The sequence below is a fragment of the Diceros bicornis genome, chromosome 8 (genome assembly GCF_020826845.1).
Source record: "Diceros bicornis minor isolate mBicDic1 chromosome 8, mDicBic1.mat.cur, whole genome shotgun sequence".
NCBI lineage: Eukaryota > Metazoa > Chordata > Mammalia > Perissodactyla > Rhinocerotidae > Diceros > Diceros bicornis.
Genome location: NC_080747.1, coordinates 23,437,728 through 24,591,160, shown reverse-complemented (window position 1 = coordinate 24,591,160; position 1,153,433 = coordinate 23,437,728).

The following is a 1,153,433-nucleotide window of genomic DNA, read 5'->3' as shown; positions in this document are numbered from 1 at the left end:
GACTCAAAATTGAATCAATTTATTAAACTTACTTATTTCCAGATCCCAGCAGACACAGTAATACCAACATGTAACAATTTCAAACATATAAACAGTTTCTGTATTTCACTTGCTGAATTGAGAGTACTACTTCCCAGCTAGAATAAGATACACTCTAAGTGCAAATTAAAAGCAAAACAAGACACTCAAAACTGAGAATTGCTTGCCGATGGTTAGAATGTCTTTGAGTACCCTTCTTGATCTCTATGCAAAAATATAGAACATACACTTGTAAAACAAGAAGACAAACCTCAGCCCAACCAATCCGTCTTGTCTTGACCCTCCCTTCATTCAGTATAAATTTAAAACGAATAAAGCACTTTGATCAGGAATTCAGCAGTAAAATCTTACTCAAAACAAAAACAACAAAAATATCTTTTTGGTAAAAAAGCCTATGTGTTTTTGAAAAAGAAAACCACCTATACTGATGCCTCCTCTCCTCCAACTTTGTGTGACAGATTCTCTCCCCTAGACTCAGAGCAACTCCCCTAGAATCATGAATTGTGAAAATGAATTATACATAAAGGTGCTAGCATCCAAGGGCCTTGAGATTTCCAAATTTTTTTTAAGATCATATTTAATTAAATGCAACCACTGTGTAAGTAGAAGGTAGTTGTCAATACAGACATTTCAATAGAGTATAAGTAGCAATGTGGGTTTTTTTATATTCAATCATCCATCCTTTGTTATGTGATAACAAATAATCTATCAATTATTTGTTAACAACAACAATTAAATAAAAGTTTTTTAGATTTTCTAGTAAAACCATACCATAAACAGCAATGACTTAATGTGCTCTTTTAAGGATCAAGCAGCCCCTGCAATGTAATCCACAAGGTTTTAGAGGGTCTCTTTTCGAAGGCCTACAGAGTTCTTTGACAGGTGAAAAAAATATATAGATTGAGTACATTATATGAGATGGATCTTACAAAATTTGTATTAATAAATGTCTACAAAACTATTACAGTTCATTGGTAAATGTAATATTCAACTGAAAATTTTCCATTGGTTACGTATCTCACTTAAGCATTGCAAAGAATACTCAGCAACTTCTAAAAAAGGATGGACAGCCTGAATTAAATAACCAATGAACTTAAAAACAAGACTATAATAAATTAAATATTTTATAAAAATAATCTTCTAAATGTGTCTCATATTAATATAATGTAGAATGAGATGGCCAAAATTGTGGGTGCCTAGGGTCCAATGAGGTGACAAAATTATCTTGGTAGCTAGTAAATGAGATAACTAAAATCAGGAAGGAATAAGAAAGAAGCAAGGAAGGGAGGGAGGAAGGAAGGGGAAGAGGAAGGGAGGGAAGGAGGGAAAAAAAGAAGGAGGGAGGGCAAGAAAAGAGGGAAGCAGCATTTGTGGATAAACTGTTATATGTCAGGCACTAGACTAAATTCTCTTCTTTTTTTTCCTTAATTCTCCAACACTGGTTCTACTAACCCCAGATTTAGTTTAGTGTTTTTTTTCAAGGTGAGGATATCAAAATGCAGTAAGATTAAATAAATTTTTCCATGAACATCTAGATAATAAAGGGAGAACTAGGATTTTAAGCCATTAATTTTTTTTTTTAATTCAGGAATAATTGACATATAACATTATATTAGTTTCAGGTATACAACATAAAGATTCAATATTTGTATATTTTGCAAAATGATCACCACAATAACTCTAGTTAACAATGACTTTTGAAAACCCCTGGATGACACTCTGTATTTAAACATACACTGACTGAACAAGTATGTGCTGTTATTTATTTTGATTATTTACCTACTTTCTCACTAAATATTATAATCACTGGCAAAGATGCAGGATACAATGTCTCTTTACTTCTCGTTTGTAAAAGGAGAAACAGAAAAAAAAAGTCTATACAAATATTTTATTTTAGAATATTTTCTACCCAGCATGCTGAATCAAAATTCAATTAATGGTAGCTAAAATTCTTAAGAAAGAAATTGAATGGGATAAAGGGCATAATTGTTTCTTAAAATGTTTATTTCACAGCCTGTTCTAGATGTCATTTTTTTCATGACATCTTGCTGGAACATTTCTTAATAATAAAAATAGTTACCTTTTTTAGATGTACTTTTGAAAGGCTGTGATAATATGAAGTAAATGGGATTATACTGCTTTACTAAATCGCATACATGCAAATTCTATGACACAAACATGAGGTCAGCTTTGTTTCTAAATACTAACCTAAACTATACTAAATTAAACTGTACTAAAGGGAAGTGTTTAGCTAAGGAATTTTGGCCATCTCAATAAATAACTATCAATTATGCACTTTACTCATTTCCCTGCAACGCTTTTGCATGTTCAATAAAAACTGACACGAGTGAAAGGATATGAAATCTCTACCAACAGTAGAAAGAAAAAACTAACATGCTAATTTAAAATATACTTCAGCCACCTGTCATGAGCAAATTAAAAAAGGCTTTAATGGAAAGAAGTGCAGCACTTGGCAACATCATTACTTGCTTCTATAGATGATTCAGCTTATTCAAGTCTTAAAAAGGATTCAGATATCTTCATATCTTCACAGCTGAATGCAATGTGGTTTTTCTGTGGAATAAGCTGAGTTGTTTCAGTTTAATAATTCGAGAAGCAAGGAGTAAAATATTCCCTTATTATATTTTATCTTTTGGTATTTAAAATAGCATCTTTAGCCATAGCCTGACCTCATATTTTGCTTTTTTTGTTGTTGTTGTTTTACTCTTAAGTCATCATTTGCAAATTTTCTTGCATGAATATTTCTTGTGAATGACTAAAGTGGATCAAACATAGGTATCGTATATGATTTATTTGGGGCTGAAAACCGGGGCGGGGGGGGCGGGGAGGGTGGGCAGTTAAGAAATTCTGCCATTCTACCAGGGATTGCTCTGCAAGGCTGACTGCAGGAAACTTTCCATGGCTTACCCATTCAAGATTTTATCAGAACTGGCAATTTCAACCTCCTCTATTTACAGGTTCCTGTTGTTAAACATCATTAAACTCATTGATTGAATCTATGCAATACTAACGACTGCCACACAGCCAAGGCCCTAACTACAATTGCAGGGAGTGTCTTTGAGAAATTGAGATCAAAGACTGAACACTTGCACTTTAAAGGGTAGATTCATTTACATTCTCTATGTTTTTTTAGGTAAGTGCAGCGGTTGACAGTCACATAACTGCTGTGCACTTACAGCTGGTGTTATTTAAGAAAGTGTATGCCAATTGGGAGGCTGGCAAAAATAATACACAAGAAAGATGAAAATTGGGTTGGATTGTTTTAAATTACCACTTCATGTTATCACTTAATTCAGTCAATCCTCTACTCAACCACATATTAGCTGACTATGAAAATATTTTGAGTATCTACTATGGAGATAGAAATTAAACAATAACTAATGGCCCACCATAATAATTCATATTTGTTAAGATATATTCACATACTCTAAAATTTACCCTGTTAAAGGATACAATCCAGTGGTGTTTAGTATATTCACAAAGTTATGCAACTATTACCACTGTTAAATTCCAGAATATTCTCATCACCCACAAAGAAACCATGTACTGTTAGAAGTCGCTCCCATGCTTCCCTCCTCCTAGCCCCCAGCAACTAACTACTAATCTACTTTCTATCTCTATTAACTTGGCTGTCCAGGACATTTCATGTAAATGGGATAGTGCAAGATGTGGGTTTTTGTGTACAGCTTCTTTCTCTTAGCATAATGTGATTAAGCTTCATCCATGTTGTGGCATAAATCAGTACTTCATTCCATTTTATGGCTGAACAATATTTTATTGTATGGATATACTGCCTTTTGTTTATCCATTCATTAGCCAATAAACTTGAGCTTGTTTCCACTTTGGGGCTGTTACAAATATTGTTGCTATGAACATTTGTACACAAAATTTTAGACATATTTTTGAAGTTTCTTGGATGTATACCTAAGAGAAGAATTGATAGGTCATTTAGTAACTCTGTATTCAACTTTTTGAGGAACTGTTTTACAAAATGGCTTCAGCTTTTTACATTCCCACCAGCAAAGTATGAGGGTTCCAATTTCTCCACATCCTTGTCAACACTTGTTATTGCCTGTCTTGTTGATTATAGCCATCCTAGTGGGTGTGAAGTGGTATGTCAATGTGAATTAATTTTCTTTCTTTTTTTTTTTTTTGTGAAGAAGATCAGCCCTGAGCTAACATCCATGCTAATCCTCCTCTATTTGCTGAGGTAGACCAGCTCTGAGCTAACATCTATTGTCAATCCTCCTCCTTTTTTTTTCCCACAAAGCCCCAGTAGGTAGTTGTATGTCATAGCTGCACATCCTTCTAGTTGCTGTATGTGGGACGCAGCCTCAGCATGGCCAGAGAAGCAGTGCGTCGGTGCGCACCCGGGATCCAAATCTGGGCTGCCAGTAGCAGAGCGCGCACTTAACCACTAAGCCACCGGACCGGCCCTGAATTAATTTTCTTAGCATTTACAAATGAGGTGATGTATGGGTAAATATGAAAGCAGATTCATGAAAATATAATTAAATATATATTGGACAGAAAGAAATTATATATAAAAAACCTTCCAAATTTGGCAAAGAAAATACCATATTTTTTTTCTGAGAAATAGCATATTCACAGGGCCAGATACTCTTTTGTAGGAGGAGTATCTCCTTCAAAGTCTCTTGCATTGACTGGCTTTTAAAGCATGAACACTATTCACACAAGGTGAGAAGAGAGAGAAAACATTTCAAATAGAACATTTAAAGTAATATTTCTGGAAGTCAAATTTCACAAAGTATCATTGTGAAACATTGAGTAGATCAGTTTTGCTTGAGCAGACAATTTAAAAAGAGAAGATAAGATTGAGAGAACATATAACCATTGCAACTGAAATAGAGAAACAGAAATAATTGGAGTGATTACACACTTTCAATATTTTGAAACAATGCAAGATAATAGGTTTAAACACCATAATGAGTGGTACATAATAATTAATGTGACTGTGCACTGAAACGTTCATGAAATGTTTCAGAAAGAGATGCTATTTGAGTGGACGAGAACACTTATGTCATGGTGGTCCAACATCAGAAGGAATGATTTGCAATTAAGCAAGAGCTGAGCAAACCTCTGCCTCCTGTTTGCCCCCCACCCCCCTGACCCAAGCCTTGAGCTTGTCTTGTGGTATGCCACTGGATCCTGCCTTTCTGGATACCCTAGAGCTATGATTGCTTCTGGTTTCTTTGTTTTTCTATTCTTTTGAGCCTAGCTAGTCTACAAGCTACATTATATTTATTAAAAAGTATTTCACAAAAAGGCATTAATTAGCTATCCCCCTCACCCCAAACACCTGTTGAAATTGAGGTTTCAGGAAAGTATCTGCCAAGGATGTTCTTCGTATACAGGAGATGGAGCTGGAAATCAAGAGAAGAGTTAGAATGTTAGAAAATGAGAAACACCAGGTGAAATGATGAGGAAGGGATGCGTATGAGTTCAAAGCAGAAGATGTGAGGTGAAACAGACAGGATTAGGCCAATTTGAGCCTGGTCACTTAGAATAGGTAAGCTAGTGTGAGAATGCACAAGTTCGGAGGTGACTATTTCAGTTCCAACAGTAGGAGATCACTATAAAATAACCCATAAGTTAGGTTTGGAGTGTGAGCGTCGTCATCCTAAGCAATCTTAACAGATGGTTTGAGATACATGGAGTTCTCTGGCGAGTGGGTGTGGGTATGATCCAAGTTGTAATGATAGCCCCACAGTGTGCAGTGTCAGGAATCAAGACTTTCTCTCCTGTTTCTTTGCTGTGCAGAGGGGCAGTAGGGTGGTGGGGGGCGTCCATTGTCAAGGTCTCCCAATGGGCTGATTCGTCAAGCCATTGCACATGTATCCTGGGCAACCAAAAAGAGGAGGAAAGAAGGACACTACTGTCCTTTTAAATCGTTCTGAATGAATGAGATAATACTTTTATATTTTACTGACTGCAATTTAGTCACAAAGTCTAGCTGCAAAGCATGTTGGAAAATATTCCGGAATATATCAGTATTATTTCTACCCAGAAAGAGGACGATGGACATAGGGTAATATATAACTGGCAGAGTCTCTTTCACATTTCCTTTGATAAAGAATCACTATAAATCCTCTTATAAACCTGTAGTTTTATGACTCTCAACTCTTGTCTCACAGAGAAGAAAAATGAGTTTCAGAACAGGGAGAAGCATTTGTATCCCTGCGTTACGCTGCCCCACATCTCTTGCTATCAATAAGTCAGCTGCTCACGCAGATGAGAAAATATTTCTCAGATGCCAGAAATAAAGTTGATCTATTGTGAAAGAGTTGAGGTGTGTTCTATAGACTAGTCCTAGACACTGAAGGCCCTCAGGATGTTCTGTGACTGTCATAAATATTTCTGGCTCCCTTACGGCACCGTGCTAAGAGTATGGGAAGCGCAGCTATGTTTTAATGTTACATATATTTGGAGGATGTTATTCATTGAATAAATGTTTATTGAACTTAATGCATGTCAAGAATTGTGTTAGTCCTGATCATTCCTTTAACAGAGAACAAAATATAGGTAAAATTATGACATAAGTCAGACCCTCAGATGTCTGTAGTACAATGAGTAGATGACAAGTATATTAATATTGATATTATTCAGCATGAACAGTTTCACTACATTGACACACACTGCATTTATATTGTATTATATTTTAATTATATTATATTATATTATATTATATTATATTATATTATATTATATTATAATGTTAAGTAGAGATAAGTAATACATTCTTCCCATTTTCCAGGAGATAAATCCTTAATAACTCACTTTTAATGGAAAAATAAAGGAAGAATTGCCTTCACCTGCTTCAGGAAAGAGTCAAGATGTAAAGATATTCAATCAATAAAATGAAGGTCTTGAGAGTACTTCCTCTCAAGTATGCCACAGCATACTCAACTGGAAAATTCTGCCACTGGGTAGAGTGACAGGTTTAGGGAGAATACCTAACCATGGCATTAACAATACTTAATTTTCCCTTTTGTATGTGAAATACTGAAGTGATGCTTGTTACTTGCAGCGCGCCTGTCAGTGTGAGCAGAGCAGTGTGCCCATACTATTATTAGTGAATTGTTGTAGGTGATGTTGGACACGATGCTGTGGAATATGACATGATAGGCTAGTAATTACTCTTCTTCTTACACCATGTACCCACAAATGATGGCATAAGCTTCTGATTACACAACATATATCCTTATATATTTAGTTTCATAAAATAAAACTTTGAATACATTGGGGGTGTTGCAGGTGAACAGAATATAAATCTGACACATTTCAATACACTGTTTTGGGACAAATAGTACATTTTAAGATGAGAAACTTCACAATTTAAAAAATTTAATATTAATCTTTAAATGGCATATCTGCTTTCAAGTTTGAGAGCTAAATACCTAAGGCTTTGTGATTGAAAGACCATTGTGGTTTCCCATTTACTGTATTTCATCATTTTCATTACTCACACATATCTAATTTAATCAATTATTCTCATTAGAGTTTTCTGATTTAAGAAAGGATATAAAATTACATTTTATTGAATTGCAAATGTTAGCATAATAGCGATTAATATTTCCTGAGGTCTGGTGTCCATGTGCCAGAATGAGATCGTACTATTTTATTAAATTCAAAATGTTTCCATTTTCACTGCCCTCTGTGTATTGCACATTCTGTGTCTTCAATGTTGTTCATAAAGGTTTCTTAAGATTTGTTGCAATCATTGCTCTTATTAGACAAATTTTTTACAGTAATACACTCCCCTAATATTTTAAAATAAAAAGACATAGTATTTCAGGTAGATAGTTATGATTCTAACAATCCTTACTGTGCTCTAGCAACCAGAAGAGATCTAATTCTGCATTTTCTAAATATCCATAAATTCTTTAGAGATACTACAAACAATTTTAATGTGGGGAGAACATAAGACTTTGAATATAATGAAGCTGGCGATATAAAAATGTATATGACAATATTTTCAAAAAAACACTTTTTGTAAATATACTCATATTTAATTTTCATAACATTCTTGTACAGCAACACTATTATCTACAATTTAGTGGTAAGAGAAGTGAGTTCCAGAGAGGTCAACAAACATGCTCAAATTTACAGTTTAGGGACTTCAGATCCAGGATGACACGGTGGATCTTGTGACTTCAAATCTATTGCTTATTCACATTGCATCCAGAAGCGGAATTCTTTCAGGCCAGCCAGGTCTACTTCCACAAGACTCTCAAATGTAACACCATGGTACATCAAATTAATGCAAAGACCCAAACACCTACCTTTTTCCTGTGTTTATTTAGAGAGAAAATACGCTTTTCTAACGTCTCCTTTATATTTGTTCTTTGCTTCAAGTCCAAGTGCCTTTTAAAACAATAGCTTAAATTGATTCTCTCTAGTTTGTTGTTTAAACTAGATAAATGATTTCAGGCCTCTGCCTCTACTACTAGTAGAAGCTCATTAGTAAAGTGATTTTCTCAGTGGTCATATCTAATAGACACTTCTAAGTTCCACTCTGCTTTAGATCTATGAAATATTTTTTTTTTACTTGACAGCTGCCTTTTCTAAAATCATGTTCTAGACTGAAGTGTGTCCCTCTAAAATTTGTATGTTGAAGTCCTAACTTCAACTGCTTCAGAATGTGACCTTATGTGGAAGAGGGTTCTGCAGATGTGGTTACTTAAGAGGAGGTCATGCTGGAGTAGTGTGGGTCCCTAATCTAAGGTGACTGGTGTCCTTATAAAAGGGGAAATTTGGGCACAGAAATACATGGACACAGGGAGAACGCCATGTGAAGAGGAAGGCAGAGATTGGGGTGATGTTCCTATGTGGCAAAGAATTCCAAGAACTGCCAGAAAGCCACCAGAATCTAGGGGAGAAGCATGGAACAGATTCTTTCTCACAGCCGTCAGAAGGAACCAGCCCTGCTGACACTTTGATCTCAGACCTCAGACTTCTAGCCTCCTGAAGTATGAGATAAAAAATTTCTGTCGTTTAAGCCATTCAGTTTGTGATACTTTGCTATAGCAGCCCTAGCCAGCTAATACATCCCATTTTCTTTTCCTCTAACATGTTCTTTCCAGGCCCTTCCATCTTTTTTATGATTCTTTAAGAATCCCTAATAATTTGAATTTACCGTCCTCTGTCAATGTCTAAAATTCTGGTTTTCCACCATGGTCTGTATTCATGTATCCCTCTCCACACACATTTTTTGAATAATATCAAAATCTTGTGGTTACAGCTATCATCCATACATATCCAAACCACACATATCTTCTAAAATCCAGGTACAAATTGCCTGACATATCTAAAGCTGAATTTATTACATTCATTATATTTCCAGGTCAATCTATATTTCTCACTTAAATTAAGGTCAATCTATATTCCTCACTTAACTTCATACCCTACATTTAAATAGTAAATAAGCCCAGTCATTTCCATCTCCTCAACAGTACTTGATTAAATCCATCTTTTGTAACGATTTAAATTCTCTCCTAGTCAGCTGCAGTAGATTCATAACTTGTCTCCCTGCCTCCTGCCTTGTATACTCCACTAGTTCACTGCTTAAAGACTGATACATCAAAAACACAAATCAAATCTTACCTGAAGTGGTTGGTCCTTGACTCCATTATTCAGGAAACAATTATTTCTGGAGTGGAAGTACTCCGCATTTTTTTCCCATTCTGTTCTGTAAGATATCATATATTGTGACTTTTCTAATTTGTTTTTTAACTTTATTGAAAAATTGACAAATATAACTGTAACTGTGATTCTTAATACACGTTAATGAGGATGACAGTTTTTAAAAGCAGTTTCTTTATGTAACACGTCTTTATATTTTTAGCATCTAATTAAGTCTCTTTAACCTTAAATAAGAAGAAATACATTTCAATTTCTGTTCTTTTGTGATGAAACGTTTCAGATTTAAATTAATTTGCATTAGTATTTTTATCATCCGATAGGCTTAAAACACTCAAAACAAAGACTCTTTGTTCCCTGTCTACTTCACCCTCTGACCACCTGCCCTTCCCAAAACTCACACACACACACACACACACACACACACACACACACACACAGAGAGTCATCTCTCTCTCTCTCTCTTTCTCTCTGTCTCAACAATCTCTCTCTCTGGATAGTTTCAACAACATGCCATAGGTATAGTACACATATTTCTTAATTGGTCTTTTTGTGAATCTAGATGAGGTTCTTATTTACCTGTAGTTAATTAATTAAAAAGAAAAACTTTTATTTTATAGGAAACGTGGTAGAATGCTTTGGAAAGTTTTTTAAAACAGCATTTCTAAACTTGAAATAGAATTTTGACATCTTGGCGTTTAGCGTTTTATGTCTTATCCATTTATTAAGCAAGCTACGGAGCTTTTGTTACCTGGCTGTATTTGGGAAAGGGAAGAACAGGAACTCATTTGCATCATTATAAGTCAGATGCTACTTTCCGTTCAATGATTTATTGAATATTGTAGGTAAACTGCTCTATTAGCAATTTCACTGTTTTACTTTTGCTTATTCATTTTACGCTGTTAAAATCCCTAATTTTTAACAGAGCAAGCAAAATTTCCTTTGGTGACAGGTTCTTAGAAATTGGAAAATACATTTTTTCAGCCTACCAGGGCTTTACTTCATCAACATATTGCCAAGCTCATATAGTCATTAAGCTGGCACCTTTTGGGAAGATTTTAATTAATTACAAAATATAATTAAATGTACATACATACAAAATGTTATCAATTAATGAATGGATTGAAATGAGAAGAGGTAACATGGAATAGGTTTAGCAATATAAGTAAAGATATTTGAATATCTTTAGTGCATACTTGATAGAAATTTGAAATTTTCCTAACTTAAGAGCAAAGGACACTGGACTTAGATGTCTGATGCCATTTCTGCCAGTTCTAAGGAGATTCGGGCCTGCATAGGTCACTTAACGTGATGGGGCATCTGTTTTCTCATAAATAAAAGGATAGGACCAGATTAGGTCATCTTAAAATCCTTTCCAATTCGAATATTCTATGTTTCTATGCATATTAGTAACAGCTGTCAAAATCTATCAGTCTTGGTGGTACATGTTTTCAAGGACTAGTGATATAGAGAATGATATTGATGATGATGGTGATTGTGATAATGACTAATATTACTGAGTGCCATATGCCTTCAGCAATTACCTCATTTGACTCCCTAATTGTTCTATTAGATGAATATTATTGCCTTTCATTTTATAAATGAGAAAATTGAGACTCAGCTAATTTAACTAATGTGCCCAATACCATAAAGCCTTATGCCAAAGTCAATTATTTCAAATACTGGGCTATATGGAAAGAATATTACCAGTGCTCTACCAATATCTCATTTTCTTTCCCTTCTGTGCACAAATAAGACTGCATTATTTATCCACTTGAAGATCATTAGAGTCATGTGATTAGCTCTGTCGAATGGCCATGAACAAAATTTGCATGTGTAATTTGTGGCCCAAAGCATGGAAAAGCCAGTAGTGACCTGGCAGGTGCCTCTTTCTCTGAGGTGACCATCAAGGAGGCAGGATGCTCCAGATGGTGTTGCTCCAAGATGGTGGCACTTTCCCCATTCTGAATCACTGAATTACTGCATGAGGGACAGTTAATCTTGTTTCTCATCTTGGTATGGACTTTGCTTGAAAAAATTATAAATCTTTGTTATTCAATCCACTGAAATTTTGAGGTTTTATGTTACCGAAAAGCAACCTATTCTATCCTGACAGAATTAAGGTGTTTTCGTCTTCAATGAATGCTAGGGGCGTGGAACTTTGAGTGTTTTCCATACTATCAGTTATATCAGTATTTTCTGACATAGCCAGCCACCTGGTCGACAGCATTGGCTACCATGGAAACATCTGTAAGCATGAATCATTCCCTCCTGCTAGATTCTTTCACATTTTCTCTCTTCCCTCTCTCTTGAAACTTTCTATTCCCTCCCTCCAACTTCTTTTTAGTGAACACATGCCTTAGCTACCCCCTTTCTTTTAGAAATCTTACTTTCTTTCAACATTGAGTAATAGTATGAAACATATTTCAATTTGAATACTGATATTTAATAGCAGTGTAATCTCATCAAAATCATGTCTCAGTCAGATTCAATCAGAAAACTAAAACAAATATGAATAATATGGAAGAAGGAGTTTATTATCTGATAACACTTCCCCAAATTGTGTATATTGCTGGGGTCATAAAGTTCTAAAGCAGAGAATTGGAAGATCAGAAAAAACTCAGTAACCAGCCCATTTGAAACCAGGCAGTTCTGGCTGCCCAAAGGGGTCAGCAAAGGCGACCTGGTGAATAAGACAGAAAGCTGCTGTCTCAACATGTCTGGTGGGCCTGGGTTGCTCTTGGTCAGCAAGGTTCGTATTTGGGAAGACGAGGTGGACATGGAACCAAGGAGAGCAAGAACAAGCTAGGATCCACCTACATCTCTCTATTTGTTACTCACAGCCTGCAATACAACAAATTTCAGAGAGTAAAGACTGCTGCTTCACTTTCACCTTTCAAAAACTGCAAAAATTTCTCTTTTGGGACATTAACAAAACACCGCACAGGGTAGGGGATTCTAGGAAACAATTCTAGCTTAGCCAAGTTCACAGTGCAAACAAGTGCTGCAAGTCCATTATTTTTCCTGTACTTTAATTTGTTTCTTTCTAAAATGTCTGATTTTGCTTCAGCAACTTAATGTCATAGTTGTGGGAATAATATGTGAATATATACTGAAAATCAAACTAATCATAAAAATTATTGTTGTTTCTAAAATAATTGTGGCAACATATTAAAACGGTCCCCCTAAAGAAATCAAGCTATGAAAATAAATATTTTATACCATTAAAAAAAAATAGAGGCCCATTCAAACAGTGTGTGCTTATCTTGTCATGTCTGTTATCTCCTTGTTGTATAGTCTATGATTACAGATTTCAAATTTATACAGTGCAGTACATACATTTGAAATGAAAAAAGGTCAATAATCATCTGTTAACTGACTTTTTTCTGGTGACTCTTAAGATAATATGTGTCTTGTATTTAATATTTGTGACATATACACACAAAGAAGTGAATAGCGTATAAATTCTGTTATATAGAACTCCAAAGTGTATGTACCACCAAAAAAATTATAAGTATGGTTTTGAATCTTAAACAGCTGATGCTTTGATAAAATTAGTAGGAAAGAAATTCGGTGCCTTTGGTTTTTAATAGTCGTTATTTATAGTATTTATTTACTTCAATTTTAGCTAATGGACGCTAAAAACAAACACAGAATTAAACCAACAATTTCTACTTCTGACCAAAACCACATAAGAAGTGACCCTAAGAGTACAAATGCTATTCTGAATGGATTTTTAAATTTCTACTATATTTCTCTTGGAAATGGAGAGAACTTTCAAAATTGTCTTTCTTAATCCCATCATTTGATAGATTAAAAAAAGGAAGTTACCCAGATAAAATAAGTTATATAGATCATAAATAAAGCATTTCGATAACTTGCTAAACTTTTTATGTCCCTGTTTTATTTCGTTATTATTTTTTGTAGTACAGCTGAATACTTACCCCAACCTCTGTCCGACATATTTTACCAATTTGCATGTATTTCTATGACTCAAAATTATACAAATGTTGATTGTAGCATGTTCAAAATCCATTTGGGAAAAAATGTTTGCAAACCTAATCATAACTAAAGCAAACTGAGATACTGGAAATTCATTTCAAACAAAAATCAAAGGAGACTTTGAAAGAGACTATTCAATTAAATCTATAGCTCTGTTTCAGAAAACAGGTTTTAAACAAATCCGAGCTAGGCTTTATGATGGACATTGTACATAGACTAAAATTCAAACCATAGTTTCTGACTTTGGAAATACGTGTTCTTCTTGAGATAGTGAAAGACACATAATCAGTAACTACATAGAGGTCTAAGTATTTGATAAGGACTATTCCAAAAGAGAGGCAGTGTAGAAAGCATCTCTGTGGTTTCGTCAGAAACAGAGTGATCAAAACAATGACTTTGGTCCTAAACTTAGGAGATTTTATAAAGGTATAATAAACAGTGGTAAAGAAGGATATGTGGATGTAGTGTGTGTGTGTGCACTCACAGGTACACGTATGTGTTGTGGGAAAAGGTATATGCTATTGGGAGAGTTAAGTTATTTAGCTGAAACTAAAAGAAACGGGACGTAGACCCCAAGTCACTTTGAGTTTTTTATTAATAATAATTATAAATAAAAACACTGGAAAAATGAATGAAAATTATAAAATTTTTGAAAGTTCTTAAATCCGAAGTCCTTATTTATTTTTCCAAACCACTTTTATTCTCAATGAAAGGGAATAAAAGATCTTGCCTTTTATTACAATGAAGGAATAAAGAGGATTCATGATGTGACCTTTCATTAAAACATGAAATTTGCCTTCCTAAGGTCCTCAAAAATGAGTTATTCTACACTGATCAAAAATGGTCCTCTGGGCATTGACTCATATGGGATAATTTAATAGGATTTTACATTCTGTAATTGAGACTATATATTCATCTAATAATACCAGATTCAAAAAAAAAAAAAAAACTCATCCTCAAATTTCAATCCCCTGCCATAGTTATTCATACCTCTCAGTTGATTAGTGATCCTAAAATGGCAACGCAAATCAAAGCGAATTTTCATTCTATGTTTATACCATTAATGCAAATCTAATTAAACATCTAATGATTAATGCAACTCCTTTTAGGAGAGTTAATATATTGGAGAATGTCCATGGAAGATGAGTCAGTGAGAATCATCTTCATTGCTATTTTTCAATGAGTCTGAATTATACACATATTTCTTTCTGAACTGTAGCCTGATGATCCCAGAAAAATAAAAGTCACTTAGAATAAACCTCAACTGAACCCATGACCTGAAACTAAACCTCACCAAGGCCAGCAGAGGTCAGCAGAGTTGGACCGGTAGACTGGTAGTTTAAAGCATAGACACCCTAGCTGAACAATCAGCAAGTAAGAATAAACGCTTATTCTTACAAGCCTCTTAGTTTGGGAGTGTTTTGTTGTAGCCCAATAGCTGACAGATACAAAGAAATCCATTTTTTGTAGAGATTCTAATACCAGATTCATTTTTTTTAGATCTTGTTTTTAAAAATATTTATTTACAAGGTTGTACATATGTGTTCTCTGTTTTAAGGAAACACATAAAGAGTAGTATGGCTGTGTGTTTTGTCGTCATTTAACTTTGACTTAAGAACCAGGTGACAAAGGCAGAATCACAGCAAAGACATCAGTGGTATAAATGTAATGAGATGATTCACTCTGTTCAGTAAAATTTATCCATGATAATTTCTGAAGTGATCATCAAAGTGATAGGCAGGTTACTCTCCACAGAAGGCTCTGTAATCTCCCCTGTGCAGTTGATCAGGTTACATAAACATGGAAGACAGTGATGGAGTGGTTTCTTGACTACGAAAAAGTATGTGTCTGTATGTATGGGTACTTATTTTGAGTTATATTTGTTCTACTGTTGAGTGGGCTGCAAGAATGACAAATATGTTAACAGTCATATAGAAAATCAAGGCCACTAAGAGAGGGAAACATACTCTAGAGTTAAAATTGTTAAGAAGCAACTATTAACTCCTTAGAATAAAGCTCACTTACTCATTTTACACACCTCTGGTACTTAGAGCAATGCCTTACACAATATTAGTACATCATGCATGGACAATAGATAGTGCTATGTGATTAAAACCATGTTGACACATAAATTTATTGCTGAGAGAAAGTTAAATGTTCAGAGATCTTCTCATCTGTCCTGAAGGACAATGACAACACTAATAGCTAACTCATTAGAATTTGCTAATCACTGGCTTACTCAATGACAAATATGTCCTCCATGTCTACATGTTGAAGTCATAAACCCAGTTTCAAGGTTAAGATGATTTGGACAAACATGCAGAGAGTAAGTCAATCAGAGTGAAGGGAAATAACCTGATCATATCTCAATGAATGTACTGAAGACAATTCTGAGCTAATGTTGTGTTGGGTAAACTGTTAATAAAACACTATCATTTATCCCTTTGCCCCAGAAAAAGTATACCATGGGACACAATGTATGCAAAAATTTGAATTCCAAGGTAGAAAGCAAGAAGTGATGGAGATGTTCCTGGAAGAGAAGACCTCTCTCTGTAATCCTTCATTTCTGAGTATTAGCCAAGAGTCAGGGCACAATTTTCCAGCACCTGTGTTTCTAGTGGAAATACAGTGGCTCCGATTCACCGTATTTCCATTTTTATTAACTATATAAAGCTGAATGAAATCTTGTTTTGTTCTAGGGGAAAAAAAAGCCCTGTAACATATAGATTGATGCCCTTCGTTCTCTTTAATTTTGTTCCAATTCTTACCCTCATGGTGAAAGCTAGATGGTTTTGTATGCAGTTTATTTAATGAAACCATGACAAAGAAAAATTGTATTAATGCATTGACTGTGGTAAAGGATCTATAAAATAATTCAAACTTTCATAGATTTCACAGGATTCACACTGGCCAGAAAGCCCATGAAATTAGTGCATAACAGCTTAAGCCAGAATTTGCATCTTCATAGGAATCAATGATTTCCTAAAAGGGGATTGAACTGGTAGAAAAGTTTCCTCAACATTTTGCGTCTTTCTCCTAGACTCTAAGTCCCCAGATATATATACAAAAGGATCAAGAGAAAGGTGATGAAACTTGATGCAAAAGTTTTTTCTGTTATGGAGGTTTTGGGTGAATCCCACTTTAACAACATGATGCAAAGCTGTTGAGCTTTTTAGAATATGTTTCCATCTCTCTCTCTATGGGAAATCATTGTTGGGGGGGTGGCACACAGAAAAGATAAATCCACAAATGCACCCCTTCTCCACAATTTTATTCCATGATATCTGCAAATTTACCTGAATCCTTATCTGTCCTTTCACTCTTCCCCATCAATGCTCTATATTTAACTTGAAGACAAAGGTCTTATTTCCTTTACTACCTCATCCCTCTTTCATCAAACATATACCAATTGCTTCACATATCATCATCATAACCTCTTCTTTATTACATCCTTTGGGTCAATATTTATATATGCACATGTCTCTTCTACCTGAAAATAAGAATGATAAACATAGAGAGATAGATAGAAAATCTTTCTCTCTCTCTCTCTCTGTGTATATATATGTGTGTGTGTATATATATGTGCATATAGACACAAAGGAATCTCTAGATAGATGATAGATAGGTAGATAGAAATTTCTCTCTATAGATATCTGTTAATCTCTACATATATATATATAGAGAGAGAAGAACAGGAGACACATACATACTGGTCAATTATGTATTGTAGTGAAAACAGAAGAGACAGTCAAGTAGATGCAAGGTGGACTTGTATATGTATAAAAATGGAGCTCTAGAGCTTAGGACTGGAATTAAGGATTGAAGTCTTGGAGAAGAAAATGATAAGGAAGTCTTCAAAAACAAACTACTATGTGATTAGTACTTGCAGCTAAAAAAAATTATCATTCTGGGAAGAATGCCTTTTCCTCTATATAAAGCTACTTGCTACATTATTAATTTTAGTCCCTACAGTGATTGAGACGCTTCCTGGGACCAACCCAAATGAAAAAAATGACCAAAAAGATATAAAAATATCCTGGGATATTTTGAGATAATATCAGGTGGAATAGATTTAAGGCCTTCAAAGAAATATCCCATGATGCACCTGCTATATATGGTAGACATAAAAGGGAGAAAATGGATCAGTACAAATGTCTATCGTCTAAGTAAATAGTGGGTTAAATTTGATAATAATAAAATGCAAGAAATAGTGTAGACTACTCCATTCCTATACTCAAAGCCCCTCATTTATCATTTTATCCATTTATTAAGTAACTTACACACTTACTGAGGTTGACTGTGTGAAAAACACAATGCAAGGCATTGAGAATGCAGATATAAATAAAACTTAGCACTGAACTGACATAACTCCTCACGGTAAGGAGAACAGACAAGGAAGTGGTGACTACAGCACAGTTTCACGAGTGCAAGAATAGAGGTGCACACAGTGTATTGTGGAGATGTAAAAGCAGGGAGCATCATTCAGCATGAAAGGTCAAGGAATGCATCTCAGGTGAGATGAGAGTTAAGGGGAATTTCACAGGCAGAGTAAGAGTTCCCAGGAAGATGAGGTAAACGAGGAACAACAATCAGCAGTAACAGCATTAACCTAAAATGATTAAGCAAGTCAGCAATCTCAAATACAACACAGAGATTCAGACTTCTGGTCCAGTGCTATATTCTCTATGCCACAATTACCTAGTAAATTTAAACAGTGTGGGTAACTAATGCAGATATTGAATTGAATGAATTATGAATAAAACTGACAATAAGTCAATATAAATTTTTATTCTCCCTTTGTGCATAGGAGACATGAGAAAATCTATTCTCTTTTTGCACAGTTCCTTTTTCCTCTCTCCCCTCAACCACCCATCCTGATACACTGAACCAGTTGTTCTTTCACAACCTTTGCGTCAGACCAGAGAGAAGGCAAAGAGTAAGTGTTCTCCCACACTGGGGGAGCATCACGTGACACTGGGCTACAGGTGCACACTGTTATCTTGACCTAAGAATCTGCAAAATGTCAAGGATCCCTTCATGTCCTGTGTGTACCCATCAAACATGCCAGGACAATAGAGCACTCTTTGCACCATTGTACTTCTAAAACAAGGAGCCATTAGCTGCCATATTTTGACAAGAAAATGTTCACTAGAAATTTCAAGATCCTGGCACCAGCTGTGTCTCTGCCAATCATTAACACACGCAGCCGTTAAGTCATGCCTTTTCACAAATATGGACATGGTTTTCTGTTCTGGATGATCTCTAATTTTCCTTCACATTCTAACATTTTGTGTTTCTTTGATCTTATAATAGTAATATTAAATTCCTATAATTTTTATAATAAATATAACAGCATATATTAATATTACTTCTGTAATATATTTAACATATAAACAATAAATATATTGTATATTTGTTTACACATATGTAAGTATGTACACAGCTATGGACCTCTCCCACAGCCAATGGAGGGGTCTACAGCTGTCTTCAGACTCCAAAATAGATCTATGATCTCTATCCACTCGCTCCACTCCCCCTCCCACCCATGCCACACATACACACACACTCACATGCACTCAGACACACACAAATTATGAACCACTGTTATGGTCTATGTCTCCTATGATTTCATTTTTAGAGGTTGTATCAGTCATAGTCCAACCAGGAAAACAGAAACCAGTTTGTCATTTCAAACTGAGGGAATTTAATGAAATAAATTGTTCACATAGTTCATGAGAGAGCTGAGAAGCCTACAGGGACGATGAGGCAATCTGCTGATTACATACCTACCACAGGAAGCTACTATAACCACTAGGCTGTGGAAACAGAGGGAAGAAGCGGTGTTACCAGAGCCCAGGAAATAGGATCATCTACCCCAATCTGGGACCCCACACGTCTGTCCAGTGGGAGCTGAAGACAGTGCCTGCAGACCTGAAGATAAAGGCTCTTATTGGCTGAGGAATAAGTTCCCCTGTGAGACCACACAGAGCAAGAAACTGCAAAGGGGTGGCTCTGATTATAAACAAACCAGGGAAGGCAGAAAGTTTAGAATGAATTCAAAGCATGGAAATTATTTTCACATCTTATCTTCTTGCTCTTTTCCTTATTTCTCAATGACATCACACAATTTCCAGGAGTTATGCAGGCTCAAAAACTTCATGTCCTCCTCAATTTCCCTCATTTCCTTTGTCCCCCAAATCCTAATCATATTAATTATATGATATCTCAGTTTTTACCTGGGAAAAAATGAGAAAAAATATATATTGGTCTCTGCCCCTGCTTCCTGGTTATGTTTGGTCTTTGACCCCAGTTCCTGACACAGAGCTCCTAAATCCATTGGAAATTCTTGGGTGATAAGAGGGTCTTTGTTCTAATGAGGTGACTTTTGGTGGGCTCTGGGATAGGGGTCAATCACTAGAAAGACCAAGCCACAATTAGAAGCTTAGAACTTTCAGCCCTAGCCCCCATCTTCCAGAGAGGAGAGAGGAGCTGGAAAATGAGTTAATAATTGATCATGTCTACCTCAAGCCTCCAGTAAAATCCCTAAAGTATGGGTTTGGAAAGCTTCCAGGTTGGTGAAACAATCAACATTCCAGGAGGGTGGCACACTCCAACTCTATGGGGACAGAAGCTCTTGCAATCAGGAGCCTTCCGGATCTCAGAGTATGTATCTCTGCATCTGGCTTTTCATTCATATCCTTTGAAATATCCTATGTAACAAATCTTCAGCAGTAAGTAAACTATTTTCCTGGGTTCTGTGCACTCTAGCGAATTTTCGAACCTGAGGAGGGGCCATGGGAACCTGTAATTTGTAGCCAAGTCAGATAGAACTTGTGGGTAATGTCTTGGGTGAGCTGAGCTCAGTTTATAGTGAATTCTCTCTCCCCTATTGCAGTAGTCTGAATAAAATCTGTCTTCCACCTTTAAGAAGTGTCCAGAGCAGTTTTCTTTGACATCAGATATGTACCGGTTGAGTGACACTCCTAACAGTTCTCTGTACACAGCATGCCCAGCTCTGTATTTTGATTCATAAACGACTTCTGTCTGGAAAAACTTTTTCTCCAAATTCATGTGCCCAAATTCTTGCTCACCTTTGAAGATCAGATCAAATGCAACTCCTTGTAGTTGTATTACTTCTTAGTTATTTATGCTTAATTATTAATTTTACTCGCCTTCTGGGCATATTCAAGCCTGAACTTTCTGCTTCTGCCCTTCTTATAGTTGAGAGGGTCCTTGTGACTATTTGTGGGAAACATCCACAGAAAAGACCGATGTCCCTTCTGGGTCAGACCGTTTAGTACCCGTTCAATAATATCCATAGTTTTCTTTTTCTTCTGCTATGAGAGGCAATGGTGCTGTGTGTGGCTGTTCTGTCAATCCGGGTCCTCAAGTTAGAAGAAAAATAGGAGAGCTCCCACCTGGCCCTCGGGGAGCATGAGAATCTTTATTGTTTTATGTAACTTCAATTTTAACTATTTTGTTACCACAATATAACCTAGCCCAACATGACAATTTATTTTACCATAGCTCTCTTAGGCAATATAAAATTTCTAAAATAAATTATAATTATTTATGTGTTTATAAAGTTTTCCTATTAAATTGGAAAGCTTTAATGATAAGATTTGTTTTTGAGAATACTTTACATAGAGTAGGCACTTGATGGCTATCTTTTACTCGTGACCAACAAAAATAAATGTATTAATATACAACGAGATGGCTACTTTCTTTCTTCTATATTTACAATTTAGAATTGCACTTTTTAAATGGGTACTTTGGATTGAATAATCCTATATGCTCTCACTGAGGCAGCTGTACATTTTGGTTCCTAAGGGATTCTTTGTACTGTAAAGGGCATGGGCAAATCATTATCGATATACTCGTAAGTTTTTTGTATAACATTTCCGAGATGTGTTGGCTGGTACAGGATTGGCCTTGATTATACTTGGAATGAAAGCACCAATACAGATTTAGAAAGTGCTGACACAGGGTCACTGGCTTATATATCTATAACCAGTCTGTTTCCAATTTTACAAGAAGGTCTAGCTGGCAGTGTTAGCATTTTTCAAAAGTTGAAAGCAATAGGAAATAACCTTAGGTTTAATAGACTTGTTTTGCTAACAATGAGATTTTTTTCTATGAAAATTATTGATTCATTTCAACATTCCACTATGGATGTCATTGTCAAAAGTGTTTACTGTTTGAAAATAGCATCAACACTCAACAACTGACATTAAAGTGGAGGGAGTATTGAATATTACTATAGATAATTCAAATATGCAGAAAGTTATCAAATCAATGACTTCTTGTTTGCAAATATATTTTTTCTTTTACATTATGTATATTTTTAAACCAACCACTTTTCAACAAAATGATCAGATTACAATAAGACCTGACTCTGTTAAAAGCTACCATTTTACTTTTTCACACCAGTTTTAGAAGCTTTGGTTGCTGGAAATAGAAGTTCATTTGAGCTACACTCACATAAATTGGCGTTTTGGGAAAGTTTTTTGGGGAACTGAATGGTAACAGAACTTAGCTGGCCCTCGTGGGAATAAGAGCTCAACTCCAGAAAATGACAAGTGAGTGAGGCAGCTGTTCGATATCTTTCTCTTTGGCACCAAATGTACTTCTGTTTTCAATGTCATTTTCTATGCCTCCCTCCATTCTCCTGCTCTCTCAGAAAAAGGCTTCCCCTCCATTGTTGAGAATGACCTCTGCAAGTCTTGTCTATGTAGCTTCCAGTTAATGTAGCCACACCTTCTTGCCTACTTTTTCTTTTTTGCATCTGTTATTTATCTCTTGTTCTCAAGATATTTTGAATTATTCACTACAGTCTTTGTATGTCCATCCAAGAAGAAAAATTTCTAGCTAGAGCATATGGATATGGGGAAATAGTCACCCTGGTACATCAAACGCTTTTCCAGGCGCTGTGGGTGAAGCAGATTGAGCTATTGAAGGATATTGAATTGAATCATTTCACTTGTGTGTGTGTGTGCTTGTGTGTTTTAGTTTGACTCACAGCTAACATAGTGGAAAGATTCATAACCGTTTCTAAAAGAAGAAAGCATTTCCTACAAGATGGCTGTTAACATTAAAAACGAGAGTTAACTAAACTTCTATGAATATCATGCAAGGAAGATAATACGATATGAGAAGCCAATTAAGTAAGAGTAAGGTATCATATGCATTGTTCTACCTCTATATTTATAGACAATTATTGACTCAAAATGCTGAATTAATTTACTTTACCAGTGGATGATAGTAACAATTGGCATTAATATAAAATTATTTTTAAACTCTCTTGAAAAAGTTGGATTTTGTTTGTTTCTTTTTATGTTTACAATAACAATCTTGTTTTATAAAACAATCTTATTTTATGTACAAATCAATAGACACCAATGTTCTCTGAATGAATCATTGAAAATATTCATCAAGCTCTAGCAGTAATGTTTTATTGAATGTGAATATGCTAAATTTGGAATTAATTCCACTGTAAGCTGAGAGCTTGTATTTATAAACAAATATGTATACATTTTTTATAAATAAATACATATATGTGTGTATTTTCTCTGAGGGGGATTTTAATTCTTTGTAGACATGGAGCATTGTAGTATGAGTAAATTCTGAATTAACAGAATATCATGAAAATTAATTATCCATAAGTGTTTCCTCAGAAATACAAAGATCAGTCTCATATGTAATGCCAAAATTAGGATACAAATACACCATTAGATATCATTTATAAGCAATTATTTTGGGGACTCCAAGTAAGTTTATATTTCTGAGAAACAACCACAAGAAACATAGTAATAACAGTAATGCCTCTAATGTCACATGGCCATAGAGAACATCCAAGATACATTCTTGTTTATGCCTTTTATCAGCTGTAATTTATCATATTTAGCCAGAGCCAAGTTAGTGGCTCCCTGACATAAGCACAGAAGGTCTGAAACAAAGCAAATATTTTGAGACTTCAAAGAGGGAAACTACACTATGCAAAGCAGCTCAGGGCGATGTCCTGAACTGTATAATTAGTCAGTGAATGTTTATTTTGATAGAATAATGACTGTATCAATTTGCTAGAAAACTTGAAAGCAGTGCTCACTGAGAAAGCTGTTGAATTCTATTGCAACATGTACTCTGTTCTTGATAATGATATCTGAATTAAAACCTCATGAGAAAGTCAGTTATTTTTTTTTAAGTCTAAGCTTCCCTTGAATTGCAAATTATTACTTTTCTCAACATAACTATGATGGTCGCTTTCAATTTCTGCTGTGAAACAGCAGTTCCCAATGCCAAATTGACATTTAAGAGCATTGTGGGAACCTACCACAGGTCTTGCAGAAAAACAGTATAGATTTGTTTGGTAGGGATTTATAAAGGAATTATAAAGATCCCCTTAGAACATTCAAAATTCCTGGCAAATCTCCCTGATATTGATGAGTATTGACCTTTTACTCTCTTGAATGGCAGGAATGCTGCTCTAGTCATCTTTTTTTTTTCATATTCTGTAAACTGGAAACCTATAAGTATATTTGCTAGATTCAGAATAACTTGTTCTTCCATTGAAAAATGACTACACAGCCACTGTACCTACCTAATGCTACCTTCTCAAGCAATTTCAATTATTTTCACTCATCTCAGCAGACAGAGATTTTGCCCCTGCCATCTTATTTGACTACTTTCTATAGGACAGTTCCATCAAAGCCAGAGATATTAATGCATTAAACAAGTAAAACATATGTGCAAATTTTCCCCAAAGTTTTCCAGAGGAATGATCTATCCTCTTGAACCAAAACCAGTTAAATTTGCTATGTAACATAACACCTTAATCCTTAGTGATTTAAAATAACTACCATTCTAGGGGTTGACAGTTTGGAGGGGAGGGCAGGAGAACAGCTGGGCATATTTTCTAATCTTTGTTGGGCAGGGAAGACTGAGTGCTGGCTGGTCTAGCTTGCCCTATGCTGGGATGGTTATTTCTGCTTCAAGAGAACTCTCAGCCTCCAGCATGCTTGCCCAAGTTTGTTCCTATGGCAGCTCCTCAAGTTTCCAAGACAGAGCAGAAGCACAGTTAAGTCCTTTTGAGTCCTACAAAGCGGCACGTTACTTCCTCCAAATTCTGTTGGCCAAAGCAAATCATAAGACCAACTTAGATTCAAGTGGAGGAGAAATAGACTCTGCCTGGTGATGGGAAAAACTTTAAAGTCACATTCAAAAGGGTGCAGATACAGGGAAGAATAAAGAATCTGGCCGTTATCATAATTTACCACAACTCCCATATCTCCAAAAGATACCATCAACATGGAAAGTAGAAAATCACTAAAATTCAGTATGGAAAGTAGCAAATCACTAAAATTCAATATGGAAAGTAGCAAACTGCCCGGAGAGTGGGTTCAGCATACAACTGGAAGCCCACATGAAGTCGCTGAAAGTGATTGTTGTCTTCTGACTCCTTAGGTTGTGCTGCGTGACTTTGGCCAACTCAGTCTCTCAAAGATTTTGTTTTCTTCTTAACCAATAGAAAATTGAGACTTGATCCAATCAAAGTCTGATTGATTTCTAGGCATGTGAGAGTGGATACATTTATAATAACTATCATGAAAAATGGAAGTTCATAACAAGGGAACTTTTAGTTTACATGATGAAATACAGAAAATTAAATTTAGAAAATAAATTATTGATGACAAATAATGCCTGCTTTAGGAAAGTCCAGCAAAAGCAGCTGGCAATGTGGTGGTGAAAGTTGCTTTTTAAAGTGAGGACCAAATTCTGAGACTTCCTGTCCTGTCAGCTTCCTGTTGTGTGTGCTCTGTTGTTCATCTATCACGCTTCATTTAGATAGTGACTAAAAGACCATCAATTCCCAATTTACTACCAAGAATAATTGTGACAATGTAAAAATATCTGGTTAGTAATTTAACATCCAGTCCATGGAAAATATAATATTGTGAAACCAAATCTGGTTTTTGCGGGAGAGAAATGTTTTACTCTTCATGGTATGTTCTTTAAAAGCAAGTTTTTTAAAGATGTGGGACATACCAATCCACCAAATTTATGAAAAATTCAGAAGTTAGTGAAATTACTCTAATATCATACATATTTTTCAAATGTAAATTATTCCTATATCAAATGAGAAGAATTAAAAAATACTTAGATGTTTATAAACAAACTTTTTAAATTAAAGACGAAATAAAGATTCAGAAAAGTGACTGACATAGTCAAATATACATAGCTAGCCTGTTGACATAGCTTAGACAAGAACCTAGATGTTCTGATCTCCAGCATAGAGCTCCTTCTGCTATTCCATTCTGCAAGATAGTTTTACGGGACACAAACACAGGTTCTTGACTCGCCACACAAGAGGCGCCAAATAAAACTGTGATGCCAGGCTTATGGCAAGGAAAGAGTTTTATCGAAAGGCAGTCAGACGAGGAGATGGGAGTTAGTTAGAACTCAGATCCGTCTCCCCAAAAGAAAAAAGGGAGGGGTTTTTATTTGAGGTTTTAGGTAGGGGAGGGGGAGGTGTGGCTTTGCAGATCAGTGCCTTCCCACCAGCCTGCGTTTGGCCTTGTGAGGCTGCTTGCAGGGTGGAGAATCTCGAGATAAGAGAATCCGCAGGGGTGTGTCCTTGGTTGTCTGCCTCTGTGGTGGAGGGTGGATTCTGGCACCAGGAAGCCAAGGAGTTGGGGTCTGAGAAGCTTTAGTTTCTTAATATTCTCTAGATATCAGTTTCCCTGTAATAAAACTTCAAAGGACCCGTAACTAGCCAAAAATGTTAGCATGAGGCCACCCAGGCTCTAACAATTTGTAACTTTTATTTGCCTGGTGAAGTTCAGGGATACAAAGGTTTGAAAAACGATATTTACTTATGAATGTAACTTAGAGAAGCAGGGAAAGGGGATGGGTGCTTTTGGTTTTAACCTCATATATGCTGGGTTTAATGTAGGGGAACTGATAATCAGGGCCAACATCAATATTGTTTAATACATATAAAATTGCACGATTTACCTCCATCTTCTTGTGTGTGTTTGCCTGCCTGTGTGTGTCTGCATGTGTGTGTTTGTGTGGCATGAGTCTTTTAAAAGAATAAAAATTAGATACATATTCTTTAATGTTTGACTTCCAAAATTCTTAGTTCCCTACCTTAAGACAATAAGAAACTTTGGAACATAAATGATAACAAGTTGAAAATGAAGAAGTAAATTTATAATATAATATGAATAGCTTCCAGAACACCACAGTGTATCAAAATATTTATGTTACTGTATAAAACCAAGTTAAGTGTTTGCTTACTATAAATTCTTATTACTTCAAGGCAAGTGGGAGATGTGAATACTGGATAATCTTTAGTGAATACTGGATAATCCTTTGAATTATCTCAAATACATAGACATAATTTCCATGACAAAATTTCATAAAGGTAACATCCCCCATGTAATTTTGTTTCTTTTTTGTATAGATTAATATTTTGCAGGTTACAAATTTTACAAGCTGCATACATTTCCCATTATTTTCTGATACATTGCTGAAAATAAATACCCTGTGGTTCCAGCATTGGTGGCTTTTTACCAAACAAGAATTTCCACTGAGAAAAGTTACGGTTATTACCTTAAAAGAGATGTGTTATTTTATTTTTCCGACATCGGAAGGCCTCTACAAATCCAAAGTCACATACAATTATATACTACAGAGCAGAATAAAAGAACACTGCACTAGGATAAATTTTGTGCCCACTTAATTGAAACACTTGCCAAGGAGCTGGGTGAGAGCAATGTATTTCCATCACTCTAAACAATGGATAAATGAGACACATTCCTTCTAAATGATACATTTTTGCTGTCTGGAAGCCTATTCACAGTTGTGCGTGGCAACATAAGTTTGCAACTCTGTTCCTTACAATTTGTCCATTTCAAGCTGTGCTTTGAAGCTGTTTATTCCAAAAAGCTTTCTTAATATTAGAAAAGAAAATGTTTTTAAATGTAGTACTAAATGTTTTTAGATATAGACCAATATTTTTTCCACTCCCTCTAGAATGTATATGTATGTATATTTGTATCTCCATCTTTTTGTCTCTATCTCTCTGTTTCTCTCTCTCTCTGCCTTTCTGTCTTTTTCTCTCTCTCTTTATATATATATATATGTACATATGTAATGTAAAATATGAATACATTTTATTAATTTTTACATTAAACCAATTTGGGCCAAATTAAATATTTTTATTGTAATCTTCAGCTCACTGTTTATTTTATTAAACTGGATTATAATGATACTCTGGTAATTTAAAGAGCAAAGAAAATAAATTTATTCTTAAATAAGTATCTTTTTTATATTTCTGAAAAAAAATAAGCTGACAAAAGAGAAATAAAGAAAAGAAAATTCATTCCTGGAGAAAGCCAAAATAAAAATGAAAATAGAAGCAGAAAGCTTCTATTTTTAATAAGTTATAGGCAGAGTGACTATATAAATTGTCATCTAAACCATGACATTTTTAAGAATTTAAGAGGGTATCATTAATAACTAAGCCAGAACCACAGGCATACACTGGAACTCTCCCAGGTAAACCAGGCTGTATGATTACTTTGGTCACCCTATTTATAGATGATCAACCCTAGACATATTTTTAAAAATGATGTGATATTGTTTAATCTTTCTTATATTTTTATCTATAGTTTCACAATTGTTTTATGACAAAAAATTGAGATAAATATATGATCTAAAAGATGGCAAAATTTACAATAAAGCAATACAAAACATATTTCCTCTAATCCTTGGAAACTGAAAGCTCTCAAGAAAGCTCTGGATCTTAAAACGCCCTACAGACTAATGTAGACTAGGTTTAAATTTCTAAACTTTTTATAGAATCACAGCTGAAAAAATTTACTATTCCACACTGAATTAGCAATGTTTCAGGCATTTTTAAGTTTTTTCTTGGCTTTCAGTTAAAAAAAAATCTCTGTCTTCTCTTTAAATTTGACAGAGTGCAAATGAAGATCTCACCTGAATGTGGAGGGTGGGAAACCCTGCCTCTTGATGTCTTCAGAAGCCTATTCTCTAAACCTGCTTTTGTCCCCAAATGTTCTGGAGAAGGATCCTCTTTAGTAACTCGACATACTTCATAATAGCCCATTATGTGTTTTTTGTTTGCTTCTTTTTAGAAATAACATCATTCATATGAGAAATTTGATTGCTTCTTTTTTTTTTTTTTTTTTTTGTGAGGAGATCAGCCCTGAGCTAACATCCGCCAATCCTCCTCTTTTTTTTTTTTTTGCTGAGGAAGACGGCCCTGGGCTAACATCTGTGCCTATCTTCCTCCACTTCATATGGGACGCCGCCACAGCATGGCTTACCAAGCAGTGCGTCGGTGCGCGCCCGGGATCCGAACCAGCGAACCCCAGGCCGCCGCAGCGGAGCGCGCGCACTTAACCGCTTGCGCCACCGGGCCGGCCCCTGATTGCTTCTTTTGAAATTAGTGCCCTTAATAATTCTACTTAATTTGTGTTGTGTTCCAGAGATATGTTTCTAGGGACACATCTCAGGGAGAGGGAGTAGTTGAGGGAGACAACCTCCTCTAGGATGAGTATAGAACAAAAGCAACCCAAATATAAACAATTGAAGCAATTAAATGACAATGCATTGGTCGGATGCCATTTTGTTGTATGTAGATATGTTTAACATCAATTCCTGAAGCTGGAAGTTGGAACATGGTCTCAGAGACTCAGTTCACAATAGAGAGTGAAAAGAGTGGAGGGAGGAGTTTTTGAATAATAATGGAAAAGTCTTGATGATGAGTCTTGCTACATTGGAGAATCTAAACCCACACATTCCAATTTATGTACAGGAGGCCTGGGATTTTGAGTGATTGCATAAATGTTTCTAGAAGGAGGAGTTCAGAAGGGATTCAGGAGGTAAGTTTTTATGTTTTTTGTGTGTCGTTGGACCATCACAGCTCTCTGAAGTGTAGGGAGAGTGAGCAGAATCAAATTGCTGGCTTCACTGCTGGTAGCCAACCCCTTCTTGGGTATTTATCCCAAAAACTTGTATTGCAGAAGATGGAGATCAGGAGGATTAGGATAGCTAGTTTCTAACAACATTTACTGACACTTTTTCAAAATTTGGAGCTTTCCTTGTCTGACTTACTTCCTGAAGAACATAAAAGAGAATCTCTTCTTGCGTTATACGGTGGGCTGCTGGTGGGGCAAGGTGGGAGGACAATCAAAGGTGTAACACAAACTAGACATATCATTGTAGCTAATTTTCACTACTTATGTCAGTATCTATAACCAGAAATATATTTTTCCCTGTCTAGAGTCACTGAAGTTCAAACTCCAATTGCAATATAGTCCAAGAAAGATTTTCTGTGGGCAGTATTTTTAAAGAAGATACTTAAGTATTTCTATATACCTTTTACAGATTACGTTTTTATGGGGAGGTCATACACACTAAATTTTAACGTTGCACAAATATGATTACAATTTTTAAGAGCAGATACTAAGACAAGTTAACTCAGGATCCACACTTTTCTCAGTTTCATGTATATTATTTAATTAACACATATCATAATGCTCTATGCTATAGGCATTGTGAAAAATATAGAAGATATGAAGTTGTCCTGGCTCTCAAATAGATCACTGAATCTTCTATATCCTCTTTATCTAGATGCACTTTCCCTTATAGTAAACATTTGGAAGTTTGTGAAAATTTGGACTACTACGTGGTTCCATTATCTTTAATTTATTATTTTGATTCATATATGAAATCTTTAAGTAAAAAAAAAAATCCCAGGATGATTTGTTACAGGTTTTTAAAGAAGTAGGTCAACTAAGTCAATGTTGTAGTCTCCGTCAGGGTGCTATAGATATTAGTTCATATAGAAAATAGTCCTCAGACAACTGGTTTCAATGTTTTTAAAAAAAATTTCTACCACTCTTAAAAAGAAAAGCAAACAGTAGCATTTTCCACGAACATTACTCTAGAAACTTACTTTGAAAGAAGATTTGGGGCCTCTGTATTTCTCAAGTGATATAATGAAAAGACAGAGAAAATGTGGCACATGTGTTTTTTCATGTAGTTCTTCAGTAACGTTCTATAGACTATGGACGATTGGCAAAAATACTCCTTTTTTAACAATGGGTTCATATGAAAACCTGAAGTGAGGATGATCTTCATTAAAAGATTGATAATTGTGGTAAAGCCATTTCAAATTATCATTTTTCTCCAATATTTCTTAACAATCCACATCTACATTTTGTCCGTCTTCCTATAAATCCCTAATTCTGTACTGAAGAACAAATAATTGGTGACATGGAATTTCCCTCCGAGTTCCTTTACACCTACTTACATTTTCCATATTTCTGTGTTTTTACTTAAGAATTAATAAGTATAGTAAAAGTCACGGCAGGCAAAAAAGAGTAATAAAAAATGAGATTGCTTCATTAATAGTAGTAATTGTAACAGCTTTTTCTCTTCGTATTTGAAAAATGCTATGAAGCTCATCATAAAGTGTCTCCCTAGAGCTGGGTTAATAAAAGCTGAGGAAAATTGGTTACAGTTCTAAACTTTGCTTTATTCTAAAAGTCTAGGCTTGTGAAGCATTGTCCATCTATTGGATTTCAAAAACACTAATATTCTCAACAATTATTTTTAAAACATATCTTTCCCAAAAGATGAGGGGTTTTTTTGTTTTAATTTTAAAGTTTCCAGAATGGATTTTTCCTAAACTAACGTCTATCTAGTGTAGCTTCCTTGATCCCGTATATCATCTGACTCCTCGGCAACACTTAACCTTAGATTCGGTAATTTTAAAGATTATTAATAGATAATTTTCACTTAAGCTTAAGAAATGCTTCCTCCCAAACACACACACACATGCACACACACAAACACACAGATAGGCAGACACCAAGAATTTTACTGCAGTTCAAAGTGGGGGAATTGAAATGAAAGAGAAAGGCAATACCTGTAACACAACAGAGATATAAATAATTATAAAAGGGATTGTTGTGGATTCTTTCTGCACAAACTATGTGGAAAAGTATAATAATCCAGAGCTATGTATCTGTATAAGTCAAAAATGGACACTGGAGAAAATACAGTCAGACTCTAATTAACTTAATATAACTATGTTGTATTTGGGTGCTGTAAAAAGAAAGAAGTGTTAATAAGTTTGCTGTTATATAGAAAGATTTAGACTACCAGTATCACTTCACCAAGAAATCCACTCATAATTGGGGGCAAAATACAAGTTGTGGGTCTGAACAACTTGATTTACTCAGTCTCACAGGAATATATATGACTATTTTGTGTCTTTAAGAAAATAAATTAATACTTGTAAATTTCAATTGCTTGTATAAAATTGGCTAATATTTAGGTTTAAAGCATAACATTTACAAAGCAATATATCAGTATTCAAAACATCAAGACAATCAAATAATATTGATTACCACCTCTTCTGGTTTAATTTGACAGATTTTCTAAACACAGTTTTTATTGTAGTCTAATATCTTTCTCTCTCCTTCTAGTAATGTCTATGAGTTTATGAAATTAATCTTTTAAAATGATTACTTTTTGAATAAGTAAATTTAATAAGCCTATTAAATTTTAAGAGCATAAAAGTGTTATCATTTCTTTAGTAAATAATATTAGTGTTGAGATTTATAGTTTACAAATCAATTCCACACATGAGATGTAATTTGGATCTCATGACTAACAAAATATGTGTTTTATTTTCATTTTTCAAGTGAGGAGATGGGTGAACAGCTTAAAGAGATTTTTTTTCTAGAGTACTTGCAGAACAAATCAAACAGTGAATAAATGACACGGTTTTCATCCAAAATTGAGTTACTGGAATCCAATACTATACCACTTACTCCTAAAGTTCTTTTTCTCTTTAAAATTTGCATTTACTAATAAGCCAGAACTTATCATCATATATATAGTCTCACTGAAATAAGATGGTGATTGAAATAAAATACTCAGGCCTCTAGAGTTTTGTTTCATGAGTTAATGTTTTGAGAAATTAATGGCATAAATACAAATTTTCTACATCTTTTTCATACTCTTCCCACAGATAAATTATAATCTATACATTTCATGCAATTTGTAAATGAGCATAGTGAATTATCCATTTTGTTAATTTTTGGACTTCTGTTTGACTCAACATAAATTACTTATCTGTAATTTTAGCTCTATTTAATCATAATGCCCATACTTTTCTTGTTGAATGAGGAATCTAAATTTCAGTTCCAGAAGCTAAGGACTTGAATTTATTCACTCAACAAGTGAACTCTCTTCTAGGCACTAGAGATACAGCAGAAATACAAATAGTATCTCTGCCCTCAAGGAGTTTATAGTCTAGTGGGGAGAGATAGATAAAAAATACATGTATGCTGGGGAATAATCATGCTATAGAGGAAAGTAAAAATCAGATCAAGGAAATAATGGGGATGGAGAAGATGTTACTATTCTGTGTTTTTACGGGAAGTCTCTGGTAAGGGAACACTGTGGAAGAGATCCAAGGCAAGTTGAGAGAGTTAGCCCAGTGGTTATCCAGGTTAGAGCATTTTGTTTAGAGGGAGTAACATATGTAAAGGCCCAGAAGCAGGAGCATTGCTGGTATTGTGAAAGATGACATGCGTGGAGCCGTATTAAAATAGAGCTGGAGCAGCCATTTCAGAGGAATTGCCTTGCACATCTTGTTTTCTTTATCTTCCAAACTAGACCAAATGGCCAACATTCCAAGAAGTCAGTAAGGACAAGAATATCCTGTCTGTGAGGAGTGATGAAACTGGACTTTGCTGATGACAGGTCGCTAACCAATCAATGAAGTACAAGTCTAGCCTTTTGCCTGATGACCGAATCTCAAGCCAATCTATGGAGTACAAACCTAACCTTACTTCATCTAGCACCAATGAACTCTTCTTTAACACAACTTACCTCATCTTTCTCCTTTTTTCCCATAAAAACTTTGAGCCCCTCTCCTGTAATGAGGACGTTATTTGGGTTTCTACCTGAATCTGTGCTCCCCGAATTACAATACTTTGATCTCAAATAAATGCTTTGCCTCTTAAACTGGTTTCTGTTTTTGTAAGTTCACACTATGCAAAATGGGAACATCCTGGAGATCAGTACTATCAGAAGACAGTGAGAGGGCCATCCCCATGGCTTAGCGGTTAAGTGTGCGTGCTCTGCTGCTGGCGGCCCGGGTTCGGATCCCGGGCACGCACAGACACACCGCTTCTCTGGCCACGCTGAGGCTGCGTCCCACATTCAGCAACTAGAAGGATGTGCAGCTATGACATACAACTATCTACTGGGGCTTTGGGGGAAAAATAAATAAATAAATAAATAAAATTATAAAAAAAAAAAGAAGACAGTGAGAGTGGTAGCGTATTAGGTCAGAGAAGTTGTTGGAGGCCAGATCATGTCAAGTCTTTTTAAGAATATTTTCTTTAATATTTGAGTGAGATGGCTGAATAATGCTGCCCCCTTCGCCCCCCCCAAATCGAGGTCCTAATCCCTGGAACCTATGAATGTTACCTTATATGGCAAAATGGAGTTTACATACGTGACTAAATGAAGAATCTTAACATGAGATTGTCCATGGTGGCCCTAAATGTAGTCACAAGGGTCTTTAGAAGAAGGAAGAAAGGGGGAATTTTGACACAGAAGAAAGCAATGTGATAATTGAAATAAGATGCTATGCTGAGGGCTTTAATGACATAGGAAAGGGCCACAAGCCGAGGGATGCAGCTCTAGGAATTAAAAAGACAAGGAAAGGGATACTGCCCTACAGACTCCTGTTAACACCTTGATTTTTAGCCCAGTGAAACTGATTTTGGACTTCTGACCTGCAGATCTATAAGAGAATAAATGTGTGTTTTCTAAAACCACCAAGGTTGTAGTAACTTGTTACATCAGCCATAGGAAACTAATACAGTTGGGAAGTTGCTGTAAAGTTTGAGATGAGGTGTGAGATGATTAGAAGGAAGAAAAATCAGCATGTGTGCAAGATGAGGCAAATTTTAATTAGAATGGAGAGAAGATGGTATGGAAGAGAGAGAAGAAATGTCCGGAGATGTGTTCTTGATTAAGCAATAGCAGAAGTCATTCTGGGCACAAGGAGAAGAGTTGGCCCTAGACAGAACACTGGCAGTTCAGTAGTGTTCACTGGAGGGAAGGCAGAGTATTTGGATACATATGCAGGAGTTTCTGAAAATAACAAACAAAAAATGTCATTGTGTATGCTATTAATTCTTAAGAACTCAGCAAATCTATTACCATGACTAAATCACCAATATTGACATTAAAGCCAGCAATATTTTATTAAGCCTTTAAAGTTATCTGAATATTTTTTCACTATTACTTTCTCATTAGAGATACAATGGTCACAACCATCCAAGCTTAGGTGCAAAAAAATTTTAATGTCACCTGTTTTATCTAGGTATTAAATAATTTAGAAATTAATTTTTTTTTTACTCGGGGTCTTGAGGCTTTTGCCATAGTTAATTTAAGGAGATTTCACAGATACATAAAACGTATATCCAAACAAAAACAAAGTTTACAGTGTTTTTTAGCCAAAATTTAAAGAAATAATACATTTTCAATATCTACCATGAAAAGCTCTATAGTCTAGTGTTCATAAGATTCATGAAGTTAGATTGTCTATGCTTGTCCCCAATTCCATCACTATTAGAGTGATGAACTTGGGCAAGTTCTTTCACCTCTCAATGTTCTCATTTATAAAATGTACATAATAAAAGTACCCGAGTCATACAATTAAAAAAGTAACCTGGAAAAATGTCTGCACATAGTAAAGACACAATAAATATTAGCTATTATTACTTTGTTACCATTATCTCATCAATATTTATTTTCTAAGTACCCGTATGTGAGGTGTTTCAGATGATACAGTGAGAGTTATGATTCTTTAAGACACTACTCTTCCATTTTCTTCTGTACCTAGGACTCTTGTTAGTAGAAATGAAAGATGCATATAAATCATTATGTAACTAAGCTGTCAATATCAAATGACAAATAATAAGATTCGTTGAGAATTTAGAACTTGACCATGAAGTATGATAAAGATTCAGACATGTGGAAAAGGGAAAAGCATGCAGGCAGAGAGAGCATAACGAAAAATGGCTTGGAAGCAGAACACAACATTTGCTGGGAGTAGAATACTTTGGTTGGAAATTATGATTTTTTACAAATGTGTTATTTAGATTTTGGAGTTATGATAGTCTAGGTTGATCTCGAGATAGCGTATGTAACTGATTGAAGGGACACCAGGACTCATTGGCTGTCTCTGTGACCCTGGAAAAGTACCTCCGTGCTGTAACCTTAACCTATGTTGAGAAGCTGAGAAAAGAAAATGATAAAATAATTAACCTACTCTACTTTAGTATTCTGTTTTATAAATAAGGGGAATTTAAATGGCCCTCTTTCAGATGAAAATTTCTATCATCCATGATTAACGGCATCTTTCCTTCTTTTAAAAAACTTTGCTGACAATGTAGTATTAACACAAAAATATATCTAAGAAAGATATATCTTTCTTACATATATATAAAGAGAGAGATATATACATCTATATATAAACATATTTGTAAATAGTTATAATTAAATACAGCTATATGTATATATATGTACAAATATAGTGTGTGTGTTTATATATATACACACAAAACTCCATTTAAAGTCTCAATAGTTGTTTTTGTAGAAATTGCCATACTGATTGCACAATTGAAGGGAAATGAAGAAATAATCTAGAGTTTCCAAAATTATCTAGAAAATAAAGACAGTAGTTGGAGTACTCACACTAGCTGATTTCACAATTTACTATAAAATTACAGTCTTCAAGATAATATGTCATTGGCATAATCACAAACAAATAGTTCAGTGGAAGAGAATAGAGTGTCCAGAAATAGATTCTGCATGTGTGTAAAAACTAAGGAAATAGGAACAGGAGAAAGAAAAGATTTTTCAACAAGTTATTTGGAACAAGTGGATAATTATATAGAAAAAAATAAACCTCAACCCCTATTTCATAACATATATCAGAATCAATTTGAGATAATTCAGACAAAATAAAAAATTAATATATAAAGCAGCTAGAAATAAAAGAATAAGAGAAGAATATTGTCTCAGCCTTATGATAGGAAAAAATGTCTTATAGAGGATGCAAAAATAATTAATCGTAAAAAAATTGGATTTCATCAAAACGGAAAACTTCTCCTCAAAAGTCAACATAAGAGTGGGGCTGGCCTGTGCGTAGTGGTTAAGTGCCTTGTGCTCCGCTGCTGGCAGCCCTGGTTGGGATCCTGGGCACGCACCGCCACACCCCCAGTCAGGCCATGCTGTGGAGGTATCCCATATAAAGTGGAGGAAGATGGGCACAGATGTTAGCCCAGGGCCAGTCTTCCTCAGCAAAAAGAGGAGGATTGGCACGGATGTTAGCTCAGGGCTGATCTTCCTCACACACACACAAAAAAATTCAACCTAAGAAAATAAAAATAAAGCTACATATGGAAAAAAATATTTGTAGCACATATATCTGAAATGGTTTCTATTGAGAAATACAAAAAAATTAAAAAATAAAAAGACAAAAAATTTAATTTTAGAAAATGAACAAAAGACGGCACAAAGTTGATCAAGGGAGATATATAAATGTCAAGTGAGAAAATAAATGGTGGTCAATATTTTTATTCGTCAAGGAAACAAAAATTAAAACTCTAATGGGATACCATTCTACACCCACTAGAATGATTACAATTTTAAAGATTAAAGACTTAAGATAATTTCAAAGAGTGAAAATATCAAGTATTGGGAAGGATGTGGAACAAACGAGATTCTCGTATAATTCTGGAAAGAATATAAATACACACAATGCTCTGAAAAACTCTTTGACATTTTCTCATCAAGTTAATCATATACTTAAGGGACCCAACAACTCCACTACTAGTTATTTACTGAACATAAATTATAAAATATGTCCAAAAAAGACTGTCAATGTACAATCATAACAGTTCTACTGACAATTGCCAAAACCCAGAAATAATCCAAATGTGCATCTTTAGGACAAGTGATCAACAAACTGTAGTATATTCAATACAGTGGACTACTACTTAATAAAACACAAATTCCTGATTTCCACACATCAATAAAGAGTCTCAAAGAATATTCTCAAAAATATTATGCTAATTAAATAGCTCAACCACAAAATAACACATACAGTATAATGTCTTCCATATTAAACTCAAAATAAGCAAAACTAATCTATGGTGATAGAAATTAGAAAAGTGATTAACCATTGTGGGCCAAACATGAGTGAACTCTTTGAGTGGATGGAAATGTACTATGTGTTGACTGGGAAGTCAGTTAGATGGGTATACGCTTTTGTCAAAAATCTTTGAATTGTAGCTATACAGTTCATTCTATGTAAATTTTACCTCAATAAAAAGCATCTGTGAAAAATAATTTCCTACTTTGAAAAGCAAATATCACCCAATAATTCTTTGCCTGTTTCATTGTTTACTAACCTCTTTGCTAAGCTTTTGCTAATTTATTGGTTTTTCTTGACCAGCGATTGATAGTTATATTTTTATTTAAATCTATAGATTAGCTCTGAGCATGTTTTGAATTTTTAATATGAATGCAAATAATTCTAAATTTATAGAAAAATTAAATAATAAATCTTTACCTAATTGCAATCAACTTGTTTCATCTAAGCATAGATTTCAGAGATGCATCATAAAGTCAAATAATTCTAAAGAAAATATACTTTAAAATAGTAGGAATTTATACTAAAAAAATAATTGATCTATATGATTTTCTACAATATATAGGAATATTTAAGCAGAAAAACCATTATTTATCACATATTATGCCTTCTGAACATGCGAATGTTCCAGTCTACATAGTCACATTTAACTTATTTTATGACTATTTCTGTGATATGATCACTTTTCCTCATTTTTCTTTAATTAGGTAACATTGTAGTTAAAAAATCACAAGCAAACTGTTGCAAATTGTAGGGAAATGAGGAAATAATCTAGATTGCCAAAATTATCTACAGAATAAAGACAATGGTTAGAGTACTCATACTAGCTGATTTCACTGGCTGATTTGGGTATGTAGTTCAATTTTTGAACATGAAGATTCATATATGTACAAATATAAACAGCTATGTGTACATACATGTGCACATATATACTCATATGTAAATATACTCACACATCACACCACACACAGTATGTCTATATTTATATATGTTAATTTGCATATATGTGGTTTACCCTTACAAGGTTGATATTGATTACAGATACCAGGTATGGAAATATTGTTTGATATTCTATTGCTATTTATTATTTCCAGATAAAGAATCATCATATCTCCTTGGAGAAAATTTTCTATCTTTTTGACAGAAATCAGTTGAGCAACAGTTCTTAGTTATAGAAATGTAAGTCTACTAAGCACTGCTTTCCAGCATCATCTTTTGTGTTTGGAAAAAGGCTGATCCTCCTGGAGAAATCCATATTTGCAGAAGACAGCAAAGATTTATATCATGCACTTAGATTTATAAGACCAGCATTCAACAGTGATCGTGTAGCAACGATGAAAATGACGGCACTAATGGACTGCTCAGACTCTTCTCTATTTTTTGTTAGGGAGCAGCATTGCCTTTCTATGAACTCTGACCCAGGCATTCTGTTGAACTCTCAATTCGTATAGCAAACTATCTAAAGGAAGTCTAATAAATATCTCACTTAATACTTTCCGAGTTGAATTACTGATCTTCCTTCTACACATTTTACTCACTGCCTTCCCTATCTCTGTTGTTGCCAATCTCAACTTTCCAGTTGCTTAGGTTTTGCTTAAGTTAAATTCCAAGGAGTCAATTTAGAATCTTTTTCTTTCAAGCTCAACATCTAATCTATCAGGAAATTCCACTGACTGTCCTCAAAATATATTTAGTATCAAGCCACTTGTCATCACCCCTACTGTTCCAACTCTGGTCTAAGGTACCAATATCTCTTGTCTGAGTTATCTCTGACTGGAACTACAGTCTAACTTCACAGAATAGCCATTGATCTTTCAAAATTTAAGGTAGATTAAGTAACATGTCTTAGAAATGTTCCATGGCTGCTTATTTAACTCAGAATAATAACCAGACTCCTTACAAATTCATATGCATCCTTACCTAATATGACCTCACTTACTTCTCTAACTTCAATGCTAAACACTCTCTCTCTTGCTCATTATGCTCAGAGACACTGACGTTCAAAGGTCGGGTACGTTCCTATCTTAGGGCATTTGCTCAAGCTCTTTCTGGTCCCTGGACTGCTCTACACCGGATGTCTTCTTGTTAAATATATCATCTTCCTCAAGTTTGGGAGGAGATGCTGTCTTCTTTTTAAGGTCTACTCTGATCACGCTATTTAATTCTGCAATTTGCTACTTTCTGCAGCACATTCTCCTGTGCACACATTTCCAATCTCCCTTACTCTGCTGTCCTTTTTTTTTTTTTGTGAGGAAGATCAGCCCTGAGCTAACATCCGATGCCAAGCCTCCTCTTTTTGCTGAGGAAGATTGGCCCTGGGCTAACATCCGTGCCCATATTCCTCTACTTTATATGGGACGCGGTTGCAGCATGGCTTGACAAGCAGTGCGTGGGTGCACTCCCGGGATCTCGAACCTGCGAACCCCAGGCGCCCAAAACGGAGCGCAGGCACCAACCCACTGTGCCACCGGGCTGGCCTCGCTCTACTTTTTTTCTTTTTTTTTTTTTGTGAGAAAGATCAGCCCTGAGCCAACATCCATGCCAATCCTCCTCTCCTCCTGCTGAGGAAGACCGGCTCTGAGCCAACAAGCACCGCCAATCCTCCTCCTTTTTTTTTCCCCAAAGCCCCAGTAGATAGTTGTATGTCATAGCTGCACATCCTTCTAGTTGCTGTATGTGGGATACGGCCCCAGCATGGCCGGAGAAGCAGTGCATCCCTGCGGGCCCGGATCTGAACCTGGGCCGCCAGCAGCAGAGCGCGCGCACCCAACCGCCAAGCCACGGGACTGGCCCCTGCTCTACCTTTCTTAATGTGCCAATTATTACCTTCTAACATACTATAAGTAATTACTTCATTATGTCAATTCCTTTTTCTGTTGAATAAATTTGACAGATAACTGTATAAATTTAAAATGTACAGTGTGTTACTTTGATGCACTTATATACTGTAATGTGATTGATGTTGTAGTGATATTTATCACATTACATAATTATAGTATAAACTTGTCTATATTCGTTATACTCTGCATTAGATCTCTATGGCTATCTCATTGCAAGTTTGTATCCTTAAACAACATCAATATTATCCCCTCACACTCTATTCCTTGGTAACTACCATTTTACTCTCTGTTTCTTATGTTTGACTTTTTTAGATTTCACATATAAATGATATCCTACAGTATTTGTCTCTGTCTATCTGATTTACCTCACTTAGCGTAATGTGCTTAAGGTCTATCCATGTTGTTGCAAATGGCAGGATATCCTCCTTTCTTGTGGCTGAGTAATATTCTCTTGTGTATATGTACCACGTCGTTTTTATCCACTCATCCACTGATGAGCATTTATGTTGTTTCCATATCTTAACTATTGTGAATAATGCTGCAATAAACATGGGAATGCATATGTCTCTTTGATATCCTGTTTTCATTTTCTTTGGGCATATACCCAAAAGTGGAATTGCTGGATCGTATTTTAGATCTATTTTTAATATAATGAGAAACCTCTGTATTGTTTTCCATTGTTGTTGGACCAATTTATATTCCCACAAACAGTGTGTAAAGGTTCCCTTTTCACCACATCCTTGTCAGTACCTGTTGTCTCTTGTCTTCTTAATGATAGCCATGCTAACAGGTGTGGGGGAATATATCATTGTGGTTTTGATTTGCATTTCCCTGATAATTAGTGATGTTGAGCATCTTTTCACATGCCTGTTGGCCAAATATCAATTCTTTATTGTCTGTTTCCTCTAACAAGAATGTTAGTTCCATGAGGGCAGGGAGTTTAACTGTGTTCTTCACTAATGTATCCCAAATGTCCTGCACATGCCTAACATAGTAGGCACTCAATAAAAATTTGTTGATTACATGAATGAATTGTCAAGCTGCTGAAATTCTTGGACTATTTAAAAGAAAATATTCAGAGAGAAGTATCAGAATTCCTGACAATAAGGCTACATAAATTTTACATTTTAAAAATTGAATTAAAATGGGGTGACTGTGTATCTCAAACTGGCGAAGAAGGCCATTTATATCATCTACACTCAAACTGCAGCAATTATGCTGCATGTGAACATTTGTAGCTAAGAGACTAACAATCCCTTTACATTGTGGATTTTGATTGGTTACTATAGGCACCATTTGAACATATAGTCCTACTATATGTGGCTTTCGTGTAACTTAGCCTTCACTCCAATTCTGAATGTTGTATTTGGTCCACAGAATCCAAGCAATTAAAATGCACTTTCAAAGAAATAATTAATACATCAATAGCATGAAGATAGACAAATACCAGGGCTTCTAAAAGAGTAAGAAAGTATACTACAAATTTTACAAACTAGTGAGTTTTCTATTTATCTTTGACGTTTCTTGGGACTGTAAAGAGACAATATATAAACAGGTAAAGTTAATGCTGTAACATATTTTCATTTACAAGTAAAATACACATTAATTAAATGTACAAATAATTATTGAGCTTTGACTACATGGAAAACACTGTGATGCATTTTGTTCTAAAATGGAAAGAAATAATACATGCTATCCTCGAGGTAAAGGTATACTGATTATGCTATAGTTATCATTTTGAGGGGAGACATGTTTGAGTAAGAATTACAGACAAAAAAAATCAATGCCATGATTTTAGAACTTTACAACAAGCTTATAAATGAAAATGGCTACTCTAATTTGTGGCAACTACCATCCCTGTCTCTTCCTGTATATTTAAATCATGGTTTTACGTACAGTGAATTTATCTGCCTATGAGTAGAGTATCTTAAACAACATAGACTTATATAATATCAATCACAGATGCTTAATGTTTCTTCTCATCTCAGTTAAATATCTTGGAATATTTTTGCTACAACCATTTTTGATTGCAGCCACTTATGAGGCTTGAGAGCAAGTGAATACTAGGAAAAAGTTTTTAAAACTATATTTTCTGTATGTGTTACATAAAATTTATGTAATTTAAATATTGGTCCTTGGGGCCGGCCCCATGGCTGAGAGGTTAAAAGTTTGGCAAGCTCCACTTCAGCAGCCCAAGTTCATGGGTTTGGACCCGAGGCACGGATCTGCACCACTCGTCAGCCATGCTGTGGTGGTGACCCACATACAAAAAAGAGGAAGACTGGCAAGAGATGTTAGCTTAGGGTGAATCTTCCTCAGTAAAAAAAAAAATGTTGGTGTTTGTCAGGGGCATATCAAGGGTGTGTTCAGAGACAGGACCAACTCAGAGATCTGTAAATTGTAATATGGCAAAATTGATCACAGAGTTTCAGAACAAGTTAAACATTTGGCATTTTTTACCTCTTGTATTTTATTGACTGAATATTAATATTATTGTGGTGATGGGAACATAAAAAATTGTGAAGACACTTTAAAAAGTATTGCATTTGTGTATTTATAGAGTCATTGTGAAATGTGATTCACTAATGCAGTTTGAATGGGACATTATCTGATCCCTAGGAAGTGGCTGAAAATATATATCAATAAACTTTTATGTTTTTAAAATAAAAATGGATTCATCCTCTTGAATGATGTGCTAGGATGCTAAGTGTCCTCAGACTCTGGAATGGTGAGTCCTGACACCAGTAACAATATCCATTAGGATATTTAAGGATTATGATATATATCCTCCCATTAGCAAAACATTTGAAACTTCCAGAATCAGGTCAATTGTGAAGAGTGGAATTTTAGAGGGTAGAATATTAAATTGAGACTAAGTTGACTGTATAATTTGTGAAAGAAAAAAATAATATTTCTTTATTTTTCATTAGAGATAAAGTACTAAGTTTTTGCTCAGGAACATTTGGAAAATACACCAAAGCACAAAGAAAATAACCACTTTTAGCATTTTGATATGGAATCTTCCAGATATAAATGCATATATGCATCCATGTGCATGAAAGTATTATATTTTAAATTAAGCTATCACATTATGACATTTTAAGTATTTCTCTATCACATTGAATATTTTCCACTTGCTTGTGTCATGCAAAGGGGTCATGGGTATATATCACCAGCACTACACATATTCTGAGAAACCTGATAAGCATAGATGCCATGGAGTGGGCACAATTATGCTTACTCTTAGCATACCATAGCCTAGGCTGAGCAAAGAAAATCTACATGTGTATACCATGACCAAATTGCCAGTGGAGTCTCCATATTGATGATGGGCAGAAACCATCTATATGACTATGTAACAATGGATGCACTCTGGATGGAGAGAGGGGAGGCCTTAAGTAGGGAGGCCTCTGAACCCAGTGGCTGAAATTAGTCTGTTCTGTTTTGGGACTCAGATCTGCTGAGCCAGTTCTCTGTTAAGCTACTGAAAGAAGGAAACATTTTCCTCCAGAGCAAACTTATCTACATAAATAAAAGTAACCTCATATGTATATATACTCAAATTTGCTGGGATAGAAGATGCATTGGTTTTCATTATGCTGCATCCAATAAGCCCATATTACACAGGGAGGCCTTGCAACATTGGTCAGTTGCTGTGGTCTCTTCAACGCTGTTGTTACTCTGCCCTAGACCACTCTACTGCTAGATCACCCACAAGGACTTTCAGTGGGTCAAATCTGGCATCAAAGATGGTAGAATAGTTCCCACACAAAGATGTCTAATGTCTTAGTCAGTTTGAGCTGCTATAACAAAATACCACAGATGGGATAGCTTAAACAACAGAAATTTATTTCTTATAGATCTAGAGGCTGTAATGTCCAAGATCAAGGTGCTAGCAAATTTGTTCTTGGTAAGGATCCTCTATTTGGCTTGTACAGAGCTACCTTCTCCCTGTATCCTCACATGGCAGACAGAGGAAGCTCTGGTATCCCTTCCTCTTTTCATAAGGGCATCAGTTCCATGATGAGGGCTCCACCCTCATGACCTGATCTAAATCTAATTACCTCCCAAAGGCCCCATCTCCTAATACCATCACATTGAGGAGTAGAACTTCAACATATGTATTTGAGGAGGACACAGACATTTAGTCCACAACACCTAAGTACAAATGTCTTATATTTTCCCAGGAATGGTGGAAGATTGTGAAATGTTCTGATATATCCAATGTAAGATAGATAGTACTAATATCTATGTTTTCAAATAATTTATCTTGAAATTATGATGCAAACTCTGTTCAAGTTACCTTGTATATTAAGTCCTTTTTCAGTAGCTTGAGATGTTGTATATTGATAAATATGTTAAATAAGCACTTTGATATTACTTTGAAGGTAAACAGGTATGTATATAAAAAGGAGATCTGATTGAGGAAAAAACTCGAGACCTACATTTTTGAGGGCTCAAATTTATCTGAGAGAACTTGAAACGGAGATCTGAAGAAGCTTTAAATGTTATATAACAGGGCCAGCCCCGTGGCTTAGTGGTTGAGTGCATGCACTCCGCTGCTGGCAGCCCGGGTTCGGATCCGGGTGTGCACCGACGCACCACTTCTCTGGCCACGTTGAGGCCACGTCCCACATACAGCAACTAGAAGGATGTGTAACTATGACATACAACTATCTACTGGGGCTTTGGGCGGAAAATAAATAAATAAATAAAATTTAAAAAAAAAGAAAAAAAATAAATCTTATATAAGAAAAATCAAGAAGTTAAAAAAATAACAACAGACTATCTAAAAGTAAGTAGAGGACAGAAGATAATAAAAATAAGACCAATAATACATGAAATAGAAAACATAAAACTGCAATTAAGAAAATTAACAAAGAAAAAAATTTATTTTGAAAGTGATAATACCCGGTGGTGAATTGTATTAAGGAAATAGAGTGATAGCATTAACAAACAATTTTACGAATAAAATTGGCAACATAAATGGGGATTCAATAGATTGTAAAAATACGAAAATTCTATATATGATAACTTAATTCCAAACTTGAAAACTTAGCTAAAGAGAACAAATAGAAAAACATAGCCAAAAATTTTTCAAGAAAAATGTAGGTATTGAATATTTAGATCTTTTAAAGAAATGATAAATCCATGCTGAAAAATATTCACAAATGGAAATGCAAGAGCCAAATAGTGTTACAGGTGAGTTCTAAAACATTTAATTAACAGATGACAAATAATACAAAAACTCTTCCAGGGAGGAGAAAAAGCAGGTACATAACTCAACTCATTCTATGAGACCAGAAGAATCTTGATATCAAATCCAGACATCAACAGGAAATTACAGGGCAATACTATTTATAAATATGGGAAAAAAATTCTGAAGAAAATTTTAGCAAATAAAATCTATCAGTATATTAAAAAGCAAGACAATACATTGTGACCACATTAGGTCCATACTAGAAGTGCAAGGATAGTTTAATATTATATAATCTATAAAAGTCATCCCGTGCTAAATTTCAGAGATTAATATGATAATTTCAATGAATGAGACAAAGTCTTTTATGAAATTCTACACCTAATTATGACTTTAAAATCTTAAGTAATAGGAATAGGAGGAAAACTCTTTAATTTTATTAAGGATGCTTATCAAAACATGTAGTCCACATTATTCCTACTGGTGATCATGAAGCATGTCTTTATGAACAGGAACAGGACATGGAACCCACAATGGCCTGTTCTATTTGACATCATCATGGATTAACCAGTTAGTGCAATAAAACTAAAAAAAGAACATGAATATGAGGAGAGAAGCTATGACTTCTATAAAGAAAACTGCAAAGATGTCATTGATAGAGTATTAGAATTAATAAGAGATTTTGCATTTCCATACTCCAAAAACAAATTAAAATATAATTTTTAAAAAGTAATAATTAATAAAAGCAAAACATAAATTTAAGATATCTAGGAATAAATCTAGCAAAAGTTGTATAAGACATTTGTTGAAAATTTTAAAACATGTCTAAAAAAATACTACCAATGTCACAATATTTTAAGGGTATTATTTCTTTGAAAATTGATTCATGAATTTAATAGAATTTGAATCAAAATCCCAGCAGGATATTTGAGGATATTGACAAAATAATTCTAAATTTCAAATAGAAGTAAAGAGACTAAGAATAACCACACACTCCTAAAAGAAGTGATTTCCTCTCAGCTAATAAGAAAGTTATGAGACTATAGTAATTAAATCTATGTGACATTAAGCCAGAGATAGAAACATTGACCAATGCAACAGAAAGTGAGCTTAGAAAAAGGCCACATACAGAAACTTGATATATAGCCAAAGTAGCATCATTTCTCACTGAGAAGGAAACGGTCTATAAAATAAATGGTGATGGGACAATGGTGGTGGGTATCCATGTGGGAATTTTATTTGAAGTTGCGTCTTTACTATACCTAATACACAAAATATCAATTCCAGATGGATTAAAGATTTAAACATAAAAGGAAATTTGAAGCAAATATTGGCTACCTTAATGTCTGTGTTCTCATAAAGTGTACTATCCAAAAACAAAAGATTGTCTGAATAAACTAAAACACCAAAAGCTTCTTATTGAAATAAATTATTAAAAAACTAAAAAGACAAGCCACAAACCAGAACAATATGTTTGAAATATAACTGTGAAAGGAATCACTTTCAAGAATATTTTTACTCAGTAGGAAAAATACAAAAATCAAGTGTAAAAATAGGCAAAAGACACATATAGGCATTTTAAAGAAACAAAAACATATACATCTCTACAAATAAATGAACAATTTTTGTTAATATCATGGACATGCATATTCACACCACAACATGATACAATTTTATATTCACTAGACAGGGAAAAATTAAGAAATCTGACAATACCAAATTTTGGCAAGGATGAGGATCAACAGAGACTTTTATACACTCTAGTGAGATGGAAAATTGCTAAAAATCACTCTGGGAAAGAATGTAGCTTAATCTTTAAAAATATGCACTACTGAAATTTAGGAATTGCATTTCCAAGCATACACATATGTGCCAAGAAACTTATGCTGAAATGTTCAAAGCAAGAATCATTCATAATAGCTCACTAGAAACAACAAAATTGTCAATAGACAGGAGGACGGATAACTAAGTTGGCTATATTCATGTAATGCAGGAATTGGCAAACTATGGACCATGAGCCAAAGCTGGCGAGCCTCCTATTTTAGTAAATAATGTTTTATTGGGACACAGCCACACTCGTCGGTTTATGTATTGTGTATGGCTGCTTTCTCTGTATGACAGCAGAGTTAAGTAGTTTCAACAGAGACTGTATGCCCTATAAAGCCAAACGTATTTACTATCTGTCTATTTACAGAAAAAGTTTGCTAACCTCTGGCCTAATGGAATATTACATAGAAGTGAAAAGGAATGAGCCATGAAACAGCATGAATGAATCTCAGAAATACAATGATAACTAGAGGATGATACTATATTTTAATAAAGCTCTAATTTATTGACTATCAACATGAGGCAATATATTTTTAGGAACACATATGTATATCATCTATTTATTTTAAAATGTAGAAACATGCAAGTCTGTGATGAATAACAATTATGACAGTTGGTTATCTGTATTATGGTGGGAGTTAGCTGGACAGATTAGAGAATTTTCAATATTATAATTTCTGGTGAGTGGCAAGTTCAAAAGTATTTATTTTATTATTAAATTTATATTTTACATATTCATTATATTGCTTGCTTTTGTGTATCAGTTATGATATTAATTCAATACTAACATGAAGTAGCCCTAGGTAACTGTATGGAGAGTATGCACATATTTGTGTATCTATGAATAACCTGTAAGTGGGAAGAGAAAGTGAAAAATCCCTTAGGAAAGAAAAGAGAGAGATACATTTGAAGAAGAGTAATCTATGCGTGTGTGTGTGTGTGTTTGCATATGTTATTATTATTGTCATCATCATTAATAGCTAAAATATTATACTTGAATAGAAATATATAATAGTGGTTTGAAGGGGAGTTTTGGAACCAGAATATGTGGATTTGAATTATAGCCCATCATTTCCTAGCTCTTTAAACTTGGACAAATTAACCCACCTATAAAACCTCTTGGTTTAAATGTTTTTGAGAAAAGGGTAAAAATAATCCTGATCAGATTGGCTTGGCCAGATATGTGACTCTTGTGAATTTTTCTTAGTTATGTACGTATTTTGTTTAAAGATTGAACATTTCGGAATTAGAAAGAGCATGATAATATTCTGAAACCATTTGTCCTTCACGCATTCCAAAATGTGTTCCACACTGCAGTGAGGGTGGTCTTACTGAATTCAAAACCTGAACTTTTCCTTTCATGTTTAATCCTTCTAGCTTTTGTATAATTTGGGTAGATCTCTTGGAATACCATTCCATCATATACTTTCAAGACTGGTTCTGTTTGGCCATACATATCTCAGATCCAAGGTCACGAACTCAAAGAGGTATAGGTCAGACCACCCAATTTAAATGGTTAATAAAAGACATATTGAATAAATGGAGAGAAAGACTAAGTTTCTGATTTTATAATTACATACTGTTAAGTGTTAAATTCCTCTCAAATTAAATTAAAAATTCCATTCTGAGGCCGGCCCTGTGGCATAGTGGTTAAGTTTGTGCGCTCCGCTTTGGCGGCCCAGGGTTTGCAGGTTCAGATCCCGGGCAAGGACATCAAGCCACGCTGTGGTGGATGTCCCAAATGTAAAATAGAGGAAGAATGTTATCTCAGGGCCAATCTTCCCCAGCAAAAAGAGGAAGATTGGCAACATATGTTAGCTCAGGGCTAATCTTCCTCACACACACAAAAACTTACATTCTGCTTCAAGTTGTTAATATGTCTCACAGAACTTTAAAAAAACATTCCATAGTTCTTTACTTTTACTGGCAATTAAAAAATATAATTATGTTATATAGTGTATTATTTAATAATACTTTAATAGCATACAATTAAAACTTGTATCCTCTTTTTCTTTACTCTTTTCTATTTGATAGAAAAAATGTATTTATTCTTGGTTATTTTTTTTTCAAATGACTTATTACTGAGCTTCATATTTATATTTTATTTATTGTCCATTTAAATTTGTACATGTGTGAAGGTTTCTCACGTTTCAACTAAGAGTGTTTGGCTTTTCTAGACATTTGTTGAATGAAAAATAAATGAGTAGAATGGCCTTTTTACAGTACAGAATCTGGTCATGTGATGGCAATAAATATTAAAATCACATTTTCATATTTGATCATTAGTTTCTGATGTTTTAAACTTCCATATAGTCAAATATATCACTTTTCAAATTTATAGTTTCTTCCATTTTTATTCAAGACTCAGAACAGCCTTCTTAATCTAAAAGAAATAATATCCTATATTTTGCCCCTATTCTTTCATGATTGATTTATCTAGCTTTAACATTTAATTGATCTTCTGTTTTAAAATTAAGACCTCTTCCTCGGCTATAAAAATTTTTATTGATCTTCTGGTACTGGTTACCTCTGGTATAAAAACAAAATATATATTATATATAATATATTGCCCATATTTTGCAATTGCCCATGATATTGAAACTATGTTATTGCTTCTAATTATATTTTCATTTTATTTTTTGGCTCATTATCTATTTTTCCTTTAGTTTTTGTTATTTGATATTTGGAATAAAACATCAAAAAATAATGATATTTATGACTGCTCGATCATAAAGTTACCACATTTAGGTTTCATATTTATTACATTGGCTAAAACATCTGGAACAATATTGATAACAGGCAATATTGAAACAGCAATCTTAGCCCTGCTCCTAATTTCAGGTGGAATAACTCTAGTATGTGGCTCATCATTAATTATGGTATTGGCTGATAGTTAAAAACTATATGTGTGTGTATTAAATAAAATTGAACAATTAATTCCAGTAGTAACCCAGGGTAATGCACGCATAACTAAGAAAAACGTTGTTTTACATGGGTTACTACTGGAATTGTTCAATTTTATTGAATATAAAATTTTACTTAACTAATTGTAATTTTATAAGCTTCTACTCTAAGATCATATAATTTCAAAAAAAGGAAAATATTTTTACATTTAAGTTAGGCTCATTATAATCTTTTAAGGATCTGCTTGGAAAACTTGACTCCAGTACATACTTCTCATTTTATAGATAGATAAACTGAATCCTAGAAAGTTTAAGCAATTTGTCTACAGGGAGACAACATAATTTTGAAAAGGTATTCATCTGATTTAATTCTCCCACCAATTTCATGCATAATATTGATAAGACCGTAATTATTTTACTCTCTTCCTATTCTTTACTAAAATGAGACGTTAGTGGTTAACTGATGTGCCTGTATTAGTCAGGGTTCTCCGGAGAAACAGAACCAATAGGATATATCTAAGAGGAGAGTATTTATTATAAGAGTTGGCTCACATGATTACAGAAGCTGAAAAGTCCCAAGATCTGCCGCATACAATTTGGAGAACCAGGAAAGCTGGTGGTATAATTCAGTTTGAATTCAAAGGCTTGAGAACAAAGGAAGCCTTTGGTATAAGTTCAAGTTCAAAGGCCCGAGAACTGGGGAGGGGCTGATGGTCTAAGTCTGGGTGTGAGTCCGAAGGCCAGAGAACCAGGAATGCTGATGTCCAGGGGTAGGAGAAGACAAATGTCTCAGCATACGGCAGAGAGAACAAATTTGCCCTTCCTCTGTCTTGTTGTTCTATTCTAGCCCTCAGCGGATTGGATGATGTTTGCCCACATAGGTGAAGGCAGCCTTCTTCACTCAGTCTACTGATTCAGATGCTAATCTCTTCCAGAAACACTCCCACAAACACATCCGGAATTACTGTTTTACCAGCTATCTCGTCATCCCTTAGCCCAGTCAAGTTGACACATAAAATTAACCATCACAGTGTCCAAGGACACTTACTGAGGTTGAAATGAGACATGACTGAAAACCATGTTTTTAGAATGGTACTTACATGATCTTTCCACTTTTACATTGTACCACAGTACAGACAGATTGATGACATTTCAACTTGCTGCTTTTTCCTAATCAAGTCTCTAAAATGAATAGAACACCTATAAGCATCATTTCTTTGAGTTGACTATCACTTTCACAACATGTGATAGGAGATCCTTTTGCCCTGTAGGAAAATGTCAAGAATTCATAACCATTTTCAGATTTTTGTCACCTTTGTTATCCCACAACTGAGGCAATGTCATCTCATCAGCAATGTCTATCCCGCTTCTTCTAACAACATTGCAATTGTCACTTTCCTGACAGACACCTTAGAAAATTCACATACTTGCCAAATTGCAGACAGAGTGACTTTAAAACCTGAGTGTTGGTAAGAAGAACCATTCTAAAATGCAGTAGTGGGTGAAATGCACCTCATGTGCCTTTAATAACAACTGTTCAGAGCAGCCGTGTGTCTTAAGAAAGCTGTGGAGGCTGACAGAAGCAGGAACCCAAAATGCTGAAAGCAGACCAGCTCCTTTGGATCAGGAAGGCTGTGCTGATATTGCTTCAACAGAACAGCCAGGCATGCTTTTCAAATCCAGACTTGGAGCTGTATGACCTAGATTATTTCAACTAATGTTTATTTGACATCTCATTCATCTTACCCATTTTTACACTTATAACAATAAATCTATATAACAACCGTACATTGCTGATATATTTATTTATCCTCCATATGGATATGGGTCCAGCAGATAACTGCATGTTCAAAAGGGAAAATTTGATGACTATTTACTAAAGGAATCACTTGTATAGATAAGTAGGGCTAGATTTAAGAAAAAAACCACAATAGACAGTAGAAGAACCCAGCCCATTGTCACTAGGCCTGAAGGTGTTAGTGAAGGGAACAATTACCAACAGCCAGCAAGACCTGTAGCTGTAGGAGGGGCATCCTGAGAAAAATTCAGCATTGTCAGTTGTCAGCCTGGCATAAAGAGAACCAAGGGCATAAACATCGAACTTCTATTATTACCCTCCTGCTGGTGTTTGCTTTACCAAACTCAAGAAGGCCAAGATTCTTGGTTGGTTCATTCCATAATTATTAATCTCAAAAGGCATAGAGCAGGCTGGAGAGAGATGGAGAGCAGATCTCCACAGGCAGATGGAGAACATCCAGCACATTCCTATTTCACATAGCAGGTAAATGAACTTGCAGAGGTTAAATAACTTGCCTTAGGTGAAAAGGCATGTAGTTGCTGAGATGGAATTTAATTTATGATCTTCCAACATGCAGCTCTGTGCTTTGGCATTCACTATCTCGTTAAAAAGGAATTTACTCACTCTACTTTTCCTTTTCTGCAACACAGAATTTTATTTTAGCTAAAGTCAAAGGAGCACAAAAACACATCTCAGAGTAGTATAAGCTTATTTTAGCAATACAACCTAAGTTACTGCTTATTACCTTCAACCAATCAATTCTCTTTCAGAGAAACTCAAATACACACACATTCATACACTCATAATGAGTGTACCCATAAAATATGTTGATCATGATAAATCCTTGACGCTTTTTAAAAATACATCATTACACTATTTCAAAAAATTAAATAGAATGTTTCAGTAGCAATCAACTACACAGAAAGAATGTGTATAAATTTCCTTACAAAGTATTTTACAATAAAATATTTGTTATTTAAATCTTCTCCCAAGGGGCTATTGTAAATTGCACAAGCTAACATTCAATCATTCATTTCTATTTGCAATAAACAATTATGAAAACTTTATATTCATGAGTCATGATATTTAATACTACGAAACAAAAATTTAAGACACTTTCCTTATTGGAAAGTGGATCTTGATGTTTTCGTATAGTTCTAAGCAGTGAATTGTAGCTTACTTTTTTATAGGGTAGTTTTGCAACAATTTATTTGACTAAAGGAGTCAATAACAACTTTGCAGAAAGGTGTAGTTTTTACACAAGAGTTGCCTTCCCAAAATCAGAATACAAAAGTGCCGCCTTGGAAAGTGCTATATGTCTTGTCTGCACAACAAGACTTTGAAGATAAGCAGACACTTGAAGTTGATGCTGACTCCTTAGGCAGATCCTCAAGATGAAGAAATATAGAGCAACAGCCTCCTGATACATTGGTTGCCAAGAGTTCAGTAGCCTACAATTCTGAGATAAAATTGAGGTTAATAGACACTGGCAAATGACCACTTTGACAGCACCAGAGAACATGTTAGGATAAGCTTCTTACTGCTTCAGATTAGACTTCAATTGGCAAATGGGATATTTAAGTATCAAAACTGTGCTAACACGGCATTGTTATTCTCCTGACCTCTGCATCTTGGGGCACGTGGACCCTTTGATTCATGGCAAATAAAATGTCATAAGGGTAATAAATTGTGGGCATAATCATTGAGAATCCAATCAACAAATGCATTTTTAAATTATTGAATATCTTTGATGTTACTTTCAACATAGTCCTTCAACATCATGTCTCTCAGAAACCTACAGACAAGTTGAATATATATAATAAAAACATATAATCAGAATATAAAACAAACGACATTGAGAGTGTTCCTTTCCTGTAGGTATTACTTAGTTCTCTGGCTCCTTTCTATCTAAACATGATCATAAGAAGGGAGCAGGGATGAGTAATATGAAGTTGTTTGACTTACAATTTGCTCTCATTCATATTAATCAGGAATTCTTGGAATTAGAGTTTCTTATTAACTCTCAGTGTTAGTAGTGAAGTTCCCTGAAGAGCTTCCATTCTAAAGAAGCAAACAAATATTAGCTAGATGAGACTATGTTCCTTTGTTTTAAAGGATACAGTGAATAATTTTGCACCACTGGGGAGCAAGAGACCTTGAGTTTCAGGGGGCAGATGCCCATTATATGAATGGAGAAAATAATGTCCCCACCCGCCCCCATTCTACTTATCTAATTAGTACCACCTATTGGAACTCTCAGGTATCTAGAGGAATAAAAAATTCACGACTTGAAGGAAATATTTTGGACATCAAGATGCAGTAAATAGCAAGTTGTTATAAATATTTGTTCATGCAGTGCCTGGTTGTACCAAGTCTAAATTATTCCCAGGTACTAATTTTGACACATCAATTCACTGAGAGCACTCCAGCGGTGTTATATGGTAACACTAAATTCCTGAAATGACTGTACCTAAGTTCACAAGCAGCGTGTTGTAGTTAAGGTAATAATCATAGGTTACTGTTTTGCCTGGAACAGTCCCAGTTTATCCCTCTTCTTTCAGGATAATGTTTAATAATATCCCCTTTCACTCTTAAAAGGGTTCCTGTTTGGCTAAATTACAAGGCCATCCTAATTACTGGATGAATTAGAAAACAGAGAGAGAAATTTTATTTTTATTATATTTTAAAGAACTGAACTTTAGAATGTTGGATTTGTTTCCATTGTGGATTTCATTATGTACAATAGGATTCCATTTATGTGGCCAATATATGTAAATACTATGCATGGGAAAAAAATTGGTACGAGAATCTTAGGCTTGCTCATTATTTACATAATGATATGATCCGTTTGCCAGTTGATATAATCTTTTTGAAATGAATAGTACCCAGCACCAAAACAATGACAATAAAATGAAAAAGCAAAAGAACATGAGAGACAATGTAAAATACTGAGCAATTTGCATTTTTTCACTATTTGGAGGACACATATTCTTTATGTTGGCAGATTTTTAAAATATATTATCTGAACCAACAACATAATTTAGTTTCTGAAATAATATCTCATCTTTTTTGGTGGCATTAATTTTAGAATTGCCGACCTGCTCATTTATGCTACTGGCTAAAAATCTAATTGCCTAAAAGGATTTAATTTCAAATATGGGCTAGTTTTTTTTCTCTAAGGCTTTCATGTAAACATATTTTTCAGTCTTCCAGAGCTAGCAAGTATATATATATAAATTTTGAAATATGACATTAAAAAAGTAACTTCTGATGGTTGCAAATGCCAAGAAATATATTTCCAAATACTGTCATTTTATCATAAATGCTAGTTGAAACTTCTTTTACAGGATTTAGAGAAAAACCATTTTAATAAACAAGGCTTTTCCTTGAATCAAATAATAGGAGCCAAATTTTTATGAATGTTATGTTTTAAAAATGGAATTGATTTTGTTCAAAAGTTATTTTAAATAATTAAAACTTTCCACCTTTAATCAAGACCTTAGAGCTGTTTTTTACAGCTAACCAAAAGTTACTTTGGAAGTTACTATTCCAGAATCAAAAAATATATTGATGAGATTAAAGACTACCAAAGGAATTAATAAGTAGCCAGTAGGAGAATATTTATAGAAGTACAAAATAAAAAAAATATATTGAGCATATGAAGTAAAATCAGAACTGGAGTTTTTGAAAAAGCAATTAGCAAGACTAGTTATTCATAACTCAATGTGGGCAGACATAGTATTTAAAAACAAGATAACATGTGGTCGCTGTTGCAGAGCCTTGCTAAACTTATGTAGAGGAATGATATCTGACATTTTGCTGCATTTCTTTTATTTAATTAATAAGAATTTTATATATATATACACACTCACATTCACATGAATACATACACACGCTATATATACATACATGCTCCCCATTACAACAGCGTTCTATGCAGAAAGGCTTCAGAAAATTACAATTCAGAATAATTCAAGTTAATTCTGCATTATTTCAGATAAATATTCTTTATATTATGTATTAGCCAAAGACTAAAATGGGGTTGCCTAGCTTTTTATTCTAGGAAATCAATATAGTTTCATGGATTCAATTTTGCAATTCAGATTTAACTTGGAAGAGACTGGACTCAGCATTATGTCATGTTAATTCTTGCACTCCAGTAGGCTCTTCATGCTGACTCAGATTTTACCAGAAATATATTGAGTATACTTGCAGTTCATCAGTTACAGCATACTTTGGCTCATGGGTCAAATGGGGTGTTTGGCAAAACACAAGAAAACCAGAGGATGCATGCAATAAGTAGTACATGATGAGAATAAAAACATTGCTCAATGTATAAAATGAGTTTGCAAACAGGCCAAGTCATAGTGACATTTATAGAGTCTGGTGGAGTTTGGATGATACAGCAAAATAATATCTTAAACAATTTTGATGTTTGACTTTTCTTTTTGAATCGAGAACGTAAGAGTCTAGAATGTAAACTGACTGGATGATCATAGAAACTTTCATGGCAGCTCAATTTATCATCAATAAGAATATAGTAAATATGTTCTTATGGAGCATCTGCATTGTTTTTCTGGAGCCCCAAAGTCATGTACGGATAGCTTTGTGAATTATTTTCAAAGGATGGTTGATAAAGAGTCCATATAAATAGAAAGTAGCTGAATATTGGATGATGCTAAAGAAATGTTGCTAATTTTTTTAGATTTAATAATTAATGGTTATATTTAAGAAAGTCATCTTCTAAAGATAAATGTTAAATAGTTATGAATGAAACACAAACTCGGATCTACCTCAAACTAATCCAGGAGGAGGGGGAAGAAGTAGATGGGAGTATAGACAAAACAAGATAGACCTTGAGTTAAAATGGTTCAAGTTGTGCAATGGATTCATGAAGTTTTGTTGTACTATTATCTATTTTTATGTGAGTTTGAAATTTTCCATGCTAAAAATGTTTCCACAATATAGATAATATAACCTCATATATCCTTGAAATTAAAAAAAGAAAAATAAATCTGCCCAGAATCAAAACAAATGCAGGAAGGAAAAGATTATGTAGTGTACAATACGTCACGTTCTTTGGTTTTCAGGATATAATATCCTATTTCAATACAGAATAAATGTTTGAGCAACATTCAGGATGTTGCCACCAACAGTCTTTGACAATCTGCAAAGTATGTTCCACATGTCTTTTAACTTTCAACTTTCTTTTTAATGCTCCCTTTTATCTCTGCATTCAGCGCCTTCATAAAACCTTCTGGCTGCTACAGAGCTAACCGATAACATGAATCTCCCCTTACTACCCCTGAGACCACTTCCGTTTTTCTCTTCTCTAATTTCTTCCTCTATTCTTTCTCTACTTCCTCAGTCTAAACCTCAGTTTCTTATACATTAGAATCTGGCAAAGTGCAAGCAAATAGATTCAATTTATCCCAGGCGTTAGGAGTTTAATAGATAAGCACAAAGAAGAATACCGTCGACCCTCCGTATCCATGGATTTCGAAACCACGGATTCAACCAAGCGCGGATCTCCTAGTACTGTGTTCAAGACCCACAGTGGGTTGAATCTGCGACTGCAGAACCCACAGCTACCGAGGGCTGACCAAGGGAGTTGAGCATCCGCAGATGTGGGCAACCGCAGGGCTCCTGGAATCAGCCCCCTGCGGATACCGAGGGAGACTGTATGTGAAACAGAATCTTAGCATTTCCGCATTCAAATATGGTGGAAAAATGAAATGCCATGTAATGCTATTCAGGATGCAACGGCGACTTCATTTCGTTGTTCTCTCAGGTCAAAGGTTGCTGGACGTCTCCCTGGAAGCATTCATTAAGCTTGTAATTCCACCGTTCTGCTTATTCAACACCTTTCTTTCTGAGTTGGCTCCCTATTATCTATCATCTTATTTTCCAGTTTCTACTTTTATCCTTTTCTTTTTCTCTTTTTGGGCCTTTCATTCAAATTTATGTAAGAGGGAGTCAGCTAATCACCATCCAATGGAAAGTGTTGCAGTTAGGCCATGGTCTCAGATCCGAACATGACTAAGACATCAGGAATCTTGAAGATTTGGAATATTTGGTGATACTTCATATGTAATTCAAAATAATAATAGAATGCAATAATTAGCTGAGTCATCATGAGAAAGAAGTTCAACAATATAGCTGCTCGGCTGGTATACTGATTTGAAGTTTGCCTATTAATATTAAGCACCGATTCTACCTTATTGCTTCTATGCTTCTTTATATCAAGGAAATTGGATGTTATTATCATTATTTTTTTAATAGACAGAGTAGCAAGTATAAAGAGTCAGGGTTTCCAGTTTGTTTCAAGAGTCAGTTTCAAGTTTGCAAAATATACGTGTGGCAACTTGTCTTCCAATGTCTTGGCTGCATTGTGGAAGCTGTAGGTAGAACAACCGAGAATTGTTTAATGGACTACTCCAGATACCTTCTTGTAGTTGGTCTTAGCTAGCTATTAGAAGAGTAAACTCAGATATGAATAACCGATGGCTGATACTCCCACCTTACTTTTTAAAGGGATATTTCCTTTTATAACACATATAAATTTCCAAGTGGTGAAATTAGCTCAATATGGGAGAGATATTCTTTTTTTTTTTTTTTTGTGAGGAAGATCAGCCCTGAGCTAACATCCATGCTAATCTTCCTCTTTTTGCTGAGGAAGACCGGCTCTGAGCTAACAGGGGGAGATATTCTTACATGTAGATTTTTCTTTGAGATGCTTAGCGTTATATTTTCCCTATTCTTTCTCTGTAAAGGGCTGGTTCTCAGAAAAAGGCTTTACAATAAGCATGTTTGTTTTGTTTTCCTGCTGCTTAATATCTTTCTTTCCCAAAGTCAAAAGTTGGATGCCACTTTCCACCAAATTATATTTGTTTGGGCTTCTGCAACTCTTTCCTTGCTGTGGGCCTGTGAGGTAGCCCAGTAAATAGTTTGCCTCTCATTAAATGTTACCAATTCCATATGAAATATGAGTGAGTTGCTTCGTCTGAATATGAGCACATATTCAATCCAGTCCAATAGCTTATGAACCAGAGGGAGCCATATCTTACAACACTAAAAATTGGCTTTCAGGGGCTGGCCCAGCGGCGTAGTGGTTAAGTTTGTGCACTCTTCTTTGGTGGCCTGGGGTTCGCAGTTTTGGATCCCAGGCATGGACCTAGGCACCACTCATTGAGCCATGCTGTGGCGGTGTCCCATATATAAGGTAGAGGATGATGGGCATAAATGTTAGCTCAGGGCCAATCTTCCTCAGCAAAAAGAGGAATATTGGCAACAGATGTTAGCTTATGGCCAAGCTCTCTCACCAAAAAAAAAAAAAAAAAAAAAAAAAAAAATTGGCTTTCAGAAACTTCAGCCATGAATTTTTCTGACAGTGAGGAGAGAAGGGCATCAGGTTTCCTAAATCTGTGTATTTTGCTTATTTCCATTAACAAGCTTGAGGAGATTTTTCAATTCATCTCTCCTCAGCTGGAACCATTGTTTTTCTCCTAGGTCTCCCTTTTCCTACCAGGATCTAGCCATAGGCTATTCATCTTTTTCTAGAAGTAGTTGGATATATCCTTGAGTTCAGATCTCTACTGTTCCTGGATTCTGTCCAGGGTAAGGCCTAGGTGAGGCTCAAATCTAGAAAAAATGTTTTAGTGTCAACCACACCTTCAGTGGTTTAGAGATAATGTACTTAAGACATTTTTTATACCTCTGAGATTTTGCTGAACATACCTACCTTCTCTGTCCAAGAAGTTGTCCAAATTCTTTTTTTAGGTGTAGTTTTCATAGGTTTTTCAATAATACAACATCTCTAAACAAGAACTTAAATAGATAAGAAATAGTGTTATGGCCTGCCATCTTGCTTCCAAAAGAATCTTCAATATGTTGGTGTCACATTTTGAAGAGTTGTTTATCATTTGGGATTGAAGCATTGTATCTCTTATAAAAGGGAAAAAATATATGAAGTAAATAAAGACAAAGCTTGAGAATAACATCTAAGAATTTGTTTTAGAGAGAGGGACATTTCATACGAATGTCTCCACGGCTGAGCTTCATTTACGTTAAGTCTACCAAAGTTGGTGAAAGACAGTCAGGCAGAAAGCTAGAAAAGGTGGCAAACAGCCTATGTTCAAAGATATTTCTTTCAAAGTGCACAAGACTTGATATTTGTATGTGGAAATAGAGACAAGGAAGATTCAAACAGTTTTATAAACACTTAAATAGAGAGAAAGCACAAGAACACATCTCATTGCTTCATATGTTTTAAACAAATCCCTTCATTATTGTATTGAAGAGCAAAATTCATGAATTAAAGGCAAATGTTCAGACATGCTTGGGTCAGAGAAAAATCTGGAAGGTGACTTCTCAAACAACTGATATTGTAAAAACTTTTTCAGAGTCTATGAGGAAAGAAAAGGGACTAAAAGTCATGCAGATCAGAAACTAAGAAATAAAACTGTCCCTATTTGTAAGTGACATATTTGTCTGTGTAGAAAATCTTAAGAAAACTTCCTAGAAATAATAAATGAGTTTAGCAAGATTGCAGCATACAAGATGAACATAATGGATTATGTTCATTGGATTATAATGGATTATTCAATTATGATGAGCATACAAGCAATTACATTTGTATATTGTAGATAAACACGTGGAATGAATATGTGGAAACCAAACCTACAGATATAATATCACTTGCAATCACTCAAAAAGAAAACATACTTGGGGATAAATCTAGTAAACATGTACAAGACTTGTACCCTGAAATGTACATGATATTGACAAAGTAATCAAAGAAGATTCAAAGAAATGGGAAGAAATACCATATTCATAAACTGGATGACTCAACATAGTAAAAATATTAACTCTCAAGTTGCTCTATATCCTTAACAAAATTCCTATCAAAATACAAGCCAAATTTTCTGTATATTTAGACAAGACTATTCTGAAATTCATATGTAAAGACAAAAGAACTAGAGTAGGTGAAGCAATTTTTTACAAGAGGAAGTATAAAGTGGAAGGAATCATTCTTTCCAATTTCAAAACTTCTTTTATAGCTAAAGTAATAAAAGATATGTGATATTGGAAGACGAGTAGAAACATAGATTATTGGAACAGAATAGAGTACCTAAAGATAGACCTACACAAATACGCTGAAGTGATTATTGACAAAGGTGCAAAAACAATTAAGTGGAAAACGGATAGCATTTTCAATAAATGGTGCTAGTACAAATGGACATTCATAGGCAGAAAAATTAAACTTGACCTAAACCTCATACCTTATAAAAAAATTAACTCAAAAATAAATTGCAGACTTGAATGTAAAAACTATGAAACATGTAGAAAAATACATAAAAGAATTCTTAAAGGATATCAAAAGTATGAACCACAAAAAGAAAACCTGATAGATGGACGTCATCAAAATCTAAAATGTTAGCTGAGTGAAAGACTCCATTAGGAGGATGAAAAGACAAGCTACCGAGAAGGAGAACATATTTGGAAAACACACATATAATGAGGGAATAGTATCTAAAATATATAAAGAACTCTCAAAACTCAACAATAAAAAAAACAAAAAATCCAGTTAGAACATTAGCAAAAGACATGAAAAGATATTACACTGAAGAATATATATATGACAAATAAGCACATGAAAATATGTGCCACATCATTAGAAATTTTAAAAATAAAAATTAAAACCACTATAAGCTATCATTAAACACCTATCATAATCAATAAAATAAATAATAGTGACAACACCAAATGCTGAGAAGTATGAGGAGAAATTGGATCATTCACGCTTTGCTAGAGGGAATGTAAAATCGTGTAGCCAGTCTGGAAGATCAGTTATATTTTACAGTAGCAATGAATTATCTGAAAATGAAACAAGAGAAATTTCATTCAAAATAACATCAAAAATAGCAAATACTTTGGAATAAAATTAACTAAAGAACTTCAATATGAGTACACTGCAAAATAACGCTGAGAGAAACTTAAAATTATCTAAATAAATAGAGATGTATACTAATTTCATCAATTGAAATATTCAATATTGTTAAGATGTTAACTCTCCCCTAATTCATCTATATATTCAATAAAATTCCTTTTAAGATCCCAGTAGATTTTTTTCTGGTAGAATTCACAAGCTGATTTTTAAATTTATATGGATATACAAAGATCTTGAATAGCGAAAACAAAATTGAAGAAAAGAACAAAGTTGGAAGACGTACCCCACATGATTTCAAAACTTACTTTAAAGATTCAATAATTAAGATACTTTAATAATTTATAAGGATAAACGTAAATGAGAAAGCATATAAATCCTAGAAATAGATCTTCACATACATGTCAATTCATTTTCATTAAAAGTGCCAAAGTGTTTCAAAAAGGATAGTGTTTTTGACAAACGGCTCTTATATAAATGGACAGTCATATGTTTATAAAAATCTTAACCTTTCCTCAATTCAAAAAATTAACTCAAAATAGATTAGAGGCTTAATTGTAAGAGCTGACTCTATAAAGCTTATAGAAGAAGATATCGTAGTTTCCTCACTCTTGGTTAGGCACAGATTTCTTAGATATGGCACAGAAAATATAAAAAAGAAAAATTGATAAATTGAACTTCATCAAAATTAAAACAACTTCTCTTTTAAAAGAACTATTAAGAAAATGACAGTATAACTCATAGACTGGGAGAAAATATTTGCAAATATGTATCTGATAAAAGAATTGCATCCAAAATATATTAAGTATGCTTACAATTTACAACAAACAACTCAATTAAAAAATATAGGCAAATGATTAGAATAGACACTTTATTAAACAAAATATAAAAAAGACAAAGAATCACATGAAATTTTTAGCATAATTTGTCATCATATAAATACAAATTTAAAAGCACAGCAAACTATTACTACCACTACAACATATCCCCTAGAATGCCTAAAGTCAAAAAGACTAAAATACTAAATATTGGCAAGGATATGAGGAAATTGAAATCTTTATACACTGCTGATGGAAAAATAAAATGGTACCACTACTTTCTAAAGCAGTTTGACAGTTTTTTAAATGGTAAACAAAAACTTAGCATTTGATCCAGTAATTCCATTCCTAAGTATCTGCTCCAAAGAAATTGAAACACATGTCCATACAAAGACTTGTATATGAATGCTCATAGCAGCATTATTTATAATCAGCAAAACGCTAGAAAAACTCAAATGCCCCTGAACCAGTGAAAGGATAAACAAAATGGGTGATATCCACACAAAGAAATACTACTTAACAATAAAAAGAAACAAACTTCTGATACACACAACAGTATAGATAAATCTCAAAAAGAAAAGTCATGTTAAGTGAGAGAAATAAGAAACAAAAACTAACTTTTTTATGATTCCACTTAGGTGAAATTTTTAGAAAATGAAAAACTATAGAAGCTAGATCAGTTTTGTCCAGGGTCAGGGATGGGAAGGGAATTGACTGCAAAAAGGTACAAGGGCACTTTCTGGAATGATGGAGGTATTATAACACTGGATTATCATGGTTACAAGATTGTAAAATTTGTAAGAATTATCAGATTATATATACTTAAAGTGGTTGAATATCATGGTATGTAAAATGTACCTCAGTACAGCTGTATTTTTTTTTTAGAGAACAAAGAAGCAGTCAAAGATAGGGAAGTTTTCCTAAATGGTACAGTTTATATATGCCAATTACCAATTTAGAGATGACAAAGTAGCAATTAATATACATGGTTGGTCATAATATTTTTGATATCTCATGTGTAGGTGAGGAAGAAAGGGCACAAATTAGTTATACATGTGTTACCATCAACATTTCCCAGTAGAGAGTATACGTTTCAGACAAGGAACACTAGAAAAGTAGAAGAGATGTTGACTATCAGATTTTTCACCCACCAATGGCTAACATTTACTGAGTGAAATCCATAGAGCGGCCATTGTCTTAGACGTTTTACACGTATTATTTAATCCGTTATATAGTCATCACTATCATGTCCTTCATTTTTATAGATGGAGAGCTGGGGCTAGAAGAGTTTAAATAACCTGTTCTAGGTCAACCAACTGTCAAATGAAAGAGATGGGATTCATACTTGATCCATCTAGCTCCAGATCCTTTACTCCTAACAATTATACTCTACTACCGTTTGGTACCCTGAGAGTGTAAGGGCTTAACAAAATTCATACACCTCATTAGTGCAATTCCAAGTGTCAGATTAGTCACATCTCTAAAAGAACTTGTGATGTACATGGAAAGAAAGAACCCATGTGTTCAATTCAGCTGCTAATAAACTTTGAACAGAAAAGAATTTCTCTCTCCCCCTAGAAGACTGATAATTACCTCAAGCTTTTACTTTTCTTAAGCTATGGACTCACAGACACTCAGTTAAAATGCTATATTTATTTGCATGATGTTCACTCTTTCTGTAAGTAGGGATGTGATGATAATGCAAGAATAGACAGTCTAAAACTAGTTACAAGTAATCACACAGTCGGCTTAAAGGTAACAGTCCTTCCTCTTGTCTCTACTACAGTGATTTTTCTTTTTTCAATTCCAAATTCTTTTCTGAGGCATTTATAAATCTTTGATATAATCTTTGATATAATATAACAGGATCTAAATTAATAACTTAAGACAAGACTTTCCGTTTTCAGAAGCACAGAGAGGAAGGTTACAGGAAGTTTTTAAACTAGACTGAGGCGCTTCAATTATGGTCAAGATCTTATAGTCAGTACCAGTGGTCCCACAAACCGAAGTTGAGTGAAATGGTAAGAGAAGAGCTTCCTAGTCCAGAAATTTTGGGGTCTTTTATTTGTTCTTAGGGACAAAACTCATTCAAGGGAAACAGAGAATTTAGTTGCTGCCATTTGGTTGAGAAGAAAGAGCAACATTAATAAGTTTCCCACTCCCTACTGGGTATTTCATGCTATCTGTATCTAAAATACAATTTGTTTTAAGATGGTCTGCAAGATACTTTTCATTTTCCCCTTCAGATCCACTCTTTACTCTTTTCCATCTTGCTCTGATCCCAGGACAATGTCCAGAATTCACTGCATCAGCAAACTCCATTCCACTTGAGCTTCTGGCTGGACTCAGCAAATGAGAGGTAGTTGCAAGGAATCATAGGATGAGAGGATAGTGTTAGCTATCTAAGAGTTGACTCTGTCCTTGGAGGCTGTTGCTTATTGCTCACACTGCTGCCTTATTTAGCTTTTGGTCTCTACAAATCCTACCACTCCCTGTCCCTTGATGCCTAGATGTGGTAATCATCACTCCTCTCACTGTGGCTGGCTGCTAGGGGCTCACTGTTACTTACAGGTTTCTTGGATCATTATCGGACATTTATACACAGTCCTGTTATTACTCTCTTCAAATTATCTGGGTTCAATATGGTATTTCTTTCCTGCAGAAATCTTGAATGATACTGATAGTCACATATCTAAACAGTTACCATAACTTCTTATTTAGTGCTCCTGCTTCCAATCTCTCACCACTCCCAAATGTTAAATATTGTTGACAGATTAATAACTTTCTGTAATTAAAGAAGATCCACTAGTATTTTGTTTCTTTGATTGCTTATTTGTTTGTTTTTAAATTTATGTATTCCGGTTTATAAAAGTATTTGATGAGTCTTATTGCATCTATGACAAAACAACAAAGTACTTAAACACTCAGCTTTCTTTAATTCCAGTTCTTTTCTACATTCCTAACCATGGTCAGTCGTCTACTCTAGCCATATTGGTGTAGTGACTGTCCCAGAATATTTTCAATGTAATTCAATGTCAATTTGATTCAATTCAGTATAACTGAAGTCATCTCATATTTATTAAGCACTGCTAATTTCCAAAAGTATGACATAGCTCCTGAGCTCTGGATGAGAAGAAGACAGATAGAAGTTGAAGAGTTTAGAACAGATACAACATGATATAAACTACTCTCCACAAAAGGTGTCACAGGCACCTCTGCAAACCTCTGTAGAATACATGACTACATTAATAAGCCAATCCAAACCAAAGCAAGGGCTGATCTTATTTGATAAACTGAATCCCAGGGCAAGGGGAACAATTTGTGGAAAGCTTTTGGGGGGACCTAAAGAAAACATGTAAGAATGTAGAGTTTGAATGTATTTCTTATCAGTGTATTGGTTTCATGCCATCTGTATACCTTGCAGTGGTTAAGAGAAAAAAATAGCCACAGCACTTCATTAGTATCATCCATCCATCTGTCCATCCATCCATCCATCCATCCATCCATCCATCTACCCATCCATTCAGTACAAGACTCTTTCCCCAACACTAGAACTAAGCTTTTTAAGCTCCTTCAAGCTGTAAAATCCAAAAATATGCTCAGGTGAACGTAAGTCTGGAAATCTCACCCTGAAGTTTGTAAATTGCTACTCCCCCACCACCATCAAGAATCTCTATTTACAATTGCAACAAAAAGAATAAAATACCTAGGAGTAAAATTAATCAAGGAGGTGAAAGACCTATACACTGACAACTATAAGACATTATTGAAATTGAAGAAGACATAAAGAAGTGGAAAGTTATTCCATGCTCATGGATTGGAAGAATAAACATAGTTAAAATGTTTATATTACCTAAAGCAATCTATAGATTAAATGCAATCCCAGTCAGAATCCCAATGACATTCTTCATGGAAACAGAACAAAGAATCTTAAAATTTATATGGAACAACAAAAGACCTCAAATAGCCAAAGCAATTCTGAGAAAAAAGAACAAAGCTGGAAGTATCACATTCCCTGAATTCAAAACATACCACAAAGCTATAGTAAACAAAACAGCGTGGTACTGGCACAAAAAGAGACACACAGATCAATGGAACAGAATTGGAAGCCCAGAAATAAAACCACACATCTATGCACAGCTAATCTTTGAGAAAGGAGCCAAGAACATACAATGGAGAAAGGAAAGTCTCTTCAACAAATGGTGTTGGGAAAACTGGACAGCTACGTGTGTAGCTGACAGAATGAAAGTAGATCATTATCTTACACCATACACAAAAATTAACTCAAAATCAATTAAAGACTTAAATGTGAGACCTGAAACCATAAAACTCTTAGAAGAAAACATAGGCATTACACTCTTTGACATTGGTCTTAGCAGTATCTTTTTGAATACCATGTGTACTCAGGCAAGGGAAACAAAAGAAAAAGTAAACTAATGGAACTACATCAGACTAAAAACTTCTGAAAGGCAAATAAAACCAAGAGCAAAATGAAAAGACAACCTACCAACTGGGAAAAAATATTTGCAAATCATATATCTGACAAGGAATTAACTTCCAAAATATATAAAGAACTCATATAACTCAACAACCAAAAAATGAACCACAGGATCAATAAATGGGCAGAGGATACAAACAGATGTTTTTCCAAAGAAGATATACGGCTGGCCAACAGGCACATGAAAAGATGTTCAACATCACCAATTATTAGGGAAATGCAAGTCAAAACTACAATGAGCTACCATCTCACACCCATCAGGATGGCTATAATTAACAAGACAAGAAATAACAAGTGTTCAAGAGGATGAGAAGAAAGAGAACCACCATACACTGCTGGTGGGAATGCAAACTGGTGCAGCCACTATGGAAAATAGCATGGAGATTTATCAAAAAATTGAAAATAGAAATACCACATGATCCAGCTATTCCAATACTGGGTATTTATCCAAAGAACATGAAATCAATAATTTGAAAAGATATAAGCACCCCTATGTTCATCACAGCATTATTCACAATAGCCAAGATGTGGAAGCAACCCAAGTGTCCATCAATGGATGAATAGATAAAGAAGGTGTTGTATATATATACAATGGAATCCTACTCAGCCATAAAAAAGACAAAATTGTGCCATTTGTAATAACATGGGTGGAACTTGAGGGTCTTAACGCTAAGCAAAATAAGTCAGACAGAGAAAGACAAATACCATATGATTTCACTCACATGAGGAAGATAAACTAACAAACACATAGATAAGAAGAATAGATTAGTGGTTATCAGAGAAGGGGGTGGGGGGAGGGCGAAAGCAGTAAAGGGGCACATATGTATGGTGATAGATCAAAACTGGACTGTTGGTGGTGAACACAATGCAGTCTATACAGAAACTGAAATATAGTGATGTGTACCTGAAATTTACTCAATGTTGCAAGCCAATATGATCTCAATAAAATAATAAAAAGAAAGAGAATCTCTAAGCTTATGCTTGGAGGAGTCTCTACGTTCTAATAATTTTTCAATTTAGGCTTTTCATTTTGATAACAAGCTACAACAATTAATTTGTGTATTGTGGATTGTCTGGCTTACTGCTATATTAATAAGCTATTGGTGTGTAATAAAGAATAGTGCAATAATAACTCAGTGGCATTCAAAATTAAGCATGTATTTCTCATATGTCTCTGGGTCAGTTAGAGCAGCTTTGTTCCACTTGTGTTCCTTCTGGTTCCCAATGTGAAAGGGCATCTGCTGATGAACGCAATGCAGCAACGTAACAGGGCAAGTCCAATATTAAAAGCCTCTTTTAAGATTCTGCTTATATCATCTCTGCTAGCATCCCCTTGTCCAAAGCTAGTTAGATGGCGAAGTTCAAAGCCAAGGGTCGTGGATATGTATTCAGCCTCTGTGGGTATGTCTGAGAATTTATAAAGCATAGGACATGGTGGGGGAATAATTATTACTGCCAATTAGTCAGCCTATCACAGAACAATGATGGTGTTGTAAACAGTTGAATTTGTTTTGATAAATGAGTGTGTTCTAGCAAATTGACAATCAATTGATAACAAGGTTGCAGTATAAAAGGTTTTGCAGATTGAATGGAGAAGAGTGGTATGATTCGTAAGTCGTCAGATGGCACATTCTACTTAGGCCTGTCAGACACAAAAGGATCTGTTCCAAAGAGGTGAGTTCAATATTACCAGTCTAAATGATCCCATCTTTGTAATTACCTGCTCACAACAATCAATACTGCACAATTGATCAATAATAAATGTGCAATGAAAAGATGTGAGTTCTTTTTCAGAATCCAGCAATAATTAGAATGAGTAAACATTTAATAAAGATATGAACAACACTAGAAAGGTAAATTGTCAAATAAAATCTGGGAGTATTATAGGGTTTCTGAATGAAACCACTAAAATTGCCATTTTAGCATTCTACCCTGGTACTCTTTGTAAAGACTAGGGTCTGATGATCCTAACAAACAAATGTTAAAATTGTTAATGCATTTCTTACGTATTTGTTTAAACTGTTGTTCTTTTCATTAGTGTTGCCAGAATAAACATCCATAAACAGATAAATATGGAGACAGATCTAAGTCTAAATCTTTCTCTTAAAGTTTCAATATCATATCATTACAAGTTATAGTCATTAGATGAAGCTTCTAATTTCCAAGTTATTTCTAGCATAAGTTTCCAATTGTTTCACTGGTACATAATATAGTTTGCCAGTTTTCAGTCTTAGTTTCTTCATCATCTTCCCAGCCTCTGCTCACTCACTGGCCAGTCCCTGAAGCCATATCGTTCAGGTTTTATTTATTTGGCAGCACTCCAAGTCTAGGTATCAATTTCTGCATCAGTTATACATTGTCCTAAAAATGCTATAAAATTAACCATCCCAAAATAGGTGGAATAGAGGCAATAAACATTTATAGAGATCGTGATTCTACAGATCTGCATTTTAGCTGAGAGTTACCTCTGATTTGAGCTAGGCTTACTCTCGTTTGGGAGTTGACTACCGGCTGCTAGGAGCTCAAACATTTGCAGGTCAACTGTCTTTTGTCTGGAGAAGCTTCGTTCAGCTCCATATTTCTCTGTAGCCATCCAGCAGGTTAGAACAGGTTCTTTTCAAAAGGCAGAGGCACAAGAGCAGCTAAATGGAAGTACATGAGTCATCTGAGGCCTGTATTCTGAACTGTCACACTATCACTTTTGCCATTTTCTACTGCCAGAACAAGTCACAAAGCCAGCTTTCTCTCTTTGAGAGAAACTAAAAAGTCACCTGGCAAAGAGTGTAGATCGGAGTAGGATTAAAAATGTGGGGCAGTTAATGCAATCAGTCTTTCTCAGTTTGTATTTAACCAGTTTTGTTTTTAAAATCCTATATGTTCTATAAGTACAAGAAGCTTGTAACTTATATTTTTTATTTACATAATTTTGAAACAATCACTACAAATTATTCAAAAGTACTCATTGATCTTGAGGGATTTCTTTGTCCTTTTATTTATTTTTAACCTGAAATGGAGTTCATATATCACTCATGTTTGAGAATCTCTGCCTTTTGATTGGAGGTTGTGTTAAGAATACATATGGAATTAAGGGGCAGATGTAAGCTCAAACTATTCGTTTACAACACTGTTCTGGATACAGCAATAGATCTAACGGGTTAATAGGAAATCCAGGAGATAGGAAAGCAGAGTGGTTGAGAGCCTGGCTGCAAGATTCAGTCAGCCTGACTCCACTATCTCTTAGCTCTGTGATCCTGAGCAAGTTATGTGACTTCAGATTTCTCATCAAAAATGTTGATATAAGTAAAAATGGTACCTATTTTTTATGAATCTTGGGAGAATTCAATGATCACACACACACATGCACACAGCGCCTAGAGCAGTGCCTACCACATACTAGGCACATATAAGTGTAAGCTACACCTGTTATTATGATAAATAGTCTTGTTATAATGACTCGGTTTTTCTTTGTCTCTGCTTCCACTACTGTTAATGATAGGTGGCACATCTCTCTGGGCACCTTACTTTGTAACTCCTTGTGAGAGACTGATAAAATTTAGGCCTGTCAGAGTAGTTGCTCCAGCTCATCTGGCAGTCCACTGACTATCCCAAGCAGAAGGTCTGGGGCTCATTAGATGTGAAAGTGGAGTAACGTGTTGCAAAGCAGGGAGAGATGTGTGAAATGTGTAGGTCTGCTTCTCACATAATGGAGCAAATTATTCTTCCTTTAGTTGATAGTGTATTTTTTTCCAAATTTGTGTTTTTATTAATAAAAATGAGATGCATCCAATGCTTTGTATGTGTTTTCTTGCATATATGGGTGAGTGTTTCCCTAGCCTAAATGTGTGATAGTGGAATTGTTTTGAGTTAATAGGCTCTGAACATATATAAAAGTACCTTTTTATATAAATTATCCAGCAAAAGAACCGAGTAAGTAAATAAAAGACACCAATCCAATGAATAAAAAGTAACACAATACAGCTATATCCCCGCGATTACTACTGAGATTCATCATCTATTAAAATATTTATGAGACATTTATATTTTCCCTTTTGTATATTTTATGTTGAAATACTTTGCCATTTTTCTATTTGTTGCTGTGTCTTTTTCTTTCTGAAAATGGGGTGTGGTCAGTTGCTAAGCCACGTTTTCAGAAAGAGAAAACTTCCTTATTGCAGGAGGATTTTTAATTTCTCCTTATCTTGATATCTCCAAAGCCTATAACAGTAAAATAAGATAAGCAATAATACATATTGTACAAGTTACAACTGCAGCATTTAGTATTATGCCAGTTTGCATAATGTTTTAATAAGGTTTTGTTCTAGTCACTTACGCATAATGACATCTTAATTTCAATGTATATGATTAAAGCAGTATCCTAAAGGCTCTTCAGTGTATTACAGAACTTTTGTGATGCTGTTGTGAGCTGTTTTATAAACTTTATTACTTCAGTATTTTTTTAGGTTATTACTCATCCTTTTTTTTCTTTTACATTTCCTTCTTTAATATGTTCATACGGACCAGGTTTTTGCTCTTCCCATCATTTTCACTATACTATAATCTTAAAAGGAAAAGAAAAAGTATGAAAACAACTTTGTGGCATGCAGAGATTGTGCTTTCTAATTTTAAATATCAATTTTATGTATAAACATTGGGTTACCTACATAATTCCATAATCTTACTGTAAATACAAATTACAACCACAGTACTATACCAGTGCGTATCCACTAGAATGGCTAAAATAAACAGGACTGCCAATACCAGGTGCCGACAAGTTTGAGAAAAAATCTGAATCTCTCTTTCATTGTTCATGGGAGTGTCAATTGATATAATTACTTTGGAAAAATATTTGGCCATAACTACTAAAGGTAAATATTGTCAATCCCTGTGACCCAGCAATTCTATCTCTTAGAATTCACCCAACATAAGTGGCTTATATGTCCACTAAAAACCAATTATGTTAATTATAGCTTTATTCACAATAGCCCCAAACTTGAATTAAGCTATATTCATTTTGTGTAACAAACTACTACAAATTTCACAGCTTAAAACAACAGATGTTTATTATCTCACAAATTCTTTAGGTCACAAATGTGGCACAACCTAATTGGGTACTCTGCTCGGTTATCAAAAAGCTAGAATTAGGGTGTTGGCCAGGCTGAGTTTTCACCTAAGGCTCAGGGTCTTCTTTGATAGTCATGTGGGATTGACAGCACTCAGTTACTTGGGATTATAAGAGAGAGAGCTCCAGGGGTTTTTGCTTAGTTCCTGTGGCCATCCACTGTCCCTAGAGGCTGCCTGAATTGATTTGCCATGTAGTTTACCCAACATGGTGACTTCTTCATCAACCCAGAAAGGAGAATCAGCAGGCAAAATGGAGTCATATCATGTAACAATCACAGGAGTGACATCCAATTATCTTTGCCATATTTTATTGGTTGAAAGTAAATTAGGGAGAATTGACACTTTTATCATTATGTAGTGTTCCTCTTTATTCCTGATCATTTTTCTTGCTCTGCAGTCTACTTTGTCTGAAATTAATATAGCCACTCCAGCTTTCTTTTGATGAGTGTTAGCATGGCATATCTTTCTCCATTTCTCTTTACTTTTAATCTATCTGTGTCTTTATATTTAAAGTGAGTTTCCTGTACAAAATGTATATTTGGGTCTTGTTTCTTTATCCACTCTGATAATCTCAGTATTTTAATTTGTGTGTGTAAACCATTCACATTTAAAGTGATTTTTGATATGGTTGAATTAATATCTTTCATGTGTGGAACTGTTTTCTATTTGTTGTGGTTGTTCTTTGTTTCTTTTGTTTGCTTGTTTTCCACTATTTTTCTGCCTTCTTGGTTTTAATTGAGCATATTATACACCATTTTTATCTCCTCTTTAACACATGAATTATATTATTTTATTATTAGTTTTTAGTGATTGCCTTTGAGTTTGTAATGTACAGTTATAACTAGCCCAAGTCCACTTATAAATAACACTATACTACTTCATAGGTAGGACGAATAATTTATAACGAAATATTCCCAATTTCTCCCTCATATCCATAAAACATAATAGCAATACATTGTTGCTACTATTATTTTGAACAAGCAGTTATGTGTTTGATCAATTAAGAATAAGAAAAATAAAAGATTTTATCTTTACATACTCCTTCCTTAATTCTCCTATTTTCTTTATGTGGATTGAGTTTCTGACCTATATGATCTTCATTCTCTCTGAAGAGCTCCTTTGAACATTTCTTGCAAGGCATATCTACTTGCAACAATACCCTCAAATTTGTTTGTCTCAGAGAGTCTTTATTTCTCTTTCACTTTTAAAGGATAATTTCACTGGATACAGAATTCTAGGTTGATATTTTTTCTTTCAACACATTAAATATTTCACTCTACTCTCTTCTTATTTCAACGGTTTCTGAAGAGAATTTTGATGTGATCCTTATCCTTCTTTCTCTGTAGCTACATGTGTAATATGGATGTGGATATTCCTAACAACAGAGCATAAAAATACATGAGGCAAAACGATAGAACTTCAAGGCAAAATAGATGAATCCACTATTATAGTTGGATACTTCAATACCCTCTACTAGTAATTGACAGATATAACAAACAGACAATTATAAGGCATAGGGGAATGGAATAGCATTATAAGTCAACTGGGTCTAATTGACATTTATAGACTATTTTATCCAACAACAGCAGAATGCACATTCTTCTCAAACTCACATGGAACATTCACTAAGATAGATCATATTCTAGGCCATAAAATATGCCTTAACACATTTAAAAGAATAAACATCATACAAAGTATGCTCTCAGAACACAGTGAAATTATACCAGAAAACAATAACAGAATGATAGCTGGAAAAATCACAAAATGTTTGGAGATTAAACAACAAACTTGCTAAAGAACACATGAGTCAAAGAAAAAGTCTTGAGAGAAATTATAAATATTTTGAAATTAATGGAAGTGAAAATAGAGCCTATCAAAATTTGGTGGATGCAGTGAAAGCAGTGATTATGGGGAAATTTATGGCATTGACTTCATATATTAAAAAAGAAGAAAGACCTAAAATCAACAATCTAAATGTCTGCCTAAGGGAACTAGAAAAAAAGAGGAAATTAATTCAAAAGAAGCAGAGGAAAAGAAACAATAAAAGTCAGAGCAGAAATCAATGAAATTGAAAACAGGAAAACAATAGAGAAAATCAATGAAACAAAAAATGTTTGTTTGAAAAGATCAATAAAGTTCTTAAAAACCAAGCAGGATAACTAAGAAAAAAGAGCAATCATTACTACTGAACCAATAGACATTAAAAGTATAATAAAAAGTATTATGAACAATTCTATGCCCACAAATTTGATAACAGAGATGAAATGGACCAACTTCTTGAAAGACTGTCAAAACTCACACAAGGAGAAATGGATAATTTGAATAGTCCCATATTTATTAAAAAAATTGAAAAAATAATTAATACCTTCCAAAATAGAAAACACTGGGAAAAAAAGCACCAAACTCAGATGGGTTCACTGGTGAATTCTATCATATATTTAAAGAAGAAATAATACCTTCAGTTCTAGAAAATAGAATAAGAGGCTACACTGTGTAACTCATTCTATAAGGACAGAATTTCCGTAATACCAAAACGAGAGACATTACAACAATGGAAAACTATAGAACTACAATTTATATGTATGTATGTATGTGTATAATGGACCGATATTCAGGGAATGACCCATCAAGCCATGAAAACACACAGAGGAACCTTAAATGTGTATTGCTAAGTGAAAGAAGTCCGTCTGAAAAGGCCGCATACTGGGTGATTCCAACTACATACATGACATTCTGAAAAAGGCAATACTACGGAGACAGTAGAAAATCAGTGGTTTCCAAGGGTTGGAGCAGGGGTGAGGGTAGGGATGAATAGGTGAAACAGGGGATTTTGAAGGCAGTGAAACGATTCCATATAATAATGTAATGGCAAATACATGATATTAAGCATTTGTCAAAACTCATAGAACTGTACAATCCAAAGAGCAAACCCTAATATATACTATGTTAGTTAATAATAATGTATCAATATTGGTTCATCCAATTTTAACAATTGTACGACACTAAAGCAAGCTGTTAATAATATGGAAAAGTGAGGGCAGAAGGAGAGGGAATACATGGGCACTTCATGTACTTCCTGCTCAATTTTTCCTGTAAATATAAAACTGCTTTAAAGAATAGATTTATTAAAATTAAAAATAAAGCAAATCAGTGGCCCCATCTACGTTCAAGGAGAGAAAATTACACAAAAGGAAAAAGAAAAAACTACTGATACACAATGCAAGATGGATGTATCTCGTGGACACATGTTGAACAAATAAGTCAAACAGAAAGAAAGAGCACACACTGTACAATACCATTTATATGAATTTCAAAAACGGACAAACTAATCTATATGTTACTAAAATCGGAAAAGTGATCATGCTTGTAACAGTGTATTAAAAGCAAGGAGGTATAAAGGTCGTTTCTGGAGTGTGGAAAATGTTCAGTGTCTTTCTTTTGATGGTGGGTACATGAGTATATACATATGCTAAATTTTATTGACCTGTATTGTTTAAAAAGTGTGCATTTACTGCATGTAAATACATGTCTTTTGTACCTCAATAAAATAAATAGATAATAAGAAATAAATAAGAAATAACAGAGAAAATATCAATTACTTTCTTCAAATTGCATACCACATCACAAGACTTTCTACAAATGAGAAGCAATTTGACTATTGATTGGTTAAGTGCATAGGATCTGGTGCCAGCTGCCTGAGTTCAAATCCTAGATTTGCAACTTGTGAACCTTAGGCAAGTACTTTAGTCCATGCCTCAGTGTATTCTGGAAAAAGGTGAAAATCATAGTACCGGCCTACTAGTATTGACATGAGGAAGTAAGTATGTGAATATATCTAAAGTTCTTTGAACATTGCTTGACATGTAGTAAGCTCTTAAAACAAGTTCACTACTTTTGGTAAACAGGTATTCAATATATGTTATGTACCTATTCTATCCATTCATGAATATTTGCAACTTAATATTCTTCGAAATGTTGGAGCATCCAAAGCATGGATCACCAATATGACCTTCTATGCAGTGTGGCTTGAGTGGTCCTTTGGCTAAAATAGTTTCCTTCCCATTTTCCAGACTCATGTTTCTCATCTATTAATCATTATTGATTTTAGACAATACAAATGGAGATTTTTTCTACAGAAGAACACATTAAATTGGTACGGTTAATAAATTTCATTTTTTGAATAGTTATTATTTATTGAATGTCTAATACACAAATCAATATTCTACAGATGTTAGGTAATGGGAGTAGGGAGAAGGTTTTGGAAAGAAATTTTTTTTTTTTTTTTTTTTTGTGAGGAGATCAGCCCTGAGCTAACATCCGCCAATCCTCCTCTTTTTTTTGCTGAGGAAGACGGCCCTGGGCTAACATCGGTGCCCATCTTCCTCCACTTTATATGGGACGCCGCCACAGCATGGCTTACCAAGCAGTGCGTCGGTGCGCGCCCGGGATCCGAACCAGCGAACCCCGGGCCGCCGCAGCGGAGCGCGCACACTTAACCGCTTGCGCCACCGGGCCGGCCCCGGAAAGAAATTTTATTAAGAAGAATAGCAGCTTTTCGGAATCTACAGTTTCCGTCTGGTAAAACCCTCACTAGAATTTTAATAATCATAAAACTTACTAACAACTTCAAGGATGATAAAGATTTAACATATGGATTTTCATCATGAAAAGTGGCACAAATAAATGGTAGAGTCTCTTCTAGAGGAAAAGGATTTGGCATAGTAGTTACTAGTATTCACTTAATCATCCATTGTACAAGCCTGTCCCCTGCTGACTACCTGTGCTACAATCCCACCATTACGTTCCCTTTCAGATTTTGAATGACCTTAACCGATTCATCAAGTCAATTTTCTGATATCTAATGAAATATTTATTGGAATGCTCTTAAGACAAATACTTAAAGAATCTAAAATTAAGAATCAAGCTGTATAGGGTTTATCCAATATTTGGACGGCCTGATGTTCTTATAAACCCGAGGGCTCCTTAGATAACAAGAATATCTCATTCAAACATATTACCCAAACACTAATGAAACAAACATATATACATATTTATTAGGACATTGAACAGCAATATTTAGTTTACTATGCATGTAGCAAAAACGATTGTAGTCCCAACCTTAATTAACATCTCTCTCGAAAGTGTTTCTTAGTATTTTCTCTAGTGCACATTATATTTTTATTTTTAAGTAATGAATTAAGATACAGAATATAGAAATCCCAGTGAGAAATATCATTTTAACTCAGTTTTACCCAGTGGGAGATTTCATGCACACCAATAGATAAGTTTTCCTATATTTAAGCCACATTAAGAACGTTAATATATTATACATACTATTTTTATGTCAAAATCATCCAAGCTTTTCTAACTCTCCAGAGATAAACCTAGCAGGAGCTAACAAAAATTTCTAAAATATTTGTAATATTTTATCAACAAATCAACAATTTCTGCTCAGCAATTTCAAGTTGCCATGTTGTTTAACTTGTTTAAGTTCATTCAAATCCATTTATTTTTCCAAATGTCAGCAATAATCTAAACTGTTCCACATCGCAGGCTGCTGACAGTTGGTATGTAAGATAATAAACAGAATCGCATTCACTCGGGGCAGGGAAACTCATATATTTTCCTTTCTATGGGCCCAGTTATCACATAATTTAGATATTAGTTTGTCACTGTGGTTTTCAATTCATTCTTCATAAAGTTAATGTAACTGAAATGATGCTCCTGCTCACAGGTGTCAACAGAAATGTTAACTATCTGTATACAAACTGATGTGTAGGCCAGTGCATTTTACTATTTCAGAGTAGAATATATGGAGAAATAACAAACTATACTCATGTAGTTCACCTAAGAAGAAATCTTTCAGATACTATTTTTCTGTGATAAGGTTTTTTTTTTAATCGATGGGCAAGAAACTAAAGTTTTCTTTCCCAAGGGAATTTTGGCATTATAAGGCTCATCAAGCCATCAAATTCTTGCAATTTGGCCTCTATGAATTCAGATACCATCAAAAGAAGAAAAATAAAATGTTTCGTTTTCCTTTGCAGAAAATATTGGCATGCAAATAAAGAAGGAAGAAGCATAAAAGTAAAGACTAAATTTTAGTTACTAATTTTAAATCCTATCCTGTAGTCTTTTGTTATGAACCAAATGACAGAAAAGTACAATTTTTATGAGCTCTCCACCCATCTCCCTTATGTATATTTTTTCCCTCCATTAATACCACGCTGGGGCCTGTTGCTTTCAGAGAATTTCAGTCAGATAAACTAAACCATGTTAGAGTGTTAATAACTTCTTGAATTCCCTCAGTAAAAATTTTTAAACAGACTAAAGGACACCAGGGAGATAGCAGTGAAAACCCCAAAGAGATGGATCTTAATTTTGTTCTTTAATTTCCTTCTTCTCGTTCATTCTTTAACGCCCAGGTCCATTGTTAACTCATCCTCTTGTAAACACTTAGCCATTTTCCTCATCTCAACTATACAAATCCTGTCCTCTCCTAAAACACCTCAGCACCACTTGTAATTCCATTATTGTACTTATTACACCATGTTATATTTCTTTCAGGAGTCTTCTCAGGAGCTAAACTTTTTGGACCTCAGCCTCAATTTCTGGGGAAAAAATAATTGAGCATCTTATGGAATAATTATCAAGTTAAACTCTTTGCTGTGAATGTTCTTACATTTTGTGGCTGTTTCCTTGACAGTTGATAACTTTCTTAGCTTTTAATCCAGAGTTTTAAGGGAATAAACCTCATCCCTTTCACAATTCATACCTGATAGTTTTACTCTATAAATTTTGTTTAATGCAGCATGTTAGAGATTGAAGACTCTTTCATATCAATGTCTAATTAGATGAAATTAGTTTCTAGTTAGTTTCTAATTAGTTTACAGATGATGAAAGTAGGCCACTCAAAGGTTAAACATCTTCTCTTAGCCCCAATTTCTTCATCTACAAAAATGAGAATAATTCTTAACTAAAGAGATTATTCTAAGAATTAAACGTGTGCTTAGCACATGGCACGTAATAAGCATTCAAGAAAGGTAGATGCTTAGATTATTTTTGTGACAGTTTGTCAATAGCTTTAGAAAATCTCAAGTTTACTGTTTCTTTATTGAATAAATTCAGCATGTGTCCTAAACAAATAAAACCTTGGTTTTCCTATTATCATTTATATTCATCTGTCAACTCAGTGATATACTACCAACCTGCTTTTTATGGAAATGACCGTTCCCAGGCTGCAGGTTCTGCTGTGTTCTGTAGAAGCCCTCCTGGTGATTTGTGCCACATCCATATCCACCTTGTCTCCCGTGCAATGGCTATGCAGTCTCACGTTTGAGTCACTATAAAACTCATAGGTAGAATGCATATAGTAACTTAAGTAGCTTTAATACTTTTCATGTCTTGTTTCCACACTTTCACTTTCTTGAAGTCTGTTTTCCTGTGCTGCCAATTTAATTATCATTACTTTAAAATAAGGAACTGAGATCTGATAACACATTAATATTTAGATTGCCTAGTATATGCTTTGATTTTACACTTTTATTATATTTTGTGCAATTATAATGAAGTAAATATTTATATAACTGTTTTCTGGAAACCTGTCTCCTCTACTAGGTTGTAACCTGTGGGAGGGCCTGTATCGAGTATATTCAGCTTATTCTAGCCCTTGGCATATGCCTGCACCTAGAAAATACGTGCCTGTTTGATGAATGATTTCTTTTCCACATTATTTGCTCTCCTTACTTCAGCTTGCCATATGTAAATATTAATGAAATCATGTGTATTTCTTTTATTTCAAATCAGCCATTGATTTATTTAGTCCTTAATACTTCCTTCCTTTAGCCTTTATTTACTTATTATTCTCATTAACTATTTTACATCCATTACGTTGGTTCCTAAAAGCGTGAAAATAGCATCTAAATGCACTCTAAAACAGGTTTGTAATTTACATAAAAAATGTTCATATTAGGTGTTTCTATCAAATTAGAGAAAATGTTTTAAAATATTCGTTTGACATTTATATATACATAGGGTCACACAATTGTTCCCTTTTAACAACTCTCGTTCAGTGCGTTAACAGCATTTATAATGCTCTTGTCTCTGATATATTCACCTAAATATACACCTGTATGGTTGTCATGCTACTCATGTCTGTGTTTTCCTATGTCTGAGAGCTAACATAATACATTCTTAGCCAACAAGAGCCAGCAAACACTCTCTAAGGGACACTTTTGAGCAGTGTGTGTTAATGCATTATACCGAGTGGTGCCTTCTGCTCTTTTGAAAGACGTATTGCTTTTTTTGATGGTCTCACTTTCTTCTGACCTGGGAAGAGCTTTGTCTGGTACTAGAAGACAAAAGAAATGAAGTGGTAATCCTAGACCTGCACCAAATAAACAATGGCTGAGTAAAGACCTCAATGTAAAAATAGAAAGTTTAGAGTGCTGTAGTCACCTTAAAAAAACCTTTGTAAATACAGAGTAAAGATGAGCCATCCAAACTAAAGCCTTCAGAAAGATCAGTGTAGCCTGGGGAGACTAGTAATTACATGAAAGGTTTATGGAAACATCTCTAACCTAAAGCATATCATAACTCACAGGAATTTGAAGATGAGAAACAATGAGTATAGAGCAGGCCTGCAACCTACTGTCCCACTTTTACGCTCAGGGAAAACCAAGAAATGACTCATTCAAATCCCCTTGTAAACTTCTTAACAAGACTCATGGCAAACACATTAATTATACTTGACAGCAGAAGGAGTTCTTATCTATGGAATTCCTTTAATGGGATATAGCTGGTCAGACTACATTGCCTATTAAAAATAAATCTTCAATTAGTGGATTTATATGGGCATTTCTAGCTAGAGAATACCATAACAATTCTAGAACTAATGGGGCATAACAACAGAGATATTTTACAGAGAAAATGTTTTCCTTTGTGCTAGGAATTCCACTTAGAAATGTTAAAACTAAATCAGAATGTAACTAACCCAATGCTAGAAGAAGGGACCAGTAGCATTGCACTGACAATCTCAGATTCCTCTATTGTCCACATGCTTTGATAATGTCTCTGTCTTTCGAATTATCAGTAAAATGAGAGGAGCTCTGATTCCTGTAAGTGTAATTTGACAATTACACTTCTTGTGTTTTCTAATGTATGACACCTGGAAGGCATCTCCATAGGGCCTGTGCTACAAGAAACCCAGATTGAACGATGTTATGGGCTGAATTAGGACTCCCCAAATTCATATATTGAACTCCTAATCCCTAGTACCTCAGAATGTAACCTTGTTTGGAGATAAGTTACTTATACTTAAAGAGGTGATAAAGTTGAGATGAGGCCATTAGAGAGGAGCCCTAATCCAATACGGCTGATGTCCTTATAAGAAGAGAAAGAGAGCCCAGGGATGGGCGGACATGGAAAAAAGGCCATGTGAAGACACAGAGAGAAGACGGCTGTCTGCAAGCCAAAGAGAGCAGCCTCAGGAGAAACCAAACATGCTGACACTTTGATATTAGACTTCAAGACTCCAGAACTGTGAGAAAATAAATTTCTGCTGTTTAAGCCACCTGGACAGTGATGTTTTGTTATGGCATCACCAGCGGACTAATACCAACTAGGTTACTTTTCATTACCATTCCCAGGAATACATACTTTTGCTTAAAAGGATATACACTTAATATAGTATATTTTCATCAGTGATTTAACTCAAGGGGAAAGCTTCATGGAACCACGGAACTTCAGTGATGGTTCGTTATTTTACAGATGAGGAACAGAGGCCAAAGAAGCAAGGTGACACTTCATGTGTTCCTAAATATAGGGGGGTTTGAGATAGGCCAATAATTAACACATTTCTTCCTTACTCACATTCTAACCTTTGGAGAAATAAGGAAAAATAAAGGAATAGCAAATGGAGGCCAAATTATCATCTCTGTTACTATTAAAGACTAACTAGAGAATGGGGCTTAGTGGAAAGAAATAGACTTGCTAAATGCATTCCAGAATTCATCATGATAACCTACCCGATTAGAGCAGTGCAAGAACAAGGTAGACATTCCCCAACCACTCAATTAATAGTCAGACTTTCCTCTTGAAAGAGAAGAACAGAATGCTTGTTTCTTGTGTGCAAATAGTACTGAAGAGAAAAATATGTATGTATATGTGGAGTTGAGCTGCTTTAATTATTTATTGCTGCATAACAAATTATCCCAACATTTAGTGGCTTAAAACAACGTTCATTTATTTGATCACAGATCTTCAATTGCGGTGGAGCTCAATGGAGAAAGATTGTCTCAGATCCAAAAGGCATCCGCTGAAACTGTACCAAGATGGCCTCTTATGTGACATGTCTGGATCCTAGCTGAGGTGGCTGAAACAGTGGGGGCTGGATGGGCATTTGACTCCTTCTCCCCACATAGCCCCTCTGAGTAGCTGGTTTTGTTTACCTCCTAATGTGGACATCTCAGTTTGGCCAGACTTCCTAGCTGGTGGCTTACTTCCCTCAGTGCTCAAAAATATGTTACCAGGCTTGCTTAGTGCCTGAACTTTGAAGTTCCAGAATGATATTTCCACCATATATATATATATTTTTTTTTGTGAGGGAGATCAGCCCTGAGCTAACATCCATGCTAATCCTCCTCTTTTTGCTGAGGAAGACCGGCTCTAAGCTAACATCTATTGCCAATCCTCCTCCTTTTTTTCTTCCCCAAAGCCCCAGTAGATAGTTGTATGTCATAGCTGCACACCCTTCTAGTTGCTGTATGTGGGACGCGGCCTCAGCATGACCGGAGAAGTGGTGCGTCGGTGCGCGCCCAGGATCCGAACCCGGGCCACCAGTAGCAGAGCATGTGCACTTCACTGCTAAGCCACCGGGCCGACCTCCCACCATATTTTTTTATTAAAATAGTCATAGAGTAAGACAAGATGTAAGGGGAGGGAAAATAGACTGCCTCTTGATGGAGGTGTGGTAATAAATTGCAAAACCAGTTTTTTGGTAAAAGAGAGATTGTTGCCACACTTTTTAGAAATATGAACTACTAAATGATCCCAACATGCCAAGTTCATTCTTACCAAATTTCAATCAGGTAAGTCACACCACCTTACCTGATAGAGAATGGATAAGTATCAGAGAAAAGCCAGGCATGTTAAAATAACTGGGCTTAAACTAGTATGAGCCTAAGCTAATGTAAACAGAGAATGCAGGAGTAAGAAAGAAGAGTTTTACCCCAATAATATTGAATTACATAAAAATGTTAATTGCTTAATTAACATTAAAGAAAATAAAACATTTTTAACTTAAACCACAGCCAACATGGGCCCCTTCAATATTTATTGCATGTCTTCTACGTGCCACAGTCTGTCCTATCCTCTGGGGATATAGCAATATGAAGTTCATGATCTCATACAGCTTACAATTTAGGGTGTGTGTGTGTGTGTGTGTATGCACGCGCGCACGCGCGCGCAGGGGAGGTCTTGAGAAACAAATAAATGTATAATATGTATTGAAGAAATGTAAGGAGAAGAAATATAAGACCAGGTGAGAGGAAGAGAATGTTCCTATTCCCTTACCTTCTGTACATTCCTCTGCCATGGTGCAATCACTATAATGATCAAGTTATCTGTTTCCCCTGGGTTTTCCCCCAGGACAAAGAGAACTTTAAGGAAAGGGATTGTATTTTATGCTCCAAATTTAAATTAGTGCAGAGCCTTGGATCTACTAACGGTTCAATCAGTGTCTGTTGAATTTCATAATTCATCAGTCTACCTTCTCTGCCCCATTTTTCTGTAGGAAAGAATTTTCTTATATATTTCTTTCCACAGCAAAACTGAGCTCAAATATGCACAACTTATCTATTTAAACCCTGCTTTAAATGGCATTTTCTAAAACTAGAACACTAAACCTCTATTTATAATAGTAGATATAAGTTTAACAAACATAAAAATTGTATGCTGCTTGAGACACCGATATGCTCGTCTAGAAGGAATGTTCTCTCTATGTTGGGAATCACTTCTCTGAGTCATATTGACTTACAAATTAAAACCAGTTGCAGTTGGCCGCAGCTCCCAACAGGCCTCCTTTAATTATGTTACCTCCTTTTTCCTTCTTTCCTTTTTCTACTCCATTCTACCTTGTAAATATGTATCTAGTGTATAATATTGAGCAGGACTAACTAGGTTCTGGTACCAATTCTAACGTGTGTGTGGATGTTCCCCACACCAACAAGCAATTCTCGGGACACCAGATAGGTATCCTACAATTCAATTCAATTCTAACACCTACCCAGAGATAGCACTGGATTCCACAGGTTAAGGGTTCAGTTCTACAAGACTATTCCCCAACCAACTTCAGACACCAGCCTCAAACCCAGGTTGTTACCTGTACTTCTGAGCTACCAACTATAAATCAGAGGTTCTCAAGACTCCATCCTTGGTTTGATCAATTTGCTAGAGTGGCTCACAGAACTCAGAAAAATGTTTTAGTTACTAGATTACTGGTTTACTATAAAAGGATATAACTCAGGGACAGCCGGATGGAAGAGATGCATAGGGCAAGGTATGGGGAAAGGGCATGGGGCCCCCATGCTCTCTCCAGGTGTCCCCACCCCCCCCCCAAATTTCCACATGTTCACCAACCTGGAAGCTCTTGGAACTCTGTCCTTTTGGATTTTTATGGAGGCTTCATTACATAGGCATGATTGATTAAATCATTGGCCATTGCCTATTGATTCAACCTCCAGAGTCTGGGGAAAGGAGGGATGGGTGGGTGGGACTGAAGGTGCCAGCCCTCTAATCACAAGGTTGGCTCCACTGGCAACCAGCCCCATTCCTAGGTGGGGTCCAAAAGTCACCTCATCAACATAACAAAAGACATTTTTATTACTCTTATCACTAAGAAATTCCAAGGGTTTTAGGAGTTTTGTGCCAGAAATGAGATGAAGACCAAATATATATTTCTTGTTTTAAATCACAATATCACAAAGACTTAATACCTACCAGTTTAGCATGCTTTAAGTAGATAATTAAACTGAGACTTAGAGAGCTAAGGGCCATGGCCGTAGGGAAAGCTTGTCTGTGATCAAGCCAAGACTTGAAACCAGGCCTGGCCCATTCCTTAAGTGTATGTGGTTAATCAATATGCTCTAATATTTAACGATCTGATCTCAATTGAATATTTGATATCTTTTTAAAAAATCCAGATTGGTTGATTTCAATTAAAAAATTTCTCCTGTTCCAGAGATAAATTAAATTATCTGGTTATCTTTGCCATTGGAATATTTGTGTAAGGCAGTTCTTAATCTTTGTTGGGTCACACACCCTGCAGAGCATGTGAAAAAATTAAAACAAAACAAAACTATGGACACTTTTGATATATATATATACACATAACATACATGTATACGTATGGCATTCAACTTCAGAAGATTTGAGGACATTCTGAAGCTTGTTCATAACATCTTTTCAAGTAATATTTTTCAGAGTATAGAGAAACGATTGTTTGTACATCCTAAACATTGACTCACATATTGCAAGGTAAGGCTATTTTAAATTTTGTGTCCATCATCTTGATTACATAAAAGGAAAGCCAGTTTGGTGTTACTATGTCTTTACCACTTGAAATTTCAGTTCTCATTAACTGAGACTAGATAGGCTCAAAGCCTTCAGCAGGAAATGCTATCTAGCTATAGTTTAATACAATTACTTGCTCTTTTGATACTATTTTTTGGGCATTTCATATATTTGTTTATTATGCTCCAGAAGATTTTCAAACAGTTTTAAGAGCTTTACAAATATTAGCTGACTTATCATCAGTGACCCATGGCAGTGATAAAAAGTTTTCTTCTAAATAAATAATTTAAGTCTAAAAAGTGAGTTAATTAAAAGAAAGAGTTGGCATAAAGATATGTCAAAAGGTTATTAATGTGGTATGTGGATTACTAAAATTTGGGAAATATTTTCGTAATGAATGGTAGTTTATCTTGTGTAAAATATATGGACCACACCTTAGATGATTTATTCTCTTTTTTTGTAATATTGGTTTTTATCATCTTGAAGAGAATTGTGTCTCTGAATGATAGAAGATGATTATTAGTTCGTATATTCCTGTATTTTTGTTTTTAAAGAGGAGGTCCAGTGTGAAGAAGACAGTGTGTGTGAACCATGCTACTACTGTAAGTCGTGTCAGTGACTGCTTAGCTGCCCCTAAGTGGTTCATAGTGTCCTCATAACAGAATTTGAAGTAGAGAAGTAAGGTCATCTGGAAGTGATAGTGTTGGCATATCGGTGGCCAAACCTCAGATAGAGACTCTAGGAAAAGACATCATATTCCACCTTCCTGTTCTTGACACATACACCACTGTTTGCTAATATTTAGCCATTTTCATTTTTACTTTTTTGACTGTATTATCTATAGAAAGTTACTAGGATAGAAATAGAAAAATCACTGCTTGTCAACAAATCCTCCTAAATCTCAAATAAAGTCAGTTGCTTATAGAAAATACTTTTTTTTGCCCAAATAGTGCAATTCATGCAAATATGTGGCTAGTGAGGCTATCATCACAATACAAAATCCAAGGTAAATATCTGGAATGATAGTTTAATGATGTGGAGTGAGAATTGGTTTTACTTTGTTTGAAAAAATATGTGTCATGAGAGAAAACAAACACAAAAATATCTTCCAGAGGGAAAGGAGAATATAAAAAGAATGTATGTTTTGATAATGATCACTTGATACATGAAAGTCACATCCAGTTATAGTTGTCTTTCAGGTTAGTCAGATATAACAGGGACATAGATTAGAAATAAATCCATTAAAATATCTAAGCAATTAAAATTTTAATGATGTTGGCAGATTCTCTGTTCCCTTCTCTTCTCTCCCCTTTCCTCTCAAGTCTCCAAGACATGTTTCTCCTCTTTCTTCTTTTCTTCCCTCCTCCAGCCCTCCCTCCCTCCCTTCCTTCTTTCCTTTCTTCTTTCATTGCCTCTCCCAAATATTGTCTCCCTTTCTCTTCTTTTCTCCCTTTCTTCTTTTCACTTCATAAATATTTTTAACCCCTTTTACCTTTCAAGAAAACATACTGTAACATGGTAAATAAATAGATGTCCTCAAGAGGCTTAAAATGTACAAATGAACATTAAAACGATAAAATGTTTAAAAATCGAGAAAGAATCACAAAATCATAAGTTTGAGGTTGGAACAAAGTTTTAAGCGAGTTCATACTATACAGGGATCAATGCTAGCTGAGATTATACCTCATGGAAGAGTTTGCATTAGGTTGGAGTTTGAAAGCTGAGATGAAATTTCTGCTGGGAAAATGTATGCTGGAGGAATTGGAATCTCAGACAACCAAAGCAACATGATTAAAGACACCAATAAGGAGGGAGGGAGGAGGGCGAAAGGGATAATTCGGCACATGTGTGTGGTGACGGGTTGTAATTAGTATTTGGATGGTGAACATGATGTAATCTATGCAGAAATAGAAGTATAATGATGTACACCTGAAATTTATACAATGTTATAAACCAATGTTACTGCAATAAACAAAAAATTAAAAAAAAAATCAACTGAAAGAATAGTGAAAGGCACATCCTTCACCTAGATGGCATCTCTTCCTATATTGAAATACTTTTAATAAAATAAATAAACCCCCTCCTCCCCAAAAAAACACACCAATAGAGGAAAAGCAGATGGCATTCTTAACTCAACTTAAAATTCTATAATATAAAATTATATAACATAATTTTACAGTATAAATGGGCTAGATGTTCAGAATCCTGGATGTCTCTTTTAGTTTTCAGATAAAGAATCTTGTGAACATATAATTTTGAAAATATATTTCATATTTATTTTCTTTAATGAAATAGTAATAAGGATAAATCTCTAATTTTCTTACAAATAGCTATATAAGTATATGGAGTATATAAAGAACTTATCTATTCTTGAAGCTTGCTTATTTAATAAAAACTCATATAAATAAATAACTAAAGTGGAGTTTTTGAATAATTTCATTCAAAGGAAATCATATTTTCTCCATAATATTTTTATTTTAAACTAATGTGTGAAAACATTTAAAATGTATCTAAAAAATAAATAAATGGTCATTTGTTTTATGACATGGTATAATATAAATATGTTAATTTATTTTCCATATGGATGAGACATTCCATAATATGTAATCAATTAAATGTGCAGTATTAAAATTAAAGAGTATTAAATACAGCAGAGGTATTTATCAGTATAGGCCAATTTTGCCACAGCAAAATTCCCAGTGTCGTAAAATAACAAAAAATAAATTCCCATTCATGTGAAATGTCTGACATGTGACAGAAAGGATATTGTGATCATCTTCTTACTCAGAGTACTGGAGTGACAGAAGTCTTACTTGTCTCACTGCCACATACACAAGTGTTTGGTTCTTTTTGACAATGGAAGAGTACATAAATCAAGTGTCTATTCTTTATGCTTTTGCTTGGAAATGACACTTGCTAATTCTAGTCATATTTCATTGCCCAAAATATCTCATGGAGTCATTGTTAACTTCAAGTGGATGTGTGTCTGGAGGGAGAGAGAATACAAAATCTTGGTTAACTCCATTACTGTCGATCATAAAAGGTTAGATATTTCTAGGGAGAAATTATTCTTATATTGTACATTTTTTGTCTTTATATCCAGAAATTTCAATTAATATTGCATTGACCTCTTTTCTAGGTAAAAAGATCAACCCTCATCCCAAAACACAAGGACGTACAGTGGAGGGGAGATAGGCCTCAAGAAAAGGAAACAACGGACATAATGAAAATGCTGTTCCTAGAAGGTGTGTGTTAATTAAAGCTGCAGCCCGCATAAAATACATCCTCTCTCCTCTCCCATCTCTCCTTCAGCATACTGTTCGTGGGTAAGTAGCTGACTCAAATAAACTTCCTCATCTAAAGAGGAGTAAATACCTTACATCATTATATATAGAATCCAGACACATATACTCTAAAAAAGGAGTAGAGACATAACACATATTTGACCACTAAAAAATAAACAAAACACACTGTAAAAATCAACTCCATGATATAGAATAAAATTGTATAGATTCATTTCTTTTGCAAATATTGAAGAGGATATTTCTTCTGAATAATTAAAAAAACAGTTTAAACATTAAAATACACATAAATGTGAAAGGACAGGACATGTAAATATGTGGTACAGTCAGGGTGGGGTGGTAAAAACGGAAAGTAAAAAGAAAATCACATGGAAATAAAGTCCATTACATACAGCAAGAAATAAGCAAGATAGTGTTGTAAAAATACTCAATGAGATGAAAAATTAGGTGGAGAAAATAACAAGTGAAATGAAAAGGACAGAAATAAAAGTTATGAAAGAGAAGAGGGAAGGTATAGAGGCTAAAGGGGATCTAATTTATGCACAATTGGCTCTCCTGAGAAGGAAAGAATAATATGAAACAGAAAAAGAAATACGTTAAAAGTAAACTGCCTATAAATAACAGAAAAATCTGAATCCACATTAAGAAGTACCACTATTTTCCCAAGAGAATACCATGTAATGGATAAGAATCCATTTATCTTTATAATCAAAGTTAAGCAACTGTGAACATTTAATTTCTATAAGAGGGTACAAATGTAATATGCCTTGATAATGTAAAAAAATAAACAACAATAAAAAATAGTTAGCTAAACCGGTGAAACAGGATGAGGGAAGAAGGGAGAAAGTATAAGCACTAATTTCTTAATAGATAATGCCCAAAATAGTTAAAATAATATTTGTTTTAAATGCCATATTGAAGAATAAATAAAATAAGTTGGATTTTAGTTACATGCTTACCTCACATAATGACTGTTTGGTTAACGATCTTTTGCCAGAAGTGTTCTTAAAAAGTTGCACATGTTTTTAATGATTCTTTTTCAAAAAAGAACAAAATTTTTGCTCCAAAGCACACTAAATAAATATGCTATATCGACTGGCATTTTGATATTATGATTTTAAGCAAAGATAAGCAGGAAAACAGGTTTCTAATCAGAAATCATCGTATAGAATATGTTTGAATTTTACATCCTTTCTTCCTTCATCCATTCCTCCCTCCTCTTTTTTCTCCTTTCCTTTCCTTGATATTTCACTAGGTGCCTTGCAAAGTCTGGATTGCAGTTCTCCTTCTCTTAGAGCTACTTTTTTCCAGTTAAACTATGATTGGAATTTTAATTATGCCAACCCTTACATTCACTGGCATGAATTCACCCGTACTACCTGCAGTGTGCCTTAAAATGACATTCTAACATAATACCTTCCTATGTTCCAAGTCCCTGTAGGTGGGGCAGGTGGCTGAGGAAGAAGAGTGCCATCCTTCATAATGGGATTATTGTTATCCCTGGTTGTAGTCATCTTTCATAATAGAAGTCATCTTTGGAGCATACTCCTCTCTCCAAGTACCCTGGATTACTGACTCCACACTATCATTATTTTCAAAAAACAAATATTGCAGGTGACAGTGCTCAAAATATTGAATGATACTTTTAAGAACTGTAATTATAAATACTAAAACTCAAAATAGGAACAAAATCTATATCGATAGAATAAAATACAGTCATGTTGATTAACGATGGAGATACACTCTGAGAAATGTGTCATTAGGCAATTTCGTCATCTTGCAAACATCACAGAGTGTACTTATACCTAGATTGTATAGCCTACTACACACCTAGGCTGTATGATACTAATCTTATTGGACCACCACTGAATATGCAGTCCATCATTGACTGAAACATGCGGTGCCTGACTGTACAGAGATGTACGTAGCAATTAAATGCAATAATTGACATAAAATAGAATATTCACATGAGTGTGGAAATCTAAACCCCCTAAGCTCCATCACATTCCAATGAGGAATGAGAGTTTTGGTTTTTTTTGAAAACATTTATCTACAGCAACTCATGACAGCTAAGAGAGCAAACATATGACCATAAATTGCTGGATTGTGATACTGGGTTTATCTACTTTTATGTGTGTTATCTTGATCAAATGATTAACCTGGAAAAACTCTACCAATTCTTTTCAAGTATAAATTAATGATAATAATAGTACCTGTCTCTAGGTTATGGTAGCAGACTGTATTAGTCTAGTAGCATTGCTATATGATTACTATAAGCTGGGCGGCTTAAACAAGGGAAATTTATTTTCTCACAGTTTTGGCGACTGGAAGTCCAAGATCAAGGTACCAACAAGGTTGCTTTCTCCTGAGGCCTCTCTTTCTGTCTTGTAGACAGCCACCTTCTGTGCTGTGTCTTCGCAGGGCCTTTCCTCTGTGCGTATACGCTCCCGATGTCTCTTCCTCTTCATTTAAGGACATCAATTCTATTGGATTAGAGTCCCACCCTTATTACCTTATTTAACCTTAATTACTTCCTTAAAGACTCTATCTCCAAATACAGTCATATTGGGAATTAAGCTTTCAACGTATAGATTTGGGGTGACACAATACAGACCATAACACAGACATTGCTGGCTATGCTTAAACTCCCTCAGATCCTTTTGTAATTTCTATATGCCCATCTGAAAACTTCTCTTTGCTTTTGCTTTCATTGACTTTATAATAAAAGAGAGAGGCACCTGCCATTCTCTCCCAAAGAGGGGAGTATATACCCTTGCAACTGCCAGGGAGTTTATGTCATTGTCTTCTTCTCCCCTGCATCCTCAGATTGAAGGTCAGACTTTGCCTTAAATTGAACATTTGCTTGGCATCTTGACTTTTCTTGTCCCACTTCCCACCTACCAGTCCCCCTTATTAGGTAACTGAGAGAACTTCCTTCCTTAATAAATTACATGCACACAAATAATTTTCATAGATTCTACTACTGGGTATCCTCATCTAAAAAAAAATAAAATATTACAAGGATTAAATGAGAGAATGTGTCAAAAATAATTAGCCTGGTGCTTGCAAATGGTAGATGTTCTGTAAATGTTAGTTAATGTTTCCATCTTATTGTTATTTGAGTATGTTATGGTTGCCATTGTTTTGTTAGTTTTTATAATTCAAGGTTTGCATCATGTGTCATGGGACGTCTTGCTTAAGCTTTTTTGAACTTCAGTATTTTCACTGGAAAAGTATGAATAGTAGTATACATTTAAAGGATTTTCTGAAGATTAAATAAGATAGAGCATATAGTCTTTTATCACAGTGATTTTCTCATAGGAATTACAAGACAAATGTTAATTTTATCTTATAGTGGGTATCTGTAGGATTCTACTTTGCTTGAAAAATACCCATCCTCAAAACCTAATGATTGTACATTCCAATTTATATATTCATTTTAACATAGTTTTCTCCTTCAATGTTCTCGTTAATCTTCGGAAAAAATCAACATATCTCTCAAACTGTTACATAAGAGTAAACAATGTATCTTCAATATTAAATACTTGCTATCATGACTTCTCTCACTGCAAATTCATTTCATTTGCAACCTCCAAGAACTTCTCTAAGAGTCAAACATTTTGCTCTGTTCCAATGTCCCATCAAGATAACCAGTGAAACATATACTTTAAGATAATGAGTTTTCATTCTGAAAGCAGAAATGCGTCACCATTTAGAAACATTTATGTCTATCATTTTGAGAGAAAATTATGTATTAAAGATTTAAACAAATGGAGTAGTCACATTCAGAATATTGTTTTCATTAAAACATCAACTTTAAAATATATAAGTACCTTCTCAGGGGGGCTAAAGACAGCAACTTATGCTATAAAATGTAATATGATTGTTGCAGTTGATAGTGAAGCCTTCAAAGTGGATTGAGCAAGAAGATTGGGATGGAGGAAAAGAAGCAATTTACTGAAGCTAACAGAGTAGACTTATTTCATTATAGTTATTTGCTGCGCCAGGAGGGAATACAAGCAGAGGTACTGTACTTTCAAGGTGAATCCAAAAAGGAAATGCATTGTCCTTTGGAAATGAAAGCTCCCCAAATAGGCTCAACCTTAATGCATTGTAAGAACTGTGCCAGTAAGTTGCCATCAGGATTGCAATAAAAATGGTGGATATAGAGGTTAAGGGAAAAATATACTTTGCAGCAGCATGAAAATAATAATTTTCCATTTTAAAGGGCTTAAAATAAATCTTTGCAAAAAAATAATAAAATAAGATGAAATGCAAAGCAGATTGTCTCTATGTTTGGGCATTTTTCTCTCTATGCAGTGTTGAGAAAACTACTAAATTTCCATGTCTTCGGCAAAACTCTTCCAGAGTCAAAACAATTCGATGCTTCCTTATGGCTTTAGCCCAGAAGAAAACACCTAAATTATTCTCCAGCTTTTTCATCTCAATTAAACCTTTGCATATTTATGATTTAAATGATTTTTATTATATACGTGGAAGTCCATCTGTGTCAAAAAAACTTTATAGTTTTCATTAATATCGATATCAAAGTGTACCAAGTGGCTACAAATATTAAATAGCTAGAACTATAATAGATTGCATCCAGCGACATGAGTGGAAATCAGAGGAAGTTTTTTTTTAACGCTATCCTTGACATGTATCAGACAATTACGATCTTCATACATTAAAATACATTTGAAAACCAAACAGCATACTAGAAGACCCCTAATTTGATGGGAGATCTTAAATGCAGACCATTTAAGAAAACATTTTGGAAAGCCTGCATTTGCACTAGAAAGAAAATAAGACACAAGACTCAGAAGACTACATTTTGGTCAATGTCAACTATACACAACTTTAGTAAGAGACAAATCAGAAATTTGTTCTGTGCTGCTTTACAGAGCAGAACTAAGTCCAGGGAGAATATTAAGGAGAAAGAGGTGACTACTCTATCTTTGATTTATTCACCAAATAATTATTGAGCACCTGGCTGTGTGTCAAAGGCTGCTCTGGATGCTAAAGTTATAGCGAACATGAAACAAACAAATGCACAAACAAATAAACCACAAAAGAATCACTGCTCAAGGGGAATTGACATTCTGTTGAGGGAAAATTGAAATAAAGAGTATCTAGTTATTAAAACTACCTAAGCAGAGCTGTGGATGATCAAATTTAAGTATACTGAGGAAAGAATTTTATATTTGAATAAAAGTTGACTTTCAACGGACCATCTAACTCTAAGAGCATTTGTATTTATACAACTAAATGACTTATTCCTGGTGCACTAAATTATTCCCCCATGCTTTTTTATGTTTTTAAAACACATTTATATTCATTAATTTTATCTATTTTAGGTCAAAATTTCTCAGTGGACTAGGATGGGATTCATCTAAATTATTTTTCATATCATGACAAAAGCTAATATACTATTTTTGTTGGTGATACTAATATTATTGATAATAATAATAATGATGTACTCATATATTATCCTGGAAATGACTCTTGTAGAAATAATTGAAAACCAGTTTTCACAAAATTGAGATATTGTAAGGAGCAATAAGTCTGTAAAAAGGCAAACTAATTATATATTTTCAAATATCTATCTTCAAGAGATATTCATTACTCTTCAGTTACATATGCTAGAGGAAAGCAGGACTGAGATAGGAAGGGAAATTAATCTATAACATGCGTTGTACATAACTAGCAGGTTGAACCAAGACACCTATTATAACCACTTAGGAGAAAAAAAAATCTGACGTGTTGTAAAGCTGTGAAGCTGGAAATTGTACAACTTACAATACAATAATCCCACCTGCAGGCTTATAGATTTAGACAAGCTCTTTCACGTGGACATTGGAAAAAAGTTGACATAAATATTCATAGCAGCAATTTTGAAATAACAATAAATGAAAGCAACTCAGGTTTTTATTGACAAGAGAAGTAACAAAGAAATACAATTTAGTAGGAAAATGAATACATGTAATTATAACCACATACATCCATGTGACTGAATATTGAAAAATATGTTTGATTGAAAAAGCAAGTCGGAGGAGATAGAGTATAACTCCAATTATACAAACTATATTAAAAATGGAAGAAAGGGAGGTAGCTGTGACTGCTAAGGAGCAAAAATTGTCTCCTATGAAATTCAAGGAATTACTAAATAAATATTACAATATTTTTTTATTATTAGTTATGCAGTAGTGTTTTTGAAAAAATATGCCTATGAATGTACAATGTATACAACATAGAATATACATTTTAATATACTTATATGTATGCATATTTAGAAAAATACATGATATATGAAATGCCTATTATATTTGTCATTTTTATTTTGTATGTGCTATTTTTATTTGCATGCAATATTTAACAACAGATTTAATCAATCTTTGAGTCTTTGAAGGTGATGTCTAGCATCTGTAATCTAAATAACTTTCTTAGTGTTTCTTTTATATGTAAAGCTTGAGACCTTCTGAGGAATGTACTTATTAGACTTGCAAATCAGAAGGATCATTTTAGGAGGCACTTGATTAGTAAATTGGAGGCAGATAAAACCAAAAGCAAGGCAATCTGGAAGCAGGATATTTCAGTTTTCACTAAAGAGATGCTGAGTTCCTAAACTAGGTCAGTGACAAGGAAGTGGAAAGGAGGTGTGTATATCTTCAATTAGCAAAGTTTACTAAATAACTGATTAGATGTGAGGATTATGATTATGAATGAATGTGAAATCTAGGAAATGTAACAGATTTGTAGGTTATCTCATCATTTGGTTCACTAGTTGGCAAGTAGAGAAGACTGAAATGGGAGAAGCCTTAGGGAAAGATAATGAGGATGTTCTGGGATTTACTCAGGGTGAAGTGCTTGGGGCAGCTCCAGACAGAGATGGGCAGTAGGATGTTGAATAAATGGGTCTGGAATTTCAGCAATAGGTATGATCCAGAGATATCACTGCTAATGACTGAATTTTTCTGGGAAGAAAGCACAGAATAAAAAAACATAAAGGACTAAACCCTTGGGAACTATACCATTTTAAAATAAACCAGAAGACAGGGAAACTGAGAAGAGATGGAAAGATGGTTGCTAGACAGAGAGCCCCTAAGGAGAAGGGAATGGGAGGAAACAATATCAGAAGAAAACATATGGGTCAACTGATACAGAGAGTTTAGGAAAACAGACTCTGGGAACGAGTTATGAAAATAGTGAAGAGAAGAAAGATCTGTAAATAGGATGGAATTAAAAGACTGAAAATAGTTATGAGAAAAAAGCAAACAAAAAATATTGAAAATAGTCTAAATATCTAAGAATGTGAGATTAAATAAATTATGTTATATAAATATATGCGTGTGCTTGTGTGTACATATATATGTCTATATATATATATAACCATTAAATTCAGATTATGCCATTAAAAATTAGGTTGTCAAATAATATGCAATAAGGAAAAGTATTTTTCATACAAATAAGAAAGCAATTAAATGATAAGTGATTAAATGCTAATGATTAAATGATAAAGCAATCTTTAAAACATCACGTGTAATATGATCCCATTCCTATTACATATAACTGCAACAAAATATAATAAAAGGTTAACAATCTATTGTCATGGAATTAACACTCAACATTAGTACATTTCTCAATTTCTTCTATGAACATATTTTACTTGTAAAAATAGTAAAAAAGTAAATTTAATTATATAATATTGTTTCACATTTCCCTATCTCTCAACATCCTCCATTCTCAAGTTAAATATCATGCTTCATAATAATTGCTTCCTTGGGATGTACTCTCATCCTTTTAATGCTCTCTCAGTTCCTTAGGCTTCCATGTAAAAACACCTCTCCTAGTTTAGTCCAGTCCTCCTCCCATTCTCCTCTTGTACCAGAGCAGCAGATACAAGTGGCTGGAGAAAACACATGAACAAGCCACTTGGATTCACTTCACATACAAGACCACTAACCTCAAATAGGCTCTTAATCCTGCCAGCAATTACATGATTTTTTTTCTCTTTCCTCATACCTCTGATATATCTACCCCTAAACTCAAGCTCACTGAGGCTCTTTCATTTAGAAAATAGAAGCAATCAAAAGTGAACACCACATTTACAAACTTATATGCATCAGTTCCCATACCTTTAGTACTACTCCTGTTATGTATGAACTGTCTATCTGCCTGTTCCCCGTTGATCCATCCCCTCCTGCCTATGCTCCAACACTGCTTAATGTTTCTCTTTCTCTCTCTCTCTTGCATCATCAGTGTTTTCCTTTCATCAATGCTTTCCTTTCTCCTGGATCATTTCCATCATAAATTACACTCTGTAATTTGATATGTATATATGTATTATACATACATATATATATATGATACATATGCTATAGATTGAATGTTAATGTCCCCTCCAAATTCAAATGGCAAAGCCCTAAATTTCCAATGTGATGGTATTTGGAGGTGGGGATTTTAGAAGGTAATAAGGTTTAGAGGAGATCATGTAGGTGGAACCCTTATAACAGGATTAGTGTTCTTAAAAGAAGAGGAAAAGACGAGAGAGCTTCTCTCCACCACATTGAGAACACAGCAAGAAGGCAATGCAGCCAGCTGCAAACTAGGAAGAGGGCAGAGGGCCCTTACCAGATACTGAATCTGCCAGCACCCGGATCTTGGACACTCCAACCTCCAGAATTGTGGGAAATAAATGTTTGTTGTTTAAACCACTCAGTCTGTGGTATTTTGTTATAGCAGCCTGAACTGACTAAAACTATAATCTCTGTATAATCTGCCCACATGCACTCTCACCTACCATTTCTCTGCTCCTCCTTTTTGCGTGGTTGTTAGAGTGTTTTCTATTCTCACCCTTTCCAGATCCACTCCTATTCTCGTTTGAATCCAATTCATGCAAGTTATTACAACCACACATTAAATTATGTTTTTTCTAGGGCACCAATGACCTTTCCATTGCTACATTTGTTCATCAATGCTTAGTTCTCTTATTCTCTTATTATTTTGCCAATCAGCAGAATTTGAGCAATGTCTCTTCCTTCCTTCTTCGTTTGCGTTCAAGACAATATCCTCTCCTGGCTTTCCTTCAACCTCATTGAATACCCCCTAGTATTCTCTGCTACTTCCTTTTCATTGTCATTTTACTTCCATCTCACTTGCATTAGATACACCTAGAATATTCTTCTTTCAGATATATACATGGTTAACTCACTTTCTTCATGATTTTGCTTGAATGTTACTTTTTTAATGAGAACCTATGACCATCCTACTTAAATTTGTGATCTAATTGTCAAGTACCATCCTTTCTGGCTTATTTTTCTCTAAAGTACTATCTAGAACACTATATATTGTATTAACTTACTTGCTTATTGACTGTCTCTACCACACTAGAATTGAGACTTCATGAAGGCAATCATTTTTGACTGTTTTGTGAATTGCTGCATCAGTAGCATCTATGCAATATTCAGTTAAAATGTAGGAGCTTAATAAATACTTGTAGGATGAATGGATAACAAATTTTAAAAAGAACAGCTTCAATTCAAAGGTAAAATTAAAAACAGAAGGACAGGGTTATTACTATTTGAAAGCGAACTATTTTTGAAACGCAATAATGCTTACATGATTGTGTGTGAAGGTCGAAGTGGCACGGAAATAGAGGGAGTTCATTTTTCTTATGAAAAAATGGCCACTATGCTCATATTTTGTGGTTAAAATGAGATGTTGCAGATTTTTATCTTTAAATATTCTACTTCTGTGGGATTTTGCTGTATCTCATGGATCAAATGTAATTTCATTTCACTATTTCAGAATTTTTAAGTATATTTAACACAACCTATGATATCCTTGAGAAAGCACAAAGCTCCCTTTTTCCCTTTCCTGGTAGAGTTTAAACTCACCTGAACCCTGCTTCTTGGAATTCCTCACACGCTTCTCAGCATTTTCTTTAGTGGCCAACCTTTAGCAATTAGACATATGATGCCAATGATTACACGTTAATTAAGTGATCTGAGAACAACTTGAAATTCTTTCCAAAGAGCAGCCATTTTACTCATTTAATTTTTTCATTGTCCTCAGAATTGTGCATGCATTTTCAATGATATATTCTATCACCATAATATCTTAAAACTTTCCTTATATGTGTTTGTCCCATGTCATTATCATCTTGAGATGTCTGAATCAATGAACTATTGTTTAGATTATAAAATTAAATTCACCTTTGTACTATTATTGACATCAATATTTGTGGCAGTCATTGAGGTGCCTCACTCAAATCCCATATCAAGGGAAAACCTGCTTTTAGGAGTGGGGTTTGCTGACAGCCTCCAGTTGCCTCACTTTGGGATCTGCCAACGAATTCACACCAAGGCCTTGCTGTCCTTTGGTTGCTCCTGCTGAGCACAGCAGGGACAGCAGAGCTGGACTCTATCCTACTTAATTCAGGACTCTCCTAATGGGTAATCTTTGTTCTGTGACTCTGTTGGCCTGGAGGAGACTTGGTCATAGTTGCAATGCAAACTAAAGCTCTATCTATCCAATTCTCCTTCCTCCCCCATCTCTTTCCACAGGTGTTGGATCCGCATCTGGGACTGAAGATTTTCCCTGATTATTTCTGCTGTCTTCCTCTTTTCTCTTTCATAAATGTCTCCCCTAATAATCTTCAAATTTTGAGAAGCCATCTGTTTCTCAGAGAACTCAAATTGATACTGTTTTTTTCAGTGCTAAAATATTACATGTAGAAAGTGCCATTAAGATAACTTTGTAAACTTTGGATCTCTCATTTCATTGGGTACTAGATAAGCATAAGAGTATCTGTCCATTACCTATTACATCAGTCAACAGCTGTTGAAATTTCAATTTGTATTACTTGGGTTTGTTGAGAGTTGCAAATATCAGATTTAAATTAGCTGAAGCAAACTGAGGAATTTATTAGAAGGGTGCTATGAAATCTCATAAAACACCCAAATGATTGAATAAATTTATCTTTGGGATGAAAAAAATGAAGGTAGAGCTTAGTGATAACTGCAACCAGAAACTGGAGCACCATGTTTCTCTCCATACTTTGTTTCTGAGTTAATCTGGCAACTTGTTCCATTCTTCTCTTTAATATCAGTGTGGATTGCTATTTGAAAAAAAAAAGAGAAAGAAACATGTCTAACATTGTGAAGAGACAGTCTTGTCAAAGGTTCACAAATAGCTGAAGTAAAACCAATGCATCACTGAAGTAATAATTAGTAAAAGTTTATTGTACACACACCAAAAAGACAGTTTGCAAACCAGAAGCACTCAAACCAAAACACGGATTGAGGCTGAGGGATATATCGTTATAAAGCAGCTTATATAGTGAGAAGGCAGGGACTGTTTATTCTTCATATTGACTGGTTATAATACTGTAATTTTCTTAAACAATACAGAATTGGTCAGAGGTTATCTCATATCAACCTTAGGAAACAGTTCAAGTTTTGTTTACAATTTCCAGAGGCATAAGCAAGAAGTGACACAGGTAAGTTAGTCTTGCAAAATAAACTAAATTAAACTTTGTTTGTATGATTAAATTGGTTCTGTCTGCTCAGGGCACTTTCAAGGCTGGTCTCCATGTGTTTTTGATTTCACAGACTCAATTATCACCATCGTCTGTCATGTTTAAATTGTAGGGAAGAGGCCCATTGCCCGATTTTGCCACTTTGGCCAATCAATTATGACCATGGGCCAAGGTCACTTTGAACAAGTGGATGCTCCCATATTAACAATATACACAGAGGAAATAACTAAATAAAAGGAGAAAAAGCAGGAAACAAATGTGAAAACATACAAAAAGTACTAATGTACCCAGTAGATCCATGGGCAGGAGACAGTATTATATCAGTCTATTCATTTTTAATTTAATCCAGTTATATTACAAAAATACTGCTTTTTAAAAAGCACTCACTATTGTTTATATCTTTATTTGGAACACAGTAAAACCGTATTCTCAAATTATCCTGTTGACATTTGTTTTGTATCTATAGTACTTACTGGCTACAGCAACTGGAAATTTCTACTTTTTCATTCAGTGATTTCTATGTACAAGCTTGACTACCCTGGGTTTTACCAACTTTTTAATGAGAGTGATAATTTTATATTTATATTTACTTGTAACTTGCCATGTTCCAAAAATTTGAGATCACATACGAAAAAAGTTTAGATATATAATAAGATAATTTAACACAAATATTATATTAAGGTTAAATAAGTTAAATCCCAAGGGAAACATGGTAAAGAGAAATGTGAACCATGATTTTTTACACTATTACAAGAGGTGAGTGGCAAATTGACATCCAAACTTCTCTGCTAATGAGAGAAATAGAGAAACTTGATCATTGACCTATTACTATATATGTATATATATCCTATAAGAGAAAAGCAAACTTTCCCTGTACTGAAGTACAAGTGACATTTCTCCCATGGGTCCTTATATGAGAAAATAGTGTGATGAACTTGACAATGTTCTCAAAGAGATTCTGACGATAAATACACCTAGAGTTTTCACATAGGTCTTACTAATGGGTGTCCTTCAATGTAAGCCAAAGACATAACATCAAAAAATGATTAAATATAAATTAAGTTCATGAGATGTGAGACAATGTAGTTCGAGGACAGTACTCAGTTCTCTGATGGTGATATATACATACACTCAGTGTATTGGATTACAGCATATTACTTCTTTAAAATTCATTCATACAACTTATGTGAAATCTTTATTTACACATTCAACTTCATTTATGGATATAAATAGTTATGCAAATTGTTCAAAATGATATTAATTGAAATATGTCTGCAGCTTTGGCATTCACATGCTACTTATTACTTGCCTATTTTGCACAAGCGCTGTGTGAACACTGAGAATACAACAGTAAACAAGAGGGAGGGAGAAGGTTGCTACCCTCTTGGAGTTGAGGAGGCTAAGGAAGCAGTTGACAGGCAAGCAAATAAAACAAAACAGTTAAGACTGTGATAAGTGTAAACAAATTAATAGGGGCTCTGATAGGGAGTGCTTTGTAATCTCTTCTTTAAATAGACTATTTAGGAAAGGATTTTCTGATGATGAAATATAAAAGACAAAGTAGATACTTATGCTAAATGTCAGGAGAAGAGTATTTACATGGTAATGTCTGTAAGTGGATAGGTCTTGTGTTGGGAAAGGACTTGGCTTATTTGAGAAACTGGAAGGATGATATGGGAGCAATGTCAGGAAACAAGATAACCAGTATAAAACAAAGTTGGAGAGATTGTAAGGAGTGAGATAATACAAGAAATTGTAGGCCATTATAAGTAATTAAGATTTTACTAAAATTCAGGTACAACGTTTGTATTTTAAACAAGGGGATGAAATAATCTGAATTATAGTTTGTAGAAGACCCTCTGGCAATATATGCCAATTGTTTCAGAGGGGAATGAGAGTGGGATAGCGGCCAAGTTGGAGGCTATTGCAGTGATCCAAGTAAAACTCTGTCAGTGAATTCAACTTGAGTTTGGCAGCAGAAATGCATTCAAAGATGTATTTTGAGGTTAGAACTGAGAGGACCTGCTGACAGGTTGGGTGTTGCAAAAGAAGAAAATAGAGGAATCAAGCATGGCTCCCAGGATTCTGGAGTAACTGGGTGGATTATACCGTAAATTTAAATTGCTACACAGTGAAAAAAGGAATAGTTTTGGTGGGAAAGGAGTATCACAGAAGCAAGGTACCATTTTGAAGCGCTAAATTTGAGATGCCCATGAGGCCTCTGAAAGAAGACTTTATGTAGGTATTTAGATGCATGGGCTCCAAGGCATCGTCAGAGAAAGATGGAGTTTAAAACCATGAAATTGGATGAGATATCCTAAAGACATAGCGCAGATAGAATAGAAGATTGTCCTTCAAAAAATTAATATTTGAAGTTTGGTTACATGAGAAGGAAACAAAAAATAAGGTTGAGTTTGAAATGGGGGGACTAACTAGTAAAGTGGGTAGAAAACTGAGAGAATACGGTTTTGCTGAAGCCAAGTGAGAAAAGTGGTTAACATCGTACTATATGGCTTGTATATATTACCCTGAGCTAAAAAAAAAAAAAGAAAAAGAAAAAAATCATATGTATAGCATAATATAATTTGATTCAGAACAAAAGAAAAATTAATTTTCCCCTTGATTTGAGTTAAAATAGGCTAAATATCAGAAAACAAAAATTTCCGTCAGAATTCTAGACTTTGGCTGTCAAGAGGTTGTTTACATGATGGCTTTCTGAGCCTCTTATTATATCACTTGTGTCCTCACTATTAGAAGGACTACTTCACCGTTATAACCTTAAAACATGATTCATCTTATCTAAAACTACAGAAGTTAAAGAGTTTACTATGGCATGAATTACTACCTGTACTTCTGAAAACAATCCTATAAGGTAAGGATTATTATTATCCTTCCATTATACAAATGGAGAAACTGAAGCTTTGCAAGTTGAAATTACATGCCCATATTTTCATCGGACAAAAAGTTGGAGTTTGAGTAAAGCCATGTCTGGCTGACTTCTGATCCTATGTTCTCGAACATTTTGTGATGGTTCTTAATTTTCCAGTAATATCACCTTCTAACATCAAACCTATATCTTTATCTTCATCTATATAGATCAAATTTTAAGTCAAAATTTGTTAAAATCTAGGTTTGATATATTAGGCAAATTATTTCTTTTTTCTTCATTGACTCTGCAAATTTGAAAACCAACTTATTATTAGTTTGCATAATTATAACTAAGCACATCAGCATTACAGCTTATTTTCTCTGTGACAGGATAGTTGTTAAACTACTTAACGCAATCTGAAGAATACGTTTCCTGTTTTATGTGTTAAGAATATGATATAATTTTAATCATATTTCAGATCCTCATCTTGCACATGTCTATTTTAACTAAAGTGGTCAAGTTATTTTTATTTCACTCACTTTTATCTACAGCCTGCCCCAAATTAGATAAAATAATTATTCAATTTTCTTTATAATACTTAAATGATCACTAATTGCCTATATCTGAGTAGAAAATATGTGTGAAATTATCAATAATATAAATAGTTGGATTTGTAAAGCTTATTCTCTAGATAGTTAGTAAGCTGCCATTGCTAGAACCATCAGGGTATCTTAAAACAAAAGGAAAACTTTCTCTGAAAAGCTTTAACTGAGACAATATGAAAATTGCAGACTTTTCCACTCAATTGTAGATTTTTTTAAATAATTAAAATACTCGAATACTAAACCAAACTTAGATGGATTATGACACGTATCTAGCTAATTCAACTACAAGAATAAAGCAAAACAAACAGAATTAATATACCAATGCATTTAGGTACTTTGTCACTCTACTGTTCATTACTATTTTTCTCCAGTCTTTTATAGATCAATCTACCAAAAATTTTCCTAGCATTAGGATGGAGCATACCAGAAGGACTAGTTGTGCCATTTCTGGAGCTCTTGCTATCCGCCCAGCTCTGAAGGCTGAAGCCCTCATTTAAGTAGCTAAGAAACTTGGGCAAATTACTTGACTCAGCTTTTTTTTTTTTTTTTTTTTTTTTGTGATGAGATCAGCCCTGAGCTAACATCCGCCAATCCTCCTCCTTTTTTTTGCTGAGGAAGACGGCCCTGGGCTAACATCGGTGCCTATCTTCCTCCACTTTATATGGGACGCCGCCACAGCATGGCTTACCAAGCAGTGCGTCGCTGCGCGCCCGGGATCCGAACCAGCGAACCCCGGGCCGCCGCAGCGGAGCGCGCGCACTTAACCGCTTGCGCCACCGGGCCGGCCCCATGACTCAGCTTTTTGATCTCTAAAAAGGGGATAATTTCATAAATTTTGGATGTCTGTGAAGATTAAATTATCCACGTGAAATTCTTTGACAGTCCCTGACATGAAGAAAAGCTACAGGAAAAGCTATTTTATATTTCTGCTTGGTTTGTACTAAGCCCTAAAGCTGTAAGGTTTATTTTTAAATCCTTGTAGTTTTCTTCCACTGCAGCTACAATCGTCTTGAGAAAGAGTTAATCTGCCACTACTTGTGTCAAAATTTTGTGCCATTTCTCCAACCTTCAATTTCTACAACTTTTGAATGATGGGTACACTGGTACCCCTACCAAAAATCTTAACTATGTTTTAACATTCACAGAGCTCAAGGCAGGAGGAGCATACCGAACAGGAGCTTTCATTGCCAACTTTTGGTCTGAGACCCACTTCTCTAACTCTGCCTGTGTTTTCACAAATAACCTTGTTAAGTTTACATTTTCAAGCCCAAGTTGCCTAAATTTTCTCCAGTTCATAACCATTGGTATTTACTTTCATACCCAAGTTCTGGAAATATTTCCAAATACTTCGTTTCCCTAAAAACTGTTGTATCTGTCTTGCTTCTGTCAGCTCCCACTCAAGGGATTAGGGTTCTTTTTCAAAAAATGGAGCCTGCCAGAATTTCATTAATGGCCTTCTCAAATTAATATTACCTACCCAAATTGGCATGCTCTTCCCGCCAGGAGGATATGGTGTTACTTTACCTTTGAACTGCTTGGCTATTTGCCTGATTGATGCTTGGAGGTTTCTAACCCCAGAGACATCCTATCTTGTTCACCTAACAGAAACCCTTCTCACAACTAGTCCAAGCCCCTGGCATCTATCTTATTTCAGTTGCTAGGCTGTAGGATAAAATTGATTTCTCTATTTCTAAGTAAAGGTTATCTTTAGTTTGCGACTTGATGTAGGAGCAACAACATGGTCTCAGGTTCAGACTCCATTCTTTACTCGCTCATTTCATGAGAAGGTACAATTTTCTTCACTTTTTGATTGATTTTTCATGCGTCAGCGCTTTCAACATATATAGAATGTAAAATTAGGCCATAGACCTAAATGTTTAAGGTAAAACAAACAAACAAAAACAAGAATAAGTAATCAAAGCAGCTTAAAGAACCCAACAAACAAACCTGACAATATCAATTGCTGGCGAGGCTGTGGAGCCACAAGAGCTCTCATTTACTGCTGATGGGAATGCAAAGTGGTACAGTCACGTGGGAAAATAGTCTGGAAGTTTCTTACAAAGCTAAATATAATCTTGCCATATGATCTAGAAATTGCACTCCTAGGTATTTACCCAACTAAGAAGTTGAATACTCAGGTCTACAAAAACCTGCATGCAAATGTTCATAGCAGTTTTATTCATACTCGCCAAAAACTCAAAGCAAGCAAGATGTTTTCAATAGGTGAATACAGATCAAAATAATGGTTATTATCTTTGGAACTTTATCCACTCGCAAGAGATATGAGGTAGTTTCCTAGGTGACTGATAATATTCTAAACTTGATTTGAATTGTGTTTACCTGGGTGTATAAATGCATGCAGATATTCATTAAGCTGTACAAGTAAGATTTGTACACTTTGATGTCTATATCTTATAGCTTAATTAGAAATAAATAGAACTAATCTTTTGAAAATATTTTTAAAATTATATAACCATTTGTATATGGCTATAATTTGATTTATCGTAGCAGAAAACATTAAGCTTTCTACAGAGCATTTTTTTTTCACCAAGAAAATATCATTTTTGAGCCTGAGTTATGGCAACCATTAGACTAACAATTCATTAAGTAGTTGAAAAATTACCTCATGCTGCTGTGGACATTATTGGCACATTGTGTCTAAGCCATTAGCCCCCAGTAGTAGAGTGGCATGGGAGTGAGCAATACATTGGGTTATAAGTTTCCATAAATGGATTTGTAGTTGGAAGTCGTTATAAGGAGTTTAGAACTTTATATTGGAGTAGTCTATAAATCATCTTGGAAATCTTTCATCTCAACAGGCTGCTGACATCGCTAGAAGTATTCAAGACGGTAATCCATTATAATTTCCATTTCATTCTAGACCATCCTTTCAAACTACATAGGAGGTCACATAAAATGAAAAGTTAAAAAATTGTTGCAACATCAGCATATTACTAAAGCTTGTGATAACTGTGAAAAATATCTAGGTTCTATGAGGCTCTATTTTTGTTTAAAAATTTCAGCTAAATTGATATTTCAAGCATTTTCTCTCTTCTCACTGCTCCTCTTCCCACCCTCCAAAAACCCCTATCAGAATTTGGCAAAATTTGAAAACTTAACTGAAAAGAGAAAATAGTGACAGAGTCTTTGTGTGTGTTTGTGTGTGATCTGATTAAGACTAATGTTACCACATAAAACTTTTCCTGAGCTAACTTTGGTTTGACTCAGTGAAATAATCAGTGTATTCTGATGTTCTAAAGATATCATCTCTGATGTATTATCTCCCTTTCTTTACGCATAGGTTGAAAACTGTGTAACAGGCTCTTCCTACTTTTCTCTGTGTTCCCTGGAAATACATAGGCACTTAAAGTAATTTTGGATTTTTCTGCCAGCAGAGTTTCTCTCACCATCTGCTATGGATGCTGCTGGATTTTATGTCATTTTCCAGGTTCACAAGCCTTAAGATAAATGTTCAGACATGTTCTACTTCACCATGATTGATGATATCAATAGAAAGAACATGAATTCTAACGACCAAGTCAGATGTCCTCTCTTCCTGATCAGAGTCTAAGATTATACTTAAAAATCAAAATAAACAGAACAAAAATAAACTTCTTAAAGAGACAACATCACGAAAGTATATGTGTTGCAGCAGAGATGCTTAAGAGCATAAAGTTAATGCTGAGAGAGTCTATGATCAAACTGAAATGGAATGGCTTGATACTAAACCTGATCAAGGCAGAGATCATGCATGAATCCACCCACCATAAGCTAAATGTAGGGGAGCAAATGTCCTCAAACATTCTCATTAGTGTCACTGGATGAAAATCTGCAGCTGAATTTTTCAATTCAACATCACCATATTTAAAGACAACTACTTAAGAAAAGACACAGTATTTGAAACAGAAATAAAATAAAATAACCTTGGTCAGCAAAGACAGATGAGGCAGCAAAAATTACCTATGAAACTTCCTTTCCAGAGAGGAAACCTAAAATATTTGCAGGCTTTCATTTTTTTTTTTTTTAATAATTTTATTTTTTTTTCCCCCCAAAGCCCCAGTAGATAGTTGTATGTCACAGCTGCACATCCTTCTAGTTGCTGTATGTGGGACGCGGTCTCAGCATGGGTGGAGAAGCGGTGCGTCGGTGCGCGCCCGGGATCTGAACCCCCGGCCGCCAGCAGCGGAGCACGCACTTAACCACTAAGCCATGGGGCCGGCCCAGGCTTTCATTTTTGAATATAATATAATAAACCCCTAAATATGTATCTTCTCCCTCCTCTCTGAGCTCTGGTTCACATTTTCAAATCCAAATACTTCATAATCTTCTAGAAGAATTTCACTGAAACCTTGCAATGCTTTGTTTGACTCTAGTGCCATTCGTATTGCTTTGTGATTATATCTGTACTTATTTTAACACATCTGTTCTTCCATTATCCGTACAAGTAGAGGAGACAAATTCAATAAAAGTTATGAGGTAAAATTAAAATTACGCAAGTTATAGGATAGGAGATGGAATGATAACATCTGGTTTAGTGGGAATAAATACTTTCTAAGGTAGAAATAATTTTTAAAAATTCAACTTTGTATATCTGTACTTTTATATCATAACTTTGAGTATCATAGTCATTCAGTAAGTATTTGGTTAATAATTGGTATTGAATGACTTGTTGAACATCATCTCTAGGGCAAATTTAGTAGGAGATCACCATTTAGGTAAGCCAGATCCTACTTGAAATAGAGCTGTTCTGTATATCCTCATTTAACATCTGGCCCATCTTTTTTTCTCCTAGTAGATATAACCGTTGTTTTATGTCCTATATTACTTTACTTTATCTCAACTACATTTTTGTGGTTCTGCTAAGTTTTTTTAATTGAATGTTAATATGTTATGAATAAATTTATCGTTGGTATTTACCCTGGAATGAAGAGATTGCTCTTTTATTGTAACTTTTTTCTTTACTTTTCTATTTATGCCATAATCTCCTATTTTTGGAAAGTTTTCTGTGTTGGATGGATACACCCATGGACTTTGAATTGTGTTTAATAAATTACTCTGGAATTCTTGAAATCTCTAAAAACAAACAAACAAGCAAACAAACAAAAAAAACCTCACTCTGTTTTCAAAGTATTAATGGATATTTTTTGTCCTAAAAAGAAATATGAAAATTTGAGAGTAAAGTCTTTTTTATTGTGGGGTGGGTGGGAGACTAACTCAAATTATTATTTTTTTTTGTGAGGAGATCAGCCCTGTGCTAACATCCGCCAATCCTCCTCTTTCTTTTTTTTTTTTTTTTTGCTGAGGAAGACGGCCCTGGGCTAACATCTGTGCCCATCTTCCTCCACTTTATATGGGACGCCGCCACAGCATGGCTTGCCAAGCAGTGCGTCGGTGCGCGCCCGGGATCCGAACCAGCGAACCCCGGGCCGCCGCAGCGGAGCGCGCGCACTTAACTGCTTGCGCCACCGGGCCGGCCCCTAACTCAAATTATTTTTAACTAAATTTTGGCCGAATAATTTAAACCAAAATTATTGACAGAAAAGTTATGGATATGATAGGAAAAAACTACATAAAAATAATGTCATGATAAACAATTGTGCTTTTAAGGAGGTTAGAGGGCGTCTCTGAATTGAATTCTATGGTGCTATATCTTCAGTCTGCATGCTTTTTCTCCATCTGGCTGGGGCATGTGGAGATGAGATCTGAGGTTCTGCCAGCAGGGTTAGGGTTATTGTACTTGTGGTAGAGAAGAATGATCCTGTAAAGGCTAACGACCACGGTGATATTCATGTCTTATTTCTTACCTTGTGTCTTAGCCCTTTGGTTATTGAAAATTTGACATTTCGAGGAAATAAGACATCTTGCCAAGCATGATGAAGAAACAATAATTTTCAGGCCATGACGATTAACTGGAAAGTTTTACATAAAGAATATGCTCCAAGGTTGATTACAAGCCACAGAAACTTTTGATTAGGGCTGGGTATTTTTTTTTTAAATCTCATTTATTAAGAAAATAAACGTAATTTCCCTCTCTCTTTCTCTCTCTTGCTTTCTTTTATCTCAAATTTTTGCCTGTACCAATTTATTTCTATTCCATTTTCTTATGGATGGAGGAAAGTAGGGATTATAATTCTCTACCTAGGCAACTGACAAGAACTCTGGAGGGAATCAGGTCACAGCAGAACTTCCACATTATAGCCCTTTCAAGACTCATGCTTCATTTTTCCCAAATGTTTGGAAAGCCAATTAAATTAGGTCCTGATTACGTGCACAACCTAAAATGCGTTTGGTGAGACAGGTGATTTCAGGTGTATCTTTCAGATCTAAATTGCAGTTTCTAGTATTTGAATATAGGCCTTTTATATTTACACACAATACAGTATCATAAGTTAAATATTCTTACATTTGATAACCGAAAATTAACTTCAGTGTGGTACTGAAAATGATAGGTTAGGAAAAAAATAGGAAAATTGTCCAAGATATCTATATCCATTTCTTTGCTATTTGTCAAATAATTCTGGAGATAAACAGAATATACAGTCAGTGGAAGGGAAAACCAAGTTTTGATTCTATTCTGTGGAAACATAATGCAGACTGAAGTTACATGGAAAACAACATCATTGCATGTGCAGACTCTTGCTTGATCCTCTGAGGAAGGAGAGTCCAGTTAAAGAAGAAGAAATTAAAAGTTGGTAATGAACAGTAACAGGTCCTCCAGGCGGAGGCAATCGGCACTGGCATCTGGTTGGTTCACATGTGCAATCAATATGGCAGTGATTATAGCCTATGGATTGAGTTGTGACTTCTCCACCTGCTCTCAAAGGAGGTCACATCAATAAAGGAGGCGTTTTTGTTGTTGCTGGAGGAAAGCTATGTATCTGATAAGTCTATTATTGGCATGTGGGTAACTGGAGAACTGTGAGCCCTCTGTGATATAGTGAATCTGCTTTGATATTTCTGCTTTAAATAAAACAGGCAAGTAAGATTGAATATATTCTCTCCCATTGACACACTGAAGATCGATTATATATTTAATCTGCATAAGTCTATGAGCCAGATCTTCATAAATTTTTTTGTTTGTTTTTGAGGTAATATTTCCTATCCAACCTACTCATACTGCCACTGAAAAGTGAATCTTCCCTGAGCATACTTTCCTGATGCCAACCCTGTGCTCAAAACCCATAGCTCCTCTATGAACAAAAGATAAACTGATTTGGTCTTTTATCAGAAGTCCATTAAAATCTATACTCAAACTCTCTAAAAATTTTAACTCCTACTTCACCTCTTTAAGAACCCCATACTGTCTTCTCACTGGCCTGGTGGATATTTACCAAGCAAACCTTGTACTTTCCAATCCCATGCCTCTGCCTTTGTTTGTTGTTTCTTCTCCTGGAAATATCCTTCATTCTCCTGCCTACACCAGACCAATTTTTACCTGTGTGTGAAGGCCCATTGCATGACATCTCCCTGAATTTCTTCATGTAAAATAACAATCCCCCTTTCTGAAAAATTCAAGAGGTTATTTTTACCTCTTGCTTGGTACTTATATCAAATTGCTGTGAAAAGCGGATATCTGTGAGTTTGTATTATCATCAATATCATTAATAATAATAACTGAAGTGTTACATTAAGTTTTTACTAAGGGCCAAGAAATCTGCTACATGCTTTTTATGCACGAACTTATTTATCCAGGCAAATACCATTTTATCTCTCTTTTTAAACTCAGAAAGTTAACTCTTAAGAGGTTTAGGTAAATTGCTAAGGCTAGAGCCAATGTGGAAGCTAGGTATCAAATTCACATTGGTCTTACTCCAAAGCCTGAAAATGGTGTTCCTCACAACTAAGAGTAAACATCTTGAGGGTGAATCTTCTCTCTTTTCAATATTTGTATATTCTGAAGCATTTAACATAGTGATTTACACCTCCTAAACCAGAGATTTTTTTTTTTTTTGAGGAAGATTGGCCCTGAACTAACATCAGTTGCTAATCTTCCTCTTTTTCTTTTTTCTCCCCCAAGCCCCAGTACATAATTGTATATCCTAGTTGTAGGTCCTTATAGTTCTTCTACGTGGGATGCCACCTCAGCATGGCTTGATGAGCAGTAAATAGGTCCACGCCCAGGCTGAACTGGCAAACCCCAGGCTCCTGAATCAGAACTTGCAAACCTAACCATGTGCCACCCGGCCAGCGCCTAAGCCAGAGATTTTTAAACTTGCTTGCATATTAGAAAGAAGGGGAAGATTTGAAAATTCCTATGTCTGGATATACCTCAGTCTGGTTGTAGTAGAATCTGTGTGAGAGACAGGTATATTGTGAAGTGTCCCTAGGTAAGTCTGATGAGTAACCTGAGTGGAGGTCTACTGGCCTGGGCTTTCATTTGACATTTATTGAACTCAATGAATGAATAAAGCTATAATATAAATTATGTCCCTAATAAGATATAGTATATAGTACAAATGAGCACACATCTGTAAACATAATTGTACGGATAATGTTGGGATATGGCCTGCATTTAGTATAAATGTAGAGAAAGAATCATTTACTATATTCATCTGAAGAAGTTGATTTGTTTTCTGTTCCTCCCATTCTGTTGAAGAAAGGTAAGTGGTAAAGGCCAAGAGTAAGTAGTGAAGATTTTAAGGAGGAGAGTAATGTGATCAAAGGCTTGGTTTAGAAAGAGTAATGTAATAGGACAATAATGTAAGATAGATTTAAGTGAGACATTTTCCAGAATCTAGAAACCATAATGCCCATTAAGAAGCTACTGCATCTCCCTAGGTTGTGAAGAGCAGAGGCACAAAGTAATGGTGGTGAATTAGGAAAGGAAATGAAACATAAAATACCAGAGGTACTAAAAATGAAATATTGATATAAACTTAATATATTGTATATGAGAAAGTGTTCAAAGGTGTGACACTATAGTAATTGAGAAATGATTGACAGTGATGAGGAAAACAAGAGGAAGAACTAATTATGAGACCCAAAATGGAGAATTTATTTTTATATCTGCTGAATATCCTAAGTTCGTACATTGGTCTTAATACTTTCTAAAGTTAGGAGTATTCCCTTCTCTGAAATTAGGCTAATTTAATCCTGATAGGATAAATAATGTGGAAGTGTTGGAAATTCCACTATACTAAGAGATTATGTTGCTGCTCCTACATTCATGGCATTGTTTTTTCATATATATGAGCAATTCTGGGCCCGACATATATTTCCAAGATGGACATAAATGTTTTTGTCTGCAAACACCAGTGTTTATCAAAGAGACAGTTTCAGAATTTTTATACACTCTCCTGAGACAGGCGTAATTGGCTGTGAGAACATCCAATCATAACCCCATGACCTCATTCAAGGAAGCTGTTAGTAGGACTTCTCTGTTCCTAGGTGGCAACATTAACAAGCATCCTGACATATTTTTTTAAAACTACCTTTCATGTTGGAAAATTTTCATCTAGAAGCATCACCTATTCTACTTGTGCCAGGAATGTGAATTCATATTTCTGAGAAAGGTACATCCAGTTCTTCAATGACATTATAAAGGAATAATAAACAATATGTGTAATTTACATGCATTTTCCATACAAAGAAAAATATTAAATATATGATAAATATTTAGAAAAAAGTCTTTAGGTCTATAAAAAGGAAACTTGCCAGAGGTATCTCAGAAGATAGTTCCAAGTGAAATTGTCTTAATATCAAGGGATGTATGAGTTGAAAATCACTTATATAGAAAAGAGAGTTCAAGTTACAGAAATCAATTAGAAGAGAAAGAATAGAGAGTGAGAAGAGAAGAGAGATGAAGTCAAATCATAAAAAAAGAAACAAAAATACCCAGTATAGGTAGAATTGGTGCTCTCATCATAGCTACCTGGGGTCATTTCCCAGTCAGGGAACCACACCACCATTTGTCTGTTGTCATACTGTGGTGGCTGCATGTGGCTGTCATGCTGAAAACCGTGCCACCAGAATTCCAAATACCAGCAGGGTGACCCATGGTGGACAGGTTTCAGTGGAGCTTCCAGACGAGAGAATAAATTGGCCATGAAAACTCTATGAATAGCAGGAGAGCATTGTCTGAGGCAGCACCAGAAGTTGAGAGGATAGCATAAAAAGACCAAGCAAGGTTCCACTCTGCTGTACACAGGATGACTAGGATTCAGAATTGACTCAAGGGCACCAACAACAATAGATGGAACTTCATATTAGAAAAGTATGGTAGAACAAAATATTATGTTAAATAATAAAAAATAATAAGAAAAAATATTTTTATTTCCATGATATTTCAAAAGATCCAAAGGAATCATTTTTTTTCTAGCTCAATAGCAGCAGCAACATCTTTGCATACTCCAAGACTAGATGTTTGTGTCTAAGAATATTCTCTTTTGAAACAAAACAGATTTTAGGAAGGTAGCTCATTCTATATCTTAGAGCAAGAAAAATTCAAAATAGTCTCATTGCCAAAAAGTAAGGGCACTTTAAGTATGTCAGGGATTGTTCTCAAAGAGAACACTGTAGTATGATCATACCAGTATCATACAATGTAAACTTTAAGACAAGAAATAGTAGCAGAGGAAGTAATGTATTCTAAGATGATAAAAAGTTCAAGCCACCCCTATGATATAACAATTATATGTTTGTATGTACCAAATAATATAGACTCAAAATATGGCAAGCAAAAATGACAGTTCTGAAAAGGAGTAATTAAAAATCTACCATCATAATACTGATAGAATTATTTCAAGCCACAAAGACTGAATCTATCAAAATCCTACCAAGAATATGCCAACAAATATGGAAAACAAAAAAACGGCCTACAGACTGGAAATGCTCAACATGTATCTCAATCTCTAAGAAAGGAGATGCCGAGTGCAGTCACTATAGGCCATGGCTCTAATTTTCCATGAAAGTAAAGTGGTGCTCAAGATGATGCAACAAAGGCTTTTACCTTATATGGAGCAAGAAATGCCTGATGTTCAAGCTGGATTTTGAAAAAGGAGAGGCACATAAGATCTAACCGCGATTACTTGTTGGCTACTGGAGTGCTCAAAAGAATTTCAGAAGAAAGTCCGTCTGCGTTTTAGAGACTACAGTAAAGCCTTTCACTGCACGGATCATGAAAAGCTATGGGCTGCTCTGAAAGAAATGCGCTTGCCTCAGTGATTGCCTGTCCTGATGCATAACCTATGTTGTGGACAAGAAGCCACTGTCAGGACAGAAGATGGAGAGACAGAATGGTTTGCTATTGACAAAGGTGTCAGACAAGGGTGCATTTTATCTCCCTACCTGTTTAATCTGTACACAGAACGTATACAAAAAACTGGGCTAGATTCAGGTAAAGGGGGAGTAAAAGTTGGTGGAAGAAATATTAACAACCTAGATATGCAGATGACACCATTTTACTGGCAGAAAGTAGCAATGACTTGAAACGACTTCTGACAAAAGTGAAAGAAGAAAGTGCCAAAGCAGAAATGCATTTGAACATCAAGAAGACAAAAATCATGACTACAGAAGAACTACATAACTTTAATATAGGCAATGAAGGCATTGAAATTGTCAAAGATTTTGTTTACTTTGATTCAATCATCAATTTAAATGGAGACTGCAGCCAGGAAATCAAAAGAAGACTGAGACTTGGAAAGGCAGCAATGAAAGAATTAGGAAAGACTATCAAATTTAAGGAAATGTCATTAGACAGTAAGGCCAGGATAATCCACACTCAAGTATTCCTAATTACTAGCTATGGGTGTAAAAGCCGGACAGTCAAAAAAACCTAATTCATTTGAAGTATGGTGTTGGAGGAGAGCTCTAGGGTACCGTGGACTCCAAGAAAAACAAACAAGTATGTTCTAGAGCAAATTAAGCCTGAACTATCACTGGAGGCAAAAATGATAACATTGAGGCTGTCCTACTTTGGGTACATCATGAAAAGACAAGATTCCTTAGAAAAGATAATAATGCTAGGAAAAGTAGAAGGCACTAGGAAAAGAGGAATATAAAATATGAGATGGATTGACTTCATAAAGGAAGTCATAGGCATGAGTCTACAGAAGCTGAGTAGGGTGTTGAGGACAGGACATTGTGGACATCACTCATTCATAGGGTCACCAGGAGTCAAAGCCAACTTGACGGCATGTGACAACAACAACCATCATAATGGGGAAGCATTAACATACATCTTTCAGTATCTAAAAAAAAATCAGTTACGGTATATAGATCAAACAACAATTAACAAAATTACCCAAATGGACACATAGAGAAAACTTCATCTAACAATGACAGAATCTAAAATGTTTACTAAAATTGCCAATTTAAAGGTGCATATATTCAACAGATTTCAAAGGATTAAAATAATTCAAAGTATGTTCTTTGGTCACAGTGGAATTAATAAAAACATAAATTTAAAAATGTTTTTAAATTAAATTCACCTAGAAATGAAGCAATACAATTCTAGATAAGCCATAGGTGATAGAAGAAATCAAAATAATGTTACTCTAGTTACAACTTAACTACAATGAAAATATGACATATTAACAGATGATTAGCCCTAAATGCATATATTGAAAGAGAATGGCTGGAAATCAATTACCAAAATACTCAGCTCAAAAAGAGAGGAAAATTTAAACCAAAGAATGAAAAGTCATAATAATATAAAAATAACAATTAGTGAGATAGAGAACAAATACACTATGGGCAAAATTAATAAAGCAAAATTTGACTCTATGGAAAAACTAATACTATTGATAATCACCTAGAAAGTTTAAAAATAAAAGGTGATAAGGCACAGAGAAATGTGTTGTTAGGTGTTGTGGTTGTGCAAACATCATAGTGTACTTACACAAACCTAGATGGTATAGACTGCTACACACCTAGGCTATATGGTACTAATTTTATGGGACCACCATTGTGTATGTGCTCCATCATTGACTGAAACGTCACTATGCAGCACATGACTGTATTCATTAACTCTAAGGGTCACTCTTGTAAAGACATAAATTTTTCCCAAATTGATCTATAAAGCTATTATCATTATCCTAATAAAACTCGTAGAAGATTTTTGTGGTTATTAATAAGATAATTCTAAAATTTTATGGAAATGGAGTACTGGAGTAAAAACAGACAAATAAAACATAACACACAAGATGAAGGAGGAGGTGACGGAGGGTGGGGATAGGAAATAACCTCGTGTTCTGATTCTACTCTGTGTGACCCACTTGTTCAATATGACGCTTAAATATTTATTGGTATATGTCTTGCTTGACGTATTCGAAAGAAGCCATCATTTTACATTTGTAATTGTCATTTACACAGTTTAAGAAAAGTTAATTTAATTTAGTGTAATCAAAGTCTAAGTGATAAAATGGCCTTTATCAGATATATAAGTATGAAATATCTAATAGTATATATTCTATGTTTATATAATATATACATAGATAGAGAATAGGTAGAAATATAATTTTTGAAAAAATGGAGCATTGAATAGGTTGCAAAGAGCTAGGGCTTCTTTTCTTGGCCAAAACACCTGGGGAAGTTAATATATCAACGCCAGTTAGGAAGTAAAGGCAGTGAATATATAACAGCTTACAGGAGCATAGTATTTGACCTCGCATAAGAAAGAGTTCTAATATTTGTCCTGCCACTTACTCATTGTGAATCCTTAGACAAATCACTTAGACTCACTGATTTTCAGTTTACTCTTCTTTAAAAGAGAAAAATTAAAAGTATGAATACATACGGTTGTTCTCAAGAGTAAATGAGAATACAATTCAAGTAACAGCCATTAACATAGTTCTTCACATATAGTGAGCATTCAATTGCTGTTAGCTGTTATCATTATTATTACTGTCACTAAAATGTTCTAGTAAAAGGGAAATAGTGGTTGCTAGTTTGATAAGGTAGCAAGTTTATGGAAACTTGTTCTTTTAAAAATTATGACATAAGAGAACCAAGCAAGCCAGCGAGGAAAGCAGAGGAGCCTAAAGAAATAGCTAGGGCTGGAAAACAGAGAGATTATCAATGTGACAAATTACTGGAAGAACTGGTGGAGGAAAGAAAACTGCACATTTAAGTCAGGTGAGGAGGAAGAATATCTCCTATTTTGATAGAAGGAAGGTGATATTTGGTGAGAAACCAAAAGAAATAATTTTAGCGAAAATTAGTGCCATGATATCTAGAGACGGGAAAAGTTCAGGAATCCAAGCTAAGGACTCAGATAACAATTAATTAGGAAGCAAGCATCTGTTGAGAGTTAAGGAGGTGAACCTGTGATTTGGATCTTGGGTAGTGAGATGTAATAAATATGGCCAGAAGTTTATCTGTTTCACTCTGAGAGATGGAGTTTATTTTTCATCCGATTGAATTCAGGCTTGTCCTGTGACTACCAGTAGAAAACATCAGAAGTGACATTCTGATAACTCCATGCCTGTCCTTTAAAAGGATTAGAAACACGTGCTTTCTGTTTCTTAGAATACTCATTCTTAGAAGTCTCCTTGTTGGAACCAGCTGTCATATTCTGAGGATGCACAACCTACCATGTGGGGAAATCTACGTGGAGGAGAATCAAGGCCCCAGTCAACAGCTTTTGGCTTAGCTTCCATCTGAGAGTCAGCATCAAATTGTCAGACACGTGCATGAGCCACCTTGGAAATGCAGGCAATCAAGGTTCTAGTCCTACTTGAGCTGCCCAGCTTATGATACACAAAGCAGAAGCAGGTTGTCCCTGCCAAGCCCTGTTCCAATTGTAAAACTTCAAAATCATGTGAATGACTTTGTTTGTTTTAACCTACTATATTTTGGAGTTATCTACAAAAATAGATAACTGAAACAAGTAGCAAGAGAAAGTTTGAAATAGTTCAATAGTGAATGATATATATACACCCCCTCAGATACCAAAAAAATAGTAAAAAAAACAGAGAAGGTGATAAGAAGTGGAGGCAGTAATACACCACTTATATACCACTATCAATGAGGTTACTCTATCTGGGAAACAAAAACATCCAAGACTAAAGGAGAGATCAATAAAAGCTAAAGTAAGGGGATTCTGAGGAGGTTGAAAATTCAGAGAAAAATAGCTAACTTCCACAAATTGGTTTGTTTACCTACACCTTCTGTTCACACATAAGGAACACAAATTATGATTTATGAGAGACAGAAGGTTACTTTACATAACTACAGAAGGCTTTCCTGGAATCAATCTGGCCTTATGGTAAAATTAAGTGGCAAATGCCCTGAAACATTATCACATAAGTTTGGGACAGACTCACACCATAGCATGTAGCTACAGTCCTTCTACTAATCAATGAATGTACTGCTGGGAGAGAACATCTTTCTTCACTCACCAGTGCACACAGAAATTTAAAATGATAGGTTTATATTTTCCATTTATGAAAATGTCTTTAAGTGAAAGCCAAATTCTATAAGGACACATACTTTATATGCTGTCTTATTTGCAGAGATATCTTTAAAATTATTCAAAGTAACTCATTTTAAATTTTAATTTGCAAGTCCTGAGTTTAATATTATATTATGTACACATATATTACATATAAATATATATATATGAATACATAATATATATACTTATATACACACATTCATATACATATATATACACACACACTTAGGTTAGGAAAGACATCATTGAGGAAGTGATTTAAATGAGACTGTAAAAGATAAAAACATTCCTGGAGGCTCCTGTTTTGACATACAGAGTTAGATTTTACCTGGTAAGCAATTGGAACAATTAAAAGTCTTCTTAATGAAGCAGCATTCTTTTTTTGGGGTGTGGGAGGGGTGAGGAAGATTGGCCCTAAGCCAAGATCTGTTGCCAATCCTCCTCTTTTTGCTGGAGGAAGATTGCTGCTGAGCTAACGTCTGTGCCTGTCTCCGCCTATTTTGTATGTGGGGGGCCACCAAAGCACGACTTGATGAGCAGTGTGCAGGTCGGTGACTGGGATCCAAACCCACGAACCCCGGGTAGCCAAAGCAGAGTGCGTGAACTTAACCACTATGCCACCAGGCTGGCCCCTGAAGTGACATTCTTATGGTGTCATTGTAGATAGAGTGACCTGGGAAAGAATCACTGAAAAGGTGACATGTGATTGAGACCTGATGAGTGGTGGGAGAGGAAAGAGCGAGAGCCAAGTGCTTTTTGAGGTAAGAGCAGACACCAGTGCGTCCAAGGAAAAGCAAGGAATCTGGTTGGCTGGAGAAAAATGAGCGAGGGCTGAGTTTTAGGAACAGAACCAGAGAAGTAATGGAAAGGCCATATTTTATTTGACCTTGACTATCATTTTTACAAATTTGGATGCTGCTTTGCATGAGACAAGCTTTCATGATGGGGTCTTATGCAATGATATAACCAGACTTTGATTTTTAGCAGGGTGATTTGGATGCTGTGGTGAGAATGGACCAAATTGCCAAGCAAGGGCAGACATGGTGAGACAACTTAAGAGTATACAGCAAAAATCCAGTTGACAGATGATGGTCGATACACATTTCTTAATGTGGCAACAGTTGACGGGTCAGAGGTAGAGAGAATGAAATGATCAGTTACTATATACACAATGTTTTCATTTTGATGACTCAGGAATACTTATACGTCTCCTGTGATACTGGTTTTATATTTCTTAGAACTGATTCTATTTCCCTCTTTGCTTCAGCTACCCTGGAGCCTAGGGCAAAATATACCTGACAATTCCAGAAAATATAAGGGATCTTATCACATGTGTTTGGATCACCAATATTACAAAGTTTTCTCCTATTTTTTCTATCATTTTAATTTTATATTGATTCCTTTTTTTTCCCCAATGTTTTATTTTGTTGCCTGTTATGTAGTTTTGGCATTGACTCAAATTAACTTAAATGGATGGAAGATATACATACAAATACAATGCTTATTCCTCAGTGCCCAGTATAAATGCCAACGCTTGTATTGCTACAGCTTGCTCATTCCTAAACAAGTGGAATAAATGAGTTGTTCATCTTCCACAAGGGACTATAAATTCATCAGAATCAAAGCCAGTAGCCCTTTAGGATGTCATCACTAGCACAGAGCATTGTGAGCTATCTTCCTCATTGAATGACTGAATAACTGTTTCGGAATAAACATTTTTTAAGGAAATTATCATAAAAAGACAATCCTCTTAAATATAGAATGCAGGCCTCTAGTTTCTTTAGAAATAGCTTAAATTTTTATGACCTATGAATCAATTTAACAGACCAGACTGTGAGAAGAGTAATAGACCTAACTGGATTACTGAAAAAGAGAAGAGGGGATAAATTTGAAATTAGTATATAAGAGCTACCAGAATTCAGATTAATAAGAAATTGGCTTATGTTTGATAGCTTTTTTACAAGAAATCATTTTAAGCATCATTTTTCTTACTATTTTATTTCTGCTGGATTTGATCATTGAATTACAGACAGCTTTTGGTAAACAAAATATTCTAGGATGAATTAAATACATTAGTGTGGACAGCAGAGATTGTTTTAAGGTTTAACTATTTCAAGTAATACTAAAAGGATAAATCTCATCAAAATAATACTAATACCATGAATAAAAATAATATTTGGAAGTTACCATGAGTCAGACACTATTCTAAGCACTTTGTATTAAATGAATTAATTCTCAGGGCAAATCTATGAGGTAGGTATTATTACTATCACCCTTATACAAAAATGAGGAATATAAGTCACATAAAATTAACACTTGGTAAAAGTTGCATATTGTTAAGTGATAAAGCTGGGATTTGAATCTGCAGAAATAAGAATCTAATCGTGGAACCCTTGCTCTTAAATAATATCTTTACTGCCTCTAGAAAGAATACGAATAACAGAAAACTTCTAGGATTACTGCTTAGAAGTAAAATTTAAAAAGCATATTGGAACTGGGAAAGAAAGAGAAATACATTGCTGATTGTTAAAATATTGCATATGAATATCTAGTTATATGCACCTTTATATTCAATTAGACTTCCCTTATTTTACATTATTAATATTGACTAATTTACTACAGTATTTGACCCTCTGCAAGATAGAGAAAGTCAACTTTTTTTAAGCTACTAACAACCATTCACCTCCTCAACTACTCAGAATAACTTTTCCCTTTATATACCCAACTTTGTCCACAATAACCGTAGAAAGATCCAACTGGCAGAGCCTAGTCATGCACAAAAACTCTGCTGATCTGCATGTGGGCACTCAAAGATGGCAAAAAATGGTCCTTTCTGTTTTAGGAAAGGAGGCTCTGCCTCCTACCACCTCTCACCCAATGAGGAACTTATCATCGCTTCTCGGCCTTTTGGCTAAGATCAAGTGCAATGAGGAACTTACCAAAAATAGTAAATGTATTGAGATGTTAGATAACATAACAAAAAACATACACAATGCCATTTACAATTCCATGAATTTGCTCTTGCTTTTTCATTTGCTTGCCAAATTCTTCACCTGAGAAGATAAAGTTGAAAAAGTCACGTAATTGATGTCATAATTCAATCTCTGTAAGTTATTTACGACACTCATAATTTATTGGGAGGGAAAGAGAAAGTATGGAACACCTTACTCTCTGCATATTATGAATTCTTTAAGAATGGGAACCATGTATGTTTTTGCACATCTGAACTTCCTGTAGTGTATAAAATTGTCTAACTCACAGTGGTCCTTGGTAAGTATATTTGAAGGAATGAAATGCAAGAGAATGAAACATGATTCTTATAACTTGATTTAGATCATTAAATAATCAAATGTTCTCTTATACGTGAATGGTAAGAGTCAAATCTCTCTTTGGTTTTCCGTCTATGAAACTAATCAGTGAACCTATAAGTACTTACTAACCACTGAGTAGGTTCTTCATATTCAAGTGACTTAAATGCAAAAAGGAACCTGTAAGATATATCTTCTGTCTAATCAATCACATGACTAGTTCACTTGACAGTGAAAGCAACAAGGCAGTATAAAACAATATATAACTAAATGCTAATTTTTGTTGTTAAGACTGTGAATACTATAAGACTTTAGGAAATTGGTGAGGAAAAGCATAGCTTTCTTTCTTAGTCAGATTAATTATTATTGTAACATAGCTAAGTCATGTCATATGCTCATTTTGTTCATGGGCATTCAAATATATATTAGCTCTCAAATTTATACAATTAAAAATTATAATTTTATGTGCAATACTATGTATATTACACATTGTAAATTGAGATTAAAAGAATGATTTCTGATTAGACACATTTTATATCCCTATTTTTGATTTCTAAATTCTCATAAGACATGATTCTTCTTTATTTACTTGAGTTACTTGGCTACAAACTAGGTTACTTGGAAACCATGATTGCTGAAATAGCTAATATTTTGAATATTTGTTAGTTAACTAAACTTCTTTATGCATATTGTTAATACAGAACTCATAAAATAATGTGAAGTACAACACTTCAGTCTATGTGGAATAGTAAAAAAGGGTCGTAGAGTCAGGATATCTAATATTTTTTCCTGATTTTACACATATAATTGTGTAACCATGTATAAAATTACATGACCATGAATAAAACTCCTCATTTTCTGGATAATTTTTTTTAATTTTGAAAAGAGCTGAAAGGGAAAAACAACATCTAATTTTCAAATGTTTTAAGAATGTAGGTAATTAAACACAATATTGTGTAGAAATCCAAATTTTAAACAGGAGTATTTTAGCTCAAGACTCTTATTTTTGTTGCAGGTGACAGTAACTATCCCAGCTAATGTCAGCAGAAAAGAAAATTATTGCAAGTATATCACGTAGCTAGTAGAACTGATAGGAAGACAGGAGAACCAGGTTTAATAAAAGGCAAGGTCCAAACGATGCAAGAGAGCTGACAATACAGGCAGGGTCAAAGCTAAGGAACAAGTTGGTTGAAATACCTCCACTGGTACCACTGCCACTGGACACTTGATGTCGCCACTGTTTGAGTCTCTCAGATGACATCACTAATGATGCACGCTGCCAAAGCTGTGAATAATTTCTCAGTTTTCCCTGTGGCTTTATTGGGCATAAATAGAGAAAAAGAAATGGTCATTTTTGCCTTAGAAGGTATGTCTCTGCCAAAAAATCTCATCCAATGAGGCAGTTACCCAAAAATGGAGCAGTGTTGAGGTATTGCACAGCAGAGATGACAAACATTCTCCACTACATACCTAGGGATCTTGAAATTTCATAAAATAACACTTCTAATTTCTATTATTCTCTAGTTCATTTATAAAATATTTGGTGCTACTTACCAGGCTGAGTTTAGCCAATGTAGCAAAACCTAGAGTTTGGAAAACTATTTTCTACAATATTCTTTTGCTTCTAGGAAAATCAAGCTTAGTTTTGTTTCTTGAATGTGATTTTAGAAAAATAATGCACAACTCATTACTTACATCTTAGGTAAAGATTACAAATAGGCTTTCTAGGTTTCTATAGACACATTCCTCAAAATTTGAGGAAAAATGGGAGAGAATTGCAAACTGGCTATTTATAGGAAAAGCATGGTGTTGCTTTTTATAAGGAAAGAACTCTTTTTTAACGTGAATAATAATCACTATGATCTCATGTATTATCTGTTTTGTAAGCTCTGATTTTCCTAAGGTAAGACAGCCTGTAGTTTCCCCATTATATTAAAATAATGTAAGATGCAGACTAATTTAAATAATCACAATTATCATACATTTATCAAGTAGTATCTCTGCATATAAAGCATTTTATACTTCATTTAAAATAAGTAACCTCTGCTATGAAAGAAATTATCATGAAAGATAGAAATGACAGGCAGGATAACAGCTGAAAAGTATACTTAAAAATATATTAATTAATAAAATTACTAAAGTTAGTACAAAATAATGCTACATTTTGTATTTTATAAGTAAAATACAAAATATATTTTAATATATAATATGTGATATGTGGTTTATATTTAAGCAGATTCATTTGTATTCATTTTTGTTCAAAAAAATGGAGTTGAAGATATTTTATAAATATAGTCAACTTATGTTTGACAAAGGAGCAAAGAGAATACAATGAATAAAAAAATAGTCTTTTTGGCAAATGATGCTGAAACAAGTGGACAGCTACATGCCAAAAAATAAATCAAGACACAAACCTTGCACCCTTGACAAAAATTAACTCAAAATGTGTTATAAACTTAAGTGAAAAATGCAAAATTATAAAACTCTTAGCAGGTCATATGGGAGAAAATCCAGATGTCCTTAGGTTTGGTAACAACTTTTCAGATATGACTTATAAAAGAATGAATTGGTAAGCTAGACTTCATTAAAACTAAAAAAACTCCTGCTCTGTGAAAGACAATGCCCGGAGGATGAAATGGCAAGCCACAGACTGAGAAGGAATATTTGTAAAAGATACATTTGTTAAAGGACTGCTATCTAAAACATACAAACACTTAAAATTCAGTAAAAAGGAAACAAATGACTCTATTGAAAAGTGGGCCAAAAACCTTAACAGACATATCACCAAAGAAGATATACAAATGGCAAATAAGTATATGAAAAGATGCTCCACGTCACGTTATCAGGGAAATGCAAATTAAAATAACAATGAAATAACATTGCACACATAATATTATGATCAAAATCCAGAACATTGACAACATCAAAAGCTGGCAATGATGTGGAGTAAGAGAAACCCTCATTCATTGCTGGTGGAATGCAAAATGGTACAGCCACTATGCAAGATAGTTCGGCAGTTTCTTGCAAAACTAAACATACTCTTACCAGTGAGCCAGTAATCACACTCTTTGGTATCTCCACAAAGGACTTGAGAATTTACGTCCACACAAAACCTGCACACAGATGTTTATAGCAGCTTTATTCATAATTGCCAAAACTTGGAAGCAGTCAAGATGTCCTTAAGTACATGATTGGATAAATAAACTGTGGCACATCTCAGGCGGTGGGATATTATTCAGTGCTGAAAAGAAATGAGCTATCAAGCCTTGAAAAGACATGGAAGGACCTTAATTGCATATTACTAAGTGAAAGAAGCCAATCTAAAAAGGCTACATGCTGTGTGATTCCAACTATATGACATTTTGGAGACAGTAAAAAGAACAGTGGTTACGAAGGATTGGAATGGGGAGGAGGAAAGTATAGGTGGAGCACAGAAGGATTTTAGGGCAGTGAACCTTCCGATACTAAAATGATGGATACATGTCATGATACATTTGCCCAAACCCATAGGATGTACAACACCTAGAGTTAACCCTAATTGAAGTATGGACTCTGGGTGATAACAATGTGTCAATGTAGGTTCATCAGTTGTGAAAAACGTACCACTCTGGTGGGGAATATTGACTTGGGGGAGGCTATGTATGTGTAGAGGCAGAGAATATAGAAAATCTCTGCACCTTCTGTTTATTACTGCTGTGAACCTAAAACTGCTCTAAAATATGAAGTCTATAAGAAAAAGATAACATTTGAGAAATTTTAATTATGATAGATTCTATGTGATTTGGAAACAAAGCCAAAATCCTAGAATATCCTAGAAGATACAGGGTGAAAAACTGAAAGACTAGATTGAGTCTCTGAATTTGCTCAACAGTAAGACTTAATCAACTGAGTCTGAAATTCTGCTGTGGCTTAAGAACTGAGATAACCAAGGGACGTGAATGAAAGCCTTTGCTATACAGAGTAAGCAGTTTGGAGATCTTTTTATCACAGCAGGAAAATCCTGATCACTCCACAAGTGAAGAAAGTAGTGACTGAAGGGACAATGAGAAATGGGGTCACTGAATGTGGCAACATAGGAAGATATGCTGGTAATAAGGCTTGGAATTCTTGTTGGGGTAGGAGACTAAGGGTGCATAATTAGAATCAAAACTATTATCCTCAGAATTAAGAAATACGTTTCGGAAAATTGTATTTAAATAATTTACTCACTTATGCCCTATATCAAAATTTATACATTAAGTGCCTTGTAGGAGCTGGACATTCTAGAGAGGGGAGCAAACAATGCATAAATAAATAAATTATGTAAACAGATAGATAAAATGCAGGTAGTAAGCAGCCTGAAGAGATTTGGAAAATGGTGCTAAAATACTGTTACGATTCTGTCTGCTGGACTTTACTGGCTACGTTTTTCATTTTGCTCAATTACGTTTTCCCCCGTTGAAAGGCCTCTCAGAGGGGCCGGCCCGGTGGCGCAAGCGGTTAAGTGCGCGCGCTCCGCTGCGGCGGCCCGGGGTTCGCTGGTTCGGATCCCGGACGCGCACCGACGCACTGCTTGGTAAGTCATGTTGTGGCAGCGTCCCATATAAAGTGGAGGAAGATGGGTACCGATGTTAGCCCAGGGCCAGACTTCCTCAGCAAAAAAGAGGAGGATTGGCGGATGTTAGCTCAAGGCTGATCTCCTCACACACACAAAAAAAAAAAAGCCTCTCAGAAACTAGTGGTTTCTAACTGGGAAGTTGGGAGAGCATTTCTGGAGAAACTGAAGGAGAGAGATTGGAGATCTCTGGGGAGAGAGAATTGGTTGACGAGTTCAAATAGGATGCAACTGAAGTCAGAAGTCATTTCTATAGACTCAAGAGATCAAACAGTAGGAAGGAGAAATAGACAATGTACCAGAGACGATAACAACCAGAGATAAGAAGAATGGTAGGGGGTCAGTAAGAAAAAACAACCCTTGGAGCATCATAGAAGAAAATCAGGAGACAAGGGAAATGAGATTCATTCATTCATTTATTCATTCATTCATATGCCTCATTCATTCATTCTATAAGTATTTATTGAGTGCTTACTATATTTCTACTATGGCATGCTACTATCAGTAAACAGAAGATACTAAAATCTCTCTCATCATGGAGCTTTCTTTAGGGGGTGAGTAGACAATAAGTAGCATAAATCCTCAAATTCTCTAAAAGGTGATAACAGTTATGGAAAAGATAATCAAAGCTTGAGAAAGGGAGAGCCGAAGGATGTAAACCACACTGTCAGTATAACAAGAGGTATAAACCGCAGTGAGATGACAATGATTTCAAGGAGGTGAGAGGATGAACCCGGAAGATATCTAGGGAAAGAGTACCTCTGATCACACAATATACTTGAGGAACATCAAGGAGTCCAGCAACCCAGAAATGGAGTGAACAAACAGGGAGAAAAGCCAAAAATGATGTGAGAGGGCTAGGGACTGTGTGTCTAGTGGGGGATACCATGTGAGACATGGTAAGTCATTATTATGAGGGCACAGGCTTCCTCTGAGCGCTGAGATGAGAGGCCATGGAGGGCTTTGTATTTTACAGGGTGACCCTGGCTACTTGGTTGATAAAAGTCTGCCAATAGGCAGGGGTGGAAGCAGAGAGGTATTGCAATGTTCTTGGCAAGTGGTTATAGTCACTTGGACCAGGGAAGTAGCAACAGATTTTTTTGAGCCTAGGCCATGCCAGACAGCACACTAGCAATACTCACAGATGTTTTATTTAATCATTAATAAAACTCCGGCAGGTAAATGTTATTTCCTTTGTATAGATGAGGAAAATGAAATAAGAAAATGTTATAAAGCTTATTCAAAGGCATAGCTTTAGTACTTGACTAACCTGAGTATAAACATAGGTCTATTGGACCTCATGCTCATCTATTGGATCTCATACTCAATCATGAGAGAATTAAAGGTTGGCTGACCAACAGGAAAGCGCATAATTTTATTCCAAATCTGTGGTTGTGACCAAATGGAAGATCTCATAGTAGACTTGTTCTGGCATATCTGTACCTTAAGATGACAGAACTTGGTTATTTTTATGACTAGGAGTCTGATATTTGCTTTGCTATTTCAGAATTATATTAGTGGTCACAAATTCATAATGAAATTAGGGTTGTAGCAGTATCATAGTAGGAAAATGTTCAGGCACATGCAAACCTTTTCTATCTTTAATTTTTAGAAATTGAACACACATCAGATTATAAGTAAGATTCGATGAAACTATTGCATTTCAGAGATATATACATCTGACTTAAGTATATAAATAATAATAGAATGTATGAGCATGTAGAATATCCCCAATTTATGATGGTTTCTAAAATCCTGATTCAATTATCAATGACATTAATTGCGTGACTCCAATGTACCAGACACTGGAGTCACAAACATAGGTAAACACACATATGTTTTAGTACAGAAGGGTATATATTCCTCGTGATTCTTCATATTGTTTAAGCCCTCATACAAAGGAGAGAATAAACTTTGTGAAAAAATAAAGTTTTCATTTCCACACTGTAGATATTCAATACTTGAGGCATTTGGAATCACTGCTGATATGGCTATATGAGTCAATTACTTCCATATGGATTTAAAAGGACAATCTGTATAATTTGAGAGTGTGAGCCTTTCTCAATACTGAAAATCTGGAAAGAATTACAACAAAGCATCATTCTAAGTCAAAGATCCCAATTCATATCATGTCTATTTATATAAGACCATTAGAAAAGAAAAAGCCATATTTACACATTTTATATTTACACTTGCTCTTTCATGCTGAGTACTTCTGATATGAACAAATGTTACATTCAACCCTTATTGTTTCCCAAATAAATAAAACTATGTTTCTTACCTTATCCTTAAACTCATAATACTAGGGCAAACCGAAAGAATAAAATAAAATGAACCTAAGATAGCAGTGATTAGCAGAGAAATTGTTTGAACATATTAAATTAATGCTATTTAATTGCATTAACTATTTTGTTAAATAAAGACCTGCCTTAACACCCCAAAAAAGTCTATAAAGACAAAGATCTATAGAGGAATGGCATATTACTTGGAAAATATTCCAGAGCCTTTGAACAACTTAGTTCAATTCACAGTCATCACCAATAACATTTATGGAACGGTCATGGTTCCTTGCAGTCTAGCAAATATTTTACATGAGAGGGAACTATGCTTTAGTAATGTGGTGCTAAATAAACGGTTACAATAAAATGTCAGAAAAGTGGAGATGGTGAGGGGTAGTATATATTAGTGATTAAGAGAATGGACTCGGGAGATTTTACCCTTGAGTAGAACTCCAGGTGAAAGATTCTGAGCAATTTATATAACTTTTCTGCACCTCTGTATCTATTCCTCATCAGCGAGATTGGGTAAACGACATTTCCTGTGTCATGGGACTTTTTGAGTATGAAATACATTAATTTCTCTTAGAACAGTACCTGGTATATATTAAGTGCTAAATAAGTGTTTGCTTTATTATTAAATATAAATATCTATTACAGAAAGATTGTAATCCATAAAATGAGTGCAGAAATAGATTCCAACAGGAAACTTCTTAGCCAAAAGCAATATGGAAGATTCATGCCAGTAGCGAGATTTTGAACCACTTTGGGAACTAGAAGCAAGTTTTGTGAAAGGAGAAAATAAAATAATATTTATGGAAAACCTACCATGTACTAGGTACTTTGCATGCATGATTTCACTTAATTCTCCCTACAGTACACCAAGCTTGAGAAAATTGGTATTTCATAAAGAAAAATACTGAAAAACATTAAATAAGTTGTAACATTTTCTCTGCCCATAGAGTCAATCCAAGATCTAAACTGATATATATCTTAATCTAAATTATGTATTGGTGTAATTGTAGAATTTGTATCTCCTTCTAGAAACTCGGATAGCATTCTACTCAAACTCCTGAAATATTAAGAGTTTTAATATTCCGTATAGAATTCCTGTGTCTGTTTGTGGAAAGAGGTTGTTTGTTTATCATGTTTATGAAGCTTCCAATGCTGCCCTGGTTTATGGGAGGCAAGAATAATTGCATCCATTAATGCATGAGTTAATGTAAAGGAAAAAAAAAATGGGTGGCTCCAAACTGAGTTTCCTCCTTCTCAAATCCTTCGCTCCATTGCTTTTTAATCTCAAATCCATTTAGACATAAGACTGTGAAGTTGTTTAGGTGCAAGCAACAGGTAGAGAGTAATTAAAGGAACATCACACTTAGATGAAGATGCACCAATATAGGAGGAGGAAAAGAGAAAATGATTCGTAATCATAAGGTGATAGTAGAACTTGAAACATAGGAAGTGATTTCTCAGACAAATCATATAAGTGATACCAGGACAGAATTTCCTCTCTTCCTGAAGGAATCATGTGTGACTGGAAGAGATGATCGGACATTGGAAATTTAAGATTTGTTTGCATTTTGATATTGAAACATAATCTGAAGATTTCTGTTACTGTGTGTTAAAATAATTATTGTTTGTCTTGGGCTGTTTAGAATACTATATTTTTACGACCAGATTCAGTGAATGGCCTTGTTATTCTTGGTGTAACAGCACCAAATACCTTTACAAAACAGTTCTGAAGATTTGTGTCTGAGCTTTATTGAGAGAAGAAAACAAAAATGCAATTCAAGATTATGGTAAATATTTCGGTGAGTTTCATGTCGATTAAATGAAGTAGAAAAAGTGTTTCCAACCTCGTTTTCCTTTCCTCCTCTCTTAGTGAGAGTGAGCTTCATTCTTGGCTCTCACAGGCACCCAGAGCCTCATCCTACTCCAGCAGGACCAGGACCTGGTCCAGTTCTGCTTCTCTAAAGTGTACTCCACAATGCTCTCTTCCTGTCCTAATCTTCTAGGAGCCTGGCCTTTATTTAGCTTTGATTCTGGAACAGCTGCGAAGATAAACTCAATAAGATGTCTTCTTATTTGTTAATTGCTTAACGTATGAACTTCCAAATGTCAATACCTGTCAGTACAGTCAGAACCTGTATATTGATAGATACTCTAATCTTCATCTAATGGTAAAAGAAAATTGAAAATGGTGAAATTGGTTCTGCAATATCCCAATGTTGCAGAAGGGCAGATACTTTGTGTAGTTTGCTCTTTCTGTTAACTTTCAAGGCCGTTTGTGCAGGTAGCTGACAATTCTCTCTTGTGTGAGTCCAAGTCCCCCTCTTAGTCCAGGACAGCCTGTTCTGTTTCATCCAGTTGAAAGTTTTGTTATCCCTTCACTGGAATGAAGCATAAACACACCTACAGTGGTTTGCCTTTACGTCTTGCCTAGTGCTGTAAGACCTACCTTTTTTATGTAAGGATACTTGCTTAATATATAAGCACACTGAAATGGACAAGTCCTTGTTCTAATGCTTTCTACAAAAGAAGTAAATGCATTGGAAAAAAGCACTTGAACAGAAATATCATCAGAGAGCCAAGAGTTTTAATGGAACATTCAACCTGCGCTGATAAACAGATGTGTCAAATAAAACATATAACTTAATAGAAATATGATAGGAAAGACTAACTGCCAAATGATTCTTAAGGGGAAAAAATTCTTGACATTTAGCAAAATGCATCTCTGGGAAGCCAAAATATTCATTTTTGTGTAGTCACATATTCATTTTCAAGGTAATCATAGTAAATTACAGTAACCCTGCATCTCATCAGATACTGTTCTTTTCCGTAATTGATCATCTCTTCTTTCATGTGAGTGGAGTTGAATTCTTTATGTTTGCAATACTTGAATGTATAACTCCAAAGAGGAGTTCTGATATAAATGTTTTTAAAAGATTCGTTTATTGCAAATGTACCACATAAGTGCCAAAGACATTATGGAAATAATACATTTTCTTTAAGTTAGGTTCAATAGCTGTGCCAGTCTATTTGGCTATCTAGAAGAGACATGATTGCTAAATCAGCTGGCTCATGTTCTAAAGCATTTGAGAGGCTGGCCCGGTGGCGCAAGTGGTTAAGTGTGTGCGCTCCGCTGCAGCGGCCCAGGGTTCGCCGGTTTGGATCCTGGGCGTGCACCAAAGCACCGCTTGTCAAGCCATGCTGTGGCGGCGTCCCAAATAAAGTGGAGGAAGATGGGCATGGATGTTAGCCCAGGGCCAGTCTTCCTCAGCAAAAAAAAAAAAAAAAGAAGACGATTGGCAGATGTTAGTTCAGAGCCAATCTTCCTCAAAAATAAAAAAAAAATAAGAATTTTGGGCCAACTCCGTGGCTTAGCGGTTAAGTGTGCGTGCTCCGCTGCTGGAGGCCCGGGTTCGGATCTCGGGCGCGCACCGAAGCTCCGCTTCTCCGGCCATGCTGAGGCAGCATCCCACATACAGCAACTAGAAGGCTGTGCAACTATGACATACAACTATCTACTGGGGCTTTGGGGAAAAAAAAAAATAAATAAAAATTAAAAAAAAATAAAGTATTTGAGATATAAGGAGGATACTCTTTTAAAAAATAATCATTAATTCCTTTAATTTTATTCATTTTTTGTATGAAATATTAGAGTTGAGAATAGTAAAGAAGAGAAAAACAGTGAAATGTTAAAAATTATATCTGAAGGGATTGGATAAATAAGTAAAGTAGGTATGTGGCTGTATATATGTATGAAATATATTCATACAAAATCATATAAGCTCTGCTGAAAAATGTAAAGCTTAGTGTAACTTCCAATATAAATGATTTTTATTAAAATTTATTCCATACTTTTTTTTTTTCTAATTTAGAATGTAGCACAAATTCCTACTGAAATGAAGGTAAATCAGAAGTTTATTGTTCAGAGACATCCAGCTCCTGTTTTGTCTGCTGACACCACCAATATGAATGATGACAAAACCAGTGATGAGGGTGTTTTTGTGATGCAAATCTCTCCATGGGGAGAAGACTTTAGTCATCATGAGTTTATTTCACAATTCAGCTGCTTTTCTAGTAAGCCACTATAATGAGATCCACTGTGCCCTTTCTCTACACTGGAAAGTGAAATTCCAGTGGATCACAGCACAATTGATTAGGGTCTTTCAGCAACCCCCGTCGTCAAAGTCCGAGACTCCAGATCCATGCAGAGATTTGCATCTCTTATTATGATGCTCAAAATGAGCAGGGCTATTCCACTGTGGTTTAGTTCATTTTAAGAATGTAGAAAATCTGCCCGTTTGTGTTTGTGGAAGAAAATTTGGTCACATTTCCTTATCAGCTGTATTCACTTCAATAATAATCTATTTATCTTCTTTACACCAACATGAGTATTTCATCTATTAAGTGAATTATTCTATAACCTCCCCCCCACCTACTCACTCCCTCCTTAATCTTCCCATTAGAGCCAACCACTATCACAGTATATCATAATTGTTGATAAACAAGTTTCCTCATGTAGATTGTGATTGTGATCTTTTTGAGGCCTGGGGCATCAAACAGCTTCAGGGCTGGCAAGGACTATAGGGCTGGCAAAGTGCTTGGAATATAACATATGTTCAATAAATCCACCCCCTATAAAAAGTAATAATGTATCAAATGTAACATAATGCCACTTGTTAAAAATGGCTTTTTCTTGTTTTATTTTCTATGGCTAATAAATATCAGAAGAATCCAATCTAGTAGTCTTTGCCAACGTCTATACAAAACATGTGAAAAAAATGCTTTAAGCAAATAACTAGACAGATAATTTTCAAGTACAATAGATCACAGAGAATATTTTTATGAAGCAATTTGTGTGACAAGAATTCTATAGAACATACTTCAGGAAATACTCATCTGAATACTTATTAGTAATGTTCATTTGGATCATGTTGCACATGTAATGAATCATATGATCAAGTATTTAGCCATGTCAAGTCATTATGAAAAATATATCCTTAGATGTATTTCTCTATGGGTTTTTCACACACACACACACACACACACACACACACAGAAAAATAGAAAAAGACTTAGGCAAGGTGTACACATGACAATTTTGTGTGAAATTTTGGAAATTATCTGATCGCTGTGGTCATTGCTTAGAGAACTGTAAGATTTGATTATGAGGCATGCTGCAGAATTTATTTCAGGTCCCAAACTTCTGTATTGGCTATGGCCCATCTTGTTTTTGCTCTCTTTTCTCCTATACTTTCTTTTTCTTTTCCATATATGAAGAAAAAAAGATTATTGCCAAATGTTCTGTTTTTTTTCTACTGATTAAAAGACATTCTGCTCTATTTGAAGGCTTTCTCCCCAACCCTATCCTCTTTCGCTATCTTCCACAAGCCTTTTTTCTTTCCTTTGTTCCGTAACAGTAGGTCTCTAATAAATACTATTCTCAGAAACAAGACTACATCATCAGGGTTACTAGTGACAAACAGAAAACAAATGAACGTAAGGGAGCTTAATCTCGACTGGATCCATAGGGAAAAAATCAATGACATGGAAAAGAACAAAGTTATGGAGAAATGAGGTTGTATCTTCCAACGTGTACACGAAGGAGAATAAAAAGAAACAAAACACGGGATTCCAAGGCTCAGTTGATGTCAACACATGAAAAGTAAGGTGCAAAATGAAGGAAATTAACTGGATAATTGGAGCAAAACCAAACAATTTTGCCTCAGTTAAATGGTTACTTCACTTGAAAGTAATTCTGGACTTGAATTATCCTGAATGGTCTGATAAAATTATACATTAATCTGTTGCAGGAGTGGGAGGGATACTTTATTGTCTCAAAGGGCCTCCCCTTAAAAAGAAATGACAGATTTTTTCAAATCGAAGAAGAGACAGGTGGGAAATCTTATCTATTAATGACCATATGGTTGTTGTCTTTTTTTCTTTAGCCTTGGCCTGACAATTTCTCATATCTCTGTCAATGTGCATTCTACTTCTAACATTTTATCCCCTGCCCTTCCTATATTAGCCAGTTGGGAAATCTGGAGTTCTGGTTATTCTTAACAGAGTTCTACAAAATTAAGTTCATGGTTTTTACTATTTCAATTCTGGTTGTCCAACATATCTGTCCATAAATAATAATGAGAAACAACATTTATTGAGTTTTTGCTCTGGACTAAATGCAATAAGCATTGCTCTAATCCACACAGAAACAATCAAGATGATAATGATTATCATAATTTTGCAGACAAAGGAATGGAGGCTCCAATAATTCAAATAACTTACCTGAGGTTACACATTTAGGCAGAGACCTAGTTGGAATTAATTTCTAGGATGATCTGCCCCTAAAGCACGTGGTATTTCTATTGATATTATTTTTTATATTAGTTCTATGGCATCATTAGAAAATCTCAGCTGCTTCGGTTTCTCATAAGAGCAGGTGTAGAAAATTGAAACATTCATTTATTTTTAGGATCAACAGCCTTCAAACGTTTTTGAACATGCTTACATTTAAAAAAAATAAAGGAGCACATTCCTCATTACATTTTTAATTTTCTCCATGCAGGAGCCAGAGAGATCATTTAAAAAGGTAAATCAGAGTGTGTCATTACCTCACCTGCTCAGCAGCCTCCAATGGCTTATCACACTTTGACTAATATCCAAAATCCTAGCCATGCCGGAAAATCTCTCATGATCTGGCTCCTCTCCTTCTGATTTTCCCTCTTCTCTCCTCACACACAGCCCCCTGCCCCCATATATTCTGGCATTTTTGTTTTTCCCTCAGACATGCCATGACTTTTCATGTCAAAAGACCTCTTCTCATGGGTCACCTCTTTACTTCCTTCTGGACTCTGCTAAAATGTTACGTTCTATCCACCCTAAATGAATAGCATCTTTCTCAACATACCTCCCATATGTTCTATCCACTTTCTCTGCCTTATTAGTTTTCATTGCACTTTTCACTATCTAAAATTAAATTACATGTTCAATTGTTTGCTTCGCTATTTTATGAAACCTTGATATAAAACAGCTCTTGTATATGGTGTATCTTTGCCTGTTTCTTTCATCACTGGCTTCCCAGAACCTAAACGGTGCCTGGCATATAATAGTTGTTCATTGGATATTTCTTAATAAGGATACCTATAGAACTATCCTTCCTTATATTAGGTATTAATACAATAATGCTTATTTCTCATGTTTTTTAGATAAAAATAATAGAAATTCTAATATTATTTTCATACTCCCCCTTAGATTATCCTGCATTCCCACGGGGAGGGAACACTTTATTTTAGAGAATGTTAATTTGTATTGTTGAAATATTGTGAGCTTGTCATGATGTTAGTATGATCCCCACATAGTCCTCTTTCTCATTGAAGTTGGAAACAATTGACAGGTAAACTTAAGTCAGCAGAGGAAAATTCAATTATCACCTTTTTGCTGCTAGCAAAGGCATACAGACAAGCCTGACTTGGGTAGGGCCAAATGGCCTGCTAAGATTGCACTCCAGATATAGGCAGACTTGTCTAGTCAGACACAGGCTGAGCTGGACCACAGAGCCTGCACTATCAGGTAATATGTATAAAATTTAGAAGTTGGAAAAGGACAGAAGAACAGACGCTTACCCTATGCAAGTAAGCTAATACCAAAGGTAAAGCAAAAAGAAAAGACTTGAGCCAGGCACACCCAGAAATTACTCCAAAACTAAGCAATCAGTTAGACTACCTACTTTTTCCTGCAAGAAATTCAGTGAAGAGGTAGAAATAGTCTAATAGAGTAACTATGATGGAACTCCTTCCACATGGAAACCTAAGGCCCAGGAAAGGCAGCTCCTCTCCCATAGTGTTACACTGGTTTGTGTTTCCTTAATCAATTTGATTCAAGTATCAGGCTTTTGCTGAACCAAAGCCGTGGATGCTAAGTGTTCCTAAGGCAGGGAGATAAGTGTTCTCTCAGGACAGTTCTTCTCCCACTTTCTTGAGGCAGCACATGCACTGCCAACAGCCGCTCCTACGGTGACACTTCTAGACATGCTGTTAGACTGTGTAAATTTGTTCTCCCCATAAGCCTCTAAAATTTGATCTGAAAATTCATTGGCTTTTTTATTTCCTACTCTAAACCACAGCTTGTTATAGCACCCCAACATAGATCCTCCAAGGCTGTGCAATTAGATTGAATGACAGTATAAATAGACACTGATAATAATATTAGGAGTCCCAGATTTCAATATAAATCCTTCTCAATAACAGATTTCAAGGGAGAATTTTAAAAATTATAGTCTGTATTAGGCTGCTGCTCTGCCACGACAGAAGACCACAGAGTGGGTGGCTTAAATCGCAGAAATTTATTTGTCACAGCTCTGGAACTGGAAGTCCAAGATCAAAGTTCCTGCAGATTTGGTTTCTCCTGAGGCCTCCCTCCTTAGCTTGTAGATGAATGCCTTTTTACTGTGTGCTCACGTGGCCTTTTCTCTGTGCCTGCCGATCCCTAGTGTCTCCTCTTCTTGTCAGAAGACCAGTCTTACTGAAGATTAGGGCCCTGCTCTTACAGCCTCCTTTAACCTTTATTACCTCTTTAAAGACCCTATCTCCAAATACAGTCACATTGAGGGCTAAGCCCTCAATATAAGAATTTTGGGTGGAACACAATTCAGTCCTATAACATAGTCCAAAAATTAAGATACTTTATAAATAAAAAGACCAGAATTTTTACATTAAAGTTAAAAAGGTTAAAAGAAAAAAGGGAAAACTTCCCAATTTCATGCACATGGCAGGAGGGATTGTGAATTTCTGGATGAAGACAAGGATCTTCCAGGAATTACCACCTGAGTTGTATCTCGCTGAAAATGGTGTACTTTGTTCAGGATTTTAGAAGTTATATTAGTTCATCATCAGGATGTGAAATGCCAAAAATTTAGTAGAAAAAATTTCATTACCCGAAGGTGGCCCCAAATCTATCAAGTTTTAAATATGTCAAACATCAGCCTTTGAAGAAATTATGTAAGACAAAATGTTGTATCTAGAAACCAACACCTAGTGTTTCCATAGCAAGGGTTCGATAGAAAGTAGGGAAGTATGGTAGGTAGTTGGAGAAATCCTTGATTTAATATTCTCAAGAATATCATCTTATTTATGAGAAAAAAAAGAAATTTACCAAAAAAAGAGGTTAAATTGTGTCCAACATGTACTCCGTGGTGGCTGGGGACGGGCAGAGAGGAAATAGACTCTGTCAATCATATCCTCTCTACACCTTGTGTTTCCTCTCATGTGGAACTCCATCTAAAGGCTTTATAAAATCCAGGTAAAACACATGTGGCAAAAATACTTCTTTGGTGGTGCTGTGTATTTTATGTTACTTTATGTCAGGTTGTTCTACCACTAGTAATGCTAGCCTTGATCATTTAGTTAAGGTGATGATGCCTAGTATCTGCATTTAAAAGTAAGTTTTCCTTTACAATGAGAAGTCAAATCACTATCATATCCTGCCACCCACCCCCCAAAAGTCTTACTAATGGCTAATTTGCTTACTAATTTGCTTTTGAAAATTTTTTACCTCTCTCATCAGTCATGTCGCCTTGACATTTCTTACTTTGTGTGTTTTTGCTTTAACTGTCTCCTTTTATTTTTATCAGCTAGTAGTGTATTAGTTATATATTGCTTATTAACTATAAGCCAAAATGTATGGCTTAAAACAACAAACATTTATTATTTCACAATATTTGTGATCAGGAACCACCCAAGCATAGATGCTTCTGGCACAAAATGTCTCATGAGATTGTACATGAGATTGTATTGCGCAGTCCCCACCTGTCTCTGCTCTATTGTAGGCTCAGAAAAATGCCTTTCTGGTCTAGCATATTTATTATATTATTTACATGTAAAGTGAAAGTTGTAGAATTCTTTCTCCGTTTTAAGTTGTAATTGGGAACTATGGGTAGAGTGACCATATGGCCTGTTTTGTCCTAGACAGACAGTCTTAGTTCATGACTCCTGTCCCAGCAAAATTATTCATAGCGCATCCTTTACTCTAATAAATGATTTGCTTTGTATGCTAAGGCATACAATCACACCAACAATGAGTGCTATTTCCCTCCTTGGTAGTGTATGTGTGTGTGTATGTGCACCCCCGCGTGTGTGTGTATATATGTACGTATGTGTAGAGATTCTAATTTACCCAGGTATCATTTTTTATAGGAATACAGAATCCCCCAAATCTTTAGAATAATTCAAAATAAGAAAACTTTCAAGAAGTCAATTTCTGGGTAACATCTGATACCTTTTTAAAAAACATTAGCTGAAATTAATTTAGATTTTCTCCTGATTGAATATTCTTTATCATTAATGAGTTTTAACATAAGTGACTCGGTATAACAGGGTGATTAAAGTCATCAGCTGAGACTCTGAAAGCCCTGGCTTTGAGGAGAACTGATTCTGCTATTATCCCTGTGCCCTTGACAAGTTACTTCAACTCTGAGAATTAGTTTCCTATGGCATAAAAGTATAATAATTTCATAGGATTGCTGTGAGAGTTAAGTGCCTGATAAATAACAGAAGACTAGTAATTCATAGTTATCATTAGTTTTAACTATTAATAATGTTGGATCTAAATCCTTTTTTGGAACTCTCTGACCTGGGATTTTGGAATTTGATAAAAAGTAAATACTTGTAAACAGTTTTTCCCCTGTGTTAATGGTTATCAGGAAAGTTTTTCTGTATCAATTCTCAAACAGAGACAAGTCCTTAGTAATTTTCTATTATTTCCTTATTTGTTTCCTGCAGTCCTGTATATGAGAGAAGTAAAGAAAATATAGTCATAGAGTATATTTCTGAAACAATAAACAGTGCGATTTTTGAGACATATATGTATTTTTTCAACCAAACGTGAGTTTCAGTTGGTTCCTTGCTTCCTATCTATGTGAAAAGTTACTGCAGGCAAAGCGCAGCCCTCGCTAGCAGTGTCTGGCTCGCCCTTTCCATCTGCATGGCCGCAGCAAGTGTTCTTCTCACAGCAGAACTTGAAAATAAATAATTTAAGGACACTTAATAAAGAAATAAAACATAGAAACCACTGTACAGCACAAATTTAACTCACTGTACCAATAGCAACAATGGAGATTTATTTACAAAAAAATACATTAATAAACGTGCTTTACAGAAAAACCACTAAAGAACAGGGATTTATTTTAAAAAAATTTCTGGCAAAATGGTTGAGACGAAAACAAGGTGAAGACTTTTTTCTTCAGACCATATGGCAAAATGTGATTTTGAAGTTCAATGTAAATCTAAAGAAAATATAATAAAATATAAACAAATATTTATCTGATTTTCTAAGGATAAAACTGTTAGAGAAATTTTAAAAGACACAGAGAGAAACTCCTACCATATGAAAAATGTAAATGTTTGTGCCTAAGAGGGCATAATAAAATTCAGACTGCTGGCAAAAAAAAAGGGGATAGTTGACACACATATTAAAGACATTGGGTTAATATATTAATATGGTAAAATATGAAAATTTAATTAAAATAGTAATGGCCTAGTAGGGAAAAATGGGAAAGGTTTTAAACAGAGTTTTCACAAAAACAAAATGCAAGCAAGAAAGAAATTATAGCAAATAACACACAAATACATATAATATTTACATCTCTACAATAAAGATCTGTGAATAGAAATACTGTACTATTTTTCAACTGTGATACTTCTAATATTTACACTTAAATAACAATATTAATAATATTTATCTTTGTTTGAATGCAGAGAAAGTGAACCTACTTATACCCTGGTGAGAGTAAGAATAACTACAACCTGTGTGACAACTACAAATCTGTCCAAAACTTAAATTTTTACTATTTTTGACCTCATAATTTAATTTCAGCATTTCTCCTTAAACCTATAACCAGAAATTATAATTGACATAAGTGTAAACAGAAATATTGATCACGTTATATAATAATGGAATTTTGAGAACTCAAATTACCAAAAACAAGAGAACTATAAAATACTATTTTCATAGAGTAATGAAATAGAATATAATTGTACAGTCATTAAAAATTTACTGTTGTGGTAAAAGTGCTCACAATACGGTTGTAAATGAAATAGCATTGTATGTACAGTGTGGTCTGAATTTTTAGTAAAGTATATGCAAACATTCACATTCATTTACACTCACATTCAAAAAAAAGAAATATGGTAGAATGGTAACAATTGTTATTCTCTCTGAGATTTCTGGCAATTCATTTTTCTTTATGTTTTTCTATATTTCCCATTTTTCTCAGTAAACATGCTATTTTTATAAATAGCAAAAATTAACAAATAAGTGTATCATGTTGCAAAGAAGAAATTATTTCATAGTGTATTTTCCTTTTTCATTATGCGTTTAAGTCCTTTTGAATTGTAACTAGATTGAGAGTGAGCCTGTAACTCTGTGGGCACAGGGTTTCAAAACTCCTTCCAAGATATCAAGTAATAGTTTTAATTCCAAACCAGTACCGCTTGTGAATTTCTATTGCCCTTTTCTCTTTGTCGTTCCTACTTCAGCTTCTTATAAGAACAGTTCTAATTTACTGCACATTAATTTTTTTTAATTCACATGTACACCTTAATCCTAGCTTTAGGTTTTGATGTAGTTTTGATGCCCTATTATCCCCCTCACCCAAAACCGCTAACAGCATCTGGAAATATTTAATGGTTAATGCCAGCATCTCTATGTCCAAAGTGCACTTGATCTCTTTTTCCCTGTTGCATTTGGATCTGTTAACCATGCTGTCCTTAAACCTCTCACAACTTTTTCTTCTATGATGCCACTCTCCTATTTCTCCTCAGATGACTCATTTAGTTCTCCTTTATTGATGTCTTCTCCTTTTCCATCCTCCTTTAGCTCACCTTTTACTTATAGGTATGGGCTGTTTGTTGACATCATAACCTAGGAAAACATATCAAGTCAAGGCTGTAAGGTGATAAAAAGGTTGGCAACCAAAACCAATGCAAAAACTATCAGTAGATAACTTTCCCATCCCCAGTTTTTAGGTTTTCTTCAATCGAACAATGAAATTGGGAGAAGTAGGTGAAGAAATTCAGACATATGAATATTTACTTTCTTTACCTTAACTATGAACTCATCCGAGACAATATAATGAATCAGCAGAACCTGAGGATTCTCAAGTTTACAGGCTTTTCACAATACCACCTAGGTCCCAATCTTCATGATCTCATTTAATGATTACTGCAGACCGAACACCAGATGATTCCATAAGGTGATGCTCTCCCAAGCATTAATGTTTTATTCATTTGTATGTAGCATATTCTCATTATAACATCTGCCAAATTGGAAGGGGGTCTCCCAAATGAGGAAGCTGGAGTTTTGGCTGTCAGTTCATTCTCAAGTCTACAAAAATTATATTGTTGATTTACTTCATTTTTGTCATCAAACAAAATTAAAAACCTTGCAATATCCTTCTCATACTACTTTCATGAATTATCCGTCTTAATAAATTCAATTAATTCTAACACAACATAGAGAATATTTCAATACTCACCCTTTGCTTCTTTTTAAAAATGATTTTCTTTCTGGTCAAAGGTGCTCCAACATTTCTCTCATGTCTTATTTTTGTCTTTCTAATTACTTTTAAAAAACATTCTGCAATGAAGAACGCAAACTCTGTTTTTCATCCAATCTCTTTCTTGATCAATAATTTCATCAGTCATATAAATATTGTTTTTTCTCATACATTTTTTCTTAGCTGAATTGTCTTGTGTTTGTATAATATGTTTTAGATAATATTGTACACCCAACATTTTAAATAACACTACATAAAAATGACTCCAGTGCTGGCCTGTTATTTATATATATTTTTCATCTTGTGGACATATATAACTTATGTTACAATGTTGGGTGGGAATCAATCAGATATTTATTCTGTAGGATAATCTGATAACTCTAGTTCCCGATATCAGGATTTAAAATAATTGGCTGAAGTAACTGACAGATTAATGTTCAGAAGTTCTACGTGACCTCTATGTCAACCTCTTATTCTAAATTAAACCAGATGATACCTTTAACATGCTAGCTCCATACTCAGCAGTTCATCTGTATGTAAATTCTAACCTCCATGGATGCCTCTGCCACCTGCTAAGTATTACGGGTGACCTTCTGCCACTCTGCGCTTGCACATAAATGAACACATTTTATTATTTCAGATACATAGTTCGGAACTCAATAAGAAATCATCTATTTTCCAGTTATTTAAAAGAAATATTATTTATGCCATATTTAGGAGGAGCAAGATATTTCACTATGCTGGGGAAGGAAAGTCAGCTGGCTTGGATTCTAATGAAAGTTTCTCCACTAACTCTCTATATGTGCTTAACTACTTGGCTATATTTCCTTCATTAATATTTAATGATTCCTGTTATAGTTAATTTTAGGTATTAACTTGGCCACAGTGCCCAGATATGTGGTCAAAGCTTATTCTGGATGTTTCTGTGAAGCTGTTTTTTAGATGAGATTAATGTTTAACTTAGTGGACTTTGAGTAAAGCAAATTACCCGCCATAATCTGAAGGAGCCTTATCCAATCAGTGGGAGGCCTTAACGGAACAAATGATGACCACACCTGAGCAAGAAGAAATTCTACCAGCAGACTGTCTTTGAACTCAAAGTGCAACTACGGCCTGGGTCTCCAGCCTCCCAGGCTACCCCATAGGTTTTATACTTAACCAACTATCCACAATCATGTGAGGCAATCTCTCTCTCTTTCTCTGTCTCTCTGTCTTTCTCTCTATATATATATACATATATATACACACCTATATATACACACACACACACACATGCATATATATATGCAAACACACATCTTGGTGGTTCTCTGGAGAACTCATACTAATACAGATTTTGGTGCTGGGAATGAGCTTCCCATCTATTTCACTTCTGGGAAACCATGATCAATTCCCAAGGCTAAATTTATATAGAAGGTTGGTAATCAATTATTTGTTGTTTAGACCTATTTTCTTGTTAACTGTTTAATTAAAAAAATATATAAATGGTTGTAGAAGGAAGGTATGGTGACATTGTCAAGAAAAAGACAATTGTCTGGAAATTTACCGTTAAGCATTTTGTAGTCAGGGGCGGGGATTAGAATATAAATGTTTAATAGAATGTTTTATAAACAAACCTGATTCCTAAGATAATTAGTTAATAAATAAGTCTCTTTGTGCCATTTAATCATTTTGCAAAATAATCATGGTTTTTTCAGTTTTCTTGAGAAATGAGTTATACCGTGTTCCCTGAATGAAAATGCCAGGCATGGTTTTAATTCCTTCTGTGTATTATCAATAGATTTCAAACTTTTAATAAGAAGTTTTATTCGTCAGAATAAAAACTTTTAATCGTCAGAAAAATGGTTTTCTGACGATAATCATTTTTTTGTAAAGTAGCCTTATTCTTTTCACCTTATCAATGGTCTAATATTACACAAACTTTTGATGGGTGCTGAGAAAAGCATCCATTTTTATGTATCTTAAATACCTTTGGTTTTGATATTATATGAATCTCAATACTACCTTTGGAAAAATTCAGCACATACTTCAACCATGCCAAGAAAATAAAAGCAAAGTGTTCTAATTTTAATACATGGCATCATAGAAAAACAACAACCACTGGTGTTATTTATGCCCTCATTGCACACTAGAGGCATTTTTTCTGCTTGTGGTATTAAGCAATTAAACAAATAGACTAATTTCTCCCAATAAGGGAATATAGGAAACAAAAAAAAAATGTATAAACTAAGTTATATAACATGTAAGTGCTATAATTTTTTTAAAAGAAGAGAATATGGAATAGAATGAATGATGCTATTAACATAAGAAGATCAAAGAGAATATTTCTGAGGAGGTGAAATTTGATCATATACCAGAATAAAGTGAGGAAGAAAACAATGTGGACATTTTGTGAAAGAGCATTCTAGGTAAAGGAAAGAGCCAGTACAGATATATATATATATAAAATATTATATTATGTTGTATTTATACATATAAAACATAATAGGATCATACACCATGGCCAAGTAGAATTTATTTATGAGATGCAAGGATGGTTCAATATATGAAAATCAATTAATGTGATACACCAAATTAATAGAATAAGTGATAAAAATCACATGACCTTTTCAATAGATCCAGAAAAAGCATTTGATAAAATTCAATATCCCTTCATGATAAAAACTCTCAACAAACTAGGAATAGAAAGAAAGTGCCTTAATAAAATAAAGTCGACATATGAAAAGCCCACAGCTAACATCATGTTCAACAGTAAAATGTTGATGAAAGTTTTTCTTTTAAGATCAGGAACAAAGCAAGGATGCATACTCCCCAATTTTTACTAAACACAGTACTGGAAGTCCTAGACAAAGCAATTAGGCAAGAAAAAGAAACAAAAGACATCCAAATTGGAAAGGAAAAAGTAAAATTATTGCTGTTTGAACATGACATAATCTTACATATAGAAAACTCTGAAGAGTTCATAAAAAAACTGCTATAACTAATAAATGAATTCAATAAAGTTTCAGGTTAAAAAATCAATATAAAAAAATCAGTTATATTTCTATACACTAACAACGTACTATCTGAAAAAGAAATTAGGAAAACAACCCCGTTTACGGTAGTATCAAAAAGAATAAAATACTTAGGAATAAATTTAATTAAGGAAGTTAAAGAGTTATACATTGAAAAGTGCAAAATATTGATGAGAGAAGTTAAAGAAGACAAAGACAAATGGAAAGTCACCTGAGTTCATCAATTGGAAGAATTAATGTTGTTAAAATGCCCATTCTACCCACAGCAATCTACAAATTCAAAGCAATCCCTATAAAAATCTTACTGGCATTTTTATAGAAATAGAAAAAAACAATTCTAAAATTCATATGTAATGGCAAAATACTCCAAATGGCCAAATCAATCTTGAGAAAGAAAAAAGCTGGAGGTATCACACTTCCTGATTTCAAAATACAGCACAAAGTTGCAGTAATTAAAATAGTATGGCACTAGCTTAAAGACAGACATGAACTAGTGGAACAGAATAGAAAGCTTAGAAATCACACATATGTAGTCAACTGATTTTTGACAAGGATGCCAAGAATACACAATGGAGAAAGGATAGTCTCTTCAACAAATAATGCTGGGAAAACTGAATAGTCACATGCAAAGGAATGAAATTGGACCCTTATCTTACAACATACATAAAAATCAACTAAAAATGGATTAAAGATTTAAATGTAAGACCTGAAACTGTAAAACTCTTGGAAGAAAACATAAGGAAAATCTTCATGAGATTGGTAATGATTTCTTGGATATGATAACAAAAGCACAGGCAACACAAGCAAAAACAGATTAACTGGGATTACATCAAACTAAAAAAATCATTTACTCAGCAAGGAAACAATCAACACAATGAAAAGGCAACCTACAGAATAGGAGAAAATACTTGCAAGCAGTACTTCTGATAAGAGGTTAATATCCAAAAATACATAAGAAACTCTTCTACAACTCAGTAGCAAAAATAAAAAAAAAAAAAAAACTGAGTCTAATTTAAAAATGAGTTGAAGATTTGAATAGAAATTTCTCCATAAAGACATACAAATGGTCAACAGGTACATGAAAAAATGCTCAATATCACCAATAATCAGGGAAATGCAAATAAAAACCACAATAAGATATCACCTCATACCTGTTAGGATGGCTACTATTAAAAAGAAAAAAAACAGACAGGTGTTGGCAAAGATGTGGAGAGAGAAATTGAAACTCTTGTACGTGGTTGGTGAGCATGTGAAATGGTGCACCTACTATGGAAAACAGTATGGAGATTCCTCAAAAAACTAAAAATAGAATTACCATTTAATGTAGTAATCTCACTTCTGGGTGTATATCCAAAAGAATTGAAAACAGGATCTCAAAGAGTTGTTTGCATACCCATGTTCTTTGCAGCAGCATTATTCACAATAGCCAAGTAGTAGAAGTAACTTAAATGTTCATCAAAGTATGAATGAATAAAGAAAATGTGGTTTATGCATATGATAGAATATTATTCAGTCTTGAAAAAGAAGGAAATTCTGTTACATGCTAAAACATATGCAAACCTTGAGGACATTATGCTAAGTGAAGTAAGCCAGTCACAGAAGGACAAATATTGCATGATTGCATTTATATATGAGGTGTCTAAAATAGTCAAATACTTACAATCAAACAGTGCCAGAGGCAGGTGGGAGGTGAAAATGGGGAGTTGCTAGTCAATAGACATAAAGCTTTGGTTAAAATGAATAAGTTCTAGAGATCTGCTGTACAACCATTTTCCTACAGTTAACAATACAGTATTGTACATTTAACAGTTTCTTAAGAGGGTAGATCTCATGTTAAGTCTTCTTATCACAATAAAATAAAGTTTAAAAAAAGAAAAAAAACAAAGCTAATGATTGTTAATACAGCTTCTGACATTCAAAATAACGATTGTACATTAAGATGATATCTTTGAAAGCAGTCATTATTAAGAGAAAAAAATTAAATTCTTTTATCTTTAAACATTAAAAATCAAGATCATTGACTATTGTGGTAGGCAGAATTCTGTAATGACTCTCAATGACCATTGTATAATCCTCTCCCTCTTGAGTGTGGTTATGAACTATGTATGTGATGGTATAGTCAGTCCTGTGATTCAGTTATGATATGTAACGCAGTGACTCTAAGAAAGGAAGATTCTCATGAGTGAATCTGACCAAATGAGGTGTATCCTTAAAAGTGCTAGATTCTTTCTTCCTAGCAAAGATATTTGAAACATGAGAAAGATTCAACTTGAGGGAGATTCCTATGCTGGTTTTGAAGAAGGAGGGGGTTCAGGGGCGAGGAACGTGGGCAACCTCAAGGAGCTCAGAGCATCCACTGATTGACAACTGGTAAGAAAATGGGTATCTCAGCCTTATAACTGCAAGGAATTGAGTCCTGCCAAAACAACGTGACCTTAGAAGTGAACCCTGAGATCCAGATAAGAAAGCAGCCTTTCTGTATCACTTTGATTTTAGCTTTGCAAGACCCTGAACAGAGAACTGAGCCATGCCATGCCTGAATGCACAGTATTGCTAGATAATAAATGACCATGTGTGTTAAACCTCTCAGTTGTAGCAATTTCTTACAGAGCATTAGAAAAGTAATACAACTACAATCATAGAACTTTCTTCATAGTATAGATTGGGACTATCTTGCTTTATGTTGTAAGGTGTTATGTCACAGAGAAAGTTTAAAAGATTGAAAAAATATAGGGGAGTGTTAGGAAAGAAGAAAGAGTAGAAGTGACTAGACAGACAGAAATAGAAAGAAATAAAACACAAAATTTCATCAGGACTTGAGGGTGAATGGCATTCAAATATTTTATAATTGAGAAATTTTAAGTGGCACTTGTACTAGTGAAAATTTGGAGCTGTTGAATGTGGTATGCTTGGGCAAATCTTTCTCTATATGAACCTTGATGAGGCCATTCCAAGTAAGCTGGACAATTCAGCATGGTTACGGAGATTATTTAGTTTTCCTGAGTCACCTTCAACACCAATATGAGTCACCACTAGATATAGTAGAGTCCATGATGCCCACTACTTCATAAGTGACAGGGGTCAATTAGAAAGAAATGCTGAGCTCTGAGCAATTTGAACAGGATGTGATCGGATCACCTGCTAACTCCATGACCAAAGACCAGAATAGCAGAGTGACTTATTGCACTTTGCATAATACCCTCAATGTCCGTCCGTGTTGGCCCAAATGGCTGAGTAGTATTCCGTTGTGTATATTATGCAAAGTGAAATAAGTCAGAGGGAGAAGGTCAAATACTGTATGATCTCACTCATTAAGTAGTAGATGATAACAACAACAAACAAACACGTAGAGACAGAGATTGGATTGGTGGTTACCAGAGGGGAAGGGGGGAAGGAGGAGGGCGAAAGGGATAATTTGGCACATGTGTGTGGTGATGGGTTGTAATTAGTATTTGGGTGGTGAACATGATGTAATCTATGCAGAAATAGAAGTATAATGATGTACACCTGAAATTTATACAATGTTATAAACCAATGTTACTGCAATAAACAAAAAAATTAAAAAAAAGTGTACCAAATTAAACTTGAATGTATGGAAAAAAAATAATAAATAAATAAATAAAAACACTAGGAAAAAAAAAAGAATAGCAGAGTGAGCAGAAGGATAAGGGATGTTACCTTAGAGATCAGTAGAGCAAGAAAATGCCACAGGATATTTAAGGACCCCTTTGTCCAAACACCCACAAAGTCATGTAGTCCCACCCAAACACCGTATGCAAAGAAATCGTCTTTGAGAGGAGCAGGATCTGAGGAGAAATATGAAACAAGGAGTATTCTCACCTAGGGAGACTGAACACTACGTAAAATGACTATTTATATTATTTCTTCAGCCTAATGTTAATGGGTGGGACTGTAGTAGTATACTTGCCATATTTAGTTAGGGCATCTACAATAGTTATAGATAAAATAAAGAAGCTACATTGTGGATGAACACCCAAGTCATAGTGTGAATAAACGTGTGACATCAATGTACACATACATATGCACACACACACATACACATATAGACACACCTTTCCCTCAAAATAAAAAATTCTTTATGTTCAAATTCAAGTACTCAATTTACATTTTTACAAAAAATAGTATAGTGAAAAAGTGATGAACTAGTTCCTTTAAGTTCTAACAACTTATTTTCTTTAAGTTTAGATAACTTGCAAATTTCCTTTTTTCTAGTAATTTATACTGCAGTAAAACTAAACAAAAATGTAAATATTATAATCTGTTTAGAAAACACTAATCTGAGCAAGCACCTACCTCAAGATCATTATTGTATTAGCTGATTATGGGTAATTGATACATCTTCTATGGATTATAGAGAGAGCTGAGAAGGTAAGCATATTTAGTTGCAGTTAGTTTTCAGCATATTTTTTTCCTAAACAGGCATGAGAGAGATCTAGTTTCTAATTCTGGTAGTATCTGGAATTAGCATGGAGTTTTGCAGCTCATTAGAGTACTGTTTCAGTTGGGAAGATTTTCTTACTTGTTTCTTGATACTAAGTTCAAGCGTTCATATTTCCTGCCTTGTCAACATTGGGCATAATAGGTACTTCCAAATTTGGGATTTTGAAGGCAACCAGGTTGGCATTCGATTTTATTAGCAATAGAACATTTCACAAATTATCACTGAATAAGACGCCATTCCATTTATCTTGTTAACCAGAAACAAAAACTCAGTATTCTTTTTTTTTTTGGCACATTTATTTGAATGCTGAGGAATTCAAGGAAAGTAGAAGGCAGAAACTCATATTTGTTTCCATATTTGATAGTTCTTTATGAAAAACAAGATTTAAATTTGAATATAGCATAGAAAAAGCAGATCCTAACTTTCCGACATGAACTAAACTTGAAAACAGGCAACTTTTTTGACAAATAACTGTGTTGATTCATAATAAATAACTATTCACCACTGCATTTTCGAGTCTTAGTCCCCATGGAATTTATTTCAATCCCTGAAGAATAGAATATAGGAAAGTGTTATTTCATTTATTCTAAGGATTGATTCAGTTATTTGATCAGGGAGACCATCATATTGAGATATATGTTTTACAGATCTATTTATTAAAAATTATTTTTCTGGGCTGGCCCAGTGGCATAGTGGTTGAGTTCGCACTCTCCACTTCATTGGCCCAGGGTTGGTGGGTTCAGATCCTGGGCACAGACCTATACATCGCTCATCAAATCATGTTGTGGTGGCATCCCATATGCAAAATGGAGGAAGACTGGCACAGATGTTAGCTCAGGGACAATCATCCTCAAGCAAAAAGAGGAAGATTGGCAATAGATATTAGCTCAGGGCCAATCTTCCTCACACACAAAAAGTTACTTTTCAACTATGGTTTTCTATTCTTGTTTCTTTTATATCCATCTAGTGATGTACCAAAATCCAATGATTAAATAGATAGGAGGTACTTTTTAAGTTGCAACTTATATTCAGAACAAGATAAAGTTCTCCTTACTTTAATATCAATTCGTTTCATCATTCAATTCCAATGAACAGTTTCATACTTGAATTGACAAGTGATTAATTTGTATATTCAGAATTCATCTCAATAATATAAATCCATTCTAAAATATATATATTTTTTAGAGTATATATTATATTTATATATATATATATATATATATATATATATATATATATATACATACACACACAAGATGATAGGGAACAGCAAGATATTTTCCTACCACATAGATGTCTTTTTCCATTAATATGATCAGTGTATTAGCCAAGTGAATATTCTTTCCTATTACAATATACATTGAAAATAATTTATGAGTGTTAATATATTACAATTTGTTCAAAGATTGATTAAATGATTGTGATGTTGGTTTTGGAGGGCAGAAATACATGAAAGAAATATGAGGAGAATTTATCTACCTACCTATGTCAAATGAAAGCTAGAGAATAAATAGAATACTAAGCAAAAGAAATGACTGAAAGAGATTAAAGAAAGGCACAAGAGATATCAACCATGAAGAACAAAGAAAGTGGGTTCTTCTAGGTTCTTTCCCCTCTTTCACCACCTGTATCAGATTAAATCATCATTTTCTATTCATTTTATCCCTTAACCAACATCAACCTCCATCTTTCCCATATATCATTTGCCAATTTTAAACTATCTTGAACTTGCCATTTCCTGCCACAGTGAAGTGACAGGGATCAAATTACCCTTCCAGCTTAAAGAATTTAAAAAACAGACAAAATATAGGAATTAAATATCTTTAGATTTTGGAAAATAGTTAAGACAGAAACTGATAACTGAGAGAAAAGTAAAAACAAGTGGAACCATATGATTGCTATAGCTTACTAACTAAAGGAAGTTTCCAGGCAAATGTACAAAGAGTTGAGACTCACGTAGAGGCTGGCTATATCCCTAAGTTGAAGAAACAGTGTTCAGAGTTCAGGGAAATCAAGGTGATTAGAATTCACAAGGCAGACACCAAAGAGGACACAGACACACAGACACACACACACACACACACACACACACAGAAAGAGAGAGAGAAAGAAAGCACTGAAGAGATACGCAGAGTGTTTCCCTCAAGTATACAGCTGAGTGCTCATCAGCACACGCTTATGAGAAAACTACATCCAGAGAGAGATCACCAGAAATGATCCAGTAGAAGAATACCTGGGAATTATGCATGACCAAGGACTGTTCACATTCCCACCAGCCAGAACGCCATCCGAACACCCAAGGTTTCAAGTAGAGTCCATAAACGATTATTGCCTTTATAGTGGGACCATGTTAGCTCTAGACGAAAAGCTGTCGGGACTCCCCTAAGAAAGCTTAAAAGCAAGGCTCAAAAGATCAGAATTGTTTCCAAGTAACTCAACTACATTCCAGAGCAAAGCCCAGAAATATTTATAGGAGTACAAAAACTTCCAGCAACCAATCATGCAAAATTTACGTTTGGCATTTATTAAAAAAATACCAGACATGCAAAGAAGCTGAAAAACATAATAAATGAGCAGAAAAATCACTCAATTGAAACAAATTGGAAATGGCACAGATGATAAAATTTGTAGGTAAGAACAAGAAATCATACATGGTACATGGAAAATAAACTCTACATGTTCAAAAAGTAGTGTGTGAAGATGATACAGAGAGATAGAAGATATTGAGACCCAAATGAACTTCTAAATATGACCGCTAAAATGAAAAACACACTGGATTGAATTAAAGAAAATTAGACACTGAAGAGAATATTACTTCACTTAAATATATCACAATAAAGAAACTGTAGGATATAAAATGTAGATTTTTTATGTGTGTGTGTGAGGAAGATCAGCCCTGAGCTAACATCTGATGCCAATCCTCCTCTTTTTTTTTTGTTTTGTTAAATCAACTTTATTGAAGTATATTTGCATACAATGAAATGCACCCATTTTAAGTGTATAGTTTAATGACTTTTGATAAATGTGTGTACCCATGTAACCACCACCACAATCAAGATACAGAACATTTACCTCACCCCATATAGTTCCTTTCTGCTTCCTAGTCAATCCCTACTCGCCACTGCCAGCCTGAGGCACCAATGATCTGCTTTCTTTCTCTGTATATCAGATCTGTCTTTTCTAGAATCATACTGCTGGAGTCATATGAGTAGAACCACACTGTATGTAGTCTTTAGTGTCTGGCTTCTTAGCTCAGCCTATGTTTTTGAGATTCATTCATTTTGTCTGTGTCAATAGTTTCCTTTTAATGCTGAGTAGTTATATGGATATTGCATTGTATCGATATATTACAATTTATTTATCCATTCATCTTTGATGGACATTTGGGTCGTTTCCAATTTGAGGCTAGTGTGAATAAAGCTGTTATGAACATTCATATACAAATCATTGTGTGGACATACTTTTCTTGGGTAAATAACTAGTAGTGAAATTGCTCCATTATATTGTAAGCATATTCTTAACTATATAAGGAACCACTAAGCTGTTTTCCAAAGTGGCTGTAGCATTTTACATTCCTACCAGCAACGTATGGGAGTTCCTGGCCTTCTATATTCTCTTTGACAGTTGCTATTGTCCCTCCTTTTGATTTTAGCCATTCCAGTAGGTTCATGATTATCTGTTACTATAACTTTAATTTTAATTTCCCTGATGAATAATGATGTTGAATATCTTTTCAGGTGCTTAATGGCCATTCATGTTTGTTAAGGTATTTGTTAAAACCTTTTCACATTTTAAAAATTGAGTTGCTTGTCTCATTATTGAACTATAAAAGTTCTTTATATATTCTGGATACAAGTGCTTTGGCAAAAAAAAAATATTGTGAATATTTTCTCCCAGTCTATTGCTTTCTTAACAGCATCTTTTTTTTTTATTGATGTTTTAATAGTTTATAACATTGTGAAATTTTGGGTTGTACATTTTTGTTTGTCCATCACCATGTATATGTCTCCCTTCATCCCTTGTACCCAATCCCTACCCCCATTGCCCCTGGTAACCACAATACAGTTTTCTCTGTCCATATGTTGGTTTATATTCCACATATGTGTGAGATCATACAGTGTTTGTCTTTCTCTTTCTGGCTTATTTCACTTAACATAATACCCTCCAGGCCCACCCACGTTGTTGCAAGTAGGACTATTTTGTCTTTTTTTATGGCTGAGTAGTATTCCATTGTATATATATACCACATCTTCTTGATCCAATCATCAGTCAAGGGACACTTAGGTTGCTTCCACTTCTTGGTTATAGTGAATAATGCTGCAATGAACATAAGGGTGCATAAGCCTCTTTGGATTGTTGATTTCAGGTTCATTGGATAGATTCCCAGTAGTGGGATGGCTGGATCATAGGGTATTTCTATTTTTAATTCTTTGAGGAATCTCCATACCGTTTTCCATAGAGGCTGCACCAATTTGCATTCCCACCAGCTGTGTATGAAGGTTCCTGTTTCTCCACATTCTCTCCAACATTTGTTGTTTTTTGTCTTGGTGATTACAGCCATTCTAACAGGCATGAGGTGATATCTTAGTGTTGTTTTGATTTGCATTTCCCTGATGATTAGTGATGTTGAACATCTTTTCATGTGCCTATTGGCCATCTGTATATCTTCTTTGGAGAAGTGTCTGTTCATTTCCTCTGCCTATTTTTTGATCGAGTTGTTTGTTTTTTTGTTGTTCAGTTGTGTGAGTTTTTTATATATAATGGAGATTAACCCCTTGTCAGATATATGTTTTGCAAATATTTTCTCCCAGCTGGTGGGTTGTCTGGTCATTTTGATCCTGGTTTCATTTGTCTTGTAGAAGCTCTTTAATCTGATAAAGTCCCACTTGCTTATTTTTTCTTTAGTTTCCCTAGTCTGGGTAGGCATGTCATCCGAAAAGATTCCTTTATGACCAATGTCAAATAGTGTGTTGCCTATATTTTCTTCTATGAGTTTTATAGTTTCAGGTCTCTCCTTCAGGTCTTTGATCCATTTTGAGTTAATTTTTGTGAATTGTGATAGCAGATGGTCCACTTTCATTCTTTTGCATGCGGCTGTCCAATTTTCCCAACACCATTTATTGAAGAGACTTTCCTTTCTTCATTGTATGTTCTTAGCTCCTTTGTCAAAAATTAGCTGTCCGTATATGTGTGGGTTTATTTCTGGGCTTTCATTTCTGTTCCATTGATCTGTGTGCCTGTTTTTGTACCAGTACCATGCTGTTTTGATTACTATTGCTTTGTAGTATGATTTGAAGTCAGGAATTGTGATGCCTCCAGCTTTGTTCTTTTTTCTTAGGATTGTCTTAGCTATTCAGGGTCTTTTGTTGCCCCATATAAATTTTAGTATTCTTTTTTCTATTTCTTTGAAGAATGTCATTGGGATTCTGATTGGGATTGCATTGAATCTGTAGATTGCTTTAGGTAATACAGACATATTGACTATGTTTATTCTTCCCCAATCCTCCTCTTTTTTGCCGAGGAAGATTGGCCTTGGGCTAACATCTGCGCCCATCATCCTCTACTTTATATGGGACGCCGCCACGGCATGGCTTGACAAGCAGTGCGTCGGTGCGCGCCTGTGATCTGTACCTGGCAACCGTGGGCAGCTGAAGCGTGCGCACTTAACTGCTGTGCCACTGGGCTGGTCCTATAGATTTTTAAAAGTCTGGAAAAAATAAACAGAGTGAGTTATGAGACTTCAAGTGGCCTAATATAGGTGTGATATTAGGAGGAGAGGTAAAAAGCAGTAGAGAAAATATTTCAGTAATAACAGCCAAAATTTTCCAGATTTGATAAAAATTATAAACCCAAAGTTCCAAGAAGCTCAGTGAACAACAAGCACAATAAAGAAGAAAACTGCACCAAGAAGCATCATAATTATATTGCTTAAAACCAGTGATAAAAGGAAAATATTTAAAGCCATGAGGAAAAAAGAAAGATGTTATGCATGTAGGAACGAAAATAAGAATGAGAGCAGATTTATTGTCAAAAATAATTCAAGCCAGAAGAAAGGGAGAGGCATCTTTAATGTACTGAAAAAAAGTCGCCAATCTAGAACATTATTTCAGCAAAATATAATTTAAAAATGAAGGCAGAGAAAAGACCTGAGACATAAAATTTGAAAGGATATATCCTCAGTATCATTATCATCATCACTACAAGAAATGTTAAAGCCCTTGAGACAGAAGGAAAATAATGAGAAATTGAAATGTGGATCTATAGAAAAAATAAAAATGGCTAATATGCAGGTAAATAAAAAAGACATTGTTTTCTTGTTTTTAAAATTACTTGGAAGGATAATTGTTTAAAGCAAAATGAATAACAACGAGTTGTGGGATTTATAACACATGAAAAATATAAGAAAACAATAGCGCAATAGTCAAGATGGGAGAAATAGAAGTACACGTTTCTAAGATTTTGCATTATACATAAAGTATAATATTATTTGAAGAGAAGCTATAATACATTAAAGATATGTACTCTAAATGCTAAAACAACCATTAAAATAACAAAGTAGACAGTTATAGATAATGAGCTGAAAAATGAGATAAAGTGGAATCATTAAAATTTACTCAACCTAAAGGAAGACAAAGAAAGAGGAAAATGAGAATAAAGAACAGATGGAGCAAAATTATAGAAATGGTAAATTTAAACTATCAACAATTGCATCAAATATAAATGAAAATTAAAAATCAGAAACTGTCAGAATGGACAAAAAAAGATCTAAGTATATGCTATCTATAAGAAACTCACTTTAAATTTACCACACAGATCAGTTAAAAGTCAAAGAGTTGAAAAAAGTTATTCCATACAAACACCAATCATAAGAAAGCTGGAGTGGCTGAATTAATATCAAGTTTTCTTTTCTTTTCCTTTTTTTTTTCTGATTCTTTGGTAGAACGTCTTAATTAATCTCAATTCCTCCTATTCTTTTACATGTAAAATTCTTCCTGCAAAAGTAATTTTAAGATCCATTTTAATCATATGTGTGAGACTGCCAAGTCAATTCCTATGAACGTGGACAGTGTATACCCAAATCCGAATTTTCTGACCTATCTTCTGTCCCACCTACACAGCACTCTCCTTGCTCTTATATTTAAAGATCCAGCATTTGTCTAATCCTGTACTTCTGCCCAACAACGTTCTGCCAGCGTTGCACACCCAACTCTTCTTGGATTGGCATGTTTGGTAACATCCTAAATTCCTTCTGCTCTATTTTTCACAACCTGATTTACATAGATTTTATACCTTTCCATTTAAGTCTTTTAGTTTACATTAGTGCCATGTTAAATAAATATTTATTGAATAACATAAACTCTCTTCAATATATGTTAGATACGATTTGAAGTCAGTAATTCTCTGCAGAAGACAATACAAGCTTCTAGAAACTTTGTATTTGTAGAATGAAATTTTATTCCAAGCTAATGTATGCAGACAAGGCTGATTATCAGTTGTAAATTTTGAGCTGGACTGTAAAAGATGAGCAGAATGTCAACAGAGGAAGACAGGAAAAGAATATTCTAGAAGGAAGCATGGTCTTGCTAAAAGTTTGCCAAGCAGGCAAATTTTCTGTCTTAGGTTTTTCTTTCTAATTTATTTTTCCATCTTGTGGAAATATGAGTAGGTAAGCTTGACGAGAAGAGAGAGACTGTTGTCATGAAGATAAAGAAACAGGTTTTGGGTATGAATTGAGAAAAGATATGATTTTAAAGCCAAACATAGAAGTTCAGACGCTATTTTAAAAGAAATTGGAAACCATAGGTTTACTTCAGCAAGGAAGTTATAAAATCACATAGTTGTTTTCACAAGATTAGTCGGGAAGTCATAAGGTAGATGAATTTCTCGCAATTCTGTCATTAGTAATCCATTTATTTGGTTAAAGCAATCCTTCTTCAGGTAGCTTCTTTCAAAATAGAGTAAGTTAAGTTGAGATTGACTGCATGCTTTTCCAAATTTCTTTTTGTATTATGAAATTCTAAAATAAAAGTTAAAAATTGCAAAAAAAGGAAATCTTGCCATGGTATATTTTGAAATAGACTTTATTTTTTGGAATAGTTTCAGATTTACAGAAAAATTGAGTTTCCATACACCCCACACCAAGTTTCCACTATTAACATTTTACATTAGTATGGATCATTTGTTGCAATTAATGAACCAGTATAGATATGCAATTATTAACTAAAGTGCAGAGTTTAGTGATATTTATTTAATTTCTATCTAATGTCATTATCTGTACCAGGATCCCTTCCACAATACCACTTTATATTTTGTTGTCATGTCTCCTTGGATTATTCTTGGCTATTTTTGGTGACCTTGATAATTTTATGATTACTGGTCAAGTATTTTGTACAATGTCCCTCTTTTAGAATTTGTCTGATGTTTTGTGCATTGTGAGCTCTTTCAGCTGGCTCCTAGTCCTTTTGAGATTCCCCATCAAAAAAGTTTGTTTGTTTTGAGCACTTCTTTACTTCCTGGCACTACAAAATGATCCAGATTCATCTTATATTTCCTAAACCAGTCCTAGAATCAGCTATTAGTTTAAGGTGCGCTGGTTTGTTTTTCTGGAGAATGGTATTCAAAACTAATATTAGATGATACAGATGTTCATTGCTACTGGGATTTTGTTGCTGACAGAGCAAAGGAATACACATGCGGATACTAACGTGTGTATATACACATATCTATATGTATTTCTATATGTCATTATCTGTGTATAAGATAACATTATATAAGACACATTAAATTAAATCCAAAAAGTTATATTTCTTTTTCTTTCTCTGGAAATACTTGCATAAATTTGGAAAAATTTATTTTTGCAGCTTTCTTTAAAAATCACATCTTTTGTGTGTGGGAAACTGTTAAATCACCGATCCAAATTCTTTAACTATTACAAGATTTATTTAGATTTTCTCTTTCTTCTTGAGTCAGCTTTAGTAAGTTATATTTTCCGCTTTACCATTTTGTATAAGCATTTTAAATTCACTATCATAAATATTTCTTTAGTATCCTCCTGCATTTTTAAACTTGTGTGCATTTGCAATGATCATCTCGATTTCAATATCTAATATTGTTTATCAGTGACCTGGTCATTGTTTTTTCTATATCAATCTTGCCAGAGTATTACACTTATTTTAGTGCTTTCCAAAAAAAAAAAAACCTGACTAGAGACTCTGTTGATCTTTTGATATTTTATCTAATTCTGTTCTGTTCTTTTTTATTATCTGCTTAATATTCCATTTTTTAGGATGATATTTAACTCACTAATCTTCAGCACTTCTTTTCAGTTATGTCTTAATAGCGGTAAATTTTGCTTTAAGTAATTTTTAAATATATAGCACCATCTTAATGTGTAATATTTTAACATACTTTACTTCTAAATAATTTAATTTCCATTTTAAGTTCTTCACTGCATAGTTTATCTAAGTTTAAAAAATTTCCTAATGTATTAATTAGTTATCTTTTTATTGGCTTCCAATTAAATATTTGTGTTTAGAAAATATAGACTAAATTAGAATTTATTCTTTATAAATTCTTGAGAATGTTTTTGTCTCAATTTATCAATTTTTATAAATATTCCCTATAAATATCCTTGAAGACAACATGTATACTTCACCTGTGTAATATCCTAGATATACCTATTATAGGTAATTCATCAATTGTCTTGTAGAAATAGTGAATATTCTTATGAGTTTACAAATGTTTCACTCACCAAACAGTAGGAATATTTGTCAAAGTCTCCCTACGTGAAAACAGTTTTATTACTTCTTATATTTCTGAAAATTTTCATCTTATATATTTGGATATGTAATATTAAGAACATACATGTTTACAAATATATTTTCCTTTTGACTTAACATCTTTATTATTATGAGATTGCCTTCTTGAACTCTACTAATGTTCTTTTTTTTTTTTAAATCTTTGTTGTGTGATTTTTATATAGAACAAGAATCCTTTTTGTTAGTGTTAACCTGGCATACGTTTTCCCTTTTTTTTTTACTTTCCTTTCATGCTCCTATGTCTCTCTTGTAGCAGCATATATGTGGATTTGCTTATTAATTATCTCTGACAATATCATTTTTTACCTTTTACATTTAGGTTAATTTAACTTATTTTAATTATCTATATATTTCAATATATTTTTACCATCTTATTGTTGTCCTAACTAGTTTTGTGATTGTTTTGTTTCATCTTATTTTTGTTGAGTATTTCCCCCTCTACTTTAGTGCCCTCTTTTGGACTGTTTGAAGTTTTCTTCATTTTGTTTGATTTACCTTTAATAACTAGGCTTTATAAATCACCTTAATGGTCACTCTATATATTTCCATATGCATATGTAATTTAAACAAGTTGAACCAATCTAACTGGTGGTGTACAATATTTATTAGGTAACAGAATGAATAAACAAAATTTGACTCACAAGTAGGATTCAATCTAATAAGCACATAACATAAAAATACAAATAACGATGTCAGGAGTATACAACTGCTGTGAGATTATAACTGTAATTCAATAGGATTTTGAGTCAGAGTTAAAATAAATGTTGAGAGAATAATCATAAAACTTTTAAAAAATAGCAGAATTTCATATGAATTCTTAAATGCCACATAGATATTTAACTGATGTGTGTGGGTAGAGAAAGGAATTCAAAATAAAAGACCTGTGAAACACTTTCAGGGGAACTTGAGTAATATGTTTTGGCTAAAGCGCATGTTTGTGTGTGTAGTGTGTGTGGGAGTGTGTGAGTGTGTGTGGATGTGTATCTGTGTGTTTGCAGTAGTAGATGTCAAATAATAGTAATAGTATCAGCACTACCTAATAGTACTAATAATGGTATACTCTAAAGCTTGATGGGGAAAATAAAAAGGAGTATATTTATTGGCACACTGAGAAATACTTACTTTTGTATTTAATGAGTTACCAATAAAATATGAACAGGGGAGTGGTACATTCAAGACTCTACTGTGTGCAAAAATTTAGAATAGCTAAAATTAGTGTTATGAGAGGTTCGGGGATTCGATCCGAGACGTAAAAGAAACTTTCCACTCCAAACAAATGGACTGAAGGTATATTTTATTATATAGAGGATAGTAAAGGCGACAGACTGCAAACAGATCCGAATAGGTCAAATAATAAGAGAGAAAAAACACCAGCTCGACTGGAAAGGGGAAACATCCACATCGGCTGAGATAGCAGCAGATCCGAATAGGTCATATAATAAGAGGGAAAAACATCAGATCTATTGGAAAGGGAAACAGCAGATCGACTGAAGGGAAATGACACAAATCAACCGGAAAGAGAAACACCAGGTTGACCGAAAAGAGAACACATCAAATCAGTTACTTCACAGTAAATCAATTACTCACAACATCCACGCCCCACTGCCGGGAGAGTCCTGTCAATCGACACGGCTGGGCAAGGATCACACATCCCGGGCAAGGCGTCCCTTCCGCAGGTGGGACTCTCACCGGGTCTCAGTCTCCAGCAGTTTATATAAACAGTTACAGAGTTTACAGAGCAAGCATCCAGTGTTCCCATGCACAAATGGTTATCAGTGGCGTACGTGCACTGAGCCCCTTGGCTAACATCCCAGCCCAGTAGTTGTGTACGTGCATTGTTTTCTTTGGTTATCATCTTAGCCCGGCACAGATGGCCAGTCCATCCTGTGCTACGACGCTCCAAGAGCCTTGAACTGTTACAACTTGCAACTCCCTCCGTGGGAGAAAGGCCAGTTCCCGGGAAAAGGCCAGTTCCCACCACACAGAAAGCAGCTTTTATATTTCTTTTTGTGCTGGTGGCTGTAGGTCAATGGAGCGGCCAAACATGGCTGTACTCATGTCAAGACAATTAGTTGACAGAAAAATTATGTAAGAGATTTTGGAGACAGTAAGGATGAAGAAAAAGAAATGAGTTCTCAGTTTGACACAGAAATATTGTGTCTTGCAAACTGGGAAATTTTTAAGATGTGTGATGAATGCAACTGTTTAGAAATTGGCAACTGTTTAGATATCAGGAGAGAGATTTGTCATGAGGATGGAAGAAATGAAGACAGAGATCAGTCTGAGATCTGGAACTGTGTGATAGGTTAAATATATCACCATCTTATAAGACTCGAGAAATAAAATTGAGGAGACATTCACGTATACAACACAGACACACAAGCACATCCACACGGGGGCACATCTACATGGGCTCTGCCCTTGCACATTTTATAGGTAGAATGTCAAATAAGTATCCAAAAAAATATATAAGGTGGTGTTTGACATCTGTGTTTACTTTAAAGCAGGTTCTCTTATAAAAATATTACCAATTTGCATGTTCTTTTTTAGGAGAAGACCCCGGTCCCCTAAGGAAAAATTGCTGAATTGAGATAATGATGGAGTATTAAAAATATATAAGTAAATCTGAAGATTTGTTCATTTTGGTTATGAGGAAAGGTGATGAGTTTAGTCTGAAGCAGCTTGAGTTTGAAACGTCTACAGCATAGGATTTCTACAATGAAATCGTTGCTCTTTTAAATCATGAAATGTCAAGTATTCTCAAGAAAAAGATAAGAATGTGAAATTTCATTTTTTTCTATGCTGGAGAGAGGATGCTGAAGAGAGGATAGTGGTAGGAGTTGAAAGGGAGCTGAAAAAGTTAATATAGACAGTGCTTATTCTATTTAATATTTATGAAATTGTCTTCTCTGACTAAAAATTGAGATATGTATTTACGTATTCCCAGAAAGTCAAAAACCATAATCAAGGATTACATAAATCAGACTTTGCTCTTTCTTTGTTGATGTTACACAAGTCTATTTGTAAACATGGACGCCTCCAATTTTGTTAAAAGAAACACTTTCAGGAGAAATGAAATTACTACTTTCACTTTTTTAAATTTTGTGCTGTGCATTTGCACAAACTTTTTAATCAAACACATATCACTAATTCACAGCTTTTGTCTGACCAATCATTGCAGTTAATTAAAATTCAATGAGATAAAGAAAACTATAGAAAAATTGGGGTGTTGGGAAATATCCTCTGTTTTCCTAATAAATTTAAATTTGGATTAAAATATAGGAATATTTAATGGGAAGTTTAAACTTAAGAGTATTCTTTAGTAACTATAATTATGTTGCTCATAAATAAATACAAATTCATCTATATACTATATATTCATCTAGTTAAGTTAAAATTCTAATTTTATTGCAGTATCTTCATAACCACAATGTAAAGACTATTTAGACTGCTTCCTCAAGGAGACAGCAAAAATATCTTAAACCAATAACTTATTTTTGTCTAAAATTTAGTATAAAATAAACTTGAGTTTTTTTCTGCTGTGTTAGATTTTTATTTACATAAGCAGTTTTGCTCATGAATTCTGTATCTAGCCCTCCTGGACAGTCTTTAAATTCTATGGTAAAGAAACAATCATTCTTTGCAATTTGTATGTGCGTTTTCTATTTTGGAACATGTTGAGAAGTTCTCTTAATTTGTACATGTTCTCGACAGGTTCATATGGTTTCTGACATAAGTTGGCTCAAAGGACTGAAGCTTAAGGATGATTGAACATATCCATTGTATTTCAGAAAACAGAAATGCTTAAATTACTTTGTTGTCTCTTTAAATTATATGCAGCAAAGAATTCTCTTTGAGTTTCAGGCAGCACACAAGATCTAATTTCTCTAATTAGTTGCTGTGTTCCTGCTTCTGATTTTATGGCATCCATCCACAAGACACAATCACAGTCCAAAAATGAGTTTCCTTCTAAATGACAGGCATATTAGTCAAGACATCTCACTAAGAGTGCTGAAGGAATATTGGAAAGCATAAAGAAAATTTTGTAAAGTTTCTGAAAAGCAAAACATATCTTGTATAGATTTATTCTTTCAGGCCACTTACTATTCTCAAATATCTTCTGAGACATTTTAAAGTAACCTCAAGAATTGATGGCTAAATTGAGAGAGAGAGAGGGAGAGAATATCCGCCTTATTGTAAATTTTGTTGTTTATTTTTGTTTACTTCATTGCTTTTATCTATATCTATGTCTATATATCTTTATCATATATATGTATGTACTTTTTTATCTATTTACTTCTGTATCTAGATACATTTTTGTGGAGGGAACCATCAAAAAAGGTCATGAATTTTAATTATTAAAAGATTTTGTTTTGCATGTTATATTCAATTGAAAATCTTATCTGTTTGTATTAGTCATTGTACTTTTTCTCTCGATATTTTCTTCCTTAATAACAGAACCACTGGTTCTTAACTAAGAACTTTACTGCATGAAAATAAGAGTGGATTCCCTAGCCTTGTGGCTAGATGTGTCAAGAGATCTGAAGCTTGAGAAGAAAGTAGTGGCAGACCTCATGCTAATTATGTTGAAAGGGAAATAGTAGCAAAACTTTTAAAAAATATGTGTGTACTGGTTCCTTCTTACCACTTTTAGCCCAGTTCTATGAGAAAGATATTCTAGGGTTTGAGGTAGTCTATCCATAAACAAAGATGGGCGAGTATAGAGTTTGGCTAAGTCAGAAGCCCTCTGCCTGTGGCCAGCAATCGGAGTTGACTGAGCACATCATCATATGAAGCACTTTAAGTCGTCGACTAATTCTGTACCCCAAACTGAAGCAATCAAAAGTATTGTTGTGGAGCTGTAGATTTAGCAGGATGTTACTGGTGTTCCACTTAACAAAGGTTGTGAACAGACTAGTCAAAATAATATTAAGGACAGTGCTTTCTTGGATAAACGCTTTGAGATGGTCCCAAGGTAGCTGCTATTAAATTGAGATAAAGTGTTGGGGGCCAGCAGGGGAACAGAGGCCAATAACTTAGAAAAAGAAAAAGAAGTACAGGCTTAAAGATAGTATTTAGATAAGAAGTTTAGTTGTGATAGCACACATGTGAGATAATATATCTTTGTTGCTTTAAACTATTAAGTTTGGAGTAATTTGTTATGCTGCAATGGATAACCAATACACTATGGGAGTTTAATAATATACACAATTGGCACCTTGATTTGTTTAATTCAAGCAGTTGAAAATATAGTACAATATGCTCATATATATATATATATATTTGCAAAAAAAGAATAGAGAATCTTCATATCTTATGATATGGCTAGCTCAACTTAAACTAGACAGTGAGAGAAAGAGAGATAGCAAAGCTCTGCTACTTATGAACTAATTCATTTCCATAAGGCTATTTATAAATCTCCCTTTTTCCTTAAACCAAAGAAACTATAAGAAGAAAATATTATTGCCGTCTATTTTTCCTTGCATAAAGATTTGTTTTTGTACATGGTTTCGTACATTGAAAATTTATCAGTAAAGGGATTTCTCTATCAATTTTCTAATTCACTGATGATATATTGCATTTCTATGATTCTAAATGTTCTTTAAATTTTAAGAGTCCTGACGAATCATATAATTGATATCAATGTCAAAATACTTCAATATTTTTGGAATGCTAATATTGAGACAAAGTAGTAAATAATTTACTTTAATCTAAGAACATGTGAATTACTTCTTCTTATTGCTCTACCCTAAGTGGAAATTCAAGCATGAAGAAACGAAGAGTTGAGTATGAGATTGAAATTGCAAAAGGATATTAATAAGTAGCATAAGTATAACAAACCACAGAGCAAAAGCACTTTATTTGCACATAGTAGTAAAAAAATGCATCTATTGTGGATTTTAATAGTGATCATTAGTGGTAATGATCAACTACATCAGAATATCAGGTTACAAATAGAAAATATAAAATTAACAGTGAAATAATATTAAAAATTAAGTAAGGACTAATTAAATTATAGAAGTACTGTATACATGAAAACATTTAATTAAACAGATTAAAATAACATTATGAGCAAACAAATGTTAATAGCTTAACTAAGACCACAAAACTGGAAGATGGAAAATGAAAGTTAGGCTTGGCTATTACTCAGCTGTGACCAAGGACACGTAACTTCTTTTTTTTTTTTTCTGAGGAAGACTGGCCCTGGGCTAACCTCCGAGCCCATCTTCCTCCACTTTATATGGGATGCCGCCACAGCGTGGCTTGCCAAGCGGTGTGTCCGTGCTCACCCAGGATCCGAACTGGCGAACCCGGGGCCGCCGCAGCAGAGCGCGCGCACTTAACTGCTTGTGCCACCGAGCCAGCCCCACGGGCATGTAACTTAATGTGTTTCATTCTGTGATTTTCTTGTATAAAGTGAGAGTATTGGTCTCTTGAATTTAAACGTGAATAAAGGATGAGAGATTATGGTTGTCTTCAAAAAGACTGAAAGCATAAGTGAACATATTATTGACAGACCATTGATGAATCCTAGACTAACTATATAAATCAAAATAAGATTACAAAATAAGAAAATACAAGATGTATAAGAATTAATTCATCAAAGTTTATTGCTTCAGGTGCTATATGCTAGATGCCTGGAATAAAAACCTGATCATGTTTTCAACAGTTTATACTCTAGTGGGAGATGTAGCTACTAAAAAGCAGCTACAGTAAGCTGTGAAGATAAGTACTAGCTTTCTTCTTAGGAGAAGAGTTAGGCTTGAAAAGTGAATAAGAACTATACTTGGAAAGAGTGGGAAATGGAGCTAGTACTGGCAAGGAGAGGCACTGGACTCAGTCATGGGAAGACTGAGGTGGAGGTGGAGAAAGGTATTCTAAGTAGAGTCAAGACGTAAGCCAAGGTTTGATGACAATGGAGAAATTGTACTTTGGGAGAAAGTCCAGGGATATAGCAGGGCAGAAGCATACTGTTCTTGGTGAGAAGTAGTGAGACATGCGACGTGAGAGGAAAGCAAGGGCAGATTACAAACAATCATATACTATTTAGAGCAAATTAAAAAAAAAAGCACATAACAAAGGTTAAATTCAACCCCAAAGAAAAAGTGTAGAGAAAGCATTTTAGAGTATAATGGACCATATGGAATGCACATGCATGGTATGAAATTTTTATAAATCAATAAAAATAGAGATAATGATTTTATGTTAAATTTTATAGATCCTCATTCTAAAAAAAATCAGCAGTAATCAAAATTTCTTAGTTGTAAATGTTTGACTTCAACAGAGAGAAATCCATATTTAGATTTGTAAGACCTATTGTTATGCTTTAGGTTTAGCTCAAGAAAATCAAGTAAGCGAGTATTGCTGGACTTCACGGAAGACTGGAGACTGGAAAGCCATCTGGAATCAAGATAGATTCTCTTTCTCTGTCTCACCGCCATCTCCCCCACCAGATATACACACACGTGGTTTCTATTAGGCTTTGCCCTGGATATCTGCTCCATTTTGCTACTACTCTCTGGGAATTTGCTTTCACAGAATACATAGACCAAGATAGTGATCTAGCCCTAGAGTCAGAATTTGAATATTAAAAAGACAGAGATCTGATCGATATGGGAGCCCTGATATTGAGTTTGTACATCATTTTATATAAGAGTGAGGAAATGTGTTTGTCGGGGTCTGATGACTAGAACTCTTGTGGTAGATTGTTGCAAACTCCCCTTTACCCCCTCCCCCCAATAATCACATCACAATGAATTCATGCCCTTGTGTAGTCTTCTCCCTCACTACATCTGGCCTTATGGCTTGTTTGGATGAATAGAATGTAGTGGAAATGATATTCTGTGCATTCCATGCTTGAGCCTTAAGAGGTTTTGCATCTTCTGCTTTTGCTTTTTTCGTCCCTGAGTCACCACATAAAAAAACCTGACTGTTCTGCTACAGTAGACAGATGGGGAGAAAGGCCCTGGAGGTGTAAAAACCATAAGAGCCAAGTGTCCTGGACAATGAAAGACCATGAAAAGAAAGGCCCCAATTCTCCAGCTATTGCAGCTAGCGGGAGGGGGTTTATTGTGGATGACACCATTTCAGATTCTCAAACCAAACCTTAGCCTCATGAAGGAACCCACTCAATACCACATGAATCATAAGTGCTTCAATCTAGCTAAACCCTGCTCGGCCATATAACAGAATTGTAAGCAAATAGAATGGTAGTTGTTTAAGCCCATACATTTTGGAGTGTTGTTTTACGTGGCAATGAAGTGTATAAAGCATTCTATAGTCAACCTCAAATAGTTATTTAACTCTCTGTATCTCAATTTCAAGTTCCCAGGAGAGAATCTTGTTGGCTCAGCTTGCACTGGAGCCATAGGCCAGAGACCTGTGACCACAGAATTGGCTACCCACTAAACAGGTTCGTTGAAAAAAGCATCGGTATTGGGTCAATATATATCAAAGGTACTATAATTTTAAAAATATTTATTTATAAATATTTATTTATTTATAGAATCAGGGCCTACAGTCTCTGGATGGAGGACCACAAAAATAAATGCAATTTGATCCCTGCTTTTGAGGAGCTCACAGTCTTTCAGGAGATGTGAAGAAATAAACTTAAGGAACCAATAAATTGAATGTTAGCACAGAAATTCAGTGTGTCAGTATTGGAAATGTGACAATCATATTATACTACTGTGCATATTACTAGGTATTTAAGTGCCACTGGAATTGATTATGATGAGAGAAGGTAAAAATAATAAGGAAGGAAGTGATGTGGATCTATGCAGAGGAAAAAAAAAGATAGTAACTGTGAGACATGTCCCCATACATTATTTGTGAAACTAGTTAATGGTTTACATATTGGTTCAAGAATCAGAATTAAAAGTCCAAAAAAAAAAAGTAGGTGACTATCAGCAATTATTTTATTATGTCAAAAATCTCAAAAGGAAAAATAAATTAGAGCATCCAACTGGTCTTCATAAGATTGCAAGAAAGAGCATGAAGGAGATATGCTGTACCATTGAGGAAATCTGTATGTGAAGTGCCCTTGCATCCTGCTCCCATATTTTCTGACATCACAAGCCAAATAAATGACAGTCAGAAGGTCAGGAATTTGTTATAGAGGAGGGAAAGTTTCCAGGTTCGTATGCCAACCAACTAAATAAATTAGTAATATACTGTATCAGAGTAATTAATTCGATAATAATACAAATTTGTGGTCCTTATAGAAGCATAATATATCATATTTCGATGTTCCCTAGACAATCTTATGGATAGGTACTAAACCATGACAATGTTTTCCAAAAATTTATCCTAGACCTTCAAAGTTAATAATGTTGATATTATTATTAATATCTATTATTGATTGAAAAATTATGCTAGACAGAATGTTAAGCATTTTCTCATTATATTTTTACAACAACCTTATGAAATACTTATATTCTTTTCCTTGTATAGATGAGAGAACTAAGATTAGGACAGATTTGTTAAATTGTCCAAAGTAACTCACCTGTTAGATGGCAAAGCTAGGATTACACCCTTGGTCTGTTTGACTCCAGGACCCATATTCTTAAACATTATGAAATGTTACACCTTTATTTAAGTGCATATTGACATGGACACTGCAATGATATTTCATTATGACACGACAGTATTATAATAGCTTCATGGATAAAATCCTGTAAGAGAAAATGAAAAGAGAAATTAGAACTTTAGGGAGGTAGTCTAAGAAAGGTTTCAAAGAGGAATATTTTTAAGCGGGGACTGATGTAAAGATAGTTTTCTGATAAAAAAGGATCTTTCTTCAGTCTCTCCTTGCCCTCCGTGTATGGGAGGCCAGTTTCAGATTTAAGCATGGAAATTCTTGAGATTGTGAGCCAACCATGAGAAATATTAAGCTAACATAATAGCACTCTGCCTAACTATATGAACTAAGACATGCGATAATATTATGCCATTCATTTTCTTCTTTGTTCTCATCTTGGCTTACCATTTTCAGTGTGGTAAACTAGTGCCATCTGTACGTAGAGACTACATGGAATCATGGTTCTTTGCTCTGTTCTGAGTCACACATAAGGAAGGTAAATATAAAAAGTAAAATTCACATTTCTCAACACTCAGCTAGTCGCCCAGTTGTCAGAATAGGTGGAGACTTCTCCATCTTCTCACATGGATCACGCAAGTTTTCTTCTTATGTTTGCTCTTTTAAAGATTAGACCCATCAAGAAATCTTGCTGTAAATTTTGGGTCAGGAACACATTTTATCCCATATCCTTTCTATAATTTCCATGATTGTGTAAGGGAGGAAATGGCAGTACATCTACTCAGTGGACCATCTTGAAATCTTGAAGTAAAAATTCTTTAAGTGTCAAATATTCACCCTCAGTAAATCCCTTTTAGCTCTTATCACATTTGGAAGCATTATCCAGTTTTCCTCTGCTATGGGATATTGTCTCAATTTTCCAGTCCCTGAGATTTCCCCCATCTTCCCATTTCTATTCTCCCTCTGCCTTAAATATGCTTCTCCCTCTCCAATCCCCCTCCAGAACACTAAATATCTTATCAATCGGCTTAGGTTTCCCAAATTTGAAGGAGTGATGCTGACTTTAGCTGCTCTGTTTCCTCTCTGCAATAATCTCTAAAACTAAAGGGCTGGACTCCATTCTTGATATGAAGGGAAGGAAAATATTAGAAGGTTAGTATGAGTACACTTGCCTGTTAGAAAACATAAGAAATTAAACTCATAGATACGATGGGAAATGGAGAAATAAGATTATATTACAACAGTTTTACTCATCACTCAACAATTTTTAGACATCTAGAGAAATTTAAATCTTATTTATAGAGAGAAAAATCCAAGTGAATAAAGATATGTAGAAATTGAGACTCATTTGTTATATTTTCACATAAGTCAATGAATTATTTCCAAATGGTAATTGAATCTAGCTAGTGCTATTTAATTCGTAAGTAAAAAAAATAATTAGATTGAGGTTATCTGAAGATAATCAAGTAATTATTGCCAAATCAAAATATGAACTACAATTTGTAGCAAATCATTTAAACATAATTGCAAAGAAGTATAAAATAAAAATTTCCTAAGAAATTTATATAGGCATTAAGCAATGAGAAACAATATGAAACTTGATGAAGTTGTGATTGAAGGAAATATAGAGATAAACAATTTAGGAAGCATAATTCTTTAATACCAAAGATGATGGTTACTTTAACTTAACATTTGCAGTGCAATAAAGATTATATAAAGAGGAATTTGAATAAATGATGAATGCCCCCAAAAGATAAGATTAGATCACATTAGGCCAAAAGAATCAGTGTTCAGTTTATGCATCCTCCTAGAAGTAGTTGGCTGGCTAGAAACTCTAGGAACTTCTTGGTATATACACACAATGGAATACTACTCAGCCATAAGAAAGGATGAAATCTAGCCATTTGTGACAACATGGATGCACATTGAGGGTATTATGCTAAGCAAAATAAGTCAGAGGGAGAAGGTCAAATATAATCTCACTCATAAGTAGAAGATAAAAACAACAACAAACAGACACATAGAGACAGAGATTGGATTGGTGGTTACCAGAGGGTAGGAGGGGAGGGAGGAGGGCGAAAGGGATGATTAGGCACATGTGTGTGGTGATAGATTGTCATTAGTATTTGGGTGGTGAACAGGATGTAATCTATGCAGAAATAGAAGTATAATGATGTACACCTGAAATGTATACAATGTTACAAACCAATGTTACTGCAATAAAAAGATAAGTTAATTAAAAGTTAAAAAAGGGGCCGGCCCGGTGGCGCAAGCGGTTAAGTGCGCGCGCTCCGCTGCGGCGGCCCGGGGTTCGCTGGTTCGGATCCCGGGCGCGCACCGACGCACTGCTTGGTAAGCCATGCTGTGGCGGCGTCCCATATAAAGTGGAGGAAGATAGGCACAGATGTTAGCCCAGGGCCGTCTTCCTCAGCAAAAAAAAAAAAAGAGGAGGATTGGCGGATGTTAGCTCAGGGCTGATCTCCTCACAAAAAAAAAAAAAAAAAAAAAAAAGTTAAAAAAATGCTGGCTGTTATCTCTTTGATATGTCCCTCTCTCCCCACGTATTGCAAGATACATCTAGTGCCTACTTATACCCACTGGACAGATGCACCAGAGCTCTTAGTCCAATTCACTGTTACCTCTCACGACAGCCTCGGAAGCTTTCTGCTTTTCTCTGGACTTTATCGGAACTACACAATGTGGAGGCATGATTCTGGTGTCCTCACTTTGGATAGAGATCAAATAAAACTGTGTCTTCCTGTCAACTGGAAGATGCCTCATGCCAATTTTAAGGGGCCACATTTTAGCAAAGGTGTATTATGTTTAAATTTTTAAAAATAAGGTAGCAACCCAATACTGTTTCAACGTGGTATTCGTCTGGATGTGTTTGTGTCTCTCTAGTGCCACAAGGAATTTGCTATCCTTCTGCTGTGTGACTTTGCCCCTCCTTTTCCAGTCGTTCCTAATTGGACCATGACCGATTCCTTTCATTTGCTATCTACCAGAAATTTAAAACAAGAATGAGCCAGTCAGCGTTTCTATGTGACTGTATCTGTCAGAGGACATTTAAGGTGCATAGAGAAACCATCCTTGGGCATGTGGAATAAAGAACAGAGAACAGTTATATGGAGAAAGAGAAATACAAGAGACAGAGAAGAGATCACAATATAAAACAGCGTACTTTCTGTTTTTATCTTCTACTTCTCAATCCTAAAGATAGATGCCATCTTGCAGAAGAGAATTCACTGTCCCATGAGATTTTTGATATAAGTACAGGGTCCAGTGGAATAGAGCCCTTTCCAAAATGATCTTAGCTTCCATGTTGCTCCTGGGCTGCCATCGTCACTTTTCCAGGATACATGAGAAAGTACAGTCAAGTCTAAGTGGAAGTCTCTGAGAATAGATCAGAGAATCCCATGCTCAATGGTTCTGTGGACTTGGCTGGAGATAATTTCTTTAAATACTGGAGCTTAACAATTTTCCTTCTCTTCCTCCTCCTCCTTCTTTTCCTTCTTCCCAGTGAGTTTCTGGTCAAAGATCTTTCCAGAAAAATATAATTACCCATATGGTTTTCACATATCTATAAGTTATTTGACTGCTCCAGCTAAAGAAATACAGATAATATCAGGTACTTTGGGGGAAAGAAATCAAGGGACAATAAAGCAATGAGTGGAAAAAGTAATACATGTGTAGTACATGCTTTAAGGAAGTTTCATAAAGTATAAGACAACTATCTCACGGTCACTTCTTAGCACGAGGCTAACTCTCCATGATCCCCTTCACCTTTAATAGATTGATTCACCTTCCTTTATTTCTTTATGGTCTGCTTTTCATTTAGTTTAAAGATATTATAAATAATTACAATTAGACAAAAAATCTGGAATACTAAGAGAGTTTTGAAATATTTTTCAAAGCTGGCAGTTTTAGTCCCTGGTTCAATCATTGAACATAACTTTCACCAGCCTGTATAAATAAAAATCTGAGAAAGTTTTCTAGTCACTATTATATGAAAGTTATTAGATTAATCAAGATAATTTACCTTTAAAAGTATCTATTTTGATATCTTCAGAAAGTTTCATCTGATACTGAAATTTCTTTAAAAATCCATTAATTTCATCACTAGTAATATTAAATAAAACACATAAAGATGCTTACGATATTATATGTATAGTACTCAATTTGCTTTAAAATTTTAATTTTAAAAGATAATTTGATTTTAAAATTTAATTTACAGTCAATATTGAAGCAGCCCTCATTGCTTTAAAAGAGATCTGTACATAATCTATATCTTGAGATATAACCTAGGACTGCGGATAACAAACAGTAAGTTCTCAAAAATGTTAACAATTATTATGTTGGCAAATTCTAAAATTTAATCTTTAGTAAAATATATGGGAGGAAATTATGCGGAAACTTTTTTCAAAAGTTACTTGGCATTCTGGTGCAATCCTAAATGGAAAGAGACACACAAACACACAGACAGACACATGCTTCAGGCAGTAATATGAAGAAACCTCCAATAGATTTATTGATCAAAATAAGAAAATATTGAGTAATCCTGTCTATGGTTACCTATGAGAGCTAATTCCAGCCCTAGAATATTGCATAATTTGTAAATAAGATTTCTCAAGGAATTTCTCCTTTTTCCTTACTTTTAAAAGGAGAGTCATAAGAGTATCCTGGAAGCACAAAGAGTTTTCTGCTGGGTTGAAAGATATTGCTTCAGTCTGCACTTAAGTACTTCTCAGGCCGTCGGGACAATTCCAGAATATGGTTCCTCATCACTACAATCCAGTTCCTTGTGATTTTCTCTCCAAATTGAGTATATCTGATGATACTCTTACAGACTCTGAACACTGTGTAGGAGGCTCACGTAAACAAATATTGTTTGTTGTACTGACAGCAACAATAATATTCTAATTTATTTCCACTTTACATACTGTAAAAAATATTCTTCTTGGTCGCACATAAAGATGGGACAGGCAGTAGGTATGAGTGTTGGAGGAGGTCATTGAGAGGGTGGGATAGCCAGCTGACCCATTAGCTGGACTTGGACAATGGGAGGCTCCTCACCTCCTCCCCTGTCCTTAGAATATAGGTTCTGCCCACCACTCTCACACTAGGAGTCATTTCAAGGACACAGTCTTGAGTGAGTAAGGTGGTGTTGAAACCATCTGGACTGAAGACACAGCTGAACCCAGTTAAATTCTCTAGATGAACTTTTAAGATTCTGGCAGGCAGGTGCGGACATCTGCCCATCTTGTGGCCACCCGAGACAAGCCTTGTATGTTAAGTTCCTTTGCTTATTAAACCTGCCACCCATCAATCTGGAGTGGCTTGCGTCTTTCTTCAGTCTCTCCTTGCCCTCCGTGTATGGAGGGCCAGTTTCAGATTTCAGCATGGAAATTCTTGAGATTGTGAGCCAACCATGAGAAATATTAAGCTAACATAATGGCACTCTGCCTAACTATATGAACTAAGACATGCGATAATATTATGCCATTCATTTTCTTCTTTGTTCTCATCTTGGCTTACCATTTTCAGTTTGGTAAACTAGTGCCACCTGTACGTAGAGACTACATGGAATCATGGTTCTTTGCTCTGTTCTGAGTCACACATAAAGAACGTAAATATAAAAAGTAAAATTCACATTTCTCAACACTCAGCTAGTCGCCCAGTTGTCAGAATAGGTGGAGAATGTATTCACAGAAATTGCCTCTAGACTAGCTTACTCTCTAATATTTTTAATGGCTTTGTTATTTTACTCTAGATATTTTTTTTCTGTCAAAAGGAGAAAATGTTTACTCCTTTTCATCTTTTTAAGACATTGACCTTCTATCACCTATCTTAAAAAATTGACCTATGCTTTTATAAACCATCTTCTTAAAAATAAAATACAATCATAAAGTAGTTAGTGCATTTGTGCAATACAGACATGAAGACGTTTGATAGTTTTTGAGTAGAAATATTTCAGAGGTTAAAAATAATGCTGAAAAATTTCAGTAAGTAAATTTATAACACTCTTAAATGTGATTCACAAAATCCTTCAAAACTTAGTTTTGGGAGGGGGTAAGCTAGAAGAATTCAGGGTGGAATACATGTGAAACAAGAAGCAATACTGTGTCACTGAGAAATCAGCGCACAACATGCATTCCTCCATTTTCTGTAACTCACATCTAATGCAATATTAAAATCTGAAATATAGCAGATGATACTGATGAGGACACTGGACAACAAGGCCAAATGCTTTTTGTTTAGCACATTTTGCCATTAATTAATTTGGTGACTTTGGACTAGTCAAGCATTGAAGTCCTCACATTTTTGTGTTTAAAGGATCTGTATTAGATCATCTATAAAGTTCTAAAACTTGACGTTAAATAAGAAAAATGACTTGTTTATATGAGGAAATTAGATCAATGAAAAAAATATATATATACACATGTATAGTTAGATCTGGTCTAAGGCCTGTGAATATAAGATTTGTGCATACATTAAAAGTAGCAAGACATATTACCTAAATATCAGCAAATCTGGATTGTCTTTAGTTTTCTCATTCCAATGTGAATTAACAGCATGTTGAGAAACTGGCAGAATGATCCAGACGCCACTTAAAATAAACCAATATCAAATAAAGCTTTCCTGTAAAGGCAAGCTTTCTCCTATCAATATTATTTTAAAGGAGAAAGCAAAAAAGGTAAAAAATAAATAAACCTATTTAGAAAAAAGAGTTTCTTAAATAATTTCTTCCCATTTACAGTAAACTCACTTTAAACATTGATGGATCTGACAAATGTAATATTGTAAACAACAAACACATTTGTTTGAGGGCACCGGAAACTAACAGTTCATCATTTGTACCACTGAACATTTTCACATTTCAAATCTGCTTTCTTCCCATTTTCCTTGCATTTTCTTACAGCCCCCTACTTTTCTTCCCTTCACATTTCTTTTTTGTTCATTCTTTCACGTAGTTCTGCAAAAAATAAAATATCCCTTTGATTTTATTGTCCATTTTATCTGATTTGTCTACACCTTTGTATTGAAAATCATCAATTAAGTGGGCTGAGAGTTGCAAATTATGAGGTAACATCTTAAGGAAGATTTCTACCAAGAATGCTGGGCACTGCTCTTTTTGAAAAATGCTGCTTTTAGAATTAGATCTGCTTAGGACCGTCCGGTGATACTTTGACTTCCTTTGTCAGGATTTTAGCTGCCGCATCACTTAGCTCTGGGTATAGTTGGAAGCAGGTCAACCTGTGACTTATGCCTTAATAAAATGTTCCTGTTATTAGCTTACCTTGGCCCCTGTGTGTTCACTGCTGACTCAACGGTACATACTTCTAATTAGAGTTCTTAATTCTTGGCTATTTCAGTACCTGAATATTGTATTGCGGGTGCTGTTGTAAAAAAACTAATCAATAGTGAACAAATTATGGACAATTAATTCTCTTATTGTCATGCTCATATTCTGCAGGATTTGGGTGATCATTTTCCTTCTTTACCTGGTTACCAAATTTTGTTAGGTTGTCATGTTCCCTAAGATAACAAATCTTGAAAATTGCTCTCAAAGCGTGGCTCTATATTATTTCTAAGTGAGAACATCTTCTTCTCATGGCATAATAGGCAATTCAGGCATCCCTGGGCATTCTAAGTGAGATATGAAACAGGTCATTCTCTGAGTTTGAAGGAGATGAATGTGGTAATGTGATGATACTTGAGTCTGCTGACCTTGATGTGGGAATGAAAAGCTATTTTAAATTCAAAGCAAAGTTAGTAGAGCTTCTCAGCAACTTATTAGGCTGATATCCTAGCCTTGCATTTTTCCACTTTTTGTGCCTGACCCCATCAGCCTCCGGAATTCATCACCACAATCTAAATGCCTCCTTCCTTTGTCAGTATCTAAACACTTCCCCAAGCTTTTAGCAAGCTAACACAGCAGATTCCTAAATAGCCTGTAGATTCGGTACCTGCTCTTGGGCTGGTATCTGGTGAATCTACTCTTGTTTCAGGAAAAATATATGTTCCTTCCTCTATGAAACATTTTCTGAAAGTTTTAGGCGCTCCTCGAAGTGTCTCTGTTATCATATTATGTTTCACACGATGTTGTATTCCTTGTCACCATGTTTATTTTCCTTGTCAGATTGCGACATGGATGAAGAAAAAAGACTCTGTACCCTATTGGAGTTTGTATTTTCAACATCTGGTATGATGCCTCACATATACTGGGCCTTCAATAAATGTTTGTAGAATGAATGAGTAACTGTCTCATAGCAGGATGGTTAACTGCAGCAATTGTACCCAATAAAAACTACATTCAGGTTTTGACTCTGCCTCTTACCAGCTTTGTGACTTTGTTCATATCACTTCTCTTATTCTCAGTGTGCTTGTTTTTAAAATGAGATAACAATAGGCCTAGCCTCATAGTCTTATAGTAAGAAGTAATCATTATAAAGTTGGTCACAGTGCCTGACCTAATGACTGAATAATTATATATATATGTGTGTGTGTGTATTTTTTGTGTGCATTTTTATTGACGTATATTAAATTATCCATAAATATTGAATGATATATAAAGAATGCTATATAAATTGTTTCTATATTACATAATAAATAGAAACACACAGGCACACACATATTTACATATATCATTGGAATTGGAGAATATGGCTGTTATTCTCCTTCACTCAAAAGGGTAGATATTTATTTTTATTTTTGTCTTGTTTGCTGTGTCCCCACAGAAAGATAGTAACAAACAAATGAGCTCCTCTGGTATCTTGTCTTCTCTCTCTTTCTGTAAACAAAAAGAGTTTCTGTTTTATACTGTAACCCAATTCATTTTGTGATTATTTGGAAATAAGTAATATTCCCTTCAATAAATTAAAAATAGCATAACATTTTTATGCCTCTCTCAACACTATCATCTTTTTCTTAAAAAAAATTTGAGACTTCTGAGTCTCACATCTCTCAATTTTAAAATTTAAGTGCAAAAATACATGGTTTCTAAATTCCCATTCATGTAAAAAAAATCAGCCAATGTGTTTTTGAGTGAGTATTTATATCCAGGGCACCATGGAAATCACTGAGAAGCCCCTTAAATGTGTAGTATGTATTCTAGTGATTTATCCCAGGAAAAAAATTGAAATATGAGGAAGCGTTCAGGGCATATAATCTGAGCAAAGTCAGAATTGTTCGTCATTCATTCACTCATTTATGCCTTTACTTAATAAATATATTATTGATCTCTATGTACCAAATGGCATATAGTATTATTAAATGCTTTCAGTATTCTAAATTATGTTCTTTACATGAATTATATCATTTCAATCTTCTCAATAGGCCTATGCATTTTTATTATTATTCTCTTTGTTCTACAGGTGAGATACAGAACTATTAAGGAACGTGCTAAGATCACACGGCAGGTAAGTAGGAGATCTGCAAATCAAACTCATGTCTTTCTCAATCTGCATCTCTTCGCTAACCTTGGTTAAAAAGAAGGACACCATTATCTCTGTGACTGCGGAGAATGAAGTGGACTATAAAATGAAAGAGGTGATGCTCCAAGCTCTAAGAAGGCAGCCCATGTTATATAATGATAAACTCCATTGTGTAGTAAGGTTCAAGGTTGTGTAACTATGTCCAAAGCCCTTATCCTGTCAAAGTTATCACCATTACACTTAAACAGAAATTCATCATGTGGGCCTTAGAACAAAGCATATTGAGCGAAGAACAGAACATTCATTCACTTGTCATTGAAGATGACATGGAGCTCCTACCCTGTGTAAAGCACTCTGCAGATATAATCATGAATTAAGCCAGACCTCTGCTCTCAATAACTGAAGAACGTATTGGTATTTATTTACATACCTGGCTTTCTATTTCTAAGAGGCCCTGATCTTCTCTTTTTCTTTTAACTATCCCCTCAACACATTGCCAGGCATTCTTGATGTGATTCAACTTTCAAAATACTTTTTCCCCTGACTTTTGTTTCACTACAATCTTCTGGTTTATCCTTTCCATTGCTGACGTCTCTTTTTGGGTCTCCTTTGCCTTCTCTATACAGTATTCACTTATTCTGCCTTATTTATTCTTCTTAGTACTCGCCGTTGCTTCTAAGTAGGGCATGTGATTTTTAAAATGTGTTTTCCTGGCTTATACTACCTTGTAACAGATTGCGACAGTCGATCATGCTCATCTCTTCCCAACTCCATCTTGAGTGGCTTCAAGTGGGAAGCTTGAAATCAATTTTGCTAGAAGTTTATACATGATTTCCAATAAAATTGGAAAATATTACAAATCAGGGTGTATTTTTATTCCCCAGCCTGCTGCTGTTGATAAATTTATCTCCCTGACTAGCCTAAGAGGGTATTTTTGTTTAGTGCTCTAAGTAAAATGCTTAGAAAGGTACCTGATACATAGTGGGCAATTATAAATTATTATTACATAGATATTATTGAATAATCATTTACAAAATATAGAAATTATCTGCAACTTTGAAGTTCTCTAAGCAACCATTTTTAAAAGATTGTGGTACATTACACATTGAAAGAATTGAACACATATTTTCTTAGAAATACAGTGAGTGAAATGAGTGAATAAAACTTACTTATGCACTTACTGAAGATGACTTGCATAAAAATGATCCCTGTAATTATGCCAAATTGTCCATTGTGGGGAAAAAAAAAAACATTGAAAACACACCTTAGGGAACACAGTCCAAACTCTCCCAGGTACTTATGCTTCTTAGAAGATAACTGAGTAGCCTTTTCACCTGCTGAGAAAGCATTGCAGAGAAAACAGGCAACAGGGAGCAGAAGGCGAAAGCAGAGCGGACTTTTGATCACTTGTAAAATTAAATTATACAGAATTTAAATTTTACCCACAGCTCCATTTGTTTCTAGAGGTTTCTCTTCTTTCTAAAAGGAACACATGCTAATATGTCTTCATTACAAGATGAAACGTTGCTTTTAAACTCCACTTTGGCTCACTTCTAAATCAGTCACTGAAGACTTACATTGAACCATATATATGTAGTAAAGAGCTGATGTTCAAACATTTTAACTTGTATTTTCCTACCTTCCTTTTCTAGCCTTAAGTTGGAAAACTGGGACAGTATACATAATGGTTAAAAAACACAGACTCTAGACTCTAAAGTCAGACTGCTAGGGTTTCTGTCCAGACTCTAGTACTTAGTAGCTACGTGATTTAAAGAAAATATTAGCTTCTCTGTACCTGTGCTTTCTCGGCAGAAAAAAATAGTTATAACAATAAAATTAGTTTTACTTAGAATGTCACTGTGAAGAATAATTATGTTAAAACCTGTACAACACTTGGAACAATAACTGGGAACCGCAGTAAGTCGCAGCTATTTACACACCATATTTGCCCTCATTGTTTATGGCCAAAGATTTTTTCACATATATAAATTCCACAGTGTTTATTTTCAGTTTTGAGCCTTAATTTATTTGAAACAAACAATTGTGTTGTGTGCTTGAGTTTTGGAAGACTATGAAATATTCATTCAGAGATTCATATTTACTGAGTACCCATAATGTCCTGAGACTGTTAGCAGTGAACAAAACGGGTAAAAATTAAAAAAAAATCTTTACTTTTGCGAAGCTTAGATTCTATTGTTCTTACCCTTTAGAATGTTATGATCTGATAAGTGGAAAAGTCTTATACACCACAAATTATATCACAAATGCTGTATCAGGATAAGTAAACACGGGATAGTAGTAGTTCCCAATTGGAAGATTCATGGTAAAAATCATCGAGCTGCAACTTGAAAGATGAATGACATTGCACCCACAAGAAAAAGCAGGGAGAATAATTCTTGGCAATTTGGAGAACAATATAATCTAAGGAGGAAAATTTGAGTGGAGTGGAGTCTAATGTGGCTTGAAAATCAGAAATAAGGTGAAGTGTGATGAGTGATGAAGCTGAAAATGTAATGTTAGGAATAGGCCATTAAGCCCGTGTGAGCGTGAGTAGAGTTTCCTTAAATGGGCAATGGAAAGGAACTGAAGGTTTTAGCCTGAGTGTGTAAGTGATTAGGCTTACCTATTGCATATTCCCAGGACAAAGGCTTAGGATTCACCATTCATTTCCCTCATGCAGCAGAATACAATAGTTGTTAAGAAGTGATTCAATATCCCAATTTCTGAATTATGGAGAAATCATTTATGAACAATATATCATACTTATATATGTTCTAGTTTCAGCTTACAGTTGAGGTTATTTTTATGAGAGAGAGAAAGATAGAGAGAGAAATATTTCCCTGACTGGCTGACATCCACCAAATGTTCCTTGCTTGTTATTCCCATATAAATTAATTTTTTTAACAGATATTCTCTGGCAAAAAGACACTGGTCTAACATTTAGGAGGTGAAGACATGAATAAGTCACAGAACTTGATTTCAACAGTCATAATGGAAAGGACAATAATCACACTACACAAATAACTATTTTTCAGTTTGGAAGTCAATTTTATGATAAGACAAATTCAACAAAACATTGGAATGCGATTCTGAGAAGAGAGAGATAAAATATCAATGTTACCAATATAGATTAATGTAAATAGAGATATTGATTACTTAATGCTTTATGAAGAAAGTGGAGTTTAAAGTAGGATCTGAAAGATGTGGGGATTTTAGTAGGAGATTGAGGAGTACTCAGTGCTCAAGGAAAAGGAACTGCATGAAAATGGGTGGAGAAATCTGTTTGTTTTCTCCAGGACACCATTTATACATTTTCTGTTGTAGGTTCAGATATGTTTAGAGAGGCATGTTATTAGCTATATATTCAGACTTTGTAGGCAAATATTCTCTCCAGCACCAAAAGCCCTATTAATCTCTGGGCCAATGACTTAACTTCTGAACCTTGATATCCTCAGCTGCCAAAGGGGAATAAAAATAGTAATTACCTCATAAGACTGCTGTGAATAACAAATAAAATAGTATATGAAATAGTATTAGTGAGTGGCAGAGTGTACCATTCAAAAATATTAGTTATTCTCTTTACTAAGGAAAAGAACTTATGTGCAGCATTTATTTAAAAAAATTTGTTGGTAAGCTTGAAAACATATGTCAGTGACAAAATATGGAGGATAATGAAACAATTTTGGATTTAATGCAAAGGACATGTGAAACTGAAAGATTTTGAATGAAAGACCAACATGATGAGTTGGGATTTATTGTTCTAATGCTGTGACTTAGCAAGAATTTGTAGCCTTGAGTGTTTCTGTACTAAAAGTTTACAGATTTCACAGAAGATAAAATGATAAAACAAAACAAAATTATCAAAGGAGCAAGTTTCCCCAAAATTACTTTGTGAACTAGATGGTATTTATCTTTGGTTCTCAATCTACAAATTCCTTGAATGTCCTTTTCTTTCTTCGTTTCTCCCAATCGATAACCTCCTTTTAAACCCTGCTCTGAGGTTTAGAACCGTGTGAACCCTGGTATTGCAGGATTCTGCATCTGTGGATTCAACCAACCACAGATTGAAAAGTCTACAATGGTTGCATCTTTACTGAACGTGTACAGACTTTTTTTCTTGTCATTATTTCCTAAACAATACAATATAATGACTATTTACATTGCATTTACATTGTATTAGGTATTATAAGTAATCCAGAGATGATTTAAAGTATACCCAAGGATGTGCAGTAGGTTATATGCAAATACTATGCCATTTTACCTAAGGGACTTGAACATCTATGAATTCTGGTATCCGAGGGGGTCCTGGAATCAATCCCCCTGGGATACCAGGGGATGACTATACTCGCTGACAATGAGTTATGACAGGTGTGTCTTACTCTTCCTTTGGTGGTATACCTTTTAAAAAAAAATTATAGGATATAACGTATTGAAGTAAAAGATAATTTTTTGTGGTTAAATTTCAAATTGTTGTTGGTAGAGCAAGATTTTGGGGATTAGAGGAATTTCTATTGTTATTAAATGCAAGCTACATCAGAAGCTTCTTTAACTATCAAAATTATAGTTTATCTCTCTCCGCTAAAGTTTTGCAATTTACAATTGGTACTTAACTTGTCTTTATCTTTTTTCTTGTTGGTAAAAATAATCAAGGATTGTGATGCCAATTGTTGTTTCTCCAACATACAGTAATTCTGAATAATTATAATTGCTATTTATATTCATAAACTACTGCACTAATTATATCATATAATACTAAGAAAATCCTTCTTAGGAAATTATTATTCTTATTACTATTTATTCCCACACATTTGTTTATTCAGCACAAATCAGTTAATCAGAAAAAACTGCAGAACGGTTGCTATTTGTCAACACACTTACAAATGACCCAACTACCAAGGACTTTGACTCTGCTTAATGAGGATTATATTGCAACCACACACTTTCTCTTCTATTCTAGATGCATTTAAAAACTAACTTTGCCATTTATTATTTTGTGATGCTCTAAATAATCATCTAAAATTATTAAAACTCTAGTCTGTAAAGAGAAAAATATCAAATGGAGTAAAACATAATATATTATCACCAAGATAACATAAGTAAGTTTACCAAGGGATAAAGCTGATATTTCAAGATGCTGGCTCTGCCTAAAATAAAGAAAATCTTAACATATGCTGAACTTATGTGAATTCTCCAGGAAAGACTATTTACTGAAAATAAAGCACAAAAATTTTACAGTAATTTAATTTAGAGAAGATTCATAAAATGTCAATAAAAGCTAGGATTTTAAGAGTATATAGCTAGCTTTTTATCTTCTAGAAAAAACATATTTCCCTTTTTTCATGCCGTATGTACCATCATGGAACGAAAGTTTCTCCTGGTATTTAAATTTTATAACCTTTGATGGGCACATTAATAGATTATAATAAGTATACAATTTCCACATAACAGAAATCTCTTCCTATAAACCTAGAACTTTATTTTGTTTTCAGATAATTCCTTATATTTTTGTTAATGTGATATATCAAACATCTCAATAGAAAGCCAACAGGCACATGAAAAGATGTTCAACGTCACAAATTATTAGGGAAATGCAAATCAAAACTACAATGAGGTATCACCTAACTCATCAAAATGGCTATAATTAATAAGATGAGTAAGTGTTGGAGAGGATGTGGAGGAAAGGGAACACTAAGACACTGCTGATGGGAATGCAAACTGGTGCAGCCACTATGGAAAACAGTGTGGAGATTTCTCGAAAAATTAAAAATAGAAATACCACATAAACTGGCTATCCCACTACTGGCTATTTATCCAAAGAACATGAAAATCAACAATACGAAGAGATCTATGCACCCCTATGTTCATCACAGCATTATTTACAATAGCCAAGACATGGAAGCAACCCAAATGCCCATCAACTGATGAATGGGTAGAGAAGATGTGGTGTATATATATACAATGGAATACTACTCAGCCATAAAAAAGACAAAATCATCCCATTTGCAACAATATGGATGGACCTTGAGGGTAGTATGTTAAGCGAAATAAGTCAGACAGAAAAAGACAAACACCATATGATTTTGCTCATATGTGGAAGGTAAAAAAACACGTGGAAAAAGAGAACAGATTAGTGGTTACCAGAGAAGAAGGAGGTGGGAGAGTGGAGGCAAGGGGTAAAGGTGCACATATGTATGGTGATTGATATAAACTAGACTATTGGTGGTGGGCACGATGCAGTCTATACAGAGACTGATATGTAATAATGTACACATAAAATTACACAATGTTATAAATCACTATGACCTCAATAAATTAAACAAAAAGAAAGGGAAAAAATATGTAAATTTCTGAATACATTCATGTTGTTCTCATGCCTTCCTATAGCCAAAATGGTAAGTTGATGACTTCAAATTCTTATCATTTTTATACTTATTTGTTATCACATAGAAATAGTTGTACATAGCATTTATTCCTGAAATATTTTGAGTTCATTAAATTGCAAAGTCTATGAAAGTTGGCAGTAAGTCTAATTCTTTTTATTTTACCACTGAAAGAAACTTTTAGAGTAAAGTTGTACATGGAGAATCAGATTCTCATTTTCATAACACTGTCATTTATCAAATTATCTGCCTTTACACTCGCCGACCAAATCAGTTATAATTAGCAATGCTCTCTTAGCCAAAGAGGACTCAATTGCAGACATCACATTATACTTTTTGGAGATGTAGATACAGTATAAGAAAAAGAAAATAAAGAAAAGTAACAAAAAAATTAAAGGACCACCACCATTGCACACGTCTACAATGATAAATTTGTCTAAAACATGCCAAATTTTGTCAACCTGTTACTTTCAGATACATATTAAAAGATTTCTCTCTGTCCTAATATTCAAGTTTTAATGAAATATAACATATATATATAATAAAATACTGATATAAAAATGGAATGTGAAATATGAAGATTAAGAATATCTATTTACTGACCTGGAATTGAACATAATCCACACTATTACAATATGCAACATGGAAAACAGTAATTACTATGGAATCAATAAATGAGTAATCTTAATAAGAAATGCAGGCAGGGAGTTAAATGTTCTTATTGAATTAAAAAACCCCATAAGAAAGAAGTAGACAGAAAACAACTTATAATCTTCTATGAGAAATCAAAGAATAAATAAATAAATAAAAGCAGTTTGATGTTGATTATACAATAAACCAAATGTTAGGCTACATTTTTTTTTTTTTTAAGTCATGATATTTACTCCTCTTTTGTATATCCTATGGAGACACACACAAAAATAAAGAAGAAAAAATGTAAGCAAGATTGGTAATAGAAAAGCCACCTTTCTTGGTCTTATGACTTTTCACAGACGAAATATATTTTATGGCAACTGGCAAAAAAAATAATAACAAATTTGTCAATTTATCTAGAAGTGCCAAGAGAAGAAAAGCTGCCAAAAAACTAGATTTTTGTACTGGATGAAAAATTAATTATACAACAGGAAATTAGGGAGAATAAGTATTCTAAATTTTGAGACATTTATGCAGTATAGAAGAACAGAAGATGAGAATTTTAATGATCGAGTTAGTATACTCATTTTACAGGTTATAAATGAAAATAAATGTTAAACATTTAGAAATTGTCAATAGCCATGTTTACACAGACTATTTTCTCTAAATGTTTTTGTGAGTCCTGTGGTCTTAGGTTATAAATTACTGAGGCTATTTTTATTGGATTACGTTGACTGTTCTAATACCTTTCTCAGAAAGATCGGCTGTAACAACATGTTTGAAGATGTACTTTTCTGTTTGCTGATGATTATTTTCAATGCTTTTTTTTTCTTTACAGAATAATGTACCAGCTCCTAATGGAGAGCATTAAAAGCCCTCTATATTGTGATCCCAGCTCCTTTTTACTGTTGATCTTCACACAATGTACTCCAGCCAAGCAGAAATAATAGCAGTTTATACATATGTTTCATATTTTTAACATTTCTTGGTATTTTCTAAGCCTGCACTTTTAGTCTGGAATGATTGATTTAACCATGATTAAACCTTTTAGTTTTTGCTACAATTAAGGTCTTCTGCCTAGGAACTCTCAGACCATGTGGTCTGTCTTACAGTTTTTTTTTTTGTTGTTTTGCTTTTAAGATTTTATTTTTTATAGCAGTTTTAGGTTCACAGTAAACTTGAGAGGAAAGTACAGAGATTTCCCATATATGCCCTTGCCAGCGCACATGGATAGCCTCCCCCATTATCAACATCACTCACCAGAGTGATATATTTGTTATATTTGATAAATCAACATGGGCAAATCACACTAAACACCCAAAGCCACTAGTTTACCTTAGGATTCACAATTGTTGTTGTACATTCTACGGGTTTGGAAAAATGTATAATGAGTTGTATCCATCATTATAACATCATACAGAGTATTTTCACTGCTCTAATAATTCCTCTGTGTTCACCTATTCAAACTGCACTTCCTCTAACACCTGGCAACAGTGATCTTTTTAGTGTCTCTATCGTGTTGCCTTTTCCAGAATGTAATGTGTTTGGAATAACACACTATGTAGTCTTTTCAGATTGGCTTCTTGCACTTAGTAATATGTATTTAACATTCCACTAGATTTTGTTTAGGGTTTTTTTGTGTGGCTTGATAGCCCATTTCTTTTTAATACTGAAAATTATCCCATTGTATGGATGTACCACAGTTTAAATATCCATTCACTTGCTGAAAGACATATTCGTTCAAAGTTTCCAAGTTTTGTGAGTTATGAATAGAGCTGCTATAAACATTTGTGTGCAGGTTTTTGTGTGGACATGTTTTCAAATTCTTCAGGTAAATACCAAAGGGCATGATGTCTAGATCACATGGTAAGAGGATGTTTGTTTTGTAAGAAACCACCGAACTGTCTTCTGAAGTAACTGTATCATTTTGCATTCTCACCAGCAGTGATTGAGAGATCCTGTTACTCCACATGCTCGTCAGCATCTGGTGTGAGTAGTGTTCCAGATTTGAGCGTTCTAATAGGTGTGTAGTGTATCTTGTTGTTTTAATATGCATTTCCCTGATGACATAATATGTGGAGGATCTTTTCACATGCTATCTGCCACCTGTATGTCTTCTATGATGAGGTGCCCGTTAGGGTCTTTGGGCTATTTTGTAATTGGATTATTTGTTTGCTCATTGTTGAGTTTTAAGAGTTCGTTGTATATTTTGGATGAGTCCTGCTTTCAGATGAGTCTTTTGCAAATATTTTATCCCAGTCAATGGCTTATCTTTTCATTCTCTGAACATTGTCTTTTGCAGAGCAGAAGTTTTTAATTTTAAAGAAGGCCAACTTCTATTATTTCTTTCATGGATTACGTCTTTGATGTTGTGTCTAAAGTCACCGCCATAACCCAATTAATCTAGGTGTTCATCTACATTATCTTCTGGAAGTTTTATAATTTTGTGTTTTTAATTTAGGTTTTTAACCCATTTTGAGTTAATTTTTGTGAAGGGTATAAGGTCTGTGTCTAGATTCATTTTTTTTTTTGCAGGTTCTGTCCAGTTGTTCCAGCATCATTCATTGAAAAGACTGTCTCTTCTCTATTGTACTACTTTTACTCCTTTGTCAAAGATCAGTTGATGATATTTATGTGGGATTATTTGTAGGCTCTCTATTCTGTTCCATTGATTTTTCAGTCTTTTCTTTCTCTAGTACCATACTCTTTTGATTACTCTTCCTCCGTAGTAAGCATTGAAGTTGGGAAGTGTCAGTCCACTTTGTTCTTCTTCCATATTGTGTTGGCTATTCTGATTCTTTTACCTTTCCATATAAATGTTAGAATCATATTGTCAAATTCCGTAAAATAATTTATTGGGATTTTGTTTGGGATTACATTAAATCTGTAGATCAAGTTGAGAAGAACTGACATCTTAAAAATGTTGAGTCCTCCTATCCATAAAAATGGGATAATTATCCATTTATTTGGTTCTTTTTTTTGAGCCTATTCATCAAATTTTTGTAGTTTTTTTGTGGATTCTTTTGGATTCTCTACATAGATGATCATGTCCTTTGCAAACAAAGATAGTTTCAAGTCTCCCTTCCTAATCTGTACATATTTTATTTCCTTTTTGACCTTATTGCATTAGCAAGAATTTTTAGCCTGCTGCTGAAAAGGAGTGGTGAGATGGGACATCCTTGACTTCTACTTGATCTTAGTGGGGAAGTTTCAAGTTTCTCACCATTGAGCCTGAGGTTAACTGTAGATTTTTTGGTTTATTCTTTATCAAGTGGAGGAAGTTTCCTTCTTTTCCTAGTTTACTGAGAGTTCTTTTTTATCATGAATGAGTGTTGGATTTTGTCAAATGCTTTTTCTACAGCTGTTTATATGATTATATGATTTTTCTTTTTCAGCCTGTTAATATGATAAATTACACTTATTAATTTTCTAATGTTGAAACAGCCTGTCATATCTTGGATAAATCTCACTTGGGCATGGTATATAGTTTTTTTTTTATTCATTGTTGGATTCCATTTGTCAATAATTTGCTGAGAATTTTTGCATCTATGTTCATGAGAGATATTGTTCTATAGTTTTCTTTCCTTGTAATGTCTTTGTCTGGTTCTGGTGTTAGGGTAATGCTAGCCTCATAGAATGAGTTAGTAAGTATTCCCTCTGCTTCTAACCTTTGAAATAAATTGTACAGAATTGGTATAATTTCTTCCTTAACTGTTGATAGAATTTACTAGTGAACCCATCTGGGCCTGGTTTTCTGTTTTGGAGGGTTACTAATTATTGATTCAATTTCTTTAATACACATAGGCCTATTCAAATCATATATTTCTTCTTGTGTGAGTTTTGGTAGTTGTGCCTTTCAAGAAATTGGTCCATTTCATCTAGATTATCATGTTTGTGGGCATAGAGTTATTCACAGTATTTCGTTATTATCCTTTTAATGTCTTTGAGATCTGAAGTGATATCCCCTCTTTTATCTGACATTAGTGTATACACTCTGTTTTTTTCATAGTTACCTATCCAGAGGCTCATAGATTTTATTGATGTTTTCAAAAAACCAACTTTTGGTTTCATTGATTTTTTTCTAGTAATTTTATATTTTCACTTTTATTGATATGTTTTAATTCTTATTATTTCATTTTTTTCTACTTATTTGGATTTAATTTGTGCTTCTTTTTATAATTTTATAAGGTGGAAACTTGATTATTAGTTTTAGGTACTCCTTCTTTTCTCATATATGCATTCGATGCTATACGTTTCCATTGAAGTACTGCTTTTATAGTATCCCACAAATTTTGCCAAGTTTTGTTTTCATTTTTATTTAGTTCAAAATACTTTTAAATTTCTCTTGAGATTTCTTCTTTGACTCGTGTACTATTTAGAAGTGTGTTGTTTAATCTTCATGTAATTTGGGATTTTCCAGTAATCTTTCTGTTATTGACGTCTAGTTTAATTTCATTGTGGTCTGAGAGCAGACATTGTATTTCCATTATTTTAAATTTGTTAAGGTATGTCTTATGGCCCAGAATACTGTCTATCTTGGTGAATGTTCCATATGATATTAAGAGGAATGTGTATTCTGTTGTTGTTGGATGAAGTCATTTAAACATATCAGTTATATCCAGTTGATTGATGGTGGTGTTGAGTTCAGCTGTGCTCTTCCTAATTTTCTAACTGCTGATTTGTCCATTTCTGATAGAAGACTTTTATAACCTCCAACTATACTAGTGGATTCATCTATTTCTCCTTGAAGTTGTATCAGTTTTTTCCTCATATAGTTTGATGCTCTGACATTAAGCATATAAGCATTAAGAACTGTTATGTCTTCTTGGAGAAGTGACCCGTTTATCATTATGTAATGCCTTTCTTTATCTCTGATAACATTCCTTGCTGTCAGGTCGGCTCTGTCTGAAATTAATAGCTTCTTCTTTCTTTGTGTTAGTGTTAGCATGGTGCATATTTCTCCACCCATTTACATTTAATCTATATAAGTCTTGGCATTTAAACTAGGCTTCTTGTAGATAACATGTAGCTATCTACATGTAGTTAGAACAAGTCAGTTCTTGTTTTTTGATCCACTCTGACAATTTCTGTCTTAATTAGTGCATTTAGGAATTACACATATTTTGAGTAAAATAGAATTTTCTATTCCAGATATGTGGAAGGACATTAAGTGATATTTTACTTTTCAAGACTTTTTTCATATTCAATAATGTTCATTTCAATTCTCCCAGATATGATTCTCAATTTTCATACAGTCACATTTTGTTAATGTTTAACTATTCCTCCATAGTTCATTTAGAGACTCTTTTCTTACATGTTACATTTTAGTCATATCACATTCAGGATGATTGGGCTTGATTTAAAGTAAACTCATTCCGTGAAATGACAGTAAACATCAGCAAAATAAAATGTCATTGTCAACTGTCTTATGCTTTTATGGCCAAAGATGTTATCATCTTTCTACTATAGGGTCTTTCATGATCAGGTTGACAAGTAACTAGCCAAATTTCTGTCAGTCCCCAGTTTGAAATTACTAAAGTAATAAACACTAGATAATGAGCAACAAATTAAATGAATTAATAATTAAATTTAGTTATGTGTTTAAAAGTGGCAAAAATATAGTAAAAATAGATAGAGTAAACCTTCATTATTAAATTAATGGAAGTACCATGACTTGGATTATTTTTGAGAGACATATATGTAAATATTTACATTTCTTTCCTGTCGCAAACAAATACTTAAATTCTATAGACTAAATAATTGTGTCCTCCTCAAACTCATGTGTTAAAATCCTAACCCCCAAGCTGATGGTATTAGCAAATGGGATCTTTGGTAGGTGATTAAATCATGAGGGTACAGCCCTCATGAATGGGATTATGGTCCTTAAAAGAGACCCCAGAGAGCTCCCTGACCTCTTCCACCACGAGGACACAGCGAGAAGATGGCCATATACGAACCAGGAAACAGGATTTCACCAGACACCAAATGTGCTGGTGCCTTAATCTTGGCCTTCCCAGACTCTAGAACTGTGAGAAATAATTTTCTATTGCTTACAAGCCACCCAGGATATGGTATTCCATTACAGTATCCTGAACTGACAGACAGTAAGCAAGAATAGAAATTCTTAAGCTAACTCAAAATTAATCTACGTGAGTCTTAAACTTTACTACTTTTCAATCTAGTGTCCATTTTCATATGTTCCAGTTATATCAGGACAGACAAATAGAATAAATGTAGTGTTAGGTACAAGTGCTTAATAAATAAACATTGAGTTGAATTTAGAGATTATTATTCCAAATCCTCTTGACTAGATTCAGAGCTCTATTCAACAATAGGTTGAATAAGTAGCACCCACCGAACTAAAAGACAGCATTCACATGTTGACAGTTCAGCAAATATGGTTATAAGTGTGCGGATGTTTTCAGTAGCATCCACACAGACACTGTTAAATGCTAAAGTAGCACGATATTCAAACAAAGCAGTGTACTCTGTTTCTACCAGTGTGAAGTTTTCTTGTGTGGAAAATTGAACCCATTGGACCTTGTTTATAAATACACATAATTTTTCAGGGTTGGAGTTAAGGATTTATATGTAGTAGAGTTTTAAAATCACTTCCTATTAAAGTTATTGCCATTTGAAAGATTAACTAGTTAATGCTGCAAATTTCTTCTTTCTATTTTGAAAATTTAGCTTCTGTTTCAGTCAGAGCAACTAGTAGTCCCCCCAAAGCGTGTTATCAAGTTAAAATATATTTGGTTTTCTTGCATTTTTTTGGTCTTAATTTTCAGACATTTTACACCATAAGCAAATGTTAGGTTAACATTTTTTCAAATAGCTAGATGTGGTATTAAAAAGAGTTTATCAGACTGACTTTGATGTATGTGGTAGATAGAATAATTGTCCCCTCTGCCACCTCAAAGATATGTATGCCCTAATCCCTGGAACCTGTGAATATGTTACCTTACCCAGTAAAAGGTACTTTGCAAATGTGATTAATGTTGAAATGGGAAGATTATCCTGGATTATCTAGCTTGGCCTTGCATAACCACGTGTGTTCTTATAAGAGGGAAGTAAGAGAGTCCAAGTTAGGAGAAGGTGATGTGACAATGGAAATAGAGATTGGAACAATGCAGTCAGGAGCCGAGGAATACAGGCAACCTCTTGAAACTGGAAGAGACAAAAATTCTCCCCTAGAATCTCCGGAAGTAACATAGTAATTTTAGCCTTGGAAGACTTGTCAGGGAGGGAGAAATTCCCCCTTCTACCCTTGTGTTCCTGGGGCTGGACTAACAATAAAATTGACGCAAGACCAGATTAACAGGAGAAAGCCCAGTTTAATACCTATGTATTGGAGATCATCAAGAAATGATGCTCATAGAGTGAACAAAGTAGGCAGTAGATATATATATATATATATATATATATATATATATGTATGTTTTTACACAAATACATATGTTTTTACACACACATATATGTTTTTACACAAAGAAACAATATATTTGTGAGAAGTGACAGAAGAAAGTTAGGTTTGAAGTATGTAATTAGTGAGGAATTTAAATAAAGTTTAGGCTTAAGGTAGTAAATTAACAAGGTTTGTTTATACTGGCCTCTCAGCCCTGAATTCCCCAGCTCTGGTGATGAGGATGCAGGGAGGGCACCTTTCACATGGGAGATTGATGTCCTGCTTTCAGGGGGAATAGAAGAGAGGAGGGTGAGAATGCCCTTTTTGCTTCTCAAGTAACTTTAATTTACAATAATCAATGTACCATTGTGGGATATCTTGGGGTTGTCTGCCCTGGGCCCCAATAAACTCATTTCATGATAAGGACAAGAAATAAAATTGTGGATGAGTACTGATGGGGCTGGATTTGAGCAAAATTTAAGTTTTGGTGATTGCTTGAATATAGGTGAGTGTTAATTGGACTCATAACCCAGATATCACATGAATGTAAATTCCAAATGTTACAATGATTAAATTGTAAAAAAAAAAGTGACAAAATATGTTAAAATAGTATGAATTACTATTATTTTACAATTTCAGAATGTTAAAGATCTCTCTAACCTCAATTCAAAATCCATAAGATACAATAAAGGAAATTGATATATTCAATTACCTACAATTTAAAGAAAACAGATATATCATTAAACACCATAAGCAAAATTTAAAGGCAAAATGACAAACTGAGAAACACTTCACAACTCAGATCATAGAGAAAAGGCTAACCCTCTGAATATATAAATAGCTCCTATAAATCGGTTAAAAAAAACCTCAATAGAAAAATTGTCAAAGGATATGAAAAAGCAGTTCATAGAAACTGTCAAATATATGAAAATATCATCACTATTGCTTTTAAAAAGAAAAATGGAAAATAAAATAGGTGTTTTTTCAATCTACAAGATTGGCAAACATAAATATTTGATAAAACTGTATTAACAGGTCTGCTCATTCATTATCGATGGGGTTGTGAATTGTTAAAACATATGTGGAGAGTAATTTGCCCATATCTAATAAATAAAATACACATACTCTTGTGTCTAACAATTCAAATTCTGGCAATTTTATAACATGTCTAGTTGAACATATTCAAAATACTGTATATACAATTTTCTGAATGCATCCTTGTCTATAATTATTGGAAATGATTGGAAGCAACACAATCATCCTTCAATAAGGAATTGTATAAATAAGTTATGATAAATTCCTATAATGGAATAATATGAAGATTTTAAAAAATGGAAACAGCTCTTATGTGGCAATATGGCAATTAGCTAAGATAAATTGCTAAATCCAAAAATCAAGGTTTAGAACAATGTGTAGAACAATCACATCCTTTCTCTGTATAAAAACAAGGAGTTAGAAGAGAAACATATATTTGCATTTGTGTACATTTTAAAACATCTTTTGGAGGATAATTAAAAGTTAATACAAAATTATAAAAAATGTTTACTTTTCTGCTGCAAGTCTTGGGGTGAACTAGGTGAATGTGAACAGCTATGGGAGACAGGTATTTTTGCAAATAAGTTTAGTTTATATGTTGGAGTAAAAAAATGACAGGCTCTTATACTAGTTTACATAATTAAAAACAAATGTGAGTAAAATAATGATCCTTAACCTTTCAGAAAAGAACACAATGTCTTATGAAAAATAGAATTACAAATTATTATAAAGAAGAAAAAACATTCCTTTTCCAGGACTGGACAGCGTTCTTTACAAATTATCTATGATAAGTAAAGTAGAGATTAATTCCTTTTGATTACCTTCCATCATTGTATATTGGCCTTTTCTCCCCCAGCCTCCTTTTTTTTGTGAGGCAGATCAGCCCTGAGCTAACATCCATGCCAACCCTCCTCTTTTTGCTGAGGAAGACTGGCCCTGGGCTAACATCCGTGCCTATCTTCCTCGACTTTATATGGGATGCCACCACAGCATGGCCTGACAACTTTTTTCCCCTTCATGTGATACAGTAATGATGTTCTATCACGATAGAGTCACCTTGTACACTATGGTTTTGTTAAGGATCAATTTTTCATTGTATAATTTAGGAAAACAGAAGAGATGAAAAAAGAAGGCAAGTTGTGCATCATATCAAAATAAGACGAGAAAAAAAGTAAAAAGAGAAGGTAATTTTTAAATCTCAAAAGATGTAGATTTCCCTTTTGTTTCCATCTGGCAAGAGGACCAAAATGGAAAGTAAAATAAAGGCATGTTGTAAACTTCTCACTGAGAATTACAGCATTTGCTAATTAAATTAGTCACAGTGAAATTCAAACGACTTCTCTTTTCTGAAAAGTAAAATAATGAGGTAGTAAATAAGTACCAAGATTTGTCGACTCTTCAAGAAAGTATTTAGTTTTCTGTTTGCAAGTGACAGTGCCTGTCAAAATAATAGGCATAAGGAAAGTATATACTAGAGGTTTGAAAAAGAGTATGTTTATTTATATGTATTACACTTTACATTATGAGTTATATAGAGTAAATAGGCAAATGTTTCTAAATGATTTATATGGCAAATTTACAATCTACTCTCTCACTGCGGTCCTGATTTTAAATATTCTGTTCCAATGTCCTCATAAATCACCAGATGTTCCAGAAATAATTCCTTTCAAGATTTTTTTCCCCTTATTTCTTTAGTCAGAAAAAAGGTCTCAAATTTTATTTGGTTTTAGAATTAAACCAATCACACCTCTGTGAATGTGTGTGTATGTGTGTGAGTCTTACCTTCCTCAACTGAAGAATAAAGTGGTTTTGATTGTTTTGTTTGTTTTTTATAAAGATAGAATTTTCAATTAATGATATTGTGTGTAACCTTAAAGAAAATCTTGTTAAAAGAGTTATACAGTTGATAAGAGAAGTTTGAGGTGCAAATAGATAATTTTTTTTCCTTTCATCCAAGGTGATCTAGGATCTTAGCAAATGTCACCTGTTACCCATGGCTAGACATGGAGAGAGGCTGAGGGGCCAAGTCAGGAACTAGGAATAGCTGTAGGAAGCATCAAATGCAAGACTAGGAGCCTAGCAGTTTTGAAGGTGATTTTGTTACCCATGACAACATCACAAGAGAGAGCATGCTTATATTAGAATGAATTTTTGGTGCAGAGCCCCTTGTACAGGGGCAGATGTGTGAACTGATCATTGGGTGACAAAGTACACAAAGAAATATCATACATGTAATTTTATAACTAGAAATGAATAGCTGTACTTTAAACAGTATAATAGAAAGGTGCATATCAAATGGGAACTCTCTGAGTTAGCATTGGTTTAAGAAATGTTCTGAGAGGACAAGATTGGGGCTTAGATAAGAAAGGTCAGATATGGGACTGGGGCAAAAGGAGTAGGTTATGGGTCAGATTTGAAAGAGAAAAACTATCCCAAACTCTCTTATCTGAGGGCTTCAGCCAAGCATTTCTAGAAGAAAGGTGGTCGGCTTTACCTACATGAATTTATTTGGTAATACCTCAAAAACTTATATTTAAGGCTATTGTTAGTAGACTGCATGTGGCTTGTTTTTAGAAAAGTTGTTTTTAATTGTCAACTATTGTTTTCATTCGTTAATTCATTATATATCCTTTGACATACTAATAGGTTAAAAGCACAGTGTTTAGCTCTGAAAAATGAAAGAATGAATAAGAAATCATATTTGCTTTTAAGTACCTCATCCGCAATTTTTTAAAAATAGGCTCTAGAATTAAAACAACTTTCCCAGTATTATTGTTAGGTTGTGGTATTTGAACTGATTTCTTGATTAGGTAGATCAGGAAAAATTCTCTTCTATTATCTGAATTTTATGCTACATAGCATTTTAAGAGGAAATAGGAGTACGTTTTCAAATAATGTTCACTGAATATATAATTGGATGTACATTGTAGCATACATTCCTCTAATACTGTTCCCACAGCAGGACATTTTGATTCTTACATGATGAATCTAGCCAAATGCCTTGTATAGGTAGGCAGGAATAAACTGAGCAAATAAATAAATATTCATTTTATTTTGACTAATTTTATTCCCTTTAAAATTATATTATTTATACTAAATGCTATAATCCAAACAGATTAATATAACATCTGCTATATGCAATATGCTATTCTGATACTATATAGGTAAGGATAAAAATAGTAAAATATAGATAACAATTTTAGGAACTTGCATAATATCAGATGAGATGAAACAGAATTGTCTTGACAGTGCTGAGTGAAGGTTCTCAAACAGCATCACTTAGCTGGGGTAGTCCTTGTTTTGTTTAGATGACTTTCCAATGTGACACCATGACCATCACTACCCAAGTCTGGCTTTATTATTTATATCACTTGTTTATTCCCCATGGGCATTCAGATTGCAATCCCTAAAATAAAATATACCCACAACCACTGATAATCCAAGAAAGAATGCTTTTCACTAAGAAAAATCTAGGAAACTGTGGTGAGGGTTTTCAGGAGGGAGACTACATCTGGTTGAAATCCCAGGACAGGTTTCATCGGAAACACGGTACACGTGCAGAGTGAATTGCCTCGCAATTGCGTTAAAAATAAAACCTTGATATCCTCGCATTTTCTGCAAGACATTATCTAAATTATCAATTGGCTATTGCTTAATTATTAATTGAGAAATAGCTCTGTCACTGCAGGCACTCAGAAATAAGACCAAACAAATATTGTTCCTGCCCCCATGGAGCTTACCAGTTTCTCATAGAAGATGTACACTAAAGGAGTAATTCCACATGCGGAGAGAAATAACAAAAGGAAACACAGGGGTGCTCTGATATTGCCACACTCCTTTTAGAAGTCACATTTAAGCAAAACTTTCATTTACATTTTATAGTCACTAGAAATGGGGAATTCATAAATACATTCAAAAGTACAAAAACATTATCTCAAATGCTTCATGGCAGACCTATAATAAGCATCTTGGAAAAATATCAATATTATTCTGAGTCCTATTCAAATCCTAAAAGTCTGCTAAGTTTATTCGAATGGGATAATTAAGTAGGTAGATGATAAAATTATTCTTCCATGGATCTTTCTTCATATAATCATGAGTATAAAAATAATTATTTCTGTGTTCCTCTTTGGTTGCTTGTATATCCCTCTAGAATCTCATATTTCTAATCTATCACGGCTTAATTTGCTCTTCTAAGCAGTTACTCTAAAAGTCAGCTAAAATTTTACTGCTCTTTAGACACTCCACTCCTCCTCCTGCAATCTTCTGTGACATAAAATTTCCTATAACTAAGTCTCAGTCACCACTATTGTTTTCACAAGCTGATGTATAAGGGACTGGAAAAAAGTTGAAAATATCATGATTGCGCGGATTGTGAGGTGACAATGGCGGGAAATAAGGTTTACCGTATCATAGTTCTGAAAGTAACAAATTCTTTGCTCCTAGCATTTCATCTATGACAGATTTTATCTACTCTCATTTATCTTCTCCTTTATACTTAGGATCTAGGGATAACATAGGAGAGTTAAGACAATTTTGTTTAATGCTAGGTAAGCCATGCAAATAATTATATATTAGATAAATAATAAGTAGTCACAATTTCTGATCAACATATCTGTGTCTGAAAAATATATCCCTACTTCTGATGAGAATGTGTGACATACAAGACACATTTCTGTCCTTATTCCAAAGCTTCCAAACATCAGATGCTTCTCATATGGCTTCAATTACAGTGCTACAGAGAGATTAATTATATATTTTTCCATCTTCTTCACATACATACACACATACATACATATCCATTGCATCTACTATCACTAGGAGATATTAATGAGAACATTGTTCAAATTTCCATCTAAAGTATCTATTCATTTTGAAAATATCAAATAAGAGGTACACTCAGCATATAGTTGGAAGACACTGCCTGGGTACATTCAGTGACCTCCTAGACACATTTTTTCAAATCTCAATTTTGATAATCAACCTTCAAAATCGAGTATTCCCATTTATGAGGGCCTCAAATTTAATAGCATTCAGATACACTAATTTGCTCATACAAAGCACATGAGACAAATATTATACTTCAATAAAGCTGAAAAAAAAAAAAGAGACAAATGGATCAAGCCAGAATAGAAGTCCATTAATTAAATATGAGAAATAGCACCACTGCTCAATGAACCAGACATAGCTACCACATTCTCACTCATAGACAAGTTACCCGGGAATACAAGTTACCTAAAGGTTCTTGGTGAATAAGAACTAAACCAAAAATTTTTGTATAATTAGAATGCTTAAAGACAAGTTTTGATAATCTGGATGTCTATGTACATAGGCATAATTTCTCATTAGAGCAACTGGATACTAACTTTGTCCTAAGCTGACAAAAACTTCATTACATGGTGTTTGGATAGATAGTCCCAACATTTGCCTCTGTGCTTTGCTTTCTGTATATTCCATTCTCACCCCAAAGCCTTCTTACTGACCTAGTCTTTTGTTAGCATCGTATTACCTATAATATGGTTACAAATAATTTTGGTGTCCTGGTAACCACTTGGTCTCTTTGAGGTGATTTTGAGCACGTTTGAGCTCACATTCATGATTAGTTGATTTCGTAAAATTCTTACAGGACAACCTTACTTCCCTCGTTTTATAAATATACTTAAGTGCCTAACTTTGCCTTTGTGAATCACGTACAATCATTATACTGTTTGACTTTGAGTCTTTCTTTTTCTTTCAGTAATAATTACCTGCTCTTACATTATATTATGCTTTATTAAACACTTTGAATGTGCAATCCAGCATAGTTGATATTTACATATATTGAGAGAAAATTCCCCCAAATCTCACATAAACTGATCAATAAATAACCCTTGGGACAGCACCACCCAGTAGAATATAATGTGGACCACATTCATAATTTTAACTTTTCTAGTAACCACATTAATAAAAATGAAATGAAACAGGTTAAATTAATTTAACAGCATATTTTATTTAATATATTTATATATAATTATATCACTTTTTAAATACATGATCAATATATAGTTATGAATGATATATTTTACTTTTTTCCATGCTAGTGTTCAAAATGCAGTGTGCATTTTATACTTAACTTGCAGTTCAGGCTAGCCCTATTCCAAGTGTTCAGTATCCATATATGGCTGGTGGCTATCATACTGGTCAGTACAGTCTTAAATACGTAAAAGGACCCCAATTCTCAACTTGAAAATTCTCATAAATAATAACTTCAGTTCCTTTATAATAGTTTATATATTTCTTTTTATATTTGTAGATTAAATAGCTACTTTGATGTATGATTTTTGATTAGTTGACAGCTTCACTATATAACATTATCCTCAAAAATGAGAAATCGCTTATTTCTACTTGTCATTATTTTCACCTTTATTAAAAATCCTTTGTTTCGTATTTTACTAGTCAATATAATGTGGTAAATTAGAAATGTAAACAATCACACAGAATATAAACTTATTGATTGAATATATGGGGGGCAATATCTATTTTTCATATCTTACTTTAATATTTGAATATGTGTAGTAGAATTAACTGGTTCAAATTTTTTCAACTGTAGATTTTAAAGTATGACAAAGACACCCCAAATGCTCATTTTTAACTCTTCATTTAGGTACTTATGACTTTTTTTTAATTAAATGACTGTGTGAAGAGAAGACTTTTTTTTTTTTCATGCCTGGAAGTCGTAGCTCAGGGTCATTTTTAAAATAAGAATTTATGAAGAGTGTACAGCCTAAATTTGTATTCAAGATACAGCTCTCTCAAAAACCTTTGAACTGTTCTCAGATAATAGGAACAGATTTTTTTAAAAAGTGACTTTCTTTTACTTGAGGCAGTGATCAACATCATGACATTCTATAAAACTGGCACGTGGCATGTAGATGAAGATCTCTGATTTAGATACCATGTGGGTTTAGACAAAATTATCCTTAATTGCAACAATATATTGTTGAAAGATATTCAGTATCTAGTACCAATTATTAAAAAGACAAAATTTATTCACTAAGAAAACTTCTAAGGATAGTAAAAAACACTTTTGTTCTACCTTGATATATATTGTCTATTTTATTGTGATTATCAGTCTTTGAACATGTTAAAAGCAAGAGCCATGTCTTATATATGTTTAAATAACTTGAAAACCTACCAAACACAGTGCTTTTTACATAACACACCTCACTGAGCATAAATAAATGAAACACGACAGACTAGATAACTAAATTATGAACTTTTAAAATAAGCACTTTATGGGATAAAGATACATATGGAGAACATAAAATATCAGTAAATCATTGGTGCCCATCTTTCTTTTCTATAAACTGAAGTACAAGAAGATAATATCTATGAAAATTTTAAGAAAGGAATTTTCTTAACTTTCTTTTTATGTTTTAACAAAAATGTTTTTAAAATTATTTATAAGATATTTATTCTAATTATGATCTTTATTGAATCATGGTGCAACATTTTTTTCCCGTGATATTTGACCTTAGCAGGAAAAATATACTTACTAAAAATGTACATCGTACTTTTAGAAACATTATAATGAAACACTGAAGTACCTATATGCAATAAGCTTAAGAGATACTCCACATTAAAGAAATAATACATATAGAATGAATAAAATATTGCCTTCTACTGCGTTAGGCCAGAGCCTTGTACATTACCACATTTTATAATACACAATTTCGAAGAAATAAAACTTTCTTACTACTAAATTATATAATAATTAGCATTTTATAGCTCAAATTGAATTTTGTTGAAAAATATAATGCATCTAAAGTATAGTTCCTGTAAAAGTTTGAATATCTTTATATACTAAATAAATAGCACACACACAAAAGGAAAAGATCAATCACTATACCTTGTTCAGAGCAGGCAGTAAATAGATGTCTGTTGAGAGAATGGATGATTAACATTAGTGTATGTCTTCATGGTACTAATCAGTACAATTTTAAATACCCAGATGCATAATTAGGTTGTTGTGTATCACTAAGTTAATGTGGTGTTTTCTAGACATGATAGTTGATTTGTTATCAAGGCCCTAGTAGAAAGGTAAGGAACAATGTCCAGTTAATGCTTATCCACAGTTTTTTTCTTTAAACGTCCATCTTAAGAAGAGATGCCATTTTTTCATAGGTTTCCAGGAGTGTGACGTGCTGAGGGTGAGGATTTGAAAAGGAAGTAGGTGAGAGCTGTTGCAGTCTGGGAATGGTGTTTGCAGAGTTGAGTGTGTGGTGGAGAAGACTCAAGAATGGGGCAAAATATCTATTCCCTGTCTCAGTTGCTTTCTCGCTCAGAAGGTAAGAGAACAAAATGTATACATTGAATGGTCAATTCACACTCCGAAAATACTGTACTATGCATTTTGTAAAGTACCTGGGCTTTAAATCGCATTTTCTACCTTTTGTCTCTTTGATAATTTAATGATATTTTAGTAAATCTGTAATTACAAAAATAATTCTTCGATTACTGAAAAAAGAAAAAAAATGTGGGACCGGCCAGTGGTGCAGCGGTTAAGTGCATGTGCTCCGCTTTGGCGGCCCCAGGTTCACAGGTTAGGATCCTGGGCACGGACCAATGCACCACTTGTGAAGCCATGGTGTAGCGGCGTCCCATGTAAGGTAGAGGAAGATAGGCACAGATGTTAGCCCAGGGCTAATCTTCCTCAGCAAAAAAGAGGAGATTGGCATTGGATGTTAGCTCAGGGCTGATCTTCCTCACACACACAAAAAAGAAAATAAATGAAACACTTGACACAAATTTAAATAATTACTTTTTTGTTATTTTTAAAGTTGCTTTCATATTTCTATATTTTATTGCTACATATAAGATTTGGAAATCATTTGTATCAATCCATGTAATTTTATTAACTGAATAACCAATTAGAATATTTATTAAACCCTTATTATTGTCCCAGTTCACTGCTAGTGGCTACAAAACAAACAAGTGGTAAATGATAAAATTCCAGTACTCAATTAACATAATCCATATGATTATACATGATACACCTACCAAAAAAAGTAACAAACGCCATTAACTGCTTATATAAAACTTTGATAGGGAAATTTATGTTGTTTTATTCTACTTATGACATGAGCAACGTGAATGCTATAGGAGTAAGAAATAGCAGACTTTGGATATGAAAACTATGAAAAATAGTGTTTACAATGCTATTAGAAGCAGAAAACAAAAAGAAGCAATTAAGAATTTTTGAAAAATGTGAAGAATAAGTAGATAAAATCTTTTCTAATTTTTCCATTTAATTAGTTATATACATTTGAATAATATCTGGGAACAGTTGAGAAAACACAAACACACATCATACTTACACTTAAGGTCTTTCTATGTAATGGCATATCAAGACTTATTATTTTAAATGTCTTTCTATTAAGTGCTGTGAATTTACTGCACTTAAAAAGATATTTAGCTGACAGAGACTTTCCAGATTCACTATTCTTTAACACTGAATATTGGCTTCCATTTGAATGATAAGTGTAATTAATTTATGGGCCGGAAAATGTCCCTTTCTTCACATAGACATTCATACTGAAAAAACTCATGAGATCTAAAGCATTTTCTTTAGAGGTCTACTATCTGTATGTTATATATATATATATATATATATTTATATATTATATGTAATTTATGCATTTTATATTTAATATATTTAGAATATATATTTATGTAAATTTGGACACTCTTGAACAAGTGGATGTTAAGAATGAACTTCAGCTTTTTACTAAGAATAAAACATGTAAATCTAAGTTGTTTCCAAATTTCCAGCAAATTTTTTTCCTTTTTTAACTCATCTTAAATCTTAAAAAATTTAAGACACAAGTTGCACACATCCTCTCAATTTTTGTTTATTTAAAAGCTCAAAAAATTGTATGTTAAAAAAATTTAATACACGATGCTATTATTTTACATCTGTGTAAAGGAGGAAGGGAAATTTTTTAGTCATTTTCAGAACGTTCAAATTCCAGATGGTAAAGCTCCAACATATTTAAATATTAAGCACTATTAATATTTTCTTATTTCACATATGACAAGAAGAATTGGCTATATTAACAATTTTATTGGTTAAACTATAGTTAATAACTATCGAATTATTATTATTTGACTATTTTAAAAAGCTGATAGCACATGAAAAAGTAAATTGAAGATCATATAGTTAAAACAAAAGAAAACCAGAAAAAAGAAAAGAAACTGCTTACATGGGTTAAAATCATGGAGATTTATTTCAAAGGTGGATTTCTTTCAAAATTATTTTCTTTTAATTCTTTAAGTTCTCTTTGCATGTTAATGTCACATTACTACAATGCAGGTGTGAAAAAAAAATCAAGTTTGTTTTCAGTCACAGGATGAAAATCCTAAAGGATTAAAATAGCTTTTATTTCACCACATGGCTTGTTTTATGAAATTAGATCTTTGTGTATTTGTGTGTGTGTATGTGTGTTTGAAAATCTCTCTCAGTACGTTAAGACAATTTGACAACTGACATTCCAGGACCTCAGCTTACAGTTATAAAATTAAAAAATATATATTTTAGATTACAAGTACTAAACATTTTAAACCTAAGAGAAAATTAACTACTGCAAGGTTTACTCAGGCAAAAAGAAAAAAAATAGTAACATAAGTTATTTAAAGCATGTTATTATTTGAATGAAAACATCATTGAACTATTAAAACTGATTTTTTTATTTGCTAGGACAAATCACCTTTACTGATATGTGCTACAGAACCATTAGCTATTGTTGACTAACAAGCCACCTCAAATCCCAGTGGCTTAAACAAACAATCATTTATTATTGTGTCTCACGAGTCACAGGGCCACAGATTTGCAGATCTTATATGGGCTCTCTCAGGTTTCTGTGGGTCATCTGGCTCATGCATCTGCAGCTGGGCTGGAGGCTTCATTCAAGACTGGCTTGACTGGAGTAGTTTAACTGCAGAAGCTCTGCTCCATGTGTCTTTCATCCTCTTTTTCTGATCTGCAGGCCAGCCTGGGCATCTTTCTATTGAAGATGGTAAAAGTATAAAAAGGCTAGCAAAATACACTGGGCCTCCTATTATCTAGACTTAGAACTGGCAGTTATCACCACTATTATCACTCATTTTGCCAACTCATGACCAAACTCGCTGGTGGGAATTGCTTCCCATGCATTATGAGAGGACACTACAATGGGTGTAGATTCTTAGAGGTGACATGTTGGGACCAGTAATACAAATTTACTGCAAAATGAAAAGTCAATTTTCATGATGTGTTAAGTACATAATAAAAATACCCCCATGGATGTTCTGCCTCACAAGCAAACAGAGAAAAGCAAATTAAAATAATGAGATACTGCTTTTCAATCATGTATGCAAAAAGCAAAAGAGAAATGGATGTTAACTTTTTAAAGACCTATCCTTTGATAGAAGTAATATAAATGCCATTTGGAAAATTGTTAATATTTACTAATATAAAAAATTGAGAAGTTATAAGCAATGAGCAATTCAGCTTTTAAGTCTTAAATATTTTGGATTTTCATATCTCTGAGAATTTGACTGAGCGAATGTATCAGAAAAATTCATATGGTGCATACACAAAAACATTTGCATGTTTTCAGATGTTTAATTTAGACTTTACAGCCCATACGATGTCAGCTAAGAGCCTATGAACTCCATTCACAGGTACATAGGAGTTATGGATGAAGATGTTCATACAGAACTTTCTGGAATAGCAAAAATTGGTATTATCCCAAGGGTCTCAAAATGAAGACCTCGAGAGTAAAATGTGGTGATTATATGGAAGAATGTCACAAAGCTTTTCAAAGACTGTACTAGATCCATAGTTAACAATATGAATGAATCTCAGCAGCATAATGATGATTGGAAAAGATAAAATTCAGTATTAGATTTTGAATACTATGCAATTTGTCAGTTAAGAAAATGTCATTATATGATTATAGATGCATGTGTATTTGAATGGAAGAACTCATTTAATATCTGAGCAAGTGTGACTACAGTAGCGGAGTGCAGATTTTATTTGAAATAAAGCATAAAAGGGGGAGAAAGGAAGATCTATCTCTGAATAGATGATTATAATGTCCACCAACTAAGAAGTCTAAATGATTGAATAGGTCCAAATCTCTGCACCTAAAGTTATACATAAATTTTATTTTGTTTCCCAAAAGAAAACAAATAACTTATTTTTAATATAACATATGTATGCATATATATATGTGTGTGTGTATATATATATATTGAACAAGTTACTTCACCTCAGTTTCCTCACTCATTAAGGAGATGATATCAGTCACCACTTGATATGTTTACAGTGAAGATTAATTGAGATAATATATGCAAAGTAATAATGAGTGTCATGTTAATAGTTGTTTAATAATTACTTATTATTGAACACTTAGTATACATCAGGCACTGATGTAGGCCCAGGAGAAAACAGTAGTGAACACACAAATGATGTATCTTGAATTCTACATAGGTGTTGTTAAGGAATGACCAATGAAAAGACATATGACGGATGGATCAATGGATGGATTGATGGATGGATAGATATAGAAAGAAAAATATCGAGGAATTATAACTGCAGTATGAGAGCTAATATAGAGTTGATACCATAGACAGTGACTAAGTGGCCAACTTTAGATTTGATGATCAAAAAAAAATTTCTCAGAAAGCTACACTTAAACTAAGATATAAATGATAATAAAGAGTCATCCATGGGGAATATAAGGGAGATCACTGCAGGAAGAGGAAAGCCACTAAGGTAGAAAAGCAGTGTGAGTGTTCAAGGAAGCATAAAACATCTGAGTGCTGGAAGCATTATAGGGAAGGAGAAGAGTGGTAAAAAGTAGTTAAGAAATTTACATGAACCACATGTGTAAGCTTAGAAAGCCAAGGTAGGGAGTTATAATTTGATTTCAAATGCATGTGAAAACATTGCATGAGTTCAAGCAAGGGAGTGATATTATATACTTTATGTTTAAAATAATGTCTCTGCTACCATAAGGAAAATGGATTATTGGGAATAAAAGTGTGAGAGGAGATTTTAGGAAAAGCTTGAAGCAATCCAGGTATGAGATGATAGTGGTTTGAACTAGGAAGGCAGAAATGAGAATGGAAAAATAGTAGACAGATTTGGGATAAGTTTTGCAGGAGATTCCACAGGACTCCCTGATGGGAGTGTGGTAAGTGAAAGAAAGGGAAGAAACCAGAAAAATTCTAGCAACTAGTTATTGTAAGATAATTCCTAGAGATTATTGTGTGGGTGTTATTTTTGCCTTCAATGACCATAAAATCTAAAAGAAAAGATAGATGCAAAGAAATACTTATATTATATCAAAAATACTTATAGTTTATTTACAATGTATCTGCCCTTCCAAAAAAATGTTAGCAGTAGCATTTTAAGAAAATACAATTTACTTATCTTAATCCTTTAAAAAATTCATCAGAAAACAACAAATTTAGCAACAAATCAAAATAATTGCTATAATGAGGTGATTCTTAAATAAGGTGAAAAACAAAAAATTAGTAAAGTCGTGGTATTTATATCCAAAATTTATTTCTGGGTCTTCATCAGCTAAAGCCAAAAGGGAAATCTAATGGATTAACAAATTATAATTTTCTGGTAGCTGGCCGCATGTGAAAAATCAGCAGAGACACCACACTTTTTCTGGCTCTGAGCTGAGCGGAACTGCAATTGAGAATTTAAACAATATAAAGAAGAGCATACTCTCTTGGTTTCTCATATTATTTGAGAATAATATTTGAGCTTTGCATTTACATAAGCAAGTGGCCTATTGAAGCAGAGCCAAATTCAATCTCTTTCCTATGCGGAAAGAACATACTGGCAGCATTAAAATAGCTGTTTGTCCCCAGTGAATTGACAATATCACTTAGGAAATAACCTCCTGTTCCTTAAGAGCCCAGCGTGCAATTAATTATTCAATTCATTTATTTAACAAATATTTTCTATTTACCATTTGTTTTAGTTTAATATCTTTAGGACAATTTTGTGTAAGCAGTAACTTAAAATAATATAGATAAGGATCAAGCTGGTTCTTTGTCCATAGTGTGGGAAAGTAAACATATCCAAAGAAAAGAATATAACATGAAAGTGGTAATTGAACTAAGTCATTTGCAGATAAAGTCCTGTGAGAGGGCTTTTTGTTTTATAAGAGACAGAGAGAGATTTGTCTGTTGGTGTGTGTGCTTTCCTGAGTGGAGCACCTACCTGGAAAGACCTAAGACAGGAAATTACTTTGGGATAGAATTACAAAAATGGCACTTTTTTGGACATAGGAAAGCGGTGGAAAAGGGCATCACTGGGAAAGAGAAGAATTAGTGAAAGCATAGCAGTGGAAAAGGACATAATGAGAAAAAGTAATAATGAAGAGTTAAGAGTGGCTTGAGGTTTGGTGTTACCACAATGGAGGCTGGAAATAAAGCTTAAAAGGTAGATTAAAAATGGAACCTATGGTAACTTTCTTGTTTTCAAATTTATACTTTCCTGCAGAGAAAATGGAAATTTATTGGCAAGTAAGATATTTAAAGCCATGCTTTAGGAAAATTAATCCGCCAGCCATGAGAAGGAGGAGGATGGAGTCCCCATGGTGCTCATTTGGTGCCTTGCGCTCAGCATCCAATACTCAGACTTGTAACTTTGACCCACTTTAGGCCAATACCAACTAAAAATGTATACCTCAGTAGTTACAAAGACTAAGGGAATTAAACAGAACTTTCTAGCATTTCAAAGGCACTGCTATTCATGAAAGAAAGAGAAGGATGTCTAAATTTTAACTTAAAGTTATGGCAGACGGGCAGATGGAGAAGAAAATTTTAGAGGCAGGAAACAAACATGCTTCTCCATGTTACAAACTAGGAGTTTGCATTGGTCACCTTCTTCTGTGTATATGTATACGTTTATGGAATAAGAACCTATTGTTGCATTACCTTCCATGAAAAATTCCATTGAAACGCAGAAAATAAAGTAAAAAAAATAATAAAACTATAACTTTACTGGAAATAAGAAACACAGCAAGCAGCAGGAGAGAAATAGAAAAATGTTTTGTCTTGAGCTTTGCTTTACATCAGTTTATAAAAATGGAAATTACCTCCTCAACATTTTGTAAGAATTCATATGTGAAAATGTATCAAACTGTGTTTTCCTAAAAGAATTTAATTCATATAACATCAAGTTTATCTTCTCAAAGTTTAAAAATACAGTAAAATGTAGCTTATTATAGACTATACTAAAAATAATAAATATAATAAAAAGGAACATAATATAATAAACAACAGAATATAATAAATGTAGCAAAAATATAATAAAATATTATATACTAAATACATATAAAATAAAATATACTAAATTTTAGTTTATATTTTTGTATTATTATAATATAATGTGAAATATAGTTTTGCATTTGTAGGTTTTCCCAATATAAGTGTATATGTTTTTTTCACGTTCAGTTAGCTATTTTGTTTTCTAAAAAGTTTTTCTTGATTATTTTTTACCATAGACAAAATATGTTTCATTATTAGATTTTAATACTTATATATCCCATTCTATTACTTTAGCTATAATTTTTACGTATTTCTATTGTTTTCATTGCATATATTTTATGACTCTTCTATTTCTTGAAATAAGTGATTATTTCATTTATTTTATTCCATTTTTGATTCATAATATACCATTTAAACATGTACATTTTCCTCTAAATACAGTTTTATTCCTTTGTAAGATTGATAAATAATGCTTTTCTTTTATTTACTAAATATCATCTAATTGCAGTTTCACATTATGTTTCCAAAATATGAAAGTTTTTAAGATTATCTTATTACTGCTTGCTGTTTTATTAAATTATGATGCAAGATTAGAAATATTATTTACTTTTGATCTTGCTGTTATGCCTGATATAAGCTAAATTTTGTGAATATTTCCAGGGCTTTGGAAAAGTTTTACTCTCCATCTTTGGTACCAGATTGACATATTTCCATTGTGCTAAGCGTATTAATTAAATTAATAACATTCTCTGTGGTTTATTGACTTTACTTCTTTTACTTTTTCTTCCAAAGACTGAGATCTGTGCATTAACGTTAAAAGTCACTTCACAGGCTCTGTTTTGTTACTATTTCCTGCCTTATAATTAACCCTTCATTGAGATTAAATATTTCAAATCAAATAGCATAAGTGGATTGCCCTAAAGCCTGTACTCTATAGTTGTGTGTAATCATCAAATCCTCGTCCCATGGGAGAACAGAGCAATAGTCCCTGGAAGATATATTCACATGATTGTCCTTCTATTTGCCCAGTTTTAATACTCTCTCAATAACAACAAGCCCTCACCCAGCCACATCCCTCCCACTTGCAGTCTTCCTGGGAATTGCTTTAGGGCTATGGCAAGGACAGGTTAGGTTAAGGGTGAAGTAATATTCTGTTCATTAAAAAATAATATCTTTTCTGACCAGGGTATATTTCAGATTAACACAGGCTTTGTATGTTTTATACAAGAGCAGATAAAGTGGCTTTCAAAATGGTCTTCTTCCTCTCTATTTCAAGGTATAAAATCTGGAGATGCAATGAGACAATGCTGAAATAGGTTTTCCTCATTCTCACTCCATTTGCCTAAGGTTAGGGGGAATTCCTTCCAGATTCTGGCCTTAGGATGCAAGTGATATTACAGTTTTGTGCTTTTTCTGTCTTCATGTGAGTCCTACTGTGAAGTTTGGCCATGCTGCACTGGAGTCAGACAGCATAGTCAACCAGAAGTCATGTGACTTGAACATTTAACAAGAGGAAAATCAGCTATTTCCCTAATCTCCAAAGCTCCTTCCCACGAAGCTGAAATCTTCTGTTAACGCTTCCAGATCTACTCTTCCCTTTTTCCATCCTGTGCCGTGGCTTGATATGGCTTCACCAACAGGCACGCTTGCCCTCTGGCCTCTGGTTGGGTTTTGGGATGGGAAGCAGCACAGGTGACTAAAGAGTGGAGGAGAGTGAGGTTAGGTAGTTTGTTCTCCTGGCTCTCTATTCCAGACCCTGGCCCTGGTGGTTGGCTGTATCACATGTATGGCCAGCAGCTCTCTCTACTCAACACCTCTGTCTGCAGTTTCCAGTAAACAGATCCTTTTCCTAACCCTCTCAGGCTTAGGACTAATGCAGGCTCCTTGCACTGTTCCTTGCAGTTTCCTTTACTATGACTACAACTTTGTAAATCTCCTCTTTGCTCAAATAGCCTCATGTTATTCAAGACCATGACATTTCTTTTCACCAGGGACACTGACTGATACACTGTCTATTAAATTATGCCTATACTGCCTTTGCTATGTTCAGTTATTTATATGTACCCCCAGCCCATCTCTCTAATTCCCAATATTAACAATATTGACCATTCCTGACCTATGTGCAAACCTTAAGCTTCTAGCTGTTACATTAAAAAAGCATGACTCATGGGATGCAATCGTAGTGGAACTTTATTTTATCTACCACTGACTCTTTACCTGTTCTCTGAATGGCTAGATCTTCTACTGCTACAGGATAAAATTTAGGAAAACTCCAGTAAAATTAGTTGCAACTTTGAGACACACATACAAACACACACACACACACACAGACACACACACACCTCGACCTGTTTCATTTAAATGATATTCCATGCTTGGTTGTAATGGTTGAGATATCTCTCTTGGCTTTTTCCCCTTCTTATCAGCATCCTGCCGGAAGAAAGCCTGTTCTTCATCCTTGTCTCTAGAGGGAGTCATTCAATTATGATCATTTCACACCACTGGAATAGCTTTGCCCCATCGGAATACACATTATTTTCGTTTTGCCATTCTCCAGCACTGCGCAGTTCACATTTTCTCCCTTTCTTCTTGGTAATTCGGTGACATTTGAGAGATTTAAATAAAAGCAATAATAACTGACAATGTTGAACTTTACCTGAGCCCTGTGCTCCTGGAAAACACCAACGGTTAAGAAATCTCCCCATGCTTTGTGTCTGGGAAACAGCTTCCTGCAAAGAATCACCCTTTCCCATTTGACCTAGATAAGACTCCTTGGAAAGACTCCTTTTTGTTACCTGTGACAGGGACAGGCACAGTCCCCAAATTCCCATTATTTGTCTCATAAATGATTAGTTGAATGCTTTGTCCCCACTGGCCAATTAAGACAAAATGCTCACTAACTTCTCCTGACCAAAATTTGGTTAGATGTCTGCTCTCCACACAGGCCCCTGATCTGATCCACTCTTGAGCAAACATCTGAATGCAGAGCAATCCTTAATGGCCCCTCTGGAGAATCTACGGATCTCAAGGAAAAACATTCACTGATCAAATGTCTGATCCAACTGCTTCTCCGACATCCCTACATGTGGTTTTTGCTAGCCTTGTCTACTCCTCTTTATAAAAGAAAAGCCGTTTCGCCTAACGGATGCCTAACTTTTTCTAACACGGAGACACTTGCAGACCTTATAGTAAGACTGTTAACCCTATTACAATAGTTTCCTGCTCCTGTTGCAATAGTATTCAAATAAAGTGTCTCTTTACCTACGTCTGGATTGTTTTTATTTGACATTAACTATATCCTCACTTTTAGGCTAAAGAAGAGATTCCTCAATACTGATCAGTAACCTTTCTTATCGAAATTTGTATTGTTTATTAATTACTTATTTAAATAGTGGCTCCATAAAACCTCTCCTCTTATCCCAGATTTCTAACTCTGTCCTATTCTCCCCTCACACTTCAGTAGATGATTTCTTCTCATTTACTGAAAATGATGCCTGTGTATAAAATTTCATATATCTTCATTAAACCTACATGTTCTTTTTCCTTTTTGTTAAAAATAACCTTTCACATACGCCTTTGATCCTTAGTCCTCCCAAACACAAGGCACCTTGCTCAATCAATTATCCCTTCAAACTTGCATCTTTTATCTCTCTCCGTCTCCATCTATATTCGTACTTCCTATAGACCTCAGAATATATGCTAATGTATCCTATCGTATTTAAAACAATACCACAAAAAACAAGACCTAGACCCTAGCAACTTGTTGCAGTCTTTATTTCCCCTTCCTTTTCTTCCCAAATGTCCTGAAATAGTAATCTTTGTGTCCCCTCCCTCATCCTGCTCTAGGACTTGATCACCATGGTGTTCTTTCCACATCATCTGAGTGAAAGTGCTCTTTTGAAAATGAAGTCCATTAGCTCTTTTTTTTTTTTTTTTTGTGAGGAAGATCAGCCCTGAGCTAACAGCTGCCAATCCTCCTCTTTTGTTTGCTGAGGAAGACTGGCCCTGGGCTAACATCCATGCCCATCTTCCTCCATTTTATATGGGATGCCGCCACAGCATGGCCTGACAAGTGGTGCGTCGGTGTGCGCCCAGGATCCAAACCAGAGAACCCAGGGACGCCGCAGCAGAGCGTGCGCACTTAACCGCTTGCGCCACCCAGCCTGCCCCCATTAGCACTTTTTAAGGCTTGATCTATCTTGACAATATACAATTAAAATGGTTTAGAACCTTGCTCCAAATTAGAAATTCCTTGGAACTCCAACTGTCCCTGACTTCTGTCAGCCTACATCATTTGGTTTCTGTCACTCTGTGGAACTGATCCCTTTCTGTCTTCAAGAGTGGTTCCTATTTCTCCTACTGCCACTCAACTGAAAGTATTAGCTCAAAATTCTGTTCTGCTTTTGGGCACCTTTCCTTTTTCTATCTGATTTTTTTCTTTTGCCAAATTCATACTCTCATGATTTCAAGTGTAATTTCTAAAGAGATAATGTTCAATTTCATATATTTAGCTTTAATATCTTACGTGTTTCATGTGTTTCTTTGAAGTATCTTAAATCCTACATACCTCAAACCAAAAATACATAATACATAGTACAAAAATACATACTTTTTTGCCTTTGTTGTGTGATTATTCTTCTGGAATTTTCTTAATTACCAGATTTTTCATTTTTTTCCCCACCATCGCTCTCTCCTTCTTGTTCTTTTCATTCAGCAATTCTGCAAATTCTTATACAAAACTCATGTGCAATATAAATATATATATGTATATATTTATCTATATTTAAGTATCAAAGCCCATTTATTTTCCAAATTGGATCCTTACTCATAATTTTGAATAGGAATTTAATAAAAGAATGTGTACAAAATAAAAATGGAATTGTTTTCAAGAATCCCAGTAGATAAATAATTAGAAGTTGAGTTCTAGTTGAAAGAGGGATAAAAGGCCTTGAGGCTGCTAGATTTATCTTTATCTGACCCTTTCCAGTAGATGCTGGAGCAACTTCATGGACATAGTTCAGAATCGCTACTGGAAATTATTCTCCCAAATTCTCTTGAATCTATATCTTCTATTCTTACCAATCAATTTTTGTTTCTCTTTTCATTATATTTTATTTTGTAAATATTCTTATAAATAGTCTTCTTTACATTAATCTCACCCTATTTCAACTCCTCCTGCTTCCTAGTGTCAAATTTTCTTTATAAATAATGTGGTAATCAGGGAACTCCTCTTCCCAATGCCTCTGATGACTCCCCACAGTGTTACCAATTATAGTCCAATCTATGTCTGTGGAATATTCAGGTATTTTACAATTAAGAATCAGCCTATATTTGTAGACTTACCTCCCATAAATATAATGACCTCATGTCCAATGAACATCAAATTCTGTATTTTCTGGACCTGTCTCATGGTCTCCTATTCCTGCATATTAACTCATGTGTCTATTTTAGACTAGATTGTTTTCCTCAACTTCTTTGTAAAGGAAATTGTAAATATCTGCAAACCCATGCTCAACTCATACCATGATTTTGAAGCATTTCCCTAAAAAAAATCTCCTGACATAGTCTCTTTTGCCTCTGAACTGACATACTTTGAGTGAATTTTTTTTCATCACTCATCAACTGGGCTGACAGTCCAATGGTACTCACTGGGGGACCTTTGCCAATCAGTATAATTTTGAAGTGTATTTGTTAGTAAATAGTTACTGCCTGTGCCTACTGAGGTTCTCCATTCAGTTATTCTAAACTAGTGTGTGAAGGGTTAAGAGAATGGAGATACCACCAGGATGTCCCCCAAATTTAACACATGCCAGCTAGCCTGAGATGCCACAAAGGCAGGCACCTCTCTGAGAAGGCCTAGAAGTTGTAAGGTTGATGCCATCTCTGTTGGAAGCGTTAGCACTCAACAGGGCAAACAGCTCAGTAAATATGAGAACCCACAGAGATCATGAGCACCAGTATCTGGCCTGTATGAATCAGAGAGTTACTTACCTGCCCACAGAAACTGCAGCTTCTGCCATGAACCATAGAGATCATTAAATATTTTGAATATCACCACAACCTATAACATTCTGTTTCCTAATGTAGTTTTTGAGTTATGACATGTAAAGCACTGAGAATGGAGCTTGGCACGTCAATTTCTATGTAAGAGAGATCCTTTATTATTTTCGTCATCATTGATGTTAATATTAATCTAGGTACAGATTTGCCTACTTAAACTGGCATGCCATGGAAAATCTAGCCTACCTTCTTGCATATTATCTGTTTAATAATAATATGTTTCCTAAAAATTAATTGAGAAATAAGATTATAGAATATTTCCCTAAATTGATTGTAATGGATTTATGTGACTACTTCTGTGTAGGACTCCAGAAGACACAAAGAGTTATCATTTAAAAACTGTCAAAGTATTGCTAATTTACATGACGTTATGGCTTATAAATGAAATGTTATATTTGAATTACAATAAAGTCTCATAATAAACTTAAAATAGTTTCTAATTTCTACTCTTTTGTAATGACAGAAGTGAGTGAGCATGCCCTAGAATAAATAAACAGATCAAAAAATGAAATATTTTGGTTAATGAAATGGAAGAGACAATTCAACAAGTGACTGATAGAAACATTGTTGCTTAGCATGAGTCACACATGATTTCATCAGAGATGGGTTCCTGGCAGTCCGTCTGTGAAAAAAGTATACAGGAAGAAAATAGGCATGATATGAAGGACAGGATACCTTCCAAATTTCTGAACTTTGATTGAAACTGAAGATAAAGTCAATATATGTAGAGTGAAAAAACCCAGGTATGGCTGATCTTGTATTTCAAATCATACAATAAACAATGGGTTTAGAAAGAGTGAAAATATTGGTAATAAAAATGCTGAACTATTGATTAGGCACACCACGGGCCTGTTAGTACATAAGCATAGTTTGAAACTCACATGTGAGCAGTTGAAAATACAATATAACATGATGAGAAAGACTTTGCTTACTACTGGTACCTCAGACACAATGTTTGCTGGCTTAAGAATCTTATGCTATTTCTTCCTTAAGAAAATTCTGTAAATCTAATATTGATGACTTTACATGACAGCAGAGGAAAATCACTAGCTTTTCACCTGCAATTCTCTGGATCATTGGAGCATTCATTCAAATGATATTAAGGATTGAACATGGTTGATACAGCTTCATTTTTGGATGCTCCCCAAAAAGATTTTATTTTTTAAATTATAGAATTGCCCTAAAAACAATCACTCAATACTTTTTTCACAAACTCCTTTGAAATATTATGATATGGGCTCAAATTTCTTGTTTTGTATATACATGGTCTGAAATTTAAATAAAAGTGTGTATCTTTGATTAAGACAATTGCAATTATTTTTTTCTGCTGATTGTTCAAGGATTGATCAACGATTTCTTTGCACTATATCACTTAGTAATTGTATTCTGTGATATATGGCTCATTCAAGTTCCAAATGTGTTGGTTTTCTCTCTCCAAAGAGTTTAATGCTTTTTTCAGAATGATCATAAGGTATAGTAAAGCTTTGGACACATTATTAGCAGTCACAAAAAAATTAGTCTAAGAAGTTTTCTGAAGCAATTTTTATTTGGTTGAAAGACCTAGGACAAATAGTCTCAAAATTTAATTTGCGTAATACTTTTATTATTTTTTTAATTTTGAGGGAAAGTAAAGTTAATGGTATAAAACCATTGAGTCACATAGTTGATAGGTAAACATGCAAAAGGATAAGGAGGATTAAAATTTAATCAAAATTACTAATAAAACCATAAACATCTGCTCAAATCTCATAAAAGAAACAAAAACAAAAAATAGTATTACTTAACAGCTGGTAGTCTTGTAATATAAATACTTGATTACTTCAATATCCAAGAGATATTTGCTGAGTGTCTACGCTGTGCAGCCACTGTGCTAGGTATTCTGGAAAATCTAAAGATGAGTTAAATAAAATACTGCAAATCAATGTTTACAATCTATTAGAGTAAATAAGCCATAATGCACAATACATATTCAAATTATAATGTAAGGACTACAAATGTATTTAAAATGCTCAATTTTAATAATGTTAGGCAAAAAATATTTTAAGGGAACTATGCAAAAATCACGAGTTAACGTTGAAACAAAAATGTGTTCTTTACTTAATATATGTAAAATAAATTATTTTGTGAAAATATAGTGAATGAACTACAAATATCCACAGAATGGTATCCCATGGTGCTGTAGAAAGTCATAGTAAATTCTCCAATTTAATGAATTGGGGAAGCATCTATGGTACACTACTAAATAAAGGAGCAGATTAGAAAACAGTATCATAAAATCCCAGTCTAACTTCAAATATATAGAATTTGTGTGCATGTGTGTGACTGTTTGTGTGTGTGTTTCTACGTGTCTTAGTATATTTGAGCCGCTATAACAAAGACCATAGACTGGGTGGCTTAAACATCAGGCATTTATTTCTCACAATTCTGGAAGCTGAGAAGTCCAAGATCAAAGTTCCAGCCAACTAGCTTCCTAGTAAGGGCTCTCTTTCTGGCTTTTAGAAAGGCTTCTTCTTGCTGTGTCCTCACATGGCTGAAAGAGAGAGAGAGAGAGAGAGAGAGAGAGAGAGAGAGAGAGAGAGAGCCAACGAGCTCTGGTCTCCAGTAAATGCAATAATCCCATTATGAGGACCCTATCCTTATGACCTCATCTACACCTCATTATCTTCCAAAGACTCCATCTCCAAATACTATCACATTGGGGGATAGGCTTAAACATATGGTTTTGTGTTGGGGGGCAACACAATGCAGTCCACAGTAGTGTGTGTTTGTGTGTGCGCTCGTGTGCACGCGCTCACGCACGCTACTTGGAAACTGCTCCGATGTTCCTCAGGACTTTTAGCTTGTAAGAGTCACATTGACTTTTAAGATTTACTTCAAATTGGCTCAAACTCACGTCATCATCTATGTGATTTGATAAGAAATAAGCATTCTTCCTAACATCTCTGGAGAAACCTGAAGTTGCTCACATTTCGCCTGGTCGCTGCTGCTCCTGCTAACTCCTCCGTGTCTCTCCATTTCTCTCTCTACATATGCACCCTCTGTCAAAACGTTTCCCCTCTCTCAGTCCCCAGATGTAGCTTCTCTTCCTCCATCACCCGCAAAGAACCAATTAGATCAGTTTATGTGAGCTAAATGCTATGAGAATCTGACATAATGAGGAGATACTCCACAACACAGGAGGGCATACAGCTTAATACTGCATTTTGCTCTCCCTCATTCTTCAAAGTCTGGTGCTCACTGCGTCCTGATACTGGGTATATCTCCCTCTTCTTCTCTCATTTGGAGCACAGGCTTCTGGTCATTGCAGGGCTCCCTCCTCCCCTTCTTCTTGGCTCACAATTTGAAAAGTAAAAATCCCTCATATTTTTTTATGCAGAGAAATTCAGCTTTGTCAAGTTCTCCACTACAAACTAGAGGGCTTATCTTTCTAAATCCCAGACTGTATTAATGCTTCTCACATTCTCCAGCATTTAGCAGCACAAAGAAACATTGGCATTCCGTTTATCTATTTATGAGGCAACTCAAATTTTGAGTCAGAGTTTCTTCATCCTAAAGGGAATAACACCACCTCTATTTCCTGCATGACTGTTGGAAGAAAAGAAACAATTAAAATGAGAAAGAAAGAGAAAAAGAGAGATCATTTTTACAAATATTTATTTTACTTCCCATTCTACAGTATAGGAAAAGGAAACGTATGGACATGCACAAAGAAGTCAGCCATGATGGTGTGATTAAGGGTTATTTTGCTAGCTGAATTATTTTTTTCATATGTATGAATATTGAAGCCTAAAATCAGTAACAAGAAAAAAAAGTGTGAGACATGGAACATAAAAACAGCAAACCCTTCATACAATCTTTAAAAAACTAGCATTCATAGCTTTTTCTTCAATAAAATTAGACTAGAGTTCAATTTTTCACTCCTCAAGAAAATCTGGTTTTCATTGTGGAGCATTATCAAGCTCTTCCTTATCTCCAGCTACCTTTCTATTAACATAAACACAACACTTTGTGTTCTAAGAAACACCATACATTGAGAAATAAAAAATAAGTAATATCATTTACAAAATATAGAACTCCAGAGAATATCTCTTTCTCACTGATATCATTTATGATGGTTTATTGGAAACACAGGCTTTGAAACCAAAATATTACAAATATTAAGTGCTTGAAATTTTTGACTTAGGTAAAACTTTTGAAGCTTTTAATATATGGAATACTTTTTAAAACAATTTTTGACTCCTTTTTAAGTTAGAAATACACTCAAACTCTCTCTGAAACCCAAGGTAATTAGTTGTTCTACCCCTTTGAACCATGAAATTAGTTTTCACAGTTTTAAGCCTTGTGCTCTTACTATTTAAGTCTGTCTACAGGAGAGTTTGTTTCTTGAGGACAGGGACTATGGCTAAGTCACTTTTTTGTTTCTGTTGTTTATCTCATTGCCTGAATCAAGGTGAATGCTGCATATCTGCATATTGAATAAATACATAAGTGAAAGAGTCCACTGATTCTCTATTGCAGAAAATGCTTTCTTTTCCCTAATGTTGGTTGATAATGGGCATATAGTTGGGGAATTTCCTCTGTTTTCTTAATTTCTAAGTCTTTCATGTTCCGCTGTGAGAAATAAATAGTTCAGTGATTACCTTTTAAATTTGATGAATGTTAGCAAAAATCTTGATTATTCAAAGCAAAAAAAAAATAAATAAATATATGCCAGATTTTTCTTGAATTATTATATCAATTCTTGATTAACTTTGTAAATATTCATTAACCTTAGAGGAAAAAATATAAAATTTTGGTATGTCAGTTCAGTTGGGTTTTGAATAATAACTGTACCTCACAAATATCTTCTCAGAGATGACTTTTATAAAAGCTAAATATAACTGTGAGAGAAAAATAGAAAGACGCTGTTGCATAATCTCAATTGTGAGCTAACTGCCATTGTGCTGAAACCTAAATTCAAATGCTTTCAAATATCCTTTGTCCTAGTATCTCTTTCACTATGAAATAAACTGGGGAAACTATGCGGAAGAACAATCATACGTAATGGTCAATGTTCTAATTAACCTTGGTTGGCATTATTTACTGAGTGTTTTGCAAAACTGCTAGGGAGAACGTAGCCTGAATGGGTCAACTGTACAATTCTTGAAGAACATCATATTTGTTCAGTGGTCTCATAATGCAGTCCAAAGCCCAGTCAGTGTTAAAATACAAACAAAAATTTTTGAATATGTGCAGCAGGATGAGAGAAAATGGCTTTGAATCGATTACCAGTCCAAGAATAGTAATTGCATACAGTTTGTTTTATTGCTGATGTGCCTCTTATACCATTTCCATAAGTGATTGATAGCATTTTATTTAAAAATCCTCTAGGCTAACAGTTTCATGCACTCTATTCTGAAAAATAAAAACATTGCATACCTTTCACCTTGTATCTTATAAATGAGATCTCTAGGTCTAGAATGATATCTGCTGTATATATTCATAACTAATTATGAAATCATATTTATAAATAATTACACAGATACTTTAATATGAATAAAGACAATATCTTGGTATAATATTTAATTTGTAGAAGTATTTAGAGTTTACAAGAAAAAATGGCCATTATTACAAAATTCTTTTACATGTATACTATTATTATCATTTCCCAGATGAGAAAGTCAAAATGCAGAGATTCCAGATGACTTTGCTAGTAGTAAAGAGAGATTGGCATTTTAACCAGTTCTTCTGTTTTCAAGTCAAGTCAAAGTTTGTGTGTGTTTGTATGTATGTATTTGTGTGTTTAATGAGATCATGAATAGATATATCTATTCAACCAAATATACACGGTATGCTAACTCTAAAGCCCTCTCAAGAGGCTTGAAGACATTTCCTTATATTAGTCAATCTCACTTTCTAGCTTATACTTCTACTAGTAAACCAATAAATGTCAACCATGTGACCAATACAAAGATAGAAATGTTTGTGTATACCTTAAAAGTTTTGCTCTGTTTTCTTGTTAGTTTATTTTTTTGTGAGAATACATACTAACCTGTGAACACTGCTTACACTCAGGGAATTAAATTAAGATAGAAAAGAGGCACAGAAAGCTTTTTTTCAAAAAATTTATTTTATATGCTTCCATACTGTTTAATTTATTTATTATAAAAACACATATTATTTTTTAAGAAATGTCAAAAAGACATATGCAAAATAATACTTGAATAAAATAAAAGAGAAATTAGCGAAGCTTGGAGAAGTCAAGAAAGGTTTCATCAAAAGATGGTAGAATATTGGAATCTGAGTTTATGGTACTGGGAGAGGTAAAATGTGAGAAGAGCGTTCTGAGGAGACTGAACAACGTTCACTAGTTGTACACCCCTTCAGGACAAGCACTAGGGCTTATTAATTTTGTTTTACCGGTACTGCAAATGATATCTTTCATATAATATGAGCTCAATAATTTTCTTCTACACATGAAAGATGCTTTATTCAATTACTCTTCTTCTATTTTGATAAGAATATATATTTTCCAATTTTAAATGAGAGATAAGCATCAGATAAAAATAAACTACTTTATATGCCACTGGAATATAATAACAAACACACCAGTCTGAGGCCTAATCAATTACTGGGAATGAAGATTTCATGAATGATCCACATAGATTCACGACATATATAGTTTCCAGGGCACTGTTAGTGTAGTGGAAAGTTCAGAGACTACTGAGCCACAGTGCTGTGTCTGAATCCCAGCTCCTCCCCCGTTAGCTGTGTGAGTTTGGGCAATTTAACGTCCATGCCCCAGCTTCCTCATCAGTAAATTTGGGTTAACAAAAATAGCATTAATTCATAGAGTTCTTGCAAGGATTAAATGTGTTGATACACAAAAAGATTTAACAACAGCCTCTGGTACCTAGTAAGCCCTAAAGAATCTTTAGCTATTATGGCTACGAAAGCCAAAGATTTATTGCCCTTTTCCATGTAACAAAATTCAGAAACTCGGTGCATGTCATTTCAACTCTAGTTTAACATATATTATTTTTTTATTTTTATATTTTGTATATTTTAACAGGACGTGCAATTGTCCTGTTGTTAGCCCCTACAAAATAAAGCAGATGCATCTAAAAGCACAGCCATTCTGGCTGGAAGAGATTCTTTGTGGATCACTTTGTTTCTATTAATAAACATATCCAAAGATAAATTTAAATTCAGTTTGAATTGTGTTATTACCTTATTTAAAAAAGTATGATGGTACATAAAATTGTAGGACTATTCTTCAGGGATTAAGGGAAATTCTACTCTCAGAAAAATGAAGCACAATTTATTATTATAGTTATTATTATTTCTAGTACTTATTTTTTCCAGGATTATATCTTATTTTCCCTTAAGACTTATTGTTAAAACCTGTTTTTGTCTGTGTCTTCCTTCAAATTGCCTCAAGCATCCAAAGAGGTTTTTCTAATATCTTTCGAAGTACTTAAAATATTTTTCTTATGAGTATGTAGCATAAGAGGGGAAAAACTGGTTTAATAAAAGGGAAATTTTGTTCTCTATCAAATAGCCATTAATTAGAAGCATTGTGGAAACCATGTTGTCTTGTGTATTATGATGACATTGATAGTGCCTTCACCACCTCTAAAATAATTTTACTTTTTACTAGGTTGAGAACTATGAAAATCCCTAAATATGCTAGATATGCCATTTATGTGCACATCATTTTGTTAAAATTTTAATATTTGTGACAGAATACTGAAAGATACAACATTCAAATTTGTGTTCATTATTTGAATATTCTATATGATAACTTGAATTGCACTTAGCTCATTGTACTATTACATTTTTCACATAAATGTTTTATTTGTTAGGTTCCTGCTGCAGCACACATAGAATAGAATTGATAACTCCTGGAATTACGGACTGCAGTTTTTTACATTTCCATTGCAGAATAATTATGGCTACTTTTCCTCTTTCAGTTTTAAGATAAAAAAGAAGGCCTACTTTAAAATAATTCCCTACAATTTTGACTTGACAAAGATGTCAAAACTTATTTCCCTCCTTACAGTTCTCTGTGTGGTGTTCTGGATGAAGGGTAAAATGTTTTGATGTGATATCTGCTGTCACTGCATTTCATGTCTAGGATGGCATAATTATGAAAAATAAAGCTGAACTTAGGGAAGGCAAAAAAAAAAAAAAAAAGACCTGAATTAGATTTTTAAGATTCCCTTTTTTCAGAGAAAAATAGAGAAAGATAACAATGTCTTTCTCTTTCCATTGCTTAAAACAAGCTATTGTTTAATAATACTGGTTTCTCAGTCAAGTTCTGTAGGATTATCATAGACATTTTTAGTAATTAATAAAATTAATATTTAAAAATTAATAAAATAGGTAATAAAATAGAAGTAATTTAAAAATTAATAAAATTAATAAAAAGTAATTATAAAAATTACTCAAACTGCTTCTTTGACTTCTTATATACTGTAATAAACAATCTAGTGAAATTTATTTTTTTTAATTGAGATATGATTGGCATATAACATAGTGTTAGTTTTGGGGATACAACATAATGACTTGATATATGTATATATTGTGAAATCATCACCACAATAAGTTTAGTTAACATCCATGACTACATATAGTTATAATTTTTTTTCTTGTTAGGAGAACTTTTAATCTCTACTCTGTTAGCAACTTTCAAATATGTAATAGAGTATTGTTAACTATAGTCACCATGATGTACATGACATCCCCAAGACTTATCTTTAATTTATTTCTTAATATGAAAAACTCTTGCTTAATATTTGGCATTATGGTATAACAATTAAATTTGTTCATGTATTTTTGATATATAAATATAGTTGGCAAAAATCAACATCTACGTTATTTTGGCCAATATGTGATCAAAGTCATGCATTTTGTGTTTGAAATTAAAATGAAATATGTAGGATAATGTTCTGGAAATTTTTCAGATCCTAAATCTTCAAAATACACTACAAGGAATTTAAATTTTCATATTTCCGTGTCCACTTATCAGATGATGTATCCATGATGGAATATTTAATGGTAAAAACATAGAAATAATAAAAACACATAGAAATAATAAACAGGTTACATTTTAAATAATTCTAAGACATTTTGAAATTTTGCTTTATCGCTGCTATCAGTTATATTTGAATCTTTTTTATCTAGTTATTAATTATTCCAGTGTGCATTTTGTAGGTAATATGAAGTGAAGATATAACATTATCTTTATTTTTTCTAGAAAGCCAGTTTTTCTAGCACTAGTCAAAAACTTATCTTGATGCTCTTCATATGAAATGTCACCTTTGTTACATAATAAATTTCTGTAGAATCTGGAGTCTATTTCTGAGGTTTATAAACTACTTCAGTATTTTGTTTGTTTCCACTAATGACACTAAATAATTTTAGATATTTTAGTTTTTTTAATAGTATAATTCATCTCAAAGAGCATGTCTTCTCTCAATTCTCATTTTATCAAGGATTTCTTGGCCATATTCTTCTATTTATTGATTCATTTGGTTTATAAAATAAGTTTATCAATTGTCTAATCACATTGGGATTTTAATTTAAAAAAATAAGTTTTTAAGTTAATTTTGTGATAAAGGCCATGTTTATAAATATAACTGATGGTCAAGCTTTGCATTTCCTAGTTTCTTTTAATAAAATAGTATAGTGTTATTAATAGAATTCTCAAGTTTATTCCCAAAATGAAATGGCCTTATATCTTTTTTGAATGCTTATTAATTCATATTTTTGAAACTCGAAACAAATAATCCCACCTCTTGCTACTGAATTAATACTGGATCACATATTTTCTCTCCCAACTCCTTTGAAGAAAGATTTCTTAATATGATTTAAGTTCTACAATTGAAAAGAATTTGTGTGTATTTTGAACCTAGAAATAGTGATGTAATATAATTGTATATCAAATGTCAAAGATGATTTTCAGTGTCTTGACAGGAATTGAGAATCCAGTGGTTCAATAGCACAAATATAGGGCAAGTGTGATAACTGCAGTAGCGTCTTTTTTTTTTTTTTTTTTGAGGAAGATCAGCCCTGAGCTAACATCCCTGCCAATCCTCCTCCTTTTGCTGAGGAAGACCGGCCCTGAGCTAACATCATTGCCAATCCTCCTCCTTTTCTTCCCTTTTTCTCCCCAAGGCCCCAGTAGATAGTTGTATGTCATAGCTGCACATCCTTCTAGTTGCTGTATGTGGGACGCCACCTCAGCATGGCCGGACAAGCAGTGTGCCAGCGTGCGCCGTGGATCCGAACCCGGGCCGCCAGTAGCGGAGCACGCGCACTCAACCGCTAAGCCAGGGGCCCGGCCCCTACAGTAATGTCTTTAACAGATAGTTTCCGTGGCAAGATCTTGCCTTGTCTTGCCTCCTTGGTTAGTTATTTTCTGAGTTTTACCTTTTAATCATCATAGATTCGAGAACTAAATAAAAGTAGGAAACCATCATGTTGTAAGGGCCGGTCAAATTATCATAACCTAGTAGAGAAGGTTTGCATAACAAAGAAATTTCAGATTAGTGCTAATTTATATTGACAAAATTTTGGGATAATTTGAGGTAAGTAGTTCTGGGATAGAACTATAGGGGGGGAAAGCACTCAGGTTAGATTAAATTTAATAGTATGATTGATTTTATCTGAGATTCTGGTTTGAACACGCCAATAGTTGGGTTTGGTTCCAATTTTTCACTTAGCTGTTGACTGAGACCTCCATTCGGTGTAGGCCCATGATAAATGAAGTTGAGGTAAAAGAATTTTTCTTGTATAACATTGAAGACAAAATTAAAAGTCTGCAGGACATAGGTATGCTGCTGTAAACTCCTTTACATATGTAGATATAATTTCATTCCTTTGTGTAGATCTAAATTTCCATACAGTATAATTTTCCTCGTGCATGAAGGATTTCCTTTAATGTTTCGTGTAGTGCAAGTCTTCTTGTAATGAATAATACTATTATTATTATTCAGATTTTGTCTATGTAATAGTTTTTATTTCACCTTTCCTTTTGAAAAATATATTTTCTGATAAAAAATTCTAAATTGACAATTTTTTCTTGCTGTTTTTTCTTTAAATACTTTAAAAATGTTACTCCACTATACTCTGGCTTGAATTGTTTCTGAAGAGAAATATGCTGTTATTTTTATCTTTATTTCTCTGTATATAACATATATATTGTTTCTAGATACTTTTTAAATATTCTGTTTTTAGTTATTTTTTGAGCAATTTGCTTAATAAACTCCTTTGTGCAATTTTATTCATCTTCCTTGTGTTTGGATCTCTTTGAGCTTTTGGATATGTGGGTTTAGAGTTTACATCAGATTGAAAAACAATTTCAACTATCATTTCTTCAAATTTTTTGCCCCCACCCTTGTCGAGGGCTCTAATTATGCATATATTTGTCTGCTTAAAGTTATGCCACAGATCACTGATGCTCTCTTCTTTCTTTTTCAAGGTATTTCTATCTGTTTCATTTCAGAGAGTTTCTGTCATAATACCTTCATGCCTACTTTGAGCTACTTCTGCTAACATTTTTTTTCTAAAATGTCTACTGTGTTAACCTCATGCAGCGTGGTTTTCATCACTGACATTTTAGTTTTCATTTATAGAATTTTAATTTGGGTCTCTTTAATTTCTTCAGTGTCTCCCTGTAACATTAAATCTTTTCTGTAGCTTCTTCAACATATGGACTACAGTTATAATAATTGTTTAATGTTCTTGTCTACTAATTCTATTATCTATATCATTTGTGGGTCATTTGGATTGAATTTTTTTCCTACTTGTTCATTGTGGGTTATAATTTCTTACCTCTTCATGCCTTACAATTTTTTACTGGATGCCAAGCATGAGAATTTTACCTTGTTTGGTGCTGGATATTTTTATATACCTTTAAATATTCTGAAGCTTGTTATGGGACACAGTGACAGAAATAGTTTGATTCCTTCAGGGTTTTTTTGTTTTCAGTGAGGAATAGTGGCCCTGAGCTAACAGCTGTTGCCAATCTTCCTCTTTTTGCTTGAGGAAGATTGTCCCTGAGCTAACATCTGTGCCAATCTTCCTCTATTTTGTATGTGGGACACTGTCACAGTATGGCTTGATGAGCAGTGTGTAGGTCCCCGCCCGGGATCCAAACCTGCAAACCCTGGGCCGCCCCAAATGGAGTGTGTGAACTTAACCACAATGCCACCAGGCCGGCCCTAAGTTTTTGTTTTTAAGCATTTTCAGGTGCTTCCACAGCAAATTTTATTCTGAAGTTAATTTCTCCCCACCACAGAAGCAAACTCTTTTAGTCTAATGGATTTTCTGTGAATTATGAGGTTTTCCCTTCCGGCAAGGGGAACAGATTCTTTCTCTGGCCCTGTGTGAGCTGGAAACTCTACTCCTCCAGTCTTTTCAGTTGATTCTTTTTCTGGTCATCAATAATATCCTCACACGTGCACTGACTAGTGTTCAGATGAATACTTGAGAGGAATACTGTTAAGATGTCCAAAGATCTCCCTCTGTGCAGGGCTATCCTCTTTCTTCTGTGAACTCTAGCTATCTTGGGTTCTCTGGACTCCCAAAGCCACATCTTCAAGCCAAAAAGTCTTCCAGGCTCTGTCTGAGTTTCCTTTCCCCTCACTATGGCCTGAAACTTTTATCCAGGCTGAAGGCTGAGGAAGTCGTATGCTCCCCTTTTCCCTCCTTTCGTCTTAGAGATCACTGTCTGTCATTGCCTGATGGCTGATGCCTGTTTCAAATATTTTAGTCCAGTTTTTAAGTTGTTTCAATCAAGAGGGTAAATCTGGTCCCTGTTATTCCCTCTTGGCTAGAAGCAGCAGTGATGTGGACTTATTATCTGTGATAGTTCTACTCACTACTGATATTCTAAGAGAATACTTATATATAAGTATGATATTCTAAGATAACACTTAGAAGGAGATAACTTCTTGAGAATACTTTAGTGGATCACCAATATCTTTCCAACATTACAGGCCACTCTTGATTTTCTGTTGCCTAATACTCTGCCAATGGTATGCTTAAGCCAGCTTTTACCACCTCAGAAATGCTTACTTTTACTTTTTCAGGAATGTTGCAAATCAGTTGTTAAATGCATCCGTTATTAAAAAAATAACAAATTACATAACATAATTAAACATTATATTAAAAACAAATGTAATAAATATTCAACACTCACCACTCATTGCATTATGCTATAATCTATCGTCTTAAGGTTATTTAAATGTTTATCTGTATTGATGGAAATGCTTGATGATCATGTGCTGATATGCATTCATTCCCAGCTTTGTGTCCATTCACATCACATTAGCAGCTTAAAATCAACCTGTGATGTGAGTATTTACACCATAGAAATCAGGAAACGCTAAAATAGGGCTTGACATTTTATTTTTAATTATCTAGACTTCAGAAAGTGACAGCGAAAGTGTTAATAATGCAGGTTCAACTTAAAAGTGTGACATATTTGTAGAAAATACATAGTGAATAGTATCCAAAAAAACTCTCAGAGAATATTCTTCCAGCAATTGAAAAGCATGATGTTGGTTTTTGCTTACATTTATGCCTAATCCTGTTAAAAGAGGAGCCTCAATTCGTAGTTTATAAAGCATATTTTATGAAGAATGATAATCAAAATGCATCACTCCTGTTTTATTTATCATGTTAGTTGTCAGTGCTTTTTAAATTCTTTGTATATATTATATAGTTGTTCTATATTTTACTCTGATTTTTAAGAAATTGTAGTATCAACCTAAGCATCTATCTATGTTTCCAAAATTTGACTATCCTGTCACTTTTATTTTGGCTTTCTAATTCCATTTTGTGATACGTAAAACATGTTCCAGACAACCTGGCTTAAAACACATAGATAATATTTCTCTAATTTATTTCCTTGTATATGGTTTTTTGTCAAGTAAATATTTAATGGGATATTAAAACTCTCAATAAGTAAAAACTTGTGGCATGTATTTGCCTCTATTTAATAATCAGGTAAGCAGCTAGATAGTTCATTTTATAATTTAATAGAATAGGGTTTATTTCCAACTCCTGAGGGGATTTAGAAAAGATGAAGTGCTTATGTTTCACTCTTTGAAAGCCCTTAAATGTGCTATTTTAGGTTTTGCAGGACAGAAGGCGATAATTCTTGGGACTGATTGTCCTTTGAGAAGTGATTTTTCTTTGGTTTTTCTTAAAACTAATATGTGGCTTAAATTGCTATGTATTTCAAGATTAGAAATCCATACCTTAGATCTTTTCATAATTAAAAGTATTCATTCATTCACTAATCATGTTGATCAGGTATCCTGTGCAGGGTTCTGCTCAATGTTAAGGATATACACCTGACAGAGAGGGCCTCTCTCCAGGTTTGTACACTCCTGTGGAAGCAAATAATTAAATGCAATTGAATGTGACTAAAATTATATTAGGGTGAGTGATAGTTGCAATAGGAACACAGAAAAGGGAGTCTCAGTGTTTACCTGAGAGAGTTACAAGAGAGTTCACAACATATTTGACATTTTCTTCCTCAATGGTATCCAATAAGCATAGCTAGTGAAATCTCAGGAATCTCATCTGTGAGAACTCAGGGGAAAAACATCAGTGAGGATAAGTAATTTTTCTTAAATTATGGCGTTTCATGGCTTACTGCTCCCCTCACACCACAGCAGCTCAAAGGATACTCATTGCACAGAGAACTGTTTCCTGGAGGGAGAATGCAGTTGGTAAAAAACAAAACAAACAAACAAAAACTAGACAAAGAATGTCCAGGTCAATGAGAAAGAAACAGAGTTTTGCCCAGTTCGTGAGTGTAGGTTGGGGAGATTAGTAGAATAATAACAGTGTCCAGTATATCTTAGGAAGCTACATTTAAGAGCTCAATCTATGCTGAAACAAAAAACACATCTCTCAGATTCCTGGGAATCACGAAGACTCAATGCAGTAAGGAAAACCTGTTAAGAAAATTGTTTACTTCAGTGGAGTTTCCCTCTTTAAAAAATAATCCATCATATATAAGAAACTGAAAGTTGGAGGTTATTTTTTGGACATACATCTTAGAATCTAAAACTCTTCAAATTTTGTAAATTGTTTATATATAACACATAGTCCTTGACAGTAGTGTAAACAATGTAAAGGGTAACGGTAACCAAATTATCTAAGATGGATGTCAGTATGGAGAATCAAGATTCAAATTGAATCTGTATTCCATTTCTCCATAAAGTTTTTACTGAATAAACTATATAATGAAAGTGATGTTGTGATACGTATGTTCTAATGGGAAGGCTTAATTGTGGACTTGGACAAAATTGGATTGAATTCTAATTCTGCCACTTCTAAGTGTAGGACTCAGCACATGCATTCTCATCTGTAAAAGAGATATAGTAATTACTAATCACAATTGTTTTGAAGATTAAATTAGAATTATATATAAAGTATTAGCACAATGAACTAGTACTAGAACATAAAACCTAACTAAACAGAGACTCTTATTTTGTTATCTGTATTATTATCAGGACATCTAATTTATGTTACAACATTCTTGCATTTTGTTTGGGGTGGATTTTTCATTTCCCACCAGATTTAACTTGAGGAAAAAAACAACTGAATATTCAATATAAAGTGTACATATAGTTGATGATTTGATATTCTTTTGAATAGTTAAACCTAAATTAAGACCAAAGCTTATTGTTATTTAACCCCATCCCTTCTTGAATAACTATACTAGTCCTCACAATAACACTTACACGTCCACACAAAACACTAATATTTTGTCTGTAAAAATAGAAATATTCATTAAACATCATAACCACTAGCTTATGCATCATAAACATTCATTATTTAATAATATTGTATGGAGGCCTTACTCTGTGCCAGACACTATGATGAGCGATTAGGATTGAAAATAATGAAGACACAATCTACGTCTGACTTCTAATTGCTGACATGGGCCCCAGAGACTTTTACAGACATCATTGCTAGAGTGTTATAAGGGTTATAATAAATTTAAAGTATAGTGCTAATGTAAAAATACAGCAGATCACTAAAGAGTGTGGGTAGATAGGTAAAAGAATACATCCAAGAATAAAGATACTAGAATGTTATTTTCCGTGACTAGATGGAATTAAGTGTGGAAATCTGAAAGATGTCTTGGTATCCTAACAAGAAAAGGAAGATACATGTACAGCAATCTAAGAACCTGCATTGAAGATATCCCTAAAGTAAAATTTACAGTTTTTGAAATCAGAATAAAAAATATTGTTTCTTTAAAAAAGAAATGCCCCACTTACGTTTCTAACCTCTCTCTAGGTTAAATTTGGTAAACTTTTGCCTATATTCAGCAAAATATTTTATCAGTACTGATTCAATTCACTCACTACTGATTCTATCATTACTAATTCAATATTATTTTGTTTCTTTCATGGGTCTATTTATCTGCTGGTTGTATATACCTCTTTTTTTTTCCAGAAATTTTCCTTGTTTTATTCTGCTCCTTTCCTTCTATAGCTTTTGTTTTATTACATTCATTTTCACTCAAATGTATAGTTTTATCCTCTGTCAAAGAGCAACCTGGCAGATCATTTGATTTTCTTTTCTGTCATATGGCACATTTGAAAATTGGATTGGTAAAAAAACAGGAGTTCTGGAGAAATTCCAAAGGACATAATTGCATTTTTTTTTTATCATTTGTACTCCCTTGAGCAATTCAGTGGAGTGGAATACCCCCACCTTCATCATACCTAAAATTCTTTTTCTTTTTGAATCTTAAAATGATCTCTTGTGTACCTGTGGATTTTTTATTTTTCCAGGTGGAATATGGTTTTACATACTTAGACGTTTTTTTTTGTAATTTGATCTCCTTATGCATGATATAAACCTGGCTTTTTCTCAGTAAATCTTTTCCCTATAAAGAATACTATAAACATTTTATTTTTCCATTTTTCTACACAGGTAGATCATAACAAATACTATATTTTTAATACTTTGGCAAAATTATGAGAAGCTTGGCTCTGTCATTTTTTCCATTAGAGTTCAAAGTCATTAAAACTTTCTCTGCATTCAACAAAATTAGGAACTTTGGTCATTTCAATCTTTCTTTCTTACCTTCTTCTCTCTATTTGTATTGCTGCTGTTAATTTTTATTGTAGGCAGAATATTTCGCCGCCATCCCCGAATGTCTGCATCCCAAATCCTAGAAACTACAAACACATTCCTTATGTGGCAAAAGGGGCTTTGTTGATGTGATTGAGGATCTCGACATGAGGAGATTATCTAGATGGGACCAGTGTAATCACAAGGGTCTTGTGTAGTGTAGGCAAGGTCAAAGGTAAATGAAATTCCACCTATGGAAGCAGGTCTATCCCCTTACCTACGAGTTCCAGCCTGACATTCCTGATGGACAAACCTATGGATTTTTAGACTCGCCTACAAAGTCCCCGCTATTGGGAAAGCTAATTACTTGCAATTAATCTCTTAATATATATTTCCTATTGGATCTGTTTCTCTAGTTGAACTCTGACAGCCACAGTTCCTAATGTAATTGCTGTGGAATTACTTGCTAATGGCAAACTCTCTGATGAGATCAGCATGTTCCAGAATCAAGTATTTTGAGTTAAATAAGAAAAATTGCAAGAAAATGGTAAATAAATATGGTTTCTTTCAATAGTAGGATTCTTTTTCTTATTTAAGTGATCAAAGAAAGTAGTAGCCTCTGTTCCAACAGCCTGGGGTGAGTTGAGATGAAAGACAAACTACTCCACTCTCAAGGAAAGGGAGTTGTCTCTTTCTACAGCATAAATTTGAAAATTTGATACTTTGAAAATTTTGTACTTTGGAGTTTTCAAAAGGATAAAGTTAGAAGGCATCATGAATACAGCATGTCACTATTATCAATTTTCTCCCCTGAAATACACAGGATTATTTCAATTTTTGCATTCTCAATCTCAATGCCCTTTACGATGTTCTTGAGAGTGCTCTACATACTTTCTTCTGGAATTTGGGGATATAAAAGTCTTCCCAATTTGCTATTAAATCCAAATCTTACCTGCTGCCAAATGTACAATCACTGAGCTTAAAGAGGAGGTGTAATTTGTTTTCCTATTTTGAAGTTACCACAGGTTTCTTTTATATACACTTTGAAATGTATTCTATTTTCCTTTTACCAAAATATCAAAAGTTATTTTTCAGTTTACTTTACTTGTAAGTTGAATTAAATGATAATATGTTTTATTGCTGCAACAAATGGGGAATTGGTGTCAAGTGAGTCATGGTCTAGCTGCCCAAATGACTATACCAATGACCTAAACTGCCTATTTGTCTTTTCTATGCCTTTCACAAGATGAATTTTAACTTCAGTCTTCACATGGTGGCTCGAGGGGGATTCAGTGTCTTCCCCCACAATAGCAAAATGACTATACTAGGTTTCGATTTTGAAAGCTCTCACTGTGTAATCCAGAGATCTCTGTGATCTTCTCTTTGTCACTGGCCTGAATTGGGACAAGCGTCCAACGTGAATCAAACACTCTTGCCAACAGAATGGGGTGTTCTCTTTGGCTTAAGCCATTCAGGGTAGGCCCATCCCTGGAGCTGTGCAGTAGATTTAATCTCATCCAAAATACATGAATGACTGTGGGGATATATGAACTCCAGAAGGGGGGGAAATAAATATGGAAAGCTAACTATCAACTCTGTAGTTCAGGAAATTGTTTTACTGAAATATGCCTGATGGTTGAGTATTCATTTTACCAGAATACATAGGGTATGTAGACGAAGAAACCAAACATAATAATATATAACTAATGCTTATTAAACTCTAAAAAAGTATTCTGTTTTAAATGCTTATCTATTCACTTAATGTTTACAAATAATATAACAGGAAAGCAATAACATTATTCCCCTTTTATTAATGAGGAAATTAGGCATTGAAAGGGTATTTTGACCAAGGCCTTTCAACCAAGAAATGATTGTAGAGAATAAGATCCCAGAGCATGAAATCTTGAAAGTATATACCATGCTGTTATTCAGGGAAGACTAAATAGCTTACCTAAGTTCAAACAGCAGCTATGTGTCAGAGTTGTGATCTGAACCCAGGCTCCCTATATATTAATTTCCATGTCACATTTTAAGTCTTCTTTCTGAAGTAAATTATGTGTACTTATGGTTCAATTATAAACACACAACAATTTATTCATTACTGCAGTCGTCTACTCAGTTAATATTAAATGAGATATCTCCTGTGAATAGTGATTAGCTCAAACCTGACAGAATACATTTTGTAACTATGTGGTTAATGGAAAGACAAATTAACTACTTAACTGATGTTTTTTAAATTATGATAGCTTTTTCTCTTTGGTTGGTATTCTTTAGTATTAATTCTTTATTAGTGTATTTAATATCACAAATATCCCTTAAATCAATGTTTGACAATATGCACCCTATAATAGCTAATAAATTACTATAGTTTTATGAGAATACATTTATCCAAATATCCAGAAAGTATATCACTCTCCCAAATTCAATGTAAATAAATTCCATGATTGCCAAACACCAAGCCATTAGCCTAAAGACAATTTGTCTTTAATTGTTTTCAGGTGTCTTTGAGGCAGAACTATTCCAGAATATATTTTTTGCAAAGTAACTAGAAATCATCTTAGTCAAATAAATTAAATAAAACAACTAACACAATCCTAAAATTATGATTCCATATTCTTAAGAAAATATACGCCATCAAGTATTTGCCTTATGCAAGTATGAATGTCAATAAGACTTTGGTCTTACTTTTTACCGTTATATTCTCTACTAAGGAATGCTACTTTTGTGACATTAAAAAACATACAAAATGCTAGAAATATATTCTTATGGATTTTAAACAAATCAAAACTATGTAAGTAAAATCTTAGCTGTTTGGTTATTTGCATGTGTGTATGTCATCAGGGCCATGTTCAAACCTTAGTAATTTTATGTACATACACCTATGAATAAAAGATTGGTATTTGCTTTTATTAAACCCTAGAATGGCATAAACAGATGCTTTTTTCTTTGTTAAGTCTTTAATAACCATAGAAATAGCCCTGGTTCCATCCAAAGTAATACTCAGATATGACTTCAGCAAAAACTAAAGAACAGGTTTTTCTTTTTTCTCCTTGCCCTTTGGTTTTCATTATTTTGTCTTGTCTTTTACTTCTGCTTATGGTCCCAATTAATAGTATAATAGTAGCAACGAATCTCAGACTTTCCTGATGACTGATAGCAATACAAAATCCGTTTACAATTTTATTACGTATTTTTACTAACCAATGAATATGTGGCCTGGTATTTTAAATGTCAGTCCTCCAATTCTGCAGTTACTAGAAAACTGTAGCAAAATGAGGTGCAGCTTCATCAGAAGAGTACAGAGCTGGTTGCCACCCTATGATCAGAGCACAAGCCTGTGTAGCTGTAGGAGGTACTGTTTGTGCTCCACCAAGACTTCTTCTTGTAGGCGGCTATACCCTTCTCCACCTACTTTGAGTGTCGGCTACTAATGCGCACAGCTGCACCTTCTGAGAACGACTGTCCACAGACAGGAGCTGCCTAGCCTGCTACAGCACACTAGGAGGGTGATTTGGCAGGAGTGAGCCTGTTACCCACCAGCCCACCCATCCAGGTTCCTAATGCCTTAACAGTGTAAACTTGCCCTTCGGGATTGCAGCTACTTCCCAGGAAAACAAAAAGAAAAACATTACAGTACATCTGGGCCAAAATCTGACTATCAGGCAGTAAAATATTTTTGCAAACACTTCTTCTCATACACATAAGAAGCCCCATCCAAAGGAGACGTTGTTTTATCAGATCTGTGTGTACACACTTCTTTATTAAATCTGGATTTGGTTTCATGGCCTGAAAATGTATGAATTAAAAATAATTTGGCTATATAAGTTAATATACAACAGCGGGTAACTGCAACTGAAACTCTCCTGTGAAAAAGGAAAAAATGGGAGGCACATAGGAGTCACTGGTTCATATCAATGATTAAGTCACACCAGCCAAGCATTGTGAGTTCCCTTGTCAAGAATCGTGAAGTATCTGAGATGTTACTTGCAATCTAACATATTAGCTTGTCCAGTTTTGTAGATGCTGGTAGAATATACAAGATTTCTAGCTCACGGATGAAAGACAGTTTAGTATTCACAACAACAACCAGGATGTCAGCAATTTCTTATACCAGTTCTCCGAGCCCCTGTTCTCACCGGCAAACATGAAGACCCTGAGTATCACCTGTACAAACAATGAATTGTGTTACAGTAGTTGAAACATGAGCTTAGGGAATCTGGATCTTTTGTAATGGGCAGTAAGTGAACCTGCTCTTCACTCTCTTTTTCAAGGCTGTCTGATAGAGAAATGTTTGGTATACATAAAGTTTCCTATACAAACAGCATTAAAAACATAGTCTGAAACAAAGGGCAGTTACTGTCTGACTCACAAAATGTGCAAAACCGTAACAGACCCATAGAGAACTGTCTCTCAAAATATCTTTACCTAATGATGAGGTAGATATACTAATTAGACGCCTATTCTGTTTTCTGCGATAAATTCTCTTGTCAAGTATTCTTTGTGATCTATAACTGCCCTCTGGATGGTTATTCCTTAATTATTACTACTTTTAATATATTTTTTATTTTAGAATAGTTTTTGATTTACAAAATATTTGTGAAGATAATACAGAGTTCCTATATCCCACGACAAGTTTCCCCTATTTTTAACATCTTACGTTATTATGGTATAATTGTCACAACCAGTGAGTTGATTTCGATACATTGTTATGAAATCTGAATGAATTAGGAAGCTTATTTAATTAGCTTTTACCTAGTGTCCTTTTTCTGTTCCAAGATTCCATCCAAATACCACATTACATTTAGTTGTCATGTCTCATCATGTCACTTCATGTCTCCTGTTTATGAAAGTTTCTTAAACTTTTCTTGTTTTTGATGACCTTGACAGTTTTGAGTCGTACTAGTTAAGCATTTTGTAGAACAGTCCTCAACTGGCATTTGTGTGATGTTTTTCTCATGATTAAACTGGGGTTATGGGTTTTAGGAGGAAGATCACTGAGATAAATTACTATTTATCACATCAAAGGTATATATTATCAACCTGACTTGTAACTGTTGATATTAGTCTTAATCTTCTGGCTGAAATAGTGTTTGGTAGTTTTCTCCACCATAAAGTTACTCCTTGTTCTGCCTTCCCATACTGTAGTGTTTGGAAGGAATCACCAGGCACAGCCCGCACGTACAAAGTGGGAAATTACGCTCCACTTCTTTGAAGGTGGAGATCTACGTACATTTTTTTTTAATTCTTCTGCATGAGAAATGTTTTTCTTCTATTTATTTATTTATTTATTTAATCATTTATTTATATTAATAGGGGCTCATGGATATTTAATTTTTACTTTGAATTATAATCCAATCCTTTTTTGTTTGTTTTGCTGCTCAAATTATTAGTCCATTGAAACTTAGTCCATCGGGAAATCTTTCAGTTGACTTCTGTGTTCCTTTGATATACTCCCTGTGTGTGTGTGTGTGTGTGCGCGCGTTGTGTGTATTTCTGACACTATGAGATGTTCCAGGCTCATCTTGGATCTATTCTGCTCCAAGGAACCCTAGTTCCTATAATTAGATAGTGGAATGGAATGTTTCTTGCCTGTTCCTTGAACATTAAAATAATGAAACCTATTTAAATTTTTGTATGTGGTAGTGACTGTAATAGATAGGGTAAGGCTAGTTGTAATTGTTAAAATCCCAAGCCTTAGAGGCTCAATGGCATAACACTTCACTCCTTGGTCAGATTTTCCGGGGGTGCCCTTGCATGTGGTAATTTAGGAAACTGGGCTCCCTCCATCTTTAATCTCTTTCATCTCTAGGACTTCAAGTTCTTTTGTTTTCAATTAGTAGACAGGGAAAGAATATTGGAGAAGGTAAATTTCTTACTCACTTGTCCTAACAATTGCACATGTTACTTCTGCTTACATGCTGTGAGCTATCTGCAGACATTTAGCTATACCTTATTGCAGTGGGGGTTAAAAACTATAGTCCCTGGCTGGATACTGCTTCTTAGAAAAACTTTAAGCTATGGAAGGTGAACACAAATATTTTGTGGACAGCAGGTTTTCATTTCCAATTGCCATTTTAGTTCAAGTCCTAGTGTTCCTGTTTCCCAGGCCATTACATTTTTCTACCCCTACCCCATACATTAATCTTATAGACCTTTTGTTAACTCTTTTAATTCCTTCTAGTAAATTTGTCCTCCAAGTCATTCTATACATAGTTTTTACATAGTTTTCATATTAATAATCCTAAATCAAAGAAATTTTCATCAAATTCCTTTACTCAGAATCTCTTAACAACTACCTATTATGGCCAGTGTTTTAAAACTTGATCTGATTATTCGAATCTCTTCATGAGCTATATATTCCAATCTATTCTCACACTGTTTCTCAATATATGTTAAATGATGCAGTCAATCTGACTTGTTCATCATTCTTGGAACACACCATGTGGTTTCCCTCCTCCATGTTTTAATATCCTCTCCCAGCCTTCTCATTGTGCTGAATTTTTACTTGCCTTTAAAACCCGACTTAAATGCCACCTTCCTTCAAGATGATGGAAGTGAATTTTCTTTCTTTGAATTTTGATAGAATCTTTTAGCTTTTGAAGCCACTTTCCAAAATTTTTATTTGTGTTATAGGGTTATTATGACGACTACACTGTATGGACCTGAATAACAGTTGTTAAAATATATTCATCGTTATATCACTTGCAATAAGTGATAAATTATCTTCCATGAATTTTTTACTCAGTAAACATTTGTTAAGTAACTATACACAAATAATTTTAAATTAAAAAAACAACTTACAATGCATAATCTGCACAGACAAAATGTTCTTTCGTGTTAAATTAAAACCAGTTCCAAAGAGTCTAATTTAAGCATTTGAAATACAACATTAATATTTTCTCTGTTATGCTTTTGAAAATTTTTATATCATCATAATAAAAATTAGTAAAGACAAATTAAGAGTAGGCAATTTAAAATATTTAAATAGCCAATTATAATAAATGTAAACTAATATATTAAATTTTTGGAATTTAAACATGTACATTTTTCACACATTATATAAAGATATAAAAATAGAATACACAAGAGAAATAGTCATGTATTCAACAAAAATAAATTGGGAAAGCACGCATATTTAACCATGTACTTTTGCTACCCTATTGCAATGTCCTTTTATACAAGGACTTCACTTTTTTTATTACTATATCAAATATCTTTTGATATAGTAAGACATACAGAAGAAAAATAATTGTCATATTTATTTCTACAACATTATATTTTAGAAGTTTAAGTTAGTACTTTCTAATCTGATTAAGATTCAGAAAAAGAGCACATATTAGAAAGGTCAACAATTAAATATCTAATCAGTTAAGAGTCTGTAAATCATAAGTTATTTACAAAATGCATTTGCTGAAAATATAATTGGAAAATTAAAATGGGAAAGAGAGCTAAAGTTACTCTATTTAAGGAACTAGACATTATTATCTTCCTCAGGGGTGAGGTGAAATGAAATAAATTTCAAAACAGTAAATTCATTTAACAGACTCCACACCAATCACTTAAACATGAATTCCAAATCATATTAATAATCATGTTATGGTCACTGTATGTATATTAAATTAATATGTTTCTTAATATTGAAATAGAAAATAGTAATTTTAAATTTGCATCCTCAACAAATGTCTGATGAAAAGAAAAGCATTTTAAGTGGTTTTCACTTATTCAATTAAACCATGTTTATGTAACCCAAGTCACTGGTCAGCATTGAAAGGAAAGTGTTGACAGCTGGTGCTATAGCTTTTCCTCTAGCTATGGGGGTGTCTGAATATTTGTCTTGGTCAGTTCTCCTGTAACATATAATCCCAGACATTGCTGTTTACCTAATGACCTGAAAATCTGGCTGAGGCACATACGTGCCAGACCAAGCACCGGGACTTCATGCTCAGGAACATGTTTATTAAGTAAAGAGCAACCGGTATTAATGGGATTCAGGAGAACTGGGAGAATGGGACTTGTCATGCACTTCTGAAGGGCCTACATATAACACGTGATGGCTTCTCTGAATTGAGGTTTTTCTCAAACACTCAGCCTAGTTCTTTATCTCTATGCAGGTGCCAAGAACAGAATTACTCAAACATAAGATACTACACCTAGGATGTTTTGAACACTGTATAGTTTTTATTCTGTATTTTTTGAGCTTTTTTTTAAAGCTAAGTGACTTTTATTACTTATAGACTGAAGATGCCTATTGAAAGCGATAAGCTTTTCCTTCTTAAGCCAAGACCATGGATCACTGATACTACCTATAGCAAAGTGGGCATTGTAGGACTTTATCAATCCCCCAAATTTTCCAAGCATATATTATATATATACATACAATGTATATATTATATATATATACACACACACTACAGTGGCACTGTATCAGGTTTTAATCAAAGTTTGTTGCCTTTCACTGTTCTTTTTAAGTCTCAGCATTCAAAGTAGAGCAATAGAAGTTGAAACATATAGAGATTTACTTATACATTGTAAATCTGTTAATGAACTGAAAAAAATGATTCACTAATTCTTATATTCCACTTGGTTTGAAGGTAATTCCAGCAGACATTCTAAAATCTTTGAAAATTGGTATATTGGAATTTGTGATACAGCAAATTGAGTTGAGAAGGCTAGAAGGAAGATGTTTCAAGGCACAAAATCTATATGGGGTTATTAATTCTGTCTTATTTAATTCCTATAGTTTTGTTGTCAGGAAGTCTGGACTTATTAGAATATCTCTAATAGCTTTGAAATAATAAAGTAAAAGTCTTGAGTCACTGTCAAATACTGCAGTTACCAAATATACCCAACAGCCCAAAGAAGGTGGCTGAATGTTGATATGCTTGGCTTTATGATGAAATTTTGTAAGTGGTCACTTGATGATGCAGTAATAAGCTTAGCTAGAGTAATTTCCTTTCATAAATTTGTGATCACTAAATGCATAACATATCCATAAATTTTTGATAAAAGTCTGGAAGTCAACTTAAATCAATTAAAATAATGATCCATAATCATAACTATCTAAAATTTTCAGTTGAATCATCTAAATTTTTACTACTAAGAATTACTTTTATATCTTCTACATTTTATTTCTGGGGAGACATTTCATACACAAGACAGCAAGGATCCATGATGGATACATATCTGAAAATGCATTTCCTAAAAGAGTCACTTTTTGATCATCATATCAATTCTCAAACATGCAACCATTTTATGTAACAAATAAATCCAAAGTTAATTAGTTTTGTATCTACTATATGCCAAGCCCTCTTCTTTGAGGTGATTTTTAAAGTGGCTGGGGCATTCATAGATTCCTATTGCATCTCTGACACAATCCTGTGTCTTAATTCTATGCAGTGCATAACTGGCCCCAACATAACCACATCAATGTAACATAACCGCTTTCCCATTGACCATATCACTATTAAAATGAAATTATTTCTGTAATTTTTCTCTGAGTATTGCTTGCTTTTTCTGAAAAAAAGGTTTTATCCCAGTGATTACTATAATATAAAAATGAAAACACATTGCCTGTATTTTAGTGTAGAAGCAAAATGTCTTAACAGTAGTTGACGTGTTACTTGATTGAATTAATTTTAATAAAATATTTTAAGACAACTTTCTGTCAGATGCTGTGCTAGGAATTGACGATGTGCAGATAAATACCATACAGAAGAAATCACAGGATACATATCATATAAACTATTGGATGCTTAACCTTACACTGACAATTTTTATTAGCTATATTCTAACTCATTTATTTAAACAAATGTATTTTTCTGTGTTGTGTCAGATTGTGGGTTATGAATATAAGTGGTAACAATAGTCGTTTCAGATTTTGCTCTGGTTTTTCTCCATAAATTTCAGCAAGAAAAATTGTCTTCAAAACTGAAGGCTCATGTTAACTATTGTTAAGTTTTCAAAAACATTTTTAAAGCATATGTATTTTTAGCTGAGTAAGACATGAATTATGTTGGTTGGTCTGATTGGATTATCTGTAGCTTGTGCGGTAAAAGCACTAAAAATATGACAGTAACATTTGGTCTGAAATATAGATATACAACAAAGTCAAGGAAAAGAAATATATTGCAGGGATTTATTCTCCAATCAGTGCACAGTGGAATAAGTTTCATAAATCCCCAGATATCAATTGAAAGATAGATATAATATCTGAAAGATACAACTAAGGAAAAGGAGTTTGCACAGGTGGAGTGTTGTTTTCTTATTATTTATCTAGTACTATGTAATGGTAGTATATATTGTGTAAGACAGGAAAAACAAAACACAAATATTGGCCTAAAAATTTGATTTGAATGCTCAAAAGAACACGTGGCTCTCTACCCACATTAGTATTGCTAGAACTGGTAAAAACTAAAACATTTGGAAGTTCTTTTGAATCAGGAAGACAAACATGCTGAAGAATATATGATCTGCTAGATTGTGCAATCTTTTAAGGAATATACTTAAATAATTTCCTGTGAAAAATTGTAGTTTTTCATATAAAGGTGTTATTGATTGAGGAAAATTTCTACTGTAAATGCCTAGGCAACTTTGGTCTAATAATTCTTACATGGATTTCACGTTATATATCTTATAAGAATGCTGTCTTCTACTTCAATTTTTATTTAGGTTTCTAGGTATAAGTATAAGTTTCTTGGTGTGATTATGAATTTGAAACTCTAAGCTCTTTTTTTTTTCTTGTTTTTCTTTAGTGAGGAAGATGAGCCCTGAGCTAACATTCATTGCCAATCCTCCACTTTTTGCTGAGGGAGATTGGCCTTGGGCTAACATCCGTGCCCATCTTCCTCTGCTTTATATGGGAGGCTGCCACAGCATGGCTTGACAAGCGGTGCATCGGTCGGCGCCTGGAATCCAAACCTGTGAACCCTTGGCAGCCAAAGTGGAGCATGCGAACTTAACCACTACACCACCGGGCTGGCCCCTTTAAGCTCTTCTAAGGAAAAAGTGTGTTTTATATTTCACTGAATCCTTGGCTATTAAGCCTCTACTGTGTACAGAGAATATATTTAAGAAATGTCTTAATGAATTAATATGTTTCACCAAGAAATTCAAAAGCTTTCAATTGATAAGGAGATTATAAAACAAGCAATGTTTATTGAGTACCAGGCATTGTTTTGAATTTTGTGCACATGTTAACTCACCTATCAGATAGCTATTATGAGATTAGAAGAGTTAATTTGAAATGAAATATTAAAAAAGATAAACAAGTTAGATGGGAAATACAAAAAATTGTGGAACGTCTCATTAATGAGCAGTCATTTTTCCTAGAACTTATTCTATATTTTTTAAGTAGAATTGTGAGAAAACGATTTATTTTCATAGCATGGAATTTTTAGTAATTTTGAGTTACTAAAATGTCACTTAGGTATGGATATTAGGAGAAAGTGAGGGATTTGGTTACAGATTGAGAACAGAATTCTCACAGGAGAACTTAAAGGACTTTGGCTGTAAGGAAAGCATACACACACTCACACACACCCATGTAGGCAGGAAGGGGAAATAATGTGATGGAGAGAAAAGTAAACCTAAAATGGAATTGAGAAAAGAAAAACATTTATCCAATGTGAGTAGTAAATTTTAAATATTTTAGTTAACCAGGGACTGTCCATAGACAAAATAGTTATTTATTGTATGTTGAAAGTCTCAAAACCATGGCCCACCACAAAGTCATGGGACGTTGGTGGCAGGAGAACTTATTTTAAATATCGACTGATCTTTTTTTAGTGTTACTTTAAGGATAAATATTAATTACATTTATTTATTTATTTCTGTGATAAGAATGCCTTTCTCCATGCCTTATGCTTCTAGAAATAGTGGGATAGAATATAGCACCATAGCCAGCCCTGGTAGTCTAGTGGTTAAGATTCCGCACCCTCACTGCCATGGCCTGGGTTCCTTTCCTGGTCAGGGAACCACACCACCTGTCTGTCAGTTGTCATACTGTGGTGGCTGCGTGTTGCTGTGATGGTGAAAGCTATGCCACTGGTATTTCAAATGCTAGCAGGGTCACCTATGGTGGTCAGGTTACAGTTGGGCTTACAGGCTAAGACAGACTAGGAAGAAGGACCTGGCCATCCACTTCTGAGAAAATTGGTCATAAAAACCCTGAATAGCAGCAGAGCACTGTCTGAAATAGCACCAGAAGGTGAGAGGATGATGCAAAAAGACCAGGTAGGGTTCTGGTCTTCCATACCTAGGGTCACCAGGAGTCAGAATCAGCTCGGCAGCACTAACAAAAGTAGAGCACCATAAACCATATTCCAGAAAATTTATCAATTTGTAAATATGTATAAATTTGCTTTGAAGTGTTGGCTATTTGGTTAAAAATATCATTCAGCCTCTTCAAGTTACATAAAACAATGGCAGTCTTTATACTTGTTCATCTCTTTTCCAGTGGAATTGGGTCTATTATTAATCAGAGTAATATGATATAAACACTCTAGGCTCTTATTGAAGAACATACCTCAAGCTGTTGTTTTACTCTCATCAGAACTGCCAACTAAGAAAATTATTATTTATGGAAAAGCGTATAAGCACATGCTATCCTCTCACTTCCTTAAGTAGTTTAGGTTCTATCATTGGATCAAGTCCAACTAATGCAACCCTTAAATATTTTAACCTGAAAGAAGAGGGTCTAAAAGTTATATTGTAGGATTATACAGGCCTCTTCAGGCTTGGATCAGGTCAGGCAGATTCTATTTGTTATAAAGACGCATGGTTCATTGTGGCAAAACAACGGCTAGAAATGTTGGGCCTGAAAGCCAGAATTTAAGGACAAAAATCATTCTTAATGGCAAACAAAATCACCAATGAGAGCCAAATATCCCATGAGAGAGACGAATAACCTCCAGATGGAGGGATGGGATGAATTTGGAAGGAGAGAAAGTTCTGAGTAGAGTGTCTTATCTCATAGAGACTTGCTCCAAATGGACATTGAATAATAAAAAAATAGGTTTACTGACATCTTATATTTATTTACTTGGTATGTTTTTATTACATTATCATTTGTTTTATATACGTATTTGTCTTATATTTGCCTTGATTTTGGACTTCAAGTTAATGTTCAAAGATCTATAATTACTTAGATATATTTTTATAACTTCAATTGTTTTATTACTAGTTTACAATAAGTAGACTAATGCCTGCCTGTTTATAAATATTTTAAGCTACGAAAAGTATCAACCGTATTTTTAGTGAATTAACTTTATAGCATCTGTCACAGATAAGTAAGTAATTAATAATGTTCAAAGTATGTATAGTATAAATTATATTAAAATGAAGGCTTCCTAATTCTGCATTTGTTTTGAAATTGGAATAAGGACTGTAATAAGTCAACATATCTAAACGCCGATCTTACAAAGGGGCTGGTCTGCCTGGATTAGAATCACATAAGAAGCGTGTTAAACACTTAGATCCCAAGGATACATACCTAATTATCAGACTTATTAAGTTGAAATCAAAGTCTGTGAATCGTTAATTTTAGAGTGGACAGCCACTCTTTTAGGCTACACATTGTTTTTTGTTTTTTGATTTTCTCCCAACATCCACCATGTCTATATGCACCCTGAAGATCTTTTAGCTTCATCTTTTTTTTAAGAAGCAAAACTACAGGGCATAATACTCTTGGCCTTTGGGGAGTAGCTAATATATCCTGTAGCAATCACTAAAACTAATAAAATTGTTGCGGTAGACTTAACAGAAATCTCTAAATAATATTAGATTCCTTTTACATGCATAGTTCCAATCTGTATATTCTTTACTTTGCATTGCAATGTATGGATTATTGATTTTAACAGAGTGCAAAATTATGAAGTTGTTAATATCTTAACTTTCACTTATCCAAAGCTCTATTGTTCACAATCACTCCGTTATCACTCCAGCAAAATAGTACTTTCACTGAAATAATAAAACATTAATCAACAAATAATTGTATTATATTGAGGAAGATGGGGCATAATAAAAAATATATTTTGTATTTTATTAACTGGCTATTCCCCAATTATGTTAGATGATAAAATGTGTGCAATAAATTCATCAAAATATTATAAGAATGAATCTAGACACAGAGGACTTAAGTTTGAGTCTGTAGCAATGCTGTAGCGATGTGCTAGCTACATCAACTTTGAAAACTTCTTATCTCCCAGGCTTTCATTTTCTCATCTGTACAATGCTACAGTTCTTTCCTGAGACCTCTTATCAATTGTTTTGGGAATGAAATAGTTCATAAAATATTTTATTGTATACAAATGTTAAGTATCGATATTATTGTAGATAAAATACATGCAATAAATATAATAAATATAAATATAAATACATAAATAAATGATACATACAGCATAAGCCTAAGTTCTAATTGCAGAATAGTCAGAAAAAATGTATTCCAATTAGCAAATAAAAGAATCCTACAGATTTAATAAAAAATAGCTGTTAATTATTTGTTAATCATATAAAAGCTTTATATGAGGATAAGTTCTTTTAGAACTGAACAGATTATAAACTAGCATGTATTTTATTTAAAAAATTTAAAATTACTTTCCCATGAGAAAATATATTTTATCTCAGTACATTATTTTTCAAATCAATCCATTATATATCTTCAAAATGGTCATAATATATTGAATTGTAGAAGCAACAGAAAAAAAAAATCCATATATGTTCCACTGTTGCATATGAGAAGCATGCAATTAGTATCCACTTTCAGTTTGGAAGTTTGTATCTTGTATTTTTTTTTGACTATGGCTAAATTCATCATGGTTTTTTTTTTGGGTTATTTTCCCTTGCATTACCTACTTCTGGAACTCTATTTAAATATAACTTGCACCTTTTCAATCAATCCTCCATGTTTCCTAATTTTCACTCAGTTTTTTCCAAACTTTTTATTATTTATTTATACAGCAAATAGTCCCTAAGTACCTTATATAGAGTTTGGAGTACAACAAAGAAAGAAATATGGAAATCCCTTTCCTCATGGAATTTAAATGCTACCAGAGGGAGACAGGTAATAAACATAAGAAAATTAAATCACCTATGTAGCAATTCAACCGTAGTATGGAAAAAAATAAGAGAGAATAGAAGATCAGGAGACTGTGAAGCTGTGTCAATGGTTGACATTATAAATAGGGTGGTCACGGAAGACTAGTTAAGAAAGTGTCCATTAAGTAAGGTCATGAAAGATCTGAGGAAGTTAGCCATATGGATATCTAAAGGTGATAAACAATCAATTTCCTAATGGAGTATCCAGAAGTCATATAAGAAAGGGAACAAACAAAGATGAAATCAACATTTTGAGCAGGTCAACTTGAAGGATGGAGATGTCATCCACTGAGATGAAAAAACTGTACATGCAGTAAGTTTGAAAGGAAAGGTGAAAACATTCCAAAGAGGACAGTCAGTGGAAAGACCCTGAGAGGGTAGCATTCAAAGAATAGCAATGAGGGCAGTGTACCTGGAATAGCTCCAGCAATGGAGAGAGTAGTAGACATAAAGTTAGAAGGCTAGAATCTTAGAAGGCCATGTTGGCCATTGTAAAGACTTTGTCTTTTATTTGGCATTAAAAAGGAGTCATTGAAAGATTATGTGTGGAGGGCTGGTATGGCCTGACATATATTTAAAAAGGAACACTCTGTCTGCTTTGTTGAGAGTAATTATAAGTGGCCAACACTGGAACCATACACAGATTGGGAAGCTATTGCAGTGATCCAAGTAAGAGAAAATGATGGATCTATTTGGATAATGAGAGAGGAAGTAAGAGATGATACGGTTCAATCCAGAGTTAGAGCAGTTGCGTAAAGAGAAGTAATTGCACACTGGAGATATTTGGAGAGAAAAAAATCAAATTTCCTAATGGAGTATCTGGGGGGGGGTCGTATAAGAAAGGAAGCAATCAAAGATGAAATCAAGATTTTGGGAGGCCACCTTGAAGAATGGAGATGCCACTCACTAAAATGGAAAAACTAAAAATGCAGTAAGTTTGAGAGGAAAGAATAGATTAGTTTTGGACATGGTAAGTTTGTTTCTTAGACATTCAAATAGAGATTTGGAGTAGATGTTTAGACATATGAGTCTGGAGTTGCATAAGAGGTCTTGGATGGAGACGTGAATTTAAGAGTTATTGCATACATATGGGTATTATTAAAAGACACCAAGCTACATTATATCAATAAGTGAGTGGGTATAGTTAATGAAGAAAGCAATCCCTCCAAATGAGCCTGAGACACTCCAATATTAACAAACTTACAAAAGTGGAGTAAAAAGCAAAAAAAATTGAGAAATAACACAACCAGTAAGAATGGAAAATAAACATGGGACTATTATCCTCGAAGCCAAATAAAAAATGTATACCTAAGAAGAGAGAGAGAGAACTTACAACAAACACAACTGATAGGTCAAATAAAACGAAGAAAGATGATAGACCACTATTTTAGCTCTGTGGCCATTATTTGTGAATTGGACAAGAAGGCTTTTGTGAAATAGTTAAGGTTGAAAGCTTGAATAAAATGGGTTTAAGAAAGAAATTGAGAAATAAAACTGAAAGTGGAAAATATAGGCAATTATTTTGAAAAGTGTACCACAAAATGGAACAGGGAATTGCAGAGGAAGCTGGTGGGAGAAAGTAGGGTTTTGCAGTGTGCCAAATTGTAAATGACTGTGATGAAGCTCCCTGCAAACTCAGTAATGAAATTAATTATCAAATTTATAAAAATCATCTGAGGTTTGTTCTTTTGTTTATATTTCGTCACTGCCAACTTCTCCAGTTTTATTCAATTGAGGTTATTTCTAAGTGTACTACATATACTTTATCTGGTCTACTTTCTATTTTGATTAAATTCTCATAGTATCTGGATTTATGGTGGCATTTTTTTGTTATTTCGTACCCCTGTTGCTAATATAATCTCTTATGCAAGAAAGGAAAAATTCCTCAGTTAACCATGCTATCGGCTTCTCTCAAGTAATCTGCTTTATTCTCTCTCTGAGATTTGATGCCTGTTACTTCATTTTAATCTCAAATTATTGCTCATTATCATGACTAAATTAAAGTATGAACTCAGAAATATGGATCCAATAGTATCTAGTTTATAAATTATTCACCACTGTCCGGGGAGCAGCCGAGGATATGGTGGAAGATACTTTGTGGCCAGATTTCATCTTTTTTATTCTTTTCATTATGAGATTTTATTTAATTAATATTTAATTGAGGTAACATTGGTTTATAACACTATATAAATTTCACTTTTACATCATTATACATCGACTTCTGTGTAGACTACATTGTGTTCACCACCAAAAGTCTAGTTACCAGCTAGATTTCTCTAACTAGTTTTTGATAGACATTTCGGCCTCTACAAATACATATATTAAAATATTTAGGGGCCGACCCGGTGGCGCAAGCTGTTAAGTGCGGGCGCTCCACTGCGTTGGCCCAGGGTTTGCCCGTTTGGATCCCGGGTGCTCACTGACTCACTGCTTGGCAGGCCATGCTGTGGCGGCATCCCATATAGAAAGTGGAGGAAGATGGGCAAGGATGTTAGCTCAGGGCCAATCTTCCTCATCAAAAAAAAAAGAGGAGGATTGGCATCAAATGTTAGCTCAGTGCTGATCTTTCTCACACACACACACAAAAAATTTAATAAACGTATATTGAATAAATGTATTAATAAGTGTGATAAGTGACTGTGCAAGTGGATATAACTTGAAAGCTTCTATGGCAAGGGAGTTAAAAATGAACTGTTTCAATAAAAACCGTCTATTTACAGCATTGTTTTGGTTATTTTAAGCCAGATGTTGCACACCGCCAGGCCAAGATACAGATTGTGGCCATAACTAAAATTTACTTTGCTTACCACTTTTCAATGAAAAATTAAATTATTAAACAATAGTTTTTAAAAAGGTACAATGTGTGTGAAATCCAGATATCTGACTTCTCTTGAACAATTAGAATATTTGTCAACACGGAGCCCACATTCCACACGGCCACGTCGTCTTGAGGATCTCCTACCTAGAAGATCCTGAGCCCTTTGCTGCAGTTCCCTTATTCTCTAACCGGTGTTAACTTCTGGTGTCTACACTAAGTGACTTTGTGATAAAAAGTATAGTTTAAGAACAAAGAATGAGGAGACATTAACCAACTCCCAATTAGTTATCTTAAAATCACAGATGTTTAAAATGATAGCTGCCAGTGACATTGCATAAGGTTTGTGTCAACTGCCAGGTGAATACGCATAATCATGACACTATGACTTAGACTACAAAAAGTTGACTTATGTATTTTCTTTTGTCTATGTGAAGCAGGATTTATTTTAGTAAATTTAGGTTAGTAGTTAGTAAGAAATGAGTAGGAAACAGGATCTGGTCTGATATCAGCTGAGAAAAGTTGAGAAGTGAGCCCAATGAGAGGGGAAGTTGTCCAAGGGGATACAAAACAGCATCCACAGTATATGGCAAACCCATTCCTGTTTTAGGTTGCAAGTTGTTCAATGCAAGGGAACCAGAGAGACTCTAGATGAGATAGTAAACATTCATCATCATGGTCTAAGTCTCTTATCCAGAGTTTGAGGCAACAAACTTGAAACTTTTCCAAGTTTGAAGCCGTGGAAAAGAGGCTTGTAATTTCTCAGTAAATCAAAAACAAATCAGATTCTCATTCTGGCAAAATACACAGGGAATCATGATGAACTTCAATGGAATGAGACTATAGTACTGGATACTGGATTGAATCTCAGATTGGGGAACAAGGAGAGCAGGGATCAACACAGAAACCATCCGGGCAGCAGAAGGAACCAGAGTCAATAGCTTGGACAGGGCCTGATAGAACTACTTGGGAAAATGGCTTAATACAGCAATACATAGCAAAAGTCCTTTGAAACTAAAAAATTAAATACTTGCCGTATAAAAGTACATATAATTACAATCAAACAAAATGACATGATAAATAAAAACATACACTTTATATATACCCAAAAACATATACTGGGTTCAATTACACAGGATATGCTCATAATAAACTCAGTTATCAGAATTATAGAAAATATTCAAGAATTTTATATGAACATGTTCTGTGCTATAAAACCAAGGCAATGTAAATATCAAATCATACAATGCAAAAGAGGCTGCTATGTTTAGTTGCTAAATGCCAGACCATGACTTAGATACTGTCCTTTTCTCATAGTTTTTAGTACTCTAATTAGAGAGCCAGGGGCACGTCTTTTTGAAACTAGATCTGTATATAGCTTTCCTTATATATTATACTTGTTTTCATTCTAAGCATATAAAATATCAAGTTAAAATGGCCAAAGCAGTTTTCAGTGGACTGGAACATATTGATCAAAAAATTCTTTAATTTGAAGTGTTTCTGTCAGGTTAATGAATTAGAGTAATAAAATTATATTGAAAATACCTGCTTGTGAAAAGGAGGCTCTACAAAAATCAATGGGGAGGAAAACATGTCAGTGACAAACTGTAAATTCTCCAAATGAAAATTAGTTTGTTTGATATAAGCAATATTTGATTATTAAGGTTCTTTTATTACAAAATATGTTGATACAGTCTTGCTTATCTATGCATTTATCTTGTTTACATGCTGTTAAGAGGAAAATGTAAATTATTTATGGAAAGAAAAAGCTATCCAATATCATTTTATAAATTCTCAAAATACCAAAAATTAATACATTTTAGATTAGACGTATTCCAATTTAGGGTAATATAAGATTCAGTGTTTGGTGTCATGGACCTAGCAGAGGTTCAACAATGGCAAAAATAAAATTTATTCAGTTTTCTAATAATTTCAAGTAGCGATGGGATTTGAAGTATGTAAAATGATAGAATAATTTCACATCCCTTGATAGCATAGAAAATGGATTGATTTATTAAAATTTATAATGAAATGAAATTGTATTAGATTTCAAATTCCTGAAAGGTAGAGAACATCTCTTAGTGATTTCTATTTAATTTTTTGTTAAATAGAGTTTAACATAGACTTCTCTGGGTCATAAACTAGCTTAGAACCTTAATACTGTTACAGCAATAAAATATAAACTTTAATAGTATACTGGTAAGGTAGCCATGTAATTGTTTCAAGTTGAAATTATAATCCTTACTTAGCACCTTAAAAAAGAGAAAGAGAGAGAAAGTTCTAAAGATCGAGCTTTAGATCTCTCTTAATACATTTCTAAAAATAAGAAATTTATTATTTCTAAGCTTCTGTTCTTGTCAAATAAATGCAGTTGTAACAATATTCCTCCATAGAATAGCATTAAACTAATATTGATAACAGCCTGCAGATGGGTTTATTAGGTTCTGGGTAAGGATTTTTTGTTTGTTTGTTTGTTGTTCAGTCGTCTTTATTTCTCCACATCTACTCCTTTATGTAGTGACTTAATGGTAAAAAAAAAAACAAAACTTTCTGTGAAATTTAACTGTGGAAGCAAATATTCTGATATTCTTTATGTGGTCATCTCCCTATTGATAGTATGTTGACAAAAAGATTGTTTCTATTTTTGTTGCTGTTGTTGTTTTAATCCATCTGTATAAACATTTATTCCCCAAATCCCGGCTCGCTATTTGCAAGATTTATATAGGATATTCTTACTAAGAAATCTTTTTGTTCCCAATTTGTTATAGAATTAAGTAGGCCTTTGAGGGGACAAAGATCTCAGTCTATGTTCTTGATTGCACCCAAAACTAACAAAACAATGATTTTGAAGATTATAATAAATTTTCAGAAATAAAAATTGAGAAATCATGAAGAGATTTGTACTAAAACTTGTAACACATATTAGCAACGTTTAAATATCGAAAAAAATTATTTCTACCTAGTTCATAACTTAATGCATAATAAACACATAGTCACTGTTTGAAAATCTCAGCTATGTGGCAAGGACAATGCTAAGAACTAAGATAGAGCTTATTAAACGTGACCTACTACTGAAGAACCAAGTTGTTCCTACCTGAAGTAGCCATTTGTGAAAAAAACTGAATCCATCTCAGTGTCAGGAGCAATGTTGTGAAGAAATGAACGGATTCTGGAGTCCGATTCATAGGGTTCAAGTTCTGGTCCCACCGCTGACATAGTATAAGATGGTACTTAACTGTTATTAATCTGAGTTACTTCATCTGTTAAATGGTGATAAGAATAACCTCTGTTGTGTAGCATGTTGTAAAGATTCAATAGAATGATGAGATGACAGTTCCTGGCACAGAGTTTACCAATCTATGTTAGCTCTTATTATCTTTTAGAAATGCCTTCATATGTATTACTTTATTCAGAAAGATGCTTCTGTTAAGCCTTGACTATCTGGAGAAATTCTGAATTCTACTTAACTGAAGTTGAAGAATGACTGACTTTTGGTATAGAATACTGGACATAGTAACAGTGTTTGCTGTAATAGCAACAGCAGCAGTAGTAGTATACTATGGATTCTTATAGTGAATTAGGATTCTGAACATCAGTGAATATGTTGAAGAGCCGTGATATAAGACATATGCAATTGAGCAAAATGAAAATTAAGAACTTTTGAAATGTCAAGTTAACTTTAGAACTTGTATGATAAAAACTATAAAACAATTTGCCTGAACAGCCAAAAGGGAAAACTTGATGACATTAAGGGATATTCTTCAATAGGAAGATTAAATGTTGTTAACAATTCCATGCTCCACACATTAATTTATAAATGTAAAACATTGTCAAAGTGATCCCAAAATATATTTGCAAGTAAAAGTCAGCAAAACTAACCCAAAATATGTGGGAAAAGTAGATTAATATTCAACTAGTGTTTTCTATTAGCTATTAAAGTATAGGCGTAACTCGGAGATGTTGAGGTTCAGTTCCAGAACCACCGCAATAAAGCAAATACTGCAATAAAGCAAGTCAGACAACTATTTTGGTTTCCTAGTGCATATAAAAGTTATGTTTACACGATACTGTTGTCTATTAAGTGTGCAATAGTATTATGCCTAAAATATGTACATACCTTAATTAAAAATACCTTATTGCTAAAAAAATGCTAACAATCACCCGAGTCTTCAGCAAGTTGTGATTTTTTGCTGGTGGAGGGTCTTGCCTCCATGTTGGTGGCAGCTGACTGATCAGACTAGTGGTTGCTGAAGGTTGAGGTGGCTGTGGCAATTTCTTAAAATAAGACAACGATGGAGTTTGCCACATTGATTGACTCTTCCTTTCAGGAATGATTTCTGTGTAACATGCCATGCTGTTTGACAGCATTTTACGCACAGTAGAACTTCTTTCAAAATTGGAGTCAATCCTCTCAAACCCTGCCCCTGCCTTATCAACTAAGTTTATGTAATATTCTAAATTGTTTGTTGTCATTTCAACAGTCTTCACAGCATCTTCCTGAGGAATAGTTTCCTTCTCAAGAAACCACTTTCTTTGCTCCTCCATAAGAAGCAACTTCTCATCCGTTAACAGTTCAATCATGAGATTGTAGCAATTCAGTCACATCTTTAGGCTCCACTTCTAATTCCAGTTCTCTTTCTAGTTCCACCACATCTGCAGTTACTTCCTCCACTGAAGTCTTGAACCCCTCAAAGTCATCCATGAGGGTTGGAATCAACTTCTTCCAAAATTCTGTTACTGTTGATATTTTGACCTTTTCCTACAAATGAAAAAATTCTTAAAGGTGTCTAAAAGGGTGAATCCTTACCAGAAGGTTTTCAATTTACTTGGCCCAAATCCATCAGAGGAATCACTATCCATGGCAGCTATAGCCTTGCAAAATGCATTTCTTAAAAAATAAGAATTGAAAGTCACAATTATTCCTTGAACCATGAGTTGCAGAATGGAAGTTGTGTTAGCAGGCATGAAAACAACATTAATTTCCTTATACATCTCCATCAGAGCTCTGGGTGACCAGGTGCAGTGTCAATGAGTAGTCATATTCGGAATAAAATCTTTTTTTCTGAGCAGTAGTTCTCCACAGTATACTTAAAATACTCAGTCAACCATGTTGTAAACAGATGTGCTGTCATCCAGGCCTTGTTGTTCCATTTATAGAGCATAGGTAGAGTCGATTTAACCTAATTCTTGGGTTCTAGTATTTTCAGAATGGTAAATGAGCATTGGCTTCAACTTAAAGTCACCCACTGCATTAGACCCTAATGAGAGTCAGCCTGTCCTTTGAAGCTTTGAAGCCAGGCATTGACTTTTCCTATCTAGCTATAGAAGTCTCAGATGGCATCTTCTTCCAATAGAAGGCTGTTTTGCCTACGTTGAAGATCTGTTGTTTAGTGTAGCCACCTTCATTAACTATTTTAGCTAAATCTTCTGGATAACTTGCTGCAGCTTCTACATCAGCACTTGCTGCTTCACCTTGCACTTTGATGTTATGAGGATGCCTTCTTTCCTTAAACCTCATGAACCAACCTCTGCTGCAGAGGTTTTTCTTTTCTTCTGCAGCTTCCTCACCTTTCTTAGCCTTCATAGAATTAAAGAGAGTTAAGGCCTTGCTCTGGATTAAGCTTTGGTTTAAGGGAATGTTGTGGCTGGTTTATCTTCTATCCAGACCACTAAAATGTTCTCTATATCAGCAATAAAACTGTTTTGGTTTCTTATGATTAGTGTATCTCCTGGAGTAGCATTTTTTATTTCCTTCAAGAACTTTTCCTTTGCATTCTCAACCTGGCTAACTTTTTGGTGCAAGAGACCTATTTTTCAGCTTATCTTGGTTTTCATCATGCCTTCCTCACTAAGCTTAATCTTTTCTAGCTTTTGATTTAAAATGAGAGACATACAACTCTTCCTTTCACTTGAACACTTAGAAGCCATTGTAGGGTTATTAAGTGGCCTAATTTCAATATTGGTGTGTCTCAGGGAATAGGAGGTCTGAGAAGAGGGAGAGAAATGGGGAATGGCCTCTCGGTGGAGCAGTCAGAACACACACATTTATTGATTAAATTCCCGGTCTTATGGCGTAGTTTATGGTGCCCCAAAACAATTACAATAGTAATAGTAATTACAATAGTAATTAAATAGTATTCACAGATTATGGATCACCATAAAAAAATATAACAACAATGAGAAAGTTTGGAATATTGTGAGAATTATCAAAATGTGACACAGAGACAAGAAGTGAGCAAATGCTGTTGGAAAAATGGCACTGATAGACTTGCTTGACTCAGAGTTGCCACAAACTTTCAATTTGTAAAAGAAACAATATCTGAGAAGTGCAATAAAGTGAAACACAATAAAATGAGGTATGCCTGTAATTGAAATAATATTATTTGAACAAGAAATCATTGTGTTCATATATTAGATGCTTATTCCAAATTACATATTTGGAATATGATCAACAAAGGCCAAACTGATTAACTATTTGAAGAAATAAGAAAATTGATAAAGTCTTTGAAAAAGTATACGTTTACATATTTACTTCATACAATTCAATAAAAGAGATTTCAGATACATCAAATTGCTAAATGGAAAAAAAAAAAGGAAGTGAAGGGACCGCCCAGTGGTGTAGAGGTTAAGTTCACGCACTCCACTTCAGCAGCTGGGGGGGCCTACACACCACTCGTCAAGTGGCAGCATCCCACAAACAAAATAGAGGAAGATGGCACAGATGTTAGCTCAGGGACAATCTTCCTCACCGAAAAGAAAAAAAATGTTAAGGGAAAAACAATTTGAAAAAAAAAAAATATTATGAGAAAGTCTTTCTAAGAATTAAAAAAAAAATGCCACACAGGGAATTTTTGATAAGTTTGATTATGAATAATTTGAACTTTTGAGCCTCATATAACATTATAAACAAGACTAAAATGCAGACAAACATAAACTGGTGGAATGATTTTTGAAAACACGGTGGATAAGAAGTTGCTGTTATTAAAGTACTAAGTACTTGATTTCTGAAACTGGTTATTTCAAACTTAAAACGGTAAAGGTATATTATAAAGAATAAATCATAAAATATTACAAAAACATTCTACCTCACTACTAAGAAAATTAGTGAACATCAAAAAATAAGACAGATACCACTTATAGTTTTGATGAGAAAGCAACATAGTACAACTTTCATATGTTCACATACCATTGATCAGGAATTACACTTTAAAACATTGTTTTCTGAGGAAATAATCAGAGTTGAGCACAAATATACATGTAAAATACATACATTCCAAACATTATTGGTATTATAAGTGAGTTTTGGTACAATCTTTTAAACTATGTTTTAGTAGAATATTTAATTCTATAGGAATTATTATTCATAATATTATATTAAATGATAATTTAGGAAGAAAGCAAATGATAAATATATAATATATTCTATATTATAGAATATATTTATTAAGGTATTTATCTCTAGATATCTGGGTGGTAAGATTGTAGGCAAATGTGAAAATTTCTAGTTTTCTAATTATACACTATAATTATACATTTTATAAAATGAATAGTTAGATAAGTATAGACGTAAATCTGAAAGACACAGCCACATTAGCAAATTTCTGATATGAGGTTGTCATACACCTAAAAGTCAAGGACAACAAATATGTAATTAGCTAGCTGAGTTTCAAGCAATTAAAATATCTTTTTTTCCCCTACATTCACTGAACTACGTTAGGCAATGAATTGAGACAACAAAGACATGCAAGGCCTTTCCTTTTGTTGAAAAGACAAACTAAACAAAGACAACTAAAATGATTACAGTATAAGGCTGAAAAATGCATAGAAATAATGAGTTCTGAAAATGAAAGTTTAAAAGGTGCTAGAGCAGTCTGAGGAAAGGTCTAACAAAGGCCTCCTGGAACATTCCTCTGTGCCAAACAGAGGAAGAAAGACAAACACAAGCTAAGTTGAGAGTAAGGGCATTAGGAAAAAAAATGTAGATACATATGTTTTTCTCCTTTAGATTAGATTTTCGGTTAATTAGTTCTCATTTTCTATGCTGTGTTTTATTTTACCAAGAAGTCAAAGGAAATTAAAATTCAAATTTTAATGAATGGTGGGCACTTGCCGGCCATCGGCCTTCCTGAAAAGGAAGGTCTTTCCTGGGAGAGTAGGAGAGAGAGACACAGTTTTATCAAAACATGTCAGAGAGAGAAGAGCGCGAGTCAGAGATATCTATTCAGGGCTTGCGGAATGAGCTGTCCAGGCACGAGGTTACCAGGAAAAGAATTGTACTATTAGGCATGGTTATGGAGGATAGAATATGAAAAAATAACTCTGTATCAGAATCATCAAGAACTACCCGTTAATTAAACGGATGGACTAAAATAAATGCAAGGGCAGAGACCACAGTTCTTAAGACATAGAAAATTTAGTGCCCTGCAAATATATAGGGAAATTAAAAAGTAATGCAGGTTCCTAAGGTAAATTTTGGTCAGAATTAGTCAAAAGCAATGCAGAACTCTGAAGTAGAATGAACATGTGGGTACCTCAGGCTCAGGAAGAGCTTAATGAAAGGCTGCAAAAACTCTGACAGTATGTTCTCTCTCTCCTGCTTCTGACCATTCAGAAGTGACTTCTGGAAACAACTATTCTCTGGAAGAGAACAAGCTCTTGGCTCATTACTGAGCCATGAGAGCAGTGTCACATAGGTCTCAGTGGAAAAAAAAGAAATCCATTAGGAACAAGTCAGAAGACAGTTGTACATAGTCATGCTGTGTAGTTATGGCCCTGTTGTTAAAAACATTCCAAAAATAATTGCATCTTAAAAGTCACCAAGGAATAAATAATTTTGAATGTTTTTCCTGTTAAAAACTAATTTTTTGTACTCTCTAATAATGTTTATTGCTGACATCTGCGGAGACTTACAAAAAAATAAGATGTTTAATGTCGACTTGTCAAATATAATATTCTCTCTGTCCTTTAATAGTTTTTTGAGAACATGCTTGCTTTCATTTATTTTTTGAAATTATTATTTTTTGTGGCAGTTATTCTAAACAGATGAAAAAAAAGCCAACACAAATCATATTTTGAAGTATTTTCTGGCCCACTAGAGAAAAGAAAATTCTAGTAACATTTTCAGAGCCACTATCTGTTAAAATATAATTAACTGGTAGTGTTTGAAGCACTCTCCACAGACACTCAGTAGCTAAGGGAAGACACAACCCTGGCTGAGGTGCAGTGTTCTGCAGGCCTTGACAGGTGTGAGCCATCTTTTTATTTATGTGCATTTAAACTTTTTCTTTTGGAATAATTTTAAATTTATAGGAAAGTTGCAAAGAAAATACAAGTAGTTTCCATCAAACTCTTACCCAGTTTCTCCCATTGTTAACATCTTATATTTCTCTAGTATGTTTGTAAAAACTAAGAGATGGATATCTGTATATTACTATTAATTAAACTCCAGACTTTATTTAGATTTCACCATTTTTTCCATTGGTGATTTTTTTCCTGTTCTTTGATATAATCCAGGTGTTTTAGTCCATTTGGGCTGCTATGACAAAAATACCATAGACTGGGCGGCTTAAACAACAAACATTTATTTTTCACAGTTTTGGATGTTGGGAAATCCAAGATAAAAGGGCCAGCAGATTCTGTGTCTGGTGAGGGTCTGATACCTGGTTCATAGATGGCTGTCTTCTGGTTGTGTCTTCACATAGCAGAAGGCGGCAAGGGAGCTTTCTTGGGGTGTCTTTTATAAGGGCACTAATCCCATTCATGGGCAGAGCCCTCATGATCTAATCACCTCCCAAAGGGCGCATATCCAAATATCATCATATTGAGGATTATTTAACATATGCATTGGGGGGGGGCACAAATATTCAGTCTATAGCACCAGGGTACTATATTTCATTTAGTCCTCTTCTCTCCCCAGGCTCTTCTGGTCTATGATGGTTTCTCTCTTTCCCTGTTATTCATGGCCTTGACAGTCTTGGGGAGTACTGGCTAGGTATCCTCTAGAATACCCCCAAAGTGATTTGTCTAATCTATATTTTTTCTCATGATTATACTCAGCTTATGGGTTTTGAAAAGAATACCACAGAGTTGAAATGCCCTTGTTATCACCTCATATCGAGAGGTAGATAATATCTACATGACAACACTGATGATCTTCTTCTTTGTCACTTATTTGGGGTAGTATGTGCGAGGTTTCTCCACTGTAAGGTTATTAATTTTCCCTTTTTCTATTCTACATTTTGAAACCTAGTCATTAAGTCTAGTGCATCCTTAGGTGTATGAGTGTGTAGTGGGAAGATAAACCCCAATTCTTGGAGAGAATATCTACATGTATAATTTTTTGGAATTTTTCTGTAAGAAAATTTGTCTTTTCTGCATTGGTTCATTTGATCACTTATTTATATCAGTATGGACTCACGTAATATTATTTTTCGTGTAGGATTATAATCCAACATTATATTTTTTTTTTGCTCAAATTGTCTAAATTTTGGTCATTGGGAGCTCATTCAATTTGGCTCCTATGTCCCTTTGACAGACACTTAATTTTTCTTTTTAGAACATTCTTCATGGTACTATAAGATGCTCCGGGCTTATTTTGCATTTTCCCTGCCTCAACTCTAAAATTAGCCATTAATCCAAAGTATCCTGGGTTTTTTTTTTTCTTTTTTTATTAGAGAATGTCATTCAGAAACCAAGATCTGGGTGCTGTGTATGTTCCCTGCTACTGAAGTATTCTTGTTTCTAGGCCCTCCCAGTAGACAGAACTAGAGAATATATTCATACTAACCTATGTATACACAGACATCTAGAATTGTTTCTATATCTATCTGTGTAAGTGTGTGTGTGTGTGTGTGTATATATATATACGTATCAAACTAATCATGAGTTCATGAGTTCGTACTGATGTCTCAGGCTCTAATCCAGTACCATAGCATACATTCTATCTTCCATTTCTTGTTTATCTGAATTTCCTTCTCTGACAATGAGAAACCTGCCTCTTACCATCCACTCTCCATATATTTAATTCTTTACCCCCAGTATACGTGTAAAACAGATTCAGATTTGCTACCTGTACCTAGGGCTGCTTTTTTTTAGAAAGCCTGCAACTCTATGTATGCTTAGAATTTTTCTGTGACTTCCCATTATTTTTAAGAAAAGTCTGAATTCCTTGACACAGCTTAAAAAATAGCTCTGGCTAATCTACCCACATCTATCTCTGCAGCTTCATCTGCAACTTTTCCTCCTATTTTGTTTTTTAACTCAAGCCACACATGTACTTTTGAGGTCCATGACCACATGATGTCCTTTCCTAACATGGAACCTCACACTTGGTGTAACTCTCTCTCTCATTCTGTGACAGCAGACATATTTTTTCCTTTTTCCTTTTTATTATGTATTCACAGTGTTTAGGAAAATGCCTGAAATACAATACAGTGGAATAAATATTTGTTAAATTAATGTCTGTGCCTGATAGTCTCCTGCCTTCTCCATACCACTGTTATTTTATCTGGCTAAATCTTACTCATTACGAAATTCAATGCTTAAACTTCACTTCCTAAAAAACTTTGCTTCCTAAACCATCCCTGACCACAGGACATTTCCTTTTCTTAATATACGTTCTTTGGGACACCAGCCTGTGTTTTCCTTCAGATCACCCATGGTGATTACAATGTTAACTGTTCATTGTCTTTCTTTCCCAATCAGATGGAAATGAAGCTTCTGAACTGTGTTTTCCTCTTTCTTCTCTTGGTCTCCAGTGCCTGCTATACTGTATTACTGTATATACTGCTATACTGCTATACTGTATGTGTATACACATACTATGACCCCGTAGTTATTTGTTGAATGAATGAAAGAACGAATTGAAGAGAGAAAAGATTAGATACAGAATATGTGCAGGCAATGGAGCAGCTACTGAGATTAAGAGAAAATTTCTCTGTGGACTCTTTATCTGGTACCTTCAGCTGAAGTCAAAAGCACCCTGGGGTACTTGAAGGAACAAGGTGTAAATTGTCTGTGAAAATGTCATTAACTCTTTGAGGCAGTGAGAATGCCATTGAAGAAGTAATCTTGAGGTTCCAGAGCACAAATTTTCAAGCAATTCAGTAGAAGATTGCAATAGACCCGGGAAAACTTTTGAAAAGTTATATTTGAACTGATTTTGTAGAGGAAAATAAAACCCCTTATATATTTGAAGTTTGGAAGAATATATAATTTCTGATTTTATTTTATTCACGCATGTCTCTTACATGTGAATCCTCTGAAAACCAAAACATCTAAACCTGTACAGTTTACTGTCTTCATTAATGTGACTTTACTATTCACTCTCTTCATTATCATGACATATTACTCCGGGAGACCCTTGCCTGGGAAAATAAATGTGGCAAATAACTTGATCATTTATTTTAGGAGCTACCTGAAAGAGTCATCAACTCTTCAGTAGAAAGTATCGAAGGATAGTTAAACTCCAAAACTCTGACCCCCTTGCCTCAAATTCCTCACCTTATTGTATCCACCAATTCTAAACTATTACTTTATGATTCTACAGAATCCTAAACAAGCCTTTTCATTAAAGTGTCATCTTAAAGCAGATTTCAAAATCTCATAAATATCCTGAATTTTCCCTCACTAAAACTTTATGAAGGTGGTGGTTTTCCATACTACAGTAAGCAATAACTCATCAAGTTGTTTTGGTGATATTTTAGGGGAACTCATATTCAACACGTCTCATATTAATATATTCATGTCCAATTTTTTTAACCAACACATTTAAAAGTATTTAATAACATTTCATTTTTGTGGGCCAAAAATCCCATAGGGCAGGCCCGTGGTGTAGCAGTTAAGTGCACGCGCACCGCTGCTGGTGGCCTGGGTTCGGATCCCGGGCGCGCACAGATGCACCACTTGTCAGGCCATGCTGTGGCCGCGTCCCACATAAAGTAGAGGAAGATTGGCACAGATGTTAGCTCAGGGCCAGTCTTCCTCAGCAAAAAGAGAAGGATTGGCATGGATGTTAGCTCAGGGCTGATCTTCTTCACAAAACAAACAAACAAACAAAAAAACCCCATAAATAGTGAAGATTATTTTTTACCACCTTTCAGCTACCAACTTGTCAATTATTAAATCATTTACTTTTGAAAATAGTTTTAAAAATTTAATAGTAAATATGTGTCATGCTAACTGAATAGTATTTCCATTTGCCTTAAATGGTTAATAAATGCTTTGTCACTTTATTACAATGCCAAAACATGTTTTTAATGTCAACATATTATTACTGAAAATCATTTGAAAATATTGTTTACTGCATTGTTTTCAAAGGAGAATATGTTTTAAATCATATTCATACGGGCTAAGAGGTTTAGCAAAGTGCATTTCATAATTTTGGTTCTGTGACATGGCCATTTAGAATGCCGATTTATGAAATTTTTAATTTTCACTTACTCTGCAGAGTATTTTAATAATAATTCAACATATGAATTAAATTTTTATTTCACAAAATAAAACCAAATGACTCAGTCGATAAATTTCAGCTGTGAAAGAAGTGAATGGAGCAGCAAACTGTGTATTAACTGCCCAATGCACTTGGAACAGCAAAATAAATGCCACTGTCCCTGCCTCCCGGGAACTTGCGATACAAATCATACACCGTGATGTCACTGTCAAGCCCAGCATCATGCTCATGCTTTATACTCAGGAAAAGCATAGACCACAGGTCTAGGATCTTGGATTTTATTCCTTTCCCGTCTTGAACATCCTCTGCAGCTTTGATGAAATAAATTTACTTTTCAGCTTCTCTGTGTGAAATGAGAGGGTTGGATTAGATCATTGGTTTTCCAATTGTTTTACACAGAGACATTTAAGGGCACTTTGACCGGAGGGGTCCATCAGGGGGTCCCATAAGAGGAACCTCTCACTCCCCACTGCTTCAAACAGAGCAGCTCTGCTTTTTCCTCTTTTTCATTTTGGACTTCTAAACTAGCTTTCTTTTGAACAAACAAATCAGTACACTAAACGAAAACAAACGGAACAAAAAATAAGCAAACAACCAAAATACGACATCCTATTTTTCTTAAATACATAGTTTGGAAGGTGGCAAACACAGTAAACTTCAAGTTGTGCAGTTAAAATATTTCTCATTTATAATATAATAGTCATGTAATTTGTTTAGTCCTTACAATATTCCAGGTAGTTAAATGGATAATCTGATTTCATTTTGGCAAGAACACTTAAAGGCAGGTATTATTATCACGCTTTTCACAGAAAAGGAAATTGAATATCAGAGAGATTGATTTCCAATTATCCAATTCCCTAACATTTTTGAGAGCTTACTCATGCCAGGTGCTTTGTCAGGTGTGGTTAGGTTTCATACCTACAATACTTTATTTATCTACGTATACAGTAAAGCTCAGAACTGGAATTGGATTCCAGAGTGGCTGACAGCAAGGCCAATGCTTCATCAAAGCTAATGATGATAATAAAACGGCTGCCACTGAAAATAATCATATAGCTCACCTTGACTTGGAGAGACACCCTTACAAAACACTGCATATCAACAATTTTATTTAATTTCATAATGCAATAAAATATACTCTTCAATTATTCCCATTTTAAGAATGAGGAAGCTGAATTTTAAGCAAGTTAAGTGGTTTGCCTATGTCTAAGATCAGAGAACCAGTAAGGAGTAGAGCTGAGACTCAATCCTAAAATGTCTGAGACCAGAGCCTTCATTTAACCTATAAACCCTCCTGCTTAATTTATCGCCACACTGCCTCCCAATAATTAAAAGGGAGTTAAAAGTAAGAGAACCTGAAGACTGACACTCCTCAACTCAAAGCTATCATTATCAAAACAATGAGATATTGGTGAAAACACACACAAATAGATCAACGGAACAGAATAGAGTCCAGAAAGAGAGTCACATAAATATAATCAACTCATCTTGACAAAGAAGGAAAGGCACTACAATGGAGCATAGTAGTCTTTCCAATAAATGGTGCTGGAACCACGGGACATCTACATGCAAAACAATGAATCTAGACCCAAACCTTACAGCCTTCACAAAAATTAATTCAAAACGGATCACAGATCTAAATGTAAAATGCAAAACCATAAAACACCTCGAAAACCACATAGGAGAAAATACAGGTTACTTTGGGTTTGGAAATGACTTTTTAGATACAACAGCAAGGCAAGATCCATGAAGAAAGAATTGATAAGTGGACCTCATTAAAATAAAAAACTTCTGTCAAAGACACAGTTAAAAAATGAAGACAACTCCTAAACTGTGAGAAAATTTTGCAAAATACATGTCTGATAAAAATTGTTATTTAAAATATATGAAGGACATTTAAAACTCAAGAATAAAAAAAAAAATCTCAGTTAAAAAATGAGCCGAAGATCTTAACAGACACCTCAAAAAAGAAGATATACAGATGACAAATAAGCATATCAAAAGATGCTCCACATCATATGTCATGAGGGAAATGCAAATTAAAACAACAATGAATAATATATTACATATATTTATATAATTTATATAAATGTAGAATATGTGCTTTTGAACTTAGCTAAAAATATTTGTACAATTACTGCTTAAGTATGTTAACTAAATAACTTAGGAATTTTCAGCGTTTCTCATTGAGATATCCACCAATAAAGATTAAATATTCTTTTTGACCACAATGCTCTTTACTGTGAGATACAGAAAAACATTATGAAAATTTAAATAAACAAATTACTGTACAGTTTTAGAATAACAACAACAACAATGAATTACTGCTATGCCCCTATTAGAATAGCCAAAATCCACAACACTAACAACACCAAATGCTGGCAAGAATATGGAGCAGCAGGAACTCTCATTCATTGCTGGAGAGAATGCAAAATGGTACAGTCACTTTGGAAGAAAGTTTGACAATTTCTTACAAAACTAAACATTATCTTACTATAGGATCCAACAATTATGCTTCTTGGTGTTTACTCAAAGGAGTTGAAAATTTATGTCCTCACAAAAACCTGCACGTGGGTGTGTATAGCAGCCTTATTCATAATTGCCAAAACTTGGGAGCAACCAAGATGTCCTTCAGTAGGTGAAAGAGTAAAGAAATTGTGATGCATCCAGACAGTGGAATATTATCCAGCACCGAAAAGAAATAAGCTATCAAGCTATAAAAAGACATGGAGAAACCTTAAAGACATTTTACTAAGCTAAAGAAGCCAATCTGAAAAGGCAACATACTGTGTGATTCCAATTTATGGCACTCTGGAAAAGGCAAAACTATGGAGACAGCAAAAAATCAGTAGTTGCTAGGCAGTAGTGGAAACGGATGAATAGGTGGAACTCAGGATTTTCCTGGCAGTGAAACTACTTTGTATGATATTAACATGTCATTATACATTTGCCCAAACCCATGGAATGCACAACACCAAGAGTAAACTCTGATATAAGCTATGGACTTGGGGTGATCTGGTGCCAACATAGGTTCATTGGTTGTAACAAATGTACCACTCTGGTGAGGAATATTGATATTGGGGGAGTCTATACATTTGTGTGGGGAGAGGGGGTATATGGGAAATCTCTGTAACTTTTGCTCAATTTTTCTGTGAATCTATAACTGTTCTAAAAAAATAAAATCTACAAATAAAAAAGTGAATACTCAAATCACTCACTAATCATCAGGGAAATGCCAATCAAAACTACAATGAGATAATCATCTCACAGCTATTGGAATGGCTATCACGAAAAAGACAAGAGAAAACAAGTTTTCGGAGGATGCGGAGTAAAGAGAACCCTTGTGCACTGTTGGCAGGAATGTACATTGATTCAGCCACTGTGGAAGAAAGAGCAAGTTTCCTGGAAAATAATTTAAAAAAGAACTATGAAATGATCCAGCAATTCCACTTCTGGGTATATATCCTAAGGAAACAAAATCACTATGTTGAAGAGATATTTGCACCCCCATGTTCATTGCAGCATTATTCACGATAGCCAAGATATGGAAAAAAACCTGTGTCCATTGACAGATGAATGGATAAAAAATGTAATATATATACAAATAATTATATATCTATAATGAAATATTATTCAGCCTTAAAAAGAAGAAAATCCTGCCATTTGTGACAACGCAGATGGACCTTGAGAGCATTATGCTAAGTGAAATAAGTCAGAGAAGAACAAATACTGTATAAGATCTCACTTATATGTGGAATCTAAAGCTACCAAACTCATAGAAACAGAGAACAGATTGGTGGTTGCCAGAGGCAGGGGAATGGGGGAAATGGGTGAGGGTGGTCAGAGTTATTTTATAAACTTCCAGTTATAAAATAAGTAAGTTTTGAGGATTATATATATATTTCTTACTAAAATACTTGTGGTGGAAATAAGGATAGTTGGGAGAAAGGAACTTAAAAAAAACAAAGTAAAAAGAGCCAGTGGTAGATACGAGGGCACACCCTAGAAAGACAACCTCCACCTTTAGCCTTTAATTTTGTGTCTCAGGGCCTGTTTCTGCCTTACTCAAAGGAGCAAGAAGCCACTGCCAGGCATTGCTTGCTCTCCACAGCAGGTTCTTACAACCAAGCCAAGTCTGAACAGCTCGTGGCCTAGAGCAATAGTCATAAACTCATTGCACACACAACCTTTCCCCTTCACCAGGTTTGAAAACAATTCCCATTACCCACAGTCAGAATTCTTGCCTCTTGATTTTCTTACCAATTTTATATACAATGATCTTTACCCTGATAACTACTAATGAGGCTTAAAAATGAAACAAAATCATGACTGCAGCCTAACAAACTATCACTATAGCCTAAACTAAGACTGTTTCCATAAAATCTATAGTAGGAGGGCATAGTTTCCCATGTCAAATACTTATCTGTACTTTAACATTTGGCTACACTGTCTTCTGGAATGTGAATTTTTCTCAATTCCCAGGGTAGAAATACATTCACCTTCTCCTCTTTCTTATCGTGTCTATCATATAACTCACTTACTTTTCATGTGTAGCTTGGGTTGTTATTGTATAAACAGTTTTTGCTCATGCAAGTGTGCTTTATAAGATATAATGAGTTTGGAGACCAAAAATGACTAGAATAATTAGTTGAATGAGAAGCATTAAAAACCCAAATTGCATTTTGCACACAAAAATACGTTTTGTTCTTGATTGCTCTTCTACGTTTATCAAAACACATTTGCTTAGAAATCTATTCATAAAACCATGGTACATTTTGTTTTTATCCTCTCAGATGGAGAGCCAAAACTAAAACTTGCAGAAAAGTGTAAAAAATAAATTGTTGAAAAAATTCAAGTTAGCAAATCTCTTCATTACAACAAATACATACATTTTCTCTCTATGGGTAACACATGGTTTGGACAGGTGTTAGTATTAATAACAACAAGAGATTTGCATATTGTATAAACAAGTTTGCATATGTACCATAATACCTAACACTCTATACATAAATTTCCACAGATGCATCTCTCTTGTCTAAAATATGTGTAAAGCTTTCTAGCATGTACCGAAAACACTCCAGCAATAATGCTTACTGTAGCAAGACCCAGGCATATCTATTCACAAGACCTAAAATGCAATATTTATGCCATCAGTTAAATCACTTGCAAATTAAATTCCACCACAGAATCCAAAAGGTAACTCTTTTAAAAGTACTCTTGGAAATGAGAATTAAATAAAATCTTTAAAGTTAAGACATTGAAAACAGTAATGGCATGTTTTATAGATTAAAAAAAAGCTGTAGGAATTAAAACTTTTTTTCTATCTGATGTTGTGTTGAGGAGGCATGAATGCAGAGACACTTATTTTTCGCTTTGTTTATTTTTGGCCAACAGCCAGTTAAGGCTGTAACTCTAGCCTGTAGAAATTGGTTGAGTAAATGGAGACAATGAACCAGGTGTAGTGGATGAAGATTAGGGAGGCTAAAATTATAGGGTTTACTGAGGTGTGATTCTATTGTTTCAGCAGGGGTATCAACTCCTTCTGCGGGAGGTGGGATGTGGAAAGAAACATCACATTAACCAAAACAGTTTTCCCATATATGTTCATGTTGGTTTATATCTCAAATGCCTATCCACATATTAGGTATACCTGCATGAACAGCTATTTAAAGATTTTTTTCTATGTTTTTATCAGAGATGTTAAATTTGTCTTTTTTTCCCTCTCTTGCCACATCTGCTTGCCCACTGATGTATAGATTTGACAAAATATTTTTGGGGCTCCTAAAAAAAGGAAGATCAGGAAGACATATGCATAAATTTAACCTCAGGGTAACTTAAAAAAAGTTCTATCAGTGGAGTCTTACACTTTTACTACATCGTTAACTACTCTTCTTGTGCATAATTTAAAAATCATCTCAGGATGATTTGATTGATTAAGGATGACATGTATTTTGTTGTCTGAATTTATAATATGCATCAAAAATGGTAGATTATATGACCCTTGCAAGCAGGTTGTTGGGATTAACATGATCTCAATGCTCTGCAGAAACAGATGCTGTTACTTTTGGTTTCCGATCTCCTTTTCTCAGTCTCTCAGATCATATAAAATTTCTGACACTGGTCAAGCAACTTCACAGATGTTTCCCTGGCAAAAAGTGTGGCTTGGTATTCTTCCTTCCTTATGTGTGACAGTAAGGCACACCTTTGCACAATTTACAAGGAAAATCTTACACTTTATTTATAAACCAATGAAAGAAAAGCACAAGGACAAGTGACCTAGAAATTCTTAATAAATTCAAGAATAATTCTTCTTCATGTGGGTATTGAAGTTACTGAATCATTGCTAAAGAACTCTTAGCAATTATCAAACCTGACACGTTCTATGAAACCTTCCATTTTGAAAGGTTCCTCAACACTGCTATCATTTAAACCAGGTTGAAATATTTAATCAATCCAAGGTGTCTTTACTAGGAGACACCAACTTACTCTATCTTGTTTAAATAGAACACAAATTAAGTTAAGTAGGGGCTGGCCCCGTGGCTTGGCAGTTAAGTGCACGCGCTCTGCTACTGGTGGCCTGAGTTCAGATCCTGGGCGCGCACCGACGCACCGCTTCTCCGGCCATGCTGAGGCCGCGTCCCACATACAGCAACTAGAAGGATGTGCAACTATGACATACAACTATCTACTGGGGCTTTGGGGAAAAAAAGGAGGACTGGCAATAGATGCTAGCTCAGAGCCGGTCTTCCTCAGCGAAAAAAAAGAGGAGGATTAGCATGGATGTTAGCTCAGGGCTGATCTTCCTCACACACACACACAAAATTAAGTAAAGTATATGAAATAGCTCACAGAATATCAATGAAGCCTAGAAAATCAGGCTTAGAAAAGTCTACGAGGCCAGGAAAAATAACTAAATTACATTTCTACCTAGAAGCAATATCATCATCTTTGGACAAGTTAATGCAAATCCTGAGTACAAGATTCCATCACTAAAAGCTTTACCAATGATGTCTCTTATAATCCAAAAAATTGCCCATCACACTCTGCTGCTCTCATCAGAATGGATAAGAAATGTACTCTTACTTCTATTTTTAAATTTATTTCTGATGGGTGATTCCACCTGGCAGAGGCTAAGTTGTTTGCATATATTGCATATTTCAAATGTAAGGTTTTCTGAGAAATTGAGAACTGGTTGTGCTCAGAGTGACCACAAACTTGCCAAATGCCTGATGCATATATTAAACTTTCCTAAAATACCACCAGCTTACATGTTTAATTTTATGTTTCAACAAACCACTTGGTAACTTGTGAGACTGGTGATTTTAGTATTCTAACTAAAAACCTGAACTGGAATAGATTGTGAATCTGTGACTATATACAACTTATACCTAAATTTTAAAATTTAATAAAATTAAAGGGAAAAGGAAAAGAGGAAAAAAGGTAAAAAGCATCCTACAATTGTGAAATATGGTTAAGTAGGAACTCATCTGCCTTTCTCAAAGCTACAGTGTTTGATGTACTCTGTAGGCCACAAATATCCATATATTAAGCGCTCAGAATCAAAGTCCAGGATGTTACATGATAATGGAGGTCTATGTCTCCATTGTTTCTCTATCCTGCCAGCCATCTCCTCTCCCCAATTCCGGGATTTATTATTAGTCTTCAACTCCAAGCAGGAAGCTCCTGCACTCCATCTTTAAGTCAGTTCAAGCCTTCCCTTTTCCCTTTTCCAACCCCACAATAAGGATCCTGTAAGGCCCTGAAAAAGAGTACATTTTCCAATTCCCATTTGGAAATGAGCTCTCTGAACTTCTGAGAGTACAGTGTGGGTGAGGTGTATAGGAAATGTAACATCTCATTCTTTTGAGATTCCCATGTTGGGAAACCTGGAAAAAAACTAACATCTCAAAAAATCATCCTGTCAAGGCATATATATATTCCACCAGAGTCTAGAAATAATATATGTAACATTTTATTTTTAATAAAATATTAATTGTTATCACTTCTCTATTCCTGGGATATTCATTTAGGATATGGAAATTATGACATACTTCTTGATTTTTGTTGCTGTCTTTCAAATATTTCCTTTTTATTTACTGCTTCAAAATCAAACGATAACTTCATCCAGTGTAAGCATAACTTTATACAGAGATTGAATGCATACCTTGAATATCAGTACAGCAAATATATTTAGAGATATTAGAAGAAATATTTGTAATCATTTGTTTTCATAGAATGCAACTTCTTATCATCGAAAATAAAAATAACCTCCTTGAAGTTTTTACTGAAGTTTGATACTAAAGCTAAGAATATTTCTCATGTCTCCAGTGTTATTAAAATAAAATATATTCTAAAATGACATCAAATAACTGAATACTGTAATAATGTTTAAGTAATATGGGATTGGACATAAATAGCTACTAAAGCATAAAATTATTTTACTGAAATTCTTACCTGGTTTAAGGTAAGACATTTCCAGTGGTGATTCCGGCTCAAGACAAGGTTGACATAAGGGAAGCCATATTGTGGAAAAGAAAAACTCTATTGTAACTTTGAATGACCTCTGACAAACTAACCGAGCTGGATATGCACCCTCCAGGAAATCTAACTGCTCTGTGGATTTTACGACCCCTGTTTGTGCATGTAGCTCCCAACTGCGATAAGAAGATAACTTTGCTTTTTTGAGTTCCCTAGGAATGTGATGACCCCCGAACAGAGAATCTATGCTGATAGCCATCATCAGTGAAAACTGAAAGATCTGGTGTGGCACTCCAAGTCTGTAACACCAGAAGGTCAACATTCCTAACCCCCTCCCCAATAACCCACCGGCCTATATAACTGCTGTAACATTCTTGCCTCCTTAAGATGGTTATTTTGGACATGATTCGGCCATCTTCCCTCTTGCTAGCAAGCTGTAATAAAAAAGTCCTTTTTCTCCTACCACCTTGCCTCTTGACTAATGGCATGTCTTGTAGCGAGCAGAAGGCCTCACGTTGGGCAGTAACAGTGGCATGGTATCAATTTTCACATAAGCAATATAATATTGTACATCATTAAAATATACTCTTTAACTTTTATTATCATATAATTTTATTTATTTATGTTTTTGTGAGGGCGATTGGCCATGAGCTAACATCTGTTGCCAATCTTCGTCTTTTTGCTGAGGAAGATTGGCCCTGAGCTAACATCTGTGCCCATCTTCCTCCATTTTATATATGGGATGCTGCCAGAGCATGGCTTGATGAGCAGTGCATAGGTCTGCGCCTGGGTTCCAAACCTGTGAACCCCAGGCCACCGAAGCGCAGTGCGTGATCTTAACCACTATGCCCCCGGGCCAGACCCTAGTTTTATTTTTATAAGTTCAATAAAGGTAGAAACACTATGTTTAAAATCTTAGAAGTATATTAACAATGTTTTACAATCGTCATATTTATGATAGCAATCTATAGAACCTGCCTATTATTTGAATCCTATCAAGATTCACAGGAGAAACTTCATCTGTATAATATACACCATTGATTAACAACCTGGAAAGTACCATTTTTTCAATAGAATCAAGAGAAAAAGGGGAAAAAAATGATTGACTGCTTCCCCAGGAAAGTGTGCATGCGTACACACAGGTACATACACACACACATACAATAGCAATAGCAATATTAAATACTTCATGGTTGAATGACAAAGCTACGTTATGACAATTTTTTGGCTTGATTAAAACTTTTTCCATCACCATTGCTGTATTCAACAGAATAATTCCCGGTGTGAAAATAAAAATATATGGATTTGCAAAAAAGTGGACAATTTTATTCAAGGGCATATTTCAGGTTGATAGCATTTTTATACCTAATAGCAACATTTGTAATTTCTAGGATCTTTCATATCTTTAATTTTATCATGTTATTTAAATACACTGTAATACCTTAAATCATAGAGAAAACTAAAAATCCACACATGTAAAAGATTTCTGTTAAGCATATGTAAAAACAAAAACGTCTCAATAACAGCTTACCTGGGAAAACCTTACTGTTCCAGATCCCAATAATGGAATTATCAACTTGCTAACATGTCCCCATTTGATTAAAACTGAAGCTACTGACCAAATGGTATACAAGTCAAGAGACATACTATGATATGGTGAAATTTTCATCAACTTTGGATATGCTAGAAAACAAAATGAGACTTTTTTTTCCCTCTTTTTTAAGAAGAGGTAAAGCATTGTCTTCTCATCAAACTGCACTTTGTTTCAGGTAAACGCCACAACATTATATCCAAATTGGGCTAAATTCAATGTAGCAATGTGTGAAAGTTTAATTGTTACTGCAACCCTAATAGGACATCTACAAGGTTGCATACACTGGGACCAGTCTCAGTGTAGCGAAAACACCCAATTTGACCATGATAAGTAGGCAGACTTCAGGTGCGTTCTTGAGCTTCAAGCCTCTTCTTTAATCTGGTGTGTGTTTTCTTATTGTTGAGTTTTAAGAATTCTTTGCGTACTTTGGATAATGGCCCTTTGTCAGATGCGACTTTTGCAAGTATTTTCTCCTATTCTGTGGCTTGTCTTCTCATTTTCTAAATATTTTCTTTCACAGAGTAGAAGTTTTTAATTTAAATGAAGTCATGCTTGTCTGTTATTTCTTTCATGGATCATGTCTTTGGTGATGTATCTAAAAGTCATCTCCATACCCAAGGTCATCAAAGTTTTCTCCTACCTATACTATCTTCTAGGAGTTTTATTGTTTTGTGCTTTACACTTAGATCCCAGTTCCGTTTTGAGTTAATTTTTGTGAAAGGTGTAAGGTCTGTGTCTAGATTCTTTTTTTATTTTTGCATGTGGATGTCCAATTGTTCCAGCATCATTTGTTGAAGAAACCACCTTTGCTCCATTGTATTGTTTTTGCTCCTTTGTCAAAGATTAGTTGACTATATTTATGTGGGGCTATTTCTGAACTCTCTATTCTGTATTCAGTCCCATTGATCTATTTGTCTGTTCTTCCATCAATACCACACTATCTTGATTACTATAGCTTTATAGTAAGTCTTGAAGTCAGATAGTGTTAGTCCTCCAACTTTGTTCTACTCTTTTAATATTGTGTTAACTATTCTAGATCTTTTGCCTCTCTGGATTAACTTTGGAAACAGTTTGTCAATTACTGCAAAATAACTTGCTGAGATTTTGATTGAGGTTGCATTGAATCTATAGATTAATTTGGTAAGAACTGACACTTTGACAATATCGACTCTTCCTATCCATGAACATGGGATATCTGTCCATTTATTTAGTTCTTTGACTTTGTTCATCAAAGTTTGTACTTTTCCTCATATAGATCTTGTCCATATTTTGTTAGATTTGTCCCTAAGTATTTCATTTTAGGGGATACTAACATAAATGTCATTATGTTTTTAATTTCAAGTTCCACCTGTTCATTCCAGTATATAAGAAAGTAATTGACTTTTCTATGTTAATATTTTATAGTAAAATCTTGCTATAATCACTTACTAATTGCAGAAAGGTTTCTTTTGTTGATTCTTTTGGATTTTCTACATAGATAATCATGTCATCTGTGAACAAAGACCATTTAATATCTTCCTTCCCAATCAGTATATCTTCTACTTCTCTTTCTTGTCTTATTGCTTTAGCTAAAACTTCCAGCACACTGTTGAAAAGTGGTGGTGAGAGAGTACATCCTTGCCATGTGCCACTTCTTAACAAGAAAACTTCATGTCTCACTATTAAGTATGATGTTAACTATAGCTTTTTTGAAGATAGTCTTTATCAAGCTGAAGAAATTCCCCTCTATTCCTATGTTACTGAGAATTCTTATCATGAATGGACGTTGGATTTTGTCAAATGCATTTTCTGCCTCTATTGCTTAGATCATGTGATTTTTCTACTTTATCCTGTTGATGTTATGGATTATGTTTATTGACTTTTGATTGTTGAACCAGGCTATTTTCCTAAGATAATTTTCACTTAGTCATGGTATATAATTCCTTTTATACATTGTTGGATTCGATTTGCTAATATTTTGCTGAGGCTTTTTGAATCTATGTTCATGAGAGAGATCAGTCTGTAGTTTCTGTTTCCTGTAATGTCTTTGTCTGGTTTTCATATTAAGGTAATGTTGGCCACATAGAATGAGTTAGTAAATATTCCATCTACTTTTATCCCCTGAAAGAGATTCTAGAGAATTGGTATATTTTCCTCCTTAAATGTCAACTAAGTCGTGTAATTCTTTCAGTACATAGCTTATTTCTTTCCAGGGCAGGGGCTATACTTTATAACTTAGGCCATGATAAGATATGGCCCTTATTTTTTACACAGAGGCAATTATGATTGTAGTTGAATATTTTGAGACCAGCAAGAAAAATTCTCAAAAACACTTGTCCTGCCTGAGTTCTTTGTGCAATCTTGAGGAAAAGATGTGCTTCTTTCTTCAAGAAAGCAGAAGGGAATTACTTTTCCCACCATAGAGGCTTAAGGAGAATCTGAGGGCGCAAAATTCTCAGGCTCATTTATCTAGATGCCCTCATTCCCAGGTCTTGCTCTCCTAGTCTTTTCCCATCCTTTGACATAGGCTGGTCATACCAAGGCTGGACATAGAGTGTGCAGTGAAGCATTGCTATCATTGCTCAAGGTGTTAAGCTTGATTTACAGCAGCTGCAGGAGATATGAATCTCCTTAAAAGCTGCTTTAGAAGCTCTGTGGCTTTCACAGCTTGCCCTAAACTAACAGTTGTATTCCCTGGGACTGTAATTTTCTTTTTACAAAGCTTCAAATGCAGTATAAGGAAGCTAGGCCATTCAGAAATTGTTATAACGATTATTACCTCCATACTGTTCAATTAACAAAGTCAAAGCATATCCTGGTCCTTTATGATCCGCTGTTCCATGTACCAATTAATCACAGGTAGGAACCTTAGCATTTATGATGTACTATGTGCAGGAGAAATAGGAATCCTAATTACCGTCAGTAATGTGGTCTTTCTGGTTGTCAGACTGAGGAGTAATCTAGGTGCGAAAATCCATCCTGAACATCTATTTAGGACCCTTCCTGGTAGCCACTGTCATATTCAGGTTCTTCTGAGGGAGATTCTGAGGGAACATAATCTCAAAGATGGGAGGTGAAGTACAAGAGCAGAAACCAGCAAGAATCAATATAAGGATTCATTTATCAAGATGGCCACAACTAATTTGAATGGATTGTTTGCTAGTTTTGGACTGTCCACAAAAAAGCCATAAAATCTGTGTCTCAGAACTGGTCTCCTGGAAGAATTTATTAAATTCATCTTATCTCATTAGTTTGAGAAAGGGAATGAAAGAGACAGCCCTAACATCTGGTAGCTGTTTTCTACCTATTAAGCCATGGTGTTATCTTGTGGAACATAAAATTTTTTTTGTAATATTAACATCAGACAAGGACTCTTCCTGACCATAATAGAACAAAAGAAAAACAAGATCGCTACAAAATATGCCTAAAGAGTGGTAAATATATTTTGCAAGCATAAAAACACGACCAAACATGTCTTTCTCCTCGTAGCTTTTTCTCCAATGATAAACCTAACCCTGCTCTGTTCCTCCTGTATTCAACATAAAAAAATACCAAAATACTAAATCTCCAAATTGTCTCTGACTTCTTAGAGTTCTCAATCCAGAACAGCCCATGCTCCCTTGAAACCCCCGCCAAATCTCCTAACAGACGCCCAAAATTCTGTAGGTAAATCTGTATTAGTCAGGGTTCTCCAGAGAAATAAAGTCAATAAGATAGATTAGACATAGACACACAGATATAGATATAGATATAGACACACAGATATAGATGTAGATATAGATACATATATAAGTGGAGATTTTTTATAGCAATTGGCTCATATGATTATGGATCCGGAGAAGTTTCACAGTCTGCAAGCTATAGAACCAAGAAAACCAGTGGTAGAATTCAGTCTGAGTCTGAATGCCAGAGAATCGGGGGACTGATGGTGTAAGCACCATCTGAGTCTGAAGGTCCAAGAACCAGGAGCACCAATGTCTGAGGGCAGGAGGAGATGGATGTCCCAGCTCAAGTAAGAAGAGAAAATTCACCCTTCCTCCACCTTTTTGTTCTATTCAGGTCCTCAATGGATTGGTGATATCCACTCAAGTTGGTGAGAGTGATCTTTCCTCAGTCTACCAACTTAAAAGCTAATCTCTTCTGGAACACCATCACAGACACGTCTACAAATAATGTCTTACCAGCTATCCGGGCATTACTTAAGCCCAGTCAAGTGGACACATAAAATTAATCATTTCACCCTCCTAACAATTCTTTTTGGTAAGTTACCACATTTTTCATTGTTTTCAGTCTTTTCTGCTACCAGAACTGAATAAATCTAACTTTGACCATACATATGCTCCCTATGGTCTTTGCCTGGAGGGCATCAACAGGGGAATCATTCACACTTTTGAACTGCATATGGTTGGGTACCAGTTTGATTCCTAGGGGCCCTGAATAATACAGCTGCAGGGCAGGGAGCATCAAGGACACAAAGTAAGGTGCTATCAGGTATGCCTTTATGAATCTTTCCAGAGCCTATAAAAACATGTGACCACAGTACTAGAGATGTACTAGAGATGGGAGGCCAAATGGATTTTAAGTAAGAAGTATGATGTCTCTGCTAGGATAAGTATCCAAAAAAAGTAGGGCAATACTTCATTTGCAGTACAATGTGAAATGTGCTCTTTAAGCCTGTCAACATTTACATTTCTGAAACATACTGAGAAAAGTATATCAAGATAATGGGGACTTGTTAAAATTATTGCACAATGAACATTTCAAAATTATGAATGTTACGTTTTAAGTATCTTGTGAACAGGTTAAATGCACATGTCAAAATACCATTTATGCACTGATTTTTGGATTGAAAATTTGCTTATAAGACTAGGTAAATATACATCTAGAACTGACTGATCTCTTCTATGAAATTATCTCTACATATTGGAAAAAAAATTGAATTTGAACTGTAAAGAATGGTCTCTAATTCACTACAACAGCCAGGATGGTCCTCAGGAGAAGAGGTGAACATTGAAGTAGCCATTTAGGGCTTTTGTAGATAATAGTAAATAACTGAAATTGTTCTCCAATGAGATTGGTTGCTAAAATAGACTATTAGGTTTGTGTAGCCCTATTGTCCTGTGAGCTCCAGATCCTTCACATTTTCCTTCCATATGTTTCCCTTGAGATCTCTGCTGATATTTAAACAAAATAGCTGTCCAGGAATGTTTTTCTTTTCTGGAAAAACAACAACACTCTTTCATCCAGGATCCTTATGCCTAGGTGGCCATTTATAGAATTCTTCTCCTAGGAAAATATGAGCAAAATTGTTTCCTTTTCTTATTTCAATAAAATAAAGTTTTCCTCTTTAAGTTTAGTTTTTATCTTCCATAAAATATTGGAAGACCAGGCATAACAATTTTAGGTGTGCATTGTTTCTCATTACTATAATATGCTTTTCATTAATTTCAGAAGGAGACAAATTTTCTTCAGGTTACACAATATAATTGAAGTAAAAATCGAATGTAATAATCTCAGACTTAAGTCAGATGTTTTACCGTCTTTATTCATTCATTCACATATTCCTTTATTCACTCAGTAAATATTTATTGAATATTTCTGTACCAGGCACCATGCCAGGTACTTGAAAACAGTTGTAAACATGATACACTCAAGCCCTGTTCTCATGAGGTTTATAATTTAATACCATTATGCTTAAGAATCTCATGGTAAATATGAAAAAGGCTTTCAGTATTGGGGCTGACCTTTAAAAGATACTGAAAGGCAATTTCAATATTGTCTGTAAGCACTTAGGTATTTTCTTATGCAGATTTTGAGAGGAAGGTTTCCTTATTGAGCAAAGCAAGTATTCTCTTTAGATGAAAACAGTAATTTGGTAATAGATATTCCAAAACGATGTTTCCCTACCATTGGCACTTTGGTTTTTCACTTGGCAAACACTGAAAAGGAATGAGTACGGACAGTTGGACTGCAACTGAAAATAGCATGGGTGTTTCTCTTTTTTACAAATCTCGGTCACTTAATAGTTCATCAAATCCAGAAAATCTTTATTTAAGCATTAACATCACTGTCACTATGACGAAATTCCAAGAGCTGTGTTTGATGGAAGCTGCAAAATCAGATGATGAAAAAAACACCCTCAATATGTTTAACACCAAGAACTACAAATGACAGGCTACTTTTCCTTTCTTACATTTATGCAAATCCTGATATTGTTAATAAGTGCAAGCAATAATGTCAACAGCATTTTCTCATTTATAATTATTTTGAAACAAAATTTTCCAATCGATTAGTACAGTGATTCTATAAATCAAGACTGTACTTTAAGAAGGAAAGGGATAAATACACAAAATGTGGAAGCTTATTCACTGGGGAAATTAAAAGAGTATTTACACAATGAAAGGGTAGTAATAAACTACCTTAAATCTGTTAACAAATGAACCTCCAAATTTGGATGGTTTAAAACCACGTGACTATGAAAGATACAATAAGATAATTCAATAATCACCATGTGCTTCTCATATCTAGTTTGGGTCATAGTAAACTTTCTGTGAAAGTTTGCTTCCTGTTGTTTGCTGTCATTGGGAGATCAGAATTCACTACCCCAAAATGTCTCTCTTTGGCTTGATTATTTTTAAGGACAAAGACTCTGAAAGAAACCTCTGAAACTTCTAAAAGGCTTGTCCCAGGAAGGAAATATCACCATAGATAACTCTGGGTATAGTAGACTGCAGGATCCTTGCTAAACCCGTTTTTATCAAAGTTCTCTCTCTCTCTCTGTGTCACATTGTCTATAAATGGCCCACAAACATTTGTTTACCAAACATTTGTTTTTCCATCTCCATGTGAATTGCCTTCCTCCTCTTTGAAGTCACAAACCACCACCCCCAACATCCTCCTTTGTCCTTGGATGATGAGGGTATTTAAGGTAGTGGCTTCCTCAATTTTGGCAAGTTACTCTGTTTTCCTGGGTTTCTTCCGTGTATACATGTTATTAAGCTTTGTTTGATTTTCTCCTGTTATTCTGTCTCATATTAACTTAATTCTTACACCAGCCAGAAGGACCTAGAAGATAGAGGAATAGTTCTTCCTCCCCTACACCATCCTAGTTCTAAAAATAAGTGAAGAAACAAATTTAAAAGCTGTTTTTGACTGTATATGTTTGAAAATTAATGCTTTAGAGACAGTGACTCTGGTTCAAAAACTTTTTTACAACTAATTGTAGGGATGTATTTCTGCATATTTGCAAGCATCACTAAAGTCATTTTACAGTGATAATTTTATTACAAATGTGAGGTAGAGAGAATGAAAGCCTGTGAGATCTCAAATTTATGTTACAATAACTCACTCACAAATCTTTCCTCCACTCTTTAATAGTTGAAAAGGAACTATACATTTCCTTTTGAAAATGCTGAATAGTAGTACATACTGATTATACTAATACATACTATCCAATGCATATGTATAATAATATTAGTGCATGTGATGGCATATCTCTAATAGAAAATAGATCAGTGATTGCCAGGCATAAGGAGCATTGGGAAGTTTTGACTACAAAGCGGCATGAGGGAAACTTTTGAGTGAAGGTATTGTTCTGTATCCTGACCGTGGTGGTGATTACATGGTTCTGTGCATTTCTTTAAATGCTCAGCATTGTACACCCCAAAACAGCAAATTATGCTATATGTAAAATAAAAAAAGGAATCAAATGGATTTAAAGAGGTCTATTCTGTAGGCCATTCACATAAAATGCAAGAATTTTCACAAGGTAAAAATTGCATTTTCCACAATTCACTATTTATATTTTATCAAGTTTATATTTTTGATTATCCTAAATTAATGATCCTGTAATCATTACAAAAATATTCCAAATTATGATTAACTCAGAAAATTTTTAAAAATTAAGATTTTAACCTTTTTAATACTAAAGTTTTCTAAGAAAAGTGGTAGCATTTTTGAAGCAATCTTTAATAGAAGAATTAACAAAGTTGCCTGATTCTTATATATCTGGTAACTCCAATAGTCTTCTATTTGTTAGTATTGAAGCACTATTCTATGAATTAGAATAGAACTTTCCAGCATTTTGTATATTTTATTACTACGTCTTCCTTTCTTAAATTCTCAGACTTCAAAACACCCACTAATTTAGGTAAGAAACAAAACTCCATAAAGATTTCCACATTTTTATAGTATTTTAAATTACATTCTATGTTTTGTCTCGTATTTTTACTGTAAGTTTTATTCAATAATTATTCTTTACTAGGATTCGCCAGTCATTCTGCTTGATGCTGAGAGGATTGAAAGATGAATAAGAGATGCTCTTTGCTCCTAAACATATAGTTAGAGGAGGAGATTCTAAGAAATATAAAATGACTGAATCCCAGCGCTTATGGGCATAATAGATGTCTGAAAGAAGTGGTACACAAAAGTGGAATTAAAAGTCTTTAAGCTTACATTCAGATTGACAGAAAAAGGATAATAAAAAGTAAAGGGTCTAAATCTCAAAGTCTTTACATTGTTGTGTAAAACTAAAAGGTCTCAAATATGTGTGAAGTTGAATTTGCTACTACACCTACTCAAGGAAAGATTGTCTCCCTCCCCCAGCCCTTAAGAGTAGAGTGACTTTCCTCTGGGATGGAAAGATGGTTTCAAGGTTTAGCCCTCCTTCTTCCACTACTTTGGAAGTACAGCATTCTGGGGCCTTGCCCTGTGAAGAAGGTCTCGAATTCAGCAACTATTTGGATGGGCACTAATGTTTAATTTCTCACTCCATTACCCTCAAAAGCAGTCAAACTTGAGATTTTTATTTTATGACTAGTAATTTTTAGCCATATTTAAGAAATCTTTGCCAACTCCAAAGTCACAAAGGTTTTCTCCTGTGTTTTCTTATTGAAGCTTTGGAATTGAAAAAGCTTTTATTTTTTCAATTAACATTTTGATTTAAAATTTATTATGTGGTTTTTGGCATAAAGATATGAGTTTTTTGTTGTTGTTTGATTTTTGTACAGAAATACAGTTAATATAGCACAATTTATTTACAAAAAGTAACCCAAAATATTCTTTCACTACAGAATTGCAGAGATGAGTTTCTCGTGTGTCAAGTTTACACATATATAGTTCTATTTATTGACTCTATTTTATTTTACCAGTATTTTTGACTATCATTGTTCTTGCAACACATTGTCATAATATTGCATTGTAGTAAATTTTGAAACTATTGATGTAAGATCTCCAGATTTGTTGTTTTCTTCCAGATTCTCTTGATTAAGCTAGGACCTTTGAACTTTCAAATGAATTTTAAGGGCACATTTTTAATTCCTACAAAAATACTGCTGAGTTTCTTTTAAGATTATATGAAATAAATAGAACAATTTTCAGAGAACTGGCATTTTAACAATAAGAAATTAGAGTCTTCTAATTCAGAAACATGGTACATCTCTCCAGTAATCTAGGTAATCTTTAATTTTTTTAGCAATATTTTGTATTTTCAATGTACAATCCAATTTTACTTGGATTTCATTTCCAGTTATTTATTGTTTTGAATGCCATTATATGTGGTATTTTAGAAATCTTATTTCTAATTTTTATTTGTTATAAATATTACAGGTTCAGTTGATATTTGTATATTGACTTATCCAGTGACCTTGCCAAATACACTTATTAACTCTAATATTATGTTTTTGGACTGGATTTTATATATGCACAATTGCATAATCTGTGAATAAAGATTATTTTACTCCTTTCACTGCACCTTTTTATTGGGTGTGAGGGCATGGTCCTATCTTATTGTATTGCCTAGGAACATTAGTACAATTTTGACTGCCTGTGGTGAGAGTAAACATCCTTGTCCTGTTTCCAAATTCAGAGGAAAAGCCTATAATATTTAACTATAAAGTATGATAAGATGTTAAATTTTTTGTAAATACTCTTTATTTGAATAAGGAGGTATCATTCTATATATGGTTTATTGAGAGTTTTTGCAAAGAAGAGGTATTGAATTTTATCAAAATTATTTATCTATAAAGACAAATATGTGTGTTTCTCCAATATGCTGTTAATGTAGTGAATTTCACTGATTGATTGATTTTCTAATGTTAAACTAATCTTACATTACTTGGATAAACCCACCTTGGTCATGACATGCTGACTTTTATTTGTTATATTGTTCTTTTGCCTCCTGATACTTTGCTCAGTCTTTGTATATTTAAGTCTATGAGACTGCATTATACCATCTTTGTGCTTATGTTACAACTTTGCTCGAAAATTGCAAAGGCCTGAGATAAAGCATCCATTAAAATGATATCTTGTATTTTTTTCTTAATATTGTATTGCCTAGGACTTGGAGAAAAAAAATAAAATGATGAGGTTAATTAATCACCAACTTAGATGATATGTGAAACTAATTAGGCCCCTTTAGTAGCATGTAAAGAAACTCTCATCTCCTGCAGCCAGTGGGCAAAAAAATGGAAGACTTAATCATTAGGATAGGCAAGCTCCAAAAAAAGTTTAAATTCAAAACTGAAGCAAGTATGCTATATCTAGGTTGGGACCTTTTTGAAGAAGGAGTAGGACAGTGGCAATGGGAATTGGGATGTCTGGATAAATGCACTTGAGTACATTGAAATATCACTTTCCTTTGAACCCTGTGACTTCACTTCTTCCTGTCAAAGTTCAGCACCTCTCCCTTCCCTGAAGATGATGGAGAAGCCCTTGACTTGTCAGACAACATGCTTACACTGCGAACTATGCCCATCTACCTCCCAGAAACCAAATCAACACCAGAGTCAAATCACTAATCTACCCAGCTATTGATATGCTGGACTATTTCTAAAAGTTGCTTCAGGATCTAGCAAATACAAGAAATGAGGAGCTGGAAAAATATGGATGGTCCTTGATTCTGAGTGTGAATTAAGGGTGGGTTGTGGAACAGAAAGTTGGATAAAGAAGGGTTTAGCAATATGGGAACACTCTTCCTTCTATAGGATTTAACAGCTTGACAAAGAATCTGGGAGACCTTGTTAAAATCTTGCTAAGATGGTTCTTGGATATTCAGAAAAAGCAATGAACACATGAGCGAAGTAAAAATGCAAGAATTGCTATCACAGAATGTGAAGAAGGGAACAAAAGCCTCAGAGAACTGGTGATACATTATGTAAAACAGGAATTTTCATCAGCTGTCTGTGTTCCATGAAAGGGGCCAGATTAAAAAGAAAAATAAAATGCACTGCTTGAGAGAGATGTCAGCATTAATGAAACAGTGGTGGCTGTCCTCTGTTCACCAGGGCTCATGGTAGAGAACACTATTACAAAACTGGGCCCCTGAAAGCAATGGAGATAATAGGTTCCCAAAGTAATAAAGGTCAGATGGTGGCAATTAACCACAATTACATAACTTTTGTAGTAAGCAGAAATACTGAATTTGCAGCCGCGAGGTCCTAACCTGTATAAAGATATGGAGATGGTTAATAGAACATAATGTACCTAGATACAAGGTCAGTGGATAGCCAACTAAGGCTGACTCTATAGAATTACCATATATCAAGGATGAATTATAAGGATGCTGAGAAAAAATGCCCTAATGCAAGTCATGATCTCTTGTCCAGTTCCCAGACTTGATCCAGTTATCAGACTCAGAACCTACTGACTGAAGGAGAAGCCAGGTCTCTAAGAGGATGGGTCCTGAATTCCCCAAGATTGTGTGTACTTGAATGATTTCCCAGTTTTCTAAAGGAAGCTATGGCCATTAATTAAGGTAAAAAAACACAGAGCAGCGAGCAATGCCAAGATATTTTGAGGACACAGGGTCTGAGATATTGATACCAGGATACTTGAAGTGTGAATCCCATGTTAGACTAGGGAGTGGGTGGTGGCAGAGGAAGATTCATGGGGAAGATAATGAATGATGTCCTAGCCAAAATCTGGCTGACAGTGGATACACTAGATCAATGGACAAGACAGTGGCAATTTCCTTCATCTCTGAATGTATATTTGAATGGATATATTTGATAGTTGCCAGAAAATTTTTCATTAATTCCTTGGTCTGTGATGTAAAAAGTATTACAGTAAGAAAGGCACCAGAAGTGTCCTCTCCTACTCCCAGCCACAGTAGCAAATAAAAAATTATAGTGTATCTCACAAAGAATGGACTATAGTCCATGCTCTGGGAGGATGCTCAAATCTGTCCTTCACCCTCATTCCTCCTATTGCTGGGACTGTTTGGATGCTGGAGGATGGTAGATTATATATATATGTGTACATATAGTATATGTGTATATATCACACACATCCCAAAATATAATCATAGTGTATATTCTGCTTTATAGCATTAATTTTTCTTAATAATATATATTTAATAATATTTTTTAAATTATTCCGTTTTTATCCCTACATACCTCCATTGTCATCATCATAATCGTTGGCATCATTAGCATCATACTGTTTAATGGTCACACAATGTATCTTTTATAGATAAAGTATAATTTTTGTGCACAATTTCCTATTTTAGAGCACGAATATTATCAATTTTTAATGTTATAAATAATATTAAATCATTAAACATATATTTTATTCAACAAAATCATACATGTAAAAACATTGGAAATCTGCAGAAGTCATGAGGATAGGTTAAAATATCAGCAAAGAAAGAACCTGATTCAAGTCCAGTTGAGATTTTTTTCTTTTACGGCTATTTACCAAGACATGTCCTGGGTCAAATGTCAGTTTTGTTGTAAGCAGAAAGATTTTACTATGAAAAAGAAGAATCAGAATAGCTTTGTGTGTGTGTGTGAGGAAGATTGGCCCTGAGCTAACATCTGTGCCCATCTTCCTCTATTTTGCATGTGGGACGCCACTACAGCATGGCTTGATGAGCAGTGTGTAGGTCTGCGCCTGGGATCTGAACCCACAAACTTCAGGCCATTGAAGTGGAGAGCATGAACTTAACCACTATGCCACCAGGCCAGCCCCAGAATCTGTGCTTCTGGTTGGGTAATCTCAATTTGAGTTCAAAATCCTGTACTTTACTATGTCTGGTCTGTGGTTACATCTAACAAAGGAATTATTAATTTTAAAAATTATAGTTTTTTCTGTTCTAGAATGTTCATTTTATTCTCTCATATTAACAAATTACAATCTCTTGAATGTCTTTATGTTTCCACCTCTTATCTTATTATTATCTCTATATTTTGTTTATCATTTTTGTGGTCATTTTAAAGTCCTTTTATACTAACTCCAATATCTGAATTATCAGTGTACCTACTTCAATTTTTCTCTTGATTATCATTTATCTTTTAATATATGTTCTTATGTCTTGTAAAATATGATTGTACGCCATATATAGATGTTGCAGGTACCTCTTAGAAGGACTTTACCCCTGAGCACCAAAGACAGAAATTTTACTGCCTTTCAGATGCAATTCTCCCTCGAGTTTGGTTTGTTCGAGTTTTTGATTGAGTTCCTGGAAGATACCCACCTCCTCTACTCTGAAAGTTCTGCTTTTCAAAGACTTTTGCCTTAACTCTTTCATGTCTAACCTCAAATAAGTTCAAAATCTGACAAAGGTCCTGAGGGAAAGACTTTGCCTTAGCATGACTTGTCTCCCAAGTACTGCAAGATTGGTAAAGGATTTTACTTTACGTTTTCATCTCAGTCCTATAGCCTTCTATGTTATTTAAGTAGTCAGCAAATACTGAGGGAAGGCAAAATGGCAGAAAATTAGAAAATATCCTAGAAATCATTATGTCATGCCAACGCATGTAGGCTTCAAAAACTGTGCTGATTCTGGGGTTGGCCTGGTGGCATAGTGGTTAAGTTCATGCTCTCCACTTCAATGGCCTGAGGTTTGTGGGTTCAGATCCCAGGCGCAGACCTACACACTGCTCATCAAGCCATGCTGTGGTGGTGTCCCACATACAAAATAGAGGAAGATGGGCACAGATGTTAGCTCAGGGCCAATCTTCCTCACACACACACACAAAGCTATTCTGATTCTTCTTTTTCATAGTAAAATCTTTCTGCTTACAACAAAGCTGACATTTGACCCAGGACATGTCTTGGCAAATAGCCGTAAAAGAAAAAAATCTCAACTGGACTTGAATCAGGTTCTTTCTTTGCTGATATTTTAACCTATCCTCATGACTTCTGCAGATTTCCAATGTTTTTACATGTATGATTTTTAAGTGAATCCCTTTATTTGTAGTTGTGGCAGAATTGACAGTGTATTGCTGCCTACTAGAAAATGGATTCTACCAATTGTGCTATGTATTGTTTTTGTACTTGATTATAACTTTGCTACTTGGGCATAGGTTGTTAGGATCTAAGCACAGATGGATTGAAGCAGGTTAAGATGGCTTTGTTACAAGTCGATAGGTTGTACATTTCTATGAAAGTAGAGCCGTATACAGTATTTTCAACTTCACTGAGAGTCTTACTAAAGGTGGAGGCTGTAGTAAAAGCAGGCAATTCTCAAAAACCAATCCAGCTTTAATAACTTTACAGTCTACAGTTAGCTTGACATTGAAATAGGCAAGCATAAATTATCTAACTAGACATAGTTGATACAATGATTTTTTTACTGATAAATATTTTATATAAAGCAAAATATGCTTTTATGAATAAAATAGACATTAATGAAAAGACTTATTTTATAATAAAGTTAATGTAATATGCCTAAAAATGTATCTCAAGGATAACCCTAGAAGTCTAAAAGATCTTAAAAATAGAAACATTTTATACTTTGATAAGATGAATATCAACCATAGAATCACAAAACTATAAAACAATATAATAAAGTAAGAAGTAAAAAAAATAAAAATTTATGTTGGACTTAAAACTAACAAAATAGAGAATGAAAAATTGTGGAAAACTTGGATAATGCTAAAACTGACAATTTTATGATGGTATTGAAAGAAACAAGACCTTGAAAATCTGATGAAGGAAAATTAAAATTAGAAAACAAAATTATGCAGTGTTGGGAAAGAGGAAGTGGAAAACAAAAATATGCAAAAGATTAAAGGAACGTATTTGCAAATTAATTTAAATAATGATGAAAATTTAATGACTCTGTAAGTTTCTCAGCAAATTTCTAGTGCTAAAATTTATCAGAAGACAGTTACAAACCTAACAGAACATCCACGCAGAGAAAAGTACTTAAATGAAAAAGGTACTATATCCAGATCATTTTCTATCTAAAGTCTAACAAGTCTTTACATGGTATATGATTCCTACATTATTTCTTCTATTACAAACTGAAGAAAGAGACTAAAACTCCTCCCCCAAATATTGTATGAGTTTTAATTTCAAAAGCTGTTAAACAAATTAATGAGTCCCATACTCAACTATATCAATATTTGGTAAAAAAGATTTATGAAGAAATTTGACACAAATTATCAACAATTCTTTGAAGAATTTAAAATGAGGAAATGGCTTTAACATAATGAATTCTATTTTTCAATAATTCCATAAGTATTAAACCAAAGAAGTAAATAATATGAAATATTGTTTTCATAAGACATCCATGATGTCCCAACTACCAAAAATATTTTTTTGCATCCTTTACATAATAAAATTAGTAAAAAAAGTAACACTTTGCTATATACTATATATATTGCATATAAAGATATACACATACATTTGAGAAGAAAGATTATTTGAGAATTATATATGTTATAGTCCCTAAATATAAGAAATTCAACATGAAATGATTGTAATTTATAAAAGATTTGATAATTAGCAATATCCAATTAAAGTAAAATTGGAAAAATAAACATATCTAGGAATAAATATAACAGATAGTAACAGGACCAATGTGAATGAAATTGTATTTTTTATTGAAATGTATAAAACTTTATGAATTATCATTGTAAAATAAGATCTGAGTTAATGTATAGACAATTATAATCTGGAGATAACTCAAAGTCATAAAAATGTCACTTCTTCCTAAATTAATTATGAATGTAATAAGATTCCAATCACATATCCATGCTATGTGATTTGCTTTTGTTAACAAGTAAATTTAGTTTAAAGTTCATATGAAAGAAAAAAATGGCTGAAAACTACCAGGAAAAATTACCAAAAAAAAATTGAAAAGAATAGTGACGAGTTCCTTTTCTTTTTCCTATAACGTATTTAAGAGAATATTAAAATTATATGCTTTGAGAAATTTCTAATGCCAAAATTTACCTGAGGAGAGTTAGAAACTTTAACAGAACATCGACTCAGAGATGAACACTTAAAGAAACACTATATCCAGATAATTTTATACCTAAAGTTTAATGAAACTTTATATGCAATATGACTGCTCTGTTATTTCTCATATTATGGACCCAAGAACAGACTAAAACCTTTCCTCTGAATATTGTCTGAATCTTAATTCCAAAAGCTGTTGAACAAGTTAATAAATACCATATTCCATTATATCAATATTTGATAAAAATATAGAGTTGAAGAAATTTGACATAAATTATCAGCAATTTTTTGCAAAATTTAACATGAGAAATTTTTAACATTTTAATAAGATTTTAACATTATGTAAGAAGCAGAAGGAGAGAAAAGGACAAGCAGCCACAGAGAGAAATGTTCCATTGATCCCTGAGGAACATCCTAGTTCCACCTCTCTCAGATTGAGCTCTGGATGTGGTCGATAGAAGTGATAAAACTTCCAGAGATGTGAAACTTGTACATCCCTTTCCCCTTTGGAGCCCTTAAAGGCAGCACATCTCTGTTCCCTGTGCCACCATAGAACGCCAGAAGTCGTCTAGAAGTGCTGGTGTTGCTACACACAGATCACCAGAGAGGGCCTGGAACAGATCTTCACATTTTCCAAAGACCCAGCACAGTGGGAAGAGCACCTAATGTTTTCCTGATCCCCACCTCTTGCCTTAAGAAGAGTAGAAAATTCAGTGGAGAGAGGGACCATGGACCTGTAGTCATCGAAATGAGGAGGCTGCAGAGGATCTGTGTGGAACTCAGAGATCTATACTGACTTTGAGGACAAGATTTCACTCCTCAATGAATGTTTGCTATCGAGGAAACTCACAGCCACTTAAAACTCATTAAGGTTCCCTCCAGAAAACTGGATAGTTGCTTTGGTCTGAATGTTTGTATCTCCCGGCAATTCACATGCTGGGATCCTGATGCCCAATGTGGTGGTGTTAGGAGGTGATTAAGTCATGAAGGTGGAGTTCTCATGAATAGGATTAGTTCTCTTAGAAAAGAAACCCCATAGAGCTCCCCAACACCTTCCACCACGTGAGGACACAAAGAGAAGTCTGCAACCCGGAAGAGGGTTTGCCATGCTGGCGCCCTAATCCCAGACCTCCAGCCTCCAAAACTGTGAGAAATAAATTTCTGTTGTTTTTAAGTGACCCAGTCTGTGATATTTTGTTATTGCAGCCCTAATAAACTAAGATAGCATTCAAAGCAAATATTAAGTTCAGTATATGAAAACAGAGAAAGTTCCATGTTGATACATTTGATTTTATATTTATAGATACAATTTATGAAACTAGCCAAACTAGAAAGAAATAAATGGACACATCTCGCCTCTTACAACTTATTTTCTAATTGGTCCTCTTCTGTATTTTCCACAAGGGCCTATATATAAGACCTTGTCCTATATATGTCTACAATATAATATTTATTTATTCACTCATGTCAAATGCTTATTCAAAAATCCATTTTTATTTAGCAAAATCCTTGTCACACTTTGTACTAAGAATTGTATCCATTTAGCAAAAGTTTCATAAGCTATGTAAATAAGACATAGCTATTTTCACAAATAATGTTCATTATCACACATTAGAAAATTAAACACTATTAATGATATAATTATTATATAACGAATTAATGATTAAACAATACTTCACAAACAAACTTCAATATCATTTGTAGATTGTAGTTTTGATCACAAAGAATAAATTCACAGAGTATGTATAGGGCAAGATTTTCAGTTTTAAAAATGTTGGAGGTATGTATATTTATATACATATATAAAAAACATTTTTTTTAACTGAGCTACATAAGATATGTATTCAAAAGCACGTTTATGTGTGTAGAGGGAAGGACTAAGTATCGTCAGTTCATTATTAGCCTCCCTTTTAATGGGGCCTGTTAAACTATCAGGACATTTGTTGAATGCTAAAAAACACATAATTGCATCACTCAGTAAGATAGCCAGCCCTCTCTTTTCAAACCGCATCCTCCAGAACTAAAAGGTATGTGCAGATTAGTAAAATGTATCTATTTCCCACTGTCTTCCAGACACTAAAGCTTCTTACACGTTGGTGGGAGAACATCCCATACCACAGTGCTATATTTGGGTAGCTAGATATGACTTAAAATATGTGCATATAGATAAAGCCTTTATTTTTTTCATTTAACTCAAAAATATTTCTAGTTCTATTATTTATTATAAAATGTATGCATTTTCACTGAATAAAGCAAACAGTAAAGAAAACTGCATACCAACAACAGAGAGAGTTACTTTGAATATTTTGATTAATATCTTTGCAGATATAGGCTAAAATCAGATCAGTACAGAGAATTAGACATGTACGTAAATATGTATTCCAAAATGTAATCATCTGTATGTATGTCTTCATATATGTAGATTATATATATATGTGTACATATAGTATATGTGTATATATCACACACATCCCAAAATATAATCATAGTGAATATTCTGCTTTATAGCATTAATTTTTCTTAATAATATATATTTAATAATATTTTTTAAATTATTCCGTTTTTATCCCTACATACCTCCATTGTCATCATCATAATCGTTGGCATCATCAGCATCATACTGTTTAATGGTCACACAATGTGTCTTTTATAGATAAAGTATAATTTTTGTGCACAATCTCCTATTTTAGAGCACTATTATCAATTTTTAATGTTATAAATAATATTAAATCATTAAACATATATTTTATTCAACAAAATGTACATCAAAAACTGTTCTAGCAAATGGCCACAGGAGGGAAAAATATAAAAAATATCTGTTTGCGTGGTGCTCACACAGATATTTGTTTCCAATTATTTTCTTGGTGAATAATATTAGAAGTACCATTATTTGCTCAAAGAAAATAATATTTACAGGATCTTTCCATATACTGCTAAATTGTACTCCAAAAAGTCTGAGCCCAATCGGAAATCCATTTTTTCTTTTGTTTTTTATTTTGTCTTTTTTGGGGGGAAGATTGGCCCTGAACTAACATCTGCTGCCAATCTTCCTTTTTCTCCTTTTTTCTCCCCAAAGCCCTAGTAGACAGTTGTATGTCATAGTTGTACATCCTTCTAGTTAGTCTGTGTGGGACGCTGCCTCAGCGTGGCTTGGTGAGTGGTGTTTAGGTCTACACCCAGGACCCGAACTGGTGAATCCTGGGCCACCAAAGCAGAGTGTGCAAACAACCACTACGGCACCAGGCCAGCCCCTAGAAATCCATTTTAATGTATGAAAATCAACTATGTTCCTATATATTTTCCATCATTGGATATTGTCATTTAGAAATATAAATTTGTCAGTCATATAATCATTTTAATCTGAATAATTTAATTTTAACTATTATTTAGATCAAATTTTTTTAACATACCTACTGAAATTTGGTATTTCTTCTGAAAGGCACTGTGGCATGGTGGTTAAAAGCCTGAACAATGGTGCCAGACTGCATTGGTTTAAATCCTAAGTCAGGCACCTCCCAGCCATATGACCTGGGCCTAGTTACTTAGCTACCACGTCTCATTTTCCTATCTATAGAAAAGTGAGGATTAAATGTAGTTATATATATGTATATGTATAAAATAATATATCCTACGTATATAATTTAGAATAACACCTGGTATACAGAAATCAGTATATAAATGTTGTTATTGTGTGCTCATGTGCACTTCCTCTATTTATTTGGGAATTAATCTTTTGATATTCTATTATAAGAATTCCTTAGAAATAAATAATATTGATTCTCTTTCAGCCCTATACAGTCAAACCTCCCTTAATCTCCCCAAGTGAGAACCAGTCTTTTACTTGGATGCCCTAAACACAATGTGTTTTCACTTAAAAAGCTACAACTTCAAGGCTTAATGCTCTAAATGAACCAATGCCCTATTTTATCAGCCTATAGATGAGCTCTTTAGTAAACCTGTTTGGTTAAAGGGAAGTTTTACTTGTGCTGATGAGTAATTGTTCTGATTAAATAAAACACTAGATTGTTTTTGTTTGTATCTAGAGGGGTCCACATTTTCTTGGGAGGTCTAGAAATAAATACATGGAGGTTAATGAAAACACAGGCTTACTTTGCCAGTGTTTTAGATAGACGATTAACTACAAGGAAATGTACAATAGTGGCATTAGAAGAGAATTCCAGCTGATACCTTTCACTGTATTGCTTTCTTGTAAATAATGACAATACTTCAGAGGAGAATTGCTACAGTTTCATACTCAATAAAGGGGAAAAAAGTCACCTCTCGCTACTTGGCACTCCCAACTCTGACAACTAATTCTATTTCCCCGTGAGAAAACAGAGACGGTGAAGAACAATGCCCCAAAGTTTCAAAATTGGTAAGAAAGAAATTATAGACAAGAGTTTGACATGAAAAGTAATTCAACAAAGTCAGAATTACCTTGCATCCCTTGGCTCTTTAATGATGGGCCCAAATGCTCCATCTCCACTCTATCTCCTTTCGCAGCAAGCTTCTGCATTCAGAGACGTTATTCTAAAACTTTCTAAAAGACCTAGACCTGACCTAGTCGTCATCATCTGAGTAGGAAATCCTGCCAGCTTTGTGTCTTCTTGTTTCAGATCAGGCAGTGTAATTAAAAATGAGTCACACTTTGGGAACCATAGAAAGACACCTTTTCTTGAAATTCAGGTATAGTGCTATTTCTGGTAAATTCCAGTGGTCTAATTTATTCAAATGTCCAATAATAACCCAGCAGGGAGAGTGCCTGGGGTCCTATCGTGAAGTTTCTGTCTCTCAAACCCCTTGCTTGAAATAAAAGAAACTACAGAAATTATTTTCCCGTGGCATTTTTAGTCCTTCAACACGATGGAGAAAAACAAGTTTCTCCCAGCAGTCTAAGCATCATGTCATTGCCACCCACCCACTCTAACTATTCTTCCTCCTTTTCTTGAGCGAGACTATGCTCATTTTAGACAGGAAGGTCAGCATAAGAAGGTAAAAGAAGTAGATAATCAAAACTATAGAAAAAGACACTATAATCTCTTTCAGAATCAGTGTATTGCATAAACAAGCGTCTTCCATTTGTCCATATATATATAACATATAACTAATAATATAAAAGCAAATATAAATACATAATTATAATACGTTAGAGGCACATATTTTAGCTTTTGCAAACGCATCTTCCAAAATGTCTACTATTGATTCTTCTTTGAAGGGACTCAACAAATAACAATACTGAGGCTAATGGGCGCTCCTTAAAATATAACACTGCTGACAAAACAAAACCCCCAAATAAAGAGATTCTCAAGAACACAAAGAAAGCAAGTGTGTTGATGCCTGCATTCAATTACTGTACTCTAAAGCATTCATTCCTCTGGAAGAACCTATTATTTTTCAAAATAATGCAAAGTCTCAGCAGGTGCCATCGTAGTGGGCTGTGCAAACTGTATCTCCGCCAAACTCCAGTAATTATTTAGACCAGTGAGACTCTGTGTGTGCTCGACAACAGAGTCAGCATTCACTACATCACTTCAAATTGTGTGTTGAATCTTATTGTTAGGATCATGACATTCATTACTGGGGACTAAACCCTTCATTACACAGTTTGTCAAAGTCCTCAAGCAATGCAGTATTTGCAAAAGAACAAGCAGAATTAGTTTCCTATTGGGAGCTCTTAGAAGCAAAAAAATAATAATAATAAAGAAAGAAAGAAAAGAACAAAAGGATTTCCAAAATACACGTTATTTTGTCACCAAATAGTGACAGCTCTTCTTTCACCCACATGTCAATCAAATTAGCAAAAGTACACAATAGTTAAGAATACTCAAGAAACTTCTTTTTAACAATACTATAGCTTTGAAAGTTCACTTTTTCAAAATACCATCTTTTCTACAACAAAATAATACCTATTGCTTGTAGTGGTATTTTGTTTGTTTGTACCAGTCATATGATTTGAGGAAATATGTAGTGATGTTGGAAAGGGACAATAGCCGTATAAGGCTCCTGTAACAACTATTTTATTTCACTGTGTTTTTTAGTAAATATAATTTTGTCATAACCCCAATCATGTTAAGAGAGTAGAACAAATCCATTATAAACACTAGATTTAACTATTGGCTATTTGAACTTTCTTATTTTTAAGAGGAATTTCGAAGATCACTTCCTATTTGTTAGTCATGTCCACTATGCCCTCTAATCTAAAACATGTACAGCATACTACATAGGACTTTGTTATAATTTTTTTAATAATAAATACAAGTTTCTCTTCAATGGAGAATAAATCCAAAGAAACTTGGCAGTCTCTGAGACACAGAATATTTAATGCATGTCACATGCCTTCACAGCCAAGAAAACCAACCTACGTTACAGACAATGGACTTTCAAATTTGGGACATTACCTTCCTCAGATGACCACTTATCAAATTATCCAGGCCTATCAAAAGACACTGCAGCTTGTCCACTTAGCTTGAAGTTTCTCTCTCTTTGAATGGATTTGCTGATTGTTCTGTTTCTTCTCCTTTAGTTAAAATTTATTCTTCACTTCACATAGTAAGCTGGATCCAATGCAGCTAAATGCCTTCTTCAGCTTTTCTTTTGTTAGCATTTCCCAGATTCTGTTTCTTCTTCATATGGATAGTCTTCATTATCTACCTGTATTTCCAACTGTTGTTCTTCCTGTGCGAATGTTCTGCAGGAGTTCCTATCTCTCCAATTCAGTTTCTGTAGCCATCTTGGCTTTTTCCCATCTATCTTCCTAGAATTTTTAGGAAGCAGTCCATTTGTAAATTATATATCATTAGTTATTCCCAGAAGGAAGGTGGAGAATGTAAAAGTCAAGTTACCTGTAAAAGATAACAAAACTGAGACCTAACTGTGATTTGAATCTATAAGGTCAGATGGGTGGTGTGGCTTGGTGTGCATGCGCACACACGTGTGTGTGTGTGTGTGTGTGATTGCTTTATAAAAGGGGCCAAAATCTTCCTTTTTCTTTCTTTTTTTGTTTTTTTTTGTGAGGAAGATCAGCCCTGAGCTAACATCCGTGCTAATCCTCCTCTTTTTTTGCTGAGGAAGACCGGCTCTGAGCTAACATCTATTGCCAATCCTCCTCCTTTTTTTCCCCCCAAAGCCCCAATAGGTAGTTGTATGTCATAGTTGCACATCTTTCTAGTTGCTGTATGTGGGACGCGGCCTCAGCATGGCCGGAGAAGTGGTGCGTCCGTGCACGCCCGGGATCCGAACCCGGGCCGCCAGTAGCGGAACGCGGGCACTTAACCGCTAAGCCACAGGGCCGGCCCCCTTTTTCTAATATTTCTAGTCATTGAAATACTTGAGTTTCTCAATAACAGGTATGTTTTTCCTGGCCTGTTGTTATTGATTTCTGAGAATTCATTTCAAACACTGTAAAATAGACTATCCTTGCTTGAGACTTGACTTTCACAATTCAGCCATTTCTGCTTCATAGGTATGCAGAGTTAACAAATTGTCTTGTCCCCCTGCGGTTTTCAATTATTACAGTTTACATGATTTAAATTAAACTGTGGGCCCCAGCCTGCTGTAGGGACAGAGAGAACATAGGATTTCTTCTTTGACATTCTGAGACAAGGAAAGAATGGGTCCCAAGCCCCGCACAGGTTCACAGAGGGAACAAATCATCAGAACTGAGGTAAGTTGCTTCAGCCCCAGGAGAAAAACCGCTTGTAATTGAGCCAGTATTCCAATAGGAAGAATAAATTTGAGAAAGAGTTACTCTGTTTTATACCTTGAGTGGACAGACTATAGACGGAGATGTCAGCACTCATGAGGCAAAGCATTTCTTAGGGCAGGAAACAAAGAACTGCTGAAGAGAAGACTCTCAAGGTGCTTGGCATTGAAAATCTACTCTTTTTTTTTTTTTTGTGAGGAAGATCAGCCCTGAGCTAACATCCATGTTAATCCTCTTCTTTTTGCTGAGGAAGACCGGCTCTGAGATAACAGCTATTGCCAATGCTCCTCCTTTTTTTCCCCAAAGCCCTGGTAGATAGCTGTATGTCATAGTTGCACACCCTTCTAGTTGCTGTATGTGGGATGCTGCCTCAGCATGACTGGACAAGCGGTGCATTGGTGCGCGCCCAGGATCTGAACCCGGGCCACCAGTAGCGGAGTGTGCGCACTTAACTGCTAAGACACGGGGCTGGCCCAAAAATCTACTCTTTGTAATAAGATATAAATGCATCTGGATGTTTCAGTATAATATTTCCTATCGAAGTGTATTCATTATAGAATTTAACACCTCTTCCCAATTTCATTTTTGCTAATCAGATATCAAAAAGCAGGATGCCTCTTCTGCCCACTAATGGGCAAATTAAATGTTTGAATTATAATACCTCAAATTTGGAGTGATATTAAAGATCGTGGACTACAACACTCTCTTCCTCTGTCCCTATTCCAATCCTTGGAGCCTGCCCACAACAATCCCAACATGGAGTTGTCCAGCTGTAACATAAACACTTCCAATGACACACAGTGCCTTTCACCCAGTTGCATATAGTAACACCAAGTGGCCAGTCATTTCAAGAGAAGAGTAAGATGAAACATGAAGAAGGTCTGATTGGTAAATAGCAGTCTGTATGATTCATATGGATTATCTTACCACACACACACAAAAGTAATGACTATGGGCAATCAGCTCTTTCATCTAAAGATGGCCACCATTCAAACTCAATTAATACTTGAAATTCTTTTTGGCCCCCTTCCCACAATCGCTCCCTCTTCCTGGCCTATCTCACTGCCAGGACAGGACAAGAGGATATTCCTGCTAGAGTCCATGTTGTTTTCTCACAGAATTCCTATATTTTCTTTTATGAGATGCTTTAAGGTGAAATTAGTGCAGAGTTGTATTTTTCAGCAACAAAATTATTTCCTTTTCTCATTCAGTTTAACATCTAAGATCGCCCATGTTATGCCAACTAACTTTGCTTTCTAAATATAGTAGTTCCCTGTTCTTCACGGGAGGATATATTCTAAGAGCCCAGGATGCCTGAAACCGTGGATAGTACCGAACCCTATATATACTATGTTTTTCCTATACGTACATACCTATGATAAAGTTTAATTTATAAATTAGGCACAGTAAGAGATTAACAACAATAACTAATAATAAAATAGAACAATTATAACAATATACTTAACAAAAGTTATGATAGGTCTTAGCAACCTCAGCATACGACACTTTTTCTTTCCTTATTAAGTTGAGAATTTTCATGTTTTCACTTAAAGAAAGCACTTTATGGCTTCTTTTTGGCATATCTGAATTGTCAGCATTGCTATTGCATTTTGAGGCCATTACTAAGTTAAATAAGGGTTGCTTGTATACAAGAACCGTGACAGTTGATCTGATAACCAAGGTGACTACTAAGTGACTAACGGGTAGATAGCATATGCGCTGGACAAAGGGATGATTCATGTTCCCAGTGGGACAGTGCAAGATTGCATCATGCTACTCAGAACAGTGGGCGATTAAAACTTCTGAATGTTTATTTCTAGAATTTTTCATTTAATATCTTCAGACCTCAGTTGACCACAGGTAACTGAAACAGCAGAAAGCGAAACCGTGGATGATGGGGGGACTTACTGTAACTCTTTTACGGATAAATATGTGGGAAGGTCTTCACTGTTGTTTTCATAGATTATCACTTATAAGACTGGAAAGAGAATAAAGTTTCTACTTAATGGTATAGAGTAGATGCTCCACATTTTTATTGAAAACCAGCATGACTGGATCTGAGATTGTCCAAGAGAAATGATTTTACATAATGAGTGAAAAAGAAAACATCTCCCTCCAAATAGGGAAGGATTCTCAGGGAAGTGAGAAAAGATCAGAGGGATTACAAAAGATATTGGCACCAATTGATGACACATTAAGCAGATACATTTCCTTTTTTTTTTTTTTAATGTTTTATTTATTGCAGTAACATTCGTTTGTAACATTGTATAAATTTCAGGTGTACATCATTATACTTCTATTTCTGCATAGATTACATCATGTTCACCACCCAAATACTAATTACAACACATCACCACACACATGTGCCGAATTATCCCTTTCGCCCTCCCCCCTCCCCCCTTCCCCTCTGGTAACCACCAATCCAATCTCTGTCTCTATGTGTTTATTTATTGTTGTTGTTATCTGCTACTTAATGAAGGAAATCATACGGTATTTGACCTTCTCCCTCTGACTTATTTCGCTTTGCGTAATACCCGAAACGTCCATCCATGTTGTCACAAATGGCTGGAGTTCATCGTTTCTTATGGCTGAATAGTATTCCATTGTGTATATATACCACATCTTCTTTATCCATTCGTCCCTTCATGGGCACTTAGGTTGCTTCCAAGTCTTGCTTGTGAATAATGCTGCAATGAACACAGGGGTGCATGTATCTTTACGCATTGGTGTTTTCAAGTTCTTTGGATAAATACCCAGCAGTGGAATAGCTGGATCATATGGTAGTTCTATCCTTGATTTTTTGAGGAATCTCCATACTGTTTTCCATAGTGGTTGCACCAGTTTGCACTCCCACCAGCAGTGTATGAGCGTTCCCTTCTCTCCACATCCTCTCCAACACATGTTGCTTCCTGTCTTGTTAATTATAGCCATTCTGACGGGCATGAGGTGATATCTCATTGTAGTTTTGATTTGCATTTCCCTGATAGTTAATGATTTTGAACATCTTTTCATGTGTCTGTTGGCCATCTGTATATCTTCTTTGGAGAAATGTCTATTCAGGTCTTTTGCCCATTTTTTAATTGGGTTGTTAGTTTTTTTGTTGTTGAGATGCATGAGTTCTTTATATATTTTGGAGATTAAGCCCTTATCAGATGTATGGTTTGCAAATATCTTCTCCCAGTTGTTAGGTTGTCTTTTCGTTTTGTTGATGGTTTTCTTTGCTGTGCAGAAGCTTTTTAGTTTGATGTAGTCCCATTTGTTTATTTTTTCTATTGTTTCTCTTGCCCAGTCAGACATGGTGCTTGAAAATATGTTGCTAAGACCGATGTCAAAGAGCGTACTGCCTATGTTTTCTTCTAGAAGTTTCATAGTTTCAGGTCTTACATTCAAGTCTTTAATCCATTTGGAGTTAATTTTTGTGTATGGTGTAAGGTAAGGGTCTACTTTCATTTTTTTTCATGTGGCTATCCAGTTTTCCCAACACCATTTGTTGAAGAGACTTTCTTTTCCCCATTGTATGTTCTTGGCTCCTTTGTCAAAGATTAGCTGTCCATAGATGTGTGGGTTATTTCTGGGCTTTCGATTCTATTCCATTGATCTGTGTGTCTGTTCTTGTGCCAGTACCATGCTGTTTTGGTTACTATAGCTTTGTAGTATATTTTGAAATCAGGGAGTGTGATACCTCCAGCTTTGTTCTTTTTTCTCAGGATTCCTTAGCTATTTGGGGTCTTTTGTTGTTCCATATAAATTTTAGGATTCTTTGTTCTATTTCTGTGAAAAATGTTGTTGGAACTTTGATAGGCATTGCATTGAATCTATAGATTGCTTTAGGAAGTATGGACATCTTAACTATGTTAATTCTTCCAATCCAAGAGCACGGAATATCTTTCCATTTCTTTGTGTCTTCTTCAATTTCTTTCAGCAATGTTTTATGGTTTTCAATGTACAGCTCTTTCACCTCTTTGGTTAAGTTTATTCCTAGGTATTTTATTCTTTTTGTGGCAATTGTAAATGGGATGGTATTCTTAATTTCTCTTTCTGCTACTTCGTTGTTAGTGTATAGAAATGCAACTGATTTTTGTATGTTGATTTTGTATCCTGCAACTTTACCATGTTCGTTTATTACTTCTAAAAGTTTTCTGGTGGATTCTTTAGGGTTTTCTATATATAATATCATGTTATCTGCAAATAGTGACAGTTTCACTTCTTCCTTTCCAATTTGGATCCCTTTTATTTCTTTCTCTTGCCTGATTGCCCTGGCTAGGACTACCAGTACTATGTTAAATCGGAGTGGTGAGAGTGGGCATCCTTGTCTGGTTCCTGTTCTTAGAGGGATAGCTTTCAGTTTTTCACCATTGAGGATGATATTAGCTGTGGGTTTGTCACGTATGGTCTTTATTATGTTGAGGTACTTTCCTTCTATCCCCATTTTATTCAGAGTTTTTATCATAAATGGATGCTGTATCTTGTCAAATGCTTTCTCTGCATCTATTGAGATGATCATGTGATTTTTATTCTTCATTCTGTTAATGTGGTGTATCACGTTGATTGATTTGCGAATGTTAAACCATCCTTGCATACCTGGAATAAATCCCACTTGAACATGGTGTATAATCTTTTTAATGTGTTGTTGTATCCGATTTGCTAGTATTTTGTGGAGGATTTTTGCATCAATGTTCGTCAGTGATATTGGCCTGTAGTTTTCTTTGTTGGTGTTGTCCTTGTCTGGTTTTGGTATCAGGGTAATGTTGGCTTCGTAGAATGAGTTAGGGAGCTTCCCCCCCTCCTCAATTTTTTGGAAGAGTTTGAGAAGGATAGGTATTAAGTCTTCTTTGAATGTTTGGTAGAATTCACCAGAGAAGCCGTCTGGTCCTGGACTTTTATTTTTGGGGAGGTGTGTGATGACTGTTTCGATCTCCTGACTGGTGATTGGTCTATTCAAATTCTCTACTTCTTCTTGATCCAGTTTTGGAAGGTTGTATGATTCTAAGAATTTATCCATTTCCTCCAGATTGTCAAATTGGTTGGCACATAGCTTTTCATAGTATTCTCTTATAATCTTTTGTATTTCTGAGGTGTCTGTTGTAATTTCTCCTCTTTCATTTCTGATTTTACTTATTTGTGCCTTCTCTCTTTTTTTCTTGGTGAGTCTAGCTAAAGGTTTGTCTATTTTGTTGATCTTTTCAAAGAACCAGCTCTTGGTTTTATTAATTTTTTCTATTGTTATTTTGGTCTCTATTTCATTTATTTCTGCTCTGATTTTTATGATTTCCCTTCTTCTACTGATTTTGGGCTTTGTTTGTTCTTCTTTTTCCAGTTCCTTTAGGTGCATTGTTAGATTGTTTATTTGAGATTTTTCTTGTTTGTTGAGATAGGCCTTTATTGCTATAAACTTCCCTCTTAGAACTGCTTTTGCCATATCCCATAAATTCTGGCATGTCTTATTTTCATTTTCGTTTGTCTCCAGGTATTTTTTGATTTCTTCTTTGATTTCTTCATTGACCCAGTCATTGTTCAGTAGCATTTTGTTTTATCTCCATGTATTTGTGGCTTTTCTGATTTTCTTCCTATAGTTGATTTCTAGTTTCATACCGTTGTGGTCAGAAAAGATGCTTGGTATTATTTCAATCTTCTTAAATTTATGGAGACTTGTTTTGTGGCCTAATATGTGATCAATCCCGGTGAATGTTCCATGTGCATTTGAAAAGAACGTGTATTCTTCGATTTTTGGATGAAATGCTCTGTATATATCTACTAGGTCCATCTGTTCTAGTGTGTCGTTTAAGGCCAATGTTTCCTTATTGATCTTCTGTTTGGATCATCTATCCGTTGGTGTAAGTGGAGTGTTAAAGTCCCCTACTATTATTGTTTTACTGTCTGTTTCTGTTTTTATGTCTGTTAATAACTGCTTCATATATTTAGGTGCACCTACATTGGGTGCGTAGATATTTACAAGTGTTATATCCTCTTGTTGGATTATTCCCTTGATCATTATGTAATGCCCTTCTTCGTCTCTTTTTACAGTTTTTGTTTTAAAGTCTATTTTGTCTGACACGAGTACTGTTACCCCAGCTTTCTTTTCATTGCCATTTGCGTGGAATATCTTTTTCCATCCCTTCACTTTCAGTTTGTGAGTGTCTTTAGGTCTGAAGTGTGTCTCTTGCATGCAGCATATATATGGCTCTTGTTTTTTTATCCATTCAACCACCCTATGCCTTTTAATTGGAGCATTTAGTCCATTGACGTTTAAAGTAGCTGTTGATAAGTATGTACTTACAGGCAGATACATTTCTGATAGAAGTCTTTCTGCCTGCAGAACTGGAGGAAAGGCTCAGGGCAACAAATAAGGGTGCAAAGTCTAAAGGGACAATTCTGAAAAGAAGAGATCCAGAGACTAGGAATATAAAAATCTGTGTGTAAATGCTGCCCAAATCCCCGGCTGACGCCTAAATCCAGTAAGCACCAAGGAAAACTACATGCATCCTAGTTAAGATTATAAGAACAGAACTGAGATTTGAGCTGCCACCTTAGAGTGAGTCCAATCAAGTTAATTACCTGTTAAAACCAAAAAGCAAACAAAGCATAACACTCTTCAAAAGAATAGAATTTAAAATCTCCACAAAATTACAATCACAATGCCTAGTAAATGATAAAAAAAAATTAGTGAACACACAAAAAAATAGTTACAGTTTCCAAGAGAAAAGACATTCAAGGAGCCCAACCTTAGGATGACCCAGATGATAATATTATCAGATAAAGATTTTACACAGCTATTATAATAATGCATAGTGATGTAAAGGGGAATATGAGTATAGTGAATGAAAAATATATCTGAGTTATTCAGCTGAGAGTCAGAACTAGGGAAACAATTTCAAACAGACCATCAAAGTAAGGAGAATGTGAAGCCAATGTGGAAACTTGAGGGATTGGATAATGGGGGAGAATTTAAATACGTATATATATTTATAATATACAGATTGTATGAAATTGAAACATGACTTGAATAGGGGAAATAAAGTAAGCTTTGGAGAGGAGAGATTATATATTTCCTGGAAGAACAACTTAAAATTGGCCTGCCAAACAAATTACATTAATACCCCAGTGTTTAATTAAGATGTACATGCAGGGTCGGCCCGGTGGCGCAAGCGGTTAAGTGCACGCGCTCCGCTGCGGCGGCCCGGGGCTCGCAGGTTCAGATCCGGGCATGCACCGATGCACTGCTTGGTAAGCCATGCTGTGGTGGCACCCCATATAAAGTAGAGGAAGATGGGCATGGATGTTAGCCCAGGGCCAGTCTTCCTCAGCAAAAAAAAGAGGAGGATTGGCAGATTTAGCTCAGGGCTGATGTTCCTCACAAAAAAAAAAAAAAAAAAGTTGTACATGCAAAGAGAAGACCATAGCCAAGTCCCCAGGAAATTGTATGTTTCAAAGTGAAGTAAACTAAAAGAAGGATGTACGTAATTTTCTCTTAGTTTTTGTAACTTGGATCTACCTGATGTTTTATTATTAGTTGAGTAACTGCTATAAAGTATCAGAAAAATAGGATAGCTATCTCAGGTACCATCTAAGACTTAAATCCCTTGACTTGCTGTGATATTTCTTATACTGAGGGAATAGCTTTTATTAGAATTGTTGCCTACTTCTTCAAGAGAGGAAAGAGAGGCACCATGACTGGCTTCCCAGAAACATAATGATTATTAAGATCAAAATTAATTCATAAATAATCCTTAGACAGTGTGTAAGTGTTGACTTACAAAGCAAAGACCACAAAAAAAGGTATCCCTCTGACTGGTTGTCTAGTGTATAGATTGTCTTAGCCCATGTTCCACCAAAGCAGAGCCCAATACAAAAACTTATAGTTATGACTTTATTAGGGAAGTAACTCTAGAAGCAAGAGTAAGGCCAAAATGCAGGGAGGTAGGAATGACAGTGAGCAAACACAAATGTATGTTATTGAGGTAGCCACCCTATGATATCAAGCCAAAATAACTGCTCAATGTTACAGTCCCACCTTTCAAATGAACTTCATCAACTTTTCTGTAAATAGGGGACTGTTTCAAAATAATAATAAAGGTCATTAACAAATTTCTGGGTCTACCTATTTCCCCAATATATAGTTTTTCTAGGTAATGTCCACAGGTCCTTAGGGAAGGATAGGGTAATGATTGTGACATATAATCGGTGGTGTTACAGAGTCCTACCCCAAGATGACCAAACTATTCTTGAAACAGTTCTGTGCCTATCAACTGTCCTAAAACTAGAAACTTGGTTAAAGACAATAGTCTTCTATTGTAGAATTTCTTTTCCTCTTAATTATTCTAGTTGAACTACCTCCTAATGTACTCTCTGTCCATTTCACTCTTAGGAATACTACAATTTATTAGCCATATATCCTTTCGATCAATGTACTTTGATTGAATTTCCAGGTTTTCCTTCCCTGATGGTTAAATGCTGCCATCTGGTCTCTTCCATTCTGGAACTTGACAGTCGCAGATGCTGTCCACAGGACCATCTCCCAATATCAACTTACAAAGACAAAGACCACCAAGCATCTCACAGCTGCCAGTGCCATCACCAGAACATTGCTTATTGCTTTAGTGAAGTGATGGCTTTTAGACCATCCCAGAAATATCTGTCAAGTGTTGAGCTCTCAAATTTACATGATAAGATCATTCAAACATTCTCACATCCTTGTGGTGTTTGACCACAGTCTCAATACTATGCCAATAAAGCTCTGGCATCTCGAATTTGTTTACTATAAGCCACTTAAAGTCTAAGCTGCAAAGATCCATTCCCAGAAATCATTAGAAGACTTTTCCCACCTGCATCCTCATGGGCTCCTTCTGAAAAAAAGCAGTAAAGGGAAAGGGAATTGAGACAGGAAAGAAGGGAGAGCAAACACAAGGGAACATTACAGAGCTAGTCACCCTTTGGTGTCAGGCATAAATGATCACTTAGTCTTGTGGACTTCTCTTCCAAGAGGCTATATAATATACTGTATCCTGGGAGGTTCAATAGGAGGAAGAAGGAAGAATTTGTTCCCTAATTCCCATTAACTATTGGCTAAAGTTCCTTCCCATTAAGTCTTAATTCCCCACGTTTCCTGGTTGCTTATGTATTGTTCCCTAGTAGGTCCCATGGCGAATCATGCTTAGTAGCATCAGGGGTGCCCGAAAGAGGGGAGTGGGATGCACATGGAACAGGCGTGAAGTGAGTGAGGTACATTAGTGAGTGCACTTTTGAAGTAACGCCAGAGCCCATACATAGTAGGTGATAAATACTAACTGAGTTGGTATAAGTGAATAAGGTAATAAGGTGAAGAAGTGGCCAAGAACCATGAAGTGAGATGGAGAGAATGTGCGGTGGCGCATCAGATGGGTCCTGTCTAACTGTACCCATGTTGACACCAAAATGCACATAAAAACTCAGAAAATGGTGCCCTTCCTACAGCACTGGGAATGTTCAGTTCTTAGCCTCCAAGTGACGTGAGATGTCTAAATCAACAAACGTCCAGAAAAGTAGTTCTATCTCTAGAACGTTAATGAAAAAGACAAGCTTTACCTTGGGAAAGCTACTTTCATATGTCCCAAGAGCAACTCTCGCTCCCATTAGTGTTGTAAAAGTCAAACTGGCAAAACTCAGCCTGAATAAAGAGAAAAAGAAAAAAAAATAATATGGTATCAGAACAATAGCCAAAGATACAACTTTCACTGAGCTAAGTTCCAAAATCGAAAAGGGTCTCTAAATTGTAAACTAATTAGATGAAAATACTCACATTCGCACATGTGTTTAAAAAGTAAGGCTAATTTTAAAAATTCCATAAGTATTCAGACTCATAGAAGCAACATACTATCTAGAAATGAAAAAAATTACGTTTGCCTAAATCTCATAAATAGTATAACCAAGACCATGGATTAAGCTACACAGAAACTGGAGGATGCAGGCAGCAATCTCGGTCACATATCTCAAGTACCTAGAACAACGACTGATGCATATCAGATGCTCATTTATTCTTTTAAAAGAATACATGAATTTGTGTTAAAGGAGAAAACCAATGACAAAATTACTGAATAAATATATGATTATGGTTTTAAAAATGACCCTGGTATTTCTATCACATTGGATATATATTTTGAAAGTAACATATTGATTTTATTTTAAAATGTCAATATTTATAATACAACAGAAGTTATATTCTATGCAATTTTTTAAACTTATGACAACTAATTACACATACTACAAAAAATGTTCCCCAATGTTACACAGTTTGAGCATTATTTTAAAAAGTATATGATCAAAAACATTTAGAGACTACTAATTTAGAAAATATTGATCTTCAAAATGCAGTGGAGTCTAATAAATTAGTATTCATGTGATCTTTTGTTCATCCAGCTCTGAGCCTCCCTTTTGTAGCAGGCAGTGTGACAGGCATTGGTTTTGTGGTGATGAGCATGTTAGGCTTGGCCTCTCTTTGACAGAGCTTCTGGTTTAGTAATTCACTGTTAGTGATACTTAAGAAATAGTACAAGTGTCAGATATTAAAAGCTACTGTCTTGAAATATTCTGTTAACCTCAAATGAAAACTTATTAAATTGGATGGAAAAAATATCAATCCTTATGCATCCTTATGTAGCATTCACATTTCTTTTTCATAAAACACAGCTCTGTGAAATAATCCCTTACAAAATCTCTTAATTTAGTTTACATAAATCCCAATCAAATTGATCTAGATTCTTTCATAGACAAGTTCACTTTGTGTGATAAAGAAAATAGAACTTATTCAAAAGGTGTAAAACAGTTAAAATAAAGAAAAAATACAATTTTTAAATATTGAATCAAGCTTCCATCAAAACTCAGTGCTTTCCTTAATTATTTACAATAAGCGGAATTTGTCTATCATTAAACCAATATATTAAGGAAATATTCCAGTCAAATTACACTTTACATTCCTTCATGTCATTCCTAGATGTGTTCAAGCCATTTGGGGCACCTGAACTTTCTGTTTATTAAAATGTAGCCCTTTCTTTAAGAACCAGCTTAAAAGTCAGCACCTCCATTAAGCCTTTCCTACCTGTAAGTATAAAAGTACCTAAGTCTTTGGTAGTTTAAAGAATTTAGTGCCATTTATTTTAAAAGACATCATCATCATCATCTTCATCACCATCATCATTACCATCAACTTCATTTTCCGTAATTATATCTTACATTGCAGGTAATTGTGAGTTTCTCATCTATATTATTTATTAGGGACTTGCCTATACAGTGGTTTATGTTGCTAAAGTTTTAACCACTGTGATCAAAATATGTCTGATATGATTAGCACTCAAACATGTGCAGATTTTCATTCATATACTGTCCTAACATTTCCTTTGATAATTTGAGCATGGTTCATAGACTCTATTCTCCTTATCACTGTCATGTTTGCTTGTCGTTATTCTGAAGGCCAAAATGATCAGATGAACTTTATATGGCATATTTTTAAAAGAAATTTCCCCTATCTAGTATAGAATCACAATCATCATGCAAAACTGAATAGCATAAATACATCTAACAATCTTCTTATTAGGAATCATTTATGTTACTTCATGAAATAAGTATGACTTTTGAACTTGAATATGAAGAGTTTATATTTTAAAAATATTTTCTTTAGGTATAATGTGAGGGAAATATCTAAGAACAAAGAACAAAGCAACATGCTAATTCTACTCAAAATGTATTATAATTTAAATGTAATTATTGATTTACATTGTATTCTAATGAAACTATTCTTTGTTTTAAGATTTCTGGCTTTCAAATTAAAGTGATATTTTTCTTCTAATTATTGTTATTTAAGATTTACAAACCCATAGTATTCCTGGAAAGACAAATGCAATAATAGACACAATCTTTGTGCCTAAAATGCTTACAAAATATGGAGAAAAATGCCACAGAGAACAGGCACAGAATAACACCAGGCACATATAGTTTGATATTTTTCTCCATGGAGATTTCTAAGACTTATATTCAATGGCAAGTAATGAATTCTGTTGATTTTGTACATTGTAGATTTATAGTTGTGCTGATGCTAGCTGAAGGATAACCTATTACCTAATAACTTTGTTCTCTCAAGATGGAGTAAAAATCATTTCACAAGAATACCTTCTTTATTTCACACACAAACAAACAGTTAAGTTCGTAGACTATAATACTACTTTGGTTTTCATTTCGTTTTGTTTTGTATACTAGCAAATGCATTTCACCTGCTCTCCCACTATATTTTACATTGCACCATGTGTTGATGCATGAAGCAGGAAACATTATAGTTCTATATGCTAAAGCGTCTCAGCGGGAGGGATAAAAAAGGGGGAAAAAAAAATTGCCTTTTATGAGATTTCAGTGTTTTCTTGTATTGTGCTTTTTGTTCTTGAAATGTAATTGAGTTCCATGAGGGATTTGGCACACTTTTAGGAAGTAATAAAAATCATGAATGAGCTAGACTATTAAGGAATCGTATTTATTGAAAACCCTGTTTCCTGCCAAGCTGCTGAAGTGCACAAACCCTTGTTTGGAAGATGTGTCTGCCATGTGGTACTTCAGCATACAAAGAAGCTCGTCATATTTCTGATTTGAAAGTATACAGAGGAATACAACAGGGAACACTTAAGCATGCAAAGTGGGACAAAATGAGATCACACTGTTTCTAGTGAGTATTAATGCTCTACATATTGTCAACTTATAATGGTTTCTACATTTATTTTAAATGAACTGTTGCTATTAGATCAATCACTCATGAACTTCACATTTATTGAGTGATATTGGTCAAAGAAAATAATCGGGTTTTCATTTTTTCAAAAGACAGCTCTAAGAAGTGAAGGTCATAAGATGCTGAATATTTAAGATGTATAATATTTAAGTCCATAGAGTCATTCAGTGACTTGCCATCTGATGTGTCTTTGAGAAAGATAATCCATTGATAGTTTGGAATGTCTCTAGATTCCTTTGCTGAATTCCCGCCCAAACTAACTGATGAGTTGAGCAGACAAAAGAAGTAAGGAAACCTGGAGTCAATAATGGTACAAGTGTTTGACTTTGAATAGTGTGGACCAACGTTTTAATGCTTGCTTTCAGGCAAACCAGTACTACCTTGGGCAAAGTTTCAACTCTGTACATCTTTCTTCCCTTTGAGTCTCGGCTGCCCCCTTGTGGTTATGATGTCTCTGTTGGTTTCCACTTGAATCTCTGAGAAAGTACCCTTACAAGGCAATGTGCTTTGTTTTTTATTACCTATTGTGTTCCTAGTCCCTATTTGCTGTGTAAGACTAAAGACAGAAAGTAAGAGAAACAGAAAGAGAGAGAGAGAAAGGGAGGGAGGGAGGAAGGAAAAGAAGGAGGAAAGGAAGGAAGGAAGGGAGAACAAAGAGAGAGAGAGAGAGAGGGATATGAAAGGGAAAAGGAAAAGAAAGGAGAAGAAAAAGAAAGGGTATAATCTGGGACCTTCCCCAGTACTACACCTTTGTACCTTTAGATGGCTGTCCCTTCAAAAGAAACACATTGGCAAGCCATGTGACATTTCTGTGTTGGAAGGAGCAATCACTGACTAGTGCTGACTGCATTAAAATGAATCCTGCTGCCTCTACTGAAAGCAAGAAGAGTTAGTCTCACCATGTAGGTCAACTTCACAATTACTACAGAGCTGATATTAGTCCATATAGGAAAATATTGAAAACCATGTATTAGGTAAGCAAGTAGAAATATAATCACTTTAAGTCCCATGAGAATAGTTCTAGAAGGTTTATATCATCTCCCTGTTCACTCCTTAGTCATATACATTGCATACATTTACATTCTTAGAAACCAAAACAAATTTTTCTTTGGAACCCTCTAACAGCCACTGAACCAGAAAATGTAATTTTAGCAACTGAGTTAAACCAAGTATTTCGTTTAGGAACTGACACCAACCTGTTACTTATCACAGGGGAAATATTTTCATCTTTCCACACTTGTTTCTTTACGAACTATTTTATTTGTTAAAGAAAAAAAAACACAAAACTCTTAAAGATATCAGCTTATTTTTGTAGTGCTTGAAAAATATTAAATTCCTTAAAGAGTTATTGTAGAAAACAATGGTACATTAAAATTCATAACACAAAGTATTTTCTCTTTGTCCAAAAATTTGTTGTTCCAAACAAGTTCTTGACCTTAAAGCATACAAAGGTATGCATGCCTCCCTCCCTCCCCAACACACACACGCATGCATGCACACCTGTGCTCATGTCTGTAGAAATCATGGATCAGGAAACCAAGTAGCCACGGATTCTAATACATTGAATCTGACGCTATTTTATTGTATAATCTTAACAATGTAAATTCTAATTCTTTGCTCTGTTGACTCTAGAATAAAGAATTTAGTCTACAGGTTCTCTGACATTCCATAATTTAGCCTTAATACTCTCTGGTTTAGTTTCCATATACTTGTCCGTCTGATTTACAAAGTATTCCTATATCTCCCTTGTTCCATTTTGGGCTTTTGTTCAGGCCATTTTCTTCTCTCTTTGCATTCTCTCAACCTTCACTGCTTATGTTGCCTAAGTATAAAGGCACTTATTTATTTGTAAGACCTTCTAGGCATTAATAAAATTTCACTTACCTTTTCATGCTTGTTCAATGGTTTTGTGTAAGCTACAATAAAAGGACTCCAACACGTTTACCTGGGAATTGAGACTAACTGAAGGGAAGTTAATATAGATATCAGAATATAGTTGATGCTATCAAACCCTGACTCCTCAAATTCTCACTTGGACCTCATCTCACTACATCCTTTACCCCAGTTTAGGCTTTGTGATGGTCACAGGTCCAATGAATGGCATCAGTTGCTGATGGTATCAACTATTTTAAGACCCCAAATGCTACTAACATCCCTTCCTGCAGATGTGAAGATGAAACTTAAATTAACATTTCAGCCAAAATGCTGGGACTAATAAATCCCACTGTGTTTCTATTCTGTGTGCTCCTTTCCTACCTACCACCTAACATCCAAAATGCTCTGTTACCTGTTCTCTCCTTCACTTATATATTGGTACTTTTCCTTTTAAGTATCATGTCCAACTTCCTTTTGTACTGTTCTTCCTGGACTTGCGACTCTGTTGTAAAGAAAATGTACCCTCCAACTTTTAACTCAACAAGCTTTACTCTCAGTCTTAAATGATAATGAGCTCATTCTGTATTAAATAAGTTAGCCAAGTTAAATGCTATCTTTTATTATCACAAGGAGAAGTCAACATGCAGTGGCTTAAATAGAATTGAAGCGCGTTTCTCCAGTAAGAAATAGCCCAGAACTAAGTAGAAGAGAGATATTAGGGTTGCTATGACTCCTTAACACAGGGTTTATATTTCTGGGTCCAAAGTCACTCCACGTCTCGTCACATCCTTGCTATCAAGAAGAAGGGAATTTGAAGTAGAGGGCAATCTGCAAAACGCAGGTTTCATTTCTGTTCACATTGCTTAAGCCAAAATAGGGCTATACCAGGTTGCAAAAGAATATGGGATATGTTTTTCAGCCGAGTAGCCATACAGCCAACTACATCTCAGGAGGGGTCTATAACTAAATGAAAGAATGAGGTAATGGATATCTGTGTACATTTTTTTTTTCTGCTACATAGTATGTTTGCCCTGGACACTTTTCATTTTTCACTCACTACAAATCATAGAAACACTCTCCACTTACTTCTAAACAGTACTTTTGGTTAAAGTCTCAAATAAGTTTTATTAGGCTTCAAAATTTTCCATATAGGATATGTGGAATATGTTGCCAAAGGTCATAGTCATTTGCATGTTTTCTCCTTTTTAACTTAAATATTTGACACTGAGATACACACTTTTAACTCTTAAATCACTTCTTTTTTCCTAAATTTATTTCCATCTATGGAGGAAAAGCTCCATTACCTGTCCTCAATCTGTACCTTTGAACGTTATGAGCTTCAGACTGCAATCAATCTCTCAGTATTCTCCGTAAACAACTTTCATAAATAGTGATGTTGGTAGGGATATCGCCTCGATATGAACAACTTATAATAATAACATGAAAACATTGAATACATAAGCTTGTGCCAGTTATAGACTTCTTTATTTGAAAGTCAAAGACCCTGAAACCTAATTACTGCAGCTGATTATTCAAATGTCTAATGCAAGGGCAGCTGGGGTGTACAAATTCTGATTATAAGAGCTCAAGTCGAGAGAAGCACATATCACGTGTAGTATCTTTTGAACTGGTTGCAGAGCTCAGTCAGTTCTTCTAGATCCTTCTTTTTGCCCCCCCCATCAATAGTAATAGCCCCTCACAACCATTATGAACAAAATAATACTGCCCACTTCCTCCTTCACAATTGACGGAGCTACAGATGGTGACCTAATCCAAATTGGGACAATCAGCACTTGATACCCAGGTATTTAGAATGAAGCCTGGTGAGAAAAGAGTCAAAAAGAGACAGGGAGAGATAGAGGGCTAGAGAGCACACAGGGGCCAGTGCCACTGTGCAGCAATGCCAGGGAGACAGTTCACAGCAAGAGAGAATGAGCATATGACAAGAGAAGCAGAGACAGAGAGAAAGTAACGTGTCCTGGTTCCCTGTCAGCCGTCTAGATCCCTGTTCTAGTCTTCCCTGGTCCTGGCTGGACTTTGAGAGCTTTGGGAAAGATTTCTGCCTTTTTTTAGTAAACTGCTATCTTTATTTATTTTGTTCAAGTTAATTTCCGCCACCTCCAAGTAGGGATTCATATAAACCATCAAAATTCTGTGTTTAAAATTGTAGCTACACATCTCTACAGATGAGGAAAACACAAAATATACACTTAAATGGTAACTTTTGTGTATTGTTCTGAGTTGGCTTCAGCACAAAAGATAAAGAAAATTTTCAAACTTTTCTGAGAAATGAAAGCAACTTACTTATAAGAAATATGAGATAATTTATAGCAACTGAAGATGTTAGCAAAGAAGGAAATTTAATGAGTTTTTCAGAGTGCATATTTTTGATGATGTAATTGGAGATTAGCTATCTACTAGAATGATTAAAATGAGTCAAGAACTACATTTTATAACATTTTACATAGATTTGTTCAATTCTGGTTAAGAAGGAATAAAGTGACAAGCGTTCTTTTCTCCTTTTTTTGCCACTTACTTTGGGAACAGAAAACCTGGATTCTGTCTTTTCACTTTCTTGTTATAATATCTCTTCACCTGTGGTTTTACCCTGTTTAGCCTTATTTTCTCCTACTGATCACCTCAGCTTTCATCATACACAGCCACAATTATGGTCACATAATTATTAGGTCTATTGATAATTATAAGGCACTTTTTGCATCAAAGCCATTAGAGAAAATCAAATTATAATGTAATAACATGACTCTTTTTCTTCTACTATTGCCTTTCAACAATAGATCTTTGTGATGTCAGATAAATGGTAAAATATGCAAGCTAGAAACAAATGACAAAGAAAAAGCGACAGTAGTAAACTGTGTGTGTAAGCATGTGTGTGTATGTGCAAGTGTGTGTATGTGTCAGAGAGACAGAAAGGGAGAGAGTGTGAAAGAAAGATAGATATCAATTAGAACTAAGAAAGGATGCCAACCAAGAGGAAACATAAGACCATAACAACACAATGGAGAATATAAATATTCAATGACTCCATGAGTAAAGATTATAAAGGCAGGCAACTGGCCTTGAATGACAGAGTATTCAGATAAGTCTGTGCCACTGAGAATGTAAGTTTACTGAAAACACGTTTGAGATTTAGTTAATTTTAACCAGGCCACACAGTTAAGACATTAGCATAATTTCAAATGGTTAATGAAATCATTGATTTGAAATTATGGATATAGATTAATTATAAAAATTGAAGTATATATTGTTTAAAGCTTTTCACTGAATATGAACCCTTTGAAATAAAAGAGGTCATTTTTCTCCCCATTTACTATACTAAATAAAATGTAAATCACATCTCTTTTGCTCCTTGCAATTACGTAATAGAAACTTTATTGGTCATGTCAATTTTATCCTTTTATGCTGATATTGTCTAGTCATAAATTCATCGTAGTGTCACCCTCAGCCTGTGACATTGATTTAAACATTGGATAGTATATACACTAAGTGTTTATAGAAGAGTCTGTTTGTAGTGATGCAATGCTAATGGGTATAATACTGTTATTAAACCATAAGTCTAGTCTAGAAATTTGTCTAGATTGAATACAAATTTAGTCCAAAGTTTATAAAGTTCAAATGCACAGAATCCAAGAATTCAATATAATAGTGTCTTTCAACTAAAGGCAAAATGGTAGAAGCATATTACCTAAGAATAACAAATGACATGAAATAAATTACTTTGTACTGCCTAGCATGTTAAGCAAGTCGCAAAATGCCAATTGTCTAACCTCTGGTGTAGCATAATATGGTCTTCCTTCCAGTGGGTGTGCTGATTGCACTTGCTAGAAAATTTAAAGGCACTCTGGATCCCATATTCCTACAAATTACTCCCTTGAGGACACTGTGGTAGAGTAAAAGCTTGGAAAATGAGTATCTTCCCTCCTCAGATAAGAATGATGAATCTAGTGGGAAAAAGTAGGGAAGTTAAAAATGTGTGGGAAGTGATCTCACACTCTTGAAACTCTTTACTGTTTCTACAAGGAGCTCTGGGGAATACATTGGTGGAAGCTCCAAACCACTTTACTGTTGTAAATCTATGGGGACATGCCAGATGATTCCGAAGACTGCAAATAAAGAGAAATTTTTCTCTCTTTGTCTCATTTAAGAAAAGTTTGGAATCTCATCTTCCATTTTTTGGTGCAGACTATTACTGTGGTTGCTACCTGAGGCTTCAGGAACATGGATGGTTTAATAAGCGTGAGAATCTGTCAACAGTATCTCAGACAGGTAGGCAATAAAGAGGGTCTATTAGAAGAGAGAAATTGAAAAATGTTAGAAGAAGAAAATATATAAACTTAATCTTTAGAAAAAGAGTTGCTGAAAAAAAATGTAGAACAAATAAGTCAAGATACCAGTGAGAGAAATGGAAAATGGAAGTCGGAGGGAAAAGAGGAGGAAAGCTTTTTAAATGGTAGTGATACAGCCTGTTAATTTTCTTCCTAAAATATCTCCAAAAAAAACTGTATATTGCTAGTGAATTTGTTTAATTTGTAACCTGTCAGATTTACAGATGTGTTCATGTAGTCATTTTTATTTTAAAAAATAGATTGAAAAAAGTCAAGTATTTTCCAGTGTTCAACAATAAGCTTAGATCAAAAACAAAAATAATCATAATAATTTGAAACATCTGAGAATGGAAAGTTTGAAAGTGAAGAAACTGGTTAGTGGGCTTACAGGCAAGTTATAATAGAGTCACATACTCACAGCCGTGGCCAATAGACACACCAACACATGATCCAGAAGGCAACAAAAGTGACTATTTCAACAATAGTCCACTAGCTTGTAACCCAAATTTTCTTCCATTTATTTCAACGTAGTTAAGTTTAAACTCTTAAAAAGTAGAAGAGATAGGACCAAATAATGGAATATGCATTCTTTTATTCCTGTTTATTCATTCATTCATTTATTCACTATCACTGACAACCTACCATGTACCAGGTACTCTGGTAGATTCTGAGATCGGGGTAAATTGAATAGGCAGAGTTCCTGCCTTTAGGAGCTTACAGTCCAATGAGAAAGGCACTCTTCTACTAATTACAAGTGTGATAATTATTTAAAGTGATAAAAAATAGTGATGTACTCTAATGTAAGACTTTCTCGTTGAATTTTGCAATTTTAGAATAACATCTTTATTTTTTTACAATTGACCAATTATCCAACATTTCCAACATGTCTTCCCCATTAGCATATCACATCACCATTGCATCAGGTAAGGAGACCTTACAATCCCCATTATATAGACAAGGCCAGCACAAGAGACCTATCTGAAATAACATAACAAGAGTCAGATAGTTACAGTCCACGGGGCAAATCTAGCCTGCTGTCTACGTTTATACAGTTCATAATTTAGGAATGGATTTTCTATTTTTAAATGATTGAAATATATCACTAGAGGAATAATGTTTTGTGACACATAAAACTATATAAAATTCAAATTTCAGTGTTCATAAATAAAGTTTTCTTATAAAACAGCCACCCTTCACTTACATATTTTCTATGGCTGTTTTCACTCTGCAGTGGCAGATTTGAGTAGTTGGGACAGAAAGCATATGGCTTGCAAGATCTAAAATATTGATCATCTGGTCATTCACAGAAAAATTTTGTCATTCCTGGCAATAAAGGAAATAATCCTTATAATTTTCATAATACCGAAGTTTTATTGAGTGTTTTGTATATGTGAGTCACTGTGGCTTACTCTTTGCATGTGTTAAATTAAGCAATAAAACACGTTTATTCGGAAGGGACTTCCTCCATCTTACAAATGTAAAAGTGAAAAATGAGGTGTTTTTTTAAGGTCAGGAAGTAAGAATTTGAGCAGGGATTTCAAGCTATGCAGGTTGGCTCCGAAACCTAAGCTCTTTTCCACTACTCTGTACTTATACTGGGTGTAGGCTGGGCCCTCATGTTTTTCAAGATCCACTCAAACTGAAAATTCCTATAATTCTTTAATCTGAACCCTAAACAATTTTATATAAGTGATTCACACATTTCTGACACCTGTTTGTTTAGTATTTTAGATGCTAATGGTGAAATCCACTAGTTTAAATTGCTGACCCATGGTTTGAAACTGAAAATTAATATAGTATCATGAAATAGTCTTCTTTTTGTATCACTTAGTTTTTATCTTCCTTTTGTATCACTTATTTTTACATCATAGTGACTGTCTACAATGACTATGGCCCTTCATTCTTTACTGACTGTGGAACTGATTAAATTTAAGGATATGCGGTAAACTTTTAACTTCTAATAAAGGCAGACGTCTTATTCATCTTTTTGCTCTTGGTAATCTATGAAAGAGTTTGGTACAAAGAAGGAACTTAATCCACGTTTGTTATTGCGACACTATTCTGTGGCACTATTCAATGAACTAGTTCTCATGTTTAAGACCCACACTCAAATAAAAGGTAAATGGTTAAATACTACTAAGCTGGATTCATTGTGATGTATACTATGTACTCTATATCAGAACCATTGTCAGGAAAACAAACTCCAAATAATCCCACTAACTTTTACCTTGAATGAGTTTAAGAGAGGAGAGCAAGACAGAGGATCAAGGTAGCTCACTTTCAAGCTTAATTATCAAGTGCAAATGGAGGCTCAACACTGCCCTCTGTGACTTTTCAATAAAATGGACCAAAACTAATAAAAGAGCGCTTCATCTAATCCCCACACGAACTAATACAGATACTTCAAAACTTTTGACCCTGTGTCCAATAATAAGGGACACTAAACTGACAAAGTTACCAACTCTCTGTTGAAAATATGCTTTAGGTCATTTCTAAATGTTTCTCTCTATTTGAGTAGAACCTTGGAGTAAGCATATAGTCTCTAGTTGAGAGCAGTATTGAGATGCACTTCTCCAAGAAGACTCTTCCTTCAACTAATTCCTCATTACACAGTGTCTTTTTTGTTGTTGCTTTCAACAATTAATGCTATGTACTTGCTTTTATGTCTAATAGTATTTGTTGTGTGTGTATGTGTGGTTATTTCCATAGTCCATGATGGCAATAATACCCGGGGAAGGAAACAGATGATCAAAAGAAGGTACTGAAACACACAGGAATTTGGAACTGACTCATCTTTCTCCTTTCATTAATCCCTGGTGTTGTCCCTTTCCTCATTCAGTGTCAGAATCTGAGTACTTGTTATAATCATTGTACCAAAGTGTTATGATAACTTACAAGTTATCTATATTAAAACAGGGAACTAGAACAAGTTTTAAATAAATTGATAAGAAGATTTAAGTGCTAAACGTGTTCTAGTTGCTGGCTCTAAGAGTGAGTTTAAGTCTCCTATTGAGTAATTTTTAACGTATTATACATAATTTGGCGAAAGAGAGAATACTAGTATTAGTATAATTTAATTTATTTTCTATTTTTATTTGAAATTTTATAAACATTTCTAGGCATAGCAAAATAATTTTTAAACGATGTGGAACAGGTTAAGTTCTGTTACTGTGACAGTAAACAAAATATGAATCAGTGTAAGGTGAAAGATGTGACTCTTTAAACTTCGACTCCAGAGGCAAGTGTGATTCCAAGTGCCAAAGGGGATTATAAGTATTAGCTGAGCTCCTCAGAACTCTAATTAGCTCACAGATTGTTCGGTTGTTACTTCCTATTATATTACGCAGTGCTAAGACACAATAGGCGATGCATGTCGAGGTGATTACAGCATGCCTCTGGTGATGTTGTAAGGCAGAAGTCAGAAGAAAAGTTTACTATTTCCTACCAGAATTGCAATAATGACTCCAGAATTCACTATCTAGAGTACTTTCTTGTTATCATTATACGAATAACAAAAATAAATCAATGGATTTATTTGGCGTTCCAGTGTAATGCATGACATGACTGACAACAAATTATAAAGTTCGAATTGTTTATCTTGAGTTGTAATCTCAGTTCTTATTTAACAAAATTTCTTCCTGTGTTCACTACAGTTAAAAAGTGTATGCAGGATACAAAATTTCTGAGAGAGCACATTTTGTCATTGCCTTGGCCATCAAAGGTTCTTTTTCTTTGCTCCTCTGCTTGCTCTTTTAGTGTGTAATACCTGAGGCTATAAGAGAAAAATTGCAGAATACTATTACTGAATATAACCTCCCTCTGACCAGATAAATCCCTGGCTATACAGAAGAAAGCTAAGATGAACTAAAGGTTAACAGAGTCTTCTTAAATTTGATCATGAGATGAATAGAAAATAGAAAAAAAAAAAAAACAGGACAAGTGGATTAGACATAATATTATTCAAATAAAATCACTATAGGGACATAAGGAGAAAGAATATAATGATCTCATCTGGATCCTATTCAGGAAACTGGGTTTAGCTTCACTAATCACAATGCAAATTGTCACTAGTATTTTTGAAATCATACAATTTGCCTTTAGTGAAGGACAGATGTCAACATTAGCACATTAGCCTTAATAGTACACCTGATCTGCCTTCTTGACTCTACTTAATGGTTCTAAATAACTTCACTGCAGTTAAGAAAATGCAAAGTAAATAACTCTTCTATAGTAAAGTAACTATTTTAAATGGAAGAGTCTTTGGAAGTGTCTTTGAAATGTGTTTAAAAATTCTACAGTAAAGAGGTAGTTTGACTTCAACTCACGGCATCATAATAACATAAGAATTATTACTTGTCTATATATGGAAGTTAAAATGTTTCAAAATTTAAATATAATATATTATAATCACATTTTTAAAGTAAAAAACATAGTTTTATTCTGTAAGTTTTTCTGTTAAAATTAGACCTTAACTAGTATCATATTCTCATTTAATTATTATGATAATATAAATATTTTTAGGCTGCAGGACATTCTTTTGGGTAATTAAAACATGATTTTGTTGAAACAAACCATGAAAAATAATATAACAATTTGGAGTTCTAAACTTAGTCAAAATGATTGATGTTGACGGAACTGAGCAGACTTATCAAAATCCACGACCCACATTGCTTATGTTCTCAGAACTCCGATTCTTGCTGCATCATCTTTCCTTTTCCCTTATCACCAAAACAGAAAATTTTTTGACAAAAAAGTATGCCTCTCTCCCTAATCTGTCTTAATAGCCTATTTGGTACAATAAATAATATTGGCAGGAATGATTATGAATTGCATTAAAAATTAGAAGATCTAATACTTCCAACACCTTGGAGATACAGGTGAGATTTGGGCAAAACTAAACGGGTGGTGAATTTGAATAACATTTCTGAGATCCATAGTTACTCTCATTAAGAAAATAAATAAACAAAAATTCAGATGAGGATTTTAATGACATTGGGCAAAGAAGGTATCCTAGAATATGAGAAAATTATGATGCGGAATCCAGTCAATTCTATGTTGAGTAGGGGCAGATTGAGCATTTCTTGCAAAGAGATGATGTATTACAGAGTGCCTTGATCCTCAGGGAAGCTCAGAAACCAGACAAGTTGCCTGGGAATTCAGTCCTTTATGCTATGACACCTGTGTTGGCTCTCATGGAAGCCTGAAGCTGTTCTTGACTTGTGCTCCTTTGGAGCCACACCTCTGAGACTTGGACAAAAATGAGTTCTCTGTAGTTTCAGTTGAGAGAAGAAAAATCCCTAGCTATTAAAATGAAGCAGTGCTTTTTTATGACAATTTGAAGGGAGCAGATTCAGTAACAAGCATAGGCAAGAAGCAAATTTGGTTGCTCAATGAGTGTCCAAAATTACCAATTTTTGTACTTTATTTAACAAACACACATAGATGACTTACTATAATAGGGACTCTCATAAGTACTTTACAAATATTAACTCATTTAATAAGGACAAGGAATAAAGAGATTAAATAAAGTAGCCAAGGGCACATCTCCAATGAGTGGCAAACTTGGGAAACAGACAACCCAACTTTAGAATGAGTCTGTAATTTATCACTATGCTATGCTGTCTCCATATTGAACAAAGAACTGCAACTAATAATTTTTTCTAACTTTTCATTTCCTTATAAGTAAATCAAGGATAAAAAACCATGCCCACCTTATCCCTCTCAGTTGATATAGTGTATGTAAAAGCACTTCACAAAGTATATGCTCTTGTTCATAAGAGCAATTAGTTATAATGCTAAATATTTATTAATCTCTCATGGTATACCAGGTACGTTGAAAAGCATTACATATTAATTATTTAACTTAGTAAAACAACTCTGTGAGATTGAAAGGGTTTATCACCTTTTTATAGGTAGTGAAACTTTGCTCTGATTATGATTAGTGTTTATAATATGTATAGTTCTCCCAATATTAAACAGAAAGTACTCTAAAAGTAAATATTTTCAAGAATGGTGTTATTATATACTTGTGTGTCACCATTAGTTTTACAGTATTGTAATTAATTTGTTACTACTAATAATTAAATTCTCAAATTTCTCCTGGCCAGCCCAGTGGCATAGTGGTTAAGTTCACACACTCCACTTCAGCAGCCTGAGGTTCACAGGTTTGGATCCCAGGCAAGGACTTATGCACCATTTATCAAGCCATGCTGTGGCAGGCGTCCCACATATAAAATAGAGGCACATGGGCATGGATGTTAACCCAAGGCCAATCTTCCTCTTTTTTGAGGAAGATTGGCAATGGATGTCAGCTCAGGGCTAATCTTCCACACCAAAAAAAAAAAAAATTCTCAAATTTCTTTAGTGATTTACTGTTAACGATATACATTAGATCAGAGATGGCATTATTCCAATAATGACTTCAAACTTCATCATTTGAATTTTTATATGCTTTTTTGAATGGAATAAAAATAATCGAGTAACAGCTAGAATGCTGCAAACTGCATATACTAATATACCACATCAGAGGAATTATTCTGTAAAACATGCCGATGGACAAAAAATTGCATAAAAATATATAGACATCTTTCCTACCCCTAGATGCTAATACCTGTAGAGGGCAATGTATTGTTACTTCAGTCCTGATACTCTGGTATTTATGTTCCTATCACCTATCTGGTATTTTTAATCAATTCTTAGTAAGTTTCAATGTATTTAATAAGATTAAATGTCAGATAGCTTGTAATCAAACAAGAACTATAATAATAGCCAGAAGACCTAGTATATCCCAATAGATTTTATTTAAATATTCTTAATGATAAATTATAGATATTATAAATAGTATAATTTATAAATTAAATATTTATACTTATAATTTTCAACCAACATTTTAAGGGTCAACTTATTTTTTTTATATACCATGATAAGTTCTAAGAATGTGCTCACATTATTCATATTATAATTGGAAAGACATGTTTGTATTCCAATTCAGTGTGATAGGTACTAGAATAGAAGGAAGTCTATATACAGAGTTAGCTCAGCAAAGAGAATGATTAACTCTATTTGGAGAGATCATGGCCTGTTTCCCTAAGGCAGTGACATTGGGATGAGTTTCAGTGAGTAAACAGTAATTTCACATATAGTTCAAGCTACAATAACAGTGATAGAAAACAGGTTTTATGGTTTGTTATATTTTAGAATGAAAGTAATATTATATAATGTTTTTCACTAACCTTCCTTTTGGCCACAGAATCCTTGGATAATTTTATTAAAGCTAAGAATCTTTCCCTTGAAAATTACGCAAGCATACATTTATTCAAAGCTGCGCACTCATGTTTAAAGGATTTATGGACAGGCTGATGCCCACCCAAGACACCCTCCCCAGCTCTGAAGTTCTTGGCATTTAGAAAGGGGTTGTAGGAGAAGAGTAAATGAGATAGAAAAGAGTAGGGTTTTCTTGAGCTCCATACCCTCATACATTTCTTGATCTTGATCCCTCCTTCTCCCTAAAGAATCAAATAAATTTTTTTTTAAAACCTCGTGGTCAGATTACTCTGTTTTTTACCACAGTCCAACTGCGTCCAAAGTTCATTTCAAAAAAAGTCAAATCAATTCATGTTGCTCCTCTGCATAAAGACATTTACTAGCTCCACAATGCCCCCAGATTTAAGTCTAAACTTAAGAGTATGGCATATGGAACTATTTACAACCTAATTCTTAGCATCGCTTTCTGCTCTTCCCACATATTCTATGTTATAGTCACTGTAAACTTTAAATTCTTCCACATATGTGCCATGTCTTCTCCTAATTCCCTGCATGTATGCTGACCATTGCCTGAAATGCTCTGACTACTTTTTTTCCTGATAACTTTACTAATTTTTTTAAGGAAAAAACTCAAAGGTTACATTTTACACCTTTTCATATTGTCCCACAGTTGTTGCGTACTCTGCTTTGTGTTTTTTTCTTTCCTTTTTTTTTTTTAATTTCAATTTTGGATATTTCTGTTGACCTATCTTCAAGTTCACTGATTCTTATCCCTGGTCTTTTTGCATCTACTGTGATGAGTCCTTCAAAGGCACTTCTCATCCTTCTTATAGTAGTTTTGATTCTTTCTTAGAATTTCCACCTCTGCTTACATTGTTCAAATCTTTTGTATGTTGTTTATTTTTTCCATTAGACCCTGTAACATATTAATCATAGTTCTTCTCCATTCCCCGTCTGATCATCTCAACATCTGAGATAAAGTTCTCTTGTCATTTTGTTCTCTGGCAAAGCCCTTTCCCCTGGAGAGTGGGCATTTGCTATGGAGAAGACTCTGGGCCTGTTTTAAAATGGTCATTTTCCACCTCCTCCTCCTAGGATCACACGAAGATGTTTCTCAAATCCCTTCATGGTGGAACTCTAAGACTACGGGTCCTCAAGTGTTTTTATCTTTCAAGTTAGTCTACACACAACCTCCAGCAATTTGTCAAAATTACCATTCAAGTGTTTCTACTACATAAGGCATCTGGTGGCTTGTGTTCCTGGTAAGCAAATCCTGAGTATTGCATCTCTCTGCATACACCAGACTCTCCAGATTTTGAGATGGTAGTTTTCCTGCAACATCAGTTCTCTGATGTGTCCAAGAAAAAATATTAATTTTCAGTTTGTCCAAATTTTTTCTTATTGTAAGGATGAGAGTGATGACTTTTAAGCTCTTTATATGTTGAAACTGGAAGTCCATGGTTGCCTTTCAAACTTCTTCATTTCACTAGTAAAGGTCATTATCAACTATGGTTTCCCTTACTATTCATACAACAAATTTACCCTTAACAGAATGTATTACTTCTCACTTATTGATATAAGATGTGCCTTTTTATGTAAGGTGGAAAATAAACAAAGACCACCCATATGAGAACGAGCAGAGGCTGTTTATTCAGGGCTTGCAAGAAAGTTAGCTCCCATCACTTCCATATGGCACCAACTCAGAGGCAGGCAGGGGAGTGTAGAATCTTCATAGTGAAAAAGAGAGGCCTTCAGCTGGGCTCTGACTGGAGGTTGCTGGCCTGCGGAAGCTGGAGGCAGGCTAATAAGCGAGGCAACCTATGTGATTGCTTTGCGGAGCATATCTGTCTTTCCTTGGTTAGTCCTGGATTGGAATTGGGCCAAAAATTAGGGAAGCTGGAAATTATTGACCACCTCCTGACCATTTGTGGCCAATTGATGCAGAGGTTTTGGTTTGGCTTCCTGAACTGGTTGCTGCAGAGGTTGTGGATCAGAGTTCCATTTTTATATAGGTTCTGGTCATTGTTCATTTGTATATTTGGTCTTTCAGTAAACATCACCCTTCTCTTTAAGGACAGGGTATTATTACATTCCTAATGATTAGTCCATAGCTAAAACAAAGTTCATGCATTCCCGATACAAATTAGCTGAAGACATGCATTTATTCATAAATTAATACTTAATTTTATAGTCCAAATACTTTGCAAGGTTACCAAGGTTAATACTAATATATCAACTTCTTTTAGATTGAGAAACTGGGATTCAGAAAATTATATGCTCTGTATTACATTATTTGGGTTATAAATGCTAAAATAGAACCATAATCAATTTTTTTTTCTAGTTCATATTGAACATAGCTTTCTTTTTCATACATTATGTGCAATTTTTATCTATAATACATTCACTTTACAATGATGGCATAGCTACTATGTACCAGTCCAGTGTTACATGTATTCACTTTCATTATTTAACTTAATCTCATAAAATCTTAATGATGTTTATATTTAAATATTATTTATATATATCAAACTTTTAATTTCACCAGATGTTATATCCATTGTTAATTACAAAAATATTTGATTATTTGCATTAAATATTTTTAAGCATTAACACAAAACCATGTTATATATTATTCTTGACCTCAATTTTTTTCTGTCAACTGCTGTATATTATACAGTAAACTTCCATAAAGTTATCTACTCCTTATCTTAAGAGTATTTTTCTCTTAGTATATATATCTTGCTTTTTTCCTCCTCTATTTTCCTTTCCTTTTCTATACCCCCAAATATAATATATCCTCCCAGATTCCATTAACGCAAAGATTGAGAAAATTTTTTTACCATGATAAACTTAAGAACAACATTAATAACAATCACAAAAACAACACACTATTTAAGGCTATGTGGGCTCTCCTATCAGCTCTTTAGTCTGCAGACACTGTTTATTCCCGTGCTTTATTAAAATAAGACTGATTTAAGATTGGTGGGTATATTTATTTATCTGTAGTATAACCATGACTTAAAAGTTGCAAGACTTCTCTTTTATTAGCTGAGTTTGTAGACAATGTCCCAGGAGAGAACAGATTGTGATACTAACAGCAAATAGGAACCAACAAATTCTCATATCGATCGATTTATTTTTCAGATCTGTAAAAATCACCCATTCTGTGGAGCCCCTGCGGCAAGCAAGTGATATAAAAATGCAAACATTTTGAGCCAAAACAAATAAAAACCAACCTTGCAGCTCCATTTCCTTCAAAAAGCTTCCTCTATAAATAAGAGAAATCTGGTCTAGAAGGAAGGTTGTGCTCCACTCCCAGAGGTTAAACGACGTTAAATTTCAACAAATAGAAGAAACTATACGGCCTGAGGACTGTCCTTGATCAAATACTCAATATCCATTCCATTTATTGTAAACAGGTAAATTTTGGTTAATCCTAGATGGATTGAAAGCTGCAGGAAACTAGAATAAGCAATTCATGCTGAAAAGATGGTTCCCGCAGGCACACTCAGAAAAACAAATAGTATTTATTTACTGTAGGCTCAATATTGGTTATAAGAAAACAGAAATATACATGTGATGAACCACAGATAGAATATGTAAGAATATTTGTTTTCTTTTCAGAAAGGTTGGAATTTTAAGAGCAACATTTTGAAAAATGTGGAATATTTGTTCCCAGATAATCGCAAAACCCAAGAGTGATTGAGTCCACTACCCCAGAGAGAAGAATCTGATTGCCTTTTCCCCAGTCTGTCATCCTTTCAGATTGAGCCGTGCAGAAGATGAGACACTTGACATCTTATAGTAAATCTTCTGGGCTGTGGAAAAGAATTTTTGTTCATAAGATCAAAGAACAGAAACCAAAGATGTATGGGGGATTTCAAAGTCAAAATAACAAGTTTGAAACTCCACATAATAACAACAATAACATAAACTATTTAAAAAATATCAGTAGGTGCCAAGCTTTATTCTAAGACCTTTAGGTTACGTATCATTACTCTCCCCATTTTATAGATGAATACATAGAGGTTTAAATTGCTGAAGAGCCCACATGCAGTGTGTAATGATTAGAGGGACTGAGAATGGGCCATATTAAAGAGAAGAGGTTCTAAAACTATGAAATTATATAATAACAGGAGAGGAAAGTTGATAATCCTGCAACAATTCTGGAAATAGAATGTAGGAACTGAGAAGGCTATTAGCAACTAGACAAGCAGAAAAAGATAATAAAAAAATGATGTTCAGTAACATAGTTTTTTCACTGACATCATTTTGTATGCATCACCATTTGAAAATATTATATCTATATAGGGTGAATCAGGGTCATGGATGAAACAGTCTATTTCATTTGTATGAGTTTCTTAAAAGTGTAAAAATAATTGAACTGACATGTGGAGCCAGAATATCTGTCCTTTTTATGTTCATGGGCAACAAAAAAAAGACATTTTGGCTACTTTATTCTAGTAGTAGAATAGTCCCAAGATCAGCAGACATTCTAAACTTATTTTAATCCAATGTGAAATGATTCCAAGTACTTCTTATATAGCCTACTTGAATTTATTGATACTGGAATCCAAGTAGATTAGAAAAATATTTCATTAAATTTTCAAGTAATCATTTCTAAAAAAATTTGAAAAGATAGTGTTTTATGATTTTTTGTGCCAGTTCCAGTTTGGATATTTATTAGTTGTTTGAATTTGAACAAGATATGTGATCTATTGGAGACTTACTTTCTTTATTAGTATACAGGAGATGAGGATAGTCTATAATATATGGGGATGCTGTTAGAATTAAGTGATATAAAGCAAGTCAAAAACGTTTGTACATTTTAAAGAAAGATATACAGTATTATCACATTGAAAATCTTCAGTGATTTTATTAACCAGACTTCAATAGTTTCTGGAAGATTCTAAAAACAGTGCCACCATTTAAAGAAAGAAGAGAGAATGGAAAAAGAAGGCACATAAGAGAAAGACATATTGAATATTCTTATATAGCCACAGATTCTATACATAAAATACCTCAGTCATCTGCTTTTTCCGAACTGAAATGCAATTGGTCACTTGCAGATTCTTAAAGATCTTACAGATATGAAGTCTTCTTGACGACGTGCCACACTACAATTGAAAAATTCCTTCAGGAGAACAAAACTGAGTAAATAAAAAAAATAGGAATTTACAAAGAGAAAAGTGTGAAGTGAGAAATGGGTAAGCAGTGGGTAAATACTGACTCAATATTTATACAGAAAAGAAAAGAGAGAGATGCAGAAAGTCCATCCTAAGTCTCCTGGTTGCTATGAGTATTGCTTTAATTCGAAAGACATTTTATTCTATTAAAGTCCATAGGTAGAATGAGTTTGAAATATTAGACAGGCAGCTGATTCTCGGGAGATGAAGCCGCATTTTTGCTCAAGGTCTAGTCCTCTATTCAGTCGTTAGTGAATAGTTGAGTAGAATTTTTTGTTTCAGTTACAAAGAAGCAAACATTTTTCTCAACCTCATAGTTTTTTAGATACCTTTGATGCTCAAAGATTATGCTTTGTTGAAGAGTCAGCTTCAAGCTGAAAAAGTTATTGAAAAACTTACCTTTTTTTCCTCTGGAAACTATAGTCAGCCAGGAATAATTAAAATTTTCACTTAGAACTAGAGTGAAGGTGGATGTTGATATTAAATTAGTGTTTTCAAGTTGAGTGAATTTTTTTTGGCTAAAACTGGAGCAGTGAAATTATGTTGACCTTCATTGAGAAGAAATATTGAGTCCAAACTCTCCAAATGTTAACTTTTGAACCCAATTAGTGTTTAGAATGATTATAATAATTTGATGTTTCTGCTAATAGTTTTTGTATAACAGCAGCATATTTGACCTTTTTAAAATGTCAGAAATAATATTTAATGTTAATATGCTCCTCAGCCACTTTAAACACTCAGGTAATATTTAATTTTAAAAATAATAATCTTGATATTTGTGCTCAAAATGTCATCATATATTGCTTGAAGGATGATTCAATGTCTCTCTAAAATTGATGAATTCAAATATTTGTTCCACAAAGTAGTTTAGGAATTGGAATGGATAAAAGTAATTTATTTTGTAGAAATCAACTAGACTCTACTCAACATAATGTGAAATGCAATGAAACTCAGTTACATTAAGGCCATTTTTATTGTGGAACTAACAATAGTTTAGAGAATGAATGGTTGGGAAGAAAAATCTATATCTTAATGTTGGCATCAGAGCCTGTAAGTGAAAATTTCAGGGGGACGTTGTAACAATGAAACTTCGGAGAACACTATTAAGCTGGTAAGTCAAGAGATTTTTGTCTTTATATAAACAATATATTGTCTGAGCACATACCGTAGGTTAGAATCTGTTCCTTTTCATGAGTTATTACCATAAAAAGAAGTTGTACATCTACTTCTGGAATGGATTGAAATGTTTCTTACAATATAGGTCATTTGAACATTCAGTTCGATCTTATTTTAAATACTTTGAGTGGCAGGCCCTTACATAAGCAGATATACAGTATTTTTATGCAATTCATATAAAGTAGTTAGAAATATTTCTCTCATATACCAGACATAAAGAAGTATGTTTTTAAAGAAAACAGCTATGCAGTGTTCCTTCTATTACTATAAATGTTACATCAGGAGACATCTATGTGGCATTTATATATCTCTTTCAAGTGCTTGTAGGGTAGGAATATTAGCCACTCTCTTTCAGAGTGTTGGTGAGGATTAAACAAAAACAGTCATGGCCAGCACTAAATATAGGATTTGGTCCATAGTAGATGCTCCATAAGGAAGAAGCAAAGATTTTGAGAGGTAGTATTGACTACTTCAAAGAGTTCAAGCTTCAAATGACACAAAGTCTGTGTTTGTAACCTGTCTTTACAAATTAGTGATTGGATGGTCTAAGCAACATAGTAAATTTGTATTTTAGAAAAAATCGTTTGAATTATACTGTGGAAAACTGTATTGAAGAGGGTTTTGTGATCATTAGTGTTGTTTGCTATTATTTTGGGTTCTCCTTCTGGACATACTGTAAGACTGCACTTCCCTGACAATGCTACATGAGTGGAATGATGCCAGCCCCTTCCTTGTAGAAGTCTTTAAGAGCCAAAGCACAGGTGACCACTTTCCATTACCCTGCCACTGGCTGCAACACTTCTGATTTTAGGGACTCTGTGAGCATGAATTCCTGTGTAAAGAATATGTGGGGCAGAAGTTAGTTTTTACAAGTGTGCTGGTGCAAATATTGTAGGATTGTCTTAAGACCTGGGCAGTGGGCAGTAAGAAACCTGATGTTGAAGATTGGAAAAATAGCAAGCCATCCTCTTAGTAGAAACAGTTCTATAATTCTTATCTGCAGAAATTTGTGGTTGTGAAGATTATTTTGAGAATAAATTTGGAACTTTACGAGAATTCAGAAATCAAAGTTTAAAAATGTGGGAGCTTCTGTTAGCTGCAATTGGCAAGTAATTCAAGTAAAAATGTAGGTACCAAAAATAATTAGCCAGTTAGCAAATAGGAATGTAAAGGAATAGAGAGATACTATGTATTCAAAGACCTACTGGGTTCAAAGAGGCAACTAATTCTTAACCCTAATAGTAAAAGATAAAATAAAGTTTCATAGTTGGAAATAATAATTTAAATTTAGCCTTCAGGGCTAAATTAAGGCTATTGGATACACAAGCCACCTTTAGGGAGCAGAATCATTGCTAAAAAAGTAATATTCACCACTCCAGCTATATTTCAGAATTCCTATAATCCTATCTCTAGTCTGGGTGATCCATTCTTCTCATTTATGAATCAGGAAAGGTTTGGGGCTTGTTTTAATTATTATATATTTTGTTCCACCATAGTAGTTTGGATGTGCAAATATCCTCACTCTTTAGTTTATGGATTTCTTCTATCTCCTAGAGATCTCAGACTGTGACAGAGTGGGCCTTTGGGTTGCTGGTTGTGTTTGGTGAGACTTTACGTTGGTGTATAAAGAAACCAAACCTACTTAATTGTTGAAAAAAAAAAAGTGTACGTTGGAGGATTGAACTTCACCACTCACTAGATGTTAGTTTTGGCCAAGTGAGTTACTTGAGCTAAGAAATATGAGCAGAAGTGTTATGTGCTGTTCCAGAGTAGCAGCCTGAAAGTCAGTGCCTGACCAAAGATATTCATTCCTTCCTTCTACAGAGTAGTGATATGACAGGATGCGGACCTTCTATCATCTTCTGTTCTGAAGTAAGGATTACAGCGATCAGAGTGTTGTGCAAATACAAGATAGAAAGCGTAAATGAGAAATAAACATTTATTGATTTACATCAGTGAGATACCAGTGTTTGTTACCATGGCACAACACATCTTCTCCTGACTAAAAATGAGGTAAGAAAGGAGGCAAAGAGAAAAACAAATTTAGAACAATGTTACAGTAAACAAGCAAGAGATGGAGTGGCCAGCTAGAACAATGGCTACGTGGAAAGCAGCAGAGCTATCTAAGATGTAAAATTAAATGAAATGAGGTAATTTGGTAGATGTTGGGGAAAAGAGGATGAAATCAAACGCAACATCGAAACTTATGGCTAACAGGGGTGAATATTGAAACTGTCCATAGAATAAAGTAACACAGGAGATATTTGAAGCATCAGTTTGCGAGAAGGAGTAGAGGAAAATTTATGTATGGGAATTTTAGCCATTCAAGGAGAAATATTTAGCAGACACTCAGACATAAAGTCTAAATCTCAAGAGAGACAACTGTGATAGAAATATATATCAGCAGTTTAACCATGATAATTAAGCTATAACAGTTGTTATACCTCATCTTGAGTCTGCGAAGGAAATTGTGTAGGATGAGATAAGAAACCAACGACAGGCTTTGAAAAGCACCTATATTTAAATGATAGCCAGAATGAAAAGGTACTCACAAGAGGGCTGAAGAGCAGACCTAGTGGTAGAAAAAAAAGCCTAACGCTACACTACAGAACTAAAGAAAAAAAGTATTTCAGAAAAACGAGGTAGGTCAACAGAGTCAGATGCTCCTAGAGGTTAAACAACATTAAGATTATACAGACTTTGTTTGGATTTATCTACAGGGAGATCATAAGTGTCCTTCATGAGAGCTGCTTTAATAAAGGGATGTTGGTGGAAGCCATATTGAAATGGTTGAAGGGTAGTAGGGAGATGAGAAAGTGGAAACGATTAGTGGTGGGCAACCCTCCCAAACAATGTGAGTATTAAAAAAAGCCAGGAATAGTGTTAGGTGGAAGGAGATACAGGTCAGGAGTAAAATTTTTTTTGTGTGTTTATTTTTATCTTGTATAAGAAGAGAGGCTTAAACATGTTTAAATGATGAGATGAAGAAACCAGTAGTGAAGAATAGAAGACAGAGCAAATGAGTACAGACAATTTCTGGAAGGAGAACATCCAGTTCTGATAAAATGATTTATCTTAGATAGAAGGAAGATTATATCTTTCTTCCAAATAAAAGGGGAAGAAATATGGTAAGTGTGCATATGTTTATGTTTCTGGGTAGGGTGAAAAGAAGTTGAGGGATTATTTTTAGATAGTTTCTGTTTTCTCAGTGAAGTAAAAGGCTGACTCAGATTGAGTGAGAATGGTCAGGTCAAATGTTTGGATAGAAGTGCAATTGGTTTAGCGGTCGCCCTGTTGGCGCAAGTGGTTAAGTGCACGCGCTCCACTGCAGCGGCCCAGGGTTCGCCAGTTTAGATCCCAGGTGCGCACCAACGCAATGCTTGGCAAGCCATGCTGTGGCGGCGTCCCATATAAAGTAGAGGAAGATGGGCACGGATGTCAGTCCAGGGCCAGTCTTCCTAAGCAAAAAGAGGAGGATTGATAGATATTAGCTCAGGGCTGATCTCCTCACACACACAAAAAAAGAAGTGCAATTGGTTTAAAATAATGAGTGGGAAATATAGAAGAATATCCAGGCTGTACTGAGAGCTCAGGTAAGGAGGGGACATGTATTTACATTAGTCCAAGTCTGTGTGATTTGAGATTTTCTCTAGCAGTAGGCAGACTCCTGAGTATTCATACAAAGAATGCAGACAATCTAGTTGTGCTAGAACTGTGGCCATACTAGACTGATAGGACAGGAGACCATCATGACAAGGGACTCAATTATGTTGGAAATTGAGCTTTAGACTGGTGAACCAAGGAGTCTAAACTTGTTAAGGAAAAATGGAGAAAGTGATAGGAAGTAAAAATATGGAAAGAGTAAAGGACTTAAGTCTAGTTATAGTCTAATTACAGCTATAATTAGGCTTAATGAGGGAGATATTTAAAAATATAGGGAGTGTGGGTGGGTAGAGTAAGTTATTTTTGTTTGAGATTTTTAGAGATACACAGAGGTGTTACAATTATATGTAGATTCAGAATGTTTCATTTAAAATTTTATCTGAAATGCAATGGAACCAAAGATGATTAGAAATAGAAATTCAAGGGGACCAGCCCGTGGCTTAGTGATTAAGTGTGCGAGCTCCGCTACTGGCGGCCCGGATTCAGATCTCCGATGTGCACCCACACACTGCTTGTCAGGCCATGCTGAGGCAGCATCCCACATACAGCAACTAGAAGGATGTGCAATTATGACATACAAATATCTAGTGGGGCTTTGGGGAGAAAAAGGGGAAAAAAAAGGAGGAGGATTGGCAATAGATGCTAGCTCAGGGTCAGTCTTCCTCAGCGAAAAGAGGAGGATTGTCATGGATATTAGCTCAGTGCTGATCTTCCTCAAAAAAAAAAAAAAAAAGAAAGAAATAGAAATTCAAGAAATTTGCAAAAGATGTTTGTGTTCTGCCAATAATGAAATTGAATTTAGAGTAGAAACTTGATTTTAAACCAATATCTGCCACTTTCTACCTATAATTTTATAGATGTTAGCACTGTCACTAATAAGATATTTATAAAATCATAGCAAGGTGTTCAGGAAAAGAAACAAGTGGAGTTTACAGATATAAAGCAACGTAGGAAATAAACTAGAATTTTGAAGGATGAGTCTAACCTCACAAAGAAGACAGTAGTAACACAAGTGTTTGTTTAGGGAATTGTAGTAAATTAAAATAGTTTGAGAAGCTATCTTCCTGGTTACTTTAATTTTTGTATATTTTTGTTAAATCTTCCTATGGTTTTTTCCCTGAACTTTCTTTGCTTCACTTATCTTTTTTCCCTCAAATTATGGATACTATTTCTCTTTGTTCCCTGGGGAAGATGCCAGATTCCATACACAGATAGAATTGAAAGATTGGCATTTTTTTTTGAGACATTATTTTTTTAGAGCAGTTTTAGGTTCACAGTAAAACTGAGGGGAAGGTACGGAGATTTCCCACATACCCCCGTCCGCATACATGCATAGTCTCCCCTATTATCAACATCTTCCACGAGAACGATTCATTTGATGAACCTACATTGTCACATCATAATCACCCAAAGTCTATAGTTTACCCTCGAATTCACTGTCCGTGTTGTACATTTTTTGAGTTTGGACAAATGTATAATGACATGTATTTATCGTTGGCATTTTAAGTAAATTTGAGCTTTGATAAATTTCAAAAATCACTCAAAATATTGCCTAATTTTGAAGAACAGATACATTAACAGCAGCCACTTTCATCGGAAAACATAAATGATGTACCTTGTCTATACAAATTAAAATGTTAGAGTTTAAGGAAATGGAGACTAGTTCAAACCTAAAGTGTTTTACAACATCGTTCTATCAATATTAGACTAGCAATGGTCTAACACTGAAGGGTCATTCTAATTTAGGAATGGCCAAGATTGAAAGAAACAAAGCCTTTTTTATTTACAGAAAATAAATTTTTATTTACTCACGAAAAGTAGAGGAAATCAAATACTTTTCACAGCAGTTTGCATTCTCTCAACAATTATAAATAAAGTTAAAAGTTTTCACTCAAGATTAATAATGCAATGAGAAATGCACATAATCCTCCTAAAATGTATTGTATTATCTGTATAGCTAATATGGTACAAAAATAGCCCATCATAGATACCATTCTAGGTTTCATTTTGAAAACCATTAGAAATATCTTCATGTTGCCTTGGCATCCTTTTGGAACATTTTTAGCTTAGCTGTGGGATATGTTTTTCACCTCATAAATGCAAAGTGATTATCAACAATGTGCAAACACAATCCCAGTACATTTTAGATTACAAGTCTTACTAATTTTTATTAAATAAATACAGAAGAATCATAGGTTTTCAATTATAATTATTACTAATGAAAAGGAATTTATTCTCCTGTCACACAGCTAGAGATTTCATTCAATTTATTTTCATCAAAAAGATTAAAAAAGAGAGATGACAGTGAACAGTAGGGGGCAAATTGCATAAAATTATTAGATGTGAAATGTTGAAAAAAGTAGAGTGCAAATATAGAAAGACCTATGTATTTAGCCTATCAAGCCTGGGACAAAAAGACTTATGTCCAAACTTGAAAAGGCATACTGGGAAGATAACAGTTACAATCAAAATTACTGACAGCAAAGGTTGTACATAAATTTTATAATGCAAATAACTTGCAAAAAAGGTAAAATTCATTATAGTTTACTATTTGAGAACTTAGAAGATGGAACCCAAATCATGGCCAAATATAAATTCACTTTATTCTCTCAATAAACACATAGTCATTAGCATATTGTAGAATGTATTTATTTATTGTTTACTGTATGTTGTTTGTTCTTGAGACTATCAGCTCCATGTGAGTAGAGATGTTTCTTCTTCTAAGGTTTATTTCATATCTTGTTTGCCTCATTGTGTCCAAGTTTCTTGCGACTTGATCCAGTGCCAGGTGCACTGGAACCTATTCTGTGTGGCCTCGGACCAACTTCACTTGTACACCACTCAGTAGTGATTCACTTTGATCATGCTAAACTCCTCTCATGACCTGCTCCAGAGCTTCCCTATTGCTAGGTTTCCATGAAGGGTTGCCTGAAATTGGGGGATTACATTCAGTGATGGGTGGTTGGGTGGAATGATGGGGAAGTGAAGAAAAGAGAATCTGGTACTAGCAGTAGTAGAGATCCTGTATATTAGTTCTTCCTTTCTAATCCAGCAAGGAAGTACTGAGAAACAGTTGTTTCAATGGTTTTCAGAAGCTTGATACGACGTGGGAGTCATCCTCATATTGGGTCTCTTTTCTTCCCTCTCCTTGCTTCTGTTTTCTGAAATTACATTCTCTAAAACTTTTGACATTTCTACAGGTTCTGCCCTCTGGAAAACTAGGCTAAGATATTTAATAATTTCTATAGCCTAGAAAAGTGCAAAGAGAATACTAGGCACTCAGTAAATATTCATTGAGTAACAAAATAAGATCGTAAATGATACTGCAGTGGACTTGACTATTGTTGCTTACTCAACATCCATTACAATATCTTCTGGTAAATATATTCCAGAGGCTCCAGGGAGAAACATTTCTCCCAATCTTTCAGGAAAGAGACTTTGAGTGAGGCTATCCTCATATATAATCAATGAAGAATGAATGACTTAGCCCATACCAATCAATGAATATGCCTCTTGATATCCAAGAACAGATATTTTCTGTTAGCATTTATAATTCCCTGATATAACATGTAGATTCTATCTATCATTTATCTATCATGTATGCTTTCACTAGAATATAAACTCAGTGAGGCCATAATATTTGATGTTTTGTTCATTGCTATATCTCAAATACCTAGAATACAGTACAAAGTAGATAATAATAAATTCATTCATTCCTTGAGCAGATGCCATTTGCCAGGCACTCTTTTGGGTTCTGGAAAAAAAGCAGTGAGTAAACGAAACAGACAAAATACATTTCCCTCATCAAATTTATATTCTCGTTGGGTGAAATGGGCAATAAACAAACAAATAAATAAATTTACATATATAAAATGTACAAGTATATAAATATCATGTGTATGATGGTGAGACTGTGATTGAAAAATAAAGCAGGGAAGGGGATAAGGAGTTTCTGAGAAAGGAGAAGTAGATTTACAAAAGTAAATTTAGATGAATATATAAATAAATAAATCATTGGCTCAGTGATGGTCAAGGGAACTAAGTCTGTTCAAATTAAGCTGCGTACTCTCTTTCCATTGGTCTTGAATTTGAGTAGATAGGATGTAATCCTGGAATTGCTGGCAGTCAACCTGATTCCTCAGAGGGGAATCTACCTGAGGGTCCATCCAACATAGAGAAAAATGGAGATGGAGAAAGCAAGCACAAGTCCTAATGACATAATGTGAATCCCTGAACCGAGAATCTGTATTATTTCACATGGTACTACAGTCAGCCCTCCGTATCCACGGGTTCTGCATCTGGGGATTCAACTAACCGTGGATTGAAAAGACTGGGATGGCTGTGTCTGTACTGAATTTGTACAGATTTTTTTTTTATCCTCATTGTTCCCTAAACAATACAGTATAACAACTATTTAAAAGGAATTTACAATGTATTAGGTACAGCATACCTCGGATATATTGTGGGTTCATTTGCAGACCAGAATATCACAATAAAGTGAGTTGCTTGAATTTTTTGGTTTCCCAGTGCTTATAAAAGTTATGTTTACACTATACTGTAGTCTATTAAGTGTGCAACAGCATTATGTCTAAAAAAACAATGTACATATCTTAATTAAAAAATACTTTATTGCTAAAAATGCTAACCATCACCTGAACCTTCAATGAGTTGTAATATTTTTGCTGGTGGAGGGTCTTGTAAAAAAGACAATATCTGTGAAGCACAATAAAGCAAAGTACAGTAAAATGAGGTGTAAGGTATGCCTGTATTTTAAGTAATCTAGAGACGATTTAAAGTACAGGAGAGGATGTGCATAGGTTATATGCAAACACTATGCCATTTTAGATAAGAGACTGGAACATTCACTGATTTTGGTATCCTCAGGGATCCTGGAACCAATCCACCCATGAATATTGAGGAGTGACTGCACTTAGTTATATGACCAATAAATATCAATTTGTTCTTAAACAGATTGGAGTTGGATTGTCTATCGTTCATAACTAAAAGAGTTCAATTAAGACAGAAACATAGAAAAAAGTCATAAATTTGAACGTTGATATTTTCAATAATAGAAGTGCACAATTTTGAAGAGGCAGACAAACCTAAAATGGTATCACAGATACAAAATATTATTTTTTTAAATGCAGTTAAATCCTACTACATCTTTGGATCATTTAAATTCTCTTTTTTTAATAATATCTCCACTCTCTTTTTCTTAGTATTTCTATCTCACTAGCTCAATTATTAGTTTTCTATATCTGTTCATCTAGCTATCTGTCTAATTAATCATATATCTAATATTTCCTAGAAACAGAATACATAAAGTCTTTTTTAATATTTTGAGGTCATTTACCAAAAATTTTAAAAAGTAAAGATACATTTAAAATAGAAATTTAAAGTCAATAGCAAATAGAAATTATGTGTCAATAAACACAATGCTTGGAAATTTTATTAAAAAGTCTCTAAGTAAAAAACTGGCTCAGAAAATAGGACTTGTGAAGTGTGATAAAATAAATTACAATCTAAAATAAACAATTAAACATTGGTTTTGGAATCAGACAAAAGGGCTTGAAATCTATCTTTGCAGCTGTGTGCTCTGTCAGGTTACACCTATCTCAAAGGGTAGTTAGGCAGTTAAGTTAGTAAATATAAACTAGTATCTTGTTAACATATTTTTGTTTCTTAGTCTTAAACTACAGTTAAATTGTTGAAATTATGCTTTGGTACTGTTTGGTTACCATTAAACGATATCTCCATCTATCACACTTTGATGTGTATTTTTTCCTTAATTTCTTACCCATAGCTATGAAAATCCAACTATTTTAAAAATTATTCTAGAATTTTAGAACCACTCTCTTTCCCTACTACAGTATATCATGATTCAGGGATATTGCTCATGTTACAATGTATGAAGCTGATGGTACTGGTAATACCTATTTTAATAACATGAAAAATTCCTCACACTAGTCTAATCAAGTTGTTTGTTTGCTCAATAGCCAAGGAAGGAACTGGTAATTGCCTCCGTGAAGTGAACTGTGTGTGGGATACTTAAAAGATATTTTGTTCTACTTTCTCTATTCTGTTTCTCAGTAAGTAGGTAAGTAGTTATTTCTCCTGCTACTTTTCTACGTGTTTCTGTAATGATCTCTGATTTGGAAATTGTATTTTCTGCAGAAAAAGCAGCTTGTGAATGGTGTTTAAGACAACAGCCATTTGTCAGCTTAATCAAGAAATATTAAAAATCATTAGAAAGATGTTAGTATTCGATAAATGGGCTTTTAGAGACAGGAAATTAGCAACTTCTAGAATTAGGGGGAAAGAAATATGTTAGATGCTGAAAGTGCTTGAATCAAAATTTGTGCAAGCAAAATGTGTACAATACAATAGATGTTTGGCAATAGTTTGAGCATAAGAGAAGATTAAAATTGTATAGAGAAAACAGACTAAAGAATGTTACATATAAATGTATTGAATCCTTATTTTGAATTTTGGAACATTGTTTTTCTTTATAACATTACTCTCTCATATTTGTAAGATCATAGTTTGAAAAGCTTTAGTTTGACTATAATCTAGGGAGGGTTTTTTTATGCTGCTGAAAATAAAGGTTGAAAGAGTCAAACTTTACATGTTCTCTGCATTACATTTAGAAAAATTATTTGCATTTTAACTGCAGGTAAAAGATTTCAGTTTCTATGTAATGGCCCCATGAGCAGCAGTCTTTACCCAAAGCACTTTATGGAAATAGAAGCATAAATTGGAGACACCAAAACAATGGCACTAGAAAGAAAGAAAGAATGAAGGAAAGAAGGAAAGAAAGGAAGAAAGAAAGAAAGGAATGAAAGGAAGAGGGGAAAGAAAGAAAGAGGGGAAGGAACGAAGGAACGAAGGAGAAAGTGGGAGAGGGAGGAAGGAAGGAGGGAAGGAAAGGACTAGAGATATGGCAAGGAATTAGTAATCAAAGAGCCCAAATTAAAGGCTGAGTATTAGAAAGTATTTGACATAAATCTAGTAAAAATAATATACAATCATTGTTGATTTAATATAAATAATATAAGCAGAATTTTTAGTGGAAGACTATGTCTTACTGATTTATTCATTTTCTTCAAAGATACCAATATCTTCCTAAGGCAACTACTCACATCATAAACTAAAAAGATAAATTCCCAATTAAATGTCAAAAAGAGACAATTACTATATTTCAAATGACTACTTCCTCTCATAAATTCATTTTTAAGGTGGAAAGACACTTAACAGAACATAATGTAGTTCATTATGGGGAAATGCTATTTAATTATAGTGATTCAGTATCTAGGAAAAAAAACGTTTTCCTTAGAGAAAAGGCATGTATAATGAGTTATCTGAACAATCACTTTGGATCTATCAGGATCAGGATTTCAAATGGTCCGCAGGATTAATAAAACTTTGAACAAATTGAATAATTTGGTGAAAATGAATATATTAGTATATTTTCTGCACTGCCAAAGCATTTGTAATAACTCTATTATTCAACATAACACATTGCATTATCATTGCTCTATTCACAGCTTTATCTCCTATTAGAGTGTATTCTCCTCCAGGGCAGGGACAATAACTTTTGGCCTATCCTAATTTCGTACCAGTTGTGATTCTGAAATCTTTCCATGTACAGCTCTTTGCAGAGGCCCCTGTCTAGTAAAAACCATATCTGGCAGCTTTTTCTTCACTGGTCAATTGAAACTTAAAATCAGTTCCTTTGTTACCCAAAATCAGGTAAGTCTGACAGTGAACAGGACCATGAGTTTCCACATGAATTAAAATCCTTCCTTACCTTCTTTTCTGCTCAGATTGCTTATTCAAATTAGTCACTAATCCTCACCCTATTACCTTCTGGCTTTTTATTGTCTAGAAGAGGATCCTGCTTCAAGAATCCTTGCCTGTAAGATATAGTCTCTTAGCAACTTGGAAGCATATAACACAGTATTCTCACCACACACACACACACACACACACACACACACACACACACACAAAATGATACTTATGTGACTTGATGGAGATGTTAACTGATGTTATGGTGGTAATCACATTGCAATATACAAATGTATCAGATCAGTTTAAACTTAATTTTTTATGTCAATTATATCTCAATAAAAAATAGACAAAAAAGAGGCCGGCCCAGTGGCTGGTGGTTAATTTCACATGCTCCACTTTGGCAGCCCAGGGTTCACAGGTTCAGATCCTAGGTGCGGACCTACACACCGCTCATCAAGCCATTCTGTGGCAGGCGTCCCACATATGAAATAGAGGAAGATGGGCTCAGATGTTAGCCCAGGGCCAATCTTCCTGAGCAAAAAGAGGAGGATTGGCAATGGATGTTAGCTCAGGGTTAATCTTCCTCACACAAAAAAAATAAACAGGAAAAAAAAAAAAAGAATCCTTGCCTTACTTCTGATGATCTTTTCTGATTTAGAACAGTGCCACCACCACAACCCTCACAACATATTCGTTAACTGGAAAGCCCTACATGAGTGCTATTCTTTGAACATATTAATTTAGTCTGCTGGCCTTTCCTTTTGGGGAGGACAAGCCAGTTATTTCTCTGATCATCTCTCCAAAATGTTTCTGACTTAGTTTACTTCCCTAAAGATCTTGGCATGCTCTGAGTAATACCAGTCTTTGTGAATTAATGAGCTAGAACAGTAAACGAATGGATCATCTTTACTAATATGTTTCAAAGATTTACAGCTTATATCTACTCTTGATTTCCCAAAAAGCCTTTTTCTAAGAAATCAATATAATTTATATCCTCAATTCCTCCACCTGAATGTAAAATTAATTTCCACTATGTAAATGAAGATTAGTTATAGTAAAAACACACAAAGCATGCCAAATATGGGATTTTGTTAATTCTGACTTGCACATCTACAAGTGAGAAAAAGAGTATACAATTATAAAAGTTGTAAAGTTTAATTAAAAGTTTTGTAAGGGCAAAATACTCTCCGAAATCACTTAATATTATGTGGGCGACAACAGTTTAAAAAATAACATTTAAGTTACAATGTGTCACATGTTATGACGGTAAAATGCTGTAGATGAAGGAGGGTATCAGGGAGAAGCATGTCATCAGACTTAGATATATGGCATATAATAGAAGTTCCTAATGGGTGTTCTTACCTACTTGAGCTCCTCTTAATTCTCCTCAGCAGCCACCATTGCACCATCATAGGTCCCTAGAACGACTGCTTCTCTAAGTGTCTGGTAAACTACTGAAGGAGTGTCATATTTGAGTGACAAAGATCACATAGATCACTGGAAGTAAGGCAATTTGGTAGTGAGTAAACATGGAAGCCACAGTATGAGTTGAATGACTACTATAACGATTTAAGCAATGGATGTTGAAGGCCAAACCATAGCAGTCGATATAGAAACTATTTGGGAGATATTAGAAGGCATATTTGATGTGAGACGGTGGTGAACTAAATGTTCTTATTAACTCAAGTTCATACTTTATACTATATTCCTTACTTTTCACTAAATGTCCTTCTTCTATTCTAGGATCCCATCCAGGATACCACATTACATTTAATCATCTTGTCTACCTAGCCTACTCTTAGTTTTGGTTGGGATCATTTCCTAGATTTTCCTTATTTTTGACTACCTTGACAGTTCTGAAGAGCGCCGGTCAGATAATTTTTTTGTAAATGTCCCACAGTTAGGGCTTGCCTGATTTTTTTCTCAGGATTTGTCTATACTCACAGGTTTTTGAAGGGAAGATCACAGAGGTAAAGTACCATTTCCATCACATATCACAGATACATACTATTAACATGACTTACGTTTCTTGATGTTTACCTTAATTACCAGACTGAAAGAGTGTTTGTCAAATTTCTCCAAGCAAAGTTACTATTTTTCCCCTTTCCAGCCTGTATTCTTTGAAAGTCTCAACCCACAGTTCATACTGAAGGCATGGGGACTTATGATTCACCTCCTTAATGGTAGTGTATCTACATACATTATTTGAAATTCTTTTGCACAGGAGATTTATCTTTTCCCTCTTATTTACTTATTTATTTACTTATTTAATCAATCATTTATTTATATTCCTATGGATTCGTGGACATTTATTTTATGTTTGGAGTTATAATACAATACTTTTTTCTTTATTTATTTGCTCAAATTGTTCCAGCTTTGGCTGTTGGAAATTCTTTCAGGCGGCTACTGTGTCTCTTTGGCATATATACATTACTGTAGGATTTTCTTTTGCGGGGGACTTTCTTATTTTCTGGCTATAAGAGGTTCCAGACTCATACATTTTCTGTCTCAGTACTAGACTTAGTTATTTCTCTAAGGATTCCTAGTTTCTTTTATTGGTAAATGGAATAGAAACCAAGATCTGGGCACTGGGGAAGTTCATTGCTACTGGGATGTCATTGCTACTAGTCTCACTCAGCTGACAGAGCAAGAAAATATATGTGTGTATACTAACCTGTTTATATACACATGCTTATAAATATTTCTATATGTAACCATCTATATCTATATTAAGCTAAATGTGACTTCATACTGATGCCTCCAACTCTAATGTATTTTCACATGGTTCATTGTAGCCTTCTCTCTTGCTTATCTCTAACCTCAGACTTCAACACAAGAAGCCTGGTTCTCACCATTTGCCATCCACTTACTTAATTGTTCAATTCTAATAATGTTCTAATATGATTTCAGAACTGTTAACCTGTACCCACATGGGAAAGAACTTTATCAACAATTACAGTGGTTAGGCACAATTCCCTTTGTCTTTAGTTTTAGAGACTCTACTCCTTTCTAAATTTTCTTAGGTCAGCATTTTTTCCTTCAACTCTTTCAATGAGATTGTTTCATACATTTATAATAAAGTTAGCTATTTTTGACATAGTCTACATTCCATCCTGGGATTCCTCAACCGCCAATTTTTCAATTTGCATATATTGTTTCACTCGTTGTGCTTTAAAATCTACAGATTTTGATAAATGCATAGTATCATGTATCCACCATTACAGTATTACACAGAACAGATACACTGATCTTCAAAGTCCTCTGTTACTCACCTTTTCAAGCTACTCTCCTTGAAATCTCTAGAAACCACTAATCTTTTTACTGTCTCAATAGTTTTTTTTCCTGCTAGAATGTCATATATATGAAATCATACACTTTGTAACCTTTTTAGAACAGCATCTTTCCTATGCATTTAAGATTCTTCCATTGATTTGTATGGCTTTATACCTCATTCTTTTTGGTAGTGAACTAGTATTCCATTATATGAAAGTAACACCACTGGTTTAACCATTCACTTATTGAAGGATATCCTATTTGCTTCCAATTTTGGGCAATTATAAATAAGCTACTACAAACATTCTTGTAAAAACATCAATTCTATTGGATTAGGGCACCACCTCTATGACCTCAGTTCACCTTAATTACCTCTTTAAAGATCCTGTCTCCAAATCTCCAAGCACAGACACATTCTAAGATATTGGGGATTTGGCTTCAACATATGAATTTTAAGGGAACACAATTCAGTCCATAAGAAGCACAGCATTTTCTGAGCTGGTACTAAACTTCTTGAAGATATTTCAGAATGCAAAAAGATCTTCCTAATCCATTTCTTTTATTTTCTTTGGTTTTCTTCCTAGATTGTTAAAAAACCCTGGTGCAGGGAATAGCATTTTCTGTTCAAGATCGTTCTCTTATTGCTAGGGATTTTATTCAGAAATTTCTGTTTGCTTCTCAGATTATGAGTCATGAAACCCAACCCAAGGGAAAACATGAAGAGAAACCGGGGAGAGCAGCTCTGTCTGCCGTTACTATTGTTCAACCTGATTCATCCTGTGGGTCTATTATACACTCCAGACAACAAAGGCATTTGATTTTATTATTTTGCTCCCCTCATTTTTCTGTATATTAACTATCATGAGTTACTCTGAGGTTTATCCATTTAGCTTCTTTGGTGGCCTAAAAACATTTGCTTGAGCTTAAAGAAAAATCTAACAACAAAAACAAGAACTTATCCTCATTTCAAAACAAATTATCTGGCAGTGTAATTGAGTTATTATTAACAGACAATAAAAATCCACTTTCACATGCTGTTGTTGAGTAGTGGAATAGAATATTTGCTAAACTGAGTACATTTTGATATCACATACAAAAAAGGATATCGGTTAAGTTTATTTCTTGGAAGCAAGCATGGAGTGCTCTCATTCTTACTGTAATACCACATAATAAAGAACTTTGAAGAGAATTATGATATATTGCTAGTCAATAATGAGGTCTAAAGCTTTTCCATGATAACATCACTCAATACCAATATTTTACCCAATACTAAATTGGGTAATTGGGTAAATTGGGTAAATTTACTAAGAGATATATTTATTTGTGGAATTCTTAAAATGCTTTTATTGCCAGACAGACAATATATTTTTTGTTTGTTTTTCTATTGTGGTAACATTGGTTTATAACATTATATAAATTTATGGTTACATCATTATATTTCAGTTTCTGTGTAAATTGCATCATGTTCACCACCCAAAGACTAATTACCATCCATCACCATACACAGGTGCCTAATCACCCTTTTCACCCTCCTCCCTCCCCCCTTCCCCTCTAGTAACCACTAATCCAATCTCTGTCTCTATGTGATTGTTTGTTGTTGCTTTATCCTCTATATATGAATGAGATCATGTGGTATTTGACTTTCTCCATCTGACTTATTTCACTTAGCACAACATCCTTAAGGTCCATCCATGTTGTCACAAATAGCCAGATTTCATTATTTTTTTTATGGCTGATATATACCACATCTTCTTTGCCCATTCATCCCTTGATGGGCACCTAGGTTGCTTTCAAGTCCTGGCTATTGTGAACAATGCTGCCACGAACAAAGGAGTGCATGTATCTTTATACATTTGTGTTTTCATGTTCTTTGGATAAATATCCACTGGATCCTATGGTAGTTCTATTCTTAATTTTTTGAGGAATCTCCATATTGTTTTCCATAGTGGCTACACCAGTTTGCACTCCCACCAGCAGTGTATGAGAGTTCCCTTTTATTCACATCCTCTCCAACACTTATTACTTCCTGTCTTGTTAATTATAGCCATTCTGATGGGAGTGAGGTAATATCTCATTGTAGTGTTGATTTGCATTTCCCTGATATTTAGCAATGTCGAACATCTTTTCATGTGCCTGTTGGTCACCTGTATATCCTCTTTGAAGAAATGTCTGTTCAGATCTTTTGCCCCTTTTTTAATTGAGTTAGTTATTTTGTTGTTGAGATGTATGAGTTCTTTATATGTTTTGGATATTAACGCCTTATCAGACACATGGTTTGCAAATATCTTCTCCCAATTGTTAGGTTGTCTGCTCGTTTTGTTGATGGTTTCTTTTGCTGTGCAGAGGCTTTTTAGTTTGATGTAGCCCCATTTATTTAATTGACTATTGTTTCCCTTGCACGGTCAGACATGGTACTGGAGAATATGCTGCTAAGACTGATGTCAAAGAGTGTATTGCCTATGTTTTCTTCTAGGAATTTCATGGTTTCAGGTCTTACATTCAAGTCTCTAATCCATTTTCAGTTAATTTTTGTGTCTGGTGTAATATAATGGTCTACTTTCATTCTTTTGCATGTGGCTGTCCAATTTTCCCAATACCATTTATTGAAGAGATTTTCCTTTCTCCATTGTATGTTCTTGTCTCCCCAGTTGAAAATTAGCTGTCCATAGATGTGTAGGTTTATTTCTGGGATCTCGATTCTGTTTCATTGATCTGTGTGTCTGTTTTTGTGCCAGTACCATGCTGTTTTGGTTACTATAGCTTTGTAGTGTATTTTGAAATCAGGGAGTGTGATAGCTCCAGCTTTCTTCTTTTTTCTCAAGATTCCCTTGGCTATTCAGAGTCTTTTGTTGTTCCATATAAATTTTAGGATTCTTTGTTCTATTTCTGGGAAAAATGTTGTGGGAACTTTGATAGGGATTGCATTGAATCTGTAGATTGCTTTTGGAAGTATGGACATTTTAATTATGTTACTTCTTCCAATCCAAGAGCACAGAATATCTTTCCATTTTTTTGTAACTTCTTCAATTTATTTCAACAATATTTTATAGTCAACTCAATCTATGAAGCCAACATTACCCTGATACCAAAACCAGACAAGGACAACACAAAAAAAGAAAATGACAGGCCAATATCACTTATGAATATTGATGCAAAAATCCTCAACAAAATACTAGCAAATAGAATACAACAATACATTAAAAAGATCATAACCATGATCAAGTGGGATTTATTCCAGGGATGCAGGGATGGTTCAACATCTGCAAATGAATCAACGTGATACACCACATTAACAAAATGAAGAATAAAAATCACATGATCATCTCAATAGATGCAGAGAAAGCATCTGACAAGATACAGCATCCATTTGTGACAAAAATTCTGAATAAATGGGTATAGAAGGAAAATACCTCAACATAATAAAGACCATTTATGGCAAACCCACAGCTAATACCATTCTCAATGGATAAAAACTAAAGGCTATCCCTCTAAGAACAGGAACAAGAGAAGCATGCCCACTTTCACCACTCTTATTTAACATAATATTGGAAGTCTTAGCCAGAGCAATCAGTCAAGAAAAAGAAATAAAAGGGATCCAAATTGGAAAGGAAAAAGTGAAATTGTCACTATTTGCAGATGACATGATTTTACATATCAAGAACCCTAAAGAATTCACCAAAAACCTTTTAGAAATAATAAATGAATATGGTAAAATTGAAGGATACAAAATCAACATACAAAAATCAGTTGCATTTCTATACACTAACAGAGAAGTAGCAGAAAGAGAAATTAAGAATACAATCCCATTTACAACTGCAACAAAAAGAGCAAAATACCTAGGAATAAACTTAACAAAAGAGGTGAAAAGGGCCGGCCCCGTGGCTTAGCAGTTAAGTGCGCGCGCTCTGCTACTGGCGGCCCAGGTTCAGATCCCGGGCGCGCACCTACGCACCGCTTGTCCGGCCGTGCTGAGGCCGCTTCGCACATACAGCAACTAGAAGGATGTGCAGCTATGACATACAACTATCTACTGGGGCTTTGGGGGAAAAATAAATAAATAAAATTATAAACAACAGCAACAAAAAAGAAAGTAATACATTAAAAAAAAAAGAGGTGAAAGATCTGTACAATATTGGTTTTTTTGTTTGTTTTGTAAGTTTCATAACTAGAATCATTTTCTTGGCGAGAGGAAAAGGGCTTATACTGTAGAGCTAATTCTTCTACCTTGGGTCCTGAGTAGGAAAGGGAATTGCCCCATTGTCTGTGATAATTATTTATGTTAGATTTTCTAGGGAAGTCTGACAATCATTCACACCAACTGTCGGAGTGGGTTCTGATTTGGGGCTAAGAAAATATATTTACTGTGGCTTCTTAAGACATAGCCTGAATATTTGAGACTTAAACGGAAATGTGGGGATGGACATGAATCCTAAAGTTACATCCACATGAAGAGCAAGGAAAAAGTCCAGGTCGAATAGAGCAGTACCTTGTGGGTATAAAATGTGTTAATATTATGAGATCCACTGTTAAAAAAAAAAACATATTTTCAGAGAGAAGGGAAAATTGTGACTTCAGAGAGAAGTCAGAAATCAAAACACAGTCAGTCTTCAAAAATTCAAGCAAACAGATTGTTAATACGAATCAGGTAAGTAGGCCAACAGATGTTACGTCCTGTCACCTGACTGTAGTTTGGCAGTAGGACCTAAGTATCTAGGAGAATGACTAGGCCAAATTAGGCAAATCCTAAGATTTAAAGCAACATTGTTTTAATGCAAAGTTCCTAGAGTAGGCGTTAGCCATCAAAAAAAGTGAGAAAAAGTATACTTTCGTAATTTAGCAATATAATCAGATCCATATCAGCAGCAGGGAGAATAATGACGTTAAATCATAGACTGACTGATTGCACACTTTACCAGCCTAAGACTGAGCGTCAAACTTGCTGGAGTATGAATGGAGAAATGAGGAGGCTAGCCTTTGGGAGATATGAAGCTGAAAGAAGAAAAGATCAGAAATCTAAGAATTTTCCAAATTTTAACATGGCATATGCCACTTTGGGGAGTTTTCCAAGTTGTATCATAATATTTTCTTGTAGAGTGTCCCCCAAATGGTGTCTCTTGAGCAAAGCAAATATTACAGTCGTAAGAGTTCAGTTCAGCTAGAAGCTCTTTGATATGATAATATCTACCTTTCATTAGAGAAGTAAAAGATATGCTTCTAATGGGAATGCTGTTCATACTGTATTGGCGGAGAGGTTTTTTCAATGGAGCCAGCAGAACACAGAAAACAGCAGAAAAGATTGGTGCAGAATTTTTCATTCACAGAATTTCTGCTCCCAGCGTGACATTTACACCAGTGCTCTGAATACAGAAACATGGGGGGCAAATTCTTCAAAGGGAAATGTGGCCTTGAGAGAACACACTGTTCAAAAGACTTCAATGAGTGGCTCAGAGATGCTCATAACAGTTCACACCAAGGGACTACTTGAGATTATGAAGATTACAAAAATCCCAGTGAAGTTAAACTGTAGTATCCAGAAGCTGGGAGCAAGGCATGCCAGAGGGAGTTTGAATGTACAACAGATCCTCTCCATCTTGGTGAGCCTAAGATGAAATTCAAGTTTGATTATGGCAAATCAACATTGTCACAAATAGCTTTCTTCATACCTTGTTCCAATGTGACTGCAACCTGCAGAGCTTGGGGATTCCTATATCTTCCCAGAGCTACTTAGGCTTTTTCCAGGTGCTGTCCTCTTATTCTAGACCCTTGACAGTTCATTTTCCACAGGATACCTAAAATGACGATTAAAAAGGAAAATTAGACTGTGGAATTCTACAGTGAGAAACAGTTTAGTGCTTCTCATTGAGTTAAGAATAAAAGCCTACTTCATACAATGACCTAGGCACCAGGCAGAGAGCCCTTGACTTCAGGGAGAGCATGGCCCCTACACCAGCCACAAAGGTTATTTCATGATTGGTCTTTACTACTCATGGTAATTTCTTTTCCTTGGACACATGAAAAGTCTGACCAGTACAATATACAGCAAGATGTTCTCAATAGAACTTTGTTTACACACAGACACACACACACCATCATTTTAAAAAGACGAAGTCCTTCACCTTTCTGCCATTAAAACTGACCAAAGTGAAGTAGCCATCTTCTAACCATGAGGAGAAAGGCCAACTTGCCAAAAATGATAGAACACAAAGATGGAAGAACATGGATTATTGACACTGTTGAGCTGCTGAGCCAATATTGGAAATCTTTTCCTTGGATACATATAAAAAAAATGTATACCTGTCGATGATACTCTTTATTGTGCTTTCTGCAACTTCCAGGTTAACTCCTTCCAAACTGACACTTATCTTCTGGCATTATTGTGAGGATGGAAGGAGTTATTTTACACTCACTGCTTCCCACATGGTAGCAAGATCAGCCACACATTATTACTTCAAATCTGTAGAATAGATGTAAATGAGTAATACCGAATTAATTACAAATGGTATACCACTTTATGGCTTTATATGATACTTATCAGGCATCACCTGTTGTGAATTATGAACTTTTTCCATTCTTCCAGAGGTCATTCCAAAAAGAATGTCAAGAACTTCAGACTTTCTTGTGCTTACTTCATTTCCACGCCTGAAGGAGATTATTGGTCGTTGCATGCAATCATTACTTACTGACAAAAGAGATATTGTGAAGATAGTTCACCAGCAAGGTGACAAATTTTAACATATCAAATATTTATTAATTTCAATATTTATATTAACATATGACAAGAAGCATCAACCGTTTTTTTCTCACAGTTGATGATTAAATGCATTGCGTCAGTGTCATGTTTAGACAAATTGTGGCAAATGCCCCTTAGGCTTCAATTAAGTAATATTGGAGGATACTGTAATCCAGTGAACATAATTTTACAAAGATTGATAATGATACATTATTATCAAGTGCGAACTTTGACAACTACTTCAACAATCATGCTCTCATGCTTTCAACATCTGTCTTCTGTTTAGCGATTCATGACATTCTCATCTATAAGCTTGGGAAGCAACCTTATGTGCTTACTCCTTGAACTGCCTATCACTGCAATTTCCAGATATTGTTTTGCCATCTCTATCAATAGACTTACTAAATAATGATGCACGCATTTTATTTTCTTCACATGTATTGAGGATAATCATTATAGAAGAACTTGATTATTATGTGTGTGAACATTTTCCCAAATAGATTATTAAAAGGGGGGATGGTACAATGCTTATGGAAATTCTTAATACCTTCCTAAATCTATTTTACCATTTTTTTTTTTTTACACTACTCACACTTTGTACATCCTCGATGAAGGAGAATATTTTGTAATGGCAAGAATAAAGTAAAATGACGGACAGACAATAAGGTAAGTTAACTCTGTATGCAGAAGAGAATGTAAGCGTCACCGAAATTGACTTCTTTAGGATTTATGTTCAAATTCTGCCTTTTGTTTCTGAATTATTCCTGCCTACTCTGACTAATATTCAGAACTTTTTCCCTTGACTTACCATGTCATTATGCTTGTACCATTTTATCAGGCTTCCATTTCCATATGTACCTCATTTGGTCTTCCAAATACCATATTATTGAAATGAATAGTTAAGTCCTGCTTTCTCTGCTATCTTTAATGCTTCATTTGCCATTAGCAATTAATAAATACTCAATAAAAAATAGCTGCATTGTTATGCATTTTGTAAATTAATAATGACTTCATTATTCTTTTCTTCCTAAACTTCTTACAATTTCTCCATTCCAATGTTGTAAAGCATTTTCTGTTTGTAAAGCATGTAGAGAGAGTTGCTTTTCCTATTAGCTATTTGGACAAGTGGATACTAACTGGTTTTTCATGTCCTTTCTGAAATTTGAGTCTAAATTCATTTCTAAAATCTTTTTGTTAATTTCACTGTATCACAAGAATGTTTTTATTTTCATGCGGTTCACGTTCTTCTAGTGTAGAAAAAATAAAGATACCCTAAAACATTGAAATGCTTTTAAAAATCTATAGATATAAGAAAGACATTGCAACAAAATATTTTATTTACTGGATGAAAAATTTGAAATTAATGAAGATCCAAGGATTTGAGACTGATTTATTGGGTTACTTAAAATCTACATAAAACAGTCATTTAATATGATGCTTCAGAAAAACACCCAATAGCCTAGAAAATTGTATTCCATTAACTATTAAGTAAAAAAAAATCAGTGACACAAATAGAATGTCATGTATAGCCTTATTTTTCTGGAAATATATGTGTGAATATTCCTAAGAATAGAAAAAGAGATGAGAATTATACTCAACAAAATGTCAACATTGGTTACCTGAATGGGGGCTATTTGATTTTTTTCCTATTCATTTTCCTTTTTTACCATTTGCACTTTTAAAAATTTTTGCAATAAACATTAATTGCTTTTATAACAAGAAAATAGAAAAGAGCAACCTTTATTATCAAATATCTGAGAGGTCAAAATGAAATAATCCAGAAATAATTCCATTGAGGTGCAATTCTCAAGACTACCTATACATGTTGACCATTAATTTTAATTCCTAAAATAGCAGATTTATATTGTAATTTAATTTATGCCCTCTGTCTTTGCAGGCCTATGTTTTTGTAATATCATATTATGTAACATAATTTTGAACTGTTCTACCAGGAACATATATTGAAGAAAGATAATTTTTCAACACTGAGAAACATTTGGGAAATCCAAGGTTTTTCTCCTTTCATAGCAAATGGAAAACTTTCTTTAATATACCAGCGTTGCATTAGAATTCACCTCAGGCTGCTTCAGTCTATGGCTGCAATTTGATGCAGTTGTATGGAACTCTCCTTATTGATTTATCTTGCTTGAAGCTACCGAAAACTATAGTCTGCCAAATGTTTTGGCAGAAATCATATTGGAGAGGTGGCGTCTCAGTTCAGAGGGTAAAAAGCAGTTTTGGCCAGTGATTTTTGTTTTCTTTTCTTTGCTTAAAGCAAACATTGTAAAATCTGCTAATGAATGTTATCTATTGATGGAAGTGATGAGAAGTAGTCGTTTGTGCTTTTTTGTAGTTTTTGGTACTGATTTTTTTTTTTTAATCTATAGTTTGTTTTTTTTATACTTTTTTTTTTTATAATTTTATTTATTTATTTTTTTTCCCCAAAAGCCCCAGTAGATAGTTGTATGTCATAGCTGCACTTTCTTCTAGTTGCTTTATGTGGGACACAGCCTCAGCATGGCCGGAGAAGCAGTGCGTCAGTGCACGCCCGGGATCTGAACCCAGGCCACAAGTATCAGAGTGTGCACACTTAATTGCTAAGCCACCGGGCCTGCCCGGTACTGATTTTTTAAACTTTGATTTTCATCAGCTTCCTTCAAAATATCAGCTATCAGGATCGACGTTTCCTGTTCAGTTCTTCCTAAAAAGCAGCAGAACAGAAGAGGTCCAACTGTGATTATGCTGGTTTCTAATAGGAAAAGATTATTGACCAAGATACTTTATCAGTTGAGTGTATCATTTTCGTGACCACACATGCTTTGCATATCTTATTTTATTGTTTAAGTATCATTATTTTTTGGCTATTTATATATCTTATGGTTGTGGGAGTTTTCCTGTAATGAGAAAACTGTGTGCTCTTTATTTCGAAAATAAATAAATAAGAATTTTAGATAAAGTACATATCAGCCATAATCTGTGTTATATTACAATGTGTGTTAGTACAATATTTCATATAAATAATTGAAATTTTATTTATTGCACATTGACCATAGCAATGTGTAGTACTACCATGACAGGACTGTTGTGGTAAGTAGCCTGCTTGCGTTAATTCTTACTATAATTCTAAGGCTAGGTTTTCATACTCACTTCTATGAGACTACTAAAGCCATGCAATATTGATACCCACCATTGTATTCTGATCCGGTAAATAAAATTTATTTCTACAGTTATTTTTAGTTTAAAAATGACATTTATGGGGGCCCGCCCGGTGACGTAGTGGTTAAGCTCGTGCGCTCCATGTCGGAGGCCAGGGGTTCCCAGGTTCGGATCCTCAGCTCGCACCAATGCACCTCATATCAAGCCATGCTGTGGCAGGTGCCCCACATATGAAAAGTAGAGGAAGATGGGCACAGATCGATGTTAGCCCAGGACCAATCATCCTTAGGCAAAAGAAGAGGATTGGCAATGGATGTTAGCTCAGGCCTAATCTTCCTCACCAAAAAAAAAAAAAAAAGATATGTATTACTATATATAGTATATTACTGTGATTCTTCCAGTTATTTGAATAATTAAACATACGTTTTACATCAGCAATCATTTTATTGTGACTCCTCGTGAAGTGAGTCTTGTGAAGGATTCTGTAATGGTCATATTTTAAGTAAAAAGAAAATAAATCAACAATTTCAAAGCAGACACGGAGTAAAAATATCCAGATTTTTTTCCAATCTGTCAGTTTCTCCTGCATCTTTGACCCTTATCAAATTACAAAGCATTCCATGTACACAAAGTTAGTAACTAAATTATACGCTATTCTAAAATGTGGAGTGGAGAGTGAATGAGTCCTTGAGAAAATACACTGAATACAAAGTGTTTATAACATTTTATTGTTTACTCTTCACCTCTGATATAATGGAAAGAGAAGTCAAAGATGATAAAAGTCTACTTTCCTCCTCATAAAATGTGATATATGGATGCATTTACCACTAATATTTTAAGATCAGATGAGATACTATCTTGCTCAAAGGTTTAGCGACTGTGGAAATGTCAACACAGCTGCAATACTGTAAGACAGATTTGCTACTAATTCTGATGTATTATTTTGTGGGCATATACTGAGGGGTAAGTCAGACTGGCTAATTAAAACTTTACTCTGTGTAAAAGTAAAAAAAAATGAGAATCACTCTTCAGTCTTTTATGTTATTTTCTGACAGTGTGCAGATAACTTCAGACAAAGCTTAAACTGCCAAACGAATATACATATATTTTTTTCAATACAATTCAAGAAGAAGATAAAAATTTGCTTTGAATATGACATTTATATGCCAGCCCTTGATTTAGATATGCAGAGGTAGCCAGACATGTTAGCTGAAAGTAGCAATCCAGCATATTTCTAAACATGATGTCCCATTTATGTTCAAAATGATGTGGATGGAATCAATTAGAAGAAACAAGTGAGTTCCAAGACATACTTTTAGAAAGCTGCAGAGTTGCTTAGTAACCTGATGTTATACTTCACTTCCCAACAGAGCTATAAGGCTGTCAGCATTGTAGCAATTTGAAATGAATCTTCTCATGTGCTCTGTTAAGAATATACTCATACAAAATATGTTAGACCCCCACTGTCAGAAGTTGTACATACATGCTCAATAAAACATGTAGCAGGACAGTGATCAAGGAATATGACTTCAAGTTTGCTTTGACATAAAAATATTGTTTATTTTCTTTACTTGCATTGTGTTGCCATAAATGTACGTGCTGCGTTATCTACCATTACTACAGAGAAACTTTATTCAAGTGTTTCATCCTGTAGTATCGCTTGCCATTCACTTGGCTCCTCTCTGGCAGAATTTACTGCAATCTCCACCTTGTTTGCTTTGTATTTTAGAGTCTCACACATGAAGTCACAAGCAGTGTTGCTTTTCCTTGACATTGTCCAAGCAGCCATCCATCCACTCATATAAATTATATCCTTATAGAAAAACTATACTTACTGAACACTTTTAGATAATTTTGGTATCTCCTATGCATATAAAACCAGATCTACACACATAAACTATACTGTAAATATAATATAACTAAAAAAAGTTTTACTCATGCTAATAAAACATTTGGACCTAGGACTTGTTACAGCCTGTGCATTTTTAACTTTCTAAAGTCTTAATTCTTTATTTTAATTTGCCAAGATAGGAAAAACAAATATTGAGAAAATACCAAAGCACCTTTCCTGAATTGCAATAATTGGGATTTGAGATTCATAAGCAATAGAAGAAAACAAAAGTAGAGATTCATTAACTGACCAGTATCATCAGTAAGAACTCAAATGACAGGTCTTGATCTTCAAGTTACAGATCCAAAGAGAAGAAAATCCCCTATTATCTCCTACTCAGAGTTATTTGACACATAATCATTAAATTATTAATTCTTATATCATCTTTGTGAGATATATTGGGAACAATTATTATTCTCATCTTTATAAGTAGAAAATTTTATAAATTTCTGGTTAACAAGCTAGTAGGTGGCTGAATCTTAGGGAAATCATAAAGAATTACATGTAATATTTTATTGGAATATTTTATAACTAGATATTATAATCAATTATCTGGTAATAACCATGAATACATTTAAAAAAATAATAAAAAGAACTTTATTTATATTCAACATCCCTGACTGTGCTTGGGCTCATTTCCAACAGTTCCCACACTTAGATTTTAGTGACTAAAAATGTAACTGTAATATACCTTTCATCCAGACACATGGAGTGAGCATATAAGACATTCCTCCTGAAAGTAATCCTTTAAAAAAGAGAAAAAAGTGAGAGATCAAGAGAAAATCCCAAATCATCAGTTTTCTCCAGGATTGTTGCCATATAATGTTTTTGTGATGAGAAAACAGCCATTTTTTGAGTTGCTGCCAGGCATTTTACAATACGACAACCCTGCTAGGGCACCTTGTAAAACGACCACTCAGAGTTGAGCTTCCATAAAATTAGTAACACCTGCCCCAACCACCTTATAAGAAATGCGTGCTGGCTACCCTGCTCTCTATCTCCTGCTCCTGCTCCTGCTCGCTGGTGACCAGCTTATTGCGCCTGCGCACTCCCCCACCCCTAACCCCTGATTTGTAAGTAAGAAATCTGGCAACTTGATTTTGTTCGTGTGAGTGTTTTGAAACTGTTCCTTCAATCAAAATGGCCCAGGGTTTTTACTTCCCTAAAGTGCGAGATCGTTTGGATGCCCAGGGACCTACCTGTTGACTCTCCGTTACCGTGTGGGTGACTTGTGCTGCCTCATTTTTTGAAAAAAAATAAAAAGTATCCTTAAAAATCAAGAGATGTAGAATAACGCTTGACACTGATTTTATTTTTGTTATTCTTTGAATATCAAAAAATGTAAAGAAGGCTATTAATTGCCACACAAAAGTGATCAAGGTCATAGTGGTCCAAGAGGCTAGAAATTATTGTTTCTGATGTCATTAGAGTTCCACTCTAACTGTGATTTAAAAGCACGTTGTAGTGTTATACAGACTATCAATAAATTCTGCAATTAGCTAGTAATTCATGTATGATGGCTATCCCAAGTATTCAGTTTGACCCACGCTGGCCTCAGAGACTATATTCATGCAGTCTAGAAGACTAGAATGAGGACAAATCTCTCCACTGGTGGCTCTTATAAAGAAGCAGAAAAAGAAACCCTTTACCCATCTGTGAATACACAGCAAATGCCCTGTTGTGAAATGGGTACCCATGATTTTCTGAATTATAAATTAAAGGATTGAACTACTTTGTTATAGTTAGACTTAGAAATATGAGTATGGAATTTTCTAGAATTAATTGTTAAATTTGAAGACTGGTCAGTTGTTAGTCACCTGCTGAAGGAAAAGAAACTATGATATCTACTGTCCCCTCTGGTCTAGAGGTTGACTTTGTCTCAGCCCAGTCAAATAGGAGGCAAATATAGACTCTTTCAGATTTATTTCCTCAAGAAATCCAATCATACTAGCATTTTATGATAATTTCCTCTAGAGATTAGAGTTTTTAATTCCCCATTTCATAGTGCATGAATTTCTATGTCTTTGGTGGATAATTCTTTTCCTTCAAATTTCTTCTTTGGGAATTTTCTCTCTCTTTCCTCCTCTGATTCTTCCACCAGGAGATGAAACATGTATAAGGGATTCCAGTAGAGCTGGAATTTCTTCTAGACTGTTTTGGCATGTAGACATCATGAGGAGTTTTCATAAAAATAATGTCTCTTGCATTTACAGTGCACCTTACACTGTAACCATTGCATAGATTATTTTCAGCTCCATATAAAGTATACAAAATTGACATGTTTTAGGCCATTTTATAAAGGCAGAGTCCATAGCTCAGTGAGTTTAGCTAACATTTCTAAGACCTCAGAGGTAGTAATTGTGGAGGCAGAATTGTAACTCTTATCTGTCTGACAGCAAATGTGCATGTTCCTTCCTTGGTATCAGGCTGCCCGTCTGGGGAAAAAAAATGGAAAGAAAAAGGCATTGCTAGTAAATGTATAATGAGGCAGAGGGGGCCTTCCTCAATGTGTATCATTTCCAATGAAACAATAAAGCTAGGATATTTCCATCATAAGTGTCCATGTTACAGTACATCTGATATTCATGCCCAAACTAAACTCTGCTACCCATATGATATGAACTTAATTTTAATAAGCTACTATTTCCTCATCTGTAAATGACAATGGCTTCTAAATCACAGATCTGTGGTGAGAATTTGAAGAAATAACATATATAAATAATCAGCACAGTGCCTGGCAAAAAGTAAATGCTCATATAATTTTGAACATGAATGTGGCTATGTTTACCTCTAGAGTCAGCCACAGCTAATGTTTTGAGAAGCTCAGTGGGGTGCAGGTGACAAGATCCTTGTCAGCTCGCAATAGTTACCTCTGTTTTGCCCCACTTATTTTTCCATCTGCCAGCAGAATCTATGAAGAAATTTGAGATTCAAGGAGATTTAGTGACCTCTATAAAGCCGTATAAATAGGGGATAAGACTTATCTAGAAACCTGATCTTTTGACTCACAAGTCATGTTGCACAGAAAATGTCTTACAATTGCTACATTAATTCACTAATTATCCTAAAGTATGTGTTATGTGTTAAGGAAAGCCTTGGATGGAACCACTAAATTTAAAAAAAAGATTATTTATAAGTTCAGAATATTTAGTGTATATATATATGTAGAGAGAGAGAGAATTAAAGTGGAAAGAAGTAAAGAGACATACAATACAGAGAATCACAACTTTATGTACCTCTTCTTAAATTTTTTTTAAGCAAATGCAAAGTCTATGAAAAAGCACAATAGGCAAGAAAGAAAATTCATAAAACTTACATCCCATAAAAGTCAAATATCTGTGTATATTATAAGATTATAAAATAGAGACGTGTTTATTCAATAAAGCAAAAGAGAGAGATATAGCTTGAGTAACTATTTTAACATAAATTTCTTATATCTGGACACATAAAAGAATAATATACCTAGGTAATTATATGACAACATATTAGAAAAAATTGCTGCTCAGCTGACAAAGAGTTAGTTGAACTATTAATGTGAGGACAGACTAGAAGGTGAGGTGAGAAAAAGAATAGTAATTTTATACACCCTTGTATATTGGCAAATATTGCTTTATAGGTACATTATCCTAATATTTTGAGTTTGGGATTGTCTAGAGGAGATCAGAGGAAAACTAAGTTGAGTTCAGGCTTGTGATGTGTTTTGTTCTATGCTGTATGTACATATAAAAAGCAAAATATGATAGATAGCTTTCTGCCAAAGTTCAATTTTTTGATTATAAGATCATTAATTATACTAAGCAAATGAGAGTCATACTTGAAATAATTAGCAATGATTTTATTCCTAATATGTAGTCTCCACTGTGTCATTCATCTCAAAAGTCATCAAGTATGGATATTAGATAGCGAAATGCAGGTTCAGTTAAGTCTGGCATTAATAGAACTAATTATATAATTCATATATATTAACTTTGATTTGAATAAAAGAATGTGACCATATATTTATTTTTAAAGTCTACAATATCCATTAAGGCCAGAGTGAGAGCATCACCACTGGTTTCAAGCTTGTCTAAACATTTAAGTACATATTTATTTTTACTCTTTTATATAAAAATTTGGTAAATTCAAAGCTTCATGCTGTCTTGATCTTCTAGAAAGAAATTCGTTTTTTTTATTCCTCCCCTAAAGTCTCATATTTAGAATCCTGAGAATGTTAATTCCTATAGATGTAATATTTCCAAGTGTGTATGTGAGAGAGAAAGAAAATGTTGGTTTGCTCCTTACTTGTTGTCTGTTCTCTCTCTATGTATTTACGTGTATTTATGTGTAAGGACCCCACATATCTTCTTATTTTAAATAGGATTTTAATAACTATGAAAATTGCTACTTTTGTTCCTTATTCATTAATGATAAATATATTATAATTATAAGTGAATAATATAAATAAATGTAAATTGTGCTGTAAAAAGCACCAAACACAATTGGAAAAAATGCAGATGCTGCCGTTAGGATATTTACACTTTTATTAACTTTAAAACTATCAGTTAAGGGCCAGCCCCGTGGCTTAGTGATTAAGTGCGTGCGCTCCGTTGCTGGCAGCCTGGGTTCAGATCCCGGGCGCGCACCGACGCATCACTTCTTCGGCCATGCTGAGGCCGTGTCCCACATGCAGCAACTAGAAGGATGTGCAGCTATGACATACAACTATCTACTGGGGCTTTGGGGGAAAAAATAAATAAATAAAATTATAAAAACAAAAAAAAAACTACCAGTTAAAAAGGAAAATAAAGAATGTTAAAGCCAGAGTTACAGAGTACCACCAGGTAGATATTGGCCTATGCAATGTTATTTAATTTAGTTGCATATTTGTGCTTTTAAACTGCATATTTATAATTTCTGCAAAACATATAACCATGAAATTATTGGTTTTATCCATTCTAATCATTCGTCATTTGTATGACTAACAGATTATAAATAAAACCTGAAATTTAAATTCAGTTATAGATAATATTATGTCTCTGTAATGCTAATGAACTATGGGTTATAAAAATATCTGGTTACTATACTGTTTAATTAGTCTACACCATGCCATAGTAGGTTGACTTTATCATTTTTTATGAGTGAATTTTCCAGATGATTTTGATTTGATGCATTAGAACCTTTGGTATATCCATAGCAATTTATCTTCTTGGTTTCTAAAATAAATCTCCAAAGTTGTAGAATATTTATTGTTTTTTCTTATATTAGTTAAAGATTTATAGTTTAACCTATGCATATTTACATTTCTGTGATTATAAGGTGTTTTTTTTCTTTCTTTGCTTTTTTTTTTTTTTTTTTTTGTATTAAGCTCCTTAGTATTAGGAAACTGTTTCCTAATGTTTGATATTATACAACTAGTAAGATAAAAGGAGGAATTTACACTCAGGACCTCTGACATCTACTTTCAATTGGGTATATAGTCTATAGTCTATTTACTGTAGCTCGTCCAAGCTTACAACTTGTATTTGTTTATATGATGTCTTTTTTTATATACTGTCTTCTGTTGTACACTGTGATTTTCATACAGGCTACCAAATTTAAAATACTATTAAGACAAGGTATCTATAAAATAGTATTTCCTAAAGGAATTGAGTGAATTCTAAAGTTGTTTGTTGTTCTTTTCCACAATATGTAGTATGTGTGTGTAAAACATATAGAACATATATGGTCCTAATATGACTTTTTCAAAAAGTTAGTATATTGATGAATTGTTGATCCAAGTCTCTTAGAAGAGTTTCCCAGTAATAATTCACAACACGAATTTAATCAGTGACGACTTAGTGGTCAGAAAGTTAAAGCTCATTGTGGTCGTTCACAGGTGTAAGAAAACCAAAAAGAGATAACTTAATATCAGGTCACCATGATGAAGCATACCTCTGAAATTATCATTGACTTCCAACAATTGGAACACAATTAGAGAAACTTGTCACGCAATGTCAAAAATGGAAAGAACTCTGGCTCTACAACCAAGTATGTCAGGTGGATTTTCTTCCTCATAACTCTTTTTATTTCTGTCACAGCATATCACCCAACCTGTAATCTCTCTCTCTCTCCCCCTTGCCCCTGTTTCTTCCTTGTATGTGTAAAGACCACGTATGTTTTATTCCTTCTGTTAACTAGAAGATAAATAAATATTTGTTGAACAAATAAACACAGACTGTGTGCTTTTTGTGAAATATTTTACCAACAAGAATATTATTATACCGCAGATGCGTTTACTGTTCAAGAATTTGTAATTTTGAATAAATTATTTACTCTCAGAATTATGTTGCCACAAAAATCTATATTAGATCTATTCCTAGCTGTTCTTTCTTAGCAAATACATTTATATACGAGAAAAGCAAACACTAAGAAGAAATATTAATATAAATATTCGTAACTATTTGATTAAAAAAGAAAGAAAATTACAAGAAAACTATTTGTTAATTTTTTCATTAAAGCTAACTGAATAGAAAGAAAATTGTTTCAAATTGTAGTCTAACTTTTCAAATTTCAAACAAAATACAAAACGAGAATAATTTTTAAGAGCAATATGTTTACCCCATTTTTCTTTTAATCATTGTATAATTTTGTTTATTATTATTTAGATTGGCCATTGCTGCAATGTTTTCTACTTTTCAGAAATGTCGATGATAAATTCCGACCTTAATATCCAGAAAAAGTGACACTTGCAAAATCAACCAATAGATGGCGCTAACCATAGCATCATCTAAAACACTGACAAGTCTGTTAATAGCTTGAGCTTTGTTGAAACGGATTTAGTCAGCTTTTAGTGAGTGTCGTAATAGCCTCAGTGTAATGCATATCTTAAATGAGCAGTCGTAGAATGTGTTCTAAAACTCATCAAGTTTTATTGGGAACCTGATAGGTTTTATTTCCAGCTGTACAGGTACAGTGAATCATAGGGTGCAGCACAGGAAAAAAAAGCTCAATGAGGATTCAACCTTGAATCTTTCTGTTGGTTGGAAGTCCCAATTAGGAATAAGACCCATATATAAGATTTATATTGTGTCTTTCCTCCATAAGACCTCAGGTGACATATACAGTACCTATTAAAACAAACAATATCCTTTGAAAGTTTAACCATAACTCTGGACAAAAGGGTAAGTATCAAGGAACTTGTTTGCTTAAATTAGTCCCGTGGGAAAAGACCAATTGAGAGTATGAAATATTTTTACGGGGAAGAGAAACAAACTAATGTGGTTTAATGAAGAATCAGGAAAGAATGTGGAGTTGCAAATCAACAGAAACTGGGAAGGCGTTTCTAAATGCCACTGTTCTACTAGCTGTCATTCTATAATATACAGGTGAATGAAAGAGATTTTAAATGTCTTTCCAAGGAACACATTTAAAAATTGCATGATTTTGCACAAAATTTTACCCTTTTTTTGTTACATGGGAACATGTACTGTGAAAGTTGAGGCGCCAACTTCAGAAATCATTGGCTCAATTTTGAAGAAAATGTTGGTTCAATTTATAATAAAGTAGACCAACTCAAAGTGAGATTTTAAAATTTGAGTATATTAAGTGCCTTATCCTTAAGCATATCTAGGTATTTATTACCCAATTTATTACACACATACATTTCAATTGTATACATTCTCCTTTCTTTCCAGTCCAGGAATTTTAAGGCAAAGGAACAAATTATGAAAAAATAGTCTTCATATATTGTTTCCTCAGAAATATTCATTTATCTCTAATATCACCAATCATATTAGTATTCCAGATTTTATTGATTCCTCTGTGTTTTTGAAAGAGATTTTTAGATAGCAAGTTAGTATTACTTTCCAAATCCTCAAAGTATGAGGATTAAGAAATTCGGCATAATGGAGAATACAGCAAGTTTTAAGGTAGCACCAGTTCTTTTCAGATGGTACCCAGCTACAAATGTAGAAATCAGTGGTGGTTGAGAAGAAAATAGGACTACTCTCTCTTCTGTCAGTGCAAGCAGATGAAAAGAGACAGCATTCCTGTGGTTTATCCTTTTTTTACACTGTCAAGAACAAATTCCTTTTCTTCTTGATGCAGTTGCCCTGAAATATGTAAGTTTGAAAGGAGGGAATTGGGGCACAGAAATGGAAAAGAGGAGCTATAACCTAGGTCTTAAGAGTATATTCTCTGCAGCTACGTTACCTATAGCACAAATCCTGCTTCTGCCAATGACTCCCTCGGCAAATTGCATGCATTCTCTGTGCTTTAGTTTCCTGTATTATTAAAAAAAAATAATAACAATACCTACCTATTAGAGCTGTAAAATATGTGTAATAATCTGTAACTTTAGATCCTAGCTAATTATTATCATGTTCTTGATTTTTTTCCCTTTCAAAATCTTTAAGGTACAGAGAGTTAGCATAATTTTGTACTCCAGGGGATTTGGATTTGCACTCTTTTTGTAAGGGACGCTGTAAATAACACAGGTTCTAGAAACTTATTGGAGCTTGCAAAGTATAGAAAGGATCGAGTTCTCTGAGTCTAGGGTAGTACTTTATTTAGATGTGCTGAAATTGATGTTGTTTTGTATTTAATTTTTTTAAATTGACCAAAGTCTACCTGTGAATTTTCAAGTAATGTGGCCACTAATGGCTTGAACTAGCTAAGACAGTTTCAGTCATGTCCCTCATTTGGCTGGGTAGAAATGGCCTGGGACTAAAATACTCACACATTTGGTACCTATCCAGGTACTACAGGATATATCATCCTTTCTATAGCTCTAATTGGTACTTGGATTAACTAATTACCCCACCTGGTTGAATGTTTACAAACCGGGTTGGTTTTATTCACCAAGTTTCTCTCTCATTTATGATAGTATTATCACTTTAAGCTACCATTCCATTATTATCATGAGACAAATCCTGTAAACAAAACATTATCAAACCTCACTCAGGGGCCGGCCCTGTGGCTTAGCGGTTAAGTGCGCGCGCTCTGCTGCTGGTGGCCAGGGTTTGGATCCTGGGCGCGCACCCACGCACCGCTTCTCCGGCCATGCTGAGGCCGAGTCCCATGTACAGCAACTAGAAGGATGTGCATCTATGACATACAACTATCTACTGGGGCTTTGGGGGAAAAAATAAATAAATAAAATTAAAAAAAAAACAACTCACTCATTGCTTAACTTAATTCTCAGATGAGATTGGCACTGGTTCTTAAAGTTTGTTATAATGGAATTTGTCTCTTCCTGACATCATTGAGCATTTTACCAGGGGCTAGAGGAAAAAAAAAGGCAGATGGGACAAATTAGATGACACCTCAACATGAGGTACATACTTCTGTCACTGGACGGCTAAATTACCAATAATTATAGAGGAAATAATGTTGGTCTTTTAAGAGTTAATGAGTAATCATTGTATTTGCACAATAATATGCAAGAAGATTGGCAAGATACTAAAATACATGTGCATTGTCAATGATTATGAGATGTACTAGAAGCTGTGTATTAGCATTTCATTTAATCTATGAGTTCAGAAATAAATCAACAGTGTTCTTGTTATAAAAGTTAATTCTATCTAGATCAATGTGTGCAACAAAGAGTTAGAAGCAAAATCACAGAGACAGCACTTAAGACAGACCACTTTATTGAGGTCAAAGGATGCTCTGTAGAGATGAAGGAGTACGCACTATGGAGAAAATTCTGCTTTATTTTCTGAGGTTAAGAGCAAGGGTTGTTGCCCTAAAGCCTGAACTTTCTTACCCTGAAAGAAGTGTTTCATATGGGATTTAAAAAAAAAAAAAAAGGATTCTTCCAGCAAAAGAAAGAATATCAACCAAACAAGTTTGAAGAAACTCTTTTATAATAAGAGCCACCTAGATTGAGATGCCAGGATGGCAAGGAGTTAATCAGGTTGAGGAAGTAGCATGTATCCCTCTAGAGAGAGAGAATCAAAGGTAATATAAAATAGCATGGCATATTCAGAGGGTGGCAAACATTTGTACATGGTTTGTATTATTCCCCAATATTACTCTTTTGTCTAAACTTTCAATTTAAGAACTCCAACTAACCAGATAGTGTTTGTAATGGTAGGAACAGCATCCTAGGCAAGAGGACCAGTCTCTGCACCAGTTAATTTAATCACAGCCATACTTAAAGCAGCAACAGAAGTAGGCAACAACGTATTATAGAGTTGTTATCCAAATCCAGATGATTACTTCAGTATGTTTTCTAAACATACTTAAAAGATTTAAAAGGTGTTTTATGTTTTGAGTTAAGCAGAGTTTTGCATATGATAATTGAAACAAAGCTGAAAACATTCAGTTGAAGCTAACGTCTGTTCTTTTCTTAAAAGCTCATTTTACATGAAGTAGAAGGAACAGCAGAAGAGAGTGATAGAGTGAAAATATCTATAGGAGGTTTATGTAAAAGGAAAACAACAATGATGAAATGGGGAAAAAATATGTGTGGACCTAAGAGAGTCAAGCATCTGATTCAAAGACAAGGAAATAGTGTTCAGTTTTGAAAAGTACAAACTAATAGACGTGAAAAAAAAAAAAAAAAGATCGGAGGCACATCAACTGGAAATATAATCTGTAAAACAGTAATGTCAAATGAATGCTGCTGTGCCTTACCGTAAAGGTACCTCCTGGCAGGTGTCTGCAGGAATTTCCTTTTTTAATTTGCCTACAGATAGGTTGTTAAAGTCATTGCAAATCAGGACATATCTTTCCTGTGGCACAAATTAAACTACACAGGAGCAGAGGCAAAGGGAAGGACAAGAACACAGGTGCAGAGAGAAAGCTTTCTGAGACTCTCCTGGTAACCCTGAGGTATGGTCCTAAATAGCTACATTTAATTTGAAACAAAATTTAATTTGTGAAAAAAAAAATGCTTTGATGAATTACTTCTAAATAAAAGTGGCTGTGCGGTAATTTGAGTGTAAATTGACTAAAAACGGTGAATGATTTGGTTGAGTTACATAGTGCTATTAGTAGTTTGGAGAACTTGCTTATAATTTATGTAGGGTGGTCATTTGTTTCAGGTGTATAGGGCCAGCCCAAGTTTACACCTGATGTTCTGACCTAATCATTAATAGGCTCCTCTTTTATCTCAAAATCTTCCAGGGGTGTTGTGTAACGTATGTGTGCAAGCGTCTGTGTAGGAGTGAGTGTGTGTATGTATATGTTTAATCCTCATGCACTTTTGAAGAGGGGAGGGAGTTTAATTTTATGGGCTCCTTTCCCCCTTTTTATGGTGATCTAATTGCATTGGTTAAAAACAGCTCCCCAGCTCTTCAGAATATGCTCTCCAGCCAAGTCTAACTCTATTTAAACACTGTTGATAGACAAGCTTGACTATTTAAACCAAAATGGGAACATTAAATAAACATCACAGTCCTCACTAACAACATGGTAACTTTGCTGTCAAGTGTAGAATCCTCCCTTCAAGAAAAATCTTGTGACTATTGTGTATGGCTTGTCTGGAAACTTCTGTGAACCTTATATTTTAGTAAAATATTTTTTGTTATTCTAAAGAAAACAATCTTGACTTCAACAATAGTATTCTTCTGACTTCCTTGCTTTTTTGTCTTTCCCTTCCAACTCTTTGAAAGACTAGTTTCAAACTTAGAGGGGTGAAAGGTAATGAACGAGCAATGAGGTGATCAATGACTTCTCAGCCCTGTGAATTTGTATTTCCTTTGTTTCTCTATTACTGTAGTTTCTTGAAAATGTATTCAATAATCTACATTCTACCTAATTTTCTAGAGCATATGAGCAGCAAATACCACATAAGAGTTTCTTTCTTGGCTACAAACCACATTTCTCCATTTAGCTCTTGCTCTCTTACCATCCCCTGTTCTTCAATTTTCAATAAATTTTGATCAGTGGCTCACAGACCCTTGACAGCTTGTAAATTGCTTGAAAATACCCTGTGCTATATATGAACTCCAAATATGAATACTAAGCAATGCTGTTTCGAGAGTGCCTTTAAAACTCTAATAGTCAGCATCCAGATGTGTTAATAATCATGTAAGGTGCTTATTGATTTATAGAAACTTAAATAAATATGGAGCACTCTCTGAATTAAAAAAAGAGGCCCCGGGAATACTTGACTTTCTCATGTGGTGTTTAATAATGGTTGAATAGGTAAGCTGAATAGTAAGTTCTCTGGGGTTCTCAGGCAGACTTATGAAAATATGCTTAGCATACAGAAAGAAATCACTTTGTAAGATATTACAGTCAAACTCCCAATCCATATATGCTTCTATATTCTCACACATTTTAACATAATTCTAGGTTGATTAAGTGCTAGTCTCAACAAACACAAAGACAAATTCCATAACAAAAAAAATTCTAGGTCACTGCATTTTCAAAGAAGGTTAGAGAAATAGTTTAGTGGCAATATTAATGAAGAACAAACTGTCATTGTTTTATCTGAGGTAATAGAAATTTTGCCAAGAAGAAAGAAATTAGGCAATTTCATGTAGTGAAGACATTAGTTATATGCAAATGACCTAAAGATGGAAAGCTCAAAAGGGAATAGTATTCCAGCTTTTGAAAAACTTCAACATCCATTGTCTAGGAATTGCCGAGGTCTAGTTGCGGGTTTCAAAAATTACATGTATGGAAAATATCCATAATGTTGCATTTACCTCTGTCTATGCAGTATCCTGCAGTGATGTTCCCCTGGGCCTACCCTTGTGTCCTCTGTGAGCTTGATCCTTTGTGTCCTATCCCTAGAGGTGACCTGTGTTTATACCCCTCACTGAGAATAGGAGAAGGAAATCATAAATCCAGAGCATCAGTGCAGCAAACCCAGCAATGGACAGAGAACATCTGTGCAAGTAGTGATGTGCACAGCAGAGTTGATTCTTACTTTTAGAAGAGGAAATTAATGCATAAGACCCTTTTGTCAGGCCTCAGAATTATTTAAAAATGACACTAGAAACTATTATTGGATTATTTCTTATAATCCAAATATCCAATTTGGTTTATGGTTAGGCTATGCTCTGTAGGGAGGAAGGGGAAAGCTTAACATTCATTAAGAAACTAATTCATTTGTTTAATCCTTTCACCAAGAATTTAATGACTACACACTTTATGTAAAAGAAAACCTCAGACTTAGCCTATAATGTGAATGCCAGCCCTGTCCTAAAATACTAGTATTATCCAAATCGACCTTTATGTCTTCAAAGTCACAGCTATACATGAACTACATTTCACGTGTACTGAACATATCAACTCCAACTATACCCAGAAAATCTCTTATACATATATTAAACCTTGGAAATATAGATATGTTTTTAAAAGATGCATTTTTATGACACTCTAGTACACATAATAATGCACTGAGAAAATCTCTTTGCCTAAGTGGGAACTACATTAATAACTTCATAATTTTTGTTGTGTAAACATTGACAATATAAAAATTTACATAAATGTGGATACTGACCAGACAGCCTTAAGAGGAAAGACCATAAATAACAAGAACAAAAACAGCATCAGTAATAACAATGTGATATTTATTAGGCAATTTCTCTGTACCAAATACTAGACTAAGAAATTTATAGGCCTTATTTCATTTAAACATTAGATTAGCCTATGATATAAGTATTATTATAATCGTCATACTATGGATAAAAATTTTAAAATGAAGCTAAAAAAAGCTATGTAATTTGGCCAAGATTATGAGCAATGAAATGGCAGAACCATGTTTTCTGACTCAATGTTCATGTTCTAAATGTGAGGTCAGCAAACTTGTGTGTAAAGGGCTAGGTAATAAATATTTCAGGAATTGTGGACTATACGGTCTTTGCCAAAAGCTATTCAACTCTGCCTTACTCAGCTCTAACCCTTGGTTAGGTTTGGGGTTAGAGTTAAGGTTCGGGTTAGGGTTAACTCTGAATCAATTCTGAAAAGAGATATAGACAATATGTACCTTAATGGAGATGCCTGGATGTGTTCCAGTAAAAATTTATTTATAAAATTATGCAATCAGTTTGGCCTGAGGCCCACAGTTTGTCAATGTCTCTTATAAATCATTGCGGCATATGGATTCCATTCCATGCTATACTGAGAGAGTTTCTTAAACTAGATCATCAGGGACTCTACAACTTGAACACACTAGTAGTTAATTTACTTAAAACTATGTCATAGTTATTTTAAAAGTTAATTTCAATTAAAATTCTATTATATGATGATTTTTATCTTATATATTTCAAAGTTTTAGGATAGTAAGGTTAACGTGTTATAAAACAGACTCATGGACCCTAAACTGCTGTGTATGTTGACGAGATTTTGTTTGTTCTTCAAGTCTATGAAATTTTTATTACAACTAGTTTAATATTTATTTAAAAATTGCTTTAAAATTAAACATTTAAGGAATAATAAAACCTACTTTGATTTCTTTAGCTTTGTGTAAGGGGAATTGAGGATTATTCATTAAGGATTTTTAAGTGTGAAATCAAAACCTTATTGCATCGTAGGGTAGCACAACATCAAAAATCAAGCGCATATGTAATTAATTTGTATTGTTGCTGCTATAATTATCTACATTATGTCTGACAAGATCAAACTGAGCTACAAAGAAATAAGTGAGCTACTAAAAACAATTGCATATTTAAGCACATCTTTTTGTCATAACAAATCCCGGCTGCACACAATATTTTAAAAACTGTAAATCAGGCCAAGAGAAAAATAGAACTTGAAGGCCACAGATAAATCAAATTATGCGTAAGAAGGAAGAAACAAAATATAGCCTGGATGTTTGACTCCAGAGCATCTTTTAAGGTGGTTTCCAAGTGACGCATGTTACGCTCATGTGCCTTAAAATGTTTTTCCTTGCCACAACACAATCAGAGAAGGCAGCCAAGTGTTGTCTTGTCAAACAACAGATGTAATAGAGCACATCCAATCCCAGTCACATTAATATTTGAAAAGGTAGCAATGCGGCCTATTAGAGCAGTTATCTTTTTATTGGTTTTCTTTTTATCTAAAACAAGGACTATAAGCCTCGTGCCCTGACAGATGAAAGTGGACATGGCAGATTGTGAGTGGCCTTCTGCCTAGGAAGTGACATGTACCTTCTCGTCACATTCATTGGTCAGATCAATTTGTGGGGTTATACCTAACTTCAAAGGATATGTTTGGAATCTTGCCATGTGCCTGGAAACTGAGGTTCCCAACTCTTTAGTAAATGATCCTTATGGTTACCAACGTGGGGCCTTTCTTCACTGAATAGTCTACTGTGTGCAAATCAGGCGGTCAGAGCTGTAAAATTTTAGAACATGATTAATGCAGCACAAGCTGTTTCAACAAAGAAACTTTGGAAGAGTAAGGGAGATGAGCAGTACATGAAGTCATGCTGGAAACTAAAATGTGATAACATAGAAGTATATTTAAAACGCCGCGTGCACTTCAGGAAGAGTAGACACCTCAAAATCTCGGGGAAGAGTTTATGAAAGATTTGTCTTAAGAGATGATTTTAAATTATATGTAGGAATTCAACATAGTGATATTTGAAAGGGAAGAGGCCTTTTCGAAATCTGGCCTGGAAAAAGGAGGTAGCAAATAGCTGATTTTGGCTAGAACATGTGGTGAAGGGGACAATGGAAATGCGCCTTTGGCCACATACCATATATAAATGACAATAATCAGCATGCATGCATCTCTCTCTCTGTATAATCAAGTATCTCATCTTACATCATAAAGTCATTTAGGAAAATAAAGTCCTTTTTTAAAGTAATGCCTGCTAGGTCATTCAGATACACATCAGTGTCCGGTATTCATAGATGTGTGACACTAGCCTCGTTATCTATTTGCTCTGAGCTTTATGTCTCTTGCTTGAGTGCTAGAAATATTAAAATACCTTGTTCATGGAGGATTGGGAGGACTGTGTAAAACGTAAAATGCTTTTACCGTGCCTTCCATGTAATAAGCACTTCATAAATGGTAGCTATAATCATTAATGCAAGGAGAAACACATACTTTGTTACCATTTATATTACTGTGCACTTCTTAACTTTTTTTTTTTCAGGAAGATCAGTTCTGAGCTAACATCCATGCCAATCCTCCTCTTTTTTGCTGAGGAAGACTGGCCCTGGGCTAACATCCGTGTCCATCTTCCTCTACTTTATATGGGACTCTGCCACAGCATGGCTTGAGAAGCAGTGCATCAGTGCGTGCCCGGGATCCGAACCCAGGCCACCAGCAGCAGAGCATGCGCACTTAACTGCTCCGCCAAGGGGCCGGCCCCTGCACTTCTTAATTTAAATACTATCTAAATGACCAAATATCCTTTCCCCATTATAAAAAAGTTAGTCTTATATTGACGTTTTATAAAACTGTCTAAAAAACATTTTTTTCTCACTATCCCACTCTCTCTTTCCTTCTCTCCCTCTCTTTATTTGAGTGAATGAGAGGAGGGCAAGATTTACATTTAACAGTTTTGTAATGGTAAACTAAAATATGAGACTTTCATTGCACTAATTCAATTTTGTTTTATTTAAAAAAATAAAATCAGCCAGTGAAGCATAACGTCATATCAATATATACACATACAAAGATAATTTTATGGGTAAATTAGGGTCTCTCCATTCACAATGCATTTTGGTCGGTTATATTGGAAGTGCCTATGTTGCCAATTCTATATCACTGCAGGAACACATCGGGAGGTGGTGCTTGCTTCTTTCCACTTAGTTCTAAAAACTGCAGGGACAACGAGCAAAGCCCCAGTCATTGCATGCTATCTTGAAGAGTTGGGCTTACTGGAGACTAACTTAAGGGTCAGAGAGCAAAACAAATCAGACAGTAAACTGACATTTACTGATTCCACTCAAGCACTTCCTGCTTGAATTGTACTAAAAAAAAGCCAACGAAGCTTTATTAACCCTAATATATATAGTCTGTGGATCCTCAGCATTAAGTAACTTGCCTAATTTCACACAGTACACAGCAATATTTTCCTGCCTCCAAAATATCTTTCCCTCAAACTCTTACCTGAACACAATATTACTTGTTTTAAGAAATTTTTTAAATTAAAATGTAACATAGAACACCAGAAAGGGTGTAAGACAAGAGGCAGTTTTTGTTCTTTCAAGCCTAAGTGTGAACTAGTGGATCCAAGCTACTTACTCACATGTCGATGGAAAAAAATGTGTTACTCCTCCGTAGGAGAGCTTTGTGTGCATCTTGGGTTGGCAGAGAGAAGAAATATGTGCTGTTGATCATGTGATATATACTTTAAAGTTTCTCTTAAAGGAGCTGTAATTTTGACTTTGACAACACCGAATATCTATGACCTTGTGCTTATCCAATCCTATCCACCTGGGCACCATCCATTTGTTGGTCAACAAACGTGAACCTGGGGAAATTGAAATAGTAACTATCTTAATTTACTCCAGCACTTGCTGTGATTCCCTGTTTCATTCTAACAGACACCCAGGTTTTGACTCCTTTACCTTGAGCTAGACTTGAGAATAGACGTCTAGTTCTGTCGTTTTAATTCTCAATACGTGTACTCACCCTCTAAATTTTTCTTGCTTCTGATCATTTCTGGTTGCTGTGTGGCTCCCATCCCTGGCCTCCTAAGTTGAAAACTTGTACCGATGAGAGAAAAATCAGACAATGATCCTTCTTGTGTTGACACAATGCCTTCACAGGACTGAAATCTCCATTAGTAGTTAAGAGATCCCAAGACACATAAAGAAATAATCTGACGGAGGCTTTTCCCTTCCAACTATCCTCTCTAGATGGCATATTGCTTGCTTTCTCTTAAACACGCACACACACTCACACACGCGCACACACACACACACATCAAAGAAGAAAATCAAGTATAATATGTTTCACAAACAGCAGATTGCCAGTTAAAGATGTCAAAGATCTGTAAAAATCAGACCTATAATGAATACTATAAATATCTCATTGGCTAATCTCTGGTGTCCCCTGGAGCCCAACTCTTTCCTCGTTGATAACTAGTGATGGTTGTGTATCACCTACTCAGGTATCTATTTTTGAAAGAATGATGGAAAGTTTTACAAAAGACTTTGGTCTAATATTCATAATAAGTGTTTTATTTATAGACTACATGATTCCAACACAAGGGCTGTCAGAATGCTGGCTAACTTCAAATCATTGACTTAGATTTTCTTCAATAGTTTCCCTCTCCTTTGATCCAAACTTAAACATTTTAAATGATTGGCTTCAAAGAACCTTTTCCTCCTTTCTTTCCGTCTATCCTACCTCAACTTTCATAAGTCTGTGTAGGTGTATAGATCAGATATACATATGTAGATATACAATCTTCACATAACAAGGGAGAAATCTGAAAAAAACAGCATTAATGGCACATGACTACTTTTTTAAAACCTGTGGACAAAGTTAAAAAGACAGATAAATCTTAAGCCGATTATACACATCATTTTTAATTTTTTCCCAGTATTGGCTGGAATCCTTATTCAGCTAAACATACAAATGGGGTTGTAAATGTCCGTGGCATTTAAAGCACTAAAGATGAAACTAGTTTAAATTCCAAAAGCGTATTCTGAGTTCAGTTTTAAACTTCAGGAAGCTGACATTGTAAATTTTCTATTGGAGAAAGTTTGCTCACTAAGACATCTGTTAAAATGGTGAGGAAAATTTAGAAATAACTTAGAATTTTCCAAATAAAGCCTCTTTTTGGCTTTCTTCTAAGCAAATGTTGCCACAAAACACACTGGGCAAACATTGCCCTAAGTGTTCCAATATATAAAGACTAACAGTCTATAAAGTTTTTCAGTTCCTTTGTGGATGACAGATTCTACTGAGATAAATTAAGTGATTGCATAATAGAAGAATGCCTTAGTTCATTAGGGATGATATTACAAAATACTATAGACTGGTGGCTTGTAAACAACAGAAATTTATTTCTCATAGTTCTAGAGGCTGGGAAGTCCAAGATCAAGGTGGGCATATTCAGTGTCTGGTGAGAGCTAGACTCCTAGTCCATAGACAGCTACCTTCTTGCTGTGTCCTCTCATAGCAGAAGAGGCGAAGGAGCTCTCTGGAGTATTTTTTATAAGGGCTCTAATTCTATTCATGAGGGCTCCCCCCTCATGACCTAATCTCCTCCCAAAGGTCCCACCTCCAAATACCATCACAATGGGGATTAGGTTTCAACATATGATTTTTAGGGGGACACAAACTTTCAATCTATAGCAAAGACTTCTGGTAGGTGTTTTGAGAGATACAAAGAGATTTCATAACAAAGTTTCTTCTAGTGCTTCAGTGTATCATCTTGAAAATAGCTTGCAGTACTGGACCCGGAAGATGTAGATTCAAAGTCTCAATCTGCAACTCACTACCTTTGAAATCTTTGCAAAAATCTCAATCTCTTTGATTCCTGGTATTCTTATTGGCACATTTTTTTTTCGTGTGTGAGGGGATGGTCGCCTTATGCTCACTTCTTTTCTTTCTCTGGCATCTGTTCATCAAGATACACAATCCTTTCCTGGGGAAGAGAAATGAGAAACTTGGCACGTGAAACCCATCTTCAGTTCTCTCATTTCTTTTGAGGCTGGAAAGAAAGCAGAGAACATATGTTCTACTCTGCTTTCCGCCTTGTATGGAATGCCTGTGGCCCCTAGCATGGGTAAATTTGACTAATTCTGGGGTTTAGTTTTATGAAACCTAATGGTGCACAGATATGAGCCTTATTCTTCAATATCAGATTTTCCAGTTATAAAGCTGTTGTTTTCTAGTCTTCATCTGCTGATGTCCTGTGTCTCTCAATCAGTATAGAACTTGGAAAAGGAAGAGTGCTATTTATCAGAATATCTCTAACACTCCTAACTGGTGATAAATACAGCAGTAGTTACTTTTTGAAATTATTATAAATATTTAAGTATCTAATGAGGTAATGAAATAATGTACAATAAAAACACATATACAATATGAAGCACTAAAAAATTACCAAGAAGGTTATCAGAATTATAATAAATTTTCAGTTTAGTAGTATGTGGTACCTTCCTGTGAAGATTGAGAGATGGCCAAAAATAACTTAGTCTCCTTTCACTGTGAAGTGAGGTATATTACCCTTCTCCTTGAATTTAGGCTGATCTGTGAGTGCTGAATCAATAGAGAATGATGGAAATAATGTTATGGCAGTTCAAGGTCAGACTTTAAGAGGACAGGCAGCTTCCAACTTGGTTTCAGGGATCCCTAATCCAGCATGTAAAAAATATGAGTATCCTGTTAAGAGATGACGTGGAGACCCCCTGAGACTACATGGGTGCTGTGGACAGCTGAGCCCAGTCTTCCAGTCATCTATAGCATGATGTCAGGCACACATATGAGCAGGCTGTCTTGGACCCTCCAGCCCAGCCCAGCTGCCCTCTGAAGTCCATCATGTGACTCCGGTTGACACCCAGAATTGCCCAGTAAAATACCACCTGGATTCTAGACCCACAAAATCATATAATGTAATGATTATTTTTTTAAAGCCACCAAGTTTTAGGGTAGCATGTTATATTGTGATGGATGATCAGGACATCTCTACCAGAAATAGGCAAAATGGAAGAGTATATGGATAATTGATATGTGGCTGAAACAGACAATGAAACGCTTTAACAATTTAAAGGAGAGGGTTGTCTCTAGAAAGTATGACGGTCTGGTAAGGCTTCAAGAATGTATTAGAATACTATGATGGTATACTTTGTAAAATTAGAAAATGTGTAAAATTAGAAAATGGAAAACTAAAGAAGCAAACTAGCATAATCCAGTCATATAAAGAAAACATTTTATTGTATATCCTTTTACGTTTTCTTTCTAAGTAGACAATCCTCAAAACTGGGGATTTTATCACATTCTGTTTGGTAAACTTTTGATTTTACTTTTTCTTTTGTAATATAAATAAACATTTTTATTAGTGCTCATGTTATCAAGAGACATTTTATGAGTTTAAATTTCAGGCAATTTCTAATGGTTGTTTAATTTTCCGTTATGTGGGTATATGAAAAAGTTGTGTTTTAATGATAAGATGCTATTCTAAGCAGACAAGGACAATGCCATAATTAATTCTCCTTTAAGCTGTGTCTATAAATCGAGACTGTAGGACAGAAATGATATTCCATAACATTTATCAAGCACATATAATGTGTATAACACTGTGATAAGTAATTTCAATCCACTCTTTCATTTAATCCTGACAATAGAAAACCAAGCGTATGATATTATGTCCCTATTTTATAGACAAGAAAAATAAGGACCTCATTTGCGCAGCAAGGATTTTGACAAAGGATGGAAGTATAATCATGTTTGACCTAACATCAGGGAAGATCAAAATATGTTTAGGAGATAATAAGGGAAGAAATTTGAATAGATAATGGGTTTCATGAAGGTGGGAAATGAGGCTAAAAAATTAGTTTTCAGTCAAACTATAGAGTCCTTTAAATATCAGGTTAAGTGAGCAATATAATAGAATTTGATGCTGAAGCTGTCTTCTCAAAGATCAAATTTTGTTACCCTTATGGATGGACAATCTCCAGGGTTAGAATTGGAGAAATAATCTGTGTCCTTCTCAAAATAGTATGTGAGAGAATCACGGCTGGGTCTACCCATTGTGCTCTCTCAGTTGTCTGGGTGCACCAATAAAGAACTTGCCTTGGGATGATATATAGGACAGAAATCCACAGTACATAGTAATTTCCATAGCCTGTAAGGTCATTTGCTGACATTCAGTGATACGCATCTTAAAATTAAGGCCCAATATTATGTGTGCTTTGATATTTAGGGAGAGGCAGGAGGGCGTGGCATAGCCTAGCCACAAGTTCCCCTCCTCGGTTTGCTCCCACAGATAAGGTCCTCTAGCCAAACAATCTTCCTTATCCTGGGGACCAGGCATAGATCAGACTTGTCTCTGAAATGTGGGCTTTAGTTCCCTGCCCACCTATGGAATTATTCAAACAAGCTAATCACATCCTCCCTGAGGGAGGTCCCCTACTCTTGATACTGCAAAGTCTTCCCTTGGTTGTTCACTTTGTTCCTGAGTGCAACCTCCAAAGGGCCCTTTGTGGCATGTAGTATCCTCCTCCCCTGGGCTGTGAGTATATGTGACTAATAAACTGCTCTCAGTCTCATCTGTCCAGCATCGATGTCATGTGTTGGGCTATCCTCATAACCATAGGACAAGAATCCTTTTCTCACCAGTTGGGTGAATAAGAGATCAACATTTCCATAGGCATTTGGCAGCAACAGGAAACATCTATGAGTATCTGAAAGCAAGCAGTCAACATGTACCTACTTCTTTACATACACAGAAAAATAAAACATATTCTGTAGTTTCAACGAATTTGCAATCTATTTAGGAAAATGTGAAATATAATTAGATAAACAGGTAAGCTAGCAAGTCATCACTATGCAAAATTCCAAATATGTGCATATTGTAGCAACTGTAGCAACTATAAAACTGGATTTTAATTATTTAAAAAGAAATAGTTATATAGAAAATTATACAACATTCTTTGGAATTATTGGAGACTATCTTTTAGAAACCAATTCTCTCCTGAAACTAAGGCTGGATTATTTAAACAAGAAGAACAAGAAAAAGGAGACTGCATTAAGAACTATCTGTGTTAGCAAGAAAAACAAAAAAGGCAAATAATGATCAGTTGGCCACATATTTTATGTTATTATTAGCTCCAGGCTGTGCCTTATGTAAGGAATTAACATATGTAAGAGTAAGTACACCTGTGTTAAAACGTAATTTTTTTTAAACTTTTTATTGAGCAATGAGTTAAAAAAAATCATTATAATCCTGAAAGATTCCTTAGTCAATGAGCAAATAGAAGCTTCAGTTTCAAGAACCACCAACTTTCATCCTGAACTTGTCCCCATATTCCTATGGAGAACACTATGATAGGCTTCTCCTACTTAGAGTACTTTAAAACGCAGTGCTGGGGCCAGCCTGGTGGTGTGGTGGTTAAGTTCACCTGCTCTGCTTCGGCGGCCCAGGGTTCACAGTTTCGGATCCCGGGCATGGACCTACACACTGCTTCTCAGGCCGTGCTGTGGCAGGTGTCCCACATATAAAGTAGAGGAAGATGGGCATGGATGTTAGCCCAGTGCCAATCTTCCTCAGCAAAAAGAGGAGGACTGGCAACAGATGTTAGCTCAGGGCTAATCTTCCTCACCAAAAGAAGAAAAAAAAAAACATATTTGTGTTCTTTCACTAATATGAAATGTTTATTTTAGGTTACATTAAATGTCTATGTTCTCACCTACCTACCTCTAGACATTAAGATTTTTTTTGAATGGGCCTTTGTTTAAAAGTCCATGTCATCTGATCAAGGATCCTTACAACGTAAACTCATTCAAGCTCCCAATGACAATTATAAACAATACTCTAAAACATATTGTCTTCATTCATGAACTTTCCTCTGCTTTGGACATTGTCCATATCAACTCTGATTATCAAATCCTATCCATGTTTTTCGTTTAGGGGCATGTTTACTATCACTTGAAAAACCTTTCCTAATCATACTAGCCAGATACAGTTACTACCTTCTCTGAAATTCTATGGGCTTTACTGTTTTCTCTATTCTCATGGAATTTACATTTTATATCTTTTTATCTCATATTTATTTGAGTGGATAGTCTTTAATTTCACACAGTTGTAAATTTCATGAATGCAGAGAATATACTTTGCGTCATTTTATAATATATATTTCCACATTCAGTCATTAATTCATTAACTTAATCAACAAACATTTACTCAATTTCCAGATCCTGGCTTGGTGCTTGGAATATAGTGGCACAAAATAAGAACAAGGTCTCTTTCATTATGGAGCATTCTGTCTCGTAGGGGCCACAAATATAAAATAAATTAGTACACTATTATGTATTTAATTACAATCATGATAAGTGCTAGAAAAATTCTCCCCCTCTCTCCCCTTCTCTCTCCATATCTATCTAGCTATCTATTTATCTATGAATTAATAAACAGAATAATGCATGAAAGATGAATTAATTAGCAAATAAAAAGCATAATAGTAGATTAAATGTGTGGCATAAAATTCCAAAGTAGTTATCTGGGTTTTCTGTTACTGCCGTAAAAAATTACAGCAAGCTTAAAATAACACAATTTATTTTCTTACAGTTCTATATGTCAGAAATTCAGTGGGCTCTGCTGGGTTATCTGATCTGGGTATTACAAGGCCAAAATCAGCATATTGTTCTTTTCTGGAAGCTCTAGGGAAGAATCTGTTTCCTTGCTCGTCCAGGTTGTCGGCTGAATTCAGTGCTATAACATTGTTGTAGGACGGAGCTTACTGGTTCCTTGTTGGAAGTCATTCTCAACTTCCAGAGATCTCCTGCATTCCTTGGCTTGTTGCCCTTTTCTTCCATCTTCAAAGCCAGGATCAAGCACTTCTCAGGCTTCGGATCTATCTGGACTCCCATTCTGCTTCATCTCTCTTGCTGCTGCCCTTCTCTGCCACATTTCTCAGACTCACTGCTTTGCCCTCCTCTTTCCTGCTTTTAATGACTCATGTGATTACATTGGGCTCACCTGGATAATCCAGAATAATCTCCCTATTTTAAGGGAAGCTATTTAACAACCTTTATTCTATCTGCAAATCCCTTCACAGTCCTACCTATATTAGTGTTTTATTGAACAACCTGGAAGAGACATCTTTAGAATTCTGTTGACTATACTGGGCTCTTTTAGTTTTACCAAAACCTGTGATTAATGAGTGCAGTTGAATAGAATATTGTATTACATATCCAAATCATAAATTCAAAAAAGTAATGCAGGCAAGTGAATTTTTTTATGAAATTCACATTTTATCTGTGCATTTTTCATAGTTCCTAAAAGGATTATACTTTGAGTTAATGTAAAAATAATGTGAAGTCTTGATTACAGCTTGTTGAAGACAAAGTCTTCTGTTGGTGCTGGAAGATTTTAATCATTACGATAAATACATTATTATTATTCTGCCGCAGGAACTGGGTCAGATATTACAGAAGCAACAGGATTTCCTTCAATTCTAATTATTATAGTCTATTAATTAGCTCAAAATTTTACAATGAAAAAAACAGAAATTATAAATGAACACATGCGTATTTTTGGCTTCCTCCCACCTCCTCTTCCTATGTTTTCAGTAATCTGCTGTCATACAGGTGAGTTTTTCTTTCCTGGTTTCCATGGTACATGTTCAAACTCAGCAATGCAGTTCATTTCTAAAAGTATGGTTTCCAAGGCAACAAGATGGCAAACAAAACCAAAAGTCTTCCCCAACATCAACATGTTCAATTTCTTTAGGGGATGAACATCTTAGTTCTATAATTTTGGTAAGAGTTTTTAAGGAAAAGACAGAGACGGAGATAGAACCTCTACCAATATACTTTAAGTTGTTTGAGATAAATCCTTAATTTAAAAGTTTTGTTTAACATCTCCAAATATCCATGAGGCTAATGAAATAAAAGCATTCATGTTAATTGTGTTAGTCTTGACTGTTTTATTTGACATAATGAAATTGAAGGACATGAATAAAAACCAATACATATTCAGTATTCCATTTATAAAGTGAGGATAGAAATGTAGTTAATAATCATCATTTATTGAGAAAATTTTGCATGTAATTTAAATAAATTTCAGATAAATACTTTGAAATGTATAAAATATATTTTACCTGTAGCATATATGATTCTAAAATTAGCTAGTCATTGAGACTTGTTAATATATCTCTATTGTTTTCTGAGCTAGGTACAGTGATGTAACCAAATCTTTATTAATAGAATATGAATAGAGGTGATGAATACAGATTTCATAACTTTCTTTAAAGGATATTACTTACCATCCATTTTCTGACTTAGAAAAAGCCAGAATGCAGAAATATTTTGATTCATATTTCACCATGTTGACAAATGTAGTAATATCAAAGAAAAATGTGTTATGGATGATTTTGTGTGTAAATATACTCTGGTCCCTGTGTCTACACCAGACTGTTATGTGAGAGAAAAATTACTTCTATTAGCTTTAGCCTTTGTACTTTGGGGTACCTTTTTCTATAGAATCATAGTTTATATCTTAAGTAATAAAGAAACTGATAACTGAAAGTGAAGTTCTTCCCCAAAATAATAAAAGTAAAATTCCTAGAAAGCTGGTGATTTCTGATGTCATGCCAAAACACATAATGAAACTAATTACTTGCTATATTTTAGTAGATGGACCATTGAGCCTGTAGTTCTTAAGAAAATGGTTGAAAAAATCAGAATGTTAGTTTGTGTTGAATGTTTGTTACTTTTAGCAACACTATACACAAGAGAGGAAAATAGACAATATTAGACTAAATGCAAATCTGAAGACAGATTGTTCTGCTATGGCATACTCTTGCTCATAGAGGCTCCCAATTTAAATTGCTTGAGATACTAGTGATTTGGAACCCCTCAGGCTATGAAGAAACACTATTTTTCTACCACATATCAAAGTAAATAATGCTCTTACACTTCTCAAGCATCTCCTATTAAGGAGTCTAAATAGACAAAGAAAACTAGCCCAGTGGTAAAAATATTATCAGATGCTTAGAATCAAGAACAATTGAGTCTCTCTTTGTCTCTGATTACACATTGAATTAATCAGAAGTCTGCCAATTCTACCTTTAAACTATTCATTATATGATTACTTTTCATCAGTTTCATGGATTTTGGCAGCAGATTACATAAAACCAGAAATAGAGTTAATGAACAAAGAAAGCGAGTCAATGGAAAGTATGTAAATAAATCAGAGGAAAAAAATATAAAATAATCCTCATATATAGCAGACGTGAAAAGATTGGAAAAGGATAATATACCTTGAATTGTTAACTGCTATATTAAACTGTTATCATTTAATGATACAAATTGTTATCTAGAATAACCAATAAAAAATGTAAAACTAATGAGATAATAGAACATACACACAGAAAAATCAAATAATTATTAGGCCAAAAGAACTCCAAAAAGGAGAGACTAAGGGTTATAAAAGAGGTGAGTTACACTGCAAATAGAAAAAATGAAAATGGTAATTAAAATTGCAACTATATTTGTATTTTACAATAAATGTAGAAGAGTAAGAATGACAGATTTGAAAAAAAATATAACTCAAATATATTCAGTTACATGAGATACATGGTAACAATAAAGAAATAGCCAGATAAAAATCAATAATTATTAATAATAAATAAATAATAAATATGCAAACCCTGACCAAAATTAAACCTGTTAGAGATATTAACAAAGATAGATTGCCTTTATGATTAGAAACATTCTGAGAATCAAAAAGTCACATTTCATAATGTAGGGGAGGAAGAAATATTCCTCTATCCCTCTAAGTTCTTCCAGTTCTCTTAAGAATTAAATTGACATGAGACAGAACAACAGGAGAAAAGCAAACAACTTTAATAACATATATACATGGGAAAAACCCAGGAAAACTGAGTAACTCACCAAACTGGCTGAAGCCACCACCTTAAATACCATATTCAGCTAAAGACAAAGGAGGATGTTGGGGGTAGTGGTTTGGGACTTCAAAGGGGAGGAGGGCAATCCACATGGAGATGGAAAAGCGAATGTTTGATAAACTAATCTTTGCCATGCCTTGCAAAGACGATGAGACATAGAGAGGACTTTGAGCAAATGGGCCTTACCGGGTTCCTCTCTGTCTACTACACTAGTCCAAATTATCCTATAGTTATCTATGGTATTAGCTACTTCCTGGGACAGGCCTTCTATCTTAAATTCCTTTAGGCAATTAGGGAAAGGTCAGAGTTTCTTTCTGAGTCTTTTGTTCTTAAAAATAATCAAGCCAAAGAGACATTTTGGAGTGGAAAATCTGCTCCCCCACAATAATAACATATATATATCCTTGTGAGGGATATATATATCAATACTCTAAATATGTATGCACTTTAAAATATACGCTTAAAGTATAAAATAAAAGTTATCCAAAGAACTCAGAGCAGAAATAAACAACTCCTCACCAACATTAAGAAATTTTTAGCATATCTTTCTAAATATCTGATAGGGAGAATCATCTCATAACAAGAGAATACAAATTTTTTTTCAAATACATGTAGAGTATTTACCAAAACTGGCTCAAGGCTGGTACATAAACAGAATTTTACAGTTATCAAAGGACAGATATCATTTAGAGAGCATTCAATAGTTAGAGAGAAATTGAGCAATCAGTAACAGTAAAAGTAAATAAATGGCAATAAAAATAATAGCCACAAAAATAATAACTTTCTCCACTTGGAAATTAGCAACATACTTCTTAGGAAACCAGTGGCCAAGAGCAAAATACATGGAAAATATCAAAATTATATTTAAAATATCAATGAAAATATTTCAAACTAAATAATATTGAAGGTACTCCATATTAAAATTTGTGGGATGCAGCTACAGCACAACAAAGAGAGAACTTTACAGTTTTAAATGAATAGGTTAGGAGAAACGACTGAAAATCAATGATCCGAGTTTTCCCTTGAAGAAACTAGAAAAATAAGATAAACATAAACTCAATAAAGTGAAAGGAAGGAAATAAGAAAAATAAAACTAATGGATAGAAATTAAACATGCCATAGATGAATTCAATTAATAGAAATAGATTGTTCAATAAAGAAAATTATCAAACAAAATGTTAGTTCTCTAAAAAGATTAATAAAATTATAAACCCTAACAAGGGTAATAGAAGAAAAACACAAATCACCAATATCAGTAATAAAAAAACAGAGAACATCAAGATTTCAGTTAATGTGAAGAAGTATAAATAATATTCAGAGAAAAACCAAATGATGCACAGGAGTTTGCTATCAATATTTATAATATTACAGAGGGCTCAATGAAAAATCTGTGAGGGAATGGAGAAATGAGGGGCTAATCAATACAAGTGTAGAGATGAGAGGAATTATTTATGATCAGAGAAACCTCCATTTAGGAAAATAATGGATACATCATAAGACGTTAAGTGCTCTTATAGAAAAGGAATATAATGCTCTGTGGGGCTACAGAAAATGGTATCTAAGGCCAGCTTAATTGTTATTTATGCCATAAAGCAACCTCTCTCCCTTCTAAGTTCCTGTTCATATTAATTTGAATATCTCATGGTGCTGTCAGTCACTAATTTACATATTTTATCTCTGAGCTCTAGAAATGTTCCTAGTTTCTCTTTTATTTGCTATTTCACTTCCAGCATTTATCACGAAATAAAATATTCATAAATATTTATTATTGAATGACTACATACTCTAAGCTCTGTAGAGAGCATGGTAAGGATTAATCTTTATTCCCATACTGTAACTAGTTGAGTGATCAGCAAAATGAATACAGGTAATACATATTTGTTAAGCAAATGAGTAAATTAATGATTCAGAACAATCATTTCTTTATATGCGAAATGAGTCACATTTCCAAAGAGTGATTTCATCAAATAAAACTTTGAAAAAGATAAGGAATCAGATTTTTAAATATTAAAAAAGTACTTGTTATTTAATTTTCAGTTTTTTGAGAGATTACACAGTTCATTTGAAGACTTCATGGAAGCATACAGTGTCTACTCCATTCTAGTGTGAACGTTGAGCACTGTGAACTTACAGATGTGAAACAATTATGTCATTGCTGATGTATCAAAATTTTGAATTCAATTGCTTCATGGATACTAACTATCAATTATTCAGTTTTCTAAAATGTCAGACAATATAGATTCACAAGTAATTTACAACACATTTTGAAAAAAGTATTAAAACATATTTCAACTTTAAAAAATGGAGGTGTGAATGATGAAGAACATCACATTTCTTTTTTCAATTTCCCTTTTACAGTCAAGAAATGTGTGTGCCCTTATAGTTGCTTTTCATGCCAAATGCATGTTCAACTATAAAATTAGTGCATATTTATTATAAAAAATACAGAAATGCAGAAGTAAAGGATTAAATCCACCCATAGTTTTACCAACAAAGAGAAAACAGAAATCTCAGGTAGATTTTGTTTTTCATTATTCCATTCATTTTGTGTATAAATGTGCTTGTGTATTTTTTCCACAGGAAAAAAAATGTAACAAACATATACATTGCTTTTTTTTTGATTTACTAATATTTGACTAGCATTTCCCCATTATTTTTAATATTCTTCAACAATATAATTTTTTTCTCATCAAAATTAGCCTCTGTTGTCATCTCTGTAATTCTATCTTTGTGTGCTTCCATAGTGATTTTATTAAAATTAATTCTGGAAAGTGGAATTATAGGTTTCAAGAACTGGAATAAATAGTTTGATATATTTTCTTTGCACAATAAAGCATTTGTACAAATTAAATTACTGTTAATCGTCATATGGTTTAATGCTGAAGGATAAAGGAAATTTATAATATATTGAACTTGTGCTTGTTTGTGCATTTTTTGGCTGTTGATGTGGATGGTTTATTTGTGTTATGTCGCATATTTAACTCTCAGGAAGGAATGGTGCTATTTATATTCTTCTGAAGGGGTTATAGGAAAAGAGCTTATGTTAGTTTGAGTCCTCTGAGAAACAAGTTCCAAAACAGGATTAGCTAAATTAGAGATTTAGTGGGGAAATACCTATGAGGCTAAAAAAGAGGAGGGAGGCAGAGGAAGTAGTCAAAGCTGTCAGGCAGAAATGCAGGTTGACTCCTGGAAAAGAGAGAAATCTAGAGTGGGGGAGGCTGGCCTTTCATGCTTTTCCTTGTGCTTGGGTATCACTGAATAGAATTAATTGTGCTGGATTGGGATCTGGAGCTGGGGAATTGAGTTCTCATTCTGATTTGGTTATTATTATTTTTAGTGACTTGGACAAGTGATTCTATTTCTATGAGATTCCTTTATCTCATCTTTTAAATGTCAATGAAGCAATTGACATTGCAGAAGATAAAGAGTCATGATGGATTAATGGTGGAGAAAGAGAAGGAAAAAGAACTACCAGTTCATTTCTAATGCTGTCTGGGTCTTGAAATGTTACTTCTAACACTGAGTAAAAAACTTCATGGGAAGGTAGAGTAAAGAAGTTATATGATGCCTGTGTAGTCAAAGATCTGTATTAACATCCTATCATGAGTGACTGAAACAGAAATTCTGGGAACTCTATTTTAAACATACAGCTTTAGTATTTGTTGTCCAAAATATAGGATTATCTATTTCTTTGAGGGAAAAAGGAAAAAAAAATCTACCAGAGTTATGCTGAGAGATTCTTTCCAAGTCTATTTAAACACAGTCTAATTAATAGCAAAAAAAAGATAGAGAGAGAAAGGCTAGTCTTGTTGATTACTCATAGATTCATAAATTTATCATCTCTGATCATTTTGGTCTAAATTTTTAAAGTAAAATTATTCCAATGATTGTTCTGTGAATTATAAATCAATTTCATGTTGCTCTTAAGTGCAAGCAGTTGTTTAATAAGATTTATTGAGTGATAGTGATGATGGCATTTAGTAGCATAAAAGATCCCTTTTCACTCTCTTTAAAAAAAAGCCATTAATTGTATTTGTTGGCATCCATTTATGTTTTTACTTTGGCATCATATTTAATTCACAGTTTTTGAATGAATCTTAAATGGTTAGTTGTAAAGTACCTGGGCATTTCAAATTTAACCATTCCCTCCCTTTTGTAGCCCGGTTTGCCCTTATTATTGAATGAATATTCCAACAGAAACAAACTTATATTTGTTGTTTCATTTTGCTGTATCTTTCCTTGGTTGTTTCAGACTTAAAAAACTACAGTAAGATATAAACGAATGAAACCATATTTGTGTTGTGAAACTGGATCATTACTTATGCTGGCTTTGTTAAATTCTAAAAAATATTTTGTGAATTTTTAAAATTTCTGTGGAAAGCAGGAGAGAAAGGATGATAAGAAGAGTTCAAGGAGATATTCTAAGTCTTCTTTTGGTTTGGTATCTGATAATCTGAGGTCAAAGTGTCATGTAATGAACAACCACATTCACAGACTATATTATCAAACTGCAAACTCAGTCAAAAGTACATCTGTTAAGAAAGTTATTTTCATTGTCATCAAAAAAGTAGAGTGACTCAGAACTTCTTCAGAACATATTAATGATTTACTTATCTATTATCCAAGATTTTTACGTTATAAAGGATAGAAGTACAACCTGAACTAGCTTAATTTTTAAAGGGGAATCTATTGGCTCATATTAATTAACCAGGAGAAGGTCAATGGTGTCTCTGGCCTTATTAACCATGGGAATAGAGGACTAAAGTATATTTAGGATTTTCTATCTAGGTTCTCCATTATTTTTGCATGTGATTTTACTTTTTAGTGATCGCTGGAAATATGCCAATGAAGGTGGTTGCCATCTATTTTAGGCTTACTTCTTAACAGTTTCATGAGTAGAAATTAAAAACAGCATCTCTTCTGTTTACAAATTGGATATTACCAAGGTGGATCCTTTTCATCTATCATGGGTCAATGGCAAATCATGTCTAAGAGACTGAGATATTCTGATTGATGATGCTCAGGATGAATAACATGACCAATCCATAGACCAACAGAGCAGGAGAGTCTTTTATCATCAGAACATGTGAAGGGAAACCACAGTCATGGCTGCTAAAGATGATGTATCCGAGAAACAACCCCAAATTGTGTCTACTGAAATCTCATACCAAATAATTTCCTTGTTTTTACCACTTTGATTAAAACACATATTTTTTAAATCCTCTTCTAAAAATTAAATAAATGCACTATCTTTAATTCAAAAGTTATTATATATACACACTAAAAATTTCAAATAGCATAAGGAGATTATTCAAAAAGTATAGACTCTGCCCACACCAAACTACCAAGTTGTCTCCCAAAGGGTTTTGATAGCTTTTTTGTAACCTTCCAGAAATTATTCATTCAATAATATGCCTTGGAGAAATTTATGTATTAGCCCTAACATATCAACAGTATTATTATTGTTGTTATCACCATTATTGTTATTATTTATAACTATTATTATTTATTCCTCTACTTTTAAGTACCAGAATTTTCTTAATCATTTCTTGAATAATAGTTGTAGTAATCAGAATAATGTCCCCCAAAGGATGTCCAAGTCTTAATTACCAGAACCTACAACTATGTTAAAGTATGATACGTAGCAAGGGAGAGTTATGGTTGCAGATAGAATTGAGGTCATTATTTAGTTAATCACAATGAGGAGATTATTCTGAATTATGTTGGTGGGTGCAATGTAGTAACATAACTCTCTAAATGGGGAAGAGATAGATGGAAAAGTCAACACAGAGAGTTGGGATCATGAGAAAGATTTGGCCAAGTATTACTGGCTTTGAAGTCAGATCAAGAGGACTATGGGCCAAGATATGCAAGCAGCCTCCAGAAGCTGGAAAGGGCAAGGATACAGATCTCACCTAGAGTCTTGACAAACCTTGCCAACACCTCCTTTTTGGCCCAATGAGACCCATTTTGGATTTCTGACATTCACAACTCTAGGATAATTCCGTTGTGTAAGTCGATAAGTTCACGGTAATTTGTCACAGCTAGAATAGGAAAATAAAACAATAAATGTGTGTGCGTGCGTGTGCGTGTGCGCATGTGTGTGTACTTTAAGGCCTATTTTTCAAGTAGGCCAGCCCTGGTGGTCTAGTGGTTAAGGTTCGGCACTCTTACCACCATGGTCTGTGTTCGTTTCCCGATCAGGGAACCACACCACCTATCTGTCGGTTTTCATACTGTGGCAGCTGTGTTGCTATTATGCTGAAAGCTATGCCATTGGTATTTCAAATACCAGCAGGGTCACCCATGGTGTTCAGGTTTCAATGGAGCTTCTAGCCTAAGCTAGACTAGATAGAAGGAACAGGCCACCCACTTCCAAAAAAATTGGCCATGAAAACCCTATGAATAGCAGGGAGCACTGTCTGATGTAGCCCCAAAAGGTGAGAGGATGGTGCAAAATGACCGGGCAGTGTTCCACTCTGCTGCACACAGGGTCACTAGGAGTAGGAATTGACCTGACAGCACTAACAACAAATTTTTCAAGTACTCCAATCTCATTACTACTATGGCTTTACTAAAGCTTCTCTAAGTAAAAAGTAAAAGATACAAAGTGTTTTTTTGTATGGTCTCCATCTATTTATCAGCCTTATCTTCCCATACTCCATCCTTCCTTTCTTAATTCATGCTCTTGCTCACATTTGCTCACATTTGTCAAACACACATCTGGATTATAGGTAACATGCTGCTTTCACTTTTTCATAGTTGCTTTTCATGCCTGGAATGTCTTTCCACCCATTATGCAGGCAATGCACTCTTCCCGCATGACCCAGCTGAAATGGCACAGTCTCAGAGAAGTCTCCTTTAATGCATATCCCTATGCATATACTTCTTCATAATACATATGTGTGCCTATATTGGATACTTGTATATTCGATTATATCATATTTAAAATGCACTTGCTGTTTCTGGGAGTGTCATGTTGATTTCCATCTCTAAAGCTTTGCACTGTATTTTTATTTTATCACTCCATAGCCCACAAAAAAACTGTACATTCTTTCTTATCCCTATATAAAATCTTAGGAAGGTCACATAGTTTTACATTTTTTGTAAATCCTTTAATATTTTAAATTAAACATCAAATCCAAACTACTATGGGAACTCATACTCAACTCAAAGGCTTCCCCCCCACACCAGTCTGAATGTGTTTTAGACAATTGGGGAGGAGGTGTGTGGTTGATTTCTTTTCTGTTTTAATTTCAACACATCCTTCCTTCAGTAGTTGCTCTTTTCAGTCTCGCCAAGGGTGAATGGAGAGAGAGACATAAGAAACAAGACGCAAAAGAAATAAGAGAATTTTTATGTTTGTTATTATTATAATCCGGCATTGATGCCTTATGAGAGTAGTAGATGTGACACTTTTGTTAATTTTCCAGTGATCTCCATCTTTGAGAATCTCCTAGCAGTGCACACAGCCACCTGCCAAGGGGAAAGAGAAAATCCAAATCCAGCCTACAATTTCCATGCCAAGCCATGCACCCTGTGGTTTCATTTTATTTTATTTTTTCCAAAGGGACTATAAGCTGTCCAACTCTTGTCTGCATGAGACTTTATCCAACTGGAGAATATACAATTTTCTAATCTGAGAAAAAATTAAGTAAAAATAAAAAGGGCCTCACTAGCTAGAAGCTAATCAGGGTTTCCCATCTGCTGTTTCTTTAATGTTGACAGTTTGTCTTCTAACTGACTTCTGAGGCCTGCCAGATCAGACCCACCTATTCTAGTGATCTAACCCTCTGTGGGAGTCACGTCAACCTCCAGGTGGATGTCTACAGCATAGGAACCATCAAAATAACCCAAATCCTGTTTCATTTATCAGGACACACACCTGGAGTGTAGGTAACACATCCTGCCTTTCCAATGCAGTCCTGTATCCTTGCTATGGCATGTGCAATGCCAATCTAGCGTGGTTGTATTTCACTGAACCTCAGATGCCATCAATCCTAAGTTATCTCATTATTCTATGTACTTCTGAAAAACAAAAAAAAAAAAAAGCTGTCCATTGATTAAACGGAATAGTATAATAAATAGCAGTTTACCTTGAAACAAAAATTCTGGCTCTTATGGTAGTCCTAGTAATGGTCAAAAGAACATATTTAGAGTCCAAAAGTGATGGTATTGGAAATTTTGTGCTTAATGTAAACATTGGTGTGATCCTGCTGTCTATGAATTCCCAAAAACTTAAAAAAAGTTATTAATAAAACTGAAACACCAATAATGATAAGTGTCATTAATTGATCATCCTCCAATACCAGATGATACCGGGTACTTTGCAAACATGATGTCTTTGCAGCCTCATGACAGCCTCACAAGGTAAGTATAATCGTCATTATTGCACTAATGTAGAAATGGAGTTTGAAATCGTTCATATAACATGCTAAAGTATGTATATCTCAGAAGATAATATAACCCAAGTGCAAGTATGGCTGATTCTAATGGCCATTGTCTTAGACACTATTTTGCACCACCCTGTAAACAGAATTTTTTCCAGATTGTTTATTTTATCAAGATTCTTGATAAAATAAGATTCTTTTGTCTAATCTTTAATTTTAACCACACACCAGAGTTTTATTACCTTTCCTCTGCATTCAAATTGTTCTTCTGCTTTACATCAGCCATGGATTTTAATCAGCCACCTATCATAGTTTAGACATCATAGGAAAATAATAGTGAAAATAAAATAAAAATAACAAAATATGAATTTATCCCACCTTATAGTTACATTAAATATAAATTTAGGAGCAATTTTTTTTAACAGAATGTATTCATAACGGTCATCTATGGATAAAAAGTTGGCTGTGATCTTCATATGTTCTATTTAATTCATATATTAAATAGGTCTATATTTCTCATTCTGCCCTTGTCTGGTTTTGATATCAAGACAATACTATCATCATATAATTTCCTAATTATTAAAATTTAATTAATTAATTAATTAGGTTCCCCAAATATTATTTCCTCTGGAAGATTTTACATAAAGTTGCAATGATCTGTTCCTCCTATGTTTGGTGAAAATAATCTGTAAAATCATCTATGATGGGGGTGTGTGTGTGTGAAGTTTTTAATTAGTATTTCAATTGATGTCAGTGTTAGAAGTTTATTTAGGCTATTTACTTCAGATTTTGCTGATATATATTTTTGAAATATATTTGCATAACTAGTTAACTTTTATAAATTCAAGCTTCTTTGAAGGACTTACCATGGAACTTTATCAAGAGAAACGTTAGATACCAATTTATGTATTTTTAACTCAATAAATCAAGTTACTAGAGCCAGTGAGATAAAAGGTAGACACTATGAAATTATCCAAAGCTTAATTCAATGAATATTTCAGCATTTAAGTCTGGAGAAAGAGATGAAATAAGTGGTTATGTGGCAATCACAGTAAATTAAAAAGAAAAACAGCTTGAGAAAGTAGAAAAAATTGATTTCGTGTATAGAAATTATATAATATAAAAAGCTGGATGATTTTTAAAGAAGTTCTTGTTTGAGCTTTATATCTTGTTTAATATTTAAATACTATAAGCCAAATATCACATTGGCCTATTGAACACAGGCCTCAAAATTTGGGGATCAGTTTTCTTGAGTTTATGATACAATCTTTTTGTCATCTGGCATTTCATTCGTTATCATAGTCTTTGCTTGAAGAGGAGAAATACAATAAGCTAAAACTATTGTTAATATAGAGTAAACTGTAGTAACATCCGTACACATGATAACTTATATTTAGTTGTATCAAATCTTCTTCAGAATTCTAATGAACATTTTGAAATTTTACTAGTTTGTAGGTTAAAATAACATTTATTTTCTGAGAAAACTGATTATCTCATTGATATTCTTCCATTTTAATAAAGTATATGTGCAATCAGCAGCAGATTAATTTGGAAAATTTTCTTTGAATATTGTCAATTCTTTTTAGTCTTGAATTTGGGAATTTTTTTTTGAAAAAATAGCTTTCAGCAATCATCTCCATTACCAAATACCTTGATTATTCTCATGTCAGAATGGCACAACCATCCCTTACCTCCTCACTACTTCTGAATTTACGTATTATACTTTTTCTTGTCACTTTTTTTATTTATTCATGTAAAACATATAAAGCGTACAAATCATAAATATATAACTCAACAAATTTCCACAAAGTAAAAACACTAGTGTAATCGTCATTCACATTAAGAATTAGAACTTGAGCTGCTTCATAGAAGTCTCCTAGGTACTCCATCCCAGTCACTATTCCTCCAAAAAAAGTAATTAGTTAATTAATTAAAGATTTAACTTTATATTTAGTTTAAAGTAAGAGAAAATAGCTTGCATAGACTGTTATCAAGTAATTTATTACATTTTGGAAGTATATTCTTAAAACTAACTATGATAATTCCTTGCCTTAGTAGCAAAATATATTAAAAATAAATTCATTAAAATATGAAATTTTTGGACCCTAAGTACCTGTAGATGGCATGCTTTTTCCTATAACAGGTCCCTATATCTTTTAGAAATTTTGAAAGCATGAAAAATCAATTTAATTTCAATTCATTACACATTTTATAAGCCTTTGCTTTGTATCAGTTTCTGAATTCTGTTTGGGGAATGCATATGTAAAGTTCCTATCCTAAGAAGAATAGTCTAGTTTAAAATTTTTACTTGATCTATAGCCAAAAAAAGTAACATTTTGTAATCAGCTGAAAGTTAACTATCTAATTAGATGTTCTTTTTGCATTTTCTGATACCTGTGGATAACCGTGTTCTTTTCAGGTTTAACACCAGTAGCACGTCTGCTCTATCTTTACTCCCATAATCTCTATTTAATTGCCTTACTGATCTCTTTTTCTTTATAGTGTCTGTTTCTTTATATTTTAGATGCATGCCATAAAGAAGATCTTTTAGGTTGGTTATATGGTTTCAGGTGACTATATTATCATTTTTATATAACACAAGCATACATTTCCATCCTGAGATTGAGTCCTGATAGTGCAAGATAGAGGTGGAAGGACAAGGAGACTAGTGGGGTCCTGGACAGACTTACGGTGTTGTGAGATTTGGGAGGACTTGTGGAGTAGAAAGTGTTTCCCAATCGAATCCTCCCATTACACACACACCTTCCACACAAACAAACTGTCCAGAAACATTTTCACTCAATTAAGATTGAGGCAGAGAATGTATCCATGTTAAGTGATCTAGTTATAACAATTTCGTGATTAAGATAAATGCACTCTTACATGCTCTGTGTTTGCTCTCTCATTCTGGTTCATTATAGACTAAATTGATGATTATAATGGAACGGAAATAGGCCCATTAAGGCAATAACCCACAAGTATATCAAGTAGGGTGCAGCTTCATTTACTCTTACCAAACTGAGAATTAGTCCAAAAAGCCAGGACCTTCTAAAATAGACACTGCCATATTTTAGGAGAGACAATAGTTTTCCGGATCTTTCAAAACATACACAAAAAACAAATATTAAGATAGATGTAATGAAGAGGACATTATTTATGGTAAAAGGTCATGGACTTTTATTCCTTATGCTTTTTTTTTTTTTTTTAATTTGCTAGTTTCCTCCATTACCTCATTCACTGATACTCACTATGACTTAGATGTAGAATCAATAAACGCATGCCTGGTGAGGCACGGAAGGTGGAGCACGTGTTGACACATTTTGGGGTGGGGAAGATTCTACGGCAGAGAAATTAAAATTCTTTATTGGGGCCGGCCCTGTGGCTTAGCAGGGCGGCCCGGGTTCGGATCCAGGGCGTGCACCGACGCACCGCTTCTCCGGCCATGCTGAGGCCACGTCCCACATACAGCAACTAGAAGGATGTGCAACTATGACATACAACTATCTACCAGGGCTTTGGGGGAAAAAAATACCAAGAAGGATTGGCAATAGATGTTAGTTCAGAGCCTGTCTTCCTCAGCAAAAAGAGGAGGATTAGCACGGATGTTAGCTCAGGGCTGATCTTCCTCACAAAAAAAAAAAACTTCTTTATTGAATCCAAGCATAAGACAGTGTTTTCTCCCACCTTAATTGTGAAATAAAAAGAGTTTAAGTTCTGAAATCTGGTAAATTGTTTCCAACAGAATCATTGGAAAATTAACTAACACCAAGCACTTTCATCTGAATAAATACTGAATATGTAAAAAAGAAATTGCAAGTTGTTGACAGAGATATCCAAGTGCACGGATGTCATAGTCAAGATATTTTGTTCAGGAGTATTGATATCTGACAATTGGCCGTTTAAATTAGAAGAATAATTTGCTCATATAGCAGTAGTGCAGTTTAAATAGAAGAATCTACAACCAGAGAAAGAAAGCTAAATTAGGACACAACTCAACTCAATAAAATAAATATGTATTATGATTAGTGCAAAATTCTTGATGATGGATGATAAGAACCTAAACTATGACAGTTTTGGGGAATATGGAAAGGTGAAAGATGGAAGGGAGATGGTTCATATATATTTAAGAAAAATAAACATCAAAACTTCATAAAAGTTTGAGTGTCAATTAGAAGGGTAAGTGAGAAGGAAGAATAAAACTTATTTCCTAGATATTTAACTTAGATCCCTAAGTAAGAATATTAACCAAGGAATAATAAAGGTTTTGGAAAAAGGATTAGTTTTCTGTACATTGAATTTAAAGTACTTATGGGAAATACAAGTGGAATGTCAAATAAAAAGTTGAAAGAGCCTCAATATCAGAAGATAATTTTTATACGGAAATAAAAATTTGCAAATAATTAATTTAGAATTAATCATTTCCGTCAAAAGTGAAATCACTACAGGAAAATGTGCAAGTGAGAAGATATGACTAAGGGAAAAATTGAGTAACACCAACATTTTCCTATGGGAGAAGAGAGAAAATTTAAGATGGATGCAGAATAATTTGTTGATAGGTAGAGAAAAAACTAGGAGAAGATGGGGGCACGGAAGCTGAGGGAGACAAGATTCAAGAAGAGAAAGTGGATGACAATGACAAATACCACAAAAAGGTCAGGTGTGATTAGCACTGAAAAGGGAATGTGGATATGGCAATCCGATAATTATTAATGACTTTCACGAGAGCATTCACAATGAATAGGCTGGGTATGGAATGGGCCTATTTGAAAATCTTGGGTCTGAATGGAAGTGAAGAGAGGTACAGAAAGCACATGCCATATTACGGGCAGATCACACAAAGAATTGCAAGGAGGCTTTATTAAATTTTTTTCAGGAAAGTATAAAGGTATGAACAGCTGTAGAGTCTAGAAGTATGTCATTGGAACATGATCCAGCGGAGATCATAAGCTGTGATCATAAAGATTTCAGGACAAGTGGTTTCGTCAGAGAAGAGTGAGGTGTCTAGTAAGATAAGAAAGTGGAAAAAGAAATCTGTGTGGGGCCGGCCCCGTGGCTTAGTGGTTAAGTGCACATGCTCCACTACTGGCGGCCTGGGTTCGAAACCCGGGCGCGCACCAAGGCACCACTTCTCCGGCCATGCTGAGGCCGCGTCCCACATACAGCAACTAGAAGGATGTGCAACTATGACATACAACTATCTACTGGGGCTTTGGGGAAAAAAAAGGAGGAGGATTGGCAATAGATGTTAGCTCAGAGCCCTTCTTCCTCAGCAAAAAGAGGAGGATTAGCATGGATGTTAGCTCAGGGTTGATCTTCCTCCCAAAAAAAAAAAGAAAGAAAAAGAAATCTGTAAGAGCTCATTTATACTGCACCTGGAACATTTATAAGGGTCAATAAGTATTCATGAATGAACAAATGGCATCCATAGAGATAGAATGCACATTACTGACAAAGAGGGGAGAAATGGAGAAGTTGACATAGCCTTCAGATTAATATCATCTTAAATATTGGGGAGATGATCTTCTAATGCCATGAAGGGCTTTCTCCCCGTGGTATTGGAAGAGGGTTCTAAGGATGTTTGCAGTAAGGTGGGACCTGGGGACACAGGGGTAGATGGTCTAATCTTCCACTTCCTCTTTAACCAGAGAGCTTCAGGTGTTGATGTTTTCTCCAAGGATCTTTCTTAAAGAAATAAACAAAACTTAATAAAAATAACAATAGTTTTGTAAACCATTTTAGAATTGGCCCTTTATCTTTATCATGGTACTTCTTATGGGATGAATTTGGATTGGTGATTTTTGTTTCCAATAGAAGTCTCCATTGGCCATGCCTCAATGGACTTCTGATAATTTTATTTTATAAATATATATTTTATATTGTATTATATTATATTAATATTATATTAACATTATATGACATAAAATATATTATATTTTATATTATATATATAATATATATTATAATTATATTATAATTTATAATTATATTATAATTTATATAATATATATTTTATATTGTATATATAATATATAATCTCAATTTTACATATATAAAACTATAAAATGCATGTAAATTGTCAAACTCTTATAAATAGACATGTGTACATACAAACTCCTGATTTTGTCTAAACTAGAAGAATTTAAGGTCTTTTATAACAATTGCTAATATTTGTAATATCATTTTTCAATTGGCAAAAAGATATTAAGTTTGATTTCACAGTTCTATCCTGCAACATATTGAGAAACGTAATATGAATTATAATATCACTCACATTTAACAGATAAGGAAATTCAGATTGATAGAAATTAATTAATCTGCTTAAATTGAAAGAATTATTAACAGAAAGAATTTGGTAACAAAATTAGGCATGACATGGAAAACTCACATATTTCTACCCTGTAGCATTCTGTCTTAGACAACTAGTATAGGTGGTAACACACATGCATGTGTTGAAAGGAATGTAACTGAAGTTCTGATATCCTTTCTTCTTTTCTATGTCCTAGGATGTGTTATCCAGGATTTCTCTTAATCTTGTTTTTTCGTTGTATTCTCATTTTTGCTCTAATTTACTCATTTTATTTCCACTGCTAAATTCTGACTCCTGCTCCTGATCAATTCAAACACAACCAATCCACAGTGTTCTCTGTTCTACATCTAAACCCCTTTCGATTCTGGCAGCTCTAACCATGTATTCATTTACTCAGGCTTTTTAGTACTTTCCCAATGCCCCCTGGATCATATACTAGCATCTGACTGTGGCCTTCAAAGCCGTTCACCTTCTGGCTCCATTCCCGTGCAGACTCTTAGCCCTCATTCAAACACAACCTATATTTTCAAGCTTACCTTTTTGTGTTCTAAATCTTTTTGTTTGTTCTAATTCTTTCCTCTTCATGTCTCAGTTTTATCTTAACTCTTCATTCTTTATGAAACAACTTTGCTACTCAATGTCAAATTAGATATCGTCTTTTCTTTATATCACTTGGTGAATGACAATTGTTTCAAGCATATTTCATATATTATCCACATAATTCTCAGGTATTGTCAATTCAATACCGATCCCTTTTCTATATTTAATTCACTCTTGAATTAATTGTATATGTGAATGACTATTACATGTTATTCATGCTTTTTTGCCACTCTTATTTTAAACTTCTTAACTGTAGATGTGATATCTGTTGTAAAAATATATATATTGTAGATATAAAAGAATATTTGTCACCAGAGCACAAAGTCACAGATACCAAAAACATGATATATTTGTAACAAAATAAGAAACAAAGAATAGAAGTATAATCGTTTTAAATTATACTTTGTGAGCCGATAGGAAAATTTTAAATACATTGGGAATTACAAAATAAGAGAAAATATATTTTGAATGTTTTTTAAGTATATGGAAACTACTTTTTGCTTTGCCTCTAGTTAAGAATGTGTTGAGTATCATTATTACTGTCAAAATCATTTGGAAATTATGTAATGGCAATATATCACATTCTATCCTTTGGAACTCACCCTACAGAAAAACTCTGTCTAGTATTTTATTTAATAGAGAGAGTACTTTGTTTTCCAGATATATCTTACTTAAATAGTTAACTGCATGGTTGAAAACCAAAGTAAAATATTTGCTGAATAATTGGAAGGGAAGAGAATGGAAATAAAGAGAAAATTTTCAGAGATGTGTTTACACATGTGTCTAAGAATGAAAAGTGGTATCCTAGCATTTAACCACATTTTTCTTTCAAACACTTTTTAAATTCTTTCAATTCTAATCATACATGAAGTGTATAAGAAGAATATCCTAGTTATTCTAGAGTTCTGGCACTCCCAGAGGTTTTAAAGACAGAATTAATATAAGAATAAAGAAGTCCTTTTGAAGATGATCAAAGAAAATATGAAAAATATCAATAAATGACTTTATAAATTAAACATTTACCTCTGGGTACACATAACTTGTATATTTATATTTTCACTTGCCACACATTATATCTTCAGGTTGTTGTTAGTGCCATAGAGTCAATTCCGACTCCTAGCGACCCTATGTACAGCAGAGTGGAACCTTGCCTGGTCTTTTTCCTCTGTCCTCTCTCCTCCTGGAGCTATATCAGACATGCTCAGCTGCTCTTCATAGGGTTTTCATTGTCAGTTTTTTCAGAAGTAGATGGCTGGGTCCTTCTTCCTAGTCTCTCTTAGTCTGGAAGCTCTGCTGGAACCTGTCGACCATGGGTGACCCTAATGGTATTGAAATATCAGTGGCACAGATTTCAGCATCACAGCAAATATCTTCATGTGGTACATTTCTAATACTTATTACAGAGGTCAAACGGAAATCTTTGTTACTCTAGATTCAGTCATTCTTACTTTAGTTAGAAGACTTCCCAAAGGCAAACCTGTTCATCTAAGTTTCTCATTGGAAGTGGGGTAGAGAGGGAAAAAATAATTGTAGAATAAAAATTAAATACAGATATTAAATTATTTTTCTTACAGTGAGAATTAAGTCCATAGAAATAAAACATTTACAGAGTATGTCTGTCTGAATAGGGGAATGATCTTAGTTTCTTCCCCCATATTCCAAATCATGAATGAATAGATAAAACATATAAAGTCCATTTTATTAATTACAGGGTATATCAAGTTTCTGATGACTTTCATGAGGACACAATTTGAGAAAGTAACTATGCAAATAACGGTCCAAAAATCTGCCGGAATCATAAATAAATTCCAATTTTTAAAAGTCAATACTGCTCTCTATTCGTACCTATGGAAATAGTTTTACTGGATCATTATGTTGCTGCTACTGGTTATTGGCGTTTATTTTTTAAATTATGTGATCATTTCTAGATTTTTGTGATTTTCTCTTTAAACTAGCAAATTGATGATACACTCTTGTTTTTGTTTTGAATGATAAAAAAAGTATTAGGAAAGGCAATCGCCGTATAGAACACATCTAATTAGAGACAATACTTTTCATATCACCTGAAGGTTATATCTTCCCTTCAACCTCTCCCTCTCCCTCTGCCTCTCTCTTCTCTCATCTGTCTGTCTGCATGTGGTTGGAGGTTAGAAGCATCTGGGTATATGTTGGTACAGGAAGTAGACTTTTTATGAGATTTTAGAATTCACTAATAGCTAAGTCTTTTTGACTTGAAAAATATACTTAACACCTTGTAAGGCTGTATGCTTTGATATGTAGATATGTAGAATGAATATGTGTGTTAAATGTTACATTTTAAGTTAGGAGAAGAAATAGAGCAGAAAGAGTTGAAGTTTCTGGAAAAAACTGTCTTTTACTTTAAATATACACAAAAACAAGCCTGAACTAATCATGAGTGGTTACATCAGCCGCTGCCATTATCATGATTAACTATCATTAAAGCCATCACTGAAATGAATGAGCTCCTAGTTAAAAGGGGCACTATTTTCTTTCTGTTAAATGACAAGAAAAACATCTATTTGAAATATGTTTCCCCATTTCTAAGTGCAAACTAGCACATTTACAAAATATTTTGTTGCTCAGCTAATTATTACTACACTAAACAATGTTTCAAGACAGAATGTTTTCATTATTTCCTGCAATTCTCATTTCCCTTTCTATCTCTCTCTTCTCACACTTCATTTTTTGCTTATTTTGAATCTTCATTGTGTTATCATTTATAAATATATCCACCCCATTGGTTTCAAAATGCCTTCTTTTCTCCATTTGTTTTTCAATTGGAATGTATAATGGAAGTACATCTTTCATATAAGACAAACACTTCTGGTGTTTTCGAAATCTTTATTAAATCGTCATCTTATCAAAGAGACCCAATAGCCCAACAGTGTATTTTCTTTTAAATTTTACTTGTCACAGTAATTTGGGGATGCACTGATGTTACTATTATGCCAAGCATTTGTATTTTTTAGATCTAAAATTGCTGTTAGATTTTTTCCTGCCTTCACTTTCTTAAAATCTTTGCAATGGTGAGTGATTATTATGTTAACAGATTTACTAAATATTAGATGAAAAAGTGACACTTAACAGTAAACTATTGACTGCTCTTTTTTTCTTATTGGAATGCCACTGCCCCCTCTCACCCCACAGACCCTCTCCCCCAGAACACACACACACACATACACACTACTGAGCTAACTATTCAATACACTTTGTGGCAGTGCTGGTTCCCAGCCAGCCATGTGTGTATTTCTAATTAGTTATTTTTTTATGTCTTTGTCTTTTTAAACTAGAGTTTGGGTTACCAATCCTCCCTGCTTCTATAAAGTTATCCTTCATTTATGACATGTGTTGCCAATCTTCCTCTTTTTGCTGAGGAAGATTGGCTCTGAGCTAACATCTGTGCCCATCTCCCTCTATTTTGTATGTGGGATGCCACCACAGCATGGCTTGATGAGTGGTGCATCGGTCCGCGCCCAGGATCTGAACCTGCGAACCTGGGCCACCACAGTGGAGTGCATGAACTTAACCACCAAGCCACTGGGCTAGGCCCTCAGTTTTTTATTTTTAAACCACTTTGTTTTATGAATGCACTCTATTATTTGACTTTTTGCTGTTTATCTTGTTACACTTATATTCAAATCTCTTCAGATTATTTTATCATCTTAATTTCGAGAACACTAAATTTGATTCCTAGGTTTTGAATTTATTGGATACACTTCTTAGGGTCAATTTTCTTTACGAGTTTTGGAATTTTTGCATCTCTCTCTCTCTCCTTCTCTCTCTCTCTCCTGCTTTGTCTCTCACTTATTGTTTCTGGAATCCTGGACTTTCTGACTGATCGTTTGGCATTTCCTTGTACCTGGCACCTTTGGGGCCCTATCCAGTATTAGGTGTTATAATGGCATCTCAGAATGTCTGCCCAACAATTATATTAAGGAAATCAAAGATAACGTAACCAAATCTTGGCTCACATCTTGGCCCCTGATTTGTACCTGTGTTCTCTTGCTTCTCTTCATATATAAGGCTCAGCACCAATGTTCTGTAGCAGCTTTTTTTATTAACTTCCTTACAAAAGCAGTGACGATATCAAATCAAAACCCTAGTAAGTAACAGACACAGAACACCTTTCATCTCCTTACCCGTATGAGCCAAATTCCCAGTGCCCTGGCTGCTTCTGAGTCAATAGGATATATTTCTTCAGCTGGGCTTGCCGCTTTGATTTTTATTCTTTTTTTTTTTTTCTTTTTCTTCTTCTGTTGTTCTTGTTTAAAGCTATGACTTTTAATTATTTTTTGTTATAATTTGTCTCTCATTGTTATATTTTATGTCTCATTGCTCTGTGTTAAGAGCCAAAGGAAAGCTTCAAAGCATGAACTTTAACACCATCTTGACTGAAATAATATTAACAGTATTTCTAACAATAAGCTATTAGGTTGAGAATAAATGTTTTAATTAATAGAGACATTATCCTTAGGGAGATGAGGTAGGTAGCATTTTCTTTGTTACATTATGGACCCCAAAATACAGTTTAGTTTCAAATTTAGTAAGCCAAATTTATCTTGCAGGAAAAGAAAGAGAAGAACAGTATAGCTGATACTTGCCTAACAATCTCCTTCTGTACTACATCCAATAGGTCACTCTCTTTTTCTATTTTAACACTTGCCAACTTTTTCAGAGCTAGATAATGAGTTTGCTGATTGCTATTGTAGATTTGAAGATGTGATCGCCGACGACCCAAGAGAGTGCCACTCCTTTGTCTTTGTTTCATGAATTATATTGAACGGCCATCAGATCAAGCACTTTTGGCCTCTGCTAAAATCTGCTGGATTTGAACTGGCCACTAGGAAAGGCTTTAGGTTCTAATTATCAAAGATCTTTGCCATTCTGCTCCTCAGAGACTTAATTTTCTTACTTTACTTTCGCTCCTTTTATTTTCTAATCACAGTTCTGGCATTGAACCACATTAAAAAAAGTTTTTACTCTTCAAAAAGTGAGGAATGGAAGCAAAAAGGTGAATTCAGCTTTTTTCTCTTTCTTCATCTTTCTGAAAAATCCTTGATTCTTATGAACAATATATTATGATTTAATTCAAATATCTGCCCATATATCTGTCCATCATCTATCTATCAATTTATTCCATTTACACATTTGCTTTATCATTAGACAGAGGGACTATAATATGCTAAAATATACTTCAAATCAGCAAACTCATTAGAATAACTAGGACTAGCATAAAATATTACTTAAACTAGTTACAGTTGTCATGCTGTAGTCAGAAACTAACATAGATGTAAATCATACTACAATGGATGAAAGTCAGCCCCAGATCTCAATGGAATCCATTTTGGTCTAGGCTTAAGCACTATGCAACCTTTTCTCATGGTCTAAAGGAATCTTTTGATCTAGAAACAAAGTAAGGTAAAATTTCTAATTTTCTCTCTTTTACATTAAATAAACATATGAATCTTGGATCTCATGGCTCTTTAGTAATTAACACCAATCCATAACTGTCCAACCTGAGACAGAGAATGAACTTTTGCCACATTTCTTTAAACAGATCCATCTCAGGTTTTCGGAGCAGAGACGAGAGGTGACGATGACAGATAACAGTGGAGGGGGCTCTCCCAGATGTGAGTGCATCTGAACTGCACACATAGTAGAGGATAGTCAAAGAAACAAACATGAAAAGAAAGGAAGAAAGAGCCTTCTTGGGAGAAGCTGAGCATCCCCTTACACATTGACCTATTAGAACACAAAGAAAGATTATCCTATATTGGTTGAAATCTCCACCCCTGGATTATTGCCCCATACAACCCAATTCATGTCTATCTTTCACACTACAATGCAAATTCTGGAAAGGAAGAACTGCCATGTTTCTTTAATTGGTCAATCTGCCATATCCAACTCAATGGCTGGGTAATATGAAGTGATAAATATATATTGGTTAAATACCTGAATGAATGACTAGAATATCAAGCTAGCTAACAACATTTTTTTCTTTTTTTTAGGTTCTTAACCTCTTAACTCACTTTTGTGCATTCCTGCTTTGGTAAAATAAGACGATAGTATACACCCTTATAAGACTGTCTTACCATCATATGATTACTTTCAGCAATGCAGTATCAATTATTTTTGAAGTTGCTTTCAAAAGCTATGATAATGACCAGATATTTTCTTGGTTTTTCAATAATCTTAAAGTCTGAAGTATTCATCTCTCTGGTGTACAGTACCTGGTAAGTCCTCAATAAATTTGATTTATGTGAATTAATAGATGCAGGATATATAGTCAACAAAGCCTCAAAAACATTTTTTAGAAAGCAGTTTTTTATTAGTTACCTTTATTTTATCTTATGTTGAATACTTATATCTTCAATTATTTTGCACAGTAGTTAAAATCAGGGAATTTTATTCTTTGCAACCTTGTACACCCTATCTCCATACTTATTTCTTTGAACTTAGTTGTTGCCAAGTATAAAAAAAAGGAAGAATGACTAGTCTGACATATTTCCATATCGGGATATCTTATTGACTCTAGTTCTGTCAACATCACTGTGGTGTATAGCTTATGAAATGTTTCTGCTTTTGTATGCTGGCTTCATAGAAATTTATCAAAAGAAAAACAATAAATCAGATCAAACTTCCTTGTAATGATTTTTTAGTAGGACTCAGGCCATCTAAAGAATTCTGCAAGATTCTTCAAAATTCTAAGATGCTGAAAACTAGATTATTGTCAGTTAATTGCTGAATATTTGCAATAGCTAGCATATCAGATTGTTGTCAGAATCATTAAGGTAGAATTATATTTATTGCTATTTTTACTCTTTATAGTACATCAAATCACTTTATAAAGTCATCATGCACAGCACATTTGTGTCACACTTTGAGGAACATGGGTTTAATTTTTTTATTTTATAAAATTTTAGCGATTTATAGTCATAACTTGTTTTAATATTATTTTGCTATAAGCCTCATCTTTAATTAAAAAAAATTCACCCATATGGAAATCTTTGAACTGGAGCTTTCAAATATTTGTGGAGAGCAGCTAAGCATTCAAGCATTCAATGCTTGAATATATTTTATTGCAGAACATTGCAACTGTTTTGAGCCAATAGAAACATTTAAAACAGAAATCTACAAAGGGGAACGCATATGGCATTAAATAAATGGAAAGCCTTATTTTAGTCATTTATTATGGCAATGTTAATTTGAGATAATATATGTTTAGATTATAATCTTTGAATGTTGCTTAAATATGACACATATATGGAAGCACTAATGATTTGTTTTCTTTTCTTTTTGTTTTGCACAAATAATTCATAATTCCTCAGGTTCCTGTTGTAATATTAGTGATCTTTAGATTCCAATTACATGACCAATATTTATTTTTGCAAGCATACTACCTAGACATCTGGCCTGGCTAATAATTAGTCAGGACACTTCTGTGGAGATATATCTGTTGATTATGGCTGGCATCCATTCTGATTGGTTGGTGCCTGGCTGCTATCGTTTGATATTTGAAATTGCCCCTTTACCAAGCAATATTAGGGAGAGGTAGGATGTTCATATATGCTCAATGAAAGTTTGTAAAACTGTGGACATGTCAAAATCCAAGTTAAGGCTGAGTGTATCTGGTCTGTGGAAGCAAATTTTGTCACAGGCTATATTTTGATTTTGTTATTTATCCCAGTCCTTCTCACTTAAAATAAAACATAACTTGACAGGTCTATCTAAGTACATTGACTCTCTCAAGAATCACTTTTTCCATCATTTATCTTTTCTCTTGTTCTCTAGTGGAATGGCTACTTTTGGATGTTATCTCTTCATTACTAATCAAATATCATTTATTTCACAGATAATACTGCAAAAAGTGTATCTTAATCACAGAGTCCTCATTAATTGAATTAACAATAAAGTTTGCTTTTTACGGGACTCTGTATAGGAAATAGTAGTTTGATTCATTTTTAACATTTCTATTGAAATATAACAACATATAAAAAATAACAAATTTTAAGTATACAGCTCAATTAATTTTTACAAAGTAAACATGCCCATAGAACACCACCCAGATAAAGATATAAAACACTACCAACACTTCAGAAGCCCTCTACCTGGCTTGTGTCCCATCACAGGTATTATACACATTGCAGTGGTACAGATTATTCTGATTTCTATCACCATTAGTTCATTTAGTCTGTTTACAAACAGTCTATAAAGGGTACATTCCACATTTTCCCATTATGTCTGGCCTTTTTCACTCGACAATTGGTCTATGATACCCATCACTGTTATTGCAAGTATTTTGTTCTACTTTGTTGCTGTTTAATACTCTACTACATAGATGCACAATATTTTATTTATCCATTCTACTCTTGATGGATATTTGGGTTGTCCCATTTTTTTTAACCTTTAAAAATAATGATGCTTAGATTGTTTTTTTAGCTTCTTAGTGTCTGCTTTCTTCTTTCTTTCTTTTTTTTCTTTTTTTTTTTTTTTGTTGGCAACTGGATATGTGCACATTAGAAACACCAAATCACTCAAAAGGAAGTCAGGTGCAGAATATTGGTGTTCACTTTCACCTGAGATGTTTGCTCTAAAGTCCTGTCTTCCTTGGTAGCCCTTTACACAATTTTAGTCTAATATTCCAGTGGGATTATAACAAAATCTAGACTGTTGCTTTGTGTTGTCTTTTTGCATTTTGCACTCTATGCTTGTCACAAAGAAGAAACAAAAGCTCAGTAGTGAAAAGTCCTGGGATAGCACACATATTTGATATCTCCATTTTCGTATTAAACTTCAAGGGGACTCGGCTAAATTCTAATTGTGGGGTTTACATAGCTTCCTTTTTTTGCAACAGAAGTCTATTACACTTCGGCTGTTGTCACTATTTTCAACCATCATAGATGTTATGAAATTTCTATATTAAAATAGCATCTCTTCTTATTCCTTGTAAATCCAATGTTTCAATGTTAATCACTTCATATCCTCTGAAATGTGAGCTACTCTAACAGGAATACCACATCAGAAAGATATAAATCATAATATTTTAGTCAACTTTTCTAATAGATATTGAAAATCGAATTCTACTAAAAGAGAATCTCTATTTTTAAACATTTTATTTTGAAATAATTTCAGATTTTCAAAAAAATTTCAAACACAATGTACAGATCCCCTATATCTCCTTCATACTGATTCCTGATATGCTAGCATTTTATTATGTTTGCTTTATCATTTCTTGTATATATTATTATTATTATTATTGTCATTTTTTGAGGGGTGGGGAAGATTTGCTCTGAGCTAACATCTTCCTCTTTTTTTTGCTTGAGGAAGATTAGCGCTGAGCTAACAGCTGTGCTAATCCTCCTCTATTTTGCATGTGGGTCGCCGCCACTGCATGGCTTGACAATGGTATAGGTCCATGCCTGGGATCTGGACTGAGGAACCCAGGCTACTGAAGTGGAGCACCAGACTTCACCACTATGTGACAGGGCTGGCCCTTATATTATTATTTTTTGAGCTATTTGAGAGTAAGTTGCATATATGATGTAACTTTATATCTAAATACTTCAATATGTGTTCCTTAAATACAAGGGTATTCTCTTATAGAACCACAAGCAAGTGATCAAAATTAGTAAATTATCAAAAAATTAGTACTATTTTCTGATCTATAGGTCTTATTAATATTTTCTCTATTGTCTCAATAATGTCTGTTGTTCTTTTTTTTATTTTTTTTATTTTTATTTTTTGTGAGGAAGACTAGTCCTGAGCTAACATCCGTCGCCAATCCTCCTCTTTTTGCTGAAGAAGACTGGCCCTGGGCTAACATCCATGCCCATCTTCCTCTACTTTATATGAGACACCGCCACAGCATAGCTAGACAAGCAGTGCATCAGTGCGCACCTGGGATCCAAACCTGCGAACCCCTGGCTGCAGAAGCTAAGAGTGCGCACTTAACTGCTAAGCCACCGGGCCGGACCCATGTCTGTCCTTTTTAGAAAAAAACAATATTTGTTTCTGGTTTAACATTCAATCCAAGTCACAGGTTGCATGTAGTTGTCATGTCGCTTTAGTCATTTTTAATTTGGAATATTTCCTCAGTCTGTCTTTGTCTTTCATGATCTTGACATTTTTGAAGAGTGCAGGACATTTGTTTTGACGAACGCTCCTCAATTGGAAAAATTGAACATTTCCTTCTGGTGAGAATCATATGATGTATTTTTAGCAATAATACTATAGAAGTTGTGCTATTTTTTTCTACGTGTCCTATCAGGAGTAATACACTGTTCCTTATTGCCCATCCAGACACTCTTAGCTTCTATTATTTAAGGTGGTTTCTGCCAAGTGATCTCCCTGTAAAGTTACTATTTTATCTTTTGTAATTAATAAGCCCCTTTCAGGGAGATACTTTGACACTATGTAAATATCACGTTACTCTTCAAACTTTCACTCAATAGTTTTAGTGTTTATTGACGAATCTGGCCTAAATTATTATTGGGATGGTTGCCAAATGGTGGTTTTTCTCAATCTATCATTTATTATAAATTTCTTAGCATTCTACTCTAATGATGATTTACTTGTATGTTTGTTTGCTTATTTCTGTCAATATGGACTGTGGGTTATTATTACATTCCATTGGTTATAACCTATTACAGTGTTCATTTTCGTACTCTATTCCTTGTTACTGCATCTTGACGTTGTTGTCTTTGGTTTGCTAAAATTTTATTTAATGCTTTTCTTTTAATTCATAAGTAATAATATTGTGTAATTTACCTTTTTGGTTGTACTAATTTTATGAGTTAGATACCAAGATTATACTTGGTTCATAAAAATCATCTTTGAGGCTTTTTCCTCAGTTTTCTACATTCTTGTATTACTTAAGGTTCTCCAGAGCAAAAGAACTGATAAGATATATACATACAGAGAAAGACATTTATTATAAAACATTGGCGAACATGATTATGGAGGCTGACAAGTCCCAAGATCAGCAGGATGAGACGGCAAGCTAGAGACCCAGGAGGGCTGATGGCGTAATTCCATTCTGAGTCTGAAGGCCTGAGAATCAGGACAGCCAATGATACATTTCCAGTCCCAAGGCCAACAGGCTCTAGACCAAGTAAGAGCTGATGTTTTAGAAGGGAAAATGCTGATGTTCTCGTTCGAAGGCTGTCAGGTGGGAAAAAATCCTCTTGCTTAGGGAAGGGTTAGCCCTTTTGTTATACTCAGGCCTTCAACTGACTGGATGAGGCCCTCCCACTTTAGGGAGGGCAACCTGCTTTACTCTGTCTACCCATTTAACTGTTAATCTCATCTTAAAATATCCTCATAGAGAAATCCAGAACAATTGACTAAATATCTCAGCACCCCATGGCCCAGTCAAGTTGACACATAAAATTAATCTTCACAGCTCTGGAAAAATTTGACAGCTTCTTGAATTCCATTTTAAAATCATTTGGCTTGGTGTTTTTTTGTTGAGACAGTTTCTTAAAAACGTTCTCCATTTCCACTACAAGTATTTGTCTGTCTGAACTTTGCATTTCTAATAAGATAAACTCAGTTTCCCTAGGATATTAATCATTTTATCTAGGTTTTATGATATCTGAAAAATATTTTTTTAATTAAAAAAATATTATTTCAACAGTTATTTCCCCTTGTTACATCTTATTTTGTTAATTGTACTTTTCCTTTCTTCATCTTGATTAAACTAACAAGGTGTTTAATGTATTTAATCACTTTAAAAAATGCAGACTATTGATTTATTAATTATGTTTTATGAAGTATGTATTCTCTACATCATTCATTTCTATTTTATCTTCATATTTCCCTTCTTTCTGCTTTCTTGGTTGATTGCTTTTATTATTTTCTTAGCTTATTGAGATGGGAACTTAGTTCAAATAGTTTTATTTTTATAAACAAATTTATATCTGATCATTTTTCTGAATAATTCAATTATGTACTGAAATATATGGTTTTGATTGTTGTTATTTTTGAAAGCTAGTAATTTCAATTATCTTTCCTCTTTCATCTAAGAGTTTTTAAAATTTCCTTTTCTCAGTTTGAATCTTTTAGTTGTTTTCCTGCTTTCCTACGATATCCCTTGTTAAGTTTTTGTTCTAATGTACTCTTCTTTGGGCATCTTGTAACCAAGTCTTCATTTTTTACGTGATTTCCTTTTTGTCTTCCAATTCTTTCATAAATTCAATCATTTCTAATTTTACTTCTTCTTTTATTTGGTCAATTCCTTTTCCTGTTTGTTTTATTTTATGTTTTGATTTCTAATATTTTACCCTATCTACAAATTCTTGTTTGAGTATAATTTGGTGGTGAAAATACTCTTCCGTCAATTTAATAAATTAGATTTCTTTACTAAATGTCTATTTTAGGGGGGAATAAGAATGGTGGGGGAGATATGGGGCAACTTTTGATGTTTTATGTTCTTTTGATTTTTTTTCATTTTTTGGCAAGACCTTTAATTTTTCTTCTCTCTTTCTTTCTCTCATTTTCTCTTCACAGTGCAACAATTATGTTTTTGACAATCTTTCCTTCCAATTATAGTGAAAATATGTGTTTAGTTTAATTTTGTCTTCATTTTTTAACTTTTTTTTTAAGGTGACGGGAAATTTTGATTCAGACTGTCACCATCCCTTGCAGGCATCTTTGCAAACTTCCAGTTTATTTGTTTTATTTTTACTTGTTTTCTTTTGTTCTCATGAAAGTATCATCTCATAACAAAAATTCCACAACCCAGGCACACATATTCTATCCTAACTCTGGAGAAAAAAATGTGCTTATACCTCTTTTACACCACTCTCTTGCTATTTACCAGATTACGTCTTTACTTTTACACTCTGGACATTCAATGAATAAATTCAGAATGACAGATTAAGAAAGAGAATGGAGGGACAAATAGGATATTTGCAGAAGGTCAGCATGGACTTTTTTTTTAAACATATCTTCATTTATACAAATGCATATACATTTCTACAAAAAATATGAAGGAATTTTTAAGCAGTTTGTACCCAGAGGAAACACTAAGAAATTTAAGTTTTTAATAGGCATGTGTAAATGATGGAAGAATGCATACATGTCAAAAATAAGTAAAGTTTAAAAGAAATGTAAACAGAACAGAATAAACCATGGTAATGGTCCCTAGTGAACTGGAACTGGCGAAATGGCTGTTTTGACCCATTTTTGAAGTAAAAACAAAGACATGGTAAGTAGACATTTGAGAGAAGATAGAAGAATATTAATAGGCACATCCATTTAGTTTTTTCATATTTTTATTTCGCATCCATTGGGTTTCAATCGTTGTATTAGGCCCTTGGACGTGGACTGTAGTTTTCATTCTCACAAAGATCCCCACGAAACTTATCAAAATTTGTTATATACTGTGGACATTTGTTAAGATCATTTGAATGCATTGATAAATGGGTTAGATATGAACACAAAATGTAGCACTTTGTTCTGAATTCTCTAGGAGGAAATGTCGTTCCTGCTATTTTATATATTTCTGTTGGTTAGTTCTGGACCTTGGCATTTTATTTCAGGGAAGTGTTTTTGATACAGGCTCAAGACAAGGTTTATATAAGGGAAGCCATACTGTAGAAAAGAAACCTTATTGCACTTTGAATGACCTCTGACTAACTAACTCAGCTGGATATGCACACTCCAGGAGATCTAACTGCTCTGTAGATTTTACAACCCCTGTTTGTGTACGTACCTCCCAGCTGCGATAAGATGATGACTTTGTTCTTTTAAGCTCCTTAGGAATGTGATGACCCCTGAACAGAGAGTCTATGCTGAGAGCCATCATCAGTGAAAACTGAAAGATCTGGTGTGGCGACTCCCTGTGTGTAACACCTGAGGGTCAACATTCATAACCCCCTCCCCTATAACCCACCAGCCTATATAATTGCTGTAAGATTTTGTGCTCCCTTAAGATGATTCTTTTGGACATTAGTCGGCCATCTTCCCTCTTGCTATCAAGCTGTAATAAAATTCCCTTTCTCTGCCATCATCTTGCCTCTTGACGATTGGTTTTTGTCTTGTGGGGAGCAGATCATGCCCTTCGTGAGGTAACATTTTTTCTTTTTTTCTGTCTATGTAGAGGAGATCTTTAAAAGATCTTTAAAAGAATAAAATAGCATCTTTATCATGAGTCTTGCTTTGTTTATGATCAGTCTTGTCTTGTTTTGTATCATATGCATAAAGAAATGTCTCCATAAATCTTTAAGTGACTCTAATTCAGAGACTAGATCTATACACAGTAAGATTTCATCACAAAAATTAAAAAATATAAAATAACAAAGTATAATTATGATTACCATAGCTAATTTTAAGATAGAAGGGCAAAAAATAGGTAACTTCTATAAATTTATCATGGAAATAACATTATAACATTCTACAAAATCTCATGATTTTTTTTCTATAGGCAATCTGAAATTTTAATACAGTTTCTCAACTGAAGTAATTATTTTTCAGTTTTATTACAAAAATATTACCAAATATCTGCAGAAGTTTTGATTGCTAAAGACTATTATAATTGAAATTCAGTTTGATTTCAACAGGATTTTTTTTCTTTTTTCTTTTTTTCCCCCAATAATAGCCGAAGAGTGAAAAAAGAACTGCTCATCAGATTAACAAAGGAGTTAAGCATTCAAGGGAGGAATTTGCATTTTTAGAAGAGTCATTTCTTGATATACCCTCTGCCATGTTACAGGAGAGAAATAACTAAGGGGAATTAAATATTCATGGATTATAATTTGCCACATACTAGTTACCTGCTTTTGCAGGATAGTAAACCTAATTTGCCCCTTCTTTAGTAATTATTATCTCCTGCTATGCATTCTCAACGGCTTTTCTGATCCAAATGTATAATCAGCAACCACATTTTCTTACTCAAATATCCATTTTTTCTTAACATTATGAGAAAATTATGTTAGGATATTAAGTGTTTTCCACATCTTTCTATAGAGAATAATTAGAGAGTTTTTTTAAACAGAAAATAATCTTTCTTAGGCGGTGTTAATACAGCTCTGACTGAAGGCAGGGCAGGGAAGAAATAGTCTTGGCATTTTTTTGACCTCTGTGATCGGAACAGCTGCCTAAAGCATGCTGATTTTTTTTTCATGCATTTTTGTAATTGCATATGACTTTGATACAAAGCGTAACGATGCTCAAAGGCCAAGCTTCATTTGAGGAAAATTATAGGCTTGTACTGCTGAATGCATAGAGACTAAGTTCATAAATGCACTTCAGTAAATTCTTTTTAAGTGGGGCATTTTTGATATGGTCCCTAAGGGTATTGGAATCTTCTACCAGGTAAAAATGTATGTCAAGAGGCTCTGAAATAAGCCTACTCTTGCAGTTGTTAAAATTTGAATGAGAGTTGAAATGAGGTGAACATAGTAATAGAGAAACAGAAAAGTTGGGAAAGAACTAGCTTCCCTGGAGATTCCATATTGACTTTCCATACAACTTAAAAATCTGATGGGTCTGCAATTATAAGAAAGTGCCCTTAGGGACCAAACATCCCTGTCCTAGCAGGGTTTGTGTTTTGATGGATTTAACTGGGACAACTTCTAAATACTATGTGAAACTAGGTTGAAACTAATGGGTATTAGCCATAGTTATTTTAGTTTTAATACACTTTTATGCTTTTTTCAGGAGTGGGAGGAAGGAAGGCTTGTCAAAATACTTCACAGCAGTGTTAGACTATCTCAGATTTATAGTTTTATCAATTGTATTTTTGAATTTCCTCATTATGTCAAGATGTTAAGAAAATCAATAATGAAAGAATATAACAATGTTAAACAAATTTCTGTAGATATGATACAAGCATTTCAAAAATGTCTTTGCTTTTATTAGAGGAATTTATGTAGCTCATTTAATTCAAAACAGAAATACAATAAAAATAGAATTATTCTCTCAAATCATATGTCAGAATTAAAGAGCTTCTTTAAATAATAAAGCCAGAATTACAGATAACATTAAAGTGAAGTCCATTTACTGGAGGGTAGATAATTTATGGCAACATCAACTTGCTTCTGCATTGTTTCATATGGTATCTGTCTAAAATTATAGATATACAATCGATCCATCCCGTTGTTGTCATTTTAGCTCACGGATATTTTGATCCGGAATTTTATCTGCACTATGGATAGATAAATAGAGAAAGATAGAGAAATATACATAGATGTATAGAGAGAGAGAGAGAGAGTAACAGATATGTATACACAGATATACACACACATATTTTTTCTGGAGTGTTACTCACTTTCACTGGGTTTTTGTATTTCACATCTTTATTTTACGATATTTTTATACATTCATGAGTCTGTTTCCATCTTTATCTTTGAAACATGAGTTTTTCACAGATGGAATTGTGTGTAAGTTCAATTGGACATGACTTTGCTCCTCCTAAGAGTAACATTCAACTGGAGAGTATTTACAGTTTGAAGTCTCATTTTGGCCCCATTGCCACAAAGGCAAGCAGCTTCCGGGAATTATGATTTGCCCGTGCTAACCTTCACTTAGATCTGTCCCACTGGTGTTCAGAAACAAGACCAGGGAGCTTCTGCAATTAATACATCTTCCCATTCCTGCTGCTCCAAATAAGGCATTTAGATTTTGCATCTCGGGCTGTACTCCTAAACATTAAGAAGTATTCGTTTTAGGATGTCTCTGAGGACAAGCTCTGACGTCTTCTAAGCTTCATCTTACATATAGCTCTCTCTGATTTCCACTGTTTATTGTTTTTAATTTTTTCATTCTTTCTTTCCTCTTAAATATGACAATTGGAATTTAAAGTCACTTTGAGTCTCATAATAATAAGTTTTTTCTTTCTTGTTCTTGTTACTGTATGACTGTCAGGAAAAAAGCGAAGTGCCAACTTTATACCAGAATTCTCAAAGAAGAAAGGATAATTTATATATTCTAAAGTATAGAGTTGAATTAAATTTATTTATTTGTTTATGTATTTATTTTTAAATCTATGTCAGAAAGTTTCATACAAAAATTTTCCGTTGTAAAGGTCACATTATCCGATAATAATTCAGTAAACTTTAAAAGTAATAACAACACTTTAAGGGGACACAGAAATATTTGTAATAATAACCACAAAAAATCTTAAATAAAATTGAGTTAAGAGAGAAGAGATATATTTATTTGACATTAGGTTCACTACCTAGTGGGAGGGATATTCACATACATAAAAATTAATGGAAACATATGATTGTGAATTCTAGAAAAGAGCTGTAAATGAAATGTTTTGGGAACAGAGAAATCAACTATTTTTAACGAAAAGGCTAGAATGAGCTTCCACCACATTGTGCCATTTGAATTGGTTTAGAATAATGAACTAGATTTTCACTGTTGAGAAAGTATATGAAGGAATACAATACAAAATTTTCCTTGCCTTTTCTTTTTTTAAAAATTTTAAATCATATGAAAAGTGAAACAATATTCTTATCTATAAATAAATTTGTTTGACGTTATATTGCTATGTTTTTAAAATATCCACCTAAATTTTTACTGAACTGTATAAGCAGTGTTTCTGGTCTTTGTATGCCATCATTGGATGTTTGGAATCTTTTCCAATAACTGAGATAGGACCTATCTTCCTCACTATGTCTGTCTTTATTTCATAATTGCCTTAGTTTTCTATTGCTGCCATAACAAATTATCACAAACTTTGTGAATGAAAACAACGCAAATTTATTATCTCACATTCTGCAGATTAGAAGCCCGAGTACAGCTTGGCTCAGCTTGGTGTCTATACAGAATTTCACAAGGCAGAAATCAAGGTGGACAGGGCTGCATCATGTTCTAGAGGCTCTAGGAAAGAATTTGCTTTCAAACTCATTTTATTTTTTGGCTGAATTCACTTCTTTGCATTTTTTGTGTGGTCCCCATTTTCTTGCTGGCTGTCAGCAAGGGAAAAGTCTTTGTTCATAAAGACTGCCCCAATTCCTTCTAGCGTTTTCCATGTGACAAAGGAGGGTGGAGTCCTTCTCAATCTTTGAATCTCTCTGACTTTCCCTGCTGTCACATTTTTTCTGAACTGTGAGCTGAGAAAATTATTGGCTTTTAAGGGCTCAAATGAATAAATTAGGCCCAATCAGAAAATTCAGGATAGTTTCCTTATTTTAAGGTCCAAAACCTTAATTATATCTGCAAAATTCTTTCCATCATGTCCCATAACCTACTCACAGATTCCAGGGACAAGTTCCCTGGTAGGGGTGAAGGGGAAGGAGGAAGCATTCTGCCTACAATGCCGTTTTTATGCATTTATCCAGCTTTAGTGTTTACTCTATGTTTCATTAGCCAGTGTTATGAGGCAACAATATTCACCCACAAATCCCAACTCCATGATTTCTCTCTATCATTGGAGAAATAATTAGACAATTACAGCAATAAGATAAGCACGAAATAAAATTAATTATATAATTTCATATTCAAAAATATTTTGTAGACATTCTAAAATGCATCCAGATCACTATTTTGAACTAAATGTATTCCTTTATTTCTTTATTCCTGTCCCAATCTCCCACAGCCCCCCATACCTCCCTCACATGCACACACACTGGGTTTTATGTAAAGTGTTAATGTCTTCAAAGAAGCATTTCCTCAGAGGCTACACATCAGTATTGAATAGTTCTTTCCAAACACACCATGTTTAAAAGTTGAATTAACTGATTGGCTAGCTGGCTGCTTGCCTAAAGTTCTCACTGCTCAATTTAATGGCCAATTTTACTTAATCTTATGAAATGTGTCTAATGTCATTAATCCATATAATTTATATGAGTAATTATTTCTAAATCTTTTATGGAAAAAAATAGCCCTTCCAAGAGTGTGGGTTCAATAAGTTTTCTCTTTCCATTTACAACATTCTTATTCAGTTACAATTTTGTGGCACAGAATAGCTAGCTGCTCACCGGGCCTACTTTCCCTTCTTTTTAGGTATTCAGCTAGACTAAATTACCTGGTTGCTTTTGCAGTTAACTTTAGTCATCTGTGCCTGAGATCTAACAAAATGATGTGGGCCCACATCCAAAACTTGATTCTCTGCTCTTTTCTTTTCTGGATCTTGTTGCAAACCAGCTTGATGAACATGGAAGCCATATGCAGAAGATGGAGAAACCACCAAATATAAGTTTCCTGTGGGTTTAATCACTGCTTACTGGAGAGCCACCCACTCACTGACCATGCCCCACCTGTTTCACACTTTACAAGAGCAAGGTATTGTATTAAGTGACTGGGAGTTTGTGGTTTACCTGTTGTAGTAAGTATCATTGCAATAATTACTACAGTTAATGTGATAAAAGAGACTCAATCTTGTCCAATTAATGAACCAGCATCCCTGAACAGCAGCCTGTATATTAAAACTTAGGACCTACAATATATGGGACTACATTGGATCTGGTGCCTGTTATGTTCATCTTGAACCAAATCACTTGTATGTTAGTGATAGCTTCTCCTTCTATGGCTTCTATGAGTAGAACCCTCTCTTCATTCTGTGACAAGTTTGACATTTCCATACTGGGATCACCATCATATGTTTCATTTCAGTAGTTTTACTGAGATCCTGAAATTCTTCTCTTTGTCTTGAAAGATGTTTCTCGGGGAAATAAATACTCCCTCCAATAATTCAAAGGACTTACTGAGCTCCTGAAAGAACTGGAAGAACCTGGTAGGATGTCAACCATTCTACATCAAGTACTGGCTATTCCATGAGAGGATTCCAAATCAGGAAAAAAAATTGTCTTAGCACCACACACTATTGCCCTTCATATGGAAAAGCAATTTTGTGATTAATATTTTTCGAAATTGATAATAATAATTGGGCTGTTCTGGTGGCATAGTGGTTAAGTTCACGCATTCTGCTTCAGCGGCCTGCAATTCATGGGTTCAGATCCCGTGCACGGACCGAGGCACCGCTTATCAAGCCATACTGTGGTGGCGTCCCATATAAAGTAGAGGAAGATGGGCATGGATGTTAGCCCAGCACCAATCTGCCTCAGCAAAAAGAGGAGAATTGGCAACAGATGTTGGCTCAGGGCTAATCATCCTCATACACAAAAAATTGATAATAAACAAATAAACAAAAATATTTTAATTCCTCGTGATTCAAAATATTAAAAAGAATTTAACATCTTAAACAATACAAAAAGCTTTACAAATAATTTTAATGCTATAGTATCCACAGGTCAGAGGAAGATGTACAATGTAATTTAAAACAGTGCAGAGGAGAACAATTGTGGAAAAATTGGAACAACTGAGAAAGAAAGTCAGATGTAGGGAGAGGCCGAGGAAGTATGGGTTATGAGATACAAACTTGATGAAGAAAAGATAAAATGATGGGCAAACAGAATAAAAGCAGAGTAGACAATGAAGGTATGGAATTGATAACTAAGGTAGAAAATGACCAAAATATAAAGAAAGCAAGCTCATTGCCCTTGTACTTCGAATATGCTTAAGACAAATGTTTCTCGTCACAGCTTCTTCATTTGGACGGCAGACTGCAAAGTAATTTATCACCAATTATCATTGACTTGTAAAGAGCCAAGATCAGACTAATTCTTGTTCATAAGTCTTCAACTACTTTTTTTAATTAAAAAAAAAAAAGAGTGTACAAAATCTCTACTCTGATCAGGGCAGGCTAAGCTACCCATGAGGGTAGAAATTGTTCTTGAATTTTGCTCCTGGTCAGAGACATGCTTCTTTTGCTCCATCCTGTACTCACGGAACCACGACGCTTGTTTCTGGGATATTGCTTAGTTGAAAATCAGTCAGACGTTCATGACATGGAGGTGTGAGAGAATATTGGAAAATTCCTCTTACACGTTTCCCTTAAAACAAAAAAGGAACTAAAGAAACTCTTATTATATGAAATTATAATTTTATCTGATATTGTGTAAAAAGTTATTAAATATTAATTCTCCTGAGCTTTTTCTGAGGGAGGGATTTTTTTTAATGGCAGTCTCAGGATGTATTGTAATGCCTCCTTTTTTGTGTATTTGAATCCGTTTTTAGAAGAGACTCTAAGCAGAAAGTAACTTAGAAAATCTTTGAAATATTCCACATTTCACCACATTCTAAAGCCAAGTTTCAAAGTAAAGAGAGTTTAGGTAAAGACTAGAGCCTGCAGAAGATACCTAAGGAGAACTGAGGCCATGCTCACACCCGGGGAGTGTTCTGCAAGAACGTAATAGATTGAAGAGGAGACTTTCATATAAATCAACTTATAAAAGTTCTGTTCTTAAAGATTCTAACTTGAGATAATAAGAAGAAAAGACTAAAACAATAATTTCCCTGAAAGATGCAAAAGTAACATTGTGTCAAGTATGGCACAAAAACAAAGCTTTTAGAATTGTATCTAGATCTGATAAAAATTCTTCCCTTGTTCCCGTGTTCCTTCCTTAAATTATTTGGAAATTAATGTCAGAACCCATTATGTCCATTATGCAAACTTTATTATTTGTAAATTGTATCGTTTATACAACTACATAGAATAAATTTTATATAGTTCTGCTAACAAGATGTCAGTTTAGATATTCACATCAAACTATTTTGAAATTTTTATAAAGCTCACAATTAAAGAATAAGGGAGTGTGTGTTTTAAGTGTGTAACTGATATTTTATTTATGCAATTTTCTATTAAATAATTACTCTCAGGTATTTATTTATTTGTCCATAATACATAAAACCTCTTTAGCCAGCACTACTAAGCCTTCTCCTTCACCGTCACATTTCACACATGCACAATCAGTACCCATTTTTCATCATCCTCAATAGTAAATTCCCCAAGAATTTTAAATTTTATTCAAAATTTAACCATCAACTGCTTGAGGAGGTGATCAACATGTGACTGCCCATTGACCCACAAGCTGCACCTGGGCAGTTGGAGGCTCCCCATTGCCTCCCCTGCCTTTGGAATGTGTATTCTGCTTGCCTTCCCTGCTCCCAGAAGTTACCCGAAAGGAAACAGCCTTGAGATAGAAATGTGGTGTTGAGACTATCTGCATTGGGTACGTGACTGAACACCGTTAAGGACTACGTATGAATTTTTAAGATTCTGATGGGCAGATGAGGAGCCTTACTAGTCTTGCGGCTGCCCATAACAAGCCCTGTAAGCAAATTTCCTTGCTTACTAAACCTGCCACGTACCAATCTGGAGTGGTCAGCCTCTTGCTTGGGTCTCTCCCTGCCCTCCAAGTACAGGAGCCGGTTTCAGATTACACTCAGGAAGCTCCTGAAGAGGTTGCAAACCAACATCAACATCATCAGTTATTCCAGTGATAATTGTTATATTTGCTAAAAGGCAAGCAATTTGAATGCAAATGCACAGACTGAGGGGAAAACATAAAATATCCAATTATATGCGAACATTTGCATTCTGATGTATTAAAAATTTACCTTGACATTAATATAAACATCTTGCAAAATTCCATCTCTTATCCCAGTTAAAAGTATAGTTCAATATTTCTTTAAAAGGGGCATATAAAAATCCTAAGTAATATACTATTAAATTAAGTTCAGCATTATTTCAAAATAATAATTTAACCTTGATCAAGTAATTGAATATCAAAATAAAAATTCATGCAATAATATAGTATCTCATATCTATAGGTTAGGTTGTTTTAATTTGTATTAAATGTGCTAAGATATCTTAACAGACATTGTTTTTGTACATTGTGTTTCTTAAGCTCAAACACCCTTAAATCTTGATTTTCACCATTTGCATTGTAAATTTATAAAAAGCTCTTATGCATATTTGAAGTGTTAATTCATTTGCTGTTTCCTTCATGCAACCATCTTAAACAACTTCTGACTCAAGTCCTGGAAGTTAGCTGTTCTCTCTTCTATGTCTTACATAGTTTGTGTATGTAACTGTCATAGCAGGAGCCTTTATATGATCCTGGAGTGTGTATTTATATGGAGCTGAACTCACCTTTATGTCCAGAAACTTGTCCAGTATAGTCTCTCTATTGATATTTAGCAAATAAACAAACAAATACAATTTAAAATTTAGTTCTTAATAAAATGTCCAATGGAATAGAGAGGAAGTAATGATGATGCTAGGGAAGATTAATGAAAGCCTCACAAAGCAAGGAGAATTTGAGCTGGACATTGAGGAATGAGTGAGATTCTAATAGTTAGATCTGGGGGAGGCTGGGCTTCTAGATAGTAATACCAGAGGCATTGCCAAATGTGAAGACAGTGCAGTTGATTGAAACTAGGATGTATACTTTGTTGTCTTTCCTAAACTTGAAAGAGTTGAAATTTAAACTGAATTTAAAATTTGAGTATAGACACAATTTGTCAATTGTGTGCCTCAGTGAAGAGTTATAGAGCAAAAAAATCATCATTTTTAGGCTCTTAGCATATGCTCTGTGTCTGGCACAGGGCACTACTTAGTAGTAAATCCAGTACCTTGAATTAATTGATTTATTTAATTATTACTTTTCATTTATACTATACTTTATTCTCAAAAGAATTTTGGTGGTATTCCTGGTTTTCTGAAGCTTATTTTTACATAACTGACACAAAATTGTTTGCCTTATATTTACTTTTTTTTGTATTTAAAGTGGATTCCATAGTACTGTAGACCTATTGAATTTCTAGAAACAAAATGTGTGCAGCTATGTAGACTATTTTCTATAAAACTTAAATTTCTATATAAATGAATAAAGTACATACATTTGATATTTCACCTTTTCATAGCACACATTTTTGAGAGTTCTAGTTATTAAGACTATTTAAGAATTTAACTGATAATACTTCATCTTTTTTTTTACTGTGCTATATCGACATTTAATAGTTTTATTTTTTAAAGTAAATATCAGCAAAAGAGTCACCTTTAAAGTTTTCCAGCTCACAAAGAAGCAGAGTGAAAGTGTGCTTAAGAAACATTAAAGCAGAGATCATGGGTTTCTTTCTGTTAAATTAATCATCGGTGAGTGAATTTCTGATAGCTAAAAGAGGTCAAGAGAATCAGAGGGAAATTAAAAAATATTCAAAGCTAAAATAAAAGCTGTTGATTTCTTCCCCTTGAAAAATTGCAGTTATATTTTTGTCACAATCTTTTTATTATTTTTAAGAGCAGAAATTAACAACATTAGCATTAGTTGAATGGTATTCTATAAATTTGACATTGATAAGACTTTTTCTGAAGAATAAAAATATTCAATTGAGTCTTCTCTCTTTTTCTTTCTTGTGCACTCAGCCTTCCTTTCTTCATTTGATAAAGATTTGAGGTATATGACTATTTCCATGGGAACAGAGTTCCTTCAAGTAAGCCTGTTTTCTAAAGTATATTGACCTCCCAGGGAATATAGCATAGTTTCTACTAAGTGTTACTTGTTCAGGACTTTTTCTTCGATGCCTCACTTCTCATGCTACATTTTCTCCGTAGGAAACCTCATTCTCCTCCCAGGGTTTCAATTAGTTTCTACATACAGCTCTCTCTCGAATGTATATTTCAGTCATAGACCTTTCTACCCAGCTACAGCACTTACATCCAACTAGTTACAAGACATATTCATTTCGGTGTCCCATAGAAATTTCAAGTTTAGGATTTAGGCATTTAAATAATTATCTTTATCTTCTCACCAAAAAACTAGTCTTCATTCAATTGTTCCCTATTTCTATATTACCGTATCAGTTAATTTTTGCTGTATAACAAGCCACTCTAAAACTTAGTGTCTTAAAACACTCTAGAGTCTACTGATCAGCTGGGCAATCCGCCCTGCTCCCTCACCTCTCAAATCCAAATTTTCAATAATTGCTGGGAGTATTAATTATTCCTACACCTGCAGTTTTCATCATCTTTGACCAAATGGGCATTATGCTTCAAATGGATCAGAGAAATTCACTTCTACACAATCTCCAGAGTCTACCTTTTGCCTATCTCTCCAATTATTCTCTCCTGCCAGAGATACCTCTGAAAATGTAGTACTGTATATGACACTACCTTACTTAAAAATCTTTAGAGTCATTCTAGTCCTTTCCAGGTAAACTTTAAAATGCTTGAAGTTTGATAGTCTTATTACCCAACATGATTGAGAATATTTCTTGCTACTCTTAAACTTACTTTGCTGATTCCAAATCTATAGAATCACATGTTCTGTTTTCTCTGACAGTGGTGATTGTACCACTTTCCTTTAATCTTTATCCTCTAATCTTATACAACCGAGTAATTTTTAGAGTTATATCTTAAACATAATTTTCTTAAGGGAGATTTCTTTTCAAACATTATTTTTACATACTCACGCTAGCCACAGAATAATTAAATTCTCCTGAGACTGTTACTCTACTCCCAAAATGTTTTAAGTTTCTATTTCAATGTATTAATTATAACCGCAATTTTAAATTTCATTCCTGTATTGTCTTCTAGTCCACTGATGCTCAATAAAACTTTCTGCAATGATGGAAATATTCTATAATCTAAGCTGTGATAACAGAAGTCATTAGCCACATGTGACTGTTGAGCCCTTGATATAGTCACATAGTATGACGAAGAAACTGAATTATTAGTTTTATTTTATTTTAATTAATTTAATTTTAAATAGTCACATGAGCTAGTGGCTAACGTATAGCACAGTTCCAGGCTATTAGTTTTTTGAGGTTGAAATTCAAAAAAATATATATTTTTTTTGGTGAGGAAGATTGGCCTTGAGCTAACATCTGTGCCAATCTTCCCCTATTTTGTATGTGGGATGCCACCACAGCATGGCTTGATGAGCGGCATGTAGGTCCGCTCCTGGGACCCAAACCTGTGAACACTGGGTGCTGAAGCGGAGCGTGCAAACTTAACCACTACACCACCAGAACAGCCCCATCAAAAATATTTTTAATGGCTGTATGGCCACACTGTCTAACATTGCGTCTAGTTAATATTTACTGAATGTACAAATGTGTAGCCCTTCTTTATGCCCTCACAATATCTGAAAGAACATGCAGGTACAGTCCATCATCAAAAAGTACACAGTATTCCCTGTAGGTAATCAAGAATACACCTAGAATTTCCTCAAATGGCCTGTCTCAACAGGTAGATTCCATATCATTTGGACCATCAAATACCTCTACTTCCTCTTTCTCTTTCATTTATTTTTATATTCTTCAGTCTTCCTCCCCCCACCTTGACTCCTTGATCTGTTCTGTTCGTGACCTACATTGTCACGACTGGTAAGATCTTTTCCTTGCCTCTGTCTTGAAGAGTTCTTTTGAATCTTTGCAGATAACAGCTTTTTGTGTATTCTCTGGGAATGCAAGCTTAGGTTTTTCTCTAAGAAAAGCAAAGCATCTTGTTGGTAATGTTGATATAGTTTTTAGCATACTGTTGAAGTATTTTATGCTAAAAACAAGCCCTTTCACAATAGATCGGTATGAGAAGAAAGTGAAGGTATGTAGTGGGTGTTATGGGGAAAAGGAAGGGTGAGATGAATGTTCACCCTGACCTTTTCACACTGTATGTCATAGCATCACAGAACATTAGAATTCAAAGTGGTATAAAGATTGGTATTTTGTTTTTAGCGTTAAAAAATATTTCAAGCTAAATGTATATGTAGTTCATAAACATATAATGGCTATGAAAAAAAGCTAGTCTGACAAGTGTTGGAGGGGGGTCTAGTAAATTAATCATCTCCCCTCATCACCCAAATAAAACAACATCATGCAACCTCAAAACCTAGAGTTTTGTGGAGTGCAATTTGAAAACACTAACCCAGACCTCCTCCCTCACTTGACAAGTTACAATACAGAGGCAAGAGGTGAAATAGTTTGCCCAAATCAGTATGTTAGTGCCAGATCTAAGATTAGCTACCACTCCATTCTTCTGACCTCTAGTGTAATCTCGATTGTTCAATTTGATTTATTTCCTTTCGTATCTAGTACTTTCTCTATTAAAAATAGTTTGCTTATTCTCATTTTTGTACAAAATGTGCAGAAAAATGAAGTGAAAAAATATCTGATTTAGTGGCGCCATTTTGGAAGTCTTTAGATAAAAAAGAGTCTCTTTCATTTTTGTAGATTGGGCATTCTACCCTAGTCACTCCCCTTCCTGATTAGTCTTTGACTACTCTTTCTAAAGATTGTATTTATATTTGTTTGGCAACAGTTTTTTTATATGTCTTTCCTCCTCAACCCCAAATACATGCTTCATTCAAGTAAGCCCACTTTGTCTTAATGCCTGTGGATTCCTGTCCTCTAATAGAGTATCTGATTCATAGTTATTCATCAGTAAATGAGAGTTAAGTGAGGCTAAGTTGAAAAATGTTCTCAAATGTAAGGAGGTGGGAAAGTAAAAGATGAACTTCTTTATAAATGAAAACAGGAAAAAGGTCCATGAAATAACCTCCAATTTGCAAAAGAAAGAGGTGGTAGACACTGCATTTTCATGAGTCTCCAAAAATTGGAAACAAAGGTCGATTTTGTTCATTTGCTCAAAATAATTAATAAATTATTTTTAGAGCTGAAGGGATGCTTATTCTTTTGACTAATGCAGAGTCGCCTGTAAGAGCTGAGTAGAAAACTGTATTTTCTAACCTGAAGAGAGAGGGAAATAGAGATTTTCTATTGAGTAAGAAGGAAGGGAGGAATTCTAAACTGTGAATCATGTAGTAAAGACTACATAGTAGGTGAATTTGACTTGTTCTGTGACTCTTGAGGCTTTGAGTGTGATGGTAAAGTATGGAACGCTAAGAAACATCAAGATTCCAAATGTTATTTGAATGGACTGGATGCATAGAGAACAAAGTAAATTGATAGTTTAGTAATTACAGAATATGTACTCTATTATAAAAATAATACCACTGAATAATCATAGTAGTACAACTTTTATAACCAGAAGGGGAGTGTCTTGGTCAGCTGGGGCTGCTCTAACAAAATACCGTAGACTGGGTGGATTAAATAACAAACATTTATTTCTCACAGATCTGGAGGCTGGGACGTCCGAGATCAAGGTGCCAGCAGATTCAGTGTTTGTCCTCTTCCTGGTTTGCAAATGACTGCCTTCTTGTTGTGTTCTCAAAGGGTAGAGAGAGAGGCATTTTGTTCTCTTCATCTCATAAGGGCACCAATCTAATCATGGGGTCTCCCACCTTATGAACTCTTCTAAACCCGACTATGTTCCAAAGGCTCCAACTTCTAATACCATCACGCTGGGGATTAGGGCTTCAACATATGCATTTTGAGGGGGACACAAATATTCAGTACAAAGCAGGGAGAATGCCTTATTTTCATTCTTTGTCTGATCATCATGTGTCTTCATGGGTTCCTTTCTAGTACACATAAAGCCTTGTTTTGTACTAGCTGAAGGCTAGTGAAAGACACTAGAAAGTTTGGTAATAGTTTTCTTCTATCGTTTTAATTTAGACTTTCTTATCTTGCTTCAGAACAAAATTGTATCAGATGAAATATTTCAATTACTTGGGACAAATCATTTTCCCAGAAACTTGGAAAAGTAAAACTGGATTCAAATTTGCAATGCTTAAATGCCATTGTTGGTGTACTTGAGAATGTTAATGTATATTCTAGGAAATAGAGAGACTTCTGGGAAGCGTATATGAATTGAAGGGAATAAAATTTCCATTTTTAGATCGAACTGTCATGTAGTGAGGTCATGGGGATGAGCTTCCACTCACTCTTTTACCAATTCTGTTCATTTGTATAATTAAATATAAAGATATTTATTGATTTCCTTCCAAGATTAGTTTACATTTTAGATATTCAGTACTCACAATCAATAGAGGAGTAAATTGATTACTTTGAAATAGACAACATTCTATTTTTTGAATATGTTATTGTGAGCATTTATAGCTCACAAGTTCTAGTAACATCATATTTATCAACTTCATCAAGATTTTGAAGGTTGTAATATTCTTATAATTTTAGCAATATATTTTGATGACCCAATCTTATTTTGGATGTAGAGTCAGAGAGAAGATATAAGGATATATAGTATTAAATATCACATATTCTCATTGTTATCTCTTATTATCAAATTTTCAATTTTTTTTCCTAACAGGAGGGGATTGATCAACATAGTTAATATTATAAACACACCTCAGCACACAATCTTATCATTTCCCAAATGCTTCAATAGAAAATTAAGAAATTATGAATAACACTTATGTACTGACAATGTGACAGATCATTTAGCTCTTTTCAATTTAGTCCTTTCTGACACCTGTGGTGCTCACAGCAATGAATCTGCTTTTTTTCTTGCTTCTCCTCTTGTACCTTGTGAAGTGAGTAGGTCTAAAAATAATAATGCCTGGAAGGATACATGTCCATTAGAGTATGACCAGAGCCAGTCAGGGGAGCAAAGTGAGATGGTGAGTAATTCAGCTGCTGGAATGCTCTATTCATAAACCAAGCTGATTAGCCACAGATCATAGCGCAGGCAAACAACACCAGAAAGGTTGAGAAGGCATCAAAACACAACTTAGTGCTGTAATAAAAGGATAGGTATGGGAATGGAAAGCCTAGGAGAAGATACTATATGTATATCCATGAAGACTCCAATTGTCCTCAGGAACATCGACCACAAGTTACAGAACTTTCTCACAATTCAGTCCATGGGACTGGCATTAGAGGAAGTCACGAAAGCACCAATATTAGAAGGAATAAAGACCTGAGATAACCATCCATACAGAGATTTAGGTTGAACTTACCTAAACCAGTGTAGAATTTGGGAGCAATATTATCCACAAGAGGACTACTTGACTTGTCAAGACAATCAAAGAGAATTAGACTCATTGTTACTAAACCATTTAATCACTCCTGGTTCCCAATGACAAAAAAACCAGCAACTTTCTCATTTTATGCTTGAAGCCCTCCCTGAACAAGGTTCATCAATTATAAGAGCCTAGGTCCTTCCCACTCATGCATACCTCTGGCAGTAGTGGTATTTAAAAATTACTCTACAGTAGGAGTGGTTCTTCTAAATTCATCATCCCTGAAAAGCCATGGTTATCAAAGCACATGTTTCATTTAATTATTCATTGTCAAAATTATAGTCATTGTACAGTATATATGCTTTCCCCCACAATTTCTGGCTACATAAACAAACTCCTGATATTAGCCATTATAGAACAATGGAACGTTATACATATTAGCATTTTGCTATTGTGATCTACTGTTTACACTTAAAATGTTGAGTAACAAATCAATTGTGTACCATTGCTTTCCGTTAAAGAATGGTCTCACAATTTAAGTTGTGTTAAAAACAATAAACACAGCACACAATAAAACTTGAACACATAAAGTATATATAGTCATTGCAGGTAGCTCTACCTATGTATAACACCCACACCATGAGGGATGCACTTCCAATAACCAAATAAAAATGGGATCAGTAGTTTCCTGCTTTCTTCACAATGTGTTTAGATTAGGAGGAACAAGCATAAGAGAGTGAATATGTGTGTGCTGGTGGGTAGTGCCCAAGTATTTGCTTATTATATAGACCAATTGTGCATGCCACAAAATTCTTTAAGATTTGAAGTGCGTTTGAGAAATCCATGCTATAAGCAGGAATCATTTAATGATATTGTTTTCTCTTTATCACACAGAATGAGGGAACACTTTAATTCAGCCACCTTTTAGTGGTTGATACACAGGATATTCATTGCACTGGAATGGATGATAATTGTCATTAGTCCTTTATATCTAAAGTAAAATGTAATTTCTTTCTTTATAAAGGAAAAAATGTAAGATATCTTTGTTGTTACAAAAGTGTTCAGTTTTCAAAATTTGATACATTCTTCAAAAACCTTTCTTAGTCGTCATGTCTTCTGAGACTATTTCTGCTAGCATAAAAATTTGCTTCTCAAAAATAGTTACTAAAGAAGGGAGCATTAATATATTAAATGAAAAAGACAACCAATTTCCAGCAAAAATTATTTATTAGCATCGTTTATTTGTAGAGCACCATAAAAAATTTTCTCTGGAGCTTACGGAATATATAACCACTGGTTTGGATAATGGGCTATGTTAATAAGGGTATGGAATTTCTAATTTTATGAAAGAAAATACCATACTCATGAAGTATATCTCTTATTTCAAGGAAGTAATTAAAATATCTGCGTTCAGTACGAAAATGAACTTTTTTAAGTGCAAAGGATTAATGTTATGGAAACTGTTCTTTAAAAATCAACTGAACTTGAATTTGATTGTTTGGCAATATAATAATTTAAGTTTATAGAATTATCCATGAAAATGTGTCTTTGATGTCTGAAATTTTACTTTCTTTAATACAGATGACTTAGCAACCTTAAAATTATTCAAAAATTATAGACAATTACAAAAGCTGCCATCAGACCATAAGGGTCGAAGATCATCCCATAAAACTAAGTATAAATATGACGAAAATTATGTATTGGTTGATACATGCCATAACCCTTGACAATTAATAGGTGTTAAAAAGTTCAGTTTTGACAATTTGTACATGACAACTATCTTATTTTATAATTTATTTCATTTCTACAGATTCAATTCATGTAGGAAGAAGCTAAGTGGTACCCATATAATTAATTTAAAAATATTTAAATTATTTTTCATCTTAAAATAGCAGTTTTAGCTATGATAGTACTTCTTAAATGATGCTAGTATGAATTTTATGTGATACATTTATATACTGAGTAGTACTACTACTACTAATACTACTACTGTTAATAATAACTGATGTGTATTGAAATGTAATCACAAGCCAGACACTGCTCTTAGTGCTTAAACAGATTATATGTTTCCTCAAAACAATTTATGAATGTACTACGGTTATTTCCATTTTTCAAATGAGATTAAGCAACACAGAGTTGGAGAGTAGCTGACATGAATTGTACCCAGGAAATCCAGTTCCAGAGCCTACAGTTTCGTTAGTGACATTTTACTGCTACAAATGATCTCGAACAGTTTGTGCCAGTGGAATATATTTCAACAATTAATTTTTTTAAATGATGTTATATATGTTAACCAAATATATATTTCCTTGTTTTTTTAAAAATTATTTTATAGTTAGTCTTTCTCCCTGCAGTATGAGAAGACACATATTTAAATGTGTGCACGCTAGTGTCTTTATCACTACTATATGGATTAGCTTCAATGCCTTCCTTAATAGGTAATACATCATACCATCTCAAACTATATACTCCTCTTTTATTTATGCCATGGTCTTACAGCAAACATAGAGGCAATCAAAAAAACAGTCAAAAATGTATATACATACATATTACATATATATAAATATATATGATAGCAAACATATAGACAGAGATCAGAAATGAATCTATATAATTATAAATGTATATATATATATAATTTTGTGACTGTCTATATAAATTGTTCATTTGATTCCTGACCTAGTCATGAATTTTGAATGGTTTTATCAGAAATGCATTACCTAGAGAAATTTAATATACAAAATTGAGGGGCCAGCCCAGTGGTGTAGCCGTTAAGTGTGCGTGCTTCCCTTAGGTGGCCTGAGGGTTCGCAGGTTCAGATCCTGGGCATGCACTGACACACTGCTCATCAAACCACCCTGTGGCGGTGTCCCATATAAAGTAGAGGGCGTGGATGTTAGCCCAGGCCAATCTTCCTTGGCAAAAAGAGGCAGATTGGCATTGGATGTTAGCTCAGGGCTGATCTTCCGCCCAAAAAACCACAAACGATACAATATTGATATATCTAATTTCAATTTTGATTTTTTCTTGAAACTGTTTACTCACAAATTCTGTTAACTCAGAAACCATGTGAACAACGAACTAAGAACCTTCTAAAGAATCCTTGACTTATAACAGGAATGTGTTTAAAGATTATCAATATTTGAGTAAATCTCAACCATAAAGATGTGCTTTTCAATCAAGAAATGACAAAAATGTACTTTCTTTTCAATAGTTTGAAATTACCAACCAAGAAAATCAGTCAAATAATTATTTGGGTTTGAAAAAATACCCAAATAATTGGGTTTTAACGTTATTCTAATCAGCAAGCATTCATTGTCCACCTACTTAAAGCCAGACAAATACAATCCTACAAATCATGTATTATTATCATACAATCAATTTACTCATTTTCCTGAGAGAATGTATATTTAGAGAAGTTAAGTTATTTGTTGTATGCCTAATTTTAGGCTAGATTGTCTCACTCTAAACCATGTTCACCTAATCTATGTTGCTTTAATAACTAGATTCTTGCTTTTAGCCTCATAAACTTTGGGTTCAGCTTATGAAATATGGATATACTCTATGAAGAGGTCAAAGCGTGAATTGCTACATCAACTATATTGACCTCATACCTGTTGAGATTGAGGAATCAGATGTGGCTTTATTTGAACATGTTAATTTGTGGTGAAATTTGGCTATTGAGTAGTGAGGAAAGAGGAATGCCTAGGACTAAAACACGCAAAAGGCCACTAACTTGGCAAAGCTCCCATCAGCCTGTAGTGCTCTGCAGTCTGCCAAAGGATCACCTATTCAGGTAGCAAAGACAAGGCCCAATTTTTACCTAGATGAAGGATACCTGCAAACCTGCATTTGTTATGTATCAAAAAACCCTGGCAGAAGAAATTACCCTAGTTATAAAACCCTTGGTTATCAGTGTAATTGCTGCTGGCTTTTGTTAGTGATGAGAGTAGCAACTTCTGGCAGAAAGAAAACAGGGCATCTAGTATCGTATTTTTCAAAAAAGTTTATAATTGATAGTTATGATTACTAAAGAATATTATAGGTAATATTAAAAAAAAAACTCAGTTTATTTCTTTTGTCAAAGCCAAAATCCAATAATGCTTATTATACTCCACTCACTTAATTATGCAATAATATTTGTGACTGCATATATTTTTAATTTGTTTCTTGAAACAAACACATTATAACTACATTTTTGAAGCCAACAGGAATTCATGAAAGACAAGTAAATAGAAATAGAAACATTCGTACAACTGATTCATTGTTGCTGATTATTATTTATCCAGATTCTTGGTGACAAAAAGAAAACATATCTAAAACTTTATTTTATTTTATTCTTTTAGTTAAATGGATAGTTTTTTTCACCTTTCATTGGAAGACAAAATTATCAAGTGTCAATAAGGACAACCATAGTAATTATTGTGTGAAAGAATAGGGCTAGCCCTAAGTGATATTACTAAGGCGAAGGAAATTGTCTTGGACATGTTTTCCTCTCTTTTAAGTGTTTCTTCCCCTTTGTTTCTCATGATGCAATTCAGATTCATAACTCCTCAGTACTTTTACTTCATCAGTCTCCCTGAACCACGCTCCCAGGATTGATCTCATCTCTGTGTATTAGACTTCTATTGCTGTGTAACATGTTACCATAAATGTAGCAGGTTAAAACAAAACACTTTTAATATCTTGCAGTTTCTATGTGTTCAGAGATTCAGTGCAGTTTAACTCAATCCTCTGCTAGGGTTTCAGAGGCTGAAATCAAGGTGTTAATAGGCTGCATTCTCATCTCAAGCTAGAGGTCTTTTTCCAAGCTTATTCATGTTCTTGGCAGAATTCAGTTCCTTGTGGCTGTTGGACTGAAGTTTTTACTTTCTTCCTGGTAGTTGGCTGGGTATCTTTCTCAGCTCCTAAAGGCTATCCTCAGGCTTCAGCCATATGGCATCCTCACAACATGGCAGCTTATTTCTTCCAAGTCAGGAGGTGAATCTTTCTTCAATCAGCAAAAATGAAATCTTATTCAACATAAGGTAAACATGGGATTGACTAATCACCTTTTCCATACAACATAACCTAATATAGGGAGCAGCTCTCCCATTATATTCACAAGTCACCTACATGGGGATGGTATTATTATGCCGTGGAGCAGAAATCTCAGGGCTGTCTAATAATTCTATCTATCTCACTCTGCTGTATTGTGCAATTAACACTGCTCTGCCCCATCACCTATTCTTAGAAAATTTATTGTCAATAAAACGATTAACTCACCTCAAGAGATTAGAATAATGGGCTACGTCTCAGAAAGGTAGAATAGAGTAAGATATTGGATGAAGCTTCTAAAGTAATCAAGTGACTTGGATAATAAAACTCAAGAAGGTAGATCTTTATAACAACAAAAGACTTTGGTCTTCCTGAGGAAAGCTTAAAATTTTTGTCCTTTATAAGATTAGAACATTGATGAATTGCCATTAATATTTTAGGATTATATGAAGTTGGGATAGATATTTAATACACTGGGGAAAAAATCAAGTTCCATAGAGACAGTTATTATTATGAAGAAAATAAAACAATCAAAAAACAAAACTCTTCAATGTCTAAGGTGACGTTTACGAAAGAAAAATTTTCACATCCTATATTAGGTTGCAACAATTGTCCTGCTTTTGCAAAAAACACAGTGCTCTCAAGGGTATTATATTCTTGCTTTTGAAGCCACACCAGTCATTGAAAGAAAAGTTTAAACTATTTTTGAGTGTCTAGTGCTACGCCTAGCAGACTTAAAGACTACCCCGTTGGATGGCCTTGAGGTAGTTTCAGGCCAAACACTTCAAAGCATAAATCTTCTTATCTTATTTCATCCAAAGAAGATAGGTTTCTCTAAAGGAAATATGAGAGATAATTCAATCAGATATGTGTATTCAAAACCTACAAATGGGAAAAATGTCAATAAAAAATACCACTGAATTAATATTGTTAACATGTCCATACTACCCAAAGCAATCTGCAGCTTCAATGCAATCCTTATCAAAATTCCAGCGGCATTTTTCACAGAAACAGAAAAAACTTGTATGGAACCACCAAAGACACCAAATAGCCAAAGCAATCTTGAAAAGGAAGAACGAAACTGGAGGTTTCATGCTTCCTGATTTCAAACTATATTACAAAGGTATATATATTACAAACAGTATGATATTGGCATCAAAACACGACACTCAGATCAATAGAACAGAATAGAGAGCCCAGAAATAAACCCATGAATACATGGTCAATTAATTTTTAATGAAAGAGTGAAGAATGCACAATGGGGAAAGGATATTTTCTTCAATAAATGGTATTGGGAAAACTGGATAGCCATATGCAAAAGAGTGAAACCAGACTCTATCTGACACCATATACAAAAACCAACTCAAAATGGATTAAAGACAAATTTAAGTCCTGAAGTTGTAAAACTCCTAGAAGAAAACATAGGGGAAATTCTTCTTCTTTTTTTAGGGGGAAGGAAGATCAGCCCTGTGCTAACATCTGCCAATCCTCCTCTTTTTTTGCTGAGGAAGACGGCCCTGGGCTAACATCTGTGTCCATCTTCCTCCAGTTTATATGGCACGCCGCCGCAGCATGCCTTGACAAGCAGTGCATTGGTGCGCACCCGGGGTCCAAACTGGCGAACCCTGGGCCGCCGCAGCGGAGCGTGCCGCACTTAACCGCTTGTGCCACCGGGCCAGCCCAGGGAAAATTCTTCTTAACATTGGTCTTGGCAACAATTTTTTGGATATGACACCAAGAGCTCAGACAACAAAAGCAAAAATAGACAAGTGGGATTGCATAACACTAAAAAGCTTCTGCACAGCCAAGGAAACAATCAATATAATGGAAAGGCAACCTACAGAATGGAGAAAATATTCACAAGTCGTATACCTGATAAGGGGTTAATATCCAGAGTGTATAAATACCACACAACTCAATAGCAAAAAAAGCAAATCATTTGATTAAAAAAATGGACAAGGGAAATAAATAGACATTTTTCCAAAGTCATAAAAATTGCCAGCGGATAAAAGTAAAGGTGCTCAGTATCACTAATCATTAATGAAAGGCAAATCAAAACCACAATGAGATATCACCACACACCTGTTAGAATGACTATTATCAAAAAGACAAGAGATAAGTGTTGGTGAGAATGAAGTGAAAGGGAAACCCTTGTTCACTGCTGGTGGCGATTTAAATTGGTATAGCCATTATGGAAAACAGTATGGAGGTTCCTCAAAAAATTAAAAACAGAACTACCATATGATGCAACAAACCCGCTTCTGAGTATATATCCAAATGAAATAGAAACAAGATATTGAAGAGATATCTGCATTCCCATCTGTATTGCCTCATTATTCACAATAGCCAGGATATGGAAATAATCTAAGTGTCTGTCAATTGATAATGGGTAAAGATGACGTAAGATATATACATATATATAAATGAAATGGAATTATATATGTTACACATATAATTATATATATTATGATTGTGTATATGTACATAAAATAGAATATTATTCAGGCAGGAGAAAGAAGGCCATCCTGCCATTTGCAACAATGTGGATGGACCTTGAAGGCCTTATGCTAAGTGAAATAAGCCAAACAAAGACAAATACTACACGGTATCTCATGTGGAACCTGAAAAAAAGAAAAAGTCAAACTCATAGAAACAGGGAGTAGAAAAGCAGCTGCCAGAAGCTAGGGGGTGGGAGAAACAGGGGGATGTTGGCAAAGGGTACAAACTTCCCACCGTAAGGTAAATAATGTCTGAGAATCGAATGTATAACATTGTATTGTATGATTGATAACGCTGTATTGTATGATTGAAATTGGCTGAGAGTAGCATTAAGTAGAACTTAAATGTTCTCACAAAAAAAAATAAACATGAGATGATGGGTGTTTTAATTAACTAGATGGGAGAAATCCTTTCACAATATGCGTATATCAAATCATCATGATATACAATTTAATAATCTTACAGTTTTATTGATCAATTATACCTCAATAAAGCTGGGAAAAAAAAGCATACCACCATCGGCTAAGGTAACACTAACCATCATAATCAGATAGAAAGCTTTGCAGCTGACCCTACTGCACTTAGCAGATAATCTGGAAGAAGTATGTTGCCTTAGTTAAACAGTATGCCTTCACAGTAAAGGCATCATTGGAGAGTGTCTGCCATGAATCCATTGAAACTTCCCACCTCAAAAAAAAGTCTGAGTATGTTCCCCAGGTTCCACTCCAACTTTATGAATTTCCAAAGACCCTCAATACTGTAGCTCCATCCTCTTCTCGCTTTTTAAATAATTACCTAGTGTATAATTAGTGTTCATAAGCAACTATTTAAAAGAAAAAAATGGCCTTATCCAAAATATGTAAAATTGAAACTTCAGGATGCTTCAAAAATTTCAACATACAGATTTTCCTGATCTTAGGAATATGTTCTTAGCATAAAATCCTGAAATATTTATTACAGGGCCAAACAACATTATTAGTTTTTTGCCCAGTATTGTATTTCTCTTTTAATAAATGCCTCCCAAATGTTTAATAACATCAGCAGTATATGAAAATGCTACTTGGAATCATACTAGCATTGGGTATTTTTAAAAGTCCTTAGCTTGTGTTTTTATTGTAAAAGCAATAAAAGAGAAAAAAATTAAAATAATAAAAGTGTATGACATTTTAGTACCAAGGAAAGCCCCAATACAGAGTGGGAGTAGCAAGTATGACACTGTATGTATGCATATATAGCCTTTTGATTGTAAGCACAGTAATACAAGCCAGTTGAGAGTGGAAATACATGAATTCCTTAAAAGTACTATAGAATGAATTTTTATTCTATGCTACTCTACATTGATTGGACTATACTGGGTATTCAGTGTTTAGTTCAGGGCATGACACTTTACAAAGGCCTTTAATCATCAGAGTGTTCTCAGTAGAGAACAAAGAAGATGCTGAGAACACTCACATTGTGGCACTAAGGAAAATTTTATAGAACTGGGATGTTCTAACTTTAACAGTGAAGACTTAGAGGCCACTAGAATTGACTGTCAATATTTGAAAAGCTGTCATGTGGAAGATGGAGTGGACTTGTCCTACATTACTCCCAGAGAGCAGAAGTAAACTCTAGAAGGAAACTGTAGGCAGAGAGATGTGAAATAAGAATAATGAAGGAAATTCTATTGGTAAGAGCTGCCTACCAAAAAATATGATTTCCTCAATAAAGTATCTTTGTTGCTTTTGAAGACTCTCAAGAATTTCTTCACTTTTTCATCTAGTTTACATTCATGCATTGTACGTCCATTCTGTAGAAATATTAGCACATTAGATGGTTGACTGGACACGATTTTTAAAACTTTTCAGAACCCGCACTTGTGATGTTAAACATATCTTCAAATATGTGAAAGACTGCACTGGAAAGATTGACTAGATTATATAGCTCCAGTCTGTAGAAAAAAAGTAAAGAAGTCTTAAGTTACAGTATTTTTCTGTTTAGCAATAGGAATACCATTTTCAGATTTTGACTGGTACCAAACGAAATTGATAATTTTAAAAGAGAGATAATTGAGTTCCTTAAAATACTTAAAGGTTAGGGAGTTTCGTATCCCTGGAAATGCTCAGAACATAGATGACCACTCATCATATATGAGCGTAAAAATCTTGAGCACCAGATAATGGCCAGCATAAATCACCTCTACATCCCTCCTGAAACTCAAACAGTATGACCCACTAGAATGAATACTGCATGACAGTACGGACTTCGTGTTCATTACAATAACCCCAGAGCCTAGAACAGTGCCTTGTACACAGAAAGGGTACCAGATCTCATTTTTGCCCTTCCCTGTATCTGTTCAGCCAAGTTTTATTCTGCTTGATGTTACTGTTGATCCTCCAGGAATAGCTCTTACTAGCAAACACCTTCCTAGAGGCCACAGAGGGAAGATTCTTTCTTTGTTGAAGTGTATCTCCTTGAAGTCTATAAACTCATATAGACTCATCAAAGTCACATGGGGCCATATCAAAATGGTGCTCTTCTTGCTAGGCCTAGTTGTACTTACTGTGGAGGTGACTCTGGTCCTCCATGTTACTATGTGGCATTGCCAGACCGTGCTTTGCCTCATAACTCTGGGCTTTTCTATTCTTGTCATGTGCAAGATTCAGGAGGATCCCTCTCAATGCCTATGAAATGCATATACATTGATCACTAATAATTTTTTGTGGCAACAATTGCTGGTTCTTGCTCAGTGTTCATTTTCTTTTTCTAGAATAATAAATACCAGAATTTTGCTAAGCTAAAATGGAATAAAATCTACATTTTAAGCAAATCTTGCAGGTGAGTTTATCTGTTTAATCCTGGCCAAATATACGTAAAGAGAAAAGATGTGTGTATGTTTCTGGAAATGTCTCTGAAAGGGAGACACTTCTTCTTCCTGTGGACCAGAAAATAAATATGATGTATGGAGCAAGAACAACCCTCTTCTTGAACCACAAAGTGGAAAGCACATTTCAAAAACAGTGGACCAAGAAGACAAAAGGATCTTGAGTTCTTGCAAAATCATCATGACAGGGATAATAATGACAGGCTTGAGTTCACTATGTTTACATAGAAAGAAATAAATATTTGCCCTGCTTAAGCCACTCTTACATTTTTTTTTCACTCAAAGTCAAACTGAACACTAACTAATACAAACTTAATAATTAAAAAAAAAACATTTTCTCTTTCCTTCTGTTAATTTAGTCTATCATATTGATTAATTTGTGTATGTTGAGCCATCCTTCCATCCCAGGGATACATCCCACTTAGTCATAGTGTTGAATGACCTTTTAATGTGCTGTTGAATTCAGTTTGCTAGTATTTTATTGAGGATTTTTGCATCAATGTTCTTTAGGGATATTGGCCAGGATTGGTTTTCTTGTGGTGTCTTTGTCTTGCCACGTGATCATCTCAGTAGATGCAGAAAAATAACTTGACAAAATTTAATATCCCTCTCACGAAAACAACTCTCAACAGAATAGGTATAGAAGAACTTAACTCAACACAACAAAGGCCATATATTAAAAGCCCACAGCTACTATAATCAATGGGGAAAACTGAAAGTCTTTCCTCTAAGATCCAGTACAAGGCAAGGATGCCAACTTATGTCACATCTATTCAACATAGTACTGGAGTGCCTAGCCAAAACAATTAGATAAGAAAAAGAAATGCTAGGCATCCAAATCATAAAGGAAGAAGTAAAATTATCTCTGTTTGCAGATTACATGATCATATATGTAGAAAACCCTAAAGATTCCACCAATAAAATATTGTAACAAAGAAACAAATTCAGTGAAGCTGTAAGATACAAAATAACTTACAAAGATCCATTGCATTTCTATACACTAACAATAAATTATCAAAAAACGAAATGAAGGAAACAATCCCACTTACAATAGCAAGAAAAAAAATATAAAATACTTAGGAATAAACTTAACCAAGTTGGTGAAAAATTTGTACATGGAAAAATTTAAAATACTGGTGAAGGAAATTAAAGAAACACAGATACATGAAAACTTATCCCATCTTCATGGATTGGAAGAATCAATATTTTTAAAATGTCCACACAACCTGAAGTGATCTATAGATTCATTGCAATCCCTATCAAAATCCCAATGGCATTCTTTACAGAAATAGAAAAACAATCCTAAAATTCATATGGAACCACAAAAGACCCTCAATAGCCAACACGATTTTGAACAAGAAGAACAAAATTGGAGGCATCATACTTTCTGATTTCCAAATACATTACAAAGCTACAGTAATCAAAACAATATGGTACTCACATAAAAACAGACGTATAGACCAAGGGGGCAGAATAGAGAGCCCAGAAATAAATTTAAGCATTTACAGTCAACTGATCATCAACAAGTGTGCCAAGAACATGCAGTGGGGGAGGGACAGTCTCTTCAATAAATGGTGTTGGAAAAACTGGATATCCATACACTTGAGAATGAAATTGGACCCTTATTTCACATCATATGCAAACATCAACTCAAAATGGATAAAGACTTAAACGTAAGACCTGAAATTATACAACTCCTAGAAGAAAACATAGGGCAAAAACTTCCATTGGTCTTAGCAATGATTTTTTGAATATGACACCAAAAAGCACAAATAGACAAAAGAGATTGGATAAAACCCAAAAGCTTCTGCACAGCCAAAGAAACAATAAATAGAGTGAAAAGACAACTTACGGAATGGGAGAATACCATTTGTTTGTAAACTATATATCTGATGAGGGGTTAATATCTAAAATATATAAGGAACTCATACAACTCAATAGCAAAAAGCAAAACAAAACCAAACAAAAAACTACCCAGTAAAAAATGGGCAAAGTACTTAAGTAGATATTTCTCAAAAGAAGATATACAAATGGCCAATATGTATGAAAAGGTGCTCAATATCACTAATCACAGAAATGCAAATCAAAACCACAGGAAGTTATCACATCACACCTGTTAGAATGGCTATTATCAAAAAGACAAGAGATTGGCATTGACCAGATGTAGGAAAAGGGAACCCTCGTATACTGTTGGTGGGAATGTAACTTGGTCTATCCATTATGGAAAACAGTATGGAGTTCCTCAAAAAATTAAAAATAGAAGTACTATATCTTCCAGCAATCCCACTTCCAGGTATATGTTCACAGAAATTGAAATTTGTATTTCGAATTGATAGCAACACTTCTAAGTTCAATACAGCATTATTCTCAGTAGCAAAGACATGAAAACAACCTAAATGCGGTAAATATATGCAATGGAATATTATTCAGCCTTAAAAAAGAAGGAAATCCTACTATTTTCAAATAAATGGATGAACCTGGAGGAGATTATGGTAAGTGAAATAAGCCAGATTCAGAAAGACAAATACTGCATGACTTCATTTTTATGTAGAATCCAAAATGCTCAAACTCATAGAAGCAGAGAGCAGAATGGTGGTTGCTAGGAGAAGAGGGGAGGGGGGAATCGGGAGACATTTGTCAAAGGGTATAAAGTTTCAGTTAAATCAAGATGAATAATTTCTGGAGATCTAATCTATAGTATGGTGACTATATTTAACAATACTGTTGTATACTTCAAATTTGCTAAGAGAGTAGATTTTAAGTGTTCATCACAAAAGAAAGAAAGAGAGAGAGAGAAAGAGAGAAAGGAAGAAAGAGAGAAAGAGAGAGAGAGAGAAAGAGAGAGAGAGAGAGAGAAAGATGAAAGAAAGAAAGGAAAGAAAGAAAGAAAGAAAGAAAGAAAGAAAGAAAGAAAGAAAGAAAGAAAGAAAGAAAGAAAGAAAGAAAGAAAGAAAGAAAGAAAGAAAGAAAGAAAGAAAGAAAGAAAGAAAGAAAGAAAGAAAAAAGGAGGAAGGAAAGAAAAAAGGAGGAAGGAAAGAAAAAAGGAGGAAGGAAGGAGGGCAGAAAATGATAAATATGTGAGATGATAGATATATTAATTAGCTTAACTGTGGTGATCTTTTTACAATGTATACACATATCAAAACATCAAGTTATATATGCTAAGTATATATAATTCCTAGCTGTCAATTATGCCTCAATAAAACTGAAAAAAAAAAGAATGTTTCAAAGATCTGCCATGAGAACCTCAAAACAAGTCTACAAGTCAGATAAATTCTGTACAGAGATTTTATCTCCTGAATTCAAAGTTTTGTCGTCACACTTAGTCATGGTCTAGGACCCAGGTATAAAGACTTCTAATGTAGAGCTTTAAATATTTTTTTTCCAAAATACAATGATTTCTCCCCAGTATTATTACCTTTGGCAATTGGGATACGGCCAATAAGCACCCATACTATTTAGAAAGGCTTCACAAAAGGAAGGAAGGAAGGAAGGAAGGAAGGAAGGAAGGAAGGAAGGAAGGAAGGAAGGAAGGAAGGAAGGGAGGGAGGGAGGGAGGGGGGGGAGGGGAGAGAAGGGAAGGGAAGAAGGGTATATATCTTATAAGGAGACGTGTACTGTTTACAGCTCTATTCGTTTAACTCACTGTTCTTAATATCCTTGCTCAAAACTGATTGACTGCTTTTGTCAGGGATGATTGGTCTGCAGGCATAATTTTTCATAACTCTATATGAATACAAAAAATGTTGAGATCGTATGCATCAGGGTCTAGTGTCTGTATGAGATAAGAATGGGCACTTTTAGAACTGATGCTTTAGAGATGTCAATGATACAAAGAAAGGGTTGCAATCTAGTTGTTTCCTGGATCAAGCAATAGTCTGATGTAAGTGGAAACATACAGGTATGGTAACTCTCCAATCAATATAGTTTCAACTTAACACAAGTTTGAGAAAAAGACTGCATGTTTTTTCAGTTAGGAATGTTGAATATAAAGCTAATGACACTAGTTCCTTCCAATATCTCAGCTGATATTATTTTTTGCTGTTAAATTTAAAGATTTCTCAAATAAATTTAACTATAGTGTGTTTACCATGAAGGATACAGCCCCAATTGTATCATATTTATTCCAATGTCAACTAACAAATTCAGAATTTAACCAAAGTACATTTCATTAACCATACTGTTTTTCAACACTGACTGAAACAGGCCTGCTATTTTATATGGCTTCTTCTGTTTAGCTTGTTTTGGAAAACTTTTTGCTTTCAATCTTGCATTGGCATTAATTGCTATTCATTTAGTAATGAAAACCAATGGTGTTTTCATTGCCACATTACTGACGTCATCATTTTCTCCCAGGAGGGATGAAATGGCTCTCATATTCCCTTTGCTATGAACTTTAGATTCAATTATGTCCTATTATCTCCTAAATGTAACACTGTGCTGTCTGCTTTCTTTTTTTTTCTTTTTTATTGAGATAACATTGATTTATAACATTATATAATCTTCATGTGTACATTATTATAGTTCGACTTCTGTATAGACTACATCATGTTCACTACCAAAAGTCTAGTTGCCATCTGTCGTGGTACAAAAGTGTCCCTTTACTCCTTTTGCCCCCTCTTCCTCTCTGGTCACCACCAATCTGTTCTCTGTATCTATGTGTTTGTTGATCTTCCACATACAAGTGAAATCATATGGTATTTGCCTATCTCCACGTGACTTCTGTTGCTTAGCATAATACCCTCAAGATCCATCCATGTTACCACAAATGGCAAATTTTCATCATTTTATGACTAAGTAGTATTCCATCGTATGTATATATATATACCACGTCTCCTTTATCCATTCCTCTGTCAATGGGCATTTAGGTTGTTTCCAAGTCTTGGCTATTGTGGATAATGATGCAATGAACATAAGGGTACATATATCTTTTCAAATTAGTGTTTTTGTGTTCTTTAAATAAATATTAGAAGTTGAATAGCTGCATTGTATGATGGTTTCATTTTTTATTTTTTTGGGTATCTCCATACTGTTTTTCAGAGTGGCTGCACCAATTTACATTTCCACCGCAGTATACAAGGATTCCCTTTTCTCTCTCTCTCTTTTTTTTTTTTGGTGAGGAAAACTTGCCCTGAGCTAACATGTGTTGCCAATCCTCCTCTTTTTGCTGAGGACGACTGGCCCTGGGCTGACATCTGTGCCCATCTTCCTCTACATTATATGTGGGACGCCTGCCACAGCATGGCTTGATAAGTGGTGCGTAGGTCTGTGCCCACGATCTGAATCTGTGAACCCTGGGCCACGAAAGCAGAGTGCAAGAACTTAACCACTATGCCATCGGGCTGGCCCCTCTCTCTTTTTAATAAGATCCATTCTAATGAGTGTGAGGTGATATCTCATTGTGGTTTTGATTTGCATTTCCCTAATAATTAGTGAGATTGAACATATTTTCATGTGCCTTTTGGCCATTTGTATATCTTCTTTGAAAAAATATCTGTTCAGATTCTCTACCTATTTTCTAATCAGTTTTTTTGTTGTTGTTGAGTTGTATGAGTTCTTTATATATTTTGGAGATTAACCCCTTATGAGATATATGATTTGCAAATATCTTCTCCCAAATGATAAGCTATCTTTTTGTTTTGTTGATGGTTTCTTTTGCCATGCAGAAACACTTTATTTTGATGTAGTCCCATTTGTTTCTTTTTTCTTTTGTTTTCCTTGCTTGAGGAGACATATTTTAAAAGATACTGCTAATACTAGGGTCAAAGAGCATACTGCCTACATTTTCTGATAGGAGTTTTATGGTTTCAAGTCTTACAATCAAGTCTTTAAACCATTTTGAGTTAATTTTTGTGTATGGTATAAGATCATGGTTTATTTTCATTCTATTGTATGCAGCTGTCCAGTTTTCCCAACACCATTTATTAAAGAGACTTTCCTTTCTCCATTGATTGTTCTTGGCTCTCTCATCAAAAATTAGCTGTCCATAAATGTGTGGTTTTATTTCCAAGCTCTCAATTCTCTTCTATTGATCTGTGCATCTGTTTTTCTGCCAGTACTATGCTGTTTCGATTACTATAGCTTTGTAGTATATTTTGAAATTAAGGAGTGTGATACCTCCAGCTTCATTCTTTTTTCTCAGGATTGCTTTGGCTATTCAGGGTCTGTTGTTCCATATAAATTTTAGAATTCTTTGTTCTATTTCCATGAAAATGTTGTTGAGATTTTGATAGGGATTGCATTGAATCTGTAGTTTGCTTTAGGTAATATGGACATTTTAACTATGTTAATTCCTTCAATCCATGAGCAAGGACTATCTTTCCATTTCTTTGTGTCTTGTTTGATTTCTTTCGGCAATGTCTTATACTTTTCAGAGTACAGGTCTTTCACCTTGTTAGTTAGATTTATTCGTAGGTATTTTATTCCTTATTTCCGCATATTTAAAGTTACTTACATACTTAATGACAATCTTTCATTAAAATTTATCAAGCTTTTTTTTATCCAAAGGTCTGAAAACCTCAATGGTTAATCTTATGTGTCAACTTAACTGGGTCATGAGTGCCCAGATAATTGACTAAATGTTGTTTCTGGATGTGTCTGTGAGAGTACTTCTGGAAGAAATTAGCATTTAAATCAGTAGACTGAGTAAAGCATATTGTCCTCTCCCATGTGGGTGGGGCTCATCCAGTCTATTGAGTGCCAAAATAGAACAAAAAGGTAGAGGAAGGGAGAATTCACTCTCTTACTGACTGGGTGAGCTGGAACATTAGTCTTCTCTTGCACTCAGGCTGACACTTACACAGTTGGCTTCCCTGGTTCTCAGGCCTTTGGGCTTGAACTGGAACTGGAATGAGCTTTCCTGGACAACCAGATAAGAGATGACACATCATGGGACTTCCCAGCCTCCACAAACACATGAGCCAATTCTTTATAATAAATCTCTCTCTCTCTCTCTCTTTTTCTGTCTCTGTCTGTCTGTCCCTCTCTCTCTAAGGTGATATACATATATCTCCTATTGGTTCTGTTTCTCTAGAAAATCCAGATTAAAACAACTTGCATTTTGTTTCTAGTCTATGAATGAGTTTCTTTAAAATAGTATCACATTATGTTTGAATATATTATTTCATTATTTCTATACAGAACTAAGCACTAGCTATGTATCTTTCTACAGATGTATAGATTCTCCTATATTTATATTTTTGAATCTTTAAAAGCCAGGGACAGACTATGTTCAGGACCCATACAGCATTTACAAAAGTGATCATAGATTGTAAGAAGAATGTCAATATTTGCAAAAATTGGAAATTATTTGGGATAGATTCTCAGAACACAGGAAAATAAAAACTTAAAAATGACAACAAAAAATCTCTTATTAATTTGAACACCTAGAAATTAAAATCCAGCTTCTAAATAAATGTTGTGTCAGAGCAAATTAAAATTACTGTATAATGCTTTATAGAAAGGTAGGTCCATGTGAAACTATATAAATGTGTCATGTCATATGACCAAAATGTCCTGAAGGGAACACTGATAGGCTATATATATATATTTATATTATGTATATAAAGATATATAATCAACACATATTTTCCTTATATGAATATACAAAAGTTAGTAAAACATATCTATTTCCTATATATGTACATAAGATAAAACAATTATATGAGAATCATATATTTTTACATTATTTAATATTTATATTCATAGTTATATCTATATTTCATAATCCATAAATATCAATATTATCTCTAGAGGATGTAACACAGGACTAGATGAATAACTTTTTAATATATTGGAAAGAGTGTTATCCAATGAAAGCATTAGGATAAGAATAATTTATATATCAGTTCTATAGCACCTAATAGTAAGTGCTATTTTGGATAAAACTCAAATATAGTTAAGATGCACCGATCCTAATTAAGTTGATTTTATTTCATTTTGGATTTATTTCCTATTTGGAATAAAAGAAAGTTTGAGATAAGAACATCAAAGAATGTTAGCATGTCAATTATCCTCTTTATCACCGGCAAAACAGCTCTTACATAGCTTACTTCATGCCAGACATGGTCCTATGTGCTTTATATGCATTAACTCACTTAACCTCTACAATAATCCTATGAGATAGATAAGAGTTTTATTCCTATTTATAAATTAGATAGTAGGGTCTAGAGAAGTTGCCCAACTTTCCCAAGGTGACATAACTTTTAAGAGGCCAAGCCAGGTTACAAAACCTGTTAATGGCTATGGAAAAGAAACTTCTCAACATACTCTTTGTTAAAAAACAAAAAACAAACAAACAAAAAAACAGCAACAACAAAATAAAACCCACTTTTGTGATGGGAATAACTCAGAATTCTTATAATATGATGAATTTTTAAATCAGAAACAGCCGCAACACTCATGCATGGTGAAATATAAAAGACCCTAATGTCATCAATAAGCATGCCTGCTATACACCTTTGTTTATTCAATGCTTTTTCTGGAAGCACTACCCAATACTGTCAAAAAGGAATAAAAATCCAAAGTATATAAGGAACTCATAACTCAAAAGCAAAAAAAGCCAAATAACTTGGTTAAAATATGGGTAAAGAACTAAATAGACATTTCTCCAAAGAAGACGTAGGGATGGCCAACAAGTATATGGGAAGGTGCTCAACATCACTAATCATCAGGGAAGTGCAAATCAAATCCAATGAGATATCACCTCATACCTGTCACCATGGCTGTTATTAAAAAAACCAATACAAATGTTGGCAATGATGTGGAAAAAAGAGAACCGCTGTACACTGTTGATGAGAATGTAAATTCTCCAATGGCTATAAAAACAGCCATTATGGAAGAGTATGGAGATTCCTCAAAAAATTAAAAATAGAATGATCATATGATCCCACAATCCCACTTCTGGGTGTGTATTCAAAGGAAATCAGTCAGTATCTTAAAGAGCTATCTGCACTCCCATGTTCATTTCAGCATTATTTATAATAGCCATGATATGGAAACAATCTAAGTGTCCATCAACAGATGAATGGATAAAGAAAATGTGTTATATATATACAATGGACTATTATTCAGCCTTAAAAAAGAAGTAAATCTTGCCATTTGCAAAATCATGGATTAACCTGGAGGACATTTAGCTAAGTGAAATAAGCCAGACACGGAAGGACAAATACCACATGATACCATTTATATAATGAAGCTAAAATAGTCAAACTCATAGAAGCAGATAGTGGAATGGTGGTTGCTAGGGGCTCAGGGAAGGGAGAAATGGGGAAATATTAGTCAAAGGGTACAAAGTTTCAGTTATACAAGATGGATAAGTCTTAGAAATCTACTGTACAGCATAATTCCTAAAATACTGTATTTAATATATACACAAAAGCAAACAGATAAGGTTCTCTTTTGACATAACTGTTTAAAAGGGAATAAGTAGTTCAATCACAATTTTCACATATAATCAAGAAATTGATTTTTTAAATTTAAATTATTGAGAAAGAACAAAATGCTTGAATCAAATATTTTAGTCTAATATAAACACACAGTTATAATTAAAGAAAGAGAGAGAGCAAGTAAGATCAAAATGCCACTTTTCTTTAGTCAGCTGTTCCTTGGTCAAGTCTTCTGTCATTTACGTCATTTTTTTCGTGTGAGGAAGATTGGCCCTGAGCTAACATCTGTTGTCAATCTGCCTCTTTACGCTAAGGAAGATTAGTCCTGAGCTAACATTTGTGCCCATCTTCCTCCATTTTGTATACGGACACCGCCACAGCATGGCTTGATGAGTAGTGTGTACATCCACCCCTGGATCCAAACCTGTGAACCCCGGGCTGCCGTAGCAGAGCATGCAAGCTTAACCACTACACCACTGGGCTGGCCCCTCATTTTTTAAAAAAATAATTTTTGAGAATGACGCTATATAAACCACTCTCTGAGTCTATCACACTCTCATATCCTAAGACACAGACACATTCAACAATGACTTGTAATATTTTTTCCCTATTTCTGGTAACGATGATACAATTTTTGCAAAGAGAATGTCATTATTTTACTGATAGATCCACCAAAAAGTTTGTAGACCATGCCCAATGGCAGTTCTCAGCTATCTTACTTTTTATCATGGCTTTTTCCATCCTATGGATAAGAGAAAGCTATTTTTTTAATGTAATAAAGGCAAGTCTAACTCTCAAGCTATTTCATTATGAAGTGACAATATTTAACAACAATATTTAAGTTATTGAGTATTGGCTATTATCTAGGTACTACGTTTTACATGAATTCTTTAATACTCAGAACAACCTTCCTAAGATTTTTTTATTATGCAGATGGAGAAAATATCAGATGCTAAATCCAGAAATGGATGTTGCTTTTACGATTGTATTTCTAAATCTATTGGGAGAGTAATAGTTCTTCTCTTGATTCTGTTTACTGGTATACCATGATGATTGATTATTTTAATTGAGGTAATATTTACACATAAGAAGATTTGCACCAAATAAAATTTACTTAAAATTAATAGCAGAGATTTTAATTGTGAGGTTGGTGAGTTTTAACAAATATGTACACTAAGGTGACCATTACCCTAATCAAAATATAAAATATTTTCATCACCTCAGAAAGTTCCTTTATGCTGCTGTCTAGTCAAACTTCTTTTCCTTTGGGAGAAGCACCTATCTGATATCTCTCTCCATAATTTAGTTTTACCTATTTAGAATTAACAAAAATGAAATCACATAGTATGTGCTCTTTTGTTTCTGGCTTTTCTTTCTGAATATAATGTTTTTGGTATTCAACATGTTGTTGCATAAATTATTAGTATTTTCCTTTTTATTGCTGAGTAGTATTCCATTTTCAAGTATACTAAAATATTTTTACTTTACTTTTTTTTTTTAATACACATTTGAATTGTTTCCACTTTGGGGCTATCATGAATAACACTGCTGTGAACATTTGTGTGAAAGTCTTTGTGTGGACATACGTTTTAATTTATCTTGGATAAATAACTAAAACTGGAATTGCTAGATAATATAGTATGTTTAACTTTATAAGAAATCTCATAACCTTTTCTAAAAATGTTATATAGTTTAATACCCACACCGCTCCCACTAGAAATACATCATTTTATTTGCTCCTCACCGACATTTGGGATGCTCATTGTTTTCAATTTTAGCCATCTTAGTTTGTTTAAGAGGTGTCACGTTATGGTTTTAACTTGCCTTTTCCTTATGATTAACAATGATGTGCATCTTTTAACATAATTCTTGGCTATTTCTGTATCTTCTCTTGTGAACATCCTTTTAAAGACTTTTTCTTGTTTATCTTAAGCTAGAGTTTTTTTATTGTTATTGATTTTTAAGAGTTCTTTACATATTCTGAGTCCAAGTCGTTTGTTGGGTGAATGCATTGTATTTTCTCCAAATATGCAATTTAGATTTTCTTTTTTTTTCTATTTTTCTAGCTTTACTGAAGTGTAATTAACAAATAAAATTGTAATACATTTAAAGTGTACAACATGATAATTTGATATACACATACATTTTGAAAGGATTCCTCCCATCTAGTTAATTAACACATCCAACACCTTGCATAGTTAACTTTTTTATTTGTTTGTTTTGGTGAGAATGCTTAAGATCTACTCTCCTATCAAATTTCAATTATACAATACAGTATTATCATTTTCTTAATGATAACCTTTGACATCAAAGTTTCTAATTTTGGTGAAGTTTGAATGTATCAATTTTTTGCCTTCTATTAGTATTTTTCCCAGTGTGGAACATCTTTGCCTAATCCAAAGTCATGAAAATTTACTTTTATTTTTTTTTCCATACAAGAATTATAGTTTTAGCCCTAACCCTTAGGTCTTCGATCCATCTTCAATTAACTTTTGCATATGGTATAAGATAGTTATCAAAGTTTATCTTTTGTTGTTGTTGTTCTGTATATATCCAGCTGTTCCCATATGAATTGTTAAGAGACTTTCCTTTCCCCATTGAATTTCCTTGGTTCCTTAGTCAAAATGTTATTAGCCACATACAGACAAAAAGCTCAATTATACCATATGTTATCTTAGAATATAAGATTTAAATAAATAAATAAATAATTGGCAAAAATAATCCAACATGGACTCAGATTAAGTTGCTTTTATAATATTTTAACCACTTGCAATATGACCTATGAATTTGAGACACTTCTTAGTTCCAAAATTTGTTTATTGTTGGCAGCAGTGTTGGCTCACGAAGTATGCCTCATATTCCTCACCTTGCTTATAAATAACATAATGGTATTCTTTTGAATTCTTATACATCTAATAATTGCCACTTGATCATATATATTAGCAAAAGACCAAAAATGGAGAGTATAATTCTTGCAAATTCTTATAAATGTATACAGGTAGGATACAATTAAGAAATGACATAAATATTGAGATCTCAAGTTGGAAAAATACTTTTAGAAAGTTACAGGTAATTGAAGGGAAAATGACACAAAAATATCAATAAAAACAAATAATAAAGAAGTATATATTTTCCCTGATTCAGCTGGAGAGACCTGTTCGATTTCTGCTCTTCTCATTTTTCATAATAAAACCAAAATTTCATTCATATGGTCTGTCCATGTAGCACCTTCAGAATTGTATAAAATTTGCAAAATTTTATTTATACTTAAGAAAGACCGTCAAACACTTTGCATGTATGATTTGGCCCCATGCCATTTAAGAAAAGCTTAAAAAACTTTTAACTACTGCCTTCAAATTTTGGATGCCACATTAGTGTCAATGTAATGGGAAGTAGGGCTGATGATCCTCTTATCTAAACAAAGGTATAAAATCCATCCAGGGGATGTGACAGATAACTGGTTAGCAAATGCTCTACCAGCCGGGATATTTTAGCACATGACACCGTATTGTCTGACTAATTATGGGATAGCTCAAAGTAGAGGTTTGTGCTGATAATCAGGAGCCAAGCTAATTGTAGGGTCAGAATTGAACATTTGGAGGTGGTATCTGGTCCTGATTTATTAACTCAGACAAGACCACAGTGAGAAAGGATCAATCATGCTATTTAGCAGATAAATTACATCCTTGATTTTGCAAAGGGAAGAAAGACTATAGTCTTTGTGTATGTCATAAATGACAAACTTCTCATTTATTCTGCTCAATCACAAATGGAATAGCTATTTCAATTTCGTATTTTAAAGAAGTAGAAGATACGATACAGAATGAAAGTATATTCTTTTCAAAAATTTCACATATTGAATGATTAAAGAAATGTTGCAAACCTTAAGGAAAAAGTGGTAAATTTTTGATGAAAGTGTTGGGAAGAATATGCCAGTTTTATCACTATAAATTTAAACTAGATTAGACAATATTTCTCAACTATGTTGTTATCTTAGCATTCGAATTGTGTTGTGATGTTTGGTTCATAGATGGGAAAGACATCTTCGAGTCACCGTGTATAAGAAGAATATAAGTGATCCATGCTTTTTTAGATTAACTCAAAGTGTAGCTCTGCCCAGCGACAGTTTACCAACTGTGATTAACAACACCCAGAGTGAGGTTCTTAATGAAATAGGTGCAGGAACAGAGAAAGCAAGGCCAAAATGACTCCACTTCCAAACTCTGTTCAGAAATCGAGACGACTAGGAACGTTTTTAAGGAAAAGAATGAAAGAGGAAAATGGGTTTCCAAGGAGTGAGAATGGTATTTTCAAATATTTGAAAAACTGTCATAGAGCATCATCATTAGATTTATTCTACAGTTGCTCGAGAGGAGGGAATAAGTATGGCTAGAAAAAAGAAATTACATGGACACAAGTTGAGACTCTCTCCCGTGCATTTTCTAACCCATTGAATCATAAAATGAGACTACTGTAGATGGTAATGAGTTCTCTTAATGAAAAATTTTTACTAGATTTTATGTAATTACAGTTAAAACATATAGATGTTGAAATCAGATACTTTATGCAATATTAAATAAGACCAGGGCCAGCCCTGTGGCTTAGAGGTTAAGTGTGCATGCTCCGCTGCTGGCGGCCTGGGTTCGGATCCCAGGCACGCACCGACGCACCGCTTCTCCGGCCATGCTGAGGCCGTGTCCCACATACAGCAACTAGAAGGATGTGCAGCTATGACATACAAAAATCTACTGGGGCTTTGGGGGGAAAATAAATAAATAAATAAATAAAATCTTTAAATAAGACCAATGGTTTTCACATTCTACTCAAATGGGTGATAAGTTTGAGTCACCTGGTCTCTGCAGCTGACACAGGAATGAAGGAGGGAAGATGATTAGCAGAGCTTTGCATCCTCCTATCCACCCCAACTTCACATCTGTCCTCTTCTGACAGGGCTTTGCTCACTCTCCCATTTTGTATGTTAGATTACACACTTGTTTTTAGCTGTAATGTAGATCTACACCTAAAAATTGTATTTAAAACTAAAGAACAGGCCAATTTCTACAGTACTGTCATACTCAGGATGTCTACCTTGTTATCATTGCAGCCAAGGTCGTAAACACTGTGGTGTACCTAAGAGGAATAGATAAAACCCACAGATGACTGGCTCACAGAGTCTTATTGTGTACGTAGAGTGAGTCATGGGACAGAATACTTGGGGGCTGGGCTTTCTCAGGCAAATCATTTCCATCTGAATCACTTTGACAACCGAGTATTTGGCCTTCCTTTCCACACACATTTTCCTGAGGTGTATTATAGCACAAAACCAGACTCATCCTAATGATTTGATTTCCAATCCTATGTGTAACAGGTAGAAATTTCAGTTGGCAAATAGGTGCACAGTTAGTTCCATATTGACATACGAAATCCAAGTCATTTAGCCTTATGTTTGTCCTTTACTTTAGAAATCCATACCATGTTTTCATCAATATTTTGGCATTTTTTATACATAACCCTGGAAGCTTTTGTGAATTGTGTGAGAAATGCCTGCTTACTGAATATGCTTAGAAAATCACCTGAAATCTGGAACTCTGTTATCATATTCAATGGGTTCAATGATGAGTCAGTAAAACATTATGATCAGGAAAGTTCTCCAAAATATTCCTTATTCAAAATATATTGCCAATGTCATAATCTACTCTATTATGGAAGAATTGTGTCCTCCCAAAATTCGTACGTTGAACGTCAAACCTCCAATGCAACTATGTTTAGAGATAGAACCTTTTAAGAGGTAATTAAGGTTAAATGAGGTCTTAAGGGTGGGGTGCTATTCTAATATGACTGGTATCCTTATAAGAAAAGGAAGAGACATCAGACACGGAGACACACAGAGGAAAGGCCGTGCAAGGGACACAGTGAGAAGACAGCAGTCTGCAAGCTAAGCAGAGAGGCCTCAGGAGAAACCAAACCTACCAACACATTGATGGTGGACATCCAGCCTCCAGAATTGTGAGAAAATAAATTTCTGTTGTTTAAGCCACCCAGTCTGTGGCATTTTGGTACGGCAGCCCTAGCAAACTAACGCATCTACATAAAACAAGGTAATGGTTTATTCAGGCATGCAAAATTGTCTGAATTTTTCTACTAGCTTAAAAGATTTTGGAAAATAGACAAGGCACAGGGGTAAATCCTGGACTCTATTCTTAGTAGAGAACTTGATTCTAAAGCATGTGCCTTGGGCTCACTGTAAGTCAAGGACATGCAGAACAGGTTGACATATTAATCTGACATATCTGGTTCATTCGCTGAAGTTATTAGTAAACTTATGGAAATTAATTATTTGAATGATGCCATCTCACAGTTGACTCTACTAACACTTAGCTTTCTATAATTAATGCAGAAACAGCTGCCAAAAATTTGACCATAAATATTTAGAAACGATTTAAATTTTCTTAAGTCTGAAGAGCAATTGAAGCATTTATATACATAGATAGATAGATATAGATATATGAAATCTGTTATATGAATATTATATTTATGGTACATTTATCTTTTACAATTAAATTTATCTTTTAGATACTATACCATCAAAAGCATTTACCAAATAGGGTAAAAAATCTGGTGCCTACTTAAACACGCTAATAATTGTTCAATAATGCTGTATCTAAGGGAAAAAAACACTATTAGCCGGGTTAATAATATCTGATTTCCCTTTCTACTTATAATTTATTGACTGTACCTGAAACACTATTAAGCTTGTTTGGGGATATTTTTAACATATATATGTGTTTATAAATACATATGCAATAAACTGTTTATATATGCTTTTGTGAATACAAGAGCATTGGTTGGTCGTAAACTGTAGTCAACTTAATGAATGAGAGGATGTGTTCTTTGTTATTGGCTGAGTGGCTCATCATCAAAAATATACTCCATAAAACAGATTCCAAATATTTTTTACAGTTGTTAATAATGAAAGAGTTCATAACAACGCATTAGTCTTGTAATTCAGTAGACATATTTCCCAAGATATTACATAATATCACAGTAAGGAATTTGCTTCTCTAGTTATGCAAAAGCATTACCAGTGTGAGAGTACCCACTATCCTTCCCTCATCCTACTTTTCTCAGCATCCTGGTCTCTCATAGAGATGTCCAGACACAGCTGGAGCATTTAAAGCTGCATGTACAGAGCGGTCAAGATCCGCAGTTATGCAGTCATCACTAGCAGATCTCTAGGTATCTACACATCTCTAGAGCAACGACTACCCTAGTATTCTGTCTGTTTGGGGATTTAGTCTGATATTCAGGTAACTTCTAGCAGATGGGAGGATGCATTATAGACATTTTGCCAAATATATTTCTAGCCAGCAGCACACTGGGGTCTCTCTGGAATCTTTGTAGGAGAGATTAAAATCCTCTAGAGGCGCTAAAACACATTTTGAGGAAAAAACAGAAGCCATAGGGCATGTGAGTTGTCCTGATCAAATGTTTTATTCCAAATGAAACTTTTAGTTATATATTTCTGAGGAGCTTCGGAAGTACTAGACTCCCAAAAGTCCTGGGAGAGTCTCTCTCACTGAATCATGCTTTTAGAACCAGATGAAACAAAACACTGACTCCCTCCCTGCAATTCACGGCACCATAACTCCCATTTGAATTCTCTATTTTATTCAAGGCCTGAACCAGTTCTTTGCCATATAAACACTGCATTGACTCTTCCAAATATGTCAGCCCTAATCTACAATTAAGGACTTCCTTTGAAATATTTGTCTTACTTGAAAAAAAAAAATCTAAAAATTAAAGCAAATTAAAGGCTTCTTTCTGCTCAGAACTTACTACCTAAGTTACGCTTTTTAACAATTTAGAGTGCAGTAACTTTGGGAATGCAAATTGGTACAAATATTTTAATCATTAGACAAATTTAGTTCTAATTTTTCTTATTAGTTTCAGCTAGGCTATATGCTGAGACATTTCTTACCCCTTGTAATATTTTAATATTAAAATGGAGAACTATTTTGTCTTAAAAATATGAAATTTCTGAGTAGTATACACTCAATTGAATTTATAGCCGAAAACAAAAGGGGAGAAAAAACCTAAACTTTAATAGATTAAGGAAGACTACATGTAAATTGGTGGTGAAGGATGGGGATGGGTTCCTAAAATTAAAAAAGAAAAAGAAAATGTTGAATATGTAAAAAAACAAGTAATTTTTTAAAAAGCTGATCGTGCAGCAGCACAGATGTGCATACCACTCAACCACAAACCCCAATCTACCAGTAAACTTTATGTGAGACCTACACTGAAAAATCAATGCAGAATAGATTAATGAAAGGAAATCAGAAGATAGCTATACTTTTTTAAATAAAAATCTACATCTACCTTTAAAAATAAATTTTATATTTAATTGATATATTCTTTACTAATCAAATGATTATGTTGAAAATATAGGAGCTCGCACAGGTACCAAGTTGTTCATTGTGTGTTCTAGGAAGAAATTTGATGTCAGGTAGCAAAAATGAATTACAATAGAAACATATCTGTAAGGAACGGGGTTGGTCGTGCTGGTGGTTCTGTTTTGTTTTGTTTTGTGTTTTTCCCCTTTCTTTGACACATTTTTCAAATGTGAGTGACTCTGGTCAGCCCTGTAGCTGCCTGTCTATGAATCCCAGACTGTGGAGAGAGGAGAACACCGCGTGAAGATTCAGGCAGACATTGGAGTGATGTGTCATCAGGCCAAGGAACACCAAGGATTGCTGACAACCACCAGAACCTAGGAGGGAGCCAGGGAACAGTTTTTCCCTCAGAGCTTCCAGAAGAAACCAACCCTACCAACACCTTGATTTCAGACTTCAGGCTTCCAGAACTGTGAGAAAAAAAGTTTCTGTTGTTTTAAGCTCCTTAGTTTGTGGTGCTTTGTTATGTCAGCCCTTGGAAACTAATGTGAATCTAGACCCAGAATTTTTTCTTTTTAATCTAGCAGAGGGTGGTAGGTGCTTAGGAATACATGATTGTATGTAACATTACACTTGATCTAAAGCTGATAGTCTAAGTGGGAACCAAATTTAAAAACAACTCTCCCTTTCTCCATTCAGATCCAAAATTTATAGAATGAGATCACACAAATAATATTAAAACTGTCCAGATGTGTAAAGGGGAATCTATCAGTCCTTATTAAACAGGAAGTGGGGTTATATTTACATTGATGATTACATCTTTCATGCTGAATCCCAGGTTCTACCTTATACCACCAAACTGACCAAACTCGAAAATCTAAATGCCATCAATAGATTTAAGAAAGATGAAGAATTAGGGTGATAGGTTTGGGGGAGCGGACATAGACAAACAAAGAACTGTTAAATACTTGGCTGGGAAATATGCAAGGATGAGACAGGTCCTCAGGATTCCTGTTAGACTCTGCAGTATAGAAAGACTAGGTGCAGAGGAGAAGGCTTTCACTTTCCACCTTTCTACCTTATTATTGAATACCAATGTCATTGGGAATTTTTACATGTTTAATGTCAATAGGGGTTATCTGAATAAATAATGAAATTATGTGCCATTTTTGTTATTTCTGCATTTGTTATATTAAACTGAATAATAAGTAGATTTTTTGAAAGAAACTAATAAAGAAGATGAACCAACACCATGGAAAGAGGAATACAAACATTGGTCTCTTCTCATCCCCATCCACTGCCCATCCCAGATAGTATTCATAAATGAGCGAATATCTCGCTAATTCATTCTTCTTTTAGACAGAAAAGGAAAGCGCACACACCTAAGCTTCAGTACAAAGGTATGCTTAGCAGTAAAATTTGTGTAGGCTGAGGAAGAGGTCCCAACCCTAGCTGTGCATCTGATTACTGTCTTAGTATTGTCTTTGTGAATAAGAATGTCTGGAGTTGGCACATGAATCTATGTTCCCAAAATGCTCCCCTGTAATTGGGATTAGCAGCCCACTGAGGCAAACACTGTTCCAGTGATCCCTAGTATTTCCTGTCCATATTCTACATTCTGATGCAACAACTATTCAAGCAAGTTCATAATAATATTATTAAATGTCAAATAAATAAATAAAAGAAAAGAATAAGTAACCCATAAATAATTGTTGGGTTACCTATAAAATTATGCATCAATGCATTAATACATGGATAAACCATTTAATTTTGAATAAGGTATCATTTATTAAAACTTCACATAGTACCTGGTACATGTACCACACACTGTATTAGGTGATATATATATCTATGTATATACACATACACATATGTATATATACTTATTTAATACTCAGAACAATTCTATAAGATAGGTACTATTATATTAGTTTAATTTGTCGTGATGCTATGTAGCTTATAAGTAGAGAATGTAGATTTGGCTCCAAACCCAGTATTTTTTTTTCTACCTGTGATAATAGTTCATTAAGAGTCACACAATTAATAATCAGCAAAGCTAGAATTAGAGATCAATTTCTTTCACTTAAAATTTAGTATCCTACTAAATTTGTCTCCATATTGATTGCTTCGCCAATACAATACATTAATAGCAAAAACGATGTTCTAATGGAAAATAAAAATGAATCTCACCTCTGAACAAAGCAGAAAATCTCATTTGCATGGATATTTATGTAATAATGACATAACCTCTGTTCCCTGACTTGCTTTGTTAATGATATGGTGTGTCCATATGAATCTTTTTTCAAACCCATAGTTACATGCAGCTAGTTTAATGACAGACATCAGTCTGGAACCTCATGGAAGCTGTAATTGTACCCTAACTTTCTGTCTTTATAACTGAAAGGAAGTGTTTTACTCATTCCAAAAATATATTCAATTTGACACGGGGCCTCTACTATCCTTCACAAAGGACTTATGACCTAGGAATTATTCTGACCACACTGTAAAATGTAAAAAAATTAAATCTTTAATAATAAATACACACTAATGAATGTAGTACAAATTTCTATATTTTTTCCTACAGTGTTGTCTTAATTACCTCATTGTATATTCAGTGCTGTAAGAGGAAACCAAATGACAAGTAAATAAGTTTAAGTAGAATTACAAAAAAGAACTACCAGTAAGAAGTGTTCCAGTTTAAGTAGCCCAACTGAGACCAATTTTGTATATATACTTTCAAATGTCTATGGTCTTGTACAATGTTAAATTTTAGAATAATAGTTTTGAAGTAGTGCAAGCCTTCCAATTTCTTTTGACTTTCAAAGATTAGTAATATCTGAATAACATATAAAAGTATTTTCTGCTAAGGTATTGAAGTGTTAATAATATTTCTATTGTAAATTTAGGAAATACAATATTAATTAATATATCAATTACCAATACAGATTATTGTCAGCCATACATCTACTTTATCCCAACCAGATTAATACAGACATTTATTTCTTGAAATGTATATTCCATGAAAATCAAACGAAATTCTTTTCCGGGAGAAAACCTTCGTGAACCAGAATACTTGACTGCAAAAATTAATTTGAAGAGAATCGTTAATAATACAAACCTAGCAGTAAGTGTCATCTGAAATCTAATCATGACACATTTGCCTCCACAATCTTGCTTTCTGTATGCTCTTATGATTTTGACCTTGGCGTGCAATTATGCCGCTATTTCTGCTATCCAAGGTTTCCTGAAGGGTGGAACAAATAGATTGAAAATTGTAAATGGGTGAAAGAAAAAACATTGGTAAAAATACTAAGGGACTACATAAAAGAGGCAAAGAAAATAAACTGTTCAACATAACAATAAAAATAAAATCTTACTAGTGCAGAAGTCACTTTACTTCTCTCTTTTTTGCACCCATAGTGACAGGTGTCTTTATTCCTAAAACAGTCTATTACCCTCATAATGTAATGGTTTCTGCTAGAAATTCATGCCTCATTACTTTCAATCTCATTTGTTTTTCCATGTTACATTTAAGAAAATGAAAACACATTAAAATGCTCACATATCAACTTCACCAGTTAGGGAATTTCTAGCTGGATTATGCCTAAGGTAGTGCAATCTATTACACCAATTGAGACAAGGGAATTTCTTTTGTAAATGCAATGAAAAATATTCAGCATAACTTCTGCCTTTACTTCTTATTGTAGTCTATAATGAATACAGATGCTCCTTGGAATCATTTTTTAATAAACAATATACCTAATGTAAAGGAAAATAATGAAGTACATAATTAACAAAACTATCTTTCTAATTTGGTAATCACAAAATTTCAAGTTATCAGCACAGCAAATTTGTTTTGCAAATTAGTAATGGTGAGCCTTTTTCTTTTCTTTCCTGTACATGTTTGAACTACATCAGGACTTATATTTGGATAGTAAATTTTAGGGTACAAAAAACTAATTAATTGCATGCTTATCTTCACCCAACTTCAGAACTTTTTGCAATAAATAAATGATGAATTAAACAGGTGGATATGAAATAGCTTAAGTATATGCCAGGTTAATTTGGAGAATGTGGCTTGATCTTTGGCCATTTTGGGGCTCCCAATATATCCCTCCTGATTTGAGCTTGCTCCACAAAACTGGATACTTCCTTTTCCAGGGCTATAACCTGTCCCTATAAGCATTCTCTGTAGAGAGACTGATTCCAAAGAGAATCTAGAGGGGCAGAGCAAGGAATGCTCAGTCCATCACTGAGATAAGCAACTGCTGGTGAGTAAAAACATCTGCCATTAGCCTTTTCTGCTTTTCTCTTTTATAAACTTGAAGCTTAACAAACTTTTGATTAGCCAGGTGTGGCTAAACTTAGGGTAGGAAAGCTGAAGTTTATCATAATTGTCAGAATTCATGAGTTGATCTTCCAGTAGCAAACACCAATATTATCTACATTGTGCATCCTCCCGGTACACATTGTGCATCCTCCAGGTACACTGCCTGCTCTCTGAACACATCTAACAAATTGGCTGAAGAGGAATAAAGGGATAGTTTTGGCCTGTTATTTTGCATTGGCTTAGCTTCTGACCCCTGTCTAAGCCCAGAGTTGTTATTCCAGGCACTGAAAGAAGAAACTGAAAAGTCACTTTCTTGGATGAAATCTTTGAGACACTGTAGCGTTTAGCAAAACTGACATGAGAACCACATAATGCAGTCAGAGAGGGATGATTTCCCCAATTGTGGACAGAATACAGTATAAGTTAGAACAGTACTACACTGACACTTTGAAAATTTAAGCTACAGGAGCATCATGATATATCACCCTCAGCCAGGGCATCGATGCTCTCAACACTGGCTCTGGGCATAGCAGAAGTGGCAGCAGACATAAAGCAGCAACCAGAAAGAAAAGAGCAACTCAAGAGGCTGTGAGGAAACCTACCAAACAGAAATCTGTGAGCTCTATTAATACAAGATGCAACACCTTTTCGAGACTTCAAGAGTAGAATAGGGATAATATGGAAACAAGTAATATGTGTCCCCCCTCGAACAGAGGTCAGCAAACTACGATCTGTGGACTAAATCTGGCCTTCCACCCGTTTTTGTGAATAAAGTTTCATGGAGATAGCCACACCCATTCCTTGATGTATGTTCTATGGATGCTTTCATGCTGCAACAGCAGAGTTGCTTAGCTGTAACAGCAAAGAATAAAATATTTACTATCTGGCATTTTACAGAAAAAGTTTGACAATCCCTGGTGCAGAGGATAACACCTGCAAAGAGCTGGGCGACACTATGTATTGACAACTCCGTGTGTGCTGTAGGTTTACACAGACAAACACAAGAAAGGTTTTCATTTTCAAAAAGTTTATAAGCATGTTTGAAGAATGGAGAATTACAGAGGAATATATCAGAATTATCTATCATCTAAGAATGGCTTTAATTCAAAAACCTCTCCAGAATAAAGCCAGTCTGCAAACACGTATTAAGCACCTCTTCAGCTCCAACTCTGCCTTAGCCACAAGTGTCACAGTAGTGAAAAATTCAAGTACTATTTCTGTTTCTGTATAGCTTTCATCCAAGGGAAAACAGAGGAAAATAAACACAGAAATAATTTACATTTACATTTCATAGAGATAGTCCAGAGTCCATATAAATGTAATAATCTGGGGAAGGAGAATACATTGAGTATATTGGACCCAACCCACCACCTGGGGCCATGTCCTCGGAGCCCCACTGAACCCTATCCAACCTTCAGATGTAGAAGTGAAACATACACGCTAATTTTTGCATCCAAATGATTTTGTGTTGGTTTGTTACCCACAATTATTGTGCTGGTATCTGACCACTACACATCACATTTAGATCAACATATAAAATCCTTCCACGTCTTACAAAGCCTTATGTCATCTATTCTTAGTTATCTTTCCAACATCATCAAATGTGACTCTACTTTTTGTTCACTACGCTCCAGCCACACTGCTTTGCTTCTTGCCCCTTAGATACACCAAGCACTTTTCTAACTTAAAGCCCTAATTAACTCTGTGTGGGATTCTTTTTCTCCGTTATCTTTATGGCTCGTCCTCAACTCATTCATATATGAGAATACATGTCACTGCATCAGAGGAAAGTTGCCTGACCACATTGTCTAAAATAGAATACTATTACTAAAATAAAATGCTGTCTAGCTCCTTAATGTGGTAATATTTCTTCTTAGTTCTTTTTACTATATGATATTATATTACGTATTTTACTGTTTAATAGTTTATTCACTGTCTCTTCCACTAGAATTTTTATACTATAAAGGCAAAAGCTTTATTTATTATATTTTCTTCTCTACCTCTGGACCATAGAATAGTGCCTAGAAATATTGTGGTTGTTCAAAAGCATTTGTTGAATGAATAAATAAATAAATTGAAATCAGTAGGATCACTAGTGGTCTCTAGATACTGTTATTGTTGTAATTCTGTCTTAAGGAATATATATATGTGCATGCATATACATAGAAACATATATTACATATATATATACACACAGATATATATCTATATAATTTTTATTTGGTTTCTTCAAAACTTCTTCATAATGGATAATGAGCTTGTTTTTGCTGTGCTAGATTCAAAGGCAACGATTCACGGCCGTGATTGAGATTGAAGAAAAGCAGAAAAAAAGTCCATGTAAATTATATTCAGAAATATTTAAGGGGGAAACTGGAATCTCTGCAATTATGCAATATAAAAGCTTATTTGCTATTAGAGGGTAACTTTGAAATGCTAGTAAGCACAAATATATATGTACACATAAAAATTGCCTGCTGTGCAATGTAAGAAATAATTTTGTTAGGAAACAATAGCATATGGTCTGAAAGAGGATGGTCTTCTTGAACTCCTTCAATCTTCGTTCTAATATATCATAAAGATATAACACATTTGTGAACCTGATAGATATTTTAAGAAAAGAGATACAGTAGAACACCTAAGAAAGCAGTGGACAAAAATAATTTTTTAGGGCCGGCCCCGTGGCTTAGCGGTTAAGTGCGCGCGCTCCGCTGCTGGAGGCCCGGGTTCGGATCCCGGGTGCACACCGACGCACCGCTTCTCCGGCCATGCTGGGGCCGCGTCCCACATGCAGCAACTAGAAGGATGTGCAACTATGGCATACAGCTATCTACTGGGGCTTTGGGGGGAAAAAATAAATAAATAAAAATCTTTAAAAAAAATAATTTTTTAAAAAATGTAGAGATTTTAGATACAGGCTAGAAAATGAGTAGGAATTATATTTTTTAAAAAATCCTAAGTGCTGCAGAGGAAGATTTTTTAAGCAAATAGAAGCAAACTAAATATATGATTTTTACAGAGCTCCAAACATGTTTTGTTTAGCAATGCAGACACATCACAGCGTTTTAGGGGACTGTGATCAGATGCACCATCTTTTCCAATATTGGACCTGCCTTCTATTTTTAAGTAGTTTTTTAAGTGTTTTACTCATAGAGCATTAGATTTTAATATGTATCAGGTTTCAAGATAAATACTTACAAGTTTTGGAAGGAAAGGTGTTGACAATAGAAAATGATGGTTAACAATTAGTTAAGATGGGAAAAAATGAAAGCTCTTTCAAGGTCCACTCAACTTTATACTCTCATAAATGCCACAATATTACGACTTAATTACTGGAGCAGTTTGTGATTGGCTGTCTCAACGACTGATCCACAGGGCCTTGGTTTGTATGCTACGGAGATTCTAAATAGATCAACCTGACGGGGCCAGTGAAACATATTGACCTCATTGCTGTTCCTTCATCCATTTGCTTCAGGCGTATAAACATAGTTCATGCCTGTATGACCCAAACACTGGATTGTAGCAAGGTCGATTCACTGTTTTCACCCATCGTAATGACTGATTTGGACTGTCACACAGTCAATCTGATTGATTGTGTAAAAGCTGGCCAACAAAACTCAAAGTTGCCTTTCCATAGCTGCTCTCATCGTGGCATAAAACACAGTTGTTTTATATCTCTCCAGAACATTTGAAGCGGGGTTTTGGAAATCACTCTGCTCATTCTAACACAGATGTCCAAATCAGATATTTCTCCCTTGATCTATCATCACCACTTCCTCTCTGAGTCACTACTGGCACTACCATGGTTTAGAGCATTGAAATGCTTGCAGCTGCTATACGCCCTCTTACATTTGGTTTACGTCCAGGATTCATGTAACTGACCATTCTCTCTGAGAAATGCTATGTGTACGTTTACCACCTCTTAGCTACCTATGCTTCATGTTCCCACAATATGGTACTAGCATGTTTGCAGATCAGTGTGAATTTGATAGTTTGTTATTATTGATTATTCATTCTTTCCTCTAATCACGATCTTTAAATTCTAGTTCAGGCCTCAAAGATATCCATATTAAATGAACAAATAAAAAAGAATCTTTAGTTATATAAGAGAAATATTAACTTTTAGGGCTACCATGGGCAATGATTAACAGTGACTTAGGAAAAAAAATTTAAAGACAATATCATCAAATTTTAAGGTAAAAGACTCTTAGTTCATATATGACCAGGCCGTTTTTGTTGGGAATTCATAGACTCTAAATCATATGGCCAAAGAATTCTATTTTCATCAGACTTGCTAGCTCCCATCCAGATAAAATGTGAAGCAGATTAAAACAGATTTGTACACAAAGAATTATACACTCTTATTTTAATGATACAATCTCAAGAAATTTTCATCATTTTCACAAAACAAAGATGAATAATGTAGGCTTATGGGAGCAGTCCATATAATTTTTTTAAAAAAGGTAATTGTTAAAATTTCATTTTTGGCATTTTTTTTTCTTTTTTTCAGAACAGTTTTGTATTAGAATAAAATTGAAGAGAAGGTATAGAGACTTCTCATATACCTGCATTCCCACAAATGTATGGCCACCCCCATTATCAACATTACCAGAGTTTTTTGTTTGTTTTTTTGTTTGTAGGATGAACCTACACTGACACGTCATAATCACCCAAAGTCCATAGTTTACCTTAGGGTTCACTCTTGTTGTTACATATTCTATGGGTTCGGACAAATATATAGTGACAGATATTCATCATTACAGTATCATGCGTAGTATTTTCACTGCCCTAAAAATCCTCTGTGCTCTGCCTATTCGTCTCCTCCACTCCTCACACCCAGGACTAGTGAGCTTTTTGTTATCTCCACAGTTTTGCCTTTTCCAGGACATTGTATAGCTGGAATTATATAGTATGGTGACTTTTCAGATTGCCTTCTTTCACTTAGTAATATGAACTTAACGTTCTTTTATGTCTTTTCATGATGACAGCTCATTTATTTTTAGCATGGAATAATATTCCATTGTCTGGATATACTACTCTTTGTTCATTCATTTACTGAAGAACATCTTGGTTGCAACCAAATTTTGACAATTATGAATGAAACTGGTATAAACATACATGTGCAAGTTTTTGTGTGGACATAAGACTTCCACTCCTTTGGTTAAATACCAAGCAGCACAATTGCTGGATCATATGGTAAGAGCATGCTTAGTTTTATGAGAAACCGCCAAAGCCAAATACCTTCTGAAGTGACTGTACATCTTGTATCCCCACCAGCAATGTGGAGAGTTCCTGTTACTCCACGTCTTTGTCAGCATTTGATGTTGTCAGTTTCTGGATTTTGGACAATAATAGGTGTGTAGTGGTATCTCATTATTGTTTTAATTTGCATTTTCTGATGGCATGTGATGTGGAGCATATTTTCATATACTTATTTTCCATTTGTATATCTTCTTTGGTGAGGTGTCTGTTAAGGTGTTTGCATGATTTTTTTTTTTTTTTGGTGAGGAAGATTGGTCCTGAGCTATGATTGGCCCTTAGCTAACATCCATTGTCAATCTTCCTCTTTTGCTTGAGGAAGATGGTCCCTGAGCTAACATCTGTGCCCATGTTCCTCTACTTTGCATATGGGTCACCACCACAGCATGGCTTGATGAGCAGTATGTAGGTTGGTGCCCAGAATTGGAACATATGAACCCCAGGCCACCGAGGCGGAGGGCATGAACTTAACCACTATGCCACCAGGTCAGCCCCTTTTGCACGACTTTTTGATCTGGTTATTTGTTTTCTTATTGTTGAGTTTCAACAGTTCTTTGCATATTTTGGAAAATATCCAAAGGCCTTTATCCGATGAGTCTTTTGCAAATAATTTCTCCCAATCTGTGGCTTGTCTTCTCATTCTTTTGATGTTCTCTTTCACAAAGCAGAAATTTTTAGTTTTTTAAGTCTAGCCTATCAATTATTTCTTTAACGGTTTATGTTTTTGGTGTTGTAGCTAAAAAGCCATCACCATAGCCAAGGTCATCTAGATTTTCTCCTATGTTAAATCTTGTGAAGGGTGTAAGGCTTGTGTTCAGATTCGTTTTCTTGTGTGTGGATGTCCAATTGTTTAGCACCATCTGTTGAAGAGAATATCTTTGTTCCACTGTATTGTCTTTGCTCCTTTGTCCAAGATCAGTGGACTATATTTATGTGGATCAATTTCTGGGTTCTCTCTTCTGTTCTATTGATATATTTGTAAATTCTTTCACCAGTACCACACTGTCTTGATTATTGTAGCTTTATAGTAAGTCTTGAACTTTGGTAGCATCAGGCTTCCAACTTTGTTCTCTTTCAATATTGTGTTGGCTGTTCTGGGTCTTTTACGGCTCCACATAAACTATACAATCAGTTTATTGATACCCATTTAAAAAAAGCTTTCTGCAATTTAGTTGATAATACATTAAATCTATAGATCAAGTTGGGAAGAACTGACATTTGACAATATCATGTCTTCCTATCAACGAACATGGAGTATCTTGCTATTTTTTTAATTCTTTTTTATTTTGTTCACGAGAGTTTTGTAGTTTTCCTCATATAGATCTTGTACATATTTTGTTAGATTTATGTCTAAGTATTTTATTTCTGGAATGCTAATATAAAGGCTATTGTGTGGCCGGCCCCGTGGCTTAGAGGTTAAGTGCGTGTGCTCCGGTGCTGGCGGCCCGGGTTTGGATCCCGGGCACGCACCAACACACCGCTTCTCTGGCCATGCTGAGGCCGTGTCCCACATACAGCAACTAGAAGGATGTGCAGCTATGACATACAACTATCTACTGTGCTTTGGGAGAAAAATAAATAAATAAATAAAAAGGCTATTGTGTGTTTAATTTCAAATTGCACTTGTTCATTGTTAATACATAGGAAAACAATTGGCTTTTGTATATTAACCATGTACTCTTCCTTTTCTTGCTTTACTGCATTAGCAAGGACTTCCAGTAAAATGTTTAAAAGAGTACCAAGAGGAGATATCATTGGCTTCTACTTGCTGTTAATGGGAAAGCTTCAGGTTTTCACTTTTACGTGTGACATTAGTTGTAGGTTTTTTAAGACAGTCTTTATCAACGTGAGAAAGTTCCCCTCTGTTCCTGGTTTACTGAGAGTTTTAAATCATGAATGAGTGTTGGATTTTGTCAAATGCTTTTTCTGTGTCTATTGAAAGTATCATATGATTTTTCCTTTTTTTTTAGTCTGCTTATGTGATAGATTATGCTAATTGGTTTTTGAATGTTGAACCAGCCATGTGTACCTGGGATAAATTCCACTTGGTTGTGATGTTTAATTCTTTTTATATATTTTTTTACTCAATTTGCTAATATTCTTTGAGGATTTTTGCATATATATTCATGAGAGATATTGGTCTGTAGTTTTCTTTTAATGTCTTTGTCTGGTTTTGATATTAGAGTAATGTTGACCTCACAGAATGAGTTAAAAAGTATACCCTCTGCCTCCATACCTTGAGAGATTGTGGAGAACTGGTATAATTTTTCTTTATATGTTTGGTAAAATTTGCCAGTGAACCCATCTGGGCTTGGTGCTTTCTGTTTTTGGAGGCTATTAATTTTTTATTCAATTTCTTTGACACATATAGAGCTATTCAGATTACCTACTTCTTCTTGTGGGAGTTTTAGCAGATTGTGTCTTTTAAAGAATTGGTCCATTTCATCTAAGATATCAAATTTGTGGGCCTAGAGTTATTCATAGTATTCTTTTATTATCCTTTTAATTTCCATAGGACCAGTAGTGATGTCTCCTCTTTCATTTCTGATATTAGTAATTTATATTTTCTCTCTTTTTTTCTTAGCTAGCCTGGCTAGAGGCTTATTGAGTTTATTGTACTGTTCAAGGACTCAACTTTTAGTTTTATTAATTTTCTCTATTAATTTTGTTTTCAATTTTATTGAGATCTGCTCTAATTCTTATTATTTCTTTTATTCTGCATATTTTGGATTTAATTTGTTCTTCTTTTATAGTTTCCTAAGTTGGATACTTAGATGATTGAATTCAGATCATTCTTCTTTTCTAACATATGCATTCAATGCTATAAATTTCCCACTAGGCACTGCTTTTGCTGTATCCCACAAATTTTCAAAAGTTATGTTTTCTTTTTTATTTTGTTCAAAATATTTTTCAATTTCTCTTGAGATTTCTTTTGATCCACTTGTCATTTAGAAGTGTGTTCTTTAATCTCCTTTATGTTGTGACATTTTTCAGTTATCTTTTTGTTATTTATTTCCAGTTTAATTCCATTGTGGTCTGAATGCAGACATTGTATAGTTTTTATTCTTTTAAATGTGTTATGATGTGTTTTATGGCCTAGAATGTGGTCTACCTCCATGAATGTTCTATGTGAGCTTAAGAAGAATGTGTATTCTATTGTAGTTGGATGAAGTAGTCTAAGGATGTCAGTTATATCCAGTTGATTAATGGTGTCGTTTAGTTCAACTATGTCTTTACTAATATTCTGCCTTCTCAGTCTGCCCATTTCTTTAAGAGAGGTGTTGACATTTTCAATTATGCTAGTGGATTCATCTACTTCCCCTTGCAGTTCTATCAATTTTTCCTCTGTTTAGTTTGTCATTCAGTTGTTTGGTGCACACACATTAAAAATTGTGATGTTTTCTTGCATAATTGATCTCTTTATCATTATGCAATGCTCTTCCTTATTCCTGATAACTTTCCTTATTTAGAAGTCTGCTCTCTCTGAAAATAACATAACTCTTCCTGCTTCCTTTTGATTAACATTAGCCTGGTATATTTTTCTCCGTGCATATACTCTTAATCTATATGTGTCTTTATATTTAACATGGGTTTCTTGTAGACAATGCAAAGGTGGATTGTGTTTTTTGATCTGCTCTGACAATCTTTATCTTTTAATTGGTGCATTTAGAACACATACATTCAAAGTGTTTATTGATGAAGTTAGATTTGTATTTACCATATTCATTACTGTTTTCTATTTGTTGCCCTTGTTCTTTGTTCCTATTTTTGTCTTCCACTCTTTTTCTACCTTTTGCAGTTTTAATTGAGCATTTTATATGATTATATTTTTCTCCTTTCTTAACATAGCAGTTATACTCTTTGTTTTGCTTTTTTTCTGGTTTCTCTAGCATTTTCAATATATATTTAGAACTAATTTAAGTCCACTTTCAAATAACACTATATGACTTCATGGGTAGAGTGAGTATTTTATAATAACAAAATAATCCCAATTCCTTTCTCCTGTCCCTTTTATCATTACTGTTACTCAACTATCAAAGCATTTTACAACAATGCTTTGAGCTATATATGGAAAGAAAATAGCAACGTTAATGTAATCACTTTACAGATAGAAAGAATAATTTTCCTTATATATAAGCATACATAAGCATATCATATACACATAAGCATATGTAATTGAATACATTAATGCTCTTATTATTTTGCAGAAATGTTTTACACTGTTATCTGTTAGGTCAATTAAGAATAAGAAATATAAAATTATAATTTTAACTTCTCTTATTTCTTCTTCAATGATCTTCCTCTCTATGCAGATCTGAGTTTCTGACCTCAGAAATTTTCCTTTTCTCTAAACAATTTTTAACATCTCTTGCAAGGCACATCTACTGTCAAGGAATTCTCTCAAGTTTTGTTAGTCTGAGAATGTCTTTATTTCTCTTTCATTTTTGAAGGATAATTTCACAGGGTACAGAATGCTAGGTTGGTGGGTTTTTTCTCTCAACATCTGAAATATTTCATTTCATTCTCTTTTGCTTGCATGGTTTCTGAGAAAAGTTGAATGCAATTCTTATTTTTGTTCCTTTACATGTAAGGGATTTTTTTTCTTCTGGCTTCTTTCAGAATTTTTCTTTATCTTTTATTTTCCATAGTTTGAAAATAATATGCCTAGGTGTAGTTATTTTGCCGTTATTCCTGCTTGGTATTTTTTGAGCTTCCTAGACCTGTGGTTTGACCTCTGACTTTAATTTGGGGGAAGTCTCAATCATTATGGTTTCAAATATATCTTCTGTTCCTTTCTTTCTTCCCCTCTGGTGTTACCATTACGTGCATATTACAACTTGTATAGTTGTTGCACAGTTGTCAAGTGTTCTATTTTGTTTTTTCAGTCTTTTTCTCTTTGCCCTTTGGTTTTTGAGGATTCTACTGATATATCCTCTAGCTCAGAAATTCTTTCCTCAGCAGTGTCTAGTCTACTAGTAAGGCTATCAGAGGCATTTTTCATTTCTGTTACAGTGATTTTTTTATCTCTAGCATTTCTTTTTGGTTCTTTCTTAGGATTTCCATCTCTCTGCTTACATTTCCCATCTGTTCTTGCATGCTGTCTACTTTATCCATTAGAGTCCTTAGCATATTAATCATAGTTGTTTTAAATTCTCATAGTTGTTTTAAATAGTTGGCTAAATTCTGTAGTCCTAGGATTAGGTCTTAATCTTTCAATGAGACTATGCCTCTGAACTGTGAACTTCACAAGTGTTTCTCAGTCCCACCCTCACTCCCCCACCCCGCCCGCTTAGTTGGGACAGGAAGAGTATAGTGGGCTGGGATAAGGTATTCTCCTCCCAAGTGAAAGGCTACAACTGATTGAGTTTGCTATTTTCCTTCTCCTAGGTCATTTAGTCTCTGATAATACCCCAGCAGGTTAGTCTCTGATTAACTAGTTTCTTTTGAGGGCTTGCCTTGTTAAGTAGCACAGAGTAATCTGCAGTATTTTTAAATTGTTCCTTTCCTCCTCCCCCTGCTGGAAGATTGAGGGGATTTTTCTGTGATATTTACTGTGGGAGTCTTGTGGAGCTCCTAGAGGTAAATCTCACAAAACTTTCAGGACCCCTCTATGACTGGATCTCCCTGGAGTTTTTAACAATCAGATCTGTACACATTAAGCCTCCAGCTACTTGCCAACTGCATTTCAGATTTGCCTACTACAGCACTAGTTGCCCTATAGATTTCCACTTGTGAGTCTGGTAAGTTGTTATTCTCTGTGTTCACTTGTCAGACTCTCCAATCTTGGGGACAGTGATTTGTCCTTTGTCCTTCCCTTTCTGTCCTCTTCCCTCTCTCTTGTTGTTTGCCCAACAAGATTTGTTTATATTAGAGTCTGTTCAGCTTTTTACTTGTTAAAATAGAGTGGTGATTCCAAGCTCCTTACATACAGAACCAGAACCTGGAATTCTCCACTCTTTTTTTATTTTTTCTTTTAAAATAAGCCTTTAGAGAATATATCAACAAAGCACTGTATAGTGTAGAGTGAAGTTTCTCATTAACAAAGTGTGTGACACAGTAGGTCTCAGAGGACGTGTGATGCAGATCTTCCAGCCCCTTGTAGTCCCTTGTCAGAGAGAACACACTAAACATAAACCAGAAGCAAATCAACATATGGTTCAAAGAATAACAAATCATCAGGATTAACATTCAGTGAGTAAAGACTGGTCCTATGAGAAACACACAGTGGTGATGCCTTCACTTGTCTAAAAACGATTATAAATCTTACATCCCCTGGATTCCTTTACAAATGACCCAGTGTGTGTGTTTGTGTGTGTGGTGTGTGTGCATGCACGTGTGGTTTATAGTAGTTTTAAAATGTCTGTTGCGCTGGCCTTGCTTTGTGCTCCTCTGGTGGGTGTGCTGCTAGAAAAAGAAAAATAAGCAAAAACTATAGCAAAAGAATCTGATGTGTTTGTTATAACAACAGTATCACACATGTACAAAACTTTCTCCCTACAATCAGTGACAGGTATCCCCATGGCCAGCAATTGTCTTTCAACCCTGCTGAAGAAATCAGAGAAGATTGTAAGCTACAGCTTCCTACATTTCCACTCTTTTTTTAATTCACTGAAAGACACAAGATATAAAAATATTAGTATTTTATTTTTTCTAATAGTTACTAGCAAGTATCCTGAAAATTTGTTTGGATAGACTATTCCCCATAGAGAATTTTCATAATACTGAAGATATAGGAGCAAGTCTCATTCCATTGGGCATTTAAAGCACCTACTTAAATTGATAAATCACTTAAACTGCAGAAATAAAACTAATATTTTAAAAGGGTTGCACAAATTAACTTTTCTCAGCAAAAATCATTTCCTGTTGTATTTGTTGGCAGTCCACTTACAATTGCTAGTCCTCTGGGAAGCAAGGTTGTAATTTGCTTTTTTGAGGAAAAAGATTGATAATTAACATATGATGACTTTTTCATAAAGTTACACACATACATATACACAACTGGCTAATTTTATGTGTGTGCTGTTAAAAATTGAAATTATGGATAATGTTGTTCATGCCAACACTCAGTACAGAAACACTTGAATAGAAAAAGAATAACAGCCACAGCATGAACTTCAAAATAAGTTTTCAAACTAAGTTTTCTAATTTTCCTACTCTAAAGTAAATGCATTTAATTTCTAATTTCTAGGAACCCTATGCTCCACGTTAATTTATATAAGATTAAAATAGCTGGTTTTTACTGAGTGTTTCGTATATGCCAGGCACAATCTATGAAATTTTATTTAATGACATTTATCATTACAATTAACTTCATGCACTACATAGAACTTAAGTCCATAAGGGCAGAAGCCGTAGGTATCCTCCAGCATTCACATCAGTACATGGAACGCAGTAGATGCTACATAAGTATGCATAAATGTCACTAATAAATAAATGGATGAAAAGGAATATTTTCTAATCCTATCAAAAGCCTAGCAAATATATATTTTGTTTCCTATTTTATAGTACATATTGATGGAGAGACATGAAATGGGTTTGGCTAATGTCATTTAGCCAAAAGACATTGGTCTATTAGGCTCCAAATCTGCATCTCTCTTCTTTATTTTAGTTCTAAAATTCAAGTGACTATAAGATCTGTGATGTGTCCTATTTAAAAAGAACAGAAATTCATTAGCTCAAGCTCATTGTTGCCATGAACAAAATTGGCCAGTATTCCTACATTTTCCTATTTTTCAAGAGAAGGTGAAAATCACAATTTTGAGCTTTCTGTAGATTTAAATGCAAATATTTAGTAAAAAGATAACTATATTAATACTATGATCGTTAATGCAATAAGTCTTAGAGATCTAGATTAGGGAATCACCAATGCATGGCCAATATTGGATTCATGATTGTAGATAGGCCATATGGGCAGAGGCTGCAGAGTGAAAATCAAAGATTGAAGAAAAGTCTTCAAGAAGAATCACAAATTAAAGGATGAACAGTGAAATAGAAGCCTAATTTGAGAAGTAGTTGCATAAGTAGAATATCAAGACATCATAGAAGCTGAAAAAATAGAATGATTCAAACGCAGTGGTCAACATTGCTAAATAAAATAGAGGGCTCAAGGGAAAATAAAAATTTGATTATGCAAACAAGAGATTGTCGTTAAATATATTGGGAACAGTTTCATTGATGTTGAGTGGAAGCTACTTTTTTAACAAGTTGGCTAGAAAATTTGAGCTAAAGAAACTGAGAATGTGCATAGAGAGAATATTAGATGCTTGGCTGCGAATTTGAGGGAAAGAATATAAATAATATATTTATTAATTATGTAATTCATTTATTCATATAAAATTTAATTACAATAAAAGTTATTTGAATATTTGTTGCTACTGCTCTTATTATTATTCAACATATATAACATTCTGGCAATGTTTTTAGAAAAAGTAATGTAAAAATAAGTCAAGATAAAATTAAGTCAATGTTGTATTATAACCCTTTTTTAATCACATCTTACCTCCAAACTCTCTAATGAAAAACGGATATCCAGAGTAGACTAAAAAACCTGCTATCAAATGATTAAAACAGTTCACAACCACTAGCCGATTGGAAAGTATTGATCAGCTTGGTTCTGTGTAATAGTAACAGAAGGAAAGATTTCAGAGTCAAGTGTTCTGGTTTCAAATTCTAGTTATTATGGAAAAATGACAACTTGATGAGGTTTTGTGATGATTAAATTAGATGATGCATATGAGAAGCTGCCAAATAATGAATATTCTTTTAATGATGTCTCACTACCTTCACCCCAGAAAAAGTTTTCTCTATTTCGTATTACCTTTTTTCCTCTTCACATCAACCCGTTTGATGATAATTTCCCTGCCTGATGAAGCTGGTTATAACGATGGAAATCTGTGATTGGACCCTTCTAGCCATCATGACAAATATTGGTAATGAAGTTGGAATTTGTCCTGCCAACAGTGGATTTTATTCTTCAGAGATTTTAAGTGAGTAAAAAATGAAAAACAAAATGGAACCTTCATACATATAATTATCTTGAAAAATAACAGGGATGATGCTAAAATTAGTAAAGGCATTGTGGTATGTTAATATATTTTTGTTCTATTGCATTAATTTGTAGTTAACTTTTATTCAGCGAGCCATTACACATGTAATTATCTATTAAAATAATTTGCATTATTTACACTCTATTATATAGTTGTGGTTTTATGATCAAAGATAAAGTTTTGAAGTGCAATCTCGTTGTAAAGAAAACCATTATTGTAGACTATACAATACTGCCTTTTTATATTAAAAACTAGAGTGTTTTTCTCTGAAAGGAACATTAGCTTTGCAACCAATACTTAGTTGAAAAGTAAAAGGGAAGACATTGTTGATGGAGATTTTCTTGAAGAAAGAGAAATTACACTCATTACACTTCTATATTTGGATCAGTGATTTTGTTTTGATGTAACATTATCCTATTCACTCCTTTTTTCCTCAAATGAGGCTGCAGATAATTTTAGCTTTACTGGTAGTTTGTCTTTTTCTCTTATAGCTATGACTTTTAAAATTACATATTTCTAATAGGGAGGTGGGACAAGGAGTTTCCAATCTAACCAAGGACTACATTTGTAGATTTTATACACAGTTCTCTAAATATAACTAATTGTATATGAGCTTAGTTAGGTTTCCTCTAGTAAAAAGAAATTTTTCTACATTACAGCAAAATACAAAATGATACCTTGACACCCAAGAAATTATGTTTGACTTTATATATTTATCTGCATCTTTGCATAATAACCCCTAATGAATTAACAGATAACAGAAAAAAAAAGTAACATGTAGTTTATAAATTATTCCCTTTCACACACTCCAACATATAGATATTTTAACTTTAAATAAAATATCCTATTAAAAATGCAGATGTGGGGGCCGGCCCGGTGGCGCAAGCAGTTAGGTGCACGCGCTCCGCTGCGGCGGCCCGGGGTTCGCTGGTTCGGATCCCGGGCGCGCACCGAAGTACTGCTTGGTGGGCCATGCTGTGGCGGCGTCCCATATAAAGTGGAGGAAGATAGGCACTGATGTTAGCCCAGGGCCGTCTTCCTCAGCCAAAAAAAAAAAAAAGAGGAGGATTGGCGGATGTTAGCTCAGGGTTGATCTCCTCACAAAAAAAAAAAAAAAAAAAAAAAAAAAAATGCAGATGTGGCTGAGTAACCTTATAAAAAATATTTTGAATTTTAAAAATTTTTTGAGCTCACACATGGATTCCTTTATACCTAATTTTTAAATAAATTCTCCAATTTTGTGAGACAAGAAATTGGGTTGGTAAAATACACATACAAACAGGCAAAATCTTCCATTTCCTGTGAAGTTGAAGTGATAGAGACCAGTTTTATTTTTCCCCATGAAAAAAAACAGTCAGACAGAATATATTTTAAAATGGCTCTCAAAAGTCTAATGTCTTTGGATATTAAACAATAAAAGACCATGATTCCTGAGAGAAGGAAACGAAATCACATGAAGCCTAATGTGATGATTCATTTTATGTGTCACCTTGGTTGGGCCATGGTTCCCAGATATGTGGTCAAACATTATTCTGGGTGTTTCCATATAGGTATTTTTTGGATAAGATGGACATTTAAATTTGCAGACTTTCAGGAAAGTACCTCCATAATGTGGGTGGGTCTCATGCAATTAGTTAAAGACCTTAATAGAACACAAACTGACCTCTTTTGAGCAAGAAGGAATTCTGCCATCAGACTGTCTTCAGACACAAATTGTAACTCTCACCTGGGTTTCCAGCCTGCCAACCTACCCTAAAGATTTTGAATCTAACAAGCCTCCAAAACGCATGAGCCAATTCCTTAAAATAAATCTCTCTCTGGAGAGCCCTGATGAATATACCTATATTGCTCCAGATAACTTCATGAAAAAAGTTTACGGGCACATTGCAGGAGGAAAACAATCAGAGCCTAATAACTTCCCTTAATTCAGGGGACTGAGGAGAGTGTCCAGGAAAGCCAAGTTGGCTAAAGTTCTCAGGGCAAGGTGGAGGAATAATAGTGGGGACTCGATTTGCCTTCAGACCTAAAATAATCAACAGATGAATGGAATAATTGGAAAAACAGATTTCAAAACACTGGACTTCAGGAAACAAAAGATAATAATCACTAGAAATAAGGAAAACATGAGTCTTGTTTGTCAAGTCTGGTGCCTTATGACGATTTACAGGCCATAGTTTAGAAAGGGCAAACTTAAGGTGAGCCCATTAGACTCCCTTGGATGAGGGGATTGAGTTTTCATTCCAGGAAAAGAAAGAAAATGCTAGGATTTGAGAGACAGTTACTGGTGAGGGGTGAGTAGCACAGGGAGAAACTCGGAGATTTGCTGTAGCTATTGGTGTTCAGATGAGAACTTACAAGTTCATGCGTATGAGGAAAATACTTGGGGTGAGGAAAATATGCACCCAAAAGGATTAGATGGAACAGTGCCCTGTCTTCACATGTGAAGTGTGTGAAGTACAGTGCCTATTCCCACCATCCAGACACAAAGCATCATGATCCATGGGGCCTTAGGTAGGATGCTCAGGAAGGTCTTGCTTAGGCAGTAAGGGCTAAATAGCCCCAGACTGGGCATTGCCAATCTCCTCAAATCTTAAGATCAAGATTGTTTTCAAATTGTTTTCCAGTAACTTTACTGTATCACAGAAGAAAGCTCAAGAATTGTTACAGGAATACAAAAGTATCTAACACTAAACAAAGCAAAATTTATAATGTCTGGCACCAAATAAAAATTACCAGGAACACAAAGAAGCAGGAAAACAAAACCCACCATGAGAATATAAGTAAATCAATCAAATCAACTAAATAATGACTCAGATCTTAGAATTAGCAGACATATACACAAAACAGTATAAACACAAATTTATAACAAAATTCTATGTACTCAAAAAGTTAAGTAGAGGAATGCAAGTATAAAAAATATCAATTTGTAATAGATAAAAACTATAATATATAAGATGAGAAATACATGTTAGACATTGCAGAAAAAATTGACAACTTAACCACAGACACTATAAAAATGAGACACAGAATTAAAAAATGAAAAAAAAAAGTGAACAGAGCTTCATTAAAATGTGGGACAATGTTAGACATCCTAATGTTAGACACCCAAACATTTAGTTGGGTCCCGAAAGGAGATAAAGGAAGGTGAAAATTTTTGATGACATCATGTCCAAAAATTTTCCAAGTTTAATGAAAACTATGTACGTATGGATCCAACAAGCTCAACAAAATCTAAGCACATGAAGGATGAAGGAAATTACACCAACACAGATTATAATCAAATTTCTCAAAATCAATGATAAAGACAAAATCTTAATAGCAGCCAGAAGAAAAAGAACACATTATGTACCTGGGAACAAAGGTAAGAATGACAGCAGATTTACACAGATTTGATAAACATGAGAAGACAGTAGAACAAAATCTTTTAGTATTAAAAAAAAAAAAAAGAAACTGTCAACCTAGAAGTCTATACCAAGAGGAAATAAATTTCAAAAATTAAGAAGATTTAAATAGATTTTAGACATATAAAAGTTGAAGAAATTCATTACCAGCATATTCTCATTTCAGGAAATATAAACAAACTCCTTTAGACAGAAGAATAATGATTGGTAGAAATATAGATGAACAGAGGTAACTACACAGATTTTTAATTTTCAAATCTTTTAAAAAGATAATTGTCTCTCTAAACATAATAATGACAAAATTATTTTTTGTTAAACAAAAATGATAATTTACTTTGAGCCCTTTAACCTATGTAAAAATGTATGATAGCAATAGGAAAAAGAATATAGAACAGAACAGGAAGTGTATCCTTGCACATTTTTTATACTATAAGTAAAGTGATATGATACCACACGAAAATAGACTATGAGAAGTTAAAGATTAACACTGTAAATTCCAAAGTAATCACTAAAATAGCAAAACAAGGAGTTATAGCTAACAATGCAACAAAGGAGGTGAAAAAGAATGTATTATAATGGAATGAAAATTGTAACACAGCATGTTAAAATTTGTGGGATTCTGGTAAAGCAGTACTTAGGGAGAGAATTATAGACCAAAAAGATGTATAAGAAAAGAAACATGGATTCAAGTTATGTTGCTTCCCTCTTAAGAAAGTAACAGAATGTGTTAAACCCAAACAACTAAGTAAAAATAAACAAATAAAAATAATAAAGATTAGAGGGGAACTCAAGAAAAGAGAAACAAAATAGGAAAAATCAATAAAACCAAAAGCTCATTCTTTGGGAAATTATCAAATTGATAATACCTTAGCCAAAATGACCAAAAAACAAAAAGAATTACCATTACTTGAATTGAGAGAGGTGAAATCACTATAAATTATACAAATATTAATAAGATAATAAGGGGGCCGGCCCAGTGGTACAAGCTGTTATGTGCGCGCACTCTGCTGCAGCAGCCCGGGGTTCACTGGTTCAGATCCCGGGCCCGCAGCCATGCACCAGTTGGCAAGCCACGCTGTGGCGGCGTCCCATATAACGTGGAGGAAGATGGGCATGGATGTTAGCCCAGGGCCGGTCTTCCTCAGCAAAAAGAGGAGGATTGGCAGATGTTAGCTCAGGCTCCATCCTCCTCACAAAAAAATAATAAATAGATAAGATAATAAGGAAATATTATGAATGACTTTAGGCTAATAAATTTGGCAAATTAGAGGAAATGGACAAATTCCTTGAAAAATGTATATTACCAAAGCTCACATGAGAAAAAGTAGTTATCCTGACTAAACCTACATAAAAATTTAATTAAATAAATTGAATTTGTACTTAAATACCTCCCTAAAAACAAATCCCCAAACCCAGGTGACTTTACTGGTTGATTGCACAAAAAATTTACAAATAAATAGTACAAATTCAACATACACCTTCCAAAATATAAAAACACGGCACTATTTCCCAAATCCTTCAGAAAGACCACCATTATCTTTATGTTAAAGCCTGACAAAGATGTTATAGGAAAATAACACTACAGATCAAAACACCTCATGAAGATAGATGCAACAATTCTTAAAAAAAAGAAAATTAGCGAATGGAATCCAACAATATGTAAAAATGATAATGCTTCACCATAGAGTGAATTTTATCCCAGGAGTTAGAGACTAGTTTAACATTCAAAACATTAATCAATGCAATTCACCATACTAAAATAAAATAGAAAATCAAAATCATCTTAATGGATGCAGAAAAATCATTGAACAAAATTTAATATCTATTCCTGGTAAAAACTTTCAGCAATGTAGAAATAGAGGGAAGCTTCATTAACCTAATAAAGGGTATCTATTAAAGAAATGTAGCTAATATTCTGCTTACTGGTTAATGACTGAAGGCTTTCTCTCCTATGATTGGGAACGAGACATATATATCTTTTCTCATCATTTCTATTGAATGTCATCCTGCAGGATGTAGCAAGTACCATAAGGCAAGAAAAAGAAAAGGCATCCAAATCGTAAAGAAAGAGGTAAAACTGTCTTAAATTGCAAACAACATGATTGTCTACGTGAAATATACAGTGGAATCTATTTAAAATATTAGAACTAATTAGTGAATTTCACAAGGCTGTGGGATACAAGATCAATTGTATTTGTAGATATTAGAAACAATGATAAATTGAAATTTTAAAAACACCATTAAAATGTATCTCAAATATGAAACATTTAGAGATGAATGTGATAAAAGATGTGCAAGAGCTGTTGGAAAACTACAGAACTTTGTTGGAGAACTGAAATATGACCTTAGTTCAGAGGTATACAATGTCAGAAGAATCAATATTAGTAAGATTTCATTTCTCTCCCAATTGATCTATAGATTCAATTCATCCCAATCAAAATCCTAGCATGCTTTTTTTTAATAGAGATTGGTAAACTAATTCTGAAATTTATATGCACTTGCAAAGGAAATAGAGTAGTCAAAAATTGAAAAGAAGGGGCTGGCCCTGTGGCACAGTGGTGAAGTTTGGCGTGCTCCACTTTGGCAGTCCAGGTTCACGGGTTTGGATCCCAGGTGCAGACCTACACCACTGATCAGCCGTGCTGTGGTTGTGACCGACATAGAAAATAGTCACAATATGGATAATTTAGGAGGATCCAGTGTTTCTCAGTTTTTTCCCACTAGATTTTAAGCTTCCGTGGTGTCTAGAATACAGTCTGGCAAAGGAGGTGCTAATATTCTACCTGAATGGATAGATAGAGAGATAATATTTTCCTTGTCAAATGTGTCTTCAGAATTGTTGACCCTAAGTATAGAGTCAAAAGTCTTTATTATTGTAGGAAACGCCAAAGAAGTGACTGAACTTGAGGGACTAAGAGAAAATATACTTTTATAGTATTTTTATCAGCTTGATAAAATGTTGAATTGTTTCTTTATTTACTCTAAAATCTAATATACACGGTAGTGGAGTAGTAATCACTGAACATTCCCGAATGTTAGGAGTGAGGGGCATGATAGGGTGCTGTATGTTAAAGTAGTGTCTATCTTCTGCAGAAGGCCATCTCTTTCTCTGTCATTTGTATTCTTGCTATTACCACTGCCACATACTGTTTCAGTGTCAGACTGGTCATCCTTCTCTTAATCAGCATTATTGCTTGTCACCTTGAAGCCTTACCATAACTTTCACCTCAGCCCCGATACTAGAACTTAGAAGTACTTGGAGGAACTGGAGTCATCCCAAATATTGTATACTTGAAAGAAGGTAAAGAACTTTGAAATTACCTTCCAGGTCACTGCTTACTGATTCACACTTAAATACACAATCTGTTTAGATTGCCTCTGAACTTCAATGATCTTTTTTCCTCAGAATAAAAAGTATTTTTATTTTCTGTCTTATGGTTCTGGGCATAGTACGGATCAGAAAATATGACACTTTCTTTTTCTTAAAGGAAGCTTTATATTAAAACAAACAAACAAACACAATATAGTATAAGCAGTGTCTAAATAGAAATGGTTTCTCTATTCTGAGTATTGGTGAAAATTAATTAAAGCCAAGGCTATTTTACGGGCTAGAGAATTGCCACATTCTTGCAACTGCAAACAAGGGACAAAGTAAGTGAATAATGCTTTATATTGTTATTCTGAACTCCCTTCTCTATATGGGCTTCATTAAAATAAACAGTACACCTGGCCTGCTTGGTCCTCACACAAATGATAAATAGCTGAGCTCTGCCAAAGCCCTTAGATATAGATTTTCCACATTCTGTGCTTTGGCTAAGGGGAAATAATAGTTAAGCAAATCCAGTTGGCAGCAGCAGTCAAGTAGTCAACTATCTGAGGACAGCTCTAAGTAGCGACTGTACCAGTATTGGCACACTAAGCTTCTGGAAGATCCTTGGGTATTCTTCTTTTCACTTAAAGTGCTAATAGGCAACAACATTCAATTGCATTTGTATAAATAATGGCAGTCTTTTGAAAATCTCTGAAGTAAGCTATTAAAACTGCAATGGGGCCTATACTTAAATACACGGGAGCAAAGCATGTGCATTTGTTGATTAAATTCAACCATTTTTCCCCGTAAATGTGGCTAAAAGCAATGCCAACTTGATTGATGAATACTTTACTATAAATCTAAGCACGGGATCAGAAAGAGCACTAAAAGAATAAAATGCAAAGTGACTGGTGCTTGGATACCAAGATGCAGAAGGCAAATAATCACAGGATATATATGTTCATACATTTCAAGTAATACATTTCAATAATGGGCTACATTAGTTTTGCCACAAACAGAAAATGACCATGTGTTTGTAATTGGGACAGCCCAATTTGTATTAGTGACAAAAGCATTGCTCACATTTTCTTGTCATGTAAGGGTGAAAACAACAGTGTTCTGCTTCAACAAAATTATATTTCTGAAGTCAGTGGAAATTATGATTCATGGAGACACCATCCAATCACTATCAGTAGCAAATAAGGCTTCTGTTCTAGCTCAAATCCCTCCTGTGGGGACATACCAAACACCACTTTTTATTTAATTTGTCAATCTATCTAAATATATACTACAGAAACTAAAATATAACTGGTTTAGCTTTACTATTACATTTTTTATTTATTTTTACTTTATTAGAAAATTAAAGAGGAATATAAGCTTGTTCAGAAAAGACCTAACCGAAAAAATTTTAGCGTATTTTTTCTACTTAATGTTTTACCTATTTGAAAATTCCTTCAAGAGAACACATTAAGTATAGTCATGCATCACTTAAGGAAGGGCATCCTTCTGAAAAATGCATTGTTAGGCTATTTCATTGTTATGGGAACATCCTAGAGCGCACTTACACAAACCTAGATTGTATAGCCTCCTGCACACCTAGGCTATATGGTACTAATCTTATGGGAACTCCGTCATATATATGGTTCGTCGTTGACTGAAATGTCGTTATGCGGTGCATGAATGTAGATAGAAAGAAAGGGAGCTACATATAAAATTCAAAGAATAAAAGAAAAAAAAAAAACTCTGCTATGTCTCCAATTGTCATCACCTCATACTCTAGACTCCCTTTGGAGAATAAATTGTACCCCTCATAATAAAGAATAAAGCCATATGAAAACACTCCAAAGGCAGGTGATAACGTTAAAATATAAACATTTAGCCTCCAGAGTTAGAGTACTATCTATTGCTTCTAGAAATCAAACAAAAAAATAAAGTACAATATATGTGAGGTCACTTAGTTGACTAAAACATATTCTACATATAGTAATTTTGCTTCATTTCAATTTAGATGGTCAATATTTTATTTAAACATGAAATTCTCTAAAACTCTCCAACGGAGCACCTGCAAAATGGGAAATTAATGTGTATTGCTGTGTTTCTATCTCTAGGCAGGACAAACATATATATATAAAACAAAGAATTGAGACATACTGAAAAAATCATCTGAGCCCTTCCCACCTGTATTTATGATAACAGCCTTTCATGTCTTATTGTACCTTTTAAACTTCTAGCCATCGATTTTTGAACAGAAGTAGTCTCTTCCTCTTCAGTCAGTTCATCCAATAAATACTTATTAAACGCTTATTGTGTATCTCGCAAAATGTCATATTCTGGATTGTCAAAGATGGATAATGTATATGTTATTTTTGCTTAAAGAATTCATAGTCTAGTGAAATACTCTCACTGTATTTAGGCAACATGTCAGAGAGAAATCTCCCAAATGGCAAAAAAAGAATTAAAAGGCATTCCAAGCAGAACAGATAGAGGAAACAGTGTGGGCAAACATTTGATGTTATGAAAATGCAAACAAAAATAATACAGTGTGCTATGCAAAGAGAAACAGTAGTTTAGTGATCCTCAGGATATGAGAGAGGACCTGTGGAAAATTCATTTGGGGAAGTTAGCATGGGCAGATTTTAAAGGGCTTTATGGTATGTCTAATTAAAAAGTTAGGGCATAATCCTATGCCTATGAACCTTAATTTTTACAATAATTAAGGTAACTTGGAGAACCCCATTGTTATGTAGTAATCTGTTAAAAGTAAATATTGTGATTAACAGAAAAAATAATAATTTTGCAATTGTTGCATCTTTTTCTAAGGATATAAGCAGTCTTTAAGTATAATACCAACTGATAATTACTTATTTGTTTATTTTGTGGTAAAACCCCATCAGTCTTAATCAGATTACTATAAATGCTTACAATGCCTAAATATAGTAAAAACTCAAAGGAAAAAATTTAAAATAGATATGTGAGCTACTTCTTGCTTAAAATAGCTTTTAAAAGTAGGATAAAGGAATAAAATAGCCCTTGTGTTACCCTACAGATTATAAAGTAGTTCTTGAACACCACTTAATCCTCTCTCAATCAGTGCCTTGAATTTAGTGGAACAATTTGTGGAAGTTTATGCTGGGACTTAACCTACATCTAATCATCAGTTCACCTTATCAAATGCCTTATAAATTACTTCAGTGCATATTTGAAACTCCAAATCTCAGTGCAGAATTCTCAAACGCTAATTATTATTTTGTTCCTAAAACACAGAGACAAGCCTATATTCTTCAAAGGAGGAAACGTTCAGGAAAGTATGAGTCAGTTCCAAAACAGTTAAGGAAGGCTAATACAGCCATTCTCTTTTCCATTGTTATTGTTTATAAAATGGACAATAAAATTTTTTGCTTTTCAAATCATGCAAGTAAAATATGGAATATTTTATCAAATAAGTCATACTACTTTTTTCAATGTTATCAAACATAATATTGAGCATTAACATTATGAAAATAACTATATTCAGCAATAGGAAAGAAACAAATACATAGATAGCAGACTGCCTTAAAGGGGGTTCTAGCAAGAAATATTTAAGTGTTAATTACAATGAAAAAGAATGGCATAATTCTTATAAATTTTGCATAGACCTTCACGGAAGATTTAACATACGAAGCATATCTTGAATATAGAAAAATAGATAGTGAGAATTGTGTGAGCCAAGCCATATACGTGGAAAACAAAACTGTTTTTTTAAGAGATTTTGTTCATTTTGACCAAAATGGAGAATGATACAAAAGAAAAGACCAGAAATTTGAGATTGTAGACAATCTTGTAAACTATAACAATATATTTTTACTTTGTTCAGTAGGATAAAAAAAGACAGCCAGTAAAGGTCATTGGGAAGAAAGTTGTAATAATCCAAATAATGCTTTATAAAGATTGATATTCAGCAGTTTGAAGATATACAAGAGTATGGAGACTGTGAAAGCAGGTTGGCTTAAGTGGGTGAAATGAATCTACGTAAAGTTTCAGGAACAACTTGGGATAGCCCCAAAGACTATGGCTATGAAAACTAAAAGCATGGAACAATATGAAATGCATTTTAAGAAAAAAACCTTGATGACTTAATGACTACCTGACTGTTTTTAGGGAAGAATGAAATGTCAATAAAAACTGACACTTTCTAGTTTGAGTGTAAAGAGTGTTAACAAATTGAGTACAGAAAAATAGAGAATGACCCTACTGGGAATAACCTTTGAAAGCACAGTCAGAGGATTAGATGATTGAATTAAGAATAATTTTCACCAGGAAAATAAAACATTACAAAAATCCAAAGAAGAGAATATTTAAAGAATGTCAAGCAGTGACATTATTTGCCAAAATATTAAAATATTTAATATTTTAATATCTTACTAGTGCTCTTAGGTTAAAGTTTATAAAATTTAACAATTCCTTTGACACTCATCATAATCTGCTCCCTACATGCTTTTCATTCTCAGCTAACTCTCCCTCTCCTTCATTATGTTCTAATCACATTAGCCTTCTCTTACTTTGAATGTGCCAAGCATCTTCCATTTCAAGACCCTCACAGTATTATTTTCTCTTCTTAGTAATTACTTCCTCGGTGAATTTGCTCAATCATCTCCTATTGAATCTTTATATCTCAGATTAAATGATTCAATATTGCTTCATTCAGAAGTTTTTTCGTCTTAACTCAGCCTACTTTGTCTCAAAATACCTTGATTTTCCTCTATGTTGTCATAACAAGGAAGATTTTTCCACTTCAGCATATTAAATACGTTATCCATTTCACATTTACTTTTCTCCTATTAAAACTCCGTAAAAGTGAGGATATGATTACTGCCATATCCACATCTATCATAGTGGCCATTCCATGAATGTATGTCAATTTTATAAAAGAACAAATTAAAATATTTAAGTTTGATATTAATTTCTCTAATATATCACACAGGCTTGGTTCTTTAAATGTGAATCGACATATTATACTGTTTTTTTCTCCCACTTGTAGAAGGTGAGCATAATCTCCTCTCACCAATGTGTTTAGAAAGGTAAAAATGTCTTTGACTTATGAACAGGTGAAACAATCACAATTGCACTGATGTTTGAATATCTATATGTACCTGTACAATACTCAGAAGTAAGAGGAAGAGGAGGAGGCAACAAGGAACATTCTGAAGATGAAGCAGAAGCAGCCATTGCCAGTTGACATCATATCTGTGTTCAATGAAAAAGACATTCAAGTCAGAATGGACTCCATTTCCTCAAGATTCAGAGCAGGAAGTAAGCTTACAATAAAATGTGCCCACTTGCAATATGTGAGTATTCTACCTCCTTCCTTTGATTGTGGCCACAGTCCAGACTCCTTTTGGATATCTAGTGCTGGCAGGACTCCCAGAATTGGCTTCCAGCCCAGGTCTATCTTGTTGGTCTGTGGAATACTCCTCTGAGAGATTTTATTTGGAAACATAAGCATTCTAGTGAGTATCACAGCACTAGATTTCCAGGTATGATCAACAGCGGATGCAGTTATAAAACTGTACTTCCCCAATCTTTTCTAGAGTGAGAAGGTGACTTGCCAGAATTGAAAGTGTCTAGGATTTCCGATTAGAGTGGAAATGTGGAACATACTCGGGCACAATTAGAGCAAGAAGAACCACATAAAGGAGTAGGAATGTAGAGTAAACCATTATGTAACAGATTTGGGACCAGACTGTCAGAGACCAAATGTCATGACAGAGCAGTTGGTTGAGTTGAGTATAGGTTTCTAGTGCTGCCATAAAAATTACCACTAATTTAGTGTCTTAAAACAAGAGAAATTTATTCTCTCACAGTTCTATAGGTCAGAATCTGGTAGAACCTCTTGGTTTCTCTGCTTAGAGTCTCTCAAGACCAAAATCAAAGTGTCAGCAGAGCTAAGTCTTTGTCTAGAGATGCTGAAGGATAATTTACTCTAGGCTTATTCAGATTGTTGGCTGAATCCAGATTCATGCAGCTGTAGATCCTGTTCGCCTGCTGGTTCTCGGCCTGGGGGTCATCCTCAGTTTCTAGAGGCTGCCTGCATTCCCTGACACAGGGCCTCCCTCATCTTCAAAGCCAGCAACAGCAGATGAATTGCCTCTCATACTTCAAATCACTCCTGCTTCTTCTCCATCGCATCGCTTGGACTCCAGCTAGAGAAATATTCATGTAATTATAATTATTACATGTAAGGTTCATGTAATTATATTTGGGTCAATATGATTAATTCCAGATAATTTTTCCATCTCAAGGTTTGTAATATTAGTCACATCTACAAGGTCCTTTTTGTTATATAACTTAAACATAGTCACATATTCCATGGAGTACTGTGTGGTTATTTTGGGGAGACCATTATTCAGCTATCATTAACCTACATTGGGCTAATGGAATTGAGCAACCATACATTCTTTCTTTCGAAATCAAGAATGAAGAGATCAGAAATGCAGTCAAAATGGACCATAATTGAGTTGTGCTGAAGCTGAAACAGTCTTCCTTTTACTAATACAACTGGTACCAAGAGTAGATGCAAAGAGTCTTAGTGAAATGCTGTTGTTTCAAATATATTGTTAAAAGATGTCTAAAAAATAAGATGTTTCTGAAAGATAAATGAATTACCAGAAACAAATCTATTCTCTACTTTTCCTGGTTAAAATTATTATATATGGAATGATATGGCCAAAAGCTGGCCCTCACTGAAGGTATATGAAATGTATATTCTGAAAAAACTTCCTCAATAAAATTAAGGTTTATAAAGAGCTAAGCTAGAAGGAATTTGTGTTACCTATTTACAGTTGCATTGGAGAACTGAGTTACACTGGAATTTTTTTACTTTTATTTCTCAATTTCTCTTTTATCTCAGTACAATAGCAATGATGATATCTTTACTTGATATATTGAGAGACTTGAGAATCTCATGCTGATTTCTCTCCAAGCTTCAGCTCAAAAGACACCCCAGAGTTCCTTAAGGGAAATGTTGACATAATGAATCTCTCTTAATGACAGATAATGTGCTAAAGCCATGAATTTTGGTAAGTGCAGGGGTTATCTCTGCTTGGCTTTTTGTGGTACATCTGGTATTCCTCATTACAAAAGGAGGTAGTAAATGAAGAATCCTTTGGCAGTGTGTGCAATGCCCAGCTACCTATAAATCTACTTTGGCACACTGAGATATTGCTGTATTCTCCACTTGTCTATTTTAGGGAGTTCATAAACACAGCTTGGCTTGTTTATTAGAGTTCAAAAACCTCGCAATGTACATCATTGCAGCTCTTTTTCATCTGCTGTGTTGACACGAAGATCAGTGACCTTTTTTGAATCATCGAGATTTTGACAGCTTAATTTTTGTGTCATGAATTGCTAAGGTAACATTATTTTTGTGAATTCCACAGTTAATAAATCCTTAAGAAATGTCTTCCATTTTTAGAGTTGAAATTAATTTAATGTTAAAGTTAAAAGATTTATTTCTTGGTTCACTTTCCATTCACTGAGGAAACTCAATCTACTTGTTTGTTATTGTCCTCTTTCATGGAATACCTGGTTCAACCTGGACAGAAAGAGACTTAAAGCATGATGACATTCACTGGAAGAGAAAGATGTCTCAAAGAAGAAAAAAAGCCAACGCTATTTTAATAGCTGGATTATGCTTTTGAGTTGAGCAGACAAAAGTACAATTTTCAAGGCCACCTTTTAGATTTGAGAGTTTGCATTTTTACATTCAAAGCCTGGTATAACTCTCAATTTATATTTGCATATACACATAACATTTCCAGAGAAAAGTAGAATATTAGTTTTTCAGTGCTGTTTAACAAATTACCACAAACTTAGTCATTTAAAACAATACCCCTTTATTATCCCACAATTTCTAGAGGTAAGAAATCCACACATGACTAAATTGAGCTCTGCACTCAGGGCCTCACAAGGCTGAAATCAAGGTGTCACTTGAGTTACTCTCCTTTCTGGAGATGGGGTCCTCTTTCAAATTCAAATGTTTTGGCAGATTTCTGTTTCTTGTGTTTGTTTAGACTAAGGCCCTCTTTCTCCTGCTGTCTGTTGGACAGGAACCATTTCCAGCTCCTAGAGACCACCCACAGTTCTTAGCCACTTGAAGCTGCATAAGCCATCTCAACTTCAGAAAGGGCCCAATCATTTTAAGGGCTCACTTGACTAAATCAAGCCCATGGAATAATCTCTTTTTGATTGAAAAAGTCAACTTATTAGTAACAAGATCACAGGAGTTGTATCCCTTCATATTCATAGGTTCTCCTAGAACTCAAGAGGAGAGGTTTACACAAGATTTATACAACAGGGAGCAGGAATTATAGGGTCCATTTTAAAATCCTGTCTACCAAAAGTAGATTGTGTGCTTTCAAATACAAAGCATTGCTATTCATAAAATAAATAGTTCAAAGCCCATTTTAGTGATTGGTTGAAGGTAGAAGCCATTTTAAAAGATAAAATTCCAGAATTTTTGCATTTGCAAAAGTTCCTATTGTGATTCCTATTGTGAATCCTTACATTCATAAAATAGAAAAAAAATATTCTGGCACATCTGCCTGCCTATTAGCTAATAATATAGATAAATAATTCAACTGTCAGAAATACATATTACTAATACTTAAATAACTGTAATAATAACATCTTTACAATTATATAATATGTATATAAAATAATTCTGGTACATTTAGAAGAATTCTCTCATATAATTCCAGACTTTGAAAATATGAAAATTTCTAAGAAAAATTTCAATTCCAAGGAAAATATTTCAATTCCTAGATAATATATATCATGTGAAGTAGAAATATAAAGTGAGCACACAGCTTGAGAAATGTACACTAGGAACAGGCCATTTCAAGAATTTTATAGAAATTAGATACCTTGCTGGAGAAAAAAAGTAATTAGATAAACATGTAAATCCAGGGAGATTTATGAGATGACAGTAAACATCATATGAGAAATTAATCACCTGTTACAGGCAGTGAGCAGCATTAGCCTGAGATTCAGAATGAAATTATATGACTTGATATCAAATCTGGAAGTCAGTTACCCATCAATGCAAATTACTCAAATGGACCCAGTCATAAAAATATATTAAAATAAACAAACAAAAAAATACCTCCACAAATCTTTCCTGTAAAGGAAAATGAAGGAAATACCTTTGATCAAAATATCAGTGGAAACTACATTATCACATAAATAAAGTTGGTAACTTCTAAGTAATTTTACATAAACCATGTAAATATGTTTCTTAAAACTGTATAAACATAGATAGTGAAGAATCCATTGAAGAATTAAACTAATTTGTAGTTTATTATGTTGATAAAATCTAGCATCTATATATTTAAAACTGAATTTCTTTTCTACTGTTTCAAAGATTTTTCTCTTCCTGTGTTCTAATATTTTCAAATATCATCACTGTCTACTTAATCACAGTCAACACAATGTCATACCTCAACCATCAGAACACATCATCAAAGTATTTTGATTCTAGTTCAGAAAGGTGTCTTGAATCTATTTCTGTCTTCTATATTCATTGCAATTTTCCACTGGTTCTTTACAAATTATGGGCACCAGATAAATCTAAGAAAAACTTTAGTATACACATGATCAGATCTTTCCTCCTAAAATTCTGATTCAAAAAGCCTGGATTGGTGCCCAAACATCTATCTTTTCTAAAAGCTTCACATATTATACTAATGAGGCCTTTTGGTGAAAAACTATTATTGGTTTTCTGGAATTCACTATTGCTATATACTCCTAAATGGCTTTCTTTTTAATAATTTATTTCTTCATTACCATGCATAATCCACAAGGTTGCCAGAATACACAACCTTAAAAATCATTGTTATATTAATTATCCATTTGCACATTTCTATATTACCCCATCCTTAGACAACAAAGTTAGAACTTGTAAGCATGATACCCAAGATTCATTAAAATGTATTGTTGCCGGTCTCATCTTGCACCAATTATAGACTTTCTTCCAGTAGTAAGTAATTCCAGTGAGTTTTCCCTATTCATTGGCATGATATACGTTTTCACACTTCTGACACTTTTTTTATACTCCTGTGTAAGTTGTCCCCCTTCCCAAAATATTATCTGCCACTTTTTCTGTCTATGAAAATTTCCTCCCATCTTTTAAGAGATGGCTTAAGTATTATCTTCTCAATGACAACTTATTTATCCAAACAAAAGTAGTTTATCACCTCTCTGTGATCCCACCAAAGTTTCTCTATACTTTAATAAAGTACTTATATTTTTACAAATTTGTCTTACATCAAACTTCCACTTCTTCAAAAATAGAAGCCGTCTTATTTATCTTTGTGCTAGCCATGCTCCCTATAATTTCATACAGACAGACTTTCCTCAATACATATTTGTTTAATGGATAATGAATGAATAAACAAATGAATGCATGTGTGCGTCAGTGGGAGGAGTGGATTTCTTTCCAGAAAACTTTCCCAGGTCTATTTCAATAGAATTGAAATGATGGTGATAAAATTATGATAATTTCATTAAGTATAGAAAATAATATTCGTCCCCAAATTAGTTTTGGAAATATATTTGTGGACCTCTGTCAATTTGTCTTAAGTGAGAAATATTAACAGCCCCAGTGTAAAGTAAGAGAGTGACCTGGTCAAGTGCTGCGACTTAAAGCTATCATTTTAATTCATTGCTACATTTTGTCAGGAGCTCAGCAGAGCTGGGAGAGAGAGCTGAGCTGCCAAGTGTCAGAGTAGCCAATTAAAGCAACAAATGAAAGAGGTAAGCCTTTAATCATTTACTGCCACACTGTAGGCAAGAGGCTAAAACCCGAGAAAACACCAACTCCCACTGTTTCATTTTCCCCCATAGAATGACACGCTGAGTCAGAGGGAAAGATGTCTTCAATGTTGTTTCCTTCTCTCCCCATAAGAAGGCCTCAGCAGAGGCTCCTGAAGATCTCTAGCCAAGGCCTCAGATAAAGGGACCTAGGAATGAAGGCCCTGGAGCTAATTTTGCAAACATGCAAAAGAGCATGACTGGCCAGGGGTCTTGAATCCTTGAATGCAACTGCCTTTAGAGACTACAACGTATTGATTGGCTGTGCACCAAGTCTGATGTGAGAAGGCAGCTTTGCCCCATGACACCTGCCAGGTAAAGCCTTTGTGACCACCTCCAGTAGGGCCTGAAAAGTCACATAGTATTTTGGCCTGGAGCTGGACTCCTCACATTTGTCAGGAAGTCAAGTGACAAATACGTGCATTTGGTATGAAATGGAAAGCAGCAGAAAGTATTTGGCAACAAATTAATGTTTCATATAATAAATATGATCTTCCATTAATTGTTAATTATATCCATTTGCATAACAACTTAAATAAGTCTCCAGCTGGTACAAATCTGCAGGAGACTGGGAGTGAGGCAGAAGCGTTGTATCAGAAAAACTCTTTCCAGTAGGATTCTTGACTAAAGCCAGAGATCAGCACAGTGACCAAATAAAAAATATCCTGGAATACTTTGTTGTAAAGGTTTTATTGTTTTGTAACACCTTTTAACAAATATTAAAAGGAGATTTCCCATGTGTCAGAGGCATAATCTCTGATTTTACAAAGATTCCATGAGTACAAAAAATTCCATAGTTGGGGATCATTACAAAATTAAATTAAGTTCTTGAAGAGGAAAAGCTACAGTCGAGAGGACAGAAAATTGCATATCTGAGATTCAGGCACTTTGCATATATGCAAGTTACTCATTTTAAAAATTATGTACAGATAAGATTATTAAAAACAGTAGATAAACAAGATAATTAGTTCTATCATGTGGGCATCTCATTTGTTTGAATATACAACTAAGTGTTATATTTGTTATATATATCTCAACTAAGTGTTGAGATATTGACTTGCAGAGTTTTGGGTACCAGACTAGATCTCAGATATTCCTTTCAGCCTAATGTTCTTCAAACCGACTTAAAATATACCATATATGATGGTTAATTTTGTGAGTCAACTTGGATAGGCCATGGTATCCAGACATTTGGTTAAAACTAGTCTAGATGTCACTGTGAAGGTATTTTTTAGATGAGATTAACTTTAAATCAGTAGACTTTGAGTAAAGCAGAGTACTCTTCATAATATGGATGGACCTCATCCAATTAGTTGAAGGTCTTAAGAGAAATAACAGAGGTTTTCTGAGGAAGAAGGACTTCTGCTTCTACACGGCCTTCAGACTTTAGTTGCAACATCAACTCTTCCCTAGGTCTCCAGCCTGCTGGCCTGCCCTGCAAAGTTTAAACTTGACAGGCCTCCCTCAACACACACACCAAAATCCTTAAAATCTCTCTCTCTCTTTCTTGCTCTCCCTCTCTCATCCTATTGGTTCTGTTTCTCTGGAGAACACTGACTGGTATACCATCTTTTTAAAAATTTTTTTCATAAAAATGACTGGTCATACTCTTTCTTTCCATTCCATCAAATCATTTGCTCTGCCCATGAAATTTAAGCGTATATTACATTGGACATTTCTTGAACTATTATATGAATGACTTTTAACTTTCTAATCATCTAATCTCTTTATATTTATTCATTTCTCAAAAAAGATAAATGCTCCTTCTAAGTAGTTATTGTATCTCATAATATTATTTGCAATGCTCAACAAATAGTTTTACATGTAAAAAGAATTCAATAAGTGGACTATAATTCCGTTTAATAGCAGTTTAGAGGTAAATTTGCCTCTATTTATTTTCCTGATCAACATTGCTCTTGCATTTGGCTGCCGCATATAGCTGTGTAGGGTCTTATTTTTGCCCTCTACATGATGGCCCTCGTAAACAGAAAGAGCAATGATAAATTGAAAAACAGGGTACAAAAGACTCATGATCCATACAAAACAAAAAATATATATATCGAGAGAGAGAGACTTAAAGTGCATGCAATTCAGAAATGAGAGTGACTTCTAGAGGAATTCTAGACTTAGCTTAACAACACTAGCTTTCCTAAAGAGTAAGTTATCACAATGCCTGTTTTGAATTACAATTGTCCCAATTTTAATAGAAGGAAAACAACTGTGTAGATTTAACTACATTTTTTCTTATATCTTTATAGGGAGCCTTTTCACCATCTATTTTCATAGATGTACAATAAATTAATAGGATCACTGATTCTCTGAGAGTTATATAATTCAATCATAACAAAATCAAGTTCAATATTTATTGATCAAAATACTGGTTATTCCTGACTAATAGCTTTGGAAAAGATTCTGAGGTCCTTGAAAATTTTTATCTCATTCAATATGGAAAACAAAATAATGGTCCACATATTTTCTATTAAAACTTTTTAATGGTTCTTGTAAGATTTTTCTTCCTCTATAGTTTATAATATTTTCATAGGCCATTAGACTTCCAGGTACTTGTTGAACACATAAAAATCCCAAGGGAACAAAAAGAATTTATTGATCAATATTGTATTTAAATTATTTTGAATTTAATTCACATAAAAAATAACATAAATTTATATTTATGCAATGCATGTTAAAATACAATCTAAAACCCCAATCCTATCTGATTATACTATGTATTAATACAACTTAAAAGATATCATTATGATTTACTTTCATATGCTTCAGTTTTTCAGGAGTACTTAAAATATTAAACAAAATTTATATATGCATATGACTGATCATGGTCTGAAAAACGTACGTCAGCCTTACAGTAAAAAATCGTTTGGCTTCTATTATAATGGAATTAATGTAGGTTTTTCTTATATACTTATTTTTTGATAAGAAGAATAATCATCTTTACAGAATTAGGTGGATTCCATTTCCTTTGTCATCCAGATATTGCCAAAAGCAGCTTATATGCATTTAAAGAGAGAAAAATAGAGTTTGCCACACACACTCATGGAAAATACATATTTAAGAAATGCTGTTTTGAACATTTAAATGTATTACTTAAAAACATCTATATCATTTGTTATCAAATATCTTTGTCTTATTTATACCAATTCTGTTTTCTTGAACTCACATATACTTTTCTCTAAGATAAATGCCAGATAGATGTAAGTTTGAGATAGTTTTTATTTACATCAATTTATTTTCTTACAGATTGTCAAGAAGAAATAAGCTTACCAAAGAGTAAAGTTGATATAATTATTAAAGACAGAATCACATTATCACATTTGAGCATTGGTTGGCTGAATCCAACTTTCTCTTTGTTATTTTCTTGACATTGTGGTTTGAAAAGCATTCAGAGAAGCTTCTGCTAACTGACAACTGTGGGGATTATATGTAACCAGACTGAAAGAGGCCTTACAGATCAATGATTGTAAGACTGGCTGGCTGATTTACATTTCATGGAGTCATAAGAGAATATTGAAGCAGCTTCAAACTTCTGTAAGGAAAAGCTGTGCCTACAGCACATTCTTAGCCATGGCAAATGTTTCCAGAACCTCTTCTCTAACAAAAAAAGAAAAACGTGAATTGAAGAGGGAAAAGGATATTTTATAACAGAATATTTGAAAAGAGCTGAGGAAGAAACAGAGAGAGGTACCAGGTATAATTTCACAAAAATCAATCACACACAAACAGCGGAAAATTTTTGGAATTTAGCATATCTTAGTTCCTTAATATTTCCCTTTTCTCATCATAGTCTCTGCCATAATAAAATCTTTCTGATTGTTTTTAAAACTATTACCCTAGTTAGTTTCTAATTCTATAGGAGGTCCCAACCAAAATACCTTTTTAATCATGTACAGAGTACAATCAACTAGATCCATACTTAGATTCCAAAGCACACAAAACTGATTAAGCATTCCTTAATTTTTTATTTGGGTATCCCTCATTGTTATCTCTCACTCACTGTGAACATATTTCTAATTGTTTATATGTCTGTATTTGCTTATGTCACCATAAGCTGCTCAAAAGAAAGAGCCATGTCTTATTCATATTTATATCTCTAGTGAGGAGTAGGATTACTGGTCCTTAGTAACTTATCAATATATTTTTGTTGATTGACTATTTCTCTGGGAAATCGAGCATATTACCAAAAGTTGGTGCTCTGTTTTATATAATTTGCTTTATTTGTATCCAAATAAACATGAGGGCATCATTTAGACTGTATACAATTTCTGCCTTCCAACCAAATAACTACTATTTTTCCTCTATGCGGACTGAAAATGGGAAACTTAGAGAACAAACATAGAAAAACAAAATAAAACCCAAAAACTGTGTAAATTGTGCTGGAAGTTTTTTGTTTTACATAGAAGTCCTTGAAAAGTGAGGAGAAATTCATTGTCTCTTCCCATCATGTAAATTGACCTTGGTGGGTGAGGCGCTTATCATTCCAAAATCGGCATCACTTTGGAGTTACTCACAGCTCACTTTTATGTAAGTGACAACAACGCAAGGACACATTTTACTGAAGTGTTCAACAGGCCTGTAGCTAAATGACTCAATTTTCACTTTAGTTGTGTGCCTTTGAGATAGTTCATGTTTCATAATTTTATAATTCTTGTATTCAGAATGCCGTGATAAACAATGTCTATTTTTGAGGGAAATAAAAAAAGACTCCTTCAGGGTTTTGCTTTTAAAAACAATAGAAGTAAGGGGACAAATGCAATGTGTTTTTTTTTTCCCTGATTAAAAAACTAACCTCCAGGGGCCAGCCATGGCGCAGTGGTTAAGTGCGCGAGATCTGTTGCTGGCTGCCCGGGGGTTCCGATCCTGGGCACCCACCGACGCACCACTTATCAGGCCATGCTGTGGCAGCATCCCACGTAAAGTGGAGGAAGATCGGCTTGGATGTGAGCTCAGGGCTAGTCTTCCTCAGCAAAAAGAGGAGGATTGGCATGGATGTTAGCTCAGGGCTGATCTTCCTCCAAAAAAAAAAAAAAAAAACTAACCTCCCAAAAACAACCCCACATGCAGTCTTATTAATTTCTCCATTTGGGAACTCCAGTACAATTAAACCAAAATATTATTAACAATAATAATAATAATAATAAAGCAACAGATAAATATGTGATGTTGTATATGATCTTTTTAATTATAACATATAGCAAGATTATAAAAATAAAAAATTTTGAGGAACGTTATGTCAGTTAGGGTCCTGGTAGAAACTAGATAGCCTACTCAAATTGGGTAATTTGAAGAGAATTTTATAAAGCCACTGTTTTCAAAGGTTTGGACAGGATGTAGGGAAACTTCAAGACAGTGTAGTACTCCTTTGTGGCTATTGTTCATGGACGGTGACAATCATAGGGGTTCCATTGTTAGGGGTTCAGCCTATGGAAAAAATAAAAGTAAGAGACGTCCATACACATTTATGTACAAGTAGAGAACTATATATAGTGATTTAATACTGTAAATTAAACCAAATGTTAAGCAATAGAACATATGTTAGATAAATCATGTATATTTGCATAATAGAAAGATATTAATTCTCAGAGATTTTTCATAAAATGACATGGTAAAAACAACGGACTTTATTTTAAAAAAGAGAGTGCATTTTTAGAGCTTCACTGAGGTAGATTTGTTGCACAAAAGTTACATTAACTTAAACTGTAAAATTTGATTAGTTTTAATATGTTTATTTAAACTCCATGAAAACACCATAATGACAATAATATTTTCTCATGCCCCATTATAATGTATCCCTCATATCACCCTGGCCTAGCACAAACAGTGTCATTATAGATTAGTTTACATTTTCTTGATTTTTAAAATAATGTAATCAGAAAGTATATACTCATCATATATTTCACAACAAAGAGGAAAAAATAAGTAACACAAGGAAGGTAGCACAACAATAGTACTGTTAGACTAGATGGAATTTAAAATAAGAATATTAATAAGGATAGTATATGGTAAGATTTTTAAAAATTATTAAAATCACGAAAAAATAGTTTATTTCTATATATGCAATAGTGCCTCAAATTATAAAGCAAAAATTGTTTTAAATAAAAATATAAACCTACAGTCAGAAGAGCTTAATACAACTACCCCAAACCTTATATCTGCCCTGATTCATTCTGAAAATTAATGAGAATATAGAAGTATTAAACAATGAAATAATGTGAACTGACAATTTAAGATTAACAAAATAATATTTACAAAATAATAACCATATACCACTAGTAAATTCTCAATATTTTGATTTTTTGATTTTAAATAACCATTAATTTATGTGAAAATCAATAACTTCAAGAAAGTGGTAAAATTATTCAAAATTAAAACTTATGTTTGGAATCTACAAAGGACATTCTTAAATAACTCATGTATTGAAATGATAATCACAAAAATTAAATATTTACAACCAAGGAACAATGGCATTATTATTTATATAAATTTATATTTAAAGAGAATATATATTATTATATGTAGTTATTAATAAGTTAGGAAGATTTCAAGCAAATGAAGTGATTTACACTCACTAGGAAGCTAGGAAATTTTTTTTTAATTTTTGAAAGAATAAAATAGAAATTAAGAATATAAACACAAAGCAAAATAATAATTATGATAACAGTTAAAATAGACAAACATATACAAAGCATGGTCAAAAATTATGAGGTATGCAGAGATATTGTTAACAATGAAAAGGGACATACCTATAGAAAGAGCTAAAAAGTTATAAGAATATATTATGCACAATATTATAACCATACAATATGAACATTTTTGAAATGGTTACTTTTCTAGAAAATAATTCATGACTAAATTTACTCAAGAAATATTTTAATATATGAATACATCAATTACCATTTTAAAAAGTGAATTGGGGTCTTAATAATAAGACGCTAGACACAGATAATTTTACAAATAGTTTTATAAAATAATTTATCTTACTTATCTACTATTTCCACGTATAAAGCATTAGTTATTCTACCCAAGTAATTTCTATTATATATACGAATTGGATATTAATGGAGATATATGATAAACAAAGTTCATACATGATTCACATAAGCATATAGATCCAGTAATTCTAAATAAAAATAACTGCAATTATGATACAGCAGTTCATTTAATGAGCAAAATTAGGTAATATGAAGTTCAGTCAACATCGAAACATCTATGAGTGTATTCCACTTGACACTAAACATTAAAGAGAAAACTAACCTTCTTTATAGGCACAGAAAAAAATGTTAATGAAAATTAACTTGTGTTCGTGAAAAGGAGGGTATCTAAATGTAATTGGTCATCTGGAAAATTTATTATAAATACAATAATTTTAAAAAATTCTACAGTGAATATTATACTTGATAGAGTAATTTTAGTTATATATTTTGAGGGTTAAGAATTATAGTAGTTCACTCGGTATCACTCTTTGTATTCAAAAGTGTAGTGCATGTCCCAGTCAATGCAATAAGAAGAGGAAAAATACTTAAAGTTAATGCAGGAGAAGATGTAAATAAAAGCGTTATTATTTGCAGACCATATGATAATCTACAGAGAGCACATCGTGAGAATCTGTAGCATCAATGGCCAGTTAGGAAATGAAATAAAAGTTAAAGAAAATACCCTTTATAATAGCAACAAATACTGCATAGTCAGCAGAGATAAATCCATCAACATACGTATAAAACTGTTGTGAAAAATGATACGAAATAATATTGAAGTTCGTAGGACCCTGAAGAAATGGAGCAACAGCCATGGAAATGCTAGGAATCCTCAATATTGGACATCAATTAATGTTCTTAGAAAATCAAAATATTTAATAGGCAAAATACTTGAATGGCCAAGATAATTCTGAAAAAGAAAAAAAAAAACAGTAAAAATGAGTGACTTCTACAACTATTTTTCAAATCTTATATTTTTACTTAACAAACATATATGTTGCACTTACTAATTTCCAGGCCCTGTTCTACAAAAACCATTTAATCCTCATGGCATGAAGATGCATGATTAGCATTACTATATTTTTCTGTTTAAATATTATTTGTAGTATGAAACATACTACTTACATTCTTTTAAACTGTAACAGTTTTACACTGTTTTAAATAATGTAAAACAAATATTTTAAGATAAAGACATCTAGTTACTAAAATGTTATGACATAAAGTCTAAATCTTAACCAAAGAGGAGCACATTAAGAATAATTTGAATATCTTCAAGCAATAGCGTTGCTCCTGTTGGCATCCTTTGCATCTTTGCTTTACAAGGGACATCCAATTTCTGTTCATTACTGAATATACATTTACACAAATGATGCATTTGCTCACTCTCAATTAATCGTTATAAGTGACTATGATATCATAATTCTTATTCTAAAACATATACACTTAGGGACCATGGATTATTTGGGACAGTGATCGTTTCCATGCATATGGCCTTTGCTGGATCATACAGATTATAGTACTGCAGGCTCTGCACAATTTGGCAAGCCTAAATTATCAGTAGGCAGACTATGACATGGTAGCAAGCTGTGGAGAACAGAACTAGTCACAAAATTGAAAGTAATAATAAAATACTTGACATGCACAGCCTGGAGAGTGAAGGGAGGTAATAAATGCTCAAACGCTATTTTCTTACTGTCAGGAAAATCCATAGAGTTAAATATTAAAACACTAATGTGATTGTATAACTAGAGAGCCTGAAAGTGATGGAAAGAGAAAATAATGTTTATTGAAATAATTATTTGTATCGTGCATTTGACATTATTCCATCAGGCCTTCAGTAGCCTAAGGCATACTCCTAGACAGTGTGTGACAGACAGAATGAGTACTTTCAAATAAGGAAAACATCACAATTTCATAGAACTATGCTAATTCAGTGATTTGAAGGGATAAGAGAAGAGAGGTACTTAGTCAAGAAGCACAATGGTCGCAACTTAAAAATAAAAGAGGCCTTGACAAACTAGTTCTTATTCAAAGCATCTCTTACTGAAGGCACGGTATGATGCAGAATGCCACCCAACACAGACCTGCTAATGTCACATTGTGAAAGATGTCTTTTTTTATATTTGGCAATTTTCTGAAAGAATAAAGCCTAAATTAGAAATGTTATATGGCACATTTTGGAAAGCCAAAGAAAGGAGAAGTATCCTACAGGTAGTTTTTCTCTTATAAGTGGGACAAAAAAAGGAAAGAACTGGAGGACAATATAACTGATCACCTTTCTACTGCAAGCTCAAAGGCAGATGCTATTTCTATATAGATGAATACCAGCCTGATTTCCTTGCCTCCTCTTTTCCTTTGCGTAGCTTTGCTATACATGATAGCAGTGGGATTAGGCAAGTGGGCAGCTTTACTTAGTCTTCAGCATTTCTACCTTTGTAATGACTTGACGGAAGTCAATTGTCCAACTCTTCTTTGTGTCCTTGGCCCAGACTACAAAGCTTCCTTTGGGAATAAGTAGTTAATGAACATTTGCTGAATGAAATATTAATAATCTAACTAGAAGTGCTTAGAAGGAATGTTCTTTGTCTCAGTTGTGTTTGTCCTTGATTCTATTTAATTATCTTTTTCTCATTGCATTTTCATTTATAATTTTTATATTATGGTGATATATTATTTTGTGGGCACTGTTCAAGTGCTCAAATAACTCAGCTTTTGTACTATTCTATGTCTCTCTCTCTCTTTGTGTATATATATAAACATACATACAGTCCACAGAATGCATATGCAAATTGTATACCAGTGTTTATCTATTCATCATGTGTTTATTGAATATTTATGGCACACTGTTATCTGTTCAAGGTACTAGACGATAGACTAAATAATAACACCAAATAATAACTAACAGTTAAATAGCAATTTATAGCTTATCCGAAAGTCTTCCATAGGTATGATCTTATTTGCTCATACATACACGTAAATGTTAGATGACTTTCTACACTGAGAGATACTACAGCTTGTCTAGATTCCTGTTTTTTACAAAAATATCTTCAAAGAAATGGAATATATCATGAAAAATAAAGATTCACAAGTTGCAGTTTTGATATTAAAATTAATGCAGTTGGAAGTTTATCCACAGCCCCCTCAAAAAAAAAAATCAAGTGAAGGTTTTCACAGTTCAACTAAATTGTTTGCACTGTTTGAAATGAAACACATTTTTAAGAAACTTATATAATGTTTTTACTTTTGGTAATTGTATTAGTCACGGTTCTCCAGAGAAACAGAATCATAAAGATTTATATATATATGATATAAAATTATATCTATAGTATATTATAAATATAATCTATAATTATAATATGATGTTACAATATTAAATTCATAAATCTTTCTGTATATATAGAATATAAGGAATTGGCTCACATGATTATGGAGACTGACAAGTCTCGAGATGTGCAGGGTGATTCAACAAGCTGGATACCCAAGAAAGCCAACGGTGTATTTCCATCCAAAGGCCAGCAAGTTTGAGATCCAGGAATAACTGTTCTCTCAGTTTGAGTCTGAAGGCAAGAAAAAGCTGATGATACCCCAGTTCAAGGCAGTCACACAGAAGAATTTCTCTTACTCAGGGGAGGGCTGGCCTTTTTGCTTTACTCAGGCCTTAAACTAATTGGGTGAGTCTCATTCACATTAAAGAGGGCTATCTGCTTTACTAAATCTACCAATTTAAATGTTAATCTCATCTCCCAAACACACCCAGAATAATGTTTGACCAAATATCTCCGGACCCTGTAGCCCAGTAAAGCTGATACATAAAATTAACCATCATAGTAATGAATGGTTAGTTTACCTGCTGTATAGATTAAAATCGTAAGCTAGCAATAGATCTCATGAAAGAACAGCTTGACATGATATGATGGTCCAAATTTGATGCCATTAAAATTTTGAATGGTTGACATGTTTGATAGAAGAGCAAACTTTCTTTCTCTTTCTTTCTTTTTTTACTTCTTTCTTTTTTCCCTTTTTTCTTTAATTTGGTAAAATTCATTTGGAACTCTTTCAGGCAATTTTTGTTGTTTTTGCAATTTTTTGTTAAGTTTTTGCAACTTTTGTTGTTTTGTAATTTTTGTTAAGTTGCAATTTTTGTTAAGTTTTTATTGTGTTAAAAACTTATCTATTTGTCCTACTGGATTTACATGATTTTTATATGTACAATAGAATACAATATGTATTTGCATGGTAGATAGAATCTGCTAAATGAATATTAGTTGAAAGAAATTGTTATTCTTTTTATTAAGAAAAGATATACACACTCCAGACACATCCTGATTGATTTGGTATGCGTTTATCTCTGAACTGCAACCCACCCCCCACCGCCAAAAAAAATCAAATAACATAAATAAGTAAAGAAAAAAACTCCATTTCAAATCATACACACACACAAATTCAGTGACAATGGACAGCACAACACCAAACAAAAAAAATGTTCGACAAACTTTGAAAGCTATAAAGAAGAACGGAAACTGACTTGACCTAGAAGAGAGGCTTGAATCTAATTGCATGAAGAAATGAAAAATAGGGAAAAACAGATAAATTTTCACCAAACTGTCTAGGAAAAGCTGGGGAATTATAGATAAAATATCTCTGAATCCTGGGGTGATGATTGTGGTTGAAAATCAAAGAATTTATTGAAACATTGTATAAGGAGCAATGAGCGTTCACGTTCCTTCCCCAGTCCCCCACCCCCAGACGACAGGTGGTTTAAGCTTTGCACAGATTGAACCAGAGAAGTGTGGAGATAAAAACAAAAATCTCAGAGGATGGCGAGTAAGGAAAAAAAATGAAAACAGAATATTGAGTAAAGTTTCCATTCTGAACAGTGAGGAGTTTAGAATACTTGTCCGACTTTGCTCCAAGATCAAGGGTGACCAGGTTTAAACCCCCTGAATAGGCATTTGGAGGGTTCCTCTCTGGAGAAACTGATTGACTACTTTCAAAAATTTCGGAATCTGACTGTTTGGGATTTCTAAATGAAAAGGCAAGGTCCCATCCAATAATTATAAACTCCACAAGTACACAGAAACATTCCAATCAGCTTTTTAATGAATCCACTTTTAATTATTTAATATGAATGAACCATAAAGGCAGACCAAGTATTAGAGGGAAAGCCTTAAAAAAGAAATAAATTTTAAAAAAGAAGAGAGAGAAAAAAGAAATTCAAAAGGAATAGAAAATTGAGGACAAGGAAATTAACATATACAGCACAGGGGACTTAAAAATTCTGAAATACAGATTTTCAGTAAAGGATTTTTATTTTCTCCCAGATAGCACTTAGGTTAGAGTGTGAAACAGAGATATTATAAGACACACAAATTAATTTCCCACTCATTTATTCTATGGACACTACTGAAGGATTTGATTCACCAGATTTGTGATACAGGAAATAGAGGATCCAATACAGAAATGTAATATCTATATAATACATGCATATATACATATGCATGCACATATATACAGATATAGATATATGTAGATTCTATTTTCTGCAGTAAATTATAGCATCAGGACTAAAATCAAAGGTATATACTTTTGATTACTAAACTAATTAGCAATTACAAGACGAAATTCTCTGTTCTATAATGTTTTAGAAGTATATCTATCACTACATGACGTAATTTTAAAAAATTAATTAAAGAATATTTATACAGTGACCATTAAAGTTTTCACACTTTCAGCACGAGGAAGCTACATAAAAATGGCAAAACAACTTTCATAAAGCATTTGTAGTAAATCCACGTATGCTTTTCAAGTTAAAATGTGCACTATTCTGACTCTGGGACGTTACCACATTAAATATGTTACTTTAAATTAACATTAGAGTATTAGGAATTTACATAAAAATAATATAGCTAATCATGGCTGTAGATTAAATAAAAAAGAGTATATTTAAATTATGAATATTAAAATTGATTTTATTTTCATCAAAATCATGCATGTATATAGTTACAAATCAAACAGAAATATAATGCAAATAATCAAATAATAATGCAATTTAGTACAAACTGATGTTATTTTGGAGTAGGCAGATGTCGATGGGAACTGGAGTTACTAAAATGACTTTATAGGACGGGAATGAAGATTTTGGCGGAGAGAAAGGAGCAGGAACATATTCCAGGCAGGTTAAAGATTATCGGATAATCTAAAGAAATTTAAAAATTCATGTAAATATCTTCATTCTACTTTCCTTTCCTAAACATCCAAAACGACATTTTTCTAATATTATGCATATTATATCTATATTTATGTCTATTTCTATACTATTATGTGTTTTCTAAAATATATAAATACATTTCTATAAATAATGTATTTTAATAACCATATTTCCAATATCTTTTATACATGTTAAATTTATGTTCTCATATGTATACAGACGCACACGGGTGTGTGTGCGCGCGCACATGTGTGGGTATATATCTATAGACATAGAGCACTGTACTAAGCCCTAAATTTTTTCTCATATAATCATCAACACAATCCTATTATTGAAGTACTATTATTATTCTCATTTTTCAGATACAGAAACTTTAACTTGTGGAAGGTTACACAGTTAATTAGTTAATGGAAGAGGAGGGATTCACACCCAGATGGTTCAACCTGAGTCAAATAATAAACTAGTGTGCTAACCACAATTGCCTCTCATTCCAATTAACCATATTAAATAAATACATAATTTGAATACTTTATCCCCCAAGGATTCAGAGTGACTTGCGTTTTGGGAGACTAGGAAAATTAGTTTTCTATCAAGATAGAGCTAGAAGAGGAAGTAAAGCATAATTTTTTTAAGAACTGTTGAGTAGGTTGAGAAGTATGTGCTCCAAAAGGCAATTACTTGGGGAACAGCCAAATTAAAAAGGATAAACCTGAATGAGTCATAAATTGAAAATAGCAGGCAAAGAGGGAGAATCTGGGCAGAAGCCAAGGAGACAGAGAATAGCAGATAATAGAAAAAGTCTGTACTGGTAGGGAAGGCAGGGAGGAACAAATTCCCTAGGAGGGTTTGCACTCAGCAAAAGCATCTGCAGATTATCTGGAAGTTATTCCTTCTGAATAACTGAAAGGACACTTCATATAGTTTTTATTATTATGCATTTATTTCAAATTTATATCATTTGCTGATTACAAAATAAATCAATGTCATTAATTTTAACTAGAAAAAAATTGAAATCTGAGACGTTGAATGCCTGTTAAGGATTTATGGCAGGATTATTATTAACTCTCTCCCCACTTTTTTTGGTATATTATCCCCTAAATTCTCATTAAAATGAAGTGATATCACAAAACTTCTGTTTCTGGCAATATGACACACTGACTATTCTGAAATTTTCCTCAACATGCTGAATACATTTTAAAAATCTTTAAGTGCATAGCTTAGGTAGCAAGAAAGTTAAAAAAAAATAAATAATTAAAATTAAAAAATAAATATCTATAAGAAAGTGAAAATTCAAAGAGGAAAGCTCACAAAAAGCTACATTTGCCCTGAGGAAATATGCAAATACTAGGAGATTTTAGGCCTATGGTTTAATCCAACAAGTGTAAAGAAAAATAAAACAATAATCCTTGGACAGACAAGGTAAGAAGTTAGACGAAGAGCCCCTCAATACAAAGGCATGACTCCAGAATATGAATGCTCAATAAAATACCTATCTGGGAGAAAAATAGCACTCCCCAATACAAGGAGTCAATAATTAAACTTGACAAATGAGGGAGTAGGTACAGAAAGCCTTCCTTAACGATTCATGATCTCCAGTTTGGCCTGAAGCAGGTTTGAGACCAGAAAACATATTGCCTGCAGAACCCAAATAGCTAAAGCACAGAACTTATGTAGAATTTCTGAGTATTGTCAATACTCCAGACACTTTGTAGAAGTAAACATAGCCCTCATTATAGCAACAGATGTTATCACAGCCCTTCAAAGTTTTCTGCATAATATAGTGCAATCGCCATGGACTAAATACAATAAAATAAAATAACCAAAGAAATAGGCTGCTGTGAAAGAAGAGTTGACAGAATATAAGCGAGCAGAAGAATCAGAATCAGATGCAGTGTACTGAGAAGTATGAGTAACACGTTTTAATAATAAAAGGCAGTGTTTAAGTAAGTGAAAGAAAGGAGGCTATCAAAATGCTGAATGTGATTTGGAAAATAGTAAAATAAAAATTCTAGAAATGGAAAAAGATCTCAGATGAGATAAATAGAATAGACACAATGAGGAAAGAATGAATGAACTGCAGTACAAATCTTAATGGAATTACTCAGAATTCAGTACAGAAAAACAGAGATAGAAAAATAAAAGGCACGTTGAAAGATTTGAGAGTAAAATGAGAGATTTTTGCATTTGTCTACTGGGCAAACCATAAAAAGCTGGTGAAAAAGCTAGACATATAAAGATGTACTGGATGAGAAAATTTCAGAATTGATTTAAGATAACATTGTCCAGATTCTGTAATCTTCGTAAATTTTATATAGGACAAATGAATATAATTCCACACCTAGAATCATCATAGTGTAGCTACAAAACACAAAAGAAAAAGAAAAGACCTTAAGTAAATTAGTAAATAAATATGGATGATCTTCAAAGGAACAAACATAGGTCTGAGCATGTTCACCGTCAGTATTAGTGAAAATCAATGGAGTAATATTTCAAAGTATTGGCTGTAAATAACTTTTATCAAGACTTGCATAAAAATCAAATATGGTCAAGATCAAGAATGAAAGAAGGACACTGCAGACAAACCAAAGTTGAAAAGTTTATTGCCAACACATCTATAATCAATAAGAATGAGCCAAACAACCTAGTAGGAAAATGGGCCAAAAATATGAATTGATTAACACAAATGGTCCAAAGTACAGGAAAAGATAGGAAGAAGAGGGAAATAGGGATGACTGCTTAATGGGTACAGAGTTTCCTTTTGGGGTGATGAAAATGCTCTGGAACTAGATACTGATGATGGTTACATAATATTGTGACTATATTGAATTCCACTACCGTGTACACATTAAAATGTTACAATGGTCAATTTTATTTTATATCTGTCTTACTGCAATAAAAAATAATATTTATAGGGCTGGCCCGGTGGTGTAGTGGTTAAGTTCACGTGCTCTCCTTTGGTGGCCCAGGGTTCGTGGGTTTGGATCCTGGGAGCAGACCTACACGCTGCTCATCAAGCCATGCTTTGGCAGCCTTCCCCATGCAAAATAAAGGAAGATTGGCATAGATGTTAGCTCAGGGACAATCTTCCTCAAGCAAAAGGAGGAAGATTGGGAGCTGGCCCCATGGAGTAGTGGTTAAGTGCACGAGCTCCGTTGCTGGTGGCCCTGGTTCAGATCCCAGGCGCGCACCAAAGCATTGCTTATCAGGCCATGCTGTGGCAGCATCCCATATAAAGTAGAGGAAGATGGGCACAGATGTTAGCCCAGGGCCAGTCTTCCTCAGCAAAAAGAGGAGGATTGGCATAGATGTTAGCTCAGAGCTGATCTTCCTCACAAAAACAAAAAAAAGGAGGAAGATTGATAACAGATGTTAGCTCAGGGCCAATCTTCCCCACCAAAAAAATTAAAATGAAATAATAATAATAATATTTATAAAGATGTGTTACCAGAACAATGGTAGTATGTAATTTCTTAAAGTTTACCTCATAAACTATAGAATTTCGAGAGTTTTGAGTTCAAATCCTGGCTTCACAATTTATTACCTGTGTATTCTTGTGCAATTTTGAGCTCTTTCTTGCGTCAGTCTTCTTATATAAAGTTATTATAATAGTAACTTGTAGAATAAAGCCTAACAGTTGGTTATTTATTTTTTTTGTAATGCAAATGTGTGAGTTCAGCTTTGGTTGTGGAGGCATCCTCTTCAAAGAGGCATCCACTTTAAAGAGGGCTATCTTGAATAAACACATCACCAGCCACACACTAGATAAAGAGCCAGGCAGCCTTCTCACACTGAGGCTCCTTTGTTTTAGAGATCTTGGTTGATTTCAATAACTGACCTTTTGGGTCACTTGTTTTTTCTCTTCCCACGCTTTAATTTTTCACTCATGTTTTTTTTTGTGAGGAAGATCGGACCTGAGCTAACATCTGCTAATCCTCCTCTTTTTTCTTTCACTGAGGAAGATCCATGCCCCTCTTCCTCTACTTTATAAGGGACGCTGCCACAGCATGGCTCGACAAGCCATGCGTTGGTCCGTGCCCAGGATCCCAACCAGCGAACCCCAGGCCATCGCAGCAGAGTGCGCGCACTTAACAGCTTGCGCCACCTGGCCGGCCCCTTCACTCATGTTTGAAATTCACCAATAAAGACTAAGCCTGTGAAATCCTAGGTCCCCACTCTCGACCCCAATAAAAGCAGAACCCCAGACCCAAATGATGTCTCTCCCTCTCTCTACCTGTGACCTTGTTTTGTGGCCCTAGATGTGCTGTGTAAATTTCAGGTCCTGTAAGTAATAAACCTTTATTTTTTCAAAGTTTCCTGATGGTTATAGCTGAAGGGCATCTTGTAATCATAATAAGAACCACAAGGGCTTGTCCAGACACAACATTAGCCATTGATACTCTGAGGCTAACACAAAACATAACTAGATTGTGAAGATTAATAACATAAAGCAAAGAAAATCCTAACATAAGCTCACAAGTAGGTTTACCTATTGTTAATTATAATTAATTATGATCATTAGCATCATTATTAGTAGTAGTAAGATCTTGCTTCTAATGTTCTCAGCTTAAAGTATTCATACCAAATTTTGGTGCCATCCTTCACTATTCAGGTTTTGGATCAACTCTTCCAGAATGCCTTTCCTGAACCCTCAGTTTACATTTATGTCTTTCTTCTCCACTTTCGTGGGTTGCTGTATATAATACTCCCTTAGGATTTATGGCATTATTGAAATTATTGGTTTATTTGTCTAGTTTCTCCACTAAAGAGTTAGTTTCACAAGAGCAATGTATTGTTCAACTTTGTTTCTTGAGCACACTACAACACAACACACACATATGCACACATATACCCACGTGTCCTGAATCATATTTGCTCAATTGAACAGTATCATCTACGTGATTGACACATATTTATATTGTTTCTTTCGTTGAACATATGTTTGCCATTTAATGTATGCCACATTACAGCACTAAAAATGTATGAATTTCTCAGAGTTTCCCATATTAAGGTGAAAGGAGAACTTAATAATTAATATATTTATTTAGCAAGTACTGAGTAGCACTAACTGTATGCACAGCACTTGGGCTGTGATAAGTATTTCAAGTAGTAATTCTCAAACTATTTTTATAGTTCTATGGTTTGTATCTTAGTCTAGATATGAAAGGAAAAGTACTTTATGGGCAAAAGTGAAATCAGACATTGACTAAAGTTGCATGCTGTCTAGGAGTTGCAGTGATTCCCAGCTGGGTTTCTTTTTTTTTTTTTTTTCTGGAAAAAATGTATATATTTTTTCCCCAAATGACGAGAAAAAAATAGAAAATTAGAAGATTAAGCACACACATGTGCTTTTTGCAAAGGGTTTCTCTGTCTAACCACATGGTTGTCTAGTACTTAGAATATGACTCAGTCAACTGGAATGATTAGAATAAGAGGAGCTATGCTATCGTCCACCTGAATATCCATAATGTTTTCAGTTTGGCACAAAAGACCACAGAAGTAGAGAGTTACATCAGCAGGCCATCAATCTATTAGGAGAGAAAAGCTGAAAAAAGAAATGCAGAAAGCCATCATCCATACCCTTGTTAATTCTGAGGATGGGAAAACACATATATTAGCAATTCTTTTTATTCAGATACTGCAAAATTATAATAACATATAATACCATATCTGACTGATTTAATCTTGCTTTCTAGCTTGAATAGTGCTTGTCAGTTTCAGCGCATACCAACTAAATTGTTGTCAACATATTTTAATTGTTATATACATGCACAGCAGTCATTTCATGCAGCTATAGGGGGGGAATGCATCAATTAGTGATCCTGCTTTGACTTTATTTAAACAAATGATTTTCCATTTTTGAGATACATATAATACAGAATTTGTACTCTTTTTCATGCAGTTGCTTTTATGAGTTTCTTAACTAGGATACAAAATATTTTGCCTGAACCATAATAAAATCAAAGCAATAAAGAACACTGTGATAAAGAGGGATCCCGCAAGTTCTTTCAAAACCAACATACATTTGTAGAAATCTCCATCAAACTAGTCAATAAGGAAAACAATATATTTACTGCTTTAGCCTCAGGCTTTTGAAAATTTTCTAACACAACAGAGAGGCCATTTTTATTTGGCAAACTTAAATTAGAGTTTCACAACCTGGGAGCTCTTATATTTTGGGAATGGTTTACAGGTCTACCAAGATATGCGCTAGATTAGGAGATGCTTTAGGCATCCAGGGAATGCCTAAGATGACCACATCATGACTCAGGAGGCTTGTTCAATTATCCATTGTAGAAATAATATAATTTCCTCCGTGGGATATGCTAAAATCTGTGGGAGTCACCAGAGCTGCTGTCTTCTGCACAAAAGAACTGGTAAAATGGGCAAGAGGGGGCTAACATTCAATCCCAGTTCTGCTTCATCCACCAAGAAAAATAGGGCTTTCAGTAATTTATATGTGCATTTTCCTTCCATTTCATGTTCAATACCCACACAGAGTATATCTGTCATTATGAAAATAAAGAAAAGTGAGACTTCAGGGATATAATAAACAATGTTAATTATAATAATGAAAGCTAAAAGTTGAGTGCTCTCTTTTCTAGGCACTAACATATATCCACTTATTTAAATTTCACTACTATTTCAAGACGCAGTTACCATTGTTCATTTATATCAATAAACAGTATCAGGCGTTACTAGGAGCTATATGCTCAGCAAGTTGCTGCAGGGTGTAAATATGTATAAGACCTAGTCTTTCCTCAAAGAGCTTTCAATTTAATCACGGAGGCAAATAATACAATGCCAGCTCAATGGGTAAGATTTTGTAAATGCAATAGTGGAGGAAAAGATATCATACTGTGAGATAACAACAAAAATATGTAGGAAACGATTCTGATTGAGCAATTGAGGAACATCATTGCAACTAAAAAACATTTGTCACTTAAAAGTATGTAAAATATATGACCCTACACATAGTAGAATGGATATAAGATGGCTATTAAAAGCACAAAATGAAAAAATGGTCTTCTAGGAGAAATGAAATCAGAAGCAAAGTTATTTGAAAATGTCAGCTTAATATTGAAATTGATAGTCAGATTGGATATGTGTTTTATCATTGCCTCATTCTATTCTCGAAGGCAATTCCACTCAACAAACTGGTTTCCAAAGTAAATTTCTTAAATGACGGAGATACCGAATATATGTGGCAATACCCCAAATAATACATAATTCCCTTGTTTCCCTTGAATTTTCTTTTCTTCCCCTATACATATGAATATTTTCAGAGGTGAATTTAATTTCAATATTATCTTCATACTCTTGGGATAAATCTTTGGGTCCTATATCCTTTTTCATTGCTGGATTAAGTTTGTTATTGGTTTATTTAGGATTTTGGCATATAGATTCATAAATGATGTTGGACTATTTTTTACATTTTCAACTATCTTCATCTGGTTTGGTATTGTATTAGTTCTCTATTGCTGCATAACAATTTACCACAAATTTAATAGCTGAAAAGAACACCCACTTATTATGCCACAGTTTGCTGAGTCAGAAGTCTGGGCTATCTCAACTGCACTCTCTACTTAGGACCTCACAATGCTGAAATCAAGATTTAGGGGAGGCTGAGTCATTATCTGGAGGCCCTAGGAGGGCAGACGCACTTCCAAGCTCATTCAGGTTGTTAGCAGAATTCAGTTCCTTGGATTGGAAGACTGAGGTCCTCATTTCCTTGTGGCTGTCAACTTGGAGACAGCTCTCAACATCTAGAAGCTTCCTGCATTCCTCATCATATGGTCTCCTTCATCTTTGAGCCAAAACTGGTGCTTGGAATTCTTCTAGTGCTTCAAATCTCTCTGATTTACCTACTTTTAAAGAGCTCATGCAATTAGGTTAGGCCCATCTAGATAGCCATATTTTAAAGCTGGCTGATTTAGGACTTTACATCTGCAAAATCTCTTCACAGCACTTAGATTAGTGTTTGATAGAATATCAGGGATGAGAATCTTAAAGAACTATGTTTAGAATTCTGCCTACCACACGTCACATGGTTATTATGGTTTTCTTACGTGGGTTAGTTACTATTTTCTCTCTATTTATTTTCTGGAGGAATTTATATATGATCCAATCTTTGAATATTCAAAGAATTTACTGCTAAAAATAGCTGCACTTCATGTTTTATTATTTAGTTTTCTATCCTGTGAGTAGATTCATTTTTTTAATATTATATTTCTTGTGCAGGTTTGCTTTCTTGTTTTCGTTTTGGCAAGGTTTTGAATTAATTGGCATAAACTGACTGAATATTCATTGATTTTTAAATTACTTCTGTATATGTAATAATTCTTCCTTTGCTACTAATATTGTTTATTTGTGATCTATTTCTCTCTCTGTGTCCCCTCCCCCTCTCTTGTTTAAAATATATGTTGCAGGGTCTTTTCTGTTTCAATACACTTTTCAAATAAAATACTTTTTTGGCTTTGTTGATCCTCTAAAGTTTGTTAAATATTCATTTGATTCTGAGCTTACATTTTTGGTATTTCTTCCCTTCCAATTACTTGGATTTAATTTATTTTTATAACTTTTAAATTGGATGGTTAGGTCCTTCATTTTCAGACTTTCTTTTTTCAACCATAAGCATTTAAAGATATATTTTCTCTCATATTTTAAATGCAGTTTACACCTTTTGCAATACAGTATTTTGGTGACTATTGAAATCATATATTGAGAATATATGTATTTTCTAATTTCATTAAAATCACTTTTGATACTTGAGCTATCTCTATGTTATTTTGTTTTAATTTCCAAATATATTTAATTTACATTTTTTTATTGATGTCTAACTTGATTGTAATTTGGTCAGAGAAGGTAAATGTGGACAAAATTAATTATTCTTCATGCTCAAGATTTCCGTACATGTGTTGATACTTATTTTATGAGCAGATAGATGGTCCAGTTTTGTAATTAGTCTACTCCATCTTAAGGAGAGTGAGTATTTTAGCATTTTTGGATGTAAGGTTCCATGTGTATTCATTATATCAAGCTTGTTATTTGTCGTCTTGTTTCTATACTTACTATTTTTTTATAACTAGATTTCTTAACAGTTTTTTTCCAATGAGAAAGACTTATTCAATAAAATTTGAATGAAAATTCTATAGCAAAGCTTCACAATTCAGTAAATATATTGATTAAATTACACAACCGTGATCACCCCCAAAAAACATACACACTATCAATCACTTAGAAAAGATGATAGTATGTGAAAACCTCACGGTGTCACTGTGGATTTTGACAATTTCTCTTTGAAATTATGTTAATTATTAATTTCTATACTTTCAGTTAAGAACTAAAATTTTCTTTTTGGTGAAATTTTAGTATGTTGTTATTATTTAGGGGCCACTCATTTGCCCTCACAATATTTTTTCATAAATATAGATTTCCTGGTTATTAATATACCTGTACTTATTTTTCTTTCTTTTGAACTTGCTTGGTATAGCCTAGCCTTACAACTATTTTTAAAGCCTTTTATTCTCTATGTTTTAAATGTTTCTCCTGTAAGCAGCATATAACTGGATTTTTCATTCAATATTAAAACTTGTTTCTTTTAACAGGAGAACTTCATCCATTTGTATTTATTGTTTTACTGGCACATTTTGGGTTATTTTTCCTACCATAATCTATGCTTTCTATTTACTTTTTACTATACTGAAAATTCTCAGAAGTTTTCATGTTAGCATGGTCATGCATTTCCATTTATGATCATAATATTTTTTCATAACTTCTAGAAGTTTTGTAGTAGGTGATTTTTTAGCATATTTAATCCACTATATTTGTTTAATTGTGAATCTTTGCTACTGAATATTCATTCAAATTGTGTTATGGCATCCCATGTCAACTAATACTCCAAGAAATTTAATAATAAAATGTGGTCATCTCATACCATGCAGTAATGTTATTTTGAGTTAAAAAGCATATCAATTTTATTAAGGCAATACAAATTGGTCACCATGATTCCAAAAACTAAATAAGACATATATATAAAATGTTGCTATTAGTATGTCGCTTCATAATATTTGTGTAAATAAAATACAAACAACATTCAAATCTAAAATTCATCTATTATTTAGGGTGCAATACAATAAAACAGATATTTTTCTATTTTTTTTAGAGAAGTCAATGGTTAAATTATTCAATTTTCTAAAATAAATATATTTTTCTCTAAAATAAAATTTTATCTATTTGATTTAAATATGTGTTATAATGTCTAAATTTTCATTTTTATATAATTTTTTATGTAATATATTTTGCAGCTATTAAAATTGTTTTCAAGAACATTTAGTGTTAGGGGAATTATAATACAATATTAACTAGAAAAAAAGATGACACAAAACTTCATATAAAGTATGATAATTTTAATATATCAAATTATTACCAGCAATTCTCTTTGAGATACAAGTGACTCTCTTTTATAGATGGGTCATATTGAAATTATCTTAAATATCCTTTCAACATGCCAATGTTGAAGAGAATCTAACTTCTAGGTTATTTTCTGTAGGAAAATTTTCTTTTTAGTTTCCTGAAAACTTTGTAGACTTCCAGTTAATTACTCCAGGCTGGAAAGAAAATATTTTTGTTATACATACTGAAAGTTATCAATGGCATATGTAATGTATTAGGAATCAAAAACCTCATAACTTTTCTTGGTTTTGACATTTACCGGTAGCAACCTTTTGCCAAGATATTTCACCACTTTGGCCACCAGCTTATATGATTGGTTTAATGCTACTGATATAGTCATGGTTAATTTAAAATCATGTAATATAATATGTATTGCAATATATACATTGTTCATTCCATTCCTACCTCTTGGTATCAAAAATATCTAAGTTCTTTTTTTCAAATAATAATTCTTCAGAAACTTGATGGTAGCTGCTTCGCTTAATTATTGTATTCTAATTGTCTCTGCCAATGAACAGTTGGCCAACCCAGAATAAATGGAAAATATTTCCTTGACTCACTCTCTCCCTTTGTCTATGATATGTCTTGGCCCTGAAAGAGATTTTTAAAAAAGTACATTTAAAAATTTTATGTTGTGGATCCATGCATAAATAGAAGTATAATGATGTACACCTGAAATTTATACAATATTATAAACCAACGTTACTGCAATAAACAATAAAAAAATAAAAAATAAATAAAAAGCAAAACAAACAAACAAAAAATTTTATGTTGTGTTAAATTTGCAAAATATGGATGGACATACCTTCTGGTAAATCTACCAGATAAGTCATAATATGAGAATTATTTGTCACCGATCTTATGAGGGTTTTGAGTAAAACAACTAGATTTTTTTCTCTCTTTTTTTCCCACTAGGTAGAAAAAAATGCAGAAAATATCTTGTTGTTCATATGAGAACAACTATATTTCAGTATGAGAATGAGTCAGCCGCTTGTCACTTTTGAGAGAAGAGAAGTTATGATGTCTGTTGAATAAAGCAAATATTTCTGCTGCGGACTCTGATGAGACATATTCCTTAAGTCCTGACCAATCTAGTTGTGTTTTTTTTCCAATTTTCTATATTGTTTTTAACTTAGCAACTACCAGTGGTTACACAATTAAATGTTTACTACATGATTGATTCAAATTGTATCATAAGACATCTAAACAAATAAGATTATTATATACGTATTTAGAACCATATTTATTCATTTAATGCATGCAATCAAAAAGGGCTGACTGGAGGAATATATTGAGCCAGATATTCTCTTTGCCACTGAGGATTCAGTTAAAAGACAAAATTCCTCCCTTCTCCCCTGCAACTAAAAAATTCCTCCCTTCTCCCCTCCCCACCCCCAAAAAAGGAAAATATAAAATGAAAAAAGTTTACAGATGATTTGTATTGTGTATGCATCTTGCTACAATGGAAAGTAATATTCATGGAATATATAAGTATAAAATAAGCCATGGAGTATAACCTATTTTATGATTTTGAATGTGTTTATGTGTTTTAAAATGATCAAGGGCTCAGATAGTCTACTCAAGAAAACATTTTTTCTTTTCTATGCATCGAAAAAAAAAAAATATATATATATATATATATATTCAGCATAAATATTTTATTTAGTTACAAATATTTTTGGCAAAAGGAAACTTTAACCAAATGAAAATTCAATGTTCCTGTGACCCAAAGACCTCAAAATACAGAATAAGATTTTTTTTTTTTAAATTAGGAACATGGACTTGAGAGATTCAGGGAAAGAAACATAAATTAGAGAAGTCAATTTTGTTGGAAGCAGTGCCTTTGACAGATTCATGACAAGATGGAAGAATAATTTTTGTTTTGAACAGTAGGTTGAAAGATTAATGGTAAGAAATAGAAAAATCATTTTTATTGGGAGATGCAGGGCTATGAGATTTGTGATTTAAGAATCTTATTTTTTTTTTATTTTTGGAAACTGAGGGTCTAAGAGTTTTTTAAAAATATATATCTTTTTAATTGTCCATAGCTTTTCTTAGAAACCTCAGCCTATGATTTTGTGAGAGCCAAATTCAAGCTTCCTGATAGTTTTCCTTTGCACTAAAGTTTTGTTAAATATATCATAAGAGAGTTAGTTTATAAATACATCTTTATTTCTATGTGTTCATCTGTTTATGTCAAAGAGAACACGCAAAGACTGTAGGAGACTTAAGTCATCACAATGTTAGCATTGGTGCATATTATATTAAATTCTGTATTTTTCAAGCTCTGGTACCTCGTATAAAAACAATGTGTCTCTGCTGATAGGTAATGAATACATAAATTCTTCTGTGGATTGTTTGGAAACAAATTCTTGTCAGTAAAAAATGTAAGACATTTACCATCAGCATTGTCTGAAGGCAATTCTTTAAATTCTAGACAATTATTTTCCTCAAAGAGCTGTTGAGAAATTATTTTTGAGCCCCTGCATAATTTAAAGATATTAGAATCTGAAGTCATTGGATCATACCAATTTAGAATTGAGAGGAATTATATTATATCACTCAAATTTCCCTCTTTACAGTGGTGGTCCAGAAAATATAAGCCTAATGCAGTGAATATGTTCAGAATACACCTCAGTCGCTATCTTTAGACTCAATACCACTGGACTTAAATCTTGACTCTCCAAGTTCTTCCTGTGGGAATTCTATCAGATTATTGAAACATTTTAAGTCTTTCCCTTATGTGTAAAATGAAAATAGTAATAGTTCATAACTCATTCCCTTGTTATGAGGCTTAAATTAGGTATTGCTTTGAAAGTGATTATCATAGTGTCTAGCATAGTGTAAAAACTCAATAAGAGAATAGGGTTATTTAGTAGTAGTTGTCATCAGCAGCACTGTAGTATGATAAGTAGTTAATAACACAGTTTGGAAGAGAACCCAGACTTCCTATTTCTCCATATAGCTCTCTTTTAGATATATCATTGAGCTGGAGTTTTCAAAAGACATTTTGAACATATCTTGATTAATATTCTGGAAAGAGAAAACTAATTCAGGGAATTCCACCCTATGGCAAGATTTTTAGTCTTTTTTTTTTTTCCCCAACTGCCATCTTTGCCAAATTTGCTTGTGTGGAACAACATACTGGAAATGGAAGTTGCTTGACTTTTAAATACATAATAATTAACAAAATAGTTGTAAATCATCTATAGTCTGAAATTTATTGTTGCACCTTCTATCTGCCTACTTTGAGTATATATTTTTAAATCCATAAAAATATCACTTAACATGAATGGAAAAATACATTAAGTTCTTACTATATGCCAAATATTATTCTATGTAATTTATCTGTGTAAGTTGCTGAATCATTATAACAATAATATGAGTTAGGTAAACTGTGATCCCTGTATTAGTTTTTTAGGCTGCCAAAATAAAGTACCACAGACTGGGTAGCTTAAACAACAGAAATTTATTTCCTCACAGCTCTGGAGACTAGGAGTTCAAGATCATGGTGTTGGCAGGATTGGTTTCATCCTGAGGTCTCTCTCCCTGTTTTGCAGATGGCCATCTTCTCCTCGTGCCTACACATGGTCTTTCCTCTGTGCCTGCGTCCTAATCTTTTCTTCTTATAGGGACATCGGTCATATTGGATTCGGGTCCACTCTAGGGATGTCATTTAACCTTATTACCTCTTTAAAGATCCTGTATCCTGATAAAGTCACACTGAGGTACAACTGGGGTTGGGCCTTCAACATAAGAATTTTGAGGAAACATACTTCATCCTATAACAATGCTCATTTTAACAGATGAGGCAAGAAAAGGGCAGAGAAATTAATTTGCCTAAAGTCCTATGACTAGCTATTGGTGTACTTGGAATTGTAAGCCAGGTAATCTGACAACAGAGATCAAACTGGTCATGACAGCTATACCACCTCTGCTTGAAATAGTTAGAAAATAGTCATGTTTGTGAGATATCTAACTGTTTTTGCTATGATAAAAACACAACTATTTTCTTTTCCATTTAGCTGCCTAATTCTCTAGCCTATTAATATATTGTTTTGAAAGGTAGTGGTGGTATAGAGTATTACAGAATGTAAACCAAAAACAGGATGATTGATCACTGAAACATATATGAAAGTTCTTATCCATAATAAAGTTTATATATGATAGTCGATTAATCATATGGATGAAATGTATGCAAATATCTATAATAAACAAAGAGTTAACCATAAATAGAAAGAGTTCATAAAAACAGATAATACAAGTACTAAACACTTAGTAGATTAATGAGAAAAATTATATAGTACATAGTTCATTTAGACAGATAGTTCATTTAGACCTAATAAACATCAGTTAATTTCTATCTCAAAAGTAGAATAAAATATGAGGTACAATATCTATATTAAATTCAGGAACATTTATTTAAAGGAATTTAAGTGTTGGTTGCCATAAAAAGAGATACTCTATTAATATCTGGAAGAAGTGTATATTGGTAAAGCACAACAGGAAATAAAATTTGAAATGCACAACAAAATCTTTAAAATGATCTTGTTTGACCGTGTAGTCTTCTGGGAACGTATCATAATAAACTAGTATTAAATTGGGCCAGCCCCGTGGCTTACTGGTTAAGTGCACGCACTCCGCTGCTGGTGGCCTGGGTCCGGATCCCGGGCGTGCACCGACGCACCTCTTCTCCGGCCATGCTGAGGCCGTGTCCCACATACAGCAACTAGAAGGACGTGCAGCTATGACATACAACTATCTACTGAGGCTTTGGGGGAAAAAAATAAAAAAAATAAAAAAATAAAAACTAGTATTAAATAATGTAACAAAAACGGCACAAACGTGTTCATTTTAATATTAGTTAAAATTAATTGGAAATAACCTCCATGACAAAGAAAGGAAGTAATTTAATAAATTTTTCACATCTATATGTTGTGAATGATTATGTTACGTATGAAGATTTTGTTAAGAACAAGGCAGTATGCATGTCATAAGGTAAAAATGGAGAGAAAAAAACTGAAAGAAAACACTCAAAACATAAACAGTTATTTCTTTTCTGTCAAAAATATTAATGACATTGAAATTTATTTTTATAAAAGTTAATATAATTTGATAGTTTAGGCATTTGATAGGTTTTGTGTGTGTGTGTGTGTGTGTGAGGAAGATTAGCCCTAAGCTGACATCTGTTGCCAATCTTCCTCTTTTTGCTGGGGAAGATTGGCCCTGAGCTAACATCTGTGCTCATCTTCCTCTACTTTATATGTGGGACGCCTGCCATAGCATGGCTTGATGAGCGGGGCATGGGTCTGCCCCTGGGATCCGAACCTGCAAATCCCAGGCCACTGAAGTGGATCACACAAAATTAACAACTATGCCACAGGGCCGGCCCCAGGCATTTGATAGTTTTTAATGAAACAATATAAATCATCAGAAAATGAATTTAAAGTGATTCAAACAAAAATGTTGTTTAAGTTTTCCCAAACATATTTTAAGAGTGCAGTACATAATTTTCTCTAGCTCCAAATTGTGATAGAGGTAAAAATAAGAACTTATTTTAGGATAAGGTGAGAAGGAGGGAAATTTTAAGTTTACATGAGAAATGTACCTATGACTCTGTGGGATCAGGCCAGCACATGGAAATAAGCCAACTATTAAGTAAAACAGAGTATTTCAAGGACATTTTTATTTCTTCAAAAATATTTATTGAAGGCCTACTATGTATTGGGCATTAGGGATACATTAGTAAACAAGACAGGGAAGAATCACTACTCTCACAGAACTAATTCTTCTGCAGAGAGACAGAAACAAAAAAATAGTATTTATATTTTAATAGAAATAATGGGGACTCTGTAGTAAAATGAAGTAGGAAAATAAGATGGGAAGAGCTGGATAAGGGTGGAATTTTAAATTTAACTTTAAAGGAGGTATTCAAAGAAGGCATCCTTGAGAAGTCAGCATGTGAGTCAGGACTGAAAGGTGGTGAGTAGTGAGTGACATAGGTATTTGAGAAGAAGTATTCTAGAATGAAGGGTAGGTTGTAACGGCCTTGAGAAGGGAAGTGCCTGGCATGTTCAAAAGTAGGAAGGATAGTGTGGCTGAAACTTCGTGAGCCAAAGGGAAACTTGAGGTAAAGAGGTTACAGGAGCCCAGCTCCACTCAGGGATCTTAATAAATGTTAATTCGATCATTTGGCTAAAAATTCTTCTAAGCCAACTGATAGTATATATGTATTTTATCATATATATAATATATATTGTATAATATAAATATAGTCAGCTTCATAACAATTGCTTATGAAGAAAGTAAGTCTTGAAGAGTACTATTTATCGTTTATTTCACATTAAAGTACTTTCCTCTTTATTTAAAAAAATTTATGTTGAAATTCAGCTCATATGATGCGAATGCATTCGTAGTTTCTCTTCAATTTGAAAGCATGAATGTTAACAGTAAATAAATATCCATTTAGCCTTTTAAAAGAGAAATCTTTACTATTGAGTACACCATTATACTTTAGTAGGTTATATCACTCATATATTGTGCACATTGTAACAAAGTTAAAATAATAGAGAACCACATAGTGTCACCTCTCAGACTACAATGGAATTAAAGTGGAAATCAATAACAGAAAGATAACTGAAAAATCCCAAAATATGTGGAGATTAAACAATATATTTCTAAATAACATGAGTCAAAGAAGAAATCTCAAGAAAATTGAAAAATATTTTAACCTAAATGAAAAAAACTCCACAATTTATTAAAATTTATGGATACAGCAGAAGTGGTACTTAGTGTGAAGTTTATAAAAGAAAAAGGATCTAAAATTAATCAAGTTTCTACCTTAGGAAACTAGAAAAAGAAGAGCAAATTGAACCCAAAGTAATTGAGCTCCGGTTTCAAGGAAAATGATTCTTTTATGTAACTTCATTTAACTAAAGACTTAATTTTAGTATACATAAAACTCATAAGTGTGGCAACAAATGAGGCTGAAAGTTTTTGTGAAAAAACTAAATTCTCAAAGAAGAAAGGGAAAAATCTGTGTGATTTGTGTAGGAAATTAATAATCACTATTTATTCGATAAGTACTTGAAGAAAACATAAAATAGAAGTAGAATAGGTAGAATTTACTGGTAAAATTTAAAAAAATAAAATAACAATCCAGTAATTTGAATTTAGAATTGATAAGTATAAATAAAAGCAAAACTACAAAAGGAGAAATATAACTGTCAGTTGGCCAAACACCCTTGAAAAACATCAATTTATCAAAGATAAATCACAAATGTTTCCACTGCCTACAAGTAAAGTTATAAGTCTGGCATTATTCTTGCCACATATTTTGGCAAGAAATGGTCTAACTTTACACATCTCCCTGCATAAAACCACTTGAGTCAAACCATGGGTATTGTAATAACATTCTACTAATTCTACATTTTGTGATTGTTTATGTCACCAAAGTTTTGTTACTGTTGTTGTTTACTGAAAATATTCAGTATTTGAATATTGAAAGGGTGCTTTTCTTCTTCTCTTCTAAGTAAATAACGTTACTTATCTTTGGAGCTCTCCATTACTTCTAACTTTTCCATTTATGTGGCCCTAAACCCTTTAGTTTATATCAATCCACACACTCCTCTGAAGTTCTTCATAAAACTTCACTTACTGCCCATTCAATCACTTGGTGCATTATCCATCTCTCACCTTGATTGATAAAAACTGGTAGTTTTGAATCCTAAGTGTTTTTCTTTTAACTAGATGTGAAATTTTTGAGGGACCTAAAGCTTAACCTCAATTAGGTTAACCAGGAAGTTAGTTGAATTAGGCAGCTTTACAATTTAAAGTGAAGAGTTCATGGGTCAGAGTGGAGGGCTCATTCATTTACATTCTTGTTGAAGAATATCCACTCATGATTTCATTAATTTACTTTAAAAATGAATAATTATACATTTAAGTTATTGTTTAAAGTTTTGGAGATGCAACAGAATCAGGCCTGAAAAAGTATCTTCCCTCATGAGGAGTATGTTTAAGTGGGAAAACAAGGTAATACGTCTGTGATAAATAAATACATTTAAAGATAGTGTATGGTGATTTATGTGATAAAAACAGGGGAAAAAGGAAAAGAGAAGAGAAGAAAAAGTTCTGTGAAAGAGAGTGATTCTTTTCTTTGGATAGAATTATCAAGGAAAAGAGAAGGACTACTTGTCTCCAAAAGCCAAATAAAGAGGGACGCCCTAAGAGCATCACTCTTGAGATTAAACTTGCTTGTAAGATATTGAAATCAACATCTCATTCTTGAGGACTTGATAAGATAGAATCATCAGTTCCACCTTGGCATCGCTACTCAAAATCTGTTGAGAAGTTAGTGAGAGAGCTTGACCTGAGTCCCTTGGAATTTGTTGCCATATGAGAAAATAGAGACTGATAAGTGTTTTTTCTCTCTTCTCTTCTGATGTCAGGAGTTTGTGGAGGCGTCCTTTGCCATCATGGTAAGAAAAAACTGTGGTGTAGGGAAGCTAGGAAGAAATGGATGACAGTAGTTGCTTATATTCCTCTGAGAATACAGAATTTAACTCATGGTTCCTGCAACTCATATAAAGGAGCATACAAAATAGAGAAGAAAGAGATAGCATGGGGCTGCTTAGGTGTCAACTCAGCTAATTAAGGGATAACTCTACCTGAAAAGGATATTTGAGAGTTTGGATATTTTGAGGAGCTGAAGGGAGACAGGGTTACATACTCTAAGAAGTCATCAGTGAGAGAGGGACTTGAATTGAGACCATCTACTATTTCCAAGGAATCACACACCCTTTCAGCACATTATCTTTGTGCAACCACATCAGTGAAGGCCAGCAAAAGGAATGAAACCAGGATGATGCAGAGAGTTACCAAAGATACATGGGAACACTGACAGAGAACACATTCAACTGCTCAAAATGCAAGCGTTACACAGTAAAATATTCAGGAGTTTGTAGTTTTTAGAGAATGCCTGCCTACAGTCAAGCCCATTGGCTGGACAGGATTCACAATGGATTCAGAACCAGTCCAGACAACATTGAGCTCTAATCCATCCCCCAAAGTACTTCTGAGGCTGTACACATGTTTCCCCCAAAAGCATTCACTGGAGAAAAACTGAAGAGGCTGAAAGAGTGTCAGTGGATTAATGCAACTCATTACAGTTATTTGAAAAACAACCCACATGTTTGAGAGTGGCTCACAGATAATCCAAAGATGTTAAATATAATTTCCATAGAAGCACACATATCTTAATTAAATTAGGACTTCTCTAAATGAGTGATCTCTGAGATTATTTGCTTTAATTTATAATTCAATTTGGATTTTAAATTCAGCTTCATGTGTTCCAACTTACTTCCATGCCAATAAAAACTGTTTTGAAGACACTAGCGCCATAGTATAAAGAACAGAATTCACTTCTCACAATTTTTTTTTTTGTTTTTTCATCCATATTACAGTTACAAAAGAAGAAGTTCCACTAACTTCTGTGTTCAGCATCCTGTATTTAAGGAGGATGGCTGAGATGTAAAATAATGTATGATTTTCAAGATATGATAGACATAATAGAGTCTCTGGCTTGTCATACAAGTTTACTATCATTCTGAAAGTAAAATATCTGAATTTCTCTATTGGAAAAAGAAAAGTGATCTTGGTAAAATCTTACTCTACAATGATTGGAAAGTCACATGTGTAGGGAGAAATTCATAACTACATTGTTAAATTATCTTGATAAGTTACCCCCAAATTATTAGAGTTCATATACATATATGAGATTTAAATATGATTAAGCTGCATATCCAAACTACAGCTCTTGTCAAGGCAGGATAAATAAGAACTACAGTGGGATACATTCACCTGCACCATTTTTTGTTTATTTTCTAATAAATCAGTGATTTTTACATCATTGCACAGTAAGTAGCTCATGACAAAAAGAGTCATTATTTTGGAATTGTTTAATGTTATACTTCCCCTTCAGTGGAAGAACTAAGCAGTAATAATGAGTAATTAGAAGATTCATATTGGTATTGCATCAACCTAAAACATTTTACAGGGAATGTAATGATTTAATTTGGGATCCAGAGAATAGAGAATTAGAATCTGCCAGACTTAGGTAGGTTTATCTTTCAACGTCTAAATTATCATCATGTGCTCTTTCCTAAATGTGGTAATTTTAGGTCTCTAACATATGTGCTATAGAGAAAAAAAAAATTAAGCTTGTTCTATTTGGGGAGTATGTAGATATTCTAAAGTAAAACCAAGAATTTCTTCCATAGCAGTTACACGAGAGATACTGAAATATAAGAAAGAATGAGACTTCTTTTTAACCCCAATAAATTTAAGTACAGTCTAGAAGGAAATTGGATTAGCAAGCAAATTTTTGGAATCTTAGCTGGTGTGCCTATCCTCTCAGGCTGTTTATTCCACAATATCAGCACTTATCAAATGCAAACAATGACCACGGAGATCCTCAGAGAGATGATGTAAGTGTTCTTACATAAAAAGTAGAAACATGCTAAGTGTGGCAAGATAGAATAAATAAGTTTGAAGTGTATCTCAGAGTAATAAAAGAAATATTCAAGAGTAGGAAGTTAAGAGAGATTTCTCAAAAAACAAAGGCAAAAATTTGTTTTCATAATACACTATGAAGTATTGCAGATAAATCAAGCAGGTTTCGGGGCCAGCCCAAGTGCGGAGTGGTGAGGTTCACATGTTCCACTTTGGTGGCCCAGGGTTCACCGGTTTGTATCCCAGGCATGGACCTACATACCGCTCATCAAGCCGTGCTGTGGTGGCAACCCACATAGAAAATAGAGGAAGATTGGCATGAATGTTAGCTCAGCAGCAATCTTCCTCAAGCAAAAAAAAGGAAGATTGGCAATAGATGTTAGCTCAGGGCCAATCTTCCTCACACACACAAAAAAAAATCAAGCAAGTTTAAAGGGACATTTGCCAAGTCATAAACTGAAACTTACCATAGTAACTACAATATCCAGTGGGAGAATGAGCTGTTCCATTACAGAGCAATGATGCAGAAAGTCAAGAACAGGCTAGAACAAGGTTTCTACTCAAGTATACTCTCAAAATTTTGACAGATTTTGAAGAATACTATAATCATCTCAGCCATGTTAGAAATGTTAACGGAAAAATATCTATTCATTTAGTTTATTTTAACCTAATTCAATTTACATCTCATCTATTCACTCCTCTAAGGGTTCATCTTCCTGCATTCTTGTTGTCCAATGTCTGGAAATATTTGTTCATATATTTGATTTTCTCGTTGTTTACAGAAGAGTAATTTTAGTCCCAAATACTCCATTATCTATGGAAACAAAATTCCCTTTAAAAACATGTTTAGATAATCAATAATGTTATTTTGCTTAAATATAATGGTGATATATGCTATTTTTAGAAGGCATTTATTTTTGAAAATAGTTTTTGAATATAATCACTTTGTAATTCCACCAATATAATAAAAACTCAATCAGGAAATAAGCATTTCAAAAAATATTAAATACTAGTTATTTTAATAGCTCATTTCATTAGCAAGAGTGCCTCTATTTAAACTATATGTTATATGGTCATCCTACTTCTAAGTCTCTTAAAAGTAGTTCCAAATCTCCGGTTATGTATTTGCATGTGACAGCTATAAATACAGATTGTGTATGTTACACTGACAACTCAAGCACCACAAGAAAGACTGTTAGACGTTCCTTAAATGGTGAAAAATAATTTTAAGTGATGTTCTGACGGAAGTCAAGTACAGCCTCTTTTTCATTAAATTGTACAGTCACAGGAAAATTAATAGTATATAAAAACATTAAAATGCTTAGTCTTCACATGTTAAAAACATTTAGATTCTAGGCTCAGTTGATTATGAATGGTTCTGATGTTTTTTGTTTCTATTTATGTTGCTTACCTGATTATCTGGTAAGATTGCTTTCGTCGGCACATAATTCAAAAGTTGTGGTATGCAGGCCAATTTTTTACTTTGTGGTATTCTCTGTACAAAGAAAATCTTAGAGCCCTGGTGCCACATACTGAGTGTCATAGAATCTTCCAATTATTAGGAGCAAAAACATAAAACAGCTTCTAAAAGCAGTACTGCCTCTTTTGAAAACCACTGCATAGCATTTTGTGGGATTTGTGTTACCTTCAAGTAGGTGGAGACTTGTTAAGGGAGGTAACTTGCGGCAGTGAAAATGTGACATAAACAAGGGATGTGTCATAAACAAGTATGTATTTTAGTGACTGTTTGCTGGATTAGGAATGAAAGTTTGGCAGGATAATAGCAACAGGGAGAGAGAGTAGATCAATTAGGAAGTTACTGCAGAAATTTAACTATAAAGTTATGAATATCTATGTAACATGTTTAATTATATCAGCATGGAGCAGAAGATAAAAACAGCCATGAAAGATGTTTACTCGGCTAAGATTCAGAATTGCATAGGAAGAAAAGTGATGGTAATACAAGAAGAAGTTGGAAAAGGAAGGGAAGGCAAGAAAGATCAACACAGTTTTTTTACTCACATATTAGAGGAACTCTACCTATGCTCAACTAAAAAGTAGGAAGAAAAATGTCATATTTTGAAAATAAAAAAGAAATAATTTTCAGAAATTATAGTACATTCTAAGAGAGCAATCTTGTAGAAGGATTTAGATAAATGTGTAAAATTAATTTATATATTAAAATAGAGGCAGCATTTGGATGGATTTTAAAAAGGGCTATTGATGTTTTTGTGATTATTAATAGCCAATGTGCTTTCCACTTTCCTGTCAGGGATCCTGAGAAAAGTAAATGGAATGATTCAAAATTAATTAACAGACTTTTCAGTTCCAAACCAAATGTTCATGTTTTTAGGAATAAAGATATTGCAAAAACCTCGGGCTTCATGGTAAACGTTATTAGGCGCAATCTATATTGAATCACACACAATTCTGAGAAGAACTTAACCCTTTTCTTAACTTCTCTATATTCCAACTTGCTGGATCAAGTATAACAATCTGTTGAGATTCACCAGTTGCACGGGATGGGGAAAATGTGACAACAGAACATGAAGACATGGCCTTCTATTTATTAAAGATAAATTGTGCTGGACAATTATGGGTGCCAGATTTCGAATCAAGATATTAATTATTGTTAAGAATCTGAAGCCCTAGAAGACATGAAAAGGAAGAGAAGAAAGTATAGGAGGAGGAAGAGAAATTAAAGGAGATGAACAGAAGGAGGACAAGGAAGTGTTCAGATCTTAAAATAAATAATAACATATTGGACAAAGGAACTGGAACTACAGGAAATTGATCTATTAGAATGTCATAATCTACTTAATTTCAGCAGTATATCTCTCAAGTGGATTACATCTACATCTGAAAAAACATATTAATTAAAATAATAGTACCAACATTGGTAAAAAGAAAACAATGAGTTAACATTTACAAAGCATTTTCGATGTGCTAAGAATGTTTAATAATCTTTACAAATGTTAACACATTGAATCCTTACTTAAAAGTTTGAGGTAAATATTTTCTATTTATACACAAGGAAATTAGCATATAGATAGTGTTTTCATTGGTCATCATTGAATATCAGTGGATATCTTCAAACTGTGTCTTTTTAAATCTCACGTAAGAAATTTACCCATACTCTCTTCATTTAGTTGTATTTTTTGTAAAACTAAAGGAACAATATATGTCTTATATGTTTTTTAAGGATTAAATGTGATATTTGTTAATAAATGAAATTTTTTATTCATTCACAACATTAAAAAGTAATATTAAATCTAAGATATAAAAATTCACACAACTGGGCTGGCCCCGTGGCTTAGTGGTAAATACGCGTGCTCCGCTGCTGGCGGCCCAGGTTTCGATCCCGGGCACACCGAGGCACCACTTCTCCGGCCATGCGGAGGCCGCGTCCCACATACAGCAACTAGGAGGATGTGCAGCTATGACATGCAACTATTTACTGGGGCTTTGGGGGAAAAAATAAATAAATAAAATTATAAAAAAAAAAAAATTCACACAATTGCTAATTATTGAAAGCTATATAATGTCTATAAGATAGACAAAAATTAAGAAAACGTATTTCAAATTTATGAGAATTATTTTGAACAATGAACAAGAAGCCTCTTACAAAATATTTGAGTAAAATATTTTAAGTTCTTATATGCATGCGTATATGTGTTTGTGTTGTGTATTTCTGTCTTGGTACATTCAGGCTGCTGTAACAAAAACACCATTGACTGAGTGGCTTATAAACGACAGAAATTTATTTCTCACGGTGCTGGAGGATGGGGAGTCCAAGATCAAGGTGCTGGCAGATTTGGAGTCTGGTGAGGGCCTGCTTTCTGGTTCATAGACAGGGGTCTTCTCACCGTGTCTTCACGTAGTGGAAGAGGCAAGGGAGCTCTCGGATCTCTTTTATAAGGACACTAATCCAATTCATGAAGGCTCTACCTTCATGATTTAATCACCTCCCCAAAGCACACCTCCAAATTCCATCACCTGGGGGATTAGGTTTCAATGTATGAATTACAGAGAGAGACGAACATTCAAGCTATAGCAGTATCTAACAATTTAGGTCATGTAGTATCTTACTAAAGTTAAAACAAATATTAAAGATTTATTTTTTATTAATACAATAACTATCAAGTGAATTGAATGCATAAATGAAAAAGGGGTAAAATATGCCTCCAATTCAGAAATATACACAAGTCAAAGTATGCTCTGAGAACTTGCACAGGATCTTACATTGCCATAATTCAGGTCTTTTGATACTCAACATTTTTTCAGTTTCAGTAATGATTTTATTCATAAGTTTAAAAGATATTTTTATGTTCTCTCATTTTATGGCTTTTTTTAGTGGTTCTCTCTTCATCTTCATGTCTAACTCCATAAAAGAGTACATTATAAGAAATGGCCCACAGCCAAATTCTGTATTCCATTTCATTCCATTTTATTCTATTCCATTCCATTGCTTCTCTTTGGTGTGATAACATTTTGAGAACTATTATTTAAAAGCTAAGCTAAATATTTTAATAATAAATAATAAAAATATTTAGCTTATTAAAAATAAATAAAAAATAAAGAGATTTATTATTAAAAATCTTGAGCTTAGCTTTTAAATAATATTTCTGAAAATAGATATGTGTATGTGGGGTATACTCATTATAGTAATCAAAAAATAAGCTCTGCTCATAAATATAACAGATATAAGTCAAAATTTTCCTTAGTTTTTTGTTTTAATGAAGAAAGTATGATCTCATATTCTAGAATTATATATAGTCCCCTCATCAGTGATAGCTCTCAGTTCTCCACTTCATGACAGAAATATGGCTTTAATTGTTAATTATCTTTTTTTGTGCTTGTTCTAATGACTTTCCTCAACTAGACTGTCAGTCTTGGGGAGTAAGGATTAGGTTTTGTCTGCTTTCTAACCCCACAAATGTTAAGAGAGATACTTGCCCAGAGAAGAGATAAATATTTGGAAGTATTTGGATTATTTTTCTTTAAGGAAGGATGGATATACATAATCTAGATACCTAGAATCAAATTAGTACATTGGCCACATACAAAAATCAAGACATTTTCTTTTTATTATCTAAAGAGATTTAGAAATACAGGCACACCTTGGAGATATTTTGGGTTCAGTTCCAGACCACCCATGGTAAAGCAAGTATTGCAATAAAACGAGTCACACAAATTTTTCAGTTTCCCAGTGCATATAAAGTATATTGGCATGATACTGTAGTCTATTAAGTGTGCAATAGAATTATGTCTAAAAAAACAATGTACATACCTTAATTTAAAAAACATTTTATTGCTAAAAAAAGGGAACCGTCATCTGAGCCTTCAGTGAGTCCTTTTTGTTGGTGGAGGGTCTTGCTTCAATGTTGATGACTGCTGACTGATCAGAGTGGTGATTACTGAAGGTTGGGGGGGCTGTGGCAATTTCTTAGAATAAGACAACAATGAAGTTTGCTGCCTTGATTGACTCTTCCTTTCTTGAACAATTTCTCTGTACCATACCATGCTGTTTAATAATATTTTGCCCATAGTAGAACTTCTTTCAAAATTGGAGTTAATCCTCTCAAACCCTGCTGCTGCCTTAGCAACAAAGTTTATGTAATATTCTAAATTCTTTGTTGTTATTTCAATAATCTTCACTGCATCTTCACCGGGAGTAGATTCCATCTCAAGAAACCACTTTCTTTGCTCACAAGTAGCAACTCCTCATCCGTTAAGTTTTATCATGAGATTGCAGCAATTCAGTCACATCTTCAGGCTCCACTTCTAATTCTGTTTCTCTTACTATTTCCACCACATCTGCAATTACTTCCTCCACTGAAGTCTTGAACCCCTCAAAGTCATCCATGAGAGTTGGAATCAACTTCTTCCAAACTCCTGTTAATGTTGATATCTTGACCTCTTCCCATGAATCCTGAATGTTCTTTTTTTTTATTTGTAATTTTTAATTTTTTGTTTATTGAAGTAATATTGGTTTATAACATTGTATAAATTTCAGGTGTATATCATTATATTTCTATTTCTGCATAGATTTTATCATGTTCACCATCCAAATACTAGTTACAACCCATCACCACACACATGTGCCGAATTATCCCTTTCGCCCTCCTCCCTCCCGCCTTCCCCTCTGGTAATCACCAATCCAATCTCTGTCTCTATGTGTTTGTTGTTGTTATTATCTACTACTTAATGAGGGAAATCATATGGTATTTGACCTTCTCCCTCTGACTTATTTCACTTTGCATGATACCTTCAATGTCCATCCATGTTGTCACAAATGGCTGGAATGTGCTTAATGACATCTAGAATGGTGAATCCTTCAGAAAGTTTTCAATTTACTTTGGCCAGATCCATCAGAAGAATCACTGTCTATGGCAGCTATAGTCTTAAGAAGTGTATTTCTCAAATAATAAGACTTGAAAGTCAAATTTACTCCTTGATCCATGGGCTGCAGAATGGATGTTGTGTTAGCAGGCATGAAAACATTAATCTCAACATTAATCTCATTGTACAGCTCCATCACAGCTCTTGGGTGACCAGATGGATGGTCAATGAGCAGTAATATCTTGACAGGAATCTTTTTTCTACACAGTAGGTCTCAGCGGTGGGATTAAATATTCAGTCAACCGTGTTGTAAACAGATGTGCTGTCATCCAGGCTTTGTTGTTCCATTTATAGAGCACAGGCAGAGTAGATTTAGCCTAATTCTTAAGAGCCCTAGGATTTTGGGAATGGTAAATGAACATTGGCTTCAACTTCAAGTCACCAGCTGCATTAGTCCATATCAAGAGAGTCAGCCTTTCCTTTGAAACTTTGAAGTCAGGCATTGATTTTTTTCTATCTAGCTATGAAAGTTCTAGATGGCATCTTCTTTCAAGATAAGGTTGTTTTGTTTGCATTGCAAACGTGTTGTTTAGTGTAGCCACTTCATTAATTATCTTAGCTAGATCTGTTGGGTAACTTGCTGCAGCTTTTACACTAACACTTGCTGCTTCACCTTGCACTTTTATGTCATGGAGACACCTTCTTTCCTTAAACATCATGAACCAACCTCTGCTAACTTCAAACTTTTCTTCTGCAGCTTCGTCACGTCTCTCAGCCTTTATAGAATTCAAGAGAGTCAGGATCTTGCTCTGGATTAGGCCTTAGCTTAAGGGAATATTGGTGGCTCATTTGATCTTCTATCCAGCCCACTAAAACTTTCTCCATATCAGCAATAAGACTGTTTCACTTTCTTGTCATTTGTACATTCAGTGGAGTAGCACTTTTAATTTACTTCAAGAACTTTTTCTTTGCAGTCATAACTCGGCTAACTGATTTGTGCAAGAAATCTAGCTTTCAGCCTACCTCAGATTTCAACATGCCTTTCTCACTAAGCTTAATCATTTCTAGCTTTTGATTTAAAATGAGAGATATTTGGCTCTCCTTGTAGGGTTATTAATTGGTCTAATTTTAATATTGTTGTGTCTCAGGGAATAGGGAGGTCTGAGGAGAGGGAGAGAGATGCGGAAATGGCCAGTCAGTGGAATGGTCGGAACACACATAACGCGTATTAAGTTCACTGTCTTCGTGCTGCAGTGTGTGGTGCCCCAAAACAATTACAATGGTAAAATCAGAGATCACTGATTACAGCTCACCATAACAAAGAGAATAATAATGAAAAAGTCTGAAATATTGAGAGAATTACCAAAATGTGACACAAAGTGTGCAAAAGCTGTTGGAAAAATGGCGCCGATAAACTTGCTCTAGGCAGCACTGCGACAAACCTTCAATTTGTAAAAAAAAACAATATCTGGTAAGTGCAATAAAGCAATAAAATGAGGTTTGCTCATAAATAAATTCTTGTTGAAAATAGTTAATTTATGTACCATTTTTACCAGTAAATGGACCACAATCCATTCCATGCATTGTAATACTAAAATCTAAGGTAAATATTTGCAGCGTAAGTACAATGAGGAAAATATATTTCATTTCCCTCTAAACTAACACCCAAATTATTGCTAGGTTTCCCAGTGCTTTCCAAGTTGCTGATATAACTATATTTTCTTTGCTTACATTATTTTTTACTAGTTTAAATCATGTCAAAATTGTCCAGACTCTACATTTCACACTCTCCCATAGCTGGCTCTGGAGTATCTTGTTTAATCTTTGTCCCAGCATGTGCCTTTCTCTTGCTGCCATGCTCTCAGCTATGTTACATCATCATAGCAAACCTATACCCATCCTTTAAGACCCAAATTAGTGGCCACATCTCTAAAATCTTACATCCTGAAGCCAAAATCATCTTTCCCTTGTATGAGCTCCCATATAAGTATGTACACCTATTGTACTATGAAATTATTGTTCGCTTATGTGTCTGTGGGTCCTTGAGAGGAGAGTTCGAGTCCTATTAATCATATATTTCCATGATGTGGAACTGTGCCTGGCATGAAGTAGGTTCTTGTTTTTTATTTTATTTATTTATTTTTGTGAGGAAGATCAGCCCTGAGCTAACATCCATGCTAATCCTCCTCTTTTTGCTGAGGAAGACCAGCTCTGAGATAACATCTATTGCCAATCCTCCTCCTTTTTTTTCCCCAAAGCCCTAGTAGATAGTTGTATGTCATAGTTACACATCCTTTTAGTTGCTGTATGTCGGACAAGGCCTCAGCATGGCCGGAGAAGCAGTGCGACGGTGTGCGTCGGGGATCCGAACCCCGGGCCGCCAGTAGCGGAGTGCACGCACTTAACCGCTAAGCCACGGAGCCGGCCCCAAGTAGGTTCTTAATGAATGTATGTTGAAAGGCAACAAATAAATAAATTGAGTAAACATAGTGCCTCAGGGTAACTAACAGGGTCCCTACAGATAATAAGTAAAATAAAATAGTTATTTCCAAAAGAAAGAATTAAGCGATTTTTGTATAGCTCCCATAATATACACATTCCATTTTCAACAAAAAAGAATTGAGAAATATTTGTGTAGCCCACAATATACACGCTCCATTTTCAACAAAGTACTGATGAAATTAGAGGCAGATTGTTTAATGGGGATTAAATTATTTAAAAAAGTATGTAAGACAGATGGGGGACATATATGACAGTAGAGGAATTGAATGTGTCAAGAATAAGTGTGCATGCATTCTTGCTCCTTAGGAGAGAGACTCTGGTGCATTGACTCAAAACAGAAAGATATGGAATGAAGAGAGAACATTTAAAATATGAGAAAATCAATACATTCCTCATTGAAATAAATTTATCTTTAAACCACCATGTGACACATTTTTATGGCTACAGGTTTAAAGTAGCAAACGCTAAAGTCTTCATCCTAAATGATCATAAAAGAAAAAATAAATTACCCCTAAATTCTATTTTTTTTCTCTCCAAGTATCTTAGATACTCTGAACATCTGAATGGAATTTTGTACTTAAATTTTTCAATGTGTGCAACAAGAAAAGGTATAGATGGAGAAAGCCCTATAAAAGTTGTAGAAATTGTCTGCATAAAGAAAATTTGAAGGGGCCAGCCGGGTGGTGCAAGTGGTTGGGTGCACGCGATCCGCTGTGGTGGCCCTGGGTTCGTCGGTTCGCTGGGCGCATACCGACGCACCCGCTTGTCAAACCTTGCTGTGGCGGGGTCCCATATAAAGTGGAGGAAGATGGGCACGGATGTTAGCCCGGGGCCAGTCTTCCTCAGCAAAAAGAGGAGGATTGGCAGATGTTAGCTCAGGGCAGAAAAAAAGAAAGAAAGAGAGAGAGGGAGGGAGGGAGGGAGGGAGGGAGGGAGGGAGAGAGAGAAAGAAAGAAAGTAAGAAAGAATATTTGAAGAAGAATATGTTTAGTAACAATTTAGATGAAAGTAACAGGTTAGTTATAGGAAGGGTGCTATGTTTTAGCTTACTTTTTATTTATATACAGTAAAACTATTCTCTTTGATGAACAGTTTTATAAGTTTAGACACATGCATGCAATCATGTAAACCACCATAATTAAGGTAAAGAACAGTTTTATTAATCCCCAAATTCTCTCCTGATGCTCTTTTGTTGTCTACACCTCCCCCTCGAGTAAACACCCAGAAATCACTGATCTGCTTTTTGTAACTATATTTTTTCCTTTTCCAAAATGTCACATAAGTGGGTTAGTAAACTATGTAGGCTTTTGAGATGGTCATCCTTCATAAGTGATACCTTTGAGATTCATCTGTGTTGTTGCATCTATTAGAAATTCTGTCTACTTTATTGCAGAGAATTATATACATGACTGTACTACAGTTTGCCTACCCATTCTTCAAAAACTATTTTATTTTGATGGATTGGTCAAATCTTAATGCCATAAATAGTGTTGTGATTAAAAAAAAATGCATACTAAGATTATTTCCAGGAATTACAGTCAGCTTTTCGTTTCCATGGGTTCTGCATTACAGGATTCAACCAATCGAGGATTCGTGGTTGCTTGATTTGTGGGAGGTCCTGGAACCAATCTCCCAAGGATACCAAGGGACAACTGTACCTTTCCGCTTCTAATATCAAGATATTTCTCGTATTTAAAAAAAAGGGGGGTTGAAAATATTTAGGACATACAATATGTAAAGTGGAATTTATTTTATATCGTTAAGTTATTTAAATATTTGATAATCAAATCTAATTTAACAATTTTTAAAATTATTTTTAAAGTCATTTAAGTGCATTAAAATAATGTCAAAATATTATACAGACATGATAGGTAGATAATAGGTAGATAGATACATAGAAGTTAGGAATATATATATTCCTTCCTATCTTAGGAAGTAAAAAAATGTATATATATAAAATGTAGATATTGCTATAGATACAGGTATATATATATAATCATAACTCTTACCATATATATAACCATAATTCTTGCCTATTAAATTCATAAATTTTCTAATAATAACTTTGTTATCTGTTTTTTTTCTTTAGAGCCCACTACATCTAGTTTTCTTAAAAGCACAGGACATAATTATTGAAGATTATTAATATTATACATGTAGTATTGTAGTATTTTAATCTGCATTATTAAACTAGCTGCAAGTCTTCAGGACTTAAGTGCATTCAATTTAGTGCATACTATTTAACAGAATTTCCAGAGAACCGTTATTGGGGACCGTTCAAAAATGGCAGGTAGCCAATAATATACTCAACTAAGTTGTTTTTAAAATTATCCATCTCTCAAATTAGATTATGCAAGTTATATAATAATACAGTACTGTTGCCTGCCTGGAATTTGAGTTTCTTTAAAGAAATGCATATGGATGGACATTTAGACATCTAATATTAAACCCTGTTTGCCAAATTATATTATCCTCAATAGGTACTTTATACAGATGTGTCTTTGTCATATTCATACTTTCATTTATATTTGCATTTTAAAATAAAAAATACAAACATATGTTATAAAATTGTTTTCACTTATAATACTTAAAGTAAATACAATCAGTTAATCACCTTGTTAGATCAACTTTTTTAACATTCATCATCTGCAAGATAAGTGTGACATATATAATCATATATAATATAATCATATTAAAGAAAAAACATGTCACATTTAAATTGAATTAAATACTAAACCATCACAGCTGGTTCCTAAGATTAATAATAATGTGTAAGAGGAAAGGAAATTGAGTAACACTACACATAGATATTAAAACAAAAAATGATTTAGGTCAAAGCACCTGCTAAGTGAGGATGGGAGTAAATTTCTAAATTTCTTCCAGCTGCATCATTCTAAGTCTAATTCTATTAAAAAAAAAAAAAAACACTGGAAATTGAAAGTGACCAAGAAAATATTAACAGGGGCAATTGTTCACGAAAAGAGAGCAGTTACTAAAGTCATAGCAGAAAATGTTCACCTAGACTTTTAGGTGAATGCAAAATTAAGAACATATTACTTATTTTATTCACTCCATTCATTCCACATATGTATCAGACTCTTTGTTAAGAAATTAACCTCACTGAGGAAAAATACATACTAGCAAAGTTTTCACATGGATATAATAGATGTTCGGAAGTTATGAAAGTACAACAGAGGTACCATTCTAGAGGTAGGAGGAGGAAGATAGAAAATATTTCTAAGAAAGCCTAGATACGAAGCAATGAACAGAACTTAGCCAACAAAGAAGGAGGAAGAAAATCATTTCAGAAAAAGGAAAAAGGACATGAAAGTTATGGAGATGAATGAAAAGCAGAGTGAGTTCAGGAATTTCAATGAATTCAATATGACTGAAGGTCACCGTGTTTAAGAAAGAGTAGTGGGAATGAGACGAAATCAGTAGAAAAAGGCGAGATCTCAGAAAGAGTTTGGAATTTATCCTAAAAGCAAAAAAGAGTCATTTGAGTGGTTTAGTACAGGAAGCAAATAATTAAAATTACAAATTACACTCAAAACTTATTAAGATGTTTTGGAGGAAGTCAGTCTGAAGAAAGAGCAAATCTGAGGTTATTGCAATAAATTCTAGTATTCAGAGTTTCACAATGTGCTCTTAGAATAATTTACTTATGAGATTCTCAGCAAGAAAGGTTCTGTTAAATACTACACACTTCATAGTACTCTTGGAAATTCACAATATATTCACAAAAAAATTGTATCCTACAATTAAGAAATGTATCTGTTTACCATACTTTCTAATCTTTATTTTTATTCTTTTTCCTTTCTTTTTTTTTAACAAGAAATCAAATAGAACCCTGATTCCTCCCTGAGCTACAAAATTATATCTTAACATCTACTCTCTGTAACCCTGTATACATTTCTCATGTTACACACACTGTAAATGTGAAAACTGAAAACCTTTTTTTAGAATGAAAGATCGTCTCACTCCCCTGTTGAAAACCATTCAATGACTTCTCATCTCACCCCTCTAGAAGCCAAAGACCTTAGCCAGTGGACGAGCTCTGTAAGATCTCAAAAGCTAATGCCTTTCTGATGGCAACTTCTGTTAATTCGCCTACTCTCTCTACTCTCTTCACTTCAGCCACAGTGAACCCATGGTTGTCCTCTTACTCCTCCCTGCTCAGATTTCCACGTGCTGTGCTTTCTCTCTACTATGTTTTGGACACTTGTATCACTGCATGGGCTACTCCTCTATATCATCAGATTTCTACTCATATGCCACTTTATCAAGTAGGTTTGCCTCAACTATTCTATTGTAAACTGGAATTCCTCCCCCCATGCCTAGGAATTCTCTACCCTTCTTTATTATTTCTCCTAATAACCGTCAGATACACTATATGTTGTATTTATTTATTCTTAACCAACTGTCTCCTCTTAATTGATTGAAAGCTCACAGAGGGCACTTTTGTCTCTTGGTTCAGTATTATAGCATTAGCACCTAGAATAATATCTGACATAAAAAATATTTAGAATGTTTGTTGATTCAATTAATTTAGGAATATAATTTAAGAGTACGGGAAATAACAAAGATTTTAATCCAATAAATGTGATAGTTTAATTCTGTTTTTTTTTTTTGTAAGGAGGACCAGCCCTGAGCTAAAATCCAATGTCACTCCTCCTCTTTTTTGCTGAGGAAGACAGGCCCTGGGCTAACATCCGTGCCCATGTTCCTCCACTTTGTATGGGACACCACCACAGCATGGCTTAACAAGCGGTGTGTTGGTCCGCGCCCGGGATCCAAACTGGCGAACCCCGGGCGGCTGTAGTGGAGCGCGAGCACTTAACTGCTTGTGCCACCGGGCCGCCCCGATAATTTAATTTTTTAAGAAATTTACTGGAAAATAAAAAATACTCAAGGGTGTATTTTATCAATAAGGAACTCAGAATAAAGAATAAAACAGGGTAAAGAAGTGTGATGCAAGAAGTGAAGGTAAATGAAAAAATCTGTGAACCTATTGATGAATCTAAATATTCATTCACTTTAAAAAAGAAGAGATGGAGATGCATTATGGATGGTGTCACAAACAAGGTCAAAAGTAAGGTAAGTTGTGAAGTTGTGAGAGGAGAGTAGTTCAAGTTCCTTTGATATGTGGTGGAATAATAGAGATATTGGTTGCCATCGTGTTTAAATAGAGTATCCAACTTTACAACCAAGAGAAAAATAAAGTAGAATTTTAAAAATTCAATTAATTCAACTGGATTGAGCAGATAATAAAAACAACACTAATAAATAAATGGTGGGTTAAAAGATAACTTCAGTTGGAAAAAAGCAGCCCAAATATATCAGTAATCGTAACTAATTTACTACACAGCGTTATCCCGAAAGTCCTAACCAACAGATTAAGAACATAAACCATGAGAAAAAAAATTATAAGGCTTGAAAACAAAGACACAAAATTATTGTTGTTTGTATAAAATACAACTGTGTATATAGAAAATTCAAATGAATCTATCAGCAGCTATTTAAAACCGTACAGAGGTCCACAAAGTTGATTGAATGAAGAAAAGTCCATAACAACAAAAGCAATAGTATTTCTTTACATCAGCAGTAAAAACACAGCATATATAATAGGATAAAAGATGAGATTACAATTGCCGTAAAATGTTACTTAAATATAAATCTAACGAAATATTTTCAGAATGATATTGGAGGAACTACAAAAGGTCATGAATAAATGAACCATAACATAATCAGGGATGGAGAGACTCAATACTTAAAAGAAATCAGTTGTTCCATAAATTCAATGCCTCTCCAATCAAAATTACGAAAAACATCTTTTGTAGAACTAGACAAACTAGAAAAATACATGTCCTTCTATATCCAATAAATTTGTAGAATAAGAAAACAAGAATGGAAATTGGTATACAAGATATCAGAACTCATCACTAACAGATATTCAATTAAACAAGATGCGAGGGAATAATATATATCCCTCTTTCTTTTTCTCTCTCTCTCTCACATACACACACACACACACACACACACTGTACACATATTCATCTACATGACTATTAGAAGACTGTATAGGAGAATACTTTTTATAACTGTGGGTAGGAAATAATTCCGTATATATGACACAAATAAGAAAATTTACATTAAATGATTAATACATTTGTCTACTTTGAAATTTAATAAGTTAAAGTTCACCATTAAGAGGTAGTCATTTAACACAGAATTTTTTTTCAAACACAAACTCTGACAATACCAAGTGTTGCCTTTGGGGATGTCCAGAGTCAAGAATGCTCTTATAGTGCTAGTTAGAGGAAAATTTTATACAACTTTTGAAATCAATTTGCCAGTATCTACCAAAGCTGGAAGAGGTTTATAATTTATGAATCAGCAGTTAGGCTTCAAGGCATAGACCCCGGAGAAATACTTGCACACATGCATAGAGAAGGCAGAGAAAAGATGATTATTTGTAAACTAACAAACTGGATATATCCTCAATAACCCTGTTATTTGTAAATTAAAAAACTGGATACATCCTCAATAACCAGCAATAAAAAAGTCACATAAATACATAATTATCTACGCTACAGAACACTATGAAGGAATTAAAATTTAAAAGCTTGATCTATTAATAGCCATATTAATAAACCAAAAACAATATATTAAAGTAAAATCAAATTGCAAAATTGTAATTATAATATAATAATTTCTAGATGATAAAACATACAAAACAACAATATATACTGCTTATAGACACATACCTACTGAGTAATATCAAAACTTGAAATTTCAGGGTTTGTATTGGCTGCCTCTGAAGAGAAGGGAAGAGAAAAGAGACTTCAAGTTTATATGGAATATTCTGTTTCTTTACATTAAAAACTTTGGATACACAAGTGTTTTTATATTATTCCCTATACTTTTATAAATTTGTAATATTTTTGAACAAAAAAAGGAAAATGAATCAATAAATCGAAATTCAATTATAAAAGAAAACATATAAGCAACTATAAAGAACTTTATCATTTATTCCAGATCTATTTTTTCAATTTTACTTTCAGCATCTTGTAATCTTGCTTCTTCTGTTCCATAAATTTCAACATTGCTTTGTTTGAGTATTTACAATTTGGCCCCCACGTTCCATGCTATTCTATTTGCCTGGAAGCGTGTGTGTATGTGTGTGAGTGTGTGTGTGTGTGTATATTATGATTTTCAAGAGGTTAATTAATATTATTCTCATACAATAATAAAAGATTATATTTAACTCACTAATTAACAAAATTTATAACCAGTACAATTCTATGACCAGTTCAAAGAGCATTTGAGAAGATATCTTTTTGGAGCAATTAAAAAGAAATGCTAGGATGAGGTTGCTGTGTTAGGTACAAAATTAATTACGTTTTACAGGTAATAATCCTCTAGGGTTACCTGTAGCATCTTTATTCGCATGTCTACTGAACAGAAATTTTCAATTTAATAAATTACTTATATTTAAGTAATATTTACTCATTAATATTAAGAATATTTACTTATATTTATTTAGTTATATTTAGTTTATTTTGTTATATTTAGAATAATTCATCAATAGTAAACACTAAGTTGATCTAAGTATATTCTCCTAGATAATCACTGGGTGATCTTCACCTCCATACCACTGACAGAAAGTGATGCTGACTTTTTTGTTTTATTTGCATTGTATGTAACGATTCTGACAATATATCCTTTAATCTGAATACACCACACACGTTTTCCTATTCATAAAGCACCCTACACTGTGATTACACTTACTGTCTCTTAAAATAGAGGTCATTGCTTGAACAATGGTATTAACCCCTAAAATATTATAACTTCTTTGTTCGTATTTGTATTGTTTTTTTCTTTCATTTTCCTTGTTTAGGTTTATATTTCCTCTTTCTTTATCTTTAAGTTTCTTGAAGGGAAAAAGAGATAAATCATATTAATGTCTTATTTCTCCAGGCATGATACTGTGTACATATTTTATATTCAGTGAATGAAAGTACTTTGTTATCATTTAAAAAGATTTTTTGAACATAATGTAATTTTTAAATCATCTGTTAAAAATAATTAAACACTTTATCAACGTGGCTTTACATTCTCAGAAGAAAATTGGGAAAGCTTACTATGTATATCAGTTTTCATTTGCTTCAATATCTTCTAATATACATATTCTACTATTTGATCTTTGACTTTTGGTTCATCAGAAAAATTTGGAATTCAAGATAGATTCTTAATATCTTCCCTAGATTAAATGCATAAGACAATAAATACTTTAGAACCTGGTATTGTGCCACATTCTTTGAGTCTGCAGAACAAATCAGAAACTCCACATAAAAGTACTGAGTACTTGTCTACATGCACTGCCATGTAATTCATTTACCAATAGAATATGCATTGAACAAAGAAATTCTTTTGTTGTCAGGAATCTCCACATGCCTCACTGTATTGCTTAAAGGGGAGTTGTTGCTATACGATAGAAAGTTTCCTCTGATTGCAAACTGACATGCTGAGATAAGTCCAGACATTAGGGCACTCCTGTAAAACGGGATGAGAGTCATCAAGACTTAATGAAATTCAATATTTTAGGGAAATCAATTGTTCAGCTCTAAAACTGACAAAAAACTGTTTGGAAGAAAATAAATCAATTGGCTACAAATACTATACCATCAAACTACAATAGTATAGTAGTATAATAGATTCTAGCAGGTATGAAAAATAAATAAATATTCTAAACTATAACATATTCTGTAATACATAACACATGGCTAAAATACACACACACACACACACACACACACACACATACATACATATATATGTAGTCTAACTTTGCTATAAGACCATTAGCATCTAATCCAGGCAACAAAATTAGATAAAATATCATGAAAATGGCATTGTTTAGAAAATTGTGCATGGAGAAGACATCTTTTTCATCTCTCTCTTTCGAAAATTAACCAGACATAAAAGAAGTCTAAAAATCTATCATTTTGACACCAGCGTTGGCAAATAAATAGTTCTTAACATTTTTTTTTTAAATAAATCTCCTGGAAATGCTGGTAAAAACCGTTGACCCTTGGGCTGAGAAATTCCCAGGCACACAATTTTGAATAGATTTTAAGTTGTTCAGGTCCTTCGATTTAAAAGGCTGATTAAAACTATTTATGATAATTTAGTATGTGTATTAGATAATAGGTAAATAAATACAGCCAAATTTCAACAGTGGTTGTATGTTTACGTCAGACTCAGTTGTCACTCTTTTTTTTTCTGTTTATCTATATTTTCTGCTTTGTCTGTAATGACTGTGGTCATTATAATAGCTTTGCTTTATCTGATTTCTTAGGCAACAAAAACATTAAATTAAAAACAAATTAGGTAATCCAGGATAGTTACCCAATTAATTAATACAGAGGATAATTTTTCTTTGATTCTTTTTACATTTTTCATAATTTTAAAGCAGTAATGAATAATGTCAATAATTTTGGTTAGATAATTGAACCCACTGACAATAAGTACCTATTTGCACTACTACCTATTTTAAAATCACACCCCCACCAACTACTCTCTGAGATTGAGCCACATGCGGAGCTTCCCCAAGAAAGTGAAGACCCTTCTTGATTTATCACACTTGGAACCAAAGATACCTTTTGTGATTCTCACCCAGAAAGATTTCTTATATCCCATGACACTCTTTATAACATACATGAAAAACTCTCTCATCACCATATTATCTGCATCATTCAGTGACTCAATAAATATTTATTAAATACCCACCGGGCCAGGACTGGGGATGGATGCAAAGATGAGCAAAACAGACATTTCCCTCTGCTCTCATGGAGGTAAACGATTAGTAAGAAAGACACACGTTTAAGAAGTAATTACCTGCCACTTACTAGACTTGTCACCTTGGACAAGTAACTACAATCAGAATCTAATACTTGGTTTGAAATGAGGATGATAAGATGAAAGTGTCTGCCTTGTGGGGTCGCTGCAATGAGTAAAAGAGCCAAGAGTTCATAACATATAGTGGGAGCTCGGTAAATACGAATTGCCAAATGCTCAGCCTCATATTTCCTCCTCATAAAAAGGCTTTGGGATCCTAAAACGAACACAAATAAACCCAGGTTAAAGGAAAGCTTCATGAAGAGGTGACGCTAAAGTTGAGAGCTGAAGGTCGAATAGGTAGAATAGAATAGTCACCTGAGAATATTTTGGGCTAACGAAACTGTGTGCTTCAAGACCCTGCGGGATGAGAGAATACAGCAAAGACCAGAGAGGAGCTTCAAGAGTCCAGTGAAGGGAGCAAGAGGAAGGATAGCGAACAAATTTCACTGTGATGTTAGACAGGAAAATGTCCATTCAAGGTCTTCACTCCTTGAATGCTAAGTAAAGCCTTTGTATTTTATCCTTTGAGAAAATAAGATTCTGGTACAGGATTTTTTTTAAGGGAAGTGACATGATTGCATCTTTGTTTCTAAAGACTGCCTTGCCATCACTTCTATGACATCCAAGCACAGTCCACTTCAAGTCCAGTGTGCTTTTGGCAATGGTTTGCTAGCACTGGAACTCTGGATGTGGTATGGGGCACTGCCCTTTTAATCTCTTTTCTGAAGAACATTAAAATTAAAATTACATTACTCTAAGGAGTCAATGGAAATTCTGTGAACCTAGCCTCCTTTCAAGTGCAATTTTCTTTGGCAGCCACTTACAGTGGGTAAGTGGCCCAAGCAACTCACCTCGTTTTGGCAATGACCCTGGTCCCTGGAATCCTCCTTTGTCTGTGTCTATAATCTGATTAGGAATGATTGATGCGATCCAAAGGTCATTTCTGGGTGGAGGAAAAAACAAATACTAAAAACAAATGATGATAATAAATATGGATAATTTTATAAAAAATATAATCTCATGTCCAAGCTGAAATAATTTCTAAAAATAGACTACATAGAAAAACTTGAAGCAAATTTAACAGTTAATGTAATCATTCTTTTCCATAAATATTTTCGACATGTGTATGATTGAGGGAAGTTAAATCACATTTCTTATATGTTCCCAAATTACCTTTATGAGAAGGAAGAAAGGGTAGGAAGGAGTTTCGTTGTTTCATAAAAATGCGAGTGGACAGGCAATTCTATAAAAATATTGACTGCCAGATTTAAAGATTCTCCTAACATCACTTAATAAAAAAATAAATAAGTAAAAAGCTCTAACAAGTTTTCTGGAAACATTATTTTCACATACTAACATTTTTTGTGCAGTGTCAGACTTTAATATGACAGCTATGAAAATCATGAGACCATGTCCTTTCCTTCTGATTCTATAATAGTAGCAAGAATCAGTGTTCTTTGAATTTTGGGCACATGTATCTTCCATGGAATTATGTATAATTATATTCCCTGTTTACTTTTATAAATTTGACCTTTAAAATTTGATTTGTAAATTTAGAAGATTTTAAATTATTTGCATTCAACTTCCCCAATAGAATTTTATCTTTATGTAATACCATATATGCCTAAAAGATTCTTAAAAAATATATACAAAATGTATATTACTTTTATCATTTTTGTGATGATAGATATCTTACTGTAAAAAATGAATCTTATACAACAAATTTTTATTTTATAATTGATCAATACAGTATAAGTAACTGATTTGATTATGACTTTCTTTTTTTTGGTGAGTAAGATTGACCCTCAGCTAACATCTATTGCCAATCTTCCTCTTTTTGCTGAGGATGATTAGCCCTGGGCTAACATCTGTGCCCACCTTCCTCCACTTTGTATGTGGGACACTGCCAAAGCATGGCTTGATGAGTGGTGCGTAGGTCCCTGGGCCGCTGAAACAGAATGCATGAACTTAACCGCTATGCCAGTGGGCCAGCCCCTGATTATGACTATTTTTTAAATGTCAAATTTTGTTGGAAGTCTTTCTTTTAATGAGATAGAAGAAATTCCCTACTCCAATTATTGTCTCTTGTATCTGTGGATGAAAATTATTTATTGCTGGAATGAGGCTGAATTTAGAATCGTTTTCATTCCTATTTTTCCATTTTTTTAGATGTAAATGACCAGCCAATCTACAAAAATAAGAAAACAATGGAAATTTTTATTCCCTTGATGCCACCCAATGTTCTGAAATCCTTTTGAGTTTTATAGTAAATATCACAGAAAAAAGTAATTATCAAAAAAGATCTTAAGGATGTATTGGCTAATGACTTGGTTAGGCCCCCCCTTCATTTGTGAGGGGTAAACATTTGGAAACCATCTACCTGTAAAAGCCTCTATTATCTAGTCTATATCTCTAAATGTTTCTCTGTTTGATGATCTAGAGACATTCAATCTACAACAATGCTTCAATGATAAGATTTAGGACTTTTGGGAGGTTTGTGTGTATTTGCAAACTTGAAGAAGAACCATTGAGAGAGAGATGGGTGAGGAGAAGCTGCACCTCATCACAAGAATGCATTCTCAGACAAATCAATTTTTGGAAACAGCATACATGGAAGTTAAGAATCTGGAATTTGATTCCCTTTAAACTAATTGTGTACAAGTATGCATTAGAAAGCTATAGTACACCCAAATGAGTACCCCTTTTGAAAGATCCCTTATCAATGACCAAAGACACAGTAATGTCTCTATACTATTACATAAAGTAAGAAGGCCACTATTCTCACTTTTCTAGTCCTGGAAAAGAAACACACAAATACCTAAAAAAAAAAAAACCAGAATTCTCTTCCAATTTTGTTACTAAATTAGATTGCTTTTACCTGTTATACCTATAGAGTATTATATGTGAAAGCACATTGAGAAATGCAAAGTATTACTTAATGTAATTTTGAGGGAGACAGAGTGAAGTTAGGAGGCTGGGGAAGTGCAGTCAGAGAACTTACCTCCATACAATTTCAGGTACTGATGCAGTTCTCTCCCTTTTCAAAGTTATACAAACTCTCTGAGCCACAGTTTACTAATTTTTTTTAAAAAATTAGATAATATTATTATTTTATATGGTGAACTCAAAAAGTTTTGTCTGAAGAGAAAGAAATAGCTTTAAAAAATAGAAATGATGGGGCTAGCCCAGTGATGTAGCAGTTAAGTTCACACACTCCACTTCGATGGCCCATGGTTCGCAGGTTCAGATCCTGGGCACGGAACAACACATCGATTGTCAAATTATGCTGTGGTGGAGACTCATATAGAGGAAGATTGGCTACGGATGTTGCCAGGACTAATCTTCCTCACACACACACACAAAAATAGAAATGAGTCTTTCTAAGGAGAACTTAGTTGGTTAAAGAACCCATATCTGCTGTCTCCGGTATCCCTATCTTCACTCACAAGCTTTGGTTATCTTTGTTCATCATTCATCCTCCACCCATATCTTCCCATCAAAGTCTCTTGAAAAAAAAAACAGCAAAACTTTGTGTGTTCATTTTTTCACTTTATCGTTATTCCAAGGGTCAACTCCTCTGTTTAATTGACAGCGGAGAGAGAAAGGAACACAGAAGTGTAGTGTTCCTCCTATGTTCTTGAATGGGGGACAGTTGACAAAGGATTATATATATACATGTGTGTGTGTATATTACATATATAAGCATTAAGTAATACATATATATAAGAATGTATATGAACATACATACTGCTGTGTATATCTGTACTTATATACATATCCATACTTTTGTCCTGTTAGGTTATCTCTAGTTAAATCTTTAATCAGCTCACACTTGTTTCCTGAACTGATCTCAACCATAGGATACAGTAATTGGCTAGGATAATACTCAAAATCATGGGTGGAAAGAGAAAACATTGATTATTTAACAGGAGTCTTTAGAATTGTTTTTATCTCACGTACCATTCTTCTCCTTTCCTCTGAGATCTGCCTTGGGTTCATATGAACTTCTGAATTCTGGCTCTGGACTAATTGCTTACTATAGGGTCATTTGATTCAGGCCATTTTGTTTTGTTTTGGTTTTTTCCCCTCATCTCCTAAACCTAGTGTTGTTTCAAGGACCTGCATTCCAGGGAGGATTAAGTGGGAGATAAAACAGCTTACACTTCGGGGCCCCTCATTTGTCTAGGCTCTGGGAATGGCTTTAGCAACTTTTATATTCAAAATGTTGTATTTTTTCCATAATGAGGGCTTCCCGCACCGTCTAAGTTTCAGACTCCACAAAATCCGAATCTCTTCCTGTCTGTGATTGGCCTGTTTCTGTAATACCCTTCCCATCACTGTCACTTACCGAAGTTTGGGATAGCTTTTGTTTATGTAATACATTTTTCCAATCTTTACCATGACTTCGTGATGGAAGGCAATTCCATGAAGTTACAGAAGAACCTGGGAAGTGAGGTAAAAAAATTGATACCACTACCAAGACCTCCAAGATCCTGATTTAACACTCTCCTGAAATTGCTCATACTTAATTAAGCAACAGGGCCTTTGTTTTTTATTAAAAAAAAAAAAAAAAAAAAAGAAAAGATGTGCTCTAGTTCCTTCAGCTCAAACAAATCCTAGATAAAGAGAATCAATGGGATCCTTTTGTGACATATTTTCTTTCTCTAATTTCAACAATAGAAAATGTCAAAGAAAAATTGCACCAAATGGAGTTGAACAAGCAAGGAAGACTTTACTCAAGAGTATTGCAATAGAGGTCAAGACTATTGCAGTAGGGGAGAGAGTTTGAGCTCAGCTCTGGGAAAGCAAAAGGCAACAGAGTTTTTCAACACTGGAGTGAGCTAGTGGAAAAGTACTAGAGGACATTAACGGAAGGGTTGGTTAATGTGATGAGATCATGTGTGTTTGCTAAGTGACACTTTTCTAAAGTAGTTTCCTAACCTCTCACAGAGACTGGGAGATAGCAGCCCTGTCTTTCTTAATGATTACATTTCAAAGGGATGGCTCCCAGGTCCTTGAGAAAAACAAAACTGGTAAGAGAGTAGGAGAAGATTTACATTTCAAAAGAGCAGAGAAAGAATTTACAGTTGCAAGTTTCTAAAGCAAATTCTCTAAGAAAAGGGAGGTTAGGGGCCTATATTCAGAAAGAAACCTGTCTAAAGTTTAGTCAAGCTGAGACAAATGTTAAGGCTGTCTTAGTAACAGCTTGGAAAATACACACAATATTTGGAGTTTCACCTTAAATACTAAATAATGTAGTAATATGCTTTGACAAATGTTCTTGCAAGAGGCAGCATTAGAGATTAGAAAATAAAATTGGGCATAGTTATATAGAGTTGAAATCATTTGTCATAATATTTACTAAAAAAGATTTAAATTAAAACACTAAAATGGATTATTGTGGGATTTTGGTTAGGAGTGAGCAAAAGGTAGGTAAGGGAATAAAGATGGTCAGAGAAAATTAGCTTTTAATACAACAGACAGTGAGGAAAATCAAAAAGTTCAGTTATCATTCTACACTCAAAAATTCAGTGAAATTTCAGTACTTCTATATTTAAACATGAAAATCTCTTTCCTTATATTGATAGTGTATTTATTAGAAATACTTGGGGCTGCCTTTGTTAGAACTGGAGTCAAAACTCGAGTTAATGGACAGTCTTAAGATTCAGGTTCACTTTGGCACATATGAAAGAACAAATACAGGTTTCAAGTTCTTTGAAATGAAATCAAGATTATTATATTAATAGAAAGGTGCCTCCACAGGTCCTCAAAGATCTGTCTTCAGTGAGATTCATATGCAACTAATCAAATAAAGCCAGGAGAGGTGCTAGAGAAGAGCATTTAAAATACGCACTCAGAGTGCACTCTGTTTGACATTATTACGCGCCTTTTATTTTCTCAAATTCTTTTCCTTTTAAAAGAAATGTGTCATGATTTAGAGATCAAAAATTAAAATATTTACTGGAGAGCTGTTAATATTGAATATAGTTTTACTCTTAAAATATAAAAATTGTACCCAATAGATTTCAACTATCATGAAAATAAATACTAAGGCCTACAGTAAAAAGAATCCTTGATGAAGCACTGCCATCTTTTGGTTGTATAAATTAAGGATATAGAAAATATAGAGAAGTTAAGTATCCAAGAAAGTGGTATATACATCTTAAGTGTTCAGAAATTAACATGTTTGTAAATGGTAAAAAAAAAAAAAAAATAGATGATTAGGTTTTAGCAAAGATAATCACAAATCTTAGCAACAGGATTCTCAAAGGAAAAGTGTCAATTCAATTTCAAGCCTATTGGCACGGATAGAATATAAGAGCTAATATTAAGAACTCTTGCTACTTGCTTCCTGCACTGCATATGAGGCAAATTACTTATGATTTAAAAATAGTCAGTTTTTAAAATGACATACCCAGTAAAATCTGTGATTTGCAAGTAGATGTGTGATACAGTGTTTATTGCAGAATACTTATTCAGCAATTATCAAGTTTTTGGAAGTCAAATTAATGACATTAAAATTAACCAACAATAGTATTTTTCAAAGACAATTACTAAATTTAGGCTATGTTTGTAATACACGTAATAAATCTAATAAAAAAATCTGAAATTCTACCTTTTTCATTTTTTTCCAATTGATGAATAATTAAGCATTCTGATAGTTACTCCAGAATTTGCATTTGTTTTCGGTGTTTTAGTTAAGCTCATATGAGAACAATGATTGCAAAGCTTAAGTTCCCTGCTAAGGCATAATGGTAATCATATGGTAACATCACATATATATTTGAGAAATCAAGGTGTCTTTCTAATAGAGATTATATTTACAAGCAAGTCAATCTAAACAGATTGCCTAATTCTATTTTAACCAAGCCTTCCCTACGCAAGTTAATTAGCTGTACGGAGTATGACAATCATATACTGTATATTACGCAGTTAATTGGTTATTAAACATAAATTATATAAAGTGTGGGCTGGTTGAGAAATTATCTAAAAAATATGGTTATTGGTATATATAGTAGTCACAGTTCTAAAACATTTTACATAATATTTATTTCAATGATTTTAAGGAGAATATAAATTAAAATTTCCACAACACGTATCTATTTTTAAATTAGAATAAATCTAAATGATAATTATTTCTTAAAGAAAGATAAATCTACTCTAAAATGAAACCAAAACTTAGATTTGTGATGTTTTAATACTACTATAGATAGTTTGGAAAAGTTTTTTTCTTTTTTAATTTTCATAATTATGAATTTATTTTTTCTCATAAAAGCCCTTCCTCACCTTGAAGTCAACAAAACTTCACCATATTTGTTCTAATACTTGTGTAACTACATTGCATTCCAAAAACAAAAGATTCAGGTAGAATGTTCATAAAATATTTATTGTCCATTTACTTTAGTATCGGAAATTTCCCATTTACATGTTATTACATGTCTATTTTGCAATCCGTATGGAAGTGCTAGACTATTCCAAATTAGAGACATTGTTGTATTTTTTCCAGGAGTTGTAATAATTTTATTCTTTTGATGCCTTGAGTGTTAACATATCTTCTTTTTTTTTAAGTACTGTCTCTCCTTAATTTTGCACCTCTCTCTCTTTTTTAAATTACTACATTTTTTTTTAAAGATTTGCCCTGAGCTAAAATCTGTGGCCAATCTTCCTTTTTTTATTTTCTCCCCAAAGTCCCAGCATATGGTTGTATACCCTAGTTGTAAGTCATTCTATTTCTTCTATGTGGGCCGCCGCCACAACATGGTTACTGACAGACAGGTGGTGTGGTTCTGCAACTGGGCAGGGAACTCGGGAAGATGAAGCGGTGAGAGCCAAACTTGAACCACTAGGCCATCAGGGCTGGCTCAAAATTACTACATTTTTTAAATTAAAAAAAATCCTTCACACAAATTTTCCCTTAAACTAAAATGTATTTAATTTTGTAATAGATTTTTCTTTTAACTTCTTAAGCATTAGTGGGGTGTCAAATGAGATTATTTGCATATTTTCTTTCTTCATGAGTCTGTGAAAGTAACTAAAATTCTCCTGTATGTAGACATGTATGCATGTATATATATATACATATACAAATAAATAACAACCAGCTATCTTATCCAATCCATTAAATGTTAATGCTTGAGAATACTTGCCTCCTCCCTGTATACGTAAACCTTATTAAATATATTTGATCATTTAACTTGGGTTCAGAGTTTCAAGGAATTCTAGTTCAAATTCCCAAAGACAAAGCATAAAGTCATTCTTCTTCTAAGGCATTCCTGACCATAAATGGATATGACTTTTACATTAAAACAATTAGTACCAATATGAAACTCTACTTCTAGTATTTGTTTTTCCCTAATGGTCTAATCAATCATTGTTAATGTTGAATTTATTTAGGCATGTGATTCAATTGTGTTACATAAGATAGGAGGGGAACTACGATAGGGATTTTCTGGGAGAAAAATTATTCACTCATTTTATTTTTTAAAGGAGTAGAACACAAGGAAGATGCAATGCCTTTACTCCTGGAGTTGGTTTGTTAGTCTGTATTGCTGGGTGCTCTTACCTCCCTGTGACCACGAGGAGAACTGGTCAATACTCAAGAATATCAGGGCAGAAACATCTCTTTCTCTCTCTTTCTTCCACCCTTTTATGCTTTACTACATTTTACCCAGCACTTTAAAATGTCTAACCTATTTTATAGCTTGTATGTTTTCTGCCTCCCCAATGAGAACGTAAGCTTCATGAGTGTAAGGATTTTTATGTATGTTGTTCATTGCATGTTGCATGGTTATGGCAGCATGACACACAACATCAAAATTTAGAAAGCAAAAGCATATTTTCTTGTTATCTCTCATAGTTTTATGGAATGTCTGGGCTTAAACGGTTGGTTTTCACTAGGAGTCTCTTACATGGTTGCAGTCAAAAGAAAGCTGGGATTGGAGTCAAGTAGGAACTCATGTTGCTGGAGGTTCTCTGCAGGCTCAGCATGGACTATTAACTGGAATGCATCCGTGTAGCTTTTCCACATGGCTTGGGCTCCTCGCAGTGTGGAGGCTGGGTTCCAAGAAAGACTGTGAGAGCTGAGAATGAGCACTCTAAGAACCCTGGGTGGAAGCTGCAAGGATTCTTACAACATTTTCTTGGTAGTCTCAAAACATCACTTCTGCTGTGTTTTTGTGGCAGAGCAAGTCAGTAAAGCCAGCCAAGATTTGAGTTTAGAGGAATTAGACATTATCTCATTTTGGGAGGATTGTCAAAGAATTTACAGCCATTTTTAGCATAACACACTGCAAATCTCAGTATCTAGAACAGGGCTTGAGATACATTAGGTGTTCAATAAATATTTGTTGAATGAATGAATGAATGACTTAACTCAAGTTCATAATGTCGTCTTTAAGCTGAAAAATCTACTAACTCTAGAATCACCTTCCCTCCTGTCTTCCTGCTATGAACTATAATAAATTCCTTTCTTTGTAAGCTGTTTGAAACCAGTTTTCTCTTATTTATAGTTAAAGTAGCCTAACTTATAAATAGATTATCAAGACCCTATAAATCTCAGGGGAACAAAAAAATGTGTTGAATGTGTTGTGTATGCTCATTGAACTTGCCTAAATCCCTCAGCTTTCTCCTTTTGCATAAAAGATGTTCTTATCTAAATCTGACTTGTTTACCAAAAATGTGTCATAAAATTGCCTCTTTTACCTGAATTCTAGAACATCCAAATGATGATCAGGATGTGAATTTTATAGTCCCCTATTTCTTTTATCTTAATTGTAGTAAAAGTTGAAAGAGTGTAGGATGGAGATACATAGGTGGCAGGGTTTATGTGTTGTAGGATAAATTTATACTCAAGATTATAACTAGTATACATGTGTAATCTCTTTGAACCAATACGATCTTGTTCTGGACAGTTCTCTATCATTCACTGATTCTTTATTGTCTTGTTCTATTCTATACACCATACGTGATATCACCATTTGTTGAACTCATTGCTTCTGTAAATCAGAATTTTTTATACCATCTGAGAAAATGCTCTCTCTGCATTACGTATACTGGTTTCATCAACCATTTCTATAGCTCTAAATAATCATGTCCTAACTTGCTACTTCACAGAATAGTGTAATAATATAAATTGAGGACCATTTTCTTCCAATATCTACCTCGTAAAATACCTTCTACAGATACTTAATGTTTGTGACAGAGTTCTCTACACTGCGTGGAGATGGGTGATATCTGTACTTCCCTAACAAGTGGTAAGAGGAAAGTTTCCAGATTAAATGGCACCAGAAGAAGTATGTTAAAGCCCTCAATCCTGATGTTTTCCATGATACAATCAAATATCTCCTAGGCTAAAACTCCCTTGAGATCTTATAATTTTAATTGAAATGTCCATATTAAGGGACCCCCTCATAATTATTGGAAAAAGGATTTACAAGCCCTTATTTAAAAATTATTTTCAGATCTCTCAGGGCATTCTCTGGCATATGCTCAAGCATGATAATTTGTAGGATGCATTTGATTCTGGGAAGTGACTAAAAGTTAATCTGAAAAAAGTGTATTGATTGTTTTATCTGATTTAAAAAAATAGACAAGGCAAGTTTATACAAATAAATCATCACTACCACTTTCAAATAATAACTATAAACCATTTCAACTGAGTATCTTCACTGTGACTGAATAAATCAACTCATGCAATCCACTTGACTGGAAAATGTTGCTGCTTTCCACTGCTTTTGCTCATGACCAAATTAATGACATAAAAAAAAAAGATTAAAGTTATGTTGTTTGGGTTCTAAAGGTAGAAAATGAGAACAAAGAAAGTAGAAGAATAAAGAGCTCTGATTGATCCAAGTTCACTGACTTTTTGGTGAAGTTGATACTAGAAGGATGAGAAATACATCTTTAGACAACAGAAAGGAACTAGATATAACTATGATCTGCAAAGAAGTCATGGTAGCAGATCTTTCTTAGCACCTTTGAATAGTAAGACATGTGACAATGTTGCAACTAGGAAAACAAATTACACTAAATGTGGATAAGTACAAAAAATTATGCTACAGTTAAAGGTGTTTTATGAGTAAAATGAAGGAAAGATATTCTTCCAAGGATGAAAAAAGAATACTTTCAACTACTAACTGAAACATTTCAAGGTGAAAGTTTCAACAGTACACCTTGGAAGGGAGAGTTTATTATTATCTACCATATATTCTCTGAAATTCAAATAATTTTATCAATTTGCTTCATCTATTTTTAATTCAATGCTTAAAATCTTTTTTTTTAAAGTCTCTAGACTTGTTATTTTTTACAAGAATCTTTAATTTCTCTAGGGTTTGCAAATCACTTATCATAAACTGTGTTTCACTGAAAAGTAATTTTAAATGGACCAAGCATATTTAAGAGATGCTTTTAAAGTTAAAATGGACTAAGGTCTATCTAAGGAGCAAAGGCTAGGCATGATGATGTGCATAAATGATGCAATTTAAAGGTTGCAAAAGTGGTCTAGGGTCTGATTTCCAATACAACTGCTGTTTTAGAGCATGGGTCCTCAGGGGCCTAGGGCATTTTTAAAACATTATGTTAACTATCCTTCAGTACCATCATGAGGGAGGCTGAACCTATTATATCCAATTTGCAGTTAATAAAAATAAGTCAATGAGAGGTGAAGTAGCTTGTTCAAGGTCACCAAGCAAGTTCTAGTGGAGTTAAAAATGAAAGTCACATCTCATCCACTTGAAATGATGTCATCTGACCAGAGAGCCTTATTCAGAGCTCATTATGCTAAACACAGACTTGAATAAAAGCGCTGACTTCACTGAAGATAGAACCTAAAAAGGTAAAAACACAAATACACTTCCCATGCAGAAAATTTTATTTTGCCACATTCGTGCTTAAAATTTCTAAATCCAAAGCATCTCATTTTCAAGAAAGAATGAAATCAAGGTAGACTCAAATGACGATGAAGTTACTATTACCACACAGTAGTACAAGCTCACAGACATCTGGGATATTGGGAGCTACGATTGCTTGATCTATAAATGTACTGCTAGGGTACCGGTAGTTGTCTAATCTATGTAGCCAAATTATTAGTCTTTGTGAAATTAAAGGATGATTATTTGAATCGGGCCCAGAGAATGAGATTGCACTGCTATACTATCATAGGGAAAAGAGAATCACTGAAAGACACTCTAGCTGTTCCAGCAGCAACTAGACAGATAAGCAAATGAAAATGCCTTGCGGTTTCTCATGCCAATGTCTAAAATGGTCACTTATCGACAGTTTTCAAAACACAAAGACCGTTGCAAAACAGCTAATCAATTTTGTGTGCCTCCTTTATCCAGCCAAATAAATTATTTCCCACTGAAATTATATTGACCATTTAGGAGAAACAAAAGAATAACACAGGAACCGGTTCGGTGATTGGTTGCTTTTTAGTAGGTAAAGTGTTTATTTTCTTATTTTTCTTCCATAAAAATTGAAATGTCCTTCTGAAGAACTGAGTTGCAGTGGATGATTTTAAAGATATAAAATATGTTAAATGTTATGAGAGTTGTAAGAAGGGATAGTTTAACACATAACCAATAACAAATGAGAGATATAATGAGAAAAATTAAAATTGGTAACACCTGCACACCTTGGGTGCTTTCACAGGCTAAGTGATTTATTCCTTCAAAATATAATGGTAAAACTGCACATATATTTAGAGCAAAAAATATCCATAAGTGTTTTTGTCACTTCTCAGCCATCATCATAGCTTTTATGGAATATTTTCGGAATACAAACACCTCCAGAGAGCTAATAAATTCTCTATCTTTTATGCTTATCTGAATTGGTAATAAAATTCTCATTTCACGTTAAAAACCCTGGAGGTTAGCAGAGTTGAGATTTTTACCCAGTGTCCTGGATAGCATTCAGTTTCACAATAAAACAGGTTCTCTCGTGACTGCTGTGCTCAATTGGCATCTTCATTTGCCACACGACTGGAAGTGATGTATTTGTGTCCCTTGACAAGATAAGATGCCATGAAGATATTCAATTTCTCCTCATTCTTTAATAGCTAAAATACCTGGAATTTTTCCTGTATAATAATATGTAGAATCAACGTACAATAATGCAATACAGAGAGTTTGTCCGCTCTGGTTATATATTTTCTTATAGTTTGAACTACAGTCAGCATATTTTACCAATCATGACATATTTTATTTCCAAAGTATTACCTGCTTGCCATGTTGCCAATTTTTCTCTGATACTAAAGAGCGATGCCAGAGGCTTTGTACGCCAGAGATATAAAACTTCTAATTTGGAACAGGTTGCCTTTCTCTAGAACTATTATTGTCAGAATTCTTTGTGAATCAGCCAATAAACAGCATATCCCAGCAATGATGAAAGCCAGAGTTGGGCATGTCCATTTTCTTGCCCCAGTGCTGAAGGAATGTATATGAAACCTATTTCCAATTTGAGTTGGTGAACAAAGTCATTCAGAGGAGTACCAGAAAGATCTTGTAATGGTTTCTCATTGTTCACAATATAAAATATATACTCCTTAAGCTGATATTCAGTGCTTTCCATAGTCTAAGTATCGTATATCTCATGGGATTTATCTTATATCACTCCCTTTTTGAATCCCCTGTTCAAGAAAACAAGGTTAATCTTAAGAACTCCAAGAAATCATGTTTTTATGCACCTTTGTTCATACTCTATCTTTTCCTTTCCCCTCCTATAATCTAATCCTGAATATAGCTTTTCTGAAATTCTCCACCATCTAGTTACCATTACGTCCCTCTTTTTTTTCCTGTCTTCCTTTTTTTTTGGTGAGAAAGATTAGCCTTGAGCTAACATCCGTTGTCAATCCTCCTTTTTTTGCTGAGGAAGACTGACCTTGGGCTAAAATCTGTGCCCATCTTCTTCTACTTTATACAGGACGCTGCCACTGCATGGCTTGACAAGTGGTGCATCAGTGCACGCCCGGGATCCGAACTTGGGAACTCCGGGCCACCAAAGTGGAACACGCCAAGTGAACCGCCACACCACCGGGTGGGCCCCCTTCTCTCCTTGTTTTTTATTGAAGAAATGGGGATGATAAAATCTCCTAGGTTGTTTTTCAGGGTAAAAGGGGATAATATTTTTAAATAACTTAGCACAGTGCCTCCATAATATTATCATAGGTTCTTCTTCAGATTTTAAATTATATGTCCTGAAGTTTATTCATAATGGGGTAACTGAAACCCTAATGCCGTTTTAAAAAGGACTGGAAAATTGGACAAGATACATATAACTCTTTCATAAATTGAAAAAGAAGCAGAGCAGGACCATGACACTGAGAGAAGCAAAACAAGCAAGGTGAAACCTGCAATCAACCTGGCCTTCTGTCTGGAGGAACTTTCAAGAACATAGTACAGGCGAGAAGGAGCTAAGCAGACCCTGAAGCCTTGTTTAGTCAAGAAGAAGAGATTGTACTTCAGGGAGGAGAGATTGAGGTCATTGGAATTGGCAGGGCACAGTAATGGAGAGAGCTTTATATAAAGTTTCAGAGAAAGAGCTCCAGAGAGATGCATGAGAATCCCTTTGAATCTTTGGCTAAATATGAAACTACACACACTTAGGGAGAGAATCCAATAAGATGGCCAGAGAACAACACCTAGGAAACCAGTAACTACAAAGGAGTTGTAGGCTGAAGATCTACCAGGAATCACACATGACTGAGAGATGTTCAGATTCTGACTACCTGAGGTAAAAAGTGAACAAAACTCAACACTTTTAAAGAAAGACAAGAAAACCTCTGTGCTCAACAATATAGTATTCACAATATTCATCACTCATTTAAAAATTATTAGACTCTCCAGGTAAGAAAATTAGACCTAAAATGAGAAGAAAAGGAGTTAATAAAAATGACTCAAAAGTGGCAAAGGTGATAAATTAACATACAAGGACTTTAGAATAATGGCTATGAATACACTCAAGAATCATAATAACGTGAATACAATGAAGAGAGAAGTGGAAAGTAAAGAAATAACTTTAATATTTAGAACTGAAAAACAAACTATCTGAAATGAAAAATCCAGTATTTGTGTTTAACCGAAGATTAGACACTATAAACTAAAGATAGGTGAAGTTGAAGATTATGTAAAAAACCACAAAAAATGAAACACAGAAAGAAAAAATAATTGAATAAAACTTGACAGAAGTTGAGTGACCTATGAGAAAATAAAAGGTAGTCTACTGTCCATATAATTTTACCTAGAGTAAAAGCAGGAACAGGCAAATATTAGGAAAAATAATAGCTAAATTTAGTTCAATTTTAATGAAAATTACAAATTGAAAAATTCAAGAAGCTCAAAAAATACATGCATGATAAATGTAAAGATAACCACATCAAGGTTCAACATAATCAAGTTATTTAAAATCAGTGATAATGAGAAGAAACTTAAAAGTAGACATAAACAACCGAAAGAGCTATATTACATTAGAGCAAAGAAACAATGTCACAAGAAGACAATGCAATGAAATTTTGAAAGTGTTGAAAAAAGAAATGTGAACATGACATTCCATAACGGATGAAAGTGTATTTCAAAGACAGAGGCAAAAAAACATCAAACAAACTGTGGCCTGTGGACTAGAACTTAAAAAAATAATAATAATTTTAATAAGAAAATGGTAAAAAAATCAATGAAACTAAAAGTCAGTTTTTTGAAAATACTCAGATTGCTGAACTTGTATCTACATTAATAAAAAATAAATGAAAACAGAGCTTAGTGTATATGAAATGAATGAAGGGCATCACTAGACATCATATACACATTAAAAATGTTAGTTAGGGAAGATTATTCACTGGCATAAAAACAGACATATAGACCAATGGAGCAGAATAGAGAGCCTAGAAATAAAGCCACACTTGTTCAGTCAATTCACCTTTGAAAAGGGTGCTAAGAATACACAATGAGGAAAGTAGAGTCTCTTCAACAAATGACGTTGGGAAAACTCTATATCCACAGGCAAAAGAATGAAATTAAAATTATCTTACACCATACACAAAAATTAACCCAAAATGGATTAAAGACTTAACTATAAGGCCTGAAACCATGCAACTCCTAGAATAAAACGTAGAGGAAAAGCTTCTTGACGTTGGTCTTGGCTTTGACATCTTGCATATGACACTAACAGTTCAGGCAACAAAAGCAAAAACAGAAAAGTGGAAGGATGTCGAATTTAAAAGCTAGAAAGCTACTGCACAGCAAAGGAAACAATCAACAAAATGAAAAGGCAACCTACGGATTGGAAGAAATTATTTTCAAACCATATATCTGATAAAATGTTAATATCCAAAATACACAAGGAACTCCTACAACTGAAAAGCAAAACAAAAACAAAAACAACTGATTAAAAACGGGGCAAAGGACCTGAAATGACATTTCTTCAAAGAAGACTTACAAATGGTAAGCAGGCATATGGAAATGTGTTCAACATCACTAATCATCAGGGAAATACAAATCAAAACCACAATGAGATATCATCTCACACCTGTTAGGATGGCTATTATCAAAAAACAAAAGGTAACAAGCGTTGTCAAGGATGTGGAGAAAAGGGAACCCTTGTACACTGTTGATGCAAATGTAAATTGGGGTAGCCAGTATGGAAAACATTATGGCAGTTCCTAAAAAATTAAAATAGAACTACCATATAATCCAGCAATCCTACTTCTGGGTATATATCCAGAGGAATTGAAATCAAAATCTCAAAGAGATATCTGCACTTCCATGTTCATTGCAGCATTCTTCACAACAGACAAGACATGGACGTATCCTAAATGTCCACTGACAGTTGAATGGATAAAGAAAATGTGGTATATACAAACAACGGGATATTATTCAGCCTGTAAAAAGAAGGAAATCCTGCCATTTGCAACAACATGGATGAACCTGGAGGGCATTATGCTAAGCGAAAGAAGCCAGACACACAAGGATAATTACTACATGATACCACTTATATGAAGAATCTAAAATAATCAAATTCATAGATGCAGAGAGCAGAATGGTGGTTGTCATAGTCTAAATAGAGGAGTAAATAGGCAGGTATTAGTCAAAGGCTACAAAATTTCATTTATGCAAGATGAATAAATCCTAGAGATCTACTGTACAGTATAGTGCCTACAGGTAACAATACTGTATTGTATACTTAAATATTTGCTAAGAGGGTAGAGCTTATGTTAAGTGTTCTTATCACATACACACACACAAATAATAGAAGGGGAGGAAATTTTTGGAGGTAATGGATATATTTATGGCATAGTTGTGGTGATTGTTTAGTAAACATATACCTATCTCCAAACTCATCAAGTTGTATACACTAAATACATACAGCTTTTGTATGCCAATCATACCTCAATAAAGTGATTTTAAAAAACAAATGAAAACAAGTTTCACAACTTAGTCCCCCATTTCAAATTTCATTCTGAATATACTGTCTTGACTGTATGAAGTTTTTGTGAGAATAGACATATAGATACATGAAGCAGAATAGAAAATTCAAGAAAAGAAATTGATGTATATATTCAACTGATACTTTTTTTTTTTTTTTTTTTTTTGGTAAGGAATATTGGCCCTGGGCTAACATCTGTTGCCAATCTTCCTCTATTTTGCATGTGGGATGCCACCACAGCATGGCTTGATGATCTGTGTGTAGGTCTGTGTCTGGGATCTGAACCCGCAAACCCCAGGCTGCTGAAGCAGAGCATGTGAACTTAACCTCTATGCCACTGGGCCAGCCCGTCAAGTGATATTTGACAAGAATTATTAAGCACATTTTTTCTGGAACGACTTGAAATCCATATTAAGAAAAAAATAATAATCTTGACTATTTCAAATCATATCCAGAAATTAACTCCAAAGTGGTCATAGACCTAAAGTTAAAATTGAAATGATAAAACCTCTAGAAGTAAACAAAGAACATCTTGATGGCCTTGAGGTAGGCAAAAATTTCTTAGGACATCCAAAACACTAGGTATAAAAGAAAAAAAAGAGATAAATTGGATACTATTAACATTAAAATCTTCTACTCTGAAAAGAAAAAAAGACATCATCAAGGAAAAAAAAGACAAGTTACAAACTGGAAAATATATTTCCCTCATATATATCTGAGAAAGAACTTGTATTAAGGCCATATAAAATACACTAAGTGCTCAATAATAAGACTAATAAAAAATTAAAAATGGACTAAAAATTGAACAAACATTTTATAGAAGAAGATATGAACGGCTTAAAGCACTTTAAAAGGTGCTCAAATCATTAATCATTAGACAAAAGCACATTAAAACTACAAAGCAATATCACTGCACACCCATTAGTATGACTAATACTGAAGCTGGGAAGGATACAAAGCAAGCAGAGCTCTTATATACCACTAGTGAAATGCAAACTACTACAGTCACTTTGGAAAACAATTTGACAGTTTATCAGGTTAAACGCACACTTACCGTAGTCCTAGCAATTCCACTCCTAGATATTTTCTGAAGATAAATTACAAGATGTGTTCATGTAAAGATATATACATGAATGTTCATAGCAGTTTTATTCTTTAGCCAAAAAATCAGAAATAACCTAAATTTACATCAATAGAAGAATTAGTAGACAAATTGTTGTATATTCATACAATGAACTATTATTCACAATAAAATGGAAGGTCCTATTGATACCCACAAAAACATGAATGCAGCTCAATAGCAAGCTAAGTGAACAAAGCCAGACAAGAAAGACCCCTTGCAGGGACATTTTATCCTATCCAAAACATCCATAAGACATTTGGTTCACACCAAAATGTCCTTAATATTTCGTCCTATCTAACATATTAATAAGACATTTGGTCCATAAGATATTTGATCTGTAAGGCATTTGGTCTATGCTGAAAGGTCCTTGACATTTGGTCTGTCTAAAACATACATGAGCATATTTGGTCCATGCCAAATGGTTTTGGACAGGATTAAATGTCAAGGACCTTTTGGCATGGACCCAGTGTCTCCATAGATGTTTTGGATGGGACCAAATATGACAAGATATCAAGGACCTTTTGGCGTGGATCAAATGTCTTATGGACATTTTGGACAGGACCAAATGTCTGTAAATCAAAAGATCACATATTGCATGATTTCATTAAGTGAAATGGCTCTGAATACTGCTTATCCAGTCCACTTAACTAAATTACCATTTTACTTATATGCAAAGCTACTTCAGGTTGGATTCTAGCAAGAATTACAAGACATCTATTTTAAAATGGTGATTAACCTTCTTATAAGTGTAATTGTGTTTTTATTTGTATAAATATATGTATATATTTGGTGGAAAATGAAGTACAAGGTGATAAAGCTTTTAAAGGAAACTGTTGAAAAAGTAGAATGGAGTAACTATCTTTTCATTTATGGACCAAAATGAGTTATTCTTGGGAGAATTATTTACCTATTTAGTGATATTAGTAGGTAAAAAGTTTAGAGTATGGTTCCTCAACCTTGGAGCTATTGGCATTGATAACTCGTTATTGTGAGGTAGTGTCCTATACACCGTAGGATGTTTAGCTGGATCCCTGACCTCTGCCTAATAGATACCAGTAGCGCCCCCACTCCCAGTTATGACAACCCAAAATGTCTTCAGATATTACTAAATGTCCTCTGACGGATATAATCTTCCCGGGTTGAGAACTACTGGTTTAGAGGGCTTCGCAGACAAACTATGCAGAATTAAGAAAATGCATATGTACAGGAACAGGGGGAAAAAATCCATAAACCTTTATTCCCAAGGCCACTCTCAGTTTAATTCAAGGAGGACTCTGTATGTTTCCAGATCCACCTCAGTTCTCATAACCTAAATTTAATAATTATGCGAAACTTCCATCTGTAGTTCATGTTGTCCAATATTTGTCTAAGAGCTTGAATCTTGGTATTGATTTGTGAGGCCCTTTTATTCCTCACAAAATTGTGCCTTTCCATTTCAGCAGCACACGAATTTGTCTCCGGCTTTGTTCTTACTGCAAAACACTAGTAGCTGATATTCTTTTTCTAAGGTACCAGGAATCAATCATCCTTGTTGATAAATTTCAGCAAGTGAATTGTAACAACGTTTTCTCAAATGTTTATGGAAATAAATACCATGTGCTTTCAGAGGCAGAAGGCTACACTTTAAGTGCCACATGAGTATATAACAAAATATTCTGTATCTTTAAAATTACTTTCTGTAGGTAAATTTGTATTGAATAAATAAAACAAGTTGGTCATTTAATCACATTTAAAAAAATCATACTAACAAAACTTCAGGAAGAATAGTGAATTAACACCACAAAATTAACACTGTAAAACACTGTGACCTATAGGGAATTAAAATTAAAATTATACAATCCAAAAGGGAGAAGTTTTCACAATAATTACCAGCACACTTTATAATAGAAATCCTCAACTGGAGGAAGACGGCACATAAAAATTTTACAGAGATACGTTTCCGATTCATATGGTTCTTCTGTACCACATATTTGAGAACCACTGCTTTTGGGAGGAAAATAGCATTCTTAATATTAACTGTTTATTTTATATCATTTAAAAATTGCTTTATTTAATAAACTATTATACGATTTTGCTATTGCAACTCAGAAGCATTAGCCTAAAGATTTATTGAAATCAGAGTTCATAGATTGGGTAAGGAAAAGTTTTGCCTAAGTAAGATAATATATCTTAGCTCTATTAGTGTAATTACCTAGATAAAAGTTGAAAGAGCAGAAAAAATTCCAGGATCTATGAGTATAGAATAAAGGAACTCTTGTATTTGGGATAAATTTGTATTTTTATAAAAGATCAGGCATGAGATGGGAAATAAGAATTGAGACAATGGCAGAAACAATATATTTATTAGAAAAAAATTATTTTATTTAGCAGGTATGCTTATATTACAAAGAAGCGTTTCCCAAACATCAGTCACAGAACAGTGCTGACCCATGAGAAAGGACCAAGGACCTAGAAAAAAATATAAAAAACCGATTTGGCAAAATGTGTCTAAGCATGGAACTTGTTTATTTTGAGATTATCTTTTCTAATGTGGCAGTGTTAAATATTTCTTCCTTTTTGTATATTAGCTGTCTTTGTTTCTTGTACATTAGATAGGTTATTTGATATGTGTGTCCTTTTTAGCAATTTTTTTAAGAAACACAATTCTATGTTGGTACCTATAAATTCTTTTTTCAAGTTTAGTCTTTTATAAAATCCAAAAGTTTGAGAACCATTCATTTAAAAACTTTTATTGAAAATACATACCATTTTCTCTTGGAAGTCACCTTCTACTCATCTTAAGAAACCAATGAAAAAGAAAGACTTTAGGGGGAAAGAAATTTGCTTTGCAGTCAGTTTTTCTGAGATGTATGTATTCCTTAAGGTGAAAGATAATGACCCTTAAAAGTATTTGAAGACTGAAAAGATGTAAGAACGTTAATAGAAGAAAAGAAAACTAAGCTGTTATAAATCGCTGTAGGGATCACCTTTCTGGATATCATTTTTGGCAGGCTTCTCGAGTCATTAATATTCCTTTTGAAATTGTTAAAAATGTGAATTAGAATAATAGTCCTTAATCATACCATAAAAAAGTAAGCATAGGCAAAATAAAACCTATGTGTATCATAGATTCAATTGTCTCACATTATTGTACTGGATATATTCTACCATAGATCATTATGTATTTATAGCAATTTTTATAAAATATTGGGAGAAAAAAACTATTAACAATAAGGATCATTTTTAAAGTAATTTAATCGGAATAGCTAGTATTTAGTGTATTAAGTGAAAGGAATGTATGTAATATGACCAAGATTTGATTCCAATTTTTAAATTGCAACCAGGCAAAAGTCAAATCTGTACATTTCTTTCCATTTCAGTTAACTATACTTTTTTGAATATGTTCTTTTTCTATCATAGAAGTATTAAATCACGGTGTTAAGAAATCATGATATGGTGTCAACTCTCTAGATTTGAATTCTGCATCCAAAGTTTTATAGCTGAATGAACTTGAGCAAAGTTTTATTTCTTTCTGTCTTTATTTTTTGTCTCTAGAATGGAGATCATCACAGGAGTTGTTACTTTATAGAAGTGTTGTGATAGTAATCAATGCAAGGTACTAAGCATATCGCCTGGCTCATATTTTTTTTATATTGCAGTGAACATCTTTATGCATTTTTAAGAAGGTTTTCTGTTCAAGGTTAGTTCCTTAGGATACATTCCCAGGAATGGAGTTACCTATCGCCAGGTATTGTGGTTTCCAAGGAGCTCCCAATAAAAACAGTACAGTTGGAGGCCAAAATATCATTTTTATTATTGAAAATGGCCAAATTAAATGCCACAGCTTAGTGCGAGGGCCTGGCTCAATTAAGTGTCCAATACGTATACGTAATTTTTATTGTTGTAATCATTATTATATTTTAAGGATATTTGGTGCTATTTAGGGAAGTTGTAGATCATAGAATTTTCAAAAATATTTTTTAAAAACAATATCTGAGTGATCATCTAATCTAGTCATTTAAATGTTGAGTAAGTTAAGGTTTACATAGGTTACATGACACATTTGGGGTCATGCAAACGCAGAAAGAGAGCAATGGTTTTCTGTATCCAGATTTAGGTCTATGCTGTCAAGGCTAGAATGGAGGCATCTGAGTTTTGTGTGCTCCTGGAAAGGAAGCTAACTACTCCCTTTCGTCGTGATTCACAGTCTCACCACCCCCTATTACCTTGAGACAACTAGGACAAATAATAATATGCCCTTTATCCCTATGTATAACAGTCACCACAAGGAACAGAACATACATATAGATCTTTATATCCCCTCTTTTTTTGTCACCATATCCCATCCTACTCCTAATCACTGAAATTCTCTGGACCTTATGGTACATCACCAGCAACATTCTCTACATAATAAAACTCCTTGTACTTCCTGCCACTTCTTGCTCAGAAACATTTCTCTCCTGAGGATACCATTTTCCCCTCAAATCTCTCAAATGGTAATTATTTTCTCTCTCATACTACTGGAGCCGCTAAGTGTAGAGGTGACTTTCCCAGTCCTCATTGATTCTTCCAGACCATTCTCCATTTTTTTTTTCTCTTTACCTCCCCACCTAGAATCTCAATGAATTAGATTCAACATCCCTTATTACAAAGTCTTAAGAATTTTTTTTGGTCATTCCACAACATTGTTTCATCTTACCATTCCTATTTTTCCCTTTCATATAATTTTTGACTTCAGCAAAAGTAAACTAATCATATGTCCATTCTCAACCTCCAAATCTTTTCAGATACTTTTTCATAATAAAAAATTCAGTCAGCTGTCCATTCAATAAATCTTTAACCACCTGCTCTCCTGGAGAAGGAGATCACAAATTACAGCACAGCCAATTCTGACTAGATCAGGATGATGATGAGTAGGAATAGGGGTGTACAATACACAGAAACATTTCTTAGAGGCTTCACCAGAGTCTGGAAATGGGTTTAGGTGTTCTGGTGAAAATGGTAGACATTTATTCTAGACAAAATAAGATTACGAGCAAAGTAGAGAATATTGTATATTCAGGAAACCATTGCAAATAAAGATTAGAATGGTTCAAGTCAGTTAAATTGAAGAAAGAATGTGGGCATGTATTCAGAGAAACAAGACAGGATTAACTAATAAATAACTTTATGCAACATGCTAATGAGTTTAGCTTTTATACTTAGACATGTTGAGCCATATACGAATTTGCTTCAGAATGATTTGAATCTTAGCAACTTCAGTCTGACAGTGTTGTGTAAGATGAACAGACTAAGGCTAGTAAGATACAAAATAAATCAAAAAATTTTGCAATAATCCAAATAAGAAAGCATAGGGTGATGAAATTTATAAATTGGAGATGAGAGATCATAGACAGAAAATGCAAAGGAGATATATCAGCCTTTATATGTGTTGACTCGCAATGAAGATCATAAAGGAAAGAAAGGATAATTTGGGGAGCCTGTGTGGTACTATTCACTATGACGAGGAAAATGTTTTGATTAGAGAAGATGGTGAGATTATTGAGTGGGAGTGAATGGGAAAAGAAAGAAGGAAGGCGGCTTGATGAAGCTTGACTTTGAAGAAAGAATCAGTAACACACATTCAGTAAATAATTTTACAGTGCCAGTTACTGTTCTCAGATCTGAGGGTATAGTGGCAAATAAACCAGACAAGGAGATCTTGGGCAAGAGCTGGGGAGGCACACTTTTTTCAGGATGCAATTATTTTTTCCTTTAAATTGGGGGAAACAACATAATGTTAAGATTCAGAATGAGAGAGAGGGAGAAACTAAAAGTGTAGGAAGAACAAGAAATAATAAAGGCTAAGACTCTTATCCTGGAGGTCTAATGGGGTGTGGGGGGGGGGGAATCAAGAACACAACTGAATGCATTGTCTTTGAAATATAGGAAGGATTTATTTATATGATTATGCCATATTAAATTCCATTTTCATATGTATTAGGATAAGATGCCCACATGGCATGTCCTTAATGGCTTCGTTTTTTTAATTCTCATTGAAATACAAGGTCAAGTGCTGAGGGAGATGAGAGGTGACCTTTGGTAAAATTCATTTTTAATTGTAATGGCTCTAAACTGCAATATTGCTGCTTATCACCCTAGATGAAACAGATGGGTATTTAAATGCATCTGAGATTAGGTGCTGGGCAGGCAGTTATAGACATGATCCACAAGGAGGGAAAGGCATGATTAACTGGGAGATGAAGAAGTAGGGATATGTTTAATGTCAATGAGCTCTATTTTGCCAACATTGTTCACCAGCGATGGAACATGACTGTTTTCAAAAATTGGTACAATGGCATGAAGAAAGGAGCACATTCCACCTAGGACTGAAGTTGCAAAATGTTGAACACTAGAGGCAACATGAGAAATTAGACTATTGATCCCATCTTTGTATGACTGAAATGTAAAAAACATGTTGGGTACTGAAATAGAACATCACCATGTCAGCCAGGAGTCAGACTGGAAAGTGCCTTTCCTGAAGTCTTCCCCTGGAAGTATTCCCTACTCTGAATTTCTGTAGCACTTCAGATATTTATTCTGTAACCCTGGGCACATTTTACTATATATTATTATTATTTGTGTTCATTTCTTAATTAAGCACAGGTGTGCATTAATCAAAGAAGTAAATTGATATTACAGTAGATTCGCAGCTCTTTTTACAATTTGTATAAGAAGTACAACAAATCACTCATTTCAAAGTCTATATTTCAAGGTAATTTATAAATTAGACTTTCATTTTAAGAAGTGAAGCCTGATATAGAGAAAGCAATTTTAAATTTTGCAGAAGTGTGACATAAGCAAAGGAAGAATTCACAATGTCTTATTCCATGAGTGATAGTTATTCCTTTTCTATATTTTCTCCTGTATTATGGGAAGTACTTAAAATAGCAACACACAAAGGTTTTTTTAAAATAATATATTCTCTCATTCCCATGATTAGTTCTTTTGGAACAATAACCTCAGGAAGCATCTGAATAAATACTGTAATTTTAGGTAGTATCTAATTCATTGACATAAGTTGTTAAAATTTCTTCTATTTTTTTCCCCTAAATGTTGCAAGTTTCTATTTATGGTTTTCTTTACTGAATTTTGTTACTGTGACATATCATTCTTACAAAAGGGTGTCTGGAATGTATACATAAAAGTTTAAGGGGGCCAGCCCAGTGGTGTGGTGGTTAAGTTTACATGCTCTGCTTCAGTGGCCTGGGGTTCACGGGTTCGGATCCTGGGCGTGGACATACACACTGCTCATCAAGCCATGCTGTGGTGGCATCCCTCATACAAAATAGAGGAAGATTGGCACAGATGTTAGCTCAGGGACAATCTTCCTCACCAAAAAAAAAAAAAAACTTAAGACTGTAGTACTTTATCTTTTTACATAGGTATTTTATTGTGTTAAAATAACTATTTATTATTTTTTCATAAAAGAATTATGTATATTTAATTAGATTTGTTCCTGATATTTTATCTATTTTTTTGCTATCTAAATGTAATTTTTAAAACATACATTTCCTAACTGATCGCTGCTAGTATGTAGAAATAAATAAACTTTTATACACATCTTTTTGTGTGTGTGTGTGAGGAAGATCAGCCCTGAGCTAAGATCCATGCCAATCCTCCTCTTTTTGCTGAGGAAGACTGGCCCTGGGCTAACATCTGTGCCCATCTTCCTCTGCTTTATGTGGGACGTCACCACAGCATGGCCTGACAAGCGGAGCATCGGTGCGCGCCCGGGATCCAAATCCAGGCTGCCAGCAGCGGAGCACGCACACTTAATCACTATGCCACGGGGCCGGACCCTACACTTATCTTTTTTATGCAGCAATATTGCTAAATTTTCTTATCAATTATAGTTAATCTGAGTTTCTTTCTATGTATACTATTAAATCATCTAGAAGTGATGAAACTTTTCTGTGTTTTCCTCTGTCCAGTATTTTTTTTTCTGGCCTGACTACGATAGACAGTGATTGCCATAGAAGTAGAGGTTGTGAGCATCTTTGTTTTGGTCCTCATGTTAAAAAGTATGTTTCCAGCATTTCAGCTTCAAAATATTCTTTTTCAGATTACGAAAGTACCTATTTTCATCTGGAATTAAAAGAGTTTTTTGTTTGTTTTATTTTAGCTTTTTAATCATGAAGGTATATGAATTTTAAAGATTTTTCAGAAGACGTCTATTGAGATGATCATGCGACTTTTATCCTCTAATAAATTAATTTGGTGAATTGAAATGATCTCTTTTCTATGTAAAACCAACATTTCATTCCCTGGATAAACACCCAGCTTGGCTTTTTGGAAGGATTTTTTTTTTTGTAGATTTCTAGTTATATTGTGGTTTTTATTTGTTTTCTTCTTATTTTCAAACTAGTTGCACTGCAATAAAAAATATGGTCAGTGCAAACCCTGTCTTAACATTTGATGAAAGTAGCTTTTGCTAGTAAATACTTTCTTCTCATGCCTATTTCATGTATATTCTTCAATTATTTGCTGCAATGTTCCATATGTGTTCATTTGTTCAATTTTGTTATTTGCACTGTTCCAATCATATGTATCATTACTGATTTCGATCTGCTTGCTCAGTTAAGTATCTAGAGAAATGTGCTAAGATATTCCACAATAATGGTGCTTTGTCAGTTTCCCTTTGAAGCTCTGTTTTATGTCACCTAATCTTGAGGCTATGGTACGTGCATACAAGTGTAGATTTGTAGAGTCTCTGGTAAATTAAACTTCTTGTCAGTGTGGAGTAAACCTGGTTATTTCTAAAAACGCTTTTGGCTACGAGGTCTCTTTTCTCTGATTATTGTATATACATGATCTCTCTTTGGCTATTTGCCTGTTATGTATTTTTTCGTTCATTATTTTCCCAACTGTCCATGTCTCTAACTTTCAAAGGCATCTCCTGTATAGGGAATACACGTTGAAGGTCTTAAAAAAATGGAGGCAGGACTTGGTTGGTCACATGATGCATGCAGTAGGGGCAGATGTGATACATGGTGGCCCAGTTGGAGGGAGGGCTGGCCAGGTGCAGTGCAGATCCTCTGGTGGTAGAAACCAGCTGATTTCCAAGAGTTGAGGAATGCAATTTCCAGGTTTTGCATTTCTGAGCTAATAATCAGGTGTTGCTGGACAGAGCAGAAAGGGTAGCAAGCAGGACCTATGGATGAGGGTGCTGCATTTCTTAAAGAGTGGTGGTTCAGATTAAAATGAGAGAATCGTACAGACACAAATACCCACGGACTGTTGAAGAACTTCTTGATTTATCCACAATAAAAGCATTGAGTTTCACTTTGGACGGTGACTCATCGCCTGTAGACCTTGGCTGCTTGCGGCTGGGATCTTTCCGTCTGTTGGTTCAGTGCACCTTCAAAATACAAAGCCCAGTTTGAGATGCTACAGCCACTCTCCACAGCTCCTGCTGTCTATTCTGATGAAGAGTTGAAGAGCCAGCCCTTTTATAACCTTCCTGTTGTCAATAAGCCCTCCAATTTAGTTCAAAGCTGTATTCAACTATTTCCATAGAAGTGTTTTGTAGGTTTTTGTTTCTTTTGTTTCATTTTGTTTTTCTCTGACTCCTCAACCAGTTAGATATTTATTTCCAAGGAGAGATTATAGAGTTCAAGTTCACTGAGACTGTCTAGCAGAGACAAACTGCTCTCAAGAAGATAATTACCCCAATAGTTGTGGGTAAAAGTAAAGAGGAAGCTATTTCTTTTGCCTCACTGCAACAAAGTCTAATGCTTTGAACAGAAATGCCCTGAATGTCCTTGATTAGTACACAGTTAGGTTATCTTCAGTTGTACTAAATGAGATATTTATTTCCTGAGCAACAGAACTTAGAAGGACTTATTCCATATCTTTAAATTTTATACGACAGCTCATGTCAGTTCTCTGTCATAAAGATTAAATATGAAAAGTTATTAGAAACTATTACAGACTGAATTGTGTTCGCCCAAAGTTCATGTCGAGGCATTAACTCCCAATATGGCTGTATTTGGAGATAAGACCTTTCAAAGAGGTAATTAAGGTTGAATGAGGTCATAAGGGTGGGACCTTAATCCAATATAACTAGTGTCCTTATCATAAGAGAAAGAGACACCAGGATGCACAAGCACAGAGGAGAGACCATTTGTTGACACAGACAAAAATAGCCATCTACAAGCTAAGGAGAGAGGTCTCAGAAGGAAGCAAACCTGCTGACACTTTGATCTTGGACTTCTAGCCTGCACAACTGTGAGAAAATAAGTTTCCATAATTTAAAACCCCCAGCAAGCAGCCCTTGCAAACTAATACAGAAACCTAATAGTTTCAGAACAGTAATTAAAGAAAAATGTACTGCTATCTTTAAATGTCCCTGATGTACTTTTTAGGAAAAATCAGGCTGATGGTCCCATACCGTGCGGTGACTTGCACACATGTACAATGTTTGATATTGCCCTTGATCTACAAATGAATATGAAGCCTACTTGAATTCATGTTACATTGCCTTTAATACTAGATTGGGTCTTTGTGGAAATTCCCAATGACTTTTCTGACATTGATAGGATTAAGTTCCAAGAAGATACTTCTCTTGGTGTCCAAATAAACTAAAGACTAAAGCTCCAAATGCAGCCAGCCAACAGTGCACAAGTGTAGAAAGTTCAAATCTTCCCAATAAATCTTGTTCAATGGTCAATGAGACAAGAAAGAAGGAAGTGAATGCTGTTGGTCTAACATTAGAAAACTCCTCTGATGGAGAAATAGTCTTCTGACAAAAGAAACACACCTTTATGTTGGAAACACAAAGCATTCCAACCTAAAAGGTTTTTGTACACCCACCCTCTTCTCTAAGGATGCCTAGTGTGACTTCAGTTCATCTTGCTGCTATGCCAGCTTTACTGAGAGACTGCTTGGCACCATTTCTTTATACTCCAATATCATTCATGTCCTTCAATTTGCCTGGTTTGGATTTTTTCTTTCCCATATTCTCCTTGATCCCCAGCAATATTGTTGTCCTATGGTTTTGGATAGTCCCACTTCCCCCTAACGAGCAAACGGTACATCTTTGACATCTACCAGCCTCCACGTAAGCATTTCTCAATGTTAGTTTCATCTAGCAGCAAGAGTAAAGGCAGGAGTCAAAGACAGCAGAGGAAGTAACATTCTTGACATCATCTCATTGGACTAAAAAGGATCCACTGGACTTTAGAAATTAGCCAAATCCACTTATTGTTGGAGATCTGATCCATGGAATCTATTTTACTGGCAGTTTCTTTGATACTTACTGAAACATCGAACAGATATTTTTACTTTTACTTCTCATTCTTGTAGTTTATGGTATGAAATACATTCAGGCATATCTGCATCTTCTGAAGAAATGGATTTCAGTTTTATGTTACTTGATAGATTCTACGAATTTACTGTAATATTTTTGTTGTGATGTACAGCAATAAAATTATTCAAATAGTCAAGCAATATTTTCTAACAAGATGTAATTAACAATTCTAGGAAAAATAATTCAATTAGATATTTTAAAAAATTGAAATGACAGTTATTTCGTCTTTTCAGATCTACTCTCCACTCTTCTCTTCCTGCTCGCCATCTTGGGAGGGTGGTCATTGTGGAGTTCATCAACAGGCTCCCTCAACCACTGGTTTCTAGTTGAGTCAGCCAATGGGGAACCCCAGCAGACGACAGGTAGATGAGGACAATGAGGTCAAAATGTTTACTTCCTTGGTTTCCTCCTTGAAAGGTCACCCTGAACTACACTCAAGGAGGCCTTCTCAATATAGCTCTTTCCTTGTCCTAACTGTTCCTATCCCTAGACCTTTGGACCTAGAGGTAATAATAATTCCAATGATACTAACCCCAAGGAACTGTACTATACTTATGCTTCTTCTATACTAATACAAAATTTTGTAAATGTTCCATTTATAAATAAACTCACCTAAAATTCTCTTGAGACACCACCTGTATTCTGTTTGAAACCTGACTGATAAAATTGGGAAGTTTATTACATTTTCATTAACTGTGATTTCTGATATATTCAGTTTTATTTCTACTATTTTATTACGTACTTTCCATTGTCCACTTTCTCGTCTTTCTTACCTTTTACTTTTACAGATTGAGGGGCCTCCCTTTTTTTTCTCATCCCATTTAGACTTTTTACTTTTTTGAAGTTAGATACTCTTAACCTAATATTCTTCTGACAACCCTAGCTGTTTTAACATGGATACTTAAATTCAAATAGTTTAAAATTACCGATACTAAGCAACAGGCTCGCTCTGCTCTCCATGCTCTGAGCCAATTCATCACAATGAGTTAGGGATCAAGAAAGAAAGTTTTAATTTGATTAGCTGGCATAATCAGAAGACAGGTGACTAATGTCTCAAAAAACCCATCTTCAAGAATTACAGAATCTTAAGGCAGTTATATAGGGAAAATGGGCAAGAAGGAGGAGGTTTAGAAATATCTGCCTTCAGGTATGATGGACTCCAGGGTCTTTCATTCTGTCAGTGATGATGAGTATCTTGTAAGTGTCTTTCCCACTTGTGGTCAGCCTGTTCCCGGAGGGAGACTCATAGAACAAAGTTTTAATTTATCGAGTTATAGGGAAGTACATACGTAAGCAGAGGTCATAAATCAAGAGAGCATGTGAATTCACACAGAGGAGAGGCTGGGGTCATGTAACGTAAGAAGATGGCCTCATTTATGTTCACTTACATTACCAACATTTTTACTCACCATGTTGATAGTACAAGTAATTTAGAATGTTCTGTTACCCCTTCGAAACTTTTATTCAATTGTTGTCCAGTATTTTGTTCTATGTTCTTCCCCCTGACCAAAAAAATCTGATGTTATTATCATGGTTTTATGTTACCATTTTTTGGGTACTTCTACTGATATATTTACTATTATCATTATATTCACTGTTCCTATTTGCATATAAGGTATCCCATCTGGAATAATTTTTCATATGCCCAAAGAATACAATTTAAGATTTTTCTTTCACACCATGATTTTTTTTCCTGAAAATATTTATTTTTGCCTTCATCCATAAAACATACTTTTGCTATTGATGGAAATCTATGTTGACAATTTCTTTTCCCTCATGGTGCTGAGGATATTACTCCTCTGTATTTTGCCTGGTCTTCTGTAGAGCCTCTAAGATATGTGTAGCTCTGTTGGTTTATTTTTTATTATACTATCTTGTTTGGTATTCGTTGGTTTTTTTTTGTTTGTTTTGCAGGGAAAGATTCACCTTGAGCTATCATCTGTTGCCACTCTTCTTTTTTTTTCTCCCCAAAGCCCCATTGCATGGTTGTATATCCTAGTTGTAACTCCTTCTAGTTCTTCTATGTGAGCTGCTGCCACAGCATGGCAACTGACAGTCAGGCAGTGTGGTTCCCGAACCAGGAAGACAACCATGGCCACCAAAGCAGTAAGGGCACTGAACTTGAACCACTTGGCCATCAGGGCTGGCTCTGTTGGATTTCTTGAATCTAATGATTGGTTGCTTCCATAATTCTGGAAGTTTCTTAGTTCTTATTGCTTGAATTAATACTTCTTTGGTAGTCTCTGTATTATCTCATTCTGGAACATCAGTTAGATGCACATTAGGCCTTCTTCCTTTATCCTCCCTGTTTAATAATCTTTTTTTCATAGTTCTATTTTTTGTCTCTTTCTTCCACTTTCTAGGTAATACATTTGGATCTAACTTTCAGATTTCTAAGTCTGCCTAGATGTATCTGCTAATTAAGCTATCCTCTTATATTTGTATAATCATTTTAACTAAGTTATAGTTCTAGGGTTCTTTCTAGTAATTTCTCAAAAGAGCTCAATCATTTTTTGGTTTTTGGCCCTTATTAAGGTATTTCAGCTTCTTTCTTATTCCTTTAAGCTCATTAGGCTTCTGACCCTAATTACTCCATAAGCATAAAAATTAATTGTATCCAAATTTTCATTTATTATCTATTCTCCAATACTTTCTCCTCCTCTTTTGTTCTCTATTATGTGGAATTTTCTCTCTATCTATGTAGTTTCCTAAGCAAAATCCAAGATTCCACTCTTATCTTTTACTTTTACTCCCCCCCAATAAAGTCCAATTAATACTGAATTTTTAATGTTACTAAGCTTATCCAGTTCTTTCCAAACCTGCTGACACTTTCACTTCTTCCTTTCCAATTCTGATGCCTTTTATTTCTTTTTCTTGACTAATTGCTCTGGATTGTATTTCCAGTACTATGTTGAATAAAAGCAGTGAGAGTGGGCATCCTGTCTGTTCCTGATCTTAGAGGAAAAGCTTTCAGTGTTTTATTGTTGAGTATGATGTTAGCTGTGGGCTTGTCATATATGGCCTTTATTTTGTTGAGGTACTTTTCTTCTGTACCCAGTTTGTGGAGAGTTTTTATCATGAAAGAATGCTAAATTTTATCAAATGTTTTTTCTGCATCTATTGAGAGGATCATGTGATTTTTGTTCTTCATTTTGTTAACGTGGTGTATCACATTTAATGATTTGCAGATGTCACATCATCCTTGCATCCTTGGAATAAATCCCATTTGATCATAGTGTTTGATCTTTTTAATGTATTGTTGAACTTGATTTGCTGGTATTTTGTTGAGAATTGTTGCATCTATGTTCATCAGGGATATTGACCCATAAATGTCTTTTCTTATAATGTCCTTCTCTGGCTTTGGTATCAGGGTAATGATGGTTTTGTAAAATGAATTTGGAAGTGTTTCCTCCTCTTCAATTTTTTGGAAGCGTTTGAGAAGAATTGACATTAATTTTTCTTTAAATGGTTGGTAGAATTCACCAGTAAAGCCTTATGATCCTGGGCTTATATTTTTGGGGGAGGTTTTTGATTATAGAGTCAATCTCCTTATTGTTATTGGTATATTCAAGTTTTCTATTTCTTCATGATTCAGTCTTGGTAAGTTGCATATTACTAGGAATTTTTCCATTTCATCTGTTATCAAATTTGTTGGCCTATAGCTCTGCTCTCTTGTCTACATATTTTATCAGTGAGACTGTTCTAAAATGGAAAGGCTTTCATGTCATTCACTTGTGTGAAATTTTCCATTCCAATTAGGATGTTTTATGAGATATTTCATGATGGCATCAAAACTAATGCTCCAGCATTACAGCTATACTATTTTTATTCTCAGACTCCAGGCTTCATTTATAATTAACTATCCATTTCTCTTCTGGAATGGCTCATGTTACTCAGTTTTCCTCAAATGTTCACTTCTCCCAACACCATGCAAACCTGTGCACTCACCTTTATTAAGCTAATTCGTATAAGTCAGCAACTGTACAAAATCTTCTCTAATTTCACAGATGCTGGCTATGTCAGGTGACTTTCCTACAAGTTATCAAAATATTATATGCTTTGCCCGTCATTGTCTTTATCTGAAGTTTTAGGTTTGTTTTGTTTTTTTTAATTTCTTTTTGACTGCTTATTTACTGTACTGTCTTCCTTACTATATTTTGAGCTCCTGAGAACAGTAATAGTGTCATATTATGTGGGCTGGGCACTCTAAGAGATAATAAATAGTTAAAAGTTAATTAGTAATCCATATAATTTGATGAATAATTCAGAGATTTGTTAGAAACAATCAACCTCTAGATATCATATTTGCTTTTTTATGGCTAACATGTGATAGGTACATAAAATTAAGTCAAAATTTGAAATATCTGAGTTTGCTTCCAAGCATATAGGGAGGAAATAGGAATGAAGTATACTAAATAATGCAACTTGAGTTGCTGTGTGTCACCCTCTGTCAGCCCTTCTTGACCTGAGCACTTCATGTTTTTGTGTAGAAACAGCCTTCTTGAATTGTTTTTCTCTAGTGTTTTTGTTGAAGTAAAAAAGGATATAATCTACTTCAGAGAATGCTGCAACTGTAATTTAACCCTTAGATATAATTTAAATTGATAGTGTAGACATTGCTATCCCCTCAGAATTTTCTATTTATTTTTTTTCTTTTCAATGCCTGCTTAGCCTTCACTTTTAAGAAGTGTGCTGAGAACAATTAGGAGATGGCTAAATGAATAGTTGTATTTTTAGATGGGAAAAAAATGTCATTTACAAAATTAAGTTTAAGGACAGGAAATGTTAACTTAACTCACAGATAATTGGTTAAAATGTATCCTAGCTTGTTTCCCATCAGTCTGACGATCATGTCACCTTTAGTATTGTTGAGTAGAGGTAAAAATGTAACTATTGGCAATTTGGATTGAAAAGAAGTGAGTTTCTCTTTTTAAAAGCTATGGGTAGGTTTCTGTCTTCTCTCTCTTAAACGTAATATTAAAATCCTATATAAGGACTTCTGTTAAAGATGGTATACCCATCTTTACCAAAGGAATAATATATAAATATATTAAATAAATAAATAAATTATGGTTAGAAATAAATAACCAAAGGAATAAAAATATAAAGAGTGAAAAAATTGCATCTGTACTGGAACCCAGAGCATGATGTACTCCAAATCTCACAGATTTTGAGAAACCTGTGGTATGTAGTGTGGAAAGAAAAGGTCTTACATAAAAACCTAGATTACAACTTTTCTTTTGAATAAAGAGGCATAGAAACAGAGAAAATAGCAGAGAAGCTGTAACAAACATATTAACATCTTCCCAGTGGCTCCAGTTGGCCTATTCAAGTCAGAAGCTAGTTGACAAAGGAGTATAGTAAACGAATGTTTCAAGTAAAAGTTGAGACATGGATTTGAAAGCAAACCTCTAATGACCCTCATGATATGTCCACATATATCTATGCACTCAATAAATTCTATAGATCAGATATAATATGTTATGTTTTTAAATCAAATATAAGAAAACAATAGAATGTCTGCTCTCTTATATAAACAATCATTTCCAATTATAAGAACAAAAGAAGAAAGTATGAAGTAAAAATTGATATTTTACGTTTTCTGAACATGAATAATAGCTATAGATTGAAAGCTATCAAATTAAAAGACAAATCAATTGGAAAAAGAACTTGCAAGTTACATGACAGGAAAAAAGGTTATGCAATTCCTATATAATATACTACTAGAAAATTTTGGAAAAAATATGGTCATAAAAATAATATGTACTAGAATTCACAAAAGAATTTTAAATGGCAAACAAATTCATAAAAACAAAAAATAAAAATAATTCAAAACGAAATATCATTGATACACCATCATTCTTTCAAACTACAAGTTTTTTGAAAAGGAAAATACCCAATATTGTCAATGTGGAAGGGGGAATAAAGTTCTCTTGTGTGCTGCTCGTGAGAATATAAATTAGTTAAACTTGTCTGGAAAAAATTTGGTAATGTCCATCAAAGGTCTTAAGACTGAGTATACTCTTTTACTTATAAATCCACTTTATAAAATGGTATCATAAGCAAATAACCATATGAAAGGATATCAAAATTGTTCTAGACTAGTGTTTTTTGCAATTCACTCCTGACTACTACCTTAAAATCTACTATTTCTTCTACCACTGTACTAATGGCTAAGAGTTAATGAGAATAATTTATTTTCTGATTACATTGTAAATAACTTTCTCTTTATGTCTCTCTGTCTTCAGTGAGGCAGCCCTAAGTCTGAGTCTTGCTTTTTACCTGAGAGGTTGCAATTCTTTTCTAATATGCATGTATTCACAATACGACTAGGGGAAACAATGACTTTTACCCACGGAGAATTGAATGATTAAATGATTTGGTCAAGCTGCTGTTTGGTTTAATTTCCATCTTACTCAAAATCAACAGTTAACTACTAAGCTATACAGATACCACAAGGTATTGGTTAAATATATTTGGGACGCCTAAGTGATAAATACTATGTAGCCACTGAATAAACTATTGTAGCAGTATATTAAATTATATAGGATAATTTATCTTATACACTTACAAAAAAAAATAAAAAACAAGAAAATAGCATGAAGATTATTGCCTAAGTTTTGTGTTTATATGTATACACACATACATATAAACGCATGACCGAAAATATTAGCAGTGATTACCCCTATGTAGTGGCATGGACTTTTTGTTATTTTTCTCTCTTTGTGATTTTTAATTCCTTATTACTTTGTACATTTTCAAGATTTCTTACAATGGACATTTTAAAAAATAAAAACTGATTTTAAGAAGAGAGGTCATAAGAGGCTTAGGAAGTAAATTATTTTTACTTAGCCATAATATGTAAACACCTCTTCAAAATCAGTAAGAAATAAATGCAGTAATGGAAAGCTAAAGAATCTGCAGAAATAGAATAAGGTGCAAATAATTCATTGGAAGCAGCATCAACAAAAAACAAATGCAGGTTTTTCAGACAAATGTTTTTCCTTTGCCGAGGAGTTCAATATAATTCTTTAATTCACGGGAACTAAACTGTGGGTATTCATCCCAAATCCCCTGCATCACTTTTAATGTTAATATGTCTCTCTCCCTTAATTTCTGAATGTTTTTCCTCCAAAGCCCATACTTTCAAGTTTGCTTGGAGAGCTTCTCTAGAGCTCCTGGATCCACTTCAGAGATATATCTGGGATTTTATGTTCCCCTCTCTCTCCAAAGGCTTTTAGCTCCTGATTGAGATGCTGGAGCATCAGAGCCCGGTAGTCCAGCCCCAGCCTGCAACAAATCTGAGGCATAATTTGCTCTTGAGAGTTACACTGAAACACCAGGATAAAGCTTCCCTCCATGGGACTTGGTGCGAATTTGCACTCTTGCCTGACTACTTCTCCTTCTATATTTTACTTTGCCCACCTTTTGTTGCTATCTACTGAAAACACTTCCTTAACAGGTCACTTGCGCATGAAATCTCATGAATCTTCATTTCGGATTTTGCATCTGGAGAACACATTCCTCAGGAAGTAAGTGTCTGGCTGATTTGAAGGTAGGACTGGTGGGAGAGCTAGTGGTCAAATAGGAGCTTATTAGTAATAATAACTTCTAAACCACCACTAGCCCAAATATTTAAAAGGAGAGGTAAACTGAGAAGCTCATCAGTATAGAGGTTATCCTGAGGATGGTGGACAGTCATGGAAGGTACAGGAAGATTTGGTGTCTGGTGAGAGCCTGCTTCCTGGTTCATGGACAGCCATCATCTATCTTGCTGTGGCCTCACATAGCATAAGGAGCAAGGGAACTCTCTGGGATCTCTTTCATAAGGACACTAATCTTATTTACCAGGGCTCTGCCTTTGTGACCTGATGACTTCCCAAGTGACCCACTTCCAAATACAAACACACCAAAGACTAAGTTTCAACATATGAATTTTGTGGGGACATGAACATTCAGTCTATGGTATTACTTCATCAGTTTCTTGTGAAGATAAAGTAAAATAAAACATTTAAAGAATTCAATGACTGGCATATACTGGATGTTTAATAAATGCTAGAATAGGATTAGATGTATGGGATATATGAGAGAAGCAAATAAAAAATCATCCTAAGGGTTCTAGCTTAGCAAATGGACCAATAATTATAAACAGGGCTGAAGATGGACTCTTTCAACAGTTTAAACATAGTGTTTTCACAATTTCTGCCCCACCCTTTTCCTTTGACCTTTGCTTTCCATATCTGATTACCTTTGGTAAAACTTATCATTCAATCTATCTTCAATCTATCAAATTTGCAGATAAGCCCAAAACAAATTTATTTAGTAAGACACTTGAAAAAAAGATATGTGAGACAGAAAATTCTCCCTAATGCAAGAACACTGCAATAATTGTCATCCTATAAAATTTATTTTAATATTGATATTCAAGAAAACATTTTTATGTGAGGAGACAAACATGCTGCTGATGTCTTTGAGGAATGTATATTAGTGTATACTTATGGATTCTGATATGCATCATTAATATAATTTAACAATCTTACTGTTGGTAATCAAGACTAAAATGCTTCAAAATTTGGTCATAAAACTGAGGCTAACAGAGGAATGTTATTCCATCTACAATAGTCTCCCTGACAAGTAATTGCTTTGTGTTGACCAAACAACATTTTTCTAGCAGCGCTCTTGCCGTAGTGTCTGTCAAAGGACCATCATACTTCTCTATAATAAACTCTATTTTCTAGAAGCTTATGCATTGGTCAGACAAATAAATAGTGGCATGACATTTTTCTTGCAGAATGTGGTCTTGTTCTGAAAGCAATTTTCCTTGTATAATTTCTATTTGAAAATCCATTCATTTGTGACAGCAGTGTAAAGAGAACATTATTTTTAGTAGTTTGGGGATTGTTTTCCTTAGTGGGCAATGCAACATTGCCTATGACAGTGGGGAAATAGTGAAATTGACAGCCTGCTGGCAGCCTCTCAGGAATAGGGCTATCAGAGAGACTGAAAAATTGGCCTCATGCAACTTTGATGTGGCTAGTTGGAGATCCCATGTATCAAAAACTAAATGAGTTTTAGAAATAACATCCCACTACCACCGCAGGGATAGCCAATTTTATATTGTACCAAACCCTCTCTGTGGAGTGGGCCACTTCCTTTAATTTATAGGGGTTTCCAGTTGGAATTTGGGAGTTTAGAAAGATTGGAAATGGTGGATACAGCTGGAAGTTTCAGCTCTCTTAATTTTATAGAAGCTCCTCTCCTAAATACAATTTCACAGAGATGTATTTCTGCACTATTGCACTTTCCAGGAATCAGGGAGACTGTAGTTCATAATGCAAAGTATCTCAAGCTGTCTGTGCCTACTATGTACTAGAGGTGATTGTTAAAGTACAGATTCCTAGTTCCCAACCTGAGGTCTCTTTCTAAGAGGTGGAGCGTATTTTTTAAAATGGAGTTGTTAATGCTACTTATAATAAGGTTATTTGGGGAAAATACCAGTATAATGTTTAAATATATGGTTTTGCTAGAAACAGATTGTGAATGAATGCCACTTCTGCAATTTACTACTCAGTGATTTCAGGAAAGTATTTCATCTTTATTAATCTCAATTTCCTTTGTAAAAAGGAGATATCCAATAAATTTTCCATTGCACTATAGTTCTAAGGAAGGTGGTTTTGATACAAGATCCCAACATACTTTATTCTCAAAACTTCAGGCTCAAAAAAATCCTTAATTCCTTGAAAAACTAGATATTCCATAAAGTACACTTGGGAACTCTCCTTGGCACTATAAATGAAAGAGTGGTTGAAAGCAAAGCTGAGGTCACAAATCTAATTTTTATAAGCAAGCCTGAATTATTCTACTATATTTAAAGTAAGAGATGTCATGTCTTCATTTTTTTCTGCAATAAATTCTATCTGGATTGAAGCCACATACACCAAAGTTTACATCGATTCTTTTCTTCCCCCCCAAGCTCAAAGGTTAAGTGATCCAGGACAAAATGGGAAGCTACCTGATATATTATCCTCAGTATAAAGAGCTACCGTTGTTGTAGCATCTTGTGCAATCCCAGATTGCCCATTGTGGTAGACAAAATAATGCTCCTGTCCCAAGGTATCCATGTCCTACTCCATGGGACCTGTGAATATGCTCTGTTACATTTCAAGGGGGAACTAAGTCCGCACATAGAATTAAAGTTTCTAATCAACTGATCTTAAAATAGATTATCCTGGATTATCCAGATGGGCTCCATGTAATTAATCATAAAAGCTCTTTAAATGTGGAATAGGGAGGCAGAAAATTTAGTATCAGAATCAGAGAGAGAGAAAGAGAGAGAGATTTGAAGATGCTATGCTGCTGGCCTTGAAGATGGAGGAAGAGGCTATGGGCTGAGGAATGCAGGCATCCTCTAGAATCTGGACAAGGCAAGGGAACAGATTCTTCTCTAAAACCTCTAATAGAAACAGCCTTACTGACACCTTGATTTTAGCCCAATGAGACTCATGTCATACTTCTGACCTCCAGAACTGTAAGGTATAAATTTGTGGTGTTTTAAACTACTAAATTTGTGCTAATTTGTTACAGCAGCAATAAGGCATTAAAACACCCGTCTAAAAGGAGCGAACCTCGCTGGTAACTTTGCTCCCTAAATGATTTTTGCTTATGTTTCTAAATCTCTAGCATTTAGTACTCAAGCATCAATAGGCACTCAATCTATGCCCTCTTCACTCCTTCTGGTTTGGGAAATCCTCTTCCTCCAGGGTTTGTTCACTTCCCTGTACCTTTCAAATTACCAGGCATCACTTACTCTGTTCTGGAAAGTCATCTTAACTACTTTGACAGGCTTCCGACTTTGAAAACCAGAAGTCTCTAGGGGTAATCTCTAGGGTAACCCATTCAGATTGTAAAATGAATCATTGGAACAGAAGCCATTTACTTCTCTTATGAAGGCTCTAGAAGCCCCAGTGCTTAGAAACAATGTTTCCATCTTTACTTCCAGAAAAGGCCATGAAGGGGAGAAGGGAGATGCTAAGAACAAAGCTCCAGAAGAAGACAAGATAATAATTCCTTTTATATTATGTGACCATTGTGTTGTTAAAGGCGTTTTTTTGTTTTGAAAAAGTGTTTGTTTGGTACATAATTTCCACCTGAGTCAGATTCTTCCATGTAGTAGGAACTAAAGTGGGAAAAGCCAATATTCACCTAAGGATTTGGTTAGATCTCAGAAACATGTGTTTAGCAATATTGCTTTGTTTTGCATGTCATTACCTTAATTTTATATTGTGATTAAAATATTTCAAAGTATGTTCCATGAGCCCACATTGCAATTGAAGCCTAAATAGAATAGATCAGCAAGCTAATACTTACTAAAGACTTGTTATATTCCTGGCACTAAGTGCTTCTTGTGCGTCGTCCTACTTAATCTTCACAATCACTGAATGAAGTAGATTAGGTTTTTCTTCCCATTTTACAGATTAGGATGCTAAGGTCCACAGAGATTAAATAACTTGCCCTGGGTCTCACAGTTCCTCAATATAAAACTTTGTATAACCATCAGCAGCTAACTCGGATTCCCATAGACAGAATCCCAAGCTAGCTGATGGGGAGCTGAGGAATCACACCCTCTACCACCTTGGTTATCTACACTGTAAAAGGAACCATTACACCTACCTCCTGGAATTGTTGTGAAGATTGAAAATTAAAGAAATAAATGTATAGTGTTTAGAAAATACTTTTACTTCTCTCACCTGTTACTGGTATTCATCCTCTTATTTTCCCCATTTTAGCATAAAAAACTTGAGTCTGGCAGAGATTAAGAGACTCGAGATTACATGAAATAGAAAGTAGTTTCTGAAAATGCTAGGGAAATCGAAAGTTTATGTGTGTACAAAACGCCCACTTGTCAATTGAATTTAATTGGCATCAAAAATGTTGGTACAGGGGCCGGCCCGGTGGCGCAAGCAGTTAAGTGCGCATGCTCCACTGCGGCGGCCCGGGGTTTGCAGGTTCGGATCCCGGGCGCACACCGACGCACTGCTTGGCAAGCCATGCTGTGGCGGTGTCCCATATAAAGTGGAGAAAGATGGGCACGGATGTTAGCCCAGGGCTGGTCTTCCTCAGTAAAAAAAGAGGAGGATTGGCAGATGTTAGCACAGGCCTGATCTCCTCACAAAAAAATAATAATAATAATAATGTTGGTAAAGTATTTGGCCAATATGTTCCCAGAAATCAGGAAAAGGAATTTATATCACATTATATGTCTTATCTGATTTTATGGTTCGTGTTTCTGTAAAGCAAATTAGCTCATACCAGATCGCTCTATCAAAAACTAGTGACCTTATAATGTTGAAGTTACATTGGTTCTTGGATAATGTTTCCCAGCAAGTTAGTTTTGTGCAATTAAGTAACAACAAATTAACACAAAGCAAAATACACAGTAGAACACAGCAAACTTTGGAGGATTATGAATTCATTATCTATCTGTGTAAAGTACCCTCTCTCTCTCTCTAAATATATGTACACATAACTCATATAAAGGATTCTTTCATCCTAAATGTGGTCCTCTGATAACAATTGGAAGTATTTATGTCATGTCTTTCCCTTTGCGAATGAGACAAACACGGAGCCATCCACTTCTGACCGCATTATACTTAGTACAAACCCTTGCTTCCTCATCTGCATGAAATTTCTGTCGATGACATCCCTCCAACTTTGTTTCTACAACTAAGCAACCTCCACTTTTCCTTCTTATGCTTTTCCTCAAACCCTCTCTTCTCAAACAACCCTCATAATTTAAAGGTCAAGGCTTACATTTATTGCCCTGTTTATTTATTTGAATTTAACATGTATTTTAACCCATGTTCATGTGTTCATTTTTCACCCAAGAATCCTGATGAAATCAGAAATTTTGCTTCTGGTAGTACAAATGGAATAATGTTGCAAAGACATTTATGGTGATTATAAAGCTATTGCCTAATGCATCAGCCAGTTACATCAGATCAGCTGGCATTCTATTTCATCCATTTTCAGTTGAATGAGGCAGCACTGAGTAACAGATACACTTTTATGCTGTGAAGAGCCTGGGCTCAAGTCTTCAAATATGTTTTAAGATCTCCAGTGAACATCCCTTGTGAAAGGCTGTGATTAAAATTGTTGTACATTTCTGAAACGTCTACAGGCCTCTCTGCCTTGGCTATAAAGGCAGATATGCAAAAGAAATATTGGTCTACATTCCAGAGCCGGCACTGTTTTTGATCTTACATGAAGCCGCTGTCCCATTTTATTCTTCATACTTTTTTTTTTTTTGCAGGGAAAGATTCACCCTGAATTAACATCTGTTGCCAATCTTCCTCTTTTTTTTGTCCTCCTCCCCAAATCCCCGGTACATGGTTGTATATGCTAGTTGTAAGTCGTTCTAGTACTTCTATGTGAGCTGCCTCCACAGCATGGCAACTGACAGATGGATGATGTGGTTCCACGACCAGGAAGTGAACCCTGGGCCGCCAAAGCTGTGAGTGCCGAACTTTAACCACTATGCCATCATGGCCGGCTCTATTCTTCACATTTCTGCTGGGAACACTTTTCAAAAAAAAAAAAAAGGCTGATGCTATACGCTTGCTCTACTCAGAATCACTTGAAGGCCTCCAAATACTAAAGCCATGATTTTCAAACACTTCTCTGTGAAGCCACGCGGCTTCCAGTCACGGATCTCATAGGACATCATTTATAGAAATGAGGGGATGCAAATAGACTCATACTCCTGCCTCAACTAGTACATCTATTTTTACCTACATTTGTGAGAAGTCTCCTATGTTAAATTACAGTTATGAATGAGGAAAAGAAGAAAGAAACTGTGACCTATGATTTCCAATTAAAATTGGACGTATGCAAAATTACCCACAAATCAGCTGCCGGCTTATATTTCAGGTCCTAATTTAAACTGAAATTTCTGTATACTATACAAGTTTCAGAAAACTCTGCTATATTTACTATTATGAAAACTTGCTTGCCTTTTCTTTTATCAATGTTTTCATAAAGTCTGTTTTTTTTTTACGTAGAATTTTCTTCTTTCTAACTCAATCTATCAAAAAGACGACTTACATGCAAATGGCGTGGTCTCTTTTGAAGCCTCTAGAAGCCAAATAATTTGGTGTCTTTTGTCCTCCTGTTTCCTTCTAACTTTCCCAATAATGTTTTTGAAGCTCTTACAGAATTATTTTCTATATTATGTTATAATGTGTCTATTAATTTATATTTTTCATTTTACTGCAACATCTTTGAAAGAAGAGAATTTTGGATATTTGTCATAGATTAAGCTCCACTTTGAATTGGTGCATTGGCTCCAGCAGAATGAAACGTGCAAGGAGAATGCCAATCATGCAATTGTGAGTATGAGAACAAAATTTCCAGCTGTCTGGTACCTGAACATGTATATTGAAGACATCAAAACATATTTGTGGTTGATTTCAATCCTTGAGAGGGAGACTGGCATAATTAAGAGAGGGTCTCAATTATGGGGTAGGCAATGGTGTTTTAGAGATTATCTGAATGGATATACACCACAGGTATCTAGACCAAAGACCAGCTATAAGAAAAGGTCAGCCACAATGAAAAATACCTCAAGAATGAAGCAGTAGTCCATTTATCAGAACTCAAAAATAAAATATGCATTATACTAGTAGCTAGAGTAACTTGATACTGATTATAGAGTTCTATAAATTTCTCTCTTTGGTTCTGAAAAACAAGGCAAGTCCAGATCCTGCAAATAGAGTTTTAATGAGAGAACTGAAAAGTAGTTTAATCATGAAAACATTCCCCTATGTATGCTCCCTTGGCAATTCAAAAAATATTTCTACCAAAGTCACAATTAGTGAACTTAAAATACTGATAGTGTCACCATCAGGATGACCAGTGGAGAAAAACCGTGTCCAGCTAAAGAAGGTAATGAAAAGACATAACTGAGAACAATATATATTTTAGTTATTTCAGATTGCGCTGTGTTGTATGGGAGAGGTTTTCTTTCTTTCTTTTTTCCTTTCTTTCTTTTTTCCTTTCTCTCTTTCTTTCTTTCTTCCTTTCCTTCCTTCTCTCCCTCTTTCCTTCCTTTCTCTCTCTCTCTCTCTTTCTTTCTCTTTCTTCCTTTCTCTTTTCTTTCTTTCTTTCTTTCTTTTTCTCTCTCTCCCCCCCCCTTCTTTCCTTCTTTCTTTCTTTCTTTAACTTGACACTTAAACACCCAAATCTATAGAATAATTATTGAGTGCAAAATATACAACATCAATGATGAGATCAGTCTAAAAGCTTAAAAAGAATCGGGATCTATTGCACATCTTTTTAAACACGTTACAGATGTCTGAGTGGATATTCATAGAAATTTTCAACAACTCTTACTTCTTTCAGGATGTAATATAAAATGACAAGACAAGCTTCTCACCAAAGAGGTTGTTCACATTGAAGATATCGTTTAAAAAAAAAAGGGGGATAACTCAGTTTTGCTTAACTGGACAATATGAGAGAATGACAGCAGAAAACTAAACAGCTATCCAGCTGATGATGAGCTGAAGAGGGGTGCCTGAAAGTGCTATAGACAACAGTGACACTCAGAGAGCATGTAGAAGCCCAACTTCCAACAGAGTATTAACTTTCCGAAAGTACTGAACTCGACCTGCCATCCCAATATAAAGCCTTCAGAAATGAGGAAACTATTTATCAACAATGTCATATTGCAGCCCAGGAGGTGAAGAGGTGAGGAATTGGAGCTGCCAACAGTGACAAGACATAACATATCTAACTTTTAATCTCAGTTCTATACGTGGATAGTTGCACTGCCAGTAAAGTGATTTTCTTAGTATCTTTACCAGAAAATTTAGCTTTTTTATTCCCCACTACCTGGAGCCACTTTCAATTGACACAAAAGTCAATGTTTTAGGATTAATTACACTTATCACTTGTACTGGCCATTAGAGTGGACTATATTACAGGCATCAAGAATACCCGAAGCATCAAAGTCAACAAAATCAAGAAAATCTTTTGCTATGACCATAATGCGGAATTGTAAAACTAAAAACTTAGCTTCATTAACAGACGATTTATAACCAGCTTGAGAGTTGAGTATTGGAAATTAGCCCTTTTAATGCCATTAACAATGAGATCCTTAATATAGCTGTAACTATATTTCTTCCTCAGAAAGAAGGACTTGATATCGTCTTTCTTATCTGCCACCCACGACTTTCTCTTGGATTTGATCAGATAAAAATAAGAATAGCTAACACTTCTATATATTTTACATGTATTAACTACCTACCCATTTAATCTTCTTAAAAACTTTAGGGGATAGGTATGGTTATTTCCCCCTTTTATTCTCAAGTATACAGAAATTAAGTAACTTTCTAATGCCACATACAGGCATGAATGACAGAAACTACCTATAAGCCCAGGAATCCTGATTCCAGCATTGGCAAATTTAACCAATACATTACTCTAGACTCTATCTTGGACCAGATGCAGAACTGCTTGGAAAACAACAAGTAACTACATAAGCACAATGGTTTGCTTTTCAGACACTTCTTTTCTACCACTAATGAGCATGTAGTAATGGCTGGGCCAGATGCATCCTTTTATGTAATGCTTTATAGTATGCCATGAAAAAGAAACTGACCTGAAATAAACAAAAAAGATAATTTTCAGATGTGCATTAGCAATTGATTATTAAAAACGTTTAAGAATATCTCATTTTCACTATACAAACAGAGGAATACAATTTTCAGGGAACAGAAAGAGAATATAAAAAGCCATCAGAAACTCGGCTACTGTTCTATGATGACCTAATTTATCTCTCTCTCTTCAGACGTGTTTTCTTGACTTCTCAGATCACACAGTATTCAGAAGATGACCCATCCTGAGCCCCAAATTTACATTAATGTGGTATAGTCTCTTAAGCTAGAATATCCTGTGCTCAATTTTCAATGCTGAGAACAAAAGTGCTGCTGTAGGGGGCTGAGTCTACTCCTATCCAATGAACTGTGGCAAAAGAATTGAGTCACTCAGAATACATAAACAATTGCAGGTTTATTCCCTGAGAATGGAAAACAGCCCCCTTGCTGCTATAACTAGACGGAAATATTTCTGAGATAATGGTGTGCGTGAGGCAGCATCTTCAGTAGAAGAGTGAAAGGCATCAAGACAATTTTTTCCAGATGCTGACTCTTTTTCATCTTAGGTAGACATTTCCTTATAGAATCAAATATTATTCATCGGTTATAATCAGAGACCAGGGGGTCAGCCCAGTGGCGTAGAGGTTAAGTTTGCACGCTCTGCTTTGGCGGCCTGGGGTTTGCGGTTTCAGATTCTGGGCACGGGCCTATGCACTGCTGATCAAGCCATGCTGTGGCGGCATCCCATGTACAAAAGAATCGAGGAAGATGGGCACAGGTGTTAGTTCAGGGCCAATCTTCTTCAGCCAAAGAAAAAAAATAAAGGCATAATCTTAACAAGCCCACAAAATCTCAACATACACAGAAATGGTAATATAATTTTAAAAAGGAAGAGGAAGGTTGATCATGACATGTGGTGTTATAGATTGATGTCCCTAAACTGAAGAATTTAGTATGGTTTTTTTTCTTTTCATATTTCCTGCCCTTTAATCTGCAGACTTTGTTCCCTTTTTTATATTAATAGTCTGTGGCCTTGGTTTGGAGATGATGGTATTGACTCTCTTTTAAGAAACTGAAAATGATTGTCACCTATTTATACAGAGCATGAACTGCCTGTGTCTCAGTGGCATTTGAAGTGCAAGGGGAAACAGAAAGGAGCAGGTGCAAAGGAAAGGAGGCAATGCACAGGGGTACTGTGGTATTAACCTACTTCATTCTATTGACTTCAACCTCCTCTGTGTTCCATCCTCCTCGTTTCTGTGGTTTGGGAGCTCACACAAATTTGAAGCATTTTGGTATCAATCTGCCTGTCTGTCCAAAGATGCCTTTCAAACACTCTGCCTGGATGTTATCAAGTGTAGAAAATAGAAGCCTTTCAGGAGTGACTGAGATATGCTCCTTAACGGGAAACACATAGATTTAGAAGGACCTTTGTACTAATATTTCCCTCTTTCAGTTTACAGCCTCATTTCCCACATCCTTATTCTTCCCATTCTCAACCAATTCAGTGCAAGAAACAGACTGTGCATTGAAGAGTGGTGTGCTTTGGAGAAGAGGGCACACTACGGATGAAGAAAGGTATTAGCCCAGCTGTCATGTAAATAAGGTTGATTTCTAGGGAAAAGGAATTCCCTCATGAGATACAAATGAAATATAGCATTAATCCTTTTAAATGTTCTATTGTGAAGAAACGCAGAATTGCAGGTTCTCCTTACTCACTGGATATTTGTGAGGTCATGCCCTGCTGGTGAGGTGAAGTTTTGGGTTCAGTTCGGTAATTGTGTGTCAAAATGAACCAAGTTATCTGTGAATTAAAATGAAAACAGAACTGTAGATGTGAAGTGATGCTTACCCGATCCTCTAATAACCACTTAAATGAGAGACAAAGCCAGTTCCCTAAGGACAAAAACATTCCATGACTCATTGAATATAATCCTGAAAGAAGCAATATGCACTTTACTGCAAAGGGCTCTTGTAACCTTGAGAGACTAGCTGATTGTTCTAATTTTCATCTTCTATCCCTCACTTCAAGAATTTAATTGAAAATATCAAGAGATATAAAAAAAATCAGTTAGGGCCGGCCCCGTGGCTTAGTGGTTATGTGTGCGCGCTCTGCTGCTGGCGGCCCCGGTTCGGATCCCCGGCGCGCACCGACGCACCGCCTCTCCGACCATGTTGAGGCCGCGTCCCACATACAGCAACTAGAAGGATGTGCAGCTGCAATATACAACTATCTACTGGGGCTTTGGGGGGAAACAATAAATAAATAAAAATCTTAAAAAAAAATCAGTTAGAAAAATAAAACTGAATGGCAAATAAATTATGAGAATCAGATCAATTATATGTAAGATACAAAGTTAAGGATATTGAAGAGTTATAGTCATAAAATAGATATAATTTACCACGGTAAGAAAACATCTTAATTGCACATCTTGCAGCAGAAAGCTAGACGCTAGTTCTTATTTTGTTTTTAATAAAAAGTTGTGCGTGTGTGTGTATGTGCACAAGCATATACATGTGTAATAATTATATATTTTTCAATTCAATAGGAAGATGGGTATAAAACTCATACAGTTTTGACAATAACTTTTCATCGAAATTATAGTTGCTAAAGCTTCTCCATCTTCTTAATTTAGTTGTTCAGGTCAACTAACATGCATTGATTCCCTCTGAAGGGAAGGCACCAGGTGGTAAGTGTCTGGTTCTAATGATATAGGTGACACAATGAAAAATTTATTAATATGTCTAACCTCCACGCCCTTACAAATCATTGGTTGTGGTTATAAGTGGGGAGGATGACATATACAGAAGAAGAAATATTAAGAACAACAATAAGAAATTATTAAGAATAATTTACTAGTTATTTAGTAAATAACTAAAACAGATAGTAAGACTGAAAAAAAAAAATCCATAGACAACCATCAACTAAGTTGAAAGAATTTTAGACTGGGAACTAGATAGAATAACTTTTGATTCCATCTTGACCACCTCAACTCATCTTTTTCAGTTTTTTTATTGTCTGCATATAATTATCAATATAATTTATTTTGGCTTTTAAATTTTTTGAATGTGAAATGCATTAGGAACTCAAAGGAAGAGAGATTGTACTTTGTAGTGGGAAATTTAGAAAAGATATGATAAAAGATATAGTACTTAAAAATGAATTTGAAGTAAGGCTATTTCAGATCTACCTTTAAAATAACTTAAAAACAAACCTTGAAACAATAAAACTAATTTGAGGTAACTTAAATGAACTCTAGAAGTAAAATACAAACTTTTCAAAGAAATACAACAATTCAATATTCAGTATACACTATTATTGGAATGCACACTGTGATGATTTAATGAAGTTTGTTGTAAACCCTAAAACAACTGCCAAGATATTAAGACAGAGAGATTTATCTAAAACCAAAAATATAGAAAAAAGAAATTATAAAAAGTTAATCCATAGAAGGTAGGAAGGGATGAGATAAAGGAACATAGAACAGATAGGACGAATAAAAAGCAAATAGTAATATAGTATATTTTAAATCCAACTATATTGTTAATTACATTAAATGTAAATTGCCTAAACAGTCTAATTAAAATTGGAGATTGTAAAATTGGATCAAAAGCTAATACTCAAATATATGCTATCTGCAAAAACACACTTTAATTATAAAGATATTGAAAGGCTAAAAGTGAAAGGATGTAAAAAGATATAACATGAAAATAGTTATCAAAAGTGAGCTAGATTGGTTATATTAACATCAAGTAGACCTCAAAACATGGAATATAACAACTAATATTGAGGAATACTTCCTAATGATAAAGAAGTCAATTCTTCAAGAAGATATAAAAATCCTAAATAAAACACATAATATAACAGCTTTGAAAAATGTGAATAAAATACTGATAGAACTGAAAGAAAAAATATACAAATCCACAATTATTATTGTGTATTTTAATACTCTTCCAACAGTAATTGATAGAACCAGTGGTCAGTAAGATATAGAAGAGTTAAATAACATCATTAACCAATTAGATTTAATTTATATCTAAAAAACTGTTCAATACACAATTTTTAAAAAACGACATGGAACATTTACCAATATAGGTCATAATCTGGGCCATAAACCAAGCCTCTTATTTAAAAATAATGAAATTATACAAAATATGTTTTCAAACCACAATGGAATTAAACTAGAATTTAATAATAGAAAAAAATCTAGAAAATGTTCAAATATTTGGAAATTAAACAACACTTCTAAATAAACTAAGGATCAAAGAAGAAATCATAAGGAAAATTAGAAATTATTTTGAACTGAGTGAAAATAAAAACCTAATGTATCAAATTTTGTGGGGCTCAACTAAAGCTGGGCTTAAAAGCTTACATGTAATCCAAGAATTACCTACTGGGCAATTGGAACACAAATAAATAAGCACACACCACAAATCACCTAGACTCGGAGGCCTCAAAGGAAACTGGATTGTAAATGTGCACATCAACCTGGGGCTTGGACTTCTTAAGCTTATTCTCATTAGTGAGTATATTCCTCCCCACTTTCCCTTATACCATGCTTCTCGTCATCCCCTTCTCATCATTAGCCATCTGGACACTTCTGATGCCAAACACTATGGAGTTCTGTCTTGATGGAGCCCCTTTATTTTACAAATATCTCAGATTCAAGGAAATGTCTGCTGGGGGAAGTTAAAAAAAAATCTTGAGCAAGACCAACTTATCTGATAAAGGGTGATATATACTGAATGATGTGTGGAGATTTTCACCATATTAATTAGAAACAATTATTCATGCAGAGAGAAGCAGATTTAGGGGGGAAAATAAAGAAGTAAGATTATAGGTGACAGTCAGCAATCATGTGCTCAGTGCAGGATTAGAGATCTACATTTATTATCTCTTTTAATCCTCACTGCAATCCTACAAAGTAGAGGGTATTCATGAGTAGGTACAAAGAAGTTTTCACTTTGAGGGGATTCTCCAGGAGTTTAGGTGATGATTGGCAAAATATGAACGGTGGGCCATGGCACTACTGGGTAGATCACAGCTGGGTAGATTAGCAAGCTGAAAAAGGTTCTGAATTGACCAAAGAGAAGCCCTCATCTCTTCCCAGTGAATTTCAGAGAAAGCGTACTCTTAACAGGAAAGGGAAAACACATTTATAGTTAAATTATATAGGTACTTGAATGCAGTCTAAGTGTTTCTTGATTTCTAGGTATACCCAGATCTTATGTTTAGTGTATTGTTCTACAGGGGAAGGGAACATTTAGGGAGATGGGTATATTGGTATTCTAACACAAATTCTTAAAAGAGAAAATAAAACACCTCATGTTATACAGAAAAAGAAGGATACTAAGTATAATATCAGATTCATGTTTCAGGTCTGGTGCTAGCAAAAATAGTGACATTACAAAGTTAGTTTCACACCCTTCCCACACTTTGTCTCTGAGAACGTTTTACTGAATAATGCTTTTTTTATGGGCCTTTTTCCTCGGTTGTTCTATTTAAAGTACTCTTTCAAAATACTTCTTGTAAACTAACTGACATTAATAATTCATGTTGTGTTTATGTTTTTATTAAGATACTGAATCTCTCAATTTAAGACTTACATTAAATTGGGGAATGAAAGACTTTGCCTCCGGTAAAAAAATACACGATTACAACAAGCAAATTGGCAAGGTTTGTTCATAATGGCCCTAACATCTGCCTTTTGGTGTCAACCATGTCACTCTCATGGTGTGTAGCTATAATTCATATATTTTCAGTTTCAATTCTGAACTTAACCCAATGTTCTGCAATCCCTTCCTAAGGAGGGATTCTCATTCTTTTATCTTCTTTGAAGTTCTTCTAGAAGTTCAAAACCTAAGATGTTAAAATGCATCAAAATATTTGTTTATTTATTTATTCAAGCCTCTCTTTAAAAAGTTAACTCAGTGAATTAAAAAAAAAATGCAAGGATGGCTTGACCCTAAAATAGTAAACATATAGTCATATTTTTGCTCTTTATCTTACTCTCTTTGGACTCAATAAGTAAGGTATATAAAGTAAGAAAAAGTTTAAATAAAATAGCAAATTAAGTATATTGTTTGGTATCTATTTTACCTATTGTCACTCTCATAGCATAAGCATATTTGAAGGCCAATAGTTTTCACACATGCAAAACATCTTTTCAGTCCACTGAAAAAATAATTCAGCTATCTATTCCTACAATTGGCCTTTGGCTTTAAAGGATTTCTTAAAGCTTGTTTTGAGAAAGCTCAAAAGTTATCTAAAATCTGAACTTGAGCAACTTTTTTACTGCATATATTTGCAAAAGAACATTATCAAACCAGAGAAAATTTTTGACCCATTGTGACTTTATACCCACAAATTGGAGAGTTTCGTAATCTATATGATTTCTGTAACTAAATTGCTCTAACCTTGTCAAGAAATTTCCCAGGTTTGTTTAAATTGAGGTTCTAGCACAATGTGAATGGACCTCAATAAAAATGTGAAACAGTTAAAGTAAAACTATAGAACCTCTTTTCAAAATGTCTCTTCTCAACATTGTATTTTTTAGCCATCAATCTTACAGGATTTCATGGTTACTGAAAGTAGGGTGTACATGAGGGGGACAGGCAAAGGGGGAATTGTGGAAAAATTCTGAGAGCCATTGGGCACAAATTGTGGACACATAGTAAGTGCTTCCCCACCCTATGCTAGATTATTACCCAGTTCTTACTGCCTTTATTTGTAAAATAATTGACTTCAGATAATGTCTAAGCACATTTGCCTAAGACTGGATCAATAAATTCTCTAAGGTATTTTAAGTTAGAAATATTTTCATAGAATTAATCAAGATTTCTAATCCTATTTCATATTTTACCTTTAAACTATTATTTCCCATGAAAATATCCTACCATGAACCTACAAAAATTACACAACTTTAAAAATGGCACTTTTGGGCCAGCCCCGTGGCTTAGCGGTTAAGTGCACGTGCTCCGCTACTGGCGGCCCAGGTTCCGATCCCAGGCGCGCACTGACACACTGCTTCTCTGGCCATGCTGAGGCTGTGTCCCACATACAGCAACTAGAAAGAAGTGCAGCTATGACATACAACTATCTACTGGGGCTTTGGGGGAAACAATAAATAGAATTATAAAAAAAAAAAAGGCACATTTGCAATTTATCTTGAATAATGAGAATGCAGCAACAAAGCATGTGAAAATTTTGTGTCATATAAGAAGTAAATTGGTACAAGATTCAGGGAAAGACAATTATGATCTAGACAGAGCAGAGAAATAAATCTGCTAATTTCAGGTAAATGGGCATTAAGCTAATGACCTTCACAGAAGAAAATTATTTTATAGTCACTCTAGTACCCATGAACCTAAAGCCTAATGTATGGCTAACAAGATAGCAGATACTCTATTAGAGCAATTCCATTTAAACCAGAGCAATCTTTATGTGATTCTGGACATAGCTGGAACATGTTGTAAAATACTGGTTGGCATATAGCCACTTAAAGGCATAATTACACTTGAGGGAGCAGAGCACACAGTATATCAGAATCAATCATGTTATTTGAGAGAAAAGTTTGACGAAATTGGGCTTATCCTTTTTAATAAAGGAGCATTAACCTTCCATGACCTTATTGAAGTTACAGAATTCTGAAAGCAATAGACAAAACTGATCCTAATAAATTCTTCTGTCGACTCTAAAAGTCAATAAGAAGAGAAAATGATCTCAAAATTGAGAAATTTGGGGCTAGAAATGAAATTGAGGTATAGGCATTTCATTCACGGCGGGGGATAAATAGTGACTAAGGCGGTCAGAGCAGTGTAGTACTGTGTGTGTGCATGCGAGTGAAATGCAGAACAACGAGGGAGCAACAGAAATCTGGAAGAACAGAGCACAATAACTTATAATGGACTGGCCCACTTAAAACCTCACCAATCAGGAGACACCATTTCAAATATTTATACTAAAGTCTGCATGGGATCAAATTCATAAAGAAAGGACTTCACTTGCTACAGTAACCTCCTGGGTTCTCCCTAGAGCAAGTCTCTTCCTCAGCAGTTCTCTCTATAAACCAACCCTGGATTCTTCTTAAAAAATCAGCCCCCTCCCTTTAAATGGTACCCTATTGCCTCCATAATTAAATTGAAACTCTTTATCTTGTCATTCAGACATTCTAGATCTAACCCCAAAGTGCCTTTCTAGAATCACTGCTTCAGCTTCCCTACTGAAGTGTGTAGCAAAGTTTGTACTTTGAAACACTGATGTCCAGAAAAACTCAAGGAAAAAAAGAATGAAAAACAAATTTGGAAATTGCTGCCAAGTAAATCTTCAAGATGAAAGTATAGTATCAACATATCTCAAATGTGTTTGACAAGACAAAAATTTTTTTTGCAGGCGGCCAGGGTGGGAACATATCTACACACTAGTATTCCATGGGACACATTTTGGTAATGACAACTTTGGCCACAAGCCTAGATCAATATTTATTAACCTATTTTGGAGTCACAGAGTCAAAAATAGTTTGCAAGGAAGAAATCCCTGGACCTTACTCAACTCCCTAAACTCACATATTTTAATTTGAACACAGTGTAGGGGAATTTACAGACCGCCTCTGACAACAACCCCTTTTAAAATTCTTCCTTTTTATATTATGAACCCTTATCCATAGAAAATGCATATTATTGACTATATTCTAATAATCAATTCTGATTTAAAATTAAATGTCAACTTTAAGAAAATTAAATGGAAATAAGTTCATTACAATTTATTTTTTTCATAATGAACTCTGAATAATTCTGTTATTGATAAGAATTTAAATGGCTTATGAAATATCAATGTTAAGCAGTTTTTTATATTGTGATTAAAAATATAAAAAGCTACTTCTAAGTGATTTGGCAACTTTTACTCAAATATTGCCAGAATATTTTAACTGGAAAGAATATTATCCAATATAAGTGCTTATCGTAGAAAATGTTTTATTCTTCCCTACTATTCTTCTAGTCTTCAAGTTGATGTATGTTAATTGTACGCTTAATTGGTTTAAGAGTTTTGTAAATATGTGGATTCTCTAGAACCATGTTTCTTTCATCAAAATAAATGTTGACTTCTGAAAACTGGAAGCCATTAACCTTATTTTGAGGAAGGATTTGACAACTTGAGCTTTTATTGACTTAAAGAACATTTCTTTTGAAATCTATCCTTCTGATAGTTTTTAGATATTGTTATTGCTCCAGAAATAATCAAAACCTGTAAATCTGTTTGGTAAATCAGTTTGTGACTTTCTTCAATATTCTACTGACAGTAGATAAAAATCAAATTTATACTCAGGTCTTCAAAGTCCTTACTGCAAAAAAAAATGTGATATTTGTCAAAACAACTGAGAAATATCATAAGATATTAGACATATTGTAACTTTTATATATTTGTTTGCTTCTACATAAGACAGAGTAAGTACTTCTCATAGTTTGCAAGTACTTTCCATAGTTTATAGAATGTTTTAAAAGGCTTATGAATATTATACAAAATAAAAAATATAAAAGGAGACACAAACACCTATTTTCCAAATTACCAATATGATATATATATCAAAATGGAATATATGTGTATATATATATAAAAAGATATATGTATACACATGTGCATTTATATATATGTATATATAGGTACACACACTCATATATACAAACAAAAATCTACATTGGTATTAATATTACACAGACATACAAATATATCTGTATATATGTGTGTGTATATGTGTGTGTATATATATATACACGTATAAAACAAGGGGAATTTTTCTGAAGTTCTATGATGATCTCACTGAACTTAAAAAACATAAATCACATTAGCGTTCTCTATCTCCAGGACAAAAACAATAAAACTGCAAGTCTGTTTCTCATGGATCCTCACAATCTCCATGGATACTCTCTAATTCAATGACTAAAAAGTTACATGATGTTTATACAGAACAGTTTAGAGGACCTATGGAAATTAGGTTTTCTTTTTCCTCTGTGAGCCATCCCCATTTGCATATCTAAAAGCAGCAAAAACATTCTTTGAATTGGGCACTTAGTTTCAGGGCAACGCCATCTTTACTCAGGGTTGTTCAAGTTTTGATAGAGAAAGAAGGCCACCTATGGGTCTATCATAATGCAGCATGATGAAAGCAAAGACCACCCGAGATATATTAAAATACGATTGGAAGCAATCAGGGCAGGCAACTGGATTAAAGACAGTTGAATATGGCAAAGGCTAACCTGGTGACATTTACTGGCATAGACATTGGTCAAAAGTTTAGAGTCAACAGACTTAAGCTCCACCCTTTGGAATCCACTGGCATATAAAGAAAACTTTAAAAAATTATTCTGTAATTAGCCCAAGAAATAAATCCACCCCCTAAATGATTTTGGTCTACATACTATGGAAGAGACCCTTCTTGTTAGGAGTTGGACGAGATTTCATTACTCCATTCATCTTTTAGACCACTTCTCTTTTGGTAGTTAGGAGACCCAGTTTTCTGAACGTCTCTGAAGTTGTATGTCCTCCTGGACTCATCTCTTGATCAATCTACACTTCACTGATTTTATCCTTTGCCCATTTAATAAAACAACAATTTATTAAATACTTTATATTCAAATACTATATTTCATTTGCTTGAAGCAATTAAAATTTAGGTGCAGAAAAGAGTTGTGACTTACTATTACGATAAGCAACATATTATGAGAGTAATTAAACAATGTGTTATGAAGCAGAAGCTTCAGTTTTATTATCATCACAGCTCTTTTCACTGACAATGTTTTCTTATTAATTTATTTACTTTTTTGATCTGTTTCTCTGTGAAACTCAAAGCTCCATGATGATAGAACCCTTTTGTTGTTGTTGTTTTGTTTTGTTACATGATGCGTTGCTATTGTCAGATTAGTGCTTGGGCACAAGAAACTGAATATTTGGTAAATAAATAAATACATTATTGGGAACCGCTTTACATGACCCATCTGGGAATCTGGAAACTGTTTCGTAGAAATTGAGATATGTAAAAAGGATATGAGAAAAAATGTTAAAGAACTTTCAGATGAAATCAGTTTTTACTTAGGGTCCATTTTCTAGATAATTTTATACAAATAATTTCATTTTATCTTCACAATTAGAATGATGTATGAAATTATGGTCATTATCACAGATGAGGACACCAAGGCTCTAATTCTGCCCACTTTAAACGTAGAATAAATATCCGAAAGCATGTGTTCTAATTCTAAACCATTTTTCCCCTTCATCATAGTGGGATATTATAAATTCAGGAGTAAAATCTAAAATATTTATCAACTCTTGGTATAAAATGGTCATCCAACAATCAGAAAGAACACTAGACTTGGCAGTGGAGTTAAGGACCTCTTCTGTGTAAGGAATTAATTCTTCAATTGGTAAATCATGGGGAGCTCCGGGGAGGGTCAAAGCTGTGGCAGCCAGGGTTCAGAGCAGTAGCTATTTATACAGTTTTGTGGGTGCATTCTAATATTTTACTAACGGGCATAGTGATACCAGTACATAGCGATTGCACATCACTCTGTGTAATTGACTATAAAAAAAGTCAGGAATCACTGTGGTTATTTCTGTTTATCATTTCTTTTGAATAAGATTGCCAAATCTTGAAAAGAGGAACTATATTCATGCGTGTTTACTTTATTGATATAATAATAGTAATATTCATGACATCTATAAAGTACTTATTTTGCCCTTGGCACTTAAAAAGTACATCATATGCATTAAATAATGTCTTGCTAGCATCTTATTTTGAGCATTCCTACAAGTTTATTTTATATCATACCAAGCAAAGAAAAATTCTGAAAATAGTATATCCAAGATCATTATCAATTAATCTCATTTCTGGATGTGAAACTGAAATGTTACTGTTCACGTCTCAATCAGATGATTTGCGTCAACACTCGTTTCAAATCAGCAAAGTAATCTTGGAAGTCAAGGAAATAATGATGTCATTTCAAGAGGAAAATCTTTACATCACCGAGGGCATGCAAACTTCTCTCCATTTGCTTATCTTTATGAGGACCCCTTACATATTTGCATAGAGAAAAACAAAGTCAAGTAATACTCTTTTATTACTATTAATCTATTAATGAAGCGTCTTCAGTAGTTGAAATCAAAGAAAAATATTTTCAAATCAGATTGGCAATATGAGAAACTGGAAACATGAGAAGAAAATATGTAGTTTTATGACAGAACTAATTTAGTTTTCAAATTGTTTCCAATATCTGAGTTAAAAGATGGAGAGTCCCCTGCTTGTTTCTCTGCACTAAATGCCCCCACACCTAAGAAGCAGCATTAATGTGCAAATTTTAGGTTTAAAACTTTGCTGGTTTAATATACTTACAACATCCATGATAATTTTCATTTGTCAACAGCACTATAAAAATTAGTATTTTCTGTATTGTTTTCATATATGAATTCATGATTCATGATAATATGCCAATTGTGATTTATACGCTAGAAAATAATTCACCATTCTTCTGACTCCTTTTCCAATTGGAAACTGCATTAATTTTTAAATAGCATGAATTCAATTGAAAAACAGCAAAAACCAAGTTAAATACTTTCAACTGCCTCTTTATTTTGCACATTATTCACTTGTCTTTATTATCAACTTTTATAGCAATTTATTTTCTTGCATATATATCTTCCTGAACTAATCTATATACTTTACTGAACGGAAGGATCTGAGATGCATTTACTTTATATTCTCTGTAGTGGACCTAGTGGTGAAAACATAATAAGCACTAAAGTATTTTTTGAGCTGAACCATTTTAATTAAATTTATAACATAAAACTACTAGTTATAGACAACTCGTCAGGGAAATACTTTAATTACCAAAAAAGCCCCTAGAAAATGATACTGAGTTTTAACTCAGTTTAATGACAGATAATTAAACAATGGTGTTTTTTATAATTTGGCACTATTTTACATTTACAGTTAGTTATGGAATTATAGAATATTTAGTTACACTTAGTTATGGAATGCTTTTGACTTTGAAACTGTGAAGTAATAAAGTAATAAAATAAATGAAATCCAAGAATATTCTACTATGAATCAGGTCTGCATAAAAATGTGTTCCATTTATTATTCATCTGAACACAGTGAAATTTTGAAAGTTTTTATGGAGAAAGAAAAATCATATTAGAGTGAGTATGATAAATGTCGGGTGCATCCATCAGGTATCTTGGCAGGCATCAGGCAGCAAGGATAGTTTGCCCTCTAGTTCAAATCAATATGTTTTTGTTGTAAAGTACAACACAAAGTAGTTAAGTGTTGCTTTCAAAACTCTAGAAACATATTAGTTTACAATAACATATCTAGGTCTGCAATATAAGAACAGACATTATTCCCTAGGAATAACATGTATCTACTAGATAATAAAAGCTTGAACACAAAAAGTTATGAAGGAAATATTGGTGGAATTACTTGATAGGAACTTATGACTTTGATTTGGTATGTGTGTATAGAAAGTACATTCAGGTAACGTCTGAACTAATAGGAGAAGACCCTCGTGGAACGTTCACATATATCAGTAAGATGCGGGCAGCTCAAAATTTAATATCAAACACTTTGATACACCTCCGTTTTCTTTTTCACAAAGGAAGGTGTAAGCAGCATGATTTTGGGTATGGAGGGGAGGTTAGAATATTTGGCATCCCTTTTGGGCAGGTTTCCATGGGCCTGCACAGTCCCAATTTTGATTCTAACAGTTCTTGTTATTGGCACATAATATGTGATCAATTAATTTTCTTGAATGAATGTAAGCTTAGTTTCTACCTGTGCTGAATGGCAGACTCACTTTTTAACACACGGGGTAAAGAAGAAAAAATGTTCGTTTAAATTTTGCAATTGAATGATCTCTTTTTTTGTGCATTGCTATGAAGGAATATTTCGTTATTTTGTTGTGCATCAGAGTTAGTTATTTCAAAGTGTATGTAAGAAATACAAGTATTTAGGGAATTTTGATTTTTTTTCTTTAATCAAGTCTCCCTTCAAACAAGTCTTTAAAACCTATAATTTTAAACATGATATAAATATATGTATTAAATTAGTTGACTGTGGTTGCAGTAAGTATAATATGATATCTATTTAATATATTTTTTTCAGTTTTGACAAATTTGTTAAGTATGTCTTTCCACATCTAGTGACTTCATTGTGAAGAAAACAGGACTGAAACATAGTTAATATTTCCAGCACTACTAGCTACCACGTGGACACGCTAAAGCAGGATGAAATCTGAGAATGGTGTGTTCTAATGATCGAAGGAGACAATCTTTTAAAATTACAAAATAGTATCAAGTAACTGTAGTCATTTTGAGAAAATATAGCCAGCAAACAAAAAAAATAACAAATTCTACCACCTAGAGATGATAATCAGTACTCTTTATTTTATTTTTAACAAGGAATAAAGTAGGCAAATATAAAGTATCTATTTTCTAATCTGCTATTTAATACATTAATATTGTTAAAAATTAAAAGTTCTTAAAAATAAATCAGTAAGATAATGAATGTACCAATAAAGAAGTAAATTTAACCTCAAAATCCAGTAATCAAGGGTGATATTTAGAATACGTAAAGTCAGCTTAGGAACTGTCTAATCAGAATGGGCAACTTACGTCTAAGAGCAGATCTAGGCTGAGATCTCATACGGGAATAAGAAATACTAATAACAGTAAGAAACTATACTATGCGTACGATTGACAAATGAAATTTAATGCCCTGAAATAGCATATCTGTAGGAAAATTGACAGTGTCATACATACCTCTTGTGAATGTAAATATATTCAGTTTTGGATGGAAATATGTCTACATGTAAGAAAATATTTTCTAAAAACCTTCCACTAAACAATACTACTCTCAAGAATTTATTCTAAGAAAATAATCATTGTTGTAGGTATTGTGTTTATTTCTTTAGCTTATTATTGATTAAAAAAATTAGAAAACCACCTAGATCTGCAACAATAGAGGATATTTAATACAGTATTGGGCAACCACACAATAGCACGTAACGTAGCTAGCTATAATGATGAGTTGAAATATCAATTTTCATGACATATATTGGCAAAGTGGCCCACAATTATAATTTTTCAGGTTAAATGATTTTCTATATAAGACATCCAAATGAATTTAAAGAAATATAGCTGAAATACATAGAATATACGAGGTAGTTCAGTATGGTTGCTGGATTCAAGATGAATTGACAAAACTCACATAGGTATACACACATACACATACATATATAGAGAGAGAGACATATAGAGAGAGACATACAAAAGCTATGTAAGTTTTTCATTGAAGAATTCAAAAAATATTATTAAAGATCAAAAAATGAATAAAGAGAGAGCTTCATTAAGTTTTTAAACAGATTCAATTTGATAAAGATGTCAATTCTTTCCAAATCAGTTTAATAACTTAAAAACTGGAGAACCTGATTCTGTAATTTATATTAAAGGAGTACTTAGTACTTATATATGAGGAGTACTCAAAAACATCTTGTTGGAAAACAGGATGAGTAGACATAAAGGAATTTGACAGTGTGAGTCATTTTATTTTTTAAGAAAGAAAAAAATAGGAAGAAAGGAACGAAGGGAGAGAGGGAGGGAGGAAGGGAGGAAGAAAGGATGGGAGAGCAGGAGGGAGGAATATGTAAATTTTTGGTCTTTGATGTTCTATAAGTATAATTTAGTGCTACTTCATTCATTGCTACTGTTTTTGTTATACAATTTCCATGTATTTCCTCCATGTTTTCCATGCAAAGTAATAAATCTCCTAAAGGTTTTTATGGCTGAAGATTTAGTAATGTCATACTTACCAGAAAAATCTATGGAGGTAAATTATGCATTTTGACAAGATTCAGCTTCTGGAAATTTGATGGGGGTTCATGTATTATAACAAGATTCCTGACTACACAAATTGTTTAAATTACCTGATCTTTAGTTTTTACATTTTAAAAATCTGTCTTCCTATTTCATAGGATTCCTATGAATAGTAAATTTTTTTTTCCAGAAGTGTTTGTAAATAAAAAGCAATCTATAACACATAGTATTTTTACTGTCATTTTTATGTCTGTATGACATAAAGAGAAAAAGAAATAACTGTCTGTCCTGGTTTGCTGTTCAAAAATCAGTGAGAAATATGCAAAGATCACTTCTAGATAGATTTTTTTGTAGCTTTTTTGGAGTAAAATTTCTGAATGTACAATAAGCTTCATATATTTAAAAACTACAATTTAGTGCGTTTTGATATATCTATATACCTATGTACCCATCCCCACAATCAAGTTTCCCTCTTAAACAAGTTTATAATAGTTTCCATTTATTATTTCTTATATGTAAAACATTATACACACATTTCTAAAATATACAAACACCCCTGCAATATAGGAATTAGTTTTACCATTTTATACAATAAAAAGTCTTGGCTGAGAAAAGTAGATGGCTTGCTCCTAGTAAAAAACAAACAATAACAACAAAAGCTTTCAGTCTCAAAGCTATGCTGTCCACCCAGTGCTGTTGTGTTGTTTTACCCCAAAGCCCTTGCTCTTTCAATTACATCAAATTTCTCACCCAAGTAATATTCCAAATTAGTATGAAGTTGATCCAGATAAACAAATCATGATGACAAACTTATCATTTAAAAAAATTAATTAGCTCTGCATTCTTGTTTGTTTGAAGTTACATTAAGTAAAGAGGTATTTTAATTTGATATTATACAGTCCTTGTTTTCTGCTTCTAGCCACTGTTGTGGCAGCACTGGGTGACTATTATTCATCATCTACGTTTTTATTTTATTTTATTTATTTATTTAATTATTTGTGAGGAAGATCGGCCCTGAGCTAACATCTGCCAATCCTCCTCTTTTTACTGAGGAAGACCGGCCCTGGGCTAACATCCACGCCCATCTTCCTCCACTTTATATGGGACGCCGCCACAGCATGGCTTGACAAGTGATGCGTCGATGGGTGCCTGGGATCTGGACCAGTGAATCCCAGGCCGCCACAGCAGAGCGCACGCACCCAACCACTTGCGCCACCGGGCCGGCCCCCATCATCTACATTTTTAAATATGTTTGATAGAAAATGAATCCAAAGGTAATTAAATTCTATTTTAAAAAAAGGCAAATTAACTTATAAATTGATAATCTCTAGTCACTATTTCTGTATGGTGCTTGATTTTTTTTTAATCTTAATTTTGTTGTGGCTTTATTTAGTCTTGTTCTCATAAAAGTTGTTGAATGCAAAGATTTAAAGTGAAATATAATTTTAAGGGTACAATCACTGACATGTTCCAGCTTTATGTAATAATAAATGGCATAGCAAAATGATTAGTCACCATTAAGTGTCTATGAACTTTTGGTGTAGCTTGTTATCTTGCTGGGCTTCTAAGGATGTGCTATGACTTCCCTGAATGCTGAGAGGGACAAAGCAATCTGGTTGCCTCACTCGACTCCTTAGTTCTGCTCTTCTCTACCAGTATTTTGACCTTTGAGTCAAGCACGCTCAGGTAACAAGATAACAAGCTACAAGATAACAAGTCAAGAGGCTTCTTGACCTTTTGTTAGTACTCTGCCTTTGCTACATCATTATGTCAGCTAAGACAGCTGAGGGTTTTATAACATGTTAAAGAACCCTCTGTATTGCTGACTCATAGGCAATTCATTGCTCATCATGAGCATCACCTAACAGACAAGTGAATCATGGCAGAGAGCTCTAAAGACCTATGCTGAGAAATGAGCCTGCCAAGGAATAACATGCAGAATGTACTATGCCATTCATCTATAGAGTGGAATGTTGGCTAATACCATATATACCATTCATTTCATTTTTTTTTCCAAGTGCTCTCAGCATCCAGGGCTTCTGCATGTCCATCAGCCTACTGGAGACTGGCAAGTATATTAAGATATAATTGTCTAGCTGGAGAGAGGCAAGAGGCATAGGAGTTTTCAGAGATATAAACTAAATTAAAGATTGCAAGGAAATCTCTTAATTCAGGCTTACTTTTCAACTGAGTTTTATATTGTGCTACTATTGACCAAATGTTTTTTGGACTGAGATAGGAAATGTAAGACTTTTTATGCAAGTATATTTTATACCCAAAACAAGACTAAAAGAAACACTAAATGATAATAACAAGTAATATTTTATTTTAATAAGTATAATATTATAAGTATAATATAATAAAGAAGTTTCCTATGATATTTTTGGTGGTATAATATAGAGCACATATTATGTGATTAAATTTTATTAATTTTATTTGTGATGTTCAGTCATTGGGAACTTAATATTTGCCAGCTATTACCGTAAATATTTTATCTTCACAACAATTCTATAAAATCGATACAGTTACCAAAATTCCATAACTGAAAATCTTAATGTCAAGAGGTGAAGTAACTCTTTTTCAGGGTTTAAGCTGAAGACTTCCTGATAACAAAGGCTGTCCTCTTTCTACTAACCTACCACATTTTTGAAACCTGATGATATTCAGATTTAATCTTCTTTAATTTCTTCTTAAGATCCACTTTTTATTTATTTTTCATTAATTTCTCTAATAAAATACTACAATAATACTAAGAAGATAAGTGCATGGTTTGGTCATAATAAAATGACCAGTCTGCTTGTATTTTATTTCCAGAAGGCTACTGTATATGTTACAGTAATATTACATCTCAGTTTGACCAGTTTTGACTTTCCTAATCAGTTTTGGTTAAGGAAAATCTCATATTGAATGGTATACATCTCCACAATAATACTGTATTGGCAATGCCCAAATCCTTCCTTGGCAGTGTATAAGACATGTATTAGCATAGCTACATCTCTCAACATGTCACTGTTAATGGCACATTAGCTAGATTCAGTGAATATTTTGTGATTTATCTATTGATAGTCTAATAAATTGATTATGTCCCTGGTACTTAAGATCTCTGAGCTTCTGCACTGAGAAGCAGCCATTAACATTTCACTCACCCATGTTTTGCGAATATTTCGGTTAGGCTGATGTTTTACCTGCAAGGTACCCATTTTAATCTGATCTAATTAATGAACAAGCTATTTTGGAAAGTGCAACAAACTTCAGAACATTACTCATATATTAAAAGGATGAGAGTATGTATGTGATAAGCAAGAAATTGCAGTAAAACCACAATATATTCTGTTAAAGACCCGGTAAGTTTGTATTGTCATATCTAATGCAATTCCAAGCAAACATTATATCCAAGTAAACAGCCATTTCTGGGTCCTTAACAAATATTGAGTTCTGAAGTTAAAAGCATACCCAGAGAAAATTTGTATTGAAACCAGGGACAGAGTTAAAGCACAGTATTTTTATTCATGATCATCAAAGGTATCCCAGATATCCATAATCAAAGTCACTTAAGAAAAAAAAGGTAATTTATTAACAAACCATGATGGATATATAAAGACAAAAGACAACGCCATAAAAAAATGAAAAGAATAGGAACTAGAGAATAATCCAGGAGGCTTTTCTAGAGGTGTATGAGAATGGAGTCCAGATTGAAAAAGAAGAATTGGCAAAGACTTGTAGATAACAGGTAGAGGGAAAAGATCATAAAGAATTTGAAAAATGTGCATCAATATTAAAGAAAAGATCAATTAAACTGCAGAATTTCAGAAAGTGAAGAGATTAGGGGAAGAATAACTCCTTTGGATAACAATCCAAAAGTTGAATTGCTCTGCAGAATGGAGTTACCATCTTGTCAGGAGATACTTGACTTCACCCACCCAAGAAATTACACTCATTGCTCCACAACGAATGAAATTTTAGGACTATATCTAAAGCAGAGACCTTTATAGAGGAAATTACCCCCAGGTTTTCAATAAGAGTGGGGCTAGAAGTGATGAAGACATATAGTCAATCTACCCTGGGGTGAAGTTGGCGGGCACTGGAATGGAAGAAAATTCTAGTTTAAAAGAGAATGAAGAACTATAGACCACAGATTGCATTTCTCAGATCATTTAAAGATCCTAAAACTTTTATTACTTCTTCTATTTGTTATTGTTGTTAGTGCATGTTTGTACTGATAAACAGAAAAATGCTTAAAATTAAAAAAAAATGTATAAAAAAGGTTCTGTGTACTTGTTTACAATGCAGTTAAAAAAGCAAGATTTGAGGAATGTGTATCACTCCACATTCCGTCTTGGGTGGTTTGAAAGAAGAAATGCATAGAATGCTACAGATGGATTGGTGGTATCAATCTACTCAGAGGAAAGACAATCAGACTGAGGTTCAGAGACTTGCTTCAACAAGGAAGAACAAGAAAACTCGGATATGGAATAAATGTGATAGGTGTGGCATCATGGAGGTGAACTATTGGGATATCCCTTCAAGAAAGACCTATTCAACCTACTGCAAGGAGTGTGTTTAGCTAACAGCCTTTAGCTACAGAACATTTGGAATCCACTGCAGTGTTTACACTGAGGTTGTGCTCTCTCCAAACAGCTACAAGGCAATGGCAGCCTAAGAAGATGGTGCTAGTCTAGGCATTTCTCCCCAGTGTGGAACTTCTCTATGGCAATCGTCCCAGAGCTCCCTGATAACCTGGCGGAAACTTTCTCAGAGCTTCACTGCAATCTGAGGCTTTTTCCACTCAGTCCTCTTTTTTCCTGTTCTCCTTTCACAGATGTCAGACCTGCATTGTGGTTTACAGACTTTTCTGCCTACACCTGCTGCCTCTTCCTTTTATCTTTCATAGCTATTACCTACAGTATTTTCCTGCACTTCTTACTTAGTCTTGATGATTGTTTTCAGGAGAACACGATTGTCACAGCGGGTTTCCTGAGGCTTAGTAATAGAAGGGTCTAAATGTAATTTCCTGATTCTTAGAGAGCAAATGCGAATACATTTCAAGTATGTTGGACTCAATAAGGTAATTCAGGAAGACTGTCTATAGGCAATTGAACTTATAAATGCTTAACACAAAAATCGCAAGCTGAGAGGAGACCCCATCAGAGATAAACCAGATGCCAGTGGAGTATCTCTTCTCTCTCTCACCGTGTCGTCTGCTTTCAAAGGTGTTTCTCCAGGACCTCATCATATCAAAACTACAGGACCTACTGTCACAAGGATCAGAATCAGTTTAGGGGATGTTCCACACATGGTACTGGGACAAACAATGATTTTGTTTTTGTTTTCTGTTAGATATTAGCATGTTTGTTAGGATATAAGCTTCACAAGAGCAATAATTTCTGTTTATTTTGTTTACTAATGTATAACATGTGCCTACAATAGTGTTTCATGTATAGTACATGCTCAATTGATATCAGTTGAATCAATAAGTAGATTTTTATATATGATATTATGCAGTATGATGAAGTGCAATGGAATTTGAACACTTAATACACTCCATGAGGTACATTTGGAGCCATAACTCACACAGCTTCAGCCTAATGATGTGAGGGAATAAACACAATAGACTATACACTGGTTGACAAAGTAAAGAGAGCTGGAATAGGGAAGTCTGGGACTAAGTTCTTCCCTTGAGTATAAGACTGATAATGTGCTGGGGCCAGCCCAGTTGCGCAAGCAGTGAAGTGCGTGCACTCCACTTTGGTGGCCCAGGGTTCCTGGGTTCAGATCCTGGGTGCACACCGACGCACCGCTTGTCACGCTGTGCTGTGGCAGCTTCCCATATAAAGGAGAGGAAGATGGGCACAGATGTTAGCTCAGGGCCAATCTTCCTTGGCAAAAAAGAGGAGGATCAGCATCCAATGTTAGCTGAGGGCTGATCTTCTTCACAAAAAAAAAAAAAAAAAAAGACTGATAATGTGAGAGACAGCCAGAAATCCACATTAGATTAAACACAAGAACACAGCAAGCATATTGGTTTTAAATTTGAACTGGAAGCCGTTTTCAAGGGATTCCTTATAATATACAAAATACTCTCATAGCTCTTTATCATGACATACAAGATGCTCTAGAATATGGTCTCTTCCTATGCAGCCACGTCTTCTAATACTCTGTTTCAAACTTTATATTTTAATAATACCAACTATAATCACCTTTCCACAACTAGCTCATTTATGTCTATAGGCCTTTTAATCATGCTTTGTAGTATGAAGGTATAGGTAACTATTACATCAATCCAGTTAATATTGTTTAATGAAATAGATCCAACTTATATATATACACACTCATATACATATTCTATTTTCATGTTATCTGTTTGGAAAAGCTATTTGTGATATCTTTTCTTGTTTAAATTATGTGTTTATTTTAGATATATGTTAATAGTACAAATGGCTATTTGATTGAAAGTGTCAGTCCTAACATTCTCCAGCTCTACTCCATATCAAGTACACTCAGTCCCTGTCGGTCTCAGAATCTATTCTATTAAAATGTGGGAGTATAGAAGCAATTCCATGCCACCAGTGTGGAATGAGAGATATGTGTGTCAGGAGGTGGTGGGAGAGTGGAAGTCTAGGCCTTGTGTTATGAGGAAAAATAAATGGGAGGTTAGCTGGGGTAAACATTTAGGCACTCTTGGAATTATTGAACCTTTCTCCCAAATCTTGCATTATTCTTCAGACTATAAAAATAGAGTTCTAAATCCATTTTGGATTTAAACTTTCATATTGCTTTCTTGGGATCCTGTTTACCTGTACATTTATTACCAGTCTTCTTTAGCGTGGTCTTGATCTTATCTTTGTCCCTTTAGTCACATTTTAGCGATGCATCAAAGCAAATCTACCACCCTAAAGTCAAAATATACACACCAGGATCTTTGCAGGACATGCTAGCTTCTATGCCATGCCAGGTCAGTTATAGGAAATTGAGTTCCTGCTATGTAACAGCACAGTGCATGATAATGGGTTACAAAGTTCAATAAAGCCTACACCCTGCTCTTAGAGACCGTACAGAATAATTGGCAAATATATATATATTTGCAAGCTCCAAATCAATACTTGAGGTATTCTTACCTTCATTTGTGGACATGTGTAGAGCTGAGGTTGAACAAAGCAATGCTCTTTCTGCCGTCTTATTTCAGCTCTCGTACCCCAAACAAGTGTGCTTTTCACTGTCTATTTAATGCCACGTATTGCATTTTTGTGCTTTTTGTTGATGATTTTTCTGTTTCAATTGGCCCCCAAGCATAGTGCTAAAGTGGTATCTAGTATTATTAAGTGCAAGAAAGCAGTGATATGCCTTATGGAGAAAATACATGTATTAGATAAACTTCGTTCATGCATGAGTTATAGCGTTATTGCCATGAGTTCAATGTTAGCCAATCAACAATATGGTACATCGAGAAAAAGGAAGAGGAAATTTGCCAATCTGTGCATGAAGCCACTCAGAAAGTGTTAAAGTAACATCTATAGTGCACGATGAAGCTATGGAAAAGAAGGAAACATGGCTAAATTTATGGGTTCATGAGATGACAACTGATTTTTTAAACAAGCTTAGTGGTCAGTATTATTGTGAAGCTGAAAATCTAAGTAATTTATGGTCACGTTAACCAGGGTCAGGAAGATGTTATACCCTTCTTGGCTAGTGCTGGCTGGCTTGAATGTCTCAAAAGGAAATGCAATGTGAAAAATTTAAAGTTTGCAGGGGTGAGGCAGGTTTTGCAGATCAGGAGGCTATGGAAGAGATTTAAGAGTGTCTGCTGAGGGTTATACAGGAAAAGGATTATGGGAAAGAGCAAGTTTTCAACTTGATGAAACTAGTTTGTTTGACAAGGATGTTGGCAAACAAACGTACATATGCAAATGACAATTTGGTTGACAAAAATGTGTAACCAGAGGCTTGGCATGCAGGAACCTATCCCTGTATTTCCTCTTGGAGCAGTTGTTCAGAATTTGCTAATTCTGTGTTAATGGCTACTTTATAGAACATAACTCCTGCAAATAATGTGAATCAACTGTATACACATACTATATGTGTGTGTATGTGTGTGTGTGTATGAGCCACACATTCTTCCAAGTCTTATTCAAGGAATATGGAAATGATCAGAAGATAAAAGTTTCCTGATCTCATGCAATTTATCCTCTAATGCAGAGAGAACTTCAATCATCTAATAAGCGAATAAAAAACAAGATGGTAACAGATAGTTATATCCTTCAATGAAACAACTAAAACAGTGTGATAGTGCCTGGAGCTCCTTTATATAGATAACCACCAAAGGCCTCTTGAAGAGGTCACATTCCAGCCAAGATACAAAAAATAATTAGAAGCCAGCCATGTGAAAAACATCATAAAAAAAATTTCCTATATGAGATTTGCAATTAATTTTGTACAAGCATATTGCTAATTGTTAAATGAATGTTTGAAGATCGAGTCAATATATACTGAAACAAGAATTGGTTTCTAAATATATTAGCAAGTAAAAATATAAAAATATATTTATCCTACTAACTAAATTATGTCAATACAAACGATGAAACAATCACACAATACAGAAAAGAGAAGACATTTATGAAAATCCTCCCCAGATTTGAAACCTCTTGAGACTGGAAATCTGGACCCAAATTCTCGCAGAGATTTGCACATTTTAGATTTGCAGTTGTGTAGAATCATCATAGAAACTGCTTTTCTAACACTGCTAGCAAGCAGTTCTGCTTCTAATGCAAGCCAGAAACAGAAAATAAAAAGGCATACAAAGAGGAAAAGTAATGAATAAAGTTAACTAAACTTTGAGGCTCTCACATTTGATATAGGTCAATGTTGAATTTTAGATGAATATTTGAATCACAATTCATCTAAATTAGGTCATCCATCCCTGGTGACATATGTGCATCAAAAATTAGCATTGACTTTCAAGTCATTGAAAACGTTTCTATGAAACTTTGGAAGAGTTTCAAATAATGAAATATTTGACTTCTATTTTAAGTAAGAATTAGAAGACTATATTCTAAAATAAAAAAAAAAATCAATTTATCTGAACGTATTCCTAAGTGTAATATTTTCATAGATCATATAATTAAATTAATGACAAGCACTCTGATATTTAATTGTATTATTATATTATATTATATTATATTATATTATATTATATTAGTTACTAGGTTCTTGTCTTAAAACAGGCTAAGCTATGAAGTAAACCAAACTCCTTATCAGACTTATCTTATCAGACTTTTCTTACTTATCAGACTATTCTTCAAAGATGGGAAACCCTCTATGCTGATAATACATTGTGGGGTCACTTAAACAAGAGTATTCACCTCTCTATGTTGGGGATACCTACCTGGCTTCTCTCCTACCCTCCACTAACACTGTCCCAGGAGAGGAAAGATGAATTGTCTGGTTGGTAAATTTGAGAGAGAAATTGAGGCTAGCACCCCATCCTCACCTCACCAGTGAGGTTAATCTGCTTGCACAGAAGGCAGTCTGTGCAGCCCTGCACTCTGTTAATGGCTTAGTGGGGAGGAACTCTCTTTGTGAAGGGGCCTATAGTTGGCCACTTCTGTCTCTGATTGGGTTTGAGAATCTCTCTAATTCAGGAGTGAAGTTCAAGGAAGCCTATTTCATCATATAAACACAACCATATTTTCCAAAGCTGATAGTTTGATCTCCATTATCCTACCTGCTGTGATTTATTGCTAAAACAGTCTGAAATCAAGATGGAAAGAAGAGGTATTATTTATTGACCTTTAAAAATCCCAGGAATATAGAGTAATTTTAGGAAGGGAGAAAATACGATAGCAGGAGAGGTTATAACCTTTGGAGTCAGAGAACCTTGAATTCAAATCTCAGCTTTTCCACCTCCTGAGTAGAAGTGGACAAGTTACTAATCTTCTCTAAACCCATGTTTTCCCAGTACAAAACGGAAATACTTCTGATTAGCTTGCAAGACTTAGATGAAGATTGAAGATAATGGAGATAAATTTCACAAGACAAAGAAGGTTCTAAATGAATGTTCATTATCAATATTAATATTATTTTAATTTCATATTGACACTAAAATTTCAACTTAATTAAAATTATGATGTGGTTAGAAATTTTTCAAGTCTAGATTATTGTAATTGTATTTCTCCACAGTCGCACTCATCGTTAATTAATTCTTATTAATATCTTAAGAAAACCAATCACTATTACATTAAGAAACATATAAATTAATAAATTCCATTTCATTTTATAGAATAATTACAAAATCTAATTTATTTTAAGTAGATTAGAATGTTATGCACTTAATCATCAAAGAGTAAATAGATAATGTCTATTTAACTTTCTTGATACAAATCATATATCAAAATTTTTTACCTCCCATCCACTCTTCCATTTCCCTATTCCTCCATCAGCACCACCAAATCACCACTAGGTACAATTATTTCTCATGATACTATTGTCTTTGTTTCCAAGAAAACAGAAATTGTAGGGAAAAAATTTTGAGTTTTTCTGACTATAAATGAAATCTGTTACTTCTGATTCTTAAAGAAGGTATGAAGCAGAGATTTAAAAATTACAGTGAATGGACAGTGTATTGCTTTGCTTTAGAATGCATGACCTAGTGGGCAAAGTTATGGCTTAATAGTTAAAATCGTTGACTGTTATGGCTAGCCTCTTGGGGCCTCATTTTCCTTATCTATAAAATAACACTTTGGATCAACGATCAACTGATACAATCCTGGTTTTGATTCAACAATAAGTTGATACTGTCTGTCTAGCGTATGAATGGCAAGTTGAAGAGTATAAGTTTTGAAGGATTCTCTGGACAGTATGTCTCTTTTATCTTGTTGAACATTTCAGAATGGTTTCAATGTTTTGACAAGGTGCCAAGGAATTTCTAAATCCTTCAACATATCTATATTAAATTGTAAGCCACAAAGGTAACTGCAAATGTGTTATATTTTATGATGTGTAAAACTATTTCCTTCAGCACACCAGCACAAAAACAGTTCTCCAAAACAAACGTCATTACCACACTATTTTAAATCCATCATGTCTATCTGTTAGTTATTGGGTAAAAGCAACCACTTTGATCTTGGCATTTAAGATCCTTTTTATTCTGGACCGTATATACCCATATTTAACTCTTTCCTGAGTGAACCATCTGCTCCAGAAATATAATTTTCAAATCATGCCCCAAATATATTTAGCATTTATTCTCTTCCTTCCTCTTTGCATGTCTTTCCTGCATTAAGAAATACCCTTCTCTTCAACTAAACTTTTCCTTCAAGAACCAAGTCAAATCTCATTTCTTCATTGAATCTTTTCTTGATTCTTTCTTGCACTTATTTAACCAATAGCCCTTGTTGTACAATTATTACACACAATATATAATAATACGTATTTGCCTGCCTCTCTCACCCCCACCCTTTTGTCTTTTTTTTCTCTCTCCCCCTCTGTCTCACTTCACCATGAAGATAATAAATTCTGATAAAGAGGAATCACATGTTATACCACTTTATAATTTCAAAAGAACCTATCAGTATTTTAAACATAGAAGTTGTGATGGTTAATTTTATGTGTTAATTAATTTTATGTCAGAGGGTGCCCAGATATTTGGTTAAAGATTATTTCTGGTTATCTGTGAGGGTGTTTCTGGATGACGTTAACATTTGAATTGGTAGACTGAGTAAAGCAGATTTACCCTCCTCTATGTGGGTCAGCATCAACCAATCCATTGAGGGCCTGAATGGAACAAAAATGGAGAAGGGAAAATTCACTCTCTCTGCCTGAGTGAGCATGTTTTCTCCTGCTCTTGGACTGAGACTTAAACCATCAGCACTCTTCGTTTTCGGGACTTAGGACGTGAACTAGAACTTACCCCATAGGTTCTCCTGGTTCTCAGGCCTTTCAGACTCAGATTGGAACTACGCTACCAGCTTTTCTGGGCCTCCAGCTTTGCAGATGGCCCATCATGGGACTTTTCTAGCCTCCATAATCACATGAGCCAATTCCTTATAATGAATCTCCTTCTATATATCCTATTGGTTCAATATCCTATTGGTTCTCTATCTGGAGAGATCTGATTAATACAAAAGTCGGTTCACAGATTCTTTTTGAATAAATGCAAATGTAAGATTGAATCTCTGCTTTCTCATATGTAAAAGAGAAATAATAAAATGCAGTTTGCAGTCGTGAGGAGAGAAATAAAATATTCAAAAATCTTGAAACGTTATATATTTATTATTGAGAATTAAATCTGTGATAAAAATAATTACTAATTGCAATAGTTTTTCTTGCAAGAGACAAAACACTGGCATTTAGAAAGGTAAACTCTAGATCATTAATTCTTGATGATATTTTTTCCTTGCAGTATATGCATTGTTTAAAAATTTAAATTCATGGTATCCTAAAGTGTATGTAATACTGAGAGAAAAAATGTAAAAGTGAGGCAATTTGATTCTCTTACACGTAGATGAAATATACAATTGATCTTTGATGTGTAGGCAGCCAGTCTGCTCGCTGCACATTGCTTTTTTATCAGTAGCTTGACCATTAATTTACTTGGATTTCACTCTCTCTTAGCTTTCTAGCAAGATGAGAAAAACTGACCCTAGATCGTGGAGAAAAATAACATATGAAAAGCTATCAAATACATTCCCAAAGTAAATTCATGATTTAAGCAATTTTTCCCAACTATTTCCTAGCTTACTACATAATCAGGCATTTTACCACTCGGGAAGCAGTGAACTGTATAGAGAAGGAAATACAGTGGTCCCGCCCTGATCTGCAGTTTCAGGTTTCAGTTACCCATAGTCAACTACAGTCTGAAAATATTAAAGCAAAATTCCAAAAGTAAACAATTCATAAGTTTTAAATTGTATGCAGTTCTGAATAGCGTGATGAAATCTTGCGCCATCCTGCTCCTTTCCTCCAAGGGCGGGAATCGCCCTTTTGCCCAGCATATCCATGCTGTACTACATAGGAAAAAACATAGTACGTGTAGAACTCAGTACTGTCTGTGGTTTGAGGCATCCACTGGAAGTCTTGGAACATATCCCCTCTGAAGGGGATATCCAATAAGGGGGGACTACTGTATTTTTTTCCTTCTCTGGGATAGCAAACGAAAGTATTTAAGATGTTCATGCCCAAGCAAATGGAGCTAGTAAATGAAAAAAAAAAAAAAGGTTGAAAATCACTGCTTGAACCTAAAATTCTACCAGTAAATTAGGTGGCTTAGTAGTGAAGTTTATGGTGTATGTGTTTGCAAACTTCATAAAATTCTATGTTGGATTTACGTTTCAAAAATATCTTCCAAATGTTTTAACACTTTTCGTGATTATAAATTTAATTCAAAATAGTGCTCATCCTCCTACTGGTCTTTAGCCTCTTTTGACATTTTCCCAAATACCCTCTCATCCCCAGGAGTTATTGATTCTAACCAGTAAACATCTTTTTGTTGTTGTTTTATACTCATCTCTAGCTGCTTTTTGATGTTCCTCATTACTTTCCAATGTAGGTGAGGAACAACGTTACATTTCTCTTTTTAGTTGTAAGAAAGATTGCGCAGCACACCCGAATGGCATGTTGTCTCACCACGTTTTTGTTCTTGTCTTTTCCCTTAAACACTGCTCTCATTCTTTATCTCATTCCTCTCTAGGATCTTTCCTCAACGCTTGTAATCTAAATTTCTTCAATTCTCCCTTCCAAGTCTCTGATGCGTTTTCTATTCTTGCTTTTAAGGGCTCCTTCCTACAAGACTACTCCCACTTAAGAAGCCAGTCACAAATAAGATGCCAGGCTCCCCACACTTCTGACTGGCTGACTCACAGAATTCAAGAAAGTATTCTACTTACGATTTCAGTTTATTATGTAGAATACAACTTAGGAAAAGCCAAATGGAAGACATTCATAGAGCAAGGTATGTTGCACGCCTGGGGGGGGGGGTGGAGGGGGGGGATGCACCACCCTACCAGCGCTCTGATGTGTTCACCAACCTCGAAACTTCTTCTCAAACCCTGTTGTTTACAGTTTTATGTGGAGTTCCATTACAGGAGCATGGTTAATGAAATCATTGGCCATTGGTGACTGAATCCAGTCTCCAGCTCCTCTTCCCTCCCCAGAAGTTGGGGACGTGGAACTGAAAGTTCCAGCCCTCTAAATCTCATGATTGGTTCTTCTGGTGACCAGCTCCCATTCAGAACTATTTAGGGGCCCCATCAAAAGTCACTCCATTAGCATAAACTCGGGAATGGTTGAAAAAGGCTTCTTATGAATAACAAAAGACGCTCCTATCACTCAGGAAATTCCAAGAATTTTAGGAACTCTGTGCCAAGAACCAAAACTAGGACAAAAACCAAATATATATTTTTTATTATAACACAATTATAAAGGCTAATTTTTATAGATCTTTTCTCCTCCAAATTCTCCCTCCTTAACTATTGAAGAGAACAGTTCTACCTGACTCTCTAATATTGAAGACTGATTAGATAACTGAAGAATTATTTAGTTCCTCATTATCTTCCTCTTTATTTTAACTTAGGATAATGATAGTTGGCCTCTCTTTCAGATGTTAGGGAAGAAAACAATATTTCAAATCAGATGACTTTGCTATTTTCTTAGTAGCAGTCTATGGAAGGTCACTAAATAATTATAATTACTAGAAAAAATAAGGTTTAGGACTTATCTATACATTATCCATATATCCAGTTCGATAAACTATATTAGATTGTTTGACTTCTTTTGTTTTCTTCATTTATGTCTTTATTCTGCAACCAACCTGAGAGCCCTTTTAAGCAAAAGCTGTTTAGGCATTTTTTATATCCACTAAAGCACTAAAAAATTAGGATTTAGTAGATAATCCTTAAAATTTGTATCGTATGCCTTTAACATCTATATTCACTTGACATTTTATATAACACATAGGTGAGTTTTTTGTGAATTTATAATTGAATAATGAATTAAGAAATACAAATAATTGAGAAAGAAAAGAAAAAAGAGAATATGTGAGGGAAAATAGGCATTCTTTTATGGTTATTTTAAAAATAGATTATTTTAATAAACACATTGATTCTTCTATGCATAAAAATGTGGTATAGAGAAGAGGTTAAGAGTCTACAATTTAGGACATTCTGGTTCTGTTTTCAGCATCACTAATACCTAGTTTTGAAAAATTTGTCAAGATACATCTTGGGTTTCTTTATCAGTAAGAAACATGGGTGATAGAAGTCTTTACGTAAATTTTATTTTCAGTGCTAATGATGAACTTTCACACAGATTTGCTTTAAGTTATTAACCCCTCTCCCTAAAAAATCAAACAAACAATTAATAAATATAGAACAATATGATACAATACCTCTGCAGGTAAATTTATGTGGTTATGATTATTCAATGACGAAAACAAATCATCGATACAAAGATTAAAAATAACAACTTATTTTTGTTTAACAAAATAATCACTTAATTGATTTTTCATTGTGGTAGCCAGCTTCCAAAATGGCCCCTGATGATCTTTGCTTGCATGTATTTATGCCTTTCAGCTGTCACCTCCCACAATGAATCAAAGCCAACCTATGTGGTCAACATTTCGAAAGTGAAGATGTGTGACTTCCAAGGAGCAGTCATTAAATATATTGCAACTTGTGTCTTGCTCTCCTAGATTGCTCATCCTGGAGGAAGTCAAATGTCATGCCACGAGGACACTCAAGTAGCCCCACAGAGAGGCACACACATGGAGAGGAACTGAGGCTTCCCACCAGCAGCCAACATAGCCAACCACAATTTGTCAGTGATAAGAGAAAGCCACCTTGGGAGGAGCTCTTTCAGCCTCAGGCAAGACTTCTGGTGACTGCAGCTCCCGCTCACATCTGACTGCAACCTCATTAAAGCTCCCAAGTCAGAAGAATCAGCCAAGTTGCTCCTAAATTTATCACCCATGGACACTGAACAAGGTGATAAATAATTGTTTTAAGTCACTAAGTTTTGAGCTAATGTGTTACGCAGCGATAGAAAGCTAATACATTCATTGGTTTAAAGTTTTTAGCTTTTGAAAGTAAAAACCTTTAAAATAAATTTAAAAATAATTAATCACTATGGCTTACAATTCCCAAGAAGACAAATGGGCTAACAGCGTATACAAATACATTTCAACATATACACTAACATATTATACACATTCAATAGGTCAAAATACTTCTTTTAATCTCTATACATTTTATTCCAATCAATAGTAAAATTCCTCTGTAATCACAAGATACCTCCATTTGCATTTGATTATTCCAATTAGTATAAAAACTCACTCATAATTACCTATTTTTCTCCCATGTCTCAAGTTCATGCTAAAAATATTTGGTTTGGCTATATAATTATAAAAATACTTACAGTCATACAAACTGCCTGGTATTTTCATCTAATTATCATGTATTGAAAACAAAAAAGTGTAAATTATTAATCATTCTTATTAATTAAATATTTCCATATAATATTAATTATGTATATACTTTTAATTATTTCTTTGTTCATCAACATTTAAAAAATTTATGTGCATTTACCGACCGCTTTGATTTTAATAAAACAAGTACTTATTGATTGTCTTTTATATAGTGGCCCTATGCTAAATACAGTCAATAAAATGATGATGAAAATATACTTTATCCTGTTCATATTTCTTCAACTTATATTCTACTATAAATTATCTACTAAATAAGTAATTGCATAAGTAAATATATAATTTCAGAAGGGATAAAAAAACTGTACTGGAAAACAGAAGAATCAAAGGATTGTTTCTTAAGGAAGTTAACTAAGAGTTAACTAGGCAAATGAGTAATAGAGGTGGGTGGTTATTACAGTGTTCTTAGCAGTGGAATAGCAGGCAATGTTTAAAGTTAAAATATTAGAGACTTGACTGTTTTTGGATTGCTTAATGTTTGAAAGGTGTTAAATAATACTGTAAGTAATAAATAAATTGATTACATTAAATATAATAAAATTTTTGCTCAAAAATAATAAAGCAGAATGGCGTTAGACAACAAATATAAGGAAATAATATTTTTTTAATTTGGAAAAATGGCACCTGAATATAATTAAAATAATTGTTAGAAAACTATAAAGTGTTATAAAATAATAAAAATGATATATCACTTAGCGCTCTTAGTTGGAAAAAAGAACCCATTTCGGCCTGTTTAAAGAGGAAAAAAATTTTTAAGGGCTGTTAGGTAGATCACAGGAAGGCCAAAGTCATTAGACTATGAAGAATGTGAAAAGAAGCAGTATTCAAATCACCCCATAAGAGAGCTAACTCACAATTCATCCCACCACCTCTGGGCACAGGCACCAAAGCTCAGCCATAGAATGCTGAGGGCTAGATATTAATGGTAAAACATTTTCCACTGATGCCTCTGGGAGGTTAACAACCCTCAACGAGGCTTCACCTCAAGCACAGAAACAGATTACGGAAAGTGCCTACTTCACAACAGTGCTCTCCTCTTACTTAAAGTCTCAGAAAAGTGTCTCTGATTGTCAGAGCCTAGGTCAGGCACATGCTTGTATTTTAGGTACAAAGGAGGCTAAAAAGTTGAATTTTGCCTTCCACTTTAGGAGGTGGGATCTGTGATATGGAAATTTCTTCAGATAAAAGCAAAATGCATATGCTAGTGGGAATGCAAACTGGTACAGCCACTATGGAAAACAGTATGGAGATTTCTCAAAAAATTAAAAATAGAAATGCTATACAACCCAGCCATCCCACTACTGGGTATTTATCCAAAGAACATGAAATCAACAATTCAAAGAGACTTATGAAACCCTAGGTTCATCACAGCATTATTCACAATAGCCAAGTGCTTCCTACCTCATGAAAGCAACCCAAGTGCCCATCAACTGATAAATGGATAAAGAAGATGTGGTATATATACACAATAGAATACTACTCAGTCATAAAAAAAAGACAAAATTGTCCCATTTGCAACAACATGGATGGAAGTTGAAGGTATTATGTTAAGTGAAAAAAGCCAGACAGAGAAAGACAAGCACCATATGATTTCACTCATATGGGGAAGATAAACAAATACATGGACAAAGAGAACAGATTAGTGGTCACCAAAGGGGAAGGGGATTGGGGGGTGGGCATAAGGGGTAAAGAGGCACATATATACAGTGACTGACAAACAATAATGTACAACTGAAATTTCACAGTGTTATAAACTATTATGGCCTCAATTAAGAAAAAAAAAGCAGAGTGTATAAACAATACCGTGAGGTATGATACAATAAAAATGTCCACTACAGATAGTTTACAGGCAGAAAACAGATTTTCAAGGAAAAGAAAATATTTAAATTGGTTCTTGAAAAATAGATAGTATTGAGACATACAGTTACAGAAAGAGGAATAACCCCGGGTAGAAACCAATTTTACCACATATTATAGATTAATTCACCTCTATTTTCATTTCTCTTTTTATTCATTTTGCAAATATTTATTGATTTCCAACAATGCTCCAGACACTGTTTTATGAAAGGAATAAAGCAGTAAACATAAAATATGCAGCTTATATTCAAGAGGGGAGACAGAAAATGAACAAATGAATATGTGATAAAACAGGGTATAAGTTCTATCAAGAAAAATTAAGCTCCTAAATGGAGATAGAAAGTGAAGTAGGGATATCCACTTTGTCATTAATGGTGGGAGAGGTTTTTGGAAGGACCCTCCTTTTGCAGAACAACTAGACTCTGAACATCATTCACAATTTCGGATTCTAGTCTCACAAGAATTAAGGAAGGTCTACATAGAATCCCATACAATGAAGAAAAGGTCTAGTGTGCTTGGTTTGAAGCAGTGAATGCCCTGAATCCTAGGAAATGGACATTTGGAATGGGGATGACCCTGGAGCATTTGCCAGTAGTAGTATTACCATCCAGGTACTGAAACTTGGGCCAGGGTATGTGACATGCTCCCTAAGACTGGGATTCTCAGCTGAGGCAGAACCCTCAAGGAGGACTAGTATGATCCCAGGTTAGTGGAAACCTTAGCTAGTGGCAGAAGTAGAAGAAAATTCTGGAAGAAAGCTTTCCCAATTTAGATCTTTGGGTCTCCAACAGGTAAAGATAAAGTGATGGGTTCATATTCAAAGGACCTTCAAAGCCCTTTTACATTCTAAGCACATACAAAGCTCAAGAGAAAACAAACAAGTATAAATCACAATCAGCAAGAAAAAACACCAACACATTCAAACCTGATGAGATTTGCATCGTCAGATACAGAATATCAAACAATTGTAAATGAACTATCTGAAGAAGGGTACATGGAAAAAAGAGCAAACCCCAAAAGATTATGATGAATGAGCAGGTAAGCTTTAAAAAAAAAAAAAAAAACTTTTAGAAATAAAAAATGTAATTATGGAAAAAATTTAAAAAGTCATTCAACAGATCATGTAAGATATTAGACACAGCCAAAGATTTAACGAACTGGAAAGTACCCCCAAAGAATTTATCTACAATGCAGCACAGAAAAACATGAAAATGAAAATGTAAAAATGTTATTATAAAGTATTGAGGATAGATTTAGGGCATCCAATTGAAGTTTCAGAAGACGAGGCAATATTTAAGAAGTTACTAGCTAAACATTTTACAGAACTTATGACAAATATGAATCTATAAAACTAAGAGGCAAAGTGTATCAAAATGATAAAAATTAATAAATATGGGCTACTAAGATTACAGTAAAACTGTAAAACACTAAATACAAGATAAGAGCTTAAACTAAGAAAAAAGACAATTCACTCACAAAGAAATGGTCTTTAACTTGACTGCAGACTTCTTGCCGTAACAATGGAGACACAATATATCTTCACAATAAAATCTTCCAGAGTTGAAAGGAAGTAACTGAGAATTGTATATACAACAAAATTATCGATCACAAAAGAAAGTTAAATAAAGATATTTGTGAATAAACAAAAAATAGTATAGTTTATCACCAAGATATCTGGACTAAAGGAACACAAAATATGGATTTAAAAGAAGGATATTGAATGCAAATGTATAATCTAAAGTGCAAACAGAATGGTAAGTAAATAAAAAGAAAAATACGATTAAATGCAAATGACCATTCTCAATAATAATAATATTCTAACTTATGGATTTAAAAAGAAAGAACTAAAAATATTGGGACAATAACATGTACGTTGAGAAGAAGAAATCAGAATTTGAGTGATCCTTATGCTGTTCATAAGGATGCTAAAATATTATTTGAATTGCTAATGTAAATATATGTAGTGAGATTTTTACAATAACTCACCATAGAGCAAGGATTGGCAAACATTTTCTGTAAAAATTTAGGCTTTAGGGGCCAGGTGGTCTCTGTCTCAACTACTCAACTCTGCCATTGTTGCTTAAAAGCTTACAATATGTAAGCAAACAGATATGGCTATGTTTCAATAAAACTTTGCTTACAAAAACAGACATTAAGCCAGATTTTCCTTCCAGGCTATAGATTGCATGTCTTATAAATTTTTGAAACTTTGTCTTTTCCTGATCCCTCAACACACTCACAACCAGTCTTCGAGCATCCCACCGAGGCAACGAGGTGCACCAGTGTGACAAGACTGGTCCCTGTCACAACTCCTCTTCCTGCCCTGACCTTGACTGTGACCTAGTGAGATTCAAATGTACCAATGAAATCCTCTCATGGCTTTTGCGTGTGTGCTCAACCTGCCTTTATTGACAGTTGCCCACCGTCCTCACTCTTCTTGGTTCCACGCCTGCTTGGTTGAGCCCACTTCCTTGGATCTCCTCCCATGTGTGGTGTGCAGTACCTCCCTCTTCTAGGACCTGTGAGTATAATAAATCTCTTTCCCTTCCATATGCTTCTTCATGGTGTTATTCCATGTCTGGACAAGACGAATCATCAAAAAACCCCATTTAAAGTAATTATTCCTTACAACACATTGCAGATCCCCACTGTAAAGTATAAAAGATCCGAACCAGTAAAGACAGAGAGAGAGAAAAGATGAAATAAGAAAATTTTAAAAAAAGAAAAAAGAAGAGGTCCGTCAATCCAAAAGATGGTATGAACATTGAGAAACAAAAGCATAAAAATGCAGGAATAGTAGAAATTCTAAAGTTAGCTGGTGAAATAATAAGCCATATTGATCAATAAATAAAGTGAACACTTACTAGTTAAAAGACAGATAACAACAAAGAGGATGGAGAAAAACAACAATTTCCAAGAGGCGTTCCTAAAGGAAAATAATAGGAAACATTGAAAATAAAAAATTAATGCTATGTAATTTCAGGGGTCAGAGGTGATTTGTGTAGTGTTTGCTATTTTATATAAGGTCTTCAAGGAGAAGTTCAACGTCCAGTCGACATTTGGGCAGAGTCTTAAGTGAGGAGGCTCTAGGACAGCCCGGAAACGAACATTGAAGAACCAGCCAAGATTTCAAATGAATGTGGACTTGGTGTGTGGCAGAACCACAAGGAGGCCAGTGAGGCTAGAGTAGAGAGCAAGACAGGAGCTGTGAGAAGTGAGACTGAGGGAGGCAGGTGTAGGGGAAAGGAGCTGGGAGCAGAGGCAGGGTGCGAGGAACAGGTAAAAATTTGTTTTTCTTTTGGAAAACAACTTTTATGTAGAGAGAGCAATCAGGCAACTCTGTTAAACAATTTATAGAAATTAGAAAGTACCCATTATCTGCAAAACATCCTCCTTCATTTGTTCAATTATGTTTATAATTCCATTATATATACATATGTATATTATATTGACACTTTCAAATTACTTTTTCACCTTCTATATCGAGGTTCTAGTTTTTCCATAAGGATAGAAGAAGACAGCTGGAGTACACTGAATGCCTGGCAGTGGGAAGCAGACATGAGAGAAGGAAAAAGATTTTGATAGCATCAGAAATCTGCTCTCTGACCATTTTACTTGATTGGTCGCGATAATCACATTTATATAACGACCTTCACAGAAAAAGTGAGATTGCTTTTTTGAACTGGGTACTCATTTGGACTCTTGTCCAGAATTCCTTCTAATTAATTTTGCAATAGTGGATAAGCATTATCTTAGTGTGAGGATAAAACTACTTGCCTAATGATATTTAGATTTGTATGTGTGCGAGTGTGTGAATGAGGCTGCCAATCTGTACCTCAACTGGGGCCTTCTTGAAGGACTCCACATGCTTGGATGTTGGTGTAGAGCTCTGCCTTTTGGGCCCAGACGGCCTTCTCAGAATGGCAGCAAGCTCTGCTCGGTCAGCTTGTCAGGCGAGCACCACTGCTCGAGCTGGCTGTGTGTAAGCTGCTTCTGTATCCGGGGGTCATAGTATTCCCTGGTATTGTCCCTGGACACTGACAGAACATTGCCTGACTCCTGATCCAGGTAGCCCCAGGTGATGTCCAGGGGCCCGGGGGATCCATGGTGCCACCTGGATATACAGCAGATGCAGGCCCTGGTCTCTAGGGATGAGGTCCTTCTTCAGAGCCTGGAACAGAAAGATTGTCTGCCCAGAGTAGGGAACCTTGCATCCTGTCACAGCCTCCCCTGCTGAGAACAGTTTGTCATGCAGCTCTTGTTCTGCCAATTCGTCCTGCATTCCTTGTCCATGGTCATGCTGGCATTCATGGTAGAGTTGATGATACACATGGTGCTCACTGGGCCTCCAGCAATCTATGGTCACCTCCAGCAGGTCTTTCCTCAAGGCAGAAGCAAAATAAACAACAAACACAACAGAACAAACACACATATTCTTTCCCTCTTCTTTTAGAAAGAGACATTCAAATCAGATCAACTAGTTTCTCAACTAATTACCTTTGACAAAGACAAGATATTAAAATAAAATTAAAAAAAAATCAAAACAGAAGAAGTGTTCTTAGAACTGGAAATACTTTCTGCTATTTTTCACTATGTTGAGTTTCTTCAAACATGAGAGCAAATCTGTTTTGAATTTGAATGCCTGTGTGGAAAGACCTGAAAAAGAGATAAAATAGTAACAACAACCAAAAAAACTTTTTTTTATTTTAATGATGGAACATTTTTTATTTACGTTTCTCCAAAGTAATGAATTTTTCACAATCTCAAAAGAAACTGAAAGGTTAGTTTTGCCTTCTTTTAACTGCATTTTCTCCACAACTGAAGCATTTATAATTTATAGCTTAGATTTAATTTTGAAAATGGAAACTGACTTATGAGGAGTTTTATGCATCAAAGGAAGGTGCATTTCAAACCGAAAAAATATATATTACAAATATGAGAAAAATAAAACAGTCTACAATTTCAGAGTTTTACAGAAAAGCAGAATCAAATGTATCCCATTCCATTCTATATGAAATGTATTGTTGTGGAATCCCAAGAAATAGTCTGCACAACTCTACAAATGAAGAGCAGCCATCACAGCATTACCCAAATGGAAAAGTTGAGGATGATAATAAACACAAGAATTGGGTAGGTAAAAGCTGGGGATAATAATAAGTTCCTGAAAGAGATCATGGCTCAGTCATTTAAGTAGCTCTCTTCATATGGACTAGATCTTTCATTCTCAAGTGACAGAATTCTTCTTCGACTTCACGTAATCAAATAAGAAAAATTATTATTGTATGTAAATGATAGTTCTGGGAATAGATTTCTTGTATGGCTATATCCAGGTGCTCAAATTCTTTCATGAAGATTCAGTGTTTTTCTATCCCTCTAGCTCTCTCTTTGTGTTCTCTCTTCTAGTTTCTTTACATTGGCTTGATTCTCAAGCATTCTCTTACTGTTTGGAGCCAAAATGGCTGCTAATGTCCCAGACTCACCTCCAATCAGCTTACCAAATCCAAAATTGAAAAGATTCCAGGGAATATCCTGGGTTGTCTCTTTGGACCAACCAGCATCACTTGCGCATCCCTTATGTAATAACTATGGGTAGAGTGATGTAACACATAATCTGCCGGCTGGATCTTGTGTTGTTCCTAAAAATCACAAGCATGGGGTTAGTCTATCCTAAAACACATGGATCTAGAGTTGGAGAAGATTGTTCCCCTCCCCCCAAAATTGGATGATGTTGCCAGAAGGTAAAGAATAGACATTCTCGGGAGGAAAAAAACCCAACTGTCACTAACTATACTCACTGTCCCTGGAGTAAGTAATACATATGGAAAATATTTTTTAGATTTTATAGAATGTAAGTGTACTGATTACAAACTAGTCTGTCTTTAGCAACACACACACAAGTGTGTGCATGTGTATGTGTCATAATAGGCCTTACAGAGACATTTACTTTTTGAAAAAGTTACTAAAATGATGGGACTTTCAAGATAAGAAAGTTGTTCACTGGAGAAAATAAGTAGGGGCAAATGAAATCCTATGCCTGTCCATCCCCACTTACTCACTCATGTTTGAAATCATTATGATGCATACTCCACCATTATTAGAGTTCTAGTTAGTCTGTCTAAACCAGCAGGCTAGCAAAATACTTTGTAAGGAAGATAAAAAAAAAAGTTTCAAGGGCAGAGCAAAGTAAATATAAAACAATCTAAAAGCAACTTTTTAGCGAACAAAATATGCTAATTCCTCCTTGATAATTTTGCTTTGCTAAAGCCTTTAAAATTATCTTTTTCCAAATATTTCCTTTTAAAAAATGCCCTCATAATACTTCAACTCCCCACATTCAAATGTTGTTTCTCAATTGCCTGCTTTCCTTAGGAGAACTAGTAGATATGTGGATAATGATGCAAATAGACAACAGAAACAGGAAACAGTAAAGAGATTTTTTTATCTGCCAGGAAAGCATTTAAATTTTCTTAGCATCCTCTCTCTCTCTATCCAAAATTAATCTCCCTTTCACGCTTCAAAATGCCAGCACTGTCTGTTTTAAGAGCTGATGTAGCACTTTAAAATATATTTATTTTATTTTTGTTTTTTTGTTCTTTCAGACATTCTCTGAAAAAGAATGCATTTAGGTCTTTCAGAGGTAAGAGGGGAGGGAGGAGGGTGAAAGGGATAATTCGGCATATGTGTGTGGTGATGGGTTGTAATTAGTATTTGGGTGGTGAACATGATGTAATCTATGCAGAAATAGAAGTACAATGATGTACACCTGAAATTTATACAATGTTATAAACCAATGTTACTGCAATAAACAAAAAATTAAAAAAAAAGAAAGAAGAAGAAAACTGACTATTGTGATGTATACTTCCCATTTCTACACTTCTGGCATTTGACATGTAATTTTAAAAAAATTGGCTAAATTTAAATTTATTCTTATGTTTAATCTCCTCCATATTTTTTTCTTTTTTTTAATACAGAATATAGCTTATTTACTCAGATCAACTGCAATCTCATCAAGTCTTCAAATCTTTCCTAAATACTTAAAATAGGATCAGACAATGGAGGAAATAAGGAGATATCTACACTGAAAACGATAGACTGGCTAGAGTGAGACTGACCTATGAAATATTCAGTGAAGTAAAACCTATGTTCTGAGCCCATCTGCTTGGAAGTCGTCTCTTCAATCTGCTAGAAAAAGCCTGAAGAAAATGTACTGATTTAAATCTATGAAAGCCTATAAGGGTAATGACAAACTCAAGACTTTAAGTAGGTCCAAATTCATTACTCAGTATGTAAAATCAAACAAAACATAAAATACTAATGATGTCTAATATAAGATTACTTACTTTAACAATACTTTGTTGAGATTGGTAGGGTGTATTTCTATACAAGTTAGAGCTAAGTACCAATCTAGTTAACTGGATTGGTTAGTTAACTAGGCTGTTAGTTAACATTTGAAGTACTTCAATCAGGAATTCGTATCCAAGGGGTTTTTGGTAATCCTTTGAAATACTCTAATCAGGAATCTATACTCCAAAGATTACAGCAGAAAACCTAAATAGTTTCATCTAACTCTACTCAGAGTGTTCAGTAGTTAGCATGAGTAATGTTAGACATAATTTTTTGTTGGTGAAATAAATTCAGGAAAGTAGTTGCTTAGAAAATCTGTAGAGACCCTGCTGTTCTGGTGTAATAGAGTGTAAAAATCCAGCAGACTTTGCAGGTTGAAACCTATGGAATTACTCTCTAGGTCAAGATTTCTGGTTAGTGTTATGTCTACCATCTCCTAGTTGTTAATGGAGGATTCTATTGTCTGATCCCACCAGATATTTGCTTCATCTGTCATCGGAATATGATTCTTCTTGACTCAGATCTTCCCTTACAAGATGGTTGTCCAAATGCCTGAGGAAAGAGAATTGAGGCAGTTCAGGAAAGCAGGTTATATAATGGTTTTATGCTTCTTTGCTAGGAACGTTTACACATGTATTGGTATTGATTTGAAACTTGCTTTTACTTAAATCTATCACCTGGTTAAGGGGAGACACAATCCTTCTCTATTATCTAATTGTGGGAAGTGATGATATTTACCAATAGAATTAGACACTTGTGCAAAAGACAACTTTTCTTAGGTACTCACAATAATTTTACTTGCAGATTTGAGTATTTAAAAGCGAATTATATTGCAGGTATCATGCTAACGGCTTTGTTTACATCACCTTTTTTTTTTGGTATGTTATTTTTCTTTATTTTATTGAGGTCATGTTGGCTTATAACATTGTGTAAATTTCAGGTGTACATTATTATCTATCAGTTTCTGTATAAACTGTATCAGGTTCACCACTAATTGTCTAGTTTTTATCCGTCACCATACATATGTGAACCTTTACCCCTTTCACCCTCCCCCAACCCTCTTCTCCTCTGGTAACCACTAATCTGTTCTCCTTATCCATGAGTTTGTTGATCTTCCACACACGAATGAAATCATAAGATATTTGCCTTTCTCTGTCTGGCTTATTTTGCTTAGCATAATACCCTCAAGGTCCATCCATGGTGTCATAAATGGCACATTTTGTCTTTTTTTATGGCCAAGTAGTATTCTATTGTATATATATACCACATCTTTATTCATTCATCTATAGATGGGCACTTGGGTTGCTTCCATGTCTTAATTATTGTGAATAATGCTGCAATGAACATAGAGATGCATAAATCTCTTTGAATTGTTGATTTCAAGTTCTTTGGGTAAATACCCAGTAGTGGGATAGCTGGATCATATGGTATTTCTATTTTTCATTTTTTGAGAAATTTCCATACTGTTTTCCATAGTGGTTGCCCAGTTTGCATTCCCACCAGCAGTATATGAGGGTTCCCTTTTCTCCACATCCTCTCCAACATTTGTTATTTCTTATCTTATTAATTATAGCCATTCTGATGGGTATAAGGTGATGTCTCATTGTAGTTTTGATTTGCACTGAGGTAGTCTCATTTGTTTATTTTTCTTTCGTTTCCTTTGCCTGAGTAGACATGGTATTTGAAAAGATGTTGCTAAGACCAGTGTCAAAGGGTGTACTACCTCTATTTTCTTCTAAAAGTTTTATGGTTTGTACATCATCTTATTTAATCTTTTTAAATTATGCAATGAAGTAGGATGCATTACAATATGAAAGAAAAAAATGCGACAGAAAATTAAAGAGATAATTTTATCCAGTCTACTGTAATAGGGAGAATATTCATTAATGAGGAAAGTCTCAAATGTTTAATGTTTTAAACCTTAAATGCCTTAATGTTCCTCTCAGCTTGACTAAACTTTAGACAGCTTTTTCCTTGACTATAGGCCCCTGATCTCCTTTTTATTAAAGCAGTTACCTTAAAAAAATGTGCAATTCTAAATTCTTTCTTTGCCCCTTTGAGATGTAAAGCTTCTCTCAGATTCCTGCCAGTTTTACAACCAGGAATATTTTTCTGAAGGACCTAGAAACCATCTCTTTGAAATGTAATAATCAAGAAAGGAAGGGGCCCTATCTCCCAGCCTTGTGTCAGGGTAGAACCTAAATTAGATAAACACCAATTAGCAAACTAATCACATTGACCAGCCTCTCCCTAATGTCCTTAAGTAATTTTCTACTACCTCATCCAGCACTTAAAAATCTCCTGCCTTTGTTTCAGTTTGAGTTGAGTTCAATCTCTCTCCACTATCGCAATAGTCTTAAATAAATATTTCCTTGTCTGATTAACTCCATCTGGTACAATTTTTCTTTGACAAGGGCAAGAGTGCGCCTTTGGAATGCAAAAAGGTGGAGGATTTCTTAACTGTCCACTTTGCTGTTTTCCTGAAAACACAGGGCTCAGGTAAAGTTCAGCTTTGTCAAACTGTACAGAGAAGTGTGAACTAAAAAAACAACCCAGATCTATTCAGGAGAGATTTATTTGAAAGGATTATAACAATAAGGGGAGGGAGACCATTGCAATAGGGAGAAAACTCCTACAATAAGATTTGCCAAATGTCTCAAAGTTAGGCGGAAAGGAATCTTTCTCTTATAGGGGAAGTAAAAAGTCTGGAAAAAACTGGATGTGGGTAAGTGGAATTAATGGGATAAACAGGTGGAAATGGCAGTGATCTGACAGTAGACCAGAGAATGTTTTACTCTGAGGTCAGCCTATTCCAGAGAGGGGCCACGCAGGAGGGATTCTTTGCTGGCTTAGATGAGAGTGGGCAAAGTTTAGGGCACAGGGAAAGGAGAGAATCTTAGCCAAAAATTGATTAACAAGTATTTTGTTCTAAATAATAAGTGGGGACAAAACAGTTCAGCTAATCAATTATGAGGCAAAGACCGAGAATTTGGAGGAGCTATGTCTGGTATTGTTATATGTAAACAAATGGAGTATCTTTAAGACGTATCTAAGTTATATTGAGAGGTTGGTGTTTTCAATTAGTTATATTCTGGAACAAAAAAAGATGGCGGGATTTCTTAATCATTGTTGTTTTCCAAGATCATAGGGCTTTGATAAAGTTCAATATTGTCAAAAGAAAACTGAGGTTATACTTGTTTAGAATCCTGTCAAAGGCCTACAGATAATAAAGGGAGTTGTAAACCCTGACCATCATCCTCTACTACTTATTGATGTTTTAAAAGGATGGTTGAATGGAGAAACAATCCGAAATAGGCCATCAAAGTAATCAAGATAACTAACTAGTTTTTTGGCAGCATAGACTCAATCTTTGAATCAGAGTAGTGATACATTCAGGAACAAGTTCTTTTCCCAGGTTTGAATGTCCACATATTTTTAAAAACATATCACTTTTAATTTTATATTGTGCCACTTGCATACATTTCATTTTTATTCTTGCAGAGTTTGAACTCTTCAAATATATGAACTTTGTCAAATTTACATTTATATCTCTGAATAGTTGGTGTGGCACTGAATGAATAAAACTTTTTGAAATCCCCTAATAGCTAAAGGGAAGTTAACTAGTTCAGTAGTCCTCAGTTCTTGCACTTTGTGATTTCCCAAAATATCTGATAGACGATGCTATTGCCTCAGAAATCTGCCTATATGGTGTAAGGAAGTAAATTTTCTGTCCTTTAAAGTCCCTAGCATATTTTCTGTTGCCGTAACCTAGCATTATCAGAGTTTGCTACTGTCGGGGGAAGAGGGAGAATCTCTCTCTGCCCTTTCCCTTAAGGTTCTTCTGGCTGGCCAAATAATCAACAAGACAGGTTAGCAGGAGAAAATAATACCAAGTTTAATAACATGTATACATGGGAGAAAGCAGGGACACTGCGTTTCTCAACACAATAGCAGAAATTCTCGTCTTAAATATCATTTTTAGCCAATGACAAAGGAGGATTTTGGGGGTGGGGGAGTCAGTTACAGGAGATTACCACTAAAGCACAGTAAACAAGAGTAAGGTTTATTATACAGCCCCAAGGCCTCATCTTCCACATTGATAAGTTACTAGAAATGAGCTCACCCCCCCTTTTTCTCAATACAGAGAGGGAGATACCTTTACAAATGGAGACTTCCCTTGTAAATGATTGTCTGACAACTCCTCGCAGGGCCATCCAAAGAATGTGGCCAGAGAGACAGGACTCCCGATAAGATGGGCTTGTTGGTGCCTTTTCTATTGTAACCTCTATCCTAAATTATCTTTTATAGCAGTCATGATAATAACCCCTTCCTAAAACAGATTTTTTTGGTTTTAAATTCTTTAGGCAGTTTGGGAGGGGAAACTCAAATATTTTTCCTGAGCTCTCTGAGTCCTTATTGTCTTCAGCTCGAAATAATTCGCATACCAGAGTGGTGCTTCCTGGGGCAGCTTGCCCTGAGCACCATCACTACCTATAACACTTTTATATCCTTGTTTCCCAAACTAAATTTTGAGTTATTATAGAACAGAGATCATATCTGTTTTCAGATGAATATTTTTCTTAATGCAAAGCACTTAAGTTCAAAACTTCAACACAAACTCCAGGACTACCAGTTAATTCTTATTTTTGTCTGAAGTCACATATCTTTCTTTCTGCTCCGTAACAATGAAAAATCTTTAAAATTCTCAAGACACCTGCACAATATTTCCTACCTCTTTCTTTGATGACCACCTTGTCTTTGCTTTGTTGAGAACATTAAGGCCATCTGATAACATCTCCCTCAATTTTACATTTTTATTCATCTTTTGTAAATACCTACATTTACATTTATTCATATCCTTTTCTTTCATAAATTTTTACATTTATCCAATCCTAAAAAATAAGCAAAAAATAATAAATTATCCATTTACCCTCTATCCTACCCACTGTACAATCATACCAATCTCTCTTTCCATCAAGAATTTCTTGAAAGTAAGTGATGGAGGGAGTGAGTAAGGGAGTGTAGAGAGAGATGAGAAGAGTGCTAATCCTGAGACACAGTAACATTTAAAATTCTAGAAGAGAAAGAAGATCTAGAAAATACACTTTGTATAAAATGGATATAATTTCAACAGGGATGGTGAGAAATGCAGATTTTAAAAAATAAGAGCAAGAAAGAGGAAATAACAGTGACACTAATAATGGTTGTCACTCACTGAATTATCGTAGTGAGGGCATTAGGCAGGTACCATGTTGAATACTTAGCATTGTTGGAGATCAAAATTTGGCTATCTCAAAATTTTTGGTTATCTTTACCTTGGCTACCTGGGATACCTATTTGGCTATCTTTACCTTGATTATTTTCTCTGAAAGAAACTTTAACCTTCCACCAAATTTACACCTAAATGTGACAGACTGGGAGGGTTCTTGCTAAGCCCATTCCTTTCAAAGTTCTGTTTACCAAAACATTTACATTTATAAGGGAAATCTCCATTTGTAAAGGTATCTCCCTCTTTGCACTGGGAAGAGGGGGGATGACCTTATCTCTAGAAACTCTTATCATTAAGGAAGGAGAGGACTTAAATCTGCATACTCTTGATTACTGTGATTTCTATCTTCCTCCTGTCTCCCTCCCCACCCCTCAACATCCTCCTTTGTCTTTATCTAAATCTATTTAAGGTGAAAAACCTCCATCATTTGTTGAGAAACTGTTTCCCTGGTTTCTCCCACGTATACACTTTATTCAACTTTGTTTGATTTTCTCCCGCTATTGGGTCTCATTTCAATTTAATTTGTAGCCCAGCCAGGAAGGACCCAGAGTGGGTAGAGGATACTCTTCCTCTCCCAACAGCATACAGTCACACAGGTATCATCTGGAAGTTGATTAACAATACAATTCGTAAAGGTTGGCCACACCTTTTCCCAACTATAGCTGTGGGAGATAGAAGAGAATAATAGGTTGTTCCTCCTCTCCCAGAGACCATAAACTATTTGAGAGAAAAACCTAACATTTTCTAAACAAATATAGAAAGAGATGTGAACTTAAATAATTCACTGATGAATTTTATGTGGGCAGATTTCCATTTCTATAGGATATTGAGGAATGAAGTATCCAGTAGAGTAGCCACAAATGATTCCAACAGGAATGAGACAAAATATCTTGAAAAGTTAGTGCAATTTGAAACAGTTCAGTGTGGAGGAAATTCCAGACAAATGTAAAACTTGACCATGAGAGTGGAAGCTGGAATGAGCAGAATTCACCATCTTCTTACTGTGTCCAAGTCCCTAGAACTGAGGAATCTGGTTGAAAAGTGGGAAAAAATAAATATGAATAGTTTGGGTGGCACCAGATTGCAAAGATAGTTAAAAATGCACATAACATTTACTTTTTATGGAAGTCAGACAAAACTCAAGACTTGTGAACTTGTTTTCAGACAAGCTAGAACTAATTTATCTCAGTTAGAAATAGTGCCAAGATATGAGTCATAGATTTTCAACAAAATACGATTGGGAAGAAACAAATGGAAAGAGTTCAAAACACAATTTTCTTAATTTATCACAAGAAAAGAAACGTCGGGAAGACTTTTTTATTTAAGAAATCGGAGTTAGATGCCTTTATTACTTACCAGATAAGCACACTACATTTTTCATAAAATATAACTTAATTATAAGTGATTTGAAGTTTTACTACACAATAGTAACTTCACATACCAATATGGAATTGCATTATGTGTTATATAAAAAGTATTGTCTTTGACATTTCCAAGTTACATAAAATAAGAAAACTAGCAACAAAAATATTTTTTAATTTCTTTGGTCATATTTGCCTACTCTTATTTTAAAGGAAGATGAAAGAAAATTATTGGATTATGTCTAATGATTTTTACCAGTGGGGACAAAAATTAATTAGAGAGAACCAAACATAAAATAAGATATATGACAAATTTAATATTAAATAATGTTTAAATTTAAATTATGTTTAATATTTTTTAAATACTTAAAAATTATTTCTATATACTAACCAACCAATATGTAAATTCAGAAAAAATTTAAAGGAATATATTATTGTGTACAAATAACTTTACTGCTTTTAACTAAATTCTAAACTAATTGGGAGGCTGACAAATTATATTAATTCCTATGCAGCCCCCTTCATATTTCCTGTAAATTGAATGTACTCTATTTTTAAGAGAAGACACTATCTTTTTGAGTCGTGGTGGGAAGGGATTACGAAGTAGGGATAAGGAAAGGACTATTATATATAAAAATGTTAAGTACTGTTTTTATGTGATAAATTTATGAGAGCAATAAGAATATATAGAATTTCACTACGATGAAGTGAATTTCAAAGAAGCTATTTAAATGGATCAATATGATGCATCTAGGAGGTGTGAGAACTGTATGATACTATAATCTCTATTCTATGCTACACTGTTTCCTTAACCTAGCATTTTAAAAATAACCATATTAACAAATTACACATCTAAGAATACTTAAAGCAAAAGATGAGTTCGTAATTAGTATTTCATATAGATCATTTCAATATATTTTAATGCAGGTTGGTTAAAGCCAGCAAACCTAGGCTCTAGAAATCATATTGAGTTATCTCAGGGACTACAAGCTGAGTCATGGGAAATTTTTCTATATTTCATCAATAAAGATGAATACTTTGTATTTCATAATTTCCATTTCTATCTGGTATTTTTATTTCCTAGCAAAAATCCCCTTTAAAAGTCTCGCCCTGCATTTCCTGGATTGCTTATGTTACCGTTAATTCTTTGTCAATCAGCAATAAGGAACTTTTACAACAGACATTCAGCAATCTGTTACCTTCAACGTTTTTCTCATCCTCAGGTAAAACGTTGATTGTCTTTCTTATTTATAACAAAGGAGAAACAGTTGAGGGAGTTAAAGGGATTTTATGAGTTAAGACTTGGCTCCAGCTTAAGCCAGGGGATTCTGTGGGTGGATACACTTGGGAGTCTGGATAATTAGAAATTGGGATCAAGATTTTTCTCTGGAAGTTTATAACAGACAAAAACCCAAAACGACAGCAGTTATTCATCATTGACTGAGGACACAGGAGAATTTGTACCATGTCTGCAACTACTGTTTGTAGTAAACTTTTTTCCACTACCTAGAGCTAAATGTTTACAAACATTTTATAAATAAAAAGAAGCAGCCTATTTTCAACACGAATTCTCCTTCAGCATTTTTTTTCTTTTTTTTTGTGTGTAAGACCATTCAATCTGATATACATCAGGGGCAATTAGCAGGCTTCTGCTAACAGAATACCTGCCTTGCTTAGCAGGCATTTCTTGTTCCTCGTTAACCAAATTATGTTCACATCATATATCATATCTCTGACAATAATGCCACTTTCATGCTTAATTGGTTAAATAAATGTGTAATTATGGAACTATGCTGAGATACTATTGTAAATTCTTATAACCATGGCATTTGCTTGATGTAGATTGGGGTGTTATTTGATCTACTGTAAGATTTAATAACACTAAAACTTAATGTATCATTTGTTCAATATCAATGAAGATCTCCCCAGATGTTAATAACAGTTTAGATAAAATGTTAGAAAACTTAGTCAACATTCTGAAGATTCTATTAAATGAATGCATAGTATTTTTATGAGAAATATTATCTCTGGCATTAAGCACAGAAAAATAAACTGATAACTTGCTTCTGAGTGGGGAGATTGAAAACTTGACATATGGTAATTAGTAGAATTTATATCTTGCTGTGGGATATTTACAGTAATGACTACATTCTCAGGATACTTTTGGATCACAGCAAATATTGGCTTATTGGAAATCAAAAAAATTATGTTAGAGGAAAAGGAAAGACATTAATAACTGTCTTAAAATTTTCTCCCTAACATTATTTTTTTCTTCTAATTAGCATTTTTCTAATGTGTGTTTACAAAATAAGACTTTGACATAAATTACCAAAAAAGTCCTTAAAACCTCCCTAAAAGTAAAATAAATGACATATAGCAAAATGTTGATAAGATAAACATTTAAATGTATTAGATTTTAATATCAAAGTTTTTTAAATATTACACAAGTCTGTGCTAAATCCCAGATTTATCACTAAGGATAAATTTAGCAATAAATAAATGAAAAAAATAAAAAATAAATAAAAATAACAGTGGCTTAAACAAGTTGGAAGTGTGTTTCTTACTTACCTGAAAGAAACTTAGAGATAAGTAGTTCAGAGCTGGTACAGAAGCTTCATGATCACCAGGGACACAGACTGTTCTTTTTTCTCTTTCATCATTCTAGATCAAGGGTAGGAAAATTTTTTTTTAAGGGACCAGATAGGAAATATTTTAGGCTTTCCAGGCCACACAGTCTCTATCACAACTAATCAACTCTGCTTCTTTCACAAAAAGTAAGTTTGCCATTGTAGCATGAAAGTAGCATTAGACAATACCTACTGGAATAGGTGTGACTACATTTCAGTAAAACTGTATAGGCAAAAACAATGGTGAGCTGGATTTAGTTCATGGGTTATAGTTTACTAAGCTCTTTTTTAGAATGTAACTTTCATCCTCAAGGTCAACGGATGATCCAAGATGGCTGTTAGAGCTCTAGACATAATATTGAAGGCGGAAGCCAACAGAACCACAAAAATTATAAGGGCAAATGGGTTTCCTTTACAGCAGAATCAGTTCCTTTTAAGTTGATTTCAAAGAAGACCTGCACAACTGTTTTACTTACATCTCTATATAATGAATAATTTGACTGGTCTTTGTCCTTGGTTCCTGATAGATAACCACTAAATCCTTGGAATAAAGAATATGGCTGGCCTCTGTCCCTGGTTCCTAGGAAGTAACTTCTAAGTTGTTGGAATTTTTCTAGTGATAGAAGTGTCTTTGTTATTCATGGTGGGCCCCTGGGACCAAACCTGATAGTTGATGCTAACAAAATGACTCATGGTGAGCCCCTAGATGGTTTATGCTACTGACATGACTCAGGATGGGGCTGTTCATATCAGAAACACCAAACATGTGATTAGAAGGTTTGGGCTTTGAGCCACGTGATATCAGCCTGACCTCTAGGGAGAGGAGAGGACTGGAGAGTGAATTCAATTACATGGACAACGGCTCAATCAATGAGACTGCCAATAAAAACTCTGGACACTGAAACTTGGCTGAGCTTCTTTGGTTGGCAATATCCTGTATATTGTCACACATTGATGTGTAAAGAGGCTCATACATCTTGAGGACAAGGAAGCTGCACATTTTGGAACTTTCTAGACCCATGTCCTATGCATTCCTTGCTTTGGTTGATTCTGATTTGTGTCCTTTTGCTATAACAAAACTAATCATAAGAATAGTGCTGTCTTGAGTTTTGTGAGTTATTCTAGCAAATTATTGAACCTAAGAAGGTAGTGACAACCATCGAATTTGTAGCCAGCTGTCAGAAGTGGGTACCCCCGAGATTATGTCTGGCATCTGAAGTAAGGTGAAGACAGTCTTGTAGAAAACTATGCCCTTACCCTGTGAAGATTGGCCCAAATTTTGGTAGTTAGTATCAGAAGTCATTGGTTTCATTTGCCAAAATGTAGTCATTTGGCTACATTTAGGTTCAAATAAGACTTTTAAACTCATGTCCACCACACCATCTTTAGGTAAAGAGAAATGTTGCCCACATTGAACTCCTTAACTGTCTTCCTTCAAAAGACTGACTGAACCAATTCCATCACATTTTATTTTTTGGTTTGCCTCAGTTACCATGGTAACAGCAAGACTAAATGGTCATCCATCAACTTCTGGCATTTTACCTCACCTTATGTCAGTTGAAAAGAAAAGAACTCTCACATCTCCTACCACCATGTCTAAAAGCTTACTTCTGTCTATAATTGTATTTTCTATGTTCCTTTGTATTACAGAAATATAAGTCTCTGCTCCATCAAAAAACAAAATCCCTCTTCTTAGTCTGGATGCCATCACTTGTAACTTGTCAGGGACTTTGCAATTAATGCATGTATTGTCTTTATTACAGTAATATTTTGCCAGCATGCAAACATCCTTTACTATCTCCCATTTGAGAAAACAAAACTAAATGGAACCTTGAACTTCAAGCCTACCTTCTGCTCCAATTACTGCCCCATTCCTCTGGCCCACGTCTTAGTAAAATCTCTCAAATATTTGTCTGGACTTGCCACTTACATCTCCTTCTCACTTTACTGTGGCTTTTTTTTCCTATCAGTCCATCAAATTGCTCTTGGTAACATCATCAGTGATCTCCATTGTGCCAAAAGTAAAGGTAACTGCTCTTCTCTTCTATCTGAAATTTCATGCGCCTTAGAGAGTGTTGACGAAGCTCCTTATCTCTTGAATGAGATACCATACACTTCTTTTTTTCCTCTAATTTCGCTAATCTCTCTGCTTAGTTTCCATTGCCGCTGACTTATTCTGTGAATGCAAGAGAAACCCCAATGATTGCTTCTGAATATTTTCTATTATTTATAAACAATATTTTTTTTACTGAGGAGTCTCATCCAGGCCTCTGGCTTTGAATACAATCTCAGTGCACATTGATCATTAAATTTCAGCTGTAGCTCTGACTTCTCTTGTGAACTTAGGCGTCATTCTAAGCCTCCTATTTACCATCTTCATTTGAAGGTCTAACAGACATCTTAACTTTGCATGTACAAAAACGGAGTTCTTAATAACCCCACAGCTAAACCTTGCTTATTCCTGCCTTCTTCATTTCAGCAATATCAGAATAATCTTACCAGTTGGCTAAATCCCAAACCTCAGAATTATCTCTTTCCCTCACCTCTCACATCCAATCCATTGCCAAGTCCTATTGAAATAGTGTACAAAATGTTGAATATTTCCGGTTATCCCCCATCCCCACTGCCACTACTATTGTCCATGCCACTTTCATCTCTCGCCTGTGTACTAAAGTAGACTCCCTGCTTCCAGTTTTTCAGGCCTATAATCTATTCTCCACAGTTTGTCCTTTTAAAAATTAAATCATATAATATTAATTGTTTGATTAAAATCCACTAATAGTTCTTCCAGTTGAAGTTAGTATAAATCAATGTTTCTTTTTATTGTCGGAGACAGATCTACATGTCAGGTTCATGCTTACCTTTCTGACCTTTTCATTTTCTCTTTTTTCTTTTTAATTTTTTGTTTATTGCAGTAACATTGGTTTATAACATTGTATAAATTTCAGGTGTACATCATTATACTTCTATTTCTGCATGGATTACATCATGTTCTCATGTTCACCACCCAAAGACTAATTACAATCCATCAACACACACATGTGCCTAATTATCCCTTCTGCCCTCCTCCCTCCCCCCTTCCCCTCTGGCAACCACCAATCCAATCTCTGTCTCCATGTGTTTGTTTGTTGTTGTTATTATGTACTACTTAATGAGTGAGATCATACGATATTTGACCTTCTCCCTCTGACTTATTCAGAAAACATTCCTGTTTCAAAGTCTTTGCAGTTGACAGATCTGTCTGAGATATTCTCCAGATCTTCTCGTGCCTGAATCTTTAAGACCATCGCAGTCTCAGTTCAAATGTTAGAGCCTCTGAGAGCGTTATCCTGACAAACATAAAGTAGCACCACCCTGCCACCATCACTTTGTAATACATCATCTCCCTGAATTGCCTCCTTAGCAGTTACCACTAAATCTGCTTCTTTTCTTTATTCCTCTTTATTGCTTCTTTTCTTCTCTCTTTCTCCGATGAAAAAAAATATATTAATTGAGAATCAATAGGGATATTGTTAAAATGCAGATTCTGGTTTGGTAGGTCTAGGTCGGGTCTGAGATTCTGCATTTCTAATAAGCTCCCAGTTGAAACATATTGGTCTAGGGATTTCATATCTCCCATTTTGTTTTTTATGTATCTTCTCTTAGAAAGTTATCATAGTTTATCAGTCAGGATTTAGTTGCAGCATATAACTGGGTTAAGTATTGGGTTAAAATTGACTTGTATATTCATTTGGTCTAAAAAGACGGACTCTGTATAGAACCCTCAGGAATGACTTCTAGAAGCTCACCTCAGAAGCGCATTCCAAGGGAGCTTAGGGTACTGATAAGATCAGGATGTGGCCTGTGGAGAGTGGAAGTGCCAATACAGTGATTAGCTCCAGAATCATACTATTTTGGTGTGATCTGCACAGTGAGGAAGCCATAACCACAGCTTCCAGCAACACTGCTATGCTAAACACCCGAGTAATGGGTGGCTCATGCCCTTCTTCTCTACCCATTGGATTCTTTTCCAAATCAAGACCTACATAATTATATCAAAATTACATTCCGAATTCTAGTTTCAAGGGAATCATAAAATTTAGCATCCAGTTTTACAAGCTCTGCAGTACAAAAAGGCATAGTAGGAGGAGGTCAAAATGAAGAAGTGAGTTAATCCAACTCATCGGTCTGAAATAGCCCCAAGGCACTGCTGTTTTTCCCTAGAGCCTTATATAGTTTTCATTGAAAATCTCTAGCAACTTTTATTTACTATGCTTTCATTTTTCTCCCTCTAGTTTCCATATGACTCAGATGAGAATCTAATATGAGTCTGGGTAGGACAAAAATAATTGAGTATGAAACAGGATGCTCTACTGAGTACATCCTTTTCTTCCAACAACCTAGTGGTTTGGTATATCAAGCTTACAGTGAATTATATCATAGGAGGATTCCTCATTTTCCCTGTGAATATCCATTGAGGTGTCCAAATCCACAAGTTTATCCACTCAAATTTAAATACCATGTTAATAAGTTAGGCAAACTGCCCAGTCTGAGGGAATAGTCCCCACAAGACTGCCATCACTTTTAGACACCATCTGCAAATTCAGGGTTGTCCAAGGCCACTGTACTTCAGATTAGCTGGTACAAATTCAAGGGTTCCCACAGTCACTCTCAGTTTAATAATTACAAGAACAACTCCAGGAACTCAGAAAAGTGCTATAAGGTGCTGTACTCATGATTGCAGTATGCAAATTTGAACTGACCAAAGAAAACATGTAGGGTGAAGTCTGGGAGGGTTCAAAAGAAAAAACTCTCATTTCCTTAGGAATGCATTGCCCTTCTGTCACCCATGTATGACAATATGCATTTAGCATTGCCAACCCAGGAAGCTCATTTGAACTTGGTCTCCTTAGTTTTTATTGAGGCTTCATTACATAGGCAGAATTGATTGAATCATTGCACATGTGGTTGACTGAAGCCTAAACCATCCAATCACATGATTATATTTTCTAGTATAGCTAGCTCCCAACCTGAATCATGTCATTAGCATGAACTATCAGGTGTGGTCTCGGAGCCCACCATGAATAACAAAGACATTCATATTACTTGGGCAATTCCAAGGGTTTAGAGCTTATCTCCCAGAATCTGGGACAAAGGGAGGACTTCTCCTAAAGTTAATTCTTCACTACTGAGACACCTTTTTTGTGAAGCGCTTTCTTGGAAGAATTTATTATGCCCTTTTCTGTGCTACTAAAGTGTATTATATTACTCTTTTATTGTAGAGAAACTCATACAAAACCAACAGTTTAATAGCTTCTGGCTCATGTCTCTGTCTCCCCTGACAGATGGTGGGTTTCTGGAGAGCATGAGCTGGTCGATCTTGATATTCTCAGAACCTAAAGTGGTACTTAGCACATAAAGGAATCTCTGACTCTCTCTCTCTCTCATTCTCCTTCTCTCTCTGTACACACACACGCGCACACACACACACACATATATATACATATATATGGAAGAGTGTAGGTTGATCCAAGTAATTTCATCACTCCCACATACTTGTTAATAGGCAATTATAAATTACATCTTTATATATAAAAATATATGTTCTCCTTTGGCTGCTATCTATACCAAAAAAAAATTATTCAAAGAATGATTTATTTCCTTTTTGGGGTGTTTAAATTGAGATTTCCTGTTTTATTGAAGATGTCGATGAAATGAGGTACAGGCATGGAAAATGGGAAAGAAAGTGTGTACATCTGGTGGCCTGGTAATGCCTGGGCTACATGACTAGCTCATACTGTGAGGAGGCCCTGAAGCTTCTAAAATGGATGTAAAGTTCTTCCTCAACACCCCCCAAGCACGCTGCCTTCCCTGCAAAGCACGATTTGACCAGGATAATTGACTTACCAGCAATGAGTTTTGATCTAAAAATTAAGTTCTATAATTGGCTTTAATATAGTTGTAAAACATAAAGGTAAAAGCATTCTTTCAAGAAGACTTGCAAAGGTACTAATGCAGTAAATAGCACATTTGATGCTTCTATTAAAGCTCTTTGCTTCAATGGAAATTGACTATATAACTAGGTTTTCACAGTCTGAGCTTTCTAACATTTGAGTAGCAACGTGGATAATAAGATTCTGCATATTGAGGTTTGATGGAAATAGAACATTTTCAGTTCAAACACTAGAATTTCTATAAATGGGAATTTAATTACAATAAGATTATGCCAACAACTTTTGTAGTCTTTGTGACTATAGCAAAAACATTCTGTACCTAATGTTATGAGAAAATTCAAATCTAAGTGCAGATATTCAAAGGCAAGCTAAGAAAGTCTGATGCTTTAATTATTATAAAAGAGTTAAGACTTACTATATAATATAAAATTAAAATTCATTAATTATTATACATTTTAAATTCTGCTTCACATTTTTACTGCTTTCAAGGTCTCCTATTACCTAAATGTGAATCATTTTAAGTAAAATGGGTAAGAGTCAGTTATGGACTGAATTGTGTCCCCCCACAAATTCATATTTTGAAGCCTTAATCCCCAATATGACTGTATTTGGAATTAGAGCTTTTAGGAGGTAATTAGGTTTAGCTGAGGTCATATAAGTAGGGTTTTAACCCCATAGCACTGGAGGCCTTGTCAGAAGACGAAAAAGTCTCTCTCTATCTCTCTCTCTCCCCGTCTCCCTTCCTACATGCACCTAGGAAAGGCTATGTGAGGACATAGCGAGAAGGCAGTGGTCTGCAAGCCAGGAAGAGAGACCTTACCCCAAACCAACCTTGCTGGCACCTTAATCTTGGATTCTCAGTCTCCAGAACAGTGAAAAATACTTCTATTTCTTAAGCCACCTAGACAGTCTCTTGTATTTTGTTATGGCAACCCAAGCTGATTAAGACAGTCAGTCATAAACACTTTTAATGTTTGTGTGTGTTAATAATGTTCTACATATAACAGAATATTATTCATATTTAACACAAAATGCTATTTAGCTTCTCACTTAAAAGAGAAACAATCATATTTTAAAATATATATTATTATATGAAGTATATAATGTTTCTTTTTTCATTTATTCATTCATATGTTTTTATTTTGGGTTTAATTCTGATGTGTGATTATGACAAGTATTCAAATATAAGAGTATATAATGCAACAGCAGAAAGGTCTTTAGGAGAATTGTGAAGTGACTGAGAATTGGAATGTGCCCTTTCATTGTTAAGCAGACATGTTTTAAGAAAAAGCAGGAAAACGTGTGAAGAAGAGACTCTCAGTAGATGATTTATAAATGTATGGTTTCATCTAACTCATATAAATAATCTTACAAAAATAGTACTGGATAGTCCAAAGCAGGCTCTAGACTGCTTCTATTTATTGGGTGTGTGACCTGGAGCATGTTACCCAAACTTCATCTACCTCAGGTTTCTAATGTGTTAAAAAAACTGATAAGGTTAACCTGCTTTCCTATATCCCTATTTCACAGAAATGAAATGTAACACAATGTGCCAGCTGCTTTGTGGCAGAGCACAAATTCAGTATCGAATTCTTTTGAATCTAAACTTCTGCATTTCTACTAAAATAATTACTAACCCTTATAGTTGGGTTATTTTTCTTTCTATATAAAACCCCAACTTTTAAAAATCAGACCTAGAAAGCACAACTCTTACACCCATGACCATTCTTATGTATTTGAACAAGCTGGTTCAAGATTAATTTCTTGAAATCTCGGCAAGTAGAAAATAATATCACTTGTGTCAGTTTTGAGCAATGAGGAAAGACGTCTAGCATGTGCATGAAGGCAACACAGAGGATTGGAAGGATCCTGAGGTGGTAGAGTGAGAGGGAAGGAAGGAAGAAGAAGGAAGATGCAGGAGTGTGTGAGACTGAAGGAGGAATATGGTACAAGATCAATGGGGCAGGTTTTGGAGCCAGGCTTCCTTGATCCAAATCCTTACTGTGAAAATTTCATGAGCTGGTATAGGTAAATTGCATAGGAAAATGCATGCCACATATTACCCATGTTATAAAGAGTAATTTTAAAAAACGAATGTTATGAAAATGAAGTCAGATTAGTTTTTAGTATTATTGTGGGAAAAAAGGTTTATTTTGTGTCCCACAAAAAGATATGTTGAATTCCTAAACTCAAATACCTGTGAATGTGATCTAATTTGGAAGTAGAGTCTTTGCAGATTTAATTAAGATAAGATGAGGTCATTAGGGTAGGCCCTAATCCAATATGACTGGTGTTCTTATAAAAGGAGAGAAATTTGGATGTAAGAACACACAAGGAGAATAGTGTGTGAAAACAGAGGCAGAGATTGGAGTAATGCATCCATAAGCCAAGGACTGTTGGAGATTGCTGGTCATCACCAGAAGCTGGGAGAGAGGCAGGGAACAGATCCTCCCTCAGGACCCCCAGAAAGAACCAACACTGCCAAAACCTTAATTTTCAAAAGCTTTTAGCCTGCAGGACTGTGAGAGAATAACTTCTGCTATCTTGTCTCCCAGTTTGAGGTACTTTGTTAAGACAGCCCTAAGAAACTAACACCACGAACTAACATTAATCACGGAGGTCTAATATGATTAATACATACTTTTCATTCTAAGATAATCTCTTATATGATTAATGCATCTTAAAAATTTCAAAAGATTTTTGGTTCTGAATAAAGACATATTAAATTGCAAAAGGCAAAAGAGAACTACACTAAATTGTGAAATTTTGCTTTTGCTGTCAATGAGTTGCAGAACATGTGGATTGAATGTGCTTGGTTATTGTATATAGACTGCGCCAAAATGAATGTACTGCTTCCGGGCCGGCCCCATGGCTTAGAGGTTAAGTGCTTGCGCTCCGCTGCTGGCGGCCAGGATTCGGATCCGGGCGCGCACCGACACACCACCTCTCTGGCCATGCTGAGGCCGCGTCCCACATACAGCAACTAGAAGGATGTGCAGCTATGACATACAACTGTCAACTGGGGCTTTGGGGGAAAAAATAAATAAATAAAATTAAAACTGCATAGCTCTTTAAAAGAATGTACTGCTTCCTTGTACTAGAGCAAAGATTTTGAGTTCTGACTACCTTTCCCATACTGGAAATTTAAGGCGGTGCTATGGTGAGTGCATATGGGTATACAGTAATGTTTCCTTAAACACAGAATCAACTGGAATGCTATTTCAAAGTGTGTGCCTGTGTATGGGTGTGTATGTGTGTGATGGAGGGATTCTTATGAGTAAAGAAGACTGGCAGGTATTTAATCAGGGGAGTATTATGACCTTGAGCAAGTTAACTTGTCTGTGTTTCAGTTTCCTCTTTTGTTAAAAATGGTACTAAGAAGAGAACATGTTTCACAGGATTGTTGTAAGGATGCAAACTGCTTAGACCACACCTTTATGTAGGAGCGATCATCACCATCATCATCATCATCATCACACCATCGAATGGACTGTATGATGCAAAGACTTTCCCATCCTGTGATTTGAATTTACTGAGATCACATTGGTGATTTGCCTATACCTGACAGGTGGGTTGGAAGGAAATCAGTATTTCATTCAATCCATGAACAAGTAAACAATGACTCTTTGAGAAAAGAAAAGGTTGGCTTTATCATTAATGAGCAGGAAGCTCTGAGTGATGGCTTATTCATTAATTTATTTATTCAACAAATATTTACTGAGCCTCTAGCTACATATCAGGCATTTTCTAGACTGGAAATAAATCTGTGAATGAAACAGATAAATATTCTGGCCTTCATAAGGATTATAGTCACCCACTCCAAGTATGTGTCAATGATATTGGTTTTCCTGTGATATAAAACCTAATGGGGACAAATGAGACCAAAAAAAAATGCAACGTACCTCACAACCTATAAATAGATGCAATAACTTTAATATTGTATCTTCTCATAGAATAAAGCATATTGAAGAGTCACCAAATTGCCTGTGAAAGGATTGAAAATGATCTAGTTCAATTCCCTAATTACACAGGCTAGAAGCTGAAGCTCAGAGAAATGGAGCAAAATGCCCCGGTCTTAAAGATAATCAATAGCAAAACTGAAACAAGCACCAGACTTGACTGACGCTTCATTAAGACTTTGGTCCCCAAGACGGGCAAGCACATCACCACTCTTATGGATGGTGATGAGCCAGCCACTCAAATGTCTAGTGTGTTCTGTTACACTAGAATTGCCAAGTGTAGGTCTCTGGATTGATGTTAGGCAGCTGCACAGTCATCACGCCATGCATCACGCACTCTGCTACCGGCGGCCCGGGGTTCGGATCCCCGGTGCACACCAACGCACTGCTTCTCCAGCCATGTTGAAGCAGCGTCCCACATACAGCCACTGGAGGGATGTGCAACTATGACATATGGCTATCTACTGGGGCCTTGGGGGAAACAAGGAGGAGGATTGGCAATAGATGTTATCTCAGAGCCAGTCTTCCTCAGCAAAAAGAGCAGGATTAGCATGGATGTTAGCTCAGGGCTGATCTTCCTCACAAAAAAAAAAAAAACAACTATGGTTTTAATTCAGTAAATCTGTGGGTCCATGTTTGTAAATCCTTCCAGAGGAAGCCTCAGAGTTATCGTGAGTAGAGTATAAACCATTGAAAAGCTCATGCCAGCAAAGGATCTTATTATGAAGAGATTCTTTCTCTTGGCTGAACTGCAAGTTTCTTGTGTTTTGGGTACTGAAAGACAGGGGAAACTGATCACCATTGAGTTGATAGAACTTTGCTTAATCCAGAAGACAGAATGTTATAAATGCCTTCTTAAGAAGCTTCCTTCTGTTGAAAGTGGAAAATTTATAACATTACCCTGCTGAACTGTCCAGGAAAGAATGATATCCAGCTTTCTTCAAAATGGCAAACTGAGTTCTTTGTACCCTGATATGTTTATTAAGTGTATCATAGAAACAATGAAATGAGGTATGTTATTATATATAAATGAGACCTACGACTAAGATAAATATTTTAAACACAAAATGCACTAAAACTAATCCAAAAATCTAAGGAAGTGAAATTAAAAGCCTGTGAAATATAGAAATATCCAGTTAAAAATATGTGTGTGTAAAACTAAATGGTTAACAGGCTTTGTCATGTGATATCATATCAATGCACATCTGTGGATGTAAATGCAGTTTGAGGTAATTTGCATTAATAGAAAGTGTTTGCATATATATTCATATTTTTGAGGTATATCCATCTTCTCTAGCAGATAGGATTGTCTGATATTCTGGGATATTTTAAAATATGACTATAAGTAAAGTATAAAAGCCTTCTACCGAAAGAGTTATACTACTGTCTTGTTGCTTCAAGAGCAGTTGTCCTAAGGAGCACCCAAACTTTTATCAGAATTTATATTTTTTGGAAATACTACCATAATAATATCAAGAAAACAATGAGTTGTGTTAAAAAAAAGTTTTGCACATAAAGCAAAAATTGGTAAGTATGAACCATTTTGCTGGTATTGCAAAAAGTTATAATAAATCACTTTGCACTGGTATAGTATGCTCTTCTCACCATAAGTAAAAACAATTTCCACCTGCAAAATTTCTTCCAATGAATTACACCTGAGTCCTCATTAGCGCAGTAAGGTCCCCTAAGGAAAATCAGACAAGCTGACTTTCGACACTGAATTGGAGTACCTAAGGGGAGTAAGATGAATGAGGCATCTTTACTTTTGGTCTTATTAAACAATAGACATAGAACTCAGTTAGAAACAGAACACACAAACTTTTCTCCTCATAGGTTAAAGAAATAAAAAGGATAATGATTACAATACTAGGGAAAAAAGAAGAAACAAAACCAAAACCAAAAAACAATAATAAATTTCATTGGTTAGAAGTACTTTTCAAAAAAAACTGATTGGAATTTAAAAGTCACAGATTTAATAAACGGCTTAAGAAACTTTTATGATGATCATAGTTTTTACATTCTGAATTATACAGACTGTGGAAAAACTAGTGGTTCTTCTTATCCTTTCATATGATCTTAGGAACCTACACGTCTTGAACACATTATAGAGAAAAATGTATCATTTGTTTTTCTCGGATATATCAAAATTATCTAGAATCACTGCATACCCTATGATGACTGCAGTACCCAGTTTTATTTAATAACCTGATATCAGATTGTGTGAAGAACAAACTACTACTTAGAGAATGATGATAGAGGATGAAAAGCAAAAACAATAACAATTGTATTCACTCTCACTCAAACAATACATAGTTACATAATTAGCTACACAAAATAAAAAACTATATACATATATCAAGAGAATTTATTATGAGCTCCTACTTTCACATAATTATGCATTTCCAAGTATATATGTTAACGTGTAAGTTGTAGAGGTCAAAAAACATGTTTATTTATTAGAAAGTAGTTTCTGTTCACAATGAAGTGAAAAATAACTTAAAATTTATAATTATATTTTAGATTTTAAGTGCAAACAATAATGTTATTTTAAAATTTCAGATGTTCTTGAATCTGATTCTTTTGCATCATATTTGAACACAGAGTTGATAGACTAAGCTCGGTTAGGGCCTTAATTTTAGGGTTTAAATTTTCACAAGTTTTATCATGGTGACTAATTTCCATCTTTGTCTAAATTATGATAAGTTTATGAACATAAGAAGCAAGAGAAACCAGATAAAAAGAAGTGTAAAGAACAAGGAAAAATTGTGTTTACTTATATAAGAAATCTAGAAGTAGGGCACATCTAAAACTTCTTTTTTTAATGCAGCAGCTAAGCCAAGTCATGGCTCCTTGTGGGCTCATGTGTGATTTTCTTGGCACTTCTCTCAGAGCCACAAGGTGGCTGCAGCAGTTTCTAACTGACATATCCTTTCAGAAAACAAGTGCCCTAAGTCAGAAAAAAAAAGGAATGCCCATACCTCACATCCATTTTTAAGAAGAAAGTATACTTTCCCGTAAGACCTTCAGAAGATTTTTCATCCCATCTCGTGGATGTACCTGGGTCACATGACTATGTGTAAACTATTATTTGACATAGAATGAGAACATCAGACTGGCTTCTATAAAACAAGATTCACACTTGGCTGGGTGCCTCAGTTCTCCTGAAAGACTAGACTTTCTGTTCTGATAAAAGTGATTGGGGGGCCAGCCCAGTGGCATAGTGGTTAAGTTCATGCGCTCCTCTTCAGCAGCCCGGGGTTGGCAGGCCTGGATCCCGGGTGCGGACCTACACATTGCTCATCAAGCCATGATCTGGCGGCATCCCACATACAAAATAGAGGGAGATGGGCACGGATGTTAGTTCATGGCCAATCTTCCTCACACACACAGACACAAAAAAGTGATTAAGTCTATAATAATACTTAGATCTCTGCTTGTTGGCATGATCAAGTTCATTTTTCAATGGGATTTTTATGAGGGAGCAAAAGCAAAATATACTAAAAAGTCAAGTAATTGCATAAATAAACATGAACTGAGAAAGTAATCCTGTAAAACACATTTTGGCGGGCAGAAGGCATCACTTCACGTTAGCTTGAAATTTTGTATAGCTGATGCATGCAAGTTTGAATTGCATTTGTGGCAATGAGTTAAAAAGTGTGTCTTGCATATAATAGAATTGTAAAAGAAAAATCTATTGTACCAGTACTTACATTATGCTAAAGCTTTCTGTTATATTATTAAAATATGTTTTCAAAATTTAAAAAACAAGTTGAGGTCAGATGTCAATCCATGGTGTTTTTATTATCTCAAGGAAATTTTTATGAGTAAGTATAATATTGACGTTCCAAGAGTCTCTTGGGAGTCTATGAATGCTGCAGCTGTTTCTGCAGACTTCCAGTTTGCTCTTTACCCATAGCTATTTATTCACCAAACAAATATATACTAAATGATCACTGTGAGTGAGTTATAGAATGGGAGGTGACAGATGTTGTCCCTGCCCTTATGACGCTTACAGTCAATTTGGAGAGACAGATGGTATACAATCTGAATAGAATAAATGATGAGGAGCATCACCATAGGGAATATAGAGTGTGCTACGGGAATACATTGTGGAAGCCACTCATCTGGTCTGTGCAGTGTCAGGGGAAGTTTCACAGAGAAACCATGGTTTAGAATTAAATCCGAAGATTAATTTGCCAAGAGAATGGGGAGGATGAAGAGGATTCCCAACAGATAGAAAAGCACAAGCAGTGTCCTGGAGGCAGAAAAGAACATTGCTGTTTCTAATGGAAATTTAATACGGTGAGAGAATAAGGTTTTGAAGGGAAAGTGTGAAAATATTTCTGGAGATACAATTGGCACTCAGATACCCAACAGTCTTGTAGAGCTCCTAAAAGAATTTGGACTTCATTCTAAAGAGAAAGTGACATCATTTAATGTTTTTAATTAAGGGAATAGCATAAGCAAATTTGCATTATAGAAATTTTCCTCTATCTGTATGAGGGCAGGGTTAGGGTGTACGATTCTAGAGGCAAAGTTGGGAGGCAGTTTTAAGAACCTAGAAGAGACATAGTGTTCTGAACAAGGCTAGAGACAGGGGAATATGGAAGTGAATATATAGGACAATAATTTAGATGCCAGTAATTCCTTTTCTGGATATATACCCAAAAGAATTGAAATCAAGGTCTTGAAGAGCTATTCGTACACCCACGTTCATGGCAGCATTATGCACAATAGCTAAAACATGGAGGCAACCCAAGTGTCCATTGACAGATGAATAGACAAGCCAAATTTGGTACATACATACAATGCAATATTATTCAGTTTAAAAAGGAAGGAAATTCTGCAATATGCTACAACATGGATAAACTTTGAGGATATTATGCAAAGTGAAATAATCCAGCCACAAAAAGGTAAATATTGTATGATTCCACTTATGTGAGGTACTTAGAGTAGCCAAAATCATAGAAACAGAAAGTAGAATGGCAGTTGCTTGTGGACGAGGTAAGGAGAATAGGGAGTTTTGTTTAATGAGTATAGAATCTCAGTTTTACAAGATGAAAAGAGTCATAGAAGTGAATGGTGGTGATGGTTGCACAATATTATGAATATATTTCATACTACTGAATTGTACACTTAAAAATGGTTAAGATATACATTTTATTATGTATATTTTACCACAATAAATAAATTACAAAAAAACATATTATATACAATAATTGGGGTTAGCATTTTTTTTTTATGAGGAAGATCAGCCCTGAGCTAACATCCGATGCCAATCCTCCTCTTTTTTTTTTTTTGTTCAGTAATATTGGCCCTGGGCTAACATCTGTGCCCTTCTTCCTCCACTTTTTTTTTTTTTTTTTTTTTTTTTTTTGTGAGGAGATCAGCCCTGAGCTAACATCCGCCAGTCCTCCTCTTTTTTTGCTGAAGAAGACGGCCCTGGGCTAACGTCTGTGCCTATCTTCCTCCACTTTATATGGGACGCCGCCACAGCATGGCTTACCAAGCAGTGCGTCGGTGCGCGCCCGGGATCCGAACCAGCGAACCCCGGGCCGCCGCAGCGGAGCGCGCGCACTTAACCGCTTGCGCCACCGGGCCGGCCCTCATCTTCCTCCACTTTATATGGGACACCGCCATAGCATGGCTTGACGAGCAGTGCGTCAGCTGCACCTGGGATCCGAACCTGCAAACCCTCGGGCCTCCGAAGCGGAGCACGTGCACTTAACCGCTTGCGCCACTGGGCTGGCCCTGGGGTTAGTATTTTTAAGGGTAATATTTGTGGCACCATGAAGGAATTTCACCTAAAAGTGTGAAAAAATACTTCAACTAAATATCTCCTATGGCCTTGGAAACAGATTTTTTTTTCTCTCAAATTATCTTTGCCCACATTTCCAAGATAAGGATCAAACAGAAAAACTGTTAGTTTATAAAAAACACAATAAATAACCTTCCATAAACGTCTCTCCTTATTTTTATAGAGGTCAGCTCTTTCTAAAGGAAATCTAGAAGGTAAAATAGAAACATGTTATATGGCTTTATATAATGGCTATGAACATCTACTATTTATTACATATATTAGAAAGAAAAAATATACTGATTATTAACAGATATTGAGAATTATTTTAAACAACTCTATTTGGAATTCAACCAAAGAACATATAATTATTGAGCACCTATATTGTTCGAAACTTTAGGCCAAACGGTAAGAATAATTTCAGAGAATTTAATCCCTATCCTCATAGTCTACAGTATTTTTTAAGAAAAGTCACATAGAACTAACGTGTTGCATATTAACGTATATTTTTTCCTCATTCAACTCTCAACATACATGAAAATTGAAGAATTTTTAAATTAATTTTAAAGATAGAAAGGCATAGCTTCAAAAATTTTAAATGGTAGGGCAGAAACACTTACCAAGACTTCTCACCTGGGACTTTATACAATACAGTGTGCCTTTGCCAAGCAGCACAGAACATAAATAGCATGATAGTAAAGAGTGAGATGCACCTACTACAGCGGGCCCTGGTATTCATGAAAAGCTTCCTGGAGGAAATGGGAATCATAAACCAGGCATTAGGAAATTGAATAGCAATTACACAGGACAACAAAAAATGAATAAGGGATGGGGCCTGGCCCCCCCCCCCACACACACACCGTGGCGTAGCGGTTAAGTGCCCGCGTTCTGCTGCTGGCAGCCCAGGTTCGGATCACACCGGGTGTGCACTGAGGCACGGCTTGTCAGGCCATGCTGTGGCGGTGTCCCACATGAAGTGGAGGAAGATTGACATGGATGTTAGCTCAGGGCCAGTCTTCCTCAGCAAAAAGAGGAGGATTGGCGTGAATGTTAGCTCAGGGCTGATCTTCCTCACTAAATAAGTAAATAAATAGGGGAGAGAGAAAGATTTTAGATTGGAAAAATGGGTGAAAAAGATTTAAAAGCAGCAGAGCATACAACCTACAGAAAAGAAACAAAACAAAACAAAATTGATTAACCACTCTAAATACAGATTGCACAATGTCCTGTTAAATTTTCCAAGGAAAGTAAGGTTTTAATATGGTTACTAAAATATAGGATGTTTGTTTTCTGTTTTTTAATTTTCTATTAAATTGATAAACAATTAGCTTTCCTAAAGAATGCTATATGATTTTTATGTATTTGAAATTAAGAATTGAAGTTAAAGAAAAACATATTGAAATACCACATCAAGAGTAGTCTCCTTAATCTTTGAAATAAAATGTCCTCTTCATTCATGAGGAATCTAGCATTAACAGCAGCAAAAAATTTTGTTAACTGGACTTTCATTTGGATTCTAGGAAGATAAGCCGCGAGTTCAATGTTCCTCAATAACTCATAGTTCTTGAATAGAATCTCTGACAAGCTTGTTTTATTTCTCTTCTTTTAGTTCCCCTAGAACATGCAGTCCAAAGGGAAACACATTATTGGGATCTCATCAAAATGGTATATCTTTTCCTGCCAATATTTTATCTTGGTTGACCTTAGGTTTTATAGTGCTTTTTACTTCTTTGCCTGTTGCTCTAAATTTTGTAATGGGTACTCAATAAAGTATTGAAGAATTTAATGGTGATTATCAAATACATGCATCAAAATGTGTTTTAATTGCCACCTTAAAATGCTGGACAACTATGATTTTCATTTACTTCTGAAAACTCTTAGAAATGCTATGTTCTCTCAAAGAATATATTTATAATCTTTAAAAATATAAAAAAAGTAAAAAAGATGAAGATTAGCCTGAAGATGAAGATTAACCTGAAGAAGAGATGCTTAGATGGAGAGAAGGCAACAAGCGGCTGTCTGTTCTTCTCGGTCTCCCGAGTACTGAATGGATATGGATTCAGGGAAATGGAAAGATTGAAAATAAAAGATGGGAGGAGAACTGAGAATGTAGAAAGAATGGATTTTCCCTGGAAGCCAAACAGTAGAACTCATACCACTGTTATATCTCTCTTACTTACTAAATTTAAGACGCCTTTCCTGGAGCCTCCTGGGCTTTCCTTACCTGAACTGAATGTTTCCCCCATTAAAACTCTCGATCTGTTCAAGCTGTGGGGGCAACGAGAGCGTGTTATTACTCTGCTGCTTAAAGGGAAATTAAATCTGCAGTGGTTTCCAGAAAAAAAAATCAAGCCAAAGACTCTTCTACCACGAATGAGAATAATACAAGTAAAATAAGTCAGTATAAGATTGCTCTGAGCACAAACATCATTCTGCTGAAAGCTTCTTTTAAAAAGAACCATACAAGAGCATTCACTAGTCAATGTTACATTCTTTGGGAGTTAGGGATTGAAAGAGTTTATACTACTTATTATAATCAAAGAATCTAAACATAAAATGAGTTCTTAATAATCACTTAGCTTCATCCCTCTTTTAACAGGTAAGGGCAATGCATCCTAGGAAGACTAAGAATAAGAACACTGACCTCCCAGCTCTCAGTCCTGTACTCTTTACTGCATTGGCTATCATAATTTTTTGATGTTTCATTTATTGTGAGGAAGATCGGCCCTGAGCTAACATCTGCCAATCCTCCTCCTCCTTTTTTTTTGTTTTTTTTTTTTGCTGAGGAAGACTGGCCCTGGGCTAACGTCCATGCCCGTCTTCCTCCACTTTATATGGGACACCGCCACAGTATGACTTGCCAAGCGGTGCGTTGGTGCGCACCCGGGATCCGAACCGGCGAACCCCAGGCTGCCGCAGCAGTGCACGAACACTTAACTACTTGTGCCACAGGACCGATCCCATGATGTTTCATTTAGACTTCTTCTCTGTCTACATAATTGCATGACCGCCTCATGTAATTTTACTGCTATATTCAGTCTTTTGAAATTTTTTTGTTAAATATTTTACTTTCATGGGCAATATACTAATTGTGTACTTCCTATGTACTACCGTGACAGGACAATTTATTGAGATATTAATTTGTGTTTTCTTGTCCTGGTACTTTTTGCCCTCTCCAATCCCTAGGAGGTAAACATGCCTTATGAATATTTGTGTTTTAAGGGAAAAAGCAGATTTTGACAGAGGAAACTAAGTCCAAAGATTATATGTATAGTTGTCTAACACACCAACCTGGGCAGTGTCATCCACTAATAATCTTTGTGAATTACATCATCTAGGGCTGTTTGGTGCAAAGTCTTCAGAACTCTTTGTGGTAGCCCTGTTAACTCTTATTTTTTTTAATTAAAAACTTACTTTGTAAACTCGAAAGTGTATAGAGATGACACAGGAAACTAAACAAGAGAAGCAGACTGACTGTAAGTATACGTACATTCATTGCCTGAAGGAAATGCTCATAGTTCACATAAAACTAGGCAATACTACTTACCTCCAGTAGATTTTTGAGTGCTTATTTCTAGATCTACAATTTTTGCAAGGAAGTACAAAAATCCATAGTTTTAAAACTGAGTCAATTAATAAAATATTCTGTTGGTCAAAATAAAATATAAGTAAAATGAAATCTACAGAAGAAATTCAAAACATACACTTTGAGTTTGCAACCTCTGACCTAATCACTTTCTCAGTATTGTTCTAGCTGACACAAGTTGACATAAAGATGTAGGGGCTGACTGAGAGAGGGAAGGAAAAGAGGTAAAATGTTAAAAGAGGAGAGTTAGAGCCCCTGACTGAAAGCAAGTTTAGGATTCAGAGGATCCCAGGAATGGAACTCTAACCCATTCTTTCACTGGGCCTCTGGAATGGATCAGAATATCTAAAAGGGATGCCTGCCTGATGATCTTTGGAAGGTTGAGCCACACATTTCAAGGCTGCCTTGTCAAAGATCCATTAATAAGTACCTAAACCACAGAACAGCAGAATTGACAAATAAGTATATAGAAATGATGAGAGGTCGCAAAAATGCAGAAGGTCCTTTAGAAATTTTCTAGTGTCTCAAATCAGTTATGGTATCCTAAATGGAATGGAGGAAGTCACCAATTATGACCGAGAAGGATACGTTTGTCACAATTGTGAGTGAGATATTTAATTTATTAAGAGATGTAAAGTGATATCTAATGACCCATTGTATTAGTCTGCTAGGGTTTACATAACAAAATACCACAGACTGGATGGCTTACACAACAGAAATTTATCTTCTTGAAGTTCTATAGGCTGCAAGTCCAAGATTAAGGTGTCAGCACGGTTGGTTTCTGGTAAAGTCTTTCTCCTTGGCCTGCAGAGAGCCACCTTGTCCCTGTGTCCTCACATGACCTCTTCTCTGTCTTTTCCTCTCCCTATAAGGACACCGGTCCTTTTGGATTAGGGCCCCAACTTATTTTCTCATTTAACCTTAATTTCCACCTTAAAGGTACTGTCTCCAATTACAGTCACATAGGGGTTAGGGCTTCAACCTACGAATTTGTGGAGGACATAATTCAGTCCATAATACCCTTGATAGTTTGAATGCAAGTGTTTAGCTTGTCTGCATCCAAAAAACTTCAAAAATAATGGTAATATGATGAAAACAAAAGGTATACGTCAAAAAAGTAACAGAAGAGTATTATGGACATGATGCTGAATGAACAATGTCAACAAAACTCTAAAAATTGGAAAGTAGACAGATGTGTAGTAACAGACTTAATAGAGCCTAAAATGATCAATTCCAACTGCCTGCAAGGCAAGAAGCAACAAGAAGGAAGAAAATTTGCTATAGAAGCCTTAAAAGTCTCCAGAATTGGAGGCACTGATACCTCTGAAGGTGGAACTAGTGGACGTAGGGAGGCTGAAAAGAGTAGGATTGACTGAAAGTACACAATTTAATTAAATCTCCAAAACATTTCCTTTCCTCATGATGTCAAACTCCTATTCGTCTTCTGACAAGGAGGAGGACAATTTATACTTTGGTTAATTTATACTAAAGACACTTCAAACTTGGGGACACCGTGCATGACCAAAAGCGACATTAATCCGTGAGCCTGGAACATGGGATTGTTTTCTGAATAATGGAAATTCTCACTCAATTGCCCCTTCTCATGTACCAGAACAATGACACACAGAATTATATCTAAGCTAGGAAACTAGAAGGAAACATTCTGGAGCAATGGATTGACCTAAGAAAAATAACTAAATAATCAGGTAATTTGTGCATCCTACAATAAAATGACTGAGACACAGTACAGAAGAAATAACTTCGTCACAGAGAATCCATTCAACTTTTGAATGCTGTCTTAAATGTGAATGAATTACCAGGCATTAGAGGACAATTTAGAGGAGAACTGTTTCTTGTTTCTTCTCCATTCCTTATCTTTCTTCCTAGTGGGGAGTTTCACTAGAATAACACTTAGCCTTTCTGTATCCTTTTTCTCTCTTCTCCCCAGGATGGAGGAGGTGAATTTTATAAGCGATGAGTTGGAAAGAGAAATTTTCAATGAAGATATTTTGCTCCTCATTTTCTTGGACAAGAGAACTTGTGTTATTCCCTGTTATTTCAGCCTAGGCTGACGTGAGATTAGATACTTTTAAGTACTGATGTACAGAACTATATTTGCTATTTTTTAAATTGCAAAGCTCCTGATATTCATGTGTGCTAAAAGCAGTATAGGTTATTAATGTTAAGCCTGCTAATCAGTCCTACATCAGCTCCTGAAAATTAATTACATTTCCCAACAATTTTCTTCAGCCTAAGCCATCCTATGGCAAAAGGTATTAAAAACAGCCACTGTGGCACAGTAGTGAAATGTCTTCCCAGAGTAGAGTATGAGTATTACATCACTAGACAATTCTAACCAAAAAAAGCAGCACTGGAGGGCCATAAATATGGATCTCAGAGGGAAAATGGACAGTGAGTTTTGAATAGACTCTGTAGGAAAGGATGGCAGCTGTAGTAAGATCTGGGGCCCGGAGTTGCAATTAATAACACAGTCTAAACTTTGCAAAAAGGTACCAACAATTCAAACATTACCCTCTGACATCGAAGCTAGCTTTTATAGGTAGGGCCCCCACTCCACTCCACACTTCCCCAGAATAACATAGTAAGTACAAAATGTCCTTAATAAACTCTTGATGAAAAGTTCCACAACTGAGTTAAAGTCTAAAGTCATAGGCTCTAGGCAGTCGGCATACATTGATTGATTGATGCCGAAGCTAAAAAACACATTTTTTTCTCCTGCCTTCTTACACTCAGATTTGACTGAATCGTTTCACATTTTGGCAACTGTTAAGTATTGAGTTCTGAGAACGCAATTTTGCCTTGAATAATTGCTCCAAAAAGAAGGAATTCATTTGTTTTCCAAGTGGGTTGTACACAAGGCCAGTGCTTAAAAACATCATGTGAACTACTAACCGTTTCTACTATTTTAAAGTTTGTGAAAGACTATGGCTTGATTTAACACAACACTAGCTTCCTTGAATGAACTGCGCCCTTTTCAGTGAAAGATAGTCCAAGTTGCACAACTTAGAGGAAGCCCATTTCTACCTGAGGGCTTGAAACCCTTCTAAATGAGATTCAGTAGAAATAAGAAGTTAGAAAAGATGGCTCTTTGCCTTTAATTTCATTGAAATTCAATTCATAACATGAGGTACTATGCTTTAGGCTTTAATTTCAGAGGAATTTATTTATTTGGACTTGAATTTACAAGAGAACTTAGTTTTTGAATTTTATTTTTTTCTGTATGTTCCACAATGGGAGTAAGTTAACATTCAAGTTTAAGGCTCCTCTACAAGGCTGATGTTTCATCTCACTGTGTAGCCCCTGACAGGTTGTGTTGGATAATGCATCTGGATCTACTATGGGCTGCATAGTAGAGTGAATTTTCAGATTTAGGTACAGGGTTGACTTGAAGTTGATTTATTTAACGTATAATCCTGATCTATTTCATGGGTTTTTGAGGACAAAATCTATACCTCCAATCAGTTTCCTGGATGGATACCCAAAGCAAATTTGTTGCAGAAGTGGATTTGTCATGAAGCTTATAAAACTTAATATTAAGGACCCCTCAACCTTGTGGTCTCCTTCCAAAGCATTGAGAGGGACCCCGCAATGTGTTCACATGGACATATATTTTGGCAAGATTTTTAACAATAAATATATTGCCTACAACCAAGTAAGACCATTGTCTTTTTTCACTCTGGCTTCACTTTCATCCCAGTTTCCTTCCTGTTAGGTGATGTTCAAAGATCTGCAGGTTTTTCTTGGCTCTAAATAAAGAGAAGATGATTTGGGAATTCATTTAGTGTAAATTTAGAGAGGTTACATGTATGTGTTGTGTAGGGTTAAATTACCACTAGCTGCTCTGGTATAGAAGTGACTTCCAGGAATACTGGTCTGCCCACTGAGCTGACTCACCAGGCGTGGTAACAAAGTACAGAGCCAGAGGCAATATAACTCAAACATTTCCAATGGTACCATTACCCGAAGCATGTGAGTAATGGAGGAGAAACAGATTCAGATGCATAGAACTGATAACCAGTGTGGACCATCCAATTATTAGACATAGGGGAGATTTGCTTCTTATTGCTGTCTATATGAAATTGAAATTTTCTCATGTCAGTAAAATACTTGATAATGAAGCATAGTCAATTATAATTACATCGCATTATTTTCTGTTTTAAAATATAAATTGGGAAATAGAATTTATAAAAATTCCTATGTTTGTTCTATAAACATCAAAAATGACTGCCTAAGGATACATGTTTTATGCGTTTCAAATATGAATACTCGGAAAACAAAATTCTATCAACTATGAAAGCAAAAAAAGAGTGAAATAGTTTTTACTATTTCTATAGAAAATTATACTACCATTATTTTCACAGGAAGGGAAAATCAAAGAAAATGAAAGAAAAATTCAGTATGGTAAATTACAACATCTCTTTAGAGATATAGGAGAATATATTTCCACCATAAAACAAAAACAGGATCTAATATAAAGGAAACACTCAGAAAATAAGAAATCTTATAAATATGCCTACAGTAGGAACTTCTGGAGATTAAAAACATGATAACAGAAATATAAATGGCAAAGGACAGTTTTTAAGACAAGCTTGAGAAAAATCTCCAAGAAAACAGAAAAAAGGATAAATACAGATGATAGGAGAGAAAATGTTGTAGATATTTTTGTTTATTAAACTAGACTATCCAATTTCTCATTAACTGAAAAAGAGAGAACAGAGAAAATGAGAGAAGGAAAATATAAAAGAAACAATTCAAATTTTTTTCCCCAGAATGGATAAACAAAAATTTCCATATTGAAAGGGCTAACTAAATATTAATCACACTAAATGGAAAAAAGTAAACACAAGAAGATACAGTTTAGGAAATTTCCAAATGCTAGGGATGAAAAGAATGACCTACTGAAGAAAGAAGGGCTTCTGGAGAGAGAGAGAGGGAAAAAAAAAAAAAACGGTTTCATATAAAGGAGTTCTTTCAAGGTACATTCTCTCCCTCAGGAAGCTGTTGAAGGATGCTCTCCATAAAAATAAGAAAAGAAAAAAAAAAAGTTAGTTCTGGGATCTGGGGAAACAGTAGATCCAGCATGGGAAAAAGATAAAGGAAATGGTCACGGTAATTGCTGGATGGCAGGTGTAAAGAGTGATCTGAGTCCAGATTATTTAGTAAATAAAAAGTGACCATATTGTATTATGCATCTCAGAGATGAATGTGTCAGATTTCTATTGCTGCTGTAACAAATCACCACAAACTTATCAACTCTAAACCATACCTATTTATTATCTCACATTTCTGTAGATAGAAGTGGGTGGACTCAGGTGGGGCTCTAAGAACCTGTTTAGGATTTCTCCAGGCTAAAATCAAAATGTTGGCTTGTCTGAACTCTTAATCTGGAGGATGTAGGGAACGGTCTGCTTCCAGGTTCACTCAGGTTGTTGGCAGAATTCAGTTCCATGCTGCTCGTAGATCTGCGGTCCTTGTTTCTTTGCTGGCTTGTGACAGGGTCCATTCTCAGCTTCTAGAGGCCACCTGCATTCCTTAACTCTTGGTCCTCTTTGTGTTCAAAGCCAGCAATGGTGGGTTGAGTCCTCCTCACTTCAAATCTCTCTGTCCTCCTCTTCTGCCTCATTCCTCCTGCCTTCTTTTCTGCCACATCTCTTTGAGTGAGTCTTCTGCCTTCCTCTTCTGGTTTTAAAGGCTCATGTAATTATATAAGGTTATCCAGATAATCCAGTATTATCTCCCTATTTTAAGGTCACCTGATTAAAAACCTTAATTTTGTCTGCAAAATCACCTCACAGCAGTAGCTAGATTAGTGTTTGATTGAATAACCAAATGAGGAGAATCTTGGGGGAACATCTTTAGAATCTATTCTGCTGCCACAATGAATAGTAGTTGATCGTCATAATAACGTAAACACAGACTATTGATTTGACTAAATTTTTGTACATAAAATTTTTGAGAGGATTAGAGAGAGGGGTATTTTTGCATAAATTTGTAATGGTGTTTTGATGGAAGTGTAGGAGACTTAAAGTGCTCTCATATAGAAATGTCTAAATTTGAGAAAACTTGAAATAGAAGCAAATCATTTAGAAACATGGAGGTAAATACTAAGACAAATTAGCTAAATGAGTTTAAAAGTGCATGCTTCTAAAGAGTAGGACACTAATGATGATGGTTCAAGGCCAGGAGACTACTTTTGTAATTATTAAACATGTAATACTATTTTATTTTTGTAAATTAAATACTTTATTTTGTAACTTATTTATTACTTAATAATTAAAATGAAAAGCAGAAGATACATTAGAAATTGTGTCAATTCTTTTTTAAGTTACTGACCTATTCTTTTTAAGCATGATATGTGTGTTTCTCTTGAAAGATTATGGGTTACATTTTGTCTCTTCTCTAGTATCTGTTTTGCTCATGAACATTGCATTAGTAAAAATGGGTTATGGGGCTGAGTTTGTCTATGTACAAAATTAACATGCCAAAATAAAGAATCAAATCTTGGTCTCATTAGCTTTCTTATAAATGAGCTATAATCTGAATTGGGTAACTGAGTTTGAGAGCCCTGAACTAGTGAGCCGAAGTGGTATATATGACTGGTTTACTTAAATAATACAATTTGCTTAAAATATATTTGAAAAGATGTTTACCACTAACTGGCCAAAATTTAACTCCTAGAAACAGTTAGTATTTTGTAAGTGTTAACGACCACTCTAGCTCCATGGTAAAGAGGCCATGTCTTTCAAGGGAAGTAAAAGCCAGTCCAGGCTCTATCATGAAACTCCTTTGTAATCCTGAACATCACTTTGTAAGACTAGGTGATTGCTGTGGTCCCTTTCCCAGAGTGGGAACTGTTGATGAATTTACTAATTTAAAAGGCATAATCTCTGAGCATGGCAGTAAATATTATTACAAAATGATTATTTTATTAGGAAAACATAAAAATGATAATCTTCCAAGGTTACATAAGAGAAGAAAAAATTAAAAACTAAATATTTTTGAAGAGCATTGCTTTTGCACAGATATTTACATATATTTTATAGATTTTATTTTTTAATTATCTAAAATTGATTAAAGAATGTACATATGCCTTCTTATTGACAGATAAAGCAAGCCAATCCATTCTAGGGTTATCTGTAGTATCAGATAGTTAGTATTCATGGTTCCAAGCAAAATTTAAATTACTAGAGATGCCAGAAATTTCTTCAGGTAAATTTCTTCACTAAATATTTGATGCTTAAAAAAGAGCCATTAGTCATGTTTCGTAAAAGAAAACAGATCCAGTAATTAATTATTTTTTGTAATGGGGATTGAAAGAGTAACATAAAATGTAGATGAGTTCCATTGTTTGATATCTCAGTAATATAGAAACTATGAGACATTCAGACTAAGCATTAATCATTCATAGGGCAATTAATTTTAATTAAGGCAAGTACAGAATCCCATATGGTTTTAGACATTATCTATTCATTAATGCAAACAGTCTGAGAGGAGCCGTTTGGAACGTTTTGGTTGACAGCAATGGTGGACAGCCCTGGAGACACCTGGTTAAACATCCTCTAATTTTTATCCTGCTGTGCATCAGTGGGCAAGAATCCATGTTTAACAGTATTTGGTATGATAGAGTGTGTGAGAGGAATTTATTGTGTCTGTTATTTCTTTGGAAATCCATGTCACACACTATGCTTTCTTCTTGGGAAATAAGATGTGCTCACTTCTCACATTTTCCTGATATGTGTTCTCTTGATGTTGTTTTGAATATGTATATATTTCTTTCTTTCTTTTGTATTCACAGTATATACATACACACAAATACATTTATGGTAGTACCTGAATACTAGTGTTCCTTTTTGTATATACGCTGTTCTGTGTGTTTTAGTTATTTATTGCTGTGTAACAAATTACCCCCAAAACTTAGAGGCTTAATCCAACTCTACTGTGCATTATGTCACACATTTTCTGTAGGTCAGGAATTCAGGAGCAGCATAACTTGTTAGTTCTGGCTGGGGGGCTGGAGGAGGTCTCTCATGAGGTTGAAGCTAAGACAGTAGCTGGGGCAGTAGTCATCTGAAGGCTTAACTGTGGCTGGAGGATCTTTTTTTAAGGTGACTCATTCACATAGTTGTTAGTAGGAGGTCTCAGGTTCTTACTGCATATCGTGAAGAGGCGTCAGATCTTTGCTATGTAGATCTCCCTTCAGGTCTGCTTTAGTGGCATCACAACATGGCAGCTGGTTTTACCTAGAACATGTGATCCCAAGGAGCCAGGTGAAAGTTGTAATGTCTTTTATGACCTAGCTTTGTTATATTTCACGATAGCCTATAGATGTATTCAGTATGGGAGGAAATTGTACAAAGGCATGAATAGCAGCAGTTGAGAATCCTTGGAGACCATCTTGGAGGCTTGTTACCACTATATGCACTTATAGTGACATCTTTAAGCCTAGGAGCCATGCTTTATTCCTGTCTCTATCTCAGAATGTATTACCAAATAGAATTATATAAATGAGGAGCTTTTTAGTAAGTAAATAAATTACTTTTAGTTGTTATATCAATTTATATCCTTCTAAATTTCTTCATTCAATAAGTTAATAAGAAAATTGACAATCTCAATGTCAAACATAAGACTTACGTTAAATAGGACACATTTTAAGTGGTTATTGTGCAAAAGCTAATAGGTTTTGGCTATACTAGCCTAAAGTGCATTATTATATTCAGACTTTTGTTAGTTTTTTGAAGTATTGTTTAGTGATCAATGGCCTTTTATCTGAAAGACACAAAAGACCATCAACCTGAAATAGTTAACCTATTTTACAGAATAAAAGCACTGGAGAAATATTTCCTGATTTGTGGAGGTAAGGTCAAAAATTAAAATATTAAAAATACTTTAATATTAATCAATAGCTTTTTTCTTAGTGAACTGAGTCTTAATAGACTTTATGCCAGCTTATCCTGCATATCAGTAAGCACTGTTAGCATTGCTTTGAGTGACATTACTTTGAATGTTATTATTTCTGAGATTTGAAAATTTAACTCTAAAATTTTATAAGTGTCATTTTTGGTATTAGATGTAGAAAGTGTTACTTTTGAACAGTAACTGCCTTTACTCTCTTCATCTTTGTCTAAAGAGATTCTTTCATATTGAAAAAAAATTAAAAATAAGAAGGAAACAATTCAATGACTATTGAAGGAGTTTACGTCATCAACGATAGTAGCCATTTTGGTGAATGTTTTTATTCCCTTTAGTTAGGTTTACTTCTTTCAAATGCTAATATGAAAATGTACTAATTAAGAAAAAATCTTAGCATTATATTATAGATTTTATGTTTTAATTGTAGTAACCAAATTATTTTGTCTGGATTAATTAGGTGGATTTTGATGGAATTAATTAGAATAGTTAAGGGAAGAAGAAATTTTATTTAAAAAAAACCTGATCCATAATTTTGATCTCATTTTATAATTTATTTATCTCCTTTCCACCTTAAAAACTATTACTCTGGTAGAAATGAGTCTTCCATTCATTCAGTACACATTTATTAACATTTCTCATTACCCAAGAAATGTGTGACTATGTTGCCATAAATTTACTTTTTATTTACTTGGTAGAAGAGACTCTCAAGATCCAAAGTTCGTCTTTCTTATATCAAATTTTAATGAGAAGCCTTAACACTAATACAAGAATGTGTACCCTGATGTTCTTTTTTTTTCTCAGTATAGTTTCATTATAGGACATTATAAAGTTCTGGAAAAAAATAAGTCCACTTAGTTGAGTATCTTGGTTGATTGGATTCTGATTATAATAGGGCTTTATTATTTTTTAAGAACTTTAATACTCATGGTCAGAAAATAATATTCAAAATATTGATAGACATTGTATTAGTAATCTACTGCTGCATAAAAATTTAATACAAATCTTAGAGTTTTAAAAAAATAACATTTATTATCTCAAAGTTTCTGTAGGTCAGGAAGTGGTCACTGAAGACTTGGTCCCTCTGGCTCAATATCCCTTATGAGATGGCAGTCAAATTGTCAGCTGGGGCTGCAGTCATCTCAAGGATCAACTTGGGGACAATCCACTTCTGAACTCACTTGTGTGGCTCTGGCAGGATTCAGTTCCTCACAGATTGTTGGACTGAGGACTTTAGATCCTCGCTGGTAGTTGGACAGAAGCTGCTCTTAGTTCCTTGCCACATGGGACTCTCCACAGGGTAGCTCACAATATGCCAGCTGGCTTTATCATACTAAAGAACTGAGAAGAACCAGAGAGAGAGGGTACCAGATATTTGGAAGTAAGTAATCCAGAGAAGCAGTTTCTGTGGAAGAAGATTTCCTCTCCAAAAATAGCAGCAGGTGCAGCAAGACTCAGTTTTCCAAAGTACTGACGCTGAGCAAGATGCACATATTGTGTTCGGAGGTAGGATTAATGGCAGTGGAGCCCTCACCAGAACATTCTGCAGGATGGTGTTGGCTGTTATTTCTGACAGCATAGCTCTTTACCAGGTTTTTCAGCTATACCAGCAATGACATAAGCTCACTAAAACCCTTTCAATGAATTCCACGTCTGCTTAAATTATCCCGAGTCAAGTTCTGTTGCCTGCAGCTAAATGCTCTGATGAACATATTTAATTTCCTCTCTCATCATCTATACTTTCTCCAATAAGCAAGTTTTACCATAATATGACTGTTAAAAATTGTCAGAAAGTCAGATTTACTTTTTTCTGACAACTAATACTAGTTTTCCTAAGTTTCTATGTATTACTCTGTAGATATGGAATTAATGTAAATTATATATCATAGTTTAAATTTATTGTTCAATTTTCCTATGTCTCAAGAATTGTTTTATGGCTTTCACATAGATTATTTCATTTAATTCTTGTGACTGTTCTCTGAGGTATGTTGGGATATTTCTTAAGAAAACTCAAAGTGATACAGCTGACAAATAGTAAAAGTGGGATTCATATACAGATGGTCAAAAACCCTGAGCCCTTGCTCTCACACAATGCTATTATGCTTATTTCCAAAGTCCATATTAAACAATAAAACATATGGCACTCTTCAAAGTGAGATAAACACCTGACATAAGGCACAAAAAGAAAAATAGAAGAAAAATACTTACTCATTGGACTAAAGTAAGAACTACTACTAATTAAAAGTCACCATGAAAAGAGTGAAAAAGGCACGTTCTTGGGTGGCAGAAGCTATTTACAATGAACATATCTGACAAAGACTCGTATTCACAATAAAGATCATCTACAAATCAACAACAATGACAATGATAATGGTATCCAATAGATTATGACAGTGGATATGAACAAGTACTTTGCAAAATAAGATACACAAATGTCAAATTCAAAAGCACTCAATTTCACATTTCATCAGGAAAATGTAAATTAAAAGCATGATGGGATGCTACCACGTACCCCTTCTCCCAACAGGTAAAATGAAAATGATTGACACTATTTGTAAAATGTGGAATGTCTGAAGTGCTTATGTACTGCTGCTTGGGGTGTACATTTCCTCTTTGGAAAACTCTTTCTTTGCCAATTTCACTCAAAGCTGAACAAATGCAAACCCTGTGATCCAGGAGTTAAGCTACTAGATTTATAAAAGGGAGAAATGCTTTCATATCTTGGCCAACAAATATACAAAAATGTTTATAATAGTACTATTTTTAATAATCAAAACAACCTAAATACCTCTCAACCATAAACTAGATAAATATTTTGTGATATAGTCACACACTTGCATACTGCATGGCAACAAGAAGGCATAAACTATTGCTATTAAAAACAAACATGAAGAAAAGTGCACAGATTGTCAGAGTACAGCTTGCTGAATTATCCCGACAGGAACACACCTGTGAAACCAGCACTGGCTCAAGCCCTAGAGTATATTGGCATGACAGAGCACCCTCCTCTTGTGTCCCACTCCAGTCATCATCCCTTCAAAGGCCACCACTATTTTGATTTCTAACAGAGTAGTGTCTTCTCTTTTAGAACTTTATGTACACTGACACAATCAGTACATGCTGCTTCGTGTTTCGTTTTGTTGATAAACATTATGCTTGTGAGATTCTTTCATAGAGACTATATGGTCTTGGTCTTGTTATGGGGGTAGTTTCTTAAACAAAGTCAAGGAACAGAAATCATATAAAAATCAATTGCTTAATTATACCACCATGACTAAAAATATGGATAAAATTAGCATTATTAAAATAAAACAAGTGGAAAAGTAATTTACATCACATAAAACAGGAAGAATATTATATTGCAAATATATGAATAACTCCTATAATAGATAACTATTAATCAAAATATAAGCAAAGGATTTTAGTTGGTAATACACAGAAGGTGGAATCTATTTATCTAAAAAACATCATAGTAGTTTTCCTTTGCTGTATAACAAATTATCACAAAATTAGCAACTGAAACCAACCTTTATTATCTTATACGTTCCTTGGGTCAGGAGTCTAGGTACAGATTAGCTGAATCCTCTGCTCACGCTCTCATAGGCTGAAATCAAAATGTCAGCTGAGCTACAGTTTTCCTCTGGAGCTCAGGGTCTGTTTCCAAGATTATTCATTTTGTTAGAAGAATTCAGTTCCTTGCAGGAAAAGTCCCCACTTTCTCACTGGCTGTCAATTGGGGGCCATTCTCAGCTTCTAGAGGCTGCCCTCTGTTTTTTGCCTCATGACTCCCTGCTCTCACAGCATAGCAGTTTATGTGCTCAAAGCCAGCAGGAGAGCATCTCTTGCTTTGAATATCTTCCTTTTAAAGAGCTCCCAACTAATTAAGTCCCATCCAAATAATCTCCCTAACTTAATATCAATTGATTAAGGACCTTAATTACATATAAAAAATTCCTGACCTTAATTACACATACAAAAATCTTTTTGCCAGCAGCTTACCATAATCACAGAAGTGATATCTGGCCACATTCATGGGTCTCACCTATACCCACAGGGATTATATAGGGCTTGTACTCCAAGGGGGGGGACTCTTTGGGGCTATCTTAGAATTCTGTCTATCATAAGCATATTTTAAAAAGCTCAGTGTCTCTATATCTAGAGAAATAAACAACAAGCCATATCAAACCTATTGATCTGAATATTAAAAATCCTGGTCAAATTTTGTTAAGGATTATATACTGTTTTGGGGATTTTAAAAGTATATAACCCTTAAGGAACTCAATATATTATGGAAATATATAGAGGGTGGAAAATGAGTATATTTTATGACCTTATAATTATACTACATATATACCTTAGATATAACTTTGTATGAGTCCAATAGAGTGTAGGTGGGTTAAGAGAATGGAGTGAAGGTGGTGATTAAAGAATACCCAAAAGGGTAAGAGAAAGCTAAAAAAGTGCTGATCCACGCATCAGAAGTAGAGCTACAGAACATATTCCAATCTTCCCAAGCAAGGAAAGTGCTAGAAGCTTAATTTTAGATCATATCAGCATTCCAATTTGGAGAAACTGTTTTAATAGTAAGTTCAAGGTCACAAAACTTTCTGATTCATTAATTAAGGATAAGTTCTCATACTGATCTTCTATCTAACTTCAGAAAGTGTGGCTCTTGAATTTTCTGCATTGGTTGTGATGTATAAGAGACATCAGCAGGAGAATAAAAACTTGATACTGTGATATAGAAAGACACCATCAGGATCTGAGTAATGCCAGCCTATAAGAAATTATAAGAGATCAGAGGTGCTCTACTGAGATTGTTTGTTGAAGAGGCCTTGATGTTACAGGTTTATTTTAACATAGTAGTTATACTCAGTTCAATAGGTATTAATATCAAAATGTAAAGAAGTCATAAATGCAGCATTTGTTATTTTAGTGTATTACACTATCTGCCTTTAGTTTGCATTTAGAAGTTGTTTGAGGGGCCGGCCCAGTGGCGTAGCAATTAAGTGCGCGTGCTCAGCTTCAGCGGCCAGGGGTTCGAGGGCCTGGATCCTGGGTGTGCACCAACGCATTGCTTGTCAAGTCATGTTGTGGCGGTGTCCCATAGAAAGTAGAGGAAGATGGGCATGGACATTAGCCCAGGGCCAGTCTTCCTCAGCAAAAAGAGGAGGATTGGCATTGGATGTTAGCTCAGGGCTCATCTTCCTCATGAAAAAAAAAAGAAGTGGTTTGCTACCATCCCGTTATTTGTTCCTTTCTTCTACTTCATTAGCTCATAGGAGTGGAACAAATCTTTTTGTCCCTCTATTCTAAACATGTTCACTTAGAATAAAAATCCAAATACGTGGGGTGACATCAGCAAGACGGTAGAAGAGGAAGGCTTAGACTTTGTCCCCCGTGAACACCAACTTAACAAAAATACATGGTCCATGAAGCCTTTACGAGAACTCTATAAACGAGTCAGGAAGTCGCAGTGCCCCAGGCAAGCTCAAAGCCAAGAGCAATGGCATGGAAATGAGTAAGAAAAGCTGTTTTATCTCAACCACATAAGTTTCTCCAACAAGCTGGCACAGCTCATAGTCAGAAGCCCAACTTGTAGCTTCTCCCATGGGAGGAAGAGACAAGAGCGGAATATCCAGCCAACATTCTGGCTTTTAAGGGGCCTCTTTGAGGAACTGGTTTCTGTCTGGCTTAACTCCAAACAGTGATGGGGAACCATATGCTCTGGATGCCTGCGAGTGGCTGAGAACAAGAGAGAGCTCAGTGGCTTATGGCAGCACCAGAAAACCTGCAGTACTGCAGACAGACATCAGAGGGAGCAAGAGACTACAAACTCCTGATAAAGCAAAGGGCAAACCTCTCTAAATGGGAAATTACAGGCATACACCAAGAGAATATGTAATCCCAGAAAAGGTTTGAGAGGCTCCAAGAACCTCTAGCCAGGCTGATTTGTGAATGCCTTTCTTTTCTGTCAGAAAAGACTGGGAGAGTGGCTGTTTTTTTCAAATGCACAAATCGCAACAAAATATTGCAAGACATGGACAGAAACAGAGAAACGTGGTCCAATCAAAGGAAAAAAATTAATATCCAGGAACAGACCTTAAGGAAATAGAGATCTACAAATTACCTGACAAAGAATTCAAAATATTTGCTTTACAAAGCACAATGCACTATAAGAGAACACAGATAGACAACTAAATGAAATCAGAAAAACGACGCATGAACAAAATGAAAATATCAACAAAGAGATAGAAACTATAAAAAAGAACCACACAGAAAATCTGGAGCTGAAAAGTACACTAACTGACTTGAAAAATTCACTAGATGGGTTCAAGCAGACTTGATCAATCAGAAGAATCAATGAACTCAAGGAGAAGTCATTTGAAATTATCAAGTTAGAGAGAAAAAAAAGAAAAAAGAGTGAAGAAAAGAGAAAATAGCTGAAAGGACTTGTGAGGCACCATCAAGATGTTATGAGAGTCCCAGAAAGAGAGAAGCAGAAATCTTATTTGAAGGAAAAAATGACTGAAAACTCCCCAAATCTGAGGAAGGAAATAGACACCCAGTTTCAGGACATTCAAAGGACCCCAACCAGGATAAATTCAAGGAGGTTATCAGTGAGATAGACTATCACCAAACTGTCAAATTCTAAGACAAAGAGAGAATCTTGAAAGCAGCAAGAGAAAAGTGACTCCTCACATAGAAAGGAGCTCCCATAAGTTTATCAGTGGTTCTCTCAGCAGACATTATAGGCCAGAACAAAGTGGGATGAAATATTCAAATTACTGAAAGGAAAAAAATCAAAACCTGATAACCAAGAATATTACAGCTAGCAAAATTGTCCTTCAAAATTGAAGGAAAAATAAGGACTTTCTCAGATAAACAAAAGCTGAGAGCTTTCCTCATCACTGGACTTGGCTTACAAGAAATGCTAAAGGGAGTCTTTCAAGTTGAAACAAAAGGACAGTAGGCAGTGACATGAAAGCACACAAAAATACGAAACTCTCTGCTAAAGGTAAATCTATAGGCAAATACAGAGTCCTGTAAAACTGGAATGGTGGTATGTAAGTCACTTTTAATTCAACTACAAAATTTAAAAGATAAAAGCATAAAAATAACTACAACACTGCATTAATGGATACAAAATATAAAAAGATATAATTTGTAACATAGATAACATAAAGTAAGGCGGGGAAATATAAAAGAGTAGATACTTTGGATGCAATTGAAGTTAAGTTGTTATCAGTTTAAACAGACTTATAACTGTAAGATGTTTTATGTAATCCCATGGTAATCACACAGAAAATATCTATAGAAGATGTATGAAAGAAAATGAGAAAGGAATCAAACCATACCACTACAAAAAAAATCAATGAAACACAAAGGAAGGCAGTGAGAGAGAAAAAGAGAAACAAAAACTGAAAGACACGCAGAAAACAATTAACAAAATGGCAATAGTAAATCCTTCTCCATCAGTAATTACTTTAAAGGTAAATGGAATAAACCCTCCAATCAAAAGACATGGAGTGGCTGAATAGATGAAAAACAGGATCCAACTACATGTTGTCTACAAGTGATTAACTTTAGAGCATGGATGGCCATACTTAGAAAATATAGACTTTAAGTCAAAACACTGTCACAAGAGACAAAGAATTTTATATAATCATAAGGACTGATTCATCAGAAACACATAACAAATATAACCATATATGCACCTAACAGCAGAGCACCCAAGTACGTGAAGCAAACAGTGACAAACCTGAAGGAAGATATAATAGACACTCTTATCTGCAGTTTCATGTTCTGCAGTTTGAGTTACCCATGGTCAACCTGTGGCCCTAAAATATTAAATGAAAAATTCCCAAAATAAACAATTCATAAGTTTAAAATTGCACTGCCATTCTGAGTAGTGTGATAAAATCTGCCATCAGCTCTGTCCCCAGGAGGTGAATCACCCCTTTGTCCAGTGTATCCACACTCTATGTGCTACCCGCCCATTAGTCACTTAGTAGTCATGTTGGTTATCAGATCAGCTGTCATGATATCACAGTGCTTGTGTTCAAGTAACCCTTATTTTACTTAATAATGGCCCCAAAGCACAAGACTAGTGATGCTGGCAGTTTGGATATACCAGAGAAAAGCCATAAAATGCTTCCTTTAAGTGAAAAGGTGAAAGTAACTGACTTAAAAAGGAAAGAAAATAAAATCATATGCTGAGGTTGCTAAGATCTATAGTAACTTTTGTTACAACATATTGTTATAATTATTCTATTTTATTATTACTTATTGTTGTTAATCTCTTACTTTGCCTAATTTATAAATTAAACTTTATCATAGATATAAATGTATAGGAAAAAACATAACATAGATAGGGTCTCCATACTATCTGCGGTTTGAGATATCCACTGGGGGTCTTGGAATATATCCCCAGGGGATAAGTGGGGCCTACTGTACAGATAGTAACTCAATAATAGTAGATATTTCAAAACCTGACTTTCAAGGAGGGATAGATCAACCAGACAAACCAATGAGGAAGAAGAGGACTTCTTTTCTACAGTTATGTAGAGAACACTCTACCCAACGAAAACAGAATACACATTATTCGTAAGCATACATGAGAATTATCCAGAATAGGGCCTATGTTAGGCCACAAAACAAATGTTAACAAATTTAAAAATATTGAAATCATGCCAATTATCTTATCTGACCACAGTGGAATAAAACTAGAAATAAATAGCAAAATGAAAACTTGCAAGAAAAAGAAATAAAAAGTATCCAAATTAGAAATGAAGAATTAAAAAGATCTCTGTTTGCAGATTTTATAATCTTATATATAGAAAACCATAAAGTTTCCACACACACACACAAATTATTAGAACTAATAAACAATTCAGCAATGTTGCAGGATACAAAATCAACACACAAATATCAGTTGCATTTTTATACACTAACAACGAACAATTGAAAAGGAAATTAAGTAAACAATCCCATTTACAATAACATCAAAAACAATAAAATACTTAGAAATTAACTTAACTAAAGAGGTAAAAGACCTATAAATTTAATACTATAAAACGTTACGGAAAGAAATTAAAGAAGACACAAATAAATGGAAAAACATCAGTGTTCATGGAATGGAAGGATTAATATTGTAAGAATATACATACCAATCAGGGCAGGACCGGTGGAGTAATGGTTAACTGTGTGCACTCTGTTTCAGTGGTCCAGGGTTCGCAGGTTCAGATCTCAGGCACAGACCTACGAGCCACTCATCAAACCATGCGGTGGCAGCATTCCATATAAAGTAAAGGAAGATGGGCACAGATGTTAGCCCAGGGCCAACCTTCCTCAGCAAAAAGAGGAGGATTAGCAACAGACGTTAGCTCAGGGCTAATCTTCCTCATCAAAAAAAAAAAAAAAAGTACATACTAATCAAAGCATTCTACAGATTCAATGCAATCCCTATCATAATACCTATAGCATTTTTTGCAAAAATAGAAAAAAAAAATCCTAAAATTCATACGAAATCTCAAAGGACCTCGAGTAGCCAAAATAATCTGAAGAGAGAAAAACAAAGCTGGAAACATCACACTTCCTGATTTCAAAACATATTATAAAGCTATAGTAGTCAGAACAGTAGGGTACTGGGATAAAGACGGACATATAGAATAATGGAACAGAATAGAGAGTTCAGAAATAAATCTTTGCACATCTGGTCAAATGATCTTTGACAAGAGTGCCAGGAGTATGCAATTGGACAAGAGTAGTCTCTTCAACAAATGGTTGGGAAAACTAGATATTGACATCAGAAGAATGAAGTTGGACCCTTACCTTACACCATATAAAACAAATTAACTCAAAATGGGTTAAAGACCTAAATGTAAGGCCTGAAATTCTAAAACTCTCAGAAGACAACACAGGAGAAAATCCTCATGACATTGAACTTGGCAATGATTTCTAGGTTATGACACCAAAAGTACTGGCAACAAAAGCAAAAATAAGCAAATAGGACTACGTTAAACAAACAAAAGAATATTTTGTGCAGCAAAGGCAATCAATGGAGTGAAAAGGCAATTTATGGAACGAGAGAAAATATTTGCAAACCACCTATCTGATAAGGGATTACTATCCAGAATGTTTAAAGAACCCCTACAACTCAACAACAACAACAACAACAAAAAACAACCCTATTAAAAAAAATGTGCAAAGACTTAAATAGACAATTCTCCAAAGAAGATATACAATTGGTCAACAAGGAAATGAAAAGTTGTTAAGATCACTAATCACCAAGGAAATGCAAATCAAAACCACAATGATATATCACCTCACACCCACTGGCATGGCCACTATTAAAAAAAAAAACCCAGAAAATATCAAGTGTTTGTGAGGATATGGGGAAATTAGAAAACTTGTACACTGTTCATGGGAATATAAAATGTGCAGCTACTATGGAAACAGTACGGAGTTTTCTCAAATAACTAAAAAATGGAATTACCCTGTGATCCAGCAATCCCACTTCTGGGTGTATGCCCAAAAGAACTGAAAACAGCGTCTGAAAGAGATATTTACATACCCATGTTCATTGCAGCAGTATTTACAATAGCCAAAAAGTAGAAGTAAACTAAATGTCCTTCAAAGGAAGAATGAATAAAGAAAATGTGGAAACACATACAATGGAATATTAAAAAAAAGAAGGAAATCCGGTTATACACCAAAACATGGATGAACCTTAAGGACATTACACTAGGTGAAATAGGCCAATCACAAAAAGATAAATGCTGCATGATTCCACATATATAAAGTCTAAAATAGTCAAATTTGTAGAAATAGAAAATAGAATAGTGGTTGCCAGGGTTGCAGGGGGTGGGGAAAAGGGAGTTTCTGTTCAACAGGTATAAAGTTTCAGTTTTGCAAGATGAAAAAGTTCTAGAGATCTTTTGCACGGCGATGTGTATATGGTTAACACTACTGTACTGTACACTTAAAAATGCTTAAGATGGTAAATTTTATGTTATATTGTTTAATCACACATACACACATACACAAAAGCTAGAGGAGAAAGCAAGAAATCATAAAATCTTCCTGATCTTTTCCAATTTCTTTCTCAAGTAGGAGTAAATTTTTTGGAATATAGATTAGCCACCCAAACCGTGACAAACATGGGCTTCTGTGATCAGAAGTAATCTGTGTAATTTCAGTTAAAAAGAATCTTAGGAGGGTTTGTGAGTACTCATTGAACAAATATAAGACTTAAGGGACTCGGGTTAGAAGTACTTTGTATCCTGTCCTCAGTCTGTATCTAATCTGGATTATAATATTTTCAAGAACAGTTGTGTTGCAATTTATTTCTTTTGATCTCTGTAACATATAGTATGTAGTATGTACTGATTACATGCTTTAAAAATTTTTAATGTAAATTTAAAACATCTTTTTAGCACAGTAAGAATTATTACTCGACGAAGAGTACTATGTGTTGGATTCTCTATATATGGGAAAAATGAGAGTCAGAAAAGGTTGTCAAGGATCCAATTTTATTAATGTAGAAAAGTGGTGATTTATGTTTTGGCAAACAATTTAAGTAAATAAAAAAAGAATAAATGTGTCTTATGAAGAAAGAGCATTTTAAGAAATTGTGGTGGCCCAAGAATGATTCTTAAATTTAAAAGCAGTATGTATTTACTGTCTATGTTTTGTATTAAGGGCATTGAAACTAAGACAACATCCCTGCCACAATATTGGAGTGTACAGTGGAGTGGCAGAAATACATATAAACATTTTACTGCCATACAATGAAGAATGGTCTTACAGTAGAAGATTGCATGGTAAGAAAAAGGAAACACTAATGCTTTGGAAGGATAAGAAATGTGATCTCGGACTGAAAATATTCTAAATACTCTGCTGGGGGGTGGGTGGGGAATAAAGGCAGGAGTATTTCAGGCTGAGGAAATGTCAGAAAGTCTTTCTTCTTTCCAAAAAAAATTTTAAAAGGAGGTTGGTGCTGGTCGATTTCAAACCCAAATATCACTGTGAAAATACCTGGGACATTCGTGTAATGCTCATTTAGGACCAGATGAAGGATAGCATTGAAGGCCACAAAAATAGATGAGATTTTAGATGGTAGGCAACAAAAATTTACCCCAGATTATTCTCAACAGAAAAACGCAGAATCAAAGAGTTGCTCTAAATTTTGAAGTTTCAGGAAGCGGTGAAAATTTAACGCCAATACATGGAAAAGGAAAATTATAACTCAAGAACCTTAGTGCTTTCTCACCTCCCTTATCAGTTCTTTTTTCCCAACTTTTGGATTTACCTACCAAGAGGTCTTGTTGATATCAAATTATAGCCAAATGCTGAATCCCGTGATTCCTATGCCCCTTGCAGGCCTACATCTCTAAACCTCAAAAATAATGTGAATCTACCGCTTCTCACACTTTCTTCTTAGTTCTTGTCTATTTGTCTATTTGTCTGGAAAAGTAACCTGGTGAATTCTGTGTAAACAATTAGTGACATCTCTTTAGGTTGGTATTATTGCTTTAGAGCACTTGCCTTTAAAACACAACAGAAAGAAATATAGCTTTGATAGTAGACATCCAGGCATTTTGTGAAGAGATTTTGCAGAAAAAGAGATAACTTTTTTAGAATCCCTGAAATTATACCACTAAGGGAAAATACCACTCTTATATGTTTATATATATATATATAAACATGTATATATATGTGTGTATGAATATGTATATATACATATATGTTAATATTATATCTATTTATTTTAATATTATGTATGTGTGCATATATATATATGTAAAAGTAAACTGAGAAAGCCATATTTCTAAATAACAGAATTAAGTTTCAGTACTGGAAGATGATTTTCACTACTATAATTTAAAGTAAGAATTAATGCAATTAAAATTTTTGAGCATATAGAATATAATTGGTAAGAAGTAAATTGGCAAATGGGCAACAATTTATTACACATCTACCATATGCTAATTATATTAATCATCTTTTTTTGAACAATAAACTCTAGGTGCATTGGAATTTCAGTGAACTCAACTATACCTGTTCAAGTTTCCAACAACTTCATGCAGGTAGCTTTAAAAATAAATTATCAATATGAAATTCGGCTGCAGAACATAAAACAACGATGCCAAGCAACTAATGGAAATCTATTATCCACTTTGTAGATTTCAGACAACACAGTTGGAATCTTAGAAAATTCTAAAGAAAAATGTATGTATATGTAAGCTTTTTTAATGTCAGGATTTTAGAAACGTCAAATGTTAAACTTGGTCTTTTGCTGTGTTCAGAAAAACATAAAAATACATCTTTTACCATATAAGTTGTAAATTATCAATAATTCACATAAAAATAAGGAGACATCTCAGTGTATTATGAATTTTATTAGCCTTTTTTCATTTAGAAAGTTGGACATGTAAGTTATCCTACACTGCCATAGAAGAGAATTTTGTCTTTAAATTTGATGCTTAATTTATCAAAATAAAAATTTTAAACTAGCTGCATGTGAATTATTGTTTTCTGAAATAATGTGACGTTTGACCATACTATCACTTCATTTGTTTTTAATTTTTGTGATAAAATATTGGATATAAAATTATTTATCATCTGAAATGAACAGCTAAACTGTCATGCAGTAAAATTTCTGTTCATTACTTTTAACATTACATAGAATGCTTAAATCAAAAATGTTTTTCATTGTAAGCTTCTTTTATTGTGTTGCCAATTGAGATCAAAGATATAGTGTTTTGTCTTTAAACAGCTTATCTGCAAAATCATATTTATGCAGGTAATTGAATTCCTGCGACTTAGGAAAATTTTGTAATTATGTTTTGTGATGTCCAGTTTCAAATATTCAACAGTTTAAAAACTACCTTTAAAACGTGTAGTTTTCTGTTTCTACTCTTTCCGAATTAGTTTATAAATAGTTTTCTCTTGGATGTTTTTAAATTAATGATAAAAAGGGGTGTTTTATCACTTTTACATTTGACATTTTACATGTTAATGAAGGTTAACGAGGATTAGTAAAGGTAAAATTCTAACTTTGATCTCTCTCTCAAGGGAATATTAACATTACTCTTTGGAAATATCTGCTATTACACAATGATTTGTAATGAAAATATTGAAGAAATAAGAAAAACCGTCATATTCTATTAATTCTACAATGTTAATATAAGCAGATGATGTATCAAAATGTCCTTAAGTAGACAACCATGGATACATATATACTTGAAAAGCAGAAGTCTGAGGCTGGATGACAGGAGACTCTAAAAGAGAGTTGCAATCATGACGAGAGGAATAAGAAAAATCATCCCCTCCTGTGGCTTTCACTTAGAATTGAGACTTCTCCAGAGCAACTCAGCACCTGAATCCTCATATCTCATTTGTGAGAACTGGATCAAATGACCATTCATGCATCATTCAACATCAGCGGGGCTGTAATTAACCGTATTGGTTTAGATTAATCATTTTAGATAAAAAGGCTCTCAGGGAGTAAAACATAGTATCTACTACAGTGCCCATTTCAAATAATATACACACACACAACTCAGGTACAACTCCTAGTCTTTATTTATTTGACCTTATTTTACCTCTATATGAGAGATTTTTGTCTCATTCATTTATTTGGAATTCTCAGGCTTTATTAGTTCGTGGTGTATAGTGAATGCTAATAATGAATTAATAGCTACGAGGTAGAGCCAAATGTGGTATTTAAAAGATGAAGCAAGGAGTGTATCTGAAGCTGCCAGATAGGGAAGCTGAGGTGATCCTGTTAATTGAGATAGGGTAGAGGAGGAGAAACAGGCCTTATTTCCTTAGGGACTGGCAGGCAGTGTGTTCACTTTTTGCTTCCCAAATTTGAGGTGCTGCAAGATATTTGCTTATATTTAACCAGAAGAATAATGAAAATAAATCTCTAAAATTAGGAAAGAAGTTAGGTTTGATTAAAGATTTGATAATCATTGGTGAATAATATCATTTATTTGTAAAAATTGTTTTCCCAAGCCATCTGAAAAGATATTAAAATGCAACACCTGAGCATGTAGGATGTCAGCAAAGAAAAAAAAGTATAAAATAGTCTCAGAAGGAGTAAGTGAAACTCCTAGATAAGTAGTAGTGAATACAATAAGTAAAACCAAAAGCTTTCAAGAAAGTTTTATTCAGGGGTGACTATAGGAACAGAAAGATGCATAAGAAATTTGCAATTTCGTTTGTATTTATGAAGCCATTAATGATGTTATTAAGAATATTTTAATTTTAATGAATGAACGGTATAAGCAACAAGAACAGGCCATGCTGGGGCCAGTCTGGTGGTGCAGCGGTTAAGTGCACTCGCTCAGCTTGGGCGGCTGGGGGTTTGCAGGTTTGGATCCCCAGCGAGGATCAACGCACCACTTGTCAAGCCATGCCATGGTGGAGTCCCATATAAAGTAGAGAAAGACAGGCATGGATGTTAGCCCGGGGCAGATCTTCTTCACCAAAAAAAAAAAAAAAGAACAGGTCATGCTTTCAAGACATTTGATGTTGAAGGGGAAATGAATGATGGAATGTGTATGAATAAGATAGAGACTTTCACTTTTAAAGGGAGAGAATTAATGTGTTTAAAAATAAGAGATAAAAGCCATTCCAGAGGGTAAACTGAAGACTTAAGTTTGAGAGACAATGATTGATGGATCCTTCTCCCATAGAAGTCAAGAGAGGTTAGAGTATGGAGTATAAGTGTATGTGGTTTAGCTTTAGATAGTAATAGAAACACCTTTCCCCTTGAGATAGGAGGAAAGGGTAGATAAATTAATAAATTTAGACTAAGACAGAAAAACAGAGATATCTGTGGATAAAAGATAAAAGATCACATTATGCAAGTAAATTATTATAAATCTTTGAGTTCTTACTATGTGTTGTATTCATAGTAATTATTGCGTTTAATTTTCAACAACAATTCTACAAGGTAGTTAAAGTTAAGTATATTTATTTTACAGATGAGAAAGCTGAGTCACAGATACCTTAAGTAATTTCCTCAAGGTCACTCAATTTGCAAGTGACAAAAACTGATTTAAACTCAAGCAGTTTTGCATCAGAGACTACACTTTTAACTTCACGGTTATGTCAATTGAATAGAATGGGTTGATCCAAATGCTTCATAACACATAAAGTGAGACCAATGCAGGTGTAAGTAAAACAGATTTTAAGCAGCATTGCAATGTCACTTAAAAGTGGAAATTTAACAACTAATTTGTAATAATAGAATTTTGGGTCAAGATTCGAGAGTGTGCATATATAAAAAATATCCCACTCTTCCCAACCACAAAAAAAGATAGATAAAATATTCTCAAACCTTTAAAATTCGTATCCATAATCCATAAAAGAGGAAATCTGATTGTTATTCAATGATACTGGAAATCAACAGTGAAGTAAATAGCCGAACCCTGCTCTGTCACCATAGTATTGTGCTTATTCTTCTATTTGGCACAATTTCTTAATTGTAAAAAAATAGATTGCATCGACTCTAGAGCAGGAGTTGAAAATGAATCATTCAAGACTGATAAGGTAGTTGTGTGAGAATTAAAAGGGGCAAGATATCAAAGATACTGATAAGATCAATGTGATGTGTAAGTTTTCTTTTGCTGCTGTCACAAATTATCACAGACTTTGTGGCTTAAAACAACACAAATATATTCTTACAGTTCTGGAGGACAACAGTCCAAAATAGATTTTACTAGGCTAAAATCAAGGTATTGAAAGGGCTGCATTTTTTGCTGGAGGTTCTAGGGAAGAATCCCTTTTGTTGCCTTTTCTAGTTTCTAGAAGCTGTATGCATTTCTTGGCTTATGGACCCTTCCATCTTTAAAGCCAGCAATGGCTGCTTGAGTATTTCTTATATCAGGTCGTTCTGACACTGACTCTTCTGCCTTCCTCTTCCACATTTGTGGACCTTTGTGATTACATTGGGCTCATTGGGATAATCCAGGATAATTTCCCCATCTCAAGGTTATCTGATTAGCAACCTTAATTTGATTTGCAATCTTCATTCCCCCTTGCCCTGTAACCAAACATATTCATATATTCAGGGTTTAGGACGTGCATATTTTGGGGGAACCATTATTCTGACTACCACAATTGATGAAATACAAAAACTAGCATTGTTAGCCCCAGAAGAAAAACCATAAAGGGCTGAAAAATTGGAAGTATATATTAAATTCTAAGTGCCTTCCAATATCTTAAGATGAGAGAGTAGGATGACCTCTTTCATCTCATTTTTCTTAGGTTTTTCTTATTTCTTTTCACCAGTTTCAGTCACAATCTATATGGTTTAATGTATGAAATCTAAAATTCCATCATTATTGATGGGTGGTACTGTTAGTCTTTCATCATCTTCCTTTGTTGGCCAGGGTTATTAATATTTAAAGCAGCCAGAGAGAAAATAAAAGTATCATATGTGACCACTCTAGTATAGAATGGTTTGGACTAATTCATGAGTCAATTTCTTTGTTAATGCTTTGACCTAATTAGTTGACTACTTTAACAGACCCCAAACACTAATGAAATCACAGCCACATCTTGATAATATTATTAAATTGTCTCCAAGTGTTTATTTAAGCACACTTTATTTGTATGTGGCTGAAACCTAATACTCAACATAAATTACATCTATTTTACTGCATAATTTTTATAGAATCAAGTTAAAGCGGATAAAAAATAAGTCAAGGTCTGTGTCTTCTGTCAAGTTACCATAACACGTCTCCTAAAAGTCTTATCCATTTACTATATTAGAAGCCATTCTGCATCTAGAAAACACACACAATTTTTTTCACACTTAATTATAAACCATCAACTGTACATTAAATATAGTGAGTACTATGTGTACATAGAGAATTCCAAAATTTATGTACTGAAAGAGAAGTAATGGAGTATTTAAGCCAAACCTAATTTAGAGGAGAAAAGATGTCTATATCAAGTTAAATTTAAAAACTTATGTCCCACTTTCTAAGCCTATATTCACCTTATTCTCAGTTCACTTTAAAAAATAATATCATTCTGTTCTTTTGTTTTTTTTCTTCCTCATTTTATTGTGCTTTAGAGATACAAGTAGCAATGATGAGTCACAGAGCTTTATCATTTCCCCTCATTTCTCAGGAATGAGAATAGCTGAAACAGAATTGTTGCTCAAATGAATATTTTCAGCAATTCAGAATGCACAATTTAGTCATTATAAAGTTTTTACGTCTCAAAATGAATGTAAGAATCTTTCATAATCAAAGAATTCACTCCATTTGAATACTGTCAATCCAAAGTCCTTGTCAAATCTATGTTACGTTAATGACAAATGGAGTCAGCTTAGAACATTAAAGCATTTTAAGCAGAATATTCCCTAACTAGTTGGTTCTTGACAACAGTCTCCGAGTTTATTGTAGTTTATGTAGTTAACTAAAACCTGAACACTTTCTTTCATGGAAAAAATACAACAAAAGATTTTAGGATTAACATGACACACATTCCTTGTGCATTTATGAGAGACGGGAAGAGAGGGAGCATGCGTTGAGCAAGTACATTTATTATAGGTCCTTTATATGTATTATCTCATTTAGTCCTCACGACAAAGGTGAAATATGCATTGTAATTCTCATTTATATAATAATGAATTGAAGACAAATATAATATACTTTCCCATAATCACATAATTAATTAAAAAACCATATGGGAACTATTATACAGGTACCTGAATTCAATGTCTCTGTTCTCCATTTTGTACCATTCTGTCAGCTTTCATATGGTTAAATTCTTCCCCCAGAAATATAAGTTTATAAATAAGGAGAAAAAACTCACAAATAACATTTCTGCTGACATGTCTAAGAAAGATATTCATAGATAGTAAGCATTTACAAGCAACATAAGCACAAAGATAATCCCCGCGCAGAACTCTTCACACTGTCTTCTGTGTTACAACAAACATTGCGTTCTTATCTTTGCGACAGAACATAGAAAGTTAAGTTAAAAGTATTTCACATAAATTTTTTCTGTTTGTCCTCTGTCTAATATAGCTCATGAGAAGATCAATTCATGTTAGTTCCTCAAAAATTTTCAACATAAATTATAATCTTTCCTACTAAATACAAGTCTGGGCTTTAATAGATTAAAAGAAGAAAGGTGGAAAAAAATTAAAAAGCAATTCAGATACAAAGTTGGCTGGTACCCAATACAGGACTATATAATGTTGATTTCAAAGACAGTGTTGCAGTAGATAATAGAATGTCAATATGACCCTGGGAAAGGCAAATTTTTGTGTGTGTGACTGCAGTTGCTCATTATGGGTGGTGGAAAGATATAGTGGCTAGATAGGACCTGTGGGCCTAAGAAGTGGTGGAGAAAGTATTTTAAAATACTCAATCCTAACTCAGAATCATTCTTTACCAGATTTACTAACTACTGCATCATTTTTGTTTGCAGCTAAAAATCATCCAGTTAGGAAGACAACACATAGTGAAAACCCTCTCTTTCTGCAGCACAACTCAATTCTTTAGACAAGGTCCATATGGTAAAAAATGTTGTCTGCCAAATACAAGTGAATGATAAGTGTGGGGATCTATATCCTCATTACTGGATCAACATGTCTTAGAAATTTCACTTGAGGTTAATATCTCTAAGAATCTAATGAAATTTGGACTTGATAGTAATAGAACACACTAAGGGAGTGGTAGAGATTAGCAAATTTATGGTCACAGAACTGACCAGCTAAACCACTTGGTAAGAATTCATTTACAATAATAGTAGTAAACAGAACTTACACTACCCCCTGACCTAAAACTGCTTGGCATTGTGAAATCTGTGCAACAAAAACAAGCTAGTGAGTTAGTGAGTTGTCCCCAGATTTCAAGAGCTTAATAAAAACTCACAGAGCAGTACTTGTTATTCTCAATGATCAGAGAGGAGATAGAGAAGGGTGAAACCTACGTGAATCTCTACCATCACCCCTTATTCAGACATTATGTTAAGTTCTTAGGAAGCAACAAGGGTTACTATTGAAAGTGGTCATCAAGCAGATGTGACAACCGGTTGACCCATGAGGTGGACCTGGGTAATTGTAGGCCCCTCACCTCTTCCCCTGTCTTTGGAATGTGCATTCTTCTTGCCTTCCCTACTCCCGGAAGCTGCTCCAAGGACACAGCCTTGAGATGGCAATGTGGTGATGAGACTACCTGGATTGGTACATGACTAATTCCAGTTAAGGCCTCCTGTGTATGTGAATGAACCCAGTTAAGGCCCCTACATAAATGTTAAGATTTAGCATGTGGGAGCAGAAATCTATTCCTCTTGAGGCCACCCAAGACAAGTTTAGTAAGTAAGTTCTTTTGCTTATAAAACCTTCCACCTATGAATCTGGAGAGGTCTGCCTTTTTCTTCCGTCTCTCCCTGCCCTCCAAGCACAGGGGCTTGTTTCAGATTTCACCAGGGAAGCTCCTGAGGAGGTTGTGACCCAATAGTTACAGGGATCTTACAATCACATATATTTGAAGAAATCTGAACTGACAGTAGAAAAATATAGAGTTGGATACTCTCTTTTCCTCTCTGTCCGAATGTTATACTTACCCCAAGACAGATTAGTCCAGTATATTCCTTTATTTCATAGTAGAGTTGTCTGACATTAGAGAGTGGGGATCTGAAGCTGTTTTAGATTTTTGCTTGGGTTCGGTTAAGGCTCCTAGAATTAGGTTATAGACAACAAAAATGTGAAAACATTTATGTTTTCCCTTGCTTCCCTAGAAGATCTTGATAACTTATGGTTTCTGAGGTACCGGGAGATTTGGAAGAAATTACATTTCATATTGGCTTCCTGGAATGCACAATTCTCATAGGCCTCCTGAATTTTACAGCATAAACCTGTGATTTGGTAGATAATAGAATGGCAATATGACTCTAGGGACCTCGGAAAAGGCAAACTTTTTTTGTGTGTGACTCTAGTTGCTCATAATGGATTGTATAAAAATATAGTGGCTAGATGGGATTGTTGGAACTGAGAGGTAATTGGCAAAATATTTTAACCTAGGCAAAGGAGTTTTTATAAAATATTCACAAATTATATTTCCTACTCTGAGTCAGGTTTGAGACAGAGCAACATATCATCTATGAGTAGCTGGCAGACTTTTGAAGTCAATTAACTATGCTAAGCTTTCCTTAAACAGAATATTCTTCTCCATTGTGTCTCAAGGTCCCAAAGGGCGAGGGGTGTAAGAGTGAGTTCTGGTGTTGCTAATAAGATAGGTAAATGAAGATGTTATTATTGAAAAAAGTGTTTGAATGGAAATTCAAATACTTAATAGCTATGTGCCCTTAGTCAATTTACCAATTTTCTCTAAGCCTCAGTTCCCTCGTCCAGAGAATAGGAAAAATACTATTTTTTCAATACAATTTTTATAAGAATTAGAGTTAATAACTATGTAAAACAACTGGTTCAGAGTACTTACCCAATAAATATTTGTTCCATTTTCTTTCCTCTTTCCTAGAGAAAGCAATTAAAAAAAATCCTCAGGGCTCAAGGATCTCACAAGGCAGAGAGAAGAGTCATTTATGAATGAGTAGAAAGAATTCATAATAAATGAATTTAAAAAAAGAAGAGGGAGGAGGAAGATGAGGAGAGGAAGAGAAGGAAGAAGAGGTAATAGACTGGGTAGAGCTGAGGGAATGACTTGAGAGTGGAAAAGTAAGATTCGCCTACAATATAAGGAGTATTTGGCAGAATAATTGGAGACCAGGCTGAGATGAAAAGTTGGGGCCCAATTATAAAATGTGCGGATGGTAAATACATAGACCGAAATTATGTCCTAAACTCTGTGAACAGAAAGCACAATAATATTCAGTTATCTTCTCTTCTACTAGGCTTCAGAGGGTCCTTGGGTCTCTCAAGCTTGCTAGCCAGAACCCTATCAGGCAAGAAGGATAGGCTCAATCTAGTTCTGGTAAATGAATGAACAGATGCTAATTGAAGAGATTTTTGTTCATATGAAAGTTATTTGGATCTTGATAAGATGGTATCTTATTTAAATAGGTATATGATTATCACCTGTCCCAGAAGTAGTAGGAGCCCAACTCAAATACGTGCACATGGCTATTTAAATCTATATTTAAATTAATTAAAGTTAAAAATGAATTCCTCAGTTGCATTAGCCACATATCAAGTGTTCAATAGCCACATGCGCCTAGTGTTTACTGTATTGGAAATTTCAGAGAAATTTCCTTCCTCAGAGAAAATTCTGTTGGATAGGGCTGAATCTAATATAGCTAATCTCATGAGTGTAGATGCATCCCATTATGCTCCTAGGAATGCCTTTATTTATTCGTCAATTGGACGACCAACTTGTCCCCGTTTTCCCTGGACTTTTGTTTTACCAGGAAAAACACATATATTATCCCAGCTGTCATGGAGATTTACAATGGGGATTCGACAGTGATTAATTCTTGAGTATGTCTTTGTCTACTTCCATGCTGGTTTACTCCATAGTACTAAGAGTTTACATTGATTTCCTACCTTGTAGCTTGATTTTTCTTCTTGTTTGCTACTACCTCATTTTTCTAGTGTTCGATGAGAAATACGGCTTTTCTTCAAAGACTAGATTGTGCCTGGTATGTAACATCATCTTCAGCCTCTTTCTCATGAGGCTTTAAATTTTTTTCTGTATCCATATCATGCAATGAAATATTCTTTTCATACATAAACTACTATCTGTAGATTTGACTATATCCTGGTCTTTACCTGGAATATTTCATGATCATAGGTAGCTGGAATGATCATTCTTGTAGAGAGGATTGCCTGAGTGATGCCAAAGTGCTTCATTCCCATGGAATTAAGGCCTTGGAACTTCCATTTGGCATTGCTTCTGGAGAAATTTTTCCAATCATTCTTGTGTCAAATCAAAATACGTTTTTCTCTCTCTCATTTTGATGTGACAAGGGCAAAATGTTCTATCACTGTACCGGTTAAGTGGGCAATTTCACAATGATTCTATTTGTTCCACTTTGGCCACTGGCAAGACTTTTCTTTATAAGTCTAATAACACATAAGGTGTTCAAAACCTCGTACCCTATATTCTTTGAGTGGAAGATTTTGAGACGTCCTAAATCACCAGAAAGTGAGCTGTCTGTTGGAGTGGGATGGACAATGGCTGAGCAGATTCTAGGAACACAGACTGACCACTGATAATAGGAGCTTTTATAATTCAGAGTAGACTAGGTTGCAGGAAAATAAAATAGAACTATATGTGAAATGGCTCAACAGGATAACATTTTATTTGTTGCTCTCATTACTCTCTTGGGGATCTCTAGGTTACAAGAGTTGGGGTGGGGCTAGAGTTTATCATCAACTCATTCAGGCATACAAGTAGATAGAGGTTTTTCCACCTCCAATTGTCTTCCAAGGCCACTATGATTGTTCCAGCTACCTATTGGTATATAAAACACTATCCCAAAACTTAGCAGCTGAAAAAAAGAAACAAACATAAAACGTGTTCACAATTTACCAATAGTCTCTGGATTCACCTGGAAGATTCTTCTGCTGGTCTCATCTGAGCTCACTCAGGTGATTGCATCATCTAGAGTCTCAATTTGGTCTTCATTCTCATGTCTAGCAGCTCAGATGGACTAGCTGGTGTAGTTCAAGGCTGGCCAGAAATCCACGATGGCTACACTCACATGTCTGACAGCTCAGATAGAATTGCTGGAACAGCTGGAGGCTGGCCAGAATTTCTCTCTCTCTGTATGGTCTCTCTAATAAGGCAGATGAAACTCTTTACATGGTGACTCATAGTTCCAAGAGGATAAAAGTTGAAGTTATCAGAACTCTTAAAGGCTTGACCTTGAAGTGGGACACACCCCTGCTACTGTATTTTATTTGCCCAAGCAACTCACATGGCCGGCAGAGATTCTCTTCCTGATGGAAAGAGTGGCAAGGATTCTGTGACCAGATTTAATACCCCAACACGATTGTCTCTATCCAGTTAATTGAAGGGAGAAAGACCATGGAAAGGACATGAGAGGTTTTACTGAGTAGCTCTGGAAGTGGCACACATTAGTTCTATTCATTTTCTGTGGTATATTGCAAAAAATAGCTACAGATTCTTCCCGTTGCCGTCTGCATGCCCCTTGCAATGGGGCTTATCAGCTTCTTCCATTACGAGGTCAATTATATTTCAATGAATCTTAAATTTGGACTTGGCTATTGGACTTTCTTGTGTGTGTGTGTGATCAATAGACACAAGCAGAGACTGGAAAAATGATTTAGCTTTGGGGTTTACCTTCTCTTGGTGCTCCTGGAAATTCCTGCTTCCACTGCTATGTGAAGTCCCAGATAATCTGTTGGATGATGAGAGACAGATGGCTCAGAATTTTCCATTCCCCCAGCTGACAGCTAAACAACTTCCAGAAGTAGATCCGCAGATGCATGAGTGAGCTCAACAAAACCAAGAAAACTTCCCAGTTGAGCCCTGTCCAAATGGCTGATTTATAAAATCATGAGCTAAACAAACGGTTGTTTTAAGCCACTAAATTTGGAAGTGGTTTATTATACAGCAAAAGCTAATTGATACATATTCTATTATTTGGAACTCAGTCCCACCTAAATACAAGCAAAGCTGCAATGTGTATTTAAGCTGTGTGGCAAAGACAAAGAGGAATTTGATTTTGATGAAGTTAGCTGTCTGCCACTATGCAAACTTCTGCTCACTAAATATCCATTTGTACTCCTCTTTCCATGAACTCACATAAAATACTCCCAACCTCCTCTACCAGTTTCATCCAGTTACTACATTCATCTCAAAAGTCCAGTTTATTGGTATTAAAATGTTGTTTCTATAATGCCTGGATGTGGTTTTTCATAATACGCCAACTTATAAAATAAAAATGCAAATTTTCTCTCCCCGCTACTTCCCCACTTCTGATACATACTGGTGGAGCAAGGAAAGATGATACATAATAAAAATTCCTCTTCATACAACGAATCAAAGTAAACACATAGTAGTCATTTATCTATAGAGGTGATGCAATTCTGCTGGGAAAACAATGTGTGACCCAGAAATCGGGGACATTCTTTTATTATACTCTGGATCTTCTCTCTGTGTGGAACTTACTTGACCATGGTTATCTGTGGCCACTGGATCCATCCTCTGGGTGGTTCTACCTTGTTCATTATTTGTGTGGTCACATTAGAAGTGGTCATTAGGGAGTATAACTTGTACCAGGTTGTACTCTGTTTATAGCCCAGATTTTTACAATCACAGGTATGTTTTTAGATCGGGCTCATGGTTTCCCTCAAAACAACTGAGTAGGCTTCTGATCTTTTTTGCTTACGTTCAGTACCATATGCCAATAATTTTCATTACATTTATTTCCAGGAAAGAGTTCTTAGAATTATTTTTATCCTTGCCTCTTTTTCCTCATGTCTGTTTCATTTTAATAGGAGTCATCAACTTTGAGATCATCTAAAATAATGTGACTAGGTAGAAAACCGTATATTCTATATTTTAGGGTCCAGGAGCAGTTGACTTTTTCACTTCTGCAAAGTTTTAAATTCTTGGACTCTTAACCCCTCCTAGCTCCGCTCTCAAAAGGCCAGTTCTGACTTGAGCTAATTTCTCTTTATTAAAACCTTGCTAAACGCAGAGACTAAGTCAACACATACTGAAATTCTGTCTAGATGGGGTCTATCTGATCTCTTCCCCTGGAACTACAGTAATGGTGGACTCTTTGTCTTTTGAGTTACTGAAATCATAGTGTCACAAAGTGTTTTTAATCAATGTATGACACAGGAATCCTTTCCAGTCTTGGATATCAGTTTTATAATTGCCTATCATATGACAGCCAAATACTAACACTGATTTCTGTATTAATTAAAGTAGGCTAGGCAACAATGCCAATTTGATTCAAACTAATAATGGGTCTACACAATAAAAAATTATTTCTTGCTTACATGAAAGTCTTGGACAGTATCCAGGTGAATGAGGCGGTCTGCTTCACATATTCAGAGACCCAGGATGAAGACTGTTCTCTCATCTTCCACATGTGACTTTCTAGGCTACCACAGTTTTCTCTGTCCATTCAACAGGAAGGGGGATGAGCAGGGAAGACTTTTTATCGGAGGTTGTTTATTTGGGGGGCAGGGATGGGGAGGCAGGCAGCTCTTCTTACCATTCATTGGTTAGGGACATAATCACAACCTAACTTCAAGGGAGCCTGGGAAATGTAGATGAGCTGTGTGTCCAAGAAGAAGAACCATATTTGATAATTGTTAGCAGTCTCAGTTACAGAAATCCTCACTAGTAGGTAACAAATGGGTCAACTCAACAGTCACTCAGTTTCCACCACATCTATCAAATATTGCTTTCCAGCTTATTCGTGCTCTGGCACAAGGTCATATTTTCTTAGTCTACCATTTCATTGACCACGTATTCTTTCTTTTTCTTCTTTTCTTCCTATGTTAATTTTCATCTTGTACATGGGGGCAGTAAATGGCTGAATCTTTTTATCTTGGCATAGGCCAGGGGATTTTGCTAATAAGTTTGTTTATGGTTTTACAGTAATTAATATATCTATCTGCTTGCACTGAGGGAGTGTTTGAACAGAACTTGTTGAAGTTGAAATGATACCCTCCCACACTGCTTCCTTCTTCCTTGGTGAAAGCAGTAATGATCTTCCTGAACAGAAGAATTAGCAAATCTTTTCCCACCCTTATAAACAATGGATTAATATATCTTGTAACACAGATCATGTGCCTCCCTGGACTACGACATTAGACACTAGGAGTCCTGGTAGGACAATTTAACACTGTTGAGGTTTGCTGGCTACATATTGAATCTTTTAACAACTTCTCAGGACTAAAAAAAATATCACACTACAGAACTGGCCACTGGGATCACAGAGTGAAGAAAATATGGCTTTGTCAGTGAGACTTTTTCTAACTGGGACTCTAAGCCAAGGTAACTGGCTGAAATAATGTGCAACCTTGCAAAGTTGGAAAACTCTGGAAGGTGAGAATTTAGAAAGGGAAAACTTTGGACTCCAGGAGAAGCCTGACACCAGAGATCTCTCACGAACAGCTAATAATAACCCTTCTCTGCTTGATAGATACCACTATTTGTGGTAAACAAGATCATTTTGACAATGCAAACTGAATGCTGTGTAGGGACAGGTGCAAATTATTGGCACTTATTTTAAAATTCCTTCAGGCAGAGATTAAAATGGCACATTCCAGGAAAATAAAGTCCAAAGAAATGGACCAAGGACAAAGATTTCATGCTTAAAAAAGAGAAATTCAGCATCCCTTGTTCTAGACTAAAAATTACAATTGAATATCTTGGGAATTGATCAGAAATGAACAGAATAGAAACCTATTCAGTTTTTCCATAGGTTCTATTATCAGGGACAGCTTACTCCAGGCTGTTCAAGTACGTGACTGCTTAACACCTAAAACAATCCCTAACCCTTAAAACTTGAACAAGCAAGAAGTGGCCTATGCAACAGTAAAAATGGTGGCATGAAGATGAAGGCAGTTATTTAAAAAAAGGTTTCTCCAGGAAAAGAGAATCAGAAAGAATAAAGTGCAATGGTCAATGAAGGTTCTTCCAAAAAACACAACCAAAACCCCAGATTGTAAAACCAAAAACATGTATTTAAATGACAGCATAGGAATATCTTGTTATTCCATTCCAACAGACTATGATACATGTTATGAACTAGTGGTCTTTATGTGTTTTCAAAGGGACTTTTTATTATATATGCCTTAAACTGTTTCTATATGAATACATTGGCCATCCTGGGCTTAGTTACTTATCATTTAAAGACAAGTTGTCAGCCCTTAGGAAGCCGTAGCCAGATTTCACAAAGAGGCCTGCATATCATCCAGAGATCCTAGGTATGAAATTGAATATAACAACAGATCAAATTTTGCCTTCCTTCTAGGAACAGTTAAGTATATATTTTTATATCCTTTGACATATTTTCAAGGGTCTTTAATAAGAAGAAGGGATTTTTTTTAAATTAGGTGATCAAAGAATTGGACTCAGATTGATACTTATTGGCTGCCTGTCTCTTAACAACAGTTCATATTTTCCAGCCACGTAGTTTTATTGAGATTAATCCTCCCCTCCATATTCAGAAATGTGACTTATTGGCATAATCCAATTAAAATACCCCATCCCATGGTTACAAATCCAATTAGATTTATGAAACTTTAGTTTCCTTTTTCTGCTAGTTTTAAATATGGGAGCATGTAGTCTTGGGAAGTACTAGAAAGACATCTCTCAGAAGTAAGAAGGAAGTTTTCCAAGAAAGGATCCAAAACAAAGCTGTTGAACTAGGAAATATGAAGACAAAACTCAGCTCTGATCACATTGTTTGACCTATGCAAATAATAATTGAGTTTTCATTTGTTTTATATATTAAGTTCTCATTATTTTTAAAGCTGATTTGAAAGTAGTTTTTGATACCTGTAACTAGAAGTTTTTCTAAATAGAACAACTGATGAGAAAAGGAAAATAGTTAAGGGTTAGACATAGAAAAGATATATTGCTAAAACTTTGTATAACCAAAAATATCTAAAATTTTAATTAATATTATTGACCACATCAAGATTTGCCAAGGAAAAGTCCAATGTCATGTACCTGATTAAGGTTTCTCTACCTCATTCCAAACAACACAATTTTAGACAACCATATGAATCACTCCTATAGAGATCCAATCATTTGAATCAAAAGAAATGATCAAAGGGCCACAAATATGCATAACTCATATAGATGAGTTAACTTTAGAGATATGAATAAGGACAAGCAATCTAGGGATCTCAAGAATATTCATGACAGAAGAAAGAAGGACAGAAGGAGAGAAACTAGGACCTAGTGATTGCTTTCAACTACCATGCGCTATATTACATTATTTCTCACACTTGACTTCTGATAATCCCCACTGTGACTCTCCAGGTCAGGTGTGGATTTTCTTTGTTGCAGATGCATTCAACAAATACTTGAGCCCCTTGCTTGTGTAAGATATTTTTGAGGATGTATAGTTGGGTACACAATAGGTATCACACTTCAGATGGTTAATTACCTTGCTCTAGAGTGCATCATTAGTAATTAAAGGAGCTGAGATTTGAAGCTAGATCTGAATGACTCCAGAGCTAAACATCTTTTTTTTTTTTTTTTTAATTTTTTGTTTATTGCAGTAACATTGGTTTATAACGTTGTAAAAGTTTCAGGTGTACATCATTGTACTTCTATTTCTGCATAGATTACATCATGTTCACCACCAAAATACTAATTACAACCCATCACCACACACATGTACCGAATTATCCCTTTCACCCTCCTCCCTCCCCCCTTCCCCTCTGGTAACCACCAATCCAATCTCTGTCCCTATGTGTTTGTTTATTGTTGTTATTATCTACTACTTAATGAAGGAAATCATATGGTGTTTGACCTTCTCTCTCTGACTTATTTCACTTTGCATTATACCCTCAATGTCCATCCATGTTGTCACAAATGGCTGGATTTCATCGTTTCTTATGGCTGAGTAGTATTCCATTGTGTATATATACCACAGCTTCTCTATCCATTCGTCCCTTGATGGGCACTTAGATTGCTTCCAAGTCTTGGCTATTGTGAATAACGCTGCAATGAACACAAGGGTGCATGTACCTTTGCAAATTGGTGTTTTCAAGTTCTTTGGATAAATACCCAACAGTGGAATAGCTGGATCATATGGTAGTTCTATCCTTGATTTTTTGAGGAATCTCCATACTGTTTTCCATAGTGGCTGGACCAATTTGCACTCCCACCAGCAGTGTATGAGAGTTCCCTTCTCTCCACATCCTCTCCAACACATGTTGTTTCCTGTCTTGTTAATTATAGCCATTCTGACGGGCATCAGGTGATATCTCATTGTAGTTTTGATTTGCATTTCCCTGATAGTTAATGATTTTGAACATCTTTTCATGTGTCTGTTGGCCATCTGTATATCTTCTTTGGAGAAATGTCTGTTCAGGTCTTTTGCCCATTTTTTAATTGGGTTGGTAGTTTTTTTGTTGTTGAGATGCATGAGTTCTTTATATATTTTGGAGATTAAGCCCTTATCAGATGTATGGTTTGCAAATATCTTCTCCCAATTGTTAGGCTGTCTTTTCGTTTTGTTGATGGTTTCCTTTGCTGTGCAGAAGCTTTTTAGTTTGATGTAGTCCCATTTGTTTATTTTTTCTATTGTTTCTCTTGCCCGGTCAGATGTGGTGTTTGAAAAGATGTTGCTAAGACCGATGCCGAAGAGCATACTGCCTATGTTTTCTTCTAGAAGTTTCATAGTTTCAGGTCTTACATTCAAGTCTTTAATTCATTTGGAGTTAATTTTTGTGTATGGTGTAAGGTAAGGGTCTACTTTCATTTTTTTGCATATGGCTATCCAGTTTTCCCAACACCATTTGTTGAAGAGACTTTCTTTTCCCCATTGTATGTTCTTGGCTTTTTTGTCAAAGATTAGCTGTCCATAGATGTGTGGGTTTATTTCTGGGATTTCGATTCTATTCCATTGATCTGTGTGTCTGTTTTTGTGTCAGTACCATGCTGTTTTGGTTACTATAGCTTTGTAGTATATTTTGAAATCAAGGAGTGTGATACCCCCAGCTTTGTTCTTTTTTCTCAGGATTCCTTTAGCTATTCGGGGTCTTTTGTTGTTCCATATAAATTTTAGGATTCTTTGTTCTATTTCTGTGAAAAACGTTGTTGGAACTTTGATAGGGATTGCATTGAATCTATAGATGGCTTTAGGAAGTATGGACATCTTAACTATGTTAATTCTTCCAATCCAAGAGCACGGAATATCTTTCCATTTCTTTGTGTCTTCAATTTCTTTCAGAAATGTTTTATAGTTTTTGGTGTACAGATCTTTCACCTCTTTGGTTAAGTTTATTCCTAGGTATTTTATTCCTTTTGTTGCAATTGTAAATGGGATGGTATTCTTAATTTCTCTTTCTGCTACTTTGTTGTTAGTGTACAGAAATGCAACTGATTTTTGTATGTTGATTTTGTATCCTGCAACTTTACCATATTCGTTTATTACTTCTAAAAGTTTTCTGGTGCATTCTTTAGGGTTTTCTATATATAAAATCATGTTATCTGCAAATAGTGACAGTTTCACTTCTTCCTTTCCAATTTGGATCCCTTTTATTTCTTTCTCTTGCCTGATTGCTCTGGCTAGGACTTCCAATACTATGTTAAATAGGAGTGGTGACAGTGGGCATCCTTGTCTGGTTCCTGTTCTTAGAGGGATAGCTTTCAGTTTTTCACCATTGAGGATGATATTAGCTGTGGGTTTCTCATATATGGTCTTTATTACGTTGAGGTACTTTCCTTCTATACCCATTTTATTCAGAGTTTTTATCATAAATGGATGCTGTATCTTGTCAAATGCTTTCTCTGCATCTATTGAGATGATCATGTGATTTTTGTTCTTCATTTTATTAATGTGGTGTATTACGTTGATTGATTTGCGAATGTTAAACCATCCCTGCATACCTGGAATAAATCCCACTTGATCATGGTGTATAATCTTTTTAACGTATTGTTGTATGCAATTTGCTAGTATTTTGTTGAGGATTTTCGCATCGATGTTCATCAGTGATATTGGCCTGTAATTTTCTTTTTTTGTGTTGTCCTTGTCTGGTTTTGCTATCAGGGTAATGTCAGCTTTGTAGAATGAGTTAGGGAGTTTCCCCCCTCCTCAATTTTTTGGAAGAGTTTGAGAAGGATAGGTATTAAGTCTTCTTTGAATGTTTGGTAGAATTCACCAGGGAAGCCGTCTGGTCCTGGACTTTTATTTTTGGGGAGGTTTGTGATTACTGTTTTGATCTCCTTACTGGTGATTGCTCTATTCAAATTCTCTACTTCTTCTTGATCCAGTTTTGGAAGGTTGTATGATTCTAAGAATTTATCCATTTCTTCCAGATTGTCGAATTGGTTGGCATATAGCTTTTCATAGTATTCTCTTATAATCTTTTGTATTTCTGAGGTGTCTGTTGTAACCTCTCCTCTTTCATTTCTGATTTTACTTATTTGTGCCTTCTCTCTTTTTTTCTTGGTGAGTCTAGCTAAAGGTTTGTCAATTTTGTTGATCTTTTCAAAGAACCAGCTCTTGGTTTTATTAATTTTTTCTATTGTTTTTTTGGTCTCTATTTCATTTATTTCTGCTCTGATTTTTATTATTTCCCTTCTTCCACTGATTTTGGGCTTTGTTTGTTCTTCTTTTTCTAGTTCCTTTAGGTGCATTGTTAGATTGTTTATTTGAGATTTTTCTTGTTTGTTGAGATAGGCCTATATCGCTATAAACTTCCCTCTTAGAACTGCTTTTGCTGTATCCCATAAATTCTGGCATGTCGTATTTTCATTTTCATTTGTCTCCAGGTATTTTTTGATTTCTTCTTTGATTTCTTCGTTAACCCAGTCGTTGTTCAGTAGCATTTTGTTTAATCTCCACATATTTGTGGCTTTTCTGATTTTCTTCCTATAGTTGATTTCTAGTTTCATACCGTTGCGGTCAGAAAAGATGCTTGGTATTATTTCAGTCTTCTTAAATTTATGGAGACTTGTTTTGTGGCCTAATATGTGATCAATCCTGGAGAATGTTCCATGTGCATTTGAAAAGAACGTGTATTCTTCGGTTTTTGGATGGAATGCTCTGTATATATCTACTAGGTCCATCTGTTCTAGTGTGTCATTTAAGGTCAATGTTTCCTTATTGATCTTCTGTTTGGATGATCTATCCGTTGGTGTAAGTGGAGTGTTAAAGTCCCCTACTAAACATCTTTTTACTCCCCCTAGAATACCCCAAGAAAGCCATTGAATAATATTGAGAGGTTCACTCTAGTATGTGTCCCCTCCAGACCACCAGAAGACTGATCTTAGGAGTATAAGGACTAAAGTGTATGCTTGGAGTATAGACTTCAAAGGCAGAAATATACTATGAGAATTGAATGCACATAACTAGAAATGGCTCACAGGTTTGGCTTTTTTATCTAATAATTGAAAGGGAATTCAAGAAAGTATTCTAAATATTATCATTTTTATCCACTATATAACTCCACTTGTGCTAAGTAGTCGCATATGTATTTATTTTTGGTAACTACAATTATTCATTTTTAGAAATAACACCAGTACTGAGCACTGTAATTAAACTTTATTAGCAGTTTTATATAATGTGTTCACTAATATCCCCCAATAGCAGGTGTGCTGTTATAAATATCTTATTAGAGGCATATGATTCCAATAGCTCATATGGCTGTTGAGATATTAGAGAAAAATAAAAATTTACTGAAGTTTCAAATATTTGGAGCTTCTGTTTTTGTTTTTGGATATTTGGTGAGGAGCGGAATATTATTATGCTGTATGTGAATGTCACTGACTCAGCAACACCCATGCAATGAAAATAACTTCTTATATTTGCATTTGCAATTCAATTACGTTGTCAATCTAGTAGGAGGTTCAGAGTAAAAGCCAGAAGTTATCATATTTTTCTGATATTCCTTAGGAATTTGTTCTAAAAACTTACCAAAAGTCAACGAAAACAACTTAGTCTGGTCCTATAGTCTTTCAAGTGTCACAGAAAGAATTCAGTATTTTCATCTCAAGGATTTATTTTATCTGGGTCAGACCCAATTTTCTTGAATTTCATGAATTTAATAGGTTCTCTTGTAAAGGAGAAAATCAGTTCAAGGAAATAGAATTTTAGAATTAAGACAATGTATTGAACATTTTTTATTAATATTAATGCACAAGAAATCTTGATAGTTTATATTTATATAATGATGGCATATATTAGCAACTGACATTTTACAATACATTGTGAGTAGATTTAACAATTAATTCTATAACTCTATTTGCATATGTAGAAAGCTGTTCATTGGGGTCATATTTATGTTGACTTAACTTCTGGATGACATAAATTTTCCTGCCACTAGAACTCAATTTGCAACAAGAATTCTCAGCGAGTTGACACTTTTATGTGGACTGGCAGTATAGAGTGTTTATTAAGTGTCGAGGTGGTCATTTAAGAAAAATGAATGCACAAGTCCTAGGTTTTACATTTAGTAGCTGCCCATTCTTGGACAAGTGATTTAACTTTCCTAAGCCTCCATCTCCTCATATGGTAATGATATTGACCTTAAAGAGCTGGTGGAAGGATTTAGTAAGGAAGCATATATTTGACACAGTGCCTGGGACTAGGAAACACTCAATGAGTATGTTTTCATATTTACATTTAGATGAATGAATTTGTATTTTTAAATTATGAAATTTTACTAGGCTAAAATGAAGGAAATAACAGATGATGTCTTCAAACATATGATATTGAATTAACTCAGACAATGGAATTATTCTGTATTCTAACTCAATGAAATAAATTATATCTTAGTTCAATGGTAAAAATTTCTTGTTCATTTCCAGCTTGATAGCTTCACATAAATTATATGAAAGTATTCTGGGGCTTACAAAGGACTGCAAAATGTGAGAACGTTTCGTAATTATGAATAAAATTTTAAGTATATGTGAACCAGAGCCTGCAGTTTTTTGACTGGCCAGAGGTCAATGAATAACAATACCCTAAAGAAAGAGCTATCCTTTGACTTACTTTTTTCTGTTCTGAGAACCATTATTCCTAGCTGCTTAATGCAGAGCAAAGAATAGGAGCTCCTTTTGCAGATGAGTGGGACAATTTATATATCTGAAAGGTTAATATTGCCATTCTCTTAGAATCCGCCTCTATGTAGCCCTGAGCATTCTCATCTATAGTTCTTTACTCCTAGATTGCTATTGTTATCTGTGTCAAGGATTTGGAAATCACAGAATGAAGCCTTTTCCTTTTAAAACAAGAATCATTGCTTTCTTTTCTATTTTAGCTTTCATTCATCATGAACTTAACAGAAAAAGGCAAAAATTAAGGTCACTGATTTTTGCATTGAAGAACTATCAGTATCAATGGTTACATCATAGTAAAGATATCAAATGATGTCTGTGAAATAATACAGAATGGTTTAGTCATTTTCAATTTCCTGCTGTACGAGGGTGATGTTCTTAGGTAGAATAAAGACTAAATAGTGTAGACCACACATGCTGATTTCCTGTTTCTGGAAAGCTCCTTTTCTGATTCTCTTAAGTCATCACGGCAAGAGGAAAAAAATAATTTTCACAGGAAATAATGGCAAAACCCTCATTAAGACACTGGATGCTGATCAATTCCTAGTGTCAGCTGGTGCTATTTGCACTGTGCCTGAGTCACAGATTCTACTGGTTGATACTCTTTCCTACAGTTATTAGCTTGTATAGTTCATATCCATTTGGCAAGTTGTACTATAGATTGGTCTGTCATTACAGTTAGGCACCTTGAATAAATATATTCACATTAATCTCTGATGTGATAAGATAACCTAGTTTATATATGAGATTCCAACGAGACTAAATGTCATTCTCGGAGAGATATGATTTTGAACTGGCAAGATATGAGAAATTGGCATTGGGAATAAGTAACATTTATATCAAGGTCATCAAACCAATTTTTTTTTTTTGCCAGTTCTTGGCTAGAATTCTTGTTTATACCAGATGGCTTTGTTTTTAAGATGTTTGTGAATATAGTAGCTGGAATTTTTCTGGCACCTTATCTTATGATGTACCTTGTTCAAGTTTCTAAACAAGTATGGATAATTAATTTGTTCTTATAAAGAGTTCTTAATTTATTTTGTACTAAATTAAGTTGTATCATAATGCTACTCAATTCAACTATATGGTTAATTGATTCATATCTATAGTGGTATATTTGTGGTTTCTCTTGTTCCAGTACATGGAAATGTAAAGATGAAATAACATAGTCCCAAGCTACAAAGTTTATGCACATAGAATACAGTAACTATAATACATATGATAATTCTACAGTGGGACTCTGCTTTGGATTTAACACATGTATAGAAGAGCAAGAATATATAATTAGATATGGAATGATGAAGAAATGCCCCATTGGAGGGAGCTTAACTTGAGATTTGCTAGATGAAGGTGTTTTACAGTAAAGACAATGATAGGGTTTAGAAGGAAGTAAGAGTTAGAAACATACGAATGAATAAATGAATACACAAATGAATTAATAAAGAAATCTTTCTTTTCTTTTAATACTCAAAGTTTGGATATTAATAATAAAAATGGATATAATCTATTAAAGTTCCATTTTCATAGGGAAATACAATGATGTTTACAAGATATTGTTTCTTTATAACTGAAATCTTGGAATTTAATAGTGTTTTTTGAATGCATTTATAACGGTGATTTCATTATTAGAAATTTACACAAATGTGAAAAATACGTTACTATTATAAGGAACAAAGTTGGAGGTATCATAGTCCCTGAATTCAAAATATACTAGAAACCTATAGTAATCAAAATAGCATGGTACTGGCACAAAAACAGACACGCGGATCAATGGAACAGAATCAAGAGCCTGGAAATAAACCCACACATCTATGGACAGCTAATTTTCAACAAGGGACAAGACATACAATGGAGAAAGGAAAATATCTTCCATAAATGATGCTGGGAAAACTGGACAGCCACAGGCAAAAGAAAGAAAGTGGACTGCTATATTATCTCATACACAAAAATTAACTCAAAATGGATTAAACACTTGAATGTAAGATCTGAAACCATAAAACTTACAGAAGAAAATATAGGCGGTATGCTCTTCAACATCAGTCTTAGCAGTATGTTTTTGAATATCGTGGCTCACCAGACAAGGGAAACAAAAGAAAAAATAAACAAATAGGACTACATCAAATTAAAAAGCTTCCACACAGCAAAGGAAACCATCAACAAACAAAAAGACAACCTAAAAATTGGGAGAAGGTATTTGCAAATCATATATCTGATATGGGGTTAATATCTAAAATATATAAAGAACCCATACAACTCAATAACAAAAAAAATACCCAAACAATCCAATTAAAAATTAAGCAGGGCTGGCCCTGTGGCTTAGCAGTTAAGTGCATGCGCTCCGCTTCTAGCGGCCCGGGTTCGGATCCCGGGTGCGCACCGATGCACCGCTTCTCCGGCCATGCTGAGGCCGTGTCCCACATACAGCAACTAGAAGGATGTGCAACTACGACATACAACTATATACTGGGGCTTTGGGGAAAAATAAATAAATAAATAAAATTATAAAAAAAAAAAAATAGGCAAAAAATCTGAACAGACGTTTTTCCAAAGAAGATATACAGATGGTCAATGAACACAAAAAAAGATTTTTAACATCACTAATTATTAGGGAAATACAAATCAAAGCTATAATGAGCTATCAACTCATGCTCTTCAGAATGGCTATAATTAGCAAGACAAGAAATAACAAGTGTTGGAGAGAATGTGGGGAAAAGACAACTCTCATTTACTGCCGGTGGGAATGAAAACTGGTTCAACCACTATGGAAAATAGTATGGAGATACCTCAGGAAATTAAGAATAGAACTACCATATGATCCAGCTATCCCACTACTGGGTATTTATCCAAAGAACATGCAAACATGAATGTGTAAAGGTATTTGTACCCCTATATTCATTTCAGCATTATTCACAATAGCCAAGACTTGGAAACAGCATAAATGCCCATCAATAGATTAATGGATATAGACGACGTGGTATATATGTTACAATGGAATACTACTCAGCTGTAAAAAAGTTGAAATCTTGCCATTTGTGACAACATGGATGGACCTTGGGATATTATGCTAAGTGAAGTAGTTCAGACTGAGAAAGTCAAATACTGTATGATTGCACACATAAGTAGAAGATAAAAACAATGACAAACACATAGATACGGAAATTAGATTGGTGGTTACCAAAGGGGAAGGGGGGAGGGAGGAGGCAGAAAAGGGAGATAGGGCACATGTATACAGTGTTAGATGGTAATTAGTCTTTGGGTGGTGAACATGATGTAGTCTACACAGAAATTGAAATATAATGACGTACATCTGAAATTTACATAAAGTTATAATCCAATGTTACCTCAGTTGGAAAAAAATGATGTAGCCCCATTTTAGATATGTAAAAATATGTGTGTGGGGCATTAGGAATGTATGCCTTTGGGCCAATAAAATGCAGTATGTGACTTCTGAAATTTTTACAATATAGAAAAAACTAACATTGGCGCTCTAGGAAAATTCATCATGTTTTATGAGGTTGAAAACCAAATTTTTGATTTTAAGTTAACTAGTAAATAAACATGACCATCAAATGGTCTTTTTTAAAAATCAAATATCTACTTAGCCTTTTTCAATCTGTGTGGTATTATTCCTTACTCTACTCAGCAATATCCTCACACTTCACATAGACTCTGCACATTGTGATAACTGAGAAATGTTCTGTGCTTCCCTATCTTATTAATTTCACTTATATAATATAAATATAATATATATAAAGATATAATTCCATTTGTATATTCTAAGCATTAATGACATGATCAAATGTGAGATGATTTGAAAATCTAATAAATAAGTTCTTAATTCCATCCCTTGGATAATAGAGCCATTGAATCAAGCTCCAAGACATTAATCTCCAGGACATCATTTGAAATTAGATGATATTAAGCTATCATCTAATAATGATAGCTATCATCATAATAATGGCTCTTTGAAAATAAACCAAGGAACTAATTTGTTACCCACTAACTATTTTAGCATGATAATTATTACAATTAGGATTAAAAATGTCCACAATAATCCAACCACCATAACCTCAACTGGCTCAACTGGAAAATCAGAATTTTTCCAAAAATATCTTGGCATGCGTATTGTTCTGTGTGCATATACGCTTCTCTTAAAGAATAAAAAGAACAATAAAAATATCAACAAGACCATAAATATTCATAATATGAACAGGATATCATATGATCATTTATGAATAGTACAGAAATTAAGCTTGCACTATTCCTGGCAGAGTTCATCTGAATCGCTTGATTCAGGCTGTGTTTGATTCAGCTGTTTTAGTGTTCAAATCCAATTTTATAATCCTAAGCTTATGTGAGGTATATAACATGGACTTGAATAGCTTAAAAGAAAAAGTGCTCATGTTCTCTAAATATCAGATTTCTTGCTTGTTCTAGCTGGGGGTTCATTTTCTGAAAACTTTTCTTGCATTCACCATAAAGAAATGAGGTGGAAAGCAATAAAGAACTAGCAAAAGCACAGATTACTGAAATTAGAAATTAAGTCAGTAAATAAAACAACAGAAGATAATAGTAAAATCTCTAGAAAGTTGGAAATGAAGTTAGCTTGTGAGATCAAAATCAAAATATGTAAGATAAACTTATTTTAAGGGCAATGATTTCAATGTTGGTTAGTGACTGCAGTTGATTATGATAAAATTGTACTGGTCTATATGAGACAAAAAAACAAAAAGATGATTTTGTCAAAATATTTAAGTGTAACAGAATATACAGTGTTTTGATTTGATTTCCTTCTTATTTATTTAGTGTTCAAGTGGTGATATTACGTGGCAGTTGTTTGCTGCCTTACATTTCACTCTCATGACAAAACCAGGTTTCATCCTACATTTGTTTTTTTTTTCTCAATTTTCCTGGTCCAAAAACATTCAAACATAGAGAAACCACTATCATAGAAGACTGGACAACAAAGGATGAAATAAGCCATTTTAGAAGTCTAATCAAGTGAGCAGGTTTTAGTGTCAGGAATCCAAAACATAACTTCATTTAAAAAATACAGAGCCCAGTTTCCCGTTGTGGCTCTAAAGCCTGCTTCATCATAATTGTCTGAGGTGCTTGCTAAAAAAGATCCCTGAGAACTCCTTCAGAATAACTAACTCAGCATCTCAGTGTGTGTGGTTCACTACTTTAAAGCATTGCCATATGATTCCCATCACACAACAGTATGACAATTACTGACACAGAAAAAATAATTTTAAATGAACATATATGAAGAAAGCATGATAACAAAAACATCAATATGAGACTCAAAAACATGATTTGTCAGTATTTTTTAGCACTGCTGAAAGATAAAGGTGTGGCCCATATGGCCCATATGTATATTTATATCCAGCCTTGTTTGGAGACAATAATAAATCATCAGTTTTTTTAAGTACATATTATACCTCAAAATCTCTAATGCTCATCTTGCTGAAAGCAATTAATCATTAATTTATTTACTGTTTGCTTGATATAGGGAAGAGGATATCCTATATATTAAATTGTAAAAGTATGTTACTACAAAAGCGTGTTCCTTACTCTAGACTAGAGGTTAGCAAACTTTTTCTGTAAAGAGTCAGATGATAAATACCTTAGGAATTGTGGATCATAAGGGCTCTGTCACAATTACTCAGTTCCACTCAGGAAATGTGATAGTAGTCATATACAATATGCAAATTAGGTTCTATGGCTATGTGTCAAAACATTTTAGTTATAAACAATGAAATTTGAATTTCATAAAATTGGCATGAAATCATACTCTTTTGATTTTCTGAATCATGTCAAAATGTAAAAAGCATTTTTTATTCTGTGGGACATGCAAAAACAAGCAGTGGGGGGCCTGCCCAGTGGCAAAAGCAGTTAAGTGTGCACGCTCCGCTGCGGCGGCCTGGGGATCGCCAGTTCAGATCCTGGGCGCGCACCAACACACCGCTTGTCAGGCCATGCTGTGGCGGCGTCCCATATAAAGTGGAGGAAGGTGGGCACGGATGTTAGCCCAGGGCCAGTCTTCCTCAGCAAAAAGTGGAGGATTGGCAGATGTTAGCTCAGGGCCCATCTTCCTCAAAAAAATAACAAGCAGTGGGACAGGCTTGGATCATTGGTAGTAGTTTGCCATTCCATGTTCTAGATTAATGAATCAGTATGTGTTTTTAGTATGGTTTCCTAAGGTTGAATTTAAAAGAATCTATTCTCAAGTGATCAAGTTTCCCTGAAAATTACTGAGTTTTTTGAATTAACGACTTTGAGATAGACTGTAAAGCATCAAGATAAACCAGGGCCAAACTGCTTCTGGGCGTGGGAGGAAGTGTGAGTTTGCAAGACTTTTCTCCCTTATTTCCTCTAAATTCAGCTTCTTGAATTCCAATAAGAATTAAATATTTCTGAAAATGTTTCATAGGTATCCATTCATTTCACTCTGAATAATTAATATATTATAAAGACTTGACTCAAGTTAACATTAAAAGCCTCTGGGACCCCTTAAGTATCATTAGGTATCTGAAGAGAGAGGATATTCTTGAGGCGTTTGGCCCAAGACCTGGTCCTAGTTTTAGAACTCACTAGTTGTATGATGTTAAGCAAATCAAAATAAACTGTCTAAACCTTAATTTTATCATAAATCATAGTACTATTCATAAACAACAATAATATACCTACAGTTGATGTTACCATAATAACCAGCTCAATAATCTGCATAAAAATACTTGTAAAAAGGGCCAGCCCTGGTGGTCTAGTGTTTAAGTTTGGCGTGCTCTGCTTTGGCGGCCTGGATTCAGTTCCCGGGCGCAGACGTACATCACTCAATCTGTCAGTGGCCATGCTGTGATGGCAGCTCACATACAAAATAGAGGAAGATTGGTAACAGATGTTAGCTCAGGGAAAATCTTCCTCAGCAAAACAAACAAGCAATCAAAAAAACTTGTAAACAAATCTTCCACCTGTATCTCATATTTTAGTTCATGGCTTCATTTTCCATCTATTCACTATTTTCAGAAACCTATGAATGGTTCTGGATTCTCCCTTTTACTTCTTTACCACATGTAATGAATTATCAAGTTCTACCAAGTCTATTTCCAAGATATCTCTCAATTATACACTAAATTAACTAATGCATCAAAGTCTCCAAGGAGATAATAGTAATATAGAGAAGGAAATCAAGTAACCAGGTAATTAAAATGCTCATATAATCGTTTATATAGGATTATGGTTTGTACAGGGTTATATGGGAATACATAGGTAGAACACTTGACCCACTCTAGTCCAACAGAGAGAGAGATAGAGCTGCAGAATTTTTCAAGTATTAGATAGACCTAAACTGCTTCATAAAAAAAGATCACAACCCTAGTAGAACCACTACGGTTTCTTCGAATTTAAGGCAATCAATAGCTACGTGCTTTAGAGGGAGGAAAATGCCATGATTTTTTCTCTCTACATTCTGACTTATCAGAGTAAATGGTTAGAGTCCTTAGATAGAAACAGGAAACAATACAAAAAGAACACCTGTTTTTGCAAGATTTTGAAACTGGAAAAGAAATCCAAGTGAGTGTCAAGACCATCATAAGTGGAAAATATAATACATTGGACAAAAAGAAACCTACTGTGTAGAAAAAAAATGGAAGTTTACAGTTGAATTGGTTTTTGAAGTGTCTATGGAAAGCTTGCATACTTATTATGGTCATAAGGAAAGAGAGTAATAGGAAGAGACAAACGTGAAAACCATAGAAAGAAATATGACTGAGAGATACTGTTGAGACATTCCATATTTTGAGACTGGAAGAGAGAAAGTGCTCCAAGAGAGATGAAAAGCTCTCAAAAACACAGTTGTGAGCATGCAATTATAATTTGTTTTTATGATTAAAAAAAGAGAAGTTGTCTAATGACGGCAGACAATATGAGATGCCAGGGAGCTCTCCAACAAGTACAACTTGTAAAAACTTAAATGAAATGTATAAAACATGGAAATAAGTACACATAACTGAAGACAAATATGAATGAGAAGCACAAGTCCTCAGAAAAACTAAGGGTTACAGAAGTTTAAGAACAACAGTGAAAAAGCTACTTTAATCTCTGTTCAGAAAATAAGGTGGAAAAAATAAAAAGTAATAGACCTACTTCTCAGTACAATGTTCCACAGTTAATGGATAACAAAGAGAGGGTAAAACAACTATTCAATAATAGTGTGTCCATCTGTGGTTGTTACTTGAATAGAGAAGATGGACTGTTAACAAAAGAAGTCCCAGAGGTGAACATAACTGCGAAAAGAACACTAATATGTCCTAGATCCCTAATTCTATGACCTGAGCAGATTATATTCCACAAAACTGGGAGAGGAGAAGATGTGAAATGCTACAAAATTTTAAATACTATATTCTTAATCAACCTGTCAACTTCTTTTATCACAGTGTTCCATAGTAAATATGCAAAGGAAAAACTCCAGAACAAACCTTAGTGTAGAAAATTCTTAAATAAATTTAACAAGACCACCATTGTAAGTTACTGAGCCATGATCTGAATCAGGATCCTTTTTTGATTCCCCCAGAACCAAATTTCTTAACTCTAGTCTAGAACCTGCCTGTCTATGTTCAGCATCAGGTCACCTTGCTAAGCTCAGTGGTTCCAACCAATGTAGTTATATTGTGCTAATATTCAGGGAAATCATCTCACATTGGAGATAATCATTAACATAGGATGTATTTGTGAAGACTGTGTATTTGACAAATACAATGTATACAAGGAATACAATAATTTTTCTTGAAATTTGAAGTTGTATTTCTGGATTTCTTATAAAAGTGCCAAATTTTCATGTGAGAAAAATAGTGAAAACCCTAAAATAACTGTTTATAATAATTTATTTTGGGGTGCTGGCCCTGTGGCCTGGTGGTTAAGTTTGGCATGCTCTGCTTCAGCAGCCCGGGTTTGGTTCCCGGGCACAGACCTACACCACTCGTCAGCATCCAGGCTGTGGCAGTGACCCACATACAAGATAAAGGAAGACTGGCACAGGCATTATCTCAGGGCAAATCTTCCTCAAGCAAAAAGACGAAGGTTGGCAACAGATGTTAGCTCCGGGTGAATCTTCCTCAGCACAAAAACAAAAAACAAAAGATTAAAAAAATCATTTATTTTTTAAATAAAAATATTTTTATCAGCAGCTCTCAGGTTCCACATACTTTCTGTTTCAAGTGCAACAATTAAAACTTAGATTGTATGCCTCCTTTGGTTTCAGCTTCCTTCTTGCTACTTTTTGTCTCTCTTACATACTCAACTTTATTGTTTTCATTTTATATCAGACATTTCATATAATTATTAAATTATAGTACATGGGCAATTAGTATTCTCTGAAAATTTTTTTTCAAGAATTCAGCAAGAGATGTGATTTTTAAGATCTTTGCTTTTTCCATATACTTAATATATACAAAAGATTTAGTTAGAAGAATTAGCTGCAATTTTGGACAATGTGCCAAAAGTATGTATAAATGTCTATTTATAAAATGAAAAATGTATCCAACCCTGAAACTCAGTCTATCTTACAAGTATTAAATTGTTAAACAGAAGTTTCTCTTAATTCAAAGATTTTTGGATCATTCTATTTTATGATTTCTGACTTTGTAATTTTTTTTCCTTTTTTTTTTTTTTTTTTTGTTGTTGGTGAGGAAGATTGGCCCTGAGCTAACATCTGCCAATCCTCCTCTTTTTGCTGAAGAAGACTGACCCCGGGCTAACATCCATGCCCATCTTCCTCCATTTTATATGGGACGCCTGCCACAGCATGGTCTGACAAGCGGTGCGTCAGTGCGCGTGCAGGATCTGCACCGGCGAACCCCCAGCCGCCTCAGCGGAGCATGCACACTTAACCACTTGCACCACCGGGCCGGCCCCTGTAATTTTTGTTTTTTAATTTCAAAATGAATTCTTTTTTCAGGAGAGGAAGATGTATTAGATTCCAATTGCAGCTGTGACACAACACAAACTTGGTAGCTTAAAGTAACAGATCTGGATTTCAGAAATTTAAAATAGGTTTCATCATGCTAAAATTATGACGTCACTAGGGCTTCATTCCTTTCTGAAGGAGAATCTGTTTCACTGCCTTTTACAGTTTCTAGACATTTCCCATGTTCCTTAACTCATAATCTCTTTTCATCTTCAAAGTCCACAATGGCCAGTCAAGTCTTTCTGATATCACATTACTCTGAGGCCTCTTCTTCTGCCTCCCTCTTCCACGTTTAAGGACCCTGTGATTGCTCTGGACCAACCTAGATTATCCAAGATAATCTCCCTATTTTAAGGTCAGCTGATTAGCAACCTTAATTCCATCTGTAACCTTAATTCCCCTTTGCCAGGAAAGGTACAGTACTCACAGGTTCTGGGCATTACAACATGGATGTCTTTGGGATGCAATTTTTCTGCCTATGACAGAAGAGAACAATTGTTTTGATGTCTTCTAAAACACATATTGAAACTTTGCATTAAAATTATTTTGAATATAAAATGATTTAAATTAAAATATTTAATAAAAATAAGTCAAGACAACTGGACGGGACAGGATTTATGGAAGGACATAGCAAGTAGCTCCGTGAACTCTCCACAGCAAAACAACAATTTAACCATGACATTATATTTTTAAAAAAAATCATTTAAAGTCCCTAGAAATTTGCAACAATAGGTAAATTTATAGAGACAGAAAGTATATTGGCGATCACTTAGGGCTGAGGTCAGGGTAGGGCAAAGGAGAAATGGAGATGGACTGCTAAGGGGTCCAGGATTTCTTTAGGAGGGATGAAAATGTCATAACATTTGATTGTGGTGATGGTCAAATAATCCTGTGAATTTACTAAAATATTGAATTGCATACTTTTAATCATGAATTATTTGGTATGTGAATTATATCTTTCTATTTTCTTCCTTACCAGAGTGTATCTCACGCATGTTGAATTTTTTGCCACATATCTCTACACTGTCTTTTAACTTTTGACACAATCCATCATTTCTGGTTCTGATACAGATGATTTCATATTTTATACTCTATTATTGATTTCCAAGAAATCAACTTGCAACTAGAATTTTATTTAAAAGTCTAGAGAAGAGGCAACAAAATTGATATTTTGCTATAAAAATTAAGAAATTCTGGCCTACAAAGGCAGTTATACTTTTTAAATTATGTATGAGCAATTTACATACATGTGAGCCAGGTTCACAATTTGTTGAGATGGGGAGGAAGTTTTGAAACAGCTTAATTACCTGGACCCACACCATTTTCACTTACTTTGTTCATAAAAGAACTAAGGAATAGATTCTACAATAGTTTTTGTTGTCAATGTTGTTTTGTTGTTAATACAACTACAGATTGAATAGATAAACGAACTGCACTATTATATGAAAATATTTAGTAATGTTCATTTTAATATAAGCTAGTGTCTCATCCAAATGATTTTCAGTTTTTTTAAATTGATGTAAAGCTATTTTTTTCTTACTGAAACAATACTGCAATACTGAAACAATTATTTAGCTATTCATAAGACTACTTCTGGAGCAAAATTTTCTATAATCAGCAAAAATAGCGTAATTTAAAACCATAAGATATGGCAAATAATACCAATCTAGTCTGAGACCTGAGATAAATATAAGAGAACAAATTTTAGGAATTATCAGGTAATCTCCCAGCACCAATTATTTGATAGTATTTTTAGAGTATTCGTCTTTGGAGCATTACTAAAGTGGGTTTTAGGTCAGCATTTTACTTTTCATTTAATTAAAAGATAGTGAGTGATAAAAATTATGAGAAAATTCTTATATTGTTCTTGGTAGTTTTTCCTATTAAATAAAAAATACTCATAAATAGAAGTATAATGATGTACACCTGAAATTTATACAAGGTTATAAAGAAATGTTACCACAATAAATAAATAAATAAATAAATAATACTGAGTAGTGATCAATATTGGATTATTTTTTCTAATAACCTACTTGTTCCTTATAAAGATTTTATAGAGAAAAAGAAATAACTGGAAACGCTTTCAGGAGAAAGCTACCAAAGAAGTTTGAATGAATTTTCCACCAGTATAGAGCCTGTGATTATTTTATTTTTTAGTTTAGTAGAGTTAACTGTTCAAATTTATGAAACAATCCTAAGCGCATATAGCAAAAAAGAACAGTAACAGCTAAAACCCCTGACTTGAACATGCATTGATCATTTTCAAAACCTTTCCAAAACCCGCTAATAGGATAGTTAAAAATGAAAAAGGCATCAACGGAAATAATCACATTAGACAAAGTATTTTTATATTTTTTTGAAGAAGTAGTGCAGACAGAAGAGTGATAACTGACTTAATATGAAGAAAGGCATAATTTAACTGACTGCAGGTGGAACAAAAACAGTGTGAACTAAGTCAATTTGCCCCACAAAACCTCTTTAGAAGCTCAACTTTTTCACACACCCAGTCCCACAGAGGACAGAGGTAGGACAGGGGTTTGAAAGTAGAAAGATTGGTTGAAGCTTTTTTGCTGAACATTGGGAAAGTCAAGTTGGCTGTGGGAAACTCTGGTCTGCTGCTCTTCTACCTTATGCAGCTAGGCAACTATCATTACCCCTCCCCAACACAACTCACTTCCCAACTCTCCAGCCAAAAGAATAGAGGCAAATTTTCTAGAGAAAGTGAACCAGAGAGACACAGCAGACCTATTTCAGCAGAGGTCAGGGGGAGGCATGGGTGGGACTGAAAAGTAGGGGATTCAGAAAGGGTGTCCATCTAAATGGAGGACCCACAACCTCCTTCCTCCTTAGTGTACTTTTAGAATACAGCTTAACATATACCAACTCTTCAACACACACACACACACACACACACACACACACACACACACAGACAAGTAAACACCACTGAAGCAGGGATAGAACTCTTCCTTGAAGAAACTGAAAGCTTCCATCATCAATGTCAACATTTGCCAAACTGCCAGCTCTACTGCTCTCTTTCATGCTCTCCTGGTGGCACACATCTGCAGGAATATTGCTCTCAAAAAAATAATAATAATTCCCTACAGGGAGATAGGAAGTGGGGTATCAATTTTCTGTATTCTTGGGTGGTTTCTCTTAACCTTTATCAAATCCACACATTCCCTCTGTACGACATTTATCATAAGTGTCTCCTGCATGGTTTCAAGTTGTTTCTCAATATTTTTAAAATTCCCTTTTGAAAATGCTTCTACTCTGTCATGGAAGAAAAACCTAGTCTTATTCTTTGCATATCTATAAAAATGGCTTCTACCTGGGTGCTACCTTTTGAACTTAGGCTAAAAATATATCTTCTCTTTGGTGGACTGTGCATAGGAAAAAATGTTCTCAACATAACTTCCATGTGTTTTAGGGTCAGCAGTTACACCATATAGAGTAGACAGTTTCAGTGTTATCCTGTCACGTTTGTTTCAGGACTCAGAAAATGGAATATGTTAGACGGCAATAGTTCCACGAAAACAATTACCAGGGAGAAGTCAGTGGAAAAATTGCTTTGACGTGGAAATATGATATTTCATGAAAATTAAAATACGCTGAACTACAAGGGAAATGGATTCTGTGCAGGGAAAGTAATCACCCATGTGTAGCTGTTTGTCTTACTGCTTAAACCGTATGCTGTTTCTTTTCCTTCTTTCAACATGTTGCCCATTCTTGGAGATACTCAAAGGAGTCTTGAGTGACTCCTATGCTATCTAGTTTCCAAACATGGCCCCCAATAAACCACTATTGCTGGCATTCACCCCACTGTGTAGTCCCCACCCATGATCATTGTTGGATGATCCTGTGACTTGCTTTGATCAATAGAATGTGGTGATGGACACTGCCTCATTTTCACTTCTAAACCTTAAGATGGCCTGGCAACTCCCGTTTTTGTGCTTCTGAGATCCCTTACTTACCTTTTAGCAATAACACAGAGATGACGTGGGGATGTCATGATGCTACACAGAAAGGAAAAGGGGCCCAGCTGCCCTGTGTCCAAGTGTCCCAATGGAGCCTCCGGGTGACTCCAGCCTAGCTGCCATCTGAATAAAAGACTCAAGAAATACCTTCTGAGCCCAGTCAAATACTAAATTTTGAGGCAGATACATAGCAATAGATAAATGATGTAAGTCCAAAAATATTTGCCTTCTTAGGATCCTGATAGTTTTCCGGTTACTCTATAACAAATATAACCCTGCCATATAAACAATATTTTTTTCACAATTCTATTAGACAAATTACAAACATACCTGCATTAACGTAGTAATGCTACAGAAGCTAATGTGTAAATGGGACACTTAGCTATCTGTTCAGGTTCCTTTTCTCTGTAATAGTGTTAATTTTAGCAGTGTTTTTGACATAAACACCAAGTATATCTAATTTAGACACTTTCTGGATTGAAGGATAGAGGCAGAGGAGAGGGGGTATATTTGAGATTTTGACATGCCTGTCTTTACTTTTCCTCGCCCCTCACCTCACGATCATACACAGACAAAAGTCACAACTTGGTTTATGCCCAGAGGAAAGCCCAGATTAAAACGGATTCAACAGTTCTGACTTGGATCCAATTATCTACTGGGAACAAATCTTCCAGGGTAATATTTTCTAGTCACAGTTAAGAATCGATGCTCAAATTCCATCTAATTTAGCAAATATTTATTGAGAATTTATGTATATTGGTCTCAGATCTATATTCAAAAGGAGACTTAAAAGTGAATATGGCACCATATATAAAATATATATATATATATTTTGAATATACACATTCAAAAAATTTCAAAATATAGTGTAATATTCCTTAAACCAGTGAACCATCATCATGTGACTTTTCTATAGATTCTCAGAATTCCAGGTTGCCAGAATATCCTATTCTTTTTTTAATTTTTTCCTGAGGAAGCCCTGAGCTAACATCTGTTACCAATCTTCCTCTTTTTTTGCTGAGGAAGATTTTCCCTGAGCTAACATCTGTGGTCAATCTTTCTCTATTTTGTGTACGAGCCACCACCATAGCATGGCTACTGATGAGTGGTGTAGGTCTGCACCCAGGAACTGAACCCTGGCTGCCGAAATGGAGTGCACCAAACTTAACCACTAGTCCACCAGGGCTGGCCCCAGAGTATCCCATTCTTGAATGAGACTTTGAAAATATCTTGATGTTTTTACATTTCCTTACAGCTATTTCTGTACATATAATTAAATTTTACCAAGCACCACCACAGCAGAAAACATGAAAGGAGCACGCTTATTGATGTTAACTAACATTCAAGGCTGAAGGAAATGGAAGCTCCCTCTATACTATACTGAAGCTTCTATACTGAAGCTCCCTCTCTCTTACACAAGACCACTCTAAATATTGATATGGAGCTTCAAAAAAAAAGGTAGGTAAGAAATATAGGTAGGCAGCCAAAACACATTAGAAATTTTCAAGCCACTCAGATATGCAGATAAAAAAATTAGATATAATTATTATTGTCTAACTTACATACAGTACAGATGCTTTCTTGGCAATCAGCCTGGGGATGGGCAATCAATGGGACGTGCGTCATCCCTATATGACGTATTATTTAGCCAAACACATACAAGAGTAATTGCTGAAACCTAAGCTACTCTAAGTTCCATTATTTTTCCCCATGAGAATCCTGGCAGACTCCCCAACATTTTCTGTCACGGTCAGCACAGTTAACAACTGAAGTCACCATTTGAGTCATCTTGAGTCAGCTCCCCAGGCCACCACTTTCTCTCCTGGGTCTTCACTGAAATTTCCGACCACTGCTGGGCCATCTTGGCATTTTGTTTACTTGATGCAGTTTCTTTATGCCCTGTGCTTGGGGAGTCTCTTCTCTTTCCTCCTCTCCTCCTGCAGGACCAGTAGACCCCACCAATTCTCCCCTTTCTTTGTGAAGGAAAATAACGTAGAATGTCTCTTGTGCCTATGGAGAAATAGTTACTTTTTACTTCTTTTCCCCTTTCCAGGTTAAAGGTGCAAGAGTATTTCCCTTTTGAACGGTGGAACAAGGTCTGCTCTCTCTCTCTCTCTCTCTAGCTCTGCCAAGGGGTTTCTCCATTCTGCACAGCTCCATTTTCCTCTTGCTCTCTCTTCCTCATCTGTTTCACATATTTATACACGTGAATAATTATTGTGTTCAAAGGCACATTTGTGGAAAACATTAGGCGAGGTACATTCATGTATATTAGTCTCCGTTAATACACACAACAGCCCTGATGGAATGTGTATAGGACTATACTGCAGAGAATTTTTAATATCAGAAACAAAGTATTTGAACATTATAAGATATGAAGTCTGGTTCATACTAGGGAGTATGCAATCAAGTAAGGAAGAAAAACATATAATTTGTTTAAAATTTTAAGGATGTGAATGGTTCCAGACAATGTCCTTTGACAGTTCAAAGAAGGAGAAATCAGTGTGGGCTGAGCTGTACTGCAGCTATCAATACAGCTCGGATTAAATCTTGAAGAACTGGTAAGATATGACAGATAGAAAGAAGAGGGCATTGAAATGAAGTGAGATGTGGCATGAATCAGGCTGGGAACGAAGCTCCTACAAAGAGTAAGGGTAACATAATGGAGTGGGAATAGGCTTCAGCCTTAATGAAAGACAAAGCAGGGATTAAATGCTGATTGTGTTACATGTCAAAGGAAGGAGTTAGCTAATTTACTTATCTATCTGACCCTGTCCCACCTTATCTCAGATCTGTAGACAATTTTGTAAATATTAATTCTTTAACAACTCTTAGGCAGCATCTTCATCAGGATCTCTGCTCATTATTTTAGAATATTAGAAATCATAGTCTTTATTAAATATTTTTTTGCTTTTGTTTTGTATTCTACATAGTCAGATAAGAGTGGAGAACAGCTAGATTGTTAGATACATTGTGTGAAGTACTTGCCATAAGTAAATAGCTTGGGAATCACTTCGCTCGCTTGCTCCCCGACAAACTCATCTTCTATTTGGCTCTTCTCGCTTCACGCGCAGTCTCTGTCTGTCCAGATGATAGACAGATGGATCAATCCATTCTGTGTGCTGACCAGGGCAGGTCTCCAGAGAAAAGAAATGGGAAAGCAGACCTTCAGTTCTACTCTATTCCCTCTATTATTTCTACCTCTCCTGTATCTGAGAATCCAACTTTGTTTGTTTGCTTGCCCCACTCCCCTTCACACACACACACACACACACACACACACACACACACACACACTAACTATTGCCAAAAAAATGGTGTGCTTTTCTCTATATACAGTATAAACCTAATAGAAAGAACTGGAAAATAAAGTGTGAAATTTGTTGTTAGTGCCATCCAGTGGATTCCGACTCCTAAGAACCCTGTGCACAGCAGAGCAGAACCCTGGCTGGTCTCTTTGCACCATCCTCTCACATTTGGTGCTACATCAGATAATATTCCGCTGCTCTTTGTAGGGTTTTCATTGAAATTTTTTTGGAAGCAGGTGGCCAGGTCCTTCTTCCTAATCTGTCTTAGTCTGGAAGCTCCACTGAAATCTGCCTACCATGGGTGACCCTGCTGGCATTTGAAGTACTGGTGACATAGCTTTCAGCATCACAGCAGATGCAGTTGCCATAGTATGACAACTGACAGACAGGTGGTGTGGTTCCCTGACTGCAAATGAACCCAGGCATGGCAGTGAAAGAGCTGAGTCTTAACCACTAAACAACCGGGGCTGGCTAAAGTGTGAAATACCAAATGGAAAAAGTCCTAAGACACCACTCTTCTCCCTTCAAAATTGTCTAATCCTAGTATAAAATCAAGGGAGTAATTAGCCCTTCCTCGTCATTCTATGCTTTAACTATTGGGAAGATAAACTTGGTTATGAAGACAAAAATCTTATCTGAAGCTGAATTAAGTTTGGCAATTATTTTTTAGTCTCTACTAAAGCTTGCCTTTTAGACCACCTTTAGCCAATTAGTATAACACAGCTAAACTGCTGACTTGCATGTTCTTAGTGATGAAAGATCCCTGGCTTCACCAGAGCCCCTAATGCCTCAAACTAACTCTTAGGAAATACTTCTTTATGATAATATTTTCAAAGTATGATTAATAAGGAAGATTTTTCTGAGCCATAGCTAACAATATTTGAGAAAAAGTTGAGAGCAGAGGACTAATCAGTTTTCTAGTGTTTTTCATAATAAATATTTGGTATTGAATTTAAATCTCTGTGATGTAGTTCCACTATAGTGATCATTTACTACCTTAGCATGTTAAATAATAGCTGGGGTAATTGCATAAGGCAGATTACTTCAAAATCACTTTGAGATAAATACATTTTTGAAGTAGAATTTGTTAATTTAAATATAAATATCTATGTGCAGATTGATCTCAAAATTTTCACTGAAGATACAGCATGATAATTTTAGACGGGAGTTACTGAACCACACCCAATATTGGCATTTAGACTTGATAATTCTTTTTGTTGGGAGACTCTATTGTGCATCACAGGATATTTAACAACATCCTTAATTTCTACCCACTAGATACCTCTAGCATCCCCTTGTAATGACAATCAAAAATATCTCCAGACACTGCCAAATATTCCTTTGAGGGCAAAATTGCCTCTTTTTAAGAACAATTATGATAGATAAGAATATAACTGTAAGGTGCTAAGACTGAAAATTATCATAAGAGAGAGCAATCATTCACTGAATATCAACTGTAGGCCATAACCTGTGCTAGGCATTTTATGTACAATAACTGTCAGGTGGAAAATGACTTTGATGCGATGGTGGCCTCCATGCAAGCTGTCTCAGAAGAACAGGACGGATTCATGGACCAAATTAAAATGCTCAAATTATATATTTAATTAATTCAATGTCAAACAGCCAGTGAGGAAACAGGGAAAATGAATGGGATATGCTAATAGACTTAATATAGAGTCCAAGTGTGCAGACCTCAATCTAAGGGTATGCAAAGTTCTTATGTACTGTCTTTCTCTCTGCCATAGCTCAACCTTCCCTGCTGATGATGTGGTTAATAGGATTCTGGTTGAGGTTCGAGCAAGGGAGCTCACAGATGGAAAGTATTGTACGGGAAAGACAGGTGGCCACAGACATAGCTCACCGGTTAGCTGCTAAAAAGTATGGGATTTTTCTGCATTTTCTGAGCAGAGTACATATGGATCCATAATGAAACTATACTGGGTATCATCAACAGGTGACTAATTTAAGAACAACATAGCTAGCATCTCAGAACTGGCATGATAGAATCTTACCCTTTTCATTACTTTCTATCTAAAAGTCACACATTTGTTTGTCTCATCGTAACTTAACATTATCCTCTTTTTAGCATATCTTACATATTACTAACGTAGTTATCCTTCTCACAAGCTACTTGATTATTCATTATCTATATGTTTTAACACATCTCGTGAGTTTGGTTTATTATAAGCTACTAGCTTCACTTACCATCTATGCTTAATGTTTCTTATAAATTTCATCTACTCATAAGTTTTCTTTCCTTTAAACAAAATTGAATATTCTACAAACAGAAAACTTACATTATATTAATTCCAATCATAATAACTAATTTTAGTGGGAAATTAACTCAAAGTCACCTTGCTTAGTGTTACACAAATGGTACATTTCATAGAGAGGATTCAGACCCCTCTGTATCCAAATTAATTTTTGTTTGTTTTCCTTCTTTTACTCCATCATGTCACATGTTTGAATAGGAATCCCTAAAATAAATCCTAGTAATGTTTCTCCAGGTTTTCTCATCAAACACTTTTTTCCCCATATACATTAAGAAAGCTCCTAGAAGCAAGAAAATCCACAAAATAAATAGAACATAGGTATAAAATAGAATCTTACAGTTAATCCTGCCATGCTTTGTGAATATATTTACCAAGACAGCCTCAGCCTTAAGGTTTTCTTCAGCTCTACTAAACTTTACACAAACTTCTTCCTCACTCTAGGCCCTGACTTCCCTTTTCTTAGAGTGTTTACTCTAGAAAACTTGTAATTGTAAATTCTTTCTTTGTCTCTTTATGATGTAAATCTTTTTAAAAGCCTTTTGCCAGTTTTATGACCCATGGATGTCTTTGTCAAGGACCTGGGGTCCATCCCTTTGAAATGTAATCATTGAGGAAGATAAAGCCCCTATCTCTAAGTTTCTGTGGGAGGGTAAAACTGCTTTCTGTCATGAAGAGAAAGTTTGCTTTCCTTGGGGTAAAGTCCGTTAGCAAACACAGATGGCCCAAGGTCTCCCAACTCCACCCCATTCTACCTTTTAAAAACTCCCCTGCCTACTGTTCCAGGAGAGTAGAGCTCAGACTGAGTTTTGGTCCCTTTATCCTATTGCAATAGCCTTGAAGAAAGTCTTCCTTGCCTGTGCTGTTTATGTAGTCAGGAATACAACTTTATGCCAGGAGCACAACATTCCCAAGTTCAAGGATATCAAGAGGTCGGACTAGCAGCACGCATTCTATCCAGCTGCTGTTGGACCAGGAGGTTGATGGAATAACCCCTCAGCTTGGGGTTTTGCCTCTCCTTCAGCAGCTACATATCTTCAGCTAGAATCTAGTAGATGGCTCAATGTGTATCATGAGGCCTTCCTGGACTCCCTGAACCAGTCTCCTTCCCTAGTTGTTGTTCTCAAAAACCAGCTGACCTACTGGCAACCATGGTCCACACAGAGGCAGAGTTGCACAAGCCATCCATCACAGAGAAGCTCACCACTGCCTAGGAGGTGCTGGCCTCCACCCTCAGACTGATGTTGCCCAGGCTGGAGGAGGCCTTGAGTGAAGAGGCTCTGAGCACAGCTGAGCCCAGTACTGTATTCTGGAGCTCCCAGTGCCTAACCCAGACCACCAGGCATCCTGCTAAGAGACACTCTGGAAGGTGTGTACCAGGGTTTGCTCCAGTGGATTCAGGCCAATGAGGCTCAGAAACAGTTGGTGCAGATGACTGGGTGCCCAGAGCAGAAGCAGTGGTTATAGCTGCTCGAGTGTCTGTGTGAGCTGAACCACTGCCATGCAGTGTCTTCATGTCAGAGCAGAAGCCAGCAAGCCAGGACTCATCAGAGAGGTGGCCTGCTGCATCGTGGACAGCTGCTGTACTTCCCTGAGGCCTGCACAGGTAGAGAAGCACGTGCGGCTTGTCTCTGAGTTGCTCCCAGACTGCCTCAGCCTCCACCACATCTTCACTTACATCTACACCAAGCTGAACACGTCTGCCAACCTCATGGGCATCCCCGCGCTGCTAGGCTGCCTTGCCCATCCACAGTTGCCATGTGAGCGACCATCTGAGCTGGATGCTTGCCAGCCTGGGCCCAATGCCATGCCTGTGTTTTAGTCCCCTTTATCAATGTAATGCATTTTGTTCTTGCCTTCTTCAGAGTCCCCGTGAGGGTCAAAGGTTGGATGTGGGCTCTGGGCTGTGGCTCCCAGAGGGTCTTCTTCCAGTCATGGTCATGAGTATGCCCCATGGAGCTCATGTACAGATATGGATACTAAACTGGTTCCTACTGGTGTTTAATCTCATGAAAGATGGTAGGGTGAAATGTAAGATTCAACCTTAGTTTTAAATTCTCACTTTCTCTTAATACATTTAATTGAAGCTTGTTATGATCATCTTAATCTGCATTATGTAAATTAATTATTACTCAAACTCCAAAAGTTAAATAGTTCAGGAGGAGAATAAGTGATTTTTAAAAGAACTTGTTTTTTTTCTACCCTGCTAACCAAATGGTATATCTGCTACTATAATGTAACCTCAATTCATCAGTCTGTATTTCCTATGGATATAAAGGGCTAGTTCAACAATTAATTTCTAATATGAAAATATCATTAAACTTGTCCAAAATATATTCTATCATGACTGTTTTCTATAAAATAGCTAAAATAAATGTTATTTCACATGGATGCAAAAAGGGTGTACTATGATCCCCTCCTGTACCAATTCAGTCCTAAATCAGTACATCTATTCGAAGCCCTAATGATTGCTCAGTGTTGGGTTATACACTAGAGGCTGGGCAGGCTGCTAATACTTACCCAAGTTTCAGAAAATAAAATGTGCCATTGGAACTCCTCCTCTTCATTAGTATAAATATGTCTGAATACTGATTGCAGCACTGAGGTAGACTACTCAGTTATTTATAGTTTGTATGTCTAGTTTTCCCCTCAGAGATTTTCAGTGTCATGTCATATTTCTATCTCCTAAGTTATATAGATAAAAAATATTGGCAAGAAGTGGAGAATATCCTTGGCATCTTCCACAATAATAGAAGCACAAGACCTTTGCCAGAGAAGATTTAGGAGAAGTCTGCCAACAAAAAGATAACTCTGACATTCCCTCAAAATGCTGAAATCTTGCCTACGGTAAAGCAATTAATCATGCAACTCTGTATTAAGCACCACTTAATTGCATTTATCATTGCACTGGGCACTGTGAGCAAAACTGAAAAGAAAAAAATGTAAAGTAAGCTCTCCACTGAGATGCCTAAAACTGAATTCAGGAAACAAGATACATAGTCCATAATTAGCCTCACTTATACAATCCTGACTAGTTCAGCATGAGTTCCAAAAAGACAGACATCAGCATCCCCAAAGAAGTTTTCTGAGATGATAACTCTCTTGCAGTGTGGAGTATGGACTGGAGTGAAGAAAAGATTAGTTGAAGAGATACCCATGTATAAAGGAGACTGTTGAAAAGTTCCAGGAAAGCGATAATGAAGGCCTGAACTAGGGCACTGGCGGTGGAAATGGAGAAGAAAAGCCAGATTCAAGAGATATTTATGAAGAAGGATTAATAAGTGAATGATTGGATGTGTGAGATGAGGGAGACATCAGGAGTCAAGGTTGGCTCTGAAGTTTCTATCTTGGGAAACCGGGCATCTGTGATGCTTCCTGAGATAGAAACACCAATTGACTTTCTTCAAGATTTCCATGATGAGCAGGTTCCCAGGCAGTTCTGTTGTGCTTATGGGGAGAATTCATTCTGATGTCTCAATTACTGTAAGTGAGGCAGAATGTGTCCATTTCAGCAAAGATGACAGCGTCAGTTCCAGGTTCCCTGCTTAAAGGAGGCTGCGTATTTTCACACTGCCAGAGCTTGAGGTAAGTATAGATGAGGAAGATTTCACATCTTTTGACACGAAGGGTTCATATTTCATTCTCCTTCTTTCCTTGTGGTGCGTGATTACAGAATTTTAATTCCTTAAATAGATTTGCTAGACCTGTGTCATTTTATTTATTTTATGGCTATAGGTACAGATTGAGCCAAGGCTGTAGCACTTACAATTATATGATTACCATTATATAACACTTCCTACTGAAAGGCATTTGTGTATTTTAAGGATTACTTACAGAAAAAACAAATAAGTAACTCAGATTAATTTATGATAGTAGAGAAACAAGCCAAAGCTTTTACAGTACTGGAGTAGGCCTCAGGATATTTTAGTGCAAATGTCACTTCTTTTACCAACTACCCGTGCCCTTTGGATCTCAGCCATCACCAAAATCCACTAGGACTTCAATGTCTTCTCTGAGCATTCTCTTTATCTTCTGGTACTAAATGGAATCTAGTTTCCCTTGGGGACACTGTGTCACATGGGATCTGTTATGACACTAATCCTCTTTGTCACTTCTAAACTATCTTTCCATTTTTCTTATATGCTCACAAATTTTAATCTCATGTCACAAACTAAACCATCCATTTGGCTCTCCTTTATCTGTCATCTTCCAACTCCTATGAAATTCTAGCCTACTCCTCTAAGATTTTACCTTCTGGCTCAATCACTTCTCTCCAATACCATCCCTTGAGTAAAAATGGGTGATTTCATTATCTGTGAATCAATATCTGCACCTCTGATCCAGAATCTCCGCCTTTCCAAGGATTTTGTCCTCTACCCTACTTCAATCCCTCATTCCCATGGCCGTACCATAGACCTGGTCATCACTAATAAAAGTGATATCTCAGTTTCAAGCCTTCACATTTCTGACACCATCTCTGTGTTTTACCTCACCCTAATCTATAATCCTCTGCTCAAAAAGTTACATCAATTGACATTACCACTTTTTTACCATGTCATGTCCTCTTTATCTTTCGTGGATGTTTTATTAAATAATTCCTGTTCATACTCAGTTAATTCTTCATTCCCCTCTTCTTTTGGCATTTTCACCTAGCAAAGTCATGACCCTGGTCAAATCAAACTCTTTCCTACTCTGCATCTGCATCCATGTAGATGAAAATGTTTGGAGGAAAAAAACCCAAACACACTGACTAGGCTCACATTAAATGCTGAATCACTAACAACAGCGAATGTCCAGCAATGCTACTGGATTTCCCTGCCTTTTCTCTCTCCCTCTGTCCCAGTAGACTGTTTCCTGCCTTTCAGTCTCTACTGACTTCCTTACAGTTCCTCATCCGCATTCACATATAGTGAGTTGGCTTCATAATTCACTGAAGTACTCAGAAGATAACTTGTCAAAACTCCTAGCACACATCTAACAACTTATCTGCATTTCTGCCCTTTCTGTGATCCCTAGTGCTCCATTCATTTTCTCAACTAGTGTTACCTCTGCCTTTAGTGAACTAAAGCATACCCTCCGACACTTATTTTAGGTTTCAGAAATTCTCTTTTCTTTCTCTTCTACTATTTATAATCTCTTCTACTGTTTATAAGTGAAAATATGCTAGAATTTCTCCCTTGTTTAACATAACAACACAAAACAAAACTTCTCTCCTGGCACCAAGGCCCCCACGAGTTACCATCCTGTTTCTTTTTACGTCAAAATTCTTTAAAGTTCTTGTCTCCACTTTTCTCCTCCCATTCTCTTTTGCACCCACGCCAATTAGGTTTTCTTCACCTATTTAACCAAAATTGTTCTAGTTAATTTTGCCAAATAACCTCCATTTTATTTGACTTTTTAGCAGTACTTACGGTTGATTATTCTCTCATCTTTGAAACATTTTCTTTATGTGGCTTCTAGTACACGTCACTTTCTTAATTTTTCTCCTACTTCATTGAGAAACAATTTTCATTCAGTTTTCTTTGATGTTTCTTCCTGACCTTACTGAATTGACATTGCAGCGCTGCAGGAATCTGTGTTGGAACCATTTGTCTTTTTACACACCATTATTCTTTTGGTTATTACCTCCAGCTTTATGCCTTTAAATATCATCTGACTAAATGGTATTTAAGAAGCTTCATCATTCACAATGGTCACATGTATTCGATTAGATAGTAAAGGAAGACATTCTCAACTTTCTATTCTCTAATTATTGATTGTCAACTTTATATCTGTATCATTGATCTTTCCTATGAACTCTAGATTTGATTGTCCAATTTCTTATTAAACATCTCCAATTGTTTGTCTAGTAAACATGTCAAATTTTAAATGCCTGTAGCCATGCACCTGATAATAGTAACAGCTACCACCTATATGGTGCTCACTATGTACCAGAAAATACTATGAATTTTACATATATTAGCTTACTTATCCCTTATAATAAATCTGTCTAGTTGCTATTATAAATGAAGAAATTGAGGTACAAAGAAATTGAATAAATCTCCAAAGCTTATGCAGCTTGTAAGTAGTGGATTGGGCACAAAGAGTTTAGGCGTCAGAGTGCACGTACAGTATACTGCACCTCAGATATTTTCCCACCAACTTCTTTTGTCTACATTGTTGCTCATATCAGTAGATGGAAACTCCATCCTTCCAACCACTCAAGCCAAAATTGTGGAGCCTTCTTTGACTTAGTTTCCTTTCACAACTTTTAATCCTATCAATTCCACCTTTCAAATCTGTTTACTTCCCATGACCTCATTGTCCTCACTTTGGTCCAAGCCACATTTGTTTCTCATTTGGATGCCTGTAAGAGCTTTCAAACTGGTCTTCTACTTCCACCTTTGGCTCCTATTAGTCTTTCCTCAACAAGGCAATGGTATCAGGGCATCCCTACAATTATAAAAATTCGTGACAATTGTGTGCTCAAAAGCTTTTAAATAGCTTACATTTCACTGAAGTAAAAGCAAACATTATGAACATGGCCTTGAGAGGCCATAAGTGATCTAGCTCCCATTATCTTTAGGCTCATCCATCTCCTTTTTGTTAGTGTAACTTATTTCTTTTCTATTTATTAAAACTTTATTTTTTTAGATAGTTTTTGGCTCACAGAAAATTTGAAGGGAATGTACAGAGATTTCCAATATACTCCCTGACCTCAGATGGCAGTCATCAATATCAATATCTTCCACCAGAGTGGTATATTTATTACAATTGATGAACCTACACTGACACATCATAATCAACCCCCAAACAAAATTTCCATAGGGTTCACTCTTAGTGTTGTATATTCTATGGGTTTGGACAAATGTATAATGATGTGTATTCATCATTATGGTATCACGCAGAGTACTTTCACTGCCCTAAAAATCATCTGTGTTTCATCCTTCAACCTCCTAATCCCTGGCAACCACTGAGCCTTTTACTGTCTCCGTAGTTTTGCCTTTTCCAGAATGTCATATAGTTGGAATCATAGTTTGTAGCTTTCTCAGATGGCCTTCTTTCACTTAGCAATATGCATTTAATATTTTCCATGCTTTTTCATGGATTAATAGCTCATTTCTTTGTGCCACTGAATAATATTTTATTATCTGGGTATATCATACCTTATTTATCCATTCACCAACTGAAGGACATTTCTTGCTTCCAAGTTTTGGCAATTATGAGTAAAGCTGCTATAAAACATCCATATACAGATTTTTGTGTGGCCATAAGTTTTCAACTCATTTGGGTAAATATCAAGGGGTGTAATTGCCGTATCATATGGTAAGAGTATATTTTGTTTTGTAAGAAAGTACCAAACTATCTTTCAGAATGGCTGTATTATTTTGCATTCTCACTAGCAATGAATGAGGGTTCTTGTGGCTTTACATCATCACTAGCATTTGGCCTTGTCCATGTTCCGAATTTTGGCCATTCTAATAGATGTATAGTAGTATCTCATTATTGTATTAATTTGCATTTCCCTGATGTTGTATGATGTGCAGCATCTGTTCATATGCTTATTTGCTACCTGTATATCTCCTTTGGTGAGGTGTTAAGGTCTTGACTCCATTTTTATTGGGTTGTGAATTTTCTTATTGTTGAGTTTTGAGAATTCTTCGTATATTTGGGGTAACAATCCTTTATCAGATGTCTTTGCAAATATTTTCTCCCAGTCTGTGTCGTATTTTCTCATTCTTTTGCTGTTGGTTTTCTCAGAGCAGTTTTTGATTTTAATGGAGTCCAGTTTATCAATTATTTCTTTCATGGATTGTGCCTGTGGTATTGTATCTAAAATCTCATCACCATTCCCAAGATCATTTTGATTTTCTCCTGTGTTATCTTCTAGGAGGTTTATAGTTTTGCACTTTACATTTAGGTCTATGATCCATTAGAGTTAATTTTTGTAAAGGATGTAATATCTGTGTCTAGATTCTGGTTTTTTGTTTTTTGGTTTTTTTTTGCATGTGCATGTTCAGTTGTTTCAGCATCATTTGTTGAAAAGACTATCTTTGCTCTATTGTACTGCTTTGCTCCTTTGTCAAAGATCAGTGGACTATGTTTATGTGGGTCTATCTCTGGGCTCTCTATTCTGTTCCATTGGCCTGCCAATTCTTTCACCAGTTACCACACCATCTTGATCACTGTAACTTTGTAGTTAAGTCTTGAGGTCGAGTAGTGTCAGTTCTCCAACTTTACTTTTCTCCTTCTAGTAGTGTCAGTTCTCCAACTTTATTCTTCTCCTTCAATATTGTGTTGGCTATTCTGGGTCTTTTGCTTCTCCATATAAACTTTAGAACCAATTTGTTGATATCCATAAGATAACTTGCTGGGGTTTTGATTGGGGTTGCATCAAATCTAAAGATCAAGTTGAGAAGAACTTACATCTTGTCAATATTGAGTCTTCCTTCCATCAACATGGACATCCATCTCCTTTCATGTTTTCTCTTTTGCTCACTCCCCTCTGGTCCCACAGACTCTCTTGGTTGTTGAATATGTTAAGTGTGCTCCTACCTCAGGATCTTCATCCTTGCTGTTCCATCTTCTTGGAATTCCATTTCTCACATATCCACATAGTTAACTACCTTACCCCCTTCAAGTCTTTTATCACTCTTCATCTTCTCAGTGAGGCCTTTCTTAATATCCGGCATCACTCAGTGTTTAATGCAGAAAACACAAACTTATATAAATATTTAAATAGGAAGCGATTTAATACATGAAAATACGTTTAGAAAAAAAATTTTGAGAGATTGAGGAAGTACGCTGTAGGCTGTGCTTCCAGAAATGAGTCCTAGAATTCAGCTTCCACTACAACTCCCTGTAGCTATAGATGAAGTTGATGACTGACTCTAGAACTTCATAACCATATTTTTCCTCAGAAAGGAGCAAAAACTGCAGGAAAATGGTCTTCACCTCATTTGCTCCTTACAAAGCTCACCCAAATGCATCAATTGGTAAACTCTTTTTTGTACCCAGAATCTTACTTTCAAAGATGTTTGAGAAATGTAGTTTTTAGCTTTCTAAATGCTGTTATATGGAGAGGCATAAAAGGAGGTGAAAATGGATTCACGCCAATAGATGTAGGCAGTACGCTACACTTTAAAAAATTTTATGTCCCACTAACAACACTGTCAATTATTCTTTTTTCTATATTTTTCCAAAGCACTTACTAAAATCTCACACATTGCTTATTATATTAATTGATTTTGCTTATTTTCTTTTTCCCATTGAGATTTTTATATGTTTGGTTTTTATCTGTGATCCAAGACCTTGAATAATGTCTGTCCAATAATAAATATAAGAAGTATTTGTTGAATAAACGTGTATATGTTCTAAATCTAAAGCTCATTTTATTTCTACAGTATAACTTTGATTATCATATCAGAAGAGAATACTATTAATAATATTAAACTCTTAACAGCTTGTTCAGAGTATTACATGAGGTAAACCTATGTGTATGTGTTTAATAAATTCCTCACTAGATTAGATCCTATATTTATCAAGAAATAAGATTTGTAAATTTTGCTTGTTTTTCGTTTTCCTGTGTTCAATATACTATAGGAGAATTCACTACACACTTCTTTAGGCATTCATTCAACTTGCCCTCAGCTGGACATCTCCTTCTTACCTTGCAACAAATCACCATGATCCTTCATTCATTAATCTTCACAAAAGGTGAAGATTTAACTCCTCCTCTGACACAGTCTTATAAAATTTATTATGCCTCTTAAGTTTTTTGCTACACATTCAATTTCTCCAGAAGATATGGAGAACAACTTGCCAATACCCTAAGATGATACAACCATGTTTGTAACAGACACAAGCCAAAGACCTCAAGCCCAGTGCCAATGTGTGAGATGAGTATTATGTGAATTGTAGCTGAGTCCCGATTCAGCAGAAAAGAGTGCACTTATGTTAACAATATTTGCAAGGACTTGGAAAACAGAAATGACAACCACAATTTTTACAAGCTTTATATATTTTCTCAGAACATTGCCAATTATTTTTCATAAGTGAGGGCCCTATAATTCCTTGAAGCTTGCATAGTGGCAGGATTAGCCAGGTTTGTACGGACAAAAGGTAAATTCCCTAAGCTATTTTAAGCCAAAAGACAGGAGGCTAGTAGATTTAGACAGTTTCCAACTTGTCAGGAACCGAAAAGATTGAAAGAAAAACAAAATGCATGGAATGATATCATTTGAAAGGGTAATTCATATGAATTAAAAATTTTTGTTGATTTCTAGTTCTTACCTAGGGAAATCTGACAGCCAAGACAGATATGAACTGGAAAATTATGGAGATCATACAGTTCAGTGAATCTGCCCTCTCTACATATATTTAAAATTTGTTTTTCAGTGAAGTGAGATGATTCTCAGGTTCTAGTTAAGCCCATGCACACCAGTAGTGTAAGGCATATCAAGTATGAAGATGTATATTCTTGATCAATAATACGTTGTACCTGCCACAATCACCACTATTTCTGAACTTAGTTTATATAATAAATAATTTATTTCTTATGAATAAAATATACATTTAAATACACGTAAAAAGAACGTCCCTTGCTTTATATAGTCAATTTGCTTTGATATGTTTTGAAACAATATCTATGCTCTCCATTCCCTTCAATAATTTCTTCCGAAATAATTTTAAAAGAAGATAGCTTCGTGATTTTTATTTAAAAATGTCTAAGTATTTCATGGCTTTCTTTATAATAGTTTAAAATATTTATAACTTTTACAAATTCAGTCTCAAATAATTGGAAAGAACAGCATACACTAATTTTACTTGTTACTTTCGTAAAAATAGAGAATAAATATAAATTTTTAATGTTCCTTTGACTTCACCAATTGTGCATGTGTGTGCTAACTCTGATATAAATTAGCTTAAATAAGAGGATGTTTTCAAAGAAAGTATTCAGTATAGTCTCATGACCAACTCCATAGCAACACGAGACTAGAAGAAATTCTGTTTTTATTTTTTTTTTAGAGAAGGTAATTGCAGAATGCCTTTGCTATAGGAAATAGACATCAGTTTCGAGGTTCACGGAGTGTCCGATTTACACTCCTGTTAAATTTCAGTAATCAAGAACAATTCAACAGAAAAAAATATACTCAAATGCAAAATGGACAAAGGAACTAATACACACTTCTCCAAAGAAGACATACAAAAGACCAAAAGATATATGAAAAAGCGCTTAATATCACCAGTAATTAGGAAAATGCAAATCAAAACCACAATGAAATATCACCTCACACCTGTTAGGTGTGAGGCTTGTGATGGCTTCTATCAAAAAAAAAAAAAAAAGATAACAAATGTTGGCAAGGATGTGGAGAAAGAAGAATCCTTGCACTCTATTGGTGGGAATGTACATTGGTGCAGCCACTATGGAAAACAGTATGGAGGTTCCTCACAAAATTAAAAATAGAACTACCGTGTGCTCCAAAATTCCCATTTCTGGGTACATTCCCAGAGGAATTGAAATAAGGATTTCAAAGAGATATCTGCACTCCCATGTTCATTGCAGCATTATTTACTATAGCCAAGACATGGAAGCAACCTAAATGTCCATTGACTGATGAATGGATAAAGAAAATGTTGTATATACATACAAGAGAATATTATTCAATGTTAAAAAGAAGGAAATCCTGCTACTTGCAACAACATGGATGAACCTGGAGAACATTATGCTAAGTGAAATGAGCCAGACACAGAAGGACAAATATTACATGATACCACTTACATAATAAATCTAAAATAGTCAAACTCATAGAAGCAGAGTGGAATAGTGGTTGCCAGAGGTTGGAGGGAGGGCAAAACAGAGAGGTATCAGTCAAAAGGTATGAAGTTTCGGTTATACTGGATAAATAAGTCCTAAAGATCTACTGAATAGCGTAGTGCCTACAGTTAACAACACTGTATTGTACACTTACAAATTTGCTAAGAGGGTAGATTTTATGCTGTGTTTTTATCACAAAATAATAACAATAGAAATTATAAGTAAAATAAGAGGATGGGAAGAATCTTTTGGAGGTCATAGATAGGTTTATGGCATAGATTGTAGTGAAAGTTCCACAAATGTATACTTATCTCCAAAAAAAAAAAAAAAAGAAATAGACATTGGTTTTGAGATTCCTAGAGTGTCTGATGTATGCGCCTATTAAATCTTGATATAAAGAGATTTTATATTTCTCCCAGGTTAAACTGATAATAGATATCCAAGGTTATCAGTTTCTGATATGAGTGAACAACACATGTGGGGAATATCAGCAAACCGAATCCATTCAATTCATTATGCTGAAGATTACAAATGCGATGGCATGAGGTAGAGCTAGAAGCAACTTGGACTTCAGTACCTAACTTTTTCTATCTTGCCTACATTTTAAGTTCCTACATTTTAAACAATTCAATCCTTCATCCCTCATGGAAGATATTTGGCCGTGACGGTTGATAAGAATGGTAGTTGATAACAGAGGTAGGAAGATAATCCTAACATTTTGACATGGCTTCTCAGTCAAATATTTGGTGTCTAATTTTTAAAGAACTTATGTAAAAATTGCTCTTATCTCCTTCCACCATGTCCTGACATCTCTACATGCTATTTGTTTCCTCGTTAATCTTACATAAGTGAATTTGATTGGTGGGATTTAATCTATCTACATGTTGAATCCTACTGCAAAAGCACCTGGAAAATATAGGTCTGTGTGTTGTTCTTTTAAATCCTGGTTTGTAAAAGTAGGACTCATAATATGGGAAACTAACAAAATGTAGCCAAGTTGTTAAAAGACGTGCTGGGATGTTAGTCAACCCCAATGACAGATGCTCGCTACATATTCTATACAATAAAGGGTAAGTAACAGAATCAGCTGGGCAACTCTTTAAAGATAGACATACTCAGTTACCAACACAAGACTATTGAGTTAAAATCTCAGAAGCTATGCCTTAGTAGTAGTATTTAATGGGAGAGGGGAAGAGAATCTAATGTGCACTCTGGGATGAGAGCAGTGGTTCTCTCCTGAGGTAAACCTCAGGAACATCTAGGATATTGTTAAAGTTAATATTCCCAGGCCCCATCCCCAGTGATTCTGATTCAGTAGATATGAGGTGAGGTTCGATAATCCTCATTTTTAAGATGTGCTCTGAAGAGCTGTATTCTGATAGAGCTGGTCCAAGGACTACGCTTGTGATATTCTGCTGAACACAAGTATAAAGTTTAAGTAAAAGTGAGAGAGAAGAATGTGATTAATGTAGAATTCCAGGAAAAAATAATATTTGGACAATTTAATGCCAGCTTGGAAAAAGTGTCAATTCAGGCCTCATAAATGATACTCCTCTCTATAAATTTTAAGCATATGAACTACACTTGGAACAAGAAGCTCATTACTCTCATAAAATTTAATTTCACATATCACACATAAAATACATTCTATTTTAAAGTATTAGGAAGTGTATAGCATAAAACTGATTTCTTTTATTAAACATCTCCCCAAATCCTCATGTTGTCCCCAAAATTATAATCCTCTATAATAATTATAGATGAAGGAATAATATCCATAACATTCTATCTATCTACTAAGTATTCTTACCATATTAGCATGAATGTTCACATTTACATTATTCTATTGATCTTGAGAATTGATAAACAGCATTAATTTCCTTTTAAAAAGAGAAAAATTTTACTATGATTCAACTGATTCTCTTTCTCATCATCTTTACGTTTCTTAAAATGATCTAGAAATTTATTTCCAGACTTTCAACATTCTTGAAAAAAAATCTAAATTTTATAACATTTAAAATTTTAATTTCAAAATGTAAAATTGTATTGAAATTAATTATGTTCATCTATGTATTTTACTGTCTTTTTTGTTTAGCTTTTTTCCCATTAGCCCATGATTTCCCACTTTCTCAATATCATCCTGGATGACCTAACCAGCACAGTAGGGCAAGAAAATTAAAAAAAAATTCTATGTAGAAAGTATGTAGATTAGAAAGAAGAAAAACAACTCTCATTATTTATTCATGGTATGGCTATAATTTAGAAAATATCAGCAACTAAGTTAGCATCATTTAAACCAAGATACCAGTTACAATTGCAAGTACAAATATATGGTGCCTTTAAATAAATCTGATAAAATATGTTTAAGACTATTGTGAGGAAATTATAAAATTTTTGAAAGACTTTAAAAAGTCTTGTGTAAAGTTAAAGATATATAATTTTCAAAGATAAAAATATTTAATATAAAAATGTATTAATTTCTCCCTAATTTAACTACAACTTGAGTGAAATTTCAATTAAAAATCCCAAGATTTTTAATAATATAACTTTATAAGTAGATGCTAAAATGTAATTAAAAGAGTGAAAATTCAAGAATACCCAAAACACACTATTGAGAGAGAAGGATAAGAACCTTTCCATAAAACAACACCAAATTTATCAAAAAGTTTTAAGAATTAAAACAAATGTTACTGACACAAGCCTAGGTCAATGTTCTAGAAGATTGTTCAGAATTTTTCAGAAGAGATAACTTAGAAACAGCTCTTCATTTATAGAAACAATTTTATGCCACAGATAGTATTGTGTGTGCGTGGGATAGAGTAGATATACTTTGATGATAGCTTATCTATATACAAACAAAAATAAAATTAGACCTCTATTTCATACCATAAACAAAAAATCAATTCCAGATGGATAAAAAAATTAATTATGAAGGCAAATTTTTAGATGTTTTAAGAAACTAAAAGTTAACATTTTCATTACCTTTGGATAGATAATTTCTTACAGACAAAAAAATTAAAAACCTAAAGATAATAATAGATGAGATTTCATTAAAATTAAGAACTTCTGTTCATCAAAAGATACCCAAAGAAGATATTTGCAAAACACATAATAAAAATAATTCTGATCTCCATAGTATAAAAAGAATCACTATAGATCATTAAGAAATATAGATAACTCAATAGAAAACACAGACAAAAGACAGAGCAGGAATTTCATAGAAGTCGGCTGGTCAACAAAAGATTTAAATATGATCAACTCATTAGTCATCATGGAAACGTAAGTTAATAATATAACAAAATGCCATTTTACAAATTTCCAGATTGGAAAATATGGCTATTTCAAGTTTTGGCAGGTAGATGAAGCAATGGAAACTCGTACACGCTGCTGGATGCAAGGTAAATTGGTATATAGATTTTGGAAAACAAACAGTATTTTCTAGTAAAATTGAATATATGCATCATCTAACAGCTAGTGATTTCACTTTTGAATATATACCCTAGGAAAACTCTTGCCTCTATACTCCTGGAGAGTGAGTAAGAACAAAAACAGCATTGTTTAAGTCTATAATAAACCACAGATGGGAGAATGGATAAAAAAATTATTCTGTATTTGAACAATGGGTTATTATAGAGCAGTAAAAATGAATAAGTAAGAATGAGGATGTGTGTTTTTTCCATACAACTCAGCAATTCTCTAACACCAGCTGGGTGTCCTATAATTCCACTGAATTCTGACTCTATTTACCTGGAGACAGTATCAGATCCCACAAGTGAAGGGCTTAGTCCCACAAGACTCGCTCCAGTTCAGATGCCAATTGCATGCCCGGGATGTTACCTTTGCTTTTAATAAACTGGCTATAAATAGTAGGTTCCCACATCTCCTCCTAGGGTTCAATTAATTTGCTAGAGTGGCTCACAGAACTCAAGAAAACAATTTACTTACTAGGTAATCAGTTTATTATAAAGGACATTAAAGGATGGGGAAGAACAGTCAGATGAAAAGACACATAAGGCAAACTCAGGAGCTTATGTCCCTGGGGAGTTTGAGGCCAGCATGTGGAGGAGTTTTGGTTCAGCAACCTGGAAGCTCTCTGAACCCCCTTCTTTTAGGTTTTTACAGAGGCTCTATTATATTGGCACAATTGATTATATCATTAGCCTTTGGTGGTTGATTCAACTTCCAGGTTCTCTCCCCTCCCCAGGGTTTGGGAAGTAACAACTGGAAGTTCCAACCCTCTAATTGGTTTGTTCCCTTGGCAACCAGCCCCTCATCTTTAGGAGATTTCCAAAAGTCACCACATTAACATAGCAAAAGACACCTATATTACTCTCAGCACTTTGGGAAATTCCACGGGTTTTAAGAGATCTGTGCCAGGAACAGGACAAAGACTAAATACATATTTCTTATTACAAATCACAATATCACACACACCCATGAGCATAGTGAATCTCATCAATAAAATTTTGAGAGAAAAGAGAGTTTTAAGAAATTCATGTAATATAATTCAATTTATACAAAATTGTCTGTTATAGAGCCTGTCGCTTGGGATATACTTACATATACGATAAAACTGTAAAAGAAAGAAAACAATTATTAACACTCAATCTGGGATTGTGGTTACCTAAGGGGGAATTCTTCATTTGGAATGGGTTCAGATGGTTCTTCGAAGACAATGGTAATATTCTATTTTTTGAGTGGAAAGATTAGCGCATAGATTTTCCTTTTACTGCTATTCTGAACTGTACATATCATTTATATATATACATATACAAACATCCATTATATATATATAACATTTATATATTTACAGATCATTTAGAACACATATACATATACAATTATACACATGTATAATATGTATATACGTGTCTAACTGGTATGATATATATTGTATTTTAAAAATTTAAAGGGAATATTAAGCCAAAAGAACAAAAGAAATCTATGTCTGTACTTAATTTGGGATTGACTAATTACTAATGTGAATCTCATAGGGATTCTGGAAATTGGAGATACAAATTATTTACCTTTGAAGTCAATGGGGTGGCCAAAATGCTATCTTCCTTGGATCCCTTTCCATTTCTGAGGGAGTATGTACAGGGCAGAACAATGAACAGACCGGCAAAGTGTGGGTGAAGGAGAATTTTTTTTCATGCAGAGACCGTGCAATATATTAAAGAGAGCGTGAATGTAACATCAAGCTGATCTGGATTTCCATCCTGGCTCACGCTCTTCAACACATGTCTTAATTTCTCAGCATGTTTCTTCATTTTTAAAATAGGAATAATAATACATGATATTATAGAGTTATTGTGAGAACTAATTATAATAACTACCAATATGCTTCTTATATGGTAGAGTCTCAAAGAATGTTATTTCCATCTACTTTCTCCATAATCTGCGACAACAACATAATTACAGAAGGAAAAAGTGGTATATCCAGCTCAGTTTGGAAGTATATCCCAAACTGAGAAGTATCTGAGAACAGATTCAACGAGATTTTCGTAGAGGCTTTAAAATAAGATGTTCCTGAGACCAGTGGTCATTAAGAAAGATAGCAAAGGTTACTTGTTTTTAGAGATTTGAAAATAAATTTTCTATTTGTATCATTTCCCTTCTAAAGTTCTGGTCTGTTATGAACACTTTGCCAGTAGGAAGTTCAATTTTGTGTGAGTAAATAGCCAAGCTCGGCATTTCTCTACATAATAAAGCAAGAAAATATTTTGAGAGAAAAAAATAATCCTTTTTTCTTTCCGACGTCTTCTCCCAGAGCAACCCTTTTAATAACTATATTTCTAAAAATAGACTAAAGCAGTCTGAATTTGACAGTGTCAGATGTCCAAAGAAATTCGAATAGCCCTCAAAAGACTAACCAACCAAATCTTTGTGAGCCTAAGTGCTATATTCTGAGATAAATTTGCTTTGTAAATCATGAGATTAAGATCCAGATTAGTTTTCTGCAAAGGACAACATGAAAAAACCCAACAGATACACAAATGGTCTGAGACTGCCAACTGAAGGAAACACAGCAAAGTCCAGCTTAGTATTGCAAAACATAGCAGAGTTCAAAATTTCACCAGCAGAACTAAATCTCTCACAGGAATTCTAAATTGCCTTTCCTTCAGCCCTTATTTTCTGATTATGGGTAAGATGCTCATTTTCTTTCTTTTCACTTATTCTTGGACCTTGGCACTGATTCCTCTATACTCTCTCACTTCTCTGCCAGCAATAGGCTTGACCTTCTGCTTTCCAAAGGACAATATGGCTAGTGAGCTCAAATGTTGTTTTGCTCTAGACTTGACCTTAGGAATATGCTTTATTTGAAGAAGGAGACTTCAAGTAGAAGTCAGGTGACACTTTCTCATTTTCCAGCTCACTCGTTTGTAGGTTGCTTGTCCTCTGAAGAATTTCTGTCTCAAAGCTCTCTGGAAGCTGTGCCCAGTTAAGATTCAACTCTCATTCCATCTCTAGTTGGTTTAATTCTCTATTACTCCCTTTGGACCTTGAGTGTCAATCAAGATAACATTGACTGCCTTAAGAGGATAAGATAAAATCTCACTCTTCAGCTGAAATTATGGATATAGCCTTAGATTCAGTGGTCCTAGTAATAGCATTTGAAGAGATGGTTAGATGACCTTGGTCATGGTCAAAAAGAACATATGGCAAATGTTACAAATTTTAGGTAACTGGGACTTAAACAAATTAGCAGTGCTCAAAGGAAAGGAAACAAGAGTTCCCAGGAATGCTCCAACATTTTCTCTGTCATTGAAAGCTTTAATTTACCAATGAGGAAATAACCAAATACTAGTTGTTTTTTTGTTTTGTTTTATTTCGAAGAAGAATTGAGAAAAATGCTAAAAAGGATAAACAGAAAATATAATAGATTCCAGCTTGCAAACTCAAATGCCCTGTATCAGGAAGTGGCAGTGACTATGAAATCTGAGGTAGTTTTGTTGTATGAGACCCATCTTCTTCCAATGAAAAAAGCCATAGTATAAACATGGAATTTGGGGAATTGAAAAACAAAAACTGTGGGATCTTTCGTCATTCAGCTCTTCAATAGTGTCAGCAATGTGAAAGAGAATACGTCCCATTTGCCCCAAGCTAAATGGCTTTCTGAGTGAATGGATGAATGTGAAATCTGTTGTCACTCTAGACACTTCTAGACAGTTACAATAGGAACTGAAAATATGCCAAAATCATCCCCTGTATTAGAAAGGTACATTACAGCCTTCAGCAAGAGACGATTTCAGCTGTTCTAAGGGCAGGAATACATAGTAGATTGGTAAGATAACAAACAAGAACAGATGGAAAATTCATTAACTATGCCGATCCTGCAAAATGCCGGGTGACTCGAAATGTGTTCAAAATGAATATGAAACAGGGCTTCAGTTTTTTTGCCTCCTTACCTTTTTCAGTACCTTCCTTTTAGGGTTTATGCAAAAATGGAAATCAATAAAATTAGACTGATGTGTCCTGTGAAAATCTATGGCTTCCTATGAGGATTCTTGATAGTGGCATTTTATGAATTTCATTAAATATAATAAACTGTTACTTATATATAAAAGGACTGTGGTAGGCAGAATAATGGCCTCCTAAAGAAGCCCACATCCTAATTCCTGGCACCCATGAATATGTTAGTATACACAGCAAGGGGAGTTAAGTTTGCAGGTGGAATTAAATCTGGTAAGCAGCTGACCTTAAAGTAGGGAGGTTATCCCGGGTTACGCAGTTGGGCCCAATGTAGTCCAAGGATTCTTAAAAGTGAAAGGGGGAGGTAGAAGAGGAGGTCAGAGTGATATGATGTAAGAAAGACTCAATCTGCTGTGGCTGGCTTTAAAGATAGAGGAAGGGAGCCATGCGCCAAAGAATGTAGGCCAGGCCGACCCCGTGGCTTAGCGGTTAAGTGCTCGCGCTCCGCTACTGGCGGCCCAGGGTTCGGATCCCGGGCGTGCACCGACCCACCACTTCTCTGGCCATGCTGAGGCCGCGTCCCACATACAGCAACTAGAAGGATGTGCAGCTATGACATACAACTATCTACTGGGGCTTTGGGGAGAAAAAAAAAAAGGAGGAGTATTGGCAATAGATGTTAGCTCAGAGCCAGTCTTCCTCAGCAAAAAGAGGAGGACTGGCATGGATGTTAGCTCAGGGCTGATCTTCCTCACCAAAAAAAAAAAAAAAGAATGTAGGCCATCTCTAAAAGCTGGAAAGGGCAAGGAAACAAATCTTTGAGAGCCTCCAGAAGGAACTCAGCCATGCTGACATCTTAATTTTAGCCCAGTGAGACTCATGTCAGACTTCTGACCTATAGCACCATAAAACAATAAATTTGTGGGGTTTTTTTTGTGAAGAAGATCAGCTCTGAGCTGACATCCATGCCATTCCTCCTCCTTTTGCTGAGGAAGACTGGCCCTGAGTTAACCTCCATGCCCATCTTCCTCCACTTTATGTGGGACACTGCCACAGCATGGCCTGACGAGCTGCGGGTTGGTGTGTGCCCAGGATCCAAACCCGGGCTGCCAGCAGCTGAGCACGCTCACTTAACTGCTATTCCATGTCGCGGGCCCCTAAATTTGTGTTATTTTAAGCCACCAAGTTAACGATAAAGCAAATTGTTACAGCAATAACAATGTAATACTAAGCAAAGACCCTGTATGTGTTTGATTTTATTGTCACATATTTGCTTATAAAGGATAAATTAGGTTATACCTAAACCTAAATCAGAAATGAACACAGGGCATGCTGGGGTGACATTTATTTAATCAAATTTAATCTTTCTAGACATTCTTCTATTCATTCTACCAGGCAGTCAATCTGTGAGTTATAAAGTGAGCACACACTGTGTGCCAGGAATCATGGAAGACACTCTGGAGACAGAAATGAAAAATATATGCACTGTACCTATATTCTTAGAAATTAGAATTTTGTCTTTCTTTCAACTATTGAGAAAATTGTAGTCACAAATGTGCCCAAAAGCATCATAGACTTAAAAAAATTAAAATTAATGTCTTATGCCTGCATAAGTGCAGGTTGCATGGTTCACCTGTCCAAGCTGTCACTCAATGATCCAGGCCCCTTCCATTCTGTGGCTCCATCATCTGTGATTTTTCGGTTCCAACTGTGGAGACAGGAGAGAAAGAAAGCATGGAGGATCTTATGACCAATTTTCAGGGCCAGGCCTGGAAGTGACACACATAATTCTGGGCACATTACATTGGCACAAGCTCAGTAGTGTGGCTACAGTGAACTGCAAGGAAGGCTAGGAAAAATAATTGTCCTGGAAACCCAGGAAGAGAAAATGGGATTGGGGAGCATGTTGCTGGTATCAGCTACAGTCTTTTCTCTTGTGGGTTGGATTCTCTCTTCTTCCTACACTTGGAATATTCGCACCTCCTCCCCAACTGGGCAAACCCAAAGTCTCTGCCTTTACAGCAAACAACTCAAATGTAGGATCCATGGTAAAGTTCAGTTCTTTCCACCTTATCCAACGACCCTAAAGCATAACACAAAACTTATCTGCTCCATTTCCTTTCCAAATAGTGGAAAAGGTACAGCATAACTATCATCAACACTCACATTTGGATGGAAAAAGAAAGGAAGACCATTATGTCCATCTGTTTTTGACTATTTAAAAATTTGACACAGTTTTTATGAGGAAGTTATAGCCAAAACACCAGATTTAAAAGATATTAACCTATAAGGTGATATTAAATATCACAGTTATTGTGAAGATTAACATGGGTGTAGAAGTTTAGTTTCCATACAAACATAGAAAAAGGTCAGATTTTTTTCTACTTCTATTAATTCATTTTAATTAGTTTATGGTACTACAGGCTAATAGTATAAGGTCAATAATATCCACATCACACAAGTATCTATATACAAAATTTGTTAATATTCTGGGCAGTATGTCTAATAAGAAATTAGTCTGGATAGGTGGGATCAATACAAATTGAAATAACTAAATATCTTTATGAAATTCATAAGATTAGAAATCTTTTTAAAAGAGTAACCTGATTCTGGCCTTTTATAATTGTTCTCTGAACAAAGAGAGCAAGGAAAGTCAATGTTTTATTCAATTCAGTGTGCATATTAAATTTTGTCAACATGCTCCTTGCTTTGGAAATCTCCTAAATGAAGTTTAGCATATTCATATTACGATTATATTGTTATAATGTTGCTTATAATGATATATTAATATTTTGATAATGTTCAATGTTTATATTTGTTTATAGGTATATTTAATATTCCTACTATATTTTATACTTAACTCTTTTTTGCAGGGTAAATGAGGAGATGTACTATTCATAGAGGCATGTGAGATTGTGAAAGTGTTTTTGAAGAGAGGTGGAAGCTTCTTGAAGTGGCTTTTAATCCTTTTAGGCCCAAGATCACACACTTCGTAGGTATCAGAGCAAAGAGTCAAATCCAAATTTGTTTACCTTCAATGCATATGATGTTCTTTTTATTATTCCAAACTGTCTATGTAAAATCTTTAAACATCGGTTCTGGAAGAATGAAAGAAATTCTAACACTTATTGAAGACCAGTATTTCCAGATACTTGTATACAGTTATAATTTAAAATTCTCAACAAACCCTCAAATTAGGAAACCTCTGTTCATAACTTTCTAATAACACTTAAGATTAAATGTAAGCCCTGAGCACGTTCGAGCCCCATCGGTCCTTTTTTTTTTTTCTCTTTTTTTGCCCCCCTACCATAGCAAGTACATTCTTGCCTCAAAACTCTTACTCCCTGCTCCCTCCATCCTAAAGGCTCATTCCCCAGAGTTTATGTACCTACTTGGTCCTTGGTATTTTTTCCAGTCTTAGTCATTTTCTCCTTGAAGAGTCTTATCTGACTCCTCTGACCATCAATCTCTTCTTCCTTTCATGTTTTATTTCCCATATGGGAAAAATTATCTACTTATCTATCCATACATCTATTTAATCATCTATCTACCTGCCAACCTACACATCTATCCAGTTCTCCCTACAGCTAGAATACAAAACTCATGAGAAAAATCTTTATTTCTTTCACCTATATCCCAAGCATCTAGAACAGCCAGTACATATTTGTTTAATGGAGGTGTTGACCTTAAACAGACAGCTAGTTATTTCTCCAGTAAAAATGGGTTTATTTGGGATCAGCAAAGAATTGCAATTTGAGGATTGCAACCATGATAAGCCACTGTGAGTCTCCAGCAGCAAGTGGGAGAGAAACTCTTGTATAGAGAGGAAGAGGAAGTTTGGAATGCTATTGTAAACAAAGAGTTTAGAGGTGTAGTGGCTTTTCATGGGCTGAGTTATGAAAGTCTCTCATTGGTTGAGCTTCTTGTCAGTCAAGAAAAGGAAATCTTTCTTCTTCCTTTTGAGCCCTGCTCTCCACTTAGGGTATGAGAGCTCCCCCTTTTGACCTCCTGGCCTCAGTTAAATGAGGTTTCTGTTTATTTTTACAGAAGAAATGTGTACAGATGAGGAAACAGAAGTTGCAATAAAGCTCAGAAGTTCATAGAGTGAACAACTATTGTGATAGTTACTTAATTCTGACTCCAAATTCTTCCCCATTCATTATTTCACTGACTTCCTAAAAGTTTCTTTCCAGATTATATTAGATAAAGCCTATTTATTTCATATTTCAATCAAAGGGATTTGTTATTAATATAGGAAGGATGTTTTCCACATTGAGAAGGCTAATGTTATGAACACACACACGAATGATATTACAGAGAAGATTCTGTGTTCTTCTCTTGTTAGAGGATTTATGTTTGATTATAAACAGTATAGTCAGGAATTTTTCTTTAAAATTTTATGCAAGACACATGTTAAAAAATAGCCATTTAGTAGAGTCAGTCACTCTGAATAAAAATTTCATATTGATAATGTGGTTGATAAATGGTAGTGAACATCAAAGAGATTTGAAAATGTGACAGTTTAATATAATCATATAATGGAAATTCTCATTCAGTCGTTTTATTTTTGTATCCCCTCTTGTTCTTACCATGTCTGTCATTTAAACTTTAAAGGTTCTTGTGGTATAGCACCTCAGGATATGATTTTCTAGTTTATAAATAAATGATGCCCAGCCTAAAGTGATGAACTAGTGGTAAGTGAAAGGAGAGATGAAAGGCCATTTTGACTCTTAAAAATGCTGGCAGCAAAGAAAATATATGTTGGTAAAAAAAATTAGCCCTAAAGGAAGTATAATTGCTCTAGAACAAAAGATGAAATTAAAAAAATATATTTTTTAGTTATTAAAATATTTACTATATTTTACCAAATAAAGTGCTATATACAAAAATAAATACTTTCTGCCAGGACCTCACACCAACCGAAAAATGCAATGCTGGGAAAAATAAAACTAATAATAACAATAGTAATGTGCCAAGTCAGTATATTACGTAAAATACAAATTAAGAGTTAAATGACTGGGGCTGGCCCAGTGGCATAGTGATTAAGTTTGCGTGCTCCGCTTTGGTGGCCCGGGGTTTTCGCGTTCAGATCCCAGGTGCACACCGTCGCACCGCTTGTCAAGCCATGCTGTGGCAGCGTCCCATGTAAAGTAGAGGAAGATGGGCACAGATGTTAGCTCAGGGCTAATCTTCTTCACACCCACACAAAAAAGTTAAATGACAATTGGACTTGAGCAGCATGATACTTATTTGGTTATAGGCAACCTCTACCATCACTGCAACTTTTTTTTTTTAATTATTGTAGTGAAGATTTAGAGTGATTTAGTGGGTTTTACCTTGATGTCTTGCAATCACATCATTGTAAACATATAAATCACAGAAATAACGTGGTGAGGTCACAAAAATACAAAGCAGATTATTCCGTGTTTGTACTGGTTCTGGCTGACAGCAGTGAGGTGGTCTTTTGAAATTTTAGAAATATTTTCTAGTTTTCTCAAATCTTAATAGTCCAATTATTTTTAAACTATAGAGAATTTAATGTACTTTCAAAGCACATTAGCACTATCCCCAGCAGGTCTTCAGATTTCTTTCTGGCTGCAATATTCTGGATATCAGGTCAGTACACCAGGTAACATAGTCAAAAAAATTTAAAGAAGCACAGCTCTCTTAGCAAAGATTACTGAAAACAAGTGTCTGTATCAAATATCTATAAATCAACTTATATTTCTTTAATGACTTCTCTTATTTCTTCTAACAGCCTTGTTTCAAATTGATCTCCAATAGTGCTTTAGCTTCAAATTGTTTTTTTCCTCTTAATTTTTCTGCTCCACTTATTTTTTCCAAACCACCAAGCAATTAACTTTTCTGACACGATCTCCCTGGAGATAGCATCAGATATCCCAGGTTAAGGGCTCGGTCCCACAAGATCGCCCCCACTTTACACACCAATGGCAAGTCCAGGTCCTAACTTGTGCTTGTGACCAACTGGCTATAAATGAGAGGTTCCCATGAATCTCTCTTTGGGTTCGATTAATTTGCTAGAGCAGCTCACGGAACTCAGAGAAACAATTTACTTTTTATATTACTGGTTTATTACAAAAGAATAAAACTCAGAAATAGCCAGCTAGAAGAGATGCATAAGGCAAGGTATGTGGGAAGGGGCTGGGAGCTTCCCTGCTCTTTCCCAGTGTGCCACTCCTCCTGCATCTCCATGAATTCCAGGAGAATCTGTTTCATTGTCCTTTCCTGCTTCTGGAAGCCTCCTATATTCTTTGGCTCATGGCCACCTCTCTTTCTTCAAGGCCAGCAACAGCAGATTGAGCCCTCTCATATCACATCACTCTGACTTTATTGGGAACACTTTCATAATCCAGGATAATCGTCCCATTTTTTTAGGTCAGCTGCTTATCAAGTTTAATTCAATCTGCAAACTTAATTACCCCTTGCCATGTAAGGTAACACATTCACAGGTTCAGGGATTTGGATATGGACATTTTCAAGGGGCCATTATTATGCCTACCAGAACATTGATAATGAGTGTTGGATAATAGGTCCACTTATCATATTATATGGTTCTTCATGGAGATGATCTGAACTCCACTGTTTGTTTGAAGTTGATAGGGAAGCCGGTCCTATACGCTTGACACTATTTAGTTCAAAGTTAGAATAAAGGAATAAAAAATTGGTTATAGCAAAACAAATTCACCAATGTGCTATTTTGAATTCCTCAGATATTGTCTACTTTTTTAAAATTGACTTTAATTTTTTTAGAGCAGTTTTAAGTTTACAGTAAAATTGAAAGAAGGTTACAGAGATTTCCCATATACCCTCTGCCCTCACACATGCAGTCTCCCCCATTATCAACATCACTCATCAAAAGTATACATTTTTACCAAGGATGAACCACCATTGGCACATCATAATAACCCAAAGTCCATAGTTCACCTAAGAGTTCACTCTTGGTGTTGTACATTCAGTGGGTTTGGACAAATGTATAATGACCTATATCCATCATTATAATATCAGACTGTATTTTCACTTCCCTAAAAATCCTCTGTGCTCTATCTATTCATGACCCCTACCCCAGTAACTGATTTTTTTTATTATCTCCATAGTTGTACTTTTTCCAGAAAGTCATAGAGTTGGAATCACATAGTTTGTAGCCTTTTCATATTGGCTTCTTTCACTTGGTAATATACATTTGACATTCCTCCATGGTTTTTCATAGCTTACTAGCTCATTTTTTTGATATTACTGAATAATATTCTGTTTTCTGGATGTACCACATTTTATTTATCCATTTACCAACTGAAGGACATCTTGGTTGCTTCCAAGTTTCGGCAATTACAAATAAAGCTTCTATGGAAAGAATCATCAAAAAGGAACAGGCAGAACCAACTCAACAGCTCACACAGTACAGAGTATAATTCGTGTTCTCAACATGAACAATAGAAAAATTCACAATTAATGAGGCATTGGGTAATCAGGAGGCTCTTGTTCTGTTGGTGGGGAAAAATCATATCTAGACTAAAGCTTTTCTGGTTTCAACTAACAAAGCTTAAAACAGAGCCCTGAAAGCATCGAACTGCTTCCCAGTAAATTAACTGCATCCTGGAACAAACTCAACAATATTTATAGGAATATAAAATATAAACTGCTCAATAAGGTAAAATTCACAAATTCTGGTGTCCAATCAACAATTACCATACATACCAGAAGGCAGAAAAATACAACCCAAAATAGAGAAGCAATCAATCAAAAATGATACAGAACTAACACAGATATTAGACTTAATAACAGGGATATAAAAACAATTATTATAACTGTACCCTACATGTTCAAAACGCTAGAAGACAGAACATGTGAAGTAAAGACGTAGAAGATATAAAAGAGATCCAAATTGAGCTTCTAGAAATGAAATAAATACTAGTGTTTGAAATGAAAAATGCACTGATGGTATTAATAGCAGATAATAAAGTGCAGATAAGAAAGTTAGTGAATTGAATGACAAACCAATAGAAACCATTCTAAATGAAACACAAAGAGGAAAAAAGACTTCAACAAAGTTAATAGAGCATCTGAGCATTCAAAAAGTGGGTTAAGTGACCTGATACATGTGTAATTTGAATTCCCAAATGAGAGTGACGAAAGTGTGAAAGCAAAAAAATTGAAAATTAGTGGCTCAAATTTTTTCAAGTCTGTTGAAAAATCCAAGAATCTTAGCTAACTCCAAGCATAACAAACAAACAAAGAAAAGCTACATGAAAACAAATTATAATGAAATGGTTTAAAACCAGTAATAAAGAGAAATTTTAAAGCAACCATAGAAAAAAGATACATTATATACGGAAGAATAAAGATAAGAAGGGCAGTAGCCTTTTTATCAGATAAAATGCAAGCCAAAAGACAGTGGGACAAATATCTTTAAAGTACTGAAAGAAAAAGGAAAACAAACAAAACAAAACAAAATCGACCAACCTAGAATTCTGTACCTAGAATTGGTATCTTTTAATATTATTAAGACAAAACAAAGAGTTTTCCAGACCTAGAAAATCTGAAAGGATTTGTTATAAGTCAACTTATACTATAAGTTAGAAGAATTCCTTCACAGAGAAGGAAAAGGATAACAGATGATAATCCGTACTTTACAAAGGAATGAAAAAGGTAAGAATGTGTGTAGACATTACTTATTTTCCACATGTTAAACTATTTTAAGCTGATAATTGAATGTTTAAAGCAAATATAATAAAAATATTATGAGATTTACAACATGTATTAAAAGTTTGAGAACAATAGCACAACAGCTGAGAATGAGATAATGAAAATATGCTTTTATAATGTTCTTTTTTATATAGTAAGTAATATAATATCACTTAAAGGTAGACGGTGATAAGTTTAGTGTGCATACTCTAAACCCTAATGCATCACCAGATTAAAAAAAAAGTGATAGAGAGTTATAGCTAATAAGTCAACTGCACTAATAGTGGGAGACAAATAGGTTGATTTGCTAAAGAAGAAAAACAGGACCTAAAACAACATATTTTATAAAACTTCGATTTATTTCAGGAAAATGATACAATACAGCAAGAGCAATAAAGTAAAATCATGCTTGGTTGCCAATGGCAGTCTTTTAGTAAGCAATCTGGATATACTGATTACAGACTTCTATTGCCCTCCCTTTACAGAATTATACCAGACTTGCTTTTTCTTAGATCAGGAGCCACTGACATATGAACCAGAACACTTCAGACCCAGGGAGCTCAACATGGAGTCTTGACTAGGTTTCTTATATCCTGCTGGTCACCGAGGAACATTATTGCTATGTGATCAGCCACAGTGGCCAAAACCTGTGAGAGTCTCCTCAAAATCAGGTGCAAAGCATCAATCTTGCTGTTACCAATACTGACAAGTTGGCACAAAATGCTGCCAAACTTGTTTCAGATCCAATGCACTGTCAATCAGTACATTTGTGCATGACAGTGGTCAGTGCCATGCAGGCACATTTCCACTTCAGCAAAATAGCTCAGGCCAATTCCAGGCCTGCTGGAATGAGCCCTCACGTCATAGTCCACTCCACTGACCCGTGGACAAAGGTTTTATGTGACAAAACAATTGCTACTAATTTGAAGGCCTTACAACATCATGTAATCAATTATAGAATAAAAACGCACATACAGATCCCTAACATTTCAATAACTGATGATATGGAGTTAAAGAGACAACTTAAAAATATAATAATACCAATATACTCTTTATAAAATGTGTTTTTATAATAACTCTATAATTCTTTTTGCCTCCCCAATATAAAGTTACCTGCACTTTTTAGTATACATTTTCTGTATAATTAAGAACCATAATCAATCTATCATTAATCATGTTTAAATCTGCTTCAGGTCAATTCTCTTCCATATAAATATTGTCTTGAGAAGGTTTTGATTCAATCTTCCAAAACACTTGATCATCAACACCAGTATTATCATACTGTTTTTGGCTTTTCTACTATTAGTTTTACTTGTGATTCCTGTATTTCACTATATAATACTGCTATGTAGTATCTCAGTGCATTGCTACAATATAAACTTGGCATAATTATATAAAGTACTTTTATTTTGCCCCAACAAAATCTTCCTTATTCCATCTACAATACACTATTTCTCATAGGAATATAGTTTAGAGGCCACGACTGTTATTTCAGGATTTCAAAGTATTGAACACACAACCAAATCCCTCATCTAAGGTTACATGATTTAACAGATATTCGTTTCCAGTAAGAAGGTTCCCATCCCAGGGCCTTTCTATCTCCCATAGGAAATACTCTAGTCCTGCTTAAGATATGTCTTAAAATATCCACTAGTTGCACTACTTGTACAGAATGGTTAGCATTCAGCTGTGGCACTAGAATTGTCCAAGAGAATCTCAATAGATTATATTCTCCACTTAAAAATCTCCATAGACCAGGTGGCTCATACATCTTCCATAAGTGCATACCTTATGCTCCTATGAGAACCCCCAGCCACTTTGTCTAGGATTCTTCAGATTCCTTTGGAATCACCATGTCTAATATTCCAGTTTATTTCACTATGTAGGCTTGCTCCTACCTCTGAGTTGGAGCATCTTAATGTATGCTATAATTGCAAAGCCCAACTTATTTGGGCCATGTTATCATTCCGAACAGCTTGCCATCCTTGTCCATCTTCCTAGAATAGACTGCTTTTAAGATGTCCTGTCAGTGCTAGGATATCTTCTTTATCTTTATCTTTTTGTATGTGTTTTCTCATTAAAAGAGAATTTTAACTAGCCGATAATCCTACCCCCACCCCAAATTCAGCTAAAACTGTCTTTTTCAAATGAGCCAATTCTGTTTGCTCCACCAGACATATTGTTGTCACTGAGTACTAACTGCTGCTATATTGCAATCAGGAACTAAATATGGAACCCCAAATTTTTGAGTTCCCAGGGTCAGGACATATGGATAATGAGTAGTAGTCACTCCTAAATGGTTTGAGTATAACATAGTACTCCCAATAACCACTCACGTGAAATTTCCGGCTTTTTCTTCTCGGGAATGGAGGACCACCAGCTTATACCCAATTCTTGTTTGTTGTCAGTGATTCAAGTGTACCTCTTGCCTCTCCAACTCTTTTCAGCATTCTACCCACAATGACAGGCCAAATAGCTAATTTTACACATGATATCATGATGGTGGGTCATGCAGCAGATAACATTCTTCCATTGTATCCTAGTACCCTTCTTATGCCTTCATCATCAAAATGAATGGCCACACAACATTCATTCAGGTTATTATTAGTCAATGTTCTCTGGATGTGACTGGGTAAATATGCCTAACACAGGTCCTTAATATCCTGTGAAACAAGAATCAAAAGACATAGTCACATTAGTATTTTTCCATATAGTCATAGTCAGAGCTCAAATCTGTTCATTCACTTTGAGGTTGTAGACCACTCCCAGAAGTATGATTATTAGGTTGACTGTTATCCAGTTCATTCTTCATTCTTCAAAAAAGAGAAACTTTCAGCAAACTTTCAGCTAAGGGAGATACCAAAGTGTAAACATTTTTTTTATGGAGGTCATAATACTTTATAACATTGTGAAATGTACGTTATTATTTGTCAGAAACATTTTTTTATCATGCATTGCAACTTTTAAGCAGATTTATTTTTTTCCTCTCCCACTTAGCATCCCCATATCCTACTAAAGTCATTCTATGACACCTAAGGTGCTTATTAGCAATCCTAGACAGGACTGCATTATGTGCCCCCGTGTCTGGTAGACCTTTAAAGGGATTTTTCTCCAATATCAGGCCATTTCACCCACACATATGTAAAAGACTTGAATCCCACACCAGGAGTTGTGTCAAGAAACCCTGGCCTTCCTATCAATCATCTTTCTCTATTACCACTTTAATATTAAAACTAGGAATTTTGTTGTCTAATGCTGGAGTCTTTCTCTTTATGAAATTCCTTTAAACTCAGATAAATTAAGCATATCTGCCTTGTGATTTTCACATTCTGGGAAGTTTAAGAAGACACAGTTGTGGGTTCCCCTAGCTTCCTGTAAAACACCAAGAAAACATATATTTGTACCCCAACAATTGCTTCCTTTTTCATATCCTTTTTAGTTAACCATTTAAGGACTTCCAAATGTAAGAACCTAAATTATTATCCTCTTTATTATTTTGATTTCCTTTTGTAAAGCCTTAATCTTCTCATCTTGAAGTCATATATTGGGAAGTTGCGATGACAGATCTGCAACTACCCTTGTTATATCCTCCTGAAGTCCCAACAACAAAGTCACAAATGGAGCCCATGGTGGTGTGTTAGTTTGTGAGGGCTACCATGATAAGGTACCACAGACTGGGTGGCTTAAACAACAGAAATTTATTTCCCACAGTACTGGAGGATAGAAGTCTAAGATCAAGGTCTCTGCAGATTTAGTTTCTTCTGAGGCCTCTCTCTGTGGCTTGCAGATAGCTGCCTATTTGCTGTGTCCCCATATGGTTTTTCCTCTGTGTGCATACATCCCTGGTATCTCTTTTGTATGTCCAAATTTCCTCTTCTTATAAGAACACCAGCCAGATTAGATTGGGGCCTATCCATATGACCACCTGCAGCCTTGATTATCTCTTTAAAGGCCCTATCTCCAAATTCAGTCACATTCTGAGGTACTAGGGCTTGGAATTTCAACATCTGAATTGGGGGAGTGGGGACACAATTCAGTCCACAACAGCTGGTGAGGAACCTTTTTTGCAGTATCAATCAAAATCTTAAGTAAAAATGTACATCACAGACAAAAGTTGCCGCATAGCAACTTATATATATATAGATATATATATATATGTATTTAAAAGTAAACTGGATGGGCTACATTAATGTCAAAAGAAGTACATTTCAGAACAAACAATATAATAAGGGACAAAAATAAATATTTCATAATGATAAGTGATAAATTCACCTAAAGGTCATAACAACCTAATTTTTATGTAACTAATAACTTTAAAACTAGTGAGAAAAAAAATCCTGTTAGACCTAAAAGAAAACATAGATAAATCCACAGTTATAGTAGGATATTATAAAACCTTTATTTCAATAACCGATAGAATAAGTAGATAAAATTCATCAAGGATATAGAATACTTGAACAAAACTATCAACCAACTTCATCTAATTTGTATTTATAAAATACCCAAGAACGGAACATACAATTTTTCAAGTATGCAAAGAACATTTGCTAAGATATACCATATTCTGGGTCATAAAACAAATCTCAAATTTAAAAGGAATCAAATTCTACAAAATATGTTGTCTGAACATAGTGATATTAATTAAAAATTAATAACATAAAGATATTTGGAAAATCCTCAAATATTTGAAAACTAAATAACACATTTCTATACAATCTAAGGGTCACCAAAAAAAAATCAAAAAGAAATCTGAAAGTATTTGAACTAATAAAAATGAAACATAACCTATAAAATCTGTGAGATGCATCTAAAGCAGTTCTCATAGACAAATTTGCAGCACTAAATGCATATGTTATAAAAGAAAAATGGTCTCAATGTCTTCAACTTCTGCCTTAAAAAACCAGAAACAAAAGGCCAAATTCAACCTAAAATAAACATAAGATCAGAAATAATAAGGACCAGAGCAAACATCAATGAAATAGAAAATTTTAAAAACAATAGAATTAGAAAAAAAGGTAGTTTCTCAGATAAGATCAATAAAATTGATAATTCTCTACAGAGATTGATAAGTCAAAGAAAAGAGAGAGGAAATAAAATACTAATATCAGAAAGAAGAGAAGGACCATCTTTACAGTTAACCACTACATATGGTAAGAGGAAAATAAGGAAATATTACAAACAATTTTGTTCCAACGAATCAATAATTTGGATGACCATGGAAAAATGCTCTGAAAGATGTAATCTGCTAAAGATAACTCAAGAAAGTTCCAGGCCCAAATAGCTTCACTGGTGAGTTTTACCAAGTATTTAAAGTAGAAATAATATCAATTATACATGAACTCTTCCAAGAAACTCAATATGAAAATACGCTTTTCAAATAATTCCATGAATCCAACATTACCCTGATACCAAAAGTAGACAAAGACATTACAGGAAATCTACAGTCCAAATACAGTCAGATATTCATGAACAGAGATACAAATATTGTTAAAATTTTAAGCACATTGAATCCAACAATGTATATATTAAAAGATAATACATCTTCACCAAGTTGGGTTTATCTCAGGAATGCAAAGTAAAAAAAGAAAAAGAATATCTTAACAAATATTGATTTAGGACACCTACAAAAAACTTACAGCTAACTTCATATGTAAAGGTGAAAGATTGAATTTTTTTCCCTGAAAGCAGGATCAAGAAAAGGATGTCTTTTCTCACTGCTTTTACTCAACGTTGCCCAAGAAGTTCTAGCCAGTGTAATAAGACAAGAAAAAGTCATCCAGTTTGCAAAGAAGGTGTAACTGTTGCCTGGAATGCTTTACCTCTAACTCTATGCATGCAACGCTAGCTTTTTCTTGTCCGTTTGATCTTAATTGAAACTTCACAGGCTCAGAAGGGCATTCTTATACCCAAATCTGAAATACTCACCAGGTGCTCTCTTCTCTATCTCCTCATTTGCTTTATTTTTACATTAGGACTTGTTATTTTCTGGTTACAATTAGAATGCAGGCTTTGGAGAGTAGAGATGGATCTTCATTTTCAGCAATGTAATCTCAAATTTGAGAAGAGTTCCTGACACATAGTAGGTGGTCAATAGATTTAATGAATAAAAGACTATGATGAAATTTAATAAAACAATTGGTGAGATTAATACAAATGTACAAACTTGTCTGAACAAAATATATATTAATTCCACTAATTAAAAAACTGTTCTTTAGTCTTACTGTTTTTTAGTCCTTTTAATTTAGATAAAATATGGTTTATTTTAAAATTTATATCCATTTAAATAGTTTGTCCTTAAATTTCACACTATTAAGTGCAGAAGTAGACTCATTTTTTCCAGAGCTATTTTATAAATTTAAATATTAAAGAATAATAATTTTCCTACTTGAAAATGTCCTAATTGACCAAAATCAATCCATTTGTTCTTCTTTATAAGTTCCTATTTAATGAATTCAGCTTTCTTAAGGGATCAACAATTTTGTACAAGTTAATTTAAGAGATCTTTAAATATCAGAACTTTGACAAAAATATATTTCATATTGCTAACCATCTTAAACTTAAAGAGGACATATTAAAAAATAATTCAATTTTAGAAGTATACAATTATGGCCATAATTTATTTTAAAATGTGATAGGATAGATTTTTACAATAAGATATTAAGGCATATAAATTTACTTGAACTTAGGTTAAATGCTGTTAGATTACTGGAATATTTGTGTATTCCCTGAACAGTTTGCCCCATGGTTGTCTGATTTTATTTTATGTTAGCACTACTAATACAGATCTAACAATTTTTCAAACCTCATACTTTTTCCATGTAATATTTGCTTTGAATTGGAAAACAAACAAATTAAATATGTTATAATTCTATGAAAGATAGATAAACCAGTTTTAAGTAAATTCTGATGAGCTCTCCTAACGTCTAAAATGCACACTCTGAGACCAACAGTGCTGTTTCTTTGTAAGTATCTGTGATTCTAGGTCACAGTTCTGGGCTTCAGAGAAGTCTGGAAGAGTTAATAATTATATTATTTTGCAAAATCTAATTCTGTACACAGAAGAAATCAGCATTTACAAGTTTTTATTTGTCTCATTCAATGCAGTCATGTTGTCCATTAAAGTTAATATTTCTGGGGTTGACATAGGTTACATATTATTATTGTTATAATTACCATTAAAATATCACATTGTGGTACATATTACACTTAACTTTTAAAATAAATACATAAAAGTTAGAACATTGGCCTTCTCTACAAAATTGAGAGATTGGAAAATCTAGTACTGTCATTCTCATTTAACTAAAGCAGAAAAATAAATTCCCATGTTCCTGAGGCTATGTCTTCTAAAGTTTCTAAGTCCATTCCCTAACACATAGTATCTACTCAATAAGTGTATACTGATATATAGAGAGCTCTTCTAGGGCAAAACTTTAAGCGTTTGTTTTTGGAGTCAGAAATTCTGAGATTTCCTCTCTCAATTTTAGATTTCCTAACTATAAAATAGGAAAATTGTAGAGGATGTAGTGAGATACTACCAGTAATGTGCTTAGCCTGGGACCTGGAGTTGAATTTAGTAGTGTTAAGTGAATGGGAGTGACTTCCAGAAGGAAACACAGTTATATAGGGGAAATCAAAGAGGCAAAAATAATTCTACTCATAGCTTTCCCATCCTTCTTAGTGCTTTATTTTCTTTTAAATACTAGATTGTCTCTAATATAAGTGGTATAAATGCATAATCGCAAATAGAATCAAACAAAATTTTTGTTTACTGCTTACTTAGGGCATCTTCCAGTTGGAAAGAGCAAATAGTTTTGTTCCCTTACTCTGCTTTTATCTCTACCAACCTTGGAGATTACTGTCTAAAAAGTTTATTAGCTTTACTGAAACTCTGGAGCAGAATAGGTCATAGCAAGAATGGCTCTTACTACCTATAAGAGCTTGAGTCTTAGAACATGATGATTTACAAAGACATGGCTGGGACAAAGGTAAAATAATAATAAGTGAAAAAGTTAATGGGGTTCAAGCATTGACTGGAACTCTCCTTTTTTTTCTGCTCAAAGTTATAGGAGAGTGTCTGGTTTCTATGGTGTTTATAGGGTTGATTTCTGCCATGCAAAAGGTAAAATTGGAGTGAGGGAGAAATAATTCAGGCTGGATAAATATCTGTACTGAATGTCCAGTTATATTAGTGTTACATTACACCAAAATGTGTTTTTCACTTTAAACTCAAATTGTAATATTCCTTCTTCAGTAACTTCCTTAGTACCTATTACCGTCATACCCAGCAAAGCAATAAGATACAGGTTCTATTAAGATCTATAGCAGTCAAACGTATTATGAATAAGACTCATTTGTGAGAAAGAAAACTTTACATCATAATTCAGAGATGTGGAATTGATGTGGAATAATAAAAATATTTAGTTAAAGAACTGAATACTATTTTAATGCATATGTTTTGACATGTTAGAAACAGCAAATATACCTATTATACAGAGAAAAATGCATATATATGAAGGTTGCTTGTAAATGTTATATTCGTGTTATATATATTAGATGAATTGTATATATTATGTATACATATATATGCAAAATTTCCAGCTACAGCATACATTAAATGGCAAAGCATTCTGTTGTAAGTGATAAATCTGATTTATTTGAAAAAGGTTTATTTGCCAGTGTGTGCAGTATTGTGCAAAAGTATCTTTAGCTTTTAGAATAAATGATCATGAAATTTAGGGAAAAAAAGAACTCTAAAGTAAAGGTCAGAATATCTGGAATCAAAGACAAGTTCAAATGTATTTTGGCAGTTTAAAAAGTGGCTTCTAGGGGCTGGCCCCACGGCCTGGTTAAGTTCAACACGCCCTGCTTCGGCAGCCTGGGTTCAATTCCCGGGCACGGACGTACACCACTCCTTGGCAGCCATGCTGTAGCAGTGACCCACATCCAAAAAATAGAGGCAGATTGGCATAGACGTTGTATTTATTGTTATTTGCAATTTTGATAATAGAGAAAAACACTTTTAAAAACCTATTTACAATTCATAAGCACCACGATATAGGGAGAACTGGTCATAAAAATAAAAATCATATTTTAAATGAGGATTATAAATTAAGATACATAGGACAGAAGTTTATATATTGCTAACATAAGAGGCTGTGTTTGTAAGAAACCTGTTGTTCTGGATTGGAATTAGACTTTCAGCTGTAAGAAGTTAGCCTAAGGAGACGCAACAGTAGGTCAAACCCCAATTCCAGTCCAGTAAGCTCATGATTTTAACAAAAATGAATGTGTTTAGATCTCCATATTGGACCTTAAAATACAGAACATTTTCTTTTCTAAAGCAGAAAGTGTAGGCACAGGAACTCCAAGTATTTATAAACAACCAGGACTCACTTTATCGGCTATTTACTTTCCCATACAGGAATAGGTGATATAGAACATTTTTGCTAAACAAGTTGGGGCCCAGATATGCTACTCATCCTGGCAATACGCCTTCTTGTCCCACCTACATCTTTACTTTCAGATGGAGATGAGACGTTTCAAAGGAAAGTCAAAAAGAATAGTACAGACTGCATGGTATCTATTCCCTGTAGGTCCTCTGAGCACTATATTTCAACTCCTACAGTTAAATAAGGGAACATCAGAAACTGGAGAAATCATGTTTTTAGAAGGATTTGGTAAGATTTTAGGCAAAGGGCAGTGTCCAGAGTCTGATGGAGCTACTCGGGAGTAGTTTGTGTAAGTCTGTGGCCCAAGCGGAGCTGTTTCAGAGCCCAGTTGATTGAGTGAGTTAGGAGGCAGTTGTCTTACCCTTGTGTGGAAGCTCTGGCACAGGATAACGTAAATGTTTTGGAGGATCCAGGGATAGTACTGCCAAAGCAAAAATTGCACTGGACAAAGTTAAACAGACTATCGCAGTGGGGGAGAGAGACCAGAACTCAGTCTGGAACTCAGTTGAAATAAAGGTTGGGAAGATTTTTAAGTGCTGGAGTGAGAAGAAACACAGGCCATCTGTGTTCGCTAATTGACATTGCTCAAAGGAAAAACAAATTTTCTTGTGTCTTTGCGACACGAGGTACTTTGTTTTAAAACTTGGAGCACGGTGCCCACAAAGTTAGGCTTCTATTTTCCCATATAAACCGAAAGATAGGGGTGCTCTCTCTCTTAACGTTTACCTTTCAAAGAGATGGATCTCAGATCCTTGAGAAAGACATTCCTGGGTTATAAAACTGGAAAGAGGTCTTTAAAAAAGGTCTCTCAAAGGAGCAGAGAGGGAATTTAAAATTATACATTTCTAAAGTAAATGCCCTGAGATAAAGGAGGTCAGGACCTAGAGTCAGAAAGAAACTTGTCTAAACTTTAGCCATACAGTGGGGAACGTTCAGGACATTTGGGTCGGTATCATTGGGTTAGACTGTGTTGGCTAAGGCTCTATGGGTAGTTTCACTGACAGTTGCCACTCAGAAATTGAGGGCAGATCAAGAGACAAACAACAGTGTGGATGTTCTGTGAAACTTGAGCCACAGCCCAGTTTACAGGCATATGGTGAAGCACTGCTTGGGTACTTTCACAAATAAGAAGGGCAGAGTATTACCAATGATTAAACCAGCCAAGAGCTGTGCCAATATAATTTATGTTTAAAGAGAAAAGGTAGTTATTTCATAGTCATGAGCTAGAGAGACCTGGAACATGTAAAATAAATCACACTGTTCTATGTTCTATTTAATTGTGTAAATTGAGTCATTCTTAGCAAATTCACTATTTTTTTCTTTATATAAAGTCATGAGTCTCCAGCTACTATTATATAATGTTCTCTTAAATAGATATTACTTGTCTCTAAATGTTAGAGACAAGTTAGTGGTACCTGTATAAGCAAACCAGACAATTGGCCTTCCTTCTTTATCTAAAGAATTCTTTCTCAGTTATTCTATTTTTTTCTGAGTATAACATGAATTAGAAAAGAATACTCTCTTTTTGCTAGAGAAGCAAGAATCAGACCAGAATTAAGGGAAAATTGTTAATTGTGCAAAGAAATCAGCCTTGCCTTGCAGAAATGTCTTTTTGTTTGAGACTTAAAACAGTCTTAAGCAGGTTTCTTTTTCACTGTGGGATTTCCCTGTGTATTGAACATACTCTTTACATCTCCAAGAGAGAGATTTAAGATGCAAAGTTTCTTAACTTACTTAACCACAACATATGTTGTTCTTCCCGTGAGATTAGTATACTGCAGAATCAGGGTTATGTGGCCCAAAGTTAGGAAAATGACGTAGTTGACGTCACTTAGCATCATTCCACAGAGAGAAATTTTTAAAGTTTAAGTGATGAAGCTGATACAGCGAATATCTTGCATATGGATGAATAAGCCCACAACAACCACCAGCTAAATCCTCTTCCTTCCTGCCTTGTTGAAGACTCCAGTCTATAGCATAAAAGAAAGAAGCGCATTTTCAGGAAAAAAAAAAAAAGTCAAGAATCAGGTTTAAAATGTGTCATTGATGGTCAAATCTCAATTCATGGGTTTGATTTTCTCCTTTTGGGGGAATTCTTAAGTTTGTTCTACATGTCACTGATTCAAACTACTGCGGCAAGAAAATACCAATTTTTTCTGGCTCCACTGGTGATTTAATTTTGCTACTATGTGTTCCTTCCATTTCCACCTCATTGTTTCTATCCTTGACTCTCTTTAAATTCACATCGAATGTTTATAGATAATTTCAATCCCTATAATGCTTTCCCTTAAAATGTTTATGAAGAATGCCCATTGTCAGTGTGGTATCTTAGAGTTCAGGATACATTCTAACCAAATAAAATAAATTCTACATTTCATTGACTTTTAAGATGCACATTTTTCACATTTTAATATATTTGAAATTGGGATGCATCTTCTAATTTATGGCATTATACAATTGCTTTGGCCTCGTGTCGAATATAGTTGTGTCCGTGGATGTATGATTATCAAAATCATCTGCATCCAAATATTCAAATTAGGTTCCAACGGTTTAGAAAAAATCATACAGATAATAGAGGAGTTGCATTTCAACACACAGGAACCACTGGTTGTGGGGAGGTGATGAATCAGATATATTTAGCAATATGTCAGAGTTCGGATGATATCTACATAAAGGCAAAGCTAGTTTAAAGACACAGAACCAATAGCTTCCTCTCTTTTATGAATTCTTTCAAGAAATCCTCTGGTCTTGATGGCATTCAGGATGATATTGTGTTTAAAAACATGGACATGAAGCCCCGTGAGTTAACAAGATATTCAGAAATTTGTACTTTGAAAGCGAAAGAGTTTTAGGAAAATCTTAACCTATCTAATTTGCTTATATTGCCTTTTTAAGGTATATGCAAGAGATGTATGATAACTATATATCTAATTAAGTTGAAAACAGCTATTTCAGAAAATAAAATAAAATAATATGTGATGAAATAGATAGTCTCATAGTGTAGCTGACAGGAGTTTTTTCTCTGTTCAGTTGTTTGTAAAATAGGATTGGCCATTAAAATGCATGATAAATTAGAGTCAATAAAATATACAAATCATAATAAAAATTCATGTTGTGCTTATTTTTATAAAATATGAACACCTTTTTGAACTATTGTATTTTCTCAGTTCTTGGAATATTAATCAAAATGAGAAAATCTTTAAAAATATATATTAACTATTTTAATTTAGACTATTATAAGCTAAATAAAAGATTTTCTTTGTCCAGCTAATATATAAATTAAATGCTGCATCAATCGTATCCCCAAATGATTTTCTCTAGAACTCATGAACTTCTTACAAAATTCTAAAATTTGTATCGATGGGTAAATACCAAAATTGTACTCAAATACAATTTTTTAAAAGAAGAACCAGGAGGGGGGACTTGCCCTACCATATATAAAAATGTACCATACATCTGTATAAAATTAAATAATATGATTCTGGTGATAGGATAATTATACAGATCAATGAAACAAAAATTAAAATCTAAATACTGTATAATAAAGTTGATATTTTAAATCAGTGCAGAAGGAATATACTATCCAATAATTATCTTTAAAAAAATGACTATCTTTCTGAAGTCACAAACATTCATATCAGTATCATATAATTTTCAAAAATAATTTCCTAAGATCTAAACATTAAATAAAACCCTGGGGGCCGGCCTGGTGGCACAAGGGGTTAAGTGCGTGCACTCCGCTGCTGCGGCCCAGGGTTCACCAGTTCGTATCCCGGGCGCACACAGACACACCACTTGGTAAGCCATGCTGTGGTGGCGTCCCATATAAAGTGGAGGAAGATGGGCACGGATGTTAGCCCAGGGCCAGTCTTCCTCAGCAAAAAGAGGAGGATTGGCAGATGTTATCTCAGGGCTGATCTTCCTCACAAAAAAAAAAACAAAAAACCCTGAAACTATAAAAAATAAATAAGGAAAAATATGTTTATATTTTTGCAGGCAGGCCATCTAAAACAAAACAAAAGAAAACAATAAATTCAAAAGCCAGAAAGAAAAAGACATTTACTAAATTAAAACTTCAATCTTGTATACAACCCAATTTTGAAGAAAATATTTACAGTATATAGCAGGCAGAATACATATATTCTTATAAGTTCAGAAGAAAAATACAAATGGGAAAACATTTGAAAAGCACATGTCATAAGAGGAAATACAAATGGCCAATTACCATTTGAAAATATGCTCAATCTAAATATTAATAGAGAAAGTATAATTAAAACAAAAGTGGTTGAAGAGTTTCATCAGTCTGATTGGCAACACTAAAAAAATATGTTTATGATGTCAAATGCTGACAGCAGTATAGAACAACGTGGGCCTTCTCTTACTGCAATTTTTACAGCCAATTTGGAGTGCAATGTATTGGTATCTTAACATGTTAGTTTTCTGTGGCTGCTGTTACAAATTACCACAAACTTAGTGCCTTAAAACAAAAGAAATTTATCTGACAATTCTGGGGGCCAGAAGTCCAAAATTAATATCACTGGGCCAAAATCAAAATATCGGCAAGAAAACACATTCCGTGGAGGCTCTAGGAGAGAATGTGTATCTTGCTTCTTCCAGCTTCTAGTGGCTGCCAGCATTCCTTGGATTACAGCTGCATCACTGCAATCTTCAAGGCTAACATCTTCCAATTTTTTTCTGTTCCATCTTCACATCCTCTCTCTGTGTGTTGCTATGTAAAATCTCCCTTTGCCTTCCTTTTCTAAGGATCCATGTGATTGCATTTAGGGCCCATCCAGAAAACCCAGGATAATTTCCCCATCTCAAGATCCTTAATTTAATGGAATCTGCAAAAACTCTTTTTCCCATATAATGTGACATTTATAGGTTCCAGCTGATAGTAACTCCATTAACTCAATTTACAAGTCTAGAGACCTTGGAATCATCCTTAGCTTCCCTTTCTCTCTCATGCCCCACATTTAATATGTTGATAAATCATTTTGGCTCTGCCTTCAAAATAACTACATTTCTCCACTGCTACCACACTGGGTTAAGCCATCATCAGTATTTATCTGGCTTATTGCAATAGCCTCTTAACAGGTCCTTCTGCTTCTGTTCTTGCCCACATGCTTTCAATTCTCAACACAAAAACTCAGTCACCCTTCAAATTCTTAAGGCAGGTCATGGCAGTATGCTTATTACAAGCCAAGAAGTTCTCCCCATTTCATTGAGTGTGAGAGCAAAGTCACTACAGTGGTCCCTAAACCCAGTATAATCTGCTCCCCACCTGGTAACTCTGACTTCCTTTCTTACCACTCTCCCCATTCACTCCACTCATTCCACTACACCTACACCACTGTCCTTACTTATTCTTCATCACACCAGGCAGATCCTTGATTTAGAGCTTTAAATTAGATACTCACTCCTATGCCTGGAATTCACTTACATCAGCTATCCACCTGACCAACATCTTCACCTACAAAGGTCCTTACTCAAATGTCACATTAGAAATGAGGTCAACCTATAGTATCTTATTTACATCTTAAATTCCCTTCCCAGCACAGCACATCTGATCCATCCAATTCCTTTTTTTTTTTAACGCTTTCCAAATAGCTCTTCTCACTTTCTAATAACTATAAATCAACATCTTCACTATTTTAATTATTTATCATTTATTTCCCACTGGAAAAATATAACTTCCATAAGGACAGGGGTCGATTTTGTTCACTGATATATCCCCAAAACCTAGAACATTCCTTGGTACAGAGTAGGCATTCAATACATGTACAAGTAAATGAATTGCTCAGTGCTACCACCTGACCCACAATAGCATGTCAACTCACGTTGTGTCTTCTTTTTAAAAATGTTCTCACTTTTTAATTCACAGTTGTAGTCTCTTCTCACATTTGAAACTTTCTTTGATGTAAATCTCCAGTGAATCCAACTATTCAGGAGTAGCTCTCATGAAAAAATATATATATATATATTTTTTTTTAAATTAAACTTCACGGGTGATTCTGCAGTAAACTCAGATTAATAACTTCTTTTGTAGACTGGGTAAAATTCTGAGCTGATTCCCTCTTTAATTACTATACTCTACAGACCCAGATAACAAAAAGTACTTTGGAATTTTTGTGATGGAACTAAACATATATGTTTGGGAAAGAACATGAGTAAAAACTAGCATGAGAAAGAAAGAAAATGCCCAAAACTTTAAGCAACAAATAACTAGTATGTGTAGATTTTTTTCTTATTACTCTTATCACTGATATTTTACTTTATACATTTTTTATAAGGTAACTCTCTATATTGGAGTCATATGAGTAAGATGGACATATATTATTTCATACATAAATAATGTGGAGTGAGATGTGTTCCCTTCCCTCAAGGAGGTCATAGTTCAATGCAGAGAGATCTTTTGAACAGAAGTCTCATATGAAGTGGGAGATCTTATAATAGATGTATATTCTATTGCAACACCAAAGGTAACTGAATAGGTCTTATGTAGGGGTGTGAGATAAGCCTACACATCAAAAAATTCATTGTAGTGCCAGCCCTGTGGCATAGTGGTTAAGTGCACGTGCTCCACTGTTGGCTGCCTGGGTTTGGATCCCAGGCTTGGATCCCAGGAGTGCACTGATGCACTGCTTGTCAGGCCATGTTGTGGTGGCCTTCCACATAAAGTGGAGGAAGATGGGCATGGATGTTAGCTTAGGGCCAGTCTTCCTCAGCAAAAAGAAACAGGAGGATTGGCATGGATGTTAGCTCAGGATTGATCTTCCTCACACACACACACAAAAAAGAAACTCTTTGTAACTGAATCTTAAAAAATTGATTAAAATACATTAGTTACAAGAGAGAACTAAAGACATTCTAGGAAGAGAGGAAATCAGGGTTGTAATAATCACTGAATGGTGAGAAGTTCAATGTAGCTTAAAGATGGGATATATCTGTTGGCTACCTATTGGCATAGTGAGATGAGAAAGGGAATCTGGACAAGAATTACCCAATTGTGAAATGAATCTACCATAAAACACTACAAGACTTTATTTTTTTCTCATAGTTTTAGAACTAATATTAAAGGTAGAATTTTGAGTACCTCTTAATTATAAATCCTTTTCTTTTCTCAGTAAACATGTAATTATTTCTCTGAACAAAAGCTTAATAATTGCTGACAACTGTCAACCCAGCAGCATATTTTTGCTTTCAGTTTTCTAACTGTCAACAAAGAACGAAGATAAGTTTGAACAATATTTCATGTAAAATTATACTTTTTTAGAATTGCAGACTAAAATCCGGAAGCAACCACCTTGAATTGAGAAAATAAACTATATCCTGAAGCCAGTTTCTACTTACTTATTAGGCAAATTGTTTAGCATATTGCCCAAACATCAAGAGACATGCCACACAAGTATCAATATATGTCAACATGTGAGTGCTTTGGACATTTCTCTACTTACTATAAAAACTTAGCAGTAGGGAAGGATTACTGAGAAAAGAACATAGTAACCTGAAACAGTATTTCCATTGTAAAATAGATATTACAGGTTAAAGACCATTTTTAACTTTCTCTCTCTCACCTGCCAGTCTAATTCTACTGTCATAAAGACAACACAAGGACTTTTAAAAGTAGCAAAGGGTATAACCAATGTGTTCCTCAACTTTGCTAGTTAAGTTAAAATGCTCTGTATATTTTAAATCAAATGGTTTTACCTTTTTAAAAATGTTGAGATGAAGGAGATTTGTTGAGCTCTTGCGATTCACAAAAGTTTTTGCTATAAAAGTCATAGCAGCAGTTGCTGGAGGGCAGCTACTGGGAATAGGAATAGAAACCTATACAACGCAGTTGATCCCACTCTTAAACTATGGTTCTGCAAGTTATCAAAAAATATTTTAAAAGCAACTGGGGATATAGTTTTATAGGCACAAAATCATGTGCAAGAGAATCAGATTAATCAAGACCCAAGGGGAGAGGGAAAGTCGTGAAAGGTCCATTGCCAAAGGCACAAAGGAGAGTAGCATCGTGGCATCTCACCTTGCTGGAAGGCAGAGGGAAGAGAAAATAGACATGGGACAGTGACACCATGATTTTCATCATAGATATACACAGAAACAGCAAAGTATGCAATTGCATTAGTCAGGGTTCTCAGAAATATAAACAGAACCTAGAGGAGAAAAAGAACATGTATACATGTATATACAGAGAGAGAGAGACAGAGAGACAGAGACAGAGACAGAAAAAGAGACTGATTTTAAGATGTTGGCTTATCAATTGTGCAAGTTGGCAAATCTGAAATACATAGGTACATAGGGCAGGCTGACAGGCAGGAAATTCAGGTATCTGGCAATGTTGCTGTTCTGAGTGTGAATTCTCCAAGGAAGCAGTTTGGAAACTCAGTCAGGATTCCTCTGTTGTAGACTTGAAGAAAATTCCTTCTTTTTCAAAGACTTCAATCTTTGTTCTTAAGGTCTTTGACTGATTGGATGAGGCCCACCATCCAAATATGGTGGGTAATCTGAATTACTCAAAGTCTACTGATTGAAACGTTAATTCTATCTTAAAGATTAACTTCAGAGCAACATCCAGACTGGTGTTTGACCAAATAACAGAGCACCACAGCCTAGCCAAGTTGACACATTAAATTAACCATCATAGACAATTAAAATTAAAAAGATCTAAGACTCATGGGGCGAGTGCAGTGGCACAGTAGTTAAGTTCGTGCACTGTGCTTCAGCGGCCTGGGGTATGCGGGTTCGGATCCTGTGTGTGGACATACACACTGCTTATCAAGCCATGCTGTGGCAGGCATCCCACATATAAAGTAGGGGAAGATGGGCACAGGTGTTAGCCCAGAGCCAATCTTCCTCAGCAAAAAGAGGTGGATTGGCAACAGATGTTAGTTCAGGGCTAATCTTCCTCACCAAAAAACAAAGATCTAAGACTCATAATAATCATTCCTGATTTGTACAATGTAATACAGCCAATATGTTTTGTAACCTACCCATCATTTGAGTCAGCTATTCCCCCTGAGCTCTATCTGTGAGCCTTAGAAGAGCCAGTGATAGAAGAAAGTTTCCATTACCCTCTATGATAAATCAAGGGGTGATTCCTGCAATTCGATTTCAGGATTCCACCTTCTCACACTTGGATTTACTGACTCTTTATAGCTAGTTTCCCCACCTAGATTTCTAATCTTTATTGCTTTAACTACTTCTTGACCACAGGACAGACTATGAGCCTTATGAAGACCAGGCTCTTATCTTTCTTCTTTACAACTCTAACTCAAGCACAGCCCTATCTCAGAGTGGATGCTCAGCACATATTTGATGAATATTTTGTGTCCTGCCTGAATTCTGAATCTTTTCTGTATCCTCAGTTACTGAACTGTTATAGCATTAATTTTTATTCATTTTTAAAACTTGTTTTAAGGATATGCAATAGCATCAATTTGAATCCTTTTTCAAAAACAGTTTTCTTTGGTCTTCCAAATGTAAACTGAAACATAATTGAGGCACTCTTTTGCCTTTTTTGGAAGCAGAAGTCACTTTAAAATTATTCTGTATGCTTTCATTATGAACAATATCTCCTAAATAATGATTTGAATCACAGGATATTTGTAAAAACAAAAAAAGAATCAGGAGAGAAAAAAGCCTCTGTTTTTTGTGAGCCAGTCCCTTCATTTTAATTTTGAGATATCTCCCAAGCCCCCAATTTTTATTATATATATAATATATAATTGTATAAAAGTATATATATGTACATTATATTATATATAGTACATATACATATATATTAATATATGTAATTATACATTATATATGTAATATATGTATATTTTAGGGGGTGGGGAATGGATGTGTTGGTGTAGGGGAGGAGCTGAGGAAATATGTTTGTATGTGTCTGAATTCACTTTAAATAGAGTCTTGCAAATTTAAATGCATAATACTATAAAGTGACTATTTACAGCATATGAAAAAGCTGCTGATAACATTCTGATGACTTTCACACTTCATGCAGACCTCTTGAATAACTTCTGAATATTCCAACTATGAACATTAATATTTATCTATCTCTGGCCCGTACAAAAATTTAAATCAGTATAAAACATCGGTCTTTAAAGGTATATTTTGTTTCCTTTCTTAATGAGATTTTTTCTTTTTTTTATTTCAGCTTTATTAAAGTATAATTGACAAATAAAATCAAATATATTGAAAGTGCACAATGTGATGATTTGATATATGTATACATTGTGAAAAGATTCCCACAATCGAGTTAACATGTCCATCAGTTCACATATTTACCTTTTTTTGTGTGAGAACGCTTAAGATCTTAGCAAATTTCAATACAGAATTTTACGGTTTCAGGATTTATGCTCAAGTCTTTAATCCATTTTGAGTTGATTTTTGTTTATGGTTTAAGATATGAATCCAGTTTCATTCATTTGCATATGGATATCCAGTTTTCCCAGCACCGTTTTTTGAAGAGACGGTCCTTCCCCCATTGTGTATTCCTGAAACCTTCGTCAAAAATTAATTGACCACATACGCATGGGTTTATATCTGGGCTCTATTCTGTTCCATGGATCTATGTGTCTGTTTTTATGCCAACACTACACTGTTTTGATTACAAGAGCTTTGCAATATAGTTTGAAATCAGGAAGTGTGATGCCTCCAGCTTTGTTCTTCTTTCTCAAGACTGTTTTGGCTATTCAGGGTCTTTTGTGGTTCCACATGAATTTTAGGATTGTTTTTCCTACTTAATGAGATTTTTAACACAAGTAGTTAAGTCATTGGTAAAATTGGAAAGACTTTTCTATCACATAGGTTTAAGGAGCAATAAATGAGAAAAAATGTGACTATATTAGAACTTTCCCTGGCATAGAAGTAGTATTCATTAAATATTATCATTAAGCATTATTATCATAGACTATCAGAATTCCTTTGTTAAAAAGTAACATATAATAGCATGGTCTAGCTAAAACTCTGGAAGTAACATTTTTATAAGTATGTAAGGGATTTCATGGAAAACAAAGCAGGCACGCCTATCTGGCTGCAGAGAATCAAAAGAGCCCTGGAAAGTATCACGGGCTCCTTTCTCCGTCTCTTCTTTCTGTGTGTCTCCTTGGTCCTTCTTCAGTCCCTTCTCTTTGGGCACTGTCTTCTCAGCTTCCTATATACATGACAGAATATATGGCTTATTCATAAATATTAAGTTTATATTACTTAGTCATTCTAAGTTGCAATTTCAAACGCTCAAATATAAACTCTTATTGACCCCATTAGGGCTAAAAGCTTAATCCTTGTCTAACAGCTACTGAGGTCTCCTGTTTAGGGTGTTTGTGAGGGTCGTTTAAGCAGGTGAGATAGTCAGATGCACTTAAAGTATTCAAAGGTACTTTGTTCATTTGTGCTATAAAGATTGAAAACTCCTGAGCTACGAATATTTTGTCCTTCAAAACCTTCACTTTCTCCCGAGCCAAACACTATTCATTGTCATAGGAAAAGAAAGAAATCTAAAGTCATATCCTGTTAAATATAATAATAAAGACAGGGAAAGAAAAAATTCAGTGTACTATAACAACACAGAACCAGTTTTGTCCCAATGACATTACCCTCAGTTTTAAAAAATTCTATGTAGCTCTATGTTTCTATAATCCACTGGCTAAATCCCAAAACCTGTTTTCAGATCATGGATATGACTTTGTCATCAAAATTGACCTCAGAGTAGAATGGTTGGTTGCTCTTTCTCTCTCTTCATGAGAATAGGACACAGTTTTCCTCTTATTAATTGTGGACTTGTGCTATTTAAAATTTTCAGCTCATCTTTGCTCTCTGTTTTTTTCAGCTCACTCAAAGAAATGACAGAAGGGAAGTGAATCACATTTTTGCATCTGAGTTATGACTAACGTCGATTGTTTTCCAAGTAATTGCAACTCATTTGTAAATTGGATTTTGAGAAAAGAGATGAGCAGCAACTTGACGTTTCTTGTTGTTTTAGTAAACCATGTAGTCTATAAAATTTAAAAATCTTGCTTACACACAGTATACTCACACAGAAAAGGAAAACAAACCAAAAATGAAAACAGTAGTGGACATCACAATTATGCATAATCTACCTACAAAAGTAAACACCCATTCTAAAAAAGTGGAATCTTATTTTCATTCCTGAACTTGCCTTCACAGCTAAGATGCAGGGAGATTATGTATATCATAATTTTCAAGGAAATTAGAAGACAATGAAGTAAACAGAAATGACTGACCAAGTCACCATCAATTTATGGTGACTTGGTCAGTGCAAGAACATACAGAAAGAATAGTTTCAAATATGATCTCAAACTTTGTTATGGTTATAAGCTGCATTGAGTGAAATACATTTGATGAGGCTTATCATCCGCAGCATTATTGACATTTTGAGATAGATAATTCTTTATATGGGGAACTGTCTTGTAGGATGTTTACCAGCATTATAGGATGTTTACCAGCATTCTTCACCTCTACTCACTAGACGTCAATAGCAACCCACCCCCAACCCCACCACAGTTGTAATAACCAGAAATATCTGTAGACATTGCTAAATTTAACCTAAACAGCAATCCATTTTAGAACGACTGCTTTAGATTAATTCCTAAAATTAACTTCAAAAGTTGAGCCATGTAAATATGGAATAATCATAAAATTATGAAATTAGCCTGTTAGGATTTGCAGAAAACAGGTAGGATGTACATATCTTCAACAAATATTATTATTGAGACATATAATACACAGATCTAAACCTACCAAAAATCTCTGAAGAATACCACAATAAAAAACATCAAAATTTATATGCAAGTTCCTCTAGTATATATAAAAGACTGAAAACATTCCATAAATGAACTTTGAAAACCAAACAGTGGAAATGCTTTCTCCAGCCTATAAACTGCTAGACAAATATTTCAAGAAAGAGAATGCAAAGTAGCTCCAGATTTTTCACATTATCATCAGTTTAGAAGAGAAAATGACAAAATATACTCTAATTATACCAATTAACCACAAATTGAATAATGAATTTTGTTTAACACCATTTATTTTCTACTTTATAAAGAGGGCAGTGGTTAAACAATAATTATTCTAATGACAACAAAACCATGAAACAGAGCTTGTTTATAATTATAACTTTGGACTTGAGGAATTTTAATCATTAATAAATTGTTTGTCCAGAGATTTCATGTCTATGGACAGCCTGGCTTGCTATGATTTTAAACCCATTATTTGTTTTGCTTTTTTTATTCTTAGAGAAGTCCAATTCTGATGCCACATGGTAAAGACACTGCACTTTATTTAACACAATGTTCTTTTGTGTTTTCTTTGTTTTGTTTTGTTTTTGGTGAGGAAGATTGGCCCTGAGCTAACATCTGTTGCCAATCTTGCTCTATTTCTGTATATGGGACGCTGCCAGAGCATGGCTTGGTGAGTGGTGTGTAAGTCCATGCCCAAGATCCGAACCTGCAAACCCCGGGTCTCCAAAGCAGAGCGCGAACTTAACCACTACCCTACTGGGCTGGCCCCTACACAATGTTTTAAAAGGTTTTTTTAATTCCCAAAAAACACAATAACCAATCCAACCAAACCAAGATTGAAGCTATTACTAACTTCAGGAATTTATTTGTCAAATGAGCATTTTTCTTCTAAAAGAAGAAATTTTTTCTTAAAAAGGAAGATACAACACTTGTCTATTCGTCTATGAACTAACAAAAAAATGGTTTTAGTGTTTTAACATGACAGAGCAAAGGATCAAGGAAAAATGGAATTGCTTGTTTCATGTATGATATTCATCAGTAAAGAAATTATTTTGAACAGAGCTATTAAAAAGGTAATCTGTTTCTTTAACCGTAAAAATTCAGAGGCTGGAGAAAACAGAAAAAAAATTCTTTCCAAAGAGCGTACATTCCATGCACTGATTTCTTTTTATTTATTTTATATAAGCTATATGCCACAGTGAGATCCTAAGTATGCTCCTCTCTGGTTAGGCCTTTTTTGATAACTCTATGTAAGTCTTTTGCTGAAACTAGTAACATCATTCAAATTAATTATGACTTGAAGAATTTGTCAACAAATAAGAATAGTGTCTAATATGTGCCTGTATTGTGCTAGTTAACATAATTAATCCCAGGAGACTGCAGCATAGGAGATGGTTGCTCTTCTTAGAACAAAAAGTGTCAATTATTTGTTACTAGGAGGAAAGATTTTTTTCAACTGTCATAAAACCTGGAAGAATGCTCTTTCTACCAAAAATTTAGGGGCTGTAAACCCCTCCCATTGGTCCAGCACTACAAAGATCAGCACTTTATATCTTAATTCAGAACAGAAAAAGATAAACAGATACGACAACACTCTACAGATGGCATTGAAGAATACAAATTGAAAATTTTAGCATAGTCAATAACTATGTTAATGAAAAAGAGGAATAATTGGAACATCAAAACAAAACTCACATTGGAAAGACGAAAGAGGAATAATTGCAGAAACAGGAAAACTTCTCTGCAATCAAATTAAAAAAGAGAAATGTTTTATAAAAATTAGGAGATAATGGGCAGGAAGAAGGATAAAGAGGTCATTATGTTTTTTTTGAAGTAGTGATTCTCTATTATATTATGTGCCTCACATAAGAATATGAAGTTAGGAGTACTACTCAACCATAAGAAATGATGAAATCCAGCCATTTGGATGGACATTGAGGGTATTCTGCAAAGTGAAATAAGTCGGAGGGAGAAGGTAAAATACAGTATGATCTCATTCATTAAGTAGTAGATAATAACAACAACAAACAAACACATAGAGACAGAGATTGGATTGGTGGTTACTGAGGGGAAGGGGGGAGGGAGGAGGGCAAAAGGGATAATTAGGCACATATGTGTGGTGATGGGCTGTAATTAGTATTTGGGTGGTGAACATGATGTAATCTAGGCAGAAATAGAAGTATAATGACATACACCTGAAATTTATACAATGTTACAAACTAATGTTACTGCAATAAACAAAAAATTAAAAAAAAATGGCAAACTGAACCCTAAAAAAATATCAATTTAACCACTTATCACAGGTGTATGATATTGTCTGTTTTCCCCCAAATTTAATGATTCTAGGTATTTTTTTTTTTTTGTGAGGAAGACTGGCTCTGAGCTAACATCCATTGCCAATCCTCATCTTTTTTTTTTTTTTGAGGAAGGTTGGCCCTGTGCTAACATCTGTTGCCAATCTCCCTGTTTTGTTTTTTAATTTTTTTCTCCCCAAAGCCCCAGTACACAGTTGTATATCATAGTTGTAGAGTTGTAGCTCTTCTATGCGGGATGCTGCCTCAGCATGGCTTGATGAGTGGTGAGTAGGTCTGTGCCCAGGATCTGAACTGGCAAACCCCGGGCCACCGAAGCGGTACCAGCACACTTGACTGCTGTGCCACTGGGCTGGCCTCGATTCTAGGTATTTCTTGATTTTCTAAATCTTCACCAGTTTAAGAGGTGAGAAACACTATTACTATTTTAACTTGTATTTGTTGTTCCGTGATTTGTCTATTCATGTTCTTTGCTTATTTTAAAATTAGATTGTTCATCTTTTTCTTATTAATGTAGTAGCTCCTTATAAATTATAGACATCATGTTGCATATATTTTTCCCTGTTCTTGTTTTTTAGCTTTGTTTATAGATTGTTAAAAAAAATTTTCTTTTGTGGGGGGCACTGTGCAGAAAATTTAAACTTTTATGTGATCTATCTTTTCTTTTTGAGCTTCTAGCATTACAATTACAAATTTATTTGTCTTTCTGGGATTATAAAAATATTTTCATCTAGTACATTTATCATTTAATTGTATTTTTATATAAATTTAATACATTTAGAAACTATTTTTGTATTTGATGTGACATACAGAAATAAATGTCTTTTCAAAATGCCAAAAAAAAAAAAATATATGAAGTTAATGAATTATCCAGAGCCAGATGAGAAAATGAAGACTGATCAGCTTAGAGCACATCCTTAAATCATATCTGACTGAAGCTTAAATTGAAATGAATTGTACTAATTTTAGATTAGATTTATTTATTTTTTGCTGAGGAAGATTTGCTCTGAGGTGACATCTGTTGCCAATCTTCTTCTATTTTGTATGTGAGCCACCATCACAGCATGGCCACTGATAGGCGAGCGGTGTATGTCCATGCCCAGGAACCAAACCTGGGACGCAAAAGCAGAGCATGCCGAACTTAACCATTAGGCCACTGGGGCTGGCCCTAGATTTGATATTTTTTGATAAACACACATGTACATACAATATTATATATATAATATATATACACATATACATATACACAGATGCACATATATATATAAATTCTTAATTGAAACAGGTAAATTGTATATTCTCACTTGATTGTGAAGCTCTAATAAAATTTGATGAATCCATTTTAAATTTTAAAAATGCATGCAAAAGACACTAAATGGATATTTTACTGAGTACACTTGTTGTGGCCGTTGCAGCAAAGATTGTGGCACCTGGAATGGAAAATTCAGGTAAGTATTATCCCACAGAATATTGCCATAACAAAACAATCTTTTCCGTGTTTTCTATGTTATATCAGTGCTTCTCCAGTTGAGTCCCCACCAGCATCAGCATCACCTGGGAAATTGTTAGACATACAAATATCAGAATCCATTCCAGTCCTACTGAATCAGAAACTCTGTGGCTGGGGCCCAGTGATCTGGGTTTTTACAAGCTCTCCAGATGATTTTGATACACACTACAGTTGAGAACCACTGTCTTGCACAATACTTTGGGGCACACTAATCCTAAAAATATATTATAAAGGAGCTTGATGCAAAACATGCAATAATCCAGGGAAGAGTGAAGCTGTAACCAATCAGAAGCTGAGAGAGGAGTCCAAGGGCCTGATGACAGAAATATGGATGGGGCACCAACTGTGTTTATTCTCAAGAATATTATGATTTGAAGCAGGGATCAGAAACTCTGCCTCATGGGCCAAATCTGGCTTACAGCCTGTTTTGTAAATAATCTTCTATCAGTTCACAGTCATACTCATCAGATATTATCTAGGTCTATTTTCACACTAAAACGCATGAGAAAGTTGAGTAGAGACCATATGGTTTACAAAGCCTAAAATTTTATTATCTAGCCCTCTACAGAAAAAGTTTGCTGACCTCTGGTTTAGAGAAAGAATGTGGTCTTTGCAGTCAGGCTATCTTAGTAAAAAAACATGAAGGAGCACGCAAGAAACATAATAGTAGTGCTCTCCATAACATCCTAGCTCACAGCACTTTAGCATATTTAAATCAAAGAACTCCTCCCCAGTGCCCAGGGGTTCTTAAGTTTTGAGCAAAGAATTGTTGTTGGGAGGAATCTTCATGAAGTATCTCAACGGTAAGACTGTGAAGATTTATGATATAGGTTGGACGCCACTTCCACTGAGCAGAGAGCTAAGAAAAAACACTGGCGGAAAAAGTGAATTTTATACTCATGAGAAGAATAGGCATTTAGCTGCCACTCTATCAGAATCCAATAAGTCAGAGGGAGAAGGTCAAATACCGTATGATTTCCTTCATTAAGTAGTAGATAATAACAACAATAAACAAACACATAGGGACAGAGATTGGATTGGTTGTTACCAGAGGGGAAGGGGGGAGGGAGGAGGGTGAAAGGGATAATTCGGCACTTGTGTGTGGTGATGGGTTGTAATTAGTATTTGGATGGTGAACATGATGTAATCTATGCAGAAATAGAAGTGTGATGATGTACACCTGAAATTTATACAATGTTATAAACCAATGTTATTGCAATAAACAAAAAATTAAAAAAAAAAAAAAAAGAATCCAGGCAAGGTTAATTTTCCATGTATTTGAGAGCAAAGTGGTCAGCTGGAGTGGACCTGAGCCAGCAAGATTCAAGCAGTGGTTACTCTTCTTGCCAGCTTAGCTGGATGACATCCCAGGCTCAGATCTCCTTATGTTTGGGCCCTTAATTCCTTTTATCATTATCCCCTGAATATCTATGATGCCCATCACATACATTTATCACAAAATACTTTTATGGCCAGTCAAAAAGTATCTTAATGAAGTGAGTCACTAAGAACAGCAACAGCAACAAATGTATATATATATTATATATACATATTTCTCCTTCTTGCATTACTAGAAGTGTTCAGTCTTCATATAACACATTTGGCAGTTCAGCTTGGACTCATTCTGCCCCGGAAAAAGTTACTTTCATTCTAAAACAGGCAAAATAACTCCTGAATGAAACAGAGGAAAAGAAGGAGTTTTGTATCTAAAGAGAATGGCTGTTCACATTATGGAGCAACATGAAGAAAAACATACTGTTATTAAATATGGTCATATAAAAGATAAGATTAAAAAGGAAAGAAAATAGAAACAATAGATAGATATCCAGTCAGTTATTATAATATTCCAGATTTGAGATATTTGTGCCCTAAACTTGGCTATTATGCACAAAAATGCATAGGCAATATCAAGTTGCTTAAATTACATTTTCTGAGTGCCCATTATGCGCCACACTGTGATGTCTAGGTTTTCACGTGCACTCCCTTATTTATTTCTCATAATAATTCTGTTAGGTAAATATTATTATCACTGTATGGGAAGACCAAGCAAAGTTCAGAAATGTTAAGTAAAATGTAAAAGGCTTTAGTATATGTTAGAACCAGAATTTTCATTTTTGTTTTGTTTTTTACCAAGATGGCCTTACCAAGATGCTACATACATTCTTTCTCTAAAGCAGAGGTCAGCAAAATTTTTCTGTAGAGGGCTAGATAGTAAAATTTTAGGCTTTGTAAACCACATGGTCTCTGTGTCTCTATTCAGCTTTCTCATTTTAATGTGAAAACAGCCCTAGATAATATATAAACTAATGAGTATTACAGTGAACCAATAGAATATTATCTACAAAACAGGCTGTAAGCCAGATTTGGCCCATGAGGCAGATTTTCTGATCCTTGCTTCAAACCATAATATTCTCGCCAATAAACACAGTTGGTGCCCCATGCATATTTCTGTCATTAGGCCGTTGCACTCATCTCCCAGCTCCTAACTGGTTACAGCTTTACCCTTCCCTGGAGTATTGCCCATAACTGATGACACATGTCAAGCTTTAAATTCAAAAAGCAGTATGGATACCAAGAAGACCAACCTCACCTAAGCCATCATTATATTGAAAAGCAAGAACAGAGGGCAAATCTGAAAAGACACATTACTATCAAGGAGAATAAATAAATAACAGATGACTTCTCAACAGAAATGATGAAAGTGAGAAAACAATAGAATGAAATGTTTTAAATATAGAAAGAAAACATCTGTCAACTATAATTTTACATTTAGAGAAAATGATACTGAAAAGTGAAGGCAAAATAAGGATGCATTCAGATCAACACAAACAGGGAAACAATCACCAGAAAAGTTTCTCCAAAATAAAAACCAAGATGATATTTTTTGTTTGTTTAGTTTTTCAGGTTTTTTTTTTTTTTTTTAAATCAAAGATGTGACCAAATCAGTAAGCAAGCCATATAAATATCTTGGCAAGAGCACTTTAGGAATAGGGACTTAGCCAGTGCAAATGCTCTAAGGTGAGTTCATGAAGGAATATGGTTGGAATAGAATAAGCAATTTGGAAATTAATAAGAGATGAGGTCAAAGGGGTAGTTTTGCCACCATGGAACTGTAATGTTTACTCCAAGGGATATGGGAGCCAAAAGAGAGTTTTGAACAAAGGTATTAAATAATCTGGCTTATGTTTTAAAATAATTTTTCCTTTATTATTGTAATTATGAGTGAAACATTTCTTTCAAGATCTAATATTGATATGGATAAATCGTGGGTTGTTAGAACACACTTATATCTTCACACATATACAAACACACACAGAACACATTACTTAATGGTAACAACTGGTAGTTTGACGTGTAAATTTTGCATAATATCTAAAATTTCAAATGTTTTTCACGCACATTGATCTATTTCCAAAGCAGATTTTATTGTCCTACTTTAACAAGGGAAAACTAAGGTTTTTAATGTGATCTGTTAAAGACAACTAAATTAATGAACAGACAATAATACAATGCTTGTCCTTAATGTCATCCAATTCTATTTCCATAAAGCCATATTGCCATACAGAAATATTCATATATTGGTAAAATGTCCTAGTATATTACATAAATTGGAAGAAATGAGAAAATGTATACTCAACTATATTTGGCTTTTAAAACTTTTGCTCTTGAAGACTTTTATTCTTCAATCACACAATGAGAATGAGATACAATTCTGATAAAGACTAACAATGTTTTTTATAATGACATTAAATTTAAGAAATTTTACCAAAGACTACTGAAGTCAGCACTGTAATTTACAGAAGTAAAAATCTCAAAATTGCTCTGAATTGTGTTTCAAAGAATAGTAGCCATTTATTGTTATTTTCAAATTCTAGAAGACTGAATTTAAAATTCCTTATTTGGGTTTGTTTTTTAAATATATTGATTCATGTGATCATATATTATTGAATGACTACAAAATAAGTGATAACTGTAAAGGTACCCCTATAGCAAGGATGAGCAAACACTTTCTGCAAAGTGTCAGATACAAGCTGCCTGTCTAAATTACTCAACTCTGATTTTGTAGCACAAAGGCAGCATAAAATATATGGAAATGAATTATGTGGCTGTTTTTCAATAGAAATTTATTTATAAAAACAGATGGCAGACTGGATTTGACCCATAGGTGTAGCTTGCTAACCCTACCCTACAGTGTTAAGAAATAATCAATCACTTAACTTGATTAGAATTCATATCATAGAATAGCCATCTGTCTTTGCAGTATATTTGATACATATTTGAAGGAGAGAAAACATTTTATATGTTCGTTGACCTCAGCAAAATCTCTTAAAAATAAAATTAATTTGAATACTTTATTTTTTCTTTTGAATTTTAATCACGATTTTCTTCTCAATATTTTGTCACCAACATCATACACTTCCTACCAAAATATATCCTATATATTTGCCCAGCTTGCAGAAATGAAGGGAGAGATATACAAAATAAGTTGGGAAATAAATTAATTGAATTAATATTTCTTATTAAACCAATTTGTAGTAACCATGTATATGATATTTTGAACAAAACTAACTCAAATAGATTTTTAATAATGATTAAAAAGGAAAGTTTTAATACTCTCAAAATATTTACTTATATGGTCAGTTTACATAATATTTGCAAGTCAGTATTAATTTATTGGTTTATCATTAATGTGGTTAGTGGTTATATATAATTGTTATTATTGATAGACATGGCTGTAAATGAGGTGTAGCAGAAACTAATACAAAAAATTAAATATATTTTTTTACTTTAATATTCTATACAAAATAATATCACTACTAGTAATTATCATGTTATTTTGTAAATGCTCAAAAACTATTGTTTTAAGATTATGGTCAGAGCTATCATCCAGCATATTTATCATATTCTTTTGTATTCATCCTTATCACCTTTTTTGAGTAAAAGGAGTATATTTTAATTTCTTTTTCTTGACATTTCTTTCTAATAATTGTCATTGACTCCAAGATCATATTGGAGTAATTTGTATCTAGAGGTTAAAATTAATTTGAAAAACTTGATTTAAGCTGTTCAATCGCTTGTCATTTTTAGGCATTTTTTTCCACCTTTAATGCTAAATAGACATTTTCATGTTTAAATATGTCTGTTGATACTTTTAAAAACATTGCAATGCAGAGGTTAAAAATATGCTTTTTTTCCTTTAAGAACTGTTAATATTTTTACCATATTTCAAAGTGGTGAGTTTATGCTTTTTTTCCTTTTTAATTTAAATATAGTTTCTGAGTTTTTTCTTTTTAAATGTATATAACAATTGATGCCTGTTTCTTCTCAATTACTATAGTTCATCAATGTCTACCCCTCACTTTTGGGTCCACAGACTTCTCAAACCACAAGTACTTCTCAAACCTCTTAGGGTTTGTAGGGCCACGTGCCAAATTTTAGCCTATGGACCATGAATGGAGGTAATACGTGTTTCTGGTGAGACAGTGAAGATCCCAGGTGTAATGGTCCATCTTTTTCCTTTGCCACTGTGGTCAAAGAGAAGAACTTGAGCTGAAATTATGGAGCCACAAAACCAAAGCATCCTGGATTGCCAGAGCAACATTGCCTCTAAGATTCCCTTGGACAAACACTGCAATTTGTATAAGTGAGAAATAAATCTTTATTGAATTAAGTCACTGTGATTAGGGGGCTGCCTGTTACCACATTATAGCCCAGCCCGTCATAACTAGGGAAGTGTGGACATTGAAGACAAAAATTTAAAAGCAGTAAAACAGAATAAGGAAAGAAAAATCAGCCCAAGCATGTGATACATATGAATTAAATGGCATTATTCTTTACACACTATTTGTAATCTGCATATTTGGTTAACAGTGCCTTATGAACATTTTCCAAGCCATTGAATATTATTCCACAACATAATGTTTAATGACTGCATAGTAATATATGGTAATGGTCTACGAAAATCTATTTAATCAATTTCTTATTCTTAGATAATTAGGTTGTTTAGAATTTTTTTCCCTTGTGAATTATATTGCAATGAACAATGTTATAGCCATATTTTAAATATATCCACAACTACTTCTATAAAATAAATATTTAGAAATAAAATTTCTGGGATGAATGTTATAAAATACTAAGGCTTTTGCCAAATTATTCACCATAAATCTCGTAATTTACACCACCACTAACATTATATGAAATTTTTTTCAGTATTTGTGAGAAATCACTTTTGTAAAATTCTTAACTTTAAAGATATTAAATATATAAGAAATTGAGCACTTTATTTTTCCCGTGTACATAAGTGTTTTAACTCTGCATCTTCTACATATTTTGAAATTTAAGTAAATTTGTTAACAATTTGTTAGAGATATTGGAGATATTGGGAACCGCATTCAATTCAAGTCAACAGCTATATGTAAAGTATTGACTATGTGTCCTGTCATCTCTAAAGCATTGCATTAGCCAACATTAGATTTGAGCATTGTATGGAAATTTCAACTCAAAATCTATAAGTACACTTTCTTATCGCAGATATTTTTTAAATTGTGTCGATTAAATTCTAGGTCATTTACAATTTCAATTTTCTGTTGAGAAACTATATGTATCAGAATCTCTATCCAAGCAATCATATGCATAATTTCTCTAAAATTGTTTGGAAACCTATTTTTTTCTTAAGTCTGACTTATATGCCTGGCAATATATTTAGTTTTATTTGTATTTTCGTTTATTGGGTGCTTAGTATTGCCAACCTGATTTAGAAACATTGTTGACATCATCATTATTCTTCCCAATTCCAACACTTAGGGAAAAATTCTGCTTATCTCGGGTTGGATTAAGTTCTTGGCTCTATGGTATCTACTGTGGGTACAAGCTGGGTTAGATTGTATGAAAGCAACTCTTCCTAATGCAGTTCTCCCCAAACTGAAGAGTTGCTTCCAAAAAAAATTGTGTAGAAAGACGAGTAGGAGAGGGCATTTTGGGACAGAAGCCATAACACCATGAGTGTTTAATATTCAGCCCTTTAATTACTGTTCTAAAGCCCATATATTTTTCCTATCATTACAAACATCACACTTTGTGGTCATTATCCTTGTCATTTAACTTTTTGTATGTCTTTTCTAACAAACAATAAACTACTTGAGGTCATCAACTGTGGATGTCAGACATACCAATTTATCTCTAAAGCCAAGCACAGTATCTGACACATAGTAATTTCTTACTAAATATACGGCAAATGGATGAATAAATTAATAATTGATAGATATTATTCCAGTAAAAGATATTTGTAACCTGTTTTTTAACACTTTCTCATTAAGATACTTTGACAGCAAATAGTATTTAAATAATTCAAGTAGATTAGACATATATTTAATGAACACCGACTCAATGTGGTATTGAAGCCCTACACATTAAGGGTATAGAAATAAGCAGACATTGTTCCTGATCTTAAGGGCATCGCAACTTAGCAGGGGAGAGAAACTTTTACACAGATACACAGTACATGGTGATAAGAAAGCTGAAAGATGCTGTGCCAGATAAAGAGGTGGTACTACAGAAGGAAATTCAACTCAAGAATGGTTTATGCAGTGATCTAGTCCATTCAATCAAGTAAAAAGTGTGGGCTCATTATCACACGTTTCTTTGAAAAGGAAACTTCAATGGATCAAGTTAGATTCCAGGTCATTTGTGGTGAAATTGCATAGGAAAAGTGACATGCTAAACAGTAGCACAGCATCTCTCTCTCTTTTTCATGTCCAAAGTGTATGCTTTATTTTTTTTTAGGTATTGTACTTCAACTGTTAAAGTGACCTTGCCAAATTATTAGCATTCTTTTTGTCAGATTATGAAATTTACTGAACTATTCATAATATAGCTCTGCCCACCCCAGGACCACTATGCTCCATGGGATGTACTGTGTGAGGCTAAATTTGTATACTGAGAACAGGATTTTTTCCTGCTCAATGCTGACTAACCCATCAGGATTGAAGTGAGTTTATACTCATCAGCAAATCTATAACTGACCCAAACTATCTAATAACTGTTACAGATGCCCACTGCCAGAACTGAGTTAATCAGAGCAAGGTGTTTTATTTAGGCTCCTCCCTCATCATGGGAAAGGAGAAAAGGGTAAGTATAATATTAACACGATCAGTGGTGATGAGAGGAGAAATACAATGGTTTCATAAGATTCTGAGAGTCATTCACTAAATTGGTCTCTGTATGGTTTTGTAACAGTGTATAAGGTTACCAGTTTCTCTGTAAATCATGTTTTCATTCTTAGTGCCATCAAGTCAATTGGGACTCCTAGCGACCCTGCGTACAGCAGAACGGAACTCTGCCCCCGTCTTTTTGCCCCATCCTCTCCCCTTCCAGCGCTACATCAGACAATGCTCTGCTGATATTTGTAGGGTTTTAATGGCCAATACAAATCACGTAGGGCAGGAGAAAGGTTTTGAATCTTGATATAAGACGTGGCCTGTAAACAAAAAATTGTTCAGCTCTAGTTAACAGGCAGCAAGGTCTTCTCCTCTTCTTCCTTTCCCTCGCCCTCTCCTCCTCTTCCCCCTTCTTCCTCATCCCTCGCCCTCTCCTCCTCTTCCCCCTTCTTCCTCATCCCTTTCTTCTTCCTCTTCTCCCTCCTCCTCCTCTTCTCCTTCTCCTTCTTCTTCTCTCCGTAATAATTTCACTAAATCCTAGCCAAATAAATTCTTTAAAACGTTTCTTGTTTTAATTCAGAAAAAAATCTACAAAACGATCATCATCACCCCCACCACAGCAAAAGTACTTATTTAATACTGCAACGTTTGTTCATTAGAACAGACACTATTATTTTGTGAGTAAAAAGGAGACTCTGAAGCCAAATCCAATGGATGCAGAACCTGCCTCTATCATCTGCTAGATGTTACTTTAGGGAAATCTCCTCGTATCTCTGTACTTTGGTTTTCTAACTGTAAGATAATACCTATATCATAGAGGTGGTGTGAGGATTAAACACGTTAATAGACAGTAGATAACTAAAGCCTGGCACATTATTCTTACATAGAATGCCCTGTTATACCTATATCGTACAGTTAGAAAAAGATTCCACTTTTCTGAACGTGTATGTCAAATATCTATCAATTGTTCCACATAACATTGACAAGTCACAGCACTAAGAACCAAAAGGACAAATGATTATACAAGAAGAGGAAAAGTTAAGGAGTAGACAAAATTCTACAATATTCTGGAGATCTTCTCTCCCTACCCTTTCCTTGCAAATGTGAATTTTGAGGTCAGAATACTAATAGACTGATTGACTAGATTAGTGCTTTCTTAAAAATGTTAAAATATTAATTTCAGAAACACTGTGATAAGGGTGTCGATAATTTTTTTAACATGTGAATCAATATTCCCTAGTACAACCAGAGAGATAGGAATCAATACATATTAGTTTAATGTCAAAGCTAGACATGCAGTTTTAAAAATAGGAAATTGCCTTCTGAGTGGAAAATAAAGTGATTCTTTCTTAAAGTGGAAGATCCTTTCAGAGCCCCACTCATCCTCTGGTGATTCTCAAATTGTATCACATCTTTTGAGCTATTGGGTTGTTAGTCAGTGTTTTGTTTTTTGCCATTTATAATATTCATTCATTAAAATTTTTACTTTTCCCTTGAAGCAGCACTTTTTTTTCACCAGCTTCTCCCCAGCTTGTAAAACATATATAATTGCTAAATTTGTGACATTGTTTGTGAAGTAATAAGTTAATTGGTTTTATAAGCTACATTTTCCTTTAGGATAATTTGTGTTACAAATACTCTCACACTTTAGCTTACCATTGTAACAGGGTACAGATGGAAGTTTTCCGCTAATGTGACTAATACTTCAAAAATCAATGAAAATTCTTCTTCTAAATTGAACCTGTACAGAATTGCCGACATCAGGGCCAAATGCCTTTCTCCAAGAATTACCAAGATTTGTAAGAAGGGAGTCCACTATCACCAGTCCCTAATTCAATGCCCACTCTCCTTGTTCATAGAGAGAGAAATAAGCAGGGGAAGGGCAGTGCAGTAGTAACATTCTACTCTTTCCTTGCCCCACTTATGTTTTGAAGGGTAGCCCCCATGCAATAGGCAGCTTTATAGACTCCAGGGCAGTCACCTTGATGACCTGCCCTTGTGTCTACCTAATAATTGGAGAGACATATCAAGTTGAACGTAGCTACCTGAGTGTAGCAGACTGCACTCCCTCCTCCAGAATCTAGCTCAGCTGGTCGTTTTATCATTACCTGACTCAGGAGCACTGTCTACTTGCCCAAGAGAGTCTAGAAGCAAGAGACAAATACATATGCAAAGATGGCACTTGTAGCCAAGGCAGGAGAGCTGTTTGGAAGGCAGCAAACTAGACCTCAAGGAAGGAATTTGGCAGTGGGGAAGCTTTGCAGGATCCTTTGAAGAATGAAAACATACTTCTGAAAAATGTTCCAACATTTGGATGCTTGCCTCACAGAGGGCACTGACAGTCAATCATTATTACCCAGAGATTCAGAAAAAAATCAATGAGAAAATCATAAGCTCTTCTACTTAAATAAAGAAATATTATTCCCATGAGTGCCCCTCATATCTTCAAGCCAGGGACAAGGGCACAAATAAAGGTCCAAATAATATACATATAAATATTATGAAGTCATAAATCAGAGTTACAAATTGTTCAATAATATTTATTCTATTTTCCTACTTGATAAATATACCTTCACAGTGATAAAATTTTAAAATATGTATGAGGCTATGGATTTTATGAAAGAAAACAGTTTAATTGTTATTGTGCGTGTCTAAATATTTTATAGATGGCAAGTTATGTTTAAGTGAGTAATAAAATATACACATAATTTATTTTTTTGTATTTATTCCACATGATCTATTTTGCTTGTCTTTTTTTAGAAAAACAATAATTATATTATTATAATCAAGATTTTTTATTCTTTTTTTTTTTTCATTTTGGTGAGGAAGAGCGGCCCTGAGCTAACATCTGCCAATCCTCCTCTTTTTTTTGCTGAGGAAGACTAGCCCTGGGCTAATATCCATGCCCATCTTCCTCTACTCTATATGGGATGCCACCACAGCATAGCTTGCCAAGCAGTGCCTCAGTGCACGTCCGGGATCTGAACTGGCTAACTCTGGGCTGCCGCAGCGGAGTGCGCGCACTTAACCACTTGTGCCACCGGGCCGGCCCCTATAATCAAGATTTTCACATAGTTTATGTTCAAAGAATATTAATAATATTTTAAAAATTAAAAATAAAATATAATTGTATTGAAAGTGTAAAAATGTGAATATTTGTACAAAAATGTAAATTAAGTTAAATGTAGGTAACCTAATCATATGCATATGTTTCAGAAGTTATTTTTCTTCTAAATTCTTCACAATTCTCTATTAACATTAAAAGATAAAATACAAATTTCAATAATGAATATAAAAACATTTCAAAATTATTTAAATTAAGATAATTTTTAAGTTTTAAAAAATATCTGCAAATATTTCATATAATTAAAAAAATACAATTTGCAAGCTAGCATGTTGCCAGTTTAATGAATTGGTATCTTATTAATAATGCATATTATGTTTAAACACATACACATGCACACGTAATATGTACAAATTTAAGAGTAATATACATTTTTTAATGTTAAAAATGTTTCTTAGTCACTATATGTAACTTTGAAAGTATCTCACTAATTCTGAAATCACAGACTGGAACACATGGAGAAATAAGAAAATAGAAATTTGGCAGTCCTGGGGTGGGGGAATATTTCATTAAACAAAAATCTATTGCATTCACGCTATCTTAAAGAAAGGATATACTAAGTTAATGAAATAGTATTTTTTTTTACTCAAGCATTTCCATCATGTAAATATTATCTGAAATTTGAAGTATTTATTGTATGACTCTGACACTGAAAACAGAATACTCAAACTTCCAAGGCACTAAGATGTAGGCACTTTTTCTTTGAAAGATAAACAGCAAGATAGATGAAGAAGCATTTCCTTTAGCTCCCAACAGTATTAGTTAGGAGAGCAAGGCCTTGAAGTTACAGGTCTTGCTGTATTAACATTGAGCCAAGATCTTGAATAAACGAGCCATACATATTCTTTAATATATTTATTGCATTTTATTATTATTATTTGCATATGTTATACGATAAGTAAGCCACAGAACAGGTGTCCTGCTCACCAAGGTTTAGAAAGGGTGTTGGTTGGCCGCTTTTCCTTCATCCCTATTCCTGATCCCTACACTCCAGTGAAAATGGAAAACTGGGCTGAGTGGAAAAATAATCAATGTCCCTTTCACCACCCCAACTCCATCAATCCACAAACTTGGCTAACAATTGGAATGTACAATTAGAAGCAACATTGGAGTGTTTCGTTATTAAGAGACAGGAAAGAAGACGTAAGAAGTCATAGTTCAAAGCAGGGAATGGTGCACTGTAGCGATCTCCTGAAGGTTCTCTGAAGAACCCACTAATGAACCCCACTAAATACCCAATATTTGGATATTTGCATTTGAACAGATTGCATTTTATAGGCAGAAAAGAAATGCAAATAACCTCTACTAAGTAAAAATCAAAACTAAACAAAACATATATTCTGCCTTTTTCCTCTCATCCCTGCTTCCTTCCTCAACTCTGTTCAACCACAAAAGGGACAGAAGCAGAAGAGATGGAAGCAAGAGTAATGACGGGACTAGGAAAGGATCAGATCATGTGCCCTCCCTCTTCCTCATTGCTGAGCTTGAATCCACTATCAGACTTGAACTTTGGGGAAAGACAAAAACTCAAAATTGGATTTAAGTTTAAAGTTGTGGGGCCGGCCCCGGGGCTTAGCAGTTAAGTGCGCGCGCTCCACTACTGGCGGCCCGGGTTCGAATCCCGGGCGTGCACAGACGCACCGCTTCTCTGGCCATGCTGAGGCCGTGTCCCACATACAGCAACTAGAAAGATGTGCAGCTATAACATACAACCATCTACTGGGGCTTTGGGGGAAAAAATAAATAAATAAAATTATAAATAAAATAAAATAAAATAAAGTTGTGATTTAACCAAATTGGTCTGTTGTAATATATGAATTTTCAAAGTGAAAAGTTATGCCGCTTGCTCAAGATATCATCATTAAAGTAGCAGCAGGGGAGATCTGATAGATCATGTTTGAATATATTAATTGTAGAAAAAAATCTGTTTCTTAATGTACCCTAATTAGCCCAGTCCATTCAATAAAATAGTTACATATTTCACTAATTCTCTGACACTTAGACTTTCCTCAGTGTTTTACTATTGTGACAATGATAAAATGAACATCTTTGCTACTCGATGTCAATGTAATTCCCTCAATATTTCCTTGGAATATGTTATTTTAAGTGTGAGATACATAGTGCTAAATTGTACTTCAGTAAAATGTATAATGACCTAACTTTTAAAATCCATTTGGCTTTTCATAATTTTAGGAGAATGCTTTATTCATCCAAATTTAATTTTCTTCTAAGGAAGGGAAATACAATTTCAATGACTTTTTAATATAACCAGTTTAGAGGCTCAGTGCCAAATATAGAAGAGTAACTCTTACAACAAAAAACAGAATGAGTCTTAGGATGTCTTAGGTTATAAAGAAGTCCAGGAAATATCACGATGTTTGTTTTAAGCCATGCTGTAAACATCCTTCATATGCTCTAATCACACTTTTAACTTGTGGCTGACACACTCTAGGGTGACCCCCAATGAGCAGTGTATGTAGTTCCCCCTCTGAGTGAAGATGACACCTGTGCATTGCTTCTAACCAATCGAATATAGCAAATTAAACGAGATGTCACTCCCATGATTGTGTTATGTTATATGACAAAAGTGAAGGGAATTCATCATCATTATCATCGTCATTATTATCCATAGGTTCAGATGTATGATTCTTTTAAATGTTTTGCCATAAAATTCTTGAAAGATCTTGTATGTGGGCAACCACGTGGATAAGGACATCTTTTCTTTGAATTCTGAATATTATTTCCGACAAGCCTTATCATGTTGTGTTACCTACATTGATGCACTAGTAAATCATTGTGCAAATCATTATTTTTTAAATAAAGGGTCTAGATAAAAAGATGAGTTAAAGGAATGGAGTCATGAGTCTGTTTTCTTATGGTCTCTGTCCTTTCATTATCCATGATGCTCTGTACATATCTGTCTCTTTGCTCTTAAGACACATTTTATAGTTATCCTTTTGTGTATTCCTCATTCTCTCCCCGAAACATTTTTGTAAACCTCATTAGGCTGTTTGATATTAAACAATTAGATTAATCTCTCTCGGACTTTTGGAAACTTTTCAAATTATACATTTTTACTATATTGTTAAAAGAGAGGGCTTAATCTTCAACACTATCAATATAGTTAAATTACGACATTGAACTTATCAAACATGAAACTTATCTTTCATTGATATTAAGTCAATTAAACAAATGATGGAGCAATGTGTGAGGTTATATGAATGCAAAGTGACCAAGTATCTGAGTACAGAGATAATATTCTGTATCTCTTGGCAAAGCTCACTATCTGGGAGCAAGACAAACAAAACAGCAATAACATAGATCCCTCAACATTTGGTTCTATAACAAAATAACATTATTTAATATATTTTTAAAACATATTCTATCATTACTCTGAAAGTGCTGATGGTGGGTAGTTTAAACATAATACAAAGATTCAGACAGAAAAAATGATTTATCTTCACTTGATAGACTAAAAATTAAATTATAATTCTCTTTTTTTGTCTAAAATGTTTAGTGAGGATACCTTTTCATCTAATGTTTTACTTGAAGAGGAATAGGGCATGGTTGGTCAATATAAAATATTTTCAGAACAAGTTTTCTGTATTTCATTCATTCATTAACATCCCTTTGTAAACTTTCTGTTTTTTTTTTGGTGAGGAAGATTGTCCCTGAGCTAACATCTGTGCCAATCTTCTTCTATTTTGTATGTGGGACACCACCGCAGCATGGCTTGATGAGTGGTGCTCAGATCTGAGCCTGGGATCCAAACCAGTGAACCCCTACTGAAGCAGAGCATGTGAACTTAACCACTGTACCACCGGGCTGGCCCCAGTAAACTTTCTTAAAACTAAAAAATCTGCAATGACTTTCTATAATATTTAGCCATCCTGATGATTTAACCATCTAAGAATTCTAAGAAACCACGAGAAGAAAAATTTAAGAGTAGAGCTTAAAATAGTAGAATAAATAATAGAGTAAAATAACCAAAGAGAGAGAGAGGGTGGGGGTGGGGGAATGGGGAGAGATTTAAAAATTTCATATATGCAGTTCACCTCATAATTGTTTTTCTCAGGAAAAAAATTTAATAATGTAAAGATGTTTTTCTCTTCAATACATTGCATGTACCCACACGTGTGTATATACACACTCACATACACACATATTTACATACATGTGGAGGGTTATTACAGAGAATAACAAGATCCTGGAGATGGCAACTCAGGAGGAAGTACAGTAAGTTTCCATTTAAATGAGATCCGTCTTTTTCTGCTTGTCTATGTAAAAACCCCATGATTGTCAGTTTCCTTTTAATGAGACCTTTGCTATGTGAAGAAAAGAATAGTCAGTTAATGAGAACTGCACTGCAAAATCTGACTCAGTGTCAATATGAATTCCTACAAGGGGTAAAAGAACAGGCCAGCCACTTGACTTGTAATCAAGAGACCAGGATACATTTCTTTCTCTACTATTAACTCTGTGTGTAACCTTCACTTACACATTTAACCTTTGAACCTAAGTTCACTTCAATTCAATTTAACCAATATTTCATGCTAAAGTTAGAAATTATATGTGGTATTCTTGGCTCCTGTAAGAGATAGTTTGATAAACAAGATTTAGTCCGTGTCCCCAAGGGGAATATATTGTAATCAGGTGAGCATGAAAAACAGTTACACAGTAACACTAGAGTAAGGAAAAAGCAGCAAAATAACACGGGCAAACGCCCTAAAGTGGGAATATGTCAGCTGAGTGAAGATGAACAAGGAAAACAGTGCTGCTGGAGATAAATGAGGAAGAGAGAAGAAGAGGAGGAGGGAAGGTCAAAGAGGGAAACAGATCAGCTTATATTGGGCCTGTTAGGCCATTATTCAAATATTGGCCTTTTCTTTGTAGAATGAGATTGTAATGTTACTGAGGGGTGCAAAAGAATAGCATGCTCTGATTTGTGTTTTAACAGAGTCATTTTTACTCCCATCAATTGAAGAGAGTACAAAGAAGACTCATTAAGAGGTTATTTTAATAACGTAGATAAGAGATGATAGTAGCTTAGACAAGCATTTGTCAGACGTGGTGGTTTGCACTGTGGTAGGATTCAGAATCCATTTTGAAGGCAGGATGATGAGACTTGCTGATACATTGAATCTATTTTCTGAGAGAAGAGGAGTCAAGAATATCTCCAAGGGTTTTTTGACCTGAGATATTGAAAAGAGAGAGTGGCCAATAACTGAGATGGGGAAGACTGTGGGAACATTCTTGCCTTAATAGACCAAAAAAGGATTTCAAATGGGGAAGATAAGAATGAGTATAGAAAAGGTGATTCTAGGCAGAGAGAAAAATAGAGTGAATATGAAATGGAGGGTAGCATGTTAGGAAAGATACAAGCCCAGCTTATTTTAAAGCCTAAGTAAGCTGTTATGTGAGGAATGTATAATTTGTATGGAATTATACTGTCTGATACTGCTAATACATTATGAAGGACCCAGAATATTTGCTAAGAATTTCCTACTTTTTGGAAGCAACTGAGAGCAACTGGCTATTTGAATAGGAAAGTTTATAATTTAAATTTGAGAGAGACCATCCCTGAATACTCTATCTGAAAGAGGCCAAATGTTTTCTCTGACTAGGATTCTAAAAGTGGAATGATGCAGGAAAATAGTATAAATATTTTAAAAAATGCATATATCTTGATAAATTGACTACCTGTTTGTAATCCAATCAACAATATATACATAGTACCCTTGAATATTGGACAGAATGTTTTAAGAAGTACATCTTACTCTCATTTCACTGCAAATTATTCAAATGCTAGTACAATTGAACATCAATGCAGAGCCATATAACTGAATTGGACTTTTATCTTTCTTTTTCTTTTGGCAAATTGTTTCGATATATACATTATCCATTTTTCTGCTGGTGTAATTAATCATTTTCTTGCAAATATATCATACATATTGTACATATTTTCTAATTTATTTTTCTCTTTTCATTTTTTAGGTATTCCTAGTCAAATCTATTAATTAGTTGCTGGGGTTTTCTGTCTTTAGGGTTATGTTTACTATGACTAAAATGGACATGTGGGTAATAATAAGGTCTAGCGGATCTAGCTCGTCTGTTTCTCTACACATGAAAGTGAGCATTGACTCTAGGCAAGTTAACCACTGGCAGGCATCGGCAGGCATCGACAGGTATTGGCAGGCATCGGCAGGCATTGACAGAATGAAAAGAAATGCATCAAGGACAAGACATAGGCCTCCATTCGTGCCAAAACAGTGCGCTTTACTCTGAGCACTGCATTTGCTACTAAGATCTCTAATTCTTTACAGATTAGTTATCTGATTTTAGACTGGTGATAAATGCCACTCAACAAGGATGAAATATTTCCTCATTCCCATTCTTTTAATTTAATCTTTTGAGTAGCTTCCATACGCATCTGCTGAGTCAAAAATGGCTATGAGCTGTCATATTAGTCTACGAGGTTTATGGGAGACATGAACGCTAAGATATAGCAATCACAGAAACAATCTTGCATCACACTGAGAATTCTAAGTACCTTATAATGAGGCACTGGCCTTTCCTTAATATAAATCTTTACTGTTAGCTGGTGTAGCCAGAACTTACCTCATTCAAAAAACTGCAATAATTAACCTAAAACTCAAAATGGGATCTGTGCATATATAACAAAGAAAAGAAAACAAAAGAAAGAGATGAATAGGAAAAAGGAAAGGAAAGAGAAGAAAAATAAAAACTTTGGCAAGTAAAAAAGTCAATAAAAAATGGTGTCATTGAACACAAATTTTTTTGACCAAATACCACCATAAATTGAACAACTAAACAAAACAAATTCTTAATGAATCAGTTTCCATTATAAAATAAGAGCACAATGCAGAGACACAGAATTTATTGAAGAAATGAAATATGAATAACAGAACTCAAGAAATAAGTAAAAAGAAAACATAAGGCTGTCATAAAAATGTAAGGTGAGTCAGAAGTCGCTCAATGCAGAAGCAATAATCAAAAGTTGAAATTACTAAAGAGTTCAAATACAGATCTGATCAAAGAAATGCTACACGAGGAAGAGAGAAAGAGATCTATCAGATGCAGGCATACCTCAAAGATACTGTGGGTTTCATGCCATCCCACAGCAAAAAGATGAATAGAACAATAAAACAAGTCATACAAATTTTCTGGTTTCTCAATGCATATAAAAGCTATGTTTACACTATATTGTAGTCTACTAAGTGTGCAATAGCTTTATGTCTAAAAAAGAAATGTATACACCTTAATTAAAAAATTCTTTATTGCTAAAAAAGTCAAACCATCATCTGAGCCTTCAGTAAGTTGTAATCTTTTGCTGGTGGAGGGTCTTGTAAAAAACACAGTTTTTGCAAAGCACAATAAAATGAAGTGCAATAAAACAAGGTATGCTTGTATCTAACATTTTTTTTAATTTAATATATTATTTAAGAACTTTCTATGAAATAACAAGCAATACTTACACACCCAATACTATTGATATAGAACCATCAACAATGAGACATTTCCAAGTAAAAGCAGTGATCATGAAAGGTAAGAATACAAAAATTTTAGCAACTACAAAAAATTTCAAATCACTCACAAAGAGAAAAATAACCAAATAATCAGATTTTTGTCAAATTAATCCAGAGTAAAATTCAGTTAAAGATACCAGAGCAATGCCTACAAAGGTATCCTCCCCCATAAAAAAAAGAAGGAAAAGGAAGGGAAGAAGAAAGGAAGGAAGGAAAAAAGAAAAAAGAAGAAAAGATGCGTAAAAAATGATTTTGTATTCAGCCAAACTGAAACACAGGTACAAAAGAAAGTAAAATATATAAATCCTAAATGTCTTAAAAAACACCAGAAGAAATATATTTGGAGGAAAAACACACAGAGCATATAATAAAATTTTAAAAGAAAAATAACAAAATTTATGACAACAAAGATAATGCATGGTGTAAATTATGGAAGAATGCCAACCAAATATACCTATGACAGCAATGAGTGTTAACTAGGCTAAACGCACCTCTGAAAAGAACAAAAAGTGAGTTATAAAAAACATCTGTTTATATGTTACATTAAAAAAAATTGCCAACGGAGATTGAAAATTGTAAAATGAACAATCATATCAGGCCAATAAAAACTTGAAATTTAGAATTCGCTATCTTTAAATCAAACTAAACTAAGAGTAAAAAACCTTAAATAAGACAAAAGTGTTCATCTGTTAATGATAAAGTATATAACCCCAAATGAGAAATATTAAAATATTTATGAACCATAAAATTTAGTATGATATTTTATAATTGAAACCTACAAGAATATTGAGGAAACATAGAGAAACATTAATAGAAGAAAAATTCAATTCAGCTCTCTCAGTTATATATCAAGTGACAAAAAATGTATTTAGAGGGGCTGCCCTGGTGGCATAGTGGTTAAGTTCATCTCTGCTTCAGCGGCGGGGGGTTCACAGGTTCAGATCCCAGGCACAGACCTACTCACTACTCATCAAGACATGCTGTGGTGGTGTCCCACATATAAAATAGAGGAAGAGGGGCACAGAACTTACTTAGCTCAGGGCTAGTCTTCCTCAGCAAAAAGATTAAAATTGGCAATGGATGTTAGCTCATGGCCAATCTCCCTCACATACACACACAAAAAAAGTATTTGGAGGATTTAAATATAAAAATAAGTTAAATCTAATCTTTACATCTTCAGACTCTAAACCCTGAGAAGTTACCATATAGTGGAGACAATTAGGACTCTATATGACTTATTTTAGGTAATCCTTAAGCAAACCTTGAGGTAAATGAGGCTTAGGGAAATAGTAAGTTCCTCATTATCTTTATTAACTAGTGGAATCTGGGCACCAATCCAGGTTTTTTTCAGTTAATTCCTCACAATCTTAACTATACCTGTATATCTATCTGGCCTTTGGATGGAGTAAAGTAAAGAAATGCATTTGACTGACATGGGTGGGAGTAGAACATATCAATTTACACTGTCTTAAAAAAATACAGCAGGTTTTGAGTTTGTTTCACTATATCAGTAAGTTTCTCCTAAAATATTTTTATTCTAAAATAGTACATGAAAAAATTCTACTTAAAGTTATTCTAAGTTTATTTTCATAACAACTCAATAAATTTCTTCCAGGCCAGGGTGTTTCCTAACATTTAAACACAAATAAAATGTGTTGAACGTTAATGTCTTATTTGTAACAGAATGCTACAGGAAAGGTATGATGAAATTCAACTCTAATTTTAAATTTTACTGAGCTACAAAATTTCAGTGGAAATAGCAGAAAGTTTAGCGCTGAGTGATATGGTTCACATTAATTGACTAATAAGGTAAATCTAAGCAAAATATATCAAATATCATACATTAAAAAGAATAGTATTTTCCAGTATTCAAAGAATATTTTAACAAAATTTCAGTGCAAAAAGATATCCAACAAAGTCCAAAAGTGGCAATGGTACAGATATCCATTTCTGATCATAACTCAGTAACCCTAGAAAGGAATAACTGAATGATTGCAACAAATGCTTCAATGAATAAATATTTTTGAACATACATCAATATTATAAGTAAGTACAATTATATAGTAAGTTCTCAGGAATGAAATTAATAGGTAGAAAAGCATATGAATTTTGAATCTCCATAGAAGTTTATCAATTAAGCATCTTCCAGCTAGGTAAGGAATGCTGATAAAATGTATTATTTTTTAACTTCCCCAATCTGAAACTGAAAAAAAGATTATTTCATTTTTTCATTAATATGAAAATCTAGGCTATAACTTTTCCTCTGAGCACTACTATACCTGTATGACACAGGCTTTTATCATGATTTAAAGTATGATTTTACAAAATTTCCAATTTAACAATTAGTAACTATAATTTATTTAGAATTTATTTCTTGGGAGCTTTCCAAGTAAGTATGAGATATGGATCTAATAATTTTCCATGCTAACATCCATAAATCCTTAAAAGAAAATCAATGAGTCTCAAAGATCACTAAGTAACTCTTCTACCACATTTAATGTTTGGTGGAATATAAACAAAAATTCTAGGACTTTTTACAAAAGCCCATCTTTTTTTTTGCAATGTAATATCAATATGTACTTCTAGCCTTTGTTTCATATACTTTCAGTGATTTAGATGAATTGGAATTCAACCCATTTATTTTGTTCTACATTAAAGAGCCAATTAGGTGCCTGGTAAATGAATTTCTTCATGTACATGCTCATTGTGAAATAGGAACATGAAAATTATCCCTAACAAAAACCATCTAAATTGTTATTTGCAATAAATTAAATTATTTTGTTCAACTCCAGGATGTTACTTAACATAAAAGGGAACTCCAAACTTTTATGGGCATTAAATTGGCAGCAGAGATGGAAAGATACATTAGCACTATGTGGCTAGATCCATGCTTTCTTAATAAGGCTGTCAGATACTTCTAACAGTATCATTTTTACTGGTAAATTCTTTAAAAACAAAGTGTTCATGGGATTTAATTATTATTTCTGTAATAGGAAGTTACATGAAAGATACCATGAATCAAACTTCAACTTCAATTTGGAGACTTTTTCCTCCTCTGATCAGGTTTTCTTATTTAAATCTTCATTTTCTTTCAGGTATTTAATTAGCTACAACTTAGAGTCATCACCATGCAAATACTCTCAGAGGGCCTTGACGATGTGTAGCTGGAAAGAAAATACTGTTTCAACTTGACAGATCTAACATAGTGTTAATTGAAATATACATCACAGTCACCTTCTTTTGGAGTGTGAAGTAGGGAATTTATTCATCCTCTAATGGTAGTTATTATAGGGGAAAATAATTTTTTTATAAAAACAATTTCTAGATAGACATAGTCTGTTCAGAAAAGGGGATAGTATCCTTTCTACTTTCATAATTGTCGTTTTTGAACTGCAATTAGTTGTCTATTCAATATCTCTTCTAATAAATTGTAATTCCCCCAATATTTAGGGTCAGGTTTTTATATACATAGGATGTCACGCATCCCATGATTTTAATTTTCACATCTGGGAAACTCTATGTGTGTTAGAATTGTGCAAGGCTTTGGAATCTCTCCTGCCTCTCAGAAGTCAGATTTCAGAAAATGCGAGTGAAAAATTTAATCCATGTTGTCAAACAGCACAGAAGCTACATTGGGCTGTTTATGCTTATCTTTTTTTCGGATTTTTTTAAATTTAGTTTGTAAGTTCCGAGTTTTCTCCTCTGAAACCAGAACGAATCCGTGGAGTCCTTATGACAATTTCTAGATCCATCCCTAAGTGTTTACTGTGGAGAAGAAGAGAAGGCCCTGTGCATAGAGGCTCCTCTTTCTTCCAGATTTAGGGGATTTGCTTGGAATCACAATTTCTAGATGGAATAATTTTCTGAAACAAAATCCAGTGACTCTCAAAAGGCAGAGTAAGAACATCGGCTAAAGTTATGCTTCAGTGGTTTTAGACGTCTGAATCCCTTTCATTCAGACACAATTTTTCTTGTTTCTACCTGCCTCCCTAAATTTTACCTCTCCAATTGACTCTATTTTCTTAACATTTGCATTTTTTTGAAGTTTTGCTATCTAACATTCTCCTCGCTGCCTAGCTTAAGAAATCTATTTGCATGCCATTTATCCTGCTTACTGCTATAGATGGGGAGGATCGTATTCACTTGCAAATTTTCCATTAAGATATTTTAAAATTATCACATTGCAGAGCAAAAGAATTCAGGTCACCTTCAAGCTTAAATCTCCTTTGGTTCGGTATGATAAATTGCTATAAAGTTACTGGGTCAGATTTGAATTTAGGGAAAAAAAAAATATATATATGTATATAAACTCTCAACTCAATTTGCCTGATTGAGAAAAACAAAATTAACAGGTATTTAAAGAAATATGACAAAATTGTGAAGTAAGCAGTCATCGATCATCAGGAAGAGGCTTTAAGATTTCTCAGTTAAAAGCTGTATCTCTGTCTCTTCCTCTCATTTCCTGTGTAGCCTTGGTTAAATAATTAGCCTAAAGTTCAATTGCTTTATTGGCTACAGAGAAAATACATACTGTTCTAGTATGTTTCAACTATCAAAGAAAACATATAACATCAATTTATACCATCTCTTTTTTTATATGTTATTTGAAAATTATAGGAATCTTTTTTTCGTTCAAAAATAAAAGACTGTCTGTTTCTTTGGAGTCACAGTGATTAAATCTTTAAGTAGGAGAGGAGAATTAGAACTTGTACAAAATCATTTTTATTCTTTTCCTAATCAGATGTCAGAGAGAGACTGTCATTCACGATGGGAGAATGAGGGAGAGAGAGAAAGAAGATTGGCTTGGGCTACTGTATATTCAAAGGTTTCCGAAAAAAAGTTGCAACAAATCTTGGTTTGGGAGAAAGCCTGTAGTACAAAATAACAGGTTCTATTCAGAAATGATCTATCCATTGTGCAAATACCTCATTTCTTAGGGAAAAAAATTATGTTTTTATTCTTATAAAATATATCTGTTATTTCGAAGTCTTCGTTATATGTTGATCATTTGACTCCATTTCAAAAAGGGAATTTAAAAAGATATTCCTTAAACAGTAGTCTAATTAATCCAATTGACATATCCATGTTAAAATACTGAGGGTGGAATATTTAGAGCAGAAAAATGCAATATTAAACTAAGGAATTTACATAACCTTGGCCACAGATGCCAGATTTAAAAAGCCAACATCACCTTTCATAATTGAAAGCAACGTAACTTTGTGAAGAATCATTTATTAAAACAAAAGTACTATTTCAATAAAGCATTAAGATTTGCTTCATAGAATGCCCCTTGGGCAGCAATTTGAAATAATAGTGAATTGCTATTCTAATCTGCAATGGAACATTTTAATAAGTATGATAAATGACTCACAGAGGGCTTCAGATTTCAATGTCAGTGGAATTAGAATCAGGCAAAGGCTGGCCTCGGGTGATGGATGTAGAGGATTTTCGTGGTAAACACTTTGCAATGCCAGGACAATACCAGCTTATGGAACACTCAGAGGCGAAATGCGTGTCCATTTGTCAACTTACTGCCTAAGGGTAAAAATGTAGACAGAAAACTAGTCTTATTTTAACAGGTAATATACTCCCTTGCATTCTATAATCCTTCAGAATGATATAAAACAAAAGAAATTAAAAAATATAACAAATAAAAATAAATCACTTTACACTTACAGACAGTCCTAGTAATAGAATGGATTGAAAAGATACGTTATCATCAACTAGGTTGAAATTCTTGACTTTTTCTCTTTTTTAAAAAATATTTCTTTCTTTAGGTGTCCAAGCTTTATGAAGATATAAATGTATATGTGATGCTTCTTTTTAAATTTTCTAAACAGATGCAAATCATGTCTACACAGACAAAATGTCCCCTGATCATTTTAACTTAGAGCACAGATTCAGAGCAAATAAGGATATTATGAAATTGTTAAAAATTCATGACACTCTACAGAGTAGTGTATTATTATAGTCTAGTGTTCAAATAAAAGAAAAACCTGCCCTTTGTACATGATTATCTTCAATGGTTTTCTTGCACATTATTTTAAATGTTCCCAAGGAAACAAGCTTCTGGTTTATGCTTCAAGTTTTCTAAGCTAACATTTCCCTCATTCTTTTTCCAATATTGCAAAAGTATAGCGCTAATTCATACAAAGTACTTTTGTCATCAATATATTAGATCCTAATGGAACTTAACAAGAAGAAATCTAAGGGGCTGAATGAAAGTAAGGCCAATAGAGTTAAATATAAAACAATTTTTCTCAAATTTTGTTGTTCATAAAATCACAGATCTATGAATTTCAAAGACATTATGAGGAAAGACATTTTATATTTATAAATAACAGTCATAAAAATTAATCAGAATAAAGCAACTTTGAAATATCCTTAAGTGTATCTGTAGTTTTCAAAATTGTTTTTTGATTGTTGTTGATTCACTAAGGCAGCGCTTTCCAAATGTCAACGTGCATAGACTCACCTGGGATGTTAGTCAAATAAAGATTGTGGTGCAGTAGGTCTGCCAGGTGGGGCCCTAGGTGCTGAATTCCTCACAAGCTTCTGGAGAAGCTGTTGCTCCTACTCGGCAGGCCACGTCTTGATGAGCCAGGCGCTGAAAACACATCCATGACTTCATCATGGGCATAATGTTGCGGACTGAAAAGCAACTGCTTTATGTCAGTCATACTCCCATGAATAAAGTATAAACTAAATGCTTAATCCCTTTTAGTTTAATAGTGTCAAAGGTGACAGAAAGTAGACATCATAGTCATGAGTGTTGACCTTGCAATCAGAAATCAGATATGGGGATTTGATTCCCATCTTCACTCTCAACCAGCTATGGAATTGATGTCTATGATTCCTCACCTTTAAGTCTATTAACAGTTACTTCCTTCAGCATTTGTGATGATTAAATGAGACAAAACATATAGAAGAATAGTTAGAATAGTTCCCGGCATATTGTAAATCCTTAATAAATATTAATTGCATTAAGATGCAAAAGTTACTGACTTGGAGCTAGAAAACTTAGATTTTAATTTCAACTCTTCCACTTAAGAACTGATACCCTTAACCCTTTAAAATAATTAAACTTGCTGATCCCAATTTCCTCATTTATAAGATGTGGATAATTATATGCATTTCAAAGGGCTGCTAAGATTATTAGGATAACACATATGAAAATACTTTATAAACCCTAAAATTACACAACTCAAAGGTATAATTTTTACATCTTGATTATTAAAGTGTTTCAAAGAACTGCTTAAATTTACCGAATATTTATAGAGATTCAGCAGTAAACAGTAACTTTCTTGATACATTTTTTTTATCTTGCTGCTGTCAGAGTTGCCCAAAAAATTTTGGCAAAATTTAGGCAAATGAGAAACTGATGAGTTCTACACATATTTTATTATTGATTAAAATGGAAATTAAAGCAGAAACATACACAAATAAATTTTCCTACTCAAATAATAATACATCGATGCTAATAATTCTCTATATCTCTTTATGTGCTTGCAAAAACATCATACATTTTATTGGGGGAAAATTAAATGAATCAATTCTGTCATACTTGAGCCCTGACAAAGGAGACACAGTAAATAGCTGTTGAAGAATGAATTCAAAAGTGGAAGTTTACCCCTGATTCTATTTCTTTCTTGTCATGTGTCCTTAAAAGTATACTTGGCCTCTTTATTCTTCAGACTCAAGGTAAAAGGAAACTATCAATATAGAACTTGCTACATGGAGACATTACAGTGAACTATGAGAATTAACCAAAACGATGACAGGTAAGTGTTTTGAACTGCTTTCTAAAGAAAAGTTCCATGGAAACACAAATCTCTCGGGGCATAAAAGTGCTTTTGAAAGAGGAGAAAAAAATAGCTGAGAGAGAGAGGTTAGTAATGAGGAAAAGGAAGATCAGAAAGGAGCAAGGTTAGAGATCAGGAGTTACAGCCTCTTTCATTTCACAGTAGTACTAGGCAAGGGTGCTGCTAATCTCTACTGGATGCAGTGAAAGGGTCTTGTTTTGCATCTTTATTGATGACTTGGAATAGGGAATACCCTTCAAATTAATTAAACTCAAATTGGCAGGGGTTATGGACACCCATAAGCTCTAGAGATTAGAGATGCAACATAGAAATAATAATATATATTAATAATAGTCAACTTGGAAGACTGAAAGTTAGTACACTAAAGAAACACCACAGTGGCAAAATTAAAATCAATAATCTGAGATTCCAAAATCAATGGTGTTATTGGAAGTATCAATGAATACTTATGAAAAATTGAAATACTGAGCAGAGTGGAAAGAATTCCTACAGTTTATTAAGATCATTTAATTTGGCAGTTAATGTTATTTCTATAATTCTAGGTATTTATGTGTGTTGCAAATGAAAATTTGCATGAAAAGTCTAATCAAGAACAGATTAGGTAGATCGTGGCTCAATTCACTGAGCTATATGTACATGGTGTGAAAAACGAAGTTAAGAGGGTGGAATGATATCTACAGACAAATGAGGAAAAGCATTCTCTCAAGACTGGCTGGTAGGCAGTTACTTAGCAACTGCATCTATCTAACCTTAATCCCTTCCCTGGGTATATTGTACTAAAATGTTAACAAAAATTATGATTATGACACTGCCTTTGTTTTGTTAAAAAAAAAAGCGCCTGATAATTTTTCCAAAACACAGTGAATAAAAATAAGGGAGAATAACTTGTTACAGAGTTTATAGAGTTTTTGGAGGTTAACTTGATAATACCTATCAAAGACATAAATTTGCATACATTTGATCATCCAAATTTAATTACAGGAATCTATCCTCAGCAATTATTTACAAAAGTGTGATGCATACAATAAATTACATTTCTTACAATATCATTTACGATAGTGAAAAAAACCAGTAACCACCTAACTGTACCTTAAAAGAGAAATTATGGTATATTTGTAGTATGGAACAGTATGCAGCATCTAAAAAACATGAGATTTGTTGTGCTAACAAGTTATAGAGTGAAAAAAAAAACTACCAACAGATCCATAAGTCTAAAATAATCATGTTAAAATAAATCGTGTGTGTGTGTTGTTTGTAGAAAAAGATCTGGAATGATATACATAAAAATTTTCACCATAGTTACTCATGGCGGGAATGGATGAAGTTATGAGAGAACAGGTAGTGAAAACAATGTGAATATTATTATTATTTTTATTTTATGGTGTTATGTATTGCTTGAGTTTTCTTATACATTACTTTTATAATGAAAAATGATAAAGTTGAAATCTTATACTGGTGAATTTTAAAGAACTATACTGTGCATACGCTGGGCATAAGTTGAAAAATAATGCATATAATGACAGATTTATCTAATGGGAATGAAGCACACACATGAAACACTGTTCTCAGGACTAAATTGGAAACATTGTAAAACAATAATAAAATATGTAATAATAAATAAGAAAGAAGAGTTGACATATGGGAATAAAATAGGAAAGAGAATAACATTTTAATTTTAATTATTTTTAATAAGAAAGGTAAAAACTCTTTATGATTTATCCTCAACTGACAATATCAGATCACCTTGTGTCATTAATAAAAAATTTGATTCTTTCTCTTTCAGTCAATGTGTAAAATCCTGTATTTACATCCAGTAAATCCTATCATTTAATATATGGATTTTGTGCTTACCGTGCAAAAATCTTGGTAGTTTTCTTGTAGCCCTGAGTACATCCATCACTTGAAATCTCCTCACACCATCACTGACATTAATTGGAATTAGGTCTCAGGAAAAACAAGAACTAAGTGTCATGTGCCGGAAGGTACAGAATGTGAGAAGATTAAAGAAACTGCCCATAAAATGTAAAGTAACGAATTCTGCTTTTTCGCATAGACTTAGTCTTTGCAAAATGAATGGGGTGGGGGGGGCAGTATTTTATTTTGAAAGAATATTAAAAGGAAAAACGATAGCAGCTTGACATCCTAACTTTTTTTAAGAAATCAAAAAGATCACATCTCTAGAGCAATGAAATTTAAGAGCCTGGGCTTCTTGCTTTGCTTAATCCAACTCTTTGCCATTCTACATAAAAATGCCTTAATTTCTTAACTTAGTTTGTGTGGAAAAAACGTTTTCAATACATCTGATGAAGCAGAGTAAGTTATTCTGCTAATTACATATTTTTTAAATTTCACAAATGTTATGGTGTTAATGGAAAAACTAATGTACTTTGCCACTGGTGAGTGAAGTTTTCAGTGAAAACCCAGAGTATAATTATAATGACACACTCATTCCACATTCCTTGTCTTTTTGCTGGGATTTTCTTTCTGTAAAATCAATCAGCTCCCTCTATCTAAAGTTCTTCTTTTGTTTCTCATCATTCTCATTCATATTCTTTCTTGCTCTCTCTCTCTCTCCTTCTTCTCACCCCCTCTTGTAAAATCTCCTTATCTCAGTCAATAACTTTCCCAATTTTTCTCTTCCATAGGGGTTTGTATTTCATGGAATTTGAGATCTCCAGAATAAAGGGTAAAAAAATTAGAGAAAGAAGTATGATATTTATGATTCGTATTGAGATGACTATTAATAAATATAAAGAGGTGATTTATAATATCAATTTTTTCATAAATGAAAGTTTGTTTTATTTTTTCTGACTATATTAACATAAGTTAAATGTTGAGAATCACAAAATTTATAAAGTAGTGTTTTGTGACAGCCGGTTGTAAGAATATGCAACCTCTCCTTTGAATGGTCACATACTTATTATCCTCATCAGATCCATCTATACCAAAATAAACATGATCAAAAAGAACTGGGTGTTTAGGACTTGCTATTCTGAAAACATTCTGTAAAAAAAATGTGTAAGTGCATGATGATATCAGAACATGACTAAAAAAGGAAATTAGTAATAATAATAATTAGCTTAAATAAAAGGGTAAGAATGCACAGAATATTGGTATGATATTAATCACTAAATATATGAATTCACTTGAATTACCTAGACTATTAATTTAGGGATTCTTTCTAAAGTTTGATTGACATTTTTCTATAGTGGTCACTTGTTCATTCGTTCGTGAGTGTGAACAAAATTTTTAAATAGTGCTGTGAATTTATTTTCATTCTTTGCATTTCTAAAAATTAGTAAATACTTTACTTAAAATCACATGTATTTCTGGCCTGAGCTGTTATTATACACATTTATCATACTACAGTCATGCATTACTTAAGGATGGGGATACATTCTGAGAAATGTATCATAATGCGATTTTGTAATTGTGAGAACATTGTAGAGTATACTTACACAAACCTAGATAGTATAGGCTATCACACACTTAGGCTATATGGTACTAACCTTATGGCACCACCATCATATATGTGGTTTGTCATTGACTGAAACATTGCAATGCAGTGCAAGACTGTATAGAGATGAAGTACATGATGATTATCTGAAGTACTAGATAATACTTATATGAAAAAATAAGCATTAAGTCTTTCAAAATTAAGTATGATCTTATCTCTAGGATTTTCATAGATATTCTTTATCAAATTGAGGAAGTTCCCTTCTAGTCTTACTTTATTGAGAATTTTTATCATGAGTACATCTTTAAACATGAAAATACAGGAAATGAAAGTGTGCTGAATTTCACTAAATGCCTTTTCAGCATCTATTGAGTTAATCAGATGTTAAACCAACCTTGCATTCCTATGATAAATTCCAGTTGGTCATTTTGTATAATCTTTTTTTTGATGTTCAGCTTGATTGTTAATATTTTGTTAAAAATTTTTGCATCTACATTCACAAAGGATATGGCTCTGCAGTTTTCATCTCTTGTGATGTGTTTTTCCAGCTTTAGTATCAGCTAATTCAGCTTCATAGAATGAAATGGTGTTTTCTCTTCCCATATTTTCTGAAATAGTTTGTAAATTATTCTTTCTTTACAAGTATTTGATAGAATTCATCATCAAAGCCATCTGGGCCTGGGCTTTTCTTTGTTGGAAGATTTTTAAATTCCTCAATTAATTTTTTTTCTTGTCATAAGTCTATTCAGATTTTATATTTAATCTTTATTCTCTTTTGGTGATTTTTGTCTTTGTAGGATTTTTCCCATTTCATCTAAGTTGTCTAATTTTTTGGCCTATAATTATTCATAATATTCTATTAAAATGTTTTAAATTATCATTTCTTTAAAGTAAGTAATGATGTCCCCTCTTTCATTCATGATTTTGGCAATTTGTGCTTCTTACTCTTTCATTTTTCTGTAAAGATTGGCCAATTTTGTTCACCTTTTCAAAGAACCAACCTTAGTTTCATTAATTTAGTCAATTGCTTACTGCTTTGTATTTCATAGATTTGTTCTCTGTTAATTATTATTTCCTTTCTTTGATTGCTTTGGATTTAGATTGTTCTTATTTTCTAATTTTTTATAGTGGAATCTCAGGTTACTGATTTATGACATCCCTTTTTTTCTGCTATAGATATTTAAAGCTATAAATCTCCTTTAAATCACTGCTTTAGCGGCATTACATGAACTTTAATATTTTTTATTTTTTATTTTTATTCAGTTCAAAGTATTTTCTAATTCTCTTAAAATTTTTTCTTTGACTTATGGGTTCATTTAGAAGTGTGGCTTTTAATTTCCAAATATCTGGTACTTTCTCATATTTCTATTATTGATTTATAATTTAATTTTGCTGCAGTTGAAAAATATATTTTGTATGACTTCAATTTTTTTTTAATTTTATTAAACTTGATTTAAGCTTAGCATATGATCTATTCTAGAGAATGTTCATGTCCACTTCAAAAGAATGCGTAGCCTGCAAAAATTGAATGAAGTGTTCTATATATGTCAGTTTAGTAGTGTTGGTTGATAGTATTGTTAAAGTCTCTTATATTCTCACTGAGTTTCTATCTCGCTGTTCTTTCAGTTATTGAGAGTGGAAGATTGAAATCTTCAACTATTATTACTTCATGTATGTGTAGCTCTGTTATAAGATGGGTATACACTTATAATCGTTACATTTTCCTGACTTATTGACCCTGTTACCATTATAAAATACACTTCTTTTCTAAGAATATTTATTATCTTAAGGTATTTTATTTCTGACATTAGTGTAGCCACTTCAGCTCTCATCATTTCTGTTTGCAAGGGATATCTTTTTCCATCTGTTTATTTTCAAACCATAGATTTCTTTGAATTTAACTTTTGTCTCTTGTAGACAGCATATAGTTGGATCTTACTTTTCATCCTGTCTGACAATGTCTACCCATTTGATTGGGTTGTTTAGAAATCCACATTTAATACAATTATCAATACACTTGGATTTACATTTTCTGTTTTGGACTTTGCTCTTTGTATGTCTTCTATGTTTTTGTGTTTGTAGACCTCCTTGACTGTCTGCTTTTATACTAAATGAATATTTTTTTAAATGTTGAATTTTAGTTCCTTTTTTTAAAATTGTATTTTTAAGAGTTATTTTCTCATAGCTGCTCTCAGGATTACAATATGAAATTAGTTTATTAAATCCACTTCATATTAATGCTTACTTTATTCCAGTATGATATAGTGACTTTGCTCTAATATAGCTCTGATTCCCCACCTGTATACTATTATTAATATATATATTTCTAAATGATATAAACCCAATAATTCAATGTTATAATTATTTCCTTATAAAATTTAAGTCTTTTAAAGACATTAAGAGAAGGTATGAGAAAAAATACACTTATAGATTCATTTATATTAACTGACATATTTATTGTTTATGGTACTCTTTATTTATTCCCGTGAACTGGGCATTGTCTCAAATAATTTCCTTTTAGCCCAAGGAATTCCCTGTAAAATTTCTTGTAAAAGACAGACTTGCTAGTAACAATTTTTTTTCAGTCTGTTTATCTATGAGTATCTAAATTTTACTTTAATATTGGAAGGATATTTTGCTGGATATACATTTCTGGGTTGATAGTTTTTTGTTTTTTTTGCTTTTCTTTCAGTCCTTTGAATATGTCATTCCACTATCTTCTGGTTTTCACGGTTTCAGATGAAGGCAGCCCTTAACTGTGTTGAGTTACCACTCTATGTGGTGAGTCATTTTTTCTTTGCTTTATACAAAATTTTATTGTCATCTTTCAACAGTTTGACTACAATTTCTTTAGATGTGGATGTATTTGCAATTCTCCTACTATAGAGCTCCTATAAAGTGTACAGTAACATGTTTTATCAAGTTCTTGATCATTATTTCTTCAAAAATTTTTTATGCTTTTCTCTATTTCCTCTTTATCTGAGACAACCTTTTCGTGTTTGTCAATATGTTGGATATCCTACAGTTCTCTAAGGCTCTGCTAATTTTTTTTCAATCTTTACTTTTTATTCCCTCTCATTAGATAATTTCTACTGATCTACGTTCAAGTCCATTGATTCTATCTTCTCCTATCTCAATCTTGCTGTTAACCCTCCAAGCTATTTTTTAAATTTTAGTTATTGTAACTCTCAATTACAGAATTTCTATTTTTTTATAATCATTCTATATCTTTATTGGTAATCTCTCCTTGTTGAATCTTCATTGCTATACTTTCCTTTAGTTCTTAAACTTTGTTTGTTTTTGTTTTCTGAACACTTTTATAATAGCTGCTTTGAAGTCTTGTCTACTAAATATTGTATCTGAAATAATATGTTTTGAGTGTTTTATCTCCCAAATTGATTTATACTTTTCTCTTGTTTACATGTCTCATAATGTTTTGTTGAAAATTGGACATTTTAGCAGTTCTAGATTTTGATTTATCCCTCCTGAACGTTGCTGTCGCTATGTTTTTGTTTGTTTCTTTTTATTTATTTATTTATTTTTTGGTGAGGAAGATTGGCCCTGAGCTAACATTTGTTGCCAATCTTCCTCTTTTTGCTGAGGAAGATTAGCCTTGAGCTAACATCTGTGCCCATCCTCCTCTATTTTGTATGTGGGATGCCGCCACAGCATGGCTTAATGGGCGATGCATAGGTCCACATCTGGGATCCAAATCTGTGAACCCCGGGCCACCAAAGCAGAGCACATGAATTTAACCAATACTCCACCAGGCCGGCCCCGTTCATTTTGTTAAATAATTTGCCTTGGAAAAACCTGCCTTGGCAAAACAACCACTGTTCTCATGCAGTATAGAGGTCAATGATTGGATAATGTTGTGTTCAACCACCTCTAGCTAGTATTGTTTCTGATTTTTGCTGATAGATCTGTGTATTGGCAGTGGAAAAAAATAAAATTTCTGGCTATTTTCAAGTTTATCTCATATTTTATTTTCTGTTGGCCTCCTTTTTTTTTTTAATCTCCTCTCTACATATGCAAATCCTTAAGGTCAGCCAGGAGTATGTAGCTGACTTTGGCCCTTTTATCCCTACTGCTCATTCCTATATTCTAGGCCATAAATAAGCTTGCCCCAATTATGACTGTAACCCTGGGCTAGAGCAACCATTGGCTCTTCTCACTCGCCCATCTCTAAAATTGGTACTTCCATCAACAATGTTGCTGGGTGTAGGCATTGCCCACAGCTCCAAATCAAGTGAGTTTCCTTTGATTGTGGTCAAGAAGCAGCTGGTTTATTTTTCTGGCCTAGCAGAACCTCTGTATTAATCAAACTACAGAGGAGTGGGGGGATAGGAACATCCTCAAGGTCAATCATCATTGAGTCCTATTGCTCTTACTAGACGTCCAGTATTTATTTAAGCATAAACAGTTTTAATAAAAATATGTGATCAGTTTCCAGAGCACTAGAATGATTATTTTTGTCAATTTTGTCCTGCTTTATAGTTGCTTTTAGGAAGAGAATTTAAAAATGTCTTGGCCATAAAAATAGCTCACATGACATCTAAAAAAGTTTATAAACCTTCGTACAAAGGAATTCTTTGGTTGTGTACACATGTACATTTCTATACGAATTTAAATCTTCAAACTGAAAATGATTTCTTTTGAAGATTTACATAATGGGGAGAAATAATATTTCATGTTTGAAGTTTTCAATGGATCATGGCTAAATGAAGATTATGATGTACTGTAATAAACAAACATAGAAAAAAATAAACTAATAACCAAAATGAATTCTTTATGTTAACAAAAGCATAGCAGTAAGAGATGTCAATGAGCTTATTAGAAACATATAATCTTGAAAATATTATTTCTTCTTATTTTAGTAAGTATGAGTCTATCTCTACTTTATAGCTGTGTATTAACATATACTGATGACATTGACTATTAGATGTGGTAAGCAGAATTCTAAAATGGTCACTAAGTTTCATGCTTCATGATTTTTATGTTACATGGCAAATGTGAAGGAATCTTGCAGATATAATCAATTGACTTTAAGTTAATCAAGAGGTAAATTATCCTGGCTGGGACTAACATAATCAAATCAGCCCTTGAAAATTAGATCTAGAGGTAGAGGTCAGAGGCATGGAAGCAACAGAAACACTTTTCTTTTGGCCTTGAAAAAGCAAAATACCATGTCACATGGCAGGTAACAGTGGGAGCCATCTAAGAGCTAATGGATTCCTTTCTAGGCCCACAAGGAACTGAATTCTGTCAACGATCACTGAGCTTGGAAGAAGACTGTAAACATTAGATTACCACCCAGGCTGATATCTTGTTTCCAGTCTGTGAGAACCCGAGTAGAGTACCCAGGTAAACTATGCCTGGACTTCTCACCTATAGACACCGTAAGATAATAAAGGAGTGTTGTTTACAATCACTAAGTTTATGATAATTTTTTGTGCAGCAATAGAAAACTAATAGGGATTATCAAAGTAACATTTTAGTTGACATCTCTTGCTATATTGTCACCTTTTGTTTTTTCAGCTTCTTTAGGTAAAAGCCTCTTAAATTCCCTTTGATGTTCCTTTCTTCCCCACCATTAGCCCATGTTACTCTGTTGGATCTAGTTACCCTCCTTCACTACAGGGCTGCATTCCCAGTTGAGCAAGTGACAGTACTGTGTAATCCATTTCTGTAACTGTGAGAAAAGATGCTCTTTTCTGCTGGGGTTTATAAACTGTTAATATAAAAGCCTGGAGAATAGATGCCACTACAAAGACAGATTGTACATCGACATGAAGGCAACAGAGAGGTTGTGCATTGAGAGATTAGAGAGATTTGAGAGAGCCTCCACGTCTGCCTGTTCCTGAACATAAATGTAACACTGAGAATGCCGCTTACGTTAGCCAATCAAATAATTTTTTTTTCCTTAGGTCATTCTGAGTTTGGTTCTATTTTTTGCAGCTGCAAGAAGCTTGGCTAATAAAGAAATAATGAACCAAAAGAGGAATTAAAAATGAGAAAAATTTAGTCTGAGAATGGGAATTTACTGGGTGTGATTAAGGTATGGTCAACATGTCACTAGTTTCCTTAATACTCTTTCAGCAAACATTGCTAATTGCTCTCTTTACTCTGATTCTTGGCACCATTTTAGATCCTCATTACAATTCTCTAGATTTAGAATAAAATTTGGAACCTATTCCATTCCTGACAGAGAAATGATAATATTCATGTATAAAAGAAGACTAGTTACCATTACTTGCTTGCTCCCTATTTTCTTAGCATTATTTTGTCTACATATATTAACAGAGTTTTTGGGTAACAAAAATATATTGATATCAGAGGAGTATTAGGAATTATAGTTACTAAGAGTGTCACAGTAATTTATAGGACTTTATTATTTGTTAAAAGAATTTTTCATAGTTCTATGACAATGGATGTGCATACTACTTAATATAATATCAGAGATTTATTAAAATCTCTAACAATGCCAAAATAGAAGGTATCGATGTGCTATAAATTAAAATACTCAGTCAATAATATTCATGAGATCAAAGTAAATTCTTTTTTGTGTGTGTGAGGAAGGTCAGCCCTGAGCTAACATCTGTGCTAATCCTCCTCTTTTTGCTGAGGAAGACCGGCTCTGAGCTAACATCTACTGCCAATCCTCCTCCTTTTTTTTTTTTTCCCCAAAGCCCCAGTAGATAGTTGTATGTCATAGTTGCACATCCTTCTAGTTACTGTATGTGGGACGTGGCCTCAGCATGGCCGGACAAGCGGTGTGTCGGTGCGCACCCGGGATCCGAAACCGGGCCGCCAGTAGCGGAGCGCACGCACTTAACTGCCAAGCCATGGGGCTGGCCCCAAAGTAAATTCTAATAGAGCTTCCATCATTCAAGAGAATATGTCCTTAGTTCTTCAGGTTTCAAAGGGCTGTAATCTAAGAAATATATCCCAAAGTCTTTGCTTTGATTATCAGAATGTTAAACTGGCAGTACATGACAAAGTCCCCAAATTCTTTTATTCTAGTCTTTAAACATGACATATTGGTTAAAAATGTGAGCTCATATTTGGAGAATAAATTAATAATTTTAAATGGCAGGTATATATTTATTTTCTGTGTAATTTTCGTCCAATGAAGAATTCTGAAGAGGCATTTATAAAAAAAATCTAAAACTAAATAATTCTGCAGAGTTGCTCACTAGCACTTTTCACTTAGTTTGTATTTAATATCATTGCAATTTAGAATAATTTCCCTAGTCATAGATATAAAATTGAAATGATTTGCATTATAAAATCACCTTTAAATATCTTAAAAGATGATTCATGGCGAAAGAACCCTATTAGCTCTATAAAGAGGGACAAATGAGACTGTGTGCCTGTTGTAATCATGTGATTGAAAGAGTATACTAAGTCTTTTCTTGGAGGACTATTGAATCAAGATAGGAGAGAAAAATGGAAAGAGATTCTGGGAATTTAATTTGCTTGAAGGAAAAACAAGGAAAATTTAGTTAAAATAGTTATGCTTAACTGCAATTTAAAAATGATTCCTAGATTTAAAATCTGAATAACATGTATAATTTGTGCTTCAATAATTGAACTTACGTGAATTCCCCAATACATAATTGAAGATATAAAAGGAGTTAAAATAAAATAGAATTGTTTTATGTTGCAATTATTAAATAACAATAGCTAACATTTGTTTAGTGCTCCTATTTTGCTAAATCTATATACATTGCCTAATTCAATTTTCACTATTACACTAAGAGGTAAATACTTACTACGATATGTACTTCAGAGATAAGAAACTGAGGCCTGCTCAGATATTAAATGGTAGAGAAATTATAGGATAACCTAATGGAATAAATACCATGCAGTCACTAAAAATCGTATTTTAAAGGTGTATTTAATGTATGGAAAATATTTCAAATATGTAAATAAAATAATTAGATTAAATAAATGGTAGTTATTTGTGAGTTTTGGCATTATGAATGATTAACATTTCATTCATTAGTACTATCTTTATTTTCCAAATTTTCTACTGTTGACTTGTACATCTTTTCTAAAGGGGGGAAAACAATTTTATTTATTATTTCATGAAACAGACACGGGGATTTTCTTTAGGCATAAAAATAATAGCTTTGTGCCTACTTTCTTTCAGTACTGCTTTAAGTTCTTTGTTTTTCTATTAATATTTTTATGCCTCACAATAACTTGATGAAGTAGATACTATTATTTTTATTATCATCATTTTACAGTTGACAAACTAAGACACAGAGAGGTTAAATAACTTGCTTAAGATCACAGCTAAAAAGTGGCAGAGCTGGGATTCAAACAATGGAAACACTTTTAGATTCCTTGACTAATCCACGATGCGCTAGTACTAAAACATTATCAATTTTTACATCACTCTTTGATTTTCCAGACACTGTTTAATTTAGACTTAAATACGTGTCTTTAAAATATTTCTTTCACACTTGCAAATGGCAGAGCGCAATATGGTAGTTCCTGGTTTTGGAAGCAATGTGAGCAGGATATTCTCCAAGTACAAAGAGAATCTACATGAAAATTAGAATCATCATTACATTTTCTCCCTGCTGTGCTCTGCAGTCCCTTGTCGCATCACAGCTGCACTGCCAAGAGGAAGGGTGATGACATCATGAGTCTGGTTGACCAGTGTCTCAGCCCTTTTAACACAATCACCCTTTCATTGCTTAGGGATTTCATTTAGTACTCTCCACTGCTGGATTCATTGTAAGAGCAGAGAAGGCAGAATTAGCAGTTACAGATATATGCTCATTTCTCAAGTTATTTTTTTCTTCAAATTAAAGGCATTTCATACATTTGAATAAAAATATAGATCTTAGTTTATATGCTTAAATGGATTTTAAATTCCCAATTTAGACTATTTCATCTCTTCACAGGTCATCCAATCCATCCTATAATATGATTAAAAGAGCAAAGTTGCCAGTAAATCATAAGCCTTTGGCTTTGCAAAGTTACTTAATGTTTTATTGTTTTTGATGTTGATGGTGCTCAGGGCAAGCTGCCCCAGGAAGCACCACTCTGGTATGCGGATTATTTCGAGCTGAAGACAATAAGGACTCAGAGAGCTCAGGAAAAATATTTGAGTTTCCCCTCCCAAACTGCCTAAAGAATTTAAAACCAAAAAATCTGTTTTAGGAAGGGGTTATTATCATGACTGCTATAAAAGATAATTTAGGATAGAGGTTACAATAGAAAAGGCACCAACAAGCCCATCTTATCGGGAGTCCTGTCTCTGGCCACATTCTTTGGATGGCCCTGCGAGGAGTTGTCAGACAATCATTTACAAGGGAAGTCTCCATTTGTAAAGGTATCTCCCTCTCTGTATTGAGAAAAAAGGGGGGGTGAGCTCATTTCTAGTAACTTATCAATGTGGAAGATGAGGCCTTGGGGCTGTATAATAAACCTTACTCTTGTTTACTGTGCTTTAGTGGTAATCTCCTGTAACTGACTCCCCCACCCCCAAAATCCTCCTTTGTCATTGGCTGAAAATGATATTTAAGACGAGAATTTCTGCTATTGTGTTGAGAAACGCAGTGTCCCTGCTTTCTCCCATGTATACATGTTATTAAACTTGGTATTATTTTCTCTTGCTAACCTGTCTTGTTGATTATTTGGCCAGCCAGAAGAACCTTAAGGGAAAGGGCAGAGGGAGATTCTCCCTCTTCCCCCGACAGTTTTGGCGAGCCAGCCAGGAGAAGCACTGGCTGGTAAGTTGCCTTCTCTGGCTGGAAGACCTGCCTTCTCCCTGGACTACTGCAGATGATGAGATACGGGAACGCCTGACCAAAGCCGGCAAAAGGTAAGACTTCTTACCACGTCAGCCTCCCAGAATCTCTATCTGCGGAGTCCGGCAGAAGGAAGTGGTGAGAATTTTTTCTCTTTCTAAATTTAGATTGGCAGGAGAAAATATTTGGGAAACTAGTTTCTTGGGCTTTTAGTGACTCTTGGTTTAAATTTGGTAGAGTACTCTTGGTTTTTGATCTTGATCCCTTTTCCTCCCAGAGGTAGTCTCTGTTTTTCTCTTTTGTCTGTGTCTTTTGTCATAGGAAGGAAATACCATAGGGTAGGACGCAGGCATAGGCCCTATAAGCCTGCTGTCCGGGCCGGCCCCACAGACTGGTGAGTTTGCGGGTCTCACCAGACCGGTGTCTACAAACTTTGCTGTGGGTTATTATGCACATGAAGTGAAGGTCATTGCCAAGGGCATCTTGGAAGCCAAAAAGGCCGCAAATTTAAGTGGGCGCGGGTCTAGCAGTTAAGAGCCATTAGGGCGCTCGCCACTTTCAGAAGACTCCCGTGACAGGATAAGTTGGGTCACGGAACGGGGTAGATGACACAGGTCCCCCGCCAACTGCAAGAAAATGTCCGTGCAACGACGAGGTACTCTGTAAAGCACACAGTCCCCAACCCCGCGGCACCTCCCCCCCAGGTATTATTCTGGCTCCAAGAGACCTAAGGCGTGACTAAAGCTGTCATTGTGCACATAAAAAAAAAAACAAAAAAAAACCGGATGAGGTTTTTCCTTCTGTCTTGTTCTGTGTCCTGAGAAAACTTGGCTTTGTGACCAGTGAGAATATTCTCCTTGGTCTCCACCATACGGAAGGTGCATTTACCGGGGTGCACCTTGGTGGCCAGTCGAGTAGACTGGGGTTCCGAACTGTCTCTTTGTCCGGCTGTGCCAAGCTCTCAGGGGAGTTTGTCATAAAGGGCCCAGTCCATAAGGGCTTTTGTCGTCTTAACCTTTGTTGCTTGTTAGTGCTGGAAAAATCCCATTCCAGTATCGCCCGCCCAGTGTCACAGATTAGCGGGTCTGTGACTGGAGGCGTCCCACACTATTATGGGAGACAGGAGATCCTTACCGCCTGTGCAATGAAGGTCTTTACTTTCTCTGAATATCTTTGGGAGTGAATTCTGTGGATCACGGGGGCTACATCATCTGCGCCCTCACCAGGGATGCCTCTTGCGTCCATGGTGAAGATTTATTCTAAGCGTGGAAAGTTACCTCCGGGTCTTTCCTTAAAAAGGCTTATTGGTTTGAGTCACTATTGGAATAAATATACAAGTGAAGATCCTACTCGTCAATGGCCAGACGACGGATCCTTTGAATTGGAAAAACTTCTAAATTGGGGGAAAAAAAAATGTTTTGAGAGCTCTCACATAATTATTTATTTGGTACCTAAAAAAAGACCAGAAAAAGGAAGGGAAAAATTTGACTAGCCTTAAGACCTTGACTCAGGTTACAATTGAATTGAGAACATGAAAAAGTGTAAGTGTTAATAAGATTATAAAGGTTAGAATGTTTGAGCTAATTTTATATAAAGAGGTTACATCAACTTTGCCTGAGTATGTTTTAAAATGTCTGACTGGGAATGCTTCCCTTGTCCAAAATTAGAAGACCAAGACCTATTGATAAAAATTTTAATGATAATTATGTTTAAAGGTATAAGAGGTGATGAAATTTACATGAAATTTTGTAAGAAAAAAACTGATGTTATTTCTATTACAGAACTGGTTAACAAAAATAGTAATTTAAATGATGGTTAATTTTATCTGAAGTCTTATGAAGTCTTATAGGCAATCTAAATAATTATTGGGAATAAGTAACTAAATAGTTGTGAAAAAGATGAATGTTGGATGAACTTTAAACAATAATTATGTGTTATGGTGGTTACAGCTTCCAAACTCTTTTTGGTGACTTAAAACTTGAGAGTTTTGCTAAGTTTTATGATAAAAATTCTCTGAGTATCATCATTTCCAAATAAGATAAGATATTAGACATTGATTGCTAAATGTACATTTGTCTACTTTTGGCTTTTCATTACAGGAAAACTAAAAGGTGTTTTGGGTCTATTGGTAAACATGTGTTTTATTAAAAGATTGTACTATAAAGTAACATATTTCTAGAAGTTATGAAGTGTTTATAAATTTTCCAAGCCACAAGATACTAATGTAAAAGAAAGTTTACGATTGTTTACTTAGTTTTTACTTACAAATTAAGGTTTCCAAGGGGTAAAATTCCTAATTAGTATATGTGATTGAAGCTACTAAAAATTAAGAAAAATATGTCTGTGTACAAGGAAAGTAAGATGTATAAAGGTACAAAGAATGGAAATATTTTGTTTGGTTAAGAAAGATAAATTTGTCCTCAAGTACTAGGAGGGAAAAGAAAGACATGGGACAAATTCTGAATGTAAAAGGAAAGTTATAGAAGGTTTGTGGAAGAGGAATTCTGGAAAAGGAGTTTTATGCATGGTCAAGTTGGCTAAGATTGAAATGAATTTAATTAAGTAAATGAGTTTTAATAGCAGAAATAAGGTGGTGCAAAATTAAAATTTGGTCTTCTGTCTCTTAAAAGGATAATTTGCTTAAACTTGATAAAGAGGTTACAAAAGATTTTTCTTTACCTTTTTGAGTAAGTCTACCTAAAAGACAAAAAAAAAAAAAAAAAACTGTTAAAATAATTTCCTACGTTCAAAAGACTGAGGTCTCTCTATTAAGACTTTTGGACTGTTAATGCTCTGTTTGCTTTGATTGTTTATATTTTTGACAAGCTCCCCCAAAATTCATATCTTAAAGTCTTTTTTTTAACTTTTATTTCTTTGGGAATTTTCAAAGGGCCCTGGAACTTCTCAAAGAAATTTGCTCTCTTCCTATAAGGGGAAAGATACTAAATTTATTAGGCTTATTCAATATGTTCAATTACATGGAAAGCATTGTCAGAACAGTGATGATAAGCCTGCTTAGGTGCTATTATGTGGGCAAATGTTATTGACATAGGTGTTTTAAAATTGTATAACATTACTGAAATTCTGATCTGTCCTGGTTATCAGTCATAATTCTGGTTATTATTATTTTAAAGTGTTGTATGTCACAAAATTAACCAAATTTCCTTGTCAATTGCCATTTTGAGGTCTTCTTGTTTACAGACTTATTTCTTTGCTCTAATGCTTTTGCAAAATGTTTCGACTTCAGAAAAATTCATGGAAAGGACTCTGACATTTACACTGGAGTACAGGTTTCTGACAAACTTTCTGATCATAAAACTGAACTTGGTAAAAAAATTACAGAAATCTGATGGAGAAACTGATGACATCATAAAGCCACTAACAAAAAGAGTGGGATCAAGAATGGATTACACAGGACTGAATAAACTGATAAGGATGCTTATAATTTTTATGATTTTTCATTTGAAGTATTGCTGAGTTTTTAATGTTTTGTTTTTTCAGATTTAAGGAAAGCTTTTTCTCTTTTCTCCCGAGATAGCTATGACTTATAGCAATTTGGTAAATGATACTTTTGTAAGTAAAATGGAAATATTTATCTTTTTCTCTCTACCTGATCCCTCCAGGATTTGGAAACTCTTAGTAAGTGAGTATTGTTGTTTTCATGGCAATATAGTTATTTGCATAAGTTCGGTAAGAATCTGTTCTCCTTATAACAGGACACAATTGAAAACACTGGTTATATTACCAAGGTTGTGACTGGAACATCATATTTGCCGTATAACCATACAGCTTTTGAAAAATGAAGATTGGACTTTATGGAATAAAGCCACGTGGAAATATTGGCCTGGTACCTTATGTTCCAAGCAGCACTTACCAGGATAAGTAAAGAATGTCACTTATCTGGCAGGTACAAGGAACCTCGAAATATTTGGGGGGAACCTCAGAAGAGAGGGATTCACCCAAATCTGTAGGTATTACAGGCAAAGTCTGATGACAAAATCCTTGGCTTGACTTTCCTGGCCTCGAGAGACCTTTAAAGTTCAATCTGAGATTCCTTATAAAAAGTTCCAGCAAAGCAGATTTAAAAGAGCCTATGTGATCAACTGCTATTCTTGCTGTACCTATGTAAATAATTGGGCCAACTCTATTGGAACTAGACTTATTTTACAAACTAGTTAGTTTTAATTTGGCTATCTTTGATAAAAATGAGGGTGATTTTAGAGAAAAAAATTATATTTCAGTAAAAACTATTTCAGTATAAATTTGCGGATATTAGATCCTAGTTTTGTTGTCTTTTGAGGTTTTTGTTTTATATCTGTTGACTAGACTGGATCCTGATTTCTTCTAGTCTCCTGAAATATCTGGCTACAGATGTCCAAACTAACGTTTTTGATTTTTTTTCCATCATTTTCATTTGAAATCACTGAGAACTGAACCTGCCCTTTTTCCTGAAGCCTTACAAACTGAAGCTGATGAACTTGATATAAACTTAAGAGATGACCTGACGACACCATCAGAGACATTTTAAACTGAAAAGATACTTTGACGCTGACATCTAAAATTCTTCTTCACTGGCTGTCCTCTGAACTCAAAAACTGGTTTACAATTTGCTCTAACCATTAACCTTGTTTTTCTTTCGTTCACACAAATATGCTTTTGGAATCTGCCATGCTGTTGGCACAATTTGGAAATCCTGTAGATTCTTAACTTCTGCAGGAACTCCTATTGCTAATGGACACTTAATTGCAGCCTTATTACAAGTTACTCACCTTCCTTCAAAAATTGCCATTGTTCATTGTTCAGCCCATACTAAGGAGATTGATGTCATATCTTTAGGGAATGACAGGGCTGACAGAGCTGCTAAACATGCAGCTCACTATGGACCCCCTTATCCGTTTTCCACCCAATTTTTAAATCTGCCTTTATCCCTGACTGATGTTATTAACTATCAGGCAAATGCCCCACAATCTGAAAAAGACAATTGGATACAAAAGGGTGCCAAACAATTATCAGATGGATTATACATTGGACCAAATGGACTTCCAGTAGCTCCTTTTCTTTTGACTTTTTGGCTTGCACTTATCTCCCACCAAGTGGGACATATGTGCAAACGGGGGATAGTTAAGGAACTGAAAGACAATTGGTTTTGCCCTGGCATCCATAAAATTTCTGGCCAAATCACCTCCCAGTGCACAACTTGCAAATCTTACCAAGTCTCTGGGAAAAATCAGTGTGATCCAGGAAGTCCTCCCAGGCACGTTGCCTTTTGCGGCACTCCAAATGGATTTTATAGACTTGCCTTCAGCTTTAGGTTACTCTCACTGTTTGGTTATTGTCTGCATGTTTAGTGGATGGACTGAATGCTATCCGACCAGACATGCAGATGCCACAACAGTGGTAAAAAAATTAATAACTGAAGTTATTCCTCGCTTTGGCATTCCTTTATGGATTGAATCAGACCAAGGAACTCATTTTACAGCAGAGATAAACCACTTGCTTACAAAAACTCTGGGGTATTCATTAAAATTTCATACCCCATATCACCCTCAGTCATCAGGGCAAGTGGAACGTAAAAATCTAGATATAAAAAGAACTCTAGGAAAAGTCTGTCAAGAAACTGGACTTAAATGGCCAGAGGCTCTGCCCTTGGCCCTTATAAAGATTCAAAATACTCCAAATAGAAGGCATGGACTGACTCCTTTTGAAATAGTTTTTGGACGTCCGATGTCTACTGACGTCTCTAAACCTTCAATTCCTGGATTAAATGAATATTATGGGAACTTAAGTGAACAATTTGATGCTATGACTTGTTATATACAAAAATTAACTAGTATACTTGAAGCATATCGTCAACAGGTAAAAGAGGCATGGCCACCACCTTCTGACAAGCCTTGCCATCCCTTTCGACCAGGAGACCTGGTGTACATCAAGGTCTTTAGAAGAAAACACGCACTGTCACCTCGCTGGGAAGGACCTTATGAAGTCTTACTGATGACCTGCACTGCCATCAAAATAAAGGAAAAATCTTCCTGGATCCATGCGAGCCACGCCAAAATAGACCCAGAACATCGCTCTCAAGACAACTGGGAGATAATCCCCACAGGAGACCTTAAACTAAGGATTTCGAGGGCCAAAACTCAGGCCCCAGAAGCAGCCGACATCACGAAGTAGACAGCTTTTCCCAAGATCACGGATCAAGAAAACCTACTTTGACCCATTTCCTCCCCCTTGCTTCAAAACTCCCTATATATATACACACTCACACACACAAACTATTAGTGGATATATATATATATATATATATTTTTTTTTAATCATTTAATAGAAAGCTGACTGGAGAGTGCTGGTCTCTATCTGTCCCTCTTCCCCTCTCTAAGTCTCCGCTATGGGCTCTTTTCTGATCTGTGTCTTGCTTTTACTAACTCTCTCCTTTTCAACAGGCCGGGCACAGACCAAACACCCCCTTATGCCAGTTTACCAAGCCCTAGCCACGCTAACTAATCAATCTGACTGTTGGTTATGTCAACAGCTAGATAGTGCAAAAGAACCTGAACTAGTCTTTGTTCCTGCTGATATGAACACCTGGTAGACTAAGTATGGAAAATGGATGAATAACAGAGTATGGTATCCGCAACAAGGGAAACTTCACTCTGCTTCTTCTCCTGGTGAGTCACTTGGGCCCCAGAAAGACTACTTAGAAGGTCAAGGACTGTCCCTTGCCCAAGTACAAGCAATAGGTGAAAGTTTTTCCCTCTGCATTGAAAGTAAACATGGCGCTGGACCTTTCCTGGGTGACATACCGAGCAAACTCTGTGGTTTGATTCCGCAGGTGGCATCTTCAGAACTCTCAAGGGAATTGTAAGTGACTCTATCACTACTCCCTCTGGCACAAACATTTGCCAAATCACCAAGTGCTCTGGATGGCCTACGAGCCACCCGTGTGCAACTTGGGGTATTGCAGCTATCCTCATGGTTAGGCTGCCCAATGCCACAGACTATATATGGGTGGATCAAAAATCTGGACTCACCTGGTCAGGTGACAAGACCAGGCTTTATAGCTGCCAAAATCAGACTGCAGGCCTCCTGTACCAGCTATTCCGCAATCTATTCTGTTCTCGCAGACTGACAGGAGCTCATGGGAAACGGAGATGTTTAGGTAGTAACAGTGCAAGTGGCACAGATCATGAAATAGTCCAGATCCTGGGAACTACAGACTCAATTCTAACCTTGTCTTTAAACTACACTGGTCTTTTCATTTTATGCGGCAACAAAGTGTATAAAGGATTCCCACCTAATTGGTCAGGACGATGCGGACTTGGATACCTGGCTCCTGTCACCAAACACTCCACCTTAAATGCTAGCCAAATTACAAACTTGGGTTCGTTTGTTCATAAGATTGTGCCACATAAACGTGCCAGTCGAGAAATCGTGGAAAATCCATTTGTGTATCACACCTCCAAGTTCTTTTCAGCCTTGAGAGTCCTATTCCCCGGCTTTGGAGATTATGAGTTGGAAAAGGCAATATTAAATCTCTCTATGGTAATGGAGCAAGAGTTCAACACCACCATGCAAACCTTGAACATACTCCAGTCAGAGATTAACAGCCTAGCATCTGTGGTGCTCCAAAATCGACGTGCTCTGGATGTGCTCACTGCCCAGCAAGGAGGAACATGTGCAATCATTGCAAAAAAATGTTGCTTTTATGTGAATCAAACAGGTCAAGTAATATCTAACTTAAATCTATTAAAAGAGAAGATTGACATTTTTCATCAGATAAACGAAGCTCACACATTTTATTGGACTGACTTATTTCCAGGATTGGGGGACTGGTTTGATGGAGTGTGGAGAAATGTGCTCCGATTTGTTCTTTTCTGCCTGTTCATCCTCATTCTAATCTACGTTCTTTTCTCTCTTTGCAGACTTCTTATCACTCGGATACTAACACGATTTCTCTCTCCACAGTCACCAGCTCGGCTTTTAATATGTGAAACTTCTAGGGAAGTTTCAGAGGAGGGAACTGATGGTGCTCAGGGCAAGCTGCCCCAGGAAGCACCACTCTGGTATGCGGATTATTTCGAGCTGAAGACAATAAGGACTCAGAGAGCTCAGGAAAAATATTTGAGTTTCCCCTCCCAAACTGCCTAAAGAATTTAAAACCAAAAAATCTGTTTTAGGAAGGGGTTATTATCATGACTGCTATAAAAGATAATTTAGGATAGAGGTTACAATAGAAAAGGCACCAACAAGCCCATCTTATCGGGAGTCCTGTCTCTGGCCACATTCTTTGGATGGCCCTGCGAGGAGTTGTCAGACAATCATTTACAAGGGAAGTCTCCATTTGTAAAGGTATCTCCCTCTCTGTATTGAGAAAAAAGGGGGGGTGAGCTCATTTCTAGTAACTTATCAATGTGGAAGATGAGGCCTTGGGGCTGTATAATAAACCTTACTCTTGTTTACTGTGCTTTAGTGGTAATCTCCTGTAACTGACTCCCCCACCCCCAAAATCCTCCTTTGTCATTGGCTGAAAATGATATTTAAGACGAGAATTTCTGCTATTGTGTTGAGAAACGCAGTGTCCCTGCTTTCTCCCATGTATACATGTTATTAAACTTGGTATTATTTTCTCTTGCTAACCTGTCTTGTTGATTATTTGGCCAGCCAGAAGAACCTTAAGGGAAAGGGCAGAGGGAGATTCTCCCTCTTCCCCCGACAATGTTTATAAGAGCTAGTTAAAGGTGAAACTTGGTTTTGGAGCTGTAAGTTACTTTATGAAATAGAAGTCTACAGATGTTTAAAGAACAAACAATATTTTTATCAGATATTTAATTAACTAAAATTTAATATCATTAAAATCATACCAATTCATTATGCAGGCATAAATAAAAAACATGTTTTATGTTTTTCAAGAAAGTGTAGAGAGAATTTTTTAAATGGAGAGACATTTTGATTAATGTTCAGAATAAATTCAAAGATCTATTCTGAGTTTACTAATTTAAACAAATATATTAACTTTGAGGCAACTGTCTTAAATGAACATTTATATGAATTTTCTCTCATACAATTAAATCTTAACTATTTGTGAAGATAAAATTCCTAAAAAATACACAAACCCAAAATTAAATTTTTGTAATTTAAGTTTAATAATTTCATTAGAAATAATAATTTCTTGAAGGTTAAATTTTGCCTGTCAGTTATCTCTATTCTCAAGAAGATGAATGAAAATTTTAATTAAAAAGCTAATTCCAAAAATGACATGATAGTTTATTTTAGCCCAACCAGCAATTTTCATGAAAGTTTAGATTAGTATCTTCAAATAATCAACCTCAATATTTGAAGTAGAAAAAATATAGCAAAAGTTAACTTTCCAAACTTGACCTAAAAAAAGTTAACTGTTTCTGAGAATATACAGAATGGAATGTAGTTTTGATAAGAATTAGATATATTCAAGTTAGTGGAATATTATAATAACTTTAATATTTCATTGTCATACAAAATGAAACATTCCTACACTTTTTTTCTTGTTCAATATTAGTGATATTATATTCTATATCAGTAGAAGGTTGCTAAAGAGAAACAGTTATACTGATCCAGTGTAATTAAATAGATGCATATGATCTTAGAAAAAGTAAAAAATATCACATTATACTATACCAATATTCCATTTAGCTGTAGGGGAGGAAGACAATTCCTCTACCCTCTAGGTCCTTCTGGCTAGTCTAAGAATTAACTTGACATGAGACAGAACAATAGGAGAAAATCAAACAAAGTTTAATAACATGTAAACATGGGAGAAACCCAGGAAAACTGGGTAATTTGCCAGGATGGCCGAGGTCACCACCTTAAATACCATCTTCAGCTAAAGACAAAGGGGGATATTAGGGGTGGGTGGAGTCAGTTATGGGAGATTACCAGAAAAAGCACAGTAAGCAAGAATAAGGTTATTATGCAGATTTAAGTTCTTGCCTTCCACAGCAATGAGCATTGATAAGAGTTTCTAGAGATAAGGTCATCCCCCTTTTCCTGGTACAGAGAGGGAGACGCCTTCACAAATGGAAATTTCTCTTACAAATGTAAATAACTTTTACAAAGGGTAACTTTTACTTGGTTTTCAGAGCTTCTCCCTTGTCTGCAGTTTTTAAAATAACCAGCCGACAATAATCCTCATGCCAAAGAGATACATCTTGAGGTGGCAAATTCTGCTCCCGTACATAGCCAAATTTTAGCCTATAAAAGTTGTGCCAAAAACCATTTATGTGTAGGAAGAAGAGGAAGGAGGAAACTGGTGTAAGATGTAAGCAGGAGGAAAGTGAAATCATGTAAAACGAGACTTCTTATTTAAGAATGATTGGAGGAACCCCTAAAATAATACCATTGAATCTAAAAACTTGTCAAGTTGTCTGGAGCTAATGCAAAAAATCATGAAACTTTAAATACATTTTACTCTGTCTTCTTGTATGAGCTCATTTCTTCATTTCCAGCCCACCTCCACCACACACACACACACACACACACACACACACGCACGCAAAGACTCGGAAGTGATTAGAGTAAAAACATAGATTATAAATACTTCAAAAAAGTTGTGCTATTTTACTAACCAAATGTAGCTGTCAATATTTATACATATATATACACAATTAGAGTATCTGAGCTAAAAATAAATAGTAATGAAGCTGATGTCAATTGTGCACGCTTTGATTCTTGGCTGCCTGTCAGTGATCAGATTTTAGACATTTTGAGCCTTTGGATAACTATTTTTTAAATTATCCTAGGCACATAGGATAATATTAATTTTTTTGTCAATAAATCCTCCAAAATATGAATACATTTTGTTCACATTCAAGTGGAATGCATTAATGAAATTGTCCAATAAATGGAGTGGCACAAAACTTACATTTTGGAAACAATAACAATTTTCAATTATTAAAAATAAAGCTTGTAAAGAGGAAGACATTAAAATTTATTCCTACAAAAACTATAGAAAGACTGAACAAATTAAACAATAAGAGCTTACATGGTGTGCAGATTTAATTTTGATAGTCCACAAACATATTTTGGAATACCTTTACATGTGGGAAGAATTTTTGATGCAGTACTATTTTTTAATTTATATTCTATACTGGCATGGAATTAAATGGAGAAATCCTATGATTTTGAAGCACTTATATTTGGTAAAAGAGGCATAAATAAAAACATCCAAATGAGTCATATATGGAGTCAACTTAATTTAACAAATTTTGTCTTGTGAAATATTAGTTAAAAATATTAGTGCTCTGAATAAAGGCAACAGGGTAGTACCTATGAATCTATGGGGGCTGAAATATGTTCACATTTCATTGCAAAAAGATGAAATTGAAGCTATTCACCATTTTTTAAAGTTTGTCTTGTTTTTACCAGATACAGAGAAAGAGAAAGAGAGAATTTTTTCAATTAAAAATGTTATAGTCTGCAGAAAAGTGGCGGTTAGATATATCAACATTTTAAATTTTATTAACTAAAAAACTCAACTTTGGGGAAGACTGTGGGTGATTTCTTTTTTTAAAAAAAAGAAAAAAATTATATTTTAACAAAAATTTTGCAGAAAAATACCAGTTGCAAAGTATACTAGATAAGCGCAGCTAAGGAGTAAAGTACATGAATACGTAACAGAAAAAATATTTTGCTTATTTCACTTTTAATATAAATGATATTTTTTGTTTTAATTGATATACCTTTGCAGCAATGTGTATATAATTAACATGGATGCGTGTTAAGTTGTTTAGAAATAATTTTATTTTAAAAAATAATTTTTGAATGGTCATTGGCCACCAATAACACAAAATAAAATAAAATAAAATAAAATAATTCGGTCAATGAATAAATACCTGAATAAAATTTTTTGACCATAAGACGTCCTGGTTTGAATGATAAAATATACATTTGATTTATATGTAAGTATTAACTTTCCTCATTTTAATACAGCTATACATCTTTATGTTTCTTCCAGTGAGTAACATCTTCTTTCCCTAGATATTTTTATTGCTGGATCCTTCTAATTATTAGGAACTTTACTCAAATGTTGTCTCCTCCTTTCATCAGTCACGCTTTGTCTTTTTTTTCCCCCCAAAGCCCCAGTAGATAGTTGTATGTCATAGATGCACATCCTTCTAGTTGTTGTACATGGGACGCAACCTCAGCATGGCCAGAGAAGCGGTACGTTGGTGCGCGCCCGGGATCTGAACCTGGGCCGCCAGCAGCAGAGCACGCGCACTTAACCACCAAGCCATGGGGCCGGCCCAGTCACGTTATGTCTTAATTGTATTTTTTTCATTGCCAGTCTTCCTATCTGAAATTATTTTATCATAATTATTTTTTCGGGTATTGTCTCCCTTCAGTGCCATGGGAGCAGGGCAGAGAATTTTTTCAGTATTATTCCAGGCTATGCCACTCCACCCGGAATAAATAGTACCTGGAAGAGAACTAGAGGTTGCTCATCTACTCCAATGCTTCATTATCTACGTGAATAAAGGGAGGATTTGCTTTAAATATTATAACTGATTAATCTATTCACAAAGCAATTATTTAGTAGTGTTTTATATCCTATTTGTATTGTTTGTAGATATGCCACTGGAAACGTCAGATTTTGGAGATCTGTCTGTCATCCACAGCACCCAGATGTTTTTATACCTTTGTGATGTTTTTTCGAATGCTTTTCTCTACTCACGTCATCAACCTATTATCCTAAACCACACTTTGGTTATAAGTTAATCTTACTTCTTTTCTAAGAATCAAATCAAGTATCACCTCCTACAAGGTGTTTGACTCTGAAGCTGTCTAAATGCCCTCTCCTCATCCTCTCTAAAACTCTGAGTGCGCTTCTAGCAGGATGCTGCATTCATAGAAATGGTCTGTGCCTTCTTCATCTTTGTTTATCAAGTACATAATACACAATAATTGACCGAGGTTTTCAATAAATACTTCCTCCAAAATGAAGTTAGGTTGATCCACACCATGTGAAAACAATTTGGCATTCCATGTACTCTTAGAACTTTGATGAATTGTCAAGGAATAAGTAAAAGACCAATTCTTCAGACTTTCCGAAGACACAGGTGATTTCTAGATCAAAATTATTCTCTTATTATTCTCTATTGTGAATGGGATAAAACCATAACAAGGCCTAAGGAGAATTAGACTGATGTAGGGCTAAAGCTGACTCCTCTCTCATTCAGTGGTGTCTGGTAGTCAGGGCGTTTCTACTCTAAAACAACCTATGAAGTGAGAATCAAAAATGAGAGCAGTTCCATCCCCCAGGCTTCCCTGAGCTATTGGAGCTCGTTCTCTGTTTTGGCATATAGTATTTTAGTAATAACTCTAACGAATCCATTTTATTAAGTTTATGAATATATTTTATTATAAATATCATTTCTGACTTGCTCTGCCCTCCCTCAACTTCATAGAATACTTGACACAGTATAAAGTACATGTTATGTGTTTATAGTAGGAAGAATAATGGCCCCCAAAGATGTGTACATCCTAATCTCTAGAATTTATGCATATGTTATGTTACATGCACAGGAGAATTAAGGTCACAGATGTAGTTAAGGTCGCTAATCAACAGACCTTAACATACAAAGTATCCTGGATTATTCAGTGAGCCCAAAGTAATCATAAAAGTCTTTAAATACAGAAGAGGGAAGCATAAGAGGCAGTGTCAGAGTGATGTGATGTGTAGGGGAGGAAAAATTATTTTTCCTCTATCCTTATGAGTTTTTGGCTGAGACCCTAATGTAAGACAGATTAACAAGAGAAAAACTAATAGGAGTTTATCATGTATACGTAGGAGATACCTAGGAAAATTGAATAATACCTTAAGATGGCCCAACCCACCACCTTAAATATCATCTTCAGCTAAAGACAAAAGAAAGATGTTGAAAGGAGAGGGGATACCAGATATGAAACCAGGAAAATCTTGATAAACAGGAGTAACATTTGTTATGCAGATTTAAGTCTATGCTTTCTCCGTTGATAAGATTCTCTTGTGATTTAAAGTCATTCTTCTCTCCCTGGTACAGATAGGGAGATACTCTTACAAGGGGAGATTTTCCTCATAAGTGTAAATGTCCCTTACAAAGGAGTAGCTTCTACTCTGTTTTCAGATCTTCTCTTATGTTTGCAGTTTCTCAAAAATAATCAGCTCAAAATAATCACTATGCCCAAGAGGCACATTCCAGGGTGGCATATTCTGCTACCCTTCAGACGTGGAAAAGACTCATCCACCCACTGCCATATTGCTGCCTTTGAAGATAGAAGGTAACTGTGAGCTATTGAATTCTGGCACCTTTGGAAGCTGGAAAAAGCGATAAAACATATTCCCCTCTAGAACTTCCAGAAGAGAACTCAGAAGTTGCAGATACTTTGATTTTAGCCCAGTAAGACCTATTTTGTACTTCTGATGTCTGGAACTCTATGATAAGAAATTTGCATTGTTTTAAGCCACTGAGTTTGGAGTAGTTTGTTACAGTGGCAGTAGGAAACTAATACAGTGCTAAAACAATTGTCATTAAATATGATTCCCGTTTGAATTCTCACTTTCTTGATGTCTATTTTTTTTCACTTATATGTTACCCTGAAAGTGCTTATCAAAGATAGAGTCTATTTTCTGGTTTTTGCTTTGCCAAATACCCTATCAACACTCAACAAACTTTAAATAACTGAAGTAATACCATGTAAAGGATAAGCAGCCTTATATTGATGGTGCTTTGTTCTGAATTACTGGTCAGAGATTTAAATAGTTATATAGTTTAAAACAGCTCTCTCTCACACACACACTAAACTCCGCCAAATATTAGGAGTTCTTGATGTTCAATACGTACTTATATGGTGAGGAAAATGTTATAAATGTGGTAAATTATGGCCAATAAAATTGCTGATTTGTAATTTGGAATCTGGCAAATTGGAGACAACGTGGCTAGTCAAGAAAAAAATTAATCTTGTCCATCAATTTTCCTAATAGCAAAATAAAATTCTGACTAACATCTGTGAAAATAATTGAGAGCATTTCTCTCCCTAGCTTTCCCTCATAAAATGATGATTTAACTCATTTGTAAAGTGTGAATTTTCCTCTCTCCTCACTAAGACAGAAAGAGAAATGGTAAGACACAACACAGCCATGTTTGTTTTGGCAGAAAAACACAACTGCAAACAGTAACAAAAATTGCTATTACTGTTTTTTTTAAGTAACATTATCTGCTACCTATTCCCTTTCCACTAGAGCAATAGATTTTTATATCCATTTCTTTTTTCCTTGCTGCTGGCTGACAAAGGCTGTGGGCAGAGCAGAATTCACATCTCACATTCCTCCTTACCCTTCCCTGACAAAGATGCACAGTCTGTATGTTTGATGTATTATTTCCTCCACAGGAAACAACCGTGCCTCAAGAACAAAATATGATACAAAAGGCTCAGCTTTGCCTGGTAAATAAGTAGCAAAACTTTATGGAAATAAGGCCAGTTAGGAAAAACAATAGCATCTCTATACACATTGGGGTAAAAAAAAATTGTGTATAATTTCTAGGTGGCCCTGGAGGTAATTAGTAAAAGCACAATTTATTTTAATATATATATATATATAATACTGTTGGTTCACAAACTGGCCCCTGTACACAGAGGGCAAGGAGAGACTGAAGAAAGAGGCAGACCACTCCCGATTGTTAGGTAGCAGGTGTAATAAGCAAGGGAATTTACATATGAGGCTTTTCTTGGGTGGCCACAAGATGAGTAGATCTTCACACCCACCCTCCAGAATCTTAAAGGTCTATAGAGAGTTCTTACCTGGATTTAGTCACATCTACGGTCCAGATGGTCTCAACAACACATTGATCTCTCAAGGCCGTGTCCTGGAAAACTGTTCCCACTGTGAGAATGGTGGGAAGAACATACATTCCAAGGACAGAGGAGGAAGTGAGAAGCCTCCGATGGCCCGGGTCCAGCTCAAAGGTCAACCAATGGGTGGTCAAATCCTCTTGTTGACCTCCTCCAAAACCCCACCCTTTGTGACTGGTTCTTACAATTTTACATGTCCCTCCTTTTCCACAATGTGCCCTGAGCTGTCAGCAAGGGGTTTCATTAGCACGAAGGTACCTCATTTGGCGGCTTTATGGTTGTACTAGTGGCAGATACCACAATGACAATCTAGGCAAATGCAAGAGAAAACACAGATTAAGATAATGATTCCAAAAATAAGAAACAACTTTTTCCTCCAAGAGCCCCATGTTCTGAACCATTGAGATATTAAGTCCCCTAGGCTGGGGGTTGGATGACTTATGGCGTTCACTTGTGTCCTCATGTGAATTAATAAAGATGATACATAAGGAGGCTCATCAGGTATGAACACACGACATTCTGTTTGGTTAATGGCTCAGGTTCCTCCTTGAGAGGCAGTAATAATGTCCAAGACCATCCTATTGTGGAGGACAGCATTTCTCATTAGAGACAATTCAGTGTTCAGTAAGAACAGGTTTTGTTGGCTATTATTTAAGTCTTGTTGGGTGAATTTAGTAAGGGTTTCTATGTGTGCTATAAAATCTTCCAAGCCGATGGAGGGAACAAAAATGGTGGCCAAATGATCATACTAATGGAAAATAGAACATGTTCATCTGGCTCGAGGAAAGGGAGATTGGCAATTTTTGTTATTGTGGGCAGATTCTCCCCTGTGCCCAGGGAAAACCGAGAGTGCAGCAGCCCAACTACCCAGGTAGAAGTCATAGCCAAAGACTTATGCCAAACAACCATCGGGTCGCATTTGGGCTACCCAATAAATACCTGGATGACATGACCAGCCACTGCCACACAGTAGCTATCCTTTAACGTGACAGAATGATACACAGTTCCAGTGATATCCACCCCATATTCCTGGTACAATTGGGTTGGTTCTGTTTTGAGTGATTTTTCTGTTTCTAATATAGGGGTGCCTAGGTCCTCAAATGTCCACAACCCAAGATAAGCCACCTGAACCCACCGCATATCTGAGCATAGCCACCCAAGGCTCTAATGATGGTATTTTTAGGACCTTTCTGGTCAGCAGTTTGATAGGCTGCCTGTATAGTTGGAATGACAGAAAAAGAATATATATGCCCAGCGTTATTGATAGTGCATGTCACAGGCTGTGTTTCTGGATTGGTATTGGTAATACCAGATGAATTAAGAGTACCTGTTCTTCCTGCTTCCTACTCTTCCTTGCTTAGAGTACTTTAGGGCCTTCCAATCTCCTCACCAGAGGAGTGATACCCTCCATGGTAATTCTGACAGAGAGGGATAGCTGCCCACATACGCAGCAGTTGGATCGATTCCTTTGCCAAGCATACAAATGGGCCCACTATAGAAAGGTTATCTTCATCAGGTGCCCATCCCATGACCTGACACCACAGGAGAAGTAGAAGTCTAAGGTCAAAAAGACAGATATTTAGTATGAACTTGTATGGAAAAGTCTTCCACTTCTATAAGAATTACACTCGTGGCCTGATCCTTAGATATTAATGTGGCTGCAGCTTTAGGAATATGACCCGGTTGTGCATACCATACATGTTGGCCAGGGGAGGCAACACTGTCAGGTGTGAGATGTGCCAGAACAAACCTTCACCTTCTCCACTCTTTAAATGATGTGTGTTCTATTCCAGGTATAGTGCATTTCTACAGTTCTGGCTTGCTGCAGGACAACGGGATCCCAGTGGAGGTTGAGTGGTCCTCCCTCATCAAGGGGTGCAAAGTAACTCACCCATCTCAGTGGAATATCCCATTGCAAATTCGGTAGATAATGCCTTTACTAGGCGTGATTAGACTTGGTGTTCTCAGCAGCATAGTATGTTGATATATGGTGAGGATCAGGGCAATGGCTACCTCTCGAACTTCCACACCCTTCACAGTGTTCAGTGTCTTGGCAGGGATCCCCAGTCTGGTACGTGAGGCAACGGGCCCTACTGGTTGATCAGTCAAATGTATTCAAGTCTGGCACAGTTCTTAAGTCTACCTGGCCAAGGTGGTTTTACCTGTTAGTAGTTTAATCTGCTGCTTTAATACTCCATTCTTTCTTTCTACCAACCCTGCTGCTTCCAGGTTATAGAGAAGATGCAACCTCCATTCTATGTCATTGTCTTTTGCCCAGTCTTGCACATCATGTCCTTTGAAATATGACCCCCAATAACTGTCTATTTGATGAGGGTATCTATACATGGTACTCAGCTTCTTTAATCCATTAACGGTGGCAGCCTGGTTTGCATGGCAACAGAAGAAAGCTTGGGTTAGGCCAGATGAGGTGTCCACACAAACCAAGGCATACTTAGAACCTCTACTCTAAATATGTGGGAGGGAGGAAGCCAATATAATTAATTTACCAATCCCTCACCAGTTGAGAACTCTGTTGGATGACCCCAGACTTCTTTGGCAATTGCCTTGGGCATTGTTTAGAACACATATGACATGCTGTTACTGCATTAATCAAGTCACTGTATTTCAAGGGCAATCTGGCACCCTTAGCAATATGCCACCCCACTCAGACACCACAGTAGCCACTCTTCCTACACTCAATCTACTGTATCTACTGAAGGGTCAGTTGCTAGAGCTTATACTTGAGCTGGTGCATCACCTTCCTGATTGCCATGGGATGTCAGCACCTTATGGTCCAGGATGTGGAACACAGTGAGGACTGACTCAGGCTCTTGCAGGATAACCCAAACGTCTTTCCACATATACTGACCCCACGGGAGCTCATTCATGATTCTCCACCCCTCTGCATCCCATTGTCCAAGACACAGGCTTAATCCCTTTAGAATAACCCAACTGTCATTGCAAAGGGTTAATGGCCAGGGCTTATGAGTGATCACCAACCAAGTTCTCTGAGTTGAGTGCACTGGCTGCTGTGGTTTGTTCCTATTTCCATCAAGATTGAGCTGAATAGTACCTACAGTCCATATGAGTGGATTGCCCTGACTAGACCCACCTGCATACCAAGCAGTAGCGAGAATTTTCCCCACTCCCTCTGTCCAGGCCACAGGGACTGCCACAGGAATAGGGGCAGATGCATTTGGAGGACCTACATATTCTACAGGGCTTAGTAGCACCTGCATTTCTAGAGATAGTAGACTGGTGAACAATGTGCTTCTCTGCTGCAAATAGACATGCCATTTAGTCAAAGTGGGAGTTGAGCCACAGAAGAGGTGGGTCAATGGAACATATTCTCAACTCACTCCTTGACAGAATGGGTAGTTCTTACCATGAAGCTTCTCACAAGTTTCTTTGTGACAGGATCTAACTGGAGGAATTCTGTGTACACTGCTAGGCGCTCTTGCTGTATGGGAGTATATAAGGTTTCTGTCCCCTTCTAGATCTGGGACAAAAATCCTAGGGGTACTCTCTCCTTCTGTTGTCTCTGCCACAGTGCCCAGTCCATACCTTCCAGAGTCACAGATACATCTAACTCAAATTGTAGCCCTGCTTGAGAGATACCTAGAGCTTTAACATATTTTTCTAGTATTTTTGCCTTCTAAAAGGGGGCTTGCTGCTCTGATCTCCAGTCTCACGTGTGCCCTTTCTTTACCAGGCAGTATTAGGGATGGAGGCACTATGCCAAGTGGGGAATAAAAGCCCTCCAAAACCCCCAAATCCCTACAGACTTGCACCTGTTTCGTGTTCTTAGCAGTTGGATAGGCTTGCACCTTATTAATCACAGCTTCTGGGACAATGTGCATCTTACCCAGCCAAATGACTCCCTAAAACTTTATAGTGGTGCCAAGGCCTTGGATTTTCTGTGGGTTCACTGCCCATCCTCTCCCTTGCAGAATCTCCAGCAAAGTGCAGAGCGTCCTGCAGCAGAAGCAAGTCTTCACATGTTAACATTATATCAGCAAAGTAATGGGCCCATTTTACTGATGTAGGGAAGAAGAATAGGACATATTGTGGGGCTATGCATGTAACATTGGGACAGAACTTGAAAGGTTCGTTGTTGCATTTTCCACATGAAGGCAAATTGATCTTGCGACTCAAGAACCAGGGGTATACAGTAAAAAGCATTTGCTGAGTCTAGTATAGCATGGTACACTCCTAAAACTGATCAAAGTATCTAAGATGGTGGCAGTATTGGGCACAACCCCACATGGGGGCACTATCTTGTTCAATTCTTGGTAGTCCACGGTCATCCCTCATAAACCATCTGGCTTTTTACCAGCCAAGCTGGGCTGTTGAAAAACCCCATCCGGATCCCACGTCACACTGGGATGTGAAAAAAATCCCACATCCCAGGGCGTGCAATCCCAGTCAGTTCTTGGATAGTTTCTCCTATTACCTTATGCGCTTCAGGAAATTTACATTGTTTGACAGTTACCACTTTTCATGGGGTCAGTAGACTTACCAGTTCCCAGTTGGCATTTCCTCTCAGCACGGGTTTGATTACTGTAACCTGGAGGTGTAATTCACCCACAGAGTTTTGTAGACATTGACCTTGTAGGATATCAATGCCCAATATGTTTTCTGGTATTGGAGAGATGAAAACGTCATGTTCTTGTGGAGGAGAATGCCCAATTTGCAGTGTCAAAGGAACTTTCCTGACCATAACCGTTTGCCCTCCATAATGATCAATGGTACTGAGGGAGCCAGGAAACTTCTGAGGGTTACAAATATAAGAGTACACTCAGCTCCAGTATCTAACACAGCTATCATCTTTTGTTTATTTCTGGGGGACCAGAGAATAGTGAGCCCAACATGAGGCCTCCAATCCCCTCCAACAGCCTTCACCTGGAGACAACCTTGGCCTACATTTTATACCTGGGGTGTGAGAAGCACCCACCCTGAATAGGACTGTATCCCTGAGGCCTCTGCTGAAGCAGGTGAGGCATCAGGGATGGTAGGGGCAGGTGCACAGGTCTGAACTGTTGTTTAGGTTGTAAGGCTTTCCACAGGCCCACCAACATAGCGTTGGTTTGCTGATCTGTCTTTTCAGGCGGGATCTTGGCAGCGAGGAGGTCAAACCGCATTTGTTCCAGATTACTTTTACTGGATGCTGTACAACTGATTGAGACAGCTTTTTGGCTTTCTGAGCTCTCTCTCTGTCTCAGGTCTTTCCCACAGCCCATATCTTTTTCCAGAAATTCTCAGTTTCCCCCAGATCAGCAATGAATTTTCCAACACCATAAAAGTCTTATCCCATGACTGGACTCAGCATGGCTAGCAGCATCTCATACCAGGTGGAGTTCTTGGCTTTCATTTCTGCAGTGAACGTGGCCTGATCAGGGGGCCTTCAAAGACAGGGGCATAGATTGCCTGTTTCATTCCCAGCTTCCTGAGAAGTCATTGTACCTCTTCTATAGATTTCCAGGGTCCCACTTGCCCAGAGATATCCCGCTCATTGGGCCAAGTCTCCCAGTAGGCTAGAATAATCCAATCTATAAGGTAGTGAGTGCCATATGGGCACTGCCAGAGGGCAGGGTGTATGGTGATGTTGCTCATTTTCTCTGCCTCTTTCCTGATCAGAGAAATGCCATCACCCTCAGTATCCTATAGCCACACTAGCCATGCTTTGATACCTTCCCTGGCCTTTTGCTGCAACTTGACAGCTATATAAATAAGCTCAGTAGGTGTATATCTTCTTGCTATCAATGTCTCCTGCACTGGAAGCTGCCCAGCTGGCAAGGGTTGTAGCTGTGCTTTTGCTTTCTTCTGAATTAGGGGCCGGACAGCACAGAGCATTTTATCAATTTCACTGTCGATCACCACAACATTCTCCTCTTCACTCTCCTCGCTTTCCTAGGGATTCCACCTCTTGGCATGCCAATCAGGCTTTGTCACAAGTGCTCAGACTTTAACCCACAGCAGGTTGTGCTCTCCTAGCTTTGCTAAGTGGCATGCTCAGGTCTCCAGCTTATTATCCTGCCCTCCCACCTTGTCTGCCAGCCCTGAAGCTAGCATAGTGGTGGACAATCGCAAGTCCTTCTCTAACCTCAGCTCTCCTTCCAACTTTCTAACTTGAACTTCAGCCTCTATTTGGGCATCAGTAGCCAACTGAACAGCCCAGAGTAGAGGCCAGGACACTGGGGCAGCTGTTCATTTTCCTTCTTTGCCATAGTGCATTATGCTTTGTTTCTCAAACAAGAGCATCAAACCACCCAGCATTTTCGGGGAATCCCCACACTCATGCAGTGGTCCACAAGCATCTAACACACAGGCCACCCCTCCCCACATAGAGATTGATGGCCCACTTGGCATTTCCCCCATGGATGCCTCTTTTCCCCATGAAAGCCCCATTTCTTTGGTCTCCTGGTTGGCTTGCCAACTGTTGGTTCCCAAACTGACCTCAGTACAGGAGGGGCAAGGAGAGACCAAAGAGAGAGACAAACAACTCCAAATTGGGAGGTGTTAGGTTTAATAAGTGAGGGAACTTACATATGAGGCTTGTCTTGGGCAGCCACAAGACGAGTAGATCTCTGCACCCGCCCACCAGAATCTGAAAAGCTTATGGAGAGGCCTTAACTAGGTTCAGTCACATATGCTGTCCAGAAGGTCTCAGTAACACCTTGCTCTCTCAAGGCTGTACCCATGAAAATGGCTCCCACTGTGGGAATTGTGGGCAGAACGTACATTCCAAGGACAGGGGAGGGAGTGAGGAGTCTCAGATTGCCTGGGTCCAGCTCCTGGATCAACCGCTCATCATGTCCTCTTGATGACCTCCTCCAAAAAATATAATAACATAAATATTCTTCAGACTTTTTGACAAGATTCTTTTTGACAATTTGATGAAAGTTACGAATGTCCTCTCTGGAAACCTCATACAGTTTTACACACACAAACACACCAGCTTGGCAGACCATTTACAGTTGGTCTTGGAACCCCTAGATCTTATCTATGGACTGTCTAGGTATCCAACAAGCCTACACTAAGACCCACTAGTTGAAATAAGTGTGTATTACTGTTCTTTTCTATTATTCAAATAAGTCTGAAATGGTGTGTTATACTAGTAAACTAAATTCTCTCTAAGTGAATAAATTAACCTGAGTTACACTGTATCATATGAGAGGGTTTCAGATGAAAAAGAAAAAAGCAAAGGAATTACCTGAATGAAGTGAGAAAGTGGCTCTAAACATTTTGTCAGGTATTACAGTAGTGTTTTTGTGCGTGTGTGTGAGACAAGGATGAACAAGGTGGAGTTGCTGCCCACAAAGACCACAGGCAGGAAAGTTCTGAGGTCCTGGGAAAGGAGAGGACCATTACTTCAGATGATTTGAATAATGCCAAGGTAGAGTCTGAGTCATGCTTGGAAATCTCAAGATCGTACCCAGACGGAAAAAGGATGCAATAAATATGAACAGAGTAGGGAGAACCTATGTTCTAGGGAGTGGTGAAAAGGATCTGATGAGGTACAACTTAGAGATTTCAGAAAATAGTTGACAAATTGTGACATGTTACTTGACACAGGTTATGGTGTCTGGCAGGTCCATACAACAGCACTCAACTCAAAGCACCTAAATTGCAGATTGGGGCAGCATAGCATAAAACAGGTTTTGGAATAAATTTGATGAGGTTTGGCTCTGCTATGTAAGCACTCTCTTACCCTGAGAAGATAATTTAATCTTGCTAAGTCTGTTTTCTCATTTGTAAAATCTGTGAAACAGTTGCACCTACCTCATAGCATTTTTCAAAGATCAAAGAGGACAATGACTACAAAGGACTTACCATAGTGCGTTGTAACATAGAAGGCAGAAGAAAAATGTAGCTATTGATATAATTATCATATAAGAATTAAAGGATATTACCTGTTTAATCAATGTACAACTATTGGGTTAATTATATTTTAGTTGTAATCATGAATTTTGGTGTATTCTTAATTTCATTCACTTATTCAACTGAGATTTATTCAGAGCTTATAATGAACCAGCAAGGTTTTAGGCACTGGAGATATAGTCCAGATATCTTTATAGAAGATAAAGTCCCTAGCCTCATGTTCTTTCATTATATTATCTTTGGGAAGACAAATAGTAAACAGACAAATACACAGAAATGTAGGATGTCACAAGATCATGAGAGTTTTTGAGAAGATTTAAGTGTCTGAAAGAGGTTTGGAGAGTGAGTGGGTTTGATAATACCATTTTGTTTAGAATGGTCAGAAAAGGACCATTGGGACCTTGGAGGAGAGGAATAATATGGTCTGAAATACTTTAAAAAGATCACAGGGGTGGCACCGTGGTGCAGTGGCTAAGTTCACGTGCTCTGCTTCAGTGGCCTGGGGCTCGCAGGTTCGGATCACAAGTGCAGACCTACACCACTCATCAAGCCATGCTATGGTGGTGTTCCACATACAAAACAGAGGAAGATTGGCCCTGAGCTCACATCTGTGCCAATCTCCCTCACCAAAAAAAAAAAAAAAAAAAAAAAATTTTAAAAAAGCATCACACTGGCTACTATGTTAGAAATAGACTGTTGGGATATCAGTTAGGAGGCTGTTGAAAGAAATACTGTGTGGTTTGATACTGTGTTGGACCCAGGTTATAGCATTGAAGGTGTTGAGAAATAATAAATTCTGGATATATCATAAAGATAGAGTGGAAATTACTTGCTTATAAGTCAGATATGTGTGTGTGAGAGAGACAGAGAAGTATCAAGAATAACACACTCAGCCATTTGGAAATCTGATCTTTAGCCAATTATTTAATTTATGTTAATGATGACTTGTCTAAAGTAAAGGCACTGCCTTTTAAGTTATAAAAACAAATAGCATTATCAACTCAAATAAATCAAGTTTATCATAGCCAAATAAAATAACTACATGAACACTGAACTATTAATGCAAAAAAATTATAATCATTCATGTAGACATTTCCACAGTGTGACTAAGAGATAGAGACCATACTTTTTGCATGTCCTGGGATGGCAATATTTCTTATTTTATGCAATTTTCTTTAAATATATTTGGACTACACAAATTTTTATCTTTGTAAAAATTTAACTAATGTTTCAGTAATCAAGTGGGACTAAGAGTTCATTTTTTCCCTTATTCAGATAAATTATTGTCTCACATTACTTTGGAGGCAAGCTGGAACATACAGCAGCCGCAGCAGCTCATAGCAAACTATTACCCTTATTATTCTTTAGGAAGATAAGTCAGTGGAAAAATAGATGTTACCTAGAAACACTAAAGCATGTTCAGAATAGACTGAGAAGGAACAGTCTGCCCCACTACAAATATATATTTAATGATTACATGTCCTATTTGCGGGGAAATCTACCCAAATATATATCCAAGATTGCCCTCTGCCAATCTCAATTTGTTCTCATTCATCAACTCCATCCTATTAACAGTTTTAGTGAAAACCATCATGCCTGTGTCTGGGAGGAATGGCTAATGGAGATTGTGAAGTTATTTGTATGGAAAAATTATTTTTAAGCTTCCACAACAAACCAGTGCTTGCTTTATTATTTTCTAACAGAAAAAATATATACATTGTTTCCTTTTTGCCTCTCTGGTCCTCTCTTTTAAATAACTTCACTTCTTCCATTTTTATGAAGACTTCAATTTAGCTCTCAAATCTCACACTCAAAATTCTGAAGGAGAATTGCTATCTCCTGTTCTAAATATTTTAAGCTAGACAAAAAAAAAAAAAAAAAAAAACAAACAAACTCTAAGCAATCCTGGCATATACAAAAGAGAAGAGCATATGAAGAAAAAAAATCTTTAAGAGCCATTATTCCATTGTCTGCTATGTTTTTCTATTTTAACATAAATTTTTTGGAAAATATACTTGCCTTAGTATTCACAGTAAGTGCCTTATTTAATTTTCCCCTTTCAGAAGGATTTGCAAAAGTTGGAGAAGAAATGCTGATTTTTTTAAACCTGCAACTGGAAAGATACTAAATGCCTGACAGCAGCGGGAAAGTTCAGCACCCATTATGGAAGCACATGAAAATACGGATAGGGATTTCAGGGATTCTGATCATATTTCTAGCATGCACTTTCTTCCTCGTGCTGAGAACTGCTCTCATGGCTCTGAGAACATTTGCAAACTCAGTGTCTTTCATGATAATCACTTTTCGGCCTTTCTACTGTCAAAAATTTTTAGCAAAGTGTATAATATCTACTCTTTCCAATTATGAGCATAGACAGCACTACATACTTTTGTGTGTTTACTGCCCTGTTTAAACTTACAGTCCCTTCTTTGTTGTATAGAAATAATATCCATGAAGTGAATTGTTTTATTTTTCAATCAAATATGAAAAAATTTATTGCAAAGTTTTTGTTTATCTTTATTTACTCACTAAAATGTTAGGTCTTTTCATCCTGCATAAGTTTATCTATGCATGCACACATATTCATATATTTATAATATATCACAGGATAATAATGTCGATTTAATTTAAGCACTATCATGTATTTCATGGCTAATTTCATATTTTGCCTGTAAGAAAATTGAGATTCAAGAGGAAGTGCCTTGCCTTACTTCTCTCATTAATTTTGTGTTAGAATCACCATTATATTTCTGTCACTGAATTCAGTACATTTTTTTATAACTCACATCTATATGTACTTTCTTCCTATTGGTCCGTAACCAATTAAAATCTTCCACTTTCATAGTGTTAACATTTTAAAAGGACTATATAGCATTTGAAAGAACAGAGAACATTTAAAACATGCATTAGTCTGTTGAACAAAATCAATAAGTGATCAACCTCTTTGTGTAACAGCAACAAAAATTTAAAAATCATAAAAAATAACATTTAGGTTAAATGAAGATTTATGTATATTTTAATTATTTAAATAGTTCAGGTACCAATTATTTTTGGCATATTTATGTAAGAACAGATATGGAATTCATTCATGAATGTTTAAATCACTATAATGATGAAGTGAAAGGAATTCTTTCCCACCTTGACATCTCCAGTAGATATATCTGGATATTTTTAAGTCAAATTTAACATATGAATGTTAATCAACATAATAGTTCTAGCACTGAGTTTTTGTACTATGATGTATAAGGACAATTTTTAATTCATATTTTAGTTGTGGAATTAAGTTCATAATCTCAAGGAAAAGTGTTGTTTTTCTTTGAGATGGCCATCTTAAGAAATGGATTGGTGTAGAATGGTGTTTTGTAGACTCTAGTAATTGTCTGTTCACTGTTATTTTGTCAAACAGTAAAATCTATAAAAGGCTTGTTTGGTGGTAAGTAACAGAATAATCAAACTAACCAAGAAAACTACCTATTTAAAAAAAAAATAAAATTCATTGTAAATATTTTGTGGTCAAGGAAGAGATCTGACTATTAGAAATGGAGTAGTCACTATATCTCTTTTTTCTCTCTCTCATTTGCTTGTTTTAATACCCCTCACATCACACCAGCTGAATCACTGTTGGTTCCCTTATTTTGGATTTCTCAGGATGCTAAAGTTTAGTCAGGTTTATAGATTAGACATTTGTAATGGTTAATTTTTTTTTATTTTTTGGTGAGGAAGATCAGCCCTGAGCTAACATCCATGCCAATCCTCCTTTTTTTGCTGAGGAAGACTGGCTCTGAGCTAACATCTATTGCCAATCCTCCTCCTTTTCTTTTCCCCAAAGCCCCAGTAGATAGTTGTATGTCATAGTTGCACATCCTTCTAGTTGCTGTATGTGGGACACGGCCTCAGCATGGCCAGACAAGCGGTGCGTCGGTGTGCACCCAGGATCCGAACCCGGGCCGCCAGTAGCGGAGCACGCGCACTTAACCGCTAAACCATGGGGCCAGCCCTGTAATGGTTAATTTTATGTGTCAGTTTGGCTAGGCTGCAGCACCCAGTTGTTTGGTCAAACAGCAGTCTAGACGTTGCTGTGAAGGTATATTTTAAATGTGATTAACATTTAAATCAGTAGACTTTGAGTAAAGCAGATTATCTTTTGTAATATGAGTGGGCCTCATCCAATCGGTTGAAGGCCTTAAGAGCAAAGACTGAAGGAGGAGGAATTCTCCTCAAAATTGGAACATAAAAACTCTGAGTTTCTAGCCAGCAGGAAATATACAAACATACATATATATGTATATCCTACTGGGCTACTTCTCTGGAGAGCCCAAATACAGCTTCTAACATCTTATGGCTTATTCATGAAGACCAATACAAAGCTATTTCTGATCACATTTGTTAAGCATTAAAATTTAAAGAAAAAATTATTGTGTATCCTATTTTAATTTTTATAAAGGTGAGAGTACCAAAGCAACAATATCTAAAATTTAATTTTGTGTCTGTGTGTGTGAGGAAGATCAGCCCTGAGCTTAACATCCATCACCAATCCTCCTGTTTTTGCTGAGGAAGATTGACCCTGGGCTAACATCCGTACTCATCTTCCTCCACTTTATATGGGACACTGCCACAGCACGGCTTGACAAGTGGTGTGTAGGTGTGTACCCATGATTAGAACCTGCCAATCCCGGGCTGCTGCAGCTGAGCATGCACACTTAACCACTAAGCCACCATGCCGGCGCCTGTAAAATTCAATTTTTAAAGGAAAATCTCTTGAATTAAAATTCGAATTTCTCTATTTACTAGTTGTGTGATTTTGGATAAATAATATGACCGTAAAAATCTCAGTAACCTTATTATATAATAGCAACAATAAAAATAATACAAACTTTCTAAAGTTACTAAGATGTTTAAATGAAATAACGCACGTAAAATGATTAACATAGTTATTGGAGCAATGAAATGTACTGGATAATTTTCACTAAATATTTACTCCTTTTTTTTTTAGTAATAATAATAATGAGATTCTCTATATACAAGTTGACATGAGCACAAGTATAAATATAAGAAATAATTTACATATGATGTCAAAGTTTCTTTGATTTGCAAAACACATTTTTTTATTTAAAAATGTTTTAAGGGCCTGCCCAGTGGCGTGGTAGTTAAGTTCGTGTGCTCTGTTTCTGGCGGCCCAGGGTTCGCAGGTTCAGATTCCAGGCATGAACCTATGCACCACTTACCAAGCCATGCTGTGGCAGGCATCCCACATAAAGTAGAGGAAGATGAGCACAGATGTTAGCCCAGGGCCAATCTTCCTCAGAAAAAAAAGAGGAGGATTGGCAACAGGTGTTAACTCAGGGCTAATATTCCTCGCAAAGAAAAATGTTTTGAGAGACCTGCCTTTTTATATGAAATAAAAATTTAATTTTACTAATTTCACCAATTTAATTTTACAAATTATTCTTACCTTATCTTATTCTCTAATTAATGAGTTGACTGCCCTCATAAATGTCCATGCTAAAATCTATATCTTCTTATAGAGAGTGTAATCTTATAGTAAATGTGAAGTAGGAAAGTATTGACTCAAAAAAGCATCATGTTGTATTTCTCTACTGTAAAAGCAACCTAGGTGTTTCAGATATATTTTGCTAAACACTTTTCTTTTGTGTTATTTTTCCTTTCCTATCATGATATTATTTAATTAAATAGAAATAATTTTATTTGATTATATACTTGAAAATTTACATAAAAGAGGAATCAAAAGATATGTCTCATTTGGCCTAATACCTAGATGAATGAATTCAAAGATCATTCTTCAGTCACTCATTTTGCTTTTCATCATTAAAGTGTGTTTTGGTTTTTCTAGCCACTAAGTTTTAAACTCTTCTGTTTCATCTCTTGACCAAATGATGTTTCTTTTAATATCAGTTGGGCTCACATTACTTAAATTACCATTTTCACAGTTAACATTCACCCCAAAGTACCTGTAATATGTCAAATCTTCACAACGAGGATTATGTTGAAAGTGGATTATAGGCAGACAACTGATTCCAGAACTGTCATTCATCTTCTCTAGAGAGATCATTAACCTTTAAAGGTTTGTACATGATTCCATAATTATCTTGCAATGAGATTTTTATTTCTCTTCCATTTCATTAGATTGCCCCTTTGTATGGCTTACTATGAGGCTGACATTCTTTTTAACTCTTTGAGCTGGCAAAGCAGTTGGCAAACACAGACAAATAGTATATAAAGCAAAGACTATTTCTCTCACCACAATGCATGCCTTTGGCATTTCTTTCATACATGAGAAGAAGGAAATATCATTGCTTTTATGCTTGGAGAGTCATATAAAAATGACTTGAAAAAGAATATACAATACTATTATAGTTCTGTGCCACGTAACGATGTTTTGGTCAATGAGGAAACATATACGATGGTGGTCCCATAAGATTAGTCCATATAGCCTAGGTGTGTAGTAGACTGTACTATCTAGATTTCTGTAAGTGTTGTAGGGAAGGAAAATATTTTCCTCTACCCTTCTAGGTTCTTCTGCTTGGTCTAAGAATTAAATTGACATGAGACAGATTAACAGGAGAAAAACAAACGAAAGTTTAATAACATGTAGACATGAGAGAAACCCAGGAAAATTGAGTAACTTGCCAAAAGGTCCAAGGCCCCCACCTTAAACACCATCCTCAGCTAAAGACAAAAGAAGATGTTGGGGTGGAGAGATTCAGGGACTTCAAAGGGAAAGAAGGCAATTCACAGGTAGGTGAAAAGGAGCAAACGTTTGGAAAACGAGAGTTTGGCCACACAGAAACAGAAGAACGCAGAGGGGAGCGCAACAAACAGGCTTTTCTAGGTTCCTCTCTGTCTACCACCTAGTTCATATTATGCTAAGGTGATAGCTCACTCCCTGAGACAGGTTTTTTTACCTAAATTCTTTTAGGCAGTTAAAGGAGAGGTAACAAGAAAAACTTGCTGAGTGTTTTGTTTCTTAAAAATAATCAGCCTAAAATAATCTTCATGTTAAAGAGACACATTTTGGGGTGGAAAATTTTGTTCCTCTTCAGTATGCTCTATAATATTCACACAGCGACGAAATCACCTAATAATGTGTTTCTCAGAACGTATCCCATTGTTAATTGATGCATGACTGCATATTCACTTTTCAAAATTTCTTTTCCAACTCTTATTGAAAACCTACTTCTCTTGTAAGATTCATTCATGTTTTCCATCATCTATAAACTTTTTCTCAATTGTATCTATACACTACGTTTTTCATTTGTCTTTAAAACATTGGTTTCCAACACGAGGATGGTCTCTTATCCCCTAGAGCTCATCTGAATATGTTCTAATGGAAGGCTTAGTGCTGATTTCCATGCTTTACATTATGCTAACAAATCAAAAAATACCTGTAACACCAATTCGTACAATTACCCTGCCCAGTATATATGTAATTTATTTATTTTAATTGGCAGTAGAAATTAATTCTTTTAATTTTTTTAAAAAATACCTCAAAACATATAATTCATGGAAAAAACCCTGTAAGGAATCTTTTCGTAAAAAACAATTTTCCAAACTGTTGGAAAGCAATTTTTTTCTTTACTCGTGTGACTTTATGGTGTGTCATTCAAATTAACAGTACTTTATTACACTAATATCCTTCAATCTCTTCATTTATGCAACCTTACATTCAGAAGAAGATAGTAAGCCAGTTGTGGGTAGAATCAAGGCATATATTTTCTTTGTGTTTCCCCTAGTGCTTGACCAAGTACTGGGTACAAAATAAATGCATATTTATGCTGGATCAATTGACCAAACTAATAATTCACTCAAGATGAATTTATTAGTGAATATCCAACTAAAATTTTAAATATGGTACAACATTCGGTGTAGTGATTCAAATATTTTGCGTATGGGCCGGCCCGTGGCTTAGTTGTTAAGTGCGTGCACTCCGCTGCTGGCAGCCGGGGTTCAGATCCCTGGCGTGCACTGACGCACCGCTTCTCCGGCCATGCTGATGCCGTGTCCCACACACAGCAACTAGAAGGATGTGCTGCTGCAACATACAACTATCTACTGGGGCTTTGGAGGGAAAATTAAAATAAAATAAAATTAAATTAAATTAAAATAAATAAAATAAAATAAAATAAAATAAAATAAAATAATTTTGCGTGTGGAGTAACTAATTTCACAAACTTGATGATTAGCAGAGCAAAAGTTTGACTAAAGATAGCCTTTGTTCATTGGATCCATGCATTCTCCAATCATGAGGCTCATTAGATAACTTGACATTGTTTAGTAAATCTGAGGCCCCTTTAGCAGTTTCACTTATTATGATGTAAAATAAATCATTCTGGATACAAACATCTACTATTTGCCTTGGCGTATTGAACTATGGGGACTCTCTCTCTTTCTCTGTCTCCCTGTCTCTTTCTGTCTGTATAACTTACTGCTTATATAATCCTATTTGGCTCTATTGTGCCAAATTCTTTCCAGAGTAGAACCTTATATAAAATATAAAAAATCCAATTATTTCAAATACTAGTACATTTCTTAAGCAGTGTATTTCAATATTGGAACTATAAAAGATGAATTTCAGACCCTTTTTGTCAATTCACTATTTTCATTTTCTCCTGTAAACATCAACAGATCAAGAACACATATTGGGGCCTGGAAAATTCTGAAATGAGCTTATCATGGGCAGAAAGGCAAAGAACCAAAAGCAAGAAAGCATAATTATCAACAGCATCACGATTTCCAAGTTTGACAACAAACTGTTTTCAGCTTCCAAAGATGGGGTTTATAGAAACTTTTGATTTTACTGAGATCATTCCTATTTTATCTTATCTCTGATCGTGTATGATCCATATCTTACTGCTCCCCTACAACTGTCCCAAATAGCTCACTCTTAACAGGTATCTGTATGGTTATATGACACGGGGCAAGTTACCTGACAACTCAGACCCTTAGTTGAGTACTAAGTACTTAAATGAGGATAAAAAAGTACTAATCTCCTAAGGTTGTTTTATAGATTAAGGAAATATAAAACCGTGTGGACATATCCTGGAATCTAGTAAAGATTTTACAAACATCACAATTAGAATTAATATTCTATGTATTAAGAGTAATTTCCCAAGATTTCAGGGTTAATATTGTTTTAGTGATTGTTATGGATGAATTGTATTCATCCAAAATTTATATGTTGAAGTCTAACACCCAGTACCTTAAAATGTAACTGTATTCGGAGATAAAGTCTTGCAAGGTAATTAAGTTAAAATAAGGTCCTTTGGGTGGGCCCTAATCCAATATAAACTGGTGGGAGTCTAGGAAACAGGCTTACAGAAGGAAGATCATGTGAAGACATAGGAAGAAGATGGCCATACACAAGCCGAGGAGAGAGGCCTCAGAGGAAATCAACCCTGCTGACACCTTGATCTTGGACTTTTAATCTCCAGAACTGTGAGAAAACAAATTTCTTTTCTGTAAGCCACCCAGTCTGTGGCACTTTGTTATGGCAGCGAGAGCAAACTAACAGAATAACAAATAAAAGAAAACCACTTAACCTAGTTAAAATAAAAGAGCTTATTGTAAGGATATATTGATGAATCTCTGAGCAGAAAATGAGGCAAAGTTGGGCTTTGTGGGAAAAAAAAGTTACACCAAGTGTTAATATTCTCTTTCCTCAGGGTGAACATGGTATCCCTTTTGTTTCATTGTGCATGTCTGCTTGATCTTCTGTACTCATTAAATGAGAATCCATTGCCATATTACTCAAGGTTTAGCCAAAAAACTAAAATCAATTATATGTGTTTCTGGTGGAAAAAAATTTCATACAGGGAATTAGGTGCTTACAAAACATATGGAGGTGCTAGAGCAAAGGTCACCAAAAAATTCCAGTGTTCTGAAAAATCAGGAAGTTTCAGGAATCACAGAAAACTGTGCTGTCCATCTCAGCTCTTTTCAGCAATAAAGTGTATGATTAATTGAGGATGATGGAAACTACTGATAAAATGTTATGTTTGGTGTTTCCAGAGCTCACATCTTTGCATATCTTTTCTGGAACAGTAATGGTTTTCCTTACATTTCTATTTTCTAAATCTCATTCACTTTCTTCACACTGGCAGGATCTTGCTGCCAAGAAAATCTGCAAAATATATGTCCCTGGATTTTATCTTCTGGTGATGACAATATTTCACATTTGCTTAATTATCTTTTATATGGTCTATGTAACTTTCCAGCCCAACTGTCCATCGTGACAACCAAGAGATCTTGAAGATGCCCCAGAGCAACATGTTCTTCAGAAAAGACTCCTCTCACCTCAGGCAACCACTCCATTGGCAGCAACCCAAAAGGTGCTCAGCAACTTGCATGCTCTGGATAAACTTCTGGGTTTATCCAGAGCATGGGATATGGGAGATGAGACTTCCAGCCTCATCTCCAATACCTATTGAATTAGTCAGTATTCTCTAGAGAAACAGAATAAGTAGAATATATATATATATACATTTATTAATAAGTCAATAATAAATAAAATGTATATATACACTTATTCCTAAGAATTGGCTCACATTAATTATAGAGGCTGAGAAATCCCAAGATCTGTAGTTAGCAAACTGGAGACCCAGGAGAGTTGATGTATAGTTCCAGTTTAAGTCTAAAGACCTGAAAACAAGGAGAGCTAATTGTCTAAGTTTCAGCCCAAAAGCCAGCAAGCTTGAGACCCAAAAAGAGTCAATGTTTCATTCTGAACCCAAGGCCAGAAAAGATCAATGTTCCAGCTCACAGAGTCAGGAGGGAGAAGTTCCTCCATATTTGAGGTAGAGTGGGCCTTTTTGTTGTGTTTAGGTCTTCACCTGATTGGATAAGTGCCCCTCACATGAGGGAGGGCAATATGCTATACTCAGTCTATTGATTCAAATGTTAATTTCATCTAGAAACTCCCTTACACACTCAGAATAATGTTTGAACAAATACCTGGGCACTCCATGGCCCAGTCAAGTTGACACATAAAATTAACTATCAGAAGTCCACCTCTCGTCATCTTGGCATCCATATGCATCTTCTTAAGCTACACCTAATCTCCAAATAAAGAAAAGAATAAGATCATAATTCTATCTAACATGATACAACTATCCTGAGTACAACTGAAAATCGCTAACCCCTTCCCCAGATTAGGAGGTAAAGTCCTTGAGTGATGTTGAGTGATGTTTATTCTTAACCTAAATACTATGCATGCTTGAAATTCTATGATGGGAAATTTGCCACAAAAGGCTCGTTAAGGTGGGGATGAAAACTAAAATAACAAGTGAATCCTTTTTTTAATCTAAGATTTAAAAAATATCAAGTATTCAACACATTTTTGAACATCTAATAAAGTACTGTTTTTAATGGCTAATAGTAAATAAATAGGACATTTTCCCTGTTATTATGGGGTCTAAAATATAATTGAGGAGGTAAAGTATATACATACAGTTATAGAATTCAAAACAGAAAACTACATGGATGCCAAATAGTGCTATATTTAACAATTGTGTTGAGAACATGAAGAGATCACATGAAGCAAAGATAGTCAGGGAACAGTATATTAGGACAAATGACAATGTCAAATACTATCAGGAAAATGTAGACTCTAAGGATTTTCTTGAACCGCTAATTTTCAAAAGAGGAAGAAATAGAAATATCTTTCATTCATTAAATCTATTTATGCAGTCTCAGGAATTATTTTAAAAGCGAGATATTTTTTATTGAAATTTTCAAAAACTGTCTTTCAGAAATTTTTTAGGAATTAATTAAACTACACTAGAAACTTAGAAAAAACACACTAAGCTTTAGTTAATCCACATGTATAGCTATAAACAACAGGCTTATTGGAAAATATTTGCCTTTATAGATTGAACTAAATCCATGTAAACCTTGCAAAAACACATTTGAATGCAAAATTCAATGTGAAATCATGGGTAGCTCTCTGTGTCTGCCCACATCTCCAAATCTGTGAGCTCTTTTATGGGAAGGACCAAATGTTAGTTACCTTTGTATCCAGAGTCTCACAATGAAGTCTGCGCAAATTGACATTTAAGGTGCTTATTGAACAAATGAATGAATATAATACATCCTGTACTGAAGCTAAACGCTAATCTTGATTTTATATAATAAGTCCCGACTTAAATTTACTCCTTTAATTATGTGAAATAATAATTCTCTGAGGTTGGATGGTTTTCAGATGAAAATTTGTATCCACTTTTTTTTTTTTTTTTTTTTTTTTTTTTTGTGAGGAGATCAGCCCTGAGCTAACATCCACCAATTCTCCTCTTTTTTTGCTGAGGAAGACGGCCCTGGGCTAACATCTGTGCCTATCTTCCTCCACTTTATATGGGACGCCGCCACAGCATGGCTTACCAAGCAGTGCGTCGGTGCGCGCCCGGGATCCGAACCAGCAAACCCCGGGCCGCCGCAGCGGAGCGCGCGCACTTAACCGCTTGCGCCACCGGGCCGGCCCCTGTATCCACTTTTCACATGTCAACACTTTCTAATATTGTCTGAAATAAAGGAGGATGACAAAGGCTGGGATGTGATATTTACACCTTGGATAAAGGAAGGGAGGGCTGGGCATTTGAGGAGTTCTCTTTTTGAGAGACTTCTAATGAGTTTGTAAAAGATATATTTGGCTGCTTTTACCATTTCAGGAAATAAGTATAATATTCTATATGTAACAGTAGGTACTTAGGAGGTTCACAATTCTTTTTAGCAGAGCTAAACTTACACTACAATAAAGTTGGACATTGGTAGAATGACTAGCAAATTCCAAGTTCAATGTTAGTCATTGTAGACACAGAAAAGTAAGACAAAATTACTGCATTCAATAAGCCAAGTTTTTAAAGGTAATTTGGCAAAGTGCTGTTATCTATACCTGTAAAACTTAAGTTAGCACATAACAAAATGTTCATACTAATAATGGAATTACCAGGAGATACAGAAATTAAAATTGATATTACATGTTTTAGATTGAAGTAATTGGAAAGGACTGGAAAAAAAAGATATGAAACTTTAGGTGGACTTTAAAAGATATCAATTTTGAGAGGGATAAAAGTCAAGAAATATACATCAGAAAAATCAATAGCAAACTTTGCTATAGAAAGAATAATCAAATTTGTCCATCAGTCATATAATGAATCTATACTGTACTTGAAGATATTTTCAAACTGAGTTATATTGTTCACTTCAAAAGTCTTCCTCCTACATTATGTTGATTTTGGCTCAAAGTATTTATGAAAGTATTTGTGTATAGATATATAATAGGGAGGAGTAGCCTGGAAAATTCATTCATTCAAAAACTACTAATTTGTTTTTCTAAACATTGGAATGCATCAATGAAGAAGGAATGCCTCCCTGCCTATTGGAGTTTACATTCTGACAAAGGTCAGAAAAATTCTTTTGTAAAAAGCCATATAGTAAATATTTTCAGCTTTAGGGTCCTACATTTCTGTTGCCAATACTCGACTCTGCCATTGCATCGCAAAAGCAGACCTAGATAATGCGTGATACTATGAGCCTGGCTGTGCTCCAATAAAATTTTGTTTACAAAAACAGAAGTTGGGTCAGACCCAACTACAACTGAGGTTGTCGTTTGCTGACCTCAGTGCTAGCAGTATGTTTAATAATATGCTAGAAGGTGACAAGTCATAAGGAGAAAACAGAGAAGGGCAGGTTAGGGGAATGCAGGTGGGAGAGTAGATTAAAATAGTAAATAGAATGACCAGGGTGAATCTCATTAAGAAGGTGTTATATGTGCAAAGAATTGAGGGAGGGGAGGGAAGAAGCCATGCATCCATCTGGTAGAACTGTTTCAAGTGGATGGAATGACCAGCGCACAGGAGTGTTCATGATCTCTTGCTTTGGGATGATCAAGGAGGCCAGAGTTTCTGTAGGAGTGAGAGAAGGGTAGAAAAGACGATGCAAGCAAAGAATTTTCAGTGTGCAAGACTGTGTAGGTCCTCATATGCCAATGCACAGTCATTTGCTTACTCTGAGAGAAATAAGGAGCTCTCGTTCATAACTGTATATAATAAAAATTATGCAAAATTATTCATTCATAATTTTATATTGTAATAACTACATTTACTTCATACAATTGTTGAAGGTAATAAATTAGATAATGTCAGTAAATAATTTAGTGCACTAGTTAGTAGATGGTAAGTGTTCAATAACTATTAACTGATATTATTAATGTTGGTGTTATTGTTTTTATCATCACTAATATCACAGGGAGTATAAAAAGTAAATCTGGTAAGAATAACAAAAATACATAGAGTCTGGAAGCAGAGAGGTGACTGTCAGAAAAAGCAATTGTATTCTTTCTCTGTCTTGGTAACATGTTCTTTGTCTGGCCACCAGGCTCATATGGTAGAATGTTTGCAAAAATGACACAGTTATTTCCCAACCTGTATTTGAGATCATTTGCGACAGGGCTTTGAAGCTCCTCCCTTTGACGGACAAAGTCTATTTGTCTATTTCTCCACTCATTGAATATAGATTGGCTTTGTGACTTGCTATGACCAATAGAAAGTAGCAAACAGGATCTGCCAGTTCTGACCTAGGCCTCAGAGCTCTGTAATCCACCTGTGAACAAGTCCAGGCAAGCCAAAAGAAGAATGATAGACACATAGTTTCTCCATAGTCTCAGCTGATATCGACCCAACCCCAGACATGTGAGTGAGGCTATTTTAGACCACCCAGCTCTCAATTGACTGGAAACACATGAGCAAACCCAGTTGACAGCTGAGAATTACTTTTATCAGCAAAACCACTAGTTGACCCATAGACTCCTGAGCAAAAACACATGGCAGACGTTATAAACTGCTGAGTTTTGAAGTGGTTTGTACACAGCAAAGAATAAATGATAAAGCTAATATGTAGCCTACACATTTCTTGAAATTGGGAAATGAAAGACTAGACTCCAAAGAATAGGGATTTTGGAAAATCCCTAGTTGGAAAGCAGCTAACCTGAATCTTGTTTCAGTATTATGGAATTTCCTAGATACTGGCACTAGCAAATTAGCAAGCTAGTCAAAAATGTCTTTGGGCATCTCAGAACAAGAACATTCTCTACAAGGTAGACTATGGATTGTTTACTGAAACAATTACATCAAGATTTTAAAAAAATATTTCCTTTATTTTAATTAATTATAAAAGTACTCTTTCTATTTTTATGGATGTTATAATAATTGCTTCGGTTATCTGAACTAGCACTTTTTTTCTTCATCATGAAAAATGCTTGAATATGATAGTCCTTTCTGTGATTTTTAAAATCTGTGGAAAATGGGGACAAATTAAGATGATAAATGTAGTATCATTTTGTTTATGCTACCAATTATAGAATTTCCTGTGAAGCAGTAAAAATATGTCTTCAAAGGAAATAATTTAAAAATGTGCTATTCTAATTTTTAGTTCAGGAAAGATACTATTAATGTTATATATATGGAAAATTTTGACAATTTTCAAAAAACACACACAGCATAAATATGTTATGTTCTGATTATGAAGATATTTATAAATAATTTAATAGTAATATCTTAGTACTGCTATTTCTTATCACTGAATAGCAATGCAATTTCCTGTGTTTCCCAGAAAGAAAACAAGATTATAACAGAGGTAAATGATTGATAGTGAAAGATTTATTATGAAATGTTGCAAATTATTCACAATTTGAAATCTCAGTCAAATAATAAAAGGATGTATTTAATCAAGTCTTCACCTAACTCACTTGAACATTTTAATGGTACCAGAACATTAGCTCTGGTAAGTTCGATGAGGACCAGGGTTTGGGTTTGCATTATTCTCTGATGCATCCCAATACCAAGAGTTGCAGCTGTCCTACAGAGAACCACTGAGGCAGGCATTTCAGATACCTGCATCATATCCCTTTGGCCAATCTCTGATTTCAGCTCAGTTGCAACAAAAGGTACTGATTCACCTTGGCTATTAGTATTAACCTCAAGTGTATCTGAGTTTCTCCACATGTGCCCCAGGACCTTCCCCAAGGCTTCTGGAGCTTTAGACACTGGTGAAATTTCAGCCCAGATGTGCAGTGAACAACTCCCCAACGTTAACAGATGGAAACTGTTGGATAATGCCATGGCCTTTCAGTTGGATGCTTCTGGGAGGCTTCATGCTTCTCAGTAAACCACACTATCAGTAAAGCACACGGGATCACCTTCCAAATAAATGACTTCACTCAAGTCCTTGTCTTAGGCACTATTTTCTGTTTGTTTCTTTGTTTAGTTTTGTTTTGTTTTGGGTGGGTGGGGGGGACCTGAACTAAAACAATGCTCCACAGCTATGCATCTTTAGTAAAGATTTTTGCTTTGTTTTGAAAACAAGTTTCTGGCAAGTCAGTTATGTCTTTAAATTACATATGACTTCCTTCATTTTTGGAATGCACTCCTCCGGTCAAAATAGAGATCTTCAAATGCTCATAAGGAAAGAGTTGCATAAAATACAATTTGGGATAAGTGCTTCTCTTTGCCCTTTTAATAATACTAAAAAGCTGTTTGAAAGAAGAATAGCATAAAGAATGTACAGCTTTCTCTTCTCCAGGTATTTGGCAAATCATATTATACAGGCCAACTATTCAGCATTTGAATATAAATAACAATTTAGTGTCTATTGGTCAAATGAAAGTATAATTGCTACCTCCCACTTCATGTTTAATACATGTGCCCATTTTTTTTCCATTAATTAAGCAAGTATTAACTGAATTCATCCTTTTCCAGGTACTGAGATGTATAGACAGCACTTAATCCTCAAGAATTATTGACTGTGTGAGATGGAGACGCAGATATTTTTTCCTCACATCAAAATGTCATGAATTCATATTCATGTTTTATGAATATTTATCCAAATAAAACAGAGTCAGTTTTAGAAATACATACAGTTATTTCATAAGTAGTTTATTTAGAAAAATAAATAGGTAAAAGTACAACTGTGGAGAAAGTGTAATACACGTGTAATTAAAGTTTAGCTCAACACAGAGAAAATGCACTGGGAAGCTCAAAGTATTTAGATATAGACCATGGCTTGAAAATTAAAGAGTTTTCATTGACAGAAGGTGAGTAGGCAGTGAGACCAAAATGAAAGGAGGCTTTATTGAGACTAACTGAGTTAGTCTCACACATAAGATGTGTGTTTCAAGAGAAAATTTTCCTCATTAGGACTGTAAATTAATTCTTCCATGATAACTATCACTGGAATGTTTCCAAATCAAATTTATTTTATTATTAAGAATTGTGTTGTAAATTTTTAGACATTGTCTTACTGTTTGAATATGAAATAATGGGTTGGTTTAAGGTGAACCAATTGATTTGTCAAAGATCATAATCCTCTCCGCACAAATAAAAGGAGGAACAGATATGTAAGTCTAAAGATGCTTTTCAGATTTCACTCAGATCGGCATATGTTCGAATCAGCAATTGTCAAATTCTGCTGTGGTCACTTGTATAGTTGGCCACATCAAGTTATTTCTAGGTGCCTACCTAGCATTCTCACATGCAAGGTTCTTTGGCACATCAGGAAAAAAACAATCTCATCAATCCTCTCTGCAGTAAATTGTGAGAGTGTGTGCATGTATTTATAAATACTACTTGTGGAATGTTGAGTGCCTAACACTTTGCCAATTGTAAATAGATTTGTAAAACAAATTAAGGTGTTTTGTACTCTATCCTGAAAGCTAAGAGGAAACACTGAAGGATTTTAAGGCAGGAAGTGACATGAACTGATTGTATTTTAGAAGTATTTAGCATTTAGTCTATTTTCTATTCCTTGAAATAACTTTATCCTTTCTGAGAAGTGATATTCACCTTGAATAATTCCAGGGATGGGCAACTCCTAATACTATAATGGAGCACATTTCACTGATACAAAATTATTATATATCCCAAGCAGTCATTAGAAACGTAATCATTGACTGGTACAAAGAAATAATTCATGTAAGATTCTATTCGAAAGGGAAAGGGAATTTTATCAGGGATCAAAATTATCAAACCCAGTAAATTTGTTCTTTCTCAAGTCTTTTAGTATATTTTAAATTTATAATGCCTGCAAATATGCAGAAAAGTACTAAACAGTTTCATTTTGACATTATAAGCTTTTACTAAAGTCATTTATAAGTAGTCTTGAGCAACAATTCTCTTCCCAGCCCTGTGCCAGATGTCATGTTAAAGAGATAAAGCCATTAATAAATATCACGCACCCTGATTAGAGCATATACAGTTTTACAGATAACTTGTCAAAAGAAAAATATCTGCATTATCTATTATTAGAGACGCATCAAAGGCAAATACGTTGTCAAAAAGTTTCTTCTAACTCCTTCAGGAATTTAAAATTATATTCTAAAGACTATCACAAGTAAAACCAGAAGAAAGAAATCAACCTTTAAGTTCACAGCATTGAAATGATGTCTTTTTTTCTCATCTAAGACCAAAAGGAAAAAGAAAAAAAAAAGAAAATTTTTTGCCTATTTCAAATGATAAAAATAAATGGCATTATAAGCTTCCTGGTAACAATATCTTAGGCTTAGCATGCTCGTTAAAAGTGCCTACTATTATGCTTAATACCACTGTTAAGTTATGTATACTCCATATGTACACATATTTTTTTTTTTTGAATGGGAAGAAGAGAAGGAAAAAGAAGGGTGGGAATTGATAAAGAAAAAGTTAAGGAAAGATGGGACCATAAAAATTTAAAGTGTTCAGTGCACATAAACGGCAGGTCATGCTTTATGAATTAATATTAATACATATTTAAAAAGTGTTTAATTTTCTCTTCCAAGAAAACTCATTGAAGTATAAGAAAGAAAGGATAATTGTGGAAAACTATTGCTCTGCTGCATTTAAAATCAGTGTAGAATAATGACAATTCTTTCTCTTTCTTCTTTTTCCCCCTTTGGTTATTGAATTAACAACTTAAAAATATAGAATGTTATTTTCATGAATCTCTTAGTCCTGTGCCTTTAGCACTGCTGAGCAAATCTCCTTTGAAATCGACAGGAAGGTCAAGTACAGAAGGGATATATGAACATATATATAGTAGGAAATAAAAACTCATTGCATTTTCTTTCATTTGATTAGATACTAAAATCCTATGTGAGATATTCTTGGTAGAGGATTGGTACAACTATAATATTTTGATTCAGAGGTTTTTGATGTATAAATTAGGTAATTGGGAAGCTTCATTATCCACGTCCTTTAAATTTTGTGTGTGTATATGTGTATGTGTGTGTGTTTTCAGTTTGTCCACAAATGTTAAGCATTTACTATATATTATGCACTATGCCAGGCACTAGGGATAAAAACAATTAAGACGTAGTTCCTGTCTTCAATGACCAATCAGTAAGTACATTGTTACTTAATTCCTTCCTTCTAAACAGGAGAAACATTTCCTATTCCCACCATTTGTTTGCACAGAATATGGAGAGGTCGCTATTGGACATATTTACTGCTTCTGTGTGCCCATCTCTAGGTCCCCAAGTGCTCATGTTTTTCTTTTAATGACAAGCTTCAGGCTATCAGAGCCATTTCTCCCCAACAGAAAGAGATTGGAGGGGCAGATGGAAGTGTCTGGGGGGTTAGAGTTTCTACCTCTCCATCTTACTCTTCACTCTCCCTCCCCAAGTGGGATAAACTAAGAGGCATAACTAAGCTTCAAAGCTTCCTGCTGAACCACATTAGAGTTGATCCTGGGACTTAGTAGAAATTATTTCATTACTTGGGAACATTTCCTTAATAACTTACATGCATGTGAATCCTAATAACGGTATGTTTCAGGGGAACCAGACCTAAAATGATGTTCAATTGGTATTTTCAATATTTTCTATAAAGTTCAGGAGACTACTATAAATAAAGCATAACGTATTCAGCAATCCTTTGCAACATATTCATCACTAAAAATGTGAACTCCAGCCATAAAAATCAATGCAATTCGCATGTCACAATAAAATGAGTATATTTAGACCCTGTTTAAGCTTCAATACCTATAAATATCTTATCTATAAGATGGAGAGTCTTTGAGATTATATTTTTTCATTTCAGAGATGATTATCACATGACCTTGTGATGGGTAAGCCCAAAATACCTTGGTCTGGGGTGCCCCTGCTGTTGGCAGCAGCAGAAATTCAGATTTTTTGAATGAAGGTTTTATAGAATGGATTCACTGACCAAGTTAAAACAAATCACTTATTGACTAATTTTTCTTTTTATTGTTCTGTTTCATCTAGGAAATGACTTATTCAGAAGAAAGCAAGCTAAAACGATTTGGTTATTTAATCTCTAAAGAAAATCTTTCTGTGATATAAGATTTTAGCATGCTTGAATTCTCATTCTGACTTGTTTTGTCCCCGTCTCTGTAAATTGCAGCTGTTAAAAAAAAAGGGATGAGTCTATTGAAAATAAATGAAGTAATTTCTAATGAGTTTTTTTTAAAGGGTAGAACAGAATAAGATAAGGTTTTTATTGTTGCTGTATGATCAATATACAATATCCTTGAGAATTCCTTTTATAGACTAATTTTTCTAAATCTCTCAAATTTTACCTCTGTTTTGAGAACATTATTAGGGTAGATAAGGGTATATTTCATGAAAGAAAATGTAGAATAACTGAATAGATTTGGCAGATATATTGAATGAAGAAGCAGATGATCAATGTTTTAGTCACACTTTGGCTGTAAACTGTGAGACCTTGAGCAAATCACTAACACCCACATATAAAAGCAAAAGACTATAATGAGTATAGGCTTCTTTAAAATTGATTATGAGCCTATAGTATTTCATCCTATGACCTCACATCCCCAGTTAGCTGAGCCACTCTCTCTTTGGTTGGATTACCTCAAAACAGAGCCTGAGACAAAAGCTTGTATGGTTGTGGTTTATTCGGGAATATGATCCCAGGTGCAGGAGTGAGGAATGAAATAAGAAGGGGAGAGAGCCAATAGCAGGATCCGTTATTTGGTCGGTCACTTGCTTGGTCTTCTGGGCACTCAATCCCTTGGGAAGCTCTGAGAAGCTTAAGAGACGTGACTCAAGACAATCCACTTGGGGAAAGAAAGAGAGAAGCTTTGATTCATTGTCTTTCATGTCCCCTTGACCATAGTTAGCCCCAGAGGGTGCAACACTTCCAGGTTGCCTATGCTGAGATCTAAATCATTTCCTGCTAGGGTGTTTTCCCCTGCAGCATGAAAAAACGTCCTTGATCTGAAGGAAATAAGCTGTTTTAGACTGAAGTAAGATATTTCAATATGCGTCGACACGAACTTTGTCCTAATACCAATGAATAGAATATAGGGTGAGGTTGTGAGTATTCAATATAGTACATAAGCAATATCTGAGACTCACTCCATTGCATCTGTAGATTTGCTGTTCGTTATTGCATGAGTTTTACCTTGGATATTATGAACATATTTCAGGTATGTTGTTGTTCTCCATGACACCTTGAAATAATTTTCTTTTTATATAAACATTGGATTATAAACCTCATGTATATAAGGTCAAATGCTGTATTATTCTCTATCGCATCTTCATTAATTAAATTTTATGCACTTGATATAATTTTATTTCTGACTGAATGAAAAAAATCAATGAATGAATTGAATTCCATATTTTTACCTGAAAAGTAAATGGAGATATTTGTAAAAAGACTGACAATACCCTATTTATAAACATTGTTAAGTTCATATCATTTTTCCTTGGATTTCTTGTACTTAAAAGACTAAGAAGACCTTTAAAATTTTCAAATAACCAGCGTGACCAATCAGACAGAAATGAACAGCTTTTTAGGAACACTTTTGAAAAATATATAATTTTACAAAGTTAAATAATTTTTATTTTTCTTTAAAAGAATCAAATTTTAAATTAAGTAATTCAGTCCTACATTATTTTTCCCTCAATAATGGACCATTTATCTAGGTAACTATTAAAGTCAATCTAATTCTCTTCTCTTTAATGTGGCATATTCTGCTAGTTTCATTCATTTTCATCTCCTTCTGCATAATTCCTAGGCCCAAACAAGTATTCATAAAATGTTGCTATATGTAATTTTGTATATTCAATACAAATGGTATTTATAGTAGTTTAAACTGCTATGGTTCTCTTTTTAAAAGAGATTTTCTTGATAAATTTGAGTGACTTTGAGTATTCCAAGAATGCTTGACGTTATGAAGGTAAGAGATGTGAAGTTTAATGCAGTTCAATACATATTTCTTGAGAATCTCCTGACACTCAAATTTTAGGTTATTTGATATAGCCATTAGCCAACATGTCTCACCTAGTAAACTATACTCAGTATTTTGATACAAGTAATCAGGTTATTTTTCTACATCAAGTTTCTCTGGCCTGTTCGACCAGTAATTTCATGAGGATATAAAAGCTAATATTAAGCTTTTATGAACACATAGAACCTTAAAAATGCAGATGGTTTTCGTGGTTATTGAATAATTGCATAGTAATAAAGTTTTGTTTTTATTTCACTTATTTTTACAACTGATGCAGGTTCATCGCTAAAGACTAGAATTTACGTTTAAATATGGCTAATGTGATTATTAACTAAAATTAGTACAGAACAGTAAGGCTAAATTGGTTCCTCTTCATGTCTTTCTGAGAAAACACGAAATTCCATATAGGAGACTGTACCCCATTTATGCCAATTTTAATTAAGAAATTTTTAAGTGGAAACAGAGACCCAATTCTGCTTCTTCTTTTTCTTTTATAATTTATCTCGCAGGAAGATAAACGGGAGTGGAAGGTCAAAAACTTCAACATATTCTGAAGAACTTTCTAGCTTAAATAGGTGAAAGTTCGAGTTAAAATTAAGATACTAGTCTACAAAGTTCTTAAATAGTAATGATGGCTTAGTGGAAAAAACATAGATTAAAGTCTTTAAACTTGTTTTTGGCAGGTCACAAGAGACCTAGTTAAAAGTGAATAGAGTCAAAGAGGAAGGATTTATACAAATATATAAATCTATATGAGAAATAGAAAACTCATCTATAAAACCCATAAAAAATATTGTCAGTGCCCATTAGTACTGGTCCTTACAACTAAACTGGGTACTTGACTGAAATGCATTGCATCTCTAACCTTCTAGGTGTGGCCATGTCACTAAGTTTTTGTCAATGGTCAATAGAATGTATGAGTGTATCTGATGGGCATCACTTCTGAGACCATCCCATACAAATTTTCCTTCCAGAATTCTGGCTCTCTTTCTCCATCTGTTGACTGAATGGAGAGGACACTAAGCACGTTTCAGAGAGTGGAGACACAAGATGGAAAAGACCTGACCCTGCGTAGAACAGAGCCCTGGCCCCTGGATATTTCTTCCTCCTACCCACATTGGATGGTGTATTAAATGAGAAGTACATTTTTATTATGATAAGCCAGGGAAATATCAGAATATATCTATAACTGCCAATAGTATTATTTGCCATTCTCTAATAAAGATGTGCTTGGATTTCAGCCTGGTAGAATAGATGTGTGGAGAGCATATATCTTTGAAAATTTGCCTAAAGTCCCAAATTCCAAATTCCTGTGGCCCCAAATAGTCTCCTTTTCTCCATCTCCTGTAGATAGCCTATAGAAAGTTTGGACAACAAAGTGGATATCACGATAACCATGCCCATACAAGCTAGTTTCCACCATTTCTCTTTTAAAAAGATTGAAGGAAAACCAAAGGCAAATTTAAAGAAAAGTATGCCCAAATGGCTCCTTGCTTGGAGGTACTAAGCAGAGAATATCATGTGTAATCACCCAGGCAAGTCAAGAAATGATCTTTCAGGGGGCTTTTTAAGTTTGATTTTGAGCAATACAGATGCTCTGTATGATTAGGCCTTGGCCTCTATAAGGATGCTTAAGGCTTGAAGTATTGGACTGGAAGAGGATGTGCTTGGTCTCTATAAGGATGTTTGAATAAACTGAGCAGGAAGTGTCTCCTATCATAGAAGACTACTTCTAAAAAATAGAATCTCTTGAGGCATCTGGGTTTTGGATGTTCAAGCCATTGAATGTTGGCTATAGCAGAAACTGAGTCTACAGCTGGCAATAACATGGCAGATTTGCAGAACTTAAAAGGAGAAGTATTAAAATATAAATCACATGATACCATAAAATGTAAAATCCCCGAAACCTTATTAGAAGATGCTTATTACCTTCAGTTTTTAAAGAGAGAAAGGGCAATGACTTCAAGAGAATTAACTCAAGCTTAGCTCAATTAACTTAAATTAACTCAAACTTAAAGCTAAGAGACCTTTTGAGAAAGAATCTAGCATTAGATTCTGTACCAATTGGCATAAATTAAGGTTTGGAAGATATCATCACTAAATCTTAATTTTAAAAATGAAATGAAGTGCAATGAGCTTAAAAAAATCAAAATAATTATTTTATATTGCTTAAGTAAATATATCAGAAATGAGGCTTATATTTTAACTAGGCTTCTATTTTTAAGTGGCATCTTCTTTACGGTAAGAGCTCGCTACAGCTCATGTACCCTAAATTTAGAAAATCGAATTGGACCAGAAGAACCAAGGGACAGAGAACTAAATTTTGCAAGTAAATTTGGTGTTCTAGAAATAAATGTATTTGATACTCTGCTTGTTAAAACAGATAATTTATGGAATATATAGATGTAATAACTATTTTGTTTATCTAACTAGGTAAAATTAAAGCTAGAATTTTGACTTGAAAAATAATGTAAGGTAGTATGACACAATTGGGTGGGATTTTTTTATTTAGTATTCCATAAAATATATGATACAACACAAAGATGTGGAGATCTGAAAATGAAGATAAAGAGGGAAGACACATGAGGGTAATCTTGAATAGGAAAAATGTCATAGTTCTAAGACAATCATTCCTTATTCAATTACAAAAACTGCCCACGACTGTGATCATTTATCATGTAAACTTTTGTATCAATCAGTCTTTATGCTACATAATTATATTTTCTACCGAAGTGGAGAAATTGACAGTTACACTTATAGCTACAAAGATATTCAACAGTATTGCTCTTAAAATGAGGCTTTAGTTTTTTATAAGAACAAATGATAAAAATTATTACATCTTTTCTATGCCACCATATTTATCAATGAGGAAATTATAATGACAAATTAAAGAATAATACAACTCTTCCTACTTTTTAATTTTATTTTTGCAGGATTTGCAGTATAAAAAATATTGCAACAAAAGCATTGCACATCCCTTATGGTAATATGACTTGGCAGTGATTAGTTTATTCAGTCAGATTATAATAAAAGTGTGAAAAAGCTATGCAATGGACCCGAATGAAGAAAGTCTACTTGTAAAGGTAACAACAAAAAAAAATATTGCTTTCTTATTACCCATAAGCCAGCTACATTTTTCTTTTTAAAGGTCAATCAATGACAGCATGAACTTTTTCTTTTCCAATACTAAAAAGCAGCAATAAATTGCTTTCACTAGACATGGTGGAACTGTATACTCTTGGATAAGTTTTAATTCCAAAAATCACAGTAAGTGACCTTCTTTATAATATCACTATTGTTTGTCTAGTTTCAAAGATAGTCTTGTGACAATATCCTCAAATTTTCACAATTCTGATATTTCTTGTCAAGTTGTCAGTCACAAAGTGAATTTGCATTAAAGCAGATTTTTCTTCTAGAACTTTGAGTTAAAAGTTCAAATACAATTCAAAGTGACAGAGGGATCCATAAAATCTAAGTTGTGTCATACAGATATTTTTAATTAAAATAGGTAAACACTTGAGGAAATTGAATTGAACAAACATGTATCTAATACACTTAAACTTTACCAAATAGAGCTTGGAATATTCTATTTCCAATATGCAGACTCATTCTTCTTATTGGTTGGTCACATCCTGTATCCTTTCAAATAACATGTGGTGAATGCAATTTGGAAGATTGATACTGTCCAATCAGCACTGACTATCTGGAGACACACTGGAAAGGAAATTGCACACTACCTAGGTCAGAGTTGATAAAGAGTTTACAAAGGTAATTTAGCGTATTTATTGGCAGATGTATTGTCTTTAAAAGAAAAGAATGTGAATTAGAATCCCAACTGATCTTCTGTAAGTTAATTTCCTTAAAGTGAAATTGCTTTTGGGTGATTTTAATCAGGTTCTTTAAAAGTTTACCCCAGTGATTGTTAGATATTATCATGCATCAGAATTGCTTATGGAACTTTTGGTTATAAAATAGATCTCTGAGCTCCAAAACTGAATTAATGAATCTAAAACACTGGAGTTGGGGGAGCAACAGAAGGTTTGGGGGAAAAAAACATCCCCCTGCAGATTCTTCATTCACTAAAATTGCTGATTAAAAATTATAATACAGTCAGCATTATCTCTAGGCCATTTATTCATCTTCCTTCATATGCTCTGGAAACAACAAAAGTTGTTTTTTTTGACTCAGTTTCATATTCATAGTTTTCAATTTATTAGCAAACTAGCTTTCTGTTTGCCGCAAAATTCAATCTCATCCTGGTTGTGAGAGGGCCACAGAGAAGGAGAGGAAGTAGCACAGGCTTTTGAGGCGAATGGACTTGGCATTTAAATCTTGATTCATCTATTTCAAGCTGTAGGAAATTTGGCAAATTATTCAACTTCTCTGAGACTCAGTTTCCTCAAGATGGTAATAATGTTTATTCAGTATAGTTGTCATGGTAACTAAAGGAGATAATATATATAAATTAGTTAACACAATAACTGCAGCTAATAGTCACTCAAGGAATAGTAATTTCCCCTAATATTTTATATTATGATTTTTCTGCCCTTGGAAGTGGAACTAATCATGCATTCCAGGCTTAACATAAAAGCATCTCATCACATAAATTGTTTACTTCTTCCCTTCCAAATATCCATTTAGCTTGCTGCCTCACTTTCTATAGGAGTTTACTAAACTTTTAGCCTTTTAGTAAGAACTTCCTTGGCCATCCTATCTGAAATTGCCCTCTACTACCTCCCTCTCCCTTTTCTATAAATTATCTTACTCCATATTTTTTGTTACTGCCTAACATTCTAAATATTTTACTTATTTTGTGTGTTTAGTAACTCTCTTCTGCTTTAGAATGTAAGTTCATAAAAGCAGGTGATTTTGTCTGTATCTATCACTGCTGAATTCACAGGACCTAGAAGGATGCTTGCACGTGAAAATTACACAGTGATATTTTTCTAAGGAATCAAAACGATAACTGAGAAATATAGCATGACACAAATTGAAGGCCAGTTTGAGGGCCTGGAAGCCATAGTTTACACTGGTATACCAAGAATGTCTTATAAACAAGTGCTTTTTTCAACTCTCATGTGCTCATGGATTATCTGGAGATCTTGTTAAAAATTAAGATTTTTATTCAACAAATCTCAAGTCTCACCTGAGATTCTGCATTTCTATCAAATCCAATTAATGCCAGTGGTGCTGGTCCTCAGACTTCATGTCGAGTAGCCTGATTACAAACATTGCAGATTTATCAAGATCACAGAAAACAGTAGAGATAATTATGTAAGAATACGCAAGTCAGTTAAAGACTGCTTTGCTGTCTTTCAAAAACATTTGTAACTTTCGGCTTGAGTTATAATTTGGATTTTGCATGGATAAATTCCATGTTATTCAGTGAAAATTTCCAGACACTGAGGCAATCTGTGGATAGGAGAATGCTGCTGCTAGTTGCTGTTCAAATAGCTCTTTAAATGCTGGGGCTGTGTGTGTGACATCTAACTGCCTTCCAATTAGGCTATTGCAGAGAAAGATGTGGTCAGGTTGATTTCTAACAGCTACAGTTAACCCTCCATCTGGGCATCTCAACCAGTCCCATAGTATATGTAACCTTAAAGATTAGGAAGTTCACCAAATGAGAGAAAGGATAGAGGGCATTCCCAGGCTTCTAAAACCAAGAGCAAGAATGAAGGGGAAGAATGAAACAGAATATTTTGCTATTATGTACATGATTCAGTTTGGTTGAAACATAAAAACGAAAAAAAAACATAAAAATGTTTTGCTGGTGATTATGAAACCTTAGTTCAAAGGTAAGTGAAAAAATAATAAATTGTAAGGATGAATTTTTTTTTAATTACTCCACTTTTATTTTATTTTATTTTATTTTGGTGAGGAAGAGTCACCCTGAGCTAACATCTGTTGCCAATCTTCCTCTTTTTTTGCTTGAGGAAGATTAGCCTTGAGCCAGCATCTGTGCCAATCTTCCTCCATTTTGTATGTGGGATGCCTCCGCAGCATGGCTGATGAGTGGAGTAGGTCCATGCCCGGGATCCAAACCCTCGAACCTGGGCTGCTGAAGTGGAGCGTGTGGAACTTTAACCACTTAGCCATGGGGCTGGCCCTGGGAAGAATGTTCATAAACTTTGTAACAAGTTTCAAATTATTAGTATTTTAAACTCACCAAATTTAATCAAATTGGAAAATTAAATGTATAAAGTTAAAATGAAGAACAAAATGCTTTGAATTCTTTAGTGAGAAAGAGAAAGAATAGACCATGACTACCTTTCACATTTTTGACATCCTGTGACAAAACAAATTCTTTTGGGAAAGGTGGGTAATGGGGCTTTTGAGGAACAATTGATTTTTAAGGTAGAAGTAAAATCCAATAATAATTGTCTTATCTTTTTTTTCTCTCTAATATTGATTTCCTTCAATATTGATTTGTTTTAAGTAATAACTACTAAAGTCTTTTGAGTTATTATTAGGTCAAGAGGACAGGTCCACAGCTAACCTTTAAAGAGCAAGCCACTTTATCTGCATCTGCAAGTCTCCAAGTATTTCGTGTAGGAGGCTTTGAATTCAACGAGGCTGAGAAGGTAGTGACATTTAACCAATGCTAAAGGTTAATGTGCCTGATCTTCCAATGAAGTAGTATAGCAAAAGGAAGTTGGAATTCATACCATAGATAAGGGATAACATTGAAGTAGAAATAAGAAGACGCATTTGTTCCCCGGTACAAGATCACAAAACCAGCAAATATTAAATTGCCTAATTTATTTTCATATGAAATATAACCCTGTGTAAAATGAAGGCATGAGGAACCTTCATTCTCTGAGATTCTTTAGGACAACAGATAAGTCTTTCTATACCACTCCACCAGTAGAATGAATCTATATCTACTTCCTCATATATGAGTTCATAATAGGATGTTTCTGGAGGGAACAGAATAGTTCCCTTGCTGTATACTTTTATATTCCCACCTGCTAGTGGATGTCTAAGAGTACATAGTCCACAGATACAAGGAATGAATGTACTGTATCCTTTTCACTATGGAGTCAACATCCTCTTTCTTTATCCTTCAAGCTCTGCACATAAGTAAAAGTGATGTTTTCACAGTCCTTGGTCCATTCTGAATTTTAGCTTTGAGTTGCTATTTTTATGCATAGTAGCAGAGAGGAATCATCATATTCAAACTCAAGTATGTAGGTTAACTTCTCATTCCATGCTTCCTTTTTGATGTTCTGGAAGAATGCTTGATGTCAGCCTTTCCTGTTATTCTCTATGGCTATGGTCGTGCCATAGTTCTGTGATCCTGGTGCCAAAGCCTAGATGGGTAGAGGTGATGAAGGCATTGGCTTCTCTATGCGGCTGTCTATCTACACAGGTTGCTTTTGAGACACCCATAGTCCTTATTTGTCGAATTCTTTACTTCCAGCAGCTTGTATATTTATACATCCCTCTTTTGTCAAGCTACTTCAGTCACCAATGTTGTTTATTTTCTCATACCTTACATAATTCCTGAGATCCAGGAAACAAACCACATGTCTCTTGTGTTTAGGGCACTACACCTGACTTTTATCTGTTCTTCTTCTTAATTTAGGAGAATCTTTAAACTTAGAGGAAAAGTTTATCTCCTCATTTCTTTAAGACTGTCTGGTATATTCCATGAATTTCCCCCAGAAGTATCCAGAATAATCTCAAACATGAATTTAGGTCTTTGGAACTAAATTTCCCCTGGACCAGGAAAACTTGTGTTTGCTATCTGCTTGACTGGATGAAAGAGACGTGAGAAAATAATGGCAGAAAAATAATTTTATAAGGTATTCAACAACACTATCAGTTATGTATGTTTTACCCATTATTTTGTTTGTATTATCCCTTCTATAGCTGAAATTTGTGATCATCATGAAGTGACCTCTGTGTGCATACTAGTATATTTCATTTTTTCCATTAGTAATTCAATAGTATTGTTAAAAGATAAACTGAGGCATATTAAAATTTTCAAGAGTTTATTTGAGCATACATCAATTTGAATCAGGCAGTGTCAAGACAAACGTGGTTACGACTGCTCCACTAACAGGAGCTAAGGGAGAGGTTTTTATAGAAAAGACGTGGAAGCAAAGAAAGGAAAGTGATTGGCTATAGCTTAAGCAGTTGTCTTATTTGGGAAAGTCTTGTTGGCTGTTTGTAATTGGTTTTTCTTAAGTTTTATTTTCTCAGATTTAAGTGCATTGACTCTGTTGATTTGTAAACTGGTCCCCATACACGGAGGGCAAGGAGAAACCAAAGAAAGAGACAGACCATGCCAGATTGGTAGGTGGCAGGTTTAATGGTTTCATAAGCAAGGAAGCTTACATATGAGGCTTGTCTTGGGTGGCCACAAGATAAGTAGATCTTCACCCCCGTCCGCCAGAATCATAAAAGTTTATATAGAGCCCTTACCTGGGTTCAGTCAGGTATACTGTCCAGATTGCTGTCTCAAGGCTGTGCCCTTGAAAATGGATCAGGCTGTGGGAATGGCAGGCAAAGCATACATTTCAGGGGCCGGAGAGGGGGCGAGGAGCCCCCAATTGCCCAGGTCCAGCTTAGGGGTCAACCAGCAGTAATGTCCTCTCAATGACCCCCTCTGACAGACTCTGGCTTAGGTTTTAGTTTGCTTATGTAGGCTACCAAGGCATTAGAGCCACCTCAGTATAATAGCATCTTCGTTTAATTACTTTAACAGTATGCATTTATTCCTTACATCTACGTCTATATCTATATTTCTATCTATAGCAATCTATTTAATCACTGTACATGGAAAAATTTTGAATGCATTTAACCACTTTTAAACTTCTTGTTAATCTACATTCTATTCATTCTGTCTACAGTGTTTGCCAGTGACAGCAAGAATCACAAAGTTCCATAGGCTCCTATTCAAGGTGATGAACTAAAGTTCTCGTGACAAAGATGAGAGAATATTAATCTGATTGATCATATTCTGGACTCAAATTGGGCCATGTTTGTTGAAGAGTAGGCTTTCTGTTTATTGTCACATACATGGTTGTGACACTTTCTAGGCCTGTCTTCAGTATAACATCTATACTACAGAAATGGTAAGTGGAAAGTTTCAGGAACAATCTTAGCTTTGTTCTACTCTGCTTTCTTCTTGAACATGGCTGGATTAATAAATGCTCTAGGTATAAATCATAACCACATTCACATATGGCACTAAGTCCAACAAACTAATTCTCTCCTTTTCTAATATTCTTTATTTATAATCTTTTACTGTCTTGATCTTCTCACAAAAATGACTAGAAAGTGAATGGTTAAATTTTGATAGGCAGGGTTCACATACAAATCAGTGATCCATTTTTGTTTACCAGAGAGCTCTTCACTTAAATTTTAACATTGAGTACAGGCTAAACTTGAAGACAGAATATTTCTTTTTTCTAATCATTGTTCTTTTCTCTGTCTTCCTTAGGGACCTTTTAAGAAAGGGAGATGGCTAGACCAAGGTGCATTTGGGCTTCTCCCAATCCCGTGAAACTATAGGAAGCAAATACTCCTAATATCTACACAAATAATACCTGGACCTTACATTCCTACTGGACACTCGTCTTTGGATGAAAGAGTTACTTTTGAAAGGGTCAGATGAGTTTCCACAGATATCAACTCATCTCAAATATTTTCTTAGTCTCTTTACCATATTCAGTTACAACAAGGGCCTTCTTTTAGTTCTTGAACCTACTATATTCCTCTTACTATAGGACTCATGAACATGATATTCCCTCTTGCTGGAATGTTCTTTACTTCCTTTGTTGACTATTTAATTCCTATTTCTCGTCCTTTTTTCTCTTGATCCAAACATTGCTTCCTGAAGGAATCCTTCTATGTCCTCCCCAGTTAGGCCATGGCCTCCTTTAGACAACTTAACCAAGTCACCACTTTGCATCTGTTTGCATGACTATTGAATGGGTGGATGCCACACCCAGGAGGCTATAAGCTTCATGAAGTCAGACTTACACCTGCTTTTGTTCATCATTGCACCTCCAGACCCTATCATGGAGTCTGACACATAATAAACATCAACAAATACTTGAAGAAAGGAATTATTTTCTGTTAGCACATTGTATGTCCTTTTCACATAACACTTAGTTTATTCTTATTTGTGTTGTAATTATTTTTCACCTGTTATATGTCATCCAGCTCTTTTTTTTACCAGCTTCCTTGAAGACCCTGAATTTTGTGTACTTTTCCTGATGGAACCAGGTATAGTACCAGGTTATAGGTTCATAATAAAATTTGTAAAACTTTAACTTTAATATTCCTTTTTAATAATTTACTGCTTATGTATTTTATGTAAATTTTATTAAAGAAATATAATGACATTTATATGTTTAATATAATATATCACAAATAAAAGTATCTCTACTTAACTTCAAATATTTAATTATTTAAGATAAAGTATGAACAATTACCCTTTGTTAAAGAAGTATAATTAATTTTGCATTGTAATATGACATAAAATGATATTTCTTTTGAATTAGAAGGTGATAGAACAGTGAAAAAATAAGGAATTATTTCTTTGGGACTTATAAAATTAAAACTAATTAAGGAGTTGGATTTAACTATGTAGAATGTATTAAAACAATTGATTCAAAGTGTCTGCATCACAGTAATTCATATAAATAGGAATCTGGTTTTTGACAAGCAGCTTAACAATGGCAAGGGAAATCAAATTTCTAACAATTAAATATAGTGTCTTATATTGTACTACTAGATATTTGAATAAATCCATTGATTTTTTTTTACAGTGCTGACAGTCACAGAGGAACACAAAAATTGTAGGCAAAAAATGGCTCCTTAAAATGGTCTAAGGTCATCTCTGAAAACATAGAAGCTGAGTAGTAAGTGCAGAGAGTGACAAAAGTAAACTTTTAGAATTGTCTGCCCACTATATCTTTTGAACCAGCATATGATCCTAAAAATTATCTTCTCTTTACATTTTATTTACCTATTTGGTTTATCTATTTATTCATTTATTATTATTTTTATTTCGCTGGAGGCAATTTGCCTACAACCATCAGGTTTTTTGCCCATTGATTTGCTTGATACAGAGTTAAAAATATCTGTGAAACAGGGTGAGGAATGTGTCTTAAGACGTATTACTATTCTGAAGACCTGGCCCCAGTGTACTTCCTTCATTCCCCATCCTGGGTGTGGGTGTGGCCATATGCTTGCAATCTCCCTAAGACTCAAGCCAAGAATAGGATAAATATGAGAGCATGGGCTTGTGACCTCTTCCTTTGCCTCCTTGATTCCTCCCAATTCCACAGAAGCAATTCCTTCTGCCACTTGCATCTTGCCATGGGTAAATTAGTAGGACCTTAAGACACAGACTGGCTGACATCTTGACATTGTTAATTTTATTAATTTGGAAGTGAAGCTTAAGCATTCACCTTCCGCTTTATTCCCGATAAAATGTCCTAATAAAACTCCTCTGTCCCCAGAGGCAGATGATTTCTTTGAAGTATGAGAACATAACCTTCCTGAGGACAAGGGTTTTGTCTTGGTCACTAATTTAAAAATCTTCTTGGTTACCCAAGTACAGTAGAGACTTCTAGCGCTCACATATACCCTATTCTCTTACTGGGCACATTCATACTCCACACCCCCAGGCATGGCTAAGTGACTAGTTCAAGCCTTTTGGTGTAGACAAAAGTGATGTGTGTCTGTTCCAAGGGAAAATATTTCTTAGTTGTGTAAGACCAGTGCTCTTTACCTTGCTTTGGCAATCATGGAGAGATGCTGGTGTTGAGATGGTGAAGTTACAGGATTAACAAAGCCTGAGCTGATGCATCATTACACAGCGAGTAGTTGCCTGAGAGATTTGCATAAGTGAGAACCAAACTTTTGTACTGTTAAGCCACAAAGATTTGGAGATTTATTGTTGTTTTGTTATTTTTTTCACAAGATAATATAGCATATCCTGACTGTCATTACAAGGGTCTAAAATAGTGTTTCACACATACAAGCATTTATTACTTTTCTATTGCTGCATAACAAATTGCAACAAACTCCGTGGCTTGAAACAACATTTATTCATTAGTTCGTAGTCTATAGGTCAGAAGTTCAGCATGACTGGGTTCTCTGCTCAGAGAATCACGTGGCTGAAATTAAGGTGTTGACCAGGCTGAGTTCTTGTCTGGAAGTTCCCAGAAGAAATTCACTTGAAAGACCATTCTTGTTGAAATAGTTCAGTTTCTTGTGGTTGTGGTACTAAGGTCCCTATTTCTTTGCTGCCTGTTAGTCAGGGTCACTCTCAGCTCCAAGAGGTTACTACATTCTTATCCATGTGGCCGCCTCCATCTTCAAATCAGCAATGCTGCATCAAATATTTCTTGTACTTTGGATCTCTGAATTTGCTTTTCTCTGATCTTCAGATGCAGATTTAAAGGGCCCATGTGATTAAGTCAGGCCCATCTGGATAATCTCCTTTTTAATTAACTCAAAGTCAACTGATAAGCAACTTTAATTACATCTACAAATGTCCCTTTTGCCATATAATGTAATATAACCATAGGAGCTGTATCTCATCATATTCAAAGGTGCTACTGTAGTCAAGGGAATTGACGATTATATATATAGGTATATATAGGTTATAGATTATATAAGAGAGAGGATCTTTGGGGGTTGTCTTAGAATCTTGCCTAACACAAAGTATTTGAAGATTTTTTGTTGGAAGAATAAATGGATGAATAATGAGAGAGTGGGTGTATGGCTACGTACAAAGAAATCCAACAGAGAAAGCATACACGCAGATACACATACATAAACACATACATACACATAAAATACCATTAGAATGATTACTGAAAAATAATTTTGTGCTAAGTAATATTGCATAGAAACTCCTCACATATTTTACAATTAATTTGAGGATGTAAAATCATGTGAAGTTATATCATAGTGCTCTACGCATCTAATCTTAAAACTAACTCATCACACTCTTTTGATGTGACTTCTTAATTATCTGCTCACCACTTCATTCTTAAACCTCAGCATGATGTATTTATTGGATAAATCATGTTTTAATTCTTGTAAAGCCTTGCCTTGTTGCCCTCTGTCCTCACTTCCACAATTTAAGCTCTTCTATTATTAGGGTTTCACATTATACTGCAATTGCATCAAGAGTGCTATTTTTATTCTCTCAAATAGATTATATGTTCTTTGAAGGCAAATATTATTTCTTTTTTTTTTCCCTCTAGTTTCTACAGCATCCAACATTATCATTAATAAATAGGAAGTATTTCCTAGAGATGTGTTGTTTGGTGGATCACTGAACAAGATGGTATTTAACAAAGCAAATTTTAAGGATCAAGATAATTAGTAAATAAAATAGTATATTAAGTTGTTAATTATGGAATAAAATGCAGAATTGATAAGAAAAGGTAGAAAATCTGTATAGGCTAAAGTTATTAATAAAGAGATTTTGTAAATGTGTATAGATACCTATAAATCAGAGAGAAGGACTTTTTAAAAATGTTATCCATTTGAAAAAGCTCCCTGTGCCCAAAGCTGGAAAAATTAAAGGAACAAAATAATTAATGCAATATTGGATTCTAACTCAAAGCATAAAACAAATCTACCTGAGTCCATATTGATATAAATAAATGATTTACTAAATAAATAAATGGGGAGAGGGGACAAATCTTCTTTATAGAGTATTTCTAAATGATATATATATGTATTTTCCCCCTTCTATGAGGTGGCATTGAATTTCCTCCTCCTTGAGTGTGAGCTGGACTTAAGGGCTTGCTTCCAAAGAATATACTATGCAAAGGAAAAACATAGTAACTTTATAGCAGAAAAGCTAGAAAACGCTACTATAACCAAGTAATCAAGGTTAACGTCGCTAGTAGTAAATCATATTGATATCATATGCCCTTGGTATAATGAGGCGAGAGGGCGCTTTACCTCTGATTTTCTGCCCCCAAACCTATAACACCAATCTAACTACGAGAAATTGAAGGCCACATTCTTCAAAGTAAATGATCAGGGTTCTTCAAAAATTCTCATAGTCTCAAAACACGTGGAAAGATTGATGAACCATTATAGATATAAGGAGACCAAGGAAACATGAAAATTAAATGCAATGTGGTATCCTGATTTGGATCCTGGAACAGTAGAAGGACATTACTGGTAAAATCTGAATGGAATCTGTAGTTTGGTTAATGCTAATGAACTAATGTTATTTTCTTAGTTTTGAAAAATGTATAATGGTTATGTAAGTTGTTAATATTAGGGGAAACTTGTTGAAGGGTATATGGAACTCGCTCTACCCTCTGTGCAACTTTTCTGTGAATCTAAAATTATTCCAAAATAAAATGTTTACTAAAATTATATATCTATATCTAAATATGCCTATATATTATAAAAATATACATTTTCCATCTAACTCAGGAACTTTCCATCCCAAAATCTCACTATGAAAGTCTTTAGTTAAACTTCTTATTCTGAAAAATAACTTTCTTAGGTAGTACATAAGTGTGGCTTTGAAAACAAATGAAAGCAGACACTCCATAAATGCTTATTGATAATAACACAGTTTATAGCTATTTGTTAAAGAAGACTCACTCAAAATGTCCCCTCAATAAAAGGAAATGAACACACATGTACACACATATGCACATGCACAGTTAAATTAACATGACATGAGAGGAAGAGCAGGAACCCTGACATCAGACTCCTTCAACCGGAATCGCAATTTCCCGTAGCAGCAGAGTACTCACAGCAAAGTATTTCTCTAAGCCCCAGGTTCATTATCTGTTAAATGGGGATAATAATATTTCTCACATCACAGTATTATTCTGAGACATAAATGGGATAATACATGTAAACTGCTTAGTATTGGCACATGGTAAGCATGTGTTCAATAGTTAGCTATAATATAATTATTTTTGGCATCTAATATGGGTTTACCATGAAAATGTAATTTTCCGTTTCCTTGTAGATTAAGAATGGGAATTAATATGCATTGAGCAACTACTAAGTGACAAGTACTATGCTAAAAAAATTCTTATTTAATTCTTATTTCATAGACATATAAATTTGTATATCCCCATGATATTCATGAGAAAACAGTGGCTCAGACAGTTTTAGTAACTTGTCTAAATTTAGAATAGCATTAGAGAAAGGAGCTGGATGTTTAATTTGGCCTTAACTCCAAAATCCATGTTTACTATGGCACATTTCTTTCACTGGCAATTTTCATTATTTATACGTTCAAGGTAATTAGGTTAAATGAAAACTAAGAACAGATAGAACCATGACTGGAATATAGAATATCCCCTTAATAAAAGTTTATTTGTATTTTTAATTCATAACTGTTATTATAGCCCAAGGAGAAAGAATCAAATTATTTTTATATTAAACTATAATCCTATCTGATGAAATAGACTTTCAGCTCCATAAATTTGTTTCAAAAAATCTTAATATTTTTAATTATCTTTATTGTCTTGTTTTGTTGTATTACAAAATAGCTTTTAGGGTTACATTCTTGTCATTTATGGAATTCTTTCCATTTTAAAAATCTAATTATATTATATCCATAAAAATTTAAAAATACATAGCAGAAAGCATAAAGATATTTAGATTAAAAGACAATGAAATCTGTATAGATTATGAAAAGTAATTTTTCCTAAAATAAACTTTATCTTATAGAAAATAGATAAATATGCCATTAAACAGATAATTTGTGTAGCATACATATCATAAGTAACAAGATTATTTAGAAAGAATGGAAAATATTTTAATGATGAAACTGAGTTGTTTTGAGAGTGTATTTAAGGTTTGAAAGCTTGTGTAACAGAGTGGTGGAAGCAGCAGACAGGACCTTAGGAGAGATGGATCTCTAGAAGTCCTTTCGAGCTCCAAAATTCTTAACTGCTGTGTATGATTGGGTAGCTCATGTTTTTTCAAGCATTCTTTCACAGGGTTTCAACAAGGCTAGTATTCCTCTAGGTCAACTCGTGTTCTGCAGGATCTGCTTACAATTGCAGGATCTGCTGCCCCCTTCCAATGCTCTCCTGGATTATCAGTGGAGTTCCCAGAATTTTTCTCTCATGTGTTTAAGGACAAGTCCTTCGTCCACAACATAAAGGTGCTATTTTCTTCTTCTTCTCAGGCTCCCTCTGGAGAGGTATGGTACTAAAATTTAACTCCCTGTTAAGCCCACCAGTGGGGCCCATGAGCGAACTCTTCAGCATCTCCTGAAGACAGGCTATGGGTAAAAGTTTCTATCAATGTTTTTGTTATACTTTATCATGTGAGAACCACATTATTTATGCTACTGACATCATGTAGTTTATTATTCAAATTGTCATTTAGCTTTTGCCAATTTTGTACCTCCCCCAACAAACTTTTGTCTCTTCACTTCTCATGACTCAAACATAAGGTCAAGACGGGGGAGGAAGAATTTATATAAGACCTCCTATGCAAACGCATAGATGGCTTTCCAAGGTAGGGGGCACTATTAACTGAAAGATATTTTTGTTCATTTTTCTTGTTGCAAGAGCCAGGAGGAAGCTGAATTGCTCCGTGTAGAAAAAAAAAAAATTTTTAAGAATGTAAAAATTTTAAGCGCTCAGGAAAAATCCTGGATGAAAATTAGAGAAAGAGGAGACAAGAGGAATCAAGAAGTGTGTGACTGTGGAAAATAGACTGGCAAATTCTTTGTTTTCTTTAAAGTTTATAATAAAAACATCCCGTCTCTGTTTCCCAGATAAAAACTACAAAAAATAACCATTACTTAGTACTGTTTTGGTTAATGGGTCTTTCAGGAGAACCTGAAAAGTTATTGAGTTTTAAACCGAGGCGTAAACAAAGGGCTGAGGCACATAGGAGCCACAGAGAGAGAGGATAATTGATATCTTTTTATAAAAATGACAGATATAAGAATCACTCATCTTCTCCAATAAATGGAGTTTTATTATCAGGTCACCTGTGTCTTTCTAACTCTCTTCACTTTGTATGCATTTAATAACAGGAACTCCTCAGGCCTGTCTTTAGATTTCTGAGTATCTGTCTAGGTGATGTGTACAGTTTAAGCTCCAGAGGGTAAGCCTTGTCCAAAGAAAGAAATGTATAATATTAGCAATTATAGGTGTGAATGGTTTGGTTCATAGCCAATGTTTCAGATATTTCTCCTGTAGAATAAATTTTAAAATACATAAATATTGATTTGTGTACTTTACATCTCTTTATATTACAGTTTTTTTTTCACCAAAAAAGCAACAATACAAATAATGAAAGAATAAAATAATCCACAAAGGTCTGTTTTCACAGAAGACAGTACATGAACTCCAACTTGAAAAAGTCAATACCGTTTGTTTTGTTTGTTTGTTGCTAAATAAAACAGGTTTAAGTGTTGGGGGATTGTTTTCCTGTTTTTCAGAATAGGCAGCAATACCACGGACTTAAGAACAAAAATGCGTCCAGTTTCATACATTCTCTACACAATGGGGACCGGAAAACATTAGAGAAGTGGGGACTTATTCCACCAAAATAGCAGCTGCTCTTAAGGCACCTACCTATTACCTTAGCCAAGAGGAATGCCCACAGGGCTAAGGGCTTTAGTTGTAACAAACTTTGGGCTCTGAGAAGGGTGATGGGACCAGGCTAAGGACAAGGAGAATCTACATAACCTTCAGTGAAGAAATGGAGAGACATTAAGCACCCCCTAAGGTACCCTGTGTTTAAACACCTTCCACACACAGAGCATTAATGTCTTGACATCCAGAGAAACAGTGTCAATCAGCAGAGGGAGGACCACAAGCCTTACCTGTAAAATGGCAAAACACTTAATCTCTCCCCTTTTTTTTTTCCTTCCCACCACAGTACACTGAAGATGCCGAACCTTGAAGAAAGAGGATGCAGGTAGCGTCTTAGGCAAATCAAAGATAGACTCTCCCTTCCTCCCTCCATTCAATCAGCTGCTGCTCTGAAGGATTTCCGTGAGGAGATGAGACTTAAATCAGCTCATCATCTGAGTTTCAATAGATAACATGTGAGCTTTTCCTGTTCTCTTTGTTCTCATCCCCGTGTTAGTTTTCTTTATTCCATGGTTGAAAGATATTATTTCTCGATCTTTCCTCTTCTCATTTGCTGTTCAGTATCTTCTGCTTCTCCGTGACTCTCTGAGTTCTGTGAGGGGCTCCTGTTGTGGCCGTCACCTGGTATTCCTGAACGTGTCCCCTCAGTGGGACACTGCTCCATCTGCAAAAGCTGAAAGGCTGATGTGGTACAGACAGATCACCCTTCTCCACTATTTTCTTATTTTTTTATTCCTAACAAGTTCATCACTCAAGAATCTTTGTGTGCATTTCCTATTGATTTTTTGAAAGATTAATTTAATGAACTTGCTATAAAAAAACTAAAAAATTAAAATTGTAGGCAACATGACTATTTTTTGTTCTCTTAAAGGCAAACACCTTAGGAGATTAGACTAGAAGTTTAAGCAGTGAAATAATATGATCAGATTTCATTTAGGAAATAGAACTTTGCTAACAGAGAAATGATTGTATTAGTGAAGTATAACAGTGAAGTTAATGAAAATAATATAGAAGGTGCATATTTACAAGTCATCAATATGTCAATCAGTACATTTTAAGAATTTATTTCTGGTATATATTTTTTAAAATATCTCATGAAAATTACAAGCTCTATTCTCAGAAACATGCAAAAAAATTCACAATTTCAAGGTTGTATCAATCTCTTTTTCCATCGGAATTATCAGTTCCCAGAACAGCATACAGAGCTGACGATGTCCGGCTAAAGAACAAATGATTCTTTTTTTAAAAGAAATCATTTTTTGTTTAAAACAAAACAATGATTTTTCTTCTACCAGAGAAGAAACTTTTCTTAGATCCATTCTTCCCCTCCTCCAGACAACTTCATCTCATGTTTAGTTGCCAGGATTGCTTCGTATATCCATTCTTAAATCAATCTATTAGAAGAGGAACTAACTTTTCATTAAAGAGTTAGGATGATCCATTTTAGCTGTGTTAAAATTTATACCACATTGAGACACTGCCTACCAAAAACAAGGAAGAAATCACTATTAATATTGAATTGGCACCCAATAGTTACTGTTCAGCCGTATAAAGACTGAATATTTTGGACACTAGTTTCTCCTGGCAGAAATTGTAGGTAAAACCATTGGAGTCCATATTTGAACAGCACGCAGAAGAAAACCCGCATTTAAAGGATAAGCACGGAAAGAGAAATGAGACAAGGGGATTGATAAAAAAGAGAATGATGAAAGGAAATCAGATGGAAAAAGACCTCTCAGCTTCAAGGTGAAGTGAGTTTTAAGAAGAGAGTGGTCAAGTGCTTTAAATGCTTCAGGCATAACAATAAATATGTGCAGAAGTAAAATTCTACCCAAATACTGCCAAATAAATAAAATATTCCTTTCTTCACATTGTTGGAAGTATGAATTTTCACCTCTAGACTACCAAAGAAATATTCACTCTTTTTCAGTACGGCAACTCTACGTACTGCTCTACACTTCAATATTTGGTATCACATACATCCCAGTTATGTCCAACTTTAAGATTTACTTACATGGTTGGTCAAAGCAGGAATGCTCTCTCTTCTTTATTATGCTTATTTAAACTTCAGTCATTCTTCAGTGACTATTGTGAGTCCCACTTCTCTGTCTACCAAAGCCCACATGAGTTGTATTTCCCAGCGAAACTTTCTTTAACCACTGCAGACCACATTATCCTCTACAGGGTAGCCTAGAAGTTGAGAATTTAAATGAGACTGACCTGGTTTTGAATCTCTCCTTTGATGACTGTGTGCTCTTATTCAGGTCAATACATTGTCTCCATCTCAGTTTCTTCATTTCAAAATTCCTCTATCATAGGAGGGCTGTTTTATAAATTTAAGTTACATACTGCAAGTAAGGTGCTTTGTACAATGCCTGACAGATAATAAACTTTAAATAATTGTTATTAATAAACAAAATGCATTGCGTTTAAGAAGAATTTACCACTTTCCAGTTTTCTATTATTTATCTTCCATTTCTTTCAAGCCTCCACGATTAGTTTCACAAATGAAAGTTCACCTCTCTAGCAAGGATGTATGGATTAGCACAGCCAAGGGAAGTGGTTCTCATATTTCATTGTGTGTAATAATCACATAGAGACTTGGTTAAAATGGAGATTTTCTGGCTGCCCCATAGAGATTTTGATACAGAATGGTTATATTTGTGACCAGAAAATGCATGTTTAACACATAGCCCAGGTGATTCCAATCAGGTAATCCAGGGATGACATGCAGGAAAGCACTATCCTACGGAAGAACGGGCTAGGGAGCACAATTTGATAAAAACTTGCTTAGAGGAATAAAACAATGAACTCAGAATTTTTCAAGTTATGCCATGTTATAGGCAGCAGTCTTGAAGTTACTACTTAAAAGAAGTATCAAGAAGATAATATCTCCCTTTCATATGTGAAATTGATTTGTATATACCAAAATGATATACAAATTTGAGTTCATATAATCCTAACCTCTTCGAAGAAAGTCATAGTTTTCTTTCTGTCACCCAATAGGACTTGGAACATAGTAGATACTCAATAATAACTTATTTATCTGTTGATTTACCATCACAGCTAAAGTGGAGAAACTTCTCTTAAAAATAGTTCATATTCAAGTGTGATCACATTCCAAATCCAAGGAATGTATATTGTATAAATATCTCTGGGTAAAATGATCCTTGAATGTAAAGTCTTTAGTAGTTTGCTTGGTTTCCTTTATAAATGCAGAGTAATGACCTTTCCAACACTTGTCTAAAATATTAATGACTATTTTTATAGGTTTTCTTAACCAATCATAGAAGCAAAGACAATACAAAGTTAGTATAGTGAGTAGGTCATACATTCCCTCCTGGGACACATTATTCTTTGTGTTACATTTGTTTAAATCTCCAGGGATACATTTTTCCAATAATGTGCATGGATAGTTCCATTATCATCCAAGGTAGTTGAACATTAACGAATCACTCATCATAAGAAGAATAATGTTCCATATCTTTCTGAATTTTCTAGGAATCCATCTAACAGTAGTTGGGTAAGTATAAAAGAATCTACCTTGCATAGTCATTCTTATTTTTGACCTGGCTTGCCGTGTGCATTAGTGTGTAAGGCACTATTAAATACATTGGATTTTTAAGATAGCTTCTCCATCTGAGAAATATGGATTCTCATTATAGTGTTTTCTTTGAATTGGACAGTTAACAGTGATATATTTTATTTTCTCCTTTTCAACTGCACTATGTGTAGAAGTCAGATAAAAGGAAGCAAGTTAAAATCTCTGGGAGTCAAGACAAATGCAGCTGAGGAATGCAATTTGTGTTTAATTAACTGGGCAGAACTTCTTGATTCACAGCACTTTGTAATATTAAATAGGATCATTTTAGGAAATAACTACCATTGTAGTGTTCCTTTATTTTTTCACAGTTTGTGATCATGAATGCCACAAGTAATACATATATCAACATATTCTCTGCAGAACAATGGTATGTGAAATCTGGTTGGGCAAAGAATGCAGCTTCCTAATGTTTGCTACTGTGAGAGCTTTCCAGATGCTTCATGGGAATCAAGATTTCTCACTGCACAGAAATCTGGAAAATTTTTTGCAACAAGAATATATTTACACAACTCTTGTGATTGGCATACTTTGAGGGTAGTTCTCAAAGATTATTGCTTCCTGGTATTCATACGTTTCTATAATTCCTTCCCTTTGAGTGTGAACTAAATCTAATAAGTTGAGTTTAACAAAGAAAATATGACAGAGGTGATGGGATGTCACTGCCATCTTATTGGCTCTCTTTTGCTCTCTATCTATATTTGATCAATTTGATGAGGTCAGCTGTCATGTTATGGGATGACTGATGGAGAAAACTTAGGGCAGCCTTCAGCCAACAACTGAGTCCTATAGTCCAAAAGCCCAGGAGGAACTGAATCATACCAACAACAGCATGAGTGAGCTTGGAAGGGAATTTTCCCCAAGAGGAGGCTTGAGATGACTGTAGCATTGGCCAAAACTTTGACAGCAGCCTTTTGAGAGATTCAGGGCCAGTGGACCCAGCTAAATCGTGCCCAGATTGCTGACTCAGAACTATGATATCATAGTTATTTGTTACATTAAACTACTAACTTTTGGGATAATTTGTTATGCAGCAATAAATAACTACTACACTCCCATATCACTGGTACTGTTCTATATACAAATAATACAAAGTAAGAGAAAATATGATTTACTTTATAATCTTCCTTTCTACTAAATACTATATTGTCAATTAAAGTGTAGCTATTTTATGTATTTTCAAATGAGTAGTATTTGGATAAAATACCTATATTTATTACAATGATTCTACTTTCCTCTAATACATTTTGTATTGAAGAATATTGAAACAGAAAATTTTTTAAACTGTCTTCTCTATTTATGTTTTCCTAAAGTTCAATCTATATGACAATAAACAACCAGTTGTTTACAACATGTGTATATGTGTCCTAAATGTGGAATTGAGGAGAAATCAATTATTTTATACTTGTAAGTCCTTTAAAAGTCAAAGTTTTCAATAAATTTAAGGCATATAAATTCCCCACATTGCTGTAGGAACACAGTAAATTTGTAACATATAACTTTTACAAACATTTTTATTTTCAGAAATAAAGGGATTCTATGAATATAACCAATAGAAAACATATAAAATCCTATAAAATAATAATGCCATTTAAAATATATATTCATATGCACACAGAGGTAAAAATAATTTATTTAAAAATTTCCAGGGCTGGCCCCGTGGCTTAGTGGTTAAGTGCGCATGCTCTGCTACTGGCGGCCAGGGTTCGGATCCCAGGCACGCACCGACGCACTGCTTCTCTGGCCATGCTGAGGCCGCGTCCCACATACAGCAACTAGAAGGATGCGCAACTACGACATACAACTATCTACTGGGGCTTAGGGGAAAAAAAAAAAAGGAGGAGGATTGGCAATAGATGTTAGCTCAGAGCCGGTCTTCCTGAGCAAAAAGAGGAGGATTAGCATGGATGTTAGCTTAGGGCTGATCTTCCTCACAAAAAAAAAAAAAAATTCCAAATGTAATTTATCAGCATTCTCATCTGGGGAAGCTTCCATAATGTGGGATATTATTGTTGACACAAATATAGATACTATTAAATTTAGATCTGATTTATGACTGTTTAATTATTCTTGAATGTTTCATTTGCTGTGCTAATAGAAAACCGATATCATTAAAATGTTTATTGAAGTAAAGTCTATTCAAAAGTAAAGTCCATAATATTGTTTTATTCAGTCAGTTTATATTAAACACAATACTATTAAAATAATAATAAAATGAATGAGCTAGGGCCAGCCCTGTGGCCTAGTGGTGAAGTCCAGCATGCTCCACTTTGGCGGCCCGGGTTTGGTTCCCAGGCGTGGACCTATACCACTCGTCAGCCATGTTGTGGCAGCAACCCACATGCAAAATATAGGAAGATTGTCACAGATGTTAGTTCAGGCTGAATATTCCTCAGGAAAAAAAAAATGAGCCAATCGTATCAAGTAATAGAAATTTTCTTATATTAAAAGTAATGCAGATATACTTAAAATGGACTCTAAGAATTCTCAGAAAGATATTTTGCAATAGACTACTGTGAAGTAAGAAAGAAGAATTAGTTCTGATGTCCACATCTAAAAATTAATAACTCTCTATTTTGTTTTGTGTTATTGAAATATATTGTTTAAACTTGTCTGAAGAATTAACTAACAATATTTTAAATAAAGAAAACTACTTTGAGCTATGTTTGTAATTAGCTCATCAATATATATCTATAATATGTATATTAATATATATCTTGTAATAATCTTCGTTTTAAGAATGAATCACTTTTACGTGGTACCAGTCAACTTTTAAAACATTTGCCACTTTGGTCTAAAGTTGAGGAATTGTTTGGGAAAGAGAGTCTTGGCTTCGTATATAAAAGCCATCTCTAAGCACATTGTAAGATTATCCCATTTTTTCTTTGGAAGTTTTTCCCACTGCAACATATGTTGATTTTACTTCACTATAAAAACTTTATTTCACATCCTTGATTTATATTAAAGAATAAATAAGTATTAATATGGTATATTGTCATCTAAAATGTAGGCAAGGTTGGAGAAGGCAGCCAGAGGATAGATTTTTGTGTCTCTAAAATGATACCGTGTACATGAGAGACTCGTCTTTTCATAAAGTGAAAAAAATTCAGATATGTTTATAAAAGTAATAAAACTAAATTTTACTTAAGTGTACATATGATATATCAAAGCATTAAACACTTCCATTTAATTCTCTTGAAATTATGCAGAATCTAAAACTTCACATTTAGGGATAGAATTATTTTTGAAAATATTATCTTTAATGAATTGTTTAATTTACAGTTTATATATTGCAGAAATAAAACTAAATTGAGAACTTTTGCCCCTAAAGTTAAACTTTGATTGTATGTTTTTATGCTATTATCTCTACCTTAATTGGATGATCCTTTTTAATTTGGCAAAATCATATATTTTCATGCTGAACTTCAACTCTAACATTTATGTTAATATTTCTAATTTCTCCTCTGCTCCTTCCTCCTAGAGTAGGGCCAGATATTAATTTAATTAATGTATCATTTGACTTTTTCCATTCCATAAGTTAAAGTTTAGCATCTGAATTCTAAATGTCTTCCCAATGGACACTTCGAGTTTATAATTTATTAATGCCAATGGGCAATAATCCCTTTAAATATGTTAGGGTGTTTTATGATCATAAAAATTAATTTAGCTTGACACAGTAGAATTTCTCTGAAATTCATCTCATGAAAAAATAAAATATGCCTACATTCTTGTGCTTTAGAAACTATATTTTTCTATTAATGAGGTAAGTATCAGTTCTCTACCTCTTTTATGATTTCCAGACTCGTCACTTTTTTCTGTAATGTCAATCAGAAAAGGTGACATAACAGTATTTCATCCTTTATTCCCATCTAGTATATCATTCCAAATGTTTCCCTTCTAAGCTTCTATAAATCTTCGTAGAGAAAATACTCACCCACACACAAACACATACACACGCACAATTAAATGAGGATGTTCTATTTGAGCAAAGGCAGCACAGAGGGGATAAAACCCCAAGTGGAAGTAGTCAAAGCATGAATATAAAACTGAGAAACACAAGAAGGAGTACACGTCTACAGAGTAGAGAGAGGAAGGCTTGATTTTTCCACCACACCTGCACAATAGAATACAGTGTCTCAAATATTAATTTTCAAGTGATCAACTGATATATGGGCCGTTACAGACATTATACAAATTTGTAAAGCTCTGTCTCTGCACCACCACTGTAAAGAAATAATTGGTCTGAAGGTAGGTGAGAGCATGAAATTACAGCCTGCCCCCTAAAGGGGCACATGTACATGAAGAGGGTAACCCATCCTACTGTCATCCTAGGAGCTCAGCCTCCTAGTTGTGGTAGTCACCTGATTTTGCAATATAAATCACATCATTTGTACCTCTTGAAAATCTTTCTCTGGATTCCCATTGTCTTTAGGGTTAAATCTAAATCATTTAGCATTTTACCTGCCTACAAGCCTGGTACTATTTCAGTGGTCTCATCTGCGGCAGTTTACACCTCACTTTCTGTGCTCCAACTACACTGTTTCCCAGTTCCTTGAAAATAAAAATTCTTTCCTTCCTTACCATATCTGATCTGATACTTTCTGAATATTTTGTCTTCCCAAAACTCTACTTCTTTGCTTATCATAGGTAACTCCTCCCCATTGTTCAAGTTTAAGCATAAATGCCACTTTTTTAGAGAAGCAGAGAACTCATTACTGTCTATTAGGTATGAAATTGCTTAGCACACCACAGCTGTCTTTCACAGTATTATCAGAAAGGATTGTCACAGGTGTTTCCTGAAGTTTATTTTCTATCTTGTTTCCCTACAGTTTCACCTTAGCTTCATCTTTCTATCAGCAGATACCTTTCTATATGCTATGTTCTCAGTGTTAAAGCTTGTATAACTTAAAAAAAGTTATATTTTTACTTTTAGTTTTATATTAGTCTCTTGATACTCATAGTAGGAGACAAATCTTGACAATAACATGGCTTTTGAATTGCAAGTGCTATATCTCTTTGAACACGAAAGGACTTGTCGTTTCAAAGCTTGACATTTTAATAATAAGCATTAAATACCTGAATAAAAAATTTATCTCTTAAACAAGAGACTCAATAGAATTGGAAAGAATGAGGAAGTATATAAGAGCAGTATATTGTATTTTGAGCACTAAATGTGTTTTGGAGTAGGTTGGAGATGGCAGAATTGAAGAGTCATTTGTGTGGATCACTGATGAAGGCACCATATACATTGGCCCTTTGCTTTAATCCCATTTTTTTTTGCAACTCTGGGATAAGGGAATATCATAGAATTCTTTGTATGGGAGGATCAGAGTAACAGAGAGAGGGCATCAGCACAGACCTGGGACCAGATGAAGTGAAAAGACCTGTTGTTCTCTTTCTACTTTGACCTCCCAAATGTTTGTTCCAGGCCAAAGAAGATTCCCCTCCTAACAGAGGTACAGACATTGCCTGAAATTTTCAGAGCAGTTTCAAATGTGAAACTGGATCCCATGGATCAGAGCAGAAGGTTGGGCTATGGACATTTCAGCATGCGAATGGAGAAGAAAAAGATTGTACATTTTACAGGCTCTAGCATGAATAATTTCCCAAGAAGGGTTTACAGACATCTTTCCAAATGAGACAGAATGTATAGAATTTTCTCTGGAGAAAGAGAGAAATGAAAAGAGAAGGAGGAGAATCATGAATTGATAGAACTAGGAGTGACAAGCAATCTTGAAGTTGCAAGGCTATACTTTCTGTTGCCGCAGAGGAAGAGCCTTGAGAACTAGATAGAGATCTAGTTATAAAGAAACAAATTTTCTTTTGAATATCATGTGAATTAGTCAGCTTGGGCTGTTGTAACAACATGTCACAGACTGGGTTGCTTAAACAACAGACATTTATTTCTTATAGTTCTGAAGACTAGAAAGTTCAAGATCAAGGACTGTCAGATTTGGTTCCTGGTGAGAGCCCTCTTCCTGTCTTGCAGATGGCAACCTTCTCACTGTGTCAGCCCATGAGGGAGAGAGGGAGAGCTTTGGTCTCTCTTCCTTTTCTTGTAAGGACACTAATCTCATCATAGGGGCCCCATTCTCATGACCTCATCTAAATCTAATTACCAACCAAAGGCTCCACCTCCAAATATCATCATACTGGGGCTAAAGCTTTCATATATGAATTTTGAGGAGACACAAACTTTCAGCCCATAACACCATGTCCCTGCATCTTAAATATCTAAATAATTGAATGTTTAGATATGCAATTAATTTATTAATATCTACCTTCTCTATTGGACCAAAAATTCCTAATTCCGTGATAACCAGGACTATGTGTTTTGTCTACCACTATATCACTAGAGCTTTACTCTTGCAAAAAGTAGATACTCAATGAGTATTTGTTGAAAGAGGGAAGGAAAGGGAAGGAAATAAGGGAGCAAGGGAGAAAAAAAGAAAAACAAAGGAAAGAAAGAAGGAAGGAGGGAGGGAGGGAGGGAAAAAAAGATTGAATCAAACAAGATTTCACTAGAACCAGAAAGGAATAGTACAGGCACAATCGTTGGTGATCTGGGACCTTGGATGCAAATGATAACAATGACTTTGAACAATCATCATTAAATCATTTTACTTCATCTTTGTAAATAATGAGATATGGGAAAAGACGTTATTGGACACCACATATAGCTCTTATTTGTGTGTCTTAGAAGAAAACCTTAAACAAAGCAATGAACCCAGCATATTCTTATTTAATTTAAGGCCCTCATCCATCCTCTAAGACCTCGAATATGGCTTTCCTCAAGCATGTTAAGTACTAGCCATGTGCATTGCTTTGGGGATATTATGAAGAAAACACTGTCTTTTCTCTAAAATGACTCATAATCTCATAAAAATGATTATTTTACTCTAAATATCTCTATTGATTCCAATAGCACACTGGAAACTAATCAGATTTTATCAGCGTATGGAAGATTGGATTTCCCTTCCTTTTCAGATCAAGAAATGTATCTAATGAAACTAGAGGTGACTTTTCTCTAATTTCACAGCAAGTAAGATTGAGAAGTAGATACTTCCCTCTTAAGCCCTTCACAGTCACTATTCTGAAATGCGTTAGACTGATTGGCTATAAGGTGTTTCACTGTTCTATGGAGTGAAATCAGACTTCCAAGCTCTGCTTAAAGATCACTTCCTCAAGGAAGCCTCCCTGGCTCTCCAGAAGTGGGTCACGCGCACCCTCAGAACCCAGTGTTCTGCTCCTCCAGGGCACTCAGCAAAATCACGATGCGACCATTCATTCATTGTTATTTAACGTCTTGTTCTTCTCTCAAATCTGCATTCTATGAAGCTATCTACAATGCTGTCTTTTTCAAGTCTGGATCCATAGTATCTTACAAGCACTCTCTACATAACTGATATCTATTAAATATCATTGAATACAAAATAACTTTTTAATTAAACAAAAGAGAATCTATGGCTTGAAAATGAAGGAACCTAACGGGTACCAGCTGTGGCCGAACAAGAAGTTTACTGGAAGAATTCTGGTTTGTCAGAAATAAGTGAAGCAAAACCAGGACTGTGGCTAGATTACAGAGAAAATGAAAACCAAGGATTAGAATGTGGGTTGACATTTTGCCTCTATCTCTTACTCACTTTGAACAACTTTCTGTGCCAGCGTTATTCTCCTCTATTTCACACTGACTTCCTCTACATGGCATAAATTTGGAAACAAATGCTCAGGAAACAAAAATTTCACAGCTCAACCACCAGAAGGGAATCACCAACTTTTTCATTAAGTCCACTTCAAAAATCCCAGGTAAAGCCTCTTTTCAATCTTGAGCTCATTCCTGGGCCAACTGTGGCCTGGAATCTAAGGTGCTATTGTGAGTAGCATGAGGTTCCTTGCAAGACCTTCTCTGAATTTCAAGTCATATATGTAGCTTGTTAACCACTTTGAGAAAAATATGCTTAATTTATTAAACTTTGTGTTGTAGAAGACTCTCTGGAAGGCCCCTGGCTGTACTTGAGGCCAACTTGACACCACTGTTTAATACTTTTTCCCTTTGTAGAGAACAAACCATATGATATGCTCCAGGCATTATTTTAAATAATGTATTCTAGGTTCTAGTTGCTCCAATAATAAGATGCATATACATCTATAAAATAAAAGGTATTTATGGGGTATTTTATAATCTACCCCTGGAAGTTGCTTTTTATGTTTAACTTCATGTTTCTATAGATAGATTTAGGGGTTTACTACCCACTACACGTTGATATTCAGTGGATATTTTATTTAGTATTACAGAAATGATATTTACATTGAAATGATATTTATTATTGGATATAGCTTAAACTGTTAGAGTAATGTCTTTCTCAGAATACTTAAAGGCAGAATAAATGTACAGTTGTACTTGGTTTAAGCATGTGATCACTTTGAATAAGTTCATCTTACATGAGGTGTGTTCCTTGGTTTTCTAGCTGTCTGAATTCTTTGTCATCAGGCAGAGAGACTAGAGACAATATGGCTACTACCATTTTAATGAGCAGGATACAGACTTTAATTGGTCTCAGTCTAGAAGTCTTTCAGTTTCCATTCCATTGAATTTCTAAATCATACTAAGGTCTAACCTATTTACAGCAAAACCTATATGAATGTTGTAAAAAGATTCCTGATCATATTAGGGATGATAGAAAAATTTTCAAAGTTTCCAAGTCTTCTGTTGTCTTGTTATGTCATGCCCAGCAATGATCCATTATCTCTTTGTTTAAGTCACTATGACTTTAAGGGGGAGCTAATATAAAGCAAACAATGGTAATTTAAATATTAATTAATATTAAATAAACACTAAATAAATTATTAATGATAATATAAATAAAAATATTAAACGATTTACTGGTATGTATGAGAAGACTAATTAATTGTGCTCATGTGATGTATCACTACATTATCTCATTCTATCAGTTAGCATTCACTCATCATAGTAACCCAAAGAAATTCTACTAAGAAGTCAATCATATAGAGTTGGAGTGGCCATAGAAGTGTTTACTAAATGAGGGCATGATCACTATTGGATCTGGGTTTTACTCTGCAGGAACATTTTGATGGTTGGAAAAGATGGAGAAATGACTTTATTCTGTCTCTGAATGAAAAGTCCTTACCTCTATACAATGGCTACCACTCCAGCTCCCCAATTCCATTTTAATCTTTCTATTCTGAGATCAAACTCTATTCCTACTGCTAACAGAAATTCACTTCTTCATGATTTTGTGAATAAACTTTGCCATATTGTCCAATTGGCGTCACTACTCTAGTGGTATTCCTCTTCAATTTATCATGCACATCAATTGCAGAATTATTTCTGAAAGCGTGACTCAGATTATGATAATCCACAATTCCAAGTATTAATCAGCAGCCTATTGCCAATTTAAGAAGTCAAATATCTAACTCTGGACCTATCTATTCCAAAACATCATTTCAGCTTTGTTTTTACCTCTGAACTCAAGCTTCACTGACCATTTCCTATTTCCCAGATGAAACATATTTTTGACCTACTTTGTACTTTTGATCTCTAACATTTTTAGGACTCTGGTAGATGAGCTATAACAAATTTGCTCAAATTTACTTCTGAATACATAATGGAGTGTGATCAGTGACTTATTTATCAGTAAGCCCATAGGTTTGGATGACCATTTCCTATGTAAGTTCCATTGTGAGTTGTGAATAATAATAAATAGAAATAGAAAAGTTATATAACTTCCAACACTATTCTAGATACTGTTCTAAGCATTAGTAGGGAGTGGTCACCTGAGCTTATCTACTATCTCTTATAAGCTAGTCTACTATTATACTATTCATGATAACATGAATATAAATAATAGCATTAATAATGATAATAATAGCTAGTGCTTAATGCATGTTAGGCACTAAGCATCTTCAAAGCCCTTTACATATATTAGTTTATTTAATCCTTATAATAGTCATTGTAAGTAGGTACTATTGCTATACATTCTATAGTTTATATAAATTTTTATCAAGTTGAATTCTTGAAGCACTTTAAAAAGTAATATTTAAATATAGTCACTTAATTGTAAATGCTCTTCAGTCAAGCACAAAACCAGATTGCATAGAACAATTGTTTTGCATTGTATTGAATACAAATTCAATATGCAAATTGGATATGTAAATACAGAAATTTTTAAAAAACAAATATTTCCTTTTATGGATATATAATATTAAATATCCACATACATTATAACATATGGTTAAACAATTTTATTTATATTAATAGATGCATGCTGCTCTCATGTATAGGATTATTCAGTTTTTTAAGTATATTTTTTCTCAGAAATTTATTTATTTTTTTTTTTATTTTTTTTTTTTTGTGAGGAGATCAGCCCTGAGCTAACATCCGCCAATCCTCCTCTTTTTTTTGCTGAGGAAGACGGCCCTGGGCTAACATCGGTGCCCATCCTCCTGCACTCTATATGGGACGCCGCCACAGCGTGGCTTACCAAGCAGTGCGTCGGTGCGCGCCCGGGGTCCGAACCAGTGAACCCCAGGCCACCGCAGCGGAGCGCGCGCACTTAACCGCTTGCGCCACCGGGCCGGCCCCAGAAATTTATTTTTTTTAAAGAACACATTTCAACTCACTAAAATCCTTGTACAGTAACTAAGAAAAAAAGAATCAGCTTCACTTTATAATTGTATATTTAAAATTACATTTTAGACTAATGGCATTGCCAACAAAATGAAGCCTTTAGTGTACATAAGAATAAATGAAACTTTTTTACAAACAAAACTAAAATGAGTTTTTAAATTTTAAAATGGACATTAAATAGAGTTCCTTCCAAAATCACCTGTGAAATGAGTAATTTAGATATTGGGGAATTAGATATTTTAAAACAGTCTTTTCTCCTCGCTCAAGTGTTAAGGGCATAATGTTATTCTAAGAGAATGAATGGAAAATTCTCTTTAGTCCCTTTTTCTCTTTTCTGTTTTGAGACTCTGCCTGGTCATTGGCCTCTGCATTGCTATTTTTTTTTTTTCTCTCCATAGCTGGGGCCACATCACTGCCCTGGTCCTTAGTGAAAAGAGGCTGCGTAACAGAATATTAGAATTTGGTCATCTGTTTTCACCATTCACAAACCTAACACAAGTAATTCAGACAACTTCTACTCCTCTAGTAGAGATTCATCCACCAGCTCTGACTGGCCCACTTGACTGGTCCTGAATTTTGCTAGGAGGGTTTATGGACTTTTAATCTAGTACCCTGGGTTTCACCTTCAAGTCATTTTCACATTTATCTTGTTTCTGAATTTGTCTTTCAGTTTTAATAATTTCACTTTTCTTTGGTCATAGGGATATTTTTTCCATATTTTGCCTGGATATTCACATCCCTATTTCTGCTTGTCTTCCTGTGCTTAGGACATTTGTTGTTAACACTTTCCTTCCTCTTCACAAAATGCCATGGACTAAGGCAAATAGAATTCATAGCCAGGTGGGTAGGCAGTGGGAAGGTGATTTTCAGAGCTCTCCCTAAGAGAATTCAATTCTTTTATAACAATTCGAATACATTTTTTGTTACAGAAGGGAATAACATAAAATACAGAGCAGTAAGACAGGAAGGTCAATCCAAAATAGTTTAATTAAAAGGCTACTCAAACCCCAAAAGGCAGAGCTGATGGAAGATAATTAAAGTGGAGGTTAGAGGGCTGAAATATGTCCATTCTGTATATCTGTCATGAGTCCATTCTGTATGTCAGACACTGCTTTAGCCATAGACAAGGTAGTTATTCTCATGCTGTTTACATGGGAGTATAATAAATTGAAATCAATCAATAAGAAAATATCCCATATTAATATGTGCCATACAGATAATTAAAATACAGGAACATAATGTTATTAAGTGGGTATCAATTTAGAGTACGTAGTCAGGTAAGAATTTTCTGTGGAAGTTATATATAAGCTGAGATATGAATGGCAAAAAAAGATCCTGCCCTGTGAACATCAGAGAAAACAAAGACGAAACAAAGGTGAATGAAATAGTTTAAAAACAGATTCAGTTAGTGTGGCATACTCGAAGTGGTTTGAGTGAGCTTTGCCAAACCAGGCAAGAAACCATTGTTAAAGAGGAGGACAAATCCCTTCATTTATATAATACATATTTATCAAGCAGCAACTCTGTACCAGCTACTCTACTAGATATTGAACATATAACAATGAATAAGACCTTTTTCTCTTCCTTCTAGGTACTTAGTTCCAGTGAAGGAATGGATAAATGGGTGACATTGTAGTAGATATTATAGACATTGCGCCTCACTCAACATCGACTCGCACCCACTTTTACTTCCTCTTCCTATAATACAGAGACAGGAAAGCTAAAATAATATACAATTTATAGATGCCTTAGCTTCCAATGGGCCATATGTGATTGAGGTTCTGCCTTGGGGAACTGGGAAGCATGTGTGAGCAATATGTGTTAGAGACCACACAGGAGATCAGCTCTTTCAGAGAGCATAGTACGGGAAAGGGGCTTTTGCATCTTCTGGAGTAGTTATAGTGAAGTGTCTCATTTTCAGTCTCTAGCATTACAAATTCAATGTAGAGCTGTAGGTGTATAACTGTGGGGTTTCCACCAAAATAGTCATATGTTATAATTGCATATCTTTCCTATCTGTGCACTCCTGGCTATTTGAATTCAATCATTCTCCTTGTCTAATCTAGGAGAGCTTCTATAAGTTACTTAGCACCTATTTGCTGGGAGAATTTAGCTTCGAATACTGCATAAAAAATTACCCCAAAACTTAGCAGTTTAAAATGACCATTTTATTTTGCTCATGGATTCTGTGGGTCTGGAATCAATACCAAAAACAGCAGGGATGGCTTGATTCTGCTCCGCAATATCTTGGTCCTTCACTAGGAAGATTTATTGGCTCAATGTCACTCTGTGTCTGGGAGCTGGAATCATCAGGAGATGTCTTCACTCACATGTCTGACTACTGGTTCTGGCTGTCACCTGGGACCTCAGTAGAGACTGTCGTCTGGAGCTCCTACATGCAGCCTCTCAAAGTGTCTTGAGCTTCCTCACAGCATGGTGGTCTCAGATTTTTTAAATGGTGACTCAATAGGTATTAGTTTTCTACTGCTGTGCAATAAAGTTCTCCAAATTTATTTCTTCAAAACAACATCCATTTAACATCTCACTATTCTGTAAAATATATGTTTACTATATATTTTAATGATCACTATTCTGATAATATCTCACTATGTCTGGGCAAGATCAACTGGGTTCTCTACTCTGGGTCTCACATTCAACTTGTTGGCCAGCTGCATTCTCATGTGAGGCTCTGAAGAAGAATTCATTTCCAAACTCATTCTTTTGGCAAAATTCAGTCCCTTGCAGTTGTAAGACTAAGAACCTCATTTTCTGTTTGTTGGTGGGGAGATGCACTCATCTCCTGGAGGCAACATCCCTCTTCGTCCCAGGTCTTCTCACAAGCCCTCTGAGAGACTCTCACAACATCTCAGCTAGCATCCCCTCACTTCAAACCCCCACCATGCTTCAAACCTCTCTGACATCTTATTCTGCTGCTAGCCAAAGAAATCTCCCTATCTCTGAGAAGAAGAAATCTCTTTTAAAGGTTTTGTGTAATTAAGTCAGGCCCACCCAAATAATCTTCCTTTTGATTAACATGAAGTCAAATGATAAGTACTTGTAATTTCACCTAAAAAATTCCATTTTCCACATAACATAGCATAATCAAGGGTGGGTGTGATGTCCTGAGGGTTTGGTCAAAGAATCTTGGAGGACCACTTCAGAATTCTGCCTACCACAGTGCGCAAAGTGGAACATGCATCACTTTTTCTGACACAGCACCAGTGGTCATGTAGTGTCACATCTGGAACATTCCACTGGCTAAAAGTGAGTCACTCTGGTCAGCCCACCTATTAATGGGAGTGTCAAAGTGGTCAAAGAAAGAGAATGTTGAGCCCACTTATTAATGAGAATGTCGAGGAATTTGCAGACATGTTTTAAAACTACCCCGCTGTTTAGTGTACCCATTTTTTCTAAATAAGCTGGGGTCAATTCTATTTGTCTGTAATCACAATTCCTGGTCGATGTAATTACAATCTAGAAGTACTGGATAGACTCCTGTGGGCACATTGAACAGGTATATCTAAGTCAGACTTGGGATCAGAAAGGTCTCCCTGAAGGAAGTATCTAAGTTGACACATGAGAATCAAGTAGAAGTTCAGAATGCAAGTAAAGGGCAAAGGGAGAGTGTTGTTGGCAGAGGGAAGAGGATGTGTAATGTTCCAGACTTCAGACAAAATACAGTGCATTTGAGAATGGAAAGAAGTTGAGTGTGACAAAAGTGCTGCTTTAGAAGTAGGAGAGTGGAAGGAAATAAAATTGAAGATGTCAGCAGGAACCAATCTCTAAAGGACTGTAAGCCATATAAAGAAGTGGAAAATAATGAGCAGCCAGTGAAAAGCAGTATCAGGGAATGCCAATTCCATCAGGCAAAATGCAGAATCATACGACGATTTGAGAGTCAATTCCTAGAAATTTTAATAGGTAATACAAAGACTAAGCAGAAGAGATGTGCCATTAGTGAATCCCCACCCCTGTCACAAGTAGATAGACAATTCTGATGCCATCTGATTGCGTTATGTATCTCTATTCCCAGGGTCCTTGCAACCATGCTCGGCTGTGTGGATGACACCCAGTTATCTGTCACTACCATCTCTGAATACAGCTTTGGTGACTGGAATGGATTTCTTTCTGACATCAGCATCTGCATCTTGCCCACATATTATCTGCTTATTCCAGATCTTGGCATCTTTACTGTTTTTTGTGAGTCCTTGCAGCAAACCAGTGTATTCTGAGATATGATGTTAAACTACTTGTTATAGTTATGTGGTTGTGATCAGAGCTTCTCTGCTACTTATGCTTTCAGCTAGAGATAAATTTTCCTGACATTTAGACATCATTACTGTAATGATTAATAATAATAATGGACACTCATATACCACTGTTGCTTTTTCAAGTATTTCCAAATTAATTTTTTATACTGTATCTTTCTGGGAACTGTGCCCCACCCCGGTTTTGTGCATCTGAGACTGAAACAGCACCATACCTCTTACCTAGCTGATGACTTCCTGTGGTCTCTTTAGGTCTCAGGTTAAATGTTGCTTCCTTAAATGTTGTTCTTATAACTTTGCCATGAATTTAAATTTCATCCTTTCTGTTACATTCTTTCATCACACTCCACACTCTTTCCTCTAAAACTATGTATTGATTTTTGTTATTATTTGTTTAATGTCTGCCTCACGAAGACCATATGTTCCTTCACAGGAAGTCCAGCTCTTTAACTTACCGATGTATTCCCAGCATCTCATAGGTTTTTAATAAATATTTGTTAAATGGATGTATGATTCATTGGCACTACTGTGGTGCAGTACAGAAGTGGAGGTGAACAGCTCTTAAAAGTATAAAAAAACATATCTTTAGGATAATTTGCAATTTGTATTGAGTTGTAACATAAGGTATAAGTTAAAACTCTGTGCTTGAGAAGTCAATACAATTTCAAGACTTGCTTCATAGCGACCCCGCTTCTTTCCTCACTGTCAAAGATTGACATGCATACCAACGTTGTTTATGGAAATTCTAGAGCTGCTATTGGAATGGATAAACATGCTTGAGCCTCTCCAGTAACATTTGTCAGGGGCTCAGCTGAGCTGGAGAGAGCTGAGCTCCCAAGAGTTGAAGTACCCAATTGAATACAAGAACCAAAAGGAAAGGAACAGTCAAACTTTTATCACTTACTGAGACAGTATTAGCAAGAGGCTAAAACTGAAGAAAATGCCAACTACTCCTTGTTTCATTTCTCTCCATAGAAAAGAATGCTGGTGGAGGGTCAGATGGATCAGCACAGATGTGGGGTCATCTCACTTCCAAGGGAGCCTTGAGCAAAAGGCTTCTGCAGATTCATGGACCCTTCAGGGGGCAGGACTAAGAGTCAAGGTTTTCCCCTCTCTTCTCCCATAAGGAGTCTTGGCAGCAGCACCTGAGGAGGGCCTCAGCAGAAGGTCTTAAATACACAGGTCTCTGAATGAAGGTACTTGAGCTAGAAATGTACCTATGTGAAGAGCATGACCAACCAGAGGGACCTGAGTCCTTGAATGCAACTCCCTACCGTGACAGCAGTACACTGGCTGTGTACCTGGTCTGGGGTGGGGAGGGCAGCTTTTCCCTGTGAGGCCTGCTATGGGAAGCCTTTGTAATTGCCCACGGTCAGGCCTGAAAAAAACATAGTTCTTTTTGGCCTGGAGCTGGACTCCTCCCATGTGGTATACGCTTAGAGCAGATTTTCACTGGTTACATATCTTGTCTATGATTGTGCAGTGAATTAGTGACAAAGCCTTGGATGTCTAATGGGCATTTCAAAATTATTGTCTCCAAAACCAGACTCTTGATCCTTCTTCTCAAACTGTTACTCTCGTAGTTTTCTTTATTCCAATACAAGAAACCTCATTTCTTCCATTTGCTCAACACCAAAGCCCTGAATTTTCACTTTCTCCCAGATCTCAGGTCTAGTCAATCATCACACCCTGTCAACTTTTCCTCTGAAATACCCTCAGAACATAGCTCCTTCTCACCAGTCCAGCACTACCACCCTGGTCCAAGCCAGCATTATCCATCACTCTTATCAGACAGCACCCTTATCAAGATCATCCCTCTCTTCTTATCAGGTCTCCCTAATTCAACCTTGTCCTTTATGTCCTAATCCCCACTGAGAAGCCGGAGTGATTTTTTACAAAAATCGAGTCATATAATGTCTCTGCTCAAAACCCTCCAGTGGTTTCCCATCTCACTCAGAGAATACTCCAAGGTTCTTCAAATGCTTAAAATGCCTATCTTATACTCCCCCAGCATCTTCTGCTATGGTCTGAATATTTGCGTCCCACCAAAATCCATATACTGAAATCCTAACCCCCAGAGAGGTGGTATTAGGAGGTGGGGCATTTTGGAGGTGATTAGATCATGAAGGTGAAGCCCTCATGATTGGGATTAGTGCCGTTAAAATAGAGACCTCACAGAACTCCTTCACCTCTTATCGTGAAGACACAGTGAAAAGATGGCCATGGGAGCACAGAGTGAGAATATGGCTCTCTATGAACCAGGAAGTGGACTCTCACCAGACACCAAATCTGCTTGTGCAGAACCATGAGAAATAAATGTTTGTTGTTTATAAACCACCCAGTTTCAACTCAAATGAAATAAGACTTCTTCTCCTACCCATAATCTCCTTGCTCTTCCTTTGACTCACCAGGGATTTCGCGCTGGTGTTCCCTCAATCTGAGTGTCTCTTTCACCCTATGTCCATGTGACTCTCCGATTCATTCAAGTGTCTAAACAAATACCACCCCGTCAAAGACGTCTTCTTTGACCATTCTATGTAAGATGTCACACTATTTGCCCTTAATCTCTGCCTTACATTAGATTCTCCAAAAGCAGGCCCTGAGACAAGGATCTGGATGTAAGTTTTTTGTGGAGAGGCTATCCGAAGAAGCACATGATTGGGAGTTTGAAAGTGAAATAGAGGAGAGATGTTAGTCAACACAAGGAGTGTTAATGAGCAAGCTAATGCAGTGGGAAATTGCTGTGGAACTCAGGAGACTTCACAGAGCAAATATCAGAGTTGTCCCACCTGAGAGGAAATGAGGCTGCGGTATTTAGCCACACTTCCTTCCATCATGGAAAAAGCATTGCTCCTGAGACATTATATCCTCAGCTTTCTGTGTCTCTTATTTGTAGGTCCAGTGTACTCAGCCAGCCAGAAAAAGACCTCAGTCATATATTCATAGTAGGAAACCTTTGGATGCATATGCATGGAGACAGTGAATCCTGATATGTGGGTGGGATTCCAGCAATGCATATTAGCCCCTCCCTTATCTTATCTCCTTTGATATATTATAGTATATTAATTATTTATCATCCTCCTTCCTCAGATAAAATATAAACACCTTTGAAGAAAAGATCTTATTTTGATTACTACTCTATTCTCAATCTCTAGAACAATGTCAGGTGCTTGTTAGGTTCACAAAAACTAGCTGTCAACTAACTAGTTGTTAGTTGAATGAATAAAATCAAAGTTAGAATCCATATCTATAGATTCTCAAACATGATCTCCTCTTAATGGACACACAATACGCTGGACATTTTCAAGAGCTATGAGGCATTAGATTATATGGTTTATATAATAGGAGTATAGAAAGATTCTCAGAAGGTTTTATCCATTTAGTAACAGAATTCTGTGACCTTTTGATTTCTCTTTTTGGTAAATCTTATTCAGAAACACAACAAAGTAGAGTTTCAATACCATACATCTTGAAGCATATCTAGTAATGGATATTTATAAAACAACAAAGAAAGTCTGACAAGTTTATAAATGTTTGGAACATCTTAATATTTGAACAAAGCAGATGCCCTCTCTACTCTCCTGGGAGCAATAGCAGTACAGTTGGTGAAATAAATTTAAGAGAGCCATGTGGAGACAGATGGTCTATTTGAGAAGCATTGTGGAAGGGGAGGCAAATTTGAATCTTGGACTCACCATAACCCTAGAATTTGGAAAGCTGATCTTTCTAAACATCAGTTTTAATAAGACCTGATGTGTGTTAATTGTTGAAGCCAACATCTCCGGCATATCTTCTAAGAAAATCTTCCATCCCTGAAAGACTAGTCAACCATTGTCTTCTTTAAAGCAACCAACTTATATATATTTCTCATAGTTTAATTATGTCACTATTGATTGCAGAGAATAGATGTTCATTCACCCTTTTGAGATCATGCTGTAAATTTAATATCATTGTCCATGAGAGACTATTAGAGTCCCAAGGATAAATAAATTTGTCTCATTCAGTTCATTTATCCATTATCTTTCTGTGATATTGTCCAAAGCAAAGGAAGAAAGCTCACACATAACAAATCCTGAATAGATATGAAAACATCATTTAGGTTTTGCAAATTTCCTTCAATCTTCTATGATAAACAGAAATAGAAATATTTATAAAAGCTAAACCAGTGGTTATAGAGGAAGGATGTTTAGTGGCTTTTTTTTTTATTGTATATGAATAGGTCCCTGAGAATAAAATGTGAAAGATGACTCACAGATTTTTATACCACCTTTTAATATACCAAGATTCTGGTCAAAGTAAAGTTGAAACAAAAGAAATAAATTAGTTTCATTTAAAAATATCTTCTCTAAACTGAGAAAACCATCATAGAGAGCCACCAAACTGAATTAGCAGTCCAAAATACATGAGACAAGAAACAAGGGAAATACATAACAACTGAAAAACAAGAGATACAATGGCAGCATTAAGCCCTCATATATCAATAACCACTCTAAATGTAAATGGATTGAATTTCCCAATCGAAAGACACAGAGTGGATGGATGAACTAAAAAACAAGAGCCAACAATTTACTGCCTCTAGGAAACACATCTCAGCTCTAAAGACAAACACAGGCTCAGAGTGAAGGGAGGGAAGATGATACTCCAAGCTAATGGAAAACAAAAGAAAGCAGGTGTTGCCATACTTATATCAGACAAAGTAGACTTCAAGATAAAAAGGGTAACGAGAGACAAAGAGGGGCAATATATAACGATAAAAGAGACACTCCGCCAAGAAGACATAACACTTATAAAAAATATATATGCACCCAACACAGGAGCACCAAAGTACATAAAGCAACTATTAACAAACCTAAATGGAGATATCAACAACAGCACAAAAATAGTAGGGGACCTTAACACTCCACTTATATCAATGGATAGATCATCCAGACAGAAAATCAATAAGGAAATAGTGGACTTAAATGAAAAAATAGACCAGATGGACTTTATAATAGATATATATAGAACACTCCTTCCAAAAAGAACAGATTACACATTCTTCTCAAGTGTGCATGGAACATTCTCAAGGATAGACCATATGTTGGGACACAAGGCAAACCTCTATAAATATAAGAATATTGAAATCATAACAAGCATCTTTTCTGACCATAATGCTATGAAACTGGAAATCAACTACAAGAAAAAAGCTGGGAAAGTGACAAAGATGTGGAGACTAAACAACATGCTACTGAACAACCAATGAATCATTGAAGAAATTAAAGGAGAAATCAAAGGATATCTGGCAACAAATGAAAATGAAAATACACCATACCAATTCATACGGGATGCAGCAAAAGCAGTCCTGAGAGGGAAATTCATGGCAACACAGGCCCACCATAACAAATAAGAAAAATCCCAAATAAGCAATCTTAAACACCTAACAGAATTAGAAAAAGAAGAACAAACAAAGCCCAAAGCCAGCAGAAGGAGGAAAATAATAAAAATTAGAGCAGAAGTAAATGAAATTGAAACCAAAAAAACAGTAGAAAGGATCAATGAAACAAAAAGCTGGTTCTTTGAGAAGATAAACAAAATTGGCAAACCCCTAGCCAGACTAACCAAGAAAAAGAGAGAGAAGGCTCAAATAAATAAAATTAGAAATGAAAGAGGAGAAATCCCAACAGATACCACAGAAATACAAAGGATTATAAGAGAATACTATGAAAAACTATATTCCAACAAATTGGACAATCTAGAAGAAATGGATAAATTCTTAGACTCATACAACCTCCCAAAACTGAATCAAGAAGAAATAGAGAACCTGAATAGACCAATCACAGGTAAAGAGATTGAAACAGTAATCAAAAACCTCCAAAAAAATAAAAATCCAGGACCAGATGGCTTCTCTGGAGAATTTTACCAAACATTCAAAGAAGATTTAATACTTATCCTTCTCAAACTATTCCAAAAAACAGAGGAAGATGGGACACTTCCTAACACATTCTACGAGGCCAACATCAGCCTGATACCAAAGCCAAACAAGGACAATACAAAGAAGGAAAATTACAGGCCAATATCGCTGATGAACATAGATGCAAAAATCCTCAACAAAATATTGGCAAACAGAATACAGAAATACATTAAAAAGATCATACACCATGATCAAGTGGGATTTATACCAGGGACACAGGGATGGTTCAACATTCATAAATCAATCAATGTGGTACACCACATTAACAAAATGAGGAATAAAAACCACATGATCATCTCAATAGATGCAGAGAAAGCATTTGATAAGATCCAACACTGATTTATGATAAAAACTCTCAACAAAATTGGTATAGAAGGAAAGCACCTCAACATGATAAAGGCCATATATGACAAACCCACAGCCAACATGATACTCAATGGGGAAAAACTGAAAGCCAACCCTCTGAGAATAGTAACAAGACAAGGGTGCCCAATCTCACCACTGTTATTCAACATACTGTTGGAAGTTCTGGCCAGAGCAATTATGAAAGAAAAAGGAATAAAAGGAACCCAAATAGGCAATGAAGAAGTGAAACTCTCACTGTTTGCAGATGATATGATTTTATACATAGAAAACCCTAAAGAATCCATCAGAAAACTATTAGAAATAATCAACAACTACAGCAAAGTTGCAGGGTACAAAATCAACTTACAAAAATCAGTTGCTTTTCTATACTCTTACAATGAACTAACAGGAAGAGAACTCAAGAATACAATCCCATTTACAACCACCACGAAAAGAATAAAATATCTAGAAATAAATTTAACTAGGGATGTGAAAGACCTATACAATGAAAACTGTAAGACATTATTGAAAGAAATTGATGATGACATAAAGAAATGGAAAGGTATCCCATGCACATGGATTGGAAGAATAAACATAGTTAAAATGTTCATATTACCTAAAGCATTCTACAGATTCAATGCAATCCCAATCAGAATCCCAATGACATTCTTCAGGGAAATAGAGCAAAGAATCCTAAAATTCTTATGGGGCAAGAAAAGACTCTGAATAGCTAAAGCAATCTTGAGAAAAAAGAACAAAGCTGGAGGCATCACAATCCCTGACTTCAAAACATACTACAAAGTAATAATAATCAAAACAGTGTGATACTGGTACAAAAACAGACACTAAGATCAATGGAACAGAATTGAAAGCCCAGAAATAAAACCTCACATCTACGGGCAGCTAATCTTTGACAAAAGAGCAAAGAACATACAATGGAGAAAGGAAAGTCTCTTCAATATACGGTGCTTGGAAAACTGGACAGCCACTTGCAAAAGAATGAAAATAGACTATCTGTTTTCGTCATACACAAAAATTAACTCAAAATGGATCAAAGACCTGAAGGTGAGACCTGAAACTATAAAACTTCTGGAAGAAAATGTAGGCAGTACACTATTTGTCGTTGGTCATAAAGGGATCTTCTCAAATTCCATGTCTACTCGGACAAGGGAAACAAAGAAAAAATAAACATGTGGGACTTCATCAGACTAAAGAGCTTCTGCAAGGCAAAGGAAACCAGGATCAAAATGAAAAGACAACCAACCAGCTGGGAGAAAATATTTGCAAACCATATATCTGACAAGGGGGTAATCTCTGTAATATATAAAGAACTCACACATCTGAACAGCAAAAAAACAAATAACCTGATCAAAAAATGGGCAGAGGATATGAACAGACATTTTTCTAAGGAAGATATACAGATGGCCAATAAGCATATGAAAATATGTGCAACATCACTAATCATCAGGGAAATGAAAATCAAAACTACACTGAGGTATCACCTTACACCCAAGAGAATGGCTATAATCACCAAGACAAAAAATAACAAATGTTGGAGAGAATGTGGAGAAAAGGGAACTCTTATTCACTGCTAGTGGGAATACAAACTGGTGCAGCCACTATGGAAAACAGTATGGAGATACATCAAAAAATTAAAAATAGAAATACCTTATGATCCAGCTATCCCCCTTCTGGGTATTTATCCAAAGAACTTGAAATCAATAATCCAAAGAGGCTTATGCACCCCTGTTTATTGCAGCATTATTCACTATAGCCAAGATGTGGAAGCAATCCAAGTGTCCATCAACAGATGATTGGATAAAGAAGATGTGGTATAATGTATATATAGTGGAATACTACTCAGCCATAAAAAAGACAAAATCCTCCCATTTGCAAGAACATGGATGGACCTGGAGGGTATTATGTTAAGTGAAATAAGCCAGACAGAGAAAGACAAATACTGTATGACCTCTCTCATATGTGGAATATAAACTAACACATGGACAGAGAGAACAGTTTGGGGTTACCGGGGGAAGGGAGTTGGGGGGTGGGCACAAGGGGTGAAGGGGCACATTTATATGGTGACTGACAAATAATAAGGTACAACTGGAATCTCACAATGTTATAAACTATTATGATATCAATAAAAAATATGTATATAAAAAAGAAATCTTAAAGAAAAATCTCTCTTTTACTTCCAGCTCTCCTGTTACCTATCCTCTTACATCAAGATAGCTGTAAAAATTAACTCTTTTTTGTAGCATTGTCTAGCTCTTCTAAATTTTAACTTTTTTTCAAATCCTCTCATATAAAAATCTTCATTATATAATTTTAGTCTAAATTCTTAAAATAAATGGTATAAATGTTAACTAATTGTACGCTTATGAATATATATTCCCCCTTAATCTTTTCTTCTCTGTCCTAATTAATCTTTTCTAGAAGTAAATGTGATAGATAGCAAAAATGATCACAGATTCTTCCCAACTCTTAATGAGGTGGAGTCTATTTCTCTTTAACCTGGGCAGGACTTGTGACTTGTTTTGCTCACAATGTGTTAGGACAATGTATGAATTCAGAGCCTAAGCCTCAAGAGGCTTTGCACACTTATGCTCTCTCTCAGAACTCTAACCACTGCCATGATAATAAGCACTACACTACCCTGCTGGAGGATGAGACACAAGGTAGACAGGCTCCAGCTGGCCTCTCCATACAACTCTTCCATATAAGGTCTTCATAAAACATCCAGTCCCAGCCTAATGTCCTGCTGATTACAACTGCATAAGTGACACCACTGAGAGCAGCCAATAACATCCCATACCAAAAGAACCACATAGCCTAGCCCAACCCAGCAAGTTTATGAGATTTATAAATGATTGTGGTAGGCAGAACGTCTCACCTGTCTCTATCATCCTTAGGATTATGCGTTTAATGGACTTTCCTTCCATAATCAGGTTACGTTATGTGGCACAGTTGACCTTAAGGTAGGAGAATATCTGGGTGAGCCTGACCTAATCACACGAGCCCTTTCAAAGTTTTCTCTGGCTACTCTCGGAAGCAGATGCTAGTAAGATTCAAAGCATGAAGGATTTCAACTCAGGGGCGCTTCTTCATGGCTGAGACAGGGGGCTGCATGACAAAGAGCTGAGAGCAACTTTTAGGAACTGAGAGCAGTAACCAGCCAATATCAAACAAGACAATGGGGACTTTGGATCTGCAAAAACAAGGAAATGAATTCTTCCAACAGCCTGAGGAACCTTGGAAGTGAATCTTTCCCAAGTCAAGACTACAACTGAGGACACAGCCAGCCAACACCTTGATTCAGCCTTATGAGACCCTATACAGAGGTAGAACATGCTGGACTCCTGACACATGGAAATTGTAACATAATAACGTGTTGTTTTAAGCTGCTAAATTTCTGGTAATTTGTTATGCAACAATAGAAAACTAATCCAACTGTTGTTTTAAACTGTTAAATTGTATTGATTTTTTATTGTAAGGCAAAATCTACCTGGTACACATAGTAGAAATCTTAAGATTGAAGTAGTTGGAGGGTCTGCTGTTGAGTTAGCTAGATCAGAGCTACATCTCTGATGTAGGACGATAACCTCCTACAAATAATAAATTTTCAAATGTTCGTGGAAAGGTATTAATTCTCTTACTCTTAAGAAAGTAAATATTCTCTTCTTGGGTATTTTTTTTTTCTCAATTATAACAAGAAGACAGATAACATAGTCAATGGTAACAGAAAAGGCAAATAGTTAACCTATATTTTATATTTTTCTTTTTAATCTTGAATATTTCTCTGAAGGTAACCATAGTAACAGTCATTCTAACACAATCCGTAGTTCACTTCAAAAGATTGGAGTCACTCATTTGCATATCTGGCTGTGCCCCCATTAAGCTCCTTGTTTCTCATTTGCCTTTCAAGTATCAGCTTAGGACAGTAAGTTAAAAATAGAAGGTAATCAATAAAAATTTAGGTGAATTAATTTCAAAACTATTTCAGAAAAAAAAATATTCTATAAAACAGTAGCACTTGGCTTTTCATCAAGAGACAGCAACTAATCATCTACCTACTATAATGGAAAAGAAATAAAAATCAATGATTTTAGCTCATCCATGTCTTTTGTCTTGGATTACTTTAGATAATTGAACACAGTGAAACTCAACTGAAAGCATATGTTTAACAAGGGTTATGGAGGCTGATATGTAAGAGATCCTCATAGCAAAGTCTTTCTCCTCAATGTTTCCAACTCTGCTTATGAACCTCCATAGAAACAAATCTATGGGGACTAAAGACAAAGAGAAATAAAAAAATATTACACATCATACAATTTAGAAGCAAATCTCAGAGTAAATTAACACAGGTAAATTAAGATTATAGAAAATTCTGGGAAAATATCAAATATCACTTATTTTTTTTGGAGCTAACAATGATTTTAAAATATAACGTATTTCTTCTATTATCTGAAACTGAAAAAGTTCCTCTTCTGATGTCTCTTACTATACCCTGGAAATATATCTACATTATTATTCTATCCTGAAAATATGCCTTTATCTCCATTTCCAGCTGATGTAAGATTTCTAAGTTATGAACTTCGAGTTCTTTATAGGAAAATTTATTTTGTTGGCGTAATTATAACTGTGAATATTCCAATAAATGCTCAGAATAATAAAACTAGAGTTAGAATAAACCAAATGGATACTTTTTTTTGGTAGATAGACTATTATTACAAACAAGCTTTAACTGTAATTCTAACTTGCAATGCAGATAACCATCTATGACCCAACAGGTAAAAAGAAAACAGGTTACTTTTTGGAGTTCAGTTTATGCCTAAAGAAGTTCTGCCATTATATCTGTAGATACATATAGTCTTCTCGTTATTTTTATTTAAAATTGAGTACAAAAAAAAATTTTGAGACATAAATGATAAAAATATGAATTCAAATCAAAGAAAATGTCAACTCAAATCCAAGTCAGGAATTTTTTTCTAATGATCTATCTAAATAATAACTAAACACAGAATGAATTATTGGAAGGCAAGAGAGCATATATCATTGTGTTGAAATTATATTGGGAAAAAGAATAACTGAGGAAAATCTCCAAATACTTCATAATTTAAGAGATCACTTTTCTTAAAATATCATGTCAGATCAAGAACACAATTTCTGATACATTGAGGTGACTGACTGTTATTGAGGTATGTTTTTGGCGTACGAGAAGGATCCAAATAAAACCTCAAAAGTTTATGAATGTGCTTTAAGAATAATTGAAGATAGAATCATCATTCTAAAAATTGAAGATAGAATCATTATTCTGAAAAAGTCTTATTCTGAGAATGGACCGTGGTAGAAGATCAGCAAAAGAGCAGTGTTTGGAAACCGGAGGCAGACAGATTGTACACTGTTGATAAGGCAGCATTTACAAATAAATCATAAAGATGATGGTGGTTCTAGAGTTACTAGCCACCATTTTAAAATCCACACCTATGAATTATCTTTAAAAAAAAAATAAAGGGCCACCTCCGTGGTGTAGTGGTTGAGTTTGGCATATTCTGCTTCAGCATCCCAAGTCCGTGGATTCAGATCCTAGGCACGGACCTATGCCACTCATCAGTGGTGGTGACTCACATACAAAATAGAGGAAGACTGGCACAGATGTTAGCTCAGGGCGAATCTTCCTCAGCAAAAAAAAAAAAAAAAAAAAAATCAAGTATCTGGCCATGCCAGTCATCAGATGACAGAAGTAAGCTGGAAGTGAGGAGCTGCTTTGGCATTAAAGTGGGCCATGTTTTTTTTTAGCTCTCTCTTTTCTGTTCCTGCCTTCCTGTGGATTATTTGAACAAGATTAGAATTTCATTGTGATTTAAGTACACTCCTTTTTAGTATTTTTCTTTACATAGCTTTTTTAGTACTCTCATACTCTCATACATTTGTCAGAGTCCTCAAACTCTTTTTGAATCACTTTGGTAATTTTTATTTCTTGCCTGTCCCTAGATCCATATGAATGTGTAATTTTTTTTTCTTTTTAAAGATTTATTTATTTATTTTTCCCCCAAAGCCCCAGTAGATAGTTGTATGTCATAGCTGCACATCCTTTTAGTTGCTGTATGTGGGATGCGGCCTCAACATGGCCGGAGAAGCAGTGTGTCGGTGCGCGCCCGGGATCCGACCCCGGGCCGCTAGCAGCGGAGCAAGCGCACTTAACCGCTAAGCCACGGGCCGGCCCTGAATGTGTAATTTTTAATAGAAAAACTCTGGACCAGGAGGAAAAAGACCTGATTTCTAACGCAGTCCTTCTGTCTTTCTATCATCCAATCCTCCCCTTCTTTCTTGTCTTTTTTCTTCCTTCCATTTAGTTTATTCATACATTCAGCAAAAATGAATCAAGTCTCTCCCATGTGCCAGGCTTTGTGCTTGGTGCTATGTATACAGCAGTGGGCAAGACACAGCATCTGTCCTCATTCAGACTACAGTTTACCCAGGAACAGAGATAGGTAAGAAGCCAGTAATAATACAAAGTGACAGATGCTATGTCAGTGTCCAGTGTTAAGGGTTCAAACAAGGGACAAAAGTCAGTATTTTGAGGTCAGAGAATATGCAACTGAGACAGACATGTATAAGTGATGAGCAAGAATTAGGCAAAGAGTTGAGAAAGTTCTGGTCAAAAAATAGCAGTTTGTGCAAGGTGTGATGATAAGAGAATGCAAAGCATTTTCAGGATGCATGAGTTCATCTTGAAAAGTGAAAGCATGCAAGGAAGAAAAGAGAGGAATAAGCCATAAAAAAGAATTCAGACATTCTCCAGAGGGTGTGGGGAAATAAATCAAGGACATTAAGTAGTAGAATAATGTGTTATCTCATGAACAACTGTATTCATAATATTCCTAATGAAACAAGTGTTCACTCGCCTCATGTGTACTGTCTTTTCGATTGAATAAAAGCTTTATAGCATACTCCACAGAATAAATTACCACTATTTCAGAAAATTCCACTGTCTATAAAAATTCATTTCAATTGTCTGGTCTGTCTCTCAAATTCTATTGTAAGTTCCTCCCAGTTAGAATCTGGGTGGTGTTGCTTTTTCAAAGAGCATCTGCCACTTAATATGTGCTAATAAATATCTATTGAACTATGACAACACACTCTGGCCTTCCCATTCCAGGGTCTAGAGTGATGGGCTTCTCTATCCCTGATATTTTCATTGGTTTTCCCCAGTGAGTGGTTTAGCTCCTTCCACTGTCACTTTGATTTTTAAAATTTGTTAATTATAGTAAAATTGCTACAGAAGAGGGCATTAATTATGTGTGTACAGCTCAATGAATTTTTACAAAAAGAATATTCCATGTTCAAAAAATGAAATACTCTAAACCCCTTAGAGGGGACCATCCTGTTTGCTCCTTTCTTCCCACAGACAATTATTGTTCTAACACCATAAATTAACTTTGTCCGTTTTTGAACTTCATATAAATGGAATCGTACAGTAATTTCTTTTGCTGAGCATCATGTTTTTGTGATTAATCCATATTATTGCATGTACTATGTTGCTGTATGTCCCGTCACTATGGCCTTAGTTATTTTTTCCACAAATAAAGCATTGCGTTCCCTATTGAGATCTTTACATTGCTGCTTTCACTCCAGAAATGCTCTTCTCATAGTCATTTCAATGAACTCTTCATTCAGGTCTCTGCTCAAAACTCATTCCTTAGCAAACTTTCCCTGAACGTAGTATCTAAAACATCCCATCACCATTTTTGTTTGTTAGTGCTGACTAGTTGATTCTGACTCCTAGTGACCCTGTGTACAGCAGAGAGGAACCCTACCCAGTTTTTTGTGCCATCTTCTCACCTTCAGGTTCTATATCAGGCAATGCTCCACTGCTATTTCTAGGGTTTTCATGGCCAATTTTTTCACAAGTAGGTGGCCAGATCCTTCTTCCTAGTCTATCTTAATCTGGAAGCTCTGCTGAAACCTGTCCACCAGGGGTGACTCTGCTAATATTTGAAATCCCAGTAGCATAGCTTTCAGCATCACAGCAACACAGTTTACACAGTATGACAACTGAGAGATAGGTCTTGTGGTTCCCTGACCGGGAAATGAGTGGGTGCCTAGGTGGTGATACTGCCTGATCTTAACCACTAGACCACCAGAGTTGGTCCCATCAACTTATATTAATCTATAACTCCTTTCCTTGCTTTATTTTTCTTCATAGCATTCTCTGTGCTTAATGTTGAATTATACATCTGTTAATTTTTATTTGTTGATTATTTATCTCCCTCATTAGAATACAAATTTTGTGAGGACAGAAGATTTTCTGAATTTTCCTATATCTCCTTCTCATAGATCATTTCCATACTCCCTCTGAAACCATTGGGACCCATGCCCAAATAAATAAATGAAAACATATGTGGTATAATTCCGAATTGTTTCCATCTCATTCTTTACCAGAACTCCACTCTATCATAGATGGCATCTCCAAGGGTCAGATGTCAGGACAGAGAGTGCTCATGATTTCTGTGCCCAGAACATGAGGAGGCTGGTTTTCAAAACCAGAGAACCAGAAATGAGAAAGCATAGCAGCAGACAATCATGGTTCATGGCATATGAGTATGAGTAGGTGAGGGAAGGTGCAATGTGAGGTGAAAACAGGGACAAGACAATGGTAGAAACTGAAATGGTCCCTCTTTGGGTAAAACTTTTTTTGACAACAACTGATACAATAATTTAATACATTTACATGTTATAAGTGATTGGAAAAACAAATACCAGAGGAGGAGGAGGAAGACTGAAAGAAATGAAGAGATCTGGAGGGGGTTGAAGTGGTAGAGGGACCAAAATGTGAAGGGCAAGAAAAATGTACGTGAGCATCACGTAACAGGGTCATTTTGCCATTATAACATCGGGGCTATCATTTGCCTTGCGTGGCCTGGCTTGGAAAGTATGTATAGAATGTTTAATATAGACACTGCTTTAAAGTTAGAAAACTGAGGTTTGAATCTTTTAACTAGTTGATTTGGTGGTCAAAGTCATATCATGTTTCCTCTTTAAGCGTCATTTTTATTATGGATAAAATGAAGTTGTTTTGATAGTAAATTTTCTGAGATCCTTTTCAATTTTAAGGGTTTAAAATTCCTGTATGAATAGTCAAACTCAATGCATATCCCCTCTTCTAGTATTTTATAGGTTCAAGAAATTCTGTGATATTAAACTTAATATCTTCCACACAAGCCTGAAATATTAGAATTTCCCCAGGGGAATCAGTAGGCAACGATAGATAGAGCAGGGTGTCATTGGCGTAACAGTGATGAATCAGGCTACTCTGTCGGAAAATTGAAGCCCATGATAGATAGATAGTAAGGAATTTATTTGGTGAGCAGGCAATCTCTCATGAAAAACAGATTTCCCAGTCAGATACACTAACATTTTATGTTCTAAAATCTTAAAACCCTGTATTCTTCTGGCCACTCATCTCCTAGCTAACTAAGATATGCATATATAGAATGTGTAAGTGTGAATGCATTAAAACATAGTTTTGAAAAAGACTACAACTATTTGGCTGATGAGGTTAAAATTTGTCAATTTAGAGCCTTCATTTAAAAAGGTGAATACCAGGGGAAAAAACAGACACTTGGCTTTGTAAAACTCTTACTAATTAATAGTTCTTTTCTCTGCTAGTTAAATAGACCCATGTCCACTTTGAGATATACATATATATAAAATAATTAATTATTATACATGTAATAATTAATCTATTAATCTAAATCATCTATATGTAATTTTTCAAATATATGTATATTTGTAAAATTAAATATTTGGACTTGAAGATTCACTAAGAAGAGTAATAAACTTCATAGGCAAATGTTTCTTAACCTTTCTTTCATGGTAAAAGAACATTAATTATGAAGGACACACCCATGCATAATCCTTTCCCTCTGAATGTGAGAAGGACTTGTGACTTGCTTTTGATCAACAAAACATGGCAAAAAATGATGGGAAATCATCCCCTTGTTTAGGTTATGTTGTAATGCAAAGGTGTTAGGATTTCACTCCCATGATCAGAATATGTTATAAATGCATCTATTTTAGGATCCTGGAGAGAGAGATTCTCTTCCTGGCTATGAAGAAGTAAGCCGCCATGTTGTGAGAAGGCCACGCAGCAAGGAACTGCAGGCGGTCTGTAAGATTTGAGAGCAGCCTTCAACTAACAGCCAGCAAGAAAACAGGATCCTCAATCCCACAGCTGCAAGGAGATGGATGCTGCCAACAGCATGATTGAGCTTGGAAGCAGATTCTTTCCCAGTCAAGCAACCAGATGATCACGGCACCTGGCCAACATCTTGACTACAGCCTTGTGAGTTCCAGAGTGGAGGACTCAGCAGAGTCATGTCCAGGCTTCTCACTCACAGGAATTTTGAGATAGTGTGTAGTTTTTAGTCACTAAGTTTGTTGTAATTTGTTATGCACCATAGAAAATTAATACACTCATTGCAATAAGTGCTATTTCAAATATATCACATTGGCAGAGTGTAAGGTAAAGGGATTGTACAGAATTAGAATATAATGCTGACAAGTTATTTGCACCTGCATCTGAAACTATTTCATTAATCTATCCAGTTTTCTTGCCTGCTTCCTGTCCAACATGGCGGTGTATTAGCATGTGATGAGGTTCATTGTTTCAAAGATCTTACAATGTGGTTAGAAACTACCAAAGAGAAAGTTTGGACAAACAGTAAAGCATAATTGAAGTTGGATTGTCATTTACACACACATATATTATTAGTTGGCCACCATTGCTTGTGAAATTTCACAGAATATATTCAACAGGATATTTATTACAAGTGATTATCTTAAACTCATGAGCTCCAATAAAAAATGTCTGTAGTGTGCTGTCAAAATCCAGTTTATGTTTTGTGTCTTTTTTTTAGTTTTTCAAGACAAGACTTCAAGTGAAACATGGCAGGAATCCCTAAAAGTGTGCAGTAGATACAAGAGAATGGCTGATCAGCCTAAATATACCATCTGTAGCCTGTCCACACATAATGAAAACGAATCACTTACCCCCTCCACTAGGGTTAATTTATCTGTAATTTTTTTTTTTTTTTTGTGAGGAAGATCAGCCCTGAGCTAACATGCATGCCAATCTTCCTCTTTTTGCTGAGGAAGACCGGCCCTGGGCTAACATCTATTGCCAATCCTCCTCCTTTTTTTCCCTTTTTCTCCCCAAAGCTCCAGTAGATAGTTGTACGTCATAGTTGCACATCCTTCTACTTGCTGTATGTGGGACCCGGCCTCAGCATGGCTGGACAAGTGGGGCGTCGGTGCGCGCCCGGGATCCAAAATCGGGCCGCCGGTAGCGGAGTGTGCGCACTTAACCGCTAAACTATGGGGCTGGCCCCAATTTATCTGTATTTTTTAAAATATATTTTCTCATCTATTACAAGTATTGGGAAAGGCACGCATGCCGTCTTGTGACCTCTGCTCAGTCACATAAGAATGGGCCTTGGGCCTGGAACAATTCCTTACCAAGAGATAAAGAGTACAAACAGTCCATGCCCGCCCTATCACCTTGTGTGGGAATACCTTTTCCTGTTTTACACTCAATGAGTATTCCTTTGTTCTGCTTAATCATATGCTTCAGTGGTTCTCAGGCAGCTCCCAGCTGTCAGTATTTCAGACTGCATGGGGGAGGGGTCCCTCTGCTGCAACACTCGAGTGTGCACACAGGCCAATTGCCCTGCATCAGCTGCGGGGGGAGAGGGGAAGGGATGACTGGATGGTGTTGGGGGGAGCTGTTACTCATGAGGCACCAACGCACACTACTGGAGCTGATCTTGCTCTCTCTTCTCGACATGAGTAAAGGCCTTTTATGCCAGTGCTTGACTGTGTTCTGTTTTTCTTGGAGACTCTGATACCAAGATGCAGTGGGCAGATGTGTTTGGACTCCTGATCCTGGAGGTGATATTGTGATAGTCTTTGCTAGCCTCCATGTAGTTGATGCCCTTTCCAGCACTGGTAACTGGTACATGGAGTTCTGCTCGACAACAAGACTATCAGGATTTATATTTAGTCTAGTTGTGAGATATATTATTATTATTTTCCGAAAAGTGGGTTTGGTAAAGGGGTTACTAATAAATTAAAATTTACAGAAAGTGCTATTTAGATAATTTATAAATCTTAAAACTCAATATAATGTAGGATTCATATTCTTCAGATGTATGAAAAAAACATATAGACATCAATCTGTGAGCAAATCAAGGGAAAGAAATCCATCTTGTTTATCTTCACGTTCCAATTTTTAGCACAGTGATATACATGTTTAGGCATGCAAATAGTTGTAGAAAGAAAAAAATAAGAATATAGGAAATATAATGTGGTAAAGTCCAGTCTCTGAGGAAGATGACACATCCAGGTTCAAAAGTGAGTGAAGTTGCTTGATATTTAGGTTGTAGGGAATGTGTTAGGAAAGAAATGCAGCTTTAGGTTATAAGATTATGGGGGCTGAATAAAGAGTAGATTCATGGGTAAAAAAGATAGCATTTCAGGAATAAGAGATCACAGGATTAAAGCAATGAAGCTAGTTGTATGTATGACAATAAACACACTGACTGATCTGAAGTAGGTTGATTATATACAGGAATACACCTTAGGGTGAAAAATCAGGAAAATCTTGAAAAATCTATTTGAGAAACTCAGTTTGATGTTCCAGTCAGTGGAAAGCAATAGCATGCTCATGGGAATAAGAGTTACATGAAGATAATGTTATTTAAGGAAAAAAATGTACATATGAGATAAATTTCTTTACCTTTGATAGGTAGCAATTAAGAAAGTGGTTTCAGGCGGCCAGCCCCATGGCGTAGTGGTTGAGTTCAGCACGTTCCACTTCAGTGGCCCAAGTTTGCAGGTTCTATCCCGGGCGCAGACCTACACCTCTTGTCCACCATGCTGAGGCAGGACCCACAGACAAAATGGAGGAAGATTGGTACAGATGTTAGCTCAGAGCTAATTGTCCTCAAGCAAAAAAAGAGGAAGATTGAGAACAGATGTCAGCTCAGGGCGAATCTTCTTCACCAAAAAAAAAAAAAGAAAAAAGAAATAAAAGAAAATGGGTTCTGGAGTCAGATATTCTTGATTTGAATGCAGGCTCTTTCATTATCTTGCCATGTGCAATAATTGACTGCTATGTGTTTTAATATATACTCACTTGTAAAATAGGACAATTAAAGTACCTGTTTGTTAGGATTATTTTTAAATAAGGCTTTAAAAATTGTGCCCAATACTTAGTAAGGGTTCAATAATGATAAACTCTTTTGTTTTTCTTAAAATAATCTGAATAGATAGATAGATAGATAGATAGATATAAATAATCTGGATATATAACCTGGATATAAATTATGAACTGTTATTTCATTCTTTCCAAAAATCATCTGAATATATAGTATTACATACGTACACATATTTGTTTTTCAAGAGTAGCATTTTCTTGATTTTATATTTTTTTATAGCTTTTGATTTCTCTAATGCATAAACACTTATGGGGAAAAAAACAAGTTAGACAAAAAAGTATTACTCTAATAGCCAGACAGATTTTATTAGAAGATATAAGCAGCTTTAAACATTCCCTGTCATGTATTCTACCTCATACTTAGTAACTGGCATTTTCCAAGATGTGCCACTTGATCTAAAATTGTTAAGTTTTAGAAACTTAAGTTTGTCAAGAAAAAATAAATTATAAATTCACATCCTCTCTCTCTTTTTCTTTGCAATAATTTTCAAAAGGTGAATATGTATAAACATAAACATTATGGCTCTCATAATATCATGTCCATTTTATAAACATGTAGAAAGGACCACTGTGTCTTTCTTTAATTCAGGCACTTAGCCTTGGCTCCTAGAACCTGTGAGTGTAGTCATGCACAAGTCTACCATCACTGCCTTTGATCGGAAAGTAAGCCATTGCTTTCATATCTCTGCAAATCCCAGAAATTGAATCTTCAAGCCATTGACTTCTGAATTAAAAATCAATCTGGATCAGAGACTTGGAATGGTCTGCCTGGATTTAAGCTCCAGTTGCACCATAGGAACCAAATATTTCCTTTTCTGTGTTGAAAATTGTGAGCTATGCTCTATGACAAATATCCCTTTGATTAAACACCCACTCACATTTGTCAAGGTTCTGTCAAGTGAAAATTTCAGATTCTAAGGGGACCCTTATCCTCCAATTATTTTGTTCAGAACATTTGGTGTTTTGATTTCTGAGAAAGTTTGCTTTCCTGCAGGATGAACGAGTCTTGCCAAGTACTGAGATGATTAGCACCAACAATAATAATTGAGCCATCATGCAAGGGGAACATTTGAATATGGGTGGATTCTCAGTCCTTGCTTTATAAAAAACTCTTCTATGGAAACCAAGGAACCATCACAGCTGTGAGACTGCAATTTTGTTTTATTATTAGAAGTTTCAAGAAAATAAAATCTCAACATAATAATATAGGATTTTTTAATACTGTAAAGAAAATCATATCATGATTCATGACTTGCCCACTTAAAGTGAGTGATTAATTCCAAAAAATAAAGAAAGTTTTCAGCAAGTATTTCTGGAATTAATGTTAACATAGTTGTAGATGTATAGAAAAATGAAGTAATGCTCAGCTCCACACCAAGATGAACAATCTAGTTTTGGTTTCTTGTTGGTTTATTTGTATTTGGCAATTATTTTCAAGTTATGCTAGTACGATAAGAAATGGAAGGACTGCTTTTGCTCTTGTTAGAGTAATCAGTAATTTCTTGAGTCCACTTGCAGTTTTCATTTCCACCAAGTTTTTTTTTTTTTTTTTGTGAGGAAGATTAGCCCTGAGCTAACATCTGTTGCCAATCTTCCTTTATTTGGTGTAGGGTCAGAGGAAGCATTCTGGGTGGCAGGTGTAGAATTTTTTTTAAAGGGCCTAAGGCGGGTAGAGGTATGGCCAAGTCAAGAAGTTATTGCTTCCACCCAGGAAATGATACAAGATGGCCATCTTAAAATGATAAAGAAAGAGCTTTTATGTCAAATTAGCATCATTCAGTGATACCTCCTTATATGGTTTCAGCTGTGATTCCTATTCTAAGCAACCAAGGGTCCTTTTTTATATATGCTTTGCTTGGATGAAGTTTTCATGGTGGATAGTTTACTGTAACTCTAGGTGGCCACAATCCCTGCTTCTGTTTTGAGTAAATGTACACTCCTATCATCAGTGTATGGTCCACTAGGACAACTCTGGAATGATCAATTCTGTTCTGTTCCTTCTAAATAGTAGTTTTGAAGAGAATCCAAATTTCCCTCTCACTGGCCTACCATAATACTAAATAGAAATTCTTTAGAAATCTTTTCAAAACACTATATTGATATATTGGGTTAAGTTTCACACATTTGTAATCCGTGGGCTAAAACAGCTTGCAAAGGTGTTTAATTTGGCCTATACAGTGTTGGAACATACAATATTAAAAAGTGGTTACTTTTCTAATATTTAAAAATGGATAGATTTGGCAAAAGACCCAGAATAGTCAAAAGAATATTGAAAGAGAAGAACAAAATCAGAGGACTGACACTATACTACTTCAAGACTTACCATAAAGCTACAGTAATCAAGACTGTGTTATTTGCAAAAGACTAGACAAATAGATCAAAGAAACAGAATACATACCCTAGAAATAGAGTCACAGAAATAGTCAGCTGATTTGTGAAAAAGGAGCAATGGCAATACAATGAAGTGAACATAGCCTTTTTAACAAATGGTGCCGGAACAACTGGACATCCACATGTTAAAAACAAAAAGAATCTAGACACAGACTTTACACCTTTCACAATAAGTAACTCAAAATGGATCATAGACCTGACGTAAAACACAAAACTATAAATCTTCTAGAAGGTAATACAGGAGGAAATCTAAATGACCTTGGGTATGGCTATGGCTATTTAGATATACCACCAAAGTCATGATCCATGAAAGATAAAATCGATAAGCTGGACTTCATTAAAATTAAAAACTTCTGCTCTGTGAAAGGCAATGTCAAGAGAATTAGAAGACAAGCAACAGATTGGGAGGAAATATTTGTAAAAGACATGTCTGATAAAGACTGTTATCCAAACTATACAATGAACTCCTAAAACTCAACAATAAGAAAATGAACAATCCAATTAAAAAATAAGCAAAAGACCTAAACAGATCTCACCAAAAAAGGTTTACAGAAGACAAAAAAGCATATAAAATGATGCTCAACATTATATGTCATTAGGGAATTGCAAAATAAAACAGCAATGAGATATTACTACATATCCATTAGAAAGCCCAAAATCCAAAACACTGAAAACACCAAATGATGATGAGAATACTGTAAACAACGGGAACTCTCCTTCATTCATTGCTGGTGGGAATGAAAAATTCCCACTCTGGAAGACAGTTTGGTGGTTTCTTACAAAAGTAAAAATACTTTTACCATCAATCCAGCAAATATGTTCCTTGATATTTACACAAAGGAGTTGAAAATTTATGTCTACACAAAAACTTGCACACAGATGTTTATAGCAGATTTATTCATAATTTCCAAAACTTTGAAACAACCAAGATGTCTTTGAGTAGGTGAATGGATAAATAAACTGTGGTACATCCAGATAATGGAATATTATTCAGTGCTAAAAAGAAATGAGCTATCAAGTAATCATAAGACATGGAGGAAAATTTAATGTATATTACTAAGTGAAAGAAGCCAATCTGAAAGGCTATATATAGTATTATTTCAACTATATGACTGACATTCTTGAAAAGGCAAAATTGTGGAAACAATGAAAAGATCAGTGGTCGCTGGGTTAAGTGGAAGGGAGGGATGAAGAGGCAGAGCACAGAAGATTTTTAGGGAAGTGAAAGCATTCTGTATGATACTATAATAATGGATACACGTCATTACATATTTGTCCAAACCCATAGAATACACAACACCAAGAGTGAACCCTAATGTAAACCATGGACTCTTGGTAATAATGATGTGTCAATGCAGGCTCATTTGACGTAAAAAATGTACCACATTGGTGTAGAATGTTGATAGTGGAAGAGACTGTGCATGTGTGAAAGCAAAGGACATATGAGAAATTTGTGTACCTTATGATCAGTTTTGCTGTGAACCTATGCTGCTTTAAAAAATAAAGTCTATTAAAAAACCTTAATAAAAAGTAAAAAAATTAACTTTTTTCAATTAAAAAAATGCATAGATTTCACATAGCTATTTGGACTTCTTTTTGTGAAAAATATTACCATAGTAGATTACCATAACAATCATCAGAGGCGTGGTATGGTCTGTGCCTTTCAGACCGGGACCTTGTTCTCTAGTTCACCACATTCCAACATTCTCCTTTATCCTGGACACTGAGGCCAAACGTCAAATGCTGTTCAGTCCACTTAATTCTGTTAAGGAATCTATATGACATCAGTAGGCAATTACATTTGCAACCCTTAGAATAGGGAAACAAGCTTGTGTCATATCCTAACTGCACTTGTACTTCCCACTTACCAGATGGTATATCCATTGACTCTTTCTTCCCTTATACTTATAAGCCATCCTTATACTATCTTGTACTATACTAGGCTTATAATTCATCTTTGTATTACAACTTCTTATCTATGTCCTGCAATGTTTCAGCATAGAATCTTTCACTTCCTCATGTAATTGCCTAAGCACTGATATACAACAATTCTGATAAAATATTTTAATTTCTCTTCACATTGTCCCCCCACCCCTATTGCCTGCTTCATAATTAAGGGTTTCTATGACATATAAACCACAGCAATTTTTTTTTTTTGTGAGGAAGATCAGCCCTGAGCTAACATCCAATGCCAATCCTTCTCTTTTTGCCAAGGAAGATTGGCCCTCATCTTCCTCTGCTTTATATAGGACGCCGCCACAGCATGGCTTGACAAGCGGCACGTCGGTGGGCGCCAGGGATCTGAACGTGTGAACCCTCGGGTCGCTGAAGCAGAGTGCGCACACCTAACCGCTACACCACCGGGCCGGCCCCACAGCAGTTCTTGATATGTTATAGTCTTCCAAGATAGATGAATAAGTTAATTTTAAATGTACCCTTGGACTATATTATCTTTTCTGTACTTTGTCACTTTTCATGTAATAAAATATGGATATGTCTAATATTGAACATTCAATGATTATTTTGACAGCCAAGGGTGTCATCTTTTGATAATATAAATCATCAGACCCAGAAGCACAACAAATTATATAGTTGAGGGTTAACGAATTGGTAACCAGATCAAAGATCTGGGGTCAAATCTAAAATTCTGAGGTCAGAATTTCACTGTAACGGAAAACAAAGTGAGGATGACTGCACTGCAAAAGAATAACCCGTTCTTTTCAATTTTCTTGAATGGGTTGAATAATGAACCATATGGTGTTTCCTATTATGAAGGTTTTTATGAAATATTTTCTTTTTTCTTTAAGAGAGGAAAAAGAAGAGGAAATTCTTACAAATATGAATGTAATTAAGATGAAGTACACTGTTACATTGTACTTATTTTGCATTTGGTTATAATTCTATGCATGTCAATTAAACATTAACCTAACACATAAATATCTTTGTCCTAATAAGCAATGGGCTATAGTTATAATAACATAATTTGCATACAAACATGAATTATGGAATGATAACTACAAATCTAATCTATTCATTAGTGACTCTGATAATCACTGATATTGAATATTATTAATATCTTTTAAATTAGCTTTTCAAAAGGGAAATTACCAAAACTACTATTATTACTACCACTATCACTCCTACTACCCTGACTTCTATTTTTTCACTAACTGCTAAATTACAGTATGTTCCAAGATTGCTGTGAAGAGTTTTGCCAATATTATCTAATATACCTGCAAACTGGAGTGATGATCTGTCATGTTTGAGAATGGTTTCGTATTGTCTCAAATAGGGCTAAAACTAAAATCTGCTTGGACTTTTATACATGATTTTTAAAAAGACTTTCAAGATATATTCAGATTGTTTAGATTCTTTTGTGTTCTTATATTCAGGTCATCTGAATTGAAAGTACTTTTATAATGTATTCTAGGCATGGGATCATGACTAGACTCTAGAGGAAAAAGCTAAATTGTAGTTAATTTTTTAAACTGTGGACTACATAGTTTCCTCAATCATTTTTATTGTCATGGTTTTTTGAAATGTTTGCTCCCAACTGCACTTTTGTGAGCACATTTGCAAAGTGATCAGATCAATAAATGTAAAGTTTTTGCCTATTTTCAGAGATTAAACCCTTAAGTTTTATCCTTTAAATCCAAGTTCCCAAGGACAATTTTGTTGCATATGCAAAACTGTTTTCTTATGGGAAATAAAAAGAAAGTGACAAAAGTAAGATCACTTTGAAAATTTCACCCCCATGTGAAACTTGTGGTTAAGTTCTTACTTTTTTTGCATGTCTCCAAGTTTATAGGAACCAATATGTTATGAAACAATCCTTTGGGATATAAGTTAATCCTCTAGCTCAGCACAACCTCAGTGAAAATTCTGGTCTATTAGATATATGTAATTCTTTTGTTCTTTCTTCTCAGCAGCTGTCCCTACTGATAGAGTCAGTGTTTCATCTCAGCATGAAATAACATCAGATAACACTGCACTCTGAAAAGTAGATAAAATGAGATCTCTCAAATGAGAATGAATTAGAAATGTCCCCACACTAGCAGCCAGGAGTTTAAAACATGAAACTGACAAATGTACTACAGAGGGGGTTTACAAGGAACTTTCCACTCCAACTTCTTATTCTTCACAGAGATTATTAGCACTGGAAAGTGTCAGACAGCAAAAGATAAAGCTGGCCATGACAGATTTATGATTTTAAGCAAAACCAACTGTCTAGTAGATATCCATCTGATGACAACTTTTAAATATGAAAACAAATAAGCAAGGTATTTTCTCAAATTATCTGAAAAGTTTCTGTCACGTTGGGTGGGTGGATATGGGAGGGGGTCTTCTTTTACTTCTCTGTGATACTGAGAATTTATAGAGGAATATTATTTTTCAAATACCTAAGGAAGAAGTCACAAGAATACTTTGTAACACATAAAAACTTCTCTGTTTAATAATTGCTTATATAACAAACTAAAATATTTTTCTGGAGGATGTACAATTTGTTTCTTTTTCTTTGCAGCTTTATTGAGATATACTTGACAAGCAGCATTGGGTAAGTTAAGGTGTATGTATTGTAGGTCTCTTTTAAAAATTTTATTGAGCTTCCTCTTAAACTGTAACTTACTTATTTTAACCCTTTAGGTTAAAGGGAAAAGCAATTTAAAACAAAAGAAAAAATTTTTTGAGTATTTGTTTTACAGTTGACTTTTTTTCTGTCCGATAACACCATTATTATTCATTCTTGTGTGCTTCAAGAGTTTGAGAAGATATAAACATTTATATTTCAGCAGGGCCCAATCTGTTAATATAAAATATTTTATGCCTAAAACAAAAGTAAGTTTTGGATTCATCTTTATTTTTAATGAGTTGAAAATTTTTGGTCCCATCATTACAAATGTGGTTGAATAGCATAACGTGTCTCAGTTCAGACACTGGCTTTTATTGAGTTCCTTCTCTGGATCAGACGTTGTGCAAACTTGGAGGAATAACACAAACAGAGACACACACATACGCACACAGACATGTTTTATGCCTTCTCAGAGCTTTTTTTTCTGAATTATATAAAATTAGGCCAGTACTGCAATTAAACTTAAAAAGTAACAAACAAAGGAAGCACACAGTATTCTGGGAGCCTAGTGTATGTATTAGTCAATAATCTAGTGCAAGGCAGATGAGGGAGGGCATTTTACAGAATGCGAAGAATAAGCCAATACATAAATGCTATATTAAAGGAGTTCACAAATTAAGATTGAGTGGGGAAATCAAGTAAAGATCCCTCAAATCAAGTTATTGTATGAAAAATATATAATATAAATAGAATACACTACACATAACGTATTTTAATATTATGTATCATCTATTCCTTTAAACTAGTAAACCAAAGAAATAATCTGTGTGTTCTACATCACTGTATCACCATGATTTATTTAGCAACCACCAAAGTCACCATACCACATTCTCTATTTATATTTTTTATGTATGTCTTATGGCAACTCTATGAAATAAATGTTTTATTCACTCTAAATAAGATAAAATTGAAGCTGCTCAGAGGGATTAAAGTCAAATGTCCTCTAAAGGCAGAGCCAGAACCCACTCCAGATGTGTCTAATTCCCAAACTCAGAATGTTAAACACCTTCCTACACTTTATTGCTCTTTGTTTTCCCTATATAGACACACAGGCCCATGGATCCTATATTCTCAACAATTGTAAACTTACTTGAAAGATCTTCATGTTTTCTGAAATTGCCTGAAGCATATTTAAATTGACTGCTCTTCCCAGAAATAACTTGGTAAGCTTGCCATGGTGGGATTTTCTCCAGATTGCTTGGTAGGTATTAACTGGGGAACCGTTTTATCAGCTCTTTCATGCTTGTGTCTGAAATACTGTTGAGACTTTTTTTTTCACATGAACTAATTCATATTTCTCACAGCTAGCTAAAACTTCAAAATATCTACATCTGATACCTAGGTAAAAGGATCACGCCACTGGATTTGGCTCCAATTTACAGATGCAACCTTTCAGAATCTGACACTGCTATATTAAGTATAGACAAATTTATCGTTTTCAGGAGGCAAAATGATTCTCATAGCACCTATTTAAGTTAATAAATTGTTTTCTTTTCAGAAGTAGATATCTAGAGAGTGACACTTAGTAGTTTATGAAAGTCTATACTCTGACAAATTCAAGTAAAGCTATTCTTTATTCTTGTTAAAACAACACGCCATGAAAGATAAGCTTCCACTGATTTTAAAGCTAATGCTTTCAGGTGGGTTCACTGAATTTGAGGGAGGGGATGAAGAAAGTAAACAAAAACGGTGTATTGTCTATTATTTTCAGGGCACTATACTTTTTCTACATATTACCTAGTTTTAATTCTCAACCAATGCTCTTCTAAAACATTATTTTGTAATTAGAAGACAACAGATTAGACAAATTAAGTTGCCTTAGGTCACAAATTGGAGGTGATTAAGTCTCAAAATGACCTGGAAAATTCAGTTTGATTTATTTTGTCAAATAAGTTAAAAGCACAATAGACAATAAATTGTAGAGTACTTTTTGTAATTCTTATTATATTTTTATGTGTGTGGCAGACCAGATTTCATCTAATTTTGTTCAGAACTCACAAATTTTGATAATGAATCTTTTCTCTAGGGATTAAATGCAAAGCCCAGTCTATGCTGGCAGGTTCCTTTGCTAAGGCTAAAAAAAGCGAATCTTGATTTTACTGTGTTTAAGATTTCTACTTCTTCATCCAAACACAATATTTCTAAGGATTGTAGACAGGCCCATAAAAGTGAACAAGAAAAGGGGATTATTATTTTATAGCAGTTATAAATAGAGTTCGGGAGAACGGTGAATACCTGCCTCAAGAAATCTTATAGATTTTGTCCATTTTTTAAGAAGATTGATACTCTCTCTCTCTCTTTCTCCTTTTTCTCATGTACACTGATTTTGCTGAAAATTAATATTTTATGTGGTGAATGAAAGTACCTTTGGGAAGATATAATGTGCACTAATAGTTTGCCATTCACATTAACAAGAAAACTATATATTACATTTTAAATAAGATATTAAGAATAATTATAAGATAGTTGCCAAGTAAGACAATAAGACACTATCAATAATTTATTAGAACTGGATCTTAAAAAAGCCATTACACATTTTTGTAGAGGATCCCGATATTACCCTTTCTTCCTTCTAGCCGCAGCTCAACAGCTTTCATGGTGCAATATAACTGCTGTAGAAGTGCCCCACATCCTCTCAGGAACCAATGAGACCCCTGCTGGAGAGCATATTAAATATATTCCCTTTTAAAATAAAACAGTTCCAGTAGTCATTCACTTGTACATCAACCAAATATAACAAATCATACATATGCCCAAGGAAAGGACAGACTATTGGATGTTTGCTCCCCTGTCCATCTGGATTGGACTCATAGGCTTTCTCACATCACAGAAAAGAATGGTTGTCCTTGGAGGAGTTCTTCCTGAGCCACCACAGACTTCTTTTTTCCTAATGCATTCCCGTAAACCATGTCATCTGGGCAGTGATTCCTTCCCTGCTTTCCTTCTTCATCTCTGAATTTTATTCATCTCTGCTTTTATTGATGTTTACACTCTTGATAGATTTATGAAATCAATCTCCTATCCTAGATAGTAAATGGATATAGTCCCTTCTTCTTGGGTTCTCAGTGTCTTCCCATAGTAGGCCAGGTTTCCAAGAACAATTCTTGATTTATAAATATGTTCTTCTCCAGAGAGTAGTATATTTTGTTCACTGTTTTTGTCCATGAATTAGTGTAATCAATTTCCAACATTAATCCTAACAGTGATGGCAACATAAAATGCAAAGGGTAAAACCTTTTTGGAAAGTGATTTGATAATAATTGTGGAGTCTTAAAATTTTCATATATTTTGACTATTAGTAAATTATCCCAAAACAATAATTCAAATTAGAGGAAAAATACAATACCTGAAGATATCCATTGCAATTTTATCTCCAATGGTAAAAATCTAGAAGCAACTTGTCACTGAACAATATAACATGGTTAAGAAAATTATGTTACATCAATTAAGTGCATTTGATGTGTTTGTTTAAATATCTATGAAGACAATGCAATAATACAAAAAATATTTATGCTATGATAACTTCCATATGAAACCGTAAACTTATGCATACAGACACAAACACACGTATATGAAGAGTGAAATCTATAGTGAAATATTGGAAAAAGTGACTAGTTGTCTTGTTAGAGTACAATTGTGATTGACTTTTTTAAAAAATTTTAATTTCTGTTGGTATAATGTCATTTATGCATATTGAATGGAAAAATTAATGAATGCAGTTTGGGTATATAATTTTAGAGAAACGTTCATTAATCAAATTTTACCATATGATGTGCACAAGTTAAACACTGACTACCAAGTTTATTATCTAAAACATAATTATAAAATAGTAGCAAACATATAATATAGCCAACTGAATCTTAACCATTGCATTTGGGCATGAAATACATTCATTATAAAACATCAGAATTTGTAGTAGTTTATTGATAGTACATGTCCTTAAGGAGTTCATGTTTTTCTTTAACCACCATATTTGTTCATTTGAACCAATTAAAATTCAAAACTATTTATTCTTTTCAAATTTTGAGATAACAGAACAAGTGTAAATAGACTTGGTAGTGAAATAAATGCCACAGTAAAATTTGCAAGTCTCTTTTGTCATGTACTCTTTTGAAAAAAATATCACATATTCACATAAAAAGAAAATAGAGTACACAAAATTATATATGGAACTTACTCATGTGTCTTGATTGTCTCCATGAATTTTCATGGACTTCCACAAACCCTATCTTAGTCCACTCAGTCTACTATAACAAAAATAACATGGAGTGGGTGGTTTAAAAAGCAAACATTTATGTCTCACAGTTCTGGAGCCTGGGGAGTCCAAAATCAAGTCATGGGCAGATTTGGTGTCTGATGAGGGCCCACTTCTTGGTTCATAGAGGGTCATTTTTTCACTGTATCCTCACATGACAGAGGGGAGAGGGACCTCTCTGGGGTTTCTTTTATAATGGCACTAATCCCACTTTGAGTGATCTACCCTCATGACCTAATCACCTCCCAAAGGCCCCACCTCCTAATTCCATAATTTTGGGATTAGAATTTCAACGTATGAATTTCGGGGGACCATAACAGACTCCAAGTCAAGTTCACTTGCCCTAAGTATAGAAACTGAAGCACAGGGAATTATACAAATGTTCCCTGAATGTCTGCTATGGGCCAAACACTTTCAGATTCTGGTTATTCAGTAGTGAATAAGACAGACAAAATACTTGCCTTATGAAGCTTATATTTTATTTATGGGACAAATACTAGAGAAATGCACAGTAAACAAACACTATAACTTTAGAGGGTGATAAGTACCATAAAAAGTAAAATTATAAACTTGTGGAGTTGGTTTTCTTGGGATCTTAGAATTAATAGGCTAAAATTATTTTACATTAAATAGTAGTGTTGTTACTAAAGAGTAACACAAAGTTACTAAAAAGTAACACAAAGAGTAAATACAAAAGAGTATTCTAGGAGTTTAGAATACGCTTTTTTTAAACACGTAGAAGATTACTTATCAGTTATGTCCTACCTCTGCTTATAGCAAAATTGACAATTAGTTGCATAAAAAGAAAACACAAACATATTTGAAGATCATAAACTTAAAAATGTCTATGGAATGAATATGGGAAAAAATTCTCAAAAATAGTTTTATGTATCATCAATTTGAAATATCTTAAAATATTACAACTTAGCATTCTGAATCATTGATGTGTATATCACAATATGGAGTGGACATAAATTGAATCATCTATCTTACAGTTTGGTTCATGTTTTAATATTTCCCCTTTTTTCATTAGGCAAAAAGTTTCATATTAGTTTATAATAGTCTTGTACCTAACTCTGTTTTTAAATTTATTGTGAAGTGCTGCATTGCTCATTTGATATCAGAAAAGATACTGTCCTATAAATACCTCATTTTAATAAACACAAAATGTATCCTATCTTCACAGGATTTTATATATAGCACTGCCTCATGCTTGTGTAAGTCAAATGTATTGAGTAACAGTATGTTGTAGATGAATTTTTATTATGAATTTAAAATAAGATGTATACGACAATGATACTACACAACTCCTGTATGGGAACTCAGTGAAAGATTCAGACCAACTTGATGGTTCTGAATATGGATTTTTGGAACAAACTTTCTGAACTTGTATCCTGACCTTGCCATTTAATTCCTGAGTGAGCTTGAGCAAATTCTTTGTATCTCAGTTTTCTCATGTATAATATGGATAAAATGTTAATATCTACCTCACAAGTTATTGAATGAGTTAATATTTCTAAAGCCCTTAGGATGGCATGTGGTGTATCGTAAATGCTACATAAGGCTTAGTGATAGTGACGGTTAATTTTATGAGTCAACTTGAAAGGGCTAAGGGACGCCCAGATATCTAAGTAAAACAATATTTCTGGATGAGTCTGTGGGGATGTTTCTGGAAGATATTAGCATTTGAATCAGTAGACTGAGTAAAGAAGATCCATCCTCACGAACGTGGGTGGCCATTATCCAATCTATAAGGGCCCAAATAGAAGTAAAGGGAGGAGAAATGGTAAATTCTCTCTCTCTCTTTTTGAGTTGGAATATCCATCTTCTCCTGCCCTCAGACATAGGAGTTCCTGACTTCAGACTTTGAGACTTACACCAGCTGCCCACCCCCCCCTTCCCTCTCCCACCCCCTTCTCAGGCCTTCCAGCTTGGACTGGGAGTTGCACCATTGTCTCTCATGGTTCAGACTGAAACTAAATTACACTGCCAGCTTTCCCGTGTTTGCAATTGCAGACAGCACTATAGGACTTGGCTTCCATAACCATCTGAGCCAATTCCTGTAAGGCTCCTCTTATATATTTATACATATCCTATTGTTTCTGCTTCTCTGGAGAACCTAATACAGTGATTACTATTCTTTAATTCACTCTGAGTATTTGTTCAAACTCTGAGCAGAGTGCATAATGCATGTTCACTAAATTTTAGTTGTCACGATGGGTTGTGAGTGTTGACTATCAGAGGTGAGAGAGGAAAAAGATTATAGATAGATTTGAGTTTCTTTCTCGGCATCTATGAAGCAAATGATGGCATTAACTTAGATTCTGAACATAGGCAGAAGAAAAGGCTTTGCAAGAGGAATAAGAAGTGAGGCTATTGAGTTTTAGGTAAGTTTGAGGCCACATAAATTGACCTATCACATGTGATGCATTTACTGTAAGTAGCTCTCTTTAAATAGCTAACTTAATTTAATTCACTTTGATGAGCTAAATTAACTTAATTTAGTGATGTACTGTGATATAAGTTCTCTAGTAGTTTGCTTTTTACTAGACAAAATGGACATATTTATTAACTAATTTTAATTCAATGAGGACCTATTTTAATGGAACATAGTACAAAGTACTAAAAAAACCCATCCTTCTTCTCATGGGAGAAGAAAACTGGAGAGCTGAGAAAGTCAGGAAGAAAATTTCTTGAGTACAACAAGTTCAGAGGTGGTAGAGTAGAAGACCAGACTAGCTTCAAGAAGGCTAAATTTGAAACATAGTTTATAGTAGGATTATAATGAGGATAATAGAATTTTGTAGTGTCTGCACTTATGTTTGTATTGTATTTTTCTTTCTTGTTTTCTCCTTAAATTAAATAAAAGGCAGAATCTCACTTTGATCCACTAAAAAGCCAGTTAATGATTATAATTTAAATGCTAGTGTAGGGCAATAGCTATTTATACAAGTTATTATCCTAAGCACCTGCTCCAATTTTTCATGTTTTATGCTAACAGTGTTTTTTGTCTTAATTAAAAATGTTAATTAGTGGTGATATAAACAGCAGAAAAAGATCTGGTAACATATGCACAAGAATTTTACAATATGTGCATAACTTTTTTCAAACTGATGAACTAAGCATGAAATCAATCTAAAACACTTATGAACAGTTGCAAATTTTCAAATGAACCTGAGATTATTCTCAGAGCATCGGACTAGGTTAACATATGATTGTTCTCTGCTTTCACATATTTTGCTTCTAGCACAATTATTGTACATTTATGAAATCTGAACACTGCTGTCTCCATTTAAGTGTTGTACATTTGGATTCCTAACATGCTTTTCCAGCATGTTTTTGCATTTTGAATTTTGCCGGTCTTATCAACTCATCCCAAAACTATTTCCTAGAATATTTAGAAATTTCCCTTTTAAAAATCCACCACTCTAGTATTGGCAGGTGCCTATATTGCCCATTAATAAAGAATGGGGAAAGGGGAAATGGGAGGTTGGTGATTTCTAAAGGCATAAATAATCTTTTGTTCCTTGTCCTTTGAGGAAAGAATTCAGAGGTGACAGAAGTGTTGTGATTTTTTACGCAATTTACCTACAGTTAGCATGATTCTAAGTAAAGAAAATAAATTAGATTTTCTATATTGCTCTTCAAATATCTTAAGACATCTTTCCTCCATTAGGCACCTTATCAGGACATTTCTATTTTCTGGCTGCTTTATTATCATACCAAACAAACAAACAAACAAAAGAAACTGAACAATTCAGTAAAAAAAACGGGGGGGAGGGAGGTAGTAAAACGTTTTTTTGTCTACATAATGCCCAACATACATGTATTTGATATGTCTTTCAACTGAATAAATTAAAGTATTTCCTTTATTTCCTTTAGAGAGTTTGTACCCTATAGTACTTATTAAAAGTTTAATAACTGAAATAATGAATATGGCAATTCAATGGTATTGTTTCAACAACATTCCCTCTATCTCTTACAACCATTTAAAGAAAATTATAAAACCACAAAATCAATAATCCCCAAATACATTAAGTTAAATACACGAAGTTAAATGAGGAAACTAATATATGAGCCCTTTTTTTTTCCTGAGGAAGATTGGCTCTGAGCTAACATCTATGCCCATCTTACGCTATTTTGTATGTGGGATGCCACCACAGCACCGCTTGATGAGTGGTGTGTCGATCTGCGCCCAGGATTCGAACCTGTGAACCTCAGGCCGCCAAAGTAGAGCACATGAACTTAACGACTACACCACTGGGCCAGCCTATATGGGCCCTTTTTAAAACAGAAATAGCCCATCTTATTGGAGACAGTGCACCATAATGGAAAGCACATTGGAACATATGAAATCAAGTCTTCAGTCCCCTGGTCTTCCTGTGGCTGGTTTCTTCTTTCCCTCTGGTTTCCACTCAAAAATTAAATTCTGACAGAGCCTTTCTTCAAAACCTGGTTCCAAGTGGTCTACTCCTAGCTGTACACACACAAGTCTGGCACGTAATTCCTATCACATCACTCTGTTTCATATTTCTTTGTAGTCCTTTTCAATTCATGAAATTGTTGTATTTATTTGTTTATTTAAATGAGAGAACCATGAGAGCAGAAACTTTATCTGTTCTTTTTTCATCTGTTTTCAGTTCATAGAACACTGTCTGGCCCTGGTTGAATGATTTTGTTGAATGACAGAACTGTCAGTGAGTATTGATGAAGACACAGAAGCTGACCTGAGAGTGAAGTTGGATGGATGCATCTTGACCTTGTTTACCCACGCAGATTTAGGTTAATGACAAATTAAAAAGAGAGTTCTAGAATCCTAAGTCCTTTACTCTTGGCTGCAGACTGTTTTTTTCCAACCACAAGGACTAAGACATAACCATCACATCATTCATATCATTGGTTAAAACAAAGTTGAGAGTGATGCCAGCCATTGAAATCATGAGTCCAAAAAGCTCTGAACAGGTACATTGAGGGACTAAAAATAACAGGATGGCATGAAACAGGAAAATGGATTTAATTGGCTTTATGCTTGGAGCCCTAATGCAGAAACTGCCAATTTGTTGGGCAATTATATATACCTATAAAATTTAATTTCTCTATATAATTTAAGCATATTTATTACATTATATGTTATTTATTACTTACATATTATACTTTATAATATCTTTTATATATTATTTATTTATTATATATAATTCAAATTTAAATATATAACTAATATGATGTTCTTTCATACACAAGGAGAGAGAGCGAGAACATTTGAAATGTAGAGATACTGTTTAGAAGACAGATGTAGCTGGATTGTAGGAAAACATCTTTTGGTTTTAGTGAATGTTAACATTGTACCTCTGACTCATTACATGACATAGAAAACTTGTAAATATGGGAAGATGCCTTAGTTTTTCATTTCCATCTGTCCCCTGACTCAAAAAGTTATTTGTATCAGGCAGATTTGGGAGAAGATGTCTTTTTTTTTTTATTCACCCAATTTTTTTCAATAAGTCAGAGTACTGTTTCCTCTCATATTTCATGTGATTAAGAAACCAGGCACAAATCCCTTTGTTTTCTACATTTTGTGAGAAAATGATAAGGAAAAGTATGTATATTTTGTGAGAGGTTGTGTATTCTTAACTGTGTAGGTCTTTCTGGAACGTAAGACCGCGGTGTGAGAGAAGTGGACACCGCAAGGGTTTTGAAAGCACAGCATACTGGATATTGAATTTTCTGTTCATCACACACTTTTAGGTACCAGAGAACAAAGAAGTAGGAATATAAGGAAGATGAAATGATAGTACACAATTTGAATGAGAGCAGTGTACACCCCAGTTTATTCTAGCTATAGTTACAAAATGTAATTAGAAAATCAGACAAGTAGAGTAGGCTACTGGTAGACTGACTCCGAAGGAAAAGTACGGCCAGTGGGACATAACTATGTGACACTTACAAAAGGCACAGAACAAAACTTCCCACCAAAATGACTTAAAGTATTTAAATTATGCAATGCAGGTTTCTGCTTAACAATTAAATGTTGTCGTGTCTCTCATGCTTTTTTCTCTGTTTTTTTATGAAGCATTATATGTCTATGATCTATCCATTACGCTGTGTGTATACCTAAGTCTTAACTTCAACTTCTTTATAACAATACAAGGTGTCATCTGCCGCATTTTCTCTCTCCACTCTCCAGACGATGGACGGTCAATTTGCTTCCAATTCCTTTCCCTGGCTAAGACCACTTCCACAGTAAATAACCTTGCACCTGTCCCCATATGGAGCTCTCTAGAATGACTGCCAATCCCCACAATCTTACCAGCAGTGAGACTTACATCCCCACTAACACTTGGCATTTTCCAGCTTTTTGATTATTGCTAGTCCCATAGGCAAAGCCATATCTTATTGTTACTCTAATTTTCTTTCTTCTGCTTACCAGTGATTATGAACGTTTTTCATATATTCATTAGCTTTGGCAGCTTCTTCTTCTGTAAACTGAGTTTTTATTTCCTTGCAAATTTTTTCTATTTTATTTTGTCTTTTATTCATCGATTTGCAAGTGGTCTCTGCCTATTCTAGACGTAAATCCCTTGTCATTTCTAGATATCTAGAAAATATTTTCATATTCCGTTATATATATTTTAACTCTCACCATGCTCCCACTCAATAAACAGAAAAATAAAAATTTGATGCAATCTATTAATCATTTTTGGTTTTATTTTTGTATTTTTGAAGTTTTGCTTAAGAGCCTCTTCTCTACCCCAGGACAAGAAGGTATTGTGCATGTTAATTAATTATAAATTAAATCTTTAATCCAACTAGAGTTCATTATTATGTGTGCAACTAGAAGGGGATCTAATGTTACTTTTCTCTGTATGCTAATTCAGTTTTTCTAACACCACGTGTTAAACTTTCTGAAATTGCCCCAATATACAGTGTTGGTGCCTTCTTTAGAATATTATAAATTTCCTCTTGTGTATCTGTCTACTGTCAGCTCTTTATTTTTTCCAATAGTTTATTTCTTCCTTTTTCAGTTAATACAGTTTATTAGTGTTGTTTTTGCTTTTGTTAATATTATCATGATTATGACCTGAAGTAGGAAAGCATGTTTTTTGTCTTTCGAGGCAAGTCTACCTCTTTATTCTTTTTATATTACAAAGCTGACTTAGCTACCCATTGTCCTGTGTTTCTATGCATATAAGAGGAAGTTTATAAAGGATCTTAAATGAAATTGTTATTGTGATTACATTGAAGTCATAGATTCCTTTGTGGAGATAAAGCATCTTTTTATATTATTAGGTTATCTCCTGTAAGAGAACAAATTATGTCTTTGTTGATTTAGATTAGTGGCAATTTTGTCCCCTGGGGGACATTTGGCAATATCTGGAGATAGTAATTATTTAATATTTTAGTTACAACTGGGGAGATGCTACTGGCATCCAGGCGAGGATACAAAGCATCCTACAATGCACAGGGCTGTCCTCCATGACAAAATGTTCCAAAATGTCAATTATGCTGAGCTTGAGAAACCCTGATTCAGATAATTTATCTCTATTTTATTAAAGTTTTAAAGTTTTTTTTCCATGGAGTGTCTATTTATTTTCAGTAACATAATTTCTAGATATTTTATATTTTTACTTGCTCTTATATATCTTACTTTATTCTCATTTCTATTCTCCAGCATATTATTGCTGTTATAGAGAAATGATACTGAGTTGGGCATGTTAAGCTTTTATTTCATTTCTGCAGTCGTGATAAAATTTTAATTAGTTCTAATAGCTCATTGATTCTATTGGATTTTCTACATAAATTATTCTATCATGTTGAAATAAATTTCTCTTTTGTTTCTTTATGATTAAGATTGGCTAGGGTCTCAATTACAATGCAATAGGAGAAGTAATATTAGACATTCTTTTCTTATTCCTGATGTTGAAGGGACTTTGTATGAAGTGTCCTTATTAAGTATAATATTTGTTATGGGTTTTGGTAAATAAAGTCAACTTTTATATACTTAAGAATTCTCTGTTCTAATAAGCATTTTTATCATAAATAGGTGATGAACCTAATTGTGTTGTATTTTTCTGAAACAACTTATAAAACAATATGGATTTTCTCCCTTAATCTATTAAGATTACCCAATACAGTAATATATTGGTTTTTTCTGTTATTGAAACATTTTCACATTCCTGGAATTAAGCCTCTTTAACTGTAAAGTATCTATTAAATGCACTATTAGAATTGGTTACCTAGTAATTTGCTTTGAATTTTTTTATATTTCTTTTGTCCTGATCTGGTTTTGGAAACATGATTATAAGGGCTTTATTAAATTAACTGATAAATGAGATAATTTTTTAAAAGACTTTTGGTACAACCTGATCAAAAAACAAATTAACTATTCTTGAAGGTTTGATAAATATAATTCTTGAAACCACCTATGTTTGAAATTTTTGAATGAAGTTCTTGAGTTTCTATTTTATTTTCTTTAACATTTATTTATTCATATTGTTTCATGCTCTAAAGTATTATATTAACCATAATCCAAAGATTTTGACAGTATTTTCATTATCATTCAGTTCTAAATATTTCCAGATTTCATTTTTAACCCTAGTGTGATTTTGTAATATGTTATTTTGTTACCAAGCACACGGCCTTTAAAGTTATTCTGCCGTTAATTTCTAATTTTATTGCTTATGGCGTTCAACAATATTGATATAATCACTTCTCTGATAGAATATATTGCATGACATGGAGACAAACAGCAGACAGGTACTGTCATGAGAATGGCTGCTATAGTGGATGGTCTACGAAGGCCTTCAGGCATACATTTAAACCAAAATGTGGAAGCTAAAAAATGTAGAAATGAAGTCAGGTTAAGGAACATTATACACATGGGGAACAAAAAATTACTAAATTAGCAAGAGAAGATTTTCTTTGAAGAATTCTAAGACTAAATATTAATAAATGACTGAGTAAAGGAAAGAGAGAAATGAGATGAAATTGAAAAGATGTTAGTTAATAGCATCTTTTATAGTTCATGATACATTAGTACTAACTGCAGAAGGAGACATTGAAGAGATATGTGCTAGCAAAGATACAAAAAGGTTTTGTATTTCAAAAACTTTGTTTTGACTGCTGTTTTGTGGTAGACATGAGATGCGCTGCCCAGATAACCCTTCAGGAAAGAATCTCAGCTGTGCGGATTAGTCAGCAAATAGCCTCCATCTGTTAACTCCTTCAGGGTCTGCACCAGGAGAAGAGAGCTGCCTCATTAGAGAGACTACCATTCCCAGGGGAGTCTATAGCCCAGGAGCAGAAAGACCTAGATATATCAGCCAACAAAGGAGAACTTCCATATCCAATATTCCCTCTAGGACTTCTTCTACGTCAAGTGCTTGTTGTTCCTGCATCGCAGTTCAACTTCCTCCTTGGTGCAATGGTGCATCTTCCTGCCTCTTGTCAGTGGTGTTGATCTCTAATAAACACCTTACATCCCAAACTCTGTCTTGGAATCTGCTTGGGGAAAACCAACCTGCACTGCATTTGGATAATGGATTATAGAGGGCAAGAGTATCTGTTAGGAGATTATTGTGACAGTCTTGGTTAAACAAGATGGAGGCAGACATGTACTGAGGATCTACTTTCTTGAAATTTACAGTTCTCAATTCCAAAAGTTCATATTTGGCTGAAGAAGAAAACTGACTCAGATTGTTAACCTGTGTTTAACTAAATGACAATTTTTGTCTTGAATTTATGCTCAGAACTGATGGCTTACATTTGCAAAATTCAACTGTTCTGTTTTAGATAGACTTTTACATCCGTGATGCCTTATGTCTTACTCTAGTTTATCTCCTTAAAGACAAAAGTTGAATATCCACCATCTTGGATGTAATGCCAAAGTAGCTCCTGTCTTCTCTCACTCTCTGTTTTGTGAAACATCATGTTGACCATCCGGTTTACATTGACTCACCATTAGTCTAACAGGGAAGGGAAAGTTTTACACCGTCATTGGCATTTCATTAACTTCTTTTATAAATAAGCAAGACAAGACTCATAATTACTTCCTTTCTTAATTTAAGAATATTTTATCATTTTATATACTTGCTCTCAGAGCATATTAAATCTCATTAGAAATAATACTTGTGTTTCTAGAAATTTATGTCCTTTTGGAATCCTGATGCCAACGGTATACTGGTCTGGAATAGATTCAAGTCAGTGGCAACTTTGCTTGAAAATACTTTATGAAAAACAAAATCAATGCACTGGTAAAAGTCTTGTCAAGAATCAGTAAGTGGCCAAATAAACAAACAAAAAAAAAACCTTCTGAATATCAAAAGCTGAGTCAAAGTAAACTATGATCTCATGGCAGAGCAAGGCAGTAATAGCTTGATGATGCAATCTCTGTATTCTGCAAGACATTCTTGATCATTTTACCATAATATCATGGTCATGGCCTTCAAAAATGACTTCCCAGAATTGTTGTTGTCAGACTCACAAAAGTTAGTTGAGGCCGATAGTATGCAACAGTCTTCAGCTTCTACAAATAATAAGAATGTGAAGGAGCTATGTCATAGAATGAGCCCGATAATCTTAACCTCAAATAAACAAATATCCATCAGGTTTTCCCATTGAAAAAGCCAGTTGAAATTAAAATAATAGTCATCCTATAACTTTGAACAATCACGATAGGGTAGAACTTTGAAGAAGTTTTAAAAAAAGAAAATAGGTTAGTATCTTCAAGAATATACATTCTGTTATGGAATATGAGATAAATTTATAAAAAATCATGATACCAGATAGATGGTTATAGATGATCTATGAGAGTTTACAATAGCTGCAGAAAAACAAAATTGACTATGATAGTCCTTGGGATTATTCTTTAGCTACTTAACATATAACTTGTGGTATAGAGATGGCACTATCTCATGGACCTGTTCCATGGTGTAGCGGAATTGCTAGGAAGTGGCTGCCTACTTAGAGATTGCATTTGCAAACCTCCTTGCGCCATGTGAGGTGATGTTTCTGAGTTCTGGCCAATGGAGTGTGGGCAGAATTGATGTGTAAGTCCAGGCATAACTTATAAGACCCCTGTATGATCCTCCACTGTCTCACTCTTTCCCCCTGCTGACTAAACATTAATGCTGAAGATTTCCTTAGAAGTCACAATTTTGAGATGGCAGAAACTTGGACCTCTTGAGTTTCTGAGTGACAGTGTGGAACAGTTTAGTACATTGCATTATAAAAGTAATAAAATCTTACTGATTATTAAGGTCAAAATAAAATGTCAAATAATTCTACTTATTTCAGAATATATATATTCATAATATATTTTTGTGTATATATATATACATACAATATATACAAATAATACAAATATATTGTATATGTATATACACACACACACACATATACAGTCATCCCTCCGTATCTGAGGGAGATTGTTTCCAAGACCTCCTGTGGACACCAAAATCCATAGATGCTCAAGTCCCTTCTTCTGCCCTCTGTATTCTCGGGTTCCGCATCCTTGAATTCAACCAACTGCGGATAGTGTACTAAGTTTATGATCCGCAGTTTGTTGAATTCCCAGATGTGAAACTCATGGATACGGAGGGCCAGCTGTAAATGTAGTAAAAATTTACAATTTTCTTCAGCTTGCCCCAAGCTAACATTTTTGGTGAAGAGCTCTCAAGTTTAAATCCTACAAAGATCTTTAATATGCCTTGGAACGAGAACAAGTCAACCATTCCCATTTGCTTTTATCTTCCTCTTGTTATCATCCCCCTTCTATCTCCCTACCACTCGTCTTAGAGAAACTTCAGTATAGAAGGCTTTTTATTTACCTCTTTATCCTCAATGGCTAGCATAGTATCTGGTCCCTAGTAGTTTAATAAACGTTTTGGTTAAATGAATGAAAGTGTGAATAAATGAAGAAATAAATCATGAATCTATTTTAGTTACCTTTCTAGTTGTTCCCGTTTATCTCTGTATGTTTCTTGACATTTTCTGCACCCTGAGGATTGTAGAGCCTCTTCCAGAAAGGTTACTAGCACCGTTCTTCACATTGGCAGAAGAGAGGCATGCTTCAAAGTGTGAACTCTTTAAGGAGACCAATAAATTAATTCTTTACTTCAAGTATTTTCATGGCCCCTTTCTAAGAATCTTCTCTTTCTGCTTCTAACATTCTTCAAGACAAGAAGAACTTCTTTCTCTTAGGGGTAGAGATAGTCAGTAAGCTCAATTTACAGCATAGAAACACAGAAGAGGTGCTAGTGTTCACTAATTTTTGAACTTGCTGAAAGGGGAAATACAACTGTCCTGTCTGCTTACTTTCAGTTACGTATAGTAAATCCTATACACGATTGCTGCCTCTCAACTGGTAAAACTTCTTACAAGCACTCAGTTGTAATATCCTCTTAACAGTATGCTGCTACATTTTTTAATCATGGCAAGTTGTTTTTATAGGGCCTTGGCATATGATGTTTATGACATAATCACACAGGTGGATTACACAAAGAATAAAATATCGGTGGATAACTTCAGAACACTGGTCGGCACACCTTTTCTGTAAAGGACAAGATAAAAAAATATTTTAGACTTCATAGATCAAAATGTCTCTGTCACAATTACTCAACAGTGCCATTGTAGTGCAAAAGCAGCAAGAGAAAATATATAAATGAACAGATTTGGCTATGTTTCAATGAAACTTTATTTATAAAAACAATAAGCTGGATTTGGCTCATGGCTATAATTTGTCAATCCTTACTTTAGATAATATTTTTTAAAATTATGGAACGATAATTATTGGGTACAATTTATGGGTGGTAAAATATCTCTGATCCTAAGGTTCAAATATATTAGGTTTAATTAGTGGAAATAAGTTTTGTTGCATCAGTAGTTTAAGAAAAACATTTATTATTCACAAGATGATCTGACAAACAGAAAAGAAAGTGAAGAGAAAACTATAAGGTTTTCACTCTATCAAGACCATGGGAGTGAGATGATCAAATGACAGTATGATATCCTATAAGATGAAGCATAGAGTCCAGTTGAGAATCCTTTGCTCCAGCCTCAATCCTGTTTGTCCTGATTACAAAGCGTTTTAGACATGTTGATGCTATTACAGTGAGAAAGCTTCAGGCAAATGAAGTAAGCGTTAATTAAAGACAGAGAAATGCAAGATTCGACAAATTCTACCTGGAGGAAGCTTTGTGAATTTGTTCGAATGGGTTATTGGGGGGGAGAAAGTATAATATCATAAAAAGTTGATAACTTGTAAATAAAAGACATTGAACTTAGCATATGAGTTCATGAACATCTTTGGCAGACCTGCCGGGTCCCCTATTGAAATGGTCCTCATATGACCAGTTTAAACCAGGCATCAATGCATTTACTTTGCCTCAGTTGTTCAACAGAGTAACATTGCTACATGAGAGGAGTCCCCAGGAATGGCCCATTCGCTCACTTTTGTGGCTTTTGTAAATTAGCTGATTGAGATCTTAGCAATAGTGGAAGCTTGCTACCTTGTTTGTCCTGCCTATTGCTGCCACCAGGGAAGGTCAAGTCATCTCAATGAATATAAGATAGGCTGAATAGGGAATCTAGAGTAAATAATTAGCTTAACATTTTAGAGTTGTAAATCTCTGCTTGTCATCCAGTTACTCTACATTAATCTCAGATGGGAAGTCACTAGGATAAAAATCCAAAGAGAATAAATTGCTAAAGGGGTTAGGTTTTTGATTAATGGCAAAATATATGTGATTCAGGAGAGAGCACCATTAATATATGTCTTCTCAAGGGCCCGTGCTACCTCTTCTTTCAAAAGACCATAAAAAGCTCTTGCCTGCTAAGTTTTGCTTTATATAGTGATGATTGAATAAAGATTCATTTCAGGTCAGAGTTCCTCCTTGATAACCTATCATGAATCTTGAAGGCATGGATAACATTATTTCCCACAGGAATAATATGAACATTTCTCCTCTCAAAACTCCATGTTCATTCGGGAAGTGGCATTCTATAGTGGAAAGAGTGTTGCATTGAGAATCATAAAAATGTCTTCTCCTCCTGTTTCTCTCTCTCACTGTGGAATCCTGTGAAAATCTGGTAACTCTTTAAGACCCAAGTCTCTCATTGACTGATTAAGAGAGCCAACATTTCTTAGTGCTCCCTCTCCCGGGTAATGTGCCTTAGTCACTGCCTTCAAGAAACTCAACATCAAGGAAAGGACATAAAAAGTATGACTGAGATTCTTTAGTCAAATTATTATTAGACTATGATGATGTCCAAGGGCCTTGCAGCATATTCTTTTGTTCTTTTTTGCAATGAAAATAGCACCTGCATTTATTTTACAGATCTTAAAAGTGTCATCCTAAAAAAATGAAATTCTGATAAGTTGTTAGAAAGAAACATATTATTTTGAAGGGAAAATCATGATGTAGCTGACTTCACATAAAAACACATGAAACAAATCTGTTGCCTTCAACCTCAAGAATGGTATCATTATGGCAAAAATTCAAAATTGAATGACCTGAAAAATGAACAAAACCCACGAAGAAAAGCAGGTTGAAAAGGGACAAAAGAGGTTATGTTTTAGTGGCACAAATATACATGTAGAAGAAAATTATTTACCAAAAATTTGCTAAGCTATTGTGTACTGTTATTATTATGAAATATGTTTTCTAGCTGAAATGATCTTCAGAAAACAATATATAGAAATATCTGAAAAGCTAGGCATTGCATCTGTGTATGTTTTAATCCACTGTATGGTCAGGAAGATGCAGTATTCTGTCAATTTTTTAGAGAAAGAGAAATGGTGTAAGACATACAAAATATTTTTGTTACAGAATCAAATACACGTATGCCGTGTATCTCAAAAAGTAATTGCATGATGTTCTTGGTTAACTCTAAATTCTTTTCTCCTATTCTCAATATAATACAGACCCTGGAGAATGAAAAACACACAAATCCTAAAAATGAATGACTCTTCTTTCTGTAGGTTTTTTTTTTTTTTTTTAATGAGTTTCTATCCTGGCTTGAGACCTCAAAAAGTCATAGATATATTGTGGAAGTAAATCTGGATGTATAGGTATAGTTAGAAACATTGGGTTACTTCAGGGCAATTGTGTATGAAATGAGATTCTCTTATGTCTGCCGTTGTTTATGGGCTAACAGCATATATTGTGTGGACTTGCATAGACGGTTTGAATCCAAAAGCGCTGATTTAATCCAACTTGTGATGTTCCGATATCAGGTCTAATTAGGGAGTGTATAGATTTGGTGTAAAATTCAATATGGTCTTTCAATTTATAAAATTAATCTACAAATGTAGCTACAAAATCACATCTTCCTTCCAAATTCTCTCTATATTTATATCTGATTACTTTTTAAAAGATATATTGTAATGAAAGATCTATGTACATGAAGAGATATGGCTGGTTGAATGGATAGAAATAAAGTGATATGGTGGTAAGGTGGATTTCACATCTACTGGTAACTTTTAAACGGGAATAGAAAAGTTCTATTAGCTAATTGCCTGTAGAATGGTGCTGCATTTATGTGGATAAAAGTTGAAATCAGAGTGTTTTACATCTAGGACTGAAAAATACCCATTTTCTTGTTTAGATATCATAATAAACATTCAATCACACATTCATTTCTACATTGTTATGTGGTTCTGTAAACCATTCTTCATGATTTTAGAGTAATGTTCAGGAACACAAGAATCCCAATTTCCTTCTTTATATTATGTGATTTTGTGACTTCCTAAAAACATTAAATATTATATAGTGTATTTATAAAATTATCATCCATGAAAAATCTTTAGAAAACTTGCTTTTTGTCATGACTTAAGGAGGGAGAGAGAAAGACAGAGACCTTTTGCTACTAAAGAAGTCCAAACTTGGCAAGAGAAAGAGACACCTTAGGAACTAATTCAATATCAGGCTATAGTAGTTAAAAGTATGGCTATGATTAAATCTCCCTGGGTTTAAAATTAAAGAACAGTTTGTACCTCAATTTATTAAGAGCTCTCTATGCCTCAGGAATTCTGTTAGAATATTTAATACATAATCTCATTTAATCCCTAAAGCCATGTGAACAACACCTGATTATACCCATTTTATGAAAAGTAAAAATGCGGGTTAAAGAGCTAATGTAGCTTAACAAAGGCTTCACAGCCAGTAAGTGACAGAGTTGGGATTTGAGCTCCAGGTGATCCTGACAATAAAGGTCACGCTCACAAAAATACCCCTATTCATTGATTACTCTCTCTCAGTTTTGGACAAATAAAGGAGGTTAAATGGTCTGGTGAAAGTAATTTATGCCTTTCTGTTGCAGGTGGGAGGGTGGTAGTGAATATCATTTCCTGGGATAGATCTACCTCTGAGACAGATGCAGAGAAATAACGGAGTATAAGATTTTCTGTACAGAATTTAAGATCGTCCTCTGAAAGAAGAAAATCTAAACTCAAATACAGGTGTGAGAGCTTCCCTACCTGTTTGATGAAGCCACGTTCTTAATCAAGAGTGTCGAGGGAGTGGTTAAACCACCAGCCAGTTGGAACAGTGTCTGAACAGGTGCAGCAGCAAATAGTCTGAACATCAACAGGGCTCATTTTAGAAGTTTTTGATGATCCTGAATGCAGGTCCTTTCCAAAGCAGATTTTCTGATTCAAACTGCCAGTGCTGCTATAGTTCGCCATAGACACATACACTGCAAATGGCACATGGAAAGGTCAATTTAGTTGAACTGGAATCATTTCATTTGCTTACCAATTATTTCAGATAAAATCCTGGAAAGATAAAAGAAGTTTTCGTCTATGACACAAGCTTGCTTCCTATCCATCCTTATGATCTTTTTGGAGTTATTTGTCCCTGCAAAGTAACAGGATCAATGTCCAAAATTAAATTAAAATTGCCAATGGTTTCCTCTCTTTTAAATGTAAATGTCTGGCTCAACCTGTTTTCCGTGTGAATCAGGAAATTGGGTCCTTGTACAAGGCTTCACAGTGTTTGCTCTTATAAAAGGAATAAAGTTTCTCTGATGTCAGTGGTACTCTCTGACTCTTGCAGTCTTGAAATAGGATGTTATTCATTCTATTTCCTCTTCATGATTTTAACAATGATAAGGATTCATCCAAAGTGATAGACACTGCAATGAGAAGAGAGAGAAAAACTTCTGCCAAGGAACTTTACCTCTCACAGCATGCTTCAAACACACTACACACTGAAACTGTTTCCTGACAGGATTAAAAACAACTGACGGAGAAAGATTTATCTAGTCTGATTGATTTAGGACACTTTCTTTAAGTATTGCCCCCCAGGCACTCTACACTCTCTAAATTACCATGTATGCCCAGAGAATGCTTAAATAAATTGTCTTGACTTTCTTTGAACTCCCATTTCCATCCGCCATATAAAACATTTTGTGACTTACTGGTGTGCCTGTGCCCATGCACACCCACATGCACGTACACACCCACACACACAGGAATGAAAATAATGTTAAACTGGTAGAACTGAAAAGAAACACAGAGGGCTTGATTTCTATCTTTATCCATTTCACCATTTGCTAACTTGAGCTTCCAAAGATCAATGAACTCCCCACCCCCACAGAAAAGGACAAACAAATTATTGAACATAAATGTGAATAAGTAAATTTTTTGGATGTTACCATAATTCAACAAAGGAAATACCTATAAATCAGTAGAAATATGTTTTAAAGTGATTTCTTATGGACATACTGTTACACCATTAGAATTATGTTATTCTCTTCCAGGATCATTATTTTTTGCTGTTTTTCACATGATCATATCTTTAATAATTTTTAAATAATTTAAGTGACTCCATAAATCCTACATGAAAAATCTGAGCATATTAGCATGATATACAAGTGTAATCATCTCAATCTGGTGGAATGGGTTAGCAGAAAGAGCTTGAATCTTGACATTAGATAGACTTAGGTTTAAATTTAGTGATGAAAATTGACCTTGAAAAAGTGACTTAAAATCCTTGGGTCTCAGGTTCTTTATTTATAATACACACTTCAAAAGGCTTTGCATTGGATTCTTGCAGAGAGAACGCACCTCACACAAATTTGGTGCTCCTTTAAAATTGTTTACTTTTCCTTACTACTACTGCTACCCTTACTCCTTGATTTTTTTGGTTTCAACTTGTGGTCTCCCGTGTTCTTGCTCTACAGTCTAACAAATAACTAACTGCATTTTCATGAACATGCTAAAGGTGTCTATATCTCTCTGAAGTTACTCTACTTTATTCCTTGGGTGAAATAGCCTTCATACTTAGTAACCTCTGCTTTTCCCAATGCCAAACTCAAATACCAGTCCCTCAATCAAATCTTTCTTGAATCATAGAAACATAAGTAATCTTTCCTTTTTAGTTATTTTCATAGCACTTTTAATGCCTCTATTATACCACTTATGGTATTATAAAAATGTGTTTTATCTACATTCCCTAACCTCCAGCTATAATGTTATTTTAAAACATAGAAATAGGATTTTAATTATATTTTTACCTTTATAAACAAAAACATCCTTTGTACTAAGAAGAAACTATTTTTTGTGCTCATTCACTAAATAAATTTATTGAGAATAAACTGACTTTTCTGTGTGTGTGAGGAAGATCAGCCCTAAGCTAAGATCCGATGCCAATCCTCCTCTTTTTGATGCGGAAGATTGGTCCTGGGCTAACATTTGTGCCCATCTTCCTCTACTTTATATGGGACACCGCCACAGCATGGCTTGGCAAGCAGTGCATCAGCGCACGCCGGGGATCTGAACCTGCGAGCCCCAGGCCACCAAGGTGGAATATGCACACTTAACCACTACACCACCAGGCCGGCCCCTAAACTGATTATTTAAAACAATTGTTTACTCATAATTTGTGTGGATCTTCAACGCTATAGTCTTTTTCAAAATAATTCTTTTATAATGAGACATCACTTAAAAAATGTACAAGTAGAAAATATTTAATAAAGTTTACTTCTGGATTTTCTATGTTTCATGGTGAAAATCTAGCTCCCAGTTTTGAATAAATAGTATGAATACTATAATTTACTACAAAAAGTATAAATACCTAATTAATTTATACCTAAAAACCTCAATTTTCAGCTTTTTATCTTCTTTTGAATTTTCTCAGAGGTAATTAGGACTTCTAATCCTAACGTGTTTTTGTTTCTAATAATCCTTAGATCCTTTGTATTGGAAGAGCTCTCCGTCAGGTCTGAGAGAAGAACACCCTTGGTTCTAATAGCTGAAAGTAAAGGGTTAACAAAACCCTTGTCCATTGTTCTGCACGGGGATGTGTCTTTTGGTTGACTTTCTAATCCCTGGCAACAGATAAAAATGTTTTGTGTCAATTATGTTAGTAGGCAAAATTGCTTATGTTAAAAACTATACCTCACCTGGGAGTTCTGGAAACTCCCGGCAGAAGCTCCTTGTTTTGCATTTCTCTGAGAGTGATGACCCTTATAAACGGGTACATACTTCGTGAGAACATTGGAAGCTATGTCTATGGAGTTGTTTCAAGACAAACCACCCTTTATGGTACATGAGACTTTTAAGCCAGAGTAGCTTCCATAGCCACCTGTGGATTTTAACGTTTGCACTTCAGCCACGAGCTGTCAAGAAGGTGGCTCCCAGATGGCCCTATGTCCTCCTGTGGACTACTGCAAGGACTGCCGTTGGCAAGCTGTGATTCCTATCATTTGTGCTTCTGATAGACTGGTGCCAAGAGTGGTCTTCTGATTTTGAAAGTCATTATAGTTGTTCTGATGCCTAAAACATCACACATTTGCCACTATGATCAATGTATTTTAATCAAATGATTTAGCAAAGCCTGAAACATAGAGGTTCTAGTTATGTAATTGATTTCCCAGTCAAGAATTTCTTTTAGATTATATATTTTCTCTTGAATTATAAATATTACTTTCATTGTTGAAGAAATTAACATATTGACATTTTTTAAAATTTATCCCCTATTTTAATGTTTGTTAGTTCAATATCCACTCTGTGGTTGCTATTAATGTTGAAGTTTCTGGTATGTTTTCCAAATTTTGTTATTCAAATGACGTGTAAAGGAAAAACAAATGCTTAAAATAGAGTAATTATTTTTATCTGAAAAACTTTATTTTCAGTGTTTAAAATATCTTTCTCAAAATTTATTTTATACTATTGCAAATTATGTTGATAATTTAAATGAAAGCTTTAAATCCTGAGCTATTTGTATTTTAATCAAATGATTTAGCAACTTCTGAAGCAAAAATAGAGGTTTTCTTTATATAATTGATTTTCCATTCAAGAATTTCTTTTAGTTTTTACATTTTCTCAGCATTCCAGACCCAAGTATTATATGTAAAAGTAAATGAATTTGTTTTGAATTTGCAGGACAGATTATTTCTATTGTTTTAAGAACACAATACTCCTTTAACCAGGGTAAATTACATCTTTCTTTTGGAGAATAACTATGCCCAAGTCTCTGACTCAGTAGGAGAAAATATTTCCACTGTTTTATTTTTCTAACAAACGAGGTTGAGTAATCAAAGTATTTGCTCTTCTTGGTGGGAGGTGGTGGACGTTTATTTCTTCTTGGAAGTATATATCATTATGAAACTGATAAAAATGCTAAATATTTTGAGACTCATGGTAACTGGAAGTCTATGACATTTTAAGTTCAAAATTAGTGGTCCAAGGGGCTGGCCCGGTGGCACAGCGGTTAAGTGTGCACACTCCGCTTTGGCGGCCCCGGGTTTGCGGATTTGGATCCCAGGCGAGCACTGACACACTGCTTGACAACCCATGCTGAGGCGGCATCTTATATAAAGTAGAGGAAGATGGGCATGAATGTTAGCCCAGGGCCAGTCTTCCTCAGCAAAAAGAAGAGGAGGATAGGCATCGGATGTTAGCTCAGGGCTAGTCTTCGTGACAAAATAATTCGTGGTTTTTCTTTTTCTGCCTGACTTATCTCACTTGCATAATGCCCTCATGGTTCATCCATGTTGTCACATATGGCAGCATTTCCTTCTTTTCTATAGCTGACTTTTTTCATGCATTGTTTCATTGATTTCATTTAGTTGTTTTCTCTTTTAGCTCATTAAGCATTTTAATAACAGTTATTTTAATTTCTTTTTCAGACAGTTCATAGACCTGTGTTCCTTTAGGGTTGGTTTCTGGAGTTTTATTTTGTTCTTTTGATTGAGTCTTGTTTCCTCATTTCTTTGAATATCTCCTAATTTTTTTGCTGGGACTTGGACATTTGAAAAAACAACCACCTCTCATTCTCTGAGTCCTGACTCGGTGCAGGGAAAAACTTTTGCCTGGCTGGAGGTTCTAGGACCTCAAACCTTTTCTATTTTCCTCCAGTAGCTGCCTGCAAAACTACAGTTCTTTTTTTTTAATATATAAAATATATTTATTTTTTAATTTTTTTGTTTATTGCAGTAACATTGGTTTAGAACATTGTATAAATTTCAGGTGTACATCATTATACTTCTATTTCTGCCTGGATTACATCATGTTCTCATGTTCACCACCCAAATACTAATTACAATCCATCACCACACACATGTGCCTAATTATCCCTTTTGCCCTTCTCCATCTCCTCTTCCCCTCTGGTATCCACCAATCCAATCTCTGTCTCTACGTGTTTGTTTGTTGTTGTTATTATCTACTACTTAATGAAGGAAATCATACGGTATTTGACCTTCTCCCTCTGACTTATTTCACTTTGCATAATACCCTTGAAGTCCATCCATCTTGTCACAAATGGCTGGATTTCATTGTTTCTTATGGCTGAGTAGTATTCCATTGTCTATATATACTACATCATCTTTATCCATTTGTCCCTTGATGGACACTTAGGTTGCTTCCAAATCTTGGCTATTGTGAATAACTCTGCAATGAACACAGGGGTGTATGTATCTTTATGCATTGGTGTTTTCACGTTCTTTGGATAAACTACAGTTCTAATGTGCAGAGGTGCTTGCCTGTTTTCAGGAGCTTCTGAGCTCTGCCACCAGCTGAATGGGGAAAGGGGCATGAACGGGTGTGCCAAATGTAAGTGATGTTCCTAACCCTTTTGCTGCACCCCCTGCTTGGTTTTATAATGGCTTGGGTGCTATAGCTTCTTAACTGTTCTCTAGAGTTCTCACAGAGGTATTCTGGTCCATAAATTTTTGTTAAGTTGGTGTCTCTATGGGGGAAGAGGAGCCTGTAGCTTTCTAGCCTGCAATTTTGCTGACATCCTCAACAAAAAATACATATATTTGAACAGCATGTTGATTAAGTACTTAGTCAGCTACTATAGGGTATATGTATGATCACTTCCCTAAAATAATATATAACGTATTAGAATCTATAAGAATAATATACCATATCAGTCATGTAAATAAATAACCATGAAAGAATGTAGAAAGAATTTGCAAAAAAGAACTAGAAACAGTGCTGTAGTTTTTAAAATAGGATGACTACTCATGATTAGACAAATCATAGGACTTTTCATGGAGGAAAAAAACAAAACAAAACAAAAAACGTTTAACAAGCATTAAAAAGTAGCACCATGACAGAACAAAGCCATGAGAAGTTTATTCCAAATGAAAGTTCAAAGATGTGCAAAAGCATGGATGCAGACATGTGAAAGGCATGCTTACCAATAAATAATGATTAATCAAGTTGATGTGGACTATGAGTTGTATAAGGGTGTAAGAGGAAGTAAAAACAAGGACTTACAATGTAATAAATTAGCCTTGGCTATCAGACTGAAAGTTTGGATTTTATCCTTTAAGTAAACATTTTCATCACTACATCATATTTTGCAAGATTGAGATAGGAAGCCTATGGGGTTAGGAATATTTCATTAATAATACTTGCAGGATATTGAAGACAAGCAGATTTGTAGCTGGAATTATTTTAGTAGTGGAATAATAAAAAAAATTGAAGAGTTACAGTTAGAAATTGTAGAAAACTTAGAAAAGCACAAAATGGACATTCTGTTATGAGCTGCATGAGAAACCACATAATTTCCCTGTTGCTTTTCTTGGTTATAGCAAAACGCTAATCAAATTGGGATATATGCCTCATATTTGCAGACAAAAAATAAGAATTGGTGACGAATATCCTCTTTTGGACAAACTTAATCGTGATTCTTCATTTTTTGTTAATTCTGCTGAAGAAATTTAAATTGGTTGACCATTCCATTGAAATAATTACTTATTAGAACTATTGTCTTGATCAGAAAACTTTTGCAGTGTCAGGCAGATGGGCAATGTGGTTAAGTTTTAATTATCTACATCTCGTACTTGCACAATCACATTTTTTTCCTCATTAGAGAATTGACTAGAAATTCTCAAGTTATGATAATTTCTTGCAACATTTCTCTAACTTTTTCTTATTCCCTACATCTTTCATCTTTTTTATTCTCCTAATATTTCCAAACAAAACTTTCAGAGCAATTTTCTGGAATTTTTATTAAAATTAAATAATTGTCTCAAAGTTCCATCCACTATTACTTAAAAAGGATTTTTTAATAAAGATTTTAGAAACTCCTAAGGCCTTAACCATATTTGTAATGTACTAAAACAGAACACATGCCATGCAGGGCCATCTGTCTATTTGAGCTTTTATAAAAGTTATACTATTATGATGTTTCATATTTTTTACATTCTCTTCCCACTGCTGTTGATAGATTCAAATCAATGTTCAAATGCTAATGAACGTATAAAATATAGGTAGACCAGTCACCTTAAATTGCTTTTGTTTTGAGGGCTTTTTGTTAAATCTAATTTTTAATATAATTGTGTTAATATTAAACTTTTTAAAAAATTGTTTACCTAGAATATTTTAAGTGGGTAGGTTTCATGTATGAACTTTGTCTTTTCCTCCATTGGGCCTACATAGTTTTCTCATATATGTTACGAATACAATCTAGACATCAATACATTGCCATTCTCAAGGAGTATCATTTGGCCCATTAATAACTTTTGCAAAGAGTATCATCTCAATGAATTACATATATGAGACTCTGAATATCTAGCAGGACAATAAATATAAGGCAGAATCTGCTAATTTTATAGTTATTTTTTCAAATTAATCAGTTGTCAGAATACTGAAAGTAGAGAAGGAATTTAGTGCTAAATAACAATCACATATTTAATCCCTTCATTTGTGTGTCGTTACTGTGAAATATATTAATAAATATCCATCACGGAAAGAATGGAAAGAAAATATTTGGACATCAAGGTAGAATTATGAATCTAGTTGGAATTTGGTGAAAATCTTAAACAAATTTACAAAACTTAAAGTATTTCTACCACTTTAGCTGAGGTTGTCTTAGTTAAACATATTTCTGTGACACGTAGAATTCTAAAAAACAATTCTAAAATTTTTATTATCATTATTACTATTATTATACTCCTGTATCTCTCCTTAAAATAATTTATTAATTAAACTGTTTTTAATATAGTGTTTAGTAACCTAACTCATGTTAAAGAAAACCATAGTTTCTGTTCAAAATGTAAATATCACTGAGTTCATGCTATCTACAAGTACAGTAACGATGTTTTAGTTACCTTATTTTTTTTGTTAATCATTCCTAGAAAATTTCCATCAGATTTCCTTTATTACTGGAAGTTGCTTATGCACTCCCATTACTACCCTCATGAACTCATAAGAAACTAGGTACCGTTGTTTGGAGACCAATTTCCTGAGTGAAGAAATGTACCTGAAAGATACGTAATGGAGGTGTCATGGAGAGGTCTATAGGTTCAGTTCTACTCACTCTTTAACTTCCCTTTTTGAAGGAACTAATCACGCTGAGCAACAGAGAGAGGAGCCACTCTTATTTTTCATACACTTTTTCACAGCTTCCATGTGACCTTTGTTGTTCTGGCAAACCGCATGCATCTTTGCCACTCCAGACGTGCTGAGAAGCTGCTGCTCTTTCAAGTGTGAGATTCAGTAGGGCTTGGACCTCAGATATCCCGTTTCACAGCAAAATAGAACTGCTCGCATTCCAAATACTACTGGCTCATCTTGTGTAGCTGAGGTTAAATTTTGTCACTTTTCTCAATCCTATCCGAAAACCAGAAGACTGATTGCCTTTACTTGGATAGCAAATTGCCTGGTGTTATCAACTGTGGTGTGGAAAAGGTGCAAGAGGTAGAATGCTAGATCCTAATATACCTAGATTTCAGTCTCCAAACACTTGAAACAATTTTTAGAAAATGGTGATGTTTACTGCAACTTTATGTGTCATTCTAAATCCTTTCTGAAATGAAGGATGTTGTAACTAATTTTAGTATAATACGTATTTGTGGGTAAGCTAAGTAAGGATACTGTGCTAGTGGTGGTGTTATCCCCTCTTTGGTTCTATATTTGTAGCTGAGGGTGACTCCAGTGTCCCACGGAAAAGAACACTTAATCTATACCCTTCTGAAAGAACAGCTAGATTTCCCTAAGAGGTAAGTGAAATCCCAGTGCATAGTGTTTAATGGTTCTTTATTAATTATTTACTTAAAAGAATGAAGTGTTATATTGAACCTCATTACTTTAAATTCTAAAACTTTATTATCACTAAAAGTTGTACTTATTTTCAATATATAAATAATTCTAAAAGTAATTAACAATTTCTAATAACAGCAAATATAAAGCTGATTATTTTTCATTACTTATTTTCTGCTCTCTCATTATTATAGATTTGTTGTCATTCATTGCTTTCCACTTTTCTTGTTTATACATGTCCCATGGACATTTGTTTTGAGAACTTTTTATTGTAAAAAATTTCAGACATAAGCATAGATAGAGAATATTATAAATGAACTTCCATATACTCATCAATCATCAATTATCAATTCAAGGCAAATCTTGTTTCATCACCACTGTCACTGGATTTGCTTTTAAAGCAAATTCTCAGACATTGTATCATTTTACCCATAAATATTGCAAGACACATGTTCACAACCTATGGATTCATAAAAAAAAACATAATCACAATACCATTACTAAATCTTCGATATAGTAAGCACTGTTGAATATCATCAAATAAATAGTCAGTGATCAATTTTCCTCATTGTCCTATAAACGCTTTTTTTAAACATATGGTGGTTTGTTTGTATCAGGATGGATGTATACGTTGAATAAATCAATACATTGAATTTTGTTCATATAATCTCTAAAATCTCTTAATCTGTAGATAAATCTTTACTCGCTTTTTGGTTTTCCTTTCAGTTAGCTTATTTAAAAAACTGGGTCATTTGTCCTGTAGAGTTGCGTATATTCTGGATTTCACAGATTGTTTTCCCTTAATGTCATTTAACATGTTCTCCTGCCTACTATATTTCTGTAAAACAGTAAGCAGTTAGATCTAAAAGCTTGATCAGATTCAGTTGCATTTATTTTAGGGGGAGGGATATAACACTTTATAGTGATTTTGTGTGTTTCCACTAGGGGGCACATAGGTCCAGTTGTCTCTGTGTGATGTTAGAGGCCACTGTGATCATTGTCTACATCCATTATTTTTCTAGGGGTTTGCAAGGGTTATATTCTAGTTTTATCTTTTTTTCCTTCATTTATAATATGAAATATACTAAGTGGTGAGTTCTCTATCATCAAGTATTTAGTATATTAAGATATGGACCATGGAGGAGAGGCAGAGAAATGCTTGATTTCCCCCATTTTTCCTTATTTATCAATTTAGAATAATGATTTGGTGCCTCCATACCCTTTAAGTTAGTCTAAAGGTGAAAGGTGAAAAGTTAGTTTAACTTTTAATTGTAATTATGAACTCATGGATTTTTATTTGCTTTAGATATTTCAATTAATTTTAGTCATTATTCTTATTCATGCTTTTTAGAATGTATTATTTGCTTGTAATTATTTGTTCCTTCCTTTCCATTGGTGTCTTTATTCTTTCCTGCCTTCTGTCTCCCTGATACGTTTAGCCTCCTGACTTAGTTTGGCCAATGCAGTGTGAACAGGTCTGATGTTTGCCACTTTCCAGCATAAGCTTTTAGAGACAATAGAAGTTTTTGCCACCCTTTTGTTTTTTGTTCTCAGCCTTAAAGAGATAGAATAAACACAGATGCATTTTTAATATTCTGTGCTGATATTAAGTGCCCTCCCCTCTCCCATAAGGTTTCTCTGTCAGTATGTCAGTATCCATTCTAATTGATTAGGTTCCACAGCATATCAGTGTTAAATATGTTTATTATCAATTTTGAACCACTTGGGCTGTTTCCCATTTCAAGTACTAGATTACAAAACTATAAGTAGGCTTAAAAATAAGGACATTTATTCCCTTACATAATGTAAATCCAGAGGTAATTGCAAAGTTAGTAAATTCAACAGCTCCAGCATATCAAGACTTTGTGCCTCTCAAAACTCTCTTATAGAGTATCTTCATTTTCTCTTTATGATCTGCCACTTATCCAAGTATTGCATCTTCAATAATAATATCCAAAGGCAAGAATGAAAAGGGTTTCTGTTCATGTGTTTCTTTTTAACAAGAAAGAGAAACATTTCCAGAAGTTTTCATCAGATTCCTTCTTATGTCTCATCACCCATAGCATAGTTACATTTCCACTGCTAAACCAATCAACACGAAAAAAAAGGTTGGTATTAACAAGTCACAATCTTCTATATAAACTAGCCATGTTGCTTAAACCCTCATTAATATTGGAGGTATATTACAGAGAAGAATGAGTAACAGTAGTGATAATTGGGTAGGCAATTAAGTTTTTGCTCCAGTGTATTTACTGTTAGGCAGCATTTTCACTTACAAATGCATCCTGAAGATCAACCTAGATGGGTACACAAAGCTAATATTCCATTCTAAATATGTATATATAATAATATATTTAACCATTTCCAATGAATTTCTTGGGCTTCGTTATTACAAATAATACTTCAACAAGTACCTTTTGTCTTTGTCTGCATACAATGTGTGTGTGTGTGTGTGTGTGTGTGTGTGTGTATATATATATTCTTGCCTTTGGATGTTACTATTGAAGATGCAATGCTTGGATAAGTGGCAGATCGTAAAAAGAAAACAGAGATACTCTATAAAAGAGTTTTGAAATGCAGAATGTGTGTATACGTATACACATATATACATATATATGATCAAAATTTTGAACATTTAACAGGTTGAAGAATACCTCAAAATTTGTCTGCAAGAATTTTGCACTGATGTAAACCCTTAGCAATAACATATGATATCACCTTTTCTCCTAACTGTCCTTCAGCAATGCAATATCACATTTTTTATATTTATCAATTTAATAGATGAAAAATAGTTTCTCGTTATCGTTTTAACTTGTATATTTCTAAATATGCGCCATTTTAAGCATCTTCTGATATGTTTGCGAGGTATTTCTATTTATTTTGTAACCAAGCACCTTCTGTACTAGAAAACTTGTATTTTGTTATTTCACAACAGGATTTATTTTGGTGTGCTTTGAAGAAAATGTGCAATGTTTCATATGGGAACATAAATAGATGAAAATAGATGATGTAATTTTTATAAAGTGTAAAGTATCTAGAGACTTGCACCATTAGATATTAATATGTTTCATAAAACTGCAGTAATGTAGAACTTCAGCATCGAGAGAGAGACAGAAATAATATAATAACATAAAGCTCAGATACAGAAAAAAGTATAGTTAAACATTTAAATGCTGAAGTTGTCTTCCAAATAAGTAGGGGAAAAGCTGAGTACTAAATTAATATTGAAAAAAAGAGATATACATAGAAAAATACTAAAAACAGAATTAAATATGGTTAAACTTTATATTCAGTTTAACTTTGGAGAATACCTATAAAATCAAATTAAGAAATCCTAAAAGGAAAGACAATTTTGATCAATCTCCTGATTCTTTGCCACCAGCATACCATTATATTCTAGTACTATCTATTATAATAACAAAATAACACCATTCATTGATTCTTCACCATCTTTCTTCTTTCATGACCTCTCTTTTATCTTGCATAAACTGTCTCATCCCTCTACTTCCCTCCACAGAAAAGGTTTTTCAGTTACATTCACTTTTGTTCTCTACTTCTTCTCTTCCCTTAACTACTCACTACTCCCAATGAGGTTTTCTTAACACCACCGCCCTGAAAATCTCCTTTACAAGATTTTCAACAGCAGCTATCTGACAAGTGCAAAGGACACCTCTCTGTTTCCAGTTTACTCAATCTCTCAACATCATTTCACAACTTTAATGAAAGCTTTGTGTTGGCTTCAGTGACACCACACTCACCAGGATTATTTCCTAGGTCTGTGGTCTGTTCTTTTCAGTCTCCTTTTTTTGTCCCCCTTCCTCCACCTGAGCTCCAAATGCTGAAATGCCTTAGGAGTCAGCACTGGTCCTCTTCTCTGACCAACTTTTTTCCAAGTAGTCCATTCTGTTTCCATAGTTTAACACATCATCTATATGCTAAAGACTCCCTAACTCATGCCTCTACACTTGGCCTCTTCCTTGAGTTCAAGAATTTTTTACACAACTGCTTGTTTGGTATTTACAATTGCATGTCTAGAAGGGATTTCAAAACTTATTATGGCTAAATAGGAAGGCTTGATTTTTTTTTTTTTTTATGAGGAAGATCAGCCCTGAGCTAACATCCATGCTAATCCTCCGCTTTTTGCTGAGGAAGACTGGCCCTGGGCTAACATCCGTGCTGATCTTCCTCTACTTTATGTGGGATGCCACCACAGCATGGCCCGACAAGCGGTGTGTCAGTGCACGCCCGGGATCCAAACCCAGGCTGCCAGAAATGGAGTGCACGCACTTAAACGCTACGCCACGGAGCCAGGCCTGGGAAGCCTTGATTTTACGCTTTAAAATCTGTTCTAATCCAACTCGATTTCAGTAAAAAATATCATTATTCCAATGGCTCAAGACATAAGCTAAATTTCAGTTTTGATTCTTTCACTCATTCTCTATATGCAATACATTTGCAAAACTATTATTTCTACATGGAGAATATATTCTGATTTTCCATGTTTATCTCCACCCCTACTCTCAATATCATCTCACACCTGAACAAGTGCTGATAAAAGACCCCCATCTCCACTCTTTCCTGGAGAATTGTCCTTTAACCAATGAGAAGAGTTCTATTAAAAGATGCCTCAGAGATTACACCAATCATGGCCAGTGACTCACTGGTATGAGCTATAAAAGCACAACTCCATGCTTCAGGAGGGTACAAATATCATGGTGCAATTCACAGGCCAGAGCTACCTCTGGGGTCAGTAAGAGACTAAACTATCCTCACAAACACCTCTTTGCCCAGCTTCTTTCCCTGTCCTATCTTGCATCACAAACTCTCTTACAGTTTTCTCCAAGGTTTGCTTCCTCAACAAATCACTTGTGCAATAATCACCATCTGTAATCTCTGGCTCTGTTTCTAAGCAAATGGACTTGGACATCAGCCTTAACAATATGGGCAGATAAAGTTCAAAGTGACATGAGAGCACAAAATTGAGAATGGTTGTTACCCGTTTTTTCTTTTTCCTTTTTTTTTTGATAAAGTCTCTACAGATATCTGACTCGGGTGTTCATTTAGACAGATGAAAGACATTACCTAAAATAAATAATATTTAAAAAGTGACAGAGGCAGCAAAAATATTACATTGGGGAAAAGTAATAAATGTAGTAGATCTGGAAAGAACATGATAGGAAATCATGGGAAGAGATGACACTGCAATAGAAGTTAAGAGAAAGCTTGTGAAGCTACATTGAGCAGACTTAGAAATTGCTTAAGCTGTTATTGACATGATTAAAATTTTAAGTTAGAATGCTGTCCTTGCTGTTCCTCTCTGCTGTGGTTAGAGAATTTCCAGAAATATTGACATCCTAATTCAGAAACGACCTTGCCCTGAAACTGCCATTGGCAATATCACTAAAATGCATGCTTCCAACATTTCTATTTCTTGTTTAATTTCCATTTGTTCATTCCACGCCTCATCCTATTCCCATATATATCATACTCTGTCTTTGAGGAAGAGGCTTTGCTGTTTATTTTAAGTTTTTATATTTTACTTTTAGACAGTATTCCCAGTATCTCAGATCTCACACATTGCATATTAAACAATAAATAGTAAATGTTACGAGTTTTGTAAATGTTTTGAGTGCTATAATTATAACACATCATTAAGAGAATGTAATAAAGTAGTTCTTATGCTATACCAACAATGTTTTTTAAAAATCAAAAATATTAGAGCAAGAATTAAATAAATAAATTACCTAAATAGAGCCTTTCTAACAGAATAATACTTGTCACCAAAAAACATCATTTTTTTTCCTCTTCCTAACCTTTAAAATATAATCTTAAGGGGCGGCTGGTGGTTTAGTGGTTAGGTTCACACCCTCAACTTCTGGGCCCGGGGTTTGTGGGTTTGGATCTCAGGTGTGGACTTACACGGGGCTCGTCAAACTGTGCTGTGGAGGCATCCCATATACAAAATAGAGGAAGATGGGCACAGATGTTAGCTCAGGACTAATCTTCTTCAGCAAAAAGAGGAGGATTGGCAACAGATGTTGACTCAGGGCCGATCTTCCTCACCAAAAAAAAAAAACCCTATTCTCAAGCATCTTTCACGTTGATTTTGCATTTGGGACTCCAAGTTGTAATCAGCTCTCTTGAGTGAGAATTAAAATTCCCCAAAAAGTTTATCTTAACAGCTGAGAACTTTATACAAGTTTGCTTCATGTTTAACTCTGAAGAGATCATGAGTTACTTATACCTACCAACCTTATAATCTTTGAGCAGTAGGGCTCTTTCAACTTATTTCTGTAAAACAAAACAAAGGAGATCATGTCTACATTTGCTCTACATTTTCCTGATGACTCATTCGATATACCAGACTACTTCTACTATTTTTATCAATAATTATTTGAAATGCATCACTTGTATGTATTTAGATTACCTTGGATGTTGTCTCGTAACCATTGCTAAGACAAGAGTAAGTGCCTCTGCTCCAATTACATAGGGTGTGTGTGTGTGTGCTTGTGTGTGTCCATGGTATGATTGTGATTATGGTTATTTTTGTTGCTGTTGAAGTGTCCTAGCAGTAGGAAAAAATTGGACTAAACTAGTTCAATGAATATATTTAAAAAAAATTAAATAGTATATAAATAAATATATAGAGCAACTTTATTGTAGAAAACGTAAAAAATTATGGACCAATTATAACTGCAATTAGATAAAACTCTGAAAAAAATATTCTTCTGGTTTATGATAATTTTCACCTTTTCCTTCCCAAACATGTAAACTTTCTCTCAGTTCACTGCCTCCGCACATACCTCAAGTCTTACTTGTCTAAACGAGAGCAACTAAAAAAGTTATCATCATCTTAACGGGAATTAATGCATTTGTTTGCTTCCAGATTTATTATAAAAGCAGATACATGAAAAGTTCTGACAGGAAATGTGTGTTCCAGAAAAAATTGGAAGAGCCAGGTGTTTTCTTTAGATTAACATTGATATTGAAAGAATAATAGGAAAATACAAATTTAGAAGCCTGTCATCTTTTAAACGGAATGTAAAAAGGTTTACATACCTCAACAGTTGCCCTCAATATTTGCTTTCCTTTTCAACAAATATATTTGTTGAGTATCATAAACCTATATCATCAGGAAAAAATACATTATGTCTAATATGAACTTCTTTACACATTATATTTTATAAAATGTTCTATTGCAAATTGTTTATGAAATTTCTTGGAATAAACATTATTTACCTGCAAGTTTAAGGATCAAGAGTACTTCATTTTCTTAGAAAATCATCATCTATTTAACATTAACATATAAGTAATTTTTCATAGTCACATAATTTATTTTTCAATGAACTGAAATGAGAAAAAGTAGACGCATTCAAAAGAAGGAAAATATGTGTTGTAATATATATAATGGGATCATAAGTTTTACTTTTTGAAATAGAATTTTCCCTGACAACAGAAGCAAACCTGTAAATTTATTTGAATCATAAAATACTGTTTTAAAGTTTTCACACATATTATAGGCGGTAACTAATTTAATGCATTAGTTTGCCAGGGCTGCAAGCAAAGTACCACAAACTGAGTGGCTTAAACAAAAAAATTTTGTCTCACAGTTCTAGAGTCTAGAAGTCCGGGGTCAAGCAGCAGGCAGGGTTGTTTCCTTCTGAGGGGCTGTGAGGCAAGGATATGCTCCCGGCCTCTCTCCTGGGTTTCTAGACGGCTGTCTTCTCTAGCCCCTTCACATCAGTCTTCCCTCTAGGTGTATCTGTTTCAAATTTCCCCTTTTTATAAAGGTGCTAGTCATACTGCATTGGCCCTACCCTAATGACCTAATTCTTTTTTCCTTTGGTTTGGGAGATTGGCCCTGAGCTAACATCTGTTGCCAATCTTCCTCTTTTCACTTGATGAAGATCGGCCCTGGGCTAACATCTGTGCCCATCCTCCTCTACTTTTTTGTATGTGGGGTGCTGCCACAGCATGGCTTGATGAGTGGTGTGTAGGTCTGCACCTGGGATCCGAACCTGTGAACCCTGGGCCACAGAAGCAGAGTGCGAGAAACTAACCACTATGCAATTGGGCCGGCCCCCCTAATGACCTAATTTTAACTTGATTATTTCTATAAAGACCTTATCTCTAAATAAGGTCACATTCTGAGGCACTAGGGGTTAGGACAACAACATATGAATCGAGGGGAGTGATGCAATTCAATTCGTAACATTTAATATTTTGTGTAACTAAGAGAATGCATTGTATAAGTCATCCTCTCTTTTTAAAGATATTTATTTTTAGCAGCATAAATATACAATAGTCTACGATGTCATATGGCAGAGTGGTAAAATGCAATTAAGAGAAAGAGAGAAAATAGGTAAAATTGAGAAATCTAGAGGATAAAATCCTGTTGAGAAAACTTATGATTTATACTTTAAAAATCTCATTTTTACTAAATAAATTTTTCTTTCTGTATATGAATTTATTCAAAGAAGAAAAGCAATAATTAAAACAATTCATTTTGAAATATTAACTTTGATTTGGTTTGATAGTTATTTTTTTAAATATCTAGCATAGTTTTAATAATTTTATTTATTTATTTTTTTTCCCCCCAAAGCTCCAGTAGATAGCTGTATGTCATAGTTGCACATCCTTCTGGTTGCTGTATGTGGGACGCGGCCTCAGCATGGCCGGAGAAGCGGTGCATCAGTGCGCCCGGGATCTGAACTTCAAAGCCCGGGCCGCCAGCAGCGGAGCGCGCGCACTTAACTGTTAAGCCACGGGCCGGCCCCTAGCATAGTTTTAAATGAGTGCACTTTCAACCTATCATAAAGGTCAAATTAAAGGTTTGGTTTATATTAAGGTTTTATTAACATTTAATTTTGAGAAGTGATTTCTATTCTGAAAAATCATTACATGTATCAAACTTTATCATAATTCTGATATTAACTAACTGAATTCATTTTAAAATCTGTTTATAATTAAGTGTTTTTAAAATAAAATCAAAGTAACTCTAATCGTTTTGATGTTTTACTATAAATATTACATGTCCAAAGTCATATTTTTTATAGTTATACATTATGCATTCACTAGACTTATCATTCATGTTTAATTGCAAATTGTAAACATACTGTTTTTACCGTCAGTGAAATTTGCTTTATATCTTACAAATCAAATGTTTAGTCTGACAAAGAAAAATAATGCTTGACAAGGAAGGTCGCATAGATATGCCATTAAATGAGACATTATGTAATTCAACCTTGATGAAGGGCTTTATGCAAAATTCATAACCTCCATTTGAGTCAAGCACTTGCTTATTCATTTATCAGATAAGTACCACCTTGAGCAGTCTATTTTTTATAGTTCTGATCTCTGACCTACTTCTCATCTTTTTAAATGATGGTGATAGAAAATGCCTCCCAAATACTTAAAACATTTTATCCTCAGTGACATTTTATAACCAGTTCACTATTGAACAGTTGCTAAGTAGACTGTGAGATAGAGGTGTACAGAAAACCAAAAATAGTAGAATCTAGGGTCAGATTTACATGAAATTTAATCAAATTCAATCACAGCAGCACCATCTATTGGTGATTTTTTTTCAGTGTAAATTCTAAACACTACTTGTGTTAAATTATAATATATTTTGAATTAATATTCATATATTTTCCTTATACTCAATTCATAGATTATTGCTTAAACCATGCAATAATTATCAAGCACATTCCTTTATAGGATGTCTACCTAAATATTTCTCTCTCTATATGACCTTCAGTTTTATATTCTGGAAGTACTCAGTGTGTATTCTTATTCACCGAACATTGTGGAGATGTACGTTTCAATGTGGATTCCAGCACAGGAATTTTTTTTCCTTAAAATAATGTCATCTGCTCATTGCCCTATCTTTAAGGAACAAGGTAATTTCATTTTAGAATCAGAATTAGAATTTTCTTATTTTTTTTTAAATGTTATTCCTTTTCAAGTCTGAAGTCACTGTTATCTTGCAGGATATTAATTCTGTTGTATTAAGAAACATTCTGACCCCAAAGAAAGGAAGTAAAAATGAATAGAATTGCTTCTGTTAACATAAGGAATAGTACCAGTGACCCTTATTTGTCAGAACATAGTTAAAATAAAATATAAGGTTTGGGAATTTTTCTTGGATGTCCACATATGATAAATTATAGTACAAAACAGTATTAAATATTAAGGAAGATAATGTCAACTGTATAATAATACACATAGACGTTGCTGGACATTTTGCAGCACAGAAAGTGGGACTGGCGCATTCTCACACAAGGAAGGAAATAGGAAAATAATTCAGTGACATTTTGTGAGAAAAGTCCAAAATGACCTCTAATAATTATAGGCTATAGGGTGGGGCTGCTAACACTTTTTCACACTATCTATGCTGAGCAAATTAGGTGTAATTTAGTAATCACAGGTTAACTTTATAGATCCACATATTTCACACTCATTTATAGAGATTTGTAAATAAAAAATTTACCTTTGTTTGGTTGGTTGAAAATCCACTAAGATAGAAACATTTTATTCCGTAATTAGAAAATAAAAAGTCTAAGATGTAAAAAAGCTTTTAACACTTTAGAATCTTAGCTGAAGTATAATCAGAAAACAAGTACAGACAACTATTTTTTAAATCATTTCTTGTTTTGGTAAGAAAAAGAAAACTCAATAAAATGGCTTTAGAGATATAGAGTTTGCCTAAAATGGAGAATCTCACACTAAAAGATTCTACAGTTGTTGAAAGTAATGGCTAAATATGAAAGGTCTTGCTTAGTCCAAGAGCCAGAAAAACCCATAAGGTAATATTTTATTCAGTTGCTGCAAATGCAGGTTGCTACACTTGACATGATTTCTGAATGCTTTGTTCATATGTATTTATAAACACACAGATCTTTGTTCCCTGAGGACCACCCATTATTAAAGCTCCATAAAATTGGATGCTTTTCCAAAAAAGGGAAAACAAAATGACTCACTGTTATGAACTGAGTTGTGTCCCCCTAAAACTCACATGTTGGAGCCCTAACCTCCAATGCGACTATGTTTGGAGACAGGGCTTTTAAGAAGGTAATTAAGGTTAAATGAAGTCATAAGGGTGGGGCCCTAATCCAATAAGACTAGTGAATGTCCTTATAAGAAGAGGAAGAGACACCAAAGAGGCTTCCTTTATCTCTGTGAGAGCTCACAGAGAAAAGGCCATATGAGGGCACAGAGAGAAGGCAGCCTTCTCTAAACCAGGAAGAAAGGTGTCACTAGAAACCAACCCTGCTGGCACTATGATCTTGGACTCGAGCCTCTAAAATTGTGAGGAAATAAATTTCTGTTGTTTAAGCCATGCAGTCTGTAGTATTTTGTTATGGCAGCCCCAGCAGCCTAATAAACCCACCACACCTACTCTTTCCCCAGAATATTACTATTGCAGAATTTGTATTTGTGGAAGAGGCAGACACATTAAGTTAATCAGGCATTATGCTTTATTGCCAACTGTTTGTCTTGAGTCCCTTCTCTTGTATCTTTTAAAGACAATTTTTCCCCTTCATCCCATATGTGGGGTCTCATTTCCCTCCTCCTGCAGGGTATCTTTAGGTATATATGTATATATTTTACATCATTTGTATTAAACTCTTGCTGCATAGCACACAATCTTAAAACTCAGTGGCTTCAAACAACCAATATTTAGTATCTCAGAGTTTCTGTGGGTCAGGAATCCAAGCACAGCTTAGTTGGGTTCTCTGCTTCAGTCTCTTGCAAGTTTGCAATCAAGGTTTTGGCCCAAGGTCTCCAGTCTCATCTGAGGTCTTGACTGAGGAAGGATCTGCTTCTAAGCTTGCTTATGTGATGGTCGGCAGGATTCTGTTCTTCAAGAATTGTTGGATTAAAGACCTCAGTTTCTCATTAGCTGTTGGATGGAGGCCATTGTCAGCTCCTTTCCAGGTGGGCCTCATCAACATGGAAGTTTGCTTTATCAAAGTGTACGAGCTGAGATGGCAATAAGAAAGAATGGCAGCAGGATGGAAGTCCCAGTCTTCTATAAGCTAATCACAGAAGTGACATCTCATCACTTTTCCCATATTCCGTTTGTTACAAGCACTAGATTCACCCCATACAAGGGGAGTGGATTACACAACAGTGTGGCTGTCAGGAGGTGGGGATTATTGAAACCTACATTAGAAGTTAATGGTATATTTTTTCACGTTATAAGTATATGTATATTTTCTTGAAAAAATGTATATTGTTGTTTGAGGGTATGCAATTTTAGTCTTCATAAAAACTATTGAGATATAAATATGATTTCATTTCCTACTTTCCACTTCATCTAATATATGCATTCTTATATCCCTACTCCCTCATATAGCTCCCTATCATTCTGTGTCTCTCTGTCTCTGTCTCTCTTCATACACACAAACAGAGGTACACAGTTCTATTCTCACCATTTTTACTTCAATACACATATTCATGACCTTTCCATGTTGCTGTATATGTCTATTTCATTACCACCTGCTACAAAGCATTGCTGTGGGTACACTGATGTGTCCTTAACACATAAAGTAATGCTTAGCACATAGTAGATGTTCAATAAGTATTTATTGATTGAGAAATAAAATTATGATGTTTTATTTTTTATACACCCTAGGGTGTATAAAATTTAGGATACCTAAAGTCTACAACTTCCTGCAACCAGAAAAAATTTCAAATTATGAAATGAACGTGCACTTAAAAAGATCTCTGATTTCTGATGTGAAATTAAAGTTCCATATTCATTCTGATGACTAATAACACCATATTTTGAAAGCTTATCCATTTTCTGAATAGAGCACTGAAATCTCCAATTTTTTACTGGAAGTTCTGCCAGTGTCACCCAACATCATCTCATAGTTGAAGCACCTACACACGCGTATCAGCACATACACATATACGTCCATCCACACTTTTTTTTTTTTTTTTTTTACTGAGAAAGATTTGCCCTGAGCTAACATCTCTTGCCAATCTTCCTATTTTTGCTCAAGGGAGATTTTCCCTGAGCTAACATCTGTGCCAGTCTTCCTCTATTTTGTATGTGGGCAGCTGCCACAGCATGGCCCCCGATAAGTGATGTAGGTCCGCGTCCTGGAACCGAACCCCGGGCCGCTGACACAGAGGCCCTGAACTTAACCATTATACCATGGGGCTGGCCTCTCATCCACACTTTAATGTATTATTTTTTCCATGCTTGGTTATCACAGTAGTCTGCTAAACTGACTCCCTTTCTCTAATTACACATCTGGTCAAATCCAGATATGCTTTCAAATATGCAATCCATTCATTTTTCTTTCACGAACTGGACAACAAGACCAAGGATTTCAAGACAAGTCAGTTTGCAGGAATGAAAAGGTATTGACCAAAAGATATATTTGAAAAGTCTTGTAGTTAAAAGAAGAACAAGTTGGGATTAAAGATTGGCAAATTTTATATGGGCTTTTGGATCATGGTTAATTATAAAAATTAGAAGTGTAATATCTCTGACAGGGTCATTTGAGGGCACAATCCCAAGTTTGAGCCTCATCTTTAATCAGACAAACGGACTTTTCTTGATACATTTTCTCTTCTATTCAGTTTTTGCGAAGAGAAATGATATGGCAGGAGATAATTTTTTAGTTGGGTCCTTCATTCAGGAATGAGAGTAAATGTCTCCAGGCTGCCTCCTAATTCATTCCCTTGGACTTCCACAAGTGGATATTTCTAAAAAAGAAACAGACACAATTTTTTTTTTAACCAAACACTTCCTCATACAGTAAAATTTTCCATCATGATATTTTGGTTCAAATTATACAATTTACTTGACTCATAACATCAATGTCAGATAGATAATACATTCTGCCAAGTAAAAGTTCAGTATATGTGCCCATATTCATGTTAAATAGAACACAAATACTGATAGTTACAGGTATCAAGTCCTAACCTTAGACTGTGGACATTTATTTATTGCCGAGAACAGTCTTTGTGCTTTTAATTGCTCGTCATTAATTCTTGAACAGTCGCTCGTCTGAGAATGAAATCCTCTCTCTCCTTGAGGAAATAGGAGATCTAATGTGAGAGGGCACTCCATTTCTATAACCCATGTATTTTGGCTCCAACTGCATTGAATGAATTTTTCTTGCCCAAATAAGGCTCTCTCTGGTGGTCACGTGGAACTTTTTTTTGCAATTAAGTCAACTTTTTCCAAACATTTAATCTTTGAATAACTTTGAGACTCTCTCTCTCTCTCTCTTTTTAATGAGTAAATATGTTTCAACCATTCTTGGCTCTCTAAATTCTAATTCAAGTCATTTTGCATGAATACATTTCACCAAGCACCCTATATAATAAGCATGAACTGCCAATTCCCTGTAATTTTGAGGCAATTTCCATATGTTATACTGTTATTATCTTCTTGCAGGCTAATTGGTAATTATACCTAAATTGGGATTCCCAAAACTGTTACTTACTCTTGAGGAAAAATTATCTTTATTTTTCTTCAATAACCTTTTTTTTCCCACTTAGATATTTTATAGTTCATTTATATCATATGCAAGACTTGTTTGGCCTCTTTAATAGTGTGCTTGGAACATAATAAGTTAAATTCTTAATAATATTAATATTAAGTAAATATAATGGACAGTCACCAATCTGGAAATGATTCTCCTTTCCTCTCAACCCCCAGATCCAAGTCTCAAAGATAATGTGAAATATATCTTACCAGGGAGGCATACCAGAAAATAAAATCTTTGTGCTACTCTTGTGTTTATATTAGACGTAAGACATAGTTGCATGACTATAAATGCCCTCCAGCCAAAGAGCACTGGGATTACACCTATAGTTGAACACTTAGGGTTTATTACTCATTGCGTATGTGAGAAGGAAGACTCACACTTAGGGTTTCTTTGGCCCTAAGTGTTGTCAGTCAGAAAGCATCCCTCTCCCCACTCACTCTCCCAAATTCTCCCCTAGTGGAGGTATCGGGGAGGGGATATGTAAGAAGATTCTCATCAGCTGTGTGAACTTAGGGCTTCATTCTCTCAGAGTCTCACTTTCCTTATCTGTAAAATGGATCTGTGGTTCCTTATACAATGTAGACCCATAGTTTAAAGTGTTCAATAAAAGGTATTCGTCATTGTTACAGGCAGCACCTGCTTCTCAATGAAGCCTAGATCCCACCTCCACCAACCCGTAGGCCTCAGATGAGAGCATCTTCCTAGGCCCCCAAATCCCACACCAAAAAGGAAAAAAACTTTGAAGGCTGTGGAAGAGGGATGAAACATGCTGAGACCTGGGGCTGGCTTCATTCTGGGCTTTCCTGTTTCTGTGTTCAGTTTGGCTCTGGGCAGGGTCTCTGAGGGAGATGGAATTGCTGTCTTGGGAGGCATGGAGCTGTGCGTTGGACTAAAGGATGCTTGTAGCGTGACTTAAAGAGTGTTTCTCGCATGAGGAACTGTGGGATTTCTCAGGAAGAGGATGTTAAAAAGGGCTTATCATTAGATTTTCGCTTGTTAGGGGAAAATGTAAAGAATTAGAGATTTGCTCTGGGTTAGATGGTTTTGAGAAGCAGGAATAATTATTCGGTTTGGTATCTTAATAAATCTTACCTAGAAGAAGGAAAAGATAAAGGCATAACTGGAAAGAAGCAACAGCAGTACTCAAATTAGCTGGAAGTTTGGTCTTCTTGTCTGTGTTCACACATGATAATGGAGAGGGCTTGTTTTTTTCTTGATCCACCAAGGTTACAGAATATCCTAGTCTGATGTTGGTGTGGTGTGAAATTGTGTTCACAGGTGGACACCGAGGCCTAGCTGTGAGTGCCAGGCCAGCTCATAACAGCACCATGGTCCAGCTGGCAGTACCAAGCCAGCTCCGAGGTGCTGGCTCAGGGATCTTTCTCTTTCTCAGAAATTACAATCACAATAAGTTTTTAACTTTTCGTGCCATAAGGTCAGCCACTTTTATTAGAACATGGAGATAAAATGAAGAGAAAGTGCTCACTTTGTGAACCATTGTCTCCCTCACTTTCATTCTATTGTGACCATACTGACTTGCTTTCTGTCCCTGAACAATGCCCTACAACTTCCTACCCTAGAACTTTTCAAATTATCTCTACTCATAATCCTCATCGTGTCTTCATTTAATATCTCAAAAATATGTTATTTCATCATGCAATTGAAAATAGCTCCAGCTCTCATTTCAGATCCATTACTCTTTCTCTTTTCGTTGTACTTACTAATCCCTGAAAAACCTTATTTATTTAGTTTTACTTATTTGCCTACCTGGGCAGGTCTCCCATCCCAAAAAGATATGTTCTAGGAATTCATAGACCATGTGGATTGTATTAACTACTCTTTTCTCTGGCTCATTAAATATTTGATGAGTAAATAACTGCAGATTTAATTGTTAATTCCTGTGTCCTTTAATGTTCTCACTGTTATATGCGCTTCTGAAAAAGGAAGTTTTCAAAGTTAAAAAGATATCATTGTGTAGCAAATGAACATAAAAATTCCACCATCTTAACTGGAGTCTTTAGAGAGAATCTTATGTTTCCTAGGAAATAGTGTATAGCAAAGAGAGGATCATTGAAACCATGCTATGTAGGTGTAATTTTGAGCACTATCCTATATTTTTTTCCTTCTCTTCCAAGGCTATGTACCTGAAGCAATTAAAATTATAGCAATTATATTCAAAGGAAAGAGTTAATCTCATGGCAACTGTGGGCTGAAGGGTTCTACCTGGGGCACTTACAACCAGACCTGAGAAAGTAATTTAGCTGATTGTGGATAATTCATTCTGACAAATGACATTCTGACCTGCTTAATCCTACTGCAGGCAGCACAGACTTGCATGTAAGCAGAGATAAGAAGAGGAAAGAGCGTATTCTCACCTACATGCCAGGAAGAGCCTATTGTCAGCTTCCCTCTTGGTGCCTAGTTTAGGCAGGCTTTTAGGATCCTGGCACAGGATAAACTGGAGCTGTTTCTATAGACATAACCTGTCGCATGGAAGAAAGACAAAATAATGAAATTAATATTTCTGTGATTACTTAGCGGGAGAGTTGACGGTGATCATGGTATCGCAGTTATATGATAGGCATATGTTACTTAGCCCCACCATTAGGATCTAATCCCATCCATGGCTTGCAGCTCCCTTGAAGATCATGCTGCAATGGAGTCCTGTGAGGGACAGTGCTTCATGGCATTTCTACATGTCTTATATTAGCTTCTGTTTTGAACTATCTTCTCAAGATTGTTTATATAGCAAGTAGCTTTGGAAGATACAAGCAGGGTCTCCTTCTGGGGAAGATTTGGTTCCTGATCAGGATGATAAAGATAATATCTTTCTCTGGGATACTGGTTAGACAGGATTGCTAGCAGTTCTTTTTAAAGAGTTGGGTTTCTAAGCTCAGAATTCTTTGACTGTGATAACATCCACTGATTAGGTAGCATCTACCTGTGCCTGTCTCCATGTCATCTCTGTGGGACTTGGGCAGAGGGACCCAATGCAAACAGGAAGCTTATGTCCTCTGTTGTGCCATGAGTAATAAAGCCCTTTGTCTCAGATTCAGTGCACTCATATCTTCTGTCACCATCTAGGAAACTGTGCCAGGATAATTTGACAGCTTTCAAGTAGGGTAAAATATCAGATGGTTCTTCTCATGTTTGAAAGCTGTGTCATGCAGTACAGATAAAAACAAATATAAAATGCCTAGTCAGAGATACACATTTTAGTTCTGCCTTGGGCATGTCTTTTGTTGGTCTGGATTTTGTTTTATTATCTGCAAAAGTGAGCATATTGCTGATCATTTATTTTGCTTCAGTATAGGTAAGATCACTTGGTGCTTGTGCACAATTTTAGTCATAATTCCATCCTTTTCTGCTCATTCGGGTAAATACAAAGATGTAGGTTAAGTGAGAAAATTTATTCGTGACAATCTTGAGTTATTTATATTTGTACAATTAAAAGAAAATTAAATTAATCAAAATCCAGTATTTTAATGATTTCTAGGTATAGATTACTTGTAACTAACATAACTAGTTATGACACGTGCCACAATAGTTCCATTGAAAATAAGTGGATGGGGTAATATCTAAGGTTTCCGCAGAGGCCATAATTCCTCTGTGCACTGGTTTTTGGTAGAAATACACAAACATCATTTTCGTAGTGCGGTGGCAAATGCATCTCTTCTTGTACTTAATGTGCTATCCAGAAGTGACTTTGTAACTGGAGTGAATCTGGTTTATTTTAGTAGCTAATGTCTAAAAGCTTATTTAAGTCAACACATTTTTACTCTTTAAAACATATGTGGGGGGCTGGCCCCGTGGCTTAGCGGTTAAGTGTACACACTCCGCTACTGGCGGCCCGGGTTCAGATCCCAGGCGTGCACTGACGCACCGCTTGTCCAGCCATGCTGAGGTGGCATCCCACGTACAGCAATAGAAGGATGTGCAACTATGATATACAGCTATCTACTGGGGCTTTGGGGAGAAAAAGAGAAAGAAAAAAAAAGGAGGAGGATTAGCAATAGATGTTAGCTCAAGGCCGGTGTTCCTCAGCAAAAAGAGGAGGATTGGCATGGATGTTAGCTCAGGGCTGATCTTCCTCACACACACACACAAAATATGTAGAAGAGTTACAAGAATAGCCATGAGAGAGCCTCATTAATATCCCATATCTTTTCATAAATAGTCATTTCTTAAAGAGATCATAACTGAGACCCCCATTGTGTCACCTCACCAGTTGTATGTGGAATCCAGAGCTCCTCCTCAGTGACAGCAGACTAAAGGTAATACAAATTTTATGTTGGTCTTAAGGTGAGTGATAGTGTTAAAACACAGTGGGCAGTACACGAAGTTGGATGAAGATGGTTTAGTGTCTGCAATATGGACATGCATTGCAATTATTTTTTTAAATGTAAGAGTCATTATATCAGTTATAATTTCTAGATAATGGAATTATTGGAGAAAAAGATGCTGAAAGTTGAGGTTTGAAAAAGCCAATCAGTTATTCAGTTTGAAATGCTGTGTCTAGATGATAATTTATTACTTGAGAAATGATTATAACTTTAAAAAAATAGTTTGTCACGGCAATCCGCTTACAGAATGCATGTCAAACTATGAAAAAGATGAATTTTCTTTCTTTTAAAAGAATTGTAAAGCTATCCTATATAGTCACATAAAGTTCCTAATAATGAAATATATCTGCTAAAATATCAAATCCATAGTATATTCAACATTAGAATAAAATAGAAAGCTTAGCTTTCAGTCTGGCAAATCTGACACACATGAAACTTGTTGTGACCTAGAACATACAGCAGAAGATATCAATAGTCTCTTTGCAAATAAATATAATTTATCATATTTTAAGGAATGAAAAGTTTCTAATGCATCAAATGTACCTCAATATGATTGCATATTGCTGATATTAGAGCCAATTTGTAACTCTGTGTATGTGTGTGTGTAAAGCTGCAAGTACAGAAAGAAAAACCATTAAAAAATTCGTAAATTTAAATTAAAAATAAAATAATTTTTCATCAAAATAGAATGTTTCCCTTTATTTATGATTTAACCATAGTGCTTTGAATATATTAGGAGCAACAGCTTCCTAGTGTTGACTTTACTACTCATCAGAAGACATTGAGAACCAAAATATCCAAGCCTCAAAAGAACACAGCCTTCCCTTCATTCTTTGAAACTCTTCTTTTCAGTGATTAGCTATTCCCCACTTTGCGGATAGCTACTTGAGACTTTTGATAATAATAGTATCTTTAAAAACTACATATGGCCAAAGATTGGAGAAAGAAGTAGTTCGGTGAGCTGTGTCCCAGATCTGAAATGCTACCCTCACGCTTGTATCTCTCTCCTTTTCTCAGAGAGGGCAGTGCTCACTTGGTGGCACCAGCAGATGAATCACATTAGCTCAGCTTTCAGTTTTCAGCTGGCCTCACTTTTATGAAAAATACCCACCTGGTCCATATCTTTTCATATTTGTTAACCTAAAGCGAAGATTATTTGTCATTGTTGTTATCATTCTTTTTGTTGTTTGTTTTAGCTTCCTTTTAAATCCATTTCCACATGGATAAAGAAAAGCTAAAAGCAACTAATTCACAAATTAGGGGTTTAAAACCCCTGTAGTTCAATAACAGGTACCTTAATGTTACGCATGAACACAGAAAGAATAAGGAACTATTTGAGAAAAAAATATTGAAGCACCACTTCATCACAAGGAGGCAAAAGGGTTGCTCCTGTCTGAATTCTGTCTTGCCAATCACCCGTTAACAGACCATTAGAGAAGGATACAGATTTTAGCAGCATTGTTCTTAGGTCTCTGAAATAGGTCCAACCACTGAACCATATGAACCAAGGAGTGTCTTTCTAAACCAGTTGGCAGCTTTCAAAGAGTTCAGGGCCATGTTTGATATTCTCCTTAGTGTGCAAGGCCTTATGATGGTTCTCATTCCTGAGTACATCCATATACTCGCTTGCTTCTCAGCCTAGGTTGCCAGCATCTTTTTCTTCCATTGGATCTTAAAAGGAATTGTTAGCTGACACTAGTAGACCATAGGTTATTGAGGGCTCTTTAGCAATATTTAATAGCAACATGGACCCCTTAGCAGGCACTCAGCCCTTTTACAAATATGAGTAGAATCAGTAATCAGAGATATTTTGTTTTTGCTTTGTTGATTGCATTGTGTTCCCTTTGTTTGGATAATTAATTAAACTGGCATAAGAGAATTCTCAGGAAGGAAATGTCTTATCTTCCATTTAGAACAATAATTTGTTTTCTAAAACAATAATTTTGTGTTCTCTTTTCATCTCCTGACCATGATAATACAGGGGTCCTGTTTTGAACACTACTTTTTACTCCAAAGAAATGCAATTTTAATATCTTATTGATCAAAGTTTTCTGTTTCCAAGGTTGACAGATACAACTCATAAAATATTTCTTTACCTATGCCTTATCTTGTTCTAAGAAAAATATATTATAATTAAAGGATATAAATAATTTGACAATATGAAAAACAATAAAAATAATAAAGATGAAACATTGAGAACCTAAGAATAAGCAAGAAAGTAGTGCTCATTGGAAATTATTTGCAAGTTATATATTATGGACTATTATACACATATATAAAAAATAGGCCAAAGTTTGTCTCTAAGCTTTCTAGCAGCCATTAAGAAGGAGAAAACCCAGTAAATGACAGATTTCAAGGACCTACGAGTAAAAGAAAATTTCATAGAAAGCCTAATTGTTCATGAATCTGAGAAAAGGCATAAATACTTCCTAAGGATTCTTATAGGCAGGCATTTTATAAAGTATTTTATAACATTTACACAATGTGTTTATAATTTAATGTAATCTTAAAAGATAAAGGAGGCCCACCAGTCCTAAGCTAAGCTTTTTCCGGTAGAACTTCGTTTAAATAGCAGTATTCTGAAGATGGTGGTTCTAAAACTGATGATTTCAGACCAGGCAGGACGTAGGTAAATTTAGTTCATATTTATGGACAGAAACAAGGTATGTAGCTGTCTATTTGTGTCTTCATCATCTTTTGTTATAGGTGGAGTTTTAAAATAGTGTTCTATCACCATCCTCTCATTGTCTTTAGTTAAGGTGACAAACTTGTCCCAGTTTTCTTCCTGGATTTAACACTAAAAGGCCTTCATCCTTGGAAATTCCTCAGCCTCAAGCAAACCAAGATGGTTGCCCACACTAGTAGTGATCAGAACCAAACTGTGTTCTTTGCCTGGAATATTCTTCTTAGACTTTCATTTTTACCATGGACCATCAAACCTCTGCTCTGTAGGTATTTACTGAAATCCCAGTAGTAATTCTTAGTACCCCCACCACCTGTATTTTTATAGATTCTTAGTTTATAAATCTGTTGAGCACTTGTTTCACTCTTGTGCTTCTATATCAAACTCTTCACCTGGCTAAGTTCAAATACCGTGTCGTACCTTTTGAACTCCAAGCAGTATTTTGCACAGAAAAATTGTTCCACAAAGGTTTGATATAATTAATTAAATTTATCAATTCATTCTAGAATATAATCATATTTTAAATGTATTTAGAACTATTCTTATTAAAGCATTTTTGGAAGAGCTGGTTGAACTAGTCATATAATCTATGACTGTACAAAGTTCTGGCATTGCCAGCCATTTTTCCTCTTACATTCTCAGGAGACTGTTTATCTGTGAGTGTTGTAATTTGAACTTGTGAGATAAATATATACAGATGTATGATGAGCTAAGAATCCATAAATAGTACTATATGCTGAAGTATATGGGATGAATGCCACCGTGTTAGATAATACATACTACATAAATGGAATAGTAAGAAAGCATCAAGAAATAGATTAGGCACTGATTCTAGGAAAAAAGTTACAGCTTTTTGTGAAGCATTTGGGGCAAAAGGATTTATTTGAACAAAAGCACCCATGCATTTTTTCCAAACAGGACCAGAAACCACACCTGAAAACATGGACATTCCCTATAAAGCACACAACAAAATGAAAGAACAATGAATGAGTCACTCTTATGGCCTCATAAACTAGGTAAAGTAAAAATAAACTGAGAAATTAATTAACAATGCGCGGGCGGGACCTGGACTGAATGAGGTTGGAAGAGTTCCCTGATTTTTAATTATGAGTTTGTCATAATTTACATTAGGGAAGTATTTTTTCCTAATGTAAATTTTTGTTAATGTCATAATCTACATTACATACATTAGGAAGATATTTCCCCCAGCTTTGAGTTGTTTTACAGTTATCAAATTGATTCAGTAAGCTTTGAGTATCTACTATCTGCTAGACAAAATGCTGGGCACTGTAAATGTAAAGATAGTAAGCGATTAGTCTATTTAGATGAAGCAAAGGTATAGTAAAATTACACGCTTATGAGATGCTTCCATAGGGCCGTACATGTGATAACTCATGTAACTTCTATACACACAGACAGGCACAGTTTTTGAGATAGTTATCACTGTAGTACTCTTTACATTGTTGAAGAAACTCGAGCATAAAAATTTAAGTAACTTAAAAAGTTTACGTAACTTTTAAGTGATAGAGCCCAGATATGACCCAAATGGTTGAGTTTCAGAGTCTGCCTACACCCTTAATCCCAATATCATGTTGTTATGTATGTATGTATGTATAACAAAGTATTATTATTTCTAAGTGAGAAGCATATAAAATAGAGATGACTATAAAATGCATCAAGGCACCAGTCAGATAATCTAAATGAGTAAAGTGGACTAGACATGAATTGACAAATTACAAAAGCACTAGACCTCTTGTGGAGGATACCAAATGTCACGATTTGGACATTGGCAATTCAAGAGCCCATGTCTTGTTTAAAGACGGTAAAAATTACCCAGCTCTAGTTGATTGCACAGGAACGCAGGCCTATTTTTACCAGATTTAAATTTTCAAAAGAAGATGGAAATTTATTTTTCTATATCAACTCCCTTCATGTTTAACTGGAGGAAATTAATTAAATTAAATAATGTGTCTCAAGTACTACCGAAGAATGTATATGTGATCTGGAGACAATTCACAAAAAGCCAGCTCTGAGATAGAAACACATGTCTGTATGTGCGTTGGTAGGAGGGCACAGGTCATAGTGAGATTTGTCACATCTACTGAGGCTTAGAAAAATACGCAATGCCTGGTATATCACTTGCAAGGTGGAGCACAGCAAAAAAGAAATGCTAGAGAGGCTGCCAGAAGTAATTTCACGCAGGGATTTTATTTTCTTCATCAGAAAATGCATACTTTCTCCTTAAAGTACACTGCTTTAGAAACAAGGATAATGATCAACCTGCATTTTGGAAGGATCAACCTGATAGCAGAATGAAGAATATATACGAGAAGGCTGGGACTGAAAGCAGGGAGATTAATTTTGAGATTATTGCAATGATATCAGGAAGAGAAATGGGGCCTGAATGAAGGGAGTAATTTGAAATAACTTAGCAAGAGAAAGTTTGCTTTATCAAAATTAAAAACTTTTTAAATTAAAAACTTTTATGGGGGCCTGCCTGGTGGCACAAGCTGTTAGGTGCGTGCTCTCCGCTGCGGCGGCCCGGGGTTCGCTGGTTCGCATCCGGGCGTGCACCCACGCACCGCTTGTCAAACCATGCGGTGGCGGCATCACATATAAAGTGGAGGAAGATGGGCATGGATGTTAGCCCAGGTCCAGTCTTCCTCAGCAAAAAGAGGAGGATTGGCTGATGTTAACTCAGGGCCGATCTTCCTCACAAAAAAAAAAAACCACAACTTTTATGCTTCGAAGGATACTATCAAGAAAATGAAAAGACATCCCACAGAATGGGAGGACATATTTGCAAATCAAATATCTGATAAAGGCCTTGTATCTAAAATACTTAAACAACTCTTACAACTCAATAATAAAAAGAGAAATAGCCCAATGAAAAATGAGCAAAGAATCTGAACAGACATATCTTCAGAGAAAATACACAAATGGCTGATAAACACATTAAAAAGTGTTCAATATCATTAGTCACCAGGGAAATGCAAATCAAAAACATGATGACATAACACTTCACAAGTAGGATGGCTACAATCAAAAACACGGACAATAAAAAGTGTCAGGTATGATATGGAGAAATTAGACTCCTTCTATATTTCTGATGAAAAAGTAAAATGGCGAAATCACTTTGGATAATAATCTATAGTTCCTCAAAAGTCAAACACACAATTCCTACTTATATATTCAAGACAACTGAAAACATATGTCCACATAAAAACTTGTACATGAATGTTCATAACAGCATTATTCACAATAGCCAGATAGTGGAAAGACCCAAATGTTCATCAACTGATAAATGGGTAAATAAAATGTGGTATATCCAACAACAGAATACTAATTCAGCCACAAACAGAAATGAAGTACCTATACATTCTAAAATATGGAAGAACTTGAAAACATTATTCTAAATGAAAGAAGTCAGTCACAAAAGACAACGTATTACATGATTTGATTTCGTTTATATGAAATGTTTGAGATATAAAGATCTAGAGAGACAGAAAATAGATTAGTGATTGCTAAGGGCTGGAGATGGGAGTTGACCACTAATGAGTACAGGATTTCTTTTGAGGGTGATGAAAATGTCTCAAAATTGATTGTGGAAATGGTTGTACAACTTTGTAAATATATGAAAAACCATTGAGTTGTACACTTTAAAGGGAAGGATTACAATGTATGTGAATTATATCTCAATAAAACTCTAAATAAATAAAGTTGTTTTTGAGAGTTAGGTTAAATCTGCTAGAGGTGAGTAACTCATTGATTATAGATATTGAAAGATAAAAGAGTCTGAGATGACTTCCACCTTTCTGGTGAGTACAACTCTAGGGAAGATAGGAGGCACAGAAAAGGGTTGGGCTTGATTTTCAAGATCTTCAGTAGTCTCTAAAATCCTAAAAGGAATATCTTTGCATAGTCTTCTGAATATTTTCTTATAGCCATTGTTTTGCTTTGATATTTGTTTTTTTATAACTCTTAGTAACCAGTATCAAAGCATAACTATTTAATACGATATTTTCTTTATTCCTAGGGTTAGTCACAAGATGTGTCACTGTCATTTAAAATGTACATGATGAATAGAATTTTGGAAATGTCATATTTTAAAAATAGACTTCAGACAAATTTTTCAGTAATTTAGTTCACGATTTCTGATAGACACAACAGTAAAATATTTCACTCAACCTTTAAAAAGCTTAAACTGCAAGTTGAATGAAGACACAATTAGACTCATATTTCTTTACTAGTGCCCTGACATTATAGCCTTTATACTTGCAACATTTAATTCCAGTGTTACTGCTTGAGATCTTGCTAAAATCACCTTCAATTGTTTGTCCTCTTCCTCCCCTTCAGACGAATATAGAAACAGCAGTTATGAACCTTCACTTGAGATTGCTCATGAAAAGGATGTAGAGATGAAAAGGACTCTTGTTCCATAATTTTTTTTAAGCAAAGTTTTATAATTGGTAAAGTAAAACTTTCAATGTACTTCTGTGATAGACCAATGAAATTGATCATTTTTCCCTTCCCCTTGGTGGTTACACGTTTTCCAATGACATATGGAAGGTGAGTTAAATTGTCTTTAAAGACATCTAAATTTAATATATCAGGCGTTCCTTCAGAGAAAAGATATCATACTAGTTGAAAGAAAATTCTAGAGAGAAGAAAAATAGCACAAGCATCAGATAATTTTTAAATATAATTTCACAAATGAAGAAGGTTATTCAGACATTAGTGGATAATTAACTTAGAATGTACCACTGGCATGGAGTAATTTCCTTCCCACAAACCACCTAAGTGCTATTCAGAGGAAATGCAGTTAGCAGAACAGGTACCAGAAAGAAGCTGAAGACAAATCGAAAAGAAGGTATTTTCCTTAAATAAATGAGCTTTGCTGCTTGACTTACGTTATCATGTCTTTTGCCATTATTTCCTAACATAACTAAGCCATACATTTTCTACATTAGTTTTTCTTTGGACCACATGGTAGAATGGAAACATTGGCAAGCTACACTCGAAGTGTAGTTAGAGAAAATAATACAGAAAATAAAAGGAGGGTCTCTCTAGATATAGTCACTCCTATTTACAATCTGCTATTGGGTCTAGTACAATTTCTCACGTGTATATCTGAGGCTGCAGTGCAAAAGTCAGTGTAGCCTATAATTGGTCTGGCTACCATAAGTACTATAAGCTTGATGGTAAAGACCATATGTGTTGAAGTCAAATAACCCTGGTCTGAATTTGATAGTCATGTGATCTGGGGCAAGTTACTGGACTTCCCTTTTTCATATTCTTATATCTAAATTATTGATAATAGTTCTATCTCTTCTTTAGATCTTGCAGAATTGAATGAGATAGCACAATGCTTAGAAAACGGTGTCTATTTACTATTAGTGGTTATTCTAGTTTGTTTTAATCTAAGTATCATGTATGCATATGTTTTATAATAGTGATAAGAAGTATTGAAAATAAACCTACAAGTTTTTATGACTAGAAAAGGAACGTGTTAAATCAGTGAATCAGTTTAGCTAGTAAAGGTTGGAAGACTTTGGGGGAAAAGCTCATAATATAATGAAGAGAGAACTGTAGAATACTTACAGCATTAAGGCCATAATGAGACTAATCCACTAAATTTAAGCAATGCCTTTAAAGACAACGCAACTCATATTCTATGTGCATTGGAAAACTTCATGAGAGAGCTGTATATTTCTTGGCCAGGTAAATCAAAGAGTGCTCTATGAAAGAAGCAGTGCTGATTTATTTGGTGACTAGGTTCCATCATGTTCATAGTATAACAGTGAGAAAAGTTTCATGCAAATGAAGCAATGAGTTTTCAGAGTTGAATCAACGTGTGGTTTAGCTATTATTATTTATGGAAAAGAATGGAGAGTTTGGGGTGTTTGACAATAGACAATGTTTAGAATCATAAAGAGATGAGTTCGTGTGCAAACTAAAGGAAGTGCACTGAAAACCACCACGAGAATTTTGCATACATAAAGCTTCTTATGATTGTCAGAGTGTTAGCAGTACAAGTAATTAGATGGATGTAACAGCTAATGCTATCACCAATTATTTCTTCTTTTACCTGAAAAACTAGCTTATATAATTCTAGCCTCTTTCTCAATCAGATGTCACCATGTAACTGAATTCTAACAAATATAATATGAGCAAAAATAATATGCAGCACAACTACTCTTAGGTCTGGCCAAAAATAAAGAAACTCACAAACAGAAATATTTCCACATGCTATTTTTTGTACTCTTTCACTTTCTCTTGGCTGATATAAATGCCGACATTGAATCTGAAAGCTATGTGCATTAAAATTGATAATCCTATAAGTGTGTGTCCCTGCATGATTCTGTGTATCAGATCTCCTCCATCTCCCTGGAAACATCTTGGACTCCCTGGAAACATCTTGGAATGTATATATGAAAGACACAGAAACTTCTATTGTAATTAAGCTGTAATACATGTGTAGACCAATTTGTTGGAGAGCTAGCATTACCCTACTAATACAATGGTCTTGCAACAACATTTCTTTGCTTATTCTACCTGATAGTCATTACTGCAGGGAGAGTGATCCCAAGACTCAGTACTTTTGGACCTGATTATTCAATTATATTATCCCTATGAATTGTCCAGGATTGCAAGTATTTTTGCAGTTATCTTCCTTGATACTTTTATTCTGTTTCTTATTTTCACCAGGGAGGGAAGAATCCACCAAATAAGTTTAGCCAGGAGAGAAATATTTTGCAGTAATCCTTGACACTGACTTGCTGGTTGAATAATAGTCTTTTTCTATCCTGCCATGTTGAAATTATGTGAATAATCTTCAACATTTATTGTCTGTATAGCAAAGTACTTTTATATGTGAACTGGAGTCATTTCCTAGAAATATATTTGTCAAGGCCCTTCTTCACTTGATGGGTTTTTATGAGCATACTTTTCCTACGGAATGTGATCTTGCTTATCAAACTCCTATTTTGAAAGAATTGATCAATTGAAACAATACTAACAATGGCTATATGATACTGTATCACCTACTGCCTAGGTGTCCCATGGTACACTACCTATCACATTGAATGTTCTTTGATATCTGCATCTGCACAGAAATGATCAGGGCAAGTTTGTCATAACTAATTTGAAAAGTCTGCCATAGCCTGTTGGATATCTTTTAGGAGTCAGCTTATAATTAGGTTTATAGCATCAGTATTCCTCCCAGAATAATCTCCCTCAACTCACAGGCTCATAGTTCTAAAGTTTAAGAATCCATAATTTGTGTACAATTTCATAAATTATGACAAAATTCCAAAAATATTTTTAGTAGGAGAGATAATGGGGGAGAGATGCTATAAACTTTAAGGAGTATTGGATGACTAAGTTCTACACTCTAAACTATGTAGCAGGGTAATGAATTGTTTTATTTTAAAATACTATAATAAAATTATTAGCAAGAATTCGTAACTTTTTACTGCAGTGCAATATGCATACAGAAAAGTGCAATGGCTTATGAGTGAATGGCTCAATGAATTTTACCAACCAAATGTACCTAGCTCAAGGAACAGAACATTACCACATCCTAGAACCTGCCTAAGTTTTTCTTCCAGGTACTATCCTCAGTGGAAGACATTAATAACACAACTTTTAACATAATAGGTTACATTGACTTTGCCTATTTTTTTTTTTTTAATATTAGGTGAATAGAATCAAATAGTTTGTGTTTTTTGTGTTGTTTTGGTCTGGTTGTTTTTTACTCAACGTTATACTAGTGAGAGTCATCCTTCTTGTGTGAAGTTTTGGATTATTCATTCCAATTGCTATAGTATTTCATTATGTGAATGTATTGCAAGTTATTTATTCATTTAACTGTTTATGAGCCTTTGGGTTTTTGCAAATTTGTGTTATTACAGATAGTGCATCAATGAACATTATCGTCCATGTTTTTGGGTGAACACATGTGTACATTACATTGAAAATATACCTAGGAGTAGAATTTCTGTTCATAGAGTATGCAATTATTCAGCTTTAGTAGATACTTCCCGTTTCACAAAGTAGTTGTACCAACTTATATTCTCACCAACAGGGTATGAGGATTCTCTTTGCTTCCCTTTCTTATCAACAACTGGTATTTTCCATCTTTTCCACTTTTGCTTTCCAGTGGGTGAACAGATGTCATATTGTGTTTTACAATTTGCATTTCCTTATGACTATTAAAGTTGAACACATTTTGATATGTTTTTTGTCCATTTAGTTATCTTCTCTGTGAAGTGTCTCTTCAAGTCTTTTGCCCATTTTTCTACTGTCCTCTTTTTATATTTGATGGGCAGGCATCCATTACATATTCTGGATAAATTTCTTTTGCTATATATATGCATTGCAAATATCTTCTCCGGCTCTGTGGATTGCTTTTTAATTCTCTCAGCAGTATGTTTTGATGAACAGAAGATATTAATTTTAGTACAGTCGAATTTAGTCAATTTTTCTATTATGGTTAGCGCATTATTTTTATGCTAGTATTTATTTAAATCTAATGACTCAATATTTATATATTTTATTAAGGAAATTTGAATGTAACTGAAGATAAAGTGAAATGAAGGATAAATTAGCATCACAGGTTTGTGCTTCTATTTTGTTCAACGTCTAAGTTCTTTGATAGAAAAAAATATTTTCAAAACTGTCAAACTATAATAAAATTCACTTTATTCTCTTTTTATCTTGAGAGACAAAATGGAAATCTTCAAAAGGCCTTCAAAAGAGCACTTGATTGTATATCAGAGAAATGAAAGTTTCAGTTTAAATGTCTCTAACAATCTCTCTTTGCTCCAAAATGGAATAATAGTGTCTACATCCTCTATACATAGATTTTTTTCTTTTTCTTCATTAGACCTCTCCTAATACACTGTCAAAAGAAAAGATACACTTCTAAAAGCATAGACTAGGGAGCTAGAGTAAGTATGTGATTCATTTATTCACTTATTCCTTCAAATATTCATTCAAATATTTAACAAATACTTAAAGAGCATTTGCTATGTCTGAGTCATACTTCTTAATACCAGTGATATAAAAATTAAATACATGTGGAACTAGACCTTGATGGACTCATTGTCTTGTTAGACAAAGAGAAACAAGTAAATATTATTATAGCCTAGGGATATAAATATACTATTAAAAGTATTATTAAATGTAATGAGAGTAAATAGTATTTACTTTCTGTCTGAGGGAGCCAAAGAGGCTTAACAATGGAAGTCAACTTTCAGCTGGCAAAGTCTTGATGGATGATTACAAGTTAGGCAAAGAAAGATGATGAAGGGCATTTAGTGCAGAACAATACTATGCACAAAATTGCATAAGTATAAAGGCCCTGTTGAATTCAAGAAATAGTGATAATATTTAACATGGCCAGATTGTCCATTCTAAGAGGATAGCACTGAATGAGTAAGAAAGCAAATTATAAAAAGGTTAAACATTATCCTGTGAGCAAAGGAAAGCCATGATTCTTTTTTTTTTCTTAGTAGTGTAGGGACTTGATCAGATTTGGTTTTTAGATTAATTGGGACAAAACCAGTTTGCAGGAGATGACTATTCTGAACGTGCAGTATTATCTCTAGGTGTATGTAAGAATTAATAATATCAATTAGTATACAATCATATTCTATTGTGTACATTTCTTACAGAGGACTTACAAAGCATATCTTGAATTAATCTTGGGATCGTCTTTTATAGAATCTTCATAAATTCAAAACTTCAGCCAAGAAATTATTTATCTGATATTTCCCCATTGAGGCCTTATTTTCTTTTGACTAATGATAGAATTTTGGCTCTCCATACTCATCCAGTGACCCTCAGGGTTTAAAATGCATTCAATTATAGAGATATCATTCGAGTAATATTTCTTATTAAAAATTTTTAACAACATACCTAACTAGCGAAAGAATGTTTTCTACAATATAATAATCAATATTCCCTTATTAGGGACCGGCCCTGTAGTGTAGCGGTTAACTGCACACGCTCCGCTGCTGGTGGCCTGGGTTCGGATCCCGGGCGCGCACCCAACGCATCGCTTGTCAGGCCATGCTGTGGTGGCGTCCCATAAAAAGTGGAGGAAGATGGGCACAGATGTTAGCCCAGGGCCAGTCTTCCTCAGCACAAAGAGGAGGATTGGCATTGATGTTAGGTCAGGGTTGATCTTCCTCACACACACAAAAAAAATTTCCTTATTAAAGGTTTACTGCCACTTTTGTGTCTGCTGCACATATTAGGACTTATTTAATAATTGTTCCAGTATCCATTCTCATTTTTCCAGAACTAATGTGCTTCAGATCTCTGTATATATTAAGAGTGGGAAAATTTGGGGGTCCCGGCCCAGTGGCATAGCAGTTAAGTGTACGTGCTCCACCTCTGTGGCCCGGGGTTCGCAGGTTTGGATCCCAGGCGCACACTGATGCACTTGTCAAGCCATGCTGTGGCGGTCTCCTATATAAAATAGAGGAAGATGGGCACAGATGTTAGGCCAGGGCCAATCTTCCTCAGCAAAAAGAAGAAGATTGGCATTGGATGTTAACTCAGGGCTAATCTTCCTCATAAAAAAAAAAAAGTGAGAAAATTTTTGTAACAACATTGAGTTGCTACTTTCCTCTCTTTTTCTCTCTATACCATTGGATTAAATAAAGATTTTAAAAAGTTTTATAATTCTACCTAGCTAATTCTATTTTGCTCTCAGATTATGTCCTGATATTCTCCTATTATGTTGGATAATAGATCCAACCTAATTGTGTTCTTCTGCACATTCCTCCCTTGATCAAAAATATTAAATCATCAATAAATGCTTGAATTAGAAAAATTAAACACTTTTCAGTCTAAACTAAACCTACCCAAATATGTGATACCATAGTTTTTACATATGCTTATATTCATATATATGTATATAAATATTCATATATATATAATGATCACTTTTTCAATATTTGTGGTTTGGTGATTATGTGACAATTTCTATGTTTTTGGTGTGCATTGGATTATGTAGGGTTTTTTTGTATTATCCAGTTGTGTAATACTAAGTCATTCAAAAACCTTGGCAATAAATTCTTCACCGATACATGGGAGTCATCATACCTGTTCAAACAGATGAATATCTGATTGAGATAAACAGTGGAATAGCATTCAGAAAATCAAAAGATTTTAAAAAGATGGAACGTTATATGTATCTGTATCATGGAAGATTCACCTCTGTGAAGATAAATACATTACTCTGATGAATAAGTAAATGGACATTTGCACATAATAGTTGTTTATACTAAAATCTTTCCCATGGTGATGTTTGTCAGTATATTGAGTGTGATGAAGTTTTCTGAACCAAAAAAACAAAAACCAAAAACCAAATGGTCAATTGTGCTACAAAGTATCCATTCTTTTAATTAACTTCTTTTAATTGTTTTAATTTAACTAAGTTCTTTTAGTTTCAAGTGACAGAAACATAACTCTAATTTAAACTAAATGAGAAATTAGCTTCCACTATCAGAATATACCATATCAGAAAACTAAGTTTGGTTAAATAAGGTTGGTCCTAAGAGATCAAATGATTTATTGACATTCAGTCTCTCTCATTCTCTGCCTTCTTCTCTGGTTATTTTATCCTCTGGCAGCTATGGAAATATATGAACATCCATATTGTCCTCAGTGAAAAAAATTTTAGAAGGAAATCTCTCCTTCCTGAGAGATCCAAAATGGTTTTAACTCGCCTCACTTTGTTTGAGCCCATTGTTAAACCAACCGCTGTGACTAGAACAGTGCACTTCTCTAACTGGCCAGATCTGGAGCATGTGCTTTCCCCTAACCCAGGGATGGAGTGGGTCTGACCAGAGCTACAGGGACTGGACATGGGGGATGGGCGGTAGACAAAAGTGATGTCACACAGAGAAGCACACACACATTACAGAAAGATTAGCACATAACAAAGAAGAAAATAGAACAGCATAACTCCAGTTTGCATTATTCTCAGAATTCTGGGGAATTAGGGTTTACAATCAGAAAATCTTTGTTTTAAATTTGACTCTGCTACTGTATTAATAAAGGTTGTCAAAAGAAAAAGGATGAATAGGATGTATATGTATATGTCTTATCTCTCTCAATCTCCCTCTCTATCTATCTATCTATCGAGAGGTTTAACAAATTGGCTCACGTGATTGTGGAACTCAGCAAGTTCAAAATCTGCAGATAGGCTGGCAGGATGGAAACCCAGGCAAGAGCTGCAGTTTGAGTCTGGAGGGAGTCTACTGGCAGAGTTCCTTCTTCTTCGGGAGGTCAATCTTTTTCTAAAGGACTTCAACTGATTAGAGGAGATTTACCCACATTATGGAGAATAATCTGCTTTACTCATAGTCTACTGATTTACATGTTAACTCCACCCAAAATATAGCTTCACGAAACATCTAGAATAGTGTTTTACCAAATATCTGGATAATGTGGCCTAGCTAAGTCGACAGATAAATTTAACCATGATAGCCACTAATTAGCTATGTACCTTATAAGAAAAAATTGTTTCACTTACCTTCAGTTTCCTTTCCTATATAATGGACTTGATATAACCTACTTGTAGGACTGCTAGGAAAATTAAACAGAGTGATATGTCCCATTAGCACAGTGCCTGACACATAGTAAATATTCAATAAATTGTTGCTATTGTTACATTTGAATTTAATTAGCATACTTTTTACTAGATAATCTAATGCCATACATTTTTGCATTCACTAAGTAATTATTGTACATTTACAGATTTCATCTTTCTATGGTCATTATTTTAAGACAAAAGCCTGAAAAAGAGAAGCTATTGGTGACAAAGGCACAAAGTGAGAGTATGCATTGATCAACTCAAATGGCCATTAATAGTGAAAATACCATTTAAAGTACATGCCCTATTGTCATCTGTAGTGATGGACTATGAACTAACAACTGCAGAATTTATGAGCTTTAGCATTTAAGATTGTGCATAATCTAATAAAAATCTTCTTAAGGAGAAAGAAAAAAAAGCAATTGAAATGGCAACCATGAAATGCATTGATTATAATGACAAATGTTGTAAAGAATCATTCAAAGGAAATAAAAAAACAGTAAGTAAAATAGCACAATAATAATGTCATAGGGGCCAGCCCTGTGGTATAGCGGTTAAGTGCATGCACTCTGCTGCTGGCGGCCTGGGCGCTCACCGACGCGATGCTTGTCAGGCCATGCTGTGGCAGTGTCTCACATAAAGTGGAGGAAGATGGGCACAGATGTTAGCTCAGGGCCAGTCTTCCTCAGCAAAAAGAGGAGGATTGGCATGGGTGTTAGCTCAGGGCTGATCTTCCTCATCAAAAAAAAATCATAATTTACTTAACTAACACATGTTTTCTAGGACTTCATCACAATATTTTCTTACACTATTATAGCACATATATTCAGTTAGCAAATATTTATTGAGTAGCTACTTTATTTAAACATGCAAACTTCACAAATGCAAAGATTAAGCAACAAAGCATCTTGCCCTTGAGTGCTCCCATTACTCTATGATATATGCTTGGTGAGTAATCTGACTATTTTTTTTAAGTGTGATAAGGTAAAACTTGTGAAGCAACACATAAACAAATCTCCAATGCTTTTCTTTACATGACCAGACAGGCAAACTTTCTGTAAGTTATAGCAAGAGGCTATAACTTGAAGAGGCTGTCTTTTCCTCTTGACACAGCCTAAAGGCAGGATAATGAAAGGAGTGACACTAACGGCGCTTCTGTCCTGAGGCAGTTTCAGGTTATTGGGCTAAAGACGAAAACTCTCCTGAAGCCCCAAGGAAACAATGTTTGCAAAAACAGGCCTTCAGAAATAATTCAGTACTTATTTTGACACTCTAAATGTTACAAAACGTCTCCTTCATGGAATGGAGATTTGCTGGTTTTGTGAAGTTTGGTTATTCAATTTCCAGTACTTGGAAGCATCTGAAGTCTTTGCAAATAGTAGAAATTGGCCACATATGAAATCTTGTGTATGAACTTTCATATTTGTTCTTAACCATGAATACGAATTCATCTCAATAAGAGATTTTGAACATTTACTCTGCATGAGGGCACTACCTCTGCTTTAATTGACTACTCTTCACCCTGTTGATGAGAGAGGGATACCTGGCCAGGGTTATGGGGATGGCCAAATGCAGGACACTTGACACTGGACAGATGAAATCAACAGCAGTTTATTAGTCACATATACTCACAGCCCAGAGAAGGAGGACACTGCTTGCCACAAAGAGCCACATGGATGTTGTGCTCAGAAACTGTGAACAAGTGGGGACTGTGGGAGGCAGACTTTGTAGTAACAAGAGGATGTGGTGGCCTCTGGTTGCCACACAGGTTGTGATTAGCTTTTTGAATAATTCCACAGGCTGACATGGAACTGAAACCTGCTACTCAGGGATAAGTCAGAACTGCACCTGATCTCCTTGATGAGGAGGATTGTTGGCTAGGGGACCTTATCTGCAAGAGCAGTGTAGAGAGGGGAATTCGTGCTTACGACATTTGAGGCCCTCCAGTTTCACCAGATGTCCAAGCAGCACATGATCTCAAGACTTAATTTTAGAACTTAAGCCATGGCTTCAAATCCCAGCTCTTTCTTTTTTTGCTAATTTATGTCCCACGGCAAGTGTGATAAAAAATTATCTCTTTTAAATCATTTGTGTAATGTCGAAGTTTCACACTGACTACTATCAATTGAATTGAGGCTGCAATTGTGTTTCTCCAGAGTGTTAATAAAATGCTTGAGTTGGAATATTTTTAGTTGGAACATGTCCATTCCAGTTTGCTGCACTCACCATGTCTCTCTAAAAGGAACAACTTTGTCTGTTTTTCTTATGTATTTCTTTCTGAATTTGTTTGATTTTAGGACTCTTGGTACCACTTATAAACTTGTGATCCACATGGCCAATTTCTCATCATGGTTTATCAGTCAAAACAACATAAAAATAACCAAAATTATTTTCACAACGGCTCAAGTTTATTACAGATATTTTCCAAATAACTAGAGTGAGAATGCACAGAACACAGTCGTACTTCTTAAATACACAGCATGTGATGTCATGACACGTGGCATAACTTTTTCAGACCCTCTGTCTTTTCAAAATTTGCCTAGTTCCTGTGTCTACTATTCTTCTATGTCTTTTCCCAAACAACTGACCACTGATCGTTTATTCAGAATTCTTCAGCACCAAGCCCAAAAGAATTAACAAGCAAGGCTGAACTTCCTACGAGATTGGCAGGGGAGTAGACAGAACAAAGAAATTTTGAATCCTTTTTAGAAGCAGAGGAAGAAAAAAGGCTGGGTTAACTTAAAAGTTAATGATGAAAGTGGCTTTTCATATTTAATATTTTAATTATTTCATATTAGGAACTACTTTGTATGCTCTCGCAAGTAACTGAGAGTCTTAAAGGCCATCATATTCTTAAGCGAGTTGAAGGTAAGAAAAAGAAGAACGAAGAAACAAAAAAAGACAAAGCAAAGACAAAAAGAAAAGAATAATAATGTAAAAGATGAAGAACCACAGTGTAAGGAAGCACAGAAGGAATAAGTTTTTGATACCTTCTCCCTGCTCTATAATTGAAGAATTAAATGAAAATCTTTCAAATGCAAATATTACTTCGTTCCCATCATTTTGCATCCTAAATCAAGTCCTGAGGAAACGCCAGGTGTTCGTTTTCTCAAAGAGTATATTTGAAAGACACTATTAAGCTCTCCTTCTATTGACCTTAAACAAATAGACAGCCAGTTATTTCTCCAGCAAAAACAAGTTTATTCCGGATCAGCAAAGAATTGCAATTCACGGTCTGCAATCATGGAGAGCCACGTGCAAGTCCTTCCTCAGCAAGGGAGGAGAAACTCTTTTGTAGAGGAAAGGAGGAAGCTGGGAGGATTATTGTAAACGAAGTGTTCACTGAAGAAATTGAGAGTTCATGTGTAGTGGCTTTTCATTAGCTGAGTTGTCACAGTGTCTCAGTGGCTGAGCTTCTCGCCAGTCAGGAAGAGGAAATCTTTCTTCTTCCTGTTGGGCTCTGCCAATGATGTAAGGCTAGAGCTCCCCTTTTTGGCCTCCTGACTCTAAGATTTCTGTTTGCTAATTTGACACTACAATATTTTGTGAACCCCAAGGTACATATTTTTCACATTTAGTATCTATGAAATCCAGGACGTTTTACAGTCACAACCATCCAGGCAGCCATTGTCGAGGTGGTTGTCATTGGTAAAGCAGGTGCTTGTAAATCTAAACTTGTGGAATGGGTTTTACCAGTTTGGAAGAAGATCCTGGAGAAAATGGTGGAACAGTCATTTGAGAAATGCTACTTTGTTGAAGCTTTGATGGCACCGAGAATGATGCATGTGGAAAAACTCCTCTGACACCGACCACTCTGAGATTTAACATGATTCAGAAATACCAAACTCTGAGTGAGCAGATGTTTCCCAAATGCTTCAACCATTTTATTTTACTTATATTTTTATTTTACACGTGCTTGAGTTTGATATATGATAGAAACTTGTATCAAAATGAGTCTGTAAAAGCTCATCCAAGAAACAGAAAATAAAAATTCCAAATGATCAGAAAACATTGTGTCATGTTTTAATGGCCAGCATCTTCTTTTCTTAACATTACCTAAAATAATGGTGAATCACAAAATCAATCTTTTCGTATATTTGATGAAAGCTGGTTCTTTGAGCTTTCACCTTGTAACCACCCTCCTTTTCCCAGATCAAGAATAAGACATTGTCAGACTGCATGGGTGACTAGAGAACAATAAAATATCTACCAAACTTTTGAAATATACATTTTTTATTCTGTGAGGCATAGAAATAGATAAAACACTTTCAGAATATTTGTTCTTACTATGTGGATAGAAATTATTCTATGTGCAAATCGTCAGAAAGCTCCCAATTTGTTCTTATCTATACTCTGGGAGAAATTCATGTTTTAACTGTCTTCAAATAGGTAGAGGAGCGCTACATGCTTTTCCTTCCTTTTTCTTTTTTTTCTTATCTTTGTTTAAGTAGATATATCTTGTGTTTGCCTAATTTTTAAAAATTGCACTCAGATGTGCTTTATTTATTTATTTATTTTTAAGATGGCTTAAGCAATGCAGTTGAAAAACTAGAGATCATAATGAGAGGGATATGTCTTTAACACTTCTGACGTATTCTCCAAATCACAACAAATAGATAAAAGAATTTCTAAATTTGCTTTCGGGGTAAACAACACAAAATCAGCACCCTTAACCTTTCAGACCGTTTTTCCCCAAAACTAGAAGAATTTTTTGAATCCTTGGAGTTTCAGTTTTCCAAATAAAACTAACTTGGCTTGAAAAATATACGAAGAAAAAAATATTTATCTTTAAGCAAAATCCTTTTTTCTCTACTTACTCATATATCTAAAAAATAAAATCAATCATCCAAAACAATTTTTTTACCCATGACCAGGGAGTAAACGCTAAGGTTTTGTGGATATGAAAACCATGTGCAAGAGACACTGAAGAACATGAGAATTTTCCCCTGAAGACTTTACGTTCATGACATCTTGTGTCCTACAGCAGCTTCTCCCCAGTCTCTCTTGCACATGACTTTACCCTCTGTTTCTCTTCACCCCTCTTGATAAGTACTGCCTGTGCGGGATCAGAATTTGGCACCCCAAAATATGTCTCTTTGGCTTGATTATTTTTAAGAACACAAGATTCAGAAAAAGTCTTTGACCTTCCCACTAACTGTCTAAAATAATTTAAGGTAGAAGGCCTGTTCCAGGAAGGAGCTAATACCACAAGATAACTATAGTATAATTTAATCCAGGTGTGATAGACAGGGAGGAACCTAGCAACGGCCATTTGATCAATGTCCTCTCCATCGTTCATTGTCTTTGCAAAGCAAGGTCAACATTTGTCTCCCAAACATTAGTTTTCCATCTCCATGTGAATCGCCTTTCTCCCCTTTGAAATCCCAAACCACTATCACCAACATCCTCCTTTGTCTTTAGTTGAAGATGGCATTTAAGGTGGATGCTTTGGCCATTTTTGTGAGTTACTCAGTTTTCCTAGGTTTCTTCCATGTATACATGTTATTAAATTTGTTTGATTTTCTCCTGTTACACTGTCTCATGTCAGTTTAATTCTTAAAACAGCCAGAAGACCTAGAGTGTAGAGAAGTATTTCTTCCTTCCTTACCTGCCCAAACAATGGCTACTAGTCCTCAAGAACAATTCTTCTATTCCTATTTTGAAACTAGCTGAACATCAGCAGAAATCTTCCTTCTGAAGCGCCATATTCCCCCCTCCTTCCTCAAGTCCAAAGTCTCTCCCAGAGCATTTTCATGAGCAGTATTTGCCAAGAAAGACTTATATTAATGGTGTTCTAGTTGATTTTCTTCCACATTGCTATTTTAAGTATCAAGCAAGGCAATGTTTGCCATTTAAATTTAAATTTACATGAATTTAAAGAAGATAATAAGTGTAAAACACTTATCCCAGTGAATGGCACATAGGAATCATGATTATGCATAGAATGAATGAACTGTGCTCTGGAGGGTCATACAGGAAGTAATTCTTTGCCCTTTCTTATTGCTGCTCTATTTTCCTTATTGATCATCTTTTTTCTTCCTTCTCTCTCACTCAATTCCACTCCTACTCCTTCAATTCCTGGCATGTCTCATAACTTTTCTGATTAGTCTCAGATAGTATGCAAATCTTCTCTTTTGCTAGGTACAAATTTCAGTCCAGTGAAATATAAAAACGTTGCAATCTTATACTTATCCCTCTTGTAGCTTGAGCCAACCTCAGCCTGAGAAACCTACAGTTAGGAAGAAAGTAAAGTTGGCTCATCTTCTTTCTCTATTTCTCAGTTCATCTCCTCTCCCTCTCACTTAGCTGCTGTTTGAAGCAACTCCTGAGCAGGGGTTGAGCAGAGAGGAAAGGAAATAGGAGACAAAAACGTTCTTACTGGACTGCTACAGTTGTAATCTTGGTGTGTCTGATACTAAATATTGATTCTTTCTATCAAGGGGCACTTGTATTGTTTCACACACACACACACACACACACACACACACACACACTGCCAGGAATTTCACCTGCGGCTCCTTTGGCATTGGGAATACCACCTCGGCTGGCACCTTACACCCTATCAGCTCCATATTGAATGCTCCACCTCAAGCCACTTTCTGGTGAAGTCACGAAGCATCATGAATCTGTCTTGGATGGGACTTTTTCTTTCTTTCCAAAGAGATCCCCAGTAAAATCTGTCACATGCTTGTTGCTTATCCTGGCAGAAAATGTAAGTGCAGCTTTTTGCTAAGGCAGTCCTGTCTTTCTTTGCTCTTTTGTCTCAGGTTGAACTAGCCAGTCTACCTGGTTGAGACTTCCTCCTGGCATATTCCAAATGCCGCTCTCTGTTTCCTCAAACTCTGCAAAGGGATCACGGGACACTTCAAGACCTCAAAAGAAATTCTTATTTTCAGTTTCTTCAACCTTCCAGTGAATTTTTCAACTTTATTTAAGTAGCCTATGTTGAAGTATAGAAAGTTTGCTAGCAAAGACAGTTTCACAATCTTTAGTCTATTCTTCATTAGAAATTCTTTCAAGCACCCAGTTTTAGGATGTGTGATTACTTGGCATTTCCTGAGTTACTCTGACCTTTGTAAACCTGTACAGAAACAATGGGACAATGGAATACTGTGACTTACATATGTATCTCTTTATTTACCTATCCATCTATCATCTGTCAATCAATCTTTATATCTGTATAGAGATATGTACATACGCATGTGTTTGTGTGTGTGTATGGAATTAGCAGATAGAGATAGAAAAGGAAGAAAGAGGAGGAGGAAGAAGAGAATGAGGAGGAAAAGGAAGTGTGAAGGAGAAGGAATGAGAGTAATAAGGAAGAGAAGCAGAAAAAGGAAGAGAAAGTCATATGAAGATGATTTTGCAGCTTCCCTATAATGAACGCTGTTCACACCCTCTTGACTCAGAGTTTTATTCTCGTCTCAAGAAACTATTTGTCACATTGCAATCAGCAAAAATGAAATTCTTAAAACTTGATCTTCATGGGGATAACCTGATTAAAGAGTCACCCAGGAAACCTGGAAAAATGGCAAAACTAGCCTCCTTAACCTCTTGACCTCTTATTGGGCTTCAAGATATGTCAATTTCTTCTGCTCCACTATAACATCCTACTAAATACTTGCCTCAACTAAAGATTAGGAATTTCACGGTCAAACCAAAGGAAGAGACAGAGTGCTGGCTGACAATGCTAACCAGTCAATGGGAAACCCGCAGGCTCCAGGAGGAAATCCAGCCACTATGTAGGCAAGAGGCTTGGAATGAAACTAAATAATTAGCAAAGGAACAGATTACTGCTGGAGGATCAAAACTTCCTTCACAACTGGTCACTGAGAAGTATTCAGACAAGGTCATCGCAAAGCACATAGTGGAAGTGTGGAGGGAGGAGGCGAAAGGGATGATTAGGCACATGTGTGTGGTGATGGATTGTAACTAGTATTTGGTTGATAAACATGATGTAATCTATGCAGAAATAGAAGTATAATGATGTACACCTGAAATTTATACAGTTATAAACCAAGGTTACCACAATTAAAAAAAAAAGCACATAGTTGATAATGCATAACACTTAAGGAAAAAATATATTTCATACTTCTGCCAATAAAGTATTATCAACTATGAGCTTTACACAGCATTCGGTACTGGGGATATTAAAGGTAAATAAGATTTTATTCTTGATCTCTAGGAATTATAGTAAAAATTAGGTTAAGAATTAATATAATGTAATATTTAGGAGATTCTTTTAGTGATGTTTTTAAGCATTGGCTTTGTATTAATAGCTATTTTAAGTTTTGTGTGTCATGTGATCTCTCTATGCTTAAGTTTCTTCTTTTGTAAAATGCAGATAATAAGAGTAACTTCCTTATGGCATTTTTTTGCGTGTGTGGATTAAATGAAAACTAAGCCACAAAATTAATCTATTACATAAAATTTATGTTAGGTATCTAGCTTTATCTTAGAATTGCTCAATAAATGTGAATTGTTACTAATTTATTGATAGTTTTGTCACTCTTATTATGCCATACAGTTTTGTGAAGTGATGACTAGAATTGTATCAGTTTCCAGGATGAGGGAAGTCACAATGACAAAAATAAAGTGAAAAGGAACCCAGAAGAGTGGAATTCTACACAGAAATAGAAGACTTTTTTGTGCCCACACACCTGATTACATCTATTTGTAAAATTAATTTTAAGAGAAATAAAAAACACCAACTTACATTCCTTCCATTTTCTGACATCTATTGAAATATTGATCCCCATGAGCATCTTGTTAGAAGCTGGGAATAGAATTATAAATACACTGCCAATTTATTTCTGATTTTATTCCACAGCACCTCTGGCAAGGATAAAAGCATGCTCAAATCAACAAACTCATTTGATTACATTCAGACTGGATGGAACATGGACAGAATTTGCTTTTATTTTTAACTCCCAGAAAGTGAAAGATAAGGAAGAATTTCACTGGAATGATAATCTTTAAGACTCTTCCAGATTAATTCATACACCAATAAATCTTAGATATACTGTGGTTAACACTGGCTAATCTGATGAATTCTGGAATCCTTATTGGAACAGTTCCTTGAGGCTAATGAGACTCATCCTTGCAAAATTGTGTCTATCAAGATGTTGCATCCTATTTCTAGGAGTTTGTTTCTTCAAATCAAATGAAGAACATTATTTACTCTGTGAAGAGCTTAGAACTTGCACTTTGTTATATATTTTTTCAATATTAGACTTTTATTTATATTACCATTGTACTAAATTCAAAATAAGAAAGTAAATTTACACAAGAAAATATATTGGATTGGGTAAGAAGATCAATCCACGCACATTTACTTTTCCTTTTAAATTAAACATTTTAATGCCTCTTAGCATGTATCAAAAGTTGATATGAGTCATCTCAATGGTCTCACATTTTATGCACATTGACCAATACTCAACTGACATAGGTGATTCGCTTACCTGAGGAATATGAATAACAATGTGCTGTGGAACTAGAAAAGGTGAACAGAAGTGTATTTCTTATAAATAAATTAGTTATGTATTATTTATGTTACACAAATTTAAACAATGTATAATACATGAGGGGAAATTTACTATATTTGGAGCAAAAATAACTAAACAGTCTCTCAGGACCCTTATTAATATTTTAATATCAGTATTATTCTGCTGTATAATTGATTTTTGGAGAATATTTTGCATATGTTTTCTGAAATCTAATGATTGAAGCTCAAAATTGTTCGGGTATGCATGAGTTTGATATCACTTCTTTGGGGACAAGCTTTGGTCTTGAGGCCAAGGTGAGAGCTATTGACAATCTGGGAGACACTTTCAACAGCTTTCAGAATGACTCCCTTTAAGAGTCTCTCTCCACAGATTTATATCCTTCACCTCATGCTCAGAACAAAATGCATGAATAGAGAAAAGGATCATAGCCTGCTATTATCCCTTGTATTCCAAAACTCATGGCTTTTTTATTTCTTTTGGTGGGGAAGGAAGAAGAGGGGGGTTAATTTCAATTTCTTTTACATGACACTCTGGGATTAATTACTTTATAGCAAAAATGAAACAGACTCCAAATGATGTGACTTTGATTAAGGATCTAGATCATTGACTTTATAAACAATCCCAGGAAACTTTTTTCCCCCTTAAACCAGTGTTTCGATATCCCTTTTGAAAGAGCAGGAAATGGGCTTCAAAGTTTTGCAAAGCTAAGGTGAAATGTTTTCTATGTAAAAAGGAGTTTAATAAATATCTGTGAAAAGAATGTCTAAGTATAATAATTTATTGGACTTCTACTCTATGAAAGGCATTGTGCTAGGTTTTCAATAAACATAAAAGGAATCATACACCAGTCTTTACAACAAGAAGTAATAAAAATATTAGTAAACTCTTATTGAGTGTTAGACGTTCACTGCTCTTGGGTTGCCTCTGTGTGTCCTCAGAACAAACCTATGATATACATATTTCTATGATTGTTACCAATAGTATTGTTAATTCTTACTATTCTTTTACAGACAGATGGGAAATATGAGACTTAGAACAGCTAAATGGCTCTTTACTTGAGATTAAAATGTAAGCAGTTTTGTTCTAGAAGTTATTTATTTATCTACTGTTCTATGCTGCTTCTCATATCATAGCACTACTACTATCTTTTGATAAATGAAGTAATTATTTTGAAAAATTAAGATACCAGTTCAGTACCACAACATAATACATAAGTGAATCATAAATTGTAATACAACTCTCTTCTATTCCACTAAGCACACTTTACTTCACTGGCGTAAATGGAAGAACACTAGAGATAAGGCAAACCGCTATTCTAATGTGTTATAAAATTTTAAATTTTAAAATTATGAGTCATAATTCTAATTCTCTAATTTCGAGAGTAACTACATTTGTTTCAAGAAATATTTTTTTCAGAGAAAGTTTTTAGCATTTCTAAAAATCACACCATTCAGATTGCTGTCTTCTCTATGTACTTGTAAGGTTAAGTCTGAGATTGGTTGTTTGTATTAGGGCATTTTTCAATCTAGGATACAAAATAACTCACAAAACAGTGTGGAATGAAGACCAAAATACACTTAAGAGTGGCAAATCTTATAATTTTGTCATTTATTTATTTATTTTTTTGGTGAGGAAGATCAGCCCTGAGCTAACATCTGTACTCATCTTCCTCCATTTTGTATGTGGGAAATTGCCACAGCATAGCTTAATGAGCAGTGCATAGGTCCGTGTCTGGGATCCGAACCTGCAAATCCTGGGCCGCTGAAGCAGAGGGTCTGAACTTAACCACTACAACACTGGGCCCTCCCCTGTCATGGGTTTTAAAGACCAATCAATTGCTTATAGGTTGGAAAATCCCCAAATTATAGCCTTTCTTTTCTCACTTCCTTCCAGCATTATTTATGTCAGCATTATTCATTTTTGATTCATATATTCAACAAATATTTATTGACCACCTACTATAGGCTAAGCCTTCAGTTAGGCGTTGGGAAGCCAGGAATAAGCATTAACCATACAGAAATTTCATTTCTGCTAGAGATACAAACAAATAAATCTCTCTATGAGTGAAAATAGGGCTAGGGAAAGTCATGTTCAGAAGCACAGAATTTAATGGGGCCACAGACAAAGAGCGTTGAACCCAGATATGGGGACAGGAAGGCAATTTCCAATGGGAGAAACAGAAAATGTGAAAAATTGGAAGTTCACAACAGCAAAAGATATTTGAGAAACTATATGTAACTACACATGGCTGGAAGAAAGGGAGTTTGGATCAAGTAAGTAGTAAAGTTTGGGAGGCTTATGGAGAGTGAGCAATGTTGGTTTGCGAGACAGGTGGTGAGCTTAGCTCTGTATCTTTGAAAGCTCCTTCTCATAGTCACGTGCAGTATTGGAAGGCGGTACTAGGGAACCAGAAGTATACTACTTAAGAACAGAGGAATGGTAAAGAGTAGGATGAACCAATGGAAAGAATGTCACCACAAAGACGTTTTAGAAGCGTGCGGACACTAAGAATCATGATAATTAGAGTGCCCAGTCAAATAAAATCTTGGTAGATAGACTGCTTCTCAGAAAACAGTTTCAAAATTTGGGCTGTCAATTTCCATAGCAGGAGATATACCATTGTGCCAAAGTTAACTACAAAATATAAACATATTCCCAAGACTAATATGAACAATGTTTTCTATCCTATCCAATTATGTAAGTCAACACCTTGTGATTTCAAGAAAGCATTTTTCATAGCATAGTTGACACATTTATCTAAATAATTTACCCTTTTCATCCCAACTGGTCTTTTGCTGGGATAAATACATATATTTGCCAAGACAAAGACAAGGGGACGAGACAGAACTTCTCTGTCCTTTGTTTTTCTTTGATCACAAAATGTGGCTCATTACATGTCTATAACTAGAAACCAAGATAACAAGAGTGCTATCTTGTTTCTTTGTTAACTAATGTAGGTAAATGAGGAGAAGAAAACATATTAAAAAAATATTACTGAGATATAATTGACACATAACATTATATTAGTTTCAGGTGTACAACATAATGATTCAGTATATGCATATATTGTGAAATGACCACCACAATAAGTCTACCACATAGCACTCTTGCTTTAGCAAAGGAAGGTTACCCAAAGAGGAGTGGTGACTGTAAGCCACTGGCATGAAGCTGGGACTCACATGCACCACGTGCGCACCTGTGGGCCCGGCTCAGTCGTTTAGAATTGACACTTCCGTGGATCAGTTTACCTGACAAACAGGTCTTTACATAGTTTCAATATCACCTCTATGTTTTGATTCAGGACCACTCTACCCCGTACTCTAAAACATTAGGTACAGCCTGACACCTCTCCTCCTTGTGATCAGGAAAAGGATAGGAGAAATAGGAGAGACAAGGAAAAAAATCATAAATACTGTTATCGTAAACCTATTTTGCATGTAGAAAATGAAAATTTGTGATGGTAATGTGTCTACTTTGCCAAAGGCAATAATTACGTCAGTTTATAAATGACGCTGAAAACACAAACTAATTCCAAAAAAAAATCCAGGGATTTCTAATAAAATCTTGCTTTTTGTTAACTTTTCGTTGTTGTTGTTAAGAAAGGGAACATAGCCAACAGTTTCTTTGGCTCTATTACAGGTCCTGGATGAAATCTGAAAGAATAAAGTAACAACTTACTAAAAAACCACAAACATCGCTTCTTTCAATCCTTTATGTTATCTTCTGAGATCTCACATTCAAGTGCTGAGAGGAACTGACCCTACTCAGCTACTAAGAATTGACAAGATCACAGCTCATGTCTTTAGAAAAATTACACTTTTTTTTCCTTTCTGACTATTCTTAATATAAATGTCTCAGTAAAGTTCTCCAAGTTTCCATTCCTCTCCTTGAAACTTCTCAGCTCTCCATATTATTTTGAAGAATGGATTGCATAGACAAGCAGGCCAAAAAGTCAAAATGCAAAAAAAAAAAAGCTACAATTTTCAATATATTATTCTTAAAAGCTTGTAATCCTGGTGTTCAAAATGTTTTTGCTGAAGACTCCTGGCTAAAATTTAAAGAATCAATAAAGGAGAAAATGGTGGATAAATAGTATTGTTATGTATGCAGTTAACCATTAGCACAGATATTCTTAGGCCCTTTTCAGAGTTTCTATTATAGATTACACTTCTAAAGAGACCTTCAAGCAGAAATTAGCCTTAAATGCCTTAGCTTAGAAGTAAATATGCTTTACCCAATAGTTTAGAGAATTCTAAGTAATTTGAAAAGACCAAATATGGATATGTTCTCTAGTCCTAAAGCATTTTATATAATTCAAAATGTATTCCATCTCAGACATGAGCTTTGGATGATTGTTATTACAAAAAGTAAAAAGAAGCATTTAGAGATGATTTGAACACAAAGTAAGATGGAGATATAGTTTTAGATCCAGATTGAGGGAATGTTATATTATTTCAACACTTTTGTAATTAGGGGTGTCTCACAATATAGGAACACTGTTGTGTTATCAATAATCTCCAATATCAGATGTTAGCAACATCTATGCAGGTTTTCTATGATCTATCTGAGTGGGCTTCTGTTGGAACAGGGATTGGGATGGGAGCTGGGAACTAAAATGTTCTCCAGATTCATTGGTATGTATTGGGCAAATTCAATCTCCTTAAAAAGCATAGCTAAATGAGACACCTGTACACCAAGGCCTTTCTCCAGACTTTTTCAATGCTGAGCTTATAGCATTAAGATTAATTATAGGCTCATCTGTTTATGGGGACCGTACTCCATTTCTTCATAAGCGAAGTTTTATTGACCTAAGAAAGTACTTTAAATAGGAACTAAAAGTATAACAGAAAAAATCTGACCATTTCGATTTGCTTTAAGAGGGAGTGATAGATCTGTTATTCTTCTTACCCCTCTGCTCCATCAGGTCATCTGCTTAGAAAACACATTTTTTTAACAAAATTTCTGAATTGAGAGAGGTGCTTGTGTTATGATCTTAACTTATACTTAGATTACCAGTCCAGATATCTTGGAAATTTTTAAAGAAAAAACAATGAAGTGCAATTCCACAGCTTCAGTGATTATTGACGTTACTTGGTAAATGCTTGAATTCATCTCTGTCGGTAAGAGTTTTCTTATACTGGGAAAAATACATCAGGGATCCTTTTGGCTTTTCTAATGTGAAGTAAAATATTTTTATGATGTAGTTGATGAGATGTTAAATATGCTTTATATAAGTGTGACAAGTAGTTTTCATTGTGAGCAGATTTGCATCTCTCCAGATAAGTATATTAACTAGGAACAGGCCTATGAAATGAAGTACAGAGGAAAAGTATTATATGATCACCAAATTGAGATATGAAAAACTTCCCACAGAATTTGTCATTATTTTCCTGTGTAGCAGTAGACGAGTATTAAAGTAAATTACCACATTTTGTCTGCATTGGATGAAAACAGAATGACAGACAAAGCTGGTTCTGGTCGGCAACATTTGCCATAAATACTTAATTCTTAAATATCACCAAAAGTGTCAATCTATAATCTTTCAAACAGATTAAAAAATTATAATTAAGTCTGTTACCTTTTTTGAGTGACCCTTAAGATTAAATAAGCCAATAAAAGACAAGCTCCCATTCTGCTTTAACAGCTTTGGGGAAAATGGACCAGAGGAATTCTACCATGATTCGATATGTAGGAACAAAGTATATAGGCAGAGGTCAAGGAGTATAATGTAAAAACCAATCCCAGAATAAAGGAGAGGAATGTGTACTGGCTCACCCATCAATTTCATAATTTCACTTGTCAAATCCAAATAAAACCTCAAATTTCCTGTACATAGGAGCCTTTCCAGGTTTACAATGACGCCAAGCCACAATCCAAGGACGTCACTCACATTGTGTTCATTGTTAGCTCTTGAACATGAGCATATTATGACTCACAACCAGCAATACAGGATAAAGGATAGCTAATATATATCTATATTTTTCTGTTTTTACTGCAAAATAAATTGTTCTAAGCTGTCTTCTAAAACATTCAAAGAGACCTATTTAAAGTAGAAATCATTTTGAAATGAGTTGAATAGTGAAAAAAAAGGTTGTTATTACTATTTCTTTTTATTCTCCCTGAGTCTCATAAATAGTTGATATATGTATGTAGAGACAAAGCCAATGTTGGGAGTGAAGGTGTCCATGGCCATCAGATGGGAGTAGTGGTTTGATTAGATCAGTCTTGTTGAAGATGAATATATGTCGTGCTTGGACGGAGATTTAGGCGTGAGATGGGTGAAAACTACAGAGGAGGGTGAGAAATATCTAGGGCTTAATATTTAGTAGCTATTTTAAATTATTGTTACATAATACAAAATTAATTCAGGTAAGGCATGATGCACAAACCATAAGAGTTTTGTATAACAAAATCTTATGCATTTTTTTTTACCAATGAGTACATTACCTGCCTTTTGTATCTTAATTAGGCCAATGTTAATTTATTATAAGCATTTTTTCCTAATCAACCACTAATTAATTATGCACTATGAGTAAGCAACTATTAGAGAATGGCTTATATACTTATTTATAGAAATCCTCCCTGAATCATCCTAAGGTTTCAACAGAACTATGTATACTTTAAAACAAACTCTTAAAAAAATGAGGAGAAATCCAATGTATTGCATGATGGGACCAAAAAAATTGACTGAAACTTCCAATCACCCCTTTCTCCCATATTCTCCCCTTTCAGATCACCAAAATCTTTTTTAATGACTCCCTCTGAATAGGGATTCTCCACAAGTTTTCAACTTTCCTCATTGAAAAGAGCTTGCGTGAGGTTGAATTTCATAGTGACATAAAGAAAGGAAATCTAATATGACCATCTCTGCTGCCTGAGATTAGGTAGAAGATCCACTACCTGCCCTCCTCCCAGGCTGTCTCCTGTTCTTCAGAGTAGGACCAGCTGGTCTGACCAATTTCACTTCAGAAATGCTCTGCTATATTCTTTGAAAAGGAAGCAGTAAACACAAATAGATGAGTTTACTTGGTTTTTTAAAGACTTTTCAGATTATTTAATTATTCTGATGGATATTGTAGATGTCTAAAAGGAGAGAAATCATAGGTATTATCTCTCAAACTTATTTCTTTATTTTACTCCAACTTTTTTTATTTAAAAATTTTCCTCCAGTTATCTTTAAGATTAATGATCTGTGAAGCCTACTTTGGAAATCTATGCCATAGGTAAATATCATCATTCTGTAGTAATTCATATTTCTCTTGCTTTCTACCTTTTCTCTGTCTATTCCTTTCTTCTTCCTCTCTATTTTTCTGATAAAATGGTCAGCAATGTGAAAGTTTGAACCAGTGTAATGATCAAGATCATAATATAATGGACATCAGCTCATTGACAACTGGAAAGAGTCCACTCATTGATTTTCACCCCGTCTCCAGAGAGAATATTGCAAGATGACACCATTTAGTCCTGCTGCTTTGGAAGAACCCTCAGCACTTAAAAACTCTGTAGAGACTCTGTATGTCATCCAGCTTCCCAGTAGGCATTGACCATCTGTTTCAAATTTATGATTTATTAGGGAAATTAATGTGGACATCATTCAGTTAGATTCCGGGAAATTCTGTGGAGAAGTTTAAGCATATGCACAATCCATAAATCACAGGAGAAAGAAATGAGAGTTCTGACGTGTAGTCTCTGACTCTCAAATGCCATAAGATGCTTTCATTTTTTGAAAATAAATATTATTTTTATCTTTTTATTATCTTTAAATCTAGGAATGTGTTGAGACAAATAGGATAACATAGAATCATTAAGCCAAAGAGAAATTTTTTCCCTTGATCAATAGTTTAAAAAATTTACACAAGAAACTGGAGAAGCGTGGGAGGAGAATATTTTCTCTCTAAATAGAAGCTGTGAGGATTAGGAACGTGCTCTGAGAGCTGCAAGACGAAGGCAGACAGCAGGAAAATGGCCATCAAAGGTTTACAATTCAACACAATTTGAGCATCAAGAACAACTAGCTTGCAGTGTAGGTTGCAAAAAATGGCCACAAATTTTTACCTTCCCCATATGCGTGCCCTTTTGCAAAGTAATTTTGAAGCTCTTCTGATCAAGACATTGAGTTTATTTCTCCACTCCTTATTTCTGGACTTGACCATGTGGCTTGACTTGGCCCATGGGATATTAGCAAAGGTGACACAAACAGAGGCTTGAAAAGAGGTCAGTGCTCATTCTCTCTATGCTTGAAAATCTGAGACTGCCATGTAAACAAAGCTGAGCTAGCCTACTGGAAAATGAGAGCCCACATATAGATGAGATGAGCCATTCCACCTAAGGATCCACCATGTCTGCCAGTTGTCAGTCACATGACTGAAACCATCTGAGATCATCCAGCAGATCACCCGGCATGACCAGCAGAACTGGCCTAGACCACAAGAACCACAAGACAAGCCACAGAATTGTGAGCTAACAACATTGTCATTGTTTTAAATGGCAATATTTGGGGGTAATTTGTTACACAGCAAAAACTAACTGAAACATCTGCCTAGTCGACATAGCAAAGACAGTGGCATATGTTTACTTAATCCCATTTCCTTTTCCTTTTCCAGGATTCACTGGGAGAGTAAATTCCCCATACCCTTGTCATTAACTTGGTGCCAGATGATAATTTCTGGAAAATGTGTCTACTACTGCTCAATTAAATTAAAAATTCAGTTTTCATGATTAGGTTTCAAATTAACAACCTCTGTTTGGAAGGAGAGTGAGGTTAGGTAGCTTTTATACTGTTGGATATAATACTTATGTTCAATTAAGAATAGATTTTAATATGATAATTGATCCTTCCTACATTTTCCCAAGGCAGTACCTGACAAATTGACACATAATTACTACCTAGAGATTTAGCCCCATGTATCATAAGACCCAGAGATTTTTGTTGAATATGTTGGGATAGTTCTTTAGCCAGGTTAGATTGATCCGAATAGTTAAGAACTAATATAAGACACTTGGTGTGATCTGTTTACTTCTCCTAAACCAAAGCTGATTATATTTACTTGAACACTTAAAGGCATAGCAGGTGCACCAAACCATTACAAGTAATCTTAGGGAATCAGGGTGGAATACCAACAGAAGATGCTACCCTAGTCCATATTAATACTCACCTTGGAGGGTGAAGTTAAAGAGATCAAAGTAGAGTTTTGATTTTCCTTTATTGTCCCTTGAAGGCTAATTTAGACCAGACCCTTAACTAAAGAAATGCTAAACCTGTTCCCTGATTATCATTAAAACTTTCAATGAATTGCTTGTTAGAGTCCAAAAGAAGGGGAAATGACTCGGAATGTGGAAAACAAGAATTTAGAGAAATAATAGGGCTATAAAAATTGGAAAGTTGAACACTTGGGGGATAATAAAAATTGATTTTGAGAAAGATATATTTTCTATCCCTTTAATTTAACCACAAAATGTGCAGATTAGACACAGTGGTAGTGGCAAGAGTTTACAGGAATGAGGGGGTTTTAATTGCAAGCAAATACAGCCTTCTCATCTCAAGGTTTCATGCACACAAGACCAAGGATGACAGTTTGGGCATGGTCACGTACAAACAGCCTGCTCGTGTCTTCTCCTTTATCAGATAATGTTGGTCTCCCCGTCATTTCTTAAAAGACTAAATCCTAAATTCTTTTTCAATTTTTGGACTGCTTCGGATCTGTATTTCATTCTCTAAACAGCTGTCCAGAGCTGAACGTGCCCTGGGTTTTAATAGGTATTTGGATCAACTGTAACATAATTCACATTAAAAAAAGAAAGAAATTGTAAGTAACCTACACTGTGTAATGTTTTTTCAGAATATGATTTTTTTTTAAAAGCAGTGTTTGGATCAGGAAGGGCATAGGGGGCAGCTTGAGAACAAGCTGGGCTTTGTAAAGTAAACATACTTTACAGTTTACAATTTTTTTCATTAAAGAAATTCATGTTTTCATTAGTTTTATAGGTTGCTGTTTAGTGAGGCTTATTAAGAATAAATGCAAATAAAATGCATTTGGTATAAGAATTCTGTAATTGGTAGTAAATTTACCACGGAGCTAATAAAGGTTAAGCTTCTGGACCTCTCATTTGCATAGGCCGTTTGCATAGGCTGAACCTCATTTTGTATTTATAATTTTTTACTTATTTTCCAAAGGAGGGTACTCAGAATTGTGTCAGCCTCCAGTCCACAAAACCTTGATCTACCCTGGATAGTAAAAAATTACCAGTTATTAATGTTCCTATACTCTTCTACTAATACTAGTAGAAGTATTAGTAGTAGAACTAATAGTCTGGGATGGAATCCTTCGTCACTGCTAACTCTGGAACTCCTGTGGGTACTTTGATGTTATACGTATACTCTGAGGTCCAAAGTCAGGGCACTACTACCAATTCTTATACTTCTACTTATGCCCACCACATGATGCCCCCCTGCTACCCCAAGGTACAATCCTGCTTCTGCCCCGCTTCTTAGAGCCTAACTTTTTGTTAGTTGTATGCTATCTTCAGAGACGATGCCTGCACAATGAAAATACTAGTTCATTGATACTCGTGGCTATACAACTACTCAGAAACCAGGTTTATATTTCTCTGTGAGGTTTATTTTGATTAACATAATACCCTTCAGGTGCATCCATATTTGTCCAAATGGAACAATTTTGTCTTTTTTATGGCTGAGTAGTATTCCATTGTATATATATACCACATCTTCTTTATCCAATCATCAGTCAAGGGACACTTAGGTTGCTTTCACTTCTTGGCTACAGTGAATAATGCTGCAATGAACATATGGGTGCATAAGCCTCTTTGGGTTGTTGCTTTCAGGTTCTTTGGATAGATATTCAGGAGTGGGATAGCTGGATCACAAGGTATTTCTATTTTTAAGTTTTTGAGGAATCTCCGTACTCTTTTCCATACAGGCTGCACCAAATTGCATTCCCACCAGCAGTGAATGAGGGTTCCCTTTTCTCCACAGCCTCTCCAGCATTTGTCACTCTCAAAAACCAGATTTGAATTCAGCTACCACTGAGAAACTGCTCACCATATGACACATACTCTGCTGCATACTTTCATTGCCCCCATCACTAACCTGCACAACTGCAGCAACTACAATAATTAGGGGGGTGTTTGATAATGTCTCAGTAAGTAACTCTCAGCCTCACCTTGAACATATATCTATATTCTGATTTCTCACCACGTTCATCATGATTACTCCGATCTAAGGCACCATTATGTCTTCTCAGGAATTTTGCCCTAGTCTGCTAGTACCCCTGCTTCTGCCATTTGCCTCCTACAGTCTCTTCTCCACCCAACAGTAGGAAATGACGTAGTTACAAACTGAGTCAGTTTGTGCCACTCTTTTATTGGTAACCATTCAAAGGCTGACTATCTGATTCCTAGTGAGACCAAAAGTCCCTAAAATGGATTGCAATACCCAGCCTCTATCTGGCACTACCCTCATGCCCTGTTCTCTTCCCAATCTACCCCAGACACATGGCCACCTTACACTTCTTCCAACACACTAGAAATATGCACCTGAGCAGAAGCTTTGTACTTATTGTTCCCCTGGAAATCTCTTCCCCTGGGTTTCTGCACGCTTGCTCTTTAGTTCTTTGCTCAAATGTCATCATCTCGGTGAGGCTTTCCAAGCCCACTTGTTTATCAATGAATATCATGACCCCAATCACACATACACCCCCACACACACACTTCCCTACCACCTTTTCTTCTTGCCCTTTCTCCACAGCACTTATCACCATCTGACTCAGAATAAGTTTCAGTTAGTATTTTTGTTTAAAGTACTAGAATAAAAGCTCCCATCTGTCCTTCACTGTTTTATCTCTACCATGTAGAAAATAGCCTGACTCATAATAGGAACAAAATTAATATTTTACGAATAAATGAGTAGGTTATGACTAAGTATTTCTATAGAATGTTGAATGATTTTTCAGGTTTCATCATTTGAGAAGTGTTTTTTCTTGACAAAAAGTTTTGAATCAATGTAGACTAATGTTTTTAAGAGAGAGAGAGCACATAGGGCTTAAAAATAAGAGAGAGAAAGAGAAGAGGAAGAAGAAGAAGGAGGAGGAGGACACTGAGGAGGAGGAATATTGAGGCAGAAGGATTCAGGGAGAGAGAGGAAGCTCTCCTTCACTAGGAGGCAGGAAAAGAGATGTGAAAGTTAAGCCATGGATTTAGGGTCTATGAGCGTCATTGACCTTTCTATCTTTCAGTTTCCATAAACCTAAAATGGGGATGGTGTGCATATCCCAACCTGTTTTAGTTATGTCTTTATTTATTTTTCGTAATTAAAGGCATTAATACATAAAGTATCTGACACGTGGTAACTGCACAACAAATGTTAGCTATTATTATCTTCAGGATAACATCTTGCAGAATGCAACATATAAGAGAGCATTAGCTCTTGAAGGTCTCTGTCCTAAATGAGCTTCTGCACTAGCAATGAATAAAACGCAACCCCCCCAAGTGTCGCTACACATAGGTCTTCCTAATGATAGCTCCAGACTAACAATTGCAGTAATATCTGATAATTGGCAAATATACACAAACAGTTCTATAATACATGCAGGTATAACGTTTAATTTCTACAAGAAACTTTGGAGGTAACTACTACTGTTTTCTCCCTTTTTACAAATGAGGAAACTGAGACATAATGAAGTCATTTAACTTGTCTTAGCCAGAACTCAAACATATATAGCATACTTTATTATTTTATATCTACTACATTCTAAATTATATTTAATATTCTTTGGCTGGGACTGGGCAGGTGAGAAAAGTGGATGTCCTTACTGAACAGTGACTTAAGATTGATTGTGTCTGTTCACATGTGATACATCTACTCTTTCACAGACATTTCATGTGCATTTATTCTGCCCTTGCCTGCCGTCTACAATGTTTTTAGCAGAATTTTCAAAAGTCATTCCTTTAGAAACTTCTAGAGAAAGATAGAAAGACGGGTCTTAAGAAATTCTGTTTGGATAATTTCCACTCCTTCTAATTTTCCTTACTTTTTTTTTTTGTTTTGCTGTAATTTTTAGCATTGGAGCAATTCTGATGCATTGAACAGGGATGTGATTCTGTCGTCTTTCATTGCGTTATCTAGGGAAGTGTGACCTGTGTGTAGGTTTCATACACAGATATGCTACTATTATTCTTGCCAGATCAACATTGATTTGATATTCTCTTTCATCTCTCCCACTTCACTCTTTCTCGTGGCTACCTGCTGGTTAGGCTTACAAACTGCAGAGTAGTATGGATATCAGAACAAAACTCGTTTTTAATCTACATGATTTCACCAAGGCTATGTGTGTGATCCTAAGAATCTCACACTTTATATAAATTATAAAGAAACTATTTAAAAGGCATAAAAATTTCATGTGTATATTCACTTGTATGGCAAAAGCAGAGATACATTTCCTTACTTTTGGGATATTATAGAACCCCTATGTTATGCACTGAAAATACAATTGGGTAATGTACATAAAATGACTCTACTAAATAAAACAAAGTTGACAGGCCCTGAATTTCCAAGTTTCCCAATTAGGGGATTTTAGTTTTATTGATTCATTTCTACATTCATTATATCTTTATTCAATAATTATGATGTACCCAGCAAGCTAGACATAAGAGCTTCCAGATTAGTAGAGGTTAAAGAGAAGCTGATCTTAAATAATAGGAAAGTATCATTACTGTGAAACACATAGAAAAATCAGCTATTACATTTTAGGAGAATGAAAATAAAGTTTTCTGCGAGCTAAAAGATGAATAAGAATTAACCAGTTAAAGGCATATGAAGAGGTGGGATGAGGAGTTAAAATCAAGAAGAATATAGAAAAATCTGCTTAGGGGAGAGAACAAAATGTAGACAGCTGAGAAAGAGAATGTTAGGGTCAAGAACTATAAGTTTATTAAATCCTAGTGTAAAAATAATTTATCTAACCTACCAGTTCCTGAGATAATTCCAGCTAATGTGGGAAAGATATTAAAAGCCCAGCACCTACCAGTGAGGGTGTGGCCTAGCATACAGTTTGCTGCCCTAAACCCAGTTTCTAATGTTTCTAATATAAGTGATTGGCATCCACATGCCACCAAGCTACAGCTTCCTGCCCCAAATGTATTGTGTCCAATCTTTATGCTTGTCATTCATTCACATACCTACTTCTTTTACTCAATTATTCACCCACCTTATGAGCAAATAAAGCAAATACTTACTGAGTTCCTGCTATGAACCACAGAAGAGAGATAAAATCCCTGCCTTCATGTATTATGTTAGTTATAGAGACTAACATAAGCAGGTATACAAATTATATGTATATGAAAATATGATATCATTATAAATATATACATATAAATATACAAATTCTGCTGTCCCACTTCAGATAGAGGACTGCCTTAAATCCCTGTCTATATGAATGGAGCAAGAATATTTTCTCTACTCTTGCCATTTTCTGTTTCCAAGAGGATAGACATTTTTTTCCCCCGGAATAATGAGCTTCTAGAGAAAAGGGAGACAAAGGGACACCCTGGAACCCTAACTGCCATTGAATAGAAACTTTTCCTAGTTTGAACTTTCAATTGGTTGGTTCAATTTCTGGTGATCTCCAATACTAAACACAGCCCTCTGGGGACCAGTCTACTCTAAAATATATCATCTTTGCCACTGCCACTACATTTTCCTGTTACTTAACTACTCAGTTCTTGTATTCCTTGAAGTCCAAAGAACTTAATATCCATTCATGCTTAATATCCAAGCATGATTCATATCCATACTTGGTCAGGTTACTAAAGCATAGTGACTTCTTTCTGGCCTATAGTACTCAACAAAGATTTTTTTTCTAGGCTTACTGCTTTTATTGCTCTGGAATGTTTAGTCATGTTACAAAGCCAAATTAACTCCTAAATCTTTGTGGCACAGTAACAAAGATTTGTTTCTCACTAACTCTACCTGTCTAATTCAGGTTGATGGAGGCTTTGCTTTGTTAGTCAATCAGGGGCTCAAGAAGACAGAAGATCCATCATCCTGTTACACCAACATCTCAACATACAACAACATTCCCAGCAGGGGAAGACAGAGCAAAAGGTCATGCCTGTTCTTATCTGCTCAGAATCATGGATATGTATTTTTTTCAAAAAACGTTTAAATTTAGACAACTCATTTTATTTGAGAGCCAGTATCCTTGACAAATATATAACTGTCCCCTTGTTATATTTGTATAGTGTTTACAAAGTGTATCTCTATGCTTTCTCCCATACGTACTTTAGTAAAAACACCTTGACTGAGAATTATTATACCCATTTTGAAGAAGAGAAATTGTAGTCTTATAACATTTAATTTTCAAGTTCAAGATCACAAAGTCAGTAGGGAAAAGATCTAAGCAGTTTTAAACCTCAAAACCAAGTCTCTTTTCTCTTGAAATAAGTCCAGTTTTGTTCCCATTATACCATATCTACCTTGCTTGGAGTTCGATCATTAAACATACGTAGTCATAGATTTTATGGAGTTCAATGAGACCTTTCAGATAACCTGATTGAATAGCCTTGTTTTACAGATGAGAACACCAAAGGCAAGAAAGGTTAAGTGACTCACTCAATGTGCTCAGCTAACTTCGACTCATCTAACTTCAAAATCCACGCTTTTTCTACTACTCCATGATACCAGTAGGTTAAGTATTATTAGGTATGAGACACTCGATATATAGGTAGTCAAAAGGAGTTTTATAACTGATGTATTATGTAACATCCTCACTAGATTGATTGGAGATCTTCATTCACATCGATTTCATATTATCACTTTAATGCCAAGGTTATGGACCAAATTAACGTGAAAACATGCTGTTCTTCTCTTCTTCTATCCTTATACACCTTCAGAAGCCTCTACCCTACTGTTAGCAGCTTGCCTCTCCATTTCTATTCTAAATTGGCTCCTCAGTAAGAAGTGACTCATCGATGATTGTATTTCTGGTATTTCAACTTGCTAAGAAACAGGCAGTTTAGCCTTTTTATAAGAGGGCTTTCCAAAAGACTCAATACCATGAGAGATAGGAATGAGTTTTTACACAAGACCTGTTGTGAAAAATATTTAACTCTCCATTCTATCACTCTGGTGCCAAATTCTTTTCTTCCTAAGTTCAGAATCATTCCAAACTGCTGGCTCCTGGTATATACAGAGGTGATAAGAAAGTTAAAATCCTTTACCAGTAAACTCAAATTCTCAAAATCCAAGACTCTTCCAATGTAACTTTGTCTTAGTCAAGGATGCTAAGGGTGACATCTCTAGAATGTAGACTCATTTTCTTGCTTTCTGTTTTGTTATTTTTCTATGACTAACTCATTCTCACTTGAAACGATTAAAGTCTCACCTTTGGGTAAAGGGGGAAGTTGATCTGTAACTCAGTTTTTCTCCTAGAATTGTCCATTTATAACAAGCTATATTTATAGTATATTAGAAAATAATATGGAATTTCTGCAGCAATTGGTTTTTGAAGACATTAGCAGTATTATCCAAGAGGCATTGAAAATGATTGTTTTTCAAAGCAAACAGAAAAACTAACATATAAGAATAATAAAATGAAAAGCAATTGATGGTATATGTCAGGTATTTAATATGCCAAATGTTTGCTGTGGGTAAAATTTGATATCTAGTCTTAAGTGAGTGATTTTGTAGCTTTATTAATCTACCTCAGCTCTACTGGACATTATTACATAGAAGTAATGTGTTATTATCCATAATAATAGCTTTCACTAGACTATTTCTGTTCTCCACATTATATAAAAGTCACTTTCCTGGAATAAACATTACTGTTGGGGAGTTTCCCTCCACATCCTCTTTAGAAACCAAATCTTAGTTATATTTGGGAAGGCTGAATAAATTTAAGTAGTGTACGGGACAGTGTTCTCTAAAGTATGACTATGTATATAATTAGTGACAACCAAGAGTTATTTCGGTGTTACATGAATGAGTATTTTTGAATTATGAATTATAATTATGAATTGATTTAGCATGCATTTTAAAAAATAAAATAATATACTGTATTAGTTAAGGTTGTGGTAGTTAATTAGCAGGTTAATAAAAAGTGTTTAATAAAAAAACTATAAAAAGTTGGGAACAGAGTTAAAAGATAAGGGATGATGAAGCACCCAGGGTTCAGCAAAGGTAGGAAAGCCATTCCTACCCCTAGGTCTGGAAGGGCAAGTGGAGGGATTGATGAACAGATATCAACAGATGTAGAGGAGAGTTGGGGCCTTAGGTACAGGAATCTGGCCATCACCTTCTTGAGAAAAAGCAAACAAATCAGGGCAATAATAAGTAGCCAGACCTTGCCCTCTTCCCGCCTCTGTTCTGATGTTTAGCTGAAATCATCCAAAAGCCAGAGGGAAAGGGGATTTGACTTATGTGGGCCATGGATTCAGCTTCTTGGAGAACAGAGAAGGGAAGGAAAGAGTAGAGAGTAAATTAGCAGTATTATCTAAGAGTATTAGCTAGAGAGGTAAACTGAGAATATCAAGCACACCAAATTTATCATTTTAGGAGATGTTGCTTTGTTGTACATAGTAAAGGAATCTTTATTAGCTTCAGCTAGAAAGCACTAATTTTTCTTTCTAAAAATTTCAGTGAAACTCTAAGCATGCAACAATGTGTGTGTCTGTGCGCATGTGCTTATGAGTTGTTTTATATGTGGAGGTGGGAATATTCTCATAATTCTTTTTTTAAATTACCTTGTTTTCTATACTTGGCAAATGATACCCGGAAAATTCTAAACAAACTATAGATCTGTGAATTTATTACATGTTTTCTTGCTTATATCCTCTCCTTTTCTGTAATTTACTGGTTCATATATAGGATACCATACACAACAACTGTAGAACACACACAATCTTTCAGCACCCATACTACTCTATACATACTATAAAGATATATCACATATTTCAGGTGACCATACAGTTTGGTATGCCCAGGAATAGTTTGCCCAGCCTTGTTTGTACCTGTGGTCCTGAGTGTCATCTGATTAGCATCTCTTTTTCACACTCGAAGGGATAACAAATCAGAAAATAAGTGATATTATCACCTTTCTTGCACTAGAATGTGTAGTAGGTCTCAAAAATATTTTTGCAAAAAAAAAAGAGACCATGTTCTCTAAACATGATGAAATAAAATAGAAATCAATAACAAAAAGATAGCTAGAAATTTCCATATTTCTGAAAATTAATAAACACTTGTAAATTACACAGTTTGGGGAAAAAGTACAATGAAAATTACAAAGTATTTTGAACTAAATGATAAAATATCACATGTCAAAAATTAAGGCCTAGAAATAAGTAGAATTTAAGAGAAATACATAGTCATAAAGTTTATATTAGATAATTATAAAAGTAAAGTAATGAACTAAACATTCATTCAGGAAGTTGGAAAAGACTATTACAGAATGGATTCCCGAAGGAAAAGAAAATAAAGAATGCAAAATAAATAACGGAGGAAAAAAGAGTTGGCAGAGAATCTAATACAGGAATGAAAAAGCAAAAATAACTCAGACATTTCAAAGATTAAGAATGTTTGAAAGTTAGAAAATTTTAGAAACTATAAAAAATTTTGAACATTAAATGAAATATGCAAATTAAGAAAACTGACTTAAGAAAAAATAGAAAATCTAATATTTATATATTTATCAAAAATTAAATCAGAAGACACAAATATTCCTATGAAATAACTTCTGGCTAAGAAGCCTTTTTCCAAATTTCAAGGAATATTTAATTTCAATGTTACAGAAACAGTTTTAAAAAATAAAACATGAAGTGACATTTTCCACTCATTTTAGGCTACCTTGATAGTAAAATCAGAAAAAGACAGCAAAGAATGGAAAATTTTAGACCTATCTTAATTGTAAATAATGATATAAAAATCCTAAATAGTGTCTTAATACACTAAGTCCATCAATACACATAAGGATAATACATCATATTTAACTTAAACTGTCTGATGAGTGCAAAGTTAATTTAACTTTAGAAAATTAATCAAAGTTTAACCATATTAAGTATTAAGGGATAAAGAAAACAAATGATCCTTTGAATAGATGCAATAAAAACATTTTAAAATTAAACAACCGTTCAGGTTTTCTTTTTTTTTGGTGAGGAAGATTCACTCTGAGCTAACATCTGTTGCCAATCTTCCTCTATTTTGTATGTGGGTCGCCACCACAGGATTGACAACTGGTTTAGGTCCACGCCCAGGATCCAAAACGGCCAACCTGGGCCACTGAAGTGAAGCATGCTGGACTTAACCACTATGCCATGGGGCCGGCCCCACCATTCAGGATTTTTTAAAAAGTAGAAATCTGAGGGATCTTTTCAAAAAGTGATAAAGAATATCCTCAAAACTGAGAGCAAACTTACTATTTAATGGCAAATTGTGCAAATCCTTCCATTTCCTATCCAATTTAACCCAAAATATCTATTACCATTTTGACCCAACATTTTACTTCAGGACACAGCCAATGCGTTAAGGCAAGTAACTGAAATAAATGTTGTAAGAATTTGAAAAGAATAAGACTTTCAATATTCATAGATGATATGAATTTATACACAGAAATTCCAAAGCAATTAACAGATAATGTTATTAGAATTAATGTATGACCTCAGCAATATTGCTGAACAAAAAATAAAGAACCCCACAAATGAATGCCACATTCCAGCATAAAATCGTTAGAAAATAAAATTTTTATAATGACACCATTACAACAGCTGCAAAAACATCAAGTATCCGGGAATAAACTTAATTTAAAAATTAAGTTTTTAATTTGGGGCCTGCCTGGTTGCACAAGCGGTTAAGTGCACATGCTCCACTGTGGTGGCCCAGGGTTCACCGGTTCGGATCCCCGGCACGCATCAACGCACCGCTTGTTAGACCATGCTGTGGCAGCGTCCCATATAAAGTAGAGGAAGATGGGCACGGGTGTTAGCCCAGGGCCAGTCTTCCTCAGCAAAAAAAGAGGAGGATTGGCGTCGGATGTTAGCTCAGGGCTGGTCTTCCTCACACATACACAAAATACAGATATATAAGACATTTATTAAGAAAATTACAAAACTATTTAGAAAATTTACAGGTCAACAAATTTTTTTTATCAATTGGAAAACTCATTAAGTTCATTAGTGGAAAAAAAATCTGTCCTAATTCATGTGTATATCTAATGTACTCTAAATTGAAATAAATATAGCAGTATTTTGTGGACCTTGGAATGCTGATTTAAGTTCTAAGTCAAGTGGAAAGGGAGAAGAATAGCCCAAGACACACTTAAAGAAGATCAAGTGGAAAGGCCTGTCATGTCAAGATACATTGAGTTCCTAAATTTGTGAGACAGAGCTATAAAATTTTTCAGAGATAATATAATATAGAAGAATATTTTCATAACCTCCCTTTCAAAAAGAACTTCATAAGCAAGACAAAGATGGTGTTAACCATATATCAAAGGATATATCTGATTATGTTATAAGTAAGAGCTCTTGATAAAAATCATTCTAAAGGAAGGAAAAAGACTTGGCAAGAATACATGGGGGAAAGAGAGACAAATATCAAAATGCAGAATGACGCTCAAGAGAAATAGACAAAGAATCTTTTAGAAAAATAAAACAGAAAACTTGACGAGCACTTCACAAAAGGGGAAATATAAATGGCCAATAAACACAGAAAAATATGTCCAGCTTGATTAATAATCAGGTAATTACATATTACAAACACAATGAATATCATTATATACCATTTTAAGAAGTCTGAAAATACCAAATGTTGATGAGAACTCAGAGTTATAATAAATTATTTGCTGCAGTTCTTCACCCCTCCTTATATCCACACCTTTTGCTGCATAAGCAGGCAGTATCTCCCACTAAAGGTGGAGTATCTTCCCCACTTCTGACTTTGGGATTAGCCTGGTGGTTTGCTATGGCTGGTGGGATGTTAGCAAACGTAACGTTAGTAGGAGCTTCGAAAGTGTGTGCTATTAGTCTTGCTGTCTCATCCCCTGCCATCGCCATAGGAAGAACATGCGCCTGCTGGCCTCCTGATCAAAGTGGGATGAAGGGCACATGGGGCAGACTCAGGCTTACACACCTGCAGTGTGAAGTAGAGACAACCCACAGATTATAATAATGAGAATAAATGATTGCTATGTTTAGCCATTGAGTTTGAGGTGGTTTGTTTAGTAGCATTATTGTGGCAACTAACCAATCCAAGTGTAATGGCAATTCTCACAAACTGGTCATGGAAGTACAAATTGGTATAAACATTTTGGTAAAATATTTTCATTACTCATCAAATATAAATATGTATATATTCCCCTAAAACCCAGAAATTCCACCCCTGGGTACATACTCTGGAGGAAGTCATGATACACTTAAAAGAATGTTCAAAACATTATCTGTAGTGATCAAAACTGGAAAAATCCTAAATAGAATAAATATATATACATGCATTATAATATATTCATAAATGGAATACAATATCACTCTGTAAATAAACCTATTTGGCTACATATATCATGCACATCCTATAAACAACGTTGAATAAAAGAAGAATGCTCTTCTATAAAACATACATTTTGACTCAATTTTATGAAAATCAAAAACAGGTAGGGGCCAGCCCAGTGGTGGCGCAAGGAGTTAAGTGCACATGCTCCGCTGCGGCGACCTGGGGTTCTCTGGTTCAGATCCTGGGTGCGCACCGACACACTGCTTGGCAAGCCATGCTGTGGCGGCATCCCATATAAAGTGGAGGAAGATGGGCACAGATGTTAGCCCAGGGCCAGTCTTCCTCAGCAAAAAAAGAGGAGGATTGGCAGATGTTAACACAGTGCTGATCTTCCTCACAAAAAAAAAAAAAGAATCAAAAACAGGTAAAACTACAGTGCTCAGGAATAGATACATAATACATGTATATGAAAGATATTTGCCATTTTCTTGGCTGATGTGCATCTTGGCTTCCTTCTAGTTAGGGAATTTTTCACCATGAGAATCCCTATGTGTCCAACCCACAAATTAGAAACTGAATACTTGACATCTAGATCATGACTATATAATCTAGGCTCTGCCAGTCAAAATACCCTGCTTTGAACTTTCAGTCTAAAGTGATGATAGAGAAGTGAAGAGTTTATGCTGTTACAAAGCACAGTGTTCGCAGTGACAGTAGTCTCCAGACAGTGTCTGTCTTTGGCAAGGTTTTAGTTGTCATTCTGGCAGTCTAGCCTCCTTTGGACCTTGATATGTTTTTTGTTTGTTTTGTTTTATTTTGTTTTTTCACCGTAGTTCACCAATCTCCTGGAACTTTTCTGTGTAAATCACTACAGTTTCAGTAAAGTCTTGTCCTTAACAAGCCAGAGGTGAGTACTAGGCCTCTAGTAAACCTGCCACCGCCACCAATAAACCTGCAAGATGCAATCTAACAAGATCTTAAGATGGACAGACTGTTTAGGATCTTTCTTTCAAGTTTGGGCCAACAAGGTACTTAGAAAAGAATACGTTCAGCTAATCATATGGATACCTTACTACTGGGTATCTGAGGCTCTGGATAAAACTGGGTCAGTGATTCAATTTTTCATGAGTAGACACTATTTTCTGAATTATTTTGAAGCTATAATCTCCAGTGAGCAAAGAGGCCTTCGTTTTCTGTTCAGAATGTGCCATGAAGTTTGCTCTGTGCCGTCCTGTCTCTCCACAGGAAATTGCCTCATTAACTTCTGTGACATTATAAGAGCAACCATATTACCTCAAGATGTGGGAAAATATATCCAGTCACCATTCTCTTGCTTTGCTTTATCATCCTCTGTGACTTCTAAAAGGGAATTTGTCCCTTTGAAACTACTACATCCTTTTATTTTTCATGTTTAGTAATACAAAACCTTTTGAAAAGCCTGGAAGGGTTTAAAAACCATGATAATTTGTAACAAACAAAAACATAAAAGAAAAATGTCGTGCAGAACAGAGTAAATTCACATGAGATGCTGGTTTCACATTCATTTTGACTCTGGCAGCAAAATAAGAGCACCAGAGAATCAACAAAGAGAAAATAAAAGGTAGAAAAAAACCCAAAGCCTGACAAATAATTCTGAACATGAAATAAAGGCAGCACCACAGAGAAAAGCAAACTGAAATAAGGCAAATGAAATCTAAAATAAGTAAAGGTAACCTATCACGAAAATAATTGACAAAAGCAAAAAATAAATAATCATGCTAAGCCAAATGATAAAGAAAAAGAGAAGGAAGAAAACTTCAAATTCAGATTTAATTTTCTCAAACAAGAAAAGATGCACTAAAAGGACAGGAGAAAGGAGGCCTTAGGAAAAGAGAAAGAATGTTATAGCTTGTGTAAGTTCTACCCCATTAATCTTAAGATATTCGAGACACTAGAGACATGTTCCTTCTTTATTAAACATATATAGGGAACTATCTTGCTCTTCTCAAAACTACTCTCATTTACTGCTACTCTCTCAGTTTTTACTGCCTTAGGGAATCAAGGGCTCAAAAGCAGAAGGTATTCCAGGTTTAGTTTTCAGGGTTAGGCTTCCATGAGTACCTTTGTATAGATATGAAGCAGATTAGAGAAGAAAGACTTAGTAGCACATTGTGAAAATCAGTGACCCCATCAGTCTATAAATCTTTTCAATAATTTATTCAGCAACATATTTAATTAACAGACACTTTCCTTCAAATAGGTGTGGGTTACTCTAACCATACGTCATTTCCAACATGTCTAATCAGATAAAATTAAATTTAATTAAGTATTTATTTGCAGTGCATGGGGATTTTCAAAGAAATCTCACAGGTACTAAAAGTTTCTCATTATTATAGGTTCTCACAGAGTTCATAAGAAATGGTAAGAGTTATCTTACTTAAATTCTGCGGTATTTTCTGGCAAACTTTCTTAACCGGAGTTTTTGAGAGAATTAAGTCACATAGAGAATGATTAGTGGGACTATTTTTTCTATAGTACCATTCTAGACGCAAAGGAGAGAAGTCAACTGATTACATTTCAGAGATGACTTAAGGCATTGCTTCTCAAAGGGCTTCAGCATCATGGAGGAACTTGTTAGAAATGCAAATTTTGAGTTCCCACTTCACATCTGCTGAATCAGACATTCTGGGGGCAGAACCAGGAAATTTGTGTTTTAATAAGACCTCTAGGTGATTCTGATAAACACTGAAATTTAAAAACCACTACCTTAGTCCATTGGAGCCTAAATCTCTTCTGGAGCCAATTGAGACAGCCTATAAGCTTCTTGAGGACAGGAATTTGGAATGAATATATTTTAAACGGCCACAAAAGAATGATAAAATTACAGCAGCAGAAATTTTAGTGTAATTCTCTTATATGAGTAATAGCACTAGGAAAAGCATGTTGTGGTTTTGTCAAAAATTTCCTGATAATGACAGAAATTTCTTTTTCAGATTTCAATAACTATTTAGGACATATACGGAAATCCTTAATACTTATGTCTACTATTCTCAATGTTCCACCATATAAACAGACTTTGTACAACAGCCACCACCACAGCCAAAAGATAAATAATGAGAATTACTATTAATTATAGAATAGAGCTATGGCATGGGGCTGGCCCCAGGGCCTAGTGGTTAAGTTTGACATGCTCTGCTTAAGCGGCCCAGGTTCGGTGTGGACCCATACCACTTGTTGGCAGACATGCTGTGGTGGCAACCCACATGTAAAATAACGGAAGATTGACACAGATGTTTGTTCAGGGTAAATCTTCCTCAGCAAAAAAAAAAATAAAATAAAAAAATAAAAAAACAGAGCTATGGCAGTTGGTATGTAAAAAAGTCCAATAAATATTCAGACTTCCATGGAGAATATGTGAATTGAAGAGTCTTTTTATTTGTTTGCTTGTGTACTTGTGTATACTTTGCTCTAACTATATGTTATGTATTTATATATAATTATATGTATTATATATACATATACATATTATATATATGTATAACTTTCTTTTTGCTCTCCATTATATACAATATTATAGGAGTCTTATGTTATTATTCTTTTAGTGATTAACAGCATAGATACACCAGAAGATAGTTTCTGCTAAAAGGACAATGTATCATATAAACACAAAAATGTTACAAGGACTTCAAAGTCAGAAAAAACATCTGAGCTTTATGCACCAGTTGGATTGGGGGCTCAAATGCTATTACAATTCACTTATTTCCTTTTTTTTCCTCCCTTTCTCTCTATATTTCTTTTGTTATTCTCCTGCTTTGTCAATCAGTTTCTTCTGCTTCTCACCCAAATGAGTGGAAATATAACCAGTAGTGCTCACATTTTGAGTTTACATGTTGTGGTACAGCTATCCTCTTAGAACTTAGAAGTAGGACCCTCTTCTCTCACTACCATAGACAAATTCTTGAAGACCAGTGTATGTGTCAAGGGATGTGCTGTTCCTGTTACAACCTTGTAGATAAGAAGATGACAATACCTGAATGGAAAATATGGACCCAGACAATTGATATCTACTACAAAAACTGACATAAATCATCATTTCTCTGTCACAATGCTGTGACATATTCCGAAGTACTTTCTAACCAACTCCGAGAGTAAGTAAAACTTTTGACCAATCAGCACCCAAATAATTTCTTATTTTTTCTGTAATCACAAATAAAGATTCTTCCAACTCACTTGTTATTTGATAAATGTCTATTAAGTTCACATGTGCAAGACATTGTGCTAACTAATATATGGATTATCCCTTAACTCACCCATACATACGGATCAGCTAGAGGGCTTGTTAATATACGTATTCCTGACCTCTAAACAAAGAAATTCTGCCTCATAGATCTCAGTGAAGGGTCCAATAATTTGTATTTTTAAGAAGCTCCATAAATGATTTTTACATTTCAGGACCAAGATTTGGGAATAGACATGGGAACATAACATTGAAACAATGTCACTCTCCCCAAAATGCCTAAGTTCTGAACCATTGGAACTCTTAATCATCCTTTGATATTGGTGCACGCATGTATTGACTTCAGTCACAAAATATGTCATATTTTGTTAAGTATAGTCTCAAAAAAACTACATAGAATACTAAAAAGCAAGAGAAACACAATGTGCAGAGACAAAGCAAACATCAGAAGATGACAAAGTTATGGCATAGATTTGAGAATTATCAGGAAGGAAATTTAAAGTAACTATGACTCATATAGATAACATGGAAGAACATATGGGTAATGTAAACAAAGAGAAAGAAACAAAATGCTAAGAAAGAGTCAAGGGGAAACTTTAGAAATCAAAATCACTGTAATAGAAATGAAGAATGCTTGCGCCACTGGGCCGCCCCCGTTGCTTGCTTCAAAAAGAAGAAAATTGAAGATAGGAAAACCTGAGAGGTGAATGATCCATTTATGGTGGCGATAAGGGATAAAATAATAAGTAAATCTGGATTATGTTGAAAGTAACATTTTCCTACTTCCCTAATGTAACTGAAAACAGCCAGTGCCCCCAAAACCTAGACCTCACTGATAGTTGCCCAAAGTTCAACATTTAACTGCAGCCTGAAGAAAATATTCTGGAATTTTAGATGCACTGCAAACTTTACAATTCAGATCGAGTGCATTTCCCTCTTTTTGAGGGAAGCAATTGTTCATTTTATTCTGTTCTTTTCCAGGGAGTGGAAAATATCGATTGATCAGTCTGAAGTTCAGATCATCTTTGAACAGTTATGCTAAGAAAATGAGGTATACTGGGAAAAAGAGAGTTGACTGTCTGCTCCCTTTCTCACCAGAAGTTTAACATGTTGGCGAACATCTTGTATTATTTGGAATCTATCCATCCTTAAACGTAAATGAGAAAGAGACTGTGATACACAAATGTGCTAATGCCAAATGGATACATGTATTAAAGACACTGTAACCATCTGGACTCAGTATGGGGCCCCAAATGTTCCCATTTATCAAGTTATAATTCCCATACAATATTTTATATCTGTAACTCAATGTTGATGACAACAGAATTGTTTTCAATTTGTCAAAGTGGGTTTCAACAGTAGTATAGAAAGTTAACACATATAGCAGACGTGGAAAATATTAGTGGCCAATAGAAAACTTTACCAAAATCTTCTTTGTTTTGTAGGGAGAGGAAGAACAGGGACAAATATTAGTCACTTTCAGAGGAGCATTCAAAAATTTTAAGAACAGATATATTTGAGGATTATCATCTCCTTCTGTCTGAATTCATTCCCCTAACCTTTAAATTACTCTCTCTTGATTATTTATTTAAATATTTAACAGATCTCAAAGTTGATCTCAAGTTCCACCTTCTCCATAAAACTTTCCTCACCGCTACCATCCACTTCATTATATAATGAGCTCTAGCTTCCTAAAACTGGAGACATTACTGCTTCTACCAATAAACTGATTTGTAACACATACTATTTTCATGTAGAATAGAGGTTTTCCTTCTTTCCTGTCTTCCTTTTTTTCTATCCTTCCTTCCTTTCTTTCCCCCTGTGAGAAACAATTTTTGTCATGAAATTATATGCCAAGCACAAATAAATAAAACAGGAACAAAGTAGAGGCAGTCTTTTTCAAGAAAAGTGTATAAAGTCTTGTACTTTGTCTAGTAAGCCCATCTTGTACCTGAAGTGCCTCTACTGGAAACTTCAGGTTACCTCAATAGATCATTAACAACCTGTAAAAAAAAATTACTATAAATTCTTCTGTGGTGAGTGTTGACATTCTCTTTTGTCCCTACTATCGTTACTTGGAATGACCAGTGTCTTCTTCTTTCCTCTTGTTCTTAGATAACCGCTGACGAGAACACTCTTCCACTTTCAATCCATCCAGACTCCTCAGCTTTTCTCAGGGCTGGTCCAGGGTGGCATCTGTGATGACGGAATTAAAGGTATTGAGTTGGAAAGTAAAAGGGAAGAAGATGACAGAATAGTCAATCTTCTTGGAGCTCCTTCCTTCCCTCAATATTGACTCTATTCCCTCCCAAACATCATTAGGCAACCCAAGTCATTTTCTGTCCCCTCACCTACTTCCCACCTGGCCACATCTTGCTTCTGAGAACTAAATCCCTGAATTCCATGCTGAAATTTCCGTGATTTCCTAAATCTTCTTGCTTTCTGTAATGTATCATCTTTCTCTAGTCCTTGAGATTCTCAATGACCAAATACTGGAACTCAAAGCTACAAATGAATGTAATCACCACCAAAGTAGATACCTCATCTTGCATCATGTTCTCTGTTGCATTCCCAGTACATACTCTGCCTGGCATAGACTTAGGAGGCACTCAAAAATATTTTCTTAAGATATATAAAACATTTTTATTTCTAAAATCATCTAATAGAAAAAGTAAAATAGGCAGAGTAGAAAAGTACACTGTGTATTTCCTGCCACTATCATATACTTTCTAACGTTAAAATATTTTGTAAAACCCAAAAATGATAATATGCTTACAGCAACACAATTAATTAATGTCATTGACAACCTAAAATGTACCGTATATTTTTTCTGAGTGACGTACATGTGTTTTATTATTTATTATTTATTATTATTGCATTCCCATCAAGAAAATACTGTTTATCCACTTTTAACAGAAATAGAAACTAAGCGTCAAGTTAAGAAATATTCTCAAGGTAACCTTTCCCCTCTTAATAGGAAAGTTGGGATTTGATTTCAGGTTTAGGCTTCTCCCAAGCCCATTTCTACTTTACTGCATTTACATCTGAGGTTACGTCATTTAACTCAGTGCCAGGTAGACATGAGGCAACGCATATTAAAAAGAATGAGTTTTAACCATGAAAGGGACTATTCTTCCAGACAGTCAGATAAAAAGGTAAGATCTGCTTGAGGAAATACTCATCACTCACACATTGCTTCCTCTTTTCTAGCACCTGAATTTTCTTTTTCACAGCAACATTGCTAGGCAAGGCAGATGATAGAAGTATGCAGAGTATTGAGTGACTAAATTTCTATGTGATGTTAAACCTTAAGTGCCAACCAACTGACCTACAATCACGGTCAGTCTATGAGTTGGGACAGCCTGAGTTTGTCATTTTATCTTTATAAACTATTTTCTACACTGAATTTTAAATTTTTGAGGACGGGTCTCTGTTTCATATATGTTTATATAACAATCGCCTATAATGGGAACTTTTTCATAAAAAGTTCTCAACAATATATATTAGTCATTTAAATTGCCATCTAAATGTTTCCTTTCCAACAGGATTTTGAAAGTACCCTTGGTAAGGATGTCTTCTACTCATCCTGAAACAATTGTGATGTTTAAAAAAGTTATATTTGTTGACTTGCCTATCAACAGATATATAAATAAAAATTCATCATATTTAGAAGCGTACTTGAATTTCTAAACATACATCAAAAGGGTTGTATTTTAAAAGATAATCAATTTAGCCTTATTGGCTCCTTCTCAGATTCTAAAGAGTTGACCCTTAGATTAATTTTCTTCTGCATCTATACACGCTTCCTCGTTTTCTTATTCAAGAGAACCCAAGTTCATAGATTAAAGTTCAAGTCCAGCTGTTATATCTCCACTAAACTCCAGACATGGACATCCAGCTACTTATTAAATATTTCCTTTGGAATACGTAATATATAACAGTATCAAATTTATAAACTCCACCCAAACTCAGTCTCTTCCAAATATTCCTCATATTAGTAACGGCACCTCTTTTCTTCCTGTGACTCAAGTCAAAAATCTCAGATCTGTTCAATGGAACAGAATTGAAAGCCCAGAAATAAAACCACACATATACGGACAACTAATTTTCGACAAAGGTGCTAAGAACATGCAATGGAGAAAGGAAAGTCTCTTCAATAAGTGGTGTTGGGAAAACTGGACAGCCACATGCAAAAGAATGAAAGTGGACCATGTGCTATCGCCATTCACAAAAATTAACTCAAAATGGATCAAAGACCTGAAGGTGAGACCTGAAACTATAAAACTCATAGAAGAAAATATAGGCAACACACTATTTGACATTGGTTTTAAAGGAATCTTTTCGGATGACATGCCTACCCAGACTAGGGAAACTAAAGAAAAAGTAAACAAGTGGGACTTTATCAGACTAAAGAGCTTTTATAAGACAAATGAAACCAGAATCAAGATGAACAAACAACCAACCAGCTGGGAGAGAATATTTGCAAAACATACATCTGACAAGGGGTTGATCTCCATAATATATAAAGAACTCACACAATTGAACAACAAAAAAACAAACAACCCGATCAAAAAATAGGCAGAGGAAATGAACAGACACTTCTCCAAGGAAGATATACAGATGGCCAATAGGCACATGAAAAGATGCTCAACATCACTAATCATCAGGGAAATGCAAATCAAAACAACACTAAGATACCACCTCACGCCCGTTAGAATGGCTATAATCACCAAGACAAAAAACAACAAATGTTGGAGAGGATGTGGAGAAACAGGAACCCTCATACACAGCTGGTGGGAATGCAAATTGGTGCAGCCTCTATGGAAAATGGTATGGAGATTCCTCAAAGAATTAAAAATAGAGATGCCCTATGATCCAGCCATCCCACTACTGGGAATCTATCCAATGCACCTGAAATCAACAATCCAAAGAGGCTTATGCACCCCTATGTTCATTGCAGCATTGTTCACCATAGCCAAGAAGTGGAAGCAACCTAAGTGTCCCTCGACTGACGATTGGATTAAGAAAATGTGGTATATATATACAATGGAATACTACTCAGCCATAAAAAAAGACAAAATTGTCCCATTTGCAACAACATGGATGGGCCTGGAGCGTATTATGTTAAGTGAAATAAGCCAGAAAGAGAAAGACAAACACTGTATGATCTCACTCATATGTGAAATATAAACCAACACATGGACAGAGAAAACTGGACTGTGGTTACCCGGGAAGTGGGGGTGGGGGGTGGGCACAAGGGGTGAAGGGAGTCATATATGGGGTGATGGACAAACAAAAATGTACAACCCAAAATTTCACAATGTTAGAAACCATTAAAACATCAATAAAAAAAAAAAAAAAATCTCAGATCTGTCCTTGAAGCCTCTCTTTCTCTCCCATCCTTTATTCAATCCATTGGAAAATTGTATGGTTCAATCTTCAAAATACTTCTGAAATCTAACTACTTTCACCAATACTACCTAAGTCCAAGCCAACAACATATCTAAATGTGACCATTGCAATCTCCTCTCAAATGGCCTTCCATTTTCCAATATTACCACCTCTCACACATAAATGCCCATAAGTCTAACTTTTTCAAATGATTCTTTTAAATTGTAAATCAGTTTCTGACACTCTTATAATCAAAGTTCTCCAATGGCTTCTCATCACACTAGAAAAATACTCAAAATTTCTCCATGGCTTATAAATTCTGACATGAGCTGGTCCCTGACTGCCTCCCCTACTCATCTCCTATTGCCTCTTCTTTCCTCAAAGAGTTCCTGCCACACTTTTAGTATTTCAAAAACTCTCCTGCTTTGCGGCCATGGCCCTCACTTCTCCTCATCCTCTTCTTCTAGATAACCCTATGACTACTTCCTCTTTCATATAGATGCCAGCTCAAATTTCTTGCCACTAGAAAGGCTTTTTCTGAGAGCCTCAAGTAAATAGAAGTCATCCATAAATGAAAAATTTCTTCCTTTTTTAAAAAGAGTTTTCATCTTACACTTATCAGTATGTCACAGCATATAAATAAAATGTGTATATATACCTGTGTATAATAATGTCTACTAGTGATTTATTAACGATTTAGTAGTTTTCCCAACCAATAGACTATAAGTGCCGTGAAAGCAAGGATATTATTTATATTGACTATGGTACCTGACACATAATAGATACATAATAAATATTTTTTAATAAATACACAATCTAGGGTGACTGTACAATTCCTATATATCAAAAGCAAACATAAACAGAATTTAAAACAAAAACATTAAAGAGGAAAAATATTTTTAACATATACACCAGAAAAATTAAAATGTTCAAAAACTGACTGCAGAAATTCTTCCTGAAACTTGGTGCATCCAAGACCTTCCTCATCCCAATTGACAGCAACGTCTTCCTTCTACTTTCAAGTCCAAAAGTGGCAGAAGCCTCCATAAGTCTTGGATTTGTAATCCTGGTTGTCTACTTATATTGTTTTGGATGTGATGAATGTCGTGTGAATGATCAAAATTTCAAAGATGCATCAAAGTCATCTCTCTCATAAGACAAGGGAGAGCCAAAAATAGTCTTCAAAATGGAAAACTTGACTAAAAGTGGGTGATAGATAAGCAAACTTCATTATTACCTGGCATTACGTCTTTAAGATAAAATGGTTCTTGTGCCTCTTTATTAATTATCATTGTTATTTCAATGTCATTTTTCTTAACTTTAGAAAACAAAAACTAAAATTTAGTTTTTATTCCAAAATTTCTTTTCTTTTTTCTTCCACATTGTAAGTATGGATAAAATCTTATTATTTAAATAAAAATGTATATAGATTGGCTAGCTAGCTAGCTAGATCAGATTATGTTACTCCTTTGCTCCATATTCTACAAGTGTCCAATTTTATTCCGACTAAAAGACAAAATTTTTATAATGACCTCCCAGGCACGAGACGATTTGCCTCACTGCTTTGACCCTGCCCCCCCCCATCCCCAACACCAATTCATTATTGCTTTTTCTTTTCCTTACTAACTCCAGCACATTGGCCTTCTGGCTGCCCTTGAACACGGCAAGTACACGCCATCCTTAGGGCATTTGCCTTAGCTGAACTTTCTGCTTGGAGCACCCTTCTCTCACATTTACAGTTGACTCACTGCCTTGCGTTCTTCAAATATTTACTCACGTATCTCCTTCTTAATGGAGCTGACACTCACAAATTTATTTAATGTGCTCCTATCCAGAAATCCTTAAACCTCTAATCCTGTTCTATTTTATTTTACTTTTGCACAGTATATATCATCTTCTAAATCATAACAAAAGTTACTTATTTATTATTTCTGCAGTCTATTATTTGCCTCTTCCTACAGGAATGTAAACTGCACTGGTACAGCATGTCTATTTTGTTCTTTGATGCATTCCTGTACATGAAGCATGGATATCACGCCTAGCACATGTTAAAAGCTTGCAGGAGAGGCCTTCAATTATATTTATTACATAAATAATTTAAGTATCTTTATAAACGAAAAAATAAGACCAACATGAAAAATAAAGTAAAAGTAAAAATAAGCATATAGAAAAGAAATATTCAGCCTAAAATCAAAGGCAACTTAAAATAAAATGACATCATTTTGGGCCATTAATTTAGAAGCATTTTTTCTTTTAGTTCCTGATAAAGCTGTATAAAACAAAAAAGGCATTCTCATTCACAGAACCTGAAAGAGGTATTCAGCCATGTCCTTTACCCCTTCCCATATAATTCTTTCTTAAAAGGAAGGTATGAGAACATTGCTGGTCTTATTCTAGGGCAAATATTTAGTCATGATCATGATTCGATGTGCTTGCCCTATGGTAAAATGTCACTCATGTAGGTAGAACCCTCTCTGATGTTTCCACCATCATTGCACCCATTCTTCAGAAAGGACAGCTGACCCATGCCCTAACCCTTTGGGGCAATCCTGATAGCTCTGACTCTCTCCTTCCCGCCATGCTGCCAAGGCAGTAAGGGGCTAGATGCTACTGTCATAAGAGAAAAGGGTTCTACTCTGTCCTTTGGCCTTTTTGGTCTTCCAGTTTTCCCATGACATGCCCCTGTTAAAATCCAAAGTTGATTTAGAAGATTGGGAGTGGTAAAAGAGACCAGCAACCTTATGTTTCATCAATCTGATGTATACATAAGGTCCATGAATCAATGTGGTCCACTTCAGCTCACCAGAAGGACTCTATTGGAATTCCAAGTGCAGATCTGGGAAGGATCAAATATTACTTTCTCAGTGTTGTCATTTTCTCTTGTCTATTTGTCTTTTTGCTTATTTGTGGAGCTAGAAGGCTGTGGTTGAAAGTAGAATTCTGGCATTTTAAAGATTTCCTCAGACAGCATATAATAGAACTATACAATCCCATATTAAATCTGAACTCTGTGTGTGTGTTTGTTCTCTGTGTGTGCTTGTCTGCTTGCATACCCAGAAGAGAAAAAAAAATAAGATCGAGAGACATAGATGTTTGGTATATTAATTAATTGAAAAGATGAAAGTTAAGACATACGTGAAAGACATATGTATTAAATCTACAACTAAAATGAATATTGAGCAAGAAGGAGACAAGAAAAAGGAAAAAAAATCAATCTATCTGGTAATACCATGGGTATCTTCATCAGACAAATTTGTGCCATTTCATGGTGGCACCCAGACTTACTCTACTCTTTAAGGAATTCAACTTATTCTCTAAGTCCTAACTCAATTACCCTTAAATTGTCTCCAAGAAGACATGCATCACTTAAAAAATAATTCTAATGTTCACTCTACTGCACCCTTCTTTAAACAATTCTCTTTAAGTTAATTTAAGTTTTTTCTTATGTTGCCAAAATGATTTGGGGGTTTGAGCCATTTAGTCTCCAGAGAGATAGACAGTTAATAGGTAGAAAGACATGGATATAGATGGATAGATATCTTTATCTATCTATATAGAGATATATAGTCAGTCTTTTCCTACTTCTACCAAATCATTTCTCATAATTACTTTAAAAAATCACTTGATCGCTTATTTACCACATTCACTATTTGTGAATCCATTGAGAATAATAAAACAATTCAGTTTTGTTACTTTTGTGCCCATCAGAACTACCTTTGGCACAGTAGGAGCTCAATAAATATTTTTTGAATAAGTAAACAAATGAATTGATATTGCTGCTTCTTTGCCCAGACTCTTTAGCAGAAGATTCACCTTCATTTCTTTCCAAGGAGGATACATTCCACATGAAAAAAAAAATGTTTCCCCAAGAATAGCAATCAAAAAGGATCCGTGTACCATTCCCTCAGGGTCTTTCCTCATGGATTCACTAGTAAGTGGCAACTGCCCACAAGTGCATAGTATTCTTGCAAGCAAACATTTATAAATTTCTTATAGTCTTAAGTGAGCTACTAGTAGACCTCAAACACTGTTAGAGAGTTAGAGAAGGGAATTTTTTTTTAAATTTATGTGCCAATTTGGCACCTTTGTATTATGGATCATAGGAAGCAGCCTAAACTTTCTACATGCAAGATAGCCTTGTCTGGAGCTATTGGTAATTGAATCACTGATTCATTGAGGAAACTTCAGTAACAGATGGAACACCTAGATACTGAAGATGAATGCTCTCAACTATGGAGAAAACAGTCAATATAACCTGAAAAGAAAAAGTGAAGATGCATTTAAAAGATAATGCTGTGCATGTTTCCTTAATAAAATTGTCTGTATATCAGGTACTTCTCTGACAGTAATTGAAATAAATATCATATGTGGAAAAAAAAAAGTCACAGAAAATATCAGTGATTTTGTCAGAGGATAGTGATGAGGAAATGTGGTATGAGATAGAAAACATGATAAGGAAAAAAGAAATTGAGAGGGCTCAATTAGCTCTTGGAAGGGCTTAAACATATGCAAGAAACAACTAGAGGTCTATCCTGTTAGCAAATTTCAGGTATGCAATACAGTATTGCTAACTATCTTCACCATGCTGTGCATTAGGTCTCCAAAACTCGCTCATCCTGCATAACTGAAACTTTGGACCTTTGACCAGCATCTCCTCATTTCCCCCTACTCATCCCCAACTATGGCAACCACCACTCTACACTGCTTCTATGAGGTTGACTATTTTTACATTCCACATATAAGTGAGATCACGCAGTCTTCGTCTTTCTGTGTCTGGCTTATACTGAATCTTCTCAACATGAGCGCACACACACATGCTATGTCTATATCACACAGGAATAATATAACAGTTATGACTGTGAAGAGATGGCTACTGTGAAATAAAAAAGAAAAAAGAACTTATTTTTAGGGAGATTGGGAGATGGGCATTATCTTGGGGCTAATAGTGTTCAAAGAGTTCTCGGGAACTTTTAAAAATAGGATTTTATTGTGCTTTATTGGGAAAGTGTCTGCTATTATGTGCTTTACATAATATCACATGAAACAATTGAAGTTCGGAGTAATTAAGTAACTTCTCAAGAGTTGTTTTTTTTTGATGGGGAAGAGCTTGGATGTAATTCTAGGTCTGACACCAAAATCCTTGCAAATGAGTATATTATTTTGATTTTTCTTTAAAGAATGTGATCATATATTTACTGCATTGTAAAATTACTTCGTATTTTAAAATCATTTTTCTATGTAACAGGGAATGACAGTGGAAATTGCCTGGAACTTGATATTAGAGACCTAGATTTAAATCTGAGATTTGTTGTTTGATAGCTGTGGATCTTAGAAAAGTTACTTAACCTCTCAAAGCTTTAGTTTTCTCAGGTGTAAGTGGGTATAACAAGGTATAGTTACAGAATTGTTTGGATAATAAGGAGTGATATGTTTGAAAAGCACTTTTAAACTAGAAGTTACAAAATATATTTTCTACTATATCACATAACAAGAAAACAAGACTTGGGAAAAAGCCCATAAAATGTCTGCTTTAAATTAAAAAAGAAAAGAAAAGCAGGGTAAAAAAGTTATTCTGCCTTTAAAAGAAGGCACTCCAAATTCAAAGGAAATATTTTTCTAAATAATGTTGCTAAAGTAGAAGTATATTTAGTCAGATGGGTTTCCATAAGAGCTACTCTCTCTGGAAGACATTTCATAGGTAGGAACACATTTGAGCCCCTTTTCTAACTACATATAAAAGAAAAGGAGAGAATGACTATATCAATAGGCTGCTTATTTCTCTCTTTCCTTTCCTATGGCACTTTACATTGGATGAGATTATAGTCAAAACTGAAGAACAGGATGGTATTTTTCTTTTGTAATAAAAAAAAACTCTCAGTGTCAGTCATTGACAGTACTTAAAATGTATCTTCTATTGACTGACAACTTTTAAGCCGATACTACTTTGCCCAAGGAATGACTGAGATATCAGACTTCATAGTTAAGGATATTATTTAGGAACTCCAGGGGTTTGCGATGCTCTTGCTGTTTAACAAGTGTAAGTAAGAGATCCCACAATGCTGCTCTACAAAATCCCTTTTTCATTCCACTTAATCCCCTTCACCATTTCCTCTCCTGAGCCTTAGCTTCATGGCCACTTTAGTTCTTTGAAGATTGTTTTTCCACCCCCCATCCATGTGAATCACTGCCGGCCAAATTCTGCTCTTGCAAGTACAGGACAATCAAGGGGAGCTGCCAGCCTGTATCTAAAGGCTGAATTTGGCACGGCAGGTGGCGGCTGTTCTCTAAGTATAAACAAATCCATCAGAAAAAGTAGGTAAGTTAGGCAAGTGTTTGGGAGTGATGTTTAGCAGAGTGGTCAGATAAAGATTTTTATATGGTCTTACAGACCTGATTGTGGTTTTTTTCTTTCTTTTTTATTTTCTGTACTTCCATTTCCTCTGTGATTTTTATAAACAGCTACAGATTACTTAAAATGTTGTAGGGTTCTTAAAAAATATCACATCTTATGACAATAATATTTCTGTAGACCTTTATATTTGAAAGTACTTTCAAATTCTTTTGTCACGACATATTTAGAATGGATTAGCATATTAGATAAAGATTGGTAAATTTAATTTTATGATTACAAAGATATGGGTATCCATGTATTTGTCAATGAGAAAGCTACTTAAATTATCATAAATCAATCTCCTTGCATCATTTCATTCAACAAATATGTGAAGGATTATTTTTGATAATCTAGTGGGAGTCTCAATTTGAGTTAATGCAATTTCAGTAGCTCAATTGCCTCTTGTTAGAATATGAGAGTTAAGAAATATTGCTACAAATGTGACTTCTGTGGAGAGCTCTTTATCTATAGATCTTTTTCTAATAGTTCAATAACTCTAAGACTACATATAAATTGTTGAAATATTTAAGAATACAATTTAGAGAAAATAAAAGAAAGAAACTCAATTATATGCATCCTGAAAAGGGAACAAAGGTATAAATCAACTTTTCCCCCAAGATATCTCAAGCACCATATCAGTAAGCTACCAGATGCTTAGTCTAAAAGAGGGTTCTATTATAGTATCAAATGTGAAAGAGTGAATTATAGTTTAAAAGGTTTCTTTAATGTAACATTTACCAAGTTTTAACACACTATTAGACATTGTGAATATCTAAGACAAGGATATAAAATTCATTGCATCCCTAAATCACTGAGTGTTAATATCTACATCTCTTAGCGGAAGAGTTGGGTGGGGTGGCAACACTGCTGACACCTACTAATTTGTAAAATTTGTGTTCCATGGGACACACTTTGGGAAATGTTGCTTTAAATCATGAATGCCTTTAGATTGTCTGTTTGCATGCAGTCATTACTTGAGGGAGCTCGTGTGCTATGATATACAGGATATATTATCAAATATACACACAGTACACTATACATATAAATATACATATATATCACATTAAGTTCTTGTGGATCATGGATCACTCTGTCATATATCCCTGTAGTCAATGGATTACACTTTAAGGTACAGTTGCAATCCTGGTACTATACCGAAATAGCTATATTTTCTTGGATATGTCATTATCAATATTGCACCTTGGATTCTGTATTTATAAATTGTAGTCTATGGTTTAGATAAGTAGAATCACCACAGTAGAATCACCTAGGGATTAAGAAAAATAGTGAAGCCTAAGCCTTACCTCTAGAAATTTGTATTTAATTGGTCAAGGTATTTTTTAAAAGCTCCCCAGGAGATTATAATGTGAATCCAGGCAGACACACACTTAGATTCTATGATTATTTTTATCTCTTCAACATAGTTATTCGTGTTATATTGTTGATCCATTTAATTGTTACCAATCCAAACTTACTAGAATTTATATTATGTATTTCATAAAGTCTGTTTATGTTGCTCAAAGTCCAGCTAATTTCTACCTTTTGGATGACAACTATGTAGAAGTGATGAATTGGAGATAGTTGGTTGAGCATGACAAAGCCTCTTTTCTCAAGGTGGATGCCAGAAAATTGACCTTCTTTAGTGTTCTGAACCCCGACATATGAAAATATGCCTAGAATAGCAATAGCATTTTTAAAATGCCCAACTTGAGCCTTACTTGTAGCTTTGACTTTCTGCTCTTGTTCAACTTTTCAATTAGTTTTTCTTTTTTCAATTAGTTTTCTAATGATCCATTAGGAGAGCCATCTTTAGTCAAATGAATCTAGTCTGATACTGTACTAGTTGGCCATTTTAGAACAGGGGGTCAGACATTTGAAGAGGACAAATTTTTGCTCTCATGTAATGACAGAAAGGAATCCATTGTCTTAAAATATGGTCTTAGAAGAATAGGAAATAGTGTCTGGAAAAGCCTATAAAAAGAGTGAGGAAATTATGATAGGGCAGAGGCAAAGATGTGCATTTAGGTTAAGCATAGCTACAGATTCATACAGTAGGAATCTCTGGAGCATAAATGTCACCAAGGAGTTGTGCCTTCTTTGAGGAAAGGGGGCCAGGCTTTTCAACCCCTTTATTAGTCTGTCATTGACTCAGACTGCTTCGGGATTGGGATGGGGTGCAAAATCTCACAAACATCCCTGAGAAAGGTGATTCTAGGCCAGAGAAATTCTCAAGAAAGTAGTAGAGCTATGAGTTAATAGCAGTCAATACTCATAGCAGCTGAGAGGATGGGTGGTGCACTAAGCCAAGAAATGGATCTGTCTGGGGCACCAGCAGCATCTATTATAGTTGACAAATAGCATTGCTCAGATATACTTACATCTCACATTAAACTCATTCCATTAGGAATGGAATAGAACTTCTGCAGGATTCTGATTGGTCACAATTTCTAGGAAAACTTATTTATATATTTTTAAATAAAAATTATATACATGATGATTTGATATACATATACACAGTGAAATGATTATTACATTCAAGCATAGCATCTTACATAGTTATCAGTTTTTTGTAACGAGAGCACCTGAGATCTACTCTCTTAGCATATTTCCAGTGTTCAACACCATATTCTTAACTGTAGTCATCATGCGTGTACATTAGATCTCTAGAATTATCCATTCCACATAACTGCATAACTTTGAACTCTGACCAAAATCTCTCATTTCTCCCACCTCCCTGCCTCTGGTAATCACCATTCTACTCTCTGCTTCTATGAGTTTGATTTATGCACAACCATTACAGTATTAGAGTATTCTGAATTTGACTGTATCATTATCTTCACAGTTAGTTTTATACTTTCATATGTTTTCATATTGTTAGCATCCTTTCACTTTCACTTGAAGAACTCCCTTTAACATTTCTTGCAAAGTGAGTCTAGTAGTGATCAACTTCCACAGCTTTTGTTTGTCTGTGAAAGTCTTTATCTCTCCTTCATTCTGAAGGACAGTCTTGCTGGGTTTACTGTTCTCTGTTGGAAGTTTTTTTTTTTCTTTTAATAATTTGAATATAACATCCCACTCTCTCCTGGACTGCAAGGTGTCTGTTGAGGGATCACAATCTCTGCTTTTTTTAAGTTTTTATGGGTGTCACTATTTTCCCATGGGATGTATTTTGTTCATGGTTTACTATATTTTATGAAAGAGATCAGTTTCAGAGGCTTCTGCTAGGCCTTTCCTACTGCAATAGTTCTTACTCCACAGAAACCAATGTGCGGGTTCTGCTAACTATTGTGAATGTCCATTCTGATTACATATTTTCAAATTACAAAAATGATCATCATGTGGATTTGTGGACCTAGTGGATCTTTTGAGCCAGACTTGGGCCTTAGCTCCTTTTATGACTGGATTGTATGTGCCTATGCTCTATCATGGCAACCATAATGGCAATTTAGGTATCTAATATCATATATCAATAGCATATTTTTCCAACTAACCATGAAATCTGAGATTTTCCTTTACCTCAGTGTATAATTACTCAAGTGAATTGCCATAGACGTGTTTAGGGAAGGAAGGGGAGGAGGAATCACTGCTATATAAACCTATTGTGATATTACAGAGTCCTTCTTCACAGGGTCTTGCCCTTCTTACAATCAGTTATTTCTTGAGCTAAGAAATAGATAAGCTACAAAATCTGGGGAGGGGCCATGAGTGTCACTGAGGCAAATGACTTCATCCTCTTGATAAATTTTTATTATAGATGTTAAGAAAAATAGATTTTTTGCTATCCATTGATGTTGTCTCTTGAGTGCCCATGCTTGATTAACAATCTTCAGGCTCATTATGGTATTAAGTCTGTCTTGTTTCTGTCATTTAGCATCTGCTATTCAAGATCTTATTTTTCCAAATGCTATTAGGAAGTCCAGTTTTATAACAGCAGCTCCTACTGTCAGCTTTGGCCTACCTTGGGGAGTCACTATTAAACTTCTCAGCAATGCTAGAAAATTTTTCACAAACACGTTTATTGTTTCTTCGTAAATAGAGTCATTCCCAACCACTGGGAAAGAAACACTGGGACAATTGGTAATGTCTGCATACATTTTTTCTTTGTCACAACTGGGGAAGTGCTTTTGACATCTAGTATGTAGTGGCCAGGGATGCTGCTAAATATTCTACAATGCACAGTATAGCTCCCCACCACCACAGTGAAGAATAATCAATCTGGGCCAGCCCTGATGGTCTAGTGGTTAAAGTTTGGTGCTTTCACCACTTCAGCAGCCCGGGTTTGTTTCCCAGTCGTGAAACCACACCACCTGTCCATCAGTTGCCATGCTGTGGCAACGGCTCACATTGAAGAACTAGAAGGACTTACAACTAGGATATACAACCAGGCACTAGGGGGGCTTTGGGGAGAAAAGTTAAATAAATAAAAGAGGAAGATTGGCAACAGATGTCAGCTCAGGGAGAATCCTTCCCTGTAAAAAAAAGAAAAGAAAAGAATAGCTCACACTAATATTGCTGCGTGCAAATAGTGTTAAAATGATCAATCCCAACACGTCAATAGGGCTGAGGCTGAGAAATGCTCATCTATAACCTTTGAAAAAATATAGTCAGCCATTCAATTTTTCAGAGCGTTATAGTAGACTCGTATAGGAATTCCTATATTTCTAAACTTCTTGATATTTTCCTCCAAAGCCTGCCCTGGTAGACATGGCATCTATACTGCATTTAATGGCAACCATCACTTTTTCCAAACTTCCATGAGTCATCTCATCAGCATGTTAAGCTCCAGCGATCCTTGCCAAGACATTACATCCTAAGGCATGAGGCAGGGGTATCTATGTCGACAAAATCTCCTTTATCTATCTCCTTACCTTTGATCCAGCACCCTAAGGATTCCCTTCCAGTCTTAGTCACATCCTCCAAGTTCATGTTAGCTATGTCTTGCAGTTTTTTTAATATAAAATTTCTCTTCCCTTATCATATCTAGCACTTTTCCAGTCAGATAATGCTGAAATTTGACCTTAGTTATTGTTTTTATGCCATGAGAGAAAGTGGTAGGAGATCTTTAGGAAGACAAACATTGTAAGGCATCCGCCTTATTTGAAGTTTACTTTCAGTCAAAGAGTTGGAGAGGCTTGCTTTTCCAGCAAAGCAGAGGGAGCCGCTCCTGTAAACCCAGAGGTTCAGGGAAACTTTTCAAGTTTCTCTAGTGCATCTACACAGACGTCTCCATCCCAAACTCATTCCACTTCTTCCCTAGAAGGACCCTGACTTTGGCAGGAAAGTGTTGCCTAGTCTAAGAAATTCAACCTTTTCTGAATTTCTGTCAATATTACAATAAGGTACAATTTTTCAGCTTAGTCTTCTGTAACAGAGAGTCTGAATCCATTTTTTGAAGTTTGACTGCTGGCATCTTTTAAGCTTAACCTCTCCATTTCCCCCTTTCTGCCCTACATCTGAGAAATCTAGTAAGAAAGCCTCAGTGCTCCCTCAGTTGATACTGGTGGGATTCAAACCACATGCCTGGCCCCAACACCTACCTACCATAAAACTCCAAAGCCAATATCCTGTCTCTGTTCTCTTAAGACATTTTGGACTTGCTGAGAAGATGCCCTGTCTCTCCAGAAAGCCCTATTATGGGAGTAATAAATCTTTTCATACTCTCTTGATGTGTGTTTGGCACCATCGTCTCAACATGCAGGCCACATTTTGGGTAGAGGTGTATTTTGTTTCTGTGAAGTAGCTGTAACATCTGGCCTCCAGCTGTAAGAAATTAGTCTTTTTGAATGCTTTCAAGAAGACCCATTGCCTCTCACTATTTTTTTAAATTTATGAACTTTAGATAATAACAAATCCATGGCTTTAACGTATCACCCCCATTCCACAGTCCTTATGGGTATTATTTCCCTCAGACCTCTCAGCTCTCAGAGATATTGAACAAGGTTGAGCATCTATTCTACCTTTATCTTATCCTGGTTTACCAAAAGGGAAAGTTTCAGCAAACACACTGCTGGAGCATGCCAAGGACTATCAGTGCTCCTCCCAGCACCCAGCCTGGATAGTCATTGCCATCCAGGAAACAAGTTATGCAAACCTAGAATTCCATCCCGAAAGCACACTTTCTTGGACTATATCTGGTACCAACAGTCTTAGGTCATATTCTCTAAGCAGTGCCTCAGACGAGGATTCTTGTGCAAGAGTTTTTTTGAGGATGTGCTTTAGGTGAAACATGAAAGGGATGAAGGAAATCAGAATTGGTCAGAATAAGGAGCTAGGTAAAGATGTGTATCCTCAGCCTGATCCAACAGGAAGCTCTGGAACATGAATAACACCTCAGGTTTGTTACCATCTTGAGAGAAGGAGACTAGACTTCATACTCCCATATCCATCAGTCATTGCCTGCATGCTACCCCTCCTGGAAGGGGTAATTGCCTCCTGGCCATATTTGGGCAAGGTGACTTCCATTGCTGAGGGCAATTTTCCCAGGGTTAATACTAAACTCCACAGTGGCTGGTGGATGGGTACACCACTCTGATAAAGGAGGATCTGTGTGGGGTGTCAAAAATATGTACCACATCGTTAGACAAGTATAAGTGAAAAGAATACTTCCTCTAGGGATTGTAAAGACATACACTTAAACTGTTCCAAGAATAAAAAGGGCAGTTCTGCCGTAGCCTGGTGAGTTGAGGAGAGTGATCTGAGATGAAATGGAAGAGGTAGACAGGAGCTAGATCAGACAAGCTTTTGAAGGCTAGAATAAAAAGTCTGAATTTCATCTTAACCATGAGGAGAGGTTTGCAGGGATTTTAGACAGGGAATGGAACAGTCTGATATTACCCTTTTATAATTGATCTTTTTAAGAGAGTTAATAAACCTCTGTTATTGAAGTCCTAGCCTGGTGAAGAGGATTAAAAAGAATTTTCAAAGTGGGAAGGGTAGAAGTGGTGCCACACTCTTTCCTAAACTGTTAACGTTTTGGTATTAAGATGAAAGAGAAAGTATGAAATGATAAAAAACAATTGTAAAAAAAAACAAAAAATTGATAGTGGACTTCTCACTCACCTTGGCAAGGAGAGATTAGAAAAATGATTTGATTAGAAATGGGACATTTACAAAAAGTCTCACTTTCTTTGTGCATCGTCAGTTCTAGGGCAAATCACACTTATTACATATGTGAAAGATGTATTTAAAATATATGTCACTCTTGGGAGGCATATATTATATTATTTAGGCAGACCATCAGAGAAGATTTTGGCATTGGCCTATGACAGAAAGATATGTATTTTATTTAGTACAGAGTCTCACACACAATCAAGTTTCGATATATATGCAAAATTTGTTGATGGTCTTTTATTTCACAGAAGACAGAGGAAAAATAAAAATACACATTCCAATGTTTTCTATTATTTCATTCCATGACTCTCACTACCATACAATTTCTTTATTAAATTAAATATTATGTTGACTGAACATATTTTCAAGCATAACTAACATATAAGTGATAAATTTTAAATAATATGATGTACATCTAAAATAAATTTTTCATTTAATAGAAAATGATGTTTTTTTATGTATTTTTTCATTTTAACCTTTAGAATACATCAATAGTCTTACTTTTTAGAGAGGAAGATAATATCGTTGACATAGCAAAATGTTGCAGTAATTACTGATGGTAAACCATGTATAAGATGTTAACCACTGAATAATATATAAAAGAACAAAATTCTTGAGAACTTATCTAGATAATTAAATTTATGCTTTTTGTGATGCTTGATGACAAATCAATTTCATGTTTGATGATAGAATTAGAGTACACAATGAATATATGAAAAGTACACCATACTCAAAAATGCACCCCATTTTTACATTTTATGTATAGTGGCATGCATATATCTTATATATACATTTGATACCATTATAATGACTACAAAAGGTTTTTTATTTAATGGAAGCTATCATATTAATTACTTGCAATTGCTCATTATTAAATTCTTGTCTATTAAAACCTAGGTCAAAAAGATAAAAGAGAGATAAAAAGCTTTTTTCCCCTAGAATATTGATATTCTGAAATTAATGATTCTAAAGGGGATGTTGGCATCCCAGGCTGCAAACAGATCAATGATCATGAATGCGAAGTTTAAGCTATAGGATTTTGAACTGAACTGTGAAATAAGTAAAGTTTCACAGATAATGAATAGAAAAAATATATTTTGGGACTACATTTTTCCTGCAGTTCCTCATTATCAAGTATTCACTGACTCTCTCACCTTATACACTTGCTTTAGGAAAGAATTGAGATTTCCTTGCCTGGAGAAATGGCCAGAATTTTTAGTCCAACTGAAATTTTATGTAACTGAGCATCATAGAAAAATAAAACTTCTTTCTAGGATGATTTTTCATAACATACTTTTTCTATAAACATCAACTCTAGCTGTCAGCCAGCTTTCCATCTCTAACAATTTATTTATATATATTTTTATGTAGTTCTAGGTAATAATAATAAAATAATGAATAAAATACTCTAATTTATGTTAGCAGAGTTTGAGAAAGTAAAAAGAGGGATACTGAGTATTATGGGTTGAATTGTGTCCTCTCAAAAATGGCATGTTGAAGTACTAATCCCCAGAAAAGAGACCTTAATTGGAAATAGGGTCATTATAGAGGAAATCAAGTTAAAATGAGGTCATTAGGGAGGGCCTAATCCAATGTGGCTGAAGTCCTTATAAAATGAGAAATTTGGATGCAGAAACTCACATATAGGGAAGAGGATGTGAAGAGACAGAGGGAAAACACCATGAGAAGATGGAGGCAGAGACTGGAATTTTACTACCACAAGCCAAGGAACATCTGGGGCTACTAGAAACTAGAGAAAGCAAAGAAGCATTCTCCTACAGATTTCAGAGGGAGCAGGACCTGCTGACACCTTGATTTCTGATTTATAGCCTTCAGAACAGTGAGACAATAAATTTCTGTTATTCTAAGCCACCTGGTTTATGGTGCCTTGTTATGGTAGCCCTAGTAAATTAGCAGCAAGAATATAATTCTGATAATTAAATGATGAGATTATGGTACAATCCAGACAAAGGATAGGCAAAAACTAGTAAATTTGTATTTTGTCCCAGTTAACTTCAAAAAGTTAGTTGAGAAATTATCTGTATTTTCAAAGTAACAAATACCCAGGGAATTATCTAGGATATTTCAATCAACTTCATCCATGTTCTTAAAATTTAAGATAAGAAATATTGTTTGAAATGTTAACAGTATTAGTCTTTTACTTAGGTGTTTATATATAGGCTATTGGAAAAAATCATTGAAATTCCTGAACATTGAACCTGAAGAGTATACCCAGGATTGTAGTACAGATCTCCCACTTAGTGAGTCTGTGGCTTAATTACGTTAATGTGTATTATACTTACATATTGAATTAGCACTCAGATATCTGGTGATGAAAACATCCCTCTGTGTAACGGTTTCTCCTCATTTCACATTCTAGTACTGGACTAGAAAAACCTAGACCATAATTCACAAATTACCAGAGACTCAGTATGGAAAAGTCTGCAAGTCAAAAACTCCCATTTGGAAAAATACCAGAGCATTGTTTTTCTTAATAAAACCAGACCTCAAGAGAAATTATTTTACCAGAGACTAACCTATTGGGATTTTATTACAACTCAACTGACCCAGAAGAAGGGAAGTATGCAACTTCAGACCCCTCTAACATCTTATCCCACCTAAAATGGGGAAAAAATGAAAAGCGCTTATAAAGTTCACAACTCAGGGGCACAGACTTACTAAAAGACTAAGATCTAATCATCACACTATAGAACAATTCCTGTCGTCCTACACTGGATCTCATCACTAAAGGCTTATTTACTGAAGTTCCTTTAAATCATTTCAGGCTTTCAACAAAAAGCTTACAAGGCATACTAAAATCCAAAAATCACAGTTTGAATAGACAGAGCAACCATCAGAACCAGATTCAGATATGGCAGGAATGTTGGAATTATCAGACAAGAAATTTAAAACAACTATGATTGATATGCTAAGGGTTCTAATGGAAAGAGTAGACAACATGCAAGAGCAGATGGGCAATTATAAGTAGAGAGGTGGAAATTTTAAGAAAGGATCAAAAAGAAACGCTAGAGATCAAAAACACTCTAACAGAAATAAAGAATGCCTTTCATGAGTTCATTAGTAGACAGGATACAGCTGAGAAAAGAATCTCTGCACTTAAGGATTGAAACTTCTAAAACTGAAAAACGAAAAAAAGAAAAAGAAAAAAGACTGAAAAAATGGGACAAAGTATCCAAGAACTGAGAGACAACTACAAAAGGTGTAATATATGCATAACAGGAATATCAGAAGGTAAAGAAAGAGAAAAAAGAACAGAATAAAACTTTGAAGAATTTCCCAAATTAATGTTAGACAACAAACCACAGATCCAGAAATCTCAGAGAACACCAAGCAAGATAAATGCCCAAAAAACTAGACAGGTGCATCATATTTTACTTGCATAAAATCAACGATAAAGAAAAAAAAACATTTTGGAAGAAGCCAGAGAGGAGGCAGGAACACCCTACCTATAAAGAAGCAAAGATAAGAATTACATCTGACTTCTCCTCAGAAAACTTGCAAGCAAGAAGAATGTGGAGTGAAATATTTACAGTTTTGAGAGAAGAAAAATCTACGTAGAATTCTGTAGCCTGTGAAAATATCCTTCAGAATTAAAGCACAAATAAAGACTTTTTTAGACAAATAAAAATTGAGGGAATATTTTATCAGTAGACCTGCCTTGCAAGAAATGTTAAAAAAGGTACTTCAGAGAGAAGGAAAATGATATATGTCAGAAATTTGAAACAACATAAAGAAAGAGCATAAGAAAAGTAATAAATAATGATAAAATATTTAAACCTTTTTTCTTATTAATTGATCTAACAGATAAAAGTTTGTTAAAAATAATAAGGGCAAAAGTGTATTTGATGATTATAGCTTACGTGTAAGTGAAATAAATGACAGCAATGATACAAGGGAAGGAAGGAATTAAGAATATTTTTTTTAATATAGAGTACTTGTATTATCTGTGAAGCATTATAGGGTTATTTGAAAGTCAATTTGGATTAGCTGCAAAGGTATAATGTAAACTATGCCAACAATTTTAAAAAGTATTAAAAAAAAGTATAATTGACAGGTTAGGAAAGGAGAAAAAATGAATCATATAAAAGGCTCAATTAAAACCACAAAAGGTAGAAAAAGAGTGGAAGTCAAAAATAGGAGCAAAGAACAAGAGTAATGAATAGAATACAGTAATGAATACGACTGATATTAATCCAACTATATCCATAATCACTTTAAACAGCAATTGGTTTAAATACATCAATTATAAAATAGAAATTGTTCTGGGGATCAATAAATAAGACCCAACAGTATGCTATCAACAAGAAACCCACTTTAAATATAAACTCACATATGGATTAAAAGTAAATGGTTGGTGAAAAATATATCATGCTAACACTAATAAAAATAAAGCTGGAGTATCTACATTAATTTCGTACAGAGTAGACTAAGAGCAAGCATAATTATCAGGGATATTGAAAGGTGTTACATAACAATAAAGGGGTTAATTCTCCAAGAAGACATAACAATTCTTAATGTGAATGTGCCTCATAAGAGAATGTCACTATAAAAGAGGTAAAAATGGATAAAACAGCAAGGAGAAATGGATGAATCCACTATTACAATTGGAGATATCAACACTCTTCTACCAGAAATGGGCATATGTAGCAGTCAGAAAATCAGTAAGGACATAGTTGAAATCAATACCACCATCAATCAACTGGATATAATTGACATCTACTTACTCCTTCACACAACGACAGCAGAATACACATTCTTTCAAAGTCACATGGAATACTGACTAAGATAGGCCACATTCTGGGCCATTAAATACACCTTAACAAATTTAAAAGAATGGAAATCATACAATATATCCTCTTAAACCACAACGTAATAAACTAGAAATAAATAACAGAAAGCTAAAAAATACTTGAAGTTTAAACAACACATTTTTAAATAATACATGGGTCAAAGAAGAAATCTCTAGAATTTAAAAAATATTTTGAATTAAATGAAAACGAAAATGCAACTTATGAAAATTTGTGGGATGCAGTGAAAGCAGTGTTTAGAGGAAAATTTATAGCATTGAATGCATATATTAGAAAAGAAGAAAGATCTAAAAATCAACGATCTAATTTACACCTCAGGAAACTAGAAAAAAAAGAGAAAATTTAAATACAAATTAAGTTGCCCTAATTGGCTGATATGCTTATGCAATTCAGATCCATTTCTGGTAATACAGAGCCAAACACTAGATTGTTGGGAGCATATAACTAAATTTTGTTTAACCAAGTTGCACATGTGCCTCCGATCTTTACTATTTATGGATAGGGACCGCCTATGCCTTGGAAGAGAGTACTGCCCAATCATTTGCGTGGTACATCCCTGAGGACCCCAAAAATTTACTGAGAATTTGTGATACCAGTAGATGCTCCTGATGATGCAAGAAAATCTTAATCAGGGCATCCTTAAACTATGCAACTCTGTTAGACCACTTAGCCCCTCAGTTCCCCTCCTTGGTAGCTCCCTGGGAAACCCATCCCGTGGGATGGCTCCCTCCACCTGCGACAATACTGGAGATAACAATGGCCCCGCCCACAATGCCGCGGGATACAACTTCATCTTGAATGCTGCCTGGGCAACCTTCCACTATAGCAGAGAAGACACCCAGGAAGATATGGTGGCTGGTGATGGCCAGGACTTGGTTGCTGAACTGAACACTTGTTCATCTAAATTCCCTGCTGATGACCACCTTGAGTGGCATTTTGCAGAGTTAACTATGTGTTTACCCCAGGGTCCACTTGCTTACTACAATACTTGCTGCTCAAGTGCGAGGTGGTATTATGCCGGTTGGTCTCTGCCACACCTTTCAGCTTTGGAAGGCCAAGTTAAGTGTCCAGTCTCACAACCTTACAGGGGCCCCTTTAAACACTTCACTCAATTGCTTGCCTTCATCACACCCATTAGATTGGTCTGCATTATGTGTCCTTCTGGATGTTAGTAAATTTAATTCTTGTTGGGAGGACCCCTCCCCAGCTACAGATGCTACCACCACCATAGCACCCTCACCACATGCACCCTCCAAAACCACAGCTACAGGGTCACTTCTCTATGTCACCTTGAGGGGACCTTTTCCCACTGTCACCACTCAAGGATCCATAATCCTCCTGTTCAAACCCTCCAATAGTCTTAATATTTTTATACAACGGGCAGAAATCAAAGCTTATGTTTGGGATCACTAATTTCTGAACATGTTACTGGGCTCAACAATGGCTTTTCCCTGAGTTAGTGGCCTACCCGGCTGATTTATCGATCAGGCAGGGGTCTGCTCCCATGCAGGACCCTTTACAATACAGTATGTGACGTCAGGCAGGAGCCCACACGTGCCTTTCATAATCCTCCACTATTTTCCCAGGTACCAACAGCACATGGATGAATATGACCTATACCACCTCCCAAAGAGCACAATCCTTACAGACTTGGGCATTGCAGCCCAGCCTCCTGGGGTGCACCCCAACTTACTTTGGCTTGCCTGATCAAATGGTGGGTGTCCGCTGTGGGTCTAGTGACCTGGGGCCATCGCACATATGTGGTTCTCCGTATGTGCACCTCTCCTTCCCTCAACCTCCGATGCATTTGCCTCTTTGCTGGCCCCTGGGGAGTCCCATCTGTTTATATCAATGTACTTTAGTCTTCCTGGGACTGCCCTTGCAAATCACTGAACAGCACCCCCAATCCCTCTCTCTTTCTGTCTTTCACGTCAAAAGCATGAGGTATTCATTTTCATTATGTTGGGACTAGGTCTGCTACTATCCCTTACGGGGACTGGGTTAGGTGCCATTGCACTGCATGCAACAGCAAACTGTTAAGGCAAACACCAACCTGCCGGCCACCCTGGCTGAACACATTGGGCTGTTACACCAACGCCTAGTGCAACAACAACACGATTCTTGAGCGCAGATAGTTTTTGATAACCGTTTAGCTTTAGACTACTTATTGGCCAAGGAAGGAGGTGTGTGTTCTGTAAAGGCTACCACCTGCTGCATGTATATTAATAATTCTGGACAAATTCAGACAAACTTACAAAAGATGGCCCAACAGGTACAAGAATTTCATAATCTCACCCAAGTTTTAATCAAATACCTATGTAATCCAAGGGCTTTGTTTTGTTTTCTTGGATGGACCCCAACAAATGAGGGGGGATGGTTACAGACAGGATTTCAAACTATCATTTGTCTATTGATACTGTTGATTGGCATTTTGCTTTGCTCAAATGTTTCCTGCACTGGGTGACCAAAACCCTGCCAGTGGCCTTTAATATCTCCACTGTCCAGATATTGCCCATGATTTTCCCTAAAAACTAATATCTAGGCATCATGGGGTCAGTTGTAACAAGAAAACAGCTATTTTTAATTGCTGCCTAGGCATTTTACTTTGTGACAACTCTGCTCACACCCAGAGTGTGGACGTTTAGATAAGGACCTGAGGTTAAGATTCCTGCCACAAATTCCCATGTTGGTTTTCTGTGGGCACCTTTTAAATTAACCTCTTAGAGTTGAGCCCACAAAAAGTTAGTGACTTCCACTCTAACCACCTCATAAATAATAGGTGCCTGCTGCTTTGATCTCTGTCTTCTGTTTGCTCCTGACCTGGAACAGAGGACTGCCCTTCTCCTGGCTGATTGTGCCCATCCCGCACCTCTACTCCCACTCTCACCCCCAATATGGGATCTGTAAATAATAAATCTTGTGACTTTACTTCCTTTTTGTGAGTGTATTGAAACTTCAATCAAAATGACCTCAAGGGTTTTCACTTCCCCAAAGTGGGAGCTCGTATGTTGGCTATCTGCCAATACCATGTGAGTGGCTTGTGCCCTCTCATTCAGCAGGTCAGAATCTGTATATTCTTAATTTAACACACCAGCCTTGGGCCCTCCAACACATGCAAATATCTGGAACACTGTCAAAACCAAATGCCGGTTAGAGTGTGGAGCAACAGGAACTCGCATTCATATCTCGTGGGAATGCAAAATGGTACAGCCACAATGGAATGCAGTTTGGCAATTTCTTACAAAACTAAACATTCTTGCTATATCATCCTGCAGTCATTCTCCTTGGTATTTGTCCAAATAACTTGGAAACATATTCACACCAAAACTTGCACACAGATGTTTATAGCAGTTTTGTTAATAATTTCCCAAACTTAGAAGCAACCAAGATGCCCTTCAGTAGGTGAATGGATAAATAAACTGTGATACATCCAGACAATGGAATATTATTCAGTATTCACAAGAATGTGATGTCAAGCCATGAAAAGACTTGGGGAAACCCTAAATGCATATTACCAAGTGAAAGAAGCCAATTCCAACCATATGAGATTTTGGAAAAGGCAGAACTATGGAGAAAATAAAAAGGTCAGTAGTTGCTAATGGTTGAGAAGAAGGAGGGATGAATAGGTGAAGCACAGAGGATTTTAGAACTGTGAAACCATTCTGTATGATACTATAGTGGTAGATGCACGCCATATACATTTGTTAACACCCACAGAGTGCGTAACGCCAAAAGTGAATCCTAATGTAAACTATGGATGTTGGGTTATAATGATGTGCCAGTGTAATGTCACTGATTGTAACAAATGTAGCACTTTGGTGAAGGATGTTGATAGTGAGGAGGCTCTGCATATATGGGGATGGCTGGTATATGAAAACTCGCCGTACTTTCCACTCAATTTTGTTCTGAACCTACTGCTCTGAAAAAAAAAAAAACGGCTCTAAAAAATAAAGTCATTACTAAAACACGCACATATCCACATAGTTTATAATCCCTGGGTGGTAGTTTGGGTTTCTGAGACTCTTAGATTCTTCATTGAATGAGAAACAGAAGATAAAATGATAACCTGATAGCTGAAAACCATAATCAAGGCAATTTGATTAATGGAAAAATACATTTTTCTATGATAAGTAAAGAAAGAAATGTGTTGAAAACTTAGGTAAGTGTTTTTCTCTTTTTTTTTGCTGAGGAAGATTAGCCCTGAGCTAACATCTGTTGCCAATCCTACTCCTCCTGCTTGAGGAAGATTGGCCCTGAGCTAACATCTGCGACAATCTTCTTCTATTTTATGCGGATGCATGCCATAGCATGGCTTGGTAAGCGATGTGTAGGTCCACACCCAGGATCTGAACCTGTGAGCCCCAGGCCACCAAAGTGGAGCACACGAACTTAACTACCACGTCACCAGACCGGCCCCAGGTAAGTGTTTTTCTTTTAGTCATACAGCTGGTGGAAGAAACAACATCCTGAACAAACATCTTTCTGTTTTTGTTCTCACCCAAAATTTATTCTTATAGAAGACAAATGCAGTACCTTTCAATGTTAAAATCTTCAATGATTTGATGACATGGAAGGTAAATGTGAAATTCTGTATATCTCAAATTATGAAACATCACAAGTAGTTTCAGAATCATCTGAGAACTTCAGAACTGGAAGAAATTTCATACGGACTTATGGAAACTTTGATTCAGTTGGTTTGTACCACATTTGTAACTTAGTATAGAAGGATTCAATAAATGTGAATATTAGCGGGAATGTATATATTATGATAATTTTGATGATGATAAATTATCGCCACTTTTTGACTGTGTTTTTTAAAATGTTGGCAGTAACCCACATGCTCAAAAGAAACCTATATTCGCTTTTAGTTTTTATTCCTTTAGGTGATGACATTGTGTTGGGAAAAGCCACGAAAAACAAAAAAAGAAAGAAAAAATATGAAGTGAATATCATTATCAAACATATGTTGAATCTTATTTCGTATAGAACAGAGTGCTGTTGACAATGAGAATAGAAGCCATTAATTGAATATTAGTTGAATTAATAATCTAAAGTGCTGGGGAAGTTTAAAAGGTTGATATTCAAATAAAATTAAGCTGATATGAACTTATTTCAAACACGCAACCTATTTACTCAATAGCCCACTCCCTTTTTGTTTCTTTAGCATCTTAGTCAGCTTGGGCAGCTATATGAAAACAAAATAAACTAGACGTCTTAACAGAAGAAATTTATCTCTCACAGTTCTGAGGCTAGAAGTCCAAGATCATTGGCTAGCATTGTTGGGTTCTGGTGAGAGCCCACTTTTGGGTTGCAGGGTGCTGACTCCTCACTGTGTCCTCACATGGCAGAAGGGGCAAGGGAGATCCTTGGAGTCTCTTTTGTAAAGGCATTAATCCTGCTTATGTGGGCTGCACCTTCATGACTTCATGACCCAACAGCCGAACGTCCTTATGCTGTCACACTGGGCATTAGGATTTCAAAATATGAATTTTAGGGGAACACAAACATTCTCTCCATTGCACTTAGATAACTGTATTTTCTTTTCTATTATTCCATAAATTTTATCACATTTTTTTTCTAGGAAATGTTATACTTTTTTATGATTGTTATAAAATTACTTGATTAATTAATTACTTTGTCAATTCCCACATTTGAATTATGGTTAATGTAGTCTTTACTACTTTAGGGGTGGAGGAGGAACAACAAAACACTGAGCAGTGTCCCCTCACCTAGATCCATATGGATCTTTTAAAATGACTGTGGTTGATCATGTATCACAATACAGTAAGGGCAGACGAGAAGGATGTCATTCTATGAGATCAAAGTCAAACATCAAAAGTTCTTCCTTTGCTTTCTCTTGCATAGGATCCCCATTGTAAACGATTGTATGTGCGTTGTTAGGGTATTAAGAGGAAGCTGATCATGGAAGGTGGGTTGTTGTAATTCTTCTTCCTTCTTTAGGCTGGTCATTAAACATTGCATTTTCTACTCTCTTGCAGCCAGCTAACATCACTGCCTGAAATAAATGGTCTCTGAAATTGTAAGACACAAAATATAGTTTCGAGTGGCGAAGAATCTCAATACTAATAACCAAGATTCGAAAGAAATTAAAAACAAAGTATTGATACACTTTGATAGAAGCATGCTGGTGAGAGGATAGTTGACTAATAAAAGAGTGATTACCCTGGGGCTGGCCCCGTGGCTTAGCGGTTAAGTGCGTGCGTTCCACTACTGGCGGCCAGGGTTCAGATCCCAGGCGCGCACCGACGCACTGCTTCTCTGGCCATGCTGAGGCCGCGTCCCACATACAGCAACCAGAAGGATGTGCAACTATGACATACAACTATCTACTGGGGCTTTGGGGGAAAAAAAGGAGGATTATTGACAATAGATGTTAGCTCAGAGCCGGTCTTCCACAGCAACAAGAGGAGGATTAGCATGGATGTTAGCTCAGGGCTGATTTTCCTCACAAAAAAAACAAAAACAAAGAATGATTACCCTCAAGAACAAAAACACAAAATTGGGTAAAATATTCAGAAAAGACAAAGCACTACATGATATTCCTGGATATAGGAGTGAGTAAAAACGGGGAGATAGAGAAGTTTCCAATGGTATATTTTATGATTGGCCAAATTTTATAAGCAGTTTTCTATTAGGTTGTTGTCTTTTTTGTTTATACGTATATTGTTTTATATATAATATAAATATTTATACATGTTAATTAAATACTTTATTAATTTATTTTTTTAATTAATTTATTTATATTATTTTACCTCTATATTGTGTTTATATAGTTTATACAATTTATATTATATATTATTGGTAATTATTTTATGTTTTATATTGTGTTTCATATTATTTATTGTTTTTATATTCAACAACCCAAAAAATCTTCTAGAAAAAATCTTTAATATTTAAAAATAATCTTATTGAAATAAGACATTGCCTGAGTTGGCTTGAAATACCATTCAAGATATTCAACCTGCTTTTTTTCTAGATTTGCTATCACAAACACTTTGTTTCGCTGTATTTGAGAATTAAAACAACTATCATAATGCTGTTTGACTAAGAGTATTTTATGTGTAAAATGATGATGCTGCATATAATCATCACTGTGAATGTTTTTAGTTTTAATATTATTTTAGCTATGTTTTGTTTTGTATTATTGTCAATTCTTAATAATGATAAGACATTTAATTCTATAAAATATAGAATTTATTAGCCTCATTTTAAAAATGAAGAAATTGAGACATTTCCAAGTTATGATAGTAAATGTTTGCATCAGGATCAAACTTTACAACATAAGCATCGATAGCATGCTGTGTACTGTATAGTACAATGACAAGGGACACAGAAAATGAGGTCATAATAGATGTGAGTCCAAATCTTGTAGTTTCCCTAATTGGATGTGTCCTTAATCAAATTTTTTAATCTCCCTTAAGCCTCAATTTCTTCACTCTCATAAGCAGACATTTATAGAACAAACCTTTGTTTTTTACTTCCTTCCTAAATAAGTTAGAGCTCAGTTTATTATTTGCCTAGGAATCTAGGGGGATTTATTTAGCTGCAGAATAAATAACCAATTCTCTTTATTTTTTACCATGTTAGTGGATTTTATTGGCTTCGAAGCAGTATGGTTTTAAATGCATGAGGTTTTTTTTACATTTGAATTATTTTTAAATTGCTAGAATATGGATTTTTTCCAGTTTGTTCTCAGGTTAATAATGCCATGTCCAATGTTTGTCATTTTAATGGCTTTTAATTGTCCTTTGGTCAATATAAGCATATGATAAATGTGACTTTCTTGCAATTTGTCCCCATGTAGCCATCATAATTGGAACCTTCAAATATTTAGAGAAAGCGGAATAGCAAAATCTTAATTAATTACTTTCTATTTGTACTTTTCACTTTTGGTTAAATGTCACACGTAACTTAAGTCATAGAATTCTGGTAATAAGTAGTCCCATAGAGACCACTAACTTTATGATCCTCTTTGTTTAGAAAACAAGTAAAGATATTAAGTTTATGGGTTATATTTACTAACACACTTAAGAGAAAAATATAGAAGAATGTATTTATGGGTCTGTACCAACCTCCAGCAATTCATTTATTACACATTCCGTAATTCACCAACTTAATCACAAGTTAACCACAAAAGGTTTTGGTGAATTTAAGTTAAAATGAGACTCTGGCATTTCCCTACTAAAAGAAAATCTAGTAAAAATAGTATAACATATTCTTAGTGATCAAGACAAGCCATGATTGTTTAATGGATAACTATATTCATTATTAGATTATTACAAACTATCATTTTTGACAATGTACTCTAGAATTTTTCAGCAATTAAATTCATACTTACCTCTTGATAGTTTCTTGATTACTATATTTTCTCTAGTTTTGAATAAACTATCTTACTATGATTTATAGAATATCAACATAATTTCAAATTTTTTTTAACATTATACCACATTTGCTTTCTCTGTCTCTCTGTTCTCTCCATATATATATATATAGAGAGAGAGAGAGAGAGAGAGAGAAATGTATATGCATATATACATTTTTTGCTGAAAGGTTTTATTTAGTTACAGATATTGACATTTCCCTATATATCATCCAAGGACCAGGTCACTCTCCTATGTAACTGCAGTATAATTATGGCACTGAGATAACTTAATAGAATAGTGCTCTCTAATATGCAGTCTATATTCAAATATCTCCATTTTTCCCCAAAGGTGATTTTCATAACTGCTTCCTATCTTCAAAATTAAGGGAGTACATGTTCTTCTTAATTGCAAAGTCTACTGAGTGCCTTTGATGTAGCATACTTCACAAAAAATGCCTCCCCCCTTTTGTCTTTCATGACATTGATATTTTTGAAAATCCTAGGCTAATTGTCTTGCAGTTACCATATATTCTTAATTATTACTCAGGCTCATCCTAAAAATGGCACCGGTAAGCTTCTTTTGTACAAAGGCTACGGTTTATCTGGAGCTATAAACTCTTTATAGTTCATTTAAAGTGGTTCTTTCGTATCTTTATGTTATTTGTTCTAGCCTTTTCAATTTAAAGAACTTTAGAGTTTCAATTTAAAGAATGTTTAAAAAAAAGTAAAATAAACAAAAGCAGACACAGCATGCAGGAGTTTAAAGCAACTGTCTGTAATAGATTAAGATTACATACATTTTTAAGGCACCTTGGCAACCTCTAACACTGTAAGGCCATGAGCACAGTTTAAGTCATTTTGGTTGTTGTTAACATGTTTTCTCTCCTCCTCTCCCTTAAGGAATATTCTTCCAGTTTAGTTCTGCTTTTTGATCTAAGTTGGACTGTAAGTGACCTGAGGACCAGGATAACATTTATTTTGCTTAATTTTTTTTGTCATTAGATGGTAGTCCCATCTCTGACACAGTAGTATTTGTTGAAAGAAGTGAAGATTGAATGGAATTTTGTCATTACCACCAACAGGTGACCTGGTAATCTCCAATAAATGACTTGGTTTATTAGTTTTCTAGAGCTGCCGTAACAAAGTACCACAGACTGGGTGGCCTAACCAACATATTTTCTCAGGTTTCTGGAGGCTAGAAGTCCAAAACAAAGTGTTGGCAGAGTTGGTTTCTCCTGAGGTCTCTCTCCTTGACTTGTAGATGGTCATTTTCTCCCTGTGTTTTCACATGGTGCTCCCTCTGTGTGTGTCTGTATCCTAATTTCCTCTTCTTATAAGGACACCAGTCATATTGGATTATCGCACAACTTAATGGCATCATTTAACTTAATAACCTCCTTAAAAATTCTGTCTCCAAATATAGTAACATTCACTGGGGGTTAGAACTTCAATATATGAATTTGAGGAGGGGACATAATTCAGCCCATGATACCTGTTTACCTCCAACATGACAAGTAGGCGTGAGTGGAAATTCAGTGAGGTAGGAATTGGGGACAAATTAACTATTACTGCTGTGACAAAGTCCAGGTTGGTGTCAGAAAATAGCATTTAAAGAATTAATCCTAGCAAGCAGTTGGCATTAGGAGGAAAAAGGATTTAAAAACTCTGCTCAGATCACTGGGCAGCTCACACGAGGGAAATCTGTTAACTTATAACAGGATCAAAGTCAAAAAGAAAGATTTCATAGGCAAGACTAGAATTCTCTCGGCTTCACTTGACAAGAACAATATATTGCTCCAATCCTAGATGGAAAAACAGCAGTTATTCCACTTAAGAGAAATGGGATATAAAATGCACACTTGATGTCAGGTACCAAGGCAGATCTGATTCTTTCATTCGTTTATTCATTCATTCATGAAAAATATATCAAAAATATCTACAAAATACATTTTATTATTAGACATACCAGATATATATTTTTTATTAGTAGTAGTATTCTTTATAAGATTGATATAAACATTCCCATTTAACAGATGAGGAATCTGAGCCTCAGAGAGGCCACCTGTTGGTCAGAAGTGACATATTTGGCCTTGAACTCAAGTCTGTTGGATTCCAAAGTCCATATACTTATGATTGTTTTAGACGCTGTAACAGCTTTTGAAGTGATTTTTCACATTAATGTCCACCAGTTTTTCAACTATGTGTAGGTGAAAGTGAGGATCTAAAGCAAATGTTACCCAGATTATATAAGCTTCAGTATTAGGTAACATTTAGTATATATTTAAGAGTTTTAAATATAAAGAGATATCACCTAACACTTACTAGGATGCTATTAACCAAAAAACAAGAGATAAACAAATGCTGATGAGAATGTGGAGAAAAGGGAACCTTGTACTCTGTTGGTGTGAATGTAAATTGATGCAGCCACTGTGGAAAACAGTGTGGAGATTCCTCAAAAAATTAAAAATATAACTGCCATATGATCCAGCAAACCCACTTTCGGGTACATACCCCAAAGAAACAAAACCATTATCTTGAAGAGATATATGTACTCCTACGTTCATTGCCCCATTATTCACAATAGCCAAAGTACGGAAACAACCTAAGTGTCCATTGATGGATGAATGGATTAAAAAATGTGAGATATATATGTGTGTGTGTATATATATATATATATACACACAACACACACACACACACACACACACATACCATGGAATATTATTCAGCAGTAAAGGAAAAGGTAATCCTGCCATTTATGACAACATGGATGAAACTGGAGGGAATTATGCTAAGTGAAATAAGCCAGACAAAGAAAGATAAATACTGTATGGTATCTCTTATATGAGGAATCTGAAATAGAGAAAAGTCAAACACATAGAAACAGAGAGTAAAATAGTAGTTTCCAGGGGCTGGTGGTGTGGGATAAATAGGAAGACATTGGCAAAATGCTACAAACTTTCAGCTACAAGATAGATAAGTTCTGAGGATCTAATATAAAATATGGGGACTATAGTTGATAACACTGTATTGTATAACTGAAATTTGCTAAGATAGTACAATTTAAATGTGCTTACAAAAAAATAAAGTAAATATATGAGATGACGAATGTGCTAATTAACTCAATGGGGGGAATCTTTTCATAATATATACATATACCAAATCATCACTTTAAATATCTCACAATTTTAACTGTCAATTATACCTCAGTAAAAATAAATATACAAATGTAAAGAGAAAAATAAATGTGATCTATTAAAGCCTCCTTGTTTTGTAATTATTCTAGGGTAGGTTTTAGACCAGAACACTGGAAAGATGAAAATAACTAGTTAAAGTATACTGGGGCAGCCATCCTTAAATCTTTCCTGTTAAGTTCAGAATTGATCCTAGAGACAAGGGGAGGGAAAAATATGGGAGGAGGTGAGATCAATAGTTCTGCTCATTGGGAGAAAAGGGAAAAGAGAAGGACAAAATGAACTAATTTATTATGAGCCAACTTTTACATTTAGTCATTTAATTTGCCACAGAACCCTATTTCGTCTTACAGATGAGAGCCGTAAGGTTGAGAGTGATTAGAAATCTTACAAATGACCAGGCCCGTTTTAGAATTGTGATTTTTAATCCAAGCCCGCATGTGTCATTTTTTCATGCTCTTTTCAAATGATATGTCTAGGAATCAAGTAGAAAGTAACGGGATACCTCTCATGCCATCCTTTGTATACTCTATTGACAGAATCTGACCCTCTCAGAGAGATTAGAGTGCAATGATTTATTGATGCTTCTCCTTTATTTAGGGTTGTATTTTTTTCCATTTCATTCTGTAGTAATCCCATTATTCAGAAATTCTTTTCTTTAGTGAGTACACTCGTCTTTATAATTTCTAATCTGTCTTGGTAGAAAGAATAATATTAACAAAAAATAGTGATGATCAATATGTTCTAAACTCTCCTTTAAAAGCTTTTTATTTGTTAATTTATTTAATTCCCCTATGCTATGCAGTATATACTGCTTTTATCCTCATCTTACAGATTAGAAATCTGAAGTTTAGAAATATTAAATAACATTCCCATGACTACCTCCTCCCCCTAGACTCCAAAGTAATGGAATCAGTGCACTTTCTTGTGCTTACTTAAAGAGTTTGTCTTGGAATTAAGTATGAAAATACAAATAAAGAACACAACATAGTCATCATTTATTGTGAGTGTTTTTCAGTAAAATAGATTCCTTTACTGGAATCCCCAAGCAAAGGGAATTTTTAGTTTCTTAGGAAACATGTCATGTGCCTGAATGAGCATAAGGCTAAAAAGTATGGTACCTGAAATATATATTGAAATAATCTAATCAAAGAACAATAATAATTTAGAAAGAAAAAAGACTATTTTTGTTGGAGTGACACAAACCTATTGAAGAATCGAGTTTCTCTGCTGAGTCTTTTATTGCAGAAAAAAATGTAAAATCATTTTAAATATTATTCCCTGATAACGCTAGTGCTTCCTTTTTATCTGGAATACACAGTCATTCTTGTGTAATATCCATTTGAGGATTGGAAACAAAAAATGTTTATGGAAACCAAAAATAATGCATTATTATACTGACTTTTTATGATTTAGTTTAAGTTTAAAATTTAATGTGGGTATTTCCTCTCCTGAGAAATAGACTCCTCCAATTATTTTTGACTATTGAAATTATATATCCTCTTTGAGACATCATTTTCATAGAAAGTAGTACCTTTAGGATCATTAAATAAATGATCAAGTAGGAATTAACTTTATCCATTAAACTTACAACTCAGAAATAATATTCATTGAATATTACTATGTGCTAGTTCACAACAGTGAATAAAATAAAGAACCTCATATTTATGAGAATTTCCATTTCTGCAGGAGGGAACTAGCAATAACTAATAAAGTAAATAGATTTTATTTTGGTTCAAGGTGATAAGTAAAATGGAAACTAATAAGGTAAGTGTGAGAATTATTTTGTTTTCTAAAAGAAGGTGGACAGAACAGTCCTAATTGCAAAGATGACACTGGAGCAAACAGTTAAAGGAGACTATTGGGAACTGGTATGAGTACCATAGGAAAGAGTTCCAGGTGGGAAAAATAACCAGGACACAGAACTTAAAGCATGAAGGTGCCTAGACCTTAGAGATTATTTTATGCAACCATCCATTGTTTTACAAATTAAAAAATTGAGAATTTTAATAGATTGAAAAGCTAAGAAAAAGAAAGGCACAATGAAATTTGAGTTTTAAAAATTGTTTTCTATTGGCAGCTTGGAAATGACTGGATGTAAGGCAAAACTAGAAATAGATATAAGGAGATGCTATTCTCCAGGCAAAAAATTGATCAGGCTAAACTGCCAGAGGAGTAAGCATCTAAGAATAAACAGACTGGAAATAATTTAGCCTCTGCTTTTAAGAAGCTTATACATTATTGAGCTATTTTAAGCCATTAGTGTGGTCTGTTGAGGTATCACAAAGTTCTGGATCAACTCTACCCCAAACCAGCTACGTGTTCTCACTCAGTGCTTTCTGCATTTTCCATAAATTTGACAAATTTTTATCTAAGTAAATTGATTAAACTATTGATGATTACTGAGTCAAAATGCTGCCACTCTTCCATGCTAGCATAAGAACATTTCCTATTTCAAAATTTTTTGGTGTATTTTAACCAATCAGTATTTAAATATCGTCTCACACACATGCAAATAAAAGGGGGCTCATTTCATGAAAAACAGTTTGGGAAACTCCGAGCTAGAGAACATTGATTTGCGTATCAATATTCTTTGCAAATGAAGTTGTTCAAATTGCTTCAGATTTAACTAAATATGTCAACCTGCCCACAGATTTCCCTCCTGTTCATGAAAATGTCATCAGAGATTTTGCTTGTATGTTTTTCAAGCACAGATATACTGATAACAGGTAACAAACCAGAGTTCCAATTTAATGGAGGAAAAAAAATCTCTAAAAGACTAATTCTTATTGAGATGTAGTTTACTTTGTCATTATAAAACTTTAAAAGACCTGCTTATTCATTCTTACCACAGGCACCAGTCACAATTTCTCAACTCTGGAATTCTGGATTGGAATATTGATTAAATAAATTTGCAAATTAAGAGGAAAATGCACAGAAATGCATACACATGATAACACATATCTGTAATTTTACCCTTTCTGTTAAGTGTCAGTTTTAAAGAAAATTTGAATATAACTGAATTGATTGTTTGAGAATTAGCACAAAGAGTAAAAACTAAAAACCATTTATGCTCAATGAATGGTAAATTAAGTATTTGTTTCTGGGAAGGATAAAAATTTATATAACAATAAAAAAAGACTCCATTATAGTCGTTTTAAATTTTTTTCCCTAAACAATTTCTAGGACATTTGTCAAAAATCATATAAATATTAAATGTTGTTTTTACTACATTATTCTGAGTATTTCTTCCAACTTTATATTAAATTCTCACCATATTCATTTAACCCAAATTTTTACCTTTTCCCCCAATATTCCATTCCAATGGCTTTTTAAAAAATTTAACCTGTCACGATGTTAATGTAAAAAAGTGTTATATATAGTAAATTATTCCCCATTCAGGAAAAAAGAGTCTATATATTTCTATTTAAATATCATCTCTTATTAACTAATATTCTCATGATAGTCAATTAAATTTTCTCCATAAGTTATAATGTTGGAAAATATCATAAATGTTCTATGTATTTTTTTTTTTTTTTTGATGAGGAAGATTTGCCCTGAGCTAACCCCTGTTGCCAATCTTCCTCATTTTGCTTGAGAAAGAGTGGCCCTAAGCTAACATCTGTGCCTATCTTCCTCTATTTTGTAGGTGGGATGCCACCACAGCATGACTTGATGAGTGGTTTAGGTCTGCACCTGGGATCTGAATCTGGGAACCCTGGGCCACCGAAGCAGAGTGCACCAAACTCAAGCACTGTGCCACCGGCCCAGACCCTGTTCTGTGTCTTTTTAATAAAATCACAGGGATTTGCATATTCAGGAGATAGTGTGTTAGTCAGGATAAATGTAAGAAATAACCACAAAATCTTAGTTGCTTATAACATTAAAATAAATTAATTTTCTTTTACATTACAGTCCAGTGTGGATTGGTGTTGGAGGTAAAGTGCTGGTTTATAAACTCATTTATATGTCCAAGCTTCTTCCATTACTTGCTATAGCAACATGCCCATTGGTCAGAAGTAATAATTTGTTGCCTTCTAGAAGCAAAGAGCTTGGAGAATACAATCAAACATGCCACCAAAGAAAGAGAGGAGAACAGGGTTTTAGGAAGTACCGGTAATCTCTGTCTTAGCAGTGTAGTGAGAAGAAACTCATACTAGGTAGGACTTAACATATTGCCCTGTCTAGTTACTTATAAATCCACTGGTATGTTCTTCTCTCGATGTCACCTGTAAACTGAAAATTTCAGATCCACCGATCTCTCAAACCACTTCCAATCCAATACCTCTGGTTCTATTTTAGTGTCCATGTTAGCTGAAAATAAAAATGTAATATTTATGATGAACTACTTTTAACTAAGAAAAGTAAAATAATTTTCATTTGCAATCTTAATAGATTCAATTGGACAGTGTTTATATGACATGGTTGCTAAAATTTGTCAGTGAGGAGTGCAGCTATCCAAAAACCAAAAAATACTATTTTTCTTGTTTATTTCCATTTATTTTTACAATGGTTAATAGATTGAGCATTGTTAGGTGACAATCACTGCTCTTAATTCTTTAGGTTTCATTTGTAACCACATATTCAAGGTGACAAAAAGGTAGAGCGCATAGAGATTGCATTACTTCCCAAAGTCTCACAACTAGAAAATAGAATAGGCAGGATTCCAAATAAAGACTGCAATCACTGCAATATCTAATGTCCTATTTTTAATTAATTCCATTAAATTAATCTATTAATCATTCAATAATATTCCTGAGTGCTTATTATATGTCAATCATTGTTCATAGTGTTATTGAGTCTGGGATGAAGATTGCACAGAGCACACCCTTGGGGAGCTTATATTCTCTTCAATGGCCATCTCTGATATTTAGTAATTAGTCATTTCTAGTAATTAATCATTTACCAAATGGTGTAATCAAACACCATTTTCACTCTTTGCAAAAGCAAATAGATCTTTGGTTGAATGTTTCAATTTCTAACATGTTATATTTTGCATGGGTCAAAATAATGACTGGCTAAAAGTACTTATAATTACACTCATTTTTTCTCTTTATTTCAAGTGATAAAAATGCATCTCAGACTAATAGGGATAGACACAAAGCAAATTGACTCAATTAAACAGGAAAGGAAGGTGAATTGGTCAAGAAGATTGTAACCAGGAACAAATTTCCACCAAGGTTCTCCCTCAAAGCATCTTGGCTCTACAGCAGTCGGCATTAGGGTCAAAGCCTCATAGGAGGGCCACTAGAAAGAAAATGACACTTTATTCCACCTTAGTTTGAATATACTGGTGTATTTGAAAATGCTCCAGCAATACTGACTGGTCTATTGATTAATGATCAATTTTTAGATCAAACAGGATGGTCAGACATTTGATGTGTTGTATACAATTGGTCCAGCTTGGCTTCTGTACTCTCTTCTGCGAAGGAATGGAAGTGATTGGGTCAGTTCTCTGATTGATAGTTGCCATTACACCAACCCATTGATGGGTTCGCAAGGATCGGTGAGGGGGTGCCTGGAGAAGTTCTCCAATGCATAATAACATTTGGCATACAGAGTATCATCAATAATCCTTGAATAAATTTTTAAAAATTACAACATTCAGTATTCCGAAGAAACATATACAATTGAGGTCAATTCTTTTAAATACACAGGAATGAAGAGTTCTTTGAAAAATAATGTGTTTGTTTTGCTTGTTTGCATTTTGGTACTGCAAACCCTAGTCAAAAAAAACTAAGCAAAGAGCCTTTGGTCCAGAGTTTTGTGATTAAACTATACATTACAATCTAGGACCTTCAGAATGACACAGTAAATTAATATGGAGGTCTCCCAGTATGCCCAGTTTATACCACATACTCCTTTGGAAGGCGCAACTGTTCTGCAGTCAATTTTAATCAAAATTTTGTTAAAACCAACCTGGTCCATCAATCTAAGATCAGAAAGTTCATGTATGTTTCTAAAAATTCTTTCAAGGGATTGACTTAGTGCTAATGCCATCCCGAGTGGCATATCAATGGGTCACCGCCTGCCAATGCGGTTAACTCGTCTTGGTTCCTCTTTTCTGGCTATAGCTAAGCATAGATATTTGGCACTTAAAAATTGAATCAATTATTCCAAACATTCATCTGAAAGTAAGACAGTATCACAGAATATGTGAAGCTACCTGAAAATAATAAACAATAAAACTCTATTAAAATAATATTAATGGTTAGAGGCAAATGCTTTTATGAAATGGATAATTTGAAATGATAACGCGTTCTTACAGACCATCACATTTGATTTTTTCCCCCGAGGCCCCACTGGGGTTTAATTTTAATCAGATAGCCTCTTGCAATCTTGAAAATGCTAGCTCTGATGAAAGGTTTGCTTCACTGGCCTTGTTTTACAATCATTTTTATCTTGTGCTGCATTCCCCTTAAAAAAAGTGATAATCAAATGAATGAATTTCATAAAGACCTATAAAATCTGGCATTTAAAAAGTCAGTATAGAGATATTTTGACCTATAAAATAATCATAATAACTCACATTTGTATAGTACTTTAAATTTAAAAAGTCCTTGAACATATTTTATGTAATTTGATTCTCAAGTTGAAGCTGAGAAATGAATAAAGAACTGCCCAATCATCTCAATTTTAAAGACGAAAAATTGAGGCTCATCTCAGTGACTTCTTAAGTCCTAGTCTTTATAATATGTACACAGAATTTGTTTGACTAAATTTTCTCTCAAATCCCTCTTTCCTTCCCAGTGCCACAGTGCCTTAAGTCTAATACTTTTTAACCTTGTGCCTAAAATTAAACTATTCTTATGTGCCCTTAAAATGTGAAATGAGCCCCTTATAAAAACACAATTTAATAATAATAATTTTTGTAATTTATTAAGTTTTTGGCAATCACTTTTAAGTGCTTCATTTACATTATCTCATTTAATATATATAACGTTCCTTCAAGGTCACCATTTTTATTGAGAAAATTGAGTTTTACAGAAATTAAGTATATCATCCAAAGTCACATAAACAACATATAGCAGAGTTGCAATTTGAACATGAGTCTCTATATTTCCAAAGTCAGATCTGTCAACCATTGCAATAAGCTTATCATACTATTTAATTTCATAAAGATCAAAATTATAAATTTCCTGAATAAAAGATTATTTACATATCAGACGCTACTCTCAAATGAAGCATAGACATCTATCTCACATTTTATAATTGTTTATCAACTTTTCCTCTAGGAGAATTTACAGAATATGAAGAGTTTTCTACCTAGTAAAAATTTTAAAACATTTACAAAAAAGTGGTGGTAAACTAAATAGAGAGCTAAAATAATCTTAAATATAAACGAATTTACTCCTTTAAGGTTGACTGTGCATTCTGGAAAAAGTAGATTTGCTTGTACTCATTGAACCACTAATCTAGAAACAATCTTAAAAGAAATCTAAGATAAGTTTATGAGAGGGGAACTCAAAAACTTGAGCTAATGTTGGAAGACAAATATATTGATACCAGCATATAGAGCTCAGCCCTAATCTTCAGCGCACAGAATGGGGACCCTAACCCACTTAGCACTTTCAGAGTGACACTTTCGTGACCTGAAACCTGCCTACTGTAACCCATCTTTTCACTTCTTCTAGAACTATCATGAGAACTATCTCTTCCACTCATCCATCAATCAGATACCTCATTGACTCTAACCTGGGCTGGAAACACTTGAGCCTCACAATTCTTGATGGAATACTTGAACTGTTTTCTGTCACAACCCTCCCTCACTGATGGTGCTATATCCTCTCATTTAATTGTGTTTTATTTTATTTTTTCTAAATTTTAGTCACATATCTATTAAAATTGGTCCCCAGATCACTTTACCACTTTGTTTTACCTCTCTGGGATTTCCCAGGATACCTCCTGAACATATACCTCTATACACATACCTTTTTTTTTTTTTTTTCCTGAGGAAGATTCTCCCTGAGCTAACATCTGTGGCAATTTTCTCTATTTTGTATGTGGGTCACTGCCACAGCATGGTTGCCAATGAGTGGTGTAGGTCCACGCCCAGGAATTGAACCCTCTGAGGCAGTGTGCATCAAACTTAACCACTAGGCCACAGGCCAGCCCCCCACATTCCTTTTTAATCACTGTTTCTTTGACAATTTTTTTTCTGTATCTTCCTTTCTTACTAACAAAAAAAACAATTGTTAGTGAATGACACTGCCTTTCCCCACTACACAAACACAATCAACTGATACAGTTCTAAATTATTTTTTAATTACTACATAATATTTAAAACACATATATGTGCCATAACATGGTTAACTATTTCCGTATTGATGATCATTTGTTTTGTTTCTAATATTTTGCCAGTTTGAAAAAAGTCAATTGTTTATGTGTATATGTGTATATGTACAAATCTTTTTATCTTTCTATCTATACATATCGATATCTGTTTCTCTCTCTATCTACCTATATACACAGACACAAACATTTATATATACATGGATACATTATGTATATGTGTGTGAATGAGTGTTAATCGTGGGTGGTATTTTTAAAAAATTTTTCATTCTGCTATATCACTATATTTCTATACTGCAAAAGGTCTCATTGTTAAAAGGTCACATAATTGCATTAATAATTTTCCCCACATCTCTGTTAGCCAAAAGTGTTTGTGGACTATTTGTAATAGGCAATTCTCATATATTTTGACTTTTGCGGGGCAAGTTCTTAAATAAATTATCAAGCCTTTGTTTGACTTTGAATCTCTGCATTAGCTGAGCTGTAAAAGTAACATGAACAGAGAGGATCCTTATAATAACAGAGAATTTTAGGTTACAAATAACTTCCTTATGCATTATTTATTTGCTTTTCACCAGACACCTATGCCATAAGGAAAGCAAAACAATTATGTCTACTTTATGGAAAAGGACACTGAGCAGTAGAGAAATAAGTTCCTTGCATAAGACCAGAGGAATTGAGACAAGGAACCAAACCTTTTTTTGCACCCTTCAACTACATATTCTAGAAACACAAAGGGAACAGCTTATCAAGGGCCAGAAATAGAAAATATCTCATGTAAAATTTACATTTTATTCACAATGGATTAGGTGTTTTACTTTTCAGTCTATAAACATATGCTTAGAAATTTACCTTTCTAATTACAGAATATTAAATCTAACAGGGACATAAAACACCTAATCTACCCTTTGAATTCTACATATGATGGCATACGGGCAAAAGAATTTTGATTTTCCCTACTTTTTTTAGCTAGTCAGTAGCCGACTAACATTAGAAGATTAGCTTCTGACTCCAAGCCCAGTGTTTTTAATCCTATTTCCCATTGCATTTTAGTCCTTTAAAAAGGAAATTCTTTTTTCCTTCAGACAGAACTAAATGATTAACCCCATCAGAAAGAGAGTTGCTTTCATGTCTAAAGCATAGTGATGGATTTTGATTGGTAACCTAAGGGAGAATGGACCACAATTCTATTACTAATCTAATGAACTATCCATTACTACACTAGACAACTTTTATCATCTTTTAATGCAAATGAGTCACTGTTCAATACTTCTGCTAAGTGCGTGTCTCACAGCATTACCCAGTTGACTGGACCATTACATAAAAATGAATATTTTATTTTGACAACACAAAGAATATAAACATTTCTTTGGATGTTTGCTGCCCTTCTAAATGAAAAATGTCATTATTCCATAAGCTATAGTTTTGATTTTCAAGTTCTCCCTTTAAGGCAAATTTATAAAAAGGACTTATCTAGTTCTGCATAATGTCTCTAAAAGGCATAGTTAAAATTACCAAACTCTTTAACTATGTAACACTTTTGAATCCTTTCAAGTTGGAGGTTTTTCTCACCTGAAAAATTCACTCATCTAAAAGTATAGCCAAAAATAGTTATTTCAAACTTTTATGCAACCGGCATGTGCCCTTGGTTCTGCCTGTCAGATGCTTACATGGGAAAAATCAGTACCTCCAACCCCTTCCTGGTAATAGAGACAGGAAGAATCTGTTTTTTAGACACAACAGTGCCCAAGGTCCTGGTGGTAACATTTGTGGTGTGTGATTTTAGGTGTCTGTATGTAGCAACAGCATCTCACTGGGCCCCACAGGAGCTATCTAATGGTATGATTTGTCCATTATTTCTGGCTGCATGACCCCCAAGCTTATTTCTCTGTCTTTTGGGAGATTCTGTGAGCTATCTAACATTCTTTATTATATTCGCTTTCTCAACAAACTAGCTGTAGGGAATTTCTACTTTTTTTCAACTAAGATCCCAACTGATATAAAGAGTAACAAATCAATTAACTGTGGTCCTCAAAGCTGTCATGACCCTTCCAGATTTTCAAGCAAACTGTGGCAAGTGGGTTCATTAACATCATAAGCAACATTTTTTGGCCAGTTTCTGTGTTTAATGTGAAAACAAGAGTGAAAATTTAAAAAGGCTCCAGCTTTCAACTTAACAGTCTACAAAAGTAGACATATATACCTAATTACTGTACAGTATGATATGTCCTATGATAATGCAAATAATTAGCGTATTCTGGAAGCACAGAAGACCCCAAAAATTCTGTCTGGACTTTGGAAAAATGAGTTATATTTCACCAGGTGTGAAATACATAGAAAGGGGATGTTTTATAAAGAGAAAAAAGCATAAGGAAACTCACATAGATTGAAAGTAAATGATGTATTGACAGTTTAATGTGTAGTCATATAATGTAAAAGTCATAGGATACAATGAGAATATTAGGGATTGACTCGAGAGAAGTGAAATGCAGTTTGAGACCAGATGATGAAAGACCTGAAAAATATGCTAAGGATTTTGAATACATACTGTGGTAGGCTGAATAACGGCCCCCACAGAGATGTCCACATCCTAATCCCTAGAATATATAAATATGTTACCTTACATGGTAGAAAGAACTTTGTATATGTGAGATAGAGAGATTATCCTTTATTAACCAGGATATATATTAATATATTAACTTATATTATTAATTACGATAGTTGTAATCACCAGTGTCCATGTAAGAGGGAAGCAGGAGAATCAGAGTCAGTAGTGAGTGGGAAATGTGACTACAGAAGCAAGAGGTCAGAGTGATGCCAGGAAAGGGCCAAGAGCCAAGGAATGCAAGAAGCCTCTAGAATCTGAAAAAGACAAGGAAATGGATTTTCCCTTGAAGTCTCTGAAATGAACACAGTTCTGTCACCACTTTGATTTTAGATTTCTCATCTCCAGAATCATAAAAGAATAAATTTGTGTTGTTTTGAGATAAGTTTGTGAAAATTTGTTACAGCAGCAATAGGAAAGCAATACATACACCCTAGAAAGAAAGGGAACATTATTAACACTTGTAATTCAAGTGAAAAATGTGCCAAATCCTGTTTTATAAAGCAGAGTTAAGTGAAGTATGAAAGCTTAATTAGAGGGAAGTTTAGAGTTAGGAAAGATAGGTGGCTTTTGCAATAAGTAGTTTAAATTCTCTGTAAAAGAGAAAAGAAAGAAAGGGACAATTGTGAAAGATGTTATAGTGGTAGAATTTGTTGACATAAGGGATATAGCATGCTAAATAACAGGGAGATCTCTGAGATATTAAGCATGATATGTAAAATATAATAAACATTTATAATATAGCAGGGATTGTGCTAAGAACGTTGCATGCATTGCCTTCTTTGATTCTTATATATGCCCTGTGAGTTGGATATTATTATCACCATCCCCACTTTACAAAAAGAAAATTGTAAATTAGCTAGGCAGAGTAACTTGTCACAAGTCACAGAGCAACTGATCTGTCATGTTAATAGATCACTGCTGATAGGAATGAAGAAATCATGGGTGGGGAATAGCGCTACGGAGTACATAAACACGGTCTTGTTTACTTCAGGAAAGAAATGGAATCTCCAAATACTCTAAGGATATGGGTTTGCATAATGCCTCCCTTGCTAATACAAGTACTCGGGAATATATAACCTTGGGGAAAATATCAGTCTCCAGAAACGGAGTCCCAGAGGACTGCCAAGCACTTGTGAAGGTGATAGTCGTCCCTTATGCCTGGAGGAGTTGTACAGAGAGTGAGTATCTAGGGAGTGACATACCAAAAATTTCCTCGGGTTCTATTATATTACATACTTGCTAATCCAGACTTAAAAGTAGTCTTCAACAGCAAACTCAAGTGGGCAAGGAATCATATACAATGTTATATATAATTTTACATTCAACATACATTTTTTCTGGAGATGAAATTGATTGGAAAACAATCAAAAAATGAGGAAATTTATAATGCTCATCCTCTGGAAATTCAAGGTGGTGTCAAGGTTAAAGATTTAATAAAACAGTGCATATATTTTAGTATCCTTACTTTCAGAGAAGCACATAGCTAACCATTGGCAGTGAGGCTCTGGATTTTAAGAAACTATTTGTGGGGTACAGCCTGGTTAAGAACCTAATGTTCATTTTATTTGTTTAATTTGATCTGATAGAAATTTTTCTAGAAATCTTCTTTGGTTTTGTACTGAGAGCCTAAAAAATAAACTAGAATGTTAGGCAATAAAAAAATTTGAGAGCATTTTGAAAATTGTGTGGATTTTTTTTTTTTAGTAGATTTAATGTTTAAAGTGATAATGGCTAGATTTTTAATATATTACTTTGAAACATCATGAAAAAAAACATCCTGTCAATACAAATAAATGTATGGAATATTTGACCTAGAAATTTTCTTTTTAATCAACCAGTCAATCAATTCTAAAGACAATTAAAATTTTGGCCAATCAACCTGAGTGATGGCTTCATGTTTCCCTGGAAGGTTTATTTGTGACAAAACCAGAATATCTTCTTTGATCAATGCATGGGCATAAGTTTGAAATGGCAGAAAATGTTGGAAGAAGGTATTACTCAGACGGCTCACCCAATAAAATCCCTCAGATAAAGTAATAGAAAGATTTTCACTAAATATGTGAAAGAGCAACTTGGGAAAAAATAATATTCTGACCAAAATTACTTGAACATTGTGGTGGATTAAATTTGTCTGGAAATTCTCCCATTAAGAGCTGGAATTTTTTTCCCATCTCTTTAAAAGTGGGAAAGTATGACATTTCACCCTTTAAAAGTGTGACTCCTTTGACCAAGAGAGCACAGTGGAAATGATGCTATTCAGATCCAGGACATTGGAAGTTTCTGTCTTGCTCTCTTGGAGCTCTGAGCCACCATATATGGAGTCTGAATTTTCTTCTGGAGAGATCATGTGGAAAGGATACTAAACCATATGGAGAGAGAGGTAGCCCAGTTGAGTCCTACATTATAATTGTTTCCACCAGGTACCAGTCCTACGAGTGAAGCCATCTCAAACACTCCAGGCCACACCAGCTACCAGCTAAATGCTACCAAATGACTACAGTTTATGCCAAATGGAACATGTGACATACCATCTGATCCCTGTTGATACTCATGACCTACAAAATTGTGAGATATAATGAGATGGTAGTTGTTTTATGCCAATAAGTTTTGGGGTGCTTATGTGCAATTTGGTTGACTTCTCTGCTCCTCATTTTCTTCAGCTATAAAATGGACTTAAAAATCATGTAGATTTGTTATGAGGATTAACTGAATTAGTGAGAAGAAAAAGCTTAGATCGCCATCTATTGATTCTTACCACAGTATCTGGCACATAGCAATAACTGACTTTTTTTTGAGCAATTCCTAGTTGCTAGGCATCGTGTGACAGCTCAGTAGATGGTTGTCTCTCATGTGGAAAAATTACATGGCTAAAGCTCTGGTTGAGTAAGCACTGTAATTTTTCTCCACTTGCAGGAGTAGGTTTACATTGATTCATCTGAGTTGAATCATCTTGTCTTATTGTGTTAAAGAGCAACCTCTTTCAAAGCAGTTAATCAGAGTTACCAGAAAGCTAACCATCTACTTTCACAAATGAATGTATGACTTTGGCTATATAAACAAAAATACTTTACATTTATAAGACTTATAATTTATAAATGATTTCTAATCATGTCATATGTGTTGAGTCTAATAAATCTATCTTGTGAAGCACATAGTGAAGAATTATTATCTGCATTCTAGAGGTGAAAATCACCAGACTCAGGATGGGAGTGATATGTGAAAGTCAGTGCTAAATGTATGAGCTCAGATGAGAAGAAGCTCTTTCTGCACACTCTGCAGCATTCCTCCTTGCTCCAGCATAGAAATTTGAGCTAAATAAATTGTGTTGTACCTTTTCAAATTATTTTCCTCAATTTTTTGATATTCATATTATTTTCTTCTAGAAGATGCATATCAATATAAAATATTAATTTCAAGAATGCAAGTGATATGTGTTTAGAAATATCTATCAAGCACAGTGTTTGGACAAATGAATTCAAAAATAAAATTCCAAAACCAACACTCAGAGGAAAAATATGAGTAAAGAAGTGCCAGCTTTTTAAATATAAATCTGGTGCGAAGTTCTTTGTTCTAAGAGGAAAAAACAATCCCAACTTAAGTGCCTTAACACTGATGCTTCACGTGCAACAAGTGTTATTTCCAGGCAACCTCTGAAGCAAGTGTTTAAAACTGTTTTAGCCCCAGAATAAGTGACCCTGCTGTGGTATCACACTCTTGAAACGTTTCAGTGGAGCCTGTCGCTAGAATTACATATAACACATAAAGAAATGTGATTCTCAATAATGCACGCGACTAAACAAAGTGTCCTTTATGAAAATCCTAGCATAAAATTTAAAATTAAAGTAACTTTCATTCTACCAAATCCTTTGCTAAGAGGCACTGTGTAAATGTAAATTAATGGGCTCATACTGAAAATGTAAAATAATTGAAAGGCTAGAAAGAACGTTTATCAGTCTAAAAAATCTCTCTTAACACCTACAAGCTTTTTTTTTTTTTTTTTGCAGGGGAAGGTTCGCCCGAAGCTAACATCTGTTGCCAACCCTCCTCCTTTTTTCTTCTCCCCCCCACCCCAAAGCCCCAGTACGTATTTGCGTATAGTTGTAAGTTCTTCTACGCAAGCTGCTAGCACAGCATGGCTACTGACTGATGAGTGGTGTGGTTCTGTGCACGGGAACTGAACCTGGGTCACCGAAGCAGAGCATGCTGAACTTTCACCACTAAGCCATCAGGGCTGGCTCAACACCTATAAGCTTTTAATCTTAATTTTCAAAATTTGTGGCAGTGGAGAATGAGGCCATGTGTATGAGTGCCCCCTCCTCAAAAAATTAACACATTTGTTAATCAGATGACTGTCATTGCTGCATGAGGTAAAAAGCTGCAAACCCTAGTGATCATGTCTACGGACTTGATGTCCACAGGGCATGATATTTAGTATTTAGTCCTCCACATTTTATTAGTGTGACTTTATAAATAATAGCTAATGTATATCAGCTGTAGTTTTCTGTAAAATGGGACTAAAAGTAGAGCCTATATCTCAGAAGCTAGTAGTAAGTATGATGTAAGATATCCTTATAAATCCTCAGCGTGTTGTTAAGCACAAAGTAAGCCAGTCTATACAAATGTACAAAAGCTGTATAGTGTTTAAGAACATTGAGTTAAAGAGCCTGAATCTAAATCCAGGTTCTACACCTTAAGAAGCAGAACTCCAAGCAAATTAATTACTCTCTCTCTCTGACTCATTTTCACCCTCTGTGAAATGAGGAAACTAACAGCCCACATCCTGAGATTGTGATAAGAATTAAGTGAGGTTTTGCAGCAGGTAGAACAATTCCAGGAGCGTGGTAAAACCTTGATAAGTATAAGTTACTGTTATTTTAAGTGAAATAACTAAATTTTTTACTGAAACCCAAAACTATGACTTAGTTCGATTAACTAAAGCAATTCAGAAAACTATTGCTTTTTTGAGCCATGTACAGAAAATATATCTGTTTTTTCACTTTTGGTGTGTGGGTACCATTTCACCCTTTAAATGAACATCGTACAGGCAAAACCTGAATTAAATAGATATTCCAGTGTTATATAGAATCAGTTCAGATAATGGTAAGAGTACCAATTCTGTGGTTGTATTCAATTTTAGATTGTAGTTAAGTTTTCCTATGTTTTCTGTCTGGCTTCTCATAGACCTAGTTCCAGTTTCCTAAGTACTGAGTCTATATAACCATAAAACTTACCTATAACTAAAGTAATATTCACAATCTAAGTATTTAAACATTGATATTGCCATTTGTTCAGTTATTCTTTTATTAAATCAAAAATATTTAAGGACCACCACTTACATACCAGAGACTATGACGTGTACTGGGGATAAAATGGAGATCAAAAAAGAAACCTGAGGGGCCAAGTGCCATTGAGCTCTCTCCTCCTAAGCAAGTAGTCAATGTTGGTACAATACTAACTCATTTGAAATTTCCCTATTCAAAATACAAAGCATTTTCTTTATAGGACTTGACACTGAAACCATAGAATCCCTTGGGCTGATTAACTTATTCCGAAAGCTCTTTGTAACAGGTCTAGATTACACTTGTAGAGAAGAAGATCATATGTATGATCATGGCCAAGAATGGGTATGCTTGTAAATGTGCTGAATCAATAGACATGAGATCTTCATTTAGCATATTGACCAGTAGATAGTAGATGCTCAAATAAACATTGATGGAATGGATAAAGGAATGAATGCTTCTAATAATAGCAATAGAAAAAACTCTAACAATTTTTTGTTCAATGATTACACTTATATTTTATTTCTTTTTTTTGTCTTGTTTTGTTTTTTCAGGAAGATTAGCCTTGAGCTAACATCTGTTGCCAACTTCCTCTTTTTTTTGCTGAGGAAGATTGACGTGGGCTAACATCCGTGCCCATTTTCCTCCTTTTATTTATTTTGTTTCCTGAGGAAAATCAGCCCTGAGCTAACATCCAATGCCAGTTCTCCTCTTTTTTATACTGTGGAAGATTGGCTCTGGGCTAACATCCATGCCCATCTTCCTCTAGTTTATATGGGACGCCGCCACAGCATGGCTTGTCAAGTGGTGGGTCGGTGTTCGCCCAGGATCTGAACCTGCGAACCTCGGGCTGCTGAAGTGGAAGGCACGAACTTAACCACTATGCCAGTGGGCCAGCCCCCCATTTTCCTCTTCTTCATATGGGATTCACCACAGCGTGGCTCGATGAGCAGTGCATAGGTCTGCGCCCGGGGTCTGCACCTGTGAACCTTGGGCCATGGAAGCAGAGCAAGCAAATTTAACCGCTACATCACCAGGTCAGCCCCCATATATTTTATTTCTAAATCTTACAGTAGCCTTGATAATTGATTTTACATAAAATTAAACTGAATGTCACCAAGTTTAAGAATATGTAAAACAATTCATAATAATAAGAAATTGATTTTTTTCATCTTGAAATTGAGAAGAAGAGGCAGAGTGAACTTTAAGGACGTTCTCTAAAGAAACATGCTTTGAATAGACAACTATGAACCAGACAAGAGGCAAGATGAAAAGAGGAAGTAGGAGAGTCTGTTACAGGTTTCCCTATAGCATCCTGAAGGATCCTCATTCCAGAACAGTAGATAGAAAGCTCTCAGGGTTGACCAGCTGGCTGACTCTACTTCCTCTCCCTAGGAGGACATAAACCCACTGATACCAAGTTCTGTTTAGGTATCAAAAGAGCTGGATTTCTGTAAAAAGGAAAAGAAAAAGAAAAGTCACAAAGAAGTTGTCTGTTTCTGAGATCCAATGGTTATTACTCTGTCTGAGTGTCACCCAGAGCTGCATGTCTGGAAATGACCTCTCTTCTTGCTGAGGGATTTTTGTTTTGTTTTGTTTTCATGGCTAAGTAAATCACAGTCTTACAGGACATGTCCGCATGGTCCCCTGTAATAACAAGCAACCCACCTGGAATGTTCACCTAGGTGCATGGAATGTTGGGCAGTATGCAGATATGTTTTGGAGAATTCATGAAACTGCTGAAATTCAATGTAAAATTGGTCATGCATTTTCCTTTGAAAATTTTTTAAGGAAAATACTTTTATCTTAATCAGAAGCTCAAAGGATTTACTAAACCAAATATGGTCCATTGGGAGACATATAGTGATAAATGCCTTTATGTGTAGCGTACGATAGAAGCACACATAGGTTGCCATGGAATTTGAGATTAGAGTCATCTGGTTCAGACAGAGACATCATAAAACAATTCTAGCAAAAGGTAATGCTTAAAATTACCCTTAAATGATGAGTGGGAGTTAACTGGTTTCTTTAAGATGGCAAGAACACTTCTAGTCAGAGAAAAAGTAAGTGCAAAGAGACTTAATTGCTAAAGAGCTCAATTCTTCATGGAAATGGCAAATTGTTCAGTATGGCCAGAATTAAGGGTGGAAAAAGAATCACTGCAAAAATAAAAGTCCATTTCCTGGTTTAACCGTTGAATTATCCTAGTTCAAGTTCCTTTTAATCACTTTCTAAGTGACAGAATTTCTTGTTATCTGACAATCAGCCTATGGCTTAAGATATTAAAGAAAGATAATAGAATCCAGCTGGAGAGGGCATGGAATCAAGAAGATACTCGTTTTGCATTTGGGAAAAAATATTAAGTTTGGATAAGAATTTTGACATTCAAAGAAAAATAATAAGAAAATAAAAATAAATATTCTGGTTATAAAATATTCCTTGAAGCCAAAGATAGAAAATTAAGCACTCAAAAGAAAGCAACAAAAATACTTTTGGAAAATGATATGTTACAAGAAATAGAAGTAAAATGTAGAAAGTTTCTGACTTGTGCTCCCAGTAAAATGAAAGAAGATGTGAAACTATAAAATAAAAGATTGTAGACAAGATGACAAGACCAAAGATTTGATTGAAATTATAATACTGGGAAAGAGATTTAAAAACGCATGAAATAAGAAAATGATTTAATAAAAGTACAATAAAAATAATTTTAAATGTTTTATAAGTTGTTAGGCAACAGAATCAATTATGTAAAAACTCAAACCAGTGATGTAAAGAACAAATCTAAGTTCATAGTTAAGAATTCAAGGTGAGAAGTTTAAAGGACAAAACTTGCCAGAAAGAAGAGGATGAAGCCTTGGGTGGGTTAGCGTTAGGGTTAGAATTAGAATTGGACTTAGTGCCAAGATGAGTACAGAGTTAGGTTGGGAACTGTGTCAACAGATCATTGAAATTACTTAAAAAGTCAAGAACAAATGGGAAAAATAAAATATTCAAATTATTATAGAGAACTTATCTTCTTAATTGAAGAAATCACTGGCTCTGCAGACAAAAAAGTCCCTTGATTTACACGAATAATTAAATAAAGAGAACAAAACCACACTATGAATAAAATAAAAGAAAAACCAAACATTCAACCAAAACACAGGCAGAAGAAAAGATTTCATAAAAATGAAAAACAAAACAATCACTGAGGTCTGAGCTATGATTTTTCATAGGATCAGTTAATTTCCATGCAATATAATTACTTCCATAATTATGGAATTTTTGGAAAACTTCCCAATTTATTTTCTGAAATAATCACAATCCTCATATCAAAAGTGGTTAACAGTAAATGCTTTGTAACCTACCTGACTAGATTCAATCTGGTTTCCCTACTTATTGGCTTTGTAACATTGGGTAAGTTCCTTTTCTTCTTGTTCCTCACTGTATTAGTTATTTCAGGCTGCCATAAAAAAATACCATAGACCATGTGGCTTAAATGACAGAGATGTATTTTTCATGGTGCTGAAGGCTGGAAGTCCAAGATCAGGGTGCAGGCGTGATTGGGTTCTGGTGAGAGCTCCCTTCCTCACTCATTTATGGCCACCTTCTCACTGTACCTTCATATGGCAGAGGGAGAGCTCTGGTGTCTCTTCTTCTTCTTACAAGGACACTAATTCCATCATGAATGCCCCACACTCATGATCTCATCTAAACCTAATTATCTGCCTAAGTCCCCATCTCCAAATATCATCACACAGGGGGGTTAAGGCTTCAACATATGAATTTTGTGGGGACACAGTTCAGTCCATTGCATTCACCTTCCTCATCTATAAAACAGACATATTAATAGAATATCTTAGAGGGCTGTTGTGAAGAGCAAATGAGATAATAGATGTAAGGGAGTTAGAAGAGATGCTAACACGTGGTCAATGCTATATGAGTGTTGGCTAATATTTCTGTCTCCAGGCCATTATTGTTTATAAATAGACATAAAAAAAGTCTTTAGTGAAATACAAACAATTCAAATCTAGCTATCATTAAAATAGATGATCAAAGAAATCATTCCTCAAATTCAGGGATTATTTTTTTACCATTATTTTACTAAACAGTATAATTCATCTTATTACTATTTTCACATATAATAGTCACATTATCACATTAGTGGGTAATAGAAACATAACTAAAAGTAATTTAAAATATTACTTAGAAAAAGAGAATACTAAAAAACTGAGTGTGAACACTATGTATCATTCTAAAAGCTTTCAGGCATTCTCATAAAAAGAAACAATATAAATATGTCACCATTAGCTAATATTATTTAATTCCACCTAAAAATGTCAACTTTTGAAATAATAAAGTGCTACTGTACTCATTCTCTTAAAGAGTAACCTATCTGGGTTTATAATAATTAGTATAAGTTGAAAATTTATTGCTATGTTAAGATGAAATGATTGTCAACCTGGAAATCAAAGTAACTTAAAAAACTCTTAGGAATAATGAATTATATTACCAAATGAATTGAATTTTTTTAAATAAAATGATTATTTACAAAAAATTTTAAAAACTCACTGACCTTAATATATATGTCTAATCAATTCAACTTTTTTTAGTCACATCACGTCAACTCTATTTCCTTTAATTCTAAGATGTCATCTATTTAAAAACAGAGTAAGGGGATCACAAGTCACATTTTTGTCCATGCTGTAACAAATTATCACAAAAGAAACAACACAGATACATTATCGTACAGTTGTATAGTTTGGAAGTCTGAGATGGGTCTCAGTGGCCTAAAATCAAGGTGTCAATAGGGCATGTTCCTTTCTGGAGGCTTCCAGGACAGGTCGTTTCCTTGCTTTTTCCAGCTTCTGGAGGCTGTACAAAGTCTTTGGGGGGAGTGTGGGGTTCAATGCAATGTCTCATTTTAAAATTAATTTACAAACTCCTTGAGAGCTATCATAAAGTTTTATATTTCATGAAAGTTATAGTTTTTATTCTATTTTTAAAGAAAGTTTATAATCATCATTCTTGACTTTTGTTTTAAAAAAAGTTATTTACTGAAAGAAATGACAATTTGATCACACTTGTTTTGAATATTATACATTTTTCATCTCCACGTGGCATATATTCCCTCTTTTTCCAATTTTAACTTTGTTTAAGAACCCAGAAACTAGAATATTTGGCTAGGATCTCTCTGGAAGTAACTCTGAGATTGCACAGATGAGTCAACTTTGCTTAACAGTGTCGCGGGTATAGAATGTGATAAACTGCTGTCTCTAGTACATTGTTTTCCAGTTTCTCTCAGAAACTGTGAGTACTGCTGCTGTTAATTTGTTTAGCCCCTCGTGAGAAAGATTCTTCTGACTATGTTGCTAACAATCTTTAGAAATAACCACCTGCCATCACATCACTCTAGCATTAGTAATGGCAGCAGGGGAGAGCGGTTTACCTGTTGTCTCAACAAGATGAGCACCACAGCGGAACAGCCTCCTTCTTGTAGTCAATAAGACCCAGAGATTACTGCCCTTTAGGGAATCTCAAGCTTGATGAAGAATTTTCTACAAGAGAAAACAGAAATTGGGAACCATAGGAAAGAAATTGCTCGTTTGTCACGATGTTGTTACATTTAATACTTTGTTATAACAGCACTCAGGAACTTGATAATATTTCAGTTCCAAGAGTCAATGGGATATGTAGCAAATAGTACATAAATAACATTTTTGCCTCCAGGAAAGAGTAGTCAATTTTATATGAATATGAAAATCACGTGGAACAGAGCATCCACTTTATTCTGCGATTGAAGTATAGCCATCATATCAGAGGAGATGACTGACCTAAAGAACGGGGTTATTCTTGTCATTTGATTTTCCTTTCCATTTCCTGGGTTTCAAAGTTGTAAGACAAAGACTTCTTGAATGAAAAACATCTCAATTATTTGAGCAGTAAACATGTAAAATTGCATATTGTTTAATCTCATTAGATTGATTTGAATAAAGGCAAGTATTGAAATACTACTTTTGGTATCTAGTAGATATCTATCATTAAAACAAATAGCTAATGTATCTTTAATATATTAAAAACAACTAGACATTTTTAAGGTACAAAAGAAAAGGTATTCTCTCAATGATGCTTGTTTACACCAGGAAGTTTATGAAACAGAAAAGGCAATCAAATCAACACCTAAAGAACTAACTTCTATAAAAAGTTAGGTAGTCTCTATTTTTAAACCAAAGTATAGATGTTTTATGGCTATGTTAAACATGAAAGTGAGAATAAAGGAGGCAGAAAAATTATTTTGTAAATGAATAATGTATTTCAAAAAATATGTTCTGTGTAATGTTTAGTATTTTTAACCAATGAAGTAAGAGAGGAAATAAAATTCTAATTTGCAGAATATTTCAATTTTATTTTTTTCACATATTTTCATTAATGATATATATTAAATACTCTGGCATTTTGTGTGACATTTCAAAGAGATTTGTAACAAACAAAGCATAATAAAAGATTTTCTCAAATCTGCTAAAATCTTTCATTTCACTATTACACTTCAAAATGATGGAAAACAGAATTAAGACAGTAACTCATTGCTATTCACAAAAGCAATGAACATCAATTCTGATTATATAATATCTCTCTAATATGTCTATACAGTTCCAACACACTGGATAAGGCCTTTATTACATTTTACCATAAATTTTTTTCTCCTTTCGTTTCTCTCTATTCAAAACTATCCTCTTGAACTCTGTAGGAGTTAAATCTACAAAGACAAAAAAAATTTTGTTTTACATTTCTTTAGAACAACAAAAAAAAATCAGAGTCTCGCTTCTCTTCACCAAAATCCCAAGTTACAGCTATCTCCAAAACCACAAGGTCACTTTCTAATTGTCCTTGAGAAACTGTCCACAGCTGTAGACCACTCTTCACAGGGACAGTGCATAGGGGCCAGCCTACTTTCACACTATTGAGGTCCCTGAGTGTATCATTTTCTAAGTTGGAATGACAAGGAACATCTCCTCAGTGTCAAATGGCCAGGAAAAAGAGTAGAATTTTGGCTTTTTTCTGGGCCCCTCTTTTTATATTGTTAGCTAATTGCTTTGACCTATGAACTTGAGCTTTTAAAATTATGTGCACTATTGGTAAGATAGGAGAGGTATCCCAAAGTAAGAAGAGCTAGGAGAAGGGTGGTAAATAAGAGAGTTAGCAATTTTTCTTTTTATGAAAAACAGGCTCAGGCAGGAGAACAAACAGAAGATGTTGCTTCCAGGTCAAATTTCTTTATATGTCATATAGTGAGTAAGACATGTTGGAGTTTAGATAAAACAAAAAGAAACCACGTAACTTCTGAAATTGTCTAATTTATAGATAACTACTGGTACCTTTGTTAATTGGAAAAAATTTCACTTAATAATTATATGTTGCATGCCTAATTAATTTACATTTTTCTGTTTGCATGCTGGGTTAAGGATCTTTTTTCTCATACATTTGTGTTCATTAAAATGCTTCATGTCTATTAAAATTTGAAAGAATAGTCTTGATTTATTCTTTGGCCATGCACATTCATTATAGGAGAAATAAAATTTTTGTTCTATGATTTATTATTAATTATAGTGTAATTATTGAAAGCTGAATAATTCAGAGAAAAGGAAAATGTGAATGTGTGTGTTGTGGGGGGATGTATTTCATTGAGTAAATAAATTGTAGATTTCTTCCTTTACTAGTCACCTAATAAATTGCTAATTTTTCAGAAGATCCCTAACTGCAGCTTTAAACCTTTTATTCTATGATACTCATTGATATGTAACAAGAGAGTGTGAATTTTACTGTTTACCTATTTTTAAATAATCACTGAAAAACATGCCGCATGAAATCTTTACTCCTTATGACACAAAGTTTCAGGGGGCAATCTTGGTAGCTACCCAAACTTAGCATTTGCCTTCTTCAGAGACTTGTTAAAAAGTGGCACGTAGAAAAGAGAAAATTTGTAAAAGTGAATTAAGGAATACTATTCGCAGTGATAAAAATTTCATTTAGTTTCAGAAAATACATATTGGTGAGATTCTCATGCATGAGAGCAATTTCATGCCGAGTATAAATTGCGAGGCTTCTGCAAGCCTACAGGGGGTTTAAATATTTAGAATCTTTTCAGTACAACAGTGTGTTTGACTCAAAAACAATAGTCTGTAAAAGGAAAATGTAGAAAGGTAGCTATAAGCTTTAATCGTTTTCTGCAATAAAATGTCAATTAAATTTTGAAAGTGATACCCCATGTTGACCATTTTTAAATAGTTCTCCCAGTACCCTGACCATGATAGGCTTCAATAAATGTTGATGTGACATGACAATTTATCACTTCCATCTGACCTTTCTCAACTGGAGTTTCTCGTTTGAATCACAGAAAAGAGATAATGAATTGAGGGACTATTTTCAATTCTCTCAAGTTTGAGTCATAACAAATATCACACTAGATGTATAGGAGAGAAGCTAATTTGTTGTATACAAGGGACACTTTAAGATATTAAGGCTTAATTCTCTTAAGAAACACTAGTTGAGAAAGACTGAGAGTTCTATTCTTAAAAAGACATACCATGAATTTTCCCCTTGTCCTTTTGATATAAAACTATGAATGATAAAGTCAATACTGTAGGTTTGTAGTAGTATGGCTGTGGCCAATGAGAGGGAAGAATCTATGGCCATTTTACAATATTTGAAAGATGTTTCACTTATCTCTCAATATCAACTTTCTTACCAAAAACTGCAGTTGCTAAAACTGAGCTAGTTTTGTAATTGGTGTAATTGATGACCCGCTCTTTGTTGTCAAAGTATAAACGGGAAGCAGAGTCTGACGGGTGTTATCAATTCCATGTGTTAGTTTTTTTCTTTTTGTCAGCCTCTACCAGAATCCATTCATGTATTCTTTTAAACAGATATTTATTGAACATACATGACTTGACATGCACTGTTCTATGCATTGAAGATTTAAGAAATTAATAAAATAAATCTCTGCTTATCTTCAAGGGATAGAGTGGGAGTGAGAACTGGAGATAGGGAAACTGATAGAATATAATGTAAGAGGTCAAGAATAGAAGAAAGAAATAGAAGCAAGAGGCTAAAGAAGTTTATTGAAATACTGGCACCAACACATTGTGGCTTTGACTGGTCAATGAGGTCATGATGAACGATCAGAAGCTAGATACATTATGAAGATGAAGTAGACAGAAATTCCTGATAAACTAGAAGTGGGTTATGAGAGACTGAGAGAAGTCAGCTAAGCTAAAAGGGATTTTGAGCATAAATTGTTTAAATTCAAGTGAGTATCTTCTGTGTAGCAGTCTTCAGTTTTACTATCATAACTGACTAAAATAAGTAATGGGAAACAAAAGGTCTGGCCCAATTCTCCTTGCATATAGATTCTCCCCTACATGATTATTAGATGGGAGTGCTAGAAAAGAAAATGAGGTTTTATATTGTGAGTATTGTGCCCTATAGGAGCTAGATGTCCTCGTAATTTCTTTTGATCATTTTCTTTTTTTTTTTTTTGGGGGGAAGATCGGCCCTGAGCTAACATCTGCCAATCCTCCTCTTTTTTTTTTTGCTGAGGAAGACTGGCCCTGGGCTAACATCCATGCCCATCTTCCTCCACGTTATATGGGAGGTCACCACAGCATGGCTTGACAAGTGGTGCATCGGTGAACGCCCGGGATCCGAACCAGCGAACCCTGGGCTGCCGCAACGGAGCGCGTGCACTTAACCACTTGCGCCACCGGGCCGGCCCCCTTTTGATCATTTTCATTTGAGCCTCAGAATATAGCAGCAATCCCACAAGTCTCTAAAGTTAGTATCATCAGTATTTCATCATCCTTGTTCCTAAGCCAGCCTTACCATTAAGAATTTTTTAATAGTTCTGGAACTGATTCTAAGATGATCTATTATGAGATTCTGTAACTAATATTAATAGTAATTTTACTGATACATATACACAATTTAATAAAGTAAATTTCTGAAAAGGTGCATTTTAGTAAAAAAAATTGCAAAAATGATAAATTTCAGCAAATAGTTAAGTACCTACACCATTTCCTTTTAGTAGCTACTTACTAATAGGAAGTACTTATTTTAGGACATTTACCTCCAAATTCTTATTTATCATCCCAAGAAGTGTAACACTATTATCATCAAACTTGGAGTCTGACTTTGCTAATCGAAACTCTCCTTTTCTTGAACACTATGGTCTGAATTTTAGCAGTAACACTGAATATGTTTTTAAAGGCTCATTGGTGAAATTATCTTCAGTGAAGCTGTAATTAGTAAATAGGGTATTGGATGGTGTATATATTGATGGCATTTAATATAAAGACTAACATAAATAGGATAAAAACACAACATGAATCAAGCAAAATACAATGTTATATATTCAGGATCAATCATGTGATAAAACAAATCTTGCAATTATTTCTTTCTTTTTCACTTTTCAGTAGCTTTCTCTTTTTACCAATAAGAGCATTAATAAAACTTATTGAGTGCTTATTTCTAGAATTTATTATCAAACAGGGAACAAATGTTAGATAAACAGAGGTGAGGAATGAGCTAGGTGGTAAAACATAAACTTATAATCTTCTGTTTAAAAATGTTGACATAATTTGCAAGTGATATATTTGCCTCAAGTTGTGATGTAGAAAGGGAAAAAAACTGTCATCCTGACCCTAAAAACAAAAACAAGCCAGATAAACTATATATTCATAGTTTTGAGGGAGTGCTTCGGTTTTGTTCTTTTTTAAAATCATCAGTGGTCTGAGGATGCAATAAAACATAACAAAACTAAATTCCAAAAGTGATGAGCCACGGGGAGAGAAAAGCCCCGCACCTAGACTACGTGTGTGTGTGTGCGTGTGTGTGTTTGTACAACTGAAATTTAAAATGGCACCATTTACAATAGTATCAAGACACATTAAATGCTTTGGGACGAATCTTACAAAATATGTACAAAATTGGTATGTTGCAAACTATAAAATAGTTGTGTAGTTTGTTATGAAGAATTAAAAGAAAACCTGAATAAATGGTGAGATATACCTTGTTCATGGATCATAAAAATTACTATTTTTAAGATTCTGTCCAATTCTCTCTTACAATAATGTCAATTATCTCTAAATTTGTCTATAGATTCAATGTAGTTTCAATCAAAATCCCAGTAAGACTTTCGTAAAAACTGCCAAAATGATTGTAAAATTTATGTCACAAAAAAAAGGATTTAGAATAGCCAAAATATAATTTTGAATATGAGAAATAAAGTCGGAGTACACATAGTACCTGACTTCAAGACTTCCTGTAAAAGTACAGTATTCCAGATAGTATGACACATGGTGGACACAGACATCAACAAATGGAAAAGGGAGTCAAGAAATAGAACTCGTATTTATTGTCAATTAATGGCTAATGGAGAAAGAATAATCTTTTCAACATATGAAACTTATAAATTTGGGCATCAATATGCAAAAAAAAAACCCTAAAAAACAAAAAACAAAAACTAAAGCATCCCTTATATCATACCACACACACAAAAATACCTTGAACTAGACCATAGACCTAAAACCATAAAACTTGTAGAATAAAACATAGGGAGAAAGCTGTTGTGATCTTGGGTTAGGCAAATATTTTTTAGAATACAAAAAACACTAATAATATAATAATAAAATAAAGAATAATTGGACTTCAATCAAAATTAAAATCTCCTATTGTTCAAAAGACACTGTTGAGAGAATGAAAAGATAAGACATTGACTGGGAGAAAATATTTGCAAACATATATCTGATAAAAGCATTGTATCCAGAATGTGAAATGAACACTAAAGATTCAATAATAAGCAAAAAAGTTAAAAATGGACAAGAGATTTGAGCAGACACTTTGCTAAAGATACGTGGAGGGCAAATGATTTCATGAACAGATGCTTGACATGATTAGTAATTATAGAAATACAAATTATTTTTTCCATTAATTAATGCAAATCCATACAGATGCAATGCAATACAAAAAATACATACAATAAATAATTAATGTATGGATTAATTTTTTATTAATCCATAATGAGATACCATTAATTTGGATTAGAATGGCAAATAACAAACAAAACAAAACAAAAAAAACTAGCACTGGCATTGGCACTACCATGTGCTGGCAAGGATGTGGAGCAACTTGAACTTTTTGATATTTCATGTGGAAATATAAAATGGAACAACTACTTGGAAAAAATTAGATAGCATCTTATAAAATTAAACATATATAGTTACCACACTAACCAGTAAACCTACCCCTAGGTATTACCTAAGAGAAATGAAATCTCATGCTCTCCCAAAGATGTGTACACAGATGTTTATAACAGCTTTTTCCATAGTCACCAAAAAATTCAAATTAATCTAAATATCTGTCATAAATGAGCCATCAGGAAGCTGCAGTACATCCATAGAGTGGAACACTGTTAGGACCAAACCACTAATAAATGCAACAACTTGGATAAGTCTCAAAAGCATTATACTGCATGAAAAAGGCCAGACACAAATTCTTACCTACTATATGGTTCAATTTGTTTGACATTCTAAAAAGGAAAAACTGTAGGGACAGTAATGAGAAAAAAATTCTATATAATATCCTCATGTGCCTGGAAATATGAAATGTTCTATGAAATGAGGAAAGAGAAGATGACACTTCACCAAATAAAAAATAAACCATCTACCTTAAAAAAAAAACTAATTAATCCCTCAGTTTTAAAAGAAACAGCTTAAATTTAATCATGTAAAGAAACATTAACAGACATAGTTTAACAAAATCATTGAATTTAGCCTTATTCTTTGCTGAAAACTGCCCAGTTAGAATCAGCACTTCTAACATTTCTTAAACATTCTATTCTATTTCTATTTTGTAATTCTGTCAAACAACTACACTAGTATGTAATAGCAGTTTAGAAAATATAGAATATTTGATAATTGGTTAATAAAAAGCATTTTAATAATTCTTAATTTGTAATTCACTTTAAAAATATGAATGTATAAAAACAATCAGAGTTAATGTTATAAACAAAGTCATTTGCAATGAGGAATTGTGTAATTCCTCAGAGAAAATATTCTGGACTGTAGTTGGTTTTGTAGAGTGATTTGAAGTATATTTTCAAACTTTTATTTATACCCTATTACCAGTGAAAAGATTTTTTTAGATTTTAAAAGAGATATTTTCATTGAAAAATACATTTTCCATATTACTTCATGTTTTGTGCATTCTCATTCTCTGTAAAAAAAACAAGTGTTTTGTATTTATTGCTTCTATTCATTTTTCTGCAAAAAATATAATATAGTTTTAAACACCATGAACACTAGACATTTGTTTATTGGTTGAGTAGATTGAATATGATTCTTAGGATGTTTTTTAAACAAGGCTTTACATTTGCCGGACCAATGTATTATATCATAAAATCAATGGTGTGCTGAAGCCAGCTTATCCTGGCTCACTAGAGCCAATCATTCATTTTTCAGAAATTTTGCTTGCTGATTGTTAAACACAGCTATTATTAAAGATTAATTGTATAAATATACCATTAAATATATAACATTAAAAAATGAAATGAATTCTCAAAACTCATCACTTCCTAATTGCTTTTCTATGATTCATTATTATTTATGTCCAAAGTTATTTACATCTGGTTTGTATGTATGATGGAGTTATACACTGGTGTGTCACTGTGCAACTTTCCCAACCCCACTTTCAGCGATGTCATATTGGTAGCTAGAAATTGACTATGGTGGGAATATTTATATCATAGAAAACTCCATAATTTTTTTTAAATATGGTTAAACAGGTACAAGCACACAGATACATGAAACCCTGCTTTTAGATCCCTGCTATGTAATAAGCATAGATATGAAAAATACAAAATGGAATAAATAACACACATCTCCTGACCTAAAGACAAATACAGATTAAGAAGAATATAAGCACTTACTGCAAGCTTGTGGGAAATGGACTCTTCCAGAGTGTAGGAATAGACCTTACAGAAGAGGCGATTTTGGAATTGGACCTTTAAAACTAGGTAGAAAGTGGGTAAGATTATTCCAGTCACGGAGAAAAACCTAATCAAAGAAAGGGACATAAGAGAAAACAATGTATTTTACTAGAAAATCTAATATTTCTAAATCCCCACAATAGAGGATGTGTTGTCCCCACTTGCCTCTCTCTGATAAGAACACTTATGATGGCATTTAGGGACCACCCAGATAATCCAGAGTAATCTTTTCATTTTAAGAATCTTAATTACACCTACAAAGACAATTTTTCAAAATAAGGTAACACATCTTCCAAGGATTAGAACTTTTTATCTTTGGAGGCCATTATTCAACCTGCTACAAATATATTGTACATAGCAATGATAATTGAAAAGACAGTAGTGGGAGAAATTACAAAGAGAAAGTTCCTAAAGAAGGACAAGAAAAGGGCCAAATTAAGTACCCCAGTAGTCCCTAAAACACATGGGTAAGCAGAAGAGAAACCAAAGATAGACACTAAGAATGTCCGGAGAGAGGTAAGGGAAGGACAGGAAAAGAAAGCTGTAAAATGGAACCCAAGGGAGGAAAAAGGACAGAGGGGAGAAAACAAAGGGAAAAATGGGTGGAGTAACCTTCAAATTGAATTTTAAAATATAAAAAGGCTTAAATACTTGCACATACTAATTGTAATCCTAGGTCCATTCCGCGGTCAATCTAGCCTAGTATTCAGTTTCTTACAAATTGGCCACTGGAAGGATGTGATTGTCATCCCTGGAGCTAAATTTTAGTGCTAGAGGCAATGTTAAAATCAATTTTTTAATTTATGAAGTAGTTCACAATTGTAAGGTACTATAATCCACAGTGTCAGGGGGATTCCTCCTCAGACTAATCATGCTTCCTAAGTAGTTGCTGAACTCAATTGTTTTTAAACTGCTGAAGAAGCAAATGTGTAATATGTCAGCATGTAGATATAATTAAATATGAAAGTCACACAATCTCTTAAATTATTACTGAAAGACTGCATACTGTTTAAATTTTGATTCATTGCGGCAAAGTCACGTAAGCACAACTTACATAAGTCTCACTTTAAAGATTAGAAATATTCCAGCTTTCGTTCCTAACTCTATAGCTCTGTCATTTCTCAAGATGTCCAATTATTTTATATGCCTAGTTTTATTTATTATAGAAATGCTTAATAAGTCTATGTGCATTTGTACATGACTGTATTTGTCCTAAACGTAACTCTTGCATGTTTTGCAAAGTGGTCTCCCTGACCTGATATTTTGAAGTTTAATAAGAATATCGAAATTCACTTGAACTAAATCATTCATAATTTCTTTTTATTTTAGATTTTTATCATGTCTAGTCTTAGTTTTCAACTTCTCAAACTGAGGAATCCAATTCTCATTGGTGTACTCTTATGGGAGCCAATTATATCCTGTGGTTATTCTAAACTTAACTGAATGGTCTTTAAAATTAAATTTATACAATACAAATTTTCCTTTATTTTGAAACTTAATGGAATCTTTTAATTTATCAAAATTAAGGGCAAATTTCAAACTGTGTTTAAATTACCCCTATTAATAATAGGGAGGAACATGCTGATCTTTTTGACCAAAAATGGCCACAATCCTCAAAAAACGAGTCATTGGCTCCTAAGCAGAAGTTCGGATTGAACACAACAAAAATGCTTACTGAGGAGAATGAATCATTTAGGAGCCAGATGAAAATATAAGTCAACTCTAAATATCTCAGCAAGGAAGAGGATTAGACACATACAGCACCACTGAAAAGGCTAGGTGATGAAAGTTACAAAGCCCCTGGAACTTTCCATCAAGTATCTTATTTGCCTACAATACCACAGTAGATCACCCACAGGAAGAGGCACTGTAAAAACTTAGCAAAACCCAACTTTGGATATCTCTGTAGCCCATGTACCTATCTGCAGCTATCACCTAAGAATAATGGCTTATCTTTAAATCCCAGGTTTCAAATCTCACAATAATGGCTCTCAGTGACCTAATATACTAAGAACCTTCCTGACAAGGAAGTCTAGGGAATATAGTTTTCAGGCTTTTAATGCTTGAAATACAGAGAATTAGCATACATATTTTGATATGATTTGAGATGTGATTACTAAATGTGTTTAATTTAGTCATAACAAAGAGTTAATAATTCTCTTTTGTTTCAATTATCTTGATCAAAATAAATTGTTATATCACAGAACAAATATGACATAGTTCAAAAGTCACAAAACTAATTGTGCTTTTAAGAGTATAACAGTATTTTTATATTATACAATTTTTTCCTCCTCTGGTAATCATGAGGATGATGGTGTGTTACCCTCTCTACCCAACTGTTTCCGTAAAACCTCTTATTCCTCGGCTCATAAATTCTTCCTGGATTTATTTCTTTTTCAGTGTTTGTCTGTATGACTTTCTATTTGTTATTACTTTTTTTACTTTTGTATTTTATATATATATATTATTTTACTATTGGTCATTCTGAATATGTATCATCTCTGTTTATAGAGCTATTATTGAAAATAGTGTGTGATGTTTAAAGTAAATATGAAAGCTATAATTTTGAAATATCACTGCAGTTACATTCCACAGTAAGTTATTTAATTTTTCAAATGTTTGAATAATCTAACTACTAAAAGCCATAAGATAAGGATCGATAATTTCCAACGGCTCTAGACCAGAGATTTTTTTCAGTTAAAGCACGCCTTGAGTATTTTCGGATAAGAAAATAAAGCTTACACTGTTAATGAAATGGAAAATATAAAAAATATTAAACCGTGTATGAAGATGAAACCTTTGCTTTCGAGTCCTCAGAATAATTGTCTCCTTTTTCTTTTCAAAATGATCTCTAGTTTTTACTAATGAAATAGAAGTCTGAACTCTGCAAATTTTTTGAGTACCACCTATGTATATATGTATATAAGAAAATCATCTCCTCCCTCCAAATTACTATTAGCCACACATCCAGGATTAGGGTTTAAAAAGAGATGACATTGTATAAAAAGATGAAACTATAAGTAGTCTATGATCACATAGTCAGTGAGGCGGATGATTTATTTCCAGATATTTTTGTGACCCCGTTTATAGGGTATACATCAAATCCAAAACTTGGGGAAGAAAGAATGGCTTTGTGACAGAATACATGCACATGCTGTAATAACTGGTTCCTCTCTTTGTGTTCTAAACAACCAATCCAATTCTCAAGACCAACTAAATAATTTTAGGTCCCTTATTAATGCAATATTTATCACTGTTTTAAAAGTATATTGACTGGGAACCTAAAACCTTTGCTCTAAAAAAGTCTATAAAAAACAAATGAAAGAAAAGTATAATTATGTTATTTTCTCAACAGTGAATTTCCTTTTCCCGTGTGATTTTACTTAAGTGACCAAATATCTATGGGAATGTATAAAAGTTTAAGATAAAGAAAAATGATAGTATATTAATAAGAAAGACAGATTCTCTGTTTGAACGGATAAACACAGAAATACTTAATACATCCTAGTACTTCTGAAATATAATTTCTAATTCCAAGCCATTTTAATATCGTCCTGTTAAAAATCTTGAAGTAATGCAATTAATTACAATTGTTCTTTCTATCTCTCTTGTTTCTTCTCATTCTAGTATATGCAGTCAAAGCTCTGTAGTGCTGTAGAAACAACACTAATCTGGAGTTAGAAGACCTGATTTCAAAATGTGACTCTGACTCTCAGATGACCTTTAAAAAGTCACTTATTTCCTCTCCAGTCTCATTTCAAACAACTATCCTAAATTCTAAATGAGGTAATGTCTGTGAAACTATTTTATAACTGTGGAATGTATAAAAATGGAATACATTTTTGAACTTATATGGTTTAGTAACCGGACAAAATGGAAATGAGTTCCCAACTCATTTTCAATATGTATTCATATTGAAGTCCAAATAACAGGGTAAATTCTTGAGATTATTTAAGAGTTTTATGTCATGACAAAGATACAGGAATCACACATGACGTAAGATGAATTAGATAAAACAGGTAATCCTTGCAAGAGCCATGTGGTATTGTTCACATTTGACCTTCATCTGCTAAAAATAAAACATAATTTCCTTAAAACTGGCCCAATCTTCCAGGAGTCAGAATGAGTAAAATACTTTCTCAAAGCAAGTTCTTCATACTTGAAAGGTAAATTGCCTCTCCTGAGGCACAAGGAGGAACTAATATATCTGAGAAAAGGTAATTTCTCAAGGAGTCTCTTCCAGAAGAGTTGGCTTCTGCAATAGAAATATTTTATACTCACAATGTCTTCATGAAATCAAGTTCAATAAGGACAAAATTAACACTATGTTTTCTTCCAAAGCGCTTGGAAATCTATCCTTTAATATAATAGTAATGACATTCGCAACTTGACCATTTTTGACTGCACTCTATGTTCAAGACATTGTGCTAATCGCAGTTGATAATAAGAACCTGAATCATGCGGGAATGTTGTCCTCAAATGCTTTAAAAGTTGTAATGTCATGTTGGGCCAGCCCAATGGGCTATGGGCTATATACACATGACATACACATTGCATATCATAAATAATCAGAGTTTCTTTCTCATGACAGTCATTGAGTGACGCAATTTGCTTTCCATTCTGTTTTTTCTTTTTATATTTTTTTACTTTGCAAACTTGTCTTTATCTTCTTGGTAATAGTCTTAAGTCTTACCCAAAGGCACTGAATTAACTGATAAACTACAATAAAATGTCAGTTCCCTATATATGATTATAAAACATAAATGAATATATGTGTTTATATATACACACATAAATACATATATAAATACACATGTATGTATGTATGGGCGTGTATTTTTTTGAGTTCACAGAAAAAATTTTCTTTTGTTAGGAAAAAATTTCAATGGATAAATGACTTCTAGGATTATTATATATTACTTGTTCTACCTACTGATCTAGAAGGCCTATTAAAGTACATATTAAGAATACTTATGAAAAATGATATCTTAAAACAAACAAATATATTTAAATTAGATCAATTCAGAATTCTCTAAACTTAATTGACCAAGATATTGACATGCCCTATATTTGTATCATGACTTCAGGCAGACTGCATACACTTAGTGAAACTCTTGTAGAGTCATGGAATTTATCTTTAAGCAACAAAATGCTCTATGGTCCAACAAGGACTGTGTATATTTTAAAGTAGATTTAAAATACAATACAATTTGGTATATTAAAGATCTAAATTAATATTCTGGACTGTCACTTCCCTGAATAACATGGAAAAAAGGAATATAATCTCTCTAAGCACAGCTTTCATAACGTGAAGAGGGGTTAATGATACACAGCTCAAAAGAGTGTGATTATACGTGTGAAATCTACTCTCTCAGCACCTAATATGTAGCAGGTAGCAGGAGTCAACAAAAGTTAGTTCATTTATCCCTCAGGCAACTTCTTAGTTTCTTATTTGCCATTTTAAAAATCTACCCACCTGCCTATTTACCCCAGTAACCTACCCCATGACTCTTCTACCACACCCTCCACCTGGTAAATAAAATGGGAAGGTATGAAGATCATAAGGGAGAGAGATAAGACATGAGCAAGTCAGTCTTTGAAAGAATGTTTGATTTTAACATTTTAATGTTCCTTAATTAATAGAAAAATTGAAGGTAAATATTAAATCATCTCTACAATATCTGGAACACACCATTGACCCTTGTGAAGCCTCTTACAGGCAGGAAAACCCTGCGTTTCAAGAGGAACATGACACAAAAACAGCAAAATTAGAGGAAAGGACTGAGAAATAGATAGATACATAGATAAATATAGATATGCACACACATGGTACATAAATATGCACACACACAGTATATAAAAGGAGACTAGATAGGTAAAATTTATAATGTACTTAGCATGGAAAAAAATGGTATTTGCTGCACAATTCTTGGGTTCCTGCATTCTGTAGTACATTACGTTCCTCCTTTCTGTGTAACTTCCAAGGAATAGAAATGTGATTCCCACGTGATCTACACTACCACCTTGGCTATTGTGTAAACTTAAGCTCAAATAGCGCATTGTCTGTCCCAATGTTCTACCACACTTGTGGGAAGATGAGAAATTGGCTCTTATAATTAATAAAATCATGATAGTTCACTTCCATTGTTATTGACTTCAAGTGTTTAGAGCTTTAGCTTATAGACTATAAATTGTTATTTTATCTCCTAATAATTGTCCTCTCCTCTTTCTAGTGAGAAAATTTTTAGCTGGGCAAATGGCCAACACTACATGCCCTGCTTCCATTGCAGCTATGTATTTTTATGTGACTAATTCTGGCTGTGTTGAAGTGCCATGACTGACCGGCACTTCATCCTGTGAACATCCTGTCACAACATCCTGACTGGTTTCTTAGAGAAAACCTAACCTCTTTTCATCCTTCCTTCTGGTAGGAATGAGTACCTAACGCTGAGTCATAACGGTCATGCAGAGACGGACAACAATTTAAGGATGGTAGAAAACAAAGATTGCTATAACTTGGATACTTGGATGTGGAGCAGAGTCATTATTCCCCCTGTTCTTCCTATCTCCTGATTGACATTCGTGAGCGATATAAACTTGATATAAGTCACAGTTATTTTGGCTTACAGTTATACATGCAGCTGAACCTATATTCCAACTAATAAATGATACCTCATATATTTTTACTAATCCTCTATCAAGTATTAAAACACATATTTAGCCAACTTATAGTCAAGGTCCCATAGAAGAATAAATATGGGCTTTTGAAGCTTCTGGAACCAATTAGCAGTTTACAGGAAATACTGGGGTAGAAGAACTTATTAAAAGAATTCTCTGATGTATTCAACAAAATCTACATGAAACTCTGCAAGATAAATCACCCAGTTTACTGAATGGATGAATGGTAGGAATAAAGGAAGGGCGGCATTGTAGTGGTAGAAATTGAAAGACATATATTAACCACACGGAATCAGTGGATCTTGTTTAGATCTTGATTTCAGCAAATCGCTACAAATTTTGTATGAGATAATAGGGGAAATTTAAATAATTACTGGATCTATGAAGATATTAAGTAATCATTGTTTTTTTTTTTTATTTGGGTATTGTAGTACTATTAGACCCATGTTAAAATAAAGCCAATATATTTTAGAGATATAATGAGATATTAAGATGAAACCACATGCTATGTTAATGCTTCAAAACAATACAGAGGAGGTAGCGAGGGAGGTTTAGTAGAGATATAGATGTAACAACATTGGTCACTAGATGAGAACGTTGAAAATGAATGATGGTTTCATGGGAGGTTAATTATACTTTTATTTATTTATTTATTTATTTAAATTTAATTTTATTTTTTAAATTTTTTGTTTATTGCAATAACATTGGTTTATAACATTGTATAAATTTCAGGTGTACATCATTATACTTCTATTTCTGCATAGATTACATCATGTTCACCACCAAAATTATACTTTTATTTCTACTTTTGTAAATTTTTAAATTTATCCATTTTAAAAGTTTTAAAATGACATAGAATATATGCTTTGGAATAAGATCCAAGATTTCTGATCTTAGGTCAACATCTTGGTAGCTGTGTGCCCTTGTCAAGTTGATTACCTCTATATTTCTTATTATACATCAATGAAATAAGAATAATAGTACTCATGACATATAATTGTTATTAAAATTAAAGTAGTTCATTTTTGTAGAGCACTTAGCCTCTTAAGAATCAATAGATGTTAACTACTATTTGCATTTACTCAATGTCATTCATAGGCGTTTTACAAACTAGTTTAGGAAGCTCAAAATGCTATTATCACATTTTTTCATGTGTGGAAAAATGAGTTATGAACTCAAACACAAATTGATTTGGGGGACCTAGCCTATTTATAACTTGGGAATTGCTAGAATTGTAGTAGCTGGAAATGAGTACTTTATATTTTCCCACATAAATTGAAACCCTGATTGATTGAAGGTTCTGTGATTATCCCAAGGCAAAAATAAATAAGTTCCTTAGCAGGAGGATTATTTTAAACTTAAATGATCATTGAATAAAATTCATATTGATGTGAATGTTTTAACAGAAGAGTGATGCAAATATATTTGTGTTCCATGTATGTTTGAGGGAATTATGGAAAATTAATGCACCTGGTATTCTCTTTCTCTCTCTCTCTCTGATATGTAAGATCAACAGGGTCTGCAAATCATCCACAGTGGAAGGATTAAGGATGTGATAGGCCTATTGACAAAACAGACGTGGATATACATTATATAGATTCACATTAAATGATTGTACCTAAATAGGTTTGTTTTTTCTTTATAAGCATAAAAAAGCAATTAAAAGTTTTGTTTCCCTCTCCTCTCATTAAATAAGCACCTTTCAATGGCCGGCTATACAAATAGTCATATAAATGCAAGATTTCCAATAAACTCTTCATTTTCAGCTGCAGTAGACACTTTTCAACTCTTATGTAATTTCTCAAATTTAATCCTGAAAGTCTTTCTAAATCACATTCTTCACTTGACTTCCATATGATCACCTAAATCCTTTTCTTCCACCTAACCTGTCATTCCTTCTCGTGCTGCTGTTTCATTATCCTATTTTTCTGCCATCATCTTTAAATGATGGTGCTATTTCCTATAGGACATAATACCTGCTTCTCTTCTGTTCCCACTCTAGAGTTGCTGACTGAGCCACCTATTCACAGTCTATGAATTTAACTAGTATCCAAATGCCTATGTCAACAGCCCTGCATCCTTATCTTCTATTAAGACTATTTTTTGATGGTCACAGTCATATATTCAAATATAGTTCCCCCTAACAAAACACTAAATTCTCCCTAAAACTTTTAATTTCATCTTGCCTTCTCCATCTGGGTAAAGAGCACCCCTCTTCGTGTAGTTGCTCAAGCAATAGGATGAGAATATGGACATCCTTAATTTAATGCCTCCACTATTTTTCATGTATAAGGCCTACTGGATCATAGTTTCACACCTGTCTCATACTTACCTTTTTTCTATCTTTGTCCAGTCTCCATTTCAGGCGTATATACCTTCTTACCTGGATGCAATAGCTTCACAACCGATCTCTCTGAATTCATTCTTACCCTTTTCCAACTTGCTCACTGATGCTGAGTCGTTTTTCATAAGTCTTTATCTGTCACTTGTATGTCTTAAAATCCTTTCTTAGCCTCTATTCACTTTCAGAATAGAGCAAAAACTTCTCAAACTTATAATGAAAACCTTGTATAATCAAATTCCTGAATTTCCTTTAATGCTATTGAATCACATAGGACACATTTGTCCTTCTATAAATGTACCCACCTCTTTCACATTCTGGTGCCTATGTTCACATTATTGTATTGCCTGAAATATTCTTCTCTCCTCTTTGAAAACATTTACTTTGTCCTGAGCAGCAGCTCCAACAACATTTCCTCCTCGAGGCATGTGCCCACTTCCACCACATGCTGTAGGCTATCCCTGTGTTTTCCTTCTCTGTTCTCCTATAAACACTATCATAATACACAACATGAGTCATTATAATTGTTGACTTCTTCTTCCTCACACAAGAGTATGGGTTCCTAGACGTAAAAATCTTCTTTATTCATCTCTAAATGCTATTCATCTGAAAAGTGCTTGATTTAAAATAAGGCCTTGTCATGTTCATGGATCTAAAATTCATAACAATATCATTGGCAAAGGAGATATTCCCACTCTTAAGATTATTGAACCAGGATTCAGAATTCTTACATGATATTTATAAATAATAGATTGTAGAATTTAGATTCAAATTCTTGCGTTCTGTATTTTAGTCTGATAAATCTGCCATTATTATCATCCTTTTTCCCTGAAATTTTTGGAATAGTTCCTTTTCTCTTTTCCTTGTTTTTGTGTTATCATTTACATTAATGGTGGCCCTTCAAATTGATTTTATTCCCAGCTGAAATAACAAGGCCCAGTTATCTAAAAATCTAATGCTTTTCTTTGAATTGCAGAGTTTAGTAACTTTTACATACTCTAATACCACAGAGGAGTTTGGATATCAGCCAACTTTTCTTTTGAAAACTTGTGAGTAAGTTTTTATATGAAATGAGGAGTCAGTCTTAGCAATAAAATTTGAAATTTTCTGTTAACTATGTCTTGTCATCTCACCAAAAAAAAAAAAAAAAAAAAAAAAAACCTCAATCTGATTCAGCCCCGCTACTAAGCTAGAAGAGGAATCCGTCATTTCAAAGCACCTTCATTTCTTCAAAGAAGAGACTGACAATGGTTAAAGCTCAAGAACTTTTTGTAAAGTTTATTTTCAAACATTATTTCTTTTATAAAGCTATCTTCAATGCATGCAGGCTTTTATTGAAAATGAAAACCATGAAAACACATGAAGACTTATTAATGGAAACTTTTAATTTAGCCGTATAGCTTTCCATTTGGCTAATGTTTAATCCATTGGTAAAATCTGTTTATGTAAAACTTGTCTATTTAAACTACAACGAAGGGAAATTTTGACAGTTTTGAATTATCCTTATAAAATAGTAATGATTTCTTTGTGTTGTTTTGTAAGCTACCCAAAAGGTAAAAATTAAAAAGGAAATCTAAAATCGGTTGCATAATTGCAGTAATATTAAAATTAACGTATATCTTTCCATGGTGGTAATTTTTATGAATAACATTCACTTGTATGTATGTTTCTTTTTAAAATGTGGTCTCATCATTTGTAGCTACTCTTCATACATAAACTTCATTTCATTCTGAGCATTTGAATACAACTTGTTGCAGAAATGAGCAAATTTTTCACAAAAATATATTTTTTTCTGTAAATATAAGTAAATTACATATCCTATCTTCCTTTATAAGAGAGGTCAAGTAACTGTGTTCTGCCACACATGACAATCTGACACAACGATCTGTTCTCATCCCTCCTCTACTCTGCCGAAGACCCGGGAGAGGACATTAAGCCTAAGGGAAGGTTCCATCACCTTCAAATGCTTGGATCTCTGGATCATTGACTGCAAAAGAGTTGTTTTGGACAGCTGTTCATATACACTGGACTGGAAGTAAAATAGTACTGTGTTAAGTCACTGACATTGTGGGATTGTTTCTTGTATTATTTAACATTTTTTGACTAATACAGAAGTAAGCTACAAATGCAACCCACCAACAAACAAAGACACGTACTACGTAGTAAAAATCACCTACAGTAACATGGATGTCAGATCATTTGTCCAATTTGTCTAGGTGAAGAAGGTAGAGAGCAGAAGCATAGAACGTGTGTTGATTATGAGGTATTTATAATATGGTATAATTAGATAGAGATGAGTTCAAACTGGAATTGGCCAGTTGGAAAACATAAATGAAAGTGACAGGAGTATGACCAGAAATATAAGGCCTTGAGGGACTGGAAAAACTGATTGCTTATAGAATCCAAGCAGTAAGAGATAAGACTGAGAATGGTCTTGAGTGACAAAAAACTATTAAAATTCAGCCTTGGATCAAAGATCATATTAAGGATGTGGCCTTCCCCTCTCAAAACTATCTTAGATAACTTCCAGATAGCCTCCAGATATATCAGATAACTTCAAAGTATCTCTTTAAGTTAGAAAAGATTGGTGAGATGGGTGTTAATAAGAAAAGCCATTAACCAGTCTTGAAAATTAAGTCTAGAAGAAAAAAGAAAAACTTTAGGTCTGATGACTGGCTTATTGAATTGATTAGAAACAATTAATTCCAGCACATACTAAGTTTTCAAGTTAATTGTACCATCTAAAGAGCCACAGGCCATGCCTAAAAAGCATTTGTTTACCTGAAATGTAATCTTAGTGACCAAGAATTAGCTCCAGCAGAAAGTTCTCTGTCAAAGCAATGTAGCATCATTGGAAAGTTTACTTCACAAGGCTTACTTCTGAAGGAGCCAAACAGAATAATATATAAGGGCAGAGCCAGAGATCATGGAGAATAATGAACAGTGTGCCTAGCAGAGAGTAGCAGCAGTTTTTCATCAAGATTAGAAGGCCTTCACATTCCCTGTCCATCAGGCTTCCAGAATTGCTATGGATAAGTATACCACTGTGTGTTTTCCATTCATCCTCTTTTCAAACTGGAGTTTGAAGTCATTATATATTGGGCGCATGGTTGGGGAGTGAGTGGAGGGATAAATATAATTTGTCTTTTTAGTCTATATAATGCCCAACCACAAGGAGCAATATATTATCAATCCGTGTAAGAATGTAGGCTTTGAAATGGCTTCAAAGACTCGATGAGATGTTTTTTTTCCTTTGCCAACTACTGTCTGTTGATACCTTGCAGACTTGTATGTGCCTCTCTTACCTTGTCTCTGTGCCATAGAGGCAAAACACTTGGAAATTATATTTCTCAGACTCCTTTGCCAGTGAGACCTGGTTTAGATTCCATGAAGAATAAGAGACACTTTCATGAGAAAGGAAGATGTGTAGAGAGAGAACAGACATGAATTTTGAACAGTTTTTGAGTTAGCACATATAAATTACTGGTGCTATGGTCAACTGCAATCATGAAAGAGGCTCATTCAAACTCAGAAACTTTCCAATTTTACCAAAGTGTGTAGCAATCTCTCTGACATTTGCTCTCCAAGTTCTTTAAATTTTTTTTAAAGTATATATTTCCCTGTATTATATCTTTTCATTTTGTAAATTCTGGAGAGGTTTCGATTTCCCGATCATCCCTGATTAATACATCTCTTGGGTTAAGGGTATCCATTATATGTTTGCAAGAGGTAGGAAACAGACATTTTATGTCAAGAAAGGTGGAAAGTGGCAGACTGGTTAATTGCTCACCAAATTATTCTCCTTTTACTCTTAAGCACAGAGCTCATCTACATTTCCCAGCCATCCTTGCAGTTAGTCCAGTCATGTGACTCCTTTCTGGCCAATGTGGTTTACTGGTCAAATATCTAAGATCCATTGGAGGACTATAAGATCCCAGTGGAATGGTAGAGCCAATGGGTGAAAGAAGCCTGAGTCCTTTGGTCACTGCTTGAAGGACAGCCACTCAATTAGGGACCTCTGTGTTAAGCAATTCATGAATAAAAATAAACTTTTATTATTTTACTGTATTTTATTGTTGTTCTTACAAAAGTTAGTCCATCATGATTAACATACAGCTATTTCACAAGAATTTGGAGTTAGGGTTGGAATACAAAATATGACACATGATTGCTGTCACTACTATGGATGGCATACTCCCTTAATTGTGCAAATTTCCGTGGGTAAACGTTCAATGATTTGTTAACAAAGTCTTGCCGTAGAGTGGGAAGTGGGAGAGGAGAAGTGGCGGTGACTTGAAGACACTCTGCTCTTTCCTGTTTCAGTCAACAATGAGAAAGGAACAGATTCAGAGACAGACATTGCTACAAACGTCAGATTCCTGTGTCTCAGACCAATTTTACTTCTTTTTTTCTAACAAAGACAGTGGCTCTTTCCTCTTCATTCTTCCTGCTCAAACTCATGCCGCCTTCCTGCTTTTGTCACGCTCAAGAAGCAGTGTTGCGATGGAAAGAACAAGAGATTTGGACTCCAGGGATCTGTGGATCTGGGTATGAACACAGTTCTTTAACGGTGTATTTTATTACCATCAGCAAATTCTTGTTAGTAAGGATTTCTAGCTTTAGCTTTCTGCCATGTAAAACAGGGCCGATAGTGTACACTTAGAGTGTTTTTGAAAGATTTAAGTTTAAATGAGTTAATGTATGTCTAAAAGATTGGATCAGGTAAATAACTCAGGGAATGATATTTTGTTCTCTTCTCATTACTGACCTGCTCCCATTACTCTCTCTTTAAACATCATGCAGGTTAGCACTTAGACATATATTACCTTACATTGTTAACTATCATTTTACTAACTCCAATATCGTATACTAGATGTATAACCTCAGATATGTCATTTAATGACAGGTTCTTCAAATATAAAATAAGAATAATAATTCTTACCTGGCAGAATTATTGTGAAAATTAAAGCTAAATAGATAATAGAAAACCAACAAAAATATCTATTCTTAATTTTATTATTAATTAAAACTTTTGAGAGGAGAGGCAATGTCTGATCATTTCTGTCATTAGAATGCCTAACACAGCATCGGACTGTAGAATAAAGAACTTAATAAACAATGAAGTTAATGTAAATTGACTGACTCTGAACCAATCTGCTTTGCTAAGACTTTTGCTTATTTTTATATTCCTATGTTCACATATTTTGACATTTATCTTTCTTCAAGTCATATTTTCCAAACAATGAAAAGAGTTTAGTTAATTTCCTAACCCAGCATTTTCCAAAATATGCTGCACAAAATGACAGTTCTGCAAAACAGTCTATGAAAAAAATAAGCCTATGGTTAATGAAGATTAGTGTACACTAGATACGGTATTTTAACCTTGGAGATTGATAAGGCACATGAAGATATGAGGGTTCTATGAACTATAGTAATTCAGAAACCTTTTTTCCTTTTTTTGACTAAGAGTTTCTCAGATGTTTCTGACAAATGAAATGTTCCCACCCTTACTATCACCACCTGCCTCTGCACCCCCCAGACCTCAATGACCTAGCACTTAGCCAATTTTCAGAGCTAATATAATATGAGGATACAGCCCTAACTCCCTGGACTAAGCCAAGGAGATTATCCTGAGAGATTATCTTTCCTCAGTAATGTCACAGTTTTCTGAAAGACCTGCTCATCTGCCCATGCTGTATTCACTAGGTGTGAGCTCCTGTGTATCATTTCCTGGCAATAGAGAGTAACCCTACTGCTTTTGTCTTTCCACACCCAGGATGATGATAAGGGCAAGACAATGGGCTACTAAACACCTCTATGATAAGGTCAACTGACAGACCTCTGCTCTAACTGGGTATATATTTGCTCATCAGTTTTATTCTTCAATATTTTATTTCAGTCTCAAATTCTCTGCCTTCTAGTGTTTGGGATGGATATCTCACTAGATACTTGTACTCTCTTTCTGTTTGTGTCCTGCCACATTGTTTTTTTGGTCTACTGTAGAACTGATCTCCATCCACCTACCTGGCTAGCCCACCTTCCCTGAGATCTGAGACTCAATCCTGGTTAGACTTCTCAGATTCTAAGATCTGAGATTCTAAATCCAGAATTCTCTGGATTCTAGTTTACATTATACATCTAAAACCAGTCCCCACCTATCCCTCCAATTCTTGCTTTTATTTATTCATTTTTTTTTATTTCTTCCATGTACCTGCAATGCCCTGTTTTAGAAGAATTTACAGAAAAGGAATTTTTACTTTTATGTTGCCAAATCTGTATTTTCCATTATTAATTCTAATTTGATCTAATTATTAAAGCCTTTCCTTCCTTGCTCCAATATTATTACATTTTCTTTTGCAATTGCTTCTAATACATTTATAGTTGAAGTTATACCAAAAAAAAATATAACCAAAAAAACCCAAAAAAATATAAGGCAAGTCAACTGAAGCTTTTTTTTGTTTCATTTTGTTTTTATTGTTTTACTGTTTTTTACCGGCATTTAATCATACTCATAATATCCCTTATGATTTTCTTAATGGTGCCTAATATTTCTCATATGATATCTTTTAACATGGTTAAATTCTGCCTCTTTTTTGCTAATTCACTTTGACCTTTCTCCTACCTAAGCTTCTGGTCTTGAAATGTCATGTGAATCCTTGCCAGATATCTTTATTCAAATCATGTAGTTTGGTCTGACTTTTTGGATAGCTTTTGTGCCACATTTCTCTTAGACTATTACCCCTACTATTTTCTTTCTGTAACTATAGTTGACTGATAGCACTTTTTCTAACTTAGTTCCATAGTATAGGCAAGCATCTCGGGATAACTGCCATCTTAAAAATATATAAACATCTGTTTTTTTTTTTGTTTAAATGGAAGTAGACATACATCCATAGAATTTAGTTTTAGATTTTTGATAATTGACTATATAAAAACTTGGAATGAATGAATGAAAACTAATTAATTAGTTAATTAATATAGGCATTTCCAATGTTGGAAAAGCTATTTGTGGCTAGTGCAGCTCTCCAATTTACAGAGTAGAGCTTCACCTATAGGCATAAATCTGTATATACCATCAACTGTAAATACCAATGATGCTACAAGTTAGCAGGAACTCCATTCTGGTGGAGATCACTTTATTTTTCTTTGTTAAATTGAAAATAAATAGCTGCTTTGCCTAGCCTCTTTAGCTGAAAAATTTCAAATGCATCTGCAACTTTATGCAGAATCTGAACTAACGTTTTTTTTTTTTTTTTTTTGTGAGGAAGAAGAGCCCGGGGCTAACATCTGATGCCAATCCTCCTCTTTTTGCTGAGGAAGACCGGCCCTGGGCTAAGATCCATGCCCATCTTCCTCTACTTTATGTGGGACGCCGCCACAGCATGGCTTGACAAGTGGTGTGTTGGTGCACGCCCAGGATCCGAACCTGTGAACCCTGGGCCACCACAGCAGAGTGCACGCACTTAATTGCTGCGCCACCGGGCCGGCCCCAGAGTCTGAACTAATCTTAATGAGCCCATGTAGAATATATTTGAGAACCTTCAGCCTCCCAGCTAAGATCTATTCACTCAAGTTACCTCATTAATTCTGATCTGGTAGTCAGTGTTCCTGGCATACAACCTGCTACATAGGCCTAGTCTACCTTAGTATTGCTGCGTACGTCTCTAGTTAACTACTAGATGTGTAGTCCACTTTAAACATCAGTCCTACTTCCCTCCTCACCTTCTTGAGCTACTAGACTTTGCTGAAGATGCAACAATCGTTGGCTGGGGTGGTGTCATAAATACGTTTTAGAATGACTCTCTTTCTTGTGTAATGCTGTGTGTTCTTGCCATATATACATCAGTTACTGTGTACTGGATCTAGCTTGTGCTTTTTCAGCCCATCGTTTTGCCCAATTCTGTGTTTTCTGTGAACCCTGGATTATTCTCTGGACAGTCAGATACCTCTTAAGAAATAAATTCTGGGGGTTGCTTATCTTCTTCCCACCTCCCTCCTTATCCCCAGACATTTCCAAATTCTTCCCATTTTCTCCACAATATCGCTGAAATCTTAGCATACACAGAATAAGTCATAATCAAATTATGGAAAACGGTTCCTGTACAGAATTACTTTTACTGAGACCTAGACGTATATTTTCCTTCATTGATTCATAACAGTGAATAAAATTATAAATTAAGTGTACTCTTAAATCCATTCATTTATTCAACATAAACTTATTGATCACGTACTACATGCCCACACTAGTAATTCAGCAGTGAAACAAAACAGCAAATCTCCCTATTCTCATAGACCACTGTGTCTTTTCTGCTCTTGTGGGAAAATAATTCATATACCCACCTCTACATTTTAATAGACATTAGTAAGTGTTGTCAAATTCTGTATAAAATATACAAGCCAAATGCACAACGACAAAGATTGATTCCCATTTAATGAATTAGGTCCCTGGAGTCGAATTGTGCCCCAAAGCAGCAGCTATCTGTGCTCCTGGGTATACAGGGAGCCAAAGCAAACTATGTAATTCCCAAACTCTATCCATGCTACCCTTTCTCCAGTACCAAATGGGGAGTTGACAGTATTTTCGTCAACTACCCCACTCAGAGACTTGACAGCATAATTGACATAAAATATTCTAAGCTCTTCTTTTCTACTTGAGTTGCCCTTAACCATCTCTATTTCTGTATATGCAAAACCATACTTTGTTCAAGTTACAGTTTAAAGAACACAACATGTTTAGTCCTTCTCAAAACCTTTACTCTCTAGCAACACTAAGGTTTCGCTATTTAAATATTTTCTAGCACACATTTTCTATACCTCACATACTTGCTCTATGGTTATAATCCTTGTATCCACAATTAGATTGTGAGTTTTACAAAGATGAGAAATAAGCTACAATACAGAGTGTATTTAGTACTGGGCATACTGTCAGTAAATATATCTTCATTTTACATAGTTTTTTTGTTTTGTTTTGTTTTTACTATTTGCAAAGTACTTTCTCATATATTTATAAAACAGCTGCATTTAACATTTGATCAATTATCACTTTTGGTTAGTATTACGGAACACTGCCAGAGGCTTTTTCTACTTTCCCAATTTTCCAGAAGTTATTGAAAATTTAAAAATTAGCTCAACAAATTACATCAGGACATTTAAATAACAAAAAGCACTATGTAATATGTGTATACTAAAAATAGAGGTGGTATGAGCACTCCAAGTGGGGGGGTAATATAATTATTAAAGATGTTTAAGCACTTCTGTTTACAAAAAACGTTTTACTTTACCCACATGCAAATACAGAGGTCTATGCGTTTTTTTTTTTATTCAAATTTCTCCTTTACTTTGTACACTGATTAAACAAATATACAGAAGAATAACTGCATATCAGGTATCATGCCAAAAATCAGGAATATGATCACAAACAAGACACCTTTCCTGTGATTAAACTTATAGATTAAGCTCCAATAAGCATTTATTAAGTTTACAGATTAATGAAGAATACAACCAAGCAACACGGTAATATGGGTAATGTGGTCTCACAAAGGAAGAGCAGTTTGACACAAATAGGAAGGACAGGAATAAGGAAGAGCTCAGAGCTAAAGTGATATCTAAACTGAGATGTTAGATTGAGATCAAAATTTATAGGAGCCAGACTTGACAGAGATGATGATACATTGATGGTGTAGAAGAAACAACAATTCTAATAGTAAAAAAGTTAGAATATTCTGGAATGGCAAACTCATGTAATTGAAAGTTTTCAGTAAGTCTGGATTAAAGACTGAGAAAGGGCAAATAACTAGACAGGTAAACAGAACATAAAATGCAAACTATCAAATTTGGGCTTCATGACTAGAAGCTGGGGTGTGACTTAGGAGGAAATCTAGGAGGATTTTTCCAGTAATTCGTACAAAAGATTACCATGGTATGAATTACAGTAAAGACATTCAAAGCGAACAATTGTGAAAGAGTTCATGAGATATGGAGGGGGTCCAATGGACAGATCATGATTATTTATTGAATGCAGGAATTCAGAAATAGCAAAGAAGTGAGAACAATAGATAAATTTATAGCTTAAGCATGTTGGTGAATCTGAATCACGAACCATTCGCTTAGCTGGAGCTCTGTGTCATATTTTTTGTATGTGAATATTTCACTGTTTATTTATCCTTTCACATACTGATGGACAATTGGATAATTTCCGTGCTTTTTCCAAGACCATCCTTGTCCGTGTCTCCTCTTTTATATGTATAAACCGGAATGCAATTTCTGTGTGTAATTTTATGTGAGATTTAACTTTAGGGGATAATGTCAAACTGTTTTTTAAAATGTTTGCAAACACTTACACTCTAGTCATCAATATAAATGATATCACATGGCCCACATGCTCTGCAAAACTTGGTGTTACCATAATTTTAATTTTTTCCTAATTGATTGCATATAATATGATATTGCATTATGATCTTGGAAATGAAAATTGAGCATGGAAAATATTGAGCATTTTTTCATATGTTTATTGGCCATAAATATTAATTAGCAAATACAGCCTGAGAAATAAGACAATGATATAGAACAAGTCCTTGTGCTCATGGAGTTTCTCTTCTCATGGCGGACACAGAAAAAAAAAAGAAAATTATTAAAATAGTAGATGGCTATAAGCCCTGTGCAGAAGGTAAAGAGTGTTGGTGTGGTGCATTGTTTTACATATCGGGTCTTGGTCTAGGTCTTCCCGAGAACATGATGTTTGGGCAGAGAGTTGAACGATGAGAACGGTCCTTTTGGATATAGGGGAGAATAATAATTCAGGCTCAGGGAATAAAAATATAAAGGTCCTGAGATGAGGATGAGTTGAGTGTGTTTTTGGAACAGCAGAAAACCTAGTGTAGCTTGACTACAATAAGAAAAGAAGAAATTATAATAGAATATGAGTTCAAAGAGGAGGGCAGTAGCATTCATCCAACAAAAGTTTAATGAATGCCTATCATCTGTCAGTCACAGTTTATACAGCAAAAAGCCAAACTCATTCCCTTCTCTCAAAAAACATGTTACAGAATAGTAAATATGCAAAGAATTCCTTCCTTTGTGCAGTTGGTTTTGTCAGTATTTTCTCTGCCCCTCACTTTGTAACATCCTTTATGCTATTTGTCTCAATTACTCTCTTTCTACATAGTCTGTATTTGATCTCCACAACAACAATATTGATGGAGAAAAACATATACTGTTATTTCCATAAGTGAACAAACGTGAATAGATTGATTAGTGCACATTAGTAATTTGATAGAAATGAGAATTAAATCTAAGCCTCTGCCTCTAAGGCCAATAGAATTTGAGAGATTTTCTCTGATATAATATTGCCAAGGACAAACTCATGGAGCAATCACCATGTGGACCATGAATTTTCCTGGCAGCAAGGTGGTTACACTGAGCACTACACTCAGTGTACAGGAAGAAAGGGGACTAGGCTGATCTACCTGTATTTTTTTACTCTTCCTATGGTTGCTGTACTTCTGCCCCCACTTGTTCATAGTTGGGACTTTATTATGAATTTAGAAATAGTGGTTGTTGCTTGTATAGCTGTTAACTGCCAGGTCCAATATTTGCAGAAACAGTATCACATTGACTCAAACACAGCTCATGGTTTTTTTATTTGTTTTTGAAGGTGTAATGCTCATCCCTTGGAACACTGAACTTGCTTAGCAATGTTTATAGAGTCACAGTGTATAGGCTGTAGGCAGATGGGGCACAAAGCCGTGTAGGCTAGGGAAGTCTGTTTATAAACTACAAAATAAGGCAGAAGGCATGACTAAGTTTGATGTATCACAAAATCTGTTCCACTAAATGGGCTAAATATTCAGTTCAGGTAACTCATTTATATTTCAAAATAGTCTTCAAAAACAAATAATATTAGTAAAAGTGGCTGACTTTTTTGTTATAAAGTATGAGAACTTTAAGTCAGGAGTGTGTCGTTAGAAGGTTACCTAATCCTAAATCATTCCAGATCTTCTATGAGATTCTCCTATATTTTCAGAGACGTCTAGAGAAAAATTTGTCCTAGGTCTTTTGATAGGCGTATTTTAGACAAGTTTTCTGATTTCCTTGGTAATGAATGGTTGCATATTCATACACGTAGGTGAAGACAACCTGGCTCCTTGGAGAGAGGGCTAGAGAGAATGACTTTTTGGGCAATACAAATGGATACACTTTGGGAAATTTTAGTTTTTGTTTTTATCTTTGTTTTGTATAGTATTCCTTCTAAGACTGGCAGATGCTTGTTTTTTCCTATATGAAATATAAAGATAAAAGATTCCTTAAAAAAAGTCAGTGTACACAAAGTGTTTGTTGAATGATAAATAGAATCTTCGTTTGAAGAAAGAAATAAACTAATAACCTAAATTCTACACTTAACCAAATATTAATTTTATTGAAACGTGAAACCACTGCAATTTTACTAGTTTTTTATATTTTTTTATTAATGCCTATGGGAGAAGGTTGTTACTAAAGAAAATCTGGACATCTTATAAAGTCATTGCAAAAGCATAAACTGGAAATCAAATTTGTATCTGAAGTATATTGTTATCCCATTTTCAACATTTAAAATTACCCTCATGGTACTTTTTAAAAAATTTTGTCTCATAAGCGATATGATGGCACATCTTTAACCTAAGCACAGGAGAACAAGCTTGAATGCTATGGAATAATTTCACTTTCTTAGAAGAACAAAGTTAAAGAAGCTTCAACTAGGAGTTCTTCATATGCTCCTAATTCTATAAGATGCTGCTAAAATGTATAACAACTGTTATTACAGGCAAAATAATCAAAACTCAATATATGTGTTGGAATATAAAGAAAGAGCTGGAAAAGAGCTGAGACTACTCTAACTTTTCATTTTATACCAGCTAAAATAGAAACTTATCTATTCAATCCCTAAGAAGTCAATCCTGTAGAAATTATCTGTGGCTTTCTTTACATTTCAGGGCCCACAAGGTGACAGATCTTGTCTCTGCTGCAGAGTAAGCTATTCGGCCACAAATTTGGGTGGCCTGCAGAATACATTTGGTCTCATTAAATATGTCTGGATTGGCCTGTTCCACTAGAAAAAGACAGAAAGAAAGAAAGAATAGCTGTGCCACAAGAAGAAGAAATAGTGGAGATGGACAACAGACGACTCAAAGCAAATTTCTTTCTTTCTTTTTTTAAAATCTGTTTAAACAATTATTCTACTTTTACCAAATAAGCTTTCTGCTTTCTTTTTTAAAAAGGAGATGGACATGAGGGTGAAGAGTAAGCATAATAACTTGCTCAGAAAGGCACTCATTAAATTTTTTGTGGCTTCAATGCCTCTCTTTGCATTTAAGAAGCTGGAAATTCCATGCGGCTTCCTTACTTGTAATCATCAAGCCACAGTAGAAGGTAGGGCGCTAGTTCACTGCATTTTTGTGATGAATGTGGGAAAACAATATTCATTTTGTATATCAAATCTTGCAGTTGAAAATAAAGTACAATTTCAGCTTTCTGCCTAAGGAAGATTCTAATTAGAATGACTGAACACTTTTCTTAATATTTCATCATCTCAGTTATACCTCATAATAGTCTTTTTGAACATGAGTTATCACTTGAATAGTGCAGCCTTAGAAATAACACAAAAATGGGATGTATGCACTTTGAATGCACAATATAACTTATGTATTTAGAGTGGTTTTTTCCCCAGTAACTGACATGAGCTTGTTTTCTTAAATTTCTTCATATTGGCAAAAGAAATGGTTGTAAAACCACTGTGATTACTTGATTCATGGGAACTTCTCTGTTGTAGAATTGCGCTCGACGATAATCTCTAAGTCATTTCTTACTGCCAATACATCAAAAAAATGGACAAACTGAAAAAGAGAAATGTGTTATCTTCATATATTCTGCTTAATTTAATAACACTAATATCTGTTGGTCTACTGCACTTACAAAGTATAAACACACTTACTGATTGCTGTGATCAAATTTATTGAGTATCTATTATATACCTGTCACAATACATCATTTAATGCTCACAGCATTGCAATTTATTACTTGTATTATTTATTTTCTAGCAGAACAATTATAGGAACAGGCCCATCTGACTCCTTTGAAGCTTTTTACCATATTTTCCTATGCATAATAAATACGATGATCATGATCATGACATAAGGAAGAAAATAAAAGAAGAACAAGAGAAAAGAGGAGATGAAGAAGAATAAGAAAGAAAAAGCAAATAACATTCTTGGGTACTTAACATGTGGTAGCTAGTGTTTCCATGTGGAAATTCCTTCCTGGAAATTCTTGGGATAGTTAACGATTTTATAATCCTGATTTCTGATAAAATAAGATGGGAAATTGGGGAAACATATTATAACATTTAATAATATAATAATATATAATTTAATAATATAATTCTCCCACAGGAATTAAAGTTTAATAATGTAGAGATGTTATTGGTTCAAAGAATGCACAGATGTCATGTCTGAGGCAAGAGCAGAAAGTGTTGTTAAAAGTCAAGGTTGACATTTCTGGGAAACTAGGCAGGAGCGCTTAGGAGAAAAACAGATAGGTTCTTGGTTGTGGCTGTTGCCACATTCCAAATGTGTGTTCATGGACTCTTCTGCTGCTAATGATGAGTCATTATTGCAAAGAAAATAGGTTTAATCACATTGTGTACTTATACAAATCCTCTGAGTGGTGTCCTGAGAAATAACAAGTTTTGGAAGCAAAATAAGTACTTAAATACCAATTTTGACACATAATTCTGTGTAGTGCTGTTAACCTCACCAGTACAATCAAATATGCTATTTGAATACTATCCAATAATATTCACTGAAATTTTTCAGTATTTAAAAATTTGCTCTAGGCTACAGTTCTCTGTAAATGTTTTTAACAGAAACACAAAGTGAAGAAGGTGTGAATGTTCTTGTGGAATAGTCTCTCACACACGAAATAAGAAATGATCAAAGTTCTGGATTAACAAAAACAGTGTCAGTTTCAAAGGCAGAACCAAAATCAGCTTAAGTACCCAAATAGTTCTATCATAAAAACGGAAGTGAGCTTATATGAAGCAACTTGCATGCTAATGCTGAACTTAAAGATGCTTTGGTGTACACACTTAATAATTCAACCAACATCAACAGAAAATGAAAAAAAACTCTACCTCAGAAATACTTGTCATGAAACAAAGATCAAAACTAGATAGAGCGATTAATACTTTGTATGTTTTTTTATTTGAAGAAGAATAAATATAGCTTAAGTATTCAATATTGTAGTATCATCTTTTAATTTTTATTTTATTTTTGTTTGACATTTAAAAAATTTGCCATTTATATGTGTTCATAGTTCCCTTTCTAATGTTTCTACTATCAAATATCTATAGCATATACAGATAATTTTCCATGTTATTGAAATACATAATCTTATCACAAAATATAGTTTATAATTATAATAGTCATGCATTTATGATACTTAAATATAAATATATAGTTAACAAATAAGACAACAGGCCCAAAATGGAGTCATTTACACTAAGTTCCACTTCACCAAACCAAGACTTAACTTAATTACAGTTTCAGCTCTCCCAGAAATGGAATCTTAAACCAGTCAATCAGAACTCACCTGATCAGCACTAGTTAGGTAATCTGCCTGATAGACTGCACTGCCATCCCTTACAGGAAAGTGACCTTGCAATAACCAATTTGTTTTTTTTGCCTCATATAACTTCCTTGTTCTCACTCCTTTCTGCCTATAAAAATCTTCTGTTTCTTACAGCTCCTTGGAGCTCCTTTCTATCTGCTAGATTGGATGCTGCTGGATTGGAATTGATTTTTGCTCAAATAAACTCTTAGAATTTTTCATATGCCTCAGTTTATCTTTTAACAGTTCTGGTGTAAGAAGAGGGAACTTAAGGAGACCTCCAACCACCTCCGAGAGCAACGAGCAACAAGCATAGGCCCTGTTCAGCCCCGTGAGCTCACTGGCTTCTCCTGTCTCTGAAGTGCTGGTAAGGCCCTCACAGATCCTAGCTCTGCAGCTTTTGCTGATGAGCTTTCAGACTTCCTTTGTACATTTCTTTTTCTGGGCTGGGTCCAACTTAGAAACCAGACTGTGTCTGAGGTCAGACTGGGTTAAGCTGAACAGGGGCCAGTGCGAGGCCTCAGGTGAATAAAGTTTTGTTTTAAAGCTGATCAAGTAGGTCCACCTTGCCAAAGATAATCTAGAATCACAGTTGCCCCAGTGGAAAACTTTTAACCTTCTTGGAGAAGCTTATCCATTTATGAGGTGCCTGAGAGACAAGAGACTCTCAGCCGAGCACTCACCATAAAGGGTAGAGGGAAAATTATTTTTCCTCCTCTGCAGTTTCTGGTGAGCACCATGAGACCTGCTGGGACACTCGCTTGCTCTGGAGTCTGCAGACAGCATCCTGGGAAAACTAGCAGAAGCCAGCACAGAGGAAGAATTCTTACCAAAGTCAGCACTCCCAGATCTCTATGCGTGGTGCCTGGTTGGGAGAGTAAGGTAAAATTTTGCGTCGTCCCTTCCTTTCCAAATGCAGACTGTCAAGCAAAAACCATTCATTAAGAATTAGATTTTTGACTTGTGAATGTGCTTTCAGGTGCCCACTGATAGTCAGTCCTTCCACTTCCAGGGATAGCTATTGCCTTCTTGTTTGTCTCGTTTTGTGCCCTGACAACTGAGCGTGGCAACTATCTGGTTAGGGGCTCCCAAAGATATGGTCATCCAGAAATGTGGGTTGTACCCATATGGGGCCAGATGTGGCCAGAGAGAAATGTGGATTGCACTCCATTTGCTGCTCGAGTCCCACTGACGGTTGCCACCTCTCAGGAGAATTGTCTGAGTCTTTCTTTTTGGGCGGCTTATCTTTGGGAGTGGCTCTGGATCTTGGGAAAGTAGGATCTTTGCACTTTCTTTGGGGATGACTTTTGTTCAATCTTGCCAGGAATATTTACTATTTCTTCTGGCTGAAATCTGGAAAGATATTCAAAAGGATTTTTTTTTTTAAATAGTTCTGTGGTCAGAAGTTGGCCAAATTGGAAAGTAATATTTAGAGCCTGATAGGAACTTTTTTCTAGGCCTTCTCTCCTAAGATAAAATAAAACTGTGTACCCAGAGGGAAAGAAAATCGTTCTGAAGCCTTTGTGGAAGGATTTACTAAAATGTTCCCGAGACACACAGCTGTAGATCTAGAACATAAACATTCTTTGATTTCCAACTTAGTTGAAGATTTTGTCCCTGATAAAACGAAGCAAATGGAAGATACTGTAGTTGGACAGGTGGGGCAGCCTTTAATGTCATTCAGGTTACAATTCAATTTTTTGAGGAATTAAAAACAACTGTACTTGTTTTACAAATTGAGTCTTCTCGAGAACAGAAATGCAGCTCTAGGAACAATTCAAAGCCCATTTATCCTTTTCACCAATCCCCAAACCTCCTCTACTCATCTCAGATGGCTTGCAGATACTGTAAAAGATCTAGACTTAGGGAACAAAAGTATTTCTTGGAAGAATTTGCATTCTTTATCTGTGTCTTTGAGATATAAATGTTCTACCTGGTCTTCACTAGGAACCAAGATAATTCTTATCAGAAACGGAAAAAAAAAAAAAAAAAGGAAAGACTATATAGAGACTAGGCTAATGAAAAATCTTAAAAGTCTCTTCCACAAGTGTTAGTAAAAAGCTTTATCCATCTGAACAGGTAACTAACTTATTCCATCTGCCAGAAACACAATTTGGATCTAAGTGTTACTTTGTAAACTAGTGAGTTTTACATTACTATATCTGTTTCATGAGTAAAATTTTAAAACAAAAACTATATGATCTCTGTTAGCATTTCTCTGTACGTTTATGTGTGTCTATGTATGTATGTTGTAAATATGCGACTTTTTCTATCTCTGGATGGTATTGTCAAATTTATTTTGCCAAAATTAATTAGTAAAAAGCTCTATTTAATTGGCTTAAAGAAAATTAATTGTCTTATATAAATCAAGTGTACTCTCAGAAATATAGAAACTAACTCAAATGTTTTCAAGTTCACATGATCTAGGATAATCTTTGGTAAATGACCTCACATTAGGTCTTTAACCATGGCATTTTAAAGTCTTTTGTCATTTACAGATAGTTATTGTTTTACTTTGATGCTTTTGCAAAAGTACAATTCATGGAAAGGACCCTAACAAGTACTTGTGACCACTGACACCCTTGCCAAATTATAAGTTGTAGAACCTTGGAGGAATATTTCACAACTGAAGAAGTCTCCCCCTAACATATGATCCTGTGCAAATGTTGGAGGCCTCAAAATCAAATTGCCTACGAAGAGAAGTAGTTGACATTGATGTAGACTGAATCCTTCCAAGACATGGGATCAAGAACGTTTCTTTCCATCCCTCCCTTTCTCTCTGACCATCCTTTTCCTAATTCTTACACCATGAAGGTCTTCATGGTTCTTTTGTCTACGTTTTACCTTGCTCTGGTCTGGAAAGATGATGCCATTTTTCACATACCTCAGGCCACTGCAAAGGGGGATAATCCAACCTCCAAACAACTGTTGGATTTGCCACGATGCTGGGATCCTGTAGTTCTGCCCACCACAAACTTCTCCCTGATTTCCAATGCCTCAGTTTCTCTGGAACAAACTCAACCCCTTCTCTATTGTGTTAGGCTCCCCAACCCTGGGGGTCCATTTCTCTGTCTCCTGTTAACAACCCCAAATCCGGGAAATCTTCCATCCAGGCTCTGTGCAAAGAAAGGGGCACAAAGCAAGGATAACCATAGTAAACCACCTGTGCTGCCTACAGAGCTTTCAACTCTGTTGAAAGGTTGTCAACTTTCCAGTACTGAACCACAGACTCAAATGGGAATTACCAGGAGGCATTCATGATTCAAAATTCACTTCCTTTGGCAAACTTCTACTCATTTGTCTAGGAAAAAATGCAAATGAGGCTATGATCAGGAACCTCTCCTTAACTCTTGAAGGTATTATAGAATGTCCTGCTAAGGCAGTAGCTGCCTAGCAAAAATCTCCAGACTCTGGCAAAAGTTGTTCTTGATAACAAGATAGCCCTTGATCATCTTGTAACTGAGCAAGGAGGTGTGTGTGCTATGGCCAATAGCACTGTTGCACTTGGATTGACACTTCTGGGGAAGTTGAGATTTAGCTGTATAATATCACTTAACAAGCCAATTGGCTTAAGAAAGTAACTCCTTCAACAGGGTCTTTCTTTGGCTTATTTGATTCTGATTGGTTTGGGTCTTGGGGATTATGGCTCCAAAGTACACTCCAGACATGGAGAATTATCCCATTTAAAATGATCCTAGTAGTCTCTCTGGTGTGCTGTATTCTCTCAAAAGCTTTAAACGCATATTTGCAACCACTAAGCAGGAAGCAAATGATTTCCCTAAGAATAGAACATTGGAAAAGGAACAAAGAGAATGACCAACTTAAAGAATGTGAACATGACTTCGTGACCTGTGGATATCACCCAGAGGGATTCAGAAAAAACTGTGAGACCTCCAGGGGAGTCGCACTAATCCCCTAATTTTTGATCACATCTCTCAGGCTGACAGTCTGATCAAAAAGGGGAACTCTTAAAAACAAGACAACAGGCCCAAAATGGAGTCAATTATGCTAAGCCCCACATCATCAAACTGTCACTTAACTTAATTACAGTTTCAGCTCTCTCAGAAATGGAATTTTAAACCAGTCAATCAGAAATCACCTGATCAGCACTAGTTAGGTCATCTGCCTGATAGACTGCTGCCATCCCCTAAAGGAAAGTAACCTTGTGATAACCAACCTGTTTTCTTGCCTAATGTAACTTCCTTGTTCTCACTCCAGGCTGCCTATAAAATCTTTCATTTTGTACAGCTCCTTGGAGCTCCTTTCTATCTGCTAGATTGGATGCTGCCTGATTCGAATCAATTTTTGCTCAAGTAAACTCTTAAAATTTTTAATATGCCTCAGTTTATTTAAAAATATATATAGGGCCAGCCCGGTGGCGCAAGCGGTTAAGTGCGCGCGCTCCGCTGCGGCGGCCCGGGGTTCGCTGGTTCGGATCCCGGGCGCTCACCGACGCACTGCTTGGTAAGCCATGCTGTGGCGGCGTCCCATATAAAATGGAGGAAGATAGGCACCGATGTTAGCCCAGGGCCGTCTTCCTCAGCAAAAAAAAAGGAGGATTGGCGGATGTTAGCTCAGGGCCGATCTCCTCACAAAAAAAAAAAAAGAAAAAGAAAAAAAATATATATATATATATATATTCATATATATGTATACACAGACATGCACTGCGTAACAATGTTTTGGTCAACAATGAACCACGTATATAACAGCAGTCCCATAAGATTAGTACCATATAGCCGAGGTTTGTAGTAAGCTATACCATCTAGGTTTGTGAAAGTACACTCTGTAATGTTTGCACAATGACAAAATTGCCTAACAATGCATTTCTCAGAACGTATTCCTGTCATTAAGCAATGCATGATTTTATATATGTATATAACTCCTCAAATTTTAATATCACCCTATCATTCTACCACAGACTTATTTACAGTTTATTATTATGATCACTCATTATTATTTAAAACATGTAAATAAAGTATTAAGAAAAGTCCAGAAAAACCAATGATTTAGGATTCCTAAGAATTCCCATGAATCCCCGTTTATTATCCCTGAATTCCCAGAATTAATATTTGTCAGAAATTTGGAAAAACATTGAAATGGAGAATTGTAAATTGATGCCATTTTACTTAGTATTCTACATGTGTTATCTTATAACTTTCTATAAACCTATAGAATAAACACCTTTATTATTTTCATTATATGTATGAGAGGATAAGTCACTTGCCTAATTCTATAACCTGGTAAGGCGTGAGGCCAGAATTTGGACCAGGTGTCCCTGACTCTAACATCTTTACAAGTAATAATTGGCATACAATGACATTAAGCATATAACTTCATGGTCTAAGGCTAGGCTTTGCTAACTGGCCAAATTATTAGTCTTTCTAGGGAATGTTTTCTTGCACCTGATATATCATCTTATTCAGTAATCAAGCTACTCTTTTTCTTTAATTCCCTTATGCAAGCAATGGTTTCACGACCAACCCTGATACCTGCACCAGATACACTGGTGGAATTCTAGATTTTTGCTCTTTCTCTCAATTTTCAGTCATTTGTTAAGTTTGAAGGATTTGCGCCTCAAATAAGATCTCTATTTCATTCTCTGTTCTCCACTGCAATGATACTGTCAGATTCTTTTACCTTGGATACAGCAATAAACTCTTAATCTCCGATGCCTGCTTTCTGAGCTCCAAACTGACTTTGGAATGGTACATATAAGATTCATTATATCAACCTTTCTGCTTAAAATGTAATAATCCTTATGTCTCTGTGATAGATTGTATTACTATTCACCAAATATTTCCTTTCCCTTCCCATGGTGCCCTTTACTTCAGGAAATCAGTAATGGACACATGACTTGCTTTGATCAATTATATATGAGCAGAAGGGACACATATCATTTCTGCCTAGGAGTGTTAAGAAACAGTGCTACGGCGATGACTAGTACTGAGCCTGATAAATGTTGTTTCATGAGCTTGGGTCCCAGAGTGAAGACAATACAGACCAGTGTGGTGAGTGGCCTGAACTGGACGCATTTTATGAGGGAAAAAATGACATTTGTGGTCATAGGCACGGAGAATAGGGTGTCGTTTTCTGCTACAGCATAACCTAATCTACCCTGTCTGCTACAGTACCTATCATCTATAAGAGCATTAATACTCCTATAGTTTGACACACCAGATCCTTTCTCCTGCAACTATTTCCAATTTCATGTCTGACATTATTTCCCCATATTCTCTCACTCTCAACATTTCAAATCCATAATGTTTTCTTACACTTCCACACCTTTATCCATGTTTTAACACATTCTTTTAACACCCATGTTTCACAGTATCTTTTCCTCTGTGAAGTCTTCCCTAAAACATCTAACTCAGATCATCACCAATCCTGTGGTCTCAAAATGGCCCACACGTGCCCCAAATACTTTATTAAAAGGATAGTGTTGTTGGGGCTGGCATGGTGGCATAGTGGTTAAGTTTGCACGCTCTGCTTCAGCGACCTAGGGTTCACGGGTCTGAATCCCAGCTGTGGACCTCCACACCACTCATCAAGCCATGCTGTGGTGGTGTCCCACACACAAAGTAGAGGAAGATTGGCACAGATGTTAGGTCAGGGACAATCTTCCTCAAGCAAAAAGAGGAAGATTGGTGACCAATGTTAACTCAGAGCCAATCTTCCTCACACACACACACACACACACACACACATACACACAAAGATAGTGTTGTAATATGGTTGGCATATTTAGATCCTTAAATAGACAGAGTGAAGCTTATTGAGGACAGAGCCTATTTAAAGTTTTATGTATTTCTTTTTTTGTGAGGAAGATCAACCCTGAGCTAACATCCATGCCAATCCTCCTCCTTTTTGCCGAGGAAGACTGGCCCTGAGCTAACATCTATTACCAATCCTCCTCCTTTTTTTCCCCCCTTTTTCTCCCCAAAGCGCCAGTAGATAGTTGTATGTCATAGCTGCATATCCTGCTAGTTGCCGTATGTGGGACGCCGCCTCAGCATGGCCGGACAAGCGGTGCATCAGTGTGTACCCGGGATCCGAACCCGGGCCACCAGCAGCAGAGCGTGTGCACTTAACCGCTAAGCCACAGGGCCAACCCCAGGACAGAGCCTATTTAATTCACCTTTGTATAACCACTGTCTAGCATGGTGTAGTATATGGTGTAGCTATTCAATAAAGCTTTATTAAACATGTAAATGGTCAGTGAAAAATGGATTTGGGAGTTAAATACTGATTCTTTACTAGTAAGAATTCTTACTTGTAAGTAACATTCAAATATACAATAATGCTTTAGTAGGCATGACTATTTGCAAGAGAGAACATTTTAAGATTTTAAATCGCCTATCCCACTTTTAAGAAAATAATAAAGAATAAGTCAACAACTTTACTTTAAAAACATTCACAACAGATGAAATGAGCTGACACACCATCATTTCAGCTTTATCTGGCAAGGATCATTCATCCACGAATGCAAAAATCTTTTCAATAGTTAGAAATTTTACCACTGAACAGGAGGAGTCTTTATAACTATCTATCTTTACTATACTGTCACAAAATCTGTGAACTTCATGACAGCCCTATAGTTAATGAACTGGAATCCTCTTTTCCGTGTTCTAGAATTCTGTCTTTCTTTCCTACCCTCCTTGAATAATTTTCTTCCTGGTGTTACAGTACAAATCTGTACAGTAGTCTGCATTTAATCTCCATATCTCATCTTCCCAATTCATCTTGTTGGAAAGAATTCAACATCCTATAATTTTACCCTCTATTGAACTAGAATAATTTCTACATTTAGATTATTCAGGGCCATTAAGAGAACTTTGTTTTCCACTAGCATTTAATTCTACTATAATCCACTGTCAAATGCATTAAATATCAGCATCTCACATTCCTCAATGGCAAAGACAAACTGGCAAGGAATAGCAAGTGTTGAGAAATACCTTTCTGAACCACTATAATAATCATGTCATTATTAAGCTGTCATATGTACACTCTATTTTATGTGAAATCAAAATCAGTTGCTCAAATAATAGCCTTTGCTACAGTACACAATGCTAGTTGCAGCCTCTCAAGACAGAAAGGCTAGACAAGGATGCTTAATCTTCACAATAGGTATTTCCTCCTTAATATATGATGATCAGGAATTTGGATGATTTAGAGTCCAACAGATAGCTGTATTCTTCCACAAAAAGATATCAAAATAACTTCCAAAGAGGGCCACCAAGCTTTTTTAAAGACTTTATTATTTTTTTAGAGCAGTTGTAGGTTCACAGCAAAATTGAGAGGAGGGTACAGAGGTTTCCCACATAGCACCCCCAACATTATCAACATTTAGTGGTACATTTATTAGCATTGATGAACCTACACTGACACATCATAAGCACTCAAAGTCTGTCATTTACATTAGGGTTCACTCTTGGTGTTATATACTCTATGAGTTTTGACAAAAGCATAATGACATCTATCTGTCATTATAATATCACACAGAGTATTTTCACTGTCCTAAAAATTTGTGCTCTGCCTATTCCTTCTTCCTCACTCCCACCAGCAAGCACTCATTTTTTTATTGTCTCCATAGTTTTGCCTTTTGCAGAATATCATACAGTTGGAATCATGTAGTATGTAGTCTTTTCAGATGGGCTTCTTTCACTAAGGTTCCTCTGTGTCTTTCGTAGCTTGATGCATCATTTCTTTTTAGCATTGAATAATATTCCATTGTCTGGATATACTATAGTTTGTTTTTTTCCCTCCCTGTAACTGCATATCACTTTCCTATTTAAGATGAAGTTTTTTCTCCTCCTTTTGAGTCTGTTCTGGCCTCACGACTTCTATGACCAATAGAAGAAGGCAAAAGTGTTGTTCTGGGACATCCGAATCCAGGCCATAAGAGAACTTGCAAGATTCTCTTCCTTTTTCTTGAATTGCTCCTTCTTGGAATCCACATACCATACTATGAGGAAGCCCAAACAGCCACACAGACAGGCCTACATGGAGAAATACTGAGGCCCCAGACGTACGGTTCTAGCAGAGCTTCCAGCCAACAGCCAGCTCCAACTGTTTGAGTGAGGACATTTTAGACCTTCTATTAATTCCAGTGCCATAGCCAACATCACCTGAAATAGAAGAACTGATCAGTTACCCACTCGGTTGTGATAGATAAGAAGTGTTTTTGTTATAAGCCACTAAGCTTCAGGGTTGTTTGTTACACAGCAAAAGGTAACTGAAACAGGACTCTCTGGTGAAGTTAGAGTTAAATAGCTGCCTATTCCACAGAGCAATGAATGTATTTGCAAAGAGGGTGGACCTGGAACTGGATTTCCTGGGTTCAAATATCAGTTCCACCACTGACTAGGTGCATGACCCTGGCCAACCTACTTTGCTTCCGTGTGTCTTGCTTTTTTTTTTCATTTAAAACGTGGGAACTATAATAATAGCTGTATTTCAGAGTGATTGTCAGAGTTAAATTATTAAGTGAGGTTAATACATGCTTAGTGCTTAGAATAGTGCCTTACACATAGTAAATGTTTATATTAGCTATCTTTAGTTTCTGAATGAATTTCTCAGTCATTAAGCTGCCATTTCAGGCCCTTTGTAATCTATCCCTTTTATTATTTGGAGGCCTATCTTATACTATCTTGCCCCACACCAATCAATCTGAAAAAGAGGAGTTTTTCTGCTTCTGTAACATTATTCTCACCTTTCCCTCTATATTCATTTTTCCAGGTTGTACTCATCTTTCAAACACTAGACTATTTTCTCTTCACTAGCACATTCCCCAATAATCTCACATTCCGTACGTATTAATTTACCAAATATTTAACGAGAAGTTGCTGTGTGACCGGCCTTGTGAATAGAGTAGTGTATAAGATGAGCAGATTCACTGCCCTGCTATGTACTATACCCTACTATAATATGATGTATCACCTATATTGCATACGATTTAGTGGCAGTAGATATTCTTCAAAGATCCTGGTCTACTCTTGACCCATTCTTAAAGATTTTGCCCCGTATTCTTTTTTTCCACTTGATAAAGTCATTCATTCAATTCTGAAGATATTTAGAAAACATTTATTCATAAAAAATTCCAGCATTCTTATAATAATTGTTTGCAATGTGCTTCTACATACCTTTTCTCAGGTTATAATATGAATCCTATTAACATCAATAATACTGTTTGCTCTATTTTGTAGACACTGAAACTGAGAAAATATGTCAAGTCCTCGTTTACCAGTTCGTGCATGGCTGAGTAGGAATCCAGATCTAGGTTTCCTGCATCAGAAGCCCATGACCTCTCCAATTGAGGTACTTGGCATTTGTGAGTTCCTGTGCTACAGACCTTAAGGGAGAGTCGCACATAGTTATAACACAGATTCCTGATCTTTAAGAAGTTAGAATCAAGTTTTAAAAATTAGACAGGTACAGTATGCAGAAAACAAGTAAGGGTCAGGTAATTGTCGACTGAGTAATATGGATCAGCAAATATATTATTGCAAGGAGGGGGAGATATTGTGATCAAGGTTGGGGGTAGGAAGGATGAGTGGAAGAATAAGTGAGGTTTATGAAATATGAGCTGTGCAATTTACTAGCCCCCTTTTTAAAAGAAGCATAACTTTATCATATTTAAATTTGTGAGAAACAAAAATGTTGTGTAAAAAGTAGAACCCTGATCATTCTCTTGTCCTTAATCCATACATATTATACATAATATACTTGTTCGTACACAAGAATACTTACAGTCATCTTTGTTCTTAAAAATAGGTGTTCTAGCACACTACAATAAATCTCCCCCTCTCTGAGAGAGCATTCTGAAAATATTCTTAATGCTAATAAATGACTGATGATAAAAACTCATTACATTGTGTTGGTGAAAATTTCATGCTCTAGTCATGACGCTTTGATAAGATTATTGGCACATGCCTATTCCATCTGCCTACAAACTATTTGTCTTAGGACACATTATTTAACCTCTTTGGTCTTTACAATTCTCATCTATACTATGGAGATCAATAATAATTCCTGCCTTAAAAGGTTATTGTGGTGATTAAACATGATAATCTATGTAAAGGGCTTAAATAGTGTGGCTACATATCATAGATGTACAATAAATATTTTATATCAGCAGTGATTATAGTAATACGGAAACAGAATGTACCTTAGAGATTAGGTAACCCAATTATATGACTACTAAGTAAATCACAACTCCTAGTTCACAGGGTGTTCTTGACAGAATGAGGACTCCGTTTGGTAACCTGCATAACTACAAATTGACAACTGCCTCAGCACACAAAACCCGGAATTCTATATTCTATGTCTGTGTTCAAGTTAAGGTCAATTAAAGGAAAGTCCTCAAAATAACACCAGGACTTCAATAAGTTGATGGTCACTGAGACAGCCATTCTTCTCTAGACAGCTTTGCCTCAGGTCACATGGCCTTCTCCACGTTATCCTGGTCCCTCTCAACCTCACCCCAATTACATACATCAGTCACGTATTCTTCCACCATTTCTGACTAATTATAAATATAATAGCTTGTGGAATACTTCTTAAATGTCAGATTTAATGTTAAGAATTTCTGCTAAATTCATTTAATCTACACAACCACTATATGAAGTAGGTCCTAATCATCATTTTACAAAATGGCGAACTGAAGCTTAGGAAAGTTAAAGAGCTTGCCTCAGTAGATAGAGAATAAAGATTCGAATCCAGCCAGTCTGAAGCTGTCTCGTTGCAAGACACTCTGCTCTAGGTCTTTCTGGTTTAGACTATCCTCCTACATCATTTCTTTATTTCAAATTCAATGCATCCTTCCAGGCCCTGATAAAGTCTAAGCTATTTCAAAAAATCCCGCCTTGACTGTTCCAGACAGCAGTGATGCATCCCCCACTTCCAGATATCCATAGAGTTTATAATCTCTAATATGCAGTGTAGCAATGCTTTTGTTTGCCAATTCTGTTATTATTTGCAATTTGACTTTGTATTTTCCAAGAGTCTTGCCACATATTTCTCCCTTTTGAAATCACCTCTAACATTTGTTTATACAATTATTTGCATCATTTACTCATTAGAGACGAAAGTAGAGTAGGTTGCCAGGGCATGGGGCAGGTGAATTGGCACTAGCTGCTAAGAGCTATGGAGTCTCTTTTGGGGGTGTGGAAACGATATGGAATTAGATAATGGCAAACAGTGAACGTAATAAAAACCACTGAATTACACACTTTAAAATCATGAATCTTATGTGAATTATATCTCAATAAATAAATTATTTACCATGCAGCCATGGAAAATGTAATATGATATCACTGAAAGAGTATTTCAATATATTCTCAAGTTTTTAAGAACATAGTTACGAATTAATCTATATGGTATGATTCCATGTTTGTTAATAGTAAAACTAACAAGTGAACAAGCTCAATTGGGAAGATAAATAGAGAAAGAGAGAGAAAGACAAACGGAGACAAAATCTAGCAGTATACACACATTAGGAGAGTATAGCCTGAATGAATAAGATTATGGATGATTTCCAGCTACTTTAAGACTTACTTTTATTTCTTGAAGGACCCTACAATGATCATGAATTAATTTAGTGAGAAGAAAAGAAAAACAAGTATTTCTAACAATTTCACAAGGAGGAAACAAAACCAAGTACCATGGATGTATATTTAAAATAGAAAAAGTGCATAAAAACCAAATACTCTGTGTGTGTGTGTGTGTGTGTGTGTGTGTGTGTGTGAAAGAAAGAGAGAGAGACAGAGACATTGAGAAAGGAGAGCGAAATTTGGCATTTTCCATCTAGAAGCGGGGGAACAAAAAAACTCTAGTAGGGTGGATCCAGGCCAAAGTAACCTTAATACATGTCTACAGGGCTCTAGACTTTCCATGTGGTCCATTCAGCACGAGGGAATCAACAGGGGCCTAGTTTCCCATTCCAGAGCACCCCCACTTCTGTCTCACAGTCTCACAGCCTCTGACCTGCTACCATTTTTGTCCTGGTTATTTCCAGGAGAACTCTTACAATGAAATCCAAGGCATCCAAGAGAGGCTTCGAAGCTTGCAAACTTTTGGACAGTCACAGAAAACTTAAAATTGAAGAAAAAAAGTTTTAAGCTAGAGTGTTCTATTCAGCCAGTGTGACTGGGGAGTTTGTAGTATGGGGAAATTTTATTCTGCTAATGAGGCCAGAGATTTTCTGACAACCAAACTATTAAGTCAAGGAGGTTAGAGTTCCCCTCACACTGAGACCAACACATTAATCTTTGGAGGAGAATAAGAACTAGTCGGTAATGGCAAATAGATTACTTGTAAACTTCCAATGATGGAAGCTTCATTTACAAATTGCATACCTAAGGGTTATTATTGTGGTTTGCAGGCAGAGTTTTCTTGAGTCCCTTGAAGACTTTAAGATTCTTACCTAAAAACTGATGTAATGCAATTTTTCTTTATAAGATTCAATGCTCTTGTTTTTTCTTTCTTTTTACAATTTGTTGTTTATCTCGTACTTCACTTTCAAATGAAGTATTCAAGTATCACATCAAAAGGAACACCTAGAGAGATGTGCAAAATGTTATAGATTGTTTTCAGGTAAAAGTTTTAATGAATTATATTAGTAGTTAGTATTAGGAAGGGTCAAATGAAGTTGGAAAATTTTCTAAGAGAGGCAGAGATGGGGATGGAAGCAGGAAGATAATATCTTCTCAATGCCAAGTAAGCTTTGCATTCACAATCCGTAGAATTCAGAGGTATAGAAAGGCCTCTGAAGTGAGGAGCCAATCCCCGTGTATAGAATGTGTAACCTAATTGAATCCTTACTCTCCATAGCAAACAGGGCAAGTCCATACAGGTCAGGAAATCAAAGGAAGGGGCTCAAATTCCCCCTACTCCGGGTTTATCATGGCCCAATCTCTTATTTATTACTAGAGCAATCCAGGTAACTAAACAAGCCACAGAAGTTAGCACATTGTCTAAGATAATAGTTTGCAGTCTATAGAATATGTATAATCTTCTGGGAATTAAGATGGAAGATGCCCATGTCCCATATCAGATGATTTTGATTTTCCCAGGAATCTATATTTTTGACAAGCTGGCAAGATAATTCTGATGTAGAAAACTCAGTACTCTTCCTTTGATTTGTCTTAAGCTTCAGGTTTTGAAAATCTTATGTATATGATACTAGTAACTAGGGACTCACATGAAGAAGAAGACAAGAAGGAGGGAATCGGCTTAATCAATTGGTTCTAAGAGCTACTTGAGCAAATTCCTCACATCTTTCACACACATACACTTTCCCTACACATATATATATTTATAATACTCCTAAGGCTCCATATTAATTTTTGTGACTTCTAATGCATGTCAAATATATTCAAATTTAAGCAATGTTATTTTCTCTCCAGCTCCTCAACTTCTGAAAATGGAGTGTACTAATTTCTCCAAAAAAAAAAAATATATATATAGTAGAGTAAAAATATACACAGATTTTGGAAACATAAAAAAAATTTACGAATGGTACAGTCTTCGATACTTCAATACAAATCTAACGTCTTCTTCTGACTTTCTGGAATTGCTGACTTACATGGTGGTGGTGGTGGTGGTGGAGTTGGTCTCCTTTGTCGTTGTCTTCTTTGTCTTCTTTTTCCTCCTCTCCCTACTCCTCCTCCTCTTCTTCCTTCTTCTCCACCTTCGCCTCCTTCTTTTCCTTCTAGTTGTCAGGATCCTCAAGACGGAAGAGTGTGCCTATGAAGAAAGCACCAACACACATAAGTATGTATATAGGTTACTGTGAAAAAGAAAGCCCATCGCTCTTCATTATTTTTTTTCTTTTTCAGTAAACTAACTTCACACGTTATAGTTTAGTACTTAGCTATGAAGACTAACAACTAGATCTCCCAGCCCTCTTGCCAGTAGATGTGTCCACATGGTTAAGTCTTGTTCAGAAGAGCATAAGTGGACGTCTCTTGTGAGAACTTCAGAAATCTTTCTTTAAAAAAAAAAAAAAACAGAACTAGGACGAATGATTGGCACCCTTTTCCTCATCCCTTTTTTATCCTCCTACCTAGAACATAAATATTAATATTTTGGCAAATGAGCATAGATGTCACACCCTGAGAACAGCTGATCAATGAGCTGGAAGGAGCTTGTACTTCAAAGGACTTTGTGGAACAAAATTAGCACTGAGCCTGGGCCACGTACCTTCCCATCTTGTCCTACCTCAAGTCTGTCACACAAAATTTTCACAGTGTTGGAATATTCTTCCTTGTTCTATTCTCCTAGTCAACTTATACTCATTTCTCCAGTCTTAATTTATATTTATTACACATTTCACCTTAGTCCTGATGTTCTGTTACAACATCTATATTATCCCCTTTAATTTTAGTTTATATCAGGTGGCAATACATTTTTCCTGTAAAGGGCCAGAGAATAAATATTTTCGGCTTTGCAGGTTATAAAGCCTCTGTTGCAGCTACTGAATCCTGCCATGGTAGCGAATGGGGTCACAAAAAATAGGTAAATGGATGGATTTTGTTGTGTAATGGGCATAGTCAACCTGTGCATTTTTGGCATTTCAGGCTGGATAGTTCCTTGTTGTGGGGACTGTCTTGTGTATTGTAGAAGGTTTAGCAGCTTCCCTGTTATTATTCACTTGGTGCCAGTAACATCCCCCAAATTTCCCCCAGTTGAAAACTGATAAAATAAAATTTTATTTACAAAAACAGGCTAGATTTGGCCTGGAAGCTGGAGTTACTTGACACTTGGTTATAGTACCTTGGTCATAGAAAGATATTTAGTATTTGTCCCTAGTTTCTGACATGAAGCTCCTAAATTCCTTGCAATTTCCTGAGTAATGGGGTGATAGGAGCACATTTTGTTCTAATGAGGTGACTCTTGGAGAGTCCCTAGATATCTCAAGATTGAGCTCGTCACCAGAAAGATGAAGTGATTAAAGGGTTTGAATTTTATCACCACTTCTGACCTCCGAGGAGGAGAAGGAGGGCTAGGAATTGAGCTCCATAAAAATTCTTGAACAATAAGATTCAGAGAGCTTCTGGGTTGATGAACACACTGAGGTACTGGGAGGGCGGTACACCCAGAGAGGGCATGGAAGCTCTGCATGGAAGCTCTGCACGCGCGTGCACGCGCACACACGCACACACAAACACACATCCCTATACTCTGCCCTATGTGTCTCTTCTATTTGGCTATTCCTAACTTGTATCCTTTATAATAAGCCAGTAAGCATAAGTAAAATGTTTTCCTGAGTTCTGTGAGCTGTTCTAGAAAATTATTGAAACTGAGGAGGGGCTCATAGGAACCCCTGATTTATAGCTGGTTTGGGCAGAAGCTCAGGTCACCTGAGACTTGAGATTGGCATGGAAGTGGGGACAGTCTTGTTGGATTGAGCCTTTTAACTAGTGAGATCTGATGCTAACCCAGGTAGATCTTATCAGAATTGATTGAATTGTTGGACACTCAGCTGGTGTCAGAGAGTTGGAAAAGTAGTGTTGGGAAAGACCTCAAGAATTTGGCGTCAGGAGGAAAAAAACCCTCTCATTTGTTGTCAGAAATGTGGTGAGCAAAAACTGCTCGAGTGTTAACTGAAACTTTTATTTACATATTTATGTAAGAAAATATAGGAGCCAGTGCTGTATCTGATTCACAACTATACAGCCCTTGATTATAACAGAGCAAGGTGCATCAAGGTGTCCGATAAGTATTTGACGAAAGAATTAGTGACATCACCAAAAATCTGTTCAGGAGAGTTGCAAGGTCAAATGATAGAATTTTAGGAGTTAAAGATAGATCACGCAGTATTTAGGGAATTAAGACAGTCAGAGTAAATCATATGTTCAAGGAGGTCAGCAGTCAAAAGAAAAAGGAGAAAAGCATTACCAGAAGGTAAGCAAGATCTAAGAAGGTAAAGGGTTATTTTAAGATAGGAGAGATGTGAAGGTAGAAGGGAAGCTGCCAAGAAGAAAAGCAAAAACAAAAACAAAAAAAACTAAGTTACTAGCAGAAAGGAGTGGTGTGGAAATGTATAATAAAAAAAAATTTGTTCTCAAGACGAGGGCTGCTCAGAGACAGAGAAAAGTTGGTACACTTTTCAACTGAGTTTCAGGCTATGTTTTGTTTTCAAAATTTTTAGAGTCTCTTGACTATGAAAAGGCAAAATTGTCTTGAGGCTGGAGAGGCCTATTAACACCTCCATCAAGGACAGTCTTCAGCTCACTAGGCAAGCTAGAGAGGGAGAAGAAATCTGTACCTGGAGAGAATGCATTTATCATGGTTAGGACCCTTAGGCCAAAAACTTTCTGCTGAGACACTTCTCTTAGAAGGAGCCAGGGTGACCTTACATGCTCGGGAACGTCGGAGGCAATGGCGTGTCTGTATTCGCCTCAAGCCCATGTGCTGTGTGAGCCACAGACTTGCTCGTGCTGTTCCATTATTTCATCCACCTACATAAATGAATTACATTTGACTTCCTCTTCAATCGTCATTGTATCTGGGAAAGAGAATTTATTTCAAAGTTAAATCACGTGGCTGCTTGTACACAGGTATTTTTCTTTATGTTATTTTATAAGGCTTAACTATTATTATTGAAATGAGAGTGTTAGTAAAGTATCGGATTCAAAGTAGTAGTTCAATGAATAATTTTTTGGGAATCTACATCTTTGTTCCAGTCTCGATTGTCCTAAAAAAGATACCATCCTGTCTGCTAGAGTTCGTTCTGTTCTTTTATATTACATGTTGGTCTCAATTTCTTTGTTTCATCTTTGAGAATATCTCAGGATGGTGCAATCTAAGGAAAAAAATGTGATGAGACTAAAAGCAAAGAATTTAGAAACAGAAGGCAATGATTCAAATAGCAATCCTATTTATTTCTAAGGTTTCTAGGTCATCTAAGCTTGTTGCAAGAAATGAGGCTAATATCATTATTTTCCAGACTGTTTTGTTTGTCAGCCACTTTAATTCATCCTTCTATTAACACTCATAATAGGACTGCACTTCTTGAGACTCTCATAGTTGCCTAGGACCATGTGACCTGTTTTGGTCAATGAATTTTGAACACAAGTGATATGTCTTACTTTCAGGCCAACCATATAATTGTTATATGAAACCAGCCAGTGCTGTCTTTTTCCTCTGCAACTATGATGGAATTATTTCATATTTTCATGTTCCATTAGCCTGAGTCTCAGTGTGAGGACAACTAGTATGAATATCCCAACTCAATTTCCAATGTTGGACAATAGGAAAAGCAAAAAAATAACTTTTATTACTCTAATTCATTGTGCTTTTCAAGTTGTTACTGCAACATAACCTAGCTTATCCTGACTCATATACAAGTTGGTCCAGGAAATAGGACGTTAAAGCAATACCCTAGACCCATTATTGTTTTATTTTTTCAATGATTGTTGTTTTTTTTTCCTCCCCAAAGCCCCAGTACATAGTTGTATTTTCTAGTTGTAAGTCTGGTAGACCCAATATCGAAGGCTGCAAGGATGGTTACTAGTCTCAATGCAAACATTTGGTAGACTATTAATCCACAAAATCTGAAAGAGGCAGAGAGCATCTAATAACTTGTTATTTTACAGGAAGAGTTTACAAAAATCAAATGTTCATAGTATACATTGTTCACTATTATTTTCATTTTACAAAGTAGTCCAAGAAAGAGATGTTCTTAGAAAGGAATAGTCCAGTTCACAAATATGATTAAAAGAGAGCAAAGAGAGTCCAGAAATTTCATTCTTATGTACTAGGAAAAGGCAACATTTTTTCAACTAGAAGCCATAAAAAGAAATCTTGGGAAATACTTTGAGTCACAAGGACTGATTAAAGTTAAACCTCCCGGCTATAAATGGATTCAGATGATGCATAGTAAATACTTTCAAGTGGAAAAATAGCTCAGAGGAAGACATTGAGGGTATGACTTTTTCATTTAGGACTGATAGACTCACAGTACCTTGCAGTTAATTCCAGAGAAGACAGCAGAGATGAAAGAGAGCAGAAAAATACAGAAAAAGAGAAAGAAATTTGAGTGTCAAAGTTAGTACATGAAGTTGATTGGAAACAAGTTGATAATAAGGCAACTATATTTTTGCAAGAGTGCAATCATCAACCTAGACCAAAGAGATGACAATAATGTGAAATTAAAACCAACGCTTTGTGTTAGTTTAGTAGGGCTGCTGTAACAGAGTACAACAAATTGGTGGCTTAAACCACAGACATTTATTGTCTCACGATTCTGGAAGCTGGAAGTCCAGGATCAAGGTGTTGGCAATACTGATTCCTTCTGAGGGCTGTGAGGGGAGAATCTATTCCAGGCCTCACTCCTTAGCTTGTAGGTAACTATCTTCTCCCTGTATTTCTTTACATCATCTTCCCTCTATACATGTCTGTCTTTAAATTTCCATTTTATAAGGACATAACTCATATTGGATTAAGGGCCCACTATACTCCAGTTTGACCTCTGGGTTAGTCAGGATTCTCCCAAGAAAGAAAACCAATATGATATATATATATATATACACACAGAGAGAGAGAAAGAGAGATTTATTATAAGGTACTGGCTCATGCATTTATGGAGGTTGAGAAGTTCTATGATTTTCTGTCTACAAGTTGGAGACCCAGGAAAGCCAGTGGTGTAGTTCAAAGGCCTGACAGCTAAAAAGCCATGGTACAAATTCCAGTCTGAATTTGAAGACCTGAGAACCAGGAGCACTGAGATCCTTCCTTCCTCCACCTTTTTGTCGTATTCAGGTCCTCAATGGATTGCATGATGCTTACTCACGTTGGAGAGGGTAATGCCCTTCACTCAGTCTATTGATTCAAATGCTAATCTCTTCCAGGAACACTCTCAACAACCCCCAGAAATAATGTCTAACTAGATATCTGGGCATCCCATGATCCAGTCAAGTTGACACACAAAGTTAACTATCACATCACCATCTTAATTAATTACATCTTTAACAGTGTATTTTCAAATAAGGTCACATTCTGAGGCACTGGGGTTTAAGACGTTAACATATGAATTTGAGGGAGACACAATCCAATTCACAACACTCTTAGTCTTCCAACATCTCACAGGCAGGAAGGAGGTTCAGAAAGCTGCTCGGCCCTTAATGAGGGCACATTCTCTCATGATCTCCTCAGATGTCGCCGAAGAACATAATGGATAAGGAAGGCCCTCTTTGAGGGTGGAGAGTTAGACAAAATTCCTCAGTTGTTACAGATGTGCGGAATTCTAAATGACATTCCATTTGTTCCAGATGTTCATTATCATATCTCTCAGAACGACTAGTCTTCTAGATACTGGCCCCTCGCCACATAGGTGTCATGGAACCTGCTAAGTTAGGACAATGTGGCCATTGTGAGACAATCTGGCCCAAAGTGGGCAAATCAGTGATCTTTCCTGGAAAGTTAAGAAGAGTTAGTGAGAAGCAGATGCTAGTTTTTCTCTTGGCAGCTTTAGCTGAACATGTAAATAATTGTAGAAGATGGCCTGGTTTAGTCTTGTGAATTGAAGAACAGAAAAGGCAGTTGATAAAAGAAAGAAGAGAGAAGCAAACACAAATGGAGGCCAAAAGATGTCCTCCTGGGTTTCCAGTAGTTCTTCAACTCTTTTTTAGAGTCCATTCCTGAAAGGGATTTCTGTCCTTAGTTTCCAACAGGTACCACAATGTCCTTGTAATGTATTTGTTGTCATATTACTGTTGCAGCTATTGTTCTGTGGCCATTAAAGTTAGTTTTGTTTGCACACACCAGGTGGAAACTACTCAATACAGAAACTACTACCTGGAATGGAGTGTTACCAAGGACAGACACCAAATATATATAATGTAACATAATATAATATAATATATACTAAAATATGGACTGATTGAATTAAGGGAAATTATAGAGCAGTGAAGTTTCCTCTATAAGTCAGGAAAGAGGAAAAATCATTTGTAAGTACCACAACAGTGGATTATGGAAATCATATGATATGCCCGTGGATATTAACCGTATGTCTTAGACCCGGCAGGGGCACCCACAGCTCTTTCTTAGCTAAAGTAGAAATTATGGCTAATGAGTTTAACAAATATTATAAAAATCTCTCACTTTGAATGTTTTGGGGGTTTTTTTCCCTGAAAATTCAAAGTATATCATTGTCTTGGAGTGATGTAAACCTTGTGTATTTATTCTGCTTTCCATAGTTCTGGTCATCGATAAATCCACTGAACACACTGAGAAACAAAGGGGAAATATAGGATGCTTTTGCAGCTTGACTTGCTATCGCTATTTTTAGTAAATAGAATATAAACACCTGCTTTACTTCTTTATAATTTCAACATCTGTGAAATGACTTTTGTGTTTTGTGTTTGGTCAGAGACCATGGTGAGTCTCCCGGACTGCTTCATTTGTCACTGTAACATCTGGTATGCAGTTTTGAAGTTTCTGTTTCAAAAATGTCATACACAAGGATTGAAGTTTTTCAGTTCAATGAGTATTTCTGTACATTGTACACAACTCTGAATTTGCTCAGTCTAATCCTTGCTGCAAACCTCTGTTATATACTGCGTAGCTCTTTTACTGGCTCTTCAGTCAAGACATGTTCCTCTTTGCAAATGGCCTGGCTAGTGTAATTCTCAGCTACTTCTCCACTGAAGGAGGTGTAGTGGTTAATCTTCAGACATCTCCAGTATTTCAAAATTGAAAAAGAAAAATATAAGCATTATAATAGTTATATTTGATATTAAAATTTTTCATGTATCTCCTCTCCTTGAAAATAAAGGCTGTTTCATAACATAATTGACTTTTTGTGAGTTCCTCAGTCCCTCTGGAGATTGGATTGTACACCTTTAAATTTTGTCTCCCTGACACTGTGAAATGAATGTTCTTAACACCACTCATGTTACAGGATATATATATATATATAACAGAGAGAGATATATAAATATTTCATGCAGATATGAACATTTAAATAATTACCTTCTAAAACAGTATGTTAAGAGCATTTTTCCACTTGAAAACCACTAAGGATTTCACATACCTTTGGGATTTGTGATTATGATTTTCAAATATATATCTTCCTTGCCTGATAAAATCTCATTATCTTTCTGAAACATAAAAAGTAATTTTACATTGTTTCTGAATAAAATTATATTTCCAACCATCGTCTTATAAAATATATAGCCATAGTTGGGAAATAAAGAGCTTCAATGACTTTTTAAAGAACATATAGAAACTATAATTTCGAATTATAGAAAACCTAAGAGATAGTTGTTAAGACAGAAGTCTATATTGTACTAAAGACATAAACCACTCCAAAATCTTAGTGGTTTAAATAACAAAATTTTATATCTTCTAAATGCTACATATCTGTCATAGGTTGGCTTCATGGTCAGTCAAGTCAAAGAAGGAACTATCTCCAATAGTTACTACAGGATATGCACTATCTTAAATGTTGCCGGGCACAGCACCAGACAGAAAGGAGAGCTCTTACACCAGCAATTAAAGAGACATGGCACATATCACTACTCACTGGACAGAACTAGTCACATGGCCTCATTCAGCCACAATGGGAGCTGGAAAGTCCCACCTTCCATGTACTCAGAAGGTGAGGAGAGCCAGATACCAGTGAGCAGAACTAATTATTTACCCAAAGGGGAATAAAACTTGGAATTAGAAGTCCTACCTTTCAGTTCCATTATTACCACTTGCTACCTAATTTAGGTTAATAAAATTACCATATATTTGCTACTATTTCCTCTTCTGTAAAATGAGGATGCAGTATCCATTGTAATATTTTGAGGATCATATGAAGTCTGGTAATATGCAAAGCATTATACATAAGATATGAAATACAGTTTTTATAGAAAAATACCAGGAAAAAGAGATACATTCAAACTAAGCAAAAGAGAAAACAGATTATTTGGCTCATGTATGAGAAATTATCTTGAAATGTATGCATTTGCAGTAGAGAAAATAATACAAATCGGTTCGAGTATGTGGCCATATACCTGCCAAAAAGTTTCCTATGCTTATTGCATTGAATTTAAATATAAACTGAGATGAATTAATAATTTAGCTATTTTTATGGATGCTAAATAGTATTGCTGCAACAAAAATATTAGAGTATTGCTCATGTAAATACATTTTTTCTAATTGTTTTAAAATTTTTTATTTATAGTTTATCAGTGAACTTTTTATTTTTGTATATTTGTATACTTGTGTATATTTTTTCTTGAATTCACCTAGATTACTTTTATTCTAATAGTTTATAGTTGACTTTTTGAAGATTTCCTATATAGATAATTATATCTGCAAACAATAGTTCTAGGCTTTAAGTTTCACTTTATAATACTTATACTGCTTTGTTTTGTATTTGGGCTCATTCTAACTAACTGGCTATATCTCATGCTTGGGGAAATTAAGAATATATTTGAATACTACCAACAGAGACCTGAAAAGCAGTAGCTTAAATAAACTGGGAGTTTATTATTATCTTGCAAAATAATAAGTCTAGAGGTAGACAAGTTGGGGACTAGTCTAGTAGCAACACTATATCATAAAGCCTAAATCAACTCTTTACATTTCATACTTCCAACGTTAAAGGTAGGAACTTGATTGGAGAAAAACAAACATGCTGATTTATATCACTATAAATTTGTGATCACTAATCTCTAGAAGGTCTTTGATGCTGCCTGGCAATTATACCATGTCTGATTCCATTCTGCCTTCTCCCCTCCAGATTATAATTTCTATATTCCTTGTCCTCAACCTCCAACATCTTTCTCCTCTATTCTTTCTCTCAACTTAAACCTTGCTTCCTATATATCTATGAAAATTAAAACTAAAGGAAGAAACTTCCAGAATCTCCTATCTCCTTGTCTACTTGCTATCTGTTCCCGTGTGCTCTAACATATCTTCTGTTCTTTTGAATAGTACAAGATCTTGGCTCAAGTTAACTCTTGAACCCACTCATTAGATCCTAGCTCCTCTCTACCATTCAGGAAATTTGCTACAGAAATTCTCCCTGCTCTCTCCTGGATCAATGCCATCAATATTCAAATCTGCATGTATTTCTCCCGTAAATGAAATATTCTCCCTTGATCTCACATTCCAATCTAGCTACTGCAGCACCTCTCTCCTTCCCTTTGTATCACAACACCTTGTAATACTTTTCTATATTTACTGCTTTCAATTTATTTTTTCACATTCTCCTAAACTCACTTCAGCCATGTTTTCACTCCCCTACTCCTCCGAAACTGCTCTTACCAAAAGGCAGGCAATGAGCTCCAGGTTGCTCAAGCTAATGGCCATTTTCTGAATCTCAAGTTCCTTAATAAAACAGGTGACACACTCAAACATTCTTTCCTGCCTGGCTTTCAGCACACTATATGGACTGGTTTTCCTCTCTTATCACTGGCTATTCTTTCTTGGTTTCTTTTGTAGGTTCTTCTTCAACTCTTTGAGGTCTAAATGTTGAAATGTCCCAAGTCTCAGGCTTTGGATTAAAAAAAATTCTATCTATACCTGTTCTTTTTGTCATCTCACCTAGGATCATGGCATTAATTACCATCTAGGCATGGCTGACTCTCAAGTGGATGCCTCTACATAGGCCTCTCCCTAGAACTTCACAGAACAAAACACAAATGGCAACTTGACACTTACACTTGACCATGTAATTGTCATCTCAAATTTACCATGGCCTCAACTGACCTCTTGATATGCTCCCCCTCACCTTTATCATGTTCCTCAACTACCTTCTTTATCCTAATTAATTGCAATTCCACCTTTCCAACTGTGCCAGATCAGAAACTTACAGTCACACTCGACTCCACCTTCTCTCCATATATATTTCCATTCTAATTTCACAGATGAGAATGGTGAGACAAAGTCTTCCCCCTTCTCCCCACCATTCACATTACCAAGTGCAAGGAATGGTCAGGGTTAGACTCTGGAATTCAATCTCATTTCTACCATTTACTGATTCTGGAATAGTGGGCCAATTACTTAAAATCCTCAGGTCTGTGTTTTCTTATCTGCCAAGTAAGATTAAAAGAAAAATCATTGACCTCAAAGGGATGTTGTGAGTATCACATGAAATAATTCTTGTGAAGCGCTTAGAATAGGACCTGGAACAAAGTAAGCAATATATAAGTGTTAGTAAACATTATTGATATTAGCAGAGCTTTCGACAAATATCCTCTAATTTCAATGGTCTGTACTTCTACAACTGGCCAAATCATTTACTTGATCCTCTTGCTCCCCATCAAATCTCTTTTAATGATGGCACTCTTATTTAGATGTGGTAATAAGTCAAAGGCTTACTTCCTCCCAGCAGCTGTTCTGTCACATCAAGCAGAATTTGCACGTCACTGATCTTGTATATTATTAGGTTGTTAGTTTCTCAGGGCGATCTAATTTTCAAGTTCTTGAGCCTCAAGTTACTCTTGGTTTATGCTACCCCAACCTACATACCATTTATTGCCCATAAGATAGAAAAATAATATTTGGGCTTAAAGTGAGATTTGAAAGAAAGGTCAGAGGTTAGAGTAGGACAATCCAAAGTGGGTTGTAATGAGTCAGTTTGTGACAGAATGAAGACAGGCTGGGATCATTAGATGTAAGAGAAGCGCTAATTGAGTTAGGTGTAAAGATTCAGATGGCTCTGATTCATATCATACCACATATCAATTTGACAGTCAGACAAATCTTATCCAATCACAGAGCCTTAAGAGATTCACCCATTCCTAGTTAGTGGGAAAGTAGGAAAATATCATGTCCCTAATGCCCTCAGGAAAAAGAAGAAATGCAATTTGCTAATTGTCAACTGCCAGATTGCGCCCTTTACTTGTCAGTCATCACAAGGATAGCTGTGGTTACTAATTTGATTCTTTAGTACAACACAAGAGAGGCAGAAAGAAAGAAGATTTTCTCTAGTGCTTGTTATAATTCTACAGATATCGGGAACAATTACCATGAATTCATTCATATGACGTCACATTGCAAATTCACATTTGACTCAGTGTTGACAAAGACTTCATTTGTGACCTTGATTAGCGTTACCAAAGGTGTTAGAGCAATGAGGGTTTCCCAACGAATGTAGGGAAGTTGCCCTAAGCATGATCTATTTATGATCATCCACACTAAGTCTGCACTTCACAAATGTATGTGAAAACTTATGTGGAAACAATCTAATAGAATTGTGCAACTAGGGAAAATAAATTCTGATGCAAAGTTGTTTCTTTTTTAATATTAGAGAAGACAAAAATCCTTTTATTTTACCAAACTGAAGGAAGATCCTGTTCAAGTGTTCGAAATGTTTCCAGAAAATGCCAAAGTTAATTGTGGGCTTGCAGATAAATATTTAAATCACTGCTACTCTGAATCCACGTCCATCAACTTCAGCTCCAAAGTTCCATACCAGTCTAACTACGTTTTCCTGATAGGTTCTGGCCCACTGACCACATTGACAATTTCAAACCTTTTCCACATTCCACTTCCAAACCCTGACTCCTCTTTCGCCCCCAGATCTCAGCAGATGATCATATGTCATAATTCACACAGAAAGTTGAAGTCATTAGCTCACTGTTTCTTCAACCTTTGGCCATAAAACTTATGAATTTACTTATGTCTTTCTTGTATCTAGATCTTTCTTATCATTTAAACATACTCAGGGGCCGGCCCTGTGGCTTAGCGGTTAAGTGCGCGCACTCCGCTGCTGGCGGCCTGAGTTCGGATCCCGGGCGCGCACAGACGCACTGCTTGTCCAGCCATGCTGAGGCCGCGTCCCACATACAGCAACTAGAAGGATGTGCAGCTATGACATACAACTATCTACTGAGGCTTTGGGGGAAAAATAAATCAATAAATAAAATTAAAAAAAAAAACCACATAGGTTTGGGTCATACACAACAACAACAACAAAAAACAGAAAGCATACTGAATTCCTCATGCTCCTAAAACTTACTTCACCTTTCTCCTTCCCTTCATAGTCAAATTGCTACAGCTGTCTATATTAGGTATCTTTACTTCTTTAATTTTTATTTACTCTTTAAACCACTGGCTTTGGCTCTTATACCTAGGCAACTAAAGCACTTATTTTGTTCTGGAATGGTGGCTTGAGGTCATTGTAGATCATTTTCCCAGTGAAACAGCCATAACGGATAAAAGCTATACAAAAAAATAACAAAATAAAACAAACAAACAAAAAATCATTTAAAGTATCTTTAAATTGTCCTGAGGGCATACAGCAAGTGAAGAAACAATTATTCAGGAAAATCTGCTAAATCTTGAAAACAGCAAGAATCTCTGGCATTTGACCCAATCCCTCAGGTCAATGAGATGGAAGCTCTACCCTGAGAAGCTTCAGTCAGCAAATCAGAGCTCTCTATCTCTTCACAGATCCCAGTTTTTCCCTGGGTAGGACAGGGTGCCATTTTTTATCATCTCGTTTCTCCAAGCTCTGGATGACTTAATATTGGCAAAAATGGCAAATCTCCCAAAATTAATCCACATATTCAACTCAATTCCTATCAAAATCCCTAATGGAATTTTTGCAGAAATTAACAGCTTATCCTAAAATTCATATAGAATGTAAAGAACCAAAAATAGCCAAAGGATCATGAAAAAGAAGAACATAGTTAGATAACTAATACTTCTTGGTTTCAAAACTTACTACAAAGCTACAGTCATCAAGAAAGTGTGGTACTGGCAGAAGGATAGTCACAGACAAATGGAAAGAACTGACGGTCCAGAAATAAATCCTTACATTTGTGGTCAGTTGATTTCAACAAAGATGGGATGCCAAGACAATTCAATAGGGAAAAGAATGGTGCTGGATAGCCACACACAAAAGAATAAAGTTGGATACCTCTCTTATACTTAACACAAAAATTAGCTCAAGATGGACAACAGTAATAAACTTAAGAATAAAATCTATAGCACTCTTAGATAAAAACATAGGCATAAATCTTGACCTCGGTTAGCCAGAGCTTACTTAGATATTACACTAAAAAGCACAAGACAAAAACAGAAAGATGAATTGGACTCCAGTAAAAAAAAAAAAAACAACCTTTGTACTGCAAACAATACCAATACCATTAACAACATAAGAAAACACACATAATGAGTGAACATATTCTTAAATCATATATCTGATAAAGGATTGTATCCAAAATATTTAAAGAACTCTTACAACTCAATAATAAAAAGACAAATTATCTTCCTAAAAATAGATAAAGGATCTGCTTATAAATTTCTCCAAAGAAGGTATACAAATGGCCAACAAGCATAGGAAAAAAAGGTTCAACAGCATTATCTGTTAGGGATATGGAAATCTAAACCACAATCAAATACCCCTTCATAGACACGAGAGTGGGTATAATTAAAAAGACTAGATAATAAGTTGAGTCAAGGATATGGAGAGATTAGAATCCTCATACATTGCTGATGAGAATGTAAAATGGTACAGCTGCCTTGGAAAACATTTTGACAGTTCCTCCAAATATTAAACATAGAGTTTCTATATGATCCATCGATTTCACTGCCAGATACATATCCAAGGCAAGTGAAACATAGTCCACACAAAACTTGTACATTAGTGTTCATAGCAACGTTATTCATAATAGTCAAAATTCAAACAATCCAAATGTTCATTGACAGATAAATAAAATGTGGTGTATTATTATAATGGAATATGATTCAGCAATAAAAAGTAATAAAGCACTGATACATGCCACAACATTTATAAACCTTGAAAATATTATATATATTACATATATCTGAATGTCATATAAAAATGATCCAAAGTTTTAAAGATTTAGTATGAAAATGACTTTAAATCCTTGCCACTAAATGGTATACTTAAATTTTTTAAACAATTTCTACATGATTATAACAATTTAAATTTGTATAAAAGTCTGTATTTCAACATAAAATAAAATACATTACTTATAGTTTATATAGTATTTCTCATGATATCCTGGTTTACCTATAATTACCTTGTTAATCCTTTAAAAATTCCAATGAAGAATATAGCAATTTTTCTCCATTTTGCAGAAGGGTATGTTGAGGCAAGGTAGTTTAAATGATCATCTCCAGATATGTGATAATTAAATAGAATAACTATTTGTCTGGTATTTTCTAACAATACAGTTGTGATTATTCTAAAAGGAAAAGGCATTTTTATCTATTGTAAAAAGATGAAGAAGAGAATTAACATAATTATTTAAATAAGTCAACGTAAAGTGGAAATTTTCTCAATTTTCTGCATAGTTTGGCTAAAAGCTTTCTTTTTAAATCTAGAATCACATGAATAATTACCTCATTTCTCCATTTCACTTTGCCTGTGTATATTTGACCTCAGTAGCACGAAGTTTTATCCCTATCAGAATCATCCAGATGATTGTTCTACATTTTACCTTGCCAAACCACTTCATCCGTATAAAAAGAGAAGAGTTTGGATTTGTAATTTAGAACATATTTTAACTCTCATATGTCTTTTCCTTGATGGAAAATTTTTAAAACGTAGGTGAATTAATCCTCAAAAAACTCTTAAATACAGATTGATTCTAATCATACCGTAAGAGAGGCTGAAAGTAATTTTATCATAAGTAAAAAATACAAACCTGGGGCCAGCCCAGTGGCATAGCGTTTAAGTGCGTGCGCTCTGCTGTGGCAGCCCAACGTTCCAGGGTTCACATGTTGGGATCCTGGTTGCACACGGACACACTGCTTGTCAAGCCATGCTGTGGCAACAGCCTATACAAAGTGGAGGAAGATGAGCACGGATGTTAGCCCAGGGCCAATCTTCCTTAGCAAAAAGTGGAGGATTGGCAATAGATGTCAGCTCAGGGCTAATCTTCTTCACCAAAAAAAAAACAAAAAAAACCTATCTTCCAAAGAGGAAAGATTAGTGACTTGTGTATTTCTAGTTAGCAAATGTTAAGTACTCTGAATTTTCTCAGAAGTGGTAAGAATGCAAATCATACAGGTATAGGTGTGAGCAACCACCCACACATTTACTTGTGCAAACAATCCAATGAAAATTCTCTGGATTTTTATATGAAGCTGAAAACAACTTACCTTTCTACTACAATTTGGTATATATTCAACATTTCAAGTTTTCTCTTAAGGTCGATGAAAACTAATGGCTAAATATGGGTAGAAAAAAATTGATTTTTTTTTTTCTGAAGGATATAGAACAAAACTATCTACCAATGAGAGAGAAAAAACAAAAGACAAGGTCTTATGTCTGGATTATCTAGATTTATTACCTACTTTGAAAAATGTTCCATTTCACTCTTCACTCAGCTTAGAGAAAGATGGTTCTTTAAAAAATATGGTAAAAAAAAAAAAGACAAATCTCAAACTTACATTCTCTCTCAGCTGTTGTGTTACTAAAAGAAATAAATCTTGGAAGTGCAAAAGAACTGCATCAATGCTTTCAGCACAAAATTACTTACCTCTGAGCTTTCGATTCAAATCATATTGAGATTGACTCAATCTATTGTTTGTGAGTTTTACAGTTGATATGCAAAAAGCACTATTTTTATGTGTAGTTTTGTTCCACTGTTTCTGTAATGATTATAGTTTCTAAGATATGTCATCATATTCATTCCATGTTTAAGGAAGGTTAGAGAAAAATTTTTTAAATGTGCGTCAAAACAGCTTATTACATATTCATATATAGAATATTTGAGGAATTGCCTTCATTGAAACAAACTATAAAAGCCTTAAAGCCTTACAGTGACAGACTTGGTGGGCCACACAGCCAGTGTAAAATTGGATTCAGTGTGATTATTTCTGGGCAATAATTCAGAGCAAATAACATCAAGGAAGGCTTGCGTAAATCCAGATGGAAAAAGTGGATTTAAATCAAACTAATAGGTTGCAAAACATATGAAATATGCTTTGTACTGTGCCTTAGAGACACATGGCCAAATCCGTATTCAAAAAGTAAAAACAAACCAGAGTGATTCGAGGAATAAATTACTTGTCATCGTGATCTTTAAAAATGCCAGAATTTAATGAAAAATATAATCCTAACATTTATTGCAGCAAAAATAAATGTCAACATATTAGACTTAACTGGCAAAGGCTTGTGGTAGCATTTCTACAGAGTGAAAGGAACATGACAAGCTGTATTTCACATTTATTAGAACGAGATTTGGTCTTCTTTATCATAAGCAGTAGATTTAAACACTTTATTTTAATTTACTTCATGGTATTGAGGAAAACATTGACTCAAATGAGAAAAAAAATGTCATATAATCTTGTTCACTGAAGCAATCCATCAATCTCAGAAGCTAAATATGTATTATGACAACACTAAACATTTATAGTTAGAAGGAAGAATTGAGTGCCAAATGGCTATGACATATTCTCCGTCCTGGGCAGCATATGCTAGTGGGAAATTTTGTGCGAATGTGTAGTCACACATAATGCACACAATAATTTTTTTGTGTATCTTTCCTTAATACTGTTTGTAGAGCTGACAGTGAATAGTGTCCAGGCTTAAGAATTCCCTTAACTTATCCTACCCAAATAGATTCCCTTTTATAAAAGTTATCATTTATATATGTATTAAATACGTATTTGATATTTCAATACCATTCCCAAAATAAACAAGGTTTCTGTGCTTTTCTATATCTGATATATTATAATCCATTTAAAAGAAATCACCCCCTACATTCTCAATAGATAGAACATTCATAAAATTCAGATACTATAGACAAATGACAACCATACTTTCTCTAGACTTGATAAGGATCAAGCATAACAATGTTTATCACATTAAAACTAAAATGTGTAGAATGCACCATATAAAACCAATAGGTGCAATAACACAAAACAAATATGTATGTATGTAAATCCAAATGTTTGCATACACATTGAGTGTACATAGATAAATACACAAATACCTTTTCCAGGAGGGCAAAAACTAAGTTTTTATCTGCATAAAGGAATGTGCAATTATAAATGCAAATTTCGAAATGTCTAGTATGAAAATTAGTATTTTTAAAACACTGTACTCTGCAAAGGTATTTACATTTAAATATGAATATACTTAGCAGTTAGGTAGTAAACAAAATTCCACACGTCTAAGCATAAATGTGTTTTATGTAAATATCCTAAGTGTTGAAAAAATATGTGATTATATGGACTCACTACATGCTGACACTAAAGACCAACAAGAAATTAGATAATATATTTTGAAATTTTTCTTTCCCAAATACCTACTACGGAATTTTTATTTAAAAAGTAGCTACTTTGAAATCAAGACCTTAAAAATAACACTTTATGTACATTTGTTTGAACATTTAACTATAATTTTAATAGCCCAAATTCTTAAGTAGTTACCTGGGAAATTAAGATAATACTTTCATGTTCTTTGGGGCAAGAGAGAGAGATTTAATCCAAACTAGGAGTATAATATGCCAAAATTTACAGTTTTCTTTAGTTTATATATACTTCATATATATTCCTCTGCCAAATTAATGTGTGTTACAAATAAATAAATAAAATGTGTTATAGAAACTAACCTTTCAATAATGCAATCTCATCTACCATTTACAATTTCTTGTTTACATCTTTTGTCTGTAACATACTGAGAAATCTATTTTGATTATCTTAATTAGTGATATATTTCACCCGTGATGAGTTTGCTAACTCCATACATCCATTAGTCAATTCATTCAATGAAAAGAAATTAATATGCGCATAGACTAGGACTAGGTGTATTGTACACGGCTTATGGATATACATAAAACTCTTCTATGCCAACTACTAAACTAAGTATCATAGATTCAGAACACCTGACCCTCAAAAAGCTCCTTGTCTAGTGAGGAAGACAGACAAATCAAATTCAGTTTGATAAGTGATATAGCAAGAGTGTGGAAACAGAGGAAACCCCTAATCCTGCTTGGTCAGGGGACTGTGGGGTCAAAGGGAATCATAAAATTGTAGTTATGAGGGAGGCTTTACATAAAACATGATTCATAATCTGAGGTTTGAAAGATAAGTGCAGGTTTTCCAGGTGGATCAGTGAGTGGAGTGTAGGTATGACATGGCGTGTTGTATTTGGAGAAATGCAAGTAGAGGCATTCAGACTCAGGTCACTATAAACAATTGATAAAAGACTAGATTAATAAAGCTATAGGTAATTTTTGTCTTGCCCCTGCCATACATTATCGTTGTCCTAGAGTTCTCCTTTCCCTTCATTCAGGGAAAAAGGTAATCTATCTACCCAACCCAAGGCAAAATAAATTACTAATTAAAGAGTAACAGGTTTGCACATAAAAACAGCAAATCTGTATGACTCCTCTGAGTAAAAACAAAACCAAATCAAATGAGGCAAACTTTTAAACATAAACAGAAATAATTATTGTTTTAAAAAAACAGAGATTCTTAAGATCATATGATGAGTTTTTAAAATTATCTACAATGTGCATGTAAGTGTTCCTGTTAGTTTCCTTTCATACATGAGAACTCTATTTTAATAATTAGAAATCTCATTTAATTCCTCTTTCCTGTATGTTCTATGTAATTTCCTAAAGGTATCTTCTGATTAGTCACTTCCATTCAATATTTTATTGCTCCTGCTAGAAGATAACACAATGGTCAAAAAAAAATCTTGGAGATTTTTTTCTTTTTAAGTAGGATATTAATACTATGACC